The sequence below is a fragment of the Natator depressus genome, chromosome 2 (genome assembly GCF_965152275.1).
Source record: "Natator depressus isolate rNatDep1 chromosome 2, rNatDep2.hap1, whole genome shotgun sequence".
NCBI lineage: Eukaryota > Metazoa > Chordata > Testudines > Cheloniidae > Natator > Natator depressus.
Window position 1 is genome coordinate 108,130,197 of NC_134235.1, and position 942,175 is coordinate 109,072,371.

A 942,175-nucleotide genomic window follows, 5' to 3' on the forward strand; every position below is an offset into this window, starting at 1 on the left:
CCAATGCCGCTGCAAGTGCCGCAAATGTGGCCATGCCAGTGCGCTGGCAGCTGTCAGTGTGGACAGACGGCAGCGCTTTCCCTACTGTGCTCTCTGAAGGCGGGTTTAACTCAAAGCGCTCTACATCTGCAAGTGTAGCCATGCCCTAAGTTACACTGGTGCAACTCAAACCTTAAGATAATACCAAGCCAATGCCCCACATTATATTGTGCTACCGGATGTAGTCTTTCAAATAAAATGTACAACCAAGATTATGAGCACTTTAGAAGATCCCTGATCAAAAATAAGAGTGTTAGCCTCACTAGTCTGTTTAAATTCCAACCTGGGAAAATAGCATCTATCCAAAATTCCTCCTGCAATTGCAGTATCCACTTCCTGTTCTGTAGTGTTGCTGTGAACTATTAAACAGCTTCCATGTCCCGCCCTTCTAGAGGGGACTGCATTTCAGTAGTTGGTGAAGTGATAAGTTTGCAAATCAATTTGTAGAGTGTTTGAGATCTTTGGACAGAATTCACAATATAAAATGTTATTTATTAATATTACACAGCAAATTCCTTCATTCACGGTACAGGATCCCCCTCTCCAGCACAACCGTGTAGCCACTGAGTCATTCTCTCTCTGCTCCGGGTCAGCTTCCTCCCTTCATTTGACCTTGGCTGGCCCCACAGTTAAACAGGACCTCCCTGATATGAAAGCATGCCCAAAGCTTCCTGAGAGCTTTCCCAGTGCTGTAAAAAAACCACCTCCATGAGGGGCATAACTCCCAGCACTGGTGCACTGTCTACACTGGCGCTTTACAGCACTCAGGGGGGTATTTTTTCACACCCCTGAGCGAGAAAGTTGCAGCGCTGTAAAGTACCAGTGTAGACAAGCCCTACCTCAGTTCAGCCCCTCATTCTGCACAGAAACATATAAGAATGACACTGAGAGAATAATTATGCATCCTAATTAGCAATTTCCATGTGTTATGGTCATTTAAAAATAATTAACATTAATACGTATAAAATACATAATCACAGCATGCAAATATGAGTTAAGCATGTAATGATGTTGACTAATTTTTTATAAACGTTGAATGAAAACAACAGTACTTTACATGCTGTTTGGAGCAGGGACTTCATTTACAATATGTTTGCACAGTACCTAGGACAATGGGGTCTGTAGTGGAGCAGCTGCCCCACTCCGATAGGCAGGGGTTAAAAGCAGCCAAGCTAGGCTGATTGGGGAAGCAGCCACAGCTGTGGCCAGCTCAATGAGGGCCCAGCTGGCCCAGCTAAGAGGGCTGTGGGCCAGAAGCTGAAGGAGTCTCTCTCTAGCCCTGGAGGGAGAGGGCCTAACTGCTTGGAAACATATGGTACTACAAGCAAGCAGTGCTGGGGAAGAGCAAAGGGAGCTGCAGCCTGGTAAAACCCCAAGCTGCAGGCCTTGTTGAAGGCCTATGAAGGTACTGGGGCTACAGAGGTGCAGCCTGGAAATAGGCAGAGGCAGCTGGTCCTAACCCCTTGCCAATGATGAGTGGCCATTACAGACTGCAGTCTGCCTCAGTGAATGGGGGCTAGATGGTGACTGGCAGTAGCTACTGAGGCAAGGTGGGTTTAGAGGGTTGAGGGGAAACCCAGAGTGTGGGGGTACTGCTGGGGCAGAACCCTGAGGTAAAGGGCACCGGGGTCCTGGAGGGACCCAGGGCCTGAGGCAGGCGAGACGCCTGCTGGCAGAGAGAGCTCCAAAGGCTGGAAAGAGCTAATTCCCAAGACTACCAGCAGGAGGTGCTGCACTGGTGAGTCTTTGACCTTGCTACAGGGTCCCAGCCTGATTGAGGCCTGTGCACACTACCACAATATAGATATTAGAGAATAATTACATACTCAATACACAAACAGTACTTAAACTTCAGTTTCTTGGATGTTAAACGTTTTCCCTACTAATTTGCAAAAGGAGCAGTTACCCAATGTAGAATAGCTCTTTTACAAACTTCATTAAAAAGCACTTAGCCATGTTTGTCAGGTGAATTCCAAAAAAAAAAAAAAAAAAAGGCATTTGTCCCCTTTGCCTTTAGACAACAAAACTTGCTGGAGATTTGGGGCTTCAGTAACATAAAAAATGTAAAACCAAGGTGTGAAAGAGGGTCTCTGCTCAGGATGGAGTCCTTCTCCCGCCTGCCAAACTTCACCGTTTACTTCTGAGCCATTCCCTTGAAAACAAGGGAGTTGTAACTAAAGCCTTGATTCAGTAGGTGCTTAGGTGTGTGCCTAACTTGAAGCATGATTAAAATTAAGCACACGCTTAAATACGTCACTGAAAATGGTCCTAAAGGATTAAAACATACTTAATGATTGTGCTGCTATAAACCTACAAAATATATAGTAGGGTATATAAAGATGCAGGTCTTGAGGAGCATATTTTGCGAAACAAGAGACTGTGCACAATTACTAATGCACACCACATTGTATATGCACCTTTAACTTGATGGGCACTCTTCCTATCTTCAGTCACCTATTCCAATGATTATGATGGGCAGGGTCTACAACCTCACATGTCTATCTATCTACCTATTTGTTTTGATCAGGTTGTCCATCACATGGTATCTGAGCCCTTTCCATGAACGGTGACTGCTATAAGAATGTTATGGAACGAGGACACACCAATTGTCGCCCTCCCTGCTGCAGCACAGAGTCTGGGTCTGGGAGCCCGAAGTTGACTGTGGCACACTCCAGGATATAAGAGGCTTGTTTTAATTCTGTTTACAGTGTTATTTGTATTTTATAATCATATGTGTTTTAATAATACATTGTTGAACTGTTGTCTCTCCCTGGAAAAGTGAGAGAAAAGGCAAGAGTGGTCCAGGCAGCCCCTCCACGACACACACCAACTCCCCTAATCTCTCTGTCCTTACCTAATATTGTTTATCCACGTAAGAGAAAAAGGGAGTGACCAACAGTTCTTGAATAACCATGAGGAGGTAAAGAAAGCTAAGATTTGCATAGGGAGGTGGAGTAGCCTTTTTGTGAATCTGTGCACAGTTTCAGCTCTCAGGAGTCTGGGAAATACAGCTGGAGCAGCTGCCTCACTGCCAACCCTGTCTGTACATTCAACTATTACTTAAAACATAACAATGGATCTTCACATGTGCATATAACACACATGCTCATCTACATCTCATTCTCATGTGTTCTTCCAGAGCTGGGTATCTGCGGGTCCAGAATACTTAGGAATAGTTGTTGTTAAAACATTTTATTAGTTTGTTGAAGATTTTACTAAACATGTACAATAGAACGTCAGAGTTACGAACACCTTGTAACTCTGAAATGTTCATAACTCTGAACAAAACATTACAGTCGGTGGTTCTTTCAGAAGCTTACAACTGAACATTGACTTTGAAACTTTACTATGAAGAAAAAAATGCTGCTTTTAACCATCTTAATTTAAATTAAACAGCACAGAAACAGTTTCCTTATCTTATCAATCTTTTTTTAAACTTTCCATTTATTTTTTTTTAGTAGTTTACATTTAACACATACTGTACTGTATTTTTGTTTTGGTTTTTTTGTCTCTGCTGCTGCTTGATTGCATACTTCCAGTTCCAAATGGGGGGTTTGGTTAACCAGTAAGTTCATAACTCTGATGTTTGTAACTCTGAGGTTCTTCTGTAGTTTTGTTTTCTACAGATGTATACTGTGTTCCTCCTTGAGGGACGAGGACAGAGAAAGAGGGGTGAGGTACGAGGCAGAGCGGGGAATGACCCTGTCCCACCTTGATTTCACTTAGGCCTACCTGAAACAGGCTGGTGTGGGGGAGGTTGAAAGGTGACAGAGCCAATGGGGGAAATCAATAGAAGCGTTGTGGGGTTGTGGTGGGCAGGCCAATCAAATGGTACTGCTACCCATTCCTGGCTACGCTAGTTCGGCAATGGCTCAGATTGAACCGGTGCAGGCCACGGTGTTTATAAGAATGGCTCAGACCTGGGGAAATTGCACCAGGGGAATGTCAGTGAAAGCGTAGGAGCACTCTTATGTGTGGACACAGAGGTTTTTTTTGTTTTTTTTTCCCAAAGGAGCTTAGTGTTTGTGTGCTTCTCATTTCTGAAAACTTGGCCATTATTTCAGTGCCCATTTGGAAGCTGAGCTCTTCTGTAAATCTGTCTCTCTTCCATCACAAGGAAAGTAGGAGCAGCACACTTTCTTTTTTGCTCCACATGATCTTTAACATAGGGTAAATTTGGGGCCCATACTTTGTCAGTATTTCTTTTGTATTTTGTTGTTTTACTCTCTTCCCCTCTCCCTCTTTGATGCAACTTTCATTCAGAACAGAACCACAAAACTTTTAGCACTTGCTGCATGAGATATTGGGCTCGGCCAGTGTGTAGGAAGGGGCTATGATTTTCTCTTTTGTTTATATGCTCATAGTATGAGAACCAAGCGAGATAGATGCTGTTCTGTAAAGTGTGAAAATGTGCTCGCTACCATGCACTGCAACTGGTTGAACATTCAGTATGAGCTGATCTTTTTTGTCATTATACTGGTGTTACATCCACAGTAACTCCTACTGAGGTCAGTGCAGTTACTCCTGATTTACACCCATGCAAATTAGATCAGATGTTGGTTATTTATTAGCCTTTTCAGCATCAGTCTCCCCTCCCAGCCCATCGAGCCATGTTGCGTACAGTAGTGCAGTCCCATTACTACCATTGCTTGAGCAACCATGAGTCCACCCTCATGCTAGGGCCATACAAGTGACGTTTCACTAACAACATATGCCATCTTTCCTGGAACGTGGACAAAGTTAAGGGAGGAAAACAAAAGACAAAGCCCTGGGGAGTTTCCAGAGCTCTCTATTTAAGATGAAGATAAAAATTAACCCACCCCCCCCCCCCCCGCACAGCAGCCACTGACCACTCTTTGATTTTTTTGTTGACGTTTCTAGTTTTGTTTATTTCCTTATGAAGGAAATATACCTTTAGAATCCCTGTGGCTGAAACCAAATGCTTGCATGATGCCAGATGTTTGAGGAGATGAAGGAGATAAAATAAACTAGTTAGTCCACATAAAAAGGCCAAATTCTCTGCTGGTGTTAAGATGCACAGCTTCATTGACTTTAGTGGAACAATGCCAGCAGAGAATCTGACCCGGTATCTGTATCTAGACTGACAGACACATAAATACTTTGGCAGCAGAAGCTGTTTTAATAATATGACATTCCTGCTTTGCAAAGAGATTTTCTGAGGAAGGGTTAATGACTTCTCCTTTGAAAGATGGAGTTGCAGCTGCAGATGACATCAGATTTTCTGCCATACTGGGTTGTATCAACACACAGGCAGCGTCAAGGGAAGACCAAGCACTGTTTGGGGCTATAATGAAAGGGATGGACAGAGATATCAAAATAAATGACAACATGAGAGATTTCCCCATCATATGGTTGTATTTAAAAATATGAATATCTTCAGAGATTATTAGAGGGTAACAAGAGGATATGCCTTACAACAGATTGAAAGAACAAACAATCCAAGGGCCTTCTAAGACAAACTGTAACCTCAGTTACATATATGTAACCCTCTTAACATCAACTGAGGGCCCTCTATCTTTATATTTTATCCTTCAAAGCAAACCCAAGGAGAAATGGGTTAATTAAAAGAAAATCCATGTGTACTTCTTCATTTTCCATGGTATGTATAAAGGCTGTTTAGTCTCACCAAATGTTACTATTATTATAGAAAGAATGGCAAATAGCAGTTTGAGACGTTAGCTGCCCTTTGTCTGTGAACACAGAAATCCTCAAGTAATTTAAATTAGCCTCCTGAGTTTCAACTTGAACACAATGAATTGGTTTTCAACACAGCATAACAATAAACGATTACCATAGTGTATTTTAAGCCAAAACACTAGAGAGAGTGCAAAATCTGACAAGTTATTTTTCCAAGCAGAGAGTTTATAAGAATACTTTTCAGTTAGCAATATTCCCTTTTGATCTCAGCCAATTAATTACCTGCAAACCTGTTTTATTAACTCTCAGAGGGGCTTGGTTGATGCAAACTCCACCTTGCTTGCAACATCTGCTTGCAAAACTCATACCTGTTGCAGAGTCAGCAGAGCAGTAAGAATTTGGCTTCAGTCCTAAGTAAGTATTGTCACTCAAGGCAAAAATCTGGACTGATTAAGCAGCAACAACTCCTATGTAAGTCTTTGGGCCAACAGTGACATAAAGAGCGTGAAATTTGATCAAAAACCAGCTGAAAGGGGTAAAATAATACCTCTTGGGCCATTTTGGGGCTATGCAAAATGAATATAGATTTACATGCCCCACGGGCAGAAGGTGGAGAGTAGCAAGATAAGACACAACACTCCTCCCCTGCTTATTTTAGGGTTTGTTTTCACTGCTAAAAAAGCTGTGGTTTTTTTTACCTCATGGTAATCAACATAGATGAGCTATCCTGAGGTAAAAAACACAGTGAAGACCAGGCGCTTTATTTTTACCAGCAAGGGCCGCCCAATATCCCTGCCCCTGTTGCTTTTCCTAGTAACTGACCCCTTCCCAGGGCCGGCTCTAGGCACCAGCAAAGCAAGCAGGTGCTTGGGGCAGCACATTTCCAGGGGTGGCATCCCGGCCATCCTTTTTTTCCCCCTGGCCCCGCTCAGTCAACCAATGAGCCTCTGCATGGGACGGGGCGGCGGGCTCAGCACGGGGGGTCCCGGCCCTGGGGTGATACCTGCCCTGCCCCCCCACTGCCAGGGGAGTGGGGCGATGAGGCTCCTGCCCGTCCCTGCTGCCCGTGTCACAAGTGGTGGAGGAGCCGGAGCGGAGCCCGGGATCGGGGCAGGACCCGTCACCGGTAAGGGACCTGCTGCCCTGGGCAGCTCGCCCACGGCTGACCGGCTCCTCTGCTGCTTGTGACACATGCAGCAGGGGCGGAAAGGGTGGGAGGAGCCACATTGCCCCACTACCCCCGCAGCCAGTAAGGGACCTGCTGCCTCGGGTGGCTCGGCGTTGGACAGGTACCCCGGTCTGTCCCCTTCCCAGTGGCTGACCTGCTCCCCAGCCACTCTGTCGGTTAGTGTTCCCTCTGTGGGGGTGGGGCCGGGGCCGGGTCTGAGATCGGGCTGGGGGCCCACAGGTGGGATGTACAGCCCCGAGCATCTCACTCCAAACACTGCTATAGCATTATGCGTTCTTTTAACATTACCAGTACAAGTGGCTTCTGGTGAGCGCAGTTTCTCAAAACTGAAATTACTAAGAAATTATTTGAGGTCCACCGTGTCTCAAAATCATTTGTCAGGACTCGCATTCATTTCAGTTGAAAGTACCATTGCAAAAAATTTAGATTTCACTGAATTATTAAAAGAGTATGCAAGTATAAAAACCAGAAAAATTCAGTTCATATAAATTCTGTTAATTTATGAGAAACTGGGTGCCCCGAAAGACACTAACATTTTCTATTAGTATATAGTTGAACCCAAATTGTCTGTAATTGTGATTTTTGTTAAAATTAAATGAGTACACTAGTAGGAAATTTTTTTTCCACTAACTACAAATTCTCTGTTTTCATTTTTTTAAATTTTGAACAGTAAGAAAAACCCCAAATCAAACAAAAAAACATTGCAAAGTGCAAACGTGTAAAAGCCAAAAAAAAAGGAGGGGTGGCCAAAATTTTTTTTGCTTGGGGTGGCAAAAAACCTGGAGCTGGCCCTGCCCCTCCCTTTCATGCTTTCTGGAAGGCACATCATTTGCAATGAGGCAAGAGGGGGCAGTTATGCCCCCCAGACCTTGCTTTCCTCCACTTCCCCCCCACCCCCAGATTTTTCATAGTTCTATATGCTCCGATGCTCCATTATGTCTTCCACTCCCTGCACAAATTTTTCTAAAATGACATACCTGCCTTCTGATAATGCAAACTACCTTCATTTGTAATTTTGCTGAATTGGTGCAAATGACATTACCCCTTATACCTGTTTTCTCACTTATACTGAACATTTAACTCACACCACCTTTACATCACTGCCGAACTTGGCACTCATTGTCGTGGGCAGGAAATGCTGCTTTGCACCTGCTCCTGCTCCACAGGAAATCAACAGTTGCCACTGACTTCAGTGGCAGTGGGATCAGGCCCTTATGCAGGAAATAAAGTCTGTTCATTATACTTTTGACACGTTTCTCCATTAAACAGAATTTACTGTTATTCTACTTTCCGTATATATTTTACAGCAAGGACAGATCTGCCAGTCTGAACAATTAGAGAGACAAGGTGGGTCAGGCAATATCTTTTATTGGACCAATTTCTGATGGTGAGAGAGACATGCTTTCAAGCTCACATGGGTCTGAAGAAGAGCTCTGTGTAGCTGGAAAGCTTCTCTCTCTCTCTCACCAACAGAAGCTGGCCCAATAAAAGATATTACCTCACTAATATCCTGAGACCAACATGGCTGCCTACAACAACACTACATGAAACAATAATCTGAACAATGAGGACATAAACTTTTAAGAAGAGAAAAGAACATCAATGATTCACTAAATATAATGCTGACCCTCTAGAAAAATGTTACAGCCATTGTGGAAATATACCATGGATTTGTGGGCTTTTCCCCCTACCACCACAGCATAGACTATGAACCAGTGTATTGAGAATTTTTAATATATTTACTCCTAAATCTTCAGAGTAGTTCATGAAGTTTTTGTCATGCAACTCCCATCAATGTCAATGGGAATCAGCTGCTAAATCCTCACACCCACTTTGGAAGTGTCACCCATTACTACTGACCTGACAATTCCAATTTGCAGACTTCTTTGGAGCTGTTAGAGCCCATTAGGCAAATACATAGTTTGAACATTTGCTTCTAAAACATTTGTTTTAACCTCAAGAGCAAGCTGGTGGTTAGAGCAACACAGGCATTCACAGTGCTTTTAAGACAAACTGAAAAAGAAGTAAAGATAATTCCCAGCCCCAAGGAGCTATCTGACTAAGGGCCCCAATCTCACTCTCACTGAATTCAGTGGCAGAGTTCCAGTGGAGTACAATGGGAGCAGGATTATTTATCAGTTAGCTATACCACAGCCAGACATGACATTAAATAAAGAGTAGGAGGATGGGGTACGGGAGGAGTAGGATTACAACAGTGGAAGATCATGAGGCATGCTTATTGTTCTTACATACATATCTTGGTAGTTTCTCTGTGTTTTTGTTTTTAATTAACATTGAGGACACTTGCCCAGGATGAAGGCAATAGAAGGGAAACCTTTAGAGTGGAGTTAAGGGGTCAGGGCCTCAGCTGGTTTAAATTTGTATAGCTCCATTGATTTATACCAGCTGAAGATCTGATTTTAAGACTTTTCCTGTACTATAAGATGTTTTTCTTATAAACCTTTCTCTTATGCTATAATACCAGAGATACCACCTACCCTTTGGGCAGCAGCAAAGTTCAGTCTTCCCTTGAATACTCCATTATTGGGCACTCCCTCTTCTGAGATATCTGGTGGATTAAGCATGGAGCCAGGAACTGCTGAATTCTAAACCCAGCTCTGCCACCACTCACTAGGACAAGTAACTCAAACACATTGCCTCAGTTCTCCATTTGTAAAATAGGGAAAATATATCCCCCCCTCACACATGCCTGGTGAGGATTATGCAGTGTAGTTGTAGCCATGTTGGTTCCAGGATATTAGAAAGACAAAGTGGGTGAGGTAATATCTTTCATTGGCCAAACTTCTGGCGAGAATTAGTTCGCTAATGTTTGTAAAGCATTTTGAAGATGTCATATGCAAGGATCATTCGTATCATCATCTCAGAACAGTAACTTGCAGTTGTCCATGGTTTGTTTTTAATTTTTCTAATACAAGAACAAACCTCACCCACTACCGAACCTTTATTTTCAGGGCTGAAACTCAGCCCTGTGCAAAGGGCCCATGGAGCCATGAGTAAGGCTACGTTTTAGTCACGGGTATTTTTACTAAATGTCATGGACAGGTCACAGGCAGTAAACAAAAATTCATGGCCCGTGATCTGTCCATGACTTTTACTAAAATTACCCATGACTAAAACTTTGGCGGGGGGGCCGCAGGGGCGGGGGAGTGGGGGTGGTCTGGGAGTGCCGTGGGTGCTGCAGGAGGTGGCCCGGGGACCCCGCTGATGGTGGGGGAACCAGGCAGCATGGCCCGGGACCCCTGCTTGTTGCTGGGGAGGGGGAGGGAAGGTTGGTGGGGCTGGCAGGGGCTCCCTACCCTGCTCTGTGTCCCTGCAGCTCCTAGGCGGCGGAGGGGTCAGGGGGCTCGGCGCATTGCTCCTGCCACAAGCGCCGGCTGCCACAGCTCCCATTGGCCAGGAACCACAGCCAATAGGAGCTATGGGGGTGGGGCCTGCGGGCACGAGCAGCGTGCAGCACGGAGCCCCCACCGGCCCCTTCGCCGCCTAGGAGCTGCCCACCCTGAGGTAAATGCCCATCCCAACCTCCTGCCTCTAGCCCCCTCCCACATACTCAAACTGCTGCTGCTGGCCCAGGGGCTGCCCAGACAGCACCTGAGCCAGCATCAGCAGCTGCAGAAGTCACGAAGGTCACAGAAAGTCACGGAATCCGTGACCTTCCGTGACCTCCATGACAGACTTGCAGTCTTAGCCATGAGTACAGGCATGTACCTGGCGCTGTTCATGAATTCCCTGACACATGTCCTTTCTGCAACAAGAGGGAGACCCTGGAACACATCTGTGTAGGGTGCGTCAGGTTTCAGACCCTCTTCCAGAATCTTATCTGCACTTCTCCCCACCTCCTCATTTATACACACCCCATCCATGGCCTCACAAAGCCACAAGACCTCCTTGTCAACCTCCTCCTGCCACTAGCCAAGATGGCCATCCTTGATACCAGGAGGAGGAAGCTGGATGGGAAGGTACTCTGAGACTGTGTGGCCTCTATCCAATCCCTTGTTCAGTCACACCTCCGAGTGAAGTTCTTCTAGGCGGGTGCCACTGACTCTTTAGATACCTTTGAGTAGCAGTGGGTGCTGTTGGGAGCTCTCTGCTTGGTGTCCCCTTCTGGTTCCCCAGTTTTTAACAATTGACCTTCACTCCCTTCCCTGTATTTACTTGTGGATTGCATTCAATATCAGTTGAGGGGAAGGGCCTTTAGCTTTGGGTGGACCTATGCCCACGGTCTCCTAGCAACCACAGTAGGTGCAGAGGATCCACACAAGGCAATACATACTCCTTAAGCCTTTAAAGAGCACATAGGGCCTTGGGCAGCCCTCATTTTTCCTTAAAGTGAGACGCTCCCAGTCCCAACCCATTTATCACACACACAGCTGCTTATATACATTACTCTTTGCTCATCTCCACCATCACCGGGCCATTCTGCCAACTAGATTTTAATACAAGAGGATTTTGCAAGGTGCACCATGCAAAAATGACCAAGGAGCTGTTCTGAGGTATATAACATTGACACCTACTTTCATTAAATTTATTTGAAAACCAAAGCATTCTTGGATTTGAAGGAATCCTGTCACTGTCGAAACGATACCGGAACAATTTGGTTTGGTTTCAGGGGAAATCTCTCAGTGTAGGCACATCAATAGGGGCATATGATCCCCTCCCTGATATAGCCTGGAGTGGACTAACACAGCAAAAATCACACTCCAATGGCCCCATAATTATTGGAGGAAGGAGAGCAGATCGAAAGCAGCAGCAATCTCCTTCTCTTGGAGACAAAAGCAGCAAATATCTTGTGGCTGGACCCGAAAGGTCACGAGTGGGCGGGGCATAGCAAATGAAGGGGATGTAGATGCTTTACATTGCATTATCTTCCAGTAAACCCATGGGGAAATTCCTCCAGGGGTTAGGCCTGACCCTGTCAGCATTAACGTCTGCAGAGCTCCACTGTGTACCTTTCACTTCCTCTCCAGAGAAGGAGGCTAGTGCACAGGGCCCATCAGGGAAGCAATAACAGCACAGCTCCGTGCTGCCAGAGTCCCATGGAGTAGCGCAGAAGGACCAAGCTACCCTGTGGATGTTCCAAGATCCGCAGCATTTCCCTGTCAGCCAGATGTCAGGACATCCGTGCAGCCACATTCCTGCCCTGTCCACCAGATGGCAAACTCCTTTCATCCTGACATCTCACGAGTATGAAATCACAGAGGTCCCCATGTTCCTTTTTTCTTACCCCACTTTTTTCCAGGAAAGGTAACGATATATAGTTACTATTCTTTGTAGCAGGCAGTAGAGCTTTGAACTTGACCTTGCAACTTCTGAGGTCAATGACAGATGTGCCATTGGCTTTAACAGGACCAGAATGAAGGCCATTGTTTGGTTCTTAAGTACTCTCTGCAGAATCACAGATCTAGCCTGCAATTAGTGCTGATTTACAGTTCAACACAGACCAGTATTGGTCGGGCTGCCACAATTCATCCTTGAGATTTGCCAGTAAAGGCAACGATTCCTTTGATCTTCTTAACAGAGAGAATGGGAGAGATACAATTAGTCTTCCTTCTAATGGTTCTGATAAATCTGAAAGGGGAATGATTGGGCAGGGGAGAGAGAGAGAAGATCTATGCTTTGAACAGAAGGGTCCTCAAATCTTGCTTGCCTCAAAATATCAAAGTATTTAAACTCTCCTAGCTCTGCTCCTAAACATGTGAAACATAGATTGGGGTGGACAGACCTTGACATAAGGCGGGATGAGTTCCTTCTTCAGAATAGATGGAGCCATAGGATGAATAGATCATTTTTTGACTGAGAAACAGCTTGTCTTTCCACAGAATGGTTAGAGAGACAAGGTGGGTAAGGCAATATCTTTTATTGGACTGAAGTTGGTTCAATGAAAGACAGAATCTCACCCACCTTGTCCCTCTAATATCCTGGGACCGACACGGCTACAACAGCACTGCATCCATAGGATGGTTGTGATTCTTTATGCCAATGATAAAAAAAAGTCTCAAGCAAAGCGGGGCTGCTGGCTAAATATGGCTCTATCATGAAAGGCTGTGCCTACTATGTTCCCATCTGATCTGTAATTATTCTTGTGTCTACAACACAGTAGCTCCCCAACATGGTTAAAACAGAGTTTGCTTTTGTGATGATTGAACCATGGCCCAGATCACTGGCTACAACCCCAGCAGAGCCCACCCAGTAGCTAGGGATGGAGAATGCAAAGGTGGCCTTTGTGCTGCCTTGAGCTTGATCGTCCAGTGTAACTCAGAGCAGCACAAGGGTTAGAGGTGCCAACTGTCTAATCGCATAGATCCAAATACCCTTGCCCCGCCCCTTCCCCGAGGCCCCACCCCATTCACTCCATCCCCCCTCCCTCTGTCGCTTGCTCTTCCCCACCCTCACTCACTTTCACCAGGCTGGGGGAGTGTGGGCTATGGGCTGGGGGGGGGACCGAGGGGTTCAGAGTGTGGGAAGGGGCTCCGGGCTGAGCTTGGGGCATGGGGTTTGGGTTCAGGAGGGGGTGCAGGGTGCGGGCTCTGGGAGGGAGTTTGGGTGCGGGGGCTCAGGGCTGGGGGTTGGGGTGTGGGAGGGAGTAAGGGGTGTAGGCACCAGATGGGCAGTGCTTACCTTGGGTGGCTCCCGGAAGTGACTGGCATGTCTGGCTCCTAAGCTTAGGGGCTGCCAGGTGGCTCTGCATGCTGCCCCTGCCTGCAGGCACCGCCCCTGCAACTCCCGTTGTCTGCGGTTCCTGGCAATGGGAGCTGTGGAGTTGGCGCTCGAGGTGGGGGAAGTGCGCAGACACTCTCTAGATGCCCTGGCGCCTAGGAGCCAGAGGGACCTGCAGTCACTTTCAGGAGCCACACGGAGCCAGGGCAGGCAGGGAACCTGCCTTAGTCCCACTGCGCCACCGACCAGACTTTTAGCAGCCTATTAAAATCTCCTGGATTGGTTTCAGTAGCCACTGGGAGACCAATTCCGATTCCAGGAGATTCCCGGCCAATCTGGGAGGGTTGGCAACCCTAACAAGGGCTGATTAAAAGATGCCACCTACCATTAGCCTCATGGGGCTGATACAGATCAGCAGGGTATAAAGAAGCTCCAAAACATGCTAGTTCCTTGACTTTCAGCAGCAGGACTGGTATGCTGGTGTCCCCAGGGGGTGGGGATTTTTCCGTAGTTCGCGAGACTATTATTAAGCAGGGAGAAATTAATGGCTGCCGTCAGGTGGGTCTTTGATCTACAGACCATCACAGAACTGGTTAAAGCTCCTGGGTGTGCTAAACACCTGTCTTGCAAGTTCAGTGGAAGGAGCAATTAAGTCCACTAGGGAGAGAGAGAGGTGAAACCCCCACGCAACTCAGTAGGCCCCAGGGCAAAGCCTAACTGGAAGCTAAGCCATGTGATCTGAGGAGTTCTCACCTTGCAAACACAGGCAGAGCTCCTTGGGCACAGAACGTGCTGGAAAGGCAGGCTTGGGGATCTCTGAGCAAGGAAACTGCCTGCCGTTGTTTGTTCATCTGGTCAGGGAAACAGAATTTAGTGCACATTATTTGTAAATATATAGGATTGCACCAAAGAAATACCTGACTCATATCATCCATTTCTCCTCCTAATGGAAACAATCCTGCAAAGCCCTGAATATTGCCTAACTACTTGGACTAATGGGGCAACACTAACTTGAGGGTCAGTATCTCTTCGTGTTCCAATGCAAAATGGCTGCATTGCAGCTCAGTCCCCCAATTTGGCAGTAATTGCTTAAAACAAGGAACTGCTGACCATTGTATCCGTAAAACCATGCAACATGAAGCCAAACTACAAAGGTATTCATGATCAAGTTAAAAAGAACCACATTATTTGCCCATCCAGTCACCTGGGTTGTTTTTTAGGTATCAGCAATCAAAAACAAATATCCCTTAAACTGCAACATTCATTATCAGCTGCAATTAACATTAAGGTAAATACAAAAGAACATTCCCTGGGCTATTTTATAGGTGAATAAGGCATGCTTGGAGGAAGACTATCCTTACTTGTAAGCATAGGCACCGATTTCCCCACTGCCCCGTGGGTGCTCGACACCCCCCCCACAGCCCCGCCCCTGCACCGCCCTTGCCCCACCCCAATTCCACCCCCTTCCCCAAAATCCCATCCCCGCCCCACCTTTTCCCACCCCAGCTCTGCCCCCTCCCTGTCCCAATTCCACCCCCTTCCCCCAAGTCCCCGCCCTTGCCCCACCTCTTCTCCACCTCCTCCCCCAAGCACGCCATGTCCCTGCTCCTTCCCCCTCCCTCCTGGAAAGTCCTAAACACTGCCAAACAACTGTTAGGCAGTGGACGGGAAGCACTGGGAGGGAGGGGGGAGTAGCAGGGATGCAGTGTGCTCAGGAGGGAGAGAGGGGGAGGAGGCGAGGCGGGGGCACGGGGAGCTTGGCTGCCAGTGCGTGCAGAGCACCCGCTAATTTTTCCAGCCCCGCAGCACCCATAGAATCGGCGCCTATGCTTGTAAGGGATTCCCTAGGTATTTCAAGAACAATCTGTGAACCATTGTGGACAAAGATCTGATCAGTTAAATCAACTCAAAAAGAGAAAGGTGGAATATACAATTGCACTATCATTTAAATTTACTCTATACCTTATCATTTGTCTTGCTATACTCTTAAAGTTATATCCATGTCCTGCTGACTGGACTCAGTGAGAACATTAAGGAATCTGAAGCACTAGGTACTACTGCTCATTGTTTCCGAGCTATCCAGAGGGGAACAGACAGTAGATACACCATGCAATTCCTCCACAAAAGAAAGAATTTTTAAAAAAAATATATATATATATATATATATATATACACACATAAACTATCCATAAACCATTTCTTTAATGAATGGTGTCAGAATGAAGCAATGCAAGAGACCTATAAATATTCAAAGAAGACTACTGGAATACTTTGGTTGATGTGACACAGAGTACACACTCATTAGCTCCCACCTTGAACTTCAGATGCTCGTTAAATATCATAGCCCTTTCTAGACTACTATGTAGTGAACCATGAGCACTCGCATTTTGTATGTGCATACGTGAAAGAAATAAACTTAAGCAAACTCCAAAACAGCCCAACTCCAAAATATCCAATATACTCAGTTTCAGAGGACTTTGGCAGGAGACATACGTGACTTACAGTTCGGGCATCTTCAAATCATTTATAAACTAATACACAAGAATATTGGTGGGTCTCAGATGAAAATTTGTGAGCAGTTTAAAATGTGCTTGTGCCCTCCAGATTATGCCCTCCAGCATAAAGAAAAAACACAGGAAGGCCAAAATTAAATAGAAAATTTAAAGCTTGAAGAATTCCCACCATATCATCTCCTCTGGTGGATGGAGATTTGGCCTTGCAATGTCACAAATATCCTAAGATCCATGGGGAAATCCTACAGATCTTGAGGCATCAGTGCAGAAAGCTCATTTGTTTTACTCTAGGAATTTATAAGGTGCCAGGCAACAATTTATCTAGGCACCAAATACAGTGATACAATTAGTAAAAAAGTGTTACAACTGCAAGCTTCTGCCTGAAGTCAGCTAATCATGTAAGCAAATACCTAAGAACATGCTGAAATCAATGGAACTTAAGTGCTTTGCTGAACTGGGCCTCAATTCTAAAGTTTCAACTTCTGTTTTCAAATAGTTGTTTCCAGGTACAGAGGACTAAAGCAGTACAAGTAAACCTTGAAATGCCTTTTTTTGCTGCCCCTTGTGGCAGGGAGAGAATTTGCCTACTAATTAACTATCCCAATTCCTCTTTAATTATTAACTGGACTAGGACAAATTCCCATAGCAAACAGTAGGTTTACATTACTACATACAAAGCCTATTTAATCATGCTGAGAACTAAAAAGATACACCGAAAAGGTAAACATAATGAATCTGTTCTCTCATTTAAAAAAACAAAAACCAAATTCCAGTTTGCTCTAGTTATAATATCCAGGCATAACTTTTATATGAGAACATAAAATACAACACACAGCTATAAGTAAAACAATATGTGTATTCTTGAATAATAGGGAAATAGCTTGCCAATAAGGATATATTTTGACCTAATGAAAGATGACCTGAAATTGACTTTGTAGTTACAACCCGATTACTTATAAAAATAAGAGGTGGAGGTGGGGGGTAAGAGAGGGAAAGCAGTGGTTGGGAAGAGCTTATATTATGTGGCATATTGATGTATTTGAAAAGTTTTTTTCCTTTTGATGAATAATAAAAACAATGCAGTAACAACAACTTTCATGCCAAGAAAGAAGATTGTCTAGGGATTTTGCAACTCATATTCCTCTATTCCCCAAGCCTCACAGTGTTGGAAAGCCACATTTTAAACTGGTAAAACTAAAACAAATAGGCTGAAAAAAGAATTGCTTTTAATTAGAAAAGAAAGGCACTTCTGAAAAGAAGTGCAGTTACAACAGAACATTTATTAGCTCTGTAGCCTTAAGGGGGTGCATCATGCAGAACGCAGGTTTCTTCTGTGCTCAAAATGAGGGCTACATCATCTCTGAATAGACGCATCATTTTAACCATCTTATCCATTTATTTCTTTTAATGTTTCAACTGAATTCAACGTTCATGATAGCCTTGTAGGCTGAAGTGATCCATTTGTTACTTTGGGCAAGTCACAACCTCTATGCCTCAGTTTCCCCTTCTGTGAAACAAAGGGGACAACACAACACTGAAGTGCCTCACTCCATTGTGGTTCTGAATGTTTGTCAAATACTTTGAGATCCTCTGATGGAAGGTGCCTTAAAGGTGCAACAGGGAAGTGGCAGTGCATGTTTTCCCCACACCACCCTGCCATCTTGTGCCAAACCCCCTCCCGCAAAAAAGAGTCTAGCTCCAGAATTGAGGCTCTATGGCTCACTGAGTCCTTGCCTCTCTGCTGAAACTGCCAATTGATGCTGAACATGATAGCGTTTTCTGTGCAAGTACATCTGGCTAGTAGGAAATAGACTGAGACCAACAACAAATTTCACATCAGCTTCAAATCCACTTCAAAGTTCTCCTTCTGGTTCACAAACCTCTCCTGGGATTCTGACTTCATAGTCCCTATCTAATCATAATTTTGGCCTCTCCGCAAGAAATTTCTATCTGTGTACTGGAGAAGGAAGATTACTCTTTCCATAGTTCTCCCATTCACTGAACTTTCCCTAATCCTTCTTCCCAGTAATTTCCCTCTTTTAAAATCTCAATTTAAAAGATTCTCTCTCATTAGAGTATGGCTGACTGACTCTCTCTCTCTCTCTCTCAAGGATGCTGCATTTCTGCCTTGTCCATATGCTAGGGAACTTCCTTGAAAAAATACCCCAGAAAAATACTTTCATACTTATGAGGCAGCCAGGCTCGTGGCTTGTCCTGATTTCCAGCTAATCTTGAGACTTTCATGAAAGCTCCCCATGATATACAACGAAATATTTATTATATACATTTGAGCAGCATTTCATGCTTTGAAAAAACAATGTTGATGTTTAAGCAGTGTTTTCTGTCCAATATTCTTCTGACATTCAGTGTTTGTAATGGCATCCTGACAGCATCGACCCAAGTTCCTGCTTAACTTTCGCAGCTGGACCTGTTTACAGGAAACACGAGGACCAAGATTTACAGAACTCAAAGCAGCACTTTGTTGCTTTTCCTGACTAACTCAACAAGGTCAAGCAGTGAGGAGAGAAAGGAGGAACATCTACAAAGCCAGTGCATGGAATCAAGCTTGATTATATTTTAGTTGGGAAATATTAAAGAGGATTTTTTTATAGCTATTACTTTTCTTTGAGAAAATGAGGTTTAAAATCTAAGATGAGGCTGCCAAGTTGGCTAAAATGTGGAATTCAACCACCCTCCATCTTTAACAGAGAGGACCATGTGCACAGAGAACACTGTTCTCTGAATGCAATGAGCCATGCAGAAGGCCAACCTTATCAAGCTGGAGCATTGCATCACTGTTCTCTAGATTCCTGTATTAGCCTCCCATATGACTCCCTACACATAGCCTTCTCCTTTGTCCTCCCCTTCTCATCTCCCTCCCTGTTCTTCTTGTCTTGATTTAGACTGTAAACTTTTGGGGGCAGGGAATTCCTCTTCAATTTTATTATAAAGCACTGTGCACACTCTATGGAACTGTGAATAATATGTGGTACACATGATGCAAGTAATAACTAGTAATAATAATCACACACTGGGACCTCATTCTCCTATTAAAGATGAAGGCAACTGCAATTTGTTCCATTTTGTAAATTGGGCATGGTCTTCGGAGTGGCCCTTCAGCTGGGCAAAGAATTAATCTTTATCTCATGGCAACAGAGGAAAGAAACAATGAAAACATGTCTGTTGGCTCCATGACTGATATTGGAACTATATTTTTGACAATGATTTTCACTGGTACTGACATGCTTTGTTTTTGAAAATGTGTTTGTTTTAAGATCACAGTCCATTTGATCGTATGCTATTTTTTACTGTATTTTTCTTTTATAGGGGATGTTTGATTTCCTTATAATCTATTCCAGAAGCCCAGTTCAGGCCTTCTAGGAGGGAAAGAGATCAGGGAACTCAATAACTTTTCATGCAGCAATACTCTCTTTGGGCTATCTGCAGCTCTAATAGAACAAACCACTTCAGATTAAAAACAAAATTTCCTTTGTTTCACCTCACAGTGCATCTCATGTAGGAAATCTGGGTTTTGGGGGAGCATGCCAAAGATTCCAGTGCTACGGTCCAGTTGAGATTAGGCACACGGTGAGTTGACACTTTGGTCTCTAATGTAAGAGGATGCTGTTGGTAAATTTCCTTTTGAACAACAGATCTCAGAGCACACTGCAAGCTCTGTAATTCCAAGTGAAAGGAATTGATGGTTGGGCAATAAAACATAGTGGGTGTAGTCAGTGCTAGACTTGTTATCTTTCTAACAGGGATGGCATATGGTTAATAAAAGCATTTCTATCATGATGCAAACTGATGGGCTAGGTGACTAACTAGAGGTTCCTTTCAACTCAAATGATTCTGCAATAAGACTGCAGACATGACAGTCACTGCAATTGAAAAAAGAGCGATAGGGTGTTATGTAGAGGAGAGGAAGATGAAAGATGGTGGCTCTGGAATGAAGAGATGAGCAATAGCCAACGCTTGGGTGTTCTGGGAGGAGATTAACACAAAAAGAGGAATTGGTCTCTTTATAGCAGCTCTAATTTGATTCCATTTCCTTCCTGCAGTAGTCTTTCTGGTCTATTTTGCAAGTACACAACACCATGAATGTCCTTTCTTTCATAATTTCTGGCATTCCTGTTCAAACATTTTTTTCACTGTTATGCCCTTTGCCTTCCAATGATGTCACAAAGCAACCACCTACTTTGCTCTGCTCTATTTAAGTCTATAAGGTTTTGGCCAACATTCTTCTTTTCCTGAGTCAGCATCTGTTTAAACTGGATGCTTTAATCAGGTTTGCTCTTTGGGTTGCAAATCCTTCTCTGTCCATTTCTTATGCCTGTCAACAACCGCAGGAACTGGGCACTAATGGTAGATATATGAGTTATGTCAAAAGATATCTGACTCTTCATTAGAGCAACTTGTTCCACATTCTCATATCTGTTCACTATATACTGAATTTCTTTAACCATCTACAGATTTGGGAGCACATTAGTTCTAGAGAGATAGCAAAGGTAAGTAATCTTAAATACACTATGCAGCACATTGCTTGCTCATTGTTTAGTAACATTTTTCCTTTAAAAAATACATCTGTCTTGTAGCACATACATCGTTGCTTCATTGTGACAGATTTATACCCATAAGAAGGAACCATTTACAACTGCTGTTATGAAAAGGCTCCAAACTCAATCCACTTCTCATAAAGATCCTCAGGATAAAAGGAGGATTAATGTTCAAAAGTAAGTTAAATGAAAAACTGAGTCTGCCCAGGGGGAGATGTTAAAGACTGACTGGCACAAAAAAGTTCTTTCTAGCAAACCTCTGGAAGTTCTAAAAGAAAGGGGTCAAGAGTCATCTGCTTAAGTAATGGTCTCCAAGGCAAAGTATTGGCTGGCCAATCTTATTATTACAATGGACTATTATATGTATGTTCTATAGGCTGAATGCATCAATTATACTGATCATGTGGTTTTAAAAAAATGCTTAACTTGCTTTTCCCTGCTATTCAACATAAGACATAAATTAACACAAAAGCATACAAGAACATATTTTATACCTTCCCACCTCCCTTATTTTAAGCTTCAAAGTTTAATGATTTAATTAAGAATGATTTAGAGGGTAACCATTCAGATCTGAGGGAGAAACATACCTTTCTCTCAGAGAAGTTCTAGCCACCAAACACAATTATGCAGAACTGAGAAAAAGGGCGTTGTCAATCAATAAAAAAATAATAATTTATCTCAGACCAGGAACTGAGACTCTCAGTGCAATGTTAGTTTTATTAGTAATGTATTTTTTTAAAAACCACCAAAGTTTATTGCCTGGTGTAAATCAGAAAGTTGAAAATGTATGAGATTCTAATTCCGTTATCATGCTATTGCCCAGGAATGTTTTTGCTGATAAAAATCATTAGAAGCAATGTTCTTTTATGGTGAATAACTTTTAATTGTAGTTCACTTGAATCTTCTGACAGACCAAAGGATTTATCCCCAGTCTGATTCTTTCCTGAGAGCCAGATGGAGAGGAGGATAATTGCTAGGTGTTTGGAGACCTCATTCCAGGGTGACCTCAGCAGAGAAGCCCACATCTTCACCTGTATTTACAACTGGATCTAACATTATTGTAAATACTATTTGAATACTAACAAAGTGTCCTCTTTCCATTTCCAAGTCTAAGAGCGACATCCTTCCCTCAGACACATACTGTCTCAGTGCTTTTAAAAGATCAGACTCTACCACATGCAATTGCACACACAAGTGCAACACCACCAGAGCTTAACCAGAGGGTAGGGCTGAAGCCCTAATGTTTCTGACCACTGCTATGCTAGTGGCACTGCTCTGCACTCACCACTTCTCACTCTTCCTGGGCTGCTCCTCTCCCTTGGCTCTTGCACAAATGCGTGGAGAATGGGGACAAGAAGTTCTCTCTCCCCTGCATTGCACGTGGCATGCCCAACTGGAATGGAACGAATAATAATTTAAGAACTTATTGTGGTGATGCTTTGAGATTTAAAACAGACCATGATTACATGATTTTACTGAGCAACATTCAGGTTCTTTGCTTCCGGGGGGGAGGGAGGAGAGACACACAAAGTACCCAGCTTCCCCATGTGTAGTCAGTCCACTCCAGGAGGGGATGGTTTGTGTTTGGAAGCTACTGCAATGCTACCATGTAGGGGGAAATTGCCCCCCCCCCCTTTTTTTTTTTTTTTTTTTTAACTCCAATAGTTTGTCAAAACTAAGACAAGCAAAGAATTTTTGACTCCCGAAAGGAAGGGTAGCCCTGTGGTTAGGGTGCTAGCCTAGGGTGCAGAAGATATGGCTTCAATTCCCAGGTCTGCCACAGACTTCCTATATGACCCTGGCAAGACACCCAGGTTACAGTGGCATGTAGAGTCCAGATGCTGCAAACGCCCCTTGCACAGGTATAATCAGCAGTGTCGATGGTGAGGCACTGCTTAGGCAAGTACACTAAAGACACACCAGAACCTTAGGGTATATGCCCTAGATGGCTCTCTGCTTGCCCAAGCAGTTGTCTCCCATATCTCCACTGCTATTTTTGGGAGCATAGCATTCCACTGCCTCTCCACTGATGGAGTCTTTCCCTGCCACAGTGAAAGACTCCAGCAGCAGGAGAAGGCTGAGGCAGCAAGGAAAACCTCCAGCAGCTCCCAACTGCTGGAGCCTTTCCCTGCCAAAGGCAGCCACACACTATTGTGTACACACTGCAGTGTGGGCACAGCCTGCTTTTCACTGAGTCGTGTGGCTACACGTAACCTACATGGTACTGCCAAGGCTTTAGGGTATGTCTACACTGCAGCTGTGTGTGAGTGAGCCTCCCAGCCCAAGGAGACAGACTCATGCTAGCTTGAGCTAGTGGACTAAAATTAGCAGTGTGGACATTGCAGCATAGCTGGTGGCTCAGGCAAGCTGCCCAAGTTTGGACCCATGGGCTCAGGCTGGCTTGGACTTGGGTACCTACAACATACACGCTGCGGGGAGGCTGACTACCTGGGCTGAGAGGCTCACTCGCAGCTGCAAGGTAGGCATGCTCTAAGTTGCTGTGCCATTGTAACACCAACAGGCCCCAGTCGGCGGCGGGTGGGATTGAACGTGGGACCTCTGGAGCTTCGTGCATGAGCCTCTACTGTTATACCAATAAAATAAAAACCAGCAGGATCTTATTAAAGGGGAAAAGGCAAAATGCCACATTTATTGTGAATACAGAAAGAATCATAGTAAGCCGTTAGTTATAGCTATAACATTCCGTTCAATCTCATATTTATTCACACATTCATTCATTCATACACACACACACACACACACAGGTTCTGCAAGGTTGTTATCATAGTTACCAGCCTTAGAGTTGCTCATGCCAAGCCACTGGCCAGGTGGCCTGGATATGAGGGGGGAGCAGGGCCTTTTCAGATGCTCATCTGATGCTCCTGGAAGTTGGTTTGCAGAATCAGACCCCGAAGTTCTCACTTTCTAGAGTCCAGTTTTATAGGAATTTCTTCCTATGCCAGTCTATGGGAATTGCTTCATCATGCTGTTGCTGAATCAATCAGCAGATAGCACATTCCTGACGGCTCCGTGCTGCTAGATGTTACCTTGTTCTTTGGTTCTCCCATCCTTGAGGCTGTTGGGTGGATTCCAGTCTGCCCTCTGGGGGTCCTCTGGTTATTTCCACTTGACACCTTCTTCAGCCGATGGACACTGGATTCTTAGGCTGGCACCTCCCTGATCAGCCAGTTATTATCCACACCAAGCATCCATCCACATACATCCTCTATCTCTATTTTAATCACAATTGTTAACAAAGCAAGATGAATACAACAAAAGGGCGGGGAGTCTCTGGGTGCTGTTTCTGATGTTACAGAGTATTGCTTTGAGTCTCTCTCTGTGTGAGTAGTTGTTATTACAAAGAATTGCTTTGAGAACAGACTCTGTCTTAGAATGTACTAACACAATTAGCAGCTTGCAAGTTTAACACATAGAGGGAGAGAAACAGTACCAAAAACCAAGAGACCTCTTAATTAGTAATACCCTGGAATTTAAACTATGGGGAATCAAACTCATTTGTGATTTTAATACAGAACTTCTTTAATATGATCCAACACTACTGCATGAAGTAATGTCAACTAGCTGTTAGCTAAGGCTGCAAAGCAGACTCATTTTACCTCTCTAAGTGTTCTCGGTGCCACTAGATGGGACAGAATGCCACACCCCGAAGGTGTGTGGGTTACACCATTATCTGTATCGTGGGGATAACAGTACTTCCCTATCCCTATCTTCCCTATCTGTGAGGTGTTCAGATGAGGGCTATATAAGTGCCTGAGATATGCATTAAGATTATGAGGTTTATGTGTGTTTTATCTCAGTATGTCACAAAACATATCCCATGAAATCTCTTCTTTTGTTGTTGTTTTGTTGTTCTCCTTACCACAGAACTGACATGGATGGATTAAGGCAGCTATTGGCAGATATCTGGGTCCTGTGTTCAAAAAGGGCCTCTGAATTTGGGAGCAAGTCTCCAAGGATCCATCACAAGCAGTCTGGAACAGCAGCTGACATTGTGAGTCAGTTCCACTGGCGAGAAAATGGGTTGGCCCTTGTCTCTCTTTGCCTGAGAGCAGGCCCAAGGCACTGAACACTGATCAGCAGGCTGAGCTGAATGACACCATAGAGCACTTTGTCACTGCTGGGCCTTCTCCCACGCTTCCTGGAAGGCATAACAAGGGGATGCTGCTTTGATTCAGGAGCAGAAAGGAGATGCTGAAATACTCTCCACTCAAGTGGGAAGTAAAGGTGCTTCTCAAACCCCTCACCACCACCACCACTTGAGGTGGAGGAGCCCCTGCACCAAGAGATGAAGATGGATATGGACTTTCTTAGGAGCTGAGAGCGCCTGAGGGCTCTCCTGGGAACCGCAGCAGTGAAAGGAGCAGAACTTGGGGCCACTGGGCAGCCCCATGCCGGCAGCTCCTCTGGCGCGGCTGCTGTACCGCCCCCAGCCCCTGCCAGCCTTGTCCTCCAGCGAGGCTGCTGTACAGACCCCAGGCAGGAGGCCTCAGGAAACGGAGCTGCTGCGTGGAAGGGCTGAGGTCTGTACCAGCAGAAGTCTTTGGCGCAGCGGGAGGAGGACAGAGCCCCCCCGAGGTAACATGGGATGGATGTGGATCATGGGGTGGGGACAGGGAGAGTGCGGGGGCCCCGGGCTGGGGGTGGGGCTGGGGGTGGGGCAGGGAGGAGTCACGTGGGGGGTCACGTGGGGAAGTCACATGCCCCAGCTTTTTGTCCCTCCCAGGAATGCAGCGTACTGGCAAGAAATGATCTCTACTTGCACCACTGACTGTTTCCCACAGGCGGTGGTGATTTTAGCTGATCTCTCATTCCTGGGGGTAACAAAGGCACTGAGCACACAGTGGCTACTGGCATCCCACAGCTGCCTGGGCCTGTATGCCACTAGCCTCTTTACTGCAATGGTGCCAGCTGAATCATTACAGAGTGGCATGGGAAAGTGTCCTGCCGCAGAGGAATAACTAAGGCAGCCCTGCCTAGAAAGCTTTGGAAGAGGACTGCTGACTATCTCCACAAGTTTCACTGAGATCTCAGGAGGATAAAAGGGACAGCCCTACATTCATAAACAAAGTGCTCTGCATGCCAATCGGCCCCCGCTTCACCTGACAGGAAAATGAAAAGCAGATGCCAACTCTACCTCTGCTGTACCTCTACCTCATCTCATAGGAGTAAAACAATTTACAGTCGATACTTGTTCCTCGTTAACATGAGGATGGGCTGGGCGCCATCCTTGAATTTAAACACTGTTAAGGAAAAATGTCTGCACACACTTACCTGAGGTCCTGCCCCCTTCATCAGGCTCATCTGTGCTTGACTGGTGGGACTGACCAGACTGTGGCAGACTCTCAAATAGGTCCTGGCATGGCTGGATACCCCCTGCCACATCCCCCATGCAATCTGTTCACAGATGTCCATATTTCTACGACTGGTCCGTAGCTATGTTTTCACAGCCTCTTCTCCCCACAGGCCCAGGAGATCCAATACCTACTGTCTACTCCAGACAGGAGTGCATCTAGTGCATTGAGCCAGCATGATTAGTTGAGCAGTTGCACACAAGGGCAAGCTGGTAGGTGTGCTCACCACGGTGGGCAATCAGGAAAAGGAACTTCAAAAACACATGGGGAGTTTTAAAGGCCTGGGGGAGGATTCCAGTCTCTGTGACCCCTGGGCTGTGAAGTTTACAACTGTAACCAGAGCTGTCACTGTAGCAGGGCGTGGGCTACAGAGGACTGTTAGGGTAGACACTGGTCACACTCACACGGTATCTACACTCACACCGCATCGACCTCAGTAAGTTAACCATGGCTTTTCTGTGAGGCAGTTTTACAGCTTTGCACTAATGGGGCACTTATGTCAGCCAGAGACAAATCGTAGCATAGAAATATGCAGAAATAGGTCAGTGCAAGGTGACTCACATCGACCTAACTTTTTAGTATAGAGCTGGCCCATGTCACCACCAGGCTTCCAGCAGTTAAGAAGAAGAGTTGGTAGGGGTGTCTGAGACTGCTTTTGGTGAGGATCTCAACATTCTGATAGATGCAACCCTAATTTCACTTTGAGCTACCCCGACTGTTACCACATTTACACTGCAAGGGAAGGCACCACTCAAAAAGGCAGTCAATGTCTTTGAGCAGTAAGCTGGGTGTGACCCTAAGAGCACCCCAATGCCAGTTGGTACCCTATTGTCATGATAGATACCCAAAAGGTGGCATGTAATATATCACTGGGAAACTATTAACTGACTGATCATTAATATTCTTGAGGGCTGTATGTACAGTAAACCCACAAAGGACTTTATAGCTATGTGTTGGAGATACGTTCTTCAAATGTATTTGGGAAGCGGTGGCTAAGCAACACCTGTTCCAGAAAAAGGAATGTGGTTCCGCCTGCTTGAAGGTGTTTCCAACGTAAATTAAGCAAGGTGTAACCAAAGACAAAGCAAAGCACATTTACTTGCAAGGTGAACAAAGCCATCAGGAGAGCAAGTGGGGAAAAGTGATCACTTAACAACCTTGACAGGGATGGAGACTGCACCAGGAAGCCTTCCTGCCTCTTGACATAGGATAACTGAATTTTGGGAAGACAGCAGGGCATCTACACCCCAGCAAGAGAGATGCTTTGTCTAGGCTTACTTCACAAAGAATACATTTCAAAGGTTTACTGGACTATAAAAAGAAAGGGGAGAGAACCCCAGACTTATCCATCTCTTGAGGGAACAAAGACACCAGCACTTTGATTCTGTAAGGGTGGATCCTGGCTGAAACAGTCAGTCACATTGGAGAACTTGCTGTAAGTAGGGAAACCATCTTGAACAAGAACTATAGCTGATTAAGTAAAATTTTAGGCTTAGAAGCATTTTGTTTGTAACTGTTTTTATCTTTATTCTTTCTACTTGATATCATTTAAACCTATTCCTTTTGTTAATAAACTTAAGCCAACTCGGTGCTTTGACTGAAGTGGAGCATTTGTCAACCCCACTTAAGTGAATAAGCTGCAGTGTAATGTCTCTTTAAAGGAATGGCAAATTTAACTTCTGCAAGAGGGCTGGACATTACAGGGCAGACAGTTTTGAAGAAATTCAGGACTGAAAGGGTGTTGGGGTCACCCTGCAAAAAGTAATTGGGCAGTGGAAACCAGGGTCTGACCTGCATGCTTTGATGCTGGCTGTTGGTGTCAGGGCTGTGAGCCACAGCAGCATAGCATTTAAGGAACCCAGAGTTGCAGGGCAGGCGGTGACACTACCCCTTTGACGCTGGGTTGAACTCCAAAGCATCACAGTGGGTAACCCAAAGTATGGCACACACAGTGAGGGTGCTTAGAATCATCTCAGGAGATGAAGCCAAACAGCTACAATACCACATCACTAAGAAGTAACTGAACTCTCTGATATGATGATTGATTATTGTGTATTGCAAGAGAGCCAACACTATTCACATGACTTTCAAATTACAAAAGTTACAGCTTCAATAGCCAGTTTAAGGTTCACACAACAAAATTAGTTTTACTATTTACAGTGTAATAAATAAAATCTCTGTAAATTAGGCAAGAATCTTACCGGTGAAATGGCACAATTTAAAATAAGGAACTAATCAGTGCTATCAAAATGGCTTCAATCTGCCTTGAAGGCTCTAATCATTTCCAGATGATAACACGGGGCTGATTGGATGTCTCTGGCAGCAATTCTTATCAAGGTCTGATTACAACAGCTACAATCAAAAAAAGAAAAATTGGTTATACAACACTGGCCAAAATATGGTCTGTGGAGATTTGCAGACAGCCTTCTCAGATCAAGATGAAGTATTGTAAAACTTGTGATGGAGTTTGCAGAAGAAGGCTACAGCCATGATGGTAATTTCTAAACAATGCCAGAATTAGAGCTAACTAGAAAATTTTTGTTAAAAGTTTTGTTAGAGAATGCCATTTTGACAAAACTAAAGTTTTTCACAATACTGCATTAATTTTGACAAAAATTCATGTAGAAAAGTGAGGGGGGGAAGTTTTGAAAAAAAGTGTCAAAACATCCTGTTTCAACATTTTGGGAATTATGTTTCAGGGTTTCATTTCAAAATCACATTGTTTTGAAATTGACTTTAGTTTACATATTAACAAATTAAAAGGTTGAAACTGAAATGAAATATTTTGATTGACCTGACATTAATTTTTTTTCTCCCATTTCTTCTTGTGAAAATTTTGGCCTGATTTGGAATGAAAAATATTCTGAAATTTCAAAAATTTTGGCAGGACAGAAAATCTGGTTTCCAACCTGTTTTAGCTGTGATGTATTTCACAAATTTCATCTGTAGAAGAAAAAAGTGTCCATAGTTTGACTTCATATTGAAGATAAACAGATATGCAAATACTGTACCTTCGATTCCCAAGAACTAACAAATATCACCAAAACATTTGTGTCTGTGTGCACCCTTCCTTGTTCCCTGGCCTTTAAGCTACTCTTTAATTGCACACAACTCTAATGGCATCTTAGGGCTAGTCTACACTGGCAATGCTAAAGCGCTGCCGTGGCAGTGCTTTAACGTGGCTTGTGTGGTCGCAGCAGAGTGGTGGGAGAGAGCTCTCCCAGCACTCTAAAAAACCCAGCTCCACGAGGGGCGTAGCTCCCAGCGCTGGGGCACGGTCTACACTGGTGCGTTACAGTGCTGAAACTTGCTGTGTTCGGGGGAGTGTTTTTTCACACCCCTGAGAGATAAAGTAGCAGTGCTGTAAATTGTCAGTGTAGACAAGCCCTAAGGAATCAGCAAACTCCACTGCAACAACTGTACTTATAGTGCAGTAAGAAAACAGTACAATTGTTATTCATTATTAGTATTGTAGTCCTGGATGAGGCCCCCAGTGTTCTGGGCACTGTACAAATGAATAACAAAAAGATGGTTCCTGCCAACAGAGCCTTGCAATCTAAGATGGGAGATGAAGAGATGGGTGAAACAAACAAACAGAAATGAGCACAAGATAGCAGTAAGATAACTATGAATAGTGTAATATACTGCAGACACAGCACACCAGCTGCCTAACCATTGTTTTGGGCTGTTGGTTTCTTTTCCTTTTTTTTTTTTTATGCAAAATGGCAGGGAAGAGTTTAAAAAAGGGATATGAAGGAGCATGATTTGGAGACTTTGGAGGTTTCTACACAGGAATCCCGTTTCAGGCACGAGGGGCAGCATGTGAGAAATACAAAGGTGCTTGTTAGAAAAGTTGACAAATGTGCAATCAAGACTGGCATCACTGGTGGAATTTAGGCAGGAGTCAACGTCTCAGTTGCAGAAGAGAGATGATCAGTGGGCTGGGGTTAGACCATGAAGTGCCTTGAAAGTGGAGACAAGAAGTGTGTGTTTCATGCGGTGGGAAAGAGGGAAACCAGCAGAGGGGTGCGATGCAGAGAGAGGGCTGATGTGGTTGAAGTAGGGACCCAGGAAAATTATCTTTGTAGCAACTTTCTGAATCGATATAAGTGGAGCAATATGGCATTTGTCAAAGGCCAGGAGAGGAGGAAGTTGTAGTCATTAAAATATGAATGGAAATGATGGACTAGAGACGTAGTTATATAAACAGAGAGGAAAAGGCAGATATTAGAGATGTTGTACAGGAAGAAGCAGCAAGATTTAGACGGGGGCTGGATTGTACGGTTCTAGAGAGACACAAGTCAAAAGATGAGACTCAGTTATGAGCCTGAATGACAAGGATGATGGTTGTACTGTCCACAGTGAGAAAGGAGAGAGGAGGATAATCTTGAGGTGGAGATGTTATACCAATAAAATAAAAACCAGCAGGATCTTATTAAAGGGGAAAAGGCAAAATACCACATATATTGTGAATACAGAAAGAATCATAGTAAGCAGTTAGTTATAGCTATAACATTCCATTCAATCTCATATTTATTCACACATTCATTCATACACACACACACACACACACACACACACAGGTTCTGCAAGGTTGTTATCATAGTTACTAGCCTTAGAGTTGCTCATGCCAAGCCACTAGCCATGTGGCCTGGACATGAGGAGGGAGCAGGGTCTTGTCAGATGCTCATCTGATGCTCCTGGAAGTTGGTTTGCAGAATCAGACCCCCAAAGTTCTCACTGTCTAGAGTCCAGTTTTATAGGAATTTCTTCCTATGCCAGTCTATGGGAATTGCTTCATCATGCTGTTGCTGAATCAATCAGCAGATGGCACATTCCTGACGGCTCCGTACTGCCAGATGTTATCTTGTTCTTTGGTTCTCCCATCCTTGAGGCTGTTGGGTGGATTCCAGTCTGCCCTCTGGGGGTCCTCTGGTTATTTCCACTTGACGCCTTCTTCAGCCGATGGACACTGGATTCTTAGGCTGGCACCTCCCTGATCAGCCAGTTATTATCCACACAAAGCATCCATCACATACATCCTCTATCTCTATTTTAATCACAATTGTTAACAAAGCAAGATGAATACAACAAAAGGGCGGGGAGTCTCTGGGTGCTGTTTCTGTTGTTACAGAGTATTGCTTTGAGTCTCTCTCTGTGTGAGTAGTTGTTGTTACAAAGAATTGCTTTGAGAACAGACTCTGTCTTAGAATGTACTAACACAATTAGCAGCTTGCAAGTTTCACACAGAGAGGGAGAGAAACAGTACCAAAAACCAAGAGACCTCTTAATTAGTAATACCCTGGAATTTAAACTATGGGGAATCAAACTCATTTGTGATTTTAATACAGAACTTCTTTAATATGATCCAACAGGAGGAGGGCAATCCACTGCATTTTACTTTTTAGTAATCAAAGTTGCTTAAATATAACAAAATTAGGATGGAGGGTCTGACACCTACCAATGGGGTTTTTTTTAAATGTATTTGTGGAAATGTTTTACTTGGTCTCAAATTTTTTCAACACAGTTCTCAATCAACTGACTAAAACAGACATGGCAGAATCCACAGGGGTGAAAAATATGTGGCCAGTTCTGTGATAACTAAAATAAATCAAGAACCATAAGTAAAATAAATCAGGAAAACCAGAACACATGTCCAAAATATGCTACAGAGCGACCAGAATTGTATCACTCAAAGTGTTATTAATGATTCTTTTTTTATCTCCCACTTCCTCTTGCTTGGCAACTGTATTTAATATCTACCTCTTTTTTGCCTGGAAGGAAAGTCAAGTGGAATAGTTGAGACCATTATTAATGGCTTCTTTTTAAAATTAATAATACTAATACAGTATGTAACCTAAACATGAGAACTTGATCTGGCCATATTTTAGAGACAGGAAGAAATACCCCATCTTTCCTTGTAGTTCTTTATTTGTCTGATGGGATTCAGCGAGGCAATGACAAGGTTTCAGCAGCCATATGACGATAGACCAAATGCATACCTGCTCTGAATAAATGTAGTCCCACTGAAATCCCTGGAGGAACACTCACTAATAACCAGGTCTTAATCTGGGGCCCAATCCTGTCCAGATTTATGCACATGCTTAACTTCAAGTATGAGTAGCCCCACTGAGCTCAGTGCACAGTCAGGCCCTTAGTCCTATAACCTGATTTGTGTAACATTTCTGCTATGAAACCTGAAACCACCATATGCAACTCACCTAGTTTCATCACAAACTCAAGACTCAGCCCAGGTTCTCTGGAAGTTTCCCTAAAGTTGACAAAACTTTTGAGAGAACCTGGTTGCTTTATCGTTTTATGTCACAGCACAAGAAACTTGCACTGCTCCATGGTTTTGACTCAAAACCCGGTGAAATTCTGTTTGGATTCAGCTAGGATTAATTTATACTGGAAAATCAAAGTGCAACTCAAGACATACCCACCCATCTGAATAGAAATCCAATAAAAGGTTTGCAAAGCCACTGAAAACACCAAATTTCAAATACAACTAAAAAATAAGATTTAGGCCCTTGCCAAAACGTTGGGCCTGAAATACCCCTTAACTTTTGAGGGCAATGCCACTTTCAGTATAAGGGGAAAGCAGGAAAGATTATACCAGAAATATGTCATCATCTGGTGTAAACTGGCTATGATACAAAACAACTATGGAGGTCTGGTGTCTTGAGCAGGAGATTATACTGAGAAATCTTGAGTTCAATATACTGGCTGTCACTGACACCATGTAGGATATGGAAAAATCACTCAAACTCTGTGCCTTAGTTTATTTATCTGTACAACAGGCAGAATATTTATATAAAGTATCTTACATGTGTGTTGTACGTATTAATGAACATGACTAAAGTTCTTTCAGATCCTTAGATGAAAAATCTTAAGTAAGTGAAATTTATACTTTTCACATAGTACAAAACATCCCCATTTGGTATGCATTACAACTGTTGTCTCAACAATTAAATATCCCAATACTAATACTTCTTATTTCAAATCCAGAGACGTCCTTTCTGTGTCAGAGACTGTAGAATAAACTGAGAATGTCACACTGTGAATCCACTTTTAAGACACGGAGGGTAGGACTACACTGCAATGTAAGCACACGGGTAGTAGAACTTGAGTGAACCTACGGCTTGAGTGTTTACACTCATTTGTATCCCCAGATTAGGAATTGTTGAATCCTGGGTACCAACCTGGGGCTCCAGCATCTACATTGTATTATGCCCAGGCTTCCAAGCCCTGTCCCAAAATGTGGCCACTCTAGCCCTTTGTTCGTGGTCCAGTTGTAACGCCAACAGACCCCGGTCATCAGCAGGCAGGATCGAACCTGGGACCTCTGAAGCTTAGTGCATGAGCTTCTACTGCATGAGCTAAAAGGTCTGTCAAGTGATTAAAAAAATTAATTGTGATTAATCGCGCGATTTAAAAAAATTAATTGCGTGATCAATTGAATTGTTAAACAATATTGGAATACCATTTATTTAAATATTTTTGAATGTTTTCTACATTTTCAAATATATTGATTTCAATTACAACATAGAATACAGTGTATAATGCTCACTTTATATTTATTTTATTACAAATATTTGCACTGTAAAAAACAAAAGAAATTGTATTTTTCAATTCACCTCATACAACTACTGTAGTGCAATCTCTTTATCATGAAAGTTGAACTTACAAATGTAGAATTATGTAAAAAAAAATAACTGCATTGAAAAATAAAACAATGTAAGACTTTGGAGTCTACAAGTCCACTCAATCCTACGTCAGCCAATTGCTCAGAACAACAAACTTGGTTACAATTTGCAGGAGATAATGCTGCCCACTTCTTGTTTACAATATCACTTGAAAGTGAGAACAGGTGTTTGCATGGCACTGTTGTTGCCGGCGTCGCAAGATATTTATGTGCCAGATGTGCTAAAGATCATATGTCCCTTCATGTTTCAACCACCATTCCACAGGACATGCGTCCATGCTGATGATGGGTTCTGCTCAATAACGATCCAAAGCAGAGTGGACCAACTCCTGTTCATTTTCATCATGAGTCAGATGCCACCAGCAGAAGGCTGATTTTCTTTTTTGGTGGTTTGGGTTCTGTAGTTTCCGCATCGGAGTATTGCTCTTTTAAGATTTCTGAAAGCATTCTCCACACCTCGTCCCTCTCAGATTTTGGAAGGTACTTCCGATTCTTAAACCTTGGGTTGAGTGCTGTAGCTATTTTTAGAAATCTTACACTGGTATCTTCTTTGCGTTTTGTCAAATCTGCTGTGAAAGTGTTCTTAAAATGAACTTGTGCTGGGTCATCATCAGAGACTGCTATTACATGAAATATATGGCAGAATGCGGGTAAAACAGAGCCAACAACATACAGGTGAGTCACATCATACGCGCATTTAACTTACGCGAATTCAACTATACGCGCTCAGCAAAAAAAAAAAAAAAGAAAAATAACAGGATACCTGTAAATAATGCGGGCGATTCTGCTCACCATTCCACTCAATGAGCGTATGCCCTGGAGTTAGCGTGAGATGGGAGACGTGAATCTGCTGTTCCCTCAGTCGGTCTCAGTTCCCGTGTACCTCTCGAAGTGTGAGCATCTCTCCACGCTGAGTGTGATTCTAGTGTTTAAAGATATGTATTTTTCATACAACATGGCCCCAAACACAAGCCAACTCCTTCATCTGGTGCTCAACCGAAGAAACAGCGATCTGTTCCAATGCTGGAGGACAAACTGGCTGTGTTGGACTTACTGAGAGACGGTATGTTGGTCTCCAACGTGGTGCGTAAATATGGCCGCAACGAATCTAGCATCTGTGCCATCAAGGTTCAAGAGAGAGAAATTCATCAAGCCGTGGCATCAAGTGCTCCAATAACTGCTAAGGTGATGAGCCAGGTGTGTGATAAGACTTTCGTGAAGACTGAAAGGGCATTAAACTTATGGCTGGAAGACATGAACCATAAACATGTGCCTATCGATGACAACACGTTGAGAGAAAAGGCTCTTAGCCGCTACGCGCTGTTCAAACCTCCCACTGAAGAGGGACAGCCTTCTGATGAGAAGGAATTCAAAGCCAGCCAAGGTTGGCTTAACAGTTTTAGGAACCGCTTCAACCTCAAAAACGTGCAGACTACTGGTGAAGCTGCATCTGCCAATGAAGAATGATTTAATTTCTGAACACGATCCCTCTATGGAACGAAGCCTCAAAATCACATGTAGTATTATGGACTATTTGAAACCATATCAAGAAATGCTTGAGCAGCTCAAGAGACAACAGCGACAGTTGCCGATCACCACGTTTTTCAAAAAAAAGCAACCAGCAGCAGATGAGCCTACGCAATCAACTTCTCGAGCTGATCCAGAGCCAACCACTTCGTCTGCGACTCGCTCTCTGTCACCCAAGCTCTCCATCACCTCTGTCTCCTGGATTGACATCAAGCTCTGACGACCCCCTGTAAGTACCCCCTGTAATTAAAAATACAGTACTGTAAAATTATATTTTGCATATATACTCTTTATTATGTACTGTACATTACTGTATACATTATACATTTGTACATATTACTGTACAGGGTTGTATACACAAAACCACGTACTGTATACTGTACTTTATGGGCAATTTAAGGGATTTTCAAGGGTAATTTTGACTATACACGATTTTAGCCTTACGTGCTGACTTTAGAACCTAACCCCCGCATAAGATGTGACTCCACTGTACAGTTCTCCCCCAAAGAGTTCAGTCACAAATTTAATTAACGCATTATTTTTTAACAAGCATCATCAGCATGGAAGCATGTCCTCTGGAATGGTGGCCGAAGCATGAAGGGGCATGTGAATGTTTAGCATATCTGGCACATAAATATCTTGCAATGCTGGCTACAAAAGTGCCATGTGAACGCCTGTTTTCTCTTTCAGGTGACATTGTAAATAAGAAGCAGGCAGCAGCATCTCCTGTAAATGTAAACAAACTTGTTTGTCTTAGCGATTGGCTGAACAAGAAGTAGGACTGAGTGGACTTGTAGGCTCTGAAGTTTTACATTGTTTTGGTTTTGAGAGCAGTTATGTAACAAAAAAAATCCACATTTGTAAATTGCACTTTCATGATAAAGAGATTGCACTACAGTGCTTGTATGAGGTGAATTGAAAAATACTATTTCTTCTGTTTATCATTTTTACAGTGCAAATATTTGTAATAAAATAATAATATAAAGTGAGCAATCTACACTTTGTATTCTGTCTTGTAATTGAAATCAATATATTTGAAAATGTAGAAAGCATCCAAAAATATTTTTAAAAATGGTATTCCATTATTGTTTAACAAAGCAATTGATCATGCGATTAATTGCGATTAATTTTTTTTAGTGAATCACTTAACTGCAATTAATTGACGGCCTTAGCTAAAAGCCATAGGGCCCTTAGCTAAGGCTGTAGAGCAGACTCATTAATCTCTCTCTAAGTGGTCTTAGTGCTGCTAGATGGGACAGAACACCACACCCAGGAGGTGGGTGGGTTACACAGTGTGGGAAAATGTGACTGTCCAGAGAACAAAGAAATTCAGCCTTTGGGATTGTGGGATACTTTAGGTGGACTCCCAGAGCACAAGTCCAGTGAGGTTGTGTCTACCCTGCAAAGCAATAGGGCTTGCACCCTGCGTCCCAGCTTGACTAAGGTTCAGATCCTCCACCCCCCGTGAGCTCCTAGGGCCCTGGGTCTGATCCCTGGATTAGTGCAATTTTTGTGTAGAAGAAGGGAGGTTAGGCTTGTGCCTGAGTTCGAACCCTAGGCTTACACTGCAGTGTAGACATGCCCTTATACCGTATGTCTACACTGCAATAAAACACCTGTGGCTGGCTCAGGTGGATCAGCTAACACAGACTCATGAGGTTATAAAATTATATTGTAGATGGTCGGGCTTGTGCTGATACCCAGGCTCTGGGACCCTCCCCCCTCATAGGGTCTCCCCTGATAGGCATCCCTAGGTACTACTATTATAATTAATAATAATAATATAATCTTTATCAGCTAGCACTGGAAAAAGAAAATAAATTAAATGCATCTTTCCACTACATGCATCTGATGAAGCCAGCTGTAGCTCACAAAAGCTTATGCTCAGATAAATTTGTTAGTCTCTAAGGTGCCACAGGTACTCCTTATCTTATTCAGTGTGCATCTCACAAAATCCCTAACACAGCTGGTGCTAAGTGGAACCCTGCTTGGCAGTCTCAGCACAAAAATTAAAGATGGGTATTGAATTTCCTTCTTACCCTTATAGGTGGCGGCTCCAGGTCAGATTTGAAGATCACTGGCAAGGTGACATGAAAAAGTTGGCACCACTACTGCCCAAGCTGTTCCTGTTCTGGGGACAGATAAAGAAATATATTCTTAAGGGCTGTCAAACATTCTTTCACCCTGAACAGTCCAGTATGGTTGCCCCTTGATCATATGACACCTAAAAGATGAAGGCTTAGATCCTATGGCAAAGAACAGAAAGGGACCCTTACCAAGCAAACTCCAGGAGAGTGTGGGGCTGGGAAAGGAATGAGGAGTACTGTTTGTCCAAGGGACTTAAAGTGAAACAAACATAATTTTCTTTAAAATTCAGTGGCCTGCTACTGCAGTCACACTGTGCACTGAAGATCCACTATCATTTTAAGGTCAGAGCAGCTGCAGAACTGCCTCTCCTACCCAAGCATGCATGTGCAGAAATCCCATTATAATCATGAGCGTTAGTGTGCATTGCTATGAAGGCTGAAGAGTGGATTAATTAGTGCAATTGGCTTTGGAAGGACAAAGAAAACTGACATGCCACCAAGATCGATGTTCATTGATCTGATTCTAATTAGTCATTTTAAAAAACTGTCTCTCTTAAAACACTTAAGTACTTCTTTTCTCTTGGCTATTCATGCTATCTCAGCACCAGTTGACTCACATACTCAACCCCAATCCTACCAAAACATCTCATTTTAAAAATCATTTTATGTATTCACTTTTGAGGGTAAGGAATAATGGAAGTTAAACATCTGCGCAAAATTAATACCTCCCTCGGCTTTGTTTTTGTACAGTGCATTGCATAATGGGGCTCCACCCCAGATAGAGATCTCTGGGCATTAGGGAAATATACATATCTGACAACAACAGGAACCTGCTCCTATAGGGAAATTTCTTCCTAAACCCATGAGTTAGGGACTGGCTTATGCATTGGAGCATGGGGGTTTATAGCCTTACTACTTTATCTTATATAATGTAGCCATGTATGTTATAATTTTCCATATAAATGTCTAAACTTTTTTGAATCCAACTAAGCTCCCGGAGATGACTATATCTTGAAGCAATGAGTTCCACAGGTCAATTATTCACTGTGTAAAAAGTATTTCCTTTTATAAATTTTCAAAATTCATTGTCTTTTAATTTAATTAGATATCCTATTTTTGTATTTAATATAAGAAAGGGTAAATAGAGCACCTGATTAACCGTCTGTATAACATTCATTATTTCACATCTATCTATCACATCCCCACTTATTCATCTCCTCTATAAAGCAGTCCCAGTCTTTTCAATCTCTTGTTGAAATGGTCAGCCCCAGTTCTTAGCTTTCTTCCACATTCATTCAAATACTGCTCTACAGAGCCAAGCTGGAAAGATGCTGGCAACAGGCTTCAGGGCCAGAGGAAATAGTCTATCCATTTTAGCTTATTGGGATCATGATTTCTCCCTCTGTATGGGATCTGAGAGCAACCAGAATACAGATTTAGGCAAGTATTGCCATCATACTGCAGTCCAACTTTAGCCTTAAGCTAACTGAACATATCTGTTGTTCTTATAAGAAACAGTAGTGGGTAAAAATCAAGATAATGACTCCAAACCAAATAAAGAGTAGATACTTTTCCTATCTATACAGGAACAAATTTGATGCAGAATCTGCAGCTTTGCCGTGACAAAATTAAACAGTGGAATTTTCTTTTGTAAATTAATGTTGCATTGGTGACTTGTGTGAGGCATTCTGTGCCCCTCATGAACCCTTTCAAAGCAGGTATGCCTAGGAAGAATTAATTACATTATTCTTGCGTTTTTGAACCTGTTTGCTTTGAATGCTTAGCAGAATTGGGATTCTGGCATGGAATCTGTGAAAGATCTCTGATTATTTGGATTCACTTAAGTGATAAAATGAAGATACTTAAGCTTAGTTAGTCATGAGCACACATTCCTGCGCTATATCCAGGGAAAAGCTGACCTGTTTCCTGTGGTGTAGAATAAGATGAAAGAAAGTGATGTATCTCGAGAACAGTCAGAGGTAAAGCTGGTAATAACTGGACTATATAATTAAATTTGGTAATACTGAGTATTTAGTTAAGCTTGGAGTAGCATGTGATGAACTGCAGTATTGTGTTGTATACTTTAAAGGCTGCCTTTCTAAGGTGGCTTCAACATTTTTTTAAATTATTTTTTATTTATTCCCTCCCCCTTCAAATAAAAGTTTAAAATCTGGTAGTACTGATTTTTTTTTCCCTTGAAGGCTGAAATCAGTGAATTACACTAATACTATGCTCAGTAGTCTGGAAATGTAATGAGTTTGCTCTGTGATGCTACTGATCTGTAGCAAAATTTGCCAGTTGGCTGACATGGAATTTATGTCATTGACCTGGAATGAGTTTTGGAGATCTTAACTTGACAGTCCTGCCTGAAACTTCTGTGAAGTAGAGATTCATGGTTTTTTAAACTGTATTTAATGACTCCTGCTTTTACCATACAAAACTTGATCATTTCACTGCTACTTCATCTTTCACCCTCCCCACTCACATCTGTTTGAACATCTGTCATAATTCAGGATTGTAATAATCTCTTTGGGTGGATACTGACTTTGTCCATAACGTCTGGGCAGTACCTAGCACAACGGGGTCCTGACTGTGGCCTCCTTGGCTCTGTTGTCATATAAATTATACTAATGACTCTTTCGGCCAACATTAAAGATAACTTTAGTTACATGACACTGTACAACATATACTGTGTGAGTGTATTGTACATGCCAAGGGGGAGGAAAGGCAGGGCTGTAGCAGGAAGAGCTACAAGAGAATGTCTACACAGCCGACATTAAAGTGCTGCCACGTGGCTGTGTAGTTGCAGCTCCAGTGCTGAGAGAGCGCTCTCCGAGCGCTGTAATAAAAACCACCTCCGCCAGGGGAATAGCTACTAGTGCAGTGCTGGTGCACTGTCTACACTGGCACTTTACAGCACTGAAACTTGCACTGCTCAGGGGCATGTTTTTTCACACCCCTGAGTGAAGAAAGTTTCAGCGCTGTAAGTGGCAGTGTAGACACAGCCTAAGATACAGGTTTCAGAGTAGCAGCCGTTTTAGTCTGTATTTGCAAAAAGAAAAGGAGGACTTGTGGCACCTTAGAGACTAACCAATTTATTTGAGCATAAGCTTTCGTGAGCTACAGCTCACTTCATCAGATGTATTCTGTGGAAAATACAAAAGATGTTCTTATACATACAAACCATGAAAAAATGGATGTTTACCACTACAAAAGGTTTTCTCTCCCCCCACCCCACTCTCCTGCTGGTAATAGCTTATCTAAAGTGATCACTCTCCTTACAATGTGTATGATAATCAAAAGGTGGGCCATTTCCAGCACAAATCCAGGGTTTAACAAGAACGTCGGGGGGGTGGGAGGGGAGGGGGAGAAAAAACAAGGGGAAATAGGCTTGAATAGAGATTGGGAGTGGCTAAGTCATTATGCAAGGTAACCTAAGTTAATTGTATCCAATTTGCAAATGAATTCCAATTCAACAGTCTCTCGCTGGAGTCTGGTTTTGAAGTTTTTCTGTTGTAATATCGCAACTTTCATGTCTGTAATCGCGTGACCAGAGAGATTGAAGTGTTCTCCGACTGGTTTATGAAGGTTATAATTCTTGACATCTGATTTGTGTCCATTTATTCTTTTACGTAGAGACTGTCCAGTTTGGCCAATGTACATGGCAGAGGGGCATTGCTGGCACATGATGGCATACATCACATTGGTGGATGTGCAGGTGAATGAGCCTCTGATAGTGTGGCTGATGTTATTAGGCCCTGTGATTGTGTCCCCTGAATAGATATGTGGGCACAGTTGGCAACGGGCTTTGTTGCAAGGATAGGTTCCTGAGTTAGTGGTTCTGTTGTGTGGTATGTGGTTGCTGGTGAGTATTTGCTTCAGGTTGGGGGGCTGGCTGTAGGCAAGGACTGGCCTGTCTCCCAAGATTTGTGAGAGTATTGGGTCATCCTTCAGGATAGGTTGTAGATCCTTAATAATGCGTTGGAGGGGTTTTAGTTGGGGGCTGAAGGTGACGGCTAGTGGCGTTCTGTTATTTTCTTTGTTAGGCCTGTCCTGTAGTAGGTAACTTCTGGGTACTCTTCTGGCTCTATCAATCTGTTTCTTCACTTCCACAGGTGGGTATTGTAGTTGTAAGAATGCTTGATAGAGATCTTGTAGGTTTTTGTCTCTGTCTGAGGGGTTGGAGCAAATGCGGTTGTATCGCAGAGCTTGGCTGTAGACAATGGATCGTGTGGTGTGGTCAGGGTGAAAGCTGGAGGCATGTAGGTAGGAATAGGGGTCAGTAGGTTTCCGGTATAGGGTGGTGTTTATGTGAAGATACAGCAAGTCTCTTACTTTGCATGCTTCCTTCTGTAGGCTGCTTTTCCTGCAACACCTATGCCCTTCCCCCTCTCAGGTTGTGAAGCCCTGTCCCTGTCTAACCTCAGGGTATTTTTCAAAAGTTTCCTACCCTTGCCAGGATGGTTCAGCTCCATCAGCTTTAGCAGCATAGTGTCAATACATTGCTACTTGTGGCCACTATTTTCAGGTGTGCTCAGAGGAAATGTGGCTAACACCTGCGGTGATGAACTGATGTTAGCAACAGCAAAACATTTTGGGAAAGTGTCCTTGGTGTAAACAAGGCCTAGGCGACACTTGCTTAGCCTTAATTGTGTCTTCCTAAACAGGGCCATTTAAAATTTCCACTAGGGTTGTTTTAATACAATCCCAGCTTTCTACAACTGACCTATTCTTTTTCTAATTTAGCTTTTTGCACATTGTATAGCTGATTAAAATATATACTAAAGACCCGTGTTGGTGTTTAGGTGTCAGATTTAGACACATTGCTACAGTAGACTGTGCAATTTCCCAGCAGTCAAGGACAGATTATATAATGTCTGAGAGCTAAATCCTTTAGTGGGAGGGAAATCAAGCCTTTTGTGTTATAAAACTAAAAACTATTCTTGAATAAGATAAACACTTAATGTAAATTAACCTAGGCAATAGGCTAAATAAAATAGCACCGAAATTTCCTATTCCTTCCCCCAAAAGAACTCCTGGGTTTGTACTTCTACTGGTGAGAGACTGGAATCAATAAACTGTGAGTTCTTCTTAGATATTGAAGAGTCCAGAAAGTTTTAATAATTTGTAATGTCCTAACAATTAATGACTGTCACCAAATGCGATGGACCAGATCCCCAGTTATAAATCGTAAATTGTAACTGGTGTAAATACACCATTGAGGATTGGCCTTCATATCTCAAATTTGTCTCACAGGAACTATTGCTAACAATTTGTTGGGTTGTGGTTAAACAAAAGTTCTTAAACAGTGAGAAGTGTATGTGGATTGCTTCAGTCTCACATAACTGAGAGTTAGTAGACAAGTAGATGGAGGGAGTATACTTTTTATTTTCTCTAAACTTCGGCCCCATTTCTCTCCACTATGTATAAATATTACTTTGTGATGGTTTTTCTAAGGACTGATCTTGCTGTAGGCTTCAACATCAGCAAAATCCTGCATCATCTAGGAGGGATGCATCAAATCAATAGCATTTATAAGAGGACCCTCTGGCCTTTCTGTGGCAGCTCCATGGAGCGAATCCTCTTTACCATGCTCATTAGGACTCAACTATAAAAGCCCTAATGAAAATGAAACATGCATGTCCTACATAACGAGGAAAAGTTCAACTGCTGGAAAAACAAAACAGGTGTGAAATTACAGCATGTGTGTGTGTGAGAGAGAGAGGAGCCTTAGTTTCCCAGGAGAGAATTTGAAAGTGCATGAATATTTCCATTCACAAACTGCATTCAACGTAGGATTTTTTTGGGAGGGGGGTAGGTCACTAGAAGGAAGATAAAGTAATTACAAGTGAAACTACAATTGCTGGCATGAAAAAAGTTTCAGGGAGTAGGTAGGGCAGTAGATTTGTGTCCATGAACTCAACCAGTGTAAGCAGATGCTGTTCTGGTTGTAGTAAGTGTGAATTTTGCCTGCTTAAACTAAGGCTATGTCTACACTACCGCAGTAAGTCGACCTACGCTACACCACTCCAGCTACGTGAATAACGTAGCTGGAGTCGACATACCTTAGGTCGAGTTACTGCGGGGTCTACACTGTGGGGGGTTGACAGGACAAACTCTCCCGTCGACTAACCTTACTCTTCTCGTCAGGGGTAGGGTACAGGGGTCGACTTGAGAGCGATCTGCAGTCGATTTGGTGGGTCTTCACTAGAGCCGCTAAATCGACCGCCAGTGGCTTGATCTGAGAGTGTCGATCCTGGCTGTAGTGTAGACCTGCCCTAAGGCTGACTCTTACCCCTTGTCTTTCCTTTCTGAAGACCTGAATTCATCCTGTTTGAGTCACAAGCAAAAATGAGTGGATGTGGTTTTTCATTTCTGTCCCTCGTGTCCATCTCAAGATCATGGAACAATTCAGGGCAGAGTTGCATGAGGAAGAGAATGCCTGGATCATGTCTGGCTGTGATAGATGATCTCAATTTCTCACTCTCAAGAGAACCTAATTTATTTTTAAAGAGCATTTTAATATAGCATAACAATATTACCACACATCTTGCTCAGGCAAAGAATTTTTCCAATCTATATTCCTTGCCAGACAGAGTGACTGCAAAATGAGTTAGCTACTGTACCTTAACTCTCTGCCTTGGCTGTAGTGACAGGAAGTTAATTAGACAAACTCCAAGGGTGTCTTCCAGACCTCAGTTCACACTACTTGAAAGCAAGAGAATTATCTGTTACGTGGGAGTTAATGCTTTTGGGACTTGCTCAATGAAAAAGAAATAATGGCTGAAGTAGCAAAGACCATGGCCACATTAGAGTTCAAATCAAGTTAAGAAACAGTGTTTAAACTCTGTTCCAGCAAAACCTATTTCCAACAGTCAGGGAAAACGTAGAAAAATCAAGTTAGAAACGTGTTTAAAACACTTGCTAGACCAGAACCATGTTTAAAACAACCTTTCTAACACAGCTGGATTCATCCATGCTATTCCTAAATTCCTCAAGCTAGATGGCACCAGAACTGACTCCATATCCTGATCTTAGCAGCACAGGGGCCAACTTTTGTCGGCGCCAGTGGGTGCTCGTGCCCCCCTGCCCTGGCCCTGCCCCAACTCCGCCCCTCCCTGCCCCTATTGGATCCCTCCCCAAATCCCTGCCCCGGCCCCGCCTCCTCCCCCAAGCGCCCCGCATTCCTCCTCCTCCCTGGCTTTCCGCGCGAAACAGCTCTTTCACGGAGCAAGCGCTGGGAGAGAGTGGGGAGAAGCAGGACCCAGCGGCGCGCTCAGGGGAGGAGGCGGAGCGGAGGCAGAGGTGAGCTGGGGGGGGGGGGGGAGCTGCCAGTGGGTGCAGAGCACCCACCATTTTTAGTCGGCACCTAAGCTTTAGCAGAACTGATGACACTTTTCAATAGCTCACACTGCTCGCACCCTCTTCACATTTGTCAAGCCTTGTTGAGCAGTAACAAATCGTATTGCAATCTGAACCTATGTATATATCAGGCTTCCCCAGGCCACAAAGCAAGATTTTGAAGACTGGGCTTTCCATTTTTATGTATTAATAATGATTTTTGTTGCTCACAAACCTGTTATACACTACTAGTCAGTGAAATCCCTTGACATTCGTGTCTCTAGGGAGATGGCTTTGAGAACTATGTTCCTTTTAAATGTTATCTGTCCCACCCAAGTAGTATTAACATAAGTCAAACTCACTGAGAAATACTCAGATGTTTGAATCTAACATCTGGGCTATGGGTCACATGGCCCTCTGCTCTTGAGTTAACACCTGTATGTAGCCCTTCTGCCAGGTGGAGTCCACAGCAACAAGGGCCGGGTTCAATTCCAAGGCATTCCCCTTAACCATAAGGCTATGTCTACACTACTGCGGTAAGTCGACTTATGCTATGCACTCCAGCTATGTGAATAATGTAGCTGGAGTCGACGTACCTTAGGTGGAGTTACCGTGGGGTCTACATCCCAGGGGGGTCAATGGGAGAAAATCTCCCATCGACTTACCTTTCCAGTACTCTACTCTCGGCGAGAAGAGTACTGGAGAGTGATCTGCAGTCGATTTGGCAGGTCTTTACTAGACCCACTAAATTGACTGCCGGTGGATCGATCTCAGAGCGTTGATCCCTGCCATAGTGTAGACTTGCCCTTAGAAACAGAATCATCCTCAGCATCCCCCCAGTAATCTGGGAAAACTGAACACTATACTGGAGTGCCTTTTGAGAGGCAATATTTTCCCACTCGCAAGCACTTAGTGATTGCTCTGTGCTATTGCCTCTTCATTGTCTTTCAGTGCAACACTGACCCCGCACCAGATCTAAGGGTTATCCCCACCCTGCTCGTCAGTGATTTCAGCTCTAGTAATCGCTGAACAGAAACAAGGACTCAGCTGAGTCCAATCAGCTCTGTCTTTAAACACTGGAGATGGGAGGGACAAAAAGTGTCTGGAACTTGTTATTTAGGAACAACTATTCCCATCATTTTCACTGGGATTTACCACCCCTACTCCCTGCTTAGCAAGTAAGGTTCAGTTTAGGGTGATATCCTCAGTCAAGGCAGACTAAGTACAGTTCTGCTGCCCTTTACTCATACAATGAGGATAACATTTCATTACCCTGCACTCAAGGGAATAGTAACCAAAAACCAGCCAAAACTGTTCACTTTGGCAAAGCAGCTTTGTCTGCCGACCATCTAGGCAGAGTAAGTGTATCTATGCACATATGGTCTGTTCCTGAAGTCTCTTCCCCCTGGAGGATCACTAGATGTCAGGGGAGAACTCATTCAGACCCTGCTTACATCCATGATACTACTAGATCCAGAAATGTCAGACACTGATATTTATCAAATAGTAAGAAGGGACAAGGTTGTTGCATCAAGTTCCAATAGCTTCAAGCTCAGATAGCTCTGCTGTTATTCATGATGAACAAGTGTCAAAAGATTAGGGTAAGTATCCAAAGTTTGGATGCATCCTTACAGTCTACATAGATCTTGTTTCTGCCTAAAGGAGACTCAGTGAAAGAAATTACATTAACCTCAGGAAGTCAGGTACATAGATTCATGGCTCCAGATGAAGAGATTACTTTGCTACCTCTGATACGTTTGCAAGGAGCCCAATCAGTGTCTGCCTGACACAAAGAGACTGTGCACTCTGAGAAGAATTGGGCTGAGGGATATTATGTGTCCTATGCTTTATGGATTATTTGTATTGTGCTAGTGTTTAGGAACCTCAAACAGGGATTAGAGTCCCATTATATTAAACACTGTAAAAACAGATACCACAAAGATGGTCCGTGCCCCTGAGAACTAATCTTTGGCCTCCCCCATGCAGTATCTGGCTGCAGTAGGGAATGGGAAAGTAGGAAAGTATTAGTGAACAGTGCATACGCTTAGACTGAATAATCACATAATCTGCAACCTTTGTCCTTCCTTACCCTATCACTCCAATTCTATTTGTTATCCTCACTCAACACATCATCATGTCTAAATTTAGACTGCAAACTCCTGCCTTTTTATTTGTTCTTTGACATGCACATGATAGTTTGGGCCCATGAAGATAATAATGATCATGTTAAAATATTAAACAAGGTAAATATCTTCCAACAAAAACAACCAACCAATCCCTGGTGCTAAATTCTGCATCTCACAATAATCAGATCATCAAGATGACCCTGGTTGACACACACACACACACACACACAACTCCAGAACATATTGCTGATGGAATATGAAAGTAGGTACAATATATCGTGCTGTGATTATCTGGATTTGCAGATCACCAAAGAGACATACACACTAACCTAACAGGCTTCTTGTATCCATCTGACCCTGAATTTTACATAAGCCCTTTCTACTCTAAAAGAAAAAAAAGTTATTTGTTTAAAACACTATTAAAGATTTATAAACAATACAGCACATTAGTTTATACACATTGAGTAGTAAGGATATATACAGCTTAATGGGACTATTCACTTCTGTTTCCCCTCTGGGCTAAATGGACCTGACTGTCAGTTTCAAATGCTAAGCAACTCTTCCTTGTAGGCTTGTAAACTTCAAGCTTAAAATGAGGAAGCTAGAGCATATAATAAAGAAAGAATCCAAAGCCCTCTAAACACTGTTCTGCTTCTTCTCCTCTTTAGAGAGAGCAGATGCAGGGACAAAGTTTAGCATGGTGTACTCCCCAAAATAAAAAAGTTTGCAGTCTCACACTCTGCAGGCACTGAATGCCACAGGCATACTGCACACTTCTGTGTCTATAAGGAGAGGTGGGGGAGGGAGCTCCTTCACAGTTCAGCAGACAAGGCTGGCAGCTATTTGGATTTGATGAGGAATTTCAAGTGGAAACCATCTGAGTGTGTGTGCGCGCGCCTGTGTGAAGCTAAACTATATTTAAAGAGAACAAATGACTTATTATAGTGCTTCCACAAGGTCTTATTTGAAAGGGGCATAAGTAAGCCTCATTTTTCTTATCATTATAACCTTAAAAGGGATACATGCTCTTTTTTAATCCTCTTCCAAAAAGTGGTTTGTGCTAATTAGTGGCCAAACCCATGAGAGCAACAATATGCATAAACTCGCAAGATACACTGTAAATAGCTTTGATGTTAACCAAAAAAACCACCACATTATGTTGTGCTATTCTAGTATCTTTCAGTCGCCTTCTTCCTCAAGCCCTGCTGCAGAGCAGACTTCCTTACAGGAAGAATTCAAATGGATATCAGAGTTAGTCACTGACAAGTCTCTTCTGACTGAAAACCTAGAGGTAGCCTCCACCTGCAGCACAAAACCATTCCGTGTGATCCATCATTACATTCCACTCAGTTTCCAACCCACTAAGATGATGTGGCCACTTAAACCAAGAACTGGCCAAACATGTGTGAAAATTCCAACCCAGGAATTGCTGAGAGAGATTATTGGTCATAACAGAAGGGTTGGCAAGGCTCATCTCACCTCACTGAATTTTGCTCAAAGAGAGGGCCAACACAAGGCCTTTTGCACCACCTAAATGCTGACTTAGAGCTGTTTGAGGAGCTGACGTGGAGAGCCAGGATGGAGCAGTTGCTCAAGGGTGTCTCTCAGTGCTCTCATTGCATTGTGGAATGCTCCTCCACTGGCCTCACATAGGCTAGTATACAGGAGAACAATTAAAAAGAGGCCAGGGAAGGGCCATCCATACTTATGCAAAGCTGTGGCCCGCACACACTACACAAGTGCATGGGTTGGGGGAGAGGCTGTATAAAGTCAGGGGAGGAGACCCCCGGACATCAGTTAGAGGATGCATTTAATAGATCATATCCTTCCTTCTCAGCATTTTGCCCACAGAGACCAAATTACCTGGTCTGTATGGGAGTGGAGTACATTTCGTAGCTTGAACAGTCAGGAATGTGTCACTCTGCCGAAAAAAAAAAAAAAAAAAGTCCTATAGAACTGAAATCCAGATATTGTTCTACATCCATAATGTTCTTCCATGCAAATGTTTGCTTGGGGACCGTCACATTTGAGATCTGTAAAAATATGTGGTATTCAGCTAAATACCATTCCCCAAAAAGGAAGAATAATTCTGTTCCTATCATTATGCGTAGAGGTTGCAATAGGCATATTTTATGATAGAAAAATATAAGTTTCACATGAACTAGCCAGTGCCATGATGGAAGAAACCAATGTAATGTTCAGATTTTTGCCTCCAGATTTACAATCAAGACTTGAAAACAACCAAAGAGAGTCTTCCCCACAAAGAATACACTCTGAATTTTACCCTAGTGCATGCTGGGGCACTGTATTAGTAGCTGAGTCCGAGTATCCTCATAGCATACATAAGCAGTGAAGACATGATCATTAAAATTCATAGTTATTCTCCTCACTCAAGCCTCAGAGCTTGATTTAAGGAGCTCACCATCACCTAGGACATAAACATACTGTACTTAAAATGCTCATCTTTGGCAAACCATGCTCCCCTTTGGGAGTCCATTAGCCCCAACATGAATCTGGTCTAAAAAGCTATTTGGAGCGTTCAGAAAATTCTTTAGATTCCCAACTACGCAGTTCAGCCCCTAAAACATTTGCATTTAGTTCCTTGTCTGAGCTTTGCAACACTGGACAGTAGAAATTTGATCCTTAGTATTGAACGTAATCACTGTTGTTTTGTTGCTGTTTTTAATCTTCTTTTTACAAAAGTAGCATTGTGGATCCATTTGTCAGGTGCCTCAATATGGTGTCCTATTCAGCATTTGCACACATCATGCAGGATGACGCTGCAAAGTATACCCACAGCTACCATCTGGTAATACAGTCTCCCTGGCTCACCATGGATGAGAAGAGAGTTCTATCATGTTCCTGAGTTTGTTTTTCACATGTTCTTCTGTCCGCCCAGCTAATGGTGTCAAAACAATTCTCTTCCTACAGGCATGTTTTCCTGTTGTGTAACTTACTTCCAAGAGGATCCACCCTTGAATATGAAGTTAGAGATCATGTCAGTGAATTCAGTAGCAATTATGACACAGCATTCAATAGGAAACAGGGAAATGGAAAGCTGCTTTACTAAGAAGTAACTAGTAGTGATCATTCTATTGGCAACTTTTGGTCAGAGGAAAAACAAGCAAATTGCCATCCTTACAAGAGACAAGGCGGGTGAGGTAGTATCTTTTATTGGACCAACTTCTGTTGGTGAGAGAGACAAGCTTTCGAGCTTACACAGAGCTCTTCTTCTGAGAAGTGGAATTTCCATTTCCACTTCTTCGGAGAAGAGCTCTGCGTAAGCTCAAAAGCTTGTCTCTCTCACCAACAGAAGTTGGTCCAATAAAAGATATTACCTCACCCGCCTTGTCTCTCTAATATCCTGGGACCAACATGGAGGCAACAACACTGCAAACATTCTTAGAAGTCTCAGTCCAACTGCTTTGTCAACCAGCATGAGAGATCTCTGAAAGGAAAGTTTGGTCCAGCCATCCCAACTGGTTCATTTTATTTTGAAAACTCACTCTGTTAGCATAGACAAATGTAGATTAATCATTTTAATTGTCAAGTCATGTCCTCAAGCTATTTGCATTCTAGTTTCCACTTGTGCCAGATCCTGTACCCTTCTGGGATATTCAAAGGCTAGGTATGTTAATATCCAACCCCCACCCTCAAAGCAGCTTTTACAATAGAAGCTAGACTTGAGCAATTAAGACCTATAGACCCTCCTCTCACTTCCTTGTTCAAAGCCATTGTGGAGATGCAGCTGAAACCAATTACATTCAATTGAGCCCAAATGGCCCATAAGTCATGAGGAAACTTCTTTTCCTGTGGGGCAGTTAACTACAGAGCCTTCCTTTAAATTCCAGAATCCAAGTAGATTCAATCTGTTTAGTTATCATACAGAAATTTAAAATGAAATAAAATGTGTAGGGTTAAAAATGTATCAAGTCATAGGGAGGAATATGAAAGAGCACAATCAGTTACTTGCATTGTGAAGAACATCATTTATATTACATTCTTACATTAGTGTATCATATTCAGTCATGGCAATCTTTTCTTAAGCCTTGATAAGAAAACAAGCTTTATCCAATATTACCAACATACACAAAGGCAGAAATTGCTAGCATCAAAAATGCAGAATTGATTGTTGATATCTGGATAACATCAGGATCTGAAGAGGGAAAATAACTAAGGCGTGTTGCTTTACTGTTCATTTGTTCCAATTTTTTCCCCAAGCTATTTGTAAATGTAGTTTCATGTTGGAACTTTTCATTTATGCTGCATTTAGGATCAATGTAGTCACTGTATGATCACAAGACATAAGACTCAAAACGCTGGCAAATAAGACTGGATCTGAATAATCATTAAGCTAACCTATCCCTTAATACATCTTTATGCAGGCTGTATGCTTTTTAATTATTATATTCACTCCCGATGAGCAGAGTGTCAGTCCAAGGCCTGTGCCACACTTAAGTCCCATTTACTCCTTATTTTGAGGTGTTAAATGGGACTTCGGTGCTGTACAGGCTTTGTGCTGAGCTTCTGCATAGGGATGAATTTCACCCTAAGAGCTTTGAGAATGACTGGAAGCCAAGAACTTTGGGGCTGCAAGGTTTTGGGGTTTTTTAACTTTATGGTTTTTTTTTTTTAAATAAGAACTTTGATTTAAAATATCCTGCATGATCCTGTATCTTTGGCATCACAATAAGGACTCATGAGAATTATTTGAATCTCTTATGACAATAAAATATACTTTGTAATTACCAACTAATTCTTGATAAAAAGCAAACTGTGGAATAATTACCTGAAGTCTATCATCTCAAACACATGCCACCAAGAAAATAATTGCAAAATTAAATTAAACACCAATTGCATTTTAAAAAACTATTCAGAGAACTCACACTTAACATGGTCCACTCTGAAACATGCCTCTGTTAGGATGGCATTCTGCAGGGGGTTCCATATGTCTCTCTCAACCACATTCATTCAAATGTGTTCACTTTACATGTTACAGAAAGGGTTTTTTTTTTTTGTTTGTGTTTTTTCCCCTTAAATGTGAGCTCTGCAAATTCACCCTGGGATTTATGAACCAAGTTGGATTCATCCTCAGTAATAAAGGTCTGCAGGCCAAATTCAACACTTGGTTACACTTGTGTTATCCCACTCCCAATACTGCACTTCTCCCAGCCTCTGCTCCTTGAATTGATGGAGGCTGGGAAAAGTGCAGCATTGATTTTTTTTCCATTCTGGAGTAGGGGTGCCAACCCTCCTTGATTGGCCAGGAGTCTCACGGAATCAGCCTCAATTTCCCGGTTGCTATTGAAAGCAATCTGGGAGATTTTAATAGGCCAAAAAGTCCAGTCGATGGCACAGTGGGGCTAAGGCAGGCTCCCTACCTTCCCTGGCTCTGCCCGTGGCTCCCAAGAGCGGCGGGCATATCTGGCTCCAAGGAGCAGGGGGTCTCTGTGCTCTGCCCCCACCCCAAGCACCAAACTCCACAGCTCCCATTGGCCAGGAACAGTGGGGGTGGTGACTACAGGCGGCTCCATGCGCTGCCCCTGCCTGGCTTCCCCTGAGCCTAGGAGCCGCAGGGACATGCCTCCGCTTCTGGGAGCTGCGCCAGGTAAGCACTGCCTGGCCAGAGCCCATACCCCACACTTCCTCCTGCACACCAACCCACAGCCCTGAGCCCCCTCCTGCCCCCAAACTTCCTCTCAGAGCCCACACCCCAAATGCCCTCCTGCACCCCAACCCCTGCCCCAGTCCTGAGCCCCCTCCTGCATCCAAACTCCCTCCTGGAGCCTGCACCCTGAACCCCCTCCTGCACCCCAGCCCAGAGCCTCCTCCCACACTCCAAACCCCTCACCCCAGTGAAAGTAAGTGAGAGTGGGGGAGAGCAAGCAATGGAGGAAAGAGGAAGGGGCGGGGCTTTGGAGAAGGGGCGGGGCATGAGTGTGGCCTCAGGGCAAGGGCAGGGCATGGGTGTTTGGGTTTGACAACCCTGTTCTGGAAAGGTGTAGATTAAATGTGTGCTGGACTAATAAAATTTTCTAAAGATACTAAGTTGGTGAGGCAGGCTCATTGCATGCACATGCACATTCCAGATAGGGTTACCATACATCGCCTCTTTCTTGATCCTCTACCCTCCGTCCAGGAGGATTTCTCAATTAAGAGGCAATGTCCGGGTTTTTTGCGGAGCAAATGGTGCTGTTCAAAAAGAGCCCCGATTGGTCTGCTTCCTGACTGGTCCGGCCCTTCCTCTGCATCTGATTGGTCCATCACAGCTGCCAGCTCCCACCCAACCAGGCCCCAGCTCCCAGCCCTGGAGACAGGAAGAACCTCGCAAGGAGGCACTGATTGACGGTTGTCCCTGCGTCCCAGGTCTGCACCAGCAAACTGTACCCCGCCCTCCAGCACCGCCTAAATACCCTCCCCAGCACACTCACCCCTCCAGCACCCCCTGAACTGTACCCCACCTCCCCCTTCCCCCTCTGACAGTGTCCTCTTTTTGGTAACTTGAAACATGGTAACCCTAATTTCAGGAGGATATTAAACTGAAAAAAAAAGTAACAACTACCCATTCTCCTAGACCACCTCCTTTTCAAATGAGCCCTTTTCCCACTTTTGTTGGCCAGATGGATACAGCCCTCCTACACTGGGTTTGTCACGACTAGGGGCTTCTCTACACTTTCGGGCACACCTCTGTTTATACCCTGAAGTTCAAACTGCATGCAGCATAGCTGTAGCCTAGGAAAAGTGCTTAAGGTTAAAGTAAAACATGTTACTCTGCATCTAGGCTAATGAGAAGGAGGAGGTAATCTGGGATTAGCTAATATTTGTTAGCTAACCCTGATGTAACTTTGACCACTTATCCTAGTGTAGGCAAACCTACTGATATTCAGGATTGCACTCCAGAGAAGGTGGACAATGAAGTTTTAAAATCCTGAAAATTGTGCAAGTCTGAAGATTTTAAATGGACAATACAATTCATAATTTTTAAGGGTGTTTGACAACAATTGTCAAAACTGTCAACAGGTATTTTAGAGAGTCTCCTTTATTTTCCTGTTTCTTATTCAAAAGTGGGTGGGGAATTTCTTGGACTATTTTAGTCATTTTGGGACAAGAACTAAAACTGAGGGGGAAGGAGACTGAAACATTTATCTGGCAAAGGTATGTATCTGTTTATAAAAATATCGGTATTGAGTTAAAATAGGTACTAGAATACAGTAGGCCTCAAATATATATACAGGATGCACTGCATCTCAGATGATGGGGGGGGAAGGGAGAAATCTCTCTGTACTCTGATTCCCCACGATCAGGCAGCAGAGAAGTAAAATTGTCTGAGAAATCAAGCGTGCTGTAATCACCCTTCTGGTCGATAAAAGTTATCTGAGGACAGATTCATCCCTGCGGCTGTTACATTGACTCCCTCAGCTTCACAGCACTGAAAGTGGCACGAATTAAATTCAGAACAGTAGACTATATTCTTGCTCTATAAAAGAAAATGCATCAGCATTATTTAGTCATTGCCATTTAAGGGGTAAGAAGTTCAACATACCATTCAAGCTGCAAGATTTAGCTTTCGTTTATGGAGCTGGCTGACATCAATCTCAAGTCTGCCTAGATCTGTTTTGTTGTGTGTATGTGTGGGAGGGGGGTGATCACGGCTGCAATAACTCTGAGATGCTGGCCTCAGGCACTGGCTCCCTGCAGGTGCTGCCACAATGCCCTCTGTTGCCCAGTGCAGCTGCCTCACTGCTGCTTTTCAAAAGCACTTTCTTGCTGAGCAAGAGCCCTGGCCTCCATTTTGAGACGAGGACTTGGAAACTGAGATGGGATTTCTGGGGATTAACAGGGAGTTGTAGGAGTTTCAATTCTCTTCCCACAATTCCCCAGAGATTTCAGAAAATGCCACTGCTTCAGCAAACTGTGCCAGGAACTGTGAGATAAGTACCCAGAATGCAATGCCACTGCACTGGTGAAGCAGAGTGCCAGTGTGGATGCAAAGCAAATCTGCATTCAAAACAGCATGGCTAATGTGGACGGACTGATATTTACTGCTGATGCTATCCGATTAGTTCAGTTATTAATTGTTCAACACATAGCTGATGTTACCTTAAAAAAGAATTAACACTAATTTAACTCTATACATGCTGCTAACTGAGAGGTTCCTGGAAGAAAGGAAACTACACAGAGGTAAGGAGGAAAATGGAACAAAGAGGAAGGGGAATGTTCCCTTTGGAAGGGAATGTTAGGAAAGTGTTTGATGCTAAAGCCAGATGTCTTGAGGACACAAATCTCTTGTTTTAAACTCAAACCAGGCTTGTATTAATTCTGGTTTAATCCATGAAGTTATCACTACTGACTGGTTACAGAAAATTACATTTTCAAAAGAACAGAATTTTCTCCATCGTGGATGATGCTGTTATGGGGACTAACCTCCGAGTATCGTTTTAGTATTGGCCCTGAAGCAGCAGAGACAAGAGGAGATAGTCACCTTGTGCAATTTACAAGGGGCAATAGCAGATACAGCTACTTTTTGCTTTCTAATTACTTTACTGTGTAATTCATCCTAACACAGCAATTAGTGATAAAGCTCAAAACACTCATGCATTATCCTGACAACATTTAATTATGACATTAGATACAGTATACTTCATGAGATATGCATCTTAGTGAGTAATAAGATATTTGCACACAAGGGCCATATACTGTAAATGACAGTGCAATAAAAGTAAAGGAACACCAGGAATTTCTCAGGCTGCCATAAAAATGATCCAGATACTGAAAGAACACAATACTGACTCTTCCAACACTGGAAAACTGAGAAGTCTTAAAAAAATAGGTCCTGATGTTTGTTATACAAATTGACTTCCTGATTTTAAAATATTAAGATAAAGTTCAGTTCTTAGGCAGGTATTCACGGGCATGACATGAACAATTTAAAGGTATTTCAGCTCTAATTTCTTTGTGTGTCATTGTGCTGTTTCCAATTCTAGATATTTGAGTGTGACAAAATAGGAAAGTGACATTTTTGCTCTGATTATCTGTGACATGTGTCTCCTACTTCTGATTTACATAGGCCCTATTCATAAGACATGATTAATAGCCAACTAGTACTGTCAAAAAGCACATAAATCTGGACATCTATGTAACTGACACACTGCTCGTCTCACAGACACATGCAGCTCTGTCTTATACATCTGATCCCAAATGTGCGTATGCTGGAGCTGATTATGCAATACAGCTGCTGACTGGGACAATCTGGAGGTTAGGTTACTGATGGCACACTATTAGATGGTGCAGGAAGCAGTGTCCTTCCCAGCCTGTCTGAGACAGGCATGATTAAGTGTTAAATACCTTCTAAATTAACACGCACCACCACAGATGAGCCCTTAGTAACTTAGCAGGATAGGAAACCAGCTCCCCAGTTTACTGTATTCTCATTTACAACTACCTTCTTGAACAGAACTGGGAAGCTTCTTAAAAGCAATACCATAGACAGGTCTATTCACTATGGCCTGATGCAGCAAAGCACTTAAGCCCATGCTTAATTTACATCGATGGGGCTTAACTTGCTTGAAATTTATGCACTGTGCCACACGAAATTCTTCTCCCATTTTCATCATTCACAAGAGGCATGAGTTTTTACCTCAAACACAGAACATGGGTAGATGTGTGCACTACTCCACTTGGAATATTCAAATGGCATTGAATTAAATGGCAAAAAAAAAGTTTGTTAATGCAGAGTTAAGACTGCCTGGTGATAGTTTGTGCCCTTCCAGAATCTTGAATTCAGCAAAACTGGAGCAACTTGGAAGAGATGTGAGGAGATCTGGCAATGAGTTTGAGGAGCATCATAGATCTCCGATTACAATATGAGGAGATCTCAGATATAAAGACACCTCGAAGGTCAATCTCAAAACAAGCAAAATAAACCATTAAAACCTAGGAACTCATTGCACTAGACAGACCCAGATGGAGAGGTCTGTCCCATGAGTCTGTGTCTGCTTTTGAGGAGTGGCATGTGAGGTCTCTGCAGGAGAAGAGAGCATGTTATAAGGCCAGTGCCTCAAGCCCTCCCCCCAACAATGACTCCACTTGAAAGACATGCAACTGCATTTGCAAATCCAGCATTGGATTTGCTTCCCATGTGTGAAGCCATAAAAACAAATAAACCCAGAGCCAGGGGTGAAAGTAACTTAAAGGACTTACCGGTACGCCAGAGTCCTGAGCTGGGGGGCAGGGTCTTGACCGGAAGGTGCGTGGCCTCAATCGGAAGAGGTTCTCAATCTCAAATCAAGGTTTAAAGGGCCCAGGCTCGATTTAAAGGGCCCAGGGCTCCAGCTGCGGTAGCTGGGAGCCCCAGGCCCTTTAAATCACCGTGGGAGCTACCAGCTGCAGAGGTGGCTGGGAGCCCCGGAGCTCATGGCTACCGCAATGGAGCCGTGGACCATTTAAATCACCACCGGAACCCCGCCGCCACTACCCCAGGGCTCCCGCAGCAGGGCTTGGGCTGCGATTTAAAGGGCCTGGTGCTCCGGCCACTGCCGGGAGCCCCAAGCCCTTTAAATTGCCGGCCTGGGGAAGCTGGTCTGGTACAGCGCACCAGCTCTTGCCGGTATGCCGTACTGGCCCATACCAGCTTACTTTCACCTCTGCCCAGAGCTCAAGTCAACACTAGAAAGGAAGAGAAGAGATTCTAGTTCTCACCTGTGTGCAGCTGATATACTACTCTAGCTAGATAGAAATAAAAATAAAATAATAATAATAATAATAAAAAAAGACCTAGGCTGTGACCATCTCTGCACTACAAAGTTTGATCAACACCAGTTGCATTAGCATACAGCCAACAACTTTTGTGTATTGCTTAGATGCATGCAGATTTGGGTGCTGGCATCAGCACTGCACATACTCACAAGTAGTTATGTTGATGGAAAATGCGGTCTACCATGGGTAGGTATCCAAGTGTGCCCTGTGCTGCCAGCAGGTTCAATGTCTTGCAGGACATTTTCATGCTGCTTTATGGGATACCAGCAATTCACCCAGGGATGTCCCACATATACCACTTTTCAGTCTGTGCAATTTCTCTGGGGGAAGCATTGACCTCAGAGCCATATTCTAATGCCCATTGCACAGTTCGCCTGTATTTGCACAACTTGAATGAATACTATTACAACTGGGCGTGTGAGGAGGAAGAAGAGATGTTCAAGCATGATAACTGGATGCTGATCGACAAAACAGATAAAATGCCAGATTGCTGCAGGCATTCATGGAGCAGCTCCACACGGTGGAACGCCACTTCTATGTCTGAGAAACGAGTATTGATTGGTGAAATTGCACTGTAATGAAGGTGAGGGATGACGAACAGTGGCTACAGAACTTTTGGATGCAAAAGGCCACATTCCTGGATCTGTGTGTTGAGCTCACTCAGCACTCCAGCATGGGGACACCAGAATGAGGGCTGCATTGGCAGTAAAGAAGCAAATGGCAATCATGCTCTGGAAGCGTGCATCACCAGATTGCTATCAGTCAGTGGCTAATCAGTCTGGAGTTTGAAAATCCAGTGGGGAACACTGCATCCAAGTGTATAAGGCCATTAAGCATATCCTGTTCCACAGGACTGAGACTCTCAGCAACGTGCAGGAAATAGTAGATGGATTTACTGCAGTGGGGTTCCCAAACTACAGTGGGGGTGATAGACAGGCTGAATGTCCCTATTCTGGCACCATCCCACCTTGCCCGTGAGTACATAAACCAAAAGGGGTAACCTTCCATCCTTATGCAAGCCCTGTTGGATCACCGTGAAACTTCACTGATATTAATGTGGGTTGGTCAGGGAATGCGTATGGCGCTTTCGTCTTTACGAACAGAGGACTCTTCCAAAAACTGCATGCAGGGACATTCTTCTGACAGGTACATTACCATTAGCAATGTTGAAATGTCAGGAGTAAGGCTGGGTCCCCCAGAATATTGCTTGCTTGTGAAACTATACACCTGCCACCTCGACAGCACTAGAGAAAGATTAAACTACTTGCTCAGCAGGCGTATGAGGACTGTTGAATGTGTTTTTGATAAAGGGTTGCTGGTGGTGTTTATAGATCAGACTGGATCTCAGCAAGGCAAACATCTCCATCATTAGAGCTGCATATTTTGTATTGCATAATATCTGTGAAGGGGGAAAGGCTATAGGCAGGGTGGAGGGGTGAGGAGGACTGGCTTTCTGCTGAGTGTGAACAGCCAGACACAAGGGCTATCATTACAGCCTCTCTGCCCCCACTTTCGATCTGACCAAGGAATACTGGCAGAACCCCCCCACTCCTTAATCCTGGGAGAAGGTCATCATCCACACACCCATGGGTAAAGTTAGCTGTAGATGCTCTACACTACTACCTATGGGTCAGATGTTCTGGCTGGTGACTGACCATGCATCCCTAGGATGGCTACAGTCCATGAAAGACCACAACTCCTGAATCATGTGGTGGTACTTGTCTCTGCACTTATACTGCTTTGAAGTATTACATAAAACCAGCAGAGATCATAAAAATGCAGACTTCTTGTCATGAGACCAGGGGAGGGACCTGTCATCACAACTCTTCCCAGCAACTCTGGAGCTGAGGGGGTGGGTGTGTGATAGGGTTTGCAGACTCCACCACACTAAACCAGAGCAAGACACGGAGCAGTACTTGGCCAGAGAGATCCCACCCCGCAACAGCTGCAGCGCATGTCCTAGATGGCAGGACAGTTTAAGAAGGGCATTGGTAGCCCAGTGAGAGGGGAAAAGGAGTTACAGGCTGCACCAGGAAGGGAGGTGGATGCCTGGAACTGTGGGCAGTGACTGACGCCTTGGTAAGGCCATTCTGGGAGCAGTGATGCATAGCCCCCCACAACCCACTTTGAAGCTGAGAAGACAGGAGATGCCTCAAAGAATGGTACTTTGTCGACTAAAACTGACCACGCCCCAAATGGGGGCGGCCCAGCCTCCAGTGACCTGGGAGGGCAGGGGGGAGTGTAAATTGGGGTGTACCAATGAGTGGTTTGGAAAGTGTAACACTCCTTTAGGGCTCTGGGTCAGGACCTGGTGGAATGGGTGGGTCTGTGTCCCCATCCTGTAATCCCTCTCCCCTCTGTTGTGACAGAACCCCAACGAGGGAAGAGGGGACACACAGGTGAGTCTGACGCCTGCTTGTACAACCCAGACAGTCCCCTTCCAGCGCAACCAGACTATAAAGAACTGTTAAGCCACTGCCTGACCACTAGACCAGCTGGCTATCGGACTGACCTGCTACAGAGCATTTGAGACCTGGTGTGATGATCTGAGCCCTCATTTGAGCTCTATCCATATGTGGGGAAATTTTTTTGCCAGAATGTGTCAAGTTCAAGAAAAGCTGTTTTCCCCCCTGGCGCTATAGCTCAGGAATGCCTTGGTCAAATGGCTCCACATTTTGGATCACTGACCACACCCCAGACCCCCATGAGGCACACCAAATTTCAAGGCACTCTGACTAACCACACAGATTTTAGCGCACTTAGAACATTTGAGCTTTAAAGAAAGCTTGTTTTAAGCCTAACAGAATAATTCTCAAACGTGCTTTTCAGGAACTGTATCGCTAAATACTTTGCATGCATTATTTTGTCCCCCATGCAGCCTAATGAAAAACTGTTTCTAAGTAAAAGTTTATTTTTCTCAGTTGAAAGAGCAAGGTTCAACAACTGAATTCCATGAGCCTTACACCTATTTTCACTACTACATAAAAACAAACTGATTTTAGTGATAAACTTAATATTAAGAGAGTTTTGAAAGTAAAAGTTACATATGTTCTTCAATGGAATCAAGGCACATTCCATTATTTATTTAGTATGAACAGTTTTATTATAAAGAAATGGGCATACCCCTGTTCTGTATATTTTTGTAATACCTGGGGGTTAATCTTTTAGTGTTTATGAGACTAACAGTACTCACAGCAGCTTGTGTGGGTAGAAGCTGTTCTCATTTGCTCAGGCAGGATTGCCAATGCACCTCATTCCTGACCAGCATTCCCCGATACATAATCTTTAGACTTCTGATTTAAAAAAAAAAAACAGCAATTTTTTTTTTTTTTACACTACACACAGTTCATAATTTTTAAAGGAGACTAGGCCGAGACCCAACAAATGTATGCTACTTGTGACCTAGAGTCATATTTACAGCCTAACGTCCAGCTTTGTCTAGTTTTTAAAACCATTTTTCCCACATATCTTTTGATCTTAAAAAGTCTCTTCCAAAAAATACAAACCAAAACCCTCTGTTACAGTAATCATTAGTTGTGTAAGGCCTATCTGCGATGCCTTGTTTGTTACATACAATTAATACAGCATGTAAGTAAATGTAATTCAAATCCAATAATTGGATAGGGCACCAGACTGGGAGGCACGAGATCTAGGTTCTAATCCCAGTTTTATCGACTTGCTGTGCTCTGGGCAAATTGCTTCATCTCTCTGTACGTCAGTTTCCCAATCTACAAAATGGCGATAATAATCTTTACTCACCTTTGTAAAGCTCGTTGAGATCTATGGGTGACAATAATATGTATGTGCTAATTATTACTGCTGTTAATAATATAAATACACTATTCTTTGGCAAGTCATAAAAAGACATATGGAGAAAACTTAGACAAATATTTCCATCAACTCATAACAACAACGTGAATGGTGTTTATTTCAGAGTGGTGGAAGGTATATTTTCTCATCCTTTTAGAAACAAAAACATGTATATAAAAATAGATTACAATAAGTCCCCAGTGAAGCAATTCATTGCATTTATTACTATTTTACAAGAGATAGTGTGCTTCTCCTGGCAGGATATTGATTGAGCTACCTAAGATGTCATTTACAGCAGGCTATTTATCTGATGTTTCTATCACACTGAAATTCCCATCTCTAAGCCCTTTTTCTTCTCCAAGTAGAAAAATTATTTTGCAGACAAAACTGGAAGTTTCTCAGTGTTTTAAGGAAAGGGATTTGACATTTCTTTTCTTTAATGTAAAATTATTATTTATTTAGCATTTGATTGCCTATGTTAACACTAGAGAGAGATCTAACTAATTCTATATAGTATATTACCTGAAAAAATACATTGAAAACATTAAGGTTGCAAAGTCAAGCATTCAAAAATTAGGATTGACTAAGGTTGCCCATGCAACCTTAATTCGGTCTCCTTGTGCATATGCATAATGATACAGTCTTTAATAACATGTTCACAAATGTTTTTTCCACAGGACCCCTGCCTCATTCAATACAGGATGGACAGTGCTCACTTAGTTAGAAGCTCTTCAATATTTTATCTTCATTGCTCAATGTGTAGCCCCATATCTTATTTACTGGGCACTATTCAAACTCTGCTCTGAGATGTAATTATTCATTTCCTCATGGTTTTTTTTTTTATGGTGCTCATCATTATAGTATCTGAGAGCTTCACAAACACTGATTAATTAATCTTCACATCATCCCTGTGAGACTGGGCGGGGGGGGGGGGGGGAGAGGAGTATATCCCCATTTTACAGTTGCGGAATAGAGGCATATCCCCATTTTACAGTTGCGGAATAGGTTAAAAAGTGTCCTTTAATGTTGAGTGCAAAATTTGAGGCTTAAGACCTGATTTTTCAGAGTACTTACCATTAAAGAGCACTTTATATGTTCAAGACACAGCTCCCAATGACTTCAAGTGCAGCTGTGAGTGCTGAGAACTTCTGCAAATGCTAGGGTTTCAAGTTGGACACCTAGAAAAGTAGGAACACACAACTAGTGAAAAGTTTGGTTTGGGACAGGAACTCTGTTGCAGAGGCAGGTATAGAATTCAGTTCTCCAGGGCAATATTAATCTTCCTTAACCCTGAGACCATTCTTTCTCTTCCTGCAATCCTTTGCTTTGTTCACCACACACCTTACAACTTCTGCAAAAATTTGAGCAAGGGGTCCTACAGACAACAGCCTCCTTCACTACATAACCTTGATTCATCCTCAACATACAGACCATTTTCTGCACTGAACGTGGCAGGGGCCCTATGGAAAAAACAGTATGTGATTGTGCAATTTAAAACTGTATCATAATGCATATACTTAAGGAGACTGAATTAAAGTTGCAAGGCAGCCACTGGGATATACACTTTGACAGTGGGTTTACAGATATTTTTTGACAGCGAAAGAATGGTGAAACTCAGAAGTCTTGCTCACCATTCCAGGTTCTGGAAGGGAGTGCGCTCTCATGGGCACAGACGCTTCTGCCCCATCCCTCCAGCCTGTGCCAGTCCATTCCCCTGCCCCATACTTACTCATTGTCCCAGTCTCTGCCCTCCTTGGCTCTTCATTCCATTTCCAGTCTCCTCACCCAGCCAGTCCTAGTCTCCCTGCCCTTCCCTCCCATGTTTCTCAGCCGGTCTCAGTCATCCCAGACACAATGGCTCCTACTCCTCTCACTCTCTCCTGTTTCCATCCCTATGCTCTCATGCCCAGTCTCCTTGCCTTACAAGTCCCAGTCTCTCCCGCCGCCAGCTCGCAGTTCCACTCCGACTCCCCCACAGGCTCCTGGTCCCAAGCTACGCAGTCTACTTCCACCAGCCCACATCCAGCTCACTTCTGCTGCATTTGAGTCAACCAGCTTCCTCCTCCATGCTGCCTCGGAATACAGGAGAGGCAAACAGCCTCCCTACTCTCAGTTCCTGTGCCTAGGGCCACAGTGGCCCTCAGCATCCAGAAGAAGCAATTGCAGGGAAAGTCCTGCTCAAACTCAGTGTCCCTGGGATGGAGTATGCTCAGTACAGATGGAATATTTGGACAATTTAGCTGCTAAATTCCAACAAGTCTCTACTGAACATGTGTGAATTGAAACTTTTCAAAGGCTCATAACTCGGCCAAATTTATGGGTAGTTTTTCACAAAAATGGCAAAAGGCACATCCCTGACACAAGGGCAATCCCCCTGCCAGTTTCAAATTTCAGCTCCAAAGCATGGAGTTGCTTGAGCTTCTCAGCGAAGCAGCTGTAAACAATTCTTAAATGCAAACAAAACCATGTATTTTTTTCCTAACTTTGTTCTCAAAAATAGCAGAGCCATATCTGCTGAAACGTTGCCAAAAAATTCAGCCGGAGGCAGACAACTGGCATGGAAACTTGCAGCCTAAATGGTATGTGTTTGGCAAAGTTATAAGCAACTGAAGAGAGAATCCTATAATGAGAAATGTCGGACAACCTTAACCATAGATGGCACCACGAGCTCCACCTCTAATTAATACCTCCTGTTACAGGACTGTCTGTTGCTCAGGATGAGGGTAGCCAGTGCAACAATGCTGTGGCTACATACCACAAAGTAGCCAGTCTGCACAACATTAAGGGGCCCCATTCAAGTCCAAGGCCTTTGATGATGTGAAACAAACCATAGAGTAAGTGTTCAAAACCAAAGCAGCATACCTAATGCAGCACAGAAACAAAAATAAAAAGTCTAACAGCTAAAGGAAATAAAAACACATCAGTAACATTTTCCTTTCCACAAAAAGAAAAGGAGTACTTGTGGCACCTTAGAGACTAACAAATTTGAGCATAAGCTCACTTCCTTTCCACAATCCTGCATATGGACAGCCAAGCCAAAGTGAGCATGCATAGGGAAGACAAAAGGAAGGAATCATTTACAAGTGAGGTTCCCATTTCTGTCTGGCTTGCTAGTCCAAATGAACCTTGTTGCAGAGCTGAAAGTAAGCCAGTACGGTGTACCGGTAAGAGCTGGTGCACCCTACCAGGACCGGCTTTCCCAGAGGGCAATTTAAAGCCCTGGGGTAGCGGCGGCGGGGCTGCGATGGGGATTTAAAGGGCCCCGGAGCTCCAGCCGCCGCTACTGCCCTGGGGCCCTTTAAATCCCTGATGGAGTCCAGCCACCGCTACCCCAGGGCTCGGGCAGCAGGGCTCAGGCGGGGATTTAAAGGGCTCTGGCAGCTGCTACCACAGTGGAGCCCCAGGCCCTTTAAAGCTCTGCCAGAGCCCAGAGCAGCGGTGGCAGCCGGGAGCCCCCAGGGCTCCTCAGTGATTTAAAGGGCCCGGGGCGCCGCTGCAGTAGCAGCAGCTGGAGCCCTGGGCCCTTTAAATCACCCCCAAGCCCCGGGGCTCCCAGCCGCCTCTGCAGCTGGTAGCTCAGGGGTGATTTAAAGGGCCCTGGGCTCCCAGCCGCCTCTACCGCCTCTGCAGCTGGAGCCCTGGCCCTTTAAATCAAGATGTAAAGGGCCTGGGGATTTAAGGTCCTGCCTCTTCCAGCTGAGGCCACGCCTCTTCCGGTTGAGGCCACGCTCCCTGCTCAGGACTCCAGCGTACTGGTAAGTCCTCTAACTTACTTTCACCCCTGCCTTGTTGTGACCATAAAACAGCCTCCTGTCACCTTGGCAAGTGGTTGCTAGATATATCCTTATATGATTGCCAGCACTCACTCCCAAACACATCTTCCAGTGCCTGCTCTTGGTTGGGTGGCCACACAACAATGTCTCCTTCACAGGAGGACCATGCAGTTGTCCATGCTATGTGTGACACAAAGAACATGACTGCTATATGCACATTTCTCTTCCCCCAAACCATGTCCCCCCCTTTTTCACAGTGCTGACACTGACAGCTGACTTCTCTCAACGTCAGCCTTATATCTGTCTTTGAACTATATGTGTAAATTAATGTTCCACCCCAGTGCATTTATTCAATAAATTAGAACGTAATACAGTGTCAAAGTTCTAAAAAATTCTAGAGGCTTTGAAAGTCTGTGTAATATATTTTTGCACTTAGCAGGACTATAAAAGATACAGGTTTCAGAGTAACAGCCGTGTTAGTCTGTATTCGCAAAAAAAAAGGAGAGTGGGGTGGGAGGAGGTATTGTTTCATGGTCTCTGTGTGTATATAATGTCTTCTGCAGCTTCCACAGTATGCATCCGATGAAGTGAGCTGTAGCTCACGAAAGCTCATGCTCCAATAAATTGGTTAGTCTCTAAGGTGCCACAAGTACTCCTTTTCTTTTTATAAAAAATACATTCGTTAATTTTATTTTTCCCAGTAGTAATTGGGGGAAGCACAGACAATTAAGTATTTTTATGGAAATTCAAACCAAAAGATTCAACTTCTTAGGGTTTCTCCTGCCCTCACTCCCCTCCCCCCCGGCTCCTTTTTAAACCAGAAAAATATTTTTTGGCACTCATTTATGTTTTCAACATTGTCCTGACAACGGTTCTTAAAAAGCACAGTGAAAGGGATGCTTTTAATTACAAACACTAATAAAATATGGTAACACTATTTTTCTGTGCTAGGGAACTGCTAAGTAATAGGAATTTGCATGACAACGTTCTATTATGCTGGCACATGCAAAAAACTTAGGAACAATCATTCTTTCTAGTTTGACAACACTTAAAAGAGAAACACTGCTTCTGCCTTCCTCTAGGCTAGGATACTTTAGGTCTCGCACAAGATGAACACTATCATTCAGCCGTGTCAATTGGAAAACAGGTATTTAATGTTGGGTTCTCTTAAACAGAGACATTTGGGTAGCAGCTTTAGTATGTGAACAAAAGGTCACTGGGGCCTTGACTACAGGTTTCAGATATATTTCACTTGAGATGCCTCTACCAGGAAGTTGCCATAGCATGTTGAATCCTCATTTTTATATCTAAATGTCTATTAGCCTATCAAATAATTTACAAAAGTCCCGAATCCCATACCCATATATCTGATTGAAACCACCACCTAACTTGGGTGCCTAAGGATAGGCTTGTAAACCATTAACTAGTAGTGACCTAATTTTCAGATGCTGAACACCAGCAGCTCCCATTGACTCCCAAAAATGGTGGGGGCTCAGCTTCAACAGAGAATCAGGCCACATTTGTTTAAGTGCCTAAATATGGATTTAAGTGTCTAATTTTAGGCATTCAAGTTTCAAAATGCCATTTCACTCTATACTTACCTTAAAACATGATAAAAGGAAATTTCCCTATGTTCATTTCATGTAAGATATTCCATATTACACTGCACTGTACCTTCAATCTAAATTTCACAGTAAAATATAAATAAAATATTACCACTTTAGTGCTAAGCATAGAACGAGTGGTCAGGATGGTTAAGTTCTAGTGTCAGCTCTTCTGTAAACTTGCTTTGTGAATGCTGGTAAACCACTTACTCTCTCTGTTCCACGGTTTCTGAATCTGCAAAATGATTGTTACAAGGCTTAATTAATATTTGCAATGTTTATTAAGTGCTCTGAGATCCTCTCATTCAGGTTACACAGAGCTACAAAATATTACCAAGGTTACTTTGATTGTAAGCTTTTTGGAGCAGAGATTACCTTTCTGTTCTGTGTTTACATAGCACTTAGCACAACGGGGCTGGGCCCATGACTGAGGTGCTTAGGCACTATCACAATACAAATAATAATAATTCAGAAATATTTCAAACAACGTACATTACCAACATTCACTTAATCAGGAAGGCTCTCTGACTAGCCCTGGTGGATTAGATATTCTAAAAGAATCCTGAATTAAAATGATTACAAAAGTGATAGATGAATACTTTTGTACCAGATATAATGCCAAACAGGGTAAAATTCCTCACACAGCTCAACTAGTGAACTTTTCAGACCTGGCCTGCAGCATCCTACAACATTAGGGCCAAATTTTGGCCTGGATGGAAGTTTTGGGCTTCCCTTGAACACAGATGGACACCTACACCAAAAGTGTGTGGTAATTTCAAGAAGAGAGCAGAGATGAACTCCTTTTCACTTGTGACCCAATTCTGAAGTTGAACTTAGGTCTCCATTTTTAAAAGTCAATGTACTAAACTTCCCATCCTTAGTCACAGCAGCTGTTCTCAATTATAAATTTAGATAATGCACTTCCATCTTCCTCAGCTGTTTATCTGCTGCTCCTTCTTTAAAGTGTACTTCTACTGTGGAAAGTAACTATATAAAAAGAGCACCTTGTAACTCGATAGACATGATTCCTTGTCTGTATTTGGAGTCATATTGGCTTATTTTACTGACTAAAATGCTGACTACTATGAGTACTGTACAGCTAATACAGCTATGGGAAACGGAACTAGATTCTCTTCTGCCTCATCCACTGTCAGTCGAATTGTTAGGTAAATTGCAACTGCAGAACCTCTATTGCTGATGACATGTAAACAAGAAAAATCCCAGTTTGATTTCAAGATTCCAGGTTGAGTTGGCAGGACTAGCTTTAGGGAAAAAAAAAAAAACAAACTTTGTCATTTGAGTAGATTTGATCGGGAAGTCATTAAGGCAGAGTCCAACAATGCCATTTGTACAAAATCACTTTTCAGAGTTGAACACCACATTTGAAAGTGTCTGTCAGTTCTCTGTGTTCAACAATACATGGACACCCTCCCTGAAGTTCTGCAGATGTTGTTGCTTTGGTGTTCTTTTGTGCAATGTACAGTCTGGGGCATAAGAGCAGCTTTCCCCTACATGGATACATTATCTGGAAGATTAAAGTGCTTGGCTGCTCACTGACAGCTGAGAGTGCTCTATTCAACTGAAATGAAGGTAAATTTTGTTTTATTTTGATTTCATATTCTCTATGTTCTGAATCCAGCATTGCCTGAGGTACCTGCCTGCCAGAAGCACCACTAGTGTTTTAGTAAGATAGTGTAAAATTATTGAAATAAGAGATGGAAAAGACCTATAAAATCATCCTGGCCACTGCCTGGCAATGCAGATTATTCCTTATAGCGTATTTTTCAGCCTTTGTCCAGTCTAGTTTTAAAGGACTCAAGTGATGGCATTTCCTCCACTTCCCTTGGGTGATTATTCTAGTTTAGCAGCTCTCAATGGAAAGTCATTTTTCCTGATACTCTGTTTAAATTTTCTTTAGTTCATGTTTATACAGTAGAACCTCAGAGGTACTAACACCTCGGGGATGGAGTTTGTTCGTAACTCTGAAATGTTCCGTAACTCTGAACAAAATGTTATTATTGTTCTGTCAAAAGTTTACAACTGACCATTGACTTGGCTTTGAAACTTTACTATGAAGAAAAATGCTGTTTTTAACCATCTTAATTAAAAATGAAACAAGCACAGAAAGTTTCCTTACCTTGTCAATTTTTTTTTTAATCTTTCCCCTTTTTTTTAGTAGTTTACATTTCATACAGTGTTGTACTGTATTTACTCTTTTGTGTGTGTGTGTGTGTGTGTGTGGGGGGGGGGGTGTCTCTTCTGTTGCCTGATTGCGTACTTCTGGTTCCAAATGAGGTATGTGGTTGACCCGTCAGTTAGTAACTCTGGTGTTCATAAAAAGAAGTTTATTTGTTAGTCTAAGGTACCACAAGTCCTCCTTTTCTTTTTGCGGATACAGACTAACATGGCTGCTACTCTGGTGTTCATGACTGAGGTTTTACTGTATTGTGTTGGTTGCTGATTTAAATCCTGCCACAGACATATGGCTCACAACTTAACACTTCTTGCAATAAAAGAAGAATTATATAGTCTCAGAGTGAAGAGATGGACAAAATACTGTGTCGTAATTCAGAGGTTTAGATTTGTTACCATACATTGCATGTAACAGATGTCCCTGGAGCAGCTTACTTTTCTGCTGTCTAGTTTGGGTTGCACCATAATTGACTTGGGCGGGTATGCAATGTTTTATGCTTCTCAGCTGCAGACACCAAACCTTGGGGCAGGGAGCTAGGAAACATAATACATATCTTGCTATCCGGTGTTGTGTAAAACTGGATTGACAGAACAAACAGTTTTAATGTCTGACTTTCAGAAAGGGTGGAAGAAGAGACTTACTGTAACAAATTGATAGCTATGACATTAGCAATGGAAGTTTCTGGTTTTTAGGACCAAATGGCTTGGAGGTTTCCTTAAAGAGATAATGGATATCTTTCATTTGAGAAATGAAAAATAAATCTATTTATCTGCTTTAAATTGTAACAGTCACAATCCTGTATTTCCCATTTTCTATTTGTACAGTATTTGGAGGCAGGTAGTTACTGCACTGAGATGTCATATGCTTGTTACAATTTCCCACACAAAAAACACATGTGGCTATGAATTTGGCCCCACATCTCTTACCAATTTAAAATTTGTATACTGTAGTATCTAGGCTCTACATTAAGAAATTAACAAACATATGTATCCTAATAGTTAATAATAAAACAAATATTTTTCACTGATAATACTTATAACCAACTGCAAAAAGTTGGGCAATGTACTGTCAGCATGCAACAAGCATGCCAGCTTCTATCATCACTGTGTAATACCACAGAGAAGGTGGATAGCTGATGGTCGTATATAAGGAGCATTTGCAGTCTTAGATAAAGCCTGCCTCTGCAGCTATGTAGTAAAGGGAATTCATATTTATTCCTGGATTAACTCTGCTGAAGTCCATGGTACCCCAGGAATTAATTTGGGCAAATGAGAGACTACGTAAAGCAGGTTACCCAGTTAACAATCGATGATGACAATAATATCACCCAAATACATGAAAAGGGCTCAGAGAAATGAATTAATTTCCTATCTGTTAAAAAAAGTATTGTCTTTATTTTCCTACTATAACCATAAATATGCAAGTCAAACTCCACCTATTATTGGAGTTAATGAATGGGTTAATGCAAGGTGATATGGTGTGGTTTTGTTGTGGATAAAGCATGTAGAGTGTCAGAACCTGTTGTTGTGATCAGACCTGCAGAGAACTCGATGTCTGTCCTGTTGAGAAAGGCCTGTGACAAATCTGCTACTAATATGTTATTACTCTGTTAAATTCATTATATATGCTTACTGTCAGCCTGGATTCACAGCAGTCATGCACTGCCACATCATGTAGGAGTAGGAGACTTGAGTTTGGGAACATTTTCAGGACTCCTGCTCTCAAAATTTGAAATATAGGAGAGCTAACAACATTGCTGCTCCTCGAGCTAAGTGAAATTCAGAATTTCCATCCTGTGGGAAATTCCAATATTTCAACATTCATTTTTGTCCAAAATTGGGAGTTGATTCAACATTAAACTGCATTACTGTAATGTGGTGCATTACCTCTTGAGAGTTGTAGTTTGGGAGTCTGATGCCCACATTCTCACCTGTGGGCAGAGCCCCCTGGCCCTACTATACCTCCCATGATGCATCTGTAGCCACGAGACTCCCATGATGCACTGTGCAGGTTGATAAGAGGGGTGTTGGCATTGCATCTAGGAAGACGCAGTTCTCCGGGAGCCCAGTCTGTAGGAAAGAATGGAGGCCAGAATTATAACTCCCATGGGGGAATGTAACATCACAGGGAAATATAGTTTAATGTTGAACTGACTTGAAACTACACCTTTCAGGTCAGTTCAACAAAATGAAATATTCCAATTCAGGTCAAACCACCCCAAAATGAAACACTTAATTTAGATTTTCCCAATATCAAAATCAAATCTTTTTGGCAAAATTTAAGTTTTCCTGTGGATTTTGCAGAAACAATTGGAAAGTCATTCTGACAAACATTCTTGACCTGCTCTAGCTCCTACAACTACACTTGCAGGAAAAATCCATGGAAGAATATTGGTAATTGCGATCTTGATGAAGGCTGTAGGGTGTGTCGCCACTAGCTCTTTTTGGGAAATCTCCACTGGTGATAGCGCAAATGAAAGGGAGCACAAAAAGGGGCCAGGAGTCCTCCTTTCCAGACACTGAACAAATGGTGCCCAGGAGCAGTTGCCATCAGTAGAGAGATAAGAGGTTAGAAGTGAAGGAAGAAAGCTGCTAGAAAAAGGAGGTAAACTCATAGGTGACTCTTCAAAAAATTACTATTGTTGAATATGCGGATCCAGGATCATTTTAAGTTTCCCTTTTCTGCAGCACATTGAGCGTTGCCCTGGTGCTGAGAAGTAAGAATTTTACTTAAACCTCATCAACAATCAGAAAAATTGATCGTCCACTATTCAGGTGGATCCTTTCTTCAAAAGGACATATGTTACTATCCCCATGGCAGTAAGTGGTCCAATTATCAGTGTAGTTTGTAATGGCCCTTAGTCCTGAGAAATCCAGAGGCATGCCCATGAGGAAATCAAATGTACAAGAAAGGAACCTTCCTATGGCTTAATAACATTCTCTCTTACAAATTAAGATTTTCTAATCATTTGTGAGTGTTGCAGTGTAGCAGTCTTGATTCTCCTACTAGGAACACAGGTTGGGGGTGGGGAAGGTACTTATGCTCAAGATCCCATTATCTTATCCATACTGGGAAGACTAAACTCAAGTAGTTCCTTCCATAGCTTCTTATTACTCAATGGAGATGCTACTGTGAAGCTGTTTAGCCTGTTTATATTTGATGTGTATTCTCATGCTCTTGCAACACCTGACATATAGTGAATGAACCCAGGCTTGTAAAACTCAGTGACTCACTGTTCATCATTTAAGAAATAGTCTTGCCAGTTCAGAAATTCAAGGTAGGACTGTATTTTTGGAAAAGTGAACGTATGCCCTATTTTTTCTGCTTTATGATATTTATATTGCAGGTGAGCTTGAGCCACAAAGTCTGGATTATGATTCTGTCTCCAAAAGTTTGGGGCGTAGTCTGAATTAATTTTTAAGTTATATAGGCATTGTGTGCACATGTGAACCTGTGTGTATTATCAAAGCGTCAGCAGAGGTTGCATTCAGATTATCACATAAAAACTAACATCCCTCTGTCTCTCTCATTCTAATGACTGAATTCAATCTCCAAATGTGGCACAATAACATTTCATGGGTCAGTCACATTTTCTTTGCACCTTTTTTGATTAAAATATTTCCTGGCTATTGCAAAGGAAACATTTTAAAAAGTCTTCCTTTTTGAAAATTTGCCAGTTTCCTCACATACCTGTGGACTTCTATGTCGAAAACTCAGTCCCCCAAACTCTGTACTTCACATGCACATTGTGATACCATCTCAGGCATAAGCCACTTTTGTCATTTTATTGTGTTTAGTTAGGAGAACTGGTTGAACTATGCAAAGCTTAGCTGATGGAACTGCTCAGACTCACCAGCTACTGCCATTTTCTGAAACTGCCAACCTACTTCCTGGTCTCACCAGCTCTGCTCAACACAAGGAGCCTACAGAACCAGGAAGACAGGCTGCAGAGTGTGGGCTCTGGGGGATCTCTTAAGTTGCACTGAGGATTGTGGGATGAGCAGGTATATGGATGGGGCAGTTCTGTAATCTATTGCTTATCTTCTTTACTCATTGAAGTATGGCGTATGTGGCACCAAAGACATAGCATAAAAATACTCAGCAAACTTTGAAAATCTTTAAAACTTAACTCTTCCTCCCGATTCATTACATTACATTAACAAAATCAGGAAATCTCGTCAGTCAGTTAAAAGGCAGAGCTTTTTCTTACTGTAGGAGTTCCTGTATTGGTTTTGGTACAGATCCAACAGGTTAAGGAATAGAATATGGGCCTAGTATAAATTGGATCCACTCCAGCATCAGCTCTGGCAATGCTGAATAACATGCAGTATCCCAGACAAAGAATCCTTGCAAGGCAATGACTGTAGTTCTTTTGACTCCATCCACACTGAATTTTCTGTTTAAAACCCATTTCTCAAAGAAAATACTAATAGTTGAAAAATCTAATGTAGATGGGGGCCTTAAATAATAGGTTATGACACAGCAGACCAAGGAGACTATGCTTACAGGAGGTGACATGTTTATAGTTAGACCAATTACTCCCACAGGAGTGCCTGATCATTTTGGAAATGTAACCAACAGGGGGAAAAAGGGTATGTTGTGTAAGACTGTAATTGTATGTCTATGCAGCAATTAAACATCTGTGGCTGGCCTGTGTCAGCTGACTCAGGCTCATGGGGCTCAGGCTTTGAGGCTGTAAAACTGCTGTGTAGACATTAAGGCTGTAGCCCAAATGTCTACACTGCAATTTTACAGCCCTGTAGCCCAATTCAGCTGACATGGGGCCATTTTCAGGTGTTTAATAGCAGTATAAATGGGTTTAAAGGACATGTTAGATGGGTTCATTGAGAAGTGCTTTCAGAAGCAAATAGCAATAGGAATCTACAAACCAAATATTTTTGACCTCTACTTCTAATTCTGTATTCTTCTGTGTCTCTGATGAAAGCTCAGTTCTGAGTAGAGTAAGAAAAGTCTATTGATAAATCTAATGCATCTTTTGGAGTATGATGCTCTTGAATTTTCAGACTAAGGCAGTTCTGCTCAAACTCTAAAGTTCCCCTTCACAAGTCAGCTCTTTCTAATCTTAGACAAGCAGATTGTTTAGAGCAGTGGTTCTCAACCAGGGGTATCAGAGTAGCAGCTGTGTTAGTCTAAGGTGCCACAAGTCCTCCTTTTATTTTTGGGGATACAGACTAACATTTATTTGAGCAAAAGCTTTCGTGAGCTGCAGCTCACGAAAGCTTATGCTCAAATAAATGTGTTCATCTCCAAGATGCCACAAGTACTCCTGTTCTTTTAACCACGTCTTCCAGGGGTACATCAACTCATCTAGATATTTGCCTAGTTTTACAACAGGCTACATAAAAAGCACTAGCAAAGTCAGTACAAACTAAAATTTCATACAGACAAGGAATTGTTTATATTGCTCTATACTATACACTGAAATGTAAGTACAATATTTATATTCCAATTGATTTATTTTATAATTATATAGTAAAAATGAGAAAGCAAGGAATTTTTCAGTAATAGTGTGCTGTGATACCTTTGTATTTTTATGTCTGATTTTGTAAGCAAGTAGTTTTTAAATGAGGTGAAACCTGGCGTTACACAAGACAAATCAGACTCCTGAAAGGGGTACAGTAGTCTGGAAAAGTTGAGAACCACTGGTTTAGAGTACTGTTTGTTTTTTGTTTTACAGAATTCCTAGGCATCCTAGGTATATGGTTTCCCTTCTCCACTTAGCTCTAAGCAGCACTTATGCCAAGAGAGTTATTAACCTCTTCTCTGAGGATCTAAACAGGGTTAAACAGCACTGTGGTAAACATGTCTGTGCCAGGTCTACACAAACACTCCAGCTGTTGCTAGCCCAGGTGGAGTTGCACTGGTGTTACAGCAAAAGTAGGAGAATTCCCTAAAATCCTCAGTGTGAAGGCAACCCTAGAAGAATGGTCATTTTTACACTGAGGAAAAATGATATCCCAGACCCTATTCAGACTCTTCTCTTACTGGATTTACTATGGAGCAAGATTGGAGTGAGTGCTCCTTTGGCATGTTCCTCAACAGGAAGCAGCATAAAAGGAAGAGTTCTTAATAAAATGCCACTTATTGTGTCTTTCACATAAAAATACAAGAGAACTCTTCACCTAATTAGTCTATACATGCAATACCCCATAGGTGGACAATCCCATCTACATACCCGCTCTTTCTCCAGCTACATAGGCTGAAATCCTCGTCCCACTGAAGTCAGTGGGAGCCAGGATTACATCCATTGTGTTTTCATGCAGACAGGAGCCCTGAGGCCTCACTTGCCATCAGCCCAATCTCTTAAGAGCCACACCACTGGTAGAGCTCACCAACGTCTTTCTTTTCCCACCAGCTTTTCTGGGGGGGGGGGGGGGGGGCTACTAATTTTCTCTTTCAGTAGGTCTTCCAAGTTTCTATTAGTAGTAGTATCATCTTATTATAGACAGCATTACTGAAGGGCATAGCCTTTTACAGCCAGGTAAGGACAGTGTTCATGCCCCAAGGAGTTTACATGTAAGTTAGACACATCACATAGGGTATGCCTACACTGCAACCAAAGATGAGATTGGAGCTCGGGTAGGCATATCCACGCTAGCTTTAATTTAGCTACCACAGCAGTGCAGTGCAGAAGCAATGGCACAGACCTTGGCATGGGCTAACAATGATAGCATGTAATGATAGCTTCTGTGCTGAAGTCCGTGCCAGTGCTCCTGTGTCTTCACTGCCATTTTTAGCAACTAGATTAAAGCTAGCATGGGTATGCCTACCTGAGCTGCAGTCACACCTGCGAAAGCAGTGTGGCCATACCCACTGCGAATACCTCCAGCAAAGGGAATGGGGTTAAAGGAGGAATGAAGTTTACACAAAATAAGGTTGTTGGGTTACCCATTTTTGAAGGGTAGGTAATATGTTCAATTACTATCCAACATCTTAACCCTCTCACTTCTCTCCCTTCCTGTGCTTTTTCCCCTGCCCCAGCTTGCACCTCTTTTCTTCTGCTTTCCTTTAGCTTTTCTTCTTGCCCTTTCCAATTCCCCTCTCTCGTAAGAAAGACTGAATCTGGAATCAGATTCACCTCTGCAAGTGCAGAGCGATGCAATGTCTCTCTCTCTCTGCATATTTACTGAATCTCCCTGCACCAAAGTCTGAAAAGAAAAGAACACCTTTCCTACTTATCTGTTTCATCCATTCCTGTGGGTCTTATATCACCACATGCAAAGTTTCTGTTATGTCAGAGTTACACACATAGGAAAAACTGCAGGATATAGCATTCTCTGTGTTCTAACAACAACAACAACGTAAAACTTTGTCAAGTGGCTATAAAAGTTCTTACAAACTCTTAAAAACTGTGTTCCAACGCAATACTGATAGATTGAAAATACTGAGCCAAAAAATCAGTGCTGGCATGAGCACATGCAACTCCATTGAAGTCAAAGGAATTGTACCCATTCACATGAGGTCTGAACTTGGCTCCATTTAAAAAAAAAAAAAAAAAAAAAAAGATAATGTAAGTTAACTTACATTGTGTGAACTCCTGAAGGAACTCCCTTGGTTCTCTTCACATTTTAAAGTAATTTACACGTTAGATTTAGGTCCTATCTACTAGTGGAAATTCACACTAGTGTAACCACACTGATGCAATTTCACCAACACATACCCTAAATGAGATGCACTGCAATAGTGCAAAGTGGAGTTTACATCAATGCAGTATACTTCAGTCATTTTAAGCCACACCCCTGCAACCCCGACCTACCTGGGGTATTCTATCTGCTACCCAAGATCCATAAACCTGGAAATCCTGGACGCCCTATCATCTCAGGCATTAGCACCCTGACAGCAGGATTGTCTGGCTATGTAGACTCCCTCCTCAGGCCCTACGCTACCAGCACTCCCAGCTATCTTCAAGACACCACTGACTTCCTGAGGAAACTACAATCCATCGGTGGTCTTCCTGAAAACACCATCCCGGCCACTATGGATGTAGAAGCCCTCTACACCAACATTCCACACAAAGATGGACTACAAGGCGTCAAGAACACTATCCCCGATAATGTCACGGCTAACCTGGTGGCTGAACTTTGTGACTGTCCTCATCCATAACTATTTCACATTTGGGGACAATGTATACCTTCAAATCAGCGACACTGCTATGGGTACCTGCATGGCCCCACAGCATGCCAACATTTTTATGGCTGACTTAGAACAACGCTTCCTCAGCTTTCGTCCCCTAATGCCCCTACTCTACTTGCGCTACATTGATGACATCATCATCTGGACCCATGGAAAAGAAGCCCTTGAGGAACTCCACTAGGATTTCAACAATTTCCATCCCACCATCAACCTCAGCCTGGACCAGTCTACACAAGAGATCCACTTCCTGGACACTACAGTGCTAATAAACAATGGTCACAAACACCACCCTATACCGGAAACCTACTGACCGCTATTCCTACCTACATGCCTCCAGCTTTCATCCAGACCACACCACACGATCCATTGTCTACAGCCAAGCTCTATGATACAACCGCATTTGCTCCAACCCCTCAGACAGAGACAAACACCTACAAGATCTCTATCAAGCATTCTTACAACTACAATACCCACCTGCTGAAGTGAAGAAACAAATTGACAGAGCCAGAAGAGTACCCAGAAGTCACCTGCTACAGGACAGGCCCAACAAAGAAAATAACAGAACGCCCCTAACCATCACCTTCAGGCCCCAACTAAAACCCCTCCAACACATCAAGGATCTACAACCTATCCTGAAGGACGACCCATCACTCTCACAGATCTTGGGAGACAGGCCAGTCCCTGCTTACAGACTGCCCCCCAACCTGAAGCAAATACTCACCAGCAACCACACAACAGAACCACTAACCCAGGAACCTATCCTTGCAACAAAGCCCGTTACCAACTGTGTCCACATATCTATTCAGGGGACACCATAATAGGGCCTAATCACATCAGCCACACTATCAGAGGCTCGTTCACCTGCACATCTACCAATGTGATATATGCCATCATGTGCCAGCAATGCCCCTCTGCCATGTACATTGGTCAAACTGCACAGTCTCTATGTAAAAGAATAAATGGACACAAAATCAGACAGCAAGAATTATAACATTCAAAAACCAGTGGGAGAACACTTCAATCTCTTTGGTCACTCAATTACAGACCTCAAAGTTGCAATTCTTCAACAAAAAAAACTTCAAAAACACAGACTCCAAGGAGAGAGACTGCTGAATTGGAATTAATTTGCAAACTGGATACAATTAATTTAGGCTTGAATAGAGATTGGGAGTGGATGGGTCACAAAATAAAACTATTTCCCCATGTTTATTCCCCCCCTTCACCCTACCTTGATCATCACTACAAAAGGTCCGTCCCCGTGTCCCCCCCCCCGCTGGTAATAGCTCACCTTAAGTGATCACTCTCTTGTTACAGTGTGTATGGTAACACCCATTGTTTCTCTATGTATATAAATCTCCCCACTTGTATTTTCCACTGAATGCATCTGATGAAGTGAGCTGTAGCTCACGAAAGCTTATGCTCAAATAGATTTGTTAGTCTCTAAGGTGCCACAAGTACTCCTTTTCTTTTTACCTATAGGAGACATGCTTTGGGCCAATGCAGTACATATACATTAGAGATTTGCATTCATGTAACATTTGCTTTGTCTCCATTTCCCAAAAAGTTGTTTTCACTGTGAAATAATTAACACATTAGCTATCCTGTTGTAAAAATCTTACAAGGCACTGTAGTTTTCGCCAAACTACACCATGAAAATTCAGCTACTGGCAGGGTTGACCTCACCTAGTTAAAAACTCCAGGTACTTCGTCTTCACTAGGATTTTAAAGTGGGATTGCTAACATTCATTATCCCATTGTAAAAAATAAGCCACATTTCTACAATGAAGACAAAGCCACTGATGTAATGGTGATAATTTCCTTAACATAGTTTCTTATCTGAGCACCTGGAATGTGCACTTCTAGCTCTAGAGGGAAAAAGCATTGGGACTCCATAATTCACTGAATGATCCTTAATCAGCCACCAATATTAGGTGTTAATAACGCTAATCAAGGGGCTACTTAACCTGACTACTAACACAAAGATATGTCTGCCACAGCTACTGAACAATACATTTGCCAATTACATTAATTAAAACTAATCCCTTGTAGGCCAAGGAAAACAGAGCAAATCCATGTGGAAAACCAAGTGTCTTTACTGCCCACCCCTTTTTTAATGTGATTCTGGGTGGTGGAGTATAATGATCCTAAACCAGTGAATTTTTGTCAGAAAGTAAACTCTCCTGAAAATTCTGGAACTTTGAAATCTTGAATTTGTTAGTTGTATACATTTGGATCTAATCGATCCTGTCACTGCATTCTAAATAGTACAATGCTATAGTAAAACAGATGCAAAAATAAAATACTAGGGCCACTGAGCCTTATTAAAGACACTGGACATGACTATTATTTATTTAGTTGACATTCAAATTATTATTGTCCAAGATTAAAATGTTTTAACTGAAAGCAGAATAGTTGGTAAATCTCTTAGATGGGCTAGAGGGATTTTTCTCTCTCTTGCTCTAGAAGAGCTTAAAGAAATCTCATCTATAAATTTTTTAGGCGCTAAAGGGGTAAATTTTTAATGAGCAGTGAAGTTTTCAGCCACACAACTCCTACCTAGTTTAATTGGAGGAAACTGGTTAAAACCACATACACATAGGTGAACTTTTCACATTCTAGAGTTAATAGAATGTTTAGCTCTTGCCTTGCAAATGCTCCCTAACACACTACAAAATAAAATAAGTACAAAATGGTTCACCCCGATAAGTGTTTTATTTAACAGACTTGCTATTTCCAGATTAACTCTCCACTGCACTCCTTTCTGGAGGTTGGGGATGGAGTGGAAGTCATCTACCAAAAACATCAGCACCACTAGGGACAGGAACTTAGACCCTGATCCTGTACTAAGATCTGATAGCACCGACCCCTGTGTCAATCTCTATTTTGGTCAGACCCTATGGGCATGCCTACATGGCAGTAAAACACCTGCAGCTGGCCCATGTCAATTGATGCAGGCTCCCAGGGCTTTAGCTGCAGAGCTATAAAATTTCAATGTAGATGTCTGGGCTTGGGCTGGAATCCAGGCTTTCAGACCCTCCCCCCTTGCAAGGTGTTTTATTGCAGTGTAGATACACCCTATGGGCCTCAGGCCCTTGGTCTGTGGAACAGAAGGATACAGCAGTGTTGAGAAGTGACCAAGTTCAGCCTGAGGGGAGGGAGCAAGTTTGTACAACTCCCAATTACCCTTCCATGGAGGGAGGGACATTAAACAAGCTTCGAAGGTTGCTATGTTAAGGCCTGTTTGCCAGAGGGAGAGCTACAGTCAAGTATCTCTTTTAGGGAGGGGAGGAATCAAATGGAAATAAAATGGAAGGTATTTCAGATGTTCATCTCCCCATACACACACACACACACACCCCTACCTTGTAGGGATCCCACAAACTCACTAAAGGAAATACTCAAAACACTTAAGGTTTAAACCTATGTTTAACTGCATGGAGCACTTTCCTTCAAGCTACATACCAGAACCTGGTTGTGTCTACATATATAGTAAAGACTTTGGAGCCAAACTGTGTAACTAGTGAAATTGATGTAAGTATTAATGTTACTGGAGTTGGATCCACTTACACTAAGTTTGAATCTGAAATATAAATTTAGTTGGGAATGTGGGAAATCTTTCTTTTGTGGGTTTAATGCAGACCTTTAACATTCTCTTAATGTAGTTTTGTTAGGTGAATTATTTATTAACCAGGTTTCAGAGTAGCAGCCGTGTTAGTCTGTATTCGCAAAAAGAAAAGGAGTACTTGTGGCACTTTAGAGACTAACCAATTTATTTGAGCATAAGCTTTCGTGAGCTACAGCTCACTTCATCGGATGCATTAACCAGATACACCCATTGATCAACACATGGAATTCCCACTGACGTCGATGGAACTTTTGAGTGCAAATCAATAGCAGGATTTAAAGGGATATTCTTCCTTTGATGCATGTATGTAACTCCCATTAAGGAGTTATACATAAGTAATATTCTAGAAAAGAGATGGCATAATTTGGGGGAGATGGGAGAGGATTTAAAATAGGTTAGGGAATTTAAGACCATTTCTTGTAGTTAAGCCAGCTCCTTTGTGTTTGCATTGGGTAACAAAAAGGAGATGCTTTGCAGTATAAGCCTCTGAATCCTTTACTTAATGACATTTTTTGAAGAAACTATTGGGGGAAAATCTGCCTCTTCATAAGACTGATAAAAAAAAGATGGAATCTTCCTTACTAATTCCTAACATTCCCCATCTGCTTGTGCACATCACAACATTGAATTGTGCACTGGAAATCAATTAGATGGGGTTAGAAATAAAAGCATGTGTCCTTTCATAGACACTTATATACACGAAAAAGAGACTAAGGTCTGGTCTATACTACTAAGTTAGGTAGACGTAAACTGCCTTGTGTATGTGTCTACACTTAAATATGTCTCCCACTGATATAAGTGTCCCATTACAGCAACATCTCCTCCCTGAATGGTGTAGAGCCATGGCTGATGTACTAGGTGCCGCGTTACCTACGTCAGCCCTAACAGTCTTCCAGCAGCTGTCCCACCATGCCTAACACTGACCAATGTGGTCACCTTTGTGAGCACCTCTGCCCAGCGGTTAGGGAGACCAGAAGTCCCCCACTATTTAAAATCCTGAGAATTTTTGAACTGCAATTTCCTGATTGCACAGCTTGGCAAACACATCTAGCAGCTCTCCATTGTTGCGTGCAACTGTCCAGTTGACTAGGCCAACTACATGCTCCAGATGCTCTCCGGCTTGAAGTAGACAAGAGATATAGGATCTCCTGGGCCTTGGGGGAAAAGAGGCTGTGCCGCTATGGACCAGCCACAGAAAAGTGGACATCTACAAGCAGACGGCATGAGGGTTGCAGGAGAGGGGGTATGACAGAGATCGGCAGCAGTTAGGCATGGAAGCAAAGGAACAGTGGCAGGAAGACCAACAGTCAATCGGGTGCTGAGACACAGATCTGCTGCTTTTACAAAGAGACACCACCACCCTGGATACTTCTCAGGAATCAGAGAAACAGACCCCTGCCATGAATGCCCAGGAGGGTGAAAGCAGCCCCCTGCCCGTGTCCCCACTCCTGGGCCTCCTGCCCAGGACAGGTGGAGGGACCCAGGCTCCGCACGCGTCTCTCCCCAACTCGGCTCCAACCGGGAGCCGGGGCCTCGGAGCCGCAGCCTAGCCATGATAAGAGCGGGCAGGCAGCTGTGGGAGCCAGTGCAGACCCTCCACATGCCTGAGGTGCGTCCGATGAGAGCAGCCCCTGACCCCACACCCTCTGCAGGTGGAGGGTCCGCGTGGCTACCCACAGCTCCCTGTGCAGCTCTTACCATGGCTGGGCTGTGGCTCCGAAGTGCCCCCCTTCAGCCAGAGCCAGGTCAGGGAGAGCCACAAGGGCAGCTGTGGGGAGCCGGCATGGACGCTCCACCTCCACCTGCCCTGAGCCGGGTGGGGAGCCCAGGGGGCAGGAGACTTGTGGACCTACAGGTTTAACTGTCATGGGCTCACCTCCCTTTGCAGGCCATGAAGAACTCCATTTTAGCACCTTCCTACACCCCTGCCCTCGACATTCCACATGGCATCAGAGGTCACATCCCTACCACTACTACTCCACACTAGGGGGCATTAAGGACAACCACAGCTTCATCTACATTGACCTGTGAGAGCTACAGTTATACATGTAGCCAAAATGGATATGAATGCTCTTTCCCTTTGTTAAGTTCTGTTCTGTTCATTAAGTTTTTAATGAATTTGCTTTTAAATTGCACAGATTTTTCTTTGCACTGGTTTTGTTACTCCCTAAAAATCTATTCTTTGGAAAATAATCTAGTTCACAACACATCTAGTAGAATGCTTAGTGGTACTGAAAGCAACCCCTTCCTTGTTATTGTACAATGTGACAACTCCTAGGATCAGTGACAATCTGTAAATTATTATAAGATGTTCAGCAAGCACCATTAAAGTAATACGTGTATTGACAGTATTATATTCATAGATGTAAACCAAGCACCACACAATTCTTAACATTCCCCAAAACTGCAGAAAGAAGGTGGAGCAGTTCACCACAATGTATTACTGTGGCTTGCTGTTAAAGTGCTTTTTCAAGGCCTCCTTCAGCTGTACAGCTCCGCTTTGAACACTTCTACTAGTCCTTGAGTCTGGCTCTTCAAACTTAGCAGACAGCTGCTCCATCTCTGCCCTCCCCGCAGGTGGCACTTTTACCCCACAGAGATTATGCAGGGCACAGCAGGCAGCTATAACCATTATGATATTTTTCCTCACAGAGATCCAATTTTGTGAGCAAACTAATGCCACTGTCCCATCTGTCTACCAAAGCACACTAAACAGCCATTCTGTACCTCCTTGGTGCTCTCAAGGTGTCTGGTGTACGGCTTCATGAGCCAGGGGAGCAAAGGGTAGTCCCCCAAGATCACTACTGGCATTTCAACATCACCAATGATAATTTGCTCCTCTGGAAAGAAAGTCCCTGCTTGTAGCTTTCTGAACAGTCCGGTGTTCTTAAAGATATGAGCGTCATACACCTTCCCTAATCAGACAACACTGATGTCAGTGAAGCATCCCTGAAGAGCCACCAAGACTTGCATAACCATAGAAAAGAAGCCCTTCCTGTTGATATACTTTGGGGCAAGTTGGGCTGGTGTCTGGCAAACCCGCAGCCAGACCAAGGCTGCTCACTGTGCTGCCATGACTGACCCCTCCAACACAACCTGCAGTGACTCAGCCCTCAGGCATGCTGCAGCATCCTGAGCAGGGTCTGGGTCAGATGACCACCAGGCACAGGTATTTCACTGACCCTGCTACATCTGCAAGTTAGTCTGTGTAACAACGCTACTTAGCCAGAAACACCTCCTGCTGCTGCACAGTGTCAGAATCCCTAGGCTTCCAGCCTGCCCTTGATCTGGTTTCTGTTCCAGCCCCAGCCTTGCCAGAGCTTTGTCCATACCCAGCTCTGACCCACTCTAGCCCTGCATCCACCTCCTGACCCTCAGACTGACTCAAACCTGGCTTTAACCTTTGGCCTGCATCTGGACTCTGACTACTGTAGTGATTTGGCTTGCCTACAGACTCCGATATTGGTTCTTACCCACAGCCTGTCCCTGGGCCCCAGTTTCAGCACTGCCCTTGAACCAGTCCCAACCCCACATCCAGTTTTGACCACTGCTCCAACCACCAGACCTGACTGCCTGGAACCAGAGCCTGACAGCTGGTGCCAAAATAGGGATATGCGCGCCATCTATCACTCCACAGCAGTTTGGGAACCTCACTGCTGCAAATCCATCCAGTACGTTCTGCACATTGCCGAGAATCGCAGTCTATGTAGCAGGCGATGATCAATTGCCCTGCACGCTTACATGACAACGGCCTCCACAGTGGATTTTCAACTCCGAACTGATTTCCTGCTGACAGGTAGCTATCCGGCATTGCAAGTTTCCACAGTGCAATTGCTACTTGCTTCTCCACTGTCAGTGCAGCTCTCATTTTGGTGTCCATGTGCTGGAGCAAAAATTAGGGGTTATGAATGACATTATGGGATGGGGACAGTTGCATGCTGGGAACCTGACCTTTTCCTCCCAGTCACTCCTGCACAACTTGTTTCTGCCCCACGATATACTGCCAAAGCTTCTGAAAAGATAGTGCACTGAATGGTGACAAGATGCACACTGGGATACCTTCCCATGGTGCACTGCACTGTGCATCTGCACTAGCACTCCTGGTGACTATACACAGCACCAACACAAGGAACCAAGGATGCATGCACAATATAGTAACCGCGGCAGTTTTATGCTGATGTAACTTGTGTTGGTGTAGTGTAGACATTGCCTATGAAAGTTTGTTGGTTTGAGCTGGATGTTACATGTTATTAATAAGGGAAAAATACCATGGTGACAGTTGCAGGGCTAGCTGCACCTCTGTCCTCTTTCTGGTCTCTCAGAGTTCATTCGCATGTCTGGCTTTGTAACTTTACCTTACCCAGCGTGGAATTCTGCAATTCTCTCAACTTTTAGATCAGGTGCTGGGTTGCAGTAGTGCCCTGTATATCAGCTGGGTTTTTCCAGCAGGTCTGACTGAGTTCAGGTACCTAAGGTTCCTCTCTTCTGGAGTCTGTGACCAGCGCTGTATAGTACAGCTGGCCAGGAATTTTCTGTTAGAATAATTGTCTGAAAGAAAATCATTCTGAGCTCCACAGCTCCCCTGCAGCCTGTCAGGCAGGTTGCTGCACAGCCAGGGCTACCAGAGTCCCCAACTCCTTGGCAGCCATCCAGGTGGGCAGCTGAGAATTCTGGGCAATGTATTTAAACTTGGAAACATCAAGATGTTCCCCACTGCAGGAACATTTTCATGTTTCCAAAATAAATTACTGCATCATTTCAGTTCCATGACAAATTCAGTTGTTGGTTCTCCTGAAAACTAATTTTTTTTGTGGGAATGAAATTGTTTTCCTGACAGCTCTAGCATACAGTGAAGAGAAAGCATTTTTAAAAATAAAAGCATTGTTTTCAATAGTTGGAAGAAAGCAGTTAAAGAAAAAATATTTTAAAATAACAAACATGACTATCTTACAGAAAAGCTTACTATCCCCAATGGTAAGCTAGACAGGCCAAACTTCTTCAGACACTCCAGTGAACGCCTGCCTCAGTCTGGTTCCCCCAAACAACTCCCCCCACCTCGAGAGAGGATCCCTTTTAATCTGCCAGAGTTCCTTTGTTCTTGTGAATTGTCAGGCTTTCACCCTTTTCTTCCAAACTAGTCTTTTAGGCTCAGAAGGAGATCAAGACAGCATCCTCAGAGCCAAGGGTCCAGGCACTGTCTCTTAACAACTCTCAAGTGTTTGCTAAGGTGTGGCATATCTTGAGCCATTATTTTCCATTTTGCTTGTTTGTCCTGACAGCCCCCTAATAAATGAAACCATTATATTCATAGAGCAAACATCCCCCTAGCCAGGTCAACATGCAATGTTCGTAAATTATTACAGAGCCGCTCCATTTCTGTCACAACCTCATATGTCAAAAAAAAATATTAAATCACAAGGGAATTGCGAAGGTTCTCTTACTCCCATATTAGCTAGAATAATGTCAGACAGGGCCAAGTCTAGTTTGACATTTTTATGTCTTTAAAGAAAGCATTACTTGGAGGCTGGTTAGATTCCAACTAGCGTTAATGTCAATGACTGGTCCGAGTAACAAAAATAAGAAATGTATGTGCTAAGTTGAAACTCCATTGTTCACCTACCAAGTGAATATTACCCACGTATGGCAGTACATATGGTATGCAAGATGATCTGAAATGTGACTACTTCCCCTATCCAGACACAGTGGAGTTGGTTAAGAAGAACATTTCATCCTTTAATATTGAATTGTCTTGCTTGTGTAGGCTAAAGTCAGACCCCTGCAGTTATAGAACATGGAGGTGATGGTTTCATGATCTAAGAGCACTGGAACCATAAGTTCAAATATGGAACGGCTAATTCAGCTACTTAAGATTTCTGAGATAAAATGTATTGCAGTTTGAGTCTTTTGGCTTAGATATTACAAACTGAGGTTTTACCTGCTCCGCTTGGATGCTAAAGACTTGATTTTCATAAAGCTGAAACCTTAACTTTATGCACAACGACAATATTTACATAAAGTCATTTTCATAAAGCTCTTATGGTACTTTTCATAAGGTTGCTCCAGTGACCTAGGCCAAAAATTTCCCCTCCCCAGCATCAGAGGTACAGAAAGGTAGCTGCATTTTTGTGGAGCTGAATGTATATTGTTTGTGAAGTGTTTTGGAACCCTAACGTGTGTTGTGCCATGTTTTGATTATTAAATTTCTTCAGTGAAAGAGAGGTGTGTATGACTAACTTTGCAAAGCAAAAGTAATCTAAAGCATTAAAACAAAAATTATATATTTCCTGACATTGTATGGGTATCTCAGGCTTATAATAAGAAACGTCTGATTTTTAATCTGAATTTTAATCAATTTGGTATCAGATCATGTGTTATTTCCAACTAAGTTTTGTGTTGCTGTTGATAGCAATATATATATAAAATTTAGGAATATGCTGACAAAACCTTATTATATCTTATAATAGCATTTACTTTATTACAAGATCAACAAAGAAAGAAAATATTGATATTTCAATGTAAATTTAGATTTATCCATATTCAGGAATAACTATTTTAGCATTTTCTTCTGAGGTATTAGATTTTCACGAGAGCTTTGCAAAATTTGGGTGTATGTCTCTTATCTCTATGATTGTTTCACACAAAGTGATATTTTTATGCTATCAGGTAGTATGTCTATGGAAAATTCATCCTAACTTGACAAGTACTGTCAAGTATATTTCTCTTGGAAATTGCCTACAGTGGGGTTTTTTTTGGTCAAGGATCATTTCACTTTGACAAACTGTGATCACTTCCTGCTATATTGTGGCATCTACCTTTGGTTTGTCTGTTTGTCAGTATTTTACTATTGATGCTGTTTTAAAATCTAAATATAATATATTTTTTAAAATCCTGTTTTTAAAAACAAAACCTCACTTCTGGTACTGTGGTTAAACTTTGTATACACAATTTTAGCCCTGAGTAAGTTTGTATAGCTGTGTTTAATCCCTTTGAGAAAGGGGACGAGTCTATTGCACAGGTGCTACCAGACCATATTACATAATGGATATAAACTGTGCGATGATTTGCATAAATGCAGTTCTCAGCTGAACTGGTTCCTGCTTAGATTTTAGGCAGGGAAAACAAGGATGCTGCAGAACACAATAAAGAATCTTACAAACAGTCCTTACAACAACAACCAGGGCAGTGGCAGCTTAAAAGATCAGCCTGGTCTGGCCAGATGCCCATGACACTACTGAACCACTGCAACAGGAGTATTTTATGGCCTGCCACTAAGGAGACTGACTGGTTTCTTTCTGAATATTAACTGTTTTATTATAATGTTAAACTTTTTTTAAAATCTGTGATTAAATTCCTGTACAGTACTGTGCCACCACGTTTAAGTAAACTACATTTTCAACTGTTCAGAGAGTTTCTCTATCATGTGTCTAAGAAGGGTCTAGGAGACTTCTTAGTAGGAGATTAAAACTTCCCTCATCCCCCATGCTATGGCAATGACACCATGTCACCTATGGAAACTATTGGGAGCCTCTTGGTGTGACTGGCAAGAGAGGCCACTAATAGGGGCTTCTCCATGTCCATCAGTTGGGAGAAACTGTGGAGCTGTCAGGTCAAGAATACCCAAGTATGCCACTCTAAAGGAAGTCCAGTAGTTAGGGCACAAGTCTAGGACTTGGAGACCTGGATTAAATTCCTTGCTCTGCTACAGACTTCATGCGAGAGGTTGGTCTCATAGATGCTTAGTATCGCTATGCCTCAGTTACCCATCTGTAAACCTTGCAGGATGTTGTTAGGATAAATACAGTGAAGAGCGTGAGGTGCTCAGATACTAGAGTAATGGAGGCTTGATAACGTGTCTAAGATAGACACCGACAGACCTGATCACAGCTGCCAGGAGCAGATGGGACAGACCAGATCCATCTGGACAGACATTTGAGTTTGTGGGGGAAAAGGGGAGACCCCTCTTTAAGAGACCAACCTTGAGCTGTTTTATAAAATAACATTCATGTAGGAAGGTAAGTTGAGTCTGTACTCAAACTGCTTCTTATTGTGACATTCGAGTCCAACACTATCCTCCTGAACAACCTGCAGGTCCAGAGGAAGGGACTGCAAAATTTGATGGGGGTGGGGGGGAGAAACAGTATTGATGAAGACATTTAAAATTCCAAAATGGCATAAAGCAGGAGTATTTAAGTGATTAGAAACTATGAGTGCTATAGAAACAGACGTGTAAGATAGGGAGTGTAAAGGAAAGACAGACATTTCATGGTGGAGAATGGAGGAGGAGAGGCAGATATTAGGAAAAAATATAATCTCCGATTCTGAAGCTTGGGGTCATCTGAGGTTTTTGGAGTCACAAGAAGGTATCAGTTTGAAGAGTATAAGGCCAAAAGGTTTAGGACATGTCTGGAGAACGAGAAGCAGCATTAGTACTGCCATCTACAATGTTTTCCTTTCAAATAAAACTTTGGCTTATTGCCAAACAGCGAATTGTTTATTACCAATTATTTTATTTTACTTTATTGCCAAACATCAGTGGTTATAGCTGAAGTGGCTGTAGGGTTAACACCAATTGCTCTGTGCAGGGGGTAATCAAGTGGCCAACACATAGTCCCTTCATTTACAATATAGCAGAAAAATCATGTAACACATTATAAAAAGGGATGTTCTATGATATATACACACTTCTCCCAAGAGCATTATCTGACTGTTTTGAGGAAGCTAAAGGCCTTTCCCATACTAAAATTAATTCACTTCTGCTTTTACACTGATTCTCAAGAATAATTATAAAGACAGTCTCCCAATGCCAGTTTCAAATGTGTTAAGTTTTCAGAAGTATTTTTTTTAATTGAATCATGATTAATAGCAGCCACAGGCTAGTCATACCAAAAAGGCAAGTTCTCACACTCTGTGATGATAAAGCATTTCATCAGTTTGGAAGAAAGAAAAGAACTACTACCCACAGAGTTGCCACATCACATTATCTGTGCGTTGCTGAACGTTCAAAATCCCACAGCATCCCCAACAGTGATGCGTTACACAAAACAACATTAGAAGTCATTGAAGTGTCAGACAGTGATTTCATCGTGTGTCAGGCCTCCTACTAAAAAAGTGATTCATCTTTTCAGTGCTGACACCTCAAAGAGTTATTAAGGAAGAAAAGAAATTCATAAACTTTAAATTGAGAAGCATACTGATATTTTACTCCCAGATAAAGAAAGGGTTATGCAGGTAGTGAGAATGCAGTGGATTCCCTCATAGTATTAACCCTTTGTTCTTTTAAAGTGTAGTTCTAACTTTGGAAAGTGACTCTAAAAAAGCAGCATCATGGGGTTTATTGAGATGTTTATTATATCTCAGTGGCTTCCAGATCAATTGTGCTCAATTTACAAGTAAAGATATAGTTTTTTTTAACCATCAGTCTTGAAACTCAAATTGGAATGGGAGAGTCAGGCTGTGTTTTCTGGTTTGTGCACTACCACCAGTAATAAAGATTATGTAGGTCAAAGTCAGCCCTTACAATCTATTCATTGATTACAATCCAACCCCCACTGAAGGCAATAGGAGCCTTACCACTGATTTTAATGGAAACTAGATTGGGAGAGAATTTGACCTCGTAATACGAGTTACATAACCTTTCTTTGGTGTTGCATCAGCCAGAACAGAATGCATCTCACCTCCATCTCCCATTTAATACTCACTCTGCAGTGTTAACCCGACTAAAAAATAAGCCAAACTTATTTTTGTCGGGAGAAAGGAGCCTGGATATACACATAGGAAAGTTTTTAACAGGAGTTTAAAAGGATGGTACCATTTTTACCTAGTCACTTTTTCTTATCATAACTGCACTTTACAGCTAAACTGACTCATTTATAAAATTTTAAAAATTTAAATTAGGTCAAGCTATAATGTAACATCTTTGGGCCTAAAAGTGACACACATCAAGACAAGAATTTTATCCCAACTATTCCTTTTGCTGGAGGGAGAAGAATCAGGTTAGAATGGTAAACTGCCTCTAACACTGGTCATGCTATCAGTAGACTAGATTGGGCTGGCCTGAAAACTGTAGCAAATGCAAGGCCCAAACCCACAGGGTCCAATTCAGGTATTTATCTTGCTGGTGCCTTGATCTGAATGTGAATTCCAGAGATAATACTGTGTTGAATTTAATAGTGGAAGAAAATAAAGTATAAGAGATAATTACCTAAGTTCATATAATAAACCTGTCTGTTCATATTGCATTCCTCCACACAATTTCAATAGTATTAATTGGGCCATCTTGAGTATAAATGAGGTCCAGTCTCTCCATCATTTCTGATTTAGCATGACCTCTTCACTTGGAGCAGTGGAATGTAAGATGTAATATAAGCCAATGAGGATTTGTATTTAGGAACATTTGCATGGCTTTAGGGTAGAATGAAAGGATGATCAAAAACACTTTACCATAAAATCATATTCTCTTTCCCCCATGTTAAATCAGGTAGAAAAGTATGATAACATTAAAGCCTGATCTAATTTAAATAAATTATTTTCTTGCAAATGTTACAATTATATCCATCATTTGCCCCCTCTTCTGCACACAGTCTTAATACTCCACTATATCTAGGTACAAAAAAAAAACATTAAAAGGTAAAATGTTATTCTGCAACAGTTGGTAAAAATTGCTCTGAAATCATTATGGGAGTTTGCACAGCAAACAAAATTCTCATGAATGAGTGGGGTTCCATCCACCGCCCCCACTGCCAGCCTAGGGTTCCGTCCACCAGTCCTGCTGCCTATCTAGGCTTCCATCCACCGGCCCCATAAACGTAAAATGTATCAGTGGCACATGAAACTTTAAATTACAGGGAATAAATGAAGACTTAGCACACCACTTCTGAAAGGTTGCCAACCCCTGGTGTAGAGAATTCCAATATTTAACACATCTCCACATTCACACATTTCCCTACAGAAGTACTAATCCCTTTCGGAGGGGATAGTTCAAGATTTATTATTTGTATTGTAGTGGTGCAAAATAAGCAGGACCTCACTGTGGTAGGCACCGTACAAACATAGAACAAAGAGATGGTCCCTGGCCTGGAAGCCTTACAATCTAAAATTAGCTGATCTGAATTTTAAAAACCATTCTCTACGGTATGCAAGCGGAGTCATTTCATGTCATGGATAGGTAAACTGACATATTACTGTTACGATCACATATATTATTACTGGATATATAACTAGGTTACAAGGACAGGTATTCTTAAAATTTACAGGTCATAGTGGAAAGTAGGGTTTTTAATCAGAGTTTCAAGATGACTTTTTCAATTAAATAGAACACAAATATTTGTTCTAAAAACATGGCTATGGAGCAAATGCTGTGTCATCCTGCTCTCTCAGTTGCAGAGGGCTGTGACTACAGCAGAACTGAGGCAGTTCCACTGAACAGAGGAAGAGGTAGAATGCTAGAAGTCTGCACATGGGCCTGCAGAGCTGCCCATTTAAAAGCGACCCCAAATCAAGAATAATCTGATCAGTATGCTACACTCATCTCTTCATGCTAAGAACACTTGAAAAAACAAGTTTCTATTGTGAACGGTTATCCATCTACAGACTTAAAACAATTTTTAAAAATGGGGCTACTCTTATGCTACATTCCCCATAAGACAATAGTAGAGAACCATTGTCACAGGCATCAGAGAGAGAGAGCACACGCACACAAATGATCTAGTCTAGTGGCCAAAGTAAAGAGGAGGAATGGAGTTTGCTGTTGGGCAGAAAGGAGCTGGAACCACTGTGGCCTTGAAAGAAAGCAAACAGCATCTTTCAAAGATAACTATTTGTTCATAGATTGCACAGCAGAAGGCATCATGTAATCTGGCTGGCATCCTTTACCAAGTGTGACAAAGTTCCTGCTCTACCTTGGTAGGTCTTGCACTTATTGGCAGATTTGCTTGCCTTAGAGCTTCACAGCAGCCCTCAGCTTGGCCATTTTTCTGAATTCACAGTCCAAGTTGACTCCTCTTGTGTCTGATCAGAAGTTGGGAGGTTTGCAGGGGGAACCCAGGCACACCCTCTACTCCAGGTTCCTGCCCAGGGCCCTGTGGAATGCAGCTGTCTAGAGTGCTTCCTTGAACAGCCATGCAACAGCTACAACTCCCAAGGCTACTTCCCCATAGCCTCCTCCCAACACCTTCTTTATCCTCACCATAGGACCTTACTCCTGGTGTCTGATAATGCTTGTACTCCTCAGTCCTCCAACAGTCTAAGTTCTCACTCCTAGTACCTCTTGCTCCCACCTCCTCACACACACACCACAAACTGAAGTGAGCTCCTTTTTAAAACCCAGGTGCCCTGATGAGCCTGACTTAATTGATTCTAGCAGCTTCTTGATTGGCTGCAGGTGTTCTAATCAGCCTGTCTTAATTGGCTCCAGAAGGTTCCTGATTGTTGTGAAACTTTCTCTGTTACCTTACCCAGGGAAAAGGGACCTGGTTAATTGGGGACCAATAACTCTCCCTTTAATCGCTCTCCTGTAGGCCTCTGGCCTAGAGGGAAGAGGGAGAGAGCTGCTTCTCCTCAGTCCTGGGCTCTCCCTGCTGCTCCAGCTGCTCCCCTGGCTGGGCTAGACACCATCCTCATTCTCTAGTACTTGGTTGCTGACTAGCTGCTAGACACCCCACCCCCCCCCCCCGCCTTTAGGTGCTGCTACTGCTCCAACTGCAGCCCCTTGGGGGGAGGTGCCTGCTGGCCTGCTCCCCAGAAGGGGGGAGTGAGGGACCACAGCCCCAGCTGTTGCTGTTGTGGATACCACCACCTGAGAGGGGTCCTTTCTGCCTGCCTGGACCACCACCTGAAGTTCCTGGAGCTGCTGCTGTGGAGATTACTGCCTGGAGCTGCTGAAGCCCCGAGGAGGAGAAGAAGAGGACCATCTACCGGTAGGGGAGCACCAAGAGACTTTGCAGACCACTGTGGAGGGGGCCTTAAAACTGAGTATCTTTCAAACTGTGCTCTTGTGGTGGGGGTCTTGACTGTGTTTGTAGGGACACAGGGGGTGTGGTGTGGAGCTGCCCCCCGATCCATCTGTGTGTCCTCCCCAACCTCCACCATTACCACCATCGCTGCCCCCTCCACCACCCCCACTGGCTGTTTACTATCTGCCTCAGCTCCTGCTTGTGGACTCAGCTGCTTGCTTGGCTTGCCACGCCCTGATTCCACCTTTTAGGCCAGAAGCAGCAGCCAGCCTAAACAGACTCTTTGTGCAAGTGCATGTGCGTCTGTCCCCCCCCCCCCCCGGACTGCCCACCTCGCAGCTTTTTCCCCTTGCTACCTGCCCCCTTTGCCCCAGCCCCCTTACTAGCTTCAGTTTGTTTGCCCTGCCTGTATTTCCTCTACAGCCTTTGTTTGTTTGCTCCGCCCCAGCCTTTGAAGCTAGCCCCTTGGTTTCCCTGCCCTAACTCCAGCCCGCTCAGCCCCTTGCTCCATGCGCCTATGCTCCCTCCCATGCGCTTGTGCCACTCCCCATTTTAGTTTAAACCCTCTTCACTGAACCCCAATGCTGTTGTATTCCCCCCCCCCCCCTTAGTGCAGCTAGATGAGCCGGAATTCCACCCCGTGTCGGTGACTGACCCCTAACCCCTGTTTTGTCCCCTCGTCCAGCCCACCCCTTTTGTCACCATCCTCCCCTGCCTGCAGCCTAGCGGGGAGGAGTGGTCAACCTGCTTTCCCTTTCCCCTTCTCCTTCTGGTGTCTCCCCTTCCCTCCCCGCTCACAATGGCGGGGGACGAGACGGGTGGGGCCCCTCCATCAGCCCCAGCTACCCCTCCCCCGCCTGCCCCTCCATCACCCCCCCCCAAGCCTCTACCTCCGCTGCTGAACCACCTGCCACCGCACCCACGGTGACCTCCGCTGCTGCCATGTCCCTCCCCCCCTCAGATTCTGGGGGACCCCCCCAGCCGGCGGGAAAGGCCGGGGAAGAAGAAGGGGAAGGGCCCCGCTAAAAAGACCAGGGGCTGCTCCCACTGCCGCGGCCCCACCACTGGCTGCGGCGTCCCTCCCCGCTGTTCCCTCCACCAGCTCTCTGAGTGTCCCTCCCCCAGCTCCCAGGGTGTATGCCCAGGTGGCAGCAGCCCTCCCCCACTGCTACGTCATCTCTCCCGCCCACTGCCGCTGCTACCATCTATAGCGGCTGGGGCCCCTTTCCCACCATGACCAGGAAGCACGGCGTCCGTTGCCTCCTGTTGCCCGCCTCGCCCCACGTGGAGACATACGTGCTGGCGTTGGCGACGGCGGTGGGGCCCACGGCCATTGTGGCGGCCTCCAAAATGTACGGAAAGGTCGTCGTCTTCTTAGCATCGGAGGCCGCCGCCCAGGAGGCGGTGGAGAAGGGCCTGGCAGTGGGGGGGGGTGTTCGTCCCCCTGGAGCCGCTAGAGGACCTGGGTGTCCGCCTGGTCCTGACCTCCGTCCCTTCCTTTCTTCCCAATGCCGCCCTGTTACCCGCCCTCTCCACCCTGGGGAAACCCATCTCTGTCCTGAGCCCTCTCCCATTGGGCTGCAAAGACCTTGCCCTCTGCCACGTCCTCTCATTCCACCAGCAAGTGCAGCTTCAACTGCCACCGGCGGCGCGTGATGGAGAGGCGCTCGAGGGGTCCTTCCTGGTCCCCTACCAGGGGGCCCATTACCGGGTGCATTACTCTACGGGGGAGGCTACCTCTGCCAGGCGATGGGGCACGTCCGGAGGGACTGCCCCTTGGCCCGGCAAGGAGGGGCATCCGGGACCTTTGAGCACCGGCAGGGCACTGGCCCCGTCATCACCTGCACCCCTTGATGCCCGGCCCCCAAAGCCACCCCTCCTCCTTCCCAGTCTACCACTGCTCCCGCTCGGGCCCAAGGGACACCTCCCCCACTATGCCCAGACGAGCGGGAGAGCCCCGCCCCCACTGCTTGCAATCTGGTGGGGCCTGTGGAGGAAGGTGCGGCAGGGACACCGCTGGGCATGGGAGAGGGCCCGCCCCAGGGGGAATCCTCCCTCCCTCATGCTGCCTCACCGTTACCCCCCGAGTCCCTGAGCCATCGCCTCTGCCCCCTGACACGATCTCTGCTAGCCAGCTCCCGGCTGATGCCATGGAGGGCTGGGCCCTAGTCCAGGGAAAGTGGGGCAAGCGGAAGGCTCGAGCTCCACTCCTCCCATCCGATGCAGAGGCCCTCCAGAAGACCAGGAAGGGGGGCACCGATGCCGAGCCTTCCGCCTTGCCCTCGAGGGTATTCCATCCACCGGTGCCGGCTGGGGAAGATGTGGCAGCACCAGGAAGGTAGTATCTCCCCTTCATGGGAGTCCCTCCCCTCCGAGACCCCCGAGGGAGCCCCTTCTGCCCTGGTACCGTCCGAAGCCCCTGTGAGCCCCGAGGCGACCGTCAGGTGCCAGCAGGGAGAACTCCGGGGTGGCAGAAAGCAATCTCCCCTCCATATACGAGGAGATCGAGGCCCTGGGTCTGACTCCGGTCACCCAGGGGAAGGACGACCCTATGCCAGCAGGCCTCGATCTGGGTGACAACACTCCAGCCCCCCTTTTCCCATGCTCACTCCCCCTAACCATTGCTTCCGCTCCCACCTCCAAGGAGCCCCTGGACTCCTCCAGCAACCTGGCTGCAGATGGCACCCCGCTGACGACCACCGAGCCTGTTCAGGCGACAGCCAGTGCCACGCGGCCAGGACCCGAGCCACCAGGGGCACCCCTTGTGGGTGTGGAGCAAGCGACTTCCTTCCCGGACGGGGGCCCTACAGAAGATAGTCCACCTCCTGATGCCATGGACCGACACAAATGAGGGTCATTCTTGTCAGTTGCCAGCTTGTGCAGATCAAGGAGCCTTACTGCCGAAGAAGGGGGACCTCCACGATTTACGAAATTGTTGTCCCATCTCGCTCCTCAGCACAGTCTACAAAGTCTTGGCAAAAGCAACCTCGCTGCGGCTAGGGTCCGTGCTGGCGGACGTGGTCCACCCAGACCAGACCTACACTGTCCCGGGCCGCAGCATTTTTGACAACCTATATCTGGTCCAGGACCTTTTGGAACTCGGGTGTAGGGATGGTCTGTCATTCGCCCTCCTGTCCTTGGATCAAGAGAAGGCGTTCGACAGGGTGGATCACGGGTATCTCCTGAACACTCTGCGTGCGTTTGCCTTCGAACCCCAGTTTATGGGTTTTCTCCGGGTGCTGTACGCCTCCGCAGAGTGTCTGGTCAGGCTCAACTGGACCGTGACCGAACCGGTCAGCTTCGGGCGAAGAGTATGGCAGGGGGACCCCCTCTCAGGCCAGCTGTACGCTCTGGCGATCGAGCCCTTCCTCTGTCTCCTCCACAGGAGGTTGGCGGGGTTGGTGCTGTGGGAGCCAGAGCTGCAGCTGGTCCTGTCGGCGTACGCCATGCTTCTCGTGGTCCAGGACCTGGGCGACTTGGCGCAGGTGGAGGCTTGCCAGGCCATCTATTTGGCAGCCTCCTCCGCCCGGGTCAACTGGGTCAAGAGCTCTGGCCTGGTGGTCGGGGACGGCTGGCAGGCAAGCTCCCTCCCACCTGCACTTCAGGCCATCCGGTGGAGCACGGGTCCGCTGCTCTATCTCGGCGTTTACCTTTCTGCCACGCATCCCTCTCCGCCAGAGAACTGGCACGATTTAGAGGGCGGGGTGATAGAGCGACTCCGGAAATGGACAGGACTACTCCGGTGCCTCTCCCTTCAAGGGAGAGCGCTGGTGCTTAATCAGCTAGTCCTGTCCATGCTCTGGTACCGGCTCAACACCCTGGTCCCAGCCCTGGGTTTCCTGGCCAACCTCTGGACATCGATTCTGGAGTTCTTTTGGTCAGGACTGCACTGGGTCCCTGCAGGGGTTCTCCGTCTACCCCTGGAGGAGGGAGGGCAGGGCCTGAAGTGTCTGCACACTCAGGTCCATGTCTTCTGCCTCCAGGCCCTGCAGAGACTCCTTTATGGTGCAGGTTGTCCGGCGTGGAGCATACTGGCACATGCCTTCCTGCGCCGCTTCCGAGGGCTCCGATACGACCGGCAGCTCCTTTATCTCCATCCGAGAGGTCTTCCGCAAGACCTCTCTGGGCTGCCGGTCTTCTACCAGGACCTCCTCCGGACCTGGAAACTGCTTTCAACGACCAAGTCCATGGCAGCCACCGAGGGGGCAGATCTCCTCATGGAGCCCCTGCTACACAACCCCCAGCTTTGCGTGCAGGTGGCAGAGTCCCCCTCGATGTGCCAGAGGTTGGTCCTGGCAGAAGTCACAAGAGTCGGAGACCTCCTGGACTACGACCAGGGAGACTGGCTGGATCCCCTGATGCTCGCTCAGCGCATGAGGCTCTCCAGACCTCATATTCCCAGACACGTAATTCAGGAGGTGAGGGCCGCTTTGCCGCCTGCTGCTAGGTTTACCTCGACTGGGTCCTGCACGAGGGTGCACTCCGCCCACCCTCCACCCCAGGCCCGCCGGACCTTTTCATCGGGCCCCTGCCCCATGGACCCAATTGACCCCCCCACACCCCTTCACCGTGAGCCAGCTGCAGCCGGTCTGCTTCCAGACCGCACCAAGGAAACATCTATACACGCACATGCTCCATACCCTTCACTCCCTTACCCTTGTTTCCCTCCCAGATACAAAATGGTGGGACCTTCTGCCACCTTTTGGAGGGTGAGGAGCCCCAGTGGGCCAGCCTATATTCCACCTTGGTCCCAAGGCCTGCCGGGGATATCAGTTGGCGGCTCCTTCATGGAGCCGTGAGCACGGACGTGTACTTGGCACGGTTCACTCCTATCCCAGACACCTGCCCCTTTTGTGGCGTGAGGGAAACCCTGGCACACATATTTGGAGTGTGCCAGGCTGCAGCCCCTATTCCAGCTCCTCACCAATACTTTTGGTAGCACTTTTCCCCTCCCCTTCTTATTTATACGCTCCCTCTCCACGGCCCCACAAAGTCACGGGATCTCCTGGTCAACCTCCTCCTGGCCCTAGCTAAAATGGCCATCTATAAAACCAGAGTGAGGAGGTTGGTCGATGGAGTCTCCTGTGACCGTGGGGCCTATTTCCGATCCTCTGTCCGTTCACTTATCTGGACAGAGTTCCTCTGGGCGGCGTCCACTGACTCCCTTAACGCCACTGAGGAGCAGTGGGCGCTGTCTGGGGTTCTCTGCTCGGTGTCCCCATCCGGTTCCCTTCGTTTGACCCTTTGACCACACTCCTGTTCCTGTTGTTTCATTAGTTGACCCCCTATTTATTTGGTGTCCAGGTCCTGTGGATCCCCCTCTTAGGCTGGGGGGGGGGATCCTTTAGCACTTCCTGGATACCAATAGGATTACTCTCCTATAGCCATCTGGCTTGACCCTGTCACACAAGGTACTGAGTAGAGTGCCTTTTTGGCACATTGTGTCTGCACCAGTGAAGGAAGCGAGTCTGAAACTATACCCAAATCCCTCAAAACGTTATAATTGATCTGCTGTGACTTTGCTGGGCTGGCCTTCTTTCTTTTGTTTTAATTTTGATTTGGCTTTCATTGCTACCTTCTTATGCCCAATATCATAGTCTACACCACTTGATAGTGAAGATTCAATTTTATTTTAAAGAGGATCTCTCTGTGCCAGCCTATATTTTACAATCAGTGAACAAGCTCAAGGAAGCAAGGTTCCTAAAATATCCAGACTCTTTTATATTTTCACCCTTTCTTCAGTAAAGCATTTCAGAAAATAAGTCTTACCGATTCTTGTAAAACTTGAAAGTGCTAACCTGAATATCTTGATAGCAGCAGATAATGTCCTCAGAAGCAGCTGGACTCTCACCTTAGCCTCTGACACTGAGGCACTGCATCAGCATCAACTGTGTTTTTAATACCTTAACGTGACAGAAGAAATAACATGAGCTGAACAAAAATTATAGTGTGATTTCTAGCAAAATAAATTTGAGTGCATTATCAACAGACATTTTAAAAACCATACATACAAGTGGATAGCATTCACAAAGGCTCTTAAGCAAAGTAAGCAGTCATGGGATAAGAGGGAAGGTTCTCTCAGGGACTGGTAACTGGTTAAAAGATAGGAAACAAAGGGTAGAAATAAATGGCCAGTTTTCAGAATGGAGAGAGGTAAATAATGGTGTCCCCCAGGTGTCCGTACTGGGCCCAGTCCTATATAACATATTCATAAATGATCTGGTAAAAGAGGTAAACAGTGAGGTGGCAAAATATATAGACAATACAAAATTACTGAGGATAGTTATGTCCCAGGCAGACTGCGAAGAGCTACGAAAGGATCTCTCAAAACTGGGTGACTGGGCAACAAAATGGCAGATGAAATTCAGTGTTGATAAATGCAACGTAATGCTCATTGGAAAGCATAATCCCAACTATACATATAAAATCATGGCGTCTAAATTAGCTGTTACCACTCAAGAAAGAGATCTTGGAGTCATTGTGGATAGTTCTCTGAAAAATCCACTCAATGTGCAGTGGCAGTCAAAAAAGCGAACAGAATGTTGGGAATCATTTAAGAAAGGGATAGATAATAAGACAGAAAATATCATATTGCCTCTATATAATCCATGGTACGCCCACATCTTGAATACTGCGTGCAGATGTGGTCCCCTCATCTCAAAAGAGAGATATTGGAATTGGAAAAGGTTCAGAAAAGGTCACAAAAATGATTAGCGGTATGGAATGGCTGCCGTATGAGGAGAAATTAATAAGACTGGGACTTTTCAGGTTGGAAAAGAGACGACTTACAGGGGATATGATAGAGGTCTATAAAATCATGACTGGTGTGGAGAAAGTAAATAAGGAAGTATTTATTTCTTCTCATAACACAAGAACTAGAGGCCACCAAATGAAATTAATAGGCAGCAGGTTTAAAACAAACAAACGGAAGTATGTTTTCATACAACGCACAGTCAACCTGTGGAACTCCTAGCCAGAGGATGTTGTGAGGGCCAAGACTATAACAGGGTTCAAAAACAAACTAGATAAATTCATGGAGGATAGGTCCATCAATGGCTATTAGCCAGGATGGGCAGGGATGGTGTCCCTAGCCTCTGTTTGCCAGAAGCTGAGAATGGGCGACAGGGGATGGATCACTTGATGATTACCTGTTCTGTTCATTCCTTCTGGGGCACGTGGCATTGGCCGCTGTTGGAAGACAGAATACGGGGCTAGATGGAGCTTTGGTCTGATTCAGTATGGCTGTTCTTATGTAAGCCAGTACATTTAAGAGTTTGGTTAATGTAATGGAAACTGCCATTGGTATGTATTATAATCGGGTATCAGAGGCAAAAGTTAAACTTACACCCAAGTTAATGGACCACAGGAGCTAAGTACATATTAACAAGACCAATGCTTTCCTTACATCATTTACATGTAGATCCTGATCCCTACCTATCAATTCCCAACTTAATGTCTTGATCCTGCTAGGTGTTGAACTCCCTCAATTCCCAATGAAGTTAATGGGAGCTGAGGGTGTTCAGCACCTGGCAGCATCAGGCCTTAAATGAGCAGCTGACACAAACAATCAGTAGTTTGGCAAACCTCACAATGACTAAAACAGCCATTTGTTCCATTTGGTCTTTTCAACAGAAACCCCCACAATCTGAGTGTACAGGCTTATATTTGTGTATAAAATTGATCGTTTATTAAAACATTTCATAGCCTCCACTGCACTAGGGATTAATTACACTCTATTGCACATAAGCTTGTCCTTCAAAATTTCTTAACTTTTATCTTTAGATACAACATAAAGGCATTATGAAGGCTAACTGTAGGCTAGCACCAGTGGACGCAATGCTAGTAGAAGTACCCGCAGCAGTTCCAAGTAGACTTTATTTCAGCAAAGAAGTCTTCCTCATTTTAAATTGAACAATTATTATTCTGTTGCATATGAACTACTATCCCTAGATGAATTATCTAATCATAAGGTAGAAAATGGAAGGTTGAGGGCTTCATTGCATGGCATACACTACTGTATCTTGGAAAACATGACTACTGCTATAACCCCTTAGGCATGAGAGAAGTAGAACTTCCTTGCATCAGTTCTTATAAGAATATCAGATATATGAATAACAAGTTGTAGTTTAGCAGCTTTCCCCATAACATTTTTGCTTTATAGTTTGTAAAATATATGTAGTACAGTTATAAATCTCATGTAACATAATAAACTTTCAACTATATTGAAAGAATGTTAAGGTTGCAAAGTCAGGCACTCAAAAATTAGGAAATGACGGAATTTAGATTGCCTGGGCAACCTTAATTTGCCTCCTTTGTGCATATGTATTATGACACAGTCTTTAATTGCACGATCACATACTCTTTTTTTCCCTTCTTGTGCTCATTCACTGCACCAGAAGGCCCTGCTCTGGAGAGGAATCAGGGTTCTAAAGTGAAAGAGGCTGTAGTCTCCAGGGCAGCATTCGCCTGTTTTTAACCATGAGATCATGCTATTCTTTCTGTAGTCCTCAGCAAGTTTGTGTGTAGATAAAGCCCAAATGGAGAATTTCCTGTCCTCAAAGGTCCTTCATTCTCCCCTTCTGAAGTCTCCTCAAAGGTCTTTCTTTCTCTACTTTTGAAGTCTGAACAGTTAGTTGCCTCTCTGAAACTGTAGTTCTACCTACCTTTTCTTGATTCCTCAAGACAGAACGCCATCAGGGACAAAACATACAGTGAGGTTATGCCCACAGTCTAGACAACAAACTCGAATGAGATCTTAAACTGAGAAAATGTTGACGTTATAGAAGCCTGAATACAAAGATGGCTGCCAAAAGGGCTGTTAAACTATTAGTCTCGAAGAAGAAATTGTCTCTGCTTGTTGCCTAGCAAAGTTCTGTCCTCCCGAACATGAAACAAAAATGTATGAATCATGAATGGTGTGGTATAAAGGTTTTACCAGCATGAGTTTGGGATGTTAGAGTTACTCACAGGTGAGTTATGCTGGCCACCCCACACAAGTGCTATTAAAACACTTATCCCACAGCATGCCATCATGTACTCTGTATGTCATGTTACAGAAAAACTACGATAGGAATATTTTAGAGTTTAAAAAAAGTTGGGGCTTTATTTCTTAAACCTAGTTGCCTTAGTTATAATAAATTCAGCTACACAGAACTGAGAGAAAGCCATTAAAACCTCTAAAAATGACCAAAAATAGTTTTTTCTAAGCCTAAAAAGTCACAATTTTCAGATCTGATGTTTTGGGACCTCCCAGGGTTAGAAGTGAATGTACCCCAGTGGGAATCTGGAAAACCACCTTTTCCAATTATCTAAAGTTCTTCTCTCTAGCCTTACAGGAGCTTGAGATGTCAGACTTTAAAGTTACATCTATGTTAGGTATAGAAAACCCATTCATTTTGGGCAGCCATAATTTGGGGAAAATATGCTACATTTTGGGGATAGGTATCCAGAAGTCATTTGTATGAAGTGGTAATCGGCCATCTGTTCACAAACAATCACAGATTACCCTGGATGCAAGATTCCTTTTATGGCTAGGAAAATCTGGCATCAGGCCCTTTGTTTCAAGGCTGGTGAGTTATCACATGAATTCAGCCCATGTTCTTTCTGCCTCTCCTGTACTGGTTAAACCAGTTTTATATTGTAGGAGAAACCAGAAAATGACTGCTTGGGTTTGTAGCTCATCTGACTGTGTTGCTATATATACCATGACCCTATCCATTGGCTCACTGAAAAATCATGCCCCAGAACTTTAAGGGCACCAGTAAATATTTTGCCTATTTGCCTTCCAAGTTCAAAGACACATCAGAGCACATGACCCAGGCTGAAAAATGAAATGAAGCACTTCCATAGATGAGGTGGACAAGGCTTTCTTCAGGCAACTAACAAAAGTTACTAGATCACAGACCCTGGTTCTCATGGGGGACTTCAATCACCCCGATATCTGCTAGGAGAGCAATATAGCAGTGAACAGACAATCCAGGAAGTTTTTGGAAAGTGTAGGGGACAATTTCCTGGTGAAAGTCCTGGAGGAAACTGGGGCAGAGTTCTTCTTGACCTGCTGCTCACAAACAGGGAAGAATTAGTAGGGGAAGCAAAAGTGGATGGGAACCTGGGAGGGAGTGACCATGAGATGGTCGAGTTCAGGATCCTGACACAAGGAAGAAAGGAGAACAGCAGAATATGGACCCTGGACTTCAGAAAAGCAAATTTTTTACTCCCTCAGGGAACCGATGGGCAGGGTCCCCTGGGAGAATAACATGGAGGGGGGAGGGGAAAGGAGTCCAGGAGAGCTGGCTGTACTTTAAAGAATCCTTATTGAGGTTGCAGGAACAAATCATCCCGATGTGTAGAAAGAATAGTAAATATGGTAGGCGACCAGCTTGGCTTAACAGTGAAATCCTTGGTGATCTTAGTGAAATCAGGAAGGCCAAATCGCATGTGGCGTTGCAGCTAGCAAGGGGTGTTAAGAGTAACAAGAAGGGTTTCTGCAGGTACTGTATGTTAGCAACAAGGTGGTGGTCAAGGAAAATGTGGGCCCCTTACTGAATGGAGGAGGCAACCTAGTGACAGAGGATGTGGAAAAAGCTAATGTACTCAATGCTTTTTTTTTGCCTCTGTCTTCACGAACAAGGTCAGCTCCCAGACTACTGCACTGGGCAGCACAGTAAGGGAAGGAGGTGACCAGCCCTCTGTGGAGAAAGAAGGAAGTGGTTCAGGACTATTTAGAAAAGCTGGACAAGCACAAGTCCATGGGGCCGGATACACTGCGTGCGAGGGTGCTAAAGGAGTTGGCGGATGTGATTGCAGAGCCATTGGCCATTATCTTTGAAAACTCATGGTGAGTGGGAGAGGTCCCGGATGACTGGAAAAAGGCTAATATAGTGCCCATCTTTAAAAAAGGGAAGGAGGAGGATCCAGGGAACTACAGGCCAGTCAGCCTCACCTCAGTCCCTGGAAAAATCATGGAGCAGGTCTTCAAGGGATCAATTTTGAAGCACTTAGAGGAGAGGAAAGTGATCAGGAACAGTCAGCATGGATTCACCAAGGGCAAGTCATGCCTGACTAACCTAATTGCCTTCTATAATGAGATAACTGGCTCTGTGGATGAGGAGAAAGTGGTGGATGTGTTATTCCTTGACTTTAGCAAAGCTTTTGATACAGTCTCCCACAGCATTCTTGCCAGCAAGTTAAAGAAGTATGGGCTGGATGAATGGACTATAAGGTGGATAGAAAGTTGGCTAGATCATCGGGCTCAACGGGTAGTGATCAATGGCTCCATGTCTAGTTGGTGGCTGGTATCAAGCGGAATGCCCCCAGGATCAGTCCTGGGGACGGTTTTGTTCAATATCTTCACTAATGATGTGGAGGATGGCATGGGTTGCACCCTCAGCAAGTTTACAGATGATACTAAACTGGGAGGAGTGGTAGATATGCTGAAGGGTAGGGATAGGATACAGAGGGACCTAGACAAATTAGAGATTGGGCCCAAAGAAATCTGATGAGGTTCAACAAGGACAAGTACAGAGTCCTGTACTTAGGATGGAAGAATCCCATGCACTGCTACAGACTAGGAACCGAGTGGCTAGGCAGCAATTCTGCAGAAAAAGACCTAGGAGTTACGGTGGACGAGAAGCTGGATATAAGTCAACAGGGTACTCTTGTTGCCAAGAAGGCTAATGGCATTTGGGGCTGTATAAGTAAGAGCATTGCCAGCAGATCAAGGGACGTGATCGTTCCCCTCTATTTGGCATTGGTGAGGCCTCATCTGGAGTACTGTGTCCAGTTTTGGGCCCCATGCTACAAGAAGGATGTGGAAAAATTGGAAAGAGTCCAGTGGAGGGCAACAAAAATGATTAGGGGGCTGAAGCACATGGGAGAGGAGAGGCTGAGGGAACTGGAATTATTTCATCTGCAGAATGAGGGGGGATTTGATAGCTGCTTTCAACTACCTGAAAGGGAGTTCCAAAGAGGATGGATGTAGACTGTTCTCAGTGGTATCAGATGACAGAACAAGGAATAATGGTCTCAAGTTGCAGTGGGGGAGGTTTAGGTTGGATATTAGGAAAAACTTTTTCACAAGGAAGGTGGTGAAGCACTGGAATGGGTTACCTAGGGTGGTGGTGGAATCTCCTTCGTTAGAGGTTTTTAGGGTCCGGCTTGACAAAACCCTGGCTGGGATAATTTAGTTGGGGATTGGTCCTGCTTTTAGCAGGGGGTTGGACTAGATGACTCCTGTAGTCCCTTCCAACCCTGATATTCTATGTCAGCTATGAATAATTCTATTTTGTAAAGAGGCCATGGATCTCTTTCTAGGGTCTTTGAAATAGATTCTGTCCATGCCAGGACTGCCCTTCAGCATCAATTGGCTGTAGAGGTACCATTGAAGTTTCTGCTTAGTGAAGAATCGACTCACCTCTCAACAGGATCCTTGGATATAAAACTGTTCTATGTGGAAATAATCCTATTTCACTATGGAAGAAAGAGCTACATCTGCCTTAAAGGTAACCAGATAATATTGGTTTTGCTTTACATGATAAAAATGTGTTGCCTGCCTACTCAAGCACTTAGATTTTGTGGGAAATTCCCATTTAGATCGGGTTGCATTCTCCCATACCAAGTAGAGAGGAGTATCTGGACCTAGTTTTGACCCAGAGAGAAAATATTTTCTTGTTTTCCTCTCTTGCTCTGGCGACTGAAAGCCTCATGTAAGCACTGTCTCAAAACAGCCTAGAGCAAAAAGTTCATCTTGTACCTGCCTCCCTCCAGCCTCTGGCTCCAGTTCAGAAAGCTGTTCTTCCAACAGAGGACTTCAAGATTCACATTGCTTACTACATTTGACGTGCTCTCTTTTTTTCTCTCAAAGCTACTGTGCCTGGAATTATCAGGTACAGAAGAGTCCAAGGAGCATAAGGGTCTTCTCCTTTTTGTATCTTGTCTTTCAAGAGACTAGTGCCATTTAAAGGTCATATCCTTCAGAGAGTGGAGCTTATGCCCTGCCAGTGATTGACAGATCTGGTTCTGCCACCAAGGTTGCAAGCAATAGTTGAAACCCAGTGTAGAACATACTGATCTTGCTGAAGAAGAAACTCAACTTTCAGATTTCTGCATAATTGGAAGTCATAAAAATAGCTTATGATAAATTTGATCTAGAAATCAATGAGACACAAACAGGGGACTCCACAATGCCATTTTTTGTCACTTTTCAAACACCTCCAAGGCAGAATAATTTGATGGTAGCTAGGACTAAGCTCACTATCAAGTTAAGGCATCCATGGGAGCCCCTGATCAAATTGAGTGGCAGCCACTAATGTCAATAGCAGTTCAAACCAACTGCATGATATTGACTACACAGTCACTGTATCTGTTTTACAAAAATGATTTATTAAACACCATCTACTTTAAGTATTTATAGCAAGTCAGTCAACACAGTACTGAGGTGGTGAAACACAGTGGGATAAGAAGGGCAGGATTCCAGGACCACAATGGGTGCCTTCTTGTGTAACTTCCCCACAACAAATCGTGAGAACACAAGCAAGGATCTTCAGCAACAACAGCCCAATCTCTACTAACTGATCTAAAAGAGAAACAGCAATAGCATGCTCTTATCTGTTACATGGAACAGCCACTAGCAGGAAACATGACACCTTGAGCCAAAGTGAAACATCTGCCCAAAAAGCATTCTGAAGGTGGAAAAAAGGGTTTTTGCTAATTTCTATTGTACAAAAAAGGCCTGATATGTTTGTTTCAAAAATGTTTTGCTTCTTGTTAACTTAGAAATAGCAGGAATGTCAAGCCTGATTTTACTGGATGTCTCCTGGAGGATGCAGAGACAGGGAATAAGAGCTTTTATAGTCCTTAAATGAAGAGGCAGGATAGTGGATTTTTGACAAAAGTGTTTTTTCTTAAGTATTTCTTAGGCACTTGAGTTAAATAAAAAATTAAAAAGTTCTGAGAGAAATCACTAGTGTATCAGTTAATCAGATTGTACTTGCTTGTTCCTGGTAATGCAACAATTCTACTATTTTCCAGTCATCATTAGAGCCTTCCAAGAAAAACACAGTAGGTGAGACCAGAATTTGTGAAGTAAAGCACAAGCAGAAAAAAACATTTATTTAAAAAACAACAAACAAAAAAAACATTGCAGGCCTGCTGTATACATCACGAAGAACCAAAAGCAGGAGTTTTAGCCCACCTCTAACATAAAAACAAATTATATTCAAGTGATGAGTAACTAGCCAGCTGATGAGTGTATTTCCAATTTAGGATGAAGCGTGGTAAAATGAAGCTATCGCTCCATTTGTGTATATGAATACTATAAATAATTCTATGATAAATAATTCCCAAGACTATAACAGGGCTCAAAAAAGAACTAGATAAGTTCATGGAGGATAGATCCATCAATGGCTATTAGCCAGGATGGGCAGGGATGGTGTCCCTAACCTCTGTTTGCAGAAGCTATGACTGGATGACAGGGGATGGATCACTTGATTACCTGTTCTGTTCATTCCCTCTGGGGCACCTGGCATTGGCCACTGTCAAAAGATAGGATACTGGGCTAGATGGATCTCTGGTCTGACCAATGTGGTCGTTCTTATGTGGTTTTCTACAGCTCTTCACAATGGGACTTAAAAATGTAATTTTATTATTATTACAGCTTTTATCACGGAGTTGATGTTTCATAAATAAATATATAAGTAATCACTTTAGTAATTTTAATAAATTTGATATTTTACAAAGTTGAGAACCAAAACTTAAAAAAAAGTTTAAAATGTGTCAGATTAGAGAAACCCTGAAATAAATAGCAACAAAATATGGAAAAACATGAAGGGAAGATTAGGATATTAAAAAGTAACTTTGCTTTTCATTTAATATTTTAAATGCAGTTTGTGCACTAATTCTACAGGATGTGAGCACAATGTTCTCTCTTTAAGGGAGGAAGGATGGTTTTGTGGGTAAAGCATATGACTAGGAGTCATAAGATCTGGGTTCTATTCCTGGCTCTCCCATAGCCTTTATATGACATTGAGCAAAGTCATTTAACCTCTTTGTACCTACGTTTCCATATCTTTAAGGTGAAGATATTATTACCTCAGAGGAATGATGTAAGACTAAATTACAATTTGGGAAGTGTGCCAAGATCTTCATTTGGAAGATGTTATAAATGTAAAGTATATTATTTGGTTGCATGGAAATGGAGAAACAGCCACTGGTTTGAATACAGAATTAGTAATGGGAAACATCATCCGAAGTCCTCCACAGTCTTATGACATCAGGAAATGTCACTCAAATTTCTCTATCTCCCTGTTTCTCATTTGAAAACTGAAATAATTCTCTGTGACTGAGGTGTTATATTTGAAAATGTAAGCTCTCTTATCACTGTTTTCCTCCCCCTTCCCTTTTATAAAGAAATTAAGCTATTTGAGCAACCCCAATCACACGCACACACTTAAATGTGGTTTTAGTAATTTCCTAGCTTGTATACGTTACCATGTCCATTTATTTTTATAATTAAGTCAGCTGACCATTTGATTCTTGTGTATAAACAAGGGAAAAACACCAAAACATTTTGGGAAAAAGCAAAAGGCACAATAATTGAATTCAGACTGAGGAGATTAAAACATCACATACAAGGAACTACAGTAAATGTTGCATTTATGAGAGTGTTTGTTTTCATTACTGGGAAATATTTTACCTTCATCAAACATTACAAATTGCAATGGCAAGCAAATCCTCATCTTTGCAGCACACCTTGGCACCAGCAAAACTAGGGCGGTTTTAAAAATCTATCAAGCTATAGGATTATGGTGTGTGTTATTTTACTAGTCCTGCTGTTGCTGCCTAGGAGTTTCAGCTCTTCAGACTAATCCAGTGCAGAAGCAGGGATTTTGCAGCATTAGGGGGGGAGGGAAGGGGAGTGACCTTAGAATACCTTGGAGACATATTGAGTAAGTTTTATATAAACCAGGCACGCTGTCCTGAGGTGACACTCAGTGAAAAGCTAAGCAGGCTCCCAATAACTAGATGGAAAGCAAGAGGTCCCTTTACACCACAAGATAATTTAAGTAAATTTCATTTCTTACTGCAGTATCCTAACCCAGTCCAGGCACCTTAATCCTCATTTTTCCTTCAGAATGCCTTCCTCTCCCCCCTGTGCCTCCTTCCTCCCCCTACTTTTGTAGCCTCGCAGGGAAGTCCCATTTTTCCACCCAATATCATATGGCTCCCCTGTCAGCCATAGCCTACCAAGGAAAAGTGGGCGGGACCTGCCTCGCCCTTCTTTTCCTCCCATCTCCACGAAAGACATCCCCCTCCCACTGCCTCTTAATCAAACATGCTCCCCATCCGTTTCCTCCTCCCTTCCAAGGGCTCCCACTTTAAGGGTATTTTGGAGTCTTCCCGCTGCTCCACCCCGGCTTTGCAATGACAAGCGCGTCCCTGGCACCACTGCAATCCCCCAGTAAAAGCTGCCCGGCACCTTCTCCCCACAGCCTCCCACTAGGACGGGTCCTGGCTTCCCCCAACCTGTGTCGCTCCTTCCCCCGCACGCTCTCCGAGTATTGCAGCTTCCTCCGCCATACACGGGACCCCGCCCCCTGGCCAGCCCCAGCCACTGGAGCCCTCCCCCCCCCCAGTGCAAGGCCCGAGCATCCTTCCCCCGCAGCAGCCCCAGCTCCTGCGCCGGCCAACGTTCCATGCCTCGCGCCCCTCTCTCCGCGCTCCAGCCTCTATCGAACCCCCGTCCGCCGAGAGCGCGGGAGGAGGGAGAGAGGGGCCTGGCGGACAATCTCCGCCCCGCAGGCAACCAACCAAACAGCCCCGGCGTCCAAGGCGAGGGGCGGAGCAGCTGATGGCACTCGACGGCAGCGTCAGGTCCCTGCCGCGCGGGGCAGGCTGGGAATTGTAGTTTCTCCTCTCCCAGTCGTAGCCATTTTGTGGTGGAGGGAACTACAACTTTCCCAGAGCCCAAGGGATCATTCCAAGGGGGCACGCGGAGTCCCGGCGGCGCGTTGGCCGGCGAGGCCCGGTGCTGATCGCCCGGCGGGGCCCGGCGCGTGGGATGTGAGGGGACAAGCGGCTCGCGGGGCAGGAGGATAATTCAAGAGCTTTGCAGACAGGGCAAGGAGAGGGGGGGCGAGTGAGCGTGCCGCACGCTAGGGATCATCGCCCAATTCACCCTCTCCGCTCCCTCTCAGGGGTTGCCGGCCGCGGCTCGCCGGAGGCCGGGTTTGAATGCGAAAGGGAGGCCGAGGTGTCTGACATTTGCCCTGCACGAGGCACTCCGCTGGGCGGGCTGCGGCTGCTGAATGCAGCTCGGTGGGGGCTTGCGGCCGGGGGCCCGGGTGCGAATTGAGGCCAAGCCCTAACCGAGAGATTTAAAAAAAAAAAATTCAGGTCCATTTAAAGTTGCTGCCGGAGCGCGGCTCTCATTGGTTAGGGGAGAGCTGGAGGAGCAGGGACACACACAGTGCGTGCAGCCTTCACTGCTGCTGCGCTGCTGCTAGAGAAGCTGCTGCTGCTGCTGCTGCTGCTGGAGTTGTCTCTGCTGCTTTCCCTTGCTGCAGCAGCACCACAAACGTGACTTCCAACATTTTTATTTATCTTCTCCTTTCAGTCCCTTTCCTTTTGCAAGATGTAACTACAGCTCAGACACTAAGGACGTACAGATCGCTTAGGTGGCTTGGGAAAGAGAAAAGGGGATATCAAGGGCGTCGTTTTTTGTGTTAGGGAGAAAATTTCCATTATGAATGTTTCTCCAAAGTGATTTTTTTTTTGTTTGCTTCGCATTCGTCCTTCTTTTTTTTTCCATTCCCCATATCTCGGATTTATTGGAAAGAAAATCACGTTGTGAGGAAAGAAAGTCGGATTACAAGATACTACTACAAACAAAAACTGGATTTGGGGAGGGTATTTTAACAAAAAATTGTTGCGGCTTTACTTCATGAAGCAATTGTCCCCTTTTGCAATCAGAATTTGGATACCAGAATGAGTAAAGAAAGACCCAAGAGGAATATAATTCAAAAGAAATACGTAAGTGGTTATAACATATATCATTTGACTCCCAGTTTTAGGAAATGGCAGTGAATGTCAAGTTTATAGCTAATCCTGCAGCTATAAAGGTTTGAAACAAATGACTAGTAATACTGATTTTTATTTTCCTTAGGTGTGGGGGAGTTTCAAAAACCCTTTTAAATTCCAAAACCTTCTGCCCAGTTTAGTTATAAAGCCAGATTTGTGTAGCGATACCTCAAGTGAATAAATGTATTGACCTCAAATGACACAATCATAATCTAGTTTTAGATGAAAGGCAGGGAGCTCAAGGGGGGGCTGCTGCGATAATGTTACTAAACTGCTTTTTCATTTGGATTTATTAATAATGCACTTTACATGCAAAATAACATGTTTTATATGTGTGTATTTATAGTCCTGTTTAGTGAAGACACTATGGTTGTTGAAAGCCTTTTAAGTTGAAATCGAATGTCTGGTTATGGCGAGCTTGTTTCTTGCACTACCACATCAAATGTAATATATGTGATCGTTTGCTTATCTGGCTTGCAATAGAAACCAAACCAGTCGGGGATCATGTTACAGGGAATGCGTTTGTTAGGATTGACTTTAATAATAGGGAAATGGCTTGGTTTAGTTTAAAAATGCATGATGGTGTCTCGAAATGCTTGAAGAATATGGTATAGTTCAGGCTGTACACCTATTTTATACAACTGCTTAACCAGACGCTTGAAATAGTCAAACCCTTTAAACATATACATTTGCAGGGATAGTTGATTTTTGGTCCTGCTTCAGCTACATTTTGATTGGCATAAGGCGAGTCTTTAAGTTTGGAAAAACGGAGGGGATTCGTCAGATATGCAGCAGAACTAATAATTATTTTTATCTGCATGTTAAAAATAAAATATTTCATTTTGTTCAGAAAATGCTTACTTCAAGATATGAGATGCAACACTTTAAAAAAAAAAAGTTGTAGAATATGCTGTATTATCATTTCTGGCTTTTTTCCGTGAGGGGTGTATATATGTATTTTTTGGGGGGGGGGTGACCTTCGGGACCCTTTTTGCCTTGTTTTAAAATAGATTTAATAAAAAGTAAATTGACTTAAGATGTCTATTTCTATCGATGTTTGTCTCTTCTCTTTAAAATATAATTTAGAGAAACGAGGGGTTAGGAAAAAATTAAAAACTTAAAGGTATTCTGCACCGAATTTACGAATTAAAAATACATCCGCATTGCAGAGGAATTGGGAGTCTGAAGCGGACTAGTTTAAAGTATTGCATCGAAACAGGAACATTGTCTAGAAAGTCTAACGAAACATGTAAGACGTGCACGTTTCCCAGGCAGTGAAACAAAGCAGAATGGGGGAAGAATTTGTAGTGTTTAATTAAAATAAAATAATCTATATTTTAAAGCCACATCACGTCTGTACGAGTGAACAATAGAATCTTCCTCTGGTTTTGCCTATCGTGCTTGTTAAAGAATTAATAAAACTACTGTCACCCCCACTCTTGCCCAAGAGGCAAGGTATGAAAGAGACCTGTGAGCATGGTAGGGAGACAATGTATCCTGTGTTCACAAGTTTAACTTCGGAATGGAGGGAAATAGCTTTTGGGGAGGGGGCAAGGGAGTGCAGGTTACTGTGTTCCTCTGTGTGGGGAGCGGGGAATGTGTGGGTTGCTGCACTATTGCAGTGAGTAGCAGGCACAGACACAAGCATGGCTGCTGCTGCTGCTGCTTTGGGCTGGCCTGGTCGATTTCCCATGCATCCTCTCGAGCAGCGGCAACAGGTTAAGCGGAATGTCATTACGAGACCCCGGGTTCCCGGCCACTCAGCCCAGTCAGTGCCAGGTTCTTGTTGTTGTTCTGTGACGTCACAAAGGGAAGGGCCTGGGCTCGGTGGAATCTTCGTCTCATCAATGTTCTGATTTCCCCCTCCCCCTCCTCTGTGACGTCAAATGTGAGGCGGGCCGCTTAGGCTGGGGAAGAGGGGGAGTCACGAGGGCACTGGCTGCTGCTACTGGGGAGGATGTAGCTTTGGCACCCAGCACTGTTCTCTCCTCTTACCAGGTGAGCAGGTGTAGCAAGCATTGCATACACAGCAACTTCTATCAACCTCTTTCTCCCTTCCTATTAAGTGGAGTCTGAGCCTGTTTAATTTGGTTCAGAGCAGGGAGCTAATCTACCTCATCTTTAGGTAGGAGGTACACTTCCCTGATGCCCTTTAAGAAGAAAGGGTTAGTCATTCTATTTTTCCTATGTGGTATAACTTGATATGGTAAAGTAGAGGCACTCCTGTGTGGGTTGGTGGCACAGGGGGTGAAGTTATACCAACAGAGCATGGCACCTTTCTTTTTTTCTGAAACCTCTTTAAGTATTGCAGTGTCATAGAAGGTTTCAGAGTAACAGCCGTGTTAGTCTGTATTCGTAAAAAGAAAAGAAGTACTTGTGGCACCTTAGAGACTAATCAGTTTATTTGAGCATGAGCTTTCGTGAGCTACAGCTCACTTCATCGGCTATGCATCCGATGAAGTGAGCTGTAGCTCACGAAAGCTCATGCTCAAATAAACTGATTAGTCTCTAAGGTGCCACAAGTACTTCTTTTCTTTTTTCTTTTTAGTGTCATAGTAGAGCATCCTGGGCAGCATCTTTCCTTTAATACACACACATGTGCACCCACTCAAGTCTTTTGTCTGCATGTTTCAGTCCCAGGCATGGTCACTCACACCCCAGATTTGAACCACAGCTCTCAGAAAGGGCCTCCAGTTCCTGGCATTTTGTAAAGACTTTATTTAAAAATATAAAAATGAGTTTTGCCTTTGATAGTGTGCACTCTATCTTTTTTCCATTTAGCTAATCTCACACAGCTTGTCCACCTGAACTCCCTCCCTCAGAGGGACACAGTTGGTTTTATTTCATGTAAAACCTTTCAGGCACTTCACAAAAATTTTAAGTCTGATCCACATTCTAATTGCTTTGGAGGTTTTGCTATTTTAGGGACACTGGAACATTTGTGTTTTCAGCTCATAGTTACTCAAATAAATCAATCACTATGCTAAGCAATCTCTGATCTCTGTCTATGGAAGAGCTGGCTTGTAAGGGATTATGTGACATTCCCACAGTGGAGTATAATGATGGTCTTCCTAGTGTCATAAATTGCCTATATTGCTGGCTACATATGATGTTTTACTGCAAGGATGAATTTGAAGTAAGATATGATGTTCCTACACTCGTCGGTGACACAAGGAGACAGGTCAACTAATTGTCCAGTCCAAAAAAATAAAGTACTGTTTTGTAGGCTACTTAGCTCTGGTCTTCAGATAACCACAAAGACTGCCACAATGCAACTAGAGCCTTTTGCTGAAAAGTAATTGTCTGAAATGTACCCTAAAAACAAAAAGACTCATATAGCACAGTGTTAAGGCTATTGCCTTGAGGCTTAACTTGCTGTTTCACAAATAATCATCATAACCAAAAGTTTATTTAAACCTCTGATGTATTACACTGGGAGGTGTTAATCCAAGAAAAAGGAAACTTGTGTGTCTTATTTTTAAAAACCACGGCTGATTCATACAAATTTATCTGTCATCTCTTCACCCTCCTCCCACTCAAACATCTTTAAATATCAAATATTACTTTTTGGCTCAAACCTCAGAAAACTGACAGCATTGTAAAGCATCAGCTGTGAAGCCATATTCTGTTCAGTGTGCACTTAGAATTAATAGTTCTTAAATCAGAAGCTTTGAAGTCTTAAATATAATTTCATAAGTGCATTTTTCTATCCTTTTTTGTGATGTCTTATAGCAAATCCAGTGGTCATCGTGGTTTAGTTTTTGAAGTAACAGACCTTTATTACTGTAACGAAATACCTGCGTAGTTCTGCCATGGTAACGGATGGTGAAATATAATTAAGTAGTAATGACACCACTGTCTCCTTGTGTGATTTGTGTGTCTGTCCTTGCAGGGGTAAAAGTGACACACTCCACGTAAGGACAGCCTAGGTTTGTCAAATCAGGGGTTCAAAGCCTAAAGAAAATCAGTAGATTCCAGAGGTCTGAAAAGACATTGATGTTTTTGAGTAATGCTTTGGACTGTGTAATCATACAATATCCTTGTGACATCAATAGGAAAAAAAATTGCTTCATACATCCTTGAAGCGTAGCCTTCTCTGGGATGGAACATGGCAACTGCATCATAATGCACAACAACAGTATACAGTAGTTTCGGAAGCATGATATACCAGAGCCAACAGAAACTGCACTGGGGAATTTATTTAGGAAAAATGTATCTGTGGTGGATTTTGGTAACGCCTGTTGCCTTGCCATCCTTGCACTCAAGTGCTGTCCGTTTTCTAAATTTCACAATTGGATGGGGCCTCTGTGTCCTCTTGGAAGAGATACAGTGCTTGATTTGGCACTGATGAGGAGGAAGACAGTGCTACTTTCTGAATTACTGACACCATAATCTTCCAATGAAAGGAGGGGCAGAGCTGCTCTGTCCTGGTTGAGCCATGTAGTCCTGGGGGATAGCTTTAACAAATAAGGGGAGTTCAGTCCTTATGTTGTCTTAGCTCTTATTTTAGGGGTGAGGAATAAGCTCCTCCATCAGTCCACTACAGACAGTGCTTTTACATGCCTGGCTGGGATTCTGATTTATTTATTTATTTATTTATTAATTTAAATATTTCTTTCAAGGGCTAGATATAATCTTGTAAGGACTCTGTTGTCAGCCCTAAGGGCCCTTGGCTAGCATTGTGGAGAAACTGCTGTTAAGTACCCTGTGCTACAGGTATTCTACTTTCCCTGCTGGGCCCTCTTTGTCTCAAGGCCTCTTAAGTTTGGTCAGGACAAAGATTTATTACAGCATCTTTCTCCACAAAATAACACACACTTTTCTTGTGAAGAGTTGTAGCTAAAGCTTGAAGGATGCAACTCCATGGAAAAACTTTCACTATTCAGATGATCTGGTTAAGTTTGGGCTCCTTCCTGAGCTCTGTTAATTCCCTTGAAACTCTTAATGCAAGCCTCTGCTTCATGGCCACACCACAGCTCTTCTAGGTCTGCAGGCTTTGGGGCCTTTATTCCTTATTGGCCAGGTGAGTAAGCTGCTGGTATTGCATATGAAAAAGGGGAAGGCAGAGCTGAAGAACTATTTTGGGATCTCTGGATAGGGCCAGTAGGTGATCTAGGCTTTTCCTTGGGCTGAGTTTACGTCAACAAATATCAGATAAAATAATGTAATTACTCAGCACTGTGTAAAAATTGGCTACAACATTGTGTGTAATTCAGAGAGCAAAGGATCTAGTGGTGTACCTAACAAGCATATGACTTATAAGTGCTTACCTTTTCTTGTTGCTGTGAATAATGTCTAGAAGAATTGTCTATTATGGATGGGGGGAGTGGCCTCTTACTTCAACCAGCTTCATGGGCTAGAAACAAAAAGTGTGTAATTTTATACAGTATGTTCCAGAATTACTGATACTAAATTATTAAGACCATAGCAAATGGTTCCTAATTGTTTTAGTGTTCACTGGGCACTTTCACTGCTGTAGTGAGGCTTAACAGGCCTACTAAGCTAGCATTCTAGGTATATCCTCCATTTTTCTAAAAGGAACAGAATAATACTTAGCACTCTGGATGTTAAAGCTTGGTACAAACATTAACTGATCCTTGCAATGAGAGAGGTAAGATTTGTCCCCATTTTATTGTTGCAAGACCTAGGTCTAAATGACTCAACTAAAACAGCACAGCCCTCAAGAGAACAGACTAAACTAATATCCAGTGTGTCTGGATTCTAGTACCATACTCATTCTGCTTGATTACAATACCTAACTATGGTACACAGCATCAGCTGTAAAAGCAGTACAGGTACTTCACATCATTTAGAGTTGCAGTCCCATTGCACTGTATATTAGAGGAACACTTTTTCAGCATAATCTAAAGAAATAATGAAGTCTGTATTTAAGAATTTGCACTCTTTCTGTGTTTGTTTGAATAGAGATCTGATATCTTGCAGATGATGGAGATAATTTCTTATGATGATTACTCAATGGAGGGAGTATTTAATTAAGCAGATCCCTCTCATACCGAAGAGCAAAAGGGACTCTGCAAGATTAAAATTCGGATTTTGACATTCTGTTTGCACATGTTGCTAATACTACCCAATTTATATAAAACGGAGAGTGCTGGGGGGGAAATCTATTCAGCGTTTATGTTGTTGTAAGGCTACTTTTTATTTCATTTGGCTTGGACACTGAAGAGATTCTAGTCACTTTCGGCTTTTCTTATGCACTAGAACAGTATTACAGTATTTGGTTTGCAATAATGCAGAGGAAGGCTCAGATGAAACTGCAAACAGAGAGAAACATGTTTTGCTTCTCTATGATCAGGAGCCAGTGTTTTGTGATTCTGCAGATGTGGAGAATAAATGCATTGCAGCAGAATCTAATTTTGCATTTAAAACAAGTATTTAATTTTTTCGAGGCCTGATGGTTGTGAAAAAACCTATCCAAATGTAAACAAAGTTTAACTGATACACTGTCTGAATGAGAGTGCAGACAGCCAGAAACAATAGCTCTGGTGGATTTGATTGACTTTCTTAATCTAAAGGGGATGTTAACTTTCAAGTCTAGTAATACAAATTTCTGTGTTGTCAAACCTGAACAGCCTCCATATATTCCGAGGTATCAAGAGCCCCAAATATCCCTAGCCAACTGCCCAAACCTTCAGCTTTTCTGAAAATGTTTGATTCATCTATTTGTTTTCAACACAATTCTGTAGCACATAACACTTAAAATTTAGAGACCGTGTAAAATAAAATGAACTTAATATCAAATGATTAAATACCAGGGAATAACGTACTTATCACTCACTTTCATATTTAATTTGATTAAAAACCACAATTAAAAAATGATGTGAAGCTGCCACAGTATCTGCAAAGCGTTCAAAATGTTTTCTGTAACACTTAGGTCCAGTTTACTATGGAGTACATGGTGCTTAATTTAAGGTATATAAAGAAGGTACATAAAATATCTAGGGTTCCCTTAGATCTTTTCTGAGGTGTTTGCTGATTTGTCACCTTTAGGGGTATTGAGTATAGTCTTCCCTGTTTTTGCTGCAGAGAACTAGAGAATATTATTGGGAGCTTTCTTGGTTCTCATTTGAGCAGGCAGATGTGTTTCAATCTTTCATAAAAATGTTCTCTTTTTAAACATTTGTAGGTTCAAATAAGTTTTAAACCATCTGATTGAAAAGCTCTTCTTTCAGTTGCTCAGGTTTCACTCTTTCCTCTCTTGTAATGATATTCTGCTAGTTCATGTTCAGGGTTTTCATGTAAAAATAGAGCAGTTGACACCTGGTATTTCCCGGTGTGGAGGTGACAGTACGGGAGGGGAATGGAATAAAACTTTTTTAAAACAGGAGTGAACATTCACATATTTATTTTCAGGATGCTTATGCTAAAAGCTTGAACACGTTTTCCTCTTGTTCCTCATTTTAATATGCAGATGAAGAGTCTGATCCTCTGAACACTTATGCTTAAAGTTCCTTATGTGTGTTGACTTGATGTAAATCGAACTATTCACAAGTAAAATGAAGCATGCACATAAGTGTCGGCAGGATTGGGACCCAAGGATTGGAGCCAAACGTGCTCTGAAACCACCACATTTCCCATTGACTTCAGTGGGGAACTTGGATGCTCAGAAACTCTTAAGATCAGGCCTACAAACATTTTTAAAAATCTTTTTAAATAGTTCCTGAAAAAATTCTAGCTAGTATTAGGAGCTTGGCTTTTGAAAAGCTAAATGTAGTACCTAAATGTACTGCTTGCATGTGCATAAGAAGCACAGATATACCATTTAGCCAAGAACTGCATTTGGAAAAGCTCAGCTACTCTTTCCACACTAGAAATGAGGAATTGGCTCCTGTACTTTGATTTCTCTCTGGTCATCCTTCCCTTTCTCCTCCTGAAATTTTATTGATTCCCTTTCTTTCCTCTTCTTTCTTAATCCTCTAGTGGAGAGTTGAAAGAAAGGTTGAGCACAGATCAGGCCTGTAGAATGAAACCAATATCTAGTCAGTTCCAGTTTAGTGCCTGATGGATCACAAACTGGGTGTGCAGTCAGATTGTTTGGCAGTGATAAATAGTGCATGGGGAAGTGTGGGAGTACCACAGATAATTTTTTAATTTCCTTATTAGACTGGTGACTTGAGTGACTCTAACTTACTATATTTTTAACCTTCCAAAATGCATCTCTTCATAATGTTTCTGGTCTTTTCTGCCTGGATTCTTGTGATCCTTTCTGGCAGATACTCTTTCCCTCAAATTGTTCTGTAAAAGGGTAGCTTTGAATGTGAGATCATTAATGAAGTGGTGTTGTATCTGTGTCGGTCTCAGGCTAGTAGAGAGACAACAAGGTGGATGAGGTAATATCTTTTATTGGACCAACTTTTGTTGGTGAGAGAGGCGAGCTTAAAAGACACAGATACAACACCACTTCATTAAAGCTATCCTTTGGATGTGAGATCTCTGAGACCATTACCTCTGAGAGAGAGATTACCTCTATCTCTGACCTTTAATGGGTCATTTCTACTTTCTAATAATAAAATAAATCTCACTGGAAAGTCATGTCATGTTGCAAAGCCCTAACAATGTTGTGCTTTACCATGTCCCTAATTTCTGCTTTTTATTCTTCAAATATGTCTTGCTAGTCTGACCTCTTTTGGATGGTGTGATGGTTGCAGAAGATGGAATATTTAGTTCAAACAAATCGATGATACAGTTATTTTTGCATACAGCAAAATCCATGGGCGTTCATCCTGCAGTAATCTACTAAATTTAGAATACCTGTACAAACTTTCATTTTTTATCTTTTGTTGCAGATTAGTTTGAAAGCCTGTATTGTCAAATTAAGAAAGAATGATAGGATTGGAAAACTGATCAACTGTATTAACTGACCTCTGGAAAAATGTATCTATGCATGAGCATTGTTTTACTATACAGGTTTTCAGTGAAAATCATTTTAACTTTGTTCTTTTACACAAATTGGTGTGTGTAGAATAAATACGCACTTGCTGGTATTTCTGTTTAATCCAGAACAGAGTGCTGTGCACACCTTTTATTTATTTATTTTTTAATAGCCTACTCTTCTCTGGCCAACACCCAGACTATTTGAAGAGGTGGAGGACAGGGATCCAGGGAGGTACAAGAGAATCCCCCCTGTTGAGAATCTCAGAGCTTCCCCAGCACCTCCATGGGCACTGATATGGTATGCTGTTCTGCTCCTGGATTTTGCTGAGGAGCTGACTTTTTTGTACTGGCCTTTCGACCTGGCTTTTCTCCCCTAAGTCTGACTGTGGGAAAGGAAGGGCTGTCTTCTCTCCCCTTCCTATTTTTCTGCGTGTGTGTTTTTTCTTCTTCCCCTCCCCACGGAATCATGCCTTGCAATCTCTGGTATGGCTCAGTGTTGGGTAAATTCTACTTTTGTGCTGGGTGAACTTGACTCTGTCAGCAGGAATCTTGCCAGTTTCACTGTGGTGTTATGGGCCCTACTGCAAGTGTATGCTCACTATTTGCAGGCATTAAATTCCTTCCTTCCCCTTTTCAGAGAATTAAGATATGTGAAAAAATAGAAGTGTATTGCCAATCTAGGGCCATGTCAGCATACAGCCACCACAGTTACTAAATCGCACGCGTGTGTGTGTGCACTCTTGGCATGGTGCGCGTCCTCATCAAGAGCGCTTGTATTGATTGTATTATTAGCATGGGGTGTTGTGGGATGGCTCCTGAAAGCCAGTAACAGGTAACTTAAGCAACACAGTGTCTAGATTCTAGACTTACATTGCATCGAGCTAGTTACATCGACCATGACTCTATGGTACTTGGAGAGGTGGTGTTACTAAATCGGCGTAGAGAGGCACTCGTGGGTGGGAGCCAAATTTAAGTGAAGAGGCTTCCACAGCTAGATCAAAGCAGGTCAGTTTATGTTGACCTAACCATGTGGTGTAGACCAGGCCTGAGTAATTAAGAGTTTGTACCTGAGTGTGGTGACAGCCTGTCTTAAGAATACAGAAGGGAACCTGAGAGAGTTGAAGTGCAGCACTGTAATGAATCCCACACAACATTGAATTATTTTTGACAATACGACTGCTAAAATTTAAAAGGAGTCTGTGAATCTTGGACACGAGTTTGCTCAATGTTTAACCCTATTAAATTATTGTACTTTTTATTGGTTTTCATACCTGCTGTCTTAACTCTAAATGTGCTTTTCTGAAACTAGTAACCCATAGTCCCAAGAAGCTTTTATTCTAGAAGTAGCATTTAGGTTTCAAAAATGATGTGACTTAAACCAGCTTATATATTAGTGTCTTTTTATAAGATGGTTGATTTGGCAAAGTGTGTGTGTTTTAAAATGCATTACTTTCAGTTTGTCCCACCATTCCTCCCCCTGCCCCGACACATCAAAGTTGTAAGCCAAATTTCTCAGCTCGGGAGAGTCAAGATTGCACACACACTTCATAATACAAGTTTCCAGGTCTGCTTGTATGCCAGATCAATTAACTCTTCTTAGCACAACTAGAAGTGGAATAGAATTGCATATGCTTCCATTTCAAGGATACAAAACTCAGGCCAAACTTTGAGTTTGGAAAACTCCAAGCCAAATGAAAAGAGAGCATTTTCTGTTATTGGTTGTAAAGCTGTCCACTGGTCTGGCACATACCTCTTAACTGCAGTTCCTTTTTGGTAGAGGAACAATACCAAACTAAGGGACTTGAAGTGAATTTTCACCAGATAAATGTGAGTTGAAAGGGTTGCAGTGGGGAGGAAAGACTCTGTCTGTCTGTCTGTGTCTCTCTCTCTCTCCAGGTATAGTGATGGTGATGAAACTCTCATGGCTCATTAGACATCTGGAATTTCTATTGGGTGACTAAAATATAAAGCAGAAGTTAACATGTTCAGTTAGTAGTGCTTTTAATAAATGATTGAAAGAAGTAAGAGTTTGTCTACTACTGAGACTGTTATCTTAGATTTGAAAATTTTTTCACTGTGCATTGTTTGCTTATAGTTATTAAACATAATGGGTACGTGGTATATTTGTAAGAGAAAAGGCTTTGTACTACTTTAAATCTGGAGAGAACCCCTATAGGTGGGATGTCCCCTTATCTGATTGTAACATTTATTTCTTTCATGTAACAAATCATATATTGATATAGCTGGCAAGTCATTCTGAACTTGGCTTTTCCTTCTTTCAAAGATTTACCGTTAATACCGTATCTTGATTAAAGCCACAGCTAAATAAATGAGGAGAGGCAGACTTTGTTTAAAAATAAAAAAAAGAATTTTAAATAGATGGAGAAAGACATGATGTCAGACAGTGTATGGCTTTAGGAATTTTCCTGCCCGTGGTGGGTTTCAGTATGTGAGACTCCGGGTATGTCTACACTGCAGTGAAACATCCTTGGCTGGCCCATGTCAGCTGACTTGGGCTCAGGCTGCAGGGCTGTAAAATTGCAGTGTTGACATTTGGGCTTGGACTGGAGCCTGTGTGTGTGAGAGAGAGCGAAATAGTTATTGTAACAATTTCAGCATCAAGATTTCTGAGGGAGGGAGGATGGCCTTGTGGCTTCTTTCGTCTGGCTGGTGTAGAGCAGCAACTACAATTTCATGTGAAGGTGATCAAGCCAAATGGCTACATCAGGAGTAGCAGATTTTATTGCAGTAATGCCTCCTTCTTATTTATAAACTGGGCAGTAGGTAGTGATATGTTTGCAAAGGCCCAGAAATAGGAGTTGGGAAAATGATTTCCATTTTCTATCCAGCCAGATCTTCTGCTGATCATGTTTTACATGGGTTATTTGCCTTGATTTCATCTATTTTACCTATGCTAGTGCTATTTTCGAGGGAAGTAGCTCTTATGCAGCCTCCCTGGTCCACAGTACCCTCTCCAAGGAAGGAAGAGGGACTACTACAAGAGCACCTGCTTCCTTTTTTTCTTTAAGCCTGAAAGGAAGGCAAGGAGCAGTAGCTGCAACTCACTTTTGGGGGCAGCGGCACTGGGAAAAAGCATAGCTGAAGGAGGAAAGAGTACATTTGTCTTCATTCCCATCCTTCAAGTGTGGCTCCAGAATTGTAAGGTGGCAATATAATCCCCCCCGCTTCCCCAGTTTGCATCCTTGCATGATACCATGTAGAATTAGGCAAATACTGCTACATTTTTTTTGGTCAATCCTTGTTCACTTTATTTAAAAATATGGATTTGCTGTGGCCATGTTCACCCTTTTCATGTTCATTTTGTGAACATTTGTGCAGTTTAGTTCCTTTGATATGAATGATCAGGGAAAGTGGATTTCATAGCCACATAACTAAGGATTCACAGAAATCATGTTTTAGATACACATGTCCAAGCATTAATTTATGTATTCATCCAGTCAGGAAACAAACTAACAAAAAATCATGTGAATTATCTGACTATTCCAAGTGCATGGATAGTTATGATTAATGGGCTTGGAATACTCAGTCCATCAACAGAGGAAATTAAAATTCACAAAAATTTGAACATGGTTTTTAAGGACAAACTTAAGGAAATTGCAGTCTGCTCATGGATATTCTACAAGTAGAGGCTAAATTATTAGTGACAAATAGAGCGACAGAGCGGAATGAACACTTTTAATTAGAAGTGTTAATATTTGATGCATACATTCTGTGTACCTGTCCTATTCTGCCCGCATATTGGTATTTAGAAACACCTATCTCTTCAGACAGAAGTCTCCATTTTGGTGCTTTTTCTGTTGAAAGACATCTTCTGGCAAACTGCCACAAACTGCTATGTTTTCACCAAAAGACTGAATATTTGTAAGAGAAAAGGTACAGTTGTTACTGGGTTTTTTGTTTATGCCCTTAGCCAAAGGAATATACTACAACATATGTATTTAATTTAATCTTTTTAATTTTAATGAAATTTTAAACTGAAACTAGAAAATGTATTATGTAACAAACTTAAGTCCAGTTTTATCTGTCTTAAACCCATGATGGGGTGTGTATTAAAGTGGTCTTTTTCCATTTCAAATAGTTTCTATATCATTACTGCTGACGGGTCTAATTGTGATACGCACAGTACAAACGTAAAGCATAAAGAGAGTATGCTCTAAATAGAAAAGACAGAGGACAAGGTACAGGAATTGATTGACCTCGTCCAGGGTCACATAGGGTATGTCTGTGCTGCATTACAAAACCTGTGCAGGGAGTCTCAGAGACTGGGTCTGCAGACTCCGGCTTGCAGGATAGCGCTAAAAACAGTTGCGTAAACTTTCAGACTCAGGCTCAGAATCCCACCCCTCTCCCCAGGTTTCAAAACCTGAACTCCCCCCTGAGCCCAAATTTCTACACAGCTGTTTTTAGAGCTGTAGCATGAGCCTGAGTCTGTAGACCCAGGCTCTGACTCTTGCTGGTGTGGTTTTAAAATACAGTTGGCTGAGATGTGAATAAAACCAAGGTTTGCAATGCTCAGTCCAATGTCCCTTCTCCTAGGCCATGCTGGCTGTCAGTGAGTTTATTTTACATGATTCTCCTGTCTGGTACTTCATGATGTGTTTAGTATGAAAGTAAACAATAACTGCATGCAATTCTAGTGCAGAAAATTCTATCCCTTGAGTTTTTTTTTTAAAGTATATTAAACGTTTATTCAGTTTAATTTATGTTATGGAACTTGGCTTACTGCTTTGAAAATGGGATGACAGTTGATTTCTGGTTTTCATGTGAGGATATAAGAACATCTGTTAGTTCAGTTTCTGAACCTTCTTTGCTCCTCCACATGTGCACCTCAAATTTCAGGTTGTGTCACTAGTGTCCTCTTGTTTTCCATGGTACCTTCCAGAACTTTGGGCATCTGTGAGTCTTAAGTGTACTTTATCAAAAAACTTATGTATTTTTGATATTTTTATTATATAGTACACAAAGGAAATTACAGGTAATATTTCCTTTGTTACAGATAGTGAACTGAATTATTTCTGTTCATCATGTCCTTTTTAGAGCAAATAGATCTCATCCTCTCATGCCTAGCTTTTATTAATAGGTTGGAAGAAGAACTAGCTTTCCTGCTTTTGCAACTCCTGATTGGCTTCTTAACTTTTAATAAACTAGTCATTGAATTGAATTACTTGAATACACTGAGAGATTCTCTCTGCACCTGTGGAAGAAGCTACTGCTGTCAAAAGATGATTTAGCAGTTCAACAAACTTTGGTTCCAGATTCTTAGCTGGACTTCCACCAGTTTGACTTTTTTAAAAATATGGCAGCAAACAAGTGCTGCTGAATATTATTTTTTGTTTAACTTTAAATGATTTTAATAGATTAGTCCTTAATATAAATTATATACCAATTTAAAATTAAATGTTAAATTGACATTTTAAAATCTGTATTTTAATTTAAAAAATAAATAAGATTTTTACCTACCCAGCTGTTGGGATCTGCTTGCTCATTCCAACAGCAGCTTTGCTGAATTCCTGTATTTTTGTGTCCTGCTCCCCCTTCTGGAATATTGTGGAATTGACTACGTGGATCACAGGTTCAGCGCCTCTGCTGTAGAGATCAGGAGCTTGCTTTCTTTGTTTGGAGAGCTTTTTTTCCTATAATCATATTCCTTTCTCTTGGCTCTCTGGCTGCATGTACTTGTGCAATATCGTATCCTGGTTCAATGTGTGAACTAAAGGGTCTCCTATGGGAACTAAAGTCCCTGTGGGGGTAATTAATGCAAATCACCAGGGCAAATAACAGGTCTGTGGAAGTTCCACCCCCTGGGGAAATAGCATATACTAGTTTGACCTGGTTCAAGAGACCTGGCAAACAGAGAACTTGAAATGGTATCAAGTGACTGCCCTGACAGGGGGAGAGAAATTGCTCACACTCAATCAAAGAACTGACATGAAACTGTGACCGAGAGAGAGGTGTGTGAAGGTCCTGAAGTACTTTCATCCTATCAGGGTTGGTGGGTGACAGTTGGTAAGCTATACATCTGCAGTATGGTGCTTATTGCTTTGATGTTTTCTCTGTAATGCTTTTGGTGTGAATAAATAGTTCTTTACTCAATGAAATGATCACTAGTTAGCTCTGTCACTTGACCCTCTTAGACTTATTATCAGGGCTTCTGAAACTGTTCACAATAAATAAAAGCTCCCTCAAATGTGGCTTTGAATCTTTCCATCTGTCTCAGTGCTACTATGATTTGCATGGTTATGGCTCTTGCTGCACTTTGCCCAGCCCGTTTCGCCATTTCTTCATGTCTCTGTAGAGAGCTAGTGAATGTTTCCATAGTGGTATGACCTTTACAATGTTGACGGTATAGGTCTCCGCCTTCTTGAGATAAAAAACCCCAAACTAGAGCTGTTTTCTGCATTTACATGCTTTGAGTTTACTTCAAACTATAGCACACAAGTCCTTCAGTCACACAAGTGGAGCCTGAACTTAATGCTACAAGGCCTGGTCACCCTTTCAACCCTTGGCTAATGCCTCTTCTATTTAAAGGTAAGCTTTCTTTTATCAAGTATCTTCATGAGGAGATTAAATTGCTTAGAAATGGTTTCACTACAACATGTACATTTACAGTTCTTTCTGGATAAAGTAGTACAAAGACCTACTCTACTCCATACCAGAAAAGAACACCGGGTTTCACCCAAACCAGTCCATTTCCTTGACATCATTTTTTCCTAGTTCTAAATGTCCCCTGGAAATACTAAATGCTCTGCACGTGGAACTTAATCATCTATCTTTGACCATGGAAAAGACTGAATGTTTCTTTCCTTCTTTATGGCAGTCACAAGAAGGAATATAGTAAGGTTGGTTGCTCATTGGCTTATTTCAGAGTAGCCGCCGTGTTAGTCTGTATTTACAAAAAGAAAAGGAGTACTTGTGGCACCTTAGAGACTAACCAATTTATTTGAGCATAAACTTCTGTGAGCTACAGCTCACTTCATCGGGCTTGTGTCAGCCATCTTTTGGGTAAACCCTCTGAAGGGCACCCTACCATCTCCTGCAAGAGATGCTTCCACATCCAATGTGGAATTACAGCTTCTGTAAAATTAGTTTTACAGAGCAGTACTGGGTTGTCCATTCATTTGTTCACCAACTGTTATAAAATTGACAGTTTACCATGGGAGGGGCCAGTACCCAATCTGCTCTTATTTCATGGTAGCCAAGCAAAGTGTGTGGTCGGAGTGGGGGAGGGGAGAAGTCCAAAATCTATTTTATATATTTTTGATTGTTTTTTATTTCCCTTCAGACCCATCCACTTTCACACACGCACCCCAGCCCCCAGTTTTTGGTACTTCTAGAAGCAATGGCCTGTGAGCCAAAATGTCATGTTTTACAGGAAAGGCTTTTTAAAATTCCTTTCACTTTGGTTTCTCCTAATGTGACATTCACTTCTCTGGCTAGACCCTGCATTGAGGGGAAATATGAAAAATGCAAGACTTTTTTACTTTCCCTTTCTTTATTTCTGCTAGACATGTTTCTATCTCCTGAATTAATTGCCTGTTTCCAAATTGTCCCTTGTAGGTTTTTTTCCCCCATGGTTTTTCATCAGTTGTCTATATAAAGTCTTCTAATTCCTCATCCTTGCAAGCCATCATCTGGAGGATCCATGTGGTCAGTTCAGTAACATGCCAGGGGTGAGGGAAATAAGGGAAAGAGGGAGGGAGACAGATAACTAAGAAAAGCTGCCTTTGTACAGTGTGAAATGGGTAAGCACATCATAGCTGTAATGCCAAGAACAATGGTTGCCTTACAATTGGAAAGCACGATTATGTGTTTAAAAAAAAAAATCCAAGAACTAATTTTGAGCATCAGTGTGACAGCACGTTGAATTCTTCTTGCAGTTTTACCCAACCCATCTTTTTTAGCATGGTTGGGTGTTCATGCACAATTACATATTTGCATAGCTCTTTCAGTCCTTGAAAACCTGTACACATACTAAACCTTATAGTGCTTCTGTAAGCTAGCTAAATATCCTCAGTTATAGATGGAGAAATACATGCAAAGGTTAATTGAGTTGCACAAGGTCACAGTGAGTCCCTGGCAGAACCACAAGTAGAATGTGAAATTCCTGGCTCCCAGGCAGATGATCCATCTAATAGAACACTGTGTGGACAGCTTCCTTTGGATCTCTCGAACTTCATTTTTAAGAGTGGTATTTGGTAAGATGGAAGAATAGGATACTCTCTTACTTGAGTTGCTGTAAATTTCTAAAACAATAAATATTTCGTGTGAGAACTTGTTCTTCCACATAATTCACAACCCTTCTCTCATCACACACGTACGCTATCTACTGGTCGACTGTGAAAAATCTACATCAGTCAATATCTTGCTGATTGTTACTATTTAATGCTGTAAGTCCTCTGGCTTAATGCCAAAAGAATCTCCTAACGATGGTGTTAATCATGGGGCTCTCATACTTTTGATTACTTACAAGAGTCTCCATTCCAAACTGCCTCTGATCTCAAGGTCAGTAACTCTGGGGGTCCTGACAAACAATTATATTAAACATTTTGTTTTCTTTGTGAACTTGTTTCGTGAATGTTTGTTTTTTCTCAGCGTTTTAATAGGGGATATTTTTAAACTTATTTTTCAGTTAAACTATGTATGGCTATTATCCTTTTACCTAAGAACTGTCAATTAAAATCAATATGGGATCCATATTTTTAAATGTTATATTATTTTAAATGTGTTAACATTGCTTTTAGAGCTAATTTTATAGGACATTTCTATCTCAATTTTTAATGTAATGCAGAATATTTCACAATAATACCTAAGTTAACAATGATAGTCTTGCTGTATTGTGCAAAAAAGGCTTCTGTTCAGACCCAGCTGGGTTTCAGGCTTAATTCATTGCTCTATGGTGGGATCACCACAGCTGCTGTGGGGCCTTTACAAATGCAAAAAAGCTGTCAGTGTTTGTTTCATCAGATGCATAAGTGATGAGGCCAAGTTGAGGAATCCATTCCAGTGTGCATGTTTTAGACATTGTTTTCAGAATTAGTGTTTTAGAGTTTTTTAAAATTTGGCGCATACTATGCCTTAAAGCAAACAAATCTTAGGAATAGGATCAGTTTAAGGTTAGTCTACTTCAGACTTTCAGCAACACTTAACTTGAGTTTATAAAAATGTTATGGTGTACCTGGCTTTTGCTCCCAAGCAATACAATTGCCCCCATTTCCCCACTCCTCCCCAAGGTGTTTGTTTGGATTTTAATTGTTGCAAACAAGCAAAAGTTTAAAATATTTAAAAAGATTTAATTTTTATATTTATATATATTTTTAACCATAGTATGGAGAAGATGCTCTATAAGTCATATTACTAGTCTCTCTCGGGTCCCCACAAGTCACTGCCACCTTTTTTCCTTTGGCAGACAGAGACTGAACAGAGCTCCTTCTAGCCAGTTAAGGAGTAATGTTGGTTAATTGGCTTCAGAGGTTGCTGTTTAACATGGCAAGGCATGACCCCGTACCTAGGGGCTCATTGTACTGCCCCTGCACCACTTCCATTTCCATTTCATTGAGACAGTGGGAATATATTCCAGAATAGACTTCATGCTTCCTCGCATTCAGCACTCACAGGAACATATACAACAGGTCTCCCCACCTTAAGGTTGCCAACCCTCCAGGTTTCTCCTGGAGTTTCCAATAATTAAAGATTAATCTTTAATTAAAGACTGTTGTGATGAAACCTGTAGGAATACATCCAACCCAAATTGGCAACCCTGTCCCATCCTGGAACTAGTACAGTCCCTTCTTTAGAGAACTGTGGTAAATGCAAATGGGCAAAGGTAAGTAGGGAGATAAAGGGAGACCTTGTGAGGGGAAAGGGGAGGAAAAGATGCACAGTAAGGCCTCGTCTATGCTACAAAGTTCTGTGGACATGAGCCGCTTTGTGTTGACCCTAGTGGTGCATGTGTCTATCTTTAAATTTGTCTCCCACCAATGTAAGTGCCCTGTTACGGTGGCTCAGTAATACCACTTTTCCAAGTGGCATTCATTCATGGTCAAAGTGCTGAGGTTGATACATCTTGAGCAAAGACACTGTGTAATTAGGTCAATCCTAACAGTGCTCCAGCAGCTGTCCCACGGTGCCTGATGCTGACTGCTCTGGTTACAGTTGTGAACTCCGTTGGTCTCCATGACCCCTAAGCAGAAGGCTCCCCTCCCCTGTAAACTCCGTGATTTTTTGAAATGTCTCTTCCTGATGGCCCTGCTTGGCAAGCACACCGAGCAGCTCTCCCTTGTTGTGTGCAGCTGACTATACCAGCTACATGCTCCAAATGCTCTCTGGCTTGGATTAGACAGACAATATTGGACCTCCTGGGCCTGTGGGGAGAAGAGGCTGTGCAAACACAGCTACAGACCAACTGTAGAAACATGGACATCAATGAGCAGATTGCACAGGAGATGGAGGAGGAGGAGGGGTATGGCGGGCCAGCCGCAGTGCCGTGTGACGGGGAAGGAACTGTGTCAGGCATGCGAGAAGGCCACGGAGGCCAACAGTTGATCTGGTGCTGATGTAAAAAAGGCCTTTCATACTTGGCGGAGACACCACCACCACACCACAGACCATCTTGGATACCTGAGGAGCCCAAGCCACAGGCCCCTGGCGTGACCAGCAAGGGATGAGATGGAGGAGGAAGAGGAGTCGGGTGGGAGACGTGTGACTGGGCGACTCAGCTGTGTCATGAGCCAGGATCTGTTTGAGGCGCCACTGCAGTCCAGTCAGTCCCAGCAGGAGCCCCGATGCAGGGAAAGGAAACTCGGGTGAGTGTGTTAAATTTATTTCCCATTAAAATGATGTAGCAATGGTGCCCCTCTCCCAATTTAACAGGGTACAGCTATCAACTTTTCATTAATGTACATGTACTAGAAGAGGCATCAGTACAACAAAGAGAGGTAGTGTTCTGATCTGCTTTTCACTCTTCTGTAGAGTTAGGTAAGGAGAGGCTATGCCGAGAAGTTTGTTTATGTACACAGGGGATGTTCCTCGAATTCTCTTGAGAGATCTCGATTAAAACTTTCTTGGAGGTTTACTCTGCAATTCTCTCCTGAGGGTTTCTAGGAATGGCAGCCTTATTTTTTCCTCCACTATAGACACTTTCCCGTGCCAGTCTGTAATTACTGTAATTGTGCTGGCCAAAGTTCACAGGCTGGCAGCCTACGGGCCCAGGAGGCTTCGGGATGGCAGCAGCAGCTATGCTCTCTGTGCTCTTGTTACCCTCAGGAGTGAGAGAGTGGCTAAAATCACCACTGCCTGTAGAAAATGGTCCCAGTGCCCGGAGGTGTTAGTTTCTTGCAACTGAGCAATTCCTTTCTCATTTTCCACACCCCTGGTGGGCCATACTCACTCTGGCTGGAGCTGTGAGTGGCGCTGTCCACAAGCACTCTGACGCAGAAGTGCCAATACACCTGTCTTTTTAAAAAACTTTAGGGGAGCAAGGGAAGGGAGTTCTGAGTCTTAACTTTCACTTGCCACTGTGACTATACTGAGAATGATACCTCTCTGTGTTTTATCTGCAGCTGCTGCTATGACAGCTTTGAGGGTCTCTCCCTCCACACCCGCGGATTGCCTGAGCCAGATAAGGAAGAGAAAGAAGAGGACTTGGGATGACATGTTTGATGACATCCTGCAAAAGACAGTGCTGCATAGACTGTGAGCACAGAGCCTGGAGGGTGTACCTTGCGGTCTTCCTGAAGAAGGAAAGAGCAGACAGGAGAGAGGCCCAGGAGTCCCAGCAGGAAAAGTAGAGGGAGATGTAGCAGAATATAATCGGGCTCATCTGTCAGCAAAAACAGATGCTGGAGACTCTTGTGGATCTACAGGCTCAACAGTCATGAGCTCCCCTCCCTTTCCAATCCACGGAAGACTTCATTACAGAACCTCCCTGCATCCACCCCGCCCCATTCCATGTAGCATCGGGGCTGCACCGTTGCCGCTATCCCTAACCCTGCACACGAGGGGACGTTTAAGAACAGCCACAGCTTCTCGTACACTGACCTGTGAAAACCACAGTTGCTGTATATGTAGCTAAAAAGGACATGAATGTTCTTTCCCCTTGTTAAGTTCTATTCCATTAGTTTATTTTTTTAATGTATTTGCTTTTAAATTGCACAGATTAGTTTTTTCACTGATTTTTTTTTTTTACTCAAAAATCGATTTGGAAAATAATTCATCTTTAGTAATTCATGACATACAGATTCATAGACTTTAAGGTCAGAAGGGATCACGGTGATCATCTAGTCTGACCTCTTGCACATTGCAGGCCACACAACCTCACCCATTCCTGTAATAGACCTCTAACCTCTGGCTGAGTTAATGAAATCCTCAAATCATGGTTTAAAGACTTCAAGATACAGAGGATTCACCATTTATACTAGTTTTAAACGGCAAGTGACCCGTACCCCATGCTGCAGATGTAGGCGAAAAACACCCAGGCTCTGCAGAGTACCTAGCAATTCTGAAAGGTCCCACTTCTTTGTTACTGTACAGTGTGACACAACTCAAAGATGTACATCAAGCACCACTCAATTTCTAACAGGCCCCAAAACAGAAGGGCCAGACAGAGCACAGAACACTGCAGTTCATTTCTGTGGCTCACTGTTAAAGTGCTCTTTCAAAGCCTCCCTGAGCTGTATAGTTCTGCATTGAGCTTTTCTAATATCCCTTGTGTCTGGCTCTTTGCATTCATCAGACAGCCACTCCACCTCTGCTTTCCACCCAGATGGCACTTTTCTCCCTCTTTCTTTCACAGATATTATGCAGGATGCAGCAGGTAGCTACAACTATTGAGTCTTTTTTTTCCACTGAGAGCCAATCTTGTGAGTAAACAACGTCATCATCCCGTCAATCTACCAAAAGTGCTTTTAAATGTCATTCTGCACCTGCTAGGTCAGTAGCTGAATCTTTCCTTGGTGCTTTCGAAGTGGCCAGTGTACAGATGCTGCATTCCTCAGGATCACTGTTGGCATTTTAACATTGCCAGTGGTAATTCAGTGGCCGGTGTTGTACCAATAAATTAAAAACCAGCAGGATCTTATTAAAGGGAAAAAGGCAAAATACCACATTTATTGTGAATACAGAAAGAATCATAGTAAGCAGTTAGTTATAGCTATAACATTCCATTCAATCTCATATTTCTTCACTCATTCATTCATATACACACACACACAGGTTCTGCAAGGTTGTTATCATAGTTACCAGCCTTAGAGTTACTCATGCCAAGCCACTGGCCAGGTGGCCTGGACATGAGGAGGGAGCAGGGCCTTGTCAGATGCTCATCTGATGCTCCTGGAAGTTGGTTTGCAGAATCAGACCCCAAAGTTCTCACTTTTTAGAGTCTCTTTTTATAGGAATTTTTTCCTAGGCCAGTCTGTGGGAATTGCTTCATCATGCTGTTGCTGAATCAATCAGCAGATGGCACATTCCTGACGGCTCCGTGCTGCTAGATGTTATCTTGTTCTTTGGTTCTCCCATTCTTGAGGCTGTTGGGTGGATTCCAGTCTGCCCTCCGGGGGTCCTCTGGTTATTTCCACTTGACGCCTTCTTCAGCCGATGGACACTGGATTCTTAGGCTGGCACCTCCCTGATCATTCAGTTATTATCCACACCAAGCATCCATCCACATACATCCTCTATCTCTATTTTAATCACAATTGTTAATACAACAAAAGGGCGAGGAGTCTCTGGGTGCTGTTTCTGTTGTTAGAGTATTGCTTTGAGTCTCTGTGAATTGCTTTGAGAACAGACTCTGTCTTAGAATGTACTAACACAATTAGCAGCTTGCAAGTTTCACACATAGAGGGAGAGAAACAGTACCAAAACCCAAGAGACCTCTTAATTAGTAATACCCTGGAATTTAAACTATGGGGAATCAAACTCATTTGTGATTTTAATACAGAACTTCTTTAATATGATCCAACACCGGGAAATAAAGTCCCTGCTTGTAGCTTTCTGAACAGTCTTGTGTTCTTAAAGATGTAAATCTCATGAACTTTCCCTGATCAGGCAATATTGATGTTGGTGAAGCATTCCCAGTGATCAACCAACTCTTGCATAACCCTAGAAAAATAGCCCTTTGTGGTGATGTACTTTGTGACAAGGTAGTCTGATGCCAAAAGAAGGATATGCTTCACTGCAGTTTGGGAACCCCACTGCTGCAAATCCATCCACTGTCCTGTATGTTGCTGAGAGTCACAGTCCTGCCTAGCAGGAGATGATTAATGGCGCTGTACGTTTGCATAACAGTGGCCCCCACAGTGGATGTTCCAACTCCAAAACGATTTTCCACTAACAGTAGCAATCTGGTGTTGCAGCTTTCCGCAGTGCGATCGCTGCTCACCTCTCCACTGTCAGTGCAGCTTCCATTTTGGTTTCCGCACGCTGGAGGGTTGGGGTTTGCTCAGCACACAGATCCAGGAATGTGGCCTTGCGCATCCAAAAATTCTACAGCCACTGCTTGTCATCCCAGTCCTACATTACGATGCAGTTCCAACCAGTCAGTGCCCATTTCTCACGCCTGGAAGTGGTGCTCCAGAATCTGCAGGTGCTCCGTGAATGCCACCAACAACCTTGAATTGATTCCCGCCATGTCCCACAGCAGTCTGTTCTCCATGATATTGTCATGTTCCTTGCTGATTTGGTGGTTCTTGCGGCTCTGTAAATACCAGAGGATCATACATGCTGGGCTGGCAAGGCTGATAAGAATAGTGCAGAGCTGTACAGGCTCCGTGCCGCTGTCAGAGATGGCAAACAGTGAGATGGCCACATGAGAGTGGAATTTTTAAAAAGTCACCAAAATTGTGGGATATAGATGACATTATGCGATGGAGACAGTTTCATGCTGGAAAGTTGACCCCCTTGCTCCCACTCACCCGTGAGCAACTTGTTTCTGCCCACTATGCATTGCCAAAAGTTCCCAAGAGACCGTGCACTGGATAGTGATGGGTTGCGCACTGGGATACTTACCCATGGCGCACTGCACTGTGTGTCGACACAAGCACTCCTGGTAAGTAAGTGCAGCGCCAATGCAAGAAGCCGCTTATGCACTTGCATAAGCAATATGCTAACTGCAGCGGCTTTATGGCGACCTAACTTGTCGACCAAAGTTTATAGTATAGATGTGGCCTGAGGATTGGGTTTTCAAAAGAACCTGAGAGTCATGCATCAAAATCCTTTTGATGTTAAGTGGTTATCAAACTGCCTTAGACTCCATCCAAAACCGCAGCCAAAAATTAGTAAGGCTTATTAATATTATGTATTTTAAATGTGTCTACATTTCAGTTGATGTCTTAAGGGCTGTTTTCTACGGATGGAATTCATACAAACTTTTGACAAAAAATGACTCTTCTCGCAGGGGAAAAAGTGCAAATGAAGCTGGCAGTAAATATTTGGAATTTTGGGCCTTCTCACTATCTTCAGGTAACACACTCTAAGTCTTATGAGGCATTGGTGTTACCTACAATGCACATGAATTTAACTTCATTGTATAGAAATATGGGGCGAGATGCCATACTTATGCTGCTACCATTAATGCCATTGTTAGTGACATGGCTAAAACCAAGCACACTAATAGACTATTTTTAAAAAACAAAGGTTCCCATGATTTATTGTTTTCCGTGGCTCAGAACATTATTTCTAAATGTAGAGTTTGTTTAAAAAGATTCTAGTAAGAGTCTCACAAGACTGTGGCTATATATAACACAATAAATCCAATATATGTATGAAACCATTTGCATCTGTTTTTTGTATCAGGAAGCTTAAAACAAAAGTCTCAGAATACGTTACCAGGACATAGAGCTGAATTGTTATGTTTACTAATAAACTAATTTACAAAAAAACCCAACCCATGCTTGGGGCACTCTACAAGATAATACAAACAAATTAAAATAACAACAAATGACTACATCAAAATGTAAACAAATAAAAGCTAACAAGTTTCATATGAACAAAAAAAAAAGGAGAGGGGGTGGGCAGTGAAAGAGAGGAATGATAAGGAAGGGTAATACATATTTGTCTAAATCTTGCTTCTTGCAAAAAGCTTACTGTGATGGAATCTGAGATGACTGATGCACTAAGCTGCGTGGCTAATAATACACAGAGGGGGACAGGAGGAGACCAAAAGACAAGAAATCAGACTTGAAATTCCAGGTCTTTTGTATTTCACAGTACCATTGAAGGACCAGGGTTATTGTAATGGGGGTGTAGGGCAGGGAAAGCAGGTGCTAGCTGTCCACCATAGTACTACTTTGCTGAGCATCAAAAGAGGACTTTCTAGTGTATTGTCCTTCTGAAACTGACTTAAATAAAGTTGATATTTAACACTGCTTCAAATGTTTTTTAAAATTAAAAATGGTGTATCTGGGAAATGTGTTAACTTTCCTGACATTAATTTACTTGAAATGCTGTCTTTATCTAAGGGATCTGTTCAGTGATATCAGACTTGATCTAAAATACCAGCTGGATACAAATGTACCCTGTAATATTTATAATAAGTTACATAAGTGGATCTCTCTGGATATTTATTTCATGCTCATCACTTTAGGATAGTATTTGATGGCTGCTGTTGCTCACAATATCTAAAAACCTGGTGAAATCCTGGCTCTATTGCAGTAAATAGCTAACCTCCAGCTGATTTCTGTGCAGAGCCTGGATTTTATCCCTGAAGCTTTATAACAGATTTGCCACCTAGGGCCTGATCCACAGTCTATTAAAGTCAATGGACAGATGCCCCGTAACTTCAGAGGGCTTTAGATCAGGCCCTTAGAACTGTGGTATAGCTTAATAAAGGCCTACGTAGATTTTTCCTTCTGGTGTCTTAGAAGATTACCAGTGTTAAAGCAGAAAAATGTATCTGTCAGAGCAACCGATGGCTCCATGCAAACTCTCACTTAAAGCTGTAAAATAGTTTTGTGGTCATTAGCTTTCTAAACTATGTAAATGCTTAATTATTGCAGTTTTTAATATAGTGTTGACAGTTATGAAACTGAAATTGAGAATGGCCATAACATTTCAGGATAGAGTGGGTATAGTAGAGAGACTGATCACACTGCTTTGGCAGTGTAACAGAATCAAGAGGCTTGGTTGTTCCACCCGCCTTAGAAAAGTACAATAAAATAAAAATGATGATATACTTAACTGTTTAATTTTTCTTCAGACAAATCGTTTTCAGTTGATTGGCTTCTCTAATTCTTGATCTTTTGATAGGGCTCAAACATGATAAAGTAGGTCAGTTACCGGTTGAGGTTCACTTAACCCTGTCTACACCAGAGAATTAAAAACTGGTACTGGTACTACCATAGTTTTAACTAATAGTGGTAAAAATGCTGGAAGGTGCTGGAGCCGTGTCTACTCTAGGGCTCCAGTCCATGAGAATATATACATGGGGTGAAACCCCCCTTTGACTTGAATGGGGTAAGATTTCATTTACACAGTATTATTTTGTAAGTTTCACTGCTGAACACAGTTGAATCTTCTCACAGGGCTCTTCCTTACAGATTTCTCGGAATCCAGATGAAACTCTGTTTATCACTCTTGGGTTATAATTCCTTGTTACAACCAACCTTCAATGATAGGTTTTTAGATTTTTCTTTTAGCTTTAAATCAATCTGTTTACTGTTACCACATCAAAATTGAGCATATGGGCAAAGAAAATAGACTGGTCACTCTGTTTCTGTTTCCCATGCACTTACATAATGCTGCAATATTTGAGTTACATTTTCCACACAGGAGTATTATTAAAAAAGACCAAATTATTTTCTGAGAATTACTTTAAAACTTCATGGCTTTGTATAACCTTGTTTTTATAAAAACATAAATTATTAGCCCAAATCAATCAGAGTTTCCTTATTAGCCCTTAAACTGCCAGCATCAAAATGATGCTAATGAGGAAAACGCTTACAGATTGCATATAGTCCTTGATGTAAATTATATTAAGAAATGTTCAATAACAATGTTCCAGCCATAAGCAACTATTATTATTAATACCTTATAACAAATATAAAGTGTTTAAACTCTGAATATGAGAGAGCCTTTGTTTCTATTAAGAAGTCAGCTTTAGATTTGTAAATACTTGCAGGGGTTGTCTTCATGGGGATATCCAGTAATGTTAATCCAAATTCATTTTGGAAGTGAATTAAACTAAACCAAATTAAGACTGTGTTAATTGTGAATGAGGGTGTTCACATGAGAGTTATATGCAATTTAACTAAACATCTTCAAATACATGTCCTTAGTTAATTTGGATTAATTTTCCTGGTTGACCCATTGTAGACAAGCCCTCATTCTCAATTTAACACTTCTGTCAACATTAAACACTGAAGCGTGTTAAGAAATACAGTATCACGAATACACTGGTGTTTTACCCTGTATGAAGTGTCACTTAATAAACGAGATGGCCACTGCTTAACAGAAGAGTCAGAAAAGCCAATTTTAATTTAATTTGACAATATAGCTCAGTTTCAATCGTAGAGAGGTGTGCTACTTAACCGCTGGACCTCTAGCAGTGGTGGAGCAAAATGTTTGGAGTCATCCTTTTAAGCTTACTTTATCAGTCCTGCTAGGATAAATAGGGGGTAGTAGTGGGGGGCGGGGGGGGGGGGGAACTGCAGTATATTTTGTATATGGAATTGAAGAAACTTTGCTCTGAAAAGCAGGTGGCTAGTAATTAATATTATATTGCAAAGTTCTGTTGGAAGGATGGATTCTGGTCTATGGATGCTATGGTAATGAGGTACCAATATAAGAAATTTAAATAAGGAAGTGGAGGCAACACAGCGAGATTAGAAGGTGACGGCGGCATGAAGCATGTGAAACATCTTGGACTCCTTTCCTTGGCACACATTTGCCTTTTCTTTCTCCCACCCTCATCTGCTTGCTTAATTCTCCATTACGTAATTTTAACATAGGAGAGCTGCTTCCTGTGCTTTAGCTGGCAGAAAGTTCATTCACATGCAGCTGCAAAGTTGGTGTTTCCTTTTCACAGCTTTCTCACTTTAAAGACCTTGAGAACCACAAAACATTCTGTTGCCTCCACCTCCTTATTTAATTGAAGCATAGTTTAATTAAAGGAAGTTGGAGTTGGAGCCTCTTTGTTAGCTGGGTCATCTTACTCAAACAGGTAACTTAACCAGTTAGACTGCAAAGTGGAAAATGCAAGTGATTGTGTAGCTACATTAAGAAAATTTTAATTTGGTTTTTCATCTGTATTATTCTCGAGGCATATTCTCCAGGCTGTCTTAATGAACTCAATCTAGAGGTGGGCAGAAGCACATCTTATCACTTGACAGCCAGCAAGATGGCATGCTATGACTGGCAGACATATCTTGAGCTTGTGTAATTGTCTGATCTTGTCATATGATGACAAATGAAGTGATGATTGTATTCAACAACAAAAAAGTTCAAAGTAGCAGGAAGGCTCTGAATAAATCCACTTGACAGTTTGTCAGCATGGGTTTTTTGTTTTTTAGTTTGAATAAATGCAATTTTAGGAAAAAAAACAAAAGTACAACTGTGTAAATTTATAGACAGACTGTCAGTCAGAATTTTTAGCCTAACTTGGAATTTACTTACAGTTGTGGGAGCCAAGTCCCTTCAACAGTAGGTTTAAAAAAAAACCCAAACCAAACTTCAGTCCTTAACATCATCCAGGTGAGTACGTCCCAAAAGTTTGGTAACTAAAGCTTTGTAGACTGGCAAGTGAAAGAGAAAACTTTTGTTGTTTAGAGGTGTTAAAAAACACCTCCACAAAAGACAAAAGTTTTGTCGATGACAAGCACTGGTGTGAACAGCGCTAACACCACTCATTGGGGGTGGAAGTTTTTTGCTCTCCTGCCAACAAACAGAGGCTACGCTGCGTGCCTTTTAGCAGCACAGCTGTAGTGGCACAGCTGTGTCGTTAAAAGCTGCGTTGTGTAGACATAGCCTAACTTTTGTATGTTAGCAGTCAAAGTCTGATTTGCACAATGAGCTTATTTAAAAAGAGAGATAACAAGGAGGAGGGTATGCAGAAAAATGAAAACCAGGCTGAACATAGTCTTGATTTCAGGCAAATCTGTCTGAAAAAAATAATTCCCTTTTTTCTCCCATTCATCTGTCCACTTCATTGCCTGCTCATAGAGATAAATTAAATTCCATAAAAGTTTTACTCTTAGCTTTTTTATTTTATTCAAATGGTAAAATGGGGCAGGTTGAGTAAGAGAAGTTTTATAAAAGAAATTGTTTTTCATTATTAGATCAGGAAGAGAAATGCAAGTAGTATATAAAGGGAAATAATTTATTTTTAACTTTTGTATATATTGAACTGTTGCCAAAGAGAATTCCTTTTCTGAAATTGTGAGGTATAGGAAAACTGTTTTTAATGTAACATCTGGAACTAAATGCAGTACAATGATATTTTGGAGGTTTACTTCAGCATTGTGTTGCATCAAAACAGCTGCAAAGTGTAGGGCCAGAAGCTGAATTTTTCAGAGGAAGTGAGGTAACTCTTGAGTGTGGTTACCAGTTAACCATGGAAAAAAGAATCTAAAATTCCGTCCCACCTTTTGCTGCTTAAAGTACCACAAATCTGCATTCGGTCATTTTGGGGCACTTACTGTAAAGAAATAGCTGTGAAAGATGCTGATGACAGTGTTAATTAAAACTTGCATCCTTTGCAATTTTTATATCTTGATATAGGAGAAAAGATTTTCAGCACATAATCACAATCTGTGCTATAGCAGGGAGACAATACAGAATCCCTTCCTTCGCGCTTTTCATCCATATTCTCTCTGGATAATTGGTTCAATCCTGGGTTCTCCTATTGGCTTTCTAGGCTCTACACTTTAAATGCTAATGGTGTATTCTGAACAAAAGATAACACATCTAGGGCAGCTGCCCTGGAGCTCAGAAATGCATTGGGGTGTGTGGTGTTTGTTTTTGTGTTTGCAATAAACAAACACAGTTGGACTTTTAGAATTCACATTTCAAAAGTTAGTTAACACTATTGTTAGGATTGACTCCTAACTGTGACTTTTATTTTCCTAATGCCGAAGCACTCCTCCTGTCAGGGTTCCCTGCCCACTCTGAACTCTAGGGTACAGATGTGGGGACCTGCATGAAAGACCCCCTAAGCATATTTCTACCAGCTTAGGTTCAAACTTCCCCAAGGCACAAAGTCTTTGCCCTTGGATTAAGTAAATGCTGCCACCACCAAGTGATTTAACAACCAATCAGGGAAAGGACCACTTGGAGTTCCTATTTCCCCAAAATATCCCCCCAAGCCCTTACACCCCCTTTCCTGGGGGGCTTGAGAATAAACAAGATGAGCACAGACCAGCTTTGGATTTTTAAGACCCAAAAAATGCAATCCGATTCTTAAAAAACAGAACTTTATTAGGAGAACAAAAAAAGATAAGAGAACAACTCTGTAAGATCAGAATGGAAGATAATCTTACAGGCAGTCAGATTCAAAACATAGAGAATCCCTCTAGGCAAAACCTTAAGTTACAAAAAGACAAAAAAACAGGAATACACATTTCTTCCAGCACAGTGAATTTCACAAGCCAAAACAAAGAAAACCGAACGCATTTTCTAGCTAGATTACTTTCCAACTTTACAGGAGTTGGACGGCTTGCATCCTTGTTCTGTCCCTGGCAAAGGTATCACATAGACAGACAAAAGCCTTTCTCCCACCCCCCCGCCTCCAGATTTGAAAGTATCTTGTCCCCTCATTGTTCATTTTGGCACAGGTGCCAGCCAGGTTACTGGAGCTTCTTAATCCTTTACAGATAAAAGGACTTTGCCTCTGGCCAGGAGGGATTTTTATAGCACTGTATACAGAAAGGTGGTTCCCTTCCCTTTATATTTATGACACCTCCTGTTACGGGTTTCTTTTTTTCTTTTTTCCTGGTGTGTGATATGAAATGCCAAAAGAGCTGCTAGTAATTTTAGTCTCCGATTTAAAAAATATATATTTTATTTTAAGGCAGTTAGGTTTTTTAGTTTGAATTGTGACAGTGGTTTTGTCATTGGTTTAACTGGTGGAAAAATTGCATTTTGCATGGGTCCCTTTCATTAGGTGGGTACAGCTGGGACTCTGATTTTCAGTGAAAATGCATTCACTTGAAATTATAGTCAGAGGTGTGACTGTAAGAATGACACTGGTCTATTACCTAAACCTCAGCCTGTACTTTATCAGTTGCATCCACTTAACGGCAGTGACAAAAGTTTTGATTACTCTTTTATTCCTCTTGGCACTTTGAAGCAGCACAGCTAAGGCCATGCCTACACTGGAAAGTGTTAGCAAACTGTTAACTATCCTGTTAAATATGGCTTAGTTCCTGTCCACACTAGGTGCTATGATCAGCCGTCATGTTTTTGAATATGACCGTGTTTGTCCATAACAAGGGTGAAACCATGTCTGACACTTTAAAATGTGTTAACATGATATTTTCCCAGGGAAGATGTAGTGCGAGGGAGCTGGGTTCCGTTTTGGATAACATCATTTTTTGTTAGAACGATTAACTAACTTCAATTGCAGAACTGACACTGCAGAAAAACCAGCATGACTTGAAGATTCTAGACCAAGTTAGCAGTGTTGGCAGCTATGAAAAACATCTTGTTACTTTCTAAATTGAACATGTTTTCATCTGGAAGTCCTTGGAGAACCAATAAACATGGAGCTCCAAAGCGTTTGTCACTTTTCAGAATAGAAAAGTACTTTGAGGAATACAGATTGCATTCCCCCTCCCCTCTTTCCACCCCTCCCCCAAAATAATAATTTAGGAATAAAAGGATTGAGGATAGTTGTATGCCAAAATGCAGTGAGTGACTGCAATCTCGGACATTAGTTGTTGGGGTTTTTTGTAACTGTTTTGCATCTTAGTTGTAGCAGAAAACTTACTATCCAATTCTATTTAAAATGATTTGGTAACTACATCAGGGCACAAAGGAAGGGAAACATTTTCAAGTACATAGCTGTTGCCAGTGGTAGAAAAGCCTAATACAACACTACTTCATCTCCTTGTGGTGTTAGTCTGTCAGAATGGGATGACAGTAGTTGGTCTTGATAAATGGTTTGTTTTTTTTAAAGGTGCGAAGAAAGAGCCTCTTATTTTACAAATGGAAAGCTCAAGATCTGTGCTAATGGCCCATCTATACTAGGGCGATCTGTACAAGAGTAATATCTGTCAGTTACACTACCAGGCTGGTCTACATGAGAAAGTTGCACTGGTAGAACTTAACATATGAATTGAAAGCAGTGCAAAATGCTGTGTGAACAGTCTTCTTTTGGTATAAGGCTTGGTCTACATTTGAAATGTAGATCAGCTTAGTTTTGGCACATGGGGGTGTGAAAAGTACACATTCCTGAGCACTGTAGCTATGCCGACCTAATTCCTGATGTAGACATGGCTAGGTCGATGGAAGAATGCTTCTGTCAGCCTAGCTACTGATGTGTGGGGAGGTGGAGCTCCTTCAGTGACTGAAAAACCCCTTCCGTTGCTGTACGAAGCATGTCTGCTGCAGTGCTATAGCACCATAGCTGTGCTTCTGTACCACCCGTAGTGCAGACATGGCCTAAGAGTGGCTTCTTTAAGTCTAGTTAAACTTGTTGCTAATCAATTTAAGAGAAACCAAAGTAAGCCAAGTTTATGCCAGAATAAGAGCATCCACTCTGCCTCTTGTAGGGGTTTAACTAGATCTGTTTTAAAGTTAATACATGTTATCAGTACAACTCTGCTGTATAAACAGGCCCCAAACATCCCCCCTCATTTATTGTGATAAGGTAACTTCTCAGGTATAAGTGCTTCATTTGTTAATGACAAATACCTTTTCTAGATCGTAAAGGCATTAGAGGTGCCTGGTAAATTTCTAAGATTGTATTGATTTAAAGATTATTGAAATAATCCATTTGCCTTGCTTTAAGATTTGTGTTCCCACATGCTCAGTTTTCAAAATTTAAAACTAACATGTCTAATCCGGAAACTTTAGCAAAATGTGGACTTAAACACCAAAAGCCTAATAACCCCATTAATTGAATGTAAGTAGTTGCTATTGAAGCTGATGGCTATGATTGCGACCCAGAGGGCTAGTTTAAATTACTCCTTTTTCATTAACGTGGTGAGACATTGAGAAACAAAGATAAACTGGACTGAATTTTTCTCTTTTTCCCCTTCCAAGAAAAGAGTACACTATTGGTTTAATCTTGTGTCATATTACTATTACTGCAGTAGGACCCCTAGTCATGGATCAGGATCCCATTGTGCTAGGTGCTGTACAAACAGAGAACAATAAGATGGTCCCTGCCTCAAAGAGCTTAAAATCTAAGTATAAGGCAAGAGATGACAATTGGGTATAAACACGGGAGCACAAGGAACCAATGAGACAATGGAAGGGTTCAAAGAGAGGGTGACATAATCAAAGGGATGGGCTAGGAAAAGGATCTTGCAATCCGGGCTACGTCTAAGTCTTTCCAATTCTTTCAATGTGAAATCTCTGTAAATATGGCCTATCTTATCCATCCACGCAGCTATCTTCTCTAAGCTCTCATCTTACTGAGTCTCAGTTTTTGTAACGTCCTTTTCTCAGGCCTTAACAAATGAAGTCTTTCTCCACACGTATCCATTCAGAATGTTTCTGGAAAGATAGGTTTCAGAGTGGTAGCCGTGTTAGTCTGTATCAGCAAAAAGAACGAGGAGTACTTGTGGCACCTTAGAGTCTAACAAATTTATTTGAGCATAAGCTTTCATGGGCTAAAACCCACTTCATCGGATGCATGCAGTGGAAAATACAGTAGGAAGATATATACGTGTATACACAGAGAACATGGAAAAAATGGGTGTTGCCATACACACTATAAGGAGAGTGATCAATTAAGGTGAACTATTATCAGCAGGAGAAAAAACCTTTTGTAGAAATAATCAGGATGGCCCATTTCCAACAGTTGACAAGAAGGTGAGAGTAACAGTGGCGGGCGGGGGGGGGGAGAGAAATAAGCATGGGGAAATAGTTTTACTTTGTGTAATGACCCATCCACTCTGTCTTTATTCAAGCCTACTTTAATGGTGTCCAGTTTGCAAATTAATTCCAATTCAGCAGTCTCTCATTGGAGTCTGTTTTTGAAGTTTTTGTTGTTGTTATATTGCGATTTTTTAGGTCTGTAATAGAGTGACCAGAGAGATTGAAGTGTTCTCCGACTTGTTTTTGAATGTTATAATTCTTGACGTCTGATTTGTGTCCATTCATTGTTTTACGTAGAGACTGTCCGGTTTGGCCAATGTACATGGCAGAGGGGCATTGCTGGCACATGATGGCATATATCACATCAGTAGACTCCGGACCTTGCACATCCCATGCTTCTGTGGCTTCAGAATGTGCTGTAGGAGTTCTGGAATTGGAGTTTTAAAAAAAATCACCTGTTTCTAACCCATATAGTTGGAAAAATGAGCCAAGTGCAAATGAGTGGATTGGTGCCTTCCTGAATCTGCAGACATGATCTATGTGCACAATAGCCTTCCATCAGGTGCCAACAGAAGAGCAATAAACTCAAGTATGGAAATATTAGAAGAGCAGCAGTGGCAATCCTAGAATTACTCCTATACCCAGATCAGTTCTCCTCTGTCTCAGCCATTGGGCCTCTGTATGGTAGCAGAATGACTCTTGACAGGACATAATCTTTCAGAACTTGACTTGGTAGAGAGGTAAACCACTTCTTTGGTATTCATTCCTTATAGAATGCTGTAGCTTCAAAGTGACTTGTATGTATCAACAAAGCTTCTTAATGCCTACTTGTGCTATGTTACTGATGGACCTGGAAAATTAGAGACCAAGCGTAAGTGGGTTGCCCTAGATCTCAAAGTAACTATATAGCAGAGACAAATTAGACCATGGGAGTTCTTGGCTGTGTGCTAAATCCATTAGACAGAATTACCTGTATTTGTAATTAAGGCAGTGTCTTCTATTAGAAAGTGATTGCATGTGTGACTCCATTTATGCTAGTTTCACAGCATATTCCAAGAGTATGTCTAGACAGCTGCTGGGAGGTGTGATTCACAGCTCTGCCATGTACATTGGCCAAACTGGACAGTGTCTATGCAAAAGAATAAATGGACACAAATCAGATGTCAAGAATTATAACATTCAAAAACCAGTCGGAGAACACTTCAACCTTCGTGGACACTCAATTACAGACCTAAAAGTGGCAATTCTTCAGCAAAAAAACTTCAAAAACAGACTCCAATGAGAGACTGCTGAATTGGAATTAATTTGCAAACTGGACACCATTAAATTAGGCTTGAATAAAGACTGGGAGTGGAGGAGTCATTACACTAACTAAAAACTATTTCCTCATGCTAATTTTCCCCCTACTGTTACTCACACCTTCTTGTCAGCTGTTTGAAATGGGCCATCCTGATTATCACTACAAAAGTTTTTTTTTCTCTTGCTGATGATAGCCCACCTTAATCGATTGGTCTCGTTAAGAGTTGGTATGGCAACCCCCACTTTTTCATTGTATGTGTGTGTGTGTGTGTGTGTGTGTGTGTGTATACATCTTCCTACTGTATTTTCCATTGCATGCATCTGATGAAGTGGGCTTTAGCCCACAAAAGCTTATGCTCAAATAAAATTGTTAGTCTCTAACGTGCCACAAGTACTTCTCGTTCTTACAGCTCACATAGGCATTCAAGCACTAGCTCTGCTTGAGTTAGTGCACTAAAAATAGCAGCGTAGCAGAGGTAGAATAGGCTGTGGCTTGGGCTAGTCATCTGAGTAAACTCCTGCTCGACCCATGGGTGCATACTCAAGCAGCTATCCTAAGCCACCGCCTGTGCTGTCATGGCCACACTACTATTTTTAGCATGCTCTTCCCCTGAACCTGGGTCCACCTACATGTGACGAAATTAGTAGTGTAAGTATGACTTGTTGCTCCTCGGCATAGTTCTCCGTATTGGGGGTGCAAGCTGTACTCCTGGATCAACAAACCACTTAATGGCTGATAAGTAGAACCATCACTGGTATTTTTCTCTAGTTTAACCTCAAAATGCTGGATTGAGTGACTAGGGGGAATAAACTGGAATGTGTCTTTTGCAGTGCTGCTCCCTCAAATGTGTATGTATTACTTTCTCTAGTACAGTGTGTAAAGTTTTACGTTGCAAGGAAGAATGAAGTGAGCACAAACATACGGTGGTTCATGTTGCAGAACTTTAATAGCATTAAAGAGAAGTGGGGGGCGGGGGACTTCAGTGATTCTGACTATAGTCTGCCAGAGAAAATGTTGGCTCAGTATCCGTTGTGGTAATATAGTGTTTCCCTAATTTTGTTTTGAGCTAAACTAAAGCAGGGCCAAGATGAGAACTTTGATTTCTCTCTTTCTACCTCCAGTTCCAAAACACTTCAGCTTCCCCCAGTTTTCCTCTCCCCTACTAATATTAAAAAACAGTGAGCACAACTGGGCTGGTAGAAACTATCGAGGCTTCATCAAACACTCTTGTGGCAATCCGATTTCTAGTCAGTTTGTCAGTGGTGTAGATAGTGGTGCCTGAGCAGAAGGATTTTGCAGTTGTATATGGGACCTGCTAATATTGTGGTAAGGTATCAGTTTAATGCATATTTGGTGTGAAGAATGTGCTGGCATTGGTATCTGCCTCGCTGATATTTCACATCTGGATTTACTTCTGGATTTGCAGGCATGAATTCAGAATGTCTGAATCTATGGCTTGGAGGCTCCACTTTTTAAAAAAAAAATATATATAAATATGGAAACTGTTAGTAGGAAGCTTCTGATAAATATTGGGCAACTGAATTAATGAAGATGCTTCAATCCAAAATGTGTGAACGTGCATGCATAAGTTTAAAATATCTAATTCCCTTTGTCAGTTTTGAAATTGGAGGGAGAAGTATCTCTTCACTAAATAAAAGGAATTCCAGGATTTTAGAGGGAAATTCTTACTGCTGAGGATGGTAGGTTGTTTTTTTGTATTTTTTTTTTTTTTTTTTTAAGGCTACCAGCCTCTACCTTAAAACATCAGCTCTATTCCTGTTCCCCTCCTCTTCAGCCAATTTAAAACAGTGATTAGAATGAGTGGCTTGACAAATTCTGACAATCCTGTTCCAGTATCATTTTCACAGCTCATTGTGGCTAAGTTGGGTCTTGGAGGGATTTTGGTGTAGGGAGAAAGGAAGAGAGTGACCACAAAATCTTTCAGATCTGGGAGCAGAGGGGAGATGGAGAAGAGAAAATAGAAAAGCAACTGCTTGATCTTAAGGTAAGAATTATAGTTGGTTTTTAGTTAACAATCCAATTAACTATACTCATTTAATTAGATTGGAACCCCAGACATAGAAACACACTTTTGAATTCCCTCTTTCACACTGTGTGGCAGGAGTGAGGATGAAGACACATTTGATGCATATACTAGAGTAGCGGGTATGCCTTTGAAAATGAAAACCCTAGTTCAGGTGTCTAAATATGGATTTAGGAGCCCAATTTTAGGTGTCCATATTTGAAAAAATTGGCCGTGGTCCTTTTAAAGAAAGCTTTTTGTAAAAATAGGACTTTTTTTAAACCTGGTGGTCTTGTAATTACCAGTTCCGGTAATTACACTTACTTACCTAAGTTTTCTCTAATTTCAGTTGGTTTTAGGGCCAGATCCTCAGCTAGTGTAAATTGGCATTTGGACTCTAACACTGACATTCCAAATTACATCCTCTGAGGGTCTGCCTCATGATATTCTTCACTTTCAGTCCTTAACATATCAAGTAGTATCACTATGCAGCTAAAAAGCTGCTACATTGTAGAGATCTGAGTGATTAATGGGTGTGTAAAAAAGTTTACGAAGCACTTTTGGGATCATTTATGACGAAGGATAATATATAAATTAAATTTACCAAAACTTTTAGCTTAGCATCAGTAAAATTTTACTGTTTAAAAATCAATTAAGTGTAGCAGAGAGGATTAATAGTTGGGTTTTCTCTTCTGTAGTGTTGGTTAATTTATATGCTCCTTCCCAGTAAAGCATGCCCATTCTGTGTCTGTTAGTTTGGTCTTCTGCCTCTCTTTAAGAATTTTGGTTGGAGACAGTATTAGTCTTGGGAACCTCTGTTTTCCACATGTCTATACACCACTTATGAAAAAGCAATCACTGCAACTCATAAATATGTGCTCTGTACCTCGAAAGACATGTAAAACATATTTAAGCTATAAGGCTATATAAACATCAAGCAATTCTGATGACAACATGCAAACCACCAGGGAGGAGGTTGGCCTGATCTCTTCAGAACCTAGAAATATTTGCATAGTCTTGTTGCTCAGCTATTTTTTTTTTTTAAATGTCTCATGAAAAAATTAAACGAGAGAATCACTTTCTTGAGTTGTGTAATAAAATAGCATCCTGCCTTGTGGTCTCTCTCGGTGGGATAAGAGACCCTCTGTCCAGTTTCTTGGGTTAGGGTCTGATTCTCCACTCCTTTTCACCTGGTGTGATCATTTTCACCTGTGCAAAGTGGGTGTAAATGATGACTAAGGGTGCAAGGAACGGAGAATCGGGTCCTCCATCTGCTGCAAATGCCTTCCTGTGAATTTTAGCTCCCTTGAGTCTGTTTCTAGAATTGGAGCTTGGTTCTGCTGGAACTAAAAATTGACTTGTTTTGTGGTATTTGTATTTGCTTTGGAATGCAAGTAGTTAAACCCTTTTTTGTAAAAGGGACTGTATCACTAAAAATAGCAGCCATTATACTCTGCTCCTCCTCCCAAAACCAGTTCCAGTGCACAGGTTCATTGGTGCACGCTGCTCAGAGAGAGGTGCACTGCAATGTTGGACAGCATATGGAATGAAAGGTGGACACTGTTAGGCTAAAATAAATCATTTGTGGTACAAACAAGACCAAAGATTATTAAAAGAAAAATGTTAGAAATCTAACTTCTCATCCTTTTATGATTGTTTTTGCTGAGCTTGGACAACAATGATGGACAGATTAGTTGCACCTGTGTTTCTAATCTTCTTCAGGTTTTTGTACACGAACACAATGCTGTATTATTTGCATTGCAAACAGCATAGGGGATTTTTTTTTTTTGGTAAACTTCAACAGAAGCAGGGCAAATCCTCTTCCTTGATCCCCATTCTGATCATCATGGGAACATCAGCATTGTCCATTCCAAATATAGTTTTTTAAAAGGCAGCTTCCAAATAATTATAAGATTTGGTTTTAAAAATCCATGATTTTGAAGTTCTTCATATTTACTTTCTGACTCTTGAGGCTTTGGGTACATTCGGGTCACGTTTTCAAGCTTTTCAAGCAGCCATGAGGGCTAGAAACATACGTGTTTATCTGTATGCACGTATCAGATATTTTAAACAGAAGAGGTTCTCATGTATTTACAGGACTCTAGGAACTGAGGCTTTAAAGAAAACACAAATATCATGACTCTCAAAGTCACAAGAGCTGATAACACTTGGAACATGGCTATTTGCTTGGGGTTATACAAAGGCATATTCTCTCACAATGTGAATTTGGGGCAATGTTTGGCCTGACTGTCCCTCTCTGAGCCTTCTTGTGCTGAAAAGTGTGACTGAATATTTAATTTTCCCCTGACCACAACTATCAGAGACCTGCAAAGTTATTTCAACAACATTTCACCCAAAAATTGCCCTTCTAACCTAATTCTGCACATTATCAGACTATGGTGAGAGTGATGTTTCTGGATTTTTTTTTTTTTTAAGTTAGATTAAATTGGACTGCATTTGAACCGCATTGACTCTAGCCTTCCTCCAGATCATTGCAAGAGTCTGGTTGGACGATTTTCAACTACTGTATTGTATTGTGTTTTGAGGAATATTAAGTCAAAGTTAAAATCTCCTCTACTGTTTAGAATAGGATCTGCCCTTTGAAGATAGCTGCTTAGTTCATCACTTGACAAACATAGCTTAAATGGGTTGCATATTCCTGTTTTTAAAAATGTCCTCTTGTGTGTACCACAAATGGTTGATCTCGTAGCTGATAGTAATGACTATTGGTGACTTCTAATTTGTGGAATTGGGGGTGCAGTGCATACAATTAAATAGTAGTGGAAAATCAGCAAACTAGGAAACTTACAGTCTAGCAGGAGTTGTAAAGGAGAAGTTGTAGTGAAAGTCTGTTGTAACACTTTTTGGGTTGGCTATCTCCTGAGTAGAGTCTGACCCCTTTGTGACCTTCCTGGGGGTTCTGAGTGTACATTTCTTTCCAGGTCACATGAGTAAGGCAGGATCTTTCCTTCTGTGAGTGTTCTACCTTAATAAAATCTTTCCATTGTTGTCTAGCCCTGCTGAGTGTGTTTCCTTGCTGATCTAAGATCTGCTTTTAAAAAGACTTTAGAGCTTGCCAGAATAAAACCTCCGTAAGCAGAAGTTGGGGAAATAGTCGATTTTGTAAAAATAGCTTTGGGCAAAAGAGGCTGTTTTACAGTGACTTCCTTCACACCACCTTTAACTTAAAACTTCAATTATGAAAGTTTTTAAACCCTAATTTGCTAAAAGAAAAACCTGCTTCCAAATACAGTAATCTGGGTCAAAAATTGTATGTGTGTATTTATTTCCTTCCTATTTGTAACCATGTTTTTTTCTCCAATGAAATGTAAACAAATCCTAGATGTAAAATTCTTTGGGAGTAAATGTTACTGAGTATCATACTCCATAAATCCAGTCTACAGAGAACAGTAGTTAAAGCAAAGGGTGAATATAATAGCCCTAAGGAACTAAAAAAAGTGAGAAACTTCCATTGGAAGTTTATCTTGTAATACAAAAGACAAATTACCATCCATCCCCTAAATAGAAGCAAAGCTTTTTTGGTTTTGGCATTAAATGAAGATGGTGCAATCAAGAGGAAGTGGCTACAGAAAGATGAGTTGTGAATCTGCTGAAGGTGGCTAGCTGTACACCTATTTTCAGCTAATTCTTTGCACTTAGTTGTCATTTTTATTAAACACTAAAGGTGTATTTAGTGATCACTAAGGTTGTTCTTTATAAAAAGACTGTTCCATGCTTAAGTAATAGGGTTTGGTGATGAAAAATGAGTGCTATCATCTAACCATTATTGTGTTCTTTCCCCCTAGCCAGAACACATAGGGGGCCTTTGGTCTGGCGTTTGATTTTTGTTAGGTGGGGTTGTTTTTTGGGGGAACCATGAGTGAGTAAAAGTGTGAGTGAATCTAATACTTATGAAGGTAAAAGACTTGTAGAGAATGGCTTGAGGCAAATTTATTGTAGCCAGGTGTTGAACAAGCTTCACTACACGTGCACACACCTTCTTACCTCAAACCTTCAGCATTCCAAATGAGCTTGTACTAGGTATCTTTTTGATTAGAGATTGCTGATCATGTCCCATTTCTCCCCCATCTATTCCAAAGTACTTGCAAATATCATCTGAAAGTCTATTGGGAGAACAGTTTAATGACTACAGTCTGGACCTGCAGAGTAACTTCGGACACTTAACCTTTAAAGTTTTGTGTGAAATTTACTGCAATGTTTATCTTCCCTCGCTGAGCCCTATCCCCGTGGCAAGGTAAAGAGTAAATTTACCAAGGTAAATTAACATAGGCTGGCAAGCAGGAAGTAATGGGTTGGGGGATCACATGGCCAATTAGAATGATATGTGGGAATCATTTGGATTTTAATAAAAGAAAAATAAACTCAGGCACAGAAACTATTTGCAATAGTTTTATTTAACTTAAAAAAAACAAAAAACCCACTACATTCGATTGTCATCACTAGAATAACTTTGCTTGTATGCAGTATTGCAGTCTCCCACCTTTCCTCTATCTTTGTCGTCTTAGATTTTAATCTCTTCAAGACAGAGATTCTCTTCCTCCTTTGTTTGGAAAGCATCTGGCATATTTTGGGCACTCTTGTATTTCTAAACAATTAATAGTAAGATTATTTGAAAGAACAACTAATAAAACACTTTTTTTTTTAACTACTACTTAAAATGTCAAAATGTCCTTTTCCTGCTTAAGTAAAAGATACAACCAAACTCCATAAGCTGATTTGTCTGTTGGAGCAGATGAGGTTATTCATGGAACCCTAATCCTCCATAAGTAGTATACTTTTGATAATGTCCTCAAAAGGCTCCTGCTCTTGTGCATAAAATGGAATGTCTGCAGTTTAGCAGCTGAATGTGTTTGACTCTGTTCCCACAATTTCATGTCAAAAAGCGAAACCAATCCCCATAACACACAACCCCAAAGGAGTAGTAAAGCATTACATTAAAATGCATTAGGAAACCTTCAGTGTGCACCAGAAGGATCTACGTGGCCCAATTAATGTCCAGCATGTTCGTGCGCTGTGGAAATTGTACGCCCATAGTGCACATTACCCTGCTGTGTAGACAAATCCTTAGCTGTGTTTCCTTCTGAAGGCTTATCCCACAGTTTTGAGAACAGGTCCCAGACTGACTCTGGGAGATTCTGAAAGGCCACCTGTGCAGGGTTGGAGAATAGTGGAAGGACTGTTTGAACCATTAGTGCTATTACACAAGTGACCTCCATGCACACTGGCAACTAAATGGAGTTTGGCATGCACCCATATAGCTTGGAGCCCTTTTGTGTGTGGATTGGATGCATTTTACAAGCCTGTTAGGAGGCTGTTCTTAGAAGAAGCTAAAATGCCATTACCTCATTGAGTAAGAGATGTTGTTGTTTTAAAAAAAAAAAAAAAAAAAAAAAAAAAAAAGCTGTCCTACATTGTTCACACGAAAGCAGTGGTTCTCAACCGAGGTACGTAGATGTCTTCCAGGGGGTACATCAGCTCATCTAGATACTTGCCTAGTTTTACAACAGGCTACATAAAAAGTACCAGTGAAGTCAGTACAAACTGAAATTTGATACAGACAATGACTTGTTTATACTGCTGTATATGCTATACACTCTTAAATGTAAGTACAATATTTTATATTTCAACTGATTTATTTTATATCTATATGGTAAAAATGAGAAAGTAAGCAATTTTTCAGTAATAGTGTGCTGTGACACTTCTGTATTTTTATGTCTGATTTTGTAAGCAAGTAGTTTTTAAATTATGTGAAACTTGGGGGTACGCAAGACAAATCTGAAAAGGGTACAGTAGTGTGGAAAGGTTGAGAGCCACTGTACTAGAGCTCAATTTGTTACACAGTTTGGCCTTCTCCAATGCTGGTTAGCAAAGTCACTCTTTTTCCCTTGAAGCACCTCCCCCCACCCCTGTCCAAAAAAACAACAAACAACCCCAAAACAAAACTGTTGGATAGCCTTATGTTTGCTTGGTTTATGTTCTAGTGGGACAAAATAGCTGTAAGTATTTTCTTGAAAAGTCTGCTTAGTGGATCGTAATCTCTTCTCCTGAAGTTGCTTCCTGGGCCTAAAGCTGGAAAGAATAAAAACAACAAAACTACTTTCAACCTGAACTGTACCGACTCTGTGGGCAAGCACATAAGCACAGCAAGTTTATATGTAAGAAATGTACTACTTACTCTCTTAGGAAGCACATGAATGAAATGACTGGATGTGACTAGGCTGGCTTTCTTCTTGAGCTTCCAACTTGAACTGGAATTCTGCAGTTCAGGGTGAAACCGAAGCTTGTCTGAAAGCTACTTCAGGGCCTTTAAAATCTGAAGTGTCTCTAAACTTTTTAAAAAAACCTTGTCCCTGTTAACAGACTATTAGTCCGTCATGTGTGTTGGTCTGTCTTGTCTGTACGTGTACAAATATTTAAATACTTTTACTTTGTTGTCTTCAAAACTGGATTTTCTCGGACCTGTGCTATAATTGTGTGTGGATTGTACTACTTTCCCTCCTCCCTATGCCTTCATTCCTCTGTAGGTAGGGGGGTGTAGAGGTGAAATCTTGATTTTGATGTCTTTGTCAATTTAATTTGTAAAACCTGCTGCTTAGGTGGGGATTTTACTAGTTGTTTAAATTAGTCTAAAACTCTTGAACAGTAAATAATAATTTGAATGTCCAGTATGTCATTTAAAAATATATATGAAGCCTTGCTCTGAAATGCAGTTTGCTTTTTTTACACATTTGCCCTGTGCCCACTTTGGAATGAATTTGACAACTGTGGTCGGGAGTGTTTGTTGCTTTTTACTAATATTCAGTTACAACACGAAAAGAAATTCAAAGAAATTCTAATCCTCTAGGAACATTTTATCCTTCTGCATCTGCCATTTGGTCAATAGATCAACTATGTAGCTTAAATTTTTTAAAAAATGTATTTGTCTATGTGACTATACACAATCTTTTTGGCTTCCCATTCCTTCCATCCCTGCTCTATTTTCTTTCTAATATTGAAGCTTCTATTCTGTGTTCTGAAGACAAGGCATGTCATGGAATTCCTTTTAATGATACTGCTGTAGTATAGTCAATGCCTGTGAGATAACTGCTCTCAATCGGCTCAGCAAGAATTTGTGTGAGGAGGCTTTTATGGGAGGGGCATGGCTTACCATAGTGACTTAAATCCAGGGCTGGCTTCACCTTCTGACAGTTTTGATTAACTGATGATTGATCAAGGAATCCTGGGTTTGAAAATCCTATTTGGAGAGGTTCTGGTTGTAGTTGGCTCCATGTGAGCCATAAACTATGCCACTAATTCAGTCACAACACAAGGTTCTTTTTAACTGCTTACAGACAGGAGAGTAATGACAACATTTGAAAATACAGATAGTTCATTTCAAGTTATGAATGAAATTTATGAGCCAATTATGGAATAGTGGAGTGTTTGAAAGACTAAGCAGCCACATGTTCTCACTGTCAGTTTGTTTTTGTGCTGTGGAATCAATCCTCCCTGAAGCTCATGTTAATACAGGATCCCATAACCATATCGGAGTCCGACAGTACCTCCTGTAACTAACATAACAACGTCCACATTCTCAGCTTGGGACTGTTTTGAAGAAAGATTGATGCTACCCAGGCCTACGAACTCATTGCTAACGGACCGTTCACAGTAACGGGGCAAGTAGCATGCGTGTCATAAATATAAAGGGAAGGGTAAACACCTTTAAATCCCTCCTGGCCAGAGGAAAAACCCTTTCACCTGTAAAGGGTTAAGAAGCTAAGATAACCTCGCTAACACCTGACCAAAATGACCAATGAGGAGACAAGATACTTTCAAAGCTGGAGGGGGGCAGAAACAAAGGGTTCTCTCTGTCTGTGTGATGCTTTTGCCAGGACCAGAGCAGGAATGCAGGTCAGAACTCCTGTAAAGAGTTAGTAAGCAATCTAGTTAGATATGCGTTAGATTCTGTTTTGTTTAAATGACTGATAAAAATAAGTTGCGCTGAATGGAATGTATATTCCTGTTTTTGTGTCTTTTTGTAACTTAAGGTTTTGCCTAGAGGGATTCTCTATGTTTTGAATCTGATTACCCTGTAAGGTATTTACCATCCTGATTTTACAGAGGTGATTCTTTTACTTTTTCTTTAATTAAAATTCTTCTTTTAAGAATCTGATTGCTTTTTCCTTGTTCTTAAGATCCAAGGGTTTGGGTCTGTGTTCACCTATGCAAATTGGTGAGGATTTTTATCAAGCCTTCCCCAGGAAAGGGGGTGTAGGGCTTGGGGGGATATTTTGGGGGGGAGACGTTTCCGAGTGGGCACTTCCCCTGTTCTTCGTGTAACACTTTGGTGGTGGCAGTGTTTAACTTAAGCTGGTAAGAATAAGCTTAGGGGGTCTTTCATGCAGGTCCCCAAGTCTGTACCCTAGAGTTCAGAGTGGGGAAGGAACCTTGACGGAGTGTAACAAACAAAACAGGGTAGAAGTCTTTACATCTGTAATATCAACTGACTTGTCTCATGAGCTGTAGCTGTGACATGAATCTTGAAGACTGGACTAGGGTGCGTGTTTGTTTGGTATTAGACTAGTCTTTAAACCTAGATTGAACATTGAATTCTAATTTCGCTATCCCAAATCAGAATGTTACCTTCTTTTTAAAAAAATAAAAAGCATGGGGTGTTTTTGTTGTGAGGCGCAAGAACAGAAATATACTGTAATGCTGGTAAATCCCTCCTGTTGAGGAGTCTGACAAGATATTGTGATATTAAGTGAGAGGAACTTTACAGTGGACATTTTGGGCTTCTGTGAGTTTACATTTGTAGTTAGAAATTTCTCATTTAAATCTTTATAAGACGGATCATTATCAAGTGTTATGTTTTCGCATGTTAAGAATCATGATTTAAAGGATGAGAGTTGATAAAATTTTCTCTACTGGTGCCATTAAAACTTATTTCTGTGATATGTACAAATAGCCATCTAAAATTAATGCCTTCATCTTGCTCTTGTCACTTGTCCTTCAGGGCTGTATTTTTCCACGCAACATTAGTGTGTGAATTTGGATAGGAAAGGGAAAACCCCAAAACCCAACTAATGCAACATTAAAGTTCTGACTTTCAGTTGGTCAGGAATCCGGAATTCAGCAGTACTGCTTCTATAGCAACCTTACCTATGTCCCATTGAGTGTAAGCTGAGTAGTATACCATGTTGCAGTTTCTTTTAAGCTTGTAATGAAAAACGCCACTGTAATGCATCTGATGATTGTAGTGGGCCAGAAATACTTTATAAATACTTACTGTTACCTTCCTGACTCCTCTGCACTTTAAAAATTTCTATTATAAGAGCCCATTTTACATAATTCTTATTAAATAAAAAATACCGGCAGGCTAAGAAATGCTATTCAGCCAACTGGAAAAGGTTTCATAGAAGACAAAATAGCAGCTGAAGTCTTGTGCATCAAATAAGATTGACCTTGTGATTTTTGTAAGATTTGAGGCAGGGGAATGGAATTGGGTTGATCCACATGCTATGTGTTACTAGAGGTAACTACCCCTCAGTTGCACCACATCCCATATTCTGTAATTCTCTCTCACAGTGAATCTCCATAAGCATGGAGCCCAAAGCAGTTGTGTTTGTGTCAAAGATGGTTAAACTTGATCAAGTGGATGGAGATTGTCAGTTTGGTAGAAATAGTTTAAGTGCAGTGAGAATAAAATCCACTTTCCAATGGTTTAAAAAAATAATTAGAGGATAAACAGCAAACAGCTTAATCCAGGAGTTAAAAGGGAGGAGGAGAACCAGGATTGTGAAGTATGGATTAAAGCGGGGTGGGCAAACTGTTTGGCCCGAGGGCCACGTATGGGAATAGAAATTGTAGAGCGGGCCATGAATACTCACAAAATTGGGGTTGGGGTGCAGGAGGGGGTGAGGGCTCTGGGGTGGGGCCAGAAATGAGGAGTTTAGGGTGTGGGAGGGGGGCTCTAGGCTGGGGTGGGGGGGGTGAGGGCTCCAGCTTGTGGGGGGAAGGGCTCTGGGATGGGGCTGAGGATGAGGAGTTTGGGGTGTAGGAGGGTGCTCTGGGCTGGGACTGAGGGGTTTGGAGGGCAGGAAGGGAATCAGGGCTGGGGAAGGGGGTTGGGGCGTGGGGAGTGGCTCAGGGGTACCTCAGGCGGCTCCCGGAAATAGTGGCCAAGGCCCCCCACTGGCTCCTATGTGGAACTGCGGCCAGGTGGCTGAGTGCTGCCCCATCCGCAGGTGCCACAACTGCAGCTCCCATAGGCCGCAGTTCCCAGCCAGTTGAAGCTGCGGGGGCAACATTTGGGTCAGGGGCAGCATGCAGAGCGGAGCCCCCTGGCTGCCCCTAGGCATAGGAGCCGGAGTGGGGCCATGCTGATGCTTCTGGGAGCCCTGTGGAGCGGCCCCCAACCCTGCTCCCTGGCTAGAGCACTGGACTGGGGCAAGCCCCAGATCCCACTCCCCAGAAGGAGCTTGAGGGCCGGATTGAAACGGCTGGAGGGCCAGATCCGGCCCGCGGGCTGTAGTTTGCCCACCCCTAGATTAAAAGATACTTTTTTGGCTAGGTGCAACAAAGATGCACGTGAAAATTGAAGGAAGGTAGCCTGTGGACAGCAAGGCAGAGGATAAAGGAGAAGAAACTGAGGGATTGGGTCTGAAGAGAGACACTCTGGGTGCCAGAGTAGAGCTGGTCAAATAGTGGGACAGAATTTGTATGAAAACCTAGTCCCTTGTTTTGTCAGAATTCAAAACCTGGACATTTAATTTCAGAATTTTAATTACCTGCTTGTGTGCGCTCTCCTGTATGTCACCTTCCCTAAACCATTAGGTAGTGGTTTGAGAGGGAGGAAAAGTTCCTGTCATATAGCAACCTATGTGTTTTCCCCACACCCTTTCTTGGAGAGATTAGAGGCAAAGAACTTGCATAGCATGAAATGGGGCTTATTTTAGCAGAATTCTGGGGGGGTATGGTAGGATTGAGGGATAGTTATGTCTAGTGAGAGAGAAGATTAAGACTGTGGGCACTTTTTAGATTTTTAGAAATTATTGCACTGTGGCTTGGTCTTCACTGCTAAAAAAGGTAGGTATGTTTTTACCTTGGGGTAACTAATGCATGTGGAGCTTTTTGTGAGGTAAAAACACAGCTAAAACCAGTTTAGTTTAGTTTTACCATGAGGTCAACTCACTGAGATCAACCCTGGGAGGGGGAATAGAACTGTTTGCCTCGCAGTAAAACTAAATACTTGGTCTTCACTGCGTCTGCACCTCAGGATAGCTCTTCGTGGTTAGTTACCATGAGGTAAATGACATCGACATAGTATCGAGTTCTCCTGAGTGTTTCATTTGAGGCTTATTCAGAACTTCATTTATAAGGTCAGGTAATTCCTGGTTTAAAATGAGGGCATTTAAAAAAACAAAACATGCAACTGAAATTCTGTAGCCCTATGGTATTCTAGTAGCAGATGGGTTGACTGATTACTAACTGGATTTCCCCTCTGTTCTTTACAGCACTTTATAAATGCTGAATTTTTTGCAAGGTGGAATTTGTTTTATAACTTGAATTTTTTTCGTGTATTTTTGAATTCTTAAAATTGTGACATTCCTCCTCCTCTAGTTTACAGTACGGAAGAATGTCATCCTCATCAGATGCAATATTTTCAACAGTGTGCACATAATACTCAAAAAGGATATTAAAAGCTCAAATGGGAGTCTTCAGACAAAGGTTGAATATACCGTATCTGCTTGATCATAAGCCGGTTCATTTATAATCCAAACACCCCCCCCCCCCCCCCCACCAAAGATGGATAAGTAAAAATTGACAAATTTTTATGGCCTATTCATAAGCCAACCTTATAATTCAGGGAGCGGCAAACTTTGGATCCCAGCCCATCAGGATAAGTTGCTGACGGGCCAAGACAGTTTGTTTACCTCAAGCATCCGCAGGCACGGAGGTAAACCTAAGTAAACAAAATGTCCTGGCCTGCCAGCGGCTTACCCTGACAGGCTGGGACAGCAGCTGGTGGGGAAATTTTCAGGGGGAGAAGCTCGGGGTCAGGGGAGTAACCCCTGTGACCACCCCCGCCACATGACCTAACCTGGAACCTCCCCACATGACCCCTCCCCACCCCACCCCACCCCTAGCCTGGGACCCCCACACTCTCCCCATCCCATCCCTTCCCACCTTACCTAGGGCAGGCCAGGGAGGATGTCTCTGGCCTGGCCGGAGCTGCTCCAGCAGGCCAGGCGGTGCAGCCGCAGCCTGCCAGCCCCGGAGCTGCTGCAGCTGCTTCGGAGGCTGGGGGGAGAGCAGCGTGGCCAGAAGCGGAGAGACTCTGGCCCCGCCTCTTCACTTCTGGCTCTGCTGGCTGTGCTGCCTCTCCTTGCCCTCTCTATTTGGGGGAGGGGAAGGGGCTGTGTCCCACCTCTCCCCCTCTCTATACCCATTCATAAGCCCACCCCCTTCTCTGATGCTTCCCTTTTTTTACTAAACAAATTCGGCTTATGAACGAGCATATATGGTAAATATTCTTGCCAAGTTATTCTGTCATTAGTTCTTTATGAATCTTGGTCAGTTCAATCTTTCATGCAAATACCTGTTTGGGCTTCGTTAGGCTGAGTGAAAACTAGAAAGCACTTGCAGGCCAGTCTCAGAACACAAAGCATGCCTGCTGGTTCTGCTTGACAAATCCCAACTGAGTATCCATCAGTTGAGAGGGATAGACCTGGGAACAACAAAATGGTCATTCCTTTCTTCGCTCACCTTGTGACCACTTCTGGGGACTCTTTGCTGCTTGTCTGTCTGGATGCATTCTTGTAGAACTCTTCTTTCCACAGAGAGTCGTTGTGTTTCTGGAATTAGTCTCCCCTGCTCACCCAAATGTCTTTGAAAAATTAATCTAATCTAGTTGCAATATGAGTAGTCCCTTTCGTTTCCATATTGGTTGGTTCTCTGGAATTGAAATTACAGGTTCAGAAATCTCTTCCCTTGGAAAACATACTTCTGATGCGTCCTAGTTTCTCTAAGCACTGTGTCTCCACTAACAGCTTTTTGCTAATATTATTCAATGTTGTCCCCTTTTTCTTTTAAAAATATGAAATTTTACCATTTTAGGTCTTGTATAAAAATACTTGTGAATTTTAGACTTTCAGAGTTTGCTGAAAATCTTTGTTTTTATGTTCTTGAACAAAATTCTTTACTTACTTTTTAAAAAAGTAAGTAAGGAGCATCAGTTTAGAAGCGCCCTCTCTTTCTTGCACTTCTCTTAAATTTCCCTTCAATCAGGGAAAGACTGGTCTCTCTTCACCAATGTAATTGATGACAATACTTGATACTGAAGTAGTATTCCTGAGTGTCTTTGGCTTCAGTTTGGGCACTTTGTGGTTCTGGTCTCGAAACATTTATTATAATTGTAATTTGTATATTCTCTGTGGTGCCTACCCACAGCCTCAACCGTTTAGCCCCAGATTAGGCCATCTCCGTTCCTTTTGGGCTTTAGCCAGCTCTTTGGTGTATGATAGTAAAGCTCGTTGTGACCTACACTGAGTCCTAGGTCCCAGTCCTTAGATCAGACTCTGGGACTGCAGTGTCCATGCAGTAGCAGCATACATCCCTCTTCCTGAAGCTCACGCTGTGCCGTTTCCTCTTGAGTGGCATCCCCATCTGTCAGTGGCAGGAGGGCTGGTGGCAGGGAGTCAGGGCTGGGAATTTCTGTCAGCCCTCTAGCCAGTTAGGGCTTTTTTGGGAGGCCAAAAGATCAACTGTTCTCCTCTGCTTGCCCCCTAACTGATCAGTGTTCACGGTGCAGGGCTGGCCCTTTCACAGCACTGCTGCTTACGTATGAATTGGCAGGGGAGATGGAGGGGTGCCATAAGGAGACTAGTTTTCTCCAGTTGTTACTAGCAGAGGGTGAACAGATCAAAGGTGAAGGGAGGGAAAAGTAAGCTTCTCTTGTCTGCCCACATGAAAGGGTATTAAAGGTAGTAATAATACCTAGCTTTTACATGATGCTTTTCATCAGCAGATCTCAAAGGAGCTCAGTATTCATTAGCCCCACTTTACAGATGAGGAAACTGAGGCACAGAGAGAAGTGATTTGCCTAAGGTCGTCCAGAAGAGCAGCAGCAGAACCAGAAATAGAAACCAGGTCTCCCGAGACCCAATCCAGTGCTCTGTTCACTAGACCTTGTCATGTATCCCTGTGTGTGAATTTAAATTTGGTTAAGCCAACTGATCGGTGACAGTAAAACAGTTTTCCCTGGTTAGTAACTGGCAGAAGGAAGAAAGTAGTTGTTGACTGAGCATAAACAGATTTCAAGCATTCCTAGACTGGGAAACCTGCTTAGCTTTCCAAAATCGTTCTCCTTGGTGCTCCGCTAAAAGCGTAATTGGCTGACATTTTGCATGTGAGAGATTTACTCTATTGGCCCACATTCAGTTATTTTGTGTAAATGTTTTTGTGGGATTTATAAAATACCTCTCCAGACCATGTATATGTGTGTAAACTCTGGATCATTTCTTTTGAGAGAGTAATAACTAGTATTAGCTGTTGTGGCTTTGGCATGGAGGAAGATTTAATGAGGAATTCAGTTTACACTTTTAGTTAACCTCATGAGGATTTTGTTGGTTAAAAACTAAATATCTGCTTTTTCTGTCATACAGCTGTAACAAGGAGCTTGGCTTTCCTATGATTCTGAAAGAGGATGCATGCTTTAATATTAAATGTTTGAAATAATTAATGTAACTTTTCTTAACGATTGCAGAAGTGTTCAGATTCTGTGATGCTAGATCTTGCATGAGTAGTCAGTTTTAGTTGAAAAGAAAATTTAGCCAATATCTATTCTAGATTATATTTACCTTGATGGATAAATAGTAGCAAGAGGCATTTTGAAATATAGTTATTTTAAAATTCATGCTATTACTACACATCCCTGCTATACCCAGATGAAACATTTTGCAGATGGATATTGCAAGTAAATAAAATATTGCTGATTCCAAGTGTCATTGATCTTTATTTTTGTGCCAATGAGCTGGGATGATGTGGTAGATTAGATTAGATTAGTTTTGGGGAGGAAGAACAATAATCTCAGTGAGAGTAACTTTTATTTTAAGCTTTTTGGTTACTTTCAGAAGCACATCCATTGATAGTCAGTGTTTAATAGAAAGGAAGATCCGAACTGAAGTACCAAAGGAATGCAGATAATTTCCGTTGTGGTTCTCCGAAGTGCACTTCCTTGTTCTGTTTTTAGTGTATGGCAATTTGCATTTTCATTCAAGGTTTAATATTCTTTGGAGCTTTTCCTTGGAAAGGACTGTGCACATTAAACCCAGCTGCTGCAAAAAGATCCACATCATATTACCCATGAAATCTGCAGGTCAGTTTTGGAATTTCAGTATTGTGTGTAACTTGTACCTTGCTAACCAGTTTGGATTCTTTTGCTCGGTGTAAGTTTCCTTTCCTAGGCTCCTTCTGCAAATTGCCATATGCTTTCAGATGAGAATCAGTTTTGTACCACTACATGACTTTATGTAATAATGTGAACAGGTATCAATTTTTTTTAAGGTGGACTCTCTTGTTGCTAATTAAATAGGATATATTTTCTTGAAAATTTGGGCCTCTCAGTGACTTCATATGAGATTATATTGTTCGGACTTCTGGATTCAAGATCCTTAATCAAAACTGGCGTTTTATTTGAGTAATGTAGTCTTAAACTCAAATGATTAGAAGAATGTTTAAAACCAGCAAGTGTTTTCCGGTATTCACTGTAGCACTCAGTCTCTTGGGCTCACCTGTTGTTGCTAACAGAAGGAGAGAGAACAAAATTATGTGATTCCAGGATGCATTCTGATGTCTGGTTGTTGTAAATGTTTTGTTTTTTAAATCTTTCTTCTCCTACTTTTTCCCTGACTCTCAAGATGGGGATAAGTTTAGAAGTTATTTTAATTCTGAATTATCTATTTCAGACAAATAAGTCTCAAATTTTGTAATGACTACATTTTCTATCTGCAATAGTGCATGATTTGTGGCTCTGAATTGAGCAATGGATTGACTTTTTTAGGTTCCTCTAGTTTTTACTATTTTAACGTTCAATTTTGGACGAGTTGCCAGCTGGACTTTCCATGGCGTTTTATCTTGTGTGTCACCAAACTCTTCTTCTTTTATGTTGGTTATATTCACAGACTTGCTATATCGTTTTCTGTACTGCTTTGTCTTCTGCCCTGTTGCTGAAATCTTTATAATGTTTCTGAGAAGATTTTTTTTTCTCCTTTTTGTCTATCTTGCAGAATATAGTGGCTTATTAAATGTTTCCTGTATCTTAAAGGGAACTAAGGTTAAAGCTGTCTGTAAAATTTTGGGGCTGTTTCTTTATCTATTTGCATAAAGCATTATAAAAACAAATATATGCAACTGCTAATATCCCATTTATGATGTCAGTGCAAAGAAAACTTTATTAAGTTACACTCCTTGTTTTTTTAAAAACTTCAGAATCAAACAAGTGTCAATATAGAAAGAATCCAGTATCCCATAACCCCAAATATTCTAATCCCTGTTATGAATTTTGGCTTTTGGACAAATTTATGAACTTTTACACAATTTACAAAAATGCAATGTTCCCCATAATCTCAGAAATAAGGGTTTAACCATGCTAAAGGTTCTTATCAAGGTGGATCAGGAACGTGAAATTATATGTAGTTGTGGAGAGTGTCTGTCTCCTGTTTTACCAGATGCAAAAGCCGATTCCATCCAAATAATGGCAGCTTCCTTGGCCGAGAGATTTCAGAGTAGCAGCTGTGTTAGTCTGTGTTCGCAGAAAGAAAAGGAGTACTAGTGGCACCTTAGAGACTAACCAATTTATTTGAGCATAAGCGTAGCTCGTGAAAGCTTATGCTCAAATGAATTGGTTAGTCTCTGAGGTGCCACTAGTACTCCTTTTCTTTTGGCAGAGAGAGGGGAAGCTGCAGAATTCTGCTACTCAGGGTGGCACTCTGATCACCTTTGTATGGTTTCTTTAAAGACTACTTTTTTTAAACACTGTATTTCACCAGCGCTTCCCTATGGTGGTAGTGCAATGCAAGTACTGTGTAAAGCCTTGAACTACTAGACAGCCATCAATCCTAAATCTGTGTATTGGAAATGCAGGAATAATTTGTTTTTAATTTGTTTGGGGTAGGGTTTTTTGCATCTTAGTACATTAATTCATGGCGGCTCTCCTGTTAAATCATGATTAAATGTTTATTCCGGGGTCTTAATCAGTTAGATTAAAAGTTAATGGTTTATGCTGCATACCAGTAGTATATGTCAAAGATTCAAATTCTATTCCAAGATTAGAAAAAAAGCTTTTTTCTTTCTTTTCTTTTTTTGGCCTTCCTCTACAGCATGGGGCACAGGTCACTTGCAGGTTTAAACTAGTGTAAATGGTGGATTCTCTATAATTTGAAGTCTTTAAACCATGATTTGAGGACTTCAGTAGCTCAACGAGGGGTTAAGGGTCTATTACAGGAGTGGGTGTGTGAGGTTCTGTGACCTACGATGTGCGAGAAGGTTAGACTACATGATCATGATGGTCCCGCCTAGCCTTAAAGTCTGAGAGTCTACAATAGTAATGTTTCCTGAATTAGTTTAATGTGGTGGTGCTGCAAGAATGTTAGCCAGGAAAGGAATCAACTGAGGAAAGTGAAGTCTCAGTAGGAGAGATGGCAGAAGAAGACTCTATCCTTGCTCATGATTAAGGCTACGTTTTAGTCATGGATATTTTTAGGAAAAGTCATGGACAGATCACGGGCAGTAAACAAAAATTCATGGCTGGTAACCTGTCCCTACCCCGAACTAAGTATTGGGGAGGGGTGCGGCCCGGAGGGTGCTGCGGGTGCTCAGGGGGTGTGGGGACGTTGGGTCTGGCAGGCTCCCTACCCGGCTCCACAGCTCCCTGAAAGCGGCTACGTCCCTTGGCTCCTAGGTAGAGGTGTGGCTGGGCAGCTCTGCACACTGCCTCCTCCCCGGAACTGTGGCCAATGGGAGCTGTGGGGGTGGTGCCTGCAGGCGGTGGCAGTGTGCAGAGCCCCTTGGCCACACCTTTCCCTAGGAGCTGAGGGATGTCATTGCTTCTGGGGAGCCCCCCTGAGGTAAGCGCCACCTAGAGCCCTCAGCCCCTTCTGCGATCCAGTCCTGAGCCCCCCACCCAAACTCCTCCTGCTGCTGGGGGCGGGGTGGTGGCTGGCTGCTGCAGAAGTCACCTCTGTGACAAACTCGCAGCCTTACTTGTGATGGACTTTGCTACCTGTCAGTTGAAGAGGAAAGAAGAAAGCTGTCAGTCAAAAATAGATCAGCTGAAATGTAGCAAAACAATTAACAAATATGTCTTTCTGTCTTAGCAAGATGGCCACTGCAAGCACTAGGCATAAATGCCAGTTATAATTAGTCATCCAGTTCTCCATGTGCCTGTCTGTCTGTGGCCTAGCTCTGCATGCTACTCCGCCATACCTTCAGTGGCTTTTCAGCCTCAGAGCAGTCCAACTATACAGTCAGCCAACCTATGCCAGTAGATGATGCAAATAGTTGCAATATGCAGAAAAAGCTAAGCCTAAATTTTGTTCCTGTTTGTTAGAGTATGATCAAAATCTGACTCTGTAGAGCACCCTTTTTCCTCTTATATCTCTCATCCCAAAGGATACTGAAGTTCTCAATAGGGTCCCTTAATGTGCCAATGGAATGGAACTGACAGATGTTTACATTAGAGATCAGCAGCACTGCACAACAGTTTAGCTCAGAAAATTAATGTATCTGAGGCTGTATTTACATTAGAGAATTGAACTATTGTCAACTGAAACTGTGGAGGAAATTGAGGTAGACGGAATGTAACTATCAAAATTTTTAAAAATCCACCCAGAAAATTGGTTAATTCCCCTCTACTTTTTAAAAATACCATTGGATCTTTGATGACAAGAAAACAAGCCTGCCATTTTTACATGTGGTATGAAAGGATAGCACGATGTCCCCAAGAGAGAATGTTGAGATGCTGGTTCAGTTCTGACTCGCAGGGAAGAATGCCACCTATGAAAAGTACTGCACACTCCTGCAGCATCTACAGTCTGTTTTTTGTATTCCAGAACTGATCAGGCCTGACCCTGCTCATGAGCTGTGTCAAGATCACAGCCCAAGAGGGTGGCAATAGCTGCAAGCTGTATATAAGTGACCCTTCAGAATTAGAGCCCATCTCTACGTCTTCTCTGAATATGGGTAATATGGTCTATAGGCATTATTGGAGGAGTGTGTGTGCACGCGTGGGGTAATATAGAATATGATCTTGGAGAAACCCAGAAGGGTTGCACTGAATATTATGGAATAACATGCTGTGAACCAACAATATCTAGGAGAAGGAAAACTCTGATTTCAAACGAGGGCACATGGAGCTCTCTTAGCCTCTTCAGGCAAGTCTTTCTAGCAGAAAGAAAACCTGATTTCAGACTTGAGTGGTCCAAGCTTGTTAGTCTTAGAAGGAAAGTTGACTATGGTGGACCCGCTGATATCTGTTGCCAGCAGTATTACTCTGTGGTCTCGAAGTAGCTGTATTAAATGAAACTGACATCAAAAAGCTGGAGGCAGTCGAGCAAGAGCTCTTCAAAAGAGGGTGGGTGTAAAGTGGAATGATCTTAAAACAATTAGGAAGTTAGAAGGAGAGTAGGATGTGAAATCAGGGTATGGGGTTGGCTACAGTTAAAAAGATTGTGATGCTGGGGACGCTGCAGAAGACAGATGATAGGATGTCAAAGAAGAAAATACAAACACAATCAAGTCCGACCTAGAGGCTGACCATTGACTAGAAGATGGTGGGACGTTGTATGGAGGAACGTGACTAGACTAGACTTAATGGAGGAGCAAGCCATAGACAGGAACAAACAGTGATGCTGTACTGCTCCCCATGTCTGCAAAGATGTTCCAGGCTGAAAAGAAGTGTGACAACTGGAGAACCTTTCCTAAAGGCCCAATGGAGAGATTCAGCTGGAAATAGAGTGGGAGAGGAAGAGAGTCCTGATTTCCTTCTGCACTTCTGTTTGCTGAGCATTAGACTAGAATGTATCTGTACTGAAGACGTGCTTGTTTTGTCCCTACCTGTTGCAGAGCAGTGTTTACCCCAGTCTGGAAATGTGACATTGAGGACTTAATAATTTTCTAAATTTATTTGATGCTACCCTGAACAAACATTTACATCGGGTTTTGTTTTTTAGATTTCAGCAAGAGACTCAAAGTCTAAGTATTTCAAATTGAGTAGTGTAATAGCTGAGGACTATACTTCACTACAGTTGAGCAAATGGTCTGAACAGTTCTGCCTGCTGGGGGGGGGGTGTGTGCGGGTGCGTGAGAGAGAGAGAGCGCATGCACATGTAGGCATGTTATACTACGAATTTCTGTTAACACTCTCCATGAATGGATGTGAAAGTGTTTTGCAAAGATGAATTAATTCTTACAACATTCTAGTCAGGCAGGGAAGACTGTGATCTTATTTTTATAGATAATGAATCAGGCACAGAGTGTATTGCCCCAAGTCCTACACAGTCTGTGGAAGAGCTGGGGAGTACACTTCAGGGCTCCTGATTCTGTGGTTCTGAGCTTTCACTACAAGATCCTCTTTCCAGAGGTAGGTTTAGCCTTGTCAAACATATTCCTCATTCAATAATGTCATTGCAGCCACACAGTAATGTTGTGGAAAGTTGTGTGATGGGATAATCAGTTGATCTTTTGTTCTGTGATATATGTAAAGTTAGGATGGGGAGTTATGTAAAACACACAGTGGCTTTCTGCATGGTTGGCAGGTAACATTGCAAGTAGCAAATCTGTCACTAAAGAAAATAAAATTTGCTATTCCCACCCTTTTTTTTTTTTTCTCCAATATGTATCTATAAAAGGGAGTGAGGTGAACAATGTTTCTGCCTGAATAAATTCCAGCATTTCACACAGGGTGCTAATTGTTGACCATGGCACTTGTTACAGTTAGCAAATTCGTTTGTGTCTGTGTTCTCTCTCTCTCTCTCTCTCTCTCCCCCCACCCTTGCCCACTTCCACTCCAAAGGTTCCTGAAATACACTGTGAACAGTGTCTTGACTTGGATTATGGTGACTCAGCACTGAACAAAAAGTATTAGCAGTAAAAGTAAAAGCAGGCCTAGGGAAGCAATAAAACATTGCATGGCTTCACGTTTATAATATTCTTGCAGAACTTTTTAAAAAAATAAATAATTAAAAGCTGTAAAGAGAGTGACATCCTCATTTAAAATCTGCTGTCAAAACAGAAATGAAACATACAATTCAAACAAAAACCAAACTCTATATATGTAACAATGACCGAAGTTGTCCACAGTGTGTGGTCCATGGAGGTGAAGTAGCTTCTGTTTAATTTATAATATGCACAAGCTCTGCAGAATGCACTTTTTTAAGGGGAAACAGAAAGAAAAGCCCTGTTGAAGGAAGAGGATAAGAAGCAAATTGACAGTGTGTTTATTACACAGTGTGTAACTTAACAAACCGCTTCATTTTTCTTAGTGGTCCAGACTTGTCACTTCCATTTGGCAAAGTCTGAAAGCAGTTGTTACTGGCTTCCCCCTGACCCCTGCTCAACTTTTACATACATTTGGTGTCAGATCTTTGTTACTGAGAGACAAATAAATATTGTTTTAATTGACTGGCCATATTTGGTCTTTCTCTGAAATGTGAAGAGTGTAGTGCAGGATTTCCAGGAGATAGAGGGTGGGTGGGTGAGAGAGAGAGAGAACCCACCTAATTGTACCTCAGATGTTTAAAGCACTTTTCTTATTCAATACCTCTCTTTATTCTACAGAAAGGGCTGCAACAACTAATGAGTTACCAGTCATGTAGATGGAAACGACGGTTAGAACCTTTTCAGTTAAGAATCTGAAAAATTGAGTGTAATGGTGATGGGAATGAGCAAGAGAAATAAAACATGAATTAAGTTCTGGTACTTTCCTGATTAGGACCATCACTCCAGAGAGTAGTTAAATTCATGTTATCATATTTTCATAGTTGGATATTGCTTGTTAGGGACCCTTCACAGCTGGTGTAATTCTGGGAAACAGCCTCCTTTCCTTTCTGCTTACAGGCATAATTATTTGGTGCTCACTTGACGGGTGCCCAGCCTGCTACCATTTTAAAACTTTTTTCAGTGCTATGCACTGAGCAGCACCAGTTGAGCAGCCTGAGGGAAACCTGCTGCTTACCTGCTTCAGGACATCCGCTCCAATGTTGTCCTGAATGGCCTGTCACAGTCTGCCTTCAGAGCTGAATCTCCTAACCAAAAGCATTGTAGTGTAAACTGCCAGTCTTGCTTGACCCCTGCATTTCTCTTAGAAATATTGCAAAGGATGTATGTGGGGAAGAGAGTCAGACACCAAGACCCACTTGGGATCAGCACATTGTATCCTGATGGTAGGCTCCTTTTTCCTTCATGTATCCATCTGCCCCCAAGAATCCCCTGTGCCCTTCGGGGCTTTGGAGCTGTGCTCCGGCTCCACTCCAGCTCCAGGCAAAAACCTGCAGCTCCACTGCTCCGGATTTGCTCTGCGCTCCAGCTCCAGGCTCTGCTCCAGATCTCTGTTTCCCTTCACCCCTGCATAAGGGTACTCTCCCCATTACCAGGGTTGCAATCCCATGCTCTAGATATCCCTAAACCTCAAATTGTCAGAAGCTGACACTGGATGACAGGAGATGGATCACTCATAGTTGTTCTCTTCTGAAGCACTTGGCCACTGTCGGAAGACAGGATACTGGGCTAGATGGACCGTTGGTCTGTATGGACCAAGATGGACCAGTATAGCCATTCTTATGTTCCCTTTTAAGCATCTGAGACAAAAGGGTCCAAATATGCCAGTGGCTAAGTGTCAGCCATGTTGGTTCTGGAAGCCGCTAAGCTGTCTTTTTTTTTTTTTTTTTTAAATCTGTTTGAACTTTTCTATTTGATTCTAAGAGAGTTCAGATTTACACTTCCATCCTATCCCATTCTGGGATTTGCTGTGGTACTAAACTCCCTGTATCAGTGGTGATTTGCGCAGGTGCTTTGCATAATTCCTTAATTAAGAGTTCAGATTTTCTGCTGCTTGTGCTGTACCCTCCGGCCTGGAAAACCGATGACCTTTCTTTTCCTATGGAAAGAGTTGAAGATGTATATTCTTTGCCTCCCTTCCTTTTACTAGCAAGGCAGTTAGGAAGATCAGAGTGTACAATATATCCGTGACTTGCCATTGGTTCCCTGATTTTACAAGTGTCCATTTGGAACCCCTTGCCTCTTCCAGTACTCAAAGATCTCTGCAAGGTCTTTAGTTCCCCTGGGAGCTTCAGACATTTCATTTAATGGCTTAGAACCTGAGATCATGAGCCTCTTCAGCTGGCAAATATACTGAAGTCTAGGAAAGCCTCTTCTTAAAGAATGTGGTGAAAAACAATGAAAGGCTGGTTTTTTTTTGGTGTGTAGGCATAGACTTAAATTCATGTGGATGACATTAAACATTCTAATTTGCTGTGGCAGCCTTCTCTGAGGCCTGATTTATTCAAACATATTGGCACTGTATGTTAACCTGTGACTTTTTTCTTTATCCATCTTGCGCCTTCATTCTCCTGTTTCCTAGTTTTTTGAATCTAAACAGCAGAATAAATTTAAAAAATTGGGTTTGTGCCCGGTTTGCTTCATGATTGTGAAGAGACTTGTACCTATTTCTGCCCCCTCCCCCCCCCCGATTTTCCCCAGCACCTTTATTCTTGGGTGTCATACTTGTTTTTGCTTTTTTTTTTTTTTTTTTTAAATCTTCAGAAATATCAGGAATATCAAGCTGATTCTTCACCATCAGTTTTGCTTCAGGCTCTCTTGGAAGGGATTCAATGACGGAGAGTGCCCATACTTTTATTGAAAGAGTCATGGTGCTTCATCTTTAACAAAGACCTCTTTATTCCCAAGTGTTCATTAAATATTGCAGTTAAATAAGTGTACAAAAAGGAAGCATGTAGAGTTTTCAACAGTCTAACTAAAACCCTTTGCCTTCTATTATTCAATTTTTAGTCTCTCTTGTGATGGTATTTTAATAAATATTTGATCACTTTTCCAGGGTAAAGACCTGAAATTCTGATATGAAACCCTCCCCCCACCCCCAATCCAGAATGTTTTGTAACCAGATTTCTTTCTAGACCATAAAGAAATGAAGGGCACAAACCCAACTCAGCTGTCCAGAAGAGCCCTTCTGGGAAAGGATCTGTTCCTTCAATTACTTCAGGGCAAAATGGTTTTCTGTCCAGCTCCTGGATTTGTCCCTACAAGAACATGAACTTTCATCCAGACCCACAACAATTCTTCCATCTCTGCCCTAGTTCTAAGCAAGCTGTCTGCCTCTGTAAAGCAGGGCTTACTGCAGGTCGCATGTGCCCCATGGGGTTATTTCATGTGGCCTGCCAAGCTCCCCCCCCCCCCCCCGAGTTATTTCCTGCGGGCAGCCAAGCTCCCCCTCTCCACAGAGCACTGCATCCCCGCTCCTCTGCCTATCTCCAGGTGCTTCCTGCTGCCAAACAGCTGTTTGGCAGCACTTAGCGCTTTCCAGGAGGCGGGGGAGGAGCGGGGAGCCACATGCTCAGGGGAGGAGGCGGGGTGGGGATTTGGGGAAGGGATTGGAATGGGGGCGGGGAAGGGGTGGGAAGAGGCGGAGAAGGGGGTGGGGCCTCATGGAAAGGGTGGAGTGGGGTCAGGGCCGGAGGCAGGGAGGCCTGTCAGTGATGCAGCCCTCCTCATGTGGCCCTCGTGGTGATTTGAGTTTGAGATCCCTGGCTTATATAATCTGAATATTAAAAGGGCTGTTCCACTCTATTTGCATAACTTCAGATAATGGGAAAAATACTGTTCTTTGCACTATTTTGGGACTGAAAATTATGTATTTATAGAAGCTGTACTAATTATTCGAATACACTTCTAGTTTGTTTTGTGGGTATCTGGTCTATTTACCATTGGTGTGTGGTTCTTCAATGCTTGCTCCTCCCAGCAGAGAAGTTCCCAAAAGAGTGGATGGTGTATGAGAGAGTGAGGTTTCAGTGTGAAGAAGAGGAAGATGTGGTGGAGGGGGAGAGTGGTTTTTAATTTCTTACCTTTTTTTAGTTTTGGTTTCTCCTAGTGATAATGCTTATTGATATGGACACACTCGTAAGTTGTATTGTGACTAAGGGCTTGTCTACTCTACAGGCTATGTTAGTATAACTTATGTCGCCAACCCTCCGAGCGATGTAAGTTGCACTGACTAAGCGCTGGTGTAGCCAGTGCAATGTCAGCAGGAGAATGACAGGTAAGAAATTCTAAAATTATTTTTTCAATGTGCGACACCTATGGCTCATGTAGCAGGATAAGGACTCCTCTTCTACAGAGGTACTCAAGTTCCAGGTCACCCAGACCATACAATGGACATACCAATTCTCTTAACCTGTAAAAATACAAAAACTGAAGTGGGTGCAATAGTCTAATTTAGGGCCAAATTCTACTGTTAGACTGATGCAAATCTGTAATAAAGCCTCGTAAGTTAATGGAGTTACTTCACTTTTAAGCTGCTGTAACAGAGAGGAGAAATTAGTCCGGAGAGTGTTCAGCACAATATGAAACTGGAGTGCCATGAAAGAAATGTGATATCAGTTCCATTGTTAGCCACCTGATAGGCATCCCTCTACTATTGACGCTAGAGAAGTTGACTTTTTTATAATGCTGGTAAATATAGGCCTTCTATGAAAGCAACTTTTCAAGTCACATCATCCAAACCGGATTTTAACACTTGCTGTGGGAACAATAAGCCTAGATCTTGTGATCATGTCCTAATAAGTATAAACTGTAGGTTCACTTAAAAGTGATTGTACACTTCGTTTTCTGACCAATGAAGGAATATTTGTCTCAGATAAAATGCCCAACCTCTTTGTATCTTCAGCCCAACTTCGATAAGAGTACAGTAATATACCCAAGAGCCAATTAATTAGATATCTTCAGTTTAATTTTCTAAAACCGCATATGTGAATGAGACCAGAAAAATCTAGACCTACAAAGTAAATGGGTGATATATTGGGGATGAACACAGGTCAGTATGCTTGTGGGCTTCCTTCATTTTGGTGAAACATTAACTCTTTATTGAAGGTAAATTACAAAGTTTTTTGAATTAAGATTTTACAAGAGGCAGGAGTGGAAAGAATGTGAGTGTTGATAAAAGTTACAGTAGCATTGTATGCCTCACACTATGATAAAATCAGTCTCTTCCTCTGATTGTGAGGAGTCTGAGCGGCCGAATTACTGGTTCCATATTGGTGGCAATGTTGCTTATGACTTCAGCAGGATGTAGTATCTGAAGGGTCATTCAAATGAAATGTGTTTTCATTGCCTTGTGAGTTTTTTCAAATATTTTATTTCTGTGAATGAAGTTATCCATAACCTCATCCCAAAATGGAATTTTGTTTTTGCTTTGCTTTTAGAAAGCTTTCAGCCCCGTTGGTGGGGTTGGAGATGGGAGGTTATTTCAAATTTGACAAGCAAGTCTGGTGTCCTAGACATGCTAGTCTTGAATAAATTAGAAGAATAATTTATTTAAAAAAAACAAACAAACACCCTGAAAATGAAAAAAGGAATATCAACTTTGCTTGGCTAGCATGTAATTTTTGAGTTTCTAATTTTAGAAGATGTGTGGTTTACAATTTTAATGATACTTGAGGTTAGTTAAAATTTGTCATTTTGAAAAAAATAAAAAAAAAAATCACAAAAATGTATAACTTTTGTTTCAATTCTTTTGCAGAAAATACCTGCCATTTTCTGACCAGCTCCCTTTAGCACATCTTCAAACTTCCATTTACAAACTTCCATTTCTTAATCTGCCCTTGTGAGCTATGAAAATAGTGTTTGCTGTTGTTGAGATGGAGAAGTGATTTCCCCAAGGCCATTCAGTAAATCAGTGGCAGAATCGAGATTAAAACTCTACAGTTTCTGCCTTTCTGTCTTGTGTGCAACCCCAGGCTGCCTCTTTTCCAATAGGAAACTCCACTCTGGTCATGCTCAGCACATCATGATTACAGCTGGTGGAAAAATGGGGGTGGGGGAAATCCAAGATATTTCCTGTGGAAAATATCTGTATCAAAATATCAATATGTTCAATCATTTATACTCTGGATTTTTAGTTTTCATAACAACTTGTTTAATATATCTGAAGGAATTTGTTTGACATTCTTTCTTCCTTGAAGAGTAAATCAATGGCAAGTTTAAAGACAAGACCAGTCTTTTAAAAATTGAGTTATCCACATGCAAAGACAACTTCCTCCATTTTAAAAATAGGCATACAAAATGGTTTTCACATTCAGACAGTTGCTAACTTCAACACTGACAGAAACCTCATCCTGAAAGGAAAGCTTTTTATAGTCACCATGTGAGAGAATATAAATAGGGCTTTAGGTTGGAGACCTCTTTCATCCTGTGTCTGGAATGATTGGGACGACATTTATGCATGTCGTGGAATTGCTGAGTTTGTGGCGTAGGTTCTTTTGGATTTGAGAGAGCCAATTAACTGAAACATAGTTAGTAGTTTAAAATACAGTGATGCAATTTACATTTTTATTTAGATACATTTTTTTATCCTTTTTTGGGGGGTATTAAACGGACAAGGCCCTAATTTTAAATTTAATTATTGCTATTCATCTTTTTAAACTGTGCTCCAGAAAATATTTCATGTTAGTATTATTAGAATTGGAAAAATTTATTTTTTTTCCAGCACTCTCGTTGGTTTAAAAACTTTTCCTACTGTGAAAGACTTATCTCTCTAGTGAGGGATAAAATATGACATTTGTGATGAAAGCACAAGCTTTACAAGCCCATGTAACCATATTTTGTTTTTAATTAAATTAAAATAATTGTGTGGCTTCTCATTTTATTTACTTTTAAACATCAAAGAACAAAACTTATTCAGTAATATCTAATGGCTTGGGTTCATTTACTCTCCGAGTTAGAAAGGGAAGTTACAGGAAGAAATTACTGTAGCAAAAATGAAAATACTTTTTGTTTTGTTAGTGTCTAGGTATTGACAGTAGGCTTAACGGCACAAATAAGGGTTACTGTGCAGGTAGGACCTTGTGGAAGACCCAGAATCTAGGGACCAATGTTTACGAAAACCTGATGTTGAATGTAAGCTATACTGGCCTGGTATGCGCTAGAAATGTTATACTGGTATAACTGTGCCCATGTCTACACTGTGGGCACTACAGCCTCATAATATTCTGGTGTAACCCCCTAGTGTAGACACAACTAGAGCAATGGAAGGATCCACCTCCCTGAGCAACAGTAGGTATGTCAACGTAAGCATTCTAACTGCGTCTGCACTGGGGGCTAGGTCAGCATAGCTGCGTGCCGAGGGGTATGGATCTTTCACACCCCTGAGTGCTGTAGCTGTGTCGACCTAGGTTTTACGTCTAGACCAGGTCTATGTCAGTTAGGAGTGTGTGGGGTTTTTTTGTTTTGTTTTTTTTAAACTGATATAAGTCCTAGTGTGGATGAAGTTTTATACTGGGGTTAAGCTGCTTTATACTGGTATGGTTTATTTTGCTTTCCAAACCAGAATATGCTACACCAGTCAGTATAAATTTATGTTGGTATAACAGTCCACCCATTATGGTGTAGAGCAGCGGTTCTCAAAACCGGTCCGCTGCTTGTTCAGGGAAAGCTCCTAGCGGGCCGGACCGGTTTGTTTACCTGCCGCATCCGCAGGTTCAGCCGATCGTGGCTCCCATTGGCCGCGGTTCGCTGCTCCAGGCCAATGGGGGCTGCGGGAAGGGGGCCAGCATGTACTTTGGCCCGTGCCGCTTCCCACAGGCCCCATTGACCCGGAGCTGCGAACCGCGGCCAGTGGGAGCCGCGATCGGCTGAACCTGCGGACGCAGCAGGTAAACAAACGGGTCCGGCCTGCCAGGGGCTTTCCCTGAGCAAGTGGCGGACTGGCTTTGAGAACCACTGGTGTAGAGGCTAGAGAGACAAAATACATGCAGAGCAGGTTCTTGGAACATCCTGTGTATTTACCAAGAGCTTTCATTAAAGTTCCTCCCCCCACCCCCACCCCTCACTTTAAATGCCAAAGTGACTTAAAGTGAGAGTGCTGCTTCAGTAGTTATGCACCATCAAGGTACAGATGCTGTTGCTGGGAAATGAAGCCATACTGAGAAACGACACTATCATGAATCTTCCGTATTTGTAATTTAAAAACACAAAACAAATTTTATATATATATTTTTTTCTTTTTCCTGCAATGTTTCACATGTAATAACTTTAACAGGGAGAAGGTTGACCTTATTTCTCTTTAAAGCCTCCTGTAGCAAGCCAGCCTCATGATGATTATAAACTCATAAACTGTAGCAGCTTCATTAGAAACAATCTGTTTTAAAAGGGACTCGTGCAGGAGGTAGGAAGCAATGCCTAGTGAGATTCCTAAATTGCTCAGGATGTTGTAAACACAAGTACCTTCTTTTGATCTTGTGAAGGGTCGTTGAGATGTAGTAGTTTGACCCAAGGATGTTAGAGGGAAGTGGCAAAAATCACATAGTTTCCGTCCTACCTCCCATTTCACCCGCATTTCCATTTATTTTTGCCTGCGGCTGGCATTAAGAAGGTGTAGGGAAGCAGCCCAGACAAGCTTTCCTTTTGGCTCTTATCAGTAGTGAATTAGAAAATTTGTTTGTACTTTTGGTTTGTTTCACCAGATGACATGGCGTCGTCTTGTTAAGCTAGCAAGCAAACTCTCTTTAAATACAACATGTCATAGCTGAGGAAGGAAAAAACACACGAATAACAGGAGAAGCTGAAAAAGGAGATAATACTACAAGATTGACATTTTTTGTGTATGTTATGAAGAAATGTATTCTAGCTATTTTATCAGTATAGCTGAGATAGGCAAACCTGACATCTCAGAGGGGTGTGTGTGTAACTAAAGATACAGATATAACACATGTATATTCAACAATTCTTTAAAATTTGTGTGTTGACTCCCTGCTCTTTCTTTTCTTTCTTGCAAACGCTTTGAGAAGACAAGCATTTGAAGGGTTTAAATTAGGCTGAAACAGGAGAGAGAGAGAGAGAGGGACTTCTTAGCTTCAGTTGTGCTGTTGATTTTTGCTGAAGCTTTGTCAACCTGATAACTACTTCTATTAATTCACACCACCCAAAACCTAAACATATTGTTAGTCTCTGCAGGCCCTCAGTAAAGAAACCATTGGTCTTAGTATTTCCCAAAATCAACATAGTGGTAACTGTCCATAGGTGAGAGCGTGAAAACTCATTCATCAGAGGAGTTCTTAGTTTGTTTTCAGGGAAGCGGGGTTTGTCAAAGCGAGTAGTGTTTTGGGAATATGCCTTAATGCAATGTATCCTGTGACTGTTATGGGTATTTTCTGTCAGACCTTAAGAAACTGTCTCCACTCGTTAAAACTATTGTTCTTTTTGCTTTAAAGAGGTTACATTTATGATTTAATGCATAATGCATGGAAAGAAGTCCTTCCTGCAATAGGACTACTGATATTGTGTCTAATATCAGTAGCATTTTATATACCTGCTAGGCAATATACATCATCTTCAAAGATACTGTTGGTCCTTTATTGTATCCTACTGAATTTGAGGTTCTGGTGATGCAACCAAGAGGAGTAACTACCTTTTTGTTAGCGATCTTTCATGCTAATTCTGCTTGCACTGGCCCAGTGCTTGCTTGCTTTAGGCCTTACAGCATTCAGCATGATTCAGGACACAGTACACAAAGGAGAAATGTCTTGTGTGGGAACTTGGTGCCTGTTAACATCTTGCAGAAACAGTGCTGATGGCATTCATTTTTCTTGTTTTCATGCAGAAAGCCCATGGAACTCCTCTGATTCAGTACTTAGATCAGTGGCTTCAGAGTTATCCTGTGGAGAGGGCCCAGTTCCATTTTGAACTTTAACTGTGGACCTGGGTGTAAATTTAGGATGACCTGCTCTTTGAAGTCCTCAGGAAAGCATTCAGTGATGTCAATGGGAAGCTTGCATAGAAATCTAGGGTGGAATATGGTTTTAAGTAGTGGTTAAACTTTTAGTTGTTCAGTATCTTATTGTCACATTGTGTCATTTAGTGAGGAAAATATGCTCCCTTTTTTTCGGTCCATCACTGTTTCTGTTTTTATTTATTTTCCTTCTCCATCCTCTGCTCTGCTTCTTTCCTTTCCCCTCTCCTTTGTGAGTCTCATCTGTTCTTTCCTGTGCAATTCCTTCCCTACAGGAACTCTCATTTCCTTCCTGGGAGATTCAGTTCCACTCCCTTCCCCATTTCATTTACTAAAGTAATCAGCAATGCTCACATTTAGCATGTCATCATTTGGTTTAATTCACAAATGAAATTAACTGGGGGGAGATGTGGCATAATGGTCCAGGAAACTGAAACTTCTCAGTCAGTTTCAGGCTGTCTGCAGACTTGGGAAGAGACCTCTGCATCATTTTGCACTCAAGTTTTCAAGGTTATCTTGACTTGGCAACTTGCAAGGGGTAGAAATTTCTTTCTCTCTTTTAATAATTAAAAAGGAAAACCACTTCTGAATTTCTGTGCTCCGAGGAGAATGTGGGACTAAACAGAATGCACGGATAGATCAAACAGATGGAGTGTTAGATGGGTCTGGTTTAGAGACTATGATGACAGGTAGTATTAAAAGGGTCACTCCATGTGTCAGTGGCAGAACCTGGATTAAAACTTGGAACTTCCCACCCCGGTGCTCATTTCTCCAGTCATGCTGTCTCACAGCGACGGAAGATTTGGGGGTTTGCATATTAAGGATTTGCAGACTATCTTTTCCCCTTTGTGTCAACAGTATTGGATGGCCTCCCCACTAGTGGGGCAAACTGCGATGTTTGAGCAGTTCATTTTGCAAATATATACACTGATCACAGGCCATTCATATAGAATTATTCTGTGCAAAAATCATGTGTTCCTACTTTCATATCTTAGCGTGTGCACAACGTGCCTGAGGTAGCACATGACCAAGATTCATCACCAAATTTGGTCCCTGGTTGGATCATTCGCTTCCCTGGCCCATATGGATGTTATAAATACATATGAATCTATGCCTGTAATGATCCATAGGTATTTATAGCAAACATGGGAAGTACCATTCACACATTCATGCCTATCTACCATGGAAATATTTTCACATTTTCTTAGGTTTGTAAACTCTAAAAAAAATTGACATTAGCTTAATCTGTGTGCCTAAAAGGATGGGAGCAAAGGCTAGGAAAACGCTCTTGATAATTTACTAGAAAAATATATATAATGTGATATGAAGGCAATGTTTTGAAGAAAGTTTGATTTTGAAAGCTACTGTACTTTTACCCGTCTGGTGTGCATTATGATGCGGCTGCTAAACAACATGAAACTATGTAGCTAATGACATGAAATGTTTCCTACTTTGATCTAATCAGAAGTCTGTCTTGAGCTGCTGGTTTAGATCTTCATCAGAAAAGAATATAGGAAACAAGTACTTAGTATTTCTCTTTGGCAGTTAGCCTCATAAGCTCCATTATTGCTTTTTGCATGGATCAAATGAGGTCAGTGGAATGAGCTTCCTGCATGAAGTCTTAGAAGTCAAAGTTAACATCTCAGTTTATAGATCTCTAATTTGAAAATTAACATGGAAAGTAATCTAGAACCTGGGTAGAAATGTGAATATGAAAAGCAATATAATAGTTGCTTTAAGATTGTGGTATTAAATAAAACAGTTGTCTAGATTGCTTTGAACTAAAATAATTATTAGTGGCATTTTCAAGATTTGAGATTATGATAGACTATTAGAACTAGAGACTTATGAGCTGATGTTCTGTTGGCTGCCACTTCTATCATTTTGAAATTATCTCAAATTTGACCTAGTTTGTATTGTCATGTCATGTTTTGAGGATAAAAGAGAGATCAGTTCAGCCTTGATCAGAAGAAATGTATAACGTGTGTGTGGGGGGGGGGTGTGAGAGGGAGAGAGAGAGAGAGAGAGAAAATTGCATCTCTCTCTCTCTCTCTCTCTCTCTCTCTCTCTCTCTCTGTTTACATGAATCTATACCTTTTTTAAAGCCTAACAATCAATGCAAGGTATGTTGTAGGAGACGATATGATTCTCTACTGTTTTGCATCTTTAAAAATAGCTACATTCCTAATCAGCTAAACATGATCATACAGTTCAGTTGCAAAGCTGCAGGGGTACAGTATTAGAATGATGGAATTAAGATATTTTATAGGTTTTAGTTAGTTTTGAGTTCACAGTCACTTCAGAGCACGTGACCATCTTCCAAGAAACCTGTTGAACTTGAATTCACTATACAAAAAAGTGTTTGAGAAAACCTGATGATGTGTTTGTGTCACTGTAGTGTCTAAACATCAAAGTTAGGGAAGAACTCAAGCTAGCTGAAGAGAAGGATGCAGGTAAAGTGGGAGCGGGGGGAAGCATCTGTGTTCTCTAGCTAGCAGATAGAAGGGACTGTCTCTGTGTAGAAGGAGAGTTGCTGTAATATGAGGTCTTTTGTGTGAAGAGGTGGGAGGAAGGACTGTAAGAAATAAGTATGACAGTGTTGCCAACTCACACGATATTAGGTGGTTTTCTTATCGCCCTAGCTGGAATTATGTTGTTTATGTGAAAATCTCAGCTTTCGTTTTTGAAAAAGTAGGCTTCTAGTCTTTGTGGTTGTGAAGAAGAAAGCTCGGAAATGCTCAAAAACCAGGTGGCAAATAAGACATCACCCTATTGTTTCTCTCTCTGTGACTTTTAAGCAAATCTCATTGGCAGGAGGGGGTGGGGGGGAAGCTCGTGCTTTTGGTATGCTTTGAGTTGGCAAATCTGGTGTAAATAGCATAAAATCCAAATCGGAAAGATACACAACAGAAAAGAGAAACACTCTCTATATACTATAATGGTGTGGGAATAAAAATGGTTTCAGTCTCTTATTTCCTTGCCTAAAGATAGCCTAGCACTTGCTGCTGAGGATTGTGGTTTTCTGATGAGCGATTTTTAAGAAACAAGGACATGAAAAACTGAGAGGATATTGTCTTCTGTCTCTGAATGGAGAGATACTATCACTTTCATATGCACTAGTTTAAATTTTAATTAAACTCAAGCGAAAAAGCACTGTTGACTAGACTAGAGCAAAATCCAGGCAGAGGCAGAAGGGTGGAGTGGGAGGGAATGGTACGTGTAGAAGATAAGGAAACAATATTTAATTCTATTCAAGTCTGCGGTTTAAATGTTTATATTCTGAAATTCTTCAGTGAAACCCAGTTTGAACTGGAGTGTATTTCTCAATGATTTACAATGTCAAGAAGTCAAAAGGGAGAAAGGAAATAAAATTAAAATGGTGAGGAAAATATCCAGTAATGAAGGGAAGGAGAATTATAACCACTCCTATCATTCCGTATTTTCTCTCCACTAGTTTGGATGACTGGGTTAGGAGACATGTGCAAGCAAATGTTCTTTAATTTTTGTTTTGGTAATTCCTTCTCTACACCCCTGGCTTTCTGTCATATGTGGCTCCAACCTCTGATTTATATGCATGGCTGCTTGCAATTATTGCTGCAGGGGGCCTAGGGAAGTCTCCGGGAGGCACATCAGCTGGCAGTGACCATGCACAATACAGCAAATGATGTAGTGTGGGAGCTTGTCTGAGGCTTGATGCATCTGCAGATATGGTTTAGAGGGATAATTGACAGCATGCCTTATTCAATACAAAGATCAATGTTTAAGCATGATTGCAGTGATGTGCTGAAATAAACTCTTGTTATGATTATGCTGCTACATTCTTGGCAGACTTATTGTAAACCACAGTGTGTGTTTTGGTGTGTACGTGGCTTTTTTTTTCTTTTTCTTTCGGGTAAGCAGATTAGTTAATGCCTGCCTTTCGTGAGCAGAAGCTTTCACCCTTAATATTAGGGTAAAACTGTATTCAAGCTGTCTATATTCTGTGAAGGTCAAACTACCATTTTGATTTCATTGTATTCCATTAGGAGTTTGTACCGGAGTTCTGCAATAGCAGTGTGGCTAAAACTCCTTTGCAGAGAGTGAATGTGTTTTCCTCTTACTTTGTTTCAGTCAAAGCTATTGTAATGTTTGTGGCATTTCTGAGAGAGGGCTTGGCATTGCCCCATTACCCCCCGTTTAGAAGTGTTAATGCTTATGTGCATCTTATTACATATTCAACTCTGAAAGCAGCAAAGGAGAAGTAGAATGTGCACCTCTCTCCTGTCCCTCATTAGGATACTGTGCCTCCATTTTAATGGGTAATGAAATCTTGCCTATCGGACCTTAGCGAAATGGGATGTAGTGAAATTTAATCTCCAATAGCCTCTTACCTGAGGCCTGATGTTCTAAAGGAGAATTCTAATGAGTGTTCCAAGAATTAAATATATGGTGTGACAAATAGACAACAGTTTTTCTTTTCTGCCCCGTCTCCCACCCTCTTTAATAGGGCTATTTTCATGTTATCCACTAAATGAACCTTTCTCAGACTGCTTTAACATTCACCATATGGTTCCAAAACCAAATTAGAACAGTACATTGTTTTAATTATTTTCCACTTGTGTGGTCAGGAGGTTATTTGGTCTGGTGAGCTATATACTTCAGGCCCTTTTTCTCATTAATACCGCCTTGTGCACATCCTGCACAAGTACAGGAATGGATAGGTTATCCACTTGGGTGGCCAGCTCTTGATATGACATAGTGGCCAGTATTTACAGTTACAAGAGGAAACTTCTGTGACTTACTCTGTATTTTTCCCAGTAATGTTAATTATTTTAATAAATTTCAGCTCCACTCTAAGAATAAAGTTTTGCTAAAATGTACGTTGAAAGATTCTGTTATAAAAAACTAAATTTTGGTCACTTTAAGTTTATAAATGGTATTTATTAAGGAGCCTGTTTTCTCATTCCAAGGAACCCCAAGGCAACTCTTCTGGTTCTGAAAACTGATAAGCTTACAAAAAATGCAAAACTTGATGTGGGTAAAATCTACATAGATGAAATGGGACATTGCCTTATCAATTTTTGAGGGTGGAGAACCAGTTTTCATTGTAACACAATGCAAATACTTGGAGTTGAAAAATGGAAGCTGGAGATATCGCAACTAAACATTTCATGTGACTTTAAGTTTAATGCATCTTTCCACAGGAGCACTGATGAGGTAAACAAATCAACTAATGACATGCAGTCGGAGCCCCTACTAATCTAACTGAATATATTGCAGCTTTAAAAATATTGTCCTTCATGTTAACTAGTGATGTGATGTCTTTTCTAATTGTTGACATGCTCTTCATTGCAAAAACCAGCCAGCAGTCACCAGTGGGACTGGCCGCTGGGCAGTACAGAAACGTGGACAGGACATTATTTTGTTACAGACTTATTCCTCCCCTGACCTTCAAAATTACAGAAAACAAACCCTAGGGGAAATATTAATACTAGAAGAAACAGACGGTAATTAAGGACACAGCATTTTGAACTTTGACTGGGATTTTGAAGCTGTGTCTGCTTCAAGATACTGCTGTAGAAGTAGCAGTCACCTTAAAGAGCTTGTCTGTAGCTTTAGAGATACAGCATAACTGAAATGTTGACGTGGACATTTTAAGAGGATGAAAGGAATTCACGTCGGGGCTTAGGGAGAGACCTGTTGCACCTGAGAGCAAGAATAGCAGTTCTTGGCATTATATCAACTTGACTTGCCTCCAAGTCACTACAGAACAGTAAATATGCAGTGGCAGTAATTTGAAAATTTGATAATTCCTTCAAGTATGTCTGTAGAACTTATTTTATCTAGGTGCCGAATGTAGTAATAAAGCACAGAATTTTGTATGTCTGTAAACCAAGCAACGCCAATTATTGGGACATGTTACTAAAGATGAGATCTTTACTCTAATTAATAGGTGTATTCCTAGGAAGGTGGTATTATTTGCTTATATTACTGTAGCGCCTAGGAGACCTAGGCGTGAACTGGACCTAGTTGTGCTAGGTGCTGTATGACCACAGAACACAGTCCCTGTCCCAAGGAGCTTACAATCTTAACTGCAGCTCCTAAGCATTATCCGTGTTGGAAATATGGAAGAAAAAAGACACAATCAGTAGCACAGAGTAATATGAAAAAATTGAGTAACTTCTGTGTCTTGGACAAGTGTCTGAGCCCTTTAAGGGCCTAGATTATTGACGTGTAACTGTTAGCAGCCCAAGAAAGGGGTTCAGGCTTCTATATATTTGGTTCCTGGTCAAGGCTGTGCAGTTTGGTAGAGTAGTACTACTTTCTGCTCAGGTATGAGGGGGTGTATAACACACACTGATCTTCTTAAAACTGAAATTCTTCTTGAATTTTTTTGTAGCTTTGAGGGTTTTTTAATAATTCTGTATACTCTTAGAAACATGGATAGCTTTCCCAAATTATTTTGTGTTTTGTTTTTCTCTTCACTGACTTTTTCTCTCTTCTCTTTTTTCTGGCAGTTACTGTTGAAATGGGCCAGTGTCATAGTGCAGGCTGCCCCAGCATGAACTTCTTGCGGTTAGGCAGGGTGCCACTGTTGAAGCCTGCCTTGATTTCTCTTCACCTGGTATATAAAGAAGTCCATGCAGCCTTCAAGTATGAAGGACCATGGTCTTTGGCAGGTCTCATTTATTTGACCGACAATCCACCACAAAGCACAAAAAAAACCTTCATCCCAGCTTCCTAGACGAGAGACTGACTTGATCCCAGGATACCCGTTTCCTTTTGTGTCCACTATTTGCTGTCCTCTTCCAGAGGCAGGGGAGCTCTGTCAAGGGCCGAGTTTGTGGAGCTCTGTCAAGGGCAGCTCTTCCTTGGGATAGCTTGTAGTTCCTGGCAGGCTGGGCTTCCTGCCACTGTTTGGGGACTCCCCCTGCTGAGGCCTGACGCTGTTGGGCGTCTTCCAACTAACTGAATGTCGGCTCTCCGTCTAGAATTCTCCTATCTCTAAGAGCTGCCCATGCGTTTATCTCATGTGATTCAATGATAAAATTCTTCTGGGAAGTTTTGACCAGTCATAAGTTTCGTGCTTTCCTAGGTGACCAGGTCAACAGGACATACACTCTCAACGATGGCCTACTATAAAAACCCAGTTTTGGAACAGATTCTGTTTGGTATCCACACCAATGAGTTTCCCTGAATATATAGATGGAAATTTGTCTATGCAGATGACATTGTTCTGACAACCGAGCCACGTGACCTATCGACCATAGAACGAATCCTAACCAAGGACCTTAAAACCATGGAAGAATATTTCTTATGTTCACAGCTAAAACCAAACCCCACCATAGACGTGCGCAGATTGAGATCCTGATTCCCCATTAAAGGCCAGTTGTCCTGTGACATCCAGATTTTGGGGTTTTATTATTATTAATTATTTATTTTTTTTTGCTTGCAAAATATACACTACCTTGCTAAGAAAAAGGCCATAGCTGGGAGGGAGGTTGATATACATATCTGTATTAGACTGTAAAGCTTGATTTGCTGTTTTAAGTTGTGGATTCACATGGAATCATTCAGATAACTACTTTGAAGGGTTTCTGTTTTCTTTGGATCTGTTTGAGACATATCTACATGTTCCTATTACTTTGTCCAACCAATATTCTAATTTTACATCTTGAACGAACAGTGCCAATACTAAGATTTCCCACTGAGTTTAGCTGTGGTTGTGAGAGCTTTTAATGAGTTGGTTCATCCTTGCAGCAGCACACAGGAGTGAAGTATTTATCCATCCCTATCTCAATAACTGGCAGTGCCAGAAAGTCTAGAAATGCACAGTGAACGTTTCCAGCCATTTCCCCCCTCCCACTGTTATGTAGTAACTGACCATTCACAATCACTCTAAACTATTTTCTGCTGGCATCTCAACCTTGACTTGGCCTATCTGCCTGGTAGGTTGTTCCAACTATACTGTTGGTTGCATAGTTGTGACTCTGTGAGCCGTTTGTAAGATGCATAGTGTAGGTTTTAAAAGTAGTAGGATATTTGAGTCCTGGTGCTGCACTCCTCTAGGCAGTCATGAAACTCATTCACCTCATTGTGAGCAGGATCAGGTCCATAATGTTCAGTACATTAATTCTTGTAGCGGTTGAGGGAAAAACTATTCGTGTATACGGCACTGGAATATTTGAAGTTTTTATACAAGACTGTGAGTGTGCATTAGTCTGTTGCATTTTTTATGATTTCTATGTAGTAAACCAGTGGCTCTCAACCTTTCCAGACTACTGTACCTCTTTCAGGTGTCTGATTTGTTGTGTGTACCCCCCAAGTTTCACCTCACTTAAAAACTACTTGCTTCTAAAATCTGACCTAAAAATAAGTGTCACAGCACATGATTACTGAAAAATTGCTTACTTTCTCATTTTTATCATATAATTATAAAATCAATTTGAATATAAATATTGTACTTACATTTCCATGTATAGTATATAGAACAGTATAAACAAGTCACTGTATGAAATTTTAGTTTATACTGACTTCACTAATGCTTTTTATGTAGCCTGTTGTAAAACTAGGCAAATATCTAGATGAGTTGATGTACCCCCTGGAAGACCTCTGCATATCCCCAGGAGTACATGTACCTCTGGTTGAGAACCACTGTAGGTAAACAACTAATATATTGTTTGATAATGAAGTATAGAGTGTGTGTGTGTGTGTGTAACATATAAATTACTTTTATTTTCAATCCTCTGTGCTACTTTGCTCAGGTTAGCTAATAAGTCAGCATTACAGATCATGACCTGTGCTCTCAGTTTTAAGGTATTAATATATATATAATATAATTGGCCACACTACAAGTAACTCAGAATACTAAACCAGAACACTTGAAAAATATTTGTTTACTACTTGCTGTATTTCTGGTTACTTTCTGTGTTTCATTTAGGTGGACAATGAAATAGTCTGTTTCATTTCTTCACCAGGTTCTCTTTCATGTAGTCACACACCAGGACAATCTCACTATATTTGGTCAGAAAACATAGCACAGGAATGTTTTTCAATTAAAAACAAACAAAAAGAACCCCAACTTTTATTGGTTTTAAATTCTGTAAAATATTAATTTTCCCTAGAACTCAGTTTTGAGGTCAAATTTGAACTGAACTTTCAAAATCCAGATTAAAAATTTACTACAAAATTTTGACATTTTTGAAACCAATATAGTTAAAGATTATGAACTTTTAAGTATTCAAAAAAATTAAACTACAAATATTTTGTTCTTGTAGGCGTGACTTGAGCAAAACAGCAGCTTAGTTTTGCTTTTGGCCTGAAATACTATGTGACAAGTTTAGCCTAAACATTCCCCTTCACCCCCAGTGGAGATCATAAAGCCTTGAAAATGCAATTTCTTATGAGGAAACTCTGGCACAATGTTCACTTTATTGCTACTACTAGTCACTCTGCTGTAATATTTAAAAATCCTGGTTGCCCTGTTGCTTTGTTTGCTTTGTAAATACAGCTTTGCTTAGTTTGCTTGAAGATTGACCCTTTGTGCCCTCTGCAATTGGGTTCTTAAGAGTAGAAGCACACATCTTGTTCTGGCTTTTTTATTGTATGCAAAAGAATAGGAACAGGTGCCTTCGTTTAAGGTTTTAAATGAGAGAGAGTGTTTTTGTCTGCATAGTTTTCCATTGCCTAAATCTTTGGAGATTTTTGGTTATGCAGTAAAATTTGTTTTGAGCTTTTGTAGTGTTTGCAGTCAATAGCATTTTTTAAAATATTTCTTGATAGATTACTTGGAAGCTAAAACATCTCATGAACATGCTTTATTTTTTGTTTTTAAATTAGTGAAACTTTCAAAAGGAGGAGATTTTTATTAACTGGCACAGACAAGAAATGTATATTTTTGGCAGGTTGAGAAATGGATTGATTGTTGCACACACAACTGAAGGGGTTTCTAAATCCCCCCCCCCCCACCCCCCCGACTGGGTAGCTGTTACAGCAAAACATCTTACAAAGACATAAATTGACAAGCCAGATTCAGAGAGTGTCTTATTTTTTTCCCTAACAAGACTCCTTTCACAGTTGTGCAGTTGTTGTGAAGTCTTTTACGGTACTCGGTAAAACAGAAGAGTTTTAAAATAAATTAAAATATTTTCTTTTCTTTCTAAGCACATGGGTGTGTGAAACACTGCACGCGTGATGTTGACCAGAGTGAGGTTTCAAGATTTTTGGGCTCCTTCCCTCCCTCCCTGCTCAGATACAAGTGTGTTCTGTTATAGGATCCATTCAGTCTGAGATCAAGCCTAGATCTTATCTTTTAAGTCTGTTACCCTTTCCCTTCAGGGCAAAGCCAATCATTCACCTTACAAATCCTCTAAATCTTCTGAGGTGTTTTCTTTGTCTGAGTTTCTTTAAAGAGTTTGAGTAATCTCAGTAAGAGATGTCTGATAACCCAGAGAGCCTCGTTTTGTTTGTATTTTTATTTGGTTAAACTCTTTCTTCTTTCTTGAGGGCTTAGCCTTGGTAGGTTCAGGAACCTATTGTTTTAGTTTTATTTGTTCACTCGTTTAAAGAAAAACATGATGAATTTTATGTACTAGAATGTACAACCGATATAACAGCTTTCTCCACATGAATGCTGAGGTACAGTGGCTGAGTGTTTAAGGTGCTCGGCTACAATCCTGAAGATTGTGTGTTTTGAGTCTTGATCTCGCACTGAAGGACAACCTCCAGTTCACCTAGCTGCAGAAATGGTACCTGATCCATCGGGGTAGGGCAGCCAAAAGTGATAGTATGTGATGCTGGCCACATCACTCCCTTGGGTACCGATGGCTGTGAAAGTGACTTGCCTTAACTGCATCTGTTGGCTGAGCTATTGGCTTGGGGAAACTTTGACTTCAAGTGAATAAAAAAATTGTTTTGGCAGACCATTTTAACAATATTGGTAAAGCTGCCTAGAAAATGTCAGTTATGTTTCATTGTTTTGAGAGGGGCCTCTCACCCCCTTCCCCCCGTTATTTTTTTTAAAAAACTCTCCTCAAAGCACTTATATAACTAGTGTATGGTCTTATAATTCTTATTGCTCTTTATGTTTAATTCTCTCATTGAGTCTCATTCTAAAAAAAAGTTGAAATATCTGTTTAAACGTCCATTGCTATGCTGATTTGCCACTCCACTCCAACCCTCTCCCACCTTATCCCTGCTTGTCTTTCTGCTCTCTCATTGGATGTCTTAACATCTAGCTTTGAAACTTATGATCCAGACTTCAGAGTAACAGCCGTGTTAGTCTGTATTCACAAAAAGAAAAGGAGTACTTGTGGCACATTAGAGACTAACCAATTTATTTGAGCATAAGCTTTTGTGAGCTACAACTCACTTCATCGGATGCATACTGTGGAAAGTACAGATCTTTTTATACACACAAACCATGAAAAAATGGGCGTTTACCACTACAAAAGGTTTTCTCTCCCCCCACCCCACTCTCCTGCTGGTAATAGCTTATCTAAAGTGATCACTCTCCTTACAATGTGTATGATAATCAAGTTGGGCCATTTCCAGGACAAATACAGGTTTTCTCTCCCTTCCCCCCCCCACAAACCCACTCTCCTGTTGGTAATAGCTCCCCCCCCCCCTTCTTGTAAAACCCTGGATTTGTGCTGGAAATGGCCCACCTTGATTATCATACACACTGTAAGGAGAGTGATCACTTTAGATAAGCTATTACCAGCAGGAGAGTGGGGTGGGGGGAGAGAAAACCTTTTGTAGTGGTAAACGCCCATTTTTTCATGGTTTGTGTGTATAAAAAGATCTGTACTTTCCACAGTATGCATCCGATGAAGTGAGCTGTAGCTCACGAAAGCTTATGCTCAAATAAATTGGTTAGTCTCTAAGGTGCCACAAGTACTCCTTTTCTTTTTATGATCCAGACTGATCTCTTGTTTTCCTTCCTTTCTGTTACTGTTGACAGCACCATCCTAGTCCCAGTTAGTCATTTCAACCTTGTTACCTGTGTCTAGTGCTAGCCCTGAACATCCAGGCTGTTGCAGCTTCTTCCTCCATACCATCACTGAGGTCTGGTTTTGTTCTCTGTCCCTGCCTCTGAAACTCTAGTCCAGGCCCTCATTTCCTGTCTTGACTATTTCAGCCTTCCCCTCTGTGGCCTTTCCAACACTCATCTTGCCCCTTTCAAGTCCATTCAGAAAAAAATGCTGTTAAGATCTTCCTTTTCACTCCACCCACCCTAGTTCATTTTGACAGTGTCACCCAGCACCACCACCTCATTCAAGTCCCTCCATGATTTCCTACTCCTCCAACACGATCAAATTCCTTGTTCTCACCTTTTTAAGGCTCTACTTTTAGCCCTCCTGCTTATCTGCACTTATATTTCATTGACAATCTGAGGCCCTAGGTTCACTACAACTTGGGGCTCCCTGTGGCTCAGGTGCTGCTCCCCCCCCCATTTTGAATGGTATTACAGAAATGCCTCCCCCCCTCCTCCGAGAGAAGCAAGGGTTATGGAATTAGGACCCCTTTCCCCTCCCCTCCCTTTGGGTTGTAGGAGCCACCCAGAGTAGTTGCTCTTGGAGTTAACACCCCTTGGATGCACAAGGCGGTTCACACTTCTCAGAGTTCTTTTCTCAGTGTGTCTGCAGACTCAGGCAGACATCACTACAGATTATGCTGGCTTTATGTTCAGAAGTTTTTCTTCATAGCCATGAAGACTCAAAACTTTATTTTTAAATGAAAACTGAGACTCTCTGGTGTCATTATGTGATGCCAGGAACTCCGGCAGTAGGTATAGGCCTATAGTACCTATGGCTTAATTGGCCCCTGACCCCTACTCTCTGATCCTCCGAAGACACTGGCTGTCAAACATCAGTACATCAAATCTTACTACAAAACTTCTAGTGCATGGTAGCAGTATTCACATAGCCACCAAGGGCGGAAGCTGGTGCACTATAAATTATTCTAGTGGTTAATTACCCTCAATGTTAAAAATTAAGCCATATTTCCCGTTTGAATTTGTCTAGCTTCAGCTTGCATCCATTGGATCATTTTATATCTTGCTCTGCTAAACTGAAAAGCCCATTGTTAAATATTTGTTCCCCATGTAGATACATATAGGCTGTAATCAAGTCACCCCTTAACCTTTTCTTTGTTAGACTCCGAAAGCTCAGTCTATTTAGCTTATCACTACAAGGCATATTTTCATGGCTCTCCTCTGAACCCTCTCCAATTTATCAACATCCTTCTTCAGTTGTGGGCACCAGAGCTGGATAAAGTATTCCAGCTGTGGCTGCACTAGTGCCAAACATAGAGGTGAAATAACCTCTCTTCTCATACTCAACATCCCCCTGTTTATACACCCCAGGGTCACATTTGCTATTTTGACTGCAGCATCACATTGGGAGCTCATGTTCAGCTGATTATCCACCACAACCCCCACATTTTTTCAGTCACTGCTTCCTAGGATAAAGTCCCCCACTGTGTAAGTATGGACTAAAGTCTTCATTCCTAACTTGGACTGTAAGCTCTTTGGGGTAAGGACTCTTTCTTTCTGCATGTTCATACAGTACCCAGCATAATAGGCTCCAGTTCTCATTTGGGTTCTGGTCTGTACTGTAATGAAAGCATATCTATAATAGTGATCAGGGATAAATACTGATCAGGTAGACATTTTGTTAAGTGAAGATGAATTTTATTCTTTTGCTTCTAAGCAAGAATACATTCATTTTGCTGACTGGATATGATCTCATAAGTTTCCAAGTATTTCTGTAATAAGTCGGTGTCTAAGAAGCTTGTCAAAGTGTGAGACTCCTTTCCTTAAATGTGGGATTAAAATGACACTTTCACCACTCTGATGTGTGTTGGAGAGTTCTGTAGTGTTTGAAAGAGGTGCTCAGCCTGTATGTAGAGAGAAACAACTTAAGTGACCAACTCTAGTGATGTTTTAAATTACAGTTGCAGTAGTATTTACATTAAAACTGTTTTCAGTGGTGTATAACTTCTCTCAAAACGTACCTTTTTGAGGCTCAAGTTTTTTCTTCAGAGTTTAGTCCCAAAGGAAGTCAGTTCAGTAATTTTTAAGCTTGACGTGTGAAAAAAGTGATTTACATACTAAGAGAATTGTTCACACTTTCTCTGTTCATAGCTCACTGAATTTGTGCTTAAAATCTTCAGCTTGTCAGGAGGTAAATATTCAATGAGGAATTTGTACTTTAAGCTTGGAAAAATTTGCCAAGAGATGTTACGAATGACTGAAAATTTTACACGGTTACTGTATTTGCCCTTAATATCAAGTGTTCATGGAGAGCAGATATGTGTGTGTGTGTGAGGATATGTGCACAGAAATCTTCATCTTAAGGACTCTCCCAACATCCATTCAATCATGCTGATCCTTACACAGTCTCCTGAATCTTGTCTCTTCTCCTGACACGCTATCTTAGAAGCTGAGGAGGAACTTGTCCATTTTGAATAGGTTGGAATTTCTGGTTCCCCGTTGGTTCCTCCAGTCTGAACAGGTGTAAGAACTACCAGATAAGCTTATCTTTAGTGTTTCGTGGTCACCTGAGGCAGTCTTTACAAAAGTAGGTAGTAAGTGACTTGATTCAGAGCAACAATTGAAAACAGCAAACCCCACTTCCTTCCCCTGAAATATTGCACAGGGGTAAAATAAGAATTTTCTTGGGTCTTCTCTCCCACAACTCTACGTTGTAGTCTGAACTGGTAAGCGTTAGAGCTAGTATAAGGCTACTGATGCAAAATGTTTTAGTCATCAGAAGACTTCTGAGCGAGCCATGGAAGCATAACAAAGTGCCCTGACCTTGTCAGTATTGCAGCTCTGAAGCTATACAACTCATCCTCATGATATATGGACTGAATATAGTAATGTACCTTGGGACATCATGCTGTAATTATTCTTGTGGTTCTCCCTCAGTTTGATGCTCTTCTTCCTCGAGCCAGGTTCTCCTCACTGCTTGGGGAGAAAAGATTCTGGGGGCTCTGAGGGCAGAGGAACTCATAGTGATGCCTTGTTGCTACTCCGGTTTGTTCGTTGTGCTCCTGATGATTTTGTGTGGATAGAAGCAATATAAGGCACGTTGCTTTTGCTCTTCCTGAGATGAATGAAGAACAAGGATGAGCAACAGGATCTGTGGATCCTGGTGAGGTGAGCGAGTGGTCTGAGAGCTGCGAATTGAGCACCATAGGTGCAGCCTGTCAGAAACACTACCATGCCCACTCTTCTTCTTGTGCCAGCCCCCCAAATTGAGATGCATAGAATTCTCTCTGCTATAAACTCAATCATGAGCAAGGATATCTTGCTGTGAGTGAAAATTCTGAAAATGTCTTGTTTTCAACTTTTGTTAGCATGCTATGACATCCATTGGGCTATATATGTCTATGTAATAGCGTCTAGTATTAAGCAGAGATCCGTTTAGTAATATCTTGTTTGTTTGGTAGGACATTTCTCCTTTTACATGTTCAGTGGGGTAAATTCAATTTTAAGGGTTGGTAGTGGATTATAGGCACAGTGAGCTAATGTTCTATCCGCATTGTATGTATGAGATTGATAACTTTCAAATGTGCCTCCTTCAAGAATGCGAATGGATAGTGTTTTTGGTCAACTTGAACGCAAGTTGTGCGTAGGCTACCAACATTTTCCTTTTGCAGCCTGATAATTACTTGTTTCCATTCAGTGCAGAGTGCCTGCTAGAATCTCTGTGAGTAAACAAATTTAAAATGATGCACAACAATCTAATTTTCGTGATGTCAGAATATATTGCATCAAAAACTACCCATCTCAAATAAAATCCTCCCTCCTCAATCCATCCCCAGAATATTCTGGATAAAAAGATGTGCATTGCAAAATGTTTGGAAAACCAACAATATCTGACTGAAATTTGCTTCCTTCAATTAGTGGGGTAGAGTCAAGGACTTCGCATGGAAAATGTTTTGCGCCCAGAGACAGATGTGGAAGCCTAGGTAAAGATTCTCAGCTTGAGTAGTTGATGAAGATTGGCATTTTCAGGACCCAAGCCATGAAGAGCCTTTAAGATTAAAACCAGCATTGTGGATTGCACCTGGCATGAGATGGAAGTCAGTGTGACTTATGCAGCACATGGTTAGCATGTTTTCTGTACCAATAACTCAAAATAAGCAGGTAGTTCATTCCTTTTTACACAAGCTGAGGGTTTCAGAGTTCAGTTTTTCCCTTCAGCCTCCATTATATGAGCACTTGTAAAACATTGTTGCAAACAATGAATAAATGTGTTGTGTCCCGATCCCTGTTAAGTTTACTCCATGAGTATTTGGGAACGTGTATGTGCCCAGCTAAATCAGCTATTTGGACTAATGTTAACATGGCTAAAAGAACAAAGCTTTTATGTTAGAAAAGTATCTCCAAGATGGCTTGTTTGTTTTCAAATTGCAGTCAACTGAGAGTTTTATGTCAGTTCATGTTACCTGGAGGTCCAGGTGATAGAGAGAGAGCGATAGTCTTTGTGTAAGTAACCTACTGGCTGGTGAGAGCCCTTGTGATTGTTTGTTTAATGTGGTGTTGGGAGGCAAAATGTGGTTACTTTTGTATATTAGTCTTGCAATAAGTAATGTTCTATTGTCATTTTAAATACTGACATTTTGGAATTTAACTTTATGCCTTGTCATTTGGCCCTCCAATATTTAGCAGACGTTTCTCTGAGTTAATGTTGCTCCTCAGTTATCTTTGACAGTAGCAGAGTCTGTTTAACATCAGAGGGTTTAGACTAATGTTCATTGATCTTGCCAGGGAGGACATGGACTTCCTGAGCTTACTAGGCAACACAGGGCTGCAAATTGTTGCATTAACAAACCAATTAATTAATAAGTAGGAAATTGATGCAAGCCCTGAGGCAGTATGCAGGATACTGTATTCTTATGTTTTAAAAATAGATGCTGCTTTTATACATAATATGAGGTATTCTGCATATGGACAAAGTCTGAATCCAGAAACTATTTTTACTCTTGTGATACGTAATCAGGGCATTTGAGCTAATTATCACTGATAAAGATGGGCCGGAGAGAGCTGTTCTGGGCAAGTACCCATAGTGTTTCTTTCATAATTATTGCAGGATTTTCAAAGGCAATGGTTTCACAGTTAGGGAAATTTGTACTGGCTCAAGAGAAACTGAATTGTTGCATTTTTTTCTGCAGTTTAACTGGTTGCAGAGCTGCTGTCACTTTTAATTTGCTTTCTTATGTTAAATCATGACTTTAAAAACACGGCAGATAACTATCATACAAAAGTGGATAGATATTTGGGAGAGACGGCATCAGTGATGGGCAGCATCTTATGAAGTCTAGAGTGGTTCTCTCTCTCTCTCTCCGAAAGGTTCTGGGAGAGAAGTGGCTCTTGGATTCCAATCAGGGTGCAGTCTTTGGACCCTAGTTGGTGGCTGAATTTTTCATATCCTGCCTGTGGCTGATAAAGCAACTACCGTCACTCTCTCCTCGCCCCCAGCTGCTAGAGGGAAATCAAACTCTCTGTCTCACTGTGTATCTTCACTCAGTCTTCTCATTTTGGAGGTAGAGAGTATTTGGGTGGGAAAGGAGGCACAGTATCAGGCACAGGTTCAATATTAAATTTGCTGCTCTGATGTTGTTTTTGCAACTCTTAAGTGTTTGGGATTGGACCTTATTCTATGACCCAGAACACCTAAATATCCCATGTCCTTTTATGATGTACGGACATCATGCCTCCTTGAAAATTGGAAAAACAGATGGAGACCCTTGGAATAACAAATAGTTCTTAATTGGTTGTTAACATGACTTGACGAAACTTCCGCTGCAATATTAAGGAACCTGTGGTTTCTTTCCACAGAGAAAATGTCTAACTGATAAGAGTCTTTCAACGGTGGGAGATAAACCAGCTAAGTTTATAGTCTACTTTCCTTTCCCACATCCCTGACACTTATTTTATTTGTAATAGCTACATAAAGCTCAGTGGTTGACTTCTTCTGCTTACTATTTATATATTTTTTTCCAGTTATGCTAGCATTTGTTTGTAATTAATGGAGAATTCTGAGACACTTCTGTAGTGCTCAAGCTCTTCCACCCCCTATTAACTCAATTATTAAGCCAGATATTACACCTTAAAAGAGAGACTGTTCAGATTATGGATCTGGGTACATACTTACATTTTTTCCCTTTTATATAACCTGAACTGGAAGGATAGAAGTGTTGGAGGAAGAAGAATACAAAGGTTGTTTGCTGCTACAGCAATGTCACGACCACAAGTACAGATGTGTATGTTTGCAGAGTAAATTTCTCAGCTGAGATTAAATTCAGGAGCCCCTGGTGCCTGTGTGTTTGAGCTGTTGCTAGAACTTTTTGCATTTAGGAAACATTGCAAAACCTTCTTACAAAGTAAAGGCCTTTTGGAAGAATGACAACTGCAAAAATGAAGCCCCTCCTCCCACTCTAACCAGTCAAATCACTACCTAAACACCCATTTAAAAAAAAACAAAAACAAAAAACCCTATCCGAAGCAGAGCTTTTATTCCAAAAAGAGAGAAGTGCAAGAGATTCCATAAAATCCTCTAGGGACCTCATTATTGCTAATGAGTTTGTGGAAAGTATTGGGATATTATGGTGATGGGTGGCAGTTAAAAACCCTTAGCTAGAACCATTTGCAATACAATTAAGTATTGGTGTGTCACTTTCAACTACATTAGAAAAGTCTGGGTGATGGGGAGGAAAGATCTTGAGGGGAAAAATGTATGAGTCCTGTGGGTGTACTGAGAAAGACAATAAGTGAACACTGAAAGCTGTTGCGGGGGACAGGGGGAGCTGGAATGGGGAAATGCCCTCTTTACTCTTCCCTTTTCCTCCACTCTTCCCCACACCATTTCCAATTGTGTCTGTAATTGATCACTTAGCACTGGGCTAGGAGAGCTTTGTCTTAGGCAACTAGCACCTGAGAAGGAAAGTCAGTAGTGTGTGTATATATACAAATTACAACAGAAACATTTAAAATATGAGGAGGCTTGCAGAACTTAATTTAAAAATAAAAGTTAGAATAGGATTTCCTACTTTTTCTAAATAAGGGGGCCACTTACAGTTAACACTACTAGTGATAAATGTGAGACTGTTCTGTATTAATGCTCTAATCTGATTTTGCCCCATTAATTTTTAAACTAGCAGTGGAGGTCATTAAATCACAAGTCTCCCTTTTTGTTCTAAATGCTTGCATCTCCATGTTCTTTTAGCTTTCTGAGATTCTGGCTCTAATTAGAGTGGTGATGTGGTTCATGGCTTGTCAAGCAGATTAACGTGCATTTAAAATTTTTTTTCTTCTTCCCCCTCGGCCCTTTGCTTGTCTTCCTGGCTGTTCTGGTTGTTGCTGCACCTGTATACAAAGTGGTGTGAAAAGGTTTTAGCTCCCACTGTGCAGGCTTGGGAGAAGTGTAAAGAGGGGTACAAGAGGGAATCTAACACAAATCTTTCTTCACAGAATGTCACATAAATTCCAGCTTCCCTCTGAATTTGCATCAGTTGAGTGACAGATACATGCTTTTCTTGCTGTCTTTTTAGCCATTTTGGATATGAAAGGTTTTAAAAACTAATGATTTTAAAAAAATCATCTCTGTATTTTTCTGATTAAATTAGAATTTGCTAATTCTGAGTGCAGTGGTGCATAACTTTTGCAGAACGAGGGCTGGATTGGCAACTTGCCAGGAAGCCTGAGGACTTCTGTTTGCATGTAAATTTACATAGGATTTTAATTGGAGATAAATGAACATTTTTTTTTAATTTTATAGAGCACTTCAAGTGTACACAGTGCTTTTTACACACACACACACACACACACACACACACACACACACACACACACACACACACACACACACACACACACATCTTTCTCTCATTTTGAGCAGTGTCTTAGTCCGGATCCAGTCCAAACAAAGAACCCCAACAAACCAGTTGTGTTCGCCTCACTTTGAGTCCATGAGTATCCTGCTGGCCCAGACATATAGATGCTATCTTGATTCATCCCTGCTCGTGAGGGGCTGTAGTGGAAGAACTATCTATAGCAACAGTTCTCAGACTTCATTGCACTGCAATCTCCCTTCTGACAACAAAAATTACTACACGACCCCAGAAATGGGGACCGAAGTCTGAGCTTGATGCCCTGCGCTGCGCTGCCAAAGCACAAGCCCCACTGCCCCGGGTTGGGGGGCCAAAGCTGAAGCCCAAGGGCTTCAGTCCCGGGCAGGGGTCATGTAACCTGGTCCCTGCTGCCCAGGGCTGAAGGTGTTGGTTGGGCTTTGGTTTCATCCTGAGGCGGTAGGGCTCAGGCTTCAGCCCTGGGCCCCAGCAAGTCTGGTTTGCAACCCACTTTGGGGTCCAGACCCATAGTTTGAGAACCCCTTCTATAGGAAGAATCTACTGCTTCTCAGAAACCAGTTACACATTGAGGTGGCCACACACATCAACTGTTTTTGTTGTTGTCCATCAACATTTTTAGCACCCACCCTTGAGCTCTCTACTTCCCATCTATACACAGCTTTCACCACGAATGGGCTGCTTCAGTGAGATTCTGAAGCTAAGGACAACATGTTATAGACCAACTAAATTTTTTCTTGACTGTCTTCTGTGATCCACAGCCATAAAGAGCTGGATGGGCAGCACTTTGGAAGATAAAATGAATTGTTGAGTAATGTAAGGTAATGCCTGTTAGAAGCAATAGTCTGAGCAAGGCATACAGACTGCTGGTTTATAAGTTAACTGTAACCACTCAGAAAACAGAGATGGGCATCACTGAGCTCAGCTCACTGAAAACCTCTGTGCATCAGCAGTCAAAAAATAAAATGTTAGATGTATGCAGAAGGGAATAGAGAACAATTTTGAAGATATTCTGATGCAATTTTATAAATCAGTGGTATGCCCTCATTTGTAAAACTCCTGTTCAGTTTTGTTCAGTTAGTCTCAAAAAGGATTTTGCTGAAATAAAGGGGGCCCAGAAATGATGAAAATGAGTAGATGGCTGGAAACCCTTCCATATGAAAACTGACCGAACAGATTGGGATGGGATTTTTAAAAGCACCTAAATTACATAAGTATATATATCACCGCTCATATGCTGCTGTTAGTCTGAGCTAGAGCATATACTATATATCTATATGTCACACACACCCTCTCTTTCTCTTCAGACAGAAATAATAACATTCTTCCATGTACATGGAAAAAGAAAACGTGGTGTGGTACAAAAGTATCATCATGCTGGAGACGGATATGTGTGAAACCAGTTATAAAACAAACACCCTGTGGTTCACATTTTCTATGCCACCTGCACCCTGTGAATATATAATATTTGGTCTAAATTTTAGATGCTTAACACTGCAGCCTTCTTGTATCCTTTTGAAACTCTTCTAACTTTTCTTCAGCATGTATCTAAGGCCTGGCCTAATTCTGGAAGAGGTCTCAGATCCTACAGAAGCTTTATGAACTGGCCATATTCAACACAACTTCTACACACTTGCTGGTTATGTCAGAGTAAATAGCCAACCTGAAAAACCAGTAACATTGTGATGGAATGTGCTAGTGTTCCTATTTCAGAAGTGAATAAATACTGAAATAGGATGACTTATGTCTTTAAAAAAGGCAAACTTAAGCTAGTGGCTGCTGAGATCTAATGAGCAAACATCCAACAAAGCCTCACTGTTGTGGAGAAAAATGTTAAACATTTACCAGCAAGGGAAATTGCTTTACCTTTTTATTCTAACATCTCCAAAGCATCTTGGTCAGTTCACCCCAAATGTGTCACCGTACATCTCCCTGTTTTGTTAGCTTATTTGTAGCCCCCCAAAATACTTTTTCTGAAGACTTCAGTGGGGAAGCAAAACTTCTCTTTATTACAGAAAGGCTGTTTGGAACATGAAGTACAGAAAAACTTTTGTCTGTCTCAAGTACCATAGATTGAAAGGTTACTGACCATAGTAAAGTAACATGAGTGTGTGGGGGGCAGTATGTTTATCACTTATAATCCAACCTTGCTCCCATGAAGATATTGGAAAACGGCTGTTAGCTTCAGCAGGTATATAGGATCGAGACCGTAGAATGACTTCAGCCTTCACTGGAAATCAACTTAAGAGCCTAATTATACAGATAATGAAGATTTGTTTCCTTCCTTTTGACCTTTTTGGGCAGAGTGAGCCAAACCCAATCCTTCTAACATGGATACGAGGGCTGTAATATTTTAATATGGGATAAGAACAGCCATTCTGGGTCAGACCAAAGGTCCCTCTAGCCCAGTATCCTGTCTTCTGACAGTGGTCAATGCCAGCTGCCCCACAGGGAATGAACAGAACTGGTAATCATCAAGTGATCCATTCCTTGTCACCCATTCCCAGCTTCTGGCAAACAGAGGCTAGGGACACCATCCCTGTCATGGACCTATCCTCCATTAATTTATCTAATTCTTTTTTGAGCCCTGTTATAGTCTTGATCTTCACAACATCCTCTGGCAAAGAGTTTCACAGGTTGACTGTACGTTGTATGGAAAAAATACTTCCTTTTGTTTGTTTTAAACCTGTTGTCTATTAATTTCATTTGGTGACCCCTCATTCTTGTGTTATGAGAAGGAGTAAATAATACTTCCTTATTTACTTTCTCCATACCAGTCATGATTTTATAGACCTATATCATATCCCCCCTTACTTGTCTTTTTTCCAAGCTGAAAAGCTCCAGTCTTATTAATCTCTCCTTATATGGCAGCCATTCCTTACCCTAATGATTTTTGGTCCCCTTTTCTGAACCTTCATTAAATGGTCTCTTTCCATCTGTCACTTGGAATACATTCTAATAAACTTGCTTTAGCACTAAAGAAAGTAACTTCAGTGTATTAATTTTAATTTGACTTCATTCTTTAATTTGATTTTGATTTCGGTCTTTGATTCTATATATAACCTTATTCTCAGCAATCATTTTACTGAAAATTGCCTTTAATTCTTATAGTACTGAGTAATATTTGACTTTTTTTTCTTTTCAAGGCTGGTGGATTAGCAACATGCAGCTTGTAGAACACGGTGTACCTTTTTGTTTTCAGAGATCTTTCTTCTCCCACTAGTGTAATACTTTTGTTTGCTAGCACTGTGAGATGTCCATGTGCTATCAGATTTCTTTTTGTTCTGTTTAGTGAAATATCGACAGTTTTTTGGTTTTAGCTTTTATTATTATTATTATTATTATTATTTATTATTTATTTATTTATTTATTTATTTATTTATTTAGTATTTATTCTTCATAGAAGATATTGATTAAAGATATTGATTAAAGATTAGTCACATGTTGCTCATCTGCGTGTGTTCTTTTTCTGTATTGTATTGGTTCCATGCTGGACTAGGCCGTGCTACATATCTGAAAGGACTTGTAGTTAGTGAGAGTGAAGAGCTCTCCCCCCTCCCCCCCCAACCCCCAACCCTCTTGAAAATGTGTGTGGTTTCTTTAATGTAGTTATTTTATTGAACAGTTTTATATACAGTTCATACATGTGTATTATGTGTATACTTATGAAAAATTTTTTTGTAATGCATTCCAGAAGGGGAAAGAAATAGCTAGAAATGCATTCAAGTTGAAATATTCTTTTCCCTGGGGACTTTCATTGCCACTGATATAATTCTTTCTCTGTGTTTTGCCGCTATTACATCTTTGTCTTTTTTTAAAGCAGATTGTTTCCATTATGTTCTGCATTTTTAAAGACCGATCCCAAAATGTTTGGTTTAAACTAAATGCTAAGTGTCCCAAACCTTCTGAAACCTGATCAAGATTGTTTCAACGATCTCAGGTTTTTTTCAGTCTTTTCTACCAAACTTGTGTGTGTGTATTGTTTTTTTAAAACTTCTTGCTGTACTTTAGCAACTTAGTAAGGGCTGTGGTAAATTTTCCGTCAGGTGAAGTCTTTAAATTGAGATTGGATGATTTTCTCAAAGTTATGCTGTAGTTTAGACATGAGTTTATTCAGCATGGGGCAGGAATTACTGGGTGAAATTCTGTGGCCTACTACTTTATGCCAGGAGGTCAGACTAGATGATAACAGTCTTTTCTGGACTTAAAAGTGTATGAAAGTATGAACATCTGTGGAGCTAACTGCGGTACTTCAGCCTGAATCCGCTTTTGGGAAGAATAATAAAAACATCAAACCTGGCAGATTCTTTATCCTTTTTATTTAAATTAAAAAAAAAAAATCCTGAGCTCTTCCAGATTTCAGCATCATGTTGCAGCTCTGAAGAAAGTGCAACTGGGTAGAGATGAGAAGCAGCTGTAGTAGAAGTGCGTTGGAAAGTCTAGCCTAGCTAATCCTAGTATATTCCCCATTGAGTTCTAGGTTTAAAGTATATTTACTACTGCTTTCAAGTTAAATGTAAACATAATGTATGTTGTATGCATCTTTGGGGAAGATAATACTCCATAGTTGACAAATATGGGATGCAAATGTTAATTATTGCTTTAAAAAGTAATTTTTATCTATTTAGAAATTTTTTATTTTCTTGCCTCTTTCTAATAGCTTAGAATATTAAAACTGAAAAATAAAAATATTTATCTCCTTTTTTTACTTCTTCATTTCCCTGCATTTGGACAATGAAAATAGATTAATCAGGTCCTTTTCAGTTCTCATTTAGGGCACAATGCTGTAAGATCTTATTTAAAAATACTGGAGGAGAATATTTTTAAAGCCATCTCACCATAGCATCCTATATTTCCTTGAATCAAAAGTTTCATGAAAATGTTTTGGGGCAGTTTGCAAAACATCTTTAAAACCTAAGATATGAGTGTAAACTATCATCAGGGTATGTTTACCATGAGCCAGTGAAAGAAACCATGGGGAGATGTATTGTATGGAGGCATTTACAATTTAATCCAGACTTACTAATTAATAGGTCTTCTTTTTAGGAGAGACAGAACATTTAATGGGATTTTCCCCATGTCTTGCTGTAACCTGATTTAGGAGACTACTACAATTTTACTTTTCTGGTTTGACCTTGCAGTTAGTGTTTCAACATTAACATTCCAAGAAACTACCCTCATATTAGGATTTTTGGCTTTCTGGCTTAGAGACACTGCAGTATGATTGGCCCAGTTGATTTGTTGACCGGAAAGTTTGAAATGGGAGTCTCTGGTGACCCTTGCAACATCAGGCCATTGCAGAAAAAGGAAGATAGAAGGTGAAGAAATTTAAGGATTAGCTTTTAGTGCTTTTTATAAAACGGCATCTGGAGGTGTACTAAACCAGAAAAAAAGTGCTAAATACAGCTCATTTTGAGAAGAAAGTTAGCGCTAACTCCAGATGGCTGTACTTTTAACTTTCTTGTGCCCAGTCTAGTAATCCAGATTTTTCTGCTTAATTCCTTGTGAAAGCAGAACAGTTGGGTCAGCTAGAGGGTTGGTGCAGGGGAACTTGGAGATGAATAATTTTATTTGTTGGAAAATATTCCTTTTCTATTTCTAGCAAGCTATTCAACCTAGTGGTAAAACAAAAATGTAAAAGCTCTCGTTAAAAAAGCAAGGCTGGATTTTGGCATTGTGAGCTTTAAAAATGTAGTTTTGGCTAAAGTTAGTTTATATGTTCTGGCTTGCTGACATGAGAGTAGCTCCTGGAAAACAGCTGAATGAAAGGAAGGATACCATAAAGGGAAATTAAACTTGTGAAGAAAATGCCAACATTTTATTCTTTAAACTGCAGCTCTGTATCAACTAAACAATGAAAAAATACAAGTGTCTCAAAAAGCAATTTTCAACTTCCATCTCTGGTTTTAATCTTATGCATCCTTTTGTGTTTTTTTGCCAACAGCTAGAGAACTGCAAAGTACTAAAGTGTGTGCAGGCTTTCCAGGGATTGTAATAATATTTTAACAGAGCTCTATTGACAGGATGATGATATTCACCAAGACAAAAAACATAAAGGGGTTCCTTCTACTGAACCCCCCTTTCCCCTTTTTTTTCACTCTCCCGTGCACTTCCTAAGGGACTAGAGGAAATGCTACTTTTGGATGTGAAAATGTGATGTCATGGCATAGCTATATGTAATGCTACTGAGCATCAGTGGGAGCAACTAAGATACAATATGTTGTGAGCAGTGAATCTTTACAGATGCATTCGCAACACGGGTTCCTTGCATCACCCTCCTGTGGGTAGTCATGCATCTGATTATAAAACAAGTGTCATCTCTAAAATGTGATTATAGTTCTCTAACTTCATACTTCTGTCATTTTGAAAAAAAATCAGTAGTACTGAGCAGCAAAAGTATTAGAAATAAGAAAAAAAAATATTATTCTGAACCTACTCTGCTCTTTTCTGCTTCCTTGTAGAGCTTTTACCAAGAATCTTCCCCAACTTCTTCTAATCTGCTTCCTGCTAAAGTATTGAAGAAGAAGAGCACAGTATTGCAAACATCAAACATTCAAAAATCATGTCAGGACCCCAAAATTGCTTTAATATCATGGGGAAAAATCTGTCCCTATTGAAATCAATGGGAGTTTTGCCATGGACCTTAAATACTAAATACATTTTAAAAGTGGTAGAATTCTTTTTATTTGTCTTTGAGTCTTTTAGGATTCCGGTTTTACATTTTTTTTTTCTCTCTGCAACTGGGATGACAGGAACTTTTTTTTTTTAAATGAAAGCTGAGATTTGCATGTGATTGCACAATTTCAGGAGCGGAATCTGTAAAAAAAAAAAAAAAAAAAAAAAAAAAAAAAATCATTTGGGATTAAAATTGTGAGAGTTGGCAATTCTGTACATGTATTATTATAAATAATTGTGCAGTGATGCAAGAAAACTTCCAGTTAAGGCTATACATGAATTTCTCTACATGACTCCTCTTGCTTTCAGGTATATTTTTACAATTAAATGCCTACCGGCTGCATGAAAATTGTACTCCCAGAATACAGGTGACAGAAGTAGTATCTGGCCACATGAGCTCCAATTTTTTTCCCTAATCATGCTGTCAAATAGTCCAGTATTTGGGTTAGAAATCGCTTTAAACTGAAAGTATAGTGTCTACCTACTGGCGCAAACAGTAACGTCAATCACATTTGCAGACATACTCTCTGTAACTTTTCTCACTGCTAACTCAACTCTGACTCCTCTTCTACATTTTGGCCTACTCCTACTCCATTTAGTCACTTTCATGACATAGGCCCTTAGACTCAGGTGAGAACCAATCTACGTTTTATATACAGCCAAGGTAGAGGATTTGGGAGACAATCATGTTGTAACCTACCCCGCACAACATAGTTCCAATCTGTATTGTAGACATGATCTTAAATGTGTGCTCTAAATTTGAGGTTGGTTACAGGACATGACTAAGATCCCATCTACACTACAGATTGTGTTGTGTTACAGATAGTAAAAGAAAGGATGTTGAGTGAAAGGCTAAGCTCAGCCAGTCAGCAATATCAAGACTGCTGGAAAGATCTCGTGGGGCATGAATTGGTCTTGTTTTTTGCCTAGAAGTGGTTCTGGTTTCGTTCAGAACCAGGAGAAGCTGGTTTATTCATGGTCTAGATAGTCAGTAAAAGGTGACTTAGAATCATAGAATATCAGGGTTGGCAGGGACCTCAGGAGGTCATCTAGTCCAACCCCCTGCTCAAAGCAGGACCAATCCCCAATTAAATCATCCCAGCCAGGGCTTTGTCAAGCCTGATCTTAAAAACGTCTAAGGAAGGAGATTCTACCACCTCCCTAGGTAACGCATTCCAGTGTTTCACCACCCTCCTAGTGAAGAAGTTTTTCCTAATATCCAACCTAAACCTCCCCCACTGCAACTTGAGACCATTACTCTTTGTCCTGTCCTCTTCTACCACTGAGAATAGTCTAGAACCATCCTCTTTGGAACCACCTCTCAGGTAGTTGAAAGCAGCTATCAAATCCCCACTCATTCTTCTCTTCTGCAGACTGAACAATCCCAGTTCCCTCAGCCTCTCCTCATAAGTCATGTGTTCCAGACCCCATTTAATCATTTTTGTTGCCCTTCGCTGGACTCTCTCCAGTTTATCCACATCCTTCTTGTAGTGCAGGGACCAAAACTGGACACAGTACTCCAGATGAGGCCTCACCAATGTCGAATAGAGGGGAACAATCGCGTCCCTCGATCTGCGGGCTATGCCCCTACTTATACATCCCAAAATGCCATTGGCCTTCTTGGCAACAAGGGCACACTGTTGACTCATATCCAGCTTCTCGTCCACTGTCACCCCTAGGTCCTTTTCCGCAGAACTGCTGCCTAGCCATTCGGTCCCTAGTCTGTAGCGGTGCATTGGGTTCTTCCGTCCTAAGTGCAGGACCCTGCACTTATCCTTGTTGAACCTCATCAGATTTCTTTTGGCCCAATCCTCTAATTTGTCTAGATCCCTCTGTATCCTATCCCTACCCTCCAGCGTATCTACCTCTCCTCCCAGTTTAGTGTCATCTGCAAACTTGCTGAGGGTGCAATCCACACCATCCTCCAGATGATTTATGAAGATATTGAACAAAACCGGCCCCAGGACCGACCCTTGGGGCACTCCGCTTGATACCGGCTGCCAACTAGACATGCAGCCATTGATCACTACCCATTGAGCCCGACAATCTAGCCAACTTTCTACCCACCTTATAGTGCATTCATCCAGCCCATACTTCTTTAACTTGCTGACAAGAATACTGTGAGAGACCGTGTCAAAAGCTTTGCTAAAGTCAAGAAACAATACATCCACTGCTTTCCCTTCATCCACAGAACCAGTAATCTCATCATAGAAGGCGATTAGATTAGTCAGGCATGACCTTCCCTTGGTGAATCCATGCTGACTGTTCCTGATCACTTTCCTCTCGTGTAAGTGCTTCAGGATTGATTCCTTGAGGACCTGCTCCATGATTTTCCGGGGACTGAGGTGAGGCTGACTGGCCTGTAGTTCCCAGGATCCTCCTCCTTCCCTTTTTTAAAGATGGGCACTACATTAGCCTTTTTCCAGTCGTCCGGGACTTCCCCCGTTCACCACGAGTTTTCAAAGATAATGGCCAATGGCTCTGCAATCACAGCCGCCAATTCCTTTAGCAGTCTCGGATGCAATGCGTCCGGCCCCATAGACTTGTGCACGTCCAGCTTTTCTAAATAGTCCCTAACCACCTCTTTCTCCACAGAGGGCTGGCCACCTACTCCCCATGTTGTGATGCCCCGCGCAGCAGTCTGGGAGCTGACCTTGTTCATGAAGACAGAGGCAAAAAAAGCATTGAGTACATTAGCTTTTTCCACATCCTCTGTCACTAGGTTGCCTCCCTCATTCAGTAAGGTGCCCACACTTTCCTTGGCTTTCTTCTTGTTGCCAACATACCTGAAGAAACCCTTCTTGTTACTCTTAACATCTCTTACTAGCTGCAGCTCCAGGTGCGATTTGGCCCTCCTGATTTCATTCCTACATGCCTGAGCAATATTTTTATACTCTTCCCTGGTCATTTGTCCAATCTTCCACTTCTTGTAAGCTTCTTTTTTGTGTTTAAGATCCGCAAGGATTTCACTGTTAAGCCAAGCTGGTCGCCTACCATATTTACTATTCTTTCGACACATCGGGATGGTTTGTCCCTGTAACCTCAATAGGAATTCCTTGAAATACAGCCAGCTCTCCTGGACTCCTTTCCCCTTCATGTTATTCCCCCAGGGGATCCTACCCATCAGTTCCCTGAGGGAGTCGAAGTCTGCTTTCCTGAAGTCCAGGGTCCGTATTCTGCTGCTTGCCTTTCTTCCCTGTGTCAGGATCCTGAACTCAACCAACTCATGGTCACTGCCTCCCAGATTCCCATCCACTTTTGCTTCCCCCACTAATTCTTCCCGGTTTGTGAGCAGCAGGTCAAGAAAAACTCCCCCCCTAGTTGGCTCCTCTAGCACTTGCACCAGGAAATTGTCCCCTACATTTTCCAAAAACTTCCTGGATTGTCTATGCACCGCTGTAGTGCTCTCCCAGCAGATATCAGGAAGATTAAAGTCGCCCATGAGAACCAGGGCGTGTGATCTAGTAGCTTCTGCGAGTTGCCGGAAGAAAGCCTCATCCACCTCATCCCCCTGGTCCGGTGGTCTATAGCAGACTCCCACCACTACATCACTCTTGTTGCTCACACTTCTAAACTTAATCCAGAGACACTCAGGTTTTTCTGCAGTTTCATACCGGAGCTCTGAGCAGTCATACTGCTCCCTTACATACAGTGCTACTCCCCCACCTTTTCTGCCCTGCCTGTCCTTCCTGAACAGTTTATAGCCATCCATGACAGTACTCCAGTCATGTGAGTTATCCCACCAAGTCTCTGTTATTCCAATCACGTCATAATTCCTTGACATCACCAGGACCTCCAGTTCTCCCTGCTTGTTTCCAAGACTTTGTGCATTTGTATATAGGCACTTGAGATAACCTGCTGATCGCCCCTCCTTCTCAGTATGAGGTAGGAGCCCTCCCCTCACAGACGTTCCTGCCTGTGCTTCCTCCCGGTATCCCGCTTTCCCACTTACCTCAGGGCTTTGGTCTCCTTCCCCCGGTGAACCTAGTTTAAAGCCCTCCTCACTAGGTTAGCCAGCCTGCTCGCAAAGATGCACTTCCCTCTCTTCGTTAGGTGGAGCCCATCTCTGCCCAGCACTCCTCCTTCATGGAACACCATCCCATGGTCAAAGAATCCAAAGCCTTCTCTCCAACACCACCTGCGTAGCCATTCATTGACTTCCACGATTCGACGGTCCCTACCCCGGCCTTTTCCTTCCACGGGGAGGATGGACGAGAACACCACTTGCGCCTCAAACTCCTTTATCCTTCTTCCCGGAGCCACGTAGTCCGCAGTGATCCGCTCAAGGTCATTCTTGGCAGTATCATTGGTGCCCACGTGGAGAAGCAGGAAGGGGTAGCGATCTGAGGGCTTGATGAGTCTCGGCAGTCTCTCCGTCACATTGCGAATCTTAGCCCCTGGCAAGCAGCAGACTTCTCTGTTTTCCCGGTCAGGGCGGCAGATAGATGACTCAGTCCCCCTGAGGAGAGAGTCCCCGACCACCACCACCCGCCTCCTTCTCTTGAGGGTTCCACAACCACCACTCCCAACCTCAGGACAGCGCATCTCATGCCTTCCAACCAGCGGAGTCTCCTTCTGCTTTCTCCCCCCAGACGTGTCATCTGGTCCACTCTCCGCAATGGTACCTGTGGAGAGAACATGAAAACGGTTACTTACCTGTGTCCGCGTTGCTGGTACCCGGACATTCCCCCTTCTTCTTCTGGAGGTCACATGTTGTCAAGCTTCTTCACTGGCCTCTTGGCTCCGCTGTGCAACCTGCTCTAAATCTTTAGAGCTTTGTGCCCATAGAAGCATATCCTGACTTTTATTCAGAAAATCCTCAGATTCTCGTATGCAACGCAGGGTCGATATCTGTTGCTCCAGACCTTCGATCTTCTCTTCCAATATGGATACTAGCTTGCACTTTGTACAGACAAAGTCGCTTCTGTCCTGTGGAAGAAAGACAAACATGGCACATCCAGTGTAGGTCACAATAGCTGAACCCCCCCCCCCTTCCATATCACCTTCCTACTATGAGCTTCCTCAGAGAAGTTGGCAAGATGTAAGCCTCACTGGGCTCAATCCAGGCGAACTCCCAGGCAAACTCCTGCTGTGTGCTGCTCTGCTGTTCCCCGCTGCTCAGCTGGTTCGCGGAGCTCTGGCTATTTTTAAACAGCCAGGCTTTCCTGAAACAAACAAACAGACAGCCCCAATACCCGCCCCCTGCAGGCTACCACCCAATCAGGCACTCGCTCAGGCTTTCAAACTGCCCTCCCCGCAGACACACGCTTGGATACTCACTCAGCAAACACGCACTCGGATACTCACCAATCCCAGGCAAACTCCTGCTGTGTGCTGCTCTTCCCCAACCATTTGTTTGGTCTAGTCGTACCTGCGAATTTGATTCTTTAATGTCATTAGGCAAGTTGCTGAACACCTTACCTTTTTTCTGTCTGTGTTTTGTGCTTACTCCACTGTGTCCATGTCTACATCTTGGGAAGAATGGGATAATGGCTGCAATGTGGCCTTTTGGATTGTCAGCTGTGACCTTTTTCAAAAATTATAAGATGGATCTACCTGCCCTGTGTAGGCAGAGTGTGCCTTTACATTAGTCAGTGCCAATAGATAGGAATCCCTTACATATGGACTCTTTTGAATGTATTTGGAGGAATTATGTTGATGGTGGTTCTACCTCTGATTCTGGTTTCTGTCCTTCATCTGTAACAGTCTGCAAAGCCTTCCAGTTCAGCTTGAGGGTTTGGATCAGGGCTCTGAACATTTCCTAACTAGCTGTTTTTAGGCCATATTCTGAAAGTGATGAGACTCTCTCTCCTTAATGAGTGTTTTTTTTTCATTGGAGTCATTCTTTCGGTCTTATTTCTTAATTTTCCTTCTCTTTTATTTTTCTTAAAGTGACAGCAAGATCTCCTAGATTAAGGTAAACAGTGGAAGTAGAGATCACCACCAATACTTCAAATTACGTTGGTGACAATGCCTTCCTGCATTAAATTTACAGGGCAAAGATTGGGTAGGATGGTAGAATATTCCTTTAATCTAGATTGGTATGGGTGAGGTACGGGAAACATCACGGCTAGGAACAAGATTTTTTTCAGTTTGTTTTTATTACTTTAGAAACAGGTTGTCTGTATATTGCTGTGTAACTATAGGGACACTTTTTTTTTTTTTTTAGGGTGGCAAATCTGTTTTAGGTCTTTGTATGTTTTAATCAATACAAATAAAGTGGTCCTATGTCTTTTAGAAATTTACTCAATTTCCCCACCTTAGTTTGCACAGCTTCCTTGCAGTAAGCAGCCGCCAAACACCAATTTTGGCAGTTGTTAGTTGGATTTAAATGCTGATTCTCCTTGAATGTCCCTTTTCTTTCCCTTCAGTTTTGAAAATCTTCAGAAGGACAGTCCTGCAAGGAAGGAATCTCCTGTATTACTATCTCAGGAATTGTCCAAGAAGCAGTAACGCTAATGCTAATCCTTGCTTGTTCAGTTCTGCTTCTGCATATGGAACTCCAGTCGGAACAGCAGAGTAAAACCAGACAGTATCATGTTGGTTTCACTGTACAGCTGCTTGGGAAACTTTATGGACAGGAGTGAAAGATGGTGAGAAGAGGGTAATGGGAAGGAATGAGCATGATCTTTAAATAAAAGATGCGAGATGAAAAACGCGTACCTTTTCTTTAGAATTCAGCCTGTCTGAGTTTCCTCTTGGCCACTGTTTTGAAGTCCTAATTAATTGTTTTGGTAACGAGAAATTCAAATATCCCTTTGCTAAATTTGAAATAGGTGCAGAGTAAAAAAACAAGGACATATTCATTAAACCCCTGCAATAATACACTTTCTAGTCTACTTTTATGTAGTGGATAGTAAGAAAAATTTTGTGGTCAAAACAGTGGTGAATTGTCTCTCCCTACTTCATTTCAGTGTAGCTTTCAATTAGAGTTGGTTGGAAAACGAAAACCTACTTTTGAACAAAAAATATATTTTTCATTTTGAAGTGTTTGAAACTCTTCAGGTTCTGTTTTTATAAAATGTATTGCAATATTAAAACTATTTAGGAATGTATGTAAAGTTATTTTGATATTATTTTTGATAATGCTTTTGAAAACAATTTGGCTCAGGAGAAGTAAAAGCACAGCACTTCTCAGCAAAAAAAAAATCCGTTATTTCCATAAAAGTTTCATTTTCAAAACAGGTCATTTTTTAATAATCAAATAATTTTTTGTAGAGAAATTTCAACCAATTTTGCTTTCAGTGCTGCAACTGGAGGTATGAAATTTTGTAAGTCAGTACAGGGAAGGGAAGTCCCACTGTTTTGAATAGGTTCTAAGTTATTTGGAAAACTGCCATGTTTTGAGACTGGGTGTGTAAATGCATCCACCACCCCTACACTTTCTAAGCTATTCTTCCAACTGTGTGTCTATGATCAATAGAATTCAGCTTCTGCTATAGGGACCCATACTAAGAGAGACCTGTTAAAATGAGCCTACAAGTTGCTTGGGGGAAGGCTATAAAAATGAGATCCACCACCTTCTCTAAAGCCTTGAAATATATTTGTAAATGGGCAATAATACTTCTATTGCCTTTCAACAAAGAGCTGTATAGTAAACAGGCCTGTGTGTCTGATCATTGCTAAATCTTGCCACTACTTCCTGTATGATGTTTCTAAGCTCTGGCCTTTCTTCTTTGTCCACACTTATAAAACTCTGTTCAGGGCCTTCATGATTTTACACTGTGACTACTGCTGTCTCCTTTCTGGCCTTGACAAATGCCATCTTACTCCATTTAAAGCAATTCAAAACACAGCTACAAAGATAGTTGTCCTGACTCATTTCTTCAACTATGCTATCCCGTCATATTCCTCCATTTGCCACTATCCGCTTTATCAAACATGAACTGTCTTCATTTATAAGGCCCTTCACTCAGATCCCCATTCTGCCTATCACTTACATGCTATCAAGCTGTGGCCCTGCCTCCCCCGCTTCCCTACGGATGCTAGCATTTATCAGCTGTTGATCCAGTTTTTCGAGAGAGAGATTTTCTCTCATATTACTCCTTATGCCTGAGAGGAGCTCCCTGTGAAAATCTGCAAAGCCACCATGTTATCCTCCCTTTTTAAATTGCCTCTTAAAACTCACCTTTGTTGTGATGCCCATAAAACACTTGGAGTGCAGTGAACACTGCTTATTATGCTAATCATAATTGTTCTGTTGGTACGTGGTGCTCCCGCACTTCTCCTACCTGTCTGTTGTATCGGCCTCTTATCTCACATCTATTTCAATTGTACACAGTTTGGGGAAGGGACCATTTTCCCCAGTGTTTGCCTTGTGAAGGACTAAGTTTTAAGCGTAACCTAGACTCAGATCCATTGGACTAGAGCCCAAGAGGATCAAGTCATTTTCTGACCCAACCTCCCTCTCCCCCCCAACAGAGTTGTCACCGCTGTCTCCTGCCGTTGGCATCTCCTCTCCTCTTCTTGCCCTCCTAAACTGCTACCCCTGGACGTTGTTTTGTATTGTTATAGTAAAAAGAACAGGAGGACTTGTGGCACCTTAGAGACTAACAAATTTATTTGAGCATAAGCTTTCGTGAGCTACAGCTCACTTCATCGGATGCTGTAGCTCAGGAAAGCTTATGTTCAAATAAATTTGTTAGTCTCTAAGGTGCCACAAGTACTCCTTTTCTTTTTGCGAATACAGACTAACACGGCTGCTACTCTGAAACCTATTGTTGTAGGGTGTATTCTGGGTATGCTTGAAGACAGGAAAATATTTTCAAGATGGGAAATGTTTATTTTCAAGTAACTAGCTTGTTGGCTTGTGTCTGCAGTAAATTGTCTGAAATCGAACAACATAACACTGCAAGTTTCAGAGTAACAGCCGTGTTAGTCTGTATTCGCAAAAAGAAAAGGAGGACTTGTGGCACCTTAGAGACTAACCAATTTATTTGAGCATGAGCTTTCGTGAGCTACAGCTCACTTCATCGGATGCATACTGTGGAAATTGCAGAAGACATGATATACACAGACACCATGGAACAATACCTCCTCCCACCCCACTCTCCTGCTGGTAATAGTGGGGTGGGAGGAGGTATTGTTCCATGGTGTCTGTGTATATAATGTCTTCTGCAATTTCCACAGTATGCATCCGATGAAGTGAGCTGTAGCTCACGAAAGCTCATGCTCAAATAAATTGGTTAGTCTCTAAGGTGCCACAAGTCCTCCTTTTCTTATAACACTGCAAGTCTGTCAACGCGTCAGTCTGACTTTTTGAGAAATCCCTCCCATTTCTTATGTCAACAAAACATCTGTTTAGACATTGTAAACTGAGAGAAACGTTTTCTAAAAACATGAAATCCTGGTTGTGTTATGAAGGCTTTCAAAATTTCCATAATGCGGCGAAGCTTCCTGTAAATATAAATGACTTTCATTGTGCCTCTGAGAGCAGGGGACGAGTTCTGACCTACAAATCCTACTCCCACTTGCCATTTTTTTTGTTCAGTACATTGAAATTGAACTAGTGTCTCCATCCCTTCCCCAGTGAAAACTGAGTTTAAAGAAAATTGGTTGATAAGATTTCTTTAGTCTCCCTGACACCATAGGTATTTTTGTGTGTGGTATTGTGCAATTTGCAGTTTTGTGTTAATTGATCTATATGGAAAAGCCGCCATTAAAAGAGCATGCCTTAATAGCAGTTATGAAATCCTCCTGGACAACAGCATTTAAGAGGAAACTTGTTGTAATGGTTCTTGTGTTCTACAAGTGTCAAGCTAATCTTACTCCTGTATTCTGTTTATATGCACTATCATTCTGCTTTATGACACATTGTTTTAATTTTCTATTTCTATCAGGACTTCAGAGCAATATGCAAAACCTATTTCTTTGACCTTTAATCCCTCCTGCCCACTTCCTCCCCCCCCCCCAAACTCCAGATTTTAATTTTTTTTGTTTCTTTAAAAAAACAAAACATGTAAAATGCGCTCCAGCAGTCACTGCTGACAGTGAGGGGGGAGAAGAAAGAGATGAGTATATCTTTGTGTGCTCTTCATAATTTTGGGGTGTGTTCAGACACAGTGGCGATTGTGTCTTATAGGAAACCTAGATAAAGGGACTATTTGACACAAGTTTTGTACAAAGAAAAGGAGGACTTGTGGCACCTTAGAGACTAACAAATTTATTTGAGCATAAGCTTTCGTGAGCTACAGCTCATTTCATCAGATGCATGCAGTGCAAAATACAGTGGGGAGATTTTATATACACAGAGAACATGAAACAATGGGTGTTATCATACACACTGTAACCAGAGTGATCAGGTAAGGTGAGCTATTACCAGCAGGAGAGAAAAAAAAACCTTTTGTAGTGCTGATCAAGGTGGGCCATTTCCAGCAGTTGACAAGAACGTGTGAGGAACAGTGAAGGGGGGAGAGGGGGGAATAAACATGGGGAAATAGTTTTACTTTGTGTAATGACCCATCCACTCCCAGTCTTTATTCAAGCCTAAGTTAATGGTGTCCAGTTTGCAAATTAATTTCAATTCAGCAGGCTCTCGTTGGAGTCTGTTTTTGAAGTTTTTTTGTTGAAGAATTGCCACTTTTAGGTCTGTAATTGAGTGACCAAAGAGATTGAAGTGTTCTCCCACTGGTTTTTGAATGTTATAATTCTTGACGTCTGATTTGTGTCCATTTATTCTTTTACGTACAGATTTTGCACAGTAAACAAATACCTGTATGGTGGAAGGAAGGGAGAGAAACTTAAGATGTGTAAAATACATGTTTCGAGAAACAAAGTTTTGAAACTACTCAGGCATTTGGATTCTATGGTGATGAACATGATACAGAACTTAGCTGTGCTCTTTCTATTCTGTGTGAGGGAGAAAACCCTGGACCAGCGTAGTCTGTGGGCCAAATCCAGACTGCCAGATGCTTTTGAACAGACCCTGAAAATCTCTTTATTTACTTATTATCATTATTGTTGTTTGTTATTTTCTCTGGAGTCTGGACTTTGACCAAGAAATTTGGACCTAGACAAAAATAATGGACCACCCCTGCCCAGGACAAGGTTTTTAGTAATGTTTGCAGCAAAAATGGCTGGTGCAGATTTGGGGTTGCATATATGGAGGTATCAAATCACAAGAGTAGGTTTGCAAATATTTATAACTGTTTCTAAGTACCATATTTGAGAGGTCAAAATGTCAAGGCAAGAGAATTATTTAGAATGGTGCAGGCAGGTATCGCTAAAACTGAAAAGATGAAATGGAAAGGGAAAATTCTGAATGAATGTTGGAAAAATGTTCAGAATTTAGATTGATCAGGATGTTGCATGGTTTCCCAAAGGGAAACAGAGGAAGCCCCTGCATCTGGGGTATTTAAAACTATACTGGATAAAACACAAGAAAATGTACTATAGAGAACAATTTTATGTTGGCAGGGGATGAACGAAATGACTTAATGCCCTCTCTCATCCCTAATTTCTGTGATTGATTCTACAAACAAATGTGTACTCTCCGGACACATTCCCCCTCTGCCGGACATGTGCAACATTTATGTAAGCATGCTGTTGTGCATTTGTGTAGCAAGAACAATTATGAATGCTGCCATTGGCAAGGATGTAGCTTCTTATGGCCACCCTGAAGACTGTCCACTGTGGGGAGTGACAGGTTTCAGAGTAGCAGCCATGTTAGTCTGTATTCGCAAAAAGAAAAGGAGTACTTGTGGCACCTTAGAGACTAACAAATTTATTTGAGCATAAGCTTTCGTGAGCTACAGCTCACTTCATCGGATGCATGAGCTGTAGCTCATGAAAGCTTATGCTCAAATAAATTTGTTAGTCTCTAAGGTGCCACAAGTACTCCTTTTCTTTTTGTGGGGAGTGAGATACTTGCAGCTGCTCTAGAGCTTGATTTATGTTGCATTCGTAACTGGACCCTTTGTGCTCTGTTGAGGAGGGAAAAAGTTGGTCAAGTGCCCTGAGATTTGGGGGCTGAGATGAGAGGACTTAACCTGTGCTCATGGTAATCAGGGAGAGTAGGAGTAAGGCAACTATTGAGAAGCGGAGAGAAGGGGGATAATTGGCTGATTCTGAATGCAGTGTATAAGATTAAAGTGTTATAACACATTATATTTAATACCTTTTTTTATTAGGTCATAATATATGAACACTGTGTAAAATACATCTTTTATTAGTCTCTCACTTGGTGATATAGCAACCACAGAAACCATTACCAATTCTTCATATATATTGAATGCTATTTCTTTTAGCGAGTGGAAGGAAAAAAGTACACGTAATTTTCCAGGGGGAATTCATGAGCCTGGTTCTGGTAAACCAGTAAGTAAACAAATGGCCTCCATTTTTATTGCTCCAGTGCAGCAGCTAGCCACCAATGAAATAACTAACATAAATGGAGGGGGAGAGAGAGACTTATTTGATTGGTTAAAACAGTGGCTCTCAACCTTTCCAGACTACTGTACCCCTTTCAGGAGTCTGATTTGTCTTGCTAACCCCCAAGTTTTAAAAACTACTTGCTTACAAAATTGGACATAAAAATACAAAAGCTTCACAGCACATTGTTACTGAAAAATTGCTGACTTTCTCATTTTTACCATATAATTATAAAATAAATCAACTGGAATATAAATATTGTACTTACATTTCAATGTATACTATGTAGAGCACTATAAATAAATCCATTGTTTGTATGAAATTTTAGTTTGTACTGACTTCACTAGTGCTTTTTATGTAGCCTGTTGTAAAACTAGGCAAATATCTAGATGAGCTTATGTACCCCCTGGAAGACTTCTGCGTACCCCTGGTTGCGAACCACTGTTTTAGGGAGACAAAGCAGCGTCAGAGGGAATCCTATTGTATCATAGCTGAGTGGAGATGTTCTTACCTAAAGGCAGTTTGGGGCTAATGCTGAGGGTTTTCTTTGTCCCTTAGGACTTAATGCTTATTCCACCAGGAGGCTTCTAAAATAATGTGTGTGCTGTTCTTTAAAAGATAGCATAGTAGAAGCCTACTAGTCGCAGCTCTTCAGTATATGTCCACCTCATCACCCTTCCAGAAAACCAACACTTTGGTGACAAAATGGTTACTTTGTGGATTATATTAGGTCAAATGTTGTGTAGACTTCTGCAAATCTGCTTGTTGGCATCTTCTACGTGGCTTTTATTAAGCATTACAAATTAAATGTTTTGGTATCTGTGAAAGCTTCACTTGGTAGGGAGATGTACTGTAGGCTCTAATGCTTGAACCAGTTTCCCTATGTCAGTGGTTCCCAAACTTTAACAGCCCGCGAATCCCTTTTACTAAATTGAGAAATCTCGTGAACCCCCTTCTAAAAATGAATATTTCCAGGGATTTAAGTTTAAATTTCCTCCGCACTCCGCGGGGCTCCTGCTGCTGGACCCCGTTGACAGCCCTGGTCAACTGAGCTTGGGCTGCAGGGCCCGCTCTCTCTGGGGTTTGGGCTGCCAGCCCCGTGCGGAGCGCTGCGGTTTGGACAGACGGCTCCCCTGCTCACAGGGGCAGGGCTTGGGCTGCCAGCCCCAACTGCCCTGCCCCGCTCTCCCTGGGGCTCGGGCTGTCTGCCCTGCCACTGGGTCCCACCTGCTGCCTCCAATGCCCAGGGTCCTCTGGCCGCCATTAGTGAAATTTTTCTGGTGAACCCCCCTGTAAGGTTCCGTGAACCCCCAGGGGTTCGCGAACACCAGTTTGGGAACCACTGCCCTAGAGCCTCTCTAGCTGTTCTCTTTGCTTCTCTTTGCTAATCTTGTCTTCTGTTCCTTGCTCCAGACCCCTTCCTCACTCTGTGTGTTTACATCTTCTTACTTAACCGTACTGTGTACTCTCTGAGGGCAATATCAATACGTTAATGTTCAAAGATAAAAGTAGTTCCTGAGATTGTGGTATTTTTGCCTAAAGCAAAAGGCTCACAGCAGACATTTCCCCCTTCTTTGCTATTTTCCTCAGATGCGTTCAATTTTTGTCTGATTTGGAGATGTTTTTGTTCTTTCCTTACCTGTTTGAGGCAAGACATGCTTTTTTCACATTATTAGCCATTTTCAAGGGAGAGAGAGGACATGCTCTAGGACCCCACTTAGTGCATCCAACCTTTGTGGGTGTGGGGCTTTCTTTTGACCCCTGTTTTTCCTTTTATTATTTCTTTTGCTCATCCCCCAAGCAGAAGCAGCTTTCAGAATGACCAAGGTCAGGAGCTCTCTGTAACATGGATAGCAGCAGGCTCTGAGACCTCTTTCCTTCTTGTGGGGTGGACTCTGAGATGTTCCCCCCCCCCCATGATCATTGTCGATAGCAGCAGACTCTGGGGTGAAATACCTCCATGCCGCAGATATGAGGTAGAGGGAGCAAAGGGCACTGTAGCTGTCGGACCTCTTCCTGCTGTTCATGTTGAAGTCTGTGGTGACGTTTGGTATATCCTATTGCTTCTGTTTGCACATGCTATTGCCTGCTCGTAAGGTCACAGTACATGCGTAGTTGTGATCTTGGAGCCCAGTTAAACCAAAGAGGTGTTTAGTTTAAAAATTTTGGGGGGGAGGAGGAAAGAAGAGGTAGTTTCTTACAGCTTGTTGAAAAATTGGAAGGGCCATTCACTACTTTGTTTGTTGTTTGTTTGTTTGTTTGTTTTTTTGGTTTTTTTTCCAATTAAAGTCCAAAATTTTCCAACTCTAGAAATTAGTCTTGGTCTCGTCAGATTTTATCACCTTGTCCAGCTGAATGGTGATCTAGAAAAGGTGGAGTGGTGTCCTTCAACATGTGAATTAAATATTGTCTTCCTGTCTTTCCACACCTGATGCATTTTGCAGTTTTGTACTTGGGTATGTTTGAGCTGTCCAAAAGTGGGTAGATATGATAAGAAACTTGAGAGGAAAAAGATTACAGCACTTCTTCAGTAAGCTTTCTGTGGGGATTGATAGTTCTTCTGGCTATATAGTACAGCCTGGAGAAGCTCTGAGAGAGTAAACGTCCAGGGAAGGAAGTAACCAATACGCTATTAAAAAATTAATTCCTGGGAAGTAACATTTACTAATGGGAAATATAGATTAAATTTTGTGGTAGCAGAGTGCTTGCTGTCATTCAAGGCTTTTATTGTATATACATCTAAATTATTAATGCATTGGTAAACTTAAAAGGGAGGGGTGACGGGTTACAGAGTGAGACACAATGCTGTCTTGAGAGAGTGCTATTCTGAGGCCTGATCCTGCAAGTTGCTCCACGTGATCAAACCGCTCTGGCTGTTCAGAGCTCCATTGATTTTTTTCAGTGAGACCATGTGTGGATGTAAGAGACTGCAAGCCGCATTATATTAATGAAAGCTGGATTAAAGGTCATGCAGAAGTGCCCCATATTGACCAGTCTCAGTTTCCTTGAAAGTTTCAGTTGGCTGTCAAAGACTAAATACAAATTTTGCTTTTCTTTTTGGGTTGAGGGGAAAGGAGCGTATGTTGCTTTGGAACAGAAATGTCAGATATCCTTGGAGAGCAAGATTTTTGTAGTAACAAATACAGAATATTTGTAGGTGCTTTTTATTTTCTGGTATAATACTATTCAGATTTATAATCAGAGGGATCTTCTGGCTAACTTCTATTTGTACTTTGTTTTCCAACTTCCCAAACATTTAAAAAACTAGTCAAGCTATAAATTGGTAAGTAAGCTTAAAATCTTGTTTCCAAATGAGGAGGATGTCTGTAAAAGGAAAAATGTTTAATCTGCTTTCACCCTTACCATTTTCTAAACTTAAAGTAAACATGAAGAAGTTAAGTGAATTTCTGTTAAGCAGCTTACTTTGCTTTCTTATCACATACTGAGCAGACAATCGATGGCATATTTCCAACTGGCAGGGCTGTTGAAAGGTAGCATGCAACTTCAGCTCTTTTTTTTTCTTTTCAAACTTACGATTGTGCAAGTCTAACTAAACTCACTGGAGAGTAAATATTCATTCAGTACACAAAATGAAGAGTAAATCTGCAAATTGGATTGAGAGAGTAAACAGTATCACACTACAGTTTTTTTTGTTTTGTTTTTTTAAACAGCAGGTGCAGTAGGCATACAGATTTTCAAAGCTGATGCGATACTCGCCTAGGTATTGACTGTCTGTTTGTTGGAGTTCCTTTTCACCTTTTTCACCTTAGCTCAGTAGGTGCTGCTGATCGATTTTTCTGACATCCAGATGGAAAAATATTTAACTTCAATTTGATTGCATTCATTTGTATAAGAAGGGGGAAACCGTATTTACTGCCTGTTAGTGGTTTATTTTTAGTTTTCATGTAAAATATTTTTAAGGTGTTTGCGTCTGATGATGATTCTTTGCGCCTTCACAGCACTTTACATCTTGATACTGCATGTACAAACATTAGCTACTTCTCACAATATTCCTCTGAGATAGGTGAGGAAATATCGATCGCTTAATCTAACCCCAGTGAAGTCATTGGCAAAACTCTAGTTGATTGTCAGTAGAGACAGGATTTCATGCAGTCCCCCTTAAATTAGGGCTGAATTCTGCCCCTAGTTATATCAATGGAACTCCATTCTGCTCGCTGGGAATGCCCAGATGTAACTGGGAATAGAATTCGGTCTATTATGGATAGGCGAACAACCATTAATTGCATTGCTCAAGTCTATGCTACAAGTTTACCTTTAGAACTTGAAAGTTCCTGGCTTTCCCGTCCTATGATGTACGACTGGGAACATCCTACATTGCCAGCAGTCCTTTGACATACTGGGAATGCTCAAGAGGGGTAAAACAAAGGTAAAATAATAGAGCATTAGTAGCACAATGGAGTCAGTCATGTCATTTGAGCCTAAATAATGGCATTGCTAATTATAGGCTCAGGCACCTGTCTTGTAACTGACTCTGCATGGGCGGATATGTTTCCATGTGGAGCCCCATTTAAGTTAATGGAGCTCCATGCAGAATCAATTGCAGGATCAGGACCTAAGGAGCTACTTTTTAAAGATGTAAGATTGCATACATTGCTCATTTGGCTTGTAAACTGTTATTCATGTTCAAGTGCTCTAGTAACTTCTTGGAAAATATGCCACTGTGTACCCCTGTATATCCAAAAGGAACACTTAAAGGGACAGTGACAACTTCAAAAGTGCCTTTCATCAGAAAATTTTGTATATGCTATACTCTTGGTGGGTAAAAGTATGTGGGACAGAGCAGGAAAGATCCATCTCAGAGGTATGGCTGTATGTACAGTTCACAGAAGTGATGCAACTGTTTTGAATTTGATTAATGGAAGAGGAGGAGGTGCTTGCTGAGATATGATGCAGTCTTAATGATATTTGTGCAAGGTTTGGGAGCAAACAGTCTTGATATGAGCTAGCAGTTTTATGATTATAATCTGACATTGAACTCATGCTTAAGGAGTTGAAAGGCTTTGAGGAATACAGGAGCATGGGCATACCAGTAAATCTCCTTTTGAGTAGTGTGCTAGTTAATTTGAATTATATACATCTTGGATGGTTCACTGACATTGTTGGATTCACTTGTAGGGAAGCAATCTATTTTCAGTTCACATTGTCACAAAGCAGAACTAATATTTAATCTTCATTATGGTATTTGAAGCATAGAGGGGAAACATTCCATACAACTTCAGCAGAAAAAGTGATTTGTCTGTTAAAAGGGCGTGGGGGATGGAAGTTTGAACTATAGAGAATAAACCTACAGTACATAGTATGAAATCACTGCCTGGATCCTAAAAATCCATCTCTGTATTTCCACTGTAAATCCCAGCTACAAAAACCTACTGGTTTTGTTTGTTTTTTGTTAGGTTTTGCTAGTCCATAATTTAATCGAACACCTTTCTGTGACACAGTGTAGCGGGCATTTACTGCCCCCTAGTTTTAGACCTCCAGTATCTACCTACAGAGGCCACTCAGGATCAGTGGCTGGGGAAACCAAGGAGAATTGGTCCTCCAGCAGTAGAAGGACTGGAAGCAGGCCAAAGCCAGTCAGGACCCAGCAGGCAAAATAAAAAAGGTGAAACTGGGACAGGAGGAAGGATCTCTCTTATCTTAACCTGCCTAGTCTGATCAAGGACCTACCTCTGAACTGCACCTTTTTGGTTGAGCCAGCAAAGGATCGTTTTATGTTATAGAATTTAAAATTCTGGGGGCCAACCTGAGTTAAATATTAGTTTGCTGCTATAAAATGAAGGCAAGTTGGCTTTGTGAGATATTCCACTGGCTCAAGTGAACTTGTGACACCTTCATCATCCTAAATACTAGAACCTGAATGCTCAGATAATGAATGGTCTCTTTCCTGTGGCCCTGCATAGACCTTTTTTGGGGGGGGGGGGGAGTGGGTCCTGAGATTTGATCAGGATTGGGTTAGATATTTCTTAGTTGATGGTTCTTGGCTGCAGAAATTTCCCCAGCAGACGGCCAATCCAAATCCCGCAGTGGCTTCCGTTAGCCTATGATGAGAGTCCTACTTTATTTAAGTTGGCCTTTATATTTTTTTTATAATGCCCACCACCACTATACTGTCTTTGCGCTTACTAGATGGGAATGCATCCCTGTGTATGGAGGAGGGGGGGAATTTTCAGGGGTACTGGGTTTGCCATGTTTAATACTTTTCATTACTGTCTGCTGTGTATTGTATTTGCCTGTTGCTTCTTGGATTTGTAATGTTTTATATTTGATTTCTGCCGTACGGGGTATAAACAAACCTGTCCAAAAGGCATCTTTTCTGCTGCGATTCTGTGGGGATGGGAGGCATTATAAAACCCTAAAATAGATCCAAAAATGAATTAAATAGTTAAAACCCTGATATTTAGTGCACTGAGAAAATTAAAATTAATATCAGGATTGAATGTGGATTGCTCTAACAGAAAAAGAATACAACTGTGCAAATATCTAATTGTAATGGAGTAAATGGATCCAATCCTGCAATCCTTACTCACTTGAGGAGCTCCTCTGAAATTGGAGGGATTAATTGGGTGATTTATGGCTGGAATTGGGCCCTCATAGATTATGTACTACACATCAGTATCCGAAGAGTGGAATTTTATATATCTGATATAACAGAGCACATTAAGGTTATTGTGACAACAGTAATGTGGATCCTGTGATGATGGGCACTATAGGAAAACCTGAAATAGACTAACTCAGTTTTTCTTGTGTTTGGTTTTGGTTGGCTAGTTTTTGTGTTAGGCTTTCCAAGTCAAAATAAAACACACACCTGTAAGGTCTTTAACATGTTGTTTTTTCACTTTGCACCATGTGGTTCATAATATATTAGTGGATTTTTAAATACCTGTAGCTTGAAAATAGCAATGCTTAGACTGCAGTTTGACTTTTGACAGCAGTTGCATAATTCATTAAATCTTAGAAGCTTGAGAGTTATAGCTGTGATGCCATTTACAACTTTTATGGAAAAGCTCTTAAGTTTGTGAAATGTTTAAATATTTGAAGTGCATTATGTTTGTAGTTTGATATAATCTGAAGCCCTCTCTATGAAGAAAAAAAAAAGACTTTGAAGATCACCCCCCTTTAAAATGTGGGGAATTCCAACAGGAGTTGAAGCAAGTCTCATCTTCATCTTTGTGCTTTACTGCTCAATTTAAGGTAAAAGTATTTGTAAGTGCTAAAATGTCAGTTAGTGCACTTGAAAGCATAATGGTTATCTTTGATGTGCCTCTGATAACTTTGGTAAAGTTTAAAAGTTTCCATTGATCAGCTAGAGATGGAGAAAGGAGAGTAGAAGAATGATAAACAAACCAGTTCTTGTAAAGCTGAGAAATTGGTTTTGCATTTTGTGGTCTTTATAGACACTTAACTCACTCCAAAAGCAGGGTTGGAAATAATAATTTTTTTAGACATTTTGTATTAGGTTTACTTCTCAATATTCTGAAAGAGCACAGTTGGTTAAAAAATGCAGCAAAAAGTTCATGCATTTTTAAAAAAATTTTCATTGACATTTGAAATTTTCCAAAAGGCATGCCTAGTCCATAGAAAGCTGGTTGAAAAATCTTCATGGATATGTCTTTTTTTTTTTTTTTTTTTTTTTTTACCAGCTCTACCAAATAGCTACATTTTGTGAACTATCTGTGCACTAAAATGTCTTTCCATGCAGATAGAAGAACCTGTTCCCTTCAGAAAGCTCCATGCTTTTTCTAGTTTTTCTTTTTAAAAAAGGTGTCATCACTGATTTCATCACTTCAGCTGCCTCAGTGATACCTGTGGCTTTCAGCTACTCCTGCTTCCATTGTTTTAAAATATATTGATCACTGCAGATCACATATGGCAATGCCTAGTAAGAGGAGCTGCATATGCATTTGTCAGCTTTTTAAACATCTAATAGCATGACTCTGTACTTTAGTATATTCTGAAGTACTTAGCTTTAGCATACCTAGTAAGCTGCCGTGAATGCAGTACTCGGTATGTGCCTTTATAACTTTTTAGCCTGAATTAATTGGAGTAGATGCTCTGCCGTACTTCTGGAAGTTATTGGACAGATTCACTGAATAGTCACTAGGTGACAAACTGTGGAGCAGATGCCTTTTTATTTAGTTATGAGTTTTCCTGGAACACTGCGTGACAGTGTCTTGCCTATTGGAAAGTTATTGAAAGTCAGAATACAACTTTGAAAGTAGAGACCGTACCTCTTTGCTGTTGGTGTGTGCAAGCCCTTATCTCCTGAAAGACTGTAAGGGTATGTCTGTACAGTGCAAAAAAAGTGGCAGTGAGTTGCAGAACCTGGGTCAACTGGCTCGGGCTCATGGTGCTTGAACTACAGGGCTGTAAATAGCAGTAATAAATGTTCAGGTTCGGGCTGGAGCCCGGGCTCTGAGCCCTCCCCGTCACTAGGTTTCAGAGTCCAGGATCAGCCATCGTGTTCACACAGTTGTTTGTAGTCCTGCAGTTCAAGCTCCTCAAGCCCAAGTCAGTTGACCAAGGCTCCGCCTTGTTGGTTTTTTTGTTTGTTTGTTTTCTTTGCTGTGTAGACACATCCTTAGCCTCCTCCAGATATAAGACCTGGTCTTCACACAGAGAGTGCACTAACCTAAGCAGTTCAGTTAAGTACGTATGTTAAATTAGTGTGAGTGGTTCATGTTGATTTAACTTAATTGGGTTTATTACCAGCCCTATGTTAAGCCGTTCACTCCTGTTTTAAAGAGTGTTCAGCTACCTGAGAACATGTACAAGGAACTAAGTTGCCCACAAGAACTCCGTTGGTTACCAAATTAAGTAACTAAATATTAACACGCTTAAACCAGTGTAAGAATGTCCATACAAGGAGGTTGCATCAGTTTAACTGCATCAGTTTAGAAAACAATTTAGTTAAATTGGTGAAAATTTGAAGTGTAGACAGGCCTAAAAGTCTTGAGAGGGGAAGATGTATCCGAAGTAGTCTCAGAATGGTTTAGTTGACCCCTGTAATTATCTATAGTAGGAGCAAAAGTAGGGGGGAGGGATAGCTCAGTGGTTTGAGCATTAGCCTGCTAAACCCAGGGTTGTGAGTTCAATCCTTGAAGGGGCCATTTAGGGATCTGGGGCAAAAATTGGGGATTAGTCCTGCTTTGAGCAGGGGGTTGGACTAGATGAGCTCCTGAGGTCCCTTCCAACCCTGGTATTCTATGAAAAGAAGGCTTTTACCTCATCTTAATCCTGGTGACTTCCTGAATGAGAGAGATCCTGTGGACTAATTGGAAGGCGAGAAGCCTAAGCCTAGAAATGTTTGACAAGGGAAGGGATTTCTTGTGGCTGACTTAGGCCTGGTCTGCAAAAGTTTTGTTGGCATAGCTGTGTTGGTTAGGGGTGTGGGAAAAAAAAATCATACCCCTAACCAACATAGCTGGGCTGGCAAAAGCCCTAGTGTAGACACAATTATCACGGCAAAAAAGTCCTTTTGCCTATTTAACATGTTGCATTTGGGGACCTGATATAACCTGTACTGGCTTTTTTGGTATAGACAAAGCCTTAGTTTTCTTGTTCATGTTCCTACATAGTTGAATGTCCTTAAAAACAGAGAGAAATTATTAACCATAGGGCTGGTCTACTCTAGAAGTGTTGTACTCGTGAATAGATTTAGTTTCACTGGTGCAACTTCTCTAATGTTGCCCAGCCCTTGAAGATGTCCAGTATCCCTGATCTGATCCACAATGGCCTTTCAGGCGCTGTGAAGTGCCTAGTGCATCTTTAGGTCCCTTTAAAATAATGACTAGCAAGAACAGTGGAGAAGATGCATTTAAATGGACTTCCAAGCCATTTTCATTTTTGTTGTGGTCTGTTATTGCTGTAATTATACTGCTGCTTTTGGCACATGACAGAGGTTACAACTTCATGAGTTAAGGGTCAGGCATTCTATTCTGAGGGTTCTTCAGTCTGACGGTAATTGGATGCAGCAAGTTTGGGTTGAGTTCAGGAAAGCTCACACCTACGATTTGTCAAACCTCTGAAATGTAAAGATCACTTTTTATTGTGGTTGTTAGCATAGTTGCATACTGTTTGGCTTGAAAACTATAAGAAATCGGAGCCGAATCCAAATGAAATTCATTAGGAACAAGATGCTTGAGTTTAATTATCTGGAGCTACTTTATACGCTTTCCCGCTGCATTCTATGTACTGTGTGCGGAGATGTGCTCAGTGAAGAGCTTTAATTAGAGCTCAGAGGCCGAGAGAATATGTAGAATGTGGAATCTCCCAGTTCCAAGCAGCAATTTTTAACTGGAGAGGCAAAGCATTCTTGATCTTTCCTTCCTTCCTGCTTTATTCTTGAGCTGTACCATTTAACCACAAAGGTGGAGGGCTATGGATGTCACAGCACATGTGGCTGCCTTGACTGCTGGCTCAGATGTCCCACCTTCCCCAACTGCAAAGAGCTGAATTGGCAGCTCCCCAGCAGATTTTTATAAAGACTCTGTTGGTGGCCAGAGAGTCACACTGTCAGAGTTGTTACGTAATAAATGATTCTTGATTTAAAGACAAATGTCCCATAACCCAAATCCAATAAGCTTTTGATCAGATATAAATTGGTTTCAAGCAATAATCCTGTAAAAGACTGACACTGTGCTAAAAGTGATTTTTTTTCATATGAATAGTATTGTGGGGTGGTATCCTTTTAAAAAAAAAAAAAAATTAAAGAAGCTCTCATTTATATTTATCGTACAGCTTTATTTCCTGACATGTAGGTCATTCTAGGTTTTGGTGGGTGGTGATCCTTTAGTATTGTGGTGGAATTAAGAATATAAAAAGGAGTATTTTTCCATCTGAATACAATGATGTATACAGGGTTTAAAGGCAGTTTGAATGAAAACAGCCATACTGTTTTGAAATTTTATTTTTTAAAGTGTTAGACATCAGAGTGACTTTAATCTCTTGAATTCCTTCTGTACTGCTTTCGCTGCCATTAAGGTTACAATAATGTTGTCATCCTATCTTGCTTTTCTGTCTCTCCCTCCCATTTACTGGCCACTGGAAAAAAACCCAAAAACTTCTTTTGAGACTTGTTTGTGTGTGTTGCTTTGTTCAAGTTGAAGTCTGAACTCCTTCCTTCTGGGTGCAAAATGATCATTAAATTGTAAATGCATTTTTAGTATGTCATAGCATCCAGGCAAACTATGGCCAGATGAAAGACATATCTGAAGTTCTGTTCTAATTTGATAAATGAAAACTTCAAAACTGATGTTAGTGTAAATTAATTTGGGTTTACTATTTCTTCAAATATTTACCTTGGTAGACCAACAAGAACAACAGTTATAGAATCATAGAATATCAGGGTTGGAAGGGACCTCAGGAGGTCATCTAGTCCAACCCCCTGCTCAAAGCAGGGCCAATCTTCCATTTTTATCCCGGATCCCTAAATGGCCCCCTCAAGGATTGAACTCACGACCCTGGGTTTAGCAGGCCAATGCTCAAACCACTGAGCTATCCCTCCCCCCGTAATATGTTTTTGTATGCTTTCAATATGTTCATATACTTTCCTAGATGTGCTACTTTCCTAGATTTGCAAAACCATTGCTGAGGGCACTGAATGTTTATAAAAGAATGAGTTACCCATGGAGCCAGTACTAAATGGATTTTTAACATTTTAAGGCCAAAATTTTTTAAAATGTCTAATGATTTTGGGTACCTCAGTTTTGGGGTGCCTATTTTGAGAAACTTTTTTTTTCTTTTTTTTAAAAGAGAAGTCTGACTTTTATATGAAATGCAACTGGAGTTGCCCTCTGAAAACGGGGCTTCTTCAAGGTATTTCAGGGTAGGCACCCAAAAATTTGATGTGCCCAAAATCACTAGTAACTTGTACTTAGAAAAAGGTTTTCAAATATATTATTCCCCTCCATCACTGTATGGTTATGTGCACAAGATTAAGTAAATCAGACTCAAACCTTCTTAAGTCCTTTCATTACATAAAACCATGTGGTGTTTTGTCTGCCATGCAGCTCATGTGTGAGACCTGAGAGAGATGTACTTTGAAGCACCTATATATTCTCTGGGGCCATGTTTACACTACCGTGGCACACTACCATGGCACTGCTATGGTGCTGCAGCTGAGCAGTTGTAACACTAGTGTAGATGCTTCTTACATCGGTGGAAGGGGCCTTTCCATCGATGTAGTTAATCCACCTTTTCAAGAGCCGATAGCTAGTTTGACAGAAGACTCTGGTGTGTCGACATCAGAGGCTAGGTCAACTTAATTACAGCCTTCGAGCCACAACGTTTTTCACAGTCCTGAGCGACCAAGTTAGGTCAATCTTAATTTTTAAGTGTAGAGCAGGACCAAGAGTGTAGGTTGCCAGGAATGGGAACTGTAGCAGAAAAGATGTGAAGTAGTGTTCCCTCTTAGTAGCCTCGTGTGGGCAGACAGAAGGGAAGATTTTTGTTTTCCCTTTCTCCCCCTCTTCACCAATCATGAGAAGAGGGTTCTCCTCAAAATTAACCCCATACCTAGTCTACAAGAGCTGCCTCGTACCAGAAGGTCTTAAAGGAAAAATTGACAGGAAATTTTCTAGGGGGGAAAAAGAAATCTAAATACCTAAAGCACTAAATGCTAATTGTACTATTAATAGAGAGAATTCCCTCCATGCTAGCCAACACATATTGCACCTAATGTAAACACAGTTTAAAACCTTTTAAACCAGAGGTGGGCAAGCTACAGCCCGCGGGCTGGATCCAGCCCGCAAGCCTTTTTAAGCCGACCCGTGAGCTGCAGCTGGGGCACTGGTTTGGGAGCTGCTCCACGCGGCTCAGCCCCGCTCTGGTGCTCCAGCTGGGGTGCTCGGTTGGGGTCCGCTCCACATGGCTCCTGGAAGCCGCGGCATGGCCCCGCTCTGGCTCCTGGGCGCTCCAATGGGAGCTGCAGCGGCAGTGCCTGCAGACTGGGCAGCGTGCAGAGTTGCCTGACTGTGCCTCCGCATAGGAGCTGGAGAAGGGACATGCTTCTGCTTCCAGGAGCCGCTTGAGGTAAATGCTGCTCGGAGCCTGCACTCCTGAGCCTCTCCACACGCCCCTGCCCTGCTCCCCCTCTCCTCCCGCCCCCCCCACACTCTCTCTCTCTCTCTCTCTCTCCAAACCCCTTGATCCTAGCCCGGAGCACCCTCCTGCACCCCAAACTCCTCATCCCCAGCCCCACCCCGAAACTCGCACCCCCAACGAGAGCCCCCACCCTCTCCCGCACCCCAACCCCAATTTTGTGAGCCTTCGTGGCCTGCCATACAATTTCTATTCGCAGATGTGGCCCTCAGGCCAAAAAGTTTGCCCACCCTTGTTTTAAACAATGTCAGTTGGCCATGAATGACTCTAGCTGCTTGTCATGGAATACATAAGCCATTTTTAATGTTAGACTGTCTGTTATGTGCAAAGTCATATTTGACAATGTGCTAGGTCACAATAAAAAATGTTAGCTATTTTCCTACATTAGACAGGATGTTAGGTTTCTGAGCAGGCAGAAATCTGTATTCATAAAGCCTTATCAATCTTCATCAATTTAACTCCTTCAGAAGGTTTTACTTTTTTGCACTGTATTTCTATAAAAAGTTTGTTTTAAATGAGCAGCACTTGCATCCTCTGGATAGTTAAACTTGCTAAAAAAAAGTTAAATATTAAGTATTAATTTTATTCAGAGAGTTTGGTGGAAACTAGTAAACAATAAAAATTAGGGATAACGCCTTGCAGACTGAACATAGCTCTATTTAAGCATAATATAGCACTTAACTATAGAAAATCTAGACTGAATGATTGCTACTAGAATGTGTTGAAAGTTTCACTTTAAATAGCTGTGTTGTAGAGTAATGAAAAGCTCTAAAAAGCCTGGCTTCACATACCTGTGCTGTAGATATAACTTCTCTTGCTAGTCTGTGCTGAGCACAGTGGTTTATTGGGTGTGAGGATGGAACTAAGCTTTCATGTCCAGAAGTTGTTACTCTACTCCAGAAGAGGGTTTAGGGACATTGGTTGGACAGTAAGGGGAGTTTTATGCTGTACATGGAGGATTGATCTCCAGGGTTGTCAATTTGCAATATTCACAAACCCCGATCTTACAATAAAAATGAAAGAGTAAAATTATATACTTTTTATATATGTATTGCAAATATATATAAAAACTGAAAACAGTGAAGGCCTCTAACTTGAATTAAGCAGAGAAACAGGGCATGTAAAATAGCAGACTTTCCCATGACAATCTCTGTGCTGTATGAACGTTACCGAATTCACTCACAACACACCTGAACAAAAGCATTATAGTCTGATTACACAGATGGAAAATCTGAAGCACAGTGAAGTTATATAACTTGCCCAAAGTTGCACAGAAACTTAGTGGCAGAGTTGGGAATAGAAGCAAAGTTTAACTATTAGACCATCCTTCCCCTTTTGTCTTTCAAATGTGTAATTGCTGTCCTCGCTGTGTCTTTGTTAAAATTTGTCACAGGGTTCCATTTATTTAGTAAACAAATACTTCAGTTTCAGTCCCCTAATGAGGGGGAAAAAGTGTGTTGGCGTCCAGTTGTTCTCCCAAAAAATTCACTCTACTATTCATGCCGAAGGCAGATTCTTTCATATTTTAACCAGCAAGAAAACCGTCTTTTAAATAGATCTCGTTCAAAAATATCTCTGAGGAAAGGACCGAAACTTGTGGCGTATTTTTCCCATTACTTCAGACTGACCTTCTTATCTTTGGGAGGACCCCCTTGGGGCTACCATACTATGAAAGCATATTCATTTAATGCAGTGGGTGCCATGGTAATCTTTACCAACTGCTGGCTCCTGTGCTAGGCTTTTTTTGTTTGATCGGATTTGTTTATTGTTTTGCTGATTGCCACTTGGCATGAGAAATGGGGTCAAGAAGTGCTTGCTGGGGAAAGACCCAAGAGAACTGGAAATATGCCAGACATACTGAGTCATAACCTACGTGTCTATAACTATCCTTGTACCTTACAAAGTCCTGACTCTTTAAATAAAGCCATCCTTGCAGTTAAACTATTTATGTAAAGTAAAACAAATAGCCTTCTGTGTTGTGTGCATTTGCCCTTGCTTCAGCTGCTTTTTTACCATATGAACTATTTACTAAAGGCTAGGCCAAGCCTAAGAATGTGGTATCTGTTGAATGAATATAGAAGCAAAAGTAATAGTGCTTTTGGTGCTTGTAAAGTAGTAGCATTCAAAAGGGTGAAATTCAACCCTGTACTGAGGGCCTGTGCACCACTTAAATTCTCAAAATGGAGCTTAAGTGGTGCATAGTCCTTGTGCAGGACCTCCGCACAGGGTTGAGTTTCACCCACAGTGAACAAATTGTAAGCTCTGGTTGCATAGTGAGGTGCAGAGTGGCACAGGTAAAGAATTTAAAATAAAACCACTTTAAAATGATGATTTGTATATGACAGTAGTTTGTCACTTAGCTTCAAAAACAGTGAGTATGAAATTTTACAAATAAAGAAAAATTTACAAACCAGTTACCTTGGATCAGGGTTGTCCTTGGTACATTTAGCAGAGCTCAGAGTTCTATAGAAGCTTGCTACTCATCTCTGGCTGGTAGAGGGTTGTGTGCCAAATCATAGGGAATGATGTATTTTCTTCTTCCATATTGTATTCAGCAATCTGCCACTAGCAGGCACTTTGGTACCTGATGTTTAGATACTACATGTGTGATACCAAGCCTCCCGAAACTGTTTAACAGATGAGGAAAATAAATTAATTGTTTTTGTAACAATTTAAAAGAAATTCTGCAATTAGCATTTTAACTCTGTGATCTGTTGGGACTTGAACTACTTCAGTTATAAATAAAATTAACTATATATTATAAGGTCAGAAGCACTGTTCCCTTCAAGCTGTGCATGTGTGCGCGCACACAGATCCTAAACCCCGCACACATGGTGAAACACCGCGCGCACAAAAATTTGCACAGAAGAAATTTTTTGTGCATGGGTGCTGTCAAAAATTAGAGGGAACATTGGTCAGAAGGAACCATTGTGATCATCTAGCCTGACCTCCTGTTTAACACAAGCCATAGGATTTGCACCTCTTTAATTTTTGTTTGAAACAGAGCATTTTTTTTTGCCTTTTTTTTTTTTTTAACAACAACATCCAAACTTCATTATTGGAAATTTTAAAATCGAGGATCCACCACAATCCTTGGTACGTTGTTCCAGTGGTTGGCTACCCTCCATGTTAAAACATTTACACCTTATTTCTAGTCTAAATTTGACTAGGTTCAGCTTCCAGCCATTACATCTTGAACATTTTTGTCTGCTAGATCTCTTATCACATTTCTGTTTCTGTTACTTTTAGACTCTGATCAAGTCAACCTTTAGCCATAGCTTTGATAAGATAACTAAATTGAGCTCCTTGAGTCTTTTGCTATAAGGCATTCCAAAATGGTTTTTAATGCACACGTAGACTATTTTGTCAGGTGAGTTAACTAACCCAATTAACTGGTAGCATACAAAGTGAGACATTCGGCAAGTCTTCCTTCACTGATGTTAGGAGGCAAAGTTCTGACCTGTGCAATTATAACTAAATGTGTCAAGAGTTGGAATTTGCTAGCTGAAAGAATGCAGTTGGGTTCCAGGTCAGCTGCTTTCTCCCTCCGGTCTGCTTTTATATTGGATGCCTGAGGGGAAATGTAGCTTATGATGATGATATATTTTTATTGCTTTTTTAAGATGTGGAGATGTGCAACCATGATTATTGGCAATGGCTTGGTCTCTTATTTTGCTGTTCTTGGAGGATACTGTATTGGTGAAATTGAAGTCTTTATTGAAGTGGGGTGGCTGCTTTGTTGTGGCCTTCTCATATTGCAGTGTGGGTAGGACTCTGGGTGGGTGGAAGTTCTGGTTGTGGAGACACCCTCCTTCTGGGGCATATAAATAGCAAGTGCCACTATTGTGGTGTGAAGATTAAGCCAGCATGATTCGTCTTGGTTCTACAGTTACACAAAGGAGAAGATTGCTCTGTAATAATGTGAAATGTAATCTTATAGCTTTAGTGGTTGCAGAGAGCTATAGTTGTTGCTAATTTTTGGGACCCCTTTGTTCTCTGATGGAACTACTGCTCATCAGGTCCTTCAACAGGTGTGAGGTTACCAGAGAATGTTCTGTGGTAAGGCTGTGGCTGCCAACTTAAAAACAATAACAAACAAATTTCACTGTGCGATGGCACTGTGTCTTGGTAAAAGTTTTACCAGGGCCTCTTCTGGGTCTATAGTACTTTGTAGGAGGAGAAGGATAAAACCGTTGATCTACATGTTTTAGTAGCTTTTAAAAAAGTGAATTGTCTAAACCTAAGTAAAGTAGGTTAGACATGCCTCTCTCTTCAGATTTTCCTTTACTACTTCCTCTTGAATTGTGTCTGTAGCTGAGATGTTCCGGAGAATATACTGTACATTTCATAGGTCACTCACTCAGTTGCACTCTGCTCTCTGATCAGTGTGTGCCAGGAATATTTTAAAGGTCATTGTCCGCAAATTTCACTTTGTGGGTATTGGAACAAAATATGCTGCCATGTTCTTTCAGTGGTAGTCAGTTTCCATATCATGGTTAAGTGGATTTCAGTAGGATTTCTTGAATTTAGAAAAGCTGCATTTTTATCTGCCAGGATCAGTACAGGCCCTTGCTGTAGTTTTCAAGTGAATTTCAGGACTCCAGGGGCATTGCAATTGCTGGGGTGGGGGGGAGAAGTGGGAGCGAAGCAGTTTTTACCAGTGGTTTCTCCATTACGGTTGGTGGATCTAAGAAAAAGGCACCAGGGAGTTTCTTGACTTATTTATGAATTCTTATTTGTTTCGTATCTGTAGTTTTAAACAAAATATGTAACCGTGTAGGGTGATAAAGGTTTTTGTTGTTTCTTGTTTGGATGACCCATGTAACTTGACTATGGTATCACAACTCATAGGTAATGTCCTCAGGCCATATTTGAAGTACCATTTTAGAGCACACCACATTTTTCCTTGTCCCGGTCATCTGTGTAGCCGCATGTACAAATACCAATTTAACATTTTTAAGGAAACAGTAGACTCTTCATGTTATAAACACTAAACTGATAAACTCAGACAAATGCATTAGATGTTATGGCCTTTTTTCTAACTGAGCAAAAATACCTTTACCACTGAAGGGAAAACTCTCTTAATTAAATCATCATGCTTTTCTCATCTAACTAACTGAGAGGTCAGCACACTGCCAGCAGTGATGGCAAACTTTGTTGTCAACATTGTTCTACATCAGAAGCGGTCCCTGCTGTAGTTTACTTTCAGTATGTGTTGGTGTGTCGGAAAAATACAACCGACAATCCTGCTAATCTTTATTAAAATTACGTATAGCGTGGAAACCTCCAATTTGATTACTGTCTTCACGCTGCCAGTTCTGGTCATGCCTAGTAGGGGAGAGGAGAAAAGTGTGGACTGAATTTGTATTGGCAGGAAAATGGCAAACTGAAATTCAGTTTATATAAACATCTGTTGTCGGGGCAATTGAGAGCACCATTCTCTTTAAATTACTTGCCTAGAGAATTTTTCCATAAATGTTTCAGTTCAAATACAAAGTCCTGCTTTCTTGGCTTGAAGTTCCATATATTCCAAAAGCTATCTGGGCATAGTTCTGTGTTTGTTTGTAGTATAGTAGCATGTCCCTAATGTGAGAGGAACATCCTGCTGTCAGGATGCTAACTTTTTTCACTGTAGTCATTGTTTGGCCTTCATATATGTATATTTTGGTCAAGTAATCAGTCAGGCAATTGGGAGGAAAAGATGTATACTTAGCATTCAACAGGCTCCTCCCAGCCTCAAATAACTCACTGGTGTAGCTAAGAAAAGGTGTTGATAGTCCCCCTAAAATAAGTTTATTTTTAAAAAGTTAATGTTGTTGGTCGCTTCTCTCACACAATGTAAACCCTATTGCCCTCTGGAGTGGATCATTGATAGTGGTGTTTTGGTTTCTCAGTGAAGTGTGGCAGTGCAGTGGGGTATGCTTGCGTAAACAAGGGCTGTCCAGAAAACTCTAATCTTTCCACTTGGCAAGGACGCAGCCCTTGAGGAATTCTAGGGCTAGAAACCATAAATTATGATTGTAAAAATCCTGAGACCACAACAGGGAAGCTAGAGCGTAAGAAAATGAGATGCAACAAGACTTACCTTACTTCTACATATGCCCTTAGAACAGTTTTCTAACTACACTGATTAGAATGCTAAAAGCTTAAGGGAAATAATTTTGCAGGGCACTAACCTTTTAACTAAAGCAACTATCAAATATTACATACTCTAGTATTCCTTTTTGTAATACAGTATTTGTCTCCTAAAAGTCACTTAGAAAGCAATATGCTCCACTGGCCAAATTCCACGTTGCTCTACTCTGATATTAAAGCACAGTAACTTCATTGTAGTCAAATGTATTGTACGACTATAATCCAGATACACTGTTATGCCAGTGAACAGTTGATATTGCATCAGTATATAAAATATTGAGGCACATAAATGACAACATGTTATGTTGGTACACTGTATTTACTTAAATGTTTTCTGCAGCTCAATTCCATGTTTCTACTTTTACCGGTCTCTGAGAATGGGGGAATATTTCCTGACTGTGATAAATTTCTCTGTGCAGTAGGGTTCATTATAGGGATTTAAAAATAAATTGTACTTCTTCTATAGTACTTGATATTGGCTATTGCTAGGAGCAGAATAATGGATTAGATGGACTAATGGTTTGATTTCCATGTTCCTGTCATGTGTTAATGCCTCTGATGTTCAAATTATATGGGGTTTGCATGCTACACAGTTTTTATTCTTTATAATTTCTTTGTCTAGATCAGGGGCGGGCAAACTTTTTGGCTCGAGGGCCACATCGGGGTTGTGAAATGGTATGGAGGGCCAGGTAGGGAAGGCTGTGCCTCCGGAAACAGCCTGGCCCCCGCCCCCTATCCACTTCCCGTCCCCTGACTGGCTCCCTCAGAACCTCCGACCCATCCAACCCCACCCCCTATGCAACAACCCCGCTTCCCCCCCGTCCCTTGACTGCCTCAACCCCTATCCAACCCCCTCTGCTCCCTGACAGGCCCCTTGGGACCCCCAACCCATTCAACAACCCCCCCCACCCACTCCTTGTCCCGACCACCCCCTCCCGGGACCCACAGCCCTAACTGCTCCCTCCCCAGGACCCCAACCCCCCCGTCGCCCCCCCCCGCCCCGGGACCCCTCGGGACTCTAGCACCTATCCAACCCCCCGCCTGAACCTCTGCCCCATCCAACCGCCCCATGCCCCCTGGGACCTCCTGCCCCATATCCAAACCACCCCCCCTTGCCCCCTTCAGAGCAACAGGACAGGCTTATTGGAAAGCCTGGGAGGTGGGCGGGCGCAAGCCACGCTGCCCGTGCAGTGGTGTACCTGCGGGGGAGAGGGGCCGGGGGCTAGCCTCCCCGACTGGGAGCTCAGGGGCCGGGCAAGATGGTCTCATGGGCCGGATGTGGCCTGCGGGCCATAGTTTGCCCACCTCTGGTCTAGATAGAAGATATCTTTTGAATGCATTTGTTTAGATCCTTCCAGTAAATGTTTCCTTTCCATTATTATTTTCTCTAGGATGACAGTGATGGGATTCCATGGTCAGAAGAGAGGGTGGTACGAAAGGTCCTTTACTTATCTCTAAAGGAATTCAAAAATGCACAGAAGAGGCAACATGGTGACGGCATCAATGGGAGTCTCAAGACTGTGAATGGTAAGTCTCTTCTCTTCGGTTCACCTGGAAGAGTTCTGTCATTTTAAGTGTAATGCTAGTTTTTAGAAGCAAGATGACGCTACACAGGTTGGCAAACACATTGTCCTTTTGATCTGCACAGTTCAGGAGAACTTGGTTTTTGAATGCTTAAGGGGTTCACTTTACCTCTACAACAAACTGTGTAGACCTGGGGCGCCATAAAAGCAGGATACTGAGGACATGTCTGTGCTACAAACTTTGGTCAACACAAGTTGTGTCTGCATTCAGCTGCCAAAGTTAGCATATTTCTCATGCGCGTGCTTGCTTGGCTGCTTGTGTCAGTGCTGCACGTACTTACAGGAATGCTTGTGTCAATGCAAAGTGTGGTGCACCATGGGTAGGTAACCCACTGTGCCATGTGCCACCATCTGACACAATGCCTTTTGGGAAATGTTCACAAATTGTTGTGGGGCAGAAATGAGTTGCGCAGGGATCTTTGGGGGTTATGGGTCAAGTTCCCATCATGCAACTTTCTTCACCCCATAATGGAGGCAGGTGGGCAGAAGTGGGAGGGGAGGTGAAAATAAAGAAAAGTTGCTGAGATTGGTAAGAGTTTATTTTTCATCTTTTTCGTTAAGCCCTTTGGCCACTGAAGGAATGATTTCACAGTCTTTCAGTACTCTTGCTCTCTCTTCTTGAGAAAGAAAGATGTGATGCCTTCAGAGGAGAGTATAAAATTTGGCTTTTCTGGGCTCATTCAGTGATACACGATCCTTCCTTAAATAGGCTTTATCATGCTGGGTTGAAAATGGAAAATGACTGACAGTGTTCAAGTTTCTGGGCAAGTTTGTGTTTCTCTCTTCACTGACAAAAGCTGGTGGGTTTCTTTGTAGAGGCTAAGTGTAGATGCTTGTCCGCATATGAATAACTGTACATGCGCTAATACATTAAAGGAGCAACTGGGTGTTTACTTGGTGGATTATTCGTATTTGAATGCAGCTTCCGTTTGTAAGGTACAAGGCAGATACTAGTGGAATGCCTAGATGGATGGATAGATACAGTCTGTGTATGTTTAAGTTATTGCGTCAGATAAACAACTATAGCCTCTCCAGTGCGACTAAGGAAAACCTTCTGACTGCTGAGGTCAGTAATAATATCAAATACTAATCTGAAGGGAAGGGTCACTCTAGCTTTAGCCACAAGCCACTAATAAGCTTGAAGGTGTATGCAAAACAGCGTTGGCTTTCTTTTTTCTCCAGCACCTCTGCTACATTGATCTTCTGTCAAGCATGATTTTTTTTTTTGGAAAAGTTTCTTATTCCATTGTGGGGGTTTTCTTTAGTCAAAGCAAAAAAAATCTCTAGGCGTGAAGCACAGTAATTGAGCGTTAGAACGCTTTGATGGTGTGCCAGGTTACAGGATGACTGGGGGTTGTATGGTGTCTGGTTTCTCCAAAGACAGCCGAGATGAAAACTGAGTTGTCTGGGAATGCTCTTTCAATGCAGGTACCAGACATGGAGTATGCCATCGGCTATGTCATTGCCAGAGAGGACTAGGTCTTCAGAATATGCCTCACTACTCTGGTATTCTATAATGTAAGCCCCCTCTCCACACACGGGTGACTAAAGGTATGTCTACACTGCAGCTGGAGTGATCATTTCCAGCTCAGATAGACATATGCAACCGAGGTTTGATTGAGCTAGCATGCTTAAAAGAGCAGTGTAGCTACAGTAGCGCAGGTGGTAGCAGGAGCTAGCCACACAAGTACGTACGTAGGGTCTTGGAAAGCATGGTACTCTGGTGGCTAGCCCATGCTCCCACCCATGCCATTGTGGTTATGGTGCTATTTCTAGTGTTCTAGTTTGATCAAACCTGGTGGATGTTCATCTGCTGGAGCTGGAAATTGAAACTTCAGGTGAAGTATAGATATGCCCTACTTTTTTTCTGAGCCAGAAGGGCTTCCTTTCTAATTCCTTTCTGTTAATGAAATGTTTCACTAGATGTCCAGCTGCAGAGCTGTGGCATTTAAGGAAGACCACTGACCTTCACTGGATCTGTTTAACCCTCATTTAAAAGAAGGGTGAGGTTTTGTGAAAGGGAGAAATGGTCTGATATGGAGGAAAAGACCATTAAGAAATGTTGATCACTCTCCGTTTTTAAAAAAAAAAAATGGCCACGTACATTAATTTAGATTTAAAACTTACTATGTGGGGAATAAGGAAATAAGAACATGAGCATGGCCATACTGGGTCAGACCAAAGGTCCAACCAGCCCAGTATTCCGTCTATTGACAGTGGCCAATGCCAGGTGCCCCAGTGGGAGTGAACCTAACAGGTAATGATCAAGTGATCTCTCTCCTGCCATCCATCTCCACCCTCTGACAAACAGAGGCTAGGGACACCATTCCTTACCCATCCTGGCTAATAGCCATTAATGGACTTAACCTCCATGAATTTATCTAGTTCTCTTTTAAACCCTGTTATAGTCCTAGCCTTCACAACCTCCTCAGGCAAGGAGTTCCACAGGTTGCCTGTGCGCTGAGTGAAGAAGAACTTCCTTTTATTTGTTTTAAACCTGCTATCCATTAATTTCACTTAGTGGCCCCTAGTTCTTATATTATGGGAACAAGTAAATAACTTTTCCTTACTCACTTTCTCCACACCACTCATGATTTTATATACCTCTATCATATCCCCCCTTAGTCTCCTCTTTTTCAAGCTGAAAAGTCCTAGCCTCTTTAATCTCTCCTCATATGGGACCCATTCCAAACCCCTATTTTTTTGTTGTTGCCCTTTTCTGAACCTTTTCTAATGCCAGTATATCTTTTTTGAGATGAGGGGACCACATCTGTACTCAGTATTCAAGATGTGGGCATACCATGGATTTATATAAGGGCTATAAGATATTCTCCATCTTATTCTCTATCCCTTTTTTAATGATTCCTAACATCCTGTTTGCTTTTTTGACTGCAGATCATACTTAATTTTCACCAGGTTACTATTCAGTGGTGAGAAAATGTTGTGACTGTGTTGGAAAGAAATGTTGTGATAGGGATAAACCTTGGAACCCCTTTTGAGAGTTGATTGGGCTTGCTCAAGAGTTGTGTGGCATAGGTCCTATATGGGACAGAATTTGGTGGTACTACTTTTTATATGCATGAGACAGAATTTTCAGTCTTGGGGACCATAAGTCAGGGACCTAAACGAGGTCCTGATTTTACAGAGGTGTTGAACACTGTCCACTCCTGATGACTTCAATGGGAATCTTTCTTCAATGGGAGCTACACGTATTCAACATTCATAGAAAGGAGGCCCCTTATTAAGTGCCTGAATGTTGTTTTATGTACTTAAATTTGAGAGAGACTGTCTTCACTCCATGGTATTGCTCTTACCATGTGTTGCAGGCAGTGGAGAGCATCCTCCAGCAAACTGCAAAGTCAGGTGGGTATCTGGAAGCAGAAAACAGACTCTGATACCATGAGATCAAGGTCTACGCTCATTATAGAGCAACTGATTGTCATCAAGCACTTCTAGGTATTCAGAATTCCATCATAGGTAGATGAGAGGACCCCAAGTTAGATTATCGTATCCATGGTGCCAATGTCCAGATTGGCAGGAGATTTCCCACTATCTCCCCTTCTTTTTAGAAATGACGGGATGGCAACCTGTAGTGTATTTTTTATCCCTAGTAAGTTCTGTATGATGGAAGAAGGGGCAAATGAAACATTCAATAACCTCATGCAGCCACTGTTTCTAAAACTTTTTTTATGGATTACAAATAGTCACAAACAAGCCCTCAAAAAGAATTAAAATGAGCGTGAGCTGTAGTATATGTACTGTTTTGGCAGCTGGAACCATTTACATCACCATTTTAGCTGACTGTGTGAAAAGCAGATCCACTAGAAATGGCCCCATCTATGGGAGCCTATATCTACAGTAAGGCTTGTATTGGTTCTACCTAGAGGAGACTGACACACAATTAACTGGGCTATGTATGTATAATAGAAGACTCTCTTAAATGAAAACATTGACGTAATTATTTTTGTTTAAAATAGTCTTTAAAATACTGAAAGCTGAATTGTATTAACTCCTCTACTCTGTCCCTATATCACTGATAAAGAAATCATAGTGGATAGTTATTTCTAAAACAAACCTTGCTTTTTAAATTTATTGCCGAATCTCTGGTGTTTGTCTGGTCCTGGTTAGTGTTCAGTAGTTTCCTTAAGGACTGCCTAACTCTTCATACCTTTTTCTTTAGCTCATTTTTTTGTCCCTGTTAGTAATTAGTTTCAAAAATTATTTTGTACACTTAGCGTTTGCCTTCATGCCCAACACTGCCCTCCCCCAATACTTAACCAGTGGGCTTTTCAGAGGGAAGGATGTAGGAAGCTGATGAAATATACTGTATCAGTATGTTTACACTGACTCTAAATATTCAGAGTATAGAATGACCCACTATCCTTTTTGGTACAATATGCCTTTTGTTCACTAGGTTCTCTTCCAACATGTGGGAACAAAAAATCAGAAGAGGATGTTTCTGTAAGTTGTCAGGAAACCCTTTGTAGAACTAAATGGGATACTTTATCTCAGATTATAGTAACGAACTTGCACACTGGAAAACCCAAAGGAGACCTGTACTGTGATTTTGATTTATTACTGCCTGTCATTTGAATTAAGATTTTAATAATAGAGACTGGTGTGTTTGGGATTGAGATACCAGTTTTTAGTAGTCATCTTTTAAGAGGAAAACTAGTTCTCATTGAAATAGTTTTCTTACATAGCTTTAAATGTGAAATATGGCTATAAAAGAAAAAAAGATTTAACTACTGCTTGCATTGTGTTTACAAGAGTAAATCCGGAACCCTTAAGAGTAGCTCATGAACCAAGTTTTGATGACCTTTTACAATCCTATTTTTAGATTTTTTTTTTTTTTTTTGTTTATGGTAGCATTACCTTCAAAAACGATAAAAGTGCAAAGAATTTTTTTCTGTTAAGACTATCAGTAATAATATACTATAAAGATGATGAGGTGGTCATTTTGCAGACAGCAGAAATACTCCAATGTTCATAAAATTGTCAGTAACCTTAGGTTTGTCCCATAAAGCTGATGAATGAAATCGACTACAAATATGCTAGCCCAATATATTCTCCCAAACTTGTGTAGAAACCTGACCTAGTTGATGAATCTGTAAGCATGAGGATGAGTTCTAGTTAGTGTTGGGCTGGGGGATTCAAAACTTTCATGTATTTTTCTCTTTAAATCTTCAGTCTGCTTCTTGATTTACTGAGTGTACTATGCCTGCTGTTCCGGTGGAATATTCATTTTTCTCCTCTTTACATATGTGGTTGTTAAACGAGCTCTGCCCCAAAGAGCTTACTTTTTGTGCATGTGTGCATTTGTACAGCACCTAACACAAAGAGGTCCTGGTCCAGTCGGGTTCCTAGGTGCTACAGTAATACAAATAGTAACAATCAATATTTAAATTTAAATAAAAATACAACATAATACAACACGCTTAAGGACGATAAGGCCATTGCGGAGAAACTAAATGAATTTTTCACGTCAGTCTTCATGGTGGAGGATGTGAGGAAGATTCCCAAGCCTGAGCCATTCTTTTTAGGTGACAAATCTGAGGAACTGTCCCAGATTGAGGTGTCATTAGAGGAGATTTTAGAAAAATTGATAAACTAAACAGCAATAAGTCACCAGATGGTATTCACCCAAGAGTTCTGAAGGAACTCAAATGTGAAATTGTAGGACTGTAACCTATCATTTAAATCAGCTTCTGTACCAAATGACTGGAGGATAGCTAATGTGATGCCGGTTTTTAAAAAGGGGTCCAGCGGTAACCCCGGCAATTACAGGCCATTAAGCCTGACTTCAGTACCGGGCAAGCTGGTTGAACCTATGGGAAAGAACAAAATTGTCAGATGCATAGATGAACATAATTTGTTGGGGAATAGTCAACATGATTTTTGTAAAGGGAAATCATTTCTCACCAAGCTACTAGAATTCTTTGAGGGGGTCAACAAGCATGTGGACAAGGGAGATCCAGTGGATATAGTGTATTTAGATTTTCTGAAAGCCTTTGACAAGGTCCCTCACCAAAGGCTCTTAAGCAAAGTAAGCAATCATGGGATAAGAGGAAACGTTCTCTAATGAATTGGTAACTGGTTTAAAAGATAGGAAACAGTTTACAGAATGGAGAGAGGTAAATAGTGGTGTCCCCCAGGGGTCTGTAATGGGTCCAGTCCTATTTAGCATATTCATAAATGATCTGGAAAAGGGGGTAAAGAGTGAAGTGGCAAAATTTGGAGATGATGCAAAACTACTCAAGATAGTTAAGTCCCAGGAAGACTGCAAAGAACTACAGAAGGATGTCTCAAAACTGGGTGGCTGGGCAACAAAATGGCAGATGAACTTCAGTGTTGATAAATGCAAAGTAATGCACATTTGAAAACATAATCCCAACTATACATATAAAATGATGGTGTCTAAATTAGCTATTACCACTCAAGAAAGAGATCTTGGAGTCATTGAGTCAGATAGTTCTCTGAAAACATCCACTCAGTGTGCAGCGGCAGTCAAAAAAGCAAACAGAATGTTGGGAATCATTAAGAAAGGGATAGATAATAAGACAGAAAATATCATATTGCCTCTATATAATCCATGGTACGCCCACATCTTGAATACTGCATGCAGATCTGGTCGCCCCATCTCAAAAAAGATATATTGGACTTGAAAAGGTTCAGAAAAGGACAATAAGAATGATTAGGGGCATGGAACGGCTGCCATATGAGGAGAGATTAATAAGACTCAGACTTTTCAGCTTGGAAAAAGGGACGACTTAAGGGGGGATATGATATAGGTCTATAAAATCATGATTGGTATGGAGAAAGTAAATAAGGAAGTGTTATTTTCTCCTTCTCATAATAAAAGAACTAGGGGCCACCAAATGAAATTAACAGGCAGCAGGTTTAAAACAAACAAAAGGAAGTATTTTTTTCACACAACACACAGTCGACCTGTGGAACTCCTTGCCAGAGGATGTTGTGAAGGCCAAGACTATAGCAGGTTTCGAAAAAGAACTAGATAAATTCATGGAGGATAGGTCCATCAATGGCTATTAGCCAGGACAGGCAGGGATGGTGTCCCTAGCCTCTGTTTGCCAGAAGCTGGGAATGGGCTACAGGGGATGGATCATTTGATGATTACCTGTTCTGTTCATTCTCTCTGAGGCACTTGGCATTGGCCACTATCGGAAAACAGGATACTGGGCTAGATGGAGCTTTGGTCTGACCCAGTATGGCCATTCGTATAATTAATGCCCAAACCTAACTGAAGTGCACTGGTACAATTCAATATAACTCACTATCAGCCAATTAGACAATGAAGTATATCAGTCTAGAATATTATGTGTTTTCTGCCTCCATATCTGTCCAACTGTCAGGTCCAAAAAACAGGATACATAAATAGTTTAGAGTTACAAATCATTTGGGATGCACTTATTTCTGACAGATATCTTTTATGTAGAATCTGTGTGTACAACCTCTGGAAACACAACAAAGGTATTATGATAAAGGTGAAGCAGAATCCTACTCTGTATGTAATAGGATTCTTTGAGGGCAGTCTCTTAAGACATTATGCTGCCCAATAAAGGTTACCTCTTTTACTGGTTTCTAAATTAACTATGCATGTTCAAAGAGAGAATATTTACTAAGGCTGTCAAGTGATTAAAAAAATTAATTGCGCTGTTAAACAATAATAGAATACCATTTATTTAAATATTTTTGGATGTTTTCTACTTTTTTCAAATATATTGAGTTCAGTTACAACACAGAATACGAAGTGTACAGTGCTCACTTTATATTTATTTTTTATTACAAATATTTGCACTGTAACCAACAAAAGAAATTGTATTTTCAGTTCACCTAATACAAGTATTGTAGTGCAATCTCTTCATCGTGAAAGTTGAACTCATAAATATAGAATTAAGTAAAAAACAAACCTGCATTCAGGAATAAAACAATGTAAAACTTTAGAGCCTACAAGTCCACTCAGTCCTACTTCTTGTTCAGCCAACGCTTAGAGAAACAAGTTTGTTTATATTTACGGGAGATAATGCTGCCAGTCTTATTTACAGTGTCACCTGAAAGTGAGAACAGGTGTTCGCATGGCACTGTTGTAGCCGGCGTTTCAAGATATTTACTTGCCAGATGCACTAAAGATTCATATGTCCCTTCGTGCTTCAACCGTGCTTTCCAGAGGACATGCTTCCATGCTGATAATGGGTTGTGCTCGATAACTATCCAAAGCTGTGAGGACCGATGACATCCCCTCCATCCCTAATCACCCCCAGGACCCAACCCCCCACCCAACCCCTGTGTCCCCTGACTGCCCTGACCCCTATCCACACCCCTGCCCCCTGACAGGCCCCCCGGGACTCCCACCCCCATCCAATGCCCCTGTTTCTCATCCCCTGACTGCCCCGCCCCCAGAACCTCCGAACCATCCAACCCCCCCCATCCCCTTACTGCCCCCCGAGACCCTCTGCCCCATATCCAACCCCCCAGACTGGCACCCTTAACACGCCGCTCAGAGCAGTGTGTCGGAGCCAGACACGCTGACACGCTGATCCGCCGGAGCGCGCAGCCCCTCCCTCCAGAGCGCTGCTTTACTGCGTTATATCTGAATTAGTGTTATATTGGGTCACACTATATTGGGGTAGAGGTGTATTAATTTTTTAATCACGATTAATTTTTTGTTAATTATGTGAGTCAACTGTGATTAATAGACAGCTCTAATATTTACCATTAGGAAATTCATTACAGTAACAGTATTTCAAGATCCTAATCTAATGAATAATAGTTAACAGTGCAGTTCTACTCTGAACCGTGTTTTTGTTTTTATTTTTAAGAAATTATGTTGGTTCCCATTTTTCTCTCACTGACTGATTTAATATCACACCTTTTCAGTTTAAATATGCAATTATTTTTCTAACTGACAATCTCTGTACACTTAGACTGGGCTCTGAGAATCAAGATGTTTTTTTTTCTACTTTATCCATCATCACCAGTTTTATAAAGATCCTACAGGCCAAACTATGCCCTCAGTGACACCTGCACAATGTCACTGTGTGCAAATGATGCCCTCTTTGCAACTTCATTTTTGTGTGGTGACAGTACAAGGAAATGAGAGGAACCTTTTTTTTTTAAGACCACCAATCCCCCAGTTCACCCCCCCAACACACACACGCACCTAAAAGATATAGAAAACACTGTGACTCATTGCCTTGTTGCATCTCTTTCTAACTTTGAAACATTGTACAGACCTTTGAAAATAGCTGCTATTGTACCTCAGTATGTTTATAGTCAGTGACTCTCAAAATATCACTTTGCTGCAATTATCCACTGCCAACTATGGAAGGTGGAGGGTGGGGAAGATGATGTATAAATTGTAAAGTTCTAAGACCTTGAAGTAAAGGGTAACCAGAAACAATCGGTGCAGTTCACTGCATATAGATATACTTCCTTTGTTTATTAAATCAATTTAGTTTGAAATGCAAAACATATTTTGATAAACTCTTTTTTCCTTATGTACTGAGCACATTTAAGGTAGTTTTATTTAACCATTTTAAAATGCTGGGTTGTGCATTGTTAACTGAATTTTAAGTTTCATTCAAATAGAGCTTGACAAATCTCAAGTAAAAAATTAATCATTTCGTAAAATAAGAAATGCATCATTAACCATTTTCTAACATAGTAAAAATTTAAAAATTAAGGAACTGTTCAATGTAAATTAAGCTACATAATTGCTAAAATAAATGTGTGTAGATCTAGTGTATCCTCCTGGTTAGTAAAAGGAAGCACCAAATTTAGTGTAAAGGTGATCTCGAGGTACAAATCAACATGTTTTAATGATTACCAATCAACGAGATTCAACCTTTCTTGAGGAAAATAACAGGAAAGTACAAATGCAAAACAAGATTAAAATGGACAATTTAAATCAAGGTTTCCTGCTTGTTGGTTTAAATCAGGCTTAAAACCAGTGGTTTAAATTGCCTGGATTTAAATCAATCAATCCACCGTTGCTCACAACAGAAAACAAAAGTGTATTTCAGATTCAGGGTAATATCTGCTTCAGTTTACTGCCTAAAACATTTTTGTTGGATGCTTTCAGCAGCACAGGCCTCTGTAGTCTAGGGAAGAGCAAATTATATTATGTTCTGCCTCCTGTAGCAATAAAATTGCCAGCTAAATTCAGCCTGTGGAATCTTTTTATAGCTGATGTGTGCAGCAGAAATAACACAACTTACATTTTCAGCTATGTGGTAGAGCTTGGAGTACTGTCAGAAATCTTATTCTCCATCAATTTCTGTATTTTATGTGCTTGTTTTAGAAATCAAAACAAGATTTCACTTCTTCTGCAGATTTGCTTTTCTGACTACTGTCATGCTGTCCATTCAGTTCTGTATCTAAATATGCACAGGTTTAGCAGACCTTGAATTAATCCTACAAAGATGTTTGACAGCATATATATTATTGCTAGATAATCTGACTAGTTACTCTTCCTGTTATAAAACTCAACACCTTGGTCTGAAAAACACTCGTTCCTTTGGCCGGCAGATAGGTCTGTTTTATACAGATTGTAGGTGGCCGGATTTCCTCAGGATATTGAAAATCAGAAAGATCTGCTTAGAGCATCAGTCTTCAAAATATGACAACTTGGGATCTACGGAATGCTTTCTGATGTAGTGTAGAGAACTGGCTGGTCCCATGGTGCTAGCTGCTTTTCGTTATTCCCAGGTGCTAAATTGCGTTAAAAGAAGCCAAAATTACAGTTAATGCTTAATAAAGTAAACAAATGCTGTAGGGGTGTTACGGGATTGCTAATGGGAGAGGAGGTGGTCCACAACAGAGTCTATTTAGCAAGCTGCAGTTCACACTATGAAAAAGGTTTGACGACCCCTGCTTTAGTATATGGGAAAAATGTGGGGATTGGGGCAGCAAGATAGGTGGAGTATGTTACGTTGGACAAATATGTGGAAACTCCTTTTCTTTAAAAAATAATAATAAAAAAAAAAGGACGGGGGGGGGGGGACGGGACATGGGGGATTTTAGTCTCTTTTGTTCCCCTGATAAATTGACAAGCCCAAGTGACTGATTAGTGCCAGCTGAATACTAATTTTTAGTAATCATTAAAATCTTCATATAACAGAGAAAAGGTTTTGGGCTGGCATAATGGAATTCTATTCGGGCTGTCGATTAATCGCAGTTAACTCGTGCGATTAACTCAGTGTTTTTAATTGCGATTAAAAACACTATCTCGATTAATCACAGGTTTAATTGCACTGTTAAACAGAATACCAATTGAAATTTATTAAATATTTTGGATGTTTCTACATTTTCATATATATCTTGTATTCTGTGTTGTAATTGAAATCCGTGTATATTTTGATTACAAATATTTGCACTGTAAAAATGATAAACAGAAGAAATAGTATTTTTCAATTCACTTAATACAAGTACTGTAGTGCAGTCTTTGTCCTGAAAGTGCAACTTACAAATGTAGATTATTTTTGTTACATAACTGCACTCAAAAACAAAACTATATAAAACTTTAGAGCCGACAAGTCCACTCAGTCCTACTTCTTGCTCAGCCAATCGCTAAAACAAACAAGTTTGTTTACATTTAGGGAAGATAATGCTGCCTGCTCTGTACTTACAGTGTCACCAGAAAGTGAAAACAGGCATTTGCGTGGCACTTTTGTAGCCAGCATTGCAAGGTATTTATGTGCCAGATATGCTAAACATTCACATGCCATTTCATGCTTCAGCCACCATTCTAGAGGACATGCTTCCATGACGTTCGTTAAAAAAATAATGCGTTAATTAAATTTGTGATTGAACTTTTTGGGGAAGGATTGTACATCCCCTGCTCTGTTTTACCCACATTCTGCCATATATTGCAAGTTATTGCAGTCTTGGATGATGACCCAGCACATGTTGTTCGTTTTAAGAACACTTTTTCACTGCAGATTTGACAAAATGCCCCAATGTGAGATTTCTAAAGATAGCCACAGCACTCGACCCAAGATTTAAGAATCTGAAGTGCCTTCCAAAATCTGAGAGGGACGAGGTGTGGAGCATGCTTTCAGAAGAGCAACACTCTTCTGAAAGCATGTAGGAAACTACAGAACCCGAACCACCAAAAAAGAAAATCAACCTTCTGCTGGTGGCATCTGACTCAGGTAATGAAAATGAACATGCGTTGGTCTGCACTGCTTTGGATGGTTTTCGAGCAGAACCCGTCATCACCATGGACACATGTCCCCTGGAATGATGGTTGAAGCAAGAAGGGACATATGAATCTTTAGCGCATCTGGCACATAAATATCTTGCGATGCCGGCTACAACAGTGCCAGGCTGTTCTCACTTTCAGGTGACACTGTAAATAGGAAGCTGGCAGCATTATCTCCCGTAAATGTAAACAAACTTGTTTCTCTAAGCATTGACTGAACAAGAAGTAGGACTGAGTGAACTTGCAGGCTCTAAAATTTTTACATTGTTGTATTTTTGAATGCAGTTTTTTTGTAAGTTCAACTTTCATGATAAAGAGATTGCAAAACAGTACTTGTATTAGGTGAATTGAAAAATACTATTTCTTTTGTCTTTTTATAGTGCAAAAACAAATATAAAATGAGCACTGTATACTTTGTACTCTGTGTTGTAATTGAAATCAATATATTTGACAATGTAGAAAACATGCACAAATATGTAAATAAATGGTATTCTCTTGTTTAACACTGTGATTAATTGCGGTTAATTTTTTTAATCACTTGACAGCCCTAAATTATATACCAAATTTTATGTCAATTTTGTACTCCAACCTTTGACATGAGTACTGTTGATACCCTGTTGGCCATCCAAGTGCTTCAATGTTTTAGTGCCAATGGTCTAATCTGCAGGACACAAAACAAAGGACATAGTGGATAAGAGAACAGGATGAAAGATGGGCAGGAAAATAGAGTACATTCTTTTACTAGGGTAAACACAACAAAACACAAAATAAAATAAACCTAGCAAGTAAATACAAATATTTTGAGTCTGATTTATACCTGAGCTTGTTTGATACAATTTTAGAAAGTACCTTAGACAGTCTAAAGGAAAATGTATTTTGTGAAACTGTGTGTACCAAAATGTAAACATTTTACATACACATATGCACTCCTTATGTACATGATTAACTATGATTGAGCTTTTTTTATTGTGAGATTAGGTTTTTTTCCCCTCTCCCCTTCTCTCTCTCCCTAGTGTTTTTGCACAATGCTACACTTCATGCAATATTTCCAGGCTATGGAAAAGTAAATAAATTTTCAACCTAAAAAGTTCTTAAATTCCAGGCTTCTCCCCATCTGCTCCCACCCCCCTTTTAAATGGAGTATTTTAGAAATGGATGACCATATACAAGTGTTAAAATAGTTTGTTGATTGAACAGAATATTCTTAAAGTCATTAGGCTGTGTTTAATCAGTGCAGATGTCATGTATGCTATAAACCTGTGCAAGTCCAACACATGTAGTAAGGTGGTTTTATAAAAAAAGTACAATTTAGTGACAGATGGTTATAGCTCTACAGATGGGCACAATGAGGATTATTGCAAGTTTCCTGACACAACTACCAACACACCTTATTCCTGACCTTGAAGTTCCCTTTACTACCTGTACTCCCTATTTTTGAGCTTCTTTGGAGCAGAGATTGCCAATCAACAAAGACCATGTGATGCTTTCTGTGACATGAACTAAAGTCTGAGTACTACAGTAGATTGCTACTCCTAAACTCAATTCAGCAACTAATCCACACTTGAAGCTGGGATTTCTGTTGTGACAGGCTGGAGAATTAGTAACACTGTGAATGGCCAGCTACCTGCTGGAGTAACTGGTTGTGTAAGGAGTAGTAATTTTCATTTTACTATTCTACTAAATAATTAATCCACATTCTGAACTAATTACTCTATTTTTAAAAACTATTCAAAGTAGTCATTTTAGATTAATTCATTTTGGTCCTTTGTGATAATAAGACCTTATTCTCCCAGTGCTTGGGAGTGAGTACTATATACTAAGTTCTAAATGCGAGAAAATAAACATGGAATAGGAGATGTTTAATCTTAGTGTTATGAACTACACCAGTATAATGCATGTGCATGCAGTTTTGTCTTTATTGTATGGCTCAGATCCCAGATCAAAGACCAATGAGGTGTCCATTTCAAGGATTTGTTGATCAGGCTATCATTTTTGGCATTCTTAATGATCTACATTTTCATATTTTTTTCATTTTAAGTGAATTTAGTATTTGTGAAAGGTATCCAGTTAATAGCACTGTACACTAAAGTCTTTCATTTATGCACACAACAGGATACAGTATTGGTGGGGCAGTGCAAGATCCAGCACACTGTCTTGTCCATGTGTCCCAGATATGTCTGGAGTGACTGATTTCTAGGCCTTGAGAGTAGTTGAATTTCCCTGGTTATCAATTCTTTTGCTTCCATGTCAAGATTGCCATTAAAGATCTAATCGCAGTTAGGGCTGCGATTAGACCTGTCTACTAAGAAGATAATTCATTCCACATAAGCCAATGAATGGACAACGTTCATTTCTTACTTTGCTCAGAATTTCCCATGCTTTGTTCAGTATCAGTTTATGAAAGACTCCACTTCTTAAGTAGGTTTTTTTCTTGTGTTCTCTAGTCTGGCTACGTGCTAAATGGAAAAAGTGGAGAGCTGGAAGAAGCTCAACAGGAACAGTCCTCTTAGAATCCCACAGAGGAAGGAGCTGGCAAAGATGGACCCTGTGCCTATTATGATTGGGAAGCCAGGAGCTAAAAGCCAGTCATTCAGGTTCCGGCTTTCTCCCAAAGGATTTGGCCCAGTCATCCTTTCTAACTTATGCCTTTTCTGATGCTGGGACCACACCACCTATTCTGTCAGTTATTCCCACACCTTTCTTCCATCACTGAGCTTTAGTCACAGCTGGCCTTTTGAATCCTCTAAGTCTTTCGGCCCCCGGGGTCTCCACACAAGCAGAAGGCAGAGAGGTAAATCCAAGCATAACTTGCTCCAACTCATCCAGTTCCCTTCAAAAGTAGACCTTTTAATAGGCTGCCTCAGAGACAGACGATGTCTTCCAGATGTTTTAAACGGAGAGACATTCATTTCCTGAGTCTCAGTCTAGTACTCTATCCCCTAGGCCTCACTGCCTAATAATAAGTCTTCTGTTCCAGTCTTCTGTCTAGGAGTAACTGCTCCTAATTCATGATTGCTCAGCCCATCTCCGAGGTCCTCTGCCCCAAACGTAAGAGCCCTCTATCTGGAGCTTGCTTTCTCTCTTTGTGTTTTCACTCCAGCCCTTCTGATAGGATATTGCTGGCAGGTGTTACTAAGTGGGTCCGTTGAATACCTTCCTTCCTGGTGGGGTGTATGGCTTGTTTACCCTATCACATCTGACTTAGATTAAAAACAAAACAAAACTCTCTCTCTGCCTATTACACATACAAAATGCTTTTTTTTTTTTTTTTTTTTGCACAAAGTCAAGCATTCACAAGTTGGGAAATGCCAGAATGAAGGTTGTCTATCTGTTCAAACTTCTTTTGTCACCTTTATGTGCATGCTAATGAAAAAGTCTTTAAATACAGGATCACATACTCTCTCTCTCCCCCCTGAGGATCCTTGCCTTATTCAGAGTGGACGGTGCTCACTTAATGAGCAGATATTTATGATTTGGTTTTCTCCTTGTTCAGTGCATGCCCCTGGGCCTTATTTACTGCATACTGTTCAAGCCCTGCTCCAAAGACCGAATTACTTCCTCATGGGCTTTTCTGTAGTGCTTACCACTGTAGTATCTGAGTGCCTCACAAATAAGTGAATTTATTTTCAGAACACTCTTGTGAGATGAGGGGGGTATTATTATTTCCATTTTACAGATGGGGAACCGAGGCGCAGAGAAATGGTGGTCAAAGTAACTATTAATTGTGGATGCCCAGTGTGAGATTCCGAGGACCAGATTTTTTCAGAGTACTTATAGTTATATAGCACTTTATATGTTCAAAGCACAGCTCCTATTTCATTTAGTTACAGCTGGAGTGCTCAAGGTTTCACGTCAGACACCCAGAAAATGAGGAATACACAATTAGTTACCATTTGAAAAGTTTGGTTTAAGTGACCTGCCCAGCATCACATAGGAACTCTTTCTCTTCCTACAATCCCCAGCCTCATTCACTGCACATCTCCTTCACAACCCTGATTCATCCCCAGAGCAGGTCCATCCTGTGCACTGCATGAGGCAGGGGTCCTGTAGAAAAAATAGTATGTGATCATGTAATTGGATTAGATTATAATGCACATTCACAAAGGAGCGGAGTTAAATTTGCACAGCTAGTCCCAGCCTCTGCTCTTGGCTCCCAGTCTCCTTGCCATGCCAAATGCCAGTCCCTCCTCATTTCCCGAAGGGTTTATGAAAGTGCTGGTAGCGTAAATAGCAGCTCTGAGACAGGAAAGGGTCTGTATCTGTGCCTTCCTGGGTGACCTCCTTATCCAATTCTCTTCATAGACAGCATTGCCAGTAAAGGTGCTGCAGAACCACAGTATTGTGACAGTCAGTTTAATGCCACTGACCCTGCCTTCATACCAAAGATTAACTTCAGCCTCCATAAAGCATAAACTAAATGGTCCTTCCATCCTTCTGCATTACTCATTGCATCCAAAGCGAAGTGGTGGCATACTTGGATGTACACAGAGCTGTTAAAAGTATATAGTCACCCCACAGCTCAGTTTAGAAAGACACATGCTTTTTTTTGTGCTTTATCTTCCAGCGTCAAAGGGAAAGAAGTCTTCAAAATCTTCCACTTCCAGGTGGCTAACCTATTGTATCTCAGCAGTGTAAAAGTCAAAAAATATAAATCCAGCCTCTAAAATCAGAGCTTACTCCCTCAGAATTATGGCAGCTTCCTGAGGAAAAGATCATATGCCTCATACAAGGAAAGTTGTAAAGCAGCCACCTGCTCCTCTGTTCCTACTTCTTCTAAATTCTACAAGCTGGACATTGTCGTCATCATCTGATGTTGCCTTCATTAGATGGGTGTTCCTTGCAGTAGTGTCCCAGTAACTGTTAGGAAAGGATTATCTCTTTTCACGTTTGTAGGTAACTCTCTATAGTTACCCTCCCAAGTGGATATAGCTATGAAAATTGCAATGTCCTGGATCTATAGACTGAATTGCAAGAAAGAATAGGGAAACATATCCATATGTTACCTGAAAAATTCTTTTCTAGGAGTGACGAGATCCACAGATCCTATCCACCCTGAATGAGCAGTTAATGAGGGAAAAATGTGGGATTATTTATTGGCACTCCATTTGTTATTCATTGAATTCTTTGCAGGAATATTGTTCTACTTCTCCTTATCAGTATAGAGTGGTTAGATATTTCCTGTGTTGTGGAAAGGCCTCAACTGACAGTTTCTCCAAGGTGGAGCCACACCTCCCCTCCCAAGATCGTGTCCAGCCACTGATTGGTGGGTTTGGTTTGCCTCCAAGGCTACACAGAGCAGAGATCTAATGTTGTGGATCTATGGAAATTTTCAGATTAAGGAACAGTTAAAATTTCCTGTTCCACACAACCTAGGCACAGCAGGATGGTCATGGAGAGCTTAGGACAGTTTCTCTCTCTATCTGTGTTCACAGTTCAGGTGACTGGACCTGGATCCAGAACAATCTGCAGCAGCCCAGCAGTTGTAAGGAAAGTCTTGCACAGCCGTGCTAAAATTTAAGAAGTCTCCAGTGTGAGCATTTGCAAATTGTGATTTTTTTTTGGTTGTTTGTTCTTCGAAGTGATTTGGCCAAATGGTTTCCAGTCAGCTTATGTCAGTATTCTAAGTAGTCAAAGTAATTATTACAGTAAATTTAGAGAACTTCAAGGAAATGCTGCAACTACTAAGGTAACAGTATCTGTTTATTTGGGTAAAACTGACAGTTTTTTGAGTACCACCGTGCTCTGTGTGTGTGTGTCTGTCTGTGTCTGTCTGTCTCTCTCCCCTCCCACCCCCTCGCCCCCTTTCCAGGCATTGGTACCACAATTTGTTCTATTTCTGACTCTGCATGAAAAAATAGAATTATACACTATGCTTGACTAAGAAAATAAGAGCTGGTACATTCCTCCCTTTCTCCAGCACTGCAACTGGTCTGAAAATTCTCCACCCTCTCATTTTAATTTCAACTCCCTTTTCTCCCTATGCTTTTCTGCCATGGAAATGCAGTTAAAAACAGGATCATAGTGTACTGAAATAAAATGTACTCACCCTTAAGGTTGCCATCCTTCGTTGTCATCCCACTCTTTCTCCCACCGCCTTCCATTCCCAAATTTTTTTTTTATTTCTTGTTTCATTATTTTCAGTCCCTCACTGAAACTGGAGGTTGTACATTGTGGCACGGTCAGGTGAGCCCTCTCTCCTGCTGAAGAAGATAAAGTTTCATGCAGTTCATCAGCTGGGGACCAGTCGTCTGGTGGAAACCTTTTTCACAGCCCTGGTAGAACTCCCCCTGCTGTGTTTGAATCCTGCACACTTGACCTGTGTTCTCTTAAGCTTGCTTTGACCTGAGTAGACTGCCTCAGTGTCTCTTTTTGGCCTCTTTGGCACACGTCCTGGGCAGAGAGACTGTTATCCTTTCATGGAAGTAGGACCAGGCCCCCAAGACCAGTGCTCACCCCTAAAGACACCCCAGTTGCTCGAGACACTTTCCCAGAACATCAACCTTGTTGGCAATGTGATTTACCACTTACCTCTCCAGGCACATGTCGTAGTTGAAACACTGTAACACATCAGCTTTGCAAAGGTTTCTAACAAAATTAATCTTTACTTTAGCTACAGCAAGCAATATATAATAAAAGACCTATACATGTTTCTCTGCCAGTTTCCTCAAGAGAGATAAGTGTTCTTTAGGATCAGGTCAGAGTCTTTTAAGGAATCCAAGATCCTTCCTATTTCCCTTCGCTCCTGCACATCGTGTCTCTTCCAGTACATTGAGTCTCTTCTCATTCCTGCAGCCAGCCTTCTACTTTTCTTCCCTTCCATTCTGTTTAAATTGCCTGGTGAGAGACCTTTTCCTTCCTAACCTCCAGTTCCCATTGTCAGCTGACCTCTGTAAGCATCATCAGGTGACTAAAGTGATCTTTTAATTACCTAAAGAACTACTTTTCTTGATCTGATCACCTCCTTTGTCTGAGGGGCTTCCATTTAAATAGATGACGATCAGGGTTTAATGACCTTCCATTGCTAGCCCTGTGTCACCACGTTGTGGAATTTCTGTCCAACACTGAGGTAAAAAGATAAGAGGAGACAAACAAGTCCCTCATTCAAAATGGAGTTTGTAGCCACAGATACAGAGTCCCCACTGTCAGAGTCCACGAGTTGAACAGACAGATTCCCCAAATCGTCACACCTTAAACTGTGCATCAGTGTTTCTGTCCATAGTACATCCATGTATACACTGAAGAATTTTAGGAAAAACCGATCAGGTCTAACTAACTTGCACAGTGGTCAATATACTGAAAGTTGCTGGAGCTTTGGTACAAAAGGTCTCCCACTGCTGCTAACACCAGTTTAGCTGAACTCATTGGTGAGCTACCAGACTTCCTCCCCCCCCCCCCCCAATTAAAATTCCCTAATGAAGTCAAGGACTGTATTTGAGACTGTCAGCTACAACTATGTTGAAGCACTAGGACTACCCCCCACTGCTGATGTGCAACAGATGCTGCTGAATCAGTTCTGAATACATTCAGAGCTGTTTCAGAAACTGCCTAAAACAGGCGTGGGCAAACTTTTTGGCTCGAGGGCCACATCAGGGTTGCGAAACAGTATGGAGGGCTGAGTAGGGAAGGTTGTGCCTCAGCAAACAGCCTGCTCCAGCCCCCCCCACTCCTTGTCCCCTGACCGCCCCCTCCTGGGACCCTCGTCACTAACTGCCCCCCCCCCCCAGGACCCCACCCCCTATCCAACCCCTCCTGCTCCCTGGGACCCCCCAGGACCCCACCCCCTATCCAACCCCCCCGCTCCCTGTCTCCTGACCGCTGCCCTCCCCCCGAACCTCCGCACCATTCAACCACCTCCTATCCTCTGACTGCCCCCCAGGACCTCCTGCTCCTTATCCAACCCCCGCCCCCTTACCATGCAGCTCAGAGCAGCAGGACAGGCTTATTGGAAAGCCTGGGATGTGGGCGGGTGCAAGCTGTGCTACCTGTGCGGTGGCATGGCTGCGGGGGAGGGGCTGGGAGCTCAGGGCCTCGGGCAAGACGGTCCCGTGGGCCGGATGTGGCCCACGGGCCGTAGTTTGCCCACCTCTGGCCTAAAGCCTGTTTGAGTTTTGGAAACATCAGAGCAGAGTTTGGTTCTGCTTTGGAAATAAGTTTTCAGCACCAATTTAGCTGCACCTGTTGCTGACAATGGACATCAGCAACAACATTTATATCCCTTAGGGCTGTTTTCCTGTTAAATATATTAAGGAATTTCATCTTAAAATTGTTTATAAGACTGATGATGTGTAAAATAGTTCTAAGAAAAACTCCCTTTCTATGCTATAAAATTATGATTAACACCCTCTTTCTGTGTGCTTCTTTTTCCCATGGATTTTACCCCTTCTCATTTTCTGTTATTGATGTCACCTTTTCTTTTCATCAGAAATGGGTGGATTCATTCTCACTTCTATTTTTTTGTCTTTTCCCATTTCCTAGTATTCCTGTTCAATCTCTCTTTCTAAGTTTTGGCATGTCTCCTCTCTTCGTGCGTTGACTATTCTCCCTTTCCCCCCTTAAATATACGGTCTGCTTACGTAATTTTACCAAACTTTATGGGGCGTTCCATGCTATCTGGGACACATTGTTACCGCCTTGCAGATTGTAGGCTTTATGCAAATTTCTGAATCATCCTACCTAAGTGAGAACAGGCTGGTCTTAAAATTTGGAGAGAGTCTATAATAAGCACACGTAACATGTTGGCAAGAAGCATCAGCTTGTTTTACCAGCTCAGTTGGAGCACTGACTGTACATTAATTCTCTAACTTACAATTAACTATATTAGTTCCTTACAGAAAAATGAAATTTATTATCAAATACTGCTTATTTTTGAAATCTCAAAGAAACATAAGGCTGGAAAAGCTTAGTTCTATTATGCTTTTTCCCTTCAGAAGCAATCCCTATCTCAACAACCTAACTTACATTCTCTTTTTACCCTTTCCAAGAGACTGGGTGTGGATTTAAAGTCCCAGAAGGGAGGTTATTTATTTATTTGCATGTATTAACACATGAAGTTTAGTGAAAAGGTAGTGCAGCCTTCATGTCTTCAGTAATTATGCACTTTCTTCCTTGTAGGTTGTAGAAATAGTTAATACCAAGAAAAAATGAAATTGAAAAAGTGATGTGCACCCTCATTCCTGTGCAAACTTACTACTTTCATGTAGCCATCTGCTGCCAAATTCTGCTGCTGGTCCTGCATTTCAGAAAAAGAAAACATAATAGTCCCTCCTGAATTCCCTTCCCGTTTACATCCTGCTTTCCAGTTGGGATCCGGTAATTCTCTTTATTTTTTCTCTTTAGTGGCAGGCATTTGGCACTCTTGAGTGTTTGCCTTTTTGTGTTGGTGTTCACATTCATTTTTGCACTTTTTGTAACTATATTTTGCATAAGCTCCTTTACACATATGGAGTTAAGTCTTGGCCTTTGCTGCATGGTACACAGGGGACAGGTGAAGAAAATATCGTCTCCTCCCCACCCCCCATTCCCTGTCCTCAGCCTTTGCCACTAGAGCTCTCAAATTACAGGATCCTGAGGGACTGGAGGCACTTCAGCTGACTCAGGCTATCTATTCCACTAAATCCCTAGGTCAGGCAGTGTTCCACCGGAGGTGGGGACATGGGGGGAGAGAGAGAGAGAGAGAGAGACAGAATGACTCCCCATGCAGATACCGTGTAGCCTAGGGGAGGATTCACTGATCTGTTTGAGGATCAGAAAAACATGCTGGGGACCTGAAGGTCCAATGCTTAAACCTTGCTGGTCACCCATGTGGGGAATGATTGTGACTGCACACACTGGATTTTTTTTCCAGTTTTTTAAAAATAAAACTGGTTTAGTTACTTCACACTGGAAGAAAACCTACATTAAAAATGTTTGATATTTAAAAACCAATTGTAATCAGTCACTTTTATGGCACAATATAGAACAAACTACCACCGTTCCACAGCTGTCATTTACTTGCTTGTGTTACACACTGCCTGGTTTAAAGGTTGAGAGGTTTGCCTTAAATTCTAACCTAACTCTCAAGGATTGATTTACCGTGCTGACTGGTACCACCGCTGCACTTATGGGTTATGACCCGGTTTCCAACCACTTTGCATCTACTCTGAGGGTTTTTAGCACATGCTGGCCATGGAAATATGTTGTTTTTTTCTTCAAAACATATTGTGGCCCAGGAATGGTGTGGCTTCCAACCTGATCCATCCACCCCTGTGCCCAAAGAATGGCTCTGGTATCCACTGCATGTCCAGCACCCCTCTTTCCTCCTCATCCTGCCACATGTGGGTTCCACTGATAAGAACAGGGTTTTCTCCTAGCTGGGTGATACTCTCATTACTCAGTGACTTTAACCATATATTTATGTACACAGAACTTTAACTAATTCCTCTTCTGTGGGATGACTGGCTCAGTAGGTCTGCATAACATTTTGAATATGTGAAGTGGTATACATGGTAAGCGCTCAGTATTAACAACATGTAAGCAGTCTTTCACCTGGCCTGCACTACGGGGTTGGGGATCGATCTAAGTTAAGCAACTTGAGCTACATGAATAACATAGCTGAAGTCGATGTACTTAGATCTACTTACCGTGGTGTCTTCACTGCAGTAAGTCGACGGGAGAGCGCTCGGCAGTTGATTTATCGTGTCCAGACTAGATGCCATAAATTGACCCCTGCTGGATCGATCGCTGCCTGTTGATTCAGTGGGTAATGTAGACAAGCCCTTTGTAACTCCATTTGGGTCACTGGGGTAGTGCTTTGAGGCTACACAGTGATTGCATTGTGATAGATTAAAATGGGACTGTGTGGAGTCCAAACGCAGTTTGCCTTGACTGATTGTTCCCCCTACACCCCCTCTCCCCCCATACCCCGCTGCTCTGGTTTCCTTAGCAGTTTTAAAATGTACAGATGTACAGAAAACCTCCAGTTTTTGTTTCTCGATTTTTCCTTTAGTGTCTTGTAATTTCCTAGAACAGTTGGGTTTTATAGATTTATTTGAATACCAACTACACACATTTGAGCCTAAATCCATTGTTTCAAAAGCAATAATAAAAAGGCAAAATTTAACACACACACACACACACACACACACACGTTTTAATGTTTCATTTATTGTTTGCATCCTGCATTTCCACTCTGTAACCATATGCGCAAAAAAATCACTTATGCTGTTGCTATGCACAAACGTGAAGTGAACTAAGTGTAACAGGCTGTAATTTACAGTGTTTTGCATGAATGGGAGGTGAATTCCGCTGAAAGTCCTTTTATGGAAACCTTGCTATTTTCAGGTTTTTTGGTTTTAGGAAAATAATCACCAATTTTTAAATGACAACTGATAGCATGTTATCTGTCTTGTTTGTTTAATCGAAAAGCCAGAGTCCTTAAATACACACTACTGGCTCTACTGACAAGTTATGCCCATAGCATCTATTAAGTAAGCAAGCATTTTAATTTAATGTATTTTACCTCCCCATCTCTCCTGAAAACAAACACAAAAACACTTTTTAACATCAGTGGAATATTTTAGGTCAATGGGATTTCTTTAAATCCTTGGGAGAGAGGAGGAGGAAATCTCTTCAGGACTACTTTCTCTAGTGTCCGATTTTCAAATTGTTGGCCCCCTACCCCTAACCCTAATCTGGTTCATCTGTGGAGATCTCGCTAAAGGAGAGGTGAGAGTTAGATTAAGCAGTTGGCCACAATTCCTACAAATAGAGATGAAAATTGCTTGGCAAATGAGGAACGCTTCCTTTAAAAGCTGTAACATCAATGACAGTGTGTATGCATGTACTTCAGAGGATTTTATTAATCTATATAAGGATAAGGTGGATCCACTAAGGAAAATCGGAGCACTCTGTACACACATTCCTTCTTCAAATCTTTGGCAATCAGTTGCAGTTTATATTTATATTATCCAAAGCCTTTGCCTTTAAGCATGTCACTCTTGGTTCGACCTATACCTGCTTCCCATGATGAGATTCTCAAAGATTAACTGACCACTGAGCATTGGCTTCTCTTGCTTTGTTTCCTCATCTGCTCTCAAGTCACTGATCACATTATTATCAAATGACACTGCAGTGCTGAAGCCAATCTAGGAGAACACTGGACCTCCCAGCTATAAATTTCTTTCCTGGTGTGTTCTTTGAATTGCACGTGCCCAGCAGGTAGACATCAGACACAAGCCCCTCCCACTACTGTCATAATCAAGTATGAGATGTACAAGGATTCTCACCTTAGGCAAAGGCTTAACTCTAAAATAGAGGTAACATCTCTCAACACTTGTGAGTGTGTGTGTGTGTGTGTGTATGGTAGCACAATTCTTTATCTTGTCAGGCTTTCATATTGTAGTTGTGATTTCAGTACATTGTGGCTGGCTGAAAACACTTCAATCTCAAAGTCATGTGTCATGTATATTGATCCCCCCCCCCCCCGGATCATTCTCCAAATAAATTACATGGGGGGCTGAGGAAGAGCTAGCATGAGAACTTACCAGCCCAGACCTGAAATCTACTTGTGTGACCTTTAACCATGATGATAAGAAATTTATATATATTTTACTGGACTATCTTTATTAAAAAAACAAACAAACCCCCACCCCAAACAGTTGTTCACCATAGAAAAGAAAGTGAACACAATTTTGCAAGGCTACATGATCAGAATGATAATTTTCAGGATGCTCTTAAGCATGTCCTTTCCTACGACATCAAAAATCCACTAAACCCTATGTTGCATGATTATATAATGATGTAAGAACAAATGCTGTGCAAAAACCCATTGTCAACTTAGCAAAGATGTATATGAAACCAGTGATGGGGGAGAAAATTCCAAAAGTTTGGATGAACATCCTGAATTTTGGATGGTTATGTGGTGTTTCCAATCACCCCTTGTTTGACCAGCCCTGCCTGCCTTCTACCTGCTGTCACCTTGTGGGAAGCCTTGATGGTTGGATGAAGACATTATCTAAAATAGTATTAAGAAATTATTGAGGAAAACAAGAGAGAAAGATTGTCTGGGTTTTGCAGAGGGAAGCGAAGGTGCCTGGTGGAAAAAAAATTGGGAGACTTCTACGTAGAAAGCAGTATAAAAGAAGGCTTAAAACAAATCAGTAAAGAAGGATATCCAAAAAGAGATGATGAAAATGCAAGACTGGACAGGAGATGATAGGCTTGGGAATCATTCTCATCGAGCTGGTGACTGAAATTATTGCGTTGACTACATATGCCTAAATATATATATCTATAGGTGGCACGGGGTTAAAAAGGGGAGGAGAGGAAGATGAAAGGTCACTCTGTTGAGAGGTTAGGAGGAGAAGATGTTAAATGGAGTAGTCAGCTAATTAGGAGGCCATAGAAAGTGGAGGAGAGTGATCAAGTATGTCAAAGAGTGAATAACTTAAGGGAAAAACTTCAGTCCCTTCAACTGCAATTTTGTGGTTTTAGTTGAGTGGAGAGGGAGAACCAGTGTTGTGGGGATTCTAGTAGAGAGTTGGAAGATGGTAAGTATAGACAACAGGAGACAAGCTAAGATACTCAGCATTTAGCTGTGAATCTATGGAGTTTTATGTATGTTCACCACGGTAGTAAATACACTTCTATCGGTTTACTTTTTGTAACTCATGAGATAAGGGTATGCTTGAATGGTTCTGTTATTTTTACTGATGCCCTTTTTAAAAATTAAGGATAGTCTTTATTTTGGAAGGTGGAGGCAAGCTGTAAAAAGAAAAGGAGTATTAGTGGTACCTTAGAGACTAACCAGTTTATTTGAGCATAAGCTTTCATGAGCTACAGCTCACTTCATCGGATGCAAATAGTGCAGTTGCAGGTAATTCAGTTAAGTCTACTGTTTGATTTCCAGCACTGGCATTGTCTACAAAGCAGTTCTTCTGTAGTTGAGGAGCAGTTGCTGCCTCTGAAGGAGGGAAATTAATGCCTCTGCTCTGGATAGTTGTTTCTGCCACGTGAAATGTTCACTCGCTGTGAAGGAGTGGCTGTTACATTCGTCCTGAGAAAAGTTGCCTTTACAACCTAGGAAGATAGAATAAATGCAGCATTATAGACAAAAGGCTGGCTTCATGCTTCAGGAAATCAGTGACTAAAAAACTTTATTGAGAAACACACGAAACACTCACAACATCCTTCCTTTCTTTACTCCTATTTGTTAGGAGAGTTTAGCATGCTGGCCTGCTTGTCTAGTGGCAACACAGCATTGGGGTTCAAAACTGATGTGTAAGTGCCCCCTCTGGCAGGGAATTAAAAACTTTGCACTGTGCAAAATATGCTCATCCCTTGATGTGTGTAGGCGGGAGCCATGTGTCTGGCAATGAGCCATTCTTCCTCCCAGCCAGTGCAAGCAGTTATGTTTATAGTTCAGTTCCAGAGGGAGCCACATCCAACTCTCCTTAGAGAGAAGGATGGGGTCATTACATAGCCTTCAAGGACTTTGCAAAGGAGGTTAACCAGGCTCGGAGGCCCTTTCCAGGTGGAGAGGGAAGGGGAATTCTCATATCTAGAAAAGTTTTTGTGCATCCCCTGTTTTCTCTCCCTCTTTTTCACCGTTTATTTTGAAGATAATTATTTAGAAGTAAATATAGCTCAATTTCTAAGGTTAGTGAGAAATCGAATGAAAAATATTAATTGTTCTAAAGTTAGATCAATAAACCTCATGGGTTCATAATTCAGACATTTGGTAGAAAGTAGTACGTCAAGAAAAATAACACACCACATGTTTCCACTAAATGCTACAATTAACCATAAAGGTTTGCTGAATACACTTTTACTTTGTCAACAGATTACCTGAAGAAGTTTTTAAAATTTTGCGGTGAAATTAATTAGAACTGTTCCCCTCAAATGTCAGTTGCATTGGCAGCAATTTGAGTCGTCTTGTGTGGAACATTTAACCCACCACTTTCTAGGACAGAGTAGAATTTCTATGCAAGCCTTTTATTTTTTGGTCTTCAACGGAAAACTCGTATAACAAAATATCTGCAATTAAGAGGCTTTTAAATAGATATTCATACATTCATTGTGGGGGAGGGTCAGCACTACATTACTGGGTCATGTGTTACTACAGTAAGGGTGATCTTCAAAGCATGTGTCACATTGGAAAAACATTTCTTCAGTCTGTCTGGAGAGCTGCCCATGCTCTTGGCAAAAAAAAAACAAAAAACATGAAAGACAAATCCTCAATGAAACACATTACAATATCAAATGAGGCTATACAATTGGAAATATGTCATTCAGCATTTGCCTTTCATGGCTTCTTTTTTTGGTCTCACACAGGCAGAATTACAGATAATTAAATGGAGAATAACCTCCCCAAAAGGTCTTTCTGACACCTTTGCCCTCTTTTTCAAAGTGTATTCTGTTGCTAGGATTCTTTCTTTCTGATCCTGAGCTAATGCTTTGCTAGCTTTCTTCCTTCTCCCCTAATGTATATTTGTGTCTATATCTATATCCTTTTGTGTTGAGTCTTCTGTTATTAATTTAACCTGGCACACTTCTTGAAATATATAATTTTGGATACCTTCTCTTGCTACAGATGATTCCCTTACACATCATATTAACTTGTATTGCTGAACTGGTCTGCTGCCGTCTTTCTGCTGTGCTAAATCTGCACTTCTTGGTGCCAATTCTCCACAGCCAGAGCAGAGAATTGCAAGTAGCTTTACAGACTTCACCCCTGCAGAGATACAGCTCTGAGGAGGACTATTCCAGTGGCCTTTCAGATGAAAGCTCTTGGCCTTCTCTGAAATGCCAAGGACACATTTTTCTAATCTATGAAGATGGCTCTTGTTGGAGAAATTGGCCTTTGTGATTTTTGTCTGTTGAGATAAGTGCAGCCCTATTTGTAGAACTTATCTATAAGAAATGTTTGAGACTGCTACATTGTTGTAGCTCCCCAGCTTGGTACAGCTAATGCTGTTTGGAAATGATAGGGCCTGTAAGTGGTCCTCAGAAATCTGCCACTCCGAAGAAATGCCTCCCCATAACCATTATGCATTTGGGTTTCATCTGTAGCATAAGGGTTTTGATGTGTTCAGGCATTTTCTTCTCAAGGATATAAAATATTCATCCCTAGTGGTTAGGCATTGTGTACCCTATCTTTTTACCTGCTCATTCATTTGCTTGCTTCCTCCAGTCGTTAGACTCCTGCTTACTTTGTAGTGTGTCTTCCGCTGACTTCCCAAGTCCCTTTTCACTGCCACTTATGGAGAAGCATTTAGTTACTTTGTCCCTACTTTGTCCCCATGGAATAGCAGTTGTCCAGAGATACATTTTATTTATAGGCTCTACTATTCCACATGGCACCTAAAAACAGCCACGATGTCTTAAATTTTGCTGATCTGTTTTAGTTCGTCCATCAGGGGATGGATATTGAGGATCAGATGTGTTCTGCCATTGGCTACCAGTCCTTAATGGTAACTTATTCTGTTACATCAGTAGTTTTCAACCTTTTTTTCGTTTGCAGACCCCTAAAATTTTTTTGAATAGAGGTACGGGTCCCTTTGGAAATCTTACACATAGTCTGCGGACCCCTAGGGGTTTGTGGACCACAGGTGGAAAACCACTATGTTACAATGTTAAGCTAGTTCAGGTGAGGCTAAAAGCAACTTTTAAGGAACCAGTGTGTAAAATAACTGACTAAACCCCGAGACTGCTAGTAAATGATAACCAGTTGGCAAGTATGAGTTATAGATTAAATGGAACTGTAAAAGTAACCTGCAAAGGGGAAAATTTGTCCTTATTTGTGCTGCTTCATGATGTATAAAGAAGGTCTGAAATACTTTTTTTACTTTAGATGTATTGGGATATCAGGTCCTCTCTGCCAGCTCATGTCTGCTTCCTGTTCTGTAAATTGGAAGCTCTCTCAGCCCTTGACTTTAAGGATTTGGGGTGCTGAATCAATAACACATACCTTTTCCCTGAAATGTTGGTTAGGAATTTGAGTTAAAATGTTGAAGAAACATTAAACACTATGGGTAAAAATGCCTTTCCCTCTCAGTGGTCTTACTCGCCTGTTACTTGTGATGCCATCCTACTAGTCCTCCAGTCATCCACAAAATTGTCCAGCAAAATCAGGCTAAAGAGGAGCTGGTGTTTCTAATGTAAAAAACAAGCAGAATTTATTTTTCAAAAAAGAGAGAACCTCATTCAGACCTCTGAGTATTTTTGTTTCTTTATCAGATGTTAAAACCACTTATTTTTCTGTTGCATGTGTACCTTAACTGCAAGGGATAAAACCTACGTGTCTACCGTGACCTGGCTTTTTGTATGCGTTCATGTGCGCTTGAATAGTTTTGAATAAAATATGCATTTAACGCAATTGCCAGTTTGTTTGTTTGTTTGTTATAAATAGGAGATGTAGCAAGAGTTGTCTTCATTGGAGGACAGATGTTCTTGGGCATAGCTACAAATCAAAAAGACATTTGTTGATTCTGGGCAACATAATACCATTCTGTCCAGCCAGAAAACCAATGTGAGATACAAACCAGTTAGGTATTTTCAGACTTGGAGATTCAAAGTTCCTCGCCCTTCCTCCCACCACCAAAGCAAGGGGTAGACATTTGTAGTGAGTAGCTGCTACCTTTCCTTTAGAGGCCTCACTGTCCTCTGAAGCTTACTGGCTGGTGTAGGCCTCGGCCCAAAAGAGAGATGGGGTACTCGCCATTCCAGGATGAATTGTGGGTGTAGGCTAATCACAACTAAGATGTATTTCAACATTGGCAATAAGAAGTATTGGGCACATTTCCCCACCAATATATATATTAAAAAAAAATCAGTGTTTTAATCATTTATGATATTGTAAAAATGCGCTGTGGTTCCACTTGGCCTGTGAGCCTATTAAAGGTTTATGAAGGTTTGAAGGGTATATCTCCACTTCAGTTAGACACCCGTGGCTAGTCTGTGCCAGCTGACTCAGGCTCATGGGGTTGGGCTGTGGGGCTGTTTCACTGCAGAGTAGACTTCTGGGCTCAGGTTGAAGCCTGGCTGTAGGACCCAGTGAGATGATGGGCTGGAATCAGAGCTCTGGGATTCTGTCACCTTACAGGGTCCTACAGCCATGCTCCAACCTGAGCCCAGAAGTCAGCTGGTGCGGGCCAGCCACAGGCGTCTAATTGCAGCGTAGACATACCCTAAATGGCCTGGTACCTGCTTGTCACAAAAGCTGCCCCTATCCTGATTCCGTGTGGCCACAGTTGCAGTCAGTGGAGGCACTGTAGTTGGAGCTTCCCACCTCTAAAAGAGAGGGAACAGCTGGCAGGGTTTTCTCTGTGAGTTCCTATTAGCTTTGGGTCTTGCACCCCTCTATCCTACTTGATTCGCAAGAGCCCAAGATTACTCTAGACCTTCCAGACTTGCTGCAGGGCTCTTTTCTTTGCCCCTACCTATGAGGAAATGGGAAGGCTCTGTTGTGAGATCCTAAATATCTTGATCATGTTGTTTTTTTGCTGCTGGCTTATTGCCAGCTGTTGTGGGTTTGTTGATTAAAGGTTGGAAGAAGTTATAGGAGTGGTCTATTTTATGATTATGTGCCTAAGAATTGTTGAGGAGTGCCTATGCCAAGGGATAGGTGCCCCTTTTAATAGGTTTGTGTATAAATCTAATGAAATAAAACTATGGATTTAGGGAAGAGAGTTTCTGGATGCCGAACTACAGCTATTGGGGTGGTAGAATGTGTTTTTCTTCAAATGTTGTTCTGTTCTCTCACCCCTACCCCACAGCCAGACTCCCGCCGCTCCCCCTTTCACCCAGTAAGGCTCAGGCCTACCATGCATACTAGGAGGCTGGAATATTTTTCCTTACCTTTGGTTGCAGAGGTCCATGGATTACTGATACTAATACTTCTCAGATGCTGATCAGTTTAACTCCCAAAAAATCCTAAACAAATGTTTAATCTTGATGTTGAAACAAAGAAATTATTTAATTTCACTTACTCCAACCCACCTATTGGCATCCTCTATGTTCATGTACAAAATGTAACACATAACATATAGCATCCTATATAATGAAATCACAAGAATGTCTTTGTTGGGTTGCTCAGTCCTATAACAGTCTTGGCTGGGGGTAAACAGCTTCCCTCAACCTGCTTTATTAACCTAATTCTCTTTGGTGAGCTCTTCTTTTGACAGGCTGACAAAAACATCTTATGCTGTAATGTCATTCATGCTTGGCTTCCATAGTAATGATGTATATCTACATATAAAAGCACTGTTCTTTTCATTTATGAAAACTGTAAAGGTTATTTGCTAACAGTTTTTGGCATAACAATACTACTGCATACATATGCATATCATATGCATATGCGTACCATAATCAACTTAATGTCCAGTGGCTTGTCATCTGAAAAGTCTGGGTACCATTCGGTACTCTTATGGTGGCAACACGGAGCCTGGGGGTGGCATAGATGTTGACTTTAAATAAAAACCTTCAGAATGAGGCATAATTGCAGGATACTGTTGTAGCTTTAGATTATCACCGGAGGCTAGGAGAGCATTTTGTTCACTGTGAAGTCGATGATAAATACACTAGACACAAGGACAGGATTTTATCCCAGAGAAAAATGTGTTTTTAAAATGGTTATTTCTTTGAAAGCATAGTTTTTAGTCTCTAAGACAACCATGGGCCTTCTTTTTTTAAGCTTGTTTGTTTAATACATAATGTGATACCTTGTCATGGTGTCACAAGGCAACTGATGGCATTTGCTTAATAAAACTAAATTATCATTTGTGCATAGGTATACAACAGCTAAATACAGTAGCTCTCTGTACAATACACTTATTAGTGAAGACTATAATAAATATTTTAGAGAGATTGGAATATTTTCACTTGGCATTAAAGGGTTCATGATTTTTTAACCTGCCTACCAGATCTATGGTAATAAATGGTCACGTGCACATAAGGGCTATTTGTTTTTGGTAGCTGTGGGCCTTTAGAGTAAGGGAGAATGAGGTCCTTATTCTGATCACATTTCAGTTACATCTGTTTGTCTTACACTAATGGAAAAGAGAAGAGGTCTGTTCAATAAAGATAATTTACAGCAAGTAAACTTGTGGATGAAACTAGCTCATAATAAACTGATAAGTGAAGTGTGTCTCAGGCTGAAAAAACAAAGCCAAATAATTTAGACTCCAAAATTTTTTGACTGGTCTTTAATTTGTTTTTGAGGGAAATATCAACTTAATGTAAATATAGAGTCTATTATATAAAATATGTATTTTTAATCTTCAGTAGTTTACTAATAGGTTATAGTTTCATAATAACTGTTTCTCCACATTGTATATCTGGGACTCATTTTTGGCCTCATACAATGCAATTCACATGTGAGTCAGTTTTAGTTGTATGTACCTACAGTAATCTGAGGTCAGAAATGGGCCCCTTGGGGTACACTTAAGAGTTTAACTTGAGTATATTCTGTGTTCAGATGGACGTAGTTATGTGATAACAGTAATTTGTTTATTTATTGACTTGAATATTCACATTTGTAGCATTACTGTCATACTAAGCTTTTTATATGCAGTTTTCCTGTAAGTGATAATGAAAAGAGAATGAAGTAAATTTGACTCTTCTTCTTTCCAGGTGACTTACTGTACACTTCTCAAACCGCACAGCTAAAATCCTGGACAGCTATTGTATCCAACAGATCAATAGGGCCCTGAGCTGTGCCTTCAAAATCTGTTGTGTATTTAGAATTACAATACTATTATATGACTGTGGAATAATGGACTGTGGTGAGAAAGTTGCATTGTATCTAAACTCTCCCCTCCCCCAATACTTGTAACTCTGATATTTAATTTAAAAAAAAAAAAACCTACGCTGGAGACGAGGCCTCACTACCAGCCTCGGTTATTTTCAGTTTGTATTGTTCAGTTATGAATGCACAAAAAGGGCTTAAAATGTCTTTACAAGAGAGAGTATGTGTGCTTGTGTGAGCATGAAATATGAGGATACTATTTTATAATTTTTCATATTGTAGTGCCGAGCTAGACAGCAGGACTGTAATCTCCTCTTTCCAGAGTGTTAACTGTTCACCCCATATTGAAGATTATGAATATAATTGTGGCAAAATTTCCCCATGTCACAATTGTCTAGGTCAATTTATGCTCTTAATATATTTGGCGTGCATTCTATGTTGTTGACTGTTGTTAATGCAATATCACAATCGCTCTTGTCAGCTGCTTGTGACCGCAGGCACTGGGCTGGAAACACAGATGCATCTATTTCAGCCTTCCAAGCTTTCTCAGTGCAATGAAGTGAAGTGTGCAGAAATCTTTACTATGTCACTGTCCTGTTGTGTGAGAGAATGGGAAACTTTACTTCCAGATGCCTTATTTGAAGTAGGATATGAGAGGCATGTAAAGTGTTTTGGAAACATTATAAAAATCCCTTCTCAAAACCACTTTTTGGGCTAGCATTCTGCCACTACGAATTATTTGGATGTGTCCATGCCTGCTTCAGTGACCAATCACTTTAGCAATGAAAAATATGTGAAAGATTATAATCTTAAATGCATTTTAAAAACAAAATCCAAACTCTTCCAATACTTTTCCCCATTTCACATTGGTTTGTCACTGAACTGATTTCACCCCTACTCCTCAACCCTTCTGATCTGAAATGCTTATTTGTGATCTCTATATAAATTAGGCCTTGTCTATACTAGAAAAGCACAATGGTTTAACTAGATTGATTTTTAAAACGAATCCAGTTAAAATGTTGCAAATCCCTCGTGTAGACTCACTTAAGCGGCTTTAACCCTTGCTTATACTGAGCACTAAGAAAGGGTCTGGCGGTCACTGTAGACAGCTTGATGAAGACCTCCACTCAGTGTGGCATTGCAAAATAATTGTGGCAGGCTCGAACATCAAGACCAGCCACATTCAAAAGAATGGATAGATGTGCCAAGTCCCTCCTGAGGACTTTGAGGATTTCTAATCACATCCTGTGCTAGCATCACTCATGATAAATATGCTTGCGGGGCAACTGATTGCTTAAACTTTCATGGAGGTTGCATCTGACACTGCTGCATGCTCCCTGGCCATGTCTGTGGTGATGCGAAGCTCTTCCAGGCTCCAGTCATTGGGGTTACTGAGGGATGTTCAAACAGTTATGGAGGATCTTCCCTTCGAGCTCTGTGACCTCTTCAACTCCAAGACCAATGAGGCCCTCGGTTTGTTAAAAGACTCTCTGGCTATCATGGGCTTTTTGGACTTGTACACTTCAGCCCCAAGGAAAAAGCAAGCCAGGCCTCATAGCTGCTTCAGACAGTGCCCTCTGCCCTCAGTACTATAAGCCATAGAGGGAACTGGAACCAGTGAGGAAGAAACGAATTTGAGCTGGTGATCCTCCTGCCACTTCCTCAGCTGCTATGCACTCCGGATCTTCCTCTTAGCAGCAGGTTTAACACCACTGAGAGTCTGGCAAAACCTATAGAGGGTCTGCCCATTCTCCCTCACCCCCTTTTTTTTGGCAACTCTTTTTGGTCTTTTTTTAAGAGGCCTGGGCGGGAATCAACAAGAACCAATGCATCTTACTTTGTCAGCAAACGGTATTGCATACAGCTTTAGGTCCTTTCTAACACCCCCCCCCCCCATCCCCCTTTCCCCATCGCTCCTCAGGAACTCTTCTGACATGATACTGTTGAAATAGGAGCCCCTTTTGTAACTCGGAGCAGTGGAAAAAGTGCCCTTGGAGTGCAGGGGCAAGTGGTTCTACTCTCATAATTTTCTAATCTTGAAGAAGAAAGGGTATTGGTGCCTTCAGGGCTTCAACAAGTTCATCTGTCATTTCAAATTCAGGATCCTGAGTCAGGTCTCTGTAATCCCCTCAACCCTGGTTTGTGGCACTCAACCTTGAAGAGGCCTATTTCCACCTGTTTGTATGCTCAGCATACCTGAAATACCTCAGATTCCTGGTAGGAGAGACTCACTACCAAGACAGGGTCCTGCCCTTTGGTCTTTAAGTGTGTGGCTGTTGTGGTAGCATAAGTGGGATGGCAAGGCATCCAGGTCTACCTGTACCTTGACAGTTGGCTCATCTGAGGGAAATAATCATAGCAAGTGACTAGCTCCATTCACATAATTCACAAGGCTCTTTGCTATTCTGGGCCTCAAAATAAACAGAAAAATCCACCTTTGCTCCAACTCACAGCATAAATTTAATAGAGGATGGATTAAGTTTGAGGTCAGTGAAAACTTATCTCCCACAAAAAAAGATTCCAGACTATAGTGGACCTTGTCAATCAGCCACCTGCAGGCTCGTCCAAAGACCTTGAGTGTGCCTCGTGCAGGCTTGGCTCTGAGATTGCAAGACCAGAAATTAGAAGAGGAGAAAAAAGTGCATCCTTTTTGTGTAAACTGATACAGAAATCGCCAAGAGGCAATAAACTCCACAATACCACCGTTAGAGCAATTTTTCAAACAGAACTGTATTTGAGTGTTTTCCCTTTGCACTTTGCTAGGAGTATATTATCTTTTCCTGACAGTTGTGGACCGTGCCACAGTCCTCTATGCCTTTTGTCACTTTCAGACCGGATCACTGTATATTTAAGGAGATGCAGAATGTGATGGTCAGTTTACTTAGCAGTTTTATACTTCAGCTATAGCTGCTCTGGCTTTGATTCATTTCAGGTTTTAATTCAAGGTGTTTTGTTTACATTCACTAACATTGGTTATCTGATGTCCTGGGGTGTGTGTTTGTTCTTTATCATTAAAAAAAAAAATTGTATAAATGGGGTTTGTTGGAATAATAGGAGAACTAATATTTTTTTTTCTAGTAGGGAAACATATAGTCACCTTCCAAATACAATAATGGTTTGGCAGGGTGGGAGGATGAATGGAAAGCACCTTCCAAATGCAAGTGAGTTGACAGCCCAGGAGGTGATTTTCTTGACTCCAACACTTCAGGTTGCTGGTATTGACATACGGCATCTCTCCAGAATAAATATTACTTTTGGAAAAACTAGTTGAATTCTTTCGTAATGGTTAACTTACTGAAAATAGGGCCCCAAATGATATGTTTAGTTTAGACTTCTCTGGAGTTTACAGACTGTAAATTTTATCATTCGCATTTTAAAAGTTAAAATGCAAAGCAAAAATTGAAACTGAGTTAAAGCCACACTTCTGTGCTGAATGTCTCCAGTGAGGATATTGTGCATGTAAATAACATCTAATTAAGGTTTTAAAGTATTTTCTCCTCCATGTGACATCCTCTTGAATCTTCCTGAAGGGAACCCAAAATGCATCATTTTTTTGACATCACAAATGCTATAGAAGTTTCATGCCAGAAATCTCATTGCAACTCATTTGTTGATGTCCTTCAGTTTGAGACCTTCAGTGACTCAGGAAACATTTAAGGGGATTTATTAACAAAAGGGAAGTGAAAATTTAAACACAGTTGTTTAACTTATTTCTGTGCTGTGTCTGCCGTGCAGACTAGTTAGTGAGGGTATTAAACACATCTTAAGCTTAACTTCATTACATTTTTTCTGGTACTCTGTTTTTTTTCTTTTTTTAATCTTACTTTATTTTTCCCTACAGTGAAATTCAGGCTTCTGTTTTTATAAGGGATGTTAAAAAGTAGTGTTTAAAAATAACACACACACCTAGCTACCTGCAGCTCTCCAACTGTAGCCACCATGTATTTGCTTTTGACTCCAAGTCAAGAGAAATGTAGTGCAATCTAAAAACGTAATGACTAAGTACAGACTTTGAAGACAAGGCAGGTGGTGGTATAAGGGAGCCCTTGAATTAGGTTGTTTTGAAAGGGCCAGCTAGAGCTGCTAGAGTGGAGTCAGAAGTCCCAAAATGTTTGAGAATGTAATAAGAGATGATGTGTCATACCAGCTCACAGTGTCAATGGGCGCACTGAATAAATGGGCAGAAGAGAGCAGAGGGCCTTTTCCCATCTCAGTACCTGTTTGTATACAGCAGGCTGCGTGGGGATGAAAGTTCCTTTCTGATAGTCTATTTACTTTCAGAAGCTGCTTTGCAGATGTGCATAGTTGAACACTAGGGAGTGTGATCATGGTATTGATACTGCTGCACAATGCTTTCCTGGCAATGGCAGTGTCAAATGGACTATGATCATACAATGTTTGTGATTGGTTTTGAACTGTTGTTACTAGGTAACCATTAGTGCTGCTACACGGTATGCAGATTGCTGCTGCTTGGCATGCCTTGGAGGGAGACAAAAAGAGATTCAAGCAGGAGGCTAAAATGAAATTGGGGAAAGGGTGGTTAGAGAGATTGAGGGAAGAGAGTGCTACTAGCAGTTGCCTGGTGGAGACAAATCTCTGACACAAAACTGCTCATGCCATCTGCAGGAGTATTTCGTTGGCTTGGAAAAAGCGGTGGTATTCTCACAGTCAAAACTGGAATTTCTGCAGTGATCAATTCTTAAAACCTTACCTAAATATTGAAAAAATAGCTGTCGCTAGTTCAATAACCCGAAGCATGAATGGTTGTAGTGTGCTGCTGTTGTACTGGTGCTTCTCAGCCTCACGTCTTAGGTCAAATCATGTTGTCCTTATGTGAGTAAGATGAGCAAAATTTGGTTATTAGTCTACATATGTAGGGCTAAATGCCCTTTTCCACCTATGTTGCTCTGCTGCCTAGGGTGCTCTTCAAGTGGAGATAGGAAGTCACAGAGGGGGAAGGTGGTTGTGGTATATTCACTCCTATTTTGTGTAGCTTTGTCTCATCATCCACAGCCACTGTAGCTGAGTGGGACTTGGCTAGGCAAATAGGAGAGTCAAGGGAAACAGACCTTATGTTATCACACCTTTGGGACTTACAATGCTTAACACATCATAAATTGCAATGGTTGGAAGCAGCAGAATGAAGAGGAGAAATAGAAATTGTCCACATAATTTATTTTTATATTGATGCAGAGCTTTATGCAAATGACCCCTATTAATGCCAGATACAGTAACTTGTATAAATTCTGTAACACAGAGATGAAATTATGCTGCTAAAATTATGCCATTTTTAAGGGATGGGAAAAGATTTTCAGTGTGACCCCCAAGCACTTTTCTTGACCCTTTGTACGCTGATTTGTAATGGATGTTTGCAGTTCTCCACTAAGCTAAAGATCTGCAGATTCATCAGTTTCTAACTGGAATACCTGTTCTGTTCATTCCTTCTGGGGCATCTGGCACTGTCCACTGTTGGAAGACAGGATACTGGGCTAGATGGGCCTTTAGTCTGACCCAGTAGGGCCGTTCTTATTACCAGGGATGCTCATTTTTGCAAGGAAAGAGTTTTGGAGCCTTGTATTTGCTCTTGGTATCCTGTGTGAACTTTCCCCTGGCCTGTTCAGTATTATTAATGCATATTTTGAACATTCTGTACTGTTTGTCTCACCCTTACAGGACTTCTCACTAATGGCCCATCGAAGGGATTAGGACCAGGATCAGAACAGTCAGAGAACGAGAAGGACGATGCATCGCAAGTGTCCTCAACTAGCAATGATGTTAGTTCTTCAGATTTTGAAGAAGGACCATCAAGGAAAAGGTTAGTGGCGTTCACAGTTGCCAACTTTCACGCGGTAAGTAAGCACCCCGATTTTCACAAGAAGCCAAAAATCAAGCTAATCCCATTTCAAAACAAGGCCAAAACAATCCAATCCCTAAGAACCCCAACACTCTGACTAGATCCCCCCGGCATGCAGTCTGGGACTGTGGTGGGCTCAGTATGCACCCCTGACTTTTTCTTTCTTTCTTCCTCCCCCACTCCCCGCCCACCCTGCCAGGAGCTGATCCAAAAAAAAAGCTACAAGCCAAAAACTAACCAAAAAGCAACTCACAAGCCAATTAAGCCAAAACCAAGCCCAATTTCTGCATTTTTTTGAAGATGTTTGGCATGTCTGGTGGTGGTTAAGAACTCAAATAATTTTTTAAGAGTAGCATTGAACGTATGCCAAAATCTCCCATACCATAAACAGATTTTCGGGTGTAGAGTGTTTCATACAGCTATAGGGATAAGTTTGCATTTTGGGTTCATTGTCCTGCATCCTTTACAAAGTGGGTGTTCTGTAGTTTAGCAGCGGAAAACATGGCAATGTCGCTGTCATTTTACTGCAGTTGGGTGATTGTTAAATGAAATCTTTACTCGGTATTTTTGGGTCTGTCAATGTAAATGTCTGTGTGTTAGTTTACTGGATCCAGATAATGTAATTTCAACAAACAAGATACATTTGTGTCATTAAATTAGAATTACCTTTAGATTTGCTTTGAAAGTTAAAATGGTTACATGTTACACGTTAAAGAGGTTTAAAATAAATGCGGCCTCAGAATACTAGCTGTATAGTGAGCCTCACTATAAAGATGTAGGTTATTGTCTGTAAATATTACTCTGGGCTAATGCTGTGGCAATCTGGCTCCTGTTCCTTAGAAATCAGTTATGAAGTCTCTGTTGAACTCTCATTATGCTACAATCTTGGCCAATTCCTAAACGTGTAAAATGTAGGTTAAAATTGCAGGGTTTAAGCCAATTTTTTGTAGAAAATATGCTAAAAGTGCAGGCAGAGGTCTGGGTTTTTTCCCCCTCTTGTATAAAGAAAGAACTAAAATTGTCTGACTGAAAAATGTCTTATAAATAAGGTTTTGGCAAAATTTGACTTCTATTTTTTGTAATTTCAATGGATAATATCAATTTTTATTTATTTTTAAACGTTTTTTATCGGTTTTATTTTTCTCAGTTGTGTGTAATTATGGGTTTTAAGCATTTTATTTTTATTGATTTTGAATTTTCACCGTTTTGGGAAACAAAAGGGGATAGGGTTAGGGCAACACTGACTGCGTGTTCCCAGCACTGTCAAGGGGCACAAGTCACCTGGGTGCAAGATGAGGGGGTGGGTCGCTGTGGTCCTGGCCTGGCAAAGCAGAGACTCCCAGCTAGGGCCACAAGGAGCAGGATGATCCCTGAATGCAGGTGAGGTCGTCCCTCTGCTGAATGGCTCCTGCCCAGGGATGGCTCCGAGCCATTGAGTGAGAGAGCAGGACTGTAACAGCAGGCTGCAGAGAGCTCCCTGGGTGACAGTGGGGCTGTTGACCCTGGATCCCTGCAGCCAGTAGGTGCAGGGGAGGCTGCACTTGATGACTGTTGTTGATAGATTTTTTTTTTTTTCCTATTTCTGCATGTCAAGTGAAATCAACATTTACTGAGGGCTAACTATTTAAATGTATAAGCCTTCTTATAAATTCCCTGCTCCCCCCTGCAAAAAAACCACACCAGAATAACCCCCCCACCCAAAGCAAAATGGATTTAAAAATAAATATCTACTTAAAACACAAAACAGACTTTTTCACATTTCTATTTCCTAGGTAACCTCAAAATTAGTTTGGGAATTTCTGGGGAAGTCCGAGAAAGGGGGTAAAGAGAGTGGTCCCCCCAAAAATTAAATGAGCAAAGTTTGCCTTTGGATATGCATGTGTGCTCCTGTATATGTCTCAGGACAAAATCTGCATTTAGTATTTTGTATAGATAGAAATGTTGCAAGGGCAAGTTGCACCACAGAAGCGTGGAAGGTAACCTGCAAAGGAGAAACAAATTAGCTATGTTCCCTTTTCCCTTTTTTATGTGAGGTATAAAGAATGCTTGAAAGTCTTTCTGTTTAGAAATTTAAGTATTGTTTATCATATTTTTCCTGGGAGACTCGGCATGTGATTCAGGAACTAGTGGAATTGTGACATCACAAGGACTGAGGAAGTAAAACTGGACGGGTGGGTGGTAATGGGGGTTTTTAGAAATATCATTCAAAACTTTTTTTTTTTAAATACCTATTTAATTCAAACACTAGAGATATATATAACTGGGAGGAGGCCTTTGTTAATGGTGCAACACCACCACTGTTAAGGGATGTGAAAGTCCCCACTCCAATTTTTTGGGCCTCCAAGGAACAAAAATAAGCAACTTGATACTTTTGAGATTAAAAAAAAAAAAAAAAAAAAAGCCAAGCTGAAAAATCCCTAATTTTTGGGCTTTTGTGGAAGTGGGAGAAACATTTCAGTTTTACTTCACTTATCATAGAGAAGCACAAGAACAAAACAAAACAAAAAAAAACTCCACCACCAATCCTTTTTGCCTGTGGAATTCCCCTTTATATAGAACCTTCCTGTTTTATGTATTTCTCACACTCTTTTTTTGTCTACTTTCCGACTCCCTTTCTGTGCGTTTCTATCTACCTTCTGATTTTGCCCTTCTGTTCTGTGCTGCTTTTTCTCTGTATTCTCCCTTCCCCCAACTACCACATTCTTTGCCCTTTTTTCTATTTCTCTGTCCCCTTTTCTCCATTTAGTATTATATATTATATCTGGTACCATTTTGTTCCTCTGCTTCTGAGCTGATGACATTTAGGAAATTATACCCCCCAGTGGCCAAACTTCTCAGTGTTCCTTTTCAGCTTTGAACAAGACTGATGGCCTGTTGCCAGCTGAGATATGCATTTAAACGATGAACATGCCAAAGTCAGACTATCCACAATTTTCTCACTCCCATAATTAGAATGTGCATTGTTCTTGGTCTTTGAGAAATGTCACGCATTATGACGAGCAGCATACACAATGGAACAAATTTAAATGTTTGCATAGATAGAGAAGTATACACCCTTGGGACCTGTGCTATTTAATAAAGTAGGCTTAGTGTCTGGTAGCACTGTTTTGAACTATGTATATATGTAAATCACTATTTATCGTGTGTGTGTTGCAAGGGGAGGGACGTTTTGGGAAACTTGAACCCATCTTCTATACAGTGAAAGATCACTTGTATAGCCTGTTTTCTTGTCTTATTTAATGATATATAGAGAAGAGGAATCTAGATGGCTATTCAAAATAAATACGGACAGATATAAGATTTCGTGGTTATGTAGTTTAGTAATCGAAGAAGTCTAATTGAATTTCAATTCAAATTTATCTGTTAAAGGATTCTTCTTTTCCCATGACACCCCAATCCAAATGCTTTTACAACTCTTTATTGTTTATTTTGCATTTCTTACTGAAGTTGAAATAGTCTTTGTTACCTGAACCTGCACTGGGCTTGATGATAGTTCAGGCTATATTTGGCAATGCTTTGTATTCCAGCCAGTGTTTATACATAAGGTATACACGGGAGAGTAACTGTTTAGAAAATGGAGCACTGCTTCACTTGGCTAACCTCAGGCTTTTGGCCAAATTTTTCTGAGGACTTCTTCAGAAATGTCAGGCCTGGGCTGTGCTGAAACTGCAGCCATGAAAGCATGACATGAAATGGAATAGAAGAGTGCAGTTGGTCCTTTTAATTTAGGCTACCAAGAAGACAGTTGTGGAGATGCACTACTGTTTGGATTTGATTGATGATCGTAGGGGTCATTGAAATGAAGGTTTGGAAGTAATTTTTGGATTTCATCTAGTCAGTCCCCTGGCTGATGCAGGACCTAGTTCATCTCTGACAGGTATTTGTCTCACCTGTTCTTAAAAATCTTTAATGATGAGAATTCCACAACCTCCTTCCAATACTTAACAATCCCGATAGAACATTTTCCCTAATATCTAAACTAAATTTCCTTTGCTGGGGATTACTTCTTGTCCTACCTTCAGTGGACATGTAGAACAATTGATCACTGTCCTTTTTATAACAGCCTTTAACATATTTGAGGACTGTTATCAAGTCCCTCCTCAGTCATCTTTTCTCGAGACTAATCAGGCCGTTTTTTAAACTTGCCTTATAGGTCAGGTTTTCTAAACCTTTTTTTTTTTTTTTTTTTTTTTTTTAAATCTGCTCTCCTGTGGACTCTCCAGTTTGTCCATATTTTTCCTTAAGTGTGGCACCCAGAATTGGACACAGTACTCAGGCTGAGGCCTCACCAGTGCTGAGCAGAATTGTACAGTTACCTCCTATGTCTTGCATACGAGACTCCTGTTAACACACCCCAGACGGGTATTAGCCTTTTCACAGCTGCATCACTCGGAATGTCCAAGACTCTGAGTTACCTTGTTATGAGGGAGTCTTTCTTGTGGAGCTGGGTGTCAGAGCCTGTACACCACTGGCCTTTCAACTACTTAAGCATTCTCCTCAGGACTCTGCTGGTCCTGCTTTGCTTTGCAGGTTTACATGAGGTGCATCCCAATCCCTGATCCCTCTTAAAGAGTGTTTCCCTGTAGTGTCCAGGCCCTGTCAGTGGGCGCACTCAGAAATTATCAGGGAAGCTGTCTCCCAAACAGACAGTGTACGTGTGACTGGAAGGTTACAACTCAGGTTTCCAGCGTTGCTTAATCTAACAGCACTGAGATGTATTCATAATATTACAAGAATGTTTTAAGCTCATTAACAAAGGTAGAGATTTAAGAGCGAATGAGTAAGGATAATGGAAACAGAAATGGTTAAAATAAAACAAAAGTATAACACACTCTCCAGAGACTAAAACTTAACAGGTTACAATCCTTGTCTGAAGCAGCCTGATCTCACCCAAACCTTTTCTTGCAGTGTTTCAAATTAGATTGGTTGAGATCCCTGTTTTCATTGGCAAAACTGCCCTGCCTGGTTACCCCTTCAACTACAGGATAAAAGAGGAGTTCTGGAACCTTGTTCTTATACCCCAAAGTCCATTCTTTTTGTCTCCAGAGTCAGGATGCTTTTCCCTGTTGAGTTCAGATCCCTCTGTCAACCTGTCTTTCCTGTGGACATTACTTACAAATGGGACTGACTTTGTGTTGGTTTTACAATGCTTAATATGCATGGGAGACAAGGCAGATAGGTGATTTCCCCATCCCTTTTGTCTGGCAAAACCTGCTTGTCTACCTTGCCAGGGACACAGATTCTAAATGTATTTTCAATACGTACATACAACTTCTTAAACATCACCCATACACACATCCCACAGTGATTAGGTGCATCAACTTCCACTAGAGGTAAGCTTCCACTAGACACCTTATACAACCCTTTGTGCATAAATTATTGAAAGCAGTGTGTTAAGTGTCGTGAGTTTGTCAGGCCGGATATGAGTTGGTGTAACAACAGTGAACCCTTTGTCATTTGGCATGGAGGGTTTTTTAGGATTACAATCATTGTTGAGTGATATTTAATTTGTGGTCCACTGTAACCCCCAGATCCTTTTCAGCAGTACTATCATCTAGCCAGTTATTCCCCATTTTGTAGTTGTGCATTTGATTTTTCCTTCCCAAGTATAGTAATTTGCACTTGTCTTTATTTAATTTCATCTTGTTGATTTCAGACCAGTTCTCCAATTTGTCAGGGTTGTTTTGAATTCTAATCCTGTCCTCTAAAGTACTTGCAACCCCTCCCAGTTTGGTGTCATCAGCAAATTTATAAGCATACTCTCTCCTCTACCCAAGTCATTAATGAAAATACTGAATAGTACCTGACTCAGGACAGACCCCTGCAGGATCCCTCTAGATGCACCCTCCCATTTCCACAGCAAATCATTGATAACTACTCTTTCAGTATGTTTTGTCCAACCAGTTGTGCACCCACATTATAATAATTTAATCTAGTCCGCATCTTTCTAGTTTGCTTATGAGAATGTCACGTGGGATTGTGTGAAAACATTTGCTAAAATGAAGATAAATCACTTCTACAACTTCTTCCCTATCCACTAAGCCAGTAACACTGTCAAAGAAATTATGTTGGTTTGACATGATTTGTTCTTGACAAAATCACGCTGGCTAGTATGTATCACCTTGTTGTCCTCTAGGTGTTTACAAACTGGTTGGATAATAATTTGTTCCAGTATCTGTCCATGTCATCAAGTTAGGATTGGGGTCCTCTTTGTTCCCCCTTTTAAAGGTAGGTACCATATTTGCCATTTTCCATTCCTCTGAGACCTTAACTGTTCTCTGAGTTCTTGAAGATAATTGCTAATGGTTACAAGATTGGTTCAGCTAGTTCCTTACGTATCATAGGGTGAATTTCATCAGGCCCTGCTGACTTAAATACATCTAACTTGTCTAAATATTCTTTCACCTGTTCTTTCCCTATTTTGGCTTGTTTTCCTTCCCCGTTGTTGTTAATATTGTTTTAAGCATCTGGTCACCATTAACTTTTTTAGTGAAGACTGAAGCAAAATAGGCATTAAATACATCAGCCTTCTTGATGTCATCCTTTTTTAGCTCTTCTACCCAGCTAAGTAATGGACATACATTTTCCTTCACCTTTCTCTTGTTCCTAATATTTTTCTAAAACCTCTTTTTATTGTCTTCTGTATCCCTTGCTAGGTATAACTCACTTTGTACCTTAGCTTTTGTAATTTCGCCCTTACATGCATGTGCTAGTCTTTTGCACTCATCCTTAGCAATTTGTCCACATTTCCACTTTTTGTAGGATTTCTTTTTATTTGTTTGGGGTTATTAAAGATCTCCTAATGGAACCATATTGATCTCTTACTATTCTTTCCTTCGCGTTGGGACAGTAGGCTGTTGTGCCATAAATATTGTTTTTGAGAAACTACTAGCTCTCATGGACTCCTTTTCTCAGATTTTCTACCCATGGAACCTAAGCTGTTAGTTTTCAAAGTTTGTCTCCTTTTTTTGAAGTCCATTGTTCTTATTCTTCTGCTCTCACTCCTTCCTTTCCTTAGAATCATGAAGCCTAACATTTCCTGATGACTTTCATTTAAAAATTTTACGTGTGTATATGTATGTGAGTATGAGTGTGTGTGTGTGTGTGTGTATACACACACGCTCACACTCCATATTTTTCATATGGCAGAGAGAAACTCCATGTGTATGTGTGTGAGCTCTGCTTTTCATTTTCCAGTTGTAAGTGGGCATGAGCATTTCCCAGATGATGATGTTACACTGTGTTCATATAGTGGAAATTGTTTCTGCTAAAATTTTTTTTGGAAAGATTAGGAAATGGATTTTTCCTGCAAGGATGAATAGGAGAGAAGGCCAATCACATTGCTGCTAAGAAATGAAAATGAAAACAGAAATCCTGCTTGAAAGAGCTACTGAGTCGAGCTTACCCTACGACAAAATGAAAGAGGGACATCATGAAGGCTATCATCTAAAACAGTAAAATGACTCCAACTGAGCATTTTTTAGGACTTGTCTACACAGTAAAGTTTCACAAGTTATATTAATGTAACACTGCTCTCTGCGCCGTCCCTCCCTGCTCCCCATGTGGACACTGATTCTTGCATAAGGGAGACTCTCTTCCTCCCCCCCCCACCCAACCCCAGCTTATTTTAAACACTTTTCCAAGCAACATAAACAAAAAAGCCACATTGGGGGTGGGAGTGGAGGTCGAGTTTACCAGTATAACTGTCTCGGTTTAAACTTGATTGATTTTCCTCAACAATATTAGCCCAACTAGCCTTTGAAGTTGCTGTCTCAGTAAGGTAGCTAACACCTTTGCTGCAAATTGGTTGGAGAGTTTTCTACAAAACCAAGTTAACAGGGAAGCAGAGAAAATTGTCTTTACAATAAACCAGCGGGGGGGCCCCCCCCCCACGTGTGTCTTTTGTAGTAAAAATAGCAAAACTTGTGGAAAAGCACTAAAAATGCACAACTTCTAATTTTTTTAAGATACAATTTTTCAATGTCCCAGCTTGATGGTAGTAGGAAGGGAAGGAAATATATATATAATACGGGATTTATTCTTTAAATCAGATTTCTTTTTTCAATTGACTTTTTAATTTACATTACATATGGTGTATCTTTTAAAAATCTATTTAAAATTAAATTTCAAATGTTAAGGCCTAAAATTATTTTAATTGCATAAAATAATTTAAAATAAATACAAAAATTATATTAAACAGTACGTTTGCTGCCAAGTTCAAACCACTGAATTGGTGGAAGTCACTGGCTAGGGACCTGAAACTAGAGTTAGTTAAAGTAATAAACCAGTTTTTGACGTAGTAGCCTTTTCTGCCAGTTCAGGGAGAATATTTTCTTCATTTCAGTTTATTCAACTTATTCACTTCAGTGACTAATTCACTCAAAGTTAATAAATGAATTGTGAGTTGAAAAAGCAGGAAAGCCTTTTTCCCCCTCTTCCAATCTTTGAATAAAAACTAGATATGAGAGGATCAGATCTATTAGTTCTAAAATCTTGACAAACATGATAACCAGAAACAATCAGTTCAATACACTAATTACAGATAACACCGCCCTTGTTTAATAATTCAATTAATTATAATGCAAAAATTCCCCACCTATGTATCTAGCACATTTAAGGTAGGTTTAGTTAATTCAAAAATTTAAAATGCTGTTTTTGTGTATTTTTATTGAATTTTAGTTCCAGTCTATATAGCGCTTAACTCGCATCACAAGTAAAAAATTAATAATCATCTAGTAAATAAGAAATACATCTTTCACCATTTTCTCATAAAAATGTAAAAACTAAAATTCTGGATAAATGTAAGTTAAGCTGTATAATTTCTTAAATAAATGTCTATTGATGTAGTGTATCCTCCTGATTAGTGAAAAGAAGCACCACATTTAGTATATGGGCTACATTTAGTTGCAAAACATGTTTTAGTGGTTACCAGCGGATGAGAATCAACCTTTCTTTAGGAAAATAACTAAAAAGTACAAATGCTAAACACAATAAAGATGGATTATTTAAATCAATGTTTCCTTCTTGCTGATTTAAATAATGATTTAAAACCAATGATTTAAATCAACTTGATTTTAAATCAGTTCACCTTGGTAAAGCTTTACTCATAAGGTTTCTGGATCAGTCCAACCACTGGAAATCTAATTTATAGAAGAATAAGAACATGGGACCATGCTTTCAAAATATGGTCACTTTTGCATGTGGTGATCACTTCAGTTTACTTGAGAATGTTTGTGTGTTTGTATATTAAATTTGCTAAATTTCCACATGTAAACCTCATCATTTTTGTCTCAAAATGCATACAAGCAACTGAATTGTGTGTGCCAAGAGAGGCTGGCACACACAATATAACTTTGTGAAAAACTTGGCCCATATTGTATTGTATTTTATTTTAAAGTAATCTCTAAGTACTTAGAAGTCTTTATGATCTTCATTATTATGACATCTGGCTAACTTGCATAGTTTTTGTTGGTCTTGCCAGCAAATATATGTTTGGTTTCTTGTGTATGTTATTAAAGGGACCACTTGCATGAGGATATTTCAGTTTACTTCTAGTAATAGCAGTGTCCCTTTCCAAATGTATATGAATAAATAGGTGCCAAAATTTTTCTATCATTTTGGAAGCAAAAATATGGCCATAAAGTATTGCTTTTGTTCTTGTATTTGCTAGGATTTTTGTTAAATGTTTTAAAATGCTGTGTTAAAAACACCAAATCTGTTGTTTACTGGGTTGCATTCCAGTTCCCATGTGAGCAGAAGCAATCTTAGCCTGTTTCATTTTATTGGTGGAGATGGTCTGAAACCCTGGCAAATGACTAAAAGACAGTAAAATTTTGAGACCATCCATCTGTTGTGGTGGACAGTGCTCGCAGATTGAAGACCTAGAAGTCCTAAAAAAGCTACTCATTAAAGGATAATCGCTGCTTTTTTTATCACCAAAGGAGAAGAAAAATAACTTGCATCAGGTTTTGAATGTGTCTAATTTCAGGCAATGCTGTGATCCTCAGTTGAGGAGGTTAACAGTATTGTTCAAAGTAGTGTGAGCCATCATGCTGGATGTCTTCAGATTGTTTAAAGATAGCTTTAGGAATTTGTCTGCTGTCAGTGAATAGCAGTGCACAGCGATGACTGTACACTTTCTAGGAACAGTAGCTCTACTTTATTCAGAAAGGATGCATGCAGAGCAAGTTTGGTATAAACAGCACATTTATCCTCTGGTTTTTGGAGTTAGCATCTTGCTTGTTCTATGTTAGTAATCAGGTGGCTGTTCATTTATTTGGCCCAAGTAAAACATATTTGTAGAAAATTTTCAAATGTATAAATGCATTTATTTTTTATTGTGCAGCACTATTAATAAAACGTATTTTTTGAATTCGCAAATTCTAGTTGTAACAAAATTAATCCACATATTTAGTAGGCATTTTTAAGATTTTAGTTCTTCTTTCAAATACTTACATAATTGAGATTCTTTCTCTTTCTTTCATTATGAACAAGTAAATTCTTGTTTGTGGGGAGGGGGAAGAAATTAGAAGTATGGTTGGGAAACTTGAACCTGAGGTCCTGGGGAGGATAGCTAAACGTGACAGCAGTCTCAACTTTCACGCCCCATTGCATTTCCAGTAGGGAATATTTTTTTGTATATTAAGCTCTGCAAGTTGCACTCTCCAATCAGTGCGTGTAATTTCAGTTGGTTGACATGGCAGCGATGATTGTGCATGCTGGTTTATGAGACAATCTTGACTAGTCACCATATTTAATGTTAAAATGAATCACAGGAAGAGTAGAGCGGCTAGGGCACTGGACCCTACTTGTGTGTGTGCTTAGTTTCTCGTGTACAGATGTGATCTCATTACACTGGCCTCGTTGTAGTTAATGGTCTGTATGCACACTCTCCAAGGGCATGGCTACACTGGAAGCTTCAAAGCACTGTCACAGGAGCACTCCCGCAGCAGCACGTTGAAGTGTGAGTGTGGTCGTGTGCGAACGCTGAGAGTGCGCTCTCCCAGCGCTCCTGGTAATCCAGCTCCACTAGCACTTTAAAGCACTCTGATTTGCTGCGCTCAGGGGGGTGATTTTTCACCCCCCTGAGCCAGGAAGTTAGAGCGCTATAAAATGTAAGTATAGCCAAGCCCTTAAGCAGACTTCACTGGAGAAGTGAAATGAAATTGTGGTTTGAGGGATCGGGAGGGGAGGGGTTTATGCAAGGAGTCAACCTGGTTTTCTTCATTTCTTTGTGACTTACAAAGCTTTTCATTTACATAGCACCTTTCCTCTGATAATCTCAAAGCACTTCAGTCAATTGAGCCTGTAAGAGTAGGTAAGTATGTATGCATTGTTCTCCTTGTTTAGAAGGTTTTGTTTTCTCTTAACAGCTGATGGGTTTGTATTTAAATACTTAGCTTGTTATAAGAAACAATTAAATTTGTCAGAGTAATATGGATGAGCTTTTGGGATAAACTGTGTTCGTAGTTGAGGAGGAACAGCTTCTTTAGTGCATGGCTATTAACACCATACACACAAACCATAAATGAGGGTTAATCCTGTTCAAGTGTCTGTCATAATTGATGTGGAATGTTGAGAATAATAAATAACGGGCAGTGATGTAATAGGGCTCAGTTACAGAAGGGAGGGAATATTCATAATACCTCAGACGTTACCCTTTTTCTGTATAATGAATAATTTATTCACTAGTGGAAACAAAGTACAATGTATTTTTGTTCACCTGTTGCTCACTGCCATGTACTGTAATCCTGTTTATAGAGCAGGTGCTTCAGTTACCCACCTCTAATTTTGAGAGGGTTATGCAAAGTTGCATTAGTTGTTTGCTTAGTGAGGGAACAACTGCATTTATCCATGCTAGAGAGGGGAATGGAGACTAGAGTGTTTAGATACAAATAGTTTTTTTTCCTGGAAATCCTGAAATAGATAGAATGTATTTAATGTAGTGCATATATATTAAAATAACAAATTGTATAAATAAAGCAATTGGCTATTGGGCTGGATTTGCACTAGGATGATTAAAGGAGAGGAGAACATGCCTTACAGTGATAGACTCAAGGAGCTCAATCTATTTATTCACAAAGAGAAAGTTAAGGGGTGGCTTGATCTCAGTGCCTTCTCAGGAGACAAATATTTGATAATAGATAGTTCTTCAATGTAAGACAAAGACATAATAAGATCTAATAGTTGGGAATTGAAACTAGACAAATTCAGACTAGAAATAAGGCTCAATTTTTGTTTAACAGTGAGGATAATAACCATTGGAACAATTTAAGGCTTATGGTGAATTCTCTATCACTGGCATTTATTTTTAAAATTAAGATTGGGTGTTTTTATAAAAGACATGCTCTAGTTCAAACAAATAAATTAAGGAAAGTTGTGTGATGTGTTATGCAGGAGGTCAGACTAGATGATCACAATGGTCTCTTCTGGATTAAAAATCTATGGATTTGTGAATCATAGGATGTAAGAACTATAACTGTCGTCTTCTTTGAACTTGCTTACCCTTCCCCAGTCCATTTTCTGTGCAAAAGCCTGAGAGAGCACAGATATGTTTTGCAGCGTGCCTGCAATGTTGCCATCTTACGCTCAGTCAGATCAAACTTAGGCTGGTGGTTGAGAAAAGGAGCCAAAGGTGTTCCTTCAAGTATGTGTCGTTGTGGATCCCACTGCAGAAGTGTGCGCACCTCATGCTCTTGAGATCAGAATCTTTTGAATAGCTGTGTATGTTGCCCTTTGCCAGAGCATAAAGAGCAGACCCTCTTTCAGTTCTTTCTTACTGCCTATGGCAGCTAGATGCAACCTAGAGTATATCTGACTTGCTTCTTGAGTGCTTCAACAACTGTTTTCACAAAAACTAGTGAAGAACTTTATCGTCTCCACCCTTTTGAATTGGATGCTCCCCCCCCCCCCCCCAAAGAGAGAAGAATAACTCTTTGGCATTACCCTTTCCTCTCTCTCTCCCTGCCCCCCCCAATATCTCCCGTACAATGGGGTGAGGCAGTTTGCAGAAACCACCATGCTTCACGGTGGACTCTGTGACGGGTTTGGTCACAGAGACCCCCCTGGGACTGTTACCTGAAGTGCTGGAACTACCTCTGAGCCTGTTTTCCCTGCCAGCTTGGGACTCCAGAACCCTGCCTTGTTGAGCCAGACACACTAACCTGCTGCAACACAGACCCAGGTCTGGTCCACGCCCCCAGAGCTGCAGACTTCAACCAAAAACTGCTCAGCAGGTCACTTATCTCCAGCACCCGGACACCCAGTTCCCAATTGGATCCAAACCCCAAATAAATCCGTTTTACTCTATATAAAGTTTATACAGGGTAAACTCATAAATTGTCCGCCCCCTACAACACTGATAGATAGATTTGCACAGCTGTTTGCTCCCCCAGGTATTAATCACTTACTCTGGGTTTACTAATAAACAAAAATGATTTTATGAAGTGTAAAAAGTAGGATTTAAGTGGTTTCAAGTAATAACAGACAGAACAAAGTAAGTCACTAAGCAAAACCACGCAAGTCCAAGCCTAATACATTAAGAAACTGATTGCAGGTAAAATCTCACCCCCAGAGATGCCCCAGTAAGCTTCTTTCACACACTAGACTCCTTCCTAGTCTGGGCCCAATCCTTTCCCCGGTACAGTCCTTGTTAGTTTCAGTAGATGTCTGAGGGGAAAAACAGGGGTGTTCTCATGACTGGCAGCCCCCTTTGTTCCACACCCTTTTATAGCTTTGGCACAAGGCGGGAATCTTTTCTCTTTGGATCCCCACCTTTCCTTCTAAATGGAAAAGCACCAGGTTTAAGATGGGTTCCAGTATCTTGTGGCATGTTCGCCTGTCTTGTGAGACCCCAGCCTCCACTCTTCCAGGGCTGGCCCGCAAGTACCCAGGAAGGTTTGCAAGTAAACAGAGCCATTTACAGGTCATTGATTCTGAAGCACCCTTAATGGCTTCCACTTGATATGTTTACGTCAGTAATACAAGTTTAGATCTTATTCTCCTAACTCCAGACATAGAAATAACACATGCAAACAAATGGGATGAACACCTTCAGTAGATCATAAGCTTTGTAATGATACCTTACATTAAGAGACCTTTTGCATAAAGCATATTCCAGTTACATCGTATTCATACTCATAAGCATATTTCCATAAAACATTATGGAGTGCAAGGTCACAGACACTTCAGCTGTCAGGGGTCAAAGCCTGCCTGTCCTGTAGTTGTCTCATTCCCCTTACAGATGGAAATAGCTGAAGTCTTTTCTGAGTGGAGAAAGCCACATCCCAGACAGGTGCTCTGTGCATTGATCTTCCCTTCTTGAAGACTTGTGGGTCCAGGGTCACTTGGCACAAGTTACATCTGCTAGTGCAGTCCATGTGGGTTACTTCCGACCCTGGTACATGCCAACAGCCAGATTAGAGCCAAAGAAATTGTCATTGGCCAATGTTTCTTTGAGCAGACACCATACTCTGGAGTTCAGAGAGAAGAAGGCATTGAAGAAGGTGCCAGCAACCTCAACGCCATGGGCTCCATTGCGGACTACCTTGGCACTAGTTATCTTGGTAATGACCCCAACAGATCCGGCATTGCACCCCCAACACCAAAGGATAACTCGGTCTCCAAAAGACAAGGCTGGATGAAACACAAACTTGGCTCTGAGAACCGTGTGACCACCCCACAAAGAGTACTCCAAAGGGCATTCCTCCAAGGGCAAAACCTTCAAACTACTATATGTGAAAGAAAACATAGAATCAAATGAAGTAAAAATCTTAAATGAATCCACATGTTCCATAGAATCTTTAGGGATAGTAATTCCATGCTCTAATAAGAATATAACAGTAGGGATCTATTATCGACCACCTGACCAGGACAGTGATAGTGATGATTAGAGCGGCTATCAAAATAAAGAACTCAATAATAGTGGGGGATTTCAATTATCCCCATATTGACTGGGTACATGTAACCTCAGGACGAAATGCAGAGACAAAATTTCTCGATACTTTAAATGACTGCTTCTCAGAGCAGCTAGTACAGGAACTCACAAGGGGAGAGACCAGTTCTCGATCTAGTCCTGAGTAGAGCTCAGGATCTGGTCCAAGAGGTAACTATAACAGGACTGCTTGGAAATAGTGACCATAATGTAACAACATTTAACATTCCCGTGGTGGGAAGAACACCTCAGCAGCCCAACACTGTGGCATTTAATTTCAGAAAGAGGAACTATGCAAAAATGAGGAGGTTAGTTAAACAGAAATTAAAAGGTACAGTGACTAGAGTGAAATCCCTGCAAGCTGCGTGGACGCTTTTCAAAGACACTATAATAGAGGCCCAACTTAAATGTATACCCCAAATTAAAAAACAAAGTAAAAGAACTAAAAAAGAGCCACTGTGGCTTGACAACCATGTAAAAGAAGCAGTGAGAGATAAAAAGGCATCTTTTAAAAAGTGGAAGTCAGTCCCTAGTGAGGGAAATAGAAAGGAGCATAAACACTGCCAAATTAAGTGTAAAAATTTAATGAGAAAAGCCAAAAAGGAGTTTGAAGAACAGCTAGCCAAAAACTCAAAAGATAACAAAAGAATGTTTTTTAAGTACATCAGAAGCAGGAAGCCTGCTAAACAACCAGTGGGGCCCCTGGACAATCGAGATACAAAAGGAGCACTTAAAGACGACAAAGTCATTGCGGAGAAACCAAATGAATTCTTTGCTTCAGTCTTCACGGCTGAGGATGTTAGGGAGATTCCCAAACCTGAGCTGTCCTTTGTAGGTGACAAATCAGAGGAATTGTCACAGATTGAAGTGTCATTAGAGGTGGTTTTGGAATTAATTGATAAACTTAACAGTAACTAGTCACCGGGACCAGATGGCATTCACCCAAGAGTTCTGAAAGAACTCAAATGTGAAATTGCGGAACTATTAACTGTGATTTGTAACCTGTCCTTTAAATCAGCTTCTGTACCTAATGACTGGAAGATAGCTAATGTAACGCCAATATTTAAAAAGGGCTCTAGAGGTGATCCCGGCAATTACAGACCGGTAAGTCTAACGTCAGTACCGGGCAAATTAATTCAAACAATAGTAAAGAATAAAATTGTCAGACACACAGAAGAACATAAATTGTTGGGCAGAAGTCAATATGGCTTCTGTAGAGGGAAATCATGTCTTACTAATGTTAGAGTTCTTTGAAGGGGTCAACAACATGTGGACAAGGGGGATCCAGTGGACATAGTATACTTAGATTTCCAGAAAGCCTTTGACAAGGTACCTCACCCAAGGCTCTTACGTAAATTAAGTTGTCATGGGGTAAGAGAGAAGATCCTTTCATCGATTGAGAACTGGTTAAAAGTCAGGGAACACAGGGTAGGAATAAATGGTAAATTTTCAGAATGGAGAGGGGTAACTAGTGGTGTTCCCCAAGGGTCAGTCCTATGACCAATGCTATTCAACTTATTCATAAATGATCTGGAGAAAGGGGTAAACAGTGAGGTGGCAAAGTTTGCAGACAATACTAAACTGCTCAAGATAGTAAGACCAAAGCAGACTGTGAAGAACTTCAAGAAGATCTCACAAAACTAAGTTATTGGGCAACAAAATGGCAAATGAAATTTAATGTGGATAAATGTAAAGTAATGCACATTGGAAAAAATAACCCAAGTGTACATACAATATGATGGGGGCTAATTTAGCTACAACTAATCAGGAAAAAGATCTTGGAGTCATCGTGTATAGTTCTCTGAAGACGTCCACACAGTGCACAGTGGCAGTCAAAAAAGCAAACAGGATGTTAGGAATCATTAAAAAAGGGATAGAGAAAAAGACGGAGAATATCTTATTGCCCTTATATAAATCCATGGTATGCCCACATCTTGATTACTGCATACAGATGTGGTTCCCTCATCTCAAAAAAGATATACTGGCATTAGAAAAGGTTCAGAGAAGGGCCACTAAAATGATTAGGGGCTTGGAACAGGTCCCATATGAGGAAAGATTAAAGAAGCTAGAACTTTTCAGCTTGAAAAAGAGGAGTCTAAGGGAGGATATGATAGAAGTATATAAAATCATGAGTGGTGTGGAGAAAGTGAATAAGGAAAAGTTATTTACTTGTTCCCATAATATAAGAACTAGGGGCCACCAAATGAAATTAATGGGAAGCAGGTTTAAAACAAATAAAAGGAAGTTCTTCTTCACTCCAGCGCACAGTCAACCTGTGGAACTCCTTGCCTGAGGAGGTTGTGAAGGCTAGAATTATAACAGGGTTTAAAAGAGAACTGGATAAATTCATGGAGGTTAAGTCCATTAATTGCTATTAGCCAGGATGGGTAAGGAATGGTGTCCCTAGCCTCTGTTTGTCAGAGAGTGGAGATGGATGGCAGGAGAGAGATCACTTGATCATTACCATCACTCCCACTGGGGCACCTGGCATTGGCCACTGTTGGCAGACAGGATACTGGGCTGGATGGACCTTTGGTCTGACCCAATATGGTCATTCTTATGTTCTTTCTTATGGCTCAAAAATTGGAAGAGATGAGCTGATCCCTTGGTGTCGTGCACGGGGCTGAAGGCCTGTGCTGACCTTGATACTGACACCAGCACTGGTAGCCAAGCCGGTCAAGAGTCTGAGTTATGCCTCGAGGGAAGACTTAGAGATGTCCTCTACACCAGGGGTGGGCAAACTATGGCCTATGGGCCGGATCCAGCACCACCTCCCTGGGGTCCCGGTGGGCGGGGGGAAGGAGAGAAGAGGGGTCTGTGCGTTGCCCTTGCCTCCAGGCACTCCCCCCCGCAACACCCACCGCACAGCTCCCATTGGCCGGGAACAGGGAACCGTGGCCAATGGGAGCTTTGGGGAAGGTACCTGGAGATATGGCAAGGTTGCATATAATATAATTTTCACTGTAACTTCACTAGGGGGCCCCATCATGGGTCCAGGAGCCCATTGTGCTAGGCACAATATACCTACTCAGTGGAAAAAATGATCTCAGCTCCAAAGAGTTTACAATTAAAGTAAATATTAAAGTTGCAAGGTTGAAGCTTGGTTTTAAAAATTATTTGAAGATCATCTTTTTATAGTGTATATTAGTCGAAGACTATTGATTTTTTTTTTATTTTTTTGTGTCTGGGTTGGAAGCTACTTGGTGTTTGTGTGAACAATATGTAGTTGGCATGTACTTTCCATTTGAAAGAGGGGACGTGAACTTTTGCTGATGCACGAAAAATCACTTTAGTGAGTTAGCCTTTTGGTATCAGAGAACAACTGAGCAGTAACATTGCAAAAGCTTTTATTGAAAGGAGGTTGAAACTATGGGAACTGCTCTTAAGTGACTGGGCTGGATAATGAAGTTAAGAGCGGGACAGGGCCCTGGCTAGATTAGAGATTTAGAATCTATCCACACCAATGACTTTATAGCTTACAGGGAAAGATTATTTTTATTTATTTTTTTAAACTCTGATTCAGAGCCAGAATGATAATGTAAATGTCCGTCATGGAATCTCATCAGGTTTTAAATCCCTAGTATCTGGTATTAATATAAAAATCATTTTGGAGTTGAAAATAAATGGCCCAGTCTCAGCTGGTGTAATGCTTCAGCTCTCAGTTTTGTTGAGAGAGTCTGGCTAATGGTTTATGTCTAAGAACACTATTTCCTAATGAAAGCTTAGTGAAGTTTTTGTCATTTTACTGTGAACGCCTTTCCCTACTTTATGGTATGTTTATTAATAAATCATTTATACCATCAGCGGTCATGCTTTGTATTGTTGTTACTGTGTGTTTTACTTCACCTTCTTCTCTCCATGTATTTTTTACTTTGATTTAAATAAGCTGAGACTTTGGGGAATCATCACCTGGGTGGCCTCCAGTTCACCACCCTCTGTTGGTATTTTATGTTATGGATCAGCATCTGCTGATAGCATCCTTACTTCTATCTCCCCTGCAAGTTCTGCCTTGTATCCTTGGCTGTTACCATGGAGACTGCTAGCTACTATTCTCGCTCCTCCTTCTCCTCTTCTCCCTGCTACCAGAGCTCCTGCAGCAGTTATCTTCCTTTTCATTAATGTCGTCATTTTTGTAGAAATCTTGTTTCCCAGTGTCCTTACAATTGAAAAATGTTGTTACATGGCCACAGTTTACTCTGTTTATATTTCTGAAATGGTATAGATACGCATTTTTGTAGCACACAGAATTTTTGGTTATGAGGTGGAGGTCCTTAGGTGGAGGGATATTTTCTTAACTATTAGCTGATTTGGATATGTGTTAATGGCTGAGTTACTTACTAGAGTTATATTTTTTGTAATGTGAATTGACTGGTATATTTACCAAAAGAAAAAAAATGTCAGTGTGTTAAAACCCAAGATAGCCTCTAGAATTGAGATTTGTTTTAAAATGATGTTTGGAATTTGGTTTAAACATGCCCTTGTGCAAATTAAATTTTTCATATGAAGAGATGAAAAAAGAGCCAACTCTGTTTTATCCTTTTAAGTTTGAGAATGCTTGTTGCACAATGCATCACCATTTAGATAGCTCTTTGTACACGGCTTTGTATTTTCAAACTTTTTGGCATGTGGACACTGTCATCTTTGCCTGCTTTCCTGACCTGAATAGGGTAGTTTAATTTGTGTGGGTACACAGATCATGTGTGCTTATTTTATTTCCATACTCCTTGGTCTTGGGCAATGGTGCTGCACTTGATGAAGTCAGCACTTGGTCTACTGACATTTTGGGGGAAGGCTGTAGAAGCTCGCTCAGGGTATCCACACGAGCCATCTCCCAGTAAAATGGTCTACCATTGTCATCACTACAATAAATGCAGATGATATGATAGCTATAAAGTTGGTGGATGCTGGCACCTTGTTTCACTAGCAGCTTCGTACGGGTGCAGTTGCACTGTTACTGTAATATAAGTACTGGGGTTTCTAGTGTGGATAAACCTTGAGAGTTTTGCCTCTTCCATCATTGGGGAAACAGGATTTTGCCCTGCATCACTGATTGGAATCTTCACTGTCTACTTGAGTCACAGAGAAATAAATTCTCATGATTTTTTGCAGAATCAAGAGCTTGTTGTGAACCAGGTCAGGAGCCCCTATATTTGTCTCTGCATGAATGTCTCATTTAGGGCTATTTGTTGCCGTCCATTAGAAAGCTATATCATCAGAGGTGTTATACAGATATTTCAAAATATTTCCCCTGCTCCTTTTTTTCCTAGTGTAAAATGAATAGGTATTCACAGTTAAGCCAAAACAAAAATCTTCTCATCAAACAGTGTTATATAAATATTTACTTTATCTACAAAGCTGCATTCAAATCCATTTTAAAACAATATTAATTAAATCCTGACTCCGCTGAAGTCAATGGCAAAACTCCTATTGATTTCAGTGGGTCCAATTTCACTCTAGGTGTCTGTCCTAAATGAGCGCCTCCCATGTTAGAGCAGTGCTGCCGCATCTGGAACAATTCTGATTTCTCTCTCTCTCTCTCTCTCTCCCAGATTCTCCAGCAAAGATAAGTTAATGATGGTTTCCTGTCAGTGTCTTATGTTGTTGTCCCTGCTGGTTGCAATGTGAATGTGGGTTTCCCCATTGTGAGCTGGAACTTTTGCCCACTAAAAGCCATAATGAAGTATCTGCCCAATGATGTGGCACCCAAGTCCTCTGCCACATGTTTCCGTTAAAATCTGTCTCATGTCTGGTTTTTACCTTCATTGATGCTGGCTAATAATATTGGGAGAAAGCAAGTCTGGCTACAAGTAGGTCTCTCAGGATTCTTGGTAGCTGTTGCATTACCATTGCAATTGAGACCTATTCCTCAGATGCACAACTGCTTGTCTAAAACAGCTTGCATAAAGTCTTTGCTTCTCTACAAAAGAAAAAGGACACTAAACTATCACACACACCTTGCATAAAGTGTGTCAGTCTTTTCCAAATTTAGATTGTGTTCCAGATTGTGTTATCCTTACTGAAGCTGTGCCTTACTGAAGGTCCTGCTCAGCCTGAGTTAGGGTAGCAGAATCTGTCCTTTTGTTATTTACTCAGTGCTACTGTGTGATTCTATCAGTTTAACTTTCTGAAGGGTAGTAGTAGATCTCAGGAGTGATTGCAAGTTATGTTGGGTTTCTGTTTCCATTATTAGAACTACACTGTGGAACTTTTTCTTCATCTCTTGGTTCATTTCTTTTGCTTTTTGCTCTTTACTCATCTCATTGCGTTTTGTACGTTTTTCTCTTAATCTGCTCATTTTAAGAAATTTAACTGCTCTCTTGTTATTTCTAGCTTCTCTTTCTCTGTATCTCTCTCCGTTGTGCATGATCTTCAGACTTCAAACCTTCGGACTGACTGCTACCATAGCTTATCTGTTTGGGTTGTTACATACTGCTTCAAGGCAAAAAGAGTTCAGCCCAGTCTCCGTGCTTGGGTATGCAGCTGCATGCTAATCACCCAACCTCCACAAAACATTCCAAGGTGACTAGCCCAAAGATTCATCTTACTTACCACAAGGGAGGGAGTGTGCTGGGCTTGGGAAGAGGGAGCAGGGTAGTGGATGGCTTGTTACTGTGGTTCTTCTGAGCTCTGGTTCGCCTCCATCCTCTTTTTCCCCCAGGACTGAGCTGTGATGTTTGAAAACTGCTCTGTCACAACACTCACTCCCTCTGATTTTTAACTCGCAAAATTCCAGTTTGCAAGTGGATTTGTCATGTATTGCTGATTTTTCCAGCCTGCTAGTAGAATGTAAAAAGAAAAGGAGTACTTGTGGCACCTTAGAGACTAACAAATTTATTCTATTGAGCTACAGCTCACGAAAGCTTATGCTCAAATAAATTTGTTAGTCTCTAAGGTGCCACAAGTACTCCTTTTCTTTTTGCGAATACAGACTAACACAGCTGCTGCTCTGAAACCTAGTAGAAAGTGTTAATATAATACAGTCTATCTTCATAAACCATGTGTTCATATGCTGACATTTAAAGGCATTTTCAGGTTTTAGGCGGGGCCTTACAGTAGGGCAGGCAGCTACACTTCAGGATATGGGCAAGTTTACAGAACTTGGTGCCTGCTTGGTATTGTGATTTTCTCTGCCCTCAGTGAGTGCTTTCATACAAGACCCTTATGATTTCTGCTCCTTTGCTCAGTAACATGTCTTCTAGATTTGTTAGATGGAGTCCTGGAGCAACAAAATTATTGAAGTGGTGGTTGGAGGAGGCATGTCTCATCCACAATGATCTCTTTTCAGGAAGTGGAATGTGTGATCGACTGAGGCAACTTTCTGTGTGGGAGCTCAGGGGAAGTGTTTCTATCAATATATTTGCCAGAGGATAAATCCATTCATCCGCCCAACGGGTGTTGGGATTATTTTGTGTTCGAGGAAGGTAGCCATCTCAAAGGGATTTATTACAGAATGAAATTTCCCCACAGTTGCGTGCCCTCCCTCCACCCCCCCCCCCCAAAAAAAAAAAAGGGTGCGGGGGAGGTGTCAAGAAAACATTCCCTTGTACTGGGTTCTGGATTTTTCTCAGTATTGGCTGAGACAGGGAGAAAACTTTTATCTCCTTTTTCTCCCCCTCTCTGGGTGAGCACCCTATGGGTTCAGATTTCCATTGTTAGTATGCTGGGAATGGTGGTAGAAAGATACCCCTAGGATTATATCCTCTAATGGTTCACTTCCTTGGGGCTGTAATTTGGCGTTTGTTTGTTTTGTTTCTTGGGTCATGTTGTTGTGGCTCTGGACCATCCCATCTATCATACTTGAGTTTTTTATCTGGGCTCCACTGGGAAGAATCTGTTTGGTTTCCCAATGTTTGCCTTAATTCATCCAATCAAAACTAGAACTTGTGGCATTTCCTGCGGTTCAGATCAGCTCTTCAGTTTTCGTTAGAAAGGACTTGAGGTGAGGGAGAGGGGGAAGATAGAAGAAGAAATCCACTTGTCTTACCTGTCTGATGCTATTGCCAGTGAAGGATTCTAAAACTACATTTAGCTTGGTGAATTTGGTGCTCTACATTTTTGAGACATAGGGGAGTTCTTTATCCTCGGAAGGCTGTACTTTATTCCATCAGTTTAAAAAAAAAATCACAGGTTTCCTTATCCCTCTCACTGTCTAATAAATAGCTACTAACCCCATACCTGAAGTACTAATTTAGAAGGTTCTGCAGTTGTAAATCATATATACCGTAGAACCCTTTAAAAGGTGGGGGTGGGGAAACCCACACATAAAAAATCCCTAAGCTAACTTGAGCCCCCTAATTATTTTAATGATTATGAAAATAAAAAGCTCCAAACGCTGCTGGGAAAAGCACCATGCCACAGTGGTTACTCTTGAGATTTGAAAAAAAGAAGGATTTATGTGAATTTTTCAAATACATTAGTAAGGTTGATGAGACATGGAGTAGGAGTCCCAAGTACCGGTGGTGTTCAACAACAACAAATCTCACCAGCTGTAACATCTGAAATGCTCTTGGGAATTCTTCACTGGGGTGAGATGGCTCTTTCTTGGCAATTGCTAGTACCAATAGTCTTTTCAGGATATCTAAATCAGCTGCACTGTGCTGATACAGGAAAAAAAAAATCTGTAATTACAATTTTCAGCTGCACTTCACCAGCTTAATAGGCTGATGTTTGAGTTGCATATCATGGGTCAGCACAAATGCTTATCCGGGGAATGGATTATGCATTGACGCTCATGAGGATTTTAGCAGGTATTGAGGTGCCAGGAAGTGCCAACCTTTCCGAATGTATGTAGTATTCTGACCATCATTGATTCTTTCTATTATACACTCACAAGTTAGTTGGCCCTGTTCTACAGTCACTGTAAAAGATACTGCTGAATGCGTAGTGACAGCTTGCACGTTATCATTGCATTACAGAAATGTAATCTGCTCATTGCTCTGGAAATGTCATTATGCAATACAGCATGGTATTTCACATTCTCTGTACAGGTAGCATCACGCTGAAAGAGTGTATAGCACCAAGTTGGGTATTTTAGAATAAACTTTGCATTACTTAATGATACATGATAAATTCAGTAAGATGTGTTCCATCACTTCAGCTGTTTAGCTTTTCTGGCCTCATACAATGAACATCTCCAGGGATGAGCTTCATTCTTCAGAACCCATTATTATAAACAGCTATAAGCATACACAATATTAAGAAGAACAGGATATTTAAGCTTGAGAAATGCCATGCAGTAAAAGTTAGGACTTTTGCATATTGCAGGAAATAATGAGGACACAAAAACTGGTGATGCTCCTGTCAGATTGTAGCATTAAATAAAACCATATGTCCTACTAATATCTGTGCCCATGGTAAACCAATCCCCAACTGAAGGCATGCCAGGTCTTCATACTGCACATGGTAGGCAGCATTTTTGGTCCTCAGATTCCTCTTTCTATTAAAATTCTGACCACTCTTCTTCAGGCTCTCTTATAGACAGTTGCAATTTGTGTGGAGAATTTCCTTATGTTAAAAGGAATAAAAAAAATGACTGGCTCTTTTTATGGGACTGGTGATACAAAGCCCTGGACAATTATACTGTGTGAGTGAAGAGTTCTGTTCTAAGCAGTGAAGGCCTGATTGTCCATTACATTCCAGCCCTAGGCACTGCTTTGGAGCCCCATGGGCTGTAGAGGCTCTATATGTATATGTAAGTTATTGCAATGTCCCAAGCCATATACTTTGGTATAATTGTCTGTTCCAGTTATTCTCTGTTTTTTGGGCTGGGACAATTGAAATGGTGGAAAAAATCATCCCTCAACCCAACATATGTCACATTCATGGAAAGGAATAACGGGAGGTTTTGGGCACTTGGGTTACATGATGATATGAGGAGGTATGATTGTAGATTTAGGATAGGTCAGGGGAGTGGTGGCTGGAAGCTGGAGCTGGATTGAAAGACTAGGTAATAGAGTAGAGGGAGTCTCTGATGGCGATTGGGAACAGGGCTGTGTTTGGTGCTGGTGGTAGGGGCTGGCTGGTGGGGTTGCTTCTCTTCTCTATCCTCCCTTCCTCACTGAATGCTCTGTAAGCAGAAGGATATGAGGAGAGTGAAGGCTCCACTGTGTGTTTGGGTTGGGGTAGGAGAGAGCAAAGAAGGGGCAGGCATCAGCAGGAATAGAGCCAAATTGCAGCGCGGTGGAGCCCTATGTTCTGTTTAAATCAGTGTGTCCCGTCCACCCACCTTCACTCAAATTTGGATTAGCCGACCCTCTGTCATGACAGGGGCCAGATCTGAGTGGTGCCGCGACCCCACACGCTCATATCCAATGGCTGGGAGCCCCCTGGAGAGGGACGCGCTATGCAAGTGCACTGAGTGCAGATTGGTTAATCTGGGTCTGAGCAGGAGTGGAGACAGAATGAGTTGTTGCTTCCTTTCTCTTCCCTAGCTCTTGCTAACAAACACAGGATTATGCAGGATTTTTTTGTCTGGTGGAGGCGATGTGACCCACTGAGAGCATCCTTGCACCCCACCTGAGCATCTCATTCCATGAGCTGAGAAACACTGGGTCTGTTCCTTTGATTGGCTATTCTTAGTATTATGAAACTTTACCTTATATCTAGCCTACATTTTCTTTATTTAGCTCGTGCCTTTGTTTAGCTGTGTTCTGAGACTCCATTTGTATTGTTACCTTGAAGGTAATTATAGACTGATAATCTCTCCCTTAGTCTTCTTTTCTAGAGTCTGTAAATTTAGTTCCCTCAGTTTCTCTTCACATGTCTTGCCTAGGAATGTGACAAATCTGAGGGGTGGGAGGGAGGTGAAGAGGGAGGAAGGTGGTACTGTCTAAATACTAGATTTTCCTCCCTGTTTTTGCTGAATGGAAGATATTAAACGGGGATCATTTTAATACTGGTGGACCCCAGTTTTTTATACCCAAGCCCCTTCTACAAAGCAGCTATCTAGAACAATCTAATGTACAAACAGAATGATGCTTTGCTCTAGTGTTGATCCAAAGAGAGAATGTTCTGCCCGATTGATTTACATCTGACAGGGTAGAGAGCCCTGGTGCTGTTGTACCTTGCTAAAGGGCCTTGAGAATCTCCTACTCTCAGCTGTGGAGGGGAGATTTGAGTATTGAGAACCAGCCCAGATTGCCTGACCACAGAGTGTTGAAAAATTTGACACCTAGTAGCATAAGGGTGAATTCCAATATCTAGAGGTAGGTACAGAAACAAGGATGGGGACCCTGTACCATTGAGGTCCAGGGAGGATGACTTGGTGAGATGCAGGTTGTGTTCCCTCATCCCGCAACATCCTCAGCTGCTGGTAAGAAGAGGGCTTGAATTTCTGCCACGTTGCTGTTCCTGGACCCTGCTTGCGTTTTTCGGCGGGAGGAACCTCAGACTTATCTGTTTGCCAGAGAGGGCCAGTGTGTTTTTCTCTATAAATGTGAAGGTCAACAGGGAAAAAGCTTTCTGTTAGAGCCCCCTGACCACTGTGAAGTTGGGGAGACTGACCATTCTCTTTCTAATTCACTCTTCTGCTGCCTGACAAAGCTATGAGCAACAAGAGACTTGTTGCTGTCAGTCTGCAGACTTAGGACAATGCCACTGCATCAGATAAGCACTGGTTCATATCTGGACAGTTTTCTTTACAGCAAAGAGCTAAACTTAAATTAAGAAAAGAAACCTCACATTCCACGCATGTGAGGGTGTCTGATCCTCTTCCTGTACTAACTATGGGTGGAGGAGCGGTTGTGTGTTTTTTTTAAACTTGCGTGTGTGTGTGTGTGTGTGGTTTTTTTAAACTTGCTGGTGTGTGTGTGTGCGAGAGAGAGAGAGACATAACTGTGGTATTATTTCACTTAATACGCAAATGAGTACTTCAGGATTTATTTCTGTATTCCTGTTCAAATCAGCTATTTACTCTCTCTTTTTGCACTATTAGCTTCTGTTCCTTATGTATTGTCAAATTTTTCCCTATCCTTCTGAAACTCTGGGGACCAGAACTGTACACCCTGTTCTAACTGTGATTGCAATATGACTGTAAAGAGCATCACTGTTACTGTCCTAGTTTCTTTCTAGTGCATCTTATCTGGACTTGTAGATTTATGTAAGAAGACCATCTCACTGTTGCAGAATGTAGCTGCCTGCCTCATAAGTGGGGAAGACAATGATGAGGACGTACAATTATCGATGAGTGTCATCTGCAAAATTCAGGGCTAGATATTGAACCCTTCACAAAGTTGATACAGGTTTTTAATATAGACCTTTAGGGGCCAAAGGTATATTTGTATCCAGGTTTGAACTCTGAATCACCACCTTCTCCAGAGTACAGGAGTGTTCATATCTGGAGTTTTGGTTCAGGCCCATATCTAACTTAAAACTGGTGTTCAAGTCTCTGCCCTGAGAGAGCAGTCATCTGAGAGACCACTGTTAACTGCTACAATGGGCTGTAGAGGAAATCTGGGATGCAAGATGTTTTTGCAGTTAATTCTGGACTTAATGATTCAGGATCTTGGGCGGCCGGGGTTTCTCAGGGCTTGTCTACACACAGTTACATAAGTTAAGATGTGATTTTTTTTTTTAAAGCAACTTAATTAAACCAATGCTAAAGGCTGTGTGGACATTTTATTTTGGTTTAGTTTAAGTTGACTAGGAACACAGGTTTAAGCTAAACCAAAATGCATCATTCTTCAAACAAAATAAGAGTATCCACACAGGCATTTCCACTGGTTTAACTAATTTATGGAATTAAATTGGTGCAAGTTTGTTTTCGTGTAGACAAGCCCTCGAGAAAAGCCTTTCCTGCTCTGGCTTCTGCCACTTTCTTTCCTTGGCAATGGCAGGATGAAAGATGATTTATTTTTTTTAATTGGCTCTGTTTACTATATTCATCTCCTCTAGTTATTAGCATCTCGGTGCAGACTAACAGCTGTCAGTTATGTTGTCCACTGTGGTTGCCTTTGTAGTTTGATAATTTTTTGTACTGCATTCCTAGTAGCTAAGCCTATAGATAATGTTATATACATCATATGCAGTATAGATAGTACTCATTTTTTTCATGAGATACTCACCATTTTTACTTACCCTTTGCCCAGTGGTTGGCTAATCTGCCTAATTCCTTAACGAGACTTTTGTATTGTCTCAATATTTTCTTTTCTCATTGGAAAATGGTGTAAAACTGTCAGCCATTTTGGAATCCCTCACTTAGCTTGCTTGCTATTCTGGTTCCTGTAGTGCTTCTGGTTTTTTTCTTGAGCCTCTTCTCTTTTTCTGATTATATTTATAGAACTTTTCACTTTCTTTGATTTCCCTAGTGAGCATTACTTCACTTTACCTTTTTGCCCTGGTCCTTGGCAGCCGGCTTTCCACTGTTCATTTCAATCTCCTCTGTTTTTCATTTTCGCTCTCCGGTTTTTTGTTGTATTGAGTTTTCACAAACTTTTGTCTTCTAGCTGCATGGGTTTTTAAGCGTGGACTAAACTAAGATTAATTTAAAGCCCCAGTCCTCTTTCTGTGGATGAAAATGAAAACACTTGAACTTCTGCAGATAGTTTAGAGAGACTGTTATATCTCTACCATAGCCTTACTAGTGTGTTAGCTACTTACTTAACATGAGGTTGTCTGTACTGTTACAAGCGATGGTGTCACATTTGTGCGGGATCAAGCTGAACATAACACTAGCAGTTATATAACACCTTTTATATTCAAAACACTGTACAAACTCTAATTAAGCCACAAAACATCACTCTGAGAGAGATTGGTATGTGTTATCATTTTACAGATGGGGAAACAGGGACAAAAAGTGAAGTGACTTGCTCAAAGAGACACAGCAAGTCAGTGCAGATTAGAACTGAGGCCTTCCTGGTTCTCAGCCTTGGCTCATTGCTTCAGACCTCACACTCAAAACTTTCTATGTATTGGGAAGAAGCAAAAAGTGTGAATTAAACAGAAGATACCAAAGGGTCATTGGACCCCTTGGGAAACTGGGTTTTTCTGTTGAGACCTTCCCCATGTTAGCAGCATAAAGCTGCTGAGTAAATTTTGCTGACTGCCTATCGCAGGTGCATGTTGTTAACTCCACCTGGATTTCAGAGATGGACATGACCATCTGGTCAGAAAGTACTATGGGCTGGGCAGAAACCGCAAACTCCTGTAAGGAAACTGGTTAAATATACAAGCTTGTAGAGAAAGCTTAAGATGGGCTTTATATTCTGTTGTTAAGTGAGTTACCCCCATCCTTCTGGTTTTGTTTTATTGTTAGATTTGACCAATGTATGTAGTAGACTGTTTGGATGAAGATGGTCATAGGGCCTTAATGTAGTCCTTTAGTGGAATATCCTCTTGTGGGAACATAATAGATGTCTGGAGCAGGGTGAGCAGCAGCGTGTATACAGATCACATGCCAGATTGATTTACAAATGGCTGTGGGGTAAGAAGATAGTGACACTTTGCTGATCTGATCTGATCTAGTGCTGAGAGTACGTTGTTTCTGAGCATCCTGAAGATGGATTTCTCTTTAAACTAAATGAAGCCATTAGAGTATGTTTAGACAAGTGGAGTCACTGTAAGTGACCCTAACTTTGCCACATGTCCTTGAAAATTAGAAATGCCATTGTTGCTGTTGCTCAGTTGAGCTGGTGAAATTGATAGGCTAGCTGAGCACAACTGTATCTGATGGACCACTCCAAATGGGCCTGTTGGTACCCTGTCTTCTTCCACCTAGTGAGTCCCTTCTGGTGGACATAGAACCCATTCTGATTCCTAACAGGGTGGTGAGTGGCAGGCTTACAGGCAGCAGCTCAGTTGCACGTTTCATTGTCTGTAGGAAGTACCTGGACCAGCAGCCATACTTTTCCTCTTTCTTCTTGCACTAGAGATTAAAATTTATTTGACAGGACACAGTATATAAGGGAACCTGTTTCTGGGGAAGGAGAGCAGAAACCAAGGACTAAGCCTTTGTCTTCACTGCCAAAAAAGGTGTTTGTGTTGCCTTGGGATAACTAAAGCACATTAATTATCCTGCTGTTAAATCCTAGTGGAGACAAGGCATATTAGTTTTCCCGCTGTTAAAAACCCACTTTTTGCAGTGATTATATAGGCTAAGAGTAAATAGTGGGAAGGTGGATCAGTGCTTCTTTACCCCAGCTGACATAACCTTCCTGTGCATAGATCTTCACAAAGACACACACTTTCTCCATCTCCCTGACGAGCATATTGGTTTTTACTTCGAAAAATCTGGTCACCATAAGCACTCAAAAAGTGCTTTACACACACATTTCAATATTTTGCCAGTATTTCTGCATAAGAAGCAGAATGGAGACTTGCTTCAAGGAAGAAACAAGCATCCAGTTGTTACTATTGCAGGTAAGGAATGAAAGTCTACAAGATGACTGTGGATGGTGATGGCATAGGATAGGTTGCCATAGTTTCCATACATATCATTAGTTTCTGATTACTTTATCCACCAGTGAGGGAGAACAGGAGAGCCTGTTCAGTCAGCCTAGCCATCCTCATAGAGCAGGGGTGGCCAACCTGTGACTCCGGAGCCACATGCGGCTCTTCAGAAGTTAATATGCAGCTCCTTGAATAGGCATTGACTCCGGGGCTGGAGCTACAGGCGCCAACTTTCCAATGTGCCCGGGGGTGCTCACTGCTCAACCCCTGGCTCTGCCACAGGTCCTGACCCCACTCTACCCCTTCCTGCCCCCTCCCCTGAGCCTGCCATGCCCTTGCTTCCCCCCCGCCCCCCCGCCTCCTGCATGCCACAAAACAGTTGATTGGGAGGGAGGGGGAGGCCCTGATTGGCGGGGCTGCTGGTGGGTAGGAGGCACTGGGAGCTTGTGGGGGGTGGGGGAGCTGAGGGGGGGCTGCTGATGTATTACTGTGGCTCTTTGGCAATGTACATTGTTAAATTCTGTCTCCTTCTCGGGCTCAGGTTGGCCACCCCTCTCCTAGAGCTTAATGTGTCTCAAAGGGAAAGTGCAGGGGAAATGGCCTCTTTTCTTTCCAGGATAGCTTGGCTGGTGGTGGGATGTGTCATAGCTTGAAAAGAGGCATGAAGAGAGTTAATTTGACAACTGACTGCATCTGCCCCGATTGACTTGCAAGAATGGGCTGTTCCAGTCTGAGGGGTGAAATGGGGAAAAGGGTAGCAATCCCAAGAAAAGATTTAATACAAGTGACTACTCTGGTGTAAGAGAAGAAGGGTGACCAACCATAGAAGGTGATGTGCTAAAATTTGGCTTTCGGTATCAGATTTGTACAAGGATAATATGGGTTTATTTGTTGATGCTGATTTCATAGCCCACTTCTGGGTTTTTTTCGTTTGTTTATAATCTTCTTCGGCAAGATTGTGAATGTGATTGGTGGGTCTTTGCTGCTTATCAGAATAAAAAATATGCAGCCGATACAATGTGTATTGTGTCTGTCTTTAGTTTTCTTTTACTGCGGCATTAGCCATTTTAGCTTCATAAAGGAATGTTAAAAAAAAAAAAAAAAAGTACTGGTAGCCAGATGGTAGTAAAGATTTCAAAAGGCGCAATGTACGATGCAGGTTTCTGGTTTCTCGTATGCTTAGACTGCAAGCAGCCACCTTCACAAGAGGTTAAAGTGCCCTGAACCAGACTGACCTTGTGACTCTTATCACTTCCTGCAGGGGAAAAAAGGGAAAATTTACTCAGAACAGTTGGGATTAATTAATGAAGAATGTAATTAAACAGGAAGTATTTCAACCCTTCAGATGGTGGCTGAAATGAACTGTCCACATGATTATCTCTGGCAGCCTGGCTTATATTTGTTGATTTTGGGGAATGTGGTAAAAGAGGTGTTTGGGATTAGCTACTGAAGAAGAAAGTAAGTAGTCATCTGTATGGAGGGAAAAGTCTGTTCAGGGAATAAGAGAAATTGGTTTTACTAGCCCCAGTGTTCTGATCATGTACCCTCTGCTTTGTTAGCAGGCCAAATTGTTAGGGCATGATAGATATTGCACTAGCGCTGGGCGCTTCTGATATCTTCTGTATTATCTAGCATCTTATTCACTCCACAGCTTGAATCACTGGTATAAGTATTCTGGAGAGGAAATGTGATCCCAGGATGATATTGAATCTGTACTGAGAATTCACATCCCAGGGAGAATGCTGAAGCATTGATATGCTTGAGAATGTCATGAGAGCATCTGACAGCCCAGACCATTTAGTTTTGTTTAATTTCTTCTGGTTAAGAGGAACCTACTTGCAGCATGCAGGCTTTCCAAGCATCCATCACACATGTGAGAGTGCTGAAAATGACAATAGAAGAGTAGCTCAGTTAGAAGTGTTTGTTGTGCTAAGATTAGCATGTTGGCCTTGGAGTAATTAAATGAAAAAAATCGGTGAAGTAATTTTCATAAAGGTTGATAGCAGTGCTTTGATTGACTGAAACATTCTTTACTGAGTGATCAATTAATTTCTTAATTTCTCCTCCTCCTCCTATACCAGTGCATACAGTAGGCCATTGACAATACTTTGCCAGTAGCTGGAGACTGGGCAAGTGAGCTTCTGAGTTAAAACTTCCTTCTCAGATAGAAGGGACTTGACAGTTCAGAATCCTCCATTGTTTGTCTCCAGCAGGTGGAATGATGCTGTTGTCCGAAAAAGAAATATATACCTCTCACATTTTACAGAAGAAGGGTGTCCAGAATTTTAAAATTCATTGAGGTATCTGTCAGTGATTATTTAAAAAACAAACAAACAAACAAACAAAAAAACAAAAGCAAAACCGTGCAGGTTTTTCCCCCCCCGGACAGGTGTTTTCCAAAGAGAAACCACACATTCTGTGGATGTGACAGCATCTGATCCTCCTGCTGTACTAACCCTGGGTGAATGAGTGATTGTGTTATTTTTTTTTAAACGTGTGTGTGTGTGTGAGAGAGAGAGAGAGAGAGAGAGAGAGAGAGAGAATGTAGGGAGACATGACTGTGGTATTATTTCACTTAATGCTGAAATGCGTACTTCAGGGTTTCTGGTATTCCTGTGCAAATCAGCTGTTTATCTCTTTTTGCATTCTGTTAGCTACTAAGTTTTTCTCTGTCCTTCTGAAACTCTGGGGACTAGAACCGTACACCCTGTTCTAACTGTGATTGCACTATGGCTATAAAGAGCATCACTGTTACTGCCCTAGTTTCTTTTCAGTGCATCTCATCTGGACTTGTAGATTTATGTAAGAAGGCCATCTTGCTGTTGCAGAATGTAGCTGCCTGCCTCATAAGTGAGGAAGGTGGTGATTATGTACAATTATAGATGGATATCATCTGCAAAATTCAGATCTAGATATTGAACCTAGGTGAATCTTCAGCAGCTCTAGAGCCTCCATTCCTGAGTGGTATGAGACTGTTCTAGTTGGTGCCCCAACATGGCAGACCCAATAGGCCTAAGACAACTTCCAGAAGATGTGCCCACTGCACAACCCTCAACTCAGACGAGCGGGGCAGGGTTGGTTTACCTAAATTGAGAAGGGGACGCAGACAGACATATTTTCTCAATTTAGGTACATATATGGGGGTGGGGGAAGGGAAGAAGAGTATCATAGAATCATAGAATTTCAGGGTTGGAAGGGACCTCAGGAGGTCATCTAGTCCAACCCCCTGCTCAAAGCAGGACCAATCTCCAACTAAATCATCCCAGCCAGGTTCATTTAGGGAGTGCAAAGAAGTGGACCAGTGCAGTAACTTCTATTGTAGCTTTGTCTCAGCTTTCTTGGATTGTATAGTCAGCCCTGTGCCTTCCTTGATTTCACAAGCTATTTCTAAGGCCCCCTGTGGTAGACACATGATAAACTTCTTGATATGCACATGACAGCAGATGCTTACCATGCACTTAGAGCCCTCTCCAGAGCAGCCCTGCCACATAAATCGTTAAATATGCAATTAAAAACAAAAACAACCTCTTGGCCCGTCTCTCTGGGTTACAACTCATAACTGAGGTCAGTGTTAGTTACACTATCAGATTCAAAATGAGGCTACTCCAAAGTGAGAGAATTCCAGGATTTGTCACAGGACAAGGAAGGCTTTGCCCCACTGGCCTATGACATTTCGAAGGATCTCTTCTGCCATCTGTTGTTGTTTGCAGGTCACCACAGGGCCTTATGGAGGAGAGGGAATTACTGTCTAACTCCATGTTTTTATTACATGACAGCTCTTGAACAAAGGTGTTTCTGATCTGTCTTGTCAAGCATGCTTTACATTTACCCTGTTTTATATATTGCTGAATGTTAATCCAGCAATCTCCAGTGAGATCTGATACTGGATAAATCAGTGTAGTTCGGGTGCTGTAGCCTCTACTTTTCTGTGGTCAGAAAATTTGCTCAGAAGTTTTTAATTTAATTCTAGGAGTCATGGGAGTCGCATTTAGTGTTGAGTACGTATGTACAAGAAATCAGTTGTGGTTTTAACTAGAGCCATTTGTCAGATGGGGTAAGATCATTTACCCTTCATTTGATCACATTTTCAGACACTTTTTTCCATCATTTTATTCCTGAAGACATTTTTAAAGACTTGTGATAGTAATTATTTCCTTTTAAAAAGTAAAATAAAACATGGCCCTTTTGTGCTGTAAGGTTTAGAGCAAAAAATAGAATTCAGTAAGCCTTTTTTGTTGATATTCAGGCACTAACAGGAGGTAGTCAGAATACTTCACTTTGGAGCATTAATTTAAAACTGAAGGGTGTTTAAATTGTGCAACCAATTGTTAGGCTATGTGGACTAGCTTAAAAGAAAAGGTTTAGGGCAAAGTAGGGGAAGGATACTTGGGGGGAAAAGGCTACAAGGGTATGGGGAAAACAAAAGGTAAGAATTTCTAAATTGGTTACCTGTTAAAATTTACTTTTAAGGTTTTAAATACTTTAAATCATTGTAAACTTATGCTCCAAAATACAACAAAAAATCTTCTTCTCATAAATATATGTTGTAAATACTATGTCTTCTTTTACATAGATATTATGGGGCTAGATTGTGATTCCAGGTTACATGCTTTTGCAAGACAATAACAAAGAGTAACAGCCCCATATTTTTCTCTACGTGGGCTATCTGCACCTTGGATGTGCAGGTGCATAGGATTGAGCTGGGTTCATGCCTTCTTACTTCCTCTCCAAAGCAAGTAGTGGGGAGGGACAGGAAATGGTTGGAACTTTGGTTTTATCACCATCTACTTGCTGGCCAGAACTGCCGAGTCAAGATGGTGATGGTGGAAAAGGGTGTAGTAGTTTACTGCTGGTAATTAATTGCTATCCCTTGGGAGCAAGAAGGAAGCAGGACAGGAAATGTGACTCAAAGGAAGGCCTCAGGGCTTGTGTTCACTGCTTTAAAAAAAAAAAAGCTGTGTTTTACCTCAGGGTGACCAATGTGCACGAGTTATCACAAGGTAAAAAACACAGCAAAGACCAAACATTTGAGTTTTAGCAAGAGAGAAAACTTGCTGAGGTTGTGCCTTTTCTCCTGCCTAGTGACGACCTCTGTGAATTTACTCACATAAAACTGAAGTGCATTGTCTTCACTATGTTTTTACCTCAGGAGGGCTCATGCACATTAGTTATCCTGAGGTTAAAAACAGCTTTTTTTTTTTTAGCCGTGAAGACAAGCCCTCAAGTCATCCTGCCAGCTGCAGTTATTCTTAGGCAGGAATGCACAGGTCTGTGACTAAAGTTATAGTCTAGCCCAGTGGTTGTCAAACTGTGGGTCGTGACCCCATTTTAGACTTAGATTTGCTGGGGTCTGGGTCCGAGCCCAATTGCCCAGGGCCGAAGCAGTGGCGGGGCTCAGGTTAGAGGCTCCTGCCTGGGTCTGAAGCCTAAGTTCTCTCTAAGCTGGGTGGCTGCGCAGCAGTCTGTCAAGGGCTGTGCAGGCGGGGAGAGGTGCCTCTCCCTCTGGCCCTGGAGCTGCTGAGGTGAGAGAGGGCTGGGGGGAATCCTCTCTCCTCCTTACAGCCCCGGGGCAGCCTGCACCACAAACGCCTCATCCCTAACCCTACCCCAGAGCCTGCACCCCCAGCCAGAGCCCAAACCCCGCCCATACCCCACCTCTCTGCCCCAGCCCTGAGCCTTCTCCCACACCCCAAACCCCTCGTTCCCAGCCCCACCCCAGAGCCTGCACCCCTGCCTGAGCCCTCTACCATACTCCAAACCCCTCGGCCCCACCCCATCACACATCACCTCCATATTGGTGCACATAACAAAATTCATTCTGCATATGGATATAAAAAATTAGAGGGAACATTGGCTGAAGCCTGTGGGTGCTTCAGGTCCCCCCCTTCCACCCCTGGCCCACGGAAGTGGGTCTTGGGCTTTGCCCCCACCCCCCGGGTCATGTAGTAATTTTTGTTGTCAGAAGAGGGTTGCAGTGCAATGAAGTTTTGAGAACCCCTGATTAGCCCACAGTGATTGGAGTTCTATAACAAACTAAGATACATGTAGCTAGAACATGGTTTAGATAGTGTTATTAAGCTAAGTAAAATTGTACAAATGTGCTTTCACAAGAAAAGTAGACCAAGCTGTCTTGTATGCATGTTAAATAGCAATTTTTGTTTTTTCAGATAGTCTTAAAACATAAGATCTAACCTCATGGATTAATTAGAGTGAAAGTATGTCTCTTCCATGATCATTGGCAGTAGTGAAGATTGTTTTGTGGCAGAGGATTCACTGCCAGTGTAAGTCCCTGCTTTCCTGTGCTGCTAACGCTCTGAAAAAATGATCCTTTGTGCTGAGTGTCTCATGCTTGTTCTCAGACAGGGGGTGAGTCTTTTTGGAAAATGTATAAAATTCCATTTGGCCACTTGTGTGTGTGAAAGGCCGTAAGAAATTTTCTAGTTGTCTTATGAAGATACCTCCACCAGCACGTTTATTGCACTTGCCAGGGACTTTGCCCACCATGAGCACAAGTACATTTAAAATGCTTGATTTAATTTAAGATAGCATATGATTTTCAAGTACTTAATTTCTATGTGGTAGATTATTTGAAACTATTTTAAACTGCATACAGAGGTTCAAGGTTCTAGATACATTCAGGCTTCATTATAAAGTATCTGAAGAATCTCACTGGCAGGTGCACTTACTCTTATGTACACAGGGTCACTTACTAAAGTATCTTTGCATAAATGAATGTTCTGCACTAGTTTGACTCACATTGTACGCTGAAACAAACTTAAACATTTGTGTCTCACTTGATGGGTGTGAAGGACAGTGCAATTCCGGCCTGAACTGGAGCAACAGCAGGTAAAGATCACAGAAGACTCTTTTGCTAAATGAGCAAAAGGTCAGATTAAGGAATGAAATAGAAACAGGCACACAGACAAAAACAGAAATTATAAGTGTCTTTATATAATATGATAAACTCAAAAACAGGTGAACTAGAATGTCTAGCTGTGGAAGGGACCCTTGATATAATAAGCATTACTGAAACTTGTTGGAATAATAAAAATCAATGGGATATTTTAATGTCTGACTATAAATTATACAGGAATGTCAGATTAGGATGAAGAGGTGGAGCGGCAGTGCTAGATTTAAAAGATTGCATAGAATCTAGTGAGATGACACAGTTGGATCTGTATGGCTGCAAATCCCAAGTTGTAATAATACAAGTATGCTGCTAGGTCTCCAAACTACTACCCTCCAGATCAAGAAAAGAATATTGAGTGTGTAATACTGAGAGAGATCAAAGAGGCAGCCAAGTCTAACAAAGCAGTAATGACAGGGGACCTCAACTATCTACACATAAACTTGTCAAGTATCACAATGGAACAAAGTGTGGGGAAGCAATTTCTTGACACCTTAAATGATTGCTTCTTGTAACAGCTAGACTAAGAGCACACAAGAGGAGAGGCTATTCTTTATTTAATCCTAAATAACAGCACAGGAGTTAGTTCAAGAGGTAAAGGCAGCTGGCCCACTAAGCAATAGTTACTATAATGTAATAAAATTCAAAATTCAGTGTTCACAATAATATAGTAATGGTCCCAGGAGGGAGGAAAGGTAACAAAAACTAACACAGTGACAGTATACTTCAGAAAGCCAGAGAAGTAAAATCCTTATATTTGCCATGGTTGTTACTTACACACAACCTTGGAAGGCAAGTATGCCCCCGAACAGAAAGGGAAGTAGGAAAACAAGAATTAAACCAGTGTGGTTAAATGGGATAGTTCAAGAGGTTATTTGAGACAAAGAAGGAACCTTCAAAATTTGGAACTCTAACCCTAGCGAAGCTAATAATAAGGAGCATAAACTACAGTGGACAATAGGCAAAAAGGAAATTAGGAAGGCTAAAATGGAATTCAAAGAAGAAGTAGCTAAGGGTATAAAACAAACAGCAAGAGACTATTTAAGTGTGTGTATCACAGACTTCCTGCTTCTGAAAGAATAGGTGAGTCTTCTGGATCACCATAGGTTAAAGAAAGCAATTAAGGGAGACAAGGATTTTGCTGGGAAACGAAATCATTTCTTTACATCACTGTTCGCCCTAGAGGATGTTAGGGATATATCTATCCTTGCCCTGACCGACTATTTTCTGGTATTAAAAAATTAAGTAAGATTGAACGTTTGTATGGATTTGAAACTATTTATTTTTGAAGGGCTATAAAACCTCATGCTTCCAGGCTTAAGGACTGACCGTAACTGTTAGGGGTCATGAGAAGACTCTCCTGGGGAGCACATTTTTACATATCTGCCTACTTCGGGCTTTCTTGTGTCTTCTTATGGAACAGCAAGCCACTGTTGGTGCCAGGATACTGGACTAAATGGATCACAGGTCTGGTCCAATATGACAATTTCTGTCTTCCTGTGAACTATCTTACAAGGGTTAGTTACTGTGTTGAAGCATAGTGGTGCTAATTATACTCCAGTGTCTGATTCCTTTAAAATTATTGTTTGGGCTTCAACCCACAAAACCTCTTTGGTCTGGAGATGTCCATGTGTGACGGTAATCTTTTTCAGTCTCTGAATGTTCTGTCAATTTGAATATAATCCAGTATAGTAACGGCAACCCCGTTCTCCAGCCTAAGCATTATGCAGTATCTACACTTTGCTTTCTAGTAGGGAGTTAAGGAGTGGTAAACTGAATGCAGGATAAGTCTCTCAGAAAAATGTGGAACTAAAAGTAACCTACTGATAATTTAAGTAACTTCCTGACAAAAGTGTTTTGCATGGTAGTCTACTATTGAGAGCTTACTGTTTGTATTAAGTTTTGGTTTTATTTTCTTATATTAGTGAAGTAATTTTTAAGGTATCTTAAACAACTTGTTTTCTAGGTAACCGAGTGCATGGGGTAATCTAGAATACCAGTCTTTACTAAAATTAGCAGAGTTGTATTAATAACTTGGACCTTACTTGGGAGAGAAAGTAAGCGTCTTGTTTAGTGAGTGTCGTCTTACTCGATTCAGAGTAGTAGCCGTGTTAGTCTGTATTCGCAAAAAGAAAAGGAGTACTTGTGGCACCTTAGAGACTAACCAATTTATTTGAGCATAAGCTTTCGTGAGCTACAGCTCACTTCATCGGATGCTGTTGCTCACGAAAGCTTATGCTCAAATAAATTGGTTAGTCTCTAAGGGGCCACAAGTACTCCTTTTCGTCTTACTCGATGTGACCTTGTCTACACTACCAAAAAAATGGCGCTAGGAGACCCTATTGGGGGAAAAAGTTTTAAAAGTACCTTTAGCTAGTTCAGTCTTGGAACTGTAATGCGCATGGGTTATAATTTGCTTAAAAGGCTTATTTATAGAATAATTCTAGACTAGAACAGTTTTTCATAAAGTTTTTTACCACAAACCAGGACCGCACTTGATAAGAAAACCATGTCAACTAAATTAATTTTTTAAAAATATTTTCCTAACATGGCCTTGTTTTGTAGCATAGATGCAGTCTTTGAATATTTTTATTGTGTAGACCTCTCCTATTTTAACACACTAATATCTTGCATCTAAACACTTGGTAATTGTAACTAGTTTTTGTAGAAACATTGTATAGAAACTTAGCAAAGCCTCTTCTCTAGTCAGCTTTCTGGGTCTTGGTTGCTCAGCTTAGCGAATTTTTAGAATCTATATAGCCATGTTTCGGGGGGAAAAGTGGATTATTTCATGGTTGTATTTTTTTTAAAGAAAAAAAACATCTGGGTGTTTTGTAATTGTTACTTTTCATTTTTCTATTTACATAAATTTTACACAGTGCTGCTGCTTATTATTTTATTTTGAGGATTTTCCCTTTTTTCACCCACCGAAGCCCTTTTTGTAGGAGTATTTGCCAACTCTGTAGTGTGTCTATTTTGGGCTAGAGTGGAGAGGGTAATTATTTTGGAAATAGAAACAGCATTTTTTCTTTTCTTTTTTTTTAAATAGGCTTTTCAGTTAGTTGGCAAACCAACAAGAGCTTGTTCCTCTAACCATTCAAAGAGGGCAACCATGTTGGTCACTTGGTATTTGCCAGATACAAAATGTCTTGCTCTGGAGTGAACAGACCACCCATTCTGTCTTTGTTTAGAATTGGTATGTAATCTAAATAATTGGATTTACTACTTTAAGGTTTTTCATATTAGAAAGTTAAGTTAATAAGATTAAATAAATTAATAAAATTAAAATTAAGTCAATAAGGGAACAGCTGCATGTTACCAGTACTTTGAATTATATAGCACATTTTGGTTTTCCCTGGGCCACGTTCTGAGACTTTGTCCTTTGGTAAACTGTGAAACTGAGGCAGAAATCTGATTTTAAACATTGAATCAAAAATTTAACCTAGAAACTGCAATTCTACAGTACTAAAACTGCATGATAGACTAAACACCTAGTTATTAGTCACTATGTGCCACACATTGGCTAGTTGTATACTTCCACATATCACAACTGAATCCTGTGGAATTAGTGCCAGTCCATATACTATCGACAGTTACTTCGGAAGCCCCACAGAGGAAAAAAACTGTGGGGTGGGGTGTTTTTTTTTTTTTTTTTAATTCACTTCATTAAAGTGAATTGGCCAGGCTTTTGGTTAATAAAACTTGACATTTCAGACACTGAGAGTCTGGTTCCCTGGCCAAGAGGTAGTGCACTGCAGGTGTGAGAACAAAGCAAGAGAGAACAGGGCATACATCAGAAGTGGTGCTAAATCATTTATATCAAGAAGGGAGAGAATGAAGGAAGAGCAGTTGTTGAGACTTTTTGTCATTGTATGATCAAGTGTGCCATCTCACCTCCTCTGGTAATAATAGTCATGGTGTGTCTTGAAGGTGGACTGGAGGAAGATTTTCTGCCGTAAATTTCATAACTAGATTGGAAGACCTCTGCTGCGGTTGGACTGTTGTGGGGTGGAGAGACATTTTTACTACCGGGTGGCTGGGTGAGGTTGGAGAAATGTAGCATTGAAGAGGTGGTCAGAATATGAGGAAAGTGTGTGCACTGCAGTGGAACAAGTGGGAAAGGAATGGTGCAAAATATACATGTCAAGACATTTTGAAAAGTACTTTTAATTTACTAATTCAATAGACATTAGTATTTAGGCTAAATATACTGGTTATTGCCCACTCCCTTTTCAGCACCCCATGGACTGAGAATATTACTTTGCTCCTGGGATGTGATGGACTGAGTAGGGACACACTCTGACTCAAACCTCATGTGATGGTACATTGTGTTGCAAATAACCAGATATTAACCTTTTATATTCAGGATTGTCCATTAAATCTTATGATAGGCTTCAAATGTGCATTTCTTGGATTTCTGTTCAATCACCCGTAGTATTACATCTTATCTAAATCTTTTTGGTTGGGGTGGACTTAAACAGGTAAATTCAACAAGAATTTGCCCAATTTGGTGTATAGATTATTTCCAACAGCATGGTTGGGAGATTATGAAGTACATTTTTGGGGGAAATCACTCTATGCTACAGCAGCAAGCAAGGTTCTTTTCCCTACTAAATTTAATGGTCTGCTTTTTGGATACATTTTGTGCAGAAGAGAATCCATAACAAAGCATTACTTGTGGCCGCATATGTGCTTTTGGTGATAGAAATGTAACTAGTTGAAATTAAAATCCCATTTATCCTGTGCAAGAGCTCTCTAGTCTGCATGAATGCAGAGGGAATGGCATTCTGCATTTACAAACTGAATGAATTTTTGGGACAGGTGTATTGGTGTACAGAGGCGCTTTCTTTTTAAAGGACCATTGTTCCTAGATACAAGGAATATGAATGTTCAATTAGTCTGTTTCAGTTCAAGAATCATAAGCACGGTTGTAATAATAAGCAGTATATGAGCCCCTGAGGAGGTGGAAATAAGCAAGCAGTATATGTCTGTCAGGAATTTAGCAGAGTCTTTTGGTCACGATGAAGTATAATTTTCTTTATGGGCAATTGTGTGAGACTATAGGGACAACAAATTTAGAGGAATTGTTAACAATTCATTTTCTGTCATTATTAGAGGGTATATATAACACTGCTGTTTTTTCAGTGTTTTAGCTAGGCAATTGGCCCTTCGCTTGAGAGAACACACATTGTGCATAGTATCCACCACAAAGCTTTTGAAGATAAAACCATGAAGTATGTGGATGATACTTCTACTGCTCTTTTGGTGTTAATATACATGTATGTTTGGAGAGCAGCTTAAGCCTGACAAGGTATTTTAACTCTGAAATGTCTAGGCTTTGTAGATTTAAGGCAGATCTTGAAGTTCTTGGGAGGAAAAAATCCTGCTTTCCTCCAGTCCCATGTATAGCTTTTCTATGCAGACAGATTTCAGAGTCTCCCTCGACTATGCTACCTGTAAGTCCCTAACAGTTCTCCTAAGGTATTGTTTACTAGATATTTTTAGGATCACATATATAGATGCTGCTCTTTGGCACTTAGTGCTGTGATATGGTTTCTAAATGCCATCTCTTTCCTTAGCAAAAACTTGTTACAGGTTTGAACGGCTGGATGGCAGAGTTTTAATAGCTGTGAAAATGGAGAGGGTTGCAGATTACTGGTTTTACCCTCACTAATTGATTGTCTTTTACATCTAAATTTTTGTCATCGTTGTACTTCAATGTGTATAATTTGATCAGAGAATCACGATGATTGTTTACAATACAATGACAAACCTGGATTATTCTGTGGCAGTATTTGTTACAGATCTCAAATTCATATTAGATAAATATTGCATTAGTAGAACCAGTAATCAATGTAAAGTTGCCTTCTCTCTCCTCTAAAAATTGATATTTTAGGTCTTTTTATCATCTTTTTCCAGCCACGCCACTAACAGCCGTCTATAGGTTAGCTGCCTTTTTTTTCTTTTTTAATTGAAGACGGGAATTTTAAACTAGCTTTTATAAAGTTATAAATTATAGAGATTGTGAGTTGTTGATGTCTAACTATCTGAATAACATTTGGATTTTTGACTTCTATGACGCCCTTTTATTCTGTACTGTGTTCTCTCTGTCAAGCTCTTGGAATGCTTAGAAATCTGGGTTGACAGGGGCTCAGTTCAGGAAAGAACTTAATTCCCACTCACTTCCAAAAGACTTGAGTGCTATGCAGTATCACGGTCAAAGTGAGACACACAGTTGTTCCCCTCCAGTTAAGTGCCCTGCACAGGGGTATTTTTCCTAGAACAAATTTCTGCTCTAAATTATTTATTATTATTGCAAGTGAGTACCCATGAGAATCATTGAATCGGTGAGTTTTCTCATTTGTGATATGAGTCCCAAGTCCACTTTTCTTGTTTTCAGTCATCTCAGCCAAATTAGATGATTAGGGCCCTACCAAATTCACAGCCATGAAAAATGCGTCACGGACCGTGAAATCTGGTTTCCCCCTGTGAAATCTGGTCTTGTGCTTTTACCATATACTATGCAGATTTCACGGGGGAGACTAGTATTTCTCAAATTGGGGGTCCTGACCAGAAAGGGGATTATGCGGGGGGGGGGGGGAAGGGAGGTTATTTTAGCGGGGGTCATGGTATTGCCACCCTTATCTCTATGCTGCCTTCAGAGCTGGGTGCCCAGTGAGCGGTGGGCTGTTGGCTGGGCACCCAGCTCTGAAGGCAGTGTTCTGCAGGCAGCAATGCAGAAGTAAGGGCGGCAATAACATACCATGCCATCCTTACTTCTGCGCTGGTGCTGGCAGTGGCTCTGCCTGCAGAGCTGGGCTCCCGGCCAGCAGCCACCGCTCTTCAGCTGCCCAGCTCTGAAGGCAGCGTCACTGCCAGCAGAAGCGCTGAAGTAAGGGTAGCAGGACTACAACCCCCCCTACAATACCATTGTGACTACTGCACAACTCCTTTTTGGGTCAGGACCCCTACAATTCCAGCACTGAAATTTCAGATTTAAATAGCTGAAATCATGAAATTTATGATTTTTAAAATCCTATGACTGTGAAATTGACCAAAATAGATCGTGAATTTGGTAGAGCCCTATAGATTTTGGTAGAGCCTACATACCCAAGATTAATCCAGGAAGTACAGCTAGTTACAGAGGGCAAGCAACAAGATAACCTTGTTCTGCCTTTCCCTGTTCTTCGTTCTTGCTAATGCAGCCTTGCAAAATTGTCCTTGAATATTTACAGCCCAAGTACAAAATCTACTTGCTTGCTGCTGACAGTTGGAAATAAAACTTGATATTTTACTTGCCGGTCAAAAATAAAATGCTTTCCTTGAGGCTTTGCGAAACTGCAATTATGGATGTTCAACAATACAACTGAAGTATGTGTTGATGCTCCTGGATTAAACTTTTGTGATTTCTGTCACTCTCAGTTTTGTGCAGTGTAGTTGTAGCCATGTCTGCCCCAGGATAATATCTTTTATTGGACCAACTTCTACACAGAGCTCTTCTTCAGGTCTGGGAAAGGTATTCCCAGCATCACAGCAAAATGCAAGGTGTAATGGACTGCAGCTCACTAACCCTCTCTTTTTGTCCTATGACTGCAGAGGTGTTAACAGGCCACTCCACATGAATGGTCCCTTAGAATATGTGCTAACTAGTTATGCTAAACAATCTGTTCCACCTTGCATTTTGCTGTGACACTGGGAGTATCTTTCCCAGACCTGAAGAAGAGCTCTGTGTCTCAAAAGCTTGTCTCTCACCAAAAGATATTGGATCTATTTTGGACCTCACCCACTTTATCTCTAATAGTCAGTTTTAGTGAATTGGAATAAGTTAAGAAACTTTAATTTAAAAATGTTCAGTGATAAATTAAGCAAAATGTGAACTAGGGTAGAACCAAAGTAACAAATATATTTGTACCTTTTTAAGAAAGAGGTTTTCATGAAGGAAAAATAGCAGATACTAGTTGGTGTAATTTAATGATAAGGAGCGGGTGAAAATGTTTGGAACATACAGTATGCTTGTCACGCTTATGGGTGAAAAATTCCTGGTTTGCTACACTGACTTAGTGTAAGCTAGGTAAAAATCACCTGGAAATTCTTAATTAGCCTTACTTACAGTTTGCATGGCAACTTCCACCTTCTCTATTAGTGTATATATCTATATCTATATCTTCTTACTCTATGTTCCATTCTATGCATCCGATGAAGTGGGCTACAACCCACGAAAGCTTATGTTCTAATAAATTTGTTAATCTCTAAGGTGCCACAAGTACTCCTGTTCTTTTTTTAAGATTGCAACAGATACTTTAAAATAACTGCGGTAAAACAAACTTTCTCTCAAACTCAATAAATCCTAATTGTTACACTCCAAAAATGTGGACTAAACACAACTGAGGAAGATGTTATTGGTAATAGATTGATTTATTCCGCTCTTCTCACAGTGAATTGTTAAATTTAAGTCTGTATTCTCGGTTCTGCCTAATACGCGTGTGGTGGTCTCTTGTTTTCACAGGCCAAGGCTGCAAGCACAAAGGAAGTTTGCTCAATCCCAGCCAAACAGTCCCAGCACAACTCCAGTAAAGATAGTGGAACCGTTGTTACCCCCTCCAGCTACCCAGATTTCTGACCTCTCCAAAAGGAAGCCCAAGACAGAAGATTTCCTTACATTTCTCTGCCTTCGAGGTAGGAATTTTACAGCAGCCTAAGGCAACAACCTGTAGTTCGGAGAACAAGCTGCAGTATCACACAGTACAGTCTAGCTGAACGCAGTGGTGCTGCACTTGAACGTATTGCACACATTTCCACCCAGTAGTCTGACTGTAGATACAGTGGAGTAGCGTTTTACTTCATCAATATAAAGATTATAGAATCAGGCCAACAACAGAGCAAATGGAAATTACTTTTATGCTTAGCACTCTTTCTCCTTGTCCTTCCCTCTCTCTCAATTATATCTGATTGTATAAACTGAGGCCCCGCTTAACCCTCACAAGTACCTCTTTATTTCCACTACAAGTGGAAATCTAGCTGGTTATTCCCTTTCTCTACATATGGAGCGTTCATTAACTGCTCTTCACCCTACCAGCTAAATCCCAGAGCAACAAGCTTTATCTGACTAGAAGAAAAGGTTGATTTTGGTTTTGGTTTTGAATAAGAAAAATCTGTTTATTCAGTGGGATAACTGATGCATGTTCACTATCTCACTGTAAAACCATAGTGGAAACAAGGCATCGGTAGGTCTAACCATGAGGTAGGTAGATATGGTGAACCTCTTGCTAGCCTGTGTCAGTTCTCACTGAAAAAACACAGTTTTTTGACAGTGAAAAGAGAGCCTTTGAATGACATACTGATAATTCTGTCCTGATAAAACCAGAGACTCGCTTTGAGTGCTGTACCTCACTGCTAGGTCACACTTAGGCTTCCCCCAGGGTGGGATTTTTCATCCCCCCTTCGTCCCCCCAGCAGAGGCCTCCTGTTCAATATCTTGATTGTGGCATTAGACCTGCATTATAGCCATTATTCCTTCATCTGAGAGTGCTGGGACTGCCATAGGTCCCTTTGTAGCTAGATGGTGCTCATATTTAATGTGCCAGAGGGGTTGCTGTTGCCATTGCCCCGTGCTCTTCACTACTTTTGAAGTAGGGGCCACTTTGGCAAAAAGCCTTAAATGTGAGAGCCACATGGGGTGGGGCCGAGGGGTTCGGAGTGTGAGTGATGGTCCAGGGTAGAGTGCGGGGGCGAGGGGTTCAGGGTAAAGGAGGGCACTCAGGGCTGGGGCAGAGGGTTGGAGTGCAGGGGTGAGGTCTCTGGGGTGGGTCTCGGGATGAGGGGCTTGGGGTACAGGAGGGGCTCAGGGCTGGGATACGGGGGGGTGAGGGCTGCAGGGTGGGGTCGGGGTGAGGGGTTTAGGGTGCAGGAAGGGGCTCAGGGCATGGGAAGAGGGCTGGGATGCAGAGGGGGGTGAGGGCTCTGGCTGGGGGTGCAGGCTCTGGGGTGGGGCTGGGGATGAGGAGTTTGGGGTCCCGGCAGGCTGCCCCAAGGCTGGGGCCAGAGGACTTCCACCAGCCCTCTCCCTGCCGGCAGCAGCTAGGTCTGGGAAAGGGGCCTCTCTCCCCGCTGCCGGTAGGCATCACGGGAGATCCGGGGCCGGGGAGAGGCCCACAGCAGCCCTGCAAGCCCCAACTTGCTCCCCTCCACAGTTCCCTCCCACCCCAAACTCTCTTGTCTCCAGGTCCCTATTTCACAGCTGTTCATACCCTGCTGTGTGGCCACGCAGCTTAGAGGGAATTTAGGGAGCCGCACTTAGGGTTGAGGGGGCCACCACTGTCTCGCAGGGCTTGCAGTGAAGAACACTGCCGTTGCCCTTTCCTTCCTGTAGCCTGGTTGAAGGCCTTCATTACAGATAGTGCCTTCATTACAGATAGTGCTGGCCCTACTGGCAGAATCCTAACGCGATGGACTTAATCCCCTGAGGTTTGCTACATTTGCCTCGTTTCTCAGTTACTACTACCATTTTGCAGATTCCTATTGCTTCTCTTACAGCACAGTTCTCTTGGAATACAACTGCTCAGCATCAATCATAGCTGCCTGCCTTGGTTTTTCTCCTTCTAGTTCAGCATGGTTGAATTTTCCTACGCTTATGTATTCTGCTGCTAATGGCTTGAAACCAGGCTGCCAAGCTGCCTATCTTGACTCTCTCATCCAGTATGTAGAGTTCTCTTGTAATCCAGGATAGGGATGGAAGGTTATTTATTTTTATATATATGGATTGGGAAAAGTAGCATCCAGTGGAGACTAAAATGCAGACTCAATCCCTTTCTACATTTCTGTGGATTAGATCTAATTTGCTGTGTGGTAATTTGCTCTGTCTGTTGGCAGCACGCTGCTGAAGTGCTCAGGGCCAATTGACGCATTCTGTTTGTGGGAAAGTTGAGCTAATAAGTGTGTGCACATGGGTGCATTTGTACATATATATTTTCTTCTCCTTATTAAATATGTATTGTTAAATCTCTTAAGGCCCTCACACCTATGGAGAGGCGACTTGAAAAGGGGGGAGACTTTACCCCCAGCAATCTGACTTGAATAATGCAATATGAGATACAGGTATCTTCTCCTGATCCAATGCTTCATGCAGCAAGATTTTTCTCTTAATAGTGAACATTTGGATCTGGTATCTGTAATTTTCTTCTAATAGACGTTCTTCTGTAAAGTAATAGAAGTTTTATAAAGTTGTTGAAGGTCTGCGGTCAATTCCAAATTTCTTCAAGATCCAGAAATATGGATGTTTTTCAAACAATATGTGCATGTTAACAAAAGGTTATATGTAGATTCCCTCCCCCAGGAAGTAATAGATAAAAATACAGTATTAGGGTAAAAAATAAACAGTACACCGTTCCATTGTCACTGTATAGGGTCTGAGAACAACACACAGGGACTCTGGGGGAAGGCACTGCATTGGATTGCCTTAAACAGGGACATGTTGGGGGAAGGAGCCTAGGGCAGGAGAGGGTGGGCCATAGTGCGTGTCAGAATGTCCATTCTGGCTTGTGCTTCAAGCCACAGGGAGCACTGGGGAGTATGCCATAATTTAGAGGAGCCAGGCTCCTCTGAATTATGCTGGGGCCATTGCAGTAGGGTACAGATTCTGTGCTGTGCCTGCAGGAGACAACGGACTCCTGGAGGCAGAGCATCAAATGTGGCCCTTAATGCACATTTTACACCTTCATTTTCACCAGATTTTTATATGTATATTTATTTTGTATTTATTTTTCACACCTATAATATAAAAAGTTACAGAGAGAAGAGATTGGACGAAGTTTATACAAAGGAACTTCACCCAATATGTGCAAGTAGCAGTGGTGGAGACACTTTAAAGATTCCCCCCAGATTAAGCCTTTGTTTCCCAAAGAAAACACCGTTGACCTCCAGTGGGAAGTCAGGAAACTTAGACTAGTTGGTGATTGTACTTTTTATATTTTTTTCCTAATAAAATCTTTCCTAAAATGACACTGATGGGTTAAAATTCTTGCATTTAAAAAAAAAGAAATCTTACCTGTTACACTAATAACCAGAGTTTTCTGTGATTAAAAAAACCCCAAATTATCCAATTAACCCCGTCCCCCAATAAAAAAAAGTGTTTTTCTGCGATTGAAATTAAAGGTTGAACTCCAGTTTCCCTAGCCATAATATATATAGATTTCATTTGAACATAATGTTTTATTGATATATTTACAATTTTTAAGCAAGTTTGATGCCTGCCACTGCCATCAATCATTATAATAAAATAAAATTAATAGAATGATCCAGTCACAGTGCATTGGTTCTTTACTGTTGTCAATGGCCTTGCTGTTTCTGCCTCTTGTTTTCGTTCCTTTTCATCCAGTTTGTTCGGAGCTTTACATGTATTCTACAATTGTCTGCCTTCAAACATAATCTACAGGACAGCGCGTTACCATCAACATGAAATTTGTCCATGCCAAACTCAGTGACATGGTCTTTAGGGGTGATAAAGTTTTCGGCATCTCTTCATAACTTTAATTACTCACAGCTGGAGGCTGAAGTGAACTTTGAGATGCATTAAAACACAAATCCATACACGCTGTTGAGTAACCTCTCTATATATGTGCCCAAAGCAGTTTATTGGAGTATGTTTAGCTGTGTAAATTTAAAGCCCATTAAAAAATCAACCACAAGAGGGGTAGGTCGCATTCATTGAATAAGTGACACTGATACTTTCAGTAAAATTTAGCTAATAGTTAAGATATGTACTTATTTTTTTCGCAGAATGTAGAAACTAAAGATACTCTGTAAAAATGCAAATTCTGCATTTTTTTTTACATTTTTCAGAGGCAAATGGATTTCAAGGATCTCTGCTACTAACACAAGGATTATTGAATCTAAAATTTAAAAAATTATATCAATTCCTCACCTTTCTCATTTTATGCAATCTTACTTATTACATTTTGCTCAACATGGGCAATAATGACAGAATAGAAATAAAATTGAAGTCCATCTGTCAGTTTCTGATTAGTTTAAGTTTGTTGGATCTCAAACTCCAGGCTGCAGTATTCTGCAAATGAATAAAGTGCTGCAAGAGAACATTGTTTGTTTAAAAATAACTTCCTTTATTGTTTTTAAAAAAAATGTTGATAGCCAGCCTTAGTTAAAAGCATGTTGTAGAAAACGTCATTCTTAAGCCTTAATGGAGAAGAGAATGTCCCTTTAACATCTGGTAACCACAGTTTAAAAAAAATTTAAAAACTGACATTTTCTTCACATCTTGCATTGTGATCCACAATCCCCCCCCACCCCCCCATCTCTTTCCACCCCAGCTCTCTTTAACACAGTCCACCCCCATCCTTCAGCACATGCAACATTTTAAGATGGATTTTTATACTGGTGATTGTTAAACAGTAAAGAACATTTGAAGTTGATTTTAAACTGTTGGCTAGAAACATGAGGCACAGAGGAATAAAAAGTCTGTCTTGTCTATGTTTGAAGCAACTTTCTCTCTTCTAATGTTAATCTGATTTAATCATGTTGTTAGAGTTGAAAAGTGGGTAAAAACTATAGGTAGTGAACCCAATACCCTTTATAAATGGAGGAAAAATTCCAGTCAGATCTTCAGATCAGTTTGATTCGGTCTTTCTCTCGCTTGCACCCGATCGCTCACACTAAGCAAGCATAACAAGACTTTTTTTCTTTATCAGTGCAATCACTTATTAAACACCAAGAGGCAAATTTTCAAAAATTTTCATGTGGGGTTTCAACTCTGTAGCTTCAGTTGTTACTAAGAGCTGTGCTGCTAAATCCCCACCCAATTCTTTTACAGTTTACCTTAGTATTGTAAAACACTGAAATTCATGGCAATTTATAGGTTTAGCAGTGATATAATTGTTGGTAACATAGTATCACGAGGCACATATAGAACATTTGTTCAGATCTTTGAAAACTGTGCAGCGGGTCAGCTAATGAGACAGTCCTGCAGGGTGATCCACTCGTGCAGCGTCCTGTTGATTTCAGTGGGACTCTGTCACTTTGCAGGATTGGGAACTAGTTTGGCTGATAAGTCAGTAGTATGAGCTTTGATATCTGCTCAGTGATGGTATCTGCTCAGTGACAGCTTGAAAACTACAATGTGATACTATGTGGAGAGTAAATTTTTTTCTAAATCATCTTGTTGAAAACAGAGTATAAATGTATGGCACTGTTTAAATGTTTGATACGTATGTTACAACAATCACTCATTCTGAGAAAGGTACCACGTGGGCTAATTAGGCCAGTTTCACAGCAGTGGAGTTTTACACACTTCTGGTGGGCCTCAAAGTGTTGCTGTTCTGTTGGCTGTAGAGCATATTTGGAATAAATTGTACACTATGTCTCGTGTATTTCATAAGGCAGTGGGGAAATGAAGGGACCCTATTGGGTTTCCTGCTCAAATTCCTTTTTCAGATGGTATACAAAATATCAGACCTTGATGTTAAAGTCCATGAGGACCTAGAGATTTCTATCCCTTCATAAAAGTGTTACAGTCCTTTAAAGTATTGAACAAATGCTCATATAAAGTGAATCTTTCCTGCCAATAGAAGCTAATGAACTAGCTTTGTTTCTCTGTAAGTGACTTCAGGAAGATACACTGAGCTTTGTAAACTTACAGCTAATACAGACTAACACGGCTGCTACTCTGAAACCTGTCATCTGTACTTTGTGAAACGAACGTTTATACCACGCTTTCCCCTGAAAGTACAGTAATTTAAAAATTCCACTAAGAGCAAGATCTTCACTCTTCCCTTGAGGAGGGAAGGTTTTCTTTATGGCTTTTAACATCCAAAAATGTAGCTGGAAAGTCTAATTTAATTCCAGGAACATAGAATATTATATACAGGCTGTTGGTGGAAGACGGTGAGACTCCACAGAGGGCGAAGAAGCCCATGCTTAGAGATCCCTTTGTAGGACTGGGATCTATATTATTTTGGGTTCTTCTTTATTTCTCTGAAAGTTTGTGATCCTAATTATTCTTTTTAAACATGCTCTAATTTAAGTGAGGAGAGAATTTACTAATTCCTGCTTGTTTTCGTTAGCACAAATTGTGAGGGCTGTGGACACTTCTGAAATTATTATTCATTGATTTTTCAAACTCTTCACTTGAAAATGGGTATTAATGGGCATTTTAAATTTTGTTTTGTTTTAAAAAAGTCATCTAACTAAGACAAAAAAACTTTAACAATTAATAGTATTTTCAAAGTATTTAGAATACAACATTGACCAAGCTTGGCAGAATTCCCGTTCCTTTATTATTTTTAGTTTTTAAATCATGCCCCAGAATTTCCAACATGAGAAGGAATCGAATAGTGCAAATACATCTGAAGTGTTTGCCTGCAGTGTTCTTATCTTTAAATAGCTTCTTTGAAGGAGCTCATGTGCCCTTTGCCAGAGGCATAATTAGTATCTTTCAGTAGTTCATGTGGAGAGGAACGTGTCATCTTTATGCTGTAGTACAATAGCCTGTACTTTTACTGTATTTTCTGTGACTGAGAACACATTATTCCTAATAGCTTCTGTTTTTAAGTTGCCTTTACCCACCTACAATTATTTACAGGTTAAAAATGTTAATGGAGCAATAGAAGTTAGGGAGTTGGTTCTCTTTCCACTCCACCTCCACCCTTCAGGGGAGATGAGTTCTTCAGGGGAGGTAGTAGTAGCAAAGATGATGATTAGTAGCCAACATTAGAAAGCTTTCCTAGGGTCAGTTTTCAAAATAAGCTGGAGATCTGGGAACTAGGTTTTTATTGATTTTTAGGGATTCCTAAGTAGAGGCATCTCAGTAATTAAGGCCTCAAAATACAGCTTTCAGTCTGTGCTAACAGAACTTCTGCCCTCTCATAACCCAAAACGCACAATTCTTCACTCTTTCAAGTGATTTAACAATTTCATCAACTTTAAAATGCTGCAGTGTTGCGAAAACGTGTGCAAACAGCAAACTCCACTGTCACTGCAGCAAAGATATGCATATTTTTCCAAACTTTGGCACCTTTCACCATTCCAGTGACCCTGTCCTCCAGAGACAACCCGTACGTGCTGATGGGGGTGGCGGAGGGAGAACATAATTCAAAGACACAGCTCAAGTCCACACCCCCACCTCCTTACCCTCAGTCTCCCTTCCCAGAAAGCAGCAGCATCTCCATGGAGCTCCCAGCTGTTGCTTCTACCTCTGCCCACGGGGAGCAGCTCACCAGCTCCGGTAGCTGTCCCACAGGGAGGGGCCCCAGCCACATCATGTGACCTGGCAGAAGTCTGGGGGCACACATGACCCCGGGTGCCTCCCCCGGCCATGTGTTGCCTCTGCTGTCCTCGCACAATCATCCCACCCTTAAATAGGCTATGGGGCAGGTGTCACGTTTTGGGGTGCAGTTGAGACCAGTAAGAGGTTGTCTCACTGTTAGTGCTTGAACCTTGAGTGCCACTATGCTGTTGTAGCTCCCTGTGTGGACACTCCAGCCAGCATACACGCGTGCACTGGGTGTCTGTGTGTTAAGCAGCCTTGGTTCAGCAACTCTTGACTCCATCAGCCTGCCTGTCACATCACAGCCATGCTCTGGTCTCCTCCACCCTTGGTTGCTAGTAGCCAAGTGTCCCAAACACACCCGGAGTCCTGAATTTCCGCAAAATAGTCTGCCGTGAAATGTTCAGTAATAAGACCCGTTGCTCCTTTAAAGAGACAAAAGCACAGCAGCGTGTGGCTTTAACTGGAGTTTTTAATAATCACTGCAATTCAAATACAGCACTTGGTTGATTTAGAATAGAAGCAAAACCAGTGTATTTAATCAAAAAGAGAGATTTTAAGTAAATTCAGATTTACGGGTTAAAGTCAAATGATTACAAACAAAAGTGAAAAAATGAATCTAAAGGTCTAAAACTTAATCTAGCAAGATAGTCTTCGTTCAAGATGGTTTCTCTCTCTCCCCCCCAGTCTTCTTTCCAGCTTTTTAATGGTCAGGACCCAACACAGAGCTCAAATAGCTTGGTTTCTTTGTCTCCTTAAGGTGAAGGGTGACTTCGGGTTCTTTGCCCCTCCCTTTGACAATTGAATAAGCCTTTGAAATGTATTCTTCTGAAGGTTACCCCCAGATAAAGTTCATTAGTTCATGCTGAGTAAAGGAGCCACAAGGTTTGGAAGATCAGGCTTCTTGATTGTTCCTCCCCTGCTGTTGGTTTTTACTATGCAAATTATCTGTTCCTGCTGCAGTCTCCAATACGAATGAATAGCCCATCGAATCTGGGCCACACCTGGTTTGAGGTATTGGCCTCTTTCCACTGTCTGGAGAAAACTTAGCAATTGCCCATCTTTTAGTCACAGATTTTAAAGCATACCATTAGTAAATATCCATAATTTCACATACAGCATTGTTACATATATTTTACAATAGTATTATTGACCAGTGTGGAGTTAGTTTTCAAATGATATCTCACAAGGCGTATTTTGTACAAAAATTATTGCAGTAGTATGTAGGGTGTGAACACAGGGGTGCCTAAGGTCACAGCTGGGTGGATTGATTTAAATCAAGGTGGTTTAAATCAGCAACTTAAATTGTGATTTAAATCAAGTGGAAAGTCTCAGTTTAAATAATTGATTTTCATAAACTTTCCATTTGTTTCTTGGTTACTTTCTAAAGAAAGGTGCATTCTCATTGGTTGATCTATAGCCATTAAAACCTGTTAATTTACAATTAAATAGAGCCTTTACATTAGATTTGGTACCATCTGTTTGTTACCTAGGAGGGTACACTATAACTATGTACATATATTTAAGCAATTATATTGCCTAATATTTTCAGATGCTGATTGTACATTTTTAGTATGTTCAGGTAGGGAGAAGCTTTAAAACAAGAGTATGAGACCAGGGAGATGGGAGGGGGAAGGGTTAATGGATGATCCTCATGAGATACATGATAGTATCTCCTGGAGTCAGAGGCTGGGTCCCAACACCTGTGATGACTTGGACAGTCTCTTGTACCCGGGTACACAGCCCCTGGGTCTCCCACAGGATCAAGCCCTTAATACAGTACATTACCTATTGTGCCATATTTATAAAGATTGACCTCAAAAGTTAGATGTTTTCCCCCAATTCTTTCTTTATGTAGAAAAGCAGCCTTTAAAACCAAATTTTTAATAGAAGCTCTTGGATTCAGCATATTCATTTTTTTATTGAAGTGTTTTAAGAGATTATAGTACATTTTTAGAGCTTAACATAGTTTATATTAAATTCAGATTTCATTTAAAACAAGCTTAGGTTAAAAAAAGAAAAACTTATTATAATCTAAATAAAACAAAAGATGATTAACAATTAAATTTTTTTTGAAGAAATTTTTTTTTTATTCACTCTGCTGTGGCATACCCCTTTAACTGTTGTCATTTTCCTGGGTAGAAAATGTAGTGGCCTGCTGTCTCCATCCTCTGCTATCTTAACAGGGCATATCTTCTCTTTGTGTGTCATAACATTTTTAAACTACCCCCCTCATAGACTTTAAGGTCAGAAGGGACCATCATGATAATCTAGTCTGACCTCCTGCATAATGCAGGCCACAGAACCTTGCCACTTCTGAAATAGATCCCTAACCTCTGGTTGAGTTACTGAAGTCCCCAGGTCATGGTTTAAAGACTACAAGTTACAGAGAATTTGCCATTTACACTACTTTAAACCTGCAAGTGACCCATGCCCCAGGCTGCAGAGGAAGGCAAAAACTCCCCAGAGTCTCTGCCAATCTGACCTGGGGGCAAATTCATTCCCGACCCCAAATATGGCGATCAGTTAGACCCTGAGGGCAAGACCTCCAGCCAGACACTTGAGAAAATAATTCTCTGTAGTAACGCTGAGCCCTCCCCATATAGTGTCCCATCACCAGCTATTAGATATATTTGCCGCTAGCAGTTGCGGATCGGCTACTTGCCATGGTAAGCAGTCTATCATACCATCCTCTCCATAAACGTATCCAGCTCAGTCTTGAAGCCAGTCAGGTTTTTTTTGCCCCCACTGCTCCCCTTGGAAGGCTGTTCCAGTACTTCGCTCCTCTGATGATTAGAGACCTTCATCTAATTTTGAGCCTAAACTTGTTGATGGCCTGTTTATATACATTTGTTCTTGTGTCCACACTGGCTCTTAACTTAAATAACTCCTCTCCTTCCCTGGTATTTATCCCTCTGATATATTTATAGAGAGTAATCCTATCTCCCCTCAGCCTTCTTTTGGTTAGGCTAAACAAGCCAAGCTTCTTTGAGTCTCCTCTAATAATGAGGTAGGTTTTCCATTCCTTGGATCATCCTAGCAGCCCTTCTCTGCACCTGTTCCAGTTTGAATTAATCTTTCTTAAACATGGGAGTCCAGAACTGCACACAGTATTCCAGATGAGGTTTCACCATAACTTACGTAATGGTACTAACACTTCCCTGTCTCTACTGAAAATACTTGGCCTGATGCATCCTAGGACTGCATTAGTCTTTTTCACAGCTGCATCACATTGGTGGTTCATAGTCATCCTGTGATCAACCCACATACCGAGGTCTTTCTCCTCCTCTGTCACTTCCAACTTCAGTCTCTTACGAACTACATAAGAACTATACAAACAGGTTAAAGAAAGCCAAATAAGATAATTCCAATCAAATAGCAGATTTATCAATATAGTTATGAAAGCAGGGCATTAAAATGCTGACACTTTGGGAAGAGAAGTTTAATTGCTTCATAACCTTGATTAGTTTAATTCTAAAATACAAGAAATTGCAACATGAAGACTTGAGGTAGTTTTACAAAAAACTGGAAGGCAATTTTCGTAGCTGGTTTTCAGTACTAAATGATTTGGGCATTTGAAGTTGAGCTTTTGGCATGACAAGAAATCCATAAGACTTAATCCCATATCTTTTGTGCAAGCTTTGAAGTGAACAGATTTTAATTGCTTGAACCATTCCATTAATGATATTACATTTGTATATAACACCTTTCATCCCAGCGAATCCTAAAGCCCTTTTCAAAATTAAGACTAATACACAGTGCTCTGCCATAGATAGAGCTTTTCTCTTATGTAGTATGAAAAATAAATATATGTTGTATATGGGATCACTTCACCCACAGGTAAAATGTGGTGCTGTGCATTAACAGTGGTTTAGGACAGGAATTGAAGAATAAAGCATTAATTTATGCTGTAATGGTGGAGGTTTAAAAACTTACAAAGCACACACTAGCCAAAAGAGCATATACAAGATAATGGAGGAAACCGTAGTAGTGAGGTATGAGTGATGAAAGTCTTCTGACCTCCCTCCTTTCGCAGTTGATAGGTCTTCTGCTAGGATGCTGTCCTTGAACCTGGTGTGCGGACCTCTATCTTTCATACCAACTTCTGGCTAGAAGATGTTTGATAAATTGGAAATGCAGCTAGAAGGCAGAAGGAACTTTCTATTTTTTTCTCTACTCTGTAGCCTCCGGAGTGCTGCAGAGGAATCAAGATTCTCCCTTATGCTGCCCCCCTGACCTCCACTCACATGAATGACTCCAGTGCCTGCTTCTGCTGCTCTTCCTATATTGCTGCAGCAGCGTGAAATTGACTTGATTCTAGTAAAGAGGGGACTGGTCTTCCGGGTTCTCCTCGTGTCTGTACCACTGACTCACTGCAGGACTATAGGCAAGCCAATTAGATTTTCGAGACCGATTTGTAAAATGGGGATAACATTTCAGTACTTTATAGAGGTATTGATGTCACTGTGGTTTTGGCCTTTGTAAGCCAATATTGGTGAGCCCTCTGATTTTTGTAATTCTAGAAATGTTATGGCTATTTTTTACTTTAATTTTAAAGAAACAAAAAATCTGTCCCATCAGGTGATGACAGACCTGAAAATGCAAACCAGGTTCTAGGGTTTGATGTCTATTGTCAATGTGAAAATGTTAGGAACTATAGCAATTATTCACAACCCCCATTCCATGTCCGTCCTTCCACATGCCATATGTGCTGCTACTAATGGAGCTAGGGCTAGTGCAAACTCCCTCCTGGCTGCCAACCTGCAGCTGGAGATCGCTCTTCTGCTGAGCAGCAAAAGTAACCTCTGATCACAAAGAGGAATAGCTTAGTAGTGTAAGAAGCATGGTCTGGTGGAATAAGTACGAGAATGAGTTCTAATTCTAAACTAATCCTAGTTCTGAGACTAATTCCCTCTGTTGCTTTAATACGGTCAAGTCAATTTATTCATTCTGCCTTAGCTTCCCTATTTTTAAAATGGGAGGTAATGTACCTGCATGGGTTCTGTGATGAGTAGCTAGTTAATGTTCATATAAGTGCTGAATGCTAGAGTGGGGAGGAAGAACTATGGAAAGACCAGGGGGACTTGTAGAAGAGAATGCGGGAAGTAAAGGAATACAGGAACGGAGAGCAAAGAAAAAGACAAGGTATGAAGGGGAGAGCAAGGGGAAGATCTAACAGCCAGTAGGGTGAGTTGTTTTATCTCCACCACTGAAGAGTGGGAATGCTAGTGTATACAAGGAGCTGACAGCATTTTAACCATGTGTTGTAAAAGGGTAGCAGTAGGAGGAAATTCGATGCTATTTTTCAAAGAGAAGGAGGAGAACAATAAATAGAAACGAGGATGGTAGGTTATACTAGCAAGGGTCTTGCATATGTGTGGCATGGGTTAGAACATTTCAATGTATGTTCCTCTCTTATTGTATTTCCTTGGTTGACATTGTATAACCTGAGTTTTGAGAACATACATACTACTAAGATAACCAACAAAGGATTTTATTGAAAATTGAGCCTGTGCCCACCCTGTTTCCTTTATTATATAGTAAAGGCATACAGATTAGACAACATATGGTTAAAATGTTGTCAGCTTACAGTTGCCAGGTGTCCAGTTTTTGACGGGACAGTCCAGTCGAAAAGGCAACCTAGCAGTGTCCGGTCAGACACTAGAAGTCTGGTTACCTGTAGTAACCAATCTCTGCCACTGGGGGCGTGTGGAAGAGCAGGAGCTGCTGCTGCAGCCTGGAGGAGCAGTGGAGCACTCAGGAACAGCTCCAGCAGAGAGAGGTACCGGTGGCTCCCCTGTTCTGCCCCGAGCATGGCTCTCCTTGCCCCACTCATCCCCACCCCCAGAGCGTGGCTCTCCCTTTCCCGCCCTGCCCCAGTTACTCACCCCCGGAGCCCAGCTCTCTCTCTCTCTCTCCAACATCCTGCCCCAGACGCCCCTACACCCCTAGAGCCCTGCTCAGCTGGCAGGGGGACAGGGGTGGAGACGGCAGCAAGCGATAGTGGGGGGGGGGGGGGGGCGCCACCTTGGAAGGGGCAGAACAGGTTCCAGCACTCAGTGCCCATGAGGATGTTGGCCCCCACTATGTCTGCTCCTTGCATGCACTAGCATTTCTACTCTTCAGTGGTGGAGCTGAAACAATGGTAGCAATGATGGGAAGTTTTTAGGGGTTGGGGAAAAGCTAGTGTAGACAAGGCTGCATAGTCTTGCAGGGCAGACAAAACCTGAAAAGCTCTTTTTTAAAAAAACAAAAAAAAAAACCTTCCTTCCTATGTTATAACAAAGCAAAAGATAACACAAGCTTCATTTTTGTTTTGTTGATAAGTCACCTGTATTGCTGGCTGCTCTAGAGTCACTAGTTAAATAACCTAAAGTTCATGAGAAAGTAAAATCTTCTGGCAGCCAAAGATCTAGTAAATTATCAGAATCCCAACATTTCTGTTGAGTTGTCCCTTGGAGGGAAAAATGCTGGCAACTGTGCATGCTTTTGAACCAGGCACAAGCAGCTGCTCTGCACTTCTGCCATGAGAGAGGCTGATGATGGAACAAAAATTCCTCCTGTATAAAATAGCCAGTTAGTATTTGTGGAAGGGTCAGGGAGAGCAGTCTTGGTGGCACTCCAACTGAAGTCCAAATCCTGTTCATAGTGATCTGATCACAATGGAAGGAGTGTTCCGTTTTTGTGTGCGTGTGTGAAGAGAGAGAGAGAGAAATTGCTCAACTCTAGGTGGTGGAGCAAAATTGCTCTGAGATCGTCAGATAAGAAATCTTGTATAAGTCCCCCTATTTATTTTTTGCCATCCAGTATCCTGCTACCTACCTTGTCTCTGTGTCTGTCTCATCTACCAGAAAGATGAAAATTATTTTTGTTCTGAAAATTCCCATTGATCTCCAGCTTTCCCTTTCCCCTTCCCCCAAAGGATAAACAATTGTCCCATGCTCCACTGCCTTCACAAGCTGCTTTAAAAGGAAAAAAGGAGAAATTGGGCTGTATGTCATAGCTATAACACCAGGCAGTTCATGGTCCAGTGATGATGGAGGGAGCATGATTTGAAGGGCAGTGTGTGTATGTGCTCCTTGCCTCGCTTGCACACTTTGGATATACGGTTCTCCAAGCTATTCAGGCACCAGAGAACTCTCTGTCCCACTTGATTATTCCTGCATGTGGAATTAAATAAATGAAATATAGTTGCTCTCCCCATTAGAGGTTACATATCTGATTTCTCAATAAGGCTCCGTTATGCCACCCTCACAGTATAAAAGGGCCATAAAATGTGGGTATAAATTAAGTTTACTCCCCCTTTAAGGACCATTTACGCTGCCTGCCAGAGCAGCATAAAGGGGCCTTATTATAAATGAGAATTTGGCCCTCTATATTTAGCACAGAGGTGCAGGCGTGTCAGCCCTATTCAGAAGGCAAGATTTTCCACCTGTATGCTGCCCCAAAATGGGGCCTTATGTCAAAGGCAGGAAAAAACCAAACCTTCACAAAAGGCCAGTAGTGTAGTATTTGGCATGCCACATATTTATTGGGTCAGGCTTAAGGCGCACATACCTTGACCTGTCTCATTCTTAAATCACTGTGACGGCTTAAATTGTTTTAGTGTTTTTCAAAAGCACAGCTGGGCTATGTTTAATTATTCGAAGAAATAAGAGAAGGGGGTTTAGGGGGAGTCTGTGTAAATAATTGAGGAAGAAGAATCCAATTTTACAAAAACCGCAGCCCAAATTAGAGAGAAGGCTGTTGGATTGAAATGATTTCTGTTGTGGTTGTAACATATCACAATCTAATTTCTGTCCAGATGAAAACATTTGGTTTGCACTTCAGTAAACATTGCAGAAACACTGCCAGCTAATTTTGAAGAGTAACAAAATACTGCTTTTGGCAAAACAGAGACTCTTTCCATACTCCTGAGTCCGTAGCTCTGACCCAAATTCATGGGTTTTTTTTCCAACTTTGTTAATGCTCTTATATAATCTGAGACAAAAATGCCTGTAATTTCACAGGGAACAGCATCTTTTATTTTGAGGGGAGGGGAATTGAACATTTGACAAATCAGAAATGTTAATACTCACATTTGTCTTTTAAACTTGCCAAAAAGAGAGTATCATTTGTTCTATTGCATCAGCCACTTTCTTCGGAGCTTGCAGTGTAGGTGTGTGCAAGTAGTGTAGGTAGCTGCCAGAGTTCAAAACCCCCTACTTACATATGCACATTGAATTATATGCAAGTCTAAGGGTATGTCTTCACTAGCAACAGTAAAGCACTGGTGTGCGCTTTAACGTGGCTGTGTAGTCGCGGCACCAGTGCTGGGTCTCCCGGTACTGTAAAAAAAAAAAAAAAAACCACCCCCACGAGGGGAGTAACTACCAGCGCAGGGAGCATGGCTCCCAGCACTGGTGCACTGTCTACACTGCCACTTCACAGCACTGAAACTTGCAGCGCGGGGGGAGGGGTTCACACCCCTGAGCGAGAAAGTTGCAGCGCTGTAAAGTGGCAGTGTAGACAAGGCCTAAGTTTTGCACATGAAAAAATGTGCACATTGTTTTGAACGTTTTGCTCTGCGGATTATTAAAGGAAATCCATCAATTTAAAAATCCCACTTCCATCTGACTTTTTTTATTCCTGTTATACAAATAACACTTATGACTCTAATTGAAAGAGATTAAACAACAATTAGCTTCTTTACTTGTGTATTAGGCAACACTTTGTGTATAGTCAGTTTCCTTGTTTCCCCTATATAGTCAGTTTCCTTTGTGTAGATCTTTCACAGAACATCGGAGAAGAGGAAAACACTTACAAGAAAGAGAGAAATGTAATTGTGAAACCACAGATGTTGGCAGATTACCTGAAAATACATTTAGCGCATTTTTAATAAAAGAACCGGAAGAGATGAGTTCAAAATTAGCTGTTACCACTCAAGAAAGAGACCTTGGAGTCACTGTGAAAACTTCACCTCAATGCACAGTAGTAGTCAAAAAGGCTGACAAAATGCTAGGAACTATTGGGGAAGGAATAGAAAATAAGACTGAAAATATCATAATGCCACTATATAAATCCACGGTGTGCCCACACTTTGAATACTGTGTCCAGTTCTGTTCACCCCATCTCTGAAAGGATATAGTGGACCTGGAAAAGGTTCAGAGAAGGACAACAAAGATAATCAAGGGTACGGACCAACTTCCATCTAAGGAAAGACTAAAAAGTTAAGGGCTGATCATCTTAGAAAGGAATGACTACGTAGGAATATGATAGAGATCTATAAAATCATGAATGGTGTAAAAAGTGAATAGAGAAATGTTATTTTTTCCTCACCAAACAAAAACCAGGGGTCACCCAATGAAGGTAATAGGCAGTAGGTTTAATACAAAGAAGAGAGAGTATTTTTTCACACAATGCACAATTAATGTGAGGAGCTCGTTGCCATGGGGTGTTGTGATGGCCAAAAGTATAAATAGGCTAAAAAAAGAACTAGATAAATTAATAGAGGATAGGTTCATTGGTGGCTCTTAGGCCAAAATGGTCAAGGATTCAGCCCCATGCTTGGAGCAACCCTAAATCTCTGATTGTCAGAAGCCGAGAAGAGAAGATGGGTGGATCACTCCAATTGCCTCTTGTGGATGAGACATTTTGAAAGATACATTTTAGTCATTTAAGTTTCTGTCACACATATCGTTCCAGTGGAAACCTGAAAACAGCAAACCCATGGCTCATCTTCACAAGGAAAAAAGGTGTGTTCTGAACTCAAGTTAGTTAACGCAAGGTGAAATCCTAGTGAACACAAGGCAATTGTTATTTTCCCAGTAATTAGCAGATTGAATTAAAGACAGCTCTCCCACAAAGGAAGATTATGTCTGCAGGACTCCATATTTGGCCAGGCAGAGAGATTGTGCAGCAGAGTTTAGTACTGGGAAATATTTTGGTTTAAGAGTGGTTTATCTCTTTAAACTGATTCCTGATATACTCAACTGAAGTAAACTTGATTTAAATCAGAATAAGAGGGGTCACATAGCCTTGTGTACCTGTTTAACTACACTGATTTTAAATCACACCTTTAAGTCAAACCAGGACAACCTTAGGTGTAGAAAAGTCCATGTTTCCTCGGCTATACAGAACCTGAATGTTTAATGTAAACTGGAAGCAGGAAAAAAACCCAACCCTTCCTAAATTAAAAATAAAAATCCTTCTCCAGCCTTCTCTATACATTAAAAAAAAAAAAAAAATCTAAAAAGTGCATAATTTCTTTTATTTGCAGGTCACCTTAATAAATCTCTGGTGAAAGGTGGGGGAGAACACTAGGTTTTCTGTGATGCATTATACTTCAGACTTGCTAGATTAGTGAAGTGAGAATTAGTGCAATTCTACTGTATCATTGGAAACTGCTAGTCTAATTTCCCTGGGCTTGAAATATACTCCCCAACCAGTCCCAGCTGTCAGAGGAATGTGGTTTAACCCTTGTTGTTCACAGTTTGCAACAGAAAATAATTTAAAAAGTATTCCAACTAGAGATGGCATGTTTATGGAATGAATGGGGCCAAGAAAGATGGCTATAGCTATGCTCTCAACTGGGTTAACCCTTCCCTCCCTTTTAGAGCAAATTCATACTCTACTGTAATGGGCTTTGAGCTGAAGTGGGGTATTATTGCTGTTATGTTATCAACACTGCTAGGTGCTGTCCTTGCATATAGTTAGACTTAATTTCTTCCCCGAAGAAGAGTTTGCCTGTTCTGCAGTCAGAGGGGGAAAACGCACAGTAAATGTGGGACTGATCCATAACCTGTGGCTCCAGATCCAAAATTGCTAAAAGCTTGAGGTGCATGTGGATATGGGTATTCATATTCAGCCGCCCGTGTGGGTTTTTTTTTTTTTAAAATATGCATTATTTATTTATTTTTGTTGGTATCAGTTAATTTTTTTTTTTTTTAATTTAAAAGCTGTCTTTGCTAATTGACTTTCTTTAAGTATTCTCTTCTTCTGAAATTTTACAGGCTTCATAGCTTGGTGTGTTTTGAGCATTAAATTGAATCAATGAAGGCAACAGCTATCAAATTTTTGAAAACTGGCATCTTAGAATGTACAGTAACTTTGTTTTCCTGCCAGGTTTTGTGTAGCGTTAACATAGTGATGGCATCAAGCTAGTGGTCCTTGAAACTGATTCATAGAGTGAGTTGCCACAACATGCAGAGCTAATAATTTTTGGATTCACATTGCAGACTGGTGTGAAGGGAAGAGAAAGGGAAATGTCTTTTTCATTCAGAACTATCCTAGGGTTATTGCTTTCTTGAGACAGTTACTGCAGAAGAGTTGGGCCAGTCCAAAAGGAATTGTTTATTTCCCTCCCAGCACCTCTTATCTTCTTCAGATGATTGCTTATGGTGTGACAGAAAGTTCCTGTCTTGCAGAAAAATGCCCTATTCATTTTTTGTTAGCTGCTTCAATTTTCATGCCTTCAAACACATCTGGAATCCTGTTTTTGCTGATCCTCATTCTGTAGAAATGTGATGGTTAGCGTGTGCAATAGACCAGTTGTGTGTGTGTGTGTAACATATTATAATCTCTTTGCAGAGAAAAGCACCATCCTATGCTGGGTGTGGCTGGTCCTACCTACCCCATGCTGATGGCCCAGTAAGTGGTATGAGGAGACAGCACTGGCTGCCACCAGGCAGGGCTTTGGCTCTTGCTTCTAATGGCAGCCTCAGACATAAGGAAGAGATGGCATCACCTGTGTTGTCTCCAGTCTAGCAGATATCTATGAGCAAATCACTATGCCCACCAGAATAGATGGGGAGCCGCATGTGTATAGTGATGAAGTGGAGAGGAGATGTTTGGGTGGGAGGTGAGGAGACGGGTGTATAGGGGGAGCGAGGGTAAGCTGAAGTGAGCAGCTGAACCCACATAACTGCTTCCGTCTGTATGGTCCTATGTAGCAGCCTTTGACCTCAGGCTCTTCCCCTGGCTACAGGTCTTGATCCACTGCCAAGAGGATACCCTAGCTGTGCCTCACCCTCTCACCCCCTTTTTCTCGTGTTAGGGGTAAGGGTGCTGGGGAGGGAGAGAGGTAGCTGCTTGGTGCCCTCCCACAGCAGATCCAAGGGTTGCTAAAGAAGTTGAGGACAGAGACTGCTACGTGTGTTCAAAGCCCCGGTGTCTTCAGTGCGGTCAGTCCTGGCATCTTGACAGCCACGCTCACCTGCTCCACCTTTCCCCCACATGAGCAGCTACTCCCTGCCCCTCAGCCTCTCATCTGTTTTGGGGAGAGGGGTGATTCTTCTTTGGCTTCTGCCAGAAATGTTTGTGGCGGATACAGGTGGCAGGCCTCCTACAGCTCCTCTTAGGGCTACTGGTAGCAGGTGTTTCTTGCTGCTGTTTCAACCCTGATGATGACATAGTTAGGTGAGGCCCAGCAGGGGAAATAGGGTTTCTTCCTAGAAAACAAGTTGCCTTCATGACCGCAGAGCAGCCAAACCTCAAAATATATTTTTACTTCTGAGAGACCAAGGTTGTAGTGCTAATCACTGTGATCCTCAGCATGAGGTTGATGTTTCCAGCCACTCTTTCCAAGGCGTGTCAGATACTTTGTATAGGTTCATTATCCCCTTCCAATATAATACACTTTCCTGATGTCCAGTTGAACCAGGAATCATTAAACCCAAGGATTAACTTGAATGAACTGTAGGTAGTGCAGAAACTGTACGTGGCATCTTACAGCAAGTCACAACAAATGAACAACAAGGCACCAAAAATATTAAACAGCATAATAGCGGCTCCAAAGCGTTTACAGTCAAAAGGGTTTGCAAAGGGGCTCTGACCAAATGGTGAACTACTTTTTGCAGCTCTGCAGAACTTCCCACTCTTATTTAGCAGTAGGACAATAGTGCATTAATGAGCTCCATTTCCATGGAGATTTCTTTTTTTTGGAACACCAATAAACCTTTGTGTGCATAACTGCATAGAATAGTCCTTGGGCATCTGTCCCTGCTGGGGATTCTCTCATCTCAAGGTCATACCTCTAACATGTGAGATGAGAGGTTGTTCTTTAGGTGTCAGTAGTATTTTTGTATTATAAACTAGCTACTAGAGGGAGACAATCCTGTATCCTTGAGTAGTGCAGGAAAACGCATGCATTCACATTACAGATAGAAAGGAAATGCTGTGACAGGGTATTCATTTAAAATCTAAACTTGGCTTGTTATTCACTGCACTTTTTATTTCTCATATGTCTCTAACTGAATGGCACATTTAAAAATATTTGTCCTTTTGTGTGCAAGTCAAATGAGATGGCACATCTTATGACATAAAAGAGATCTGGGAGGGAGCATAGCCAGAGAACTGGGCAATGGGCAGAGAATCAGGACATCTTGATTCTATTCCACCCTCTACCATTGACTTGCTGGGTGAACTTAGGCAAGTTACTTGGACCTCTTTGTGCCTTGTTTCTTTTCTATCTGTAGAATGGAGACAATAACCCATCAGTGCAAAGTGCTTTGAGATCTACAGCTGGAAAGCACTATAAATGCTAAGTAGTATTACTTTAAAGTGTTCCTGGGCTATAGATTAGTTTATCCATACTGTCTTTGGCCCCAGTTCAGCAAAGCATTTAAGCACATGCCTAAGACCACCACTGTTCAGCAAAGCGCTTAGAGACATGCTCAGCTTTAGGCATGTGCTTAAGTGTTTTGTTAAATAAATAGGACTGTTAATCTGGGCTTTTAGGAAGATTTATTTATTTATTTATTTATTTATTTAATTTTTATTTTTTGGTGGTTTAACTTAATAATAGAGTCTGGAAGTGTGACCTTTGTATACATCCCTTTTGTAATAGCATTACCAAAACTGAAGGCATGCATTAGTCTGACCGCCTCTCTTTCCGCTATGTTTAACACTAAATTAGGTTGTGAATAATGCTGGTAGCTCAGAGGAATAATGGAATGACATTAATGAGCCTTTTCTTCATAATGATCAGGTTCTCCAGCCCTGCCCAGCAACATGGTTTATTTTGGAAGCTCTCAGGACGAGGAGGAGGATGAAGAAGAGGACGAGGAGACAGAGGATACAAAGACAGCCACAAACAATGCTTCATCTTCATGCCAGTCAACCCCCAGGAAAGGAAAAACACATAAGCACGTTCCAAATGGGCATGGTAGGTCCTAAATCATTCTGTCTGTCTTCCTGCAGCGTACAGTTGAGAAGAGAGGGTGGGGGTTGCGGGGGACGCTGCCTTGTAAAGAATTCTAAGAACTGAATTATATTCTCAGCCCTGCAGTGACTTCACATCTGGGAGAAAACTGATACTGTCCATACCATGAAAATGGTTCGCATCTTCCCTTTTATCCAGCTTCTGTCTAGAGGCTGCAATTCTGTCTGTCTGTGGGAGAAATACAAATGAGCAGCCAGGGAGCTGGTTAGAGCTACATGGTGAAAACAGTTTTGCTAATCCCTGATGCTGTTATTTGGCATTTCCTCGGTGCCTTTACTTAGATATTTAATCTGGAATAATTTAATGTTGTTGAAATTAAATATAAAAAACAAAATCAATAAATGCTACCAAAATATATCCAAGAGAGAGCATTTTAATTTCGGATGTGAGCTGTTGCTAGCACATTTGCAGCTGAGTTTCTAAGCTGCAGTGTTAGCCTTGTCAGTAACATAGGACTTCACCTCTACACACTTTATTTTTTTTTTGCATGTCATCAGAGTTGCATTAGTTGCAACCTAATTTCTTCATATGGTTGTCAGTCATATCCAGATAAACTAATCAGCGTGTGTCACCACAACATGTACTCAACACCTACTAACCTCAGGACTAAGCCTACTAGCCAGGGTGAAAAGAACCTGAGGCGTCATGTCCCACTACTACCAAAGCCCACATGGTCCAATTGACATCAGCATCACCCTATATTAAATCAGGGCTGTTCACCACAATAAACGAAATTATGTATTCCCCATTCCCTTCCACAATATCTCTTTGCTATGAAGAGTTGGTCTGCAACGTCTGCCGGATCCTTTCCCCTCCTCTCTGCAGAAGGGCACAGACTCCTTGTCGTAGCCGGCTTTCCAGGGAAGATAGAAGTGGCCATTGCTGGGTTCTTTGCTCTTTCTTCCTTCCGAGGAAAACACTAGGAGATCCAGGCTTCCCCCACTTCCTGCTGCCTCATTCCCATTTTACACAAGAGTTTTCTTTGAGTATGAGGAACAGTTTGTAGGATCAAAGGTATTATTGCCCCTTTTTGACCCAAGCAGATAGTCAAAGTTCAGGGGATTGGGGATGTTCCAGTTGGAAGTAGAAATTGATGCAATCTGATTTATAAGGAATGTACAAAATTCTCCTTCTCCAAAAGCAGGAGGAATCAAGAACAAAAGGAACAATTTTGTAGCTTGCCACCCAAGCCTCTTTAGCAAGCATCAGATCCAAAAATCTTCTTTCTAGCTGTTTTCCAGGGTCACACGATGCTTACAGGCTGATTCTTGGTTTTCTTGCTTTTTGCCTGTCTGTCTGTCTGTCTCTCTCTCTCTCCTCCTGTGTGTTCTCAGTTTCTGCGTTTTCTGCCTTCCCTCATGCATACATCCACCCACCTGGTCACAAAACCAGTGGAAACTCTCCTCTCCTCTCTTGTCTCTGCCCCCTGCCCCTCACTAGTTTCTGGGTATACTCTATTAGGCCTTTTTTTAGGTGTGGCACTTTGTTTCTTACCCTTCACTTAAAATGGTTATAAGTTTATTTCTCTGTTTTGGGGCCAGTTGCACAGAGATAGAGGAAAGAGGATACCTGGCAATACTACAATTCACAAGTTTTTAGCAACAATTTCAGTGTTGTAAAAGGCCTGAACCTTTGATTGTAGGATCCAAACTTTATATCTTGCATCAAAGTCCAGTATTAACAAGTACAGAATCGTGCATAGTGCAAATGAGACTCTCAGCTCTGTAAGATGCAGGGCTTTAAATGCATGGTGCATATGTTGTGCCAAAAGGGTTCCTGTATGTTAGCACATTTTCTTTGAGAATGCCCTGAAGTGCAGCCACTTTGAAATTAGCTTGAAACCAGACACACCTGAACCCTCAGTTGGGGGTAAAGTGTTAATTATTTTCACCCTTTATAATGACTTGATACTCTTCATCACTAATCAGTCAATATAAGTGAGGCTTATGCATTAATAGTTATGCTGAAGACCTTTGTATAGTACATGAGGGATTATGTGAAATGTTTTGTCAAAGGTGATGAAACATAATCTTCCCCCAGAAGGTACTTTGTGTATTAAAAGCTACCTTGTTTGAGAGTACCTTAAGTTTTCAGTATCTGTCATATTTGTTGCTGGTTTGTGTATGTCTGTTTCAAATGAGACCACAGGCAAAAGCAGACGGGAATGGCTGCCCCAATTGAGGTTAATCTGGCGCGAGAGTCAGTTTTTAATGGATTTAAGTCTTTTGTTTTTACAGTACTATGTGTAGACACACACTATAGGCCTCAAAAATGTTAAACATTTGCTATGACATAAAGCAGAAAAGGTTCAAAGATTGATTAGTGTCAGATAATTGCTTCCTAATAAATACAGGAGGCACATTAAATTTCCAGGATGACATGATCATTTACCCTATGATTGTACTGGCCTGTAGCAGTTATATGATGTGTTGCTGGAGTACTCGGTTCTTACAAACTATTTGTACATGTTTTTGTAAGCTGTGGAGTCTTTTGTTCAGTGGTGTTGCCTAAGTAGAAAATACACACACATTAGAAACTTTTAAAAATGTGAATTAGCTTCTCTCCTCCTACCCTGCTGCAGTATTACATATATTGTTATATTCCCACTTGCTTGGTATTTCCAGCACACTCTGAATTTCTAGCTATGATATAGAGTAGGAAAATGTATAGGGAGACAAGTGTTCTACCCCCCCACCTCCCCACCCCAAAAAAACCCCCAAACAAACAAAAAAGCAAAAACAAAACAAAGAAAACCCCTTCATGCTAGAGTGGAGAGAGAAATATGCAGTGGTGTGATGGGCATTGTCCCTGACGCAATATCAAAGTGCAGGCAGCAATAATTTTGTGGTTAAACTGTTTTCTGAGAGATTGGTGCAGTTGCCACAAGGGAAAATAGTGGAGCTGTGCTTTTAAATATTGGTACCACTTTACTGCTACATTGCAACTGATTAGGGGAGAGTCTAGCAGATGTTAAAATGAGTTTTCAGCAGCCCCTGTTAAAGACTTGGATGATGATAGTGGAGTCTTTTTCAGGCTTTTTGTCTTGGTCAGACGTTAATATTTGGTTGAAGGGAGTTGATATCTTCTGTCCTTTGTACAGTTTCAGGTGTATCTTGTGGAGTAATTTGTCACCATACACACCAGATTTAGTTTGTCTACTAAAGAACTGTTAGTATTGTTTATGGGAACTTCAAATACTTTTGCTTTTTAAATTATTTTCGAATGTGGAGCAAGCAAGACGAGCCAGACCAGAGAGCAGATTGATCAAAATGAGCATAGCAGCGTTTCCTCTAAAGGAGTGAATTTGTAGTTGCTTGTGAACGGTAACATAGAATAAAAGTGATAATTCTTGTAAATAGCATGTTCATGGACTACAGCACAAACAAGTGTTACATGTAGTTTGTGAAATTTCTACCAAATTGAACAACAAAAATACCCATGACTTTCCCCCCTCCATTGTGTGGATCTTTGTGGGGAGAAGATGTTTTGAGTAAGCCCTAAAGCTAAATGTGGCATTGAGCTCCCAGTCAGAGTGATTTTAATTGCTTTAGGATTCATACGAAGGTTAAAATGGTGAAAGCTAGAAACTAATCAATTGAATCACTTGGTTTCCACTCTGCAGCTGACTTCAAAGACTGTCTTACCAGCTAAGAGACTGTATGAATCTTTACTGAGAATAAAAAAATCACTCTTGCTGTTATAGTATTTTAAAATGGTTAAAATAGATGTATGGAATGTGCATCAATGGTCTCTCTATTCTTTTAAAATCATGTGGTTGCCTTTTAACTTCAAGCTTCCTGATACATATTATAGAATTTTGTGGTGAATTTCAGCATTAATTTATGGAAAACAGAAGAGTCTCTGTGTTGCAGTGGTTAGAACAGAAGTTTTGGAGACTGGATTTTACTCTCAGCTGAACCATTCACTCATTTTGACCTTGAGCACATACCTCCGTAATTGCCAATGCCTAGATGTGCAGTGTGTTTAAAATGTCTGCAAACTTCCCAAAATGGGAGAATCACAACAATTATCTTGTAGCAGACTAAGAAGCTTAAAGTGATGATTGGCTAATTTCTTCAAATGTGAAGATTTCAGGATTCCGTATTTCTGACATCAGCTAAAAAAATTGTCAAAACCAGAGAATTGTGAATGTGGAGCTACCTTACCTGAGACGGTCACTTTTGCTCTCAATATGCTTTAGTCGTCCAAACTCGACTTTTCTCCATTAAAAACTGTTTCATTGGCCAGTGTAAACTGGGCCTAACAGTATCTGAAATAGTTATAAGCCATGTTCTGAAATGTATCTAGAACATGGTTTGTAAAACTTTTACTATAGGGCTTTTGCCTTTGTTGGACAGAGGAGAAAAAACCCATTCTTGGAAGGGCCACATTTAAAAACCTTTCTGGAAAATACGTTTTTACTCTTAACGTAGATTGGGCCTTCAGATAAAGTAAGGAGACAGTACTGCAAATACTATATTGGATTTTAGTGCATCCTGCTTCTTTTTTAAAAAAAAAAAAAGGAAAGAAAAACACTTCAGTTCTCAATTTGCAATGGGTAATTTAGCAAAATGATTCTCAGTACATATATAGTCTTGTAGTAACAAATTCCCTGTAAGAGATCAGGGGGTGCTTAATACTCTTCATTTCAATGAATCACTCAGTGTATTGTTCATGTGAGCTATGCCATAAGTAGCATCTCTTATGAATGTCAGTGTTTTTGAATGTTTGCATGGGAATGAATCCTGAACGTGTGGTTGAATGCAAATTATGCTACTTAGTTTTGTTTTGCATTGAATTTGATATTTCGGGGTATATGCATGAGCTACAACTTCTATCACATCCAACTGGATTTGTCTTGGCAAGGAAAAAAAAACATAGAAGCATATCTGTTGTCCCCGACTACAGTATAGAACAAGAATATTTTAGAGGCACGGTGCTAGCCTAGAAAGTGAGTTGCCAGTTATTTGTGAGATTTGCAGCCTTTTGTTGAAATATCATAGAACCACTAATTGTTGCAATAAACATATTTTTGCACATGTAATTTTTCTGCAGAAATATTTGTAACATGAAAATTACCAGTTCTGCAGTAATTTGCATATCTAAATATGCAAATTAGACAACCCATTTTGGGACTCTTGAGGCTTTTCAGTAGCTGAGGTACATGACCTGAAGAAAAGAGTAGGGGAGCCTGAAACTGAAAAAGAACAGACTTGAAATCTGAGTGAAAGACTTGTTACCTCAAATGGGGTAGTGTTATATGGACTAACTGCTCAGTGAGAGACTCTTGACGTCTGTTGGTCATGATAGATAGGTGAGTTGAATAGTGAGATAGGTGCTAGAATAGGATAAAACTCTGCATTTTAGCTCTGAAGGTTTGAAAAACAAAAATATTTTACATCGATAACATTCCTCCCTCTCCCCCACCTCATACTTGTTTACACATAGTTTTGAACTACATAATTGGCTGCAAGAAACTTCCAGCATAATCCACTACAGCTGCCTTTTAACCTGAAGAATGCAGCAAGAAATCTTACCATGGAGTTGTGCACCTACAATTTAGATAAAGTTGAACTAGGGTTGAGGTACATGTACAACAATGCCATCCTATTTTATTCAGTTTAGTACCCGATGATGTAATACCTCCTCAAACCGAGATAGAAGAATTTGTGGGGTCAGAAAGTGAGTTTGTGAGAAATGCTCAGTACAACTTTGAACATATATGGCACCTAAAGAGAACTGGTGAAAAAAATTTAAAATATTCAGATTTGGGTGAATATCCCACATCTCTAGTTCATGCGGGAGGGAAAAACCTTTTACAATTGTTTGGGTCCTTTAAGGCTGTTTGGGAGCCAAATGAATGTTTTCAGACACACTGACTTAAAAATAAATTGCTGCAAGAGAAAGAGATGTCTTTGTATAATAATGCAGAGTTAATACGAGGCAGTCAATTGATATTTATTAGCATTATGTTTGGGGAGAGATGTATGTAACGACATGAGATGTGCATCTGAATATCTAGCTCAAGTTCAGGAAATTGCTGAGGTTCCCTTTTCCTCTCCAAAATAAAACTTCTCCTTTTTACCCCTCTTCCCCTCCTGATTTTATACATATAATTATTATTTATTAAATACAATTTTATTAATGTGTAAATTAATTTTATTACTGCAGCACAGGCTTTGCTGTAGCTTGCCTTATCGTCAAAATACCAGTGCATAGGAAAATCTACCGCATGTAGGTTTCCCACCAATCATCCCAATACATTCATACCGTATCTCAAGTGTAAAAATAGGGTAGGATAAGCCCAAGGAGTGTTTGTGAGGGAAAGCTCTATACGCAGAGCCAGCTGCAGCATGAACCTAACTAGTTAGTGTTTTAAATATTTATAAGACTGAGTTTAGCTATCATCATATACAGTACAAAACAGTTCTTGGACTGGTGGTTGGATATGGCTTAGCAAACTTGGGTATGTGCAAAAAGTGTTGCAAAAAATGCAGTAAATTTTTAAAATTCAATAAGGGGCAATTTCTTCCTCTAATGTAATTTATCTCTAGTACTGAGAAGAACTGAGGCCTTGTCTGTAAAGGGGTTTTGAGCCACCATTGTCGTGGTACCAGTCAAACCCCAAGTGTGGACACAGTTTACACCAGTGCAGGGCAATTTGTAGTGGGGCAGGTTATCCTGGTTTCAAACACAACTGCCAAAAGTCATCATTATCTGAACTTTTCTGTGACTACCTATGCTCAGAATACCAAAATGAGAGCTAAACCAGGGGAAGCTGTGCTGGTACAAATCATGCTTCACCTGTGAAAATCATGTCTACCCTAAGGGTCTCTGCCGCTATAAAGGTTTTTAATATTGCTTGAGGGTAGTTCTCTCTCTTACTTGCCTTTTAACTAAAGTCTCTTTTAGGAGTACGGACCTGCTTGCTTATAGTAGTATAATAATTAAAGACTCCAAAAGGTTTTTCCTTTAATTGTGTTTTTAGAAAATAACTTCAAGACTGAAACCTTTTTCTTCTGTCCTTTCAGTCGAGAGTACACTTAGTAAGAAAACTGCTATAAGAAAAGCAGAAATTTGGCTAGCATGAAGATGAGAGTATTTCTGGAAAGACAGACACTGTCACTGTAATGAATAAATATGTATATTCAGTTTTGTTTAGATAAGCTATAAAGGTGTGACCTTCCAACTTTCTCAAAACAGACAGCCAGCTACCAGGAATTAGTAGCTGGTTTGTTTTAAATCAGAATTAGTCTCAGTAGTATTTTCTTAGGCAAGTGCATGTTGCTTTCTTCTAGTCAAAGACACTTTGGCGATATGATTTTTCCTTTTCTTAATTATTTTTCTCATCTGGTGATACTTTTATAATTTCATAGCAATGACCTTTTGTCAGCACTCCAGGCCTGAGTCTAATTTCATTTGTGCTGATTTAAACTGGTGTAACTGCATTAACTTGAATGGATTTACTTCTCACTTTCACTTGGGTGAGATCAGAATGAGGATTTTTATGTTTATTATAAATGCTTGATTTTCTGTAGCGTTAAAGCCTAATTTAACTTTCAGAGGTTTGTATACAAATATGCATATTTACTTGTACTCATTATTAGAGTAGTGTTTTATATATGGGCACAATACCAGTTCTAAGTGTTGTTCAAAGATATGAATAGTGATCTTTAAAGAGGCTGATACCAATTATTGTTTTAATTAGGGACGGTATGACGAACTGCGTTGCATCCAGTTTTCTCTTTTTTCTATTATGTTTTCAGGGTTTAAGCTTTTCCTGTGAGAATGAATATATTTTTCCTCTCTCCTACTTCTCCCTCTCCTGCTTTCAAGAATCTTACAAATTAAGACAAAAGATAATTACTCAGAAGGATAAAACTGGCAAGGTTCCCATGACACTTAAAATTAATGATCTGTTGAGTACAAAATATACTTTCTCTTGTTCACGCTTTGTGTGTGTGTGTGTGTGTGTGTGTGTGTGTATGTATGTGTATATATATATATATATATATATATATATATATATATATAAAAAAGCACACAATTTGACTTTTTGGCTATGTTTTTTGTTTAGTAATTTGCAGATATAAAATGGCAACAGGATACAGAAAATTTATCCTTTGACTTACGGTTCTGTCTGTGCAGAACCATTTATACAGTAAACCCAGTTTGTTCCCACTGAGTAAAAATGCACTTACATCCAGCGAGGAAATACATTTTTAACAAAGTTAAAAATTCATCATTTGTATGTAGTGCATTTTATTAAAAAACCCCAGTATTTTTGCAAAATTCTCTTCAGTTAATTATATGTTTTTATAGTGCCTTCCATCTGATCTTAGAGCTCTTTACAAGTAAGAATAAATTTATCCTCCTAACACCTCCTAAGAGATAAGGATGTATTTTCACCCCTATTTAACAAATTGGGACATTGAGGCACAGAGTCTGGGGGACTCGCCCAGAGTCACACAGGAAGTTCATGGCAGAGCTGGGAATAGAAACCAGGGGTGAAATCTTGGCTCTGTCAAAGTCAGTGACAAAACTTGCAGTGACTTCAGTGGCAGCAGGATTTCATCTCAGATCTTGTGTGTCTCAGTCTGATGCTGCTAATCCTGAGATCATCCTTTCAATATTTTTTGGCATAACAGTAGCTTCCACTTGCTCTGTGCCTCAGGAAATGGGAGGTGCAGGGGATGTAAGAATGAAGTTACCTAGCTGACTTCAAACTTTTACATTCATCTTCTTAAATGTTACCACCACAACCCAATTGGTAAATAATCCAAATAACCACTTCATTCGTGACATATTGAACATGTGCTGGGGGCAGGGGGAGAGCAGTCAGTATTGAGGCAGTCTAGATCTAGAAACACATCATTCTGTCCACTAAGGGTGTGTTTTTGTTGTTTCTTTAAAGTAATAGAAAACATGAGTAGGTGGATCTGAAATCTCCGTCCTGGATCTAATGGAAAGCATGGCAAGCGTGCGTCATGTTTACTGAGGAGAAAATGCTGGTAGTGCAGCTTTCATTTGAGGAGAAGCATTTCCTTTAATTCACACAGGCAACTGTTTCAAACAGATAACACTAGTAACTAGGGGTGTGTGCCCAGAATCTCTTATAAAATATGTTCAAAATAGTGTCTTTGTGTTAAAGCAATTAATTTTCTCATCTCATTAGTACCTTTTCTTTCTTAATCAGGGAACCTTTTTTTATTTGCAGCACGTTTGCTCTAAGAAAACACCTTAAAGGGAAATTGTTGAGTCAGTTTGGCTCAACAGACTTTTTTGTTGTTTGGTTACTAGAATATTCTCCAAAGGAACGCTTCCATAATTTTTAAAAATTCCACTAAAAACACCATTCTCCTGTAGTGTTTGTAATCCCAACAGTGTAACTCCAGAAAACTAATTAGAAACTGACTATAAATAGGGTGACCATATTTCTCTATGCTGAATACCGGACACCTGGTAAAATTACTCGTATACAAGCGAGTTCAACGGCAATCAATCAGAACTATGCAGTACAGATGTTCAAATTAACATCAAGTTGACTGAACCCCTGTTAAAAAAGAAATATTGCACAGTTGGATTGTTTTTATTTACCTTATCTTTAAGGCTATAGGGGTCACACAGGGACTGGTGACACCCCCCCCACACACACACACACAGTGGGAGAGGTGACACACACCCATACTCCTCTGTCAAAGGGGTGTGTGTGTCCGACTGACCCTCCCCTTTCTGCCTGGTGCTCTCTGACCTCCATGCCTGGCTGGGCCCCCAGGACGGACTTGCCTCTCCTGGTACCTGGTGTCGCGTTTTCCTGAAGCAACATGTGTGGGGGCACACAGGGTCATATGCCCCCCTCCCCAGATTTCTGCTAGGGCTCACACCAGAATGTGGCCAGCAGCAACCTTTCGGCACTGTGCGGGAGGGAAGGGGCGGGAGCTGCTTCCAGCTGCGGGATGGGGAATGACCTGGCCTGTGTCTTTGCAGAGCTCATTCCTTCCCCCCCCGCCACCCCCGGAAGCTTGTCCCTTCCTGCCCACACAGTGTTGAAAGGCAGCTAATACCTCCAGGCTGCTGCTGGCCACTGACATAACCCAGCCGCAGTGCAGGGAGGAAGGGGTTAAACCCTAAGAATTAGGGTTGCCAGCCCTCCAGGATTGCCCTGAAGTCTCCAGGAATTAAAGATTAATCTTTAATTAAAGATCATGTCATGTGATGAAACCTCCAGGAATACATCCAACCAAAACTGGCAATCCTACTAAGAATGCATTGTTCAGCAGGGCCCAGGGAGCCTGACTGCAGGGGCTTCAGTAAACCCAGCCAGAGAATTGGTGCAGCAGGGAGAGTGTCTAGGAGACTGAGCAGTCCCACGCTCCATGGGGGCAGGACGCAGGGTGGATTTGTGTGTGAAGAGGGTGCTAAGCCCCTGCCCCAGGAGCTGCTGTGGAGCCTGCAGGTTCGGTGGATGAACAGGCTGGAGATCACTATCGCTCCCCCCCGCCCTCTCCCTGGCACTCCAGAGCTTAGCTGAGAGGCAGAGAGGCTTCCCTGTGCCAGCACTTTGTGGGGCTTTGGCACATGTAGGGCTTGGCTCCTCCTAGCCAGTGCCCCAGGCTGGAGGGTCTTGGGCTTTCCCAAGTGCTGGCCGTGAATGGGATAGGGGGTGGGGCCTTGTTGGCTGAGAGCCAGCAAGCAGTGGGGGCTGCGCTGATGGACCAGCAGGGGGAGTGGCCAGCTCCACGCGCTGCATGATTACCCTGCCACCAGCCTTGCACATACACCCCCTTGGTCAGTCACTGGACTTACCGCTGGTGGGCAAGGTTCCGGCCAGCAGCAGGACCCATCAGTACTGATATGGGGGAGGGGCAGAAAATACAGGACAATTTGCCCATTTTTAAGAAAAAGTTAGGACACCTGCAGGAGGGCTTAAATATGGGACTGTCCCTTTAAAAACAGGACGTCTGGTCACCCTAACTATAAACAAATGTGAAATTTGCTGGTCTGTGTTTGTTCAGACAATGAAAACAGGAACATACCTGGTGACTGTTAATTTAAATGTTTAAATTCTGTCTGTTTTTGATAATTTAAGGTCCTGGCTATTTTCAGGAAATCTGTTTTTACAGGTACACAAAATATAACCTGGCAGTCCCTCTAGTTTTCTATTTATGTCTTTATTTTGATTTGTATGTAACGAGGCACCTACTAAACATCTAATGCTGACAATAGCTTAAGTTTTCTTTTAAATCTTTTTAAACGAAGAAGCTGGTTTCAAATATATTTTGTCTTTTTTTTCCCCCTCACACCCAACCCCCATCTCTCCACTATTTTCCCTTCTCACTTTCCAGTCTTCAGTGGGTCCAGCAAATCAACGAAGGAAAAAGAAACTACCCATAAACACAAAAGCAAAGAGACCACACCGGGGAAGGAGAGGAACAGTGAACACAAGGTTGAGAGCAGAAAAGACCAGGCTGCTGCTAATCATCATCCTACTACAAATACTGGCTCCTCAACGAAAGGGTTCACTGCTAACAACCACCACACTCTTCATAGATCGGCTCAGGACTTAAGGAAACAGGTAATGTGTTGTACTCTCATTTGGGCACATGCAATGCACGTGCTCATAAAGTGCTAACCCTAGTACGCCACCCCCCATGGAGGTAACTTTGGAATCTTTAACGTGTGGTATGAAGAAAAACAGGGAGTTGACTTTGAGTGCGAGAGAAGTGAGAGAGAGGAAAAAAAACATTACATAAATGGACAGACCCCCATTGCAATACAATACACATTATTACCACACCTTCACGTTACATGAGGGTATACGTAGGGTATTCACATTTGTTTTTTATGAAAACTGTCCGGCACCCTTGTTGGTGTCTCTGCTGATATTGCCAAGGTTGGCTGAACACAGAGAATGACCTTTTTTTCTACAGGTGATGATCCTCAAACAGGTTATGTTTGAGAGTCATTGGCATTGCAGGGAAGCTCGTATTATCACTGTTGGTTGTATTTTACTTGGCCAATAGAAACTCAGGAGTCTACTGAGAGACTACTTGGAGCTCTTGGAAACTTATCTTCCCCTTATCTGCATCCTAATATGATATTCCAAACTGTCCCCGCTCTCAGTGGCAGTACCACTGAAGTCTTCATATGGCAGCAGGTTTGTTGACTTTCACTCTGCTGGAGAAGTTTTAAAGGACCGATGGCCTGGTGGTTGTGGCTTGCCACTGACTGGCATTCAAAGAGGAAGTGTTTCCATCCGTTTTTGGCAGTTGGGGCGGGAACTCCTAAAACAGCAATTTTCAAGTAATGTTTCTTAAATTATTTAAAAACCCAGCTCAGTGCCCTTTTAAATCCTTCCACTGGTTGCCGTATGTAAATTAATCCAGTCTAAGGCTTGTTGAAGGTGGTGCATGGGATGAGAGGAGTGCAGCAGGGGGAATTTGCTGCTCTTTTGGCTTAGTTTCTCTTTTCTTAATGGTTGGTTCTGCAACATGCCATTTCAGAGATGGTTTGTTGGAGCATACAGGCTTTCCTTCTGGATAGGCTGGCCTCCCATAGAGCTACAATCTGGATTTTGCATGGCCCTCCAGGCCTTGGATGGGCACCTGCTAGGTTGGGCCATTAGATATTGAAAACAGCAGAAGGCAAAACACTGTATCCAGTGCCAAGAAAATACCTGCTTAGTGCAATGCTATGATAATGTTCCAGTCCCTCTTAAATTGCCTCCACTGGCTCCCTTTTGCCTCCTGAATCAAATTCAAGTTCTTCATTATTGCTTTTAAGGCTCTCCACAATGTATATCCCTCCTACCTTTGCTCCTGTTCCTCCTCATCACACTTTTTGCTCATTCTTGAATGAATGCCCCCTTCTGTCCTTTGCCTTCTTCCATGTGGCTCTCTATAACCTCTCTGTACTCCTCTCCACCTAAGTCCCTTTTCAAAGCTCACTGCTTTGAGGCGTAAGCTATAGTGTTTATATGTATTAAAACGAAACATGTGCCTTTGTAACCCTTAAGATGCTTGAGCTAGGCTGCAAGCCAACTGTATGATCATTTTGTGTTCACCCTTGTCTTCCAGCTCTGACACTTGTATTGCCTCCCCCCCCCCACACACATACACCACCCCTGTGCTGTCATATCTTGTTATTTTTACATTAATTTAGCTTATAATTTCTTTGGGGCAGGCTTAGTCTTTATCTTTTTGCATAGCACCATGCATATCTAATGCTATATACAAGTAATAAAAGAAAAGCTAAGGGATGTCTGTAAATGTGCTGCATAAGATACATATTTCAATTTTGAATATGCTTTTAAGCTTTGATCTTACTTGCTATGAATGAACAGTTGAATACTTACACTTATTATCAAAATTGGATAATAGCAGTACGAACTAGATACATAGTGACAGATTATTTAATCTTTGTACAATACAAACATCTAGTTAATATTTTGTGGTTATAGTAAACCTTTTGTAATACATGAATAGCATTTGTTTTTGAACCACAATAATCATAGCTAAAATCAGATTTGTATAGTACAGAATTTGAGCACTATAGGATTCTGACCAGGAAATTCTTTTTCTGTCTTTCTCTAATAGGGATTTTGGCATATGTAACCTTTAGCAGTATAAAACTAAATGAACGATAGTGTCAGCTATTCCTAAAGTACACTGTTGTTACTGGGGAAAGTAACTCTGATTCTGAGATTGCCAAACAGCAGATTATATGCACAGATACATTTGTATTTCACTTTTTACTATCTATCCTATGCTATTTAGGGGATATTAGTGAAATAACTTCCTCCAGAATTCCAATTTAAATTTAAATTGTGCAGTTGTATGCATTCACAATATTAGAGTCTTTGTCATGCTACAATAAGAAAGACACAGATACTAAAAATGATCCTCCTATATTCCTCTACTGTTCATAGTGCTATGCAAACATAAAGTAATCTGCCTCAAATATAGTGATCATCTTAAAACTCAAGAAAATAAAAAGGGCTCAAAGTGGAGACAGTTTTTGTAAGCTTAAAATTAAATCGGTAAAAAAAACCCTTAATTTTCATTCCACAACCCAATACTAGGAAAAAAAACCTGGCTCCCTATTTTTATGGACCTGCTGATAACTTGACTGTTACTAACTGAGCTATTGTAAAAGGGCTGGTTACTCATATACGGTGATTTAACCTGTTGCAAAACACTAACCTTGCCAGTTAGTGGGGACACCATTAAATTTCTGATTCTGATAAGTCTTTGTTGAATTCTTTAGTGTTTTCCAAAAAGAGGAGAGTTGTTTCATTAGGATGCCAGCCACAGGACCATTCTATTTTTGGCATGTTTTTGCTGGTGGTGACGGCAAGGGATGCTGAGGGGGTTAGTTGTCCTACAGGAAACAAAGGTAGAGAGCATCATAGACCCACAGATGTTTCTCTTTCTCTCTCTCTCTCTCTGGTGTGCAGTTGCTCTTGTCAACTGTACTCTCTCTGCCTTGCTGTCTTCCCCCAACCTCCCCCCACAACTCCAAAGGAATTGTAGGGAGAGGAAATCTAGTTCAATAGGGCCCTCTGTTGGTCTAATAGGATAATTTAGCTCCGTAAAACTCCAACTCTGTACCAATGCAAATGAATGAATAAACAAATGAGAAAGCTTGACGTCTTATGGGGCTCAAACAATTACAATTATATATTTTTTCTAATAAGCTATGTTTTGTTTTTAGAGAGAGAGAGAGAGAGAGAGAGAGTGTGTGAGGATTGATCCTAGGCGCTGTGTAGCGGCATGTGTACACCAATGCACATCTAACAAACAGTCTTGAAGGAATACTTAAACTCTTTAATTAAAAAAAAAAAAAAAGTGAGGAGAGACACTATTGCAGTGGTTCTCAAACTTTTGTGCTGGTGACCCCTTTCACATAGCACGCCTCTGAGCGTGGACCCCCTCCCACCCTTGTTTTTAATCTACAAATTAAAAACACTTTTTATATATTTAACACCATTATAAATGCTGGAGGCAAGGTAGGGTTTGGGGTGGAGGCTGACCGCTCCCGACCCACCATGTAATAACCTCGTAACACCCCTAAGGGGTCCCGACTCCCAGTTTGAGACCCCCTGCACTATGGAATCCATTGGATTCTGCATCCGTTGATGGCTCCTCTGTGAAGACCAGAAGATATTGCTGCAAGACTGTGGGATGGCCCCATACAGTTTAACATTAAAAGAGCCAGCAAAATTCCATGTGGTAGGAGAGTACTTTGGTTGGTACCATGAATAAGAGTGGTGTGAAGACAAATAAATATAAATATATATATATATATATATATATATATATATATATATATAAAAAAAATCAACTAAAACTGAGAGGGTAGCTGAAAACTAGAGACAAGTGTATTTGTATGCCTGATTTCACTGTTAGCACATAACTTTAATGAGTGATGAAGGCTATTGTCAATCACTTTGTTACTACCTGAATTAAATTGACTTCTTTCTTATGTGCTCAGTATAAGCACTGCCGCGGGATGGAGCTGTGTCACTAGACCCCATGTGGTGAACCTGAGCAGCTGGGAGTGCGGTCAATTTATTAGGCTGACTCTCTGTGTGTGTATGTTTGGTTTGGCGGTTATTGGGGGGAGACATATCAACTGTAGAAAGGTAAGAAAATGCCTACCACAATTATTTTGTTTTCTTTGGTACCAAACATCTGTTGGATCCTGAGAGACAAATACAGGCAAAGGAAGCTTAGGTGGGTGCTAGCCAGACAGAATTTCACGTTTGCCAGTGTGAAACCCTGAATCCACCAAACACTCTGTTAATGGCTATGACCATGTTCTTTGTTCCATTTGTTTCCAGTTGAGGAAGCTTGTTGCAGCCTAATACAGTTTGAACCATGGTCTGTTCTGGACCATAAATATTTCTGTATGTAAATATGCCAGGTGCATGCTCTTTCTACATATGGGAGGTAGCTGTGGGCTTCTTGGGAGGGAGGACAGAAGAGTAAATGAAGCATCTCAAAACCATAATGTTGTAGCTAATCTAAAAAGACGACAGGTTGGAGGAAATTCTCAAGTTCTCTTTAGCCTTATAGGGTTGGCTTACTGCTGGGGAATCTAGAAGAGAAATATATCTTCAAATGTAGAAGACACTGTTACAGGTATAATATTGAAAGCAGACTGAACCATCTTTGAAATAACTTTGTAGGGTGAACCAGGATTTAAAACGTTATGCTCATAAGGTGGGGTGGAAGGTTAGTTAGCATTAGTCAGATGAACCCCTTCAGCTTCATAACTGGCTCTGAGAGATCTATGTTCTTGCTATGCCGAAGCATTATAATGGCACTAACTGGTTACAGTAAGTTGCAGTTTTCATAATAAATGCAATTTTCCGGGGATTTATATCTTGGCAGTTTTAATTCTGGCCTAAAACTTGTAAAGGAGTTCAATGTTTTTTTGCCTTTGGGAAGGGGAATGTTTTAGGTGTCTTATCAAAGTTGTCAGGATCCCTCCATTCTCCCTCCATCTGTTTTTCTGAGGTGTGTCACAGTTACCCTCCTACATGATTGCCTGGGATTTCCTTTGAAGCCTCTACTAAGTTTAAAAAAAAAAAAAAAGAAAAAGAAAAAGCTGCCCCTATAGCTCTCCCAGTCACAGCTTGTCCAGGGAGCGAGAAACCAAAAAGACTCTTACCCAGGTCTCACGTTCAGCACTTCCCAGGTCATGGGGCAGGCTCGCAAATGCATTTTTAATTGTAAATTAAATGGTTAATTTTTAATATACAATATAAACCCCCATTTATCTAGAACGCTCACAGGGACACCTGAAACCATCAGGTAAACAGGTCTTCCTTAGAAGAGTCTGGCTTTGGTTTCTCTAACTGTTGGAACCATGTGCAGAGGAGAATGCTGGCTAGTTTTAAAAGGGCACCATTCCAGCTCCAAACCTGGAGAACAGCGGAGAAACTGTGTGGAGACTGTGTGTGTGTGTGTGTGTGTGTGTGTGTGTATATATACACAGTACAATCCAGGGTACATAACTAAGAGGGAGGGCTTGTCTTCTAGAGGCTAGAGCAGCGGAATGGGAGTCAGAACTCCTAGGTTCTCCTTACCATTCTGCTGATTTCACTATGTGACCTCAGCAGGTCATTTAACCTTTTCTGTGTCTCAGTATATCCAGTAGTAAAATGGGAATAATAATACTTGTCTTTATTGCAGTGGGATTATGAAGTTTAATTACTTGAAAATGGTTTTGAAATACTTGGAAGGGCATTTATAGAGGTGCAAGGTATTAACTGAGTTTGGGTTAAGCATGGTTATACAGTATGAATACCCATTGTCGGTACATATATAGAAGGTCTGGACTTTGGATATTTGGGGTGGGTTTTGCATTCTCATAAACTGCTGATGCCCAGTTGATGATAAGAATTTAAGTCTGCAATGTTTAAACTTGGCTTCCTAAACTTAGTTACTTAAATAGAAGTGACCTGGTTTTCAGAAGTTCCCTTGGAAGCCAGTGATCACTGTCCATGCTCAGCACTTCTGATGATTAGGCTGTTACTTTTAGTTTCCTAACTGGGTTTAGATGCATAACTTAAAGCACTTGAGTTGGATAATATGATGCAATAAAATATACTGTATAGAAGTAAAACTGCCCAGATATAAAACTTAAACAAGTATCTGCACGTATCAGAACTACTGTACAAACTCCTATTCTGTATTCACAACTTTAATAGAGTGCCTCCCGAAACTCAGTATACATGATAGACTGGATCCTTTATGGCCATCGTGATCTGTCAGGTACATAGTGTTTCAGAAATACAGACAAACAGATGTTTGTGTTTTGAATATAAATTTCAGATTTGTAGATTTATAAATTTCATATCCATGAAGGAAGGGAGTGGGTGGGTATTCTGTGCACCTTCCATTGATATTAACCAGCCATGTCCATCTCAGTAGTTATAATAGATACAGTAGAGTGATTAGTTCTTTTTAGTTATAGACTTAAGCATCCATCCTCATGATGCTATCTGGGACTTTACAGTAGATAAGGAATGGGGTAGTGTTCTTAACTAGAGCTGCATGAGTCGGTGATCCTCTCCTTAAGGCAGAGTTACCTGCCTCATATTCTGTGACAGCGGGCTTGACTTTATTTGTTTTCAGTTCTGGTTTTATTTTAAAAAGTGTCCAGATCCTGCCCTTCTCTGGGTGAAACCTGTGATATGCAGATTGCCCTAAGGGGGCCATATCTTGCAGACCTCACTTAGGAGTCAGGTCTGCATGATTTGGTTCTCTGTGGGTGTCTCAATTCAAATAGTTTGTTATTAATTAGTTTTTGTTTTCTCTTTTCTTCCTTCTGCTTCCTCCACAATACTTCTGGCTTCCCAGGTTTCTAAGGTCAACGGAATCACTCGAATGTCATCTCCAGGTGCAAATGCAGCCAGTGCCAAAAAGATGAGAGAAGTCAGACCTTCACCATCCAAAACTGTGAAGTACACTGCAACAGTGACAAAGGGAACCGTCACATACACCAAAGCCAAGAAAGAACTGGTCAAGGAAACCAAACTAAATCACCACAAACCCAGTTCACCTGTTCACCATACAATCTCAGGGAAAACAGAAAGTAGCAATGCAAAAACCCGCAAACAGGTGCTATCCCTTGGAGCATCCAAGTCTAACAATATCGCTGTTAATGGTGTCAAGGTCAATGGCAAGTTGAACCAAAAGGCATGCACTAAGGAGGTGGGGAGACAGTTGAGGGAGGGGCTGCGCAATTCTAAGAGGAGGCTGGAAGAGACAAATCATATAGAGAAAATACAGTCACCCACCAAGAAAATGAAAGGGGCGGTCAGCTTGACAGAAGCTGCGAGCAAAAAGGCAGCTGTGGAAAAGCCCTTGCTGAATGGACATGTGAAAAAGGAAATGCCAGAGAAGATTCTGGAAAGAAATAGGCCGAAAAGAGCCACTGCTGGAAAGAATACTCCAGGGAAACAAGCACATGGTAAAACTGAAAATGCCTCCTGTGAAAATCATTCTACCTCTGAAACTGAGTCCTTGCACAAGCCACACGACTCAACAGGAAAGCACGAAAAGGGTAGTAGCAAGTCTGGGTGGGCAATGATGGATGAGATTCCCATCCTTCGGCCCTCCACGAAGGAGTTCCATGACCCGTTGATATACATTGAGTCAGTCCGAGCTCAGGTAGAGAAGTATGGGATGTGTAGGGTGATTCCTCCTGCAGACTGGAGACCTGAGTGCAAGCTGAATGATGAAATGCGGTTTGTGACACAGATTCAGCACATACACAAGCTCAGCAGGCGCTGGGGACCCAACGTGCAGCGGCTGGCCTGCATCAAGAAGCACCTCAAATCTCAGGGCATTACCATGGATGAGCTCCCACTCATCGGTAAGGGCTGTGGCTCCTGCTGGTCTTTTGCTTCAGTTTATAAGCCTTGTGCAGTAAATTTTGTGCTTCATTTGATTTTGTGATTAATTGAATCCCTGTGAAACTGCAGGATGCTGGATTTTCCTCTGTTTATTCATAGACCAGGTGCCGTGCAGGTGGGTGTAGTGCAGGCTTCTCCATGCTGATTCACTTAAGCACGTTAATACTGCCTAATTCTTCATTGATTTTATCTAGGGCAAAAAGCTACATAGGTCTCTCTACTCAAATTTCAAGACCCTCTCCTTTCTCTCCCACTTACTTATAAAACTAATAAATATAAATATTAAGATTCTTGATCTAAAGTTACACTGGAAGTTTTTAGGTGTCTTCTGTTTACAGTTTATGTAGTACTGCTAAACTAGAAAATGAATCTGACTTTTCCCATCTCCAGAATTCCTTTCAAAAGCTTTTAACAAAAAACAAACACAAAACAAAACAAAAAAAATCAACCAACCCAACAAAAAAAAGGTCGTTTGAACTGACTTCTGTTTGGTTATCCAGACACTTAAGATCACAAATTTCTAGTGACCTGCAGACATTTAACAACCATTAAGTGTCAAGAATAGGCAGTAAAATGTGGTTCATTGCAAAATGGCGGTTTCATTATTTCTCCCAGCAGGTAGCTGCCATGGCTAATGCCTGAGTGAGAATTGTTTATTTAAACGAATTCTTGGTTTATAGTCTGCTGTCAGATATGACATAAGTAATAGAAAGGTGACAATGGCTTGTAAAGAACATACATGCTAGTTAAGGAAAACATTTTAATCTTTAGGAAAATTATCTTTAAATCTGCTTTTTCTAAGCAGCCTAGAAAACATAATAAATTTATCTTGGTTGCTTCAAATTTTTATTTAACATTTCTTTTTTAGTAACTTCTAACCAAGTTATAACTCAGATACCTTTAACAGTACAACTTCAGGCACTGCTTTTGTGGTTGAGGCATTATTTCCTGGGAGGCAGCTATGCACATTACTTTGTTTAAAGACCTCTCCTTTCTTTCTACCTCAAGTGTACACAACATTTTTTTCTCTGTTAAAACTTTATTTCAGTTTTCACAACATAAATACGTGAAAAAGCAAAAAAACAAAAGAATTCAGACATTGCAAGATTATAATATTAACCAAGAACACCTCTGTAATGTGCAGTACAGTATATCAGCAGGATTTAAGAAAAAGGAGAAAAGATTAGTATTCTACAGTACAATCCCTGAAGAAAAGTAGGATTGCTGTAATATTAGGTTGTGAGATCAAATGCTCAAAAGTTCAGGGAATTCCAAAAGTTAAGAGTACTCTAGCAGCATTAAATTGATCCTTTGGCATGTCTGCTATCTGTAATGGTTGTATGTTAATAACAAGGAGTATTAAATTCACGTTAGATCGGCAAGGGAAAGAGGAAAATACAACGTGTGCAGTATGGCAGCGTTAACACCTACTGATGCAACATTAACTTTTTGATTATATTTCCTGGCTCTTGTGTACCTGATCTCACAGCTTTATGATTATGTTACTATTAATCTTTACACATTTAATTTCCTATGTATTTTAAGTTTCAAATTAAAACAAAATGTTGAGGAGAAGGGGAAGAGAAATCTGAAGGTAATCAGAGCACACAGATTAAAAATATATTGGCTTCAGCAGTAGAGACTTTAAATTATTTGAGATAACAAGTGTGCGCACACGCATATTCCTGCTGTAAGGACCAAATCCCATTTCCACTGAAGATCCTTGAGTTTTGCCATTGACTTCAGTGGGGCCAGGATTTGGCTTTAAATGCACGCCTGAAAATTTGTTTGCATTTTTTTCCACTGAGCTTGCTCAGTATTGCAGTTTTCAAATAATCCCAACATTGTCAAATCAAAACATTTTTTTAAAAAACAGTCAGATGAGAGGCCTTAGTAACCCGTGCCAAGTCTCAAATTTCAGCCATTTGTGATGAGCCCTTTTAAAAAGAAAAAAGGGGTTAAATTTTTTTCCATCAAACTTAAAATATATATTAACCCGCAGGCAGAGGCCAGCCTTTGGAAGTTTCACCCTAAAAATGAATGTTTCAGAAAGTTATGGCCCTGTGAAATGGAGTTGTAACTGAAACCATTTAACAATCTTTAACGAGGGCAGGTGTTACGAAGCACCCACAGCAGTACAGCATACTTACTCAGTGAGAGAACTCCAGCTCTGACATTCTAAAGTAGCTTCCATCTTGTTGTGCTTGAGAACATTACATTTTTAAGCATGTGATGAAGTGTTTTGAGATTGGTGATTTAAACAGAGCATGCAGATATTTATGTTGTATTACAAAACCATTTAATATGAAACTGAGCCACTAATCTTTCCGAACTGAAGGGATGTTACTCAGCTTCATACAGGCCATATACCTTCCATTAGTTTGTCAACGGTGTGCATGAGCAAAAAAGCTGTGTGTTGCTTGAGTGCTATTTTTTGTGAAGGATTAAATGTAACAGAACAAAAACCTCTCAAATTTGTTTCCTTTCTCCTGTGGTGTTGCTCTCACCACCCCTCTCCTCGTAGGTGGAAGTTGCACTACTTTAACTAGGAATGGTTGCTAGATAGGACATACTTTTTCTGCCCTTTGACCTACCCTAGAGCTTTGTCACACACTTGGAAAGTCGTTGCCTATTGTTTCAGCACCAGTACTGAAACCATACTTCTGGGGTCTAGCCACGGGCATTCTGGTCATCTAACCAGTGATGCGCTATCAACATTTTAATAAGGGACTCTCCCAAAAATGGTCTGCCTCCGTTGCAGCACTGTTTAAAAACTGCGCAAAAATTTTCCATGTGTCTCCAGGCTTCTGAGCCTCGTCACTGAGTTTGCCTCGAAGGAAGGTGCTGAAGGGTAGGGAAAAACTGTCAAGGAAGAGAATGGAGGAGATAAGAAATCTGAGGACAGCTATGAAATACTGTAAGACAGTATGGCTAATTTGCAGGAGATGCACGCATACTGCTCAGATGCTATGCTAAAGGGCATAGTAGAAGAATCTGAACAGGACAGACGGTTGATTGGGCTTGAGAGGAGGTAGCTATCATCACAGCAGTGGAGGAGTCATTTAGAATGATGATACTTCTTTCTGTTTTACAGTACTGTTTCCAAGCCATATTAAATTCACATTAGAGACTGCTAATCCTTAATGTTTCTCAGGATGGAAAGAGGAGATAAGGATGACTTGGGAGCAGTGTTGATGACAGTAATGTTGTGGTTTTAGTTTTTCCTATAGCAGTTGTCCTTATTTATGGGCAGTTTTTGGTCAGTTTGTGAACCTTTTTCTGTTGATGATTAATTCTGTCCTTTGACTAAATGTGATACTGAGGTTTTCTTTAAAATTTTTACTTTTGGATGGAAAGTTTATCATTAATTTGACTGTCTTTATGCTAGAATTTAAAAGCTTTTGTATAGTCTGTTTTTTTTCTTTGATTGAAGTTTCCCAGAAAGTAATGAATAATTCTCCTGATGATCTTCCAGTTTCCAAAAACTAATACACAGTGTAAAATGCAAATGACCGTCTTTACTAAATTACTAGAGGATGCCACTCCGTGGACCCATCTGGAGCTTTTTACTTTAGATCAGTCACATTTCATCTGTTTGAGTTGACAGAAACATGTTTGTGATGTTTATGGAGATGTGAATCTCCATTTTCCTCAGTTTGTTGTCCTGGTTTTTCCCTTGTTTTTGTTTACTAATGTACAAAAATGGTTTGTTAATGTTTGTCTTATATAATGCTTCATATTTTGAAAATGTTGTACAGATGTTAAAAACTCTGCACTACACCTATATAAAGCTGGTTGGGAATTTTTTTTGTCAGAAATGCTGATTCACCGAAACCAAAACTTTTTGTGGAGACTCAGTTTTGACTAGAAGTTCACTGGGAAGGTTTCTGAGTGGATTAAATTTCAGGGAGGGCTGGGGGTGGGGTGGGATAGAGATTGGGAGGCATGACCTCAGAATAGCTTGGTATCATTAGGGTATTCACCTTTAATATGGGAGACCTATGTTCAAGTCCCTGCTCTTAATCAGGCAGAGTTGGAGCTTGATTTTGTGAGGTGGCAACTGAACCCAAAATGGAGGCCAAAAGTAGCTGTGGGGAAGGTTAGTGTGAACACCAAAATATGATCCACTTAATAATCTTGGCAATCCAAGTATCTTAGTCAGAACTTGGGCACTTTAAAAATGGAAACACTGACTGTTTGACTGTTCTATTCTGTTTTGGTATCTGCATTACTGAGGATTTTGAGAAAATAGAGTGTCCCACCTGAACAGAATCTGATATTATATAAGTAGTAAAGAAGTGTTGAATGCAGTCTGCCAAAATTTTTCCTAACTGTTTCCTGTGTTTCCCTCTTCCCTCCCCACCACCCCACACACACGGACTCCAGGAGGCTGTGAGCTAGATTTGGCCTGCTTTTTCCAGCTGATCAATGAAATGGGCGGCATGCAGCAAGTGACTGACCTCAAGAAATGGAACAAGCTGGCAGATATGCTACGAATCCCCAGAACTGCGCAGGACAGGCTAGCAAAGCTGCAGGAAGCCTATTGCCAGTACTTGCTCTCCTATGACTCCCTCTCCTCTGAGGAGCACAAGAAACTAGAGAAGGAAGTCCTGCTGGAAAAGGAGATCTTAGAGAAGAGGAAAGGTCCTTTGGAGGGACACTCAGAAAATGCCTATAAGTTCCATTCCTTGCCCCGGTTCGAGCCCAAAAATGGACTCATCAATGGTGTGGTTCACAAAAACGGCTTCCGTAACAAGTTGAAAGAAGTTGATATCCCATTGAAAACAGGCAGGCGGCGACTCTTCGCTCAGGAAAAGGAGATCGAGAAGGAGGAGGAGGAGAAGGGAGTTCTTAGCGACTTACATAAGTGTATATACAAGGTAGTAAAGACCACTTCTGTTGATTTTCTTCTGTGAAAGCATTGACACGGATGTTCTCTGTGCTGCACTGTGGTGAGACCCAGCTGGAGTCAGCCAGTGGGCCACAGTGTTTTTCCAGTGTCAATGGCTGGACTATTAATTGCTGCAGGCAGTTTGATGAGGGGGTATTAACTCCATCCTGATTTTACTGCAGCTCGACAAACTAGAAAATGTTATTTTTGTGGATGTGCTACATAGAACACTAGTCCCCCTCCATCTATGGAGTTGGCTCTTTGTAAGAAATACTCTAAGCAATTATCCTAGCAGACACAACATTTATTTTCATTTTTTAGTGATGTTTAAAGTAATGTTCCGCGCTCTCACGCCTGTTTCTTGCCAGTTGCTCAATGAGCAGAGTACCACTCCCTTGATAGAGCCATCAAAACTAATGTAGCTAAAAATACACACGATTTAGAAAGTGCAAATTGAAATGCAAACAATATTTTCAACCGTGATGCCAAATTTTGCTAAGCACAAATGGTCATAATGCTTGTTCCTCCAGCACATTTAAAATCCGTTTACAAAGGATTGTTGTCTCTTTCATTGTATTTTATTGGCAGCCTTCCACTATTGAGCAAGAATTGGCATCCCAACTTGCAGTGTACTTTTTAGTTCGATTGAATTATTTAGCAGTGCTGAGAGTGAGATATACAGTACTTACTGTCTGCGGCCAGTAAGCTGCTATACCACTCTTCCCTCCCCAGTCTCTCTCCTGTCACTATGAAATGAAAACAGATAGCATTCCCCGTGTTACTGTCCGAAGTAGTTTTTGTTAAGCTATTTAGAGGCTGACTAAGCTCATGAATTGCATTTAAGAAAGTTCATTCACATTTCTTCTGCACAGCAATGCATTAGAATTTGTCAGATGAAGAGCGTACTATTCTGGGGCTCCCTTCTCACTCCCGTGTTAAAACAAACTGTTAATGATGTTTCTATCACATTAAAAGATACAAGCCTTATCTAATGGCAACTACATTAATGATATTCCCTGTGCATAGTTAAAAGGCCTTTTTTGTACTTAATATCTTGAATTTAATAATAAATGAAACATACTGATCTTCACATACAAAACACCACCCCACTGCTTGCCAGTATAAAATCCCCAAGTTACATTTTAGAGGGAGATGAGAGATCATACACAAAAAGAGTGAGTCTGTGCAGAGAAATATCTTAATCAGCCATTACCTGAACACTGTAATAATAAGCCTGAACCTGCTAAGTTCTGAACGCCTCATGCAAAGTGCTAAATGCTCTTAAACTCTCATTGACGTGCTTTCAGAACGTTGTGGAAGGTTCTCAGGACTTCGCAATGTCAGACCCAGTATAGAATCATAGAAATGTAGGACTGGAAGGGACCTTGAGAAGGCATTAAGTCCTTCCCGCGGCACTGTGCCATGACCAATTATAGGTCTAATGAAGTTTAATAAATGTACTTTTAAAATGTACATGTGATTTAGCACGTAAACGATTAAATATCAGTGAACTTCAGGGCTGACATGATTCATGCTATCCCCATCTACCAAAAGCAGTCAAGATACAAGAACCAAACCAGACCATGAAGTCTTGCATTACAGGGTGGTACTATAGAGAACATTGCAACGTGTTTTCTGCTTACAGCCAAACTTGCAATCCTCCTTAAAACCACACACACAGTCAGACTCAAACCTGTTTGAAAATTGGTATGGGCCAGGGTAGAATATATGATACACATTTGAGAATGTTTGCTCAAGGGGTTCCAGAGACACAGCCCCCCAAAATATGACCTCCTAGCCTTAAACTCTGGCTCTGTTACTAAAATCACAACACGTCTTATATCTTTCTGTACAGAGGTAGGGGAAAAAACATGCAGTGAGAACTGATGTCTAGCATCGAGAACAAGCTCTAAAAGTTAACTCTCATTTTTGTTTTTAAGATTATATTTTGTTCTTGACTCTGCAGAATGAACAGCTGCCCTGCTGTGAGTCAAGTGTGGCTCCCAGCCACAGTGTGCAGGTTCCTTAGCTGAGCTGTACTATTTATGGATTAGAGCTAAGGTTGTGTGGTTTCATTATGAATGAAACAGCACTTTAACTGCAGATCCCCTGGCTTGCATAAGTGTGTTTTCTGGGGGCGGGGGGGAGTGGGGGTGGCATTTCTTATCACACTAACATTCTTTTGGGGATATGTGAGAAGACCTTAAGTGAATATTTCCTAATATTTGAGTTTTGAAGCCTTATGTTCCAGAAGGGTATAGGGATAGGAAGGTCCTATTGTGTGACAGCAACCTTAGCTCCACTTTAAGAAAGGTTTTTGTAAATGAATAGATTAGGGCTGGAAAGGACCATTGTGTTCATTGGTCGTTGCCTACATTACACAGGTCATAGAATTTCACCCGGTAATTCCTGCATCAAGTCTAATATCTTGTGGTTGTATTGGGGCATATTTTTAGGAAGAGACCACCAGTTTTCCAGAACAGTTCTCACCAATGCCATATACAGAAGTACTAAAATATTTTGATAAAATACTTGAATAGTCATTGGGCCAGAGAGAGGGTGTGACTTCGTTGCCTGGTGACTTGAGAGGTGGGAGAACCCAGGGTTTGAGTCCCTGCTCTCATGACTAATTATTTATACAAAGTGAAACTGCTTCAGCAGGAGATATTGATACCCCCATCCCAGAATAGCCAACAGTCTGGTGGTTAGGGCACTCACCTGGGAGGGAGAGACTGGGTTCCAGTCCCTGCTCTAGAGCTGGGATCAAACTTGGGTTTCCCACACCACCACTACCTCTTCCTTCGCATGCCTAACTCCCCTGGCGAGTCTAGCAGGAAAAAATCTGGGTTTGGGTGTTTTGTTTGGATAATGACAAAACAATTAGTTTAAACTAAAACAATTAACTAAAAATGGCACAAACTCATGAAGTGTTTGGTTGACCTGAATTTGGGTTTTTCACCAAAAAAAAAATGTTGTCTGAAAAATTTCATCTAGCCGTAGTCTGGGCACTCTTGACCTGAGTTCATTTTCAGGACTCTTACCTTTCCCTTTTCTCTCCTTAATAGTAATGTAGGTAGAATGAAGTATCACAATATAATTTTGCAATTCAGCTATTCTTCTGTTAAGGCTCCTCACTGCTTCAAAGATTTTGCTTAATACTTCTAAGTTCCTAGAGGATCCTTAGTATCAACTGTTCAGATCTTCTCAGGGGCCTCAAAATGTGTTTTGCACTTCAGTAATAATTTTGTATTGTGAGTCTATTTTCAGCCAGCTCCATTTTAGAGTGCAAAGCCTTAAAATATTTTCTCTTAATGATCTTCAAGAAAATATTGTCATATTTTTCATGTAGAAAGCTCATCAGCCTTTATATGTTTTGTGACTTTCGGGCCGAGGTGGAGGATGTGAAATTTTTTGATTGAGAAAATCAAGAACTTCAATCTTTTTAACAATTCTGTCCACTATTGCATGCAGGTTTCTTCCCTATGATACGGCAGCCGCCCATCTCAGAATTTGGAGGACATAGTTAATTTTGGAGGATCAGTCCTGAATCCTATTCTCTTTTGTATGACAAAGTGGCAGGCAAACCATCTTAAACCTAAAAAGCTTCTATAGAGCATTAGTTAGCAGCTTGTCATCAGGGAAGTATATGTACAAGTTTGAAGACTGTAGGAGCAGAGCGATTTGAGGATTTGTTTTCAAAGCCTGCCTCAATAAAAGATTCACAAGGGCAGTAAAAGATGAAGGAAATTGCTCATTGTATCACAGACCATCCAACTCAGAGGTTTATGAGAGTCTGGGGCCCTGGGCATTTTACAGACTTCTTGTAGCAGCTAATTGCCCTGCATTCAGTTTAAAACCAAAAAAAAACAAAAAACAAAAAAACAAAAAAACAAAATGTTAGGACCATCGATGTTTTAGAAACAGACTTAGTCTCTTATAGGAAAAAGAAAACAACAACAAACTGCTGTGTAATTGTCCCTGGTTTACTCTTGGGTAGAGTTCTTGCTCAAAGTAAGCAGAAATACAGTCTTAGCAATTTAGCAGATCATGTTTCACCATTTAAAAAAATAAAAACAAAATAATCCAACTAATTAAATGTTCATTTACCAGAAGTTTAGATCCAGAGGGGGTGTGGGGTTGGTTCTTAGGTTTTCCTTTATTTTTTGAGAGGAAGAGGGTTGGCAAATGTGAGGGAAGGTAATTTGGTATCAGAGGAAAGAGAGAGAGGTAGATATGGGGACAAGGGATAGACTTCATGTTTGTAAAGCAGGAATTCCTTTTTAACTTCCTTTTTAACATTTCTCTTGTACTTAGCCTAGTACAATCGGTACATATCACCGTGGCTAGACCAAAATATTGCAAGGTTTGGTGGCGGGGTGCTGTCATCCTTCACATCCCTTAGCTTTCAAGGTTATTTTCTTAGTTTAGAGTGATGGAAGAACTTGAAAACTAAATATAGGCTGCATTTTCACTAGAGGGTATAGGCAGGTTCCAATATCCCCAAGCCTTAAAGGGGGGGCATGTTTCCTGTCTCCACACGGTCTCTTTTCTTGTAAGCCTTTAACTTGGTCTCAGATAATACTAACATAAAAACACTTTTAAGGCTTATGTTACACATTTCCAAATTTCAAACTTTGGATCATACACTGAGAACTTGACCACCGTATTTTACTAAGATCTTTGGCAACCTGGTTGCAGATATACAAAGGGCTGGTGCTATGTCTTCCTATGGATCTCTATTAGATTGAAAATGTGTTTATTATTATATGTGTGTGTGAGCATCTAATATATAAGAATAATATACATGTAAAAGAATATTCAGAAGTTTGCTAAGTGTTGTATAGAATAAAAATAAGACAGTTCCTTGTCCCAACCAGCTTACAATCTAAAGGACATCATGCAGACAAAGTAGTGGAGGAAGGAAGCAACACACATTTTACTATTTTGCTTTTGTAAACCCCCCTGCCCCTCCATACCAATCCCTGGTCTTCATAATATTGTTATTGAACCATGCCTTGCTGCCTTGTTGTTGTTGTTGTACATGCAATTACTGAATATAAAGTATAACTTAGCTCCGAGTCATCCTTTTTGTGTCCTCCTGTTCTCCATGTAGTGCATGTTCTATCATGAACAGCATCTGTTTGCACAGAAAAATAGGTTAAATGAGGTTAAAACACTTTTCCTAAAAAGTGAGACCTTAAAAATGGAAACTGACTTGGTGGAAGTTTTAAAATGACATCTGCATAGGCTCACTTGCTGTATCAGCTGCTGCTTGCCATGATAAAAGCTGGAGTTCCCTACTGCTTTTAATGGCATTTGAGATACTTGCTTCAGGAAGAAATGTATATGAGATCAATGGACTCTATTGTACCTGTTCTTAGAGAACATTCTGTCCCTTCCCCTCTCCTGGTCTTGGGCTGAGGAAGGTAAGGTTTGCACAGTAAATAACAGTGGAGGTGGGGGGCGAAGGTACTATTTTTATTTTCACTTTTAATCGTGCTCTCTTGATTCACAGGGTAGGTCTGTTTCTTTAACAACCTTTTACCGGACGGCAAGAAACATCATGAACATGTGCTTCAGCAAGGAGCCTTCGGTAGCTGAAATAGAGGTGAGGGGCAAGAGAGCACTTAGGCATGGGAAATCTTTCCCTCTGGAGGATTTAGGGATGGCTCTGCAAAGTTAAATCACAAAGCGGCACAGTAGACTGCTTGAAGGTGTCTGATGCAGGAAGAGAATGAAGATGTTGTCTCTGCTCTTCCTTTTGACATTACTTAATATCTTCAATAAAGGCACTGACAAGTTAAAGACAGGCAGGAGGGTTGGTTGGTTTTGTGGTTGAAGCACCAGCATGGGAGTCAGGGGATTGGAGTTCTGTTCTTGTCTCTGCGAAAGTCTTCCTGTGTGAGTTTGCACAAGTCACTTAACCGCTCTCTGTCTCAGTTTTCCCCATCTGTAAAATGGAAATAAACAGTCTTCAAAAGGGATGTTAAGTCTTAATTCATTGTTATTTTTAAAGTTCTGTATATCTGTCTCTAAGAGGAGATGTTTTGTTGGAGCAACACTGAGTGCATCAGTGGACTGTAACCTTCTGTTGATTGGTGAACATTTAAAGGAATTTTCTCACTGTCCGTTGGACTAAAAATTTACTACTGCCTTCTTCTGCTATAGCAAGAGTACTGGAGGTTAGTGGAACAGAAGGATTGCCATGTAGCAGTGCACTGTGGGAAAGTGGATACCAACACACATGGGAGCGGCTTTCCTGTTGGAAAATCTGAACCATTCTCAAGGTAAAGTTAGATAGATAAATAATCTGGATTTTTATGGTATTTTGCCTGTTATGCTACAGTTATTCTATTCAGCACAGAATCCATATAAGACTATAGGTCAAAACAATGACTACAAATGTTTGAGATGAGGAGCAACTTTAAGACCAGTTTGTTTTTAATGCGGACGCATAACAATGTGCGTATCACTTCATTCAACAGGCATGGGTGGAACCTTACAGTCCTTCCTAATAATACAGGATCCATCCTGCGACATCTTGGTGCTGTGCCTGGTAAGCAGATCCCCCCCCCCAGCGTTCTGTGTGGTATTAGGAGTCGACAATTTTGGCAGTGTCTGGAGTGGGCAGAATCAATTCTGTTTTGTTTTTTGTTCTGTGCAATTTTTACTGGAGAAGGCCATGTGTGTACCCACTGTTTAAAATTACAGAGGTGCAAGTGGTATTGTACATTTTAATGATTGGCATTGTCATGGCTACTGGGCGAACTGTGCCTTAGACCCCATTCAGTCCCTCTCGAGTGTCCACCTTACATGGTAAGCCTGGCTTTCTGCACCTCACTCTGGGTGGAATCATGCAGCCCAACCACTCTTAGATTGGCTTTGTGGGCTGCAGCCCCTTGGTTTCTAACCATGTTAATGACACAGGCCCAATTTGGTTTTGACATGTGAGAGTTTCACTTGGGGAGCCTGTCACAGCATATGTTTCCAGTGACACAGAAACAGCGTCTGCAAAACAAAGTATTATTTATTCATTCCTCAAAGGTACAAAGCATGTAGGGCAGAGAGTAAAACAATAAAAGGCCTACACTTATGCCTTAAACTTTCCTTGGCTGCATGTGTAAGTACCTCTCAGCCCTGCTAATTTCCTCTGTAGCAGGGAGAAGCACACTGCCCTGTTGCAGCATGTTCCCCGTCTCTGTGCCTCAGTCAGTCTGTCAGCTTTCCCCGACATACCTTGAAGAGCAACCTCTCTTGGCTCAGCAATCCCCTTCCCCCAACGCTTTTCTAGGGTCTCTGAGATTTAGGACTCCCTAGGGTTCCAATCTTTTCGCCTTGGGAAGAGCAACCCATTCCAGCCAGGAGGGAGCCAGACAAGGGGTATTCTGCAATTGATAGCTTCCCCGCTTCAGAGCCGTCTCTTTGCCATTGTTTTGCTTCCTGGTTGTTTTCCCCTTTACAACTGCCTTTGATTTAACTCCTGGCCTTCAGGCAGGATAGTGTCACCCAGATAAACTGAGGGGCATATGATATCTATAAAAAACAATGCAAATGTGTCCCAGTTCTCCACAGGGATTCCAAACAAGCCTCCACTTGTTGCCTCATTTATAACCATATTGGGTGGGGACATGATTTCCAATTTATCCTCAATCTGTTCTTTGAAATGGGCACTTTTCCTAGATCTAGAAAGGTGCCGATTTGTTTTCTAACCCATATGGATGGACATTGCCTTGGAGTATTTTGTGTTTCAAGGCATAAAAAGCGATCTGTACGTTTAGAATTGATGAACAGTTGGGGTGGTATACCTATGGGCACTTACTTCTCCTTGTAATGTCCCTTTTAGTTATTACTTGTAAATCTGTGTCAACATTTTGCCTCAGGGTGATGAATGATTGAGATATTGCTTCCATATTTATAGAATCTAGAACGCAGTGCTGGGTAAAATAATGACAAAATTTACTGTGAATATTCATTAGGACTTCATTCAAGTTTTAGTGGTTTAAAAAAAAGTGCACTGAAAGCAGAATTCACAATCACATATACAAATATCCGTGTTGGAGTACTATCACAGTCAGAGAACAAATACAGTTTCAAGTGACTTATTTGACCTATCAAAACTAACCTTGAATTTTGGGTATTGATGATCTATCCATAAAGTAGAAAATTAAAAAAGATATTTGAGTAACTAATAAATTCAAGGCCATTGCAATCGCCTGGTAGATATTTTATTAGCTGAAAGAGTCTAAATTTGTTTAATCTATTATTCTTTGTGAATTATTCACTCTGCTCTGGTAGAGACAGAAAATTTTTCTTCAAGATGCATTGTCCATATATATTCCACTCTTGGTGCACATGTGCCCAGTACTCAAGTCTGGATTCTCTTGGCCAGCAGTGTCTGTTGCCGTGCTTCTGATGGAGGATGTAAAGGGTAGGACAGCCCCAGCTGCCTCTTGCTTCCTTCTTACCTCCTTTGGCTATGAATTGGAACTTAGTGTCCAAGTCTCTTTGCTCCACTGTGAACTATGTAAATAGTTAATGATTAGCTTTAGTGTTAGTAATTTGATCTAATTTCCTTTCTTCCCTTTTTGTAAGGAAACTGCTTTTTGCTTGCCTGGGAGGATAGGGGGATCACTCTCTCTGGGACTGGCTACCCTGCACCGAGAGGTGTTATTGCAGCAGGGGTGGCATGCCCATGCTAGCTTTACTCTTGCTAGCACAGCTTAAAATAGCAGTGAAGGTATGGCGACATGGGATGCAGCATGAGCTAGCAATCCAAGTATGGTCCCCAGTGGGCTTGTACAGCTCATGTTGCCACATCTCCACTGTTATTTTTAGCGGCCTAGATTTAAGGGTATGCCTATGTGTGCTGCAGTCACCCCTCGGACTGCAGTGTAGACATACACTATGACTGAACAATCCAGCCTTCAAAAGCTGCCCTTTGTGCAAGGCTGTCATGCCCCTAATTGATGGGCACACCAGATGAATATTGTGTCTGGTAAGGGGCACATTACAGAGAGATGTGCCATCTGTAGATCCTTTTCAAAGAGAACCCGGAGAGCTAGGGAGTCTTGCTTAATAAAGACATTTCTTTTGGAGAAATCTGTGTTCCTTCTCAGGCTCCAGGATGCCCAGGGCGGAAACCTCTGAGCAGTCATCAGCTACTCATGGGGCTGAAGTTCCTGTTTCTAAAGGTTATTTCTCCTTGTCTGGTAAAATGTCAGGTGATGGAAGAAAGACCACAAGGTTCATAAAGAAAAGAGACAGAGACTGCTCCTCACCAGGTCCTTCACATTAAGAGCCACAAATTGTTTTTAGTCTCAGAGGTCAAGGGTGACACAGGCCCCAAAACGGTCCCACTGGCACCCATTCAGGCACAAGTCTTCATGCAACAGGAATGTCTTTTGTCGTACTGCATAAATGCCTGGTTCTGACTCCTCAGCATCAAGGCTCCTGGTTCCAATGCAGTCTACTTAATTTGACTTCAGTGCTAACATATGCAAAATCCAATACAGCATCTAAAGACCTGTTGGTCTCCTTGACACCAAATTCCCCACTACTAGTGGTGGGGAAGGTGCCTCCTCCAAGAACCAACAGCTGTCCTGACACTGGTACTGCATACATCTACAGTACCAGTTCCGTGGGGGCTTCCAGCACACCAATTGGTACAGCTCCTGTTCTGGAGGAATATGCTGCATTTTCCTACTCTGAAACCACTAGGGGAGGTTTCACGAGGTTGTTCCTTGTCTAGGTATTCAGGATAGTTCACACCTGAGAGAATGTCATGGGTTGCTTCCTATTACCACAGACGTTCAAGAAGGGATATTATTCTTTGATACCCTATCCCTTGAATATCTGCCACTTTTGCCTACCAGCACTGTTGGCCTTATAGGGCTCCAAGGGAAATGCATCATGCTAAAAGGCCTGCATCAACATGGGGCATTACAACTAGACCAACTGCTCCACTACCTGCAGAACAGACTGGTCAAGGCTCAGGTGAGGAGACCCAGACAGAAGACCATCCTGCCCTAGTCCATATATCCTCATCGTCACTGGATGAGGTGGAAGTTACTGAGTGATTAGCTTGCACCCCAGATGTCTACAAGACATTCCACGACCAACACTGAAGAGAGCAGACCATTGCTACTAAGTTCCCGTCCAGGGACTTGAACAATTTTTGACAAATCCTACATCAGGTTCATTAGCGGTTACAAAAGGTCTCGGGAATCGGCAAAAATCAACACCAATGACCGGTAACCCAAAAAATTAGATGTATTTGGAGAAAAGAATTCTTCAACATGTAGCCTCCAGATGAGCATCATCATCATCATCATCCCAAAGCCTTGTTGGGATTCTATGACCAAATTTATAGACAAGTTTCCCCAAGACCACGTATTATCATAGCTGAGAGTCAGCTCATGGCATGTATATCCCTACAGGCAGCCCTGCATGCTGCAGATACAGCCTCTAGAGCAGGGGTTCTGAACCTTTTTCTTTCTGAGGCCCCCCTCAACATGCTAGAAAAACTCTGGGGCCCAGCAGTGTCCATCCGGACCAGGGGTGGGACTCTGGGGCATGGGCGTAGTTTGACTTCTATTTGGGGGATGGTGGGGAAGGGCCAGCAGGGCTTGGGCCATCTCTGCACAGCAGGGTCCAGGGAGGGAGTGCCACCTCCAGCCCCCTGACTCACCTCATCAGGCCACTCACCTGTTCGGGGCTGTGTGCCGGTAGCTACTGCCCGAGGGCTCTGCTGGGTCCGGAGCTGCCTGGGCAGCTCTGACTGGCTGCATGAGCAGTCAAAGGAGGCTGGGAGCTGAAGAGCAGACGCAACCCCAGGCACCAGCAGCAGATGGGGAAATGCCATGGCTGCCCACTCCATGGCACCATCAGTCAGAGGAGCAGTTGCCCCTCACTGCCTGGCTCTGTCTTCCTGCCTCGGACCTGGCCAGAGGGTGGGGCATGAGGGAGAGGAGGAGGTTGGGGGCTGGGAAGGTGGAGCTGCCCCCAGGACTACCCCACTCTGGGTCAGGCACTGCAGCTTGGGGGACAACACTCTTGTGCCCCTCAACTCCGCCCATGGGCTCAAAGTTTCTGTCCATGGCAGCGGGGCTTCAGCCCTGCCGCTCCTGGCTTCAGGGGGATGGAGGAGCTCGGGGTTTCAGCCCCACACTGCTCCTGGCTGCAGGAGAGTTGTGGGGCTTGGGGTTTCAGCCCTGCACTGCTCCCGGCTTCGGCCCCACGAGGGGTGCTGGGGCTGGGGCTCATGGCTTCAGCCCCACGCCGCTCCCGGCTGCAGGGGACGTTAGAGGGCTCGGGGTTTCAGCCCTGCGCTGCTCCTGGCTTCAGCCCCACGGGGGGTGTTGAAACTCTGGGCTTCAGCCCTGTGCTGCTCCCCTCTTCAGCCCCATGGGGGGCACTGGGTTTCAGTGGCGGGGCTCCGCAGCCCCCCTGAAAGGGCTCATGGACCCCTGGTTGAGAACTGATGCTCTAGATTATGGCCACCTCAATTGCTATAAGGAGATTCTCCTGGCGCCACAATTCAGGGATCCTTAAAGCAGCTCAAATAACAGTTGAGGATCTCCCCTTTGAGGAATTTGAACTTGTTAGTGTGAAAACAGATGAGACCTAAAGGCCTCGTATGCCACACTGAGATTTAAATGGTAACCATGATAGAGGCAATCCTTTTACCCTTAATACAGGCAGCCTGGAAGCACCTAGGAAATGTCTGAAATTTCCCAGAAGGAAGTCATCAGGATCCACACCACCCTCTCTGCTGATCAACCTCAGGCGACATGAAGGCAGAAGATTTGACTTCTTGGTCTAAAGCAAACCCCTTTGGCTCTTCCAATTATATCCCCTTCATTTGGGAGTAATTTATTTCATGAATGGGTCCTGGAGCACCAGCAAAATCGACCGCTGGGGTCTTGGAAACTGTAGTTTATATGTTATTCCATCCAGTTCCAGACCCTCCCCAACCCGCCTTTCTCATCCCTATTCAGGGACCCCTCTCATTGAAAGCATGCTATATCAGAAGGTGCAGTCACTTCTCAGTCTCGGAGCAATGGAAGAAATTCATCAAGAACACAAGGGAAAGGGATTTTACTCTCATTATTGTCTGATTCCCAAAAAGAAAGGCAGCGGGCAACCCATTCTGAACCTCAGACAGTTGAACACCTTCATCTGCAAGCTCAAGTTCAGGATGGTGACTCTGGCCTCTGTAATTCCATGCTTAGATCAGAATAACCGGTACATAGCTCTCGACTTCCCGGACACTTACTTTCATATAGCTATCCCACCTGCGCACAGAAGATATCTCAGGTTTCACGTGGGCAAGTGCCTCTAGTAGCAAAGGTCATCACCATTCAGCCTACCAACAGCATGAAGGGTATTCATAAAATGGTTGCTGGTGGTGGCCACTTACCTCAGGAGACAGGTAGTCCAAGTTTTCCCATATTTTGATGACTAGCTCATTCATGGGAAGGTGCGCCAGCAAGTAACAGACTTCATTTAACAGACTCTGCAACTGTTCGCCTCTCTAGGCCTTAAAGTAAACAAAAAGAAGTCAATACGGACTCCAACACAAAAAATAGAATTTATAGCAGTCATGCTGGTTTCCCTAACAGTGATGGCTTGTCTACCACCAGAGAGTCCAAGTCATATTAGACCTATCTGTCGACCTTCATGTTTACCACAGGATATCAGTGAGAGCTTTTTTGACTGCTGGGACACATGGCCCCTGCACCTTTGTAATTCAGCCTGCCAGACTTCTGTTGCATGCAAGGGTGTTTGAGATCTCTATTATGTATCAGCTAAGCTAACATTACCTGTCCATCCTAATACATGTTCCACCAGAAGTCCTGTCATTAAATTGGTGGAAGGGGCCCTTCAAAGTCTGCAATGGGACAACCATTCTCCCCTTCACTACCATCAAAAACATTGGTGACAGATTCCTTTACTTTAACATGGAAAGCCCATTTAGACGATCACAAACACAAGCCACATGGACTCCTCAGGAAGCAAGGCTCCACACAAATGTCCTGGAGTTAATAGCCATTTTATGTAAACAAGCATTGGGGCGTAAGGTCTATTCCTTCATGTTAAGAGGGTGTACATCTTTGGAACTTTTGTATCCATCATGAAATTACTCTGAAGGCTGTTCCTCTCCCAGGAATACAGTATGTGCTGGCAGATCACCTTAGTGAGCAGTTTTCAGACACCCGTTACAGGTTGATAGATTACACTTGAGAGAGAGGTCTTATGTTGTCATCATTCCAACAACCTCTTTGCCAAAAGAGCAAAAAGGAAATGTCAAAATTTCTGGTTTGGACGCAGACTAAGTCAGGGGTCATTGCCTGATGCATCTCTGATTTCACGGTCATCAGGTCTCCTGTGCGCTTACCCTCCAATTCTGTTCATCCCCAGTGCTTTCAGGAAGCTCAGATGGGGCTCTGCCATAATGATCATGGTAGCTCCAGCATGACCAAGACAGTTCTGGTATCAGGCCTGAAGAATCTCTCCATTCAACCGTCAATACACATAGCTCTTGAACCAGAGGTCATAATATGGAGGCACGGCCAAGTCCATCATCCCATATTCCCTACACTTAACAGCATAAATACTGGCTGACTGACTTCAGTAGAAAGAACCTGCTCATCTGCAGTACAAAGTGTCCCTGTCCACAGCAGAAAAGACTCTACCAGACATACTTATGCTGCTAAATTGAAGAGATTCATGATCTGGTCATAACACCACCAGTTATCACCATCTCAAGCAAAGATTCTAGACAGACTGGAATTTATCTCCTGAATTTAAAGAACACTGGACTATCTGTGAACTTGTTAAGGGGTCATCTAGCAACCATCTCAGCTCTCCACTGTCCATTGCAAGTGGCTTCTACATTCTCACACCCCACAGTGGCCAGATTCTTATGAAAGTTAGACACCCCCTCCCCCCTTTCTTGGGATCTAATTGTTCTCAGAGGGTTAATAGGCCCACCTCTTGGACCTTTCAACACAAGTTCTTTTTCATCTTTCCATAAAACCAGCCTTCCTGGTAATGATAACATCAGCCAGAAGAGAGGGGGAGATACAGGCATTGATGTCAGGGCCCCCATATCTATCTGCCTTTCATTTAAATCATGTTATTCTCCTGCCTCTATTTTTCTCTCTCCAAAATACATTAAAATAAAGCAAAAATAACGAGGAATCCTTGTGGCACCATAGAGACTAACAAAAATTTATTTGGGCATAAGCTTTCGTGGGCTGGAACCCACTTCATCAGATGCATGGAGTGAAAATACAGGAGCAGGTATTAATACATGAAAGGATGGAGGTTGCTTTACTAAGTGTACCTGCTCCTGTATTTTCACTCCATGCATCTGATGAAGTGGGTTCTAGCCCACGAAAGCTTATGTCCAGATAAATTTATTAGTCTCTAAGGTGCCACAAGGACTAATCGTTATTTTTGCTGATACAGACTAACATGGCTACCACTCTGAAACCCATTGAAATAAAGTGAGGCGAAGCTCCACACTCTAGATGTCCGAAGGGAGTTTTAATTCTCTATAGACAGAACTAAGCCATTTAGGGTATCCCCTTGATTTTTCATAATCTGTGGAGAGAGGATTAAAGGACAAGCTATTTCAAACAAAGACTTTGATACAAACTTCTATAGATTGGTAAATATAGCTCTATCAAGGAAGGTCAGAGGTCACTCAAGTAGAGTGCAAGCAACCTCAGTTGCTTCTTTGAGAAACATTCCCATCCTAGACGTTTGTAGGGCAGCTATTTGGGAGTTCAGTGCGTACATTTACCCAGCATTAATCTATCATGGAAGTGAGAATTTTGGCTATCATACACTCATTTTTTAGGTAGACTGCAGCACCCATCTCCTCGGATCTAGATCACTTTCTGTGAGTTATCAACAGTGCAATATATATGGAAAAGCAGTTGGCTTACTTATAGTAACTGCTTCTTTGAGATGTTCTCCATATATAATTTCACAACCTGTCCTTGTTTCCTGCTACTACAAAGTCTGATAATATCTGGATCCTGTATTGATGAAGGAACTGAGGGGTGGGTAGGGCTGACCTTGGTGGGAGGCACAAAGACATTCAGGGTGCAGGCATGGCCCCAACAAACACTGCTGGCCAGGATAATTCAGAGTCAAGTGCATTGGATACATGCGCACCAAGAGTAGACTCTATATGGACAACATATCTCAAAGAACCACAGTTACTGTAATGTTAGTGACCATTTCATTTAAAACTCCTGGGTCAACTCAATGGAGAAGCAGGCTTTTCAGCTGAAATGCGCTCCAAAACTGTCTTTTATTTATTTTTAATTGACATTCTAATCCATTAAAGTTTATTTTTAATTCCTGTATTTTAGGAGTGACAATTCCTTGGCTAAGTATTGGCATGGTCTTTTCTACCTCATGCTGGTCTCGAGACCAAAATCACCTTCCATACATTGACTACTTACACACTGGTGCTGATTGCATTTGGTGAGTATCCCTGCGGTTTGTCCCATTACTTGGAGCCCCAATGGCTCTCGGTAGGAAGATTAGAAACTACTGCAGTACGGCTACTGCATTTTGCCTGAATAATTCACATCAGGAAATGAAGTTTCTGTGATTACAAATTTAATGGGAAAGTCTATCAAATTTCTTGACAAATGGTATGGTATAAACTAAGTGAAAAACCCCTTCTAAAGGAAAGGGGTTTAATATTTCTTCTATTCTCTGTTTTAGGCTATTTAGCAGCAAACCATTTCTGCCTTGTGTAGATTTCACTCTGCAGAATGTTTCTGAACACCTGGAATCTAAATGACAGCTAGTCAAGGCAGGATTTCCTTAAACTGATGTGTAGAGAGAGTTATTCAAGCCAGCTATATATTCTCATTTTTAAGGTGATTGATCCCATCTTTCTGCTAAACTGTCCCCACTCTTCTACTTAACAAGATAACTTGAGACTCTGTAGATACCAAACCACATATACCATATATACTCGATCATAAGCCAGTTTGTTTATAAGCTGACCCCTCCAAGATGGATAAGTAAAAATGGTAAAAACTGTATGACCCTTTCATAAGCCGACCCTATATTTCAGGGGTTGGCAAGCTTCGGCTCCCGGCCCGTCAGGGTAAGCCGCTGGTGGGTAAGGACATTTTGTTAATCTGGAGCGTTCGCAGGCACGGAGCCCCTCAGCTCCCAGTGGCTGCAGTTTGCCATTCCCAGCCAATGTGAGATGTGGGAAGTGGCGCTATTTCTCGCAGCTCCCATTGGCTGGGAACAGCAAACCGCAGCCACAGGGAACTGAGGGGCTCCATGCCTGCAGATGCTCCAGGTAAACAAAACGACAATGTATTAGATATTCAATTCAGTGATTTCATAGAGTTTAAAATCATCAAATTTTGGTGTAGACCCATTTATAAGCCAACCCCCGCTCTTTGATGCTTCACTTTTTTACCAAAAATATTCGGCTTATGAACGAGTATATACGGTATATTTTTAATTTGTACCCAGTGATACCTGCCTTTGAAGCCACATCCTTCTAACATTTTGATGTGAATGGTTGCGAGTCTGTAACTTCTTATAGCCACATTTTGTGTTTTGTGGGCACCTGTTGCAAATAGGTTTAAAACATGCTCACACATCTGCTTGGAGGTGACTGCTGCTTACTGTAGTCATTACACAATATTGCTCAGATTGTAATGGAAATACAACAGCTGATAGTGAAATCACTGGAAGCAGATGGTGCCAGCATTTAATATACTTACCTGTGTTATTCCTGTAGTACTGTCTTATCCTGAAAGGATCTGCTCTGCAATAAGAACAGTATAAGCAGCTAAGCTTGTAGACCTTGATTAAACAAAAATGTAATAAAGTAATTAAGAAACCCCTTGATTATAAAACTTTAATGCATGGAGGCTGAATTATAATGGCTAATGATGCCTGGCACATACCACACATAGTACTTTAAAATGCTTTTTAAGATTTCAAGAAAACCAAACGTACAGAGATGTTTAGTTATCCTCTTAATTACTAATTAAAATTATTTAAACTCTTATCAGTATTAATGATGCTAAGCTTGAGTTGTGGTTCTGTGCCAAGTTGTGTGAATACAGGTAAGCTTATGTCACAGCTAAATTCCCTAACAGGATTTGGTCCCCATTGTCCTAGGAACAAACTTAGAATAAGAGGCTGTCCATGTGATGAAGAGCTTACAGTCACTCTAAGATAAGACAGATCCATAACTGGGGAAAGAGACAATATACAATCAGAGTGAATTGTAATGGCTTGCAAGTGTCATGTGAATTCTATTAATTTTATAAAAATATTTTTTTGGGGGGAGGGGAGATGGGAGAGGAGGTTGTTTTTCACATTTTATTATAGGCAGAGCTGGAGGCACACTCTACAGTTAAGGTTGCCTAAGACACTGTTTTTGGTTGTGTATAACTTTACCAGACTTTAACTGTTTGGCCTGATATTTTCCATGCTAGCTGTCAGCCCCAAGCTAAATTTCTTTGGAAAGTTTCCGCAATAGCAATGAAGGTGCTCCCAAGAATCAGATTAGGGAAAAGTACATTGTTTTACAAGCGTTAAAAAAAAAAAAAATCTTACATTCTCCTATATTTTCGAGAAGCTCTAGCACCTCCATGCTTTTAAGCAGTGATTTCATATTTGGCAGGGCGTGACCCTAGTGTCAGGGATGTGCCTGTTGCTGTTCCCATGAAAATCCACCCACCTTTCGCTGTGTTGTAAGCTCTGAAAATTGCCATTTGTACATGCTCAGTAGAGAGATAGAGGCTGACAATTTAAATTCCATCCACACCGAACGTGCTCCAGACCTAGGCTGAGGACTTTACCTGCAATTGCTGCTCCTAGCCACCAGGGGCTGTTGTGGCACCAGGTATAAAAACTGAGAGCAGAGGTGTCTCTCTCCTGTGCTCTCAATTCACCTCCTTCTACCGTGGTCCCCAAATTTTTTTCAGTCGTGTCCTTCCCCCTCCCCAGTCTGCGTCCCCTCACCCCCGCAGCCAGGTGGGGGAATGAGTCGGATCAGGGAGGGGGAGCTCTGCTCTGGGGGAAGGGTGGGGGAGGGGGAGCTGCTGGTAGATCTCTTGCCAGAGCCGTCCTTGCCGGAGCCGTCTCTAGGCTCCCGCAGCTCTTCCCGCTCCCTCCCCTGATGGCGGAGGCCAGTTACTGTGGGTAACTGGGCTTTTAGTGTCTGGTCAGCAATGTTGACCGGTCACTGCCCTGTCCCTTCTGGTCGAAAACCAGACACCTGGCAACCCTAAGCCAGGGCCACAGCTGGGAGCCAAGACCAGGAGGGGAGCCGTGGCTGGGACTGAGCCTAGGGCCAGAGCAGGGCTGGGTGGCACTCCCTCCCCACCTCCTGGGGAGCTGGCCCAGGTCCACTGCAATCCCCCACCCCGGATGTTCCTCTGTGCCACTTTGGGGGGGGCGTACCTCACAGTTTGGGAACCACTGTCCTACTGGCACCCAGCTAGTATTGAGGAGAAGGGAGTACCCTAACTCAGATGCTGAGTGGTGAAGAACAGAGTTGGGGTGGTGAAAACTGGCTGTGGGGGTGGATAGAAGCCAGGGCCAGCCCCTCAGTGTTTTGCCATCAGGGGGAAAAAACCCTTTTGGTGCTCTCCCTCTGTTACCAGATGTGCCCCTTACTTTGGCATATGCTCATTTATTAGGGTTACTCTTCTGGGGGAAGGGGGTGTCTGTAATTCCATTAGTGTACTGCTTATGTCACTTGTGTGTTCATATGGAGCTCCACTCCTTCCTTCTGCAAGTCCCCTCCCAATGGAGCTATCCTGCAGGACCTAGGTTCATCAGGACTGGGTTCCTCCAGCCGTAGAACCAGATGAACACACACACACACATTAAGAGAGCAAGTCTGAGCAGACTAGGTCAATCAGCACTCTCAAGCCAACCCCCCTGTATGTCTCTGTACTCAATGGGCTGGGTCAAGCAGCACTGTCAAGCTGTCACCCTTATGTGCCCCTGGTCTCAATAGGCTGGGTCAAACAGCACTTTCAGCTGCCCCCCCCTTATATGCCACAGGTTTAACATGTCCCTATCCCCACTTTCACATCACAATTGTACTGGTAGTAACCCACTTGATGAGCAAACCCCACAGTATTTTTGGGTGCTATAGGGATCTTTAGCTTAGGTAAAAGAAGCGTTGCTGCAGAGTAAATGAGGGAAGCTAAAACCACAAAAGAGTAAAGTTCAGAGAGAGTGAGAGAAGCAACCAGCTTAACCATAAGTTATTTATTGAATAATAGGGATAACTACACAAGGAGAGCCTAAACCAACATAACATACATTATTAAAGATTAATACCTGAGGTAGAAAGGAAAACAGAGAGAGAGCAAGAGATCAAGGGGGGAGGGATAGCTCAATGGTTTGAGCATTGGCCTCCTAAACCCAGGGTTGTGAGTTCAGTCCTTGAGGGGGCCACTTAGGGATCTGGGGCAGAAATTGGGGACTGGCCCTGCTTTGAGCAGGGGGTTGGACTAGATGACCTCCTGAGATCCCTTCCAACCCTGATATTCTATGATTCTATGAAAGAAAAGGATCTCACCACTCCCTGAAGCATGAACTGGTCAGGGTTCTCAGGTGATGGTGGTAGCTCAGGGTCCTGAGTGCAGGAGACAGGCAGAGCCCCCAGCACGATCAGTGAGGAGATTGGAGTCCCAGTGGAACTGATGCTGTGTTTGGGTTCATGCATCAGAGCACTGACTGGCGGGTGAGTAGGGATTTTTGTAGAGAAAATACAATGGAGAACACTAGATTTGTTTATAGTTAAACTGATGACTCGTGGGTTTTCTTTAGGCTAGACAATAGGAGCTGATCACACTTGGCCATGGGTGGTGGTCTTCCAGGGAGCCCACAGTGCAACTAGGCTGCTTCAGTATTTTGGGTATCAATCAAGGATTTATTAGTAGAATTGGTTTGATAATTGCTGAGCTGGGTGCGTGCAGACATAGGTTCATTAACATCTGGAGCAGAGATCCCCCATGATGCAATGCTTCCCTGCTTTTCTGGTCCCAGAGTTCAGTGCAGTTCTGTTCTCCATTCTGAATGCAAATGGGGATGTCTCCCTGTCCCATCTTTCATGCAGATGAGGCGAGGGAAGTTGTCTCTGTTCTTCATTCTGTATGCTAATAGAGATGTCTTAATCTTGTCACCCTTGTGAGGAGGGGTCTAGGTGTGTCTCCCAATGCCCTTCACTGCTTTCTACAAGCCTTTTCTCTGATCGGTTTTGGTTCAAGCAGACACTGAGGGTGGTGGTGTGTGTCTTTCATCAGTCAGACAGGCTAGATACTGTGCCCTGGTTCCCCAAAAACACACAACTGACTGGTATCACCCCTCTTCCCCAATAAAAAAAATAGCCATGTGGATCAATGGAGCAAAAAAAAACTGTGTTAGGAGCAGTGGGAACAGAGACAGAAGGGGACAGGCTTTGTGTGTGTGTGTGTGTGTGTGTGTGTGTGTGTGTGTGTGTGGTGGGGGCGGGAAAGAGGGAATATTGTAGGGAACACAGACAAAAGGGGACAGGGGAAAGCTGGGACAGATAGTTTGGTTGCGCCTAAACCATGCTTCCCTCTACAGTCTGGAATGGAACCCAAGATTCCTCTGTCCCACCATTCCTCTGCTACCAGCAAATATCTGTGAAACCCACTGGCAAAGTGCTCTCCTCTAGTGCTGGTCCAAATAAAGGATAATAGTCTACTACTGCTCTGAGTTACTCTGTTAGGCCAAGGGACAAAGGTCTGTGCAGTGGATCTAAAGGTTCCAACCCTGCTGATGAATCATGTGATGGAATTAGGTTTTTTTCAGGGATTTTTTTTTTTTTTTTTTTTTTAAGTAGAATATTACACTGTGATGCTTCCCAAGGTTGCTGGGAGGCAAATTAAGGTTGCACAGATAACTAAATTTTGGCACTTCCTAATTTTTGAGTGTTTAACTTTGAAATCTTAACACTCTTTTACTTTAGTATTTTTTATGTAATCTTACATGTATGTTTATATCTGTGTATTATAGGGCATGGGTGGGTGACGAAGGAAGGCACGAAAGGATTAGCAAAAAGGAAAAACAAAAACAAAGGGAAAAAGAATGGTGGGGGAAGACGTATGGGGGATAGGTGGGATGGATAGAGAGGAGCATGAAGGGCAGTTGGAGTGAGGCTGAACTGAAGAGACTGTGAGGGAGTGGGTGGGAAGAGGTTGGAAGCAGCAGCCTATTGTTGGCAGGGAAATCTTTTCAGAATAAAGTCTATAGAAAGCGGTCTGACAGAATCAGTATCCAAAGGTTCCTACTGAAACTGCTTTGGTAGCAGCTCTTGCTAGCGTGTTTCTGGCTGCCTACACCCTGGAGTTTTCTTTCCTTTCCTGAGCCTACTTGGTCGAGAGCAGGGTTGGGTTGTATGGGGCTTAATGTCCCATGCACGGTTCTGGGTCCAGAAGCAGTGATGGGGAAGTTTATAGTCTCAGGTGGGTCTCATCTTTCTCTCTCCTTTCCAACATGGTGCTGCAGTTGAAATATGCCCCCTAGCTGACTACAATGTGTTTCTAAACACATTCCAGGTAAGATTGGGTCAGTTCAGAAATCTGGTGACAGAAATTGGGAACCCAAGCTTGATTCCTTTTGCACCCTGGCTAGCTCTCTAAAGATCCTTCTGTCTTCTGAACTAGTGTCACTGAACAGCTATGAAAGCTGTGACTAGAGGAATGGCTGCAAAAGACACAGGACCTCTGACAGTTAAAAGAAATAAAGGGGAGGGGCAGTGTTTGAGTGAGAGAGAATAAGAACACATTCTCCTTTAGACTGACTTGGAAGATGGGGGTAGAAGTAAACGGCACGTACAAAATGAGAGATGCACACGAGATCCCAAATCAGTAAGAGAACATACACGTAGGCTCCATTTTACTGAAACATGAGTTCAAGATTTTGTTTTCAACCACGAAACAGTTGCCCATTTCACAAACACCTAATGTCACAAGGGAAACAAGAAATGTCAGTAGGAAAATTACTCCTTTAAAAATAAACATCTAGCTGAAGAGAAGACAAGAGCTGAATGATTTTAAAAACCCTCTCTTCCCCTCAACTCATGTGCACCGTAGCCCACTCCAGCTTATTCTAAACAGCAGTATCTGGGTTTACTATGGAAAACACTCTCTGACACTCTAGGTCTTCCATTTCATAGAAGGAATCGAGCTGTTGCAGATACATATTTGTATTCGCGTCCACAAATGAATTCCTACTGAGCTCTTTATAAAGCAGCTCCAAGCAATACTGGTGGATCACAGGGATGAGACTGCTTTCTGTCCTGCACACCTTCCCTTGCCGAGAGTTGCATGATAAAATATTGGCAAATTTCACATTTTCAAAGGAAACTAATGTCATCTGTTAGTGACCCTAAAATCAGTATTGCTCAGCATTCCTCAGATGCTGAGAACATAATTATCAGATAGAAAACAGTACGTTGGGGAAGAGTAAATACGGCTTTTGTAAAGAAAAATCATGCCTCACCAATCTATTAGAAATCTTTTGGGCATCAACAAACACGTGGATAAGGGTGATCCAGTGGATACAGTGTACTTGGATTTTCAGGAAGTCTTTAGACAAGGTTCCTCACCAAAGGCTCTTAAGCAAAGTAAACAGTCAAGGGATAAGAGGGAAGGTTCTCTCATGGATCAGTAACTGGTTAAAAGGTAGAAAACGAAGGGTAGGAATAAATGGTCAGTCTCCAGAATGGAGAGAAGTAAATAGCGTTGTCCCACCGGGATCTGTACTGAGACCAGTACTGTTCAATGTATTCATAAGTGATCTCAAAGATGGGATAAACAGTGAGGTGGCAAAATTTGCAGATGATACAAAATTACTCAAGATCGTTACGTCCAAAGCAGATGTTACAAAGGGATGTCACAAAACTGGGTGACTGGGCAACAAAATAGCAGATGAAATTCAATGTTGATAAATTCAAAGTAATGCTTATTGGAAAACCTAACCCAACTGTACATACAAAATGATGGGGTCTAAAAAAGCTGTTACCACTCAAGAAAGAGATCTTGGAGTCGTGAATACTTCTCTAAAAAGATCCACTCATTGTACAGTGGCAGTCAAAAAAAGCTAACCATGTTAGGAAAGGGATAGATAATCAGACGGTAACTATCATGATGCCACTATATAAATCCATAGTATGCCCTCACCTTGAATACAGCGTGCAGTTCTGGTTGCCCCATCTCAAATAAAGATGCATTAGAAATGGAAAAGGTGCAGAGAAGGACAAATCAGCTGATTAAGGATGGGGAACAGTTTCCATGTGAGGAGAGATTAAAAAGACTGGGACTGTTCAGCTCAGAAAAGAGACAGTTAAGAGGGGGATATGTTATGGGGTCTATAAAATTATGAATGGTGTGAAGAAAGTGAATGAGAAAGTGTTATTTACCCCTTCACATAACACAAGAACCAGCAATCACCCAATGAAACTAACAGACAACAGGTTTAAAACAAACATAAGGAAGTACTACTTCTCACAACACAGTCAACCTGTGGAACTCTCTGCCAGGGGATGTTGTGAAGGCCAAAATTATAAAGGAGTTCAAAAAAGATCAGTTCATGGAGGATAGGCCCATCAATGGCTATTAGCGAGGATGGTCAGGGATGCCTCCCCATATTCTGGGTATCTCTAAACCTCTGATTGTCAGATGCTGTGAGTGGGTGACGGGATGGATCACTAGATGATTGCTCTGTTCTGTTCATTCCCTTTGAAGCATCTGGCATTGGCTGCTGTCAGAAGACAGGGTACTGGGCTAGATGGACTATTGGTCTGATCCATATAGCCATTCTTATAAGAAACAAACCCTGCACCAAGGGCTTTTTTGCCCAGAAGAAATTGGGGAGCATATAGCTGAAATCTCATAGTTGAATGGTAAACCCGCACAGACGTTGCTCTCCTCCCCTCCCTCCCCCCCTTTAAGGCACTGCAGTGAAGGAAAATTGGATCTTTTAAAAATCATCCATTTTTGAGCTTGTCTCCTTCACCACAGGTGTTTCAACTTTCATGCATTTAAGAAAGAATTTCATTGATCACATTTCCTGCATCTCTCTCTCAGCTTTAATTTCAGTTTTGCCTGGGAGTTTTTGGGGGTGGGGAGATTGGGTATTCCTAATACTCTTTTAAATGGCAGGAAAGCCATGCTTCTTTGGAGGAAGAGGAAAGGAGAGGTTGTGGTAGGCATGGTTTGGTAAATTTCTATAGTGGTGCGCCAAGACAGCTGTCTGTTATACCAAACGTAATTTTCACTATTATCTTGTCCATCTCCCTGTTTGTTTTCCACCTGTTCTTTTTTGTGTTACACTAAGATTGTAAACTCCTTGAAGTAGGAGCTGGCCTTTTATTCCATGTATATGGTGCATAGCATGAGGAGGCATTGATTGGGAACCCTGGGTGCTACTGCAATATAATGATCATGATAATACTGATAAGTGTTTCTCTTCTACATTTCTTTCCCCTCTCCCCATGCAGCATATGTGTCTCTACTTCTACTTCCGTTCCAGTCTTTATTCATAAGCCAGATCACACCTATACAGCCGGCACAGTGGCAGTTCCCCAGCTGCATAAAACTTAGCTAAGATATCCCTAGAGTGTTTCATGCCACTTCTGCTTGGGAAAGCGCTAATGGCCATGAGCACAGATGGGACTGTGTGTAATTTTTCCACTTTGGTGGCTAGCAAAATATGGGAGGAGCTGAGAGAATATGGGATGCCTGTAATTCAGCACCCAGTTTAAACCTCTCTTCCTGTGCTGCCTGCTGTGTTTTAGGCATTTGATGGCTTCTGTTGCAGGGAAAAGGAGGAAAGGTGAACTTGAGACTTGTCAAGTAAGTGAAGGAAGAAGATCTTGGAATATTTTGCTTTTATTAATCCAATATTTCTAATGTAAGTTCCAATATCTGTATTCTGTTACTGATTTGGGACCATAAACGTTTGTTTTTATTAAAGAAAAAAATGTGGCTTACATTGTAAGTTGGTTTAAGCATATGTAACAAATATAGTCATTCAAAGTAAGGCTTAGTGTGACTGTATGCAGTGTAGGTGCTGAGTAGATGACAACCTGATTGCTGATATCCTTGCTACTGTAGATGTCAGGATGTTACTGATTCTCTCCTCTCTGATTTTATAGAGTAATGAGTTGTCACATGTTCTGCTTTGGGGATAGCTTGTAATCATTTCAACCTTTTCTTTTCCTTTGACTATAGTAAATACTATAGGGTTGAGTCCAAATAAATAACTTCCCATGAATCTGAAGTATCTTGCCAAAACAGCTGGGGGGGCTGTTTTAATTTTTTTCCACTTGCTTTTCACTTTGGAGTGGATTTGGTCAATCCTTCTCTTTACTGAACAAGTTGGGAAATACCATTTACTACATAGTAAATGCTCTTTCTATTTTCTCTTTTAAACAAACAGGTATTGCATTCCTGCTGCGGAAGAGAACAAACTTGATGATGTGGTACATACCCTGCTGCAAGCCAATGGCACTCCAGGGCTGGAAATGCTTGAAAGCAATGTAATGGTAAGTTGAATTTTGTTTTGTATCTGTGAGAATCCAATGCTAATCAGAAGGGAGGTTTTTTTAATTCACAAATGTTACTGCTTTTGATTTTAAAAAGAAGAACGTTGCCAATAAAGTCTGGACCTTTGCCACCTGCAGCAACATTTACCACGCAATATTTCCAGTATTTTCCAGTTCTACAGAATGCTGAAATTAAGGTTAACCCTGCATGGCAGTAAATGCCCATTCTTTTCAAAAGTACCCACAATCCATTTAAACATGTAAAATATACATATGTCCAACATTTTCATGAATGAAGTCTCCGTCATGGCAGATGAGTCCCTGTTGTCTTTTGTCCCTGATGTCCGTCATGGATATGAGATGATTACGGGTACTTACAGTTCAGCTCCTTTGTTTACTTCCTGTTTTCTGTATGCAGTGGTGTAGTAGCTGTGTCGATCCCAGGATAAGAGAGAGACAAGGTGGGACCAACTTCTGTTGATGAGTGAGACAAGCTTTTGAATTTACAAGCTTGTCTCTCTCACTTACAGAAGTTGATCCGATAAAATATATAACCTCATACACGTTGTCTCTCTAACTTCCTATTTTAAGCATTTAAAAATGAAAATTTAATAGGCTTTTTTCCCTGGGTGCTTTGTCAAAAAAGCAGTTTTAAAAAAAAAAAAAAAAAAAGGAAACCATCTTTATGGATAGAAATTCCATGCTTGACTAATAAGATTATAGCAGTAGGGATATACTATCGACCGCCTGACCAGAATGACGACTATGAACTGCTCAGGGAGATTAGGGAGGCTACAAAAAAATTAAAAGCCCAGTAAAAATGGGGGATTTCAACTATCCCTATATTGACTGGATACATGTCACCTCAGGACGGGATGCAGATGAAATTTCTTAACACCTTAAATAACTGCTTCTTGGAGCAGATAGTCTTGGAATCCACAAGAGGAGAAGCAATTCTTGATTTAGTCCTAAGTGGCACACAGGATCTAGTTCAAGGGGTGAATATAGCTGAACTGCTTGTTAATAGCGACTATAATATAAATAAATTTGACATCGCTGGGGGGGGGGTTATACCCAAGAAGCCCACCACAGTAGCATTTAATTTCAGAAAGGGGAACTACACAAAAATGAAGAAGCTAGTTAAACAGAAATTAAAAGGTACAGTCCCAAAAGTGAAGTGTCTGCAAGATGCATGGAAACTTTTTGAAAACACCATAATAGAGGCTCAAATTAAATGCATACCCCAAATTAAAAAACAAAGAGGACAAAAAAAGTGTTACCATGGCTAAACAGAGGAAAATAAGTGGTTAGAGGCAAAAAAGCATCCCTTAAAAATTGGAAGTTAAATCGTATTGAGGAAAATAGAAAGGAGCATAAACTCAGGCAAGTCCAGTGTAAAAGTATAATTAGGCAGGCCAAAAAAGAATTTGAAGAGCAACTAGCCAAAGACTAAGAGGAAAAAAATGTTTTAAGTACCTCAGAAGCAGGAAGTCTGCTAAACAATCAGTGGGGCCACTGGACGATTAAGGTGCTAAAGGAGTACTCAAGGACGATAAGGCCATTGCAGGGAAACTAAATTAATTCTTTGCATCAGTCTCCTCTACAGAGGATGTGAGGGAGATTCCCACATCCGAGTCATTCTTTTTAGGTGACAAATCTGAGGAACTGTCTCAGATTGAGGTGTCATTAGAGGAGGTTTTCAAAGAAACTGATAAATTAAACAGTAAGAAGTCATCAGGAGCAGATGGTATTCACCCAAAAGTTCAGAAGGAACTCAAATATGAAATTGCAGAACTACTAACTGTGGTATGTAACCTATCGTTTAAATCAGCTTCTGATCCAGTGGATATAGTGTATGCAGGCTTTCAGAAAGCCTTTCACAAGGTCCTGCACAAAGGCTCTTAAGCAAAAGAAGCAGTCATGGGATAAGAGGGAAGGTCCTCTCATGGATCAGTAAGTGGTTAAAAGGAAGGAAACAAAGGGTACGAATAAATGGTCAGTTTTCAGAGTGGAGAGAGGTAAATAATGGTGGTGGTAAATACTGGAACCAGACCTATTCAACATACTCAGAAATGATCTGGAAAAAGGGGTAAACAGTGAGGTGACAAAATTTGCAGATGATACAAAATTACTCAAGATAGTTAAGTCCCAGGCAGACTGCGAAAAGCTACAAAGGGATCTCACAAAACTGGGTGACTGAGCAACAAAGTGGCAGATGAAATTCAATGTTGATAGAAGCAAAGTAATTCTTATTAGAAAACATAATCCCAACTGTACATACAAAATGATGGAGTCTAAATTAGCTGTTACCGCTCAGTAAAGAGATCTTGGAGTCAGTGTTGATAGTTCTCTGAAAACATCTGCTCAATGTGCAGGGGCAGTCAAAAAAGATGATAATGTTAATGATAATGATGATAACCATTAGAAAAAGGATAGATAACAAGACAGAAAATATAATGCCTCTATATAAATCCATGGTACACCTACACTTAGACTATGCCGTGCAGATCCGGACACCCCATCTCAAAAAAGATATATTGGAATTGGAAAATGTACAGAGAAGGGCAACTAAAATGATTAGGGGTGTGGAACAGGTTCTATATGAGGAGAGATTTAAAAGACTGGGACTTTCTAGCTCGGAAAAGAGATAACTAAGGGATATGATAGAGGTCTATAAATTCTTGACTGGTGTGGAAAAAGTGAATAAAGAAATGCTATTTACTCCTTCACATAACACAAGAACCAGGAGGTCACCCAATGAAATCACTAGAAAACAGGTTTAAAACAAACAAAAGGAAGTACTACTTCAAACAATGCGCAGTCAACCAGTAGTACTCTCTGCCGGGGATGTTGTGAAGGCCAAAAGTATAACAGGGTTCAAAAAAGAATTAGGTAAGTTCATGGAGGATAGGTCCATCAATGGCCATTAACCAGGATGCTCAGGAAGGCAACCCCATGCCCTAGGTATCCAAAGCTTCTGACTGCCAGAAGCTGGGAGTGGATGATGAGGATGGATCACTCAATGATTACCTGTTCTGTTCATTCTCTCCGAGACATCTGGCATTGGCCACTGTCAGAAGACAGGATACTTGGCTATGTGGACCATTGGTCTGACCTAGTGTGGCCATTCTTATGTTGTACTAAAAAGCTACGTTTTTGAGGATATAAGTTACGCTGACGTGGAGCTCTGTGCCAACCTTAAATTTTTGGCCATTCATTAATAGGGAACTTTGATGTTGTAAAACTGGGAAAGGACAGGTGAGGAGTAGTAGGTTAATTTTTGGTGTTTTTCAGGTGTGTTGATATTTTCTAGGCCTTGATTATTGAAACCAGGAATTCTGTGTAATAGTAAATTTCTTAAACTGTTCTTAGCTTTCAGTGTTTAACATGTCTTACCTAGCATGCATGTAATATAATATGCTTTTAGATGCTAAATATATTTTATATATAAAATAGATCTGCTTAGACCTTGAACTGCAGATTTATTCTATGACCGTCTTTAGAATGGCTTAGTTACTTTAACAAAGGGAACTGTATTTCTGTAAAGAAAAACTAGTGGCACGAAGTACCAAACCTGCTAGTTATTTGTTTTAAATCACACCATGTTTTCATGTAATGCATATGAAGGTGTTGGCAATTGACATTTTAAAAGCGGTACTTTCAGATAAAGCCCTCACTGTTGGAACTGCACCCCCACCCCCAGTACTTGACATTCTGGACACTGGAAATTCCGTGTTTCATATTGGGCATGGTGGAGAAGGTAAAATTAATGAGATGTCAGTATTACATGTGATCACCCTTCCACAGCAAGCAATGCATGGTGGTGCCCAATGAAGAGGGAATCTAACTGTAAGAAGGATTCAAACTTTTCCTCATATTTTTATTCTCTCTAGATCTCCCCAGAGGTCTTGTGCAAAGAGGGGATCAAGGTGCATCGTACTGTACAGCAGAGTGGGCAGTTTGTGGTCTGTTTTCCAGGATCCTTTGTGTCTAAAGTGTGTTGTGGCTACAGTGTTTCTGAAACAGTGCACTTTGCTACCACCCAGTGGACAAGTATGGGTTTTAAAACTGCCAAGGTAAGGTGAAATATGGGAGTTTAAAATGGGTTCATAACCCTATCGATATCTTTAAAAAGTCAGCAAATCAAGCATTCCGGCATGCGTAGTACACAGTGATATAACTCCAGAGGATTTGCAGATTATTTTAAAATATCTATTTCTGAAATTTGTGGGACACTAAAACTATATCTTCACTCCAGAAAAGAATCCTAAATTAATATGTGGTAATCAAAGACTGTGTAGGTCTGAAAATGGCATAAGTTTAGTTTGGAGTTAGAGTTGTAGTCATTCACAAGGACACTTTGGAAAACTCCTAATGAGCTGTCAACAATATATTGTATTATGCTTACTAGATTTGTTTAAGGCAACTTGTCCAAGGACAATTTGAATCTCAAATATAAAGATCTGATTAAAATTTGGCTAATTTGGGGGATGAGGAGTAGGCAAAATCAATTAGTTTTTACAGCTACATTATGTCTGTCTGACCCTTTGTCAGCAACTAGCTGCTGATCTGATTTGACTTGAATTTAAAATTCCTAGGCAGACTGACCAACCCATCTGACCTGAAGCTGAAAGTAAAACTAGCTTCCTGCATCCTTTTCATACCTCTCAGTGACATGCCATTGAACTGCGGAAACAAATAGCTGACGTGCACGCCCAGCATGCTGCTTAGCTAAATTTCTCCTTGGCCTCCATGCAGTCAGTTTTGGGGGGCAAGAATGTTTTTTACTAATTACCTCCTTCCCTGAAATGCAACATTGGCTGCACATGTACTTTGGTGGCATTTACAGATAAGCCAGGACAGATTTTCATTTTCAGCCTCAAGTCAAATGGTCAGTATGCTCAGCATTATTAATTTGAGAACAGCAGCGTGACAATCAGACAGTAAGTTTCATTTGTCCAGACCAGGTTTGAGTTCTTTTATGTTCTCGGTAAGTAGTATTCTTCCAAGTCTGTTTTACATTAAACGGATTTTTAAAGTAATATAGTGGTAAGATCAAAGCTGTGTTGCATTTTTTTGATGTGGATGGAACAGGATCCTGATTTTACCCTTTAGTGACTGTTATAAAGTCTACATACAAAGAGTCTTCCTAAGCGTGCGTTTGACTGTCAGTTGTGAAAGAGCCAGTGTCCTAAAGGATAGGGATGACTGAAAATCTCTGCTTGGTGTCCCAAAATCTGAAGAACAGTTTCTTTTGATTAACGAGATTGGCACTGGATGAATATAACTTGATTGAAAATTCAACAGATTCTAACTGTGATAACCTACCTTGGAATCTGATGTTATATCTTTCACAAGCTTTAAAAGAATCTAGATATATAGTTATATCAAAATATAACCTTGGCAACCTCTATTCCTCCTCCCCCCCCCCCCCCCAAACCATGCTACCTTCTCAACTCCCCTTTAAGCCCTGGAAATTCCTCCTTGGTTCCTTCACTTTGAGGAGAGATACTTTCAAAGACCAACTTTGTGCTTTTTAGAGCTCTGTTTTATGTAGGCATCCAAATTCCTCCTTCAGGTAGTTAATGATTTGACTGACAGCCATATGCATGTCTAGTCTTCTTACAATTCTGGACAATAACATTGATAGTTTGTCATCTGCTTTGATTACATGTTGACTTTGCTCTTATTATTAGCTGTTGTGATTTTATTTTATATGTATTGCACTGTATAGTGTTGCTAGCTTGTTCCATGTTATATTTTGGCTTGACTCCTCAGAGATTTCTTTTCTAAGGAAATCTGAAATTCCAGATTAGGAATTGGATTGTGATGTTTGACTAATCTGACTGATGTTGTGAACCTGAGATAACAATCAGTGTCCTTCTCTGAACTAGCAGATTGCATTTAAGGAAATTTTGGCACAGACAGAGAAGAGTCTATTAGAAATTTTTGTCAGATGGGCTGACGAAGTATTTAAAAGTCCAGCCCTTCATCTTGTAACATTCCTGTGTTGCAAACCACGCATTTTAGGGCTGATACTTCAGCAACGATCTGTGGAACTGTCATTCCATCAGACGCAGATCAATTACAACTTCTGATGGCTCTATCTTATCGTTCTCCTCTTTCCAATTTAAACGTGGCCTCCCAGACTGAGGCTACTGCAGTCTTACCCTTGAACCTGCCATTTTGAACCAACTAGTACCTTTCCACTCAAATATGTTTCATAGGGTGAACAGATATTGCTAGTAGCTAAATAACAAAACATTTAATACTTTCTCCTCCAATGTCCAGCAGAGAAAAATCTGTCAGCTTCTCTGTCACCACAGAGAGGAACTCAATCAGCTCACTAAGGGTATGTCTACACTACAAGCGCCACAGTGGCACAGCTGCAGCATAACGGCTATGTCACTGTAGCCCAGACCCTTAGTGCTGGAAGGGGTCTTCAGTCACTCAAGTAAATCCACCTGCTTGAGAGGCAGTAGCTAGGTTGATGGAAGAATTCTTCTGTTGACTTAGCTGTGTTTACAGTGGGCTCAACCTAACTGCATCACAGAGGACGCAACATTTTTCACAGCCATGAGCTATGTAAATAGGCCTAAGAAAATCCAAGATGCATCTGAACGACCTATATGCCATTCCTACCCACCCACTCATCCCAACTGCACTCTGACTCCAGTACAGAGAACCTGATTTAACAAACATTTTTCTCTTCACTTGCATTGTGTGACCATTTTGACGTTTCCATGTTCACTTAAGATATCCCAGATAGTAAGTCTTACTTTAACCAGGCAATCTGCGATATTTGATCTGTCACAGAATGGTGCATTCTGGGGTACTTTCAGTGAGAGAGAAAGTACCAAGAGCATTTGCTTAGGAGGGTAGGACAGAGAAGGATAAATTTCAAAATGAAATTAACCTGTATTTTCTTATTGCCCCATAGATTGGCTAGTGATGACATTCAGAGAACAGGGTTTAATTCTAACAGGTTTTTTTTGACATTCAGCTAACAGGGTTTTAATTCTAACAGGTATTTTTGACATTCAGCTAACAGGGTTTAATTCTCCTTCCATTTTTGTTTTGCAGTCTCCTTTAAGCTATGCTGCCTTGGCCTAGATCATGCCAACTTTGTTACTGTATATCTTAAAAATATTGTTCTATCACTCTCTGTTTATGAAAGAGATTCTCTGAAGACAGTGAAAAACCCCCAAACATTCCCTTATTGCAAAATGGAAAAAGAAATTTGCCTGTACTGAGATACGGAAAAGAATTAGCCATCAAATGGCAACTTCCAGTTAGCCTTCTGATCACAGATTCATCACAAGACATTCTCATACTCAGTAACATTAGAACTCCTATCAACTTTGTGATTTGATATAGCACTCCTCTTCTACTCCTGGGGGAATTCTGCGCCCCCAAAAAGTAAATAAAAAAAATCTGCGCACAATATTTTCAAATTCTGCATATTTTATTTCTCAAAATAATCCCACCTGTTTCAATTATTTTTGGTCATTTATTTCAAAATACCTTCAACAAGTATGTCTGTAACAATTCAGACAACGAAAAAGATTCAAAAAATGTTTTTTGAGACATAGATTCTTTACTAGGCAAATTAATACAGAACTCTGGAGTAATGATTCATTTAAACTACAATATGGAACCATATTTCCTGCACCTCTCAGAAGCAAAGGCTTGGGGGAGTGAGATGTAAGGGAGAAGTTGAGGGAGAGGGAAGTATATTGCTGGGAAGGAGCCTGGGTGTGAAAAGTATGGAACAGGTTTTTTGTCAGGGCAGAGAATGACTGTTAAGGAGCTTCCTGCATTCAGACCTTGGCTGAGGCCTCTCCCATTCAGTGAGGCACATCTGCCCCTGCACGCCCATGTGTCTGTGCCCCCCATCCATGTGTCCCTCCACCCCCACTCAGACACCCATTTCCCCCATCCCCATGTGTCCCTCCACCCCCTCCCCCTGTCCCCAAGTGTCTTTGTGCCCCCATTCAGCCACCCCCTTCCCCCTGTAGCTCTGCACCTCCCTCCTGCTTTGCCCATGTGGCCCTGCACCTCCATTCCCATTCAGCGCCTGCACCCGTCTGTCCTACCCCACTAGCTCCTATGAGCCCCCGTCTGACCCCCACTCCCATAGCCCCTGTCTCCTGGTCTGGCTGGCACTGCAAAGAAGGCAGGCTCTTTCTCTTCCCTAGCTGGTTGGGAGCTGCTGCTGTGCTCTACCACCACAGTGCCCTCTGGTGGGCAAAAGGTGGAACTGCAGAGCTTACTATCTGCTGGGAGCGGCTGCTGTGTTCTAGTGCCATAGTGTCCTCTGGTGGGCAAAAGGGGGAATGGCAGCAACATTCCAGAAGCTTTTTTCTGTGCAAAAAATTAAAAATATGCACGGCTCATTAATTATATGCATGTGCAGTGGTGGTACTCTTTGTTCATCATTCTGCTACCTACCTGACTTCCTATTCATTATTTTGTATTTATTATTTCTTAAATGCCAACAATATGTTTGATGCTGTAAGAGACTCAAAACTAAGCCAGACCCTGCCCAAAAAGACAGAAATGGGGAATACTGACCGTACTGGGGAGCTCAAAGGAAGGAATATTTAAGTGATTGGTTTGGTTCACTTCTAGTCGACATTGCAGAACAAATGAGTCTTTAGGAGGGAATACAGAGAGGTTGTTGGCTTGATGAACCAATATGGATTATGCATTATTCTGTCATAGGGGTCCCAATCCAGATCCTAGTGAGGTCAATAAAAAGACTCCCATTGATTTCAGGAGGTAGTATTGTGATTTGTTTCTCTGTCTTTCTTTTCCTCAGTTTCTTGACATCTATACCTACTGTCCTTCCTGCTAATTGAATATGATTGTCTTTCTCTAATAAGATGTGTGCTTGAAATATGGGGAAAGCCAGTTGGCACTGGAGTATCTGCCAAATACTTATTAAATATTTTATTTATCTGAATGAATTTGTCCTAGATGGACTTTGTCTGACGTATTTGTTTCAGTATTAGATTTCACAATAAAGTACTCATAAATTTAAGGAAAAAATCAGTAACAAAAAATCTTAGAAGACTGACTTCTTAGCTGTAAAGAGCATTATGTTTTACTGAGACTTTTCTTGTCTCAATGGCTTGTATTGGTGAGCATTAATTTGAAGGTATATAAAACTCTCTCTGTAGGGAACACACTCCATGGCACCTTTGTAGCACGTTTGTTTGTCTGCCTTAGCCAGGTTTAGGCTTCAGTGTTTTGTTCTGTCACATTGCTTAACCTAGATCGGATGCAGGAAGTCATAATTCACAGCTCTTTAACAGGAAACATATAGCTTTAAAAAAAAAAAAAACCAATAAAAAAAATCTAACTTTGTTCTGCATTAAATTTATCCAAATTATTTTTTTCATTTAATTTTACTCAAGAACTAACTTGGAAATCTGTTAACTCAGGAAATGAAGCGGCGACGTATAGCCAAACCATTTTCAATGGAAAAGTTGCTGTATCAGATTGCAACGGCAGAAGCAAAAAAGGAAAATGGACCGACTCTCACTACAATATCAGCACTTCTTGGAGAGCTCAGGTAACAGAACAAGGAGTCTGTTTCATGTACCCTGTGTTTCACAGAGAAACTCTGAAGATGACACAGTTTAAGTAACAATCTGAGTCAAATCTAGCAGTCACTGACCCAGCAAACCTGCTTGAGTACAGCCAGGTGTAGAAGAAACTTCCTTGGCTGTATTTGATGCCAGAGTGCCAGTGGTTAGGATAACTTGCTGTAAAATAACATCCCTTTCGTAGCATCAAAGGGTTTATATAGTACAGCTATAGAATATTTTTACATAGGGCAAACCAAGAGCTTCTGTACTGGTAGCAATGTGTCGTGCACTAGCAGTTGGATGGGAATAACTTCAAACTCCTTTTTTCTCCCTACAGTGATTAAGGAACCATATTTAGGGTTTCTCTTGAGGTAGGAAGGTTTAAGAAGGGGGGAAAAGGAAACGTGATACCATGTCAGCTGGCTTCCGATGTAATGATCTTCTCTTTTGTTCCCTACCATGTAGCATCGCTACCTATCTTTCAAGTTTGTGACAACTGGGTAGTGCTGGTCGTAGTACATCGAGTAATCAAGATGTCTGGAATCTACAAATTGTATTTAACAAACTAATATTAATATGTCACTGGAAATTTTCCAGATTAAGGGGGGGAAAAAAAACCCATACACAATTATTTGTATTAGTGTTCAGAGTGAATTACAAGAGGGAAATTTATTTTCAGGTGTGCTAGAACACGCTACCTGAAGCCAGTTCCCCAGTGGGACTAATAGCATCCACATGCATTTTTTTTTCCTTGAAGGGAAGAAAGTCTGCAGTTGTGCAATGAGGAACAAAAATGTTAGTGCTTGCTGTTGAAATGCCATGTTGACTGTTATCAGAGTGGTTCTCAAACTTGTTCATATTCTGGATAACTTCTTAAGGTTGGGATCCTCTGGAGGATCTTGGTCATTCCTGTGCCTGCTTATGTGAAAAACAAAACAAAACCCTCGCAGCTCTGTTTAATCTGCAGCTGCGAGCAAGTTTCCCAGCCTGCGTAGACAGAGTAGCCCTACTTCTGCTTGAGCTAGCATGCTAAAAACAGCAGTGTGGATGTTGTGGCTCGGGCAGCAGCTTGGGCTCTCAAACCCACTTGATCCCCTGGGGCTGAGCTTGGGTTACTAGCCCGAGTCTCCGCTGGAGTTGCAACATCCACAGTACTAGTCACAGCATGCCAGCTCAAGTGAAGCTAGCACAAATCTGTCTACCCAGCTGGGAGGCACGTTCCTAGCTCCAGTGTAGAAATACCTAGCGTCTCCTGTTTGTCCTGGTTCTGGGCCTCTTGCTGCCTCCTCTGTTCAATCTTCCCATTTGTTTAGCTTGGCCTCTGCCCCTTCCCCACCCCAATATCTTAGCTCTCTCTGAACCTGTGCTTAGTGTCTTCTCCCTCCCAGCTGCTAAGCTCATTCCAGACCTCCTCTCCTCACTCAAGCACAGCTCAGACCCACCCTCTGCTGTCTTCTAATGCCGCACAGCTCAGCGCAGGAGGTGTTGCACGCCTTCTTTTACACACAGTCTTCATTCCAAATGCGGTCTCCCTTCTCTTTCCCCTGGGTGTACAGCAAGATCTTTGTCTTTCAGCACAAGAACTGGGCCTGCTCCCCCTTTCCTTCCTGAAGGGCTGGAGCTCCCTGGGTCATCTCCACCTCCTGGTGAAGGCAACTATGCTGCTCCTCCTGGCAGTAGTGGCTCCTCCTCATGGTGGCTCTTGGCAACTTCAGGAAGGGCAGGCATGTTAGCTGCTACTCCTGGCTCTTCACATGAGCCAGCAGCTCCCTTCTAGACTTTCAGGCAGTGCTCTGCTGTCTCAAGGATCTATGTATCGGTTTGAGAACCACTGGTTTGATACAATGGTTGCTGTTAAAATCTCTGACTGCAAAAGCACCTCCAGTCTTACTGTGATGTTGGCTGCATTTCCTGTACCAGGTCTAGGGAATAGCACCAACACTGGGATGATGCAAACGGTTTGGCTTTGTGTGATTAAGGTTTCAATGGCGATCATTGTATGAGATCTCCTGAGCATAGCTTTGCAGTGTTGCATGGGAGGTGCCTGCTTGCTAACTTCATAAAATATTCACAGGGACACAGAACTGAGGCAGCGGCGGCAGCTTTATGAGGCAGGCCTCCATTCTTCAGCCCGCTATGGGAGCCACGACAGCAGTAGCTCGGGGGTGGATGGAAAGAAAAAGCCTCGAAAGTGGTTGCAGTTAGAGACGTCGGAGAGGAGGTGTCAGATTTGCCAGCACCTATGTTACCTTTCTATGGTGAGGAAAACCCTTAGTATGCCTATAGCACTACTGACTCAGTAAACATTGCTTCATCTTCAGCCTGGTTTCTATTAAACTGTAAGCGTTAGACAAACAGACACAATGGGCTTCTCTTCATGGTACATTAGTTTGCACTAGAAGGGTGCAAATTTTAGTGCACACTAGCATGTTGCATGCTAACTGGCCCATGTGGACCCTGCTGGTATGCACTGAAAGTTCCCGACTGCACATTAATATAGTCCTGTTTCAAACACTACTGTGTTAACATGCATTATGGAACTTTTTGTCCCCTCCATCAGGTTTGCCATGTACAAGTTAATGCACAACATGCCAGTGCGCCCTAGAATTTATATCCCTTGTGTGTGGACTAACACACCATGTAGCCCAGCAGCTGCAAAATCATATACTACAATACCAAGCGTCACACTCAAAAAAGGTCTATGTTTCATTTTCCTAGAAAGAATTTGAATTGGGGGTTGCTAACTAATCCCTGGTGAACAAAGGGTAAAGCTCAGCTCAGCTTCCTCCTCCTTGACTGAGTCAGCAAGAGAGGTTGACTATCTGTGTTAGGATAAAACTCAGTATTGCCAAGCAAGTATTCAAAAATCATGTGATTGGCTAAAAAAAAAAAAAAAAAGGTTTTTAAAAAATAAATGTAGGGGTTTGGAGCCCTTAGGGTGCATTCATGTCACATTCTCAAGTTTTTCTCCGCAACTCCGAGAGTGATAAACTTAAGGTGGTGATGATGGTTTTTAAATTAAGCTGTGTTTCTCATGTAATCACCTGATTCCAAGAGCTAGGACTTAAAGAAAATCACTAAATAGTGCCAAACGTCCACACTATGGGTCCTAGGACTGGGCTGAACCCCAGATCTGAGCAAGTTTTCTGTTTCTCCTCCTTCCTTGTTTGGATTGGTTTCTTTGAAGGAAACTAAGCAGCCTGTTGCTGTTAAAAATGAGGTTTCCTAGGCTGAACATGTTGGATTTTTAAACTCCCTCTGGACAAGGACTGTTTATGTCTGGTGGGCTAAACCATGTTAAGCGGAGTTAGCCTGAACTGGCTTTATTCTGCTCTGAAAAATTACCATGCAAAAAATTACTCTCTCAGCAGATCTCCTGTATTCCACTTCAGTAGCTCAGTTGAACAACAGAAATATATATTCTTTGGGTAGCACCTGTATAGCCAGTAATTCCGAGAGAGAGCGCGACTGTTTAAACTCTTAGTTCAGGGGTCAGCAACGGAATCTTTATGAACTAAGTTCCAATTACAGGGCCAGAGTCTTTACTCATTTAAGCCAGTAAGGTTGTGTAAGTAAGGGAAGAGTTTGTCTTGCAGAATCTTTATTAATTTAGTTAAGAACCCAGCTGATTTTCAGATGCCAGCAGGGCTAGCAGTTGTACAATGATAGTTTTATTTTCAAACTGAGCAACTTTTATCTGAACTTGGAGAGAGACAGCAAATAGGGAACCCTAGGGTGGTGTTTTTTAGTTATTTTTCAGAGCAGAACCACGGCGTAACACTGTATTTAAAAGCAGTCCCCAATTTTATCCCCATTCAAGACATGGTTTGAATTAATGGTAGAACTGCTGTTCAAAGGAATGGCCTTGCAAGAAATTGTGACGATTAAATGTAAGATGCTGACAGAGCTGTGTACTCACAGTATATAGCTTGTGTCTGTTCATTATTACTGCTGGTTTTTTATTATGTATATTATTTAGACTGCTAGTAGTATGCAAAATGCAGTAGGTACTTTTTCCTTCATCTTTAGCTCATCCCATCCTTCATATTAATCTCTTGCTTATCCTTCTGCCTCTGGCATGCAATATAGTAACGAAGGGCTGTGCTGCCCTCAGAGTCTTGTCAAGACAGCTCAGCTCCTAACAGTATCTTAAAATTCCGTGGCACCTTTCATCCAGAGAGATTCCACAGAAATTTGCAACAATATCCTGTATTCAGCAATACCTCTGCCACCCCTGGGCAGAATACATCCGTAGTTTAACACCACAAAGCATTAGTATCCTAGGGTTTAAGATAGGACGTGAACATTGCTGTATCCTGTTGGAACTGCAAGGGGAATTTAAGTAGCTTCAATGTAAACACACACTGGAATTTGTAAAGAATTTCATGGCAGCCCCCTCTTGGGAGAAGGGCTCTAGTGTAGCTAAACCCCTCAGATGGCCAGGTCTTCTGTTATGCTTCATCCCAAAGACTGGCACCTGCCACGGACCAGTATCCGTTAATGCTGAAATGGGGCACTGGGTGAGCAGCGCAGTTGAAGTGGAGGGGTCTCATTCAAACGCTGAGCAGGCCTTGGGTTATTATGAGCTCATATCTCAAGGTGGTTTGGCAGCAGGTGCACCTGTGAACATTTTTTTTCCTCAGCAGTGGATGCAGCAAATCACTTGGACTTGTAGTCTTTCCCTGGAACCAGGGAGATTCATTAACCTCCTCGTCTTCTTACAGACCTGGTATTTGTCCACGATGATGGCTAAATACTCAAATAAATACTTAGTTGGGAGGGGAAGAGAAGAAAGTCAGCACAGACTTTGTCCTTGTATTAATTCAGCTATCCCACCTACTCCAGTCACTTAGCACAAGTTCTTCTAGTTTCCCTCTCTCCTCCTGCTCGCCACCCCAGAAAAAAACCCTATTTTGGGTATACCATGTGTGTGAGATGTGACTGTGATTTGAATCATATTAATGTTTTCTATCTGTATTTTTGTTAGGTCGTACAGGAGAATGAAAATGTTGTCTTCTGCCTGGAATGTGCTCTCCGGCATGTGGAAAAACAGAAGACGTGTCGGGGACTGAAAATGATGTATCGTTATGACGAGGTCTGTACAATATAGTTTGCATTCTTGAGGTTGGTGATGCCAGATGACCTCCAGAGTTGGATATTTGAGCCTAGACTTATTTCCTGGTTCTTGCCTAGTCTGACAGAAGCTCCAAGTACTCAGGAGAGCTTGCATGCAATTTCTGGTACAGCAGGAATATGCTTATTGTTGGCATTTTGGCCATCAAAACACTATAAATAAAAAGAGAAAATACAAGATCACATCTGTTAGGAGAGCTGTAAGTCGTCACCTGTAAAGGCGGAGAGTATTCGGGGGGAGGTGTTTATTGGGTTGGGACCCTTGTAAATTATGATGTACTTTTGTTTGTCAGTTTACAGTAACTTCAATACAAGCTCTCACTAAATTAAAGTAAATTTTGACTTACCATGAGGCCAGCCTGAAACTTTACTGGTAATCTTGTAGTGTTGGTGGATGGAGTCACAGTAGTGATTTGAGGCAAATTAGAAACCAAATCAGCACAATGCGATTCAGTAGTTTAGGTGTGATCCTGGAGAACAGAAGATTAATAATGGCAGCAGCAGAGCAGAGAGGCTGCTGGACGGGGGGTGTGTGTGTTTGGGAGCTGTACTTGTTCACACATCAAGAAGAAGCAGTTTGTTGTTAGCAGCTCTGTGTAATCAGTCTTTCAGTGTCCGAAGCATTTTGAGACTCTGACCTTTCAGCTGTTTCTAACACATGGCTAGGGCTGCAGATTCAGCACTGTGATGAAAATATCATGGGTAGCATAACTTCAAATTTGAGTGAGTAATCCTGGCCCAATGAGGGGACTGGAGAGTGAGCCTGCTGTGGTGGTTCCTGACCTGTGGGTCTGGCCTCAGCTCCCCATTCCAGGCATTGCACCCTGGGGCGCAGTGCTACTCATGTCTCTTTCTTTACTCTTGTTGCCAGATTCTCGACAAACAACTGTATTTATAGTTTGGCATTTTGTGCAATGTCTCCTTTTTCATTATCAGACTATTGTCTTTAAATTTGGTGAGCGGCTGAGCAGCCACTAGGATCATTTGAGAACCTTCTCAACCCTCACAGTTCTAAGATACTGAACAGAACATCTCTGCCAGGATTCTGTTAATAGGGTTGCTTTTAAAACTGGTATCTTAGGCAGCTGGGAAAAAAGAGAAACAAGATATTAACTCTGTTTTTTCCCTCTCTGAACAGGAACAAATAATCAGTCTAGTCAATCTCTGTGGGAAAGTCTCTGGTAAAAATGGCAACATCGAGAACTGTATCAGCAAGCCTACACCAAAAAGAGGACCTCGTAAGAGAGCAACAGTCGACGTGCCATCATCTAGGCTTTCATCCTCCAGTTCATCCAAAAGTGCTTCAAGTTAATCCTGAAGATGCCAACACTCATTTTGTCGATTTATATATATTTTTTTGTAATTATTATACCATAGTTTGGAGTACTTGCTGTAGAATACAAGCTGTCTTTGCACTAGCTCTAAAGAAGATTTTCTTCTGGTTTTAGAGAACTAATTTTGTTTTAGCATTAAACTGTTGAATTTTTTTTGTACTTAGGATAGTTATATACAGCAGTCAAATTTTTTTAAACTGCTGTATGTTCACTGTTTTAAAACCGGCAAGGGGGCTGATAAAATATTAATTTGTACTGTCCCTATGGCTGAAAAAAGCCTTTTTTGGTAACTGTGAAAAAAGGCTTTTAACCCATTTTTGAATAGGTTAAAGTTTGATGTGTTTTATAATTTGTTCTCCAGTCATGTGAGCAGATTTTCTAGAGAGAAAAGGGATAGGAACAAAACTTGAAAGAAATTGCTTTACTTTTGGCTGTCTTTTATTCTGTCACAGGCAAGATGAGTTTTGTAATTTTTTAAATTGGAGAATACACACTTTCTTTGGGAGGTTATGGCAGCTGAAGATGGACTTTGTTTCCTAACCATAAGCAAAATGAGGAGATTCGGAGTAAATATGTTCTCTTTTACCAGCACATCACTATGCATCTGTTTGAGGGAGGGAGGGTGGGCGGGGGGGGTGGGTGTGGGGGAGATGGAAAAAAAGACTGCCTGCCTTGAGGGAGTCAAATGAGGGAAAACTGTGCCTGATTTCATTAGGAAATCCATTCTGTTATTTTTTGGTGCTGTTGGCTACTTTATCAAAAACCCTTCAATAGCATCCTTTAAAAAATAAAAGTGATTGAAGCCATAAGTGCTTCTTTGTCATAGATGTGCAATCTTTCTAACATTCCATTTCCATTCCACTGCTGTTTTCCCCATCTCTACACAGTCAGCATTAATTTTTTGTTTTGAATTTTTCATTATATGATCACATTTAGAGCCACTAGCAGGTCTGCATATTTCTTTTGAATGTGAAAATGCATTTGCTCTCATCTTGTCTATTTTTTCTCTTCATAGTGTAACAAAAAAAAAATCACATCTTTTGTATATATGCCTGTAAATTGTTTTAAATACTTGAGCCTTTTCTTGGGGTGGGGGGGGTGGGGTGGTATAGAGACAAGATGAAGAAAAGCCTTACGTTTCACTTTCTTCATCGGTTGGATTGGATGCTTACAGGGTTTTTCTTGTAACATTTATAAGTGCTGCTTACATCACTGAACAACAACAAAAAATAATAATGGAGTAGCTGTTGCCCTTTTCTGGTTGTGTGTACAGTATGTGTGGAATAAAAAAGGGAAAATGTTTTCACAAACTGTTTTGTTTCATAATTGAATTCAACAATACCGTAGCTACCCATATTGCACTGAGCTTGCCAGTGGTGACTGTCAGGAAAGTCCTATAATACAATTTGTTGGTTGTTGTTGCAGAAGACTGAACTGTTTTGGAATATTTAACAATAACATAAACAGAGTCAAGTGTTTTTTAAATGTGGTTGTCTGGTTTTTATGGCCTTGCTGTGTACTTTTCCCTCTTGACAGTAAACTTCTGACAATGGCTTACAGTTTGACATTTAATTTATTAGCGCTGCTCTGCTCTCTTTCCTTGTAAGGAAAGACTTCATGTTGTTTATTGCCAGTTTTTGTTTACTTTTCAGGTTTGTACTACAAGGTTTAATAAAAACAAAACTTTTTTTGGACACTTTGTCTGTCTTCTGGGAGGTGAGTGAGTGAGATGAGCTATTTCTTTAAGAAAGGGTTAAACTTTTATTCTCATATTCATTAAATTGAAATAAGTTAAGTTATCATGCAGAAGATTGTTTCCAGATTTAATTTCCACAGTGCTAAGACAGGAAACATTCTACCAAAAAGCAAGCAAAACAGCTGAATCCTTAGGAAACTGGCCAGTTCCCAGCAGGCTGGATGTGGGGACTACCTCTTTCCAAGCCACTAACTACCAGGAAGGAGCGTCTTTTGGAAGGTAATGTCTGTCTGTTGCCAGTCACCTTTTATTTTTAGCTTCCTCAGGCTAGATTTCCCTGTCCCTCAGTGCAGGAGCAGCTTCATATTGATATGAGGCTCCTTAGCCCTCAAGGAGGGCAGATACACCCAGGTGTTTATGTGGACCTCATACATCTTTGAGTTAAGTTACAATGCAGTCATTTTTTTCCCCCCCGTTATCAAGATGTGGTCAAACTGAAGTTACTGTAGAACAGCAGATTTAGCAAAAAAGCAAAAGCTGCATGCTTAGGTTTTCTAATCACGAAATGATTCTCCCAAAATACCTATTATAAAATGAACTTGCAGAAAAGGTTTCGGTATAAGTAGGAAGACAAGGCTGGGATAGAAATACTTTATTTAAAAAAAGGAGCATGCTTATAACAGTGCTAAGATGGCTGCTCCAGCAGAAGGGTAAGATTTCAATGTGCAACTCCCATCCCTTGGTAAGTATTTATTTCATTTGTAGCTAAAGTTATCCTCAATAAATTCAAAATAGTGAGGGTGCGGATGCTGCCGCATCAATGTCTTAGGCAGTATGTAAGGTGAATCTTCTATATTCAGCTACATAGCTCAAACATGCAGATAAGGAACATTGTGAGATCAGCGTTAAGGAATTTAAAGATTAGTTAAAGTATCCAATCTCCCTGTTAGTTCTATACACAGTATATACAAAGCTTGACTGCTCCAAAAACCCCCAAAACTTTGAGTGGTTTAGGCAATTAAAAAAAAATATCCACATGACTGGCAATATTATAGACTAATAATGATCTGGCTTTCATGATTAGTTAACTAATTCCTACACCATGGGTGAGCGCTTTGTTCATTTAAAAGTCAAACATTCTTAGAGGATATGGTGCTAGGATTCAAACCGTCTGAGAGTCACTTTCATCACTGACGTCTGAAGTACCTTTTCTTTCACTATTTACAGCAGCAAGGGCAGTATCCACTTGAACTTCCTCCTCATCAGACTGGATAACAGGAGACTCTCCTACTTCACTGGTATCCTGGCTGGCAGAGTCAGTCCAGATTGATGATGATGAAGACAATTTTTGCCTTAATTCAGACTGTCTTGGAACCTGAAGGCTTATTTCATTCTGACAGGTTTTGGATTCAGGCCCTTCAAAAAGTAAGAAAAGGAAAGGAAAAAAAAACAAACCCATTAAATCCATCTATTGAGCCGTAGTCTGTATGATATTGACTGGGGCTGATTATGCTGTTCTTAATGTTAAAATGGATCACTATGCAGCAGGATGGTTAACATGTCAGCCTGGATGGACTAGCACAGAGCCATTAATGCAATGACTGACAAGCCAACTGGTGGTCCACAACTGAGGCATTTTACACATCCACTCTATGGACTGCACTTCTCCATTTGTTTCCAGGTGTACTTTAAGATAGAGAGTTTGGTCTGTAAAGCCCAAAGTGGTTTGAGTCCTAGCACCTTTAGAAATTGTTTCTCCCCCTCTAAATCATGCAGATAATTTAGATCAAGTAGGGAGACTAAGCAAGAGTCACAGCTGAACTTTGTGCTGGTTGCTGGTGATGACCCTTCAATTCTCCCTGTAATGGTTAGTGATTCTGGTATTTGCTTTGGTATATGTGACCAAAGCCAATTCAGATTTCTGCATCTACTGCAAAACAATTTACTCCCTGTTTGTATTGCATTAGCAGGAAGAGGCCACAACCAAGGGTTTATCTACACTGGAACACTAATTCTGAATAGCTTTGAAATGAATTAAAAGGGGCCTTAATTTGGTTTGAATGTCAACACAGGAGTTTAATGCAGTTTATATTCACAGCTTTAGTTCATTCAGATTAGTTTTTTTGAGTATTCCTGTGTAGCCCAAACCTAGGATGAGAGCCTCCTTATACTAAAGACAGTCTCTGCCCCAAAATGCTCATAAGACACAGGATGAAAGAAAGACCATAGTATTCACACATGAGGAATTAAGATTCATCCATGCTGTCAGAGGAAGTCTTTGAGATCTGGGTTTGATTACCAGCTTTGCCAGTCTCATGCTTACCAAAGCTATCCTTCCTCCCCACCACTTCCTACAGAGAGGGGTTTTTCAGCTGACAATTTTTGAAGTCTGCAGCAGAATTTCACCATTTAATACTTCAAGCTCCCCAAGGTAAAGCCTTAGCTGCAGTTATCTAAGTCTCCAGTAGACGGTTAAGGACAACTCAGTAAGTTAAATAAGAAAAGAGGGATAGAACAAGGAAGATTTACAGATAGTTATTGTGGAAGAGCTCTCTTCCAAGGGGCAAGAGGAGAGTTGTAGGATGGGAAGTGTTGCTTGGGGGCTAAAGTACATGATTAGGCTCTCCAAATTTTAATGTAATAGTGTATCTTGGTCCCAAGCAACACTCTAAAGGGAGGTGGAAGAGAGACAGGAGAAGTGCTGTTAATTCTTTTGTCACATGTCTGAGTCAATCTCCCATTATCCTCAAATAATGCTCCGTGTTTTACGGGAACATTTTAGTATAACCCACTTAACAGTAACTGAACTGCAAACCCATGAGTTTAGTTTTGCTGTACTAGTCCACTTCATTCCAAAAAGTAAAACAATCTTCTAAAGCAGGAGTTCTCCAACTTCATGGCACCGCAACCCCCTTCTGACAACAAAAATTACTACATGAACCTGAGCCCTGCCACCTTGCATGGGGGGCCAAAGTGGAAACCCAAGGGCTACAGCCCTGGGCAGAGAGCCTTTAACCTGAGCCCTGCTGCCCAAGGCTTTGGCTTTGACCACAGGCTCCAGCAACTCTAACACCAGCCCTGCTGACCCTATCAAAACGGGGCTGGGGGCCCCTGAGACCTGCTGTTCTAAAGCTATGCACTTTCCTCCTGTACATAGCCAAATTTCCCATAGCTGTAACTCAAATCAGAGGTAGCAAGGACCAAAAAAGTAATGAAAACGTGTTAACCAAGACAAAATCATCCAGTTAGTACATGTGTATTTTGTAGTAGACGAGCGGAAAATTCAGTGTCCAACTAGCTCTAATACAAAAGCAAAACACACCCCCACCCCCACCCCCTACCTGTAAAATTCCATACAGACAATTCTACAAGGAAGGAAGGAATTAATTATAGGAGATGGGAGAATGAGGACTTTAGTTTAAAATGGTGCAGTGTGCTCACGTTCCAAGGCTAGAAAATGTCTTTCCACATATTGCTCAAGCTCAGTAGGCACTAAACTGCTCTAAGGTTGATTCTTGCTGTCTCAGCTAGTCTCACAGAATTAAGTTAACACAACCAAAGAATAAGAAAATACATTACATAACAGTAGCACGAGGAGGCTGCAACAGAGAAGTGGAGTCTATTTTGCTAGGCACTAGGGCAGAAACTGCCTCTCTGTACAAAAAGCTTGCACTCCACACAAAGGGTGGGAAGGAAAATGGTGGCACAAAGAGGGGAAGTGACTTCTCACAAAGCAGGTCAATGGCAGACCCAAGAATAGAACCCAGATCTCCATAGTCCCAGGCCAATATCCTATCCCTTAGACCACACTGCCTCTCCATGCAATACAATTTTGCTTATTTGTCTGCGCACAAGCTGACTTAGGAAGCTAGTAACTGAATATGTAAAAAAAAAAACTGGAAAAATTTGCACTCAGTATGCACTAAGTTCTGGAACAGGCTCCTAACGGAACTCGTGCGGGCAAACAATTTAGTTTTAAGAGAGCATGTAGCCCATCAAGCTAGCTTTAGCATTTTAGTTTGCTTATCAGTAACACAAAGAACCTACAGGTTGCATCCTATAAGGCATTAGCTGAGGCCTATGAACTCTGGCACAGATAAGTGGCAAAAGGTCAGCTTGAGTTTTGGGGAATTGGGAATAGTGTGCTTAAGGGGGAGATTCTGTACAAAAAATACCAGGTAACTACAGGAACAATGAACTTGGCTATTTTATTACAGATATCTTGGCAGATGCTTAACCACAAACTTGCCTTGGTAACAAATTGATGTATATGGCAATAAGCTAAAATCATTAATATACTAACTAACCTATAGGATAAGGCAGGTGAGGAAGTTGGACGTTTGTATGAATATTTATGACAGACCTTAGGCCCTCTAATAGGCCAGACTACGCTGTCAGGCAGAATCTGTACCATGGGACTCATTTGCCATGCCAGGAACGCAGCAGGACCACCAAATCCCCAAGAAAGGGGGTGAGTATATGCGAGGAATGGTACAAGATATTACTTTAACTCTATTTTTGCCACCTTTTATGTGGTTTGGAGCATGCATGTCTTTCCTAATTGTGTTAAAATAAGTGGTTAAAGCTTTGCGTTGCCCTCCGTGTGAGTGTCATCATTGTTCACACAGATTCCCAACCAGCTATTGAATTTGATAACCTTGATTCTGGGACTAGAGTTCTACCACCCCCAGCTCTTCTAATTGGAAACCAATAATAGAATCAGTAACCCCTAAAGACAAATGTATGAGTGCAATTGTAGGACAGGGTAGTTTGGGATGATGCGGGGCAGGGCTCAGCAGCCCTGAGGCTTCCTTTGCTTCTGGTTTGTCTGACGTTGGGTGTCTGGTTCTTGCTCCTATGCTCAGAATCTAACTGATCGCTCTATGTGGGAGTCAAGAAGGGATTTCTGCACCTTCCAGGGATACAAAATGTGTTAGTGGATCATCTCAGCAGATCCTTCTCCAACCACAAATGGTCCATTTGCCTAGATATTGTGAGAGACTTTTTCCAGAGGAGGGGAACTCTGCAGATAGACCTATGTGTGACAAAGTACAATAGGAAGTGTCCACAGTTCTGCTCATTTCACAGTCATCATCTGGGCTTACCCACAGATACGTTCCTTCTTCCCTGGAAGGACCATCTTTTCTATGCATTTCCACCCATTCTGCTCGCACACAAGGTCCTATATGGCAACAGGGTGAATATCCTGGCCTAGGCAGATGATCTGGCCCTCATTTCAGACAACTCAGAGAGTCTCCAACAAATACTCGATGTCACCAGCTGGGCTGCCAACTGGATGGGGCTCCACTTCAATGCTAGGAAATGTGCATCCCGCATATTGACAGCAGCAGAAGGGACTCAGTCCAGGCGACACCGTTCCAGATCCAAGGTGAACCCATGATCTTCCTGGATGATGGGCAAGCATACTAACATCTCGGCACGCCCACAGGTTTCCGCGTCCAGCAGACACCTGAGGATACCACTGCCGAGATCCTACGAGATGTGGCCAAGATCAACTGTTCCCGACTGGCATCATGATGGCAGATCAGTGCCTTGAACACCTTCCTAATCCCCCGTATTTCATTTGTCCTGAGGGGATCTGCCATGGTGAAGGTACCTCTGAACAAGGTGAACAACACCATCAGGCAGCTAGTGAAGAAGTGGATGTTTCTTCCCCAGAGCACCAGCAATGAACTGGTGTACATGCACACAGGAAGGCTCATGCCAACGTCCCTCGAATGGGTGATCTGTGCAACGCTGCGATGATCACTCACGCCTTCTGATGTGCCTGGACGTCATGGTGAGGAATATCACAGAGTGCTCTGCATGATGTCATCTGGAAGCGAATCATCACATACCTGAGTGGCTCCCTGGAAGTTGAATTTGGGAGAGACTTTGCTTCGCTCTGGACTTATCCCTGCAATGCTATACAATGACTGGAGAAACATATCGGCTGCCACTGGACTTGGTGCGAGGAACGCCAGGAGCTGGGAGTCCTGGTGCCACAAGTGAAAAATGCAGAGCACACAATCATCACTCTGAGAGCTAGAACCATGCTGGAGAGGACCCTGAAGGATGCCATCCCCTGGCAGTACGTGGAAAACCTGAAATGGAAGCCAGATCAGGGGAAGGCCTTCAAGGTGACATGCAAGTGGGACACCAGCAACCACTTCCTCCTCGGGGGCAGCTTCACCGAATTTGCCGACTGGAGGTTCATCTACAGGGCCCAGCTCAACTGTGTCCTGCTGAACTCAGCCATCTGCCATGGGAATCAGGACAAGTGATGCAGGAAGTGCGGCTATGCCAATGAGACGCTACCCCACATCTTGTGTAGCGGCAAGCCCCATACCAGAGCCCGGCAGCTGCACCACAATGCCATCCAAGATCGCCTTGTTAGAGCCATCCCGCCACCTGTAGGGAAGGTGGCTGTGACCCCAACTGTGACCGGACATCACCAACAAGGACTAGAAGAAGATAGTCATGGTGGATGTCATAGTTCCCCTTGAAAACAGGACCCCAGCCTTCCACGACGTCTGATCTCAAAAGCTGGGACACCTTGAGAGCTAGGGGTTATGAGGTTCAAACTCACATGTTCATCGTCGGAGCCCTGGGCCCGTGGGAACCCAGTAACGAGCAAATGTTGCAAGAACGCAGAATTGGTCAGCACTGTGCTTGACTGATGCGGCAACTCATGGTGTCAGACGCCATCAGGTGGTCGAGGGACAACTATCTATAACACATCACCGGACATCAGCAATAACAGGAGAGATGAGCTCGAGTGCCATTGAGAAACAAAGTCAGGAAAGTAACTGACATACCTCCCTGATGGATTGTATTTTCTAAGGGTCAACCTATCCTAAATTCTCGAATACTGAAGGGCAATCTTCACTCATTGCTATATTTGCATTCCACAAGCTATTCTTAGTATAACCTTTCTGAGTGAGGTACCTGTTAATTGGATGCTAATACTTTAACTGTATCACTGAATTTATTAACCTTAATTTGGGATACTGCAGATTATGTACTATATGTATCTTATGACTTTCAAACCAACCTTTTTACTTTTGAATAATTTAAGCACTATATCCAGATGTACAGGCACTCTTTCTTTAACCTGTGTATTACAGAATGTTAGTTAGCTTTAACATTTTTTTTAAATCTAAGTAATTCCAATTCCAACTGTGACAAAATGTTAATAAATGCACAGACTAGATGACACTTTAAAACACAACCCTCTGAATTACGTTTCAGCAATAGTAGTAGTAGTAACTGTGTTATGGGGGTAAGTGTTTTTCATATCCAGGGCATACAACTAATCTTGACAGGAGAATTAACTCCAGGAAATTTCACACACACCCCCCTCCCCCAATACATTTGTGACAAACTTACTCTGAAGTAGAGGGTGGTTTCAGACAATCTTTTACTTTCACTATCAATACATTAAGTAAAACACTTTCTTTCCTCTAAACCTAATGATATTCAACCTGCATTTTCAAAGTCAGTTATTCTTGACACCACTTTTCCTAAAAACTTCTGGCTTTGATTTTTTTTTTCTTTTTTTTTTTTTTTTGGAGGAAGGAATTTTGGTGAGAACAAAAATTTTGTAGCCTGTAGAACAAAATTTTAATGTACAGCAACTACTTGAGGTGACCAAGTATCTATAATCTCCTGCAACCAACAGCTAGACTGCTCAGGCATGCTACAGTAAGAGGTCCCAGTACATCTCCATATATCAAGGTATGTTAAATCACACTATCTCAATATATTTAGAAAATTCACAAAGGATATAAAATAATGTAATTGCTTTAGAACAGGGATTCTCAAATTTCATTGCACCACGACCCCCTTCTGACAACAAAAATTATTACATGGGGTTAGGGAGGGAGAAACAAAGCCTGAGCCTACCCGAGCCCTGCCGCCTCTAGTGGGGGAGCCACAGCCCAAGCCCCACCACCCAGGGCAGCGGGGCTCAGGCTTCAACTTTGGCCCCGAGCCTCAGCAAGTCTAACATGAGCCCTGGTGACCCCATTAAAACAGGGTCGTGACCCACAGTTTGAGAACCGCTGCTTTAGAATACCAAGTCAGTACCTGAAAGCGAAGAGAAACTGAGTGAGTTTTGATTTAAAGGGAGGAATGGCAGCATTCCTCAGTTTTTAGAGAAAAAAGTTTACAGCACTACCTGTAACATGGCTCAGATAAACATGGATCAAAGAAATGTATTTTATAAGCTACTTACTCTCTGAATAAATAAAACCAGAGTACAAGCTGAACAGAGTACAAGGTCATATAGAGTAATTCTGAATGTCTCAGTCCTACTGTAAGTTATTCTCTTCAAATTAGTAAAGTAACATACCTGAATACACCAGTGCACAGAAACTCCAGAAAAGCAATCATTTAATGCTGAGTTCCAGCCCAAACATCTCCCTGTGAGCCTTGACAGAGACTACATCTTTGAGCAACTTTTGTGATTAAAGTGGTCATGGCTTGCTTCAAAATGACAAAATTCAAGACTAATTATGGGAAAAGTATTCTACTTAAAAAAAAAAAAAAGCTTAACTACCACAAAGAAATTCAACAACAACAGCTTTTAACAGCTTTAAGTTCAATGGGTTTATATATATATAATTAAAATGCCAATTGACAACTTTTTTATATATATATAAAGCCAAAGATCCTGCAAAGTAGATTCTTTTCTCACCCTAAAAAACAAAAATGTACAAGTCATCTAACCCCAAGACACACAGAGGGATGTCTAGGGCCAGAGGAAAAAAAAGGTCTGCTGGAAAATCAAGCAGCTTTGCAGTAAGCTCTTATGCACCATGACTGAGGTTCTGTAGGAAATACTAACCTTTAGAGAACAGATACAGTATGAAACACTATACATTCTAGATTAGAGTCCTAGTGATTTATTAGTGCAAGCACAACTAAATAATTTACAAGGCATGCCCTAACTGTTCATTTCATACCCAACATGGGAGATAGCATGCTATCGTCCTCTCCTCCTGAGTTCAAGAAGACATCCAGTGCTTCTTGGTCAGACATGTCCATCAGGTCCATCTGTTCCAGCATGTCCACATTCACCTCCATGGAAGACATACTTCCTATCGGCTCTGCAGCAACAAACAATATAAGTGAATTGACAATGCAGCGCATGTTCTAGGCAAAGACCATCAGCTTTGTAATGTTATTACAAAGGCTTCCACAATTGCCACATTACTGTACTGCATCCTTGACTATTAAACAGCTATTCTCAAAATGTAAATATTACATACATTGACAAACAAGGAAACTTGATTATTAATAGGTAACAGCTTTGGTAATCACTTAGAAAGACAAAACAACAAGGTATGATCTTGGTAACAATACAGGTTATTGTATTTATAGCTTTTTGATATGAATTATAAATAGTTCCTCAGAGGCAGTCTCGGAACCTACAAAAGCAGGATAGACTTCTTTTGTTTCTTGTTCTCATTGTTTTAGAACAGGCTGCCCTCATTATCTTTGCAAAAAGGTATTTTATTAGTATTAATATTTGTATTACTAGCACCCAGAAGCTGGGGGGACAGCGGAGCATGGATTAGCATTCATATCACACTCCCCCTCAGTACCCGGCCCAAACTGGGGAAGCTAATGATCCAACCAATGGACCAAACTCTGAATCCTGGTCAAATGCCACCTGAGGCACGTTGCGCGTATGCTGAGAAGAAGAAGAAGAAGAAAAAAAGACAACTCAGAAGCCACAATAAGGATTAGTGCCCTGTCATGCGGGTGCTATAGGAATGCCTGTGAAGAGAGACACCTGCCCAAAGGTGCTTACTAATCCAACCCTTTTCTTCTTCCGGTGTCACAACTCTATTCCCCAGCTGCACATTTAACAAAAACCTCTCAAGAAAGAAAAAGTACAAGACTGGACAAAGTATTAACACACAGGAGTTGTGAAAATGCAAGGAAGAGTTGTAATTCTCAAAAGGCAGGTGTTCTTTCTTCCCATTTAACCCACCCGTGTGATCAGTGGTAGCAGACAGTAGTGCAGAGCCTAAACCAAGGTTGGCGATACTTACTGACTCTCCGAGCTACATACAACAATCTTCAGAAGTTCAAGAGCTGGGGCAAGCCTGCTGGGGCTTGGGGCTTCAGCCTTGTGGGTAAGGGGGGTCTCAGGGCTTCAGCCCCGCGGGAGGTGTCTGCCCAGGCTTGGGGGCTTCAAACCCACTCCTACTGAAGCCCTGAGCCCCAACAGGTGTGCCCCACAGATTTTTGCCAGGGTTTGCTGACCTAGCTCAGTCACATGGTGCTGCTGAGCCCACTCCCTGCACAGAAGCTGCTGGAGCCAGCAAGCTGGGAGCTGCAGAGAGCCACTCCTTTTGCTGCTGCCTCTCTCCACGGAGCTAAAGCAGCAGCCCCTCCCTGCAGCTCCCATTCCATGCAGCACTCACGGGGAAGGCGTGACTCAAGCTGTTGGGGCGGAACCTTTAAATTGTGTCCCTCCCTCCCCCCACCCCGCCCCACTGTCAGGAGGAACCAGTCATCTCTGGCAGAAATCCCTAGCCCCACCACCCCACTGGAGGGCAAAAGCCTCACGTTCCTCCCATCCAATCTGGTAGGTGGAGAAAAGGGGGGTGGGGCTCTGCAAGCCACATTTTAACTGTAAAAGAGCCACATGCAGCTTGCAAACTGTTTGGCCACCCCGACCTAGACAAATGTCCAATGTATTGTCCCATATGGAGACTTCACACCATTAAAGACAAGTGCAAACTTCCGATTAGTAACAAACATTTAAAAATGTACAAGTACTTTCAGTTGCCCCCAAAAGAAGTTTGTTTGGACTCTGCCACAATTATAGTACTTCAAATATCAAAGATTAGTAATGACTAAAATGATCATTTTATAGCTTTCATATGAACTCTTATTTACCTTTTGTTTTGCAGTAAAACACTGACTATATAACAGGTAAGCCGAAGAAATACTTTAAGTATGCGTATTACTAAAAGTCTCAAACAATGCTGATGTCAGTGTGCAAATGGAGATGCAACCCTACTCCTTCCTCTGATTACTTTATTTTCCAAGTACAGGATATATCCCTGTCTTTCACACCTGCAGCATAGTAAAATACTGTACTCAGCAATAATTATGTTCTTCCTTGACTAGCGCTGGTACTGCATTATAAAACAAAGATAAACATAATAAGATATACCCATTTCTCTCCAATAACACTGCATTGCTGTGTTTACTTACTGTGCACTTTACTAATAAAAGTGTCAAAATAAAACCAAGTGCAAAAGGAAACCAAAACAATCCTCTCACTAGCCTTCTAGTTGTGGGTCTATGGATTAGGTGTGGGATATTTCAAAACTTGCCTCTTCTCTCCGCTATCTGCAGGTATCCTGTAGAAAGGTATTGCTCCATATCCTGCTGGAAGGCTTCTTCAAAGAACTTCTGACGCTCCTTTAGCTTCATCTGCTGGGTATGCTCCATATCCAAAACCTTCTGGGCATGCTCAGCATCTAGCTCAGCTGAGGACCAACAATAAAAAAGAATATACACCATTAAAAATATAGAAACATCTGTAAGTTTGCTTTTAACATGACTTATCAGAATCACACCAACAAATTATGTAAGTATATCTTCTCAGTCATACACACTCGTATTTGATATAGTGTGAATACACAAAAAAAGAGACCTCCTCCCCTTGACACATTCTGTCTCACTTTTAGGCTATTTGTAAAGAAAAGTACACATTTCTCATTCAACCCAACAGTTCAAATTCTATGTTCCTCATCTGACACACAACTGATCACTCATCACAGTGACTGAATTCTAAGACCCATGGATAAATTAAGATTGGATTACACAGGTCTGAATCTCTATGTACAGTAACGTATAAGGGCAATAATGATAAGATGTTATAGCATCATTTCTGCACTTCCTGAGTATTGGAGATAGTCTGCTTTCAAAATCATACCTCATCACTCCCATAAGGCAAATATGGTATACTATGAGATAATATAACCGGATGCCCCAATATTAAACGGATATAACTCCGTATTTCTTGGAATGAATAAACTGAAACACTTATTGAGTACAGTAAATAATGACAGTGTCAGAATATTGCTGAGTAAAATTAGCAATGATGATGTTATTATGCATATTTAATAAATAAACTGTCAAGATGCTAGTCTTCATTTTTGTGTCTGTAGAGCACAGTTGAGCCCACTTTGAAACTTCAAGGTAATGATGCCACATCAAATAAACTGTCAGCTATTCCCCATTCTAACAGGATAAGAAAGTACACTTCTTATAATTCTCAACAAAAACTTAGTTCAGATACTCATGGTTGAGATGATACATCATCATATTAGTAATGTAATTGAAAAGAAAAATTAAAGGTTTAAAGGCTGGACACTCAGAAAGTCAGATTCCTGCACCAACCTCGACCAACCTTGGAGAAATCATATAGGAGATCCAGAAAATTAATCCTACTTGTCACCAGTGCTCTAAGTGTGCTCAAGATTCGGAACAAATGGAAGAGGAATGGTTGAAACCTCCCAAGTTTTCAGACATATAGCTGCTTTGAAGGATACATCTAAGAAAGATACATGAGAACGCCATGAACAAAGGCAGTTTAACATGCCTTTCTGTGCAACCATGGAGAACCTTCATGTAGCAAAACCCCTGTGGTTCCACTAAAGACAGAGTGGGTCAGAATATGAAGAACCTATGAAGATGTACAGATCCTGTGTACTATGGAGCCAAACTACATGAAGACTCCCTGTGTGCCACAGTGCATTGTATATCTGTAGGAGAGGGCAATGGACTACATTGCATGGAGCAATTCCCTTGGGCATGCTGTGAGTGCAAGTGGTGCACAGTCCATCATATGGCTGAAGTAGCGATTACAGAGTGCAACTGCTGCCACTGAACGGTCAACTGTGGAAAAAGTTTGTGATTCTGGCTGTGTACAGCAGCCAGGATTTAAGTATTCGAGAATTCATACCTCAATTGTTTCAGGTTACACTTCTGCAGTATGGGTTCAGGTGAAAAAAATGGAATATTGTCGACAACATTTGAGAGGTTATTCACAACCATAAGGGCTGGAAATGTAATTTGTTTTTTAAATAAAAAACAGATTCTGCAGAAACTGTTGGATGAGCTCCCTACACTCCAGGAAATTTTTCTGTTTATTAGTGCATGAATTTGTCAAGTCCGAGCTATCAGGATAGCAAAAAGCATGGGAATAGAGTGGTGTCTAGTATCTGTTAGGAGGGTGCTTAGAGTACAGTGGGATGGCTGTCTTGCAGTATGATGGTGGATGAGGAAAAGGTGCTCCCCGGGACTGTGTACAGAACCAAAACCAGAAATTTGTAATTTTCCTAACATTAGTAAGAAGGATCTAGCGAAGGGTCAAATATGAGTCCCAGATGCATTAGATTTGGTTTGGTTTGTAACAGAAGTTTGTAAGCTAGTATGTAAAGTTTTAGCAGGGCAGTTAGTGTCTGATCTGCTTTAAAAGTAAAAGAGGATGAGGTTGTAAAGGAAATATTTTAAAGTACAGGTAAAGATGTGAGGAGATACAAGGGCAGAGTTAAAGTACATGCAAGAAAACTATAAGATAGCTTTGATTTAACTGAAGTGTTTTTTTAAAAATAACATTCTATTGTCTTTTTTATGACAAATATAACATAATTAAGCTAGAATGTCAAGGTTCTTTGTCTTGAAATGTCCTCTCTCTTAAATAGAAAATTTCATAAATGTGGAAAGTGCTGTGCCAGCTCTTGCCCAGTCTGTAGGTGTCATCTGAGCACTTACAAACTCATAGCTGGAAACTAAACCAGCTCTCCTGTACATTAGATTCGTTCAAAACAGGTATTAGTCTTATAAGAATGTATTGTTTAGACTCTGAAATGCTTGTAAATTGCTCCAGGCATTAATCTCACTTGTCATGCCTGTATTCCATGCTATAAAGAAATATTAAAATTTTGCTTTATAACTTTGAAAACGTTTGCTCTGAACCTGTGAACTCAGGCATGAAAACTGTCCCTTCTCCCCATTCAGGAGGCCTATGAAGATTAAACGGCCTGTTAAGGAACATCACAATACAAAGGATTGGTGAATGGCCCTATCAACACCTTGGAAATGCTACATGCAAGGGAGCTCATGTACTGGACGGCTAAATAAAACAGATAAAATAGGGTCACAAGAAAAATTTTCATCTCTTTGCTGTTTGAACTCACAGGGCCAGAGACACTAAACTAAGGCAGAGTTCCCCAGGGGTTACCCCTGGGTCTGCCATGAAAGACATTTTCAAACAACACATTACTACATCTCTGTCATCTTGCTGGCGTTAACCTGTAAATAACTCTCTCACTTCTTATTCCTAGTTAATAAACTTTTATTTAGTTTATTACAGGATTGGCTACACGCATTGTCTTTGGTGTTAGATGTAAGATACAAATTGATCTGGGGTAAGCGACTGGTCTCTTGGGACTGGGAACAACCTGAATATTTTGTTATTTTTGGTGCAACCTGAATATTGCATGACCATTTATCACTAAGTCCAGCTTGTCTGGGTGGCAAGACAGACTGGAGAGCCTAAGGGAACTGTCTGTGACTCTATACTGGATTGGTGAAATCTAATTATAGAACATACCGCCAGTTTGGGGTGTCTGTGCTGTTTTTGACAGCTTGCCCTGAGGTAGGCACTCACAGTCATGAGCCAGTCCAGACAGCATGACAAGCACATTGAAAGTGCTAAATTTTTCCATTCTTTAGGATTATTTACCTATGCCCATCAATATTAGGACTTTAGTGAGGACTTCAGCTATTTTAGGCAGAGTTTATAACTTCTTTGAGGGTGCTCTAGCCATTTTAATGGTAATTATAGAGACCACTACAACCTACACACTGTGTAATACTATATCATACCCCTAGGTACCAGCATTCACTGTTCTAGAGTGTTAGCGATACATTTAGTAACTGAAAATGCAAACATCTGGATCAAGGTGATTAACTGATACTAATGACTGTGAGAAGCACCACAAAAGAATTCAGGGATCTTACACATCTTATTGGAGAAAATGTCAGGAGACGGATGCGGACTTTTCTAATAGATAATCAGTTGACTGTTTCAGGATAGCTATAATCAGCTACTTTAATATTTAAAGCTACAAAACCAGAGCTCTGGTTCACTTACTAAAAGCCTTCTAAAGATGCATTTCCTTCCATGATGGAAGTAGTAAATCAATAAATATTTCTCCCCTACAGAATCCTGCATATTCCCTCCTTTGTGTTTCCCAATCTTCTGGCAACCATCTTAGAGGATACTTATCTTAAAGTAACTGGAGGTGTTTGAGATGCCTTGGTCTACACCGTAGGTGTGCGTGCCCCACACACAGACCCAGAATCTTTTAGCCAGCAGTGTCTATTGGGACTGTGCATTCAGCCTGAATGCCCTCAAATCCCATCCAATGGGCAGAGCAGCAGCAACTGCCACTCAGATCCTTCACAAATACAGATATCCAGGTAAAGAACTTTGTACTGAGAACAGGTCACAGGGTCCAAGTGGACAAAGGCATCTTGAGAAAAAAAAACATGTTACTTGACTGTATAGTAACCGTTGTTCTTCAAGGTGTGTTGTGAACATATATATTCCATTGCAGGTATAGTGCACCCAATGCATATGAATGAGAGACTTGTCAGCACTATCATTAGGCAGCACATGTGCCCATGCTCTCCTCGTGCAACTGTTTGAGGGCATAAAAGGGATGTGTCTGCCATTTCCCTCTCCATTCCTTTGCATCACTATCTAATGTCTGAAGTAGTGGGGAGGTGGAAGAGTAACAGAATGTGTATGTGCACAAAATCTCAAAGAACAACCATTACTGTATAGGTAAGTAACAGTTTTTATTTCTTTGCATGATGGTGTATATAAATTGCACTCCAGGTGTTAGGGATGAGGGGTTCGAGGTGCGGGAGGGGGCTCAGGGTCGGTGATGAGGGTTGAGTGCAGGGGCTGAGGGCTCCATCAGGGGGCGAAGGCTCTGGAGTGGGGCTGGGGATGAGAGGTTTAGGGTGCAGGCTCTGGGGTGGGGAGAAAGGACTCCCCCCAGCCCCCTCACCACAGCAGCCTGGAACCAGGAAAGAGGCGCCTCTCCCCGACAACTTCGGTGGGGCTGGGCTGGGCCGAGGGAGGGGTTCCTCTCCCCCAGGCGTGGCAAATCCGGGACAGGTCCGTGTTGGGGCCAGGGGAGGGGCGCCTCTCCCCGCCTCAGCCCTGAGCCCCTGCGTGGGGCTTAATACGCGGCCGCACAGTTTAGAGGGAATTTAGCTGTGTGAGAGAGAGAGAGAGAGAGACACGGACAGTGTGTGCGCGCGCTGGCTGCTGGGGAAAGCCATACACTGTCTCCTCCAGACACTCACTGAAAGCACTCCTGCTCTGTTCTGAGCCCTATTGTCTCCCCTTCCCCACTTTGCAGAGATGGGGTACATGGGCGGGGGGGAGGGGGGAGGGACTGACTGTGTGAGCTGGTTGCTGGGGATATCTGAGAAACAGTGAGAAAAGAAAGGCATTCAGCGACACACCAATCAGACTTCAGCAGCTCTGAGTCCTCCTGAGCCAGGCTGTCCCCTCTGCCCTGCTCTGTGGAGATGGGGCACAGGGGTGGGGGGACGAGGACACCCTGACATCAGCACCCTCCTCCCTCCCTGCTCTGCACAGCCAGCAGGAGGGTCCTGGTTCCTGGAAGCAGCTGCAGGATGGAGCAACATGTGGGGAGGAGCACCTGAACACACACTGCCGGCTGGGCGTGCTCAAATCTCTCCTGCGTGGCCGCCCAAGCACGCAGCTTACAGCGATCACAGGTTACCACCACCATGCACTTGATGAAAAACCCTTGGGGCTGACGACAGCCTAAAGGGAAAAACTGTGTAATCATAATGCATGTTGCCTCCCATGAAACAAAGGTACTTCCTGTGGTCTGAATGTACAGCCACATTGAAATACATGAGCAAATTGAGGGCAGCATACCTACCTCCAATCTCCAAGGAAGGGATAATAGAAGCAAAGATGAACATCTTGAACTTGATTCTCTTGATGAAATCATTCAACTTTCTTAGATCTAAAATTGGACATCTACATGATTTCTTTCGGACCAGGAAGTAAACCTTCCCCACCCCCCTCCGTGTTGATAAAGAACCTCTTCTATTGCTCCCCATTACAGGAGAGAGAGTATACTTTTTGAAGCAATACAGTCTTGTGAGATGGGTCTCTGGAAGGGGATGGGGAAGGTGGATTTGGAAAAGGAAGGGAAGTAAATTGGTAACATATTCCTTCATTATTGTGCTGAATGCCCACTTATCTGATGTGATTTTATTTTTTCCAAGCACAGCAAAAGAGTGATAGGTATCTTCGAATGGGAGGAGATATGGTCAGTGTGCTATCCTCGAATGAGCAGTCAAAAATGACTGCTTGGAAACTGAAGTAGTTTGGTGAGAAAGGTCTGTTGTAGATTAAGCCAACTGGTGACAGCGAGATCTAAACCTTCTATTCAAGAAGTCCTGTGACCTCTGTTGGAAATATGATACTGTAACAGTGAGGTCTAGACTCACTGTTTACCTGGATCTTACTCACTGGGGTGCAAACTTCTAATGAATGAAGCGTTGCGCAGGGTGTGCATAGTATCGTCTGTTTTTGAAGAAAATAATTTTGGACCCTTCAAAGAGAAGCATTTCAATAGTATTCTGCAGCTTCTTCAGATGCCAGAAGCCTCCAGTCAGGGAGAATGCCTCACAGAGATGGTGGTGGCAGTTGAAGGCAAAGCTGTAACAGCAGCATCAAATAGCTGTCTGAAGGGATGTCCAGGCTGTGAGGTATCCTTCTAAGACCTTCTGGTAGTTTGTCAGCATATTTAGAAATTAAAATAAAACTAATAAAATTAGACAAGAGTACTTGATAGTTGTCCACTTATTTGGAGAGTAGTGATGGAATATGCCTTTTGGCCATGTAAGTCCAGTCTCTTGAACTCCTTGTTTTTGGGAGTGACTTTAGGATGGGATGTCAAGATCTCTCATGAGTCTCCGTGACCAGTAAGGAATCAGAAACTGGATCGGTAAAAATGTAACCTAAGTTCTGTTGTGGAACTTAACATCCATGCACTCACTTGACCATAGGTACTATAGAAATTGGAGTCTACCAGAGTTTTTATCTGCTCTAGCAAATCTGATTTTGAAGACGATACAAGTTCCTCCCTTTCAGAGTCCAAAGAAGAAATGTGGGTTTCTTCAAAAAAGTGAACAGCAGACCCCAGGAGGGTCCAAGGTGGTCTGGGGATGGAAGGTGCCCAGGGACCCAAAGATGACAAGGGTCAAGGCAGTTAGAATGCCAAAGACATTAAAGGGATAAATTGATTTAAATAAAAATCCAAAGTAATTTCTGGTAAAAGTTTCAGCTGCAGCTTAAGAGTAACTGTCTTTATGGAACACAATGTATAGGGACCCTGCCATCTAAGCCTGTATTTCACTCACTCTGCAAGCTGAAGTGACAGATGCTAAAAATACTGTTTTTATAGTGAAATGATGCAAGGAACATAACATAGGTTCAAAGGGAGGATCCATTCAGGACATGAGCACCACACTGAAATCCCAAGTAGGAAAGGGCTCTAGCAAGTGAAATAAATGAGTCAACGCCTTTAGTCATCTGGAATCAGTAAGATATTTGGGGGTGGGGAGGGGGGATGATGATGAATGAATGACCCTCAGCTAGCAGGTGGTAGGCAGAAACAGCGGTCAAATGTACCTTAGTAGAACTGACTGAAAGTCCTGAATGTTTTAGAGGCAAATAATACAGAGAAGCAAATAGAAGGCTCTGAGAGTTGAATATGCCTCTGAGTAGATCACAAAAGTCCATTTAGCTTTATATGTCTATCTTGCAGAGCAGGGGTCGGCAACCTATGGCACGCGAGCCAATTTTTAATGGCATGCTGCTGTCTGCCAGACCCCGGCAGACAGCAGCGTGCCGTTAAAATTCCTGCCCGGCCTGGCCCACTCTTCCCCCCCTGCCCACCGCTCTCTCCTTGCAGGACAGGCAAGCTTCCTCCTCCCCCCCGCCTCTTCCCCCAGTGTGCTGGATTCCTGGCCCTCCTTCTCTCCCTCCCTGCAGCCAATCAGCTGATGGCCCTTGCTACGGAGGGGGAGAGGGAAAAGTGGAACCGCAGCATGCTCTCTGCTCTGGGGACCTTGGGGAGGGGGGTGGAACCAGGGCATATCCCCTCTAGCTTCCTGCCGTGAGGCCGCTCAGGGCAGGGGGCTGGGAGCACCCTCACGACCCCAGCCCACACCCCCAGCCTTCTGCCCTGACTCCTGAACCCCCCACACCCCCCAGTTCAGATAGTTGGTAACTATCTGAGGTGTTCTAGACTATTGCCATTTTTGATGCATGCTTTGTCCTCAATAAAACAAGGATTTTTGAGTGGAAGCACTCATGTGTTCCAATCATTTAACAGATGGAGGTGCTGTGTCCCCCACTGATTTATTTCCTGACACTGCTGTGAAAACAGAGATTAGTTACCACATCTTTGGGTTCAGATAACCCTGGGTAATACGACTGCTACCATAAAGCTTCCATCAACAGAATTTAAGAACTAATCTCCCTGCCATCAGATATAGGTACGTTGGGTCTGGCTGTAACACTGCACCTTGGTTCTGTGAAATGATGTTTGGAAGTGGAAGACGTGCAGACTGAAAAGTGCATCAGGTTGGAGAACCAAAAGTGATGCGCCATCACTACCGAAGCCTTGTCCTGACATATCTTCTTGAGGACTCTGAGAATTACTGGAGTGAGGGGAAAAAGTATATAAGCAGCACCTTTTCCCACTGAAACCAGAAATGTAGCTGCCAGAGAGCCCAGACTCACTCCTCCTTGGTAGCAAAATACAGGGAACCTCTTGTTCAGATCACTGGCAAGCAGATATCTTAAAGGTAACCCCCAATTCCAGAAAACTTGATCTAAAACAGAATCCTTCAGTTCTCACTCATGGGTGATGGAACCCTTTCTACTTAGGTGATCTGCCAAATTGTTCTGGGCTATTAAGTTGATACAATGAAGAATACACAATTCCCACAAATTGCTTCTTGACATAAGGGGGAAGATCTTGCACCCCCCTCAGTTTATATAGTGCATCACCACTGTATTATTATTAAAATCTGGGTATTGGTGTCCCAAAGCAAGGCTGGAATGCCTTGCAGGCTCAACAAACAGCTCTCAGTTCAAACATATCTATGTATAACCAAGGCCCTGAATCCGGACATTTTCTAAATGAGCACCAGAGCCTTACTTGGATTTGTCTGTTACAAGAGTCCTTCTGGGTAGTGGTGGTGGGTGAAAGAACACTGACAGACTTGAAGGGGGTTTGTCCACCAACACAGAGATGTCAGCACCCTTAGAAGATCAGGGAATCCATGCTTTGTCTTACTGGTTGATAAACCAAACAATCATCGTCGAGAGGACAGAGATGCTGTTGTGTATGCAGTTATGCAAGTACAAGCTGTCATATGATCCAGAAAGCTAGGGCGGATTTTCATTAAAGTTTTGGTTGGTAGCAGAGGTTAGAAGTGATGATGAGTCATCATGAAAAACTTCTCCAGAGGAAGATATGCTTTTGCCAATAAAGAGTCCTATCTTGCGCTTATAAATTATCAGTTCAGTAGGGGGTGAGTAAATTTTTCTTGATTTATCTTGAGACTCAGGCAGGACAAAAATTGAATGTGTGTGTGAACATCTGACCACTTGGTGATAAGTGTTTTCCCAAATCAAGTAGTCATTGAGACAGGCATTTACATGAAGACCTTGTCTCCTCAGGTGAGCAACCACCACTGAAAGGCATTTAGTAAATACCCTCATGGCTGTTGAGACTGAAAGGTAGGACTCTGAATTAGTAAGGATGTTCGCTGATCATGAAATGTAAAAAACTTCCTGTGAGCTGGACGGATTGCCACATGGAAGTAAGGGTCCTGCAAGTCAAGAGTTGCAAACCACTTCATGAGGAATGTGTTGATTATGTCTGAGGGCCAATATAGGATGCTGACCTCCTTTATTTTTTTTGAATGAGGAAGTAGTGGGAATAGAACTCCTTGCCACACAATTCTGGAGGTACCATCTCAATCACACCCTACTGAAGAAGAAAATCTATTTCCACCTGCAGCAGACTATTGTGAGAAGGGTCCCTGAGGGAGCTGTGATATCTCGTCACATTGGGGAAATTGTACTTATCCAGAAAAGCCTTATAATTAACTATCTGAATTCACAGACTAGCTGAAGAATATACTTTTCTTCCTTGGTGCCCCTTTGGTGGTCTACTCGGGAGGACTAGCCTACTTAAGATTTTTCATGGGCAGCTGCTACTACTAAGGACCCAGTAACAGGGCCGAAAAGAAATATTTTAACTCCTTAGGATGAACTTAGTAATTACGGTCTGCTTTTTCAGTTGTGGCTGCAATAGGTACAGAGGTTTGCCACAAATCTTAAGATGAATTGACGATACCCTCAATGACTGATATGGCCAAGTGGCCTTGGGAGCCTGGATCCAGAATGTCGAATAGTTTGAGACCTTGCCTGAAGGACTTGGAGGGGTATCTCTGAGGTCTCCACCGTACTTTTGAGAGATACTGAAAGCCCTTAAAATTAATTGTGGAAGGAGCAGATGGTTTTACAGCTTCACATGGATAAAGAAGAAATAGCCAAGGGAATGCATTGATCCTCATATTCCTCTATCAACATCTTTCTCTTCAGTATGAGACTCATGCTAGAATTCTCCTGTATCAGACACTGGTAAGATGATTGCATTGTCTCAGATAGTTCCTTAAGAGGATGAGATCTATTCCTACCTGTGGATCTAGAGGAATAAGAAGCAGGAAAATGATAAGGGTACTACAATAGCCAATATTTCAGGAAGAGCAAAGCCACAGGGTAGAAACCAAAGGGCCTGAAACCTTTCAGAAGTATGGGACCTATGACCAGAAAGGCTCCTTCTTAGGAACTAGACTAGGACAATGGCTTCTACTGTCATGAGCCGATGAATATGCAGATAAGTAGAACTCCTACAATGGTGGTGCAACTATCTCAGGGATGCAACAGACTGAGGAGAGCCAGATTCTAGTCTCTGAAAAACAGACATTGGTATCACAGACGATGCATGCAGAGCAATTTTCTTAACAAAAGAAACTTGGAACCTGTAGATATTTGAGAAATATTCAAGAGAGCAGACTCTGGTTTGAGAATGATCATCATGTCCACAGATGCTCTCCTGTGTTGAGAGAAACCTCATTACTGAAGTGGACAATACCAAAATCAACCGTATTGATATGGTCGTCTCAGAAGTATAGGTCTTCTTACCACTACACCATACCAAAGTATCTGTAGCAGTACTCATGTCATCGGTATTGAAAAAGTGGTCTGATCACCAAAGATCATCTATGTGGTACTGCAGCAGAACAAGCTTCCATAGCTTCTGAAGACACTGTGATGATAAATTGGGGCGGGGGGAAATGGCTTGGAGACAGAGTGATGAGTCTTACATCTCTTTTTAGTTGGTACCTGGGACGGTGACCAGTGCTAAGTGCCATCAGAAGATCTTTGTTCCTTCCTACCGCAGGCAGCAGGAATTGCTGACTAACTCAAGGATGACTGAAGAGAAGGGTCAGCATATTTTTGAGACGCGTGAGGTCTCAGAGCCAGAAGACCTGGTAGCTTCCAGAGTAAACTTGCTTTAAGACAGAAGACTGGTTTTGAAAAGGGACTTGAGAATCATTCATAGTCTTTTCCATCAGAAACATTTTAAAATGAGCATCACAAGCTCTTGACACATGCTTTGAAAAGGATTTGCAGACTCAGGGGTTAGTTTTTTGTTGTTGCCACTGCCAATGGGCACTAAATAAAATTTATAATTACTAAAAATAGTAACACTATCTTAACACTATATAGGAAACTACGGAGAAGCAGATGTATACTGTAGTCTATCACACTGCGTTGGGTGGTAAAAAGGAACCAACTGGGGCTGCTCTACCCTTTATACTCTCAGAAGGGAGCATGCACGGCCCCAACGGACACTGCTGACTAAAAGACTCTGGGCTTACACACATGGGGTGCACACATCTGCAGTGGAATCTGTGTGGACACAGCTCAAAGAAGAATACAAACTTTTATAGGGTATCAAGCTCAGTATAAGTCCTTAATGAAAACCATTACTTGAGAGTTTAAGGTCAGAAGGGACCACCAGATATCTAGTCTGACCTCCTGTTATATAAAGTAAAGAATCAATTGACAGCAGCAATTCTTTTTTTAAAAGTAGTCCCCCTTTACATAAGGCTACTATCCAAACAAAATAGAGGTCGTCTTTTAGCCAGGCAGAGATATCAGAGTGCAGTGCCTTGTGTCAAGGTCATGATGTGTATACTGAAACAACCAAGTTATGACAGCAGCTGACAGTTATAAAAATGGAATGAAATGCCACATATCCACAAAAATGTCCGTCAATAAGCTGAAACCATTTTTTTAGAATGAGACTCAGGAGTAAAATATTAAAGTTTTCATTTAAATCACCATCTCTTCGTTGCCAGTAGGGTATAGTCATCAGATACTTCCAGTACAAATTTCTTACTCTTATCCTGAGTTATAAGCAATTACTAATTCTGTTGTGCATGATGCAGAAATGTCTCTGAATTGTAATGCTAAAGGCCAGCAGCTATTATTGACTGTAGAAATCTCCTGGATTTCCTATAATAATTTCTGACACTTTTGTTTTCTGTAGTGGTAGTGCAGGATTTCTTTTTGTACTCAAAAGAGAGACAGTATCCAAGCAATAAATGACATTTATGCAACCTCGAAGGATTTCATCTTGCCAGACTTTCCTTTTAGCCTAAACTGTACTTCATCTGTTTAAATCAGCACTGATCAAAGCTAACCAATAACAGTCACATGTAGCACTGACTTATTCTAATATTTTTTCCCCAAGAGGGAATAATCAACTCAGAACAGTTTAGCTGAAGAACTGTAATAAGCCTAAAAAAACAAGGAGTACTTGTGGCACCTTAGAGACTAACAAATTTATTTGGGCATGAGCTTTCATGGGCTAAAAACCACTTCATCGGATGAAGTGGGTTTTAGCCCACAAAAGCTTATACCCAAATAAATTTGTTAGTCTCTAAGGTGCCACAAATAACTCCTTGTTTTTTTTTTTGCTGATACAGACTAAGACAGCTACCACTCTGAAACCTGTAATAAGCCTGATCTCTAAGCACAATTACTGAGACTTTACATGAAAAACCTTCTGACATGATTTCATGCTTCTGCCAGTTACAATAAAAATCACCTAGGCTAAGCAAAAGGAAACTGCTGCACCAAAGATTTCTGTTTGTTTTCAATAACACTAGCGATGCATGAAAACACTCAGCAAATCTGAAGCAACAGAAAACACATGCATTGTTCCTTTCCAAAGACATTTTGCATCTTCTGACTATGTGTTATATAAAGGCAATTTATAATAGAGTTGAGTACAGCTGACATCCACCTTTCAAAGTCTTATAAAGAGAAAAATATAGGCCACATATTGCCATAGATGAATTCCCAATGATGTTTGACACATGCTTCTTAAGGCATTATGTTTTTTTTTCCTCCACTCTAACAGAAAAGAGTGCTTTAGAATTAGAATTCCCCAGCAATACTTCTATGTACAGAGAAACAAGATGGTACAAAATGCGAATTCATAATTAGATCCAGGCCTATAGGAATCATCAGTTTAGAACAGAGGCACACGATTAACAGCGTGATTTTATTATCTAGTATGACACTCATGTTTATGGTTCTTTTTTAATTTGCATTTCTAATATCCTTTAGCATTCAGAACATATGGTTGCACTTCCACTACAAGTTGAATTTTTTTGCAGCCAAGGCTTTCAGGATTGTTTTCTGTTTCATACTTTCCTTACAACTGAGCGCCATTCCTAAAAATTACAATCCATATCCCAGTGCTTTGAAGAGTTCAAGCTTGAAATGAGTAGGAAGCACAAACATACCATACAGCTGCTTATCCATTTACTGGGAGATCATATGCATCTTTTTCTATGATACCGTAAGTCTGATTACTAAAAGTTATTCCTATATCCACATCTGCAACATGGCAGCCCAGTGCTCTATGAAACCAATAAATGTCCTTAACATTTCTGACTTCAATTTGTAAAAAAAATCCCTATGTGAACAACAATGACCAGAAAAACAGACTAAAAGTGTTGACTTCAGAGAGTGTAGCAACTGAAAATTCACTAAAAGATATGTTGCTGAGGTTGCCAATATGCCTCCTCTTATCCCTAACAGGGAAGTGAAAAAGGTCAAGCTATCAAAATGGTAGAATTACCAATAATAATGCAGAAAAGGCAGAAGTGTTTAATAAATATCTGTTCTGTATTGGGGGGGAAAGAGATGATATAGTTTCATCATAACACACTTTCCATTCCATTAGTATCTCTGGAAGATGCATTTCACTGACTCTTGCAGAAGTTATAGCAATCAAAAAGGCTGTCTTTTAGGAAAGAAGAGAAAATGAGCAAGTTGCTAATGTCTCAGACTGAGAACCCAGGAAAGCAGCCAGGACAGTAGTGAGGTCCCATAATGGGACCAGCTCCTTTACTGCTAGAAACAGAAAGACAACACCTTTCAGAAATCTTGCTACCCTGGAATCTGGGAAGACCGACCTCCCTTGGATTGGGAAGGTGGAATGCCAAGATTGTCACCAAGTAAACCCTCAGTGAGCTAAAAGCCAGACCGGAGGACTTCAAATGTAGCAAATAGTCCAAAATGTCCTGAACCTGAGTCAACATGGGTCTAAGTCCCTTCCATGTTGCCCAAATTGAAAAACACTTCCACTTAGCCAAATAAGTAGACCTAGTAGACCAGGGTGGATAAAAATTGATTTTTTTAAAGCGGATTTTTAAAAAAACTTATAATTAATTAAATAAAAAAATCCAATTTATTTTTTTCTTTTCAAAAATAAACCTATTTAAAATGAAATCTGAATTTAATACAAAATACATTAAGGCTTAAACTTATTGTAACCTCTTAAAACAGTTAAATAAAAAAGAAATATATTGAATCCATGAGCCTCTATCAAAATGTCAAGTTAAAGTTGGAGGCTGCTTTTCTAAATAAAGAATCAGTGGAAAAACATCAACTTTCGAGGTCAAGCATTATAAATATGGCTTAATAGGTTGGAGAACCAACACTGTCTTGACCAAGCCAAGGCAATGAGAATTAGTTTGGCATGGTTCAACTTCAGCTTGAGGATTATCTGAGGAATGAGGAGAATGATGGGAATGCATACTTCTGGGCCCCTCCCCAGTTCAGATGGAAAGCATCAGTTAGAGACCCTGGACTGAGTCCTGCTTGAGAACAAAATTGATGGTATTTCCTGTTGTCCTTTGTTGCAAATAGGTCAACTGACAGGATGCCCCATTCCATGACGATGGACCTGACTATAATATTCTTCAGAGACCATTGGTGGTTCTCAGAGAGAGCCTGCTGAGATGATCGGCCAACTGAAAGCCCAGTGAGCGAGAGGCTGGGGACAGGAAGTCCTCTTTAATGCAAAAGTGCCAAAACCTCATCACTTCCTGGCAAAGCTTGCCGGAGTGAGCTCTGCTTGTCATGTTCACAAAATACATTGCAGTGGTGTTGCTGGCAAGAATGTGAACCCATTCCCTCAATCTAGTCCTGAAAGAGCATTTTCAATATCTGTTGAGCCTAAGCTCCAGGAGGTTGATACAAAAGGACGCTTTGTATTCTAACGACAAACCCTGAACCTTTAACTTCCCTTGATGTGCTCCCAAACCTATTGTGGAGGCATCAATGACTACACGCCTGGTTGACAGAGAGTGAACAACTGGAACATCCTGACATACATTGTTCTGTTCCACTCACTGCAGAAGGGAGTCAAGTATCTCTAGTGGCACTTGAACAACACTGCCTACTGACTGGCAACTCAGGTGATAAACCAACTTCAATCATGACGGAAGAGGACGAAGACACAATGTCGCATGCTGGACCACATACATGAATGAAGCCATATGACCTAGCAACTTCTGGCGTATCTGGACCAGGGTCAAAGATTTAGACCGAAGGTACAGACAAGCATCAAATAGTTTAGAATCATTCATGTGGAAGAAGAAAAGGAGTACTTGTGGCACCTTAGAGACTACCCAATTTATTTGAGCATGAGCTTTTGTGAGCTACAGCTCACTTCATCGGATGCATCCGATGAAGTGAGCTGTAGCTCATGAAAGCTCATGCTCAAATAAATTGGGTAGTCTCTAAGGTGCCACAAGTACTCCTTTTCTTTTTGCAAATACAGACTAACACGGCTGTTACTCTGAAACCTGTCATGTGGAAGAGAAGCTCTAGAACTCAGAGTCTAGTAGAGCACCAGTGAACTTGATTTTTTGCATAGGAATCAGTGTTGTCTTTGTATTGTTCCAAATCAACCCTAGACAATGAAAGGGTTGCAATGTGAAAACTGAACTTGTTTTTTTAGCTGTGCTCCTCACTAGCCAGTCACCTAGGTACTGGAAAACAAATTCCCTTCCTCCTGAGTTAAGCTGCTACCACCATCATGCATTTGGTAAAGACATGTGGGGTAATGACATACTGAAGGGGAAAACTGTATATGATAATGCTGATTGCTGACTAATAGTCTCAAACTTCCCGTGGCATGGGAGAATCATCCCATAGAATCAGGCATCTTGGAGATTAAAGACACCAGTTTCATTATGATTTAAGGTAGAAAGAATCGTAGCTAGGACGATTGTTCAGAATCTCATCTATCTGATGTATGTGATGAGGCTGCAAAGACTGAGAATAGGTCTGACCTCGCCCTTGGACTTGGGGACCAGGGAGTACTGAGAGTAGAATCTCTTTCCCCAGTGCTGTAGGGGAACTTCCTCTATAGTTCCTCAAGTAAGCAGTAAGGACTGCAGAAGAACCAGTGACTCAGAGGAGGGGCCCCCGAAAAGGGATGGGATAAGGAGTGTATGGCCTAATTCAATCTCACAATATTTAAGAACAACTTGACTGAGGATATCAAACCCCAAACATTGTAGAAGTCAGACAGCTTGTCCCCAAACAGAGGGGAAATGGTGTGAATGCTGATGAGGGTCAAACTCATTGCTTTCCAGCAGCTTATGAAGGATGAGCTGGCTGATTAAAGCTAGACTCTGAAGGCCTTCTCCTATAAGACTTATGCCTTCTTTTGGAGAAGTCTTGCTGCCTTGTAGAGTAACAAGGTTGACTGAAGTACCGTTGGAAATACTGAAGGGACTGCTGCTGATTTTTTTGCCTCCAATGATGGCATATTTTAACTACTGGGGTATAAAGCCCTAAGAACTGTAATGTGACCCTGAACTCCTCAAATGAATGTAAAGTCTCACCTGCCTTTTCAGAGAACAGAGCATCCACCAAACAGCAAGTCCTCTACAGCTGCTATACATCTGGAGCAATACCAGAATTCTGCAGCCAATATACCCTCATCATCATCGTTGAGGCCATGAGTTTTGACAATATGTCCACTGCATCCAAGTGCTGACTGGAGCCACAATGTGGCCTTCTGCCAGAAAACCCTTAAACTCTGCCCTTTTAATACATCTAGGACCAAAGAACGTAGGCCATGCTTAAAGGATGAGGGGAGGGTCTCTCCCCTGGAAAGCAGTGACTATGAAACAACATTATGGTGGATAATCAACTGAATGTAAACTCCCAGCGTGATGCTATGGACAAAAGAGCTAATGTGATCCTGAGATGTATAAACAGGGAAATCCTGAATAGGAGTAGAGAGGTTATTTCACTTGTGTATTTGGCACTGGCGCAACTGCTGCCGGAATACTGTGTCCAGTTCTGGTGTCCACAATTCAAGAAGGCTGTTGATTAACTGGAGAGGATTCAGAGAAGAGCCAGGAGAATGATTGGAAGCCATGCCTTACAGTGATAGACTCAAGGAGCTCTTAACAAAGAGAAGTTTAAGGGAGACTTGATTACAGTCGAAGGGTATGTCTACACAGCAAAGAAAAATCCATGCCTGGCCTTGACTGAGCTAAGTCCCTCCCCCAAATATTTAGAAGATGGGATCAACATTCGAAAAGAGAATGCCATTGTTTAGGACTAGAAGGAGATTTTTATAGGACAAATACTCATTCTCTTTACATTTCCATACTCTGAAGAAATTGAAAAATGGAAAACATTCACAGAAAACAAATACATAGAAATCACTGTTCACACATGTCTCTGTTCCTCTCCGATAATGTGGATAAAATATTTCTCGCATTCATCAAGGAAGTTAGATCCTGTTTCCTTGGAACAATGTGTTTAAAAACAGCCTGATTTTTCTCCCACAACACTGGTTCCTACCACAGCAAAACATTGAACATGAAAATTCACAGGCGGATTCAGTAATCCAGCTGTGAAACATCAACATACACTGTAATGGTTCATATACTGAGAAATAACATCAGACACAAATACTAATTTAATCTTCTTTCAATACACTTATAGACCTGTAACTGATTCAATTCATAGCACATTCCCTTTGCAACACCGAACTATTTGAGAGTTTCTTTTGACCCACAGTTCAAAAGCTAAAAGTAAGTGCTCCATCCCTTCAGCACAGCTAAACAAAATCATATAAAGTGTTCAAGAAACCAGCTGTTTCATTAAAACATCTTGCTCTGAAATGAAATGACATGGTAACAGTCATGTAGAACAGTAGAAATTTTCCCATTCACAACACTTTTCAAGGAGACTTTGGAATATGTCTTTCTCCCAGTCCTGTTCTGTTCTGCAGTACAATGGCCATAATGTAGTATGAGAAAAGAACTTGCAATGTGTTTTAAGTTGTTCATCTTCCAGTGGGCACAAACACCTACCTGTGGCTTTTTCCACCCGAAAGTGGAACACACAAAAATAAAGGGAGAAAGATGATCATTCACAGAAAGTCTATAAAATGTTGCAGAGGAATCAACGTGGCCTGAACAACTGGCACCAAGTAGGTAAGCAGTGTAAGTCAGTGTTAAATTTTAAACTCTCACAGAAGCTACAAAATAAGTATGTGATTCTGTATGCCAAAAAGTGCATGCACTAAAAGGGAATGCATGGGCCAATAAGAGAGCTGGTCCTGATCAAGCCTAACCATCATCTGTATTGTATAGCTTTCACCAAACAGATCCACAGAAGTGGATCATGAACTGCAATAGCTTTGTGTTGGGGGAACTTACTTCTGAAACACATACATGGAGAACCCTCCTCCTGATTTACTTGGAAAGCAATCCACAGTATCTGGTCATACTCTTATACCCCTTCCACGTGAGCAGCCTTCACACTGCTTTTCCTGTTTCACACTGGAACTAGCCTCAAGAGGGTATGGCTTGATAAAGGGAACACAGGAAAGGCTACATACAACAAGGTTTAAAGTTTTAGTGGCAGTCCTACCTAAGATGGGCCAGTGCACAGCTTCGAAGCTATTAATATATATCAAACGGTCACTGATTTTTTTTCCTTATTAAAAAAACAGAGGCCCCCAAATTAAAGCGATTCCCTGACAAAAGTCACTAAACTGAAGTTAAGAATGTAAATATATATTTAATGGAATATAATTTGAAAACCATAATAGATTTAAAAAACATGACTAAAATGTATCTGGAACACAGGTAATCACAGTTAAGATTATATTAACAAAATTCAGCAGTAATGAAATACAAATTTACTATACCCCAAAACACCATAACTCTCCTCTTAAAATGTGAAGGATTTATACCTATTTTTATATTTGTAAATTAACTACAACATCACCTTTTAAACTGACTAAAACATCTTTCATTTATGACAGCCTCAGTTGAGTCATGGAGTCTATCGTAGTTGGAAACAAATCACTGGAAAGTGTCTCAGAGAAACAATTCTGATGCCACAGAAGGCATATTCAGAAATGGGTAATTTCTTTAGTACATGATCACAGTTAGAGGGGCACTGACAACAGCCAGTATGAGAACAGTGAGAGATGATTGACTTGAAAGTAGTAGTTGCAGTTACAGATCGTAAGGCCTGGTCTATACCTACAACATAGGTCAACCTATCTACATTGGTTTGGGATGTGAAAAATTCTCACCCCCGAGAGACACAGTTAAGCCAACCAAATCCACAGCATAGACACCGCATGTTTGACAGAAGAATTTTTCCGTCATCCTAGCTATCGCCTCTCAAGGGGAATGGATTAAGGACAGAGATGGAACCTTCTGTTGCTGTAGCAAGTGTCTACCGGCATAGCTGTAGTGCTACATAGTCACAGACTATGTTTACACTTACGAACACTGCTGCAGCTGCGCTGCTGTAGCCCTTCAGTGCAGACACTCAACTACTGCCATGGGAGGGGTTCTCCCATTGCTGTAGTTAATCCACTTCCCCCAAAGGTGGTAGCTAGGTCAATAGAAGCTATCTGCGTTTGAGTAAAACCTTTCTTCCACACAAGCCAGCTTTCAAATACAACAGAATCGTGGCATGAAATCACAAATCAGTGTTCATATCAACCAGCTATTATAGCAATTATTGAGTCACACATATAAGAATGATTACTTCGCTATAAGATTAAATAAAAGAACCAAGAAATTCTCTTCCCAATAGTCTCTTCTTAGATACAATAAAACCTCACAAATTTGTACTCATGACTGGAAGATGCATGGATCACCCAAGTAAAGAAGTAGTGAGTAAGCAAACATTACAAACCATCTAGGAGAGTACGTTTGAAAATGTTTTATAACAAGTATACATTTAGTCTCATTTATTTATACTTGGTAGTATACTACAATAAAAGCTGTTTTATCTGGCACTTCACCAACCAAAAGCTATATAAATCGGTATTTCTGATCTTCATTGAAATGCTGGTTTATAGTCCGGTTCGTGCAGGGCAGGCAGGGGGTCAGGGCGCAGCAGATGATGTTGAGCGCGGGCTCTGGGAGGGAGTTTGGGTGCAGGAGGGGGCTTGTGGCACAGGAGGAGGTGCGGGGTGCCTGATCCAGGGGCCGCTCACCTCCGGCAGCTCCCTGTAAGCGGTGACCTGTTCTGGCTGCTCCTAGGCAGAGGTATGGCAGGTGGCTCTGCGCCCTGCCCAGAGCAATGCAGCTCCCAATGGCTGGAATTACCTATTATACCTTTGCTGATAAGTGGAATGAGAAAAATGGTTTGTGTCTGAGAGCATTATTGGGTTTGTGGATTAGTGCCCAAAGGTTCTCCTGTACTGAGTATAAGTGGTAACAAATAAACAAGTGAAAGATACATAATTAAATTACAAGGAGCTGTAAAATAAAATATAGTTTAAAATTTATGTTCAAATGTTTAAAATCTGGTATTCTTCTCTTTTCAAATATCAGCCTCCTTGCCAAAGGAAAAACACTAAGGAAGGGCATACCCATTTGTACTGGAAAAAACTATATGCAAATTAGAGATATATTGAACACTTTCAAAAGGCCTCAAATTCACTTCCGGGTGAAGAAATATTCTACCATTTCACAAGCAAATCTCAATTATTGATTGCCTAAGTTCTTTAAAAACAGTTTAAAATGTAAATTCCTACATGTAAAACTAGAGTTTCTATATTTACTTCTCGTCTTCAGAGATGCTTATTAGTGCAGAATTATGCCAGATAATCTCCTTCCCATTCTTCCCAATAAGTTAGTATCCAGAGCAATAATTCTTAACATCTTCTTACTAGACAAGCTGTCAGAAATTATCATCTTGCGATTGTGCTGTTATTAACATGTGCAAAACAAAAGAGGAACAGGATAGTGCAGTAAAGGTACTGATCAGCTGCACAGAGAGTCTCTCTAAATTACCAGGCAAGCAACACTAAGAAATTCACTTACCTTGAGAACTTGAAAGAAATAGACTGTTCATTGGAGATGTCTGCTAGTCACCAGAATGAGTCTAACCAAGTCCCAGAACACACACCTCAAAACAACTGCCTTTGTGTACCAAGATTTCAAATTTTTAAAAGCAGCTGGAGGAAAAGCAACTTCCTAATACACCACAGGAAATACTACTTTAGAGTCACATGAAAGTCTTTAGTCTGGCTTTTTCTGTTGACTTCCAGGAAGTTATTAGAATTTAGAGACACGAATGATATGCTCTGCAGAACAGCAAACATCTGAACCTGGTTTTAAAAGACTGAAATAACAAGTCTAACACACAATCAGACAAGCCTAAAAAAACCCTACAGTCCCTCGCACAATTTTAAAGCACTAACAGCTTACAGACAATTTTATGCTGTTTGTAAGCCAATTAAAGAACCATGCTGTATTTAGATTTGCTTTTGTTGCAGAAGTTTTCCTGATTTTTTCCTTCCTTGCATTTAGAGGGTCAGGATTAAAAAAAAAAAAAAAAAAGACCTTGCTGAGGTAGAGCACACTAGCCTCCTACTGTACATGACAGGAGAGCACCTAGCCTGTGGATTGATGTTTAGCAGCTGCTGTCTGCTCCCAGAACCTTATGGACACTTTTGATGGTTAATACAAAAGCTATACAGCAATTACACACAGAAGATCTGTCACAAACCAACAGTACCCAGTCTTAAGATTTCCTTCTCCTGCATAAAAAGACTACTTCCTGTCTTGTCCAAATGCAGTTTGTGGTTTACTGCAAAAAATCAGACAAAAATATTACAGAAAAATACCATTAACGTGGCACATACTCTTTAGTTTGTTTTCCGCAAGTCCAAAAGTATACCTGGCTGGAGGCTCATCTCTAGAAGCATGACTTTAGAAATCCCATGTTTCAGAAAGCAGTAAAAACATTTTTGGTTATTTTAGTTACCGCTAAGGCAGTCTCAACTTTGAATACATTTGTCTTCACATTGAATTAAGAGAGTTAATCAACAAGAGCAGACAATTTTTCATTTGTCTGCAAACCTGTTGCTAATGTGAAACTGTGCTTAAGAATGGGCACTAGCTTACTATAGTGAATATAGCTACTGTACCATACCATAAATACAGATATTACTTCAAGATGTAGCTAGGCACCTGCTTTACTACCTTAGTATGTATAGCATACTATATGTCCTTCACAAGATATATTAACATCATACAAGCACCAGCAGAAGCATCCCCTCTCCCCAGCCTACATTAGGCTTGTTCCAGAGTACCAAGCCCCAACCAAAATACCCACCTTCCTCTCTGAGGCTAGGAATCTACTGTGGGTAGCTTTTAGCTTCCTAAGAGGGAAATCAGAAATACACTGGACACTTGCTAGAACACACCTCTATATACCGTGAATTCACATATAATGTGGTCATGGCCATGGATCCCAAATTTAATTACTTTAATTGCAATTCATTTTAACGCAGTACCGCGCATGGATCCCAAATCCCGCATTCTCGCAAGGGTCTGGTGTAGTAGTAATGACTTCATTAGGAGCTGAGGCGCACTGGGCACACTCCAGGCCCCCACTTCTGCCCCACTAAATGAACAAACCCATTCCAGGTCACCTTGCCTCTGCTGACTCATTACCTTCAGACCCTTTTGTATATGATGTTATTAGCAACTTAACTGAAAATTGCACAGTATATCACCACTTTGTTCTAATTCCAGCCATACCCCAACCGCAGCATTTGCCATAAACCTCTTCATGTGAGCTTTTCTTCCACTCTTCACCTATTACTTTACCACAACAATGCCACCTCTCCCTTCCCTCCTGCTTTAAACTCTTCTTCAACCACTTCATCTTGCCCAACTCCCCACAAAAATATATTGCTTCCTACCATTGTGGGTGATAAGAGCTAGCTACTAATTATTATCATTTATACAGAACCAGTGAACACACCATTAAACAAGATAGATAAGGAGAAAGTAAAAGTGTTATTCAATTTAATTCCTTGGGGGCAGGGACAGTTATTTGTTCAGCACTTGGCACACTTTGGGCACTGGATAAATTAATGGATAGTACTACATATATGGCTCTTTGGATGTACTCTGTGCACTTTGCTACTCTTTCCAAAATGAAAAGGAGAGGTTCAATACCAGATAGCAGAAAATACCAATACAGTATGAAATTACAGACATTTAGAATTATTTAGGAAGACAGTATGGAACAGGGGAATGAGAATGCTGTTGAGAAATAGGAACACCTGAATTCTAATTCCAGATCTGCTATTGGCTCACTGTGAGGCCCTGGGGAAGTCACTTTTCTCTGCTTCCATTTCCCAGCTTTAAATTAGGGATAATACTTACTTCAAAAGTCGCTTTGAGTATTAAGGTTTATGCAGCACTTTGCATATTCAAAGTGTTAAGTACCATCACTTTTGAATTCACTAACAGCTATCCTTTTGAATTCACCAACAGCTATCCTCAGACTCCTATTAAAAATAGACAACTAGAGATCATAAGAAGGAATTCTGCAGTAGAATTTCTGTTCACTGAAAACTAGGAGTCTGTTTCCCAGAATGGCAGATGCTGGAGACACCACAATAGAGAAATCCTGACCTTAACCTCTCTCCTGAGATTAGAGTATTTATTTTTGTGAACCTAAAATCACAGCTGCTTCAGGTGTGCTGCTAGACACCAGGCAAAAGGCTGTGATTTTGAGGGGAAGGGAGAAAGCTAAAGTTTATAAAAACTGATCATTTTCACTTCCCCCTGCCACCTGTGCCCTTTTCCAATTTCTGGAAAGCTGAGAAAAGGTGGCAAGGGAAAACCTAATACTGACTGAGATCTCTCCAGTAAAAGCAAGTAACTTGAAAACAGAAAGTCAAGCATCTGAAATATCAGATTTATTTACTGGCTCACAGCAAATGTATTAATCTAGCTACTATATTATAGCAATGTTAATTCTGTCAGAAAACTAAAAATCGTTTATTCTTCAATATGAACAAGTCTGGCAACTTTAAGAATAAATTTTATACCCAGTCCATTTACAAGGACAATCTGGCTGTAAAATCTGTCCACGCAGACATACAGTACTCTAATATTATAGAGCAATATAAAACAACAATCAGCATTTTCCATCCTTATAAGTTGAATTTTTGCTCAATAACTTTTTTTTTCCTGCTCTGGAATTGGAATATACTGAAATGGAGATTGCTGTTATGGAGTGATGCAAATCTTAAAGTTGATAAAGCTCAGAGATCATCAGATAAAAGGCATTATTTATATTAGAAATCATTAAAATTCACTATTTGTTGGCCACTTCCTTTCTGTTACCACAGATGATAGCTTCTATTCAAAGTATATGTTTAAAATATGTAGTTGTCAGGAGCACTATTTGGTGAACTGTTGGCAAATGCTAACTTATTTTACCCCGTATGAACAAGAAACAAACATGGCCTTTCTTGCCTTATTCTGTTTTTTCTCCTAAACCACACCTGTAAGTCCTCTTGCAATTACTGTCGTAAAGAACGCGCAGCAGAACCAGGCCACTCAATACTGGGCTAAGTTTTCTCTCTTCTGAAGGATAATACTCCCAAAAGCTGTGTCAATACTGGTGAGATATATTCATTTTTAATACCATTTATCAAATATTATTCTGTATATACACAGCAAGGTATTTAAGGAGAATTATCAAAAATAAATTTGATTTGAATTAATACATGGTCAGAAAATTTGCAGGTGAAACAGATACATTCTTTGTCTATTAGCTTCTAAAGAAAGTTTTCTCCCTCCACACGTATCCTATATTACCCATGTCTTCCATTCCATAAGTGGAATATGAATCACAATAAATGTCCAAAGGAGGAATAATTTCCTGAATTTAAAAAATATATATATCATCATATGCAGCATAACATTTATGGTCCATGAGGTAGCCTCCGATCTGGTCAGAAGTCTTTTAGGGCATTTGAGGACTAATTTGATCAAATGTTTAATTCTGCTGAAGCTGAACTTAAAGCAACCATGGAGAAGACACCACTGTAATTTGTTTCTATTATTTCCTGTTGATGCAGTGCATGCATACAGTGCAACAGTTTTTCCGAATATAAAAAAATCTCCACTAAAAAGGAATTTTATTTTCCAATCACATTTGCCAATTTTTTCTGTTATGCAAGTATCAACATCTCTGGAAAAAAAAAAAAGTTTTGTTAGCAGAATAACCCAAAATGATAACCAAAGCAGAGAGACTCCTGGTGAGTCTATCTACCCAGTGGGGTAGATGGTAAATGCACTCCAATGGCTTGCTACAGGATGTATGCTGAGAAAGCACTCTTCGGGGTCTGTTGCAGTGTCTTTTCTAAGCCTTGGTCTACACTAGGAGTAGAGGTCGAATTAGCAGCGTTAAATCGATTTAACCCTGCACCCGTCCACACGACGAAGCCCCCCCCCCCCCCCCTTTTTTTTTTTTGACTTAAAGGGCTCTTAAAATTGATTTCTTTACTCCACCCCCGACAAGGGGATTAGCACTGAAATCGGCCTTGCTGGGTCGAATTTGGGGGTACTGTGGACACAATTAGACGGTATTGGCCTCTGGGAACTATCCTAGAGTGCTCCATTGTGACCACTCTAGACAGCACTCTCAACTCAGATGCACTGGCCAAGTAGACAGGAAAAGGTCCACAAGCTTTTGAATTTCAATTTCCTGTTTGGCCTGCATGGCAACCTGCAGGTGACCATGCAGAGCTCATCAGCAGAGGTGACCATGATGGAGTCCCAGAATCGCAAAAGAGCTCCAGCACGCACCAAACAGGAGGTACAGGATCTGATCGCTGTATGGGGAGAGGAATCCATGCTATCAGAACTCCGTTCCAGTTTTCGAAATGCCAAAACCTTTGTCAAAATCTCCCAGGGCATGAAGGACAGAAGCCTGAAGCAGTGCCGCATGAAACTTAAGGAGCTGAGGCAAGCCTACCAGAAAACCAGAGAGGCGAACAGCCACTCCAGGTCAGAGCCCAAAACATGCTGCTTCTATGATGAGCTGCATGCCATTTTAGGGGGTTCAGCCCCCACTACCCCAACCGTGTTGTTTGACTCCTTCAACGGAAATGGAGGCAACACGGAAGCAGGTTTTGGGGATGAGGAAGACGATGATGATGAGGTTGTAGATAGCTCACAGCAAGCAAGCGGAGAAACCAGTTTTCCCAACAGCCAGGAACTGTTTCTCACCCTGGACCTGGAGCCAGTACCCCCCGAACCCACCCAAGGCTGCCTCCCAGACCCGCCAGGTGGAGAAGGGACCTCTGGTGAGTGTACCTTTTAAAATACTATACACGGTTTAAAAGCAAGAATGTTTAATGACTAATTTGCCCTGGCATTCGCGGCTCTCCTGGATGTACTCCCAAACCCTTTGCAAAAGGTTTCTGGGGAGGGCAGCCTTACTCCATCCACCATGGTAGGACACTTTACCGCTCCAGGCCAGTAGCACGTACTCAGGAACCACTGTAGAACAAAGCATTGCAGTGTATGTTTGCTGGCATTCAAACAACATCCGTTCTTTATCTCTTTGTGTTATCCTCAGGAGAGTGAGATATAATCCATGGTCACCTGGTTGAAATAGGGTGCTTTTCTTAAGGGGACATTCAGAGGTGCCCATTCCTGCTGGGCTGTTTGCCTGTAGCTGAACAGAAATGTTCCCCGCTGTTAGCCACGGGGAGTGGGGAGGGTGGAGGGGCTAGCCACGCAGTGGGGGGAGGCAAAATGTGATCTTGGAATGAAAGCACGTGCTATTTATGTAATGTTAACAGCAAGGCTTACCGTGAAAGAGTGTACCCGCTGTTCTATAAAATGTGTCTTTTTAAATACCACTGTCCCTTTTTTTTCCTCCACCTGCTGCATGTGTTTCAAGCATCACAGGATCTTTTCTTCCCAGAGGCTAGCGAAGATTAGAAGACGAAAAAAAGCACTCGCGATGAAATGTTCTCTGAGCTCATGTTGTCCTCCCGCACTGACAGAGCACAGACGAATGTGTGGAGGCAGACAACGTCAGAGTGCAGGAAAGCACAAAATGACCGGGAGGAGAGGTGGTGGGCTGAAGAGAGCTGAAGCTGAAAGGTGGCGGCAGCGTGAAAAGAGGAGGCAGGATTCAATGTTGAGGCTGCTGGAGGATCAAACTAATATGCTCCAGCGTATGGTTGAGCACAGACCGCCTCTACAGCCCCTGTGTAACCAACCGCCCTCCTCCCCAAGTTCCATAGCCTCCTCACCCAGACGCCCAAGAACGCAGTGTGGGGGGGGGTCCCCTCCGGCCACCCAGCCACTCCACTCCAGAGGATTGCCCAAGCAACAGAAGGCTGGCATTCAATAAGTTTTAAAGTGCTGTGTGGCCTTGTCCTTCCCTCCTCCACCACCCCTCCTGGTGCTTCTCTCCTCCACCACCCCTCCTGAGCTACCTTGGTAGCTATCCCCTTATTTGTGTGATGAATTAATGAAGAATGCATGAATGTGAAGCAACAATGACTTTATTGCCTCTGCAAGCGGTGATCGAAGGGAAGAGGGGAGGGTGGTTAGCTTACAGGGAAGTAGGGTGAACCAAGGGGCAGGGGGTTTCATCAAGGAGAAACAGAACTTTCACACCGTAGCCTGGCCAGTCATGAAACTGGTTTTCAAAGCTTCTCTGATGCGCACTTCTAATCGCCCTGGTGTCCGGCTGCGCGTAACCAGCAGCCAGGCGATTTGCCTCAACCTCCCACACCGCCATAAATGTCTCCCCCTTACTCTCACAGGTATTGTGGAGCGCACAGCAACCAGTAATAACAGTGGGAATATTGGTTTCACTAAGGTCTAACTGAGTCAGTAAACTGCGCCAGCGCGCTTTTAAATGTCCAAATGCACATTCTACCACCATTCCGCACTTGCTCAGCCTGTAGTTGAACAGCTCCTGACTACTGTCCAGGCTGCCTGTGTATGGCTTCATGAGCCATGGCATTAAGGGGTAGGCTGGGTCCCCAAGGATAACTAAAGGCATTTCAACATCCCCAACGGTTATTTTCTGGTCTGGGAATAAAGTCCCTTCCTGCAGCTTTTGAAACAGACCAGAGTTCCTGAAGATGCGAGCATCATGTACCTTTCCCAGCCAACCCACGTTGATGTTGGTGAAACGTCCCTTGTGATCCACCAGTGCCTGCAGCACTATTGAAAAGTACCCCTTGCGGTTTATGTACTCGCCGGCTTGGTGCTCCGGTGCCAAGATAGGGATATAGGTTCCGTCTATGGCCCCACCACAGTTAGGGAATCCCATTGCAGCAAAGCCATCCACTATGACCTGCACATTTCCCAGGGTCATTACCCTTTATATCAGCAGATCTTTGATTGCGTTGGCTACTTGCATCACAGCAGCCCCCACAGTAGATTTGCCCACTCCAAATTGATTCCCGACAGACCGGTAGCTGTCTGGCGTTGCAAGCTTCCACAGGGCTATTGCCACTCGCTTCTCAACTGTGAGGGCTGCTCTCATCTTGGTATTCTTGCGCCTCAGGGCAGAGGAAAGCAAGTCACAAAGTTCCATGAAAGTGCCCTTACGCATGCGAAAGTTTCGCAGCCACTGGGAATCGTCCCAGTCCTGCAACACTATGTGGTCCCACCAGTCTGTGCTTGTTTCCCGGGCCCAGAATCTGCATTCCACGGCATGAACCTGCCCCATTACCACCATGATGTCCAAATTGCTGGGGCCCGTACTTTGAGAGAAGTCTGTGTCCATGTCCTCATCACTCTTGTCACCGCGCTGACGTTGCCTACCTCGCCCAGTTTCGCTTTGCCAGGTTCTGGTGCTGCATATACTGCTGGATAATGCATCTGGTGTTTAATGTGCTCCTAACTGCCGAAGTGATCTGAGTGGGCTCCATGCTTGCCGCGGTATGGCATCTGCACAGAAAAAAGGAGCGGAACGATTGTCTGCCGTTGCCCTGACGGAGGGAGGGGCGACTGACGACATGGCTTACAGGGTTGACTTAGAGGGAATTAAAAATCAACAAAGGGGGTGGCTTTGCGAGAAACAGAATGGCCCCCTCAAGGATATAACTCAAAACCTCAAGGATAGAACTCAAAACTGGGTTTAGCAGGCCGTTGATTTCACGGAGGAAATCATAGTCATCTCCTGGGTGCTCAGCAGAAGACAGTGCAGTATGACTGCTGACCATCGTCTTCTGCTGGCTGCTGATTAAAAGACAGTGCACTGCCGACAGGACTCAATCGCCATGAGACGAAACTTAAAAGGGAAATGACCTGGCTGAGTCACTCCCATGTTTGCCCAGGCACCCCTGACCTCATCGAGGTCGGTTAAAAGAGCACCCAGGACTACGTCGATGACGGCTACCAGTCATACTGCACTGTCTGCTGCCAAAAGGCAATTAACTGCTGCTGTGTAGCAATGCAGTACCGCGTCTGCCAGCACCCAGGAGACATACGGTGACAGTTAGCTGAGCAGGCTCCATGCTTACCATGGTACGGCGTCTGCACAGGTAACTCAAGAAAAAAGGTGCAAAACGATTGTCTGCCCTTGCTTTCATGGAAGGGGGGAGGGAAGGAGGGCCTGACTATATGTACCCAGAACCACCCGCAACAATGTTTTAGCCCCATCAGGCACTGGGATTTCTACCCAAAATTCAAATGGGTGGCGGAGACTGCAGGAACTGTGGGATAGCTACCCACAGTGCAACGCTCCGGAAGTCGACGGTTGCCTCGGTACTGTGGACACACTCCACTGACTACATGCACTTAGAGCATTTGTGTGGGGACACACACAATCGACTGTATAAAAACGCTTTCTACAAAACCGACTTCTATAAATTTGACCTAATTTTGTAGTGTAGACATACCCTCAGGAGAGATATTAACAAAACTTTGGCTTCAAGCACACAATGCTTGTGTGACTAATTACAAACTGTGGGAGTGATCAAGGGTTATAAAAACAGCCCAAGACATAATGAATACATACACAAATATTTTGACCAATAAAGAAAGCCACCAAGATCTTTCAAGCTCCTCTTTCCTCTAGTACTAATTCAAACTCACAGTTATCAGGGCTACAGCTGTATATAGACACAAGCACCTTACTACCTCATTATTTACTTAGCCTAAACTTTACTGTCCAAGAGACTTCTTCCAGAGTCTCAATGCTGCAAAATTTGTATTCCAAATGCTATAGTGGAGCATTTATGTTTGAAGTTTTAAAAGTTGCCACTGGAATTTAAAAAATAAAATCAACAAACATTTCAATTGATCTTAAGTACTGAAAATTAGTTGCCAAACTTAAATCAACTTTAAGTTCTTGGCACAGGACTCATGATTTCATGTATGTTTGGACAGTGTCTAGAACAGTGTCCTGATGCTAACTGAACACTACCACAATACAATTAGTTATTTTTAAAAATGGAAAGAGGAGAGAGGGAAAACAAACAAAAAACTATGAGCTCTCTAGGACAGAGATAGTTCAGACACCCATGCTTGAGGCAAAGGATAAAAACCTGTCAACTATTGTGTCCATTCTATATTTAATATAGTGAAACAAAACAGAAAATGTATATTCTATTTGGTTCTAAACTGGAAACTACATTTTGATAACTTAAAACCAGTAGATTTCAGTGATTTTTTTGAGACAGACTGCCTTCTAAAACTTGTTTCTTCTAAACAGAATTATTATTAATATAATTAAGCAAGCGAGTTATGATGCACAGTGGTACTTATGAGTTGAGCCACTGAGGTGGTATTTTGGTGTTTAAGGTGAACACCTGGGTTCAGAAAGGGATTGACAGTTTTTTAATGAACCGGTATGCACATTCTAATACAAATCAAAACACAACACAATCAAAACAGTCAGCAACAAGAATTCCCAAATCCTCATTTACCAAGAAAATTATACAATAGTTGAAAGATGAAACAAATGCATAATGAAATTTTTGCTTATCCCCTTCATGTGATATGAAATAGAGTATGTACAATGTAGTCTCCATTTTAGTAACAGCCCCAAATTTGTAAATCTGCAGAACAGCATACAATAATGAATGAAACTTCTGTATCTTTCAGCACCCTGCAAATGCACATTTCAATCAGCAAGGGAAACTATTAGGAAAGTCCACAATGCACAATCAGTATTTGACAGCAGAGGTTGTTTCCAACCATCTTTTCTGCTTCATTTGAATAGCAGTACTAAAGTAATCATGAAGCCATTTCACAAACTTTTTTTTTAACTGTCTAAAGATGGAAAGCATGGAATCTTCAATAGCTGTTGCAATTAACCAAAAGGTCCCTTTCCTGGTTGTCAGTAGCGGCTTCCAGGTACAAGTTAAGACCAGTAGGGTATGGATTTCACTCTGGAAGTCAATGGGAGTTTTACCACTGACTTCAACAGAGCCTGAATTTCTTCCCTAGAAAATATGTTTGGTGTACACAACATGTTGAGACTAAATAAAACAAGTTCTACATCCAGGGCTGTGTAGGGGCTGCTATTGTCGAGTGCATATTGGTTGCTATGTTTGCCTACTCTGCCCATGCACTACCAATATGAAATTTACTGCTTTATAAAGAACTTTGGAATAACTTAAGTATGAAAGGTGCTATATAAAACTAAATTTTGTTCTTATTTAATTTCTTTCTGTTTTAGGTAAGTATGCAGGCACTGAAATATGACAGGGAACTGCTTCTATAAATCAAGCCTGAGAATAAACAAAAACATGCTTTTCTTCAGTTTCAGGAAACGGGGTTCTTTGGTATAACTATCAAGTGGCCAGTGCCATATGGCCTGTGATGAAAAAAGGGAATGTAGATTACTACTCTGTTTCAACAGATACAAGTCTCATATTGTTTGCTTAATTTAGGTTTTCATGTACAGTAACACTTTACAAGAACTGTCACATGCAGTACAATTTTGTAAACAGAACAAGTGATGTAGAATATCTCTGAAACAGATAAGTATTTTTTCCTGAAGAGATTGGTCACTCAGTTTCCTCTTTCACTCTTGTCAAGGCATAAGATTTTGACAAATATAGGTGATAATTTTTTATTTATTTGAAATAAGACCCTATGGTATAACTGTGGTTGCTAATTTTATTGATATTTTTAGGAAGTTATTGAGGAGACACAAGATCTTCCACCTCTAGGTCACTAATTCAAATCTAGCCAATGTCAAGAGTGTTCAGTTACTGCTAGCAGCCAAGTGCTTACTTTTAGAATTAGCTTCACAAGGTCCTATAGTGATATCAGGCACAGTCAAACAACAGTATGTACTATGATTACCAAGTAACAACTCAAGGGACATTTAGTCTTCTACAGGAAGACCCAAGAGTGCCAGAACATAACCTGCAAAAGGAGTAAACTGTTCACCTCTCTATGGCACTAGCACAGACAACCATGAATCATTCAACAATCTAGAAGTGTACACAACCCCACCCTCATCATACACAGCATATCCATTACAATAAACCTAGTTATGAAAAAAATCCACATTTATTTCCAAATAGAGAGTAAGTAGTACAGGAAAAAGCTTTGTTATCCAGTATGTTGGGGAATGGGAGGTGCCGGTTGGTAAAAAAATTCCGGTTAATTAAGAGTTATACTTACCAATGGAGGGAGTTTGGGTGCAGGAGAGGGCTCACGGCTGGAGCGCGAGAAGGGGTGTGGGGCACTGGCTCTGGGAGGGAGTTTGGATGTGGGATAGGGCTCGTGGCAGGGAGTTGGGGTGCGGGAGGGGTGTTGGATCCGGGTGGCTCCCCACGAGCGGCGACATCTCTCTACTGCTCCTAGGCGGAGGCGCAGCCAAGCAGCTCTGCACACTGCCTCCACCCACAGGAGCTGCCCCGCAGCTCCCACTAGCTGTGGTTCCCGGCCAATGGGAGCTGCAGCGCAAGCTCTCAGGGTGGGGCAGGGGCAGCGCAAGGAGCCCCTGTGGCCATTCATCTGCCTAGGACAGAGGTGGGCAAACTACAGCCCGTGGGATTGTCCTGCCCGGCCCTTGAGCTCCTGGCCAGGGAGGCTACCCCCCAGCCCCACCCCTACTGTCCCCCCTGCCCCGCAGTTATGCCATCGCATGGGCAGCACAGCTGGCTGTGTCAGAGCAGCAGGGCTGGGAGCTCCTTCCACTCTGAGTGACATGGTAAGGGGTGGGGGCAGCGGGTAAGGAGTCCCGGGGGGCAGTCAGGGGACAGTTGGATGGGGGTGGAAGTTCTGGGGCGGTCGGGGAACGGGAGCGTTGGATAGGGCGTGGGAGTCCCGGGGGGCTGTCAGGGGGCAGTGGTGTGGACAGGGAGGGTTGGATGAGGGTGGGGTCCCGGGGGGCGTGTCAGGGGTCGGGGGTGTGGATAGGGGTCAGGGCCGTCAGGAGACAGGGAGCGGGGGGGGTGGGGGTGTCCCGGGGGGGCAGTTAGGGGCAGGGGGTGCCAGGAGGGGGCAGTCAGGGGACAAGGAGTGGGGAAGGGGGTGTTGGATGGGTCAGAGGTTCTGAGGGAGACAGTCAGGGGGTGGGAAGTGGGTGACGGTGGATAGGGGGTGGGGGCCAGGCTGTTTCGGGGGGCACAGCCTTCCCTACCCGGCCCTCCATACAGTTTCACTCCCCGATGTGGCCCTCAGGCCAAAAAGTTTGCCCACCCCTGGCCTAGGAGCAGCAGGGACATGTTGCCGCTTCCAGGGAGCCACGCAGAGCCAGGCAGGGAGCCTGCTAGCCCCGCGCCAACCGGACTTTTAATGCCCTGGTCAGCGGTGCTGACAGGAGCCGCCAGGGTCCCTTTTTGACCAGGCATTCAGATAAAAAAATGGACACCTGGCAACCCCACTGAAGATTTGTATTGGGAGATATCAGAAAAGCCGGTTTCTAGAGCTTTACAGTTGGTAAAGTGCCGGATAACACAGCTTTTACTGTACATGGAAATTCCCCCATTCTTTTCTGCAATAAAATGTGAACAGTTCCTATTTGCTAGTATAATTAACTACCTTATGACAGCAATCTCAGTAAGGGGTGTTAAGTGTGGAACTCGCTTGTTCTTCCACATTCCAGATTAGGTGATGTTCAGAGTATGCTGCAAGACATCTGTTTTCCCAGGATTTTCACAAGGCTGGGGGGAGGGCTGACTGAGTTTTAGAGATGGAGAAAAAGTGTTGTGTAGGCTACAGATCCTTTATCATCTTTGATCTTTTTAGTCATTTTAACTTTTGTGATAAAATTTATGGGGGAAAACACACTATAATATAATGTTAAAGATACAATGAAGTCACTAAATATAATAATGAAATTAAAGATCTTCATGATATCTGAAGTAAAAGATTAATCATTTTTATTTCCACAGCAATTTCTCATTTTCCACTATGAAATGATATTCTAGCCACACAGAGTAACAAAAGTTAGATGAAAAAAGGCAGTGTTTAGACAGGGTGCAAATATGCAGTACTTGTGGTTTCTTTATTGCATAGTTGTAAGGGATACATGGCCCTTTACATAGTTTTCAAAACACAAGCAGAGTTTGTGCAAAACAAATGTAGTAACACAAAGTGAGATATAAAAATTATTTATAGCTGCATGGCAATTTTATTTTATGTAGTTCTAAGAGATGATGAGGTTAAATTAGTGGTTCACAATTTAAATGTTGCCAACCATGTCATTAAAAAGATTCTGTCATGGGCCAGATCCCTTAGTAACACCCCAATCCCACTCTCCTGGGTTTTCTGTTTTATCTTGTTAAGCAGCCATGAACAGGTCAGTGAACTACAGTTTGAGAACAACTGGCCTTAGTCATTTAAAATTAATCAAGATTGGAAACTTACATAATGCTATATGTCATTAGTTAATTTTAACTTCTCCAAAAGTGCCTTGGATGAACAGGAAGAACCTATTTAGGGAGAAATATTTGTGAAAGTTCTTTTAAAGAAGAGTACTTTGAAAGATAAGCAATATTGGCATTGGAAGACAGTTATCTCTGGAGTTCTGAACTACAATGTGGAACAAAGCAGGTTTATAATTGTAAATGTTAGAGATGGCAGAAACATTCATTATTACATCATCAAATCCATCCTAATGCCCATTCAACAGTATTCTGTTCCCAACAGTATAATTCTCCATTATTTTGTCTACTCTAATATTAAGTGTCTTCAAGAACAGACTTTGAAAGACAATCTACAAAACGAAAAAAAAACAAAAAAACAGAGCATGTGCCCTTTACTTTCTTCAGTGTATAAATTAAGCCAGAAAAGGGTTTATTTTGCTTTTAAAACAAACTTTTTCCTGCCATTTTTTTTTTATTAGATGTAACAAGACTATTCGGACCTTTTTTGAAGCAGAACCCAGAGATCTCAGATATACCTGGTAAACTTTCTTGGTCCTTCACCAAAGATGTGAGGGTATTGAGTCTAGCAAAGATATCTTTTCTCTGAAGTGTTTCTCATGTATTCATATTAACCATGGAAAAAACATAAATGAGCATTTTTTAAACTATGAATAAAAATCACTTCTTACCTCCAAATCAGGGTTCACTTGCATGCATGGAATCTCTAATGATAAAACTCTACCAGTGTTCTAGTGTTCATATTATCTTCAAGGAAAGAAGGTAGCTAAGAGTGAATTTCTAATAGGAAAAAGAACTGAGGACAGATACCTATCACTTTTCAGGACTGCTTTTTAAATCATAAAAAAAAAGCAGAGGACAAAATCTTTTCCCTGTAGCAGGTCACCTATAACAGAATTATGTAACAACTTTTCAAATCTTCATTCAGAAAAGTTGCACCAGTTTAACTAAATCTATTTTTTAATTAGACTGGCTTAACCAGTGCAAAGCACTCATGTGGACACTTTAAATCATTTTAACCCTGTCTTAAATTGGTTTAGCTTGTGTCAGTAGTGAATTAAGATTAAACCAATTTAGCTAGTCAAACTGCTTTAAGTATGTCTACAGTACTTAGTCTGTACCAGTTTAACTAAACTGATTTAAATTCAATTTAGCTAAAACCATGCACGTTTTCTAATGTAAACAAGCCTCGGCTTTTGATAGCTTGAGAAAACAGCACTGAAACAACTAAATCTGTTATTAGGTCATGTGAATCCCTTTATTTAATATCTGCCCCTTATTGAGGTGAATCTTGCATGGTTTAATGCCAATAATCTTGTCTGTACTCCTGCAAAGTAACATGTTCCCCTATTGCATTAGAAGCAACGTGAAATTCACTAGGAACTATCACAGTCCGAATGAATTTCACACTGCTGGCAGAACTGTGGAACAATTACTACTGTGAAAAAACATGGGGGATTGTATAGACAACATATTTCTCTCTTAAGTTGCTGGTGCATGGCCAGAACAAGAAATGAACAAGACGATATAAAGGGAAAAGAAATGGAAACAGAGGAGAGACCTTGAGTGCTTCAAAAAAGAGGTGGGAGTGAATCAGGGGTAGAAATTTAGGAAGCTGAGAATTTTTTAGTATTGCATACTGGAGATCATGTAATTAGGAATGTGGATCTATTAGGTTATTCTTTCAACTGACCATTGAAAAATTATTATTTTTAAAATTTTGTCTTCATAACATTAGATTGGAAGACCTGTTTTGGGGCTATATTTAAGCGCTCTCTCTGGAGAATCAACCTGAAGGGTACTTGTGTTCTGATGCTACCTACTTCTTAAGGATCCCACTTTCATACCTTAGGTCAGCAGCCAATCATGGTTTTTGTGGTGTATTCTGGGATGTAGAATTCACTCCTCCCCCCGACATCTGTGTAAGTCAATTTCAACCCATTTTTAAACAGTTAAAACAAAATTTCTCCTCAAAGTATTTTTAGTTGGATTAATGTTAAGTCCATGTATAATCTTTTCCTTATTCCTCTCATGGTTTTTAGGTCCCTCTAATTTTCTCCTTTAGATTTTACCTTTTAAAGTATATTACTGTTAAGTATTTTGACATTAAATAGTCCAAAGTATCAAACCCCACAATATGCATTTGGCTTTACTGGCTGTAAGAAAGAGAGAGTATAAAACAAATCTTAGTTAAGCAACTGCTTAGCTGAGTGCCCATACCACCTTTCTTAGGGTTCTTTTAATTTTGATTGCTTAACTAAAGAGAAGGACTTAAGAGATGAGATTTGTTTTATAACATTTTATTAAATATCCTTAACGGCAGCAACTATAGGATATAAGAGAGGAAGAAAACAGTACTGGACTATGATTTGGCTAACAAACTAGGAAATTTGTCAATATCTCGCAGAATCAAATCACACAACCAGAACAGAAAATAATACTTATCCGCAATCAGTACCTTGGGAAAGTGACTTTGTTTAGATTTTTGACTAAAAGTCTCTCAGAATAGGGCCTAACTTGTGCCAAATCATTATCAACTCCAGTGTTGCTCACACAACAGAGGGGAGGAAAATAAAGCTAAAGCATAAGACAATTTGGTCAATTACTTACATGCCAATTCACCAAGGCCTTCTTCCCAATGGATGTATAATAGTCAAACTTTTTAACCTACTTCCCCACAAATTACGTTAGCCGAGGATCAGACTAAACACTCCCATCTAACAAACTCCTATTACAGACTGTATAGATTTAGTGCAGTTCAAGGCTTGTACACTTGGTCTGTTTTGTCTATATGCATATAGAACTTGAAACACAGCACTAAGCCATTTACTATGGCACATACATGTACTGTTCTACAATCTTAGCTAACAGTAACTTGTTCAAAGCTACTTTACAACAATCTTGATCAGCACCTGTTACAAAACAAGAACACACACTGTAACTTTGTGACAATCTTTAAAGCCCATACACAAGCAAGTACATTTCCTTTCTAATTAGGTGTCAAACCAACCAGATAGCATTCTTTGACAGAGTAACAAGCCTTGTGGATAGAGGAAAAATGGTAGGTGTGGTATATCTTGACTTTAGTAAGGCTTTTGATACCGTCTCTCATGACCGTCTCAAACAAATTAGGGAAATACAAACCCAGATGGAATTACTATAAGGTGGGTGTGTAACTGGTTAGAAAACCATTCCCAGAGAGCAGTTATCAGTGGTTCACAGTCAAGCTGGAAGGGCACTGAGTGGGGTCCCACAGGGATGTGTTCTGGGTCCAGTTCTGTTCAATCTTCATCAGTGATTTAGATAATGGCATAGAGAGTACACTTGTAAAGTCTGTGGACAATACCAAGCTGGGAAGGGATTGCAAGTGCTTTGGATGACAGGATTAAAATTCAAAATGATCTGGACAAACTGGAGAAATGGTCTGTAGTAAATAGGATGTAATTCAATAAGGACAAAGGATCAATCAATTGCACACATACAAAATGGGAAATGTTTGCCTCGCAAAGATTACTGCAGAAAGGGATCTGGGGTCATAGTGGATCACAAGCTATATATGAGTCAACAGTGTAACACTGTTGCAAAAAAAGCAAACATCATGCTGGGATGTATTAGCAGGACTGTTGTAAGCAAGACACGAGAAAGAATTCTTCTACTCTACTCCGCCCTGATGAGGCCTCAACTGAAGTATTGTGTCCAGTTCTAGGCACCACATTTCAAGAAAGATGTGGACAAAATGGAGACAGTCCAGAAAAGAGCCACAAAAATGGTCAGAGGTCTAGAAAACTTGGCCTTTGAGGGAAGATTGAAAAAATTGGGTTTGTTTAGTCTGAAGACGAGAAGACTGAGACGGGACTTGATAACAGTTTTCAAGTACATAAAAGTTGCTATAAGGAGGAGGGAGAAAAATTGTTCTCCTTAATCTCTGAGGATAGGACAAGAAGCAATGGGCTTAAATTGCTGCAAGGGCAGTTTTGGTTGCACATTCAAAAAAACTTCCTGTGAGGGTAGTTAAGCACCGGAATAAATTGCCTAGGGAGATTGTGGAATCTCCATCATTGAAGATTTTTAAGAGCAGATTAGACAAACACCTGTCAGGGATGGTCTAGATCATACTTAGTCCTGCCATGAGTGCAGGGGACTGGACTAGATGACCTCTCAAGGTCCCTTCCAGTCCTAGGATTCTATGATTAGCTCTGTCCCCACCTAAAATAAGTCTACCCTGCATACTCCTTTCAGCAGCATGTAGCGTATATACAATACATGACCCCCCAGGATGGGTACAGACAGCAGTGCAGTGAGGCACGGGTTAGGCAAATAAAGACACACCTGAACCCTGTGGGTACATACCCCACATGGCTCTCTACTCGCTCAAGCAGTGCCTCCCTTGTCCACATTGTTATTTTTAGCAGCATATGTCCCACTGATTCCCTGCTGCTGGAGTCTTTTCCCACTGCACAGAAAGGCTCTGGCAGTGGGGAGGCAGCGGGGAAAAGCTCCAGCTGCTCCCCGCCACCAGAGCCTTCTCCCACTACCTCCCTCTGCCAGAGCCTTTCACTGACACATGTAGCTATACACGGCAGTATGGATGCAGCCTGCTTTTCACTACAGCACATAACTGCACATATCCTAGACAGCACTAGAAGTGGTGTGCAGTGTAGATGTAGCCTAAGTGGGACCAGGCAGTAGGGGGCTCAGGGCAGTCCTATTTGCTCCAAAATGTATTCTTTCATAATACTACAGAAACTTGTAAGAACTTTTCAACTAATCATTATGAATAACAACTACGTACATGACGCATTACATAAGTAAACAGATTCTTCATGTAAGCTTCTCAATAGTTTGACATCAAATGTATGAACAATGACACACAAAATATACCTCTATCACCATACTGCTGTCCCAAACAGATTCATGAAAATCAGATCAGCAGATATGTCCCTCAGAAAAAAGGAATTATGTGGTATGACAAATGTTTTCTCCAAGTCAGGCAGGTCCACTTACGCTATATGCGTGGATGGTAAGTCAGCAGCAAAAAGACTAAAGAAAGGTATGTGAGGAAATTATTAGTTTAAAAATTTCATAGGTTATAAAGAACAAATAAAATAAACAGCTACCATTGAGTTGGCGATTTTTCTGCCAAAGGTTTAATTAGCAAATGCATGGAAGGTGAACTCATTTCTTTTTGAAAATTTGAAGTACTGAAGATAAGCCAGCTTGCACATCTCATCTACCAAGGCCTATGATCTATATAAATTACGTGAAATTCTTGCAGGAATTCCATGTGCCATATATGCTTCCCATGGAGAGTAAGGCTGGTTTTGTGACTGACACTGGACTGGAACCTGGAAGATCTGGTTTCTAACACAACTATGACACATTCTCCTGTGTAACCCTCGAGGAATCTCTGTAACTTATCTATAAAATGAGGATACTATTTTCCTACTCAGGGGTGTTGAAAAGATAAAAAATGTTGACAGCCATTCTTTAGTGAAAGGTTGCAAATAAAAACTTGTTCATGATGTGGCCATGTTTTCATAAGGACCGTCTCATGACCATCCCAGCTTCTATTCATGAGCTCATATCCCCACTGTGGCAACTAGAGCAACCGCCTATATGGAAGAATAGAAAGAATAAGAAGAGTATTTTTTTATGTTATTGGCTTTAGGTGCAAAACACTTTTTTTAAAAGAATTACTCACACCATCCACTGCTGCTCTGAATTTAAAATTTCTCCCTTATCTGTCTTCTCTCAGCTGGAACCCCCACTATCAAGAACCATAAGGCTAGTTAACTTTATGCAGATCACTGGGAAGTGGTCCAAGAATTACATGTGGGAACCTCTGTTAGATCACTCTGCTGCCTGGCTAGGTTGAGAACTGCCAATTAGTTAGCCTATTCTAGTGTCTGCACTGAGAGCCAAAGGAGGTGGGGGAAAAAAGTCAGACTACAGGTCTTCTGACTTATCTCTTCCTACATGATTCCAGTTATTTGGATGGTTCATTGATACTGGAAGGTTGGTGATATAATATATATAATATATAGACTAGAGAACTCTGCTGTGTTGCTGTGAAAAAGCCAGTGTTCGATGTGGTGAAAGGCAAGTTTGACTAGGGTTAGGGAAAATATGACAAGGCATGCAGATTTGACTTGCCAGATACTCAGGCACCCCTAAAAAGGAGATCTAATGACTGAAAATCTAATTTATTTAAAATTCCCAGCAGTTTATAAGAGAAAATCATCACTCCCAAGCTTTCTGTTTTGGAGAACAGCAAACCTAACACTACCCTCTAATACAGGCAGTGAACTGGAGTCAGAGTGTGGTGGTATAATTGTACACCAAGGAGAGTCTCATCTAAAAACCCTACAGCCTCAGTTGTTTCCATTGCCGTGAGATGGGCAACACTTAGATGACCTGACCAATAGAATTAAAAATTAGCCTAATAACTAGTCCTCAGTTAGTGGCCTGTGGTTAAATGAGCTGGTGAAAGTGGATAGATGCCCACATTAAAAAACCCACAGTAGTAGGAAGAGAGCCTGAGACATAAGCCCTTGTATCAGAGGCCTGGTATGAGGCAGGACCTGCTCACAGAATCTGGCAAGAACAGGGCTGAATGCATAAATACACATTCCTAAGAAGTGCTAAGCACAGAGTACTCATGCAAACACATCCTGATATCAAGTGGTACCAGAACACACCAATATCAAGGATGGTACAAAAACATTCCCCAAGGATAACAGGAACACACTGACCCCTCTTAAAAGATAAAGTCAGGATGACAGTACGTAATAGAGATGTTCTTATCAGACCAACACATACAAGGTGATGGGTAATAACTAGCCACCTCAGGGGGCAGTAACTATGTCAGAGGCAGTACTAATTTGTTTGTATCCGGGTATAAAGATGTACCTCAGAGGGAGTATCTTTGTCCATCCGAGGAGGGAATGGAAAGTCCCACCATTCATTGAGCTGCATCCATTGTCACAGGCATACATGTTTTAGTATCCTCGTAGAGTCTGCCAGATGCTATTACCATGCTTTGTCAACAATAAACCTGGCCGGGTGCCTTTGTACCTTAACAGATCTTGCGGCTATTGGGCAGTTTGCTCAAGGTCTGCTGTCGTCGCAGAGCTGGGGCAGCACACAGAGAGAACACACACACAGCCAAACATCTAACCACATCCACCACTATAACTGGTATGTTTGCAGTCACTATCAGTAGAGAAGACAAGGAATGAGTGAGCATGGGGACTGAACTGCCCCCTCATTAGAGTTGATATCCCCAGGTCAGAGCTGGGGCTTATTGATGAGGCAGTACACACATTTCATTTGCACTTTCACTGTCCATGTGGGGATTATTCTGTTAATAAATATAGGACTCATTCCCCAGACTGTTAACCTGCACAAAATTCTTAAGTCAGGGACAAAATAACAAAAAAAACCACACAACAAACCAAGATGGTCATTCTTTAGCTATTGTATAGATCGGATTTATAGGGTTTTTGTTAAAGACCAACAAGTAGCTAAAGCCTAAATGACCTACTGTAAAAAAAAAAAACCTGTTACATGGAAAATATTCCTTTGGTTATAACACACTCTTTTCTTATTTATAAAATTTAGCATTGTGAATGAGAAACTGAGGCTTCCCCAAAGCACAGTCAGCACTGTTAGGAAAAAACATATTTGTCAATGTGCAATCAAAATATGGTTTCCAGCCAGCCAGAGTCTAAAGCTGAGCTTCTGAGGGCTTGGCTACACTTGTGAGTTACAGCGCACTAAAGGCGCCCCGGGAGCACTAGCTCACTACCTGTCCACACTGGCAAGGCACGTAGAGTGTTCTGACCCCACAGCTAGAGCGCTGCTGGTACTTCACCTCGGCAAGTTGAACAACATTTGCTGTGCCGCAGCACCAGTGTGAACGAGGTGTTGCTTTACAGCGCTCTGATCAGCCTCCGGAAAAGTCCCATAATCCCCTTAAGTCAAGTGGCCACTCTTATCATTGACTGGAATCGGCTGTAGGAATGCGAAAATGCCCCTTGAAAGCTGTTTCTGACAGCCGGCTGCTTATCTCCTCCGAGACAAAGCAACCATTACTGTGGAATGCTGTGGGGGGCGAGGGGGTCTGCTGCTGTCTGAACTTAAAAGACAGCATGCTGACATGCTCTCAGCCCCTCCCCCCCCCAGAAACCCACTCTCTCCCCCCACATACACACAACACACTGTCACACTCCACGCCACCCCCCATTTGAAAAGCACATTGCAGCCACCTGCATGCTACGATAGCTTCCCATAACACGTCGCGCCCAATGCCGCTGCAAGTACCACAAATGTGGCCACACCAGTGTGCTTGAAGCTGTCAGCGTGGACAGACTGCAGCGCTTTCCCTACTGCGCTCTACAAAGGCTGGTTTAACTCAAAGCGCTCTACATCTGCAAGTGTAGCCATGCCCTGAGTTTTTAAATTACAGGCTTGCAAAGTGAAGCGTACTACGTTGTCACACCAAATCTGTCTCCATTCCTTTGGAGATGTTAGCTCAGTCACCCTCATGTAATTCTACCTCACTGACCGGGAAGGGCAGTGATAGATAACTTACAGTACCACTGCTTATGGGCTTTAATGCAATGTTCTGGCACTCCTCCAAGACTGTGGAATAAGTGGGAGACAGCACTAAAGATTTCCTTACAGCTGGTGACATCAGAGATCACAAGGATCTTCACTAACCTTTTTTACAAGTGCTTATAGACATTGACAACTTTCACTTACGGTTAAAAAAAAAGCATTTCCACAAAACAAGACTGCATTCTACATAATTTTTATACTTACCTCAGTTGTCTATGCACTCTTTCCAGATCCAGTGAATAGTGTAAAAGAAATCTACCTTTTACTTATTTATTATCTATATTACAGCGGTGCCCAGAGACCATAAAGAAAATCACGGCTCCTAAGGACTAAGATTTCTATGATTTGTTTAAAAGAAAAAAGAAAAGCATTTGAGAATAATTATTAAATGTCAAAATATTGTAGGTATAGTTGAGTATTAGTAAAGAACAGAGAGTGAGAAATCAAACCACTGAGGAACAAAAAGAGAAAAAAGGCACTACCACTGGAATGGCCATGTCACATATTGCTGCAGTTCCCAATGCATAACTGAAGTATAATGAGCTGGACAGGATACAGGGCATGGTCACAATTCATAAAGAACATGTTGGAAACCAGTTAAGGATACCAGAGGAACTTTAAATTTTCTTTTAAAAAAATGCAGCGTAACATTGTGATTACAGAAATGCAATTTGCATTAAATATACATCCTATATAAACACAAAATATTACATAATACACGTAAAAAGAGCAATAAAGAAGATATACACAACAGCAATGTCTGCCTTTCGAATCTAATGGGAACTGGGATTTATATTCAATGCCCTATGTGTTCTGTGACAAGGTGAATTTAAAATTCTGTGGCAAGACCATTTGTTTGTGTGGCATACCAGTATTGCATCCAGATAACCTAACAGAGAGAATTTCAAAAAATAAGGTATTAACTGAATTAAATATGAAAATTAACATTCAGTAGAATAGTCATTTTTTAGATTAAATTCAACTTTATACTATCCCCAAATCTTTATTTAAAAAAAAATTCCTGCAGAATTTCATATTTAAAATGCATTATAGAAGTTGTTAGTGGGGAAGCTAGATCTTTTGACAGCTGGGAAAGGGGCATTTGTTACCTAGGTTTCTAGCCCTCAGAAGGGTGAGGAACAGCTTCCCAATAGGAGTTCTGGGAGCAAACAACTTAATTAAGAGACAGAGTTAGACAAATTTATAAGTGCATTTGTATGACATGCTGCTTGTGATGGTAGGGGGGCTCACTTCAGTTCCTAAAAGTTCATACTTCAGAGTTTCATCTGGTCACCTGCAGGAATCAGGAAGGGATTCCACCCCACTTCCCCAAACATATTCTCGTTTTGTTTTTCATCTCCTTCTGAAGCACCAGGGATGGCCATGGCTGGAGACGGGTTATTGGCCTGAAATGGAAGCATTCTCTCTCAGGTGCTTTGCTGGCTGGTTCTCTCTCACATGCTCAGCGTCTAACTGATCATAAGTGGGGTTGGAAAAAGAATTTTTCCCCAGGTAGACTGGCCGTGACTTGGGGTTTCTTCGCCTTCATCTGCAGCACCTGGGTGTGGTCACTTGACAGGATCACCTGGTTATCTCTCACTTAAATCATACTCTTTCATTGTGGGGGCCACAGGCACAGGTATGGTATTGCTAACTCTGTATACCTAAAGCAGCAGTGTGGACACGTATATCTGTGGACACCGCATTATACCCATGTCCAGCACAGCATATTATATACTCTTGGGCACAGGTATGGGAAGCACAAGGGAGCATAAACTCCATCCACTTCTAAGGTACGTGCCCCAGCGTAGACATAGCCTATAAGGGACGCATCTATCACTACAGTCGTAGATAGGAACAGGGGAGTAAACGGGAATCCAGAACACATTTTGGGGGGTTCTTCTACTAATTTACAGAGTCTAGAACCTCTTAAGGGATCAATACTAATTTGCCGAGATGTGGAGGTGTAAACATTTCTCAGCCAAGCCTGGAAGCAATGAAGGTCAACCTGGCATGCAGTGTTACAAAGATACAGGCTGTCTTAAGACCCAGGAGCTGCAAATACATTCTGTTGTCTGTGGGCTCATTTGAACCTGAGAAATTAGAGTTTATCAATATGATAAACCTGTCCATGGGTAAGTAAGCCTTACATGTCATGGCTTCTATGATGGCTCCCATAAACTCTATGTGTTGGACTGGCATCAAAGTGGACTTCTCTGTTGCGTTCAAGTCCTATCATTTTGAACAGAGCTATGGCTTTTCTGACTCCAGAGTGACCTTTGATGTGAGAGGGAGCCTTGAGAAGCCAATCACTGAAGTAGGGGAGATGACTATTCATCATTCACACAGTTCAACAGCTACCAGTGTCAGAACCGTCAAAGACTCTAGGGGTGGTACAGAGTCCAAAGGGGAGCAGTCATTATTAGAAGAGTTTCTGACAGACTATGAAATGTAGAAATCTCTCAAACTGGTGCTTTGCGATATAAAAAATACACATGAACCAGCCCTCTGGATCTGGAAATGGTATTACAGATGTCAGTGTCACCATCCTGAACTTTTGTGTTTTGACTAAAGTATTTAACATCTTGAGACCCAAGACTGGTCTCCCTCCACCCTTCTTTATGGGAACCAGAAAGTAATTGGAATAGAGCCCCTTCCCTCTGTATTGGGTAGGTGCAGGTTCTATGGCTTCTATACAGAAAAGAACAGAACTTACTGTCTCAGCAGATCGTTCATAAGATGGGTCCCTGAAATGGGATGGGGAAGGAGGTGAAATTGATGGAGTAGCCCAACGTTATGACCTTCAAACCCATTTGTCAGAAATAACTTGTTCCCAGGACCATCAAAAACATGAGAGAGAGTCCCCAAAAAGCAGGAGAGGGAGGGCAGGAAAACACTGCTTTGGGTCTGGCTGGAGGGATTGTGCTCAAACAAGACATTCAAACAGATGCTTGGCTGAAGATAAAGTTTGTGTAGTTGCTGCAGTGGAAGTGAAAGGTCTCTTCTTTTTGGAACTTGGGTTTCTTCTTTAGAGGTTCTGGTAACCTGTGGTAGACGGGGAACTGAACAACTTGATCCCTCTGTGCTTTTTGACCTGCTGAATTTCTTTTTGTTTGCCAGGGTATAAATACTGAGAGATAAAAGGTTAAAACTTGAATCTTTCTGAGTGTGTACGAACTCATCAGTGGACTTGCTAAATACTTTGGATCTGTCAAAGGGACATCCCTCAACAGCATTCTGAACCTTTCTCGGGACTCCTGATGATCATAGCCAAGACACGACCCATAATTAAGGCTATGATTTTGTCACAGAGACCTCTGTGACTTCAGCCCATGACGGCTAGGAGCTGTAGGGTCCTGCCGCCTCCCACAGAGACAGGGAGTTGCAGGGTACCCCTGCCACCTGAGCTACCGCCGGCGGCAGAGGGATCCCCACAGCTCCCTGGCCCTGGTGAACAGTAGGGGGATGCCTGCAGCTCCCTGGCCCTGGTGAACAGTAGGGGGATGCCTGCAGCTCCCTGGCCCTGGTGAACAGTAGGGGGATGCCTGCAGCTCTCCGGCCCCAGTGGGCAGCAGGGGGATTCCCGCAGCCCCCCGCCTCTGGCGGGTGGCAGGGGATCCCCTGCAGCGCTGAGCCATGGGTGGAATGGGACCCTGGAGCTCCAAGCTAGCCCATGCAGCTGCCCAGCTGCTTCCCATTTTGTCATGGATATTTTTAGTAAGAGTCAGGGACAGGTCACGGGCTTCTGTGATTTTTTCTTTATTGCCTGTGACTTTTACTAAACATATCTGTGACAAAATCTTATCCTTACCCATAATAATCGCTGCTCACAGAGCGTAATGGTAAGTCAGCTGCATCCAGGGATGCTTGCAGCAAAATCCTTGCTAACAATTGCTCCTTGTTGCTCTCATTGTTCTTCAGGCAAATGATTAACTTCCCATAATTGGGTAGTTATTTTTGCCATTAGAGCTTGATAATTGGTGATTCTAAATTATAGTAATGCAGAAAAAGAATTCTCTGAAGCTAAACAAGTCTAATCATGTCATCTAGTCATTTCTAGTCATCATGAGGGATGGATCTAGAAGGTGCAGCCTGTTTCGTTTGTTGACCACATCAATGACCAAGGAGGCTAGGTGTACATACAGGAACTCTGAGCCTTAGAAGGAATGTAGTACTTCTTATCCACTCTCTTGCAGGCAAGGTATGGTAGCTGGAGTTTGCCAAATTGCCTTTGCAGGTTCAAGTAGAGCCTCATCGATAGGCAGGGTTAACCTCCCAGAGGCTGCAACATAAGTAACGTCAATCAATTTGTATTGAGTCACATGAATCTCTTCCAAGAGGAATTTGAAGGGCTATCTGCAATTCTTTTCATGAGATCCAGAAATTTGTTTAAAATTGTTCATTTATGAGGAGAGAGGAGTTTAGCTTTCTCATCAGCCCTTCTTTCTCCTGATCCTTGAAAGACTCCTCCTGAGAGGTTACGGATGTGAACAAGCTGGAGAAGTAAGAGGTTGTTTTATTTCACACTTGCCCTGGATGTAGCTCAGAGCTCTGAAGAAGCGCTTTCTATAGGCAGCCCATGATCCCAGAATGACCAGTCTGGCGGGTCATAAGGATAAGAGGGGGCACCCATGAATGCTTAGACAAGAAGAAGTGTAGAATGACCCATGTATGTCTATGCCATGATGATTCCCTTATGGAAAGGTTTTGATAAAGGCAGCTGTGGACTCATAACTGAGCAAACCTTGAACGCAGATTTAAGTCAGAGAAGCACCTTCATCATAGTTGGGGGGTGAGGGGGAGATGATGGTGGAGCTGAGCTAGGGAGTCTGCCCATTTGAGTGGGTACCCAAGAGCATGTCTGCACTGGGAAATCACATTACAGATTAGAACCAAGGTTCCACTATTATCAGTCTTTCAGTGTCCATCAGTAGAGGTGACTCTGGCTCCTCCAAAACAATCAAGTCTTTCCAAAGTCTAAGCTCCTCCAGTATCAGGGGAAGTTAAGCAGGAGCCTGGTGAGGTTCAAGACTTGGAAGGTGGTGGTACAGCAATTGACCCTGACTTTGACAGTACCGGTCTGACAGGTTGTGGTATAGTTTTGGGTATTGCCGGTAGTGCAGGAGCCACTGACGCTGAAGACAGTACCAGTCTAGTTAATACAGAGTGCTTAGAATTTCTAGCTGCGTAGGTGGCACTGAGACTAGCTTAGGTACAAGTGATGATGGGTACTGTGAGCCTTAGAGGCACGTGGCGCTTCACAAGACTTTTAGTTCAGGGAGACCTTGGACCCTCAGCTGTACTCTTTTTAGGATGTGACTTCTCAGCACTAACTTATTTTTGAGGGGATCCAGAACTCATCTTTTTAGAATTCTTAGAATTGTCCCCCACAGACTTATTGGTGAGTAGGCTTATTAGGTGAGTGGGCTGCAGAGGTGGTCAGCTGGGCTCTCTGGTTATCAAAAGGTCCCAATGTTTGCGTGGAGGTACCTGGGCCTGAAAGACTGAGGGAGTGCTCCATCATAAGAAGTCTCAACTTTATCTCCTCGTTCCTTCTAGATCTACTCTTCAACCTGGAGCAAATCCTACACTTAGAACGGACATTGGTGCCCCCTAAAGAATGGAGACAGTGACCATCATTAAACTGGAATAGGCTCCCAACAAGCTGGGCAACCCTTAAACCCCAAGGATCTAGGCATAGCCTAAAAGGAGAAAAAAATGAATTCCTTCAAATAAAAGTAGAAACCCTCCAGGAAAGGAAGAAGGGAAGACAAAAAGTCTCCCAAAGAAATCCCTAAAAACTAACAAAAACAAAGGGAAGCTAAATAAAAACCTAACTACTAAAACTACAGAAAATCTAACTCTAAAGCAGACTAGTTAAAGAAGCAGACAGTACAAGTCACTCTGCCTCAGGCTGAGGAAGTTGAAAAGGAATTAAGGGAGGTCTGTCAGACACTGCCCTATATAACCTCAGTATGGGGCTCAAGGATACCTAGGAAACGTGGGTGGACCCAACAGGTATCGTTATCAGAAGTCTCAGATCAAAGGCGCATGCACTCTGGAAGTGGAGCATCTAGAAGGACAGTACTCAAAAAAGAATGTATGGTCCTCCGCTTTCTTTTCATTGCTTCCTGTTGCACTTCAGATAAGGTTCAGAACTCAATGTTCACACTTTTCAACTGCGTGATGAGGGGGATGGCATGTTAGCAATTTCAGACAACGTTCAAACGTGCCACGCACCAATTTTACATTTGCCACCAAAATGCAGGATACAGAAATGGCCCTTTTACAAAGATTTCCATTGGTCATTTTTGCCTCAGTGGCAGAGGAACTCAACTGTTTCAGCTACAAGGACAATTGACCAGACTGTTGAAGGTGGCTGGCTTCAGTTTAAATACCCTCACAGTGTGACTAGACTGACCCTGGAGGGCAATTTTGTGCTGTTTGTGGGGGAAGGCAGCACCAGCTTGTCCAGTAAAGAATTGAAATGGCAGCATCAGCCAGAGTCTGCAAAATCAGTTGCATAAATGGGAAGATCATTTCAAGATGCCCCTCAACCATTTGTCACCCGCAATCCCTCCTCTGCTCAAACAAGGACAGGAAGTTCCAGCAGAGACACCTTCCTTCAATCAAGAAGAGATCTGGATCGTAGACCATAATGTTAAAGTCTGGGAAGACACCATGGTTTGTAATATCCAAGAGATGCTGATGATAGGTGAGAGTATTGTTATCTCCCATAGCTGCATAGGCGTCTCCAGATAATCTGGCACACAAATTATATCCTTGATGACTGGAATAAGGGTGTTATTCTACTTCTGTTCAAAAAAGGGTGATAAAGCTGAATGTAGTAACTATAGGGGCATTACATTATTGTTGGTCCTAAGAAAAGTCATCACTTCCACATTAATGTCTTGAATCAACAATGCACTTTATGGCAAAGGCTGGGATAGTCAGTTTTATATCTGATCATTCCGCTCTCAGCCTGAGAAGATGGTTGAATTTAGTAAATGAATGCATCACTAAGACTTCCTATCAGGCCTTTGATTCAGTGCATCAAGGAAGTTTTGGGGATCTAATGAGACTACTCAGCATCCTTGGGAAGACAGTGTCATTGACAGAAGAGCTCTATAATGGAACAGAAAGCTGTGCTTGAGTCAGTGGTAGACACATGGCCTGGTTCTCTATTTCCATGGGAGTTTGGTGAGTTGGTGTTGTGTCACCACTGTTACTAACCATTAGCATTGATTGTTTAATGGATAAGCTTGAGAAGGCAGCTACTGGTAAAGTTGACCTGAATACCATTCTACTTCAAGATCTCAAGAATGCTGATGACATTGTCTTATTGGTGAACTATCTAAATTTGGTGAATCACTGCAACTGATGGCAGGTCTGGTCAGGCAAAAAGCAGCACATATGGGCTGGTTATTAATCTGAATACAACTAAGATCCTGGCCATTACCATCAAGTAGCCTATAGCCCTGTCCAGACATGACACGTAGCACAACGGCAACTATTAAATACTTTGGAAGCTTCATAATAGTGCTGGAGAATGCTTGAAAGAGAAGGAGACTCTCAGCAGCAGCTGTTATGTTTTAGGATCTTCAGTGACCTCTGTGTGGATGTTGGGACATCAAGCCTGTTATGAAACTGAGGATCTACAGAACCATATTTATGTGGGTGCTGAGACAAACTGAAGAACAACAGACTGACATTTTTGATTCTCATCACCTTTGTCAGCTGCTCCATATTAAGTCGCAGGACAAGATCAGATATGAGAATACTGAAAGCTGAACCGAGCAACCACCTACATCAGCACTGGTTCAGTTTTGGCAGCATGTTTACCAAGGAATTCCACTACACAGCTGGTATTCATTTGGTCGCCAAAAGCTTAGGTGTCATATCGTCATTGATGGACATAAACTAAATATTCAGCCAGACCACTTGAAGGATCTACCTAGAGATCGATCCAGGTGGCACTCAATCTGCAAAGAGGCTGCATTCCTTTGGGATGTGCCATAATGATGATGATGATGATAAAAACCCTTAAATCTATAAAACATTTTAAGGCGATGTTTTGCTGCTTAATGTTTGTAATAATGTATACTACTTTTCATTTGAAAAAACTTCAGCTTTCACATTAGTAGCACATACACCCAAAATTTTGCTTTTCAGAAGTTTCCTCTCATAGCACTTTTACTAGTACATTTAACATACTTTTAAACTATAGGCTGGTCTTTTTCAATCTGCCATACAAAACCATTAGTTGGTCTTCACAGAGTTTGGTATTTTCTATGACAGCTTATGCATGCCCTTTTTATCCCACTCCTTGTGGGCCTGAACCCCTGTGACAAAAAAGTGCACGTCCAGAATAAAAACACTGGGCCTGATTCTTCAGTTCATCAAAGTTCACTTTGCACCATAAACTTAAAGCACCCAGACAATTCCTTTGAAGAATCCCCACCATACACGAGGAATCTCTGCCATCTCTTGTGACAGAACTCTACCAGCTGGTGCAGTTGTGACAGGAGAGGGAAGGGTGAGAAGAATGTCAGTCAAGGATAGGCGCAGACATAGTCTCATGAGGCTTTCTACAGTCAATTCCTCACTGGTGTGTCAGTCCCTCAGGGGCATGAGAACCAGGGAAACAATCAGCTCCCTGTCAGTTACCACTATTCACTATGCCTGACTTATATTTGGGTATAGTGGAAGACCATGCCCTATATGTGTACTGACAAACATCGTACCTAACCATGTATTAACTATAATAAATTTTTTAAAAAAATCAAAAATGCAGCAAGCACTCTGGATATGGCTAGGAAGTCCCCAACCCACATCGGCCTCTGGAAAGGAAGGGACTGAGCCATTTGGTACCGCACAGACCTTTTGTAACCCCACTCAGGCAGTCCCACGGGGCATTGCTTTCCACAAATGTCATCAAACTAAGCAGCACCAGAAGACCGAAACACACGAAAAATGAAGCTATGCAATTACCAACTCTAAAAACGGCTGATTCTAAAACTTACAGCTGTATTGTATATCTCCATCAATAAAATGGAAGGTTTATGTTACAGTAAATGTGAGATCGAGTCTTAGCCAGGGGTTTGCAAACTGTAATTCATAGGCCACCGGTGGTCCATAATAAGCTTATCACATATTGTAGACCCCTCTTCTTTTCCACCTATTTCACTGCAAAGACAACTAAAGATACAATATAACTTCGTATATAATTGCTGTAGTTTCCACATGGATGTTATTTGATTGACACAGAGGGGATATATCTACAACGCTCTCTGTTAAGATGTGGTCCATGCGATGAAACCATTGCCTATGTCTGAATGATGTTTTTAGCACTGGCTGTCAACAGCTCTATCATCATCCAAACATCATCACTTCTATTTTATTTAAATCGAGACTAGACAGCTAGTTCTTGATCAACTCCCAATCTGAATTACACACTGGGAAAGTCAAAACAGCAATATGTAAAAATAAACCATAGAGCTGAGTGTCACTTTGTCTTAATGTAGTTTAGATGACAATCTACTGAACTCCTTAAGTTTTTTTAAACAAAGAACAGACATAATAGAAGCAAGGACTTCAACTAGTCAAAATTATCATTGGTTGTTCTCAACTTTGTTCAACATTATATCTCCCACTATAATATTTACATATAATACAGTAAAAATCATGTAATTCAGACATGTCTACAATGCTACAGTCATGCACATTATGGGGTGAAATTTCTAAAGCGTATTAACTTGTTGCACATTAATCAATCTGTGTAGACCCAGCTGGTACACACTACAATTCTCTGGTGCACTTTAACATTGTACTGTTTTTTAAAGCATTATGTTAACGCACACTAGGGAATTTGTGTGTGCACCAGCAGGGTCTACACAGCCCAATTAGTGCGCAACATGATAGTGTGCTTTAGAAATCACACCCCATAATGGGCGAAGGTGCGCTATGTAGGCAAGTCCTTAGAAAGATTAATATTAGGGCAGTTAACACGTAACTGGCACGTAAACATCTTGCAACGCTGACTACAACAGTGCCATGAGAATGCCTGTTCTCACTTTCAGGTGACATTGCAAACAAGAAGTGGGCAGCATTATCTCCTGAAAACGTAAACAAACTTGTTTATCTGAGTGATTGGCTGAACAAGAAGTAGGACTGAGTGCACTTGGAGGCTCTAAAATTTTACATTGTTTTATTTTTGAATGCAGTTTTTTTTGTACATAATTCTACATTTGTAAGTTCACCTTTAATGATAAAGAGACTGCACTACAGTACTTGTATTAGGTGAACTGAAAAATACTATTTCTTTTGTTTTTTTACAGTACAAATACTTGTAATTGAAAATAAGTATAAAGTGAGCACTGTACACTTCGTATTCTGTGTTGTAACTGAAATCAGTATATTCGAAAATGTAGAAAACATCCAATATATTTAAATAAATCGTATTCTATTAGTGTTTAACAGTATGATTAATCACAATTAACTTTTTTTTATCATGCAATTGATGTGTTTTTAAAAACACATCAATAGTTTTTATTTAAGTATTTCATTTTTAAAGGCATCCATATTCACTTCTGGAAACTATGCTTTCGCTGTGTTCATCTGTGTAACTATTCAGTACAGATTAATAAACAGTAAAATGTAGTATTCTAACCAAACACCTATGGATAGGGACTGTATTTGTACATGTATGGAGCTTAAATAAGTAGTAACATCTGGACATTTAAGACTATATATGTGATAAGACATGTAATTGAAAAATTCTCTACCAGAAATATACGTTTAATTCTATTTAGTGAGTATTACAATACCTGTAAGTAAATTAAAATCAGAATTAAATTAAAATAAAATCAGAATTCCCACACACCTCAATGGTCTCTCCTTTAATCCACATAAACGGACATAGAGAAGAACAAGTAGTTAACTAACAGATGGGAAACATGGATCATGATGACTAAGGCTATGATTTGGTCGCGGAAGTCACGGAATCCATGACTTCAGCCCACAGCAGCTGGGAGCTGCAGGCTACTCCCACCTCCCATGGTGACCGGGAGCTTCATGGTATCCCTGCTGCCTGGAGTGGTGGGGGTTCCCCACAGCTCCCCAGTCCACTCAGGCAGCAGGGGATCCCAGGCAGCTCTCACCTGCTGCCGGTGGTGGAATCCCCCACAGCTCCCCAGCTGCCACAGGCGGGGGTCCCTCCGAGCTCCCAGCCACACCAGGGTAGAGTGCTGGACTCTCCTCCCACCCCCTTTTTGTCATGGACATTTTTAGTAAAAGTCAGGGACAGGACACAGCTTCCCTAAATTTTTGTAAATTGCCCATGACCTCTCCGTGACTTTTACTAAAAATGTCCATAACAAAATCGTAGCCTTAATCATGACGACCTATTTTGAGATCATGCTATATGAAAGGAATAGTTCATGTCTAAGAACTAGTACTGCAGCATTTAACGTAAACACACAGTACTTCTCAGTGTGATGTAGGCATAAGAACTGTTCTGTACTTTTACAGTGCCACTATAAACATATCAGGCACCACCCTGGGGCTCATACAGATAAATGTATATTTTAATTGTTAGGTACACTGTTTCTCTGGAGCTCCATATCAGACTGAACAAACATGCACTCACAGGTTTAATTTTCTAAAAACAAAAGTAAGCAAACCAATACAAAGAATATTGCATTAGTTAATTATAATGGTTAAAAATGAATTTTAAATATTCATTTTACCATGATGCGTTCACATAGTTACAAGAACCTACAATTTAATGTATTTCAGCCTTGCAAAATGTTACTTGCAATCTTACCACAGGCAAACAGTTTAACAGATAGATAAAAATATTCCTTTTACCCCCTATTAACTTCAATCATCATAAAAGGTGGGCTAGTAGTTTTTTATGAAAATGTAACAGCCCAATCAGAGTTTTGCAAGGGTCATGTATTTGTACTTCACCTCTTACTACCAATAGGTTTTGGAACATAATGTGAGAAAAAACAAAACAAGCACCCCTTAGAGACCACAGGGTGCTTAAACTTCATTTCCAAAATAAATACAATACTGCCATAAGGGGGTTTCTATTTCCTTTTCCAAGAGGGTTGTGGAGGAATTTGATAATGCTTGGGACTGCATGTCAGTAATGCATTGAAATTTCATATTCTAGTCCTTGGAGAATCTTCAATTTAGTTTTCAATTGTTTAGCCCAAATAGGTACAAAGATAGCAATCCTGAGTTTCAGGATAATATTATCTAGGAAGGAAGGAATTGCAGGAAGATTGAAATTGGAATTTTGATTTCAATTACAACACAAAATGCAAAGTGTACAGTGCTCACTTTATACTGTTATTTTTTTATTACAAATATTTGTACTGTAAAAAACAATCAAAATTTCCAGTTCATCTCGGACAAGTACTGAAGTGCAATCTTTTTATTGTGAAAGTGTGACTTACAAATTCAGATTTTTTTTTGGTTACATAACTGCACTCCGAAATAAAACAATGTAAAACTTTAGAGTCTACAAATCCACCCAGTCCTACTTCATTAGCCAATCACTCAGACAAACAAGGTTGGTTACAATTTGCAGGAGATAATGATGTCCGCTTCTTGTTTACAATGTCACCTGAAAGCGAGAACTGGCATTCGCATGCACTGTTGTAGCTGACATTGAAAGATATTTGTGTGCCAGATGCGCTAAAGATTCATATGTCCCTTCATGCTTCAACCACCATTCCAGAGGACATGCTTCCATGCTGATGATGGGTTCTGCTTGATAACAATCCAAAGGAGTGCAGACTGATTCATGTTCATTTTCATCATCTGAGTCAGATGCCACCAGCAGAAGGTTGATTTTCTTTTTTGATGGTTTGGGTTCTGTAGTTTCCGCATCAGAGTGCTGTTCTTTTAAGACTTCTGAAAGAATACTCCACACCTCATCCCTCAGATTTTGGAAGGCACTTCAGATTCTTAAACCTTGGGTTGAGTGCTGTAGCTATTTTTAGAAACCTCACATTGGTACCTACTTTGCATTTTGTCAAATCTGCTGTGAAAGTGTTCTTAAAATGAACATGTGCTGGGTTATCATCAGAGACAGCTATAATATGAAATATATGCAGAACGTGGGTAAAACAGAACAGGACCAATACAATTCTCCCCCCAAGGAGGACAGTCACAAATTTAATTAATGCAATTTTTTTAACAGGCATCATCAACATGGAAGCATGTCCTCTGGAATGGTAGCTAAAGCATGGAAAGGGCATACGAATTTTTAGCATATCTGGCATGTAAATATCTTGCAACACCAGCTACAGAAGTGCCATGTGAACGTCTGTTTGCAGTTTCAGGTGAAACTGTAAATAAGAAGCAGGCAGCAGTATCTCCCATCAATATAAAGAAACTTGTTTGTCTTAGCGATGGCAGAATAAGAAGTAGGACTGAGTGGACTTGTAGGCTCTAAAGCTTTACAGTGTTTTGTTTTTGAGTGCAGTTATGTAACCAAAAAAAAATCTGAATTTGTAAGTTACACTTTCACAATAAAGAGATTGCACTTCAGTACCTGTATGAGGTAAACTGAAAAATACTATCTTTTGTTTATCATTTTTACAATGCATATATTTGTAATAAAAAATAATATAAAGTGAGCATTGTGCACTTTGTATTCTTTGTTGTAATTGAAATCTCTCCTCAGGGGGACTGAGTCATCTATCTGCCGCCCCGACAGGGAAACCTGAGAAGTCTGCTGCTTGCCAGGAGCTAAGATTCGCGATGTGACGGAGAGACTGGCGAGACTCATCAAGCCCTCAGATCGCTACCCCTTCCTGCTTCTTCACATGGGCACCAATGATACTGCCAAGAATGACCTTGAGCGGATCACTGAGGACTACGTGGCTCTGGGAAGAAGGATAAAGGAGTTTGAGGGGCAAGTGGTCTTCTCCTCCATCCTCCCCGTGGAAGGAAAAGGCCTGGGTAGAGACCGTTGAATGGTGGAAGTCAACAAATGGCAACGCAGATGGTGTCGGAGAGAAGGCTTTGGATTCTTTGACCATGGGATGGTGTTCCAAGAAGGAGTGCTAGGCAGAGATGGGCTCCACCTAACAAAGAGAGGGAAGAGCATCTTCGCATGCAGGCTGGCTAATCTAGTGAGGAGGGCTTTAAACTAGGTTCACCGGGGGAAGGAGACCAAAGCCCTGACGTAAGTGGGGACGTGGGATACTGGGAGGAAGCACGAGCAGGAGCGCGTGAGAGGGGAGGGCTCCAGCCTCATACTGAGAAAGAGGGGCGATCAGCAGGTTACCTCAAGTGCCTATATACAAATGCACGAAGCCTGGGAAACAAGCAGGGAGAACTGGAAGTCCTGGCACAGTCAAGGAATTATGATGTGACTGGAATAACAGAGACTTGGTGGGATAACTCACATGACTGGAGTACTGTCATGGATGGATATAAGCTGTTCAGGAAGGACAGGAAGGGCAGAAAAGGTGGGGGAGTTGCACTGTATGTAAGGGAGCAGTATGACTGCTCAGAGCTCAAGTATGAAACTGCAGAAAAACCTGAGTGTCTCTGGATTAAGTTTAGAAGTGTGAGCAACAAGGGTGATGTCCTGGTGGGAGTCTACTATAGACCACCAGACCAGGAGGATGAGGTGGAAGAGGCTTTCTTCAGGCAACTCGCAGAAGTTACTAGATCGCAGGCCCTGGTTCTCATGGGAGACTTCAATCACCCTGATATCTGCTGGGAGAGCAATACAGCAGTGCACAGGCAATCCAAGAAGTTTTTGGAAAATGTAGAGGACAATTTCCTGGTGCAAGTGCTGGAGGAACCAACTAGGGGCAGAGCTCTTCTTGACCTGCTGCTCACAAACAGGGAAGAATTAGTAGGGGAAGCAAAAGTGGATGGGAACCTGGGAGGCAGTGACCATCAGATGGTCAAGTTCAGGATCCTGAAACAAAGGAAAAAGGAGAGCAGCAGAATATGGACCCTGGACTTCAGAAAAGCAGACTTTGACTCCCTCAGGGAACTGATGGGCAAGATCCCCTGGGAGAATAACATGAGGGGGAAAGGAGTCCAGGAGAGCTGGCTGTATTTTAAAGAATCCTTATTGACGTAACAGGGGCAAACCATCCCGATGTGTAGAAAGAATAGTAAATATGGCAGGTGACCAGCTTGGCTTAACAGTGAAAACCTTGCTGCTCTTAAATACAAAAAAGAAGTTTACAAGAAGTGGAAGATTGGACAAATGACCAGGGAGGAGTATAAAAATATTGCTCGGGCTTGCAGGAGTGAAATCAGGAAGGCCAAATCACACCTGGAGTTGCAGCTAGCAAGAGATGTTAAGAGTAATAAGAAGGGTTTCTTCAGGTATGTTAGCAACAAGAAGGTGGTCAGGGAAAGTGTGGGCCCCTTACTGAATGAGGGAGGCAACCTCGTGACAGAGGATGTGGAAAAAGCTAATGTACTCAGTGCTTTTTTTGCCTCTGTTTTCATGAACAAGGTTAGCTCCCAGACTACTGCACTTAGCAGCAGAGCATGGGGAGGAGGTGACCAGCCCTCTGTGGAGAAAGAAGTGGTTCGGGACTATTTAGAAAAGCTGGACGTGCACAAGTCCATGGGGCCGGATGCGTTGCATCCGAGAGTGCTAAAGGAGTTGGCGGATGTGATTGCAGAGCCATTGGCCATTATCTTTGAAAACTCATGGCGATCGGGGAGGTCCCAGATGACTGGAAAAAGGCTAATGTAGTGCCCATCTTTAAAAAAGGGAAGGAGGAGGATCCTGGGAACTATAGGCCAGTCAGCCTCACCTCAGTCCCTGGAAAAATCATGGAGCAGGTCCTCAAGGAATCAATTTGGAAGCACTTAGAGAGGAAAGTGATCAGGAACAATCAGCATGGATTCACCAAGGGCAAGTCATGCCTGACTAATCTAATTGCCTTCGATGACGAGATAACTGGCTCTGCGGATGAAGGGAAAGCAGTGGACGTGTTGTTCCTTGACTTTAGCAAAGCTTTTGACACAGTCTCCCACAGTATTCTTGCCAGCAAGTTAAAGAAGTATGGGCTGGATGAATGGACTATAAGGTGGATAGAAAGCTGACTAGATTGTCAGGCTCAACGGGTAGCGATCAATGGCTCCATGTCTAGTTGGTAGCCGGTATCAAGTGGAGTGCCTCAAGGGTCGGTCCTGGGGCTGGTTTTGTTCAATATCTTCATAAATGATCTGGAGGATGGTGTGGATTGCACCCTCAGCAAGTTTGCAGATGACACTAAACTGGGAGGAGTGGTAGATATGCTGGAGGGTAGGGATAGGATACAGAGGGACCTAGACAAATTAGAGGATTGGGCCAAAAGAAATCTGATGAGGTTCAGCAAGAACAAGTGCAGAGTCCTGCACTTAGGACGGAAGAATCCCATGCACCGCTACAGACTAGGGACCGAATGGCTCTGCAGCAGTTCTGCAGAGAAGGACCTAGAGGTTACAGTGGACGAGAAGTTGGATGTGAGTCAACAGTGTGCCCTTGTTGCCAAGAAGGCCAATGGCATTTTGGGATGTATAAGTAGGGGCATTGCCAGCAGATCGAGGGACGTGATCGTTCCCCTCTATTCGACATTGGTGAGGCCTCATCTGGAGTACTGTGTCCAGTTTTGGGTCCTACACTACAAGAAGGATGTGGAAAAATTGGAAAGAGTCCAGCGGAGGGCAACAAAAATTATTAGGGGACTGGAACACATGACTTATGAGGAGAGGCTGAGGGAACTGGGGATGTTTAGTCTTCAGAAGAGAAGAATGAGGGGGGATTTGATAGCTGCTTTCAACTACCTGAAAGGGAGTTCCAAAGAGGATGGCTCTAGACTGTTCTCAGTAGTAGCAGATGACAGAATGATGAGTAATGGTCTCAAGCTGCAGTGGGGGAGATTTAGGTTGGATATTAGGAAAAACCTGTTCACTACGAGGGTGATGAAACACTGGAATGCGTTACCTAGGGAGGTGGTGGAATCTCCTTCCCTAGAAGTTTTTAAGGTCAGGCTTGACGAAGCCCTGGCTGGGATGATTTAGTCGGGGATCGGTCCTGCTTTGAGCAGGGGGTTGGACTAGATGACCTCCTGAGGTCCCTTCCAACCCTGATATTCTATGATTCTATGAAATCAATATTGAAAATGTAGAAAAACATACACAAATATTTAATAAATTTCAATTGGTATTCTATTGTTGTAAGTGTGATTAATCGCCATTAATGTTTTTAATCGCGATTAATTTCTTTGAGTTAATCGCATAAGTTAACTGCGATTAATTGACAGCCCCATATAATACATACGCTTTTGTTAACCTGGCACCATTATGAATGCATAGCTGCTATGATAAGTAGTTCATGTAATGACACGTGGTAAATTCTGCCATCTTGAAATGAGTGAACAGTCAACTGTCATCTTTAAGTTTAGAGGAAAGCAATGTATCCCAAAGAGCAAAATATTTGCTGTCAACCTGAATTTGAATAAATTTACCATTGCCACATTAGCAGTTTAAGAACAAATAATTTTCTGCAATAAGGCTAAACATCAAGTTTAGCATTCATGTAGCGTACGTATCAAGCCAATTCTACTGGTTATATTTACAATCCATCGAGATAGGAGTCTGATAAAAGCATGGCCTTTTGTCTAACAGGTGTTATTTTTAAAAAATATCAGTTTGATGCCTAGGGCTGAAAGACATTGGCGAACTAATGCTAAAATGCAAAATATTCCGGTTGAACAAAATAAATCCAGTCAACAGCAGATTACAAGAATCAATAACGTAAAAATAACCAGTGCGGATATCTGGTTTGTTTTGATTTTCAAATCACTAATTTACAAATCCCACCAATTTAGTTAAAACTATTCACCAGCATAAAATGACTTGTCATGATTTACAATGCTATTTCATATGGCACACAAACAGCTCACATTAAACTGCTTTATGTTAAAAAAATGCAACTGAACTAAAGGTTAGCATTTGAACTAAGTGCTAGCATTACAAAGCTGCATCTAGGTATGCATTGATTCATTACTACTACACTTGGCAGTCTATCTTCTCTCTAATATTAATGCATTCCTAGAAAAAGGTCTATGTGATGAATTTAAACCACTGAGTGGTAATACAGACTTTGATAACAGTGAAACCCCTTACATATCCATGCATTTGTGCTCTTTCATTAATCTTGATTCATGCATGCTGCCTCATGAATATTACTTTGTTAATAATACAAAGGAACAGACAACATTCCTGTGAAAATAGACATTCTTTACGACCCCATTTCATTCTGTTTTGCCAAATCAAGTTGATATCTAACCCTTCATTCACAGTAGAAGCATTACAAGACAAGCTATGGTACTGCAACACAATTTATTTACTGATCTAACTTTAATTTTGTTTTGTATCTGAATTAGCTTTGAACACGAGCTTGACTGATGATAAAAATTAAAATAAAGCTGCACCTACAGGAACTCCTTTGATTATTCTTGGTGGCTCCTGGAGATGACATGGCAGTGAAGAATTAGCAAGTAAACAGAAGCACAGTGCTGGTCAAGTGAAACATCCAGTTATGAAGCAGCTCCACTGATGTGCATCTTCAATGATGCAGAACAAAGCGATGTTAGAAGCCTGTTTTTTCCAAGGAATAATATCGAGCCTGACAATTTTCAGTTTGGTCACTCATACACAGATACACATACATCGACACTTTAACTCACTGCCTTTCCAAAACCTTAATGCAAGCTGTCAGGAGCCGTGGTGTACCAGGATGCGAGCATGTATTTGGGAACATACCACATGCTGTTAAAGAAAGGGGTGGTAAGAACAGTGTGACACTACAGATTTTTTCAATCCAACAACATATAATTTACACTGTGCATTTTTTTGATCGAGATAATCACATTTTGAAGCAAGACAGTGCTTAAAAGGATTTCTGCTATGTTTTGTATCAAACATTTACGTAGCCCTCCCCTCCAAATTTTTGCTAAATGTGTCAGCTCAAAAATCTTACACACCAGATTCTATACTATAGTCTTAGTTCAGAACTAAAATATTTAAAATGATTTGTGAACTTTAATATGATTTGTGAACAAATGAGAACGAGACTTCTGCAATGAAAAAGGTATTTATGCATTACAAATCCAAGTTACCATTAGATTGCATGTGTACTAAATATAAAGCTAACATTTCTCCTTATTCTTAAGTACACAAACAACAAATTTACAATCAAATGAACCTTTTCCCTCCCCCAAATGTTGTATCAGTGAAGCCTACAATTTTCAGGATTTTTAAAAAATCAAATCTAAAAGGTTTGTTTAAAAAAAGGTTTTTACTGTAAACAAACATTTCTTTTAAAATAATTCCATTCTTTATTTTGAAAACAGGCATACAATTACTTCGTCAGTTTAAGAGCCCCGGAGTACTTAATGATGCCATGAACCAAAACAGGAATAACCACTTAAAAAGTCCCTAAATATACTGTAGGTTTAGATAAAAGAACTCTGATGTTTTCTAAAAGTCACAATTTAAAAAGAAAAGTATATATTTTAAAAATACTGTATATTTGTAAAAGCCTCTTGATGAATACTTGTGTAACTCCCTTTTTGCCTATGAGTCTATATTTTTAATTTTTTTCAAAACCATTATTAAATGAAAATCAAGCCTATGAAAAAACCCTAGTTTTCTCTCACTGAGAGGCTGAAAATAATATATACAATCATTTCTTTGGAAGACTCAAAATTACTGAGAGTGATCTTACAGGATATTCAGTTTGGACTTTAATATGTAAAAGGGAGAAGTTAAGGACAGAGTTGCAGACTTAAGTGAAATTCTATTTTTGTCTCCATTTCAGCTATCCAAGTTTAACATTTTTAAAATATTAACATTTTTGAAATGTTACATTTTCTGTAATAATTCCATAAGATTAGACTTACATCGCCAGGACAATTTTCCAGCTTGGAATTTAAAAATTGACTAGTTTTTCCTGACAAATACTATTAATATTGTACCCATCAGTCCAAACAAAATGAACCCTGATGAGATTAGAACACTGCAAGGCTGATTGACACGGAGGGCCAAATTCTGCCCAAAGTTACTTCTGTGCAATCCTCTGAAGTCAATGGGAGTTGCAAATTCATATCCAAAGACTATCTGGCCCTTAGCAATGACACTACTAGTCTTGAATTTGCTGCAATATGTGTACAGATGTGAACTTTGACAGAACAAGACTGGACTACATGGAATTAGTTGCAAATACAGGAAGACTACCCACTGAATGGCTTTAACAAAAACAACAAAAATCCAACTGCTTAGAATCAGTTAGTCCCAAAAACCACACTGTAACATATTACATAGCATCAAAAAGTAGAACAAAAAGTTTATTGCAAGAAAACAAAGTTCTCTAGCAAAATTTAAAAGAAGCAAAGCTTAAAAAATGAATACAAGCCTGTTTTGAGTCCGAGATAGCTAAAGAAACCTCTTCAAGCTAAGGTCTCCAATGCCTAAGCTCTCCAATAATCTCCAAACTACTAAAACTGATTACTTGCATACAAATTTCATGTGGCAGCCACCACATAATACTGCTGAAATAAAATCATATAGACGGAACACTGATGAAATAAAGCTGTATGTTCAGATAACACCTACACAAGCAGAAGCATCGTAAATCACAAATATTAAATTATACTGAAGCCAACCAGCATTATACCAAAGTATCTAAGTGTTTAAACTTGAATATGATAAGAGAGGTTTGGCAAAAAAATACCTTTCAGTAATTTTTTAAACTGAAATTTGCACAAGTATTAATCCCAAGAAAGTCTGACAATTCAGTATGTCCCTGACTTCTATGAAATCTCCCATTGTATCCCTTTCCATCTCTAAAATTTCATTTTTCCTTGAAACACTCAAACTCACATTTACAACTATCAAAATAAGATCTGTAAATGCTTTAAGACAAAATAACTGCAAATGCAAAAAAGTATTTTTAAAGGCAGAAAACCTTTGTTTAGCAAAATGGAAATGTAGTGCAAGAAAACATACACAGCAGTTCCTTCAACGCTGTCAGATGTAAACAGCGTTCTATTCATCATGTAAACAGACATATAATTTGGAAATTCTAGTCATGCACCAATTAAACAAATCTATGTCTAGCTGTCTTGAAGATCCTGAAAATAAAAGTATCCTCATGGGACATCTGACACTGAGCTTGGGTGGAGAGGTAGATACGCTGGAGGGGATAGGGTCCAGAATGACAGACAAATTGAAGGACTGGTCCAAAAGAAATCTAATGAGGTTCAACAAGGACAAATGCAGAGTCCTGCACTTAGGACGGAACAACCCCAGGCACTGCTACGGGCTGGGGAGCGACTGGCTAAGCAGCAGTTCTGCTGAAAAGGTCCTGGGGATTACAGTGGATGAGAAGCTGGATATGAGTTAACAGTGTGCCCTTGTTGCCAAGAAGGCTAACAGCATATTGGGCTGCATTAGTAGGAGCATTGCCAGCAGATTGAGGGAAGTGCTTATTCCCCTCTAGTCAGCACTGGTGAGGCCACATCTGGAGTACTGCATCCAGTTTTGGGCCCCCCACTACAGAAAGGATGTGGATAAATTGGAGAGAGTCCAGCAAAGGGCAATGAAAATTATTAGGGGGCTAGGGCACGGCACATGACTTATGAGGAGAGGCTGAGGGAACTCGGCTTATTCAGTCTGAAGAAGAGAAGAGATTTGATAGCAGCCTTCAACTACCCGAAGGGGGGGTGCCAAAGAGGATGGAGCTAGGGGGTTCTCAGTGGTGGCAGATGACAGAACAAGGAGCAATAGTCTCAAGTTGCAGTGGGGAAGGTCTAGGTTGGATATTAGGAAACAGTGTTTCACTAGGAGGGTGGTGAAGCACTGGAATGGGTTACCTAGGGAGGTGGTGGTCGAATCTCCATCCTTAGAGGTTTTTAAGGCCTGTCTTGACAAAGCCCTAGCTGGGATGATTTAGTTGGGGTTGGACTAGATGACCTCCTGAGGTCTCTTCCAACCCTAATCTTCTATGATTTATGTGACTGATTATATATTTACTGTTGTAATCTTCCCCACAGTTATAGTATTTGATCTACCACATACTCTTTTGATATTGCCTCAAGCCTTAAGCTTGTTCCTGGACTACAACAAATCTTTTATACAAAACACATTTTCATGCCATTTTAGCTTTTATTTAAGCAATATCAGTTTCCCAACTCTACTCTGTGAGATGCCAGACTAAGATGCCTTCTTAGAACTGTACTATAAGGTTCAAAAGGACAAATCAATTTGCTGGATCTCACTTCCTTAAAGCATTTAAATAAAAATTGTTCAGAAAACTCAAGTAGTACTAATGGCTGAATAAATTACAACTGCAGACCAAAAACTAGTAAAGAATTAGAAAAAAAACTAAATTTGAAGCTCATTACAGAATCTATGTGAGATCTATGTATAATACATGGACACATTTATGCGATCACACGATCTAACTGTATTAGATTTAATATTAATAGTGTGACTTACACCCATAAGGTGAACTACAAGTTTATTGAACTTTAGAGTTAGGTACTGAATTCCAGAACACTTGGTAAACTAAATTTCAGGACACTAAATTTAAAATATTTGTAGTTTTTCAGATCTCCAAATGTACAAAAGTGATCACTGGTTACTCTGTTAGAGCACCATAAAGCAGGGGTAGGTAGGTCCATTACATAGTCAGCCAGTGACATCACAACCACTACTGAACATCACTACAGTTTGAAGACTAATTTATTTGGGATAAAGAAAATATGGTTCCATGATAGATTTTTTTTTAAAAAAGAACCTACGAACTTAAATACTAAAATTTAAGAACATTAAAGGTGCAAAGTAAAGCACTCAAAAGAGAAAAAGCCAGAATTAAGGTGGATCTTAATTTTACCCACTTGTATGCATGAACTATGATGCAGTCTTTAATTAAACAACTACATATTTGTTCCACAGAAAGAACAGTTATTTTGCAGTAACTGTGGTTCTCCAAGATGTGGTCCACAGGTTTTCCATTTTGGGGGCACATGCACCTCGTGAGTTCAAGGCTGGAATTGTTTAAAGTATCAGCATCTGTTGGGTCCATGCCCATGCACTTTCCAGTGCCCAATAGCCAAATGTATAAAAGGCAGAGCACCTGCAACCACTCTCCAGAATTCAAACTGGCAAGGACTCCAAAATAGTGGCTAAGGAGGAGGGCTCATGGAATACATGTAGACAACAAGAACCACAGTTACAGCAGGGTAAGTAACTATTCTCTCTTTTTCTAGAGATAGCCCATACACATTCCACTCCTGGTGACTCTCAAGCAGTAACTCGTACTGGATGGTGGGTGCTCTGATCTATTGGATTAGTAACTGCAAGATAGTTCTACCACAGCAGGTGTCAGATTTGCAACCCTCTATGAATGAATACTGCTAAGCAAAGGTGTGAACTAAACTCCAAGGACCAGCTTTACAAACCTCTGAAATTGGGACACCTTAGAGAGATGCAGCAGAGGCTGCCTGGGCTCTCATGGAATGAGCCCTAACTTGCCCAGGCAGGTCAAAGTGGGCCAGCTCATAGAATGTCTTAATACAGTCAGACACTCATTTTGATGGTCTCTGAATGGAAATAAGTTGTCCCTTCATTCTGTTAGCAAATTTTAGGAACAGCCTAGGAGAATGCCAGCTTCTTTCTGTTCAGATAGTATGAGAGGCACCTAACTAGACCCAGGGTATGAAGCCTAGCTTCTCTCTGAGTAGTGAGAGGCTTGGAGAAGGAAACAGGTAGGTGAATCATCTGATTAAGAAAGTCAGGAACCTCGAGGGAGGTCTCAGTCATTTTGGCTTTCTGCAATACTGGGTAGGGAATAGAACTAAATAAACATTAGCCAAAAAAATACTGTTTTGGTCAAACCATGAGTAAATTTCTGTTGAGTTCACCAACAGTTTCAACTGAACCAAAAAATCAAAATGTTAGTAAATACTGAATCTGAACAGTTTGATTCAACATTTCCAAAACAATTCAATTTTTTGAATTACATTCACAAAACAGCTAGGGCGAAAGTGGTACTCACTTTCCTTAGTACCACTGAGTATCACTTTCCTTAGTACCACCCAGGTCTCACATTTCAGGAGAGTGCCAGTGAGTTAAAAGATAACTCACTGGCACTCTCCTGAAATGTGAGACCTGGGTTCTATACCCCCATTACCTAATGTGGAGAAGGGATCGATATGAAGTTGGATCTCCCCCATTGCAGGAGTGTGCCCTGGACCCTGGCTATGGGATAATCTGGCCTGGGTCTTAATAGCTCCTGCTGAAGCTGTTCCATTATATTTGTTTATAAATAAATTGTCACCAGAGTCAGGGACTTGAATTTGGGTCTCCCAAATCCTAGCTGAGTATTCTAACCACCAGGCCAGAAAGTCATCTTCCCTCTCCCTGGCCTAATGACTATTCATTGTCATTCATAGAGGAAATTCATAATCATTAGGAGTGGCATATGTTCAGTACCTCTGAAAGTTATGCCTTTAATAGCTGAAGAAAGCATTTTATAAAATGATGTGAATCATATTTCCAGGTGGTACAACGACCAAATATTTTGCAACATCTGATCTTCATGAATCAGAACTGTTAAGAATTAGCCCATATAAAACAGCTAGACTTTTGCCTCTTCTTTTCCTGAGTGCTATCTGCTTCACTATGTGATGTGCACTCTTCCCTGTCACCTTTTTGTTTCTCACTTACAAGCAGATGGGCCACATTATTATGTAAACAATGTGTCTTATTAAACATATATCCTACTATCTGAGAAACTGAGGCCTTAGCTCCATTAGATCTACCAGTAATGGGATCCTGGATTATGAAAGGATCATTGTAGTTAAGTTAGCCAGTGTGCCTTACAACCACACACCCCCTTGGCAGCAGAGACACAGTAGGTTGAGAGACCTGAGGTTACATATTAATACATGGAGGCACGTGGGTGCTTTGTTAAAAGCTTTTAAAAGCAAACAAACACCACCTATTAATTATTTCCTACTGCCACAGAAGACTCAATGAATACCAGGTTTCAGTGCAGCTGAATGATGCAAAAAGCCATTCGCAATGACTATAATGGATTTGTGCTTTATAGAGCAATGATTACTTTCCCCACATTCCCTCAAGTCAATATCAGTAACAATGTTTCTGTGTCTCAGAAATGGCTGCAAACATGTTCTAGTCAAAATATAAAAATATATAGCTAACCTGAATGAATTAGTTTAAAAGATTTATTAACCTTAATGCTTGGAATCTTTTTGAGCTCTTTTAGTAACTAGCAGGGGCTGCTGTCACACAGAGTCTGGGAGGGTGGAAAGAGGAAAGCTAGAATGTGTTTTAGGGACAGTACACAGGAATCCCCAGAAATAAAGGGAACAAAGCCACTCTTCCAGCCAAATCAACATACACTGTTTAATACCAGTAAGAATAAAGAGAAGGAAAAACTCAGTGTTTCAGTTGGGTTCAAACTTTAAAAGGCAATTATGTAAGGTGATGAGTCCACCTCATGATAGATTCCAGCCAATTCACAAGCCAGGAACTGATCTGGTGACTCTCAGGACAGGTATATAAGCACCACAGGAGGAACAGCAACTCAGTCTGCTCAATGTCATTCCAGGGGTTGGAACTCTCTCCTGCTTGACATTGGCAACAGACTCCCAACCTTGCTCTTGCTCCCTCCCTGTTCTTGGTCATGCTCCAATTCTGCTCTGGACTCCCGATTCTGGCTCTGACCCCTAGGCCCAGCTGCCACAGCTCCAACCACGAGGCACAATCACTCCATCACAGTTTCTGACAAATTATATGGTATTACTGTAACTCGCTTCATTTATTTGAAGGTAATACCTTCAATAAGTTGGAAATGCTAGTGGATTCACTGACTTATCAATATTGCAAAAAATATGATCAAAACTTAGTTCAAGTCCCTTCGTTATGACATCTGGTAAACTATGGAAAATCTCTATCATAGATTTATGAATTGTTGCTCCATACTTTGATGAAAAATAAGAATTTATTGTTCTGATTAAACTCTTTATCTTGGCTATAAGAATGTTTACTGATTAGGACTTTCATAACGTTTATATTCTTCTTTAATGACCTTAACAGAAGGGCATTTAGAAATAGGTTCCTGAGCATAAGCATGTGGAGAGTCACTGCTTTCAAGTGCTCACCTCCAGAGCTGTATGCAAATGCCGTGGTTGTCTAGAAGGGTGCAGTTTTAAAAACAGATTTGAGACAGCAGTGAGGCTTGTTCCGTCTGTTGCTTCATGAACTGGATCCCTGTTCTCTTATTCTTGCCAACAATTAGTGTTTTTTTCTTCTTAAACATGCAGTCACATGAGTCTGTACATTGAATTCATATTTCCTGTGCTTCGGTGTTTTGACCCTCTGAATACAGCTTACCTGAATTCCTAGAGGCACAAGTTTGCTTCTTGTAAAAACCGATCAATTCTGTACAATTCATACAGGCACTAATACGATGCTTCAGGAACTGATTACCTGTCGTGAACTTTTGGTGGCAAGTTAGTTCGAGTATCGGCAGAAAAATTAGGCCCCAGTTTTAGTACAAACTTTAAGGAAGCCATCAGCATTTACAATGAATTGTGTCGAGTATTTTCATTATCTCTTTTACCAGTTTATTTTCTAAGGAAAATTAAATCTTGTTTTTAAATATAAATTTTATTTATAGGTATCAGAAGCACACACAAAAACAAGAGCAACATGTTACTAAAAAGCATAAACACAGAGCTTAAAAACCTTTTAAATTACTGTGTTCTTTTTCAACAATTATCTCCCCACTCTTGGACACTCCATGAGCTTGTAATCTTTAGCAAGCAGTATCAATTTGGGCAGGCATGCACTTTCACCCATACACAATATGCTCTAGACAGGAGTATAGCTCACAACTGCTCTTCAATTCTTTGACTGCTAAAACAAAAACCTTGGATATACTAGTGGTGCCCCTTATCAACTGCTGTTAGTTTTTGGTCTTTGTTTACCTAGCTTAAAATTTTTACCATTTGACACCGTCCCACCCCACCCAACAAACAAAACACAAACTTTCTTGTACCTCACATAGTTACAATTGCGTTCTGACAACTGACACCCCGTTGGGATGTTCCTCTCTTTCTTCATAACCCACTAATGCAGATACATTTTGTCTTCTTCTGGATTATTTTGGTCTGAAAATAGCAAACAATGGGTATGTCTACACTGGAAACTTCAAAGCGCTGCTGCAGGAACACTCCCGTGACAGAACTTTGAAGTGTGAGTGTGGTCGCGCGTGAGTGCTGGGAGAGAGCTCTCCCAGTGCTCCTGGTAATCCACTTCTACGAGGGGATTAGCTCCAAGCGCTCGGAGCCTGTCTACACTAACAGTTTCAACCGCTCAGACTTGCTGCACTCAGGGGGGTGATTTTTCACACCCTTGAGCCAGCAAATTAGAGCGCTATAAAATGTAAATGAAGACATACCCAATGTCAGAAAGCTTTTAAACCCCTGTAAATTGTGGCCACACTGCCCCTTTAAAATAAAAAAAAAATACAGTTCACTCCTTTTATAAGAATCACATTTGTCCTAGATTATTTGATTCTTATAAGTGGCTGATTCTTACAAGTGCAGCATAGGTTACTATAGGAATGATTTTGTCCCAGTGGTTTTGATCACTATAGGCGGTTGATTCTTACAATCAGTGATTCTTATAAATGGAGTGGACTGCACAAAGTGTATGTATGAAGGGCACAGTATGGAGAGATAGTCTATACCTCTTTCCTTCACTGCCATGACCCAGAGAAAAACCTGAGAGAGCTGCCTCAAATTCCTGTACATTGAAGAGGACTATTAGTGCCCAGTCAACCAATTCAATCATCAAGTATCTGGGGCCATCAATATAAAAGTGTGCAGTGATGCTCATAGTCAATGGTAAGCACCCAAAGTAGTACATCAAAAGCTTATCAGAGGCTTTAGTGCAAAAGCAATGTACAAAGCTTGGTCCCGGGCCCTGCTAGGAATGCACAGGGCACATTCAGCATAGTCTTCTCAGCATCAAGATGGTCTCCAAAGGAGACCTGTCAATATAATAAAGCAGAGTCCTAGATATACCTATTGTGTGTATAATTTATTTTCTCCCAATACCAAATGTGGTTTTGGGAAGACAAGTAGGTTAATGGTTTGGTTCAGATGAATTACTGGAACCATTTTGGGGATGAATTTTGGGTGCAGTCTTGGCACCACCTTGGTCCTATGGATTGTTGATTATGGAGGTTTGGCCAAAAGCACCTGAAGCTCACTCACTCATTCTTCCGGCTGAAGCGACCATGACTAGTGGCTTGTCAACACAGAGCACAGCAAGCAGGGTGTGACTCTACAGCCACTAGCTTGCCGTACACTAATTGCCTGTGTGGACCCTACTACCATGCGCTAGAAGTTCCACAGCACACTTTGACATACTTGCAGTACAGAACTTTTAGTGTGCAGCAGCATGTCCACATGGCCAGTTTGTGCACCACAAGCTAGTGTGCTGTAGATTCACACCCTTGCTTGTCACGCACTAATTCTCTGTGTAGAAAAGCTCTAGGAAGTGTGTCTTCAGAGTGAAGTGGTTCAAGGAGGTTTCTGAAAGAGGGGCTTGATGAATCTCAGAAGGACTCTATTGAGGTTCATGGCAGGAAGAGACTTGTGGGTAAATATGTAGGAGCCCTTTAAGAAACATCTATACCATACAGTGAGAGAAGACTGAGCAGGACTACAAAGGCAGGTAACTAGGTGAAATTGCTGGAGACATTTTGATTTAGACCTGAGCAAAAAAACTGGCCTGTTTGAAGTGCTGTAATTTGTCCAGAATCTTTGATATCGAGGCTTGGACTGGACCACAGCCCTTAGTGGGCTGCCCATATTGAAAGCTACTTACACTCTGTAAAGAAAGAGTGCATTCTCTGGTAGATAATTTCCTGCTTTGTATCAGGATTTTCTAGAGCTGTACGGAGCAGTTCTTGTCCATTGCACTTAGCCACCCAACAGCTACACTAAAAGGTGGAGTGACTTTGGATCTGCATGGAGTATCTGGTAGTGATGCTGAGATCACATCCAATCAGACTGGGAACTGGATGGGGGGCTAAATAGACCTCTATAGTACATCCATCAGCCACAGTGCTCTCTGCCACTACAAAGCTACCAGAATGACCATGGCTTTGTCTCTATTTTGGAAATCATCCTGGGAAACGGGAATTGGCGGGAAGGCATACAGCAAACTTTTGTTCCGTTGTAGGAAGAAAGCATTTGGTAGCAACCGTGGACTCAGACCTCCTCTGGAACAAAAGTTTGACATTTTTGGATTGTCCTCAATGCCAAATAAGTCTACTGAGGGGGATTCACACTGATGGAATGTGACTTTCACGATGGATCTGTGCAAGGACCATTTGTGACTGGTCATTGACTGTCTGCTCAGGAAGTCTGCTAAATTGTTGCTTACTCCAGTGATGTGAAGGGCCATCAATGTCACCCCATTCTGATGGCACCAAATTCCAGAATGGTTCCCAGGCAGAGGGGCAAGGAACAGACGTTCCCTTTCTTATGTAGCGCATGACTGTCGTGTAGTCCAGGAACATCTACATTATCAAGTTTTGGAGAACAGGTAGGAACAACATACTGGTAACTCTGATAGCTACAAGCTCTTGGACATTAATTTGTAGCTTCACGTAGCTTGGAGACCAGGTTCCTTGGATCTGTAGATAGTCCAAGTGATCTCCCCAACTTGTCCCTGACACATCTATGATTAGTGTCTTTGTCAGGAAGGGAAGTGAAAAAAGGGAATGCCTTTATGCATGGTTGGGGGTTCTAACCACCAAATCAGTTCAGCAGTGATGTGACTTGGTACTAGGATCTTCTGTCTACTGGGTGTTTACCGGAGAATTGATTCTGAGCCAAAGTTGAAGGGACCACAGATAAAGTCTAGCAAGTGACATCATGTATGTATATACCAACACATTAGGTCATGCTAGACTGCAAAGTATGTTCATACCATTATAGGTAGCTCTGATGTCAACTGAAGTAAGAGTCCTTGTACCTGGAATCTGTTGTTAGGAAAATATGCTCTTTTTGATTTGGAGTCAATCCAAATTCTTCTGAACTTCACCATCTGAAATGGGGTGAGTACATTTTTATAGTTCACTGAGAGGGCTAGTCAGGTAAACAGAAACAGAGTGCTGCCCTAGCTCACCGATATCTCCATTGTGACCTGTCTCCGATCAGCCAGTCACTCAAGCAGAGGTAGATGTGAATGCTTTATCTCCTCAGGTGCAGTATTATCCTGTGTGGCTTTTCATGGAGACCCTCAGTGCCATGGAGAATCCGAATGGCAACACCTTGTACTGAAAGTGATTGGATCCCACCACAAATTGCAAATACTTCCCATGGGCTATGTGGACCACTATATGAAAATATGCATCCTGGAACTCGAGAGCCACAAACCAGTCTTGAGCCTGAAGAGATGGAATGATGGAGACAAGAGCTGCCATCCTGAATCTGAAGGGTCATATATTTGTTTAGTCTCCTCTGGTCTAGGATAGGAAGAAGACCCCCTTTTTTCTTTGGGATAAGGAAGTACCATGAGAAGAAATCTCTTCACCTGTACTCCTGTGGAACCCTTTACAACTCTTAGATGAAACAATGAAGCCACTTCTTTTCGTAACAGACTTTTGTGTAAGAAGAGTACCTGAACAGGGACAAGGAAGGGATAATGATAGGTGATTATATCCAACATCCATTTGTCCAAGGTGATAACAGATTACATCCAACAGAACAGGACATGGTGGCTTTCAATGGTAAGTGCTGGCTCCTGATTGGCTCGGATGTGGCTCCTGCAATTCCTGTCAAATCTGCCATCTGGCTGATGGGGCAGTGTTTGTGACAGAGGAGGTGGATGAAAGACATCTCCTCTGATACTATGACATTGTTGGTAAGCCAGTTGTTCGCCCTGGGAGTAATGATGTACCCATTAGCTCTGTTGGGGCTGATATTTATAGCACTTCTTGTAGGAGGACAGAGTATAGATTCCTAGGGATCTCAGGGTGGCCCTCAAGTCCTTTATGGAATAGAGTGCTTCATCAACCCTTGAGCTGAATAGCTCCAACCCCTTGAATGGGAGGTACATTGTGCCTCCCTTGGTTTCCTCAAAGTATCCCTCAATTTTGATGCGGTTTTCTTCCCTGCCTTCCTCTCTCATTGGACTCCACTGGTGTCTGCGTAAAGGAACACTTGCTAAAGAAGACTCCTGGGGTTCCTTGGAGGTTGATGTTGATGTCTCCTCCAAGTCTGAAATGATGCACATTGATTGCTCGAGCCGGTGTAGTTTGATCTGTATGTCCCATGCCTTGAGAGTTCTCGATGAGACGGTTTATGCATCTCAGACTTATCATGGAAATTACTTTCCCTGGACAGAAAAAGCATCAAGTATGCCCCTTGACCAGGGGGATGAGCATGTTGCATGTCAGGCAGGCCTTAAACCTGGAAGGCAAGGGGGGGGGAAGAAGGTGGAAGGGAGTCTTTCCTGTTGTCTCTTGCCCCCCCCACCCTTTTTTTTGAATGCCCAAATTAAAAAATTGGCACAAATAAGTCGGTGAAGAAAGATTTCTTGGGGGGAAAAAAAAAAAAAAAAAAAAACCTAGTGTGGAAAGTAAGTCTGAAGCTCAAGAAAAATATCAGTTGAACACCTGCCAGGTTGCATATCAATTCAATAAGAGGAAACTGAGAGAAGGCTGCAGCCGCTCCATCCTTTATGCCCTCACATAAGAGGGCACAAGAAGGTACAGAACACATTCATAGTCCAACAGACACTTACCCAAAACAAATCCAGTTTTGCACACTAGGCACACATCCACCTATTGTGGGATCGACACTGGCACATATTCGAAGAAAAATATTTCATCCCTGGTTATATTTGAGTTAGTTCAGGGTTTATTTCACTGCTGAAAAATATCATTTACATCATTTATATACCACCACTTTCAAAATATAAAAAGTTTGTTTTACAAACTGATCGTCAAAGTAACTCTGTTTTACAGATGGGAAAGCAAAGTAGTAAAGTGATGTATCCAGGGCTGCACAGCAAGTCACTGGAAAAAAGCTGAGAACCTTCTGGAACTCAGAATTCTTTCCTCCATGGCATTCAGTTTTATATGGGCATGTTAGCATTGGTTTGAAAATAAATTCTTACCCCTTGCCTAGAACAAACTATATACTGATGAAAATCATTACACAAAGGATAAAAAGTACAATACCACTCGTACTGCTTGTATGCCTCAAAATAAAATGAGGGAATAATACATATACTGATATAGACAGCAAGATTACATAAAGTTTGCCAAAAGGCATTTACAGCTGTTGAAGACATAACAGAAGCTGATCTTGCCTGGTTTCCATAGCATGAATGAGGGTTCACAGAAACAGGGATAAAGACACTTTTTGCTATTTCAATGACCAAATCAAAATTAATCTAGCTGTACTAGCTATTCAAGTAAAAGTTTGTTTTTCCTTATCTACAGTAAACATTAACTAAGAAAAATATTTAAGAATCATGCCTCTTTGTATCAAAATGAAAAATTATTCAAAGTTCATTTGTTGTGCCTGCATCTGACTTTTCATTAGGTCCATATGGCAAACTAGTCTGAAGAGTAATGTAATAAATGCAACTGCAAATATGAATGTCTCTCAATTCAGTCAGTTAAATCATTTGCACTCTATGCACCTGAAAGCACCAGAGACCTCCAGAGACCACATGGCCAAGCTAAGCAAGCAGCTACAGGCAACTCTTGAGTTTCACAGACTGACTCAAGAAGTCACTAAGGCAGGGGTCCCCAATGCAATGGCGCCCGCCAGGCAGTTGTGTGCGCCCGCAGGACACCGCGCCACCGAAGAACCGCCTGCCAAAATGACACCGAGACGCATTGCCGTTTCTCGGCGGCATTTCGGTGGGGACACTTCTTGCCGCTGCCACTTCTCGGAGGCATTTCGGCGGTGGGGTGTCTGGCGCCTACCACGGTCGTCTGGGAATAGGAATATGCTTTTCCCACAGAAAGGCTGGGGACCACTGCACTAAGGTATCAACACAAATAAGGAGGATTGCGTTTTTCAGCCTATAAAGGAACACTTAGTATCATAAAACTAACTGCACTACCTTGGAACAGAATCAACTTTGCATTGTCTGGCTATCTACTCAGTCTGTGCTTAAAGCTGTCAAACCAATTAAAAGAATTGTACTACAGAGCTGCAGAAACAGGTGACACTGCATCTGATGAAGTGGGTTTTAGCCCACAAAAGCTTATGCCCAAATAAACTGGTTAGTCTCTAAGGTGCCACAAGTACTCCTCGTTGTTTTTGCTGATACAGACTAACACGGCTACCACTCTGAAACCTTCACATAATCTGTCATTTACTGTCTGGTATGTTAACTTGATTGTTTTTTTTTTTAGCATTATATAATAATAAAATAAGCTAATGAACCAAACAGGCAAATACAGTAAATTCTGTAGAAATTTTCAGCTATATTTTAAATTGCACAAGCTAACATGCATGAATCAAACTTCACTAACCTTTGTAATATACATGAGATGAAAAATCTCAACTCACACTTGTGTTTTACCTAGATCAAAAGGGTACAGCTAACTTTTAAACTGACCTCACATTTAAAATTCTTAAGTAGCAAATTATAAATTTAAATATAAGGTTTATTAAAACCATGAACACCAAAATCCTCTGCCAACCCACTACCATGGCAAAGCACTGTCACACTACATGAAATTCCCAACCCCTTTGTATTATGTTGGACTGACATATAGTACATTCTTGCTTTAAAACAAACCCAAATGGGAGTAAGGAAGAAAAAATAAGCTGTCTAAAAAACCCACATATTCTTCTCTCTGAGATAGTGTAATACAGTGCAAACTATCAGACTTCTGCATAGCTGTTTCTAGATAGTGCCCATGGCACATGTCAAAAACCAATACAAGCTGAAAAAGACATAATAACTACCCTATGACCTGATGTCTTTCACTTCTAGATAATCCTTCAGGAGAGAGTTAGACTAGGTATGGGATCTTTGAAATTTAGCATTTCCCTCATAATACCCATAGAAGAAAGTCCCATCTGTATTTCTATAGCATTTACTACCATCCTAAAGATGTCAGTAGCAGAAACAGATAGTGACAGCGTAACAAAACACTGTTTGTGACATAAGATGAACATTATCCAATGTAAAATATTGAGAAAAATCGCAGCAACTTTAAAGTGTGGAATTAAAAAGAGAAGTTACCTTTGAAGGTTTCAAGTTCTGTCCTGTAGAAGAGAGAAAGCAGAATAGAACGTCTCAGATTAAAAACAGATATGTTGCATAAATTCAAACTGCAACTGGGATTATCTATGATGATTTGCAATGGTTTAAAATGTATGAAAAGGTGAACTGAAGGATTTGATTATTGTGACATTTTTAGAAACTTGGTTAATGGAAACTTCTAGCTGCATGTACGGAGCTTGAAGAATTGCTTTCCTGGAGCAAGTAACTGATATCAACTTCTTTAGAATTGAGCTACCACATATTTCAAATATATATTACATATTTATATCTATTCTCACTGTTTCTAGATCACCTGGTTGCAAAGATAACATGAATATGAACTGAGTATAATCAATTAATAAATGAAGGCTTTTTAAATCCACTGACAGACACTAAGACATCCCTGCTGCCTCTCAGAGCTTTGTCAAGCTGTAGCAGAGTGAAAACTGACCACTGTCTTGTCAGTTTTCAGGACTGACATTCAAAACCCTATGGTTAGCAGTGAAAGACAAAAATCTGGTAAATTTTACTGTGCTACTTGAGAAAACTCCAGATGTAGCACAGCTCGATTTTGGAGTTATTTACCAGAGGAGGAGGATTCATATATGTGGAAGGAATAGTGACCCCACAAAACTGCATCCTGAAGGAAGGAAGACAGGTAGAGCAGCAGACACACCCACTCATCCCTTCACACACATGCACTTTCCTTTCTGCCTGAAGGCATTACAGTGAGGTGAGCAAGAAACATTTTTTCTTTCTTCTAGCACCTAGGGGAGAATTAAAGGGGTTGTGTCTTGGAATTATTATTTATGCAGGGTATTACAACACTAATTTAACCATAAATTCCTTTATTACATTCAAAGGCCAAATGGTATTTATACAATTGTTCTAAACATTCCTAAAAAAATCTAAATAATAAGCAATTTACTACATCCAAACAGTAACAAAACATTTTTTAAGCATTTGATCAAGATACTTACATATGGGCTAAGCCCCAGGGTGCTGAGACTCATATTAGTCGGCTCCAACATGGTCAGGCATATATTAGCAATGAATCCTTTAAGAGTTTACTTTCTTATACCCTTTAACAAACAAGTGATGTCACTGCCAATTACTGACTTCAGCTAAAAACCAATTTGAAACAGTTCATGCTCATTTCCAGTCTCAATCCAGGTAAGATTTATAATCTCCTTTCTCCCCACGGCCATTTCTCCTTATCTTTTCCACTCCTTCTTGCTGACCAATATTTTCTCCTTTGCACCTTGGTTCACATAGGCCCTAATTTTTGAGATAACATTGCTATGTGGGATGGGAAGAGCCATAATGGCTCACTTTAAGACAGATTCTCTTTGTCACAATGAAAGCCCTCTGCAGTTACCCCTATTGGTCAGAGGCCTTCCTTTTAGAAACTTCCTTTTATTTCATTACTTATTCTTTGAACCAGACATCCACCCTCCTTCATTCCTTCCAGCCTTACAAAGTCATTACTTTCAGGGCCTTTCTTTACAATGCATTTCTTTAACCAAACTTAAGACAACTTTAATTCTCTAATTTTATATTTACTCTACAGAGTGAGTACTCAATTTGTCCATATCCAGCTCCACGTAATAGGTATATGATAAATTTGGAGACCGAAGCCAAGTCACAGTAGTAAGCTTATGTGGGGAAGGGGAAAGTTGAAGTTGTCACATGTGGTTTGTTATATCAAAGTTCTTTTCTGTGGCCAGTCACTTTTATTGTTCACCTATTTTTGCAGTTTAAGCCAAGATTCTGTTAAGACACTTGTAGATTATTATTTTTTAAATATTGGGCAATGTATAAGGCCCTACTTAATTTGTGATACTGCAGAAATTGTGGATCCCGCAACATTTGGCTTCCACCACAATTTTGATTAGCTTCCTTTGCACAGTCCATAATTTTGCATACATTTTGAGGTTCGCAACACACACATTCTCCCCCCCCCCCCCAATTAGTAGAGTAGAACCTTATTTATATGAGCGGATAGCAGCTTCAGCTCCTGCTGTCAGCCCCGCACACGGCAGGGCTCCCGCTGTCAGCCTCATGCATTAATGATTTTAAAACAGTTGCAGCAAAATGTCTGGTTATCAAAAAAATTAGCAGGCATAACACAATACTTGAGTGTTTATATTGTTCCAGCAAATTTTTCTTAAAAACAAATTCCGCCATTAATAAAGGTCCATTATTACTTTTCTGCAATTTTCCACCTCTTGTCCGCAACTCAGCCGCAATTAGACAATCATCCTGCAATTCAAGTAGAGCCTTAGCCATGTACTTATTCTTATTTAACTCTATAGTTCGACACTTTTCCAGAATTTACAGTTGTGATCTCAATTTCAACTCTAGTTCATCGATAACTTCTATTGTATCCGTCACAGGATGCAGAAAAGAGAGCATTTGATTCTTTATCCATCCCTCACGATAACTAATTAACTCAAATACCTACCTGTAAGATATGACACATTGAGAGATGGAGGTTTGCTTTAATCTCAAGGTCTCTTTCCCCTTGGATGGATTCCTGAAGTACAGCTCATCTTGCCTGTCTAGGGAAACCTGGAAGGTGGCAGTAGCGTAAGCTTGACATACTCCTGATTACGGCTGTGAGTCTGTCACAGAGGTCACGGATTCTGAGAGTTTCCGGGACCTCCGCAGAAGCCGGTGTGGCTGGCCTGGGGGCCGACTGAGCAGCTTGGTCACCCTGGGCCAGCCGCACCAGCCACTGCCCCACCCCGAGCAGCAGCAGTAGATTGGGTGTGGGAGGAGGTTCAGGGCTGGGGCAGGGGCTTGGGCAGGAGGGGGGTGGCGGCTCTGGGTGGCGCTTACCTGGGGGTCTCCCCAAAAGTGGCAACATGTCCCTCGGCTCCTAGGTGGAGATGTGGCCAGGTGGTTCTGCGCACTGCCTCCGCCCGCAGGCACTGCCACCGCAGCTCCCACTGGCCATGGTTCCCAGCCAGTGGGCAGAGGCATCACGCAGAACCCCCTGGCTGCACTTCTGTCTAGGAGTTAAAGGACATGTTGCCGCTTCCAGAGAGCCTCACAGGTAAGGAGCCTGCCAGCCCCACATACACACCCCGCAGCAGCAGTGGTCCTAGGCAGCACGCCACCCCGTCTACCCTCCCAGAGCACCCAAGATTTAGTCAGTGGTATATAGTACAAGTCATGGACAGGTCACAGGCCGTGAATTTTTGTTTACTGCCCAAGACCTGTCCATTACTTTTACTAAAAATACCTGTGACTAAAATGTAGCCTTACTTCTGATAAGCACTCAGTAGGCTTTATTTTTTTTTTAATTTAAAATATAGATAAAATGTTCATAGGCTAAATGCACACTTAAAATAGTATATTTGAGATGTGTAATTTTTTGGCAACTCAAATATCCTTTTTAAAGTTATGCAGTAGCTTTTAACTCAGATTCCAAAAGTAATAAAAATAATTACTTTCTTACATTTGATGTAAGAGCTCAGTGTGAAATGGTATATAGCTGCAGCACTTCCTAGGATTAAAACATTGCGAGCAAGCATAAATTTTATTATTCAAGAACTACATTGCTAGGAAGCAAGACTGTATTGGTAGGACCTATCAAACTGATATTCTTGAGCTAAATTTTCAAAGATTTTCTTTATAGATAAGCTTATTATGTACATTAGGCAAGAGAACAGCTCACATCTTTAATGGGATATATCAGGCATCAGGGGAATAATATTAAAACAATATTAAAACAGATTGCAGAAACACAATCTGATATTCTGCCCACATCACAAAGATGGCACAAACATTAGAAAGTTATGGAAAACTTTGGAGAACCTCTGGGTTTATTTTTAGTTCATAAGTCAAAACTGATTTCTCCAAACTGAAAAAATCCACTTACTTTTCCTCCCCCACACTCCAAACACTAGAAAAATATTTTGGAAAAATCCCAGTAAGTTTTATGAGGATGTGATTCACTTTATATTTATTGCTTCAAAGGTGCACATATATTGTTCTAAACAAAAAGCTTGCAGTTTTGTAAGTAAAACAGATCACCAATTGAGTCCTCAGTTTACTAACTTGCTAGACCTACTACTCTTTTGTATATGCCTTTGGTAAATGTATCACTAATCTGTTTGCTTTCTTAGGAACTATGCTATTATGAAATTTCAACCAAACAAATTTGAATGTGCTGAATCCTACTCATGTTGAGTGGGCTGGACAGAAATGCAGATCTCTTAAAAATGGACAAAATTCTGAATTAATCTGTCCTGCTTTCAATGATTTTACTTCCACAATTTTTCTGTCACTTTGATGCAGTGAAATGTGATGCAGTCTCCATAATTTTCTCTGTGTTTTTGAATGACAACATTTGCAGCATGGATCACAGCATTCTGCAGGGTTTTTTCCACATCCAGGAGCAACAGAACTGAGTAGAAATACTTTTTTCCCCCTGTATCTGTACTTGTAACCTTTCTTAGGTAAACTTCCATGTTGAACTGACAATCTTGCATTCATATCAATATGGTTTCTTTTAGTTCTTGTTTTAATTCCCCCCTCTCCTGCAGCTGCAACCTATAGTTTAAATCTGTAGGAATACATGGAGGCAAAATGCTTCTATCATTTTCTTTAAATTGCTAAGTTGAGGGCAGTATTATAATAGTAGCAGTTTTCATTTGTTTTTAATAGATTGATTACCAGTTGATCTTTTCCATCTTTGTGTGTAGAAAAACAAAAATTGCTCCTTAATTAACTGATGTGACAAGCTGCTGAAAAGACTGGTATAGGGAGTTTTGAATTATTTTTATGGATATGTTTTAAATACTGCCATCAAACATGTCTCCTCCCTTGCAGAATCATTAATCTCCTATCTTCTACTTCACTAGACAAAAAAATTTATATTTGACTTGAAGAATCAAAACAACTATTTTCTGTACCTTTTGGGAGAATAGATTAACATGAATCCTTTTCTGCTACATACATCTTAATGATATGTAAAGTTTACTTTGGACAGTTGTTTTAATTACTTCAGTCCATTCCATCTCACTTATTCATGTAAGCACTTCAAAGTGAAATTTGAGCTAAAAAGAAAATAAGACCCCCTGGGAAAAAAAACAAGAGCCCACTGTGTTCTTCTTGGAGAAAAAAACAAACAAAATGGGTTTTCACAATCCTGTCTAATATTCTTCATAATTACATAAATACATAATTTAGTGACTCTGTCCCAATGAGGCATCACAAAAGCGATCTGAAAGGCTGTATATCTGACAACATCTGAGATGGAGCCCTCTCTATTGCAATTGATATCACTAGGACGTGACTCAGAGAATGCAGTTCCCTGCACCACATAAGCTGTTAACTTTCCCTGCCACAGCAGGAAAGATGCAGCATCTTCAGGATTTTATCTTGGATCGCGATAAGCAAGTGATGGAAAATATTTTTAAAAATAAAACTGCAGAGAAGGAATCTATAACTTGTCTAAACACACATTGTGTGTTATGAATTTCGAGTTGCAAACAATATTTTGTATATACTTGCTTGTAAACACTTCAGCTTAGCTTTCAACTTAATGGCAATATGGTGAACTGCACTGTGACTTTTTACTTGTCACAGGAGCATTTGTTCATTGGTTCCCACTTACTAGTTACATAGTTCTCTCTCTCTCTCACACACACACACACACACAGAGTTAATTCATTCTTACCATTCATGTGTGACTTGTAATTTCTTTTTTTTTTTTATTACTCTTTCATTGCTACCTACTCTTTCCCTGAAGACAAAAGAGTGAAATGTCAGTTGTGCCTGCTGGCACTGTAGTATAGAACTTGATGTTCTTCTTTAAGTATGTGTCCCTCTATAGATATGCACGCATCTCATGCGTGAGAGATCAGGCTATTTTGAATAGCAATATCTGTCAGGTCCACAAATGCACCACATGCCTCCTTGTGTTTCCACATAAGCATAGAGAGGGTGGAGTGGCCACATCTCTCCCTCAGTTTCCTCTTACTGCCTGTGGCAGTGAGAAGGAACCTGGTGTGTGCGTGCGCACAAGCCACTTCATACACATGCACCCTGAGTGTCCTTGTGTCCTGCACCAAACACATAAAAGGGTAGATTGGGCCACCTGCCACTCAGTTTCCTCCCCACTGAAGAATCCTGGGTGGTAAAGGACTTTTAGGTAGAAGGGGTGGAGGGTGGATCATGGAATCTGCATATAGAAAATATCTGAAAGAACTACAGTTACTAAACAGATAATAAACTTTCCTTTCTCCTTTGAGTGATTGTCCATATGCACATTCCATTTATGGTGACTCCCAAGCAGTGGACCATTCTAATGGAGGTGGAAGCTCAAGAAAACAGAGAATGCAGAATAGCCTTCCTAAATACAGCATCTGATCTGGAGGCTTCAATAATAGCACAATGCTTTTTAAATGTGTGGATAGCTAGAACCCCACTTGACTGCTTTACATATGTCCATAACAAATGTTTTTCAACAATGCTGCTGAGGCTGCCTGAGCTCTGGTGGAGTGAGCTCAGAGAAATAAGAGGATCCACCTTAGCCAACTCAAAGCAGGTTCTCACACAGTTAGATATCCATCTCAACAGTCTCCAAGGTGAGTTGGGTTTGCCTTTCATCCTCTCCAGGATGGAAAAGTCTGGGTGAAGATCAAAAAGTTATTCATCTGAAATGTACTGGGAGGGACCACAGCTTTGTCAGGGGATAACTAGGACAGTAGAACCCAATACATTAACTGAATGAGATAGGATATCCCTGGTAAATCCTCAGGTTGGAGGGAAATCTAAGCTGGCTGTTGCTCAGAAGCAGCCTGGGTGACTGAGTGTGACATTACACAGGGTATACAATCTGGATTTATGGACAGCTCTGTCTCCTCAATTCTCCAACCTGCCTTTTACCCTGCTTCGCTGTGAAAACCACCACTCCTGGTCTGCTCTCACACAGCCTCCGGCATGTAAATCACTCCCAGCTATATTGTATGCATACTATAGCCAGCCACTCACAAATTACATACAGGGCCACATCAGCAAACTCCCAGTCCCAGACTTTCCCCCAGACATGTGCACCTTGTACTGCCCAGTACCCTCCTGGACAATACAAGCTCATATAAAATCCGTCATTTATTAATAGAAAATGATATGCACAAATCTTATCTTGTTTGCCCAAACACTTCAATCCAAACACACAAGGTTAGATAAAACACAACAAATTTATTAACTACAGAAAGACAGATTTTTAAGTGATTACAAGTAATGAGGCATATAATTCAGAACTGGTTACCAAGAAATAAAAGGTAAAATGCAATTAACACCTAATTTAACAAGTCAAGTCAATCGAAGCAAAGGTCTCTCTCACCACATGTTCCAGCAGTCTTACTAGCTGAACCTCTTTTAGTCAATCACTCCCCCCACCCCCCCAACTACCCCAGTGCAACACTGCTTCCTTTCTTCTTCAGGTGTTGATAATGCCATGGGTAGAGAGCAAGGCAGAGACTATCTGGGACATCTGTCCTCTCCTCGTATAGCCCTCTCTCTTGCACAAGAATCATCTCCAGCTGATGTTCAGGAAGTCTGTGGGGCCAGGAACCTTAAGTTGCTTCTTTGTCAAAATGTAGCTTTTTTTTGCCCCCACCCTCTCTCCTGCCGAAGAGTGGCCACTTACTCAGGCATTGGTCCATTTGAACTTGTTGACACCTGGCTGAGGCATTGGCTAGCCTTTTGTCTCCGTGGAACTTGTTTGTGACTGCCTTCCAGAACATGTTGGAACATGTGTTGGTAATATTATACAGTGGAATCTTCTCTTTACATACAATGTTGCCACACATTTTATCAGGACAATAATGATCAGCAAATCACAGTATGCTTTGTACAAAATTTAATATGGTCTTGTAAAAGGGGCTAACAGAGGGGTACAGACTGTCACACTGAGCCATACATCAAGAAGCTCTAGAAGGCACAGGTCTGTCCAGGTAATCCTCCCTTCCATGAGAGGTCGATGGCCCCCAACAAGGCTACACAGGTATTGAGGGGTAAATGCCTGGTGGCCATGGACCAGAACCAAGGTCTGTGCCCAGCTTAGTGAACACCACATCCATTGAGAGACCAGTCTCTAGATCCACTACCTAAGACAGAAGAAAGTGGAGAAGACATGGATGGGGAGTACATGTGGGAGCATCCCTTTCTCACTACGACTCGATGCAGCTGGAAGATGACAAAGAGAAGGAGCACTCCAACTTGACTGGTGGGGAAGTAGATATAGGCATGGATTGTAGAGCCGTGGAGATACTTGGTACTGCAGTGAGAGTGATCTGGTGCCATAAGAGACACCACATGTGAACAACAATGGCAATGCTGTTTCCTGCAAGACACTGAGATCTGTCAGTGCCATGAACATCACTGCTATAGAGGGCTCACCAGCTGGGTGAATCCTCTGCTAACTGTGCTGATTTGACCAGTGGTGGAGGCAGTACCAACATAGCAAAGTGGGAAGACGAAGATACTGCACTTGAAGACTTCTCAGCATTTTGTTTTGGTGTCAAGGACTCAGTATGGTGAAGGGGTCAAGCTTCAGAAGTCAAAACACAGGACCACAAAGTCTCAGAGGCAGAATGGTGCAGGGAAGCCACTTTTATTTTTGAGGATACCTTAATCCAGGGATTTACCTCTAGAAGAGTGGTTCTCAAACTTTTGTAGTGGTGACCCCTTTCACACAGCAAGCCTCTGAGTGTGACCCCCCTTATAAATTAAAAACAGGTTTGTTTTTTTAAAATATTTAACATTATTATAAATGCTGGAGGTGAAGCGGGGTTTGGGGTGGAGGCTGACAGCTCGCGACCCCCAGATAATAACCTTGCAACCCCCTGAGGGGTCATGACCCCCAGTTTGAGAACCCCTTCTCTAGAACCACCTAATCCCTGTACCTTCCTTCTCAACAGCTTTTTGACTGACCTACTAGAGCCTGAAGTAGGGGAATCATGTCTGGGGATGTGTAGTGGTGGCTGGGGTGGGAGGCCAGGCAGGGGGAGCAGCAGGATTGTCATATGCCCCAGAGCCTGAAGCAGGCCTCACTGGATTTGCTACTGAGCTTCTCTACCTTTGCGGTCCTGGCAGTGAAAGACTTATAAATGGCACATTTCCCAGGAATGTACGATTCCCCCAAGCAAAATCAGAATTTTAAATATCCATCATTAAGTTTTAAATAGCACAATCACAAGGTGAAAATAAAACAATCCTAATAAAAACTATCAAAATGCCAATAGGCAACAATTACTACTACTCTATTTGCAACTTGAGAAAAAATGCCAACAGTTCATTGACAGCAAGCCACTCTGCCTTGAAGCCAAGAGGTGATGAGAGAAACAGAGGATGTTTCACCCTGCTTCACCCTTTTGGCTAAAAGACTCAGAATGTTGGTGCATGACGCACACACACACCATAAGATGAATGTGTAGATGGACAATCACTTGAAGAACTAGCAATTACCATAACCACCATGCACCACATACCACAAAACATAACCTTAACTTTAACGCTTAGAGATAACTGCCTTCTATCACAACCCCCCCTTTACCAAACTTCTCATTCCCAACTCATATCCCAACTTCAGTAAAGGGATATGCGGAGAAGGGCAGATTGAGGGGGGACCGAGTTACGTTTTCCTTGACTACAATTACCATGTACCATGAAGGATGAGATGATTTAACTTTTCATCTCCTTACTTTTGTGGGTTTGTGTCAGATATGGTATGTGTGTAGCAACTTGAACAGCTTCACAGCTAAGTTTTTATATATCAGTTATAATGGTAATGCTATACTAACAGACTTCTGATCAGAAAAATGATAATGTGTATACCATATTGAGAGAGATTAGAGAAACAATTAAGCCTAATAACAGTAACAAAGCTCACGAGTGAGCAAATTAAAAATCAGACTCTGCACAGTGGCTATTTAAGCATATTATGGTTACAGAAAATATGCCTAGCTATAAAACAAAGAATAAAGCAGGAAAATGAGAAAAAAAACAGAATGGTTAAATAGCAAGATAAAAAACTTATTCAAGCCAAAAGAGATCCTTCAGAAAATGAAAATCCAACCCTCATGAAGCCAAAAAAAGTATAATCTACAACACAAAATATAAGGTGGTTATTAGGAAGTAGAGGAGGGAAACTGATGGACAAATAGCCAAAGTCAAAAACAAACAAGAAATTCTTTAAGTATATCAGAAACAAGAAGCCTGTGAGAGAATTAGAAATCTACCTTGAAAACAAATTTCACTTTTCAAGTCTATTATGTTTAAAAACAATTTACGTCTTAGTTAAATGGAGCTGTTTCTTTAAAATATCCCCAGACAGAGGAAAAATAGTCCTTCCAAAGATTACAGTAATATTAAATGCTCAGCTCCTAGAAAAGATTACCCTACCAACAATAAATCCAGAATTTTAGATTTGTACTAATCAAGAATACCTTCCTTCCTTCAGCTTTCTGCTGGCTCTGTTCTTAAAGCATGTATTGACATTAGAGAAGAAGAAGCCTACCTGTTTTTCAAAGGACTTCAAGAGCAACAGTCCTGTCAATTTCAAACCCCAGACAATTAATATCTTTGAAACCAAATAAGGAACAGCACAACATGCACACGTTCTCAACTGCAGGAAATTTAGAGACTGCTCCAAATTTTGTTGTTCATCGGTCACTCAGCCTAGCAGCTGTGACACGATATTTAATTGTACGTGTTATATTAGCCCCACCTGATTTTGGAAAAACAGGCTAGTGAACTATCGAACAAAATTTTTTTTTAAATAAAAATGTGCAAATCAACAAAGTGTGTGGTTGTTAGACTACACAATATCTGGAACCGGTAATACAAGATTAATGTGAGCAAAACCTTTGAAGTTTTCTTATTCCTGACACTGTTACCTCCTTGTCATCTGAAATTTACCTACTGATTTCTTTTAGGTTTTTCTATATGGTTATTTCTGGTTGTTTTATTGCATTATTATTCATTTTGCACCAGGATCCAATTGTACAATGGGCTGTACAAACTCAGACCGTTCCTGTCCTCTCTTAGGCCTTGAACCTACAGCTTGTTGCATGCAGGTATATTCCTGTGCCCACATGGAATCAACTGGAGGACCAGGGCCTAAACAGACAAAACAGTTATAATTCAGAATCAAAACTTCAGAGGGCAATGCTCTGATTAATTTATCAGGCTCTGAAATGCATTATAATGAAGGCTAGGTTTAAGTCACGGAGGTCATGGAAGTCACGGAATCCATGACTTCCAGAGACCTCCGTGATATTCTCTGCTTCAGCCCCAGGGGCTGCGGGACTCAAGCTGGCAGCCAGCAGGGTCCTGGCAGGGTTCCAGAGACAGCAGTGACAGGGAGCCCCCTGCAAGGTTCCAGCGACAGGTGACAGACTCCTCAGCGTCCGGGGGGGGGGGGTGAGGGAGGGGTCGAGGGCAGAGAGATGCCTTGGGCAAGTGGCTGAGGGAAATATGGTCACCCTGCAGATTCTAGCTGCCCTGGGCAGAGGGGGAACCCCACAGGTCCCAGCCAGGGGAAATCATGGAACCGCAGCAGCAAAAGTCACAGACAAGTCAGGGCTTCTGTGAATTTTTGTTTATTGCCCGTGACCTGTCCGTGACTTTTACTAAAAATAACCATGACAAAATCTTAGCCATAATTACAAGCAAACATTTAAGCATCTTGTTGGAGTAGTAAACTTCAAAACAGTGACTCAACACACAATGGCAAAACATAAGTCATCTGACATGGACTAGATAAAGAAGTCTATTTCTGAGAGACAGTTCTCCCATAACTACTGTGAAATGAATTTTAATGGTTTAATGTTGACCTAAAGCATTATTTCTTTCCATTCTAAATTTTATAACAGAGTGGGATCTTCCAAAACACTACACTATGCATAAGGCAACTAATCATTTAAAAATGGCATACATTATTCATCAGGCATAATCTATTATTATTTTTATTTTTTTTTGGCTTTGGCTACACCTGACCAAATAACTAACATCATTCAATCAATTTAGTATTAGTATGCCAAGCTAGTTAAGCTATTTATAGAACTGACAACTGCTTAGCAAACTTAATAGATATTTTGACACTTAGCAAAATAAATTACTTCCACCAAAGAGATTTCTTTGAAAAATACCTGCATACCTCAACACATATACTGAATAAAATCCTCTCAGAATGCTTCAGAAGGATTAATACACTTAACTGGATTCAATAATCTACTTCTTTACATACAAGATTTTAAATAGTTGTGTGGCAAATTAACTAGTATCTAGGAATTGGTAGACTGCCATTGTACAGCACTATTCTTGCACCAAGCAGGGTGGTGATAAAAACTGAGTCCACTATTGGGTAATAATATCCCAGCAGAGAAAAATATAGGGTTGTCAATTAATTGCAGTTAACTCAAGCAATTAACACAACACAAATTAACGAGATTTAAAAAAATCAGTCATAATTAATCGCACTGTTTAATAACAGAATACCAATTTAAAACTATAAATATTTTTGAGAGTTTTCCACATTTCTCAAAATCAAAACAATGTAAAATTTTAGAGCCTACAAGTCCACTCAGTTCTACTTCTTGTTTAGCCAATCGCTCGGAGAAAACAGGTTTGTTTACATTTATGGGAGATCATGCTTCCTGCTTCTTATTTATAATGTCCCCTGAAAGTGAGAACAGGCATTTGCATGACACTATTGTAGCTGAGGTTGCAAGGTATTTATGTGCCAGATACGCTAAACATTCATATTCCCCTTCACGCTTCAACCACCATTCCATTTGTGACTGAACTCCTTGGGGGAGAATTGTATGTCTCCTGCTCCGTGGTTTTACCCACATTCTGCCATATATTTCATGTTATGGCAGTCTTGGATGACGAGCCAACATATGCTGTTCAATTTAAGAACACTTCCACTACAGATTTGAAAAAAGGCAAAGAAGGTACCAATATGAGATTTCTAAAGATAGCTACATCACTCGACCCGAGATTTAGGAATCTGAAGTGCCTTGAAAATCTGAGATGGACGAGGTGTGGAACATGCTCTCATAAGTCTTAAAAAGCAACACTCCAACGTGGAAAGTACAGCACCCAAACCACCAAAAAAGAAAATCAACTGTCTGCTGGTGGTTTCTGACTCAAATGATGAAAATGAACATGCATCGGTGTGCACTGCTTTTGGTCGTTATTGAGCAGAACCCTCATCAGCATGGAAACATGTCCTCTGGAATGGTGGTCGAAGTTTTACATTGTTTTGTTTTTGAGTGCTGTTATGTTAAAAAAAATTCGACATTTGTAAGTTGCACTTTCACAATAAAGAGATTGTACTACAGTAATTGTAGGAGGTGAAATGAAATATATTATCTTTTTTACAGTGAAAATATTTGTAATTAAAAATAATATAAAGGAAGCATTGTACACTTTGTATTATGTTGTAACTGAAATCAATATACTTTAAAATGTAGAAAACATCCAAAAATATTTAAATAAATGGTATTCCATTATTAACTGCATTTAAAATTGCAATTAATCACAACTATTTTTTTAAATCTCACGATTGTGATTAATGTTTTTAATCATTTGACAGCCCTAGAAAAATGATGCTCTTGTTCTTAAGGCACGGGTCTGGAAATCAGAAGATCTGGGCTCAGTTCCTGAGTAGATCACATCAACTCTCACAGATAACCCTGACATTTACAAATTATTTGACAACAAAATGGACCACACTCTATGAAGAGGAAAAGCACCAAGATTATTTTACATTGAGAATTAAAGGTTTATAAACTAATGGCTTGATAGTTATTTTTATGTTACTATTCATAGCATTTGTAGTTTAGTTACCTTTTTGTTTTCCTGTAGTTTTCCAGCTGTAGTGTCTGCAAATGTTTGTACCTTTCCAACTCACACTGTCCACATAGGTCTTCAAGCAGCAACAGATGATTTTCCATTTCCTTAAAGTTCACCTCTAGCTGGGCTGCAAGAAAAAACAAATAAATATTAGCCAAGCTTCATATATATGAAAGATATACCACGTCTTTTTCCCAGAAACAGTGAGCCAGAGGCAAGTATTAAAATTGCTTAATATGGTAAAATTATGCACATATTTGCATTTATCCTCTTTTTTTGGGGTCAAATTCCAGTCCAGGTAAGCAAGAGAGGCACAACAGGCTCCCATGAATAGGTATTATAAGCATGGTTCAGTTGCCCCTTGTGGTCAGACACCAGGCTGCTGTACTGGATTCAACCTTTGGATTCCATGTGCTTTTAAGCCTACTGAGTCTTAGCAGCATCTACACACTGCCTTAGTCCAGCCTCTCAGGCATGCGCCGAGGGTCCAGATTCTTGGGATGTGGTACCCCACAGCCCACATGAACATGCCCCAAGACCATGCTACCCCTCCAAAGACTCCCCAGTAGTTTAACCATGCCCTGTCAGAGCTCCACCGCATAGGCACTCCTATTTACAGTTTAATTTATTGTGGACCTTGTGACAGCTAAACCAAATGGAATACACACAGACTTTGCAAAGAAACTTCTAAACCAGAAATGTATTAGACAAAGCACAAAAGTTACAAATCCCACTCCATGTACTCAGTATTCTTTTCTTGTTCAACAGATGGCCCACAACAGCCTCAGACTTGAGAAGATCTGGCCCTTGAAGTTCTGGCCTCTTGTCAGGTGATCTCAAATCTGCCAGTTCAGCCTTGGGTTCCAAAGTGAGAAAACTAATTCCTCTGGATTCCAGCAAACCTAACATACTAGAGTGGACACATTTGAATGAAGGACTATCAAGGTTGAAGACTCTTGCTGGCTTTCCCATTGCTAGCCCCTCTGTGAGGTGAAAGGATTTATTCTAACACCTCCTGGGTGTCCCAGCCCAGGATGAAGGCTACACTGCAGAAGTGAAGATACAGTATACGTTACAATCAAAATGAAGCTCACAGAACAGAATGGAGTTTGTAGATAGCATGTTTCTGAATCAATTTGCCACAATGGGTAAACTGGCTGCTGACCAGTCCTCCCAATCCTGGAGACAAAGAAACCTGTATGTGACGGGAGATGAGGACAGAGACAACTAAAGCAGCATTGAACTCCAGCAACCTAATGTAGATCCTAATCATTTTTCCCCTTTGCTCTGGGATCTCTGAGGGCTGCAGTAACCCTCATGCAACAACAAGCAGCAAGGAAGAGTGCAGAGAAGTGGTTCAAAGGTGAAATCTGCCTGTGTTTTGGATGCTCAGGAGAAAGGCTCATCAGGCTGTAAAAGCATCCCTGTCATCTTGTCTAGCTGACAGCTTCATTTTGGCTGTGTTGAGCTGGGGACTATCTTGGGCTATACAAGCTTTTCAATTTTCTAAGCTGTCACTCAACCAGAAATTTCAAATCCCAATGCCCACTAAGAGAGCAGGGAGCTACCATTTCACAAACAACTCACAAGCTTACCAATATGGTAGCCAGACTCTGTGGAATTCAGCATGGTTTCTGCCCCTGACCAGGGAGCATGGGAGGGCAGCCACTGGCTCTACACAGCAGCCTCAGAGAACGAATCTCAGGATTCATCTAGGCACCTTTCAAGCTCAGAAGCATTGCTGAGCTACTGAAGTTTTCCACACTGCTGATGTTATGAGGACCAGGAATTGATAACTTTGTAAAGAAAACTGCTTTCTTTCAATTACTTGTTTGCATGTACGTACATTAGTTTTTGAATCTTGCCTGATTAGGAAGACAATTAAAAACTTTAAACGTGTTTTCTGGAAAAATGTTTTCACTCTTCATCCTAAAAGATTAATATTGTTGAATGTTTATTTGTCTACCACACTCTACGCTAATACATCTCTATGCTTCACAAATCCTGGTGTATGCTTTTAAATTAAAGTAGTTTGAAACTGTATTTCTGTGCATCTGTAGGCTCCATCAATGAGCTTTGACAGTAATACACCTCAAAATGAAAAGAAATTAGAAATAAAAAACAGTATTTATGAAGGGCAGTGTTTTGTGAAGCATGCAGCGTACCACCCTGCAGCAGCACCCCTGGGAACAGGGGTGAAGGATTGGACTGCATACAGGCCTCTCCGTTGTTCTCTGGAGCCTCAGCTTTCCTCTCACAAAGAAGTTAGTCTCTAGTTATGGTTGCAAAGAAAATCATGAAAACATGACCCAAATGTCATTGATGCCTGTCTCACTTTGCAAAGCGCCTCAAACAATAGCTCTGAAGTGTCAACTGCTCCATTCATTTCCATGGCTTCTAATGACAGTACTTTAAAGGTCACTATGGTTAACTCATTCACTGCTCAAAGCATGGAAGAAAGCAGAGTATTAAGAGGATCTACATAATCTTCTTTTAGGCCATGTTTAACCATACAAAATTATGTTAACTTAACTTTCATCAGCATACAGCCCCCAGTTATAAAAATCACACTTGTGTCAGCAGCATGTGTCTTCACCAGGAGCACTTGTACTGATTGTGTTGTCAGTGTGGGTCATTGTGGGACAGCTCCTGAAGACCAGTAACAGTTGACATAAGCAACACAATGTCTACACTGACACTGCATAAACCTAATTACATCAACTATGACTCTACACCTCTTGGGGATGTGGTGTTACTAAATCAGCGTAGAGAGGCACTTACATTGGTGAGAGCCAAATTTAAGTGGAGACACTTCCACAGATAGGTCAATGCAAAGCTGTTTACGTCAACCTAACCCTGTAGTACAGACCAGGCCTGAGTGACTGATCATTTTGGTTTAACACCATGTGGCAGGAATGAAGGGGGAGATGCAGTTAGTTTCATTTTCTTGGAGAGATTCAGCTTTCCAAAGTTTGGTAAACATTAGTGTGGGGTGTTGAAAGTTTTCTGCTGCTTGTTTGGAAAGTGCTGCAAAATAATTATTTCCGGCTCTGTCATCGTTCAAAATAACATCCTGAATTTATGGCAAGGTTCACTTTATGATACTTCACATCATAACATGATCTTTTGTTTGCACAGCATGACGCTATGCTACGTTTAAGGCTGGGATAGCACATCCATTCTTAACCGCCATTTTCAGTAATTTAATTTCTCCAAAGGTTTTAGACTGATTTGTTTAGTTTGTTGTCACAGCTCAGAATCTCTTTTGTTTGGAAAGTCTGATAAAAATCTGTTGAGCCATTTGCGTGCATAATACACAGAGCCTATTTGGTATACATTATGACTCACACCTAAGTGTTGTTATGACTAATCCATATTAGTCCAAATTATGTTAGGTTTTGAAAATTTTAGAATTTTCATTTTTTATAACGTGATATATTTATACAAATCACACCAACATTTAGAGCTTTGCAAAGGACTACTTTTAAAAATAAATTAAAGTACTACCCCTTTACGCAGATTAAGATGTACTGATATTACTAAAGTATTTATACAACTATACCAACAAAACCTGGCTATAAAGGTCTAGAAAAGCCACTATCACTTGGCAATAGCAAAGATTTTTAAAAATGGCTACTTACCTGTACAGTAAATTTGAGATGTGTTACACTTATATAACTTCCGCTGTAGGTGTGTGTGCACATGTCCAATGCACTCGAGTTGGAGACTTTTGCCAGCAGTGCCAGTAGGTGGCACACATGCCCCACCACTCTTGTGCACAGAGCCTAGAGTATAAAGGGGTATGGCCTACACCTCTCTGTTTCTTCACAGCACCCTCCAACAAATATCGAAAGTAGTGGGAAAGGTAGGAGGGACACAGAATGTATATGTACCAAACATCTCAAAGAATAGTTACTGTAGAGGGAAGTAACCACTCTTCTCCTTCAGATGACTATGCACAAATATGTTCTATGTTAGGTGACTCACCAACAGTTTCCTTGCAGGTAGTGGGACTTCAAATTATTTGAAGGACTGCAACACAGACTTGCCAAAGATCACTTCTTCCCAGGACGCTTTATTAATTGCATAGCATTTGGAAAAGGTTTGTACCATGCTGATGCTTTGCAAAGGTCTACAATAGGTATGTTGCTCAAAAAGGCTGCCCAGGTGGAATGGGCCGTCATCCTGGGGTAAGGACAGACCTTTGCTACAGCATAGCTAAGCTTGATAGAGTCAGAAATCCAGCGGGATAATATGCTGAGCTGTTATAGGCTGCCCTTTAATCCTTTCTGCATAGGCTAAAATAAAGTCCAGGAGAAGAGCTGAAAGACTTTGTGCAGTCTAGGTGAAAGGATAGAGCCCTCCAGACACCCAAGGTATGACGCTTTTCTTCAGCCTTGCTAGAAAGAACACTGGAAGATGGATGGTTTAATTGAGGTGGAATACCAAAACAACCTTAGGCATAAAGTAAGGGTGCGGCCTAAGAGAGACCTTGTCTTTATAGAAAATCATGAAGGGAGGTAGGGGGGTGGGAGGCCAGCTAGTAGTACTCTGAAGCTCTAACACCCTCCTTGCAGAGGTCATTGCTAGTAGAAATGCTGTTTTCATTGATAGCAATAATAAGGATTCTGTTGCCAAAGATTCAAAAGGGGGAACCCATTAAAAGTTGCAATACTAAATTCAGATTCCAGGGATCTACTGAATCAGACATAGAAAGGTAAACATGAGTAAGTCCCTTTACAAATCTTGATACCAAGGGAAAAAAAACCCCATTCCTCAGTGGGTGTAACACATCCAAAAATGGCTGCTAGATGGACTCTCAAACTGATGGAAAGACCAGATTTCTAATGCAGCAAGTAGTCCAATATGTCTGACCTCTGTGCAATTTGGTGATGAGTGATGAGATTCAGCCCAGACTGAAAACCTTTCCCATTTTGCTACATAAGTAACTCAGGTGAAGACCTTTCTGCTGTCAAGCCGTCACCTTCAGCCCCCAACTAAAACCCCTCCAACGCATTATTAAGGATCTACAACCTATCCTGAAGGATGGCCCAACACTCTCACAAATCTTGGGAGAAAGGCCAGTCCTTGCCTACAGACAGCCCCCCAACCTGAAGCGAATACTCACCAACCACCACATACCACACAACAGAACCACTAACCCAGGAACCTATCCTTGCAACAAAGCCCGTTGCCAACTGTGCCCACATATCTATTCAGGGGACACCATCACAGGGCCTAACAACATCAGCCACACTATCAGAGGCTCGTTCACCTGCACATCCACCAATGTGATATATGCCATCATGTGCCAGCAATGCCCCTCTGCCATGTACATTGGTCAAACTGGACAGTCTCTACGTAAAAGAATAAATGGACACAAATCAGATGTTAAGAATTATAACATTCATAAACCAGTCGGAGAACACTTCAATCTCTCTGGTCACGCAATCACAGACATGAGGGTCGCTATCTTAAAGCAAAAAAACTTCAAATCCAGACTCCAGCGAGAAACTGCTGAATTGGAATTCATTTGCAAATTGGATACTATTAATTTGGGCTTGAATAGAGACTGGGAGTGGCTAAGTCATTATGCAAGGTAGCCTATCTCCCCATGTTTTTTTCCTACAACCCCCCCCCCCCCCAAGACGTTCTGGTTAAACTTGGATTATTGCTGTGCACATTGTAAGATGAGCTATTGCCAGCAGGAGAGTGAGTTTGTGTGTGTGGTTTTTGGAGGGGGGGGTGTGGGTGAGAAAACCTGGATTAGTGCTGGAAATGACCCACCTTGATTATCATGCGCATTATAAAGAGAGGTTTCAAAGAGGGATGGGCTATTACCAGCAGGAGAGTGAGTTTGTATGTGTGTCTATGGGGGGGGGGGGGAAGGGTGAGAAAACCTGGATTTGTGCTGGAAATGGCCCTCCTTGATGATCACTTTAGATAAGCTGTTACCAGCAGGAGAGTGGGGTGGGAGGAAGTTTTGTTTCATGGTCTCTGTGTGTATATAATGTCTTCTGCAGTTTCCACGATATGCTATGCATCCGATGAAGTGAGCTGTAGCTCACGAAAGCTCATGCTCAAATAAACTGGTTAGTCTCTAAGGTGCCACAAGTACTCCTTTTCTTTTTTCTTTTATTGAAATCTAGGTGGTTCTTAGAGTGCTTGTTCATGTGCATTCCAATTAGGGGTGTGTGCTCGCGTGTGCGTGCATGGAAGCTGGAAATTTTTTAACATAGCAGTATCCGTCAGGTCGGCCCGGATGCCCCTGGAGTCGTGCCTTCACGGCACTCTAATATAGAGCCTTGCCGCCTCCCCTCCCACCGTTCCTTCTTTCTGCCAGTGATGGTTAGCTGGAACATCCCATAGCCCTTGCTTTAGTAAGTGCCTTTCTCTGTTAGCTGTTTATCTCTAGTTATTAGTTGTTATAGTTAGTTTGTTGGGGTTCCCTCCCTTCAGATCTCTGGAGCCGTGGTATGCCGCGGTCCCTGGGGTTCAAAAAGTGTAAGGTCTGTACTAAGCGCATGCCAAATAGTGACCAACACACTGCATCTTTATGGTGCCTAGGTGAGGGTCACCAAAAGGACCGTTGCAGAATTTGCCGCAAGTTCCACCCCAGAACTTTGAAAGAGAGGGAACAGCGGCTCAAAGTTCTGCTCATGGAGGCAGCTCTTCATCCCCATTCAGACCCGGAACCTGTGGAGCCCACGCCCAGCACCTCCTCGTTGGTGCGGAGCGCCCTGGCACCATCATCCAGGGAACTGGTGCCGAGAAATGACTCTCTTCCTGAGACTCTTGGCACCGTCATGGCTCTTCCCGCGTCCATTCGGCAGCAAGGCACCGGTCTCAATCACTGGTGCCTCAGAGGAAAAAGAAGCCGGAGACAGATTGTTCTCCCATGGCTAAGTCTAACGAGCCGGCAACTGTGAGACCCCAGCTGGGCCACAGCTCCATGTCGCCTGTGAGGGCCATGTTGACTCCTGTCCCAGAAGGGCAGTTGAGTCCGGCCCCACCCCGCTCACCAGACCTCAGGAGTCAGCAGCTACAGCTCCCATCAACTCTGGAGGCGTTTAATATGGCTCAGGACTTGTTACGCCTCACAGTGCTGTTCTCACCTCCAAGGAGGGATGCACTACCAGCGTCAATAGCACCGGTCCGCCCTGCAGTACAGTCAAGAGGGAAACCAGCTATGCTGTCCCGGCGCTCACCTTCCCCACAGTGCCCTCTGATACCGGTCATTCGGAAACGAGAGCCCAGTCGGTCCCCTAGCTCCCAATGCTCAGTGTCTTGCAGTGCAGCGCCTCTGTGGTCTTCCTTTTTGGAGACCTTGGAGTCGGAATCCAACTCCTATCATGCCAGCACAACCAGGAGCAAGAGATCCAGGTCACGGCGGGAGAGACTAGTTTACCTGGCACCGTGGCCCCTGCAGTGGCAGAACTTGGCGTAGTGGCCTTTCTAGATGCCCTGGGCCTTCCGTCAGAACCAGGGATGGAGCCAAGGGTCGCACTGGGCAGCAATGTCGGTAGCCTCAGCTACTTTTGTTCCGCCTTCCGCCCCTCAGGGTCCTGCAGCCCTGGCAATCTCCCAGCCACCACAGCCAGCTATTGAGGCACCACCACCAGCTCAATTGGCACCAGTACCGACGACACCGATAGTGCTGACATCTGCACCAACGCCTACAGCCCCAACATGGGTGTCCTCTGTCCCGGCACCTATGGGAACGACACTGTGCGGGTCAGCTCCAGCCTGGGATCCCTAGGAGTCGTGGAACCCTTTGGGTGCCGAGGGGAGGGAACAGCCACCCTTTATGGGCGCCTTCTTCCTCGCCAGATGAGGCACTGGCAGGCACCGCAATAGCCCCAGCTCTAGAGGATAACAGGGTGTTGCAGCAGTTGCTGCGACGAGTTGCCCATGGCCTGAGTATTCATGCAGAGGAGATAATCGAAGACACAGATCCCATGGTGGACATCCTAGCGCCCTCCGGACCCGCGCGCATTGGCCTCGCTCTCATCAAAACTATATCTGTCACAACCAAAACTTTATGGCAGACCCCAGCCTCATTGTCCCCCACAGCTAAGCACAATGAAAGGTGCTACTTTGTACCATCGAGCATCTGTATTCGCACCCGCTGTCTGATTCTCTGGTCGTGGACACTGCTAACCAGCGCGAGCAGCAGGGTTATCAAGGACCCTCCCCTAAGAACAGGGAAGTAAAAAGACTCAACCTTTTCGGTAAAAAGGTCTATTCTATGGGCGGGTTGCAGCACCGCATTTCAAACCAGCAGGCCATTGTTAGCAGGTACTCCTATAATACATGTGGAACAACGGAAAATTTGCAAAGCTGCAGCCACAACACTTCCGTGCCGAGTTCTCAGCCTTGGTTGTGGAGGGCAAGCTCATCTCCTGAGCTTCCCTGCAGGCGGCGCTAGACGGAGCTGATGCTGCCTCCAGGGTGATGGCTACAGGGGTGGGCAGGAGAAGGAGCTCTTGGCTCCAAGTTTCACGTCTGCCATATGAGGTCCAGCAGACTATTCAGGACCTCCCCTTTGAGGGCGTGACTGTTTTCTAAAAAGATGGATAAAAGGCTTCATAGCTTAAAAGACTCAAGAGCCACCCTCAAATCGCTGGGCCTCCATACTCCCGCCACGCAGCGGAAACATGTCAGACCACAACCTCCTCTGTGGTTCTACCAACAATGGAACCGGCAGGCCAGTTCCCGGAGGAGGAATAGGAGCAGCAGGAAAAGGCCGCACCCGTCCTCAGCCCAGGGCTTTAGCCAATCCAAACAAGCTCCCTGGCCCCAAACTGACCTTTTGAAGGTGCAGTCGAGGACGGCGCACCAGAACAAGAACTGGATCTACCCTGCCTTATCTTTTCATCCCGACTATCCCCTTTCTACCGTGCATGGTCTCCTATCACTTCGTACCGCTGGATGCTCCGCACGGTAGAGAGGGGATACTCCATCCAATTCTGTGCCCTCCCACTCTTCCACCCCCCCCTTCCCCACTCCTCTTCAGGTACCCCTCTCATGAACAACTCCTTATACAAGAGGTGCACTCGCTATTTTTGCTAGGGGCAGTGGAAAACGTTCCTGAGGAGCAGAAGGGCAAGGGTTTCTATTTCCGGTATTTCCATGCCCTGAGACCTGAGAACTCAACAAGTTCATGAAGAAGCTCAAGTTCCGCATTGTGTCTTTGGCCTCCATCACCCCTTCATTGGATCCAGGAGACTGGTATGCCGCCCTTTACTTGAAGGACATGTATTTTCCCAAAGCAATAACTCTGCCCCACAGAAAATACCTCAGGTTTATGGTGAACAACCACCACTATCAGTTCACAGTCCTCCCATTCGGCCTGTCAGCGGAACCTAGAGTGTTTACCAAGTGCATGGCGGTCATGGCCACATTCCTGCGCAGGTGGGAGGTGCAGGTGTTCTCGTACCTTGACGATTGGCTCACCAAGGGCCACTCCAGGGCTCAAGTGGAGGCAGAGGTCGACTTCATAAGAGTGACGTTGGACATTCTGGACCGTCTTCTGAACATGGGGAAATCGACGTTGTCTCCAGTTCAGCAGATAGAATTTATAGGGGCGGTGTCGGACTCGACCCAGGCCAGGGTGTACCTCCTGGACGTGAGGTTCCAAGCCCCCAGCAACATCATTCGAAGTCTCAGGCAGTTCCCCACCACTATAGCAAGGACTTTGGGACACCTGGGACAAGACTGCACATTGGCACGGGCTTGTAGCAGGTTCCGCAAGGTTTAAAGCCTTAGGATCAAGGCATGCCACGAACTCCAAGGTGGAACAGGAATGCTGCGGTGGGGGAGGAAAAACCCCTCCTCTACACCACTAACTTTTAAACTATACAACTGTTCAACTATATACACAAAGCTACTAGGAGAACTAGGGGAGAACTTGCAAGAGCAAGCCACCGCAGTTCTAACGACCATCACTGGTGCTAAGAAGGAACTGAAGAGGCGCCGGGACAGCAGGGTCATATATTCACCTCCATGGAAGCGCCAAGCCAGGGGGCTCCACAGCTGACCAGACGGGTGCTGCTAAGGGAACAACTTTCCAATGACTGTGCACAGGGTGTGCACACACCTAACTGGAATCGACAGGAGCAATCACTCGAAGAAGTAGTTAACATCCATGGGAATGATGTACATGAAGTGCCTAGCTTGAGTGTTTGTATGTGACCTGAATAAAACATACAATTTCAAACTTCACATACCAATATAAAATTGTATAACAGTAAAACCTCATTAATCCACACATTTTATAATATTGTAATAAGTGACCAACCATACCACCTAGCAAAAATTTCACAGAGACGTGATTAAAATATTCTTCTATTTCTAGAAAATCTTTAGTATTTTGTGAAAATAAGCATTTACAGTACTAGCTCATGAAGTATAATGAACCATAATTCTCAAAATAAATCACAGAAAACTGATGTACTAACTTGCTTTTTAAATAACTGTTCACTTACTAATTTGCAAAATTCACTAACACACAACAGGTCTCCCACAGTGTAATCTAGAGTGAGGTACTATTTTACTAGTATTCTTCCTATTTTAAAAGAGGAGGAAATCATGTAATAAAATCAAGCAATTTAAAAAAGAGAAAGGGTGAAAACTAGAGTTCAGCAAAAGCCAACCATTTCTGAGCAGCAGTATTTGAGTAGCCTCTAGTGGGAGCCAGGGAAAACACAACTTGTTTACTTGCTTGAAGAACAGGGATATATGTTTTAATCCTAATTAGAGCTCTCTAGAGGACAATTCAGTTTTACAGCAACTTTCAAGGTTTTGAAATTTGTATACATTCCACATTGGAAGAAAAGCAAAACCTTTTGACTATTTTCACAAAAACATAATTGGGAGAAGAACTCTATAGCTGAGTGGTTAGGGCACTGGTCTGGGATTAGAGCTTGCTGGGAATTTTTCAACACCACTCTACCTTTCTGATGAGACAAGCTTCAGAGGAGAGAGAATAGGTGAACTTTTAACAGGGCCAGAAACTCCAAGAACAGGTCTGCGGGATCACTAACTCTTGCCTTGCCAATTCTTCAATACCTTGAAAGCCAGAAGAATTTGAAGGAAGGCATGAAGGAGCTTTTTCTTCAGTGTAAATGAAGTTATTTACCACCTTCTTAGAATGAGCAGCAGTATTTAGGCAGCACTGAATACTGGTTCAGGATAGGTTCCTGTGGCACTATGGAGTGTGTTGGGAGTTTGAAAGGAGGTTCCTGTTACATTTAAATCAGTCTAAGAACCAAGACTTCAAGGTTAACGAGGAGGTGATTATTGCTATGGCCTAATCCTTCACAATCTTTTTTGCCATCTTTACTCTCATGTGGGAAAGGCATAAAGGCATTTTAGCCCATGTCTGAGATAAATGAAACATAACCTGTGTTTTCAAACATCTCTTCATGTAGTACCTATTTTGGTTTTCCAACTGGACTCGGATGCAAATATGTTCATCAATTGACTTCCAATATGACCTCTGATGCAGTAAAAGGCTAGGGGAACAAAACTACATTTCCAGTCATAAGCATGTCATACTGACTCAGTTAACTGTGAATTTCCTTTTTGGTGTAGAGCATTGAAGAGTAAAGTGAAAGCTTCTGCCCAGAAAATGAATACGGCTACTTCCCTAAGCAGTGCTGATGGTTTTCTGCCTTCCTAGCAGCTATGTACATACCAAGTTTCTGAAAAAGAATTTGTTAGAAATGTATAAGTGAGCCTGATGGTCCAAAGGATGAGACAGGTTATAATTAAGGCTAAGATTGTGTCATGAATATTTTTACTAAAAGTCAGGGACAGGTCACAGGCTTCATGAGTTTTTCTTTATTGCCCAAGATCTGTCCATGACTTTTACTAAAAATATCCATGATAAAATAGGATGGGACTGGGCAGCTGAGCGCTCTGGGGCCCTCATCACCTGTGGGGGCTCAGAGCTCCAGGGTCCCCCTGCCCCCACCGCCCAAGAGCAGGGAGCTGTGGTAATCCCCCTGCTATGGTGGCCGGGGACCCCTTCCCATCAACCCATGGTGCCAGGGAACTGCGGCATACCCTACCCCTGTGGTGGCTGGGAGCTGCTGGATACCCCCACTGTCCATGGCAACTGGGAGCTTGGGGGCCCGCTGCCTCAGACGGCGGGGGTACCTCACAGCTCCCTGCCACTACAGCTCCCAGACGCCGAGGCTGAAGTCACAGAGTTCTTTGGAAGTCATGGATTCCATGACTTCCAGAACCTCCATGACAAAATCATAGCCTTCATTATAATCCATGTGTCCTCTCCAAGTCCCATCCCTCTGTATTGACTGACAAGCTTCTCTGAACTCAACATCAGGTAGCTGTTAAACATTCAGAACAAATTCACCAAGATGCTACTACAAGATCTGGATCAAGATCTCTATCTACTGATTCGCTGCAATTGCTGGCAGGAACCAAAGAAAGAATTGTGCTGGGTATCCACACAAGACCCATTAGCCCAGGAGTAGAATCCGGTTTTATACCTTAGCAGAGGTGTTCTATCACTTGACAAATCAGACACTATCTTCTTCCCTCTCTCTTCTGAAATAAAGAATGTCTTGAATGCCAATTTAAATGCAGAGTTTTCAGAGGGCTGTAATTAGCTCATCCTCTTGTTTCCCCAAAGCCTTGTTTCTGACAGCTGTTAGTGTTGGCTGCTGGGACCTGTATAACATGATGAAAGGAATACACTCTCCCCTTGTCTGATAACTTTCTCATTTGCAGGGGAGAGGTGATATGTCATTTGTGAATACCCAAGTAGAAGATACAAGTCCAAATGTGGAGTACTCTTGGGGGGCGGGCAGGGGGAAGAGAGAGACAGAAAAATAAATGTAGGGATGGAAAGGACCTTGAGAAGTCATCCAGTGCAGCCCCCTGTGCTGAAGCAGGACCGAGTAGAGCAAGACTATATTTGACTGGTGTTCATCCAGCCTGTTCTTAAAAGCTTCCATTAATAGGGATTCCACAGCTCTCTTGGAGACCTACTTCACAGCTTAACTACCCCTACAGTTAGAAAGCTTTCCCTAATATCTAACCAAATCAGCAGCAGGGGAGATTTAAGCAAATTTCTTCTTGTCCTACCTTTAGTGGACATGAAGAACAATTGATCACCATTCTCTTTGTAACACTCCTTAACATATTTGAAGACTTATGTCCCCTCTCGGTCTTCTTTCTGCAGATAAACATGCCCTGTTTTTCTCTCTTTCCTCATAGTGCAGGTGTTCTAAATATTTTATCATTTTTGTTGCTCTCCTCTGGACTCTCTCCCATTTGTCCTCATCTTTAATAATGTGCAGCACTCAGAACTGGACACAGTACTCCAACTGAGGCCTCACCAGTGCCAAGTAGAGAGGGACAATTATCTCCTGTATCTTACATGACACTCCTGTTAATATACCCCAAAATATTAGCTTTTTTGCTACTGAATCATTGCTTACTCATTCAAAATGTGATCCACTATAACCTTCAGATTCTTTTCAGCAGTACTAATGTCTAGTGAATTATTCCCTATTTTGTAATTGTGCATTTGATTTTTCCTTCCCAACTGAAGAACTTTGCAGTTGTCATTATTGAATTTCATCTTCTTGATTTCAGACCAAATTCTCCAATTTGTCAAGGTTGTTTTGAATTCTAATCCTGTCCTCTAAAGTCCTTGCAAGCTCAGAGTCACCTGAAAATTTTATGAGCATATTCTCCACTCCATTATCCAAGTCATTAATGAAAATATTGACTAGTACTGGATGCAGGACTGATCTCTGTGGGAATCCATTAGATATATCCTCCCAGTTGGACAGCGAACCATTGATAACTGCTCTTTGAGAACAATCTTTCATAGAATATCAGGGTTGGAAGGGACCTTAGGAGATCATCTAGTCCAACCCCCTGCTCAAAGCAGGTCGAACCCCCAACTAAATCATCCCAGCCAGGGCTTTGTCAAGCCTGACCTTAAAAACTTCTAAGGAAGGAGATTCCACCACCTCCCTAGGTAACGCATTCCAGTGTTTCACCACCCTCCTAGTGAAATGGTGTTTCCTAATATCCAACCTAAACCTCCCCCACTGCAACTTGAGACCATTACTCCTCATTCTGTCATCTGCTACCACTGAGAACAGTCTAGAGCCATCCTCTTTGGAACCACCTTTCAGGTAGTTGAAAGCAGCTATCAAATCCCCCCTCATTCTTCTCTTCTGCAGACTAAACAATTCCAGTTCCCTCAGCCTCGCCTCATAAGTCATGTGTTCCAGTCCCCTAATCATTTTTGTTGCCCTCCGCTGGACTCTTTCCAATTTTTCCACATCCTTCTTGTAGTGTAGGACCCAAAACTGGACACAGTACTCCAGATGAGGCCTCACCAATGTCGAATAGAGGGGAACGATCACGTCCCTCGATCTGCTGGCAATGCCCCTACTTATACATCCCAAAATGCCATTGGCCTTCTTGGCAACAAGGGCACACTGTTGACTCATATCCAGCTTCTCGTCCACTGTCACCCCTAGGTCCTTCTCTGCAGAACTGCTGCCTAGCCATTCGGTCCCTAGTCTGTAGCGGTGCATGGGATTCTTCCGTCCTAAGTGCAGGACTCTGCACTTGTTCTTGCTGAACCTCAGATTTCTTTTGGCCCAATCCTCTAATTTGTCTAGGTCCCTCTGTATCCTATCCCTACCCTCCAGCGTATCTACCACTCCTCCCAGTTTAGTGTCATCTGCAAACTTGCTGAGGGTGCAATCCACACCATCCTCCAGATCATTAATGAAGATATTGAACAAAACCAGCCCCAGGACCGACCCTTGGGGAACTCCGCTTGATACCGGCTACCAACTAGACATGGAGCCATTGATCACTACCCGTTGAGCCCGACAATCTAGCCAGTTTTCTATTCACCTTATCGTCCATTTATCCAGCCCATACTACTTTAACTTACTGGCAAGAATACTATGGGAGACTGTGTCAAAAGCTTTGCTAAAGTCAAGGACCACCACATCCACGGATTTCCCCTCATCCACAGAGCCAATTATCTCGTCATAGAAGGCAATTAGATTAGTCAGGCATGACTTGCCCTTGGTGAATCCATGCTGACTGTTCCTGATCACTTTTCTCTCCTCTAAGTGCTTCCAAATTGATTCCTTGAGGACCTGCTCCATGATTTTTCCAGGGACTGAGGTGAGGCTGACTGGCCTATAGTTCCCAGGATCCTCCTCCTTCCCTTTTTTAAAGATGGGCACTACATTAGCCTTTTTCCAGTCGTCCGGGACTTCCCCGGATTGCTATGAGTTTTCAAAGATAATGGCCAATGGCTCTGCAATCACATCCGCCAACTCCTTTAGCACTCTCGGATGCAACGCATCCGGCCCCATGGACTTGTGCACGTCCAGCTTTTCTAAATAGTCCCGAACCACTTCTTTCTCCACAGAGGGCTGGTCACCTCCTCCTTATGCTGTGCTGCCCAGTGCAGTAGTCTGGGAGCTGACCTTGTTCATGAAGACAGAGGCAAAAAAAGCATTGAGTACATTAGCTTTTTCCACATCCTCTGTCACTAGGTTGCCTCCCTCATTCAGTAAGGGGCCCACACTTTCCTTGACTTTCTTTTGTTGCTAACATACCTGAAGAAACCCTTCTTGTTACTCTTAACATCTCTTGCTAGCTGCAACTCCAAGTATGATTTGGCCTTCCTGATTTCACTCCTGCATGCCTGAGCAATATTTTTATACTCCCTGGTCATTTGTCCAATCTTCTACTTCTTGTAAGCTTCTTTTTTGTGTTTAAGATCAGCAAGGATTTCATGGTTAAGCCAAGCTGGCCCCCTGCCATATTTACTATTCTTTCTACACATCGGGATGGTTTGCCCCTGTAACGTCAATAAGGATTCTTTAAAATACAGCCAGCTCTCCTGGACTCCTTTCCCCCTCATGTTATTCCCCCAGGGGATCCTGTCCATCAGTTCCCTGAGGGAGTCAGTCTGCTTTTCTGAAGTCCAGGGTCCGTATTCTGCTGCTTTCCTTTCCTCCTTTGTGTCAGGATCCTGAGCTTGACCATCTCATGGTTCCCATCCACTTTAGCTTCCCTTACTAATTCTTCCCGGTTTGTGAGCAGCAGGTCAAGAAGAGCTCTGCCTCTAGTTGGTTCCTCCAGCACTTGCACCAGGAAATTGTCCCCTACATTTTCCAAAAACTTCCTGGATTGTCTGCGCACCGCTGTATTGCTCTCCCAGCAGATATCAGGGTGATTGTGTTATACCAATAAAATAAAAACCAGCAGGATCTTATTAAAGGGAAAAAGGCAAAATGCCACATTTATTGTGAATACAGAAAGAATCATAGTAAGCAGTTAGTTACAGCTATAACATTCCATTCAATCTCATATTTATTCACACAGTCATTCATTCACTCACACACACACACACACACACACACACGTTCTGCAAAGTTGTTATCATAGTTACCAGCCTTAGAGTTGCTCATGCCAAGCCACTGGCCAGGTGGCCTGGACATGAGGAGGGAGCAGGGCCTTGTCAGATGCTCATCTGATGCTCCTGGAAGTTGCTTTGCAGAATCAGACCCCAAAGTTCTCACTTTTTAGAGTCTATTTTTATAGGAATTTCTTCCTATGCCAGTCTATGGGAATTGCTTCATCATGCTGTTGCTGAATCAATCAGCAGATAGCACATTCCTGATGGTTCCGTGCTGCTAGATGTTATCTTGTTCTTTGGTTCTCCCATTCTTGAGGCTGTTGGGTGGATTCCAGTCTGCCCTCCGGGGGTCCTCTGGTTATTTCCACTTGACGCCTTCTTCAGCCGATGGACACTGGATTCTTAGGCTGGCACCTCCCTGATCATTCAGTTATTATCCACACCAAGCATCCATCCACAGACATCCTCTATCTCTATTTTAATCACAATTGTTAATACAACAAAAGGGTGGGGAGTCTCTGGGTGCTGTTTCTGTTAGAGTATTGCTTTGAGTCTCTCTCTCTCTCTCTGTGAATTGCTTTGAGAACAGACTCTGTCTTAGAAGGTACTAACACAATTAGCAGCTTGCAAGTTTCACACAGAGGGAGAGAAACAGTACCAAAAACCAAGAGACCTCTTAATTAATAATACCCTGGAATTTAAACAATGGGGAATCAAACTCATTTGTGATTTTAATACAGAACTTCTTTAATGTGATCCAACATAATCTTTCTTTTTTTTAAGTTCTGTATTAAAATCACAAATGAGTTTGATTCCCCATTGTTTAAATTCCAGGGTATTATTAATTAAGAGGTCTCTTGGTTTTTGGTGTCAAGTGGAAATAACCAGAGGACGCCAGAGGGCAGACTGGAATCCACCCAACAGCCTCAAGAATGGGAGAACCAAAGAACAAGATAACATCTAGCAGCACGGAACCATCAGGAATGTGCTATCTGCTGATTGATTCAGCAACAGCATGATGAAGCAATTCCCACAGACTGGCATAGGAAGAAATTCCTATAAAAATAGACTCTAAAAAGTGAGAACTTTGGGGTCTGATTCTGCAAAGCAACTTCCAGGAGCATCAGACAAGGCCCTGCTCCCTCCTCATGTCCAGGCCACCTGGCCAGTGGCTTGGCATGAGCAACTCTAAGGCTGGTAACTATGATAACAACCTTGCAGAACGTGTGTGTGTGTGTGTGTGTGAATAAATATGAGATTGAATGGAATGTTATAGCTGTAACTGCTTACTATGATTCTTTCTGTATTCACAATAAATGTGGTATTTTGCCTTTTTCCCTTTAATAAGATCCTGCTGGTTTTTATTTTATTGGTATAACAATTGAAGTCTCCCATGAGAACCAGGGCGTGCGATCTAGTAGCTTCTGCGAGTTGCCGGAAGAAAGCCTCTTCCACCTCATCCCCCTGGTCCGGTGGTCTATAGCAGACTCCCACCACAACATCACCCTTGTTGCTCACGCTTCTAAACTTAATCCAGAGACACTCAGGTTTTTCTGCAGTTTCATTCCGGAGCTCTGAGCAATCATACTGCTCTTACATACAATGCAACTCCCCCATCTTTTCTGCCCTGCCTGAACAGTTTATATCCATCCATGACAGTACTCTGGTCATGTGAGTTATCCCACCAAGTCTCTGTTATTCCAATCACATCATAATTCCTTGACTGTGCCAGGACTTCCAGTTCTCCCTGCTTGTTTCCCAGGCTTCGTGCATTTGTATATAGGCACTTGAGGTAACCTGCTGATCGCCCCTCTTTCTCAGTATGAGGCTGGAGCCCTCCCCTCTCACGCGCTCCTGCTCGTGCTTCCTCCCAGTATCACACGTCCCCACTTACGTCAGGGCTTTGGTCTCCTTCCCCCGGTGAACCTAGTTTAAAGCCCTCCTCACTAGATTAGCCAGCCTGTATGCGAAGATGCTCTTCCCTCTCTTTGTTAGGTGGAGCCCGTTTCTGCCTAGCACTCCTTCTTAGATCATCATCCCATGGTCAAAGAATCCAAAGCCTTCTCTCCGACACCACCTGCGTAGCCATTCGTTGACTTCCACAATTCGACGGTCTCTACCCAGGCCTTTTCCTTCCACGGGGAGGATGGACGAAAACACCACTTGTGCCTCAAACGCCTTTATCCTTCTTCCCAGAGCCACGTAGTCTGCAGTGATCCACTCAAGGTCATTCTTGGCAGTATCATTGGTGCCCACGTGGAGAAGCAGGAAGGGGTAGCGATCCGAGGGGCCTGATGAGTCTTGGCAGTCTCTCCGTCACATCATGAATCCTAGCTCCTGGCAAGCAGCAGACTTCTCACTTTTCCCGGTTGGGGCGGCAGATAGATGACTCAGTCCCCCTGAGCAGAGAGTCCCCGACCACCACCACCCGCCTCCTCCTCTTCTTTCAAACAGTTGTGCACCTTCCTTACAGTAATTTTACCTAGATCGCATTTTCCTAAATTGCTGAGGAGAATGTCATGTGGGACTGTGCAAAAAACATTACTAAAAATCAAGACAGATCACATCTACTGCTTCCCTGATTTACTAGGCCAGTAACCCTGCCAAAGGAGAAAATCAGGTTGGTTTGGCATCATTTGTTCTTGACAAATTCATGCTGGCTATTCTTTATAACTAAGGATACGATTTAGTCATGGATTCCATGACTTTACTAGACCTCTGACTTCGGCTTCAGCTATCAGGAATGGGGGCGGAGCTGCGGCTGTGCATCCCCAACCCATGCGTTCTGCTGGGGCTGTGCGCCCCCAACCCACAGCTTTGGCCAGAGCCTGGGCTGTGCACACCCCCACATGGCGGTGGGGCTCCCAGTCCCCTCCATGGGGCTCCAGTTGTTATTCGTTCCCCACATCCTCTCTCCCCCCCTTATTTTTAGTAAAAGTCAGACAGATCAGGGCTCCCATGTATTTTTATTACCTGCAACCTGTTCGTGACTTTTACTAAAAATAACCATGACAAAATCTTAACCTTACTTACAAAATAATTTGTTCCACTATCTTTCCAAAGGTCAAGTATCAAAGTTAAACTGACTGACCTATAATTTCCCAGGTCCTCTTCATTGCCCTTTTTAAAGATAAGTGCTATGTTTGTCCTTCTCCAGTCCTCTAGGACCTTACCCATCCTCCATGAATTACCAAAAATAATTGCTAGTGGTTCCAAGTTTGCTTCAACTAGTTCCTCAAGTACCCTAGGATGAATTTCATCAGGCCCTGAAAATCTGAATACATCTAAACTTATCTAAACATTCTTTAACCTGTTCTTTTCCTATTTTGACTAGTGTTCCTTCCTCCTTATTAATGTTGCATTGTATATCCGGTCACCATTAACCCTCTTTTGGGAAAACTGATGCAAAACAGGCATTGAACACCTCATCCTTCTTGATGTCACCAGTTATTAGCTCTCTTTCCCCACTACACTTTCCTTCATCTTCCTCTTGCTCCTCATGTATTTATAGAACCTCTTCTTATTGTGTTCATGGCCCTTGCTAGGTATAAATCATTTTATCGTTTAGCTTTTCTGATTTTGTCCTTACATGCTTGTGCTATTCTTTTGTAATTAGCCTTAGCAATTCATCCGTGTTTCCACTTTTTGATTTTCAGGTCATTAAAGAGCTCCTGGTAGAGCCTGTGACGCTGTGCATAAGAAAGATGACCATTTGTATCATCGTTGCTACCACTGTTATACAATGAAACAAAACTTGTACAATGTCATGTAAGGTGTCAATTGAAAAGTTTCAGAGTAACAGCCGTGTTAGTCTGCATTTGCAAAAAGAAAAGGAGTACTTGTGGCACCTTAGAGACTAACCAATTTATTTGAGCATAAGCTTTCGTGAGCTACAGCTCTCTTCATCGGATGCAAGTGAGCTGTAGCTCACGAAAGCTTATGCTCAAATAAATTGGTTAGTCTCTAAGGTGCCACAAGTACTCCTTTTCTAATTGAAAAGTTATGATTTGCTAAGTATGATTATCCTGTTTATATGCATGTATCATCTCTGTATCTGAAGATATGAATATTGGCTATGTACTTGTATCTTAAAAATGTGTTGTATTTCTGGGTGACAACGCCAGGCAGAATTTACATTAGGGCTAGACAGCTACCTGTTGATGGCCTATCAAGGACACTCCACTCTCACAATGGACCGTTGAAGAAACTCATCCTGTTCAGCTAGCTCTTCCTGAGGATGTCTCAGACAGCAAACAAGCAATGACCACCCCGTGATTCAGCAAAACATGTAAGGGCATGTGATGTGCTCATGTGACCATGGACTCCATCTTGGACCAGTAACTTTCCACATACAGGAGCTGTGGGCTTTGCTTGGGACAATAAATTTCCATGCACATGGCAAAGGATATAAAAAGACCTCTGCGACACCTCCATGTTGCTTCTTCCCTGCTCTCATTCTCTGGACTGAATTTACAACTAAAAGGAGAATCTTGAACTATGGACTGAGGTCCTTTCAATCTTTTAGAAGTTACCAGAGAGACTTTTGCAAGCCAGCAGTCTATTCCACCACTGCTGCAAACCTGATATAAGGACTTTGTAATCATTTGTATGTATATGATCTATCATTTATAACTTTTATATTATTAATAAATCTTTAGTTAGTTACTAAGAATTGACTGACAGTTTGATATTTGGATAAAATCTGAGATCTGGGGATATGTGTCTGATCCTTTGGGATTAGAAAGAACATCACATATAGTGAAATAGATTTATAATAACCTCTCACTATATTAGATTTGGTTGTCTGGATCAGAGCCAAGGGCTGGAATGCCCAAAGCGGACTGTTTGGCTTCAGGTTAACTAGTGCGCAGGAGAAGCTCTTTTGTTATTTGCTTGGTGAATCAACTTATAGAGTAAATCACCAGCTTTGGGGATGGTCTGCCCTATTACTTGCAATCTGCCCTGAGTGTAGCATTCTCAGTGTGGCCCATCCGAGGCACCTGGTCACAGAGCCATACTGGCCTCCTACAATTCTTCCTTTAGTTCCTTTGCATTGGAATAGGTTGCAGTTATATGTTTAATACAGTCTCCTTGAAAAATTGGCAGCTCTCCTGAATTCCTTCATCCCTTCAATTTTCTTCACAGGGGACTTGATCTGCTAAGTCCCTCAGTTTGTTTAAATCTGCTTTTTTGAAGTGCATTTTCCTTACTCTGCTGCTCTCACGCCTTCCTTTCCTTACAATCATGAAATCCACATAATGTCATAATCACTTTTACCCAAATGCTTATTGTAGCAGAAGCTAAGGAATCAATGGGTGACACGTCCTGATTATATTTTCAGCGAATCTCCAGGACATTATTTGTATACTTTGAAGTTTTGGAAGATAATGCTGTAATGGACTGCATTTGCACCAAGAATACTGATTTAATTATGGGCTGCCTGCCATTGTTTCTCTCTGCACTACAAAAAAAATCTTGTGCCCTTATCAAAATCTGTCTCTCCACAGAACTGGTTCCATAATTCTCACAGGTAGGATATGGATTATTTTACCCTTTGTCTTCTGATGCTACCAAGATCTTGCTGATGTGTTGGTTTATTTTAGTTTATTTTGAGGAAAGGGTAAACTTGTACCTAAGACAATGAGTGAGTTCAATAGGACATCTAAGCTTGCCAGAATTCTCTTTTTTTTAAATAATTCTGATGGACAATATTGATGTTTCTTTAAGCATATTTTCCAACTTTTATCCATTTACAACTGCACAAAGTTATGGCTTTTAAGGATTTTTTTCCCTATTTTCATCTATTTACATTTTCACAGTTGCAGGAAATTATGCGGGGGAGGAATCAGACAATTTAATGACTGTAAATGTTAAGATTTAAAAAGGTAGAAGATTGATAACTGTTCACCCACACATTGTCAACACATCAAAATATACCAAATAAATATCTTTAAACTTAATTTTCCAATCAGCATTCTTTCTTTGCCTATCTGTAAATTTAGACTATCATTGGAAATATTTTGTCAGTTTGTGTGTATGGTGAAATGAACATTTACTGCCATTTACCAACAAAAATCTAATCCTTCAAAGCCTAACGTAGACTTCCTTGATTATCTCAAGCACCCATTTGCTGAGGTGGTTCACTCTCAGATGGGGGTGCACCCTGAAACACCTCTCAGAGGGATGGAATCAGCCTAGAACTGAGAAACTAAAAACAAAAACACAAGTTGGAGTTGGATTGTTTTCTAAAGAATCCCAGCCTTGGTCTTCCAACTCTCAAAACAGAATGGCCTCCTCCTAATTTGTGATCTCAATACTGGAACCTCGATGATCAAATTCTTTAAAGGGAACACCTGCTGATATAAGATAATTTGAAGAGTCTCTCTCCCTGGAATGAGGGAGGGACTTATTCTCATCTAAAGATTCAATGACTGCTTTGTCTGTATGCTCACCTTACCAAAAAAGTACACCTCAGGCACATCTTTGAAAGTTATGAATAACAGCAAATCAGTCAGGTGCAGCATTAGCCCTGAAAAAGCTGCTAGGAAAATCTAGTTTAAAATAGATTTTATGTATTTTTTAATTTTTGAGCACTCTCACAATTGTCTCCTAGATGAGGACAGATCTGAACAATAAGAGATTGCAGCCAATACTCAGCACTGAGGCTGCTGTATCCAAGTTTAGTCTGTTCAATGATTTCACTCTCTTGTCCATTGGCAGGAATACTCCCTCAGCTGGTATGATTAGGCCTTTTACTAATGAAGCTGCAGGCTTCACCTTAGCCAGAGTAATGAAGACCTTTTAGTCCTTAGGTACCAATATGTCTTCATAGGGATTTCCCACTCCCCCTTAATTACACCCTAATAAACCAGGTAAGGAAGAACTAGACAGCATTCCTTCAACTTTTCAGGATGTTTTATTAATGTTTCATTTTCTAAAAACATAAGCACGTATGAAGTTAGTCGTAGATTGTGCTTAATTCTGAGAAGCTTAATTAAGTCTCAGGTATCTCACTCAAAATCCCAGCTCTAGAGATTCAACCTTCTCTTTAGAAGATCTAGAGGGGAGACTCACATGAGAGGTTTTAAGATATTGTGCTGCCCCTTTAAGAGCAAAATGTGAGCAACTGCCTTCACCAGTCCTTGTGACAAATCCTTGAGAGCAGGGGGAAAGCACATTACCAGGGAGATCAAAAAAGAATCTGCAGAAACATCCTGCATGTCTGCACCCTAAGGAAAACAGTAGTCACACTGGGCTAGATCTACAAAGGGACTAGGGAGACAAGGTGGGTGAGACAGGATCAGGTGCCCTGCCACCCAGTGGAATCAATCCTCAGCCCCACATTAGGTGCCCAGGCTTCCTATACAATGCATAGGCAGTTAGGCACCTAAAAAACAAGAGAGTCATAAAAGCCTGCACACAGAGCAGGGACGTGCCTAAGCTGGCCAGTAGAAAGCATCAAGGAAAGGGGTGCAAACAAAGCCCTGCCCCTGAAACTCCGTTAGGTGCCCATCCCCGCTTGGGATTCACAACTGTGAACCCTCCCCTGGAATTAGGCACCTACACCAGGTCAGCCCTTTTGCAAAAAGGGGTGGTGGTGGTGCGCCCTCCCCCCCCCCCCCATACCTAATAGTTCAGTGGTTAAAGCACTCACCTGGGTGGTGGGCGATATCTCCACTCTGCCTAATTTGGAGCAAAGACTTGAACTCATGTTTCCTAGGTAATTGCCCTAACCACTGGACTATAAAGCAATTCTGGGGTGGGTGTCTCAGTCTCTCCTTTTGAAGCTATTTTACTTTGCATGAAATACTTAAATACTCCTTGGAGCAAGGACTGGAACCTGGGTATCCTGAGAAAGTGTGCTAATCACTAGGCTATAGAATCTCTCTCTCTCTCTCACCCAATGAATATTTAAATATTTTATACAGAGAGGAGGTAGATCCATCTCACAGAGAAGGAGGTCTGAATCACTTCACCTCATGCTACCAGCTGCTGGGTCCAGGCTGAGTGGGGCGTGACAACACAGAATGAGGAGGGAGCCGGAGCCAGAGGAAACAAATGACTCACTAGTATTAGAAAGGTTGTGGGAGTTGGCACCTTTTATGGCAGCTACGGCTTTGTAAGAAAGACAGTTTGTGAGAAGGGGGTTATTTTGTAGCCTTTTCAACCATCTCAGCACAGAACTTGCCTATGTGCTGGCTGGGAGCAGGAATTTCTTTCTCCAAGTGTGTCTGTTGAGTTTTGAGGAGAAAACCCTTGAAGACAATGAAGAAAAAGTTAAAGTTAATCTTTTACAAATCCTGTAAAGGCTCTGCTACAAAGGGAGACCTTTCATCTGTGTGCCATTTGGAGGCAGAGAATTCTGAAGCGTTCTTCCTGAGAAACAGTCCTATGCTCAGAGCACAGATACGGTCAGCCTGCCCCTGGAGATGGGGAATGCCCACTGTGAAGACTGACATGGAGGCTACTGAGAATGATTCAGTTCTAAATACCCATAAACTCTGAAATACAAGACAGTGATAAGTGATACTTGCTCTAATTTACAAGATGAAAGAAATATATAGTATAAACCTCTAGGAGGCAGAAGAGTTAGCCTACAGAGTGCAGTTCATAAGTGTATAATTTGAAAGCTTTCAGCTACATATTCTAAAGCAAAATATACAAGAAAGCTGTGATAGAACTAAATTTAGTACATTTTAAAGAGAAAAAAGAATACTGTCGGTATTGTATCATTTACTAAGACCCTCTAATTCTCCCTCTATTGAAAGCAGCCTATCAGATGTTATTAATATGGCACTGATTTGAAAGCTGAAGCAAACAGTTTACAACAGTGATTCTACTTTTCAAAAACACTGAAGATCATAATTCTCTCAAATACAAATACAAACAGCATATATTCTAGTATACAGTTATCCTAATTCATAGAATATGTGAGTGCTCCAGTGGGCACAGTATTCTGCCCCCGCCTTCTGTCCTGTGCCATCCAATCCGTCCCTGTCCCACTCCTGTCTATTCCTGACCCATGGATTCTCATCCCAATCCTATTTTCTTCATTTAGCCAATCCCAGTTTCCACTCCCCAGGTTTCCCATCCCAGTCCCAGCCTCCTTGCCCAGCAGTCCTAAATTTCACTCATCCAGACTACAGTAACTCCTCGCTTAACATTGTAGTTATGTTCTTGAAAAATGCGACTTTAAATGAAATGATGTTAAGCGAATCCAATTTTCCCATAAGAATTAATGTAAATAGGGGAGGTTAGGTTCCACGCAAATTTTTTTCACCAGACAAAAGACATTATATACATATTGTGACAGGGTCGGGCCAGATGGCTACAGGAGAGTGACAGAAGGCAGATATATTAGCCCCAGATTAAGCAGGTCCCTTTTCCCTGGGTAAGGTAACAGGGGCAGTTCCAGAACAATCAGGAACTGGTTGGAACCAATTAAGGCAGGCAGGCTAATTAGGACACCTGGAGCCAATTAAGAAGCTGCTAGAATCAATTAAGACAGGCAGGCTAATCAGGGCACCTGGTTTAAAAAGGACCTCATTTCAGTCAGTGAGCAGTGCGCAAGTAGCTGAGAGTGAGAGGATGTGCTGTTGGAGGTCTGAGGAATATAAACATTATCTGGCATCAGGAGGAAGGTCCTGTGGTGAGTATAAAGAAGGTGTTGGGAGGAGGCCATGGGGAAGTAGCCCAGGGAGTTGTAACGGTCACACAGCTGTTACAAGAAACACAGTAGACAGCTGTGATCCACAGGGCCCTGGGTTGGAACCTGGAGTACAGGGAGGTCCCGGGTTCCCGCCATCCCCCTCCCCCATATTGGATATAAGAGGAGTTGACCTGGACTGTGGGTCCCACCAGAGGGGAAGGTCCCTGGCCTGTCCTCTGACCCACTAGGTGGATCAGCAGAGACTGCGGGGATTGTTCTACTTCCTTTTCCCCATGCTGGCCAGTGATGAGGTTAGCTGAGCGAATGGCAGGTTCGAGCCACTAGCAAAACTACTGGGCTGCCATGAACCTCTGAGGCGAGCAAATCCACCAAGCAGCACAGGACCTACCAAGGCAAAGGAGTAACTTTGTCACAATATACAGTATAAGTTTTAAACAAGTTCTAGTCAGAGGATTGTCTGGGGACCTGCTCATGAGCTCCCTGAGCTTCACTAAAGCAACCGTGTTGATATCAGGTGGGATATTTCCCAGGGAATGCCTTGCTGCTAAATGATGAACTAGCACTCAGCTGAGCCCTCAAAGGTTAACATATTGCTGTTAATGTAACCTCACACTCTACAAGGCAGCACCAAGGGAGGAGACACGATAGAACAGCGGCTGCAAACACTTCCCTGGGGAAACAGAACAGGATGATGAACCCACGCTATACATGCATCACTCCCTCCTCCAGACAGTGCATGCATGGCTGCACAGGTGTTGACTTACCGAAGTGCATGGGGGGGGGGCGGGAGGGAGTGCGCTCAACCCTCAGCTCTGCCCCAGGCCCGCCCCCACTCCACCCCCTCCCCCAAGCGCATCCTCTCTCCTCCCCCAGCCTCCTGACCACCCGTGAAACAGCTGACTGCTGAAGAGAGGAGGTGTGGGGAGGGAGGGGGGAGTTGCTGATCCAAGGGGCCACCAGACGGGCGGGAAGCACTGGAGTGTGGTGGAGGGGAGCTGATAGGGGAATGGGGGGGCTGCCAGCCCACCCTGCTTCCAAGCCCCCACAGCCAAACAATGTTATAAGGAAACAGTGCGAAACTTTAAATGAGTATATTCTCTCATCGATCAGGGACGTAACAATGAAACAACGTTAACCAGGACGACATTAAGTGAGGAGTTGCTGTACTTGTCCCAGTTCCCCATCCCAATCCCATTGTCCAAACCACCCCAAATCTCCTTCCCCATCTCCTTATCCAATTTGTGTTTCCCCCACCATTACCCCATGTTCTCTATACCCACTGGCTTCCAATCCTAATCTCCCACCCAAGGCTCCCTTGCATCTCAGTTCCAATCCCCATGTGTCCCCCCCTAGCTACTTGTCCCAGTCTCTTTGCCCAGCCAGTCTCAGTTCATCCCATACCCCAGCTTCTCGTCAGATGTGTTTCCCCTCGCCCCCACAGGTCCTCAGTACCAATCTCTCAGTCTCCACCCCTCCCACACACACACCTATTGGGTCCTTGTTCCCACCTCCACCCTATTTCTCTCTCTGGCTCCCAGTCCCATTCTCCTTGCCAGATTAGGCGATTCTCTCGCAGAAATGCAATTTACAGATAAATTCTCTAGGAGTGTTCAATAATTGAATACACTCATTATGTATGATAACCAGCTAGTTTTCAGGCAACTGTTACAAACATGTAAGCATGTAAGCATTTAAGCAACAGAGACAGACATTCTATAAAACAGAGAAATCATCTATTAGAGTAAAAATAGCTTTATAATTACGATTCACAGAACAGCTGAATTATTGTCAGTCCTATGTGACTAAATTTTTTACAATGCTCTTTACACCTGTTAAAAAACACATCACACAACTTACCCAGATTTGCTGTCATGGACTCCAGATCTCCTAAAAACCCTGGAATTTGCTGAAGTTGTTCCTGCAGCTCTATTAGACTACTCCTCTTCTTCTCCCAGTGTGCAGAAAGCATCACAACTTCGCTATCCACTAGCTGTAATATTTACAACCAATGATAAAACTTAGTTTGTATTTACTTGCAAAATAGTGATTATTAATTCATGAACTTCAGCTTTTGAGCATCTTGATTGATTTTTATAATCCATGCATCCACAAAGCCTATGACTAGAGCAATGAACTTTCACTGCTGAGAGAGATGGTCACAGTATGCTTTTGTACAGATTGAGGGGGGGGGGTGGGGTTAAAAATGTTTAAGTTCAATATGCACTAACAGGAAGTCTCCATAAAATGTAGCCTTTGCTATTCATGATCAAGTATTTATTTCTACTTATTTCAGGAGTAAATATTTATAAAAAACAGCTTCTCTGTGAAGATTCTGGCCCTCCTCTCCCCCAAGTTTAAGCTCTTAAGTATCTGAATACCCTGTCCTTCAAGGCAGAGTGATTTAAATCAGCAAGCAGGAAACTGATTTAAATCATCTATTTTCATCTTTTTATGTTTGTACTTTTTAGTTATTTTTGATTCTCAATGATTGGTAAACATTAAAACATGTTGATTTGCAACTAAATACAGCCTTTACACTAAATTATGCTTCATTTTTCTTAACCAGGAAAATTGCTTAAATCAATCTGTATAGATTAAGTATACTATATAGCTTTACATACATTTATTCAGATGCTTAATTTTTTAAATTTTTATGACGTTAGGAAAAGGTGAATGATGCATTTCTTATTTACTAGATAAATGAAAAAACAAACAATATCAAGGTCTACTTGGATGGAAATTAAAATTAAATTAAAATGGACAAAAACGGCATTTAAAAATTTTGTTTATTAGTTTACTCCTAGCAAATTCTGCGCCACTGTGGGCATACAGAAACATGTCCCCCCGCAGACTCTCTTTCACACAGAAACCTGGTTTTTGTGGGGAAGCAAAGAAAAGCAGCACTTGTGCTCACTCACCCATCCCCAGCAGTGGGGATGCATGTGTTTGGGTACCCAGAGCAGCTGGGGGAGAGGTAAGTCACTGCAGGAGTGTGGTCTGGGGACGCCCCGACTGCCCAGGGATATTAGTCCCAGCTGGGCAGGGTGAAGAAGGGGAGAAGGATGACAGAGACAGAGTTCCCCCTCCTCTGCCCGGAGCAGCCGGAGCTGGGTCAGATCAACCCCCACCCCAGAAACCTCCCACAGCTACAGGAAGCTCTGCAAAGTGGGATGGGGGCAGGGCTTGGCAGGTGGTGTCTGGGTGTAGGGGGTGAGGGTCAGCTGGGGGTGGGTCCAGATGCACAGAGGTTAGACAGAGGGAGCAGCTCCCTGTACAATGACCCCTTCCCCCCACTTCCTGGCCCCATCGCTCCTCAGCCATAGGTGAAGGAGTCACTGTACAGAGAGCTGCTCCCCTATTCACCCAATGCCCATGCATCTGCTCTCCCCCCCGCCAAGCCTCCCCCCTCCACAAACCTGGAACCCCCCCCCCCGCACTGGTAACCTCTGCACCCAGAACCCCAGACCCCCCCCAGCCTCACCCCCTGCATCAGGAACCCCCTGCACCCCACTGAGCCCCAACCAGCTACACCCTGGCCCACACCCCACCAAGCCCCAAGCCCCCAGCATCTAGACACCCCGCTGAGCCCTAACCACTGCCCCGGACACTTCAGTCCCATTCCCCCTGCACCTAAAACCTCCAACAAGCCACTGTGCATCCAGATCCCCCCGACAGATTTGCCCACACACAGACTGCACCACACAGAAACCCAATACTCGAGGTACTTCGGTGCCAAAAAATTAAAAATTTTAAAATTCTGCAGACCATTTTCAATTATTTCCTGACAAGTATATTGAAATAAATTACCAAAATAATTGAAAATGGTATGATTATATTGTGTTATTTTGACAAATGAAGTATGCAGAATTTTAAAATATTGTGTGTAGAATTATTATTTCTTGGTGCACAATTCCCTCAGGAGTATTAAGTTAAATAAAACTACCCTAAATGTGCTTAATACATAAGAAAAGGTTTATCAAAACATATTCTGCTTTTAAAACTGATTTATTAAGCAAAGGGAGAATTATCTATATTAAGTGAATTGAACAGAATGTTTCTGGTCACCACATCCTTCAAAATTTTAGGACTAGTTGATCTCATTCTCCCTCACCTAGTTTTTATACATAGATTGGAAGTTTCCCTGCTTTTTCAACTCCAACTGGTTTCTTAACTCTGAATGAACTAGATGAGTAAACCAAAAGGAGGAGAATATTCTTCTACAGGTATAAAGACAAACTACTGCTATCAAAAGCTGTTTTAGCTCTTAAACTCGGATTAACCAGTGATTTTACCTAGTGCAGTAGTAAACTTTCTTTAAAAACTTAGCAAACGTGCTATTTAGTATTATTTTTATTTACTTTACATTTAAATAGATTATAAATTTAGGCCTTAACATAACTGTCAAAATTTCAGGTTTATTTTTTAAAAATAAACCTGTATTTAATTTAAATTTTAAAAATCTGATATTTTTGTTTATTTTTTTAAAACATTAATTTTTATCTGCCCTGCTGCCCTTACAATTAAGGACGGAGAGCTCTCAATTCACATCTCTGGGTCCTCTGAAGAAGTCCTCAAGCAAAGAAACATGAAATTCCAGACATTTTTACGGTTAAAAAAATATGCAGCACTAAAGTGGTGGGTTTTTGTTTGTTTTGTTTTTTTAAGTCCTTCAGACTTCTTTAAACATTGTAAAGGAAAAGAGGGCACAAAATAATATCCAACTGCTATCATATCATCTTTAAAATATAAACAATATAATTCTCTGTGGACACAACTGTTGGAATTATTAATATTTGAAATTAATATGGGAAACCACCAAACACTAATTTAATCATAAGTTCCTTTATTACATTCAGAGGCCAAATGGTACTTATGCAATAACGCTAAACATGCCTAAAAAGCCTAAATAATATGCAATGTACTACATCCAAATACTAAGAAAACACGTATAAGTATCTTGATCAAGATACTTACAAACTCAGGCTAAACTCAGGGTGCTTAAACCCATATTGATTGGCTCCAACGTGGTCAGGCAGGTATAAGCAATGAACCCTTTAAGACTTTACTTTTTATACCTTTACCAAACAAGTGATGTCACTGCCAATTACTGACTTCAGCTAAAAACCAATTTGAGACAGTTCACACTTATTTCCACCAGTCTTAATCCAGATAAGCTTTACAACCTCCTTTCTTCCCAAGGCCTTTCCTCCCCTCCTTTTTGCCATGCAACTGTTTCCCATTGCAACTGGGTTCACAAAGGCTTTAACACTGGTGTGTGGGTTGGGGAAGGGCCGTGTTGGCTCATGTTAAGATTCTCTTTGTTTGATTTAAAACCATCTTCAGTCACCCCTATTGATCAGAGGCTCTCTTTTTAGAAACTTCCCCTTATTATACTTTGAACCAGACATCCTCCCTATTTTATTCCTGCTGGCCCTGTAGTTCATTGTTTTCAAGGCCTTCCTTCTACCTGCTAGTCAGGACTTTTCTTTACAACACATATATATTTCCTTAACCAAACTTAAGCTAACTTTAATTTTATACTTCTCCTACAAAAGGATTCTCAGTACTGGATACAGGGTTTTATCTAAAGGGGAAAATATCATTTAAATATGAAGTTGTAAGCTGGAAATGTAACCTAAATTAATAAAACTCTTCCAGCACTCTATGCTTAAGGAAAATAAATACAATAAAGCAACAAATCTTTCTTCACATATTACAGTCATGTGGAAAAATGTGAAAAACTTCAGGCATGACAGCTCAAAAATGGTCAAAGCAATTTTACAGAGCAGTGGGGGTAAACCTTTGACAGTAGATGATTGGACTCTAAGACCAAAGAGGTTCCTTCCAGTCTTATATTCTAAATATCAACACTTATAACCATCTTAACCATTTTGCAACAATTTAATCTTATAATGTTACAAGCCTGATTTAGTCTTTACTAATTGTAAGATATATTTATAATTTCACGTACATGATGCTTGGAGAATAATAGCTCATATTTAAGTTTGTAGATGCTTGTTTTATTAAATTAAGTGTTTAGCCTAATTAAATAAATTCCTAGGCGAAAACTGTTTTCCCCCCAAAAATGAGTGACAAGGAGAAAAGCTCCAAAAATACCTTCCCCTTTGTTAACGGATAGGAAGATATTCTTCTAGGATTTAAAGAGAAGCAGTGAATAGCAACAGATTTATCAAGGCTACATACCTTTGTCTACACCTACAGCAGCACGTAGAGTACAGGGACAACAAGTGTAGCTATACGCTGCAGTGAAAGGCTCTGGCAGCAGGAAGACAACAGGGCACTACACTGCCAAAAATATCAGTGTATATGCGTGAGGCACTGCTTAGAAATGTCGAGAGCTCGTGAACGGTATATATCGTGGGGGATCAGGCACGTATGGCACTATCTCCTAAGGCACGCCTCACTGTGTATACTGCAATTATACTCCAGCTAGCTGGGCGTGCAGTGTCTGGACATTACATGCTGCCACAAGTGAAGATGTACCTTAAGTCACCCATCTGGTATAGTGAGGAGTTTTTAAATCTGAAGCAACAGACTTTGTAGGAATTTTGGAAATTCTGCTTCAACAACTACCACCTGCTAAATACAATAGAACCTCAAAGTTACAAACACCAGAGTTACAAACTGACCAGTCAACCACACACCTCATTTGGAACTGGAAGTACACAATCAGGCATCAGCAGAGACCCAAAAAAAGCTAATACAGCACAGTACTATGTTAAATGTAAATTACTAAAAAGAAAGGGAAAGCAGCATTCTTCTTCTGCATAGTAAAGTTTCAAAGCTGTATTAAGTCAATATTCAGTTGTAAACTTTTGAAAGAACCACCCTAATGTTTTGTTCAGAGCTACAAATAACCTCCATTCCTGAGGTCTTTGTAACTGAGGTTCTACTGTACAGGATTAATCAAGTAAAAACAGTCAAGTCCAATTTAACAATTATCCAACTGTAATGTAATTTGAATCATTTATCAAAATACTGATATTTATTAGAATTTTTTTAAAAAGTTTCACAGCTCTTCAGGTATTTTAACAGATGTAATTTTTTCTCTTACCTCTCCAGCTTTTGCACATTCCTTAGCTCCTTTGTGAAGGGCTGCCCAAGTGTCTTCATAACTGAACAGAATAAAAATTAAAACTTGTGGTTATGCTTACCATAAATTCAGTCCCAACTCAAAACAAACGTTATGAATGTTGTGTTTCATCTTATCTGTGTATTTCTAAATGCAAGTTTCACATTAGTAGCGTATTTGTCCCAGTTGAAAACTTTGCATTTGCTGCTTAGTGCTCCATGGATTTCCTAAACTGCTAATTAACCTGCTAACTAACACAGCCAAGTAATATCTTCAAAACTCTACAGAAAAAGAGACAACTAAAAACACTAGTCCCATGAGGAAAGCAATAAAATACTTAACATTAAAGATCTTATAATTGTATGTAACAAAAATAGCATTCTGAATAGGATATTTATTTTCTTAAAAGGTATATTTGCCTATGGAATCTGCACTCAGAATACATACATCCATGTAAACTTTTACTGGAACACCGAGTAAGACCATTGACCCCAGAGTTATCTAAGAAGCTTTTCATGCATACAGTGACTGTTTGTTACAATGCCAGGTGCACTTCCAGATGCTGCAAATATAAACTATTATTTTGATTATTTACAGTAGCACCTAAAGGATTGAGGCCCCACTATAAGAAGTTATTTTGGGCTGATACATCTAAGATATACAAGTATGCGTAAAATACATCAGAATGAATTATGGAAGTGCAATATGCGTTTGCATAGACCAGGATGGATTGATTTATATGGGGCAGGCAAACTTTTTGGCCTGAGGGCCACGTCGGGTTTCAGAAATTGTATGGAGGGCCGGTTAGGGGAGGCTGTGCCCCCGCCCCCTATCCTCCTCCCCTTGCTTCTCTCCGGCCCCTGACACACACACACCCCCCTGGGACTCCAGCCCCATCCAAACCCCCCACTGCCTGTCCCCTGACTGCCCCCAGAATCCCTGCCCCTGACTGCCCCCCACCGCCCCATCCAACCCCCCTCCTTCCTGACTGCCCCCCGGGACCCCGCCCCCATTCAACCCCCCCCCACCCCATTCCCCGCTCTCTGACCGCCCCAACCCCATCCACACCCCCGGTCCCTGACCACCACCCCGAACTCCCCTGCCCTCTATCCAACCCCCCCTGCTCCCTGCCCCCTTCCCGTGCAGCACAGAGCACCGGTGGTTGGCAGCGCTACAGCCGCATCGCCCAGAGCATTGCCCAGCCACCCAGAGCATTGCACTGGTGTAGTTGGACCATATGAACTGGAACCATAAACTCACTGAACATTAAATCCCACCAAATGAGGGTAAATCCATCCTCATCATCGTATCCACTCATTATACTGCACACCTGAACATAGCCATTATATGAACAACATAACCCCATATCTCAATGTCTGTACTTTGACCCGTTAAACTTTTACCCCCAATCGGGGACATTGCAGATTAGGTATTCCTCACACCACCCGTTCCTAAACCGAATTTCGCACCCCTTGATAATCTGTACCTTATTGCCTAATAACCAGAAACTTCTATGCTTAAACTCTGTACCGTTTTCTTTTTACTTCAACATCTTAATAACATTATTAAATTGCTCTCCGTAACTGCTACCAGTAGCACATTCCTACGCAGAGCAGTTTAATACACTACACCGCCAGCATGTTGTGCCGAGGCTGCGGGGGAGGGGCCGGGGGCTAGCCTCCTGGGCCAGGAGCTGGGCAAGAGGGTCCTGTGGGCCGGATGTGGCCCACGGGCCGTAGTTTGCCCACCTCTGATTTATATCCAAGTGATTTAAATCACCAACTTTAATCATGATTTAAATCACACAGCAAGAAATCTTGATTTGTATTTTAGTTATTTACTCGAGAGGTCAATTCTCATTGGTTGGTAACCATTAAGCCATGTTGATTTGCAGCAAAGTATACCCTTTACACTAAATTTGGTTCTTTTTTGCTAACCAGGAGGAGACACTATAGCTATACACTTATTTAAGCTGTTAATATACCTCATTTATTCAGATTCCTAATTTTTTACACTTTTTTATTATTATAAGTGGTGAATTATGCATATTTCTTATTAACTCTTTGGAATTTTCCCCTCCATACACACACTTGTGATTTGTGTCAAGCTGCAACAGGATGAAGATTAGAATTCAATTAAAATGCATAAACATAGCATTTTTTAATGATTTAACAAAAGTAATTTAGATATACTGGACTCCTAAGAAAGAAGTTTAACACATTTTGCATTTAAAACTAACCAGTGTATTAAACAAAGGAAGTATTTGTAGTAGTGAACTGAGCTGACAGTGACTAGAAACAAGGGCCCAAAGGCACAGACACACTTAGGCACCTCAGTCTGGGTTTAGGCACCACTGTGATTCATAAAACTTCCGCATACCCCTGTAGGTGCCTAAACTCACAATGTCTTAATTTTCAGGGGAAGAAAGTTCCAAGCTTCCACTGCCTCACTCTAGGTACCCAGATGCCTAACTCCTGCCTAAGCCCCAGAACAATGCATGAATGGGGGAAGAGAGGCATTTGCCTGCCTATCTCACATGGGGAACCTCATCCAGTAGGCAATCTCAAAGGCCACTACTAGATCAGGTCCCATTCAAAACCTGGTCGGAGGACGACTAGTTCCAGAAGGATCTATGCGTAAGGTTGGCATGGAAGAAAGAAAGAAAGTGTTTTTGGAAGAAGTGAACATATAGGCAAAACGACTAGCATAACTGGTGAGGCATAGCAGGGGACATGAAAAAGTACAAAAGCAGGTCAGTAGGAAGGACCCACATTACAAAGGAACTTGAAATGGTAAGTACCAGAAGCCTGTACACGGTCTACTGGAGAAGGGAAATCCAGCAGAACTCTATATTGCAGGGGTGGCCAAACTGTGGCTCACAAACCATATGTGGCTCTTTTACAGTTAAAATGTGGCTCGCAGAGCCTTCCACATTCCCCCATTCTCCACCTACCAGAGCTCAGCATCTCTGCCTGCCAGCAAGGTGGTGGGGTAAGGGCTTCTGCCCAGAAGGGAGAGGGGGTCTTGAGGCTTCAGCAGCAGTAGGGCTGAAGCCCTGAGCCCCAGCTCTCGAACTTCTGAAGACTGTCGTGTGCAATTGGAGGGTCAGTAAATTAGGCCACCCCTGATATATTGCAATGTGGTTTTGGCACTAAGCATTAGAAATTGTCACCCTGACACATACCAATGTTTTTGAAAGATGCCTGTTTCAGACTTATACATTCAGAAACAAAAGCGTACAAAGATTAACCACTTTTCATACACTAGCCACTGCTTCTATTTCAATAGAGAAAATGTTGTCACACTGGGCCCTGGTCTACACTACAAGTTTAGGTTGAATTTGGCAGCATTAGATCGATTTAACCCTCCATGTGTCCACACGACAAAGCCATTTTCGTCGCCTTAAAGGGCTCTTAAAATAGATTTCTGTACTCCCCCCCGATGACAGGATTAGCACTGAAATCGACATCGCTGGGTCGAATTTGGGGTAGTGTGGACGCAATTTGACGGTATTGGCCTATGGGAGCTATCCCAGAGTGCTCCATTGTGACCTCTCTGGACATCACTTTCAACTCAGATGCACTAGCCAGGTACACAGGAAAAATCCTAGGAACTTTTGAATTTCATTTCCTGTTTGGCCAGCGTGGCAAGCTCATCAGCACAGGTGACCATGCAGTCCCAGAATCGCAAAAGAGCTCCAGCATGGACTGAACAGGAGGTACTGGATCTGATCACTGTATGGAGAGACGAATCCGTTCTATCAGAACTCTGTTCCAAAAGACAAAATGCCAATATATTTGCCAAAATCTCCAAGGGCATGATGGGACAGAGGCTACAACAGAGACCTGCAGCACTGCCTTGCGAAAATTAAGGAGCTCAGGCAAGCCTACCAAAAAACCAAAGAGGCAAAGAGCCACTCTAGTCAGAGCCCCAGACATGCCGCTTCTATGATGAGCTGCATGCAATTCTAGGGAGCGCCCCTACTACTACCCCACCCCTGTCAGTGGACACCTGCAAGGGGGGAGTCTCACGCAACAGGCATGAGGATTTTGGGGATGAGGAGGAGGAGGAGGAGAGCACACAGCAGGCAATAGGAGAAACCATTCTTCCCGACAGCCAGGAACTGTTTATCACCCTGGAGCCAATACCCTCACAACCCTCCCAAGGCGGGCTCTCGGACCATGAAGCCGGAGAGGGCACCTCTGGTGAGTGTACCTTTGTAAATATAATACATGGTATAAAAGCAAGCATGTTTAATGATTAATTTGTCCTGAAGACTTGGGATGCATTCACAGCCAGTGTAGCCCCTCCTTTTAAATGGCCAACCCAACAGGTGCTTGGTATGTGAAAGGAGGGTGCTGCTGTTTGAAACCATTTCCACACATTATGAAGGTTGAAAAAGCCGAAAGACTGTGGCTTACCATGGCTGCCTGCAAGCCAAATTCTGTTGCCCGGCCCTGTATGTGTGATCTCACACCAAACCGGCAGGCCTTCAATATAAGAGACAAAATGCGACCTTGTACCGAAAGTACGTGTGCTGTGTAATGTTAACAGCTTGGTTCACCGTGAAAGAGTCTACCCATTGTTCTCTAAAATGTGTCTCTTTAAATACTACTCTCACTTTTTTCCTCCCACAGCTGCAAATGTTTCAACTCTCCCACTATTATCTCCATCCTAGAGGCTAGCGCAGATAAGGCGGTGAAAAAAACGCACTGGCGATGAAATGTTCTCAGCTCATGCAGTCCTCCCGCACTGAAAGAGCTCAGCAGAATGCTTGGAGGCAAACAATGTCAGAGTCCAGGAAAGCAGAAAATGAACGCAAGGACATGAGGGACGAGCAAGAAGAGAGGAGGCAGGATGCAATGCTGAGGCTACTGGGGGATCAAACTGATATGCTCCAGTGTCTGGTGGAGCTGCAGGAGCACAGACCGCCCCTGCAGCCTGTGTAACCGCCCACCCTCCTCCCCAAGTTCCATAGCCTCCTCACCCAGATGCCCAAGAACATGGGGGGGGGGATGGGCAGGCGGGCGCCTCCGGGCACCCTACCACTCCACCCCAGAGGACTGCTCAAGCAACAGAAGGCTGGCATTAAATAAGTTTTGAAGTGCAGTGTGGCCTTGTCCTTCCCTCTTCCCCTCATCCACCACCCCACCCAGTGCTTCCCTCCTCACCCACCCCTCCCAGGCTACCTTGGCAGTTATCCCCCTATTTGTGTGATGAATTAATAAAGAATGCATGATTTTGAAACAATGACTTTATTGCCTCTGCAAGCAGTGATCGAAGGGGGGAGGGCGGTCGGCTTACAGGGAAGTAGAGTGAACCAAGGGGCGGGTTTTCATCAAGGAGAAAAACAGAACCGTCACACTAGCTTCGCCAGTCACGAAACTGGTTTTCAAAGTTTCTCTGATGCGCAGGGTGCCCTGCTGTGCGCTCTTCTAATTGCCCTGGTGTCTGGCTACATGTAATCAGCGGCCAGGTCATTTGCCTCAACCTCCCACCCCGCCATAAACGTCTCCCCCTTACTCTCACAGAGATTGTGGAGCACACAGCAAGCAGCAATAACAATGGGAATATTAGTTTCGCTGAGGTCTAGCCAAGTCAGTAAACTGCACCAGCGCGCTTTTAAACGTCCAAATGCACATTCTACCACCATTCTGCACTTGCTCAGCCTATAGTTGAACAGCTCCAGGGTGTTCAACTATACTGTCCAGGGTGCCAGTGTATGGCTTCATGAGCCAGGGCATTAAGGAGTAGGCTGGGTCCCCAAGGATACATATAGGCATTTCAACATTCCCCACAATTATTTTCTGGTCTGGGAAGTAAGTCCCTTCCTGCAGCTGTTCAAACAGACCAGAGTTCTTGAAGATGCGAGCGTCATGTACCTTTCCCGGCCATCCCACACTGAGGTCGTTTAAACGCCCCTTTGTGATCCACCAGTGCCTGCAGCACCATTGAAAAGTACCCCTTGCGGTTTACGTACTGGCTGCCAAGGTGGTCTGGTCCCAAGATAGGGATCTGCGTTCCGTCTATCGCCCCACCACAGTTAAGGAATCCCATTGCAGCAAAGCCATCCACTATGACCTGCACGTTTCCCAGAGTCACTACCCTTGATAGCAGCAGCTCAGTGACTGCGTTGGCTACTTGGATCACAGCAGCCCCCACAGTAGATTTGCCCACTCCAAATTGATTCCCGACTGACCGGTAGCTGTCTGGCGTTGCAAGCTTCCAGAGGGCTATCGCCACTCGCTTCTCAACTATGAGGGCTGCTCTCATCTTGGTATTCTTGCACTTCAGGACAGGGGAAAGCAAGTCACAAAGTTCCATGAAAGTGCCCTTACGCATGCAAAAGTTTCACAGCCAGTGGGAATCGTCCCAGATCTTCAACACTATGCGGTCCCACCAGGCTGTGCTTGTTTCCTGGGCCCAGAATTGGCGTTCCACAGCATGAGCCTGCCCCATTGCCAGCAGGATGTCCAAATGGCCAGGGCCCGTGCTTTGAGAGGAGTCCTCATCACTCTCATCACTGCGCTGCCATCGCCTCCTCGCCTGCTTTTGCAGGTTCTGGTTCTGCACATACTGCAGGATAATGCGCAAGGTGTTTACAATGCTCATAACTGCCGCAGTGATCTGAGCGGGCTCCATGCTTGCCATGGTATGGCATCTGCAGGAGAGCAGAGTTGCAGCAGAAGCAGTGGCTAAAGATGGATGCCACAAGAATAGATATTTATAGAGAACGATGAGCGGCCCTGTGAGATGGATTCAGGAGAGCAAGAGAGCAGAGTTGCAGCGGAAGTGGTGGAGGACGAGTTAGCACCGCGCACATTTCCCGAGGAAGAACACACGTACCCGGGAGCCCCTGGCAGACAACATGGAGAAATTCACTATTGAGACAATAGCAGCAGAGCAGAGTTGCAGCGGAAGCAATGCATGACGACGGTTAGCAGCACCCAGGAGGACCAGAACAGATCCCGCGAGCTGCAGCAGAAGCAGTGGATGACGATGGTCAGCAGACCTACTGCACTGTCTGCTGCCAGCAGCACCCAGGACACAACAGCAGCGTCAGCGAGCTGGGCTGAGAGGGCTGCACGCTTGTCATGGTATGGCGTATGCATGGAAAAAGGCGCAAAACGATTGTCTGCCGTTGCTTTCACGGAGGGAGGGGCGACTGACGACATGTACCCAAAACCATCCACGACAATGTTTTTGCCCCATCAGGCATTGGGAGCTTAACCCAGAATTCCAATGGGCAGCGGAGACTGTGGGAACTGTGGGATAGCTACCCACAGTGTACTGCTCCATAAGTCTATGCTAGCCACGATAGCGAGGACACACTCTGCTGACTTAATGCGCTTAGTGTGGACATACGCAATCAACTGTCTAAAATCGATTTCCAAAAATCGTCTTCTATAATATTGACCTAATTTCATAGTGTGGACATACCCTTGGACTACTTAAACATAGGCCAGATGAATGCAGTGTCGTTTTCACTCCCGTTTCAGAAACTGTGCAGACCAATGTTGACATACACTTTGTGTCTGGCATGTACTAGACACAAACTCAGCCATCAAAGAATATCAAAACAAAGCTTTGAAAAATAAAACAGTTGAACAAAGACCACTAGCAATTTATGAATTTGGCAAAAGCTTCCAAGAAAATACATGAGCGAGGGGGGGAAAAAAGGCAATAAAAAGCTTCTAGAAACATTATGTGAATAAAACAGGAAAGCCTTATGAAACTGTAACAAAATACTTTAACACCCTTTCATATGGAGACCACTTGACACTCCGGCAGGAAGAGAGATTAATTGGTTAGAGGTAATAAACTCCACAGGTTACACAGTGGTAAAATATAAACGGCACCTAAATTAAATAAAGGTCACTCACCAGAAACTGTAGTTCTTAGAATATTGCCTCTGCATATTCACACAAGATATGTTTCTCCATTACCAATGAACTTCTGGTACTTTAGAGTGCACACTAGGTTCACACACACACACACGTGTCCCCTCTCAAGTGTGAAAATGCAGATCCAAGGCTATAAGAGGGATGAAGGTCATTCTGCTAGGGCTAAGGTGGTTTCAATGGTGTCTTTCCATAACTTCCCTAATTTGGAGATTTGTACTTTTTCTAGCTGGAGTTCTATGCATATATTTTATTCAGTACTAATCTCAATTTGGAATCTGGATCTGATCCTCATTTTGGCATGGCAGTTGTGCAAGTACTGCACATACCTTCCTAGGGGTCTTACTCTTTGGTGAACTTGTATAAGCAAGATTATGCTTATGCAGCAGCAATTCAGGTAATTTACCGGTAACTGAATGCTGAATAGAAATAGTACTCCCTCTATTTTTATCCTGCAGTGTTACAAAAAGTTTGAGGAACTTTTTAAATCCCCTGGCTTAGTCAAGGGAAAAAAAAAACACACTAGAAGGGTTTGGTATTCTCCCACCCAAACACACACATATAGGAAGTACGGAGCCTATCTTCTCTCAAGACAGATTCTGGGGAAAAGGGTAGGAAATTAATGGCCTGTTTAATGACAAACTCAGTTACCACTAACTGGAACCAGGTTTCAGAATATCACTTCAGACCTAGAGGAAGAGAAGAGACTCAAGAGACACTGTAGGCTAATTTAAAGCTTTCACAAAAAGCTTTTTATTTTTAAAGCAAAGTAGTTTTTACAGGGATTTGTAAAGCAACTTCTAATAAGTTTCTTAAAGTAGTTTTGAAAGGTGGCATGAGAGCCTTATGAAAAAAGGGTCACTTATATAACGGGGACCAAAGGAACTAGATTAAAGAGATATCAACTTGAAAAATCACATCCAACATTTTTCTACCTATTCTTACAAGCACCACCTAATGTAAACAGAACAGCAAAATAACTATAACAAAAACAAATGAACTGCATTTTAGCGGGTTCGCTTTCATAAGTTTTTATAAATGCCCCAATTAATAAGTAAAAAGAAAGCAATCACTCCATTTTTAATTTCTCAGATATTGGTATTAATTTTATTCAGAAGTTCATTAATTTAGTCAAATGGATTTTGACCAATTTCATTATGATTGGACAGTAATGGAAATACAGCATGGAGGTAGGAACTAGGAAGGATTGGACAAAGAAGCAGAGAATTTTAAATGGCAGTATGAATATGTGTGTGTCTTTCCTTGAGCTATGGCTTGATTCAGTAGATTTCAACTGTAATTATTCAGGATTATTAAACTCATGATCAATGGATGAGAACATTTATATGTTAAATTTAAGAAATCTTAGTCTGAATAAGAATACATCATACCCTTTTAAATGGCTTCAACATATAAAGCAAAAATAAGCAGTAGTATGCAAAAAAGGCAATTTTAAGTGGTTGAGTGTCAAGTAATTTTATTCTAAAAATAACTACACGTTTATACTATAGATTCCAGAAACAAGAAATGACAGAGCAGACCTCAACTGCCAATGTAGGGATGTGACTCCTATTTCAGTCACATGGGGTACTTCCTATGCCTTAGGACAGGGGTGGCCAACCTGTGGCTCCAGAGCCACACGTGGCTCTTCAGAAGTTAATATGCGACTCCTTGTATAGGCACCGACTCCAGGGCTGGAGCTACAGGCACCAACTTTCCAATGTGCCTGGGGGGAAAGGGAGGGCTCACTGCTCAACCCCTGGCTCTGCCACAGGCCCTGCCCCCACTCCACCCCTTCTTGCCCCCTCCCCTCAGCCTGCAGTGCCCTTGCTCCTCCCCCCTCCATCCCCCACCGAGCCTCCTGCACACCACGAAATAACTAACCTGCGGGGCTGCCGGTGGGCGGGAGGAGCTGGGAGGGAGGAGCTGATGGGGGCTGCTGATGTATTACTGTGGCTCTTTGGCAATGTACATTGGTAAACTCTGGCTCCTTCTCAAGCGCAGGTTCGCCACCCCTGCCTTAGGGGACACCATCATAACCAGTGATGAGCTGCCAAAATCTTAACTGGTTCCCTCCTCACCCCACGAGGGGGTCGTGGCCCACCCCTGCCCCCCGGGACTCCTGCCCCATCCAACCCCCCACGTTCCTTGACATGCGCCCCAGCCCCGCCCCATCTACCCCCCTCCCCTGTCTGCTCCCAGAACCGGGCAGGAGGGTCTCGTGGGCCACTGTAGTGGGTGTCTGCCCCGCCCCTAAGAGCCAGAGGGACCTGCCGGGGGGGCGAGGTGGGGAGTCCCGGTGGTGCTTACCTGGGGCAGCTCCCAGGAAGCATCTAGCAGGTCCCTCTGGCTTCTAGGGGCAGGGTAGCATAGCTAGGGAGGGAGCAGGGGGAGCGGCAGCTCCCCCCACTGATCACATCAAAAATGGCGCCTTAGGCACCGACTTCATGGGTGCTCTGGGGCTGGAGCACCCACAGGGAAAATTTGGTGGGTGCAGAGCATGCATCAGCAGCTCCCTGCCCCGTGCCCGGCCCCAGCTCACCTCTGCTCCGCCTCCGCAAGCAGTGGCTTCACGTTCAGGCCCAGGGAGGCGGAGTTGAGCTGGGGAGGGGAGCCGTTCCCCTGCACACACCCCCCCCCCCCCGAGTTACCTGCTGTGGTCCAGGCGGCCGTCCTCACGCCCTCCCACCCCAGCTCCCCTCCGCCTCCCTGGGCCTGAGCACGAAGCACCGCTTCCTTCTCAGCCCTCCCAGACTTCCTGCGCAAATAGCTGAAGCTCCAGCTCACCAATGATCATAACTAATTATTAGAGAAAGGAAAAGAAAAAGTTACAATACCTCAACAGAACAAAAACAATGATTGCTTCAGTTGCAATCTCTTCCATATGTCTCTCTGTGGAGACCTTTCAACAGAAATTATATCTTTGATTGTGGGTCCACCTCTGGCAGGGACTCTCTTCGAGGAAATTTAAAACCAAAGTCTATTATTCCCAAAACCAGTAGAGAGCTCTGTCTAGTGAATCATAAATAATAAACTTTATAGATGGGTAAAAAGAACTTTCAGAAAGCCTTTGAGAAAGTCCCTCACCAAAGGCTCTTAAGCAAAGTAAGGGATAAGAGGGAAGGTCCTCTCATTGATCAGTAACTGGCTAAAAGATAGGAAACAAAAAGAGTAGAAATAAATGGTCAGTTTCAGAATGGATAGAGCTTAATAGCGGGGTCCCCCAAGGATCTGTTCTGGAACCAGTGCTGTTAAACATATTCATAAATGATCTGGAAAAAGGGTTAAACAGCAAGGTAGCAAAGTTTGTACAATACAAAATTATTTCTGATAGTTAAGTCCAAAACTGACCGTGAAGAGTTACAAAGATGTGACAAATGGGCACAATCCAGACTAAAAGGGGGCTGCATCACCCCTCCCCTACAACCCTGGATACCTTACAATGCCTCACTTTAGTGGCTCCCATCTGAGTCACTCACAGCCTTCAAGCATGCAAGCCACACCCTGAGTGTCTATGTGTAACTGCACCTTGTTAGCGAAACCCTGGCTCTCACTAGACTTGGTTGTACTATAGGGTGACCCAACACTCCAGTCCCAGACCTTCCCAAGAAGCATATATCCTGTACTGCCCACTCCTTTCCTGGAGAGTACAAATAAAGTAAGTCTGTTATTCCTTTACGGGAATAATATGGCAATTTATTACCTTAAATAGTCACCCAGACACTTCAACTTAAACACACTGTATTAGATCAAACAGTAAAACACTGGCCTGTATAGAAAGCTGCAAGCAGGGACTTTCTTTCCAGACCAGAAGATTCCATGTAGAAATGCCCATAGTGATCCTGGGAGACCCAGCCTACCCCTTACTCCCATGGCTCATGAAGCCTTACCCCATAATCCTTGACAGCAGCAAGGAGCGCTGCAACAGGATCAGCCAGTGCAGAATGACCACTGATGTGCTTTTGGCAGATTAAAGGGTCACTGGCACTGCCTTTTTGACAGGTTAGACCTCAATGGAGGAAAATATTCCTATGGTCACAGCAACATGCTGTGCTCTGCATAGCATTTGTGAAGCTGGGGGGGAAGTTTCTACAGGGTTGGAGCATTGTGGTGGATCATCTGGCAGCTGATTTTGAGCAGCCAGATACCAAGGCTATTAGAGGAGTTCAACATGGCGGGGGTGGACCTATTTGAATAAGGTAGGCTTTGAAGCAGCATTTTGACAGCCCCAGTAATGTGTTTTTCTTTAATATATTCAGTCAGGCATTGTTTACTTGCTACTTTGAATGACCCTTGTAATGACTGCTGCCTGAGCGTTAATTGTAGTCTGCAAATGTGCCGATTGCCATGGTGTATGGATTTCAGCAGCAACCACGATATGTAGGACATAAATAAAGAATCGTATTTCTAAGACTAAATATTTATTAAACAGTAATACACAGATTTCCATTTTTTTTTTTTTACAAAGGACTTGACACTGAGGAGCACTCTCAAATGAGGCTCTCACAGCTATGTGCAAGTCAAGCTGGCATTATGAAACATCTCCCTAGGGGTGGAGTGCAAAGGGTACTGCAACAGGCTGGAAACATGTGAGGAACATGTGGGAAATTTTGGAAGGGCATGGAATGCAGTTCTGTATGGGCTGCTGCGGGAGTCGAGCATGGTTGTGTTCTGACTGCAGTGAAATCAGGGACCTCAGCATCTCTGTTTGGTCCTCCATCAGATTTATCATCCACTCCTGCCTGCCCAGTCTCCTCTCCTGGCTATCAACTCTGAGTTTTTCCACTGATTGTCTCTCTCCATGCTCTGTGCTCACTATCTGCAGTATCAGATGATAGCAGCATTTCTCTAAACATGACCTCCTTACTCCTCCTCATTTGCCTCCTTTCTCTGACAGAGGTGCTCTGACGGTATGTATGTGGCGGCCTTCAAGGCCACATCTGCAGAAGCAAAAGAAACAATACACAGAGGCAGTATTGTGAGTGCACTCAGTCTTGAATCATAAAAGTTACATACTCCTTGTCATGAATATAGGGGGAAGGGTAGCAACCTTTATATATCCTTGGCAACTGTACTGTATTGCCTTATCTGTAAAGGGTTAAGCAGTTCAAATAACCAAGTTGGCACCTGACCGGAAGGACCAATGTGAAAAGAAGATACTTTCAAATCTGGGGAGGAAGGATTTGTTGTTTGTTCTGTGGGTTGTTGCCTCTCCGAACAGAGGGAGAAGCCAAGCAGGTAAAATATCTCCTGAAAATATACCTGGAATAATCCATCTAAAACCACAGAAACTGTGAGTAGAGAAAGGAAATGCGTTCGGTTATCCTTTGTTTTGGCTTGTGAATTTTCCTATGCTACAGGGGTACTTTCATTCCTGTTTTTGTAATTGTGATGCTGAGCCCAGAGGGGAATCCTCCGTTTTAAATCTTATTACCCTGTAAAGCTGCCTTCCATCCTGATTCTGCAGGTGTGATTCTTTTACTTTTTTCTTTATAAATAAAATTCTTCTTTTAAAAACCTGATTGATTTCAGTGTCCTGAAGACAAAGGGTCTCGTCTGAGCTCACATTGCTAAGGCAACTGGTTGGTAGTTTATTCTCAAGCCTCCCCAGGAAAGGGGGTGAAGGGGTTTGGGGGGACAGGGATTCCAAGTGACCCTTTCCTGAATATTTTGTGTAAATCACTTGCTAGTGGCAGCAATATCAGTCTAAGGAATTAGTGCCTTAGAGAAGTTTTAACCTAAGCTGGTAAAATATAAGCTTACGGGGTCTTTCATGTGGGTCCCCACATCTGTACCCCAGAGTTCAGAGTGGGGGATGGTGAACCCTGACACTCCTCTTTCTCACTTTCCCTTGGCAAGCACACAGCACGGCGAGAGCCCTTAACATACTGAGTTCAGCCTGTGGGGGAAGAGGCAAGATTGGACAAAGGGTCTGGGTCAGAAGGGGATCTCTACAAGCACGTAGGGACACTATTCTGAATACACCTTTTTCCCCAGGCAGGGGTGATTGAAGCGGATATCTCACAACTGAGGTATCAGACGATGCAAAGGTACATCTCCTGTATGCGTGCAGCTTCAGATCAGTCTGTGCTGCTTTGGTTCCTGCAGAAATAATTGCTGACTGGCACAGCAAAGTTTCCTACAATGGGAAAAGAAACACAGCAGCTCTGTCAAGGAACCTTCAGCAGAGGATTGCTCAGTACCTCCAGGTAAGTTTCACAGAGTTCTCTATGGAGGATTCCCGGGACATCCCGGTGTGCATTAAACTGTGTAGCTGTACAGGGGACTTAGAAGCAGACGCAAACCATCCTAGGGTTAATTTCTATCCATTATCCCGCTTCTACCATATAACAAAATAAAGGAGAGCTCCACCTCATGTCACCATGCAGTATAAAATCAAAATGAATACTTACCGGAGATCCCCTCTCCTGCTTCAGGCATGCTACAGCCAAAGTGCTGGGATTGGACAGAACCCTCCAGAGTCAAAAAGAGGCCCTGGCTCGCCATGCCACCGGATGACCCTGTCCAACACCCTCCTCCATTTCCTCTTCCATCACTTAATCCTCAGAGTTGACTTCGCTGGCCACAGCCTCCAGTCCCCCGAAACCATCCATGAGGTTCTTGGTGATGGAGTAGTGGTCACCACCGAGGATGGCGTGCAGCTCCTTGTAAAAGCGGCATGTCTTCCACACCGCACCAGAGCAACATTTGGCCTCCCTTGCCTTCTAACACACCTGCCTTAGCTCCTTGATCTTAACACACTACCTCCGTGTCCTTTTCGTGTCCCTTCTGCTCCTGCCATTAGCAATCTGCTTGTACATATCAAAGTTCTTGCAGCTGGAGAAGCACTGCGACTGCACAGCCTCTTCATCCCACAGACCCAGCAGATCCAACTACTCCTATGTACTCCAGGTGGGAGTGTGTTTCCTGCAGAAAGCCGCCATGATCAGCTAGGAAGATGCTATGGGAGCTCTCCACGCTGAGCAAACAGTTATTGAATTTTCAAAAATACCCAGGGCTTTAAAGGGGAGAGTGCAAGCCTATGTACATGACTGCAGGGCAGCAGAGCTGAAACTGCTGACCAGAGCGGTGATGATGGGCATTACGGGACACCTCCTGGAGGCCACTTATGGAGACATAAGCAAGCACAGTATCTACACTAACACTTCATCGCACTAACTTCATCATTAAAAGCTCTATGCCACTCATCAAGGTGGTTTTATTATGTCTGTGTAGCAGGAAAATTAAATAGGCGGGGGGAGGAGCATTGCAGTGTATACACCTCCACTGTTTCACTGACAAAAGCTGACTTTTGTCAACAGAACTGTGTAGTGTAGACAAGTGTGCTTATCTGCAAAGCAAAGTCTCTCACCACAAGATCCAGCAGATTACTGACCAAACTTTCAGGTCAGGACCTCAGTTGCCGACTTTCATGTGATAAATGAGGACCTGACTTTCACAATAAGCCAAAAATCAAGTTAACTCCATTTCAAAACAAGGCCAAAACAAGCCAATCCCTAAAAACCCCACCACTCTATGTAACTAGATCCCCCAGCTTGCAATCTGGGACTGTGGTGGGCCCGCTGTGCACCCCTGATACTCTCCCCCATTTTGCCAGGAGCCAATCAAAAAAAAAGAAACAACAAGCCAAACAAGCCAAAAAACTATCCAACAAGCAACTCATAAGCCAATTAAGCCAAAAACAAGCCCAACTTCTATTACCAACATGTGAATTATTCAGTTTACCAACACTCTTATATTTGACCCAACTTACCACAAACTTTTAGACATTTATGACTGAAATGGAATTAGATGTTACCTAACGGATTTCCACAGGAACATGTTTTGCAATTGATAGAAACAGATTTTCAATTTTGGAAGTAGAATCACAAGTGACTTAATTAGCACAGCTGGGGCGGGGAGGGGGGGAACAAACCACTAATTCATATAGCCAGGGGCCGAATCATGCATTCCTTGTGCAGCTTACCTTCTATTGCCATAGGACAATGCATTAGGTAATAGTACCATCTGCTTAACTACCTGCTCCAGAACTCAACTTATTAAACCTGGCATACACACATACTGATACACGCAAAAATAGTTTAGGTATTTCATATGCTTCTTCTGCACATATTTCTTTGGACTAAATCAGTTTGATCTCCAAGAAAAACAGTTAGGTAATATAAAAAAGAAGTCCTTATATACATATCTCATAGAAGAAATATCCATTCATATAATTCAATTTTTTATATGTAACATTCCAAATCATTTTAATAAGATTCTTTCATTATCATCTCAAGAAGAAAACCAGTGCTAAATCAGTGCCAACACAATAGTTATACAACAAAGTATTTATAATCATGGGTCAACTCAACATTCAGTAAGGGAAAATATGAGCTCCAGAGAGATCCAAGTCAAAGGAATGAGTACTCAATACAAGCTAAAAAAGATTCAAAGCAAAACCTGCCTAAAGCAACTATAGAAAAAGAAGTCTAACAGGAAGACCAGAGACTGGGAAATAATGTGGACAATGGGAGTCTGTTTGAGATTTCATCTGAAGTTAAAGCACACTTTGGAGGCATCCATACCAGAATTACAGCTTTAAAAGCAAAATATGAAATCCTAGACTTGTGAATGATAGTTTGTTTTGCAGGGAAAAACCCCTCTACAGCCACACAAAAAGGTAGAGACTCCACATGTGTTCTCTTATGAAGCCTATGTTGCTAAACAAAGATTATGGGCAACCAAAGAAGAGTTAATATCAGATTATCTGAGCTCCTCGCAATGCCTGGAGCTACTGTGGTCTTAGAGAGAAGCTGGTCCTGAATTGGGTGCAGCAGACAACCCAGATAAGAGTCGCAGGTACAAATTCTATAAAAAATTCTAAATAAATATATGTTGAAGTTCAATATTCTTGTACACCTTAAGTCCAGAAAAGGGAAGGAAAGTTTAACAGTCAAGCAGTCAGTCCTTGTAGGAGAGTCTAAAGCAACTTCAAATTTACATAACAAAAAAGCATAAGGAGCTCCGGTAGGCTGTTTTACGAATCAAGAGAACATCTGACTGCAGCTACAAATGCCATAGATCTTAATGAGACAAAGTGGATGAGGTAATATCTTCCATTGGACCAGCTTCTGTTGGTGTCAAAGACAAGCTTACAAAGCTCTTCTTAAGGTCAGCAAAAATAACCTGAAGAAGAACTCTGTGTAGACCTGAAAGCTTGTGTTTGTCACCAACAGAAGCTAGTCCAATGAAAGATATTACCTCACCCACCTTGCCTCTCTAATATCTTGGGACCAACACAGCTACAACACTCCATAGATCTGAATGACGTTTCAACGGAATCAACTAAGAACACATCAAGAAACATCCAAGTGAAGTCATTTTGCAAGATTTATGCTTCAGATCTCCAATATTGTGGTGTGTCAAAAGAGCAGACCACATGATATTTTAGAAAATGAATGTGAGTACATCAGAGAAAACAAACTAGATAGCACAATAACTTGATGTAATGTTGATTGTTTTTCTGGAAGCAAGAGGGTTTGGGGACAACAGAACAATGTTCTTATTGCACTTGATCAAATTAAAAAAATCAACATCGATCCATTCTTTCCTCCAATCCAAGAAGCAAATAAGAGAGTAATATTTTCTTTAACATTTAAGTTTAAAAATCTCTTCAAAATTAGCAAGGAGTACCACAGGTGGGAGGTGAGTTTATTATACTATAAAGCCAGATGACCCTAATCTACTTAAATGCAAGCTGGGTGGCTTTTTGTATTAATCAAGTATAACCTGCCCCAGCACAGAGACCAGTTGAGCTTCAGCGGCATGAGAAACTGGATAATTGTATAATTATCACACTCTAAGTATATAATATTCTATGGATAACTATATAATATATGCAAAGATATACATTAGAACAACTGCGGGATTCGGAATGTAGTAGAAATAAAGGTTGCAAAATCAAACTCTCAATAATTAGGAAATGCTAAAATTAAGGTTGTCTGGGCAGCCTAATTTTAGAAGATTATTTTATAACATTATGTAACCTAATTACATGATCACATACTATATTCCCCCACCCCACAGTATTCCTGCCTCACTCAGTGCACAGGATGAACAGTGCTCTGGGTTTGAGGCAGCTGTTCAATGTATCTATCCTCATCATTCAATTAATAGCCCCTGACTTATTTACTGCACACCATTCAAAACCTGCAATCAATATAGAGTTTTCATTTTCTTATGATCTTATTTACTACTTGTTCCCCCTATAATATTTTGATTAGGGAAACAAACCATGGGGAAAAGAAATATTAGTATGGAAATGGAAGGACATACCTGCTGAGCAATTCCAATCCAGCAGAAAACTTTGGCAAATACTGAACAGCCCTGTAAACAGAATCATAAAACCACAGAAGTTCAAAATGGAAGAGAATAAGGTCAACCAATCCATCTCCTTGTCAGTACAGAATTATTCACTGCCATCTCCATTTGCTACCATTTTGTCTGGTCTCGTTCAAAACATATGACGCAATCTACTTTACAAGAATATAAAAATACAAAACCACTACACTTCACTGTCAAGCTGATATCCACCTACATTTTCCCTTTTTCGCTTATTATTGCATTATACCCCTTAACTTTGCTCTATTCTTGGTGTTCATTAGAAACAGACAGACAATGTACAAGGCAATTTTTTGCAGATGCATTGGCAAGAAAGACATTACATCTAATACTAACTTTAAGAGTAGATTATGAAATCATGATTATAATTATGTTTAACTACTTTTGAATTAATATGTTGACACTAATCATTAAAGCCCAAAGGTTTTGCATTTAATGCACTCTACGTTAAAACTGTGGTAGCTACAAAATTGAAAGAATCTTTGCCAGCCCATAATCTAATATTTCCTATGTTGGTCAGAGCTAATATACACACTCACCAATAGGTATTACATGCACAATATTAACATTTGTGTGTGTGTGCATGGGGAGGGGAATCATGCTAAACTGTACTATGCTTATTCTTGCTCACTTATGCCAAGACATGTATCCCACAATGCCCTGGGACAAATCTCTCAGCACATGGCTCAGGCAAATACAAAAACTGCCAAAAACTAGGTGAATGAGTTTTATGAAACAAAGGTATAATGCGGTACATTATTTCCTTGTAAGGTGTATGAATGCTTTGCATTAAGGAGTATTTTCATACCCCTCAATGTTTGGAAGGTAATAAACAAAACAAAAGACGGGAAAGTACAGGAATGCACCAATGACAAAGCTGGCACAAGATGGTTAGTTAAACTTTAAGTGACATGAACAGTGAGTGCTGCGCAGCTTATAAACAGCTATCCTATAAAAAGATGGCTAGCTTAAGTGGCATTTGGGAAGCACATCTTCTGTGTAAGGTGAACTGAACACGCTGCAAGACTGAGCTTCCTGGGAAAAACCAAAGTACTCTCTCTTTCCTTCCTGTACTGCATTGCTTTGTCTTTAAACGATAAATCTGGCTTAGCTTGGTTATTTGGTTTCCTGAATATTTTTAATATTGAACTGCAAGTACAGTCAATTAGTTGGCTATACCTCTTAGTCAATAAGTATAATTTATCAGCAAGAATAAACTTAAATATAAAAACAATGTTAGTTACAATGCTTCTACCACATATTAAATATTAGTAAGACTTTATAAATATATTGTACTACATCTAAGGCTGTCAAGCAATTAAAAAAATTAATCATGATTAACTGCACTGTTAAATAGCATACCATTTTTAAAAAATATTTATGGAGGTTTTCTACATTTTCAAATATATTCATTTGAATTACAACACAGAATGCAAAGTATACCATGCTCACTTTATATTTATTCTGATTACAAATATTTGCGCTGTAAAAAACAAATAGTATTTTCAGTTCACCGAATACAAGTACTGTAGTGCAATCTCTTGATCATGAAAGTTGAACTTACAAATGTAGAATTATGTATAAAAAACCATGCCTTCAAAAATAAGACAAAGTCCACTCAGTCCTACTGCTTGTTCAGCCAATCGCTAAGAGAAAGAAGTTTGTTTACCTTTGTGGAAGATAATGCTTCCTGCCTCTTGTTTACAATGTCACCTGAAAGTGAGAACAGGCATTTGCATAGCACTGTTGTAGTCAGCATCACAAGGTATTTACGTGCCAGATGTGCTAAAGAGTCATATGTCCCTTCACGCTTTAGCCACCATTCCAGAGGACATGCTGATGACGGGTTCTGCTCGAAAACCATACAAAGCAACGTGGACCGATGCATGTTCATTTTCATCATCTGAGTCAGATGCTACCTGCAGAAGGTTGATTTTCTTTTTTGGTGGTTTGGGTTCTGTAGTTTCCGCATCAGAGTGTTGTTCTTTTAAGACTTCTGAAAGCATGCTCCAGACCTCATCCCTCTCACATTTTGGAAGGCATTTCAGATTCTTAAATCTTGGGTCGAGTGCTGTAGCTATCTTTAGAAATTTCACATTGGTATCTTCTTTGCGTTTTCTCAAATTTGCAGTGAAAGTGTTCTTAAAACAAACGTGTGCTGGGTCATCATCTGAGACTGCTATAACATGAAATATATGGCAGAATGTGGGTAAAACAGAGCAGGAGACATACAATTCTCCCCCAAGGAGTTCAGTCACAAATTTAATTAATGCTTTTTCTTTCTTTCTTTTTTTTTTTTTTAAAACAAGCAGCATCAGCATGGAAGCATGTCCTCTAGAACGATGGCCGAAGCATGAAGAGGCATATAAATTTTTAACGCATATGGCACGTAAATATCTTGCAATGTCAGCTGCAACAGTGCCATGCAACCACCTGTTCTCACTATGCATCCGATGAAGTGAGCTGTAGCTCACGAAAGCTTATGCTCAAATAAATTGGTTAGTCTCTAAGGTGCCACAACCTTTTCTTTTTTCAGTTGACACCGTAATTAAGAAGTGGGCAGCATTATCTCCCGTAAATGTAAACAAATGTGTTTGTCTTAGCGATTGGCTGAACAAGCATAGGACTGAGTGGACTTGTAGGCTCTAACGTTTTACATTGTTTTGTTTTTGAGTGCAGTTATGCAACAAAAAAACTACATTTGTAAACTGCACTTTCATGATAAAGAGATTGCACTGCAGTACTTGTATGAGGTGAATTGAAAAATACTATTTTTTTTATCGGTTTTACAGTGCAAATATTTGTAATAAAAAATAACGTGAGCATTGTACACTTGGTATTCTGTGTTGTAATTGAAATCAATATATTTTAAAATTTAGAAAAAATCCAAAAATAGTTAATAAATTTCCATTGGTATTCTATTGTTTATCATTAAGATTAATCACAATTTTTTTATGCAGTTAATTTTTTTGAGTTAATCAAGTGAGTGAACTGCGATTAAATCGACAGCCCTAACTACACCAAGACTTTCCTCACTTCAGACTCCTGAAGGACCCTCAGAATGGAGTGAAACTGCAATTATACCAACTGTTTGAATGATGGTATATATGATATAAATAATATGACTCAACAGTTGTTTATTAGTTAGACTCACAGATTAGGCTAAGTTATGTTTGGTTCAGAACCTGGTCAGTGGAGAGGAAGCAAATGTGGTTTAAAGCCACCTTTGTGTTCACCTAGTCTGAGGCTAGAGGCAAAACTAACCCAGTGTTTTCCAAAAAGTGGGTCCTGACCTCATGTCACAGGAAGGATCTAGCAGGAAGCAGTGTGGGAAGTGGAATCTGGGCAGCAGCACCACAGAGGAAACGGCCGGAGCCAACAAGTGGTCAATGAGCAGCCTCGTAGTGACACAGGCTCAGCAGCAGAAAGAGAGGGGCCAGCTGGGGCTGCAGGAGGGGGCAGTGCTGGGATAGCCAGAATAAGGAAGCTAGGGGAAGCTGAGCACTGGACTTGGACTAAGAAGAAGGCTGAAGAGTGAAATGGAGAGCACAGTATGTTGGAGGGCTGGGAAGGGAGAAGACAGCAGGGGCTGGAGGGCTGAGAAGAGGAGGAACAGAGGGGTAGGATGGCAAGAGGTGGCGAAGGGGTAATGGTAGGTCCCCAAAAAAAGACAAAATGCAGGTGGTGGGTCACCTTAGTAAAAAGTTTGGGAAGGAGTGCTCTAACCTACTGCTCGCTGCAACAGCCCTCTAACATATTCTGTCAGCCAAGAATTACTAGCACACAAGGATCTCTGGTCACACCTCCACAATCTCAATAATTAAAGCCCTGTGTTTTTCACAAAGGCAAAACAACATGAAATAAAACAAAAATCAAAGTAAAAAAATGAAATAAAATGGAAAAAAAGCATTGCGCAAGTTTGGCCTGCCCACCCTATCATGACAGGAGCCACTACCCCACCTCACTGCCCTCCACCCAACGGCTCCTGGCCTTCCAGGAAGCAGAACCTGCCACCCCCTATCAAGGGCCATCCAGCCCCCACTTCCCTTCAAGGGACTTCCGCCCGCTGATGCGGGGCAGGACTCTACCCTGCCACCATCCCAAGGGCCTCCCACCCACCCCCAGGGGGACAGAACCCAACTGCTGCCCTCCCTCAAGGGTCTCTCACTAAGACCTAACTGTCACACCTCCCAAGGGTCTCTCACCCACCCTGGAGCAGAGCTATATAAGCAGAGATAGGGGAAGGGTTCCTGGTACTAATTGGGAAGCTGGAGCTCAGTGGGGAAGGGGAAGTAGAAGAGGGGTGTCTGGGGCTAATGGAGACTAGGGGGTTTGACATTCAATGGGAGAGGGAGACTATATAAGGAGAAATGGGAGCACCCCAGGGAAGAGGACGGGGGAAGGAAGCAGGAGGGGTTGGGAAAATCTCATGGGGTTTGAGACATTGAGTGAGGATGGACATGGGGAGGTTATCAGGAGGCTTCAGCACAGGGTACATCTAGGTAAAATGATGCGGTGTAGATAAACTCGCATTTATGGCCACTGTTTTTATTTATAGTTATCTGGGGTAACTTATTAATGTAAATGTAATAAAGAAATAAAACATTTTAATAGATAAACAAAATAAGAAATTTCTGAAAAATAAAAAGAATTTCACAGGGCTCTACTAATAATTCCGTATCACTCCAACACAAACGCTACAAAGCAGGACTAGAAAGGAATAAAAGAGAGCCAGTTATGCCATTCAGGCAACTTATGCAATATAGCTATCCAAGGGGACTCATCAGCTGCCCTTTCAAAGCAGCTCTCTGTCCCCCCCCGACCTTTGAAACACAGGAGCAGCACAAACAGGATGGAGGATTCAGACCCTAGTCTTCATGAACTTTCGCTGTACAGAGTTCATGTTAACATATCAACAACAGATCCTACAGAATCAATGGCATTACTTCAATATACCACCTGCATTAAAACATTATTTATTTGTATTACTACAGCACCTATGAGCAATACATATGCACAGCAGGGAGTTTCCTAAAATTACTAATTCAGCTTTCTCTCAATAAAATATTTTAGCCTTGGCCTACATTATGGGCAATTGCAACTTTTTAGTTATAAAAGACTGATCTTCCAAAAGTTAACAACTTCTGAATTGCAAGAATGCAGTGATCAGTTTAATTTATTTAAAATTGCTCTGGATTTTTTTGTTTGGGTTTTTCTGTTATTTTAAAAAGGAAATAAATGTCTGTAACACCACTTTCTAGATGAAAGCACATATACAATGCTTCACAGCAAATCACATTTGAGACATTGTATATAACTATAGCAAAATTAACAAGAGTACTTGTGGCACCTTAGAGATTAACAAATTTATTAGTCTCTAAGGTGCCACAAGTACTCTTGTTCTTTTTGCGGATACAGACTAACACGGCTGCTACTCTGAAACCCATCGCAAAATTGTACTTTTCTACAGTTGACTATTGTACAAATATGCCATTTATTCATGTTGAAAAAAAAATGACATTTTAAAATGCTGACTTCAAAAACATTATAACCAATGCCATTTTCAGCTATGCTGCAGAATGATTTAAGATTTCTCTTCTGAAGTTACCGTCCCTTTAAGCAAAGAAAGGCTCTTATTTCTGTTCTTATACCTAAAATATACCTCATAACATAGGAAGAACGATTGTAGTACACCTCTACCCAGCTATAACGCTGTCCTCGGGAGCCAAAAAATCTTACTGCGTTATAGGTGAAACCGCATTATATCGAACTTGCTTTGATCCACCGGAGCACGCAGCTCCCCCCCCGGAGCACTGCTTTACTGCGTTATATCAGGTCGCATTATATCGGGGTAGAGGTGTACTTAAGAGTCACATGGAGAAAGATAATAACTTCAAGTGTCAAATGTTTTGGGCAGTGACACTGTTTAATTTACTATATTATAAAGGACAATATACTTTAGTTACAGCAAACATCAAACGTTAAACTGAGTGCTGAGCACCAAAAAACAGCTAATTTTAAAAAGTGGGAACTAGAGTGTTCTATTAAACCATACGTTTCAATGTATCAATGGATATCAATAGAGCAGCATATTCTTCATCAAAATTTCAGTGTTATGTAAAATACTATGTAAATAGTTTTGCCAAAGTATATTAGCTATGTTTAAACAATGTTTTCATAAATAAAGACATAAGACAAAACTGTATATTTGAGCATACAGAAGTACCTCTGCTTGCTTATTTTTGCTTCTCTTGATTTGTCACCCAAAGTCTTCAACCTAGAATTCAAAACAAAAGCATCAGGCCTTTGCTAACTACCACAATAGAAAAAAAGCTTGACACAATAGGTGCCTAGGGTGCATCTTAAGGTTTATAAATGTCAATTTTGCTTTAGTTTATTTGGAAGCGAGATCCGTTTCCCCATTTATTGTATTTTTCAAGACTATTACATTAAGTGATTTTTCCCATGAACTGTATTCCGCCTTTCTTCTCTCACACAGTACTTGCAGTTGAAGCGCCTGAGGGATTTTACTACCAAAAACGATGATGAAGTTGTACTAGTGGTAATGCAAAGGTGGGAAATTTCCCAAAGAAGTTTTGTTGACATGGGGGAGTGGGAATTTTCAAACACGCCTAAGACCTTGGCTGCCTAAGAAAGTTTTTATGATGTAACTTCTGAAGTATAAATTGATAGAGTTGAACAGGTACTGTACATCCTACAGGTGCATCCGATGAAGCGAGCTGTAGCTCACGAAAGCTTATGCTCAGATAAATTGGTTAGTCTCTAAGGTGCCACAAGTACTCCTTTTCTTTTTGCACCTACACAAGGAGGGAAGTCTGCACATAGACAAGCAATTTAATAATTGCGGGGGCTGTCTGCCAGTGTAAGTTAGGTTAACATAATTTTGTACCTTAGACATGGCCTATGCTACGGAAACCATACCACCAGAGCTATGCCGGCGTAGCCCCATAGTGAAAATGCAGAAGAGCTTTTTTTCCTATCAGTGTAGGAACACCACCTCTCCAACAGAGGACAGAAGCCCCCTTCTGTTGACATAGCTGCATCTACAGTGGTGTTACCTTAGTGCAGCTATGTCATCAGGTTGTATAGTGTAAATCAAGCCTTAAGCTCCTACATCCCACTGACTTTCAATGAGATTTATTTATCAGATCCCTAAGTGGCTGAACAAGTCCACAGGAAGCAGCCATAAGTCAGAAACCACTGCAAATAATAAAGTTCTAGGAAGTGGGTGGGGGAACATTATCTATTGGTAAGTGGGATCTTTCTCCTGTAAATACAAGGATGTGGGGCAAATTAAACTGAAGCTCAGATTTCTACTTTTGGTTTTCCCTTCCCACTCCTAAAGTATGGGTGGAGCCATTCCTTCCTTCCCCGCCTCTCCCTCACATGAGGGTCACCCCTTCTACAGGCAGCGAGGCTAACGAGCTTTCAGCGAGGTGTGTAAACTCCAGGGCCGCCAATCAAATCGCTACTTTGGTCCAGGAAGTTTTGCTGGTCAGTTCTTTCAAACCATGTTTACCACACGCCAACACGTCTCCATTCCTGTTGTAGGGAGTGGGGGAAACGGGAACACGACCAAACGCCAGAGTTACCCCGCGCCCGCTCCCCCGGCGCCTCCAACCACTTCTCACCGCCTCCCGTTTCAGTCTATTAGCGTTGCAAGCCCCGTGCCCGCGGGCGGCGGTCGGGGGTTATGAAGGGCCGGGGGCGCCCCAGGTCACAGGTCTGTATCAGCGCCTTGCGGCGGTGCTGGGGAGGCACAGCCCGGAACTAGGGGCGCTGGGGCCCCTTCCCTTGGGCCCTACCGCTCTCCAGGAAGCGGCCTTTTCCGAGAGCAGCGGTTCCCAGCCGGAGCCTTGCAGCTGCCCGGAAGTTTCCCAAGGCTGCAGCCGGTGCCGCAAGGCAGGGGCGGCTCTACCAATTTCGCCGCCCCAAGCAGCCGCCGGAGGACACAGACCGCCCCCCCGGTTCTCAATGCCGCCCCACGCACCTGCTTGGAAAGCGGGTGCCTGGAGCCGGCCCTGGCCGCAGGGATAGCCATAGCCAGCGCCCTCTCCCCCACACAGCGCGGGGGGGCTCCGCGGCCGCCCCGGGTCACAGCCTGGGCATGGGGCGCTGGCTCCCCCCGGGGTCTGGGCCCGCCCCTAGGAGCAGTGGGGCAGAGACCGGGACTTGGGGCTCACGGGGGCTGAAACTTTCGGTTTTGAGCCACTGTCCGGATTTCAGCCTGTAACCGCCCGGGGGCAGGCTGCGACCCTGCCGGGCGGGGCAACATGCCCCCGAGTCCCGCCCGGCCTCACGCGCGCCCCCGAGCACCGTTGTCCCCGGCGCGGACTTGGAAGAACTTTCTCCCTCCGGGGCTCCGCGCGCGGAGGGGAGGGGCCAGGCCGGCACTACTCACCCCGAGGTGAAGTCCTGCTGCACGCTCAGCAGCCGCTCGCGCAGCGTCTCAAACATCTTTCCCTCGCCCGCCGGCCCACCTCCTCCGCACGCTACGCGCGCCTCCGCCCTGCCGCCCCTCACTCACTGCGGCACGAGCGCCGCGCGGGGCGGGGCAGGGGTGGAGCCTCCTACCTCCGCGCGCAGAGGGGGAGGGGAAAAAGGCGTCTCTCGCGCGGCTATTGTTACCGCCCCATTCCGGCGACGGAGGCCCCGCCCCGGAGCCGTCGATGTTCCCTCCCCTTCCGCCGCCGCGCAGTGATGTCATGACGTAGGTAAAGGACCGCGACGAGGCTACTTCCTTCTGCTTTTCCCTGCCGACCTGTGCGCGCCGTCTACCTCTCGCGGGTGGGAACTCGAGGCCTCCGCGCCTGTAGGGGGCCCCTCGCGCGGGAGCGCCGTCGCTGAGGTGGACGCGGGCGGTGGGTGGAGCCGTGGTGCTGGCGGCCTGTGATAGCCCGGAGGCCCCTGGGTGATCTGGTGGTCCCAAGTTCTGGCCTTAGACTCTGTTCCTCTGCCATGGTGTCCCACCGTTACCACAGCCGCGCGAGCCCTTTGGAAGTGCTGGGTCTGTGGTAATGCAGTTCTGCCTGCTCCCGGTGCTCTCCGCGGTCATCCGGGGTGTGTCTGGTGCTGCCTGGTTGGGAAACAGCTAACTACAGTGCAGCCGGAGGAGACTGGAGTCCCAGCATGTTATGCTCCATCTGGATGCAGCATGTTGGGACACGTGATCTCCCTGTATTACATCGCTCTTAATGAAGATGGGAACAGGCTGCGTTTTAAAGTACCGTGGGCCATAAATGGGGTACAAATTGCACTTTGGGTGTGTCATTCAAAACAGAGTGAGGAGCTGGGTGGACTCCTTTTTGAAGGAGCAAGAGAAAATGGCAGTGGGGAACTGTGACAGATGGTACAACCTGGGACTGCTCTGCTGCCTTAACTCTCCAATCGGGGCTGTCTCTTACAATGCTGTGCTAGTGACAAGCAGCAAAACGCTCCAGGCGCTGTGATCCCTCAGCCAACAACATGCAGGGACACACCCAGCTAAATTGTATGCATGCATGACAGGCCACTTGTGAACTATTCAGAAGGAGACACCAGCAAATCCCCCCAGCCTTGCACCCCAGAAATGTACTATCTTACACTGCTCAAGACCTTCTCTTGAACAATGCAAGTTCATTAATTAGTTCACCACTTCGTCAAAGGATAGTGGCTATACATTGGCTTTTGTAATCTGAGTGGATTCCTCAAGCACTTTAGACAAACTCACTTGTAAGGATAAAACATTCAAATAAGTTTATTAACTACAGATAGATTTTTAAGTGATTATAAGTGGTAGGCATAGAGGTCAAAGATGATTACATAAATAAAAAAATAGCAGTCTAAATTCTACACCTTCAGACTAAATAAGATTTGAATCAAGCAGTTTCTCACCCCGCTACGTGTTGTAAGCAGTTCACAGTTCTTAATACACTGGCTGAATTCCTTGCTCAGCCTGTGCCCAGTCTCTCCACTGCAAGGTCTTTTTTTCCAAACATTCTTGTCTTTGGAGTACGTGGGAGAGGAGAGAGGCCCTGGGCTGATGTCACAGACTCCAATTTATACTGCCTTATCCATGTGCATGGAAAAATACTGTCTTAAACATAGTCAGGTGTTGTATGTTGTATGTGCCCTGCTGAGACTCCGGGCCTCCATTGTTCATGTCTTTTGGAGGGGTCCCTTGGGAGAGTGGATTCTACCTAATGGGCCATCAACCCATGGTTGGCTAGTCCTAATGTAAATCTGTCTTGGGGGGGTTAGTTGGTTAGTTGCTCCTTTGTTGCCACTGAAAGGCCAGCTCTGAGCATACCCCAGAATCACAACATTTCAGCAACACACATATAGCAAAACTTCATAACTTCAAACAGAATGGTAACACAACAGAATAGTAATGTTCAACAGATCATGACTTCTCAAATGATACCTCACTAGGCATACTTTGTACAAAACATATCATAACCATATCACAGTGGTGAATATTCGGGTTCCAGGGTGCTATTTTGAGATACAGAGTGTCACTGGAATGATATATTGTTTTCTTGCTGAAGATGATTTTGTTCACCCATCCTTTTTAAAAATGGGCAGGACTAAAGAAGCACTGGGATTGGTGTATTCAGCAGCCTGTTACCCAAACAATTACAAAATAAAGATCCCCACACATTGGCAGAACGCCATCTTCCCCTTCAAATCACACCACCAAAGAAAAGAATATAAACTATCATTTTTATCATTTATATATAGCACAATAGTATGCCAATACTGCAAACATTTATGCACATATTTCACTTTACTACCCTGAGTAGTTGGACTACACACAAAATAATTAAGCATATGCATAAGGATCAGGGCCTAGATAATCCTAGCACAGAAAGAATAAAAATAGTCTGTTCCCTGAGGCATTTATAACCTACGTTAAAAAAAAATCCACTGTAAAAATACCAAATGGCCAGGAAATAGTGACATTAATGAGACTCAATGTTTATGACGAGATAACTGGCTCTGTGGATGAGGGGAAAGCGGTGGACGTGTTGTTCCTTGACTTTAGCAAAGCTTTTGACACAGTCTCCCACAGTATTCTTGCCAGCAAGTTAAAGTAGTATGGGCTCGATGAATGGACTATAAGGTGGATAGAAAGCTGGCTAGATTGTCGGGCTCAACGGGTAGTGATCAATGGCTCCATGTCTAGTTGGCAGCCGGTATCAAGTGGAGTGCCCCAAGGGTCGGTCCTGGGGCCGGTTTTGTTCAGTATCTTCATAAATGATCTGGAGGATGGTGTGGATTGCACCCTCAGCAAGTTTGCAGATGACACTAAACTGGGAGGAGAGGTAGATACGCTGGAGGGTAGGGATAGGATACAGAGGGACCTAGACAAATTAGAGGATTGGGCCAAAAGAAATCTGATGAGGTTCAACAAGGACAAGTGCAGAGTCCTGCACTTAGGACGGAAGAATCCCATGCACCGCTACAGACTAGGGACCGAATGGCTCGGCAGCAGTTCTGCAGAAAAGGACCTAGGGGTTACAGTGGACAAGAAGCTGGATATGAGTCAACAGTGTGCCCTTGTTGCCAAGAAAGCCAATGGCATTTTGGGATGTATATGTAGGGGCATTGCCAGCAGATCGAGGGACGTGATCGTTCCCCTCTATTCGACATTGGTGAGGCCTCATCTGGAGTACTGTGTCCAGTTTTGGGCCCCACTCTACAAGAAGGATGTGGAAAAATTGGAAAGAGTCCAGCGGAGGGCAACAAAAATGATTAGGGGACTGGAACACATGACTTGTGAGGAGAGGCTGAGGGAACTAGGATTGTTTAGTCTGCGGAAGAGAAGAATGAGGGGGGATTTGATAGCTGCTTTCAACTACCTGAAAGGGGGTTCCAAAGAGGATGGCTCTAGACTGTTCTCAGTGGTAGCTGATGACAGAACAAGGAGTAATGGTCTCAAGTTGCAGTGGGGGAGGTTTAGGTTGGATATTAGGAAAAAGTTTTTCACTAGGAGGGTGGTGAAACACTGGAATGCGTTACCTAGGGAGGTGGTAGAATCTCCTTCCTTAGAGGTTTTTAAGGTCAGGCTTGACAAAGCCCTGGCTGGGATGATTTAACTGGGAATTGGTCCTGCTTCGAGCAGGGGGTTGGACTAGATGACCTTCTGGGGTCCCTTCCAACCCTGATATTCTATGATTCTATGATATGACATAGGGCCTGAACTCATAAAACCTGTGAAGTGCAAAGGGCTGCCAGAAGTTCACAGAATTTATAACTTGTGTTGGCCTATCTGCTTAGAATGTAGCCAAATAGATTTTTGCCATTGTGACATATTCAATTTAGTGTTTATGGATGACAGAACAATGTCTCAGCTTGCTTGCACAAATTGTTGGTAACCTGAGGCAAGCAGGGCATTACCTTGCTCTGGTTTAAACACAAGCTCTCATTTTACAATGAAGGCTTAATTTTAAATCTTAAAGTCCAAAAATGTTTTAATTTAGGGAAATAAGGTTAGAAATCTAAATAGATATTTGGTCACATATAAATGTGATTTGATTGTCAGAGATGCAGAGCACCTACAGTACCCACTGATTTCAGAAATTATTTGGGGAAAGCAGTCAGTATGTGCTTATCTCTACATTCAACCGTGGTGAGATGCCCACTTGCATGTTACACTAACCAGTCACCTGCAAGTTTCTGACATCAGTTTTTGAAGCTGTTATGAAATCTTTGGTACTTGGGTGTACCTTAGGCAAGTCACTTCACCTCCTGCTGTCTCAGTTTCCCCATCCTTAAAATAGAGATGATGATATTGACCTCCTTTGTAAAGTGCTTGAGATCTGCAAAAAAAAAATGCTACATAAGAGCTAGATGTTATTATTAATAGACTTCTGATATATGCTTAATAAATATTGTGTATGACTTCTGCATGAACTTCCCTTTTCTTTATATTGTCTATGAATACTAGAGAATTATGGCTAGGATTTTGAAAAGGGCCTAACGGATTTGAGTGTTTACCTCCTTTAGGCTGTTTTCAAAATTGTAGCCTAAACCATAGTTTAATTGAACAGGTGGAATAATACCAGCTTTAGGAGCGACGGTATTATGTCTCCAACCGTATTATGTCTCCACACTGCCCGTGCTCATTCAGTTGAAGTTTTGCTTCTTGTTCTAGAAGGATTATGATTCCATATAACATGACAGTCCCACATTCACACAGTTCAAGGCTGGACTTCCGTAGTCGGTGCTGTTGTCATAGTAATATGTACTGTGCTGCAGGGATTTATGAACTGGATGGCCAATGTGTCATAGATTGAGGGATTTGGGACAGTGGGATTTCCAGACTAAGCAGGAGTGATGGAACGCATGACTCCCAACAAGACTAGGTGTACATTGTGCCAATTTCCTAGACATTTGCATAGGCTGGCCAGGTAAAGTTTGTGATGCAGAATGTAGACTAGACAAGCAATCAAAGGAGTGACTGGGACATTGTGGAAAGATAATGAAAGGATTATTTGCACTGGTAGGGCTATTATTTCAGCAGTCTCCATTCACAACAGAATTGTGTGGGGGAGACTGACATGTTGGAGGATCTCACAGTGGTTAGCCTTTCTCAAAGCAAGCCTAATACAAATGGTAGTTGTAACTGCTGTGCACCATTGGGAGTACTTCTGTGTATGGATGCATTACAGGTATGTTGGAGGGACTGTATGGTGCAAAGCACCCCTAATTTCTTTAATGTAGACAAGGCATATGAGCCTGATTGGCCAGTGCCTTGCACTGTGTGTAATCAGACCCCTATTCAAAGGGCTTGAGAAATACTACCATTCTGACTTGGTAGCATTTTACCCCCACTTTGCACAGATGGCAGTATCTACTCAGGATTCAAGGTGATGGGAAATCAGGTTATATATCCATTGGTTGTTACAGGTTACTGTATAATAGAAGGAGATATTTTAACTCGGTTATCAGGTTGTCTACTAAATTAACCACTGTTATCAGTTATAGGTAAGGCTACAATTTAGTCATGGGTATTTTTAGTAAAAATCACAGACAGGTCACGAGCAATAACCAGAAAGTCATGGGCAATGACCTCTCTGTGACTTTTACTAAAAATACTGCTAATTAATTCTTAGGTGCTGAGGGTGGCCGGGTGCTCCAGCGAATGCTGCTGCTCCTCAGGGTGCAGGGCAGCCCGGGGCCCTGCCGCCGCTGCTGCTCATGGGATGCGTGGGGGGCAGCCCAGGGCCCCACTGCTGCTGCTTCTCCTGGGTGGGGGGGCAACCCATGGCCTCACTGCTGCTGCTGCTGCCCCAGGCGGGGGCGGCCCAGAGTCCCACCACCGCTGCTGCTCCTCCAGGCTGGGAGCGGCGTGGGTTGCCGCCGCGGCTCCCAGACCGCTGCTTCAGGGCAGCGCCCAGGACCAGTTGCCTGGGGTTGCTAGAGCAGTGGCCAGTGCAGCGGGCCCCAGGGCCGCCCCAGCTGCTTGGGCGGTCCTGGGGTCAGTTGCACCAGCTGCTGCACCTGCGGAAGTCCCAGAAGGCCACAGAATCCGTGACCTCCATGAAAGAGTCGCAGCCTTAATTATAAGTGATTTAGCTAATCTTTCAGACAGTTTAATTTAAATGGAATCAATCCTTTTCAGGACAATAGGTCACTCTTTCTGGATGACTATGATCAGGGTGGCAATTTCATAAAGTAAATGTTATCTTTTACCCATGTGTTTTCAATTAATATGTACCAGTATTACTTTGGGCGTGATTCTGCAACTGCTATGAGCATATAACTTTCATTGTATTCAGTTAGAGCTATCCACAATGAGGTGCTGTAGAATTTGGATCTTAAAGTTGTTAAATAACCTTTCTAATCCTGTTCTGGCACAAGTATATTGTTTCTGTTCACATTTTGTAAATAGGTATGTCATTCTGGTATGATATGATTATAAAATTTTCTTTTGTGGAATAACTCTAGTATCAGTAAAGCACCGTAATCCAAGTGCAATAGTATTGACTATTACAGGGATTCTCAAACTTCATTGCACTGTGACCCTTTTCTGATAACAAAGTTACTACATGACTCCAGGAGGGGGGCGGAGCCCGAGCCCCACCATCCTAGGTGTGGGAGAGAGGGGGCCCCAGCCCCACTGCCCCGGGTGGGATGGAGAGGGGGTCACAGCCTGAGCCATGCCACCCCAGGTGGGGCTGGAGCTAGGGCTTTAGCTTCAGCCCTGGGTCCCAGCAACTCTAATGCTGGCCCTGGCAACCCCATTAAAATCGGGTCGCAACCTACTTTGGGGTCCCTGCTGCTTTGAGAACTACTGGACTATTCAAGATATCTAGTGGCAAGGAGACAGCAGAGGAATAACAATACCACTGAACCAGTGTTTCTCAGCATTTTGAGGTTGGCTACTCTTTATTTCAAAGTCAAACATTTTTGCAAACTCCTTACATTTGCTGTAAAAGTAAATAATGTGTCAGTGATACAATGACAATCCTATATAATTTATTTGTGTTTGTGTTTCAAGAGATTGACAGAGAATACTTGGCCTTAAGAGGTGAGGGGAGTGGAAGAGTGAGATTTTGCTTCAGATTGTAATAAAATTTCAACACCTTGTGACCCTATAATCCCTCTGGGTGTGGCAATCCACCAAGTGAGAAATACTGAACTAAATCCAGAAATAAAGGTCTAGATTCTGGGTGCTGGTCTAGCAGTGAGAAAGCAGCTGTAAAGCCAGTAAATCTGGCCCCTTTGGATTGGTTGGATGATATAGAGACATGCTCATGGGGCTCCTCTGTCACCCTCATTCCAGGCCCTCAAGTGAAGGGGATACGGCAATAAGAAAGGCAAATTTCCAGCTGCTGGAATAGCCTGCTAGGGTCATGAGCAGCCAGATGTAAATTAGAGCAGCCAGATAGGGACCAGATAGATTCCCACTCAGCTCTACGATAGGAGTGGCATAAAAGGTGGTTAAAAGATACCACTGCCCCAACAGTCTGGTGCCAAATGTAGTTTGCCCATATCAGATGATCTGGCCCAACGTGTATCATCACCGTTACATCTGCATGATCTGAATCCAGTTTGTAAATTTTGTCTTTCCAAATTAGATCCTGTTTGGCAAAACGGTAAATAAAAAATTCAAAGGCAAGCTTAAAAAGAGCAAAGCAACTGAGTTTAAAAGGACACTGTCAGGTAAAATCTGCCCTGTACTTCTGGAAGCAGAAGGGAACTGAAACAATTGGGTTTCTGTTGTGTGGATACAGAAAAGTGGAGATTCAACTCCACAAACTCTCCCCCAGGCCAGAAACTCCTCCACTGGATTTCTGTGGACTTTGTTCTCTGTAGGGTTTTGGGAGGAAGCAGACCCGCCAATCTGCATGGCATGCTCCCTGTCGATTTCCGAGCAGAAATCCAGATGAGTAATAATGCTCGTTGGGGAAACATGAATGCTCAGACATCTCTCTATAGCTGCTACAGTATAACTGGAGGAGGAGTGAACCAATGGCAGCACAGTTCCTGAATGAGTCTTATGGCAAAGCCAGCTGGATGCCTGTTTGAAGGCACAAAGCTTCCATAAACCATCTGAGAGATCTACTACTTTAGGGGATTGTTTTTGCTGTCTTATTTTTTTTTGCAGAAGTAAGGGAAACTCGGCTTCCACGATGGAATGGTGATCAGTGAATTCAGAATATCTTGTCCCTGCCTGGGGAAAACCTTCAGTGTTGCAAATTTATAGTGAGTGATGCAACGTTGGCCCCAGCAGCAAGCAGTCTTGCAATGATGTCAAAAGTTCCAGCCTGCATGTGATTTTGGAGAAGCAAAATCAGAAAGCAGCCCATCCCATACATGCACCCACAGAGAGCCCTGCAGCTTAGGAGAAGGTCTGCTAAACTGCAAGATGAGAGACCTTGTGTTCTAGTCCCATTTTTTCCATGATTGCTGTTAGTGTTTTTTGGTGTGCTTCATCATTATTAGCTGGGGGTTAGTCCTATACTCACAGGTGGGAAATAACTGTCATTCATCCATTTCACAGATAAGACAACTGAGAGTTTAGGAACAAAGAATGTAGGCCATACTTACAGGATGGGGGACTTTATCCTGGGAAGCAGTAACTCTGAAGAAGACTTGGGGGTCATGGTGAATAATCAGCTGAACATGAGCTCCCAATGCAATGCTGCAGCCAAAAAGGCTCATGCAATCCTTGCATGCATAAGCAGGGGAATCTCGAGTAGGAGTAGAGAGGTTATTGTATTTGGCACTGATGTGACTGCTGCTGGAATAGTATGTCCAGTTCTGGTGTCCACGGTTCAAGAAGGATGTTAATAAATTGGAGGGGGTTCAGAGAAGAGCCTCAAGAATGATTAAAGGATTAGAAAACATGCCTTAAAGCAATAGACTCAAGGAGATTTAGCTTAACAAAGAGAAGGTTAAGGGGTGACCTGATCACACTCTATAAATACCTGAATGGGGAACAGACATTTGATAATGGGCTCTTCAATCTAGCAGACAGATAGAAGATGATCCAGTGACTAGAAGCTGAAGCTAGACAAATTCAGACTGGAAATAACGCATACATTTTTAACCGTGAGGGAATTAAGCATTTGAAAAATTTACCAATAATTGTGGCAGATTCTCCATCACTGGCAATGTTTAAAGCAAAACTGGATGTTTTTGTAAGAGATACGCTCTCAGAATTATTTTGGGGGAGTTCTGTGTAATATAAGAGATTAGACTAGATGATCACAATGGTCCCTTCTGGCCTTGGACTCTATACACGGTGTCAATTCAGAGTAGAATCCAGGCCAGTAACATAATAGCTAAGACTCATGCACTTTGCCACACACGCTTTCAGAAGGAACATGCCAAATTAGGTGCTTTTGTTACCCACACTAACACAGTGTAACTGTGTCAACCCCAAGCAACTACACCACTTATAGAGGTTTATGACTCTCCTAGTACTTCTCTGCTAAGAGGTGTGGTTCTTTATTTGATGTGATAGAGGCCTATGCTTTTGTGCCCAGAGCCTGAACAAGGTTCAGTCCCCACAGGTTATCCAGACAGGGGTGGTATTATATTTAACTATACTGTCTGTAACTACTATTCTGCAATCTGGTTCCAGAGCCATCAGTAGAAACCAAAAATCATGATACCCCGCATTCCACTACTCTCTCACAAACAATTATATTTGGCAAAGTGCTTGTTGTGTCTCCCTGTATGTGCTGATCGACAGAGGATAATAGCATGCTTTCCCTCCTCTCCTCCCACCCCCATACATCTTTTTTGTTCTAATGGAAGAGGTCTACAATCTTTCAGTCAGAATGATCACTATTAACTCATGCTGCTTTTCCTTCACCTAGAAGTAGCACAGCCACACCCAGGGGACCCTCTGAAAGTACAGCTGGCGAGACCTAATAGCAAAATAGAGACAAGTGGCATTGCACCTACACAGAGGCCCTTTACCTCCTATAGTTCCTGAGAGAGGAATGACGTTAGGGTGCTAGCCTAGAACTCAAGAGATTTATCTTCAAGTTCTTGGTGTCCCAGACTTCTTGTATGACCTTGGGTAAGTCACTTAGTTTGTCTGTGCCTCAATTCCCTGCTGACTCTGTAAAATCAGATAATAGTACTTCCTATCTGACAAGGGGATGTGAGGATAGTACTTTAAAAGCTTTTGAGGTGCTGTGAAATTTTGGGGATCACCCAGACCAGTAAGGGGTTCTGTCACCATCTGCCCTGTAACCTTGGGTGCCTTAATGCTATGCTGCTATGGCTCAGAGCCAGGAAACCAGTAGCCAGCCCAAAAGCATAAAAGTCTTACCCTGGATGACACCAGCCTAGTTACTCCTTGCAGGGTGACACCAACAGCCCTTCCAATCTTGACGCTTCCCAAATCTGCCTCCCCTGAGTTCTAAACTATTAGACGCTTGGATTTTTCCCCTCTGGTTCATCACCCCCAAAGGAATGAAACCTACTCCCCAGGTTATCAGTTCACTTTGGGACACACATTCCACACTGTTTGCACAGCAACCTGTTTGGGGTAAAGATAAGCAAAAAGTTTATTTAATAAAAAAATAATAGATTCAAAAATAAAATAGTAAGGAAAAACAAACACAAGTTACACAGAAAATAGAGAAAGACGCAATCTCAGGCTTTAAACTTCTATATTAGCTAAATTCGCTTTTCTGATACCAGTTACTTTTTGCCTCTGAACAGTTTCCCCCAGCATACCCTCATGCTCTCATAGAGGGACCCCAGTGTTTCACGAATGGCACCCCACTTAGATGCTGGACCTTTGTTTCTGGATAAAAAAACTTGTTTTGCCTCCTTGGTCTGTTTACAGTCTCCAAAACGTAATATCAGAAAGTATCCATAATTTCACAGACAGCATCAGTACATACATTTCACAGTGATTAATGACCAGCATGTTGTTACTTTTCAAGTAATATATTACAAGACACATTTCAAATAAATATCACAGTATGTTAGGTGTACTGAACGGGTCAGACCAGCTGAGTTTTACTGTTACATTCCAGGGCGCTCCTTGTTGTCTGACTGGGTTACTCTCAGGTCACAATTCAGATTCCAGTAATGCGTGGGCCATGTAAGCACTTATGATAGACAAAGATGTTCAAAGATGTAGGTAAAGATGTTCAGGGTTCCCCCAAGTTAAAGGAGGTGCTTTTGCAACAGTAGGGCAAACATCTCATATGCATCCAATGGAAGGGTGCAATTTGAAATTCACAGAATTGCCTCTGTTCTGATCAGGAGCTATGGCAATAGTGTATTGTACTATTAGGGAGAGCGTTTTGAGCGTTTTTAATGGCTTTCCATTTTGTATTTTTGAGTTTTCAACTCCAAGGACTATTTCAGAGTTACAAACCTGAATCTGTCGTAGCCTGATTACATTTTTAATAGCAGCACAAACCTCACCTAGTGCTCACAAATCTTGCAATTTAATCCCGTGTCACAATTTAGTGGTGTTTTTTCTTAAAACCTTAGCTCTCAAAGTCAGAAAATTGCATCAAAATCTTGGCTTTAATATTTTAAAAATGTAAATATCTAGCTTTCAGGGTTGCAGAGAAAAACTTGAAAGTTTTAACCCTAATCATTCCAAAACTAGAAAGCAAATGAAAAGAACCCATTTTTTTAAAATATAATTTAAATCAGCCTCATGATTTTTTGGGGCCTGACTCTGATTTTTCAATGTTTGGAATTACCACTGGTGCACTCCCCCAAAAGTTTTTAGTTTTAGAGAAGCATGCTATACATTTTAACTTCCCTTCAGAATTACAATTTCTTCAGCATTTTTAAGTGGTATAATTTCCGTGGATGGTAGCTTTATAGGTGTGTAAGTAAATTTATCTGAAGTTTTATATTGTGTTTCAGATTTCAGGCCATAGCACTGCTTTTGGTACAGAATAAACAAATATTATATATTGACAAACTTATCAGGTGCTGTTATGATGTTGAGCACTTTCTCACATTTATCATTAAAACTAATGTGTTTTTCTTAAATAATGCCTTTTTTGTAAATTGCTCTAATAATTCTTTTCTTTACAGATTATGAAATAACATTAATTGTATTTCTATTGGGTTTTTTATTTTCTCTAATATTTCCTCCTAGTTTCATTTTCTCTTTCCCTGGGAATAATTCTTCTGGTGAAAATATCTTAGACATAATGTAGATATGAGAGGTGAGATTCATATATATGCTTACCTTTTTAATCCTATTCCACACCTGAGGACTAAATTTTCAGAGGTGTTGACTATTTGCATGTCCCACTGATATTGACCTAGTGGTTGAATGATGATTTTTCTTTCTGGTAAGCAGCCTAAATTAAATTGCTTAATGTAGTTAGGTGATAAACACTTTATTCTTCTCAAACAGCTAAGGCCACTAGGGGGCAGTGTGAGGAAAAACAAAAAACAAAAGAATACTTATCAGAAAAAAACACAATGTACTGTGATAAACTCAGGACAGAGGGCTGCATGGGGGGGTGGAGGGGGGAGGGTAGAAAACAGTCCCAGAAGGTTAAAAGGCCCTCCTCCCTATCAACTGAGGAGGGGTGACTACAAGTCAATCAGGTTCAGCTGAGAAGGGATTACCAGAGATCAATTAGGATCTGCTGAGAGGGAGTTACCTGAGATCAATTAAGATCATCTGATTCCAACTAAGGGCTGCCTGAGACCTTTTTAAACCCTCCCCTAACGGGAGAAAAGGGAGAGAGAAGGAGTCAAGCTGCTTGTAGGCAAGTAACAGTAAGAGAGCAAGCCTCACCAGGAGGGGGGCGGCATTCCGTCCCATAAGGAAGAAAAACAAGCCCAAAAGACTGCCTGAGAGAAGGATGGACTACCCCTGTGCAGCCAAGAGGGACTGTTTTACCTCAAGCCCGTCTCACCCAGGCTAAAAACAGCTGTGGCTGGTGAGACCGAGAAGGTGCCTCGTCCCAGTATGTGGAAGCAGCTAAAGGTTACTTGCAATATATCAAGTGCTATTCTTGCAGTATTGCACAACAAAACTACATTGAAGAACTCCCTTTTATTTCAATCATTGTGGTACAGGGTGCCTCGTATATAGAATAAAGAGTGTAATAGCCACACCATCCTTAAGTCAGTCTTGAGCCAGAGCATCCCTTCTATACATTCATGCAGTATTCTTTCCATAAGCAGCTCTCCCTTGCTTGTGTAGAAGAAAGAAACCACTGTAGAACCATTCCCCACCAACTTCTTGGTACCACAGATACCTTTCCATTGATGCCATAGAGGAAAGGGACTCCATGAGTTTTTGGTGAGAGGGAGATGATTTCTAGTGTTAGCAGAGTCAGGATGAGCTCCACCCTGACATCTGGTGGTGAGTTGTGGCAAGTTGTGGAAAAGAACTTCAGGGGCTGATCTCATTTGCATAGGCACACCCACCCCGCCTAGAATGAGCCCATAGCTGCCTAAAAGGTCACTTTGGCTGCTGTGGGATCCCCAGTTTCTCTGTTATTGGGGCAGGAAGAATAAAATGTTATTATCCTGATTATGTGAATCAAGGACAGTGGAACTGTACTTGGCCTTTTGTTATGATGGAGGGACTCGCCATCAACTAAGTAGCACTCGCTAGGCAAGGGACATGGGTTCTAAAACTCAGTGAATTGAGAGAGGCTGGGGACAGGTATAACTTAGATAATATTTTTACCTCACAGTCTAAGAGACAGACAAGGTTTTCATCTTGAGGCCAAAAGAACAAAAACATCAAGATACTTGATCATGGCCTTTGATAGGCCAAGAGACTACCAACAATTGATCTTAGCCTTACATGCTAATTGCACTTCCTCCTCTCTTCACTGTGGAATATCAGAGCTAATTTTGATTCCATTAGGAGTCTAGTTACAGGCTGCTGAGCTGAATTCGTTTTGGGCCAATGGTGCACCAGCACTGAGGCTCCACTACTACAAGCTGAAATCACAGAAGAGCTAAACTTACTGAGAGCTGAAATCACTGAGTGTTGTGTTAAGTAGTGGGGGAGTCTGAAGATATATTGTGGAGCAGTTTGCGGGACGGCTGGAGTGGGTGATGGGGCGCAGAGCAGAGCGGCTCTTGGAGCAGAGCAGTTAGCGGGGACGGCTGGAGCAGCTCATGGGGGAGGCTGGCAGAGCGGAGCGATTCGTGGGATGGCTGGTGGAGCGGAGCCGAGCCCCGCCCCATGGAGAGGTGGGGCAATCGACTTTGGACCACATAAGGTGCCCCTTAACCTCCCCCCCATCTCCACCCAGGTTGGAAGGTAAAACTCTGCAATTAAACTTTCGAACTCTAGTGCTGCACTGACCAGGGGCAGAGACTTTTGGGTTGTTGGACTCAAGAACCAAAGGGAAAGGACATGCCCCAATGTGCTTGGGTTGGGTTTTTTGCTCATGGGTTGTGTTATGAATCCTGTTGGTGGTGTTTCCCCAACATAATGCCACATTGTTTCTCTCTGTTATTAAAAGGCTTTTGCTACACTCAGACTCTGTGCTTGCAAGAGGGGAAGTATTGCCTCTTAGAGGCGCCCAGCGGGGGTGGTATATATTTGTCCCAGGTCACTGGGTGGGGGCTCGAGCCGGTTTGCATTGTGTTATTGGAATGGATCCCCTAGATATTGAACCCGACCCTTGTTGCTGCCACCTCTGACGGGCAGAAGGGTTACATTTTTGGGGGCTCGTCTGGGCTCCCTGGGTCAGTACCCCTCGCAAGCACCTGTTGAGTGATCCACTACATTGGGAAACACTTTATATTTTGTTTTGTTTTGTTTGTTTTTATATTTTGAGGAAAGTACTGTTTGTATGGTGGCTAATATGTCAGGTTTGTTGGGCCCCGGCTCAGCAGCTTCTAGCTCAGAGACTGCAGCCTTTGCCGATGATTGGACAAAAGCACTGGGGCAAACCCTGGAAAAGGTTGTGCTGTCCTATGCTGAGTCAAACTCTTGTCGTAAATTAAGGTTATTTGCTGGGGAGGAGGAGTTTGAACGCTAGTTAGAGCATACCACTGAAATGCTGCAAGACTGGGCCGTACCAGATGCAGAAAAATGAAGATGCCTAATAGAGAGCCTTGGCGGCCCAGCACTGGATGTGATTCGCACCCTGAAGCTCATTAACCCTGGGGTCAGTGTGAAGGACTGCCTAGAGGCCCTTGAACACACCTTTGGGAGCGTAGAGGGCCCTGAAGACAGCTACTGTAAGTTCCTTAATTCCCGACAGCAAAGGGGTGAGAAGGCTTCAGCCTATATACAGAGGCTGGAGAGACTGCTTCAGAGAGCTGTCATGAGGGGAGCAGTGACTGCTGAGCAGATGGATCGGACCAGACTGGCTCAAATTGTAAGAGGAACTCAGTATCAGAACCCAATTCTACTTCCTCTTCGGCTAAGAGAACGACAGGAACATCCCCGAAGTTACTCCCAGCTGATAAAAGAGGTCAGAGAGGAGGAAGAAAGGCAGGCTGCCAGTGAGTTTTGGGAAGCCCAAACATCGGAGCCAGCCAGCGCCACACCACTGCAAATGGCCAGTGTACTGATGGTGAGCACCAGAGAGGAACTTGCCCAACAAATGCAGGTCCTGACAGAACGGATAGCTGAGCTGCAAAGCACCATTGACCAAGTTAAGACTTCCAGGAATAAGGAGCCTCAAACTGTGGCAATGGAGAAGTCAGCATTTAGAGCCACCGTCCCACCCAGGCGAAGGGGGAAAGGACAGTTCTTCTGCTACCGATGTGGTCAGGATGGACACAGTGCTGCCAAGTGCAGTAATGAAGAAAATCCCTCCTTAGTGTATGGAAAGCTGAGGATCAGTTGGGAGAGATCCGGTAGCTGCCAGAGGGTCTGGGGATGGGGACCACCTGCAGGATTTGAAGATTCCCCCAGAAAAGACTGTCCAGCTGGGATCCCCGCAGGACTGATAGGGCCTTGAGCAGAGGTCACGGTGATGATTGAAGGGGTGGAGTGTAAAGCAGTGCTTGACACTGGATCTCAAGTGACTATTATATTTCAGTCATTCTACCAACAGATGCTTAGGCACCTGCCTATACAGCCACTGACTAGCCTTGGTCTATGTGGCCTCAGCATGGATGAATTCCCATACCAAGGGTATGTCATAGTGCACCTGGAATTCCCAGAGGAGGTGGCTGCGGTAAGAGAAGAGGTAGACACAGCTGCCTTAATATGCCCTGATCCTAAAGGGACCTCTGATGTGTCTGTGCTGATAGGGACCAACTCCAGTCTCTTCAAGGTACGCGTGGATTACTGCAGAAGACGGGCTGGGGACCAGTACCTGAATACCCTGATGATCCATACGCTTTGTGCTGAAGCCTATAGGAAAATTGAGAGCGCTAAAAGGGAGACATCTGAGCTACAGATTGGGGCATTGAAGTACGCAGGTGCGACCCCCTTAGTAGTGCCTGCAAGGACGGAGCAAGAAGTGCTTGTCATGAGTACCTGGCTGAAAGGCAGTAAACGGACGTTAGCAATGATAGAGCAGCCGATGGGAGGAGAGCTCCCTGAAGGAGTGCTGGTCCCCAGTGGAGTCATAACCCTACCTGCTGAAGCCCAAGAAAGGGTGACTATACTGATTGCTAATGAAACGAGTCGTGCTGTTGCTGTGAAGCGAGGATAAAAGATAGCAGACCTCTTTGAGCCTGAGTCGATTGTAAAACCCCAGTGTGAAACTCAAGTTCCGGCAATAGACCCAGCAAAGTTTGACTTTGGAGATTCACCAGAGTCCGGGGAGTGGAAAGATCGCCTGAGGAAGAAACTCTGTGAAAGATCCAAAGTGTTCTCACTGCATCAGTGGGATGTGGGATGTGCAAAAGGAGTAGAGCACAACATCAGACTACATGACTCTCGACCTTTCAGGGAGAGATCTAGGAAGATTGCTCTCTCTGAGATGGAAGATGTGCGACATCATCTTCAGGAGCTGGCTGTGAATGGCATCATTACAGAGTCCCGCAGCCCATACGCCTCCCCCATTGTGGTGGTCCGTAAAAAGAATGGGAAAATCCGGATGTGTATTGACTACTGCACCCTAAACAGCCGTACTGTGGTTGTCCAGGATGCCTTAGACTGTTTGCTGGGAAGCCAGTGGCTCTCTGTGTTGGATCTTCGAAGTGGATACTACGAGATCCCTCTGGGAGAAGAAGATAAGGAGAAGACAGCCTTCATCTGCCCATTAGGGTTTTATCAGTTTGAATGCATGCCTCAAGGGATTTCTGGAGCACCTGCCACATTTCAACGTCTCATGGAGAAAGTTGTGGGAGACATGAATTTACTGCAAGCGTTAGTTTATTTGGATGACCTGATTGTGTTTGGAAGAACCTTAGAGGAGCATGAAGAAAGACTTCTTAAAGTGCTTGATAGGTTGGAGGATTATGGTCTGAAGCTTTCAATTGACAAATGCCAGTTCTGCAGAACCTCAGTGAAGTATGTGGGTCACATCGTGTCCCAAGAGGGTGTGAGTACTGATCCCGATAAAATAGAAGCACTCACTACAGGGCCATGTTCAAGTAACTACAGAGAACTCAAGACATTTCTTGGATTTAGTGGCTACTACCACAGATTTGTGAAAAACTATGCTACGATTGTAAAGCCTCTGAATGATCTTACCAGGGGATACCAGTCCAGCAAGAACAAATCTAAGACCCAGAATAAGGGGAGGTCCCCAAAGCCTCCTGTGCAGAGACACTATGGCCCCTTCGAACCATTTGGGCCATGGTGGGATGAGAGATGTGAAAGGGCTTTTCGAGAAATCATTACTTGCCTAACTCATGCTCCAGTCCTAGACTTTGCTGACCCAAGCAAACTGTTTATCCTGCATACTGATGCCAGTTTGAAGGGTCTGGGAGCAGTCCTGTACCAGGAAGTAGAAGGCAAATGTAAACCTGTAGCCTTTGCCAGCCGAGGATTGTCTGATAGTGAAACTCGCTATCCCACCCACAAGCTGGAATTCTTGGCCTTGAAATGGGCCATCACTGAGAAGTTTCGAGACTACTTGTATGGTGCTCAGTTCCAGGTGTGGACAGACAACAATCCACTGACTTATGTGTTAACAAGTGCTAAGGTGGATGCTACAGGGCAGAGATGGGTGGCCGCCTTGGCTAGCTATGAGTTCAGCATTCAATACCGATCAGGGAGAAGCAATGTAGATGCAGGTGCATTATCCAGGCAGGCACCAGAAGTTGCTGTGATATCCACAGATGGAGTGAGAACTATTTGCAGTGAGAGTCGCCGAGAGCCAGAGGCCCATGAGAGCCTTCATGGATGTGTTGCAGAAGCTTTGGGCCTGCCCTCTGAATGCATGCCTTCTGCTTCAGTGAACTATATTGCATTGGACCAGTCTCCCTTGCCCATGCTCAATGCAGCTGACTGGCAAGAAGCCCAGCTGCAAGATATTGACATTCGTGATACACTACTTGCCAAAAGGGAGGGGCGAAGCCCAGATGTGGTTGTCCCACTTAACCCAGAGGGTAAACTACTATTAAGAGAATGGATCGAACTAAAACTGATTCCGGGAGTGCTACACCGAATGACCATCGACCCTTTACAAAAGCAACAAGCACTCCCAAAAAGAGTACAGAGCCCTGACCATGAGGGCCCTGCATGATGACTTTGGACATTTAGGGATGGAGAGGACCCTGGAACTTATTCGTAGTAGGTTCTATTGGCCCCGGATGGCTGAAGATGTTCTCAAAAAATGTGAGTCTTGTGCTCAATCTGTTCAAAGGATAACTCTGCCCACGAGGGCTGCATATCTCAAGAACATCACCAGCAACAAACCTTTGGAACTGGTATGCATTGATTTCTTGTCTTTAGAGGTAGACAGGAGGAATGTTGGGAACGTTCTAGTAGTGACTGACCATTTTACACGGTATGCGCAGGCATATCCCACACGTGATCAGAGGGCCACCACTGTTGCTTGAGTATTGTGGGACAAATATTTCTCAGTCTATGGATTCCCAGCCCGGATACACTTGGATCAGGGGCAGGACTTTGAGAGTCACCTTCTGAAGGAGGTGCTGAGGATAGCGGGAATTAAAAAGTCTAGGACAACGCCTTATCACCTGCAAGGTGATCCTCAGCCAGAGAGGTTCAACCGAACCCTATTAGATACATTGGGGACTTTGTGACCAGAGCAGAAGGCAACCTGGAGCCAACATGTCACATTTCTGGTGCATGCCTACAACGCCACAAAGAACGATGCTCCGGGAGTCACCCCATATCTCTTGATGTTTGGGCGAGAACCAAGATTACCCATAGACTTGTGCTTTGGGGTATCAGAGGATGGAGATAGCTATGAAACTCATCAGCAATATGCATCCCGACTAAGGGAAAAGCTACGGAATGCTTATCACTTAGCCTCATCTGTGGCTCGGAAGAATGCAGACCGCAACAAACATCGATATGATGCTAGGGTACGTTTGTAGGAGCTCCAGCCGGGGGACAGAGTTCTGCTGCAAAATTTGGGTATTGCTGGCAAACACAAGATAGCTGACAGATGGAAGGCAATACCTTACTTGGTGATGGAAAAGCTGGGAGACCTGCCGGTCTACAAGATCAAACCTGAAGAGGGTCCAGGGCCAATAAAGACAGTGCATAGAAACCTTTTGCTCCCTGTGGGGGAATTGGTAGGCACCCCTTATGAGATGGGCCACAACAGGGCAACCGGGCAGGGTAAAGGTGCTAGACCAAAGCCACCATCCAACGTGGACAGCCAGCCCCTCTGCAGCACATCTGTGAGCGAGTCTGAGGAGGAAGACACAACCATGGTGTATCCTGGAATGGAGACAAGATTTCAGTCTCGATCAGTTGAAACTAAAGAGAGTTCCCCCTCTTCCGCCCTAAACCCCATGGCGGAATTATTTAGGCCCATTTCTGACACCGCTGTGCCGCTGATGGGACCCCCATGTGATGACACACACAGGTTGGACAGTGGAGACACACAGGTAGCGGATGTCCTGGGCACCTTGGACCCTCCAGTGTTAGAACTAGCAGTGCAGGGGCCTACGCCAGTAGCCGAGGGACCCTCGAAAGAAACCTCTCCATCCATCGCTCAAGAGGATATCCCTCCTACCACAGCAACAGAGATTCTCAATAGATGAGACAGGGTGATAAGAGCAGTAAAATGGTTAACTTATGATGCACCTGGGGTGACTAGTGAGGAGCCAATACATTTAGCACACAGGCTTGTGGAAGCTAAAGTGGGCTTCCTGAGGCCCTTTGGAGGAAACCAATGAGTTGGTATAAAGGGAGTGTGATTTGTCGGGATGACAAATTCTCGGCTGGGGGGAGGATGTAAGCAGAGTCAGGATGAGCTCCACCCTGACATCTGGTGGTGAGTTGTGGCAAGTTGTGGAAAAGAACTTCAGGGGCTGATCTCATTTGCATAGGCACACCCACCCCGCCTAGCATGAGCCCATAGCTGCCCAAATGAGCACTAGTGAGCAGCCATAGGAGGACTCAACCCGTGGCAGTATGACTTCAACTGGAGCCATGCTGGCACAGATAGGGAGGACAAAAATCACAGTGTTGCAGGGAGCAGGTGTCCAGACAGCTTCTGCCTCTGTTGCTCTTGAAATGTCCTTCAGCTTGGATCCCCAGGGCACCTGTAGGTGATCTCTTCTCATCAGCGGGCTGCACAAATCCAAAAGAGAGTGAAGGGGGGGAAATGTTGTCATAAGAAAATCAGGGAAATGTATTAAATGAGTGGGTACTGAACAGTAATAACTAAACTGGTAGTAATTCATGAATTTGTCTCTGCATCTGTCAGTTCTGTTGTTTATATTATAAAGTGTAATCACTTAAGTGAATGTTACATCATTTGGCTTTTATGGCATCCTAGACTACAAACATCTTCCATAAATGCCCTGTGACTGTTACCAGAGTAGAAGACATGCCGTGAAGAACAGGGTGTTCTGCTTAGAGTAAAATACATATTTTCCCCAGCACTTAATGATTTATCTTAAACCGTTCTATTTTACTTTAACCTTCTCCCACCCCTCCTTCCCCTGCCAATAACAGCCCAAGTCCTGCTCCCATGGAATTCAGAAACATGGTTCAATGGGAGCAGGCCCACAGCTTTTGAAGGACAAATGAAAACTGAGTCAATTTTACTGTTCAGAGACAATTATTGCAACCAATTAGATCAATTTTAGTTTTATATACAGAGATGTTCGTTATCCAAGTGAATTCTAAAGGGGATCATGATAGAAGAAAGTAACTTCCCCCTTCGCTGTTAACATAGCATTTTTCTAGGTTTGTGTTTGGTATTAAGCTGCTAATTGGCTGACTTCATCTTACATTAGCTCGGGTCTTGTTTTTAAAAACAAGATCTCAGTCATCCGTCAGTGTCTTTTTTGTGACAAATATCCTCTCATGAGTGAATTTTAATTGCCCTTTTTGCCATGAAACCCTCCCCTTCTTTGCTGTTTTCTTACTTAAGGGAATTTCTATTGAGCCATTGTGGTGGACTGCCTAGCATTTGATTATTATTGTTGATTGGAGTTGTGAGCTTTGCACTGTTTAGCTTTTTAAAATGGAATTCTGGGTCCTCAGTGTGTACAGGTCTGCTGCTTACCACTCCATTATGCAGAGAATCTAATCCACTTATGCTGTAAGAAGCTTGGAGACTTTTTCATATCATTCAAACGGAATTATGCTCAATAAATAAAGCAACTCGATCAAAAAATAGTCAGCAACTCTCATATTGTAGCAGGATTTGATCACAGTGTTTGTCAATTTAATCTTTCTTGCAACAATTCAGAATTACATTACTACCTCTTGTGAAAGTAAACTTGTCCTCTTGAAAAGCACTCAGTATTCCAAGTTACAGAGTCAACTTGAAGAGGAACATGGGGAGTTATACATACAAGTGATTAAAAAAATGGAGCAGAGATCTCTTTAAAAGTAAATTTTATTTATATGTCACCTCTCATTCCAGGCCCTCAGAATGTTTTGCATAGATCAGTAAGCATTGTACAGAAGGAAAAAAAAAAAAAGATACAAAGATGGTCAGGCTAAACTGTTCAAATTTGAGTGCCTATATTTAAGGCACCTAAATAAATGGCCTGATTTGAAGTCAATGGGAGCTGTGGGAGTCTAGCATCTCTGAAAATTGGGCCATTATATTTAGGTGCCTACTTTTGGATTTAAGTGCCTAACTCTAGGCACCTGAGTTTGAACATTTTGGCCTAAGTGTCCAAAGTCACACAGTGAAAGTGTGAAGTAGGAATAGGCCGGTCCTTGTGATGAAATACTGCAGTGAACTCTAGTGTCATCAGCTCTGGTCGTGTAGGTTTCCTCTATGGTTTCTGCTTTCCAAATAGGAGGCAGAATGGGTTAGTGGTATTCAGGCAAAAGCTCTGCCAAGAAAGGCATGGTAACTAATGAACAGTTTCAAATTCATTCCTGAACTCAGTATCAGAGAAATAGCAGCTGATGGTACATTAATGACAGAGGAGGGTAACAGATGGTAGCTTACCTTGAGAACAAAAAAACCTGAAAAACCACTTACAAATGTCCTCCAGATCTTACTCACAATTAATAGGTAGACTTTTCTAATTCAATCAGCAGCCTTTCAACAACTCCAGGGATGTCATACATCCTTTTTAATGTGAAAAAGTGATAAAAATAATACTAGACCAGAGTTACCTATATTCCCAATAAATGAAGAGGTTGGATTCTTTAGAAAGCATTGTCCAAGTTTCCCAGGTATCACTCACTCACTGGCAATATGCTTCACCCAGTTACACAAATGCATTTACCTCCATCTTCTTGTTTATTTTTCATCATAACTCTTATTGTGTGTATATATATATATATATATATATAGCAATATTATTATATAGCAGGAATATTGGTGTGTGCTGGTCACTTAATCCATCTGTTTGTAGTGCAGCCACTTGTCATCTTTCAAGCACCTTGTCGAGAACTGCACTGATATGACAGTGTTTTTAATGCTGTTCTATTGGACAACTTCATCTCTGTAATGCATTTGAACTCCAACAAGGTGGTAGGGAGATATGAGGTCACTACGCAGCCCTATGGACTGCTGTCAGATCATCATGCCAGAGTGGAATTTTTCAGTCATGAAGGTTTCTAGCTGAGATAGATTTAAACTGTGCCATTCTTTATTTTTACTGTGGATGGCTGGGCTGAAAATTAGATCCTTAGTTTTTTAGACATTCTTGTTACGGCATTGTTTGTGTCAGGCATGCTGCATGGTTCTCTTGCTTCCTAAAAACCTACGATCTCTGGTAGCACTTTGATTTGATCTCATTCAGTATCAGTCTTGAGATTCTCAAAAGAATTCTGAATATTAGTGAATGAAGATTAAATACAAATGAACATGAAGAGTTTTAGCTAAAAGTTCATCAATAACTCAGGTTTATTGCATAATTAGAGACACTATTTTGACAAAGTTCCTAACCTTGAACATTCATATTGGTCCAAATGACTACCACCTATTCATGTGTCAGTGCTTTACAAAAGGTGGAAGCACTCTTTACATAAATATTTTTATCAAACAGGTTGTGAAATCTAGCCCCATTTAAAAACCAAACAGTTTGAATTTTCCTTTCTGTCTGGGAGATGCACAGTTTAGTTTCTCTGACTAGCAACTGATATAATTACATTCTTTCTGGTATTTGGCATCTATACTGAAGAGAAGGAAAAAATCCTACTCAGCTAATTTATACTGGAAACACTAATTGAGCTTATCACAAAATATTCTTAGTGTTGTTGCTTGATCTATTGGTTGTGTGTTAATTATACTGATTACTTAAGAATTCCCAATTAACAGTCTGAGATTTGGTAGGTTCTCATCCAAGATCAGGCCCAGTGTTAAAAGTACTGTTAAGAGGAGAACCCTGACGGGCATGGCTGCAATGCTCACGCTTCGGAAGAAACTTCTGCATTTGCATTAGCTTCATTAATACAGTTAGCAAAGTTACAAACACTTTAACCCAGCAAGGAAGGTAGAGATAATAGAACATGAGCATCCAGATACTCAAACCATCCCTTGCAGAACAACCTGAAGTGTTAGTCATCATCCTCATCACCGGTGGCCATCATCCTGGCATCTTTCAAGGCACAGATGCCAGGATACAACTTTTATGTTGTGTTACACTGATGCCATTATGCCTAATGCATATTCAGTAGGGGTTTCAGCCCCTTTTCCTTATTTGAACTTCCACACCCCACTAATGTTGGGGTGCCCTTTTCCCATAGGTTACTAGGCCTTTTACCTCAAGCTTATTAGCATATACATCAATTAGTTAACATGGCATTCTTGTGGTTGGACATCTGTTGATATTCCTAACTTAATATCTCATACTGATATAAACTATCATCTTGTGGTTACCTGTCAGAAGTTTCAGTGTTACAGCATTCTATCTTGTGATCTCTTATGATCTAGGGTTACTCTTGGTCAGCTGAGTATACTAAGGCTTTTTAGGCCTTACTTAATTTAGCTACACTATTGTTTTACAGGCCTTGAGGGTTGTGGGGCTCCTTGCCTAAGTTAAGGCAGTAATATCTACGATTTACCTAGCAAATACTTACATCTATAGGCTGTACTTTTCAGCTATTGTAAGATTGGTAGCTACATGTTTCTCTCTTCCAGCTAGTAAGTATCCATTATGTTTTCCTTTTCTTTTTATGGCTATGACGACACATTCACCTTATATAGTATATCACTGAACCTGCAGTCCTATCTCAGGCAAAACTCCCACTGACACTGATCTCAATGGGAGCTGTGACAATGTAAAGACAGGGCCGTGTCTATCTAGAAGCTTTCAAGAAAGCCAACATTAGAACTGATAATAGAGCACAAACTATAAGAAAATACTAACACAAACCAGCTTCTTGGTGTTCTCTGCTATAGTGGTTTGACTATCACAGCTAAACTGGAGATATGAAACATACTAGCTTTAATGTAGCTTGGCTGATGGACAAGTCATGCTGAAAGTTGTAGCCTGCTATCAGTTTCTATATTCAGAGGGGAAAGCATTTTGAAGACAAGCTGGTTGAATGAACAAAAATATCTAATGGGCTGACTCAACACATTGGGCCAGATCCTGAGCTAGTAGTTTACTGTCATAGCTCCACTGAAGTCAATGGAATTACAGTAATGTACCCCAGCTGCAATCTGGCCCATTATTTCCACTTACCTGTAGTTCCTCATACTGCATGTTCTCAGAAGTGGTGTCTCTGTTGCTGACATCTCATTAAATCATGCAATTTAATTTAATTATATTAAGAATAAGAGGGCTCCTAGTGATTGGGTTAAAGTCACATTCTTGCTAGCATCCAAAACTAAGCAAATCTGGTCTCCCCATGGAAACCACATAATTTGTAATGCTTATTTTATGTTTTTTAATCAAACTCATCTCCCTTAATAAGATCTATAATTATTAAGCAGGAAGGCATAACGAGATTGGTTGATTAGAATGCAAGGAGCATAGTCAAGTACTTTTAATTCCCCAAGGGAGGAAGCTCTCCGATGATGGCCAGAGTCGTCTTAGAGCGGCTATACTGCTATTTTTAAACACCTTTATTTTGAAAGAATTGTGTTTATGGGAGATAAAAATTTTTAGTTTGGAATGCTTAATAGCTTTTTGTCATTGCTTTTGCATTCTTTTGGTATTAATGTTTGCCTCCAAAATTAAAAGAATGAAAATCTTCTTGTAAATATCCCATGCTAATTGGATCAATGTCTCTCATGTTTCTGACTGCAGTTTATGGGCCCAATCCTGAAAATCTTTACTGAGATGATTATTCTCACTGACTTCAATGGCTCTGTTTACATGAATATGGTTTGGAATATCACATCCCAAATTCCTTTCATCCCCTTCTCAATTTTTGCATGAAGGGCTACTTTTTATCATGCAAACCCGGGTGGTACTTTATTACTGACTTCAGGAACTTAGTCTGAAATTTAGATCCCATGAGGAGTTTGCAGCACTGGCAGTTAAAACTAATACATTTGTGTAAACTGAGCAAATTGCCACAATAGAAATAAGAAAAGGAGTACTTGTGGCACCTTAGAGACTAACCTATTTATTTGAGCATAAGCTTTCGTGAGCTACAGCTCACTTCATCGGATGCATCCGATGAAGTGAGCTGTAGCTCACGAAAGCTTATGCTCAAATAAATAGGTTAGTCGCTAAGGTGCCACAAGTACTCCTTTTCTTTTTGCGAATACGGACTAACACGGCTGCTACTCTGAAACCTGTCACAATAGAAATAGAACCTCAACTGTCATCATGACAGAGGGCCTGGCATCTATCAATAATTGTTATTTAATGGAATAAAATTAATGTGAAAATTGCATTATGGATATCCATCATCTTTATGTCCAAATACAAAGACATTGAAGAGATCTAAGCTAACAAGCCGGGTCTGTCTGCTCAGTCAAGCAATGAAACATGAAAGGAGGTTAATTAGCATCTTCTCACCTCAAGGATGTAAAACATTTAAATGCATCTATTGTGTCTATCAAGGGAGGGTTAACAGACAACTAGGCATTGCATACCACCTTGAATGGATTAGGAAACATCACTTCCTGGGGGAAAGAAAGGCTGTCTGATTGGATAATGAACCAGAACAAGTGGATAAACATGTTTAGTGAAAGATGCTATTTACAATAAACTGCATGAACCCCCTTGATCATCAATGGACTTCTCATTTACCACATGTGGAAGGACTGATGAGGGTGGGGGGAGATGAGTGATATGGGACAGCAGATATGTCTACACTGCAATTAGAAGTGTGATTTGCAGCTTGTGTAGGCCTACCTGCACTAGCTTTAATCTAGCTAGCTCACTAAAAATAGCAGGAAAGATGTAAGGGTGTGGGCTTAGAAACAGGAGTATGCACCCAGAATTCCAGGCAGGCTTGTACAGCCTGTGCGGCTGTCATGCCACCTCTTCTTCAGTGCTATTTTTAGGTTAAACTTCGTGCGGGTATTTCTACCCACGTTGAAATCACATCTCTCAACTGCAGTGTTGACACGTACTCTCTCCTGTGTCCTAGGGTGTCTTGGACAGTCTGGCCAAAACAAACAGTGAAGAATTGATTTCTAGGAATATAATGCACTCTCTCTTTTACTTTAGCTGTAACTAAACCTATTTTAAGGAGACCGCTTGCTTAAGTAACTTCTTGCAGGCAGGTACCAAGATAGCAAAACCCCTCTAAGGAGAGCTAATGACTGGAACCTCACCCCTCTCAGGGTATTCAAACTGAAAGGCACAAACTAAAAGAGTCCTCTCTCTTCCCAGCAAGTGTGTTGTAAGCAGAGGTATGGTTCTGGTGGGCATAGTGGGGAAGATGCCAAGGGATGAATTCCTGTAGTATCCATTGTGCTGGACACTGTACAAATGCAGAGTACTAGACAGTCCCAGCCCTGAAGAGTTAAGAGTCTAAAGACAAGACAGACACAGGTTAGGGGGAAGGGACATGACACTAGCAGAATGATGGTTACAACGGGAATGTTAGTGCCATGCTTCTGCCCTCCCCTCACCACCACCCCAGGGTTTGGTTTATATAAATTCAAGTGGGGTTATGTTAGGAGGGGATTAGTTAACTAGAATGACAAAGGAAAGTGAGAGGAGATGGAGGGTTAGAGAAGAGGGGGCAGGTAGAATAAGGCTGAAGTGAAGAGACTTCAAGTGAGGAGCAAGAGCAAGTTTGCAGCAGTCAGTCACCACAGAGGACAGACTGTCCAGATGCAAACTTTAGACAGCAGCCTAATGAATGTCATCATCAGGGTCCCTGCTGCTGAGATTGCTCCTGCCATCTTGAACCAGGCCCAAGAGCATAGGTGGTGGGTGAACCCCACATTCAGGGAAGTTAGCCTGCCACCCTTCCCTTCCACCTGAGGCCCTGTCCCCCAAGTCTCTCCTCCTCCCCATGACCTGAGCCCCAAACCCCCCACAGCCTGAGCTGTACTGGCCTGGCCTGAGCCTCCCCAGCTGGCCCAACCCCGGCCGGAACAACTCCCATGGGCTGTCCCGGCAAGCCCCTGACTGATCCGAGTCCTTGCCGGCTTCAGGGTAGGGGGGATGGAACATGGGTACGGCCCAAGGTTAAGCCTTCCCTGGCCTATGATACGCACCACCCCTGCCCAAGAGAACTGAGTTTGAGGGGTGAAGTCTGTGGTCAGTGATGAGTATGCAAGGAGAAAGCACACACAACAAGAGGAAAAAAAATCTGTTTATTTTCTGATTAGAAGAAGACTATCACTTGGTCTATGCTACAGAGTTAAATTGACATAAGGCAGCTTACATCAACCAAACTATGGAGGCATCTACGCTACATTGTTCCTCCTGCCACTTTAACTTGGCAAGAGGCATAACGCTTAGATCGCTGCAGTTAGGGCAATGCTGTGTCAGTGTAGACACTGCATTGCTTACATTGACCTAAGTGGCCTCCAGGAGAAGTCCCACAATGCTCTGGTCACTGTTTTGAACTCCGCTGTCTGGCAGCCAGGTACATGCCCCTCCCTGTTTAAAGCCCTTGGAATTTTTTTAATTGCTCTTCCTGTTTCCTTGGCATGGAGAGCTAACATAGCTACTGCCCAGCTGACTGTGCCACTCCATGCAGCAAACGTGCTCCTGCCTGGAGTACATGGGAGGAGGGGGAATCTCCTGGGTCTGCGGGGAGAGGAAGCTGTGCAGGCACAGCTCGGACCCAGCCATAGGCTCGTCGACATCTGGGGCCAGATCCCTCAGGGCATGGAGGAGAAGGGGCACGACAGGGACATGCAGCAGTGCCATGTGAAAAATCAAGGCGCTCCGGTAGGTGTACCACAAGGCAAGAGGCAAATAGTCACTCTGGTGCGGAGCCATAGACATGCCAGTTTTACAAAGAGCTGCAATCTCACCTCCATTGCCAAGCGCTCAGTGGATCTTTCGGGGTAGCTGGAGTCACATGCCACCACAGTGAACCCTGAGGACAAGGTGCTGGACAAGGAAGAGAAGAAGTAGGAGTATGTGGGACAGCAGATCAGGGGATCCAGTGGCGTGGCAAGCCAGGACCTGTTTTTGACTGCTGAGCAGTTGAGCCACACCCAGGAGACCAGCACTGGTGAGTCTGATGCACAGAAGGAACTTGGGACAAGTATTGAGATTGCTTCAGTACTGCAGGACACATCTATTGTCTTTTTTTTAAATCAGGCCAGAAGTAATGGTGAAATAACCAATAGAAGTACAGTTGCTATCTGCTTCTCATTCCCCTGAACAGCTAGGCAGAGGGGGCCCTGCAGAACAGTTTGTTTACGTGCACTAGGATATCCCAGGAATCCTCAATAGAGATATCTAGGGGCTTGTCTACACCATGCAGCTTTTAGCAACAGGGCTGTGTCAACACAGCCTTGTCGCTAAAAGTCAGCATGTGTAAACACTCTTTGGTGGCACTTTTGCCAAGAAAATACCTCCAGCCCCGTGAGCGGCATTAGCTTTGTCGGCAGGAGAGTGCTGCCACTTGTGTCGGCAAAACTTTTGTCTTTTGCGAGGACACTTTAAGTACCCATGAAAGACAGAAGTTTTGTTGACAACTTTGCAGCATAGACACACCCTAGGAAGGTTTCCTGGATGTAGTCTGCAATCCTCCGCCAATGGTTTCTGGGGAGGGTTGCCTTGTCCTATCACAGCGGAAGAAACACTTTGCCACACCACTCAGCACTTCAGCAGGCAGACAACTGATGCCTCCCACTACAGCGGGGGGCGGGGTGGGCACGACACCAGCTAAAGGGGAGGACACATGACCTCCCCACGTGATTCCACCCCGCCCCCAGCCTGGGGCCCCTGCACTCTCCCTGTCCCCTCCCCATCCCACGTTACCTGGGGAGGTGTGCCGTCATGTTCAGCTGCTCTCCCTAGCAGCTAGGCCCTGGAGCCACTCCTGGATGCCGCTTGGTGCAGAGCAGCAGCTGATTGGGAGAGCGCCTGGCTGCAGCGGCAGCAAGCTGCCTCCCTCCTGGGCTTGGCTTCCAGGACAGTGGCTGAGTGAGTCGAAGCCCCCCCACCCCAGCATGCTCAGGATCTGCTCCTGTCCCCAGAAGCTGAGCCTGGGGGGCAGCCTGCTGAGAGAGCAGCACTCACTACCCAGGCTAGACTTCTGGGGACAGGAGCTGACTTTGAGCATGCCAGGGGTGGGGGCTCTGACTCACTTTGCCACTGTCCTGGAAGCCCAGGACAGGAGGGAGGCAGCTCGCTGCTGCCACACCCAGGCACTCTCCCAGTCAGCCGCTGCTCTGCACCAGGCAGCATGGCTCTAGCCCCACCTCTTCCCTTATGGCTCTTTGCACGTTCTGTTTTTGCTTTTTTGGTTGCCTTTTTAAAGCTATTAAGTCTGCTGTTGTGGAAAGTATCACTTTTCACAGCCTCCCAGCTAGCTGCAGGGGGTAGGGAGAGGCTGAGAGCAGTGAGTGGGGGCATGGCCTTGGCTCGAAGAGGCAGGACAGGGGGCTAGTCTCCCCAAGGGGAAGCTTCACCCTCCGCCCATGAGTGTAGTGATTGGTTTCACCCACATTGTTATTGTGGCATTTAGTGCACTGGATGAGGTAGACCACATGCTGTGGTAGAAATGTGTAGGATCCATGGATCTTGAAAGGTGTGTTGGAGGGTGAGACGATTGTGATCGTTGTAGCAGTGGAGATGTCTGCAGGTTTTGCATCTGTTGTTCTGGCAAGGTCTGGTGGCAGCTTACATTACCTTTCCTAGACTCAAAGAGCCCTGTGTGTCTTAAAAGTTTGTTTCTCTCACCAAACGAAGCTGTTCCAGTAAAAGATTCTTACTCACCTTGTCCCACATCAATATCCTAGGTGTTTGACTTCCTCCTCTGCCTGCTACTATATCCCCCTTCCTTTTGCTATCCACCACCCCTATTTATATCACCTCTTTTTCCGGTATGGTGTCCTGATTTTTATTCAATTGTGTTCAGAAGGTATTGTTAATAATCAAAGGTATCTCGCTATCGTTTACATATATTACACACTGCCTTAAAAAACAGTGCTGAAGCAGGTAGCACAAAGAATTCTGAGGTGTCAGACCCAAAGGGGCTTGTTGTACATGAATTAGTGGAAACATCTTGTGGAAGGGATCCATTAAGTACACATGCATCCACCAGAGAAGACCAATTTGGGAAGTTGCCATGACAATCCTGGGATTATTTTGACACTCTCAGAAGCCTCCTTTTTATGGTCTGCCTATATTTCAAAAATAATTCTATCAATAAATCCCTGAAAGGGTCTTTGAAACTGAAATACAGTACTCTAATTACTGCATCATAGAAAAGGAATGTACAGATCCCTTAAAGTACTCCTTTATGTTCCAATATTTCTGCTGATGGAAGCCCGTGAATTCAGTCTACCTCCTGTAGGTTACAACTGTTTGCCAGCAGTCACATTTGCACCAGATCAACCTTTGTAAAAATGCATATTGTCAGGGATAAAATCCCCTACTCAGAGGATGTAATAATTCACTGGCAACTGTGATTAATTCTGCTTGTTACTTCAGAAAACATTTATTTCTTCTATGGTAAAAAAGTAAAAATCCTTCTCTTTTAAGTTTTATTACATTTTGCAATATCATCTAGAAGATTTGCTTATAAGTTAACATACTGTGCATCTTTTTCTGCATAATCCAATTCTATTTAACTGGCTTTGACTCTGCTCAGGACTTTTGTAAAATTGGAAGTTTATTTAATGTCAAATATTTCAAAAATTCAGTGGCTAGGATGCTTTGTAATCTCTTCATGCACAGAAAATGCATTTGATAAAATCAAATAGAGCTACTTTCTTAAACAAAAATCTTTTTAGCCTGGATAAACATTTCCACCATCTGTTACACTTTAAGAGAATCATATGAAAATATAAGTGATAACAAATGGTCTTATCTACATAAGAGACTTATGGCTGCCCTTTCTGTATTTTTCTTTTTGCAGCCAGTGAACTAATTTCTAGACCTATTGGAGAAAAAAAATGACAATACAGTGAAAATTCAAAGTTTTTAGAGTACATGTGGGGTTTTTTTAGTTTTAGCAAGGCTTTAGTCTTGAAAATAGAATGTTTCTATTTAGCAATAGATGTTTAAGCCTTTTACAGAGGATTTTTTTAAAACTAATTATACACTAATATTGTTAGGATGATCAAGTTTTATGTAGACTTCTAGCTTCCGGTAAATATTTAATTGACATGATTGGTGTCAGTTATGCAGTGGAATGATAAATCAATGCAGTACAGTGATTCCTAGCTACAAGCTATACAGAAACATTAAGCTGCAGGAGAATATCTAAGAATAGCTTATTATCCTCAAAAGAGACCCTAGATGCTACCCAAAGAACATTACAGTAGAAGTGACCACAGGAATGACAACTGAAGAGTTAGGTTTAATTTCCTAAATAATAATGATCCTTTAGAGCAAACTAATTTTAAAAGAAAATTTTAAAAACCAAGCAAGTGATCAACAGTCAACTGAAGGGTAAATAAAAAAACAAAAAACCCACCTAAACACCACAGTCAGAGTGCCAATTTCTGATCTCAGATACTCTGGATTTACACTGAAATAACTCCTTTTAAGGTATTAAAGTTACTTCAGATTTACAGTGCTCTAACCTAGGGGTGGACAAACTATGGCCTGCGGGCTGGATTCAGCCCACAAGCCATTTTAATCAAGCCCTCAAGCTCCCGCTGGGGAGCAGGGTTGGGGGCCGCTCCACACAGCTCCCAGAAGCAGCGGTATGACCCTCCTCTGGCTCCTAGGCCTAGGGGCAGCCAGGGGCTCCGCTCTGCACACTGCCCCCACCCCAAGCACCGCCCCTACATCTCCCATTGGTCAGGAGCTGCAGGGGCTGTGCCTCTGGATGGGGCAGCGTGTAGAGCTGCCTGGCCGCACCTCCACATAGGAGCCAGAGAAGGGACATGCCGCTGCTTCTGGGAGCCACTTGAGGTAAGCGCTGCGCAGAGCCTGAACCCCTGAGCCTCCCCCCATGCCCCAACCCCAGCCCTGATCCCCCTCCCACCCTCCAAACCCATCAATATCAGCCTGGAGCACCCTCCTGTACTCCAAACCTCTCATCCCCAGCCCACACACCCAGCCAGAGCCCTCATGCCCCAAACCCCTGCCTCAGCCCTGATCCCCCTCCTGTCCACCAAACCCCTCGGTCCCAGCCCAGAGCACCCTCCTACATTCCAAACTCCTTGTCCCCAGTCCCACCCCAGAGCCTGCACCCCCAGCCAGAGTCCTCACCCCCTCCTGCACCCCAACCCCAATTTTGTGAGTATTCATGGCCTGCCATGCAATTTCTATTCCCAGATGTGGCCCTTGGGCCAAAAAGTTTGCCCACCCCTGCTATAACCAGCATTTCATCTGGAGGCTTGTGAGGGGGTTGGGCCTCACCACCACAGCGCCTCCCACTGGCACATCTGGGAATTAGCTCTGTATCTTGCAGAGCACCCTCTGCCGGTGGTGTCCTGTCTGTCATCTGCTTTGCCAGTATCCAGACTCATGTTGCTGCCTGCTCGACGACATCCACTTCAGGACACTGCCCTCCAGCAGTGCCCCCAGTCCATCTTTACCCCCTTCCAGGGGCGGCTTAACAGCAGTCTTCCAACTCATCCCTACTGCAGTGGCCAACCAGAGCCGCCAAAGTCTAGCCCCTCTGCTCAAGGACTGGTTGAAGTCTGTCCCAGCCACTCCTCCACAGCTAGGTGCAGTACAAGGGGGGAGGACCCAGGCCTGCCCACTGCTCTAGGTCCCAACCCAGGGACCCTCTAGTAGCAGCCTCTCCACCCTCCTTTTCTCCCCTCATCTGTCAGTCCTCCCTGCATCACTTCCCCTCTGACCCCTTGCACCCTCTAGGCCCTTCTGGTCAGGGCTCTCAGTCTGACAGGTGTCAGGCTGGAGCTCTCCTCTGCTCCCCAGAGCCTGCCCTGCGCTGCGCTGTCTGAGGCACTAGTCTTCTTAGCTCAGGAGACAGACCTTCCCCTCTGAAGGTTTGGGAGAGACTCCCTGCATCACTCCTGGACAGCCTTTATATAGGGCCCAGCCTGGCCCTGATTGGCTGCCCTCTGCTTGGCACCAATTGGCTCCCCCACAGGCCCTCTCTGATTGGCTGCCATTCCGCGCAGCCGCTCTGGCCTGTTGTAGCCCGATCTTGCCTGGGGGTGGGGCATCGCCCCACCACAAGGCTATTTAATGAACTGTGTTAGAGTCAGAAGATGTGTTATTTTTAGCAAAATAAAGCCAAAAAAGTAATAGAAGAACACCACTTATTCTCTGTAGAGTCAGTGCAAAGTGCTAAGCGCTGGGGGGAAGAAGAGTCAGACCTATAGAGTGCAAACATGGACTGTTGAAATGTGCACACTGTAGAAGTTTATTTACGTAATTCATACCCAATTTTCCCCTCCCACTGAAACTCTAAGGCCAGGTCTATACTAAAACTGTTGCCAGCAAAAGAATATTATTTCTATCCTAGCAAAAGCCCAAGTATAGACTCGGTTATATCAGCATAAAAGTGCTTTTGCACGTATAACTTACTTTGTTCAGGAAACAGACATATGCTGTACTAGGTAAAGCAGTCTTGCTGGGATAAGCTACAACAGGAGGGTTTGGCGGTACAGCTGTACTAGCGTAGATATACTGGCAAAGTTACTGCATATACCCCATCTATGTTGAAGCAAGTTTTTTTAATGGCCTCATTATATCTTTGTTGTCCATCCTTAAAATCACCATATGGTGTCAATAAATAACTTCAGGGAGTGCTTGCTATCCCCTACAGCATAAATAAGCCCAGAATTAACTAAGCATAATTAAGCCAATCACAAGCATATTGGAAACACATGTTTAACAATTAGAACATGAGCGGCAAGCCAATTATCTGGCAGTTGCTTGATTGCTGACAAGAGCTGGGATATTTCATAAATGCATTGCTAATAATTCTAGCATCACAAAGCTGCATAGTCTTATTATGAAAAATGACTCATGAGTGTATATCTGTTTGAAATGCATTATGGGAAAGGTTTCTCCTTATAAAGGAATGGAGCAAGATATTTCACTTCATTATATGGAGGATAATAGTATTAGTGTAAAGTGGACTGTTTTATTGAGTTACAATGCAATATTGGATGGTAACATTTCTTTCTGTAAGGATTACATAGAAGAGAATAGGCAAGAGAAGAGGTAGCTCCAGATTGTCTGTGTAAAAATCTACATCCCTTATTCCCTCAAACCCCATTTGTCCTATTAAACTTGGTCTGTTACCTGTGTATTCCTATGCTGCCACCAACAGAGAACAAAGATGCAAAACACTTACAGCTCAGTTAAGGAAATAACATTCAAATCCCTTCTTCACCTTCTAGAAGAAATTCAGAGATGTGTAAGGAGTGTAAGTTACATGTTGATGAATGGTCTTAAACTGGTCTCAGGTGGTATTTAAATTACACATTGAGGGACCAGAAGTATTATACCATCTTAGACTCTTCTCTGAATTTGCCCCAACACTGGTATGTGGAGGCGTGGGAAGTTCTAGGACTGTCTAAAGTACATAGCATATGGTATTCAAGAAACGCATGAGGCATCTGGGTCCCAATACCAGACTCATCTCTGAGAGACTTTACTAGCTACTGGAAAATCTCCGTACTATCAAAGGGGCATGGGGGCAGAGGGGGAGGGGAATTGCTGTTGCCTAGAGAATACACCAAAGATCTGCCTTGGCTCTTCTGTCCAGATGGAAGCACTGGATGTGTGTGTGTTATTTACCCTTTATGCAATTAGCCTTTAACCTAGCCCTTTGTTGCACTTGCTTTACTGCTTTTGTTCATTAATATGATATACTGAAATCAGTGGAATTTTAGAGAGTAGCAGCTAATATGGTACATTAAAACAACGAGGAGTCCAGTGGCACCTTAATGCTGAAGAAGTGGTTTTTTACCCACAAAAGCTTATGTCCAAATAAATCTGTTAGTCTTTAAGGTGCCACCGGACTCCTCATTGTTTTTGTGGATACAGACTAACACAGCTACCCCTCTGATACCTGAATATGGTACACTGAGCACCATAATGGATGCATTCTGGTTGAATGTACTTAGAACATTCACCAGAAGTCATACAATTAAGGTAATCTTTGTTTACTTTATTTCTTCTCATCCTGAACACAAAAAGAATCTTGGGTGCTAGAGTTATATGAAAAAATACATATAACTGGCCAGACCAATGAAAATTCACATTTTTGCTAGCAACAGAGCTATGGAGAAAGGGAGTTTGTTTTTCACTAGGGAATTGACCATTCTACCCAGCCAGAATGCTAGCCAATGCCCAAAATTTGCAGTTCCCATAGTCAGAGGCTTGAAAGACTTTACTTGGGAGCCTCACACCTGGATTTTACTGTCTACTTAAACACTATTAAAACAAAAGCTGAATTCTTCAACTATCTGACTTCCATGAGCATCACCAATGAAAATCTGCCCAAAATAGATACCCTGCTGTGCAAATGAACAGAGGATTGCTGCATCAGCATGGCAGCTTCCCGCCACGGTGTATGAGGGCATGCAGGGAATCCATACATAGAACTGATCAAATAGATAAAGGGCACATGGGCAAAGATGCATTCCTTCAGATGAGAACCTGGCTGGGGAGTGTAAGAGATTAAGAAACATGGTCTCTGAATGAAAAGGACACAAAAATCTCTCCAAATCTAGATCGAAGAAACTATGCAGTGCACATGGGAGGACAAACAGAAGTCTAGCAAGAGATAAAATATTCCTTTCTGGTCGCCAAAGAATGGAGAATAGCAGCAAAAATTAGATGACCTGGCAAGCAGGTCACTCTAGAATTGCACATCTATGGAATTCTAAAAAACTACATGCCTGGCTCAGATACTATGATGAGGACAGTATAAGAACCTGTATGTAGACTAGACTAGAAATGGCTTCATAATCTGCATGGGGAGTTTAGGATTTCAATTATTTCTGTACATGCCGGAGCTAAATGTTTGCAGGATGTTAGTACATTTCAAACAGTTATTAACACAGCTCATTCTCTCATAATGCCATTTCAAAGAGGCTTGACTAATCACTATGGAGAAAAGAGCTTGTAATGACCAGTGTGACCAAAAACCAACAGTGATTCATGGTGTTGTAGGGCACTCCCCATTGTCATATCGTTAGTGACACCATGTCAACAAAACATGAAGTGGTCTCCATGAACACTAGAACAGGGTTACACTTCCCTTTTTGATTTTGCTCATTTCATTCTTATTGTTGCAAGTAAGTAGTGAATTGTGGTATGGATTTAACTTTTTCTCTCAGACACCAATGATTTCAGTATTTTGCTGTCAATCAGTAGTTCACTGAATCATTTAGTTACAGTCAACTATTTTGTTAAGTTTCTTTTTGTCATGTAATATTGCAATAATCTTGCAACATGAGCTCCCTTTGGCATGTTTGCATATAGACTAATAATGTTTATGTACAATCATCTGCTATTGACAGCTATAATAATAATGATCTCTCTTAATTATGAGAAAATGGAGGGAGAAAATCAAAGGCTAAGCCAGCTTTACACCATTCCTACTCCACCCACCCTGCATGAAATAATGTGTTTTTCCTTTCTCAGTACGAGTAGTCAGAATTTGTGGAATTCTATGGCTTTTATAGTCCAGATTCTGCATCAAACATTTCCAGGGTTTTGTGGCTCTATTTTTCAGTCTAATTTGTTTGCCAAATCTTGGCTAAAATAATGCTTAATGTTTTCAGCAATCTAAGCATGCATACATTATGCTGACTAGAGATGAGCCAAGAGCAAAGCTTCACATCCAAATGCTCCTGAGCTTTAAGAAAATTTGGTTTTGTATTCAAACTTCATGGGCCTGATTCTCCTCTCTTCAACAGAATTACTCCTGATTTGAACAAAGAAGAGAGTCAGGTCTTTGTTGGAGCTCAGGACCATCCCTAAGGTCTTGTCTACAGTACAAAGTTTTGTAGACAAAAGTCAGCTTTCGTTGACAAAATAGTGGAGGTGTACACACTACAATGCTTCTTCCGCCAACAAAACTCTCAAGTTTTGCCGACAAAATAAAATCACCTCAACTGGAGGTATAGAGTTTTTTTGGAAAAGTTATATTGACAAAGTGTCAGTGTAGACACCGCACTTGGTTATGTTGCTGTAAATGGCCTCCAGATGTCCCACGATGCCCATCCTGACCGTTCTAGTCAGCAATTTGGACTCCTCTGCCCCTCACCCAGGTACACAGGCTTCTGCCCCTCCCCCTTTAAAGGCCCGGGAATTTTTGAAATTCCACTTCCTGTTTGCTCAGCATGGACAACTCCCATCACATCTTCCCAGCTGACAGTGGCTCCACACAGCAAACAGTCTCCCAGTTGGAGCACATCTGAGTTGTTGATTCTGCTGGCACTGTGGGGAAAGGAGGCTGTGCAGTCCCAGCTCTGCTCCAGCCATAGGAACTTCGATACCTACGGTCAAATTTCTTATAGGATGTTGGATAGGTCTACAAATGGAACACGCATCAGTGTGGTTCAAAGATACAAATGGGACACACATTCATGCCATGCAAAGAAAGAAGTTGAGGCAATCTGGTGTTGCACTGAAGACCTGTCAGTTATATAAGGAGCTGGACGCCATCCTCAGGAGCGACCTCACCTTCCCTGTCAAGAGCCCCATGGATACTTCAGCAGGGCTGGAGACAGCTGACAGTGGACTGAACCCTGAGGACGAAGTCATGGACGAAGAGATCAAGTTGAGGATGATGTGGAGCCCACAGCAGAGTCGTCTGGTGGTGCAGTGAGTCAGGACCTCTTTTCCACTCTGGAGGGGTCTAGCCCATCCCAGCAGTCCATCTCTGGTGTGCATGATTCAGGAGAGGAGAGCTCTCATAAGTGTGCTTTTTGAGTTGATGCTGCTCAGTTATATGAGGTAGGGCTGTCCTTCTAGAAGTAGGTGAAGGGACAGAAATGCACATGCAAACACAGCTGGTCTTGTACTTCACATTCCCCTGTGCAGCTAAGCAGTGTGGTGGAACAGTGTGTTAACGCACACCGAGATTTCACGGAAATCCTCCAGAGATATCTCTAGGGGAAAAAGAAAAACAAATCCCTTTTCTGGAGGTACTCACCAATCCTCTACCCCAGGTTCCTTGGCAGAGCTGCGTTGTTCCTTCCCCCATTGTAGAAACTTTTCTATGCCACTCTGCAATCACCTGTGCAGGGACAAAAGCAGCATGCAGGCGAGCAGCATAGGGACCTTGTCTGAAGCTGCACACATGCAGGAAATGCACCCTTGCATTCTCATTTATCCTCAGGAGTGAGATATTGGCTTCAATGACCCCTGCCTGTGGAAACTGGTGGGAGAATTTATAATATTGTCTCTAGTTGCCTACAGTGATTTCCTTAAAAAAAACACTGATATCCTTTGCCCAATCTTGAGTGCCCACCCTGGGTTAAACTCACCATGTTTAGGATGTTCGCTGAGCTCTGTGCTTGCCAAGGGACAGTGAGAAACTGATTTGTATTTTTAAAAAGGTGAATTTTACTATAATGATTCGATACTGTGCATGCACTAACAATCATGGCTATCTGTTGTTTCTTCTGCTTCTCTGGATGTGGCCTTCAGGGGAACCACCTACATGCTGGCGGAGTGCCTCTGCCAGTTAAGGAAGCAACCAAGGAGGAACAAGGAGGGCAAGTTTCAAGAGGTGCTCCAATCTTCAGAGGTCGAAAGACAAGTACACAGGGTGTGGAGAGCGACTTTAAAGGAAAATTATAAAATAGAAGGCAGGACAGAAAGGAGAGCCAGGAGTGAATTTTAATGGGCCAGGAGCAGATAAAAGCAATGGAGAAGCAAGAAGAGATGTTGAAATCCCTTATCACACTGCAGGCTGAATTCATGCGTGCTCGGCCCCCCGTGCAGCCAATACAGAACTGCTTTCCATGCCCTGCCCAAACTCCTCCCACACATTCCTTGCAACTTCCCAGCCTGTCTCGGTACTCCCTTCACTCCACCCCTTTGGACAGCTTCCAAAATGATAGCTGGACTTACACACAGCTATGAGAGCCTACGCTGCCCTTCATTATTTCCCTTCCCACCAAGCTTTTTGTGTATGTTGTTAATAGGTATTTAATTAAAAAAGCACTCTGAAAGATAACCAATATTTGTCTTTGTCTCTTGTCTGTGGTTGCTGCTAGAATTAATACACAGTGGTAATCTGAACATTCGCTGAGTACAAATCACGGTCAGGAATCAAAGTTTTCATGCAAGGTGGCAAGTTAAAGCATGGCAGAGTGCTGTATAGAAAGACATTACTGGAGTTCATTGTCAAAATGGTGCCTCAAAGCCTCCCTAATTTGAATAGTCCTCCCATTGTGCCCCTCTAATAACCCTGGTATCTGGCTGCTCAAAATCAAGCACCAGGTGATCCGCTTCTGCGCTCCACCTAGGGGGAAACTTTTCACCCTTAGCCTCACAAATATTATGGAGTGCACAGCAGGCTGCTATAACCACGGTAATATTTTCCTAATTTAGTGTGCTTTTAATCTGCCACAGGCACATTCTACAGTCATTCTGCACCTGCTCAGCCTATTGTTGCAGCGCTCCTTGCTGCTGTCCAGGTTTCCCATGTAAGGCTTCATGAGCCATGGAATTAAGGGGTACGCCAGATCTCCTAGGATGACTATGGGCATTTCAACATTCCCCACTAGAATCTTCTGGTCTGCAAAGAAAGTCCCTGCTTGCAGCTTTCTGTACAGGCCAGTGTTCCTGAAGATGCGTGAGTCATGCACCTTCTTGGACCACCCTCCATTGGTGTCAGTGAAACGGCCACAGTGATCCACAAGTACCTGCAATATCATAGAGAAATATCCCCTTCCTATTGATGTACTCCCTCACAAGATGATCTGGGCCCAAAATTGGAATATGCACCACCTATCGCCCCACTGCAGTTAGGGAATCGCATTGCCACAAAGCCATCCACTAGTTCATGCACATTGCCAAGAGTCAGTCCTTTGTAGCAGGATGCGATTAATGGCTCTGCACGCTTGCGTTAATGCAGCCCCTTCGGTGGACTTCCTGACTCCAAACTGATTTGCGACTGAACAGTAGCAGTCTGGGGTTACCAGCTTCCACACAGCAATCACCATGAGCTTCTCTTCTGAGAAGGCAGTTCTCTTTTTGGTGTCCTTGTGCTGCAGGTCTGGGTCGAGCTCAGCACACAGTTCCAGGAAGGTGGCTTTCCACATCCGAAAGTTCTGCAGCCACTGCTTGTCATCCCAGACCTGCGTAACGGTGCAATCCCACCACTGAGTGCCCAATAGTGACGGTCCATGGTGTGCAGCTACTCCATGAATGCCAAAAGTAATCTGGTGTTGTTTCTTTCCCTAGCACAAAGGAAGGTCAGGCAACTCTGATTCCTGTTCAGCTTGGGTGCTCATGATATACTGCACAACTAACCACGGTGTGTTCATAACAATGACCACAACAGTAGAGAGCAGTGCAGGATCCATTCTTTCAGACAGAGATGGCAGGTGCACAGTAAACAGGGGTTGTTGAAAAATACCAAGAAATGCAGTTGGAAACCCATGGAATGATGGGACAGAAAAAACTGCATCATGGGACATTGGGCCCACACCCAGGATGCACTGCAATCCATTCCACCTTCCCACAACTCCTAGCAACAGAAGGTGGTAACACAGTAAAAGCTACCCACAGTGCACTGCTCTCACTGTTAATGCTTGAGCACCAACAGGAGTGTTTTGTGAACACACATGTGATATTATTATACCGGTTTTTGATTGTCGGCATAACTTGCCTTAACAAAACTCTGTAATGCAGACAAGACATCAGTCTGATGGTCTTATTCTGTCATAGATGTAAGAGAAGTATTTCTCTAGCACGCAGAAAGTATTCCACCACAATACTGAAGTTTCAGGGCATTATAGCATTACAACATAGGAAAAAGGGAAGGAATTTGCATCCTTCTTGTTCTATCAGTTGACCCTCCCTTTTTTTGTTCTAGGATCAAATGTGAAAGGGTTCTTAGTGTAAATGAGAATTAAATGTGTGTATAAAATCAGTGTGCATATACTGATTTGTTCACCTTCTTCTGACTTATGGATTCTGAGACAAAATCAATAAAGTAGATGTTGGGTAAGTGATATAGTCACAGCATCATCATCCCAAGACATCTAGTGCATCCACCCACCATTGATATGATAAACAGGGCAGATGGCATGCTGTTTGTTCTTGAGCCCCACAGGGGCACGATGGGGGAGCTCAAGAAGCCCCTGTTTTATGCATATAAATTAGATAAGCTTACACATGTTGTGGCTGTAATTAAGGAGCCTGTTGAAAATTAAGCCCACTCATCTGTAGCAGGTTTCAGAGTAGCAGCCGTGTTAGTCTGTATTCGCAAAAAGAAAAGGAGTACTTGTGGCACCTTAGAGACTAACCAATTTATTTGAGCATAAGCTTTCGTGAGCTACAGCCGATGAAGTGAGCTGTAGCTCACAAAAGCTTATGCTCAAATAAATTGGTTAGTCTCTAAGGTGCCACAAGTACTCCTTTTCTTTTCATCTGTAGCAAAAACTAGATCATTTTGTTCTTAAGGAAAAGGCATATGGTGGAATTCTTAATAATATTTGAAATTATTAATATCGATATCGGAAACCACCAAACATTAATTTAACCTTTACTAAATCCAAAGACCAAATGGTGTTTAAACAATTGCTCTAGACATGCCTAAAAAGCCTAAATAATAAGCAATTTACTTCAGCAAATACAGTAGCAAAACATTTATAAGCATTTGATCAACTTACTTACAAATGGGATAAATGCAGGGGTGCTGAGACCCATATTGGTCAGCTCCAGTGAAGTCAAGCATATATTAGCAATGAACCCTTTATTTTGTATACCCTTTAATAAACAAGCGATGTCATTGCCAATTACTGACTTCAGCTAAAAGCCAATTTGAGACAGTTCACCCTTATTTCCAGTCTTAATCCAGGTAAGCTTTACAACCGCCTTTCTTCCCAAAATACTTCCTCCCCTCCTTCTTGTTGCTCAGCAGTTTTTCCATGGCACCTGGGTTCACATGGGATTTAACACTAGTGGGGGTGGGGTGGGAAGGGCCATGTTGACTTATTTTAAGACAGTATTTAAAAAGAAAAAGGCCTCTGATGGTTATGGGTGACTGCAAATGGTTTTTAATAAAACAAAGAGAAACTTCCCCTTATTTCATTAGTTATTTTTGAACCAGACAGCCTTCCTACTTTATTCCATCTAGCCTTATAACTTATTTTCAAGGCTGTCAAGGTTCCTCCCCCACTCTGAACTCTAGGGTACAGATGTGGGGACCTGCATGAAAAACCTCCTAAGCTTATCTTTACCAGCTTAGGTCAAAACTTCCCCAAGGTACAAAATATTCCACCCTTTTGTCCTTGGATTGGCCGCTACCACCACCAAACAAATACTGGTTACTGGGGAAGAGCTGTTTGGACACGTCTTTCCCCCCAAAATACTTCCCAAAACCTTGCACCCCACTTCCTGGACAAGGTTTGGTAAAAAGCCTCACCAATTTGCCTAGGTGACTACAGACCCAGACCCTTGGATCTTAAGAACAATGAACAATCCTCCCAACACTTGCACCCCCCCTTTCCAGGGAAATGTTGGATAAAAAGCCTCACCAATTTGCATAGGTGACCACAGACCCAAACCCTTGGATCTGAGAACAATGAAAAAGCATTCAGTTTTCTTACAAAAAGACTTTTAATAGAAATAGAAGTAAATAGAAATAAAAAAAATCCCCCCTGTAAAGTCAGGATGGTAGATACCTTACAGGGTAATTAGATTCAAAACATAGAGAACCCCTCTAGGCAAAAACCTTAAGTTACAAAAAAGATACACAGACAGAAATAGTTATTCTATTCAGCACAATTCTTTTCTCAGCCATTTAAAGAAGTCATAATCTAACATGTACCTAGCTAGATTACTTACTAAAAGTAGTAAGGCTTCATTCCTGGTCTATCCCCGGCAAAGACAAAATATAGACAGACACACATACCCTTTGTTTCTCTCCCTCCTCCCAGCTTTTGAAAGTATCTTGTCTCCTCATTGGTCATTTTGGTCAGGTGCCAGCGAGGTTACCTTTAGCTTCTTAACCCTTTACAGGTGAGAGGAGATTTCCTCTGGCCAGGAGGGATTTTAAAGGGGTTTACCCTTCCCTTTATATTTATGACAAAGGCCTTCATTCTACTTTCTAGTCAGGGCCTTTCTTTACAACACATTTTTCTTCAGCTAACGCTAATTCTTTAATTTCATGTTTATCCTACAGCATACTTTTAAAGTTATCCTCACTTGACTTAATTTTGATTGGTTCTTTATATAGCTTGTAACTCTTCTTTGGTCCTGTAAAGGATTGGGGCCCATCTTATCATGTCCTTCTCCTGCCAGACCAGGTTTTGCTGTTGCTGAGCCAGCTCACTCCCTGAGGCAATTCTGTCTGAGCTCTCTTAAGGAATCCAGGGGAGCAGCTTCCAGCAGGGCTAGTTGATTTTTAAAGCCTTTTTAACAAAAGGAATCAAAGACTCACAGACTCTTCCTTCAAAAGGCTGTGTAGGCCAAGTAGTCCTTTGCCCAAATCTGCCCCTCATACCAGTAACTTCAGCAACCCTACCTTTCTTGGCTCGAGCCTAAGCAGTGAAGGACTTCACACAACCTCCCACACTATCAGAGGCTCGTTCACCTGCACATTTACCAATGCGATATATGCCATCATGTGCCAGTAATGCCCATCTGCCATGTACATTGGCCAAACTGGACAGTCTCTACATAAAAGAATAAATGGACACAAATCAGACATCAAGAATTATAACATTCAAAAACCAGTCAGAGAACACTTCAATCTCTTTGGTCACTCAATTACAGACCTAAAAGTTGCTATTCTTCAACAAAAAAACTTCAAAAACAGACTCCAACGAGAGACTGCTGAATTGGAATTAATTTGCAAGCTGGATACAATTAACTTAGGCTTGAATAAAGACTGGGAGTGGATGGGTCATTACACAAAGTAAAACTATTTCCCCATGTTTATTCCCCCCCCCCCCATTCCTCAGACATTCTTGTCAACTGCTGGAAATGGCCCACCTTGATTATCACTACAAAAGGTTCCCCCCCACCCCCGCCGCTCTCCTGCTGGTAATAGCTTACCTGAGGTGATCACTCTCATTACAGTGTGTATGGTAAAACCCATTGTTTCATGTTCTCTATGTATATAAATCTCCCCACTTTATTGTCCACTGAATGCATCCGATGAAGTGAGCTGTCGCTCACAAAAGCTTTTGCTCAAATACATTTGTTAGTCTCTAAGGTGCCACAAGTCCTCCTTTTCTTTTTCCGAATACAGACTAACACGGCTGCTACTCTGAAACCTCCCTTCTGTCTATTTGGTTTCTGTAGCAATTCCTCATTGCAGTAGCAGACCATTAGGAGCACAGCACCCCTTAGCCTCTGGAGGGTGTTGCAGTCTCCCCCCCTCCATTTCCTGTTGTCCTCTTTTATAAGGGTCAGCTAATTAATGTCCAGCTCTTTCTCAGGTACAGCAGGTTGGGCTAACCAGCCAGCCAGCTTCAGGCTCCTGACCCCAGAGGAATGGTATCCTTTACACCTTCATAGCTCTGTTCTATATTTCTGCCACTTCAGATCAATTTTTCCTAATTCTAAGACATGAATCTCTAGTTCTGATAAGAAAACACTGAAACTGCCTTAGCCGTTTCATGGCTAGATGATTATGAATCAGTACAGAGATGTCTGGCAGCAGCACTAACTACAAACTGGTGCATTCAAAGGACTATTTAGCATGCACTGCTTCATGCAGCTACTAAAATACAAATGTATTTCTTCCAGATCTACAGTCTCTGAATAATATGAGAGAAACTTTCAGAACTGTGCACTTTTACAGGGTTGCCAAGTGTCACAAATACAACATGACATACATTTGGCAGCCCTGTCTCACCTCCTTACAGATCCCCTTGGATATCACACTTCTACCAGGACTTCAAGGTTTGCTCTGCATTATTTCATTTACCCTCTAGCCTCTCTTTCTGTGGCATCTGTTCTGAGGTTGCAAGAGGGTTTCTCTGCCTCCACTCTTGTCCTTTGCCCCCCACCCTACCCCAGCTGGCTTCTGGCCAGATGAGCAGCTGGCAAGAGCATGAAAGAGTTGATTGCATCAGTGGCACAGCAGGACAACAGCCCAGAGCAGGCTCAGAAAAAGCACCAGGAGTCCCCTATTCTCCCACTGTATGGAGTAGATATCATTGTTATGTACGGATGTGGGGTGTGGCTGCAGAGAGCGTCCTTCCTTTTCGGAAGACAGAGATTGCAGGGCGCAGAACAGACTGGCAGGCTGCAGTTTACAGCAGCCTTTTGCTGTGTTATTTAATGTTTACATTTTGAAAATATAGTTTAAATACAAGCTCTCCAGGTCTTATTAAGACCAGCACATGGTCCATCTGCCCCAGGTACCCTCCACCAAGCCCCTCACTCAGCTGTCCAAGGTGACCACCATCAGGCTCCCTAGCACACTGACCCCTCAACTGTTGCAGATACCTTCCTCCACCCATGAATCCCTGTAACTCCCCAACCAGCCAACTGTCCTTGACCTCTCCATCCATCCAGCTTCCTCAGGAAACCCATCCCCTTTTCCTATGTAGCCCAACACAAGCCTCACATTCAGCCTGCTGCCCCAGTGACCTTTCTCCAGCCAGCCCATACCAACCCTTATCCAGCCAGTTGTCCCAGACAACTGTTACAAAGTCCTCCCTCTTCTTTCGGGAGATGGGGTCTCCCGAAAGAGGTGAACCGTCTCATCACCTTTTTCTGGGGAGTGCCTCGGATCCCATTGCTCAGCGACTTTCATCTATGAAAAATATCATACGTGAAGCTGCTCAAAACTTAGCAGTTATGTTACAATATGACATACTATATGCCAAATGGCTTAGAGCGCAGTAAGCTGCAGCTTCACTGTCAATGCTAACGTATTGTTACAAAATAAAAAGCACACTATGGTAAAAATATGCTCTCAGGAGTGATATGTATCTGATGCCTGGTACAGAGCCAAAACATGCACATCTGTTATTGCAAAGCAGGATACCAGCTCTGGGAAAACATCATTTAAGATAAAATATGATAAACCTATGAAGATCCCTCAATAATTCTTTGTGCTGTGGGGTTGCAAACAACCTGAATATCAATAATGCAAGATACAGAGGGGAAATTGCCAGGTGACTGATCAAACCAGGACTTCAAGTTCAGCTTCTTCCAATGGCAATAAACAAATATGGGAATGAGCATTACTTTAGAATGGGATATCTTGTTTCTGATCCCATGACTATAGACATCGCCTTTTGCTACAAATGGAAAGAGAAAATGAAGACAGTAGCAGTATCAACCTCTTCTGACAAACAGTACAGAGAGCCTTTAATTGCTGTGGATGTGTTCCAGTGAGGGCGGACCAGGTAGCAGGCTTGGGGTTCAACTTTATTTCATGCAATTCACTTAAAACCAAATGACTGAACAGGACACAGATAACCTGTGCCTAAACTAGATGCTGTCCAGTCCTGAGTGGGAAAGCATCCAAAGAACTGTTTTGTGATGCTATGATGTAAATAGGGTCACAGTGTCTTCATACAAGCCCCAAACCCATATGACACGCAGTGCTGCCAACTCTCGTAATTTTATTGAAACTCTTTATATACAGTGTTTTCCTTAAAGCTCCAGCTCCTGGAGTAAAATGACTATGGCAGAATCTCAACTTTCTTTTTTTTTTTCTTCTTTCTTTTTTTTTTTTAATAAAAGACAATTTTTAGCCCTCATGGTTAGATAGAAAAATTTGAAAACATGCCCCAAGTGCACCCTAAAGGCTCAGAAGCCAGAAGGCAAAGGAAAAGAGCCTAAATTTATTTAAAGAAACATAATTTTTAAAGCCAATCTCATGATTTTTGAGCCTTTTTCATAATTTTTGAGCTCTTAGGTTAGCAATATGCCACTATATTCTACTAAACCCTTTACCATACCTCATATTTGAGCCATCCTGCAGGAAAATCTCCATCTGTGCTTGGTCAAATTTATCCTTTGCTCTTTAAGAGTTATTTGTTCTGCCTCTCTACCCCATGTCCTCTGTATCTTTGAAGGTTTAAATCTCCCGCTCCCAGGCAATTCTGGACAATTCCGCTAAAACCAGCAAGTGTTACCTAACAGTAAATAACACATACAAACTCCAAAGTTGCAACAGTTGCATGATTGAGGAAAGTAGGTAATTGTGTGATACAGGAAAGAAATGGGATTTTTTTAAAAAATGCGCAAAACTAATCATAATCCACTGAACCAGCATATAGTTAGCAAGGTGGAAAACATCACTTCTGGGCCACAGTTTCAGGGATGAAAAAGATTCTTCCTATACTTGTGGCTCCTATGAAGCTTCCCATGTCCCAAGCTAATTGCAGGGAATTAGGCCTATCTGTGAAACAAACCAAATGCTAATTCCTTTGATGAGTACTCACTCCTCCTAGCCCATGGCCAATCCTATCTCCTAATGACTCCAGCAAATAGATTCCTGCCAGAGGGCTAGAAAATGTTCTCACCTCTCCAGTTGCAGAGCCAAATATCTCTTATTGATGTCTGTAACTGATCAACCAGAGCTGCTCTCACCAGCAATCCAACAGTTCACTTATGAGAGGAATCCTAGGTAGCACCCGTGCGAGTGGATAAAATTCTGTTATCAGTGTCATGAGTTCAATAGGACTTGTGCTCCTAAATCACTTAAGTGCTTTTGAAATCACCACCACATGTGCAACTTCACTGTTGCTTATACTACATATTGAATTGTGTGTAGTTGCCATTTTGGGACGTCACTGAGAGTGATGCTAGTTCCAATGGGACATAGTGACTCACAGGAGATGTGTTGAATATAGACTATTTACAGTATTATTAGGTATTTAAAAGGCACCTATCACCAAGGTATCTAAGAAAGCTACATCATAGCCAAGATGAACTACATCATAGCCAAGTTGGATGTCTGAGTATGCTGCACTGTGGTTGCTGGCTCCTTATAAAAAAGTAGTTTAAAGGGTGTGAAATTAACATGTAGAAACAGTTGACTGCAGACTATAAGTTCTTTGAGAGAATGTAAATTAGCAACCTTCTTTACTCCACTGTCCCTTTCTCTAACTGCTGGATGGGATGAGTTCAGGAGAGTTTCCTTCACCATCACACCACAGCTCTCTAGATCCCATTGATCATTCTCAAATAGGTCTCTGTGGGTTTTTTTAAAGAGTGATGGTTATGTAGTATCGCTCAACGGTGATCAGAGTATCAGGCATACCTGTGTAGATATGATTATTGGTATTATGATTATTCATATTAGTGTAGACTAATTCATACAAGTTTTATTTGTCTGATTTTGTTTTTGTTTTTTTCTTTATGCTCTCAGTAAATTATTTATGTAAACCATGTGCATTTGACCTATTAGGGTTCTTCCTCCTGTGGTTAGGGATGCAGTTAACAGTGTCTCAGATTTTGCTGTCAGTTATTGTTTGCATTGGTAACATACAAACACTTCTTCATATATCCAGACCAGACATGGGGCGTCTTTTCCAAAAAGTTCCAGCTTGTCTATTAACAATGTAAACCCATCCTCTTGTCTCATGAACAATAGTCCTTTCTGAATTTCATTTTTATGCTTTCTTCTGGTTTTCTGCTCCTGAGAAGAGAGACACAAAAGGCAAGGTGAGCAAACCATGCCAAGATCCCTATTCAGTCACTGACATGAAGGCACATGGTTACTGTGATGCTGGCAGACCACTGAATGCTGACCAATGCATAACCGGAAACCAGTCTGGCTCACCTGTGCATTGGTATTGTTAAATTAGATGTTAAGTTTAAAAGAATGTGTTTACTGTTTAAATTTTATGAAATGCTTGTAGGATGCTGCATGTGTCACGCTGTCAGGAGTGGCTCTTGACTGTGAGTGCCTACCTCATGGCAGACACCCCCAACTGGTGGTGTGTTCTATAATTAGATTTCACCAAGCCAGTAATAAATGTGAACTCCTGATTCACTATAACAGTCTTACCATGGAGTCACCGACAGACCCTTAGATTCTCCAAGCTATCTTGCCACCCAGACAAACTGAACTTAGTGATAAATGGTCACTTGCACTGAGACTGGTTCAAGAGCCTGGGGAGTTATATTAGTACAGGAGGCCAGGATGTGGGAGAGAGACAAATCAGTTGAGGAGATGGGAGGGGAACAACTGGGACTGACTGGGCTAGGAGACTGGCCCCAAAGCCAGTGCTGAGACCTCCCAAGCCTCTGTAGCCGCTTTGCACATTTCCCCAGATTCTCCCTTCACGTGTGCTCTCTTCCCTTTCTGGTTTAGCCCCTCTGGGATCACAGAACCAGTAAAGTGAGGAACACAGACTTTGCAAAGGAACTTCTTAAACACACACACATTTTACTTTTGGACAGCACAAGAGAGTCACACATCTGTGCAAAACAATAAACACTTGACCTCAATCCCCTCTCCGAACCCTCAGTATTCCTGAGAACCATTGGATTTTGGTCAGTGTCCTGGGATTCTTGGGGTTCCTAGCATAGGAGAGGTTTCAAAGGAGCAGCCGTGTTAGTCTGTATCCGCAAAAAGAAAAGGAGGACTTGTGGCACCTTAGAGACTAACAAATTTATTTGAGCATAAGCTTTTGTGACCTACAGCGAAGTGAGCATGATACTTTAAAAAGCAGTCTGTGATACCTTTTCTTTGAGGCCTAGGACAGTTGGATTGTGAAGTTCTACACTCCCAGGAAGGGAGCCAGATAAGAAGTCTGTGTCTGGGAGCCCCACAGCTTGAAGCAGTGGCTGGACTCTGCACAGACCCTACATGTCTTGGATGTATGTTGGATTCAGAGGTTAGGTCCATTTAACGCAGTCTGGTGACTGTCCACTAGAGGGACTCAGTCTGTGACAACATCCACGTGTATGCAGTGTAGATGTAGCTCTGTCTGCCCCAGGATATTAGAGACACAAGGTGGGTGAGGTAATATCGTTTATTGGAACGACTTCTGTTGATGAGAGAGAGAAGCTTTCAAGCTGCACAGAGCTCTTCTTCAGGTCCGGGAAAGGTACTCCTCGGGTCACAGTGAAATGCAAGGTGGAAGATTTCAGAGTAACAGCCGTGTTAGTCTGTATTCGCAAAAAGAAAAGGAGGACTTGTGGCACCTTAGAGACTAACCAATTTATTTGAGCATAAGCTTTCGTGAGCTACAGCTCACTTCATCGGATGATGGAAGATTGTTTAGCATAAAGTAGTTAGCACATATATATGATAAGCAATCTGTTCCACCTTGCATTTTGCTGTGATGCTGGGAGTACCTTTCCCAGACCTGAAGAAGAGCTCCATGCATCTTGAAAGCTTCTCTTGAAAGCATCAACAGAAGTCGTTCCAATAAAAAATATTACCTCACCCACCTTATCTCTGTAATATCTGCATGTGTTAGAGCCAGCTGGGTAACAGACAATCCTTCCTCTCTAGGGAGGTGGAGCTAAGGGAAATGGAGAAAAAGGAAAAGCTTCTAGTAGGATTGTGCCTGAACTTAGAACAGAGAGGTAAGGAATATAAGGGACTGGGGCCAGGTCTGGGAACCAAAACAGAAAACTGAGCCTGTTGACACTCTAGCTGTGCAGTGAGTTTGTTAGCAGGTGACTCCCACATGTGATTCATAACCTCATGACTGACACTGCTATTAAGCATGTTTTTTTACCCCAAATGAGAGTCAGGCTGGATGCCTTTTTCCTCTTCTGCAGAAGGGAGTAGGTGTGCTGTGCCTGGGGCCTGAACAAACTCCCAACCACTAACTGTCTTCAGCATTTTCACCAACGATCTGGAAGTCAATATCAAATCACAGCTGGTGACATCTGCAGTGGGCACAAAGATTGATATTGTGGTAAATAATGATGAGGACAGTACAGCCCATTCAAACAAAACACATTTAAAGCAAATGAACTGTCATATTCTAGGCACAAAGAATATAGGCCAGACCTACCGAATAGAGGACTTTATCCTGGAAAGCAGTGACTCTGGAAACGATCTGGGGCTATAGGGGACATGGAACTTCACATGAGCTCCCAGTATGATGTTGTGTCAAAAAGGGCTAGTGCAATCCTTGGATGTATAAAGAGGGGTGTAGTGAGGAGGAGAAGGGACGTAATTTCTCTTCTGTATATAGCACTGGTGAGATGGCTACTGGAATACTCTGTACAGTTCTGGTGTCCACGTTTTAAAAGGGATGTTGAAAAATTGGAGAGCGTGCACAAAAGAACCATAAGAATCATTTGAGAGCCTGAGAATGTGGCTTAAAGTGATATATTTAAGGAGCTCAATCTTATGTAGCTATAGAAAAAGATTGAGAGGTGATTTGATTACAGTGTAGAAGTACCTTTATGGAGAGAAAATAACAAGTACCAAAGTGCTCTTCAATCTAGCCGAGAAAGACATAACAAGAACCAACGGCTGTCAGCTGAAGCCGGAGAAATTCAAATTAGAAGCAAGGAACCAATTTTTAACAGTGAGAGTGATTAATCACCGGAACAAGTTACCAAGGGAAGTGGTGGATTCTCCGTTTCCTCATGTCCTCACCTCACAACTGGATGTCTTTCGGGAAGGTGTGTTTTAGTGACACACAAGCTGTTGGGTTTAATATGGGAGTAAGAGTGTGAAACTTCATGGCCTGTGAAATAGAGGCCGGATTAGGAGATCTAATGGCCTAAAAATCTATGAATCTATGAAAAACTCAGTGTGAGATGAGGAACAGACTCTGCTGTTTTACTGTTTAGCCTGCTTGCTCCCCAGAATTAATAGTGAGCAAGTGGGGAGATTTGGGGGAGCAGCTGAGCCATCCAAAGGGGCTGGCCAGGGGCAGACATCAGCCCTGCAAGGGAGGGGTGGGTGTGGCAGTGACTTCACAAGGGCCTTTGAAAGGAACTCAGCCTATTGGGCAAAGGTGGTGAGGAGGCTGTGACCTCACAGAGCTCCCTTGACATCAGACATGCAGTACAGGGGTGCAGGGCAGGGGGAACCTCAGAGACCCCTATAGCCTTGGTGCAGCAAGCCTCCTTCTCACGATCTCTCCTGGAGGACTAAGAGATGATTTGTGTTCATGCACCTGAGTGCTAAGGAGGAGCTTCTCTGGGAGTTTGCTGTCTTGATTTTGTAGAAAGCAGACATCCCCTATGTAGAAGGTAAGATTATCAGTGAGGGTTGGAACATGTTCAGTCTGATCCAAACATTGCCAGCCGAGTACTAAGCTCAGAAAACACAAGGTAAGTTGGCAGAAAAATGTCCCATCTAGGAATCCACCCCTTAATAACTGGTTAACTAATAGGTCTCAAAATGTAATTGTAAATGAGGTATCATTATCGAGCGGGTGTCTTTCTAGTAGGGTCGTGCAGGGATCGGTTCTTGGCCCTGTGCTATTTAACATTTTGATCAGTGACTTGGAAGCAAATATACAATCATCACTGTAAAATCTGCAGATGACAGAAAGATTGGGGGAGTGGTAAATAACAAACAGGACATGTCACTGACACAGAGCCATCTGGACTGCTTGGTAAGCTGAGCACAAGCAAACAACATGCATTTCAGTATGTCCAAATGTAAAGTTATACCTCTCGGAACAAAAAATATAGGCTATATGTACAAGATGGGGGACTCTATCCTGGGAGACAGTAACCCTGAAAAAGACTTGGGGTCATGTTTGCTAATCAGCTGAGCATGAGCTCCCAGTGGGACACTGTGGCCAAAAGGGCAAATGCGATCCTTGGACCCATACATAGCGGAATCACAGGTAGAATTAGACAGGTTATATATCTTTGTATTTGGTACTGATGCAACCACTACTGGAATATTGTGTCCAGTTCTGGTATCTACAATTTTAGATGGATGCCAATAAATTTGAGAGAGTTCAGAGAAGAGCCACAAAAATGATTAAAGGATTAGAAAACATGCCTTATATTGATAGACTCAAGGAGCTCAATCTATTGATCTTAACAAAGAGAAGGTTAAGGGATGAGCATAAGGGAACAAATATGTGTTATGGGCTCTTCACTTTAGCAAACACAGGTATAAGAAGATCTAATGGCTGCAAGTTGAAGCTAGACAAATTCAGACTGGAAATAAGGTGAACATTTTTAACTGACAGGGTTTGGAACAATTTACCCAGGGTTGTGATGGATCCTCTATAACTGGCATTTTTAAAATCAAGATGAGATGTTTTTCTAAAAAATCTGCTCTAATTCAAGCAGGAATTATTTTGAGTGAAGTTCTATGGCCCATGTAATACAGAAGGGAAGATTAGATGATCAGAGTGGATCTTTCTGGCCTTGGAATCTATGATTCACTGGGGTGTTTGGAATTTGTCCCTTTTTGCTTGCCTTTACCTCCCTTTCTCTTGTCTTGTCTTTTCTTTTCTCTTTTCTTGTTCCATTTCTCTCTGCTGCTCTTCTTCCTGAGCAGGGTGGGGCTGTTTTCTAGTTGTCATTGTAAGAGGCCCTCACAAAGAGATGGGGCTAGAATTTTGTGCTGATAGTGATCTCCCCCAAAATGACCTCCTCTGGTGACTAAGGCTGTCTTTTGCCCATCTGTTCAATTGCTCAGCTTCCAGCCCTTGAGAGTCTCCATACTGATTGGTTGAGCTTGGGGTTCTTACTGAGTTAACAGGGAGGAGACGTAGGTCACTGCTGGCTGAGTGCAGCGAGGCCTAACGCTCAGTTCAATGGCATTTCTTTGTCTGTCTGTAACATGATAATTTTTGAAGACTCCATTAAATTGATTCCAAAATTTCTAGGCATCAGTGGGAAGAACCTTGTTGATTTTGGTGACAATTGGAAAACAGCAACACCAGAAAAGCCCGATTTCCACACCGTGCCCATTAAATTGGTGCTGTAGGCAGAGGCGCTTTGTGACACCAGAGTTAACTCAGCCAGTCAGTGGTAACTTTCTCCAGTTGATTTGCATAATTCAACCCCATTGGTTAAAATGAGTCAGCAAATGAACCTGCAGGTTTCAATGGGAGAGATGACCAACGCAGGCGGCAGGGTTAGGATTTAAGATCAAGGTTATTGGAGTGAATGAGTGATGGGTGAGTTGCTGAGTTACCTCTGATGTCACAATGCTACTGCTCAGGCTTCTCTGCCTGCAGAGCCACATGGGCAGTGACTGTCAAGGGGAAGTTTTTGTTGATCTGAAACATATAAAACGCGAAGAACAGAAGAGGAATGGCTTAGATGATTTGACAATAAAATGTAGGGTTTTTTGGTATTATCAGGTCCAATTGCTACTGGTTCAGGGATGGAAACTGGGCCTACATAAACAAACAAGTGTCCAACCCTCTAGTTAGCCTCTTTTAAAATCGAGTAAATAATTTTCAACAAATTATTGATATGATGAATTTTGCTGCCTTCTCTCCTATAATTGAATATGAGCAGTTTATGATTCTCTTGAATGTAGTAGTTCTTCTAAAATCAGGGTGAATAAAAATGATTTAAAAAAAAACCACAAAAAGGATTTTAAAAAAATTTCAATTAAATTATTTTTATTTAAATTAAAAACAGGATTTTTTTTAAAAACCAAACTATCGGGGATTAAATTTGAAATTATGACAACCTGTGTTAGTGTTTAAACTTGCTATAGTTTAGTCCATGTTTGTTGTGCAGTTTTAATGGAAGTCAAACCACTGAATTTGTGGAAGTCATTAGCTAAGCACCGGGAACCAGAGTTTGTTGAAACGGTAAAACCAGCTTTTGACAGCAGTAGCCTTTTCTGCAGGCACAGAAAGAATATTTTCTTCATTTCATTATATTCAGCTAATTGAGTTCAAGGACAAGTTCATTCAAATTTCAGATGCTGACTGGGAATTGAGAAAGCAGGAAAGCTACTTTTCCTCTTCCAATCTATGAATAAATACTACATGTTGGGGGAATCAGATCTACTAGTTCCAAAATCTGAGAGATACGATGCCCAGAAACAATCAGTTCAATTCACTAACTGCAAATACCTCCTTACATCAGTTAGGTTTAAATGAAAAACACGTTTCAGAAAACTTTTTTGTTACTCTCTATTCAGCAAATTTAAGGTAGTTTCATTTAATTAATAAACATATTGAAAATGCTCTTTCTGTGCATTTTTGAGTGTATTTGAATTTCCATCCAAACAGAGCCTGGACAAATCAGAATTAAAACAATCATCATAATCTAGGAAATAAATGCATCATTTGCCATTTTTCAACATAATAAAAATGTAAAAATTAGACTGAAGAAATGTAAATTACTCCATATAACTGCTTAAATAAATGTGCTTAGATATAGTTTACCGTCATAGTTAGCAAAAGAAAAAGCACCAAATTTAGTGTAAAGACGATATTTAGTTGCAAATCCACATTTTTAATAGTTATCAACTAATGAGAATCAACCTATCATTAGGAAAATAACTAAAAAGTATAACTGTAAAACATGATTAAAATAAATGGTTTAAATCAATGCACCCTGATGTCTAGTTCTGGGATTCTGAATTTTGGAGGCCAGACTGAGACCCTCATTCACTAGGAACAACCAAGAACCAAGTAACACATTCTAGTGCTGTTAGCAGCCAAGCCTGTAAAGCCAAGTAACAATTGAGGGCAGTAGGAGACTGAGGGACACTGAGAATTTCCAACCGTTGATTCCAAACCCAAAGATGTGACATTGGCTTTGGATGGGGGAGAAGCAGGAAATCACTAGGGATTCTTGCCCCAAACAACAATCACCCATTGTCCTTTTGAGCTCAAAGGTGTCTAATACTCATGACCTACTTAAATCACACTACTTCTAGGAGTTAGAGAAGTGTCTCTATCCTGAACAGAGCAGGTGAAAATAGAGGTAAGAAGCAAGAGGTGGTTACACAGCAACACCGCGGCAGAGCCAGAAAGAAAAGCATAAGAAAAAACATTTATCAAAACTGAGTTCTTAAACAAAGGAAATACTATCTGTAGTTAGTGAACTGAATTGATACATTCTGGTCACCATGTCCTTCAAGAGGTATGAACTGGTAGATCTCATCCCCTCACACCTCATTTTTATTCATAGATTGAAGGAAGAAAACAAGTTTGCCTGCTTGGTCAACTCCCCATGGATTTCTGAAATCCACTGAATTTGTCACTGAACTGAACTAGTTGAATAAACTGAAATGAAGAAAATATTCTTTCTGCACTTTCAAAGGAGGCTACTGCTGTCTAAAGCTGTTTTAGCACTTCAAGTAATTCTGGTTGTAGGTGCTTCAGTGGTTTGACTGTCCTTAAAACTTGGCAGTAAACATGTACTACTTAATATTGTTTTTTTCCCTATTCTCTTTACATTATTTTAGGAGATTATAATAAGATTAGGGTTTAACATAGGTTGTCAATTTCAGATTTAATTTTAAGCAGGTTTAGTTTAACAAACAAACCTGTGGTTAATTTAATTTAAAAAATCCAGTTCATATTTTAAAAATAATCTATTTTTAATCCATCTGCCTAGGGATTGAAAAGCCTCCTAGCTCATCTCCCAATCCAGGAAGGGCTGATCCTCCTCAACCTAAGGTCTAAGGCTGGGTTCCTCACTCTGTACTGGGCTGAACTGAAAGCCCAGATCTAAATTCTAGGAATTTGGATCTGACCTTTAATGGTCCAATGCTGAATAGCACTTACAGACCGGCTTTTTCTGGTTAAATCTCACAGTGCTTTACAATAGTGGGTAAGTATTATATACCCATTTTACTGATGGGGACTGAAACATAGAGAGGGGGAATGGCTTGGCCAAGGTCTCATAATCAATAGGAAAACTACCAATGAAAGCCAGGAGTCCTGACTCCCAATACCCTGCCTCATGCACTGCAGCAGGCCACACTCCCTTTCAAAGCCAGGGAGACTGGGAATAGGGTCCTGCTTGCAATTGTCAGCTCTGGAAGGGAGTCTTCCTCTAGTGGTTAGTTCAGGGGCCTGGACACAGGACTCCTGGACTCCATCCCTGGTTCTGTCACTGACTCCCAGTGCGACCCTGAGGCAGTGACTTCCCCTGCCCAGGCCACAGTTTTCGGTCAGTGGGGTTGGGGTCCCTCCCCTACAGTCCAGGGCTTGTCAGGCTTCAGGAATGTGTGTAAAGTGCTAGGAGACCTTGAGATGGGAGGCGTCCTATGCCTGCAATAGGTCAGTGTTTTGGACCCCCGGCTGTTGACCTGAGTTTATCCATCCCTTGGCAATAAAACATCATCTTGTTTTCACAGCCACTGTGTCTCTCGGTTTCTACACCCTGCCCTGCTGGCACGGAATTGTGCTGCCCAGTGCAGCACCTTTTCCAGCTCCAAGGAGCGAGGAAGAGGGCAAGGGAGAGACCTTGCCCTGAGCATCTGCCACCGAGCTCTACGCCATCTAGAGCAAGTGAGTGGCACATGTAGCTTGTCCTCAGAGGCTTCCCTGTTCTGCTTGGGGAGGGGCAGAAATGGGAGGTGGGGGGAAATCTCCTCCCAATGAAACGAGATTTCCTAACACAACCCCCTGCAGTTCTGGACCTGGGCAGCATGTTTCCTGCAGGGTGTTCTCCAGAGTCATCTCTAGTATGGTGGAAATAGCCCAGAAATAGGGCTCCCAGCCCTTCCCTTGTATGAGACTGTTCCCCAGGCTGAGAGTCTCTGGGGGAGCCAGACCCTGCCAGCTGCTGAACACCCACAACCCCAATCAATGAAATCAGTGGGAACTTGGTGGGGGGAGGATTATGCCTCATATGACTGGGACTTGGTGAACTTTAGCTGGGGAACAGTCCCCAGGGCAGGCTTAGACTCCTTCCCGGGTTCTGTTCTTTCTCTAGCCTGGCAGGGAGTGTGGCCTGGGGCGGAGGTTGGCAGGGCAGAGCTGCTTGTCCAAACTAACTGAAAACCCCACTGCTCTGAAAGGATGAGGCTCCCCCGATGCAACAGTGCCTCAGTGGTGATGGGGAACTTTGGGAGCAGCCTGTTCTGTGAGCTCCTGCCCGTGTGTAGATTGCAGTCCCTGTACCCCATGGTGGGGCGTGTGGTGAGGGGGAGTTGTCCCAGCGGAGGAGAGGTGGAGGGGAGCAGGAAGGCCTGTTAGTGAGAGGCTGCCTTGAACCCAGACTCAAGGCTGCTCCCCACTCAGTTCCCGGATGGAGAGGCTCAGGCAGATGCTGGGGAAGAAGGCTGTGAAGGTGGCTCCAGGGCCAGTGGGAAGCTGCTGCCGGCTGCCCCAGGAGGAGAGTGGCCCCTCTGTCCCCACTGGCGGGGAGGCAGGTTCTGGCCTGTCCAAGAGGTGGAAGTGCCTGGTATTCTGGAGGAGGAAGACACTAGCTCCCAGAGCAGGCCCTGAGGCACCTTCTGAGCCAACATGGAGGTGGCCCAGGGTGCAGCTGTGCGGGAGGGACCCAGTACAGGGCGGGAGCCGGGCAAAGCTGCTCTGGGGCTTCCTCTCCAGGAAGCAGAGGAGCCAGGAGCCCAGCCCCAGGGCCCAGCAGGAGTCATCCCCCTGCCTGGCCACTGGAGAGCCCCCAGCCTCCCGAGAGCAGGAGATGGGCAACCCCGGCTCTAGCACCAGCAGCTCCGCCTACTCCCTAGGGGCCAGCAGCATCTCATAGGAGTGTGAGAGGGCTGAGGCTGAAGGCTCCCCCCTGGCAGGTGAGGGGAGAGCCAGGGGAAGGGAGGAGGATGGGGGGGATGGACTAGTAACACCCTGGACCCATTGGTTCACCAAGGCATCAGCCCTGAGCCACGTGAGACTCACTGACACCAGTGGGAGTGGCACAGCCACGCCCTGTGCAGGGCATTCAGGGCGGAGTTGGGGGAGCTTCAGTCTCCCAGGCCCCTGATGATGATGGGGCATGGCCTGACTGCTATGGGGTCGTGAGGCAGATGGGGCTACGGGCGTCTCTGTGGGGGGTGGGGGGCCCCTCTCTGCCATGGGGCTCCTTACAGAGGAGGATGGAACATTTAAGCCTTCTCTCTTCACTGCACCCCTCAGTGCAGGTCCTCATAAGCAGGGGACCTTATGTCCCTCAGCAGCACCAGGAGTCGTCCTCTCTCCTTCTTTCCCTGGTGAAGGGAACCCCTGTGTCCAGCTGGAGGGGGACGAGGACGAGGACATGCCCCCAGAAGAAGCTGCCATCAGGGTCATCCAAAAACATCTGCAGGGCAGAGAAGAGGTACAAAAATCCCCCTGCGGAGCTGGCGCCGAGTCTGTCCTGCCCCTTGCACCATCCCCACCCCAGAGAACCCATAACCCCCTGATGGGGGCACTTCTCCCATGTTATCTGGGACCTCCAAGAGGGGGTGTTTGTCCCACGAAGGCCAGGGTCTCCTCCCGCCACAGACACTGCCAGTTACAATCCCTGCCTGTGCGGGAGGACACTGTGGTTTTGTTGATCAACACAGGAGCTAGAATTAACAATGGCCAGGAGTCTCGGTCTCAGGTTCGCCTCCCTTCCCGTATCTATCACTGGGGGTTTGTGTTCCCAGATATGAGTCAGACAGGATAAAGGTACAACCAGATTTATTAATGGGGTGGCAAGGATTCCCCAGGTAACAAGGTGAGATGGATAATAAAACAAGGCAGGCTGCATCAATAGGGATCTATATACGAGGATTAAAATGACAATGACACTACCATCTCTGGCAGCTTGATTTGATGGTGCCTTCTCCTTTTCAGGATGGCTGCTGTTGTCAGACGTCACCGGTATGGTGCTCTGCTCTTGTTCAATGTTGATAACAGTCGGCTGCGTACTTGTGTTCTCTCTATGTGCTGCCCCGGCTCTGCAGATTGCTGGCACAGCAGACCATGAGAGAACCCCCGATGACCACAGACTCCGATAAGGTACAAAGGCACCCGGCCAGGTTTATTGTCAAACGAAGCACAGTAACAGTTTCCCGCAGACTCTACGGGACATACTACGAATATGTGCCCCCTGACAATGGACACAGCTCAGTCAGTGGCGGGACATTCCACTGCCCCCTAGGCTGGACCAAGACACCGCCCCAGGGATGCATTCTTATACACAGGTACAAACAAGTTACACATCACTCCTGACGTATCGAGGTATAATCCCTCTGCGTATTGGGGTGCTGCCTCTCTCGGGGTACATGTTGGTTCGAAGAAACAAGTCTATCCATCATATTATTCTTTTGACCCTGTCTTTTGGGATGGGTCAGCCTGTTCCTCATTATTTCTGTGGATTGTGTTTGTACCGGGCTGTTCTGGTGCCATCCTTGTCCATGTTTATCCTATTAGTGCTTGATACCCTTTAGATATGGGTATCTAATTTAGATACCAATTAGCAGCCTTCCTCTTGCCAACTTTTGTGAGCAGGGCCTGCTTCTGGCTCACAGCTTAACTTTGCTTTATGTTAGAAAAGTCTTGACCATTCCTTTGGTTCAGGCCTCAGGCCTCATACCAGGCCTCTGATACCAAGGGTTTATGTTTCAGGGCCTCATTTTACTACAGATGCAGCGCGACAGGACGGCTGGATTCCTCAGATGGAGACAGGACCTCCAGGCAGAACCAGATGAATGTCTTCTCAGGTAAGATGGAAGTATTCAGGTAATTAAATCCCTCCCCTTCCTGCGTTGTCCTGCGTGGGACAAGTGATCACTATAGGAGATGGATCAGGTGCGTGCAGGTAAGTATATTCCCTGCTTAAGATGACCCTTGTGGAGTGAATGGCCTACCCTATTAACCCTCAGCCACTTGCTCTGCCCCAAACAGACAGCAACAAGACTCTGCCATTCAGGTGGGCAGCCCCGATCTAATCTGAGCACCGCCCTTATACAGACATAGGGTTGCTAGGCAGATTAGCCAATGACAGTAACCATCTTTTCCCACCTAAACATAAAAAGGCGCCAAATTCAGAGAGAGCAGGGGACCAGAAGGGCTTACAAAATGGATGTCTAGTTGTCCTTTAGAGGTTCCAAGATGGCCTTAGGATTTTTAACTCTACAGTTTTGGGAAGGGGAGGCTTTTCTTGTCCTCCCCCATGGAGGACTTGAGCCCTGGAGCTGGTTTGGGTGGGGCGGGGAGGCCCCTAGCTAACCGGCTCTCTCTCCCCCAGCCCCACTCTTAGTGGGTGCGGGACAGGGCCAAGCAGCTCCGCTTCCTGCACGCTATCCCCACTCTGTGCTTCTCTGCACAAAAGCAGGGGCAGGACACCCTGGAGCCGCACTGCTCCAGAGCGGCCCTTGTGGAGAGCACTGCGGTGAGTGAGACCCGGTGCCCGGGCCCGTGGGGGGAGGGAGCTGGACATGGGCCACTGGGGGGTGATAGTGGGGCTGGAGGGGGCAGCAGAGGGCAGGGATTCCTGGGGCTGAGGACTGGGGAGCAGGGAAGGGGGAAATTCTGGCACTGATCCGGAACTGGCAGCGGGGGGGATGGTAGGGCCGGAGGGGTGCCTGAGGGGAGGGAGGAATGTGGGGGTTGAGCTGGAGAGGGGGAGGGAGGGGTTAGTTTGATGGGAGGGAGGAAAGGGGAGTCAAGGTGGGGGGGAGGGGTTATGCTGGCTGTGTCTGCTGCACAGTTTGGCCTCCTCGCTGGGAAGTGCCTGTGGGGCCTGAATCTCACCTGCTGCTTTGTCCCCTTTGGGTCTCCCAGGAGTTGATTGAAGACCTCCCCCTGGAGTCTGAGCCAAGCTCCATCCTCTCCAACTCTGTGGCTGCAGTTTGCAACCTCAGGTACCAGAACCCTCCTGCCCAGCTGCCCTGACCCTGGTGCTGTTCAGGCCCAGAGCCGGGAGTCACAGATCCTCCCCATCCTAGGTCACCCCCAATTGTGGCCGAAGGGGTGGGAATGTTCACTCTTTCCTGGCTGGGTGGTTGATTTCACTCCAGTAACTTTATAGGGGCTTTAGGGAGAGGATCACTGGGGTAGGGGGTTATATAAGAGGGGCAGCCAGGTCCAGTGGTGAGATCAGGGGAACGGGCCCTGTTCTAGCCATGCCACTGACTGGCTCTATGACTTCAGCTAGCTCACTGCGCTTCTTGGCACCCCTGTTTCTGTTTTTGCTGGCCTGTGCCTATTTCCCTGACATTTCACGTCCCATGGTAGTGCCAGCGCCACTCTCGTGCGCTAAAGTCTAAGACAGGCTCCTCTGTCCTGCCAGCAAACTGAAGCTGCCTCTTGAGCTGGAATCACACCTCCTGCGGGCTGTCCTGTACAGTGTTTTTACCATGGGCACAGGGAAGGACACCGCTCACTTCCAGGTAGGTCATCATCCTACTTCTCTATCCCAGGAGCGGCCTGTGGTCCCTGCTCCCTTGGTTTGGTGGAGCTGCTGAGAATAGAGGAGGGGTGAGCAGAGCTGGGAACAGGCCTGGGCTTAACAAAATGGCAAGGAGGGCCCCTTCCCTCCAGAGGGGATTGCGTTACCCTCTGTGGCTGATCCTGGCCTTCCCTCCTCATTCTCAGCTCTGCTGTCTGGACTCTGCCCGGGCCCCTAGCTCCCATCCATAGCAGTGTGGCTGTTCCATACCCTGCTGCATACCAGGCCCTCTGCAGAGAACTGCTAAGGGCCAGGACTGAAGAGCCAGGTGTCTGTGGTGTTTAGGCCGAGGGAGAGCTATTGAAGGTGCAGCAGCAGCTTGGAAAAGAGGTTTCCACTATAAAAAATAAAGTCCTGTTGAAGTTTGTTAGTACCTTGCCTGGCTACTACAACAGTGTCATCCTGCCATGAACTCTTGCTAAGTGTCTCTGGAGTGATAGGAATGGGAGAGGCCAGGATGCATCTTTGGGGTCTTGCCAGGGCTCCCCAGAGAACCCTCCTAATCATCTCCTGAATGCTGTAGCCCCAGATCCCTCCTAATCATCTCCTGAATGCTGTAGCCCCAGATCCCATGACTGTCCGGCACTCCCTCCTCTTGCAGGCTCTTCACAAGGCCTATGCAGACAGCCTGGACATTATGCTGAGGAGCCTGATCACAGAAACCCTCACCATGGACAAGCTGCAGCACCTCTTGGAGGTGAGCACAAGAGAAGGGTCTGGGTGGAATTTCATCTTAACTCCATGGGAGGGCTGCAAAGGAGAGACTGGAAGAGCCACATTTCCATTGTGTCATCCCAGCTGCGACCCAGCGGGCCAGACTTTGCCAGAGCTGTCAGTGCAGTGCAATGTCAGGGCCCTTCCGCCTTTGGGGGGACAGAGGGAAGGAGCTGGGACTGTAAGCCAGAGCTCTGCATGGTTCTGTTAAGCACTAACAGTGGGCACCAGGCCTGGTTGGGGACTGAGAGCCTCAAACCACTGTGAGACCCAGGACATGGGCCTCTCAGAAAAGTCACTGGCTCCTTTCTACTGAGACCCTGAGATACAGAAGGATTCTTAGGACAGAACAGCTGATTCCCTATGGACACGGCAATTCCTGGAGGGATTCTCCTCACAGTCACTCCCTCTATCGTACCAATGCCATTGCAGCTGGGGAGGGGCTAGAGCGTGTGACTTGATCGTGATGTGCTATTCATGGATCAGGGGTTCAGAGAGGGTGGGACCAGCCCCAAGACCGAACGTTGTCCCAATCTGGAGAGACAATGACAGCTTGTGACCAGCAGGACATGGGCAGTGTCCTGGATGCAAGAACCCCCTTTTAAAGCTCTGTGATGAACACAATATCTCAGCCCCATGGGGAGGGGAAGCTCATTTGTAGAGCCTGTGCATCTGCCCACTGACCCTCACCTGCCTCCTTCTCCCACTGCACATCAATTTCTGGATGCACTCCAGAGTGACGCAAGAGAGAGCCACGTCCATACGGAGCAGCACTGCCCTACTCCGATACACCACCTGCCTCCCAGGATTTGATGTAAGTGACCTTTGACCCCCCCTGCATAGGCAGGGCTGGCCTCTGACAGACTGGGAGATTTGCAGCTGCAGGGGTTCTAGATTGAGAGGGCCCCTGTGGGGAGGCAGAGTCAAAACTGAGAATCAACTATGCTTCAGTCAAGTTCCTTTTCTCCTGGCTAACTGGTTCCCCTGGGTCTGTAAGGGGCTGTTCTCCATAGCCCCGGGCTGGCAGATTTGTGCCTGGCCTCAGAGCCCTTGTTATTCTGGAGCTGCTGGCGAGTGAGTCCTCATAGAGAGCCCCTCCCCGGTCCCTTTGCTCAAAGCTCCTTTGGGGGCAGAGAGAATGGGGGCTGTAGCTCTAGTCCCTGTCTCCCAGCACTTCCTATAGAAGGAGTGGGAGGAGAGAGACTCCTGGCCCAGGGGAGATGAAGAGCTGAAGGTAGAATATTGATGGATTCCCCTCTCCTCCTCCTTCCATCAGAGCTCATCTGACTTCCCCAAGGTGGGGTATCTTGTGGCACAGCTGGGTCTCTATATCACTGACCCAGCATGTGACATCAGCTGCAATCCAGGGAGGGGATTTACAGGCTCTACCAGCTATGGCTGCAGAAGAGGGGTAAGAAACCCAGCTGGGAAATGGGACGCTGTAGAAACAAGCCCCTAGGAGACTAACTCCAGTGGGCCATTGGGACCCCTGTAGAACTAAGCGTTCTCCTTTTAGACCAACCCTAGCTGGGCAGAGGGATGCCAATAGAAACAAGGTCCCTCCTTTGAGACTGACCCCAGCTGGGCAATGGTACCTGTATGGAAAAGTGGCGCTCTTGGAGACTCACTCCACTGGGCAATGGGACTCTATAGAAGAAGCCCCCTCCTCTGAGGCCGACCCCAGTTTAAATGATGAATTCATAAGCGATGAGTGTGAAAGTGCCAAGGAAATTGGCTCTTTTATCTCACAGGGCACAGCTGAGCTGCCATGGGGCTGCCAGCTGGTGAGGGGGCAGGAATGGAGGTATTGAGACACATGGAGGATAAGAGCCCAGACTGAGGGCAGGGGCAGGAGTGGGGACCACAGAGGAAGGACAGAAAGCTTTGCAGGATTTCACCAGCTGGGTACCTAGGGCCAGATCCTGACTTCAATGGATGTGGGGGGTTCTCAGCATTAGACATCTTCATTAGCAGGGACCCACTCCCAGAGCCCAAAGACTGTAATGGTCACATGATTTCTGTGATGAATGGAACAAATCCCCCTCCAGATACTAAACCGCCTGATGGGGACCCTACTATTCCATTGGGGCATAGATACTGCGAAGGCCCCAGTCAGTGTGCACCCAGCAATGGGAACAAAAGGAATCAAGCACTGAAACCAGAATGCCAACCTCACAAATGTGTCTTTCTCTCCCAGGGCTGAACATCAGAGATGTCAAAGAGCTGTGGTGTGAGGATGGGCTCCAGGACACCAAGTACCTTGGCTATAGAAATATGGCCAGAGTGGGGGAGGTAAGGTCTCTCAGCTGATGCATTACAGCAGCTCAGGTGTGGAGCTGTCTCCCCCTGCAGAGGCTGTGCCTGGATACAGGACAAGAGCCTGCTGCGTGTTTCCAGCTGACAGAGTTCAGCTGGGAGAGGCTGAGGATCCTGGTTCGGAGCCTTCCTAACGGCCCTGGTTTGGGGTGATACATGGATCCATTTCTACGTGGCATAAAAGGAATCCCCTGGGGCATTGAGTTAATGCAGGATTGTATCTCGAGGGATCTGGCTCCACTCACTGTCTCCCTGGCTGACACCCGAATGTCTGAGAGGGGAGCCACTGGGTCAGTGAGTTCGGAAGCTCACACCCAGCTATTGCCAGACCAGACCCTTGTTGGATTCCCTGCTCCCTGTGGAAGCACGGGAAGGGTGTGGGGTTTGCCCAGCACCATTGCAAATCAGGAAGCCCAGGGAGTTTGGTCAGGGACACTGAGCTCCTACCCTGAGCTGCATTACTGCACCATACGTAAGGCTCGTGGGAATGTCGGTGGCATGGGGAATGGGACCTGAGTGAGCTAGGAAAGCCCCATCCCTCTAGCTTGTGAGCTCCAGGAGATATCGCTGCTGGAAGCAGTAGAGGGTCCTGTGTAGTCGTTGTGAGCTACATTCCAGACTGCACCAGGCTTGTGCACATTGACACATTCCCAGCATATCATGGCTCCTGAGGTGAATCCTGAGCTATTAGAGGCCTCAATACCTGCGACCTCTTACTAAAGCGGAATCCCTGGGCCATGGGACCCCAAAGGTCCTCCAGGGGAATTAGCTGCCTTGGCTGCAGCAGGACTCTTACCTTCCACGTGAGCCACTAGAGGGATTTGGGCAATCTACCAAGAGCTCAGGTGCTGTTGGTTTTAGGTCTTTGGTGAGATCTTCTCAGAGGGCCAGAGAAGATCCTTCCTGCAGGCGGTGCTGCTGGCCATCCATGACCCCCGGCTACGTGTCAGCCAGGCTGGGCTGGTTCTAGCCTTCTCCATCGTGGGGGAAGCTGGGCAGCTGATAGGGGATGAGGTAACCAGAGAAGGATTAATCTAGCTTTGGGGAAGGACCCAGGGCCTTTCACCTCTCGGCCAGGAAAAGTCACTCCCGTCCCATCCCCATTTGCTGGCCGGGGAGCAAGGAGGTGAATGAGTCATTGCAGGTGCCATTCTTAGAGATGAATTCAACTCCATGCACAGGGTAGAGCCAGCTTGTCCCCTGAGCAGCTCAAAGCAGTTCAGACCCAGCTCTCCAGCCAGGCTGTTTATTTACAGGCATCACATCAACAGGACAAGCTGCCATCGCTCATGCTAGGGTTGGGAAACTCCCCTGGAGACCAGGACCATCCCTAGCCATTTTGGTGCCCTATGCAGCCCCCCTGCGGGGTGTGTGTGTGGCCCCAGGCCTCCGTGGGGGGGGCAGGCGCAGGCTTGGGGGGCAAGGGGGAACCATCCCCCAGCATGAGCCAGCGGAGCAGGGTGGAGCAGAGCGGGCTGGGGCTGGGTCGGTCCACTTCCCACCTCCTGGTGAGTGCAGGGTGGGCCCGACTCCACACTCATGGGGCGGTGGGAAGTGGAGTGACCCAGCCCCAGCCCACTCCGCTCTGCTTCCCTGGCTCCCAGCTTTGGGGCTTGGGAGGCAGGGGGGAACTGGCCCCCAGCACTCACTGGCAGTATGGCTGGGAGCCGGCGGCGTGGAGCAGGCTGGGGCTGGGTCACTGCACTTACCACCGCCCAGTGAGTGTGGGTTGCCTGACCCCTGCTGCAGTCCTCAGGGGAAGGGGTGGAGTGGGGGCAGGGCTGGGGCGCAGCTTCACTCTACAAGGGTGGGAGTGGGGTTGAAGGTCACTAGAGAGGAGACAAGAATCCATCTGGGGCTTGGGTGGGGGAATCCGTCCCTCAGACATGGGGTGGGGTGGGCGGAAATTTTGGTGACCTCAGGTGCCATTAATACCCCTGAAGCTGGAGTGCGCGCGGTGTTTTGACATGTGCGCGGGGTTTAAGATCTGTGTGCTCGCGCACACACAGACACAGCTTAGAGGGAACAGTGCTCCCCACCCTCCTTTTTCTTGGCCTTACTCTCTCTGCCATGGCTCTACGCTCTCCCTGCCTGGCCTGACACGGAAGGGCCTGCATGTTAGTACCAGGGCCCATGTCCCCCCCTGGAGCTCAGAAAGCTCCGCACTACAGCAGGGGAATGGTTGAGTGCCCCATCTGCACCACTGTCTGACCTGGGGCTGCTGTGGCCGGGCCCTCCCCAAGTGTCCTGAGAGAGAGCCACACCCACCAATCCAGCTGCAGGTGAGGGGAGGGGCTCCCTCCCAGCTGCTCTGGGCTCATGCCTGGCCCTGGTTGCTGTGGGTTGGAGCTGCTAATGAGGAGACTTTCTGGACACAAGCTGGGAGAGGGAACTGCAGCTCCCTGGGAGAGGGAACTGCAGGCCTTTTCTGCTGCTCATTGGAGCCTCCACTCCCTCACAAGGGGCAGGGAAGGACCCCCCCCCCACAACACTTTTACCACTCCTAAGGGCTAGGGCAATGACTCCCTCTCCCCAGGACAAGGGCAAAGGTCTCCCGCCCCCCCATCAGTCCATCCCCCGTGCCAAGGGATCAGAGGATGAGTCCGACCTCAGGGAGCCAGAGCTAGAATGCCACCTCCCTCTCGCCACCAAGCCCCACCCCCACCTCGCGGGGCTATGGCCTGTCTGGTTACTGTCCCTGCCCCATGTCTAGAGGCCAGTTTAGGAAGCCTCTGGCTGTCAGGGCCCAGCCCAGGACAACAGGCTTGGTTTATTACAGTGAGAACATCTGTAGAACCAGAGTTTCTCATCAGTAACCATTGCAGTCTGGGAGAGGTGGCCTGACGTGGAGCCCCTCCCCTGTGGTCACTGCTCAGACAATCCCATGGCCCATGTCACCCACGAAATTGTGAATGTCCGAGCCTCCCACCACCCACATGGTATCTGAACCCCTCCCAGCCAGAAACGTAACTCCCCCCAAGCACCCTGGGGCAGGGAATGATCCTCCCCATCGGACAGGTGAGGACTAAGACACAGAGGAAGGGCTGTGACCCAGGTCACATAAACCTGGGTGTGGATATAGGAATTGGACTGGGTCCCAGGCTAGTGCCTTCCCCCCAGGGGCAGCTTCACTTTCTGCCCTTTATTCTCCCCTCCTTCTAGGGGGTCTCTGAGTGTGAAATGAACAGGAGTTAGGATGGAGATGTGGTCCCTGGCACATAGCCTGGGTGGGAGCTCCCCCAGCCCTGGATCCCAGCCCAGGGACAAAGACATTTTGTCATCATGCTGTCCTTCTTTTATTCCTAGGAAGAGAGTGCCCAGGTGAGGATTTGTGGGACTGGAACCCAGATCTGAAGGTCTCCCTCCATGTGGGCACTGCTTGGAAGTGCCGGGAAGTTATCTGAGCAACAAGGCAGATCTCTGCCCGTCTGCTGAGCCAGTCCCCACCTTGATCCTGGTTCATGCCTCCGTGCACCACGCTGCCCTGCCCTCCAGTTCCTGGCTATTGACTTTGGCTTGACCCTCGGCTCCGGTCTCTGGCTACTGACCTTGGCATGACCCTTGGCTCTAGATGTTGGCTGTGATCTCTTGCTATGTATTGTCCTTGCCGCCCTCTAGCCTCACTCCAGCCCCACCACCAACTCACTCCAGCCTTGTCTCCTACTCCTGATCCTCCTCAGTCCCTTGGACTCTGACTACCTGGCTTTGAATTTCTGCCTGTGTCTGGACTCTGGCTTGATATCAGCTTGGTTTATCTTTGGACTCTAACCACCCAGCTTTGACCACTGGCCTGCACCTGGACTCGGGCTCCAGTTCTGATTCTGGTTTGTCTATGGACTCTGATCTTGATTTTGACCTTGCCCTGTCCCTGGATCTTGATTCCTGCACCATCCTTCACCCAGGGCCAAACCTATGCCTAGCTGGGACTTTTGCTTGAAGCAGTAGGCCTAATTATAGGAAGCAGAGCCTGACACCAGGTGGTGCAACTTTTTGCAGAAAACAGGCCCTTCGCGAGTAAGTGGCCCGTACACAAAAGGGGACACATCACACCAGGTGTGAACAAAGGCCTTGCTAACTGAGCTTGGCCCTGGGGTTCCCCTACCTGAGTGGTTTGATGGAAATGACTGAAAATGTAGGGGTTTCTTAACTAGCCTCTGCCCCTGGACCTACCCCACCCATCAGGCTAAGGGGGGATTGGTAACTAGTGTATTGACCGGTGAGGTGCTAGACTGGGCCTCACCTCTACTCAAACTGAATTTTCTGGCACTAATATGCTGGAGCACCTTCCTGTGATTGGCTGAAGCTCTCCTGCCAAAATTGTTGCAGGCACATAGGCCAGCCGTCTCCTATACCATGCACTTTTGATGGCTTGTGGCCAATGCCGAGTGGACCCAGATGGCCCAGTTTTATCATTTCCGCTGGGCACTCAGTGAAGAGGTCAAGGAGGAGTTAGCCTGACTAGAAGCCCTCTTGGGCTTGTACAGCTTCATTGATCTGGTCAACCACATTGAGAACTGCCATCGCGAGCGCAGGGAGGAAGAGAAGAGGGTGTTACAGAGCCGCCTTGGCCTGGCTCTGCACTAACACCCTTGAGCTCATCCCCTGAACCTGAAGTCAGCGCAATAACTTGTTCTTCTACTGTGGTAAGTCAGGGCACGCACTCACTTACTGCCTGTCATGGACCCCAGCCTGAAAAGTATCAGGAAATGAACAAGGCCAAGTCTTCGTGGAAATCCAGGTCCATCAGGGCCCTCATTGCATCTCCAAGTTCCAATTCAGTTGTGCATCTCCAGAGAAACACGACAAGTGGCATTGCAGTGGGCACTTATTGAGTCTGGGGCTGCGGACAATTTCATAAATTTCGAGACAGCCCAAGATCTGCAAATCCTTGTCCTGCAGAAGTCACATCAGATGTTGTGGGAACCATTGACAAGACCCTCCTGTCCTCAGGACTGGTGACTCAGGTAATGGTGCCCCTGCAAGCAGTAACCCAGGTACACAAAGAAGTGCTAACGTTCACTGTGATGTGTTCCCCACATTTTGGTGGGCTCACCTGGTTAGCACGACAGGACCTCCATGTTCTCTGGCAAACCCAGAAGACCAGCTTTTCCTCCAAGCAGGCCTATCTCCATAGCAACAGCAACAAGTTCCTTGTCCAAGAGACCCATTGCCAGACAGTGGTGAGTCCACCCCTGTGTGTACCAGGGCTCACAGCAACTGGCTGCAGTGATCCATTCTTGGGTCTGACACCCCACATTCCTGATAAGTACCAGGATTATTTGGACATATTCAAAAATAAAATGTGGACACATTGTCTCTGCACTGAGACCATGACTACCCTATTGATCTACAATTTTGGGCAACAGTTCCCTTTGGCCATATTTACGCAATGTCCGAACCAGAACTGGTGGCTCTCTCTGCATGTAGTCAAGAGAAACAGTCCAAAGGGTTTATTCGCCATTCAGCGTTTCCCACAGGGGCCCCGGCCCTCTTTGGAAATAAGGAAGTGGGACTCTTACTCTGTGTAGACTACCAGGCTCTGACCAAAATGGCAGTTTGGAACCACGGATTTCATTGTAGAACTCCCTGAATCAAATGGTTACACGGTACAACTGATTATCATAGATCAACTGACCAAGATGGCAGGCTTCATCCGCTGTGACCGCGTACCTTTGGCTGAAAGCACAGATCAGCTCCAAATTTGAAAACCAGAATGCCAACCTCAACTCTTTTTGCTAACGATAGATTAACCCCTGATTTCAGCCCACACTACCAATGGCCTCTCTGAACTTGCCAGACAACAACTTGGTTCTATGAATCCACCACATTCAAGAAGAACTAAGGGGGCACCTCGAGGACACTAGGAAGGACTTCAAATAGTATGCAGACTGCCATGACAGGAGGGGTCTTCTCAATAGAGAAACTCTTTGCTGAATGGAGGTACTGAGCCCTTGGCACTGACCGAATCCCTAAGCCCTCTCTGTGGCACTAGTTCCTGCCCCATTCCCCTTCCTTGACCTTCTGATCCCATCCTCCTCCACTGGCTATAGGGAGCAAACTCTCGGTCCTTTTCCTCACCCTGGCACAGTCCACCCCCAGCTTGTCCGAGCCAAGCTCCTCGCTGACAATGGGAATGTCCTCCCCTCACTCCCTGGGAGGGAGGAAACTATTATCCCCATTTTACAGGCAGGGAATGAAGATGATGAAGTGACCCCCTCCGAGGCCACACTTACAAACATGAGGTATCTCCAGTAGCGTAGCCAGGGTGGGAGCGGGGGGAGCGGTTGCTCCCCGTCTGAGCACAAATGGCGCCTTTTTAATTTAAAGGCGCCTTTTAAAATTTTTACTCACCCGGTGGCGCTCTGAGTCTTCGGCAGCGGGGAACTTCATGCGCTCCGGGTCCTCGGCGGCATTTTGGCAGCAGGGGCCTTCAGTGCTGCCAAGGACCCGGAGCGCCGCCCGGTGAGTACAAGCGGGTGGCACTTTTATGTCCGCTGCCCCTGTTCGCTCCACCTAGCTACACCACTGGGTAGATCTGGGAACTGGATTGTGTTCCGCTCTAGTGCCTTCTTCATAGGGGCAGCTTCACTTCCTGCCCTTCATTTTCCCTTCCCCTCTGGGATCTTCTTCTATGGGGTCTCCAAACGGGAAATGAACAGGAGCTTCCTCCCCTCTCTGTCTTCCAGGCTAAGGGATCTGTCCCTGCCTCCTACATCAATCAATGTAGCCTGCAGCTGGCCCAGCTTGGGGACCAATGACCTCATCCTGTCAAACCAAGAAGAGCTGGCTCTCAGTGATGCTTAGGTAGAAAACCCTACTCCCCTCATGGAGGTAGGAACCACTCACTCATCTGGGTAATTGCAGCTCTTGGGACAAAGATCAGGTTCCTGTTACATAGCCTGGCTTACAGCATCCCTTATCCCTGGTTCCCAGCCCTGGGACTCAGACGTTGTTCTCATTGTGCTATGTTGATTTTATTCCTAGGAAAAGCATCTCCGAAGGAGGTGTATAAGGATCCTGGACTCTATTGCCTGCAAGAAGCTGCAGTCACCTTCACAGGTAGAGGTCACTGTCGTTCATACAATTTCAGCACTGCCCTTTCTGCTCTCCAGCTCTGCTCCCTCCAGCAGGACAGAGACACCCCTTAACTCCCAGAGTCCTGATTTTCTGTCATTCCAGACGCTGAGGGCTTGTATTGCCCGCACTCCCACCATCAGATACTTTTCCTATGGGAATCTCACTAGAGCAGAGAAGCAATCTCCTCTTCTCTTAGAACCAGTCTGCTCAGTAAATCCATCCACACTGGCCTCATCTTAGCTGCTTTGTTTATCCAAGATGAGGAGTATCTTTTGAAAACCCTTAGTGTGAGGTGGAGCAGGGGAGACTGGAGCTCCAGCAGATTCCCCTGAAGAACACCACCCTGTCTTTCTGTGGTCAGGGCAGGACTCACCGTCCGTCATGAAGGTTAAGACCGGATGGGAGTTGATGGATTGACCTTGATATGCCATGTCCTTGGGTGGATGAGGGACCTACATCACAGAGGTGGACAGCAGCAGATGTTCCACACATGGCCAGGAATGGGCTACACAACCTACAATGATAGGTAAGTAAAACCATGGCCACATATAGACACCACGGGCATTGGTGGGGATTGAACCAGGGCCCTTCAGCACAAGCCCCTCTCACTCAAGCTAAAGGGGTCACTCTAGGAGTGTAGGAGAGCCGCAGGGTCTGTCTGATGGAATGAATAGAAAGGGGAGCCTGAGCTGAGGTTGCTGGGCCCTTCCCAGTAGCAGGGGATGCTGTGGGACAAAGTGGCAGTAAGATGGGAATGGGATGGGAGGAGGGGATGACTGAGGTGGAGATGTTGGCACAGGGAGGTGTTTGCACAGGGAGCTTTGGAGGTGCGGAGAAGTCTGAACTGGACATGGAAAAAGGGCAGCCAGAGCCAGAATAGGGGAAGTGGGAAAGACAGCACCAGGAGAGGAAGATCATGTCATCAGCTGCAGTTTGGATGGCTGGGAGAGGGAAACTGGGGAAGTAACCAGAACATGATCTAGAGTCTTGTCAGTAGGAAGAGCCTGGATACACATCAAAGAAATCAGCCCTGTTTTAACAGAGGGACGGACAGAGATGGAGCAGTAGAGAGTTCCCCTAGAAAGGAGGCTGATTACGACTCTGTTCTGGTTCTAAGTCCTGTGCTTGGACCACACTCCAGTGCAACAGTCCGTAAATTAATGTCCCACCTGAACAACAACCAGCCAGTGCTTCCGCATCCTGGCCTGGAGAAGAAAACTGAGAATCTTGCAGGAGATTCCTCAGGTTAGTGTGAACCAAGGCTGGTGGCCTGTTGGAGAGTCTGTCTAACACATTTGGGAAGCAGCCTCTTAGAAATGGCTGCTCACGTAAGGGCATGGGGATTGCAAAACCCCTCCAATGCACAGAGCTCTAACTAACAAGACTTGTATTCTGTCACTAGAGTACTGATGGCAGAGACCAGCCTGCTTCCCCTGTGGTCTGGGCCACGGTGTTCTCCACGGAGGAACTGCTTCTTTCTCTGCAGGCTGCAGGGATCTGAAATTGTTTGCAGCCCCTGCTGTTGCTGTACCCTGGAGAAGGTGTATTTGTCTGGCACTGTATTTGAGGTACCAGGGCTAGATACTGCTGACCTTATTCGCTGTTGTGACAGCGGTCAATGGCAGTTCCTCTGGAATCTTATGGATCCCACACAGTCTCTCAAAGGTGGACAGCGACTTTTCTATGCAGCCAGTCTCTTGATAAATTGGGCAGGCTTTCTCCTGCTCCCTGCTGTTAAGAAGGGATGTACTCAGAGTTTGAAAGTGCTGCTTCAGTACTTTGAGCTGCAATGCATGAGTTCTCTCCTCAGTTGCGCTGCTCTATGCATTTTTTGTTAGGCTTCCTCCTCCATTTCACTGTTGGCTTTGACTGCTGCCATACATTCCATGCATCGTTGCTGGGCACTTGCCTCAGTTTCCCTGATCTGCAACTCCACCATCATTATTATATCATGTTCACGTTCTTTCTGGGCTTCCAGGTGTTGTAGCCTGGCCAGTTTCCCTGAAATGTTCAGGGATGCAGGGCCCTTGGATGCCTGGTCATAGCTCATGAGCAAAGTTCTCAGTTCCTGATCTGAGGCTTTCCTCTTAAATGATAATTCCCTTTGCGAGCACAAATGCTCAAGGTCTTTTGTCCCAAGACCCTCATAGGACTGTGATTCACTCATTGTGACTAATATTTAACTCTTAAACACTCTTAATATCAAATTAAAACTTTTAAAAAGCATTGGGTTTTGATCTTTAAAACCAATTGACCTGTTGCATGCGAATCCTGCCAAGACTATGCCAATTGCTGCACAGTCTGCAGTGGCTCATGACTGTGAATGCCTACCTCAGGGCAGACATCCCCAACTGGTGGTATGTTCTATAATTAGATTTCACCAAGCCAGTAACAAATGTGAACTCCTGGTTTACTATAATAGTCTTACCGTGGAGTCACCGACAGCCCCTTAGATTCTCCAAGCTATCTTGCCAGACAAACTGGGCTTAATGATAAATGGTCACTTGCACCAAAAATCACACCACATTTGGGTTGCTTCCAGTCCCAAGAGACCAGTCTCTTTCCCCCAGATTAATTGGCACACTAGATTTTACACCAAAGACAATGCCTGCAGCCAATCCTGCAATAAACTATCTAAAGGTTTATTAACTAGGAAAAAGGACTAAGAGTTATTTATAGGTCAAAGCAAGCAAACATATACACACAAATGAGTTACCATCTAAATCCTAAAAGTGACAGAGTTGTAGTGATCTGTCAATTCAAAGTGTCTTTCAAGGCAGACACAGGAGGCTGTCCCTGGGGATCTCTGACTGCAGTTTAGAGTCTCTGGCCCTTCAGAGTTCAAACAGCCAAAAAGATGGAAAATTTTCCTATGGCTTTGTTTTATTTCCTTCATTCAGCTTCCAAGCCTACAGGACAAGATTCCTGATGTTTCTTGATGGCCCATCTGATTTTGATAGTCCATCTGGATGCGTGGGGAGGGGGAGAGGGAAGGACGATTCTCCAGCCTGGATTCACAAGTTCAGAGCAAACATTTTTAAAGTTATAAAGCAAAATTTACATATTTTCTTATAGCATGGAATACCAACATTACAAGTGAGATTAATTTATGAGCATTTCGTAGAGTCTAAATGCTAAATATATTCTTATAAGACTAATACCTATTTTGAGCAAAACTAACATACAGGTGACCCGATCTGGTCTCCTGCTATGAGTTTATCAGTTCCTAGCTAATGGCTACAGCCTGGGCAAGAGCTGGCATCTGATCTGCGAGTGTCACAGAGCATATTAATCTTACTTATTTTGTCTGTATCCCAAGTTATAAGGTAATATTTAAGTGTTTGGTAATGATAAAATTATTTGCTCTGAAACTGTAAACCGAGTCAGGAGAGAAGCATTATTAAGTGTGAAATGCTAGTTTACCACAAGATATGTCATCTCTCTCCAAAAAAAGAAGGCCCATAGACACCAGACAAGCCATTGTGGAACATGGACCAAAGACATTGATTGCTTCCCCCCCTCCCCATACCCATGAAGAGAAATCCAATGCAGTCATCCCATGAGCTTGAACTCTGGGAGGATGGGAATAGAAATCTTGTCAAGAAGAAATTGTTATCTCTGTGCTGCTTGAACACTGAGGGACAAAGATTTCTAAGCATAAGGAAGAGTTCCCCAGCTGTTTAGCCTGGGTCAGCCCTAAACGGCATATAGAGCTTCCACATTACAGCAGCTTCTATTTTGTTTTTGGGACCTAAGGCTGTAGCTGATTTGTGTGTGTATGTTTACCTGCTTTAACCTGTAAACAACGCTCTTATTTCCCCCCAGTTAATACATCTTTTGTTCGTTTATTATTGGATTGACTACAAGTGTTGTCTTTGGTGACAGATCTAGGGTGCACTTGACCTGGGGTAAGTGACTGGGAGTAACCTGAATATTTTGATTTTTTGGTATAAGGGACCATCTATCACAAAGGCAAGCTTGCCTGGGTGGCAAGATAGATCAGAGTACAAAAGGGGACTGTCTGTGACTCCATGTTAAGGCTGTTGTAGTGCGTAAGGAGTTCACACTTGACACTTGGCTGGCGAAATCTAAGTATAGAATTCACAACCAGTTTGAGGTTTGTGCCCTGATTCTTCACAGTCTGCCCTGAGCTTGGTACTCCTGCTCATGAGCCATTCCAGATGGCTTGACAGTTATTGAGAGAGTGTTGTGTTGACATGACATTGTGATTGACATCTGCCCAGAATCTCCAAGACACCTGGCAATGGCTGGGGAATAGCAAATTCATAATAGATATACATATTCTTGGCAAGATCTTCACAGTATGATCCTCTCTCTCCTTCCTTACATCCTTTAATGAGTAGGAAATGGTCAATAATGTAGACAGGATTAAATCATCATCACTGGGCATCAGCATTAGAATTCCTTTGAGATGAATGGAACTATTCATCTTCCCAGAGCTATTATTTCAGGCTCTCTGCCAAGTCAGGAGGATAGGACAGCATTAGTTGCTCTCTGTTCACATTCTGAAGGTATGTTTTTGTTGTTCGTTTGCTCACTTTTTGTTTTTTTGTTTATAAGCATAAAGACTAGAGACTTACCTTTTTGGTTTTTACTGAAAGCTGAGCTTTTGGAGAATGAGATGGCAGCTCAGAGAAAGTGAGAACATGTTGTACCCCTGCATTCTTTCTTCCCCTAGCTCAATCCCTAGTTTGTTCTGGTCAAGCTGGCCTTGAGAGCGGCTCATCCCAAACTCTTGACATGAAACTTCTTTCCATGACAAATAAAATTCAACTGTAAAAACAAGGCAAGTTGGGACAGGCCCCTCTCAGTTGCCAAATGGATTCTGTTTATACTCCCTGGGCCTTTTTCTGTCAGCTCACATCTGTCACTTGTACTTCTATGTACAGCACTGTGTGTACTCTGAGCTGTGCACTTTGCTGTATTTTATTAATGAGAAAAATTGCTGAGGGCACAGGATGTTTTCCTTTCTGATGGACAATAACATATGTCAGAATTTTGGTCCAGTTTCATGTATGATTTTGTGTTACCTTGGTGACCCAGGGCAAAGGCAGCATAAAATGATCTGTGATCAAAAGACGAAATATTCTCCCAGAAGGTTCAACATCTTTATCCAATAGACCACATCTAATTCAGTTCTAACTGACATATTACATTGTTATGTAATATTTGGCTCTGTTTCAATAGTGCTTTTTGTTTCAATAGTTAATACACTATTAAAAATGACAGGGCGTATTGTTCCAGTGGTTGCAGGAAACAGCTTTCAAGTGAACAGCACAACTGGTCTGGGGACCAGACCTGCCTGTCTTGTTCAAGTTGCACAGAACTCTTTTTGTTTTACAGGCAAAGACAGCCTTTTCCTGACAATGAGGAAGTAACAAACAAGAAGATATGCATTAGGCATGGAGTTCTCTCACATTTTCAAGGTATGGACCATATCTTAATAGAGAGATTGCCTTCCATTCACAGTCACACAACATCCAACAACTACAGCAATGGCTTACACGGAAAAGTAGTTTTATGATGTATGCAGGTGTATTTATCTGTCAGCATGATATGGTTTTCCCCCCTTTTTGAAAAATATCAATCAGCTGTTCTTCTTTTGACCTTCATTTAATCTCCTTCTACCATCCATCCTTTCCCCCGTCTCCTCTGCACATATTTCAATGTCCAGTCCGCCTCTCACGCTGAGCGTGCTCCTCAGTCACAAAGTCTATTAGGCACACTGATTTCAAAGGTTGTTTGAAACTTTCATTACACAATCTAATTCAATGTACCCTATGGAAGTTGGTTTATCAGGAGTTTACTGTAAGCACACGATGTACAAACTTTATTTTCAAGCTGTGTCTTTGTTATAAATATGTTGTTATATGCTGATTTATAGGAAGATCAAAACAATACAATGCAACTATATTTTATACTGAATCTGTCATGCAGGGCATATCCCAAAATGCCTCTTAGAGCTACATAGTGCAAGACAGTATTGGGTATACATTACAGAACGCAGTGATGTAAAGACATTCTATGGTGAATGAATTAAAGTATTCAAGCATAAGGCCAATAACAGATGGAAGATGGAAATTAAGAGTTATAGGCCGGGAAGAAAATATATATTTTCAACTGAGATTTGAAAAGAGATGGAGAATTGATGAGGTGGAAAGATGGAGACAGTCTCTTCCACATGGCAGGAACTTAAGATGAGAAGGTGCTTGCACTATTAGTGGCAAGAAATAACAAGGAGGCTCGTGCTAGACCATAGAGGGAGGGAGCAGAAAGAGGAGAGGAATCAGACCCATATGGAATGCTAGAGACAGTCCATGGAGAATGGTTTGCAAAGCCAGGAGGACGAGAGAACAGCTCTGAGTTGGATCCTGAATTGCATGGCAAGCTAATGGAGCATTCTGAGGATAGAAAGTCTGCAACACTTTGCAGTTACTGGAATCTGGAGAGCTGAGCTTAGGGAGGTTATTGAGAAAGGACTTGCAATAGTTAAGCAGAGAGGAGATTAAGATATGGATGAATATTTCAGCAGAGGTGGTGCTAAAGAAATGGCATGCACAGGTGATGTTGCAGGAGTGGTGATACACAGATTTTTTGAATTTGGGATTAGATCCTGTCCTCTACTTTACTATTGCACAACAGGAGGAAAAAGAGCATAGAGAGCCTTGTGCCCCACCCCCTTGCAAACCGCAGGACAGGATCTCTCCCTATTGCTAAGAGAACACTAGGTGGGGAGACTGGCTACTATACTGGCCTGTTCAGTGTGGCCCTAAGGTGGAATTGTCTGCTGGCTCAGGAACTATATCCAGGCCTCCAGCTAGCTAGCACCTAGGTTGCAGACAGCAACATTTGCTTGCCAGTGGCACATAATCCTCCTTTTCAGATAGCAAAGTTCTCCCTACCATGTGTCCCTCTGGAGCCACACTCTGGAATCCTGTCCTACTCAGTACAATTGCTTAGGAGGGAATGCAAGTGCCAGCATCTTTGCTATCCCTTGCAGCACTAGCCAGGCTAGGATTTGGACTAATAGAAGTGTGAGTTCAGGGTCAAGGATAATGCTAAATTTCTAGACAGTGAAGGCAAATGGGTGAGCTGAGTTTCACAGAGAGGTCGAGAATATATTGTTTGAAGATGCTTCTCTTGTAACTGACGTAGTCTGTATGGAACTTCAGGGTAATGGACAAATATATGAAGTGAGCTAAGCAGAGTAATTTCCTTTTAAATAATGCCTAAGGAAATACACACAATAGTATTTTTTTAAAATAGTTTTGATGAAAGTTAAAAAAAAAAGCATTGTTTTTATACAGTCAGAAAAATATCTTTAACAGAGCCGTGTAGAATGCAGGCATTTAAATGGGAGTATATTGTCTGTGAATGGTAGTACAGTATCTTTGAATAGGATATTGGAATATAATGTGTAGGATTTTACTCTTTTAGCCAAGTGAATGTTCTGTGTGTTTGCATTGCACCTAGCACAGTGGGTCATGGCCTATGACTGGCACTACAATAATGCAAATAATAAATAAGAATAAGAATAATAGTGTAAAAAGGAGCAACTGGTGAATATTGAGTGAACCATGATGAGAGGTGGATAGAAGTATAATGGAATAAGGGAGATCGAGCACTACTGATCGTCCCTTAGTTACTAATAAAAGAAAAGTGGATTTTTAAAACGTGGATCTTGCTCTTGGCATCAGTTTATGTAAATAGCTGTTGTGGGAAAATTTAAGCTTGACATAAATTCAGCCATTGTGTGTGTCCAGCCATTGCTAGCTGAAAACCAAATACCACGTAGCTAGAAATAATTCGTTAGGACTCTGAGAGGCAAGGCTGTTTAGCTGCATGATTGCAGTTTTACTAATCAGAATGGGAGGATGGGACAGAAAGGTAATGTGCCATAAAAATGGAAGGGAGTGTGGAGATAGGTGACTTTGGTTTAACTGTCCCTGACGTATATGCTTTATTGTTGTTATGACTAGAAATACTAGAAATGCTTTGCTGATAAGGAATAATGAGCAATTTGCTGAAACTAGGAGAACTGTTGTCCCACGAGGGCAATGGTCCCCAAACTTTTTCCATCATGCCCCCCCTTACCCAGAATGGAACCTGTCTGCCCCCACCCATGGGAACTGGCTTGGGAGTGGGGCCGTGGTCAGGGGCTGGGAACCAGGCTGGGAGCTTGGGGCTGAGGGCGAGGCCAGAGCAGAGCTGGGGGCAGAGCAGGGGTGGGGAGGATTAGGGCCCCACTGTTTGGGGACCACTGCACTACAGGGTACTACGAGTGACTTCTAGTGAGTCACATGAGTTACCTGCTTTATTTAAGTTAGCTATAAAAGATGAGGTAAAAGAATACACTTTGGAACAGTCGGAGGGAACTTTTCTTCAGGCAAGGAGCTGACACCTGTGGCGGTTCAATGACAAGACAGAACACAGCTTTTAGCAAGCAAGCAGGCTGGTCTCTGCTAACGGGCTTCTCCCTGTCAGCTTTCCACCTTCCCCTTTATTCTCTCTCTCCCCCCGCGCATTACATTCTCCAACAGATAAAAGGAATACATTGGCTTTGTTTAACATTCTTATTTACCAATTTCTATCTACCGCATTCCTTGCTCTCGGGCCTTGAGCCCAGTCCTGAGAGGCTTCCCACGATTCATATCATCTTGGCGAGATTCCAAGGTTGATGCCCTTGGATGGAGCAGTGTGTGCACTACTCCTACACAACACTCCGGGTGTGCCCTGAATGTTGTCAAGCGCATAAACCTTTATGAATCCTACATCCCCTCCTTTTTTGTTTATTTGTGCTCGGCCATCTCATGGTAGCCATCAATTTGCATTTGCAAGCCAATTAACTCCCGGACAGACAAGGTCATAACTCGTGGAGCCTGCCAGGGCGGGTCTCGACAAAGCCTTAACAAAAAGGAATACATTGTACACAGCAGCAGCAAAAAATAAGCTTAAAAAGGTAAAGTGTGATTGGCCTGGCCCCGATTAGCCATGCTAGAGTACTGGGAAGAGAGGTTCGAGTAAGCGGCGAGCATCATCTCATTCCCAATTTCCTCAGGGTGATGACATACTGGAATAAGGCACGTACCTAACAATTCTTCAGCTGCTACAAAATCAAATAAACAAAAGTGGGTAACATTTGCTATTGAAGCCAATCTTTCCCATAGGTTATATGTCATTCGGGCCTGTAACGGAGAAAGCGCTCCCGAGTCAACCCCTCCAGGAAATAGCAGGCACAAAAGGCATACAATCAGTACAGAATTAGCAGTAATTTGGGCGAAAATTGCCACAAACAAAGTCTCAGGAGTCTCTGGCTGTTGGTTTGCTGCCAATCTTCGTTGAGCCGCGGCGACCAATGCTTTTACTGCTCCCCATGTCACGGGCTGGCTTGGGATGCTACGTCTCTTCTGTTTCCGTCCCGCCGTTGTCGACCCGGGAGGCACCGCGGTCTCCTCCAAGGTCAGCTGAAAATCCGGTATGGAGTTCGACAGCCCCTGGTGCCATGCCATGCTGTTTCAGTGCCGGTCGCACACACCGGGCTGGAACCCACAACGGTCCTGCAGGAAGAAACACAGCAGCATATCCCCGACCCCAAGTGATTAAAGGCACTGGGCCCAACCATTGCGGATCGGGCAGCTGATGGTAATAGAGACGCGATCTTTCCATTTGTGAAAATGCCGATCCGCGGGGGTCTGCTGATCTGCGTTCAGCATTAAATTATTTAAAGTAAACAAAAGGATATGCAGTTGTTGCTGAATGTCTCCTAAGATTTGGAGACGCAGCTCCCCTTGTTTTAATTGTTTGTCGAGCAAGATTTTTAGCATGCGATTTGCACGTTCAACAATAGCTTGGCCTGTGGAATTATAAGGGATCCCGTGTTTGAGACGGACGTCCCATTGGACACAAAAGATGAAAAGTGCTGTGGAGCAATAGGCTGGGGCATTATCCATTTTTATCTGGCTCGGGTGACCCATAACAGCAAAACAGGCTAGCAAATGGTGAATAACTTTGGGAGTGGCTTCCCCACGCTGTGGGGTCGCCCAAAGGAATCCCAAATAGGTATCAATGAAAACATGTAAAAACGAATAGGGGCAGAATTGTGGCATGTGAGTGACATCCATTTGCCACAGCTGATTCGCTGCGGTACCTCTGGGGTTAACGGCATAAGAAAAGGTAGGGGCAGCAGCGGCACAGTGAGGGCAGGAACAAACAATAGAACGTGCATGATCAGCAGGAATGTGAAACTGTCGGGCCAAAACAGAGGCAGACTGATGAAAAAAGGAATGGCTTTCAATGGGGTCAGAAAAAAGGGAATTTACCTGACCACGTAACGCGCGATCGGCGCGCGCATTGCCTTCAATGAGTAGCCCAGGCAGAGGGGTATGACTGCAAATATGAGCAACAAAATAAGGGAAATTACGAGTGGTGATGAAATACTGTAAGGACAAAAACAGGCGAAGGAGGTCCGCATCGACCTGAGGGGTAATGAGGGCAAGGGGTAAATAATCAATTACCTGATAAACATAATGCGTGTCCACAATCAAATTAAAGGGACAATCAGCAAAAAATTGAAAGGCCAAAATAACAGCAGCTAATTCCAAGGACTAGTAAAGCTCTCCAAGCGCTGTGCATGCAAATATTGTTGTACAAGTGAATGAAGCGCTTTCAGCTTTTCTAGAGGGAGGGGCCACTGGTCAATCCATATGGGCTCTAAGGATTGCCATACCAATGGTAATGCGGATGGCAAGGTGGGTGAGGGAGGATTTGGGGCCATTATATATTAATATCGAGGGTGGTGTCCAGCTTTGTAAGTAAATCACGGCCCCAAATATTGAGGTGGACAGGGAGTACAAAAGGGCGGATTGTAGCAAGGGCACGGCCTCCTGGTTTAGAGACCGTGACCCAAGACAAACTTTGGCGCCCGGGTTTGCTACCCCCGATCCCCCACAACTCTTTAGAAGAAACTGTTGGCCAACCGACCGGCCACTCCGGATCACGAATCACCGTAACGTCAGCTCCAGTGTCCACCAACCCTGTAAAAGGAACATTATTTAAAAGAAGTGTTAACTGAGGTTTTGAGGGGCGGACTGACATTGTTAGAGCAACAAGTGGAGAGGACGTGCTGTGAGACGGCGAGTGAGACAACGTTGATCCAAAGCCGCCTCCACCCCGGGTTCGATCCTCGGCGGCTGGCACCTGATAGGGGACTAAAATCAATTGTGCAATTGACCGTCCACGCGGGAGCAACTGTGGAAGATGGGTCCATACCTGAACCTTAATAACGCCGGTGTAATCGGCGTCAATGACCCCTGGGATGACAAAAAAACCCTGTTTCCCAGCGTGTGAGCGAGGGAGAACCAGACCCACAAATCCGGCAGGGAGAGGTCCCGTCACCTGTGTAGGTATGGCGCAAACCTCCCCTGGCAACTAAAAATCAGCGTCCTCCTGCATAATCAAATCAAGCCCTGCACTTCCGGCAGTCGCCGCCCTCATGGAATCTATGGATTGTAAGGCAGAGGAACAGTTGTCTGAGTGGGAAACACCCCCGTTTGGCCCTGGGTTCGGGGGAGACCCGTCGTGCGGTTTCCCGACCCGCTACGACACTGATTAGCCCAGTGATAGCCCTTCCGACACTTGGGGCACTTCTTTGAGGGGCGGGCGGGCGCCGTCGATGAGCGGCACTCCCACTGAAAGTGACCCTCCTTACCACAGCGGTAACAACGCTTCCCCTCCTTTCTGCTTTTTCGCAGGGCGGCGGCCAGAACTCCAGCTTTATGTGCTTGGGTTCCGATGTTTTGGCACGCCCGCAGCATGTCCGACAGCTCTAGAATTCCAGAGGCTTGTGCAGCCTGGAGAGCACGGCGGCAATCCTCGTTCGCATTTTCAACCGCCATTTTTAACAGGATTTCCTGAGCTGCTGCAGGGTTATCCACCTGTCGGAGGGTAGCCTCCTGCAATCTGTTGGTAAAATCCATAAAGGACTCTGATGCACCCTGACGGATACTGGCAAAGCTTTTAGTAGGCCTGCCCGAATCCGGGACCTTCCGGAAAGCATGCTGGGCGCAGGTGGAAATAATGGGGAAGACGGCCTGAGGGAGTTGAGACTGCAGCTGAACGGTAGCAAACTGGCCCTCCCCTGCCAACTGCTCATAAATGATACCTTGCTCTCTATATACCTGGGCTTGGCGTTCCGCCATCTGCCGATACTCACTAAGCCAAATAACATACTGACTGGGTGTCAGCATCATGCGCGACAGCGCCTTCCAATCTTCAGGGATCAGGGAGTACCCACTACCTAGCCCTTCAATGAGACCATGCACATACGTGCTAGTCAGGCCGAACTCGCGAATTGCTTTCTTTACCTCTCTGATCACCGAGTAAGGCAAACTGACCCAGTCTGCAACCTGGTTGCCCTGGCCATCATCCTGCCAGGTCACAGGACAAACTGAGACCAGATCAGCCAGCTCCTCTGCTGTAAGATCTGAGCGAGTCCTCGCTGCGTGAACCATTTGTTGCACCAGCGAAAGCCCTTGAGGAAACGCGGAGGACCCCCGGGGGGGCCCCGGAGCATGGGGCCCCACATCACACACCGGCTCTGGTGGGGAAAGCCAGGGAGGTGGTGGTAATAGAGGCACTGGGGGCGAAGCAGGGGGAGGGATGGTTGCAGGAGCGGACGGGGGTGGCGGGATCGGCAGCCCCTCTGTTGGCGCGGGAGAGGGCCTTTCTGAGGTGACACACTGTGTTGCATCGGTGGGGGGGGGGTGGCCGCAGGAGCAGACGGGCGTGGCGAGATCACCAGCCTCACGAGGGAGGGCCTGTCTGAGGCGACACGCTGTATCGCGTCGCGGCAGAGGTGCCAGGCATGTAAAGCCTGCATGGACGCCCGAGGCTCTTTGTGCAATGTCTGGCCCAACCGCTCCCAGTCCGCTAGCTTAAGGGTTCCAGCTTCAGGGTACCACGGGCACTGGGCACTCACCTCCTGTAGCAGGAGAGTGGGTTCTCGAGTGGGGCAGTCATGCTGAGCCTTACGCAGCAAATACTGTAGCTCATTGCGGTGTTGCACTTGCAAAGCAGAGAGGGAGCTTCCCATACTTACCACAATGAAAAATACTCACCGGGATCCGCGAAGCGGATGAGTGACGCGTCTGAAACCCTTGCCGGGCGAGGTGAGTGCTGAGGGCCCCACGTTTGGGCGCCAGTTGTGGCGGTTCAATGACAAGACAGAACACAGCTTTTAGCAAGCAAGCAGGCTGGTCTCTGCTAACGGGCTTCTCCCTGTCAGCTTTCCACCTTCCCCTTTATTCTCTCTCTCCCCCCGCGCATTACATTCTCCAACAGATAAAAGGAATACATTGGCTTTGTTTAACATTCTTATTTACCAATTTCTATCTACCGCATTCCTTGCTCTCGGGCCTTGAGCCCAGTCCTGAGAGGCTTCCCACGATTCATATCATCTTGGCGAGATTCCAAGGTTGATGCCCTTGGATGGAGCAGTGTGTGCACTACTCCTACACAACACTCCAGGTGTGCCCTGAATGTTGCCAAGCGCATAAACCTTTATGAATCCTACAGACACCTAAACTCCCCGGAAGCTGGATGGAAGGAGGGTCCCCAGAAGCTTGGCTGTTGATCAGTCAAAACCATCGCAGACTTGGGTAACTATAGTTTGGGGCGCTCTGAATCTATTGCTATAGCACATATGTGTGTGTGCTTGTGACCTAATAAAAAGCAGTTTTAGGTAAAAGTACTCTGGTTTGTATCAATCATTTATTAGTTGGAGGAGCTGTGTCCCCATTAATTTATTCCTGATGCCCCCTGGAAAAAAACCCATTAAGTTATCACTGCTTTGGGCTCTGAAACCCCTGGGTAACATAGCCACTGATTCATTGTGTAATGAGTGTCCAGGTGAGCACAAGTGGCATTTTTTTTCACAATTTGGCCTTTATCTCACTGTGTTCTCTTGCCTATGAATTTGTATCTGGTGTACAGTAATCCAGGGTAAATTACAGCAGGGTCAGATTTGGGCAAGGTTAATTGCTGAGTCACTGAATTTTTCTAAACCTGAGTTAAGTTCTGAAGGTGAGCTGGGGCTAACAAGCTCTTCTGGACTCAGCCAGCACTAACCAGGTACACCTGTAAGGCTTGCTCTCCCTGGAGTGGGGATGGAGGTGGGGAGCTTAATAAGGGAAAGCCTGCCATAGGAAGGGGTGATAAACAGGAAAAAGACTGCTGTACCTCAGGGTATATCTACACTTAAAACGCTACAGTGGCACAGCTGCGCTGCATTCGAGTTTCAGTGTAGATACTTCCTACGCGGATGGGAGGGATTCTCCTGTTGATGTAGGTTATCCACCTCCCGGAGAGGTGGTAACCAGGTTGATGGAATTCTTTTGTCAACCTAGTGCTGTCTATGCTGGGGGTTAGGTCATCTTACCTACGCTGCCCAGGGGTGTGGATTTTTCAGGCTCCTGAGCAATGTAGTTAAGCCAACTTTTCTAGTGTAGGCCAGGCCACAGAGCCTGCTGACTGCAGAGGCAGATCAGCAAAGAGGGAGGCAGTCGCAGACCTCACCGCCCCTGAGATTGTGCAGAGCAGGTATAAAGTGGAGTGACCCAAGAGGAGGGGCTGGAGGCAGACCCTAATCCTGATTAGAGACACTGTACCTGCTGACGGGCCAAGCCCCAAAGGGGCGACCCAAAAGACTGCCTAAGAGACAGACCACCTTTGCCTTCCTTTACTTTTACTCTGATTTCCGCCCCCACCCCCAGGGAAAGAGAGAGAGAGAAAACTTTTATTTTTTGCTTGTTTGTTTGGAGAGTCCCTTGTGTGCTACAAACATAAGGCTGGAACTAGGGGTGCTGGGGGTGGTGCTGCACCCCCTGGCTGGACATGGTTGCCATTATATACAGGATTTACAGTTTGATTCAATGGATCTCAGCACCCCCACTATAAAAATTGTTCCATCACTCCTGGCTACAGATGGGGGAAGGACCTTGTAAACAACTCAAATTGTAGTTTGGTTGGAGCTCAGGGGAGCCCCCAATCCCCCACAATCATATTTCAGTCAATGGTGATTTCATTTCTTCCAAAAAAAAGATCAGGACAGCAAAAGTTTACAGCTCATATGTGTTGTCAGCATGGCCTATGCTTAAAACATAGGTTGACAAAGCTACGGTGCTCAGGGGTGCGAAAAATCCAGCGTAGATGAATCGAGGTCAACGTAACAATGCTTCCATTGGTATAGCTACCATTGCTCAGGAAGATGGAGTTCCAACAGTGATGGTAAAACTGCTTCGGTAGCTGTAGGGTGTCTGTACACAATGAGATTACAACGGCATAGTTATGGGGCTGTAGCGCCCATAGTGTAGACATGGTCAGAGACCCTCATACTGGGTATGAGCAGCCAAGAGGGAGTGAGATGGGGAACTTACCGCCTTCAGGATCTTGCTTGTAACTTCACAACTCCAAGCAGCAATAAGAAATGCAAATCAAATGTATTCCATTGATCGTCTCACACTCAGGTGCCTCTTTTTGCCTTGAAAGATCACCCAATTCACCCAACTGCTTTCACTTTCCTGCAAGGCAACAGCATTCTTTTGTCTAGGTTTGCATAGTAAATTTTAATGCATTCATGCTCTTACCGGCTGGCTCCTATATCCGCAGGCCCTGGTTAGCTAGGCAATCAGTCTTCTTCATTTACTTCCTTTTCTTAGAAGAAATGGCTTGCAGATTGGCAGGTGAGTAATTGTGGCCTCTATCAACCTGGCACATTGTTAAGCTAGTGGCTAACAAATAGAACTGTAAAGCTATCATCCTACCCATTGTGAACCTCTCAGTGAAAGTGGTTTGCATGACAGCTTATACTCCTCAGTGATTATCCTATTCATGGGAAGATATTCAGATAATATCAATCATCTTCAAAGGGAACAATTTACTTTTAAAATGTGTCAGTGCCTTAGGGGGCAAAAACTTTTCTCTATTGATATTAGCAAACAGCATTTCTATATGCTCAGAATGTTTTTTCTGCCAAAAGGCAAATAGATTGAAGAGACCGTGTATGTAACGTCTTAAAATGGCCTTTAATTGTCAATCTTTCTTTTGTTGAACTCAGTGGTAATTACTTTTGGGGGGAAAATCTTGAACTTAATGAAACAGTGATAGGATTGCTCAGGTTTCAGAGTAGCAGCCATGTTAGTCTGTATCCACAAAAAGAACAGGAATACTTGTGGCACCTTAGAGATTAACAAATTTATTTGAGCATAAGCTTTCGTGAGCTCCAGCTCACTTCATTGTTTTTTCATGAAGTTGATAGATTTCCACTCCATACGGCTAAATTCAGTGCCTTGCATAATGACAGGTTTCAGAGTAGCAGCCATGTTAGTCTGTATCCGCAAAAAGAACAGGAGTGCTTGTGGCACCTTAGAGACTAACCAATTTATTTGAGCATAAGCTTTCGTGAGCTACAGTGCAGGTTACTGTGCATCTTTCTGGGTCACAGAGATGCTTTTTTTAAAGCCCATGAATACTAGCATTATTTAGATCCACTATTCAACACAGAAGGATGTCTTGATAGCTATAATTTTAGTCTTTTTTGTCTGGATTAATTGTATATTTTTTACTCAGAATATATTAATCCATGGAATGATAGAAGACCCTATTCAATCCTAAATCTATCCATCTGCTAGGGAAGAATTGTTCCTTACAATATATTCTCACCTTCTTTTATCCAGTCTCTTTTAAAATGTCCCAAAATATTAGGTTTCCCCGCTCACCTTTGGAGACTATTCCACAAACTAAAGCTCTGATCCTGAAAACACTTATCACATCCTTGATTTTTATGCACACATGTAGACCCATTGAAATCAACAAAACTACTCACATGTATAAAGCTAAGTATGTCTCCCTGACCTTGAAGATCTTAGAATCTAATGGCCCAATCCTGCAAGATGTTGAGCATCTCCTGAGAGGTGCTCAGAACCCTCAGGAATTTTCTGGGATCTGAGGGTATGGACAGAGTTTGGGAAATGGGATGTGATCAAAAGTAGAGTGAATGAACAGTGTAGTGTGGGGTATATCACAGTAGTTCCATGATCATCTTCTATTCTGTTGGGGGTGTTTTAGTCATTAAAGGCTTGATCAAACATTCACTGAAGTCAATGAGTGTTGGATTGAATTCTAATTAGTTAACACTCTTAAAGGGGGCATTTGTATGGCATTTCGAAGAAGTATACTTCTCGGGAAGGATGGAAGCAGGAGAAGGCTGGGAAACAGTGCACTGGGTCAGCAATGAGGATCCAGGACTAGTATTTACATATAGGAAGGCCTGTAGGCCCTAGGGATTCATATGTGAAAAGTCGAGACGAGAGTGAGAAAGAGAGACACAAAAAAGACTTAGTCATGTAGTTTGAGCTGAGTCCAAGAGCTGAATTATGTTGCACAGTGCTGAGCGCTCTGTGGATTCTCATCAAATAATAAGCCATTGTTTGGATGAGATCTGGCTGTATATATTTATATATGTAAGCAGTGTCAGGATGAGCTCCACCCTGACATCTGGTGGTGAGGTGTGGCAAGTTGTGGAAAAAAAAACTTCAGGGGCTGATCTCATTTGCATAGGCACACCCATCCCGCCTAGACTGAGGCCATAGCTGCCCAAATGGTCACTTCGGCTGCTGTGGGATCCCCAGTGTCTCTGTTATTGGGGCAGGAAGAATAAATTGTTATTACCCTGATTATGGGAACTGTGCTTGGAACTGTACTTGGCCTTTTGCTATGATGGAGGGACTCACCATCAACTAAGTAGCACTCGCTAGGCAAGGGTCATGGGTTCCAAAACTGTGTGAATGGAGAGAGACTTGAGACAGGTATTAGTACCTGGTGGTGTGGGCCCCTTTGTGAGGGCCTGAAGCACCAATTGCACCTCTGTCTCTCTCCACTGTGGAATGTCAGAGCTAATTTTGGGTCTATTAAGAGTCTTGCTACAGGTACTGTGCTGCATTCACTTTGGCCTTAAGGTGCACCAGCACTAAGGCCCCCACTACTATGAGCTGAAATCACTGAGCACTGTGTCAAGTAGTGGGGAGCCGGAAGATCTAGAGTGCAGCGGTGTGTTCGTGAGACGGTGAGCTGAGCAGAACTGTTCGTGAGACGGCGAGCTGTGCGGAGTGGAGCCGGTCGTGGTGGAGCGGAGCCGTCTGTGAGACAGCGGTGTGTTCGTGAGACGGCGAGCTGAGCAGAGCTGTTCGTGAGACGGCGAGCTGTGCAGAGCGGAGCCATTCATGAGACAGCGAGCTGAGCAGAACTGTTCGTGAGACGGTGAGCTGTGCGGAGTGGAGCCGGTCGTGGTGGAGCGGAGCCGTCTGTGAGACAGCGGTGTGTTCGTGAGACGGCGAGCTGAGCAGAGCTGTTCGTGAGACGGCGAGCTGTGCAGAGCGGAGCCATTCATGAGACAGCGAGCTGAGCAGAGCTGTTCTTGAGACAGCGAGCGGTGCAGAGCAGAGCCGGTCGTGGTGGAGTGGAGCCGTTCGTGAGACAGCGGTGTGTTCATGAGACGGCGAGCTGAGCAGAGCTGTTCGTGAGACGGCGAGCGGTGCAGAGCGGAGCCGGTCGTGGTGGAGCAGAGCCGTTCGTGAGACAGCGTAGCAGAGCAGAGCCCTGTGGGGCAGTCAGCTTCAGGACACGTAAGGTGCCCCTTGCCCCTTTTCCCCCACACACAGGCACATTTTAGCCAGACTGGGGAGTAACACTATGCAGATGAACTTTTGAACTCTGGGGCTGGACTTTTTGGACTTTGGGTGATTTGTGGATTGCTGGACTCAAGAGACGTTTGGGTGCTGGGACTCAAGAACCCGAGGGAAAGGGGCATGCCCCAATTTGCTTGGGGTGGTTTTTTGCTCATGGGTTGTGTTATGAATCCTGTTGGTGCTGTTTCCCCAACATAATGCCACATTGTTTCTCTCTGTTATTAAAAGGCTTTTTGCTACACTCAGACTATGTGCTTGCGAGAGGGGAAGTATTGCCTCTTGGAGGCGCCCAGCGGGGGTGGTATATATTTGTCCCAGGTCACTGGGTGGGGGCTCGAGCCGGTTTGCATTGTGTTATTGGAATGGATCCCCTAGATATTGAACCCGGCCCTTGTTGCTGCCAACTCTGATGGGCAGAAGGGTTACATATATGTATCTTAACTATTGTCTAATTTTTATCTTGTGCTTTAAGCTGTCATTAGAATGGGACGGAATCTGCTGTGTGAATAAGAAATGTGATTGTGATTTCGTACAGGCTGCCTCTCTGCAGCAGAAAAAAGAAAAAATGAGCTTGAATTTTAATAACTATTTGAAGGCTTTCTTTAAGTGGACAGAGTTCCCTGCTAAGCAAATCACATTGTGATTGCATTCCCAGAAACCTGAAAGATGATCATGGAGCCAAAGAAAACCTACACGGGGAAAAAAAATAATCACTGGTATTATCGGAACTCCAGCTGCCAGGATCAATTAAGGAGACTTACCTTGAGAAGCAGAGAAAGCTGCAGGAGGGAAAGATCAGATTTGTAAAATGTAAAGGTTTTGAAGAGCGAATACAAAGTATGTATACTGTAGTAGGGCTACTTGCCAATGTAGGGCCAACTTATGTTTAGTCCTGACCAGATACACAGGGGATTCCAAGAAGCCTTCCCCCTCTCGAACCCCTGCACAGGAACCAAGCACAGTATGGCTGTGGAATGCAGGTACCATGCTGTGTTAGTGCCGCCAAAGGCATCGGCCGCCCTGAAGGAAGTGGAAAGAGCTGAGTTGTGGGGGGTCCATGCTCCCCAGGTCCTGCATCTATTAGCTGGTTGGGGGCAAAGTTATGGTGAGGGGGCTCAGCTATTTAAAGCGTGGTTGAGCTACTACTGCAGCCTATGCTCTCCTGGAGCCCCAGGAGGTAGCATTGCCACTTGCCAGGTGTCCAGTTTTCAACTGAACACCCGGTCAAAAAGGGACCCTCTGCAGCCCTCCCCAGTCTGGTGAAAATGAGCAAGTGAGTGAGGGTGGGGAGAGCGAGCGACAGAGGGAGGGGGGAAGGTGGAGTGAGTGGGGTAGGGCCTCGGATGTTTTTGGCGGGGCAAGGGTGTTTGGTTTTGTTCAGTCAGAAAGTTGGCATTCCTACCAGGAGGAATTGTGAGTAGCTCTCACTGCAGGAACTTCCCTCCCTCAGTGAAGAGCTGTGCCTTGAAAGCTCAGTCTAGCCTTGTTGTTCTCGCAAAGGCACAGCTCTGCACTGTGTGTGTCTGATGGGCAGGATGGGACAGGAGAGGCCAGGAAGTGAGTTGACTTAGCCAGAATTCCACCTGAGGCTCTCAGGGAGCACACATTGGATTCCGTACAGTTTCTGAAGGAAAGAGGATGGGGGCAGAGATGGGCCCTGTTACACTTACCTTTACACTTACAAAGTCATAACAATAATAGAGATAGTAATGAAACCATTCTGGGTCAGGGTTTAATGTGCATATATGTTTCAGATGCATGCTAGTGATCTTATTAGAGCTTTAAAAGCCTGTAAAAGACTTTACCTCAGCAAGTTCCATGCTCATTTAAACCCCTGGTTTATCATTATAAAGTGTATTAACTTTCCCATGTTTAATGCTTATTTCTGTCCTGAGAGAGAGCAACAAACAATACATCACAAATGGGTTCCCTGGGAAATATGGGTAAGTGGAAGCAGGACACCATTTACACTTGCAGCTGATTGTTTTAAAAAAGCTGTTCTGAAGTTCAAAAGGTGAAAGGCCAGATTTGGTAATCTTCTGCCTTTTATCATAGGGTTTTTTTTTCTTTATTCTGAACAAAATGGAATTACTGAGATCTTTTGACCATCATTAGGCAGTTTCACCCTCTAGAAGAGTCAAATAGGAAAGTAAAAGGCAGCAATACTTACTCAGAATCATATTTGTTTACTAGTTCCTTGGAATAGCTTCAAGAATGCTAGCCCAGTGCAGGCATCTAATGAATGCTGCCTACTGTATATACCGTATAGGTGATTCACCCATCTATGACACTGAATCACATTGCTGGAACAAAATGTTTCTTTCTGCTTTTTAAGCAATGGGCTAATGGCAATAGTTAGTGGCAAGACAGGCAGTTGCTGTGCACTGTTCTTTACCCACAGATACTTTTCCCACAAAACACATGGTATTCCAGACTGGGGCATCTCCTGATCATATGCGAACCACATTCCATTTTGGAATAATAAATATTGATTTTTCTGATGTTGACAAATGCCTACTGAGGACTGGAATTAATGTTAATTTCTGCAATCTAATCCAGATTTGAACCCAAGGGAAAAGCTAGTGTATGTACAGTGCTACAGTACCTAGCCTTTTTCACTAAATTATTCTCAGATAAACTTTTTCAATTAGCTTTGACTTAATTCAGTCCTTAACTATTCATATTTGGGTGCCTAGAGTACAGGACCCATATAAAAGTGGTGTGGTTTTTCAGGCTGTTGAGCAGTTGCATGTCCCTTTGGCCTAATGAGCACACCCTCTATGACAATAACACAGCACAGCTTCTCTATAAATCTAGCCCCAGCATCCATGGAATTTGCTTGTTACAGAAATGTGTCATGGCAGGGGGCAGGGAAAGGTTGTAATGAAATGTAGTATATCTAGGACTCTGAGCCAGGGTGGTGTGTGCTATATTAAAATTGCCTTGCAGGAGGTACAGCAATTCTGTGCAGAGAATTGGAGCCATTTCTGAGTTAAAAGTTTTACTTTACAGCACTTTCTCCATGTGAAATTAAGCTCTTAACAAAAAAAAAAAAAAAAAAAAGCAGGCATGCTGTAAAGTTAACACTTATGACTGATGCATGATTAATGATCCCCTAAAGGCACTGAGAGAGAAAATTACCTCCTTCCTTCATTTAAGGACATTATTAGAAGACTCAGTGAGTTCAAAGCTCATGAAAGAATGTTAAGAGACTGAATCAGGCTTTAAAAAAAAATCAAGATAAATTATTTGCTCAGCATTTCAAGGGCAAATTTCCTTTAATGTACTGGCAGAAGAAAACTTCTCCACACACTGTTACACACTATTCATTTTTTTACTCTATCTTATCAATTATGATTTACTTGCCTATGTAACGTTCTCACTGTGTACCAAATGGGCCATAATTTTGAATAGATGGGAACTAAATCTGCATTTTAGTATTATATCTTGGGACCTTAAGTGTGAGAACCACCATGTCCTGCTGACACTTGCAAAGATAACACAACATGCTGGAAAAATATTGTGTAAGGTAAGCACTATTTGCAATATCAATATCTTCTCCCCCCCAGCAGTTCACAGAATAATAGAATCCACATCAGATAGTGACTTAAATGTTTTGCAGAGAGAGGGAGAAAAGGAAAATAACTTTAAATGCAGCTAATTATATTTCCTTTGTCTTACCTTTGTAGGGCTTAACAGCGGCTTTGCCGTGAGTCCTCGGTATGGGACAGGGTCGTGTTTCACTGCTTCAGAAGCAGATCAGGAAACCAAAGAGTCTTAATCTCCCTCTGGATCCCTATGCTCTGTGAGGTACATTGCCTATGCTGACACTATCCCTGGCACTGCATACATCCCTTGATGAGTTGTGTGGAGTGGGGCAGAGGGTCTGTTCAGTCTCCACCCCTTCCTGCCCACATGTGTGCAGTAGATGTAGCAGCCCCATCCCCCTGCCCACAAAACTATCCAAGATATAGGGTAGCCAGGTTTGGTTTTCATTTTACAGTATAATTGTCAGCCTGGCTTGATTTTTGCAAAACCAACTGGTTCAGAACAGTGTCATATTTTATCAGAACATTTAAAGTTTGGAGCATTAAGACAAATGATCCCAACTATTTTCCATCTCTGCCTCAGATCAAAAGCTCAGAACCTTTAGAATGAAACATTGTAAAGTCCCAAGAGATCTATTCTCATCTCAGTTGCAGTAATTTACAAGTTTAACTTCCATCAGCATTAACAGGAGCTATGCGCACAAAACCCCACAGGCTGAGATGACAAACAATATGCCCTTTTATCTGCGGTTGGCCACAGTGGACTTCCAGCATGTCTCTGCCACACCATAGTGACTTGACTTTTGTAAAGATAAATCTGTGAGCTACTTTGAAGAGCTAGAGTAACACATTTGCACTCGCTGCCTGAGTTTCCCATTTAATTGCGTTTTAAAAAAAAATTTTCTACCAGCAAAATAGCATTAGTAATTTATGTTCCATTAAATCCCTCCAAAACAACTCTTAGGCTCTGTCTTCACTGCTTAAAAAAAAAAAAACCTGAGTTTTTTACCATGGAATAACTAACAAGCATTAGCTATTCTGCTGTAAAACCTCAAAGTAAGTTGGGCGAGATCAATCATGGGCAGGACAGAGAGAGTGCTGACCTTGCCTAGCTACCTCATGGTAGAAACTGCTAGTGCTATTTAGAATTAAGCAGCAAGGTAATTAACATGTGAAAATTATCTATGTACAACCCCCTGCCCCTTTGTGACAATGAAGGCAAAAATGTAGTGATTCATTAATGCTCCCAGGTAGGGTGACCAGATGTCCTGATTTTATAGGGACAGTCTCAATACTCGGGGCTTTGTCTTATGTAGGCATCTATTATCCCCCACCCTCTATCCTGATTTTTCACACTCACTGTCTGGTCACCTACTCGCAGGTTACATTTAAAGCCATTTTAAGAAAGAAGTGTCATACTTCACAAGGAAAACTGTCACATGGTAGCTTGTGACCCACCTCCCAAGGTACAATGTAAACTATGATGGTATGAATCATGCATCTGAGGCTGACACTGAAGTAAGATTAAAAAAAAACATGTATTAGAAGTTAGTTGAGGGAAATGGCTGGTTCAGGGGATTGACAGTACAATAGTGAGATATAGAACTGTACAGCTTTAACTTTTCAGTCTGTGATTAAAACAGCTCCATAGCGGCTGCAGAGAGATGCTTCACATTAGAGGCCTTGCCTACACCAAAGGTTTGTATACATTTACCAATTTACCAAAAGAGCTATTCTGGAATCATTATTCAGCTTGCTCTACTTTGGAGCCAGACAAATACTTATTTGTGAGCGTGCATTTTGAGAAGTTGATCGAGAATACTTGACCTTGAAGGGAAAGGGTGAGTGGAGGAGTGAGATTTTTCTTGACTTCACATTGTAATAATATTTTCAATACCTCACAACCCCCTGATTGCCTTTTGTGGCCATCCAGTCGAGAAACACTGAGCTAAACTACTCCTATGTTAAAAATAAGCGAGGCTTACAGACACAGACATGGGATTTTGAGCCGTAATGCACAATGATAATTCCCTATTCCACCTGTCCTTAAGACTTCAGATGAGGATACCTTTTCCCATTAGTTTTTGAAATGTGCACACACCGTTTGTGAGGGCCTCCATTTTGTGTGCAGAAACGTAGGCTTTGGCACCTGGGAACTGTTAATGTTTTCCATACACCTTCAGTCTGATTGACTTATTTTAGATTTAGGGAAATAGCAAATCAAGAGAGAACAAAATTAAAGTGCATGAGAGAGCACAGTAGATGTCTCCTCTGTAACCATGCTGCAGCAACTCTCGTTCACAAAACAGCAGCTGCCTCAAAGTTACCTCTGCAGTAGGCAGGAAGACTCCTCTCTGTTTAAAAGTGTAGCACGCAGCGGAATGACCGTATCTACCTTCAGTCACATAGCTGCCTTCACCATGCAGAAGGGACGCACTTGTAGATGGAGGGACCCACTTATAATTTAGTTCAAAGTGTTTAATGTGTATCGCTAGAGTGATTGCCTTATCACCACTAAAAGCTATATCAGATCCCATCTTTGTTTCATTACAAACAGAGCCTCTTCTAGGATAACCAGATGTTCCAATTTTATAGGGACAGTCCCGATATTCTGGACTTTGTCTGAAATAGGCGCCTATTACCTCCCACCGCCTGTCCTGATTTTTCCCACTTCCTATCTGGTCACCCTAGCTTCTTGTTTATATAAAAAGTAATCATTAGTTTATTTAAATGTTGTTAGTGATGGACTTCATAGGGTTATTTTTTAGAGTTGTATACATACTCCATGCAGCGTCTGTGAAAGGGCTAACCTCTCTCTCTCTCTCCTCTGTGGGTATTAAGGCTGTCAGAGCAGCTGAGAATAGCCATGTTTTTGGCCATGTTCCTGGTGAAAGATGTGAGGGTAGACTGGCGTAGAGCCATTCTGGCAGCTCCCCTTATGGCAGGAGTATTCACTAGAGGCCATTACTGCTGCCTTTGTGCTACAACAATGGTGTAAAAAGTCTGGGGCAGAATGGAGAATCAGAGCCAGTGGGGAGGGGCGCGGGGGGAGGGGAGAGAGGCAGGTCCACATTGAAGATGAGAAGGTATTCTTTTTTTTCACAAGGAGATCATATGAATAACATTCAGTTCAGCAGGTATTACCCACCCTCTTCCCTAGTATATCTGTGGTCCGATTGATTCATATAAAAGAACTATTTGACATAATTCTTTGGGTTAAATTATAGGAAAGATGCACAGAGGTGGATTAGGGGTTTGCGGGGCCCTGGGCCAGAGCAAGTGGGGGCCCCTCTCCACCCCTTCTGTCTGCAGTCTCCCCCTCACGCCCCCCGCCCCCAGTGTTCCTGCTGGGGAAATGGGGTCGGGGCACGGTTGCTTGCCCCACTCCATCCACCCTATGCTCCTGCCAGGGAGCGGGGCAATCCTCTGTGCCCCGACCCCACTCCCCAGCAGGGGTGCCAGGCAGGTGGAGCAGGTCGGGGTGCGAGAGCGCTCCTTTTTCCGGGGCCCCCCAATTGGCCAGGGTCCCTGGGCATGAGCCCCATTGGCCAGTTGATAATCCGCCACTGAAGATGCAGAGTGTATGACTGGCATGAGAAAAAGGCCCATACAGTATCAGATTCTTAGTTCCCAGTGTTGTTTAATGTATTACCATTAGCTATATATAATGGGGAAAGCTTGGCACAAAAAATTAACGCATTAGCCTTTCACCCCAGAGACCTGCTATGTTCAAAACCTGAGCCACTTGTAAGTGAGCAGAGTTTGGTGGCTTCATCTTATTTTCCTCTTGACATTTGTCCACCTTACAAAATAGCTACACAATTTTACCTGCCTGACTGGTAAAGAGGGTCAGAGGACTGATTATGGGGTATTGGCAGGGCAGCGTGGACAGCATCTATGCATGGTATGCCTGGCTCTAGTCAGTTCTGTTAGTCCCTCAATTTCCTGAGTGCTAAATTCAGATCCTTAGCTGGCGTAAATCAGTGTAGCTCAATTGAAGTTAATGGTGCCAATTTGCACCAGCTGAGGATTTGGCCCTACGATTTTAAGATGTAATAGCATTAACATCATCATCTATTACTTAGATGTTCATTTAATTGTGCCAAAAGAACAATATTCCTCTAAGGACTAACCATTTTGAAAGCATGTTCTCAGAGATGGAGAGGCACCTCTTCCCATCTGCTAGGAAGAAAATAAGCTAAATTGTGTAAATTTGCATCCCTTATTAGAGGTACTATTTTTCATAATCGTGCTCTAACTATTATGTTATATAAAGAACAAATTACATTAATCTGGCAGGGCACTGTACTGCATTGACTCTCATTCAGGGCTTTACAAAGACTGCACACAATTATGTGTGTTGTAGATGGTACTTAAATATTAACAGTCTACAAAATCCATTTGGAAGTATTTTAAAGATGAGCCTGTGAGATGTTCTTTTTCAAGCTTTTGACAGCAAAAGGAAGCCAAAATGTGGAGATGGGACTATAGACACAAATAGGGCCCAATACCTCCACAGCACTGAGTATGGTAAAGTCTACAGAAATTCAATGCAAGGAGCTCCTGCAGGAGCAGACCTTCAGAACTAGATTAAATTTTTAAAATCACAAACATGAGCATTTTAATTTGCAGGATAGCAGTAAGTATTCAGACATTCCTAAACCAGGGATGTGCAGTATCTCTGCTTTTCGTTGATAACCTGTCAATGGTGTTTATGCACATGGAGGATTGTTACAGGGAAAAGGAAGGTTGTGGGTTGTTTTTTCTCCCAGCTTTGATATTTGCATGACTGTCAGAGCTGAGTGGATCCTAGATCTCCTCTAAAGCAGAATTAGGAGCATGTTTTTCTTACAATAATGCTCCCTTGTTTTTTTGTTTTGTTTTTCGCTTCTGAGGTTCTGATTCACTGACTCCACCCAGAAAACATTTGAAACTGCTGCTGAGCTAGCCCTAGTTGTATATTCATTATATACCGGTATGCCTGTAGATTTGTTTTGGAAGGAAAGAGGGAGAACTGAAGCACATACTATCTCTTGCATGTAGTGCACAATCATAAATTAACCTAGGGGAAATATCATCCAAGGTCTAACATTAACATACTTCAGTGCCTAGGATTAAAACAACTAGCCTGAGAAGAAATTAAAATGATCAACTTGAAATGAGAAATACCATTACCTAAAGCTAAAAGAGAGGGGGGGGGGTTTCATTCTCCTCTTGTGTACCAGTGTAAATCACGAATAACTTTATGGGAGTTACTGGTATAAATTGTAATGGAGGGGAGAATCAGGCCAATAGTATTCAATACTGCCCTGAGTAGTCAATGAGAATTTTGTCAAAGACATCATGGGAGCAGGATTGGGCCCACACTGTGGGTTAAATTTTCCAAGGTTGTGTGCCACTAAATTGGGGGAAGAGGGGAATCAGTCCTACACTTCAGACTATGGAGGAGCTGCAAAGCTTCTCTGCATAGCCTACACCAGCCCAGTGGCTGAAGTTACCTCTGAGCTATTACCCACCTCCTACACCATGAAGGAGAATATGTATAACTGTGGATTCTCCAGCTCATCCCAGTATCCTCTTTGGCCTGTCCTTGCCAGACACCCCTTCCATCCTCTCCCACTGCTATGCAGGGAGCTTGTGTACAGCAGGGCCATACATCCATGCCATACAGATAGTACGTGTTGCCTATGTGCGCCTCCCCACCGATTGTTCCTCTTCTGCAAAGTCCTGTTTCCCTCTGGGCCTGTTGGGGGAAGTGGGTGGATTTGCCCCTTAGAATTAGACCACAGCTTTGGTCTGCACAGCAGTGTACAGGGCATGCCAGTCTAGTTCTGGACACATTCTACTTTCATCTGTGAGGAAGGCAGTCTTTTTCAGTATCCTTTGTTTGTTCTAAAATGCCCAAACATCTGTGATTAGATGAAACATCCTCCCATGAAACATCTTCCTCTGAACCATGGCATTTGGCTACTTCACACTTTAATTATTCTAGACTGACAAACACAACAGGAGGATTCCAGAGGCTACTCAGTGGAATTAACAATGAGCTCTATGAATTCATAAAAGAAACAACCAGGTTGATAAGAGCTGGGGTATTAATCAGTTTAAATGGCATTTAGCACATGATCCTTTAACTGAAATGATGCATTGTGGCATAACATATTGCATTCCTGACTTTCCGTTAACTTTCATATGACCTATTTCTTTACTTCCTGAGAGGTTCATCTCTCTGAGAACCTCACAGGACAAAATAATATTTTCTTTATCTCTCTGCAAAACTGATATTTGAATCAGGTGACTCACATTCCGTGTTAAAAGCAATATGCTAAAGGTGTTAATACCGCTTCATTCCCCCCCATCCCATTTCTCTTAAATTTTCTTCTATTTTTCTGTCTTCCTTTCTCAACCCTCCTTCTTTTGAAGCCTTGCATCTCTCACAAGGGAGGAAAAGCTGTGCAGTTGTCATTCTTCACAGTGCTTCCCTGTTTGGCTGATTAGAATAGGAGAGTTAACTTGCACTTGTTAATTTGGAGAAACAATAGAAAGCAAGTAACACATATAACACAGTTTTTGGTAGGTCTTAAAAAGGATACAGTACCTTAAAAATGTTTAGCATACTCCAGTCATTATAACCAACAGCTGTCAGGACCACGAAAATAAAAATATCTTGCCCTTGTCCTTGATTCCTATTTTAAATCCAGTGGGATTACAATTTGCTGTCTTTAAGTAAATATATTTAGATTAATTTCACAATGCTTTTGCTGGTCTAATCATCCTTAAGTGAATGGGAACTCTGCCTGAGAAACCCTACAGGAAGTTCCTGTTGAAACATCTCACCTGGGTTCCTACAGTTTCCAGTTAACAATGAGTGGCCACCATGTGCCTTCAGTTTTAAAGCGGAACTCCCAGAGTCCTGCATAAAAACTAATGATAGCCATAGGATTTGGAGCAGACTAATGGATTTTTCTGCTGGTTCCTGGGGCTATTGGTATCCCTCCGAAATCAGTAGAGATCAGTAGAAACCAGTGTAGACCAGCTTGAAGGGGTCTAATGGAGGATGTATATTTCCACTAGGAAAGGCCTGGAAAGCTGGGCCTACCCTACAGCTCTTCAAGGCAAGAACATATTCAAGGCAAGGACCTGGTTGTTTTGTTATGTAACACAATGTGTGCATCTATGACACTATTGTAATTAACAATAATTTAATACATTGATATGTTCGTCTGTATTTCTTAAAGAAAAGAAGCCAGTCTGGCTCTTTTATTTGCCACATAGATTATGCACTGTTGCCATCAATGAGGCAGTGACTCTGAGATTAGAGTTTGCAGATACCTTTTTGATTAATTTACTGAGTCTGCAGTAGAGTCCGAAAGCTAATATGATAGGTCCTACATAAAAACTGTCATTTAAAAAAATGAGGGTTTTTTTCCCCCCTCAGAATAGTATTTAAAGTGACGGGACATTTCCCAACAGTTTACCTCAGTTTTAAGGTAGGCCATGTTCAAATGTGAAAGTGTTTCTTTGAAAAGAAACAAACATTTGTTTAGTCAGGTTGACTTTAGATTGGTTTAAGGTTACAGAAAAAATTTATGTTATACTTCCAAAATGAAAATCAAGCTGTATGCAGTAATAGTACAGTGTCTGTTATACTATTGAGATCTATGCTTGAAGAAATAAATGTAGATGAGGCTCAGTAAAAAATCATGTATAGTGTGACAGGAACAAGGAAAGGGCCAATGGATTATGCAGAACTCATTTGATTTATTTCATAGTTCACTGGGTTTTCTTTCCTTTCACTAAACTACACTTAAATCCGCTGTATTGCCCCCATCCTGGGAATATAGCTTACCATACCTTAAACAGCACACCTTTCGCACACATTTTGTCACTGTAAATTGTTATCTAATGTCTCATTAAGAGAAAAGCTGGCTGATTACCCTTGGTTGTGATGGTTTTTATGAGCTAATGGAAAGATGACATTGCTATGTCAAATATTGTACTGTGTATTCCAGTCCTCCCAACATGTTTCAGAAGAAAGATTAATTGTATCCTCTGTAACCTTTCCCCCATCTGCTGCCCAGGAAGCAATCAATTTAAACCCCCAAATTTAAGTAAAACAAAGAATAGTGGTCTGTGGTTGCTAGCAGATTTTCTTTATCATGGCCTTCATTTTCTAGTATTCCTTCCTTCCGCCAGTAATCTCACAGACACTGAGATAGAAGGAGCGTCCTTCATTTCCTCCCTCCATTATCTCTACTGTATTTTACTGTACCATAGACTCCGTCATAGTATCTCACAAGACTGGAATATAGCTGAGTGCTGCTGTTTTAATTTTGCACACCCAAGCTGAGGATGCTCTATGGGTTAGTTTCTATCCTCTTCTCTACTAGTGAACAAAGTGTAGGGAAGCCCTTTCCCTATGTACAAACAGCAGAGCAGCATCTCTCCTTAGTGGTTAGAACTGCTAGGAGAGCAAGCCAACTGCTGCACTCCCAGGGGGAGATCGTTTGTCCATAAGGGGAGTGCCACACCCGTATGTATTTGGGTGCCATGGCAATTGCTGGGAGTAGATGGGTGGTGAGACAGGTATGGTAATTTCCTGCAATATCCTGGATCTTATTGAATTAAGTTTAAGTGTCTTGGGAGTTCATTGTATTAAAAATGCAAATGTGTATTATGGGATTTAATGTAATGTTTCTAGGGAGCTGACTAATTAAGCCTTTGGAAATGTTTTGAACTTCAAAGGACTATTTGAAACAATGTGAAACTTTTAAAATTAATTGGGTTTCCCAGGAATTCCCGGGATGGGTATGCAAATGGGACTCAGGTTATGCAAGAACTCAGCCTTTCGAAGCTCTTCCCTGGGGAGGGGAACTTTTGTCTGGCTGTATTTCTGTTTAGGGTCACTTCAAAGTACCAGACTGGTTAAAGGAGTGACTCACTGTGTCATGAGAGAGTGTGTGTGTGTGTGTGTTCCGAGTGAAAGCTGTTATGATCCTGTGACCACACAAACATCTCCAGGTGGGGTCTGAAGGATTATTCGCTGGCCAGAGCCCTTAGTGCAGAGGGGATGATCTCTGGTAAACTGATTAGCAGGCATGTAGGTTCTTGTCTTAGTCTGTTTTCTCTGTAATGTTTTCCCTTAAAGATTAAATGTGCTTGCTTGGGAGGAGCTGCGTGGTAACTTAACTGTGGGAATTACACTGTCTACTATGTCTGAGGAGAAAAGCAAAGCAGGCCTGCTTAGGCCATCTGACTTTGCTGGTGGATTCACAGTGGAGGCAGCCAGCTGTGCTGCTTGGAGTTACCCTGGTCAGGAGGGAGAGAAATGTGGGTCTCAACCCAAGAGAGGTGACCACTAAGGAACGTTGGGCCTAGAGTGGGTGACCTTGCTGGACTTTAGAGGGGGAATATAGGTGCAGTTATCCTGAACTGTGACTGGTGGGATTAAGGACAGTGTGTGAAGAAACAAGCACTCCATGGAGATGCTATGGGCTTTGTATCTTTTTGGCCAAAATTCCCCGTGGATCCTCAAGCTTGTGACGTTCCAGTGCATCTTTTGCTCCCCACAAGGGAAAAAAATCCTTCCTTCTGGGAGAAACATGTCAGAACTTTGTGAGCTGAAACTGAACCAATATTGCTATTCTCCACCCCCTTCCAGGCATTTGGTTTGAAACGGATCAGTTTAAGCTTAGGGTAATGTTATCCATATTATTCTGTAATTGAATACATCAACACATTCAGAAGATGTATATCCTTTTACTGCTTTAGGCCCCACATATCCCATTTTGACATGAGTCCAGTAGAATTAAAACAATTTTTTGATGGATTATTCTCAAAATCCAAGGTGACAGATGAACACAAACACATACGGCATCTGATTTCCAATTCAGGCATTCATTTTAATTTCCCTTCTCCATGCTATCATTCTACTATGGGTCCTGAGCAAAGGAAATTATATGCTAAAGCCACAGTAGATGTCACAAGACCCAGGATTGCTATATATTTCAAAATTAGTGGCTCTTCTGGTATTACCTGCTGGTTTAGACCCAATAGTTAAGAAAATGCAATCCTTAATTGCAGAAACTTACACCAATGTGAACAGTTCAACATGTACTGAAGCACAGCAACAGTGACATTCTGCGAGGACTCTACGATGGCCTACATTCCAAAAAGCCCCTTTGTATCCAGTCCTTCCGACAAATCACTCATCATCTATTTTTAGAACAGGATTTGTTTCTTCTGGCAATCAGGGAATTGGTAAAGGCTTCATTTTCAATGCTTTGCTTAACAGATCTAGACTTTTCTTGCATGTTTAAATGTACTTGATTGAGATTAAGTGAAAAGATAGTTTCTTCTCACGTGTGCCACAAGGAGATGAGATACAAAGTGGCCGGTGAAAAAAGGGGCAGATCACAAGAGCAAATTTTGCTTGTTGGTAGTTTACATTTTTTTAAGTGTAGCTGTATATGTATTATATATCATATGTACATAGGAAGGTACAGGGTGGGTATTTGGTACAATGGAGGTGTAGTGTATAACTGTCTGTTGCCCATCCCTACACCACTGCCTGCATAATTTTGCAGAGGAAATACTACATTTGGGGAAAAGAACGAATGTTCTTGTAGTGGGATTGGTTAAAAAAATTATAGAAGCTGCTTAGGGAGCTGGAATGTTAGGCTGAATGAAAGGGCAGGAGGGTGCTTTGTGGTTGTGAAACTTTGTGAGGAGCCAATTTCCTTTGTGTGACATAACTAGGGTGCCATATTTCTCTACGCTGAATACGGGACACCTGGTAAAATTACTCATATTCAAGCGAGTTCAACGGCAATCAATCAGTGATGGACCCGCCTCTCCTGGTACCTAGCGCCATGTCTTCCCGAGCCAACCCAGTTTTCTGCCAGGGTTCACACCAGAATGTGGCCAGCAGCAGCCTTTTGGCACTGTGCGGGAGGGAAGGGACGGGAGCTGCTTCCAGCCGCAGGGGAGGAGGAGCTCGGGAAGGGATGACCTGGCCTGTGTCTTGGCAGAGCTCATCTCTTCCCCTGCTCCCCCATGGCAGGAAGCAGCTTGTCTTTTCCTGCCTGCACAGTAACGAAAGGCAGCTAACACCTCCAGGCTGCTGCTGGCCACCAACATAACCCAGCCCCCTCCTGTCTCCTGGCTACAGCGCGGGCAGGAAGGGGTTAAGCCCTAAGGATGCATTGTGCACCAGGGCCCAGGGAACCTGACTGCAGGGGCTTCCACAAACCCAGCCAGAGAGGTGGCTCAGCAGGGGAGGGTGCCTAGGGGACAGAGCAGCCCCCCGTTCCTTGGACCAGGATCCAGGGCGGGGGTGGTGGTGAAGAGGGTGCAAAGCCCCTGCCCGGGGGGCTGCTGTGGAGCCTGCAGGTCAAGGCATGAACAGGCTGGAAATTGCTTCCCCCCTAATATTTACCAGCAGGAGAGTGGGGTGGGGGGAGAGAAAACCTTTTGTAGTGATAAACACCCATTTTTTTATGGTCTGTACGTATAAAAACATCTTCACGGTATTTTCCACTTTATGCATCCGATGAAGTGAGCTGTAGCTCACGAAAGCTTATGCTCAAATAAATTGGTTAGTCTCTAAGGTGCCACAAGTACTCCCTTTCTTTTTGCGAATACAGACTAACACGGCTGTTACTCTGAAAAGAGGAGTGAGGAAATAAAGGCTGTGATATATACAGTAAGTAGATGAACCCATCTCTTCTTCTCCAATGCAGTTGAATTACTTGCCCAGTTTCTGACAGAGATGGGATGTAGATGAGGGCTGAGACTCACTCCAGATAAGGGTGAGATGTTGCTTATGTGGTAGTGGAAGCATACGTTGGCGATAGCAGTCCCCTGAATGCAGAATTATGCCAACTGTTTTTTACTCAGGTTTTCTGCCTGCAGGTCTTGTTTGATCCTTAGCTGCTGCAGGATGTAAGGTAACAATGGCTGACATCCTTTCATCCTTTGTAGCCAGAAAGAAGATGGTAGCCTTTTCTTTCCAATACAGAGCTCATAACAACCATTCGTGTTTTTGGCATCGTAAAGCTAGCTTATTGAGTGTGCTCTACCAATCGAAAACATCTTATTCATTGTAAACCCAGAAAAATTGACGTGGAGTCATTGAGACAAACAAGGACCCCTGAATGCAATTTTTCCAATCACTTTTGAGACTAGTCTATCCAGTGTTGTACAAATAACAGACCTTTAATATTAACTGTTTCCTTGTCCCTGGCTGATATGTTATGTTGTTTAGAATCTACCTTCTCAGCTGGTGTGAGCTCACCTCATTAAGGGTGCTTGTTATTTTAATCTTTACTTATACTATTAATGTCTGTTTAAATTGTGAGATAAAATGGAAGAAGTGAAAAGGTTTTACTGAGCTGTGCATTTGAAGACAGGAGAGCTACTGAAGATTTAGGCCGGGTTTGCACTTAAAATTTAGGTGAACATAGCTACTTTGGTTAGAAGTGTGAAAAATCCATATCCCTGAGTGATGTAGCTATATCAAACTAGCTCCCAGTGTAGATGTACCCAGATTGATGGAAGAATGCTTCTGTGGACCTTTGTTTGGGGAAGTGGTGTTCCTACAGTGATGGAAAAACCTCCTCCATTGGGTAGGCTGAGTTTATGCTCCTGGTTTATGTCAGCACAGCTACGGTGCCTTAGTTAAGCCTGTATGGTCCTGGTAGTATAGACAAGGCCATCGTCTTACCATAAAATTATACCCAGAGCAGTGCAATTAAGTTCTAGACTAATGCCTAAATAACTACTAAATCACCACCCACGACCATCTGCTTCCCCATAATTATCAACAGAAGCTGCAGCTACCACCATCTTTGGTAGACTGCTAGATTTTCACCCTCGTGTCTCTAAAACCACCTTTGAAAACCAAATTTTCATCTTCAAAGCGGTCCTGCAAATTTCTGTATTTCATCCCTATATCTCATGCATTTCCTGCCTCTGTAGCCATTCAGATATTGCTCCTCCTCATCAGCTTGCCCCTTTTGCCAGGTGCAAAGAGCATTGCTATTCAATGTTCTTTATCTTCTTAATTGCATCTTGCACTTTCAGCTTTTCTGCCTCAGATATCTTAAGTATTAATCACTTCATAGTCACTTGTGCTAATCTGAACTTCTCTATCTTCTTATCTCTGTCATCAACATAGCAACATGCAATGATTAAATATCTGAATGCAGGCAGGTCTGCTGCTTTTTTTTTTACTGTGTCAGAATCTTTCTCCAAAGTGCACCTCCCCACTCTCAATCTTCTGTTCATTTCTTCTATACAGCTGTCCTTCGTTGTGCTAAGTTGCTGTGAAAGTAGAATGAATTATATTGAAATTATAATTCATTAAAGAAATGGTACTTGAAGGGTTTGGTGAAATATAGTTGTCAGGAAGAGAAACATTAAGGAGTGTGAGACAATGGGTCCTCAAACTAATTAACTTAGAGCTCCTACTGAGCTAGGAGATTGGTAAATGTTAGTATGCAAATAAGATATGTATGTATATTTGTCAGTTTCTGCTTCCTTTTGTCTCTTATATTAAATTGGCTTTGGCTTATTTGTATAAATAAGTTAACTTGAGCCTCAGAGAGGGGCTCACATATCTGGGTGCATTGGCAAAGCGCTTTGCTAATAAACAGAGTGGTCTGATACATTATGTGAGTCCTGAATCTGACTTTGACAATTTAGAGGTCCCACTGAGATGGCAACCGTCTTCACTGGGGCCGTGTGACTCCTGACTGTTCTGAGGACGGCCGTGGCAAGCCAGCACCTGGGCATTTGGCCCAAGCGGTCCTCCGCCAGAACAGAATGGTGCATGACCACAGTGAAGTCTACACCATCGAACCTGTTGGTTCCCACTCTTTTCTGGTAGGGATCCTGGGATCTGACATCAGGAATCTGGTCAGGTAATTATTTCTGTGTTTTGTCCGGACTGAGGACTGTCTTGTCTCTGTGTCTATTCGTCCTCCCTGTGGTGTGTTTGAGTCTGGGCACCGTCTCCGTCCGGGGATCGGCTGACCAAAGGGTTCCTGTCGCCACGGTCTGAGTGAGTGAAATCTGCACAATCGCAACCGCACCGCACCGCACCTTGGGTAAAACCCTTGGTGTGAAAGCAAGGGTGATTGAGACAGTAGCCTGTGGGCTCCTTTTGTGTGTTGCACCGGGCATCGCTCTGACGAACCCGACTTTCCTTCTTGTGTGATTGGTGTGTAAAGTCCTCCTGTATGGGTAACCAGACGTCTAAGTCGGGACAGTTCCCTAAAGGAACGCCGGCTCATTTTATGTATTTTAGGAAGGGTCTGGACTCCTGTAAATTTCTGGGAAAATGGTCTAGGCTAACTCAGTAGAATCCCAAAATTCAGTGAAAATAAATAAATTCACTGAAAATAAAAATTCAGTGGCCACTGTTAGGATCTTGGGACAAAGACCGAGTAGACGTCTTAAAAGACAAACTCGGCCAACCTAAAAGTAAATTGGCAAAAGGAGAGGTTGATTGTTTCATGCAGTGGTGGGAAGAGGCAAATCATAGGTGGACAGAATCAAAACTTGCCTCTCCCAAAGATTCTGGCTTCTATCCCACCAGATGCAACTCATTTTACTATTGTTGATTTGTGCTCTGCTTTCTTTTCTGTCCCGGTTCACCCTGACTCCCAGTTCCTGTTTGCCTTTTCTTACAAGGGGCAAAAGTACACATGAACCACACTGCCCCGGGGTATACTGAAAGCCCGTCATATTTTTCCCAAGCATTAGCCCGAGACCTTGCTGACCTTGTTTTCCCGTCCAGGTCCACACTAGTCCAATATGTAGAAGATCTACTCCTCTGTTCCCCTTCATTGTCTGCCTCTGAAACTGACTCTTTAGTGCTCCTTACTGCCCTAGCAAATAAGGGTCACAAAGCTTCTCGCTCTAAACTACAACTCTGTCAAGCTTCTGTCACATACCTTGGCTTTCTCCTCTCCCAGGGTTTCCGTGCACTTTCTCCCACCTGCATCCAAGCTATCCTTAGCTTTCCCCGACCCCGCTCCCCACGCCAAGTCCGGAAGTTTTTAGGCATGGCTGGATTTTGCAGACAATGGATTCCCCAATATGCCTCCCTTGCAAAACCTCTCCAGGAACTCACTTGATTTTCTGTGCCTGACCCTATGCCGTGGCCCCCTGAGGCCAATTCTGCCTTTGTTTCCCTCAAACAGGGTTTGGCTTCTGCCCCTGTCTTAGGGCTACCTGACTATTCTAAGCCTTTTACCCTTTTCTGCCACGAACAATCTGGGTGTGCACTTGGAGTTCTCACTCAGATGCATAGAGAAAAGAACCGCCCAGTGGCTTATTTCTTTGCCACTTTAGACCCTGTTGCCCAAGGCTTACCTCCCTGCTTGCGTGCTGTGGCTGCTGCAGCATGCCTAGTCGAAATGTCTGATTCCCTTGCTCGCCGCTCTCCTCTTACCCTCCTGGTCCCTCACTGACCTCACCCTGCTCCAAGACTCTGCCCCAGAAACTGAGAAAGAATCCTGGGTTGCCCAAGGTTGCTTTCTACATCCCGATTCTTTTTGGCGCTCGCCTACTGGCGCCTTTGTAGCCCCCTTTTCACTCTACCCGTCTCTGGCCGCCCTGCTACATGGTGTTTCGCATGTCGGAAAGGAGGGGATGGTCTCTGTTGTAACTAAGACAGGATGGTGGGCCCCCCATTTTAGCTCTTTTTCAGCCCGCCACTGTGCAGCCTGTACCATTTGCCAAAGCCATAATATTGGTAAACCTGTAAAAGTGGCCTAGGGGTTCTGGGGTCTGCCTCAACCACCGTTCTTGCATTGGCAACTTGATTTTGTACAAATGCCTAAGTGTCAACAATATGAATTTATATTGGTTATGGTATGTTTATTTTCTGGTTGGATTGAAGCCTTTCCTTGTCGCAAAGCTGACTCACTGTCTGTTGCCAAATGTTTGTTAAATCATATTATGCCTGCCAAGGGAATTCCTGCTACTCTGTCCAGTGATCGGGGTACACATTTTACTGGACAACTTGTCAACACCTGGACCGTATATTGCATATCAAACACCTGGTGCACTGTCCCTACCACCCACAGAGTGCAGGTGCAGTTGAAAGACTAAATGGTGTACTTAAGAATAAGCTTGCTAAAATTTGTGACTTCACAGGATTAAGCTGGCCAGTAGCCTTATTATTAGCCCTTATGGACATGAGATCCACTCCATCCCAAAGGCATAAATTAAGTCCCTTTGAAATTGTTATGGGACGCCCTATGCGAGCTATGACTACCATTACTCCCATTCCAGACGTGAACTTGACTCACAGTGCGCTCCTTCAGTATTGCAAGGGACTAATGCAAGCTGTAAGTCACTTCCATTCACAGGTTCGAGCTGCCTGGCCCACGGAACCCACCTCCGATACTTGCCACAACCTCGAGCCAGGTGATTGAGTCTACGTACGGTGCCATCATCGAAAGCACTCCTTGGAGCCCCGGTGGAAGGGTCCTCATCAGGTACTGCTTACTACACAGACGGCTGTTAAACTATCTGGCATCGCAGCGTGGATACATGCTTCACAGTGTAAGAAGGCACCATCCCCAGAGAACCAATCATCACCTCAGGACAAGTCAGAGTCAATTTTGACTCCAGAAGAAGACGTAGAGGAACAGTCTGCAATACCTTACAATCTACGGTCTTGTAAGGGTTGCCAGAAGCAGACGCTATTCCTTGGCTGCTGGTATCTTATGGTCTGGGGAGACCACGATGACAATTCTTTTATCCAGCAGCAGGTGTGGATAGCTCAGACCCTTAATATTTCTAATTGCTGAGTCTGCAGCCACATCCCAGCCCACTCTCAAACTGGTGTTCCTGTCCTGGCTATCCCACTCAAGTCCCCAGACCTCACTGGAGGGCCTCGTCCATTTAACAAAATATGGAACAGCAATGACACTTGGGAAGCGGTGGGAATAAATGCATCTAAATGGATAAGTGTGGGGGAGGGAAAAGGTCATTGGTGTTGGGTGTGTAATGGGACAGGGTTGGATCTGGGGAAAAACCGTTGCCTTCAGCATATTGTGGCCAATGGTGTATGGGATTATTTAAACAAAACTAAAAAGTGGCGGGCCGGGTATGGAGATATGAATTTTTTTTTCTCAACCTGGGATCAAACAGAGAAATCAATCTCATGTTCCCCCTACAGTAACCTTAGTGAAAACAATACAATCTTTCAATGTCATGCAAATAACACCACTCCTCGTAAGGAGAATTACCCTGTACCCTTTGGGGGATACTACTCCTCCTTTGCAAACACCTATATGACAAATGGATGCAGCCGACCCTTCCCAGCCTTAATAGGCCACCACTGGGTGTGTGGGACCAGAGCTTATACCGCACTACCAGCTAATTGGTCAGGAATCTGTTATCCCGCCCAACTCTTCCCACAATTCCGAGTGCTAGGAACCTTCCCTCGAGAACGCCTCTGCAAATTCAGGCGAAAAAGAAGGGACTTAACAGATGCCCAATGGTATGTAAATAACATAAGCCCCTTAACCTGGGAAGAGGCTATTGGAGGTTCCTTCATACCATTAGGGGGAGTAATACACCATGCAAAAAGGCTCCTAAGGTTACAAGCAGTAGTTGAAATAATGGCAAATGAAACTGGAGAAAGTTTAAGAGCCCTGGCCAAAGAAACAGGGGCAATCCGACAGATGGCCCTCCAAAACCGTCAGGCATTGGACATAGTTCTGGCAGCAAAAAGAGGGACTTGTGCTCTCATTGGAAAGGACTGCTGTGTGTATATACCAGATAACACCAATGAGGTAATAGATCGTGCTAGCCACTTAGAACAAATCGCATATCTTCCCCACGAAGAGCCAAGTTCTTTATGGAAGTGGCTAAGTAACCTTTTCAATATCTCTGGCATAGGAAACTGGTTGTTTCAGGGAACCCTAACTCTCCTGTTTGGAATCCTAATAATTTTTGTATGTTTTCAGTAACTTTCCTGTTGTATCCAAAATTGTGTCAGACAGGCTACAGAGATAGCTGCCCCAAACCAGAGTTCTGATTTGATGATTTTAAATATCACTGATGAACAAAGAGATAAAGAACGATTGATATGTGGAACCCAGTCATTGTTGGTCATTGCGTAGCTTGACCAAAAGGAGGGATTGTGAAAGTAGAATGAATTATATTGAAATTATAATTCATTAAAGAAATGGTACTTGAAGGGTTTGGTGAAATATAGTTGTCAGGAAGAGAAACATTAAGGAGTGTGAGACAATGGGTCTTCAAACTAATTAACTTAGAGCTCCTACTGAGCTAGGAGATTGGTAAACGTTAGTATGCAAATAAGATATGTATGTATATTTGTCAGTTTCTGCTTCCTTTTGTCTCTTATGTTAAATTGGCTTTGGCTTATTTGTATAAATAAGTTAACTTGAGCCTCAGAGAGGGGCTCACATATCTGGGTGCATTGGCAAAACGCTTTGCTAATAAACAGAGTGGTCTGACAAATTATGTGAGTCCTGAATCTGATTTTGACATTGCCCCAGAAGGACATATTCATCAACATTTTTCATGGAATTACCAACAACCTCTAACTTAATGTGTATCAACCCTCTATAAGGCCTTCTCATATCTTGTTAATCTTATTTTCATGTTCCTGTCTCTCTTGAAACAGCTACCATCTCCTGCCCTATTCACTTTAATATTTGTTAGCAAAAATTCAGTTTGTGTTTTTTCTTTATGACACATGGTTTCTAAGCCAACCACACGGCAAAAAGAGCAACTTGAGCTGTTACCGGCAGCTCTGGCTGGAGTGGCAGCTTGCTGGATGGGTCTGCTCTAACTTTTATGTAGCTATTGAAGAGGTTAGAATTGTCAGATCAGAAGTGTGAGTGAGACTGGAATGAGCATAGCATAGTGCTGTAGTAGCCTTTGGAGAAACAGACTTGCAGACTGCATTAAAAAGATCAGAAAGACTCCTGGAAGTTATCAAGATTATGACTGTACAGACTAATAAATTGGCTAGTCTACATGTTTACCATTGCCACATATATACTGGGTAGAATGAGAACTGTTTAACTATGTCTTAGATCCTTGGCTACCAGCAGATACCAGATTCTCTTTTAGGTCAGGTGGCAGGAGGCTGTGTTTTTGGAGCAGGAAGATCTGAGCTTTATCTCCACGGTCACCAGGAAGTTCTAAATGCTCATGGTATGCAGAACATTAATAACTGAACTCTTAGGTAACCATGGTCTTCTTATAATATTAACACTAACACACGCAGGCATAGATTCACATGCCTTCAGATGATTGGTGAAGGTTCTTCACATTGAAAAGGAATTTTGCCCTGCCTCCAACTTTTGCTTACTTACTTGGTACTTTTCAACACGATTCATGTGGAACCAACTTCACAGATGTCTTCTACCTGACACCTTATGTATTCAGTGTTCCTATTGGTATGTTCCAGGTCAACTACAGCATTGTTTTGACAGAGCCTATTCTATGGAATTTAGGCTGAAACATCAAAGGCTATTCTTGAAACCTATGACAAAGCTATTCCTGTGGCTGACATAAGGGGGCATGTCTTCATTTTGCCCTCCCCACCACCCCCCGAAATGCTAGTGGTCAACCAGTTCTAATGGTATGTCTAAAAAGTGCTTGGTGTCAGAGTTATATCATAACCAAAATGTGATGTCTAAATACTTGGTGACCAAATGGCTTAAGGACATGGAATCTGGAGCTTTTCCTCTCTCAGTCAAACGGATTCAATGAGAGTAGGTCAGCAGTGCCTGAAAGCGATCTTCTAACTGTTCAGTCACCTCTATCTGAAATTAGTTGGTGATTTCAGTCCCTTTCCTAATGAACAGGTGTTCACAAAAAGTGCCAGCTGCGATGGTGCTAACTGGTGTCCTTGAATGAGCTTCGAGGCTGAAAAGCACTCTCACCCCTTAAAATGATCTAATCAGTACAGGGCTGAAGCACATTGGTGGGGCAGTGTGAGGAAGCTTGTGCTGCTCATGCTGTAGCTATTTTATGGATAAACAAATGGCTTCATTCTCAGTGACTCTCATGTTGGTACTTTTCAAGAGCCCTATAGTACATGAAAAAACCCTCACCTGGAAACGTAATAGTGCAGTATAATGCAAGAGGCACTCATGTAAATACGCACAGATTATTATGCATCCTGCTCTCAAAAGATCAATAGATAACCCACTGCTACCTTATGGCTTTTATACTCTGCTCCTACATTACTAGAGTGGCTTTCTAGGCTGCACAGCATGACATAGACAGCATTGTCTGGCTACACTTGAAAAGCAAAATATGATGTGCATGTTTATATGCCTCACACACATACCATATATACATATATAAACATACACATATAAAAAGAGACATTCCGAAATACATTAACCCAGAATGATTATAAAAATCTGGGCCTGATTGTGACTTTAGTGTAAGCTGCACTGCCACAGGAGTAGCCCTGGGAGGCAATGTGCCTCAAAGATACACCTCTGAATCACATTGCCCTTCTTGTTTCTTCCTTGCTCCTGAGGGGTAGAGAGTTACTGCTTCCCTATACCTAACATTGGGATAGGCCAGCAGTAAATTACTACCCATCCCATGCTGGCTCAGCTATTCTAGCTGGTAAGAGGTTCGGAGCCAAGGCTCACTCAATCATCCACGAAGTACATTATTATTGTTTAGTGTTTATATTACAATAGCATCCTGTGATCTTATTCAGAATTGTGGCCCCCATCATGAAAGCTGCTGTGCAAACACAAAAACAGTCCCTGTCCTGAAGAGCTGACCAAGAAACCATGCAAACCATTATCATGAATTATTTGTATTGCAGTGACACTTAAAGGTCCCAGTCAGGGATTTGGCCCCGTTGTGTTAGGTGCTGTACACACGCAATAAATCACAAAAAGAATATCCATTCTCACTTATTACATAGGAAAAAGGCCCCTGCCTTTGTGACAGCAGATAACAAGAGTTGTTCAGGTATTCAACCCAGGCAGGCACTGCTAATGATATGGTGTTGTGTGGTCAAAAACTGTTGATCCCATTTCAGTTATTTTTCTTCCAATAATGTTAGTAATTTTACTTTGCTGCAATAATGTATCATGCTTCATGTATCAGCCCTGTTCAAAAGATAGATCTAATTGCATTACTAACATTTTGTGTGAGAACGCATATCCAGTCTGTTCTGGCTCAATGTGGAAAGATGCAAAACTTGAAACTGTGGTGAACCACTTATTAGTTCAGTAACGATAGCACTGATCCTGATGTGATATTTGTTTACTTATTTTCATAGTGAGTCTGGGGCATTCATCTGAAATATGACTCACACTTGGATTTCCTAAATGCAGAAGAGACTAAAGGGGTCAATGGTATCTACCTAATATCCAAGTAAATGCTTCTGTTTTTCCTGAATTAAGGAGATAATGGTACTAAATTGATGAGTGGATGAGGCTAAGAAGTGTGTTTGCTAAATTCCTGAGCAAAAGAACTCCAGAGTAGTAATAACCATTGTTCAAAGGTGGGTTTTTAATTAATTGTACTTTCATCTTATGTAGAGTGTCTGATCTGAGGCTCTGAAACTGCTGTACAAAAACTAAACCACAGTACCTATGTGAGGTAGGTGAGTATTACAGAATGCCCCATATTATGAATGGGTGAATTAAGTGAGGTTAAGGACAATTAGCCTCACAGTGAGGTTAAGGACAATTTATTTCAATGGTGGTTGCCTAAAATTAGGCACCTAAATCTATATTTAGGCATCTAAATAAAATAAGTGGCCTGCTTATTACAAGCTTGTGCTGATGTCAGTTGGGAGCTGCGAATGATGGCACCTCTGAACACCAAGCCACTTTTATTTAGGGATCTACACAAAGACTGAAGTACATAATGTTTAGGCAACCTAAGTCTGGAGATTTTGGCCTTGGAGTCCTGCACAGAGTGCACCAGAAGCTGATGACAGAATTTGAATGAAACTCAAAGAGTCATCACACCTGTTCTAACCACTAGATAATACAGCCTCCCTTGAGCAAGATGTTCACGCTGTCTTTACTCCTTTTGGATGCTGGAGTTCTTATGGTCCCACATTAGCTCTCATATAGATGCCTGCAACTCCTTCTGAAGTCTGAGAATAGAGCTGGGCCATGTTTATAAAGTAAAGCAGTTCTTATCTGCAACATGTCAAAGAGGATTTATGAGTAACTGTAGTTCAGGAATTATGTGCAAGAAGAACTATGCAAATACAATAATTGCACTTCAACAGTTTTAACTGCTTTGAGAGAAATTATCAGTCCTACTGGCATTCCCCATTTTAAGCATAAGGAACATCTCTTAAACAGGTACAATCTTTCAAAAGGGAGGGAACTTGATAAATGTGACTACTGTATGGTATGTTTCCTATGAACAGAAGAGCAATAATAAAAGTAGCACGTTCTGAAAAGTTCTGTATTAGAAAAGACAGAAAAGCCCTTTTCCTATTGAATTAAATTTCTCACACAAATATTCTTTCTGTGGCAGATGGTAGTGTTATCTAAAGAAATACTCCTGCTTAACCAATATACATGCCTGGAAGAGACAAACTGCTTCATACTCCCCTGTGACGAGTGTTTTAGAATCGGTTTTAAGACTACCCATGTAAGATGCAAATGTATTTAAATTTTTTGCAAACTCTCAAAAATATGGGTCATATTTACAGAACGTATGCTCTGTACAAAAGGTTATGTGAAAAAAAATAGCCTGCCTGTCTCATTTCTAAAGGAAGACACATCTCAGTTGTGAATCTCTTCTTATATAACTGATGTTCAAACTCACATGTCGCAGCCAGTGCTGAGACAGAGATACACATCATCTGCTTCCTAGTATTGTATCCACTTTGTTCTGTTTATCTGGAGTCAGTGGTTTCACCCTTAGTAGAAATCTACAGATGTACATAGTGGATATGATCCTGCCGTTCTTGCTTGGACAAAGCACTCTATTGAAGTGAGTGTGGGGGGGTTGTACCAGAGTGGGGTTATTTAGCACCTGGCCCCATATTTCACAAGAAGATGGCCAAATCTGTCAAACTTGCATGTCTAAATTTAGGCTTCTATATAACACCATATTTAACCACCTATGTAAATGGTTTGGTTTTTTTTTTCCAAAAGAACTGAGCACCGGCAGCTCCCGCTGAAATCAATGGGCTATGTAGAGGCTTTAGATGTAGAGGATGTAGAGGAACACAGGAATTGCCATCCATGTAGTCCAGAATCCTGTCTTTGACAGTTATCAGCGCCCGATGCATCAGAGGAAGTGACATGAAACCTTGCGTTAGGGAGGCATGCCTCCCTGTGTTAGGTCTCCTCCTAATCTCTATTAGTTAGACAGTCTCTTAAACACTGAAGCATGAGGTTTAATCTTTCTCTGGAATGACTATTATAACTCTGGGTATTCTCGTTACCCATAGACATGTTCAATCACTTTTTGATTCTCATTATGTTTTTGGCCTCAACAGTATCCTGTGGCCAGCAGTTCCACAATCTAATTCCCTTGTGTGAAAAAGTGAACTCCCTCTAATTTTGCAATATGCTTTTCTGAGCTAGGGTGAGCAACAGAGCTGCTTGGAATTTTTTTTTGATGGAATTTTCTTTTGTCAAAAAATACCATTTTGTCAAAACCTAAATGTTTTGTGGAAACCACTGTTTCAATAATTTTTTTTTCTCATTTCCATGCTATAAGAGTGAGAGCCCAGAATACCCAACAGAGATAGAGATCTCAAAATAGACAATGGGCTGGTGGCTAGGGTGTTCCTCTAAGATGTGGAAGACCCAGCATTTAGTCCCTGCTCTGAATCCTCAACATCCCAGGTGAATGCCCTAATCACCAGGCTATTAACTATTCTGGGGTGCCATGTCTCTCTTACATTTCAAAAGGTCTAATTTTCATCCCACTTTGAGGTTTCGAAATTTGTGTTTATTCCAATGTTTTATCAAGCTTAATGGTTATTTTTCTGGCAGGTCCTAGTGAGGAGTACTGTATACAGTATTCCAGATGTTGTCACCTCATTGAGTAATAGAACGCCATTATAATAAGTTCTGTACTAATCTCCATCGCTTTCCTTAGGCATCCAATCTTTTTGTTTGTCTGTTTTTGATACAGCTGCACATTGTAGATAGTTCAAGGAAGACCTTGGTTTAGTGAGGCCCTTGTCCCTTCCCTGAGTTGACACAGTTAATTTAGAACCTTGTAAAGTGTATGAGCAGTTTATCTTTTTCACGCCAATGTGCATTACTTTGACATTATGTTGTCCCTCATGATACCCAGGTTTGAAGAACTTGGCCTTAGTTTTCCTCATACATGAATATGAGAACAGAGGGCTTTAGTTACCAGTGAAGAAAAGTACAGAAGCCAGAAACTGCATAGAGATTGAAACTCCCCATCCCTCTTCTCAGAACAAGTGCATAAATAGATTTTAAAATACAATATTAAATATCACTACTTTGCTCTTTTGAGACACTAGTAGGAGCAGAATTCTGTGATATGTGATCATTTGACATGTAGACACACTGTATATCTGGAAGATATGAGGCTGGATTTTTCAAGTGCTCAGCACCCACCCATAGGGCTAGCACCCAACATGTGCCCAGTGTGTTAGAGCTCTTCATATAGTCTTGCCACTTCTAAATGGGGGCTATGCCTGTTTGAAAATCTGACCTCAGCAGTGGGGGCCAAGACCTTCTGAAAATTCCAGCCATACAGCTTTGAAAAACAATCTTGTTCTCTTAAATTCCACATCTTTAGGCAAAGACATTATGGGGCATCATATCCAATAAACCAATTTATAGAAGCTTAGTTCTGCTTTCAAAAACCACTGGTTTCAACCTCAAAGCTGTCTTGTGCCTGCCTGCCTGCACTCCTATGCAAGTATCAGATGCCATAGAAAAATCAATTTGTACAATGAAAAATAGTTCTCCTCAGCAGAACAAATTTGTTTGGTCCAAACATATGAGAGATGCTATAGCAACCCCATATATCCCATATTATTGGCTGTCCTTTGCAGGAATCATGTGGTTCATGCCACCATACCATCTAACCCAAGAGTTCAAAAGCACCCTTTGTCATTTTGTAAGACATTAACATAAGCCTATTAAAATGCAAAAGTGTTACATTAACATCGGGTACATGCCCTTGTGTAGTGCTTTTAAGGCAGGTGGTAAACTATTCAATATTATGTTTGCCGTTGTGGTGTAGCCGTGTTGGTCCCAGGATATTAGACAGACAAGGTGGGTGAGGTAATGTCTTTTATTGGACCAACTTCTGTTTGTGAAAGAGACAAGTTTTTGAGGTACACTGAGCTCTTCTTCAGAACAGAAGTTGGCCCAGTAAATGATGTTACCTCAGCCACACTGTCTATTCAATACTATGATAGACATAGTCCACCTAGCACACCAAGCCTCTGATTAGCTCTGGAATATATTTTGAGACGTCATCAAGATCAACACATGGCTTTAAAGGCACCATTTTAATTTTTTTTAGTGAAAAGGTAGAAAAATCAATGAGCTCACATTCCTAGAGCTCATAATAGAGCATAGTCAATACCAGGTCCAGATGGCATGGCCTAGAGGCAAAAGCGTGTGCCATGCAGTCCTGCTTACAGCAACAATTAGCAGAACGGAATTTCCAGTAAGAGATTCCAGCATAAGGCCCTATACCTGAGTGTCAGACATTATTTGTCAGTCACTGAATTAATAAAAACATGTGGCTCCAGAGGAGCTCCTAGAATTGAAGTGACAAATAAACACAATCTCTGCAATATCTAGTAATCACTAAGGCATACCCCGTCACCTCTTAGTGACTTTATAAAAAACACCTTGGGAGTTGTGCAGTCATTTTATATCTTCTACAATAAACTGCCATCAGGTAACACTGCTCAGCCTGGTAATTAGAAACATTACCTACTGGACCTGCTGTGCTGACCTGCTCATCTGAACAGAAGGTACATTAGCATTAATTTTGCCTACATACCAACCAGACTGATTGTCCCAGCATGGAAGCAAGTGTTTCACACACAACAGTGCTTAATGAGTGATTTCCCAGTACAAATCATGTCTAGACACTTCTTGTTGCAGTGGACACAAAAATTATAATCCTTTCCTGCTGTTGGAGATTCTGTGGGAGCAGGCAAATGAGCATCATGTCTAAAGTCCTCCTTCGCATACGTATCCATGCCCACCTGCACTTTAAACAGAGACAAAGGGATGGCCTCCGGCCCATCAAATGTTTCTATAATGTCCCCATCGCCATGGTTTCAGAATATCTTACAAAATGTAAATACACTATGTGAGTAGTCTACACAGAGAATTGATTTTTCCCCTTTCCAGGCCCCAAGTCTGGAGGCAGATAGGGTTCTTTAGATAAAAATTGTACACCTTATTTCCAGTCTTAATTTGTCTAGCTTCATCTTTCAGTCATTGGATCATGTTATTCCTTTCTCTGCAAGACTGAAGAGCCCATTATTGAATATTTGTTCCCTGGGTAGGGACAATAGACTGCAATCAAGTCACATTTTTCCTTCTCTTTGTTAAACTAAGCAGATTGAGCTCCCTGGAGTCTATTGCTGTAAAGCATTCTTCCAAGCCTTTAATCAGTCTCGTGGCTCTTTTCTAAACCCTCTCCAATTTATCAACATCTTTCTTGCCACACTATCAGAGGCTCGTTCACCTGCACATCCACCAATGTGATATATGCCATCATGTGCCAGCAATGCCCCTCTGCCATGTACATTGGTCAAACTGGACAGTCTCTACGTAAAAGAATAAATGGACACAAATCAGATGTTAAGAATTATAACATTCATAAACCAGTCGGAGAACACTTCAATCTCTCTGGTCACGCAATCACAGACATGAGGGTCGCTATCTTAAAGCAAAAAAACTTCAAATCCAGACTCCAGCGAGAAACTGCTGAATTGGAATTCATTTGCAAATTGGATACTATTAATTTGGGCTTGAATAGAGACTGGGAGTGGTTAAGTCATTATGCAAGGTAGCCTATCTCCCCTTGTTTTTTTTTTCCTACAAACCCCCCCCCCCCCAAGACGTTCTGGTTAAACTTGGATTATTGCTGTGCACATTGTAAGATGAGCTATTGCCAGCAGGAGAGTGAGTTTGTGTGTGTGGTTTTTGGAGGGGGGTGTGTGTGTGTGGGGGGGGGTGTGGCGGTGGTGAGAAAACCTGGATTAGTGCTGGAAATGACCCACCTTGATTATCATGCGCATTATAAAGAGAGGTTTCAAAGAGGGATGGGCTATTACCAGCAGGAGAGTGAGTTTGTATGTGTGTCTGTGGGGGGGGGCAGGGGGAAGGGTGAGAACCTGGATTTGTGCTGGAAATGGCCCTCCCTTGATGATCACTTTAGATAAGCTGTTACGAGCAGGACAGTGGGGTGGGAGGAAGTTTTGTTTCATGGTCTCTGTGTGTATATAATGTCTTCTGCAGTTTCCACAATATGCTATGCATCCGATGAAGTGAGCTGTAGCTCACGAAAGCTCATGCTCAAATAAACTGGTTAGTCTCTAAGGTGCCACAAGTACTCCTTTTCTTTTTTCTTTTTACGAATACAGACTAACACGGCTGTTTCTCTGAAACCTTTCTTGAACTGTAAACTCCAGAACTGGACACAGTATTCCAGCAGCAGTTGTACCAGTGCCAAATAAAGAAGTAAAATAGTGTCTCTAATCCTACTCAGGATTCCTCTGTTTATGTATCCAAGGATTGCATTAGCCCTTTCGGCCACACTTTTGCTCATTTTCAGCTGATTACCCACCACAAACCCCAAATCTTTTTTGGAGTCATTTTCTAAGATAAAGTCCCCCATCCGTAAGTATGGCTACATTCTTTGCTCCTGGAGGTATACTATTTCACATTTGGGGACAATGTATAACTTCAAACCAGCGGCACTGCTATGGGTACCCGCATGGCCCCACAGTATGCCAACATTTTTATGGCTGACTTAGAACAACGCTTCCTCAGCTCTCATCCCCTAATGCCCCTACTCTACTTGCGCTACATTGACGACATCTTGAAAAAGAAGCCCTTGAGGAATTCCACCATGATTTCAACAATTTCCATCCCACCATCAATCTCAGCCTGGACCAGTCCACACAAGAGATCCACTTCCTGGACACTGTGGTGCTAATAAGCGATGGTCACATAAACACCACCCTATACCAGAAACCTACTGACCGCTGTTCCTACCTACATGCCTCCAGCTTTCATCCAGACCACACCACACAATCCATTGTCTACAGCCAAGCTCTACGATACAACTGCATTTGCTCCAACTCCTCAGACAGAGACAAACACCTACAAGATCTCTATCAAGCATTCTTACAACTACAATACCCACCTGCTGAAGTGAAGAAACAGATTGACAGAAGAGTACCCAGAAGTCACCTACTACAGGACAGGCCCAACAAAGAAAATAACAGAACGCCACTAGCCATCACCTTCAGCCCCCAACTAAAACCTCTCCAATGCATCATCAAGGATCTACAACCTATCCTGAAGGACGACCCATCACTCTCACAGATCTTGGGAGACAGGCCAGTCCTTGCTTACAGACAGCCCCCCAACATGAAGCAAATACTCACCAGCAACCACACACCACACAACAGAACCACTAACCCAGGAACCTGTCCTTGCAACAAAGCCCGTTGCCAACTGTGTCCACATATCTATTCAGGGGACACCATCATAGGGCCTAATCTCATCAGCCACACTATCAGAGGCTCGTTCACATGCACATCTACCAATGTGATATATGTCATCATGTGCCAGCAATGCCCCTCTGCCATGTACATTGGTCAAACTGGACAGTCTCTACGTAAAAGAATAAATGGACACAAATCAGACGTCAAGAATTATAACATTCAAAAACCAGTTGGAGAACACTTCAATCTCTTTGGTCACTGGATTACAGACCTAAAAGTTGCAATTCTTCAGCAAAAAAACTTCAAAAACAGACTCCAATGAGAGACTGCTGAATTGGAATTAATTTGCAAACTGGATACAATTAATTTAGGCTTGAATAGAGACTGGGAGTGGATGGGTCATTACACAAAGTAAAACGATTTCCCCTTGTTTACTCCACCCCCTACCCCCCACTGTTCCTCAGACATTCTTGTCAACTGCTGGAAATGGCCCACCTTGATTATCACTACAAAAGGTTCCCCCCTCCCCCCCTGCTCTCCTGCTGGTAATAGCTCACCTGAGGTGATCACTCTCCTTACAGTGTGTATGGGAGCACCCATTGTTTCATGTTCACTATGTATATAAATCTCCCCACTGTATTTTCCACTGAATGCATCCGATGAAGTGAGCTGTAGCTCACGAAAGCTTATGCTCAAATAAATTTGTTAGTCTCTAAGGTGCCACAAGTACTCCTTTTCTATTTACATTTAGCTGTATTAAAATGCATAGTTTTGCTTAGGGCCAACTTACTAAGCTATCTAGATTGTTCTGTATTAATCATGTGTCCTTTTCATTATTACCACTCCAATTTTTGTGTCATCTGCAAATATTATATGTGATGATTTTATGTTTTCTCTTGGGTCACAGATAAAAATGTTAAATATCATAGGGCCAAGAACAGATACCTGCAGGAACCCCACTAGAAACACACCCACTCAGTGATGAATCCCTGAGACCTGTGTCTCATACATCTTTCCATTCCTTTGGACCAGCTGGATACCTTGAGAGATGTCTTACAGTTTCCACATTGAGGACCTAGTATTGATTGGAAACTTCTAGGTGAGTAGAATTCCTCCTGGTCTTGTTCCCTCTGGTGGCTACAGCCTCCCCATCCTTGTCCATTTCTAGCTGTGAAACATGCTGCATTGACCTCTTGCCTGTCGTGGTTATGCCTTGCCTGGCCACCTCAGTGACTTCTTCTCTCTCCTACTCCTTTGTGGTCATCTCCTGTTTTCCTTGAACCTGGGACTGATTGTTTCCCAAACCTGGTTGACTAAGAACTCCTCAGCTTCCTTGATTCTCATTAACATCTCTACTTGCCCTTCCAATCCAAGAATCTTTTCCTCCAACACAGCCACCAACTTGCACTTCATGCACAGGAAGTCCTTTCTTACACATGGGAATGCTTAAACTAACACTTGCTTTAGAATGTCATCCACCCTTCTTGGTGCATCTTGCCTGCTCTCAGATCAGTGCATGTGGAGGAGGCCATGCTACTGCTTCCTTCCTGTACTCTCCTCCCCAACCCCCAGTCACCTTTGGGAGGATGTGTACCCTTGAGGGTGAAGAGAAGGAGCAATTCCTCGTTTTAATTGTTAAATTCTCAGTGGGCTGTACGGATGGCGAGGGGGTCTTATGGAAGGATTGAGGTCATTGTTCGATGTAGTTGAAAATGTATCTCTTGCTTGGTGTTTTTGTCGAGTGGTTCTTTTGTGCTCTCCACTAATTTGGAGGCAATGGAGTTGGGCCGTACTTTTGAGGTACGATATTCCATTGGATTAGTGGCTCTCAGATGTTGTAGTTAGGCCCACGCATGGCGATTAGAGTGTGTGAAGTTCAGACCTTCAACACACTCAATCCACTGCTGGCATCTGGCTGAGTCTAGAGACTCTAATAGGGGCTTTGCAACCTGTGGTCTGCCTGACTAGTTGTACTGCTGGTGCAGATCCTGGATCTCTTTTGTCCAGTGGGGCATGTATTCCTCCCAGAAGCTCTGGGGATACTTTTCTTGGTGGTGGCGGTAAGGAGGCCAACGAACTGGTTATAACATGATGTTGTTGCAGGGATTCAGATCACCATTACCATGACCCCACTTCAACCTTTCTCAGAGTGGAGCTGGATCGCACACTAACCTTCCATCACCATCTGAAGAAGGGAGCTGCCAAGACGAAGACAAAAGTTTATCTGGTCCAGAAACTGGCAAGCACAAGCTGGGGAGCATCAGTAGCAGGGTTACGGACATCGGCGATGGCCCTTGTGTACTCCATAGCCGAGTACTGTGCACTGGTATGGGCCAGAAGTAGCTATGCTCAACTTGTTGATGTTCAACTGAACACTGCAATGTGGTGCATCACTGGAACCCTCAAGTCGATCCCAACAACTTGACTGCCAGTACTGTCGCACATTGCTCCCCCATCCATTTGCCACGATGCCACAACCCTTCAGGAATTCCAGAGGATCATGGAAAATGAACATCTTTCCATCCATCAGGACCTTAGCAACGTCTCTCACCACCGCTTGAAGTCGCGTAAGCCCTTTTGGACCCACGCATTTAATCTTCAACAATGCAACTTCAACCCTCATGAAGTTTGGAAAGCCGAATGGAGTTCACAAGAAGTCACAAATAAACACTTTGTGAAAGACCTGATGCAGAAGATCCCTGGCTTCAATCTCCCATGAAGTTCATGGGCAACCCTAAATCGCATCCACACAAACCCTGGCAGATGCGGATACTTGCTGCACAAATGGAAAATTAAAGACTCTCCAGAGCATGACGGTGGTCACCAGAACAGACCATGGAACATATAACAAATCAATGCCCAATGATTTCGATGAGTCGAAAGAATAGTAAACATGGCAAGCGACCAGCTTGGCTTAATGGTGAAATCCTAGCAGATCTTAAACATAAAAAAGAAGCTTACAAGAAGTGGAAGGTTGGACATATGACCAGGGAAGAGTATAAAAATATTGCTCGGGCATGTAGGAAAGATATCAGGAGGGCCAAATCGCACCTGGAGCTGCAGCTAGCAAGAGATGTCAAGAGTAACAAGAAGGGTTTCTTCAGGTATGTTGGCAACAAGAAGAAAGCCAAGGAAAGTGTGGGCCCCTTACTGAATGAGGGAGGCAACCTAGTGACAGAGGATGTGGAAAAAGCTAATGTACTCAATGCTTTTTTTGCCTCTGTTTTCACTAACAAGGTCAGCTCCCAGACTGCTGCGCTGGGCATCACAGAATGGGGAAGAGATGGCCAGCCCTCTGTGGAGATAGAGGTGGTTAGGGACTATTTAGAAAAGCTGGACGTGCACAAGTCCATGGGGCCGGACGAGTTACATCCGAGAGTGTTGAAGGAATTGGCGGCTGTGATTGCAGAGCCCTTGGCCATTATCTTTGAAAACTCGTGGCGAACGGGGGAAGTCCCGGATGACTGGAAAAAGGCTAATGTAGTGCCAATCTTTAAAAAAGGGAAGAAGGAGGATCCTGGGAACTACAGGCCAGTCAGCCTCACCTCAGTCCCTGGAAAAATCATGGAGCAGGTCCTCAAAGAATCAATCCTGAAGCACTTACATGAGAGGAAAGTGATCAGGAACAGTCAGCATGGATTCACCAAGGGAAGGTCATGCCTGACTAATCTAATCGCCTTTTATGATGAGATTACTGGTTCTGTGGATGAAGGGAAAGCAGTGGATGTATTGTTTCTTGACTTTAGCAAAGCTTTTGACACGGTCTCCCACAGTATTCTTGTCAGCAAGTTAAGGAAGTATGGGCTAGATGAATGCACTATAAGGTGGGTAGAAAGCTGGCTAGATTGTCGGGCTCAACGGGTAGTGATCAATGGCTCCATGTCTAGTTGGCAGCCGGTGTCAAGTGGAGTGCCCCAGGGGTCGGTCCTGGGGCCGGTTTTGTTCAATATCTTCATAAATGATCTGGAGGATGGTGTGGATTGCACTCTCAGCAAATTTGCAGATGATACTAAACTGGGAGGAGTGGTAGATACGCTGGAGGGGAGGGATAGGATACAGAAGGACCTAGACAAATTGGAGGATTGGGCCAAAAGAAATCTGATGAGGTTCAATAAGGATAAGTGCAGGGTCCTGCACTTAGGATGGAAGAATCCAATGCACCGCTACAGACTAGGGACCGAATGGCTAGGCAGCAGTTCTGCGGAAAAGGACCTAGGGGTGACAGTGGACGAGAAGCTGGATATGAGTCAACAGTGTGCCCTTGTTGCCAAGAAGGCCAATGGCATTTTGGGATGTATAAGTAGGGGCATAGCGAGCAGATCGAGGGATGTGATCGTTCCCCTCTATTCGACACTGGTGAGGCCTCATCTGGAGTACTGTGTCCAGTTTTGGGCCCCACACTACAAGAAGGATGTGGATAAATTGGAGAGAGTCCAGCGAAGGGCAACAAAAATGATTAGGGGTCTAGAGCACATGACTTATGAAGAGAGGCTGAGGGAGCTGGGATTGTTTAGTCTGCAGAAGAGAAGAATGAGGGGGGATTTGATAGCTGCTTTCAACTACCTGAAAGGGGGTTCCAAAGAGGATGGCTCTAGACTGTTCTCAATGGTAGCAGATGACAGAACGAGGAGTAATGGTCTCAAGTTGCAATGGGGGAGGTTTAGATTGGATATTAGGAAAAACTTTTTCACTAAGAGGGTGGTGAAACACTGGAATGCGTTACCTAGGGAGGTGGTAGAATCTCCTTCCTTAGAGGTTTTTAAGGTCAGGCTTGACAAAGCCCTGGCTGGGATGATTTAGTTGGGGATTGGTCCTGCTTCGAGCAGGGGGTTGGACTAGATGACCTTCTGGGGTCCCTTCCAACCCTGATATTCTATGATTCTATGATTCTATGAATTCACAAATATGAAGGAGGCATTGCAGCGATACACTCTGCAATTATCTGGTTTAACCATCTGAACGTAAAATTATAGTTGTTGCTATATCTACGTCAGCCACATGAAGAATAATAATGGGCTGTGTAGTGTATAGGAACTGGATAACATCCTTTTAAATAGTTTAGTAGCCGTCTAATAGGCCTCCCTGCCTTCTATTACAGAAGCAACCAGAACCAGTTAAAAACATGGTTATTTGCTGTGCTAATTTGGTTTCCTCATATTTTTAATGTTGTGTAAAGAGCTGGTGTAATCCATGTGCCTAATAGGAGATATCTCTTTAAGAGACTCATTGTGGGGAGGTAAGAGTGAGTTGTGTCTGAGTCATTGTTGCTGGGCAGATATAGCACTCCACATCAAGAAGCTTCTGGAATTGGATGTGGTAGTTTTGGGTATGCTCCAATAGGTTCCCTGTTGCTGAGGTCAGACTCCATGAGGGCAAGCAGTCAGGGTAGCTGCTTTAGGAAGGGCCATGTGTCCTGTGTGAGTTGGGAGAAGCTGAGCCCTGGAGCAGAAAGCAGGCTATTGTCCCCACCTCTGAAGCATTTTTCAGCTGTTTTCTTTAAATTTATACACCTGTGACTTAACTGAGTGGTTGGTTAATTAGTTAACTGACTGGCTAGTAGTGATTTCAGCAGAGGAAGAGTCTGCATAGATTCCAACTGAAGATTCCTACAAGCAAGTGCAGGGAAGATGTTGTTTTAGACTCAGCAACTGTATAGATTTGGTGATCAAAGACTCTAACTGAGACTTACGTGAACTAAACGTAAGCTTTTGGGGACTAAGTTTCTTCTCACTGTGTTTCACTGGGGACTGAACTGTTCAGATTTTAATTTGTTTTCTTTATTTATGTTTATGTATAACTGTGAAGATAATGTCTGTGGATTATAAAATAGTCATGTCATGCTGTAAAAATTAGATTATTATTTGTTTCTTTATCATATGATTTTATAAAGTTATTTAATTAAATTAATTTCTTTAGTTCCTTTTGGGACTTGAATGTGGGGAAGTTGACCCTGTACAGTCTTTACTGAAAATCCTTACAGACTGAACTCTGGGTCTCCAACTACTTTTCTATGGGAGTTGTGGGGTTTTTTAGGCACTGGAGAAGGGCAATGAAGTGAACTCTAGCCCACCCAAAGATTACCCTAGGACACAACAGGCTGGGACTGAGCTATATGTCAAAGACCACTTATTACTCTGTGATCCAAACTTCCTGAGAAAGCTTCAGTACTCAGGGACAATGAAACTTTCAATGAATAGGGGAAGCCTAATGCAAGCAGGAGACAGAGCCTTCTCACTGGCTGGCCCACAACTGTGGAACTTTTAGCCAGAAGAGCTGAGGATGACAATGAACCTGTTTATCTGTAGAACAAATTCCAAAACGTACTATTTTGACATATCCTTCCCATAATGAACCGATTCACCTACTCCATCACAACCATTGTCATGCCCCCATTCTACCTGCTCTCAGAGGGCTATTGTGACACCCTGTACTCCATGTGACACCCTGTACCCCACATTCATCACTTTTATATGATTATGATATATTTAGTACAATGTATGCCTTGCATGGTATCATTTGAAAACTCATAATCTGCTGAACATTATTATCCTGGTAAAATGTGCGTGGCAACTTTGTATGTAAAGTTATGAGACCCTAAAGTATGACAATGATTTTACTGTAGCATGTTACAAAGTTAGAAGAGCAGGCTCAAATGAGTTTTTCAGAGACAAAGACAGACTTGCACGCTAGCAGGCTGCTAAAGAGTCATTACTTCTTTAATCAGAGATTAACCAGTAGGGGAGTTGTAAACAAAATATCTACAATTCACCCGAAGTACAGCTGGCAGAACATGTATGCAATGGAACTGCTGACTCCATGTTCCAGCAAATATATTTCCAGTACAAAGGTCAGAGTATAAGAAGGAGAGACAGTGACCTATTCCCCACCTCTCCTCCCTCAGCTCTACTCACAGATGTGAGATCGCTTGAAAGACAATAGGAGCATCATTGGATTGGGGGGAGTTGTCGTCACTGAAAGGCTTTCCAGTTAGTATGGACTGCTGAAAATTTTGGGGTAAGAGAAATCTATTTGCTTTTAAATCTTATTTAGCTTGGTAAAGTTTAGGAAATAGTTTTGTGGTTTTATCCTTTTATTTCTTGTGTAACCAATTCTGACTTTTATGCCTTTATCACTTATAATCACTTAAAATCTTTCTTTCTCTAGTTCATAAACTTGTTATATTCCTTTATCTAATCCAGGGTGTATTTGGATTGAATGGGACTTGGGGACTCCACTTGAGACAACAAGGCTGGTCCATATAAACATTACCCTTTGTTGGAATGTTGGACTAGTATGAGCTTATACTGCACAGGGTTTTACTGAGCAGTAAAAGGTGCCCATTTCTGGGGTGCAAGGCTGATGTTGGGGAATTTGTTAGTGTTACCCTGTATATAGTTCATGAGTGGCTGGGAGAGCATTTGTGTAACTTTGCTAGGAGTGACTTTCCATGCTAATGGCTGTGTGTGAGCAGAGCCTAGAGAGGCTGCATGTTACTAACAAAGCAGGATAAAAGTCACCCTGAGCTGGAGAATTAACACAGCCGTTCAACAGTCCAGATTGTACCCTGGAGAATGTCACAGCTATACTGGGACAGATCGTTCAAAAAAAGCTCAGCACCCAATGTGCTGTTCTCTTCTGATAATCTTGCCATAAGTGTCACAAATGGAGTCGAGCAATTTGGTGCTCAAGTTATACCTTCCTCTGAAAATGCTCTGCTGGCGTGAGCCCACTTGCACCTGTTACTGCAGTGGCAAGTGCCTGATATCGTGGGCACAAAATCTTTGAAAATGTGGCCCTCTGAAGGCCAGTCCAAAAGGTACACAGATAATTTCTAATTGTGCTCCTGAGGCAATGGGACAAGATAACTGGGCTTTTGTGGACTACGTTACAGAAGTGATGATAAAAACAGATGAGTTTATTAAGACAGAGTGAATCCCTGATGACATCTAAGTCTAATTAAGCCAGGGTACTCAGCTTAATGATTTTGTTGTAGAAGAGGTAACTGTTTTGGAATTGAATACATTTAGGGCAGCTCTTTTGGAAGAGGATATTGTACTTAGGGGTGCTATTTCCAGGGCCTATAATAACAAACACTTTCATTTAAAAGACTATGCTATTTTAAACCATTATGAAATCCCTCCAGCTGTTCAATGTTGCTATCCTGAAAGGTTCTGACGGAGCAAGATAAGCTAAGGAAGACAAGGGTCTTCATAACGGCCAAGGGAGTCTGTTTGTAGCTTGGAATAAATATGCAATTCTAACAGTAATCATCCTGACCAGTGAGAACGGGCAACACTCATAAGAGTTCCATGCTTAAAAATAAGTAAATAACAGAAACCTTTCTCTTAGTCTGGTTGAGAATCGGTGACAGAAGTGCTCTAAGGTTATTGCATTAGGGTGACAGCTTTTATGTACTTCTTTTTTTGATGTAGCCCATGCATTTTAAAATCTAAAATATTGCAGCTGGTACCTTCCATTGAAGTCTGGCGCTTTTCTTTTGGATTCAGAGTTGATTTTCTCACCTCTCTCATCGGGGTGCAATGTTCCTCTTTGCATGCAACTGCAAGATGGTGAGCCATATTTGAGGTTTATTTGATGCACTTTCTCTGAACAGAGCCTAGTAGTCCAAGGGATATATTGTTTTGTCAATTAAACATTGCTCCTCTGACTTAACTGACACCACACAAACAACCTTCCTTACACTCTTTCCTTCAGCACTGCTGTGATCGGTTGCTTGCTGCTCAGAAACTCATGTATTGGTAATATCTTACTACCCAGTTCTTCACCACAATCTATTCAGGTAAGTCTGTAGTCAGAGGTGGCAAGAAAAAAACCTTGAAATTCTCAGTGGGTCACATTCAGAATTAGCATTAAAGGGTGCAGCTTCAATGACTGTTTGATGTCATTCAGTATAATTTAAATCAGCCCAAACTATTTAGGATTGGTGCACATGAAAATGTGTAATAGAAACCTGAGGCAGGGGGGATGATAGGAACCATATTATTAAATGTTTACTTTCATTAACTGGGAATACAGAGTGCTAGGTGTCAGCACTTGAAAGTAGGCTGGTGAAGGGAGGACGCTGGAGCCCCTTCCCCCAATTCTGACTGGTAGGACAGAGGTAAGGGGAGCCACAGAGCTCCTTGGTTGGAATGTCCTATATACAACAGCTACTTGTCTGGGCATGGGCAGTGGGTGGCACAACTTTGCATGTGTATGGCTCATGGAAGGTTCTTCCTGGAATCCCTTCCTAGAAAGGTGTTGGCAGCAGGAGCCCAGCACATTTTAAAAGTCAGATTTCTCAGAACTGCAGAGGTACAACTACATGGACAAATACATGCAGAGTTGTGCTCTTAACTGGCATTTTCACTTTTGTTGTTTTTATTCTGCTTTCACAGTGTGTATTTTCAATTAAACTATAAACATGTATGCATTTTTACATCCAGAAGAGTCTGAGCACAGGACTGGAAATCTGACCCTTAATGGTGAAAGAGAGGTAAATATGTGAAGCAGACAGCTGATAATGAAACCTCCTGGCCCTACTTAGACATTAATGCCACCTTTTAAAAAATAAATATACAAAATTAATAACTGCCTTTGCTTTAGCCAAGTCCTATTTACTACATTTGCCGTATATCTGTATATCCATCACTTTATAGTTTCCAGTGCATCAGTGGAAAAGTGGCATCTTTCTATCACATTCTTTGCTTCACTATAAGATTGCATTGGATATGCCAGATCACAGATGCAATCTTAAACACCACAAGCAGACTTTGTGGAATCATATATACAACAATAACATAATCAAGATTCTATGAACAGCAAGCAAATACCTTATCTGGCACAACCCTTTTTTCTAAACCATCAGGGCATCTCTAAGTGGACCATGCACAAGGGAACGAATATTTAATTGCAGTGCATGATATTTACATATTCTGTTACCTATAAATGTCACACCCACAAAGTTATTGGAAAGGGGCATAATCATATTTCAAAAGTTTGGCCTATCTTAGAAGAGAGATGTAACCATAACTACGTCATAAAGAAACAGTCAAACTTATTAACTCAGAGGGTCATATTGGCCGCTTGCCAGAAGCCCAACAACTGCACCTGATTTGCATATATATTTGCAAAATTTTATAATCTAATTTTTTTCTCAGATTAGTGTCTTGTTTGCTAGATGAATAGAAATTGCATGTTCAACAGCATCAGAAAGCTGCAGTTGATCCGTTTTGCCCTCATCCTGCAGCTACAGTGCGGGGATAGCCCCGGGCTGTGTTTTAGGAACCCATAACGATATTTCCTCTGTCCCCTGCAGCATGATGGTCACAGTATTACCTGACTCTATTGCTATCAATCATAACCAGAACGTTTTTCCAGATCAGGATGGATTGTGTGGCAAAGATTTGTTCAGACATTCAGTAAGTGTGTGCAGGATAGTCATTTCAATGCCAATTCTAATCCAGTGTTCTCATTACTTTAAAACACAATGAAGAGACGAAAGCCACGGCAAATCTCTGAGCTACTCAGTGACACAGGGGATGGAATGGTTGTGTTATTTCATTATTTGTTTTCTCAGACCACATCCACTGGAAACCTGTCCAAAACCGTTTTCCTTATGGGTGACACCTCAGGATGTCTCATAGTGTTTGAAGCACTCATTAAGTCAGAGGTTCTATTCCACCCTCTCAAATGATTTTTCTGTATTATAGATTACTAAGGCTGTATCTAGGGGCAGAGCTTTCATTAACAATGGACACAGCCCTTCTAACTTTGAATTTGTTGCAGGACTGGTGCAGGAATGTTTTTGTCTGGATGCCAGACCGAGTGGAACACCATCTCCAATGAATGCCACAACTTTTGCTACTGCTTGCAATCTGCACTGTGAAGAGAATGAAGCTAATCAAATTTACAAATGGTGCAATCCATTTCCTCTTTGAGACACAATCTTTGAACAAAGAGGGCAGTAGAAAGCCCTCCTTTAAGGTCTGAGGAAACATCTTTTTCAAAGACGTTGACAGAATCTCTTAAAAACAAATAACCCCTTTTTGGAAATCTATCAGTCCAGCTGCCTCCCAAGTATTTTCTATGTGGTTGCACCATTGCCTACAAATTACAAATTGTGACATCCCCCCACTCCCACTTTAAATGCAGAAAAGAAAGAGAGAGAGAGAGACGTTACTGGGGAGATGCGTCATTATGTTTCTTTCTGCCCTGGGAAACTGGTGCGATAGACTCCATTGTCTTACATTCCAAACCCTGAGGAGGACACTAAAGCCCATATCCTCAAATTTCAATGGGCGCTAGCCCCCTAAATGCCTTTCAGGATCTGGGCCTACATGACTTGTGTTACTTATTGCAGTATGCTGAAGAAATTTGAAAACTCATCACCTGCTTTTCATCAACATATTTATATCATTTTGGGCACATGCTTATAGCAATTGCTATGAACCACATTAAATATGACTCTTTATCTTTCCCTGATATCAGCCCCATCTGCTTGACCTCATCTCATCCATATTCATTGTTGCCTTTAAATGCTTCTCAATAGCCTTTAGGTAGAAGGCACAGATAAAAAAGTTCTCCATGATCATGGAATGCATGATAAGGTATTGCATAGTTAATTGTTGTTTCTTAAGGACTCTCCAGGAAGGAAAAGCAGTGAATTGTACATTCCTGAGTAGAGAAAGAACAGCTGCAAAAACGAAGAGAAGCTGATTCCCCTTGCTGTCTGCTTTTACTACTGCATTTTTTAAGAAGCAGCATTAATTTCACATTCAAGGACCGGTGTCTTTTTTGAGTATAAAGCATCTGTGTTACCCATGGATGTAGCAAGAAGAATTATATAGTGTAATGAAATGATATAATCATTATAATACCGTACTTAATTTTATAGCACGTATGCTCTTCAAAGTGTAACCTTGGCGCCCTTGAGGGAACAAACGCAGGATATGGGGTGCGCATTACCTACCGAGGGCCCAGGTCATCCTGCTAGTTTGGGTCTCCCTGCTGTACTCATGACTCCGCCCACTAGTTATCTGGATTATTCAAAATGATACTCCAATGGCAGTGCTTCCTGGGAAATAATGGGTAATCCATCCTACCAGGGCATACTGTGCTCATGTCATAACTAAGTACACAGTTCTCAAATTACCAAGTAACTCCAATAAACTATATAGAAACAACAGAAATTATAAACACAAAAATTGTAAAGAACAAGTTATACTAAATTAATATATATGAATGTGGCTAGGTTGTTTTAAGTACAGATTATATATATATGGGGCGGGGTACCATAAACTTTTTTTCTCTCTCTTTTGGTCATCTAACACAACCACAGCAAAGTCTCCCTGACTCTAATTGTTAACTCAGCCCTCTAACACGTCTGTCCCCAGTCAAGGTCCCTGTTGGTGGTGCACTTGTGGATGCTGCAGGCATTGTGGTCTGGTGTCTGTCTTATCTGAGGGATCTGATGATCCATGGACCAGTCTGCGTCTCAGAAGTAGCTTTTCAGCTCCAAGGGAACACTCCTCACACTGGGGTAACAAGCTTAGATATAAGCTTTCCGCTTTTCCTCCTGGTTGAGGTAACTGTTGGTGATCAGGCTGCAGGCTGAGGCAGCTGAAGTAGCTGGCTGAACTGTCCATTGGGCAGTCGCTTCCTTCTCCCTGGCATCTGGTCTCTGGGGTAAAGAACCCAACAGATCTCTCCTCTTTGGGGACATCTGGGGCTGCTACATTAGTTACCTGTCTCCAGTCTCTTTTCTTACAGGAGGGTTGACTGTTAACAGGGCAGCAGCTCTGTTGGGATGCAATCTTTGGCCCTGGCAGGGCCCACATAAGTTTCACAGCTCCACTTAGGGAAAGATGTGTTGGGGAGGTTACAAAAGCAATTTAATGCTATTTATTAATGCTCACCATAATGTTATGAGGAAGAGAGGGAGTTACAAACAGGGAAAATGAGGCAGAGTAATTTGCCCAAGGATACAAAGGAAGTCACTTTCAGAGCTGGAACTAGAAATCAAGAATTCCTTGCCACTAGACCTATTTTTAGACAAATAGAAAAGCAATGCCTTGCTCTGATACTCTGCAGATGTTGTGGATTGCAGGCTAGCTATGATAGTTTCAAAGAGCAAGAGGGAAGGTTGAAATGAGGGCACATAGCAATCCCTTCTAAAATATGGAAGCCTGCATCTATTTGCCCATATCAAGCAAAGCATTTAAGTACACTATTAACTTTAAGCTTGCGAGTAGTCCTGTTGACATGGTTTTTGTAAGTCCTTGAATTAAGTTTAAACTAAGTTCTATCATATAGGCATGCAGCTTGTACTTTAAAATATATATGTTTCTCGTGTGAACTGGTCATGTGACAGTGGGGCCTTTCCATTAATTTTTACTAGTTATTGAATATTAGAATATGCTGCAGATGCTGTTGTGGAATATCAGTTTAAACTTACACTCACATCTAACCATACTTCACAAACACATTATCATTGCATTCTAGTGCGGTATAGCTGCTCTCTGACAGAAGTTGTGGGTCAAATCCCACATCTGCATTTAGGCTCATAACAACGCTGACAAGAAACTTTCACCACTTGAAGTGCTATCCTGTGGAAGAGATGATAAATCATGGTCTCTGGAAGTGGCAGATACAAGTTAAGGACCAAATTCTGCTCTGACTTGTCCTTGGCCTCCAGAACACCATTGAAATCATACTCTGACCCTAATGCTCTCCAGCCAATCATGTGATGTCCCCAGTCTTGGGCCCAGGCCTGAGAGTCCCCAGGTAGCTGCCACATCCTGGCCACAATGAGCTAAGAAGCTACTAGGGCTATAGCCCTTGCCAAGACACCACCCACAGCAGCTCTGATTGGAGGATTGCCCAGCTCCATGATTGGTTGAACTACACTATTTAAGCCAGAAAGAGGCAGTTTGTTTGAGCAACAAGGTAGTTTCATGCTGTGGCTGCTCTGGACCCTGCTTGTGCCTGCCTCCTGCACCCAATCCTGCTCTGCCCTGGCCTTAACCCTGCCTTTGCTCCTGTTCCCACCTGTGCCTGCTCCATGCTTGATCTTTGCCTCTCCTCCTGCCTTTATGCCTTGCATCCAATCCTCAGTGACCAGGCCTGGCTCTGACCTCAGCCTCTGACTTCTGATCCTGACTCTGGCTTGACCTCTGGCATTTGGCATCTGACCACTGCTCTGACCTTAAGCTTTGATTCCTGGTTCTGACTCTGGCTTGGCCCCTGGCTCTGGTAACTGGCAGCTGACTCTGGAGCTAACCCTTGGCTTTGTTCTGCAACCTGGATGCCTGCTCTGCTCCCTAGACCTGACTCCTACTCTATTAGGCCAGATCACCTACATTCCAGTCCATAACAATTCCCTTGCCTGTGCTATTGTCCTATATTATGTCTTTGATCTTGTCTAACTCTTCAGGATGTGGAACATGTTTCACTCCGAGTCTGATCTTGCTGCCGTTGAAGTCAGTGGTGACTACAGTGGGAGCAAGATTGGGCCCTATATTTGTCAAGTGACATGTAAGTTACCAGACCAGTACAGATGACTGATAATAAACAGAGATATAATTAACAATAGTGGTACTTTTCAGAATGAAAAGGGGATAATTATGGTGCTCTGGCTAGGATAACTGCGCTCCATAAAAACAATTCTAATATCTTGGGCAGAGGGTGTGAGAGCTACTGTGAGTGTATAATGGTAGCTGTGTTTTCCTGTGCAGTCATTGCATTATTATGGCCAGATTCTAGAACTAGTACTCCATAATTCTGTGCCACTAGTCTGTTGCACTGCAGTAAATACAGAGGAACCCAACTGCCAAAAGTGGAGTTCCTCTGGATTTGCACTGGAGCAGATAAGGTCAGAATCTGGCCCCTAGTATTTATCCCTTTGAGGTCTCTCCATTTATCATGGGCTTTCTATAGAACCCATCATCTTAGTACCCAAGTGTACAGGCCCTGAATATGCTACAGCTCAGAGCTTTATGATAAGCATGGCATTTATTTAATTATGATCAATAAATAAAGAAATACATCCTGCATAAAAGTCCAGAGGGCAGTGGCAGTTGCCCATCTACTGGGCTTGCAAAATTGTTTGTTTTAAGCTATACGTAAAATAGCATATAAGAGAAAAAAATGTCCTATTTTTTTCCTTTGAGCTAGCATAGTTGCTGGATTCCACATTAGCAGGCATCAGCCAAGGCAGCATCAGTTATGTGCTGTACTGTCCTGTACCTCTAGGAAGCATTTTGGATTGTAAATGATTGAACTCTGTTGATTGTGCCTAATGCTGGTGCTCAGCCATTCAAAATAAGTGATGCCTCTTGTAACAAGCTGCAAAGTAGAAAGGAATGGTTTAATTATGCTGCCATGCCTCTCAGCAAGGATGCTATAATGAAACATTGACTTTATCCCTCTTTCAGTGTAAATAAAACTCATTAGACTGCATTACTTATTTTTTTCTGAATTGCTCCCAAAATAACGTTCTTTTCCTCCTCCTCCTACTCCTCCAAAAGTATGAGAACCTTTGTGACTGGGCAGCCTCTCTGCTTCACTCAGGAACTGACAGAAAAAACAAATGTCTGCTTTAAGGACAGGTCTACACTAGAAGCCCTACCTCAGAGCAGCTGTGCCGCTGTAGCGCGTCTGGTGAAGGCGCTCTGTGCCCACAGGAGAGTGCTCTCCCCTCAGCATAATGACTCCACCTCCATGAGAGGTGGCAGCTATGTTGGTGGGAGAGCGTCTCCCGCCAACATTGCGCCGGTGTGGACAGCGCTTATGTCTCTGTAACTTGCATCACTCAGGGGGCGTCCTTTTCACTCAGCAACTGCTCCCTTTCTGACTGACAAGATTCCATCTTCATGATCACTCTCCTTCCCTCTTTCTGCAAAGCTTACTGTCCCTTGCCTCTGCCCCATCCATCCGCTCACACCTGCCATGGCCTTCAAACTATCAACACCTCTCGTGTCTCTGCAGATCTGAGCCCCCTCATTCCCGCTTGCTCCTCCTTGGCTGCCAGAGATTCCCAGGTTGATTCTCTCAGTTCCACTTTCTCCTCCACCCTTATTCACCACACTGTCCATCTCACTAGCCTCCAAACTCAGCTCATGCCTTGCTCCTGTTTCCTGTCCTCTTACTTCCGTGCCCCTGAATGCCCGCAGAAAAGGGAACTGAGGGGCCAGGCAGACTTTCTGCACTAAACATCTTTGTCTTTTCAAATCTTCCTCATGCAACAGTCCTCCTATTCCCAGCAAGTCCCAGGCCAGCTACTCACAATGACTGTTTGTGACCTTTAGTTCCCTCCTCAATCCTTCTCGCTCACCATTCTCTTTCCTAGTCTGTCGTAGCATTTACTGACTTCAAGTAGAAGGTTGAAATGAACTAGTCTGAGCTTCTAGCAATTTACGTTCTTCCTTCCATGGCTCTCTCCCTTCCCAATAGCCTTTGTTCCCAGTCTCTGATTCCACTTGGCCCTTGACCACCATGTCCTCTCAGCTACTAAGTAGCTGTGCACTTACCCTTCCCAGAGAGGTCAGCATGATTAAACCATTCCCTTCTTCTCCCTCTTCTCTCACTACTGCCTCCTTCTATTCAGTTCACAAGCATGCTATAGCAATCCCCATCCTTAAATAAATAAAATAAAAACAACAGCCAAAAAACCTCAAACCCAGTGACTCCCCTGCGACTATCCTATCTTCCTTTCCTCTCTAAGTTCCTTTAATGGGCCACAGCTGCTGTAACCTCCTTCCCTCTGGCTTCCTAGATGCCCACATTATTCCCCACAGGCCCATCAAAAATGCAGCTGCCAAAATGTTCTTCCTTGACCGCCAATCAGAGAGTCACTCCTCTCATTAAATCCACAGTCTATGAAGATTAAATGTCTCAGCCTAACATGTCATCCAGCCTAAATCGCTGATCCTGTGTCCTGACAGCAATGCAACCCCACCGACCTATTCACTTCTTTCTCCCACTCCCATTGCTGGATCTTCTTACATGCTGCCTCGTGACTACCCAACCGCAGTGCACCTCTGTCATCTCATTCAAATTCCTCCTCTGCACTCACTGCCTCAGGGCCCTCAAACACTAGGCCATATCAGTCCTCTGCCCTCCCCACCCTGTTATTAGCTACAGGGGAGTGAAAGATGGAGGAAAAAGTGGATGTTTAAAGGAAAATGGATAACAAATTTTACCTTGCCACCTTCTCTGGGTCTCCACAGAGTCTTTCGGTTTGTATGCTCCTTAGGGTAGGGCGTGTGTTTATATGTCTTGTGCAGCGCCAAACACATTGTTAGTGTTTAACAAATGATTAATGGTAATAAAAATAAAAGGCTCTGTTCCCTCCACTTGGTTAATGGGAATTGCTCATATACAGTGGCTGTGTAATCAGGCTCCCATCTCAGCAGTCTGTTGTCAGAGCGACTCTCCCCTGTGAGCAGCAGTGAATGACTATGTATTAATAATGAGCTATGAGATGCTTGAGATTTTCATCTCCTAATTAATTAGAAAAAGCCAAAGGAAATTAATGTAAGTGATTCATGTCTGAAGTGTGGCTAAGCTGGCAGTTTGGTGCACTCTCTATTCTTTTTGCTTAACCTTGTGCTGTGTAGTATACATGGTTAGTGGTGCAAGGAGCGGGGGATGGAGGTGTAGATGACATGGGAGACTTAGTGCAATTCCTGGGAGATGCTGATGATGTTACTGAGAGTTCGGTGCTCAGTAGGTGCCTGAACCTGCACCTTTGATGTTAGTGGGAGTTTTGCCATTGGCTTCAATGGAAGCAAGCCCTGAGCTCTGCACCTCTCGGGATTTGACCCTCAGGTTCTGAACCTGTGAGGCACTTGGCACCCTCAGCAGTTGACGTCCATGGGAACGGGGGAACTTAGCACCTTGCAGGACTGCGCCTCTAATGACCAATTCCGTCTCCAATAGTTTTGGTAAGATGGTTTGCAAAAGACTCTGTTTGAGTGAAATGAACATGTTACTTCTCAGAAACAAATCATTCCAAGTAGAGGTAGGCCAGAACTTCGTATCCTCACTCCTTTCGATTTCAGGGCACAGTAGGAATTGCCTTAAGGTCAGATCCAGAGGCAGAAGGTGCTTATTTTCCACCTGTGGATTTTAACACAAGATTACAGAACAAGATAGCAGAAGTATCATATAATAGCAGATCGGATGAGATTTCCATCATTCTTCCTCATGAGACCATCTTGCAAGCTTAAGACACTATCAAACTGAAACTTTAGTGTGAACATTTTTAGTTCCAATACAGTGATCTTTAGTGGGCTTTCATCAATCACAGCTTGCTCTGCCATCTCTTTGGGCAATAGCTAATTTCCCCTGCATTTCTGAAGGACACTGGGAGTTATTCATAATACAAGAAGGGAGAACGACTCGTCTGAAATGGCCACAGAGATTGGTCTGATTCTTCATTGTCATGCACCTTGTGTAGCCTTTTACACCAGTTTAAAGTCAATGCAAAGCACTCACATTCTGTTCTTCTGGTTCTTTTAGGGTTCAGTTTGTTAATGCCATCTGCAGTGTTCACATGTTAACTGAGCTCACAGCAGCACCAGAGAGGGTCTGATATCTGAAAGTGATTTCCGTTAGCTTTGATCATGTACTATGGTATCTCACTCCAATGAGAGGGGCAAAAACAAATTAGGGAATAACGTCTAATGGTAAAACCTATTACACTATCAAAGGGAGAGCGAAAGCCTTTTTTCTGCTGTAGCTCTTTTCAAAAATCAAAAGCTGATACGTTGTTACTTAGGCTGGTGAGTGAATTTTCTACAATCTCTCACATATGAACTCCCCCTGAGATGCTGAACATGTACTTTTAGTGATAGATATTAGCATGTTTTGCTTCCCACTCACAGGGCCTATTGGGGATAGTTGCATAACACTGCAGGCAAACTGGAGAGAGTGAGAGAGAGCAGTACTTGGAGAGCACAGGCTGTTTACAACTCTACAACAGGCAGAGGTAAAGCAAAGGGACTCTAAACTAGTTATAGGGAAAGAGTTTTAAGATGATCAGGGTGCTGAAATGGAACTGATAATAAAAGTTGCCTATCTGTACCCTGTGAGCTGATTAGCTCAGTCAGAGTATACTGTGTTACAATTAGCATCTAAAGTTTATTCATCTGTAAACTGGCAAAGACAATGGTCTCCGTGGGAGGCTTAACTGGAAGAATCATCCTTCTTCTGTCCAGTTTATAACTTAGTTGCCTATTAAAGGGTCTGATCCTGTGAGAGAGCTGAGCCTTTCCTGCAACGTGCTGAAGCCACTGAAAGTTGAGGGTACTCAGCACCGGATAGGAGTGAGAGCTACTGTTATAGTGTTCTCTGCTGCGTGTGGCATTCTGCAGTGCAACGAAATCATTTCCTGATGACTAGAGCTGGTTGGGAATTTTTCATCAAAAGGTTTTGGTTCTTTTTGACAGAAGATGCCAGTTCATTGAAACTGAAACTTTTCATGGAAATGTAACTGCTTTGATGGGAAAGTTTCTTTCTCAGTTCCAGGATGGAACTGGGGGCGGAAAGATCAACCTATCCCAGAATAGCCATTAGCTTGAGGGTCTGGGCACTCACCTGGTATGTGAAAGATGGAGGTTGAAGTGCCAGCTCTGCCTGATTCAGAGCAGGGGTTTGAGCCTGGGTCTCCCCTATCCCAGGTGAGTTTCCCAACACACACAGTCATTCTCATTTTCTCTCTCTGGCCCACTGAATGGGATGTGGGAAACAGGTTCAAGTCCCTGCTCTGAATCAGGCAGAGCAATGGCTTGAGCCTTTGGGTCTCCCACATCCCAGGCGAATGGTCTAACTACTAGGCTATTGACTATTCAGGTGGGTGTGTTTGGGGGAGGGGAATACCTCTCTCTGGTTATTATGGAAAACGTGTGTTTCTCTCTCATTTTTTTGTGAAAAATTTCAAAATGTTTTTTGTTCCAATGCAGAGTAAAAACAGATCTCTAAACCTTGACATTTTTTTGTGTGAAATGGAATTCTTGTTTTCTGGCTAGCCCTATTGATAACCAACTTAAAATCATGTTATTGGGCAGGATTCAATAACTACTGAAGCGATAAAATGGGTATTAAATGCAGACTGTTAATGCAGTTCTAAGATTATAAATTTAAACACACCCAAGTCAGGAAATGAATACATTAAAGGCCTATAGTAATAGTAATGTGCCCATATAGCATATGCAGTGTTGATCATGTTTAGAGATATGTCTAACTAGTAATTGAAAATAAAATGAATGGTGGTTGTCATAAATATAAAGGGAAGGGTAAACCCCTTTGAAATCCCTCCTGGCCAGAAGAAAAACTCCTCTCACCTGCAGAGGGTTAAGAAGCTTAAAGGTAACCTCGCTGGCACCTGACCAAAATAACCAATGAGGAGACAAGATACTTTCAAAAGCTGGGAGGAGGGAGAGAAACAAAGGGTCTCAGTCTGTCTTTATGCTGTTTCTGCTGGGGATAGACCAGGAATGGAGTCTTAGAACTTTTAGTAAGTAATCTAGCTAGGTATGTGTTAGATTATGATTTCTTTAAATGGCTGAGAAAAGAATTGTGCTGAATAGAATAACTATTTCTGTCTGTGTATCTTTTTTGTAACTTAAGGTTTTGCCTAGAGAGGTTCTCTATGTTTTGAATCTAATTACCCTGTAAGGTATCTACCATCCTGATTTTACAGAGGTAATTTCTTTACTTCTATTTCCTTCTATTTCTATTAAAAGTCTTTTTGTAAGAAAACTGAATGCTTTTTCATTGTTCTCAGATCCAAGGGTTTGGGTCTGTGGTCACCTATGCAAATTGGTGAGGCTTTTTATCCAACATTTCCCAGGAAAGGGGGGGTGCAAGTGTTGGGAGGATTGTTCATTGTTCTTAAGATCCAAGAGTCTGGGTCTGTAGTCACCTAGGCAAATTGGTGAGGCTTTTTACCAAACCTTGTCCAGGAAGTGGGGTGCAAGGTTTTGGGAAGTATTTTGGGGGGAAAGACGTTTCCAAACAGCTCTTCCCCAGTAACCAGTATTTGTTTGGTGGTGGTAGCGGCCAATCCAAGGACAAAGGGTGGAATATTTTGTACCTTGGGGAAGTTTTGACCTAAGCTGGTAAAGATAAGCTTAGGAGGTTTTTCATACAGGTCCCCACATCTATACCCTAGCGTTCAGAGTGGGGAAGGAACCTTGACAGTGGTGAATTACTCAAACCTTTCTCACATATATGCATTTAAATTTATAATCTTAATATTGCTCTTACATAATGTTTTTGCATTTAATTTCCTCTTCTGAAAAATGAAAACCTGAGTGTAACTCTGACTCTACTGTATGTCTTATTGCCAGGGAAAGCATTCATAAAGCTGAGGAGGAGTACTTGTGGCACCTTAGAGACTAACAAATTTATTTGAGCGTAAGCTTTCGTGAGCTACAGCTCACTTCATCGGATGCGCATCCGATGAAGTGAGCTGTAGCTCACGAAAGTTTATGCTCAAATAAATTTGTTAGTCTCTAAGGTGCCACAAGTACTCCTGTACTTTTTGCGGATATAGACTAAAACAGCTGCTACTCTGAAATAAAGCTGAGGGATACCCAAAGTTTCCCCCATTGAAGGCTGAACTAACAATTTGCCAGGAGTCAAAAAACAAAACAAAAAGCAACCCCACTCCCCAACGAATATGCATAAAATGAACATGCAGCCACCTTTATCTTTCAGTCTGTGGGATGGCTTAGGGGATTGCAGGTCCCAGCATGCTGTGTTCCATTCTGAATGCTTAGAGTGTGCATTCTAGGATCTGTAGCATTCAGGGACAGCATCTCCATATCAGAGCTGAGGGTAGCCATGGTCAACATTGTAGAACTCATTGAGCTTCTCCTTAACAAATTGAACAACTAAGGGCTAGATACTTTCATGTCGAAGGGGATGACTGAGGACAAGATTCTGTTCTGACTTTTTATTCTTCAGAAATATACCCTGAAATTTAGCCTACTTTTTTCCTTCCTTAGTTTGCTTCCTTGTTCCAGCATCTACTGAGACTAATGAATTCCCTTCATGCATTTATACTTATACCTTTAAGGTATTATATACTGCAGTTATGGCCCCTTGAGTTTTCTCTTCTCTAGATTATGTAAATATAGCGCCCATAGTCATCCCTCTGATTGTATAGTTTATTTTCCAATACTGGTATGCTCTTTGTTAGACATTACTTTGTCTCTGGTTTTTCTTTAACCTTCCCACATACTATCCCATGGGCAGTGTTGTCAGGGCTTAGGTCATTGTTACCGCCTTAATTGTATATGTGACCATCCAATATATATGGTACATTTGATAATAGCACTTTAAAAATAAGTCCTGTCACTTACTACGTGTTTACACACCCGCCAGCACAATGAGCTCCTAGTCATTGTTGGGGTCTGTCATAGGGTGTATAGCCCTCGTGCTATCCCAATCACTAAAGGGTTAAGAGAGAGATGAGCTACCACCTCAGCTGGGGCTGATTGGTGGCCCTGCAGCAGCTGAGGAGATAAAAAGGCTTTCAAGAAGACTGAGGAACACCTGAGAGCAGCAGCCTTCAGCAATGGGCTGGCAGGAAGCCCTTGAAGGACAAAGTAGTCTGAGCCTAAGTTCTCTCTAAGCTGCACAGCTGGCCAACCATGCAGCAGGCTATCAAGGGCCATGCTGACAGGGAGAGGCACCTCTCCCCCAGCCCCGGGCTGCTGCTGTGAGAAAGGGCTAAGGGGAGCCTTATATCGCTGCTGCAGCCCCGGGGCAGCCTGCACCCCAACCCCGTCATCCCCAGCCCCACCCCAGAGCCTGCACTTCCAGCCAGAGCCCTCACCCCCCACGTACCTCCACCCTCTGCCACAGCCCTGAGCCCCCTCCCACACTCCAAACGCCTTGGCCCTATCCCACACATCTCCTCCATATTGGCGCACAGAACAAAATTTGGCACATGGATGTAAACAATTAGAGGGAACATTGAGCCCCAAGAGGCTGGAGACTGTTGACTTTTCAGTAGGGTTACCAGCCTCCAGACTCTGTACCACTCCAAGAGGGGAGAGGCTATTAATGATCCAGCTGAGGTTGGAGTCTTAGCATGGAACTCCTGGACCCAGGGCTAAAAATGGTGATTTGCTGAATAAAGGGAACACTAAAGCAGACTGTCCCTGATACTCTGTGCAACTGTGAAGGGGAGACAGATACTGAACGCAGCCCTAGGCAGAGTCTGTAGGTGCTGCTTTAATACAAATATATAATAATATGTGAAGGTAGAGATGGCTGAAAATCAAAGCCAGGTGAAAAACATCAGAGTGCCGGAGAAATGGGTGAAAGGCCAAAATCTCATCCATTTTGCTTTGTGGGTAACTCATTTTTTACAGCTGTACATTCCCAACCTGCTGTTGCTATAACAGAGTGAGAACTGAAGGTGCTAATGATCTGAACTGGTGCTGATTTCCCTGAGCCATATGTGAGAGCAGCAATGCAGGTTCATCAATCTGCTGCAGTAGCTATGAAAGCTCATTTTAATTATTTAATCCACTCACCCAATGAGATCTCAGAATTATTAAACTTTTGCCCAGATACCTTCTTAGAATATTTTTTCCAGACCAAGTTTTTCCTTCTGTGCAACTGGCATTTCTCACACATACACACGTGTTCCCTAATCTCTCCATCCACTAGTACATTTCCCTTTCTTCTAGAACCTCTTGCAAATCACAAGTCCCCCACTAATATCAAGTGCAGCCTCTTCAAGGCTGAACACAGATGCCTCTTAATGCCCTAGCTGATATCTACCCTGGCCTTAAATGCTCCTGGATTTATAGGGATGTCCCTTAATTTTCCAAAGTTATCTATGCTGTGATACAAACTAGGTTTAATGAAACAGAAGAATATCACATATTTCAGCTATCTGTTCATTTTTCTTTTAGAATTACACTTTTAAAAGCTATTTTTTATCAGTTTTGGCATATCCCCAGCTCCGATTCTCCTCTATTTGGACTTTTCCCTCCCGTAAACATACCACATCAAAGAAAGGCTATACAAATCTTAGGGCTCTGGAAGTGGAGGACCACGGCTATAATCTCAAGTCTTTATGAAAATCCACCAGTCGCTCACATTCCTTTTTAATCACTCCTTCCTCTCACCAATCATCTGAAACATTCAGACTAACAGGTCAATTTCCTTGTCCTTCCAGCTAAACTATGCTCAGACCCCACATCTCATATGCAATCAGGTGATCTCCCAGCCCATAATGCATTGTGGATGGAAGCACCAGACTCCTTTGGATCTGTGCTCACAAATGGGAAAGACTCATGAAACCAAACCTCTATAAGGAGTGTTAGCTCCAGGACGTTCTCAGTCCCAACCTCTCTGAAGGACTGCATTTCATCAAATTGATCTCAGATCCTCTGAATAGCCATACTAGACTATTGATCTCTGCTTCCAAAATGGGAAAGTTGTGACCATTGGGATAGTCACTATAGAATTTTACATCTTTCTTTCTTTCTTTTTCATTTTTCTAGTGCACTGGGCTCTCGTACTTTTCGAGAAAGCTGAGAGATAGAGATCCTTCTAGCACCCAGCCTTGGCAGTGTGTATATACTTCCAGTGTAAATTTTTCAAAAGAACATTTAGACATGTACCAAGTCGATCCAACTCTAAATTTTTCAATAAAGACCGAAGTAGGTGCATGCTAATTAAGGGTTAGGCCCTTATCTATTAAAGTCTTTTGTACCCAAGGCAAAAATATACTCATAAATACGTGTTTCTCACACACGAACAGAACAAATTGACGAGACATACGCTGACATGCAATGAGGCTGTTATCTCACTGAAGGACACAATAAAATCATTGGAGCACTCCAGGGGTTAATGCTGGCACATGAGCTCTGCGACTTCCATGTGGCACAAGGGCTCTGGTTACTACCACCAGTGTTGGGTAAGGTGGGAAAGCAACTGGCCCCTCTCTTTGGGCTCTCCTTCTCCTGGCCAGGGGGGTGGTGCAAGGGCAGCTGCATGCTCTGCTCCTGCCAGCTGCCGCCACCCTTGCAATGCTGTCTGTGCTGAGGTCTGGAGTACCAAGGAATCGCAGCACCTCTCACTCCCCAGTGCCACCACCACAATTCCATGGCCAGGAGGCAGAGAGCCGACCTCCAGGGCAAGAGGTGGCAGTGGGAGCTCAGTTTCAGGGGCAAGGGTCGGGTTGGAAAATGTCTTGAATCGCTTAGGCTCATGTTAGGTGGGCTTGGGTCTGGATCAAGCCTAAAGATTAGGCCCGAGCAGACCTCTACTGAGGGGGAGGAGGCGTCTCCTCTGCTCCTTCCCAGAGTGAGTGTTGCAAAGAGGGATGGGAGCAGCAGAGCAGCTGTCCTGTTACTCCCAGCAGGGGAGAAGGGAGGGAGCACAGCTGCCATGAGCTTCTGGGCTTTTCCTGCTATCCCCACCCCTCCTGTGAGAATAGTGTCTGTGCCTAAGGGGAGGGTGGGAATCTCTGCCAGCCTCTTGCAGCAGCCCTGATAGCCTGCTCTTCCCCAGGAAGCAGGGCAAGTGGGGAAAGCATCCAACCAGAGGGGCTTTCCGCAGGTGGTATTAAAATGTGCACCCCTCAGTGACCTGGCTCACTGCTTAGATATGTTATTTTCCAGGTCTGCAGCCCCTTGCGACCTGGTGCAGTTCAAGCGCTGTGTTAGCAGCACTGGAAATACCATAGGGCCATTGTTACTTTCTTCAGACGAAGAGGAAAACCTCCTGTGTATCTGTTTCTGAGAAGAAAGTGAAGTGTGAAATGTGGAATAAAGAGTGCCACCCACATAGGGCTTCCCAGAACTAGTGACTGCAAAAGCTGCATGTTGCAGAGATGGCAAAACTCTTCTGAAGGGAGAGCCAAATTCCCCTTGTTTGTGCTGTTACAGACTTCTGCTGGTCCTCCCTGGGGAAGGTTGCTTCTACGATGCATTACTTCTGGCACTTAAACGTCTTCTGGATTCAGTGAAATTGAGGCATGGACTCCCATTTCTGGAAAGAAAAGGGTAGTGTTAAAAGACACTTAATTCAACAATCCATATTCTTAAGGTAACCCTACAATTTGATGGTTTACTTAGCATTACAGTCATGCTGTGGGTATCTCTTGAAAATAGTCCTCTCTAAAGCCATCTGTATAGCTGAACCAGTACTCCCACTAATAAACTGTTTCATTTTTAGTTGTGTATGATATATCCCATGTACAGAGATACTGTGTCATATTATTGAGCAGCTGGAGGCAAGAAAAGACAGTTTGGGATTTTTCTGCTGAAATCTGCTAGTAGTTCTGCCTATTTACAAACAGACAGGCTTGACAAGACTGATTGACACATCAAAAATTAAATATCACAACTTGGATAATGTTTAGGTCCTTCTACAGTTCCCATCAGTTGTTCCAGTTACTATGATTACATTACAGTAATGCTCATGAAGAGCTATACTTAGAAATATTGGGTGAAATTGAGCAAAAGAACACCTAGGATCAATATCAGGACAAATTCTCAGCCATGAGGCCTATTAAACTGTACAGAAGAGTAGTTGGCAACCTTATTACTTGTGTTATTTGAAATGACTGGAGAGAGCACTTGAGCACTGTTGTAGGGAATAATCTTCTGCTGCCAGCTGGGAAAGACTATATGGTGTAACTTCTATGTCCTAAATCCTCCGACTTCCTTCTTCAGCAAGCTTGGGCAGCCAGGCTTGAGGCAAGTGGGCTTTGTGAGAAATGGCAGAGGACCCTCCCTCCCCAAGTCACTGAATGGCAGTGGAAATGCTTCATGGCTCTTAGAAGCCACAGAAGCTTCCACTACTTCTGCCTCCTTGCAGTGCAAGAGACAAGGCCCACTGGCTCCATTTCTGCTCATCAACTTACGGCCCCTTCTCCCTCAAACCATGCTGCACAGACTAGACATGGGGGCTATGCAGGCCCCAGAAATCCGGATATGGTACATGCAGTGGTGTTACATCAGTTGTGTGGTTCTGCTGAGTGTGAACTGTCCTCAGCTGCAGAGGAGGGGGCAGGACTTGTTCCTGCGATTCTGTAATTCATTGCTTTGCCCCGCTCCATTTTAAATGACTTGAGCACTGAGGCTTCCACTGCTTCCCTTAGGAAATTATTTTGCAGTGTAACAGACGGCTAGGACATTTTGCCTGATATTATCTGGCTTTAATTTTCCTTTGGTCAGCTTCATCCCATTAATCCTAGTTATAACAATTCCTTTGTCTCTTTGGATTTTACATCCTCTAAATACTTTTTGATGGTTATTGTAGCCTCCACTTAGTTGCAATGTGTCATTATTTAGTTCTTTCTTCTTGCAAACTATATGTTGCTATTAATATTGGGTGTACTTGTACATTTGCACTTTGAAAATAATAAAATTATATTTAATGTAGCCGGTAGTAAATTGGGAATTGATAGGACAAGAACCCCATGCTTGCCATCAACGACAGGCATCGCCTTACATTTACACTGGTCTTACATTAGTGTCACTCCAGTGACTGTGGCATTAATTCAGATTTACAATGGTGTAGACAAGAGGAGAATAAAACCCTGATCCTTCAAATACTTACACATGTGCTTAAGGTCAAGCAGATGACTAATTCCACTGCGTGTTCTTTGGGTGCGTGTTCTTTCAGATGTGAATGTACAGCATGGTACCTTGCGCCGATGAGCTTGACTGCTTCATGGCTACTACTCAGATTGTAAATTGTTGTTGTTATTAGACAGCAGTGGTAACTATGTTGACTAATTGTTTTTTTAATTTCCTCCTTTCCCTCTAATGTATGTGTTTGATATGGAAAAAAATAACAGAAAAATTACACACAAACAAAAATTAGTCCTGCTTGGACATAGATTGACATTGGGGGGGAGGGAATTCACAGCTCAAGAAAATGGGTTTCTCTGCTATATGGCTACTTGAGCCATCCCTGCCTTCAAAACATCACCGTACATTTTCATCACTTCTGCATGCTTTCCCTGCCTCCCCCACCCCCTCCCGTCTTTTATGGCCAAAGAGCTGTGTGTGTGTTGTGCTCGAGAATGACTTCTGCCTTTCAATTAGTTAGTGGCAAAAACTTGACTTCCCTTTTGCCATGGCATGGGTGCTAGTGAAGGTAAAATGTCTTCAGCAATTTCTCTATGTCAGGGCTACCCCCAGAATTTTCCCAGCCAAGGACCCCAGTGGGGTCCTGTCTGTAACCCTAAGCTTCTTAGTTCAAAAGGGGGCATTGATATTTGGAGTCCACACAGGAGGCAACTCTGATTTAAAACTGAAAGAGGCTGCACTGTAGAACTCAGTGAGCTGCCTTTGGTCAGACCTGCACCCTGACCATAGAATCTCAGGGTTGGAAGGGACCTCAGGAGGTCATCTAGTTCAACCCCCTGCTTAAAGCAGGACCAATCTCCAATTTTTGCCCCAGATCCCTAAATGGCCCGCTCAAGGATTGAACTCACAACCCTAGGTTTAGCAGGCCAATGCTCAAACCACTGAGCTATTCCTTCTCCCACACCTTATGGCCTCAAATCTAAGGCACACGCCACATAATGGACACTTGCAATAAATCGCTCTGTAGCACACCATATTGAAAGATCTTGGGTTCTTATTCATGTTGATTGTCTTAGATGTTTTTGCAGGTGCCATTTTATTATTATTATTATTTAACACTAATATTGCTGTAGCGCCTAGAGACCAACACTAGAAGGTTTTCCTTCTATTCTTCCATTTAGTCCTTTGCAAATAGAGTTGGTCAAAAAGTATTTATTTTTTAATTTCAGATATGATTTTGGTCCATTGGTTTTCAAACAAAATGTTAGTTTTTCAATATTTTCTGTGAATTTTTTTCATTTTTGAAATTAGTCATTTCTGAAACATGAATCTTTTACATTTTGAAATATTCTTCAAAAATGAAAAAATTGCCACCCTGTGACTAGGCTCCCAAATAAAAATGGGCAGTGTGTGTGTGGGGATACTCCCAAACAAAAACAATAAACAAAACCCCAAAACAATAATAAAACATTTTTCTGTCAAAAAAGTTTTAAAAAACCAAAAATGATTTTTTAGGTGTTTTTGAAAAACATCCACATTTCATTCCCCACCCCCATCCCAAACAAACATATGCAATCGATGGGATTTAAGCATATACTCAAAGTTAAACATGTGTAAGTGCTGACCTGAGTCAGGGCCTTTGTTTGCAATTAATGTCTCTGAACCTGTCCAGCTCAGTACAAATACAAATACTAATCTTTGTCTCTGTGGTTTTAGTTTGTCAGAGGCATATAAGAAGAAAAATGAACAAGAACTGGCAAGAGCCAGCAGGATTTGTGCTCAGAGTTACAGGACAGTACATTTACCAAGGATTGAAATAGAAGGGTACAGCTTGCTCAGGAGGGACAGGCAGGGAAAAAAGGGAGGAGGTGTTGCCTTATATATTAAAAATGTATACACTTGGACTGAGACTGAGATGGAAATAGGAGACAGATGTGTTGAAAGTCTCTTGGTAAGGCTAAAAGGGTAAAAACAAGGGTGATGTCATGGTAGGGGGGGGTCTATTAGATACCACCTAACCAGGAAGAGCTGGCGTGGAGGAGGCTTTTTTTAAACAACTAACACAATCATCCAAAGCACAGGACTTGGTGGTCCTGGGGGACTTCAACTACCCAGACATCTGCTGGGAAAATAACACAGCCGGGCACAGATTATCCAACAAGTTTTTAGAATGTATTGGTGACAATTTTTATTTCAGAAGGTGGAGAAAGCTACTAAGGGAGAGGCTGTTCTCAATTTGATTTTGACAAATATGGAAGAACTGGTTGAGAATTTGGATGTCAAAGGCAGCTTAGGTGAAAGTGATCATGAAGTGATAAAGTTCATGATTCTAAGGAATGGTAGCAGGGAAAACAGCACAATAAAGATGATGGATGTCAAGAAGGCAGACTTTAGCAAACTCAGGGTGTTGGTAGGTAAGATCCCATGGGAAGCAAGACTAAGGGGGAAAAGAGTTCAAGAGAGTTGGCAGTTTTTCAAAGAGACATTATTAAGGAAATGCATAGGAAAGATAGGAAGTATGGCAAGAGACCAGCCTGGGTTAACCAGGAGATCTTCAATGGCCTGAAACTCAAAAAAGTGTCCTACAAAAAGTGGAAACTAGGTCAAATTACAAAGGATGAATATAAACATATAACATAAGCATGTAGGCACAAAATTAGAAAGGCCAAGGCACAAAATGAGATTAAACTATCTAGAGACATATTCATTCACCTGCACATCCACCAATGTGATATATGCCATCATGTGCCAGCAATGCCCCTCTGCCATGTACATTGGTCAAACTGGACAGTCTCTACGTAAAAGAATAAATGGACACAAATCAGATGTCAAGAATTATAACATTCATAAACCAGTCGGAGAACACTTCAATCTCTCTGGTCACGCGATTACAGACATGAAAGTTGCGATATTACAACAGAAAAACTTCAAATCCGGACTCCAGCGAGAGACTGCTGAATTGGAATTCGTTTGCAAATTGGATACAATTTTAACTTAGGCTTGAATAGAGACTGGGAGTGGCTAAGTCATTATGCAAGGTAACCTATTTCCCCTTGTTTTCCAACCCCCCCCCCTGCCTTCCTCAGACGTTCTTGTTAAACCCTGGATTTGTGCTGGAAATGGCCCACCTTGATTATCATACACATTGTAAGGAGAGTGGTCACTTTAGATAAGCTATTACCAGCAGGAGAGTGGGGTGGGGGGATGTATTTTTTTATGCTTTGTGTGTATAAAAAGATCTTCTACACTTTCCACAGTATGCATCCGATGAACTGAGCTGTAGCTCACGAAAGCTTATGCTCAAATAAATTGGTTAGTATCTAAGGTGCCACAAGTACTCCTTTTCTTTTTAAGAAAAAGTGAGAGACTTGGAAACAGCAGGAGACAATCAGAAAATATCCATTGGATCCATGCTAAACATGTTAGCAGCATTGATGACCTCAAAGGTGAGGCAGGCACCCCCGAAGGCGAGACAACAAATAGAAGATAACGATAGGAAGCCCAACAATAACCATCAAATGATAACAGCAGAAAACCCCAAGATTAACACCACTTAAGGACTAATGATTACAGAATGACATTGCAAAATGCATGGACTCAAATGGGAATTTACAACTATAAAGATGGGGTGTTTTGCCATGGAACTCTGGGTTCAGTCCTGCAAAGCCTCGGAGCATCGGATTGCGACCGACAGAACCCAGCTCCTCACTTGTGTTCAACCAAACTGGCCATTAGATTGACTCGAGCTACAACAGACTGGTAACTATAAAAAGATCAGCTGGCAGGACTGTGTGCATGGTGTGTATGTGTGTGTGACTGAAAAGCAGATGCTAACTGTTGTATTTTCAATAAATATGGCGTATTTGCCTTCTCTCTTATAAAAGATCCCGTGTGCTTTGCATAGCATAACAGTAGCAGGCACTGCTCCAGCATGGGGAATTTCCTGGGCACCCACAAGGCCAGGGTCCACAGGTGAGACTGTTTGTCTAAAGCAATTCTCATAGCTGCTTTTAATCATCAACTTCTTCTAAGGGCGGGGGGGCATATTCACCCACAAGCAGGCTCTGGCAGGAAACACTGCTGTTTTCTATTCCCACACTTCAGTCTCGGGCCTTCCTTATCTCTTCACTTGTTTATCCAGTCAAGTGGCTGCAAGCCAGCTTGGTCGATCAAAGCCAGTTCACTACTAGCTCCCCGCAAACCATGCTGTAACAACAGCCCAAGGTAACTTGCGGTCAGCCCCAACAAAAGAGTAACAAGAAAAGATGCTACAAATACATTAGAATCAAGAGGAAGACCAAGGACAGGGTAGGCCCAATACTCAATGAGGAGACAAAAACAGAAAATGTGGAAATGGCAGAAATGCTAAATGACTTTTTTGTTTCAGTTTTCACCAGAAAGGTTAGTAGCGATTAGACACCCAACATAGTGAATGCCAGTGAAATTAGGTAGGATCAGAAGCTAAAATAGGGAAAGAACAAGTTAAAAATTACTTAGACAAATTAGATGTCTTCAAGTCACCAGGGCCTGATGAAATACATCCTAGAATACTCAAGGAGCTGACTCAGGAGATATCTGAGTCATTAGCGATTATCTTTGAAAAGTCATGGAAGAAGGGAGAGATTCCAGAGGATTGAAAATGGCACTATTTTTGTCCATATATAAAAAAGAGGAAATAAGGACAACCCGGGGAATTACAGACCAGTCTACTTAACTTCAGTACCCGGAAAGATAATGAAGCAAATAATTAAGCAATCAATTTGCAAACACCTAGAAGATAATAAGGTGATAAGTAACAGTCAACATGGATTTGTCAAGAACAAATTGTGTCAAACCAACCGAATAGCTTTCTTTGACAGTGTAACAAGCCTTGTGCATTGCGGGGAAGCGTAGATGTGGTATATCTTGACTTTAGTAAGGCTTTTGATACTGTCTCACATGACCTCATAAACAAACTAGGGAAATACAACATCCTAGATGGAGCTACTATAAGGTGAGTACATAACTGGTTGGAAAACCATTCCCAGAAAGTAGTTATCAGAGGTTCACAGTCAAGCTGGAAGGACATATTGAGTGGGTCCCACAGGGATCTGTTCTGGGTCCAATTCAGTTCAATATCTTCATCAGTGATTTAGATAATGGCATAGAGAGTATACTTATAAAGTTTACAGATGATACCAAGCTGGGAGGGGTTGCAAGTTCTTTGGAGGATAGGATTATAATTCAAAATGATCTGGACAAACTGGAGAAGTGGCCCAAAGTAAATAGGATGAAATTCAATAAGAACAAATACAAAGTACTCCACTTAGGAAGGAACAATCAGTTGCACACATACAAAATGGGAAATGACTGTCTAGGAAGAAGTATTGCAGAAAGGGATCTGGGGGTCATAATGGATCACAAGCTAAAGATGAGTCAACAGTGTAACACTACTGCAAAAACAAACAAACATCACTTTGTTTGTATTAGCAGGAGTGTTGTAAGCAACACACGAGAAGTCATTCTTCTGCTCTACTGTGCACTGATTAGGCCTCAACAGGAGTATTGTGTCCAGTTCTGGGCGCCACATATCAGGAAGGATGTGGACAAATCTTTCAAAGATGTGGCAAAATACAGAGAAGAGCGACAAAAATGATTAAAGGTCTGGAAAACATGATCTATGAGGGAAGATTGAAAAAAAGTGGGTTTGTTTAGTCTGGAGAGGAGAAGATTGAGAGGGGACTTGATAACAGTTTTCAAGTACATAAAAGGTTGTTACAAGGAGGAGGGAGAAAAATTGTTCTCCTTAATCTCTGAGGATAGGACAAGAAGCAATGGGTTTAAATTGCAGAAAGGGCAATTTATGTTGGACATTAGGAAGAGCTTCCTAACTGTCAAGGTGGTTAAGCACTGGAATAAATTGCCTAGGGAGGTTGTGGAATCTCCATCACTGGAGATTTTTAAGAGCAGGTTAGACAAACACCTGTCAGGGATGGGCTATATAATACTTAGTCCTGCCATGAGTCCAGGGCACTGGACTGGATGACCTCTCAAGGTCCCTGCCAGCCCTATGATTCTATTAGGGGATTTTCAAACTCCTCTCTGGAAGACTTCTTTCCATCCCAGTCATTGGATGTCTTCCTCCTTGCTCTCATTTTCCTTCTACTCCTGAAATCTTGTTCTATCTGCAAACTGAAGGTATGCCGTGAACCACGGTGTCCTGTTAGTCACTGCTCCACTCAGGCCTTCTCAAGCCATTGAACATGGATCCCAAAAATCCTGCCTTCAGCCGCATGTGGCTGCACATGTCCTTTTTGTTACATTTTATTTAATCAAATGCTTTGGATAAAGAATGATTTTCTTTGCTCACTGTTTATTACTATTTCACCTTCCTTAAAATGAGAACTCACTAGAAGCACTTGGGAAGGGGAAAGTTCTTTAGTTTTACTGGAGCTGACCCAGCCAGGCTGTGCAATGTACCTTAGAGCAGCATTTGACCCAAGGTCTGTAAATAGCTCTGTATTATTGGCTGAAATGCTAGTTTGTAACATGGCACAACAAATGCTCTGCAGTGAACCACAGCTGAGAGTCTATTCCCTGCAGCATGAGCAGTACACTGCAGGGACTACTATTCCTGTTATATGCCGTGGTGGAAGCATAGGAGCGTCATAAGGTTTTGCTATGTCAGGGCATCAGCCCTCTCAACTTTGAAAGGACCTAAAAATAGGTGCATTTCATCAGCACCAGCTCTTCAGACTGAAAGAGGCAGAAGCTAATTTGATATTTTTTTCTATTCTACTGAGACTTTCCAAAGCCATTAAACTTCTTGGGTTTTTTCGTTAGTTGTTGCTGTGTTCTATATTTGCAGCACTTCTTTTGTTAGTGTTACAGTTCTTAGTTTCTGTATCCTGTGTCTGAATTTATATGAAATGTCTCCCAGTCCTCAATTTCCTGGGTGAGGGCCTCATCCTGCCCCCCTTGAAGTCAAAGGAAATAGTCTTATTTATTTCAATGGTGCATGATTAAGCCCTTAATATAAATGGACCTATAAACCCTTTCTCATCCATTCCTGAGCCTTGAAATATGAAATATCACTTCAGTCTCAGGAAGAATTTTGATAACACCGATACTAATAATATTTACCAATCTTTTCACATTGGGTGTGTGTTTGTGTTTTTAAACACTGTCATTCTGAAAAGCTATGCACACATAAACTGTAGGACTATGCATAATATGCATCCCCTGCATGACTGTTAGGCCACTCCTAAGCAAGTGTACAGATATGGTCATTTTTCATATCTGTCCTCCTAAATGTAGGGTTAATGTGCTCCAGGTTCCCGGGTCAATGTTGATGACACTACAAGAACTATTTGATTGACTCCTGTCTTTGAGATGTTGAATATGGAAATCTTTCAATCTCAGTCACAGGTTTGGTAATATTTGCAGTTGATACATGCACACATAACACTTCAGTTCATTTTAATAACATTTTATTGGCAGAACACGTTAAGCAAAAGTGGCCAAAGTGTAAAAAGAAACACAGTGTTTGGGTCTTGGCCAGAAGTAGATACAATATATGAAACATCTACCCAGGACAGAACTTCCCAGTTTGTAGGAGTTAACACACACATGACTTGTTTACAGTGACCAAGTTTTGTTGTAAATATTAACACAAAAGACCTAAAATCCCTGATGATTGCCTGAGATGCTCTCAGCTCACTCTTATTCATTCTTTCTGTCTTTAGATATAATTTTAACAGAGGCCTCCTTATTGGAGATGTGCATTTCCTATTGCCCCAGGGTCTCGTTAGCAAACCCCAAAGACCACTCCTTCCAGATTTCACTGCAGTGGGGCCCCTCTCCTCTCCTGGTTCCCAAAAACAGCTTTCAGAGTGCCCAACTTGAGACACTTTAAAAGGGTGAGGGTGGTTGCTCAGCTCTCTCTGAAAATCAGACCCCTTCAAGGCATATCAAGTTGGACACCCTGAATTACTAGTCGCTTTTGGAATTCTTGACCTAAAACCTTTTGACTGATAAATATTATAAGATTATATATGATGAGCCTTGTTCTTTCATGCCTGCATCATTAGACACATCTGTGGAATTCCTCCAAGACTGAGCAGTGTTGTGCAGGTGGAATACTTTACGATAGGCCTCCATATTCAAAGACAAAATTTAGCAGCAGAACTGAAAAGTGCACGTCTTGTAGCTGTTCTAATTCACAATGTAAAAGGAAAGACTCCAACTACAGCAGTCTGATATGACTGTAGTACATTTCTCGGAGGCTTTTCTCTGACTTCAGAAGAAAAGGTCTTCTGTAATTACAGTATGAACACATGGGAAAACCACTCGATTGGAGCATTGCAAGTCTGGCATATAAACTATTCCACCAGCAGCAAAAGTGCCTCATAATTTTTTGTTACAGGGACAAAGCTGAGGTGGTTTGGCTCAGTCTAATTCTTCCTGGAGAGTGAAGGCCAAAAGCCATTTTATAGAGAGAGGCAACTAGAACATTAAAACTCAAGAGAACAATTTTACAGCCATTTGGCTTCTGCTCTCAGATAACAGCCAGTTGGCTTTCTGCAACAACCTTTGTATCATAAACACAGACAGTAAGAGTAAGTCAACATATCATTACATGAATGTAATTTCTTCCACAAACCTTTCCATCCCTTCATAAAAAATGCCCTTAGGTCTGGAAAACACTTCCTGAACTGATTCTTGAGGCTACTGTCTTATTCATATGTCATCTCAAGACAAATTGACAGAAATTGAATGAAATTCAATAGTACCAAGTGCAAACTCATGTAATTAAGTAAAAAGAATTTCGTCTACAAACTGGGGGGCTCATAAGATGGAAGTGAGAGAGCAGAGAGAGACCTGGGTGTGTGGATCACAGGATGACAGGATGACTATGAGCCACCAATATGATCTGGCTGTGAAAAAGGCAAATGCAATCTTAGGATGTAGTAGGAGATGCATTTCTAGTAGAGATAGAGAAGTACTGTATTAATGACATTGTACAAGGCATTGGTGACACCTCACTTGGAATATTGTGTACAATTCTGGTCACCCATGTTCAAGTAATATTAATTTAAACTTGAACAGGTGCAGAGAGCTACTAGGAGGATTGGGGGAATGGAGAGGAGAGTGGAAGAACTTGTCTTGATTAGTCTTGCAAAAAGAAGTCTGAGAAGGAACATGATTACGCTGTATAAATGCATTGGGAGGATAAATACCAGGAAGGGTGAAGAACTATTTAAGCTAAAGAACAATGTTGGTACAAGAATAAATGGATATAAACTGTCCATGAACAAATTCAGGCTGAAAATTAGAAGGTTTCTAACCACCAGAAGGGTAAGGTTATGGAACAGCTTCCCAACAAGAGTTGTGAGGACAAATAACAATTAATTTTAAGAGCGAGCCGGACAAATATCTGAGTGCAATTGTATGATGTGGTTGTTTTGGGGGCGGGGGAGGCTGGAGTGGGGCTCAACAGCCCTGGTGTATATCTCATGTTATGATTCATAGCTTATGTTCCTAAAACTTGCATTTTAGAGTTTCACCTAGCCACTGGCAGGGGTCAGGATGGGATTTTTTCCTCCCAGTGTATGATGGGAGGTTGATTTGTTTTTTCCCCCCTTCCTCTGAAGGATGAGGAACAGCCACAACTGGAGATGGGCTGCTAGGTGGGGTGGGCCAGGGTTCTGAGGTGGCACTGAGTAGTCTCTCTCTCAGGTTGGCTGGCCAGCTGTTCTTGCTCACATGCTCATGGTCTAACTGACTCCCATACATGGTATGGGAAGGAATTTCCCCCCAGGTCAAATTGGCAGTGACCTTGAGGGTTTTTTGTCTTCCTATGCAGTGTTTGCGTGCAGGTCACTTGCTGAGATTATTTGGGTATGTCTCACATGATCATTTCCCTGTCATTGCTGGGGCCTTAAGCCCTGGCCCACCTTTGTCCCTTCTGTGCTCTGCCTGTGGCACATAATAGTCTAGTTTCCTGTGCGTCTCATTTCAGTTGTTAGGTTTAGTGTGAGGTTGTTGGTGGCCTGTGATAAATAGAGGGTCAGACTGGATGATCTAGTGGTCTCTTCTGGCCTTAGACTTTATGACACCTATAAGAAATTAACCAATTAGTGATGGTGAAGTTCAGGGGCTGGTTGGTAATAACCACTTGTCTTCTTAGGCTCAAGTCTGCTAAGACTTTGTGTATATACTTAACTTTACACACTGTGGGTGGGCCCATTGGCTTCAAATGAGATATAACAATGAAAACTATAAACTTCCCTGTTGGGAGAAGGCTGCAGGTTCCACCCAGCTTCTCCTCTTTAGGGAGATGGTCCAGTCTCAACTGGCTGAGGAGCTGCTAGACCAGGTAACAGATGGTGCTTTCACAAGCCTTTTTCTCATATGAACATCTTATGGTCCCAATTGCTGGGGCCAGTGGCTACAGTGCTGGGCATGTGAACACCACATTCCGAAGGTACTCTCCTTCCCACATAAGACATAATTCTCCCTGTCGAGGGACAAAGGTGGAGAAGGGAGAATGCCTGCACCTTCAAGCACAGTCCTGATTTGGGAAAGATAAGTCTGATAAATCAAAATACCATCTTGTGTAACTGCACTGGCGAGTATGCATTACAAGTTCCCCTCTGTGTCGGATCTGCAGGGGATGTGAGGCCTAGCTCTGCAGAGGTATTTAGGCACCTAACTACTAATGATTTCATTGGGAGTTAGGCACCTAAATACCGCTGAGGTTCTGGGCTTCAGTCTATTGCAGCCCCAGCATGAGCGCTTTCACTCTTTCACTCTAGCTGGAGGATATATCTTTAGTTCTGGAGGCCTGTGAATCAATGCCTAGTGTGTTGGCCAATATGGTGGCCATCACACCTGCACCATCTGTCAATTTCAATATTTGTGTGGTCATGAGTAAAGCATAGGATGACGGGACTCCTTACTACCAGAGATTAAACTGAGAGAAATGTATAGGGTAAGATGAGCCCATTAGTGTTTTCTCCTGCAGAAAGTAGGCTGAAACAGTTCTGAAACATTCTTAGCAGAATAATGTATCTGAAGAGCTGCTTATTGCAAGGTATTACTCAAATCCTCTTTTGCTGAGACACAGAATGAAAAGAAAGTGAGAAGAAAAATCAACAAAGTGGGCTGTCTTTGAGTTGAAGTGGAAAAGATATACAGGAATGGGGCAGGGGGTAAAAATAACCCCATTTATTTTGCAACCTGTAGAAACAGCTACAGCTAAGTAGAGAGAACTAGATTGAAAGGTGGGTACTCTTGTTGGAAATCTAGACCTGTGCTGCTCTGTCTTTGGCCATGGTCCAGAAGTGTACATGGTCTGGCTGAAATGATACAATGCACATTATTGTTGTTTATCTAGCATCATAGGTGACACATGTACTGTCAAAAGATGAGGTCTATGACCTGAGAAGCTTAGACTCTAAGTTAGACAGGTACAACACAGTGTTTAATGGTAAGGCGCGAACAAAGGAGCAGATAGCTTTCCACTGCTAATCCCTAATTCAGTGCTACCTGAAAGAAGCCAGTGTTGAACAGGAACCCGAAGATGGCAGGAAGAAAGACAGTGGGAGGAGTCAAAGGAAGGGCTGTGGCACAGAGAGAGAGTAGAAAGGACGAGAGGGAAGGGGAAGGAATGAGAGCTGAGTTTCGGCAGAGCTGTGTACTGCCTTGGTGAAATCAGACCATGAGCTTCACATGGAAGACATCAGGAAGCCACTAAAGGGATTCAGTGGTTGGAGGAGGTGGACTGCAGAATTTAAGCAGCAGGATTTTCTGTTCCACTGGATGTTTTCTTATGAGACACTATTTTCAAAGCACACAGACTGGAAGGGGCAGGAAGCGGGAAAAAGTAGTCGGTCTGCATTCACTCAGCCCCAACAGAAAGCAGGCTTCAGGGCCTCAGCGATGGAAGGATTGCCTGGAAGAGGGTGCGGGGAACGGCTCAGTGGCGTAAGCTGCCTGCAAACCCCCACTCCACAAAGGGGCCCTAGAACTGGTTGGTGCTGCCCACAAAGTGGATGAGGTCAGCTTGGCGTGGGCAGAGTCAAGCTGCTCAGTAGGGGATTTGATTCAGAACGTCTCTTATGGAGATCCGGAAGGTTCCCTGCCTAGGTGCCAAGGAGGGCAGTAGTGCTGAATCCCCACTGTGCACAGCTGCTACTCAGTGCACAGAGAGGGGTTGTATAATGTTTGCCCTCTGCACCGGGGGAGGTGCCTCTGGCCCATTTGTTTCAAAAGTAGTAGGACAACAGAATCTGCTTAGTAGCACTGGGCCAAAATTTGTCTGTGTTGAACTGAGTTAAATGTAATTACTCCTGGGGAGGATTTGGCCCATTAGGCAGTTCTCTGAGAGATCATGTCATAATTAAGCAAACTTCCTATCCGTGCACTTCCCGAGGTACATGAAATGCACCATCCCTGAGAAAGAGCATACTACACGGTCTATAAGGGACAAGGAGAAAACCATCTGTCTTTGATTGCGGGGTGGGGAGGCTCAGTTAGAGTAGCCTTGCTTCACCTACCCCTACACTGTATTGTTCTTCAATCTATGGTTACAAACACCTCAGGTGATTTTCTTATTGGATACAATCTCATAAGAACACTTTGAACAAGTCCCGAATATTGTGCACAGGTGATCACTTGTCTATTCACATTTAGTTTCCTTTGCAGGTGAACAGAAGAAGTAGGGCCAGGTTTTTATGTGGCATCAGGGAAACCTTTCGGTTTACGCTTCATGGATGGACAGTACAAACTGGCAGAACAAAATGCATAGAACAGAGGCTTTGAGATGGCAACACTGACACTCTATGTGGACTGAGTTTACTGATTAATTAAACAGGAGCTTTACTTCTAAATTGGCTGCAGCTGGAGGACATAAGGCGTGCTAAGAAAAGGGAAGCAGTTACCACAGAGGCAGGGCTTGAAACAGACCAGGATGGAAATGGTAGGCTGACTTGCTTCCTGCTGTATTGTTTGCTGGGCATGTGGGAAATTTTTGGTTTGCTGTTCTGGAAGTTCATCAGCAGGACACAGAGTGACAATCTGTAGGTGCTCCCAGAACTGTGAGTTACTGCATTACCCCTCTCAGCTGCAGCAAGGGAAAATTTTACAACTGCTAAGCTGTGTGATAGCTCCCTGATGCACCAGCTTGTCTGCCTTCCTATCAAACCCTTCAGGACTCTGCCAGTCCAAACTTTGCCTTGAAACTAACAAAGCACCTCAACTTCCAAGCACCCCAGAAACCTCTCCCTGCAGTGTCCAGCCCCCTTACTAGATATTCACAGCAGTTAAGTTGGTTGCTTAATGAGACATGCACTGCAACCTGTTAGCTTAACTGAGGTAAATACCCCTTCTCTTCAGTTAGCGCACTGAAGCGGTTTATAATAAAACCAGTTTATTTAACAAAGAGCCATAGGATTAAGTGATGGCAAATATAAGGAGTAAAGATAGAAAGGGTTGCAAGCATTTGAAGAAGTGGTGTTTTTTTTACCGATGAAAGCTTATACCCAAATAAATCTGTCAGTCTTTAAGCGGCCACCAGACTCCTCGTTATTCGTAACCATGGCCACACTCTTCTGCACAGGACAAATCTGTGACAGAGTGATGCCTGCCCTGTTCAGTTAACTTTCCTGGGTTTTTCTGCCCTTGCCTATTTGCTTTACAAGCCCTTTACCTAAGACCAAATAAGTCCTAAGAGACAGGTATCCGGTAGCAAGCCATTGCTGGACATCACCAGCTTAGGGACGCTTGGGGTTTATTCCAGAGAGTGCAAGTCACAGGCCCTTTAAAGGGCACGGTCTTATGTGGAATCAGATGGCCAAACTCCAAGCCTTGGCTGGGGAAGATGTGTTGATAAGATAGTTCATCTAATAACAGATATGAGGCGCACTAGGCAGAGAGAGCGAGCTGTATTTGACTTACAATTATATAGGAGAAGGGAGTCAGTAGCAGCAGCTAGTGACATAATATATTTATCTTCCTCAAGAACAATGCCTTCTAAAGCTGTCAGGGTTCCCTCCCCACTCTGAACTCTAGGGTATCGATGTGGAGACCCGCATGAAAGACCCCCTAAGCTTATTTCTACCAGCTCAGGTTAAAAGCTTTCCCAAGGCACAAATTCTTCCTTGTCCTTGGATGGGATTGCTGCCACCACCAAGTGAGTTAGACAAAGATTCATGAAAAGGACCACTTGGAGTTCCTGTTTCCCCCAAAATATCCCCCCAAGCCCCTTCACGCCCTTTCCTGGGAAGGCTTGAGAATAATATATCAACCAAATAGGTAAACAAGATGAGCACAGACAAGGCCCTTGGGTTTTTAGGACACTAAAAACTAATCAGGTTTTTAAAAACAGAACTTTATTATAAAGAAAAAGTAAAAGAAGCACCTCTGTAAAATCAGGATGGAAGATAATTTTACAGGGTAATAAGATTTAAGACACAGAGGATTCCCCTCTAGGCAAAACTTTAAAGTTACAGAAAACAGGAATAAACCTCCCTCTTAGCATAGGGAAAATTCACAAGCTAAAATAAAAGATAATCTAATGCATTTCCTTGCTTTACTTACAACTTTTGTAATCTAGATGCTTATTTCAGGTAGGGTTTTAGGAGAGGTTTTTTTTTTTTCTGCCCTGGTCTCTCTCTGTCCTGGAGAGAACAATAAAAGACACAAACGAAAAACCTCCCCCCACAGATTTGAAAGGATCTTCTTCCCTTATTGGTCCTTTTGGTCAGGTGCCAACCAGGTTATTTGAGCTTCTTAACCGCTTACAGGTAAAGGAGGTATTTTATGCTACCCTTAGCTGTATGTTTATGACAAAAGCCCAGTTTTTTTTGTTGTTGTTTCCTTTTCTGCTCTTCTTCTCTTTCCTCTGTCTTGGCCTGGAGGATCAGCTGTTGATACTTCATCTGGGAAACTGACACCTAAAACCTTCCTCCTCACAAAGGAACCCAACTCTATCTGAGTAATTTTGAATTGGCAGTAGCAATTTGTAAAATCGCATCCCATTAGTGAATCATAACTCATTTTGGGGATCTACTGTATTTTCTACAAACCTTCTCTTGCTGGGAACAGATAGAAACTCTGGGAAATGGAGACAGGTAATTTACACCCTTTTCCTCAGTGTTCATAGCTGCCAAAGGAAATACTGCTGCTTCTGGAAAGGAAGTATGGACATACTCAAAATACCCACATACGTTCCCGCTGCAACCCCTGCTCATGATGAAAGCCCTTCCAGTCTGGGTTGATCAAAAGTTTGGTAGGTGGAAAGCATTTAGAGAGAATCTCTTCCTTCCAGGGCCTTTGGCGCTCACTACTCACAAGTTCAAATCCAGCTGGGTTGACAGTCAACATCTGAAGATGATTTGGTGTTTTATGTCAAATGAATTTGGTGGGACCCATCCATTTCTCAATGGACAGCTATTCCCCAGTCACCACCACTACCAGCATTAAATGGCACAGAAGGTGACAGTTTCAGCAGAGAGTCTAAGGAGGGGATAGGTCCTTCATATAGTTCCTCCAGGTCTCCTTGAGGTACATTGACTGTTGCCTGTATGGTACCTATTCTATGGATAAATGGAAGGCTTTTGTTTCCAGTGCTGTCATTCCTAGTACCTGTCATCAGAACTAAATTTACTTGTGTTTTCAGGTATGTTTTGGAAACTGTTTACATCTTTCACTGCACTCATGATCATATTAGAACAGGTATTAATTCTTTGGGTAGAGAGTTGGATCTTTCTTTCATTCGTTTGTTTTCCATTCAATCTGACATGGTGATATAGCATCCTTCTAATGTAGCAACCAGCAGATGAAATAAGTTTCTCCCTTTGGAGACTACTGTTGTTTAAGTGGTTCATCCTAAGCATTTATTTGTCTGGCTCTGAATAAGGGATGGAGAATCTGGCCCTGAATAAATGTTACATTGTAAGGAAATAGGAATATGTAAGTAAAGCATGTGGCTGTACTGTCGTTTACAATGTACTTTCACAAAAAGTTCAGAATGTCTTTTAGTCTCGGATTACTGCATGAATGACCAGCATTATTTGAACAGTTTTGGGTTTAAGCGTTTTAAAAATCAGGATAAAACCATCCATCCACCAACATAATCCTATTTACAGCATTAAGAACCTACTGCATGCAGGAGAACAAATTTCAGCTGACAAAATCTTCAAAGATAAGGAAATGGCTTTAACATTTTGTGCATTAGAAAGGGAAGAGAAAAGAGATTATGGCAGCTAAATTATAACACTTGCATTTTGAATCATTTAAACCGCTTTAGGCATGTGGCTGTATTTTTCAGGAGTTTGTTTGTTTTTCTTTTTTTGTACCTACTGGAATAAAACTTTAAAACAGTTACAGTAAAACAGCCCTAATTAAACTATCAGGATGGTTTTGTTAAAGGTTAATGGCATAGTGTGGCTCACGTAAAAGGCCTAAATTACTATATGGGGACCAGTGATTTTGGGACCCCCAACGTGAGACACCTTAATGGGGCTTGATTGTCAGAGGTGATCAGCTCAAGTTGCACCCCAAAATAACTAGTTACGTTCAATAATGTGTAGACCATCATGTCTAATAATAACCAAAAACATGCACTGCATCTATTGTGTGCTTCATTCTCTTATTGGTAAATAAGACAACAACAAAATTAGAAGATTTAGAAATGTTTTAAAAATTAATGAATAAGCATAGGATAATTTCACTATTTTTGAATTTGTCAGTTACTATTAGAGTACTAAATATGAGCATGAAAATGTTACTGAAGACCAAATCCGGGTCATTTGCCCAGAACTTTTAGGTAAATAAAGAAAGGTTTCAGAGTAGCAGCCGTGTTAGTCTGTATCCGCAAAAAGAACAGGAGGACTTGTGGCACCTTAGAGACTAACAAATTTATTAGAGCATAAGCTTTCGTGTAGCCCACGAAAGCTTATGCTCTAATAAATTGGTTAGTCTCTAAGGAGCCACAAGTCCTCCTGTTCTTTTTATGTAAATAAAGAGTTCCACAGCTAAAAACTTCCCTTGACTTTACTACCCATTCTCCTCTTCAACTCACTATGTAACTTATATGCCTCCACCACCATAATGTCCATGTGCCTTGTAATATTTATCCTTACAGCATCCTGTGAGGTAGGGAAATGCTATAATTGCTATTCTACAGAGGGGGAAACTGAGGGGTAGAGAAATTAAGTGATTTGTTCAAGATCACACAGGAAGCCTGTAGTGGAGCAAGGAACTGAACCCAAGTCTCTAGAGTCCCAAGGTAGTGCCCTAACCACTGGACCTTCCTAACCTTCCTTTTAGGGAAATCTTGGGGAAGCCACTGATATAGGGAATAAAGGGGTTTTAGGGCTCTGGAAGGAGAAGCAGAAAGTATCTCTGCCAGTCAGAGAGGTACAAATGGGATTCCTCCAACTCCCAGTTATGGACATAAGTCACAGGGGCAGTGCCTCAACTGATGTATGTGAGTTATGGCAGTTTAAACCAACTAAGGATTTGCCTCAGCGAGTTCAGATTAAGATCTGACCGTTCAAGTCTGGTGGGGAAGTTTGCGTTCTGAGTCAGCTCAAGAAGTTTGGGTTTAAATCCAAATTAGAGCTTCTCAAAAGTTTGGAGGTGAGTGTTAGGTCTGAAGTGGAATGACAGATCCAATCTGCAGGGGTTTTGGTCTCACAGCTACATGGGTTGGTTGGGGGTAGGGCGGGGACATAATCCAAATCCTATCTAATCTAATCTATCCAGGTTTGTGCAATGACACCCATCACCAGAGTGGCTGAGCACCTTCCAAAGATTTACCTTCCAGATTTGTTTTTGGAGTTTAAGTCCTTCACTATGGAATAACTGTTAAGATAGGTCAATATGCAGGCCAAATGACCTTCAGGAAGTACGTCTTAAATTTGGAATTTGGTTGTATCAGTATGTTAAAGTAGTCTTTAGGCTTGCACAGCATCTCCACGTGTTCTCACCAGTTCTCACTAGAACCATTAGTCCTTACCTCCAGTTGGCAGAATTGGTATAAGTATCTGAATAGAAAGGAAAAATATAGGGTGAGAAGAAAGTAAGTTTCCCATGTGCTTGTGTTTAAAGTGAAATCATTTAAGCACGAGAAATGCCCTCAGATCTCTTCCTCTAGCCTTTTCCTTTCCTCTGAGATTAATAAATAAAACAAAGGCTACAGAGGAACATTTGTATTTTCCAGGTTAATTTTTATTTTGTTTTATCCAGGGAGGCAGATGCACATAGTCTGACAGGAGGCATTAAGCTCAATTAACTTTTTTCACTTCACAGACTTCTTCCCCTTGAAGTGAAAGACTTTAAAAGGGGGCAGGGAGAGGGAGTGAGTCTTTTATGGCAATCCTAGTAAACACTTGTGCTCAGGGCACTTCCTGTGTTTCACGTCAAAGGAAAGAGTCACCCTTCATTAAAGGTAAAAGGCAGATTATTACAGGATCTAATTTATCTTTTGATTCCAGCAGATAACACACTTATGTTACCATGCTTAGCTGCTGTGCAGCTCCCCAGGGCAAAGAAAGAGAGACTACAGGGTGGTTAATAGTAATGCAGAAATCCCAATCAGTTGGAAAGTCTGTCAAGCAAGCATCCAAAAATTCAGAAGCTCTTTAGACTGGAAGTTGCACAAGAAGAGGCTCCCCTGGGAGATATTTGGAACTTCCCACTTTTCATCTGAGGCAAAACCAGAAAGCTCAGGAAAAATGTAAACATACAAAAATTCTAAGCAAACTTTTTTGAAACACAAAGAAGGTCCAGGCTCATCCATTTAGTTTAAAATGAACCTTATTTATTCCAGACCAGTTCTTTCATTTGTAATGGTAACACAAGAGTTTTGATGGGAGCAGAAAGGGAAAGTTTACTCCTATGAAAGAACTCCCATTTAGGTCCCGATCCTACCAACTGAAGTCAGTTAGGATGACTGGGTTTGTAACAGGTGTGAAGGGAAAATAATGGACTATTTCCAACCTTCAAGCACCTTCTTCAAGAGGTATCTTCTGATTAAAAAGGAAGATTATTTCTGGGGAAGTTGGTCTGTTACTTAATCCAGATTCAGATGGTCCTATTCTGTCCTCAATCATATGTATTGAACCTCAGTGCCTTCAATGTTGAGGCATATGTGTGTAACTGTGTGTAGCATGAATGGCTGGAAGGTCTCATAATTGAGGCATTGGAGTGTGACTTAGGAGCTCTGGGTTCATTTCCCTGATCTGACACAGATGTCCTGTTTGACCTTAGGCAAGTTACCTAATTCCTTGGTGTGTCAGTTCCCTATCTTTAAAATGGGGATACTACTACTTCCCTATCTTATAGGAGTGATGTAGGATAACTTCAGTGTTTGTATGGTGCTCAAAAGCTGTAGAGACTGGTCTGTAGAGAAGCCTGTAAAATGAATATATCACAACCCAGTCACAGTAAGGCTAGATAAACAGAAGAATGCCTTCAAGTCTTGTATGTCTTATATAAAGAATGGAAGGCTGAGGAGTATGCTATTAATTTAAATTTGAATTATCCCAACCAAAATTGCATTGGAGAGTGTCTCTTTGCCACAGATCAAATTAATGTTCCCATGGGAACCAAGATGTAATCTCTATTATAGGGCATAGTGCAGATTCTAGGGTGAAAATGTTTGCTCTTGAAGTCTACTGAATGCTGAAGACGAGGCAAGAAAATACATTTTATTTACGACCCCAGGGGGGCACTCAAAATTCTGCAAAAATATTTTTGCATACAGTTTGCATTTTTGTAATGGAAAAACCTAGGGTCTCTATAAATAAGTCCAGGATACCAAGACCTTTCATGTTTCAGGTCAGGCAGGGTTACTTTTAGAGATGTATTTGGAAACTGAAGCCTTTTTTTAAAAAAATCAGCTTATAAGTCTAGTGAATTGACCATACTGTTCTACTGAGGTCTTTTTTTTCTACTTTAATGATTTTTTTCATGTTTAACAGGCTCTCCACATTTTAGTTCATGCGCCATTAATGTAATCAAATAATTACACTGATTTTAAAAATCCACTCCAAGCAGCCAATAGGCTGTGACAACTACTAACTGAAGTTTCAAGGTTGTTGTAAAAAATCATAGACTTATAGAAATATGAGTCTGGAAGGGATCTCAAGAGGACATCAAATCCAGCCCCCTATGTTAAGGCAGGACCACGTATACCTCAGACAATCCCTGACAGGTGTTTGTGTAACCTGTTCTTTAAAATCTCCAATGACAGAGATTCCACAACCTCCCTTGGAAGCATAGTCCAATGCTTAACTATCCTTATGGTTAAAAGATTGTTCCTAATATCTAACCCAAATCTCCCTTGCTGCAAATTAAGCCCGTTACTTCTTGTCCTACCTTCAGTGGACATGGAGAACAATTGATCATTGTCCTGTTTATAACAGCCCTTAACATATTTGAAGACTATCAGGATCTCCCCTTGGTCGTCTTTTCTCAAATCTACACATGCCCAATTTTTAAAAATCTTTTCCTCATAAGCTCAGATTTTCCTGAACCTTTTGTCATTTTTGTTGCTCTCCTCTGGACTCACTCCAATTTGTCCACATATTTTTTTAAAGTGTGGTGCCCAGAACTGGACACAGTACTCCAGCTGAGGCCTCACCAATGCCAGGCAGAACGGGACAATTACCTACTTTATCTTACATACAACACTCCTGTTAATACACCTCAGAATGAGATTAGCCTTTTTTCACAACTGTATCACATTTTTAGCTACTTCAGTTTTGTGATCCCCTATAATCCTCAGGGCCTTTACAGTAGTACTACTGCCTACCAGTTATTCCACGGTTTGTAGTAGTTCATTTAATCCCCTCCCTCCCGTGAAGACCTTTGCAATTGTCTTTATTGAATTTCATCTTGTTGATTTCAGATCATTTCTCCAATTTGTCAAGGTTGTTTTGAATTCTAATCCTGCCCTCCAGAGTGCTTGCAACCCCTTGCAGCATGGTGTCATCTGTAAATTTTTTAAGCATACATCTCCATTCCGTTATCCAAGTCATTAATGAAAATATTGAATAGTACTGGAGGCAGAACTGACCCCCTGTGGGGCCCCACTAGATACTTCCTCCCAGTTTGACAGTGAGCCATTGATAACTACTCTTTGAGTATGGTCTTTCAAACAGTTTCGCATCCACCTTATAGTAAATTCATCTGGATCACATTTCCCTAGTTTCATAGGCGCCAACTCCATGGATGCTCCAGGGCTAGAGCACCCACAGGGAAAAATTAGTGGGTGCTCTGCACCCGCTGGCAGCCAAGCTCCCCTCCTCACCCCCCCCACCTCCTCCTCCACCTCCTCCCCTGAGTGTACTGCATCCCAGCTCCTCTGCCTACCTCCTAGCGCTTGCCACTGCCAAACAGCTGTAGCAAGCTCCAGGAGGGAGCGGGGAGAGGCGGGAACGTGGCATGCTCAGGGGAGGAGACGGGGAAGAGGTGGGGCGGGAATTTGGGGAAGGAGTCCAATAGGGGCAGGGAGGGGGTGGAGTTGGGGTGGGGACTTTGGGGAAGGGGTTGAAATGGGGGCGGGGCAGGGGTGGAGTTGGGGCGGGGCCAGGTGGAGCGGGGGTCAAGCACCCACCAATGCCATTAGAAGCCGGTGCCTATGCCTAGTTTGCTTATGAGAATGTCATGTTGGGTTGTATCAAAAGCCTTGTTAAAAGCAAGCTATATCACCTATACAGCTTCTCCCCTATCCATTAGGCCAGTAATCCTATCAGAAAAGGAAATTAGGTTGATTTGGTATGATTTGTTCTTGATAAATCCATGCTGGCTATGCTTTATACTCTATCATCCTCTAGGTGCTTACAATTTGGTTGTTTGTTTGTTTGTTGCAGTATCTTTCCAGGTAGCGAAGGTAGGCTCAGTGGTCTATAATTCCCTGGGTTCTCTCTGTTCCCCTTTTTAAAGATAGGTACCATATTTGCCCTTCTCCAGTCCTTTGGAAGCTCACCCATCCTCCATGAGTTCTCAAAGGTAATAGCTAATGCTTCCAAGATTGCTTCAGCTTGTTCTGTAAGTACCCTAGGGAATTCCATCAAGCCCCTCCAACCTAAATACATCTAACTTATCTAAATATTCTTCAACCTGTTCTTTTCCTGTTTTAGCTTGTGTTCCTTCCCCTTTGTTATTAATATTAAGTCTGGTCACAATTTACCTTTTTAGTGAAGACTGAAGCAAAATAGGCATTAAACATGTCAGTTTTCTTGACATAGTCTGTTGTTAGCTCTCCTTTCCCGCTAAACAGTGGACCTACACTTTTCATCATTTTTCTTTTGCTTGTAATATATTTAAAGAACCTCCTCTAATTGCCTTTTATGTCCCTTGTTAGGTGTAACTTGTTTTGTGCCTTAGCGTTTCTGATTTTGTCCCTAGATGCTTGTGCTGTTCTTTTGTGCTCATCCTTAGCAATTTGTCTCTATTTCCAATTTTTGTAGGATTCCTTTTTGATTTTCAGGTCATTGAAGACCACCTGATGGAGTCCTATTGTCTCTTACTATTCTTCCTATTCTTCCTATCTTTCCTTCACTTTGGGATAGTTTCCTGTTCCACCTTTAATAGCATCACTTTGAGAAACTACCCACTCTTCTGTTTCCTTTTTCCCTTTGATTTTCTTCCCACAGGACCTTGCCTACCAGTTCTCTCAGTTTGTTAAAGTCTGCTCTTTTTAAGCCCATTGTCCTTATTCTGCTGCTTTCACTTCTTTCCTTCTTTCTCTCTTTCGAATGATAGAATCTATCATTTCATGATCACTTTCACCAAAATTGCCTTCCACTTTCAGATTTGCAACCAATTCCTCCCTGTTAGTCAGAATTAAGTCTAAAATGGCTGTCCCTCTCTGATTACTTCCTTCCCCTTCTGCTACAAACAGTTGTTTTGAATACATTCTAAGAATTGATTGGACATTTTGTGTTTTGACATATTATTCTTCCAACAGATGTCTTGGTAGTTAAAGTCCCCTATTACTACCAGGTCTTGTGATTTGGATATTTCATTACATTGCCTGGGTTCAACGGGTCCTCCTGTTCATCCTGTGATCTTGCCTTCCTTGAAGCATCTTCAGATGCCAGCCATCCCTGCTATCCAGTTGGAATTCTCTTCTTTCTCCTGTTATTGCCCCAATTTTGACTTGATCCTGTGTCCCTGTTCATCTGCCCACCCAGGAGGACCTCTGGCATCTATGTCCTCCAGGTTGAAGAGTGATGTTCCACAGATTCCTTTGTGCCTAACCCACTGCTCCCACAGCACTTTTGAAGTTCTGTGTCAACAATTGTTTAGATACCAGAGGTTCTGGAAGTATGAGAGTATTTGGACTGGAAGGTAGTCCGAACCTAAGACAAGAATGCCAACTATAGCTGGGATTCAGGATAGATACAGGAACTGAACTGGTAGGATGGGAATATACTTCACCTGTGGAGGAACAGATGAATGATGAAAACTCAGCAAAGATGGAGGGATTATTGACTTAAATGAAGTCCGGGACACCAGGAAATCCCAATAAACTTGGCTGTCTGGTCTCCAGAAGTGGCTAAGATACCTTCTGTCCTATAGGTGGTGTCAAGTAATCTAATAAAGGCAATTCAAGCTGGGGGGAAAAGTCCATAAATAGCCCTTCAAATGCTGTTTTGTGATCTTGACATTCCATCTGAAACTTCTTTAATGAGGCCAAGTTAGGAACTGTTTTGATTCAATGTCTGAGCTGGAATGCCTTGAATAAAATTGTTTTTTTTTTCTCTCCACAGCCTCATACAAGCCTGATTATTCCACTAGAGATGATGTGAGACCAGTCCCGGAAATATGTTTTGAGCTTATTAAAAGGCTTTCTTAAAACTGGCACATACAAGCAATGATCAATGAGTGCCTGGCACCAGTACACTGAACCACATTGTGCCAGGCATAATAATTGATGTTGACTGAATACTTACAGCATTAAGCAATGGTTCATTTAATTAAAAAAAAAAGGGGGGCTTTGGAAAATACTTTAAAGCGGAGGTGGTAAGTAAAATACTGTACAACAAATATCATCTAAGCTTTGACTTAACATAAATCTGTCATTTCGAAAGGATGAGAGCCAGTGATAAAAGGCAGTTAATTAGGTATGGGACTTGTATGAAAAGTTCTGTACGGAATTGGCAAATAAACCCAATGGGTTTCGCTCGTGTAATCTTGCACATTTTTTTCCTGAAGAAAGAGGAAAGTTTCAGTAGCCAGAGTGGTTCAGAATTGCATCAAATAACTGTGCATGAATGTGCCTGACATTGGCCCTTGCATAGTACAGTGGTGGGTGCATTAGGAATATATCGATAAACAGACACCTTTTGCATTTGTTCCAGGAGCTCAGATAATTACGTAGCAATAGTACAGTATTCTTTCACTGCAGGAGGTCTCCATTTTACTAACATTTCTGTTAACCATTCTTAGTTTTTGCTATTTTTTTTGCTGATGCATTCTTTTCTAATTCCATTTGAGTACCTGTTGTTGATGAGATTAATGGTTCAGCATCTCTGAGACACTTGCTTAAGATGTGGACAGAATTATATATCAGCCATGCACATCTGTGCTCTACAGTTTAAAATCACCCTTTGTTGAGAGAGACAGAAGGAGAAAGAACTGCCTGGAATACACTTTAAGATGCTAGTGAGCAGCTTTGTAACCTTCCCCCTGGCATTTAGTATTTGTCATTTAAAAAGCAGCTTTTACTGATTTGCACTATTTGAGTGTATTGTGGTATTGTCCTTTCTAAGTGTAGCTGTCAAACACTGCATGGCAGTAAGAAGTACATTTTAATGACCATCATACACAGAAAGATAGATTTTAAGTGATTACAAGAAATAAAGCATAAAAGTCAGAATTGGTTACAAGAAAACAAAAGTAAAATGCAACTAATGCCTAACTTAACAAAACTAAGTGAATTCAAGTCAAAGGTCTCTCTCACCACATGTCTCATCAATTTTACTGGCTGATCTTTCAGGATCTCTTCCCCCAGTCCAATGCTCCTTCCTTTGTTCTTCAGGTGGTGTTGATGTTGTGGGTAGAGAGAAAGGGAGAGATGATTTGAGGCACCTCCTCTCTCTGTACAGTTCTATTTGTGAGTCCTCTACAGCCAAGGTTCAGGAGACAGATGGTAGGCTGAAGGAGTTTGGGCTCTTGGGTGGGTGTGATAGTCTGTACCCCCATATTCACCTGTTTCATACCGACTATGATAAATCTTATACACAGTGTGCCTTGTGAGGTATCACCACAATTTGCTGATCATTACTGTCCTGGTAAAATATGTGCGGCAACATTGTATGTATAGTAGAATCCTATAACCATATAGTATTTCTAGACATAATGGAGGGGTTGGGGGAGGAAGCCACAAACCAGTTCCTCAGACAAAAGGCTAGTCAATGCCTCAGCCAGGTGTCAACAAGATCAAATGAGCCATCACGTATTTAAGTGGCTATTCTTTGGCAGGAAAGAGGGTGTGGGAGAAAAATCTATATCTTGACAAAGGAACAGCTTTGTATAAGATTTATCATAGTCAGTATGAAACAGGTGAATATGGGGGTACAGACTATCACACCCACCCAAGAGCCCAAACTCCTGCAGCCTACTATCTCCTCAACCCTCCTCTTCTTTTTATCTGCAACCCACAAAATGGCTTGAAACCTATCCAATAACGCAAATTTCACAATACTCTACACCTGCAAGGGATTGTGGGACATGGGAGCCACAGGATAATTTTTCAGCCACTCTGTGAGTTGCAGACTAAATCAAGTTGAGAATCCCTCTTGAAAGCTAAACATAGAATTGAGACAACCATAGCCTAGTCCCTGTTGACTGCTCAGGAAGAAGATTTCCTTTCTGCTCAAATAGCAAAGGTGACTATAAGAGTTCCTTCCAGTTCAATTCCTATTTGTGATAATGTGTATATAGTTTGTCCAGTTACCAGATTGGGCTGAGTCTGCTGAATGGGTAGATTTGGCCTACTGTCTGTCCATAAATTAGCAAGTGCAATTTATTGTATTTGACTGAAAGCTATACTGGCACCAAGTTTTCAATGGAAAAAAGCTACAGCAATAAACATATGCTACCTGGCCACTGCTCAGTTACAAATTACTGGGAGTCTTTAATACATTCAGTAGACTGACATGTTTTTCTTCTATTAATAAGGTCATAACACATGTTTTGCTGTGGAGAGGGGAGTCACCTCCCTAACCAGATCAGTGTAATTGAGTTGTCTGGTCTTCCTTTCTCTCTCTTCTGTATATGGTAAAACATCCCAAAGCACACTGGCATGTGTGTTACTGGTGCTGCTGAGTGTGCATGTCCTCCAGGTACTCTACTCTGTTGGTTAAGGCAGCGGCTGCCTAGATTTTCCCAGAATTCACTGACTAAAAACATGGTTAGACAGCATGACAGGTGTTTGGCGGATGGTTGTGTTGTGAAATAAGCTCCACTACATTTGTTTTAATTTAATCAGAGGATGTCACGGATGGTTTATAAATATGGTTGTTATGACTTAGGCGCAAAATGACAGCTGCACTGATAGTTCTTGATTTGTGTCACACACACACACCAGTTTTACACCAATCCCTATTGACTTCAACGGAATTAATTCCGAATTAAATCTGTATAGGGCCACAAAAATTGCATGACTTTAACTATATAATTTTCTAAATCAATTTTGTTGAATTAGTGGAACTCCTCCCTTCTGTTAAATTGGTTTAAGAATGGCTCATATTGATGTAGCTTGATTCAATAAAACAATTTGAGTGTCCACACTAAACGAGTTGCATCAATTTAACTAAATTGATTTAGAATATGATTTTCTTATAACGGTGCAATTACCGAGTGTAGACCAGCCTTAAGTGAGTGGAGAATTGGGCCCATGTTGTTGATGAGGCCTTAATCAATGAGCATGTAGCCTGACTGCAGGATCTGGGCCTGGCATATTTTTGGCATATTCTTTTGTTATTGTTTTGCACATTTTCATATTTTTATATAGAAGATATGAGTAGGAGGAATGATCTAGGAACAGTAGTACAGTAACAGTAGTAGTAGTAATTTTAATTGATTAAAATAGATATAATTTTTCAACATTTGTTTTCATCCCAAATTGGGACAAAAAGTCAAAGTATAAACATTTGTAACAAACTGCGTTTTTCCCCCCCCAAAATTATTTGGAAACATTGAAATGAAACATTTCATTCTGGTTTATTGAACTGAATTGAAACATTTAGTTTTTGAGTTAGTTTGATATTAAACTCCATCTGCCTCTGTGCCTCATGGGAGTTGTAGTTTGGGTGCTTCATGCTCCTACTCTCCCCTATGGACCAGGCTCCCTGGCTGGACTACATGATGCACCCTCTGTCATGTGACCCCCCTCCCCCACATAATATGGCATGTAGCTTGGTCAGAGGTGAGACCACAGTACATCACTGGAGATTGTGGTCTGATGAAGAAGCGCAAATCAAGAGCAGAGAGAGGATGACGTTATGGAGGAGAGAAAGTTTACAACCTGATAACCTTACAGTAAATCCCACTAGCAGATGGTCAGTTCCATAACATTTAAGACCAGAACCCTAAGGTAACAAGAAGCCCAGCCAAGGAGGTGCAAATTGAAATAGTCAAAGAGACAAGCAGCAGCTAATATCTGTTCCATCTCCCTAAAAATGGAGGTGGAAGGGAGATGGCTCAGCAGCCCTATAGGAAAGCCCGGAAGTAGACAAACAGCCAATGTAGCCCAGCCCAGCCCTAGTCCCTCCAAAACAAAGCATCACTTCGCCCTCTGTGACACAATCATCATTAATTATCATTATCTGTATCTGGTTTATTGGAACAAATCACACACTCTGCCAGTATTTCTGGGTACATTCATCCAGTTATGGAATGCTGCATGGCAGCATGTGACCTTGCTCAGTCCCCAGTCACAAATTACCTAGTGACAGGTAGCAAAGAAGTGGAAGAGAGAGAAACTTTTTTTGATGAATATAATTCACGCATTTACATTTGTAATACAATGGTGGTAATTGGATGGCTGCTCTGTCTCAGTGCAGGGATTGGATCATTACTGAGGAAAAATAAACTACAAGCTTTGGGCCTCATAGTTAGTCCCCTTGGAAACTAGATTATTGCCTTGTGAAATAGAGCACTCCCATTATCCGCTAAATAGTTTCAATTATTGTGCTTAACAACTTAGCAACAAAAGATGTATTGTCCACAATGCCATGTATGATTTAGCTTGATCATTTAAAGGGGACACACACTTTTTTTTTTAAATTTCAGTCAATAGCCTACACTCCAGCAATACATTTAGATAAGACCCCAAAAATGAGGAGAAGGGCATTCAGCATGTTATTGCTATAACCTGTGTATTAGTATAACCTGTGTTTTAGACCATTTTTTTTAAAATACTCACTGTCCTAAGTGATTACCCCATAGTATCCCCACGCAGCATCAGATTTCCTATATTAAAGATTTGGTTCAAAGCTCACTGAAGTCAATGAAATGGCACATGGATTTCAGTGGGCTTTGGATCAGGCCATCTCTCCAACATTATCAGAGATCACTGAATTGTCCAGATACAGCATCACTCTATACCAGGAGACCAGAGTTGGATTTCAGTGTCCATAAAGCACACGTATACACACAGCTGGTACACAGGGAACTTCATGCACTGCATCTATCTGGAAATTTATTTTCAGATTTTATATCAAAACACCAGACAGCAGTTAAAAAGAATAAACTTCCCATTTTTGTCTCACCTCCCTCCAGGGTAACTGGTGTGGTGAGCAATTATTTCCAACACAAATGACCTTTTATTTAGTTTTTAAAAGTAAGTATGTGTATTTCAAGCATTTGATAACAGTAAAAGCATTTCAGTTATCACTAGGGTTATTTGTCATTTCTATTGCTGTGGTGCTTAAAGGCTCCCATGAGGATTGGGGGCCCCTTTTGTTAGACATTTTACAAACACAGAGGAAGACACAATCCTTGCCCCCAAAGAGCTCCAATCTAATTTCTAAGTGTTTTTAAAACCATAGCATAAACTTTGTTATCACGTAAGTACAATTCAACCTTTTGTGGAATACCCTTCAGCTTTTCAAGTAAAATTTAGCTTTATTACGGATGTCTCCCTTAAGAGCTGTCAGTCTCCCAAGTTTAACTTTAGTTTAAAAACATAAGAAGAAAAGCCAAGTATGTTTAAAAGCTTATAATACATTGCATTCACCTGTTAGACTGCCTTTTAAGGGGGATTGAGTTCACATCGCTACAGCTGAGGGAATACTGTATTGAAAAGCCACCATTTCTGTGTTAAATAGCAGCAATACATTATATACTCCTGTGGGAATTCTGCATCACTACACGTACACAGAATTCATGGCCCCTGCATATTTCTTTGCTTACCCACAGAAAAATGACTTCTGATGGGGAAGCAAAGGGAAGCCACAAGAGTGGTCATGCACCCACTCCCAGGCAGTGAAGACAGGTCAGTTTGGGCACCCAGAGCAGCCAGTAAAGACGTAAATCACCACCTTGTGGGAAGGGGATGGGTAGTCATGTGTGTGAGAGAGACACTCTGTCCCTCTCACTTGCTATCGCAGCACGCTTGGTGTGGAGGGAAAGGGCTTTGGGGCATTTCTGAAGAAGTATGCGTGGGGCAGGCTCTGTTCCCTCAGGCAGAGGAGAATGTAGCAGCCTGCCTGCTTAGTGAATTGTTCCCATTATTCTTAGTGAATTTCCCCAGGAGTATAAAACAGGTGTGTAAATTTTAAGGCTTCTTTACATTGCCAGACCGGTGTAAAGGAGCCTAATTGTAAAGGACAGTATGCCTTATAAATGCTTATAGTGCTTTAATGGCTAGAACTGGTCTAAATTTTTGGACTGAAAAAATCTCCTGTCAGAATGTGCTCCATGAACTGTTGCTACTGACCTTTTTGGAGATGGTCAGCAGCCAGTATAAACTGTGAGTTTGAGTCCCCTGTCCTCACTTGCTCTTCAGGTGCCTATGATGTAACACTGAGAATCTGGCTGCATATATTGGTTGACTAATAATTAGAAGTAAAGGGTCAATACTAGCTACATTACTATTAGATAGAGGGGGGTTGGTGGTTTCCTCCAGTGCTCCCCACTCCCATTTTCCATCCATTGTATTGTAGTTTAAATAAATTATCAAAATAATTTAAACTAGCTGGATTAGGTTGCATTATTTTGACAAAAAATGCAGAATTTTGCAGAATTTTTAATTTTTTGGTGCAGAATCAGGGTGGATTTGATTTAAATCAAATTGATTTAAACCACTGCTCAGGAAGTCTCAATTTAATCATGGATTTCTACATAAAAGTGCATTCTTGTTGGTTGTCATAACCGTAATACATATTCTTCACAACTCAGAGATAGACATAGGTTTCATTTTTAGAAGGTACACACTATACATAGTTAAATGAAATATTAAAAAAAACCACCAAAAATTAAGTCCACTATGTCAGTCAGGTAAACATGAGAAATTTAAAATATTGGCTTCTGCAGCTAACTCAGTCGTCTTCACCTTCATTTTCCTGTTTGTTCATAATCTGGAAAAGAAAAATAAGCTTTCCTGCTTTTTCAGGTCCCAAACGATTTCTCAATTTGGAATGAATTAATCCAAAGGAAGAAAATATTCTTTTTACACAGGCAGAAGAAGCTACTGTTGTTAAAAGTGAGATTATCACTTCAACAGTCTCTGAATCCAAGTGCTTAAGTGACTTCCACCAGTTTCACTGGTGTGACTTTCTTTAAAACATCTGCAGCAAACATATATTTCTTGAATGGTTCTTATTCCCAAACTTGGTCTCTTTTATGGCCTGCTGCCATTATAGGTTTTCCTTTCTATTGAGAGAATGGTATGGTAGATCTCAAATCAATGAAGGCTACACTCAGAAAGACCTCAAGACTTCTGGAATATGCTGCTCAAACAGTTTCACTTTTGTTTCTACTGCCTGTCCCTCCCTTCTCACATTTGTCTACAGACTTCTTCTCCTTGTCCAGATCTATTCCACCCCCAACAATCTTCTATTCATTGAACTTTTTGAAACTTTGCACTTTTAGAGAGAGGTAAGGGATTGACTCTGTATACAAATTTGCAGAGGGACAATAGGGTTGAGGTCTGTTATTTCTCATGTCTATATATTATTTATTTAAAAATATTTTTGCTGTTAACAAGCATGTTATCTCTGGAGACACAAATCCACAGTTTGAGAACTGCAAAACTAAGCATCTCTGATGGTATCTTCTAGACTGAGCACTGAGTCCCATTGGGTAGATAGAAAGATTAACCTAAATAATCTATACAGAAGCCCCTGGAACCCCATAAAATTAGGTCCCTAATCCATGATCTATTGGAACTCATTTACAAAACTTTTCTTAAACATTACATGAATATATTGTCTCATAGTATAGAATTAGAATTTATAATCCCTATTCCATGATGAGATATCTTTGAGCTATAATGTATCTTTATCTTTAGATAGGTTTTTTCCTCAAAAATCCCATTTAAATTTAAAAAATCCAATTTTTTTTATTTTTAAAAAAAAATCATTGATTTTTATCCACCCTGCACAGAATTCCCCCAGGAGTAATTATATCTGTACCACCTTGCAAAATCTGTTGTGTGATTCAACATTTCTACTACTTCCCTTTCCATTTCCAGCTGCGCTTGTAAAATGTTGACAGTTACTTCATCTGAGGTGTGGCTTGTCTCCCCTCACTGTCCTATCTCACCTTCTTCCTTTGGAGTTGTGGTGTGAATGAGCTAGGTTTGGGAATGGGGAAGAGGAAGGTTGATGTATGCTTTGGTTACTATAAGCTGTCTTCTGAGCAGCTTTCACCCAGAACTGATAGATCTCTCCTACAGATGGAAAGAAGACATTGTGGGTGTAGCTTTCAACATATCCAGAGATATCAACAAATGATAAGTCTTTTTCTTCAATTTACTCATCTTTGGTAAGATCTAATTACACAGCTCTGACCACCATCAACAATAAAGCACCCAGGTCCAGCCCAGAAAAGCTTTGAACTATTGACTTTCCAAGATGAATGCAGTTCACTTAGCTGCTTTGAGAGAAGCTTTCGTTTGGTTTCTACAGGATACATCAACTCCCCATTAAGTCATCTTCTCTTTAGTGGATTGACTAACTTGTCTGGATGCTTGTCCAATCCTGCCCTTCCCTACCCATTCAGATGGGATGCTGTGGCTACCAGAATTCGTGAGTTAAACTGAGCCAAAAGAGCTCAGTTGGAGAAATGCTGACCTGGCGAGATACTTCTCTTGGATAGCTCAATCTAGTGCAAGAATCAGTGTGTGTATATAAAATATTGTAATATCAGGGGATAAATGAATAATACAAGACCAGATTGTTTAAAAATATAACAAACTTTTTAATGCATCCAGGGCCTTACCACTGCAGTGCCTGCCTTCCAGAACTGGTGACGGGCAGCACCAAGCATCAATTTATTTGAATTCAATTCTCCCAGACTCTCTCTCAATTTACAGCCACCTGTAACCCAGCTAACTGGAGAAGGAGTAGCTCATTACAATATGATGGAGTATCTCAAACAAACGCCTGGTCTTACTTTAACTGAATAGTGGCACCCATTTTTGTCTTTCTCTTAATGCAAATATTCCTGAAAGAGCAATTGTAGTGTCTGAACATTAAGCAATTACATTTTCCCTTGGCTCTATTATTTTACCACTGTTCTGTTAAATTGTTCCTATAGAGGCTGAAAGTGTTCCCCAGGATAATCATAACATGCCCAGGAGTAAGGACGGTTGGGTTACTTCTCTGTTGATTATCTTTGAAAATTCTTGGCTATATTTCTGAAACTGATGTTCCCCATTCACTAGAATCCACTACAGGTGACATAAAAATTTTCCATTAAAATGCAGATAGTGCATGTAGCCTTCCACAGCTGAGTTCTTTGTAGCAAGTATATTTCTTGGTGCATAAAAATCTACCTTTACAGATTAAATCATCTTTTAGTGATGCGGATGACAGACTAATATTAGGAAGAAAAATATGATATGGAGAAGAATTAATCTGGTATAATATTCACCTAACAATCCTGATCTTCAGTTATTTTGGTTTTATGGTGTTGTTGTTTTAAGCAGAATACTTTCCCCTTCTAAGTTCTCACATAGGGAAACATTATTTTGGGTGAAGATTTTAATTGTGTCTTAGATGCTCATTTGGATCAGTTTGCCCATCTTTACATCAAAGAAGGCTATCTGAGAAGTTTGGTAATAGCCGTTTCTCTGGTTGATGGCTAGGACATTATTACAACCTAAGGATCAAACTACATTTACTTTCTCTACATCCCGCAATTCAGATTCCACGGTATTTTTTCTTAACTACATCATTAGTAGAACATGTTTTATCAGCTCATATCATTTGGGCCCTACCCATTTCAGTCCTTACTATAGTTGTCAGAATACTTTCCATGGTTTTAGCTACACATTTGAAGTCTCTTTGCCCATTCAGAGAAAACTGATACATTGGATTTGTCTTGGGTAGTTTTGATCACAGAGAAGGTCTTTTGATATTGTGGAGTGGGGCTATAATATTATTTACTAGTCTGTCATCTTAGGGCACAAATGTTTCAGTGATTCTACATCTTTTATGTATCCCCAAAGCTGCAGTACTAACTTGTGTTGTGCACTGAGTATTTTACACTGGGAAGAGGAATAACGTGGGGATACGCTCTTTCCTCCCTTCTGTTTGTCTTGGTTCTAAATTCTCTTGTTGAAGTCATAGTTTTATCTTTGTCTTTGAAGTGGCAGAATGTATGCATTGGAGGTGGATGATAAGTTAGTTTAGTTTTCTTTTGTCAAACCCAAAGAGACTACTAACTCTGTCTAATTTATTTTACTGAATGTTTTGGTTTTTTCTCTGGGTTCAAGATTAATTTTGAGAAGTCTGCAGTTCTTCCTCTTAGGCTGTTTAAACTCACCCGATGGTAATCAGGGAGACCGCATAGTTCAGTGGATAGGACATTAGGAGAGCTGGATAGTATTCCTGGTTTTCCCACTGAACTGCTGTGTGACCTTAGATCGGTTACTTTGACCCAGATCCATTAAGGTACTTAAGCACCTAAATCTCAGACTTAAGTACCCAAGTCCCAGTTTTAGCCTAAACTGTGATCCACAAAATCTCCACTTGGCTGAAGCCTAACCATGTAACCTAAACTCACTCAGTGCCTAATTTTCCAGGGTGAAAGTTCCCTACATGTTTCTGCCTCTGAGAATGCATACTGCTGACTCCCTTAGGTGTCTGGCCACCTATCTCCCACCCAAGCTCCAGAAAAATTTATAAACCCTGGGAAGATAGATGCTCCACCACCTGAAAGAGTCGTTGGCCCAGAGAGAGAATGACTCTGTAGCCTGGTGGTTAGGGCACCCGCCTGGGAAGTGGGAGATCCAAGGTCCAGTGCTCCAGTGACTCTTTTTAATTATTTATACACAGTGGAACAGCTTCAGTAGGAGAGACTGAGAAAGTCCCACCTCAGAATGTCCCATAGTCAGTGGCTACAGCACCCTTCTGAGAGCTGAGAGACCCCTGCTCAAATCCTTTCAAATTCCCACTCAGGCAGAGGTGGGAATTAAACCTGGGTCTCCCACATCCCAGGGGAGTGCTGTAACCACTGGGCTAAAAGTTATAAGTTGGGTGGTGGTGGCAGCATCACCACTGCCGCCTCCTCTAGCTGTTTTGTGTGGAGTGAAGCAGGTACCTAATTCCTTCTCACAAGACATGGCTTAAGTGCCTAAGCTGCCTGACTCCAGCAGAGGAGTTCCTAGTTGTGGATCACTAATCAGAGATAGGTGCCTCCCTGCAGCCTAGCTTTGGGTGCCCAGCTCCCTGAGAGGAATGGGGCTCAGGACATTCTCTGGTTGGCATCTCCTATTCACTAGTTCCGGCAGCTTGCTGCCTAGCGTGCTAACGTTTGTGGATCACATTCTCTCAGGTACTTGTCTTTCCCCATCTCATTGTGTAGGGAGCTGACATGCCTAACTCAGGCTGTGAGAGTTGCAGTGTTGTTCCAGTGATTTTTGCAGCACCTATAAGTTAAGTGTTTCAACACGTAAGTCCCTTTGTAGCTCTGGGCCTTCACCTCTGTGTGCCTCTATTTCCCCATCTATAAAATGGGGATAATGACACTTAAATTCTTTTGTGAAGTGCCTTGACATTTATGGTTAGAAAGTGCTATAACTTATTAGCCGACGTACAGGAATACCAGTTATCTTGGTGACTGGATGCCTAATGGAATCTCTGATCTGTATGAGAGAAACATTCTTCCTTCAGTTAACAAAATCAGGGTTCGCCGGTCAAGACAACTGCAGCTCCCTTACACTGATGTCTCACTAACACTTATATCCCATATATTATATATTTCGTAAATGTTTCCAGTCATGCCGTTCAAATTCATGATACTCAAATTTCATTTAAAAGGCCAAAACAGCATGTACAAGGTTGTCCACCCAGTGCAAATGGGATCTGGGAATCCCTGCCATGAATCAGCATAATTTAGTTTGTTAGGTGCAAATCATTTGGGATTTTCTGATGTAGAGGAGAATTATTCCCTGGCAAGATCAAAAAGTGTTTGTTTTTCTCTTTTAATATGGCAAATACTCTTGATTCTTTGGATGCTGCCTTCAAAGTAACTGTTGGGGAAGAGAATAAGACATTTATTGTACATTACTTCACTGCTCAGAAGCAAACTTGGTTCCAAGGGTTTACCCAAGCCTCTGAATTTTGACACACCAGAACAGTTGCCAGTGGTTGATCTCAGGGATGGTTTCATATTGGGAAACTTTACTGTGCATCTTGTGCAGTTGTTTTAGTGTGTAAATCCCCTTTGGACCCCATGGAACTTCTGGCTGGCCATTTATAATTTACAAAGTTTGTTCCCTGAGAGTCTCATTTTCTGTGGCACAGAAAACAACCCTGATAAACTGGATAAAGATATCTCAAAACATTGTTCCCATGCTGAAAATCAATGTTTTGGGAATTCTGTACATGGAAAGAAAAACAAGCAAGAATGAAAAATTAAATCAACACTTCCTGGGCTCTGCAGGACCATTTCTGAACTTGCTGCCTGGAAGAACTCAAAAGATGGTGGATTCAGGCATGACTGAATTAGCCTTTGAATTATCCCACCCCACATAATCCATAGCAAGTTTCCAGGAACATAGAGAGAGGTTTCTGACTCCTGAAGGAGACAGGATGGAAATGAAATCTTCTCTTTTTAAAACTGCTTTTGGGTGAGGGGGTATTAGAAACACTCACACTGTATTACATGAGAGTTTTTCTGCTTACAATGATAAAAAGAGTGTTTTGTTTGACAGGTTACTGTGCTGTTTTACATGTATGTCCTTGATCCTTTCGCTACTCAAAGTGAATCTTGAATATCTTTGTTACATGTACTAATTTATACCAATGAAATAGTGTTTAAATAATCCCCATTTGTGGATGCAAATAAGCATGTGCAAATGTAGTCTTGAACTTGATATAGACCTAATCTGCAAAGTTTGAATCCAAAGCTCTCCAGAGTTTGGGAATCTTGAATCTGAAGTTATGGTTCAGATCCCTCTCCATTTTTTACACACAGACTGATGTATTTACAACATTTGCTGGGGCAATTAGAGAAGCCTGCTGAGAATTTGGTCTGGTGTATTCCCCAGCCTTTACTGAACTACGAAAAGAAATAGAGTTCTTGCAATCAAACACCTCCTGAAGCCAATTTGGACTCCACTCTTAGAGAAGCATGACAGAACATTTCTAGTGATCAGTCAGAAGATTCTAAAAACTAATAATGCGGAGGATATGCCCTCTTACACTTTTCACAAATTAGCAGAAAACTGGCAGAAACTTTGGTCTCATAATTCCAGAAGGACACAAGCACACAGAATGTCTCTTGGAGTGAATAGACTAAGTTAATTCTATGGAAGTTCAAGGTCTAACTAGTTCACCTCTAGACATTAACATTTCGCAGGACATAAGTGTATTGCTTCAATTCCTGGGTTAAAGAGGGTGCTTTCTCCTGATTTATTTAGTTTGTGTTTAAACATTGGCTTCTTTCCACAGACTTGCAAGTAGCTGTCTGAGTTGCAGGAAATCAGGATTAACTGCTTCACTGCTGCCCAGAATGCCAGGTAGTGCTTGGGCCAACGCATGGAATAGCTGTAGAAAATAGCTGCACAATGTACAGTGGAACACCAGATATAAGTAGTTAAAAGTCCTGGAAACCAGACACCAGTTTCACATGGGTGACAGTTCTGCTGATTCTATGTAAGATCCTACTGTTCTCTCTTGTACCATTCCAAAGCTAATAACCTGTGATTTATTGTATACCAGCTCAGCTCCCGGGGTGCAGCCTGGCTGCCTTTCATCAAATTGCTAATGAATACTGCCCTTAAAGTTATTGGAGATCATTCTAGTGTAGGGGGATTCTCTGCTGATCTAAACCTGGCATACCACCACTACCACTCTGTTTCATTTGCAGGAGGCATGGTCAGCACTTCCCAAGGCCGTGCAGGTACTAGCTGTTACCTCAGTCCCCAGGGGTGTTGGCAGATGGCGTAACTCACAGCAGCCTTCAGACTGCTCTGTATTTGGCTGTGGAGCTAGCTTTGCAGGCAGCTCACCCGGGATTGGGAGAGCTCAAAAGCCACCCATATGCTTGCCCTCCTAAACTGCGCTATTTACCCCTTGTCCACAGTCAAGAAACCAGGTCACTAGGTCAATTCACATTGAAGAACGTTTTCCAGTGACTCATTTCCAGAGAAATTAAAAATATACAGATTTAGGCTGAACATTTATAAAACATAGAGGGGGGCTTGAACAATTTGTATAGCGGGGGTGCTGAGAGCCATTGAACCAAACTGTAAATCCTGTATATGATGAAAACCATTTCAAACTAGGGGGTGCGGCAGCACCATTCGTTCCAGCACCTATGAAAATATATTGCTTTTAGTTTGTTTATATAGATTCAAGAGGTCAATATGCCTCTATGACAAGACTGATGTGTCTCTGAGCTCCCAATCTGACTCCTACAAAAGTCAATACTTTCACTGATGTCAATGGAATAAGGACCAGCTTCTCACTTTACTAAACACAATAAATGCATGGAGGGGTCGATTTCTGCCTTCCTGTTCAGGTGCTCAATTCTTGTTGATTTCAGAGACTGTTGCACGCCTGTATCTCAGGGCAGAATTCTGCCCTATAATGTAGGGAAACCTTACAATATTTTGGCTTGCAAAGCCCAGGGCAACAAGAGCAGCCTGTTCATGCAATCACCCACACTGGAACAACTTCATACTCTGAGCCCGCTTGTGGCTGCGCTCAGCACTTCTTGCTTATCTGTTAATTGCTTTGACCTTTTTGTTTACTTCATAGTCAGGAATTTCAGAATTTGCTACACTAAATTGACCTTAAGATTGAAGCATTATACAAACATTGACTTAACCTTTTCTGTTACTGTCAATATTTCCAGTCTATACATATGCATGTCCTATCACACTGGCAAAACCTGAGTTATGCTTGAAACTAATGCCCTTTATTTGGTTCAGTTGTGTAGTGCAGATTCAAAAGCACCCACTTGAATGTCTTTAATAAAATGCCTAACTCCTATTAAAAAGGAGTGTTTCCAGAGGATGACAGACCAAAAGTCTGTCCTATTTTAGAAGAACCTTCCCTTCTCTGACAGCATTTTTCTCACCTTAGCTTTCTCTCTCACTCTTAAAAAATCTATTAGTATGCAGGTACAAACTGTAACACCATTTGAACAGTGTACAACTCCGTTTGATCCCAGCTACTGCTAGCCACTAAACAGGAGTCACTAGATGTTCTAATTAACCCATGTTTAGCCTTTTAGTTGCAGAATTAATATAGTGCTCAAAGTGCATCTCTAACAGGTATAGTTGGACGCTATACAGACACTTACATGCTAGAGTGGAGCATACTGTAGAAACCCCTAAGACTGCTAGATGATTCATGGTATGCATAGCTGCATTCTGTAACAACCCACTGATTAGTGGGTACAGGGGAGGAAGAAAATAATTGAGAAACCCTAGAATAAATATCTTTGAAAGACCTAATTTTATAACTGAAATGACAAAACCATTATTTTATAACTGCTCTTTAGGGTTTCTATTTATTCCACCAAGGTCTGAATTTCTACCTTATTCCCTGTGGATTTTGTTATACCAGTTACTACTTATAGATATTATTTGTAAAGTTCTTTGGGGTCCCTGGAGTTTGAAAGGTGCTGTGTAAAACAAAATTTGAGTCTACTTGTTTGGTCTGGAGAGCAATACAGCAAGGTGACGGCTAAAGAGCTGTTTACATACCAACTCCACTTAATGTCATTTTTGGACACACTTCAGGTTCAGCATAGTTCCAGAGTACTCTGTGCCCAATTTTTGTCGTGGGAAACAATCGAAAAACTTTCCCATTTATAATTTACATAATTTCTCCCTGTATTAAAGAGAACATTTTCAAAGGCATTTGGATCAAAATTTGACTTACTACTCCATGCAGTTCTTGAAATCTGTTGTTTCCCCATAAAACCCGAATGTTTCATTTTTTAAAATGCTTGCAGCCTAGCATGAGCAAACATGGGTGTGTGCGCACATGATGGAAGGGGGAAAATATCAGTAAAGAAAAAATACTTCGGTTTCAGACTTCCAAGTTTATAAGGAATGAAACGAAGGCTTGATGAAGATTGGTAGAGAACAGTTTTAGTTTCCCAGAGTTATGATGATCCCCTTTTCCCCACCTGACTTTCAAGAGCCAGGAAGGCCCATGGAGTTTCTGGGCTTAAAATAGATTTGACTGGAAAGTTTGCTTCGCATCCTACTCTTCTAACATCATGCCTGTCTTGGAAGGGACTATGCCTTCTCATGTGGTTGGAGCTCATTATAAGTGCTTTTGCAATACAGATAATATCCAAACACTGTGACGTGGTCCATGCCTGCCTGCAGGAGTTAAAATGAAAAGGGACCCAATGACTTAGATCAGTAGTTGTTAACACACCTCACTTCTTAACATGGGAAATTTTTTTAACTTTACTTGCCAGCAAATATTCTTTTCTTTGTTTTATTTTCTCACAGGCTGCCAGGGAGAAGGACTGCTGTCCCCTGCAAATTCCTTTTATGGTATGTAGCCTAAAATATTTAATTCTGTGTGCCATATCTGTGTAAGTTGAAACAAAATGGGAGAATTTGGATCTGAAAGTGAAACTCCGTTGGTCAGTCCCAAGTTCCATTCAGACACAGTAGAGACTCTGGTCTTGTCTTCACTGCTACACAAGGTGTATATTTTACAACAGGTAACTATGCCTGTGAACTATCTTGATGTGAAAACACTGCAAAGACTTACCATGAGGTAAACTCACCAGGGTCAACTATTGGAAGGGATATAGGGCTTACAGTAAAACTAAAGTGCCTGGTCTTCAGTGTTTTTACCTCAGGATAGTTCATGCATGTTAGTTTCCCTGAGGTAAAAACACAGCTTTTTTTAAGCAGTGAAGACAAGTCCTGAAGCTCAGTTTGTGAGGTAAAGGGGGCCGGGAACACTGTAAAGAGAACAAGTCCCTCATATTGTTCTGCAGCCTCTTAGCTGGGGAGGAAGCAGCTTTCATGGGCTCTAAACAAATCCCCATCCAGCTGTCTTCAGGCAAGGAAGAGCTTGGGCCCTTGAGGGAGGAAAACTCCTCTGATGAGGATGAGGGACTTGGGGAGGGAAGTTCTCCAACAAAGAGAAACACGCACAAAAATGATGTCCATGCTAATCCGTATAGTAGAGGAAGTTTAAGTGCTGCCACTTTGTTTAAAAAAATAAAATAAAATAAAAAAGCCATGAATCAACCCTTTTACCTTAAATCTTCTAGATTTTTCTCAAAATAATGTCTCCTTCACTGAAGCTCCAAACCTTCCCATTTGATTCAGTTTGATGCATTCGGTCTCTATAGACGCAGCAGCTTAGGCAGGTGTTTTTTCACACCCCTGAGCGAGAAAGTTGAAAAGTCATTTTAACCCTTTAGAATATTTTTACTTGACTTTCAATAAGCTTTGAAACCAAGTTGATCTTGAAGAGCCACTTTTAAAAACAATAAAAATCCAGACCAAATCAAAACGCAAATAGGTATTCCCAGAAAGTATGTTTTTTCCTTCAAGCTCTTGGTTAAATTTTTTTATAATGTAATGGTGCCCTTGCCTGATGCAGCTCCAACCCTCTGGGCATCCCACAGATAAGCCATTCTTCTATGTGTCGTGTGGATAATATGCATTCTGACTCACATATAAAAGATTAATGACAAAATTAGTTCTGTCTGTATGAGGATTTTATAAGGAATCGGGCCTTTCACGTATAAACTGTGGAAATTGTATACTAACAGCGAGCCACTGAGATCCATTAGTTGCCAAGACGAATGAACAGTAGTAAGAAGACCATAGCATGCTGGGGACCAGGTCTTATGGGAGGCAGTTCTAACTAATGCAGTTCTTCAGCTTCCATTACATTACCTGCCAGCTATCTTGATGGTGTCATGCTAAGCCCAGCTCATGGTTTTCTACCCAATCTATATGCAGAGGGATGACAACAGTGGCTGAGGTGTGTTTGCAATTTACATCTTTTTACAAGCTGTTTCCTAAACAAGCCTGTGGCTGCTATGTGTATTCATCCAAAACTTTGCTAAACTATATGTGTTTGCCTTTGCTGTGAAAGAACATGATCGCTTCTGGAAAAAGTTTGGCAGGGGCATGATAATCTCTGCACTAGTATAAATATTTTTAAACATTTAGCAAACTTGAGAGGGCAGCATGGACCAGTGGGTAGAATGCTGCACTAGGCCTCAGAAGATCTGGGTGATATTCCCATTTCTGCCACTGATTTGCTGTATGACCTTGGGCAAATCATTTCACCTTTCTGTGCCTTTGTTTCCCCTCCCATCCTTTGTGCCAATTTAGATTGTAAGATCTTTCTGGGCAGATTGCTGATTTGGAGTGTAAGGTCTTCAGGGCAGAAACAACTGTCTCTTGCTATAAGTTTGTACAGTGCCTAGGCACCTCTAGGCACTAATAAAATACACATAATAACAGCAACCTGTTAATCAAAGCAATACAGAATGACTTCAAAACTGGACTTGGCAAAGCACTAGAAAACATACCGGGCCCAATTCTGTGTTTGCTGTTCCTAGTAACTTTAATGGGAGCTGAGTGTGCCTCTCCGGGGCAGAATTTAGCTCACTGTATGAAACAAGTCTGCATTCTGCAGTCGTAGTTAATCTTCTACATGTGAGTCAGAGTATAAAGTGGCATCTTTTGATAAGCCTGTATTGTATCTATTTGAATCTAGTATTTCCCAGTAGGAGTAAGGGTATGCCAAACACTTCTAGGAAGCATCAGACTAATCTGAATCTGTGCCAATCCCCCTTTCTCATTCAATGCTACTTTTGCTTTTTTAGGGGAAGCACAAGAATTGCCCTAGAAGGAAGGGTGCCATGCCTCATTCAATCCTCACCATTCCAGTACAGCTCCCATCATTCCTAGGCCCACAAATGGGTTCCCAGTACTCCTTTCCCTCCTCATGAGACTACTACTGCTTTAACCGTTTCCATCTTTTTCCTATTAAAAAAAAAACCACGTTATTGCTATTGCTCCTGGTCCCAGTCTACAGTCAGTGAATTGGTGCACAGGCAAAGGGATGTGATGTGCAACCCCTCAATCTACAGCTCCATATTACCAGCTCTGTTCTCACTTGTCTTCAGAAGACATCGTTTCCTTCTAGAGGTGGTGGGTTGGGGGAATAACTTACTATTAAATGGAATAGGGTTTCAATCTCTGATAGGACGACGATTCTCCTAGGACTCGGACATGTTGAGCAACAGTCCCAAATGTATCCTGAAAAGGGTCATAGATAACCCTGCCACTAGAAATATGTTCCAGTTTAGTAACATTTTATGTCTTTCCATTTGAGGCGCTCTCTGTCTTAGAGGCTGGGAAATAAATACGATTTTCCCCTGCTAAAGGATTTAGTGGAAAAAAAACAGGTCAATGAAAGTTCATTAATACCCATTTCTGCTCACCATGCCCACAAGATATTGACCAAAGTGTTCAGAGTCTGTAATAAGTGTTTAACCTTTTCCAAATTCTATTGGGATAAGTGAGCCCTCAAAAATGCCAACACCTGTCAGACCAACGCTGCAATAGATGAACCAAGTGAATGAGGAGTTTATAGCAAACCATCCATATGGAAATCTCAGATAGGATGCCCTTTCATTAGAATATGAGGTAATGGACATGACTACCTTTCTCTGGAGTGCAGAATGTAATGCTAGAGGAATTCCTGATCAAAACTAGAGCCACAATTGCTAATGAATTCTATTTTAAACTGAGATTAGTTCTGGTGGGAGGTAGTATTTCAGTGAGGCAGGTTTTAGCAAAACATGTTGAACTAACAAGAAATAACTTGGAAACATGGCACTGATGTTGCTATCATATAGGCTGGTTGTATATTCAGTCTTGCTTGTTGCAACTGGTTCCTATCTTTGTGTGGCAGAGAGTCTGTGGGAGCAAACAGGACATGTGGCATTGTGACCTTCAGGATATTATGGTGACTTTTAAACAGCCTACAAAAGTTTAATCCTTTACAGCACAGTAGGAAGGATCCTATTTTGCTCTAGTGGGGAGAGGTGACGCAAAACGAACTGGCTTGACAGCCCTGGAGACTGAAATACTCTGTGTAGTCACTGAAGAAATATGGCATATTTAATAGCAGTAGAAGCTGCCTCACGTTGCACCCTGCCAACATGTCTTAGTTCTGTTCTGCAGAGAATGCCTCCAGAGATGAGAGGATAGTTCCAATCCTATTTAGCCATTCACCTTGTTGTCAGACGCTACCAGTGTGGTGCTCTGCTCGTGTTCGGTGATGATAACAGTCAGCTGCGTGTGTGTTTCCTCTGTGTGCTGTCCCAGCTCTGCGCAGATAGCTAACACAGCAGACCCCGAGAGAACCCCCAATGACCACAGACTCTAGTAAGGTACAAAGGCACGTCGGCCAGGTTTATTGCTCAAACGAAGCACAGTGATAGTTCCCTATAGACTCTACAGGGCATACAATGAATTTGTGCTCCCCTGGCAATGGACTCAGTTCAGTCAGTGGCAGGACTTTCCACTGCCCCCTAGGCCGGCCAAAGACACCATGCCAGGGATGCGTTCTTATACACAGGTACAAACAAGTTACATAACGCTCCTGACGTATTGAGGTGCAACCCCTTTACGTAACTATGCACCACCCTTCTACGTAGCGAGGTGCCGCCTCTCACCTTGTACGTGTTGGTTTGAACAAAACAATTCTATCCATCATACTAGCCTCTTGCCCCTGTCCTTGTTATCTATGTGGATGGTATAAGAATGTTCTTGTACCATTTGTATACAGTTCTGGTATCCAATACGCTTTAGATATATGTTTATGCATCAGCATATGTTTATGCAACATCAGCCTTTTCCTTGCCAGCTTCTGTGAGCAGGGCCTGCCTCTGGCTCGCAGCTTAACTTTGCTTTATGTTAGCAAAGTCTTGACCATTACTTTAGCTCGGGCCTTAGGTCTCCTACTGGGCCTCTGATACCAGGATTTATGTTTCAGGGCCTCATCTTACTACACACCTCTGTGCTGACTCGGCTACACTGATGCCAATTAGTGCCAATCATGCAGGTGGATTGGTGATGTGGACAGCTGGTCACTAACAACTGAACTGGGGTCATCAACTCATTTCATATGGGATACCAATAATAAAGGCCCAGCAGGAAATCCCTGCCCTATAAATGATGCTAAGAAGAAAAATTTAAGAAGAAGCTTGGCTAAAAGCAAAGCCCAGGAAATATAGTGTCAAGCAGGCTATTCAGGGAAAGTGTCTGAGATCTGTGTAAAAATGCAGCAAAGACTCAACCAAAATCTAGAATGGTTTGAGAAATGTGTCCTAATTATAATCTGAATACAGAGAAATTTTGTGGATGTTCAACATCCAAACCCAGAGCAGGACCTGAATTTTGAAAATGGCTTCTAAAGGGCCAGATTCAACTATTGCCACATTTTTGTCAAGTGGTAAAGCTTCATCTGAGTCTTGGGTTTATAACTCGAGCTCAGCAAGACAACAGTATATTTTCTCTGTGTGTTTTAAACAGTTTTGAAGGAACAAACACTTTTAAATTCTTCAAGCTGATCAGCTATTTTTGACTTCCAGTAGAAATAGTACAGCCACTTTTCAAATGTAGAATTCTTTTGGTTGGTTTATTTGTTACTAGTGCATATAATGGATATTTTACCCTTCTCTTGACACACACGAAAAGCAACGTCTGTATTCATATCATTCTTGTGATCTAAGTAAACCCATAAAAGCAAGAAATTAAGGCTTCAGCTCCCTCTTTAAGGTCCAGGCCAACAAAGAATTTAATATTTAACTTTAAGCACATGAATAGTCCTGTATAGTTCAAAGGGAATGATCTTCTGCTTAAAAATAAGCACATGCTTAAGTGTTTCTCTCAGTCTGGGTCTAACTCACTCCACTCCACTCACTATTTATTACAAAACACACAGTGTCTTGTCCTGTATGAGTGTGCAAGAGAAGGAGAGGAACCTTCCCTCCAAATCCATTCCACCTTTGCACAAGGACCACAAGCCATCAGTCTTTTCACTTTCCTAAGTGCAAAGATTGCTCCACACTAGTGCTGCCGGGGTCTGTAACCAAAAGGGGTGAATGGGGAACACCATCCCCATGCAAGAAGGCAAGGGGATCACTGGTATCTGGTAGTGAGTTTCAGCTGGCCTGACCATTCAGCATTCCCCAACTCACTACTGTCATAACCTGTATCTAAAAAGTGCCAGGTAAGGTGTCAATAGAAAGCTAATACCATACTGATCATTAATATTATTGCATGGTGTATGTATGCAGGACAAAATCAAAATTACAAACTGCACAGCTTATCACTTTAACTGGAGTTAACTAACACTTTAATTCAAACACAGCCTGGGTTGGTTTAGATTAAAAGTAAAACAAGTGTATTAACAAAAGGAGATAGGATTTTAGGTGGGTTCAAGTATGAAGGATAGAGTTAGAAATGGTTACACGCAAATAAAAGCGAAAAACACATTCTAGAGGCTAAGACTTAACAAAACTACAGTCTTCGGCCAAGGTAAGATTTTTTTATCACACTACTTTCCAGCAAGATGGCTGACCACCCCTTTGTGTTCTTAAGTGAAAGATCTCTGGGGGGTTCTTTGCTCCTCTCTTCTATAGTCCAGTGAACCTTTGAAATGGATTCTTCCGAAGGCCAGGGTGAACTGCATTCAAGCTGTGAGGAATGAGACCTGGTTAAGGAAGATCCATGCTGGTGTTTGCTAAAATGCAAATGGATCTGTTGCTGCAATCTCCTCCTCCTGCTGTGATGCTGAGTTATCTCCTCCCCTTGTTAGCTTGATGATTTTGTTTACCTCTTCTGTAAAGGCATCCCCATTGTCTCTTAGTGTACAATGGAATTACCTTCAAGGTGCACAGTTCAAGAGGACACCCAGGGTATATAATGTTACACTGTGCAGATAAACAACATTTGTCCTTAATTTGACCCAATGTATTATATTGCAGGAGAGTTGTACAATTAGTCTTATGTCTAGGGACCCCTGCTATACCTACAATAGGGCTAATTGTCCAATACAGCTGCAATAGACTACAGCGGGTCAAATTAGGGAAAGAATTTCAGACAAAAGTTTGAGTTTAATATAATCAGACCCTGATGTTTAATTTTTTTCCCACAGATAAAACAAAATACAAATACTCCATTGATACTCCCTGGGGAGCCCATGATTTTGACATCATGTCAATCACCTCATTTGCATTTTGTTGAATCCTGTGAATTATTTTTATTAACATTCACTTCTGGTTCCTTCAGAGTCAGCGTTTACTCTGAATGCTTTTTACTAAAAGCACTGAAATCAGTATTCAGAATTCATAATAGGCAATGAATTAACTGGGTTTGTGTGCTTATATCATTTAGTGTAAAATTGCTGAAGAAGATGTTAGAATGAATTGTGTCAATATGTATACACAATAGCATGCATTTAGCAAAATGGTTAGTAAAACTCTTTATGGAAAATACACACTGCAAATATTTTGTAAATACTGTTTGATCTCCAATACACTAAACACTCTAGTAATCTTTGGAGTCTTTCTAGAAAAGACTTTTTAAATAATACACTTTCTCCAACCTTTAGTTTGTCATGATGTCCTGGACCCTGATTTTGCAAATGTTTAAGCACATGCTTAACTTTAAACATCTGACTAGTCCCAGATAAGTCAATGGGACTGATCACATGCTTAGAGGTATGCACATGCTTAAGCATCTGCATGATTGAAGCTTGGCCCCTGATCCTGCAAAAATTGCATCATAAACTCCTAAAAGGAAAAAGAAAGGAGGATTATAATGGAAATATTGATTCTTAACTCTGGCAGTGCTATAATAAAACGTTTTGTGACAGATTTGGTCTTCAGATAATTGTTGCAGGTCCTTCTGAAATGAATGGCAGCAATGCTTGTGCATCAGAGGGCAGAGTCTTTCTGTTGTTCATTCCTACTGTGCTTGGGTTTAGATATATTTTGATCAATAATCCTTGTGAACGTGAGTCCTGGATGCAGAAATGATTGTCTAGTTAAGATTAAATTTAAATCTAATTTGTCTGCCTTCCACATTGTAAAATTACCTGGATGCTTCTTGTTTTTGTTTCTGTGTAATCAGATTATTATTTGAAGTTCATTCCGTCACAATTGATTTGCCCTATAATGTATTAAGTTAGTGTGATGTACAAGCTTCTAATGTCTTATGGTGCTTTTTCCCCAGTGCTACCCTCAATCATTAAGTCAGTATCTTGATGTGAAAATGTTATACAAAGTCACACTTGGAATTGCTGCTGGTTGTATGCAAATAAAGAGAGCATCCTATGGTGTAAATGGACAAATCAGACACAGTCTTAGTCAGTGTTCGAAATGATGCTATAGCCTATTTTATTTCTCATTATAGCTGCAGCTTTGAATAGCTCTTTAAAAAAATAAGCCTTCTCCAACACCTCATCTCTCATCAGCAGCGCTAGGATCCCTTCTGCAGACGCTGTCAACCTAGGATTGATTTTCATCATCAATATTCCAATGCAAAATAAAAATCAATGCATAACATAAATCCTGGGTTTGCTGCATTATGCGAGGAATCCCATTCTAGTGATGCTAAAGGGAGATCAGGTGCTGGACCTGAAATTTTCTATTTAAATAGTAATTCAGTATCAAGCCCTGATGACGGTTGGATTGGTCAAAACATCAGCTACAATGATTAATGAAACAGTGTGAAGCAGTAAATGTAGGAAAACCTTCTCCTAACTATGCTTTGAATTTGCGAGGTTCATTCTAGTTATTGGAATGGAGCGCTGGAGCTGCAGATGCTAAGTAGAATGCTTTATGATTTGTATAACTGATTTGTCTATAGAGCCCCAGACCATCTTTCATTGCACCCTACTATAGATTTTTAAATGGCTGTATTAGAAGTATTTGGAAGTGGATGACTCAGGGACCTGATAATGACATAATGTGCTTTTATCTCTAGGTCACTGATCTCGAGCCAGCGAGCAGCTGGCAGGGCAACTGATGCCAGAGGAAGCACTTGGACATCAGAGTGAGCAAAGTGCCCCCACCCCCTGCAGTGTGGGAGGTGAACTCATGCAGATGCACCTCTGAACTCTGGGTCTTCACTGACCAAGGACAACAGCTGTGAGTGGGGTGCGGTGGAGGGAGAAGGGAGGGGCATGTTAAAGGAACTTTTGGTTGATGGACTTCAAAACCTGAGGCAAAATGACACTGTCCAACGTACTCTGGGGTGGGTCTTTTGCTCATGGCTTTATGTTTATGAATCCTGCTTACGGCATTTTCCCAAATTAACGAAGGGTGACTTCCCTCCTTTCATTAAAAGTTTATTTTCTACACTCAGACTCTGTGCTTGTGAGAGGGGAAGTATTGCCTTTCAGAGGCGCCCTGGGGGTGGTGTGTAATAGTCCCAGATTACTGGGTAGGGGCTCAAGCTGGTTGTGTGTTGTATTGTTGAAAAGGAACCCTAGATATTGAACCTGGCCTTTGTTGCTGCCAACTCCAACCAGTAGAAGGGTTGCATTTTATTAGCTGTAATAGTTTGTTTTATGTCAAGAGCACACAAAGCGTGTAGTAAACTCCAGTGGCCTGCTCTGAAGTGAGGCTAATTGTTTAGCCTCAGCTCTCCTTTGGACTCTGTGCTGACACTTAAAAAATTGCTACAGCATATAACAGTAATGGTGCAAAAACCTGGAGTAAAACTAGTATAAGGAGTATTGTATTCCCCATTACTGAAGATTTCACTATATATTATTATTGGGGGGAAAGTATTTTCTGTGAGAAATTTAGAAAGGAACAACTGGGGGAAAAATGCTGAAGTTTCCCAATAAAAAAGAATGGTCACATACCTTCCAGTAACTGAGATGTGTTGTCCACCTGGATTCCACTCTTGGTGTGCATGCACCCCATGAGTACAAGATCAAAATCTTTTGGCCAATAGAAACAACTGGGGCCACGTCTGTACCCTGGATGCCTTGCACCTCCCACAACGGCCATGTAGGGCAGAGTAGGCCCAACCATCCCTCATTTCCTTCACCAGGACAGAATCCAGGTGGTATAGAACCCCATAGTAGCTGGGAACCTTGGGGAAAAAAATTGTGGGTCATAGTCATATGTAGAGGGTCTTTGTCTACAGTGGCTTTGTGACTGGTCTGATTTCTCTTAGGGGCTGGCCTATAGATTCCCAAATAACAAACAGTGGCTCCTGAATCTTTCAGAGAGTGCACGATTTCATTGGTTCTTACGTTAAATAGGTCACAACCTTAGAATTGGAGGTCCTCACTTGTTCTCTGGACCTCCTCCAGTATTCCTGACGACTGTAGCCATGGAGCCGTGTGCATGGTGAGTGAGGTGACCACTGGGCATGCTGCAGTATCCAATGCATCGAATGTAGCCTGTAGAGAAGAGAAGGCGTAAGGAGCCTTCTTCCACTGTGCCCCTGTGCAGGAACCAGCCACAGAATAACTGGTGAGCACAGGAACTGTGCGTGGCAATGGCTCCCAGCATTGTTAGCCTCCCCAGAAGAGAGAGAGCTAGTCAATGAGCCCCTGGTTCTGCCCCAGCTGAACCTGGCCAAGCACAGAGGAGAGCACTTGGTACTCCCCAGGAATCCCCAGAAGGAATGATGTCTGAAACATAGGCACCAACGCTGTGAGTGCTCAGGGGCTGGAACACCCACAGGGAAAAAATAGTGGGTGCTGAGCAGCCACCGATGGCCCTGCTGATCAGCTCCTCCCCCTCCCACCCACTGGTGGGCCCCACCGATCAGCTCCTCTCCTCCACCCCAGTGCCTCGCCAATCAGCTCCTCCCCCTCCCCCCAGCACCTCCTGCCCACTGATGATCAGCTGTTCAGGGTGTACAGGAGGCGCTGGGAGGAGGGGGAGGAGCAGGGGCAGTAAGAGGCAGAGCAAGGGCTGGATGCGCTCAGGGAAGAGAGCAGAATGGGGTGGGAAGAGGCAGGGGGCAGGAAGAGGCAGGGAGGGGGTGGGGTCTTGGGGGAAGGGGTGGAATGGGGACAGGGACTGAGGCAGAGCGGGGCTTAGCACCCATGGGAAAACCAGAAAGTTGGCACGTCTGATCTGAGATCCCCAGAATTCTTCCACCAAGCTCCCTCAGCACTAGGGCAACCCTCTGCACCTGCCTCCAGTGCAGCCTGTGGCTTTCAGTTACCGTTCAGCTCCATACTATCAAATCAGTGGAAGTGGCTTGAAAGCCTGAGGCCAGGATAGCGGTAATTTTCTCTGGCTTCCTTACATCACAAGAAAAAAATGTAAGTGATTGCTGTTCCTTATTTCACTCCACTACTCTTTGTGGATTTTTCTTTTTTTCAAATCTCTGCTGCAAATGGTCTTTGAAGGAGTTTATTATATCTCTTATAATCAGCATTGTACTGAAGTCTTCCTGGAACTACAAAGCATAGGTGCTTGAACTGAAAAACATTCAGGCAGTGTAATAACGATTTTCTTTGCTTTGTGTACTGGAGGGTGAGAGGTCCTTGCTATTTAACCCTGGGCTGAGGTTTCTCCTATTTATTTGCTTTCCAAATGGCAAGGATGCATGCACTACATCAGCAGGGTCTTATGCATGCTAAATATGAATTATTTTTGTTTTAAAATGCCTCCAGTTGTCTTTGTGTTAGCAGCAGACAGTTCAAATGAATGTATTTCTTGCTGAATGGAAAAATGAACTTAATTCTCCTAAAAGTATGTATTTACATGAGCGGTTTGAAGATTTTATTTATAATTGGGAGTTTATTTCCATGGATAAACCAACTTCTTCACTGAAGGATAAATAGTGGGATTATGTGGCTATTCTTCTAATAAATTGACAAGTGTCAATCATTAGTAAAAAAAGCCAAGTGTCGTTGTCCCTCTCACACACACATATCTAGCAGATGTTTTGATATGTCTAAAAAGCAGTACTCTATATGAATTGCATGGCTCCATTTATGGGCACTTGCACTGTTCCCCTCTGTCTGGTCTCCCCAGTAAGTTTTGAAATACAATGAGCTTCACCATGCCCTGAGACCATATTTCCAACACTCTGCTGTGTACCCAAATAACCGGGCTAGGCATATCTGTCCGTAAGGCACGCATTCTCTAAAGGTTATAATGTCTCCAAGGGTGCTCCTTAAACATGACACAGACCAAAGGTTCTTTCTTTATAGCATTTATTATATAGTTACAGTTTGTATAAGGCAAGATCAGGCAACAGAGAACATTAAAAGAAAAGCAAAATAGATACAGTAAGCAATCTCTTTGGTTCATGTGATGAATAGGATGGATGGAAATACAAGTAGCAAATAACTCTTAAAAGAATCCCATTACCATCATGGTCTTTCTGAGTATGTGAATATGGTTTCCCTTTGTTTTCTCTGATCAACTTGGGCCGTTTCCATTGTTGCCTTTGAGCACTAATGTATTAGAGTTCTTTGAAGGGGTCAACAAACATGTGGACAAGGGGGATCCAGTGGACATAGTGTACTTAGATTTCCAGAAAGCCTTTGACAAGGCTTTTACGTACATTAAGTTGTCATGTCATGGGATAAGAGGGAAGATCCTCTCATGGACTGAGAACTGGTTAAAAGACAGGGAACAAAGGGTAGGAATAAATGGTAAATTTTCAGAATGGAGAGGGGTAACTAGTGGTGTTCCCCAAGGGTCAGTCCTATGACCAATCCTATTCAACAATGATCTGGAGAAAGGGGTAAACAGTGAGGTGGCAAAGTTTGCAGATGATACTAAACTGCTCAAGATCGTTAAGACCAAAGCAGACTGTGAAGAACTTCAAAAAGATCTCACAAAACTAAGTGATTGGGCAACAAAATGGCACATGAAATTTAATGTGGATAAATGTAAAGTAATGACCTTGGAAAAAATAACCCCAAGTGTACATACAATATGATGGGGGTTAATTTAGCTACAACTAATCAGGAAAGAGATCTTGTAGTCATCGTGGATAGTTCTCTGAAGACGTCCACGCAGTGTGCAGCGGCATTCAAAAAAGCAAACAGGATGTTAGGAATCATTAAAAAAGGGACAGAGAATAAGACAGAGAATATCTTATTGCCCTTATATAAATCCATGGTACGCCCACATCTTGAATACTGCATACAGATGTGGTCCCCTCATCTCAAAAAAGATATATTGGTATTAGAAAAGGTTCAGAAAAGGACAACCAAAATGATTAGGGGTTTGGAACGGGTCCCATATGAGGAGAGATTAAAGAGGCTAAGACTTTTCAGCTGGGAAAAGAGGAGACTAAGGGGGGATATGATAGAGGTATATAAAATCATTAGTGTGGAGAAAGTGAATAAGGAAAAGTTATTTACTTCTTCCCATAATATAAGAACTTGGGGCCACCAAATGAAATTAATGGGCAGCAGGTTTAAAACAAATAAAAGGAAGTTCTTCTTTACACAGCTCACAGTCAACCTGTGGAACTCATTGCCTGAGGTGGTTGTGAAGTCTAGGACTATAAGAGGTTTAAAAGAGAACTGGATAAATTCACGGAGGTTAAGTCCATTAATGGCTATTAGCCAGGATGGGTAAGGAATGGTGTCCCTAGCCTCTGTTTGTCAGAGGGTGGAGATGGATGGCAGGAGAGAGATCACATGATCATTACCTGTTAAGTTCATTCCCTCTGGGGCACCTGGCATTGGCCACTGTCAGTAGACAGGATACTGGGCTGAAAGGACCTTTGGTCTGACCCCGTATGGCCATTCTTATGTTCTTATGAGGGCTCAAGGCTGCAAAGGCATTGTCACCCTGATCCAGCAAAGCACTTAAGTACATGCTTAACTTGAGCACAGTTAGTCCTTTTGAAGTCACAATGGGACTGATCATGTGCTAGAGTATTTTTCTGGACTGGGGCCTGAGTGCTCAGCTCCTTGCAGGACCAAGCACTTAACCTCTCTGTGCTTCAGTTTCTCCACCTGTAAAACATTTCACAGGGGTGTTGTGAGGCTAAAGTCATGAACATTTGTGAAGCACTTTGAGATGGTAGCACTATAGATCTGCAATGTATTCTTATTATTTATTAGTAAGGATCAAATTCGTACCTAGGGCCTCTTCATTGGCTCACTTCAAGATTGGGTGAGAAGGCCCAACTGACAAGGTCATGTGTGTAGTAGCGGTCCCATCATGAGAGCACTTTCTTCACCCTTCTCAGACACTTGGGTGCTATTAAAGGTTTTCTTAGTCAATTTTCAGTAGAGGTTCTGGGCAATTATAACCTGGCTACAGGCTTTCCTTGCTGTTCAGTTTGTTGTCAAATTCTATTACAATGAAAACCCTTTGAACCAGCAATTCAGGTGAGTCAAGCAGAAACCACCATGCAACTAAATTTCCCCTAGTTTACTGAAGCAAATAGGTTTAAACTTTCATTTCTCATCTCCAAATCTAAAGTATCATCTGAAGAAGAGGAAACCCAATAATAATCCTGGCTGAATCTGATTCTCAGCCTATTTCCCTATTCCTACTGTAGCTATCCAAAATAGTTTTCTGCTCCCCCAAAATGTGGGAGAGGAGGCATTTTAAAGGATTCCTGTCAATTTTGTTGGTCAGTGTGGCAGTGTATTGCATGCAGGGCCAATCAGAGGGGGCCCAGGAGGGCCATTTGGCCTGGGTCTCAAGCTCAAAGTGGGCCTCAAATTCAGACACATGTTAATTTTTTGGCATTTGATAAGTTTTGCAACTTGTTTTTATGTGCATCCCTATCGGACCAAAATGTGATACACTCTCTCAGCTTAGAGCTGCAAATTTAAGCAAATAAGAGATGTGATTTGGTAAAAGCCATAATTTTTTTTTGCACAGAAAAAGGCTAGAAAAGCATTTGTTAAATAAAAAAAATATTCAAATTATGTCTCTCTCTTTTTTTGGTGCCTTATTTCGTTTTCATGTGTTGTTGTTTTTTATTTTTATTATTGCTAGGGGCCTCAAAAGCTGGAAGTGGCCTGAGCCTCTCTGGACCTCTGAGAGGGACTGATTGCATGTAGGGTCTTAAAGGCATTAATGCAATAAAATGTTAATGTTTTTATATCTTTAGTTTTGATTGTTTTTATAGGTTGTATCCGGAAGATAAGAAAGTGGTAATTATGATTAAGGAAGTTTATTATAATTTCTTCTTTTGTTAGATGGCTCTGATTCAGCAGTCATCTATATGTCTGATCTATGCAATAGAAATACAGGGCCAAACTCTGCATGCATTGAAGTGCATGGGAGTGTTTTTGCCATTGACTTTGGGAGGAGCAGAAATGGGCACCAAATGGTTTTGTTTAAAGAAGTTGCTAACCTATATTTAAAAACCTGAGCTTTATTCAAACTTGTAAATCACTTTGCTTTAACTTCTGCATAAAATAGATTAGAGTTAATGAAGTCTGATCCCCCTTATGGATTAGCATGAGTAACATAATTACACATTAACAGAGCAGTATGTATGGTCCTAGAGTTACTGGCTATCATTAAGGACAAGTAGTACAGGGAGATTCAGGAAATAGCAGCAGGTTTTATAAATGAATTAGAGAACTTATACTTTTGAGCTTCTTTTTCCCCAAGATTTTTCTGGAAAGGCCTCTAAATGCAAATAGCCAATATTGTATTAAAATGTGTGGGCCATGCTTAGCTTAGCAGTTATACATATTCAGAAAAAGAAGCTTAAGGAAATTGACCTGACAAAAGTGAATGTTGATCTAGTCTAAATGATGACTTGTTATAGAAAAACAGCAGCCAAAGCTGTGATCTGAATGGTACTTTTTAGAAATGCTCTTTAATTGTGTTGGGTCTTTGACCTGGTTCAAAAGGGGAATAGAAAAACATCTTGCTTACATCTTCCCAAATATTTTGATAATTTTTCAAAAGCTTATGCTATCTACCAGGCCCTCTACCTGTTCCAATTGCAATCCATAGCAAAAGTCCCATTGGCTTCAACTGAAGAAGGATCAGATGCTAAAAATGGATGATGTTCTGAGGGGTTTGGTCACAGAGACCCCCTTGGGACTGTCACCTGACATGCTGGAATTACCTCTCAGCCCATTTTCCCTGCCAGCTTGGGACTTCCAGAACCCTGCCTTGTTGAGCCAGACATTCTACCCTGCTGCAACACAGACCCAGGTCTGATCCACACCCCCAAAGCTGCAGGCTTTAAGTGAAAACAGCTCAGCAGGGCACCTAGCTCCAGCACCCAGACACCCAGCTCCCAATGGGATTCAAACCCCAACTAAATCCATTTTACTCTGTATAAAGCTTATACAGGGTAAACTCATAAATTGTTTGCCCTCTGATAGAGAGATATGCACAGCTGTTTGCTCCCCCAGGTATTAATCACTTACTCTGGGTTTAATAAGAACCAAAAGTGGCAGAGAGTCCTGTGGCACCTTATAGACTAACAGACGTACTGGAGTATAAGCTTTCGTGGGTGAATATGCACTTCGTCGGATGCATCCAACAAAGTGGGTATTCACCCATGAAAGCTTATACTCCAACACATCTGTTAGTCTATAAGGTGCCACAGGACTCTTTGCCGCTTTCACAGATCCAAACTAACATGGCTACCCCCTGATACTTAATAAACAAAAGTGATTTTATTAAGTAGAAAAAGTAGGATTTAAGTGGTTTCAAGTGATAACAGACAGAACAAAATAAGTCACCAAGCAAAATAAAGCAAAAACACGCAAGCCTAAGCCTAATACATTAAGAAACTGATTGATTACAGGTAAAATCTCACCCTCAGAAATGTTCCAATAAGCTTCTTTCACAGACTAGACTCCTTCCTAGTCTGGGTGCAATCCTTTCCCCTGGTACAGTCCTTGTTAGTTCCAGCAGACATCTTAGATGGAAAGCAGGGGTGTTCTCATGACTGGCCACCCCCTTTGTTCCACTCCCTTTTATAGCTTTGGCACAAGGTGGGAATCTTTTGTCTCTCTGTGTCCCCACCCCTCTTTCTAAATGGAAAAGTACCAGATTTAAGATGGATTCCAGTACCATGTGACATGATCACATGTCCTGTGAGACCTCATTCTTTATTACCCACAGGCTGGCCCACATGTACACAGGAAGGCTTGCAGGTAAATAAACCATCTACAACCAATTGTCCTAGCCAACGGGAGCCATCAAGATTCTAAACCACAATCCCAGTTCCCTCAGCCTCTCCTCATAAGTCATGTGTTCCAGTCCCCTAATCATTTTTGTTGCCCTCCCCTGGACTCTTTCCAATTTTTCCACATCCTTCTTGTAGTGTGGGGCCCAAAACTGGACACAGTACTCCAGATGAGGCCTCACCAATGTCGAATAGAGGGGAACGATCATGTCCCTCAATCTGCTGGCAATGCCCCTACTTATACAGCCCAAAATGCCATTAGCCTTCTTGGCATCAAGGGCACACTGGTGACTCATATCCAGCTTCTCGTCCACTGTAACCCCTAGGTCCTCTTCTGCAGAATTGCTGCCTAGCCATTCGGTCCCTAGTCTGTAGCAGTGCATGGGATTCTTCCGTCCTAAGTGCAGGACTCTGCACTTGTCTTTGCTGAACCTCATCAGATTTCTTTTGGCCCAATCCTCCAATTTGTCTAGGTCCCTCTGTATCCTATCCCTACCCTCCAGCGTATCTACCATTCCTCCCAGTTTAGTGTCATCTGCAAACTTGCTGAGGGCCATCCTCCAGATCATTAATATGTTTCCATAAAACATATGGAGTGCAATGTCGCAGATGTATTATAATGTAAACTGCAAATAGCAGTGGACAAGATTAACTGAGGTGAAAGTATATAAAAGAAAATCCAGTAACAACATTCAAGCATCATAGATGTGACGATTTTGGCTAAACATCCTTTTTTAGGAGCTAGGATAAAACCCAAATACATTGAGGTTTACATGAACCACTCACTCTTCAAAGGACAGACTTCACACCAACTTCTAATGCTAATGAATTTTTCTCTGCAGCTATTTCCTACCAACCCATATTTGAGCTAGCTGGCCTTCACGTGAAATAGAAATCCCTTGAAATTTCACATGCTTTTCACGGCCATATGACAGTTCCATTTCTGCTTGACTCCTCAGGGCTATTTGGGGGCTTTAATTAGAAAGATTTCCTACTGTTGTAGTGCTCTTTTTCTTTTTAAAATGATTATTGCAGGAAAAGTGGCTGGCTTACACAATTCATAAGATTGCTGACAGCTCGTTCATCTCAGAACGTTCCTGGGAAAGGGTCACTTTCCAAAAAGAAACTTGGGGAAATGGAGAAAGAGACAGGGGCTCAGATTATCTGATGATGGAAAACAATGTGTATATATAGCCCAGTATATACACTGTCCCTTTGTTCTGCAATATCTCATTCTTCCTCCTAAATATTCTGGGCCAAATCCTGATCTCATTTACCAAATGGAGATTTACACTATCTCCTTAATCTTCAGTGAAATTTACTCCAGATTTATGTTGGTGCAATTGAAATCAGAATCTGGCCCATTGATTTGTCTGTCAATTGTGCTAGTCTGCAGATAGAAAGATTTTTTTTCTAGCTGCCAGCTCTGCAAATTCAAACTGGGTTCTGAGGACAAAGCTGGGTCCTTTACCTCCCATGCATCATTAGCTGCAGTAAAGATTTGGCCGGCCAGTATTTTATGTCAATGACACCTGTGCAACTCCAATGGGTTGGAACATAACGGAACATAATAAGCCACTCTTATTAAAGACCTGGGCATCATTTTAGACAGCTCAGTGAAAAACTACGGCTCAATGTGCAGCTATGGTCGCAAAGCAATCAAGATATTGGGATCCATGAGGAATAGGATGGAGAATAAGATGTCTTCCAATTTTTCCCCACACTGTTTGCCCACCCTAGAAATTCCACTAAACAATTTGCCGTGAGCAGAGATAACAGTAAGGTGCTCTTTGGTTCTCTGTGAGCCTCACTTTGGCTAGTACAGAATTCCTGCACTTTCAGTCCCTGCAAACGGTCTCTCGCCGCCTGTTTGGGGGTACAATTTAAAGGAAGTCTCATTTTAGGAAACTGTAGTATAATTTTACCACTTGACTGCTGATAAATGATTGCTCGAGGTATACATGGCAGCAAATCTTTTGTGCTGCTGCACTTAGCAGGTATGGCCCTGCATGTCATTGATTTTGTATCAGCAGCACAGTCAAGGAGTTACAAGATAGGACCTGCTGTAAAGGTCTAATGATATGAGACGATAATTTATACGAGTCCATTGCTTCAGAGAACTTGGATAACTTGGGTTAGCAACACAGATTTCTCTCACTCCTGCTTTCTCTCTCTCTCTGTCCCACACTCAGATGTTGGTGATCTTATTGATCAGCATTAATTCAGACAGTCTGCATAGCGGAGTTGTTTTCATGTCCGGGATTGGTCATGTGAGGATCTGAGTTAGGGGCAAAGACTGGGCATCAATTCCCTTCTCCCACCAGGCATAATTAACAAGGAGAATTAAAAAACCTGGGACCAGAAGTTAATCAATCAGGTCTCTAACACTGAAAGGTAATCAATCACCGAAAAGCCTTTGAAAAAGGAGGCAGATTTACATCCAGCTCCTTTCAAGCTGACACCTACCATATCACTTGACTGACAGCTGAGAGTCCGCGTGTCTAGCCAGAGGTATAGGACTTGCAGCCTGGTTCTCCTCTGGAAAGTTGTCTCTTACCCCCAGTTCAGCACTCCTGGGCATTCAGGCCCTGCAGCATTCAGTCACTAAAAGGCTGGAAAAACACCGTAAGTGGTTGTTTTATATATTTCAGCTCTCATGGAGATAATTGTGACATCTTGTGGACTGTATCTTTTAAAATTCCTTCTCAATAGCACAAGAAGCTGCCTTATCATTTTGATAATCTGAGCATTGTGGTGTATTGAGGATGGTGTTGGAAGCGAAGGGGGGTGCTTCTTCCCTGTCCATGCTCCTAGGCTACAGGGCTTTAGTAGCAAAACATGGGAGCAGAGCCAGCTTGAAAAGAGCCTGCTTAAAGCAAGGCGAGATGAATTGTGCCTCTCTGGTTCAGGCAGCAGCCTGTTTGGGAGTTATTCTGTGTTTCTGAATCATCAGAAATTAAGTAGTGTTATGTTGCAACATTCTAGTAAGAGTATTTTATGTTTCTATCTGTTTGCATCGTGTGATAGATAACCGTCATTAAGGGACATTGTTTCAGGGCAGAGCATAACGCTTGAGTGATGGCTGCTACCTCAGCCTATGCACCAGGGATTGAACCATGGACCTCAAAGTCTGAGGATCTCCAGTTGAAGCTAGAGAGGTGGGCTCTGTAGGGGTGGTCTACAACAGAGGTTCTCAACCTTTTTCTTTCGGAGCCTCCCCCGTGCTGTAAAAATTCCATGGCCCAGCTGTGCTATAACAACTGTTTTTCTGCATATAAAAGCCAGGGATGGCATTAGGGGGTAGCAAGCAGGGCAGTTGCCCAGGGCTCCACACCACAGGGGGACCCATGAAGCTAAGTTGCTCAGGCTTCGGCTTCAGCCCCAGGTGGTGGGGCTTGGGGCCCCAGGGTGCAGCCCCGTGCAGTGGGGCTTCGGCTTTTCTGCCCTGGACCCTAGAGAGTCTTTTGCTGGCATACTTGGCAGACCCCCTGAAACCTGCTTGCGGTCCCGAGGAGGCTCTAGATCCCTGATTGAGAATCACTGGTCTACAACAGCCTCCCATGGCATATGTAACATGGTGACCAGTAGCTTTAGGGTTGCCAACCTTCCAGGATTGTCCTGGAATCTCTAGGAATTAAATATTAATCTTTAATTAAAGATTATATTGTGATAAAACCTCCAGGAATATATGCAACCAAAACTGGCATCCCTATGCTTTAAACCTGCAGGTCCCGTATTACTGTTTGGAGTGTGTTAAACCTATCTTTTTCTGTGCCATGTTGAAAGTTTCCCCTATTTGTATTTTCTCCTGTTCTGAAATTATTCACAATAATAATAATAATAAATTAATAATAAAAAGACTCTGCTTTGGCAAAGCAGAAATGTTTAATATGTGAAACACATTTTAATTATCCTGCAGCAGACAAATGCCAAAACATGACCTGCTTAATAATGAGGGGGGAAATTGGGTAAGTGATGTTCTGTGTGATCTGCATGTTACATTTGTTCATGTGATAAGAGCTAGAGCTGACTTACATTGTCAGGGCCAGCTATGTAAATATAAGACTGCAGTGGCCAAGGGAGCCAAGATACAAGCGGTGTGGAAAAGCAAGAGTGAGAACACGATGTGTTCTGGATGCTACAGGGTAAGATGGAGCTGTGCAATGAATCAAAAAACCTTGTGCTGCTAAACCACCCTAATCCTGCTTTTGTGGAATATCTCTTTGTTACATGAGACTGAAATTAAATATTCATAATTAAAGATGGTCATATGATTCTTGGAAAAAACAGTTGATTTACCCTCTGTGCAAACCTAGCCAATCACATCATCTGTGGGGAATACCTACAGGAGGGCAGGGAAACTCAGTGGCGTTGGCTCAATGACATTTGTACATCTGACAGATAGGGTTTGCTCCGTCCCTCCCCATCCAGAGTGGGAAGAGGACATGATCTAGGCAAGCTATAGCAGAGATAGCAGAGGCATGCAGCAGTGCCAGGGACTCTATTGAGGTAGATCTAACATATCTGCTGGGTTTAGAGAGGGCAGGAGGGAAGAAAAGAAAGGGTTACTCCTTGTCTGCCATTCCCATCTCCCATGACAGCACAGCTCAAACCTTTGAAATAAGGCTGGTGCCGGTGTTTCCCCTAAAGGATTAATAGTGGTGTCCACACAACCTCTTGCATTTGTAAGTTTGGCCTGGATCAGTTCTCTGAATTTTTTTTTTGTGTCTGGCACATCAGAAGAGAGCTCTTGAGCATAGCTCTTGTAGTAGATCTGATCACTAAATAACCCTGGATTTGCAAACACTTAACAATTTTCACATATTGGGATTTCCTTATAGTCATCCATAGAGAGAGCCTAGTTGTCTTGAGACCAAACCCGGGCAATAGGTGTGTCACAGGTAGTGTGCCAACTGCACCTCTTACCCCTCCTGGTGAGCGCACGCCCTTCCAGGTCTCAGTCCTTGAGCTGTCACCTTGATCAGGGCAGAATCATACAATTTCCCCATTCTCAGACAAGGCTCTGGATGGCAGTCTCCTCCTTCAAGCAAAGTAGTATCTATTGAAACAAGAGCATCTCAGAGAAAACATATCTTAAAAACAATAAAACACCCTGTATGCAATGCCTGCTTTTCCTGAAGGCTTACTGTTTTCTGGATCTAGAAAGGCAGAACTCCTTCAGACTCCTTCATAGAGCATGTCGGTCAGCTTGACTTCTGGACAAAACTCATTGACAATTGACCCCCTCATCTTTTCTTGAGAAGCTCTTTTAAACTATATACTTTCTTTTTGTTCTCTAGTTCCCAGCATGGCAAAACTGCTATGTTACTTCAGCCTGAAGCCTGGAAGGATATCATTGTCTTGTAATTGTCACCCCAAGTGTTTTGTTGGGGGTTGCTTATCTGTGGAGCAATTGTATTGCCTTCCTGTTTTATCTTCTCACAGAGCCCTGTTATAAATGCATAGACTTAAAGGCCAAAAAGGACCATAATGATCATCTAGTTTGACCTCCTACACATTGCAGGCCACAGAACCTCACCCACACATACTCTTGTAATAGACTCATCACCTCTGACTGAGTTACTGAAGTCCTCAAATCATGATTTAAAGACTTCATGTTACTAAGAATCCATCATTAAGGCAGACCAATATACTCATACCAATATGTAATAACTTGCCCACACTGACTGGATCATATACAAGGTTCATAAAATGGTTACATCTCAATATTCTTAGATTGTTGCATGGGAACTCCTACTGTATTCATAGCATTATTACATATCATCTCCACTTATGATACAAGGTTTCTGTCACCTCATTACTTAAACTACAGACGAGCTTGACATTGAGTGTCATTTAACCCATTCACAATGTTCAGCCGCAGATCATGAAAACATTTCTCCCTCTTTTTCACTTTCTTTTATGAAGCTAGAATTTTTCACTGATGTGGTTCTGGAGCAAAATATGACTGAAGTACTTGCAGAAGTTCCTGGTCTGTGTAAAAAGTTTTGCTCATCATCAGGAGCATGTGTACAATCTGGTTTTCCTGGTGTGACATTTGTGTCTATAAAACTATGATTGAGGATTTTCACTGCTCATTCAAATGATCTTTAGGGACCTGTCATATCTGCCATTCTAGTGTTTCTTATTTAAGTCACTACTGCTAGAGGGGAACTCATCCATAGCCAGTGTAAAGAGTATAGGATCCCTTACTGAAAGAGTCAATTTCCCTTCGGAGTGTGGGAGTTAAAAGCTTCTCTTTTCTGGTGCTAAACCTCTTTGCATCCCTTTCCAGCAAGCAAAACTCTTGGGAAGAAATTGTTGGTGCCCCAGGAGAAAGAAAGGTTTGCATGGAATCTTTATTAGTTTGCACATACGATGTATTAAAGTGGTTGCTATTTCATTTGTTATTTCTAAATAAAATGTGTGTAAACAGGTTTATTTTTGTTTAATCTATCCTGTACTTATGGAGAATTTGTTGTTACTCAAACTAGTCACCATAAGTTATAAAGTGCAGCAAGAAGAGTGAAACTTTCAAAGGTTAATCAGTTAGTAGGACTGAGCAGATCTCTGATCTCCTCTTACTTTGTCCCCCACAGCAATGTTGCAGTGAAGAGCAGCTTGGGCTACGCGGCCTTTCTTCTCCCCATCCCAGAGGTACCTAGCAACCAGCCCCCACCCATTACCTTGTACTTAGTTTCATGCCCTGAATAAACAGAGCTAGTCTAGACTTTCTCCCTTCAAACCCTTTGCCTGTCTCTGAATCAGAACCAGACAATAATTACTTGGTAGAAAAGTGAACTATCATTACTGTGTTTCTTCCTTAGTTAGGACAGTATTTCTAGTGACACTCCCTCATTAGCTGTCTGAACAGAGATGGAACAAGGCATTTCCATCTTTAATTTAGAAAAAATGTGTTATGTGACGCAATCCATAGCGTGCCTTTAAACTCAGTTCCTAGGGCCTGATCCTGATCCTAGTTTCTTGAGACTGGCTTCAACAGGAGCAAAAATAGAAGGCAGAGTGGGCCCTAGACCAAGATTTACAAAAATAGCATTGTAATTTGGGGTGCCTCAGTTTTTGGGTGCCTGAGCAGAAACATCTTAAAAGTTGAGGCATCTTTGCAGAAGTTGGGTGCTCAGGACTTTCTGCAAATCAACCCCCTTTAAGGCATCTCAAGCGGGGCACACAAATAATCATGAATCACTTTTAAAAATCTTAGCCATAGTTTTTGTTTTAAGCCATATTTATTTTCAGTTGCTGATTATGCTTTAAGTTTCACATCAGACTATGCAAAGAATTTTTCCTTATTGGTATATGGTAACCGTACCTACATGGAACGGAAACTAATATACATGATAAGTTGTAGCTACACAGAGTTTTGGTTTAATAAATACCATATGAATAAAAAGGGCAAGAGACAATCTTTGATCTTTGTGCAGCGTTCTCTTTGCTAGTTGGAGGTCCATACTAACCAGTTGCTCTTTCAGGTTATTTGGTAGGTCCTATAGTAATTACTGTGAAGCCTAGTGTATGTTCTGCTGAAGAACACATGCAAAATAAAACTTTAAAAAATGTTTTGTTTCGTGTACAACATAAAATGTACTTACCCTGCCACAGCAGAGGTCTATTATGTACTTAAATAGATAACCATTACCAGGTCAAAAAGAAAAGGAGGACTTGTGGCACCTTAAAGACTAACAAATTTATTTGAGCATAAGCTTTCGTGAGCTACAGCTTACTTCATCGGATGCATTCAGTGGAAATGAAATTCACTGAATGCATCCGATGAAGTGAGCTGTAGCTCACGAAAGCTTATGCTCAGATAAATTTATTAGTCTCTAAGGTGCCATAAGGACTCCTTTTCTTTTTGCGGATACAGACTAACATGGCTGCTACTCTGAAACCTGTCATTACCAGGTCAGTTAGATGTTCTTACAAGATATTTGTGACCTGTAGGATGATAATACTTTGCACTTCCACAGAGCTTTTCATCTAAGGAGCTCAAAGTGCTTTATATGCATGAAGTGAGTTATCCTCACAACACCCCTGAGTAAAGTATTATTTCTCTGTAGATGGAGAAACTGAGGTACAGAGCGGGTCAGGATCCATACCTAATATCAGGCAGCTAGTAATTGGCAGATCCAAAAATACAACTTAGGATTCCTCACTCCAGGCCCCTTCCCGAATAACTGGATACATCTTATTGTTAACCTCTAAGAAAAGGTTGAAATGTTTTTCTTTGTCTCTTGTCTTTTTCCTGTCTGCTGATCAGTACCACTGAGCTGGAAAAAATGTGAATGCTACTGGACAGCATGAATGAACTAACTTGTCCCTGGTGTGGTGAGCACATTTCCTAGTGAGATAGATTCTGCAAAGCTTTCCTGAGCTTCCAGTACCATTTCTCCCAGCTGCAACCTACTTGAACACTTGATTGCGTGCAGCTTTTTTTCCCCACTGTTTCTGTTTGGAGGAATACAAAGAATTCTTGTTGTTTTTAGCACAACTGCCAGAGGCTGGGGGATTTGGAATACAGGCCTCTAGAGTTAAAATAAGAATGCACCAAAATAACAGGGATGGTTTTAGAGTTTCTGGAGAGCTGTCCACAAGCAGAAAGAGTCTTTGACAGTTTACACTGTTAATGCGTCTTGATTTGCTGGGCAAATCCAATGAAACTGTTAGTGAGTATAAACTGTAAAGAAAATACTCAAAGGAAAGTGCAGATGAAATCAGTGTCTGCCTGTTGGGACTGCTGCCACCTCCGCATCTGACCACTATTTACTTAGTTCCTTTTAAAAAAAAAAAAATCTGAATCCTTTCCAGCCCTACCATTTCAAAATAACTCAGCTTTATGCACAGTAATTGGGGCACCAGAGAAGGATCCTGTGAATCTTGCTCTGCTTTCAGACAGCCCCAGGAATACAAATACACTCCTCACTCTCTAGTTACATTTTGGTTGACATGAAACAGAGATGGCCCGATTCCCTTCTGGTGCCTGTCAATAACCATTGTTGGTGCAGAAAGATCTTCTTTAGCTTCTCAAGCCGTACTCTGAGCTCATGCACTGAAGGAGAGAAGCTGACAGTTTGACAGGGGACAGCTTTATTTACAGAATGCTGCCTGGCTCAAATGGTTGAACTGCACTAAATGATGTGCACTTTGTTTGGACAAAGAGATGAAAAGTTATAACAGGCTGCGCATACTGATTGCTATTTTATGGACTTTTCTATGCTACTCATCATCCTAGAAACTGGCCGTCGCCTATATATTAAGGAATTTCTCAATTCTTGCTTCACTTCTGTGCAGTAGAGAAATATAATTAATCCCTACTTTACACATGGAGAATTAGGCACAGAGCAAGTATATGACTTTTGTAAGGCCACATAGAATATTTGGGGCCAAACCCAGATTTTATAAGTCCAGTCCTTAAGCACAAGACTGTCCTGCCTCCTAAACTGATCTATTAGAACATATGTTCTCTGTCTACTGACTTCAGTGAGAACAAGATCAGATCCTAAATAGGCTTTTATTTTGCCCCTCCTACTTCAGCTATCTGAGGCTCAGTTAGCACTGCTGCCCTGGTCGTTATTTGGTTGTTGTTCCCATGTACATGGCACCAGTCATTTGGATGTGGTGAAAACCATTTGTCCTGACTTTTTTGCACTGTTTTTTGTTATTGTTAATGAATTTTCCAGAATGTGAATTTTGACATTTCTCCCCTCATAAGCGAGAGCAAACTTCTCCGAAAACTAATCGATACATGGCCCCATTTAGAGAGAGAGCAGGTCTGGATGTCCATTCTAAGCTCAGAGTTCTGTGCATGTGCTATGAATACAGGCTGCTTAGAATTCTGGCTCTGCAGAGCTAACCTAAGTAGCAGCATTAAAAAGGGTCATTGGGTACAGGGATAACCTTGGAAAAAAAAAAAGAGAGAATATTTATATCAAAGCAATGGACTTTGTTTTCCTCAGATCCACAGCATTCAGATCCAGATCCAAACTTTCCCAAAGTTAAGGCTAGTCAGAGCCAAAGTTTTGCCATAGGTCTTTATAGCACTACCAGTCCGTGATGTCTTTTGGATTAATTTTGGATTTGGTCTCAAATTTCCACATAGTTTAGGAGTGTTCTGATCTTGGCTTTTGGTTTGGGACCATGTCTTCCCACAGCTGACCATATTGTCGTGCTGCATACTGAATTGAGATTTTTCCCTTACGGTGCCCAGCTTTTCATTTTGCGTTTTCCCGCAATGAAAATTGCGGTCCTCTATGATTTCACACTTTAATATCATGGAACTTAGTGGGGTGCTTTAAAAACAGCAGTATGTAATCAAAAGGGAGGAGATTGTGATCTGTGTGAAAGGTGGGGAAATGAAGCCTTGTTTAAACAAAAATATTTTTCATCATTTTTCTAACCGCTTTTGATAATTAATACAATTATACAAAAGAAAACAGATGGAATTTTTATCCCTTTTGAAAATAATTCTTGGGGAGGGAGGCACTCTGGGAGAAAAGGAGAGGCCTGTGGATGTTAGCTAATGGGCCTAAGGAAGGAATGCCCTGTTGGGAACCCTTTTTCCTCTTTTGATTTGCACGCTCAGTGTCCACAACTTTTTCTTTGCTGTTGCTTTCTGCTATTTCCAGGGGCAATTGGTTAACAGTGGCAGTAGAGACCAGGACTGAGAAGTCTGTGGCACGAAGCCAGATCAGCTCTATGCAGGCCAGCTATGGGAAGGTAAAGGTGGACAGATGAGGAGGGTAAGGTTGTCTGAATGCCCGGCAAGAAAGCTAGGGACAGTAGTTCCTTTGGAAGAACAAGAGGGACCACGGGCATGAGGGGAGGTACTGAAGATGAGCATACGTATATCTGCTATCTTGATACAGCATGCAGAGAGTAACATCTTAGTGTTCCAAGGGTTAAGTGTGAGATAACTGAACCATTTGCTCAGCATGGAAACCGAGTTCAGTGGCATGTTTACTGGGATTCAACTAAACTGATATGGTAAAAGATTATTAAATCATGCAGCAGTTCATCATAGAAGGAACCCCAATAAACAGTATTTTTAAAGTGCTTTAAATCATGTTGTTGTAGCCTGGTCATATTTATGAACCAGAAGAGACTCTTGCTGGTACTGCTTGGCTGTTAAACGTGTGAAAGAACAGCCTGTTTCTGTCCAGTTGAGTAATGCCTTTGCACTGGAAACAATACAGTACGAAGCCTGAGCACAAATTCCAGATTCGCTTGCTTTCTAATTGTCATCTGAAATTTTACAGAGAGTAGCAGCAATAAAATATTTAAGGGACTATCTTGACACCTTGCTTTCATTCACAAGTTCGCGCTTTCCTTAGTCATATATCTCCAGTGTATCTTTTCCCACCCCTTCAGGCAAAGTATCAAACACTGTCTTTCTTATGCTTTCGATTCACTCCCATGTTCCACCAGCCTCTGCCAGCAGAAATCCAAAGCTGCAGGACCCTGGTGGCTTACATTATACACACACCACAGTGGAAGTTCACAGTGGAACAACCCTGCTTCGTTAAGAGGTCTTCAGATGGAAAGCACGGCTCCAAAACTGGATGGTACTCATGGGGGGGGGGGGGCATGGCCAGAGCACCAAAGAACAATTCTCATTCAGGGCATCTGCCAGGCATTGCTCCTATGCATCCCAAATCATTTTAAGCCTGCCTTCCCTTGGCAGAACTCCAGGGTGCATGTACCACTGTCCTTGCCCAGGAATGAATCGCCTTCCTCTTTTGGGCACAGCTGAGGCTGCTGGCACTGGGGGATGCAGTTTGTATTCCCTCTGTCATCAGCGTTGACTCAGCCCCAGCCGTCTATTCAATAAATTATCTCCAGCATATGCTGGAAGTGTCGCCATCGACTTTAGCTTAAAAGACGAACACTGAGCTCCTCCCAAATCCTCTTCACTTCCAAATTTTTTCCATTACTGTCTCCAAGGCTTACAACCCCAGTATCATTTTTAATTTCACACCTTCTCCCTGCATACACACACACCTACTTCAGGCTTCCAAAATATGTATGAGCATGCACACAACTGGAATTGTGTGTGCATGCAGCTTTCTGGGCTTGCAGTACTTTTGTGTACATGTTTGTGCATATTTTATGGGTGCAACTAAGGTGCTTATGTTAGAAAATATGGCCCACAGTGTTCTGGCCATTGGACTCACTGATATAATAATAGAAAGCTTGCTTTTTTCCCCGAAGTCAATTATCTAGTTCATTAGTGAAGAAACAAAAAATCTGAAGGTTCACCGTTTCTCCCAATGAGGAAAAAAGATTATTGCCAAGAAAAACTCACATACAAATCAGACTGTATGTTATAATGTTACAAGCAACATGAGGTTGGATCTATTTAAATCAATGGAGATTGCGGATGTTCAGTTCCTTCAAGATCAGGCCATGAAAAGCAAGATTTGGAAACTATCATAATTTAACATTTGACATCATGGCTCAATCATGTCAATATGATAAAGTTGACACATTTTCTGTCCATCCTTCTTACAACTCTGTCTTTTTAAAGTCAAATACAGTAATTGTTTCCCCTCTTTGAGATAGCATATCATTTTAAAATAAATTTCTAACTTGCAAATTTTAAATTCCCCTCTTTTATTTACTATTTATTAATAAGATAGTGTCAAGACATTTAGACCCCAAATGTAACTGCAGCTTGAAAAATCTTATTGAAGCTAGAAATGTGTTTCTTATTATAGATTTATAAACAGAGATATGTATACACAAATTAATTTGTTCATGTGGCCTCTGAGTGCATATGTATATAGATACATACACAAATACATACATATCCATATCTATAGATAGATGTAGAAAAACACAACATTAAAAGAATATGAAGATTGCAAAGTCAATCACTCAGAAGTCAGAAAATGTTTATTGTCACAAAGGACTAGATTGCGGCATTTATGCCACAACCGTGTATCAAGGTCAAAGCAGAGCTGCACTGCCCCAGGACAAGTCTGGGGGAGATTATGGCTCAGGCATGACACAGTCTCTCCAAGGATTTCTTCGTGTGTACAAGGGGATGTGTAATCTGTTCCATCCATAGACTGTTGCCTTGTGCGCCAGTCCCATTCCGTGACTGGTGCAGTGGGAAGTAAGGCCATGATCCCCTCCTTTCCATCCTATTTTCAGCTTCTTGCCCCCTAGCCCGATAGCAAGAGGGAGCCATCCTTGTGCTCTCTGGAGTGTGGGGACTGCTGTTGTGGGTGGTCCTCACGCAATTGTGCAAAGGCTGGGGCGAGGCTCATTGCATACTCTTGCACACCCACACAAGGGCAGATGACAACCGTGGGCCCTAGCAGAGATGTCTCTCTCTTCCCCTGCATTTCTGTGCAAAGGAGATATAAAAGACTGACATATGGTAACCATCAAACCTGAGCTTGAATTCTTGTTGCCTTTTACACTCTGAAAGGTTTTAACCAGCTCTGCCCATTCTCCCTTTGCTAATAAATGACTCCTACAGCCCTGCTGTTCTGCTGCAATTCATCAGTTCCATGGAGTGTAGCCTGAAAGCATCCCTTCGTTGTCATCCTAAATCTGCAGTGCAGTTTGGCCTTCTGTGTGTGATGTTCTCTGGGATACCTGCAAGAGCATTCCTAAATCATGATCTACAAGCATAAAATAGCTTTGAGGGCCTTCTCGAACCATGCTGCACTTGGTTGCATAATTGTGGATCAATGTTTTTTTAGAATATGCAGCTCTACCTAAGCACCTTTCCCACTAGCAGCTGTAATTAATGATCAGTGCACCTGTAGGTAATGTTGTCTAGAAGAGATGCAACATGTGTTTTGTAACGTGAGATCCAGGTTGGTTAGTGCTGTTCAAATCAATACCATCTACAGTGTATACACCTTTTAAAGAAGGACTGTTTGGCATTTGTCACTTCTTCACAGCAAATCATCTCTTGGAGTCAGGTTAGAACAGAGAGCAAAGGCAGAAGCAGTCCTGGCTCTGCTACTGACTTGCAGTTTGAGCTTGTGTATGCCTCAGGTTTGCCATCCTTAAAATGGGTATAATAACTAAGTGCAAAGATAGAAGTGCAGTGCGACTTTCTTGGCACCTTTGCTTAGTGTTCTATGCTCTAGTGGTGTAGCAGCTTCCCCAGCTGGACCAAGGAAGAAAAGCAAGGTGAATCTTTGCTTTTGGCAAAACATGCTGGTCTTTTCCTTTTGTGTCCTTGAGTTTTTTGTGGGAGACAAGCTTGGTACGTTCTAATGAGCTGAGCAATACTTTGAGCATTTTGCACTAACGGTTGCCTCCAGTGGTATCAAAAATCGAAAATTACTTACCTTGTGCCTCTGTGAAGCTATCATCTTGTGGGATACTCACTCCAGGGTCTTAAATCCTTAGCACAAAAGCGGAAGAAGTCCCTAGTTCTTTTGGTTTTTTTTGTTTTTTACCCTTGAGACCAGTGGTATTAGGGTGAAATGCTACCAAACATTTAGCTATGTTCCTCTTAATAACAGCATTGCCCTGAGAACTGGTGTGAAAAGAAAAAAGTCCCTGGTGGGACTTTCTAAGGGCCACAGTGTGCTGTAGTATCTTAAGGTCTTTTTGACATTAAGCATATGGAGAAGGGCCTTGCAGGAAGGGCAAGTAGGTCTGAGAAGAATTTTGGCAGGATAGTAAGTTTATTAAAGTAGAACGCTGATACCGTCATAGAGAACCATCCCAAATGTGCACAAAGGCAGTATGGCTGATGGAAATAAGTGTCTAGAAATGGAAATTACCTAAGGTGGAAGAAAAACTTAGAGCTTAATGTGCTCAAATCAGGAGGACAGGCTAATGTCCAGAATTCTGACATATGAGATTGCTAGTCCAGTATCAAGGATTTTTTAATATCTATCTATTTGTGGATAGTACCATATGATTGCTAACATTGTACCTGCATTTAAGAAAAGGAAAAAAAGTAATCTGGGCAAATACATATCTGTTAGCCTGACCTCAGTAGTATGGAAGGCTTTAGAACAAATTGTGAAGGAAAGAATAATTAAATTTATGGAGGTAAATGGGATGGAATATAATATGGGTTTATCAAAGATAGATCATGCCAGCCTAACTTGATTTCCTTCTTTGAGAAAATAACTGATTTTTTTAGATAAGGGAAGTGCAGTAGATCTAACAAACTTGGACTTCAGTAAAGCATTTGACATGGTACCACATGTGAAATTATTAGCTAAATTAGGGAAGATGGAGATCAGTACAAGAATTGTTTCAGAGTAGCAGCCGTGTTAGTCTGTATTCGCATTTTTTCATGGTCTGTGTGTATAAAACATCCTCACTGCATTTTCCACTTTATGTATCCGATGAAGTGAGCTGTAGCTCACGAAAGCTTATGCTCAAATAAATTGGTTAGTCTCTAAGGTGCCACAAGTACAAGAATTGTAAGGTGGATAAGGGACTGGCTAAAAGGGAGAAGCCAACGGTTGTACTGAAAGGTAAATAATTGGACTGGAGGGAGGTTCCTTGCGGAGTTCCTCGAGGATCGGACTTGGGATATTTACTAATGACCTTGGCACAAACAGTAGGAGTGTGCCAATGAAATGTGCTGATGATACAAAGTTGGGAGGTATCATCTCTACAGAGGAGGATCGGAATATTACACAGGAAGATCTGGATGACCCTGAAGCCCATAGTGACAGAAATGGGATAAAATTCAATGGTACAAAATGCAAGGTCAGGCACTTAGGGTCTAATAAGAATTTCTGCTACTAGCTGAGGATTCAGCAGCTGGAAACGACAGAAGAGGAGAGAGACCTTGGTGTGTGGGTCGATCACAGGATGACTATGTGATGTGGCTGTGAAAAAGGCAAATACCATTCTAGGATGTATCAGGCAAGGCATTCTCAGTAGCATCCTGTGAGTAAAAATATACAGAGGACGCTCAAAGAAGCACAATCAGTTTAATAATTTTTTTTATTTCTGTTGTCCATGACTTTCAACCAGAAGTGAGGGGACAACAAATTTGTATAGAATATAAGTAACTTTGGCCCAGAATTCAAAGGATTTTAGGGTCCTAATTTTCATTGATTTCACTGGATGTTAGGAACCTAAATACCTTTGGAGATCTGGGCCTTTGGGACTAAAATGACATCCCTACAAATGAAGTACTGAGTGGGTATGCTGTGAAGTGAAGACAATATCACCAGAAAAATTATTTTCTCTGTCGGAAACCTAATCTCATAGAGATTAAGTGGTTCAGAAGGAGCTTTCATTATCTCCATCAAGACCTCCATTAATATTCCAAGACATAGGTTTCTTAATGGGAAGGTCCAGAAGGGTCTAGCTGTGCATGAACCTGACAATAAGAGGCTGCAGAATCTACTGGTCTGCTTTCAACTAATTCATGCTAGGCCGAGAGAGCTGCCAAATATACCTGGCATTAGTCTTTACATAAGACTCAAACCGATGAAAAAAGTAGTCATTGTGGACTACTTTGGAATGGACAATGCTTTGCAGTGCTGAGAGAAGCCTATCTGTAGTCATTCCATTCTTCTAAGCTGGTGAGAGCCTAGCTAGTCCTTTGGTTGGAATAGTTTCACTCCAAAGAGCACTCATCCTGGAATTTAGCCCATAAGGTGTCTTTCAATAAGGCACAAGATTTTAACAGAGAGGGTAATTAACATTTAGAACAACTTACCAAGGGTTGTGGTGGATTCTCCATCACTGGTAATCTTTAAATCAAGGTTGGATTTTTTTTTTCTAAAAGAGATGCTCTAGTTCAACCACAGCTAATGGACTTGAAGCAGGAATTAATTCAGGGAAGTCCTAGGGTGTATGTTACACAGCAGGTCAGACTAGATGATCATAGTGCTGTCTTCTAACTTTGGAATCTACACATCTCTGACATTTATGAAAGAAAGCTTGAAGCGAGCCTGTGCTTTCCTTTGGGCCCAAGGCATGAAGCACATCTGAATGGAGCACTGAACCAGGGAATGGCCATTTCCTAGACAGATGAAGCAGCAAATATGGTCATCTGATTTCAGCTTCTAGGGAGGCGGGATGCACACTGTTTAAAGGTGGATTTCTTATCTGGATCAATCATTATGCTTTCAATGTCATGGCACAACATCCAACTATGGACAAAGAATCCTCCTTGCAAATTACTAAGGCAGATTGCATCCTATTAAAATCTGTTGGCACTCAAAGTTTATCCAAATGTATGAACTTTAAGTCAATAATGTCTTTTTCTTAACTAGAAAAGGAGTACTTGTGGCACCTTAGAGACTAACAAATTTATTTGAGCATAAGCTTTTGTGAGCTACAGCTCACTTCATCGGATGCATTCAGTGGAAAATACAGTGGGGAGATTTATATACATAGAGAACATGAAACAATGGGTGTTACCATACACACTGTAACCAGGGTGATCACTTAAGGTGAGCTATTACCAGCAGGAGAGCCGGGGTGTGGGGGCGGGGAGGACCTTTTGTAGTGATAATCAAGGTGGGCCATTTCCAGCAGTTAATAAGAACGTCTGAGGAACGGGGTGGGGGGGGGGAGGGAATAAACATGGGGAAATAGTTTTACTTTGTGTAATGACCCATCCACTCCCAGTCTCTATTCAAGCCTAAGTTAATCGTACCCAGTTTGCAAATTAATTCCAATTCAGCAGTCTCTCTTTGGAGCCTGTTTTTGAATATTTTTTGTTGAAGTATTGCCACAAGGTATACATTGTCCCCAAATGTGAAATAGTTATGGGTGACGACAAAGTTCAGCCACCAGGTTTGCCGTGACATTATCGGGGATACTGTTCCTGACGGCTTGTAGTCCATCTTTGTGTGGAATGTTGGTGTAGAGGGCTTCTACATCCAGAGTGGCCAGGATGGTGTTTTCAGGAAGATCACCGATGGATTGTAGTTTCCTCAGGAAGTCAGTGGTGTCTCGAAGATAGCGGGGAGTGCTGGTAGCGTAGGACCTGAGGAGGGAGTCTACATAGCCAGACAATCCTGCTGTCAGGGAGCCAATGCCTGAGATGATGGGGCATCCAGGATTTGCAGGTTTATGGAACTTGGGTACCAGATAGAATACCCCAGGTCGGGGTTCCAGGTGTGTGTCTGTGCGGATTTGTTCTTGTGCTTTTTCAGGGAGTTTCTTGAGCAAATGATGTAGTTTCTTTTGGTAACCCTCTGTGGGATCAGAGGGTAATGGCTTGTAGAAAGTGGTGTTGGAGAGCTGCCGAGCAGCCTCTTGTTCATAGTCCGACTTATTCATGATGACGACAGCACTTCCTTTGTCAGCCTTTTTGATTATGATGTCAGAGTTGTTTCTGAGGCTGTGGATGGCATTGTGTTCTGCACAGCTGAGGTTATGGGGCAAGTGATGCTGCTATTCCACAATTTCAGCCCGTGCACGTCGGTGGAAGCACTCTATGTAGAAGTCCAGTCTGTTGTTTCGACCTTCAGGAGGAGTCCACCCAGAATCCTCCTTTTTGTAGTCTTGGTAGGAAGCTCTCTGTGGGTTAGTATGTTGTTCAGAGGTGTGTTGGAAATATTCCTTGAGTTGGATGCGTCGAAAATAGGATTCTAGGTCACCACAGAACTGTATCATGTTCGTGGGGGTGGAGGGATAGAAGGAGAGAACCCGAGATAGGACAGATTCTTCTGCTGGGCTAAGAGTATAGTTGGATAGATGAACAATATTGCTGGGTGGCTTAAGGGAACCACTGTTGTGGCCCTTTGTGGCATGTAGTAGTTTTGATAGTTTAGTGTCCTTTTTCTTTTGTAGAGAAGCAAAGTGTGTGTTGTAAATGGCTTGTCTAGTTTTTGTAAAGTCCAGCCATGAGGAAGTTTGTGTGGAAGGTTGTTTTTTTATGAGAGTATCCAGTTTTGAGAGCTCATTCTTAATCTTTCCCTGTTTGCTGTAGAGGATGTTGATCAGGTGGTTCCGCAGTTTCCACACAAAGATGGACTACAAGCCGTCAGGAACAGTATCCCCGATAATGTCACGGCAAACCTGTTGGCTGAACTTTGTGACTTTGTCCTCACCCATAACTATTTCACATTTGGGGACAATGTATACCTTCAAATCAGCGGCACTGCTATGGGTATCCGCATGGCCCCACAGTATGCCAACTTCAAAAACAGGCTCCAAAGAGAGACTGCTGAATTGGAATTAATTTGCAAACTGGATACAATTAACTTCAGCTTGAATAGAGACTGGGAGTGGATGGGTCATTACACAAAGTAAAACTATTTCCCCATGTTTATCCCCCACCCCCACCCCCCACTGTTCCTCAGACGTTCTTGTCAACTGCTGGAAATGGCCCACCTTGATTACCACTACAAAAGGTCCTCACCCTCTATCCCCCGCTCTCCTGCTGGTAATAGCTCACCTTAAGTGATCACCCTGGTTACAGTGTGTATGGTCACACCCATTGTTTCATGTTCTCTATGTATATAAATCTCCCCACTGTATTTTCCACTAAATGCATCTGATGAAATGAGCTGTAGCTCACGAAAGCTTATGCTCAGATAAATTTGTTAGTCTCTAAGGTGCCACAAGTCGTCCTTTTCTTTTTGTGAATACAGACTAACATGGCTGCTACTCTGAAACCTACCATTTTTCTTAACTAGTTTATAATAACCTGAAGAGAGAATTGCACAGAGTGAAAAAAGAAAGTATATCCCTTCTGTGTTTTTTCAAAAAGTATATGTCAGAACAGGGCATTTACATCCTTTCAGTACCCTTCAGTCTTTTATTATTTTCTTTTTCAGTACAAACAAAAGGGTTTGTTTTATGGGGAAGCAAGGAACTGAACCTGCTTCTACAGCGTCGCAGGCTAGTACCCTAACCAAGGAAAGTCATTTAATCTTTCTGTGCCTCAGTTTCCCATCTGTGCAGTGGGGATCATAGTGTCATGCTGTCTGGAGTGGTTCATGACTGTGAGTGCCTACCTCAGGGCAGACTGTCAAAAAGTAGGGCAGACACCCCAAACTGGTGGTCTGTTCTATAATTAGATTTCATCAAACCAGTAACAAATGTGAACTCCTGAAGCACTATACCAGTCTTACCATGGAGTCACAGACAGTCACCTTGGGCACTCCAGTCTATCTGGCCACCCAGGCAAGCTGGACTTAGTGATGAATGGCCACTTACACCAAAAATCACAAAATATTAGGTTGCTTCCAGTCCAAAGAGACCTATCACTCATCCTATCAATCTGTACCTTAGATCTCACACCGGAAACAATGCTGGTAGCCAATCCCATAGTAAACTAACTAAGGATTTATTAATTAGGATAAAGAAATGAGTTATTTACAGGTGAAAGCAGGCAACATATAAGTACAAACGAGTTACAGTCTATGGTTCCAAAAGGTGACAGAGATGTATTAATCTCTCCACTGAATGTCTTTTAGGGCTAACCCCAGCTTGACCTTGGGGATCTCTGCTTTAGTTTCTTAGCTCCAGCCCTTGTGAGTCCAAACAGCAAAGATATAACTATTTCTTCTTGTGAACATCTTTATAAGCCCTTCCCCCAGAGTTCAAATCGATGGGATGAGCAGGAGCATACGTAATTTCTTCATGGCTGGATGGGGCAATCAACAAAGTTTTTGTCTTACAAAGGCCCATTTAGTTTTGATAGTCCTTCTTGATGGGTGGGGGGAACCACTCCTTCCGTCTGAGTTCACAAGCTCAGAGCAGGCATTTTTACAATTCTAAAGCAAAACTTTCATATTACCTTACAGCACGGGATACAAACATAACAAGTAAGAATAATGCATGCAGCAACTTACAAGCATTTTATAGCATCTAAGCACTAAACATATCCTTACAATTCTAACACCTATCTTGAACAATACTAACAGACAGGTGAGCTGGTCTGGTTTCCAGCTATGAATTTGTCTGTGCTCAGCTGACACCTACAGACTTGGCAAGAGCTTGCACCTGGTCTGCCAGCATCACACATAGTACTTACCATCGTCACAAAGATGTTTTGATGAGAAATACATTACAGATTGTAAGGCACTCAGGTACTGTGATAATGGGGACCATATAAGAACCTTAGATAGACAGATGGTTGTTATATATGAAAACTGAAGATATTAAAGGTTTTCATGCCTTGCTTTGGAGTTCACACACACCTTTTTATATATATTTTCACATGTAAAGCCCAACAGTACTTCAAGTTCTGTTCACAATTGATGTGAGATCACTGGTAATTTAAAGCTGTACTTCCATAAAGATTTAAAGAAAGAAATCCAAAAGCTGATATAGACCGTATCTTATACTTAGTTTACAGTGTTTGTAAGCCAGGCCTCTGATCCTCACCGCAGTGTTAGGATCCCACAGTCTCAAAAATAAACACATGTAAAGAAAAATCTTGACGGGCTGTCCAAAGCCTCTGTGCCACAGGAATACTTTAGAGTACAGTGGGCAGGAGAGGGGGTGTTGTGGTTTGTCATTCATTTTGATGGACTGCCGAGCAACGCAGCAGTCAACAATTCAGCACTCCAAGTATCAAAAAGTTCTTTGTGATCCAACTGTTTCCATTGTGGTTCTCATCCTTTGGTGACTCTAAGGAAGAGGGGTGAGGGGGAAAGGAAATCAAGAACTGAATGGCATCCTCTGACTATGCATTATTATAAATCCCACATATGGCCTGGAGTGTGGTGGGTAGGGGGCAGGTCTTGCTAGATTCCTTTCTCATCTCTAATAATATCTTATCTGATAGGAGAGAAAATGCAAGTAATATTATGTGAGGCACAGTTTTGGGAAAGGGCTTGATGAATTTTTAGTTACCATAATCTTTAAGCAAAGTGGCAGCTGAATTTCTGACTGCTCTGTGGTATGTTCTCTCTCTTTCTGTCTCTGTGGTTAAAGTATTTGGGAAACCTTTAAACTGCTATGCTTAGTAAGACATGTTCTAAAGGTAAGCAATCTTGACATGTTATTCTTTTGAGCTAGGTGCAGTTTTCTATCTACCTTACCTTGAACTCTTGCTTGTGAGCATTAGCGCAAAGTCTGTTGTCGTGATCGGGTTGAGGCTCAAACCTGACCTTTGGGCAATTGCTTAGCAGGTTTCTACATTGCTCTTTCCTCCCCTGCATGAAAATTACAGCAGCCCTTGAAGTGATGCCTTTCACATCACTGCTAGCAAAGCTAGTCAACTACAAATTTTCCTTCTTTCCAAAAATATTCAAAAATAATGAATTCTAATGCAGGGTGTCAGTGCTAAACAAAGAAACAGACTTCCCAAAACAGCTGGGTAAATAATGATGGAGTTTTGATGTTGTTGTTTGTTTTTGTGTTTTTTTGTTCATTGGCAATTTCAAAAAATTAAAAGAAATGCTTTGGACTGAAAACAAATTTTTCTGACAAATTGAAAAGTTAAAAACAATTGTTTCAGGTCAAACTAAATATTTTGTTTTGACAAAATGTAAGCCTTTCATTTCAATTTTGATCATTCTTACACTTTAAAAAATATAACAAAGAAAATTTGGAAACAAAAAGTTGTCAACCAAAAGAACTGTTTTGAAAATGTCAAAATAAAATATTCAGATTTTTTTTTTCAAAACGAACAAGGGTGGTCTAGTTCATGGCTGTATATTTAAGAATTGTCAGTTAGCTCTTAGAATATGGGATAGGAACTTCATTCTGATGGAAGTGTGTGTAAATCAGAATAATTAGATACTAGGAATCTTGGGTTTAAAAACTTTCATTAAAATAAAGAGACCACTTATATAACCACATACAATAATGCAGATTTATTACTCTAAGGCCAAATCAGATGAAATCAGTGGGACTTGCATCTGTTTGAGAATAGAATTGCCCATAAGGTTTAGGTTTGAGGGTGAAATCCTGGCTCTAGTGAAATCAATGGCAGACTTCCTTTTGACTTCAGTAGTGCTCAGATTTCACCATAGGTCTTGAATGAGATGTGTGAAATTCATTTTGGTTTGCTAGATTCCATGTGATTCATTTTTCTCCTGTTCACTTCCCATAGACTTTGCCCCCATCCAAGTTTCACTTTGAGTTTCAGATCTGGATGAACAAAAACAAAACACAACTCAGCCAAAACTGCCACGTATTTCCTGGTTTGGAAAAAGCAATGTGAAGCTCTGATGTTTCATATGCTTTCAATCCCAAATCAAAACCATGGCTCAAGGTTTGCTTGATATTTTCCCCCATACTTTTAATTGAACCACCAAGATGTGCACATGTTTAAAATAAGTAATATCGGGACTTTATTTCTGTAACACTTCCCTCCCTAGAGTTTGTTACCACTTCTCATTGTGTAAAGTCTAAAAATCAGATAATAGGGGGAGATTTTCAAAGGAAATTTAGGTGACCAACTTTCAATATGAGTTAAGCATCTAATTCCTCTCTGTGCCTTTGAAAATCTCCCCATAATCCTTCAAAACAGGTCATGTATCTGTTTTTGTTTGGGCTGTGAAGCACCTAACACAGTATCAGGCTGTAAAATAGCAATAGAAGAATGAATAACTTGTATTTTGATCACCCCAAAGTTCAGTGCTCCTGGATTTCTGGGCTTTGGTAATTGTTTGTTTGTATTCCCCACATGGTGTGCTAAATGCTATACAGACAAATATGGAGACAAGGTTCCTGACCCATCACTGCATCCCTCACCCTGCACCCTCATCCACCCATCACTGAATACCTCCCCATCCTATCCCCCCTGCATCCCCATCCCCCTGTTATTGCATCCCTCCGCACTCACTTCCATCCCCCCATCACTGCATCCCTCCCCATCCCAACCCCCCCGCACTCCCATTCCCCCATCATTGCATCACTCCTGGTCCCATCCCCCCGTCACTGCATCCCTCCCCATCCTAACCCCCCCGCAACCCCATCCCCCTGTCACTGCATCCCTCCCTGTCCCAACCCCCCCGCACCTCCATCCCTCTATCATTGCATCCCTCCCTGTCCCACCCCCCACACCCCCATTATTGCATCTCTCCCCGTCCCAACCCACCCGCACCCCCATCCCCCTCACTGCTTTCCTCCCTGTCCCACCCCCCAACCCCCATCCCCCGTCACTGCATCCCTCCTTGTCCCAACTCCCCTGAACCCCCTTCCCCCCATCATTGTATCCCTCCCCGTCCCACCCTCCTCACTGCATCCCTCCCCGCCCCAACCCCTCCCCCCCCGCACCCTCATCCCTCCGTCATTTGGAAGACTCAGAAATATCTGACAACTTAAAAACATGTCCCTCAAGACAAAACTGAACGTGTACAAAGCAATTGTTATCGCCATCACAACATATAACAGTGAGTCATGGCAATTTACTAAGAAAGATACACAAAAGCTGCATGCATTTCATCACAAATGTCTGAGAAGAATATTGGGAATAACCTATAAAGATAGGAAGACGAATGAAGAAATCAGAAACATTTCTGGATAAGGCACCCTCTCACAAAAGAAGAGATCAGTGGCTGGGACATGTGCTGAGAATGGAAAAAGAACACTTACCAAATACCACCCTTGAATGGAAGCCAGAAAACGCAAGAAGAAAGAGAGGAAGACTGCGAATAACATGGAAATGAACAGTTCTGAACAACATCAAGCACCTCAACATGAAATGGGAAGATTTGGAGAGAAGGGTGTTAGGATATAGATATTCAGGCCTGTCTGTAAAGGCCTGTACTTTAAGAATTTAGGGGTATTCTTATTACTTGGCTAGTTAGAGGTATAAAAGAAAGAATCAAAATCACTGTCTGCTGGTGTAAGGGCCTTCTCTTACTGTGACAGTTTGAGGCCCTGTTCTTAGGCTAAGGCCTCTGGCTAAGCAGCAGAGGCAGCCATAAGCCAGGAAGCGAACAGTCACATCCTCACATTCCAACTAGTCACATTGAAAGAAGGTGCTATTGGGCTGTCCTGAATACAATCCTGTCCTGAATACAATCCTGTCCTGATAATTCCTATCACCTCCAGAGAAAGGGAAGTGCCTAGAAAATGTAAAAGGAAACTTAGTTTGATAGCATCCTGTCTGGCAAGAACTCACTTATCAATAGCTGGGATGTGAAATCCTCACTTCTGTATTGTTCTGTCATTATAGTTCCCACTTTGCTATTGTCTGTCTGTATAATCTCTGTCTGGTTCTGTGATTGCTTCTGTCTGCTGTATAATTAATTTTGCTGGGTGTAATCTAATTAAGGTGGTGGGATATAATTGGTTAGCTAATCATGTTACAATATGTTAGGATTGGTTAGTTAAATTTCAGTAGAATGATTGGTTAAGGTATAGCTAAGAATATTACTATATAAATTAGGGGCAAACAGGAAGTAAGTTGGGATTCGAAAATAAGGAAAAAGGAACTTGTATTTAAGCTTGCTGGAAGTTCACCCCAATAAACATCGAATTGTTTGCACCTTCGGACTTCGGGTATTGTTGCTCTCTGTTCATGCGAGAAGGACCAGGGAAGTGGGAGAGTGAAGGAATAAGCTCTCTAACAAAGGGCAGTGGACAGGCAAGGATGGCAAATGTGGGTAGCCCAATGTGCAGCAAAGCATGGGATGGTCTAAGGTTAGGACTGGACAAAGTGTCTTCATGCTTGATTTTTTTTTTCTTCAGCCCACTATAAAGATAGGGGGCATTTGTAAAAACTCAGATCTGGATTCAGACTTTGACTGCCCTGAATGTTTGGGGGTGTAAGTGTAACCCACACACCTGCTGGGTGTGGCGTTCTGTCCCATCCAGTGAGACCACTGAGAGAGAGATAAAATGAGTCTGCTCTACAGCCTTAGCTAACAGGCAGTTGGCTTTTAGCTCATGCAGTAGAGGCTCATGCACTAAGCTCCAGAGGTCCCGGATTTGATCCCGCCCGCCACTGACCAGGGTCTGTTGGTGTTACATAGCATCTGGCAGTTGAGGCCCTGATCCTGCAGGGAGCTTCTTACATATGAACCCTTCTATCTGCAATGAGTTCATTTGCAGGATCCGATCTGCAGTTTGGCTTCATCTTTAGCATTGGGTTTCATCACAAAAGATTTGCACAGCTTCCCCTGGTCACCACAAAAGTCTAATTCTCCTGCTTTTTACCTTGTGGAAACTAATTGTGATTTAAAAAAAAAATCTGATCAATTTTTAAAGCTAGAGAAGTAGTCTGTCATCTTAGCCTTGAGAGTGTGAATAGACAGAAAATAGCTTCAGACCCGCTAGATCACAAAAGCAAAACGAAAAATTACTTCCGCTAACATTTCCTGTTGTGAACCTAACCGAAGGGATATTTCATTTTTTATTCCCCATAAAAAATATATTTTTAAAAATATTAAAATCAGCTTATTTTGTAAGACTTCTTTTTCAGATTCATACCTTTCATATTTCAACAATAAATCTTTAACTTTCTATACAGTATTTTATTATCCTAAATTATTCACCTAATAAACTATTGCCACAGTAGTTCAGAGGATGATCAATGCTTTGATAAGGCATCGCTACTTTTTCATATTGTTTAGAAATATAAGTGATGAAAATTAATCTGTACTTGATGCCATAAAAACAAGTCTTTTAAGTGAAAAATCAGCTCCAGCATGACATGAACCGACAGTTCTCTCTACACCAGTCACCTTCACCTGTATCTTCTTTAGGGTCCGTAACCAAGCAAAACCAAACAAATAAGAGGGGGACGCAATGCTGTCCCATGAATGGAATTAAATTGGATTAAAGATAAGTACAAAGTCTTCAGAATTCAAACATGGTGTTCCCTAATTCGTACCAGGATATAAGTGCATACTTATTGTCATGAAATTCACACTCAGTGTGTTACAGTATGTTTAGCTACACCACAATGAGCGTTCATCAAGTATTTTGCAATCTGATTCTACAGACCTCTTGTGCACACAAAAATTCCATTGAGCTCCAAGTGGACAACAATGGTAAGATTGGACTTTTTGGCAACTGTACATTCAAGTGTGTTGGAATGATAAACATAATTATGTAGCAATAATTTATTAACAAAAATCAGGCAAATTAATGAATATTACTTAAGTATAGGAAAAGGAAAAAAGCCAGGGATTTTATCACTGTGTTGTTCCACCTCCTCTCTCCTCTGGATGAGCCTTAAAACCGTAGTTCTCAGCACCTGTGGGAATTAAAGATCCTACAGTATTTTTTGTGAGAGTAGTGGTGTTAACTTTGCTATATTGGCCAAGTTCCAATTCTACCAATTACATTTTACCTATCTAAATTTCCTTTATACTTTCTATTGGGAAAAAATGTGTTTAGTTTCTAAACTCATCTGATATGGTATGGAGTGTTGTAAAGCAGTGTAAAACAGTTGCACACTTCACCCAGAGGTGACTGAATTTCAGAGGTGGGTGAAAATACCTGAAGTATGTATAGTTTGTGCAACAATTTAAATGTGCAATGTAATATCATGATTTCTCCTTATCCAGCATACCAAATAAAGTGATACTTTTCTTCTATGTGATCCTGAGAGGGATGAGATTTGTACAAATCATAATGTACAACAAATCAAATCCTCACTTCTAAGTGTCAAAAGCACATGTAGATCAGAGATCAGTAGAACCTTCTTCTTCTGGCCCCAAAGTGGCAGATACCCTGGTGATTTGCTACCCAGATAGAACTCCCCTATCTACCTCCTTAGTGCTGAGGAAGCTGAGCCTTCTGAAGAAAAGGGATAGGTTGCATAAGAGGGGCTGGAGCTGCAAAGTAAGCTTTTATATATTGTTTTAGCCAGTGATGCAGGGCAGCAAGCCCTGTCCACATCTCACTGGCTTTCTCACTGTGGGTTTTTCCACTAATTGCAGCCATGAAAATGACATGCTTCTACCAATGTGGCCTTGGAGGCTTTGTGATCCAAGAAATCCGATTCTCTCTTGATTTGTTAAATTCAATCTATTTGGCAGCCTTTAATTCTGTGTCTCACTTTTCACCACTTATCAGGTTCAATATTCTTTTGTATGTGTGAAACACTTAAGTGGCAGTTGAGATGAAGAATAATTGCAGTCATCCAATGTGACAGCACAATAGAGATATGCCAGATAGTTATCCAGTGGTTATCCATATAGAAATTTGATTTAAAGATCACACTTATTTAAAAAGTACAATGTTATTACTTTAATCAGAGTTCACAGCAGACATAAAGTGTCACTGCTGCAACGGCAATTACTGTAGCTAGTTGGCTATTCTAGGTATTTGGAGGAAATATGGTTTACTAGCAAGAGCGAGCATTTTCTCTGGGATAAAGCACAGGCCTAACAAAGAAGATATCCGGGTTCTACTTGCAGTTTTGCCACTGACTTGCCTTGTGAACTTGAGTAAATCAGGTAGCCTCTCTGTGTCTCAGTTTCCCCATCAGTAAAATGAGGTTAATAGTACATTCCCTACTTCATAGGGATGTTCTAAGTCTGTATATAAACCTCTTAGAGATTGTTGGGGTGTGAGATGCTATAGAAGTACAAAATATTAATACACAATATGAGTAATCCTCTTCTCTGCCTCTTCACCTGCTGCTGCTGATTTTTGAACAGCTCATGTTGAGGAATAGGATTGTGACATTCTTATTTCTTTTTTCCCTTGTCATCTTCTTGGGTTTGCTATCCTTGGGAACTGAATGGCAAATTGTTACCATTTCAAAGGTATCATGCCTCCGTTTCTTCTTCTGACCTCCATCTTCCTCCATGTCATTGTCCTCAATTCATTTGCATTGTGGTTGAAATGAAATTACTAGAAACATGATGTTATGTCTGCCATTTGCAGACAGAGCACCTGGCTATAGCAATTACATAAGGCAGAGTGTACAGATTTTAAGTAGTTGTTTTAGAAACTGACTTTTTAAAAATATGATTCATTCTCTTCAAATTGTGGTTATTTTCCAGATAATAATCATAACTGACTATGGATAAGAGATGTTTGATCCCAAAAATGTTTTCATTTAGACCTATCATAGAATAACAGAGTTGGAAGGGATCTCTGGAGGCCATCTAGTCCAACCCCCTGCCCAGAGCAGGACCAATCCCAACTAAATCATCCCAGCCAGGGCTTTGTCAAACCTGACCTTAAAAACTTCTAAGGAAGGGGATTCCACCACCTCCCTAGGTAATGCATTCCAGTGTTTCACCACCCTCCTAGTGAAAAAGTTTTTCCTAATATCCAACCTAAACCTCCCCCACTGCAACTTGAGGCCATTACTCCTTGTCCTGTCATCTGCTATCACAGAGAATAGTATAGATCCATCCTCTTTGGATCCACCTTTCAGGTAGTTGAAAGCAGATATCAAATCCCCCCTCATTCTTCTCTTCCATAGACTAAACAATCCCAGTTCCTTCAGCCTCTCCTCATAACTCATGTGATCCAGTCCCCTAATCATTTTTGTTGCCCTTCGCTGGACTCTCTCCAATTTCTCCACATCCTTCTTGTAGTGTGGGGCCCAAAACTGGACACAGTATTCCAGATGAGGCCTCACCAGTGTCGAATAGAGGGGAACGATCACGTCCCTTGATCTGCTGGCAATGCCCCTTCTTATACACCCCAAAATGCCATTGGCCTTCTTGGCAACAAGGGCACACTGTTGACTCATATCCAGCTTCTCGTCCACTGTCACCCCTAGGTCCTTCTCTGCAGAACTGCTGCCTAGCCATTCGGTCCCTAGTCTTTAGCGGTGCATTGGATTCTTCCGTCCTAAGTGCAGGACTCTGCACTTGTCCTTGTTGAACCTCATCAGATTCCTTTTGGCCCAATCCTCCAATTTGTCTAGGTCCCTCTGTATCCTATCCCTACCCTCCAGCGTATCTACCACTCCTCCCAGTTTAGGTGTCATCCGCAAACTTGCTGAGGGTGCAATCCACACCATCCTCCAGATCATTAATGAAGATATTGAACAAAACCGGCCCCAGGACCGACCCTTGGGGCACTCCGCTAGATACCGGCTGCCAACTAGACATGGAGTCATTGATCACTACCCGTTGAGCCCGACAATCTAGCCAACTTTCTACCCACCTTGTAGTGCATCCATCCAGCCCATACTTCTTTCATACAAGAATACTATGGGAGACTGTGTCAAAAGCTTTGCTAAAGTCGAGGAATAACATGTCCACTGCTTTCCCTTCATCCACAGAACCAGTTATCTCATCATAGAAGGCAATTAGATTAGTCAGGCATGACTTTCCTTTGGTGAATCCATACTCACTGTTCCTGATCACTTTCCTCTCATCTAAGTGCTTCAGAATTGATTCCTTGAGGACATGCTCCATGATTTTTCCGGGGACTGAAGTGAGGCTGACCGGCCTGTAGTTTCCAGGATCATCCTTCTTCCCTTTTTTAAAGATGGGCACTACATTAGCCTTTTTCCAGTCTTCCGGGACTTCCCCCGATCGCCATGAGTTTTCAAAGATAATGGCCAATGGCTCTGCAATCACATCCGCCAACTCCTTTAGCACTCTCGGATGCAACGCATCCGGCCCCATGGACTTGTGCACGTCCAGTTTTTCTAAATAGTCCCGAACCACTTCTTCCTTCACAGAGGGCTGGCCACCTCCTCTCCATGCTGTGCTGCCCAGTGCAGTAGTCTGGGAGCTGACCTTGTTCGTGAAGACAGAGGGAAAAAAAGCATTGAGTACATTAGCTTTTTCCACATCCTCTGTCACTAGGTTGCCTCCCCCATTTAGTAAGGGGCCCACACTTTCCTTGGCTTTCTTCTTATTGCCAACATACCTGAAAAAAGAAAAGGAGTACTTGTGGCACCTTAGAGACTAACCAATTTATTTGAGCATAAGCTTTCGTGAGCTACACCTCACTTCATCGGATGCATACTGTGGAAAGTATAGAAGATCTTTTTATACACACAAAGCATGAAAAAATGGGTGTTTACCACTACAAAAGGTTTTCTCTCCCCCCACCCCACTCTCCTGCTGGTAATAGCTTATCTAAAGTGATCACTCTCCTTACAATGTCTATGATAATCAAGGTGGGCCATTTCCAGCACAAATCCAGGGTTTAACAAGAACGTCTGGGGTGGGGGTAGGAAAAAACAAGGGGAAATAGGTTACCTTGCATAATGACTTAGCCACTCCCAGTCTCTATTCAAGCCTAAGTTAATTGTATCCAATTTGCAAATGAATTCCAATTCAACAGTCTCTCGCTGGAGTCTGGTTTTGAAGTTTTTTTGTTGTAATATCGCAACTTTCATGTCTGTAATCGCGTGACCAGAGAGATTGAAGTGTTCTCCGACTGGTTTATGAATGTTATAATTCTTGCCATCTGATTTGTGTCCATTTATTCTTTTACGTAGAGACTGTTCAGTTTGACCAATGTACATGGCAGAGGGGCATTGCTGGCACATGATGGCAAATATCACATTGGTAGATGTGCAGGTGAATGAGCCTCTGATAGTGTGGCTGATGCTATTAGGCCCTGTGATGGTGTCCCCTGAATAGATATGTGGGCATAGTTGGCAACGGGCTTTGTTGCAAGGATAGGTTCCTGGGTTAGTGGTTCTGTTGTGTGGTATGTGGTTGCTGGTGAGTATTTGCTTCAGGTTGGGGGGCTGTCTGTAGGCAAGGATTGGCCTGTCTCCCAAGATTTGTGAGAGTGTTGGGTCATCCTTCAGGATAGGTTGTAGATCCTTAATAATGTGTTGGAGGGGTTTTAGTTGAGGGCTGAAGGTGACGGCTAGTGGCATTCTGTTATTTTCTTTGTTAGGCCTGTCCTGTAGTGGGTGACTTCTGGGAACTCTTCTGGCTCTATCAATCTGTTTCTTCACTTCCGCAGGTGGGTATTGTAGTTGTAAGAATGCTTGATAGAGATCTTGTGGGTGTTTGTCTGAGAGGTTGGAGCAAATGCGGTTGTATCGCAGAGCTTGGCTGTAGACGATGGATTGTGTGGTGTGGTCAGGGTGAAAGCTGGAGGCATGTAGGTAGGAATAGCGGTCAGTAGGTTTCCGGTATAGGGTGGTGTTTATGTGACCATCGTTTATTAGCACTGTAGTGTCCAGGAAGTGGATCTCTTGTGTGGACTGGTCCAGGCTGAGGTTGATGGTGGGATGGAAATTGTTGAAATCATGGTGGAATTCCTCAAGGGCTTCTTTTCCATGGGTCCAGATGATGAAGATGTCATCAATATAGCGCAAGTAGAGTAGGGGCGTTAGGGGACGAGAGCTGATTGTATACAATTAACTTAGGCTTGAATAGAGACTGGGAGTGGCTAAGTCATTATGCAAGGTAACCTATTTCCCCTTGTTTTTTCCTACCCCTCCCCCAGACGTTCTTTTTAAACCCTGGATTTGTGTTGGAAATGGCCCACCTTGATTATCATACACATTGTAAGGAGAGTGATCACTTTAGATAAGCTATTACCAGCAGGAGAGTGGGGTGGGGGGAGAGAAAACCTTTTGTAGTGGTAAACACCCATTTTTTCATGCTTTGTGTGTATAAAAAGATCTTCTATACTTTCCACAGTATGCATCCGATGAAGTGAGGTGTAGCTCACGAAAGCTTATGCTCAAATAAATTGGTTAGTCTCTAAGGTGCCACAAGTACTCCTTTTCTTTTTGCAAATACAGACTAACACGGCTGTTACTCTGAAACATACCTGAAGAAACCCTTCTTGTTACTCTTAAATCCCTCGCTAGCTGCAACTCCAGGTGTGATTTAGCCTTCCTGATTCCATTCCTACATGCCCGAGCAATATTTGTATACTCATCCCTGGTCATTTGTCCAGTCTTCCACTTCTTGTAAGCCTCTTTTTTGTGTTTAAGATCAGCAAGGATTTCACTGTTAAGCCAAGCTGGTCGCCTGTCATATTTACTATTCTTTCTATACATCGGGATGGTTTGTCCCTGTAACCTCAATAAGGATTCTTTAAAATACAGCCAGTTCTCCTGGACTCCTTTCCCCCTCATGTTATTCTCCCAGGGGATCTTGCCCATCAGCTCCCTGAGGGAGTCAAAGTCTGCTTTTCTGAAGTCCAGGGTCCATATTCTGCTGCTTTCCTTTCTTCCTTGTGTTAGGATCCTGAACTCGACCATCTCATGGTCACTGCCTCCCAGGTTCCCATCCGCTTTTGCTTCCCCTACTAATTCTTCCCGGTTTGTGAGCAGCAGGTCAAGAAGAGCTCCGCCCCTAGTTGGTTCCTCCAGCACTTGCACCAGGAAATTGTCCCCTACAGTTTCCAAAAACTTCCTGGATTGTCTGTGCACCGCTGTATTGCTCTCCCAGCAGATATCAGGATGATTGAAGTCGCCCATGAGAACCAGGGCGTGCGATCTAGTAGCTTCTGCAACTTGCCAGAAGAAAGCCTCTTCCACCTCATCCCCCTGGTCTGGTGGTCTATAGCAGACTCCCACCACGACATCACCCTTGTTGCTCAGGCTTCTAAACTTAATCCAGAGACTCCCCGGTTTTTCTGCAGTTTCATACTTGAGCTCTGAGCAGTCATACTGCTCCCTTACATACAGTGCAACTCCCCCACCTTTTCTGGCCTCCCTGTCCTTCCTGAACAGTTTATACCCATCCACAACAGTACTCCAGTCATGCGAGTTATCCCACCAAGTCTCCGTTATTCCAATCACATCATAATTCCCTGACTTTGCCAGGACCTCCAGTTCTCCCTGCTTGTTTCCCAGGCTTTATGCATTTGTATATAGGCACTTGAGATAACCCGCTGATCGCCCCTTGTTCTCAGTATGAGGCAGGAGCCCTCCCCTCTCACACGCTCCTGCTCATGCTTCCTCCGGATATCCCGCTTCCCCACTTACCTCAGGGCTTTGGTCTCCTTCCCCTGGTGAACCTAGTTTAAAGCCCTCCTCACTAGGTTAGCCAGCCTGCTCGCGTGGGGTTTTATCATTTCATTTTTGATTACTTCATGGTACACTGCACCCTCCATAATATGAAATACTGTACTCTAAAGTCTGAATTTTATTTTATAAAACAAATCCCAGTGATGTTACGTGACATAACTAATATTAATGTAGTGTTAAGGTTGATAAATTAAGCACTGCAAAGTCAAGAAATTCCAAAATTTATTTCTACCCCAATGTTAAGTTGACCACATTGCATATTCTGTATATTTTATATACAATAGTTTTAATAATAAAGGATCATATGTGAAAATTTACATCTAACAAACATAGCATTGTTTATTGTACATGTGAAGGAACTCTTTGGTGCTGTTAATAATACATTAGGGTTTTTCCACTCTGATAACAATCACACCCAAGTTATTCATAAGAATACCTTGGTAACATAATCCAACAAATTCTTCCTTACAAATTCTTCCTTATAATGAGACATTATCACTAGAGAGCATTTAAAACATTATGGGCCAGACTTCAATCTCAGTTACAGCATTGTATATCACTGGAGATACTCCAGAAGTAGATTGTCATAGCTGAGATAAAAATATGGTTTACTGCACGTCTCTACAGTTGCACAAGGAAATCAGTAATAGAAAATATATATATTACACACTCTCTCTCCCCCATATATGGTTGAAATACCATTCCAATATAATTCTCCGTTTTTGAATTATTTTACTATGAATGGATTTCTCAACATGAACACTGCACTAACATTAGTTTTTTGCATTTATTTTCCCCTTGGTTTCTTTTAAAAACAAACAACATTAAGAAAAATCACTACTAAATTGCTTTGAAGATGCCCCAATGAGGTTGAAACATTTTGGATTAAATCCTCGTTAGCTAAAATTGACATTGTTTCATTTATGCCACTGACTTCAGTGAAGATCTACTAATTTACACTAGCTGAAGTTCTAGAGAATGATTAATAATAAGAATACTTTGTACTTTGGTAGTGTCTTCTATCTTAAGATCCCAAATTGGCTGTCAAGCATTCTCTGTCTGGAATCACTGAATTAACTGGGGAACTCACAAACAATTGTAGTTCAAGACAATTAAAATCATATTCAGCTGTGGAGGACATAAATCTTATGATACACTTTTCCACAAATGCAGTGTAAAGGTGACAGATGACCAGATGTCTCAAACCACGCGTCTCTGAACAATGCCCTTAACCCATGTAAGTCATATTGGAACTGAAAAGCAACTGGTATACACAACATTCTGGCTCATTGAAGAGAAATTGAGAACTATGTGGAAAGTGGAAACTGTTGTCAAGATACAATATTTCTATGGGACACACACCAGATGTTTCGTACTCCTGATGTCCAAGCTCCCGATTTGGACTGATAGGTTAGTAAAAAGAAGACAATCACGAATATTTTCCCCATTTATCATGTCATTCTCCGTTTTCATGCAGCATATGAACTGTCCTTTCAATCCCTAACTCTCTGCAGGATGTTGATATGGTTATATCTCTTATCTCTTTTCATGTCATATTGTTCTGTCTTTTTCCCCCTGTCATAATCCATAACAATTTCTCTGTCTCAGATATTTCCCTTCTTTTTCTCCCCCATATTGTTTGATTAGTTATCTCCCGCTATAACACCAAAATTATTTTTCTTCTGAATATTACACTCCTTCCAGTTTGCTGCACAGTCTGAAGACAGAATTTGACCCCAAACCTTACTTTTCTCAGTAGCATTTTACTTATCCAATGTAGTTGTTATTATTCAGCTCTTTGGCCTTCACATCAGTTTAACTCCTCTGTCTTCATATGCATGACTTGCACTGTATTATGGACTCAAATTCAAGCCAGCACTAGTGACTCATCTTTTAATTTATGTTTTAAATGGATATTTTGAGAGGAGAGTTTAAGGAGCTTTCTTCACCAATAAGCCCCAGGGCCAGGATTGAATATAATCACAGTCCTGACGACTGCATGCAAAGACTTAGGGCTAGATTCACAAAGATGACCCTCCCCACACCATCATAGTTAATAGCCTAGTGGTGAGTGTACTCACCTGAGATCAAATCCCTGATTACGGGCAGAGACTTGAACCTAGGTGTCCCACACTCCAGGTTGGTGCCTGAACTACCAGACTCTTGGGTATTCTAGGGCTTTCTCCATCTCGCCAGCTGAAGCGGCTCCACCTTGTATTATTATATATTAATTGGGTCACAGAGAAAGCATGAGTGAGAAGAACTCTCTAACGTGGAGGTTCGGGCTCTCACGCAGGGTGGGGGAGGATCAGGTTCAAGTCCCTGCTCCAATTGAGATTGTTGTCCTTTTTTTTGACCTGAGCAGCTAATCAAACTTTGGGGCCCTGGAGATGTTCCAGCTGGAAGCAGAAGTTGATGGAGTCTGGTATTTTCTTGGATGCCATCTTGTTTATTTACAATGATTGTACAAAGTCCTGCTTCTCCAAATGCAGGAGGAACCAAGAACAAAAGAAGCAGCTTCTTAGCTTATACCCCAAGCCTATTTAGCTAACAGACTCCAAAGCTACTCCTTGGCTTTCTTGCTTTTTGCCTCTGCTTGTCTGTGTCCTCTGCTTCTGTGTGTTCTTTTATCCATTCACACACACAGACTACTCAGCATAAGCCCTTCACCCACACAGTCCAGTCTCCTGAGTGGGTTTTCAACCCCCTTTTGTCTTAGGAGGGGGGCTTGTGATTAACTCATCTGGACAGTTATGTTAGCTGAGGGTGCTTCACACCCAGTCTTAAGGAGGTTTGTGATCCATGCACTCACCAGTACCTTTCAGCACAATGATACTTCATTATTTATACAAAGTGGAGCAGCTCCAATGGAGAGATTGAGAGCAACCGACCCCAGAAAGCTCAATAGCCTGGTGGTTAGAGCATTCACCTAGAATATAGAAAATCTGGCTTCCAGTCCCTCCTTCAAATCAGGCAGAGTGGGGATTCAAACATGCCAGGAGAGGAGAGAAGAGGCACCTGCAGCCATTTGCACTGTGCATACCATTGGCAGGGCATATCATTGCCAAGTTATAAGTGTTGGGCTCTCCCAAAGGCAGTGACGAGGAGAAGCAACATTAGCCGTCCCACTGCCCACAGGTTTGGCCTCCACAGCCCCTCCATCATGACAAGGGAAGGTGTGGGGCTGAAATTGAGTGAGTGGTGTTGTGACCTATTGCACAGAGGTCACAGTCCTGGGGAGCCTTGGGGATACCATGGGAAAAATTGCTGGGGGTGCCCCCCCCCCCAGGAGAGTGCCCAAACCACAGGGCTATTGGGTTTTCTGGGGCATGCGCGCCAACCAGATTCCTCACCTGCTAGCCCCCAGCTGTTCTGTGCAGAGTAGGCATGTTCAGAGTTCATCTACCAGGGGAATGCCTACTTTGAGAATCCCACAGGGGCTGAGGTGTGAGCGAGGGCTCCAAGCGACTCGTTAGCTGCAAGGGTGGCATTGGGACTTAGGTGGCTTTTGCAGGCCTACCTGCAGAAACTTGGATACATATGAGGCTTCCCAGTACAGATATAATTGGGGCCATGACAGCATAAGATGTTGCTGAATCCAGCATCTAACCAAATTTGATTCATATAGGCTATATCTTCCAATGATGCACCAGTGATAGTACAGATATTTCGGTCTGGGGACAGAAATGGGTAGCAGTGACATCTCTTTCCAGAATGTTAAACAAAAGACTCTCAACTTGTTTAAGTCCCAAGTTCTGGTAGATGGGTTTTGTATATATATTGAGTAAATTTACCACCATTAAAGTTTTAATGAAGAAAAAAAAAAGAGTGGCAACATCTGTATTTGTAAAGCATCTAGAATATTGGGGTCCTGGTCCATGACTAGAGTTCCTAGACATTTACATTAAAAAATTATTTTATTATTTGTATTAAAGGCTGGCAGTTTAGTATCAAGCATTTTATAATCTGTAGGTTGCTTTGCTTGGCAGGAAATAGAGTGGGGGACAGGATGGGAGGAATGCAACACCCTCTGGAAATCTGAGGGGGCCAGGTACAGTTGCCAACTTTCTACTTGCAAAAAAATGAACACCCTTGTCCCCCCGCCACGCCCCTTCTCTGAGGCCCCGCCCCTCCACTCCATCCCCTTCACTCCCTCTGTAGCTTGCTCTCTCCACCCTCACTCAGTCGCTCATTTTCACCGGGCTGGGGCAGGGGGTTAGGGTCCAGGGGGGCTGAGGGCTCTGGCTGGGGGTGCAGGCTCTGGTGTGGGGCCAGGGAGGAGGGATTTGGGGAGCAGGAGGGGGCTCTGGGCTGGTACTGAGGGGTTCAGAGTGCAGGAGGGGGCTCTCAGCTGGGGCAGGGTGTTGGGGTGTGGGTGGGGGTGCGGGCTCTGGGGTGGGGCTGGGGATGAGAGGTTTGGGGTGCTCTGGGTTTGGACTGAGAGTTTTGGAGGGCGGGAGTGTGATTTAACATAAGAACAGCCATACTGGGTCAGACCAAAGGTCCGTCTAGCCCAGTATCCTGTCTTCTGACAGTGGCCAATGCCAGGTGCCCCAGAAGGAATGAACAGAACAGGTAATCATCAAGTGATCCATCCCCTATCACCCATTCCCAGCTTCTGGTAAACAGAGGCTAGGGACGCCATCCCTGCCCATCCTGGCTAATAGTCATTGAGGGACCTACCCTCCATGAATTTATCTAGTTCTTTTTTTAACCTTGCTATAGTCTTGGCCTTCACAACATCCTCTGGCAAGGAGTTCCACAGGTTGAATGTGCACTGTGTGAAAAAATACTTCCTTTTGTTTGTTTTAAACCTGCTACCTATTAATTTCATTTGGTGACCCTTAGTTCTTGTGTTATGAGAAGGAGTAAATAACACTTCCTTATTTACTTTCTCCACACCAGTCATAATGTTATAGACCTCTATCAGATCCACTCTTAGTCGTCTCTTTTCCTAGCTGAAAAGTCCCAATCTTATTAATCTCTCCTCATATGGCAGCCATTCCATACCCCTAAATTTTTGTTGCCCTTTCTGAACCTTTTTCCAATTCCAATATATCTTTTTTGAAATGAGGCGACCACATCTGTATGCAGTATTCAAGATGTGGGCGTACCATGGATTTATATAGAGGCAATATGATATTTTCTGTGTTATTATCTATCCCTTTCTTAATGATTCCCAGCATTATGTTTGCTTTTTAGACTTCCGCTGCACATTGAGTGGATGTTTTCAGAGAACAATCCACAATGACTCCCAGATCTCTTTCTTGAGTGGTAACAGCTAATTTAGACACCATCATTTTACATGTATAGTTGGGATTATGCTTTCCAATGTGCATTATGTTGCATTTATCAACATTGAATTTCATCTACCATTTTGTTGCCCAGTCACCCAGTTTTGAGACATCCTTTTGTAGCTCTTCGCAGTCTGCCTGGGACTTGACTATCTTGGGTAGTTTTGTATCATCTGCAAATTTTGCCACCTCATTGTTTACCCCTTTTTCCAGATCATTTATGAATATGTTAAATAGGACTGGGCCCAATACAGACCCCTGGGGGACGCCACTATTTACCCCTCTCCATTCTGAAAGCTGACCATTTATTCCTACCCTTTGTTTCCTATCTTTTAACCAGTTACCAATCCATGGGAGGACCTTCCCTCTTATCCCATGACTGCTTACTAGCCTTTGGTGAGGGACCTTGTCAAAGGCTTTCTGAAAATCTAAATACACTATATCCACTGGATCCCCCTTGTCCACATGCTTGTTGACCCCCTCAAAGAATTCTAGTAGATTGGTGAGGCATGATTTCCCTTTACAAAAACCATGTTGACTATTCCCCAACAAATTATGTTCATCTATGTGTCTGACAATTTTGGTCTTTACTATAGTTTCAACCAGTTTGCCCGGTACTGAAGTCATGCTTACCGGCCTCTAATTGCTGGGGTCACCTCTGGAGCTCTTTTAAAAAATTGGCATCACATCAGCTATCCTTCAGTCATTTCGTACAGAAGCTGATTTAAATGATAGGTTACCGATTATAATTAGTAGTCCTGCAATTTCATATTTAAGTTCCTTCAGAACTCTTGGGTGAATGCCATCTGGTCCTGGTGACGTATTACTGTTTAGTTTTATCAGTTTGTTCCAAAAACCTCCTCTAATGACACCTCAGTCTGGGACAGTTCCTCAGATTTGTCACCAAAAAAAATGCCTCAGGTTTGGGAATCTCCCTCACATCCTCAGCCATAAAGACCAATGCAAAGAATTCACTTAGTTTCTCTGCAATGGCCTTATCGTCTTTGAGTGCTCCTTTAGCATCTGAATCGTCCAGTGGCCCCACTGGTTGTTTAGCAGGCTTCCTGCTTCTGATGTACTTAAAAAAAATTTTGCTATTACTTTTTGAGACTTTGGCTAGCTGTTCTTCAAATTCTTTTCTGGCCTTCCTAATTATATTTTTAAACTTCACTTGCCAGAGTTTGTGCTCCTTTCTATTTTCCTCACTAGGATTTAACCTCCACTTTTTAAAGGATGCCTTTTTACCTCTCACTTCTTCTCTTACTTTGTTGTTTAGCCCTGGTGGCTCTTTTTTGGTTCTCTTACTATTTTTTTTTAATTTGGGGTATGCATTTAAATTGAGCCTTTATTATGGTATCTTTAAAAAGTTTCCATGCAGCTTGCAGGGGATTTTACTTTTGGTGCTGTACCTTTTGATTTCTTTCAGAGCAGCAGCCGTGTTAGTCTGTATTTGCAAAAGGAAAAGGAGTACTTGTGGCACCTTAGAGACTAACAAATTTATTTGAGTATAAGCTTTCGTGAGCTACAGCTCACCTCATCGGATGCATTCAGTGGAAAATACCGTGGGGAGATTTATATACATAGAGAACATGAAACAATGGGTGTTACCATACACACTGTAACGAGAGTGATTACTTAAGGTGAGCTATTACCAGCAGGAGAGCGGGGGAGGAGGGGAACCTTTTGTAGTAATAATCAAGGTGGGCCATTTCCAGCAGTTGACAAGAACGTCTGAGGAACGGTGGGGAGTGGGGCAATAAACATGGGGAAATAGTTTTACTTTGTGTAATGACCCATCCACTCCCAGTCTCTATTCAAGCCTAAGTTAATTGTATCCAGTTTGCAAATTAATTCCAATTCAGCAGTCTCTCGGTCACTATGGATGTAGAAGCCCTGTACACCAACATTCCACACAAAGATGGACTACAAGCCATCAGGAACAGTATCCCCGATAATGTCACGGCAAACCTGTTGGCTGAACTTTGTGACTTTGTCCTCACCCATAACTATTTCACATTTGGGGACAATGTATACCTTCAAATCAGCGGCACTGCTATGGGTATCCGCATGGCCCCACAGTATGGCAACATTTTTATGGCTGACTTAAAACAACGCTTCCTCAGCTCTCGTCCCCTAATGCCCCTACTCTACTTGCACTACACTGATGACATCTTCATCATCTGGACCAATGGAAAAGAAGCCTTTGAGGAATTCCACCATGATTTCAACAATTTCCATCCCACCATCAACCTCAGCCTGGACCAGTCCACACAAGAGATCCACTTCCTGGACACTACGGTGCTAATAAGCGACGGTCACAAAAACACCACCCTATACCGGAAACCTACTGACCGCTATTCCTACCTACATGCCTCCAGCTTTCATCCAGACCACACCACACAATCCATTGTTTACAACCAAGCTCTACGATACAACCGCATTTGCTCCAACCCCTCAGACAAACACCTACAAGATCTCTATCAAGCATTCTTACAACTACAAGACCCACCTGCTGAAGTGAAGAAACAGATTGACAGAGCCAGAAGAGTACCCAGAAGTCACCTACTACAGGACAGGCCTAACAAAGAAAATAACAGAACGCCACTAGCCATCACCTTCAGCCCCCAACTAAAACCTCTCCAACGCATCATCAAGGATCTACAACCTATCCTGAAGGACGACCCATCACTCTCACAGATCTTGGGAGACAGGCCAGTCCTTGCTTACAGACAGCCCCCCAACCTGAAGCAAATACTCACCAGGAACCACACAACTGAACCACTAACCCAGGAACCTGTCCTTGCAACAAAGCCCATTACCAACTGTGTCCACATATCTGTTCAGGGGACACCATCATAGGGCCTAATCACATCAGCCACACTATCAGAGGCTAGTTTACATGCACATCTACCAATGTGATATATGCCATCATGTCCCAGCAATGCCCCTCTGCCATGTACATTGGTCAAACTGGACAGTCTCTACGTAAAAGAATAAATGGACACAAATCAGATGTCAAGAATTATAACATTCAAAAACCAGTCGGAGAACACTTCAATCTCTTTGGTCACTCGATTACAGACCTAAAAGTTGCAATTCTTCAACAAAAAAACTTCAAAAACAGACTCCAGTGAGAGACTGCTGAATTGGAATTCATTTGCAAACTGGATACAATTAACTTAGGCTTGAATAGAGACTGGGAGTGGATGGGTCATTACACAAAGTAAAACTATTTCTCCATGTTTATTCCCCTCCACCCTCCACTGTTCCTCAGACGTTCTTGTCAACTGCTGGAAATGGACCCTACCTTGATTATCACTACAAAAGGTTCCCCGTCCCCCGCTCTCCTGCTGGTAATAGCTCACCTTAAGTGATCACTCTCCTTACAGTGTGTATGGTAACACCCGTTGTTTCATGTTCTCTATGTATATAAATCTCCCCACGGTATTTTCCACTGAATGCATCCGATGAAGTGAGCTGTAGCTCACGAAAGCTTGTGCTCAGATAAATTTGTTAGTCTCTGAGGTGCCACAAGTACTTCTTTTCTTTTTGCAAATACAGACTAACACGGCTGCTACTCTGAAACCTGTCTCTTCCTAATAACTGGAGTTCCCTCCCCTGGAGAGGTATCCTCAGTGTGAGAAGATACCACAATATCAGGGCTGGGGCAGAGTGTTGGGGTGCTGGGTGGGGGGGATGAGGGCTCCGGTTGGGGGTGCAGGCTCTGGGGTGGGGCTGGGAATGAAGGGTTTGGGGTGCAGGAGGGTGCTCCAGGCTGGGACCGAGGGGTTTGGAGGGTGGGAGGGGGATCAGAGCTGGGGCAGGGGGTTGGGGAGCAGGGAGGGGTGCAGGCTCCAGGTGGCACTTACCACAAGCAGCTCCTGGAAGCAGCGGCATGTCCCCCCTCTGGCTCCTATGCAGAGGCACGGGCAGGTGGCTCTGCGCGCTGCTCCGTCTGCAGGCAGCGCCCCCACAGCTCCCATTAATCTCTCCTGCAGAGAGCTGCAGAGCCGGTGCTTGCTGCGGGGGCATCATGTGGAGCCCCTGGCTGCCCCTATGTGTAGGAGCTGGATGTGGGACATACTGCTGCTTCCTGGAGCCGCATGGAGCCACGGTAGGGAGCCTGTCTTAGCCCTGCTGACTGGACTTTTAGCAGCCTGGTCAGCTGTGCTGACCAGAGTTCCCAAGGTCCCTTTTCAACCGGGCATTATGGTCGAAAACCGGACACCTGGCAACCCTAGAGCCAGGGGCTGTGCTCCCAATGGACTGCTCCTTGAGCTACTGCAGAGAGGAATTGTTCCAGAAACCAAATGGACAGAAGAGAGACTGTGTGAAGTCCTTGATTGCTCAGGCTGTGAGGTAAGAGCCAAGAAATTTTTGGTTGCTGAAATTACTGGTTTGAGGGGCAAACTTGAGGAAGGGACTACTTGGCCTGTGAGGTTTTTATTTGTTTTGTGAAAAAAGCCTAAAATAAAGCCCCAGCTGGAAACTGCTTCCCTGGATTCCTTGAGAGAGCTCAGGCAGAATTGTCTCAGGGAGTGAGCTGGCTAAGCAACAGCAAAACCTGATCTGGCAGAGGACGCTATAAAATAGGCCCCAATCCTTTCCAGTGTGGTTTTTAGCAGTTCAATAATGATCAAATAATATTGTACTTTAATTCTTTATTGCTATCGTTTGTGTTAATGCACAGAAGTTTGCCAATGAAAAGAGAGTCTCTAGGTATGTTTTTTATATTTTTTTCATGGTTCCAGTTTTCTGTCCTTTCATGTACAAAATAATGTATTTGAAGTTGTTTTTTTTCCAAAGGCTTTTAGAGGGTTTCTTATACTTAGCTGTTCCAGTAAGTTTCCTGTTTTAGATTTTCTTGTCTGGGGAGGAAATAAATAATAAAAGAGTCTGTTACATTCCCCTCTCCTCGGATCCTTCCTGTCACCACCAAAAAAAAAGAAAGAAAGAAAAATTCAGGCTCCTTATCTTTGCTTTCAAGGTCATGTGTAATCTTGTCCTCACCTACATCTCCACTCCCACTTTCTCCTAATCCTTCTAATCCACAAAGGATAAAATTCATCCATGGTACTGAAGAGCCAGTGCCAGGCCCTTTGCACCACTCAAGCCAGAACTGTGAGCAAAGAAGCCATGCAGGGGTGCCTCAGTGACCTCTGAAAACTGTTGAAACTGTTTTTGCACAAGCCCCTTGGAGGGCAGCAATGGATCTGAGCTATGGGATCCCTGGCACCGCCACACTATGCAAGTGGCATGGAGGGGCTGGAGCTGCAACTCTAGCCTATAGGCTGAAGCAGTGGCCATATGGCCCACTATGCACACATGCTCCTAAATGGCTCTCTTGGGATTTTGGATGTCTAACCATGATGGCATAATCAAGGGACACATCACGTTTTTCTCTCAGTTCATTAACTGGTTAACAGACATGTACAATAAATACAGCACAGTTCAACTAACCATTGTTTTTTTTTAATAGATATAATATTTGCCCTAAAATCATTAGCAAATGTTTGCAATAAACATGCTATATCTCACCTCAGAAAGGTGTTCACTGATTTCATGAAATGTTACTCCTTTTTTATTGAGTTCATGAGTCCAAAGGGCTTGCCAGTGTTGCAAGTCAGAAAGATGTGTGAAGATAAATTCAAAAATTTCCTAAACCACTGTCATTTTCCTGAGCCATATGTGAACATAACAAATTTGAGAAACTGATAACTATCTATTTCATTGACTTGTATAAAATTTGAGACAAATGGTTCAGAAAATCAATAGCACTTTACTGGATTCATGAAACCAGCAATCTTTTCATTGATTTCATGCAACAATTAATTTGATCCATCAATTGTATCACTTACATTATGAATCAACTAACCCTTCCCTGTCCAAGAATGATATTATGCAAAGCACATATTTTAAAATAAATATTGTAATTGAACTTTTTTTGCTAAATATGCTGCCTGTACCATAACCCAGTTTGAGCAGCCAGACTCTGTGCTGTGGAGTTGCTCAAGGGATGCGAGGGAAGAAGCCCTTGCCTGATCACGCCACAGCAGAAGAGCTACTCTGTGCCTCCAGAGTGGAGTAGCCCCTTTATCACTTGCACCTTCCCCTTCAATGGATAATAATGGTTGGTGGAACTACATAGTGACCGAACCACTGGCTCTGCCACAAAATACTTACTACACAGGTGGCATGTAGGGAGAACCCTTGACTTGACTCCCCTATATTAACTCCCCAAATCCTGCATCCCTGTACAGCCAATCTGCAGCAGTTCTGCTACAAGAGGGCATCCTTAACCACAGAGGAGGAAGCAAGATTTCATCTGAGAGGTCTGAACTATGTCTGCTCATTTCACTGAGACTCAGAGCTGTATCTGAACTATTTTAATTTTACCCCTTGATTTATATGACGTTTCTAAGCTTCATTAACTGCCCCTCTCTCACCTACCTCATACTTTATGCATACTTTGAGCACTAGTGATCAGTAGAATCAATCTTCTGGCTAGTAACCAACTAGGAAATTTGTCAGGGGTTAATTGTGTTAATTTTAACTTTTTTAAAAAAATGCAAATTATAAAAACAAACCAACAAACAAAATCCACAAACAAATTTACCACCTAGTATTACCACGGTATCTGAGCACTTTCCAGTAAAAACTGGGAGTCTGATTCTTCTCTTACTTACCAGTCTAAATCAGAAGTGTTCACAGTGAATTCATCGGCGTTAGAATGAGACTTATAGAAATGTAGAGCTGGAAGAGACCTTGAGAAGCTATTAAGTCCTGCCCCCTGTGCTGTGGCAGGACCAAGTAAACCTAGAAAGTTACATCATCCTGAAACTGGTGTAAGGAAGAGTAAATCAAGCCCTTTGTTTTTTGTAAAAATCTATTCACAGAAAAGATTAATGACAGTAGGTAATTCTGGTACTGCATGGAACCGACTTTGTTACCCTTTTTTTTTTTTTGCAATCTTATTAGCTACGGCTGAGAATAATCCACTCCAATGTCTTGACTGCAGATAACTTCAGTAGCATGGTAGTAGTGTATCAGAATGCCTTTGTGCAAAATACTCTAATAACAAAGGCGGGCAGATCAGTAATTTGCTTGTCTTTCATCTGCTAAATACTGGGATATTAATTCCTAAAGTCTTTTAGAGCAGTGGTTCTCAAAGCTGGTCCGCTGCTTGTTCAGGGAAAGCCCCTGGCGGGCCGGACCGGTTTGTTTACCTGCCGCGTCCACAGGTTCGGCCGATCGCGGCTCCCACTGGCTGCGGTTCGCCGCTCCAGGCCAATGGGGCCTGTGGGAAGTGGCACGGGCCAAGGGACGAGCTGGCCGCCCTTCCCACAGCCCCCATTGGACTGGAGCAGCGAACCGCGGCCACTGGGAGCTGCGATCGGCCGAACCTGCGAACGCGGCAGGTAAACAAACCGGTCCGGCCCGCCAGGGGCTTTCCCTGAACAAGCGGTGGACCGGCTTTGAGAACCACTGTTTTAGAGCGTACGTAACTAACAGGCTTTCAGGGCTGTTGTGACCCAGGGAGCCAACTCCCTGTGACCTCACACCAGGAGTGACATACTCATTGCCCCTATTCACTGTTGTCATAATCTGTATCTAAAACATGTCACGTGTGATCGGTTTGCATATGACACCTTATACTGTCACTAACGTTATTACATGATATATGTACAGGTGGTGTATAAAGAATTCTAGATGTGTGCTGGAAATATGTTCTTAAAATGTGTTAGGCTCGGGTATGAACTGCTTGCCAATCCCAGACAAAGAAATGTTGTTTCGCCTGCTTGACTGTGTCTCCAATGTAAATTGAGTAAGCTGAGTCCAGAAACAATAGATGTACATTTACACAGAAGGTAAACAAAGCCAACAAACTAGCAAATGGGGGAGATGTCCACTTAATGATCATGACAGGGGATGGGGGATGGATCCTCAGGAAGCCTTCCTGGCTCTTGAAATAGAGACAATGGACTTTGGGAAATATAAGCAGAAACAAAGTCATTTTGGCATCCATCGTCTCAGGGACACAAGAGGCCATAGCTCTTAAAATCTGAGAAAGGTGGATCTCTCTGGGAACTGACTGTAGGTGAGAAACCTGCTTAGACAAAGATTGTAACTTGCTGAAGTTAAGTTTTAGTCACTAAAAATGTGTTTTGTTTGTAACCTTTCATATCTTTCACTCTAACTTGAAATCACTTAAACCTATGTTCTGTATTAATAAAACAAGAATTAATTGATTACAAAACCATCTCAGTGCTGTTTTATTTAAGTGAAGTGTGGTTCCACAGCTAATCTAACAGGCTGATGAGTGCTCTGTCTCTTTGAAGGAAGTGAACTGACCTTCTGTGAGTGTCCAGTGAGAGGGACAGACATTGCAGAAAGATGTCTCTGGAGAACTTGGGAATTGAGGTTCACTGATTGTTACTTGCAAGGCAAAGTTTGGACCAGTAGAGTCCTGAAGAGTTTGCTGGCAAGGCAGAGAAGCTGGTGTGTAGGGGAGCTGACACATAGCTTAGCAGCAGCAAAGCTCATTCTTGCTGAGGCAAAGCAGGAACACAATGGCTCACAATTCTGGGTGACCTGACCAGGATGGCACAGCTGTGTCTTCTCAAACATTATTAATAGCCCTAAAGTGAATTTTGACATGCAGCAAACAATAGTGCTTAGTGCACATTTGATAACTACAGAGATGCATTAACCAGGTAAAAAGAACAGGAGGACTTGTGGCACCTTAGAGACTAACAAATTTATTTGAGCATAAGCTTTAATTATTAACTTATTATTTAATTATTAAATTAACCAGGTAGTTTTCCCTATTTTGTTTTGGCTCATGCTGGTACATCAGTTGATGTACTCAGCACTGACTAAGAATAGTATAAGTTAACTTTTTTACTGGGTTTTAAGTTATATATTAGCAAAGAAATATTATAGATTTGACATTAGATATAATACAAATAAATGTCTTATGCTCCACTTTGATAACTTGAGGAAACAACTCTTGATAAAACATCTCATGTGTGACCATATGTTACACAGGAAATGACAGGCAAAGTAAAAAAGAGGAAAATGGTGTAATTTGGATGTTCATAATTTATTCTCACAACTAACTTTTAAAAAAAGAAGTCAAGGGAATTCCCGCTATTGAATTCGGTGGCAGAAGACAACCATTTCTTTTCATGAGTAGTTCACTCTGTGTGACATAAAATATTATTTGATTTGAAGAGTTTGACCTAAAAGTGTATTTCTGAAAGCTTGTAAGTGGCTCTTAGAACTGTCATGTCAGTCGAATAGAATGCTATTGCAGGATAAGGAAATTATTATAATATAAATGGATCCTTTCATCCAATCAAAATGCAGGATAAAAGTCAGATGACTTTTTGATTCCTGTCTTTGTATCCACTGTTCAGATAATGCCATGCCAATTATTTAACTGAGTAGTCTCAAAGCCTGCAAGTTCCAAACACAAAAGAAAAATTCTACTTGTTTCAACAATGATCAGATTGTCTTGTAAATCAAGGAGGTGACAGTATTTGTTGCTCAGAGTCTGATTATACACTGAAAAGGAACTTTAGAAAAAACACATATTGGTTCCACATTTGTATCTCACCAGCTGCCATAACAAATTCACTTAGTGTACAAGGAACAGAAGGCTGTCTGTGCAACCTCCATTCTGTTCCCTTAATCCTGGTATTTCCTAATTGTAGAGGGGTGGTCACCTGCTCTGGCCTTAAAGGGCTTAAAACACCCCAGGAGAAGGCTGTGGCTGGGAGCAAGCAATTCCCAGGCTGACTGGGGGAAGCAGCCTCAGCTGTGACCACACCCCAATCAGGCTCAGCTGGCCCTTATAAGAGGGCAGTGGGCCAAGAGCAGAGAGTCTCCTCTAGCTGTGGGGGGAGATAGGCCTGGCTGCTGGGGAGCTTGAAAAAAAGTACCTGGTGTGGAACAGGGCCGGGGGAAGGCCAGAGAAGCTGGGGAACTCTGGCCTGGAAACCCCCAGGCTGCAGGCCTAGTGGAAGGCCAAAAAGGGTACTGGAGTTGCAGGGGGCAGCCCATGGGTAGGCAGAGGCAGCAGGTCCAAACTCCCCACTTGCCTGTGATGAGTGGCTTATATACTGCAATCTGCCCCAGTGAATGGGGGCTAGTGGTGACTGGGCAGTAGCCACCTACTGAGGTGAGGTGGGGATAGTGGGTGGGGGTTCCCTGGTGAACAGAGATCCAGAAACCTGTGGGGGTACTGCCAGGGGAAGACACCCTGACCTGAAAGGGGCACCGGGGTCTAGGAGGGACTTGGGCCCAGCGGCAAGTGGGACAACAGCCTGCAGAGGGTGCTCTGGAGGCTAGAAGAGCTAATTCCCCTGAGAGACCAGCAGGAGGCGCCGCAGGGGTGAGTCTCGCACTGTGACACTAGTCTTTGAGCAAATAACTCTACAACCCTAAAATCATGTATTTTAGCATAGGTCCTTTTTATTTGTGAGTGAGAGAGAAACTTTTATCAGGGAATTAATGATCATCTGTTCACCCATCAGATTAGTAAAATGTGATTGCCTACCTGCAAATATGATTGCAACAATATCACCTTGCTCAATAATGTCTCTGGGTGTCATATCCGCTCACTTTAGTGGCAAATATGATTTTACTATTTATTGGCCAGTCAGAAGCTAATTTATCCATACAAGTACAGCATAGTCTCTATAAACTACATTTATGGCTTAAATGGTTTCTGATTGGCTGAAGCATTTATGTTATGTAATCCAATCAAAAAGCAGTAAGTTAACATTTAGGAGGAGTGAGGCGGTAACACAGACTTTATGAGGAGCCTGGGGAATGATATTTGGACTGTGAGCCAGTGGAGACCGTGAATGTGGGCAGCAGGGTGTGACGTGTGGAATTGGAGGCCAGGATGGAGGAGAGCCTGATGAGACGAGGATCTGCAACAGGCTTGGCAAAGAAATTGGGATGAAGAGCTTCAGGGGGCACTGACAATAGGTGAGAAGCCTGAGGAGGGGGTATTTGGACTGGGAGCCAGTGAAGAAAGGGAACATGGGTGGGGGAAGCAGGGAGAGGAAATAAAGGGAGACTGGAGTCGGGGGAGAGGAAGGGGCGACTAGAGGCCAGGGGAGAGAGACAGATTGGATGAAGAGCCAAGAGGGGGGCTGGAATTGGCTAGGCAAGGAGACTGGGGACAAAGAGATGGTGGGGAGAAGAGGGGACCTGGGAATGGTGGTACAAGGAGACTGGAATTGGGGTGAGGAACTGGATACCTGAGAAGTGGAGCCTGGGACTGACAAAGTAAGGAGAATGGGACTGGGATGAGGAGCCACGGATAGGGAAGAGGCAGGACTAAGACAGTGACAGGTTGGTGGAGACAGTGCGGAAGGGGTCACACTCAGGAGGAATGAGCAGATGAGCCTTCCATAGTCTGGAATGGAACCCCAGATTCCTGAGTCTCATCATTCCTTTGCTGTCAGCAAATATCTGTGAAACCTACTGGCAAAATGTCTCAGCCCTCTCTAGTGCTGGTCCACAGAGAGGATTACAACCTACTACTGCTATCAATTACTCCATTAATGCTGTTAGCAGCAGATTATGTGGTTAAATTCCAATCCTGATGACCCATATGATGCACATGATGGAATTTGTTTCAGATTTTTAAAAAAACTAGAAAATGATACGCACAAACCTACATTAAAGGAATATTATTAAGGTTGCAAAGTCAAGCACTCTGAAGTTAGGAAATGCTAGAAGTAAGGTTGTCTTTACAACCTAAATTTGCCCCCTTGTGTATACTCATCATGACACAGTTTTTGATTACATGATCACATAGTGGTCTTCCCCCAGGACCTATGCCTCATTCATTGCATAGGATGGACCTGCTATGGGGATGAATCAGGGTTGTGTAGTGAAGGAAACTGTTGTCTGTAGGACCTTTGCCTTATTCGTTGCAGAAGTTGGAAGGTGTACAGTGAATGAGGCAGGGGATTTCTGAAAAAGTGAGGATGGTCTCTGACTAAGGTAAGTGAGTGAAGAAATGCTGTGTATCCCTGCCTGTGCCACAGAGTTCCTATGTGATGCTAATCTAGTCACTTAAACCAAACTTTTAACAGATGGTTACAAATTGCATTAATCATTTTCTAGATGCCTGACATGAGGCCTTGGGGTCTGATTTGCAGAAGCCCTGAGCACCCACAGCAGCAACTGAAATCACTGGGTGTTATGCTTTGAACATATCAAGTGCTATATAATGTTGATTACTCTGAAAAATAAGGTCCTACGCATCTTAAATTTGGCACCCAAAATCATAGACTTTTGACCTTAATCTCTCAGGGGAAAAAATAATATTCCCTAATCTCACAAGAGTCTTGTGAAAATAAATTCATTAATATCTGTGAAGCTCTTTGACACCATAACAATAAGCACTATAAAAAAGCCTGTGAGGAAATTGATAATTCTATCTTCAGAGCCAGGTTTGAAGTAGGCAGTAAACAAGGCCTGGAGCCACACATTGAACAATCAAGAAAAAATGATCTATTGAACAGTTGCTCACTCATTGAGCACCATCCATTCTATGCCCCTGAATGAGGCAGGGGTCGTAGGCTATAGGAAAAAAAATAGCGTGAGATCATGTAGTTAGACTGTATCCTAATTCATGCACACAAGGGGGCCGAATTGGGGTTGTACAGTCAACCTTAATTCTGGCATTTCCTAACTTAATGAAGTTTTTAACCTAGTTTTTGCATGTGTAAGTTGAACTTTGCGTCATACCCATAAAACCAACAGCAAAGAGTAATAAAACTGCAGTTAAACCATAAAACAAAACAACTAGCAGTACTATTCTGGCTAATAATAATCTGGCTGTAATAGTATTACATAAAATGAGGCTGAAAGCCACATGACTTTACTGACTTGGATAGTGAAGTTACCACCTTAAAATTCATGTCTTGGTTTGTATTGTTGCTAGAATATGGAACTATATAAGAAAGGAAAATAGATCCATGAATTTAATGGACATGATATAAATCTACATTAAGTTAGCAGAATTATTTATTAGCAGAAAATTAAGATGCTCCAATACTTGGCATGATATCTTTACAATGTCGTTTAATAAGCTGATATCTGGGCTTTATAAAGTAGGTAATGAATCAAATAACAATGTTCTTTGGAAAATTGTTCTTTAGCAGTGCACAAACAGCATTGAAATATCAAGTCAATATATATATCAGCATTATAATAGAAACTAGGTCACTGAAATGGGACATCCAGCTCTGCTTTACTGGAAAGTTTAGGTACACAATTTCATACTGAAAGTGGATCCCAGGATATTTTTAACAACTGTAGGTGTCTTCCCATTTTCAGTTAACTGATATCATGAAAGCACAACTGCAGCCTAAAGCCTTCCCTTCTGCCTCACCATTAGAAAAAGACACAATCAAAAGCAACATTGCAAAAACACAGCAAAAGGAGAGTAGAATGTAAGAATGGCCAAACTAGGTCAGACCAGAATTCCATCTAGACTAGTATTCAACAATGGCTAGTGCCAGATGCTTCAAAGGGAATGAACAGAACAGGGCAATTATCAAGTGATCCATCTCCTGTGGTCCAGTCCCAGCTTCTGGCAGTCAGAGATTATGGGACACCCAGAACATGGGTTTGCATTACTGTCTTGGCTAATAGCCACTGATGGACCTATCTTTCTTTATGAACTTGTCTAATTCTTTTTTAAGTTATACTTTTTGGCCTTCACAACATCCCCTGGCAATGAGTTCCAGAGGTTGACTGTGCATTGTGTGAAGAAGTACTTCCTTATGTTTGTTTTTTAAACCTGATGCCTGTTAATTTCATTGGGTGACCCCTGGTTCTTGTGTTATGTGAAAGGGTAAATACTTTCTCCACACCATTCATGATTTTACAGACCTCTCATATCTCCCCTTTGTTCACCTTAGAAAAGATATGACTGTCTCAGTCTTCTTAATTGACATGTTCCTGAAAACACCTCTTACATTACCACACCAATCCACTATGAAACCTGCTCTGCCACCAGATTTTTGCACTTCTAAATTTTAACAGTGAGTGTGATTTTTATTCAAACAAAAGGGGAAGATGACTAATTAATAGACTTCACAGGGGAAACTGTCTATGATTATAGACAAGTGGAATAAAATGCACCAAGTAATACTTATATTCTCTAATCTCTTTATTGGGTGTTATTTGTAATAGTGCATTAAAAAGATTATGCTGATTGTGTCCCTTTAAAAATTTAAGAGATACAGGAGAAGTAATTATAAAATCAATATTTGGTAGCTGGCCATACAGTTACCACAGGTATTTTCTATTCTAAATATGGGAGGAAACTGGTCATCTCAGCTACTGTGTGGTAGATGTCAAATGTTGACTGTCAGAATCAGGTCTATTGTTCATTACATATTGGTCAGTCATGATCACAGAAAGCTTTTAACAGCTACCTGCTTGTTTTGTGTGTCCTACTTTTATTATTTTGGCAACTTAATGCCCTCAGTCCTGATTTTTCTAAATGGTGTTTGTTAGTTTCCCAGGAAGATGAAAGATAAATGCTGTGTTATGCCTAAAAATAAATTTTGGTATGCTTTAAGTATCAACATATTGTTCCCAAAATTCCAGCAGTCATGGATAGAGGGTTAGAGATTTGATTTATCAAATGATGTTAGACATACAATAGTGAGGACTAATGTTAGGAAAGATTTTTGTCATCTGGGTGGTAATGGCTACTGATGTGAAATCTGAAAGCTTTGGCTCAGCATTGCTAAAGCATGAAAGAACATTTTAAAGACATGAAAATAATAAATGACTCTATTTTGAGAACACTAAAGAATGTGAAATGCTCAAATTAAATTGGTGACCTGGAAAACAAGCTCAGATTAAAAGGTGGCATGCTGCTAAGAATTCCTGAAGGTGCAGAGAGAGGGGGAGAATATATTTTTCTGCAAGGAATCTTTAAAAGGTTGAAGATGACATAAGAGGAGCAGATCCTACACGTAGCAGCAGATTGTATGTCACCACATCTGCATAGAATTTTGCAGTGATCAACAACTGGCATGTTAACCTGAGCATCAGAACTGCATAAATTATTGAATGCTCATGAAAAATGTTTGGCTTTTATAGATGGAAGCAAATACAAAAAGTATGGGTGAACGTCTAATCTCAGTATTTAGAGAAGGGGACTGAGTGTCAGCACTTGTATGTGCTATTCCTGATTCTGCACCTGACCCTTGTATAGCTTTTTGCATGTCACTTAACATCTCTAGGCCAAGGATGTTACATCTGATATGTTCATATAAATCCGTGTAAATTGGTGCATTTTACATGCTGGTGTCAGAAGGGAGGGGTTTCAGCAGGAAAAGTAACAGGTGTAAGAACATATACAATAAAGAACTTCCTAGGGCTTTCTTACATTCACCTACTGCAACTTTCTCCTCCCACTCCCATGTAAATTACTCCATCTTGTACACACTTAGACCAACTTACTGACATGTAGCACCATGTATATCACTCCTGAATTTGACCCTCATTTCTGGGTCCCCATCTTCAGACACATACAGAGGTCCCAATTTTCAGAGGCTGGTTGCTCAGAACTTACTTTAAAGGGGATTAATCTTCAGTATCTCAAGTTGGGCATCCTAAAATTGAGCTATCCAAAGTCACTAGTCACATCTGACAATCTTGGTGAAGAGGTATCTTTGATAGTGCTTGGTAGAAAAGAAAGGTGACAACCAAATAACTGCAGAAAACATCTCATCATAAGATGTTATGTGCTGTTCTGTTTTCAATACAGAGCAATGATTATGTTTTGGTTATGGCAAATCTGCACTGGTGGAAGAAGCAACATCTTCCAGTCATTGACATTCACTTCCCCAGAGAACACTATTTAGCACAACAGGCCTGGGAGTTTTTTTAAGTTAAGAAAGATATCTGAGAATATTAGAAGGACCTTTTATTTGCAAAAGAGTATTTGTGTCTATATGGATAGATAAGTGTGCCCCTCAAAGCATCAGGTCAATATTTTCATTAATGACTTGGATAATAGAGTAGAGAGTATACTCATACAAGTTGTAGATGACACCAAACTGGGAGGAGTTGCAAGCGACTTGGAGGATAGGGTTAGAATTTCAAAACATTCTTGACAAATTAGAGAACTGATCTAAATTCAACAAGATGAAATTCAATAGAGACATGCATAGTACTTCACTTAAGAAGGAAAAAAACCCAAATGCACAACTACACATTGGGGAGCAGGGGACTGTTTAGGGGATAACACTGCTGACAAGGATCTGAGGGTTATAGAGGATCACAAACTGAATGAGTCAACAATGTCATGCAGTTGTGGAAAAGACTAATATCGGTCTGGGGTGTATTATGTAAGACATGGAAAATATTTGTTCTGCTCTACTCAGCACCAGTGAGGCTTCAGCTGGAGTACAGTTTCCAGTTCTGGATGCCATACTTCAAGAAAGAAGATAAATTGGAGAGATTCCAGGGAACAGCAACAAAACACTAAAAAGGTTTAGAAAACCTGATCTATGAGAAGTTTACAATAATTGGGCATGTTTAGACTTGAGACAAGAAGGCTTTGGTGGACCTGATAAGTCTTCAGATATGTTAAGGGCTCTTATAAAGAGGTGTGTGATCAATTGTTCTCCACATCCACTGAAGATAGGACAAGAAGTATTGGGCTTAATCTGTGGCAAGGGAGATTTAGGTTAGATATTAGGAAAAACTTTCTACCTATAAAGCTAGTGTCAAGGTTCCTTCCCCACTCTGAACTCTAGGGTACAGATGTGAGGACCTGCGTGAAAACCCCCTAAGCTTTTTTTTAAAAAAAACCAGCTTAGGTTAAAACTTCCCCAAGGTACAAACTATTTTACCTTTTGCCCTTGGACTTTATTGCTGCCACCACCAAACGTCTAATAAATATATAACAGGGGAAGAGCCCACTTGGAAATGTCGTCTTCTCTTCTCTTCCCCCCCCCCCCCCCCCCAATCCTCCCAAACCCTACACCCCCTTTCCTGGGGAGGGCTTGATAAAAATCCTCACCAATTTGCATCGTTGAACACAGACCCAAACCCTTGGATCTTAAGAACAATGAAAAAGTAATCAGGTTCTTAGAAGAATTTTAATTGAAGAACAAGTAAAAGAATCACCTCTGCAAAATCAGGATGGTAAATACCTTACAGGGTAATCAGATTCAAAACATAGGCAAAACTCTAGGCAAAACCTTAAGTTACAAAAAGACACGCAAACCGGAATATACATTCCATTCAGCACAACTTATTTTATCAGTCATTTAAACAAAACAGAATCTAACGCATATCTAGCTAGATGACTTACTAAGTTCTAAGACTCCATTCCTTTTCTGTTCCCAGCAAAAGCATCACACAGATAGAGAACCTTTGTTTCTCCTCCCCACCCCACCCCCAGCTTTGAAAGTATCTTGTCCCTCATTGGTCATTGTGGGCGGGTGCCAGCGAGGTTATCCTAGCTTCTTAACCCTTTACAGTTGAAAGGGTTTTTCCTCTGGCCAAGAGGGATTTTAGAGGTGTTTACCCTTCCCTTTATATTTATGACAGCTAGTTAGGCTCTGGAATAGTCTTCCAAGGGTGGCTGTGGAACCCCTGTCACTGGCAGTTTTTAAGAACAGGCTGGACAGGCACCTGTCAGGAATGGTCTAGGTTTACTTGGTCCTGCCTCAGTGCAGGGGACTGAATTTGATAACTTCTCAAAGACCTTTCCAGCCCTACATTTCTATGATTGTGTTGGACTAGCTTCTAATTCTAAGCCTCCCTCCATGTGTCTCCATTCATACACCACCTTCCACATGAGTGATCTGAACTAGCAATCAAGACAATTCCAAGGAACAGCCTTGCACTATGATTGTTCTCACACACACAGAAGTTTTACCCAAGGAGAAGCTGCCAAAAGGAACGGACTGGAATCATGTGATCCTGGTCAGTTTCATTCCACCTCACATCTGGCGGTAAAGTCTATTTCTGTAGCAGTGTTAATCCTTGGCTGCTGCTGGTAGTTTGACCCAGAATAAGAAGAAACAGACACAGGAAATAAACAGGAGCAAAAAAAAAGAGTTAAAGTAGTAATGATGGTACAGTGTACTTCTGTAGTGCTTTTCTTTTAAGGATCTCAATGCACTTTAAAGGCATTGCCAAAGTGAGAAAGTAAGGAATAAGAACAGGAGAGACAGAGTGGGGGAGAGACAGGAAAAAATATAGGACAAGAGAGGGACACATAATACAGAGACCTTCATTGTTCTGATCAGTGGACAAGTTAAAAAAACAAACCCACACAACTATGCAAAAAACATTGTATGTCACATTCATGTGACTGTCCTTCCCAAATGGATCGTAAATTGTATCATGTATAATCAGTATTGGTAGGAACCAGTTGGTGCTCAACCTGCCCATCAAAGGGTATGCTTCTGTTTGTTACAGAGATGCAGAAATTGACAAGGTGTCTGTGATTACCAGAGCCTGCTTGGCAGCCTTGGTAGAGCACCATCCCCCACCAATAGCTAGGATAGCACAGCAGCTTGGGAATTGTTCTGCTCATGTCTCTTGTGTGGCTGCCACCAAATCAGGAATGGACAATACAGGGGGACCTGTTCGAGAGTGGCATCCAGGAGTTACTGTAATACTAATTAATAATAGTGGTCAAATGCTATGCTGATGGATGCAGAACAAATACCCAGAGAGACAGAAGCAGATGCGCCATACAGAATTAACTGCAGCAAGAACATTAATGTCCATCCATGTGGTGACATTCCACTAGTTAGTTCTCTACTCTTTTTTCCATTTAGTCTCAAGAAGTTTTTCCAGAACCCTATTTTATTCTTGACAGACTGCCTATTCCTATTCACTCTGTGCTGCCTATTATTCACTTGGACTGCTACCTCTTTCTGGGACCTCCCCTGTCTGCTGACGTGTTCTTTACTTTCATACTGGCTTATATTATTCCCTATGTAGGTTAAAGCAGCTAGAGCAGTGGTGCGCAACCTGCGACCCACAGGCTGCACGTGGCCAATCAGGGTAATCTGCTGGCGGGCCACGAGACAGTTTGTTTATATTGACAGGCTGCAGGCATGGCCGTCCATAGCTCCCAGTGGCCGTGGCCCGCCTGCAGATTACCCTGATTGGCCACAGGTTGCCCACCACTCAGCTAGAAGCTATTTTACTTCACACATGTTCTGTGCCTTTGTCAAATGCATACTTTTAGGTAATTATCTAGTGCAGGTGTTTTTCCTCTAGCCAGCCCACACTGTCTATTACAATAGTTCATATCTACTGAGTTCTGTATACAAGGACAGCCTATCATCCTTTGTGCCCAGATGCAGCATCACAGTGCATGGAGGTTGGTGAACTTTAGTCTGTGGCCACTTTTGCACACAGTTTGCCCCATCTCCTGTGCCTTGTGCATGGTGAAATAAATGGTATAATCAGGAACAAAGGTGGACATAGCAGAGAAAATAGTGTTAATCTTAATATTGGTATCTCAAATTATTTTCCAGTCACAGAATCAGATGAGTCATTTTAGCCTAGAAATAAGATACCAAAATACATTTTTATAATTGTATATTGTACTCTGAAATGAATAATTCTGAGACAGTCCTTGTTGTTGCCTTTTACCTCAACCTCCTCCATCACTGCCACACAGTGCTGACAGAAGGGAAGGGGGAACAGTTGTACCAGGGCCTCAAGCTCACAGGATCCCCCAAATGTTGTAGCATCTGTGTAAATAAAGTGAAATGAGAGGGGATGGGGCCACAGCAAACATGATGTACTACAGCCCAAACGTTCTCTCATGGGGCCTGCCACCACATCCAGCCTGGTCACTTTACACAGCATACCTGTGGCCAGACACCTACCGCCAGTGCAGACACATCCCCAGACCCACCAGCAGAGACTCCAGACAGAACTCGAAAGCGGACTGGACTAATTTGGGAAAAATCCCTCTTATTTCAGAATAGAAGTGTCCACAAAGGCCGTTATTCATGAATAGCTATTTCAGAGCAATGCCACAGGAAGACTAGCTTTTAGGCTACGTCTATGCTACAGACCCTATGCCAGCCCAGTTATGTCAGCACAGCCCGGTAGGGTAGAGGCAGCCTACGCTGCCAGAAGGGGGGTTTCTGTTGGCGTAGGAAGACCACCACCCTGAGCAACATTCAGTCTGGCAAGAGCCGCATGCATCCATTGAGCCAGCTGCGTCCACACCAGGGGGTTGGGGGCATAGCTGGTGAACTGGGGTGTGAGTAAACTGCTAATACAAGGAGATATAATGTTGAAGTGCAGCCCAAGCCTCAGCGTGGCTGGCTCCCTGCTTGAAGAGGTTTAGGACAGCCTGGCTCTGTGCAGCCCCAGAGACTCCAGGGCCTGTCAGGGGTGGGGTCAGGGGGCTGCTTCCCCTGCCTCCTGGGGACAGAGAGCCCCGTTGGGCGCAGCAGGCCCCACCCCACTGTGGCCCAGCAGGGGGAGTCAGGGAGCAGCAACAACAAACCGCCCCCGCGGTCGCAAGAGAGCCTCGCTCTGATTGGTGAGAGCGGCTGTCTGCCGCGATGAGAGACGCGCTGGGATTGGCCGGCTTTTGCCGGTCGGCGGCGGAGGCGGGGAGGCGGAGTGGATATATGGGGGGGCGCCAGCGCCGGCTGCCGGTCGGAGCGCGGCGGCTGGAGCGCAGGGCAGAGGCGGCACCGGAGGCGGGCGAGCGCGCACGAGTGGCCGCGGGGCTGGGAGGGGATACGCCGCGGCGGCGGCGGCGCACCGGGCAGGGTGTGTGGCTGGGTCGGCGACGGCAGCGGCTCCGGTGTCCGAGGCGGGGGCCGCGCTGGCGGTGGATGTCTGCCCCAGCCATGCTGTGCTATGTGACCAGGCCGGACGCGGTGGTGATGGAGGTGGAGGTGGAGGCCAAAGCCAACGGCGAGGACTGCCTCAACCAGGTGAGGCGCCGCCCCGGGGGCTCCCGGCCGCACGGCTCCCCAACGGCCCTGGAAGCCGCCGCCGTTGCGGAGATCGCGACCGACCCCCCCCCCCCCCCCCCACCGCGGCTCCTCCCGTCACGCGGCGGCGGCAGCCCCGCGCGGGGCTCGCGCGCGCCCTTAGCTAACGCGCCCTCCGCGGGCCGGTTGCTGAGCGGGGGGTGTCTGCACGGGAAGGGGTCGGGGGCCGGGAGAAGCGGCTGGTGCTTCTGTTGCTTCCCTGAGGCGAGTCTCCCCAGTCCTCCTCCATGTTGGCCGCAGAGGCTGCTGCGCTCTCGGGTGCTCGGGCTCCCCCCGGGGGGGGACCCCGCCGGGCGGGGTGGGGAGAGGCCTCAGCGTCTCTTCTCCCATCCCCCCCTTTGCGGCGAGTTCGCCCTTCCCAGGATTAGGGGGCGGGGAGGGACCCCCCTGCCCCTGGAGCCAACCCGAGGCGGGACCCCGGCTTGTGCTCGGGGGTTCTCTCGCGTGGCACCGCAAACATTCACCTAAACATTAGACACGTGGCCGGGAGGGGGCTACCCTGCTGCCTCTGATCTGTCCGTCCTCCCTGCCTCCGTTGAACCGTGCTGCCTGCTCAGTTGACTCGGTGGTGGCCCAAATAGTCAGACCTGGGGCGCTCCGCCTGTGTTAGGCACCTAAACAAGTAGCCTGGTTTTCAGGAGTGCCCTTGGCTTCTTTGGGCGTTGCTGATGCTCAGAAGAAGGGTTGTGCTGGGTCTGACCAACGGTCCATCTAGCCCAGTACCCTTGTCTGCAGGCAGTGACCAGCGCCAGGTGCTGCGGATGGCATGAACAGGGCAGTTATCCAGTGAGCCGGTCACTGTGGGTTCCCTGTTTTCCAGCTCAAGCATCTGGCAGTCAGAGGCTAGGGACACCTAGGCTCCGAGCATGGGATCGCTTCCCTGACCGTCTTGGCTAATAGCCATTGATAGAGCTATCCTTGGTGAACTTAACTAATTCTTTGTTGAACCCTGTTGGCCCTCACAATATCCCCTGGCAATGACTTTCGCAGGCTGACTGTGCCTTGTGTGAAGAAATACTTTATTTTGTTTGTTTTTAAACCTGCTGCCTATTATTTTATTTGGGTAACCTGGTTCTTCGGGGGGGGGAGGGGTAAATAACACTTACTTATTTACTTTCTCCTCATCATTCATGATTCTATAGATCTCTATCATACCTCCCCTTAGTCCACACTCCGCATCATGGAAAATCAGGTCACTCACTCTTGCTTAGATGCCCAGGTTTGAGGGGGGAAATAGCGATAACTCCTGTGATGTGTGTTGTGGACCAACAGAGGTGCCTCCTGTTTTTATTGCCATTTCATATTTATATACATATATATCTGTAGGTTGCCATCTGGACAGCTTCTTTAATGCTTTGCTTAGTTTTGATGACTACTTATGCTATAAGCAGGGGATTGGACTAGATGAGCTCCTGAGGTCTCTTCCAACCCTAATATTCTGTGATTCTACTGAAAAGTGATTCAGTAAGATAAATTTATTATTTGAGTGTTGAGATTTTGGAATGTGTGAGAGCAGTTTTTAAAAAGCTAAACTTCTGTGTTTGGGTAATGGGTTTGGTATTAGCTATGTTTTAGAGCCACTTGTACAAAACTTCAATTTTTGTTATAGGTATGCAGAAGGTTGGGGATTATAGAAGTTGATTACTTTGGACTGCAGTTCACGGGCAGCAAAGGAGAGAGTTTATGGCTGAATTTGAGAAATAGGATCTCCCAGCAGATGGATGGACTAGCTCCTTACCGATTTAAACTGCGTGTCAAGTTTTTTGTAGAACCACATCTTATTTTGCAAGAACAGACAAGGTAAGATGAATCCAATCTTGAGTGAACTTCATTTCACATTTTCATGTTCTGTAATTTAATACTGTAAAGTAGCTGTACATTGTCTATATCAATCATTTAGTATCTCTTATATTATTTGCTTTTGAAATAAGCTTGCTGTGAAAACCTAACATGACTTTAAATGTATTGTTCTGTCTTTTTTGGAGCTTGAAGAGGAAGGGTAACTTATTCATAATATGTAGCTAAGTATGAGAGCTAAGAACAGCATAGTTAATTCCATACATATTTATTGCTACAAGTGAAAGAAAAATACAGGCGGTAGCATGTGATATTTATACTGAGTTTTCATGCCCGATAGTAACCTCTCTTCCAGCATGTTACTGCAGGTCATTCTGAACTGCTTGTGTAGGAAGTGGCTTCTCCCACAATGCTTAAACTTGCTAAACTCCTTAGTCTAGTGTCATATTACAATAATTTTCAAACAGCTATAGGTCCTCTCTCAAGCTACAAAAGGAACAGCTGTTTTATTTCTCCTGTAGAAGACATACACCTCTACCCTGATATAATGCGGTCCTCGGGAAACAAAAAATCTCAGTGTTATAGGTGAGACCGCGTTATGTCAAACTTGCTTTGACCCCCCTGTTCCTTGTTTCCTGACCGCCACCCCCAAGAGCCCACTCCCTACTTAACCCCCCTGCTCCGACCCCTATCCACACACCCTGCACCCTGACAGGCACTCACCAGCAGCGGAGGGAACCAGAGCAATGCGGCCCCAGCCCGCTCCACTCCGCCACCTCCCAGCCATGGTGCTCCGCTTCCACCACTGGTGATTGTGGGGAGGTTGGGGAAAGGATGCCCCCCGTACTCACCGGTGGTGGGAAGCAGAGTGATGCGGCCCCAGCCCGCTCCACTTTCCTTGTCCCAGCTGTGTCGCTGTGGGGTGGTGTGGTGTGTTGGGGAAAGGTCCCGCAGTCACCTGCAGCGGGAAGTGGAGCGCTGTGGCTGGGAGCAGGCTGGGGCTGGGCTGCTCTGCTGCCGGTGAGTGCGGGGGGGAATCCTTTCCCCCAAGCCCCTCCCCCAAGTGACATGGCTGGGGCTGGGGCCGGGGTGAGGGAAGTGGAGTGGGCTGCTTCCAGCCCCCCACTAATCACCCCGGGCCACTCTGGGACTGCGGGGCCCCAAAAGTGCCCCCCCACAGCTCCTGCCTCCCAGACCTTGACCACCCCCGAGACCCTCTGCCCCTTATTCAATGCCCCGGCCCGGCACCCTTAACATGCTGCTCAGAGCAGCGTGTCAAGCTTTACCGCGTTGTATGTGCACCCGTGTTATATCGGGTCGCGTTATATCGGGTAGAGGTGTACTAACAAAGCACAATAACTAAATTGATGATACATTACATTTCAGAAAAATGCATCGTTACCAATCTTTTGAGTTCCAAACTCCTGCAAAAATAGTAATGAAGCCTTATTGATTTTAATTTACACGAGAAAATGTCTCACATCTTCATTGGATGGGTCAATAACTTTCTTCCTTTTGAACTAGCAACATAAAGCATTTATATATTTAATTTCTGTCAGCCATTAGGTTCTAGTGTTAGATGGGGGCCATAAACTGATGAACTCTACTGTCTGAAAACAAATAGCACAAAATATGATGATCCACTATCTTAATGTGAAATTCAAGTTTATTATGAACACGCATATCCCAGGATTGTCGGGTATTTCACTCTTCGTTTTACCAGAAATTTTCAGCTAATTCATTTGTGCAGTGTGGCTGGTCTGATCTGAATGCTTATTACACAGGAGGATTACATATTAGATGTGTCCTTTTTCCCCTCTTTATGATGTATGAAGATCTGAATTTTTTTAATTTGTTTTATAATATAAATTCAAATCCTTTCTATCTTGGAAATTCTTGGTCATCCAGAGATTTAGTGAAACTGCCTTGACAACTTCCTGCAAGTATAGCAGTTGAGAGGGGAAGGAGTTTGAGTGGTACTTTTACATATTGAATTCCAATGAACATTTGAGAGCGAGAGAATCCTTTTATAAAGATAGAATACTCCTGAGTATTCAGTTAAGGTGTCAGAGCTCACAGTCTAAAGCCCGAGAACTTCCAAAAAGTCCTGTATAAGAAAGGAAGAACTGGCTTGACATTCTTGATATTTCTCTGGTTGAAAAAGTCAGAAAAAATGAAAAGACTTCCCTTATAATAAAAAAGGACAAACTTAGTTTTAACTGAGGGCTTGTCTACACCCCAAACGTTATAGTGGCCCAGCTACAGCGCTGCAGCTGTGTGCCTATACAGTAGTGTAGACGCTTGCTACAGTGATGGAAGGGATTTTTCTGTTTTATTGTTAATTCATCCCCACGAGAGGTGGTGGCTAGGTTAACAGAAGACTTCTTGCATTGAAGTCATAGCATCTATACTAGAACTTAGGTTGTCTTAACTGCATCTCTCGGGGTAGCTAAGTCAGCCTAAATTTTAGATTTAGACCAGGCTTGAGACCACTTATCTTTGTGTAAATTACACAAACAAAAACCTTTTTGCACTCACATTGATGTAAGTAGGTCTTTTAGGTTGCATCTGTGTTAGATAATTAAACTATTAACTGAACTGGTGGGGTTACAGTGGTGCAAGTTGCAACTGTGTAGGCCGCACTAAGCAATCCTCTTTTGGATATACACAGCACTCTGGAACTGCATAATGTCTGTTTTTCTTGTGGTCACATTTCTGGTTTAATTCAGTTGATTCCAATATTTCTGTCCTGTAGAAAGTACTACATGTGGTCCCTGAAGGCCAGGAGCTACAGCCTGGTACGCATTCTCTCACACTCACTGCAGGTGCCATGGCATTCTCAGGCCTGTATAAGGGGAAGACATTGAGGAGGGAGAGCAGGCCAGAAGCTTGTCTGAGCTGTCACTGAATAATGAGCAGGTGCACTGGCATGTTTGGAGGATCATTTGTACCACTACAGCTGCAACACCTTGTTTCTTCATTGACATTGCAACCATGCAGATAACACAGGGATGGATGATGTGATAGTCAGCTTTATTCAAAGCAGTTGTGCAAATGCCTGTGCATTGTTGATGAAAATTTTGTATGTAAAAATATGTTGGCTGTCAAGTGGTCCGAACGGTGGTTAACATGACAATTTCTTCAGTGTAGATAAGGCCAGGAGGTCTAGCTTGTACCACGTTAAATATTGCGTCTGAAGTTAGCTTATGTTCGTCACACCTTGACACCATGAGGTATGCAGATCACAGCCCTGGATTTTCCTTAAATTAACTAAATACCACACTTGCTTTTAAATTACAAAAGCATGTTAGCTGTAAATTACTAGATACTACAATATTGAAGAGCTGGAGTGACACAGTTGTCAAACACTGTTTTTTGCCCCTTTTTGAATGGTTTTAAAGTCAGAACACAAGTAGGCAATTTTACCATTTCATTAGAAAGAACTCTGTATGCTAACACTTATTATTCAACTCAGAGGCCTGGTCTATGCACAGAAGTTAGATTGACCTTGCTGCATTGCTCAGGTCCATGAAAAATTTGATGCTCTGAGCACCATAGTTAGGTCAACCTAACCCCCGGTGTAGATTTAGTAAGGTTGACAGAAGAATTCTTCCATTGACCTAGCATCGCTTCTCAGACAGGTGAATTAAGTACATCAAGAAAAGCCTTTCATCGATGTAGGAAGTGCCTCCACTGGCTCTACAGCTGTAGCGTAGTCATGGCCTGAGTGTTTAGTTTACAATGTTGTCTATAATTCTTATGTCAGTTACGTATTCAAAACAACTTCTATCAAATAGATGCCAGAAAGCTGTTTTGACTGAGTAGTAACCTCTCTTTCTTGCCTACATGGAAAATAGTGGAAAACAAAAGTTTAAACTCTTAAATATTTTCTATGGTCTTTATTTTTCTTTGCATTGCTAGGCTTTCCAGGGCATAGCAGATTAATTTGTCTAACCTTTATGGCCATGAAACAGCTGCCATTAGTTAAGTAAATGGAGGTGTGCATGAAGTATCTTATGCCTACTAAATTTTTCTTTTTAAAGAGGGGGAAACAGTTGCTTTTATTGGTGCTCTAATGTGGGTTTCAGTTTATTGGCTGGCTGCTGTTTTTTTAAAATCTAACACCTTTATTGTGGTGAACTATGGCTGCAAAGTTCACAAATTTAGACTGGTTTCCATTGAAATAAAAGGTAAAATGGTCAATGCAGGCATAGATCTATTGAAATAATATGCTGTGGCAGCTCAAATTTCCCAAGCAAGTTTTCTCAGACATGTAGAAAGGAGCAGGCCTATTTCAAGGACATATGTTGTAAACTTTTCCAGTCTTTGAGGTTTCTGTGTTATTCTTTGAGTAGGAAATAAATTCCTTTGAGAAAGAATATACTTTTTCATTTTATCTGAAACATTACCAGTTTATGTTCTAACACAGTTTAAAAGACATTTCCATCTTTCATGGTTTTCAAAATATTTTTTTGCATTTGTAAATAGATGTTTTAATAGATGGTCCAGGCTTGTTTAAAGTAGTTTGTTCATTAGAATAACCTATACTGTCAAGTGATCACTTTAGCAGGGTTCTTGCTCCATTGAATTCAGAGGAATCAGGGTTTAAGGGGTGGTGTTTGCTGTATCAAAGAACTTGCTATAAAACAATTCTCTAACAGAAGGCAAATGGGATTTTTAGAGTAGGGAAGCAAATGGGTTTGAATTTGTGATCCAAGATGATTGGCAGACTTCAGAAGCAGTTTTAGCTTATACTTTCAGATGAGTTTGTTAAACTTTAAAACCTCAGAAGTGACTAGGAGTGGCTCTTTTGTACTTGTTTTAGCAATGAGGCTCCAGAGGAGGATGTATGGCTCCCTATGGTAAAGTGATGGTAATGTAACTTTAGGTCATTGACTGCGAGTAACCCCTGACTAATAGCTACTAGGCATGTCTAACAAATCAGTGACTGTTGCATTGGAACACAGCCCAGGATCTGAAGACATTCAATTCCTGATTGGCTTAGAACTCTTGTCTCGAGGCAGAAAGTTCTGCTTTTGTGGTTAAAAGATTTCTTTGTGAAGCAAGTAGCAAAGAAATCTTGGAACTTGTCACTTTTTATAACAATAAGCAATGTTTGCCAAACTGTATGAAGGGACAAATTGCAGTTAATAGTAGTACTTTTGAAATGTACTGCTTTATCATTTTGTATGTTAAGATAAACTCTCAACTTGAGCCCATATGTACAAAATGTGCCTTGTTTATGAAGTATAGCATTGAAATTAATTTTAAAGTAAAGATTATTCTAAGTAAAATAAAACAAGTTCATTTTTATTTTTTAACTCTTTATTTAGGAATGTTTAAACAAGCTTACGAATCCTTGCCTGGTAAATATCAGAAACCAAACTATCATTACAACAGTTAGCTTTTGTATAAAAAGACATTATACAGGAATTTAATCATCAAATCTTTCTATTAAACAGGGTGTTACCATATTACAGAGTAAGCATTATCACAACACCTGTATTGTTTCTAGTGATTTTAATAAATGAAATTTCTACATACACCTATTTAAGTAAGACAAGGCATGTCTATCAAATGTTAATATTTTTTAAAAAAGGGATGGGTGTATTTTGTCTAAGTATCAGTCTGCCTTCTGTTTGTTCGGTTAATATGGTGTTTTCCATAACCACAGCCTCCCATATTTTTTTGAACCATTCCTCTGTGGTTGTCAGTTTTTCTTTTTCCAGTATGAGGTGATCAGTAGTGGAGCGGCTATTAGCAGATGAGACCAGTTCTTCTTTTCCTTTTGTGTGACCATTTCAACTAGAAAAGGAGTACTTGTGGCACCTTAGAGACTAACAATTTGTGATATTTGGTTATGGATTGCATCGCAATACTCTAATGACTGGACATGACTGCTGGATAATCATAAAATCTCCTCTTTCACCATAATTTCTCCAGCATTTATTTCCTTTTTATATTTTTAACCTGACTGATGTGAGAGACCCTTTGAACAGTATCTTAAAGAAATTTTATTTTATTGTATTAGACTGAGGTTGATAGGTTGATGGTTTTCCAAATCAAACCTCATACCTCTGGGGTAATTTGTCCACATCTTTTTTCCAATATGTAATATATGGACACTTTATTTTGTTAAGAAAGCTTTCTGCAAAGATTGATGTCAGTTAGTTATATTTTGTTTCCTAATTGACCAGAGGCCATCACTTCTATTAAAGTTAGCTTTCTATTTAAAACAGGTTTTCTAGAAAGCTGAGAAACATAATGCCTGACTAAAACAAGCTTTATTAATGTTATTTCAGTAACCTGACACTGAGACAAAGTAGGTTATATAATTTACTTGTGTGACTGGGTTGAAAATCAGATACTCATATATAGCTCTTGGCACCTTTTTGTCACTGACATATTACACTGAAAAGTCTAATGAACTAGCATTTAAAATAGCTCTGTTTTACTTTGAGAACAGTTTTGTTCAAAAATATGGCATTGCTATATTCCATTGAGGACTGTTTTGTTTACTTGTGTATTTTTGAAATATACATATAGTGACTCAGTAAGAAAAATGCAAAATAAGCATTCTGGTTTAAAGACTAGTACAGTGAACTGCTTCATTACCACATTACCTAGTTGCTCTTATGGGCCAGTGTTAGTAAGAATGGCTGGTTTGTTTATGTAAATTTATAGCTAATTTAGACATTTGATTATATGGGGAATAGAGTGAGGAAATGGCCAGTTTCTCGCTTATTTTACATAGTAACACTGGCTGCGCATGGAATTGAATTAGATATGGTGCCCTCTTATTTTAAGAGCAAATAAAAGCTAACTGCTGCCATTGAAACTAGCATGTGTTTGAATGCATCTAATTGTTTATCTGAAGCAGAGTTGAATAGTGTTAGTAACCTTTCACTTACTTTTACAGAGAGCAAATTAGGATAGAGATACTGGGAAATATAATAGGAGTACACCAGTGCAGAGTTTTAGATTCTCATATCAGGTAACTAACTTACATTGGGTCATCTTGTTGGGGTAGGTGGGCCTTATTTTTCAGCTTTTCAGGTGGTGGTTTTTCAACAGTGTAACTCCATTTTGAGAAAATTATACTTCATAGTTCAAATTCACCTCATGCAAGGAGCTGCAAATTACATTTCAGTATCAGTGAGAGGACCCCCAGGTACTAGAGGGGTTTAGCCCCTAAAGGACTGGCAGTATTTCTACCAAGAGCGCAGTAACTGGAGGTTCCAAGAGATGTATGTTCCTGGTTGTGCCACCTAGTTTTGAGAAACACTGGCCACCTATTGCCTCTCCCACCACAAGCAGAGTGGATGGAGATTGCAGCTCTTTTTTTGCTACCTCAGCCTCATTCCCTTGTAGGCACCATTCAGCTAGAGCGTGGAACAAGAAAGGGATTAAGACAGTCCTGTTGGACTGTTCCCATATTTACCTTACTAGACTAAAAAGATTTTTAATTACCTTTATGGATACAAAAGGAATATTTTGATATCAGAACTTGCATATTAAGTGTGAACTTTTTTTCTTGAAGGGGAAGTAGAATTTCAAGTCTGACTTAAAATCTGGAATATATACAATTATGCTTTCTGTGGGCTGTTGAATTTTGCCCCTGTCTAAATTTCATTATGGCTCCTAAGTACCTGTTTCTGTTTGCAACAGCTGTCACTCCAGGGACTCTGCATAAATCATGTATGAAGAGAGGAACAGTAGGCACAACATGTAGATTTGTGTAAGTGATTAGGGTTGGTAGTTTTCAGTACCCCTAAAATTATTTTCATACCGTTGACCATTTAGACAAAGATCCTTATGTTGACCACCTTTTCTGCATCACTAGCATTGCTTTTTAATTTTGGAAAAAAAAGTACTATCAAAAAGAAAAATAAATCTAAGCCAGTATGCATTTGATTCTGAAGTTTTTCTGAGGGTTTGTGTATGCTGCTAAAACGTCAATAAAATTTGTATGAGAAAGATTAGGGCAGTATAAAAGAGAGAAGATTAAAATAAACTAATTTTAATGTTGTAGGTGCTTGGCCAGAAACCTCTTGGTACTGTTGTTCCAACTGCCTTAAATGCTTTATTTCAAAAAGCCTTGGGACTCCTGAGCCCTGTTATGGGCTCCAATTAGCTAGAAATGTCAAATTGAAGACTAAGGGCTTGTCTACGTGGGAGTTGCCATACTAACTAAAGGTGTGAAGTTAATGCACATATATTAGTGCATTAAATCCCTGTGCGGATCCTTGCATTGAGAAGTAAAGTGGCCTTAATTCCAAGGATCAAGCTACAGCAAACTAAGGCCATTTTACTTCTGAATGAGAAGATCCACTTTGGGGTGCAGTGCACTTTAATGTATGCACCCTAACTTCACCTTTAGTTAATTCTCTTAACTTTGGTGAATTATCCTGTATGGACAAACCTTTAGCTACTTTGCAGTTCTGACAGTAATTCTGTAGATTATATTTTGAGGTAGTCTGCTTTATATCCAGAAATATTCTGGAGCACCTGGCTTCATTCTCAAACAAAAATATTCAGACTCAAAACAGAAGACAAGTTTTAATATCCTAATGCTATACAATCTTGGGTGCATTACACTGGAGGCAAGAAATTTTGAATGATTGTCATGCAGGAATACTACAGTTAAACTTGAGAGGAGGATTTGTCCTGCATTGCAGAGTAGTAAGATTAAACTCTTAATTTCAACTCTTTCCTATTAATGTTACAACGTTATGTGAATCCATGATTGAAGGTCTTCAAGGGAGGTATGGGTGACTTTCTGTTACTACACTGGAAAGCAGTTTTTCTGTATACAAGTGATTTCAGAGTTTTTTTTTCACTGGCACACTTCTGACATTACTAAGCCTAAGTCTGGGAGATATTAAGATTAACACAAACCATGATAAAACTTAATTTAAGAGTGAAAATTTGCATTATGAAGATTTGCTTTGTATTTTAAAGAGGTTTTAAGGTTGAAGTGATACTGTACAACTGGTTTGGAAAAATAAATTAAAGAACTACTTGTTTGAATCAGTCACATGATATAAGAGAAGGCAGAATCTTAGAACTGGTGAAGTACTAACTTTTGTAGCAATTCTAATGAGACTAAAGTAGTGTTTTTTCCAGCATGTTTCTAAGGGTTAAAAATGTATCCTTGCATAACTAAAACGATAAATAATGTAGCCATGAAACTTGGTCAGTGACTGTTTAATTCAGTTTTAATAAACTTGTTGAACTGAAATAGTTTATAGCAACCGGTGCAGTTTGTTTAAAAAAAATTAAATAGAAACCAACTTAAAGAAGGCTTCAGTTTTTGAATTAGTGAACTGCTACAGGAATGCTTCTTGGAACCACCACTTCATTTTTATCTTGACTTTCCAGTCAGTTTTCTGAATGTGCTGAATCTCTCTGCCTTGTTGAACAGAATGTCCTAGAAATGAATGCATAGATCTGAAGAATTGAGCACCTTTTGCCTAGAGATCCACCTGAGTCTGTCCTGGCTTTTGGAGATCCAATAAAAGCTTTGTACTCAAGCCCCAAAACTAGTTTGCAGAAATTTGGTTTAATGCCTCCTGGCTCAAGAATGCTACAGGTAGTCCATTCAGCCCTGCAGATGAACTTGGCAGAATTAGGAGTCTAGTTCACAACTTTTCATGTTAAGTAACACACCATTATTTTAATTTGGTGATCTGATACTACCTAGGGCAGCTGACTTCACCAGATTCTGAGGCTCTGGTTGTTGCACGTGTATCAGGCAACTGGAACTTAGATATTCATTAAAATTGACTGATTAAAATGACTTTGGGGAGTGTGAACTGAAACAGGTTGTATGAAGAGGGAACACTGGTCAAAATTAGCATTTTAAATGTTGAGCGCTCTGTAACTGATTAAAGCCTTTAGAAATTTTTCCATCCCAATTTTGCTTTGTCTGCTCCATTCAAGTGTCCTTTTATAAAAATAAAGGTGAAAAAGCTACAGTGGGCGTCTGTCTGAACTATTTATCTGGCCCCCATTACCATGATATCTGAACACCTCACAACACCTCTGTAAGCTAGGGAAGTACTGTTATCTCCATTTTATAGTTGAACTGAGGCACAGAGAGGCCAAGTGACTTGCCCAAGGTCACACTGGAATTCTGTATCTTCTCTGCATCTTCACTTTTTAGGCTTGATAGGTCTTTAGCAAGAGAAGGTGGAAGTGGTTCTAGAACAGTTGTCTCTATTGTAGTTTCTTCTCTAATGCATTTCTATCTGCTGGAGAAATCTTTAGCTTTTTCACAGCTCCCTGTTGATGTCTGTAGGGCCTTCTCAGTAATGGTAGAGATTCTTGCTGTTTCTCCTGTATAATCAAAGTGCTGTCAACTGCACAAAGCACACTGAAATATTTTTTGCTTTTTTTCAGTTGTAATCTTGTCACTTGCAACTATAGTAGGAGTAAATTTTTCAGGCAGAGAATGTTTTCAAGTTTGCTATATCCCTTTAAATGTCACTGTTACATAAATCATAAGTACTTTCAAAGAAGCAGTAGTATGCAGAAATGTATAAACAGACTTTTCATATTTCTAATCTTGGGGGGAGGCAAAGTTGAACAAATGATTACTGTTAGACAGCTGTCTTGGCCAGAGCAAGTCTGAGTAGTTTAATTTAGATAACCTGCATTAATTGCTCTTAAAAAGTTAAATATATTGTCAGATTGCATGCATGTGGCTAAAATTTCAATTTGATATAAACCCTACAGTTAAACATGTTGCAATTTTTTAATAATGCTTCAGGTTTTTTTTAGAGGTAAACAGCAAAGCAAAAATAAAATGAATTTTTTTTCATGATGCATAAGATTGCTTTATAAAACAGCTATTTTGGTTAGTTTTTTATATTTGGTATATCAATTCTCTCTTGTGTGTATTGGTATGTAGTCAGATTGAAGATATAAGCATCCCTTCTCTTCCCCTCCTCCCCTGGAGGGTGGCAGGGGAAGAGAGCTGCAACTCAGGTTGCAACTCATCACTATTCAGGACTTGGCTAGCTCTTGTTATTTTTAGTCTTTACAATATTTATTCATTAGATAACTTTCTCATTCTAACTGTAGCAAATGTGAAATCTGCCGCTCAGTGCATCGAATTGGTTGGCAAATGCGTAAGGATTACGAAATGTAAGAACTTACCTGACTCAGCATGTCTAAAGTTAAGAAGGTAGGGAACTGGTGAACAAGTTAGCTGAAGTAATGAAAATGGATAGTTCTAAAATAAATGGTCTAAAATAAACATGGTCAAAAATTGATTAGCAAGATTAGATAGGTTTTATGTTCACCTTAAAATGCAGAAAATACATTTATTTTAATTCTTCAAGATCAAATATGCCATTGCATAAAAAACTTCCACTATTGAAATGGAAGAGCAGAATATTGATTCCCAAATAAGGTCTGGTCTAAACTGTAAAATTAAATTGACCCAGCTACGTTGCTCAGGGGTGTGCAGACCATGCTAGATGGGTGGAAGAATTCTTCAATTCACCTAGCTACCCCCTCTCAGTGAAGTAGATTAACTACAGCACCAGGAAACCCCCTTATGTTGCTGTAGTGAGTATATACACTGAAGTGCTACAGTGGCATAATGTTGTAAGTGTAGACGTAGCTTAAGGCCTGGTCTACTCTGAAAAGTTAGATCAACCCAACTACATTGCTCAGGAGTGTGAAAAATCCACACCCCTCAGCAACATCGTTACACCAGGGGCTAGATCAGTTTACACAGGTTGTTAGAATTCTTCCATTGTCCTAGCTACTGCTTCTTGGGGAGTTGGATTACATACCCTGACAGGAGAACTCCTGTTGGCATAGTAGTGTCTACACTGAAGCGCTACAGTGGGTAAGCCCTTAAGTCCCTGTTCCAGACCTTGGAGTAGCTCTGCATCTTGCTTCAGGATGAGTCTCTGCTTTAACACCCGAAATATGGCAATTAGTCTGTGATCACATTGATTTCCATCACCAGGTTTAACTGATTTAAATTGGCAAGCAGGAAACCATGACTTTTAATCTTGTTTTGCATTTGTACTCTGTAGTTAGTTTCCTGAAGTATGTAAGGTTGATTCTCATTGGTTGGTAACCCTTAAAACATGTTGATTTGAAACAAAATGTGGCCTTTATACTAAATTTGGTGGTACTCTTGCTAACCAGAAGGACACAGTGTATCTACACATTTAAGCAGTTACAGAGCTTAACATTCATTTGTTCAGGTTCGTAATTTTTACATTTTTATTATGTTAGAAAATGAGTGAAGCATTTTCATATTTACTAAATTAATTTTTTACATGAGACTTGTTTCAAGCTGTATGTGGATGGAAAATTAAATGTACAGAACCAATATTTTTCTAAAAGTTTGGTTTTATTAATTCTATACAACTACCTTCAGTGTGCTGGATACATAAGAAAAAGTTGATCATGTTTTGCATTTAAAACTGTTTTATTAAACAAAGGAAGTATTAGTAGTTACTGAATTGAACTGGTGGTTTCTGGTCATCAGGCCCTTCCAAGATTTTAGAACTAGAACATCTCATCTTCATACCTAATTTTTATTTATAATTTGGAATATTAAAACAGGCTTTCCTGCTTTTTTCAATTTTCCTTCGGTTTCTCACCTTTGAATAAACTAGTCATTGATTTGAACTAGCTGAAGAAAGTGACTTGAAGAAAATATTCTCTGCATCTGCAGAAGAGACTACTTCTGTCAAAAGCTGTTTTAACATTTCAAACTCTGATTCCTGGTGCTTAGTGAGTGACTGCCACCAGTTCAGTGATTTGACTTTTTAAAACAGCTGAAAATACATACTGCTTGAAGTCTATTTTTATGTAATGTAAATTATTTTTATAGCTTATAATTTTAGGTCTAAATATAGGTTGTCAAATTTTAAATGGTTTAATTTAAATTGATTTAAATAAGTCTGAATTTTTCAAATTGATTTTTATCCATCCTGTTTTTTTCAACTGTTTAGCCAACATGACAGATCCAAATATAAAGGTCCGAGGCTAAACCCAGAACGGCACTCAATGGCTGAATAAATATGCTTACAAAGTAAACATAGTATATATATGTTTTCACAGCACTTTTATAGGTTTTTCAAGTATTTTTCGCTGGATTCTTTCAGGCTGGGGAAAATCACACCACCTCTGTAAGAGTACTATTGGAGAGCTGTTTGTTTTGAATAAACAGAAAAATCTCCCACAGATTTCTCAACTGTAATATTTCACAGAACTGCATGTGCTGATTTATGCTTAGTATTTTACAATATTCGCTTCACTTAACTACGAATGATAGTGCCTACTGAAGTAATGCATATTTATTTAGAAATGACAGTGGAACAACGTAACTACATGGGTAGCCTTTTACATGCAATATGAGTGCTTTCTTTGTTTAATCTGTAATTCTCACTTGATGACTTTAACATTTCAGATATTCACTGATAGTGAGAATTTTTTTTAATGGCCTTAAGATATTTGATCTTTTTGGACTTGCTGGACAATTCAGTATTTAAATGAAGCTGCTGAAAGAAACTCATCTTTTAATGTAGGCTGGCTTTTGAAAAGATAGCATAAGCGTTAACAAAATCAAGTCAGTTTTCTAACTCTGATGCCAGAACTATTCGGTATTTAATATGCTCAGTGACCATTCTAGAATCTCAAACGATTATTGACTTCTGTGCTAGTCAAACTTTTTAAAAATAAAAAGTAATTCTCTTGCAGGCATATGTTTTTCTTGCATATAAGGGAGGATCTTTTGGCTGGTAATCTTCAGTGTTCTTCAGAGCATGCCATTGAACTTAGTGCATTGTTGGCTCACATGAAGTTTGGGGATTATAACCAGAATACTGCCAAGTACAGTTATGAAGAGATGTGTGCAAAGGAACTCACTACTGCCACCTTAGACAGGTAAGTAACTGCTGTAACTACTCTAACAACCAGTGACAAAAATTGTTTAAGAATTTAAATTAGTAAATGATAATGTCTGGCTATTTGGTGCTAAAACGTAAGTGTAAGTGATGTTGCAAAAAAATCAAAGCTAGTGTTAGTCAGCTATTCTTTGAAAGGAAACCAAATTCTAACCAGAATGTTTTTAATGAAAGTGGCCCTACATATCTGCTGCATTTGTAGACTGCAGTTTACATTTCCTTTTTGGAAATAGAAGTGGTAACTATTTAAATATTCCTTGATTAGAAAGTTAAAAGTAGCCTAAATAGTCTTTCATATAGAAGACTATATTTGTCTAAAGGTACAATTTTAGGACTTTAGATACCTAGACTCTCCATAATTTTAATACCCTTAGATTGTGTTATAAACAAGCCTGAGTCTACTTCCTGCACATGTGCACATATTTTTCTAGTGTAAAACCTGAACGTCAAGGAGAAAAATTCTAAATGTTGTATTTGCATGTATGTGAATTTTTTACTGCTAGGAACTTTGCGATCTGAAAGCCTTTCTACACAAGGGACAGTTTCTAAAATAGCATGCAGCTTTTTCTTTATATTTATATAAAGAAAGGATCTCTCTTTCTACACACACACACACACACACACACACACAATCAATCAATATATGGATCCTTTAAATAGTCCAAGAATATTTAGTTCTGTCACTTTAATGATCAGAAACATATAGCCAGCTATAACTAAACAGACCAACTAATTTAGTACTTTTATATAAGGACCACCTAACTTGATCATTTAAAACCTTGTTAAAATGAGATGTTGCTGTAAATTACTGCATATGGCTGAATGGTTCACCTATCAGTCTTTTTTTTTATCCACAGTATTACTGCAAAGCACAAGGAACTAGAAGGGCTGAGCCAGGCTTCAGCAGAGTACCAGGTTCTGCAGATTGTGTCAACACTGGAGAACTATGGGGTAGAGTGGCACTCAGTGAGAGACAGTGAAGGGCAGAAACTTCTTATTGGTGTTGGGCCTGACGGCATCTCCATCTGTAAAGATGACTTCAGCCCCATTAACAGGTAAGTTCCTGGGGCGAAAGAATCTCATCTTCTGACTTCTGTGAGCTATACTTTGGTTCTATACCTATATAATCAAAACTGTGGTGTTCTAAAGGAAGTGTGTTTAAAATCTTTTGTATCTTTGTGTTCTGGTTGGACCATGCAAGAGCTGCCAAAGCATGCAGTGCCTGGGGATTTATCCACTTCTGATAGCCTTTTCATCAGGAGACCATTGATTTAAAACGCTGTGTTTGGGGCTATACAAATAAATTATGTGCTTCCATGGGGACTGTATTAGTGGTATAGCTGTCCTGTACTTGTTCAGTGTAGCATTTTCAATCTAGCATTATAGAAGATTGGGAAGGCCTCTTGTTTGCAAATGTAGCTGTTAATTTCTTCTGGGTAGTCTTAGAGGACGTTTCTCATAATACAATATGTGAGTGGCTGTAGAAATTGTCTTAATTTTTAGAAGGAGAATAATTCCCCCCCCCACGCGCGCACACTACTCATCATTTTCTATTCACATTTAGGATTGCTTATCCTGTTGTTCAAATGGCAACCCAGTCTGGGAAGAATGTGTATCTGACAGTCACCAAGGAGTCTGGTAATAGCATAGTTCTCTTGTTTAAGATGATCAGTACCAGAGCAGCAAGTGGACTGTACAGAGCAATAACAGAGACACATGCATTTTACAGGTTTGTATTATTAGTGAGTAAACCACTCTTCCTACCTTTTCAACAGCAGTTGAGTCAGGATTTAAACTTGGCACAGGATTGTAGGTATTTGACACTTCCTCAGACTACCTTGCATTTTAGATATTCCCCTGCAGAATTCCATCATATCTTTGCTGCTACTCCTGCACACACAACACCAGGAATGGTATGAAACAAAATTCAAGCATAGTCCTACTTTGCTTCTGTTACATCCAAGAGCTGGATAGATTCTTATTGTTGAGGTTTTCTGGGGTGAGAATATAAAAGATATTTCTCTGCACTACTACAATATACATAGCACTTCCTCAGAATGAGAACTAAATCAGTTTCTAATAGATACCTCAGTAAGCAGTAGACACTAATATATGCTAGAAATGAAAACAAGTTTATAATTTATGGAAAACATCAAAATCTATAGCTTCATTCCTCTAATTCTGTTTGTAAAAATCCTTGCAAATACAGCTGTCATATATAGAAACAAAATTATGTAGGCTAACCATGCTGTGGATCTTCCATCCTTCGCGGGTGTCTGAGCTCAGGGAACAAATAAGATACACTGAGGTTTCAGTATTAACCAAGTTTTTCACTTGTCTCATGGGTTTGTCTTGTAGGTGTGACACTGTTACTAGCGCTGTCATGATGCAGTACAGTCGAGATTTAAAGGGTCACCTAGCATCCTTGTTCCTGAATGAAAACATTAATCTTGGCAAAAAGTATGTCTTTGACATTAAACGAACATCAAAGGAGGTTTATGATCATGCAAGGAGGACTCTTTACAATGCTGGTATTGTGGATCTTGTTTCAAGAAGTGACCAAACGCCACCAAATTCTCCCCTTAAGTCTTCAGAAAGTAATATGAACTGTGACAGCTGTGAGGGTCTCAGCTGCCAGCAAACAAAAGCTCTTCAAGAGAAGTTGCGGAAGCTGAAGGAGTCTATGCTATGTATGGTGTGTTGTGAGGAAGAAATAAATTCAACCTTTTGTCCCTGTGGCCACACAGTATGCTGTGAGACCTGTGCTGCCCAATTGCAGGTAATTGCAATGTCACTTGGGACATTCCACATTAATGTGTTAAACAGCTGATTTCACTTTACAGTTCATTTTTTACAAGTATAATTAACTGATCTTGACCAATATACTCAAAGTTTGATTTGGTATTTAAACTCAGTTTGCATAATGTCTTAGTTCACAATGTTATGTTTAGATGATAAGCTAAATAGGTGAGGCTGTATTGTGAAGAAAGACAACATAGGTGAGGTAATTTATTGGACTAGCTTCTGTTGGTGAAAGACAAGTTTTTTGAGCTTGCACAGAGCTCTTCTTCAGGTCTGGTATAGTATGTAGTCATTACTTTTGATGTAAATTAAGGCATTTTTTGCGGAGAAGTTAGGAATCAGTGGCATGGAAGTTCCTTTTGGTGTCATGTTGGAAATAGAGACAGACCTGAATACTTCAGTCTGACCAACGTTTATTCATTAAGGTGATGACTTTGTGCTCATGAGACATATAGGGTCTCCGAAAATTGTGGTGAAGGAGTGTTCCTTAATACTTTCTATCTTCTCTCCAGTCATGCCCAGTTTGCAGGTCTCGGGTAGAGCATGTCCAGCACGTGTATTTGCCAACCCACACCAGTCTTCTCAATCTGACAGTGATATGATCAACATGTACACTTCTAAAGCATCATGTACTTTTTACAAACTGCACTAAGATGAACTACAGCCATTGATTGTGAAGAAGGCAATCACTCCAGCTCCTGCCTACAATGAGAAGCAAAACTCCCACTACACCTTTGGGTCATGGAGGGGTCAATATTCTCTGTTCAGCATGCCCAAGAAAATGGTTTGGGGTCATCTTGTGAAAACAGAACTCTAAATAAATTCATGTCATCTAAAGGATGAAAAAGTTCTTCTTGATGCATGAGCTTGCAATGTGGCAATATTGCCAAAAGCTAGGTAATTCTGGGGAATGTGGTGTAAAGTCAATTTGATATACCCAGCAGGGATATTTCAATATGTAGTTTTACACATTTTATAATTGGTTTTAAGTTTTTTTTATTTTGTTCCTTTAGTGTGATCACTCCATTATTTTAATAGCAAAACTAGTTTTTTACAAATTTATACATCAGTTTTATTATGTTCATAGTTTCTGTGTTTAGTAAATTGTTCTGAAGTGAGGGGAAACTATTTTAAAAATCAGGTATTTTTAAAAACCTGAGGTTGCAAGGCTTTAAGCAGGCAGTTGTATTTAAATCAGCAATCTAATCAAAGCTTAATTCAAATCAGTGATAATTTTGGAAGTGTTCTTTACAGCAAATTTTAATTTCTGGATGTTGAGGGGTTAGTCAGGAAAGTCTCTCCTGCTTAGTAATGATGCTCCACTGAGGAAATGTTCTGGGGCTTTGCTTGCAAATCAAAAGGGAAGACCATTTCCACTTGGGAAGGATGTAAGTTAGCCAACCCTAGAGATGTGTCCAGGTTGCCACAAATTCATCTGTCATCCTATAAATCTGCCTTACCTGTGGAGGCTGATTTTGCTTGAACTATCAAAAATCCATTTTGGCCTAAATAGTGTAAACGTTGTATAATTTAAGTGCTTTCATAAGTTTATTTTTTGAGTTGCTTGCTAAAACTCTATATCTTCCACCCCCCATTTGGGCATTTTGGACTTCAGTCAACTAGTGTATTCTCCATGATTTAGAGGAAACTAGAAGACCATATTTGGGTGCAATACTAGCTAAATTAAAGCTAGAAAACTACACTGTCACTTTACTGAGATTTTCTGAGTATACTTTTCATATTGCCTTAATGTAGCAGTAATGTGTGTTTATGCATTTGTTTCTTTGCACAGACATTTTGTCAAAATATTAAAACTCTACTTTTTTATCGCACATATTAGCATATAAACCTTACTCCAAGAGGTATTTATTTTTTCACTTTGTAAAGAAATTTTGTTTCCACATGAAGCAAGAACTCTGTCCTATATTGTAGACAACTTCTGTCTTTTTATATTCAGGTTAATAAAGGACTTTAAATCAGATGTCTTTCTACATTATTGATAGTATTTGGAAGTCTGCTTATTAGTTTTGTTGTGAGAAATCCTGCCATGTCATACATAATCCATTCCTTTGCAGTTATCATATTGTCCATTCTTTTTCATAAACCTGCATATTTTGGGACTGATCTAAGAGGTACTGACCATTTGTAACTGCCATTCAGGTTAATGGTGCTTAAAATCTTTCTGGATCAGACCCTTCTCTTTTGTGTTCCTCTCTTGAGCTAACTGGAGGAGGAAGCTTTTTTCATGTTGTAGCTACCTTTTGCTTTCAAGTGATACGGCCTAAAACACCTCACTAGTTGGAGGGTCCTTAATTTTTCTTATAGAAACATTCAGAGGAAATACAAGGTTTTTGTGAGTAGAAACTAAAAATGTAAGATACTGTTTGACCTAAACAAGCTTCTTACAAGATTTAGAATTAAACTTAGTTTCATCAGTCCAACTGAAGCATTTAACATAAATCCTTTTTATACTAGTATGTAGACATTTAGAAATTTTTTTAAAGTTGAGCCACTAGTCATCAGCTATATCACTCTTCAGTTTTGAAGGCTTCATTAGCATCACTTATCCTATTGAAGCTAAAATCTTTCCACATTTGGCCTCTACCTGAACACAGTTTAAATTGACAATCCCAGAAACCTTATTACCTGAACCTATTAATGTCACCTTAGAGCAAATGAAACAATGGTATTTCAACTCAAAATAGTGTAGTAGGTGAATGTAATTTCATGGAATTTTAATATGTATAGCAAATCATAGTGGCCATTTCTAAGTACTTTGGAATGGCTAAGCCTGAACCAAGCACTGTACGTACTTATGCTTGCTTTTATTTTACGCAGTTACATCTCCAAAAGACCACCATGGTTAAGGTGGATAGGAGAACTACAGTCCCTCTTGAAAGCTGAGGCAGAACTTAAGAGACTTCTCTGAAGAGTTGTTCAGGGCTGCCTCTACCTCTTATGCTACTTAAGATGAAGTAGCAGTTGTCGCTGGTTGAAGATACTGAACAAATTATTGCTGGCCAGAGACTAGCTGTCAGACTTCAGCCCGCCTTGCTGCAGGCTAGTATATCTTCTGTTGCCAGATATGCTATTAGCAGGGTATGTCTTTGTACTGTTGTCAGTCTCAGCTGTGAGGGGAGTGAATCAGGTTCAGACTACAGTGATGAGTATGATGTAAATGCTTGGCGCTAGATCTATGGGACTGAATCAGTAATGCACAGATCACTTCTCCAAAGATAGGTTCACATTTCTTTTTAAGGAAAATTCTTTTTGTTGAATTCAAAAAGCTTCATCCGTCGCTGGCAAATATATTCCAGACCTTGGTATCTGACTGATTTCCTTTTAATACTTGGAGTTTTGAGGACCAAGGAGTACAGAGTAACTCTCCTATCCTTAAGAGTGTGGAGTGCTTTATCTGTATTCAAACTTAAGAGCTCACAATACTTGAATAGTAAACCTGTGATGGTTGTCTGACCATGAGAACTGTAATTGGGTTCTGCGCATTGTAATGTCTGTGGCCGCCAAATAAGCTGCCATGTCAGGCATCTAAAATAGCCTACAAGGTTGTCTTTGCCATGTGTTGCCCTTCTGACATGATCTCTCAAGTTCTGCTCTGGTATTTTGTGGCAGTTTATCCAGAAAGGGTGGTGGTCTGTCTTATGTTAAATTGTATTTTGCCAAGCAAACTTGAAAATGCATGTCTGTAGTGTCACAGAGTAGGGTTTTCTGACTAGCAGATTCCCTTGTCATGGTGTGTGTGTTTAGGTGTCTAGCATTTGGGAGTCCAAACTTTTTCCCCCTACACTGGAGAGAAAAGTTACTAGTTTGTATGGGGTGGGAGTAGACATACTTCAGGCTCTTGTATGGAACTTGGTTCCTTTTAGCTGATCACTTGCGAGTTGTTCCTTTTTCTTTCTGGAGAAAATGTAACTCGTGATGAATGGTTGGAGTGGGTAATTCACCCTTTTAGTTTTGTGGGAACTAGTAACTGCAGCCTATCCACTTCTTAACATGATACTGTAACTATAGACAGTTTTTTAAAAACTTAAAAGAATTAGCACTGGAGAGAGAGCTATATACTTGCTAACACTGTTCAGAAACTAGAGCTTGGCCAATACCTAACTTTTCAGTTAACTGGCAGTTCCCATAAAGTTGGTGTGATCCAAAAGCTTCTTGGTGAATTGTTTGACTTCAAATAAAAGTTGTCAGCTTTTCCAGTGTTTCATCTCCACACATTAACCTTTTTTAATAAAAGCAAAGGAAATGAAGGATTTGATGTACAAAACCAGAGCTGGAAGTGCTACTGTTGTGCTCAGTCGTTGGGGCACTCACCTGGAGCAGGGACTCGAAAAGGTTGTGAGTGCCCTAACCTGCAGGTTATTGGCTATTCTGGGGTGGGTCTCCACTATTGAAGCTGTTCCAGTGTGTATAAATAATCATTGGCACAAAGACTGAGGGCCTAAGCACTAGGTTGTAAATATTCTCTCTTGACCTGTACCTATTAAGTATTTGTATAAAATACTTCTCAGCTTCTGGGCAGAAGTCTTTTACTAATAGACTGACAAAAGTATCCAAAGATCAGGTTTTATGCAGCGACAACCATTTAACATAAGCGTCTTCCCCTGTTAAGAGCTTATGCACAGGTACCTGAAGTGAGAGTACTGTCATCCCTGAACTAGAAGGTAATCTTTCCTACTCTTAAAAAAAAAAAAAAAAACTTGTGGCACCTTAGAGACTAACCAATTTATTTGAGCATGAGCTTTCGTGAGCTACAGCTCACTTCATCGGATGCATACTGTGGAAATTGCAGAAGACATTATATACACAGACACCATGAAACGATACCTCCTCCCACCCCACTCTCCTGCTGGTAATAGCTTATCTAAAGTGATCATCAAGTTGGGCCATTTCCAGCCTGGATTTGTGCTGGAAATGGCCCAACTTGATGATCACTTTAGATAAGCTATTACCAGCAGGAGAGTGGGGTGGGAGGAGGTATCGTTTCATGGTGTCTGTGTATATAATGTCTTCTGCAATTTCCACAGTATGCATCCGATGAAGTGAGCTGTAGCTCACGAAAGCTCATGCTCAAATAAATTGGTTAGTCTCTAAGGTGCCACAAGTCCTCCTTTTCTTTTTGCGAATACAGACTAACACGGCTGTTACTCTGAAACCTTTCCTACTCTTAATATTGAAACATTTGCATTTATAAAACATGATCATTACCACAGCTTGTGTATTCGCATAAACAAATATACAACACAAGCTATCCTCTTCATTGCCTTTAGTTACATCTTTGAGGTGAAAGAATAGTCTACCGCACCAGCCTGAAGTCCAAAACAAAGAACTTGCCACCTAAGTAGGTATCCTAAAGTAGCTAGTTGGTTCAGTGGACAACAGTGTCTCAGTGATAGAATCTAAATCCCTGTATCACAAGAAAGCTGGCTAAAACTGATAACCAAATTGTAAATTAACGTCAGGCTGGATTGTTTTAAGTCAAGGTGGTTTAAGTAATTGGTAATCTTTTTCCATTTTTATTTTTCTTTTCTAAAGAAAGGTGCATTTTCATTAGTCCATATACTAATTGATTTACAACTAAATAAGCCTTTATACTAGATTTGGTATATCTGGTGAGCTAGGAAGGTACAACTAATTTAAGCAATATTTAAGCTTAATATTCATTTTAATTTCATTTTTAGTATTTGCAATAGCTGATTCACCATTTTCTTAATTACTAGACAATTAAAGTTTTGTTCATGATTTGTGTCAACCTGCATTAGGATGGTAACTGGACTTTAAACTTGGGCTGTCAAATGATTAAAAAAATCACAATTAATTGCACTGTTAATAGAATACCATTTATTTAAATATTTTTGGATGTTTTCTACATTTTCAAATATTCATTTCAATTACAACACAATAAAAATTGTACAGTGTTCACTTTATTTTTTTACAAATATTTGCACTGTAAAAAACAAGAAATAGTATTTCAATTCACCAACTGTAAATACTGTAGTGCAATCTCTTTATCATGAAAATTCTACTTACAAATGTAGAATTGTGTACAAAACTTTGTTTTATTTTTAAAATGATGTAAAACAAGTCCACTTCAGCTGATCACTCAGACAAACAAGTTTGTTTACATTGATGGGAGATACTTCTAATCACTGCTTATTTACAATGTCACCTGAAAGTGAGAACGGGTGTTTGCATGGCACTTTTGTAGCCAGCTTGCAAGGTATTTACGGGCCAGATATGTTAAACATTCCTATGCCCCTTCATGCTTCGGCCACCATTCCAGAGGACGCTTCCGTGCTGATGATGCTTGTTTAAAAAACCAAAAGTGTTAATTAAATTTGTGACTGACCTCCTTGGGAGAGAATTGTCTCCCCTGTTCTGTTTTACCCACATTCTGCCATATATTTCATGTTTCAAGTAGGACTAAGTGGACTTGTAGGCTCTAAAGTTTTGCATTATTTTGTTTGAGTGCAGTTATGTAACAAAAAAAATCTACATTTGTAAGTTATGCTTTCATGATAGAGATTTGTATGAAGTGAATTGAAAAATATCATTTTTACAGTGCAAATATTTGTAATAAAAATAATATAAAGTGAGCACTGTACACTTTGTATTCTGTTGTACTAGAAATCAATATATTTGAAAATGTAGAAAAATATCCAAAATGTTTAAATTTCAATTGGCATTCTATTTAACAGTGCGATTAATCACAATTTTTAATCAGTTAATTTTTTTGTTATTCATGTGAGTTAACTGCAATTAATCGACAGCCCTACTTTAAACATAACCGCATGTAACTTTTTAATTAAACAAAACTGCCTTAAATGTTTTAGATACACTTCTTTTCAAAAATTGTTTCCCATTTACAACTAAATGATTTATTAAAGGAACAGCAGGACTAACTGTAGTCAGTGAATGATGATTTTAGGTCAGCCTGCAGAAGTTTTCAAAAACACTAGAATTTTGTTCAGTTATAGCTTTTGTGCTACATTTAAGTATTCTGCTATATGGGCATTTCCTGATGTATCAATTGTTTCTATAAGACAACCCCACTTCTGTTGTCACACAAGCACATATTAGTGGATCATTGGCTCCACCTATCAAGAGAGATTAATGAATTTACTGTCAATGTTTTTTGCATGCTGTTTGACTTCCTTCTCAATACTGTCCAGCAACCTTCCTGCAATGTCTGCTCAGCCAGATGGAGCATAGCTTCTTCATAAGGATTGAACCATGTTATTGAAATGTTTGTTCTGAACAAAATGAAAGGGAGAATTTGTTGTACAAATTAACTGAACAGTCTCTTCATCCGAGTCCTAAAATACCAGGGGAGGAAGGGACCTCAGGAGGTCATCTAGTCCAAGCCCCTGCTCAAAGCAGGACCAATCCCCGATTTTTGCCCCAGATCCCTAAATGGCCCCCTCAGGGATTGAACTCACAACCCTGGGTTTAGCAGGCCAATGCTCAAACCACTGAGCTATCCCTCCCTTCAAGTAGTTGTGGTCAAGTGGTTAAGGTGAAGGACTAGAAATCCATTGGGGTCTCCTTGCACAGGTTTGAATCCTGTCAACTACAGAGGAGTCTTGCTGGAATTTGTTGATCCTGATTATGAACTCATCCATGGATTTCCTGGATGAAGTCTTTTTTTTGGTACTGGTATTTTATCTGATGTATACCTTGTTGCACCACTTCTGGTGGTAACCAGCAGATGATGCCGAAGTTGCAGGTGATGGACATTCATAACCTCTTGTCTAAGTTGGACCATGGAAAAAAAAATGGTGAAAAAATCACTCTTAATGAATTACTCAGTGCACTGCTTTAAAAATAAAATTGTAAATGAAAGATTCTTCCTGCTGCAGCTGTTTGTACCACTGTCTAAATGGTGTAACTTACTCTAAACCTAGTTTTATAGGGAAGATGAAAAATCATAATGGTTACCTAAATCTCTTTAAATACTTATCTCTAGCAACATACCTAGTAACTGGGGGGGAAGAGGAAATAAATGCTAGAAGAGAGAAATGCCTAATAAAACATTACTTTTAAACAGGAAATCTTCACCTAGGATGTTTAATTATATTGAGCACCAAATCTATCTGTTTTAGAAGTAATTGTAATTGATAAATACTCCAAATATACCAGGTTTCAGAGTAGCAGCCGTGTTAGTCTGTATTCACAAAAAGAAAAGGAGTACTTGTGGCACCTTGGAGACTAACCAATTTATTTGAGCATAAGCTTTTGTGAGCTACAGCTCATTTCATCGGATGCAAATATACCAATTATACTTTGAACACAGTTTGTTAATAAGTAACCCATCCCAACCACAAATTTTTGATAAACTAAGTTCTTCGAGTGCTTGTTCATGTCTATTCCAGTCAGGTGTGTGCATGCGCGCGCACATGCACAATGGCAGGAAGATTTTTCCCTTAGCAGCATCTGTCAGATCAGCCTGGGCACCCCCTAGAGTCACGCCTAATATATAGCCCTGCCAACTCGCCACCCTTTCAGTTCCTTCTTACCACCAGAGACGGTGTCTGGAACTTCCCTTACTCTTTCTCAGCAAGTTTTCTTAGTCATTCTGTGTATATAGTTAGTTGTTAGTAGTACCAGTTTAAAGTTTAGTACAGCATAGTCATTGGGGGTTCCCCCCACACTCCGGCCCTGGCGCCATGGCATGCCACAGTTCCTGGGATTTAAGAACTGCGTGGGTTGCGCCAAGCGCATGCCTAAGAGTGATCTGCACTCATCGTGTCTTCGGTGCCTGGGGGAGACTCATCAGAACAATCATTGCAAGATCTGCCACGAGTTCTGCCCGAGAAAACCTAAAGAACGGGAACAGCGGCTGAAGGTGATCCTCATGGAGGCAGCCTTGCGCCCCCACTCCAATCCAGGCTCGAGATCTGACCGCAATGGCGTCATCCTCGACATGGAGCACCTTGGCAACTTTGGCACCTAGGAAGGACACCTCCAGGGACACTTAGCACCACCATGGCTCCTCAAGGGGCCCTTCTGATAGTAGGCACCGCTCCCGTTCGCTGGTGCCTCGAAAGAAGAAAAAGCCAGATGACCTTTCTCCAGCTAAGCCTTGAAGTGCAACCCCAGGTGGGCCTTCCGGGGATGTGTCAACTCCTGTCCAGGTGAGGCAGTTGAGTCCAGCCTCACCTCAATCTCTGCCTACACAGCAGCTTCAGCTCCTGTCCACACCGGAAGCATACCAGGCCACCAGAGATCTCCTCCACCTGCCAGCACCATCCTCACCTGCCAGGGAGGAACCATCAGCTCCAACAGAGCCCCATCCTCCGGTGCTTTCTAAGGGAAAGCCGGCTATGATGTCGAGGCACTCCCCTTTGCCTTGTCCATTGGCACCTACACACTCCGACAGAGAGCCTTCCCGCTGCCCGAGCTCTCGCCGTTCGAGACACAAAGGATCGGCTCCTCTGTGGTCTTCGGTGTCCAAGATCTCGGAGTCATTGACCTCAGTGCAGGCACCTACAACCCAGGTGCCGATGTCGGCACCAGGCCCCCCAACTCCCGTGGCTCCTGTGAGCGTGCCGATGCAGCTCCCTCCTGTGAGACTGACATCGACGCTGGCTACGATGCCTATGGCCCCGGCACCATCATCAGTACCTCCTCCAACGCTGCCCCAGGAGTCACGTGACCTGTCTGGGGCAGACGACAGGGAGCTTCTACCACCAGCGCACGCTTCCTCCTCGTAGTCACTGGACGAAGCGTTGGCAGGGATGTCCATAGCCCCTGCATTAGAGGACAACAGAGTTGCTCTGCAGGGCTGCCTTAGGCTTGGGCATAAAGGCTGAGGAGGTGGTTGAGGACATGGATCCCATGGTGGACATCCTAACACCCTCAGTGCCCTCCATGGGTAGCATTACCCCTTATAAAGACAGTGGTGGAAACCTACCAAAACTCTATGGCAGATGCCAGCATCTCTGCCACTCAATGCCAAACATAATGAGTGCCGGTATTTCGTCCCCCTCCAGAGGCTTTGAGCAGCTCTATGCCCATCCGCCCTCCCAACTTGGTCATTGATATGGCTAACCAGCGGGAGAGACAAGGTTTCCAAGGTCCTTCCCCAAAGAATAGGGATGCTAAACGACTGGACCTCGTGGGTACGAAAATCTACTCCACTGGCGGTCTGCAACTCCATATTGCTAACCAGCAGGCCATTGTGAGCAGGTACTTTTATAATATCTGTGCTTCCATGGCTAAGTTCACAGAGCTCATCCCTTCCGATTCTTGGTCAGAGTTCACTGCCTTGGTGGAAGAAGGGAAATTAGTCTCCCACGTTTCACTGCAGGCAGTTTTCGATGCTGCCACAAGAGTCATGGCGACGGATAGCTATGCGATGGGGGGCCTGGTTGCAAGTCTCAGGGTTGCCCTGCGAAGTCCAACAAATGATTCAGGACCTCCCGTTTGAGCGTGAGACCGTTTTTAGAGAAGACGGACAAACGGCTCCACAGCCTAAAAGATTCCCGAGCCACCCTCAGATCCTTGGGCTTGCATACCCTGCCCACACACCACAGACACTTCTGCCCGCAACCTCCTCAAAGGTTCCAACAGCAGAACTGCCAGGACAATTCTAGGAGGAGGAACTGGAGCGGTAGGAGAAGGCAACATCCCTCTGCTAATCAGGGCCAGCCCAAACTACACTCTAGCCCTAAACCGGCATTTTGAAGGTGCGGTCAAGGACAGTGCACCAGACCAGAGACGGGATTCACCCCACCTTACCTTTCCCTCCTAACTATCCCCTTTCTACTGTGCATGGTCTCATATAAGTTCGGACAGCTGGGTGCTTCGCATGGTAGAGAGGGGATACTCCATCCAATTCTGTGCCCTCCCCCCTTCCCCGTCCCTCTTCAGGGACCCTTCTCACGAGCAACTTCTCATTCAGGAGGTGCAATCACTCCTAGCGCTAGGGGCTGTGGAGGAGGTTCCACTGGAGCACAGGGACGAGGGTTTCTGTTCCTGCTATTTCCTAATACCGAAGAACTAAGGCCTATCCTGGACCTGCGCAGCCTCAACAAGTTTGTGAGGAAACTCAGGTTCCACGTGGTCTCCTTGACCTTCATTATCCCTTCATTGGATCCAGCAGACTGGTATGCCCCCCTCAACTTGAAGGACGCGTACTTTCACATAGCAATAGCGCAAAACCACAGAAAGTACCTCAGGTTTGTGGTCAACTGTTCCCATTACCAATTTACAGTCCTCCCTTTCGGCCTGTCAGCAGCACCTCAAGTCTTCGACTCCCATGCACTTGGTGTTGCCGCCTTTCTGCGGAAACATCGGGTACAGGTGTTCCCGTACCTTGACGACTGGCTGATCAAAGGCCAATCCAGAGCTCAGGTGGCGTTCATCAGAGCCACCTTTTGAGAATCTGGGCCTCCTACTGAACAAGGTGAAATCAACTCTGTCCCCGGTCCAGAGGATAGAGTTCATAGGAGCGGTTCTGGACTCAACCTAAGACAGAGCATTCCTCCCGCAGGCAAGATTCCAGTCCCTTGATACCATGATCCAGGGACTCAGGCAGTTCCTCCCTACCACAACTGCGAGAAATTTCCTCAAACTGCTCGGCCATATGGCAGCCTGTACGTACATGGTTCAACATGCCAGACTCAGGCTTCGACCGCTTCAGTTGTGGCTTGCGTCAGTGTACAGACCTGTTAGGGACAGCTTGGACAGGATCGTGACTCTGCCTCCCCCCATCCTCGACTCGCTCCTTTGGTGGATGGACGCTCAGCAAGTGTGCTCAGGAGTCCCCTTCGCTGCCCCACAACCATGCCTGACACTAGTAACGGATGCATCAGATTTGGGGTGGGGGGCTCATCTGGGGGACCACAGGACTCGGGGCCTCTAGTCACAGACAGATCTCAGTCATATATCAATGTCAGGGAGCTCAGGGCAGTACACCTAGTGTGTCAGTCATTCCACCCATATCTAGCGGGTCAATGTGTATCAGTCATGATGAACAATACGACCGTGATGTTCTATATCAATAAACGGGAGTGCACACTCCTCTCCCCTGTGCCAGGAAGCCCTCAGGTTATGGGACTTTGTATAGAGCGCTCAGTTGATTTACAGGCGTCGTACCTTCCGGGGTCCAAAACAAGCTGGCAGACAGCTTCAGCAGGTCTTTTCACAGCCACGAGCGGTCCCTTCGCCCAGAGGTCGCATCTTTGTTCTTCTAGAGGTGGGGCTCTCCCCTGGTCGACCTCTTTGCCACGAGATGCGACAGGAAGTGTCAGCAGTTCTGCTCCTTCCAGAATCACAGTCCAGGCTCCACAGCGGATGCATTCCTCCTCCATTGGGCGGGACCGTTTCTGTACGCCTTCCCACCCATACCCCTCATCCACAAGGTCCTGCTTAAAATCCGCAGAGACTGGGCTTGGCTCATTCTCATAGACCCAGCCTGGCCCCGCCAACATTGGTACATGTTTCTCCTAGACATGTCAGTGGGAACCCCGATTACCCTGCCGCTTTTCCAGGACCTTCTCATGCAGTATCATAGGCGGCTCCAGCACCCAAACCTGCAGTCGCTGCATCTCACAACCTGGAGGCTCCATGGCTGAACCCGTTCGAGGTCTCCTGTTCAGAAGAGGTCAGACAGGTTCTCCTGGGCAGTAGGAAACCCTCCACTAGGGCCACGTACCTGGCCAAGTGGAAGAGATTTTCAATCTGGTCAGCTCAGCATGACTTTCCCCCGGCGCCAGCCTCAGTGCCCCAGATTTTGGATTCTTTTCCACCGAAAGCAGGAAGGTCTCTCCTTATCTTCTATAAGAGTATACCTGGCTGCTATCTCAGCTTTCCACCCGGGGGAACAGGGCTGCTCGGTATTCACTAACCCCCTGGTCAATCGCTTCCTGAAGGGCCTCGACAGGTTGTACCTGCACGTCCGCCAACTGGTTCCTGCTTGGGACCTTAACCTGGTCCTCTCTAGGCTCATGAGGCACCCCTTTGAGCCTCTAGCAACATGGTCCCTGCTCTACCTCTCCTACAAGGTTGCGTTCTTGGTGGCGATAACTTCAGCCTGGAGGGTGTCTGGGCTTAGGGCTCTAACGTCAGAGCCGCCCTACACTGTGTTTTTAAGGACAAGGTTCAGCTCAGACCCCATCCAGCCTTCCTCCCGAAGGTGGTATCGCAGTTCCACATCAACCAGGACATTTTCCTCCCAGTGTTCTACCCCAAGCCTCATGCGAGTAGCAGGGAGCAGAGACTCCACACTCATGACATCCGCAGAGTGCTGGCCTTTTACATAGAAAGGACAAAACCGTTCAGGAAGTCAGTACAGCTTTTTGTCGCAGTAGCGGACAGAATGAAGGGCCAGCCTGTTTCAACACAGCGCATTTCATCATGGATTGTGGCCTGCATTACCGAGTGCTACAATCTAGCAGGGATCCCAGCGCCCCCCATAACGGTGCACTCTACAAGAGCACAAGCTTCATCAACAGCCTTTCTGGCCCAAGTCCCCACCCAGGAAATCTGCAGAGCAGCGATGTGGTCATCGATACACACTTTTGCTGCACACTATGCAATTACTAGACAGGCCAGAGATGCTGCGGCCTTTGGTAGAGCAGTACTCCAGTCAATGGGCAGCTCCGACCCCCGCCTCCTAATTTTGCTTGGGAGTCACCTGATTGGAATCGACAAGAACAAGCACTCGAAGAAAAAACGGTTACTCACCTACTCGCAACTGTTCAAGATGTGGTGTTTATGTTCATTCTACTACCCACCCTCCTACCCCTCTGTTGGAGTAGCCGGCAAGAAGGAACTGAAGGGGTGGCGGGTCAGCAGGGCTATATATTAGGTGCCATAAGGTTGCGACTCCAGGGGGTGCCTGCGCCAACCCTATGGATGCTGCTAAGGGAAAAATCTTCCGGCTATCATGCATGTGCGCGCACAGGCACCTGATTGGAATGGACATGAACAATACATCTCTAAGAACAGTTACGAGAAGGTGAGTAACCGTTTATTTACTGGCACGTAAGACATGATGGGAAGTCCAAGGGAATGATGCAAAACTAGGTTTATTACCAGTTGATCCAGATTGTTGTCATGTCCATATCATCTTTAAACTCATAGTCCTCTGAGGAGCATTGTTCATACTGTTTCATTTTGACAACCGGGCCTTGCATTGCTTTATGTTTACATTTGGCACGTGTTTCTTTTTTACCTAACGATATAGGAATTTCTTGAAAAAATTCTCGCATAGGGTCTTTTTTACGACCTGCACCTATGGCAGTTTTTTCTGGCAGTTCCCAATGCTAGAGGCTGCCTTCTGAAGAATATCATCCCCCCCTTTGCACAGTGTCCTGCTTTTACACCAGTGTTGTGCCTTCCTTGTTGCATAACTCCCCCACCTCTAGAAAAAACACAAGAACCAACAACACTGAAAACTTCACCTATGTAACTCACATGCCTTTTACATGGCAGTTCTTTGCTGAAAGACTGAGACAGCTGCTACAAACAGAAATCCATTAATTTATCTTTGTCTGTACACATACAAGGGGGGAGAGAGAGCAAGATCATCTACTTGAAGTGCCTAGAACCATCCAGAAGCAAGGGCTGGTAGTTACTGGGCTGATCCTTGTTTTTCCATAAGCTGGAGAGTAAATTTCCATGGTAGGGTGAGTCGTAAATATTCTTAAATCAAGAACTGAGCCAGAGTTCAGGTAGGGAGAAGCTATAAAACAGGACTATAAGACCACCAGGGGTCGGGGGTTAGTGGATGATATTGATGGTACACATGATGGTACCCCCTGGAGTCAGAGGCTGGGTCCCAACACCACTGATGACTTCGCCAGTCTCTTCCATCCAGAAGCACAGCCCCTGGCTCCCCCACAGGATCAAGCCCTTAATACAGTATCATGTTAATAAAAATTGACCTCAAGAGTTAGCGGTTTTTCCCCTGACACTTCGTTTATATAGAAATGCAGCCTTTAAATGTCAAGTTTTTGGCTCAGTGCTCATGGATTCAGCATATTTATTTATTAAAATTTTTAAAAGATAAGTTTAGACCTTTATATTAAATTCAGATTTCTTTTTAAACAGGTTTATTTAAAAAAAAATTTAGATTAAAATAGATTTTGAATTCATCCTGATTAGCATGGATATGATTACATTGATAAAAAGGGGTGAGATAGTATATTTTATCAGACCAGCTTCTGTTGGTGAGAGAGACAAGCTTTTGAGCTTACACAGCTGTTAGGCCAAAATATGCACCCATGTTTTGAAAAGTTTGGCTTTCTACAAAAACAGATTTTAAAATAGGTAAGCAAGACTTACACTGCACCTGTACTGAATTGACTAAGCAATTTATTTGACCTCATAATAATGCAGAGATAATAACTGCCGGAAAAGGGCTTAATGCCTAATTAAGAATTGGGTTTCAGTTGATCTTGTATTGTAACAGACTGAAAGTTTAGTAGCCAGTAAGTTAAAGAAGTATGGGCTAGATGAATGGACTATAAGGTGGATAGAAAGCTGGCTTGATTGTCGGGCTCAAGGGGTAGAGATCAATGGCTCTATGTCTAGTTGGCAGCTGGTATCGAGTGGAGTGCCCCAAGGGTCGGTCCTTGGGCCAGTTTTGTTCGATGTCTTCATGAATGATCTGGAGGATGGTGTGGATTGCACCTTCAGCAAGTTTGCAGATGACACTAAACTGGGAGGAGAGGTAGATACGCTGGAGGGTAGGGATAGGATACAGAGGGCCCTAGATAAATTAGAGGATTGGGCCAAAAGAAATCTGATGAGGTTCAACAAGGACAAGTGCAGAGTCCTGCACTTAGGACGGAAGAATCCCATGCACCGCTACAGACTAGGGACCGAATGGCTCGGCAGCAGTTCTGCAGAAAAGGACCTAGGGGTTACAGTGGACGAGAAGCTGGATATGAGTCAACAGTGTGCTGTTGTTGCCAAGAAGGCCAATGGCATTTTGGGATGTATAAGTAGGGGCATAGCGAGCAGATCGAGAGGAATGATCATGTCCTTCTGTTTGATATTGGTGAGGCCTCATCTGGAGTACTGTGTCCAGTTTTGGGCTCCACACTACAAGAAGGGTGTGGAAAAATTGGAAAAGGTCCAGCGGAGGGCAACAAACATGACTAGGGGACCGGAACACATGACTTATGAGGAGAGGCTGAGGGAACTGGGATTATTTAGTCTGCAGAAGAATGAGGCGGGATTTGATAGCTGCTTTCAACTACCTGAAAGGGGGTTCCAAAGAGGATGGGTCTAGACTGTTCTCAGTGGTAGCAGATAACAGAACGAGGAGTAAGGGTCTCAAGTTGCAGGGGGGGAGGTTTAGGTTGGATATTAGGAAACACTATTTCACTAGGAGGGTGGTGAAACACTGGAATGCATTACCTAGGGAGGTGGTGGAATCTCCTTCCTTAGAAGTTTTTAAGGTCAGGCTTGACAAAGTCCTGGCTGGGATGATTTAGTTGGGGCTTGGTCCTGCTTTGAGCAGGGGGTTGGACTAGATGACCTCCTGAGGTCCCTTCCAACCCTGATATTCTATGAATGCCATTATTCACTGTAATTCTGTGGCTGCATTCCCTTAGGAGCTGCCTACATAGGATAGCAGTGACAGTGGAAAATATATCACTCACCATAGTATGCTACAATTTAAGTAAAAAACATGTAGCCATCATGTTGAGTGTGAGCTGTAATTAGAAAGCAGAACAAAAACTGCTTGAGTGTGTTTTGCCTACACATATAGAGCAATAAAAAGACCTTCCTTTGCAAGGCACACATTGCAGAAATCCCCAAGCCTTTCTTGCCTTGCCCTGCCCTGACTTCCTCTTTCACAGCACAAAACCCGGCCCACTTTCTGTTAACATAGTATGCAACTGAAACTAGCTGGATGTGTATGGCAAATCCTTTGGTTAAAAAGAGTATTTTTTATATGTTGTTGTAAGGGATAAGATTGTTTTAGGAAATTATGCCATATTGTGAAATAAAGCCTCCTCAGGACTTAATTTACAGTCTCCAGTGTTTCTGGGTATCATATTGCCAGAAAGATGCATAAGCACTAAATAGAAGCTGATTGCTGAAGGGAGGAGATTAGAAGTACATTTAAAATTAGCAAAAAGCTGATGTCCAATCCTTTACTCATTTGAGAGGCACTTAACTCATAACTATTTTGTTTTTCTTTTTAAACACTGCAGATTGAAATCTCATCAGAACTTTAGTAGGTAAAGTAAAAATCAAGCTACAAGGTGCCCCACAAGCTACCTCAGAAAGGCTGAAGGCGTAAGGGTATTTGTTTTGTTCACAGGGCTTTCCCCAAAAGCCCTGCTTAAAATAACACACTTGACAACACACACAAAAATAATTTCTCTTAGCCACACGTCGCAGAATTCAGGTGGTAGGTTATGCTGGGGATTTCTGACAATAGTATGTATTTTATGAAAGAGCACTACACCCAATCCCCCCAGGAGCAGAGATCTGCTGAAGAAGGCTAAAGAATTTAAAAACAGGAAATAAACCAGCTAACATCTCAAAATTAAACTGTGTGCTGCAGTACATATCAATTATTGTTCATGGTGAGAGTCAGTCCCTATTTCCCAAGACAATCTTGATAATTTTTGCCCTCTCTCCTTCCAAATTATTTCCACAATTTAAATATTAGCAGATAGGGAAGTGGTGTTAAATAAACACTACTGTAAATTTGATTGAAATTAGTGAGGTTTATACTATTTGTATCTTTTTTTGCAAGCGTAGAGGGGTGGCCCAGTATTTACATTCTTGGGTAGTCATTTTTCTCCTTGCCTCAAGACAACATTTTTAGTTTTATACAACAGTGATCCTGTACCCCTTGTGTACCTAAAACTCCCAAAGAAGTCAAGAACACATGCTCCACCTAACTCTATTCCAATGCAAAAAGACTAACTTATAGAAATAATACTTATGTAACACTTTTAATCTCAAAGCACATTACAATGTGTCACTGTCATTATCCCCAGTGTACAGGTGGGGAAATTGAGGGACAGAACAGTGAAGTGACTCATACAAGATCACTTGGCGGGTCAGTGGCAGAGAGGACTATGCCCCAGGTCTCCTGAGTTTCAGTCCAGTGCTCTATCCATTAAGCCAAATTCTCTACATATACACAATGAACATTGTTTGTGTGAAATATTCAGTGGGCCTAGTGCCATGCAACATCTTATTTTAAAGGCTACAGCCTCTAGTTTTGCTACAAGTAAAAATAACTGATTGGAGGAGAAAAGCACCAGCAACAGAGCTAGCATGCTCGCTTATTTGATGGTATGAAAAATAAACCATATTGCGCTGTAGCACCTCTTACCTGACAATTAATAGTACAGCATTAATACTGACCACATGCTCTCCTCTTCTAGTCCTCCCGAAAACATAGCAGTGATCAGCAGGAGAAGTAAGTCCCAGACCAAAAAATAGGGTTGCCAACTACCTGATTGCAGACAATCGAACCCTTGCCCCGCCCCCAGTCCCAAGGTTCTGCCCCCCACTCACTCCATTCCCCCATCCCTCCATCACTTGCTCTCCCCCACCCTTGCTCACTAGTTCATTTTCATTGGGCCTGGGCAGGAGATTTGGGGGGGGGGGGCAAGGCTCCAGCGCTGGGGGGGGAGGCAGGCTCTGGGGTGGGTCTAGGGATGAGGGATTTGGGATAGGAGGGGGTGCAGGCTTTGGGAGGGAGTTTGGGTGTTGGAGGGGGCTCAGGGCTGGAGCAGAGGGGTTCAGAATGCAGGAGGAGCTCAGGGCTGGGGCAGAGGGTTGGGGTGTGGGAGGAGGCTCAGGGATGGGGCAGGGGGTTGGGGCACAGGAGGGGTTCAGGCTCTGGGCAGTGCTTACCTCAGGTGGCTCCTGGAAATGGCTGGCATGTTCCTCTGGCTCCTAGGTGGAGGCCTGTCCAGGTAGCTCTGCACACTACCCCTGTCTACAGGCACCGCCCCCGCAACTCCCATTAGCCATGGTTCCCAGGCAATGGGAGCTGTGGAGCCAGCACTTAGAGCCCCCTGGCTGCCCCTATGCCTAGGAGTGGGAGGGACATACTGGCTGCTTCCGGGAGCCACGCGGAGCCAGGGTAGGCGGGGAACCTGCCTTAGCACTGCCAACTGGACCTTTAACAGCCCAATCAGCAGTGCTGACCGGAGCTACCAGGGTCCCTTTTCGACCGGGTGTTCCAGTTGAAAACTGGATGCCTGGCAACCCTACTGGAAGAGTTGGATTTGCCCTTAATAAAACTCTTTGGGACTTAAATACCACTGAAAAAGTTGTGCATTTAGCTATAGACGCATTTGTGCTACTAACCCACCTTTTCTCAGGCTAAAAAAGATGGACTGCCCCAGTCTTTTCTGGGGTGGGGCAGGAACAGTTGTGCTGATTGGCCCCAGCCTGGTGGAGGCAGTTGCCCCTGGCCTCAGCTCCCCACATTTTTTGTAGGCAAAGGGAGATCGGCACATAGAAGACCCACCTTGCAAGGTTCTACAGCCTGGCCTAAGGGTTTTTTTTCATTTATGTACACTCTTGGAACTATCTATTGTCAAAGCTTACTTCAAGTAATATGCCGTCAAATACTGTTCTTGAACTTCACTCTCAGTTTTCCTTGGAAACATCACAATAGGAAAATAGTGAGGTGTTTAGCTGGGACAGATTTTTACTCTAAAGGCTCAACTAGACCAGCTAGACTTTGAGTCATTGCTTGTGTGGGTGTTTGCAGGCTGGTACGGGTGGACATTTGCTGGTTCACCGAGGGAAAGGCTAGTGACGTTCCTGTTTTGGGGACCCAGAGGAAGAAAGTGGAGCTCTAGAAGAGGAGAAAGTCACTGGGTCCAGGCTGTGGGTCCAAACTGGGAGAGCAAATTTATGGATCAGATAGAAAAACTGAGGAACAAGATTTAGTTGGGTTGGAAGGCGGGTGGGAAACAGATGGGGAAAGGACAGATGTGCCTCAAGAGATCTGACTAAGCAGCCAAAATTTGAGGAGGGGGGAATCTGTCCTAACCTTCAAACCTCTGGGGAGTCCATTCATCAATTTGCTCCCCAGAATATGTCCTCTTCTGTTGGAAAAGAAGGGCTCTTTTTTGATCACAGAAATTACCTTTCATTGTCTTGATTTAAATTGCCCAATAGTAAAAGAGAAAGCTTAACCATGTTACAAATAGGAATATTAAAAACAAGGAAATGACTCAACGTCACATGAGCACTGAGACAATTAGTGGCCAACATTCCAGTTCAACTCACTGTGAGGCGATTCCTGTTTGTGAACTAGCTCTGGAACCTTTTCAGAATGGTTGCCTGAGATCCTTACCACCACCTAGAGGTTACTGGAATCTATTGCATAAATAGCTACAAGAGGAGAGTATTGGCTGAATTCACCTTACTAGAATTAAAGAATAAAAAAAGATAATTACATGAATATCAGATACATCTTGGGATATATCTATAGACACACACTTTATATACACACACACGATCAGAGGCTTAATTTGCTCAACTAGATTCTTGCCTACATGTGTGGAATTGAACAAGTCATCAAATATGGGGAATTAGGAAGGAGTTTCTTTCCCCGTACACCTTCCTTTGGAACATGGAGCAGGGATACACTTGAAAATGACCATTGGGAAGCCCAGGAAATCTATTGCCCCTGATTGCAAGGGGCTGCCATCGATGGACTTCAATTCTTCCTTTCATATCCTATGGTAAGTGTACCAACTTTGGGAACAAGAAAGTAATTTGTATTTCTGACTCTGAAATCAAGGACAAAGCTTCCAGCCTGCCTGGACCTCATTCCAAACAGTATCGCAAAATGAATTGCCCATAACCGGATTTTATTAGATTTTTGAAGCGATACTGAATGATAAAAGCTTTCATAGTTACAGTCTGTTTTTCTGTTGAGAAGGCTTGTGTGGGTTATAACAAGATCCAATGGCTGGAAGTTGAAGCTAGACAATTCAGAATAGAAATAAGGTCCACACTTTTAACATGGAGGGTAATCACTCATTGGAACAACTTACCAAGGGTTGTGGTGGATTCTCCATCACTGGAAATTTTAAAATCAAGATTGGATGGTTTTTAAGAGATATGGTCTAGTTCAAACAGGTCTTAATTCAGGCAAGTCCTATGGCACGTGTTATGTGGGTGGTCAGCTTAGATCACACTGGTTCTTTCTGGCTTTATAATCTATGATGTATCCTATGAAGTGGTGTCAGAAGCAGGACTGACTCAAAACATTTCTGCATCTCTGCTTCTCAGTTAAAGCAAACACTATATTAGACAGAACATTTGGCTTTTGAGAAGGGAGAACTTGGGGGATTGGATAGCTTTGGAGATTGGGATACAATCTTAACTGAATCCATTCCAGGTTGATGAAGACCAAACACTGTTTCTGTTGGCTGGCTCTTGGGTAGTTTGTCTGCTTTCAAAGAGGCAAGTGGCCATATGAGCACTGGGATCCTTGTGGGCAGGCTGAGCTGAAAGGCCAAGAAGGATTGAATGTCATGAGGCCTGCACAGCTTTTCCCCTCTTTGAGCTGGTCCCTCTAGCACACTGCATTGGGTGGACACTGTTAGCAACCTTACCCTACTGCTGCCTGTTCTGTTTTGAAACAGAACTGCCCATGCTACCACTATGACACATTTCACAAGCACTCACATTCACCCCCCAATTATAAAACCACCCCGAACATAAAGCAGACAATCTATGAAAGAAGAACAAAAGAAATATTGGTTTCCCCATCTCAACATACTGAGCTCTTAACAAAAAGAGTTGGAATCACAGAAACAGATCGGACAAGTGTAACTTCAATTTTTTGCCAGCTGAAGTGAAGGATTCCTGGTAGGTGCCCCTCCCAGCTGCTGCCACCAGACCTAATCCAAATTCCCTTTCTTGCCCACCCTATGTGTTGACTCCTGCCTAAGATCCAGATCCTGTTTCTGCCCTCCTGGCCTAGGGTTGCCAGGTGTCCGGTTTTTGACCCCCAGTTGAAAAGGGAACCTGGTGGCTCCAGTCGGCACTGCTTAACGGGCCGTTAAAAGTCCGGTCAGTGGCTCAGCAGGGGCCCAGGGCTAAGGCAGACTCCCTGCAGCTCTCAGAAGTGGCTGCCAGGTCCCTATGGCCCCTAGGCGCATGGGAAAGCCAGGGAGACTCCGCACGCTGCCCCCGCCCCGAGTGCTGGCTCCACATCTCCCATTGGCTGGGAAGCGCGACCAATGGGAGCTGTGGGGGTGGCACCTGCGAGCATGAGGGCAGCGCACGGAGCCTCCCTGGCCACCTGCGCACGTAGGGGCTGCAGGAACCGAGCAGCCGCTTCCTGGGAACCGTGGTAAGCGCCACTGGGACCCCGCACCCCCTCCTGCACCCCAACCCCCTGCTCCAGCCTGGAGGCCCTTCCTTCACCCCAAATTCCTCATCCCCAGCCCAACCTCAGAGCCCACACCCCCAGCCTGAGCCCAAACCCCCTTCCGCACTCCAAATCCCCCTGCCCCATCCCGGAGCCCTCTCCCACACCCTGAACCCCCTCATCCCCAGCCCCACCCCAGAGCCTGCACCCCCAGCTGGAGTCCTAACCCCCCTGCACCCAAACTCCAGCCCTGAGCCTGCACCCCGCCCCATAACCCTGCCCCAGTCTGGACCCCACTCCTGCACTCCAACCCCCTCATCCCCAGCCCTACCCCAGAGCCTGCACCACCCCAGCTGGAACCCTCGCTCCCTCTCACACCCCAACCCCCTGCCCCAGCCCGGTGAAAGTGAGCAAGGGTGGAGGAGAATGAGAGATGGAGGGAGAGGGGTATGGAGTGAGCGGGGGAAAGGGACTGGGCAGGGGCGGGGTCTCATGGCAGGAGGTGGGGAAGGGGTGTTCAGTTTTGTGCCATTAGAATGCTGGCAATCCTATCCTTTCCTGATCTAGCCCTTGCACTGTCTGCTGGCTCCCTTCTAAATCCTGATGGATTCTGATCCACTGCCACTTGCTGGGACCTCTGGAAACAGCAGCAAGATTCTGAAACTAAAATTTAAAAATGTTTAATTACAACTGCTGTTCCGCTCCTGCCAGCATCAGTCCTCCTGATCCAGCTGCATTGCTGGGTTGACTCAACTCACTACCCCACATGGCATTTGCTCTCTGAGTGGCAGGAAGCTGTGTGGCAGCAGGTAGATACAGTTTAGCATGGTATGCAGGAGACAGGCTGACCAATGGCATTGGAACAGCACAGCTGTAACACTGGTCTCGAAAAGCATCTTCTCCTCAAGCTACAGGGGAACAAATGACTATAGGAGGGGGCACGGCTGAGAGGAAGGTGAAGGGCCAGTTTCCTCAGCAGTCCAATGTATTGGGCTCTGTTTTTATTAAATATGAAGAGAACCTCTTCATATGTTTGTCTTCCTACTCGTAGCCATGTAAAAAAACCAACAAACAAGCCAGTCTGCCACAGCCACACCCCGATCCAAACCTCAACCACAAAGGACCTGTGGGTTCAGAGGGTAACTGATGCTGCTTCTTCGAGTGATGGGCCCTAGGTGTATTCCACATGTGGGGGCACATGCGCACCATGCACCTGAGTCTGGAAGTGTTTCCAAGCAGCGGCCACTGACCCGCACGTGTGTAGTATGTTTTCCCGTGCTCTCAACTGAAGGTATAAGGGGCACTGCGGGTCAACACGACTCCAGTTCCCTCTTACCACCGCATGGCCTGAGTCAGAACCTTTGCTCCTTCTTCACTCTTAGTACCCTAAGAGTTGTTCCTCGTCTTGTAGATAGTTTATAGAGATAGTATAGACTAGTGTAAAGTAGTATATAAGGTTTCTGGCTGTCATCCCCTGACCACCCAGAGACTATGGCCAGGATCCCAAGCTTCAGAAACGGTGTCTCCTGTCCTTGTTCCTTCTGTATGAGTGATGAGCACCGACGGTGCCTCTACTGTCTGGGTGAGATGCACATCTCGGTGACTTGCGCTATCTGTAAGTCCTTTCCGCCCAGTATTAGAGAGGACCATGAACACCACCTCTGCAAGTACCTCATGGAGAAGGCAATGAAGCCCTGCGCGCACTTGGATCCTGGCCAGGGACCTCCCCCAGTACAGTGGCCACCGCCAACTGCGAGCACCACTCATAGTGCGGAACCGCTGGCACCAAAGCCTAAAGACGAGCCCCATCATGACAGTAAGAAACTCTCTCACAGGCACAAGAGCAGGTCACCGCAGTGAACTGCTCATAAGAACAGTGTTTCCTCCCTGAGCTGCGCCCGGTCAGGTGAGATGTTGCATGCAGATCCCACAGGACCAGTGCCAAAGACCCCTTGCCAGTTTGAGGGTAAAACAAGAGGAAGAGGGATCCATCGGTATCGATGGTGGGAGCCCAGTATCAAAACAGTCTGACTACCCCGACTGCAAGCATGATTCCAACTACTCTGTCGGTACTGTCTCATCACCATCTGGACTGACTGACCCCAATGACTCCACCAAGCCCCTCTGGAGTATCTATGGGCATCTCTGGCCACATGGAAATGTTCCTTACCATGCAGGAGGTCATTCTGCCATATCCACAATCTCCACTCCTCTCGGGCCTGTGTCTTCTCTGTGATGTCCCCACACCCAAGGATGCCCCACCCCGTCTCTGAAGCCCCGCCCCCACTCACTCCAGCCCCCCTCCATCTATTGCGTGCACTCCCCCATCCTCACTCACTTTCACTGAGCTAGGGCAGGGGTGTGAGAGGGAGTGAGGGCTCGGGGTGGGGCCAGGGATGCGGGATTTGGGGTGAAGGAGGGGGCTCAGGGCTGGGGCAGGGGGTTGGGTTCGGGGGGTGCGGGTTCTGGGAGGGAGTTTGGGTGCAGGAGGGGACTCTGGGTTGAGGATTGGGGTGCAGGAAGGGTTTCAGGGTATGGGGTCCCAGCAGCGCTTACCGCGGCTCCCAGGAAGCAGCTGCCAGGTCATTACAGCCCCTAGACACATGGGTGACCAGGGAGGCTCCGTGCACTGCCTTCACACCCGCAGGCGCCTCCCCCGCAACTCTCACTGGTCGCAGTTCCTGCCAAATAGGAACTGCAGAGCCAGCAGTCGTGCAGGGGCAATGCGTGGAGTCTCCCTGGCCACCCACACGCCTAGGGGCTGCAAGGACCTTGTAGCAGCTTCCAGAAGCCACACGGAGCTAGGGCAAGCAGGGACCCTGCCTTAGCCCCCAGGCCCCTGCTGTGCCGCCGACTGGACTTTTAATGGCCTGGTCGGCGATGCAGACCAGAGCCACCAGGGTTCCTTTTTGACCGGGCATTCTGGTCCAAAACCGGATGCCTGGCAACCCTAACTCTTCCCGTGCTGTGTGTGCACTGAAAAAGAATGTGGTAATGTGGGTTTTTTTCCATTTCCCCAGGGCTTCCTTCTGTATCCCCTGAAAAGGGTTGTGGTCTCCCACGAGAATCTGACCTTTCAAGTTTGAAAAGAGCACGCAGAGTGGGTGAACTGGCTTTGTTTATTTGCTTGCATTTATTTGTTTCTTTGAAACAAAAGCATTTCCTTTAAGAATCTTGCTTGGGGCTAGAACATAGGATTCTTAAACCTTTCCATGGATATTAGTTAGGGTTGGGACAATAAGTTGAACTGCTTTTGAGCTCTATATTCTACTGTAGAAGTAGAGAAAAATGTGGCCCATAGTGGTTCTGATATTTTACACTAACAGCCTTGATTCTTATTTACACTAAGGGTCCTTTACACTGCTCCAGCCATGGAAAAGGGTCTTACAGTAGCTGTTTTATTAATGTCCACTTTGAGGCCCTGTTATACTCTCAGAGTGGTGTAAAGAGGCCATTATGTGAATATATAAGGATCAGGGCCAGACACATCTTTGTATATGTTGGTATCGACCTAGTACAATAGGCCCCACTGGCACAATTCCTGGTTAAATATGTAACAAACAACAACAGTAGCCAAATAACAATATGATTAAGTCTCGGTGGGCTGCATTATGATGAAGTCCCAGCATGCAATGCTCCATCTTGATCTGAGCAGCCAGGCTCTGCAGGCAGCATATCGAGATTCAAATTGAGTACAGATGTAAAATGCTCCATTTTATGAAAATGAGACGTGGTAGCCCTTGAGCTCTGAGCCAGTTGCTAATGTGGCCCTCAGCTGGGCAAAGCTTGAGGGATCCTGGGCTACTGGAATTCACAGCACTCTCGTTCTTTCCCTTTTGGCAGATTTTTGTTAGAATTGGGAGGACGGAATGAGCTGCAACCAGAGCACCACATGCTCCTCCCCTGAGTGGAGGGGAGTACAAAGCAGAAAATGTGAGCGCGCCACCTCCATGGCATACTCCCCTCTGACCCCATGCAAGCACCTTTGCGGGCACACCAGAGGGCCTGGGCTCTAAAGATGGGAAAGAACAGAGGACATGGAGACAGAGGCGTTTTGCAGCACTGTCCCACACTTTGAATTTGCTTGACATCCTCGTAGAAGTCAATGCAACCCTTGTTCAAGCGCCTGCCTAGAGCCCCTGGTTTTCAGAAGTGCTGGGCACCTGTAGCCCTATGTAAAGTCACTTTGGGGGCAGTGAGTGCTCAGCTCCTTTGCAAATCAGCACCATGGAGACTGCTGCCACTAGCAGCCATAGTAACACTAGTTTTGCAAAATAGGAGAGGGCCCATCCTTCCATGCCAGCCCATGGAACGGATTCCACCCCGAGGCAAGTACATGCTGTTTTCTTTCCAAAGGTGTAGCAGCACTGGCACTCTTGTGTCCTCAGAGGCATTGTACCTGCCTCAAGCACAATGCCTCCCAGAGCAATGTGGCCGTGGTTTAAAGCCACCAGGTTTAGCCCTGTATTGACTATCATCACTGATATTTGGCCTCACTTTTCTAATATGTACATTTGTTCTGACTTTAGTATTTAGTGATTATTCGTATATCCCTTTCCTTTTAAAAGCAAACTGCTTACGGTCAGTAAATAGACATTTCATATATTCAATCTAAGAGCTTTTCAATTTTTAACTTATGCTGATTTCCATCCCAAGTCACATATTCCACATATAAGGAAGTTTATATTACGTATAAAGCATTTTAGCAACTGCACCAAATAAATGCAAAGCCATTCATTACTTACAGAAAAGGCCTACACAGAAAATGGAATGGGTACCAAGAAATAAGTGAAATGGAAAGAATCTGCTCCTCCTCAAAGTGCTCTCTTCAACAACAGATGGCCTGTTTGGGAATGTTTGTCTTTGAGAAAATTGGAGGCCTGGACTAAGAGGAAATGCAAACCACAATTTAACTACTTGCATGTGTTTGGCTTTTGGAGTAGTTTCCAGTCAGATATAATGTGGGACATTACATACTGACCCCTCATTTTTGTTAATGTAGTTTTTTGGTTTGCCCTGTGAACCAATGTGACAGCAAAATGGATGATAGTGCTTTACCAAATGACAGAGAATAAATAAAATGAAAGGACTTCTTACAGAAAGGAAGACTTGGGACCACGGAAGATTTTATATATGAAAGGGGTTCTGAAACTTCATTGCACTGCGACCTCCTTCTGATGACAAAAATTACTGCATGACCCCAGGAGTGGGGACCAAAGCCTGAGCCTGTCCAGCCCCACCGCCCTGAGTGGGGGGGCCAAAGCCAAAGACCAAGGGCTTCAGTCCCAAGCAGGTAGCCTGTAACCTCAGCCCCAGCAAATCTAAGCCAGGCCTGATGACCCCATTAAAATGGGGTAGCAACCCACTTTGGGGTCCTGATCCACAGTTTGGGAACCGATGTAAAAGGAATGGAAGTTTAGAGACTAACAAATTTATTTGAGCATAAGCTTTCGTGAGCTACAGCTCACTTCATCGGATGAAGTGAGCTGTAGCTCACGAAAGTTTATGCTCAAATAAATTTGTCAGTCTCTAAGGTGCCACAAATACTCCTTTTCTTTTTGCGAATACAGACAAACATGGCTGATACTCTGAAACTTGTAAAAGGAATGTAATTTTTCTCTTTTCTTATAGGCAGAGCTGGGACCATTGCCTATTAAAGTTGCTTGACACTTCCCATTATAAGACCCTGTTTTCAAGGTCTTATAACTTTGCCAACTTTAATCATTTGGGCTGAAATATACCATGCTGGGTGTTCTAGGAAGTTTCAGCCAACATGGTTCAACCATTTCTGAGAACAAGGCTAGGGACAAAAACATTGTTATGCCCATGTTAAAAAAATACCTGAGATCTTGTCTTTGAAATGTTCTATTGCCCCTGTGCTTTGGAGCAGGGACTTGAAATTTAGCAAGGAGTTGGCTTTTGTCTAAGGGATGGGCCTTTTGCCATCCCGGTGAAAATATGTCCAAATGTGGCTAAGTTATAAGCCTCTGAAAAATTGCAGATTATATATGCTCGGAAGAGACTTGCTAGAGTTTCTCAGCTAAAATCTCTGATGAGTCCATCCTCACTGAACATGGTCCATCCCCTCATGGATCCTGTGTATGACTGCATTGTGCATGCACCATCCCCACAGAGTGACAGACTGGGAAGAGAGCCTGGCACAAGGAGCAGTAAGAGAGGAGAAGACTGACATTGGATGAGGAGCCCAGGGAGGGAAATTGGGACTGGGAGCCAGTGGCGTGGGACAGAGGCAGATCAGACAAGGAGTCAGGAGGGGAGAAACTCTGGTTGGGCAAGACGACTGACATTAGGTGTGGGGAGGAGAAACTGGGAATCATGGGGGCGACTAGGACTTGTACAGCACACCTGGAGGAGGAAGAGTAGCACTGGCTGGGCAAGGAGAATGGAACTGGAACGAGAAGCCCAAGGAATAGAGATTGGGATTGAGTAGGCAAGGAGAAAGAGACAGATAAGCAGAGCGGGAAGGAGACAGTAGTAGGGCAAGGACACATTAAAGGGAATACGGGGAGTAGGTGTCAAGCTAGGAGGAAACCAGCAGAGTGTCTTCCCACAAGGTCACACTCCCATACAGAGTCTGGAATGACAGAGAATAAATAAAATGAAAGGACTTCTTACAGAAAGGAAGACTTGGGACCATGGAAGATTTTATATATGAAAGGGGTTCTGAAACTTCATTGCACTGCGACCTCCTTCTGATGTCATTACACTCCTCCGTTTAAGCCTCAGCCCACCCAGCAGCGGTCTTTCCCCGCTAGGCCCAGGCAGGACTTTTCCTGCAGGAAGAGTAGATACACCAGGTGCAGACCATCACATCCTCCCTCTGGTCAGGGCCAGGGCCAGTCCAAGCCCCCTCCGGGCCCTAAACGCACATTTTGAAGACAGATTACCAGTCCATATCCCGGCCAGTTATCCTCCCTTCCTGAACCATCTATCCCGCTTCTACCCTGCATGGTCCCTTATTACATCAGACCAGTGGGTCCTCTGCACAGTGGAGGCAGGCTATTCTATCCACTTCTGTTCCTTCCCACTTCTGTTCCTTCCCACCCCCCATACCCATCCCTCTTCAGGGACCCCTCTCACAAGCAACTCCTGGTCCAGGAGCAGTGGAGGAGGTACCTCGGGAGCTCAGAGGCAAGGGTTTCTACTCATGCTACTTCCTTGTTCCCAAGGCAAAGGGGGGGGTCTACAGCCCATTCTGGACCTAAGGGAATTCAACAAGCACATTGTCAACTCAAGTTCCTCATGGTCTCCTTGAGCACGATCATCCCCTTCCTGGATTCAGGAGACTGGTACGCCACCCTCAATATGCAGGACGCTTATTTTCACGTTTCAATCAACCCGTCTCACAGACGTTTTCTCTGTTTCGTAGTAGACAAGACGCATTATCAGTTCCCGGCTCTCCCGTTCGGCGTGTGCACGGCTCCCCACATCTTCACCAAATGCATGGCAGTCTTTCTTTGCCGCCATCATGTACACGTTTACCCGTACCTAGACGATTGGCTCATACAAGGCCGGTCTCGCCAGCAGGTAGAATCACAGGTACAATTGGTCAGGGACACATTCAATCACTTAGGCATTATTCTGAATGTCAACAAGTCTGTTCTCACCCCAACAAGAACAATAGAGTTCATTGGGGCAGTCCTGGATGCAAACCAGGTGAGAGCGTTCCTCCCAGAGGCCTGTCGTCTATCCCTCGTGCATGTAATCACCGGCCTTTGCAACTTTCCCACCACCACGGTGAGACAGTGCCTCAAGCTTCTGGGCCACATGACGTCCTGCAGCTACGTGGTGCAGCATGCCAGGTTGTGGCTCAGGCCCCTGCAGGTGTGGCTTGTGTCCATGTATCGCCTGGGCCGCAACAGTCTGGACATGGTGCTGACCATTCCGGGACATACCCTCGATTCCCTACAATGGTGGCTGGACCCCCGAATGGTAAGCGCTGGGGTACCGTCCCAAAGCCCCCTCACCCAGCCCACTCTGACATTGGTAACGGATGCGTCGGCCCTCAACTGGGGAGCACATCTCGGGAGCATGATGACTCAGGGCCTATGACAAGTAGAGGAACTGGCTCTGCATATCAACATCAAAGAGCTCAGGGCAATCCGCCTCGTGTGCCAGGCATTCCTGTCTCACTTGCAGGGCCACTGTGTAGCGATACTGACGGACAATACCACGGCTATATTTTACATAAATAAGCAAGGCGGAGTTCGGTTGTCTCCTCTCTGCCAGGAAGCTCTCCTCCTATGGGAATTTTGTTTAGCCAACTCCATCTTCTCCAAGCCTCATACCTGCCAGGCATTCAGAACGTACTGGTGGACAGCTTGAGCAGGCGGTTCCTCACATACGAATGGTCGATTCGGCCGGACATCATCCACTCCGTCTTCTACAGCTGGGGGTTTCTCCAAATTGACCTGTTCACCACGCGGGCCAACAAGAAGTGCCCAATCTTTTGCTCTTTCCGAGCTCACAGCCCAGGCTCGATTACAGATGCCTGCCTGATCCCATGGTCCAGCCAACTACTATACGTCTTTCTGCCATTTCCTCTCATCCACAAGGTACTTCTCAAGCTGCGCAGGGACAAGGCAGATGTCATCCTGGTGGCCCCAGCTGGCCTCACCAGTGCTGGTACCCCACCCTCATGGACCTATCGATCCGGTCACCAATTCGTCTACCTCTCACTTCCAACCTCATCTTGCAGAATCACAGTTGCTTCCTCCACCCGGACCTTCAGTCACTTCACCTCCTGGCCTGGAGGATCTGTGGTTGAACCAAGCAGAGCTCGCCTGTTTGGACCCGGTGAGGCAGGTGCTCCTGGAAAGCCCCAAGCCTTCTACCAGAACCACTTACAAAGCAAAGTGGAAAAGGTTTTCTATCTGGTATGCCCAACTGCAGGTACTCCCACTCCAGGCTTCAATCCTGTGCATCCTGGACTATTTGGTGCACCTGAAAAATCAGCGCCTGGCATTCAGTTCTCTTAAGGTTCACCTTGCGGCTATTTCGGCATTTCACCCGGACGTTTCCGGGCGTTCAGTGTTTGCGCACTCTATCGTGGGACATTTCCTAAAAGGACTAGAAAAGATCCATCCCCCGATGAAGCCCCCTGTCCCTGCCTGGGACCTCAATTTAGTCCTATCTCATGGGTCCTCCCTTTGAGCTGCTAGCTTCATGTTCGCTCCTCTACCTCTCCTGGAAGGTTGCCTTCCTAGAGTTCATCACTTCAGCATGACACGTTTCTGAACTATGAACCCTCACACGTGAGCCCCCGTATGCCATCTTTCATAAGGACAAAGTGAAGCTTAGGCCTCACCCGGCCTTCCTACCAAAAGTCGTGTCTCGCCTCCATGTCAGCCAGGATATTTTCCTGCTGGTTTTCTATCCAAAGCCGCACGCCACCCTCCATGAGCAGCAGCTGCATTTGCTGGACGTTAGAAGGGTGCTCGCCTTCTGCATAGACCGAACGAAGCCGTTCCACAAAACAACCCAGTTGTTCGTCGCTCTAACACAGCGGATGAAAGGTTTGCCGGTCTCTTCCCAGCGGATATCCTTCTGGATCACGGCGTGTATTTGTATTTGTTATGAGTTAGCGAAGGTCTCTCCGCCTGTTGTCATGGCTCATTCCACAAGGGCTCAGGCCTTGTCAGCAACCTTCTTGGCACACATACCCCTCCAGGAAATCTGCAGGGCTGCCACATGGGCTTCGGTGCACACCTTCACGTCGCACTACACCATCATCCACCAATCACGTGACGAGAGGGCCTTCGGCAGGGCGATTCTCCAGTCTGCAATTCCTTGACTCTGACCCCACCTCCGAAGTAAGGCTTGGGAGTCACCTAACTGGAACTGACATGAGCAAGCACTCGAAGAAGAAAAAACAGTTACGCACCTTTTTGTAACTGTTGTTCTTCAAGATGTGTTGCTCATATCTATTCCATTCCCCCCCATCTTCCCCTCTGTCGGAGTAGCCGGCAAGAAGGAACTGAAGTGGGGGGTCTGGCCGGCAGGGTCCTATATAGAGCACCATATCGGCGCCACTCCAGGGGGCTCCACAGCTGGCCCGATGGGTAGCTGCTGGGGAAAAAGTTTCCGACATCCGTGCTCATGGGAGGGCAGCCACAGGCTCACCCCCACACCAGGGCCAGCTCTAGGTTTTTTGCTGCCCCAAGCAAAAAAAAAAAAAAAGCTGGAGTAACACCGAAGCAAATGGCGCCACAACTGTACATCAGTTGGGACGCGGGACAAACAACTAAATATCAGGACATCTGGTCACCCTAAACACATCTCGAAGAACAACAGTTACAAAAAGGTGAGTAACCATTTTCTTGGGAAGCACTCAGGTTCTATAGTGATGAGCACCATAGTAAAACCCAGGAGGAAATTAATAATTCTCTCCATAGCAGGTTTTGAATAGTGTGCAGTAAATAAGGCCTGGGGGTACACATTGAACAATGAGGATAAAACAAAATAATAAACAGGTGCTCACTAATTAAGTACCATCCATCTTGTGCACTGTGTGAGCAAGGGGTCCTATGGAATATAAAGTAAGTGATCATGTAATTAAAAAGAGTGTGGAGAATGTGGGAGATATCTGTATTATTTTTTGTTCATATTGTGTGTACCCCAATTTACTTGTTTGATATTATTCTGTCTAATCACCTGGAGTTGAATCAAAGGAGCTGTTAGAAAGAGCAAACAGGAAATGAAAACCACCACAGATAAGATACCTCTGGCTAAACAACTTCAAGGTTGGTGAGAGACCCATAGCTGGGCCATTAATTGCCGGGATATTATTTCCAGGTACTAGCCAAAGATACACTGCTGGTTTGACAAGGCTGAAGGCCTGAGATCAAAAGGACACTAAATAGCTAAAAACTTTATAGGGGGAAGGGCAGTTCAGTCATCTGGGGCTGTTTGCAGAGTACAGAGACTTTGACACAGCTCTACTGGATGGGTTTGAGGTAGCTAGGCTTGCACAAGCTTTGAGGGAAATGATAAGCTTTAGGTAAGAGCCAGGCCTGTAGGCCTTTTGTCATTTTAACCGTTTTCTCTGGTTGCTGTTTACCTTTAGGTGAATAAACAAATTTATTCCAAAGAAGCTGTTTTGAGTCACTTCAATCAGCAGACGGTCACAGGCTCTGGGAAGGAAGTTTCTTGCTGGTTGCAAATAAGTTGGGCCTTTTGAGTTAACATAGTTGGGAAACAAGGGGGCTGTAGCCCAGAGAGCCAGTCTAATAGTGGCTGACCTACAGGTTCTACCCTGACAGAGTTGAAGGAAGCAAACCCTGGCACTTGGGAGGGGCACTCATGAGGGACTGCCAAGAGGTCTAAGGTTCAGCTCACTCTGTAATAGTTACAATATCATAATGCATATGCACAAGCGAGTTGAATTAAGGTTGCATAGGCAACCTTAATTCTGGCATTTTCCAACTTTTGAGTGCTTACCTTTGCAAGCTTAATAATGTTCATTTAAAGTAGTTTGTGTGTGTGTGTGTGTGTGTAATATATACCACTTTTCATCTGAGGACTGTAAAAAGCTCTATAAACATTGGTTAATAAAAGTTCACAACAACCCTCAGGGGTAGCTTAGAATTATTGCACAGAAAGGTTAAACAACTTGACTGAGGACACCCGGTATATTAGTGGAAGAGCTGAAACAGAGGCCCCAATTCATCCAGGCACTGTTATCCCTTTTGACCTGAGTGGTTATCCAAATTCAGGGCCCTGAAGGTTGTTTTGGTGAGGAAGGTGAAACTGATGTAGTCAGGTATCTTTGTACATTCTTTGTAAATAATTTGGATTGCATCAAAGTCCTGTTTCCTTAGACACAGCAGAAATCAAACAGCAGGAGACAGCGTCTTCGCTCAGAGCTCACGACTTGGCTCCCTTTCTAGCCTTTTCACAGGGCCACACTCCTAGTGTTTGTTCAGGCTGTGTCTGGTGCTTCTTTTTCTCGCAGCTTCTCTGGTCTTTCTGCCTCTCTTTCACAGAAGCAAATTTTCACAAAACAATAGCCAGAGAAACCCCTCTGCTCACATGTGTCTTTGTTTGGCACAGTGACATGTGCCTGTGTTTTGGGTGGAGGCTGCTATTGTTTCAGCTACTGGTTCCATAAGGGAGCTTAATTGTTTCTTATATGTATCCCAAATGAAGGGCAGCTGTTACACCCTCCAGTTTCAACACGGTTTAACCTAACAACCCATAACAGTATTTAAACACATGCCTAACTTTAAGTGTGACACTAGTTCTATTGAAGTCAATGGAACCACTCGTGCTTAATGTAAGGCACATGCTCAAGTACATTGCTGAACCAGGTCCAGAATACAGAAGTTCTGAGTTCCTTTAACTAGTAGATCACACTGGCTTCAAACCCCCCTTTGAAGAAAGCAGTTTTTTTAAAAGGGGGAAATCACAGATACCAATAAATGTGGGGGACAGTGGAGTTGGCTCCTCCCACCACATCTGGAGCTACCAAGATCTCTTTCCTCTCCTCCCAAGCAATTTATAAAGAAGCCAGCTCCTGCATCTGGAATACACTAGAGTTTGCTCTGTCTGGAGAGAAGCAAAATAATTTTTCCTACTGACAGGCTGAGGCTGCTACTAGCTACTGTGTCACTTGACTGGTCACTCAGATTGACTGGGAAGGGCTGGGAAATCTCTTCCAGGTACTCAGGTGGTAAATGGGTGGGTGGGGTAGGGATTCAAGAAAAATAAATGCGTAAAGTTTACTTAAGCATTATGTTTGGGGAAAATTGAAATACATTTTTTGAGGAGGGAAAGGCGGGTGAAAAAAGAAAGAAAACAGGGAAATAGTTGCTACACAAGAAGAAAATTAACAGCATACAGACAAGGCAGTGATGTCTAGTAGTTTGAGCAGGGTGCTGGCACTCTTTGAAGTCCTCAATTCTATTCCTGACTCCACCACTAATTTTGCTCTGTGACTCTGGGCAACCTCTCTGTGCCTCAGTTTACCCATCTGTAAAATGGGAATAATACCTGTCTCAGAGAAGTGTTGTGAAGCATAATTAATTTTTTTGAAGAGACTGAGATGACTGATGCTATATATGACAGCTACAAAGTACACAAGATTTAAGGGAACACCTTTAATTTAGATAGCAGCAGCAGTAACATAACCATAATGTTTAGAAGCCACAGTCATGTCCCAGAACCCCACTCTGCTAGGTGCTGTACAAACAGAACACAAAGATGGTCACTTCTGCTTGAACATTTCTGTCACTTTGTAACACCCACTATCATTGAAAGATTATGGGAACTAATATTTTAACTACTTTTTTTGTTTACTTTTTTTTGCACATGACAGCACTTGGTGGATGGTCAATGTCATGGTTTCCCCTGAACAATCAACTGTTAATGAGTCATTCCCTTCTCTTTATGTGGGTTTTATACACAGCAATAGGCAGAAAGGCAGATATGTAGGACCTGATTTCTTCCATACTTACCTTGCATTGGCTCAGATTACCATTTCTCCAAGTGCAAGGATGGACTATGACATAGAGAGGGTTTAAAGTGCCTTTAAGTCACCTTTGCACTCCCTGTATTTTGGGGTGATGCAGCAGCATGCCCAGTCACCAGAGTAAGCTACAGCAACCTCAGGACTGTTCTCTGCTTATGCTCAGCTTTCCACGATCCTCTGTCGTGCCCAACCTCATTACACAGGAGGGCCAGGTAAACCTAAGCACAACCTTGTGTGGGCCAAACAGATTCTACATATTTTAATCAATTTAAAGTCACTTGTATTTTTAAGTTCAGCTTGTTTTGTATGTATTGAGACAGAAACAACCTATGTACAGTGTTGTCTATACACTTGTGTAAACTAAAATGATGTGAACATGATGACACAACACTAATGAATCGGCCGTTAGTATGTTGTGTTGAAGCAGGCTGTGGGCCTTATGAAATGCTGCAGTGGGCTGTTTACGGCCCAGAGGTTGGGCACCCTTGAGCGGTCCTAGGAAGCTGAGAATAGCTGTATCTTGCCTGCCCCCTGTGCTGAGGGTGAGGAGCAGGGCTAGTTTAGAGTTAGCTATCAGCCTGGAGCCCTTATACTTAGTTATGAGTTCTGTATAGATACACCAGCTCTATGTTGGCCTGGGAAGCCCCCTGTGGATGGGGTGTTAACCGGGGGGGGGGGCTATCCCCATGTTTCTAAGGCCCTGTTATGCTGCCAGAGTGGGATAAGGGGACCTTAGTGTAACAGAGAATTAGACCCCTTGAGTAGTTACACAAATAAGCTCAAATGCACGTGATTGAGAGGCCAGCAGCTTTCCCTCAGCTTCTCTTCCACAAGGATGCAGACTTCTGGGACTGGTTACAGCTAGTTTTTGCTGTTTGTGTTTTTCCTAGTTCAATGCTTCCTACAGTATTTACCTTGTCTAGAACGCTACAGCATTCTAAAGCCTACTGTTTAAGTCTCCACCCTAGACAGGAGTTGCAACACTATGTCAGAATGCACTGAGTCTAGATATCCCCACCCCCCCACGCCCAAGGCACTCCTAACCTCACAGCCTCCCTTTGTGGTGGGAGGCATCAATTTTGTAATCCAGTGTATACATTTTGTGCCAAGCCTAGTTACAGGTATTTGAGACATTTCTTAAAGTGACAACTTGAAACCTAATCAGTATTTTTTTAAAAAAAATTAAAGTAGTTCCAGGTGCTACACTTGTCACCAAGCCTCCCTGCCAATTTTTTAATTTTTAAACAGGATGTGATCGTAAAGGGCTTGATTCTGCCACCCTGAAGCTGAGTAGCATTTTCTGATGCAAATGGTCTCACTGCCAATCCCTTTAAATGGAAATGTCTCTTTGGAGTTTCACCAGACCAAGCACTGCAAGACCTCTATGATGGAAAAGACTCCTTCCTCCCAGTCACAGAAAGACATTTTCCCCATGATACTGGCCTCCTTCGTAAAGCACTCAGATCTCCTGATGAAAAGCACTAGATAAGTGCTAGGTATTATTGTTACCCTTCCTTGGATCACTCATACAGGAACAGTTAAACTTTCTCACTTCCTTAACAGCTGTTCTCCTGCCCACTGTGCCTCAGGGATGCGGTCCGGACAGGACAGGAGGGTGCATATCAACCTCCTCAAGCTCAGAGCAGTCGGGGGACTACCCGTACAGCAGTTCAAGGACATGGTCTCCCAGGATGAGGAGACCATGCGGCTACCTGACAATGCCATGGTGGTCTCATATCAATCATCAGCAGGGCACCAGGCAAAGAACTGTATAGCGATTGGGACTGTGGCGGTTCAATGATGAGACAGAACACAGCTTTTAGCAAGCAAGCAGGCTGTTCTCTGCTAACGGGCTTCTGCCTGTCAGCTTTCCACCTTCCCCTTTATTCTCTCTCTCCCCGCGCATTACATTCTCCAACAGATAAAAGTAATACACTGGCTTTGTTAACATTCTTATTTACCAATTTCTATCTACCGCATTCCTTGCTCTCGGGCCTTGAGCCCAGTCCTGAGAGGCTTCCCACGATACATGTCATCTTCGCGAGATTCCAAGGTTGATGCCCTTGAAAGGAGCTGTGTGTGCACTACTCCTACACAACACTCCGGGTGTGCCCTGAATGTTGCCAAGCGCATAAACCTTTATGAATCCTACATGGGACGAATGCTCTCATAATGGATGGAGAAGAATTTCACAGCCTTAAAAGTATCACATTTGGCAGGAGCCCCCAGCTTGCCGTCAGACTGGCTGAGTTATCGAGCTATCAGCCCTAGTAAGCAGTCCGTCAACAGGGCAGGTGGGCGGGCGGTCTCTCTCTCTCTCAATTTGCTCAAACCGGGGGAGACTCAAAATGGATCTCTTTGCCTTGCCATAGAACCACAAGCTACCAAAGCTCTGAAGCAAGGTTAGAGAATCTCAGGCCTGGGCAACAGATTCATTCTCGATCAGATGGTTCCTCATTATGCTGTTATTCCCTTCCCATTCATTCCAATGGTCCCGAGAAAAGCAAAATCTCATAGAGGCTGTCCAGTGGAGCTGGAGCAGGCCTAATCTCTTCCAAGAAGCAAAATTTACTCTTTTTCGCTCCCCAGTTCTTTTCCTATCCAAACGCCTTCTTGTGCTTTGCACTAGAAATGTCTACTGTACATATTCTGTCTGGTTCATTGGGTCCATAGAGCCTTGCTTACTCATACATTGAAATTGTGCTGAGAGGCATGGTGACACCCATTGTGTGCATGCCCTCACAAGAGCTGGAGGCACTGTACAAAATCACTGTTAATTTGATTACGTTAACAACAACCCTGGCAGCAGCAACAGCTCTTTCCTAACAAGTGGTATGACCAGTTGAAGGTCAGTAACGGAGTCCCTTCAGACAAATGTCCAAGAAAGCCGTGGCTTTATTTTGCTCACTAGAATCCCACCTGTGATGAATCAATAACATGACTCTGTGATGTATCTCTCAGTGTTAGAGACACTAATGGACAAAATCCTATTCTCGGTTACTTCAATGAGGTTGCACCAGTATAATTTAGTGAAAAATTTGGCTCCGTATGTCACCTGCTGTCACCATCAGAACACAATTTCTAAGGTTAGTTGAATCCCAAAGGTGCTACTGAAGAAAAATAACTGTCTGGTGTTAGGTGATAGATGTGCTATCTTACTGGGAGGAGAGAAGCCATTACAGTTCAAATATAGCTTGAAATTTCACAGTAAGAGTTCTATTGCAAAGAAAGGAAAATATATCTAAGAAGATATTTCCATGTTTTCTAAACAGCTCCCCATCTCCAAGACATCCCTGTGCCACTAACATGCTGACAAAATGACATATTGTACACCTATGAATGTTTCGCGTTATTCAATCGTAGATCACCCAGCACTTTACAGAACAGAGTCAGTATCAATTGCTCTATTTTACAGATGGGGAATCGCACAGCAGAATGATTAAGTGACTTGACTAAGGTCACACAAGTCAATACAGATCACATGCCTCTTCACTCAGTCTTGTATACATCCATTGAGGCACAATTCCCTCATCCAGGATTGCCTTCAGACAGCCAGATACAATTGCTACTGGAAAAATTCACCCATGTTGAGTTTTTTTGAACTTTGGTTTGCTGACACCATAAAAAAAAAAGACATCACTTTTCAATGCCTTAGTCAAATCCTAGGACTGACATTTTAATTTTCATTATAATTATACAGGCTTATTTGCTGAGGGAGCACCCATAACCTGGGCTGATGATTTGGAATTTGAAATTAGCATAATAATTATATTTCACAGGCCACTGACTGACTGAAAATTGCATTTCACTTGTAAATTTGCATGCTTTGAAACAGGTCAGAGAAGCAGATGGCTTTCAAAAGAAATGTTGGGGATTGGTCTCTTGTTTTGTTTATTTAATTAAGCTCTTTCTGACAGAGCAAATGTTCAACTCAAGTGATGTGATTCAGTGTAGCTGAATGAATAGCCAAGAGTGTCTTTGGAACTTTCCTGGGGGATATTTTCTGTTTCCAGTGTTATACACAGCATGTCAAGAAGTCCCAGCTTATTACTCACATTGGCAGCATCCTCCATTAATGAGGTTTAAAAGAAAACCAGAGGAGCCTGACTGACTATCTGAGAGTCCAAAGGGCACAAGGAGGAGCAGTTTTTCCAATCACCATGACTCTGAAACGGTTACTAAATATAGGTGATGCCAGCGGTAAGAAGAGCATTTTGATTGTGCAGACACTTCTCCAGGGAAGTGATTTCAGCTTGCACTATTTTGTGGTATTTTCTGTGGACACTTCAAAAATTGTGGACATCCACATTTAGGTTTTTTTGCCACAGCTTCAGTCACAACAATCTGTTGTTTCAGGAACAGCAGACAGAAGCCACTCAAAGAGCAAGAGAGTAAGCCAGCCAAGTTTCTTCATAAAGTATTTGAAAGAACACACATTACAATGTGGTCTATTTTTTCTCTCTAATAACATACTGTGCTGGGAGGATAGAAAACAGTTTTCATGGCCACAGAGAGCATACCTCCCCAAGGGAAGTGTTTAATTTCAGGCTATTGTGTGTGTTTGACTGTATGTCCTTCATTTTTTTCCCATCACACTTACCCTCCTTTCTGCACAAACAGAACCTGTCATTTCTGCTGTTGGGCTAATCTCCGAGTCCCAAAAAGAACTCATACAAGACCTTTACAAAATGACTTTTTATGAATGACCATTTACCCCTTGCAGAATTCAGTGCCTTGATTTCAGCCAGGCACTGAGAAAGCTGGGAGATGGTGCTACATATACTTGACACAAGTTGTAGAACTGTGTGTTATCTGTGTGCTGCTATCACATCACCTTGTGTTGTTTCACCAGCTCTCTCAATAGCTTCATACAGATGTTGACTAAAATGGAGGAGGAGAGGATTGAGCCTTGGAGGACTCCAGACAGAGAAGCAGCTGCCATTTCCAACCCACTGACAGGGAAGAAGGACCAAAGCCATTTCAGGGCATTTCTGTTCACTCCAGTAACCTCTTCATGATGGCCAAGACTAGCTGGTGATCAGTACCGTTAGATGCCATAGAAGGATCCAACAAAGAATATGGATGCATTTCCATCACCTGCGGATAGAAAGAAGTAATCCACAAGTGCAGTGTCTGTACTATTTTCCCTGATCTGAAGCCTGACTGAGAGGGATCCCAGGTCCTGGCAGCTAACAGAGGGCATCAGAGACTGTTTTCTGCAAACTGGCCAACTATCTTACTTAGGAAAAAGGTAACACACTGGGCAATAGTTTGTGAGGTGTCCAGCATCAAGCAGTAGTTTATTTAGTACTGTTCAGACTATTGTATACGCTAGATGGTAGGTGCTAGATTCCTTTCATAAAAGGTGTTGATAATCTCGTAGCAATCTAGCCTTGCTTTAGTCTCTCCTTTGCCTGATTATATAGTTTTTGTTTTGTTATTTTAATTGACTTCTGTTTGATTCACACGCACACAAAAAATAGATAATCTACCACTCTACACAGAACATATCTATTTTCAAATGATTAAATTATGAGTTGGATATAAACTGCAAAACAAGAGTGTGTCCGGAGTAATTCAACTTATCACCAGCCATGAAAAGTGGGAACAAGTATCTTACAAAATTCACAAGAAAAGTCATCCATAAGAAAGGCACAAAGGACTAATGTTGTCAGCAAAGAACATGTAAACAAAGCTGCAACAGGAGAAAAATAAGAAAAAATAAATAAAAAGAAGGAAAATATTTACTGCTAAATTTGGGGTTCTACTGTCTCCCTGTGCACAACAATCAGCTCCATCATCCACTGACTAGATCTACATTTGACTTTCGATGCAAAATGCTTTCATAACACTGACAGAGAAATAAAACAGTAATAATGAACTGACTACACAAACTTACCGATCTTTAATGCTGTCGATAGACTGGTCAGAAGTCATCACAGACCATCGGCATTCATCAGCATTCGCAAATTTGTTGAAAACCAAACAGACATGGTTCAATTTTGATGAAATTCTGATGGGACCCAAGTAGGTCATGAAACCTGCCTATTTTTCTGCCATCTTGCCTGCCCGGCTCCTGGGCAGCGCAGGCTCCCAGAGCTTTCAGGGTCCCTGGCTTCAAGCTAGCCAGGGCTCCATTCCTTTCCACAGAGAATTCTGAAATTTTTGGTTTTCATTCCAAATCCAAAGTAAACCAATTTTTAAAAATCAAAATCTCCTGCAAAACAAAATGACCTTTTATTGTCCTGCTCTAGATGCAGGTTTCTCACTAAGAACTGATACACTGGAACTGTCCATAATACCCAGATCTGCTTTGATCATTTGATACATGTGAGACATCCAGATACCTTTCAAAGAGGGCCTCTCATATCCTTGATATATGCCTTCATTACTATATGTCATCTTGAGAACATAATAAATATGGCCTCAACAATTTGTGAAGGTCTTTTATCATTTTATGCTTCTCACATGGTGGTCATTCATGAAAGTACTTCTGATTTTTAATTTTTTTTTTTTTTGCACTAAGATACTTTCTGTTTTTGATTTGGGGTCATGGTGTTAATGGCAATTTAGATGTTGCACATATAGCAAAGTGGCAACTTTGCATAGTTAAGATTTAGAGTCACTCTAAAATCCACATGGTGGCTTGTATTGTCTTGAAAGTTGCTGTGCAATATGGGGCTGGGGGAAGGATTCAAATTTGGGGTCATTTGAACAAAGGGTTCCTGAAATGCAGTCCCCCTAAAAATCATGTTTACAAAATCACTGGGTTCTTCTAACAGTTTTTGTGCATACCTGGGTTTTGAACAATGGCTCTAATCTTCTCCACACTGATTTTACCTGCTCTGGATTTATCTCAACTATTGCATGCTACCCACTGCCTCTTTAGGGAATGCAATATTTCCAAAGCTATTCAGGGTAAAGTTTAGAACTTCACCCTGGGTTGAGCCTAACTGACAAGCCAAAGAGTGAAATGCACATGTGCAGCAAGACTAGGGTTCTGTTCATGCCAGAAAGTTCGCAGGCAGTCTTATCACAGTGACTGGATGGCTCAAGGTGACATGCTATGGTCACTGAACCTGAGCAATGGCTATGAACAGTGAATTGGACCTGTACCCTTGGCAGTTTTCAGAGCATCTGTATTATACATTTGAGTTCTCTGCCTGCATTCTGTAGGGGCTCCTTTTGAAAAGTTTTGCCCTGGTTTAAGAGCCAATATTTTAAAGTGCTCTAAAAACCACATGCACTCTGGTTTTACTTTAGAAGTATTACCAAGGAAATTAGTATTAAACAGACGTCAGATGAAAGATTCTAGTAAAGGTAATGCAATTATGACTCATGAGGCTCAATCATTTCCTGAACAATAGGACTGAATGTGATCAAAGGAAAGCAAGTAAGTCGTTGGGTCCTCTGGTCATGGGGGTTAGTGATAGACAACCCATTAACATGAGCTGCTTATAACATTTTCAGATTTTCATAACTTTTTTGTTTCATAGGAACATGGAGGAATTGGAGAGGTGAGGGAGAAATAGGGGTATATGTTGGAGCAGGGCAGGCAATGTTGGAGTTGGGACTGCAGCTCTGCCCCTTTGCTAACCGGGCACATCTACTGAGAGGCCAGCACACACTTAGACAATGACTTTTATTAATGCAAGGGATTGTACAAGCATTATGTTTCTGAAAACCTAGTCTGATTATTAGAGCTTTGATGAAGAACTAAGTTCCCAAAAAGTATAGTTTTTCTACAATCACTCTATGAATAAGGGATCATCCTCAAAGGGATCTTTGCTCCATGGGAGCTCATAAGTGCTGACAGAACAGTACCATAAGGAGGGGAAAGGAAATGGAGCGAGCTCTCCCTTGCCCTAGGTCCCTTACAGATACACCCATCACCTCAAAGTTCCTCCCCATGGCTTCTCCACCAGGCCAAGGGAGGGGGCTCAGTGGTTCTCCTTCCCTTCAATGAAACCTGATCGGGGAAGGAACCCAGGACTTTGTCCTTCCCCGTGTTGCCTCCAGGGTGCTGGATATTGCTGCTTCTAGGAGGAAAGGGAAGGTCAGAGAAGTGCAGAAGAATGTGGGGAGGAAAGGAGAGGGTCAGAGCTGTGCACTGAGGGAAGAAGGGAGGCTTCAGCATCCCCAAAACCTACCCATGCCCCTCATTTTTGTCCCCCCTTCAAAATATGCCTTTACTGACTGTGTCAGTGCCTGTATTATTCCTGCATCTTGTACCCAGATTCTCAATCTAATGGGCCCCCCACTGATGCCCATTCCTCTGTGGGTAGGAAGGCTGGGAAGGGAAGACCAGGCTGTGCTGAACAGGCAGAGAGGTGATTGTGGGGCAGTGAAGGGACCAACAAAAGTTCAGTACCTTCTGTGGCCAGGGTAATAGTTGTCAGGGAGCCAGAGGCAGTAGAGATGGAGAGCTGGCCTGTGGAACATGGGGTTCTTAGAATTTTTTTTAAAGGAAATTAAAGGACCAAAAACTTTGTTAAGGCAGAGTTAAGATTGTCCAGTGATGCTTCATCTCAGAATAGGGTGACCAGATGTCCCGATTTTATAGGGACAAGTCCCGATTTTTGGGTCTTTTTCTTATGTAGGCTCCTATTACCCCCCCCACCCCGTCCCGATTTTTCATGCTTTCTGTCTGGTCACCCTATCTCAGAACATCAAGTTCAGCTACACTTAAACCCCTGAAAGCTAGGAAATGAAGAGCTAAGGTAAGGCAAATTTAACCTTCTGAAAGCCAGGAAATACAGAACTACATGCCACCCCCACAACACAACCTTAACGAGGCCTCTTTGAGCAGTGTCCCCATATGCCAGCACTGCACATACTTGCATTCTGCCCTTGCAGATTCTACAGAACATTTCAGGAATGGAGTACATGATCACTGTAGAACAGTAACACCTTCTCTCTGCTAAGGCAAAACTAGGGTTTAGGACAGGTATAGCGAACAGGAGCTACCTACACTTGGCCTACCCTCAAACGCATGGCCTACTCCATAGAACCCATTCCAGACTTACCAAATGGTACCATCATCAAGGCCCATTCATCCCCCTAAAGAGTGGCACAGCCCACTTCATACGATGGTGCAGAGGAGAAGTTCATTGCCTTGTCCCTCCATGTACGTGTGCCCTGGAGGATGCCCCAAAAATACAGCCCCTGCATGGTCCTGGAATGGATCCTGCAATGGGAGGCAGCTTCTTGTTCACTACCATTACGCGCATCACCAGGGTGGATAAAAATCAATTATTTTTTTTATTTAAATCATATTTTTTTGATAAAATGCTTTTTGAGGGAAAAACCTATCTAAAGATAGTTTTAATTAAGATACATTATAGCTCAAAGATATCTCATCATGGAATAGGGATTATAAATTCTAATTCTATAGTATGAGACAATATGTTCATGTAATGTTTAAGAAAAGTTTTGTAAATGAGTTCCAGTAGTTCATGGATTAGGAACCCAATCTTATGGGGTTCCAAGGACTTCTGTATAGATTATTTAGGTTAATCTTTCTATCTACCCAATGGGACTCAGTGCTCAGTCTAGAAGATACCATCAGAGATGCTTAGTTTTGCAGTTCTCAAACTGTGGATTTGTGTCTCCAGAGATAACATGCTTGTTAACAGCAAAAAAGTTTTAAAATAAATAAATATATAGAGGTGAGAAATAACAGACCTCAACCCTATTGTCCCTCTGCAAATTTGTGTACACAGAGTCAATCCTTACCTCTCTCTAAAAGTGCAAAGTTTCAAAAAGTTCAATGAATAGAAGATTGTTGGGGGCGGAATAGATCTGGACAAGGAGAAGAAGTCTGGACATAAACGTGAGAAGCGAGGGACATATGCTTGTTTTGTTAAAATATTATACGTTTGCTGTTCAAGAAAAAAATCCAGAATACTTAACGTTGTTGTTTTAGTTAAATAAAACAATTTAAATGTCTGTCTGGTAATGTTCTCCTCCTAATACAGCATGGCAAGAAAATCCTCCAAATATTAATGATTAACCTGTTAAATTGGAGGTAGTTCACCTCCCAATGACTTCATAAATATCTGCTTCAATTACCTTTGGTAAATGAAATAACCAAATAATCATTCTTTTCTGATATAGCTATAAAACTAATCTGAAAAGTTTTCAAAATAAATCACTTTAAAAATGTATAGTGTGTACAGTACCTTCTAAAAATGAAACCTACATCTATCTCTGTGTTGTGAAGAATATGTATTCAGGTTATAACAACCAACATGAATGCACTTTTATGTAGAAAATCATGATTAAATTGATTCTTCCTGACTAGTGATTTAAATCATGATTTAAATCAAATCCACCCTGCACATCAATGAGAGAGTCTTCCATAACCTGGCCCTAAAAGTTTAGTAGACACTGGCCTGCAAGAAGCATAATAATAATTGGGACTATCAGCCAAGTTACTGCCTTAGTAAACCAATAAGCAGCAGCGTACTGGAATACCTTGAGGAGTTCCTGAAAACCCTTGTTAAAATTCTACATAGAGGATTGGGGTGATTTCACTGTCTCTTCTAGCATTTAGCCCTTCCTCCCTATCGCCCCCTGCAAGTACTGATAGATCATCCTTCCCACAGACAGCCTGGACAGTGGCAAGGGTACAGCCTCCTGATTCAATGGGTGTGCTCACAGTGGCGAGAGAGACACCACCTGGGACGTGGTGAGGGAGTCAGCCCAGCTAGGCATCCATCCCCACGTCCTTACTGCCTGGAGACTGGGACACATGGGGGCATCAAACATCTCCCTCCAGCACCCCACTGCTCCCTCTTGTACATTTTGTTCTTCAGGCCTTCACAGTGGTGCATGACTCTGACATCATCACACAGTGACATGGCTAGGAGCAGCACCAACATGATGCAGGACCTGAGCTATGCATGGTTTCTTGTGCAAAGGAGTGAATGCAGTTCCCCAATCCTTCCCCCCCTCATGGGGGGGGGGTTGCACCCTTGTTTTCATGCTTTCTGTGGGTGCAACTGAACCCACAAAACCCATCTAAAGCTGATCCGATCCCAAGGCTCATAAAATACTGCTGAAGAGAAAAATTCGTACTTATCGAATAAACCAGATTGCATCAGATGATCGGTACTTTAGAACAATTTCCTGGAGAAAGATCTCCTCATATCTGTCTGTAAAGGTCTTCCTCCCTCTCCACCCTATCTCACTCAGATGATACAGCTTGAACAAAGTACTCAGTGTAGTTTCAGGATTGCCAACCTTCAGTGTTCAAAATCCATGAGCCAGGCTCCCCAAAACCATGAGACTGGCTTAACAAGCATGAGCTTTTAAATAAAATAATAAAGCTTAGCTTCTTTTTATTTGCCTTTTGGTTTTTGAGCCTTTAGGTTATACATTTTTTAAAATGCACCTGAGATTCTCACATAATCACAGGATTCCAGGGGCTGGGACATTAAGAAAAACACCAAATAGAGCAAGATTCACAATAAAATCATGAGACCTGGCAACATCGTAGGGGCAATGTATACATATATAGCAAATGCACTGAATAGAACTTTGTTTGCACAGTGGCATTCCAGTCTTCCTAATTTCTTCTTATGAGACAACATTTTTGTTCAAATTAATCGATTCTCCAGTCCCTCTTGCCACTTGTCTGCAAGCATACATACCCCAGGACAATGCTAAGAAGGAAGTTTTTGTTAAAATATTAAGATATTGGTAGTACATCACTGCCAAATAGTGCCCAGCTACCTATGCCCAAATTTCTGAGCAGCAGTCCACACAGGAGCTGGTCTTTAGGCAGAAATCTTCCCTATCATAGCCCATGGTTTATCTGGCATTTTGCATTCTTAGCAGAGCTGGCTGGAAAATGTTTTGTTCCTACAAAAAAAAAATTTCAAACTAAACCAAAATTTTTCATTTTTGTCAACATTTTTCTTCAACTGTTTTCCAGTTTATGGCAAAAACCAGAACACGTTCAGCAAACTGAAAAAAATTTGTCTGGAAACTGAAAAATATTTTGTTTTCAGCAATTAAGACTTAAACATTTTTCAGTTTTTGGCCAAAATATTGTGGGTTTGTTTTTTTGACAACCTTCTTCTCCCCACAAATCCTTTTTGGCAAAATTAGACAGTTTCCTCTGAAATTTTCATTTTGATAAAAAAGCCATATTTAATTTGAACAAACAAACAAACCAGACCAAAACCCCAAAAGACTCAAAACAAAACAAAAAAAACACCTTTTGAATGAAAAACTCCATCTGTTTCTACCTCTTACAGAGTTCCTATGGAATCACTCTTTATTTGCATTCTTTTCCAGATGGCATGTTATGGGTGATATTTTTTTCTTACTTCACTTTCTCAGCAGTACATTATTTCCCCTAGTTCTCACAGAAGGTGTTCACATTACCGTTTGTTTTACATTTAATCTCTAGTGGGTGTAATCAGTCTTTGCAATGGAACAATGAGATGAGATGAAATGAGATGAAAAAGCCAAAGGAGAAGAGCTGTTCTCACTGTAACCATATATGAATCCCCAAGAGGCAAGATAAGGAGAAACCAACTGCAAAGAAAGTTTCTTCCTTCCTCTGGCTCTTATATTACAAAAAGACATTCTGACCTCAGAGGAGTGTTTTTCAGAATTCAAGATTTTCTCTGGATCCAAGAGAAGAGCTGTACTTGCTGATGGATGCCATTTTGGATCACATAAAGGAACTGGTGAGTGCTGCTATTTATACCCTTACACAGCACCCTCTGTGCTAAGGATACAGTACTACAGCTTCTTAGTGAAATGAATGGGGAACAGTCAAATACTTACTAGACAAGGTGGGTGAAGTAATGTCTTTTATTGCACCAACTTCTGTGAGAAAATAAAAAGCTATTACCTCACCCACCTTGTCTCTCTTATATCCTGGCATCAACACGGCTCAACAACACTGCAAAATACTAATTAGCTGTTTTTGTTTGATTTGGTCTGGTCTATCATACCAGGTAATTATATTAGTGCTTCTGTTGTTCTGTGTGCTTATGAATGGTTGGTGTTGATGACTGTGGAAGGCTAAGGTGTCAAATTGGTTTTAGTGGTTAACATCCAAACCAGGGGGAAACTATGAAACAAAAATATAACAACAAAAGCCAGCTGGGAGAAAAGAGGGGCTGAAACCAATGGCCTTTAAAATTAGTTTCCAGCACCTAAACAAATCAGGCTCAACACAGCACTCAGACAGGAACATTCTATGGCCTAATCCTGCAATGAGCTCTGTGCACCTCCTGCGGCTGTGGGAATCTCATAGCAGAATCTGGGCATAGGCCCAGATCCTCAAAACCCTGGTCTACACTAGGACTTTACGTCGAATTTAGCAGCGTTAAATCGATGTAAACCTGCACCCGTCCACACGATGAAGCCCTTTTTTTCGACTTAAAGGGCTCTTAAAATTGATTTCCTTCCTCCACCCCTGACAAGTGGATTAGCGCTTAAATCGGCCTTGCCAGGTCGAATTTGGGGTACTGTGGACACAATGCGATGGTATTGGCCTCCGGGAGCTATCCCAGAGTGCTCCATTGTGACCGTTCTGGACAGCACTCTCAACTCAGATGCACTGGCCAGGTAGACAGGAAAAGAACCGTGAACTTTTGAATCTCATTTCCTGTTTGGCCAGCGTGGCAAGCTGCAGGTGACCATGCAGAGCTCATCAGCAGAGGTGACCATGCAGAGCTCAGCAGCAGAGGTGACCATGATGGAGTCCCAGAATCGCAAAAGAGCTCCAGCATGGACTGAACGGGAGGTACGGGATCTGATCGCTGTATGGGGAGAGGAATCCGTGCTATCAGAACTCCGTTCCAGTTTTCGAAATGCCAAAACCTTTGTCAAAATCTCCCAGGGCATGAAGGACAGAGGCCATAACAGGGACCCGAAGCAGTGCCGCTTGAAACTTAAGGAGCTGAGGCAAGCCTACCAGAAAACCAGAGAGGCGAACGGCCGCTCCGGGTCAGAGCCCCAAACGTGCCGCTTCTATGATGAGCTGCATGCCATTTTAGGGGGTTCAGCCACCACTACCCCAGCCGTGTTGTTTGACTCCTTCAATGGAGATGGAGGCAACACGGAAGCAGGTTTTGGGGACGAAGAAGATGATGATGATGATGAGGTTGTAGAGAGCTCACAGCAAGCAAGCGGAGAAACCAGTTTTCCCGACAGCCAGGAACTGTTTCTCACCCTGGACCTGGAGCCAGTACCCCCCGAACCCACCCAAGGCTGCCTCCTGGACCTGGCAGGCGGAGAAGGGACCTCCGGTGAGTGTACCTTTTAAAATACTATACATGGTTTAAAAGCAAGCATGTGAAAGGATTGATTTGCCCTGGCATTCGCGGCTCTCCTGGATGTACTTCCAAAGCCTTTGCAAAAGGTTTCTGGGGAGGGCAGCCTTATTGCGTCCTCCATGGTGGGACACTTTACCACTCCAGGCCAGTAACACGTACTTGGGAATCATTGTACAACAAAGCATTGCAGTGTATGTTTGCTGGCGTTCAAACAACATCCGTTCTTTATCTCTCTGTGTTATCCTCAGGAGAGTGAGATATCATTCATGGTCACCTGGTTGAAACAGGGTGCTTTTCTTCAGGAGACACTCAGAGGTGCCCATTCCTGCTGGGCTGTTTGCCTGTGGCTGAACAGAAATGTTCCCTGCTGTTAGCCACGGGGAGGGGGGAGGGTTGAGGGGGTAGCCACGTGGTGGGGGGAGGCAAAATGCAACCTTGTAATGAAAGCATATGTGCTATGTATGTAATGTTAACAGCAAGGTTTATCCTGAAAGAGTGTAGCCACTGTTTTATAAAATGTGTCTTTTTAAATACCGCTGTCCCTTTTTTTTTCTCCACCAGCTGCATGTGTTTCAATGATCACAAGATCTTCTCCTTCCCAGAGGCTAGTGAAGATTAGAAAGAAAAAAAAACGTGATGAAATGTTCTCTGAGCTCATGCTGTCCTCCCACACTGACAGAGCACAGACGAATGCGTGGAGGCAAATAATGTCAGAGTGCAGGAAAGCACAAAATGACCGGGAGGAGAGGTGGCGGGCTGAAGAGAGTAAGTGGCGGGCTGAAGACAGGGCTGAAGCTCAAATGTGGCGGCAGCGTGATGAGAGGAGGCAGGATTCAATGCTGAGGCTGCTGGAGGATTAAACCAGTATGCTCCAGTGTATGGTTGAGCTGCAGCAAAGGCAGCTGGAGCACAGACTGCCACTACAGCCCCTGTGTAACCAACCGCCCTCCTCCCCAAGTTCCATAGCCTCCACACCCAGACGCCCAAGAACGTGGTGGGGGGGCCTCCGGCCAACCAGCCACTCCACCACAGAGCATTGCCCAAAAAACAGAAGGCTGGCATTCAATAAATTTTAAAGTTGTAAACTTTTAAAGTGCTGTGTGGCATTTTCCTTCCCTCCTCCACCACCCCTCCTGGGCTACCTTGGTAGTCATCCCCCTATTTGTGTGATGAATGAATAAAGAATGCATGAATGTGAAGCAACAATGACTTTATTGCCTCTGCAAGCGGTGATCAAAGGGAGGAGGGGAGGGTGGTTAGCTTACAGGGAAGTAGAGTGAACCAAGGGGCGGGGGGTTTCATCAAGGAGAAACAAACAGAACTTTCACACCGTAGCCTGGCCAGTCATGAAACTGGTTTTCAAAGCTTCTCTGATGCGTACTGCGCCCTCCTGTGTTCTTCTAACCGCCCTGGTGTCTGGCTGCGCGTAACCAGCAGCCAGGCGATTTGCCACAACCTCCCACCCCGCCATAAACGTCTCCCCCTTACTCTCACAGATATTGTGGAGCGCACAGCAAGCAGTAATAACAGTGGGAATATTGGTTTCGCTGAGGTCTAAGCGAGTCAGTAAACTGCGCCAGTGCACCTTTAAACGTCCAAATGCACATTCTACCACCATTCTGCACTTGCTCAGCCTGTAGTTGAACAGCTCCTGACTACTGTCCAGGCTGCCTGTGTACGGCTTCATGAGCCATGGCATTAAGGGGTAGGCTGGGTCCCCAAGGATACATATAGGCATTTCAACATCCCCAACAGTTATTTTCTGGTCTGGAAATAAAGTCCCTTCCTGCAGCTTTTGAAACAGACCAGAGTTCCTGAAGATGCGAGCATCATGTACCTTTCCCGGCCATCCCACGCTGATGTTGGTGAAACATCCCTTGTGATCCACCAGAGCTTGCAGCACTGTTGAAAAGTACCCCTTGCGGTTTATGTACTCGCCGGCTTGGTGCTCTGGTGCCAAGATAGGGATATGGATTCCGTCTATGGCCCCACCACAGTTAGGGAATCCCATTGCAGCAAAGCCATCCATTATGACCTGCACATTTCCCAGGGTCACTACCCTTGATATCAGCAGATCTTTGATTGCGTGGGCTACTTGCATCACAGCAGCCCCCACAGTAGATTTGCCCACTCCAAATTGATTCCCGACTGACCGGTAGCTGTCTGGCGTTGCAAGCTTCCACAGGGCTATCGCCACTCGCTTCTCAACTGTGAGGGCTGCTCTCATCTTGGTATTCATGCGCTTCAGGGCAGGGGAAAGCAAGTCACAAAGTTCCATGGAAGTGCCCTTACACATGCGAAAGTTTCGCAGCCACTGGGAATCGTCCCACATCTGCAACACTATGCGGTCCCAGTCTGTGCTTGTTTCCCGAGCCCAGAATCGGTGTTCCACAGCATGAACCTGCCCCATTAGCACCATGATGCATGCATTGGCAGGGCCCATGCTTTCAGAGAAATCTGTGTCCATGTCCTGATCACTCACGTGACTGCGCTGACGTCACCTCCTCGACCGGTATCGCTCTGCCAGGTTCTGGTGCTGCATATACTGCTGGATAATGCGTGTGGTGTTTAATGTGCTCCTAATTGCCAAAGTGAGCTGAGCGGCCTCCACGCTTGCCTTGGTATGGCGTCGGCACAGAAAAAAGGCGCAGAACAATTGTCTGCCGTTGCTCTGACGGAGGGAGGGGCGACTGACAACATGACTTACAGGGTTGGCTTACAGGGAATTAAAATCAACAAAGGGGGTGGCTTTACATCAATGAGTATTTCAGGCAGCACTTCACGGAGGGTTCCAATAAGAAATGGTGCACCTAAGTAATTGTTCTTATTGGAACAAGCAGGTTGGTCTGGCCTCTGATTGATAACATGGCTAGATTTACCTCGCTGCACCTTCTCTGTGAGTGACTGCAGTGTGACCTAGAGGAATGAGTCCCCTAGACGGGGGAGCGGGGGAAGCAAATGAGTACAAAACAAATCTGGTCTATTTCTTGTTTTGATCCACTCCATCTATCTTTTACGTTTGGCTGGCAGCAGACGGTGCAAAAGGACTGCAAGCCATCCACATCTCATGGCTGCTCGGCAGAAGACGGTGCAGTAGGACTGCTAGCCATCCTCATCTCTTGCCTGCCTGGCAGAAGATGGTACAGTAGGACTGCTAGCAATCCGTATCGCCTGCCTGCTTACCATAAGATGGTTCAATAGGACTGACTGCAGGACTAAAGAAAATGACCTCGTTAAGTCACTCCAAATTTAGTCCCTGCGCCCATGTCTGCCCAGGCGCTCCTGGCCGACGTGGCCAGGAGCACCTCGGACATGACGATGACGGCTACCAGTCGTACTGTACCGTCTGCTGCCACAAGGCAATGGGTTGATGCTGCTGTGTAGCAATGCAGTACCACATCTGCCAGCACCCAGGAGACATACGGTGACGGTTACCTGAGCGGGCTCCATGCTTGCCGTGGTATGGCGTCTGCACAGGTAACTCAGGAAAAAAGGCGCGAAACGATTGTCTGCCCTTGCTTTCATGGAGGGAGGGAGGGAACAGGGGCCTGACGATATGTACCCAGAACCACCCGTGACAATGTTTTAGCCCCATCAGGCATTGGGATCTCAACCCAGAATTCCAATGGGCAGCGGAGACTGCGGGAACTGTGGGATAGCTACCCACAGTGCAACACTCCGGAAGTCGACTCTAGCCTCGGTACTGTGGAAGCACTCCGCTGAGTTAATGCACTTAATGCACTTAGAGCATTTTCTGTGGGGACACACACACTCGAATATATAAAACCGATTTCTAAAAAAACGACTTCTATAAATTCTACCTAATTTCGTAGTGTAGACATACCCAAAGATATTCAGGCTCCTAAGTCCCATTGAGATCAATGAGCATCAAGGGCTTGGATATCACTGAGGATCTGGGGCCTGGTACTTTTGCTGGGATGACTTTCTGCAGAGAGATCTTTATTTTATCTGACTTTTTCTAAGTCACATTAATTTACTGTTTGTGGGATTTAAAATTAAAATACCCCCTTTATATAGACTACTGACTTCTTTCTGTGCTTCCTCTCCTGCTTTTATCTCTTACATAGTCATTTATACCCACACAAAGGGAGCTGATTTGCTGATCCAATTTGATAGCTTTTCACAACTGCTTTGGACAGGTGTATAGGCATCATGGTCTAGTAGTGGAGGGAGCACTAGACTGGGACATAGGAGACGTGACTATATTCCTGGCTTTGCCACTAACCTCCTCTGTGACCTTAGGCAAGTTACTTCACCTCTCTGTGTCTGTTTCTCCTCCCATCCCTTGTTTGTCTTACCTTTTTAGACTGTAAGCTTTTCAAGGCCTGGATCATCTCTCATGTGTTTGTACAATATATAGCACAGTGGGGCCTTGATCTTAGTTAGGGCCTGTTGGAAATAATTTTCCTAAGGTCTAACCATGACTCAGCTTCCACACAAGCATTCCTTTATTAGTCCAAAGGTCACATGGTGCTGATTACATCCAAAATACAAATACAAGCACTTATATTCCATACCTTAACAATACGGTTACATGCATTGTGCAAATACTTACAACAGGATCAGGCCCAGGAGATACCTTCCAATCATGGTGTGATTCCATATGAAAAGCTCTGACAAAGAAAATTCTAAAGAACCTTGTTTCTTATACACTATCCTAAAAAAGTGATGTCATTGGTGGTTATCAGACCTTAGCAGTTTAGGGCTGGACACTGTCCTCTGCTCCAGTCAAGACAGATTAATGACTAGGCACCTTTCTTCAAAGTTTTCTTCTTATCTCATTTTGCCATAAGTCTCCCTAACTACTGGGCACTTGGTGTCCAATTAACCATGTTTTTCTTTGTTTCTATTTCCTCATCCCAAACCTTAAATAAGATAATGCTGGTATTTCAAAGGTCACAACAAATTTAACACAAACAATCTTTCTGTCTCATGAGTTCATACGGTCTAGTCACACTCTTTGGGCCTATCACTCATGCCTACATTCAAGTGCAAACCCAGGTGTAATGTCAGCCTATATTCTCTACAGGGCCTCTAAGAGCGAGTGCAACACAAATAATGAATAATAATAAAACAGAAATAATTAACACTAAATAATAAGTGCTGAGCCAGTGGTGAACCAGGCCAACCGATTTTAAATACACCTGCAACCCACAGTTTCATGTTGCAGCTCTACTGTGCCAGTCTGCACCCGAACAGCTCTTATGTACAGTTACTGGCACCATTATTTTTAAACTCAGACTGGCTTCAATCTTGCAAAACCACTGCTCCTTAATCCTCAAAGCTTGCCTCAGTGAACAGATTTACTGGCACTGCTTCACTGCTGGGCTGGATGACAGGAACATCTGAAACCCAGTTTTTTGGCTCATAGAAGCCATTCTGTTGCTTTTGTTCTCAGTGCCATTCAACCTTATTTTCTCAATGGAACACTTCACAGAGTTTGGGAATGGACTGTGCCCAGTACTGGATCCTATCCATGTCTCATGAGTGCCACTTTATTTTGGGGCTCTGGCATCTTGTGAATGGCCCTTACCTTTCCAGGATTTGGCATGAAACATTTTCTGCTTAGTCAGTAGATGCCCAGTGAAGCCTACTTCATTCAGCCAGACTTTGTACTTTCTTGCAGTTTCAAAGTTGTTGCTTCTAGCTGCAATGCGAGACTCTGATCATGCTTCTGCCATGTATTTCTAAACACATATCCAAATGTCACCTCTAGAATTTCCAAATTCTCAGACATTTCTGGGATTCTTACACTGCAGATGAGCTATTAAAGAGAGATCATGTGAATCAACATTATGCTGGACAAAATGTAATGTACAGAACACAGCTTCCAGCATTCCTCCTTTAGCCGTATTTGCCAAAGCCACTGATGTGTAGCCAGTCTAAAAAACAATACAGCATTGTCACTACAGTGTAACATTTTCTGCTCTACACGACAGGTAAAGCTTCCTTTTCATCACATTTTAAATCTCCCAGGACTAGGCAGATTCTGATTTTGTTTAGCTTCACTGATGCTACCATGCTAGTCACCTAATCAGCAGCCTCTCAGGGTACCTGGTAATCACATTTATTATTTTTGTTCTCTCCAATTCAGTTCAGATATTTTTCTGTGTGGATTAAAATAAAACAATACCCAGCTTTTCCCATCCAGCAGCCAGAAAGGCATGGGGCACTACTCAGCACAAGTAAATTGGGACTTGTCTTTGAAAATGAAGTCATCAGTCCTGCAACTAGATCTATGTTGGTGGGTCTAAGAGAAGATAAAGGAGTGGATAAAGGGATCTACCTTTGTGGAGCTGATAGCAATGACTCTTCTTCTTTTTTCTCGTCACTTCCCTATTTGGGATCAGTGACTTTTAGAGCCTTCTTCCAAAACTCATGATTGTATGCCAGGCTGTTTTGCAAATAGGTCTCTCTAAGGTCCGCTGATATCCAGTCCATGTACAGAATCTTTGGCCTCCCCCTTGCTCGTCTTCCATCCACAATCATTACAAAGGCCATCCTATCAATATATGTCTCAGGTCTCCACCAGACATGTCCATTCCAAAATAGCCTAGCCTCTCTCAACTTGTCTTCAGTTGGGGCAACCAACAATAGTCCTCTCACAACCTCATTTTGTTTCCTATCACAGCGTGTCCAACCACTTGACCTTGTCAACATCTTCATTTCCATGGTGGTGAACATACAGATTTATTTTCTTGTGACTGGCCAAGTCTCTGTTCCATACATTAGGATGTATCAAATTACAGTTTTATACACGCTACCTTTTAACTTTATATAATGCCCCTGTTAGTGCTGAGCCCAAACAGGTCTGTAATGTCAGCCAGGTATTTCTGATATTTGCAGGGCCAGACCCTCAGTTCCACCAGAGCCATATTCTCAGATTCTACAAGAGCTGAGGATTTGGTCGACAATGTCTTCAGAGTTAGCACTAAGGAAATTTCCAGCATTTAACCATGTTATGCAATCTAGTCTCTCATTTCACTAGGAGGGTGGTGAAGCACTGGAATGGGTTACCTAGGGAGGTGATGGAATCTCCATCCTTTGAGGTTTTTAAGGCCTGACTTGACAAAGCCCTGGCTGGGATGATTTAGTTGGTGTTGGTCCTGCTTTGAGCAGGGGATTGGACTAGATGACCTCCTGAGGTCTCTTCCAATCCTAATCTTCTATGATTCTATAAAAGTCTTCCTCAACTATATAAGAGCTATTATAATTATTATTATTCGCAGTGCCTGGGAATGGATGGAAGTTATGCTTCTGGCTTTTTAAATGTACATGTGAATCTCTCTAATGACATAGGTTTATTTAAATTAACATGTAAATGAGTGTAGGTTGCTATCTTGCTTATTCAGTTTCTGTTAAATCCAAGCAGTTATCAAAATATTCTCTCCTCCCATGTCAAATTTAAATGGATCTTACTTACTATAGGCAGCACAGGGTAGCAATGCCTATAGTTAAGGTTGCCTGACACGTTTTATTATAAAATCCTAGTTTCAGATGTTTATAACTTTGCTAAACTTAAACCATTTGGGCTGAAATTTTCCAGGCCATGTGTCTATCTTAGCCTGAATTTAGGCAGAAATGTATCTGCCATTTCTTAGAATCAAGTTAGCAGAAAATACATTGTTTTTCCTAAGTAAAAAATGTCTGACAAGCTTTTTAATGAGAAGCTCTAGAGCGTCTATGCTTTGGAGCAGGACTTGAAATTTGGCAAATGGGTGTCACCCTGTTGTCAGGGCTGTGTCTTTTGCCATCCCAATGACAATCCACCCACATTTGGCCAAGTTATACATTTCTGAAAAATCTCAGTTTGTAGATGCTCAGTAAAGAGTCTGGCAGTAGAGCTGGCTGGAAGATGAGCAATCCCTTCCTGCCAAAAAAAGGTGGTTTTTTTTTAAAAAAACTGTCATCATGAATTGAGTTGAAAATACCACATTTTTCATGGGAAGGGATTTCTAGAAAAATTCTGTTTAGAAAGAACTGAAAAGGAATTTTCCAGCTCTCCAGCTGCCTGGCCCGGAGGCTCTCCTCAGTTGTCCCTGCTGCAGAAAGTGAAATTGACAAGAACCTCCCAGGCAGACTGCTGAAGGCTGAGCACCCAGGTTCTTTCCCGTCTGGCTCTCCGCCTTCCTCCAGAGAACTGGGGTGCTCAGCCTCCCCACCTCACCCTAGGGCTGGGACTAGGATGAGTTGGTGTTGGGGATTTTGGGACTGAGATGAAGAGCTTAGGGGAAGACTGGGATTGGAACAAGGAGTCCATAGGGTGCGGGGGTCTGTGTGTGTGTAGACTGGGACAAGGAGATGAACAGAATGGGGATGGGGAGACTGGGACTGAGCCAAGAAGCCAACAGGTGGGACTGGGATATGGGCAGGCTGGAGGAGCCAGAGACAGAAGGGTCTCTAACCACTAGAGTATTCCTCTCAGAACCTGGAATTAATGCTACCTTTGCGTTCCATATGCCTGGACTGTGCTGTGAAACCCACTCTCAAAATGAGTGCCTTGTCTGCCTCTACTGGACGGCCCACATAGAGGATGACAACCTATTACTACTGTCCTTTACTTTGTCAGCTCAAGCGGAAGAGATCTGTGCTGTGGATCTAAAGGTTCTAAACCTGCTGATGACCCATGTGAGTGTCAATATGATGCTACATGATGGATTTACTCTTTTTTCATTTTGCTTGTTGAAAAACCTAGGAAAAACTACACTGTCACGAGTAAGGTCACTACAAATTCTGAGGGGTGAGCTCCTTTGAAGAGCACTTGATTGAGCTTCTACTGTATTTCATTTCTTCACTTTTGCCTTTCTTTTCCCTTTTGGAAACCGCTCCCGGTGGTGCTAGGGAGAGCTATACTTCAGTTAAGGTTCAATTTTACACCTACAGATTCAGGGCCAGATCCTGGATTAAGTCCAAGCTGTGCTCAGCACAGCACAGGTCAGGCATATGGAGAGCAAAGGTAGCAGTAAGCCCACCTTGAGTTCAGTTCTCATTCTGGGGCCATTTTGGTGCTAGTCTAGTTCCTGGCATAACGTAGAGCAGGCTGAGGGCTTCTTTACTTTATCTGTCTGGCAATGGTGCCCCAGAGTCATTTCAACAGCCAGGGCTCACCAAGAAGCCGGAACTCCTTAGCCATACTTCTTTTCCCTTAAATTGGGGGCCAATATGGAGGATACCATATAGGATGCCCCTATTCAGAGGAAATCCTTCTTTTGTCAAGTACATCTGGCTTATGGCGGTTTTTTTTTCTTCTGGCTGGTCCCATGCAAAGCAGGCACAACACAACCTGGAACATGGCCTTCATTCCTTACTTTAATTTGGCTTTGACAGACAGCCAAATGTCATTTGCAGTCACAGCTTATTTATTTTGTGATGCATACTTTGGTGCTGTAGAAATAATACAGAATTTAGTAATGACAAATTAGATCATTAGTGCTCTGAGTTTGTACAGTGCTGAGCACAATGGAGCACAATTCAGATTTAAATCAGTAGGTGAGATCACACTATAATATACATAATAATAACAAATGGATATAATACTGATCTAATGCATGGCAATTCTATAGCAATTTGTTCATTTAATTTTAATTATATGAAGAGCTCCTCTTCTGTTCTCTAGGTACCTGAACATTGTTTATAAAGGAAAAACATCCATATAGGGCTTTCAACATGTAAGCACTTTATAAATATTAGGTAATTAATCCCCTGTGAGGCGGGTAATTAACTGTTATCTCCATTTCACAGATGGGGAAACAAAACAGAGAAATTAAGTGACCTGCACAAGAAACTAGGCCATGTCTTGCACAGAGGGCATCGGTCTCAGAACTGAGATTAGAATAGAGAAATACCAGAGTCTAACCAGACTCAAACTAGTAGGGTACACCTGACTTGGAATTTAGAACTTTTGTGAATATCAATTCTGTGTCTTTATGAGAAATATACTTTTGGCCTGATAATCCTGAACAAGACAGAAAATAAGGCCTTGAATCAGTTACTCAGAAGACTGAACTCATAGGTGCTCAGGATTTCTGAAAATCTGACTACTTATTTATGTGCCTAAATAGAGATTTAGGAGCCTATAGTTAGACTGCTATATTTAAAATCTTGGCTACAACTTTTAAAATAAGTTCTATGGTTGATAGTTCTCACCCTCTTGAGATTTTCGAATGGCTGTAATGTCCTTCTTAGATCAAAACTGTTATTTCTAATTCCAAAACAAACACCTTGTCCCAGCTGGGCCCCCATTCATGGGCACTTCAGCCCACCTAAATCTGGCATCCTGTCCTCCACCTCTCTCTATCATCACTAACTTTACCCAGCCCTCCCAAATAAGCCTCCTCCTCTGAGGGTTGGATTGGTAGGTGGTAGTGGTTTGTGTTGTGTGTTTTTAGTGGCTCCAAATATTGTACAATCACTCCCTTAAATTTACCATAACTGTTTGTACAGGACAAGCACATGTGTGCACCCCTGCTCCCGCCCCATTATGCATTATGTAATGTAAGACATCAAAACTGAAAAGAATTAATGTGCAACTTTATGGGCCACTCAGAAAATATTCTTTGATTTATGTGTATTGCAACATTCTGGCATTAAACTTTATTACATTAAAAAGACTATATTTAGTATTATTTCCCTAACTGTTATTATTCCTTCTTTCCCTTTTCTATTCCTTCATTCTTTTTTTAATTCATCCACATCTCTGTGATATCTGTTTTTAATTTATCTTTACAGGGTTTCTCTTTTGGGCTAATTCATCTTTCTCTACCCCAGTTCATCACCCTTCCTCCATATTCTTTCATATATTGCTCTCTCCTTCCTTTCCAGTAGTATTTCATCCTGTCTTTCCATCAACTTTCCCACCTCCATCAACGTCTGACTCTCTCTTCCCCCCATCCACAAATTCTCCCTCATTTTCTTCTAACCCCCTTTCAGGCTCTCCCTCCTTGTCTCCATTACCCTCAGTCTTTCCTCTCCAGTCTGCGTCTACACCCTCAGTCATCCTGGCCGTCCTACATCCACCCACCCATTGCTCACTCATTGTCTCCTTCTCACAACTACTCCTTGCTCACTACTTCTCCCTCCATCACTGGTTCCCCTCAATACACCTTACTTCCTTATACCTAACACACCTTACATTCCTCCTCATGCCCTTCATTCCTGGTTGAGCCCCTCTGACACTCACTGCTGTCCCCCCAGCACTGACATTTCACTTACTGTTGGCTTTTCCATTTTTACTATTTGATCATTAGTTGGCTTATGTGACAGGGTGCCTGTGATGGGCCACACTGAGAAGGCCACACTCAGGGCAGACTGCAAGAAATAGGGCAGACAATCCTCAAAACTGGGGGTTTACTCTATAATTAGATTCCCCAAGCCAGTAACAAAAGAGCTGCAGTTCCACACTGGTTAACCAAAAGCCAAAAACACAGTCCCCTTTAAGGATTCCAGTCTTTGGCTCCCATCCAGACAACCAAGTCTGATATAGTGGGAGGTTACTGAAAACCCATTTCACATGTGAGGTTCTTACTGATCCCAAAGGATCAGATGCTTACCCCAGATCAATATATATCTCAGATCTTACCCAAATATCACACTGTCAGCCAATCCTTAGTAAACGAACTAAAGATTTATTAATAAAATAAGGGAGTTACATGGTTAATAGATTATATACATACAAATGATTGCAAAGTCCTCATATCAGGTTTGTAGCAGTGATGGAATAGACTGCCGGCTTGTAAAATCTCTCTGGTAACTTCCAAAAGACTGAAAGGTCCTCAATCCATAGTTCAAGATGTTCCTTTTAGTTGTAAATTCAGTCCAGAGAATTAGAGCATGGAAGAAACAACATGGCAGTGTCTCAGAAGTCTTTTTATATCCTCTGGTATGTGCATGGAAATTTACCACCTTGAACAAAGCCCACAGCCTCTGTATGTGGAAAGTGACTGGCCTAAGATGGAGTCCAGGGTCACATGAGCACATCACATGCCCTTACACATTTTGCTGAGTCACAGGGGGCGGCCATTGCTTCGCTGCTGTCTGAAGCATCCTCAGGAAGAGATAGCTGGACGGGATGAGTTTCTTCAATGGCCCATTGTGAGAGTGGAGTGTCCTTGATAGGCCATCACCACGTAGCTGTCTAGCCCCAGTGTAAATTCTGTCTGAGGGTGTCACCCAGGAATATAACACAGGTTTAAGATACAAGTATATAGCCAATATTCATAACTTCAGATACAGAGATGATAAATGCATATAAACATGATAATCATACTTAGCAAATCATAACTTTTTTATTGACACCTTAAATGACACACTTTGTAGAAGGTTTGTTGCAATTGTATAACAGTGGTAGCAACAATGATACAAATTGTCATCTTTCTTATACACAGCATCACAAGCTTGCATGACGCTTTGCTGTAGGTGTGCATGGGGCTTTACCCTGAGCCTATCCCAGAATTAACAGAAAAACTGAAATAGCTCATCCTGGTTCCGAGGCGTTTAGAACAGAATTAGGGTTAACATAGCAAGACATGAGGATGCATGGGGAGGGAGATTTGCAAAAGTGAAAGATCGTGAAATAAGATTATTGCTAGTCATGGATCTTCATAGATTCATAGACTTTAAAGTCAAACGGGACTGTTATGATAACCAGAGAACTTTATCCAGGAATTCCAACATTGATGCCAATTCCAGTTGCACTGTAAGTTCTAATGGGCTAAAGAGATTGAGACTGGAAACGTATATGGTAATTATCAAGGTATCTGAGCCTACAGAGCAAGGAAACTCCATAATAGTAGAGGAAAAAATCACACAGAGAGAGCTGTGACTGTCTTGATCCACCAGACTTGCACAAGGCAATCAAGCAAGAGCATTACTAGATGCCTACATCTGAGGATGAAACAAGTAAATTAGCTAATGCCCAGCTTTTCAGTATCCAGGATGCGAGATCTGGGTATTGGCATATTAAGTGGACAGATTAAACTGGACACTGAAAACTGTATTTAATACTTAGTACAAAATATACAGATTCATCCTTTGGTTTTCATTCAGCCCAAGAAGAGCATGAGGTACTAACAATTACAAATGGTCTGATTTGTAATGATGAAAGACTAGTGGTTCCATGATCAATGAGATTGGAAATGAACAAACATAAACTTGGGACACATGACAGTAGAAAACTACAAATGTGAGAGCAAGAATTTGCTTTTCTGGCCTAGCACTGCCAAAGACAAAATTATACAGCCCGAGAACCTCTTTAGTAGAGAAAAAACAACAGGAAAGTGTCTAGACATCAAACTGTAGACATTTGGTCAAGCTGACGGAAGTTAATTTGATGTCTAGACACTTCCCTGTTTTACTCTACTAAAAAGGTTCTCGGGGTGTATAATTTTGTCTTTGGCAGTGCTAGGCCAGAAAAGCAAATCCTTGCTCTCACATTTGTTGTTTTCTACTGTCATGTGTCCCATGTTTGTTCATTTCCAACCTCGTTGAGTTTTATTTTTGGACCAGATGACAGTTTTGTTCAATACGAGAACTTTCCAGCACTTTTGACGTCCCCTAAATCTTTGTTGCACACGGTGAAACCAACACAGACATAGGTGCCGACTCCATGGGTGCTCCGGGGCTGAAGCACCCATGGGGAAAAAATGGTGGGTACTGAGCACCCACCAGCAGCCCCCCTATCAGCACCTCCCCCTCCCCCCAGCTCCTCCTGCCTGCCGGTGAGCCCTGCCAATCAGCACTTACCTTTCCCTCCCGGCACCTACCCCCGCCGCAATCAGATGTTTTGCAGCATGCAGGAGGCTGGGGGGGGAGGGGAGAGAGGACGCGCGGAAGAGGGTGGGAAGAGGCGGGGTGGGGGTGGAGCGGGCTGGGAAGAGGCAGGGCGGGGAGTGGCCTTGATGGAAGGGGTGGAGTGGGGGCGAGGCCTGGGGCAGAGCTGAGGGTCAGGCCCTCCCTCCCTGCCCGCAGAATGGAAAGTCAGCGCCTGTGAACACAGACACAGACAGTCTTTATGTTGCCTGTGCTGAAAGACTGAAATTACAAATCTTTGTTATGAAGTTACTATTACTACATTAACTCTGATATCTGCATGTGCTCAGCACGTCTCAATATCCAGCCATTTATTTATGTGCTTAAATAAAGATGGCTTTAGCTGTCTAACCACAGGCACCCAGTTTTGAAAATTTTGCCCTGAATATTTTACCAAATAGGCTATCCCTTAACTACCTCACCAGGTGCTGTGGGGATTAAATTGCTAATGTTTGTAAAGTATATTGAGGTCATCAGATGAATTGCATTATAGAAATGAAATGTATCATCAATTATTGTACATTATTTGATGATAGTTTTTTTTATAGGTGCTGCCAAACATTTAACTGATGGTTACTTTCTAATCTCTATTACCCCCAGGTTTTCTTCTTCATCAGTATCTTCCTGCCACTTGTGATCATGTAGGTGAATCCCTTTTGCCATTTTGAACTCACCGACCCTAATCTTATTCAGCGCTAACTCTAATAGATCACCTGAATTCCTCTGTCACAAGGATGTTTTTATATGCTCCTCTGAGGGAAGGAAGGTGCTATTTAAATGCCATTTTGTATTAATTATTATTCTCTCGTGCTGGCAAGAAAGCAGCATTGCTGAGTGTCTGATCACACACATTGAAAGGCAGGGCCTTAATAGGAAATGCAAAAGTGCCCTCTGGTGGCTTCCCTATCACAGTAGCTGGTGCCCCATGCAGAACCTAGCGGACAAGAAACAGGAGCAGCAGATTCACTGGGTAATTTAACTATCTCATGTCACATCACAACTTGGCAACTGACTTAAGGGAAGTGGGCAGCTGGCATTTGGATACAGCCCGAGATGCAAGAAGGTTTGCAACACTACTTCCCCTTTTCTTTCCTTTGAGGAGATGAGCAAAAATAAGGCTCCTACCTCTTCTGGCATATGGACTAATGAGGGCTCTGCACTACTATGTATGTGGTGCCTGTAACTGCTGGTAGCTGCACATTTCAGGACTTCAAATTATATCATCCACTAGTATAGCCTGTGGGGCTTATGGCAATTACCAGCTCTGCCAGCGTGGTGCAAATCGGACTGTACATTTTGTGAGTGTAACCCTTCTGCCCGTCAGAGTTGGCAGCAACAAGGGCTGGGTTCAATATCTAGGGGATCCATTCCAATAACACAATGCAAACCGGCTCGAGCCCCCACCCAGTGACCTGGGACAAATATACACCACCCCCGCTGGGCGCCTCCAAGAGGCAATACTTCCCCTCTCGCAAGCACATAGTCTGAGTGTAGCAAAAAGCCTTTTAATAACAGAGAGAAACAATGTGGCATTATGTTGGGGAAACACCACCAACAGGATTCATAACACAACCCATGAGCAAAAAAACCCCCACCCCAAGCAAATTGGGGCATGCCCCTTTCCCTTTGGTTCTTGAGTCCAGCAACCCCAAATCACCCAAAGTCCCAAAAGTCCAATGACCCAAAAGTCTCTGTCCCTGGTCAGGGCAGCCCCAGAGTTCGAAAGTTTATCTGTGGAGCTTTACCTCCCACCCTGGGTGGAGATGGGATGGGGGTAAGAGGCACCTTACATGATCTGAAGCTGACCGCCCCACAGCTCCATAGGCCTTCGCTCCGCTCCGCCAGCTGCCCCACGAACTCCTTCGCTCAGCTCCGCTCCGCGGCCCACAAGCAGCTCCCGCCGTCCCACGAACTGCTCCACCAGCCGGTCCACAAACTGCTCCGCGTCCCACCAACAGCTCCCGCCGTCCTACGAACTGCTCTGCCAGCCTGTCCACAAGGCACTCCAGCCGTCCCGCAAACTGCTCCACGATATATCTTCAGGCTCCCCCACTACTTAACACAATGCTCAGTGATTTCAGCTCTTAGTCAGTTCAGCTCTTTGGTGAATTCAGCTTGTAGTAGGGGAGCCACAGTGCTGGTGCACTATTAGCCCAAAGTGAGCTCAGCAGCCTGTAACTACACTTCTAATGAAATCAAAATTAGCTCTGATATTCCACAGTGGAGAGAGGAGGAAGTGCAATTAGCATGTAAGGCCCTCACCAAGGGGCCCATGCCACCAAGTATTAATACTTGTCCCCAGCCTCTCTCAATTCACACAGTTTTGGAACCCATGACCCTTGCCTAGCGAGTGCTACTTAGTTGATGGTGAGTCCCTCCATCATAACAAAAGGCCAAGTACAGTTCCAAGCACAGTTCCCATAATCAGGGTAATAACAATTTATTCTTCCTGCCCCAATAACAGAGACACTGGGGATCCCACAGCAGCCGAAGTGACCATTTGGGCAGCTATGGCCTCAGTCTAGGCAGGGTGGGTGTGCCTATGCAAATGAGATCGGCCCCTGAAGTTTTTTTCCACAACTTGCCACACCTCACCACCAGATGTCAGGGTGGAGCTCATCCTGACACTGCTTACATGAGCATAGGAGAAATAATTCTCCAGCTGTGTAACAGTCAGAGCCGAAGGCTCAGGACCAGTAACATAAGCAAGTTTAGTCTGATTTCTGAATCTAGCTGCAGAATTTTGCAGGAGCCGAAGAAAAACTAAAAAATAGGAAGGGAAGAGATACTGATCAGCAGTCAAGTACAACAGTCAAGCCTGGATGACAGCAAGGCGTGAACTAACATCTTCTTATCCTGATAAGATAAAGCCTGGAAGTGTTCCAAATTCTTAAACTGAGGTTATAAGCTTGTCAAGGGCATTTCATACTCAAAATAACACCACAATTTCGAATAAGTATATCTGCCAGGGGACCAAGTTTGACCTATTCAAGGGCAGATTATTAAGTGTGTGTGTGTGTGTGTGTGTGTGTGTGTGTGTGTATAAATTTATAAAGGTCCAGATCCTTCAGTGAAGCTACACCAACTGACACCAGCTGATGATCTAGGCTACGTTTCTCAGGAACCAGGGTCCCACGCTTCCTTTCTATGCCTCCCTATTCCTTAGTGAATGAATAAGAACATTGTGGAAGCATTGTTCCAGCCAGTGGCCTTCTGGAATGTGGCTGTCCTCTGTGAATTACACTTCAGAGCAGACAAAATGTTTGCTGTTAGGTCCCATTTCTCTCTCTCTCCTCTTTACGATAGCAGGCAAAATCTGCACTTCCCAATCACCAAAACTTGGTGCACATTTTTCCCCCTAGTTTGGTCAGCAGTACAATTTTTTTTTATCCATACACAGGTCCACATGAAACGTAAGTAATAAACCGTAAGTAAACAAATAATACTGTCTTCTTGCTCCTGGGATAAGAGGTGCTAGACTTGCAGCTCAAACAGAAAAAATGTAATGAGCAGAGATGAGTTCGAGCCACCAAGATTTGATCCAAGGCAGAACTTTCCCAAAGTTTAAGGGATCTTTGGATCTGGAATTTTGGTTTGGACTCATCTATATTAAACAAGATAACAAAAGTATCATCAGGTTTCAGAGTAGCAGCCGTGTTAGTCTGTATTCACAAAAAGAAAAGGAGGACTTGTGGCACCTTAGAGACTAACAAATTTATTTGACCATAAGCTTTCATGAGCTACAGCTCACTTCATCGGATGCATTCAGTGGAAAATACAGTGGGGAGATTTATATACACAGAGAACATGAAACAATGGGTGTTACCATCCACACTGTAAGGAGAGTTATCAGGTAAGGTGAGCTATTACCAGCAGGAGAGCCGGGGGTGGGGGGTGATAATCAAGGTGGGCCATTTCCAGCAGTTGACAGTGGGGGATGGGGGTGGGGAATAAACATGGGAAAATAGTTTTACTTTGTGTAATGACCCATCCACTCCCAGTCTTTATTCAAGCCTAAGTTGATGGTGTCCAGTTTGCAAATTAATTCCAATTCAGCAGTCTCTCGTTGGAGTCTGTTTTTGAAGTTTTTTTTTTTTTGAAGAATTGCCATCTGTAATCGAGTGACCAAAGAGATTGAAGTGTTCTCCGACTGGTTTTTGAATGTTATAATTCTTGACGTCTGATTTCTGTCCATTTATTCTTTTACGTAGAGACTGTCCAGTCATTCATCACATACTATTTTTTTGAAGTCTCAGTTGAAGAAGAGCTAATAAAGAGAATAAGAAAATAGTATCAGTTTTCCATATTGTACCTGAACTGGAGCTGGTAAAGAAATCTCAAAACAACCTATTTGCACAACAATTTTGAAGTTGTTTTCATTTCAAAGTGTTTGTTTTTTGTTTTTACTTTTTTTCACAATTTCTTAAAAATAAAAAGGTCAAAATATTTAGATATTATTTTCATTTACCAAAACTTTAGTTCTGAATAATCAAAAATTTAGATAACCATTCTGATAATGTTTTCAATAATATTTTTGTAACATTTTGAAAAAAAAAATTGAAAAAAGGAAAACATTTTTGCAAAAAAAAAGTTGACAGTTTTTCATAAAAATAAATATTTTTGAAAAAAAAAAAAAAAGACTAAATTTTGACAAAAATAACCTTTTCTTTCAACTAGTTTTGACCAGTTCTAATTGAACTTTTGGAGGAGAAAAGAAAAGCACAGAGAAAATGGTTCTGATTCTCATCTGACCTATATCAGTTTTACACAGGGGTAACTCCACTGGCTTCAACAGAGTTACTCCTGATATATATTTATGTAAGTCAGGGGAGAAAGAAGCAAATGTCTGGTAACATAATGGACATTACAAGAGTAGGAGAATAATCTACTGAGGAAAGGGTCTTTTTGCCGAATCATGTAATATTTATGATTCATGCACAGATCGATTTGTGACCAGTGAACTAGCCAAATTTTTCAACCGTCCAAGTATTCGCCCCACCACCAGATGTCAGGGAAGGCACAGACATCACGGAAAGATCGCAACTGCACCTTTTCCCAGCAAAGGGCTGTTATAGATCATAGACTCCTGAAAAGCTGTCGTGCTGCTAGCCAACGTATCAACACCTTACAGCAACGTGTGTGGGCGGACAGCAGAAAGGTAACTGAGGCCTGAATAGAAGAGACACTAGCAGGAATTGAATTCTTATGAAAACAACCAGGTCAGTGTATTTAGGACAGAAGGAATAAAGACCAGGAGAGGTGCTACCCTTGTCCGGTGTTCACCGTTTAAGCCCCCTGAGTGACTAGCACATCCCAGGCTTCTTAGGATGAAGTGTCTTTTGGACTGGATTGATGCCAGCAGCGGCACTCGACATTCCCTTGTAAAAGACCAGGAGGCAGCTCTCGGGATGTGGTTTGGAACAGATCCCCTTTTCAGTTGTGTTTACTACAGTAGTGGCTGCAGCTATAACAAAGTGGGGTCAAAGGAGGGGACTTGGAGGGAAGAAAAGGAGGTGTTGGCTTGGCAGCTACTTGAAGCTAATTATTCTGTTTCCCACAGGGCTGTGCAGAACAGCTCACGGAAATGATTTGATGTGGCCCTTTCTGCTTGTGAAGAGAACGAGCTGCTTCTTGGGTAGCCAGAAGGAGCTGATTATTTGGTTTCCCGCAGTGCTTTGCCTACACAGGACAAGCCTTTCCTCTTCTAATTCAGCAGACGGAAGAAAAGGACTCAGAAGCCTGATGAAGCATCCTCACTCTGGTCCTTGTTATTTCAGGGGACCAACTCAGGCTTTACTTGAGCTGAAGGACAGCCGACATGGCAAGGGGGAAATGGAAGCTGAGCAACATCCAAGGCCTAAGGCTACACACAGAAAATACAAGGGATGTGGAAGAGAAAGCCAGTAGGTGAATCAATTGTGCGTCTTGAGAATAGCCATGTCTTTATAAGGATTGAGCTAACAGAACTGTGATTATTAGTCTGCCTGGAGCAAAAGTTCAGACTATTACTGAGACTCTTGACAATTTAATCTGGGGAACGCAAGAAGAAAGCAAAGGATACTAGTGCTGTGTGTACTGGAAAAAGCAAATGAATAATATCTTACATTTATATCATGCCTTTCATCCCAAAAGACCCCAGTGCACTTTACAAACCATACACAGAAATTACTTGAGCCTTCTCTGAAAAACAGCTGGCTGTGGGGTGAAACATGGGAACTGTTTAACATCACAGAGCAACACTATTACGTAGCAGCTGAGGCCAGGAGAGATATAGATGAGAAGCAATCAATACATAAAATAACAGACACCTTACCTGGAAACAGAGGAAAAAGAGCACTACAATAAGCTGTGTTTTCTATCGTCCATTACCACCTACTGATAAGATTTGATGAAGCAAATCATTAACAACATACAGCCCAGTGTTTCCACCCAGCTCTTTCAATTCGTTTAACTTATTTTTATTGAGATGCATTTATCCATCTACTATTTACATGTATTTTATTTTGTTTAATATTATCCAATTATGACATTTTTGTAAGTGTGAAGTTGAGGGAGAGCACAGCTAAAGAGGATTTCTTTCACTGGGAAAAGGTGGAGAGCAACACCATGGGTCCGAGCCACCAGAAATGCACTTGACCTTCTAAGTATCACATGATGATCTGTAACTGTTTGATGACAGGAATATTTAAATGGCCTGACTAGGGTGTTAGGTGTGGGCTAGTATCTACAGCTGTGTACTTGTAAAAGGCTTATGTGCTAATAAGTTGCAGCGTTAAGCAACATTGCAAAAACTGTTGTGAACATTTACAAGCCCAGGCAGAAAACCTATTCTTTCCATTTTATCAGGATGAGTGAGGAAAATGAAAATAACTAATGAGATTTTTACCCACTCTGGGAAGAGGTGGGTAGCATTTTGGTAGGTTGTTTTAAGAATAGTTTTACCTTTGCTGTTAGGGAATTATGGGTAAGGAACTAGAGAACAGTAATGGGAACTAACATAGTGTTAATCTGATGCCTGATCTACACTGGGGGGGAAAGGAGAGGGGATCTAAGTTACGCAACTTCAGCTACGTAAATAACGTAGCTGAAGTCGACGTACTTAGATCTACTTACTGCAATATCTTCACTGCGATAAGTTGATGGCTGACGCTTCCCCGTTGACTCCACCTGTGCCTCTCACTCCAATGGCATACCGGAGTCGAAAGGAGCGTGCTCGGCAGTCAATTTATCGCGTCTAGACTAGATGCGATAAATTGACCCCCGCTGGATCAATGCCCGTCAATCCAGGGGGTAAGGTAGACAAGCCCACAGTCTGTGTGTAGACCTGGTAACAAGACAGCATGTGGTGGTGTTGTGGTATGTGATTATAAAATGCCGTAGTATTTATCTACACTCCCTGGAATTTTAAAATGGAACAAGGATACATGCCAGCCTTGTTTTTGATTTTCTCAAGACAAAATGCAACGTAGGTTCTGTAAAAGCAAAACCAAGCCTGCTTGGTCCACCGCTAGACATCCTAACTCGTGCAAAAAAGGGCGGAGGTTAAAAGTTTCTGTGAGAAATTTAATTATAAATTGTTTTGGCTTTTGTGGGCGTGAAATCTCATACTTACCTATCAATTAATGTGGGTGGTGGGGGTGGTTTTGTTTCTTAACTGTAATATTTATAAACAGGCATTTGGTACACATTTAACATTTTGTAGTAATAATAATAATACATTTTAAGAATGTGATATCTGTTGTCAGTAGGTGGGGCTCTTGGGCATCCAAATTAACCTCTTTTTATAATGCAGGGTAAAATGTTGATGAAAAACATTAATAGAGATTATTGCACAGACTTCTCTGATAAGATCTTCTTTTTAGTTTTAAACTTGTATTAAGATTTTCACACAAAGCAAAAATATAAAGGAAACGGCAAAAGATGCAGAAAATGTGCCACTTAGTTCCAGAATTCTTTTATTATTAATGAATTACCATTAATTTATTTTGTTTTGCACTGACAGAGTAGCATGCTCATTTTCACAGAGACTGGGCACACCCATAGAAAAAACAATCCGAGTTAAAAGAGTCTGTGTCCTGAGCCTTATTCATAAACAACCAAACCAAACAGGGATTTTGGATTGGATGGAAACAAGCTTTCAGTATTTTAATCTCTTTTCCCTCAGTGGATTAACCATCATGGCAGTACAGGAAAGCAGATCTCTTTCTCAATGCACCATGAAATCTTGTAACTGCCTTGCGCAGGTAAAACAAAGATTGGACGCTGAATTTACAACTCAATAAAAGACATGAAAGAAAAAGAATTCCAGAGGAAATGAATTAATATAAAAGCAGACAACAATCTTGTATAAATAATATATAGTATAAAAGCAGACAGCATGTTGTTATAAATTATAAAAAATTAAAACAATATTAAAAGGCAGACAGCAACATAGCAGAAAAAGAAATTCAGACTTAAGGCTGTTATAGTATCAATAATTAATTTCATATTATAGTATGTTCTGCAGTGGTCTCCAAACTTTTTTGTCCGTGGCCCCCCCTTACCTAGTCCGCGCCTCATCTGGGAGCCACAGTTTGGATCCAGGGCCGGGGCCACAGTCGGGAGTGGGGCCAGCACTGCAGCTGGGGCCTCAGCTGGGAGCAGCGGCTGCAGTTGGGGCCACAGTCATGGCTGGGAGCCAGGGGCCATCACCAGGAGCTGTGGCCAGGGCTTGGGACAGGGCCGGAGTGGAGCGGGGGGCAGAGCTCTCTCTCTGCCCCCTGTGGGGTCTGGCCCGTGCCCCACCATGCCCCCCTGAACATTCCTCTATTCCCCCCTAGGGGTGCACTCCACAGTTTGGGGGCCACTGATGTACTGTAAAATCACCCACAGATGCAAAATTCCCTCCAGCCTGACAGTGTACATTGACTCCAATACTACCCTGTCCCAACATGCATATCCCACTGATATAAGTTCCTAGGGGCTTTCTAGGAATGGGTTTAGATGCAAATATACATTCAAATCTACTGCATTGAACGCAAAAGTTTCTGTGTTTGATTTGGCAGATGTTTCATCTTGTGAAGTTATGATGCAGAATCACCACATTGGGATGTGTTGACACAAAGTCGTGCACTTGGAGAGCAAGTGGCAGGAGGAGTTCAGGTTTGCGGAGCTTCATGTTCAGAACCTCAGTTCAAGTCCCTCTGTATTTAAGACCACCGCTAGTTTATCTCTGGGACTGAACATTATTCCAACAACCAATCTTTTATTTTATTCTTATTTATTTGAGAATCCAAATTATTACTTGGTGAGAAAGATTTGTTACATAGATTATGCCGCATTTCATGAAAATTAATTACTGCATGCTCATCCCCTGAAAGAGGACTAGGAGCCAGGACTCTTGGCTGCTAGTCCCAGCTCTTCCACTGACTTGCTGTGTGACCATGGCCATGTCACACTTAATTTCTCTAGGCCAAATTCCACTCTGGTTTCGTGGTTACAATTTCTATTGATGTAAATAGGAATCTGTGCCTGCTGTATTTGTTGTCCACAGCATGCCAACTTGGTGTAAATAGCACTCATTTTGCATACCTACTGAATGCCAAATCACTGCAAATTACACTGCTTTGCCACTTGCATCTGATGAATTTACATGTTGGGGTTGCTTCTCCACCAACTGGTGTAAATCAGGCATAACCCCCTCAAGTCATTAAAGTTCAACTGGTGTAAAACCAGTGTGAGATCATAATCAGGATACCAATGTGTAGCATAGACAATGATTTACTTCATCCTTGCATTTGGCCCTCTGTACCTTTCTCATCTATAAAATGGGTATGAAGCTTCACTGGAGTGCTGTGTAGCTTAATTAATTAAAAATGTTTGTCAGGCCCTTTGAGATCCTCAGATGGAAGAAGCGATGTACAGTAATTACAAAGTTAACAAATAAAAATAATATAAATATAATTATTACAATAAACAAAAGGACTTACTTCTCATCATGTTGTCTTGTAAACTTGTAGGTCCAGGTCCTCGCTCCATGACCCCTTTGGACAACTTCACCAGTGCAAAAGGGTTGTAAAGCTGGCTTACCCAGCCATCTGAGGATGGGGGAATCCCCAGGTGCAACCTTTCCAATCTCGATAGCAGGAGGATGGCCAGGGAAGGGATTGGCCAGAGCATTTCTGTGCTCCAGTAATGCCCCTTGGTAAAGACTTGGCTTTGGCTAGCCCCAAGACTGGGTATGCATAATGGTAGTCTAAAGCCGATCACGACCTGTGCTGAGCACAGGTGGTGACCAGACATGTCAAACCTGAGGAAAAAAAACGCAGAAATTGGGCTTGTTTTTGACTAAATTGGCTTGAGAGTTGATTGTTGGCTAGTTTTTGGCTTGTAGCTTGTTCCTTCTCTTTTTTGATTGGCTCCCGGCAAGCAGGGGAAGCAGGGGCAAGGGGCAAGCTGGGGCGAGTGGGGAGAGAGTCAGGGGTTCACAGCAGACCCACCACAGTCCTGGACTGCATGCCAGGGGGATCTAGTCACATAGAGTGTTGGAGTTCTTAGGGATTGGCTTGTTTTGGCCTTGTTTTGAAATGGGATTAGCTTGATTTTTGGCTTATTGTGAAAGTTGGGATGTTTATTTACCATGTGAAAGTTGGCAACTGTGGTCCTGACGTGAGGACCAAGTCCACAATTTTACAAATAAATTAAGAGAAGTATCTCAATGCATCTTTTGTGATGAGCAAGACATGGTTTTCTGTTGACATTCTCATTAGTCATTCAGTCTCAGGAGTCTCCAAAGCTCTGAAGCACTCAGACTTTGCTAGGATTGACATCCCATGCATTTTTCAATATTTTGCAATTGCAACTGGCTGGCGAAGAGGTTAGTTTTCTCATTTAAAAGCAAACTGAAACTGGATACAAAGGAGTACTTTTTATGCAGTTGTCATAAATATAAAGGGAAGAGTAACCACATTTCTGTATACAGTGCTATAAAATCCCTCTGGCCAGAGGCAAAATCCTTTCACCTGTAAAGGGTTAAGAAGCTAAGGTAACCTAGCTGGCACCTGACCCAAATGACCAATGAGAGGACAAGATACTTTCAAAACTGGGGGGTTTTTCTGTCTGTGTGATGCTTTTGCTGGGAACAGATCAGGAAGGCAACCTCAGAACTTCTGTTAAGTTAGTAAGTAATCTAGCTAGAAATGCGTTAGATTTCCTTTTGTTTAATGGCTGGTAAAATAAGCTGTGCTGGAGGGAATGTATATTCCTGCTTTTGTGTCTTTTTGTAACTTAAGGTTTTGCCTAGAGGGATTCTCTGTGTTTTGAATCTGATTCCCCGTAAGGTATTTACCATCCTGATTTTACAGAGGTGATTCTTTTACCTTTTCTTTAATTAAAATTCTTCTTTTAAGAACCTGATTGATTTTTCATTGTTCTTAAGATCCAAGGGTTTGGGTCTGTGTTCACCTGTACAAATTGGTGAGGATTCTTATCAAGCCTGCCCCAGGAAAGGGGGTGTACAGTTTGGGGGGATATTTTGGGGGAAGACGTCTCCAAGTGGGCTCTTTCCCTGTTCTTTGTTTAAATGCTTGGTGGCGGCAGCATACGGTTCAAGGACAAGGCAAAGTTTGTACCTTGGGAAAGTTTTAACCTAAGCTGGTAAGAATAAGCTTAGTGGGTCTTGCATGCAGGTCCCCACATCTGTATCCGAGAGTTTCATAGATATTTAGGTCAGAAGGGACCATTATGATCATCTAGTCTGACCTGCACAACGCAGGCCACAGAATTTCACCCACCACTCCTACAAAAAAAACCTCACACCTATATCTGTACTATTGAAGTCCTCAAATCGTAGTTTAAAGACTTCAAGGAGCAGAGAATCCTCCAGCAAGTGACCCGTGCCCCATGCTACAGAAAAAGGCGAAAAACCTCCAGGGCCTCTTCCAATCTACCCTGGAGGAAAATTCCTTCCCAACCCCAAACATGGCGATCAGCTAAACCCTGAGCATATGGGCAAGATTCATCAGCCAGATACTACAGAAAATTCTTTCCTGGGTAACTCGGATCTCACCCTTCTAATAGCCCATCACAGGCCATTGGGCCTATTTATGAATATTTAATTACCAAAACCATGTTATCCCATCATACCATCTCCTCCATAAACTTATCGAGTTTAATCTTAAAGCCAGATAGATCTTTTGCCCCCACTGCTTCCCTTGGAAGGCTATTCCAAAACTTCACTCCTCTGATGGTTAAAAACCTTCATCTAATTTCTAGTCTAAATTTCCTAGTGGCCAGTTTATATCCATTTGTTCTTGTGTCCACATTGGTACTGAGCTTAAATAATTCCTCTCCCTCTCTGGTATTTATCCCTCTGATATATTTATAGAGAGCAATCATATCTCCCCTCAACCTTCTTTTAGTTAGGCTAAACAAGCCAAGCTCCCTGAGTCTCCTTTCATAAGACAAGTTTTCCATTCCCCGGATCATCCTAGCAGCCCTTCTCTGTACCTGTTCCAGTTTGAATTCATCCTTCTTAAACATGGGAGACCAGAACTGCACACAGTATTCCAGGTGAGGTCTCACCAGTGCCTTCTATAACGGAACTAAAACCTCCTTATCCCTACTGGAAATACCTCTCCTGATGCATCCCAAGACTGCATTAGCTTTTTTCACAGCCATATCACATTGGCGGCTCATAGTCATCCTATGATCAACCAATACTCCATGGTCCTTTTCCTCCTCCGTTACTTCTAATTGATGCGTCCCTAGCTTATAACTAAAATTCTTGTTATTAATCCCTAAATGCATGACCTTACACTTCTCACTATTAAATTTCATCCTATTACTATTACTCCAGTTTACAAGATCATCCAGATCCTCCTGTAGGGTATCCCTGTCCTTCTCTAAATTGGCAATACCTCCCAGCTTTGTATCATCCGCAAACTTTATTAGCACACTCCCACTTTTTGTGCCAAGGTCAGTAATAAAAAGATTGGTCCCAAAACCGATCCTTGAGGAACTCCACTGGTAACCTCCCTCCAGCCTGACAGTTCACCTTTCAGTAGGACCCGTTGTAGTCTCCCCTTTAACCAATTCCTTATCCACCTTTCAATTTTCCTATTGATCCCCATCTTATCCAATTTAACTAATAATTCCCCATGTGGCAAGGTATCAAATGTCTTACTAAAATCCAGGTAAATTAGATCCACTGCGTTTCCTTTGTCTAAAAAATCTGTTC

The 942,175-nt window shown here is 42.5% G+C and overlaps 3 protein-coding genes and 4 long non-coding RNA genes across 9 annotated transcripts; 4 read left to right on the plus strand and 3 right to left on the minus strand.

The window, feature by feature from the left end:
* Positions 1-21,939: 21,939 nt before the first annotated feature.
* On the minus strand, positions 21,940-99,520 carry LOC141981497 (uncharacterized). Its single transcript, XR_012637798.1, has 3 exons — positions 99,455-99,520; positions 62,431-62,534; positions 21,940-22,026 (listed from the first exon to the last, which is right to left on the minus strand). It is a non-coding gene; the product is annotated as an uncharacterized LOC141981497 (long non-coding RNA).
* LOC141981498 (uncharacterized) lies at positions 35,404-60,834 on the minus strand. The gene is made up of 3 exons (XR_012637799.1): positions 60,740-60,834; positions 37,277-37,368; positions 35,404-35,477 (listed from the first exon to the last, which is right to left on the minus strand). It is a non-coding gene; the product is annotated as an uncharacterized LOC141981498 (long non-coding RNA).
* Positions 99,521-111,065: 11,545 nt separating the features above from the next.
* Positions 111,066-412,771, plus strand: JARID2 (jumonji and AT-rich interaction domain containing 2). Its single transcript, XM_074944825.1, has 18 exons — positions 111,066-111,683; positions 239,501-239,636; positions 278,311-278,452; positions 324,221-324,390; positions 345,954-346,130; positions 357,533-357,762; positions 364,556-365,573; positions 370,000-370,493; positions 376,020-376,112; positions 376,673-376,791; positions 376,990-377,060; positions 385,891-386,005; positions 395,996-396,101; positions 399,995-400,177; positions 405,548-405,678; positions 407,769-407,952; positions 410,682-410,789; positions 411,966-412,771. Exons 1-18 carry the CDS (start codon positions 111,639-111,641, stop codon positions 412,137-412,139), a joined length of 3,696 nt encoding a protein of 1,231 aa, XP_074800926.1. The 5' UTR covers positions 111,066-111,638; the 3' UTR covers positions 412,140-412,771.
* Positions 412,772-413,803: 1,032 nt separating this feature from the next.
* DTNBP1 (dystrobrevin binding protein 1) lies at positions 413,804-577,677 on the minus strand. Of its 3 annotated transcripts, none has more exons than XM_074944826.1 (10): positions 577,423-577,677; positions 575,227-575,277; positions 568,935-568,985; positions 550,678-550,738; positions 545,460-545,592; positions 517,489-517,621; positions 503,596-503,618; positions 425,215-425,370; positions 422,824-422,967; positions 413,809-415,273 (listed from the first exon to the last, which is right to left on the minus strand). In XM_074944826.1, the coding sequence occupies exons 1-10, from the start codon at positions 577,476-577,478 to the stop codon at positions 415,020-415,022; spliced, it is 1,062 nt and encodes a 353-aa protein (XP_074800927.1). In that variant the 5' UTR covers positions 577,479-577,677; the 3' UTR covers positions 413,809-415,019. The 3 variants fall into 3 exon arrangements, with proteins under 3 accessions (XP_074800928.1, XP_074800927.1, XP_074800929.1); XM_074944828.1 differs by lacking the exon at positions 577,423-577,677 and adding an exon at positions 576,827-576,844; XM_074944827.1 differs by lacking the exon at positions 568,935-568,985 and having other exon boundaries at positions 413,804-415,273.
* A 63,029-nt stretch (positions 577,678-640,706) lies between these two features.
* LOC141981499 (uncharacterized) lies at positions 640,707-643,863 on the plus strand. The gene is made up of 5 exons (XR_012637800.1): positions 640,707-640,797; positions 641,458-641,553; positions 642,306-642,384; positions 642,847-642,981; positions 643,768-643,863. It is a non-coding gene; the product is annotated as an uncharacterized LOC141981499 (long non-coding RNA).
* Positions 643,864-649,489: 5,626 nt separating this feature from the next.
* LOC141981500 (uncharacterized) lies at positions 649,490-656,412 on the plus strand. The gene is made up of 5 exons (XR_012637801.1): positions 649,490-649,826; positions 650,871-650,945; positions 651,325-651,489; positions 651,961-652,208; positions 656,328-656,412. It is a non-coding gene; the product is annotated as an uncharacterized LOC141981500 (long non-coding RNA).
* A 189,795-nt stretch (positions 656,413-846,207) lies between these two features.
* On the plus strand, positions 846,208-866,923 carry MYLIP (myosin regulatory light chain interacting protein). The gene is made up of 7 exons (XM_074943166.1): positions 846,208-846,399; positions 848,069-848,259; positions 861,988-862,173; positions 863,051-863,248; positions 863,758-863,922; positions 864,552-864,972; positions 865,508-866,923. Exons 1-7 carry the CDS (start codon positions 846,298-846,300, stop codon positions 865,595-865,597), a joined length of 1,353 nt encoding a protein of 450 aa, XP_074799267.1. The 5' UTR covers positions 846,208-846,297; the 3' UTR covers positions 865,598-866,923.
* The last annotated feature ends 75,252 nt before the right edge of the window (positions 866,924-942,175 follow it).

Coding starts and splice junctions, on each gene's coding strand:
- DTNBP1 (XM_074944826.1), bottom strand. CDS start 577,478: ATGTTTGAGACGCTGCGCGAGCGGCTGCTGAGCGTGCAGCAGGACTTC. Junction 550,739..568,934: donor GGATTGGAATTGCTCAGCAG/GTATGTCCTTCC, acceptor TATTCTGTTCAG/TTATGAAGACACTTGGGCAG. Junction 545,593..550,677: donor AATGTGCAAAAGCTGGAGAG/GTAAGAGAAAAA, acceptor TAAATATTACAG/CTAGTGGATAGCGAAGTTGT.
- MYLIP (XM_074943166.1), top strand. CDS start 846,298: ATGTCTGCCCCAGCCATGCTGTGCTATGTGACCAGGCCGGACGCGGTG. Junction 846,400..848,068: donor GCGAGGACTGCCTCAACCAG/GTGAGGCGCCGC, acceptor TTTTTGTTATAG/GTATGCAGAAGGTTGGGGAT. Junction 863,923..864,551: donor GAGACACATGCATTTTACAG/GTTTGTATTATT, acceptor TTTGTCTTGTAG/GTGTGACACTGTTACTAGCG.
- JARID2 (XM_074944825.1), top strand. CDS start 111,639: ATGAGTAAAGAAAGACCCAAGAGGAATATAATTCAAAAGAAATAC. Junction 278,453..324,220: donor GAAGGACCATCAAGGAAAAG/GTTAGTGGCGTT, acceptor TTGTTTTCACAG/GCCAAGGCTGCAAGCACAAA. Junction 357,763..364,555: donor CTCAGGACTTAAGGAAACAG/GTAATGTGTTGT, acceptor CTGGCTTCCCAG/GTTTCTAAGGTCAACGGAAT.